Genomic DNA, 1,016,322 nt, shown 5'->3' on the forward strand with positions numbered 1-1,016,322 from the left:
TTCAATTTTTATCACGTTGCATTATTTATTTTTCTTTGTATTCTTGTTGTTTCCATGACAGGAGCATCTTCTCATTGTAAAAGATTCAAGGAATAGCTATTGATATTCAGTATACATTAATGTTCGTCTTCCTCTCTCTGTCTTCCAACCCCACGTGCTCTGGCTTCCCTCCCCAGCAGGAACCACTGGTCATAGTGGAAACTGCTTGGTGTGTGTCTTTTTAATTCCTTTTCTAAGCAATTGCACACACACACACACACTCACAAACACACAAATCCCTCATCCTCTCCCTTATTTCCATTCATCCTTCCTTCTTACCTTCCTTCTGTTCTTTCTTTCTTTTAAAAACCTGAATAGGTTCCTTTCTGCGATTTGCTTTTTTCGGGGAGCAATGATTGGTCAATAAGTTTTGCAGTCATTCCCTATCAGTTCTTATAGGCCTGCTTCATTCTTAGAAGCCAAATGCTATTTTATTATATAGAGATAGTAGCCAAATTATTTCACTAGAAGCGTATTTACTGACAGATACGTTGGTTCTGAGTTTCCGCTCCTGCAGCTAATGCTACCATGACATTCTTTTTCAAACAGTTTTTGCATATGTTAACTATTCCTTAATGATAACGTCCTAAAAGTGGAATTCTTGGGTCAAATGGTATGCTTTAAAATGCTTTTAAAGCCTCTGCCACATTGCCCTTCAAAAAGGCTCTATCAATTTTTACCTTCACCAAGAATGTTTGAGAATAAGTTCTCCCCCATTCTTAATAGCACTGACTATTACCAATCTTTTAAAAAGAATTGTACCAATTTGATAAATGGAAGGGGGAAAAAAAAACATGGCAGAGTAGTGAACCGGTTTGGGAGCCGGACTGGCTTGGTTCAAATCCAAACTGCCCCACGACTAAGCGTTGTGCTGTACGCAAGCTCTTTCAATCCTCTGCATCTTCTTTCCCTCTCTTTACAGTGGGGAGTGTACCCTCCCCGCAAAGCCTGGTGGAAGTCTTCCATCGTCTGTCCAGGGCAAACCCGCAGAGCGATGAGCCAGTAGCAACCCCTCCACAAATGTTAGGTCTACTCAGGGCTATTATTAGCATTTTATTGACTCTAGTAGGGCTTTGACATTTTTACATACTTATGGGCCACTTGAAAATCTTACAAGAAAGACTTTGTAACATAGCCTAGAGGTGCTTTAATATTTTCTTAAAAATTTGAAAGTACGTTATCATACACACACGTATAATTTTACATATTAAACTGTTGTTTGATTTTGTGTTGAAAATACTTTTCAGAGGTATTCATATGCCCTGTAATGTTGCCATACTTTTTTATAAAGTCGGAGAAGTTAGTTTTTATTTTAATCAAATCTGTCTGCCTTATCCACTGTGACTTATACTATTAAGGTCTAGTCAGGGAAACCTCCCCAACCAAGAGCTTGGGGGAAAAATTATAAAAGCATACACACACACACACACACACACACACACACACACACAGAGTATTTAGCTCCTTAATCCTTTCGAAATTCTGAAATTTATTGTTTGCATATAGTATAAAAAAGTTATTTTACTTCTTTTCTTAGAAACATTTATATGGATAGCACATCTTTTCTGTACTTACTTGAAACGACACCTTTATACATTATCATAACATACATGCCTATATATTGATGGAGTTGTTCTCAGGTCTCAAATTGTGTTCTATTTTTTTACTACAATAGTTTTTAAAAAAATATTATAGATAGTAAATTGATAGAGCAAGTGACTTCTAATTTTTTCTCTTCACAACTTCCATGAATTCTTGGACATTCTTTCCCCAAATGTTTTAATAGTGTGGGTGTGGGTGTGGGTGTGTATGCGTGTGTATATAATCGGGATTTTTAAAAATTACGTTTTCTAGTTTATACTGTATGCTAACATATAAGATTGTTATTGATTTTTCTATGTGATGATTTGTCTGTCATCTTGTGGGACTTTCTTATTCTAATAGTTTTGTCTGTAGAATCCCACGATTCTTTTAGAGTTGGAAGATCATGCTGTAGAAAATTATGACAGTTTTATAGACGCCTTTATGCTCTTTACACCATTTACATATTTACTTTGACATTTTCGTGGCTAGGCCTGCAGTATAATGTTGAAAAGAATCTTTCCTTCCCCCCTGACTCTAATAGGAATGCTGTTAGTGAGTCATCTTACATATAATTGCTGTAGGCTTCTGTAAAAAGCCTTTGTAATATTGAAGACATTCTCATCTATTTCCAGCTTGCCAAAAAGTTTGTTTGCTCAAACAAGGCTGTTAGATGCTATCAAATGCTTTTCAGTTTTTATTAAGATGATCATATTGAGTTTCTCTTTAAATCTATTATCATACCTAATTATATTAATAGCTTTCCTGATGTTAAACCATTTTGGTATTCCGGAGTTAAACTTGACTTGTCATGATATCGTAGTCTGTTAATTCATAACTGAATTTAATTTGCTCATATTTTATTTAGGAGTCTTAGAAAAATGAAATTGCTCCTTTGATTTCTTCTTTGTAGTTTTTGCTTGGTTTTGGTGTTAGAGTTAGGCTGGTCTCATAGGAATTTCCTAATTTCTGAAACAGTTGGAATGTTTTTATAAACTCATCTCAGAGTGGTTTTTTATTCCTCTTTATTTTTGTTTGTTAGAAGATGTCGCTATTATTTTAGGGAAAAAAGGAAAGTTTTGAGAAAATCATAAACATTTTTCTACTATTGTTCGTGTATTTCCAAATATTCTCAAATGACTAGGATAAGTTGTATTTTCCCAGAACATATTCTTTCTCCTTCTCTCCTGCCCTCAACCTCTCCCTTATCTCTCTCTCTCCCTCTCCTGTGTCCATTCCTCTTTCGTTTCTAATTGATCTACCAGTTACTGAAAGGGGCATGGTTAAAGTTCCTTCTATGTTTGAAGATTTTTCAGTTTCTCCTTGTGTTTTCATCAGATTTTGCTGCACACACACACACACACACACGCTCACACATTTGTGTATATTTAATTTTGCAGCTAGATGGATAAAAGTTTATGACTATTTCATCTTATTAGATTATGTTTTATTAATTCTAGGTATCCACTTTATCCTATTAAATACTTTCTACTGTATTCCATTTTTTGATGTTAATTTTGGTATACTATGCCATTTATCATAATTTTTATTGCCATTTACCTAGTAAGTATTTTTTTATCCTTTAAGGAAAAATCCATTCTGTCTTTCAATTTCAGTGGGCCTGTTGTAGTCTCCATGTAGCTATTTTTTTCCAGAGAGTTTAAAATGACATTTTTTTTGCAAATGCTGATATGCTTTGATTTTACTGTGTTTTTTTTATTTTTATCCTGCCCTTTGCTGAATTGATTTTTCGTATATATATTTTGTTCCATAAAATTTCCTCCCTAGTAATTTGAAATTTATATGTCTATTTCTCTAGGGTTATGCATATTTTTAACAGTTTTAACAATCTGTCAATAGCATAGTACTTATATCTTCCTCTTATATAAGAGTAAAAATTTTAGTATTCTTGCACTTCCCACTACCCTCTCTGGCAGACTCCTTGTTGAGAACATCTGGGATGTTAGTTCCAGATGGTTATTTTATACATTTTTAAAACATCAAGCATCAACAGTGATTTAACCTAACTGTAACTTTTAGTGTTTTCTCTGATCATTATTCTTTCTGGTATCTTTTTTCTTGGGTTTGTTATTTATTTTATTGGATTATCCTTGGATCAATTTTTCTCGGACATACTGGTGGGTGACAAAATTCCAAAGTCTTTGCAGAAATTTTTATTTTGTCCCCATACTTGAATGTAAGTTTGACAGGGTATAGATCTGGGTTCTGAGTAACAACATGGGACCCATTTTCTTCTAGCATCCAGTGCTGCTATTGAGAAGTGGGAGGTGAATTTAATCCCTGTATCCTTGTAAATAACCCATTATTTTCACTTTAGAACTTCTCAGGATTTTTTTCAATGTTTAACGTTCTAACATTTCACCACAATGTTAAAGTGGTAGAGCTGTTAAAATGCATCCTTTCAGCACAAGGTAGGTCCTCTCATCAGAAGAGCTGTGTATTTATTCAGCTCAGAGTAAACTTCTTCAATGATTGTTGATCTTTCTATCCATTCCTCTTTTCTAAAACTCTTCTCTATGTCTCTTTGATTCTCTTACGCTTCCTATTTTTTTTCTTATTTATGATGTTTTCTAGGAGAAACCCTTAGCTTGGTTTTCCAGCTTACTGAGTTATTCAGCTACATGTTTTAGTATTTATTTTACTCTGAAGATCATATTTTTTGTCCCAAGATGTAGTTGTTTCTGTTTAAAGATTTCGTATTTTCTAAAGTAACTTTAAGGACGCTAACGTAATTTAAAATGTTCATCTTTGTTCTATTAGGTACTTTTTAAATGTGTGTTGATTTCCTTCAAATGGTGCGTGAATCCTGATATTGTGTGTTTTTCTTTTTATTATTACTTCTACTCTTTTGTCTGTTGCTATGCTTTCTTGATTGCTTTGGTTCATGTGTCTGTGGGGAAGGCTAATGCTGTGCTGTTGAGTGGGACATGACAGGTAGAGTTTGATGTTGGGTACAAATACCTCCCATCCTAGGGGAACCCATCCCCTAGGTGTCAATTTGTCAGTGCTTCTTTGGCTCAGTGCCCACATGAGCTGTTTTTCAATGGTATAAATACCAGGTAGCTCTGCTGAGTAGAAGTGAAAAGTGTAGGGTGCAGGTAGAGAGACCAAGAACATTAGTGACTTTATGCACATATCTTATTCACCTTCTGCAACTTTTACTATAAACTATGCACTCAAAGTTTCCTGCATTTCTTATTCCAAAATCTTCTCTTCAACAGTCATGTATTTCGGACTTGTGGCTTATGGGATTTCACTTTTTTTGTTAACTCTATCTGCTTTCTATTCTTTAGAGAATGAATGAAAATCTGTGGTCTACTGCTACAACTCTTGTTTCTCAGTACTCTTATGGGCTTTCTCTCTCCCCTCCCACATATGTTTCTTGTCATTCCATAGGATTTGGAATGGGTTAAGGGGTAAACCCACATGGTTCAGGCTTATCTTCTTGATCAAACTTCAGTGTCATCTGTTTGAGATAGTCTCCCTCTAAGGAGCAGGGGCTTAGAGAGTCTTTCCTTTATCCATTCACCAATATTTACTGAGTACCTGTTATGTGACTGACACCTTCCTGGGAAGGAGTATGGGTCTTAAATGAATGTGTAAGATTTGGATCCTTTCTTTCTACGTCAAGCTCACTTGGTATATACTTCAAAAAATACTTCGTAATGGAAAAAGAATCATGGATAAAAAGGTGATAGAGTGACTAAATCTTCTATTAGGGAAGATATGGGGAACTATTTCATAGATGACTTTTGAGTTGTTTCTTTAAGGGTATGTGGAAGTTTTCAGTCAGAGAATGTGGGTGGGTTTCAGAAGTGGAGATTATGAAGGCATTTCAGGCAAGAGTGAATAGTTGAAATGTATTGACGTTCATGGTATATTTAACAAATGCTAAGTGATCTGTTCTGGTTATCTTGGACACTTGAAAAAGGGGGAAGAAAGAAATCACTTGGTTGAGGGGTGAGAAATCTCCCAAGGAAATATATACCAGGCACTAATTATCTTCCATGGGATTTCTCTATAGATGGACCCACGATTTCTCAAGTGCATTGATATTGAGTCATTTACACTGTGGACCCCAATACTTGTTGATTTCCCAGGAAGGAACTGAAAGGGGATGTCCCGAAAGATGGTAGAAGAAGTGGCTTTTGCTCTTTATCTCATCACAGCGCCTACGGACATTACTGATCATGGGTTCTGTCTATGGCGGATAATGCAGACTGCATCATTCCCCATATCTAGCTCATGGCAGTATTAGGCTTGGCTGATACATAACATGCTATGATTTGGGCCCTGGTCATTAAGCAACATTATCAGTTAACAGTATATAAATATTGATTTACTGTCAGAGAAATATAACATCATATAAATTAAATAGATGTGATAAAAACTTGAACAATCATTAGACTTAGATGAGAAGAAATAAAGCCATGAGTATGTATTAATGAACCAAAATAGAAAAGCATTCCAACACACTGCTGGGTGATAACAAGGGAAAGGATTTAGGACCATTTAGTCATGCCAGGGATCTCGCATAAAGTATTACACTTGCTCTTCAGAAGAACTGTGAGTAAGGTTCTATTATTATCCTCACTCTACACCTAAACTGAACTGAAAATTTTAGTAACTCCTTTAAGATTACACAGCTAGTAAATGGTAGAACTGGGCCCTACGTCCATACTATTGTAACTGTTTTCACAAGCATTCTTTCCACGAGACATATCTTGTCCTGGCATTCACTCACATGGGTGTGGGAACTCTTCCGATGCAGTGATGGAGTTCGAGATCACATTTGTGAGGTTTATAGACCAAGGGAAAGGTGGAGTGAAATTGTTAACTCACGTAATATGGGGATGCTGACTTTAATGCATGTCCAGACTTTTTTCAGGGTAGGGGAATTCTATCCAAGGAAGACTCTTGGAGCTAGGGGAAGAGAGGACAAGAGATGGCCATGCAATTCCCCACCCACTGCCTCGCTATATTCCATCTTGCTTTGTGCCACGTCGGAAATAAACCAAATGGAATTTCCAAAACTTTTTATCTTTTAGCATTCACTTAATGTCACTAACTGATCCTAGCCCTTTCTTATGTGTTTTCTTTATTTCTTCTTTTGAAAATGATAATATAAGCAATATAACAGTTTTGTTATTGTTCTTGTTGCAATGATGGATTAGTTTTTTTTTTAATTACAAGAAATGAACAATTTATTGCCAGTTCTAAAATTCATCCGCTACTCAATTTTCAATTAGGTATTTTGCGTATATGTTTGTATGTGGTTCTGCAAGTGAGTGTGCATAAGCGTGTGCACGTGTATTTTAGAAAATGCTATTTGTAGCTTTTAGTTAGAATTTTTTAAAAGAACTATACAGGTTCAGTACTTTGTTTTCAAATGCGAGCAGCTGAAATTAGCTTCTTCTTACACCTTTTTGTAACAAAACTGTGCAGTATGCATAATGGCTGTCCTCCCCCACCCATGGAGAGTGGAAGTGGTTAATCCTCTTCACGGGGGATGAATTGGAAATGGAGTTTTGCAAACGAAGACAGAGATAATTTCCCATCTTCATTATTTATGAAAATCAGTTACTTCATTTTAATTATCCACTGTTTGTGTCGTCCACATAAAATGCCTTTTCTTTTATTTAAACTGCAAATAATTGCCAGTAGAATTATTCATTGGAAATTGGAATCCACTTTTTTGATCTCTAGAAAGCCTATTAATAATGAATGAGGATGTTATTTATTTGTTACAATTCCACAAATGGAAACTGAAGAAAAACTCTATATTCCTCACTTATTCTGACATTACTTAAGTAAACTCACCTCAGGAGAAATGCAAGAATGTGGAGAAGCACCATAAAAATGAGAACAGCTTCCTTTTTTCTCTTCTTTCCTTCTTTCTTTCAACGAATACTTATGAGTGATAACTTCCAGGAAAGCCCTGTGAGGTAAACCGAGGGAGAGGAGTTAAATGCCTGCTAGGACCTAATAAACATCCATAAAATCCTTGACATTCGCAAGGGATACACCCTGAGACCTTCTAGAATCACCATATTCATAAATCTTACTATAGCATATAATTTCCTATATAAAAAGCAATAAAATATAACTGAAAAATTTAAGTGACCCCTTTGGACCCTTAATGATTCTATAAATAAAGGACTCAAGTAATTTCTAAAGCCATTAAAATAAATTTTGCCATTAACATAAACTCTATACCACGTATCTCTCACTTGAGTGGTTTTTGCACTATCCAGAGTGCTTGCTAAAATAGTTTCATGAATAGCTTTTCTCAGTTTCCACACAGAACGTGTGGTGGAATCATTCATGTCTGAGCAACTGCAGAATCTGAATCTTCTGAAATCTTGAATTTACTTGAAAAAATCTATTTTCTGGCCATAGCCGTCACTTGATTGGATCTCCTCATTTTCTCATCATGTTCATTACCAACAGTAGAAGATAATTTTCTTATTGGGAAGTCCCCCCTCCCCCCTTGAGAGAACCGGAGTTTTACCATCCTATTAGCATGCGTATGGAGATAAACATAGATTAACTTGGGGGAAAAAAAAACAACACCCTTAGATTAACTTAGAGATGGATGCCCAGGGCCTTCCCAGCTGTTCTCAGGACCTACTGGAATCACTTCTCACACTAGCCTTGGAATATTAGATTCAAATTTGGGCTTCAGTAAAACTAAAGTATAATATCAATGATCAACGATGAAACTTTGAAGGCTTTGCAAATGGTCAAAGCCGTAACTTCGATAATCACAAATGAACAATGTCTGCCATATTTAGATAATCAATACAGAACAGAAAAGGATGAATTTCCAAAGGAAAGGTACAGATAAATGTCTAAATGCAGAGCTGCAAGAAAGATTGAGGAACACTTCATGGAGGAGGCAGCATTTGTCTTGGACTTTGAGTCCAGGCAAAACTTAGAAATGTGTCAAGTAAGAAGACATTTTAAGTAGAGGAACAGGATGAGCAAAGACATGGAGGTGAGGATAAAGGGAGCTAGGAAAAGGAATACTGTATTCCCATCTAATTACAAAGATAATCTATCCTCAATGTAGAAAATATAGGAATTGCTTCTCTCTCTCTCTCTCTTTAGCAATTCGACAAACTAGATATGCAACTTTAGATTGTTATTCACCTATCTTGTAAGCACTTTTATGTATTATTATTTTATATTTAATTCCTTAAGACATCTAGAATATTCCTCACAGTATGTACTAATGCAAAGATCTATTTTAATTCTATTTCCCAAATGTTCAACCCTACTGGCAGCTCCACTTTATTGCCTATTGCTCTGTTCCTCTTTAAAGCAAAACTGTTAGAAAGTTGTCTCTACTGAGAGACTTCATTTTCTCTTCATTTTTTTTCCATAAGCCCATGGCAGTTGGCTGTTAGATCCCACCTTTCCACCCAAACACCTCTTATCAGAGTCACCAATGAGATCCACTTGTCAATTTCTAGTCTTCATGCAGTTGATCTGCCCGTGGCATGTGCGTTGTTGATCACAGCGTCTTCTGGCAACACATTTAGCTCCACGACCTCCTACCTCACTGACCATTCCTTCATTGTCTCTTTTGTCATTCCTGCTTGTGATCCTGATGCTTAATGTTGACCGGCCCTAGATCTCAGTCCGTGGACTTCTCTCTCCATATCATGATTTCATCCAAGTGCATGATTTTTTTTTTAAGATTTAATTTTTTTGAGAGAGAGGGCACCCATGAGTGGGGATGGGGGAGGGGCAGAGGGAGAGTGAGAAGCAGACTCCCTGCCAAGCAGGGAGTCCAACACAAGGCTCAATCCCAGGATTCTGGGATCATGACTTGAGCCAAAGGCAGATACTTAACCAACTGGCCACCCAGGCACCCCAGATAAATGGTTTTAAATAACAGCTATATATTCTGATTCCTAAATTTATACCTATAACCTAGATCTTCCCTCTGAACTCTAGTATATATACAATAGGTTTCTTAATATTTCTAACTGGATGCAAATTTCTGAACTTCTTTTTCCAAACTGCTGTCTGTGAAGTCATCCCAGCTCAGCTAATGGAAACTACATCTTTCCAGTGCTCAGGCCGGATGCTTTGACCAGTCTCTCTCTTCATATCTGACTTCTACCCCTTTAGTAAATCCTGTTGATTGTACCTGTTATTTTGTTCGTCATATCTTGGCTGAATCATTGCAGTAGGCTTCAACTGATCTTGCCAATTGTTTCTTTACAAAGCATCCCGAGTGATCATTTAAAAATGAAGATCAAGCCATGCCATGCTCTGTCCTGTACCTTCCAATGACTTGTCATCTCACTTGGAGTCAAAATTAGGATCTTATAATGGCCTAACAGATCCCAGACGATCTCTGTGCCTCTTTGGCCCCGTTTCCTATTAATTCCCTGCCTACTAACTCCAGTAGGAAGGATGGCTTGATTTCTTAGTTCTTCCTTAAATATATCAGCCTCACTGCCAGCTCAGATGCTTTGCAGCTGCTGTTCCCTCCTAGAGGCTCTCCCCCAAGACATAGGGGTGGTCGTTCCTCGCTCCTTCATCTTCTCCAAATCTTTGCTGCATTTCCCTTCTCAGCCAGACCTCCCCCATCATTCTGTTAAAATTTCAATCTCTCTCCACACCACCATTCCCCTTTCCTACCACTGCATTACCCTTGTCATCTAGCACATTGTTACATGTATTACGGGCTAATTCTGAGCAAACTTCATCTCTTTCACTGATCTTTCTGTCAATTATTGAATCCGTAACATCTGATTTAATCATTATGATTTTGTAAAACGTATTTCATGTCTGGTGAGGCAAGTCTTCTTTATTATTGCTCTTTTACAAAATCCTCTTGGTTATTCTTAGCTTTCGTGCCGGCTTAACCTTAAAAGTACTTTGTCGTGTTCTAAAAGAAGAAAAATCAAGTTGAGTTTTTTATTGGAATTTCATCAAACATGCACATTCATTGGGAAAGAATTAACATCTTTACATTATTCATTCTTCCTTTCCAGGAATGCGGTGTGCTTCTCTATTCAGATCTGTTTTCTTTTTGGTATCAGAGTTCCATAATTCTATATTTTTATGGTTCTTACGTATTTCTTAAGTCATTTGCTTTAGTCAACGTTTTTCCCCTGATACATTTCCATTGTTGCTACTTTTTTCCATATATTTTCAAGTGATATTTCCAGATAGATGTTTTGTCAAATTTGTATCCAACAACATAGTTCAACTATCTTATTAGTTGCAGTAAATTTTCAATTTATTTTCTTGGGTTTTCTAAGGAGACATAATGATAATTCTGTCTCTTCTTCATGTTTTGCCTCAGGTGGTAGTGCCTTGGCTAGGTTTTCACAAGGGTGTTGAAAAATTGTAGTGATAACTGGCCTGTTCGTTTTGCTTTCTTTACTCTCTTCCCTCTTAAGTCTGATGGTGGCTGTTGGTTTAAGACGCATATCTTCTCTCACGTCAAGGAAATATCTTTACATTCTTATTTTACTACAACTCTTTTGAGAAAATAAGGAACAGTTGAAAAATTTGTCTTGTGCTTTGTGTTTACATCAATTGAGCTTAATATTACCTATTGATCTGATTAACAGATTTCTCAATAATAAACCACAGAAATGGTTGTCATGAGTGTCATATGTTTTTAAAAACATACTAGTGAATTTAATTCATTAATATTTAAGTGAGGGGTTTGCATCCATATTCATAAGTGTCTCTGGTCTATATTTTTCGTGCTAGTGCAATCTTTTGTGATATGTTGGAGTCTGTGTTATGGTGCTTTTATAAAAAAAATTGTCAGTTTGTCTTATTTCATACTTAGAGTAGAAAGCAGGGTGTGTGTGTCTCTGTGTGTGCGCACACGTATATGTGTGAGCACACACACACATAGATATTTTTATGGAGAGTATCTGCTTCTAAGAAATTTGACAGACTTTATTGTTCGAAACTACTTGGTCTCAAAAGGTCTCAGTGCCCTTTTGGTTAACTTTATGATTTTTTCCCTATGATTATTGCTATATTCCAATGTTCTACTGCTTTAAAAGGTATTTATTATTGATTTTCCAGTAAATAGTCTATTTCAACTGAATTTTCAAATTCTGACTGTGGAATTGCACATAGCATCTTCTTATAGTTGTAATATTTTTTCTAGGGGCACCTAGGTGGCACAGTTGGTTGGGTGGCCAACTCTTGTTTTAGCTCAGGTTGTGATCGTGGTGTTGTGAGATTGAGCCCCATATCAGGCTCCGTGCTCAGCCCAGAGTCTGCTTAGGTTTCCCTCTCCCCCTCCCCTGCTTTCTCTCTCTCAAATAAATAAAGAAATCTTAAAAAAAATTTTTTTTTCTTCTAAATCTGTTGTGACCCACTGTCATTTCTAGTTCTGCTTAATTTTATTTCTCTCCATTTTTATTAGTTTTTCAAGAGGCTCATCTTATTAATTAAATTTTCCTTTCTAATAGTAAAGCATTTAAGATCTGTAAGCCAATATTTTGATAAGTTTTGACATCAGTTCTTTTTTGTCTCAAAAACCTTGCTTCAATTTTATTTTGCCTTAGACCTTAAATTTATGTAAGAGAGTGATTTTTAATTTCCCTTTGATTAAGTTTTTGTTCGCTTGTTAAAATTATTATTCTTATTTTCTCTTCTTATTTTAGTTTGGTCAGTGAATGTGGCCCGTCTAATTTCTGCTACTGAGAATTTATTGGTGTTTTTTTGTGAACAGTAGATTAAGTTTTGTGATAGTTCATGATCACATCAAAATAACTAGTTGTAGTGAAGAAAATTATTTTATTTCAACCTCTTAAATTATATGATCATATTTACTCTGTGTTTTTTTTATTTGGGGAGGGACTATTTTATGTCTCAACATGTCACAACATCTGTAATTGTAGTTTGCTAATTTTGCCTCATAAGGCCAACATTTATCTGTTTCACTTCATATATTGATTCTTGTATTTTTTTTGCGTACACATTCATCAAAATCCTGTTTATTTAGAAGCGTACTATGTTCCTTGCACTAGGTAGTCCCTGTGAAGTTCCCTCATATGTTGAATTCTTCCTTCACTGATAGTAATATTTCTAACCCTGCTGTCTGCCTTTGCTTTTTGGGAAAATCAGCTTCAGCACTTACTGATTTGGGGACCCTTCCCCTTCCCACAACATCTGAAGTGACAGCATACACATCTAAGAGACAAAGCCCCCCTGGAGCAATCTTGCTCCCCTTACTCGTTGTTTCCTTTCTGGTAACAGCATTTTCTACACACATTGTGGTAGGAACACTGTGGCTGCCTCACGTGGTCTCTGGGTCGTTGTGGGCTGTGGGTCCCTGGAGTAGGGTGGGGAGTGTGGCTTCCTGTTTCCTCTCATGTCCATGGGTGGCACCATCACTGTTCTGCCATGCACACTTCTTCAACCCTTCAACCTGTGGGAGTCACCTCACATTCCCACAGTGAATGGAATATCTATCTATCTTTCTTTAGGGATTTGTTACGTTTTCTTTTTCTTCCTTTTCCTTCCAATATCTTAATGGGCAATTTTGTGGACAGTTGATAGAGACAACGTCAGGAGCTGTTGGCCTAGTAAAAATAAATAAAATAAAATAAAATAAAATAAAATAAAATAAAATAAATAAAATAAAATAAAATAAAATAAAATAAAATAAAATAAACTGCTCCTGGAGTGTTTCTACAGGGATGTGGAATGTTCTGTCAGCACTGTATTTTAGGAACCCTCACCTGCTCAGAGTGTAACAGACGGCTCACCTGGGAGACAACTACAGCAGTCCTTGAGAAGTCCTAAACCCTGGTAGTGGGGGTGGAGCAAGCAGTAAGTGGACAGATGCATTAGGGAGGCAGAATCTATAATGTGGAAAATAAAGAAGTTCGTATGTATGTGCGCAATTGTGAACTGAGGGTGGATCAGAACAAACGGGTGGGAGGAATTCACATTGGTGATGAACTTCCCAACACAAATTAATGAGAATGCTTGGCATGTTGCCCAAGGAAGATGATTTTGAAAAGAAAAGAATTATAGTTATGTAGAGTAAGGATTTTATATTTTATTTTATTTTATTTTATTTTATTTTATTTTATTTATTTTAAAGGAAATGCATAGGGAAGAAGTAAAATGCAATGTTGTGGAAAAAATAGATAAATTAAAAGATGAAAATATGTTTAAAATGGTTAAATCAAGTAAAAAGGTATATTAATGTTTATTTTACTATTCTTTTTACTTCTCTGTATTTAGAGAACGTTTTCATAATAAAAAGCATGAAGAAAAAGGAAGGGAGAAAAGTGACCTAGTTTGGGACATACTGTCTTAGGCTGCTAGTAGAGCCCCTTACTCCAGGTGACAATGTTTAAGGGCCACTGGAAATGTAGGACTAGACGCCCAGTGATCAAGAAGGGAAGTATTGAAGTATCAAAGTTGTAGATGAAGTTATTACATGCTGAGGTATCATGTTCTGTTGACATGAAGCTGTGTGGCTGTAGACAGGTTCAGTTTATAGGGGAAATTATGGTATGGATTGTTTCTATTAGATTTTAGTGTATGTGGCATATTGCTGCCTTCATAGCAGATATGTACATTGTTTGGTAAAGTTTAATGAAGCTTATCATTCACTTAGCAATATGTATAAAAGGCCTTAAAATAATATTTGAGTGGGTAGTGTTAGGAAGCAGTGATTCAGAATCATCAAAGACGTGGATAAAAGATGTAAACAAGGATGTTTATCGTCATACTCTTAGAATAGAAAATATAAAGTAAACAAAGTGACCCTAAATGGGCAGACAGAAAATAGGTGATGATTTAACCACAGGAAGGGACACTGTGTATAACCAGGACAAATCATGCTTTTCAGTAACGATGTAGGAAAATCCTCTCCAAACCAGGGCAACTAGGACATAAAACAAATAAAATTATAATATGTACGACTGCATGGAAATATATCAACATTTTATCAGCAGCTCTCTTAGGGTTACAAGATGACAGATTTCATCTTTTTTTCTAGTACTTTTCTGTATTTTCTACAAATATTTAAAATAAACATTGTTTTATCAGGAATAAACACTATTCAAATAATAAAAATAAGAATAAAACAAAAACAAAGTGGTGGAAAGAGTGGTCTAAGTTCCTTCCGAAGAGAAAAGGAGTTTGTCTCTGTTCATAGAGTAAACGATGCAGTAGAGACAGGAAAGTCTAAGTGAAAAACACTCTAGGAAGGAAGAGTTGATAGGGAGTTCAGAATGGTTCTGGACAAGGGATTGTTACCTGTGTTAATACAGATGAGAGTATTATAGGATACGATCTTGTTCTCAGAAACACTATCAATCGGTGCTCTTCATCTACAAATAACAGTAGAAATTCCAAGAACTACTCAGCAAATGTGCTTATTCCTTCTTGTTTCCCCATCCCTTATTATCATTATCAGATCTGCTTTTTTAAAGGAATTGAAATTCCTTGAGGATTTCTCATTAGTAATTCTTTTCTCTACTTTGGGAACTTCTATGACCCCTTGTTGCCAGGACGGTAATAGAATCCAGAGAATTTAAATTATTTGCCTACAAGTACAAGGTAAGCTGATTCTCTGGGTCAGCTGCCACATTGGGAAAGAGTCTTGGAGTTATGATCCCTTATCATTTATATGCAGCTCCAGCCCAAATGGCCAACAGATGCTGAATGTTAGCTGGAAGTCCATCGGAAGCGTATATTTCCTACCTAAAATTCTAATTGCTGAAATGGAGAAAAGAAATAATAAAGTAGAAAACACCAGAAGGAAGCAATTAAAATGATCAAGAGGATGATTGGGGGTACTGAAGAAAAAGATACAATTTTTTTTCAGAATGGAAAAATAAATGCTGAGAGAAGAAGAATGTTTATAAGATTATGAAAGGCAAATATAAGTCCATTTCTCAATTCCGGAGTACACATTTGAGGGTATAACTTGAAATCTATAAGATGCAAAAGAAGAATAAAATATCTCTGGATGGAACAATGAAGAAGAAAGTAAAAGGGAAAGTATTTTGTACACATTCTCTCATTATATGACAAGCTGTCAAATCGCTTTGTTACAATCCCAACTCTGCCACCAGCCATTCACATGATCTTCATTTTTTAGGCCTCTCATTTATTTTGTATTTAATCAGAAATAGAATCAGTTGGGCTTGAGGACACTCTGATTCAAAAAGATTTTTAAAAATTTTTTAATACTATATATATATATATATATATATTCTATTATATATTTGTTATTCTCAAAATATTATACGTACTGGAAATGTGAAAAGACCAGGGAAGTGTTTGTTTATATTTGAGGTTGCTGGTGACATTATAATTTTTAAAAGCAAATTAGTGGTTCCTAACAGGACCTGAAATTAACATGCCTGCAGGCTTCCTCTCCCAGGATCAGTCCCCAGGCAATGATAAATAGATGGGACACAGATCTGATGCAGTGTTTGTATATGTAATGTCTTTGGTCTGAGAGACTGCAACCTAGTATGGCTCTGGAAAGAGAAAATAGAAAAAGCATTACAGAATTCTGTTAACTCCTCTTACCCCATATCTGTGTGCCTAACGGTGATTCTCACAACACACTTGTAGCAATTCAGATCCTTGTTACAGGTTTCCTCAGATGTAAAATAAGTGAAGAATTAAGGACTTTTACTTGTAGGGAGCTACAGTAATGCCCAGTCCCACCCCCAAGGGTATGAATTATAATCTAATCAGTATCTACTTTTAATGCTGCTTCTTTTTAGGGCCAAAGGGTGAGATTCCGACTTAAGAGTTGTCTTGCTCTGTGGTGAATAGCTGACCCCTTCCCTGGTTCCTAGTCTGTACCTCCTCTTGCCCCCAGAGCCATTGAGGTTGAAGGCTAAAATATGGTCTTTATAGTGAGATTTCCCTGGGAATGTAATTGAACCCCCAGAGGAAAATGTGCTTAAAGGTATTTGAGAAACATGACTATTTCAAAATATATATATATAGATACCAGATTATAGATTCCCTCAGAAGCAAAAATACTAGAGCAGCTAAACCAAAAACTTAAAATTAGTTTAAAAAACAAACAAAAAGGATAAGAGAACAGCAATTTGAACTATGAACAAGAAATATAAAAAGAACAAAGAAGAATATTAAGTATGAACAATACAATAGTCATATTTTAGAAACAAACAGTAGATGAATAAATAGCTGAGGAGCCAATTAAGTCTTTGGAGACCATATTAAGCAGATCTTCAATATGGAAAAAGGAAAGACAAATAATGGAATATACAAAAGAAAAGCTAAGACATATGAAGACTATGGATAGTGAAAGTAATGTTTGGAAAATAGAGATATCAGAAAAACTGAATTTTTAAAATGGAGATGAGAAAATATTTGAAATAGTAGATTTTTAAAAACTAAAATAGAAGATTATAAATGGAAAGCATTCAGGGAATGTCAAAGGAGAGAGAGAAGGAATGATCTTCTCCTAGAAACAGAATGAAATTTAAGAACATGAAAGTGAGAGAAAATTCTGAAAGCTTACAGAGAAAAAGAATAAAACTCAGATTAACAACAGATTCTTCAACAACAACATTGGATACAAGAAGACAAGGTTAAAACCTAGAAGCATCTACATAGTCAAATTTTCACCGAAATATAAGGATAAAAAAAATTCTTACAATTATAAAATCTCGGAAAATTTGTCAGAATTTCACAATTGGATTAAAATAGATTGTATAAACTACTCAAATAAAAGGCAAGACAACTCTAGAAGTTGTTACAAGAGCTATATAAAATAAAGATGATCGAATACTTTGTTAAGGTTATTAATTATATTTTGAAATAGTAAGTGAAATTAAAAAAAGGAATTAAAAGTCTAGGTTTGTACTAATATGATAGTCATTAGCTATGTGAAATGTAGCCAGTCTGAATTAAAATTACTGTCAATTTAAAATATACACCAGATTTCAAAAACTTATTATGAAAAAAGAATGAAAAATATCTCAGTATTTTTATATTAATTGCAATTTGAAATGATATTTTGAATATATTGGGCTAAGTACAATTATGCAATTAAAATTAATTATTTTTTGACTTTCTTTTATCTGTCCACTAAAAAATTTAAAATTTTACGTAAGACTTGCATTTGTAGCCTAAATTACATTTTAAATACATTTTACTGACATAATGTCAATATGATAGGAGTTAGAGAAATGGGAAACAAAAGTTCTAGTCTTATCGGGTCTAGTCTTACAGGACTCAAAATAAAAAGAAGTAAGAATAAGAAATAAGAATATAGAAAAAAAACAAATTAACATGATAGAAACAAAATCAAGATTTACAATAAATATAAATGGACTTATTTCATTTTTAACATAAACATTGATTAATTGGATTGCAAATATGCAGATAAAATAGATTCTTTATATGAGACACACTCAGAGCATAAAGACATGAAAAAGTTAAAAGTAAAAAGATGAAAAACACACAAATTAGACAAATACTAACCAAATAAAACTGGTATGCCTATGTTAATATCAGGTGAAATTGAGTTTAAGACTGAAAAAAACCCCAGTAATAGAGATGGAATAGAACATTACATAATGATAACATGATCAGGTTACTCAGGCAATTTAATAGTTTTAAGCACTAAATACATGCAGAAAAAACTGATAGAACTACAAAGAAAATCCACTACCATATTGGGAAATAGCAATACATATCTCTAGATAGTAGACAGCTCAAACATTCAGGTTAAAAAAAAGGAAACAATACAAATAAGAAGACTGATCTAGTAATCTCATATAGAGTTTTACACCCAGTAAATAGAAAGGACAAATTTTTCTCAAAAATGAATAAAATTAGAAAAAAAATAAGCATATATATTTGGTCCGTAAAAAAAAAAGCCTCAACAAATCTCAATAACAAATCTTAATAATAATCATACAGGCCATGATCTTTCACTACAACATCATTAATTTAGAAATTAATAACAAAAAGATAAATTTAAAAATCCCCATACATGAAGAAATTTAAAAAGACTGATAAATATGTCAGATTATGAAAGAATCATGAAAAAATTAAATAATACATAAAACTGAACAATAAAAATGCTCAAAAGCAAAACTTGTAAGATTAGCAAAAGTGATGCTTCAGAAAATGTATCATCTGAAAGATTTGTAATAGAAAGGAAGAAATCTTCAAAAATAATGAGCAAAATTTTTAGCTTAAAAATTTTAAAAAGTGATAGGATAAACCAAAAGAAAAGAGAAAGAGATAATAAATGAAAGTATAGAAATAAATGGAATAGAAAAATATGTTATAATTGAGAGCAACAGAGTAAAAGTTATTCTTTGAAATACAAATACTGTTAAAATAGATAAACTTCTGGCAAAAGTAATCCAAAGATGAAGAGAAAAGATAAAAATATATACTATTAAGAATGAGGAGGACATAACTAAAAATAAAATGAAGATTTAAAAGATGACAGAATCCTATTAACAATTATATGCTAGACTTTTAACTTAGACAAAACAGACAAATTCCTAAAACAAAACAAAACAAAAAAAACTTACTAAAATTCATTCTAAAGGGATCAGTGACTATACAACTTATAACTAGTAAACCAAAAAAAAAAACCAAAAAACCCCACAAAAAACAAAAAAATATTGAGGAAGAGGTTAAGAATCTTTTCAGAAAGAAAATGATATACCTATATAGTTGTGTGGACAAGTTCTACAAATGACTTACAAAAGAACTTATTCCAATTTTACATAAGGTTTTCCAAAAATATAAAATAAGTGAAATACTTTCTAGCTCATTTTAAAAGGAACAATATTACTCTGTTACTAAAACTATACTTTTAAAAAACTAAAACTTCTTTCCCTAAAAATAGAAAGAAAGAAAAGCTATGGATTCATTTTATTGTTTAATATAGAAGCAAAATTGCTAAGCAATATATTACCAAATTGATGTACTTAAAAAAAATCATACTATCTCATGATCAAATTGTGTTTATCCTAGGTATTCAAGAATAATTTATTATTATTATTATTTAAAGATTTTATTTATTTATTTATTTGAGAGAGAGAGGGTGAGTGAGTAGGGGAGGGGCAGAGGGGGTGGGAGAGGGAGAAGGAGAAAGAATCTCAAGCAGACTCTGCTGAGTGTGGAACTCAATGTGGGACTCGATCTCATGACCCCGAGATCATGGCCTGAGCTGAAACCAAGAGTTGTACACCTAATCAACTGAGCCACCCAGGCTCCCCAGGAATTATTTATTATTAAAAAATCTGTAATATAATTTGGATTAAAAGATGTAATTGGATAAAAGACACTAAAAGACAAAATAAATACGAACATCTCAGTAGACACATATAAAGTGTTTAATACAATTTGGTACTCATTGGTAATTAAGAAAAAAAATACCATTAGGAAATTAGAAGTATATGAGCACTTCTAAAACCTGATAACGGGTGTATTAGTAAGAGTTCTGCAGAGAAGTAGTCCCAATAAAATGTACATATATAGAAGCATATTTATTATAAAGAACTGGCTTATGAGATTGTGGAGGCTGGAGAGTCCCAAATCTGCATGGTGAGCTGGCAGTCTGGAGAACCAGAAAGAGCTGATGTTGCAGCAATCTGCTGAAGAATTCTCTCTTACTCAAGGGATGCTGGCCTTCTTGTTCTGTTCAGGTCTTCGACTGATTGGATGAGGCCCTCCTACATTTAGAGGACAATCTGCTTTACTAGAAATCCACTTATTTAATTGTTAATGTCATCTGAAACACCCTCATAGTAACATGCAGAATAATGTTTGATCAAATATCTGGGCATCTTTTGGCCCAGCCAAACTGACACGGAATTAACCATCACAAAGAGTATCTAAAATATGTAACAAACAAACTAAAAGACCAGAACAAACATGATAGTAAATGGAAAATGCTTCAGAACAAACATGATAGTAAGTGGAAAATGTGAAAAGCATTTAGTTTAAAATTCAGATGTGATCAAAAAGCTATTAACACATATATTCAAAATTGTATTGACAGTCCTTGCCAGTACAATGAAACAAGAGTAAAGGAATTAGAGGTATATACATTAGAAATGAGGAAATGGGGTGCCTGGGTGGCTCAGTCGGTTGGGCATCCAACTCTTGATTTCAGCTCAGGTCACGATCTCAGGGTCCTGGGATTGAGCCCTCTGTTGGGCTCCATGCTCAGAGGGGAACCTGCTTGAGATTCTCTCCCTCGGCCCCTCCCCCTGCTCATGCTTGTTCTCTCTCTTCTCTCTCTCTCTCTCTCTCTCTCTCTCAAAAATAAATAAACAACTCTTTAAGAAAAAGAAATGAGGAAATAAAAGTGTCATTAATTGCAGGTGATACAATCGTTTATATTGAAAAAAGCATAGTAATCAATAGGTGAATTATTGTAAGTGGGGAGAATTGGGAAAGTAGTTGGATATAAAAATGAAATACACAAAGTCAGTTGCCCTTTTGTACATCAGTGGCTAAAACCCAGAAAACATAATTAAAAAGAATATATCATTCACAACAGTATCAGGGGATACCCAGTACCTTCAAATAAATCTATCAAAAACAGTGCAAGATCTCTATGAAAAAAATTAATGCTTTATTTAGAAATATTAAAGAAAATCTAAGTAATTGGAAAAATACACCATATCCATGGGTAAAAAAGCAATACTATGTAGTATCAATTCTCAAACTCACCTGGAAATTCAATACAATTCAATTAAAATGTCAGCAGGGTATTTAATGGATCTTGATAAGACTTTTCTAGAAATCTGAATGTTTGATAAAAAGATATAATTGAAGAGATGAACTATAATGAAAGACTTGCCCTACACAATATCATTTATTTAGAAAAGATGTATTATGAAAGAATAATAATTAAGATGTTATAGTATTGACAGAATTGAATAGAACGTCCAGGAATAGACCCATGCATACATGGAACTTTGATATAAGACAGAGACGTTGTGTCAAAAGATTTTAAAAATTTTAAATTAAAATATTTGATATTGATATTGATAAGAACAGATGCAAAATTCGATCCCTACCTCACATGGTAAAACAAAAATCAAGTTCATAGTTATTAAGCACTTCAATATATAAAAAATAAAACACTGAAACTCTTTGTAGAAAATATGTGTGAATATGTTTTGGACCACAGGGAAGTATTTCTTTAAGACATAGAAAACATTTCTATAAAAACATTGTTGGGGAGCCTGGCTAGCTCAGGCAGTTAAGCGCGGGACTATGGGTTTCAGCTCAGGTCATGATCTCAGGGTCATGAGATCAAGCCCTGAGTCAGGCACCATGCTAGCATGGAGTCTGCTTGAGATTCCCTCTCTTCCTTTCCCTCTGTCCCTCCCCCTGCTCGTACTCTCTGTCTCTAAATTCTTAAAAAAACAAAACAAAACATGTTTGAATTGACCTACTGATTCTACTCTTTCAGTCTATACCCAAGCAAAACCCAGTCACATGCACAAAACAAGAAATGTTTAAAACTGTTTAGAACAGCACTGTTCACAGTGGCAAAAGCTGGGAGCACCTCAAATGTGTATGATCAGGAGAATGGTGAAGCAAACCATCGTTTATTCACACAATGTAATATATAGCAATCTAAACAAATATAGTAGAGAACATGGATGAATTTTACCAATAAATATCAAGTGAAAAAAGTGAATTCCAAATGATAACATACCGCATCATATGTCTTATAATGACATATAAAAAAGAAAGCAATGAAATAATTAATATGAAATACAGGATGTGGTTTCCTTGGATAATGCAAGGGCATGGGGACTACCACATAATTACAGAGATTATTGTAAAGGTCCTGTCTTTGGTTTTGGGTTCTAGGTTCATGTGTACTTACTATAATCTTAGAAATAACTGTCTTATTTTCTTAGTCAATTATGAAAATGTCTTTCTGCCTAATTCTACTCCTGTCAATCCTGGTGCAGACATAGTATATCTTTAGTTAGCTAGAGTTGTGTTACTTACCTATTGCAGCATAAAAACTACTCCCAAAGTTTAAGATTTCAACCAATAATAATTGTTATTTGTCCCAGTTTCTGTGGGTCAGCAATTCAGACAGATTACAGTGAGAATGGCTTGCATCTGCTCCATGGTGCCTAGGGACTCAGCTGGAAGACTCAAAATCAATTGATATCTAGAGCATTAAGGGCTGTCGTTGTCATTGCTGTGGTCTGTTTGCTAGGATGTTTATCTTAGTTACTCCTTACTCACAAGAAGGAAGGCAAGTTTCAATAAATAAATGGTTCATTTAGATCTAAGAGGAATAAAGTAAGAGTGAACGACTGGGCTCTTACATTCAATGGTTATTGAGGTTAAAGCTCCCAGTTCTCAAATTGTCTTTCTATCTCACATAAAGTAGCTGAACCAACAATCCCATCTCTATAGTTTGAAACAGTTTGTGGAAAGACTGAGGAGAAAAAACAATCAAAGTGGGTAGATAACTCTAAAAACGATAATTTTAGTTTCATCTCTGAGCCCCAAAAAGAACAACTGGTGGGAAACAGACACAATCAAGTCTTCACTCTTCCTTCTTATGGTCCCCAGAAGGCATTTATTCTCCATCTTGATGCTTGTGATCTTTTCCTATATATATTCCTTGAAATTCACGCCCTTGGGCTAGCTAGCCACATTCTGTAAATGAGGTTTCTTTACATGTGCTCAACAACGTGGGCCAACCTTGTGCAGTGGGACTTGGCCCTTATGTCTTGAAGCACATTGCTTTTTACCTTGGGACTAGGGATTATCATTATAGTGTTTTCCCAACAGTTTGTCTTGCATCAGAGTCTGGAGAAAATTCATAGGGTTGGATTGGAGAACACTTGTGTAACACTGATATACTGACCCAAAAGTATGCTTGCCCTGAGATAATGAGGTAAGATCTTAAGACAAAATGCAGACATCATTATTCTTTCCTACTTTAATTGGATTCTAGGCTCACACAGCTCTTTTCCCCCTCATGCACTCGCCTGGTTCAAAGGCCCCTTTTCCTGACCACTGATCAGCCACTGTGATCCTTTTGACTATTTTGCTTAAAGGCTCATGGGACACTCATAAACAGAAATTTGTTTTGACTACCAGGACATACCAATTTTATCTTGGTGTGAAATCTCTGTAAGTTCTTCTGCTTTCAACTGATACCATATTGGGGAATCTTAATTTCAACTTGAATGCTGTATTCAATTACTTTATAAATCTAGTTGCCAAGCTCTTGGCATGCCCCTGAACACATCTTGGCCTGCCTTGATTCATCCTTTTTCAATTTGCTGATTAGAACCAAAACTTTTTAAGGCTCCTACACCCTTAATCCTATGATCATTACCAAAGATAATGATAAATGATAATGTTTCAGTGTTAATGAGGGAGTAAATAGCATGTTAATGACGTTTGCAGATGTATCTTAATTAGGAGAAGTTGTTAACACCAATGAGGCCAGAAAGAAAATACTGAAAGTTCTGAAGAAGTAGAAGCACACAGAGGAAAAAACAAACATGAAAACAAACTGAGATTCAACTAACATAATACATATTCTTGTAATGAACAAAGAAAAAACAGAAAAGAACCAACTACTGTCCTGGAGACCTAAAGAAAGAAAGAAACAGCAAAGGCTATCTAGAGAGGATTTTACCCATGGCTGGAATTAATTCCAAGGAGTTTATACCAAGAACTTTCAAAAGTATCCTTACTTCTTTGACCACTGTTGTCCTGGTCAATGTTAAACAAGTGGATTTCTGACCAAAAGAAAAAGAAAGGAAAGAAAGAAAAAAAGGGGAAAAAAATACATGTGTGTGCACAGACACATGATTATTATAACATTTGTTGACATAGAGGATGGATAGGGCACTATTTACAAGTAATGAATATATGGGTTGCCTGGGTGGTTCAGTCTGTTGAGCATCCAATTCTTGGTTTCAGGTCAGGTCACGATCTCAGGGTCCTAAGATCAAGCTCCGTGTCGGGCTGCCCACTCAGTACAGAGTCTGATTGAGATTCTCTCTTCCTCTCCTCTGCCCCTCCCCCTGCTCATGCTCTCTCTCTCTCTCTCTCCGTAAAATAAATAAATAAATCTCTTAAAAAACCCCCAAATAATATAATCCTCTTTATTGTAAATTTGATATAAAATATTAGAATACTTCCTTTGATTTTTGCCAAATTCTTATACCCATAGCCCATCTCTGAGCAAGAATAGTTCCAAACTAATGTTGGCCAATATTTTCATTTACATTGAATAAGATGAAAGTAAAATAGCAAAGATGTATGTCAGAATTAGTTTTGTCCGTCAAAGACTTAAGCAACTCCTTTTGCTAAGCCAAATAATACTCTGAATATTTCCTCCATTTTTTTTGGTGCTATTCACAATATGATGATTGTGGACATAATAGGCTTTTAAGTTTAATCTCTATAATTAACATTTTCTCCGTCACTTTCTTTAGTCTAGATAATCAACAAAGCAATTAATTGAGCCTTGATTTGTAGTGTTTGCTGATTTCCATGGTTTCAATACTGTCACTGTGGACAATTTTAAGCTACCAACCTGCTGTCACTGAACATGAACTTGGGAAGAGATACACAGTAGCACACTATTATATAAGGTTTTTACCACATAGAGAAAACAGTTATAAATAACTTTAAGAGCATAGATAATAGACAGAAAAATGTGGTAAAATGATGGAAGTTATGGGTTTTGTGTATTCATTGCCTTTTAAAACATTATTGTGTTGAAAGTTTATATAATTTAATGTTTAATAATAGCTGTGTTTAAGAGCTGGCTCGTAAAATTTCTGAAACTTTAACAGCTGACTCACCAGTCAGTATGAACAGGCTCCATCCAGCACATCCCACTCAGTGCCTTTACTCCTGAGCCTCGGGCCTAATGTCTAGTTTGTGCTGGAAATTACAGGATTCACAAATTCAACATGTTCAGAGTGAAACTCATCTACTTTCTGCCAATGATGACTTTTATCCCCTCATCCACCCAACTGCACAAGGTGGAAACATGGAAAACTTTAAGACCCCATTTTCCTCAATTCTAAGCATCACCAATCACCAATTCCTATGTATGTTGCTTCTGAAATAGTTCTTGAATTTTTGTCCTTCCTATTCCTCATCCTCTTGTCTAAATTATTACTGGACTAACCCTTCCTTTGTAAATCTCCCATGGTAGTCTAGAGCAGTGCTGTCCTTGGCCTTGGCCGGCTTCAAATACAGATCAATGTAATCATTAGGTGACTACCCTATTACTCTCCTATGGCAGGCAGCCGAGTGTAATTTTTGTCTTTCTTGTTCATCTCCTGCCATCTTCCACCTCACTCCATGTTCCTCTGTTCCTCACTCCAGACCTCCGACGGTATACTCCAGAGGTAGTGCTCTTAATTCAAGTAGTTCTTTGCCTAGTATGTTCTACTCACTCCTCTCCATCAGAAGAAATTGTATTCATTTGTCAGGGAGCAGCTCAAATGTAAAGCTTTGCCTGGTTTTCTGGAAAAGTTACGACACACTTTACACAAGATATAGCATATAGTGAATATTCAGTTGGTGGTCTCTCCTCCAATTTCCTAGTGGCAAGGACATGAATTTTAGAATTCAGGTCCCAGCGACTTGCTAGCTCTGTGATTTTGGGTAAATCATACAACCTCTTTATGTTTCAGTTTCTTCATCTGTAAAACGGAAATAACGATATTCTCTTTTGGAGCCACAGATATAAATATCTAAAATAAATCAGGTATTGTTGATAAAGCATCATGTCCATTTTAAGTACCCAATACATGGCAGTTCTTTTTCTTTCCAACCCCATTTTTTCATTCTGGATATTAATTATTTGTGCTCATATGCCTCTTTCTTCTAAGACTATGAGTTTCTTGGGTGCTGAGACCATCCTTACTTAATTTTCTGTGCTTCATACTGACCTAACATAATCTTCGGAACATGGTGCAAGCTCAGTGACTATGAGATGAATAAAGACGGGGTATGTCTTAAATTTCCCTATTGTGACTGGATTTAGCATGAGCAATCTAGGAATTTGAGGGCAACTTGAATTCATGAAATGAACCAACCACCTAGTAATAAGGCATCAACTATGGGCAGAATATGAAAGAAACCTAAGACATAGTTATTGTTTTAAGGGAATTTATGATATAAGTTGGGAGACAAGAAATCTCTGTATGAAATTTTAGACAATATGATGAAAAATACTGGATAAGATCTTTCATGTGCAAATTCTTCACTATGAACAGAATGCCCAGTAGAATGTAAGAGACAGGAAATTTCTCTGGTGGGCAAGCACATTCAGGCATTAGTGGAGGAGGTAGACTTTTAGAGACCATGAGTGCTAAGATTAAGTAAAGTGAATAAATCTTAAACAGATATTGCCTGTTCTTGAGCATTAATGAAAATTCATTAAACAAATTAACGTGTCCAAGTTCTGCACAAGTCTGAAGGAATTAGCCATTTGGGAGGGAGTTTTCATTTAAAAAACAAACAAAACTGAATATTATAAGCTGAATTGTGTGCCTCAAAATCCATGTTAAAACTGTAACCTCGGTACCTCAGGATGTGATTGCATTGGAGATAAGGTCTTTAAAGAGGTAATTAAGTAAACTGATGTCATATGGGAGGGCCCTAATCCATATGACTGGTGTCCTCATAAGAAGAAGAGGTTAGGACATAGACAGCATAGGCTGAGGGAAGACCCTGTGAGGACACTGAGAACGTGGTCGTCCGCAAGCCAACTCAGTTGAACACCTTGATCTTGGACTCCCAGCCTCCAGAACTATGAGAAAATAAATTTCTGTTGTTCAATCCACCCTGACTGTTATTTGTTATGGCAGATCAGGCAGACTAACACACTGAGCAAGGTTGAAGGCAATAGGAATGGAAGAAGTGAATCTGAGGTTCACTGCAGAAGAACCATGAGAAGGACCCATGAAATACTAGGATTGAGGGGTCAGCATTTAGGGCTTACACCATAGCAAACCCAACTGGAGGGCTGTGACCCTCCCAGGTCCCTTTCAGTAGGCTTACTTTCCGACACCCTCCAGCATTCTACTCCTCCCTCTCCCACCACCCCTTGTTTTCCCTTCTTTCAAAAGTCTGCCCAGCTTTTCACATGCCCCTGTCAACCTCCCTGTAGGATAACTTGTTCCCTGTCTCATTACCCTTGGTATTGACTTTGCCAGTCTGTAGTCCATGGGTCTGTCTCCCAGCTAGTCATGAGCTCCTGATGGATGGGCTCAGTTTTAGGTATATTTATAGATCTAGAGCCAAATGCAACATTTGACATGTACCGAGGGCTTAATACATATTTTCTGGCTAATAGTACACTTGGTTTATGCTTCAATCTTCAGAAAAACTTAATCTTGATATTGCAGTATGCCTTGACATATGCTTTTAATACTTTATATGATCTTTAATGCACAAAAAAATCAACATTTTTGGCTGATTTATTTCTTCCTATTGTTGTTCCATTGTGCTTTTCCTCTTCCTCCTTCCCCAGTGCTCCCACTAGACAATCCAGGCTATAAAATCACTGATGGTGGAGTTCGTTGTTTATCTCTGCCTCTTGTTCCCTGCCACCTCTCTGAATCAAGAATTCTGCCCCAGAGTTGGCTGCTGTTGGTGCCATCAGACAAATGTAAAATGAAATCACAAGGGCTGGGCTTTGAGAGTTTTCCTTCCTATTTCTTGTTTACAGAGTTTGGGAGACAGAACTGATTTTGAAATTGTAGTCACATGAAAGGGTAAGTGATCATTCAATTAATGTTTGCTGGGATACTGTGATAGAAGCTGGAGATACAGGGAGAAAAGGAGCCCATTCTCAAGGAGCTCACAGTCAAGGAGACAATGACAACAGGGCACCCGGTGCTAAAACAACAGTATTAGGAACGGTGTGTCAGGCACTTGACTCACATTAAAGGATGCTCAGAGCAGGTGAGGTCCGTACAGAACACTCTTGAGGGGAAGTCAGAGTTAGTCAAGTTTGGTTGGACTAGAGAAAAGGTTGTACTGGTAGAGATGGAGTAGGTAACTAAGCACAGCCAAATTATAAAGAAACTTTTATCCCTGTAAAGAGATTTAAGCCATTAAAGAGTTTTAAAGGGGGGCAGGGGATTATTATGTTCAGAATGAAATTTTAAAAAGCTCTCTGTAGCTGCTGGGTATAGTGGATCAATTACAGAAAGAGACTAGAAGCAGGGAGATCAGAGATCAGTTTTTATTTTATCTTGAAAATAAAGGAGAACTTTCTTAGATTTCTTATATTTCCATGGCAGTCATTTGCATGGTGATGTATTAGTTTCCTACTACTGCAAATTACGCAAACTTAGGGGCTTAAAATAACACCAATTTATTATCTTACATTTCTGTAGGTCAGGAGCCTGGTATGGGCCTCAATGAGCTAAAGTTAAGGTATAGACAGACTGGGTTCTTACCTAGAGGCTTTAGGAGAGACTCACCTTCATAGCTCATTCAAGCATTGGCTGGATTAGCGTTTTAAGTGTGGCCATACATTTTTAAGACTGAGGTTTCTGTATCTTGCTGGTTATCAGCTGGGGTCACTGTTAGCTCCTAGAGGCCTCTCTCCTGTCTTCATAACACGTGGGTCTCTATGTCTCAGAGCAGCAAAGGGCTGTCAAATCCTTCTCACTATGCCATCTCTCTGATTCAACCAGGGAAGTTTCTCTGATTTTAAGGATTCATGTGAATACATTGAGCTTGCCTGAATAATCCAGAAGAATCTCCCCATCTCAAGATCTTTAAATCACATCTGCAAAGTCCCTTTTGCCATGTAAGGTAACATATTCGAGGGTTCCAGGGATTAGGACGTGGGCATTTTTGAGGAGCCATTGTTCTGCATACCACGGGTGGCAGCGACCTTCTGTCTCTTCATGCTGGCTGACTCTCATTGCCCGCAACACTGTTTTGGCTCTTGGTGCCTATATCTTGATTGCTCTCTCTAAATCCTTGCCACTTGAAGTGTGATGGAAATGTGTAACCTTGGACCCCACCCTAAAACTACAAAATGAAAAGCTGCATTCTAGCTACATTTCCAGGTTATTCATATGGATGTTAAAATCTGGGAAGCACTGCTCTAAATATCTCACATGTTCTCATCCTCCTCTATACTCAGGACATTTAAACTCTTGTTGTCCTGTTGAGCTGAGTTGTTGAGAGGATATTTGGTCAAGCAAATCCTTGGTGCCCTTGTGTTGGGCGCCAAGTTTTCTTTTTACCTTCTCATCACTCCCAGTAACTGATGCTGTTCTTTGGACCTGCATCTATGTCTGCATTTCTAGAACCACAAAATCTCCAAGGTCAAGATGTCACTGCCTGCAAGGGGTAGAAGGTACAGAGAATCCTGGGGTGGAAAGGAGGAAAGGGAAGTGTTTTTAAGTGGCACAGTCTGTTCAAATCACTCTGCTGATGAGGCAGGGAAGAACAGAGAACAAGGAATTTGTGAATTCAGGCTGTTAACTGGGTTTCACGGGGAGTTGTCAAAGCCGGGAGAATAGGCTTCATCTGAAAGTCTATGGGGTTAGATGCATTCCTAAATTCACAGGGCCAGATTGACTTGTTGGAGGTTTTATGTAAAGCAGACTTTATTTTACAGCAGTATTTTCAGTGTATTTCTGTCACTACCACACTCAAGGACCCAGACACGTGTCTATAAGTAACGACAGCCCATTGGTCTCAGTTTGGTGTGTGGATGAAAGAATGATTGAATGCAAAGTGATGTAGTGATGTTGGGATTTTCCCCTATGGACTTCTTTTCCTATGTGCATTCTGCCCACTCCCCCAGGCCTACTATTCTGCCAGCCACGGAATGACCTATCAAAATTTCTGAGAATGTGGGGCACAATTCAAAAAAGTCATGAAAGTGATTTTGATAAATCCCTAGGAAGGCCACGCTTGCCAAGAATTTCTTAAAAATTGATGTTTTAAGGTGAAAGGTCCCATTGTAAGCCACGGAGGCTTTTACAGGCCTGACTCTCTTGCCTTGATGATTCAGAATGCTGATAAGCTGGGTTGTTCATTCCAGTGCCTGTCCCCACAGCAAGGAGCAGAGTACTTTGTACGGAGTAGGCGCTAGGTAAGGAACTGTTGAAAGAAAAATACACAAACGAGTGTGAACTCTTATATTTCTTCTATACTGAAGCCACCACACTTCTAAGAAAACACATATATTGAAGTAGCCTCAGGGAGCGGGAGAAGGAGCGGGACGCTTCCCTTGCTCATTCATATTGGCTTGCGAGCAAGTATCTCCGCAGACTGGAATCTGGCTCCCGTGCTCTGTCCTGCTCTTCCTGAGGCTCTCTGCTTCTTTCCAGCAGCATGTCCTTGGGCCGCCCGTTGGACTGGATGAAAGGAACTTTATTAGCTTTCCCTTCACACCCTGACAGGCGCAACCACTCTCGTAGGTTTTAATTAAAATGTTTAATTAAGCACAGTTCTAGTAGCAGAAAGTTAGCTCGCATCCTGGCGAAGTCCCCAGGCTTGGAGTTGAAGGAGGAGAAAGAGAATGGAAGAGGTGCAGCAGACACCTGTACAGTTTTCCATCAGCTAAAAAATATGCCACGATGAAGTGAGGAGAGACATTTCGTTGTTTTTCTACTTTAGACTGTTTTCATGTAAAACTAGGAAGAAATGAATTTGGGCTTCAATATTCTTCTGTCCCTACTTTTTACAACCATCACTGCCCCCCCCCATGGATAGGTCTCCAGGCTTTCCCCCACAACATATTATCAATTCTATACAACACTACATATTCTTCAATTTTCCCTAGAAATCACTGCTCAGTCCATACCCAGTGTCCTCCCTCCACTTGCCCATCCTATGTCCTTTTCTCAGGCCCCCGCCTCTAATGAAGCCCAATGGCTAGGGTGTATTTACTAGCCTGAGTGGTGGTACTTTCAAGTCGTAACTTGATCTTAGTAACAAGAAGCCTTGCAGATTCTCCAAGATAAAGGCAAGGATTTTAGCCTTAAGGGAAGATACTTTTGACCAAAAATAGCCTTTTGGCACTCCTCAAATCAATTCAGATTTACTAGTTTTAGAGTCGTGTGTCTCGTATGTCATAGTCACTCAATAAAGAGGCTGCCCGGACTCTAGTCCCCTTGCAGGCATGCTCTCCCTGCTACTTAATGCCAGTATCATTTACCTCCTTTCCTTCCCAAAATCAAGGCTGAAGCCACCACAAATACAAACAGCAAACTATACTGAGAAACTATGTTGGGGTTACGAAGGGCAGATAGAGCCATAAGTGTGCTGTTTTCTTCCCTTGTCTTATAAACTGGGCTGGTAGTAATGAGACAACTTCTCTCTTTTTAGGAAATAGTTTTCAAATAAAACCTCCAAAATAATAGGGTCCCATAATATAATGAAATAATATCGTGATGTTAAAGATAAAGATAAAGGTGTTACTAGCTACTTCCACATCCATCTCTGAAGTGCTCTATGTCCTGAATGGTTGACCTCGGTGAACCCTAGCAACATGCTGTCTTACTCTCTGGTTTCCAGTTGGTTTGGCCAATGAAGAGCACTGGCAGGAATTAGGAGGGTGAGAGTAAGGTCTAGGTATTGATTCTTCTGATTCCTCCCTCAGCTGAATCACAGCTCCTCTTTGATGAGCATTTCCAATAATTCTTTCTCTCTAGGTCACTGTTCCAGTAACTATTTCTACTTCAGGTCTAGGGGTGGTAACAGTGCTTTGAGTTACTAGTCCAGGGATCCTGCATTTCTTTTACATTGAGATTTCCTTACCACCCACCTTTGCTTTGTAGCCAGTGCTTTCATTCCTCACCTTAAATTAGCCCATTTGAATGTGCCACATGTTTCTTCCTGGGGCTCTGAATGATTCAGGGGTAAAAGGATAGATCTGGAGGGACTGGTCAATAAGCAGCCACTTTGATGAAATCAAGGCCAGGGCTGATAAGCATTTTCTGATTGTTGATGTGGGAAGAAAAGCCACTTACCCTTCCCTAACTTTTGTCTTCCATGAGCATTGATGAAGTCTACTTAAAGACAACACAAGAAGGTTACAGTAAACATAAAGGTATACCCTTCTGTTATTTTCCACCACGAACAGCATACAAGCATAGAAAAATCTGGGGGCTGAGAAAGTTTGAGCTGTATCTTGGACTTCACAGGCTGAGCCTAGCATTTCCTCATTAATAAATTGGAATAATAATACCTGTCCACTCTACCTCTCAGGTTTGTTTTGAGAATAGCATGAAAATAATGTCAGTGGGCACTTCAAGGTGCTGAACAAGCCATCAAGGTGCTTCTAGACTGAGAGGCGGCAGGGCCCAGAATAAAGGAATGGCGTGAGACCAAAGTAAGGGGGATTTTCCTCTGAAGTGAGAGCCAGCGAGGCCTTGCGAGCTGCATTCTGTCTCAAGTGTTTCTTTCCTCTCACCTCTGGCCACTACCTTCCTCTCTTGGCCTGGATCCCTTGTCTTAGGAGGATGCATTCCAGGACTGTGCTATCAGGACTAAGGATGCATTCAGCAGAAAGCCCAGAGAATGACTATGATTTTTTCATCAAAACACTTGTCAGCAACCGTTCCTTAAAAAGAGTGGTCGGGGTAAAGGAGTGGGTATGAATCTTTCTCCAAAAACTCAGATATGAAATATCACATATACTTAAAAATAATTTTTTAAAATCATACTAAATGCAAGTTTGATACTGTATCCTCCCAAGTTGACAGGGAAATCAACCACAGTCTTTTCCAACCCATCCTCTCTACCCCTGCCCTCCGTTCCCATTTGTCCAAAGGTCTCTGAAGTCTCAGGAAGAGCTATCTACTATGTACTTTCCACTTCATACTAGTGAGGCACCTATTTTCCATGTCCTCCAATGTCTTTGAAGCCCCCTGGTTCTGTTGCTTCCATGCTAAGCTTTGGAAATTAAAGTTTTTGCCTGTGCTCTTAGCACCCCTTTGGCCTACCTGGCCTTCACCCACTTCCTCTCTGAAATCCATCTCATCCTGCAGGTTCCTGTAACAGGACTCCTCACAGCCACAGGTCCAACTACCTGAGAAATTCAAAGACATCTATCTGTCCTTTTGGTAGGCTTGAGGAGATCTGCTTCCTCATTTCCTGCTCCCATTTCTCTCTTTTCCAATGCTGCCGCCTCTCTCTTCTTGATACTCCATGAGCTTAGGCTTTTATTTATTTATTTTTAAAGATTTTATTTATTTATTTGGCAGAAAGAGAGAGAGAGCACAAGCAGGGGAAGCAGCAGGCTGAGGGAGAGGAGAAGCAGACCCCACATGGAACAGGGAGTCCAATGTGGGACTCAGTCCCGGGACCTTGGGTTCATGACCTGAGCCGAAGGCTTAACCGACTGAGCCTCCCAGGTGCCTCAAGCTTAGGTCTTTGAAAAGGAAAGACAAGAGGTTCTCCTTGAATCTTTTGGCCCAACACACAAACCTCCCCCTTGAGCAAGTAGGCAAAAGTTTGGTTTCCTTCTTGGAATACAGGTAAGAAAAAATAGAGAATAATACTGCAAACATCTTGTCACAATTGTTTTTTGCATGTGGCTTGTCTTCAACCAAGGAAGGTAAAAATACAAGGATATTTGGGGAAAGAATGAAAAACATTGGGATAACTTTTAGGGATCATGCCTGGCTTTGGTGCCTTTTTTTTTTTTTTTTTTTTTTTTTTTTGGTGTAGGTCCCTGGGGTGGGTGTTTCTATAGTTTCTAAGAGTTAAATGTGACTCTTCTAAATGACTTATTTACAGGCCCAGGAAAGTTCTCCCTTTCAGACAGAGGATCAGAACGTGTAACACATCTCCAAATGATGCTTTCTGCCTTAGGATTTATTTAAAATATATTTCTTCTTTAAAGCCCATTTGGAGACTTGCTATTGCTTGCTTTGTCTCCCAGCAACGTCAAAAAAGCCGATGGGAATGACATTTTTTTTCTTAACGTGTGCTTTCAGTCAAGGGGAAAAAAAAGGCAACAAAAACCTTGCAACTTCTAAACCAGTTCCCAAAATAGACCCAGAGAGAAAGAGAAACCAAAGCATGCCATGCAACACTTCTTAAGGGAGCAATTATAACCTGGAGAAAAAGACACAGTGAGTGCACGGCTCCTAGAAACAGAACCGAGGGCAGAGGCATCTGCTTCTCCTGTCTCCCACTAGACACAAACATATATCATAGCAAAAGCTATGCTGGTCCCAAAAATAAATTTGCCAGGACCCTAAAAAGATTGTAGTATTAGAACTGTTCAAAGAATCTGGACAATCATCAAGCCAGGCCACCCAGAGATAGGGCTGGAATCTTAATGTACTCCAACATCCATTTAGTTGCATAGCCGCCCAATAAGGCATTGAGAGCTGATTCAATGGGCAGGACTGTGCTAGGCCTTGCTAATGTGATTGGAAATATTTCTCGGTAATTTAGTAAACACTCCAGTTTGAGCTTTCATCACTTTCTTCTGTTGTAGGGTACGTCCCACTCAAATTCGACTAGTGAAGTTTTCTGACCTCTACTGTTTTCTTTTTTGTCCTTGAGGCTTCGTATATGCCATCCCCCCAACCTGCTATATTCTCCTCTCCTTTCTCATTTTTACCTTCCAGCACATCTTTCCTTTGCCTATTACCTGGTCCAATTCTACAGGTAGATGTATGTCCTACTTGTGTGTTCTCATAGCATATAGTACTTGTTTTTGTAGGACTTAAGCATGATGCTGAGTTTTCTGTTTGTCTCTCCCCACTCCCCAGACTGTAAGGTCCACAAAGGCAGACACTTTATTAGTTTCTCCACCTCTGTTTTACAGTCCTGACACGGTGCCTCGTGCTGCCTTGTAGGCATTTGACTATTACTTAATAATAGTTTGATTAAGAAGTTAATTCCAGAAACTAAATTCCTTGTTTTGAATAGGTTAGGGAAACATTCAGACTTACGACTGTCTCGTGGGCCTCAGGCAACTGTCCAGATCTGAGTTTTATCAGCTGTAAATTAGGAATAGTATTATATTTTATCATTGGTAGAAAAACCTAAGGGTAAAAAATATATAAAACACCTAGTATCTGACACATAATAGACCCTCCATGGTAGTAATCATTATGATGCTTAGATCTAATGCTAAAGAAAATTCTGTTGATGTTGTTTGACTTCTTCATTCCCCGCGGGAAACTAGGTGCTTTTAGTTTCAATTTACAGGGTAAATATTTTCACTGGCAATACCAACCTCTTAACACCTCACCCCAAAGACGTTTCTAAATTTTCTAATCATATCATTATTTCCTCCATCAAGTTTTATAAACTTACAACTTAGCCAAAAAATTGCTCTGGGATAAGAATTGGAAAATAAGAGCTCAGGCTCTGGAGTCACACTCCTTCAAATTGACTTCTGGCAAACTGTCCTATTTCTCTGTGCCTCAGTGTTCTCATCTGTGAAGTGGGTACCATGATATATTGATTGGTTCTTCTGGGAAGAGACCCCTGCTCTGAAGAGTTACCACTTCCTTCCTTTAACAATCCACATTTGCCCTTAAAGCTTCCTCTTCTCTATTAAGGTACATATGAGTGGCTGCTTTTTTCCAGATGTTCCAGGGACATGCAGGAGGCCCAGTAGCTAAGTTTGGCAAAACATCAAGGCATCATCAGACAAGGGGCAATGGTTGGTAGAGATATAATTGATGCTATTGGATCACCAGAGAGATGAGTGAAGTAAACTTTCCGATTTTCAGGCCCCGTGATTATATTCTAGGACAGCAAATTGCTAGGCACAGAGCAAGTGCCTGGCTCCTGGACACATGGTGCGGAATACCATGACTTACCTGTGGGAGAGATCCTGGAGTTCCTCTGCTCCAGTGGTCCCTAGCTGACGGTGGTTTACCAGGAGCCTAGGTTCCTTGAAATCCTGGTGAATCAGGAGGCCTAGGGAAAGGATACACTTTTTTATCCTTTTTTGTTCAATTTTGCTTATTCATTTATTTATTTATTTGAGAGAGAGAGAGACAGAGAGAGCACAAGCAGGAGGAGGGCAGAGGGAAAGGAAGAGGGACAAGCAGACTCCCCACTGAGCCAGGAGCCCAAGGTGGGGCTCCATCCCAGGACCCCAAGATCATGACCTGACCTGAAGTCAGACTCTTAACCAGCTGAGCCACCCAGGCACCCCTCACATTTTTTTCTTTAAGTGCTCCAGGTAATTCATTTGACACCGTCTGATGTAATCCACTTTTCCCTTCTCTGAGGAAACTCCAACTTGTAACACTTCCTTCCTCTAGGAAGCAGTTACAACTGAGAGAAAAAGAATCTGAAAATGGTAACCTTCCATAATCTGTCTGGGCAATAGACCTATGTTCACATTTCTATTAAATGGCAACCCATACTGGGAAATCTTGGACATGATGGTGAAAAGAAGTGATTGTAGATCCCATTACTGCACACGCATTGAGGAGTGCAAGGAAGCATCCTTCTGTCAGTCCAGCGCTGCATGCTGGGATACATTTCCGTAATCAAGCTCTCTCAAGCGCAAAATGTGCATGTAATGGAATATCATTTTTCAGGGCAGCAAATTCGCGTGTAAGCATCAAATCTTTACTTTATTGCCTTACATCATGAAACACAGCTATGTCTGAAGAGCGATGACTCTAGTTAGCCCTCTAATCCTAATTCCTTAGATAAATATTGGGCACCAAGTCAAACTCTGTCTTCTGATACTAATTCTAGATGTTGGCTTCTTGAATGCTAATAGAAACCTTTCATTCTAGAATTTATCCTGTGGCTTATTCCCAATTTGAGACTCATCATGCTAAGACAGATTTATATTATCTTTAAGCATAAGGTGGAGGGGTTTGACCTCAGATCTAGAGGGGAGAAATAGACTGCTTAGCAGTCCAAAGATGAATGAAGGTCATCAAGACAAAACCACAGTGTGGCTTCCATACCAGAATTGGGTGGAAGGTTTGGAAAATTGTGGCTGGAAAACCAGACTTTTCCAGGTCGTCTTTCATAGGGTGATCACTGATGTATTTATTTCTCTGATTAATGAACTTTGCAAATTAACCTCCACGCTACTCTGTAATTGCGATTAAGGTTTCAAAAAATCACTTAAGCATACGTTTCCTCCACTCCTGACTCAATTCCAGTTGGATGGCCAGCTCACTGTGCTGATTTCACAAAGATAGTGCCAGTCTCCTGACCTCTGAATTTACAATTAATTATTGCATTCAGCACCCAAATTACCCCCAGCCTCCATGTGCCTGGCTTTATCTCTCTGCACACACAAGCCTGGCTTTTAATTAAAGGCCCTCCAAATTAAATGAAAACAAATTCAATTATTACATCTCATTGGAACAGCTCACAGCATATCCTGACAGCATTTATCCAATGGACAACTGAGGGAGAGCTCGGCTCCCACAACCGAAATTAATGTGCCCAGTAAATGATTTTTCTTATCGTTGCTTGAACAGGTTTTTTGCCATTGGGTCAGCCTTAGCTGTGGTCTTTGCTTTCTCTGAAGCAACCAGGTTTAATACTATTTCTCTTTTCTCGATCTTTTCTAATCTCTACCCAGTTCTTATTCAGTCTGCATGGAAAAAGAATGGCCTCATGTTTTGCTTCCTCTGAGGCTAAAAGACAATTACCCTCCAATCTCTGCAAGTTCAGAGGTACAGCTCAGAGATGCACCCCTTAAATTTTGATCCTTAGGCACGACCCTTAGGAATATACAAGGGACTGGGTATATGTTTCTTGCTCTCTGTGCTGCTCAAAGTTTTGTTTTGTTTTTTAAAGATTTTATTTATTTATTTGACAGAGAGAGACAGCCAGCGAGAGAGGGAACACAAGCAGGGGGAGTGGGAGAGGAAGAAGCTGGCTCCCAGCGGAGGAGCCCGATGTGGGGCTCGATCCTAGAACGCTGGGATCATGCCCTGAGCCGAAGGCAGACGCTTAACGACTGCGCCACCCAGGCGCCCGTGTGCTGCTCAAAGTTTAAAAGAATGTCAAATAAATAAATAAAATCTTTAAAAAACAAAACAAAACTTTGAGCAGCACAGAGAGCACTGAATTGAGATTATTGTTATGATAGATCATAACAATAATCATAATAATACATGTTTACTGAAGACTGTAATGTGCCAGGCAGTGCAAACAGCTCACGATTAGACACAGTCCCTACCCAGTGGGCCTGGTACGTAAATAGGAAGCAAGGCAAGACCCAAACAAAGGGAGCAGTAGAAATGAACTGAAGAAGGAATTGGGAAGGGAGGAAACTTGATTTCTTTTGATCACTGGAGGCCAAATCTATCTCACCTGGGCTACTTTTCTTAGATGGCACTTTCTGCAGAGTTTTCCTTTAGGTATGAAGTTCTTCAGCTAAATGCCAGGTTGGGACTAGGATTGGAGGTAAGAAGAGGAGCATTATTAGGCTCAGAGGCAGGAAATTGGATCTTTTCACCTCTGCAGGAAATGATGTTGTCTGATCTGGGAGAGGCTTTCTTGGGTATGGGTACAGAACAGATGCTGTTGTTCCTGCCAGGAGCCCAAGGCAGCCCATGGCCAACATCATCACCCTGCTTCCCCAGGCACAAGGGCCAGACCACGCAGAGCAGACACAAGTCAAGAGAAAGACTGGAAGTAGAGTTCAGTGGATTTGCGTGGGGGGCAGAGTTCCCAGGTCTTGTGCCTGAGGGTATCCTTTTCTTTATGTTGGCTGGATTTGTCTCATATCCCATGTTGTTGAGAAGGAAGAACCAAATGTTGACGGGGAAACATATAGATCATAAAAATATGGAAAGAAAACATATAGATCATAAAAACTTCCTAATCCACTCACAACCCAGTAGGCAGGGAAAAGCAAAGCAGGAGAAAGAAGCGTGGGCACAGGAGAGGGAGCTGCAATCTGAAGCCCAAGGCTTCCAGACAGTCTGCCTGGCATTTCATACGCCCTGAAACACAGCCCACACTCCTCAGAGAAATGGGTTTGCTGGGAAAGCCCTGTTGAGAATGTGAAACTCCTGGGGAGGGGACATCATGTCCCTGTGCTTAGCACACACAGGCGTCACTAATCTCTCCTGGGGGCTGTCGAGCAGCTGGAAAGCAAAGTCTTTGGGGGACAGCACGGCTCATGATCTATCATCTTTATTACACCTTTGATTGAGCAAAATCCTTAATAGGCACTTTTCCTGAGTGTCTTGTGTACAGGAAGCATTGCAAAAGCCTGTTTGGGGTGGATACTAGGGAAATGGAAGAACACCTCAAGGCATTTGTAATATGATTGGGGTGTAGAAAATATACACTCATACAGGAACTCTAAAATGTCAAGTTCCATTTTTCCATGATGATGCCCATAATTTCCGCGTATGTTTACAATTCATCTTAACACTGTGTTTTGCTATTATTTGCTTATATCTTATTATTCTGCTCTAGACCGAACTTTATCAGGGCAAAGTCTGCGTTTTTGTGGGGGTTTTGTTTTGTTTTGTTTTGTTTTGTTTGTGTCTCCAAAGTTAGTACTGCTTCTGGCATTTGGCAATATTTGTTTACCTTTGAATTGAATAAAGTAAAAGTCTAGTTCAAATGCTCTCAAAGAGCCATATCAGCCTCCTCTGGTCTCTTGTCGCATTTTGTTTATGCTTCTTTTATCATTATTAATGAATCAGGCTCATCTCATCTCTAGGTTGTGAGAGATACCATAGAAGAGGGTTAAGAGGTCAAACATCAAAACTAGGTTGCATGACCTTGGGCAAGTTTTTTCTTCTCTCTGGTCCTTCCTGTCTGCAAAATGAATAGGTGGACGATAATATTTACTTTGTAGACTTATAATGAGGATTACTTGAATAACACATGAACTGTAGCAGTGCTTGGTACATAGTGAGTGTTACATAAATGTTAGCTTTTCTTATTATTAAAATTCTAGAGGGTGCTTATTATGGGTTGGATTGTGCCTTCCAAAATGGTATGTTCAAGGGCTAACTCCCAGTACCTATGAATATGACCTTATTTGGAAATAAGGGCTTTGCAGTTGCAATCAAGCTAGGATGAGGCCATACTGGGTTAGGATGGGCCCTAATCCAATGACTGGTGTCCTTCTAAGAAGAGGGAAATTTGGACACAGAGACACACACAAAGGGAAGATGTAAAGCCACGGACAGACACCCAGAGAGAATACCATGTAAAGATGCAAAAAGAGATTGGAGCAATATGTCTACAAACCAAAGAATGCCAGGGATTGCAAGCAACCACCAGAAGCTGGAAGAGAAGCGTCAGAGCCTCCACAAGGAACCAACTCTGCCAACAACTGGATTGCAGACTTCTAGCTTCCAGAACTATGAGAGATTTAATGTCTGTTGTTTTCAGCCACCCGGTCTGCGATCACGTATACACTGAGCAAGCTTTATCTTCTGTGTATTTATCCCGCATAGCATCTAGTAGAATGGTTGGAAGACACAAGATCTTGGCCAATGAATATTTGCGGAAATGGATAGAATCAGCCATGTGATCATTAATGTGAATCAGAATTATAGAATAGTTTTAGAGGAAGTAGAATTTACCAGTCTTGTTCTATGTATCACCTATTTGAAATTAAATGAAGGGACATATTTGTCCAATTCGACTTATTGGTGTGATGATGTCACATATTAAATTCCCTTTAATAGGTAATAATAAAAGGAAAGGAGTTTGCCATAAGAGGGTAATCTTCTATGAGGACCTCTCCTTAGTTCATTCCATCCAATTCTGCCTACTGCAAATTCTGACTTCTTCCTATGACCCTTGGAACTTCTTAAATGATAATTGGTAATTCCAAATAGAAAAAAAAATTAATAAAACAAAGCAAGGTATGGTATATGTATAAGATTATCTTGGCCTCAAACAGAATTTCATTCATAAACTTTTATCAAATGGCTTCCTGCGTGCCTTGGCACTGCGTTACAGCAGGAGAATAAGACAGAATGAAAACAATGATGATTAACATTTTATGAAATCTTTATTATGTGCCAGGCAGCAGACTGAATGCACTATCTTATGTGATCCTTTCAATAACTGTCTGGTTAGGTAAGTCCATTTCATAGATAATAAAACATGCTTAGTGAGATTTAGACACTTGCCCAAGGTCACACAGTAAATGATATAGAGGCCCAGTTTTATACCTCAGCAGTCTGACTCCAGAGCTCTTATTCACTGCACAGAAATTAGATGCCTCTTATCCTCACGGAGCTTAGGGTGTAGCAGTAAAGACGGCAAGCAAAGAATCACGGGTAAGAAGGTGGGTAAGAGGGGCAGTTGGATGGCTCAGTCAGTTAAGCATGGACTCTTGGTTTCCACTCAAGTGGTGATCTCATGGGTGGTGAGATCCAGCCCCCCTTGAACTCGTGGGGGGGTGTCCATGCTCAGCGGGGAGTCTGCTTGAAGATTCTCTCCCTCTGCTCCTCCCCCTACTTGTGCATGTGCGTGCATACACTCTCTCTCAAATAAAAAAATTAAAAAGAAAAAAAAAGAACATGGGTAAGAATACGTGCAGCAGAGACCCTAATTTAGCGTTTTCCTGGATTCAAGCTACATACCAGCTTGGGCAGGGAGAGAGGGGAGCCATCATGGGGCTGGCTGACCGATCATTACAAATCCCACTCCGGTTTGGCCTCTGGGGTCTAGCCTCCCAGAGCGGCCTATCGTGGGTTAGAGTTTCTGGAGATGCCTGCAGGGCATAAACCAGCAGGCCAGGCTTCTCAGCAGTTTTTAGTTAAGAGCCAAAGGTAGGAGCAGGGGCCTGAGCCAGCTCATTTCAGGTTCTGGCTGTTTTCTCTCTGGGTCTTGCTGTCTTGTCAGATCAGAAGATCGGATGCTGGTGTAACTCTGGGCAAGGCCCATTTTTTATGGTAAATTGAAAAGCATTTCTTGTCTCTGCAAACAGATGGTGATCCGAGATGAGAAACTGTGTGCTTTTAGAAGGGGCTGGTCATCTACATGGTACAGCAGCCTTCCTTCTACAGATTTCAGCTACGATCCTTAGAATGCACTGTTTCAGGAATCGTCTTCAATCTTCGTGGAGTCTTTGCATTTGACTTGCCAGTGGCCCAGCTGATTTAGAGATTGACAATCGGCACTAACTCTATTAGAGAATTTGCTCAGCTGCTGCGCTGAGAACTCACTGCTGTGAGCATTGTCTCCAGCCTCAGTGGACTTCCCAGAAGTTGCCTTTAAAAATTTCACACTCAACCATTTCCCACTCACTGAAGGCTTGAAAGAGGACACTCTGAAAGAGAATGGCTATTTTTAGTAGGGAGTCAGTTGTAAAGAGATTATTAGTGGGAGAGTCAGCCTGAGGGAAACTAGCATCTTCCCGCTACTCTGGAGTCTTTTTTTTTTTTTTTAATAGTCTACTGTGTGGAGCGTATCTTTCAAACCTCAGTTGTATTAAAACCAAGCCCATCAAAACTCAACTTTCTCAAAGAGGGTTAGACAACAATAATACCAACATAACGTTTAACAATAGAAGACCTGGCTTGGGACCCAGCTGTGCCACTTAGAGGCTCCGTGACCCTGGGCCAAAATGCAAACCCTCTATGCCTGTTTTCTCCATCATAAAATGAGAATAATAGCAATAATAATAGTTTATTTCACAAGGTTTGGAGAAAAGTCAAATGAGATAATGTGTGACAGTGTTTTGCAAATTGCAAAATATTGTACAAAGCTTAGTTATTTTTACAGAAAATACATATGGATTTTCTGCCCTTTTGAATTATTCATTTTCTATCTTTTTCTAGTGGTCTGAACAATCGGGTATTTGATTTTATCTTACTTCCTGGGAGCTCTCTATACTCTCACATCAATTATTTCATTTTATTTTCATACCACGTCTGTTTTACCTACAAAATGTGGAGTGTGACTGAGTTGTCTAATATTTAAAATAAGTTGGGCTCTGACTTCTAAGCCTCTTGGTATTTAGTTTTTAGTTACCTTTCCGATGTGAACTTGGGGGAAACTGTTAGGGCGGATAGCTGGAGTATTACTTATCAGAGTGAGTAGACTTAACTCACCTTTTCATCAGATTCCGAATGTTTGGAAAGAAAAGAGTCCCAGTGTCCCACATGGCCAGTGATTGTTTTTCTCTGAATGTGTGACATTTTCAGTGTGTGAGACTAGCATCCTTGTCAAGCAGGCTTCTCAGGAACTGACTGGCTTAGGAGCCTAATTTGAGTTCCGGTGCAGCTGGAACCAGGCTTCATGACCTGGACCATCACAGAGTCCAGAGGCCTCATGGTTCAATGGGAAGAGCATGGAACTGAGGATCAGAAGAGGGTAGCTGATGGTGGCAGGGCCATTCCTAGATGGATTGCTTGCCTCAAGCATGTCACTTCCCTTTACAATATTGACCTCCTACCTCAAAGGATGTTTTATTTATTTATTATTATTATAGTTATTTTTTTTAAGTAGGCCCCATACTGAGCATGGAGCCCAACACAGAGCCTGAACTGACCACCCTGAGATCAACATCTGAGCTGAGATCAGAGTTGGACACCTAACGGACTGAATCACCCAGGCACCCTATAGGCTGTTATATTTTTAATTAAATTCTTTTATTGTGGTAAAATGTACATAACATAACATTTACCCGTTTATCCATTTTTACATGTGCGTTTCAGGGGCATTAAGTACATTCACATTTGTTGTGCAACGATCACTACCAGCCACCTCCAGCACAGCAAAGGGTTGTTTTTAAAGAAAACGAAATCATTTCTGTAAAAGCCCTTAGAAGTCATAAGGCACTGTCAGAATGCAAAATGTTGTTATGCCTCTTTTTGCCCAACAGTTTAGCAAAAGGGGCAAAGATGAAGTTAAAAACATTGCTTCATTTCTAACCAGTTCAAGGAGTCTGAGTAAACTATCTTTTTGGAAGGAGTCACGTGAGTGGAGATGTCCTTATGGTCAGGATCATGTGGACAATTTGCTGCCAAGGTCAAAAAGTGGACTACCTGGACCTATGAAGTCATGTCCAATTCAGACTTCCTACAAATTCACAGCAATCACTTCTTCACTGAGTCTCAGTTAGAAGATGTCATTTCCCCCATGCGGGACATTTGGAACCTCTGGGTCAAATGAGCTGGAGCAGCAATGGGAAGGAGAACATAGGTCTAGGGGCCGTTGGGGAAAAGAACTCTAAAAAGTGCAAAGATTTTTTTTTTTTTTTGAGATTTTATTTATTTATTTGACGGAGAGAGACAGCCAGAGAGAGAGGGAACACAAGCAGGGGGAGTGGGAGAGGAAGAAGCAGGCTCCCAGCAGAGCAGGAAGCCTGATGTGGGGCTCAATCCCAGGACCCTGGGATCATGCCCTGAGCCGAAGGCAGACACTTAACAACTGAGCCACCCAGGTGCCCCTAAAAACGGCAAAGTTTTGATGTTCTTATAGATGAGGAGTAGCCTTCTAACTGTATCCAAACCAGTTTTTTCATCCTAAATTCATAAGAAGGCTTTTCTAGCTTGCCAAATGCAAACTGGAACAGACATTTGCATTTATTAGTAGATAAATGCATAAAAGCATTTTATTCGTTCAACAATATATGTACTTTCCTAATCTGGTTAAGTTTAGGAAATTGGATTAAAGAAAAGACAAATCTAGAAATTACATGCTGCGTAAGGGAGTAGCAACCCAGTGGCATGGGACTCTCTCTGGGGTGTTGTGCTTGGGTTATTTGGGGAACTGCCATTCTCTTGTGAAATTAAATTTGTAGAGAGGGGAGGGATAATGGCCATTTGTACCCAGCTGTCTACGTCCTTTACTCATCTAGAGTGGAGTAGAGGGATGGTGCGTGCATAAACGTTGTTCCTTTGACTCCCATGATGCTGAGGATTTGTACCATGATTGTGTGCCAGTGAGGCTGGTCTGCAAACACACTGTGGGAGCAGCAGGAGAAGACGGCGAGAGTGATGGTAAAGATGACGATGAGCACTATTAAGAGCTTACAATATACCCACCACTTTGCTAAATATGTTAGCTGGTTTCTGCTCCTTTATTATTGGGCTCATCAAAGCTTAAAGAGCTTAAGCAAACTGCCCAAGGTCATGCAACAAAAAGAGGCAGAGCTGAGCTCCAGTCCAGGCTCCACTTACTTCTAGGCCCAAATGCCACCATACACCATCGATGGAGGTGGCAGGCGAGAAAAATCACAAGTTTAAATAAAGAGCAGGGCAAGTTCCTTTCTGTCCCTTTCTCCTTTATATTAACGTTTCTTCCCTTCAACCCCTTTCTACGAGGAAGAAGGATTTTTTTAAAAAGTATATCTGAAATAATTTCAGATATCAAAAAGAAGTAAAGACTGTTGTAGTAGATACCAAGATTCCCAGCTTAAGGAACTATACCAACACAAGTGCGGATCCAGATGCGTCACTGTCCCCAGGGTGATGCATCTAATGAATCTGGTGTTTCCTCGTCTTTGGCAGCAGTAAGTCCTTTAGTGTCAAGAAGTCTTGCAGAAGGGACTTCAGTTCTTCACTCTCTGGGAATTTTCAGAACCGTAATTCCCAACTCACGTGGGGAAAATTAGGGCTTGAAACAGGCTTGGTGAAGGGTGGCTGATGAGAGGGGATTGGCTGGTATTTGCACTTTATGTGGTTGAAAATAGGTGGAGGGGCCTGGATTGAGACTATTAGGTGAGGGTCTGGGGAAAGGCTAATATTCTTTAAAGTGCCTATATGTCATAGAATGTGGTTAACAAAAGTATTTGGCTTGTTTAAAACTTATTTTTGAACATGTCGTCTTTTCTATTTACATCTCTTCAGGTTGCTTTATTTCAAAGGTATTTCTAGTCTTGCCTTCCTATCAGACAGAGAGAAGGTCTCTGTGTATATTATGGTGCCACATTAGTAAATGGTCCTTATAGTCTCTCCTGGAGGAAAAGAGAAGCATCTCATTCATTCAACTCATATTAAGTCTTTACTATTCAGTCTTTACTCTGGACCAGACATTGCAATAGACACAGAGTGTCAGGAAAAAGGATGCCCTCACTGTCTGTGAGAAGTGTACAATAAAGTGATTCTTTGAGAGATCACCCCGTCCTAGGCCAGGAAAGAAATGGTTAATGTGGACCTGACAAGGGAGTATCTTTCTAGAAGTGCCACACTGGACGATACTTACAAGGACACCTGAGAGACTCCATCGAAGCTAAAGATCAGAGACAAACTTAGAAATGTCAGTGGAATAAATCTTACTTGCCAGGAGCAAGGTCAGAGTTTTGGGCTAACCAATGTAATTTTTTTTAAAGATTTTATTTATTTATTTGAGAGAGAGAGAGTGCTCCAGTGAGAGAGCACAAGCAAGGGGAGCAGCAGAGGGACAGGGAGAAACAGACTCTCTATTGAGCAGGGACCCCGACATGGGGCTGGATCCCAGAACCCTGATATCATGACCTGAGCTGAAGGCAGCCACTTAACTGAGCCACCCGAGTGTCCCCTAACCAATGTAATATTATTAGGGGTCTGTGTTTCCTAGGCTCAGTTCCCTAGGCCAGCTGGTCGTGCTCCCTTTGTTTCAGTGGCAGCAGATGGGGTTTCTCATTGCAAACAGGCTTCTGCAGGGCATGCCCCTGGCAACACAAGGGGCTAGGTAAGAGTGCAGGGTTGGATAAGCTCATATCCATCACGGCCACTAGAAAAATATTTCAGAAAACATGCCATACTAATGATGGTTAATGGTGTCATCTTCCTTGAAGAAATGCCTTTCCTGCACCAGAACTTAATGTAATGCCCCCTACCTTCATGCGGGATCAATATGAGACCTGGCAATTGAACAGCATTTCTCTGTCTCCTATAAAAATGGGGTTGAAAGTATTTTTCCACTATATCACTCAAAGTCATTTTTATAAATCCTGTCGATTGCAAACCACACTATCTCTCACAGTTAATTTCTGCTTAAGTTTGGTTCCAAGGAAAATGCTGTCTGGACTGATGAATTTGTCCAGTTTCTGTTTTTAGAGAACAAATGACATAAGCCAATGTCCTTTCCATTTGCCTTAGCTGGCACAAACTAGAGCCAAATGCTTTACCCAACTGTTATCTGCTCAACTCAGGTACCAGGAGCACTCCTTCTTCTACTCCTTCCAGATGATTCCTGTTTTGACTTATCCTTAAAAGACTTGCTTTACTTGGCAGAGCCATCTGAAGTCCACTCAATAGGCAAGGGACCAATCTAAAAGTCACGATGATTCTTTAGTTAGAAAGACACAGGTTTACCCATTCATCTTTCTGTCTGAAGAGCGGCATATAACAAAGTGAAATCAGTCCTTCTTGAGTGATTGGCCATTAGGATGGCATCTTACTGGTACTTGAGAATAAACATGATAGATAAATGGAGCATTTTTTGAATATAGATGACTTCACATCTCTATACCGGATATTGAAAGAGAGAAGAGAGAAAGAAACAGACATAGATGTTGCACTTGGAAGATATCAATCCAACTGGGAAGGACCACGTCTACTTCCATTTCCTTTCCACTCACCCTCGCTTGGAAGTAACTTGGGAACATCAGCTGTCTGAAAATAAGCACTAATTATAACAACACCTTAATGACCAAGAAAATCCTCGAGAACCACTTCTTTCAACACATGGACCTGGAGCCCTACCACGTGCAGACTGTTGAGGGGCTAGGACCTTGAATCACACTCAGTTCTTGTTCTCAAGATCTGGTAGTCTAAATAGGTGTTAAAGGGGCACCTGCATAGCACAGTCGTTAAGCATCTGCCTTTGGCTCAGGGTGTGATCCCGGCGTTCCGGGATTGAGTGCCACATCGGGCTCCTCCGCTGGGAGCCTGCTTCTTCCTCTCCCACTCCCCTGCTGTGTTCCCTGTCTCGCTGGCTGTCTCTTTGTCACATAAATAAATAAAATCTTAAAAATAAATAAATAAATAAGTGTTAAGACAACACCATGAATTTCTATACTATGGCAGAATACAAATTCCTCAGTAGGAATGGGAACATAGTTCAACCCAGAAGAGCAAAGTATCATTTTTTGTTGTTGTTAGAAGATCAGGATAGGCTTTATTGAGGAGGTGCTATTGGGCAGAAGGACAGCCTAGGTTGATCAAACAAAGATGTAAAGAAGAGCAAGTTCTGAGTGTGTTCAAGGGTAGTGGAAGTACCATGTATCTAGTAGTTAGGAGAGCAGAGTAAGAGAAATGAATGGAAGGTTAGGAATATATCACCGTGTCCCTTGAGAAGTTTGTACTTAACATTGCTATTGAAGGTTTTTGATCAGAAGTGATTATCACTAGAATTATGTATCAAAGTGGTGGAGTTGAGCACTGGGGTAAAGAAATACCAGCACTTGAGAGTCCAGAGAAGAGTTTATTGTAGTAAAGTGGAGGACAAATAATACTCCTTCATTAGTTTTTTTTTTTTTTTTTTTTAAGATTTTATTTATTTATGTGACAGAGAGACAGCCAGCGAGAGAGGGAACACAGCAGGGGGAGTGGGAGAGGAAGAAGCAGGCTCATAGCGGAGGAGCCCGATGTGGGACTCAATCCCGGTACGCCGGGATCACGCCCTGAGCCGAAGGCAGACGCTTTAACGACTGCGCCACCCAGGGGCCCCTCATTAGGACTTGTTAATGGGAATGAGAAGAGGTGAGAATGGATGATGCAAGGGTGCCTGAGTGGCTCAGTTGGTTAAGCAGCTACCTTCGGCTCGGGTCATGATCCTGGGGTCCTGGGATCGAACTCCACATGGGGCTCCTTGCTCAGCTGGGAGACTGCTTCTCCCTCTCCCTCTGCCTGCTGCTCCCCCACTTGTGCTCTTTCTCTCTGTCAAATAAATAAATAAAATCTTAAAAAAAAAAAGAATGGATGATGCAGATGGGGGAATGATCATTGACAACATAACTTGGCAACTGATACTATGTGGAAGGTACAAACACTAGCTGCAGCCTGAGAAGGCCCTGAGACTGGGTGACTCCAAGCCTAATGATGTCGTCTACGAGGAGTGATGGGGATCCAGGAATAGAAGTGTATTGAGAGGGCTTAGATGAGGGATGGAGGAAAGCCAATGGGACACGTTGCAGGTGAGGAGCTGGTGAGAAGTGCCATAAGAATAAAGCGCAGTGGGGAAACATGCTGGGCTGTATGAGAAAAGGTGGGGGCATCATGGAGATAGGGTATTCTGTTTCATGCGCACTGGATCACTCAGCAGGGGAGAAAGGGAGGAGGTAGAGATCCTTCTTAGGTAGGTGATTAAAAGTTCTTCAGACTCCTCCGACACCTACGTGGCTCTGTTGGTTGAGTGTCCAACTCTTGGTTACAGCTCAGGTCATGATCTTGAGGTTGATCAAGCCCTGCTTCGGGCTCAGGGATTAGCAGGGAGTCTGCATGAGGATTCTCTCCCTCTGCCCCTCCCCTGCTCTCTCTGTCAAATAAATAAATAAATCTTTAAAAAAAATGGTTCTTCCAACTCATGAGCCAGATGTCAGGGGAGAGATCCTGACAAAGCCAATAGTCATTACATCTTCTGTATTAACCAATAGGAGATAATCCTCCAGAGCTTGCATTGTCTCTGGTATTAGCCTGACAGTGTGCCCGAAAGTCACCCACCCTGAAGAAGTGACTAGCTTTCCTGAGACTGCCCTCCTTATCCCAGCGAGGGCTACCGGTGACAACAAATTTGCAGCAGCTGGGTCCATTGTCATGCTAACACACTTATCTGATGGCCAGTTACAACACCTTGATGAGGCAGATTCTATGACTATGTGAAGGGCATGATGACTGAGCAGGTGCTATAGGACTGGTGGACTGGGACCCTGCAGCCTCCCTCCTGTGGATTTCCTTTGACAGTCCAATAATCAAGAATGGGCTTTGGAGTCAAATTCCCTCAATTCTACTCCTATCTTCTCCTTTTTCTATCTGGATCACTTAGAACAAATTATGGAACTTCCTTGAATCTCAGCTTCCTAATTAGTCAAAGAGGGGGAAAAAAGTATAACTCTCAGCTTGTTTTAAATGTTAAACAATATAATACATTTAAGAGAACTTTAGCCCTGGCTGACACATGATAAGGCTCAATAAATCCTTGCTCAATAAATCCTCATGGAGGAGGACACCTACTTACCAGGATCCACGTTTCTACATCATGTGCCTGCACTGGATAATAAGATGTTTGGACCTGCTGCAACACCGACCACAATGACAGGAGTCCCTGAAGGGACAGGTGGGTCTCCTCATGGGCTTGAAGAAGCAATGTCAGAGAGCCAGTTGGTCCGTTTGCAGAAATGTGTCTCCATGGGGACATCTCATTACGGGGACGATTCATCCAGGCTGTCCGTCCACTGCTGCTTAGCAGGACAGCCACATGCAAGCCACGACTTTGCATTACACCGTCCATTGCAAAACTGTTGATATTCATTCTGCAGCTGACCTTTCTTTCCCTCTCTCTCTTTCCCAAACTTCTCCTTCCATGAGTCCTGCAGGCGGGTAAATCTTCCTATGCTGCATCCCCATGCTGGGGAAATTGGCTGGCTCTGCTAAGTGTGATTGGAGCCGTTTGTTTTTAAGCTGTACATAAGCATTGGGTGAGATTTATAGCACTTTCCTTCTTGGCGAATCGACCCACTGGGAGCCATTAAAGTTTTATTGCTCTCTGCAGTTGCCTGGCCAGAGTGGAATTGAGGGGCCTGCAGTTGGAAAAGCTTTTTCTTCCATTGGCTTATTCACAGGGAGTATTGGGGGGGGGGCAGGGAACAGAAGTGATGCTTCTCTGGTTTGGTCTCCCCATTTTGGTCCCAATTCTTTTCCAGACTGCCCTGAACTTTTGGGGTGATCCCTCATATAATCTGCACTGCATGCTAGGCCTTCTTCCTCTGTCAAGACCTCCTAAGGTCCCACCTATTTCGGTAAGTCTTCTTGTATTGATCAAATGAAGGCCAAGAGTTTCTCTGAAATTCCCCTTATCTCTTGGCTGGACCCCAGGCTCTTTTTTCATTTCAATGATTTTGATACCTATTTCCCTTCTGACTTAAAGCTACCTCTTATTATTGAATAAGTGTACATGAATCCCAAAGTTGTAGGATCCTAAATCTGGAAGAAGTATTAGAAATTCTTCAGCTCAACTTAAACAGTGAATTAAATGACTCAAGTTCACTTAGCAATTGAGGTATTCTTATCCCTGTCTTCAGTGGGAAGTCTTGACAAGGTATATATTCTTACATCAGGTTAAAAAAGAGAAAAGTTTTTTAGTGATGACTTCAACTGTCTCCCACACTTGCATTGGGCATTTATTTATTTATGTATTTATTTATTTTTCATATTGGGCCTTTTGATGCCATATGTAGGCTTGGTTTTCACACTCTCACTCACTGTCGATTCGTAATAGTTATTGCATATTTACCTGGGGCCAAGTACCCAGGAGGGTCCTGAGACAATAGACACACAGGTCCTATATTGAAGACGTCTTAAATAATGTCTTCTGAACAGCACCTGGAATGAGACAATAGGGTCTGGTCTTGTGATCATTTACTTAACTCTGAGGACCAAGCTTCTATCAAAATCAATCTTTAATATAGTAAGATGCCATGTATGTTGATAACAATAAAGACCATTTTGAGCACCTGTTTTATTCAGGCACTGCACTAAATACCTACATCAATTCCTTTTTATTCTAATAAAAATCTCCCAAGATAAATTTGAGCTACATGCTATCTATAAGGAAACCAGAGCTGAAGAAGGACACAGTGACTGGCCCACGGTGCTACAGCCGGCAGGTGGTGGAGCTGGGCATGGACACCAGACTGAGGCCCCACACACCCATGCACTGTGTCTCCTGTCAGCCTCGGGAAGGTTTCAGTGTCCTCGACCCCTCAGTGGATTATCAAGTTGTTGTTCTCCCTTCCTTACACATTTTCACTTTAAAAATGAATGTTTTAGATGGGATATAAGATTTTATCCTCAAGGATGGGAATTTTGACATGAGCGCTCTTGTGAAGTCACTCCCTAAGAAGCCTGCCCCATCAGCTGTCATCCCAATAATCATCGGCAGCAAGGACACTCCACTTTAACTGGGGACTGACAGCCATATAGCAAAGTGCTTGAGAGCCAAGTCCTGAGGTCAGAGCTCCAGGGCTCGATTCTTGCAACTGCCACCCATTGTGAGTGAAGTGATCTTACCCTTCTGTGGGCCTCAGTTTCTTCATCTGTACCACAGGGATGATAAGAGAATCAACTGTGCATGCTTAATATGAGAGCCAATATATCGAAAGCACTTATGACTCTGCCTGGCACATAATAAATCCTCAATTAAATTTGATTTTTATTATCTCTCTTTTCAAGTGTCTAAAGTCATTCACACTATTGTCACATTTAGCCTCATAATCTGGGATAAAAGCTATCATTAAATGATCACTTAATTAAGGAGGCATTTTTAGACAATAAGGCAGACACATGTTCACAGGCACTGGAATTCACTGAAATGAATCCAAGGCAGAGCAGAGAATTTCAAATTCCTCATTACAGATCTCTTTAGAAGAAACCCCTCTTCTCATTGCTGAAGCTCTGGTCAACATTCCTGGTTCAGCACCCCTTCTGATGTGGGGACTAAATTGAAATGTAACATTTGGTTATGTTACCAAGTCTCTTGAAAGAGACACTTGCTTTTCCCGTCACCTACTCCTGCCTCAGGATTGTTGCTACAATGTAAACATCCAGAACTCTTGTATGTTTCCAGTGCCTTGTTTATCCCCCCCCCCGCCGGCCCCAGGCAGATCCCAAAGGCCAAGATCAAGAGTGGAATACCAACTCTTTCCAAATAGTTCTGAAACTTTGTGTTTCCAGCTTACTGATGAGGGGTAAATGGGCAAAATGAAACAAATGGGGAAGATCAACGGATGTAGCAGTTATACCCTTGTATCTCTGCATTCTAGACAAGCCCTGCTCTTTTTTAGCAATTGTTACAATATAATGATTTTAGTTTGAGATGATGATGATGATGATGGGCATTTCTTTGTGGCCATGATAGTGTGAGGCGGACAGAGCAAAGATGTGAAGCCTTGCAACAGTCTTAGAAGGCAAATACATCTGCAGCAGAGCTCTCCTTAAGACAGACTAGAAACCAAGCACAGACCCTAAGACCACGTGCATATCTGTCCTTTCATACCTCCAGCCTCATTCACCCACTCTTGCCACCGCTTTCTTGCTCTCCTCAAACATACAATGCTAGCTCCTGCTTGGGGGCTCTGCATTTGGCACCCCTCTTCCCAGAAAAGTTTTGCCCATCCATCAGATGTCTCGCCTCCTTTTGAGATTTGGGTCTTGTTCATGTTACTGAAGCAAGTCTGCCCTTATCCCACATTCTGAAATAAACCCCTGCCTTTAGGTTTATTCATAGCACTCTTCCCTGTGTAGAGAGCATGCCACACATTTGCTGGTCTGACTCCTTCATTAGAATCACAAGCCCGTGCAGACAAGGATTCTGTCTGTCTCACTCACCCTGAATTTCTATCTAGGGAAACACTCGGAATGTAGCGAGCACTGAATAAATATTTATCGAATAAACATAAACACTGAATGAAGGAATTAATAAACTAAGGGAATTAACTTCCCAAGTTCTTCGATCTGGTGACTCCGTCAGGTAACTTCTCATGGGAGAACCATGGTGGTGGGATTGGTGCACGGAGAGGCTGTCTCATCCAGTCCTCTTATTGACAACGTGGAGAAAGGCAGGTCCAGGCCTGTAATAAGTCAGAACTGGGACACAGTCTACCAAAGTTTCCTTCCCATCCTTAAAGTCTCTTTGTGAAGGGGTCGAATGCTGATACCATCAATCACACTCAGTGGATCTTCATTGGAGCTGGCCCCCCTACAAGTGATTTGCTGGTTCCTGAATGGAGGGTGAGTTCAGAATGGTGCGGTAGGCCACCTGCCCCCTCTCCACCCCAGTCAGAGCCTCCATTGAGCCCCGAGCCTCAATCCTGCCTCCAGTTTAAGCCAAGGTGAGCCCTTTCTTAGGAATTGTCTCATGTGGCCATGTGTTTGAGGAACATTTGTACCGAATATGGTGCAAAGGGCATAGTGAGACCAGGATATCTGCATTGAGGGACGCTCCCCCCCACCCCCTGGCCGACCTAGAAAAAGTCCTTTCATCTTCTCCTCAACCTGTTTCCTTGTCCCAGATACGGTGGGCTGGTGGCCCATCTGTGGCCTCCAAGACTCCTGTCAGCTCTGAGGGACACTTCCAAGTGTCCACCTTGTTCTGCTCCTGTTGCAGCATGATTCTCTGCTCACCTACAGACCCAGCCACTGCTCTCTCCCAAAGACGCCGGGATGGCGTGAAGTATGGTCACTCTGCCAAGAGTCAAAGGGCAGAGAGAGAGTGAGAGTGAACCAGAGAGCAAAGGGGGAAGGAGCGTCACCTAATCAGTAGTCATTGCTAACCCTTATTCACTTGACTCTTGCCTTGACCCAGTGAATCAAAAAAGAACATCTAATAGGGAAAACAGAAGCACAGGGGCTTCAGCAATATTTTTACCCTGCTAATTATCAAGAAATTGTAATTGTGGGAAACCCCCAGCAAAGTCTACAGTGTCTCATGTGCTAGTTCTCAGAGTGCAGAGAGCCCCCCCCCACCATAAGGAGGAAGGGGAGGGAGCCCTTTCGAGAGAGGAAGAGAAAAAATAGTTCCTTGGAGCTGGGAGCTGGCCAGTGTGTCTTCTAATTTAATTACTTATCTTTCCCTCAAATTGTTTATGGTACACTAGGCTATTAAATGCTCCATAAGCAAACTGCTCTTGAAAGAGGAAGTGGATTTATTTGTTTTAGTTACCACTCCAACAAAAGTCTATTTCTTCCGCTAATTAAGATTCCATTCGCTAATTTAAATGTTATGCTAATTAAAGTATAATTCTGGAAATGTAAAAAGGACTTAAAAAAAAAAAAAGAAAAAACTGGGTTGGCCTTTAGGAATTACATTAAATTTATTGCGTTGTAACAATGGGAAGCCGGGTGATTATTTCATTTGCCTCGCATGCTGTATTCACGCTTCTGCTTATTCATACCCATTCTCTCACTTCAGCTCATTAACACACACTTCCCTCTCCCTCTCTAATGGGAGTCTTCTTGTGATGGTTTAAGATGAGTTGTGAGTTAGATCCTTGAAGCAATGTTTAGAATTTCTTCAGCTGGGCCACACAGAGTGTTGCAAGCTGCCGCCTGATTTGATGTTCAGAGAGAGAAAGAAGAAAACATCTGGATTTCTGCTTTGTAACCAATTTCTGGAGCTGAGTTGCTGCTGCTCCAGCTTTTCCTCCATCCTCTCTGGAAGCCGGGGTACGTTACAGATGAAAGAGATGATAATATTTTACCAGAAAGTGCATGACTTTCCTTGGCCACGTTTGTACCTGGTACTTCTGTTCTGAGCCCGGGTGTGTGACGCTGGTGGCCTCAGTGGACGTTCACGACATGGGCAAACGCTTCTCCCAAACCTCAGCTTCCTCGTCAGTAAAATGTAGGGTTTCGGCTGGATTGAACACGCTCAAGCTTAGGAAAGCACCCAACACGGCAGCTGGGACGTAGCAGGCTCCCCATGGGTCCACTTTCTTCCTCTCTCCTAATTTTGAGGCTGCAGCACGCAACCGGAGGACAAGACTCAAGTTTCTCAGCCCTAACTTCGTGCTTGCAGGTGATCAAGAGAGAATACTTAGCTTCTCCCTCCAATTAAGGCAAAACACATGTAGCCAAATGCATTCATTTTTTATTGCTGTATAACGAATTACCCCACAATTTAGTAGATTAAAGCAGCAAACACTATTATCTCCATTTCTGTGGGTCAGAAATCTGCGAGAGGCTTCTCTGAGCGTTTCTGGCTTAGAGACTTTGAAGAGACCTAGCAATTAACAGACCAGCCACAGCTGCAGGCATCTGGGGCCTGACCGGGCAGGAGGATCTGAGTCCAAACTCACACACCGGCTGTCGTGGGCCGGGAGCTTCAGCTCCTCCTCACGTGGGGCCTCTCCAGAGGGCAGCTGGCTTCCCACCCTCCTTTCCTCCTTCTTCTACTCATTACCAGTCACTAAATCCTGCCCACAAGCAACTTGGAGGGAATTTCACAAGGATGGGAACACCAGAAGGCAGACCACAGAATCGTCTGGGAGGCTGGTCTGCCTTTTTGGTGTATTTCTTTTTCTGTCTCAGAGCTTTGTGCTCTCGCCTTCTTGCTGTCAGAGCGATATCTTATGTCCAGCCATCTCCCCACCGGACGGTCCGGGCAGCCTGGGAAGGAACGCTGCAGGGACTCGCTCAGAGCCCGCTGCGCAGGGAGGTGTTACAGGTCCACCCCAGGGGAACTTGAAGAGGACTGTGGCAAGGGAGCTTGGAACGGGGAGCTGTCTCCTGAAAAACCATAGGGGGAGTCTGGGTCAAGTCTCTGATGACGCTTGCAGCTGCCCGGCTGTGCGACACTTTGGAGAAGCGGTCAGAGCTCGGCACAAGGGAGTCGGGGCTGGGAGGTTCCTTTTGGGGTGAGCCACAAGAGCGAGGATTGACAGAACAGGAAGGTAACAAAAATGAATTCACTTGCATCTCCATTTGATTTTCAGTGCCAGAAAGGAGACGGAAAACAGCATCACAGAGTTAATTGTCTTTCATTTCTCATCTGGTTAGGTTGGCTCTCCTTTTATTAGTGTCTTTCTTGCCAACGGTTGAGTGAGATGTTAACACTATAAACCTGAGGCCACTGTCTACGCTAATCTTGACAATTCCTGCTTTCTTCTCGCCCCTGGCTGGGAAGGGAGAGGGAGGCGGTGGGTGCCACGTGGGAGGAGGGCGGGAAGTGGCACGACAGTGCCGGGTAGTTGGCTTTCGCAGTACAATTGTGTTTGGCGGGCACATTAATCTATGGGGCTGTCGGAAAACTGCTGTCAAAAGTCTCCCCAGAAATTGGATACACTGTTGCTAATTCAATCGCACAGCTGGGTAGTCTGGCATTTGCACTGGCGGACAACAGGCGCATTTGCCTGTCTTTACTACTAAAGACACTGAGCAGAGGCCAGGTGCGTGGGGAAGTGACTTTCCGAACAGGTCATCAGGCGAGCAGGGATGGGCGTGGTCCTCCTCTGTGGCCCCACTCCCATGTCCCTGCTGTGCCTGGGAGAGTAGTTGGTTTGCCCTGGTGCTGTCCGTACACCCCTCCTTCCACTCACTGTGAGTGTAGACCTTATTTACCTAAGGTGTGCAACACAGCTGGACTTATTCTCTGCTCACTGCTGTCCTCGTTGTGAGACTTAGGAATAGAGCCTCAGGCAACAGATTGGACCCATAAGCTTATTTATGGCTCCACAATAAATAGCTGATTCTGATTCTATTATAGTTTATAAATCACCTTCTAAGAACCTCAATTGTTGTTTACTTTTCTGATGCTGGCTCCCAAATAAATCCCCCAGAAGCATCTCTGAAGACCAATATTCACACTTCACATGATCTCAGGATAGAGTTTGTGGTATGTTCAGTGAGCAGATATTTACCGAACATTCACTAACATGCCGAGCACTGTGTGATGCTGGGAAATGAGTGGTGGTAAAAAACAGATTTGATCTGATTCCTGTCGTCGAACAGTTTACATGAAGAGGGGGTGAGTATTTCAGGTGGGAGAGCGGTGGATTACTGATGGCCCAACTCAGTTTACACCTTGGCTCAGACACCTGCCAGCTGTGTGACCTTGGGCAAGTTACCCAAGCTTTTAGAATCAGAAATGATGTGATCAGATTTGCGTTTTCGAAAGAGTGTCCTCATAGCAATTCCAGCAAGGAGATTGCTAGGGAGGAGCCAGGATTATGGTTATCAGTCAATGAGCTCTCACAGTGGTCTGGATAGAAGGTATCTAGAGTCTGAACTGAGATGACGTGAGATGAAAGTGAGGTACATTCAAGAAGCAGCAATGATTTGGACATGCAGGAAGGAGAGGGAGGAATGGACATGGTTCAGGTTTAATGCCCGGGTGACTGGTGCATGTTGGTATTATTAACTAAGGTGGGGAAAGTAGGACAGAAGATGGGAATGTGGCAAAGAGAAGAAACCTAGAACTTATGTTTTGGATGAGTTGTACAAAGGCTCCTTGGTATCCGTGCTGTGATCTGTGACCTGGGTTCTGTGCTCTAAATCCAAGGAGGTCAACTAGAATAGCTAAGGATCAGAGAAACTGTGTAGGAGCAGGATTCCGGTGGCAGTTTTAAAAACTCCTTTCATAAGCAGTGAAATAAATCTGGAGAGATGCCCTCCTCTCCCCTCAGAGGCTTCTCCTTTGTCGGGCTGGATGGAGTGGGGTGACAGAACATTGATCGGTACGAGATAGATGGGAGGAAAAGCCCTCATTGCCCGCTGAATCAATGCTCCCTTAAAGACTGCAACAAACAGGATTAAAGGTTGAAAGACATTTATTGAGGGGCGAATCTGAGTGTATGTTTTATTAGTCAGCCACGGTCCTGGGTTTATAGAAATGCCCAGCCTAGACACTGCCAAGAGCAATAAATCAGGGCTTTCTTCATTGGCTGGCTGCCTGGGCGGTGATGTGGGGGTGTGCAACCCCAGGCCAGAAGGATGGAAGAAAGTGTTGTCTCCAGTCCATCTGGGCTGGGGGAGGGGCTGGAGGAGGCTTGGCCAACACCCGCTGCTGGCTTCCTTCCCCAATCACTCACAGATGAGATCAAACATGCTTACTGCATGGGTAGAGGCCTCTGGGCTCTCTCAGAATTAGGATGTTCCCCACCCCTCCTGCCAAAATCATTTGCCTAACCTTTTGCCTGACTGATTCAGAAGCTATTAAATACACGGCATCCACACAGCTGGCCATTAATTGGAGGCCAGAGCTTGATTAATGAGCATTATGCTAATGTTGGGTCAGGGGGCAGATTATGTGTAAAGGGCCAAAACAGTAAGCCAAGTCAAAAGCAATAACACCACCTTCCATCCCTCCGCCTCCCCAAATTAGTTGGCAGCTGGAGGCAAGTAGAGAAAAGGCATATTGATGAGATGGCATATCACAGCCGGGCACTTGCCCTGGCTCACAACGCCCGCAGAGAATCGTCACCCCGAGGAGGAGTGGCAGCCACCCTGGAGAGGTGGGCTCCTGATTGGGGCTCGCCTCCCTCCGGGAGGTGCACGCAGCTATGGGTTCTGACACTTTCCAGGCTAAGTGGCTCTTTGAAGGACTCTAAAACTTACACAGATGAGTGATGAAACACCCCCTATGAACACGTCCCCCTAAAGTGTTTGTGTCCAAACACTGACATGAACTTGGCCAAACAAATCTTCAATCTGCCACTCGTTAGAAATCTTGCCTCGTGCGGCAGGTAGACTACAGCTCACTTCTGAGCCTCTGTGTGCTTACCTGACTATTCTGTAGTTTTTCTCCCTCTGGTTGCTCCTCCTGCCTTCTTCCTTGAACAGAAAGTCCCTCATGTTCTTTCTTCTTCCTCTTTTCCTCATGCTCCATGCTTTCTCCAAGGCTGGGTGTCCCTTTCTATGAAGTCAGTTATCACAGCTGACTCTAGAAGATATATGTCTGAGGGACGGGTCTCCACCATAGACATGCTGCCTAACACCTCTGTGTGTAAGTTCTATAAAATCCCTAATTCCTTGTACACCATGCTGAATTCTTCCACTTCTATTACTAGCACACATGTCCTTATTCACTGAGACACAAACAGAAGCTTCTGCTTGGGCTTCCCCTCACTTTTTATACTACCCATGTCACTTTCTCTGTGGTTTCTATCTTCCTGGTGTCTCTGCCACTTATGGAGTTCAGGCTTCCACTCTCTCATCTATGCTGTTGTGTGGTCTCTCAGCCCTTTCCCTCCCTATCCAGTCAACGTACCGGTCCTGGCTCGGCCACTGTGTTTCTCTCCATGTTGAGCCTCCCAACACTTCCGCACTGCCAGACTCCCCGGTGGCATTCAGGACCTTTTAAACTCTGGGTGTAGTGAATACTACATCTCGTTTCCTGCCCTTCTCCCCTTCACGCATGGTGCTGATGGCCTTTCTGGAGAACATAACCCACGTGTGGACCTCCACAGCCTATGGATGGTGTTGTCTTGATGTGAGTCTGTAGGACCTCAGGTTTCTGTCGTAGGCCTGTCCTGGAATTTCACAGATGACTCAAATGATGGGACACGTAACCATAAGAGGAGGCATACCTACAAGATCGGAAGTGACAGGAAGCTGGGGGAGAGGCTAAATATGTTGGATGACAAACTCAGAATCAAAAATGAAACTGACAGACTGTGAACTGAATGTAACCATATTGAATTGAACAGGAATAAATATAAAGCCACATTTTTGGGTTAAAAAACAATCTTTAAAAAGATACAGGATAGGAGAAATATGGTTTCGCTAAGGCACCAATTAAGAAAATTTCTACTGACAGTAAGCATAATTTAAGACAATACAGACTAAGTTATCGAGAAAGAAAACAGGATTTTAGGCAATATTGAAATATTCTACAGAAGGATGGTGACAGTCTTCATTTATTGCAAGTTAGGCATATCACATTCAGAGTACCATACTTTCGAGGAAATAAGAAAAAGGGGCATGTTTAATGAAGATTAATTTGAAAAAACTTAAAAACATATTTATGAATTATTGAAGGAATTGTTTGCCTCAATATCCCTTCCAAAACTGAAACTGTGGAAATGAGTATCCCTCCCCCCACCCTCTGAGGCCCTTTGAAATCTTTTGATCTAAATGAAATGTTACTTCTTTAAACCCTCCCCAGCGCACTTCATGTGAATTGACTGCATCCTCTTTCATGATCTCGTTGCATTTTGCCTGGTCTTCTATTTATATTCTAGCCAGTCATTTGTATTTCAGTCCTCTGCCACCGAGTTTTAAGCCGTATTTCAGAATCTAGCACATAATTAGTAAAAGTTGAACAAACTTATATACAGAGATAAAATTATCCTTTATATCAATATTACCCAAACTGTTTTCTAGCTGTGTTCTGAAAGTTCTAAGAGAAGTGTCGTCTCACAGCTATAAATGCATATTCCAGAAAGAGTTCTATGGTCAATTAAATAGGCGAGGTGTTAGGTTAATTAAGGTGAAGCTGGTTTCTTTACTACAGGACATTTCAGAGTCTTTAATATGTTAATGTTACTGTGAATCACCAACAGACGGCTATTATATGCCGGATCTACCAAAATCATTTAACTATAGAACACAACTTTTATGTAATACTATTTGACATTTACTGGAACATAGTTTGAGAAAAGCTGAATTAAGTCTCCCTTTAGAGAAATGGTGCATAACCTGTCCAGGAAGGGCCAGAAATGAACGTGAAAGGGGTGAGAACATGGGAACTTACCTTATAAAGAAGGACATACTAGATAGACACATACTTGAGACTTGAGCAAATATGTATTTAAAAGTTGATGGAAAAGCTAACCATCTAAAAAAGATGGGGACACTCTGAATACAGAATCACAAAATGTCCTGCTAAGGAGAAAAATCAGTGGAGTCTTTAAAGAGATGGGTATGACTGCAGAAGGAGGTCTCTGAGGAGCTCAGCCCATTAAGCTAGAAGTGGAGTCAGAAATACAGCTATGGACTCAGAAACAAACTGAGGGCTTCAGAGGGGAAGGGGGGTGGGGGAATGGGATAGACCGGTGATGGGTAGTGAGGAGGGCACGTATTGCATGGTGCACTGGGTGTTATACGCAACTAATGAATCATTGAACTTTACATCGGAAACCGGGGATGTACTGTATGGTGACTAACATAATGTAATAAAAAAAGCATTAAAAAAATAATAAATAAAAAAAGAAATACAGGAGATAGGAGGTACAGGAATGCAGAAGAGTAGGGGATTGACAGGCAAGATAGTGATCCCTGGGGGCAAAGGGAGCCAATTTTAGAAGAAATCATTAGCATGTGAACTCATTAGAAGGCACACAGGTTCCTTCAATGTACATACGGCAAACCTGTTTTTGGTGGCTGATTTGGAAAATCCTTATGTATGGGTTTTGATGTAGGCCTGTTTTTGGTTCTGCCTTTTTCAAAGAGTTACATCGTGAAATAAAAGGCATGATTATCAAATTTGCATAGAACAAAAATCTGGATCATCAACAATGTTTGAAAAAGGAAGTCAAGATTAAAAAGATTTCAATTGCTGAGAGTAATTGATCAAAAGAATTGCAAAATGAAAGCCACTAGAGGTAAAGGTATTTGTAATTACCTTCCAATTTGCAGGGGTGTGGGATGTGACTTGATTGTGTCTGGAGAGGGGACCCTTAGACAAGGGAATTGGCAAACAGGAGAAAAAAGCCTACTGCCCCGCCCACTGCCAACACCGACGCACAAACATTTAATCTAATACACGGGTGATGTTTGGATAAAGGAAGTAGTGATTTTATGGTTCTCCTGAGAGGCCATACAAAATGTGAAATATTTTGTTCTCTTTTGGGCAGGATTGGAGAGCTATCCTGACACAAAACTTTGGTTCAAGGCAAGTGGCCTAGGATAGTGAGGGAGAAGATAAAAATCCTATCTGAAGAAAAATGGTTGGAAGGACTGGAGATATTTAATTTGGAAAAGAAAAGACTTTGGGGAGACATAGCTTCTTCTAAACATCTGAAGCATAGAAAGAAAAATTGGATCAACTGGATGGCTTCTGGTGTCAGAATAAAGAGTAATGCCTAGGATTACAGGGAGGCAGACTTCAGCTCAATGTAGTATATTAAACTTTCTAACAACTGGTAATGTTCAGCAAAGAACTGATTCACCCTGAAGGTCTCGAATGAACTGCCTGTCATTGAAATGAAGTAATGTGCTAGCAGCACTGAGCATAGTTCCTGACACAGGGGGAACACATGCTTCACAGTCATTTTTCCCCTCTCTCCCTCTATATTCATCTGTGTCCAGTGAGGAAATGGGAAACCACACTAGGTATTTCCAACAGAGAGAATTCAATAAAGAGAATTAGTTACACTGGTGTTGGGAGACTAAAAGAGCCAAAAGAAATGAATGAGTACCCCCAAGATAACCGTGGGAAGTAGCTACCCCTTGTGGAGGTGGAGGGAAAAGGAAAGGAGTGGAGCTCACAGGGCAGGGCAGCTCAGCAAACAGACCCCGTGCAAGCAGTGCTCAGATTTCCGAAAATGGGGCACCTCTGGGAGAACATGATGAGACTAGTTCTGGGATTTCTAAACAGAAGCTAGAGGTTGAAGCCAACTGCAGCCACGGGGGGCCTTCTGCCATCTTGGGTCTACTGGACAGGAACACAGGAAAAGAGGAGAGAAGCGTCCTTCCCATACCCCATCTTTCAGATTCAATTTGTATTCTCAATCGGCAGGTCTTACGAGCTGACTGGAAATGGAGTTTTCAGTCTTCCAGGTTTAGGGCAAAGTCTGAAAGGATAAATTTGGAGCCAAAGGACAATATTCAGCACAGCTGACCCATTGGCTCCTCCAAATCCCTACATACACTTCTACATGTGATATGGACACCCTGCCCAACTTCATGCTTCAACTAAGCTTTCATGCTTTCACGCATGGCCCGTGGCATGTGCCCATTGCCCTCAGGCAGCATCTCCACCTATCTGGTGGGATGATTCAAAGTTTCATTCCTGAGCAGCATGTCCTGCTTTTACTGACTTGCTTTCATTTTACACCAACATTTCCTATTGGATATGAAAACTCTAAGGCAGCTGTGTTCCCTCCTCCTCTTTCCCTCCATCATTTCTCTGCCTTTTTTTTTTTTTTTTAATCTTCCTTTTACCCCCTCCCTTCCTCTTTCTTTCCTGTTGCCCTACAGAACACCATGAGAGCTGCTGTGGAGGGAATTCCTGTAGTGGGTAAGAGGTTAGACTCAGGCTTCTTCAATGCAAAATGTTCACAGTTTCAAATAAACAGATTGCTACTCTGTTGTGATTTTGTATTAACTAGTTTCACTGCATTCGTTTCTTTGCGTCACTGGATATCGTCTATCTGGACCCACTGATTTACATGCATAGCTATACCCTATTACTCTCTTTATCAAATAGTTCATATTTAATGGGCAAAATTTAGAAAGTGCAGACAAACAAGAAGACTAAAAACAGCTCATAATATAATCTCAACTCCATGCAGTCATCACTGTTCATCTGTTGGTAATGCCTGTACGGTAGTGCAGCATATGGCTGGATCATAACTTATTTAACCAATCCTCTATCACTGGGTAGCTTAGGATTTGTTGCCGTCATAAATATTGGGCATGTTCTCAACGATCATTATGGAATAAATTCTTTATTACCTACCCTCTTTCTAGTGAAAGACTTTATAACTTCTTTGCCAAAATATGGACATATCATTTCATTATAAAAGGCCTGGAAATGAAAAACAATGAGGAACCAATACTTCTATCTTGAGATTCCTGAGGCACTTTATTTAATGACCACCGTGTGCCCAGCACTGTGCTGGGTGCTGTGAGAGCACAGAGATGTGGTGTCTGCCCTAAGAGAGCTGACAACTCCAGAGAAGAAAACCAGGCAAGAGACTATCAGCAAAGTGTAATGATTTTAGTAGAAGGGAAGGCCACAGCAACAGCTCAGCTAAGGATGAGGTGGAGCTTAGAGGAGGTAATCGGGAGACCCCAAGTTCAGTCTCGTTAGCCAAGCCACACAAGTGGTCATGTCAGGGCATTGTGCCAGATCCTGGACACCGCCATTTGGACATCAAGTTTTCAGTTCAGTTCTCAGGTCATCTCTGAAAATAGTTCCAGTTATTTTCTTCTTGGAAGCTGAGAAATGACACCTAAATCATAATGACTCATGCCAGAAGACAAGGTGCCTGGGATCCTTCTTTCCCTTCCCCTGAGAGCAAGTTTTTGTGGCACAGTGTCGCTATGGAGGCAGTGAAGAAGACAGAGGTGAATCAGGCAGTCCTGTCTTTGACTGACTTACCAAAACATATAGAGGAAGAAGGAAGTCACATGCTTATGTGGCAAGCATACAAACTTAAGGATGTGACAGGCAGACAAGCTGATTATTAAGTGTCATGAGGCAAGTACATCTCACAGATCATGAGAATTCAGAAGAAGACTATATGGAGGAAATAGTCATGAAGGGTGGGCAGAATTGGGATATTTAAAGATGGAGAAGGGAACAGCATGTACAAAGGTTGAGGAATGAGAGCATGGATGTCTAGACAGAGTAATATGGTGTTATTACCTAACAGTTTAAAATTCTTCTTTGAAAATATTTTCATCACAGCATATTAGTCAAATTATAGTTACTATCCCATTTTACAGATGAGGAAATCGAGCCTTCTACATGGAGTAACTTTCTTCAGTGCCACTCCCAGTTGATCATTCAGTTGGCACATGCTACATGGGCCCCATGAAAGTAGGTAGTGGGAGAAGGGTGTAGAAAGGGAGGCAGGGGCTATGTAATGTTGGTTCTTGGATGCCAAAATAAGCAACTTGTATGGAGAATTCACCAAATGAAAAATAAGGAGCAAATGAAAAGTTTTGATTGGAACTGAGCTTGAGGAAGATTAACCCAGCAAAAGGAATAATCTGTAGGAAGGTCAGATAGGTAGCTGGGCAATCTGTTAAGGATTTAGGTCTATAAACAGTGCCCAAGGCAGAAAGACTCCAAGGAGGGAATCCACCTGTTCACAGAGACACTTCTTACCATTTATAAAGGCTTTATTGAGATATAACTGACACACAATAAACGACACATATTTAAACTGTATAAGTCAACAAGTTTTGATATATGGACACAATCACCACAGTTAATATAGTAAACCTGTTCCTCATCCCAAATGTCTTATATCCTTTGGTAATACCTCCTCCCTTCCAGCCCTCCCTACTCCCTCACTCTAGGACAACCACTGATCTTATTTCTATTACTCTAGTTTATATTGCATTTTCTTGGCTTTTATACAAATGGAAACTTATAGTACAAATTCTTTTTTATTCAACTTTTATGGCTGAACATATTTATTGTGAGATTCATTCATACTACTGTGTTCATTATTTTCCATACCATTGTATGGATATACCACAATTTGCTTATCCATTCACCCATGGAGGGACTGTTGGGTTGCTTACAGTTTGGGACATTATAAATAAAGTTGCTACAAACATCTATCTTTTTGCAGACATATACTTTCATTTCTCTAGGTTGACCTAGGAGTAGAATGGCTGCATCATGTTGTAAGCATATGTTCAAAGTTTTTTAAGTTACCTTCACAGCATTTTTATTAGTAAAAAATCAGAAGCAATTCAAATTAAAAGGTTAAGTATATTATGATATATATATATATGATGGAGAACTATGAAGATCTTAAGAACACTTACGGATTTGTATTTGGCAGAAATATGACGGAAATATGGCAGGATATATATATATATATATATATGGGTGAATATATATGGGATTATATATATATATATGGGTGAATATATATGGGATTATATATATATATATGGGTGAATATATATGGGATTATATATATATATATGGGTGAATATATATGGGATATATATATATGGGTGAATATATATGGGATATATATATATATGGGTGAATATATATGGGATATATATATATATATATGGGTGAATATATATGGGATATATATATATATATATATATATATATAGGTGAATATATGCATATATAAGATGTGGGAGTACTTTTAGGTATTATTTAATTTGTTTTTATAGTAAAAACATGTTTACAATCTACAAAACCCTATAAGGCTACTCTAACATTGAAAGTGAAAAAAAGCTTTGATAATCAACTAACCAAGTGGTCATAGGTAGTCAAGGCAGTTTTTGGAGTGTGGGAACTTGTGGAATGGGAAATGAACCATTAACCTCCTCATACTGTTTTTGTTTTCATTTTTGTTCTTTACTTTTTATTATGAGCTATATGCTTTTCTCTGAAAGAGAAGAACATTTTATTTTTCAGTATACAGGAAGAAAAAAAAGGAATGAGTGTTAATAATAGCTTGATTATTTTCAACTCAAATGCCTAAGTAAAGCAACAACTGATGTATAACTTATGCAGATCTATGCAAACAATTATTTAAATTGGAAAAGGAAGGATGGAATACGCGAGCATGGCAATATTTGCTGGATTGTTAATATATCAGGCAAGTTCTTTGATACAAGGCCACCAGAATGAGGAATGAAGGACATTGAGCTTTGAGAGGGCCCCGCTCGTTTCAGTAGGAGGATACTGGGAATTTCAAGGTTAACCTAATATAACGACAATCATTTATGAAGTGGTTTATTGTTTCACAAACACATCCATATACATGAGCTTGCTTAGTCCTGCGAAAATCCTGTAAGGAAGTGGGAGAGGGATTTCATTTTAACCCCCCCTTGATAAAGGAGAAAAGTCAGGTCCATAGAAGTTAAATACAGTAACAAATATTAGGATAGCTCCTTAAAGATTTACCACGAGCTTTCATGGGCATTTTCTCATTTAATCCTCATGGCACCTCAGGAGGAAATGAATGTGTGGTTTTCTTCCCCCCCCTCCGTTTCTCAGATAAATAAATTGAGCTAAATTTTAACGTGAACAAAGGCCCAGATGGTGGACTTGTTGATATAAGATTTCAACTCTAGACTTGGCTTCCAAAGCCAATGTTCTCTCATTTGCTCTCTCACCATGACTCACAAGATCACAAGCTGGTGAATAATGGGGCTGGGGCTTAACTTCAGTCTTCTGACTGAATTTAATGCTTCTTACCACATACTGCATGGTCAGGTAAGCGTTAGCACATGTGTTCTTCACCTTTCATTATTGTTCTGTTTACTATAGTACAAAGTTGAAGAAGTTGATAGAGAGAGAGAAAGAGTGTGTGTGTGTGTGTGCGTGTGTGTGTTGAATGGTATAGAATTGGGGATTCTTTTCAAACCCATGGAGTTTGGAGTGTATGGCATGGGGTTGTGGAATGATGTATTGTTCCATTACAGCTCATGACTCCCTGTACTTTGTGACAATATCTTATGTCATGATGAAATATGGTGTGTGTGGTTAGAAAAGTGCAGATATGCCAACTGGCCCTGTGCTTTGATTCAATTATTTACTGCTACTACTCTTATCCTGCTAAAAAGCTTTCCTCTTCTGTAGCATTTCTCAATAAAGCTAATGACTTGGCCTCTTCTCCTGAAATTTCTTTCCTTCATTCTTTTTTTTTTGGAAAGCTTCTCCACATTGACAAGTTTGAGGATGATGTTCATTGTAGTACTGCCTACTCAGAGTGAAATGATTGGTTTAACATTGTTTAGTAATACATTTCTCATTTGCTTTTGCTCCTAAGTATTTTTTTTAATAAGGACAAGAAAATCTATCCTAATATGATAATTCATTTAAGTTATTGCGTAACAAATTATTACTCTTACTGCAAACTAAGTCAGGACCCACACTTTTTGTTTTCTTGGAAACAAGAGGGCAGACAAATACCGTTGGAGTTGATTAAGCCTTTTCAATCACTTGAGACTTGGTTGCACCAGATCTGATTGGTCTGAATGTTTGTTGATGGGATTTCCTGGCCCTCTGCCCAAGATCAAGAATGCTTTTGATTTTTAGCCTCACCATCCTTTTGAAAATCTAGAAGGCATTCTTGCAGAAGTTTTAAATTCATCTAATTGTATAGCTATGTTTATCTGACATAGAGGTCAAGTGAGGAATTGTATATCTAGGACAAAGTCTTGAGACATTGAATCCAGTCCTTTACTCTGCTAAGCTGAGTAATATGCTGGATAGTAACAGCATCCTGAAAGCATGAGTCACACCAAAAGTGGATACCTCGTTACTGTTTCTATATCTGCACATTGAGTTTTTTAAAGAATATCATAGGAGTTCAGGATTTTATAAAGATTATAGATATTATCTGAATTTATCTTGCATCCCTCTTCTCTCTTCTGCTTACTTAAATACCCTTCAGAAATAATGATGGAGGCTGGTGATTGATTGGGAAGTCTCAGTTTGTTCATTGTCCTGCTTAGCTTTTTTTTTTTTTATTATTAATGCCAATTTTTATTAGTGCTCATTTGTTATTAATCAGAGCTTGTCAGCAGCCTGAATATGGCCTTAAAACCAGCACTAAAAATAAGTATGACAGTAAATAATCAGAGGCTATTGGTGTAGACAGAGAGACAATGAATGGGTTCAATTCTCAGGTCTCGGTTTCTTAGACCCCACTTACTTTTTCCCTTTGAAAACAGAGAACAGTGGCTTGGATTCCATATGATAAATTCTACTGGTAGAGACCCCCCTGCTCCCATGACCCCAGGAGAGTGCCAAGGCAACTGCCAAGGCAAGAACCTAGAATCTCGATGCAGGGTCATAGGAAAATTGGGAAGATAATCATTTGTTTTGATAGAAATGGGATATTTATTGGAACAAGTGGGTAAAGAAGAGAAACAGTCCACCGAGAAGCTCCATGGTGCTATTGTGGGGGGAGCAAATTGCCCTTCATGGTCTGCTCAAAGTGTTTGACATGGTCGGTCAACTCCAAGGATCTTTTCACTTACCTTGGACCAAAAAGGTTGGGAAACAAATCCTTTTACACTACTATTGCACTAGGTTCCCTTTGACCTGAGCAGTTGAATCTGAACCCCCCGCTCTGTCCCCGTTGCCATCCCCCAACACACTCACACAGAAAACTCACAAATTTTCCTTCTCTCCCTCCTCCTTCCTTTCCTGCTTCCACATTGGACTCATAAGAACCAAAGGGAGTGAAAGTGTGAGGGTTCTTAACACCGATTCCCTACCTGCAGTAACATCCCAGAAGCTCAGTGAACAGCCCTGGAGGGGCACCTTCCTCCAAGGACTGCCAAGGCCGTTTGCACCACTTCTCACCAATTTTTGGAGGGCATGAGGAACAGATAATGCAATTTCCCATCTTTGTAGCTAGACAGAGACGCAAGTTGCAGGCACTGTGGGAAAGCATGCTGAGTCAGGAAATAGATCGAGTTTGCACTCAAACATCCCCACATTTGTGCTCGGATGCTGGGCTGCTCTGTGCCAGAGAAGTGGCTAATGGGGTGCTAAATCAGGAAGCAGAGGTCAGCTCCCTGAAGGGGAACTGTGGGTGTTCTCTGTGGGTGTTTGTGAGGGTGGTAGAAGAAGGGTCGGTTATACAAGTTAAAAGAAAAGGAAAAGAAAATAACTAGTCTTTGGATTTTGCAAAACTCAAGTAGAAACAGATGGGATCTGTGTCTTAATTGAGCTATTATTAGATGCTAAATTTGAACCACTCTTAACTGTGCCACCTTCCCCCAAATTACTGATTTACTCAAAAAGCCCTGATTGTGTTTCTGTGGTTCTTGGCAAAGGTAAACCGAATGAGCAAAGATGTCAAATTTTAATTGTCTTTTTCTCCCTTATGTCAGCTGCTGAAAGAGGTGCCATCCTCAAAGAGACAAAAGTGGACTCTGACAGTTTTTCTTCCCTTTTCATTTACAGAGCTAGAGTCAATGAATTTCTGACCCTTGAAGAACCGTCTCCACCCTCAGCTTCCCTTGATGAGCTGATAGTGGAGTGTGTGTGTGTGTGTGTGTGTGTGTGCGCGTGTGTGTGTGTGTGTGTTGGGATGGGGAGTGGGGAATGGAGTCAGAGAAAAGGATAACATACACGTGTCTTTAGGTATGTGAAGAGCTTTACTCCTGTCTTGGAAAGTACATTTCGTGATGTGGATGATGCAAAGAGGTGGGTGAGTGAAGACACTCAGCACACCACCCTGGCGATCCTCTGCACTGTTCCTCTGTGGCTTTGGTCTGCACACCCTGGGTGTTAGGCACTGACATGTAGTGGGTGAAATATTGGACAAGATCATAGCTTTACACTCAACCCTTAAATGCAGAGCTTTTACATGTGAATGGTAAAAGGACTAAGTAATCTCAACATTAAATCGCTCTAGAAATTAAACAGAGCAAATATGAGAACAAAACTTGTGGTTGCTGATGCTAAGGAGTAGGGACCTGGGTCTTTCCTGGAGGAAGTTAATTTGGTTCCAAACTTGGGCTGGACAATGCGGTACCAATTCTGGAGACATTCTGCATCATTCACCCTGACACCTGCCTGGCTCCTTCTCCCTACGGTGCAGGTATAGTTGTGAAGATGGAAGGAGGAGAGGGAACTGCTGGTTTCCTTTCAGACTTCAAGCCCCAGCTCAGTATAATTTCGGCCTTTGTCTTGACACTTTCTATCTTGTTGTTCGGGCACATTGAGTTCTGTTCTTCCCCATTGGGAAGGGGTGAAAAGTTCAGCTTTAACTCAGGCCATGCTGCCCTTCTTTTTTCTGGTCTCCTGAAAAGAGTTGCTGACGCTCGCAGCTGATGCCACTTAGTCATGCAGCCTCGTGCTCGCGACCCGCTCACCTCCCGTGCCTTCAATAAACAGTGACAGGGCTGGGCTCACAGCATCTCCAGACGCTCCAGCAGGATTTGTATTCATGGCCTGATTTCACTTTCTTTCTTCCTGTCAACAATTTGTGAAGCATTTGTTGAGAAGAGAAAGGTGAGGAAGGTGGTAGCATGTTTCTCTGGCCATTAGCCTATGTGTTTCAAAGACCAGCCCACTCTAAGTTAAAACTAAGATGAAAGGAAGAGGAAGTGTGGGGTGTGGGAGCACTGTCGGTGGCCCTAATACCTATGCCTCTTACCAGTTCCTAGGATCCCTTGCTTGGGGCCGCTGCTGGCCTGAATCGACCATGTCCCAGCCCCCTCTGCAGCTGTTTATGGCCAGTGCAAGCTGGTTTCCAGGAAATCTTTTCCATAACCAATAAAAACTCAGTTACCACTGGCATTAGCCTTTTTAGCTTTGAATGTCGGCAGCCATTTTATGGGCACGAGGTGGCAAGCATGAATGCCAAAGCCCACATGCTGAGGGCAGAAAGCTGGAAGGCAGAGTCTGGACCCCGGATGGCCTGTCTGACTTTCTCAACACTAGTGAGTTACTCCCCCCAGACTTCATGTTCCAGGAGAAGGGGAAATCTCTATTTCTTTAACCCACTGTCCATCAAATTGTTACTTCCCCCTGGAAGCTCTCCTAACAGGTATTGGTACAGCTCTGTGAGACCCTCTGAGAGGCTGCTGAGGCCTGCGTAGACCCTGCTGACTTCACCTCTGGACACGGCCAGCTGATGCAGGGAAGTGGTTCCTGGGGGCTAAGAGTGAGTGTGAGTGTGTGTGTGAGACAGAGCAGGAGGGAAGGGAAGGGAAGAAAGAGAGAAGGAGAGAGGGGAGGGAGATGTGGTAGGCAGCAGCATAACAATGAAGAAGAAAGAGAAGAAAGATTCAAATCCTGGGACTATCTACCCAAATCAAATATTTGGAAAAGATGTAGGTCATCCTTCTGACCCACACCTCAGCTCTCTGCCAGCCGTTGTTCCCTTTCAGGAGGCCTAATCTACTTTTTAAAAAATGTATTCTACAGAAATGCAGAGTCCTCACTCAGTGACAGGTTATTATTCTAAGGATTGGGGGAACAAACATAAAAACAAGGACTAGAGCTCCCATTCTTGGCCGTGCCTATTTATTTTGAAATATTTCACATGCAGAATTCTATTTAATGCTTAAAATGATATAGTGAAATAAGTAGAGTTGTTTCCCCATCATTTTACAGATGGAAAAACTGAGGCTTAGTGTAAGGTTAAGTAACTTCCCCCAGATCACACAACTGATCACTATTGGAACCAGCATTCACAACCATATCTAGGGGCAGAGTGAGCTTGCTTTCTGCTGAGCTATGAATTTCTGCCTTTTAGGGGCTCCCAGTCTAATGGGGTAGAGATTATAGGAAAGATACTAATGAAAAGCATGACTTTGGAGTCAAAGGGACCAGAGTTAGAGTCCCAGCTCCACTACTAGTTATGTATATTAGCATAACTTAGCCTTTGCTCCTTGATTTGGAAGCTGGAAATATTAATGGCCACAATTTAGTAAATATTCAATATATGATAGCTGGTGATATAGTGTGTGTGTGTGTGTGTGTGTGTGTGTGTGTGTGTGTGTAGAAACAGCTTTCAATGACCGAAATACAATGTGATAGCCATATTATTTTCATTTATAAAGCACTGCCATCTACAAATAGAAGTAGGTAGTGACTAGCTGAGGGAAATCAACAACATCACTGCTTTTCTGTGGACATTTGAGCTGGGGCTTACAGGATGGGCAGATCTCACTAGTCTGAGAAAGCAAGAGCTGGAAGAGGAGGTCCTCTGAGCAGAGAGCTTGGGCACAAAGATGGAGATATGATACAGCATCATGTATTAGAGTCACCGTGTGTGGGGAGACCTTGGTGTGGCCCAAGGAATGGGAAGAGAGGGACGTGAGATTAGAAAAATATGCTCAAGGTCAGCCTATGAAGGTTTTTGGGTGCCATGCTAAACCAAGACAGACAGTGAGCCTGGATATCAACTTGTTCTTAAGGGGAAAACAGCCTTCTATTTGGCTAAAACACAGCTTTCAGGTGCTGGTAGGCAGATGGGTAGGCTGATGGAATTCATGAGGATGTCACTCGGGATGGTGAGGGTGATTCCTTTCTCCTCCCTGCCCTTCCACCCTGCCACATCTCCCTTCACAGCTCATCTGCAGAAGTGCTGCTTTTCCAAGCCAGCACGAGAATGCACCTGCGTGGGGAAAATTGTGCTTCTGCATCCTCTATCACAATAGCATCTTTTAAGAAGGCAATAGCTCTAATGGGCATCTCTATTACAGTAATAGCCAAAGGCATCACTTGCAAGTAGCATTAAAAAGGCAGAGAAAAGTTGAGTCAATAATCAATGTTTTTGGTTGGGGGGTGCTATCTTCTCCTACAAGAATTTATCCAAAGCATCTGGTACCATTTAATGAGAAAACTCACCAATATGCCATCATTCAGCCCCAACCCTTGACCCTTCATACCGTTTGGGGATGTCTTTATTCCATTATCATATTCTGTTCAGCCCAGAAATCCTCCTAAAATACATGTGAGAAGAGCTATCTTGCTTGTAAATGAGAAGCAAAGTGGAACCCTGTGCTCATTCCCATGACAAGGTTTTCAGTGGCCCTTGGGCCCCTCTGTCCTCTTTTAGCCATAGAGAAATGCATTTGTCATGGATTTCCCCACAATTTCTCCTCTGAGTGGTCCTTCCATGGAACAGGGTTTGTCCACTCTTAAGATGCCCAGCTGGCTTACTGTAGTGTCCTCCTCCGAATCTTACGTACGTAATTAACCTGCCATATGATAATTCAGTCTCATCTAAAGACACAAGAGCATGCTTACTTTCTCTCTTCTTCTGTGCAACTTGATAGCACAGAGCTGCTGCTGTGCCATTGTCTCACTCTCACCTTGTTAGGAAAAATGGCTTTGCCTTGTGGACATGCCCTGGGTGAGGCGGAAGGTAAGTGGAGGAATTACAGGGTGGGATGAAGTGCTGATTGTTTCACCTTGGGTCCTCAGTTTTAATGCTGTTGGATCCTGTGGGAGTTTGAAACTGTGCTCTTGTAATCCTTCTTTCTTGGCCTACTTTATTTCTCATTTCTGGATTCCCAGCCCAAGGCAGGGTTAACATGTGTGACTAATATCATATCTGCCCAAGATGTTTCTCACCTCATTCCCTTCAGCCAGCCCCTGCTCTCCAGCCCCTCATCTCCTGTTACATTTATTTCTATCAGAAAGAGAGAGAGAGAGGGAATTTTTCCTTGTGATTATGGCAGCTTGACAAGGTTCTCTTTTTCTGAGTGAATAATCCCAGAAGACCCAAACCCCCAAGTCTGAACCTCCCTTGGCATGTCTCTATGGGATCCCAGTCCTGTCTGATGACAGGCAGCCTCTGAGAGGAGCTGGGAAGGGACAGGATAACATGGGAGGGGGAAGACACAATTCTAATGGGGAGAGAGCTGGGGGCTCTTTCTTCCAGCTGTGTGGCTGTTTGCAGCCCAGTCTCATTGCAAAGCAGCCATTACCAAGCCCAGCCCATTTCATGTTCATTCTTCACACCACGGGCCTTTTCTCTCCATGAATCACTGTCTTTTTAAAAATTTCAAGAAACTCTGCTTTCTTGAATAAAGCCTCTTAGTGCTCACTCTATTTGGCTTAGAACACAGCTTCCAGGTTCTGGCAGGCTGTAGGGTAGGCTACTCCTGAAGGAGATAGTTGTGCAACAGTGAGAGGAAAATGCACTTAGTAGTGACTGGATGATCTAAGAGCAAGACTCAGCTCCCCTGCCTATGCCTTGTTTAATGTCTAAAACCACCATAGAAATGACACCATCCCACTTAGGCCTCATGTGAAAGAGCCTTCATACACGGCTCAGATGAATGTTGCCATGGCAGTACCCTACCCCTCAGAAAGATTACTGCTTTGTGGGGGCCTTTTGGATTATTTTATGGAGCTAAGTATTTCCCTTGAGAGTCAGGGCTGAGCCTCCTACCGCTTTGCCATCTCCCACATGAAATGTCCCTTCTTGCACTGAAATCATTTCGACAATTGTGACCCACTTGCAAGATGAATAAAATGCACCTGTTAGCCTTCTGTTGAGCAGCAACTATGTCAGAGCTCTGTGCAAGGTGCCGTGGGATTGCAAAGATGAAGAAGACATGGTGGTCCCTCCGTAGGTGTTTAGTCAACGAGGGAGCTGAACATGATCGTGAATAATGTCACCCTAAGAAGATGGAGTGTGCACCTTGATCCAGGTGTGCAAGGAAGCCCTGAATGACTTATTGGACTCTCTTGGTCTAGCCCTAGCCTGACATCCTCCTCTGTTCACAGCACGTGTGCTTTTTTCCCGTAAGAACATACCCATATGTATATTGACTCAAGGTCTTAAGCCTCTAGCATATCAGTCCTTTCCCTTCTAGTCACAAACAATGGGTGGGCAGGGGACTTGTTCTTGGCTCCTCATCCCTCTTCCACCAAAATCTCCATGCCTCACTCAGGGCCCTAACTGGAGTGAGTGCCAGCATGGTGACTCCAGCCCCGGGACACCCACCAGCCCGCTCTCTTCCTGCATTGTGTACAAGCTGAGCCACATCACCCTTGGCCCCAGACAGCCAGCGAGCCTTGCGCTGCCAAAGGCACCTCTAATCATTGGGCTTCACCCCGAAAGGGCCTCTCTTCTGAATAACCCTCCCCCAGGGGGCACCGTGCTCTGTCTGGCTCAGGCAACCACCCAGCATTTCCAGACTAAGATAAGACCATCCATCTGGGGGAGCTCATGGGCGCCAGCAGCCTGCTGGACCAGATGGCCGGAGGCCACAGGCTCCAGCCCTATGATAAGCAGGGGCCGTAAAGAATCCCCACTGAGGCTAGCGACCCAAGATAGCAATGTGACTGGAATAAAATCAATCAGGATAGAAAAGGAAGAGCACTGGAGCAGCAGCCCTTCAGTCAGAGATATACGATTTCAAGGCCATCATTGTTGGAGCACTTTCCTTGTTGCAGACTCTGTGGCCAACCATTTGACCTTCACAATAGTCCTTCAGGGTGGACTATTATGATCCCCATTCTACAGAGGAGGAAATGGGAGCTCAGAGATGTTCAGCTTCTGGGCCAAGTTAGATAGGAGCTGAAGCTGATATTCGAACCAAGGTGAGTCTAATTCCAATGCTCCTGTCCTTAAAGATTCCCCTATAAAGCATGTGGATAAAACAAATAAAATGAATAGGGGCTAGACAGACCTTGTTCATCAAAATTAAGCATCATGAGTTCGCTCCTTCCTTCCTTCTTTTCTTCCTCTCCATCAACATTTATTAAAGCCTCCTACCAGTATGTGTTCCACAATTACTGTCAAAACCATGTGCTCCTAGGTATGGAGGCTCATCTCTCTACCTCATAGCATCAAAGCTGCCTCAGCTTTGTCTCTGCTTCTGTACTCAGTGCTAAAATTGTCTTCATTCCTAAGCCCTGTGATTGTGGGCATTTGGTAGTTTTTGTATGCCCTACAGGCAGAGTAACTGCATGGAACCTTGTGCAAGTACTTTGTTGAGGCTTCTGTGATGATTATGTAGGTATAATGATAATATTAGGTCCTGGTTTAATGGAGTTGGAAAGAGAAGAGGTTTGAAATTGGCCAGATATAGAATGGCATTTAGCTCTAATACTTAACTACCATGTGCTTTCAAAAAGTATATTTACCTTTGAGATGCAGTTTCCTAGTGTTGAAAATTCATTCTGATGGGTAATTAAATGAGAAAGTAGATGTCAAGCTTCTAGCACAGTACCTGGCACACTATGGGTGTACAATAAGTGTTCATCCCCATTTCTCTTCTCTGATTGGATTTTAGCTTCTTGGGATCAGTGCCCATAATGTTTAGCTTTGTATCTTCCACAGCACAAGCGTCTACTTCTACATATTGGACTCACATAGTTTTGTGAAATAAATAGATACAGAAATGAGTGAATAAATTTTAAAGAATGAGCAAATGAAAAGTGTTTCATGGATGAAGCCTCTGAGATCTTCCCCTTGTGATCATTCTCACGGTTGTATTTATATTAGCAAGTAGTTATTAAGCAACTATTCTGATAAATACTGAGGATAACAAGATGCATTAAATATGCTCTATGCCATGCAGGAGCTTACAGTGACATGGAGGAGATGTTAAAAACAACTATTTACAAGTGTATGAAAGAACACAGGCATCTGGGAGAATGGGCCCTAATTTTTGTTGTTACTTGTAGTGCAATCTTGGGAACTTACTTCTCATATCTGGCTAAGCCTTTGTTTTCTCCTCTGCAAGACTGGGGTGGGAGTATATTCAAGTTTTTAATGAAATGTGCCCAGCAGAGCGCCTGGCCCATTGTAGGTGCTAAATAAACAATAGCTGATATGATGATTAGCTAGATACACTCATCAGTACCGTGCTTTAGGGGCTCAAGTTCCAAGAAGATATCACTCATTATATGGAGTCCTAATGAATCATGAACAATTAAGAAGGAGAAGAAAAGATATTCCTGATGATGGAAATATCATACATCAGTTCAGCAGCTACAGGCAGAGACACCAAAAAATTCATCTTGAGAAAAAAACAAGGAGATGAGAAAGTGATGCGGAGGAAAACATAAGTCTGGATCACAGAGGAATTTAAAGGTCAAGGAAAGGCATTTGGAACTTATTTTATAGGCAATAACAAGCCAATAAAAAAATTAATATAGGAGAAATGTGATCAGAGCTGTGTTTAGGGACCATAAGTTAAGGTCCCTATTCAAATTCTTCTCATGGCTTCCCGTACAATTCAGAACAAATTTCAACATTCTTGCCATGGCCTACCAGGCCTCCCCTCCCCAGATCTCCCCCATGTCTTATCACTTCCTGGCTCCCCACACCCCCACCACACTCTTCTCCTTGTTTTTCCAAAGCCCTTTAAGCATCAATCTTGGAGCCTTTGCCCCTGTTGTTCCCTCCATGTAGGGTGCTTTCCCAGGAGGATTCTAGATGGCACATTTCCTCCATTCAGATCTCTGCTCAAAGGCCAATGAACCAGACAGGTCTTCTGTGATTGGTTGTCTAACTAGCACTGCCCAGCAATTTGCGCATGCTTACCTACTTTACCATCCTCAGCCCTATCACTACCTCGTGTATGCTTGGATCTTATTTGGCTTTTGCTTCCCTAAGTTAGAAGTTACCCAAGACCAGAACAGAGCCCAGAAAAGAAAGAAGCTCAGTCACTATTTGTTGAATAAATGAATCATCTAAATAGTGATGAATAAATAACATGTTTATCAAATAACACAGATGAGAGATGATGAGGCCCAACCATGGCAATGATGAGAAGGAAAAGCAGTTAAATGTGTTTATTAGTCAGACGTTTAATTTACGTTACTGAGTATCTAGTCAAAGCCCCATAGTAAGTCCCAAGAATACAAGCTAGATGGAATCTTTGCCTTCTCTGAACTTAGAGTTCACTAGGAAAAACAAAACAATAGAATAGGTGATTACAAGACTGTACAATAAGAGTTTTGGAGAATTTGGGGGGGTAGAGTACAGGGATGATTAACATAATAAGCATTCATTAATGAATGAGTTGTTTCAATTCATTCATTGTTTAATCATTGAATCCACCAATCGGGCAATGAAGGAGAAGGGCAAGTCAAATCTGTTTCCATTTGGGCATAACTATGAAGGGGCTATTACATTATTTGAGATGAGAATGATGCAGGGGAAGGCAGGGGCAAGAGGGAAGGGTCCTAGCTCAAGTGTCTATGGTGTACAATGGGTGGGCTGGATGTGAGAAAGAAGAAGTAGCAGGTGCAGATTTCTTTTCCAAGAGGTTGGCAGTGTGGGGGCATGAAGAGTGATGAAGAGGCATCTTAGAGGGGAAGTTTCAGTTTAGCTTTGAATTTGGTTGTTTGGTATTTTGGGCGGACTTGAACGTGTTTGTAATTCGGCATGAGAGGAGTGAGCATAAAGAAGGTCCCAATGAGGGGCGCCTGGGTGGCACAGCGGTTAAGCATCTGCCTTCGGCCCAGGGCGTGATCCCAGGGTCCTGGGATCGAGCCCCACATCGGGCTCCTCCGCTGGGAGCCTGCTCCTTCCTCTCCCACTCCCCCTGCTTGTGTTCCCTCTCTCGCTGGCTGTGTCTCTCTCTGTCAAATAAATAAATAAAATCTTTAAAAAGAAGAAGAAGGAGGAGGAGGAGGACAGGAGGAGGAGGTCCCAAGGAGTTACTAGACTTTATGGAAGAAGATCATGGAGGAGACAGGCATGTGAGGGGTTAAGAGCAGAATATTTATCCTTCCAAAGGAGAGGGAAAAGTATTTCTCAGAATGAACACAGAAGATGATTTCAGTAGTGGACACATTTTGATTGGGAGAAATTATGGGCCCTCATGAGATCTTCTCAGTCTTCCTCTTATCACAAGGTGAAAGATGAGATTTCAGAAGATTGGATTTGAAAAGAAACCAGAAGATGGTACTATGAAGACTGGACAGCAGGTCCAGCAGTGTCCTTAAGACTGCAGGTGAGCGGCTGAAGTGAGCCAAGCTGGAGGAAAGCCTCCCCCAACCACCGCACACACTTCTTTAAAAACCCGTGGTGTATCATGCACTTACTTATGCCAGGCGTCTACCATGGACTCTCCATATATTATTGCCAGTAATTCTTACCACAACCCTATGGAGACATTCTACGAATGGACAAAGAAATCTGAGAGTAACTGTATCAGAGTTAGACAGCGACTAAGAAGAACCAGGTTTGAATCCAGATCAAAGCACACATCAGTGCATCCAACTTATTAGGTTACACTCTCTCCGAAGGGCCCCATCTGAGATGGTTGTTTTCCTAGCAAAGGCCTCATCTGGGGTAGTGTATAGTACATGAAATAGGTATTATTTAGGGTCTCCAAGTCTGAGCTGGCTTTAGGAGCACTCTGAGAAATGGCCTTGAGTTTATATCCCTTTCATAGAGCCAACTGTCCAATGACAATTCAAGCATAAACCTGGATTTCTCAATACATCTCTGTATGACCATAGTGTGCCTTTTGTCTTAAGTGGGATTAGTGGGTGGTCTAGTGTTGACAGAGCCAGCTTCTACGATTACAAGGAAGTTTGTTGATTTCTTTTGCAGGGAGGTCCTTTCAAATGAACTGTCTGCCAAGCTTGGCCAGCAGACTGTTTGCATGAGCGTTTATTTAAAAAAAAAAAAAAAATCCAGACCTGACCTGGATGAGACCTTGAGGTTCCAGAATTAATATATGTCCTGTTCCTGCCACACCTGTGACACTGTGAATTTGTAACCACAAACAAAACCTGGACAGATTCCATGCCAGCCGTGACTTTAATTAAAGCTATTTGGAGGGGCTGAAGGCTAATTTAAAGGTGATTGCCAGATGGGTTTTCTCAAGTCTAAAAGTGCTAGTTTGACGATTAATGATAGCGCAGGGCTTAATTGGCTCGAGTTAAACAAGGAAAAAGCAATAGAGGGAAAGCATAAACTGACAGGACCCTCTGTCCACACAGTGACAAGTCACCTGAAAACCCATTGCTGTCTACTTCCCCACATGAGCAGAGGAACAGAGAGGCAGGCATAAATCTGGGTGTGGATAGATAATAGTGGACAGTCATTTCAGTACATTTACTTAGTTTCGGTGTGTGATCCAACCCCGTTGAAACACAACTTTTTGTTACGATTCGGAAACTCGGTAGCTTAGAATATAAACCGTGGAACGTAACCACAAAATACAAAACACCCTTCACCTATAATTGGATGTTAGTTCCAGGTCCCAACCCCAGCATTTGAAGGTGTCCAATTATATTTCTTGAGAAAATAAACTTAATGGTGGTGATAGAGACAGAGACAGCTCCCAGAAGACTCAGGCTATAAAATATTTTTAAGATACTGGTGAGAGCAGAAGTTCCAGCTTGCTCCCAATCAAATCTGTCATTACTAATTGCTTGTTTTCCCCTAGTTCTACAAGGGTAAGCCTCCCCCCTTCTCCCCCCTCCCTACCAGCTTTTGGAAGCCTTCAGAGATTTTCTTTACTTGCTGGCAAAATAAACTAGGTTATACTGAATGCCCACTCTATTTAAATCCCTGTGGGCTTTTTTCTAATACTAAGAGAAAAGAAAGCTGACTATTGTGGCTGTTAGAAACATAGGTCCTATCTGCACAACCAGAGAGTCCGTAAATTACAGACCTCACTCACTGCCATTGCAAATTCCTATAACCTTTAGGGACCTGTATGAATTTGACTGCAATCTACCTTAAATGACAGAAGGTATAACCAGTTAAGCGTATTTTATCAGTTGTCGTTTTTAGGAATTAGATTAAATCACTTCAAATATTTCTTAGACTCCTACAGCTGAGAGTAGCCACTGAAATCATGTGGTGTGGTGTGAAGAGCACTGGACTGAGAGTCAGGAGGGCTGACATTCCAGACCTAACTGTGCTACTCATTTAGCAATGAGTCCTTAGGTTAAATATTTTCTCAGAATGTCAGCCCTTCATCTAAGTGTTGACTTTGTTCTAAATGACCTAGAAGTTTCTTTCCAACTCTATGTCGTTTCTGTAAGTCTAGTGCATGGTCACTAATGTAGTTCATGGATGACTTGAATTTAGCATCCTGGATTTCTGACTCCTAACCCAGTGCTCTGTGCATTCTGCCAGATGGACTTGAAGTATGACTGAGAATACGTTGTTAAAATTGGTTAACTCCATTAGCACTTACTGTGGAACAGAGAAACAGAATGTGCTAGAAAGGATGCACTGCAACAGAGACCTCGTTTTGTTCGGTCAATTAGAAAACAGACTTGAGGCTTCCAAACCTATTCCATGTGGGCAGCTGCTATTAGACCTCATTTGAAAAGTCATTGGCATTGACTTTGAATTTGTAGAACTCTGCTCAGTCAGTTAACTCAAAGCTCTTAACCTTGTGTTAAGCACTTATTACCTTTGTTAGGCAAGGCAGACCTGATGACCTTCCCCTTATAGGTAAATGGAGTCAAGAGACTGGTAAGATATTCGTGCAATTTCGTAGCTGGTCATTTTCTTCCAACTCCATCCCATCGTGGTCCTTCTCTAACTCATGTGGGATTGTTTTTATTTCTGTTCAAGATTGCCTAGAAGTTTTTCTACTTTTTGAACAAATTGATTCGAGGAGGAGTCCTCTTTCCATAATTTCATGTTCCACATGCAGGTGGTGTCATTTTGATTGCTGAGGCATTTGCAAAGCCAAGCTCTTGAATGGAGTACCTTTCCTTCTGTGAATACACATGTCGTGTCACTCTGCAACCACTGGTCCTGGAATTAGAAAAGTATGTTGAGTTCTAATAACATCTCACTACATCAGCCACCTGTCTTCCATAGCTCTCAAACAGCGAGATTTTGCAAATAGGAGATGACGATTATTACAACTCCCAGTTAACAAATGGCAAAATAAAGGTACTTTTAAAAGTTGACCAAAGTTAAAATAGTCTGTTCGTCAATAGCTGATATTCTGGAGTTAGGCTTCATAGATCAGAATCGACTAGAACTGGAACCCAGTTCTTCTGCTTGCTAGCCAAGTGAGTTAGAGAACATTTCTGTAGCCCAGTATTATGTCTGTAAAATGGGGATAACAATGCCTCCGTCATAGAGGTGTTATAAGAGTAACATTTTATAGTAAGCATTCTGTTGTGTTCATTCTTGTTGTCTTCTTCCCTTTATCACTGCCACTCCTCACCACCACTGTCACCTCTACAACCACCACCATCACCACCACCGCCACCCTTACCATCACCACCACTATCACCACTAACACCCTCACCACCACCACTTGCCATCATCATTACCACCCCCAGCATCATTACCGCCATTATTACCACCACGATCAGGACCACCATCACCACCATTTATATAACTATTTACATTTTGGAAAAATGGCCCGTGAGTCTTGCAGACCTAAATCCAGAACACTAAAAAGACAAAGCAAACACAGATTTTGAGAACATGTTTTGGTGTGCAGTAGGAAGAGGCTTTGCTTACACTCTGGGGGAAAACAACAACAGCAACAACAACAACACAAAAACAGATAATCTGGTTCCACAGCCTGTAGTAAATGCACAGGAATGTGATAAAAGGTATAATTCTTTTCTTTTTCTTTTTTTTGGAGGTGAGGTGTGGATGGGGGACATTATCTAAGTTACCTAGGCCCACCAGAAGGGTAAATTTCCTTTAGCTTGAGACCTGACTAGGCTTCTTCCTATAAAGCTGAGGAAACAGCAGGCGTGAAACCTCTAATTTTGTTTTATCTACATCCTCCAAAGCTTTGAATCCCTATGATACCCCAGGATAAAGTCAATCTAGAAAGAATCTGGCCTGGTGGTAGAGTGGCTGGAAGCAGGGAGCAGGCTCCTGTCCGCCAAGTGGGGATCTTACCAGTTAGATGGTGGTGGCAGAGCAGATGACAGGGAGCTCACTGATTTCCTCGGAGAAAAGGGACCAGAGGATTCGCACAGACTGATTTCTTCCCATCATCTGTTTTTTCAGCCCCCATCAGCATGGAGAGTAAGCACTTAAAATATGCAATCAAACCAGATGCTCCCTTCCATCTCTAATGAGAACTGGCCAAAATGGGGGCTTACAGTAAAAAGGCAGAATCTTTTGGATAGATATAATTCTGAGGCAGATTCTAGGGAAAAGGATGAGGCATCCATCACTGGAATTGTTTCAATATGGGGATAGATATTTAGACATACAGCCCATAAGTGAGACAAAAATGATTGAGCACCAATTGTAACTTAGAGACTGTGGCAATGATTACTTAATTAATTTTCATGGTAACTATAGGGATTATTATTCTCAGTAGGTGAGGAAACTGAAGCCCATACTTTCCTCAAGACAAATAGTTGGACGGGAAACTGGATTCACTGATTCCAAGTCACTGCTTCAGTGACATGTGTTTAAGCCCTTGCAAATGTGACTTTTGGGAAATAGAAATGGAAGCTAACTTTTCCCAGTCCTTCAGCTCTAAGTATTCTTGTGTCCAGGAAAACCTCGCTCGTCCATTATCTCATTAATTCATTAATCTACTCATTCAATAATTTTTGATCATCTGCTATTCCACGGGTATATTAAGTATAAGGATATAAGAGTGCAAGAGACAAAGTCGTTACCCTCAAAGAAATTCCCCATTTTTATTCATGCATAAGATTAAATAAACATGTAGAATACATAAGTAGATTTCTTCTATGAAATAGGTGGTGGTAGAAAAAAAATCCCTGGTGATGGGTTTGAGGTACTTCAGCTCAGAAAGTTAGAGCAGGCTCAGTGAAGGCTACTATGAGAATAAGACAGCTGCTTCCTTATCTACGGGAAGGGCATTCTTGATAGACAAGAAAGCAGGTCCAAAAGGGAAAGATAGCAATGAGCATTGCCTGTTTTGGAGGAATAGAAAGAAAGCCAGTGAGGTGGAAGCATGGTGACAATGGGAACATTTCAGGAGATGGGGTCCCCAAATTTCCCTGAATCAGATACCCTATGGCCTCCTAGACATAGTAAGAAAATTAAAGTTTATTCTAAGTTCAATAGTAAGGCATTAAAAGTTTCACCCATCAGAGCGAAGTGATCTGATCTGAATGTTAAAATTACCCTGACTGGTAGGTAGAGAATGGACTCCAGGAGAGAAAGAGGGAAATGGATTAGAAGGCTATTTCGATAATCCAGGTGAAAGACAGTTGTATAAACTAGGGTGGCAACAATGGAAATAGAAGGAAATGAAAAGCTGAGATATTTGTTGGAAGTAGAATAGAGAAGACTTGACCAGTGGATTGAATATAAAGTAAGAAGGAAAGAAAGAAATTAAAGATGATTCCTTGTTTTAGTCTAAAGAAATTGGTAGATGGTGGTGCCATTTGCTAAGATGGAAGCATCTCAAGGAAGGAAATGTATGTGTGGCAGGGTGTGGCATGCCATGAAACTCCACTCTGTGTGTGTGTGTGTGTGTGTGTGTGTGTGTGTGTGTGTGTGTGTGTGAAGTCTGAGAAGTCTGCTGGGTTCGAGTGGGCATTTAGATGTATGAACTTCGTTCTCTGGAAAATGGACTGGATTGAGGATATAGGCTTGGGAGTAAGCAGGATATAGATGGCATTTAAAACCATGGGCTGGCATGAGGCCATCCTAGGAGAGAGTAGAGACAGGAGAATTGGGGACCGAGGACGGAACCCTGGGGTATTCCTTTTGGAGGTCAGGAAGAGAAGGAGAGGCAGAGATGACCAAGAAGAAGCAACTACCTAGAGGATAACAAGTACACGAACAAACACACAGGAGAGTGTGGCTTACAGAAGCTTGGAGGGGAAAGTATTTGCTTTAAAGTCTGCTGAGAAGGGAGAAGTACAATGGGAAGCCTGAAACAACTTTTGGCAATTTGGTAAGATGGAGTGGTTGATGACCTTGATAACAGCCGTTTTCTTGGAATGGATGGATCTGAAAGCTCAATTGTAGTGGGTTGAGAAGGGAATGGAAGGTGAGAAAGGGGAGAGATGGAGAATATAGACAACACTCTCCTCAATCCACTCCTAATTACACTTAGTTCCCTACCACAAAAGCTAGATATTGACAAAACTTTGAAAGGCCATTTGCTGCTCCTAAAATAACCATGGCAAATGGGGGAAAGCCACTTTTGTGGCACCTTTTTGTAACTCAAGTCCCTTTTTAAACAGCTTTCACTATCAGCAAGTTATTCCATCTATTGACCTCAGAGATTCATATCCATTTTAATTTTATGGAGATAGAGACATTCTAAGTACATTCACATCCTACTCCTTACACCCACGTTTCCACAGCTTTCCACCTTTCTCCACGGGGCTGCCCCAGCTCTTCATGACTGATACCTCCGTGTGAGCTCCCTGCAGTTTCCAGATTGTGCTGTGTGTATTCATTTGTCTGTTGGACTCTTTCACTGATATTCTCAGAATGAAGAAGTGCCTGCTATCAAATATGTATACCTGGGTACAGAGTAGATATTCACTAATTTTTTTTTTTTTTTTTTTTAGTAAAGAACTGCTTTCTGGTAGCTTTAAAAATCTACATCTATTTGCTTGGCTCTTCTTAACTTAGAACACTCCGGGCCACCCACTATATATGGAGTAGGAGATATTTCAACAGTAGTTTGAGGAAGAGAGTGTGATTTTTTCTCCCCATTCCCATCCAAAATTTCTTAATTCAGCTCTTACTCCGGTGGGGTAATACTCCTGTGCTATTATTTGTTCTACCTTCACGCTGTGACTCTCCATTTCTGGCAAGAAGATAGATGTAAATTTCTTTACTAATACCTCGCTTTCTCACATCCTACTGATGTTTTCTGAAGGGTGGGGGAGAGACAGAAATCTGGATGATTCCCCACTAGAAGTGTGCTATTAAAATTGTCAATTTCCTGAGCTACATGGTTGAAAAACCATCATTCCCCCCCCCCATTCTATGTTACCCTAAACTATAGACCTGTCACCAGGCAGTGTTCTAGCGTGTGGGTACAGAGAAACTGTGGGAAGATCCGAGTGGCACTTAAATTACATTCTCCCTTTGATTTTGAAGACATTGAGTGCCATTCAGTAGAATTCTAATGCAGTTGTTTCCATAGAGGAGGGGGCTGCCGCTTTTAGGAAGCATCATTGCTTCAGAGACTGAGAAAGAGAAAGAAGGCATCAAAACAGCAGGGTTGTCTTTTCTGTCCAGATCATCATGGAATTCTGTGGTTCCACTACAGTCTTGCAGTGGTGTTAACTGCTTCACATCTGTTCCAGAACTGGGCAGACCAGTCATCCAATATCTCTCTATCCCACCATTTGGGCACCACTAATGTTTCCATGAACAGTTGGTTCATACAAGAAGGCCAGTGGATAAGGAAGGCATGGATTTCATGCAGAAAATTGTTCTTTCTATCTGATAGCTTCTAGAGGTAGTTTGCTCTGTGCATAAGTCAAAATATTTTTTTGACTGCTTAACATGTTCCACTATTTCCATCTGGAATCTAAAAGCACAGCTGTGTTCTTCCTGTCTCACACCTCACCTTCAGAAAGAAAATCCTCCAAAGAGAACGTGGCCATAGACTGCACAAAAGCTGTACAGAAGAAAGGTACCATGTTTGTGGCTGCCCAGACATTTTAAATAGATTCTATAAAGGTCATGGAGATATAGGTCAGTATCCCTGAATAAGAAGGGATTACTCCCGTACCTCTGGCTGGCACCAACTCTCCACTGGTGATAGGGGGTATTTTCGCACAGGGTAGACCTAGCTCAGAGCTCATCCTGTAATGGGTTCTCTGTGTTTACACCTCTGAATACCATTTACAGTTTTTGGAAACAGAACCACCTGGTTTAAGTACCTTCTGTTGCAGTATCTGAAGGAGTACTTTCTTCAGAACGGAGAGTTGAGAATTTACACAATGCCACATAAGGAACTAGCATCTAAACCATTAACATTTTTCCTCAAAACTGCAGACAGCTAAGTAAGCAGTAAACAATTACAAATTTATAGCACAATTTGCAGGTACAGTGGTGTGCATTTCCAATCCATACTCAAGGAGGAACTGTAAAATACTTAGTGTTGGCTGAGGGAATGGTCTCCATCTTGCCCTTCTGTTATGTTCTTATCCTCTCCTAAAAGTGAGAACTTGCATTTATTGGGTGGTAACCATATACATGCACTGCTTAAAGGCTTAGATGTGAATACAATTAATGCTGTTTACAGAGGAAGACTTAGAGAAGCCAGGTCACTTGCCAAAGTGTCTGAGTTACTGAGATGCACAGTCTGGGATTCAAACCCAAGTCATTTGCCTTCAAGGTCCACATGTCAATTCTTTCTGCTCCATCTCAGCTTATGATGCTGACGCTCTCCCACTAGACTGTGAATTCTTTGAAGGTCAAGGCCATGTCTTCTTCAACTTTGCATCCAGCTCATAGTAGGTGCTTACTAATTATGGTTTAAATGTTGATTGAATCTGTCCCACATGGTCTACTTCCCCTTGACATGGTTTGACTTATACTCTCATATCAGGGTTTTTATAGTAACTGAAATGAATTCATGATTTCTTTATCTGAAATGCACACATAGGTCGGATTTTAACAGGCATTTTTCTATCAGTTGTTGTTGCTAGTAATGTTTAATCAAACCATGAAATCTTAGAACTTGCTACTGAAGTTCAAAGGCCTCTCAGAAACTGTGTGCCCATCTGTTTGTGAATGGCTTTTCTGAGTAGCAGCAGTGAGGGGGCTGGGGGAAGTAGACACCTCTCCAGGAGATTGAGCACCTCCTTCTAAAAAGTCCTGAAAAAGTCCTTCTAAATGTTTCCCTGTACATACCTCATGGGTTATATTGTCATACATCCCTTTTCATTTATGAAACATCTCCTATCAATTACTCAGCAACTGCTCCATGCAAGGCATCATCCTAGGTGTTTTGGGACTCAAGGGGGAATGACACATAGTCCTTGCCCACAAACAGCTCACAGCTGAGATGTGCTAGATGGGATTCAAGGGGCATCTGGGCTCTGGTGAATCAATGGCTCTCATCTGCAGTAGACCTTATTCATCACAATCATGGAACTTAGTGAATGGTCACTGAGCACACCCATTTCAGTAACAGAGACTTTAGTCAAAGTGACTAATCAAAGAAGACAAATTCTATGGCTCTTCGTGCCCTGAGCCCTTTCTCTCTTCCAGAGAAAAAGGACAGCTTTTGTCCACTGGGCAATAGAGCACATGTACAACTGGCTACTGGGTCAAGTGCAGTAGAGTAACATTTTTTTGTGTGTGTATTATCAAGCTCTATGCATTTGGCTTTTAATATAAATTGCCCTGTCCTCCATCCTCCACTGTATTTCTCAGTGTTCTCCTCTTTCTGCCTTTCCTCTCAGCTCACCATTGTCTAGTATGGACACCCACACATACTGGGATTATAATAATTCAGGCGATCTGAGGACCATTCTTTCTTGTGTTATCCCGGATTTCTCCCCCAAGTATATCTAATGTTGAAGTGAAGGTTATACAACTCCAGCCCCATCAGGCAAAGAGAAATTTGGCTAGCAGGAGCTTCCTTTGCAGGTCAAAATAATCTCTCTGCTTATTTGGAAATGAAATTAATAGCTTTTTGCTGTGTCCAAATGCAGTTGGGACCTTCACCTGCTAGAAGTTCCTGGTTTCCATCTTTAGCCTTAATTTCCGGCACCAACCTACGTGCTGCCTCAGTATGATAGTGAGTCACATATCGGATGTAGAACACAATTTTCATAAGAGCAATTGAATGTCTTTATATTGTTTTGCTGCTCTTAATCAAAGCCTGCTTTTGGTTTTCAATGACCATAATCTCAACTTGGAATCTTGTTGGTCCTGTGATCTTCCAAGGAAATGCCACCAGTTTTAATGACCTCCAAAAAGCTACCTTTATAATTCTTTCATGTCAGAACAAAGTAGGTACAACTCCCAAGAGAATTATTGCAGTTGTGTTGGGCTGCCCTGCAGGGCAAGGAAGTAATTAGAGCAGACATGGAGAGGCATAGCAACAATAGGCCATTCTCTGGCCATGGGGGCTTTCCGAGTGGCTTAAAACCAAAGCTAAGGCACAAATCAACAACTAATTTCTGAAAAACAAACAAAGTGGTACGAGTAATTAGTTCTCTGGCAACAATCACAACAAAAGTAAATAAACAAGAACACAACTTTGTGCTCAAGCTAATACAGGAATTTGAATACGTTTATTCTCTTCCTCAGTATGCACCCCATTATTCTTTTACAATAATGTGAAGCTATTCCTTCTAGAGGGCTACCAGAAGTCAGGAAAGATGGTCTTCTGTAGGACCTATTACAATAATACAATAATATAAATAATATGGTATTTGGTGTGGAAGATCTGCGCCACAAAGGCCACAGCTAGCAATAGTTCAGAACTTTGATTTTATGGATGAGTTTTTAGAGATGTTAAGTAAATAACCAGAGCTCATACAGCTAATAAGTGGCAAAACACAGCCCAAAGCCAGGTTTTCTGATGTACCATTCTGTGTTCTTTCTATTGCTACCATTTTGTTTTGAATTTTCTTTAAAGCCTACTCGAAAACGGATATGGCTAAAGTACCTATCTAATCCATGCTGGCCATTCCAGAAGCTGATATGGTCCTGCAGAGACTAGATACCCGGTGGCTACGTTTCCTTCTACATGCCTTCATATTTTCAGTGAATTGTTCAGCAGGGTGCATTTCAAAAATTGCATTTGCATTTCTATTCTTCTGCAGCCCTCTAGTACCATTCACATCTCTAAATATTGGCCTCTGTTCTCTCTTCTGCTTTTGGAAGCAAGAATTACCTAGCAAAAGAATAGGAATTGCCTCTCACATGCGGAGGCTTAGTTCTCAGCGGGAATTTGGCTGCCTCACGAGCATCCTGCTTGGCATTCGGGGTTGCTGTACCTGCTGAGGGGTTGGAGGAGTAATCAACCTGAGCCAGACTGTCAGCTGCCCTTAGGGACTCTGACTTCTTGCCCACAGCAATGGTAATGTTGATAACTAAAGTCCATTGCAGCCAGGGGAGCCTAAATCACAGTCCAGTTCCTTGTCGGGGCCTATACCGAATTACCCAAACTCTCAACACAGGTCATCATTCTCGTGCAAATAGCCAAATTTTATCTATCTAGACGAAACTTAAGACCCTCAACGTTGAGTCAAGAACTACCTTCAAGTTGATGAAAATCTGTTATTCTAGTAAAATCTCCTGGCTTCTTATTGGCATACCAGTGTCCAGAGCTATAGAAGTAAAAGTCTTGCTTTAGTTTAAATTGGTTTGAGCAGATCCAGAGTGTCTAAGCTCCCTGCAGCCACCATGCATTATGAGATGTATTGATAATTGAAGAGAATCAAGCAGAAGGGACCAGGCTGTTACTAGAATGTGAAATGTCATCAGAGTAATCATTGAAGGCTCGCATGGATTTTAGCCTGCAGTATATAATTAGAAGAACCATGAGAACTTTCTTCATGTGTTTGAAGATTGATTAGGTTTGCTCCGTATAGCCCTAGGAGATAAATCTGAAAGTACAAGAAGGAAGTTATAAAGAATCACATTTTGGTTCAATGCAACAAAGAATGTTGTGATAGGGGAAATGACACAAACAGTAAGTTCTCAAATCAATTATGAGCCCAGAAGTGATGTAGAGGGAAGTGAAGCATTTAATGAAGGATTGGCCTGGGTGGTTCTAGAGCAGTGTGTTTCATGGGACATTACTACGATGAGGTCTCTCACTACAAAGAGTAGATGGCAAGGTAAATATGGGGAATAAACATACCGTATTTCTGGATTAATATTAATTAATATTAATGATTAATATTAAAAGTAGTAAATGGGGGCCTAGGTGGCACGGTTGTTTAAGTGTCCAACTCTTGGTTTTGGCTCAGGTCATGATCTCGGGGGGGACAAGCCCCAAGTTGGGCTCTGCATTCAGTGTAGAGTTTGCTTGGGATTTTCTTTCCCTCTCACTCGCATTTGTGCTGTCTCTCTCTCACAAATAAATAAATATTTTTTAAAAAGCAGTAAATAAATTTGTTTATATTAGCTTAATGCAGGTTTTTCCAAATGCATTTGGCTGTCATGACTGCCTGTTTTTACACAACACTTATTTATGCCCTTTGAACACTGGGAAATACCTCCCTTTAAGTTCTCTTCCTACTCTGAGGTTTTATGTATTGAGAAATTTCAGATTCTTTAAAGCAGACACGACTTTGATGGAATGGCAGCATTTGCAGACATGCCGCTGTTTCCAGTGATGAGCGTGTTATTCTAGGGCTCTGTGATTGACGTAGGGTCAGCTTGTTTATGTTATGTGAGATAAATGTGATCGCCTAGATTAATTCTAAAGAGAGATAATGGAAGCCATGCCGACTGTGATGGTGAGGAAGAACACAAGGCTATAATGATCGATCTGCTGGAGGAAATCTGTTATGGGACATCGCTGGGCAAGTCCACTCGCTTGTTATCCCCGCCTTTTTGAGGTTTTGCAATTCCCAGAGAAGCAGAGCAAAGAGCACAGAGTGCAAGTCCCCAGGTGCTGAGGTTTGCAACTAGAGACTTTTAGGTGACTCTCTTGAACACAGGAGGCTTTTCTCTTAGCTGGATCTTCCATACTTTCAATAAAGCAAATGATAAGTAAACTCCCTATTTTACAGTGAATCCTGATATGCAGAGTTTCACCTTTTGCTACAGTCAGAGAGAGAAAGAGAGCAGTGGGGAGGTCAGGATTCTTGAGTTGATTCAGTCTAGGGTGGTGGCCAGCATGTTCCATGTGATGGAGAAGAGACAGTTTAATCAATTTGAGCAGTATGTTTTCTAAAACATAATGGGAATTGTGGGTAGTGACTTTGGGAGATGGGAGGGAAGGAATGTCTGGACTATCAGAATGAACCAGGATTTGTCCTACTGTTTTAGGAAGGGGTAGTGGAATGATATGTCAAAGTGCAGCCAAGAAAGCGTATCCTGGACATGAGGCGGACAAGATGAGGTCAAGAAGGAGTTATAAACCAGAAGCATATCACTGAGTCATGCACACCTTCTCAAAGACAGAGAAACGGGCTCCAGGGCTAAGCTCGGAGGGATGTTAGTGGATTCATGTTTTCAACGGTGAGTCAGCAGGAGCAATGTAGGCTGGACTGCTAGATCCGGTCCCTCACTCCAGCCCTGAACCTGGGTTGCCATTGTGTGGATGTGACGGACCCGAGTTCAGGAGCAGGCATGCTGGTTATGGCACGGATCCTGACTGATAGAGAGCGCACTCCTCCTACGTTGCTGAGGTGGGTGGGATTTCAGGGTGTGCAGCTCACCTTTTCAATGTGCTTCCTTACAGGCTTTAATCTTTTATCCTGAAGGCTATTAGGGATTTCATCACACGCTGCTTTGGCAATTAGTTCAGAATAAACTGAGAAAACTGCAGGGGCATTTCTGAGAAGACTTTAGCCTTCGCATTTACAGCCTTTTTTTAAAGTGAAATAATGACTGTGTTTAAATTGTACAACGATATTTATAAGAGTGATGAATTTTCAAGCTATTCTGAGGAGAAGTAGTACAGGAGAAGAGAAGCGGGAGAAAACCTCAATGACCACCCTGCATCAGTCCTTTATTTCATCTGGGAAGTGATTGAGTTTTATTTTAAACGTGCATGATTTTTGTTAAATCCATCCTAATGCTAGGCAGAGAGCTGAGAAGAAATGAATGGAATCTTTAAGCGCTGGTGAAATTTAATCCATTCATCATTTTGAAGTAAATATCCTGGTTGCTAACAGTTTGGAACCTGCTCTGGCTCTAGGGGAGAAAAGCCCCTCTGCTAGCAGGACAGGAATCCCCACTCAGAGAGCCCCACCCTGCAGCCCTCTCAAGCTCAGGCAGAAGAAACCTGCCACAGAAGGTTTGGCTCTCTTTCCATAGGTCATGTGGTCTGTTAAGGGTAATTGATTTCCATTACTTTAATTAACAAAATTTAAGTTTTTTATCTAATGAGGAAAACTTGGGTGTGACATGGGTAGATGGAAGGATGACCAGTGCTGGCCCCATGGTTTAAAGGGGGAGTGGGGATGACCTGGGCCCCGAGAGGAGCTAAGGGGGCAATGCAATGAAGTCATTAGGGACAAACAGGTCACTCACTACCCCAGTGAGCAAGCCCAGCCTCCCTCTCTTAGGACTTTTTGCAACCCTCATCGGAGAGGGCTCAGGATCTGTTATTCCCTGCAATGCCAGATTTCAGAAACCTATCGCTTCCTCCTCATAAGACCCCAACTAATGATTCTCAGCAAAAGCTCCACAAAAGCCTAAGCGCCCCTCCAAACTTCCCCAACTTGAGCCAGGCTCTTGCTCTCTCTCCATACCAATTGTCTTCTAAGCCAGCATGCCCGGAGCTGTCCTCTGCCTCTCGATGGTCACTCTGTGTCCCTGCCTCTTCACGGGCTCCCTGAGCGCCGCACACCTTCCCCAGCCTCGGTACCAGTTCATCCTGGGGGACGGCTTGCCGCCAGCCTTGTTTATATGTCTGGCATCAGTAGGCAGCAGGGAGATTTGCTCCTCATCGGTTTGATCAATCTTTCTGCGGTTGAAGCCTCTCAATGAGTTGAAAGTGATTTCCCTGCTGTATGTACAGGTAGGAGTAGATCGCTTTCAATTTCTAGTACAGCACCAGCGGTGCCCCAGCCAGTTGCTGCATTGCATAACCATGAGCGCGGGCGTTTCAAGCGCACATGGAGCGATGGCAGTGCTTGACTGTGTGATCTATCTTAGCCCCGTTTGCTGGTGTGCTTCATGTCAAAGGCACAGCTATTTCTAGTGCATTCGTCTCCTCTTCCCTCCGGGGGTCTCTGAAATACAGAAGGCCTCTAGGGATGGTTAAAAGAAGAACTGCAAACTGCCGTGATTACTTCTGATTCCTTAGGAAACTCATGCTTAGCCAAGAGATATCATACAGAAGCCTCAAAGCTGTCTTCCTGCCTTCCCTACAAACACGTTTTCACTCACTTTAAACACAATTTAGACAACTTCTTGTGGTTCTCCTCTGTGGGACCCAGTAAAGAGCATTCCTTCTTCTGGCTTCATCGTATTAATCCCCACTCCTGATTCATAGGAATAACTTTGCAAAGGCATTTTAAGGGAGGCTAATTGCTCTTCCTCCTGCAAACCAGAGGATGAGATCTGGGCTTGTCTACAAGCAAGCATCCAGGCAGGCCTTCCTACTGAATGCTGCACCGAGGGCAGTGTTTTCACCCTGCTCCATGGGTGGAGGGGAAATAACATTGCCAAGATCACCAGAAAGTCATTTAGAGGGTAGGATCTCCTGCCTCACTTATCCACATCAAGGGGATTCAAGGGCTCTTAGAAACAGGCAGTAGGGGCGCCTGGGTGGCACAGCGGTTAAGCATCTGCCTTCGGCTCAGGGCGTGATCCCGGCGTTATGGGATCGAGCCCCACATCAGGCTCCTCCGCTATGAGCCTGCTTCTTCCTTTCCCACTCCCCCTGCTTGTGTTCCCTCTCTCGCTGGCTGTCTCTATCTCTGTCGAATAAATAAATAAAATCTTTAAAAAAAAAAAAAAAGAAACAGGCAGTAATAAGTTGCTTATCTTGTCTAGGTATCTCATTTTACAGAGGAGAAAAGTGAGATGCACAGAGATGAAGTCATGTTTTGAGGTCCCAGATTTGGTTAGTATTAAATTAGAATTAGATTCAGGACCTTTTTTTCAAATTCACTTGTTAGAAGAATTCACTCGTGTTTATCTAACAATTTTTAATTGACTATTTATTAAGCATCCATGATATGCCAGGCAGGCAGACTCCTTGGTCCTGGGAATCCAGCAATGAATGAACTAGAGAGGACTCCTGCTGTCACGGAGCTCCCACCCCGGGAATGTGCATGAAGACAGAGACAAATACACACGGAGTGTCAGCAGTCCCAGTGCCGTGAAGGAAAGAGAGCAGGGGGATTGAAAGTGATGGGGGTACCACTGCATAGAAGCATTAGGGAAATATCTCTCTAACATTACATTTGGTAGAGACATGTGGGAAGTGGGGAGCGGCTGTGTGGCCCTTGGAGAGAAAACCATTCTAGACAGAGGGAATGGCAATTGCAAAAGTCCTCAACACATCATTTTTTAAATTTACCCTTCATCGCAGAAATAGGTGTTAATTTATATATTTTCTTATACATGCAATTAAGCCTCTCTCTGCTCTCATGCACACACACACATGCAGTTAATTAGTGGTCTACAGGGGTTATACAGAGTTCAGCTGTAAGAAGAGAAGGGAAGAGAAGAGAAGAGGAGGGGAGGGGAGGGGAGGAGTGGGGAGGGGAAGGGAGGGGAAGGGAGGGGAGAGGAGGGAAAGGGAGGGGAGAGGAGGGAAGAAAGACGAAGGTCGGGTGAAATGTTCAGCATCAGGAGTCTGTCAATGGACCCAGGGTAACGCTGATTCCAGCAGGTACCACCTAGCCATCCATTCCCCTACTCTAGGATGGGCAGGCTGCTAAGGAACCTGAGAGTACATTTTTGATAGCTGGAATCGGCCAGGAACACACTGCGTACGTCTGGATTATCTGAGAGTAAAATGATACTCTTTGGGGCTTGGATGATGCTTCTCATTTTCTGTTTCTCATACACCCAGAGACCAGTGCCAGCAGACAAGGGGGAATGATGTCCTCTTTCGAGTCACAGAGTCCTCACTGTCACATAAACAAAGGCAGCATTTATAGGCACACCTGGGTATTCTTCAGAATTAGAAAAGAAAACCATTTTTCCCAGCTCCACGCAGAGCGCTGAAGATTCTAGGGAGCAGAGGTGCATGTGGTTTGACTCAGCTGTGTGGCATTAAAGGCACAGGAGATTATGGTAGCCTGTTCATTTTCTCTTACAGAGTTTTTGTTAAGACTTGAGGTTTAGAATGTTCTCTGGAGCCCCAGACTATACTGATCTAATTCAATTGAGTATTTGTTATGTTTCTCATATTGGCAAGATTTTACAAGGGATACAAAATAATATAAGACAGTTTTCTCTCTCTTCAATGGCTCATAGTCTCTGATAACAAGGCAGCACATAGTCATAGACAACAGAGGCCGGCACACAGTGGCTGTGTGTGCCTCAGGGTCCAAGGGGACGAGGGTGGGCTTGGGTCCCTTAGAGAATGTTACAGAGCTGGCTGGACTTGAGCCAGTTTTTGAGAAATGTTAAGATTCAAATAAGGGAAGACAGAACAGGCCAGATGGGAGAAGGGGTGAATGTGGGCATGGTTTATTGTATAAGACGATGACGATGATGAATGGAGGCTCTCTTTGGCACAGAGGGAGCTATGGGTGAAAAGTTGACAGAACCAGTGAGCAGGCTTCTGTGCCAAGGAGAGAGTTTAATGGTTAAGAGCATGGGCTATGGAATGAACCACCCAGTTTTAGATCCTGGCTCTGATACATTCTATCTGTATGGTCTTGCCAAATTCCGTAAACTCTCTGAGAATCAGTTTCCCTCATTCTTAAAATGAAGAGGGTAATAATACAAAGTTAGAAGGTTATTGTGGAAACAAAATAAATTGATATGTGTAAAGTTATAAGAAAATCTCTAGCATATAATAAGTGCTCAATAAAGTGTCATTGACATTAATAAACTATTGTATTTTGCTTTGGTGAAGATGGACAGCCATCCAGATAGTTGGATAGAGTTGTAACTTAGTAGCAGAGTAGGGGAGGAAAGTCACATGACAGGAAGTGGTGGTCACCAGTTGAGGGAAGAAAACGGCATTACAGGCTGGCCATGCTCAGATCTTGCAGCAGGGAGGGGGGTACAAGAACAGGGAAGAGGGGGCAAATCTCAGCTGTATTTGAGAAGGGCATCGGTAACCCTTCTCTTGCAAAAAGTTGCTTCCTTGAGCATCCATTCCCAGCTCTAAGTCTCGGAGAGAGACAGGGAGCCTGCTGAGGAGACATCCACTCTTCACAATAGTGGCCAGCCAGTTACCAGTGCCCAGACAAAGCCTTTTCCAGCAGGAATTCTTCCATCCAGAGCTACTTCTATCAACCCAAAGATTATAGGGATGGTTGGAGGTGAGAAGATACCAGTTTTCCCTTCTTATAGGCCAGACCAAAGTTTTGAGCTTCTCTCCATTGTTTTGACCCATCTTACCTACTTTAGCCCTGACCAAAGTGGCAAATGTTACTACAGATGCTTTTCTTCTGCAGGTTCAGCACAGGACAGTCCTAGAGCATGTTGGGAGCCCAAGGGGCTGGCAGAAGGGAGGTTCACTGTTGGCCCTTGTTATGGAAGAAGATCAAACTAGAGTTCAGGAACTGGAATGGCAGGAGAGGCCCAGCACAGGGCAACACCCTTTTCATTCCCAAATCCCTCTTGTCTGTAACATGAAACCCCACACAATCATGGCACATCCCCTCCCAACCCAGTGGACATGGCATCAGCCAGCCAGGTTAGTCACCAAGGCCCAGGCTGACTGGTGCAGGGGCTTTGCTGGCAAGAGGCTGGTGGCAGGTTAGTGTCTACTGTGCTGTTGTCCATATGACCTCTGAGATGAATTAAGTGTCTGCAGAACTGTAGCACTCACAGGCTGCCATCTAGACAATTGCATTCAAAGGAAAGAAACAAGTGCCCTGTCCACTGGCAGTCATCTTTGGATTCTGTAGAAATGGTAGCTAAGCTGATGGAAAGGGTTCAAGCCTTCTTCCCCCACAACTGATGAATTGGAGATTTGATACCCCGCACTACCCTTGCTTGGCATCAGCAGGTGGCAGGGTCTGGAGAAGGAGTGAACACTCTCGCAAGTGGACACAGAAAACACCCCAGATATCTGAGTGCTTGGAAATGATTGGTGGGGAATCATGTGCAGGACTCTGATTTCAGAAGAAAGCTCTGATATGTCGATCATCTTATACCAATTTAACATCCTTCCCTTTTTACTTAAGCTCTGTGTTTGCAAAATTCTAAAGCAACTTTTGGGATTTCTGAGTAGCAGGATCCCCCCGGGGTGAAACCTAACCCCATGTCCTCCTTTCCGAGCAATGCGGAGGCCACTTTTACATGGAACTGTTGATGAGGAACGGCCGTGAACGTGGCCCGGTGAGGGCAGAGTGAGTATCGCCAGAAATGAGAGGTGGATTCCCTTACTCAGAAGTCAATTAACTGTAGAATATGTAAGGTTTCTTCCCAGAGCAGATAAAAGCACTAAAGTGGCTGCTGATTTCCCCAAATAGCTCAGGAATCCACGACGACGTGTGTCAGAAGCTTAGGGCAACTGAGCTTTCCATTTCTGGCGACACCTTGGCCCGGAGGCGGACCCTGCAAGCCTCCTGCATGAATCCCTGGTTCCCCAGGCAACTGGGTTATTGTTTCTGGTGCCTTGTAAGACCAGACGTCTTTTGAGTGGGTGTTTATCAGTAGCTGCACAGTGGGTGAGCAGGCCAGGGAAGGATAGTATTTAGAAACTAAGGGAATCTTTGTACCTCTTAGACTTGCAGAGAGGTCTGTACAGGTGACAGGTGTAGTGAGAAGCTCTCTAAATAGTGGCTGAGTCCTTGGCACCCTTGCCAGGGGACAAACAAAGGAGTTATTGACATGTCATGTCTTGCTTATCATATCTAAAAAGGATAGTCTTACCCCAACTATCTATTTCTACCATCATAAAATAGCTTTCCAGGGCATGAGGGGTGTGCATGTGTATGTGTGTGTGTGTTCTCTTTTGCCTCTAAGATGCTGTGCCCCATGTTAGGTAATTCTTCATTATACATTCACTTGGTTCTCTGTTGCCCTTGCAAGTTTAACAACCTTAAAAATTGGATGCTTCTCACTGGTTCTATAATGAAGTGCAATTTGTCTCTAGATCCAAATCCAGGTGTAGCTATGCTAACTCACAGCCTGGCCTTGAGCATCTGGAGAATATTAAATATCTCTGGGTGTAGGAAATCCTTGGTTGTCACTAAAAGGGGAAAAAGTCTTCATGCCTTTTAAAACATATGGAGGTACGAGGGAGTGAGAAAGGAGAGATGCCAAGAGCAAGGACAGTCACTAAACTTAGAACCTCTGACAGCAACAGGAACACACCTTTCCTTTGTCTCCTTCCTCCCACTCCAAGTGAAATGTTAAGTTGAGGCTAGGAAACAAATTATTTTCTTTTAAGATACTATTGCTGAATCCTTCCAATGTTTCAAGCTTGGGGGCTTTCTGTTTCCTTTGTCTCATTTAAATCTCCCAGTCCTATGAAACAGATTCTATATTGACTCCGCCCTTAAAAGTAAGGACACCGCATGCTAGAGACGTTAAGTGACTCTCTGGGGCCACCCAGCTGTTTGGTGTGCAGACTTTACCTTTGCTTTCCTGGTCCTAAGTTCTTAGCCACCGGATCCTACTTCTTGGGGATTTGTTGTTGCTGCTATTGTTCCATTAGGAAGAATTAAAAATTCTGTGGACCCAAAGAGGCTAAAGTGCTTTCCCAAAGTTGGCTTGGCTCCTGGCCTCTGCATCTCACACCTGACAGGTCTCCTCCCCTCTCCCCATCCCCATCATTCCCATGGTCCACACTGCTCTGAGACAGAAGATGTGCTGACTCTGGCCCCACACTCTGTGGGCTCTCCATCAAATGACTTTGCTCTCTATCTAACTTTGATTGGTGTCTTGATCCTGACCCCAGGCCTCCTTTCTGCTCTGAAGTCCATTCCCATAACAATATTGATTCCATTCCCTGAGCTAGTCCCCTTGTTTCATCCTGGGACAGACATCCTGGGTTGCTCTTATGGGTCCCCTCCAAGAACTGGGAGCTCTCCCTGGCTGGGGTCTTCTACTTTTAAACAAAGTCCCTAGATGGAGATGCCTTTCTTTCAGGGTCTCCATATTGTTCTCTTCACTTGATAGGACATCTGCAGCTTTAGTTAACAACTCCAGCCATCAACTTTCAACTTGGATGTCAACAGTTCCTTAGGCTGATTCTTGGGAGTTTCACCTGCCATTAGCATGGACCTCTGTTGTTAGCCAATGCCACTGGACCAACTTTGCTGCAGCCTGGCCTGGGTAACTGTCCAAGATGCTCTGTTTTGAAGAGATTTGGAAATGAGAAAGGAGAGGACTTTGAAGACTTACAGGGTACTACTTAATGGTTGAATTAGCTGCTTTATTGATTGAAAGTCAACGTGTCCTCTAGTCCAGAGGCCCTCATTGAAAACTAGGTGTTAGGGAGGCTGAGGACCCTTAGCCTCCTTTAATCGTATGACACCATGTCCCAATGAGGGTGTCAACACCAGCAGCAGCCTCTCAGACAGAGACTTTTACTTCATTGGAAAGCCTCTAACCAGTGATGCAGCCTGGGGTGAATGCTGCAAAGAAAAATCGGCCTATTCTGTTCTGAGGCAAAGTTCTGGTCACTTGTTAGGTATGATTATTTTGGCATAAAGTACTGAGAGGAGCACTAGATGTGGAATCAGAAAATCTAGGTACCACTCTACCACTCAATGTGATTTTGGGAAGTTCACAGCCTCTTGGCCTAAGCATTCTTTTTGATGAAATGGAAAGTGATAGCAGCTGTCTTGTCCATCATGAGAAGTGGCCATAGGATTAAATAAACCAGTGTTTCTCAACAGGGGGTGATTTTGTTGCCCAGGGGACATTCACGATGTCTGAAGAAGACATGTTTGATTGTCACAACTGGACTCAGGAGTTGCTACTGGCATGTCTAGAGGGTAGAGGTCAGGGCTGCTATAAACACAGGTATAAGAGAGCCTCCCACAGCAAAGAAGTATCCAGCCGGACATGTCAAGAGTTCAAGCTGATAAATGATTTAATTTAATCTGTTTCAGATGTTACATTCCAGTAACAAACAGACCTCCCCTTACTCTTACGGAGCCTACAAGGAGGTAAGAGCAGAGTGCCATATAACTAATAGGCCTTGCTGTCTCTCCCGGGCTCCACTGAAGCCACCTCAGCCTGGCTGAGGTCCATGGAGATCTCGTCCATGGAGACCTGGAGGCCACAAGTGAATCTCTACCAAAGCACTAAGGCTCTGCACAGCAGGCACTTTTGATTTACTGGAACATACCACTGCAGACCACCCTGGTCTCTGACTCCCATAGCCACTGGACTGGGAGGAAGCTACTTTGACTGGTGGTTAAAGGTTAGATTTAGAACTCCTCAGACCTGAGCCTGAGTCCCGGCTGTGCCACATAATTAACTAACTGAATGTGGACAAATTATCTGGTTGGTTTGAGCCTCATAGTTCTGACCAGTAAATTAGAAGATAATTATTTAGCATGGTTCCTGATGACTTAAGAGCTAAATGATAGTAATAGTAGTAGCTGTTGCAGCAACTGATTTTATTATTGTTATTAATATTGGCAATACTAATATTATTTTTATTGCTGTGCTATGAACTGAGATCTTTTTACCTGCTCAGAGAGAGACCTTTTATTCCAGTGACTCTAAGCCTTGGACACCTACTAGTCAACTGAACATCTTTTTAAAAATACTGATGATTGGGGGTGCCTGGCTGGCTTAGTCACTTAAGTGTCTGACTGTTCATCTGGGCTCGGATCTCGATCTCAGAGTCGTGGGTTCAAGCCCCACACTGGGCTCCATGCTGGACATGGAGTCTACTAAATTAATCAATTAAGTAAGTAAATAATTAAAATAAAATAGTAAAAATATTGATGTTTGGACCCCATCCCACGCCCATTCACTTGATTTCTCTGGAGGACAGGCCCAGGCATGGGTTGTTTTTGCTTTTCTAAAGCTCCCCAGGTAATTCTAATAAATAACCAAGATTGAAAACCTATTGTTTCACACAATATCATTGGCCTAACCTTGCTGAGGACACAGGTGGTACTGAATATTCTATAGGTACATGGAAGAGGGAGAGTAGAGGTCTGTTCGAACTTCTGGACCCATTCTGTATCACTATCTCTAACAGACAGTCTAGGATGGCTGCCTCTTTCCTCAGTAAGCATTTAGGAGGACACATTCTACGTGTGCTCCTCCTGGCACCTTCTTATTATTAAAGGAAAGCACAAGCAGATCAAAGTAGGAGAAGAGGTCTTGAGCACCTGTCCATCTTAGTAGCTGGCGATTACTATCGTTTACTAACAAGATAGTTCATGTGTACTGTACTTTGTAGATTAAATTACGTCATGCTTATCAATTTATTTAATTCATGGGTGGTCTGAAGTCACATGTTCCAGTAAATTAAAAATGCCCTCTGTAGAAGCTCGGAGCGTATGTAAGGATTAACTTGTGGACCTCCAGGTTATCCATAGCTGAGGTTTGTGGAAGTCACTCTTCAGCTGATTTGGGATGGCCTTTGCATGGAGCCTGAGAGAGCAGTAAGAACAACTCTGTTGGTCATGGAGCTCCCTCTCTGCCCTTAGCTCCTGGTGGGCTCCATGAGAGCAGGGTCACTCTGCTCTGGACCCAAACATCTGAAAAGAGCCTGATCAAAATTCTTAAATGATAATTTTACTAGTACAATCATGCTTCTTATTGGTTATTATAAATACAAATAAAATATAGGGTAAGTTCAGGAAACAATGGGAAGATATATTTTATATATACATGTATATGAACTATAATAAAAATAGAAAGGTAGGAAGGGATTCTTTACAATTGCTAAAATTGCAAATAGAAATAAAGTGGAATTTAAAAATAACGGTGATGAAGTCACAAGAGAGATAAAAGGTTAAGAGTTACAAAATAACATATATGAGATTTGAACATGTAAGATGAAAAGCCTTTAGAAGCCAATAAAATGCAAGATTAAAAGATTAAGGCAAAAGGCTAAACCCATAACATAGAAAGTTAAAAACAAAGAAGTATACAGGGTTAAGAAGAGGAAATAACTAAGGAAAAAATAAAATTAAAAAAATTTATGGAAACTGGGGTGCCTGGGTGGCTCAGATGGTTAAGCGTCTGACTCTTGATTTTGGCTCCGGTCGATATCTAAGGGTTGTGAGATCGAGCCCCACATTGGGCTCCACAATGGGTGTGGAACCTGCTTGAGATTCTCTCTCTCCCTCTCCCTCCTCCCCTTACCTCCTCTAAAAAAAAAAATTATAGAAACTATTGTAGTCCTTTCTTAAAAAAAAAAACCTTTTTGTTTTTGTTTTATTTTTTTAGTTTCCATCTTTTTTGTTTTTAAGGAGATAAGCTAGTATTTGAAAATTAGAGAGAATGAGAAGGAAAAACAAAACAAAACTGTAGTTAGAAGCAGACTTGAGGCCAAGGCTGTAAGTGAGGTCCTGGGTGGCTCTGATTCCCCCATGGAGTCTTGGTAGGAATGGCAGCATCCCTCCTGGGCAGAGAAACCCAGAATGGGGACAGCGCAGGCCCCCACACCCGTATGCATTCGTGCAGTGTCATGCTCCGTGTCAGTTACCCTGTCGCCCCACTGCTAAGACCTGAGACGTGAGGGACCCTGAGAAGGTGGGGAAAGTCAAAACCCACAGCTACCTCTTGTGAAATTCACCAGCTTCCCAAAGGACAATACAGTAAACGGGATTTCAGAGTTCTGATTCCAAAGAGCAGGCTCTCGTGAAGTCTACTCTCATCTGTCTTGCTCATTCTTGAACCGTCTTCAGGAATAAGGCAACATATTAGGCTCCCGAGTGACTAAATCCCCTTTCTCTTTTGATTGTATTCCTGGACCTGCCTACACTAATTGCTATGGAAAGTAGGTAGAGACACACCCTTTGTAATAACCTGAACTTGGGTTCAAACTGCAGCTTTGTCCGCTAAGAGCTGTGCAGCGTTTAAACAGTTTTATTTACTTCTTTGAATTTCTGTTGCCTCATCTAAAAAAGAGGGAGAATAAAAAAGTCGACCTCTCTTAATTATGGAGGTGAAAGGTTTTCTAGATTGTGAGGTAGGTAAGGTCACGACCTATTTCTTATTTGCCTTTATTCATGTCTTCAATATTGGAAACTGCCCAGTATATGCTAAGTGTCCAATGCTTGTCTGATGATAATAATAAAAGCCATTTTTTAGTTATGCATTACTATATGCCAGGAATTCTGATTATGTGTTTTACTCTGATTATATCAATAAATCTTTATAACACACATCGCAAGCTTTATAATATCACTATTCCATTCTACAGATTAGGCCTAGAAGTTAAATAACTTGCCCAAGGCCCAGCAAGTTTTAAGATTTTAACCACAATTGAATGAGTATCCAGGTTTTTGGTAAGCATGGGACTTGAGACAGGTTAAGTGGGATATGGAGGATGGCTAGACTAGTCAGCACACTCTCACCATAGACAGTGTTTTCTAGAGCTTGGCTCCCAGTACCTCAAAGTGTATTCCCAATACTCATGGTTAAAGTACCTGAGCATTGCAGTGTGAGCCCATGTTGCTCTGATCGGAACCCGGGCGCATGTTAATCCTGTCTCAGGTAGACTCTATTGGCCTCAACGTGGCAGCTATGCCATGGGTTTTGGCCGGTCCACTGCAGCCCCACCCTGCTAGCCAGTATTCAGCAGCCGTTCTCTCCCCTATCATGGGAACCCGGGCTTCGGTGCTGCTCAGAGAGTCTGGAACTATGGAATTTGGGTCCCTAGAGTTCCCCATATCCACTTGGTCCTAGAGGAGAAATTAAGCAAATAAGCTGATTGAGAGAATGAGAAGAGAAAGTGAGCATAAGCTAATTAGATAGGGGAGGGGCAGCTTTCTCAGAGCCTGAGAGCTCCGGTGTTCAGCAATCCAGAGCTCACTGCAATAATTTCTCTTACCTCGCTGTCTAGGAGTCTGACCCTGAAGAAATACTTGGAGCTGTCACCACTCCAGATGGAAATATAAGACCATTTTATCCCTGCAGTTAGCATAAACTGGAGCATAGCCATTAATCCCAGAGTCTGGGCAAAAACCTCTTGCCAAAATATACCAAATGGACCCTTCTAGTACATTTTGGGGACTTAGTTAAGTAAAAACACACTTGATTCTCTCTCCTGCCAACACACACACACACACACACACACACACACACACACACATACACACACGCCCCAATTTCTTCTCCTCTATTTCCCCTACAAAGGAGGGATAAAATTGGGTGGAATAAACTTTCTTGATTGTTTTTGGAGGGAAAGAAGATTTATGAAATGACAAGCTATGGAGTGTTATGAAGTGACAGGAAAATAAAGGAGCAAGAAAAATAGGTTCAGTACTGCACTCAGTTTTGCTGAGGAAAACAGGAAAAGATGAGCAAGAAATGAGGCTTAATTTTAATGAAGGGAAATTTGCTGCTAAGTAAAGAGACTGTAGGGAGTGGGGTGCACGGGCTTCAAAGAAGAGCAGGGCCTTGCATCCTATTGTGATGGACAAGATTTTGTTCTTGAAGAAACAGCCTTAGCACACAAAAGACCAAAAACAGAAAATGCTGGATGTAGAGTACAAAACAGGCGTCTGCAATGCAGTCACGAAGGGACCCACTTTCTTCCCAGATGAGCTCTGTGGAGGTCGATTAAGGATATGCCTTTCTCACTCTGTAATTCCTATTTTTTCTCCATATGAGTGCTTTGAACATGCAAAAGATGCTTCATAACTTGGCGAGAATTCCACTCTCTTCCCTAGAGAAACTTGATCAGATTTCCCAATTATGGGCTCCTGGGATATCATAAAAATCTCATTACCATTTATTACCTAGTAGTAGAATTTAAAATTTATATATAAAAACTTATATATTCTAATGTAATAAAAGTAGAATGTAGATATCATATATATATCACTATTTGGGGGGTCTTTCTGCATTTTGATAGGTGTTAAAATTACTTCAATGGAAATGAAGTTTTGTTGGTATAAAAAGACAAAAGGTAAATTTTCTCCACTTGCTAGTTCAAGTTAACAAGTTAACAAGAATCAGAGTAATTACATTTGTAGATGTTTAAGCAGAATTGGCTTAGTGAACGATGAGTGGGGTTAAGAATGATTTCCCCCAAATAATGAAACCTAGCTATCAAATATTTGGAAGGGTGAACATAGAGGACAAAAAAGGATGTCTTGGTCTATATTTATGCCAAATCAGTTCTTCTAATATTTCCCATCAGAACACAACGTGTCCGTAGCAGTAGACAGTGGAAAATTAATGGGGCTTTTCATACTAGAGCCTCGACTAGTCTGGAGCCCTCCCAGCACTCTGCCACTTAGGCTGAGAGCCTCCCCTACACTCCCGGACTGTCCCCAGCTCTCTCCGAGAACAGTCTTTATGCAGAGGACACGTGCAAAGTTTCAAGTATCTGGAATGGAGAATACAGTATCGCAAGTCTTAATCATAGGTGCAGAAAGAAATTCTAGGATGTGTAGAGGCATAGACGGAGAATATATGTAATACTATGTGTGGAATATACATAGAATTTTATCTATAATCCTATATGCTATTCTCTGTATATCTGTTACGCTACAGATAGAATTGCTTATCTACTGAACATACACATATGCCCATATGTAAATATATATAAGCATGTATTTATAAATATGTAAATGTATACACATATATATCTAAACTGAAATTTAATTGTTTGTGGGCAAAAAAGAGTTCACATTTAGTGCCCTGAGGAAGAATAAAGCAATGGCAGTTTTGCTCTCGTTTGGGCCTGCTTGGTGACAATTTAACATGGCCAAGGGAGGGGAGCGAGACCAGCCACTACGGAGCAGGGTACTAAGTAGAGGAGCTCAGAAAACCTGCAGAAAGGCAAGCAGGCTGGGGTGCGGCCAGATTGTGGAGGCTTCTGAGGAGCTCCTTCTAAAAATGATCTCCTTCCTTTCTCTAGCAATAGTGTTCTGTACAGACCCAGAATTCTTCATTTTCTTAGAAGTCCTAGGTAACGTTAGACAGCAAAGTTTTTCTTCATCTTGATTCCAGCCCTGCATTCTTAGATAATTGATTTTTTCACTTTGGCTGAGGGAGCATGGCTATAATTACAGAGTAGTGGCATGCCATCCCTACATTCTTTTTTTTTTTTTTTTTAATTCTCCCAGAAATGGCTCACACCTTGGATTTGAGCAATGTGGAGGCAATCTCTTCAGACAGTGGAACAGGCAGGCATCAGACAACGTTTGCAGTAAAAAGGAGGGAAAAAAAAAACCCAAAAACGACCCTCTTCAAATATTCAGGGAGAGCCACAAAATGCTGAAGTAAATCCTTATCAGGAATTTTAATGAGCAAAATAAAATATGAAATCTGTGTGATTAAAATCAAATCTTCCCCCTTCTGCTCGGCTACAGCCGTCTGCCAAAACCAAGGAACAAGGAAGGCGCTGGGAGGCCTTTTGTATTTAATTACTGCCAGGGTTTTCCTCAGTTCAAAGCAATCTCCGAAGCCCCCACAGGGGTAATGGAGAACTTGAGAGAACAAATAAGCTCCCTTCTGAGTGATTTAGAATCCCGACAACAAACAATACACATTTTAACTGAATTGGAGAGACCCAAGCCAGTTTGACTTAGAATTCGTGTCCCTATTGGAGTGAGGGACATAGAGAGTCTGGAGGAAGCTGGAAGTTTGGACCATGATGTGCCATTCCAGGGCCACCCTTCAGGGTCCATTGGATCCTTTTTGTTTGGGCTCCTCTTTGATTCTTCCATAGTCTCCCTATGTATCTCAAGCCCACAGACTTGGGCGTCGGATACGGGAGGTATCCATCCATAATAATTCAGACTATCTGGAAAATAATATTCATCTCTCATGCCTAGTAGCCTGGTTGGTGCCTCAGCCTATCTGGAAAAGTCACTTCTGTGAACTCATCTCCTAAACTCTGGGTGCTGTCTGAATAGCACCAGTGGCATTACTCAGATTGTCCTCAACCCTGGAACATTTTCCTTCCTTAGTGGTTACAATAGTTGCTTTTCTTGGGATGGCTTTTGGGGGCATGTAAATTAGAGGTGTCCATTTATGCAGTATCTGCCTTTTCAGTTTAGACCATATTATCTTTCCATTTACATTCAGATTTATTTCGGGGCGCCTGGGTGACTCAATTGGTTAAGCGTCTGCCTTCGGCTCAGGTCATGATTCCAGGGCCCTGGGATCGAGTCCTGCATCAGTCTCCCTGCTCAGCAGGGAATCTGCTTCTCCCTCTGCCCCTCACTTCGCTGGTGTTCTCTCTCGCTCGCTCCCTCTCTCTTGAATAAGTAAATAAAATCTTTAAGAAAAAACCAGATTTATTTCATTTCAAGCAGTGACTTCGCCACCTTTGCCCTTTGCGAGGAGAAGCAAGGCTGTTTTGTGTAAGCGTTCAGATTGGATAAAACACAAGTGGGCCAGGGAGACCCTGCAGAAATCCAGTGTTCTGTTTCTCAGATGAGGGGGTGCTAATTGATATTTTGTCACCAGATACTCGTGTGTGGACTGTGAAGCGGGTAGAGCTCTGGCACATCTGTTCCCCAGCCAGTCATTGTGAGTAGGAGTGAAACAGGAGGTGAGTCAGGCTTGGACCACAGGTCCCATGTCTCTGGTGCTCCAGGGGCCAACGTGCCATTAGGATATTTCTCTTCCCTGCTATTTAGTCCAACCCTTGTCACGGGTCCTATCATTAGACATATTATCGACCTTCTTTTTAATTCAGTGTCTATTAATATTAATTCAATTTTATGTATACCAGGTCTTATGCAAGTAGTTGTTGAAAAATACATCATTAATAATGGCTCAATTGCTTATTTATTCTTTCAACAAATATTTATTGAGCAGGTAGTATGTTGTTGACACTGTGCTAATCTCCAGGAGCAAAGCAGTGTGTGGATGGGGAGATGACAGCTTGGACTACCTTGGTGTCTAGGAAGTTGACAGAACGTGGGCCTGAGAGTGTTTCGGAGATAGAGCCCTGAGCACTGGCTGCTGGGCTGGATAAGGAAAGTGGGTAATCAAGGATTATTCCTATATTGTTGGTAGTAGCAATTATGTCAATGGTGGTACCCACTGACACACCCAATAGATTTTGGGAAAGACCAACGGACTCTTCTCAAGTGCCCAAACTTTAATGCAGTAGCTTCATCAGGGCATATCAGAATTACCTGTTAAGATTTTAATTTTTTAATTTTTTTTAAATGTAATTGAATGGGACCCACCCCAGTCTTACTGAATCAGATTATTTAGATGGTGGGACCTAAGCATCTGTGTTTGAGAAAGGTCCCTAGATATTCTTTGCATATCTCTGGTTTAAAAAGTTATTGCTGAAAAGCATCACCGTAAACACACGTGGGTATTATGTGTTTGTGTATCGATGTTCATATGAATCTGTATAATCCAACTATGATATGTTTTTAATCTCAAACTGAGTTCTCCAAATACCCGTCTTTAATTAATCTCTGCCCAATTGCCACCAGTCAGTGCAGCTGCCTTGCACTTGAATAAACAATTGAAAGTTGATAGTATGCGTTAATATAAAATCACATATATAACATTTTATTATAAGATATATTAATATAAAATCACATCTATAATTTTTAGTATATAAAAATCACATATATAATTTTCAGTATTTTTCAGCGGAAGTCTTCTGTTTGGTTCCTAAATGCCATGCTGCTTGAGTTTTGCCCTCAGAACAAGTGATCATGAACGTTCGTGTCTCTTCGCATGTTTAAAATCCTAATGCAGGTATCTTCCACAACAGCCACCACGCTGAATCCACGGGATCAAGCTTGAGTTTCTAATAACTGGTTGGCACTTGGTGCGCATGTCTATTGTTATATATTTCAACTACATTGCCGTCAACAGCTAATCTACATTGATAGATGGTAATGAGACAAATGGGTGTTTGCTGTGCAGGAAATCAGAAGCAGAGCTGAGAAGCCTGATTTTATGCTTTTGACGTAACCAAAATCACAGTATAATACTCCCATCCGGAGTGGCCCACGCTGTGAAAATGTCTTTTCAGTCCCCAAATCCCACCAAACCATCCCAGAGGAAATATTTAGGTCCACACGCACCAAGGAGGGGGTCTGCTCTCCCAGCCTCATACGTGCTGACAGCTTGATACAACCTATCTTTTGAGTACACCATCCAAACCAGCTATGAATGAAACCAATTTAACCAAAATCGATGTTCTTTTATAGAGCTGCTTAAAATCTAAGTGGAAGCGAAACCTTTGAAGCTGCCCTCCCTCAGTAAATGCAGCACTTTCTGAGCTTTTGAGGGCTGCAGGCGCCTGTGGAATCCTCCCATGTCAGGTGGCCCGGGCACCTCTGTTTCAGGAGCTGCAGAATAATTAGGGAATGGACAGAAACGGGATCAATTAGCTTCTGTTTTTTATGAAATGTTTTCTCCTCCCCGGTCCTGAGCCAGCCCAGAGCGTCCGTCCCAGTATTCTGTGTACCTGGGCAGACTGGTGGGTCCCACATACGCTCTGCTTGCACACTTACATCCAGCAGAAAAGGAAGAGGAGGCACAGGGTCTGAGACAGCATCCGGTTCTCAGTCACAGGGGGGCCGACGCCTTTTATTTACACATCGGCGAAGTTAATTGATTGTTTTCCAGAGAAGAACATAATTTTTCAGAGCTTTTATTTTAAATTACTAAATCAATACTTCATAAGCAAACAAAAAGATATTTATAAGATGTTAGCATTCTGGAATTGGTGAAAATACATAACTTTTTACTTTGTAAAGCAGGAAGCTGATAAGAACTAACGTTTATTAGATGCTTATTATATGTCAGGCACTCTGATACTTGCTGCATGTAAATTATCTCATGTAATTACAGCAAGAAACAAGTTGGATGGGGTTATTATTATTATTTTTTAAAGATTTTATTTATTTATTTTAGAGAGGGAAAGAGAGAGAGAGCTCACATGGCGGTGGGGGGGAAGGGGAGGCAGAGGGACAGAGAGAGTCTTATTAAGAAGGCTCAGTGCTCAGTCTGGAGCCCACTGTGGGGTTTGATCTCAAGACCCTGAGACTGAAGCAGAAACCAAGAGTCCAATGCCTAACCACCTGCACCACCCAAGGGCCCCTGGGTCGGGTTATTATTCTCATTATACGTAAAAGGATTGGATGATTAGAGAATGTGCCCAAAAAATGTCATGTAGAATGAGAGGCTAAACTAGGACTCTAACCCAGTTCCATCAATCTGACTCTAAGTTCATGGGGTGAAGAAAGATAGCTATAATTGAAGGGGGAAAAAGGAAAGAAAGAGAGAGGAGGAGGAAGAGAGGGTGAGGAGGAGGAGTGGAGGGGTTAAAGGAAATCGCCCAAACTCTCTTTTCAGTAGATTTTCTCTATTGATTACATTAACCACATAATTTGTCAAGTTATAAAAATGAAGCATGTCATTCAGTGAGTTTCGGTACACATTAAGAGGATGGAAAAAGTGTATAGTGTTAAAGATGAGAAAATAATCAGATGAAGTGGGAAACCGGTGTGGTGAGGAATGTGTCCCTTCCACCTGCTCTGTGACAAGAACAGAAGCCGCCTCATCACTGACATTCATTCAAGTGTCAAGGACAAAGCGGACTCAAAATAAGTTTCCCAGGGCATTTCCCGGAAAGCTTGAAATGTGAAAGAATATGGTTCCACATCAACCTCATGCCTTGGAAATTTCAGAAAATGCAGTTTTCTCTGAATCACTCAAATAAATTTGGTGGAAGATTTTTATCAGCACAGAGGTCTTTTTTGGTGCTTTTGTCCCAAGCCTTCCTCCAGGGCTGTCTCCAGGAGCTGCTGGCCACACAAGGTGAGCTTTCCTGGGCTGGGAACCCTTCTGACAGCAGCATCTCTGTGCTGCTTACTGTGTACCTTTATTTTGAACTCGCTGGATGGGTGGTGGTAATGCTCAGGCAGGGTCAGACTTAAAGCAATGGAAAATGTGGCAGAGTCAAGAGCGAAAGCAAAACAAGAATCTTTTCTTTCTGTTTTTTGTTTTGTTTTATTGATTTATTGATTTATTTTTTGCTTAGGTGATTAGAGGATCCAGGAAATAAGCAATAAGCCTTGGAGTGATACTAGTTGCTGGTGATGTTTTAATTCGTGGGTAATCGTCCCTTTTGGGAGATCACAGCAGGGTTGCCACTAAAAGGCAACAAATTCCAAGCAGTTCTGAGCAAAGAATTTGAGCAAAGAATTTCACCCTGTCTGGAGCTCAAAAGAAGCCTCTTGCTGTTGTTGAGGGAGGGGGTACGGAACAGCTGGGGGGCCTGTGAACCATGCTGTATGCGGTCCATTCCGATGCAGGGCCGGGGAGAATGGTGCTCTGATTTTCCATTCATGCGCATCTCACCTGGATACACAACTAGACTGGGCTGCTGGAATGTCTTGACTTGTCAACACGATGTGCCCTGAATTTTAAAGAGAAGGTCCCGAAAAGGACAGAGTAATTACTGTCCTAGGTTACAGAGATCGGTTTAAAGTAAAGAAGTCTCAGCATCTTAGGCCAGCGGAATCACTGAGGCTGTGAGCAAAGCGAGTTCGGATATCTACATCACATTTAACTCCGTTTGTCTAGTCTTGCGAGCCTTTGGGCTTATAGGATAGAGCCACACACGTGGTTGGCTGGGATGGAAGACGAATGTGATTGTGTTCATGACAGCGCTAGACGAGACAGGGTGGTCCGGTAGGTAGGATACGTGTGTGTTCAGGGGCCACAGTTCGAGTCTCACAGAACAGCTAGCACAAAGCATCGGAACTGCTGACCACCATGACATGTAGGCTGTTTCTCTGGGTTTCTGTCTGTTGACAAATAACCTAACCTGTCTGTGCGTCTGTTTCCTCATCCCATCTGTAAGTGGAAATAATAATAATGATGATGATAATACCATTATCTACCACATAGGATAGAAGCATAACTGCACATGATAATGGGCATGCAATAAACATTAGCAATTGTCATTATAACAAAAAGGCATATAGAACTCTCTGGCGTCACCATGAGCTTATGATTTTAGGCTAACACACTAGCACTGACACACACACAGCACCCACAAGAGAAGCTTAAGGGGCAGAATTGGGGTATCCTCCTAGAAGCCACTAGTGCGGATATAAAATAGAGAAGACAGCACAGGTCCATCACTCACCACACTGATTATCGCCAACCTCTCTCATCCAGTCTTACACTGACACGTGGAGTGTGGTCAGGTAGACGTAATAGGCAAAGACACATCAGCCTATACTCAAGAAACACTCCATAGGGGGCGCCTGGGTGGCACAGTGGTCCTTCGGCTCAAGGCGTGATCCTGGAGTTATGGGATCGAGCCCCACATCAGGCTCCTCCACTATGAGCCTGCTTCTTCCTCTCCCACTCCCCCTGCTTGTGTTCCCTCTCTCGCTGGCTGTCTTTCTCTCTGTCGAATAAATAAATAAAATCTTTAAGAAAAAAAAAAAAAAGAAACACTCCATAGATCTGTGACAGATAATATCACTATGATAGTCCTTTCTAGCTTTGCTGCCACTACCGTAATTACTAATTCTGCTAATGAGAGTAAAGACTACGGAGACAGAACAGTGCCCTGGAATGAAAGCTTTCCATCTCTCAGTAGGTCCAAAGCAAAGGAAATACAAACAAAATTTCTTGCTTTGAGCCAAGGTTAACAAACACGGTTTACAAAAATTGTACATCAAAGTAAGTCAAAATTTAGGCATTTTGTAGGTCAGGATAGGGGTGAATGTACTATATCGCCTTCATTCTACGATATACCACTTCCCAAATCTCTGCATTGTGGTATGCCTTTGGTAGCACGTTGTTGGTTAATTGGACCTATTTTTTGTTCTTTCTTAGAGGATCATAGACCACTGCTGTACTTATAAATAATGATATTTAGATTCAATTAAATATAGTAATTAAACTGAGTTTGGGGAAAGTTGTCATTGAACACTGAAAAAATGTTCACTTGGGGCTTGGTGAAGAAAGAATTTCTTTAACACGTAATATTCTACTAGTACTGATATCCTTATGTTTATAATAAATATACATAGAGTTATACTATATTATATTCTCACACATATTAATATAAGCACAAACAAAAAGCCAAGTGTTTAAGACCAAAGGGTAAAATTCATAAAACAGAGTTTCTAATTCCTATTCTATTATTCTTTGATCAAAATAAAAAGGGCTGATGCCTATATTCTTTCTGTGAACATGTATATTATTTATGCTTGATGGCTTCATTCCGTACTTTTAAGAACAACCTTGTTGCCTCTCTGATTGTATCTCTTACCTCTTCTTTCTTTCCACTCCAGCCTCCCCGTCTTCTTGCTCCTAGCCAAGCACACAGAATATGCCCCGGCCTCAAAAACCTTGCACTTGGTTCCTCTGCCTAGAATGCACTTGTCTAGACAGTCAAGTTTTCACTCTCCCCCTATACTTCCCATCTCAACCTTTTACGACCCTCGCCCCATCCCACCCCCACTTGTTTCCCCATTTAGCATTTACTGCTGTCTGGAACACTATATAAACTTTGTTCATTAGTGTCCCTATTAGATGAGAGCTCAAATGAAAGCAAGAAAGTTTGAATATTTTGTGCTTGCTGTCTCCCCCAAATCTAAAGCAGTTCCTACTGTTGAGCAGCTCAACAAATAATTGTTGAATTAGTTCATTGATGATGAAGATATTGATGCTGGGGCTATCTATAATACAGAGGAATGAGAGGACAGACATGAAATGGTTCTAAAATCTCTGTTCTAGCAATGGCCAGGGGTGTGAGTGTCACCTTCAGATGACTTTGGAAAGAAAGAGAGGTCTCCTAGCTCAGTGTTGGTGGGGTTTGCTCAAGTATCAATCCAACATATATGCCAGTGTGTCCACTCTGAAAATGAGGAGTCCTTTCAGTGGTCAGATCTATTTTATAAGCAATTGAGGTTAGCAGCACACAAGTTAACCTAATATCACAAGAGGAATATGTCCAATTGGCTTTTATTGCTATTAGATTCTACTTTAGAAACTGCACATGTATTAACTTTCATATTTAAAAGAGGAAATGTGGATGCATGGCTTTTCTGGCCCTGTTTGAAGCCTTCTTTTTCTTTTTTAAGATTTTGTTTATTTATTTGAGAGAGACAGAGATAGAGACAGAGATAGCAAGAGAGAGTACAAGCGGGGAGGAGAGGGAGAAGGAGGCTGAGCGGGGAGCCGGATGTGGAGCTTGATCCCAGGACCCCAGGATCACGACCTGAGCCGAAGGCAGAGGCTTAACCTACTGAGCCACCCAGGCGCCCCTGAAGCCTTCATTTTTTAAGGTTAAAAAAAATCCAGAGTGAAATGGTGCTAAATATATTTAGGAGACAAGCATCTAATTTATTTTTTTTTTTAAGATTTTATTTATTTATTTGAGAGAGAGCAAGAGAGCGTGCATGTCAAGTATGAGTAGGGGGAGCAGCAGAGGGGACGGGAGAGGGAAGAGAAAGAATCTGGAGCAGACTGCACCACGCAGAGTCCCACGTGGGGCTCGATCTCATGACCCTGAGATCATGACTTGAGCCGACACCAAGAGACCATCCCTTAACCGACTGAGCCACCCAGGCGCCCTGCATCTAATTTATTTTTAATGAACTTTGAGGTTCCCTATTTTACCTTATTTAGTTTTACTTGGTTCACTTTTTAATGATACAAACCACTCAGTATCCATTTCTTTAAACATGCACACATGCACACACAGACATGCGCACACAGACTCACGCCGAGGTGCAGTTTTCAAGGTCCCATCATGTTTAGCAAATACTTCACATGAAACGATATGTTCATCTGTTACACTGATTGCCAAGATTACTGCATGACAACAAACATTATTTGGGGGATGGAAGCTAAAATTATAGCCCACTCTGGCGTTCTGCAGCGATGAATGGATGCATGTTAATTTTCCGCAGCAACGTCCATTACTTGCTAGCGAGTGAGGACTCCCAGGGCATCCGCGTCACAGCCGCCAGGCCGGATGGCTCTATGGTGGAGACAGACGAGCCAGTGGGCTGTTGCAAACCCACACACCTTCAGGGCCCCCTGACTAGGAAAGCTGTAACATTAGCATGCTCAGGCAGATGCAGATACCATATAAAATTTGTGTGTGTGCTTTATCATGAAAGGCAACATGGAACGCCGTAGCAGAGGAAGCTTTTAGCTCCTGATATACCGTGCTACCCACTGCTTAATGAATAGCATGTGGAAGCCAGCCCACATTTCTGGAACAAAGAAAATCAGTGGAGGTTTCAAGGTTTCCTTATAAGCACACATAGAGAAAAACAACTTTTACAGTTGTCTCCAAGTTTTAAATTGTCTAATTTTGGTCCTAATTAGGAGAGCTATTTAGAAGGTAGTTTATTGAATCCAGGTTTTAGTTTTCGTTTTGTTTTTTTTCCTGTTTAATGTGAGTGAAACATTCTCGTGATGTCTAAAATCTTATTCTGGTAGCAAATAAGCAATGGGCTTCCTCAAAGTGACATTAGTTTTCTATCATGCTGTAACACAGTATCAACAAAGTAGTGGCTTGAAACAACACGAATTTGTTATCTTACAGTTTTGTACATCAGGAATCTGACTTAGGTCTCACTTGGCTGAAATCAGGGTATGGGAAAGCAGGGCTGCCTCCCTTTCTTGGGTTCTGGAAGAGAATCCATTTTCTTGTCTTTTCCAGCTTCTTGAGGTCACCTCCATTTGCTGGCTCGTGGTCCCCTTCCTCCATCCTCAAAGCCAGCATCATAGCATCTTTCTGACCCTGCCTATCTCACATCTCTCCCTGAGCACAGCCTGGAAAAGTTCTCCACTTCTAAGGATCCATATACATAAATTGGGCCCACCTGATAAGTCAGGATAATCTCCTCATATATAGGTCCTTAATTTAATTGCATCTGCAAAATCCATTTTGCCATATAAAGTAACACACGCAGAGGTTCTGGGAATTAGGATGTGGAAATGTTTGGAGGACCTTCTTTTGCCTACCAAAGCCATGTGGGAAAGACCCAACATGGTGGTGAGTAAAATCTGCCTCCATCATGTTTAGAGTTTATTCATTTATGAAGAGTTAGCATAGCTTATTGGTTAAGGGCACAGGCAGAGTTGAGTTCAAACTTGCCTGCCACATTCATTCATTCAACACATACTCACTGAATGTCTACTAAATGCCAAGCTTTGTTCTGGTCACTGGGGATGTAGCGGTGAATAAGACAAATTTGTTGGCCATGAGATATTTATATTGTTGTAGGGGTGGTAGATAGTATATAAAATACAGAAATACATCATGTAATGTCAGACAGTGATACCTACTATAAAGGTAAATGGTGACTCAGGCTTACGCTGTTCACGTATAAAAATTACTCAGAGACGGTAGCCTTACGTCCATTCATTCATTCATGTCACCCTCAGACTCTTCATTGAGTCACTGATTGTATACAAGGCATTAGAAAAGAGTTTTAGTACACATTTTCCTTTTTTTATATTCAACATCAACCTGGGAGATGATTGGTGTTTTCTGATTTTGTTGATGAAAAAAACTGAGGGTCAAAAAAGCCAAGTGACTTTGTATCATGTGGTAGAGCAATGCAATGAACCAAGCTTGAAGTGTGTTTGTTTTAATTCTGTTTATTCTCCACCGAAGCAAGGAGTGACCCCTTGTAGATTGCAGGTGGGGGAGGAAAGCCTGGGCTGGCATTTGAAATTCTTTATTTTCCTCCAAACCTGAGATAATATGATTTCTTTGAGCTTCCCCTAATTTCCTTTTGATCATTATGTGACTATTCTATCTTTGATCAATCATTTAAATCTGTGTTTACACAGGCCGGGGAAGGGAAGAGTAAGACAATTACCCATGCCTTGGAACTAATCTAAACAGCCTATTCAGGGCTTCAGCTCATCCTCTATTATTCCATTCTCTCTGCTCAGATACAGCTGCTGAGCACAGACAGACTGGGTGAAATGAGGGAGAGGAGAGAGATGAGAGATGCACAAAGCAACAGCCTTTCAACGAGGTGTCGTGCTGTTGTTGATGTCATTGGTGGTGGTGGTGGTGGGCATGCTTTGGGGGGAGTATTTTCTTCTCTTGGTTAATCAGATGTGCTTATGAGCTACATAACACGTATTATCTGAACACATTTGCCATAAACTATTTTTAAGAACTTGAATATAAATGCATTCTCAGGGTCTACTTCACAGAGGAAGGCATTTAGTCTCCAACTGGCTTCTTTCTTTAAGCTATCTCCCTCCTATAATCTGATTATTTAAAAATCTCTATCTCTATCTTTAATATGATACATCATAATGTAACATAACATAATATAATCCCGAACTTTCTATCCTTACCACCCTCACCAGAGGTCCCTTTGCCAGGTCAGGTCGTGAACGCTGGGACCAGTTCTGCAGTGGGGAGTTAATGAATCCCACTGCAGTAAATAACGTGTCTCAGCATCAAGTCTACTTCTGTGTCACTTCTGTTCTGACTCCTGCCCAGCTCTCGGTGGAGAAGCACTGGGATGCTTCTCTCTCACAGTCCAGCTGTAATTGTCTGTCACCTCCTTACTGGGAAGACTGTATGTCTGCCCTCATCACTTCTCTTATGCCTCAGTTGCTCCAGAACTTGGCCTGTGCTTTGACTTGCTCCCAGACACTGGTCCAGTCCCACAGTGTGGACCCTGCTATCTGCTGCCAGGCCATATTCCAGATCTCTTCTTAGCCTCCTAATCTTGGTGAAATTTCTCTTTCTGGACCTTCTGAATCATAGTGGGTTAGTTTTTGTTTTTGTTTTTTAACACCATGTCCTGTTTTCCTACTTAGAGCTTATTTCATCTCATAGAGCTGGCTTTGGCCCGAACGCCCCATCCCACTGTCCCTGAGCTTCCATTTGAACACCAGCTGGGCCTTTTGCTTTTAGAATCCTAAGATTCCACCACTAATGATGCAGTGTTCTTGCTTAAAATCTCTAGACGTCCAGGCCAGATTCTCTGTGCTTCCAACAAACTGAAGCAAAAGCAGCATATTCTCTAACTGGAAGAGTCAAACCGTGTCCTGTATCCTTTCTACTAGTTTTTTGTCTTCCCCCCTCCCAGTTTTTTTTTTTTTTCTTTAAGATTTTATTTATTTATTTGACAGAGAGAGAGAGAGCCAGTGAGAGAGGGAGCACAAGCAGGGGGAGTGGGAGAGGAAGAAGCAAGCTCCCAGCCGAGGAGCCTGATGCGGGGCTCGATCCCAGAACGCAGGGATCACGCCCTGAGCCAAAGGCAGAGGCTTAATGCCTGAGCCACCCAGGCGCCCCTTTCCCCCTTCCAGTTAACCACCATTCCCTTTCCACGTCTGCCCCTAGAAGTGCTTCAAGGGAAATGCCAGGAAGTGCAAAGATTATAAATTAATAATCGACAGCAATACTTGAAAATGATTTTTTTTCTTGAAGTGTTAGCATGAGAAAATAAAACTGGGGGGGGGGGGGTTGGATAACTAATCCAACAGTGACAGAACAGGTTTCTGAACACACTATTCTCCTAAATGACACACAGAAGGAGTTGGAGTTTTGTAATACCTTTTATATTGCTGTCTGCCATCTGGTCAGCAATTCTTAAGCCTAAAATATTCAGGTAAGCTCTATTTTCCCAAATTGAGTGGTGTTATGGGGATTTCAGCAGCCACTTGTCTTCTTAAATATCATTATATTTTACTGTTTTCCAGAACAAAACAAACCACGTTAGCTGGATATTTGCATAGCATGCAGAGTTATGTCAGAGCATAACTGGGGAACTCTAGGCGGTGTCTCCGTGCAGAGAGGACTCCTGCATGAAGCAAGGGGTTCTGTTTGCTGTCTGAGCCAAGAGTTCAGGTTGAGGATTCTCATCTGACATGGCTTTCCTCATTCACCTGAATCCTGGCTAGAAACAGTCTTCTCAGGGAGGAATGACTCTTGGATATTCTGCAAGAACAGGAGGAATGAAGTCAACTCTTCTGTTACGGACAAGGCCCATGGACACAGTGTGCGGCCCCAAGCAAACCGTTTCCTACTTTTTTTTTTTTTTTTTAATTCTAAGACTGCTTGTTGATTATTTTACCATCCTCTTAGAAGTCGTGAGGGGAATAAATAGGTCACATATAAAATGATATTACATTTTTAAGGTATAATTTGCTTTTAGGTATCAGTTCTATCAATTACCTAGATTTTTTAAACTCGGGGAAAATGCCTATTAAATAAAATCTGGCATGCAGGGATGATGAACTCACAGAATGAAATATGTTTAAAGACAGATTTAAACACCCATGTGATCCAGGTGTCCACGAAGATGGATTTCTTTCTTCCTCCACACATGTATGCAAACGTATGTTCAACACACGGCTGTGGGCACACAGTACAGGGGCAATACGAAGTGGTAGAACACAGACGTGAATAAGTGATATCCCCAGTTCCACCGAAGTTTGTAAAACAAAGTTAATGTGAACAAGAGTTAAATTTGAATTTCATCCTTGAGACTCCTTTCTCTTCACCATTCATGTTCCTTCTCTGTGATTCCATCCATTCTCATGCCTCTAGACAACTTCTACATGCTGACTTTTTCACTATTTATATTTCCAATTCATCCCTCTCTCTTGGACTCCAGACACATTCATCAAACTGCCGAAATCATGTGTCCATCTGGATGTCCCAGAAGTACCTCAAACTCATCTTGTCTCAAAATGAAACCCGCGTTGCCCTCCCTTGTCTGCACTACCACCTGACATCCCCATGGAGTGACCACCATTATCTCTGATACCCCGTACCTCATTGATTAATGAGCTTGTAGATTCTGCTACCTTTCTATTGATCTCCATTTCTACTGTCTACAGCTTTGCTTAATTTTTCTTTTTGAAACAAAGTTAGACATACAGAGAAGTTACAAAGGTAGTATAGAGGTGCCCAAATACCCTTTACCTAGTTTCACCTTATGTGAACATTCTGCATAATCATAGGGTAATCATCAAACTAAGAAATTCTATTAACTAATATACAGAACATATTCACATTTCACCAATTTCCCTGTTAATGTCATTTTCCTGTTCTAGGATTCAATCCAGGATCCTATGTTGCATTTAGTTATTATATCTTTTTTTTTTTAAGATTTTATTTATTTAGTTGACAGAGACAGCCAGTGAGAGAGGGAACACAAGCAGGGGGAGTGGGAGAGGAAGAAGCAGGCTCATAGCAGAGGAGCCCGATGTGGGGCTCGATCCCATAACGCCGGGATCACGCCCTGAGCCGAAGGCAGACACTCAACGACTGCGCCACCCAGGCGCCCCAGTTATTATATCTTCTTAATCTCCTCCAACCTATGACAGTCTCTTAGTCTTTCCTTGTCTTTTGTAACATCGACACCTTCACAGAGCATTGTTCATGACTTTGTACAATAGCCCACAAATAAGGCTTCATTGATACTTTCTCATGATGAGTATGAGGTTGTAAATTACTGGGAAAGATGCCACAGCAGTTACGTGCCGCTCACGGTCCACAATCAGTGGGTACATGATATCGATATAACATCACTCACTAGTGAGGTTATCTCTGGGGGTGTTAAGGTAGTATCGGCCAGAAGTCTTCAGTGTCAAGTTGCTTTGCTCTCTTTGTAAATATTTGAGGGGAGAAATATCTCCTGTTTCTGCTTAAACTTTTGCCCATTAATTTTAGCATTGATTGGTGGTTCTTGTGGAAGCAATTATTACTGTAGGCTTTTAATGTTGATTTTCTGTTTTTCACATTTACTTTCTACATTAGTTAATTGGAATCCTTCTGCAAGAAAGAGTGGTCTCCTCCTCCATTTATGTATATATTCAGTTAGTTATCTATATCCATAGAGACTCATGGCTATTTATTTTAATCTTTATTTATTTTGTTTCTCAAGTTGTTCCAACTTTAGTCATTGGGCGTGCTATCAAGTTGGCTATTGTAACTTTTCACTATGGACATATTCCTTTCTCGCCTTTTAAGTACTCTCTTACTTTCTGGCACCAGAAAATGCTACAACCTCATTTTATATTTTTTCTTCCCTCTCCCTGGAGTTTACCAGTTCTCTAAGGAGCCCTGGTTACTTTTTACTGGACAATGGTACTTAGAAACCAAGGTCTCAGTGCTGGGCGTGCTCATTGCTGCCGTGGGGTGACTGCAAGGAGTCTGTCTCAGTGGACGGGGCTGGGGAATATAGGAATGTATACTAACTCGTGCGTAAGCAAAGCCCCCCACCCCCATCTGCCTCTCTATGTATCTGTAGATGTATTTAAATCCCCTGACTCCACATTGATACCTCTAACTCTAATGAGCATTGCAGGGTTTATCTTGCTCTCTTTCTTTCCTTATTTGAAACATCTTTCTCCAACAGTGAGAAACCTGGCTCTCATTATCTACAATATATTGGTTTATTTGTTTAACCCTAGTATGCAAATAAAATTATTTCAGAATTGCTAATCCATGCCTCTATGAGAACAAAAAATAGCAACTAAAGTACAATGTTTGGTTTTGGTTCTTTTGTTTTTATTCTTACAATAGCTTACTGCCTAAATTAAACTTTCCTTATTTCTCTGTGGCTCGCCCCCTGGAACTGGAATTCCTAGTGAGTTTTTTCCATCTCTGATCCATTCTTCACATGGCAATCAGATTGATTCAGCTAAAATAAAAATCAGATTAACTTACTCTGCTGCTTAAAATTTTCCAATATCTCCCTTTAGCCCATAAGATAAAGGCTCAAGTTTTTAGTATTGCATATAAAGCCCTTCCCAATATGGCTCTTATCTCATCATTTGGTTATTAGTTCTCTAGCTTCTTGCATTGAACCTGATTCAAAACTCCCTATATGTTCATTGGCTGAAAAAATATATCAAGTCTTTTGATTAATAAAAATGCCCTAAGAGCAATAAGTCCATGATAGTTTCCTAGGGAGGTAAAACAGAAAAGGGAGCTTGGAAATGAGAGAAGAGAGAAATAAGATGGTGGACCTAGTACGTTAGAAAGGTCATCTCCTTCAGCCCTCTCGGTCACTTTGAATGTGGCAAGTTAATGATGCAGGTACAAGGAGCAAAACAGACCGGAGTATAATCCCAGTTTGCCACTTGCTAACCACACCTGAGACCAAACTTGGTACTATTGCCCTGACACCATGCTCTTTCCCTTTCCCTCGGAAGGGGTTGAGATGGAAGGTCAGAGAAGGTGACATTTGACATGAATCAGGGAGGAAAGCAAAGCATTCACCTCAGGCATGTGAGCAGCCAAAAGAAATGCTCAGGAAAGAGCAAAAGGATTACCTAAAGCGACAAACTATGCATTTCAGTCTTCTCCATGGCTACTGTTTCATGTCTGTATTGTATACACACACACTGTGTGGGAAGCGGCTTTGCAGTATAATGTAGCAGAAAGGATATAGAAATCAAAATGGGAAGTTTCATTCTGTGTCCCTGACTAGCTGTGTAATCTCCATCATGCCATCACATCTCCTTGAATCTCAAATTCTTCCTATCAGAAACCCTAGAAGTTGAATTTATGGCCTCTCACAACCCTTCCTTCTCTTTGCTTTTAGGATATTACTCATTCCCCTAGTCTTAACTACCTCTGCTCATCCTTCTTTGCTGCCTCTGATACTCATAGTATCTGTACTTGCAAAAAGGACTTATAAATGCTGTGCGATGCTGTGCCTGTGAGTGTGAAAGATGGAGGAGGTGAAGGACGGTGGCATGAGATAGAGGGCAGCAGAGCTGCGGCCACTAGGTGACCATGACCAACTGCCCCAGCTTCAAGTCTGTATCATTCCCAAGCAATCAAGTGTGCTTAAAGATTCCCCAATGTGTCCACTGTATGGGTGATGCAGGGTTATCCACTGACCACAAAAATACTGCCCCAAAGTTGACCAGACAATTTTGCATCACAAGACAGCCTATCCTGTAGCCAGTTGTATGTGTCCCTATTAAGGATAAAACCAGAAGAAATGGAATGAAATTGTGGCATCAAAAAAAATTTTTTTTTTTTTAAATCTCGGCGTCAGGCAAATCACTCACAAGCACCCAGTTGTAGAATGTCCTTCCCTTTTATTCCTTTCACTGTTAACTGAACTGCTGAGAGATCAGATGGACCAGGTCACCCCTGAAGGCCTGTTACCCCACTCATAATATCAGATTCTTCTACAGTTATGTAACATTTGCATTTTTGCCATTGTGCGTTAATAAAATCTCTTACAATTTTCACAGAAGATGGGGACTACAGCGTGCATGTATATATAACACTACTGCTTCTGGTAAGCTGTCTGTATGTTCAAAGCATATTTCATAGCAATTTCACGACAAGAAATTGTCCCTTGTAAATTGAAGTCAAAGACAACTTTGGACTAACGGAATCACACCGTCGCTCAAACTTCAGCGTCAGCATCATTTTCTTAAAATAATTATGGGGAGTTACGCAATTGTCATTGTTTTGGGTATTCTGCATTGCTCCTATTCTATTTAGATCATGAAACTTCTGAATTATTTCATTGTGGTATCCACAGCTTTCCTAGTGTACTCAGACATACAGACACCTGTTTTATCGACTTGTAGTACAGCCTGCAGGTAAACACGCAGGCATGATTTCAGCACCAGGAGCTGTCCGCCTCTGGATCGCTCCACGGCTATCTGGCTGTGAAGGCTGTGAATGGCTACACTATTGTGCTGCCATTTCAGTTATGTTACAGTATTTAAGAGAGTGGAAAAATACTGCTAATGGTGATACAGTCTAAAATACCTTTTCAGCTCTAAAAGACTCTTCAGGCAATGCACTGATGCTCTTTCTGTTGAAACGAAGATGTGAAGGCCCTTATTATTTAAGACTTTTAAATAAGCCAGATTTACCAATGTCAAATTACTGGTGAGTCATTTGACCCCATATTTATTTCTAATTTCCACAACCTGTTGGTAAGAGCTGCTATAAATCAGGTTGCCATTGATCTTGGCTCCCGCTCATGTAATTCTAAGATGAAGTGCTTATGACGAACAGAAAAAGACTGCCACTCTGAAGAGAATGCCTGCAGAAGGAGTCCCCAGGATGCCCTGTGGACATGCGTGGGTGCCAGTCACTCAGAGAATAGGGGAGGCAGCCACCTGTGCACTTATATGGGGTGGCGGGGGACCACGAGGTGAACGTACACATCAGGAAATCTGAGTGTGGAGAGCAGTGAAATTTGGCCTTAGAGGAGGCATTAGGGAAAATGATAAGCATGGCTATAATAGATAATCACTTAAAACTATTGATTTAATTAAATGTAACTACATATCCATGTGCAGGGCACTTAACTGATTCTCGTAGTCAGACCTCCTATACGTCATGGTATTTCTATTTGAGCTCTCTGCCTGCTTAGCCAGGGGGAAGGCTCTTCTATCTCCCACAGGCTTTGCCTATTTTGACACGCAATGGAAGTGCGTCTGAGCCAGTCATCCTTTTCAGAATTTGGCATCCTTGGGTTGCTGTGGTTGTCCTTGGTGGGGAGTGCGGGGGAGTCCATAGTCTGGAGAACACTATAATAATAAGCTTTCCTTGAGTTCTTCTAAGACAGTCACTGTGCTCCTTGCTTCATGGCTTTCACTGAATCCTCACAGCATCTCTGTCAGATACGTATGAGGAGAAGGAAGACTTTTCTCTTTTGATGGGAACAGGAGAAAGAATGATTGTGATAAGGAAGAACAGAATTAGGAATCAGACTCTGCGTATGACTCTGTGCACAAAAAACTACAGGGAGAGGGAGCTGGGTCACTTACTCCGTCTGAGCCCCAGAGCCTTGAGGCAGTGTCTGCTTGGCAATTTATAGCCTGTATCTTGGTGCAAGTGGGTCTCCTTATGCAGAAGACAGAGCTCAGGAAATTTGGCTAGAAAGCAAATTGCCATAAATGAATGCTATTTTCTATTAATTCCCATTACATAATTTGAGATTCATTCTGATTAGGAAAAACGCCTCAAAGATATTTTTGGTGAGGAAGGAGTTAGGTGGTGGTAAGCTGTAGGCTTCAGGATATTTATTCATCATTCCCAACATGTGTGGCCCTTAATCGATTCTACTGTTGGGTTCAGGCATGTTAGGCTGCCTGGCCTCATCTCAGCCCAAATGCTTGGAGAACCCCATGTTTTAACACTCCTGCTTTCAAGAATGCCTCGACTAAGTTAATGGTTCTAGAATCCAAGTGCAAGTTGCAGAGCTTGAGTTGCACATGCTCTCTGGGCGTTGTTTCTGCATCTGGAAAATGGAAATCAGGCCAGTTCACAGTCCATGGCCTCTTGTAAAGTGCTTAGTCTGCTACTTTCTTTTTGCTGAGTTTATCCCGTTAATTTTGTGGTCTGTCAGGTCTTTGATATTCTTCTGAGGAAAGGGGCCAGAAAACAGAGTCCCATAAATATCACCTGTTATTGTTCAGGCACTCTGCTTCCATCCTCTTGTTATCTTACTGATTCAGGGTTTAGACTGCAGTGAATATAAGCTCCACTTCACAACAGGTGTTTGCTGCGTTCGAGTCTATACGTGGTATACCTGTGGGCTGCAGAATCATACCTCACTTGTGGATTCAGCCATCTTGCACACTGCTTCTTGGTGTGAACCTCTTTAATTTTCAAAGAGCTGCGTAAACTAGGAACGACAGTACTCAAACATATCAACTCTATCAGTGAAAAATTTTACACATAAACCTGAGAAAGAGTTGTCCTCATGCTAAGTGTTTCTGGTACTTTTTAAAGTTTCAATCAACAACCGAGAACATAGGATGAGAGCAATAAAATTTTTAGTCTCCCACTGTTCATTCTGGTTACAAAGATAGCACGAAGAAACTTGCTATAAGCACTTTTTCTTCAGTGACTGTATTCTGCAACTTTCCTCCATCTCAAGAGTGTTTCCTTCCTTCCTTCCTTCCTTCCTTCCTTCCTTCCTTCCTTCCTTCCTTCCTTCCTCCTTCCTTGCTTTCTTCCTTTATTCTTTCTTTCTTTTCGCTTTTGCATACTTTCTAGAGTTCTCTTCTGCATATTTCAATCTACTCTCTGACCAATAATTTATGCTAAATTGTAAATGACTGATGTCAGTTTATCAATAACATGCCATCAATAACAGACCAAGGTCAATCTTGGAACACAAATGGTGGCACATTTCCTAAGAGCTTCATTCAATACCATACAGGATTCAAATACCCATTGTGATGCAAGTTATTAATAGGATCCAGGTGTTCATTGTTTTCTTGCTAGACTTTCTAGTTCTATTATTTAGTGAAACTCGGAAGAACCAACAGGCTGACGGCAATGAATAGCAGACTCAGCAGTCAACAATCATGAAACCATCCAGCTTATCATTTGCATTCTGCTATGCAGTAGGTAGTTGAAGGTGGAGACCGTGTGATAAGGCACATTTTTGTTAGAGTTTTCTCTTCTCGTGCCATATGTATGATTGCCTCCTGGTAACAAAATTGGTTCTACAAGCTTAAATACTTTCCAAGTGCCGCTTTCCCCTTATGCCAGCTTCCATTTCTGTGTCTTAATTGTCTTTCCTGTGCACCGGAGGGCCTCACATTTTCCCTCTTTTTCTCCAACTTCATTATCCAAAAACAGACGTCAGTGTATTTACTTCTGGGTTGCATTTTCTTTCTTTCTTTCTTTTTTTTCTTTTGCTAACTTCTAAATATTTATTTATTTGTGAATGCTTCATAACCAAAATCAGACCAGGTATTCCAATATTTAGGTATCTCCAATAGTAATCAATATCCAAACAAACTCCTTTCATGAGAGGTGTTATTCCGTGGAAGAGCTGGAAATTCTAGTACATTGGCAAATTATCTCATCATTCCTAAGCTGCTTATGGTTCAGTAGCATTAGAGACAGAAAGTGCTTTGGGTGATCTTTCCTAATTAAATTTATTTAAGTGAATTTTTATTGCTCCATTCCAATGTGTAACATTGCATCTCTTCAACTTGTGAGAATATCATCTAATCAGCTCGATTCACAAGAATTTAGATTCAGAGCATAGGTTGAAATTTTCATACTAGCCCAAGGACTAGAGAGTAAGAGGCTCTGCAGTCTGTGGAATTTCAGAAATATTATAACACATATTTTAAACCAAATTTAGCAGTTAATATTGAGTAAGACAAAGGCGACACGTGATGTTCTTTTCATATGACATGTGAAATTCCTGCCATATACTGTTTACCTGGATTAGCCTTGCGTATTCTCCTGTCTTGCACCTTTTAATACCTATGTGAATCCCGTCCTGTGTTCAAACTCCAGCACAAGGCCTGACTCTTTATGAAGCTATTAATAATTATCTTAGCATGCAGTGGACTCTTCTCTTAATGTTTCTGGTATTTATTGTCAGTGTCATGTAATTTAACACAATAAAGCCTTGCATTGCCTTTTGATCGGTTAAAGTCTTCCATGTCTTTCCTAACCGTCCATGTCCCCAACAAAGTTGTATAGAGACCTAAAACTATAGAATAGATTTTATGCTTTTTTGCTTTGTTCCAGTGCTTAGTACATAGTGATTTATACTCATGCATATTTGTTACTTGATTCATGTAACTGCTGGCTATTTTATTGGCTAGAATTGTATTAAGTTATTTTTTAAAAAAATGCATACTCATGCTATTTCATATATACTCAGTGCCCAGATTAAATTGCTTCCTGATTGATTGTCCCCCCACGCGCACACATAAATATGCACGAACAAGCAGATATTTACTCTGAGGGAGTCCGTGTACATTATCCTAGCAGTGTGTCAGAGATCATTTTAAATGGACCTTCCAACTTCCCTCTTCTAGTCTCATCAAGTACGTTTATGCAGGTATTTCCTCTGAAATAAACCCACAAAAGACTTGAAACCACATTTACCTAAACCTCTGGAACAGGCCCCTTCTACCTATCAGAACGGTTACCAGTTTTGAAAATCTCGTCTGGGATTGAGATCTTTCTTCATCTTCAGAACAAACCGGGTTTTGAGTGAGGCCAACTTGAAAACTTCATCTTTAAGCAACAAATTTCTCTGAGCATGTTCTCTACTTCCATCTACCAATATAGCTCCTTGTTTCTAAAATTTGTATAGAAAAAAGCTTGTGAGCAAATGATTTCTACAATGACAGGGCGTTTTTCTTCTTTACTTCAAAAACTATACCCTGCTTGCTTACTATCCACGCGGCATTGTGTTACGTATACTGCGGATACCGCAAGAAAGACGAAAACACTGCTTGTATCCGGGGAGACCATACAATTGATCTCCAAACTCGAACAGTGTGGGGAATGAAAGGGGAGCTCTTATAGTTACACCAGGATGACAGGCACAAACTGGGTCTGTCCAGGGAGACTCTGCTCTACGTCACCCGAAATTCTGTTTTAGTTTCTTACCGCTGGTGTTACAAATGATCATAAACCTGGTGGGTTAAAAAATAGAAATTTATTCCTTTACAATTCCAGGGAAGAAAAGTCCAAGGTCGGTAATGCTGAGCTGAGATCGTCTTGTTGGAGGGGCTGTGCTCTCCAGAGACTACAGGGCAGGGTCTGTCTGTTGCCTCTTCCAGCTTCTGGGGACTGCCAGCAGCCCAGGGCTTGTGACTGTATCACTCCACTCTCTGCCCCTGCGGTCACACAGCCTTCTCCTCTGCCATCTTTATGAAATCTCCCTGGGCCTCCCTCTTAGAAGGAAACTTGGGAAGGCATTTAAGGCCCACCAGGACAATTCCAGATCACCACTCCATCTCAAAATCCTTAACTAAATCACATCTGTGAAGACCCTTTTGGCTTACATAAGACATGGTTATAAATTGCAGGGATTAGGACCTGACATCTTTGGAAGCCATTCGCCTGCTTACAACACCATCCCTGCCCTTTATGTGTTTCTGGTGTCACCAAGAGTAAAAGTACACACTTAAGAAATTAGAAAACATATCAGGGAGTATTCATGACTCAGTGCCACATGAATGGTGTGGCCAGTATTGTGCTGTAGGAGAAATAGAAACAGGGTAGCCTTATCCTTAAAGAATGGACAGAATTTGGAAAGATGTAGGAGAACAATGGCAGCAGATAGCCTGAGCAAAGGGTTGGGGGCAGGGATGAGCAGAGAGGTTTGGGAGACGTGCCTTAAAAGCAGAGGTCATGTTAGGAGCAGTGGAATTAAGTTTGAGAGTGATCCTGACAGCCTATGCCAAGCAAATCCCCACATCCTCTTACCTTATTTATTCTAGCACTCCTCTCCAGCCTCCCAGTCAGCTCATCCTCCTTAAATCTCCGTGATTCATCTTTTCTTCTCCCTTTCAGAATTCTTGTAACTTTGCTTCCACATCCTGAGTCCCACTCGCCCTGTCCTGCCTGCCAGGGTGATTTCTACATCTCAGCCCCATTGTTCTTACTACTTTGCATTGCAAACCTTTTGTATGAGACTGGGCCATGCCATGTGTGTCTTGGTCTCTCCAGTACTTAATCAGCAGAGGGGGTAATTTATAGGAAGTGCTGAATGAATGCTTCTTGTGTGAATGGATATATAGATTCATAGCAAGGACACTGGGACTCCACCAAAGGTCTTCAGTTAATTGTAATAGCAGTGGTGGTGGTGTTTGTTGTCAGGTAGCAATCCCTTCTCTTCCACCAAAAATGAGTTTGGAACTCCTTAGGCACCATCTGGGTCACCCTTAATCTACTTAGAGGCAAATACCAAATCATCCTTCTTAGAAGCTATATGCAGTATGTTCTTTCTAAAGATATCTGGAGGTGATGCAGATGGTTTTCTTCTGTCAATTTCAAGTATGTTTCATCTCACTTCCTTCTTCGTGTTACCCACTTTCATAATCTACACATTTTCTCTTGCTCTGCCTTCAGGCAGTTAGGAAATAAGTGATTGGCTACCTGTTCTTGATAGCCCACAAATGATATTGGTTTCTGGTGGCTGTAATTAAAGGTGACTTAAGTAGAAGAAATTAGGTATCTGCTCATTAATAAGCAAGGTTATGTTCATAAGCTGCTTTGCTACCGTCAAGCTCCTAAATCCAACCCCAACAGCTTTCCATTAAAGCAGGGGATTAACTATCGGTGCAGTACAATGGAAGGGACTAGAAGAACAGCTCCTTGGGTCCCAACAACAAATTACTTCTGAACCAAACCTCTGATTAATAGCTCCAGAGTTGCCTCTCTGCTTTGCATAATTAAGTTTCATGGAGTGTTACAATTAACAGCCTTGCCATCACCCAGGTAGAAACAGCTACCATTTATTTGGCCAGCAGCATCAAAAAGTGCTGGGTGGTGAACAAGAAGCATTTATAAGGGGTTTAGGTGCATTCTGGGTCATAAATTGAATAAGGCTATAATTACCTTCCAGTAAATAGCTACAAACATGATGATCCCATGATACTACCCCAAGGTCTCCTTTCATTTTTTTCCTGCTGATGTGGGTCTGAGAACTCCCATCCCTAGTCAAATACTAGCTATGGCATTGCAAAACTTGTAGAGACGCATGGAAGTTGACAGCTTCCTCTCTGTAATATGTCATGGCCTTTCTGAACCTCCAGTGCATAGCTTGTTTTATACCATTTATTATGGCCGCATTTGTTATCACACAAGTAGTCAGACGCACACTGCAGATGTCGGGTAAGCTTTAGACTCTTGGAATTATCTGGGAAGAAAGCCAAGATGTCATTAGAAGTACTGGGATACAACAAAATGCTGAGTGCTTTGCTGGTTGTGAGCAGGCCAGGAATTAACCATTCATCAATGCCTGGGATTAAAGCATGACCAGAAAATATTCCTTTTAGAGGGTTTTTTTTCCTGTAAAATGTCATTTCTCTGACACAGTTACTCCTCTGACCAACGTTATTTAGACATTCAGGCAGATAGATCACCAGCAGCCATCATAGGGATGATACCCTCTGTTCTAGTCAAGTTTTCCTTGAGTCAAGAGACATGAAGCAATGACTGATAACAACTCGTTTTCTGGGGTTTCCTCCTGTCAGGTACTTTTTCTATGCTCTTAACACGTACAAGTATATTCAATGAAGAGCTCGCGGCACAATACTTAGCTAGCTATATGTCTTTCCGCCTCTCCTACTTCTTTATTCCTTTCACTATCCCTCTCTTCCTCAGTTTGCCCATTCCCTCCCTTCTTCTTTCTCTTGCTCTCCTTCTCCATGTTCCTTCTTGGCTACCTTTATATCATGTCTGAGATATGATCAAGAGTGAGCAATGGGAAACTGGGAGAACCATATTCAGGTCCTGGAACGGTCACTCTCCCTGAGTGTGGTTTTAGGCAAATTCACTAAGTGTATGGGGGACCCAGATTACTTACTTCAAAAGAGAAAGAAGAAGAAGGAGGAGAGTGGGGATAAAAAGGAGGAAGAGAGATTATTGTGGCTACAGTAAAATGTTGCCATGAAAATCAAGAGACAGTATCTACTAAAACCCTCTGTAAATTGTATAGAATTCTACAAAATCCACTTGTTTTTGCTAACCTCCTAATAAATATTTTCAGGAATCTTTGCTAGGATTTAGAGCCAGGCGTATTTGAGCTGGGGGGCGGGGGGGGAGACAGACCATACTCTAGACAAATTGGGTTCCTCGTTATGCACTTACCAGGAGGAAAATGCTGCCATTCCTTGCTAAAAACCCATTTGTCTTGCAAATTTCTATAATGAACAGATTTTGGAATAAATACCATGTAATCTGTGATGACAGTTCTCTCATTTCTTTTTTATTAGTTCAGTCTTCTCAGCATCTGAACCACATAGCTACGGAACCTCCATAATCATTAAGGCAGCTGGGTCGTATGCATTTTTCCCCCTTTTTGGCACATAACAGAGTCCCCAGCCAGTCTCTTGTTACTAGGCCCATGTTCTGGTTGCTAAATGCACGTGTATAAGAACGCCAGATCGGAAAAGAAAAACAGTGAGCTGTATGGCCTTTGCAACAATATGCCATTTTCCCCACTGACCTTTACCTGGGTATATTTAAAACTTAAATTTTACTTGGAGCTTGTGGAGAACTTGAATTGCACTAAACAATAGATCATCTTAAAATAGATCACGTCTACAGAGCCTAATGTGGTTGTGGTAAACGCTAACCCTTCTTTTCTCTATGCCTCTTCTCTTTTGTCTTTCCCTAGGTAAGTGATATTTGATTATTGTCTTGGGCTCCTTCAAGAGACAGCTCAGAGGCCTGCCCAGTTCTCAGTCCTTTTGGAAGGAAGTCTTTGGCCAGTTGCTATTTATTCTGCTCAGTGGTTCCATTTCATCTCTTGGCTCCCACAGCATGGCAGGGTACATGGAGGTATGGCTGTTCACTGTTAATGGGTTTGCATCTGTTCGTGGTAAAAAGAATGTGAGTGTTGGCTCAGTGTCAATGATACAATTAAAAGAAATTACTAAGAACGGAATGCCAGAAGATAGTCATTTTACCTCTGCCCATCAATCGATTGTATGGATTCTCGCGAATTCTATGTGCGTCTAACAATAAAAATAAACTCAGTGAAACATCTAAGTGAATTATAATAATTTCATTTCTTCTAAGGACTTCGCAAATAATTTTTGCCTCTTTTTAAAAGGAGAAAACATGTTTAAACATATTTCGTTTATAGACCAATTGGGTACATGCCTGAGTCTGAGAAAAGTCAATTAGTACCTTATTCCCAGGGAGGGAGTCCAGTATGCTTGGACATACAATTGAAAACCTTAGGAAAATACAGAGGGATGGATGATTCAGTCCCAAGGACTAGAATTATGAGTATTCCTTATGTCTGTGACTCTGAGCACAGTGAGGCATTGTCCCATTAAATTTACTGCAGAACTGTCGTATCAACTCTCAGATCAGAACCTGTAATGGAATTGCCAAGAGGACCATCAGATTCATGAATCTCACCCCACAGCACCTGAAGAGGGTCTTCTAATTCAGGTGGTTGTGGAAGTCAAAGCTGAACTAAGTGACAATGGCGGAAATCTGTAGCAAGAGCAAATGATGATGGCGTAATAAACAGTTAACTGCAGACCTCAATCTAGATAAAACAGAGGTGTGATTACAAGGCAGTGTATTTCTACTAGAAATCCCCTTCGTCTTCTAAGTTGTTGGAAACTTAAACCGGGTGTGGCTAAAGGAGATTTCTCACTCTGATTCAAGTGGAAGATGTACTCTTCTTTCATCACCGTGGTTCTATATCATTCTCTGACATTTAACTTCAGTTCCATGATAGTTTATGTTATTTCCTTTATTAGGCTAAATTCATGGAGCATCTCTGTCTACTTTACTTGTTAAAACATAATTTTCAGGAAAGATAAAATGATGATTCACATACAGATAAAAAATGAACAACGTATTGTTAAACTCATTATGAATGAGGAAACCAGGCAGATGGCATATAGGTTCCAAAAGAGAAGCCAAAGAAGTACAAATGTCTGTGGAATAAAGGAATATGGAAATCAATTTGCAAATGGACGTGAAACTGGCTTTTTCCAAGGGAGGGAAGGGAGTCAATTGAACCTGCACAAGACAGAATTTATTTCCATGTCTGCAGACAGAATTGTTTTGTATTACTATCAATTATCTATAATTCACAGAGTTGTAAAATAGCTCAAGGCATGTAGAGGCTAGAATGAGATAGCCAATAGGGTGTGCTCTAAACAACACGCCATTTTCCATTTGACACCCTGTAATCTCATTTGCTTGTTTCGAATTCTCTTACATACTCACGAGGGTCAATTTTAAAATAGGAAGTCACCATCTGCCATATTTTCAGTTTCTAATGATCTATGTTCCTATTTTTTAAAGTTCAGATCTGTGCCAAGTCTGGGACTTCAGGTAGTACAGCCTTCTTTTGATTCTGTAAACATTTCTGCTTTAGTTTTCTGTGAGTTTTCTGGAATGCCTGGTTTTACCGCTGTGATAAAAAAAGTTCTTAGTATTTCACTGAAAAAGTATAGATTCTTAAGAAATATTTGTTCGATGACTGAGACTTTCAAGGCTACGCATTGGCGAGGTGTTCTTTATTCTCTGGTTATTTATTAAATGGCATTATTAAAGTATCCCCCCAATGAAAAAAGTTGGATTTGAAACCTTATGTTTGCACTCCCTTTGCCCTTGTACACATTTTGTCCCTGTTAACGCATTTTCCTAAGTGGAGTGGCATTTTGCAGATTTCGTGTCTATTTCATATCAGTGAGATTATGATCTGGCTATAGCATATCATCTGAGTTTTGGTGGCTCTTTTTCAAACGTGGATGTGCATCAAGGTGTCTCATTCCCCAATTCGAGGCCACCTCCCCAAAGGAGTATGAATGAGAAAGGAAAGTGGTGGCCCAAGCCGAAGGGGAGGCAAAAGCAGGCATCACTGAGGCACGGTAGGATGTCCCTATGGAGTAGCATGGCGGTTTCAGCTCCCAGTCTCACTCGTCAGGGAAGTCTGCAGGTCTGCTGAAGTCTGTGGGTGTGATTGCCTCCCAGCAGATGTGCGGAGCTGTTGCTATGCACGCCCATTTGCCTCTGCAGAACTCCGCTTCACGCTGTTGTCGCTGATGAAAATCCCTCTCAGTGGGCTACGGCTATGGTGCCACATGGACCCACACTGATGACTTTTTCAGGAGAGGCGGTGCTTCCTTCCACCACTTCCCAGAAAATCATATCATTTTCACTGCTAGCAGCTCTCCCTGCGATTTCCCTAACTCCTCTCACATAGAAGATCCAGCTGTGCTGCTGAGAGAAGTTTGAAAGTGAAAGACCCGTTTCAGTATTTTTCTTCCTCATAAACCATCTGGATGGTTGTTTTTTTTGGGGGGGGGTGTATAAAGAGGAAGCTCCCAAAGAGACTAGACTCCTCAGCCAAGACTTCCCACTGATTTGATCAGACTCTGATGGGAACCTATGTGCTACCGGATTTACTGTGTAGATTCCTCTTAGAGGGCTCGAGATCACTGCCATGATCTATCTCAGCCTCGAACTTTGCTTTTTTTGAAGTAAATTAGAACCAGAAGGTTGGACTTGATGAAGGCAATAAAGATGGCCATCGCTGTGCTGGAGTCGAGAACTCCGATCTGTTCAGTCTTTGTTATTTCTTTGATTCTCCACAGCACGTGCAATGTGAAGGGTAGATTCTCAACACTTAGTTTTTTTTCTTTAGTAGCTGATTTTTACTGCCAATTTCATGAAGGGCCCCGGATCTCTACAAATTACTTATCAGGCATATCCTCAGGATGAGGATACCCACCAGCCTGAACTCTATTCACTTTCCTAACAGCTCATGGAGTTCTGAGACATTGCATTTTCTGGCTTTACCTTCTGAAAAACAAATGTGTTTTGTAAATAAACGAAAATATGATCTCACCCCCGACGCACGCAGAGAAGTCACAAAGGGTGTATGTCTCCAGGATGATAGGGAGCAAGAGAGGCTGAGGGTAAAAGTGCAAAGGACACAGAGCTTGGGGTGTGTGGTGCCTGTGCTTTGTGCAGGTCTGCCGGGCCTTCTCAGTCCCTCTGTGTCCTCCCTTCTCCCTCCCCATTCACAAACCCTCCCCAGATCTAAACAAAATGGGATTTCAAAGACGACATCACCCATCTCAAGAGAGGCAGGATTATCAGAGTGGCTGTGGCTTATTAAGCTGTGCGTATCTGTGTTCTCAGACTTCTTTATAGAGCAGTCATTGGAGCACGCGTCTGAGTGACCATCCCCCCTGTGGCTTCTCTTCCTTTCCTTTTAATTCTCTCAGTATCGTATCCTACCCCTCTTGCCCTAGCCTGCAGTCCAGAGAAGAGTAGCCCCATGTGCGAATTTTAGTCGCAGATTGATTTCTAGAACCATGATGCGAAGCCGCAAGCAATATGCCAGGTGGAGCGGGGTGTGATCTAGCTTCCTTATATAACCCTCTGTAGCTCAGTCACCGAATGTCACTATTTCTCAAGTCCACACATTATCTCACTCTAGCAGATGCAATAGGCAGAAATACGGGGTATTTGGAATGTAGTTTATTAAGACATGTTTCGGAGCCAGTTGGAGGGGCACTGGCTGGAAATGTTAATCATAGTAACCACCGATGTATTGACCTGCTTGCTGTTCTCCACCTTGGGGAATTGGAACAGGGCACCCAGCCACTATCATTCTAATTCAAGTTATGATTATGATTATGATTATGACTTCTTTCTGGTATATGTATCATACTGTATCTTTTTCCTTATGGGGCAAACAACAAAATAATGTTGCAGAGATCATAGCATAGTGGGGGGGGGAGAGATTCCTGCAGGGAGGAAAGGGGCAATTTTTTGAACCTCCAGGAAATTTTCTGGGTGTTGGAAAGAATCTGAAAAGCCACAATCAAAAAAGCAATATTGCATCTATATCGCAATGAGCTTTTCTAGGAGCGGGAAATGGCATTATTACTCCTGGAGAAAAGAGTGCTCTTCTTTCCCCTCCCTTTTGATTTAGACTTCTGTGAGTCAAAGTGTTCTGGTGTTTTAATGGTCTGTTTTAAAGATGGAAAGGGCCCTTATGTGTCAGAACACAAGCCTGTCCCAGCCAGCACGGGGCTTTGTTTGATTATGAAGCTTGTTTGGGATAGATGATATTTTTATAGCTTCTGCTTTGCTTCACCGACGGCCATATTGATGTAGCTCTCCAGGACGGGCCTAATAAATAGTTTATAAAACTGTAAGGCCATTCTCTTGGGTAATCTACCACTGTGCCTGCCCAGACTGCAAAATCGCACATCCAGAGTGAGCTGGCTTCTCATACGCAGCTGGCCTCAGGCCTCGGGGTGGGAGATTTCAGGGTGTGTGTGTGTGTGTGTGTGTGTGTGTGTGTGTGTTCAAAAGAACTGCCTGAACTTTCCTGTGAACATTTTAGGAGAGCAGTGGAGAGTGAAATGTTGAGATGGGGTGTTTCATTAATGTTGCTCAATCTGTACTCAGATGTTGTGGCTGCTGGGAAAGCTGGGACCAGAAAACCTGTGGAAAGCCCTCCCAAAGTGTATCAAGCCTCTGTGATCTCACTATTTGCCAGAAAATCAAGAGGGAGCTGGGAGACGGTGGAAAGATGGTGAACTGGAACTGTGGGCACCGCAGGGTAGAGGGGGTAAGAGGTGAGGCAGCAAGCAGCCCACTCTGGCCCCAGGAAGGACCTGCAATTCCTTTAAAGGAGATAGGCAGACTCAAGCTCTCCCCGGGAAGGAGAGGGACTGTTCCCATAAGGGACCCCCTAGAGCAGCAGCACCCTAACAGCCAGGGGACTGGGGGTGGGGTGGCGCTCAGCGTGCAGGCTCTCTGCCGACCTCACTCAGCATCCACAACAGGACAGCAGCTGGGCCAGCCGTTCTGCCTGCGACATCGATCTCAATCCACGATCACGGTATCATGATTTTGGAGCTGAGGACGTCGCTGCAGAGAGAGTTACAGAACAAACAGGCAAATCAAACCCGCAAAAGAACAACAGCAAAACCTGGCAACTTGCCTCCCGGTGGTTCCGTTCCTAAGTGGCGGAGCCGGAAGTTGAACCTGGGTTTCGTCTGACCACACAGCCTTGCGCATTGAACTCCCCGCGCCGCCAGTAATGTTGGTGTTCTGGGGAGCCAAGTAGGAGATGTGATTTTGAAAACTTGGGGGAATGCCCTTGCCCAGAAATCCCCACTGCTCCTAATACCTGAGCATTTCAGGCTGATCGGTCTGAAAGCATACCTCTAGTTGGAGGATTTAAGACTTATTAAAATTCAAGTGTCCCTGGGAGAGATAAAACGTAAGCCGCTATTTATTCTCGAAACTCCATTCCTCTGGCCTCGCCAGCACAGGGCTTAACAGAGCCACACTAATAGTCCAAACAAGTCTTTCTCAAGCTCTACCCCCACCTGCTCAGGGGAAATGGAAGCTCTTCTAAAGGCCCTTCCAGGTAGTTCTGGGGACCCAAGGATGTTACGTATCTATGCCTGGAGGAGCTTCTTGCTTTCCTGGGCTGTCTACTGTTTCCTGCTCTCCTGCTGTGTGTTGTGGTCACATCTCCTGGGACCACCAACCCTAAGCTAGCCACAGGTGCCCACCCAGGTGCGACACAGATGGCAGCTGTTTGTCCCTACTCCGCATGCCCCAATCCCTCCCATTACCCAACATCCAGTCACCCACTGCGACTGCTGAGATGCCAGCCTCTTCCTTCCCGGTGGTCCACGTAGGGTGGAATGAAGTAGATCGCTGAGGTTTTCTTTGTTCCTCTGTTGAAGTCAACATCACCGCAGGGCTCAGGCGCAGGCCATCAGGCCCTCTGAAACACCAGCACCATTTTCTGTTGAGGGTTGCCACCCTAATCCAGCATTCACCCATTCTTCTTGACCTCAGCTGGGCAACTCACCATCCCTCCCTCGGTGCCTGACTCTCAGAGTCTCCAGACGGGCTCAGGTATCCCTAATGCCAGAGTGAGTGCAGCATAGCCAGGGAGGTAGAACTTTGGGGTGCTGTAGGCAACAGGCTTTCCTGAGGGCTCCCTGGGTGAGGGGTCCCTTTCTAGGTACAGCCTTTGCCACTGAAATGGATGAATGGAGAAGCTGAGAGTGAACTGTCTCGGTGAATTAGGAAGGGAAGGCTCTGGAAGCTGGGGACCTGGGGGAGGGGCTGGCTCTGTGTTTGCCTCGGGTCACATCTCCCTCCTGGATACCTCGCACACCTCCTCACCACTGGAGGCACAGGCAGTGGTGGTCAGTGGCCATCCCAGAGCCTGAGAAGGCCCAGCGTTCTTCACAGGTAGCTATTGGCAGGTTTCTGTGGACCCTGGAATTTTGGAATGACCGAGGAAGAGGAAGTAAGAATGTAAACCCTTGTCCAGGCTCTGACCTCCGTCAAGTAAGTTCAGCACGACTTCCACAGGCTAAATCTCTGTAACTGTGATTAAAGAATAGCTATGCTCACCCTGCTCGCCAGCGTTCAGCTCGTGGTAAAGATATGTAAATAAATATCGCCAATTAAAATTGAATTAAACTGCCATCAAAATGTAAAGGAGAAGGAAACTAGAACCATAAATATGTGTTTCATCTCTCATGTGAAAGTTTTCTAAATCAGTGTTTATCACCCAAAACAAACAAGTAGTATCAACTTAATCCATTATTCATTATACCCTCATTTCAACAAAAGCAAACACCATCTAGGATAATTCTGGTCCTCATTATTTTTTTGTCAAAACTACCGTTATGGTGTCCTAGCTCATGCCCAGTGCCTTCAATATATTTCCCATGTGCCTGTGATAACACTCTTTTTTGACAGTTCAACAAAAACAAAGCAAGTCATGATGGGCCCGGCACTGTGTTAGGCCCACTTGTGGGATGATATTGAGCTGAATTCTCTACATTCAGGACAACTAAAGGCTATGCGTGTCTTACCTTTTATCACCCCCCCTCAAACTCCCCAAGAGAAATAGCCAAGGGGCAAGGCCAGGCAAACACACCAGTCCCAACTTCCAGGAGCCTGTGGCCTAAGCCCCAAGGCAGCTGGTGTGCTTCGAGCTAGCCTGATGGTCGAGAGCTAGCCTGATGGTCGAGAGCAGATTCTCAGCTCTGAATGTTCCTGAGAATCACCTGGGACATTTGAAAATAACAAACAAACAAACAAGAACAGTGGTTCTCGTGGCTCTTTTTCACAGGATTCTGATTTAATTGTCTGTGCTGAAGCCTGGCAATCAATGTTCTAAAAGTTCCCGGATGATTTTGATGTTCTGCCTGGGTTGACAGTTGTGGATTTGGGGGGCGATCCCTCTGCATGGGCTGTAGCCTGCTTTAGACCCCAAACAGTCTTTATTTCCCATTTCTCCCAGGCCCACAGCCAGGTCTGGCCCCTCTCTTTTAAGCACCTGACTTGAGAGGGAATAAGCACTTTGGTAGAATGGAGAAGAGGAGCTTTAAGCCGCTCAGCCTGTGGAATTTGCCCAGTGCTTAGGAGAGGCTTACAGCCGCTTGACCTCGGGGTGTCTCGTGGTGGGATAGCTCCCAGCAGGACTGTTTCCAGGTGTTCATAACCTCTCCAGCCTCTAGGAAGCCAGAGCCTAGAGAGAGACAGAGAGAGCAAGGAGCTAGGCCAGGAGCCTTCTAGTACCTTCTCTTCATCCTATGCCAACCTTGGCCTTGAAAGAACAGAGTTTAAAGAGAGTCCCCCACAGAGGCTCAGGAAGCTGTGCTCCTATCACTGATGCCCAGTACGATGCCCAGAACTTACCCAACAGAGGGAATTGAATTTGGAAAGAGCGTGTAGCTTCCTTTTTCCAGAAGTCAGCTGGGATAGAAAGACTACAAGCTGTAAGCCTGTCCTTGAGGGGACTGCAACCTAATGAAGGGGGCCAGAAGCCAGCGGCCGCACTGCCTCCCCTCCCCCTTTGCAGGATGCAATCTGAATTCCAAAGCTTGACAGAAGAGGCCCTTTAGGAGCTGCTGGTTTCCTTCCTGTCGAGTCTGCTCTGTCTGGCCACCCCCCACCCACACCTAGGTAGTTCTCTGCGTGGTTATTTCCGTCCTCTGTCTTCTCCTCCTTCCCCCGGGGCTACTTCCTGTAGGCCAGGAAAGGTCTGCCTCACTGTCTCTTCCTCTTGAAAGCCTGTCCTGGCTCCTCCAGTCTGTGGCGAGCTCCCCTGCTTAATAAGCTTATACTACTTACACTTCTTCCCCAGAAAATCTCATACCCAATTTTGTCCATTTCTTTGTTGGTATTTTTTTTGTTCACCTTTCTGACAGAAGAAACCAAACAGCAGCCACAGTTATTCTGTCCAGTGTGGCAGTCACTAGCCTTATGTGGTTCTTGAACATGTTGAAAAACAATATTTTGAATATACTGAGTTAAATACAATATGTTAGAATAATTTCACTGTGTCTTACAAATTATTTAATTTCATTTTTTCTAAGTAATCTCTATGGCCAGTGTGGGTGGGGTTTGAACTCACACTCCCGAGATCAGGAGTTGCATGCCCAACGGACCGAGTCAGCCAGGTGCTGTATCCTTTTTTTTTTTTTTTTTTTACTTTTTACTATGTGGCTACTAGATATTTTAAATAATTATATTTATGGCAAAAAATTATATATGAGGCTCATATGATATTTCTGTTGGATAGCTTTGGTCTCTAGTATGAAATAAAGGGTCAGCCATTGCTGTTTACATTCTTTCTGTTTATGTCTTATCTTTTCCTTCCATCCTCATCCTCCAACCTGCTCCTTCCAGGCAGCGACTTGGAGGTAAAAAGATGAGTAAGACATTGCCCTTAACCCATGAGTTTTCACGGAGACGTATTTTAGGTTTTGCAAATCCTCTCGACTTCCTCTGCTCGGCGCCTACAGTACAGTAGCTGCTCCACGAGCAGTTATCTGTCAGTTGGTTCATATAATTATTATTTTTAAAAAAAAATTTTTTTAAAGATTTTATTTATTTATTTGACAGAGAGAGACAGCCAGCGAGAGAGGGAACACAAGCAGGGGGAATGGGAGAGGAAGAAGCAGACTCATAGCGGAGAAGCCTGACGTGGGTCTCGATCCCGGAATTCCGGGATCACGCCCTGAGCCGAAGGCAGACACCCAACGACTGTGCCACCCAGGCGCCCCCATATAATTATTATTTTATCCAAAATTATCAAGCATGGTTTTATGTTGCTCTTCTATAATTTAAATGGTCCCTTTTTTTCATGGAGTTTAGAGTCCTTCTCATTTATTTCATTTATAAATGCATTTATCTCCTCAATACCCTCGGGGCTAGCAAAGGGGTAGTCAGGCTCTGACTTTATTGGTGGGCGAGTGAATCATACGGAGAATACATTAGTGATGGGGTCAGGTTCAGCCACAGATCCTCACATTACAACACATTGCCTTGTTTACTTTGGAGACAAAATATCCAATATTTGGAATAATCAGTGAAAAGTCAAATGAAACCGAGGTTGTCTTAAATATGGTATCTGCTTCTTCAAGTGCTTTCGGGGAAATGGATTTAGAACCCAGGTGCTGGGGAAAGAGGGAGGGTCCTCTCTTCAAGTAGATAAATGTACCTACTTTTTCCTTTCTACTTAAAACTCCCTCTCCGGGAAACTTACCCTTTCCAACCCCTCTCAATCCTTTCTCTGCCACAGAGCTCCACAATACATTTATCTGGCAAACATATATATTTTGTGTGCTATTTATACTATTATTTTGAGCGGTCAGCGATCTTCTGAGCCGCACTGTACATACACATGGTGTGTGTTTGTGTTTCCCCAGGGATGTGGTCAACTCCTACAGGGTGGACAGCGTGTCCCATAGTCCACGGCTTTGCGCGTAGACAGACACAGCGTGCAAGGTCTACGGAGAGTGAGAGCGTGGCATGGCAATACGCTTAAATGCATTAAGAGAGATTTAGGAAGTGGCACAATTTCGTACACCTTTCTTAAGGAGTCAAATAGCCAACTATACAGAAGTTTCTTCAAGTTTATAAATCGGTTAAAATTCATTAGTCAGGGCCACTGGGTGACTCAGTTGCTTAAGCGTCTTCCTTCAGCTCCGGTCATGGTCCCAGAGTCCCCAGATTGAGCCCCACATCAGGCTCCCTGCTCAGCAGAGAGTCTGCTTCTCCCTCTCCCTTTGCTCCTCCCCTGCTCGTGCTCGCTTGCTCTCTCTCGCTCACTCTCTCTTTCAAATAAATAAAGAAATCTTTAAAAAATGAATTAGGCAAATAAAGCTAGATTTGTGAAAAGTGGTATCATAAATGGATCTGACTGAAGCAGAAATAGTACCCTTTCGTCTAGCGGACTCCCTTCAGCAGCTGAAGACTGTTCCTTTGATAGGACCCTTCCTCTCCACCGTCACTGTCATTGTCCCTTTCCTCTGATGCTATTCCAAATGAAGCATTCTAACAGCTGACAGCAACGAAAACACACCTCTGTGACGAGGCTCTCACGCCTGCCAGTCTCCCAAGCCCTCCCTCCAGCCCGGCCCTCATTCAGATTGATCCCCAAACTACCAGCTGAGTGATATTTCTAAAGTCACTCCAAGGTTGAGAAAGCCTTCAGCGGTTCTTCATGTCCTGTCTGCCTGAGGGAATACCCAGACAACGTAAATCAGCGTACAGGACCCTGTGTCTTGCTTGCTGCCTGTCCGTCCCCCTCACACACCCCCTGCTCAGCCACAGGCATCTCAGTTGGAGGAACACATCTTGCTTGACTTGCTTCTCTGACGTCGGACTTACTCTTCCATTTCCGGGATCCTCTTCTGGAACTCCCTCCTTATTTCCCTCCTTGCTCATTACTTACTTCTCCTTACTCTAGGTAGAATTAATTACCCCACTCCTCATGTTCCAGTCCATTTGTTATGTATCTTCAACCCACGAAATTACGAGTAACTGTGGTTCTCCCCTGCCTCCCCAGAGACTCCAAGCTCCCAGAGCCGGAACCTTGTCTGCTAGATGTCGCTTGGTGAGAGCCTGCTGTATGGCGGGCATTTTACTTGTCATACCTCGCGTAAATGTTTAAACTGTTCCACCAGATCACGTCATTATCCTTATTTTAGACATGAGCAAACTGAAGCTCTGAGAATTTTGTCATTTCCCCAAATCAGGAGTAAAGCCGGGATTTGAATCCAGGTGTGTCTGTTCAAAGCCAGTGACTTTCACTGGGCAATTTTTTACCTTTCCTAATTCACAGTTATTTGTCTGTGCCTGGTGTGATTCCTAGTGCAGAGCTGGTGGTAAATAAGAGGACAGCTCAATGAACGAGGCCAGAGTCCCAGGGCCCTGTGGCCGGTGAAGGGAGGTCTGACTCCCCACCCATTCTAGTTCTGCTCTTCCTGCTTCTCTTTTCCTCCTCCTCCCTCCCCTGCAACCCGGCCTCCATCTTGCTAACCATGTGGGCCATTTCCTAGTGGGCTGTTTGTTGTTTTGTTTGTACTGCAGATATTACAACTGCTCCCCCAGCCCTCAGTGACATCTCCCATACACCCCTTTTGCTTTCTGACATTTCCAGTGTCTGTTGCCAAGACCTGCTGTGATCCCTGTGACACGTAGCTGTGTGTGTGAGCTTGAGACGGCCAGAAGGGCCTCTGACAGGACAGGCCATCACTAAGCCTGTCAGGACGCTGGGGCATAATGAGTTTGCCATTTGAAAGACCCGAATCACAGGTTTTGTTTGGTTCCTCCTCCCTCTTTGCCTCCCCTCGCCATTTGATGTAGATTGGCACAGACCAGGTTTTTCTCAGTGTAAGAACATAAAGACACGAAGTATTTTCAGAACAGGAAAAGGCCACACAGCTCAATATATTGACCTCTCCTGTTAATATTTCCAGTGATTTTTTGTTTTGGTAAAAGAGTGTTGCTGATTACTAATGGCAGGAGGCAGGGGAGTGAGAAGTTTCTTTTGAGCTTGACTTTCGGATGTTAGAAGGTAGGAGGGGTCTGCAGGAGTGTCAGGCACGACTCCTCACTTTAGAGGTGAACAGAAGCAGCTCTGTGAAGCTGGTGAGATTTCTCAGGGCGCGCAGGTATTTAGAGCTGAGCTCAGATCACAGTGGAATTCCTAAGGGGGGGGCAGCATTCACGGCATTATTCCAAACCTCTGCCCCCAGCAAAATGAACACATTTAGCTTTATTCTTTTAGAATTTTAGAGTTGATCAGGAGTTGCTACTTGAGGACTGGGACTCAGCACTGTCGGTTCAAGTTCAAAGTCATCTGGTCCCAGGAAGAGTTGGGATGCTGGCAGTGGATGATGACCTTATCTTTCCTGGTAGGGCTTCCCCCATGCCATGCTTTCTGCAAGGTGTCTCTAGAGCTAGGAGTGAGCCCCAGTCAGGGACAGTCTATATAGGATAAATCAGCCCACGGTGGACATTTTCTTCTTCTGAAAATTGCTCTACTGTCTCTGTAGAAAGTCTCTCGCTACCAGGCTGGAATAATCTTCCCTGATGGGTCAGAACAATGACAAAAATGTTTAGGATAGTGAGTGGAACTTGGGAGGGGCAGCACCTGACCCCTACTCCCTCCTTGCTCTTGGTGAGAACTCCTGCTTTCTCACCAACTGCCATTCTGAGTAGCACTGGATTCCTTACTCTCTTGAAATACTTGACACTCCCAGCACCGTATCACCGGCAGATAAAGCAGTTCACAAAAGATCTCAGAGGCCTCATTGTTTTCATGCAGCAAAGCTAACAACTTATGCCAACAAACCAGACCCCCATGTGCACTGCATCCTCACTGCACCCCTTCCTCCTTCCTGAAATACGCATCAGTCACCTACTGCATGCAAGGGACAGAGAACCATTATTCAGACGTGCATCCCCCAGCAACTGTTGGTCAACAGAGCAACTGTTAAGTGTTATTCGAGAGATATGCATAAACATTTGGGGATCTAATTCTGTCTTGAATGTAGTGGGAAGAGGGAGCAGAGTAGACTGCCCGAATGAAGTGCTCCTCCAAAGCCATCTGGTAATTCATATTTTAGCTGAGGTAACAGAAGATCTGTTAGTTCATTGAAACCACTTTATGGCTTCCCACAGGTGAAGAATGTTTTAGACCAGTTTCTGCTCAACAGTTTTTTCTCCTGCAACATCAGATGAAATTTGTATGCTTAAATCACTGCCCGGGATACTCCTAAGATGATGAAAAGTTCCAAACATGCTATTTCTAAGAAGAAAAAAGGAGAGGCTGGGAAGAAGATGAAATTTATTTGCGAGGCTTAAGTAAATGGAAAGATACAACGAAACATACAGAGTGGTTTATATGCAAATGTAGGAGGGTGAAACTCTTTTGTCTGATGAGTATAAACTCATTGAAAACAGAGGCCATATTCCGGTATTCTGTCTTTTCCCTGCGTTCCCAATGCCTATACACAGTTCAGGTCCTGAGGTTCGATAAATATATCTACCCTGTCACAACCCACTTTGTGTTCTGGTCTCTCCCCTTTCGTCCTGCTTTTTTATTGCTTTCTGGATTGAGGGATGGTGAGAGTGTCTGGAGGAGAGGCACGGACAATGGTCACCTGACTATTTCCTCCAAAAAAAAAAAAAAAAAAAAGCAATTAACTCATTGTGCCCGGTATTCACACAAATACCTTCAGCTTCTCTAAGTTTGGAGAGAAAATTTAATTCAAAAAAACCCAGATTTCTTTTTCATTCTTTATGAGCCGAGTTGTTTTTCATTTCTTTGCTTGAGAAGGGGAAATAATTGAAATAGGGAGAAATTTCATTTTTAGGCCTGCTGTGGAAAGACATTTTTCAATCATGGTTGAGATTCTCTGAAGTGGTATATGGCCAGGCTGGCAGAGGCCCCGGGCAGAAAGCAGCGGAAGCTGGAGCTGGGGCTGGGGGCGAAGTGGAGAAAGGAGGGGCTTGTTTGAAACCGACTCCGGCCATCATCCTAAGCTCTGGGCAACAGCAGCTGGAGGGAAGAACGCTGGCAGGGGGGGGAACAAAGTAGTGAGTTTGCTGGGACCGGAACCTGCTTTTCCTTCGGCTCCTCAGCCAGACAACTGCTTATCAGGAGCCCTCAGACTGGAAGACAGGAAATTAATGCTGGATTGTAGGGCCGTTCGTGCTAAACTGCCCATGGTTGCTTAGGAGAGCTCATAGGCACTGAGCCCTGGCCGTACCTCTGTGCTTCAGAGAGCAGCACCAGGCATTTCGCAGCGAGAATTGAGACCTGAAGAAGAAGGAACCTGTTCTGAGTGGGTCGGACCATGATGCCTACTTTCATGGCATGGAAATGCTCTAAGTGAACAGATTTAAGGAGGGAGACTGTTGTTTACTTGCTTATTGCCAGAAGACTGGGGCCCAGGTTTGGGATTGCAGAGGCTCTCGCTTCAGTTCCTTCTATCAACTCTGGGCTGCCAGGGGCAAAGTCAGAAGAACAGACCCTGATTCCGTGGAATCACAAGCGCTAGCACTAGAATTCAGTGGGTGCGCGCACAGGTGTTCGAGTTGACCACCCTTGGGTTTTAATCTGCTGTTGATGAGGCAAGGGAAAGAAAGTAAGTTACTTAAAGACTGCGAGTCTCAGTTTTCTCATCTGTGAAATGAAGATAATATAGACCTCAGGGAATTCCTATGAATGGTGAGTTTGAGACATTAAAGTTAACATAGCCCTTTATTCCCCACCACTGAATTTGGAATCAATCAAGCAGATGGTAGGCAGATTTTTTTTTTTAAGAAGCAGACAAACAAAAAGATTAGGTTTACTGCTATTAGTAATATGGTAGAGAAAAGGCTTGGATCCATCGCTAGAATTGGGGCTTCCTAATAGTCTCAGAAGGAAACTCACATGTCCAGAAAGGCAGCCCCCAATCTCTATCCTCTTTTATATGCACACAAGTGTGTGCACGCACACACACACACACACACGCACGCACACGTACACACATGCACACGCAGTGGCTATTTCCTTCAGGAAGCAGAAATTCCCCATGGGAACATAGAGGGGAATATGAATCCAGGCTGACAATGAAAAAGGTGAATCAAATCATTACTGGCATCCATATTGACAGTATTATTATTTTATTGATAGAGCTTTTCACTCATCTCTAAAGAAATGGGTTCATTAAACACTTTTTTTAAAGGAAAGAAAAATGAAACAATAATAATAACAGAAAGCACTGCATATCTCCTTCATTGCCCGCTGTCTTTGTGTTGGTTCTCACAGCGACCTGAAGGCAGATGCCGAGTCTCATGGTTTTAGTCTCTTCAGTCATGGCATGTGACTGATCCAAGCTTGACATCCAAACGGGCTTTGAAAAGCGAGTCCTGGTGGAGGTGGATATACACGTCCATGGGACAATGCGTATTACAGCCAACGTCTTCTGGTTTCACTGTCTGAGTTCCACGACCCATAGGATCACACTTCCAGAACCACAGCATTTAAAGTGGCTGCTCTGGCATTCCAGAAAGAACTTTAAAGCAGGAGTTGGGATACATGCTTGAATCCCACCTCTACCGTGAACATGGTGAACAGTGACATGTCATCACTTCCCCTCTCTTCATTTCACTTTCCCCACTTATAAAAGACAATAATACCTGTCCAGGATTCTGGACAGGATCAAATAAAGTAATTCTTGGTAATAGCAGGTGTTCCTGTGCATAGATGCTGGATCTGGAAGGAATACGTATAGAAAGGAATCATTCTATTCATTCCCCTCACTCTCACCCCCCAAATGCCATGTAACTGGAAGGGAAGGGATTTGAGGGCAATATAAAATAGCTATTTTGCAAGCTCATATGGCTGGTCAGCAACAGGTATGTTGCAGTATCATTTCTGCACAATAGTATAACTTTATCCAGAAGTGACCCAAATGCCTAAGTTAATACAAAAATTAATGAATGTGTAAACATTTTTATCTTTTTATATCAGAAAAAATTGATGTTCTATTGGCTATAAAAATGTATAGCTGTTAATTTCTCATGTTGATCTATCTGCACATTTTATTTCTTTTAAGATAAGCAAATTAGTATGAAAGTAGGACTTCTGGACAGGGCAGCAAATGGATTGCAACTGTGCAGGCCTGGTTAGGGAGTTGGTAGTGAGTTAAAGTGGATGGCTGGACTTGACAAGAATTTGAAGATGAGAAGCAACCAAGCATAGAGAGGAGTCAAAGATGACTAAGTAATAAGTTTTTAGTATGTGTGGCTTGGCTTAAGGAGGGGAGAAGAGGGTTCTGGAGCATGTTGCAATGAACAAAATTAAGGATGCCAGGAAGTAGAATTCATTTCTGACTCAAGTAAAGGAGTGGATGGATTTAAAATACCTGCAGGAAATGATAGATGATAAATAGATGATAGATAGATAGATAGATAGATAGATAGATAGATAGATAGATAAATAGAATTGTAAATATGTCTGAATCTTGAGATTCGGAAGTCTTCTGTACAAAGGAAGTAAGTAAAGCCATTGAAACGGATGGGGTCATTCAAAGATCTTGGGTAATGGCTAAAATTAATGACAGGGGAAGAGGTGGATGGACAGATCTGTTAAAGAAGCTGGAAAAATAAATAAACTGGGTGGTCTAATGGCCTCCATATCATGGGAGAAGAGCATTTCAAGAAAGGGAATGATCAGGGCCAGGCAATGTAGAGATTAAGAAAAATAGGATATAAGAAAAAGGTCTCTCGATTTGATAATTAAGAAGTCATCACAGATTTAGAATATTCCACAATGCTAGGAATAAAGAAGTGGATGGGTGTGGGGGTAAAGGCATTAATCTTCTAAGAAGGTTAAGGTAAAAAATGAAGGAAAGAAAAAGTTTCTGGAATTCCTTGTTTTTTTCTTTCTTTCTAAAGAAGAAATTGGACATGAGCATGTTTACAGGTAGAAATAAAGGCAAGTGGAAGAGACTGAAGGTCTACAAGTGAGAGAGGACCAAGATTCTATAGGATCTGGAAGGACGGGCCAAGATTCTATAGGATCTGGAAGGAGGGAGAAATGGAGGAGGGGCCATGGGGGAAAGAGATGGAATGGGCTCACCTGAAATGAATTTACTCTTACTAGCAAGAGGTGGCAGGACAGATGAAGGGTGAGGTTTCCAACAACCATGAGGGAATGTAGTAGAAATTACCTAAGAACAGTAGAGGGAACTCCAGCAGTGAGCGCTCAGCTGACGCTGGAAACACAGTGAACACCACTGGCAAGTTATTTCCCCTCATCGCTTCATTTTATTTGTATAGCATGTTAGACTTGCCACGGTCAGAATTTGTTTTTCAGTGCTGCACGTCGGGACGTATGAGGAGCCGCCTATATTTTATTAATAAGTACCCTCCTAATCATGTTGACGTTTCTAGGTGAGTTTTCTAATGTAATTGTCATTTATAAAACATTTGCTGTAACAGATAGATTCTTGATTCCAAGACGTGTATTTTTCCAAAAATTGTTTCTCATTTTTGGGAATCATTCTTTATACTGAATCTTGGGCTTAATCTCATCTTTGAACCTTTGGCCACTATTCATTCTCCAACCCTACCTTTTTGTTTTCTATTTGGTCATACTTTAGTGGGGACATGGACAACCTAAACCTCTCAGAATGACAGATATGACCAAGGGATTAAAAAAAAAAGGTAATAGGGGCGCCTGGGTGGCACAGCGGTTAAGCGTCTGCCTTCGGCTCAGGGCGTGATCCCGGCGTTATGGGATCGAGCCCCACATCAGGCTCGTTTGCTATAAGCCTGCTTCTTCCTCTCCCACTCCCCCTACTTGTGTTCCCTCTCTCGCCGGCTGTCTCTATCTCTGTCAAATAAATAAATAAAATCTTTAAAAAAAAAAAAAAGGTAATAGTTTGAGTAGTTTAATGACATGAAGGTCAAGGTAGGAAGTGAGAACAAGGTCTACAATTCCTTTCTTCTTCTCATCAACAGATAAATATTAAAAACCCATGTGCTGGGCACTTTGCTTGGTGCAAGTAATACTTGGTGGCTGAGCACATCTCCAGCTCCCAACACACTTAGTGTCCAGCAGAGAGAGGGAGTGTTTTCAACTGTGGTATATTCATCTCAAATTGTCATTCTCCTGGTGGGGCTGGAGCTCCTATCGGTGTTTGTGGAGGCAAAGCAAGATGGATAGTGGTAACATTCTCGAGGTCATTGGTTTCTAAATGGCAATGCAGGTACTGATGCTGGTCCATAAGGAAGCCCTGATCTGTGGAGGAGTAAGAAAAAGAAGGAGATCAAAGCCAGTGGAATGTCCCCAACATCCTGGCATATGAACAACTGTCGTTCAAACTGAGATTTTATCCCTACGTCCTTGTGAGGTAAAAATGCTCCCTTTATTTTTAAGAATTAATGCGAAGAGATAATAGACATTTTTTCGTGGCAAAACAAAAGATTCGCCACCTAATTCTACTTTTTTTTTCCTTTTAAATTTTACTGGACTATACAACCTCAAAGTCTGTGAAGTTCTGTTCAAAATGATCCCTGTTATGCAAGGAATACATATTTTTTGAGGGGGGAAAAAAAGAACTCCTCAGTTGGGAAAATCCAGGTTGACCGCTGAGAGCAGATCCAATTTCCTTGTTTCCCTTTGCCTGGATAGAGTACAGATTCCGCCAAGGAACTCACTATGAAGCTGAAGGGTGCTTTGTCAGTAAATCAATTTAATTATTGAGTGTGGCCCAACCCAGAAACATTCTTGGGACAACTAAAATCATGGCTGCCTCTCTGACCATAAGGGCAGAAGACATAAGTTTGAAAGACAAAATTTAAGTCAAGTGTCCCAAGGCAAATGAAAATAAATGACACCCAGAGCTTCTGACAAAGAGAAGGTCTTCAGCTTTCCAGGTGAATTGTGTTTTCCTTTTTCTCTCTCTGGCTGTCTTTTATAGGATTTGAGGTGGGAATTCCCAGAGAGCCCTTAAAGTTGGGGTTCAACTTGACTAATTCTTTTCAAAAGCTCTGTGACTCAACATGATGTGGCAATGTGGGGGCCACCGTCAGCTGGACTCTAAGCTTCTGGAAAATGGGGGCTATTCCTGTCCATCAAACATAGTACTTCTGTGTTGGATCAGTTTCCTGGGCTGCTGTAACAAAGGGCCACTAGCTGGGTGGCTTAAAACCACAGAACTTTATTATCTCACAGTTGTGGAGGCTAGAAGTTCAGAATCATGGTATTGGCAAGGCCATGCTGCCTCTGAAACCCGTAGGGGAGATTCTTTGCTTGTCTTTTCCTGGCTTCTGGTGTTTGATCAAAGATTTTGGGTGTCCTTGGCTCACAGGAACAGCACTTGAATCTCTGTGACTCTGTCTCTGTGTCTCTTATTCTTTTCTTATAAGGGAACGGGGCATATTGTATAAGGGGCCCACCCTACTCCAATATGACCTCATCTTATCTAATTATATTTGCCACAACCCCAGAGCCACATAAGGCTGCTTTCGCAGGTATGGGGTGGTTAAGGCTTTACCACAGCTTTTTGGAAGACACAATTCAACCCACAAAAAGTGCTCAACGACGAACATATGAATAAATGATTCTTGGAACTGCTACCCATTAGGACTTTGGCTGTGGGTGTGACAGATAGGGAACAGAGAAGTGTATACTTTCTTTAGATCTGAATGTGGCTATGAGTGTGTCTGTGTGTATATAAACATATTTTGTGTGTACTTGATATCACATATGTAACCGTTAAAATTATACTGTTTTTACTGTGTGCCTTTGGAAGACCCAATACTTGGATTTCGCAGTAGTAATAATTGAACTTGCACATATTGTGAATCTTGCCCGTGGTCTTACAACTTCACACTCATAAGATGTTCCGTTATTGAAAGATTCCACTGATACTGAGAAAAATCAGCTTGCAATGGGACTGACCATTTCCTTCCAAAACCATCAAGTACTCCTGAGGCCGAGAGGGCCTCCAGAAAAGGTAAGTGGTTCTTTTTTAAGGAAACGGGACCATTCTTCCTACAGAAGGAGGAAGACCATCTCTCTTTGGCTCCTGGCTTAGTAAGCAGCTCCCTTGAGGAATTAAAGTCCAAAAGAATTTTTACTAATTAATTTTTAAAAAAAGTTTCTGCAAAATACACACACACACACACACACACACACACACACACACCCCACTTCTGTCTCCTGAACTCCAGTTCTGCAAGAAAAAGAACATAAGGTCCTCACATTATTACAATCTTGACCTTTCATGAAGAGGCTTAATGAGACAGAGGAAACAGGTTGAGCAGTTCTCAGCTGCTCAGGCCTCGGAAGGACTTGAAAGTAGGCTTTGGTGTGTGGTGGGGGGAGCTGATCCTCAGGCCCCCAGCCTCCTGGGCTTGCTTGCGGCTGTTCACACTTCCTCACCTGTATCACTTACTTCACCTTCCAAGTCTCCCCAGAGCTCAAAGGTCTGTTAGTCTTTCCGGCTTGTTCTTAGGATGCTTTCTTCTCTGTTGACCCTTGCCCATGCCTCCTGTTCACTTCGTTGCCTGAGAGGAGGTGCTGATTTGTGTCTGCTCTGTGACGCCAGCTAGAGTAAAATAAAAAGGATGGTCACGCAAGTCAACAAACTTTTAATTTCCTCGAGTGGCAACACCGACCGCCAGCAGCCCACTGCTGCCTCTTGGTCTGTCTAGCTCTCCTTGAAACCCCTGGCGGCCGTCTGAGATTAAATGCAGAGCTCTTGAATAATCCAAACCCAGCAAGATGCCACTATCTCAGCAGCAGGCTGAGTGTTCTAGACTGTCGTCGTATTAAGAGCAAAGGGAAATTTTGATTTAAAGGAAGGCCCTTCAGGGGCGCCTGGGTGGCTCAGTCGTTAAGCGTCTGCCTTCGGCTCAGGGTGTGATCCTGGCGTTCTGGGATCGAGTCCCACATCAGGCTCCTCGGCTGGGGAGCCTGCTTCTTCCTCTCCCACTCCCCCTGCTTGTGTTCCCTCTCTCGCTGGCTGTCTCTATCTCTGTCAAATAAATAAATAAAATCTTAAAAAAAAAAAAAAAAAGAAGGCCCTTCATTTTCCAACAAGGAGTAGAAGCCATAACATTTCTTCCACCCCCTGGCGATTCACCACTTTATTGAGACTTGGCTTCTCCTTGTCCCCTCATTCCTTTGTGCTTGCGTATTTTGTCAAAGGCTTTCACAAAGAGATTTTCTTTAACAAGAAATGCACTGAGGCCATGAATGGTAACAAACTGATGTATATTTGTGAGTTTGGTAAAATAAGAAATACGTGTTCTCAGCGTGTGATCTTGCATGTTCAGACCTAGCTCACGTGCCACTCCTGCAAGCCACCCCCACCTCCTGGCTCCCTTTCTCTTGACTTCACTCCACACCGCGGCATCTCCCTGCTTGGCTGAGAAGAAATGGCCATGCCTTTCATGTGACCGTAAGGGCTAAGTCAGAAACACAAATACGATTCCATGACAAGGAATACTGTTTAAAGATTTTATTAATTTATTTGTTTATTTATTTATTTGAGAGAGAGAGAACGAGCAGGGGAAAGGAAAAAAGGGAGAGGGAGAGAGAATCTCTCCAGCAGACTCTGCACTGAGCACAGAGCCCGACGCAGGGCTGGAACCCGCGACCCTGAGATCATGACCTGAGCCAAAATCAAGAGTCAGACACTGACCGGCTGTCCCAGGCGCCCCTAGGAGTACTGCTTAAAAGTAGTGTTCTGTATATGGAAAATCTACATTCTGATGTATGCCTCATAAATGCACCGCTTTGTAGATCTGGTTGCAACATATTTTAGTTAGTCAATAATCCTATACAATACTGTCTGATAAGAAATAACTGCAATTTGCATGATGTTCTGGGCTGTTAGATCTTTTCTTGTTACTCTACTAGCAAATTGCTTTATCTTCCACCTTTTTTTTTTTTCAGTTCAGTTGCCCTACAGCTGCTTTATAGAGCACTTCATCTTTCCATTTATCACTAATCCTAAATATCCCAGCAAGCAGTGTAAGAGCTAAGAGCCAAGAGCCCCTAATAAGAGGTGAAACAATAGATTGGGACTGTTCAGGCAGGTAGGGACTAGAGAGGAGGCAGCCCTCTCCCCTTGGGGATGGTCCCCAGGCTCAAAGAGCATGTCCCTAAGTAAACTTCACAGTGAGGATATGGGTGGGGGTCCAACCTAAACACATTGCCTCGTTTCACTAGGTTTGCCTGCACAGTTGAGGGGCGGGGACTGCAGGTTTTCATCTCTATAACCCTTGCGTTTAGCATACTGCCTGGCACATAATCGTGAGCGCTCGCTTCATTTTTAGAATGAATCTGTACACCAGCAAATGAGTGAGGAAGTCATTCCGGATTCCGTATAGTATATCAGTGCATAACTGACTCAGGTGTAAGGTATAATTCTGGTGGCAATTTTATATTTGTAATAGTTTCTGGAATATTTCCATAGTGTGGTATTACTGTACAGGGCTAAGAATGTTAGTTCGAGCAATGACCGTCCCTAAGGCTCAGTTTCTTCCTCTGAAAAACGGGACCCAGGATGCTAGCTAGTAGAGCGTTGTACGTGTACGTGGTCGGCGAAGTAATGCCCATCCTTAGCATAGCGTCTCACACACAGTGAGTGCCCCTCCTCGGGCGGCTAAGTGGTGTCCTGATTATTACTGAGGCGATGATGATATCCTCTCTTCCTACTGTTTAACCCTACAAAAATTTGTATCGCAATATGTTTAAGGTCCACCTACCTTCATGTTTTCAGTTTACATTCAGGCAACGTCCATCAGTGTCAAAGCTCCAGGCTTTGAGAACTGGAGAGTCGGCTCTGTGGGCGTACGTCTGTGTGTATTGGTGCTGAAAACCTCAAATATGGTTCAAGAGGACCACTATTGACTGGGTGCTCAGACTCTGTACCAGGCTCCGGGACAGCAAGATACTTTATGAATATTATCCTCTGTAGTCTCTCTAAAAATATTTTGAAGTACATAGTATCATCCCCTTATTTTACAGGTTAGGAAATTTAAGCACAGAAAGCATAAATGACTCACTTCAAGTCTTATGTGAAGAAAATGGCAGGTTCAGGCATTCCTGGCTGCAAAAGCCGTTCTCTTTCTACCATGTTCGATCAGTGTACTCTTCCTTATAGACTCTTAGTGAATGCCAAATTGGCAGGTCTACTTCAAGAGGTAGCTTAGAATTGAATACAGAGATCTGACCTAGGATACAGTAACCTTGATACTTAGTCAACCCCTTCCTCAAGCTAAGCTTCTGGTAATCTCTCTGGCCCTCCTCAGCTTCCTCTGCAAAATCGGTAGCACAATGGAGACCACGCTGAGTGGACTCAGGGTGTCCTTTACACAACCTCTTACCTATGACTCCAGACTTGGAATGCATCACACTTGTGACAAGATTAGGGTAAATGTGAACCTTCTGATTGGAGGGAAATTTTCTCTTCTCTTTTCTTGGTTGTCTGAAAGTCTGTGAGCCCCTGTGTTGTTTAAATATAAACTGCTAAAACTAGCTGCTTACAGTGTTCTCGACCGCTCAGCCCGTAAAACTCCACATTGAATTAAACGAGAAATGCACACATCTGAAACAATAAACAAATACCCAGATATCTATGTTAAATGGAAGCCAAAAATATGTCATTGGTATTTAGTATTTCTCTCCGAAAATGCTCCCTACAATAGGTCTCCAGGAATCAGAGAAACATAGAGTTTCAGACCCGGAAGGGACCGGAGGTAACATTTGTCTAGGCTTCTCATTTTCCAGATAAGGAAAGAGGTTCTTTTCTTTTCCCCAACTGTGTAATATTTTTAAGTTCCCCAGTGGCCTAATTTCCTATCTAGCTACTGCTCACAGTGTGAGGCCACATGGAGAAAGCATTGAGAACATCATGCATTCCACAATATGCCAAATGTGTCTAAGAGAATAGGTTTGCTCTCTATTTTCTGTCAATCAGTCAATCAATTAATCTATCCAACCAAAAGATCTCACCAAATAAAACCTGAAATTAAACACAAAGATGACAAAGTAACCAGAAGTCTGTTCTTGCTGTCTTTGCTGTCATTCTTAGCACCTCTACATCGAAAGGACCACAGACTAAGATGTGAGAATTAGATTCAAATGTCTGCATTCAGGAGCTCCCAAGTCTCATCTTTTACTTAAGCTTTCCTGTATTTTTAAGTTATACCTTGTAGTTATCTAGCTACGAAAATAAAATGTATAAAATCACACCTCTTGGAGGTATTTTCCTTTTGTTCGTTCCTTTCATTATCATGAAGAAGTTTCCTGCAGGGGTGCTAAGGTTTGCCCGAACCCTTGCACAATGCTCTCTTCCTTGGTAAATGATGGGATATTCTTCTTCCTCTAACAAAACGGTAATCTTATCAACAATGCTTCTCTGGTTAGAGATGGTTTGCTGCTCTTTGTGCATATGGATGATATTGTCTACTTCTGATATGGAATTCAGCCCCCACGTGCTCTCATGTTTAGCTTGTTAATGTGAGTTTTTGCCACTGCCTAAAACGGATAGCAGGTGGGCTTAAATGAAATTCAGTGTTCTTCGTTCTTTTTTTTTTTTTTAGCTGTCATTAAGGAGAAAAAAAGTATTAAAGAGAATCCAGTCCATAGCAAGGTGGCAAACTGGACTGGCTGTTGGGAAATAGAATGTTAGCACGTCAGTGAGCAAGAAGACGACGGAGCTCCCACGCCAACTGTGCTATCTCCCTCTGGGGCAAAACACCTGTTTCTCTGAGGTTTTTTGAAAAGCATCTCTCCTCCCCATTGAGAGTTACATACAGCTGCTTTCTGTAGAATGTGCGTGTCCAAGGTTTTTTTTTTCCCCCACCTCCCTCTCCTCCCCACCCAGGGAATTCCAGTTTGGGATTTGATCAATTCCCATGTTTGATGGTATCACTGAAAATGCCACGTGCATTGAGTGTTATTGTTCAGAGGTGTCTTTCTTTCCAGATAAATGAACCATCACTCCTAGACATAAAGAGTGGTTTCCAAACTGAAGAACTCCTAGGTCTTTATTGGTCTGAGACTTGTTTCTGACCCTGTGGCTCTCACTGTCTTTAGGAAAAACCAGGACATTATTGGTTCCCGGGAGCCACAAGCTTCCCTGGAACACAGGCTGAGAAGTGCCACTTATATATCCTCCAGAATAAATGGTGCCCTCTAGATTGTACAAACAAAAACACAATACCAGTTGATTCTGCAGTTTGCATTCATTGCAAGGCATTGGGACCAACGTTTTCTACTCCAAGACCTAAACAGCACGGTGGCAAAATCTGCCTTTTGAGAAATGCACACACTACTTAGCCAGCTTCACTTCATTTCATGTGAAAGGAGACATTATCTACCCATATCATACCCACAGCTCCTCTATCTCTATTCATACTAAGTTATTATATTTGGAATCTACAAATTCTCTTTTATAGAGATGGCGAATTTAACCTGCTCAATACTAATCACAGTTTTGGAAACAGTTTTTAATATATGCGGCACCTAAAAATTGTTAATCTATGGTTTTGCACTTTTTCCTGTCGATCTATAATTAAATCATCTGAAAACACACTGATTTTACATCATTATAATGAAGGTGTATTCTGATATCTCTGATGGCTGTGGTTCCCTCACATTCATTATTTAATTGCTAGACATTTTACTATCAGCTCATATGGTGTTATCTAAATTAATTGTGAACTTTAATGTACTTGGATCTAAAAAGGAAATCAGCTGTCTCCTCTGTAAAGAAGTCTCAGAAGACTGAATAGACCAATTTTATGTTAACAGCCTAATATCGTCTTTTGGTTAGGAACAAAATCTGAATGTTTAGGGAAATGCCCTTTTCAGTTTATGAGAGGTTCCACATCGTGACATTATTCTATCAGTTGACTGGAAAGAGAAGTGTTTTATTGAACTGTTCGGTGATTGCATTTCTAAATTAATTTCAAGACAGCAAAATCAGTTTAAGAAGTCCCCTAAAATACGGTATGTTCTGAAGATCCAGAGCTCTATTCGGACCTAAAGAGTTTGTTGGAAATTCTTGGCTGAACTAGGAAAGAGAGCCGGGAGGAGACATAATCAAGGGAAATGCCAGAGCTATTCATTATTGAATCCATGAGTGGAGACGCTGCAGATGATACAAAAGGAAATATATCTATTGTGTGGAGTAGAGAGGGAGATAAAAGGCAGGAAACAGTTATATTTTACCATGGATCAGGGCCAAAAAATATTTGCCAAAAATTTCTTATGACTACTATCATAAACAAATGGTAAAGGTTCCTGTTTGTCCTCTGTTATGATGCAGATATCCAGTTAAAAACCTCAGTATGTACCTCATCTAGTCCTTACATTATGGGTGCAAGGAGATTTGATTGTCCCATTTTAAAGATGAGAAAACTGAGGTTCAGAGTGATCAGAAGACTTTCTTAGGAACACACAGCTAGACAGTAGTAGAGATAGAAGATGGAATCCTTTTTTTATTTGCCATTGATAAGAATTATTGAGGCTTAAGTCTGTAATATAATACTAATCTATACAATTCTACAGCAATGCTAAGTGTAGGCTCAGAGAGACTGTAACTTGGTCCAAATCACACTGCTAGTAAATTGCAGAGCTGGGATAGGAGCCAAGGTCATTTTAATTCCAAAACTTATGCTCTTTTCAACACACCGCATTCCACCGCCCACAGAAGTCCTCTCTGTTATACTAAACAGTCTCTCTAGGGAAACAAACAATTATTTATCTGTGCAAGGTGCAGAATCATAGTTCTGCCTTTAAGATAGGCAACATAGTAGATGTATCTTAAAGGTCTTTATCTGTCCAAAGAATGACAAGCAAGTCTCTGAGATGGAATTTAAAAGGGGGATCCCCATTTAGACATCTCACCCACCCTGAAACCTGGGGAAGCTCTCCAGCACAAAAGAATGTATTGGAATGGGATTGTAATCTAAAGCAATAGCATATGCCATGGCATTAACCATAACGTTCTGGTTTGGAATGTTAAAGCTTGCTAGTTCTATTCTTACTTCATGCTCAACACTTTCTCATTCCCTTGCACTGTGTGTGTCTGTCTTACCCACTAAATTGAAAGCTTCCTTAAGGCAAGGAGTGTGTCTCCAGTTAGTCATTCAATACATATTTATGGAGATCCTGATATGTGCCAGGCATTGTTCTAAGTCCTGAGGGTAAACTGTTAAGCCGAACAGACATGGGTTCCTGCTTGCACATTTTAGTGGGAGATACCAACAGTCAATGACAGCAACATGGGGAGAGAGAGTGTGATGGGAAAGACTAGAATAGGAAAGGAATAAGAAAAGAATATTGAGGTAACACACATAACCCAGATTTAGAGGTCGGGGGAAGATCCTTCTAAGAGAAGCCCAAAAGGATTGGCCAAATCCCTCATGAAAAGTGAGGGTCATGGAGGTTGGTAAGGGCTCATAGTGGCAGGAAGAGTTTGTAGGAAGGAGTGAAGCGAGCAAGAGAGTGGGGTCTTCAAATAGTTAAAAGCTCAGTTTCGGTGCATGCGGTCAGGGAGAGGGAGAAGCAGGGGAGCACTCGGAGCTGGTCGCTACCCTCCCCAAGCCCTGTAGGGTTTGCATGAAGAGTCGTATATCTGTTTGTATATTTGCTTTGTTGTTTGTTTTGGGTTGGTTACTCCAACTTGGGATTTGATGTCTACTTCTCTTGGCTTTTTTTTTTTTTTTTTTCTTAGCGCTGCTATCGAATTGCTATTTTGATCCTTGGCCGGGTTGCCTCATGTTGCTCCACTCCCTACCCGTTTTGTAAATGGAGGTCTATTAATACTTGATTCACAGTGAACTTGTTGGGACTAATTATCTGATGCCTGCAAAGCCTTGCGAGCCGATTGGCTGAGGGATGTGCCACCAAGTCTCACTGCTTCTCAAAAGCCCTGATTGCTTCCGGCACATTTTCCCCCCTCTGTCTTTGTGGGTCTGCAGCCATAGTTTATCCCCGCGCCTGTTTTCCCAGAGTCCCTTACTCACAAATCATCTGACACCTGGGAGGAGTGCGGGCAGCATCTCTGATATGCAGCCTGATTCCTTCGGACAGACCTTTACACACCGACAGAGAAGGGATGCTGATCCCACAGTGGGTGGGACACAGCCCCACGTTTGAATTCTTGTGCAAGAAAGGAATCAACTTCCTGACTCCCCAGCCCTGGTTTCCCTGTCTTGTTTCACAGTAATCAAATCCTGCTTTCCCCTGCTCTCTGGGATATTACATCCTTCAATACTTGTCAGAAACAATTAATGGTGAGGGTTTTTTTTCCCTTACTTGTTTTCAGAGGAGAAATTAATAGTAAATATTCAGACCTCTCCCCTGATGTCACATTTTCTAGAAAGACAGAAAACAGAAAGTGGCAGCATCAGAGATAGAAAGTGCCTATCAGACTGTCAAGACACATTTCACTCTGTGATGAGGGACAGGAAGTGCCAATGAAAACAACAGAGAGATCAGATGCTTGAGGAACTGGGCTGAGGAGGACGGAAGCCTCCTTTCCTCCTTTTCAGGAGTACCCTCTCTACCCCTCTCTACCCCCTGGCTACAGGATCATACTGTGCTCCTCATCTCTTCCAGAGAGTTCTCTAACATCCTGTCATTTGACACTCACTGCATTCCCCTAGTGTGCTTTTTCCAGTGGATGGATGGCAAAGAACAGACCTGGGCTCAATCCTCAGATCTGCTGGGGGCTCCCTATAGGGCCCTGGGCAGGTTAAAATCACGGAGCTTTGCTTCCCGTCCATGTAACATGAAGATAGGCACTAAACCTACAAAGGTGGCAAAAGAATTCTAACATCTAATTAACTTAAAGGGTCTATTACTTGAAGCAAATATTAGAATCCTTCCGCCTTAAAGTACTCAGTTTGCTGAATTTTTATGCATGGTTTGTAATTAATTATGATATATTGATGACAGTTGTAAAGCCGTGCACATTTTTATAAAGAGCTACTGTGTGCATTTTTTTCTGTTGATCTGCAAAAAGCCCCGTGAATTAGGTAAAGAAAGTGTTCCTATCATCTTCATTTCAAAGTTGGGAAATCTGAGGCTTCCACTTATTTCTGAGCACTGCGCTATGCTTGCTATCTGTGCCTTAGTGAATGGTTAACTCCAGTAGGTGAGCTCACCCACAGCGCCCAGGAGGATGGCTACGCAGTGGTTACTGCGGGGAGGGGGGCAAACCTCTTGGTTAGATCAGACACTGACCTAGAGAAGGCCCTCCATTCCAGGGACCCACACATCTGTGTTGGGTACACCGGGATGTGTGGAAGTTCTCAGGTGCTCACTTATAAGACAGAGAAAAGCCTTCTGAACTTTTCCCTCTTGAGAATTCACCGAGAATGGTTTTGACTGTTCGTCAGCTTCATCAAGGCTGGGAGATGAGAACATGCTTTTGTTCCTGAAATGGTAGTATCCTGTCCCGCATGTAATAATTTGCAATATGCTATTTTCATCGCTTGGAAGAAGTAATTTTTTTCTCAGCATCAATGCTTACTTTGGAGATTATTTTCCTTCGGGTAATAATTGGCCTTGGTCTTTACATTTATTCTTATTCTTTTTATTTCTCTAACTTCTGGTTTCCGCCACCTTCCATTCTCAACAACTCCATCGGTGAATTTTTCTTTTTCTTTTTCAGTATCAAAATATTAATTTTCAGTGGAAGTTTTTACTGTTGTTGCCTTTAGATTCTAGGAGGGAAAACAAGATAAGGCAATATCTCTTCTCTGTTCTGTCTGAAACACGGTATCAAGAGTCTTGAGGACAGCCGTGTAATGGAATTGTTGCCATGTCCTCCCAAACTGAATCATGTAGAACTCTTACAAAATGACTCCAAATGCACTTTGGAAAGCACCAAGCCTAGAATGTAAGTCAGATTTTGGTATCCTTGTGAGAAATAAAAGGAAATATGTACTTTTATGTATTTCTGGTTTTCTGGTTTCTCTTCCTGGAGAGATCTTTCTCTTGTGCCTCAAGACGACCGAAAAGCCCATATTCTGACATCAAGCCGTGTCCTTGGCACCTTGTCCATTAGTAATGTGAACCCCACAGGTGATAAAACATAGGGCATCCACTCCAGCCCCTCACTGAAATACAAGTCATGATCCAGCACAGCGGTAACTACTGGAGTGTCTTTTGCTTTATATAAAATTTTAAATCCCTGCAAAAGTCTCTGTCAAATAGGCGGGATTATCTCCTATCATTTACACTTCAAAGAAGTCCCTTTTCTGTGTGGAGTCACTTACATCATGGAAAGTTCCTGAGCTAAGATCCAACAATGTGCCCTTCATTTCAGATTCCATGTATTTTATACTACGTGACCACTTCCCCAACTGAATTATTGGTTTGGGGCAACTTTCAATTGGGCATCCCCTCCTTTATTCCTAGAAGTCTCAAGGTATCCTCCCTAGTTCTGTCTTGAGGCATTTCTCCTAGATGTCATTGAACTATGGATGGTGTAGGATATCATCAAGCCATTTTCTGCCACTAGACACTCTCCTTCGGGGCAAATCTTCCTCAAGCATGAAATACTCTACTCAGGGACTTGGGGTACCTTGGCTGGAATGACCTTGCTGCTACTCTATAGTCAAGATATCCTGATATCATCCTCAGTTGGAAGTATATCAAGAACTGGATGGGAATCCCCAGAACATCACTATAGATATTCAAAAGTTGGCAAATGAGGCAGTGCCTATAGGGTAAGGATTTCCAGGTGTACATCCATGTCCACTCACCAGGTATGTGATTTGAGGCAGGATGACTTGTCTCATGGAGCCTCAGTTCTTCTCTCTGTAGAATGGATCGAATATCTGATTCCCATGCATGATGAGAGCCAAAGGAGTACCTGTGAGATGATAAATGTTGGGCCCAGTATCTCCAGCTTTCCTGTTCCTATTTGCTCCCTATACTAGAAAGATGCCATGCTCTGCAAACTGAGAATGATTGCTAAAGCTTATTGAATACATCTCATGCCCAAGAATGTTTTTGGGCATTTAAAATGCATTATCTCATTTAGTGTAGAGAATGTGTTTCTAAGGGAGGATCTATTATTAATTAGATTTTACAGGAAATTGAGGCAAGGAGGAGCAATGGAACCATATCCCAGCTAGTGAGTGCTGTAGCCACCCCACATCCAGGCAGGGTAGGGGAAGGGGACAGATACGTGTGTGATCAAGAATACCAGGATGTTGGAGAGCAAGCGGAGGCAAGGAGGAGAGAGTGAGTCTGACAGCCTGGGGAGCACCTGCACAGACCTTGCTCTTGCACAGGACATCCCACTACCGCTGCTCCACAGCCAGAAGCAAAGACTTCACACCACTGAGGGTGATGATTGATGAAGAGACCCAGAAGAACTTACTCTCTCCTTCTCTTCCTCCCTCTTTCTTTCCATCCCTTCCTTCTTCCATCATGCCTCCCATGTATCGTGCATCTATTACATGCTATTCGTTTTCACATTGAAGACACAACAGTGAGCAAAACCAGTGAGAGTCCACCCATCCCAGAGGTCATCACCGGAGAGGCAGTGCTTGTGCCTAGATGCTTCCAAACAGGTAGAGACTGATGTGGCCCATGCTGTAGCCTCCATGATGTCTTGCTGGGATGCTAGCCTGAGCATAGATAGAGATACCATGGTTCGAGTTCATATCCAGTCATCGAAATGTTTCCAAGAAGAAAACAAGACTGAAGAGATAGGACAGGGTCAGACCTCCCAGACTCTAAAGCCAGGGAGAGCTGCAGGAAGAATCAACCTTCTATTGGCCCAGAGAGGGCATTTCAAGAATGGGAAAGAAATTCTTTTCTCATTTGGAGGGCCACATGGTGGTCAGACCTGGATTGCAGCTCACCCTGGGCCTGGGTCCCGCATCCTGAGGCTTTCTGCACATTTCACAATCCCTCCAATCTGAGGCTCTCTCCAGTGACTTGGAGCACTTGCCTTGGCGCCCACAGCAGGCTAGCCTGGCAGGAGAACTGAGCTCATCAGCCAAGCGCGCTGAGCCGCCAGGTCACCTGTGGTTGGGCTTTCGTTGCACAAGAAAAAGAAGTTAGTGTTGCAGGAAGTCCTCTGGACCCTGTGCTCCCACCTTTTCTATGTCTCCTCTTTCCTTCATAGTCTGTTTTAGGAAAGACCCTGTACGAAAACATGGAGGAATAAAGTAAATCTTCCCATTTGTAAATCAGGGGAGCTCAGGGGAGCAGAGTATTCCCAATCTAGGTGTGGTCACGGCAACTGAAATCTGGGCTGGAGCCATTGGCTCAGACCCAAATTTCGGTCACCCTGATTCCTCACTCAGTCTCGAAGAACCCCCCCTCCAATCTTGCAGCAAATCCAAGGTGCCCTATCTTCGAAGTCTTTTTAGACTAGCATCCCTCATCACTGTCCACACCGTTACCACTCCGGCCCAAGCCTCCTGGGCTTCTGCCCCGCCTGGTCCCCAGCTTTGGGCCTGTCCAACCAGCAGCCAGACGGAGCTCCTCCAGATGGACACCGGGCTGTCTCAGTCCTCTGCTCCCTCTCTCCTGCTCTCCCATTGCAGTCAGATTAAAAGCCAAAATCTTTGAAGCTGCCTCCAGGACAGCACTGGATCTACATAGCACAAGCTTTCTGGCTTGGCTTCTTTCTCCTTTCACCTTCACTGGCGTGTCACCAGCCCCACGGGCCTCCTGCGTCCTGCCACATGTGTTTCCACTCTGGGCCTTTGCAAGTGCTCCTTCCCCTGGAACTCTCTGCCACAGAGGACTCAGGCTCATCCCGTATTCGCTTGCGGTATGGGATCCACTCCCCCCTTGCTTTTTCCTTGATTTATCATTGGCCAACATATTATAGAGTCTGAGCTATTTCTTTTTTGCTTATTGGCTGTCATCTTTTTAATTAAAATGTAAGCTCTATGAAGGCGGGGACTTTGTTATGTTCACAACTGTCTTTCCAGAACTAAGAAGGTACTGAATAAATAATAATAAATTGATTAAATGTTTAATAAGTGACTAATAACTAATTCATTAGTATTTGTTCAGTGAAAGTTTCCAGGACATAAAGAATTGATTTGGCCATCTTGTCCCTGACTGCCCTTGTAGTACGGTTTCCTCTCAGGCAACAGAAATTTGGCTTCCTAATTACCATTTTAATTTTTAAGTGTAATTCTCATTTTTTAAAAAAATATGATTTCCTTTTTACTTTCCTTATCTCACTTGTGCATCAAAGATTGAGGAGAATCAGCTTGTTTCTACCAAATGCAACTGACCCTCGAACAACATGGGTTTGAACTGTGTGGGTCCACTTATAGGGGGATTTTTTTTTCCAAAAAATACCGTACAGTACTATAAATGTATTTTCTCTTCCTCATGATTTTTTAATAACATTTTCTTCTCTCTAATTTACTTTATTGTAAGAATACAGCTAGAATACATAAATATACAAAATAGGTGTTATCATGTTAATTGACAATTTCTGTTATCAGCAAGGCTACTGGCCAACAGCAGACTATCGATACTTAAGTTTTGGGGAGAGTCAAAAGTTTTGGAAGGGGGGGGCCTGGTGGCCCAGCCCCTATGTCGTTCAGGGCTCCCTGGCACATAGAGACACTTGCGCTTAGATGGAAATGTATGGGTTTTTATTACATTAAGTGTTCTCGCGTCTCAGATGTCAAAAACTAGTCTTCCTTTGAATGGCATGGTATTCTAGGAAGAAATGGTGTTCTGGGTTGGCAGTCTGGTGGTGGTGAAAAGCGCTGACTTGATAACCTCACTACTGAGGTTCAAATCTGAGCCTGTTTCGGTCACACGCTCTGTGACCCTGAGGAAATGGCTGAATCTCTCTGTGCTTCGCTTTCTGCTTTTGGAAACTAGAGAAGGTAATGATGACATTAATTATGTAATCCCACAAATTTGAACTGAAAATTAAATGTGGGAATATTTGAACAGTGTTTGGAACCAGGCCTAGCATACAAAAATGTTTGTTTAAAAAACAGAAACATAAGGGCCGCTTCCTTTTCCTATCTCTGGGACCCTGAACGAGTATTTCCCATCACACTAGGCCTCAATTTCCCTATTGATAAAATACAGAGGAATAGGAAAGATTGGATTATTTCTAATTGTGATTTTATCCACTTTAACATTTGAAGTCTAAGGTGAGGTTGTCTGAGAGCCAGGAAGACAGATTTTGTGCTTCTATTTTAATTTAATTTTTACATTACTTCTGCCCAGGCCTTGAGGTTTCCAATGGATTATCCTGATTTCAAATCCAAAGCCTAGCAGGCCCTTCTGTTTCCCCTGCAGTTTTTTTCCTGAAATGCAGAGCAGATGCCTAACGAGCATTCCCAGAAGTCCCTGGAGTTGGGCTGGGTGGGCGGGGCCACAGGTCTTAGGGCCGGTGGGAGCCAGGGCCTTTTGCTGTTGGGGCTCCTGGCATTGCTGGGGTGCATCGGGAGGGACATTGAATCACCAGAACTATGTGTGTGAGTGGGGGTGGCCAAGGGTGAGAGGGTGGCATATGTCTCAGAAAGACTTGGCAGAAGTCGTTCCAGAAGTCCCCAGTGAACACGCCCAGCAAATCTCCAGGGCGGCGACTGGCAACCCTGATCTCTGAATGGTGTGACGGAAGAACTGCACCCGACGTGCTGTGCTCACTGGGCTCCTTTACGTTCTGGAGGAAAACCTGCAGAAACTGAATCGTTTTACGTCTGGGGAGCCTTCGCATTCAAAGTGTGAAAATGAATGCGGCACCTGGGTGGCTCAGTCCCTTGGGCGGCTGCCTTCTGCTGGGCCATGGCCTCAGGGCCCTGGGATGGAGTTCCCCAAACTGCTGTCTGCTCAGCAGGGAGTCTGCTTCTGCCTCTCCCTCTGTGCTCTCTCTCCTACGCTCTCTCTCCTGCATGTGCACTCTCTCTCTCTCAAATAAATAAATAAAATTTAAAAAAAAATAAAGTGACAGTGCGCTCATTGTCACTGCCTGCCATGAAGAAAAGGGGGTTGTGCCTCTAACTCATATGCCCCTAGGCAAGAACCTAACTTCCTACTCTCGCTCACCAGAGCGCACTAATTCTCAAAGCCTTGAACAAGATGCCTATCTGTAAGGCTCGCCTTATAGAGCCAGTTTTTCCTACTCAGATCATTTGTTTGTTCATTTCCTCCATGCCCCATTCACAGAAATAAAAGGATCTTTGTCATTCTATACTGACGGTGACGTGTGTGGCCTTTCAAAGCTGGATGTTGTTCAAATGGCAGGGACTGGGGCCAGCAGGCTGTGCCAGGCTCTCCTCGTCATTACCCTCGGTGCCAAGGCCCCAGCCTGTGTGAGCTGAAGCACGAGGACCCCAGGGAGAGGCTCCAGAAGACGTTGCTGCTAGTGGCTGTCATGCCACCAAGAGAACAGAGGGAGTGTGGGCCAGTGCTGAACCACCTGAAATTCTCAGCAGCTTACCAGCAGAGAGTTTCTTAAGTCACCCCAGCTACCTCCCTAGAGCAAATCTAAAGGCCAGTGAGCTCCTCCAGTAATCAGTGGCTTTAATAGTCCTGACCTTGGATTTTCCAAGACTTACCCCAAAGGTGTTCAGCTGCACTGCTCTGCCTGAAAAAAAGAAAAGAAGGAAAAGGTGAGGCAGGTAGGAAAAGAAAAAGAGAAAAAGGAGAAGAGAGAGCACCTGGCATACCATACGCGCTCAGCGAATGCTGATTGGACAGATGAATGGCTGGCTGGCCTGAGTCATAACAAGATCCCTGTAACAACAGAAGAGCGGACACCGAGAGTGAGAGTGGACCCTGGGTTCTAATCGCGGTTCTGTGGCTGTCTAAGGGGGGGTGGCCTCTGGAAAAACCACTCACTGCAACAGAATTCCAGTTTCTCATCTGCCCTCAAACAAGAGAATACCTTAGCTGTTTGTGCATTCACCCATTCCACAAACGTTTGTGGAGGGTGTGCTTTTTTGGCACAAGTCACAGGTACAAAACGACTGACCGCAGTGCATTCCGTTGGTCTCATCAGAGACCAGGCCCTGTCGCAAAGTGCAGTGAAATGAGAGTCATCCCACGGGCTACCTTTTCTCGGAATAGTGCCCTTTAATTCACGAACCCTGGCTTGTTCCTAAACCACTGGACCCCTACTCAGAACTAACCTTCTCTTGCACATTTTTGAAATTGTAGATCATGGAGATAATAATAAAACCTACAGAGAAAGAATATTGCATGCTATTTTTGTACCTGGTTTTGTCCACTTCAGTTACCAAAATCTTTACTTTAATAGTTAAGTAGGACAGTGGTGTTTCAGAGCTGTCACAGATCAGTGTGCGAGGAGCTGATTGTTAAATAGTCGGGGATTTTGTAGCCCGGTTTAAATCGTTGGCAACTTCAAATTGGCCCTAGTGGGAGTATTTACCTCACAGAAATCAGCAAACAGTACAAATCAGAGCTTTCTTTCCTTCCCCCACTCCTTTTTATTTATTTATTTATTTTCCCCAGAGAGCTGGTTTACCAGCTTACCACGGGTGTGGGTACTAGTTAATAGAACTTACGCAGAGGACTATTTCACAACGGATGCATGGGGAAGAATTGAAACAATGAATGTTAGTACAGAATACCAATCATTCCCAAACTTCAGCCGTTCCCAAACTTTACACTCTGCCCTATTTGTACGTAACCTATATCAACAGGCTTACTATTTTCTAATTTAAAGCTATTAATTTTTTTAGATTTATTTTGAAAGGAATTTTTCTTATTGCTGTAAGGAAAAAAAACCCAGTATCTCTGTTCTAATTATAATAAATGAATAACAATAAGGTAATCTCATATAAAAAGAAAACGATCTCGAATGTATATATACCACTTAAAATCATCCCACACACCACCAGAGGCATATACAACAAGAAATAAGATTATAAAATGAGTTCTTATTATAGCCTTCGGTGTCTTTTCTCTAAGGAATGATCATTGCAAAGTTACAGTACATAGATTAATGTATATCACAAGTACGTTATATATAGTTATAGATTCATTAATACAAGTGCATTAGTTATAGATATGAACTCGTTTAATCATTGTAAAAAAATTCTATGAGGAAAGTATTGTCGTACTCTGGTATTACAAATAAGGAAGCCAAACATGGAGGGTTTAAATAACTTGCCCAAAGTTACTGGCAAAGCCAGGACGGAGCCCAGGCAACAGAGCTCCTGTGCTTACTCTCTTCACTTCGTGGCTATACTCAGCAACTTCTGTTAAAACTAAAAATACGTATCATACTAGGATTGCACCAGTAATCCTGAATCTTGGAAGACCTAGAAAGATATCCCATAAAAATAAAAGCAATATAATTAAAGGTACGTATTTATGATTTAGGCTATTATAGTTTTGCTAGCAAAAAATAATGACTGTCCACTGGTAGGTATGTTACAGAAAGTGAGATGGAAAAAGAAAGAAACTCTATTCTTTTCCCTTCCAGAATAAAGAATACAGGACAGTGAAATGAAAGTAAAGCCGAGCAAAGTTTTATTAAAGTGCACTCCAAGGGAAGAGCGGGCCAGTCAAGAGAGACGAAGGCCCTGGAAACACTGGGCTGTGGGCTTACATCAGTTTGTTTGTTTTTTTTTTTTTTTTTCCTTTTGGGTGGGTCCTAGGGTCACAACATTTGAGTGACAGACCTGGGTTATATAATAATTAGCCTTCTAGGCGTGTGGTTTCCCAGGATGTATTCAAAATACCTGCAGGGTAAGGAAATGGCAACATTCTTTCTCCTCTAGCCACAGAGGACAAGTAAGAACAAGCCGCTGCTTTCTGCACACGTGCAACGTGCACAACACACTGCTGGAATGCGGGAACCGCAGACCCACAGCTAGATGGCTGGAATGGGTGTTCCCCAGCGTGGTCCGTGGTTGGGGCTCTCCCTCAGGGTGGCTAAGGTCCATCCTGCTGTCACTCATGCCCAGGCCCCTGCCTAACAGTAAGTGGTAGAATAAATTAGGTTATACTTACAGCACAGAATTGATGCAGCTTCAGAAAGAATAAATTCAAAGTAGGCCAGATCATTTGGAGGGATTTCTATGGGGTATCACTGAATAAGAAAAGGAAGATGTAGACAAAAACTGTACAGGCATCCCAGTTTTATAAAATACACGTTGGCAGTATTCCCTCCCTGTCAGCTGTAGGTGGTGTCAGCCTTGAAAGTGTCTGCCCCGTCCTAAGCGCAGAGCAGCAAGCTGTGTGATCCGTGTTTCCCACAACTGCTGAGTACACACGCGATTTCACGGCACCTTGCCATTTGTACTTGTTCTGTGAATAATCTGCTGCACATTTTTATCTGTTCATTAATCATTTAATTTGCAAGAGTCCTATTTATTTTGGGGGGCTTTCTTTTTTTTTCTTCATGTATGGCCTCTTCCTTGTAAATCTCTCTCTCTCCCTCTCTTTCTTCCAACAAATCTCTTATTTTTTTAATTTTGCTACAAAAGTTTTGGGTTTTTCACATAATCGCACGTGTTTATCTTCTTTTAAAAAAGCTTCTGTTTGGGGGCGCCTGGGTAGCACAGCGGTTGGGGGTCTGCCTTCGGCTCAGGGCGTGATCCTAGCGTTATGGGATCGAGCCCCACATCAGGCTCCTCCGCTAGGAGCCTGCTTCTTCCTCTCCCACTCCCCCTGCTTGTGTTCCCTCTCTCGCTGGCTGTCTCTATCTCTGTTGAATAAATAAATAAAATCTTTTAAAAAAAAAAAGCTTCTGTTTGCTTTCAGTCTCAGGTTAAAAGTAGGGAAAAGGAAAACCAAATAGACACAAATGAAACCTTAGCTAGAGGGAGTCTCTCTTTCCTAACAAGACCAGGAATCCAAAATGAATTCCCCTTCTGAGCCATACTCTGACCCTCCCCGTAAAACACCATTGAATCCCCTTCCCAGGCAGGAAAGGTGATCATATTACTACTTAAACATTTTATGCCCCAGTTGCATGCTGCAAACTTCCATTCCAGTCTACCGACCGGCCCGTGCCATCACTGGACAAGCTTCCGAATAGGAGTGTGAGAAAAGAAGATGGTAGGTTGAGTTACATTAGCATATTGATGGCATAGCACTCCTTGTATTTTATTATCCTAATTAGATGGGTATTAAGTTATAGTCAAAGCTTAAATCTTCATTATATCCTATTACTATTGTGGATTTTTAAAAATCCAACGGGGCTTTGAATCAAGGTAGATTCTTAATTTGGCTTCCCTGCCTATTATTTTGTCTGCTTGCCAGATTCTTCCTACTTTTTGAACTCAGTGCTGTATTTAATGGGCTCATCAAACATATAGTTAATTTAGTGTTCCTTGTGAAGATCCTCTGGGGCCTCATGAAGCAATGGAAAGATTACCGGTTCTCTGGCTCGCCTCCGCTTTTGCCATCTCCAGTGCACTCCCCTGCAAATTTGTCTCCCTCTGAGTATCCCTGGACAAACAAATGCCCAAGCTTGAAGCTATGGATTCACCTGACTCTTCTCCTCTTCACCCCAACCATGTAGGAGCAAATACAGTCTAAGGAGACCTGTGTTCTAGCTGGCTCCTCTCCTTTCTTCTCTGGTCAGGCTCTCCCACGCTTAGCTTCAGCTTCCTGGGCCTGGGCTATCATAATAGCAATAGAGTTCAGCCATTTCTCCATTCCAGTCTCCATCTGCTGCCAGAGCTGGCCTTCTAGAGAACACATATTTTGCCATTCCTCTTTGAAGAACCTTGAGGTGCTTGGAGGATAAAATGCAAGTTCCTTGGTGTGGACCCCAAATGCCAACCTCATCTGACCCCAACTTACCCAAGCAATCTGACCCTCATTGACTGTCCCATAGACAAGTAGAAATATCCTGGTACAATGAGTGTAGATCGAGGTGTGAGACAGAGCCAATTCACACCCATCATGATTTCTTAACGGAGCTGCTCTTGCTTTTCCTGCTATCTGGAATGCCGTTTCCTTTTTCTCTGGGAGATTAAATTCTAGTGGGTATTTAAAGCCCAATTCAAGTGTCACCTCTTCTCTGAAGCTTTCCTAATACCCTAGTGAAAATGAAGTCCCCCCTCCTTTGGTGCCCCTTGATCCTTTCTAATACCCTCATGCTAGCATCTGTGTTGTATCAGGGTGAGTTGAGGTGTTGCTGTCACTCAATTGATTGCACATCTTTGAAGGAAGAGCCAACGTCATGGTCATGTCTGCAGACTTTGCCCATCTCACAATCGAGTGTAGTCGTTCCTCGGTACAAGTATGTGGAAGGCAGGAGGGAGAGAAGAAGCAAGAGAGGAAGAGAAGAAAAGCGAGGAAGGAAATACATTTAACCTTAAACAAATATTTCCCTGGACTACACGTAGCTTGTTTGCTTCTTGCTTGCTTGCTTTGTTTTGCTTTTTTGTTTATTTTCTTATTTATTTAAATTGATAGAATAAACACTGCCAACTAACTGTGAATCTTCAAGTTCTGCTTGTCGTGAGGATTTAAAAAGTGACTTGCACTGTATCAGACATAGGGTATTATATGTAAAAGTAAAAGATTACGTATCATTATTTTCATCATTACTCACATGATCATTTCTATTTTTATTAATTCCAGCTCTGATTCTAATGCGTACTAAGAGAAAAGAAGGGCACTTGCACAGAATCTAGGGTTAACATAGTCTGGGTATATTTTGCTGTACCTCGTCAAGAAATTGATCCCTATCCCTTCTCTTCAATCCCCTACTCAGCAAACAGGGAAAGAAGAAAAGGCAATGATGCTGGCACTTTTGATGAGGCACACAGGGGACTGGGCAGAAATCAGAGAGGAGGTTTTGTGGAGCAAAGCCCAATAGCTAATTCTAATGAGATTCCTAGAGAAGATAGCCAGAATTAAAAACATTTAGGGCAATGCTGAGAACTGCCTGGACTAAGAGAGTTCATCAGAAATGGGACCTCCAGAGGTTTGCCCATCTCCCAGCTAAGCATTCCGGCACCTGATCAGGTGACTTCAGTTGCTGATGGGTGACAGCTTAATTTACAAGAATGCCGAGCAACAGCAAATTTGAAAATAAACCAAATATACACTCTATAAGGAAAAGGAAATGTGATTCTGAACTCCATTGCATAGTTTCCCTGAAGCTTTACCAACCTTATAATTAGATGATAGCTAAACTGGATGAAACGTTCATATTAAATATTATGAGAAATGTATTGGAGATTGTGCTATACCTCCTATTTATATTCCCGGTCTAACTTGTCTGTCTTATATTCGTAGAGAATATGCATGCATGTATGTGTATATGTACTTTAGAATTTCCATTAGGAATTATTTCTGATGTCTTAAAAAAAAAAGATTAACCTTGCTGGTACCTAGTATAATTTATTTTAAAAAATGAAATTCCTACCACTGCAGAGGTTTTAATGGGTAGGCTTTTTTGGTATCCCTCCAGAAATCTCCCTGCCTGAGGCTGCAGGTTTCCTAAAAGGCTCCCTCCCTGCGGATTCCAGTGGAAGCTCGCTTGCACAACAGCTGTGCAAATCAGACCAGTACTTCTCAGTAGAATCACTCTCAGACAAAGAGGGGGCTCACAACTATCTGAGCATTTTGCGCAGTCTGAAATAACTTGGTTTTTTAATAGCATAAGCCTGTGCACACCTTTCCTGCCCACCCTCCCTGGGCAACCAAGAGGCATTTTGCTATTCTAGGAAGACAGACAAGCATCAGCCTCCACGTGAAGGATGGCTCAAAGGACCAAGAACTTAGCTCCTCCTAAAGCCTAGTGCATTTCGGTTCTCTGAGATATGATTTTAGCAAACTCTTTGATATTGACCTTTCTGAGAAATTGTGATTCTAGCAATCATACTTCCTCCTTTACAAAAACCTAAGAAAACTCTTCCAGGGTTTCCACAAATACAAAATCAGATCTGGTTTGCATGGGCACTTGAAGGGTAGGAGATGAAGGCGCGAAGTTGGGACTTCCTCACCTTTATCTGTCACTTTCTGTCTCACAGAGAGGGTACCTGGTTCGTTTAGCCTCATCAGAACTGTCCTGGTGTTTTCCAGCAGATTCACAGAGGCCTCGCTCTTCTCGGGTCTTCTAAGAAGTGCCAGGACAGAGCTGGTGACAAGAATTCCACATCACCTAACATTGAGAGTGCACGATTGCCTCTATTTCTGTACCTATAGACCCTTGTCTGTTTGGGAAGCTAAGCCTTCTGCTCTATCCCCAATTCTGCCTTACAATCCTCTTTTTGTTTGTCCTGTAAAATGGCCCGTGTTCAAATCCAGCATGTCTTAAATGATCTCTACATAGAGTCTTCCATTGTAACTTGCTCTCTAGAAACGTGTTTTATTGAGCATCCTTGAAGTTTCCTGGCTTTGGTGAGGAATTTCCTTTTCCAATAATCTCTTAGCAGTAAGCATGTGAATATGGAATTTCCCAGATAAACCTGATAGGGTCACTAAATTGTCCATGGGTTCTCTACTCCAAGGACAAAGGCTTCTCTTATTTCCAACAGAGCTCCAGTAGGAGCTCCGGTAGGTATGTTGCAGGAAGCCAGTCCTCCTCCTGCTCAGTACGGTATTGTTTTAGCAGGTGCAGCAGAGATGAGAAGTGGAAAGAGAGTAATTGCAGGACAGGAGTCGTGTTGAATTCTAGAGGTCCATCGCTAATGATAGAGTAATTAAATTAAAGAAGAGCTGTCAACTACAGTTCTTTCTTTGCTCTTTAAAAAATGTTTTCTTTCCTTTCAGGTGCCCTATTTATGAGCCTGAAAAAATTCTAATTAAGGAAATCTCTCCTGATTTGGTCCTTAGTAAACACTGTATTCTTTCAGTCTAATCGAGATAAGACTAGGGCGATGTTTCTGCTTACTCTCTTCATTTACTGTCACAATGAACTACGTTAAAAATTGCGTTTTCCAGAAGACTTTTTGTTTGATTTCCTTGATCTTTTCTTCCTTCTTTCCTCCTCCTCTCCCTTCTGCTTTCCTTTCCTTTCCTTTCCTTTCCTTTCCTTTCCTTTCCTTTCCTTTCCTTTCCTTTCCTTTCCTTTCTTTCTTCTTTCCTATTTTTATTGACTGAAAACTTATTTCACCCAAACCCTGGATGGATAGTTTGGCTGAAATAGAATTATGGGTTATTGTTCAAAAAACAATGGAAGATTCACTCTTTTGTAAACCTCTTCCTTTTTAAAGTAAACAGTTTATTGAATAATGTCGTAACTGTAGAAGAGGACATAAATGATAAATGTTAAGGTCAAAGAAAAATTTAAAAGACAGACATGCCTATATTACTACCTAAGAGGGGCTTGGAGTTACAGGGATGTGTTTACTTGATTACATTTTGAGCATCTATTATGTATAGAAAGAACTTGTGCGGTATGAGGATACTCTTTAAGCTGAGTTTAGTGATTTTGTTGATTCCTTCATTGCCTCTGACCAGGGAAGTTGGGTCTCTGGGGGTTATTAAATGGTATCTCCCAAGCCCAGGGTTGGTAACCTGAACTGTGTCACTTCTTCTTGGCTAAGTCCTGATCTAGCTTCTCCCCATAGTCCATTTTCTCTTCATCACACTTCTGACAAGTCTTGCTCAGACTGTTGGACTGCCTTCTGGCATTGTTATGTGGAAAAATTAATAAGCACAGTCATAAAGTGCTTTGACATTCTAAAGTGCTATAGAACTGCTTAATGATGATAGAATTACCATAGAGCTGTCTGGTTCCAATCACATCTTCAGAGGGAGTCTCGATTGAATTGACAGCTTTGGTAGGTGACGTTTAAAATACATGAACTGTCAAAAAGATCAGAAATGGGTGGTGACATTGTCAGCTTTCCCTCCTTTGCCTTTGTCTGGGTTGCCTCAACCCTACTGTAAAATATCTCTTCTAGAGCAGGGAATGCATCAGAAAGTCTGTTCAAGAGTCAAATAGGGATGGGTCAATAGCTATTTCTGTTGCAGTTTTGCTTGCCTAGACTCCAGGTGGTTTCGAGAAAGGGGCTAGAAGGGAACATTGATTTTATGTGCCCAAACAACTTTACAGTGTTAAGTAATGAAATTCTGCCATTTTCCCAAAACATGTTCACATCCAAGAAGATGACACATATAGCACCTTAACCCCATAATTTCTCTTGTATTCTAAAGACCTTCACCTTCACTCCCCTTCAGTAGTCCCCTTCAGTAGTCCACTCTGCTGGCCACCTGCTGGGACTGGAAACTACTTGAAACTTTTATAACCTTAAACTCCACTCTCTGATACTGTCATTCCCTCTTTCTATGGCCCTTGATCTTCTGTCATATCTACAACTCTTCTATCATATCTAAAATCCTCTGATTATTCCCTTTTGTCCAAGTCTATCGGTCTCCTCTTGGTTCCACCTAACTTCTTTACCCATCTTAGAACATACTCAACCTATGTACCGTCTTTTCCTTCTGCCACAGGTGCCTCGAACAACCTCATTGCTGAGCCCCCACATCATCCTATCTTCTTCCCATCTGGGATCCCAAGCACTGCTTCAGGGAAATTATTTAACTGTGTAGACTGGTACCCTTTTAAAGTTATGGCTGGAGGCTAAGCTGTGCCCTTGGCATTTCTTGGTACTTCTCTACCTTGACTATTTTAACTCTACCACTCCCTTCCAGCTTCCTACACATTTTTTTTCTCACTCTCAACAGATGGCCTTGCCCCAGGTTCACCTGATGAAGTAATCATGTATGACTTCTCTCAAATTTCGTACCTGCCTCCCATTTACAAATTTATCTGCATCCTTATCCCCACTGTCTTGTTCCCTTCCAATTCAGCCAAAGAGGGGGTCCTTATTTTGCTTACAGGTAAGCCCTACTTCATGTGAACCCCATTCCAGCAGTGTACCCATATGCTCTATTTTGTTTTCAGAAACATCTATTTAGCCATTGTCTTAAAAAAAAAAATACACTCAAATCTCTTCTATCATTGCAAAAATCTCCCTCAACTGTACTTTTCTTGCTCTTTCACTGGTTGAAAGTGTAACCTACACTCATGTCTGTTCCTCACTTCCTGGACACTCCTCAAGCTACAGGAGTTTAACTTCCCGATGTCCTTGTCTGCTACATTCCTTTCACTAAACCCAGAATGGTCTTCCAGTGCTCACGCTCATACTCATCTGATTTTACATCTCTCTGGCATTGATGCTATCAACTATTCCTTCTCTTTTCTCTTCAAAACTCAAAGTCTCCCATGAGACTACTTTGACGCTGTTTGCAAAAAATTGTACGTTTCTGTAATTATTTGATAAATATTCATCTCCCCAATTGTAGTGTATACTCCATAGAGGGAGAAATCATGTCTTTCTTTTTTTTTTTTTTTAAGATTTTATTTATTTATTTGACAGAGATAGAGACAGCCAGCGAGAGAGGGAACACAAGCAGGAGGAGTGGGAGAGGAAGAAGCAGGCTCATAGCAGAGGAGCCTGATGTGGGGCTCGATCCCATAACGCCAGGATCACGCCCTGAGCCGAAGGCAGACGCTTAACCGCTGTGCCATCCAGGCGCCCCGGAATCATGTCTTTCTTGCTACACAATTTAAACCTATGCCTAGCATACATATTAGATTTACAATTTATGTTTAATTGATTGACTGGATGATTTCATGGAAGAGGTAACGTGATTCTTTCTCCTAGTGTTTCTCTTACTTTTCTGGGCTCTGCTTTTCGGTTTCCTTCTTAGCACATTCTTTACATGTTTTTCTTGCTCAGGGTGTCACTCAGCCTCTCCTTTCTCATTCCTGATAGCATGCTTCGAGAACCTGTTCTGTGGCCATGTCTTCAAGTGCTCACTCTGTCCTGAGCTTTTAGCCTCATATAGCTGTCTTCCTCCTAGATGTTTCATTTGAATTTCCATAGATACATGAACTTCATCTCCACCAAACTTGATGTCTTCACCTCCCTCTATTTTCATTCCAGTCTTATATTATAGTTCAGATCATGGCTATTGACACAATGTGCAATGACACAGCCCAAGAGGCCTGGCAATCACTTTAGATTACTAACCTGTTCTTTTTTTTTTTTTTTAAGATTTTATGTATTTTTTTGAGAGAGAGAGACAGCCAGCGAGAGAGGGAACACAAGCAGGGGGAGTGGGAGAGGAAGAAGTAGGCTCCCAGCGGAGGATCCTGATGTGGGCTCAATCCTATTACACTGGGATCACGCCCTGAGCTGAAGGCAGACGCTTAATGACTGCGCCACCCAGGCGCCCCAGATTACTACCTGTTCTTGTCCTCCGTGTCACCACCACCACTACTACTAGTAGTATTACTACTACTATTACCACCACCACCACCATCACACCCTGGCAATTCTACCTACTTAACAAATTTTTAATTTGTCCTCTCCTCACCATCCCCAGTGCTCTATTTTATTTTCATTGTTAGAATTTCTTGATTGGAAGATAGTTTCCTAGCTGGACTCCAAACTTGCTACTGTCCACTAATTTTCTGCAATGCTATCAAATGTGGGGGTATTTTTTTCTGTAATAAAATTATAATTCTATGATCCCTTGCTTCGAAAGGTTGAAAAAAAAATGAAAGACTTCTGAGTACTTTCTGTGAGAAATACAAAACACTTGATGGCATTCAAGTCCCGCATAAATTTCCCTCCGCCTGACTCTGTGCCCTGTCCTCACCCTGCCCTGGACTGCTACAGGCCTTCACGCATTTTCTTCCTTCCTTTCTTTGCCCGAAGTGTGCTCACTACCGCCCCCACCAGCTTCCTTCCTGGAAATTTTCTCTTGCTTCATAATTTGCTTCATGCACATCATCACCTCAGGAGAGACTTTTCGGAACGAGCATGTATGAAGAGCTCTCCTTTGTATTTCCACAGCTTCCTTCCTCCCCTTTTATTTCAGTGCTTATCACATTATTCTCTACATAACCTATGTTCACTTCTCTGTCCTTCGACTAGACTGTGAGGAGTCTGAAGGCAGAGGCTATATTCCCCATTCCTGACATACGTAGTCTCTACCATATACTAAGAGTTGAATAAATGTACATTAAATGAGTTATGAACTCTTCATATTTGTGGTCCTAGCATGAAATAATTGGGCCATTTTTTGATCAAGACTCTTAATGTTGGGGGGAAAACATGCAGTTGTTTGGAGCAAGAAAAGAAAGCATACTCCACTGCTGTTGAGCTGTTGTGTTGGAAATTCCAATACACTGGCGTCAAGAAGGTTTTAACCTAGAGACTCCAGGACTCTTTCTTTTTCCCGGGACCTACAAGCTGCATTGGGGGTTCATGTGGTCTTTTTCTACTTTAGTGGCCAAAGTGTAATTCCCGAATGGCTTCCCTTACCATGCAGGCTTTGGTAGGCTTTGACCTGCCCTCTCCAACAGCCAGCTGGCGTGTGCTTAGGGAATAGAGACCCATTGTAATACTGCTTTAAGAAAATCTGCCGTGCCTAAAAGTACTAAGAAATAGCCCTAAAGAATTTTGAACGATCCAAGAGTTTGCACATGCCTACCTTTAATCTTTCTCGGTCATGCAGACAGTTAAGAATTGGCTACAATTCAAGCGACACGTTGCTCTGTACAGTCACATACTCCAGAGAACTAGATGAGGGGTGTGAACTGCAGATCTGACCACAACTTAGCAGCAAGTCATTTCTTACACTTACTTTAGCATCAGCTAAGTAAATGCATGAAGAAGATACACATATGAGCAACTGACACCATCTTCATGAATTACCGCCAAAGCACAGAGGGCCCTGGCAGTGGGACCCTGATTGCCTGTTGCCTGACAGGCTGCAGGGTCTTTGGGACGCGCTCATCTCCCTGACAACTTCACAGTCTATATTTACTCCAGAACTTATCTGCCCTAGACCCCATGCATTCAAGAACACACTCTGCTCTTCTGGTCGGTTAACTCATTGGTCGTACAATACCAATAACCAACATTACTGAGTGCTTGGCAAACCCACAGAGCATTGCATAAGTGATCTCATTCCGTCCTACCTCAGCCCTTTCAGGCATGTCCGTGCATTGTTATTTCTGCTTTTTCAATGGAGAAATTGAGATATAAAAGATTAAGTAACTTGGCTAAGGGCACTCCACTGCTAAATGGCAAGCTGGAACTCCAAGCCAAGCAGACTGATTCCAAAGTCTGTCTGTACACTCCAGATGCTGTGTGTATCCCACCTGTGTCCTCTCAATTCCTGCTGCCAGCACCTGGGTGTCTCCACCTAAATAGGAAAGCCACCCTTTTACCGCTGGAGCCCACTCTGTCCCCCGGAGGCAGGTCAGAAGGGCTGGGAGGTAGGGTACCCCCACCTGCCTCCCAGAGCAGCATCTGCCGAGGACTGCAGCAGTTGGCGTGTGCCCATCGCTGTAGCGCTGCCCTGCCTCCAGGGGGATAACCGAGATGTGGGTTTTACACCGGCCCTCAAGTTCCCCACGTGGGCTGAAGCCCCATCGGCCGGCAGTGGTCGCCCTCCTTTCCTTGTCTCAAGGCTCTGCTCCCCCACTTGTTTTCCTTTACCTCCCAAATAAACAATGTGTCCTTACAACCTTATGTCAGCATTTGCTTCTAGGAGAATCCAAACCAAAGCAAATGACTTGCTGTGTTAACCACTCCCAGGTCCCCTGCAAGGACTTTCAATGCCCTAAATAGAGCAAAGCAGAGACTGACCGGGGACTTTGAAGCCTGTGGGAGTGTCTGGCTTCTCTGTCTAACGAGCGCCCTGGCTCTGCCTTTCTCTGCCTCTCAACATTATCTGCTTTTCTCCCTTTCTCAAAGCAGATGTCTGGTCCCTCTACAGGGCTTCCTCACCTTGCTGTGAACACATTTGCAATAAGCCACTGCACCTCGCTCCATTGCACCTGGAAGGATAAATGGTTCTCACCTCTTGTCCCCTGGATCAAGTTATTTGGCGGCTGGTTATTGCAACAAATATAACTGTAGGTGAAAGTGGCAAATCAGCCCCGCTCTGCTCGGTACAGCTCGCCTGGAAGCCCAGCCCACACATTTCCAGGAACGGCTCTCTCCATCCCCACAGCAGAAACCTTGCTCAATTCACCTCATTTAGCATAGTGACTGAGCACCTCTGGGTTTTGGGTACAGTACCAGACACTCTCTCAGGCTTGTACCTCATGTTAGAGAACAATTGTGCTTAAGAATATCTTGTTTGCCCTGAGCCCTGGACTCCTGAAAGTTTTTACTAGATTCTGCAATTTCACAAGTATCTCCCTTCTCTGAGCAATCACCTACAGAAAACACAAGATGCTTTCCTCACTCCCCTGGCACAGACAGTCCAGGGACAAATAAAGACCAAGGGAAAAGAAAGCAGAGGCAACAGAGCGAAACTTCTTTTGATTGTACAACTGGGTTTTCTTGGACTTTTTTGTTTCACTTAAAAAAAAAAAAAGTATCCTTACTTCTTTTGAATCTGGAACTTAGGAATGTTTCAAATGCCTGTTGTCACTTTAAGCTTGAGCGAAAAAATGAAAACAAGCAACAGAAAAAGACAGAGCAATCACAAATGTATGAATGATATTCCTTCCCCAAAATTAATAAGTGAGCTGCTTGACTACGTTCAGCTGGTATTTATTGTACACATAGAGCAATTACGTACAAAGCGTAGTGAGAATACTGTTACAAGCAGACTTCGTCCCCTCCGAAAATCATACGTTGAAGCCCTATACTCCAATACCTCAGAATGTGACTGAAGTTGGATATAGGGCCTGTAAGGAGGTGGGTAAGTTAAAATGAGGTCTTTAGGGCAGGCCTCATCTAATCTGATGTCCTCATACAAAGAGGGAGAAAGACGAGGGAAACACACACGCAGGAAAGACTGCATGAGGCCGCAAGGAGAAAGTGGCCGTCCTCAAGCCACTGAGAGAGGCCTCAGAAGAAAGCAAACCTTTATTTTGGACTTCTAACCTCCAGAACTGTGGGGAGATAAATCTCTGTTGTTTCAGTCACTCAGTCTATGGTATTTTATTATGGCGACCCCAGCAAAATAATATAAATCCTCTATTGTGAATCGAGCCATCTGGATTAGAATCATAGCTGTGTCATCTAATTCACTCTTTGATCTTTAGATTATCGCTTTGTCTCTCAGAAGCTCAGCTTCTCCATCTGATAATGTAATTATATTATTCTCTAAAGCTTGGTGAAATGACATATTTACAAAATGTGTGAGAAGGTACCCACCCAGCACACGGGGTTTTCACACGGGTGCTTAATACCTATTTGGTGATTTATTTCCTGGGTGTCGGAGGAGAGGACAGGATCCAAATTTTTTTTACAACTTAGCTGCCACATAAGTCACAAACATTTATGCGGGCTAACTAAAATATATGGCTTGTGTGTGAATGTGGTGATAAATAGATCTTAAAAGATTGCAGGAAGGGATGCAGGTGTATGACGTTCTCTGGGTACCAGGGAAAGACTTTCTGAAAATGAGCCCTTAGCTAGACCCTGTCCATTGGTAGGACTAGAGAACAGTGTGGAGGGAAATGTGTGCCTGGAGGCATGTGAGCTGGTGGCAGCAAGAAGTTCTGCAGGTCCGAGTATGGCCTGCGTTGGTGTCCCAAAGGAGATGAAGGTGTGCTCCTGAAGGCCAATGGGGAGTGCCATGCTCTTCTCTTTGGACTTTGGGAAAGGTGTGCCCCAGAAGAGAGCCTTACATTGGGAAGGAAGTTGTTCTTATGTTGTCTATGACTTCCTTTGACTCTAAGGTTCTGTAATATGGCTGAAAAGTTTGGGTTAGTTTGATACATTGATAGACCTTACCATTGGGTAATTGGAAGCAAGTAAAGACTTTTTGTGTTATGATATGATCTGTGATGGTAAAATGTGCTCCAGCAATTCATCCGACACTGCCCTGGAAGCATTTACCAAGGGGACGAGTCAGCAACACGGCAGAATGTAGATCTAGGTCTTGCCTCTGGCTCTACCATTGACTAGCTGTTTGACCTTAAGAATATGATTTCATTCATTTATTTTTATGCATGCGTTGACTCATTGGGGAATAATTTTGTGTATGCTTTCCATCTTCCAGGTACACTGCTGAACCATGAGGAAGTGGTAGTGATCACATCTAACCAACACCTAATGTTAGTGACGGAGAAAGCATTGAGGGATACAGGGGTCAAAGGAGGCACAAAACTCATCTTCAGGGTTCAAGGAAGTGATATCAAAGCTTCCCAGGAAAAGGATGTCAAATGGGCCCCCATTTCCCTACCAATGAAAAACAAAAAGTAGGGAGGGTATTTTGCCTGCCTACTTTATCAGTTTCGCAAAAGTCCAAATAAAATGAATGTATGGGAAAGGTTTAGAAGCTCTAAATGCTGAGCAAGTATAGGATATGATGCCTTAAAGGAAGAACTGGCAGACCTTTGTGGCTGATTGCATATGGAGGCATGGTAAAGACATAAGGAAAAGCAGGCTACAGTTATCAACCCGGAGAAATGAAAGGTTTGGGATATTTTCAAATTCTCTGAAACAAAGTGTAATGGTTTAAGAAGAAACAGACCGTTGGCTGAGGGGAAGGGAGCGGCATTGAGAGAGATGTTGACTTTTGAAGTGATCTATGAATATATGATGGATGCAGCTGAGACAGGTAGGGCTCAGCTAGAGGAAAAAAGGATTATCAATATAAAGGTGATGTCTGGGAGCAAGGTCAGTGTTTAGATAAAGAAATGCAAAAGAGCTTTCCTTATCTGGATTTTAAAAAGAATGCTAGTGCATGGAATCGTGTATCTCCAACGTGAAGCCGGAATCGTGTATCTCCAACGTGAAGCCGGGTGGGCTGGCTGCTGGCTACTCTGGTCTGTAATGCGTACTTCTGGCTGCAGAATGAAGGCCTGCAGGAGCTGGAGGGGGGGAGGACAGAGAGGCCATAACACCAATGCCTGGGTTAGCGGACCGACAGATAAGGATTTGTAATCTACCAGCTGAAGAATTGTGGGTGAGAAGAAAGCAATTGATTGAGCCTTGGGGGAAGCCCACACGTGGTGGGCAGGAATTAAAAATAGTTGAGGAATGATGAATAATACATTATGGATAGATTTCCTGAGTGTGCGACAGGGTGCACGCAAGTCTGGTTTTCCGCCCTGCTCAAAGGGTGAGGGTATTCAGTCCGTTCTGGACAAGACTTATTTACAGGAAGGAAGCACAGAAGACAGAGCGTTTGCCGGGAAAAAGGCATGGCTTGTTGGGAGGCTGTGGGGTGTGCACATCCAATGTTTTTGTTGGAGCCATTTCCAATTATTTAATGTTTGAATCTAATCATTTCCTTGATTTAGCAAATCAAAGATTTTTTCCCCCTCAAGGGCAAAATACCTTCATTTTATTTTCTTCTCCATAATTAAGTAATTTCTTAATTAGTAATGTTCAACTTACCCAATCTGAAATGACACATTTTATTCCTTTTTGTAAAAGCTTTGCATACACACGCCCAGCCCCCGCCTGGTGGCGGAGGGCTTGTCACTCCTGCGCTCTTTTGTGTCCCTGAGCTCTGTCTCCCCCCTTCGCTCACTTTCTCACTTGGTGAGAGATTAGGCATCTCCAGCAGTTCTTCCTGAGCAGTGGGGAACCCAGCTGTGTCATCTCACACTGTTTGACTTCCTGGTGGCTTTAATTAGCATAAAGGAATTTCTCCTCAGAGGGGATGTCACACTGTGGCTTTGCGCCTGGTGGGCAACCCTCCTTTTGGGTCTTTCACACTTGGCAGGCAGGGGATGGGGCGTCTGCTGGAGAGGCCCTGAGTGGCCTTGGCTGTGGCATTCCTCAAGGCCCCAAAGTACTTCACACCTGAGGGCGGGCTGAGGCCAGGCTGCAGGGAGCAGAGCTCAGAGTCTGCCCCCTTTCTATTTTTTGCAGGCTTCCTCTCTCTGCTTGATTAAGCACAGCGTCGGATGTCACTTCCCTCCTGTCAGCCTGCTGTAGGCTACAGGAAATGGTAGGGGTCCAAGCAAAGGCTGGCCTGGATTGGACCGAACACCGCATTTAAGTCAGGCTGTCTCATCGGTCACCAAGACTAACAATTCCTTGACAGACATCTCCACCAAACCGCTCAGTCAACCAGCCAGCACTGCCTGAGTGCTTGGCGTGCACTCAGCTCTATGGAAACCTCGCAGGGAAAGCAGAGAGAGCACCGAGGAAGGAACTGTTCAGTGCAAGTTTTCAGGGTCCCTTTCTATGGATGTCTAAGTGCAGCCCTCTGACATAACTTCACCTGAGACCCGGCTGGTGCAAGGAGGGGAGCTCTCCCCAGCTGGCGGCTGTTGCTCCTCCCTGACCCTGGCCACCTGCCACTCTTTCCCTCCACAGCCTCTGCCAGCCCTGGTAGCAAGGAAGATAATGATCCAGTGCCCCCGAGGAGGCACAATTAATGTTAAAGTAATAGAACAATAATGCCCGCCTGTGATGGGGGCTTTGAAATCTCCAGATGAAAGGCCCACAGAAGTACTGGCTATTATTAGCATTTATGTAGCGCATTTCATCTTCAAAGCACTTTGCAAATATTAACTAATGAACACAGAATACTGTCTTTTCTCTCCCCTCCAGGACGGCAAGGGGGAGCCTCTGATGAGTTTCCACTTAAAGGGAAACACTGCTCCATGACATGGAGGCAGAGGAAAGTCCTCTCCGTAGGCATCTTCGATCTGTTGGGGGGTGGGGGGCTGCTCTGATGGTCCATGGAAAGCAGCCTCGAGCCTGCCCTTTCCCCACGAGTGGCCAGGGAACTGGAGTTCCAGCGCAAACCAGTGCTGTCCAGTAGAAGTATAATGTGAGCCCCATGTGTGATTCCAATTTCCAAGGGCCACTCTTTAACAAAGTAAATAGGTGAAATTGGTCTTAGTAAGTTATTTAACACAATATATCCACGATATGATAATTTTAACAACATAAATTCACTGAGATATCTTACATTTTTTTTGTACTCTCTTTTAAAATCAGCATATATCTTACATTGAGAACACATCTCAACACGCACTAGCCTCATTTCTCGTGCCCAATTGCCACATGTGGACAGTGGCTACTGCATAGAACAGCACAGATCTGGACTATCTTTGAGAAGGAAAGCCCAGAATGCCTGGTGGTGTCATCCAGGGCTATAAGTTACACAGCAGAGTAGGGCCATGGTCAAGTATGGGCCAGAGTCAGACAAACCCCAAATCCCATCCTGATTCAGAAACCAACTAGCTATGTGACACCAGACTTACTATTTAACCCATTTGGATTTCCTCATGTATAACCTGGGAGTGCTTTTTCGTCCATTGTCGCAGTTTTTATGAGGATTAAATAAGATTATTTTTGTAAAACAGTGCAGTAACTAGCATGTGATAATAATGCAGTAAATGGTAGCTTTGTCTTCTGATCATAGTGAGCTCGTATTTCAAGGCCCTGACTCTATCCCATTCCCCACTAGTATCAAACGCATCCTAGTTCTAACTCTGCATTTGGTTGGGTTTTGGCAAAGGGGTAGACAGATGCATTCTCTCAGCCTCAACCCATGTGTGATCTGTGTTCACCACATGGATATACTCACAGCTTTGTATGGCCAGGACAAGGAGCCCTTATAGGGTCACATGATTTGAAGAAAGGAAAGATAACGGGGACTGGAATCTGAAGGTTACTTCTGCAAGTGTCTGGTGCCTTCAATGACTTTCCGTGGTCTATCCCTTAACAAGAAACACTAGCTCCTCCATTACTCTTGCCCACCTTTAGCCTGGCCTTCCTCCTCCTGTGATGCAGTTCTCCAAACATGTCAGAAAGTCTTGCTTCTCCTTGCCTTTGTTCACCACATTCCTTCTACCTAGAGCAGTTCTTCCATCTTGACTCACAGATCTTGTGTTAACTCTAATCCTGGCACTTGTAAGCTATCATTGCCCTTCCGTGTTCATGGCACAGCTGGAGTGCACTGGCTTCTCCATAAAGGCTTGCTGAATCTTTGCTAAGTCACAGATAAGGGAGCTGGTGGTATGGGACATAGGTTCCAGGGGCATCCGGGCCAGCCCCTTACACCCATGGTGTGCATATCATGGGTACTCTGCACTCTCTCGACTGGAAGTTCAGTGTTGCCCAATGTTATTTACACCAACAATTCCTTCAGTTTAAATCATTTTAAAATAAGAAACAGCAACTGAAATATAAGTTGTCCTGTTTCTAAACGTATCACTTCAAGAGGCATCTTTTCAGCAAGAAGCTTTCATACTCTAAAGCATTTCCGAAACCTTCTCAGCTCGGGAAGAGGCTCTCCTACTTGCAATCCTTGATATTCTAATACAGAACAGGCCTACATGCTTTAGCGTGAGTCCCGAGTCTCGTCCTGCCCTCCCATTCACCAACGAGGAGAGGGGCGCTCAGCTACTTGCAGTCTGAGCTGCTAACTGAACCTAGACACCCCCGCTGGTCCTAGCTCTCTGAGTCCATAAACTGAAAATGACCATAGCATCCAGTCATCGATGAGGGAGAAGTTCGTCTCGGGTCCCCCATGGGTGTCTTTATTTGTTTAAGGTCACCAGGAGAGACTTTGTGGGGGCTGTTGAGCTGGGGTTCAGTCTCCTAACAGGATGATCTCTCCCGGCACTGACAAGCAGCTGCGCACAATGTGTTCTGACGTTGGCGGCGTCCTGTAGAGCGGCTTGGGTGCTGGTGCTGACACAAGCTTGCTCTGCCCTCCTGTCTGAGCTGAGTATGTTTGATTGCCTCCTAGTTGCTTTGTCCTTCCCTCCTTTCTCCTCTTTTTCCTTTTTTGCATTTTATTTCCCTGCCTTTGTTCTTGCTTGCATCCCCCCCCTCCTTGTAAATGTCTGGTGCTAGGGTGACATAAATGATCAACTACCTCTTAGGAGAGGGAAAGGGAGAAAGAGGAATTCATTTTCGTGAGATTAACTGGCCCAAGTTGATGTCTTACCGAGAGATCCTTGCCTCCAGGAATTTCCTCTGGGGGCCTCTTCAGAGCAAAACACAAAAGCCCAAAACACAACTGACCAATTGTGCAGAACTATTTGTAGGGAAAGATAGTGTGGTCGGGTGGGGAAAGGAATTCTTTGTGACCCCTGAGGTGGCCAGCTAAAGCTGCGGAGCCCCTGAAGCATGAAATTTGATTACGCTTATCTTGGTGCACAGCTCCTGATAACTGCTGTCAGTCGTTCAATTATCCAGCAAACGTCTGCAGCAGGTAATACGGCATTAGGGTGGAACGCTCCACCTTCCTTGCGTGGTACCTCTGAAACGGCAGCGGACCATCTGCACCGTGGAAATGGGCTAGCCAGGGATGACTTGGTGCTTCGATTGTCACTCCTAAGGGCTTCTATCAAACGATTGCTTTCTATTGCTTTTAAGATTTTGTTGACTTCCTCCTCTGATCAGATATTTTAAGAGCGACTTGGAGAGATTCCAAGGTGATTAAAGAGTTTGGAGAATGAAAACCTCCAAAGAGAGGCTCAAGAACTAGCATTATTTAACATGGAGGAGAGAGGCTGAGGGTGATTTACTATCTTCAAACGTGCAGAAAGGCCCACAGGTTGGGAGACTATTGGCTGCTCTGAACTGTATCCCGAAGCCAAAATAAGGGAGTTGAGTGCTCAGAGCGCGGCAGACAAGTGCTGGGCTGGAGAGTTGGGAGACCTATTCCCAGTCCTGTGCCTCCCATCTGAAGTTATCTGTGTGACTCTGGATATGTCCCTCAGCTTTCTGGGCTTCACACTACATGGCCTGCTGTCTTTCCTGCATTTTTCATGATTCTAGGAGTCGTTGGGTTAAAATAGTGGTTAGACTGGAAAATGGCAAGTTTTCACTGGCTGATAGAGTACTGCCTAGAAACAGAAGAACCCGCTAAGTAATCCCTCAAGAGGTTTTTATGGCAATTTTCAAAGATTTTTGTTATTTTAAAAACAGAAACTGGGGTGTTTTTGCAGAAATTGAGGAACTGGACTCTTTCGAAGAAGGGCTGGGTCTGAGGAGCAAACATCAGCTTCCGTGAAGACGGACGGAAACCCAATAATTCTGATCTCTGCTGTCATAACAGTATTCCCAGTGTCTTGTAGCCAGCGGTGGTCTAGTTGGGGACTTTGTCCCTCTCCAGGCTGACGCTGATCGCAGTTCAGTGGTGCAATAATTTAAATTATCCAGCACGTGGGAGGAACTGGGAGCAGGAGAGACCCGCTGCCCTGGTTGCCCTGAGATTTGCCTAATGTGAGCCGGCCGATGGTCTGGGCAGGGGACACTCCCTGGGCAATCTGGGCTTTAACTGCAGGGAAGGAAAGACTTTTTCCTTCCCCGTCTCAAGTTCTATAACTAGGACCTGTGACTTGAGCTGACAAGATACAGTTCAATAGGAGAAAAATATACAAATTTTACATGATGTTAATATATTTACATGATACTGGGGGCTTCAGAGAAAGAAGCTGTTAGACCCTGAGGGCTTAGAAAGCACTTTAACAAAGAGTGATACATTGTGGACACATGACAAGACACAGTAAAGAGAGGCTTGCGAGAGCGACGGTAAATTTTCTGATAGTTACCAGAAAAGACACCAGGGGAACTGATGAAAGAAATCAGAGTTATTTTAGTAGGTCTGTTTGTACAGATCCATTTTGGTGCTGACTCCCAGTCTCTGGTGATAAGAATGTTCTTCTCTTCCTGGTACAGGGAAATTTTCTAATGGGAAATTTCATGTCCTGCTTTTAGGTAGAAGAGGGGAGGGCCGAGAGCCCTCTGTGCACCTGCTGTTTCTCAAGTGCTTTCAGCCCAAAATAATCAATATGACAAAGTGGTATATTTTAGGGTAGCATGTTCTGAACCCCTCCACATGCTTCCTACAAAGGATGGCGCAGCAGCTGGGGAATGCAGCTGCATCTTTACCCTCCGTGACCCTTCTCTCCAGTCCAAAAGGAAGTTCAGCACCTTTTTTGGCCCATCATTTCTCTGGATATATTTCCACAAAAGCCGCTGTTGATCTTTGTAAAAGAAGCTCATTTGCTGCACAGTCCTAGGTGGGATGGGCCATGGTTACCTGCGAGATCGGGCTAAGAGGGGCCCCAAAGAATGGCCCCAGCACCCAGGTGCCACGTGGAAGCAGGTGTTGTTTAGCAGAAGTCAACAACACCCCTGACACAATCCCAACTACAAAGGCAGTATATCCTAATTAACTGCAAATGCCTTGCTCATAAACCTGTCAGCGCTGGGCTCTAATGTCTGTACTTTTAATGATGCATTTGATTAGAAGGTAATTTTATTCACTTGTTGGCAGTCAGACCTGTTTGGTGAGGGTCTCTTTCCCTTGTTCTTTTTCCACCTTCTTTCTCCTGTTCAAAACATTTATAAAATTGTGATGTTTGAAACTATCCTATAAGTAAATAAATAAATCTACAAAGCAATGTCACACTGTCTCCTCAACACCAGCGTATGTGTGTGTGTGTGTTTGCTGTGTAGGTAATGGGGTAAAGTGAAGTGTGATTTTTCTAATTTCCCATAGGGGTCTATACGTAGAATCTCTTCTTTTCCAGCCTAATGTTCTCTTCACTTCGAGTCCAAATAATTGACATGACTTCATAGTGCATCACATTTTGCAAATTGATTCTTTTATTTCATTTACCTCTTGCAATAAACCCATGAGAGAGTTGTGCCCCTGAAGAAGGAAAAGCAAGTCAGAGATGATCTCATCGGTCTCGGGGACCCAGTCAGTAAATCAGGAATTCAAAGCCGATCCCAGTTTAAATCCCAGGCCTTCTCTACCACGCCATACCCTTCTTTCTGAAGAATAGCTTTCTCTTTTTTCATTGAAAATGAAACCTGAGGCTGACCCGCACTGGTAATTGTTGCTAGAGGACACCAGGAGCAAGTGTGGCTGGGCACAATCAAGATTCTGGACCTCCTGGATCCCATTTCTTGCTGTGGAAGCCTAAGGTCGAGATTAAGATAAGTAAAGGTCCAGACCTCGGGGTCAATCCAGGAGCCCACGTGAACTGTGCTTTGCCTCTGTCTCTCCCACACTTCGTCCTTCCTGTTCTTCCTGATGGTGCGGGTACTGATTTCACTCCCTCGCCTTACATCTCTGGATCTTGCATGTTTTCTACATGTATCAGCTCATTTAATCTACATGTCATGCAGGCACAGTATTACCCCCTGAAGGAATCTGCTCCCAAGGTCATCTCGCCCAAGGTTACAGAGCGGGGGAGTGCAGGGGCTGCCGGTGTGACTTCATTGCCTGAGCTCTCCATTGCCGCTTCTGTGAATCAGCACATTGCTCGCAGGTGTCCGATGAGCTTGACACTGCGTTAGGTGCTATGAGAGGCGCCATAGGAGAAATACTACACAATTTTTAACTGGGGATCCCAGAAGGAGAGCACTTCTCTAAATTATCATTTAACGTCTGTCTGTCAAGGCACCACACATTTTCACCTAGGATTCTCTAAACACGGCGGCCTGAGCGTGGCGTGTTTTGTGCTGCTAACTCTCATACCTTCTTCAGTAATTGAAGGTCGTAAAGGTTAAGCGGCTTTGATTCGTGTGTTGGTTGGTGCCAGGGCAGGGATTTGATCCTAGTTTGGGGGTCCAGGGTCCAATCCTCACTCCACTTTACTGCACCTCCTATCTGTATTTATCAAGGGGCAAAAGGGGAGAACAGCCTGCTCTACCCATCTCCTCGGAGCTTAATTTTTATTCTCAAATGTTTTAAGCCTAGCTGCTCTTTGGGTGGTTGATTATACTTCTATGAAATCTCCATTTGAAGGAAAATTGTATCATGTGTTAGAACAGCGAAGAGGAGAACTCATGACCTTGCATTGCCTTGTATTATGTCGCCTTCCCTGATGTTCTCTTGTGCAGCTAGCAGGGAGTTTGACACATTGAGTCAGACAGCCCCTTATTATTAAATCTGTTTGCAAATGTGTGGAAAGTGCCCTGCACACCCACCCTCGTTATGAGTGGTGGCAGGTCGTGGATATGAATCATAGGCCCCTAGAAGCACTTGCCTCCTCCCTTGCCTTACATCAGATTGTCAACATTTCAGAAACAGTAATGGTAATAATGCCGGCCCATCAGAGCCATTGAGCGGCAGCCTGCAATGTGGGGGCACACCACTTTGAATAGGTGGACAGATAGTTGAAAAAGGTTCACCGTTCAGTGAAACAGCCTCCACGTCACCCCAAATGCGCTAAGATGGGGTGACTGTGTGCATACCGTCTACTTTTATGATGTCCTTGATTGTATGGAATTAATTAACTGAGTTATGATCGCCAAACATTCCAGAAATGCAAAGTGCTGGATAAGGGTTCGTTAAAAGTAATAATCTCATCAACAAAGCAGGTTTGCGTGTGGTGGGTGCCCAGAGGGAAGGCCCCTTGGGAAAGCCTCTTGCTCTAGTTCTGGTTCAAAGCCTGTGTTTTATTCCTTAGATCAGCATCCCTCCCTCAGAGTCTACAAGGAGGTCAAGAGAGGGAGAGGAGGGGAAAGGAAGGAGGTAGGGCAGTTGATGCCTCTCCATCACCTACATCTCAGGCAGGGATGCTACCTGGCATTCGTCCTACCGCCCCACAGTTCACCCCATCTCCATGCCGCCACTACACCAGGAGGAGCGTTTTCTTTTCCACTTAATTTGGGAAGTCAGGGTTTCTATACTTCTGCTACAATTCATGCAGTTCTTCCTTCATTCAGAAAATCTCTGCAAGCAGCTGACTGTGGGCTGAGCAACAGTTAAGGCCCTAGAAACATGGTGCACAGAACTGCAAATCAGATGCATTGGGAGGCATTTTTGTAGTCCTAGGAATTGATCATTTTTTCCCATTCTGGATAAGAGTCGTAGCAGGGTATTTGATGAAATATCTAATATAATCAAAGCACTGCCTTAGGCACTCGAGTGAGAATACATGCGTGTAGTAGGGTTTAGTAAGGTGAGGAAATCATAGTCATACTTACACACCATGAAACCAACAAGGCAATACACATCAAGCGCACTCCGTAAAGGGTTTTAGGGATTTGCTAAAAGGATTGAGAATTCTAGATGAGTTGGTCTGGGAAGGCTTCATGGAAGAGGTGAGAACAGGAGAGAGCTTTGGGAGGTGCTAAAAACTAACATTCAAAATCTATGCTTTGGGTTTAAAACTGCCCTCCAATAATGAAATACATTTTAATTGGGCGCTGAGCATCCTGTCCTTGCCCCAGGCACCCTGGTAACAGCAACTTGAACAAAAGCAAAGCAGTTACATAGACCCAATTGGCTTCCTGGCGAGTCCTTTGCTGTCCCTTTAATGCCCTGGACCTGCTTTTGTACTGGCCTGCTCCAAGCCCAGCCCCTAGATGAAGCCTCCCCTAGTTTTCTGGATTTTTTCTTGTAAGGAGAAATCTGGAGACGAGGTGCAAAAACTTACCGAGAATTATGGGGTGCCACTGGGACACTTTGGTTTTAAATTGAGACCTCAGCCCATAAAAAGTCTGCAGCAAATGCAGAGGTTTGGCTTCAGAAATTAAGGGCTGTCACTTTAAACTGATTTCCTCTTCCTGGGTCTGCTCTCCTGGCCCCAGCCTAAGGCAGAGGAGAAGGGATATTTTAAAGTGACAGGTTTAAACAGCCTCCATGTGTGCGGTGCAATCATTTTTCACGCGAAGCCTCCTGGGCTCGTGCTGAGGGGCCCTGCAGGATCCAATCTCCCTCTATAAATTCGTGGGAAGCCCCATGCTGCCTGGCAGCGAGAGCCGGAGGGAGGGGCTGCCTAAGGCAGGGCAAGGGAGCAAGACAGGAGGCCCGAAGAAAGGGAGGGGCCGCTGGGCACGGCGTCCCTCAGGTCTCCTTGCACACCTCGGGGAGCACTGCTGAGCACCAGTGGCCAGCTCGGGGCTGGCCCATCGGAGGTACGGGGTGGACTCCATGAATGAATTTGAAAATCGTGTCTCGGAGTCTACTTCCATGACGTATAGTGGACCGAGAACTGGAATTTAAGGCTGAAAGCTTGGTATCTAGCCCTGCTCTGTTATGTGCTTATGCAGTGTTAACCTTCACCAAGTTCCACCTTTCCGGACCTCAGCTTCCAGATCCCCCTCGGGGACTGCTTCAGCCTGGGCATTCCTGGGAGGAACAACTGAGCAGTGGATCTGAAAGCATTCTGCAAAGTGCGGGGCGGTACAAGTGAACGGCATCCTGCCGGCACTGCCCGTAGAACTGGACGTCAGTGCCTGGGGTATGCCCCTAATTTGCTGCTCTCACTGCACAGCAGTGAATGCCAGCCTCTCCTTGGCACTTCTTCAGAGCCATTACTAGAATTAATGAAAGGGATACCTCCCACCCCAAGAGCAAATGTCTCCGAATAAGGTTGAGAGCCTCAGCTAAGGAGTGGAATAACCCCAGCCCCAGCTCTCTAGGCAGAGTCCCCAAGGTCCTGGCCTTGGCCATTACCCTCTGGGCAGGAGTGGACACGGAGCATGTTGCCCTCTGGGTCAGAGCCTGACCCAACTTCCCTTCGCGCGTGGCCACAGGGCCCAACTCCCGACCCCAGGAAGCCTTAGATGGAGAGATTAAGTCCAGTTCTTCTTTGCCTGGATCCCGACGAAGCTGTCCCTACTTGTCCTGTGGTGAGAAGAAAGCTGTCTGGGAGAGGCGGGAGGTTCCTGGCCGTTGTCTGGCTCTGCTCCACAGATGCCCTTCGTGCTGGTGGGCCGCAGGATTTCCAGACAAAGCCACAGGGAACCTAGTCTAACGGGTGAGGAGTGGAAGAACTGCCTTTTTTATTTCCCTTGCTTTAAAATCCTGTGATTTTTCTGAGCAATTCTTAGCTTGCCGGCTGAGCTTCGCAGCTACCGATATATTTAAACTTTCGGTATTAAAGATCTCAGACGCCTCTCCCAGGAAATTACCTCCCCAGTTCAAGTAAGCCAGGTGCCCTCTTGAGACGTGGGGGATTCGTGTCCCCAGCAAAAACCTCTCTCTTTTCAAACTGGGAGATGGCAGTGCCTGGGCCCTATGACTGGAAATAGATGCATTTATGAATTTCAACATCCTATTAGCGGTGATGATCTGACAGAATCACGAGAATGGAGATATTTGGGTGTACAGCTGACAGATGATTTATGTGCTCAGATATCACGAGGATGTAGAGTGTGTCTCCAAAGAGGCCCTTCAGGAGACGGTGTGGGCGCAGCCTGGGGGGGCACAGGGTTCCCAGCGTTATGACACAGGGGCTGCCTCGGAGTTCACGGGGCCCCTTCAGGACATTCGTAACGACGCTGCTCAGGAAATGACACAGAGGGGTGTGCAAGTACGGGAGGGGAGGGGCCGCTTGTGGGGACAGCCCTCGTCGCTCATCTCACACGCCAGTCTCCTTGAAGCAGGTTTGAGCTGACACAGGCAGATCAGCCAAGGTAAATTTCTTTTCCTCAGATGTAATAATTTAACTGGAATTCATAAAATGAAATATATTTCGGAATCACTATCTACCCCAGTGAGATTGGATCATGACAAGAATATATTGAGTTATGAACGTCTAAATGTGGCCGCCGAGGGACTCTCTCTCCCAATGTCCATTGGACATGGGCCCTGCTATGATTAATTGCCTGATTTGGGCTCCCATGGCTGTGTTGACTGTTTATCCAACCCATTCTCCCCCCTTTCCCCCCGCAGAGCAGAGAGTTACCTAGATCTTTATTGGCTTTTATGCCCTCTCAAGCTCCATCCATAAGCGAAAAATTGAATCGGTCCCATTAGCTTGATTTTAGTAGCCATGGAGAAGGTAATGGATTCCAGGCCTGCTTGCCATTTAATTTAGATGTTAAAATCTCGCATATGATTGCCCTAGATACCTCAGGGCTGCTGCCTTAGAGAGTTGGAAGTGCACAGGAGGGGGTGCCGTCAGCCCTTGTAGGTCATCAGTGACCCCATTTGTGAAATACCTAGTTAATTAAGCAAAGGTGGTCACCAAATTGGATCCCCTCAGGGATAAAAGAAAGAGGGTGGGAAGAGAATTGGTCATAGCTGGCTCTCTTCATCTCAACCAGCACCATTTGAGGTAGATAAAAAGAAGCATGTTTGTCCTGGCGGGGATAGGGGATAGAGCAAACCAACCCTCTCCCCCTGCCCCCACCAACTCACACATAAATTGCAGGGTTTTAGAACCAGGGACCACAGCTCCATGAGGACAAGAACCATGCCTGGCAGGTTTACCGCCATACCCATGGGGTCTCTCCCTGCACCTGACTGTGGGGGCGGGGGGGAGCGGGCTGAAGGGAGCAGGGATGTGGAGATTTGGGATGAATTTGTTGAAGGAACCATAGGGTTGGTAGATAATTTGGGCTACGTCCAATCTACTTATTCCTGAGTTTAATCTCCTACTCATAGAGGGTTCTGTCGCCAACCCAGAAACTTTCAAATCCCAGCTTTGCCCCTTAAGTGCTGTGCAACCTGCTACAAGTCACTCAGCCTCTCTCTGCAGTTTCCTCATCTGTAAAATGTCATTCCTAATGATACATACTGCATAGGGCTTTTTGTGGATTAAAACACTTATTGCATGAAAAGCTCTTTGGAGAATACTTAGTGTCCATTATAAACATGTTAGTGTCACCTGCTATTATTATTCAATGGTGCTTCTGACTTGCTTTTCATTCATCTATCCTTATGCCTTATTAAGATGGTATACTCCAACTTACCAGAATTTTCAATCTATCTTGCTATAACTTAAAGCTCTTTTCCTTACACTGGCCTCACAGAGGTAACGCAGATCCTTTATCAAAGCGACCTGGGTGACCGTGGATAAGTCCCTGTTCTCTGTGGGGCTCAGTTTTGCTTTGTTTCGTGTCATGTGGGGGCCAAGCTAGACGGTCTCCCGAGGACTCTTTCAGCTGCACCGGAGTGATTATAGGCCACAGTAGCAGCAGCGGCTACGCATACATTATGCACCTGGGCATTGTTATAAGTGCTTTTCTTCTTTAACTCATTTAATTCATACAATAATCTCACTGAGGAATTCCAGTTTCTATCTTCATCCTAAAGATGAGGGAGCTGAGGCACAGAGAGGTCAGGGAGCTTGCCACAGTTGCCCAAACAGTGAGTAGAGGAGCCGATATTTGGATCAAGGAGAGATCTGTGAGGGTATGGAACAGAATCAGTGCCTCTACGGTTTTCTGTTAGTATGGTTTTGTGAATCTTCCTGAATTCCAGGAGAATCTAGAAATCAGACTATCTCTACTCTGTTGGCTTTATACAGTGACCTGACCTTGGCATCAAAGAATATTTTCCATCCATAAATAGCAAAGCACGTCGTTGCCAAATAAATGAGAGAATATTTGCTACTGTGAAAATGCCCCAACAAGCTGAGTTATTACTACTGTGTCATGATTATAACAAGAATAATGTGCATTTATGGAACACTTTATGTCCCCCAAGTACTTCATGGCCGTCCTAATTAGGCAGCCTGTTGACACGTTCCCAGGAGATGTCTGCAAACGTTTATTTCAATGCTTCGGTGCTGGGAAACTTAGGAGTACCTCTCAGCTTAGGATGGAGGGTCAGGGAAAAGGTATGGGAAAGCCAGCAAGGCTAAGCCCCAAAGTATGACTGAATAAGGATCAGACCTAACGTGTTAGAAATGCAATACTTGACCCAATTCTCTTTGGACTGTGTAAATCAAAAGTTAATTACTGGGAGGACCCCATTTGTATTTTTATTGCTCTATTTACATTTTATGAAACCATCTGGTATCATTAATATGCTCAAAGTCAGTTTAGTTTTATTTGTAATTTCACAGCCAAAGAAAAAGCTCATTCTTCCTCAAGTGGGAGAAACCACAGGCCTGGGGAAGGAAGGTGACCGACATGGGTGTGGCCTTGGCTGGAACAGTGACCAGTGAGGTGGCTCCTTGGCTTCCCTTTGAGTGGGATCTGGGCAGTTCTGGGGGTCCTGGCAGCTTTTTGACTGGCCTGGTCCCTTGAGGGAGGGAGGTGCTCTGAGTGAGGGATAATCTGTATCTCTGGGATGTGGATAACTTGTTAAGAGTCGTACAATGACAGGTTGAAGACCAGTAGAACAAGCCCACCAGCTGCCCTTTCCGGGCACTGAGCTACAGTGAGCCGGTCCAAAATATCACTGTCTCCAACCAGGCCCATCTGTGGGGCATCCCAGGGGCCACACACATGGATGGAGCCTACAAGCCCTCTTGTTCTTTTTCTCTTGTTCAGCTTTCCCTAGGACACAGCTGAGTGGCCCCCTTGGAGGTGGTTAGGGAGATGAGAAACCACCTCCGGCCACTCTTGGCACAGGGACTCGTGGCAAAATGCTGCCTCCCAATCTCGACCCAAAGCCAGCAGCTGCTGGAGGCTTACAAAGCACTGGACCTTCTCGTTTTCACTTTAAATGTTATCTCAGCTGGGCAGTTCTTGCAAATGAGCTCTTCACCCGCCCTTCCTCTCTAATGCCCCCCCACCAACCACCACCCTACACCCTACGCAAACACACTCCGGCCAAAACCAGGGCCTACAAGTGGTGCACATTAAGTAAATTGCAGCTTACTGGCTACGTTGGTGATGTTCCCAGATCGAGTTCCTCTGGCTTAACGCTTGGATGCTAATGACAGGAGCTGGTGGGTCCGATGTGGCAGAGGGATAGCCTTCAAAATCGAAATGGCAAGAGTTAGCATCCCGGAGCTTCGGTTTTAAACTAGCTCACGGATCTATAAGTAAGGTACGGTGGGATGCTTTTTTTTTTTTTAAACAGTGGAAACATCTTTCTTTGTGCTACAGAAAAACTTGTACTTCGTAACTGTCTGCAATCGTACCCTGCAGGTTTCAGAAACACAAAACAAAACCTTTTATTGATTCTGCCGAAAAATAACCATAGTTTCTTTCTCTAAGTGATCCCCCGGTGCAGTTTCTTCCCTGTGACCCCTGTCTCCATAGTTTTCCTGACTCTGCCTCCTCCTCCCATCCAGTTTTTTTCTCTGCTACAAGATATGAATGGGGGGAGAAGGATCAGAGGCTTTGAACAGGAAAAAGAAATGAGAAAAACAGAACAAAAACACTGTACGTGCTTGATCGTCTCTCCCAGATACTACAATTGCTTGGGACCCAGAAAGAATGTTTTGTCCTTCCTTTGCTACTCCCAGCTGGAGGCCATTTCCACATCTGAAACCACCACACCAGGCAGTGAACAAGGACAATGGTTAAGGCCCTGAACTCACTCAGTGGGCACCGGGGAGTCGGGGCCGATCTGGTGCTCCACGAGGAGTGGTGGAGACGCCTTTGCTGCCCGCCCGGGGGGGCACCATTGCTCCTGCCTGAACTGGTCAGGACCCGGCTGCCCAGCTCTTGGCAGGATGACACCCTTTGCTCTGATGCTTGTAGTTTCTTTCTTTTTTTTTTTTTTTTAAAGATTTTATTTATTTATTTGACAGACATAGAGACAGCCAGCGAGAGAGGGAACACAAGCAGGGGAGTGGGAGAGGAAGAAGCAGGCTCATATCGGAGGAGCCTGATGTGGGGCTCGATCCCATAACGCCGGGATCACGCCCTGAGCTGAAGGCAGACGCTTAACCGCTGTGCCACCCAGGCGCCCCTGATGCTTGTAGTTTCAAGATTTGGCATTCTCCAAGCGAAATCCAAATGTCCAACATACGTGAATCTGGAAACTGGGGAGGGCTGATCAGGTGCTCTTATAATTCCACGTGCTTTCCAACCTGCCCTTTTGTGTCCCCCTGTCACCGTGCAGCCCATGTTTGATTCATGACGGGGCCCTCCATTCCTCATGCCACCCCTCCCTTCTTGCCCCCTTACGCTTCCACGCATGTCCGTTTTAATCCTCTCCTCCTTCCTCTGGCATCTGGTTTATTTTGTATATAAACCACTGACGCAAATGTCCAAAATAAATTATGCTGAATAATAGATGAAGACAGCTACATAATTTATAATGCTGGAGGCCAGACAGAGCGGCCTGGGCTGTGTGGAGGCCAGCGGCCCCTCCTCAACTGCTTACCACAGCCTACTGGGCATTCACAGCTTTAATGTTAGGAACCAGCAGAGCCCCGAGTCTGTGGCTCAGACGGTCTGCCTTGAAGTGTGTGTCTGCCCCAGCTGGGACCCAGACTCCCCTGCCTGAGCAGCGGCTGTGCACTCATAGAAAGAGTGTGTGCCACACCCGCCCATCAGCCCACACCCTCAGCCTGGCTCTTCCAGCATCCCTGGCCTCCCATCTGGCAAGCCCGCCCCGCCATGCTCTAACCACCACCCAGCAGCTCTGCCCCCAACCCAGAGTCTTCTCCCTTAGTTTCTTGCCTAGCTCAAGCCTCTGCGTTGTTTCAGCTTCTTGTGTACCTTTCCGCTCACCCTTCCATGGCAGCTGGGCCATTCATAGGCCTATACATTTCCCCAGGCTTCATCTTCCCTGGCGGGGCACCTCAGCCCTGATCACTCACAGTCCTGGATCGCCCTTGAATGTGTCCCGCTGGGCCTGGACTGGCTGTAGGCCGTACATCTGGGGACTCGCAAGTCTTGTGCATTTGCCCTGACCTTGGGAATCGGCAGGCTGGGAGGAAGTACATATGCTGGCATTGCAAAGGGGAAGAGAGAGTGTCCTTCAGCTTTGCAAACCTGAGAGCTAGCTTGGCCCATAGAAGACATCTTCAGAAGAGGAGAACATCAGTTATTTTTCCCCATCCTTGGTGTCATGTGATACCTAAGGATGGTGGAATGGCTCAGCTCACAGCGCCACGTGATCGCCTAACAAGAAATCGGAGTTGTGTAATTATGAGGGCAAATTCACACAGGTCAAAACTCATTAGGCAAAGTGTAAAAACAACATTCTGTGGTAATACGTCATTCTCTGTGTAGCCATGTACGTTCAGCTTCATTCCCGTCATGCCTCAGCATCATCAGCCCATGTGATGCCCTCCCCATAAGTGCATCCCTCTCCCTGACCTTTCCTTTGCATACGTGCCAGGTCTCTGACCCATGAGCTGTGACCCAGGGGTGTGGGCCCTGGGCTAAGAGATTCTGAGTTTCCCGAATGCCCACTGTGGGTGAGGAACGGTGCTGGCCCAGGAATAAGTGTTATCTAATTCACAACTTAAACAACTTGGGAGCTGGTGTTCGCTCCGTGTTCCCGAGAAGAAAACTGGGCTTTGAACCAAGCAATGGTACTCAGATCACACAGTGGGCGGGTGAAGGAGATGGGGACTTGGAACGCCTTAGAAAGGGTCAGGGAGCAGGAGGCCGAGGTATCTTCCAGGATCCAGCTTTCCTCATAGGTACCAAGCTACATCACATGGTGGGGCCCTCCTCATCCCACACTGCTGATGGAGCATTACCGACCACAGGCTTGGAAGTGGTGACTTGTCAGACCCTTGCTGTGTCATATAGACAAGGGACTGGGACAGCAGCTGCATTTGAGAAGGCCTTCTGAGCTTTAGAAAATAGTTTAGGGTTCTAAAAAAGGAAAGCAGGTTCAGGCCATGACGATAGTTGTGGAATGATTTCAGATTTTCATTTCCGACAGGAAAATGGAAGGGCCATATAACTGTGAGATTTTTAGTTCTGTCCATTTTCACGTGACTCACCAGCGAGGCCTGGGGGATCTTGCACCGCTAAGCAGAGAATCCAGACAAAAAGAGTTTGGTAAACACACCCCAACAGGGGCCAGGGCCTCTGGCTTCGGGGGCCTTTTATGCATTTAGAGGCTCCTCTGGCTGCCTTGGAGTTGTGGCTTTTGCACATGGAGGGCGGGGTTTGTGAGTGGGACTTTGCAGTCTGAGATTTTGGGAGAGAGTTTAGTGGTGGCGGAGGTGGAATATCTGAACGATTTTAAGATCTGAAAAAAGGACAGCCCGAGACAGACAGAAAACATCCAGCGTGTGCTGTCCTCAAGCAGGCTCCAGTGACGTGCATGTCTTGAAGACCCGTATGCGACCCATATGCTTGCTACATGTCTGGAAGGCACGGGGACGGCCAAGCAGAGCCTCCCCTGCTCTGGCCTCCGACTCCCAGGGACTCCAGGTGCCTGTCGCCCCTCTCCTGGAGGTTCCTGTCTGACAGCTTGGAAGCCCTAGGAAAGCCAGGGCAACTGTGGGGCTCACTCAGGCAAAGCTAAAGAAACTTCTTCAGAAGAATAGCAGGAGCCCTGGCTTTTCTGTGACCTTCACTCCTATTTGATTTCCTAATGCACTTACTTCTCAAGTTAATGCCTCCAACACAGCTCCTAGATGACTAATTCTCATGTGATTCACATGCAAAAATTAGACACCCAATGTACGGCTCCTCTCCCAGACTAGATAAAGAAGCCATTTGCGCCTCTTGTCTGGCATGCTTTTCATCTGTCAAACAAGTGCTCCCACTGGGACTTGGTGGCCTAGGGCATACCTGTCCTATCACTCGCTGCAGAAGCCGGGGAAAAGCTCACCTGCTATACTCCAGCATTCAACTTCGCAGTTTGGAAGAGTCTCAGGCTTGATGGAATGGATGGATATTATAATATTTGGTCAAGGAATAATGACACAGCCTGTCAAGCATACAGGGTAACATTGAGTAGAAACGATGTTACTGTAACCACTTTGTAGTCAGAATCCAATCAGCATGGGCAGTTAGTAGGATTTCTCAACTCTGGCATTATTGACAGTTTGAGCTGTGTAGTTCTCTGTGGTGGGGACTGTCCTGTGTCTATGGTATTTAACAGAGTCCATGATGTCTACTCAGTGGATGCCAGTATCACCACCTGCCCCCAGTTGTCACAGCCCAAAGTGTCTCCAGGTATTGTCAAATGTCCTCCAGGAAGCAAAGCTGTTGATAACCACTTAGGTAAATAATGTCAGCCTTCTCCATCAGAGCCATACAAAGTGAGGTCCTGGGACAGGTAGCAGTGGTGTCATCTGTGGGTTCGTAAGAAATGCACATTTTCACGTCACACCCAGACCTTCCAAAGCAGAAGTTCTGGCTCTGGGACTCAAGGGTTTACGTTTTAACAAGCCTTCCAGGTAATTCTTATCCATGCAAAACTTTGAGAGAGAGAGAGTGCTACAAGGTAACCACTTGCCATCCGTGGCTATTGGAATGGTTTTAATTAAATCAACTGAAATTAAAAATTCAGTTTTTCCGTTGGTCTAGCCACATTTCAAATGCTCAGTAGTCACCTGTACCGGGTGGCTACCAATACAGGATAGGGCGGTTACAGAACATTTTCATCCCTACAGAAAGTTCTATTGGGAGTGCACTGTTTTCCACCATAACGAAGTTGCTGCCAAAATGTGGGTGCCTCCAAGAACCATCAGACTGGCACTTTTGCTCTCAGCCAAGTCTTATGGAATAGGCACTGGCTACCTTCTGGTATTATGTAGCTAGTTATAGAAGCAAACTGAGAGAAGCCGCCTTTCTTCCAGCCCTAGATTTGCGTGTAGGATAGATATAACAGCATTTCCCTCCCCCAGGGCCTATCCACGGGAACAGTCAAGGCAACTGGCCAGAGGAACACAGAGTTTGGGATAAGCTACATAATACAGAGCAGGCCTAAATCTTCCTTTACGGCAACACATTAGGGTAGAGAAATAAAAACAATTATAAATCCAGCTACTACCCCATGAATAACAAAGGACACAGGCCTAGGTGTCGGGTGCTTTGCTGGGGCACTGGGCTTCATGGTGGCATGATGGGGACTAGCTCATTCTAGTGCCTCTACCACTGATGAGCTCGGATGAGCGCCAATCCCCAAGCCTTCCGAGAAGTTACTGTGGGGCTCTTACTCTAGCAAAACTGCATATAGGGCTTTGCAGGCTCCAGAGGAAGACATAATCATTCTCATGGCACCAGACTTCCAGGCAGTCCCTGGACTAGGGTAGCTGTGCCACCACTTTCCCTTGCCGTGCCTGCTGCAGACATCACAAGTCAATCCTGGATGCAGCCAGGACCCTCCAGTCCCCATTTAGACACGCAGGAGGACAGCAGTTCACAGTCTCTGCCTTGTAAGTCAGACTCTCTTTTTCTGCCTCAGTTTCTTTCTGGAAAACCCAAACACAACTAGCCTGTACAATAGGCTGCTCTGCTGTATTTCTCTTTTAGTGACCAGAGATGTGTCTCTTGGCTTCTAGAAGGCGATCCCTTAATGTTCATGTCCTCATTCCTTCTCTGTGGACAAAGTCTTTCTCTCACCACGAGCTGTAATTTGCCATCCCACACGAAGCTGCCGGGGCCCCCGGAGCTGCACAGACGGAAGTCCACAGTTGAGGTGCTCCTGGGTTGGCTGATTCCAATTTGGATTATACCAAGCCCGGAGTTCTCTATGATTTATTCTCAACTACAAATGAAATAAAATAAGACCTATAAAAAATGCACAGGACATTCCCACCCCGGTCGGCAACAGTTTCAGCAAGAACTTCTCCGCAGGAACCCAGTCTTGAGTGAAATCTGCTCAGTGAGGAAAAGCTCTTAAACCTCTGCCAGTGGGCTCAGTGTTATTTGTCTCCAGCCTCCCTCATCTCCCCTGAGACAGGCTGGGAAAGGGCTTCACTGAACAAGAAAATGTAAAAGGCACTGACCCCCTCGGCCTGGCTGCAGCGGCTGGCCAGCCAGAGCACCTGCCACCCAGGCTGACGGTTCCTCCCGCTGCCGTCTGCTGTCTGGCTGGCTCCTTCCTCTGGACACCGTCTTGAGAGCTGTGATCCTGTGACAGTGTCCTCCTCTTGGGCCCCACTCTGGTCTCCCTCCTGTGCTTACATTAGAAGTACTTTAAAGCATAAGAACAGGCAGTGAGCTTCTGATATGCTCATTTTCCAGAGGCCCCAGGAGCCCAAGAGCTGAACCAGACAATGGGCTTCCAGTTCAACCCATGGGAAGGGGCAAGACTGATGAGCAATTAAAAGAATGAGGGTTCAACCCTGGTGATCTGTTTGTGGGGGAGTGCTGGGGAACAGCAAAGAGGCTGCAGCAGCAGACCATCGTGCTAGAGAATTCTAGCCGAGAGAGATTGTGAAGGTTGACTGGAAACCAGAGGGACAGGTGTGTTTGGTGGAAATGGGCCACAGATCTGAAAGTGAGGGACTGTCCCCATTCTCTGAAAGGCAGTGACCAAGTTCCTCTCCTCTCCAAGGGGAGAGATGAGTACAGTCAGTTGACTTGGGTGAAAATCTTACTCTTCAACACAAGCTACAGATTATGCCAGGCCAAGCCATGTGCTCTGATCAGCTCTATTTCTGAGACATACACACACACAGTATCTGCTTATGGCTGTATACATATTTATACAATTATTTATTTGTACCATATATACTGCTACATAGACTACATATGTTTATTTGCATATAAATTACCTATATACACATACATCTGTAGGAGCACATATATTATTTGTATACATACATATAAACACATATATATTCACCACAATACATATATATACACCACAATAAAGTTTGGTTGCAAAATGTGTATGTATATACATGTTTGTTCATATAAATGAATCTTTGTGCAAATTATGACATGATAATCAAAAAAGCATAGTCTTTGCATTCAGATAGTTTCAATTTTGAGCCCCAGTTCTGTCACTTAGGGAAGGTGTTCCCTTGGGTGGATTATATAATTGAGCCTTAATTTCCTGTTCTGAAAGTAGGCGTAATAGCACATATAAATTTCATACAGATGTTATAAGGAATAATATAATGAAATAAAACATACGGAACAGGCGATGAATGGTCGATATAGCTATGTTCCCACTTTTCCTGCTACTACATCTAGTTGAAGAATGACTCTCTTATTCTCCTGGGTGGGTGATGAAAATAGGGCAGAGTTGGTGGCATTTCTGTTTGAGGTGTTCCAAACAGATTCATCCATTATGTACCACCCAGAGGGTTCCTAAGGGATAACTTCTTCTTCTTTTTTTTTAATCAAGTTGCTTCTATTGCAAGAATGACTCATTTCTATTTTATAACTGGGTGATTTATTAGAGGAGTTCCCTGTTGGGGTTTATAAAACACAAGGGTGCAGGTGACAGCTTGTAAATCCAGTTTCAGGGAGGTAAATGTCAACTCCATACAAAGGAGAACTTTCTAAGAAAGTTGCTTCTGGAGGGAATGAGTCCCGTGTCATATAAGATGCTTCAGCAGAGGCAGAGTGATCATATGTGGGAATTTAAATATCAGATGAGGGTTGCACTACATATTTTTTGAGGCCCCTTGGAACAAGAAATCCACATATTCCCTGGCTTTTTAGACAGTGCCTTCTGAATGTGGTGTGCTGTGATTTCTGTATTATCCGCACACCTACACCCTCCCCACCTCCCTCCTGGTGGCCTCTATTCATCAGTTACAAGGCCCTGAAGGAATCCAATAGTGAGGAGGTGAGATTACATTCTGAGGAAATGGGTAAACTGAAATGGGGCTGGGATTGAACTCAACCGGGCAGCCAGCTTCATTTAGCGGCTAGTGCAGTCTTATTAGGAAAATGCAGCGATCCAGAACAGCGGCTCTTGCCTGCTCTCCTGGTGGCAGGAGGGGGCAGGGCCGGGCACCCTGCAGGGGGAGGAGGCAACCCTTGGCGCTTTGCTTTGCGCTGCCTCCCTGCCAGGACAGCTAGCCTAGGCTCAGCTCCCTTCAGAGATCAAAGTGGACATCCCCAAGCAATTCAGCCCCTGCCTGCCCTGTCTGTTGTCTGGGAGTTTCCTTCCAGGTGAATTTCTTCTCTTGCCTCACTAAGTGTTCCCCCAGGCCATTTCTGATCTATGTTTCTCTTCAGGAGTCTGAAGGTATGAAACATGTTGCAGTGGACCCTGGGAATAGAACGTAGAATACACTGAGTATCGAGATCAGAACAGTCATGAAGGGAAATTAGAAAATGATGTATGAAGTACATTTGAAATATCCATGAAGACAGTACCTGTCCCTGTGAGGACAGACGGCGAATGAGTAAGGACAGGCGGGAGCAACTCAAACAGCAGCTATGCAGGTTCCTCTTGCTAAAAAGAACGACTGGAGTTTGTAAGATTTCCACCCCAGCTATTAGTAACCTCACAAGCCCCAAGAGATGGATGTTTCTGCATTTTTTTCAATCCTCAGGCTCTCCTCTCATGCTCTACCTCTCTGTCTCTGCCTATTTCTCTGCTCCTGTCTCTCTGTCTCTTGATCTCTCTGTCACACACACACATGCTCAATATACCACTTTTCCTGAACTCCTTTGAACTTTACAGGACCAGAAGCCTGGGAGAAGGACCTTGGTTCCCTAGTTTATAGCTGCGTAAGCCTTTCCCATCTGTAAAAAAGTAGAAATACTTAAAGATATAACTAGGTATTTTTGTGTCGGTGGCACATTCAAAGATATATGCTCATGCCATTCTAAAGGCAGCCTTGGCAATTTTCAGATGAAAAATGTCATAGAAGTTTGAGATTCTGTAATTATCTATTTATATGCTATGGATGCCCAATGAGGAGTCCAGAGATTGCCTCATTTGCTGGCTATATAGCTGTTCATAAGTAAGTGTAATGTGACACACACCCTGTATTGGTTCATAGGGCTGGGAAAATTAGTTATGTCACATCTGAAAGCCACTTTACATTCATAGGTCATAAACCAAGAGGAAAAATAACCAAAAGTTTCAGTATTCAATTTGTTTACTCTGAGCAAAATGCGACCTCTTAAGCTGATGAGCGGAGGGTGGAAGAGATGGAAAAAGCTTTTAGGAGCTCACTTTAAAAGCTCAAAAGGTGTCTGGGACATTAAATAGCTGTTAAAAGCTCTAGTTGGATAATTTAGGTGTAAATGAGTATGAACTATATGGATTAAATTTGCCTTAAAATGCCAGTCTGAAAAATTAAAGAAAGACTATTTGAGACAAACACAGTTTGCCTTTCTTCAAAACCAGAACATTTTGAAAAAATAATTTCAGAGGCTCAATGAAAGCTTAAATGCAGTCAGATTTAACTGTCCCTAATGATCTCCCCATTAAAAGCTACAATTCAGTAATAATTATACCCACATTAAAATAAGTACATGTGTTTATACACACACCACAGAAAGTTACGAATTTAGTCTAAGCTTTTAAAACCTTTTCTATCATAAATATATATAGTATATATATATATATAAATAAATATGTATATATATGTATATATATATATATATACATATACATACACACACACACACACACACACACACACACACACATATATTCATGGAAAAGTTCAGCCTGCAAATCTGAAAACGTGGATTAGAAAGACCTTTACAATTTAATATAATTGTTTATTTCATCCTTTTGGGTACTGTCTTTTATTTTTATTATTATTAAATTTGGAAAATCATACCTTTATTGTCTATTTTGCCCCCAAATTATTACTAAAGTCCCTCATTTTGTGAAATAATATATGAAGAATTTCTGTGCTCCCTTCTGAGAATAGTCACATTTGAAATAATGTTACACTAAAATACAAGTTTTCAACTTTAATTGCAACCTGTAGATCTGTCTTTCTACATTGTGTTCCTTATGCAATAAAGTTATTCAAGAAAAAACATATTTTTAATTATTCATTATCATTATCATTATCATTATTGTTCTCTTAAGGCCATACATTTACTTGATTCTAATGTGCTTTTCTTTAGAATTTAAACATCGTGTGCAACATTTGGCAAAAAAAAAAAAAAATTCCATTTCCCATATCCTGCACTCTCTATCGCCCTGTTTTTTAGAACATGTTGCCTTTTCTCTCTTCTTAACTCATCAGGGTGTTGTGGGTTCAAAAAGAAAGGGACCCAAGCTTGAGAGATGAGAAAATTGGGGCACAGAAATGCCCATGACCTTGCCCTAGGTTACAGTTGCAGCCAGTGGAGGTATTAGGCCACAGAACGATTTACTATTCTTTCAATTTCCAGGGTTCCATTGCAGTATACAGCTAAAATTTAAGGTGACTAGCCCAATACCACTGACATGATTTTTGGAGTTTTTGAAGTACCATCAGAGTAACAGTTTGATGTGAGGTTGAAAAGAACGATACAGATACATACCTGGAATTTCAGGGTCTGGAAATCCACACCAACGATACTGTGTCATAAGATCACTCAATCTCTTAATAGTTATGAGGCCAGGTTCAGTCCCGGAGGGTCTGACACATGTTAGGGCATTCCTGAATTTCACACTGATGGCTCACGTGGCCTACGTCAATTACCATGGCAGTACCAATTGAAGCCTGACTCTAAACTGTAATTTCTGTGAAATCATGGGTTTAATTTAAAAATTACCCCTTTAAAAATATTCAATTTGTGATTTTGTTTAAATTTCTACCCATTTACCATCTAAAACTACTGTGTATGGTATGCACCCCCTAATTTCTAAAACACTGGTCTAGCCTATTGTCTGATAGAATATCTTTGATTAAATTCAACAGACATTGGCCTGCTGTGTGCCAAGAGCTCAGTAGCCCTTGAGATTCAAGCATGAAAAATACCCCATTGCCTGTAATTGAGGTGCTCGTTGACTCCTTATGTTCCAGTAGTAACATACATCTTACGTATCACTTAGCTTTGGCTGCATGAAAAATAAACCCCAAAGCTTACTGGTTTGTTTGTTTTTTTTTAAAGATTTTATTTATTTATTTGACAGAGAGAGAGACAGCCAGCAAGAGAGGGAACACAAGCAGGGGGAATGGGAGAGGAAGAAGCAGGCTCCCAGCGGAGGAGCCCGATGTGGGGCTCGATCCCATAACGCCGGGATCACGCCCTGAGCCGAAGGCAGACGCTTAACGACTGAGCCACCCAGGCGCCCCCAAAGGTTACTGGTTTTAAGCAGCAAATATTTATTTGTTTCTCAAGGAATCTGTGGACAGACTGAGAGCTGGTTCTAGTCTGGGCTAGTCCAGCTGATCTCTGAGGTCCACTGGAGGCTCAGCTGGGCTGGATGGTCTCACTTGTGACATTGCCTTGATGTCAGCTAGAGTAACTGGGAGGCTTGGCCCTACATCTCTCTTCATCCCACAGGGTCTTATCCCCCATGGGGGTAGTCACAGGTGTCCCAAGGGCAGTATGAAAAGTCCCATGAGCCAATGCTATGGGAGTGTCTCTTAGGGCAAGTTTGTTAATGTGTCATTGGCTAAAGCAAGTCCTGTGGTCAAGCTCAGCTTTAAGGAATAAAGAAATAGACTCCACCTTTTGATAGGAGTGGCAGCAAAGTCATATTACAAAGTTGCTTGCATGCAAGGAAGTGAGGAATTTGTGGCCACTTTTGTCATCTACCACATCACATTACCACACAATACATCTTTTAACATACGAGAGTAGAAATCGGTACAAGCAACCAAAAAAGGAATCAGATTTGATGTATTAAGGAAGACTTTGCAGAGTTGATGACCTGTGCATAAGATTTTGGAGGACAAATGGAAGCTCTTTGAGTTTAAGAAATCTGATTAGAAGAACTAGAGCCAGGAAAGACAGATACAGAGAATCAAAGAGTCAGAGTGCACAGAGGACAGAGGTAATCAGACTCCATTGCCCTTGCTAAAGGATAAGGCTGGGCAGTAATCATGATCCTGAAATTATACATAAAGTACTATATTGTTCTTAATATTTTTAATTTTATTATTATGCTTTTTTTTTATTTTAGATTTTCTCTTAATCCAAATGAAAATTAAATATCTTTTTGGAAAAGGAACTTTGTCTTTTTATTTTCCAAGGTGTTTTGTTTGCAAGCCATCCTTTGCAAATTAACTATAAAAATTACACCTGCTTTTCTTTTGAGAGGTATGCTTTAGAAGAGGCACACAATTAAACCAAGACCTGCATGCTCTTTAGACTATAGATTCTGAGAACCTAATTTTTTCCAAGCTCCTCCTTGTCATCTGTCTGTATTTATTAAAACATTAAAGTGCTCTCTTAGCCACAATCTGACTCATCCCAAGCTGTAGCTGGATATTTCATTTTATTATTTAGAGCCCTGAGTGTTTCCAAAAAACGGTTAAGCAAGATTCCTTAGTTTAGTCATTCACACAAATACTATTCTAGGCACCTGGGTAAAATAAGCACAGGGCCGTGGGATAGGCTGGTGATGGGTAGTAAGGAGGGCACGTATTGCGTGGTGCACTGGGTGTTATACGCAACTAATGAATCATCGAACTTTACATCAGAAACCAGGGATGTACTGTATGGTGACTAACATAATATAATAAAAAAACAATAAAATTAAAAAAAACAATGGTAACTTTAGGTGATGTATATTTTACCACAATAAAAACAAATGCTAAACAGGCAAGGTAAAAATAAATAAATAAATAAGCACAGGGCCATACAGTCATGGAGCTTCTGGACTAGCAGGAGACATAGAATAACCACACTTTTAGCAAGGAAGTAAATCATAGAGATTATTAGATGACAACAAGTGTTTTGGAAAAACTAAACAAATAGAACAGAATAAGGGGAGTCAAGAGTGCAGCGGAGTGGGGAAGGTAAGCTGCAATTTTAATAAGGTGCTCAAGGTAGGCTTCCTGGAGAAGGAGACAAATGAGGAAAGACTTGAAGGTAAGGGGTTGGCCAAGCGTGGATAAAGCTTTCCAGGAAAAGGAGGCACGAGGTGCAAAGGTCTTGGTACAGAAACACACCTGACATGTGATGCACAGCAAAAGCAGTCCGTGTAGCTGGGATGAAGTAGCAGTGAAGGAGAATTGTAGGCCGTGAGATCTAGGACGTGGTTGGGAAAGATCATTATCCAGCCTCCTAGACTGTTGAAAGAACTTTACACAGCTATCAGATTTGTTTTATTGTCCTTGCTAATTCGGTCAGTCGGATGGGTGGTTGTCATCTTACTGTGACTGGCGTTCCTGTGGGTGTTCTCAGGTTCAGGTTCGAATACATGAAAAATCCTGACTCGCTGTCTCACTATGTTAGTACACTCTACCCCTTTGAAATGCTCTGCTCAGAGTGATCTATATTGTCCGGTGACGGTGGGCATGGCCAGGCTGATGCCATCGGAGTTCATGGCTCTGTCTGAGTACGTAGAATACTTCGTAGTATTTGTGATCACAAGTCCCAGAGGAATATCTTGGCTTCCGTTCTGCATTCTCTCTCTCTCCATAGCTAGGTGAGTTTGGGTCAAATGCTTACACTCTTAAAGCCTTAGATTTGTATACTTCGGAGGGTTTTTGTGAGACTTAAAAGAGATATCGTATGAAGAGCATGACGTAATGATGATGATGATGATGATGATGATGATGGTGATGATTCAATCCACATATTCTGTTTTGCCACAAAACTAGGTGGTTTACTGTCCTGGGAATGTCTTCTGCCGTAAGATTCACAGCTGTAGCTACAGGGAAGGCCTCTGAGTCTCTTGGCTTCCTCCTGGGAAACTCCTTCCCACACTATTGATGCCAAATCAGAGCATGGTCACAAAATCCTTCACGAGTTCAAGGTTTTCACGGCCTCCAACACACACGTACACTCCCATCACCTCTGGCTTACATGCAGATTGTGTGTGGGGAAAAAAAGTCTCTAGGAGCTCAAGGCTGCTTATTGATAATGTCTCATTGCACTGTGGTCAATACATTTGTCACAGGCACAAAGCTTTGAAGTCCCATTGTTCCAGGTGTGAGACAGAGAGGACTCAGGACTTTCAAAGGTTCAATCACGAAAGAAATCAAAAGGATACTTTGCTTGGACAGTGGAGTTTGGGACACTGGGTGCTGTGGTCTCACTTGGAAGCCCTCAAAATGATAAATAACAAGCTACCTGCTCCCTGGGCTCCAGAAAACCATCATCAGAAGGCAGAATTTGAAGGAATCGTCACCAAATTTTTCAAACTTACAGAAATATTTGAGTCCTCATGAGAGGCTCATCAACCAGGTGATGATTGGAAAGCTGAGGTTGCAATGCGCAAAGCTCCATTTGGAATGATGGTTCATTTTATCTCTATTAGTAGGTAGTTGTAGTTCACAGAGAGATTTCCCTGTGCGTCTTCTTTTATTTTGGTAGATACTCTCCTCATACGAGAGTAAGGGAATCATGGCAATGATTGAAAGTCTGGGATGGGGACATGTTACCAGAGGGCACCAACAGGTGTAAGAGACCCAAGTCATTCTTACTGTGCACCTGTTCGATGCCTAACACCTCAGGTAATCCTTGGCAGTCTCATAAAAATAGTGTGTTCAGTAAAGCAGATTCAGAGAAATTAGGTGAACTTCCCAAGATCACACATCTATTAAGAAGTAGAAGTGGAATTGGAATTCTCATCTTCCTGAGTGAGGGTCCAGGTTGATTTTCACTAGAAAACAGCTTCATTCCATCCCGCATTTCCCCCAAAGAAAAATAAGTTGTAATACACATAGGAACCCCCAACTCCTCTAACACCATTACCTTGGTCGCTTCCGCTGTGGTGGAACTGGGGATGAAGAAGGCAACAAAGAGGTTGTGTCCCTCTGAGCTTAGTTTCCACGGCTTTGCTAGTCAAAAGGAAAAGAGGTTCAGTCAAAGCAGCGCACAATGCATATGGGCCTTCTTAATGCAAAGCGCAAAGGGAAGCTCGTCAGAGAGAAACCAGGCCAGCAGAAGGAATGTTATCCATGGAACTCTGTGTGTCAGTAATGGCAGAACTGCAAAATCCCACAGGGGGGAAACCTGGAAAGAGGGAGAGAGAGAGGAGGGGCTGGCAGGAGAAAGAGAGACAGGGGAGCAGAGTGAGGGAGAGTCACATCATTTTCTTTATTATGCTGTCCATTTGCCTTCATTTTCCTGATGTTCTGTCCATCAGCTGCTAACACCTAATTCTCTAAAAAAATAAATACAACTTGAGCAAATTAAGTGAAAAGGCTTTGGAGAGCCCAATTACTCTGTGTCCCCCAGTTGCTTGGAAATGGACTTCATTTCCCTGTAATGAACAAAAATAGTGAGTGACAGCCCGGCCCAATGAGGCACGTCCCAGCTCTGGCTTCATCTGTCAGGCACGGGCAGAGAGAAAGACTTTATGGATTGTTGCCGCAGCAGACACAACTGTGTGTGTGTGTGTGTGTGTGTGTGTGTGTGTGTACACATGCATACTCAAACTAAATTGAAAGGCACCTGCTTCCGGGAGAGCTGCTATTTTTTTCTTCCCAATTCATCATAGCAGTTGCTACCTCTTGAAAATCTAGTAAGTTTCTGAGAAAAGTCATGTTTATTATGGAAGTCATTTATTAATAATAAATAGAGGTGAACTCAGAAACAGAAATATTTTGTTTCCCCATACCTAGTGTGAAGACATTAATGGGTAACTTACTTCTTCTACGTTATAGTCTGGACTCATTTTTTTAGTTACTTCTCTAGAAATTTTGGTTCATTTGTTCATTCATTCATTCAACAGAAACTTTCTGAAAGCCGGCTCTCTGCCATGACTGTTAATAGGCGCAGCGTGGTTGCAAAGCTGATTAAGCAATATTTCTCTGTAAGAACTTCTTAACTGGTGAGGGAGACAGACACATCAAAAACCAAATATCTAAATTATAATGTGTTCTATATTATGCTAGAATATTCTCTTTGAGGAATGATACAATGTCTTTGAAAGTCAGATTGGTAGTACTTGTCCCTATATATTTATTCTGGTGGGTGTACTATTGCATTTCACACACTTGCATTTCTATTTTCAACCCTAACTTCAGCATTAGGACAGCTGACAAGTGGGCTTTTTCCTATGTGTGATGTGAACTTTTCGTTCTTAAACTTCTTAATACTAAAAAAAAAAAAAAATGTCATTTCTTTATGATCTACTCAACAAATAATTATTGGGCATCTCTTCCACTCCAGGCATCATATTAAATGCTAGGATTCTAGAGGTAAACAGGCTCATGCAGTCCCTACCCTTATGTGGTTTTAATCTATCAAGGGAAATAGATATTAAACAAATAATTGCACCATAATTATTTAATTACAGCTGTAATTAAGTGGTATGATGGAAAAGGACAGAATGCTTTAAGAATGTATAATGAGGACCTGACATAGTTTAGCGGAAGAGAGGGAGGGTTCAAGAAAAGCATTCTTGATAAATGAAATCTATAATATAAGTTGGTCACATGGAGAGGACATACAACATTCTTTCAGGCCAATTTCTTTTATTGCTGTTCCCAATAAGTCTGTCTTTTTCCGAAAGTGGGTGGGTTCAGTTCTGAGACATCAGTGGGGGTGTGAAAGCAGGGCTACCTTGGAAGCAGTTAGAACAGGGAGCCATGAGGTGGCAGGACTTATAGGGAATGGGAAGACCCAGACCCTGAACTACAACCTACTCTAACCCTTGATCTATCCCTTTGGTCCTGGAGAAGGCCATTGATTTAGGCAAAATGTCTTTCAGTCTTACAGCATCCTCTGTTCAACATGGGCATTCTTCTGGGGTAGCCGGAACTTGCAGAGCCAGAACAGCAGAAAGAGTGTAAATAGTAGGTGAGATGTGTGTCAGATGGATATCAAAGACCACCTTTTCTTACTCCGTGTTCATTAGTCCTGTTATATGAGCAGCCAGTCCTGGTGTCATATTTATGATGCCCTACCGACGTACTTCATTTAACTTTATCATCTCAAACTATTCATGCAAAAATTGAGTAATTAAGAGAGGTTTAATGAGTTACTTTGTGCCACATTCTGTGCCCAGAATTTACTCCAGAGATTCAAAGTTCTTACCTACCGCTTTCTCTACTATGACCCAGTTGCCCTGTCAAAAGTTCATATAGCAGAAGTCAAACCAATGAATCACTGAAGTAGGAATTAGTGAAAGTTTATTGTGCACACACCAAAAAGACAGTTTGCAAACTGGGACCACTCAAAGCAACACATGGGATGAAGTTTAGGGGTATATGGTTATAAAAGCAGCTTATATAGTGAGAAGGCAGTGACTATCCTTCACAGTGATTGGTTACAATATTAGACTTGTTTTAAATGATAGAGAATTGGTTAGTGGTTATATCATACCAACCTTGGAAACCGGCTTGTCTTGCTTACAATTTCCAGAGGCATAAGCAAGAACTGAACCAGGCCAGATTAAGTCTTAAAAAATAAACTCAAGTAAGTTTTGCTTCTATGACTACACTGGTTTTATCTGCTCAGGGAATTTCAAGGCTGGTCTCCATTGTTTCTGATTTTAATAGCCTTTCCACAGTGATTCTGACTACAGCAAAACACGTAAAGTACAGACTTCTTCCCTGCATCAATTCACCCACTCATGTGTTTATACTCTATAATACAGCATAACACAGTGCAAAACAATACAACACAACATGACATAATGCAACACAACACAACAGTACAGTACACTAAGTGTTGTTGAGTACTTCCTATGTGCCAAGCAATGTGCCAAACCCTTGGGATACAGTGGGGAGCAGAATAGACAGGATTCTTGCCCCAGTAGAGTTTATAATCAAGTCAGGAAGAGCAATAACTCTTTAATATAGGGTGATAGGTGCCCCCTATGTAGAGAAAGTAGAAGATGCCATGGTAACTCAGAGTGGGGTATGCTTCACCTTGCCCAGGTGGTTAAATGCAGTTTTAAGTGTTAATTACATGGCTTAGAGGTGCTAAACAGAAAAGGGAAGGAAATATTTTCCAAAGTGAAAGGACAGCCTGAGTGAGGATCCCATGCTGGCTAGAACAGAGCGTATTGCAGGGTTCAATGTGGCTGCAGTAAAGCAAGAGGGGGATAGTGGCAAGAGGCAAGGACGTCATAAGGGTTGTCTGGTTTTCTCATATTAAAAGTTAATCATAGTGACAGCAATGCATCCAGAAGCCTGGGCCTGAAAATTACGTTTGACAGTCTGCCTTCTTCCTCTGCTGAGATCGTTTTCTGAGAGTCTGCATACTACACTACAGACGTATGGTGCCTTGGCATCCAACAGTCAATGCCGACCTCAGCAATAATTTTTTTTGAATGAACATATGATTAAAAAGAGAATTGGAAGAAATCTCAGAAGCTGTTTAGTTCTACTGACCCTACCCCAACTGCCAATGAAAAAACTGAGGTCTAGTGATCCATGGTCAACTGCCCAAGGTCACAGAGCTACGGGCACATCTCAAGTTACAGTTAAGATCATGCAGTTCAAAGCCTTTACACTGACTTATCATTATCATTATTCATTATTAGGAGAAGTGTCTAAAAACTCTGATATTCCTTTGATAATATTCTGAATTTAAAGCCTGTTCATTTGTTCAACTGAGATTTTTTTATGGCTTTCCCCTGGAAAATCAGGTGAATGCACGGCTTGGTCTGAGTTTCACTCAGCAACCCACACTCTGAGTCTTAACCTTTCAGTTCTAAGACTCTGTCAATGGGTCACTGCAGCTCTGAGTACATAAATGGGAGCAGAGAGGGCAAAAATGTGTGCTCTATTCATTCACTAATTTGTGGACCAGAAGGATCTTCCGAATTAGCGCGCTTCTTGTTTCCATTTTGGCCCCGGGGATGACAGTTGGCAAACAAGCATACCTGTGATACAGGAACAGAAGGTGCACAAGATAAGACAACGTGATCTTTGGTCAGCCCTAGTAATCTCTCAGAGTAATACTGGACACTTGCTTATTGGGCTAGCCTATAAATGGCCTTTCAAACCCACCAGCCTTTATGTACTTAAGGGCTTAGAATTGCAAATGTTTCCAGGAGCACAGGATGTTACAGAAGGAGTGATAGAGAACAGTAATTCGCTTTGTTCCCTTCCTCTCTAACACATTCTTTGTACTCTTACTGACGCATCACGGAATCCAGCAGTTTTACAGCTGAAAGAGCCTTTGATTATCTAGTTTTTATATTTCATAGCTTAGGAAACTGAGGACCCCAGAAGCTACACAATTTCCTGAAAGTTCCCTAGCTAGTGGTAGTATAGAACTGAGTGTATCAATGTCTCTAAGAAAAGATAGCACACACAGACATACATATGGCAAGTTTTACCCACTGTTTAGTTACTCTGTTTTTTAATAGCAAAGGCTTCCATCCATTGAGTATTTATGCTGTGTTAGGCACTACGTGAGGCCTATTGTTTCTTCTAAGACTTAGAATAACATTATGAAGGATAGCTAGTATCATCATCATCATCCCAGGTTTACAGCGTAAGAGTTAATAATTATTAAATGCTCACTGTGGGAGCTAGACACTGTTCACCCTCCTCTCTATGCATTAGCCCTTCAGGACTCCTAACAGTACTGCTAGAAATCCCCATCTCACAGACAGGAAACTGAGGCAAAGCGAAGGTGCATAAGGTGTCAAGATCATAAAGCTAGCAAGTTGCGAGGAGGCAGGATTTGTACTGGAGCCTTCACTAAGTCTCAGTCCACCCCACTACTTCTTCATGAGACAGGGTGTGAATCCACATCCGTCAGAATCCAGAACCTTTGCTCTTTCTCACTGTGCTTTATTCTTTCTAAGTTTATAAACACAAAATATAACTTACACCAAATGGCATCTTCTTGGGATTCTTAATGACAAGGGGTAATACAAACAGTAATCATTTATCATAAAGTAATTTAAGGTCCGTATCAACTGACGAACTCTGATCTTCACACTTTCGAGAAACAACAGCTACAGGGAATCAAACATTCTCTCTGGTCCCTAGCCTGTCACTTTCCTGCCCTTTGGAAAATGAAAATTGCTTTTGTTCATTAAGAAATGCATATAATCCTAAAGAATCAGATAACTATATCATTGTATTCCCAAGCCTCTCAACATCAACCCCCCCAAAACAAACAAACATAGATAAAACTTCCTATTTGTTTAGTTCTGTTTTATGTTTGTGTGTGTTTTTCGGATATTTGGTGAAGGTCTTGCTGTAGGGTGTGGATCAGACCACAGGGGACTGATGAAGTATCAGCCCATTGGCAGTCATTACATCTCCCTTGGTGCCCAGTTATCATAATAGCCTTCTATATAAAGATTTTCTGTGCATCGCATGATGAATGCCATTTAATCCATTCCTTTTTCATGTTTAGAGTAACAGAGAATGGAGAGTAAGGATAGGCTTAAGAGGTCAGGGAGAAGCCAACCAGTCATGTGAATATCTAAATAGAAATGTCAAATTTGGGTTTACAAATAATTTTTGTGGTAAGTCAAATGACCAGTCTATTGTGGGTTTTTTTTTTTTCTAATTTGGCATTTAGATAATAACCTCGCCTTAATTCTGTCTTATCCTTTTATTTTCAGAATATATATTTCACATAGTTTAAATACTTCCTAACTGATGATGCCAGTTCTCTGTTGAGATGAAAAGGTCCTGAGGCACCTGGGTGGCACATTTGGTTAAGCGTTCAACTCTTGGTTTTGGCTCAGGTTATGATCTCAGAGTTGTGAGATCAAGCCCCACATAGGGCTCCATGTTCAGCTTGAAGTCTGCTTAGGATTCTCTCTCCTTCTCCCTCTGCTCCTCCCACTCATGCTCTTTCTCTCTCTAAAATAAATAAATAAACCTTTAAAGAAAAAAAATGATGAAAGCAATCCCTTTTCCATTGCATCTTTTTAAATTATCTTACAATGAAGAGAAATTATGTAATTTAAAAACACTTAGAATAATCTGACAGAAAGATACAGTACAGCCTTATTAACGTGGTCTCCACAAATTCAGAATTTTGTAATAATTCACAGACGGGACTGGTCAGAGATTGGAGATTATTTGTCATTCATGGTAATTCATTTCCTGGTTCCACATCTTTATATAGATCATTCACAACTACCTGTTGGCTTTATTTTGAGACAGAAAAGTCATTCATGGAAGGTCTCTGGACTAAGCACTAATATCCTTCCTCCCATCTAGCCTCCCAGGTCCCTCACGGCTTTCGCCTGGAAGGCAACAGTACTGTAAGGTATTATTATCCTACTCCACAGATGAGGAAACTGAAGTCCCAAAGGACTGAGCACCTTGATCGGAAGGTGTGTAACAGAAAGCTTTGGGTTTGAAACTAGATCTGGGTTTGAATCCTAAGTCCACCACCCAGTGCCCCCCAGCTTTAGGGTCTTGAGCAAGTTACTTACTACCTTTCTTTGTGCCTCATTCTCTGCATTTGCAAAATGGTGACAAAATAGTACCTCATACGTAATAGGAGAACCTTGTGATGTTCCTGTGGTAAAACAGAGATGAATTCTGGTCACCCAGTCAGCATGAACACATAGGAAAAACTAGACAATGGTAGCTGTTTTTACGTATTGTTCCAGTGTTGTTCATACTGCTGGTAAGAGAAGAAACTAGGGTGGAAGTCCAGGAGGGAAGTTCCAAAGCCTGCACCCGTTCCCTATCACTCACTCCCTTATACACGCTTACCTAGCGACTAAGATTTTCTGGTGGAGCGAAGCTGTATGCAGTAACGTTGGGTCCCAGCAAGATCCTTGGGAGCTGTGACAGAACATCTGAGCTTCCCACATGGATTACACTGCTCTAACTCAAAGGACTAAGCAGCTGGTTACTTGAAGAAGTTCCTCTGTAAGGAGCATTGCCTTGAAATCATCAAAAACAAGAGGATGGAGTTTTGGACAGTGGATCCTTATCTCAGGCACTTAAGTAAAGCAAGAGATGACAGAGGTCCATTTCTTCTGCTGCGGCTCCATGGTCTACATAGTTCTTTTTTATGTAGGAAAGGGTGTATGAAGAGATATATTGTAAAGATAGTGAGGTATTTCTGATAGTACTCTTATTTTTGTAGAAATATGACACCAGAGATTATTATTATTGGTGGAAGGACCATAGTGTCCACTAACTCCATTCCTTATTTTACAGATGAAAACAAGACACCAGGAGTAGAAATATTTTCCTAAGCTTGTACGGCTAATTGGTAGCAGAAAGGAGAGAATGGAGGAGGTGGGGGCAGGCAAAATTCCAGCAGTCTTCCCATTTCATCTACTCAATGAAGGAAAGATGGCCTCTTCCAGATACTAGCATGGCTGACCTTGTCACTGCTCTTAGATCTCTGGGCAAATGTTACCTCCTCAGAGAACCCTGCCTTGATTATTCTATCTGAATTATTGCCAAACCTTTCTTTATTTCTTTGTATTCCTTTATTATTTAATACTGTTACCAGTAGCTGACAGTTGATTATGTGTTTTATTATGTAACTAATTGTCTGCCTGTTCCATTGGAGTATAAGATCCATTAAGAAAGGTGCTCTGTTTTGACAATAGCTGTATCCCCAACACAAGGAACAATACCATAGCATAGTAATTAATAAATATTCAACAATTTTTTTCTTGAATGACTGAATGATATGAGATACCAATTCATGAATGTAATAAGTAAATACTGGGAGGTGAGTTTGGAGATGCAATGGGAGGGAGGGCAAAGATTTCCATATTTATCCCCTGGTAATGGCTTCAGAGAGTACTGGGTGTTTCTGAGCTCAGACATAGCATGGGAATAAAGTCTTCCAAGTTATTCATCTCCTGCTACTCTGCAACCTCAGTTTTCTGGAAATCCAGAAAATCTCATTTTTTCCTTGTTTTCCTCACTTACTTCCTCTCCTTATGCCTTCCTTTTTTTTTCTTTTTTTTAAAGATTTTATTTATTTATTTGACAGAGATAGAGACAGCCAACGAGAGAGGGAACACAAGCAGGGGGAGTGGGAGAGGAAGAAGCAGGCTCATAGCGGAGGAGCCTGATGTGGGGCTCGATTCCATAATGCTGGGATCACGCCCTGAGCCGAAGGCAGACGCTTAACCGCTGTGCCACCCAGGCGCCCCTCCTTTTGCCTTCTTGCTCTGTGCTCTTGATTTTAGAACTGCACAACTTCTGAGTAATGTATCTTCCAGATTGTCAACATCCTGCTCACATGCTATGTACCTACTTCTGTGTGATAAACTGGAGTGAGATACGGCTACCTGATTTATTAAAAAAAAAAAAAAAAAGGTTAGAGTACATGAAGAGAAAATATTCATCAAAATGTTTGACCATCTTGAATTGTAAGTAGGACCTGGTCACTTATGAGATGTCAAGCATTGTGCTAAATTTTAGGAATCCACAGAAGATTAAATTGCATAAAATATGCTTCCATCCTATGGAAGCATATTCAACTGTAAAAAAACAAGAACAAAAAAAAATATGTTACTTTCTATATATATACTGACATGGGAAATATCCAGGACATATTGTTAAGTGGAAAACATAAATTGTGATTTAGTATACATATATTAAGAACTTGTTTTTTAAAATATCACAACGTATCTATTTCCATATCTGTATGTCTATGCCCATGTCCGTATCTCCTCTACATCTATAGATTGGATATATACCCAGAGGTTTTTGAGTGATAATATCTACAGAAAAAAATGCCTCTAAAACAGCACAACAATTTGATACTAGTGGCCACCTATAAAAGAATGGGATTGATGATAATAGAGTTTTGCTTTATGTACTTTGGTATTTTTCCAATCTTTTTATGTAATGGGAATGACATTTATAATTTTAAAACAAGAGGTAACAACAGCAAAAATGGTTGTGCAATCTGTGTCTATAAAATTGCTCCCTTAGGCCCCCCCCCAACAAATAGGCCACGGCCTTCTTCTAAAGGGAGACAGACACATATAAATAATTGTAAGCCAGTGTGCAATCCACCGTACATCTGAGATGCATAAAATCGTGTAACATTACAAAGGAGGGAGGGCCTGTTCTGGCAGCAGTCATGGACAGTTTCTCAGATGATTCTTGAACTGGTTCTTAAAGCCTAAGTAGGAGTTCTGCAGGCACATCGGGCTTTCCACACAAAAGGGAGCGTGCATACAGGCTGGGGGTTTGAAAATGGAGTTTGAGCAATAAAGAGCTGATTCAGTATAGATGGAGGGCAGGGTGTGGCTGGGCAGTAGCTTGAAGAAGGCCACAAAGGTGGGCTGGGTCCAGACTGTTAAAAATTTATCTTTTCAGAGAGCCTGAAGTCAGTGCAGAGACTGATTCACTTTATTCTTGAATTTCAGAAATATGTTTTTAGTATCCACTGGGCATTAGGTTTTTACTATGTGTGAGAATTTAATGATAAACAAGAAATATAGAGACCTAGCCTTTTTGGAGACTTGATTCTAGCAGTCTCAGAGAATTTTTTTTCTTTCATCTCAGAAAAATAAGAAATAACAAACTATAATATGATCTGTAGGTAGCTAGCATTAAGAATTGGTGAAATCAGGTGTTGCTAAAGGACCAGTGGTTCAAATCTATAGTTAAGAGCAGCTTGGACATTCCATACTTTGGGGAATACTTACGAAGGGTGAAAATATATAGATAGAGCCAGTGTTTCTTGAAATCAACATAGAAATGGAACAGAATAGAAAACTCAGAAATAAACCCACATTTATATGGTCAATAATCTTTGACGAACTAGGAGAAAATATCCAATGGGAAAAAAAGTTTCTTCAAAAAAATGGCATTGGGAAAACTGGACAGCAACATGCAAAAGAATGGAACTGGACCATTTGTTGACACCATACACAAAAATAAATTCAAAATGGGTTAAAGACCTAAATGTGAGACCTGAAACCATAAAAATCCTACAGGGGAACACAAGCAGTAACTTCTTTGACATCAGCCATAGCAACCTCTTTCTAGATGTGCCTTCTGAGGCAAGACAAATAAAAGCAGAAATGAACTGTTGGGACTATATCAAATCAAAATAAAAAGCTTCTCTACAGCAAAGGAAACAATAAAAAAAAAAAGCTAAAAGGCAACCTACTGAATGGGAGAAGATATTTGCAAATGACATAGCTGATAAAGGGTTAGTATCCAAAATATAAAAAGAATTTATACAACTTAATATTCAAAAAAAAAAAAAAAACAAAAAAACCCACACCAAATAATCCAATTAAAAATGGGCAAAAGACATGAACAGACATTTCTCCAAAGAAGTCATCCACATGGCCAACAGACACATGAAAAGATGTTCAATGTCACTTGTCATCAGGGAAATGCAAATCCAAACTACGATGAAATATCACCTCATACCTGTCAGAATGGCTAAAATCAACAACACAAGAAACAACAGATGTTGGCAAAGATGTGGAGAAAAAGGAACACTCTTGCATTGTTATGGAAAATAGTACAGAGTTTCCTCAAAGTTAAAAATAGAAGTACCCTATGATCCAATAATCACACTACTAGGTACATACCCAAAGAATACAAAGCACTAATTCAAAGGGATACATGTGCCCTGATGTTTACGGCAGCATCATTTACAACAGCCAATTATCGAAGCAGGTCAGTGTCCATGAATGAATGGATAAAGAAGATGTGGTGTGTGGGTGTGTGGGTGTGTGTGTGTGTATAATGGAATGTTATTCAGCCATAAAAAAGAATGCAAATCTTGCCAATTGCAACAATATGGATGGAGCTAGAGGGTATAATGTTAAGCAAAATAATTTAGTCAGAGAAAGACAAATACCATATGATTTCACTCATATGTGGAATTCAAGAAACAAACAATTGAGCAAAGGGGGAAAGAGAGAGAGAGAGAGAGAAACCAAGAAACAGACTCTTAACTATACAGAACAAACTGATAGTTACCAGAGGGCAGGTAGGTGGGGGATGGATGAACAGGTGATGGGGATGTAGGAAGGCACCTGTCATGATGAGCACCCAGTGGTGTATGGAAGAGTTGAATCACTATACTGTACACCTGAGACTAAAACACTGTATGTTAACTATACTGGATTTTTTTAAAAAATTGAAATAGCTGCAGAATTTATTCTTCTCTCAGTTGTCTTGAGAGTAGAGAGTTAATTTGTTTAGCTCATCTGTTGAGCTAGTTATTTCCCTCTCCGTATTATCATATTTCCATCACTAGGCAACTAGAGTCATGGGTCCGTGTTGGCTCACTAAACTGTGAACCTTATTATTTTTTTTAAAGGATTCTAAGAAAGAAAGAAAGAAAGAAAGAAAGAAAGAAAGAAAGAAAGAAAGAAAGAAAGAAAGAAAGAAAGAGAAAGAAAGAAAGAAAGAAAGAAAGAAGGAAGGAAGGAAGGAAGGAAGGAAGGAAGGAAGGAAGGAAGGAAGGAAGAAGGAAAGAAAGAAAGAAAGAAAGAAAGAAAGAAAGAAAGAAAGAAAGAAAGAAAGAAAGAAAAAAGAAAAACAGAAAAGGAAAAGTTGATTACTTGTAAAACAGTAGTAGAAGCAAAAATAATTTACAAAGAAATATAATATTTTTCTCTTTGTTTTCCCCTAGAGCTAATTTTAAGCAAGAAACTGTTCTCAGATCCTCTAAAGAACTTCACTTTAAATAACCCCTGCTCACCTTCTCCTCAGCTTCTTGCATAAGGTCAGGCTATTCTCATTCTTTTCTTGAAATTGCTCGGCTCCTGAGGACTTAAGGGTGCCCAAAACTCTGTATAAACTAGAGCTTTCTGTTCATTTCAATTAGCCAGTTTAAGTTTTTTCTTCTCCTTTCTTATATACATTGTTTTCCTCCGAGAAAGAAATCTTACTGTTCTCTTATCCATTGTGTTGTTTGTACTTTGTGTATGGGGGAGTATGTTCTTCGTTTGAATGTTCTGAGTGATGTACCTTCCTATATAAACTATTTTGAGATACAAAAAGATTGATTTTAGAGAGTCATATACTGTTATTATTAGAATAAAACTTACAGCTTATCTTTTGACATGCCCCCAATCCAATATGCATGTCTCCGACAATCCTCCCATTGAGTGCTCAAAGAGCTTCTGTTCGAACATCCCTGAGGACATCTCTGCTACTTACAACTCTTGCTACTCTACATAGAGATGGCATTTAGATGGGGCCTCTTCCCATTGTAATTTCATGGTCTCCCAGTAAATTCCCCCCACTAATATTCATTGACCCCTGGGGACATATGGAGTAAATGTGATCCACTTCTCTAAGGCAACTCTCTACCTATTCACAGGGACCTATGTTGTCTCTTTTGACATTGCCCTTCCTCGTATCCACCGAGATCCTGATGGTGAGGTCCTTCTCAGTTCTGGTTATCTGCAGGCAATGTTCTTGGTTTGTACAGGCCTCGATTATGTGTTGTCACCAGGTACAGTCTGATCAATGGAGCAAGAGTCTTATTTCTTTTGTTTTTATTCTTTATTTGTTTAATATGCTTACTGTGTAAACTATATGAAAACTATGATAAAATTTACATTTTAAATAGTCATTTCATCATTTTGCTTTTCAACTCAGGGCTTTAAGAATACTGTAAAACTCCTGAGACTCTTTCCCACATATTGCCCTCCCCACTGAATTTTTAAGTTATCATTCAAGAACCTGTAAGAACCAAAATGGAATAGGGTTTTACACTCAGTCTCATCCTCATCCATATACAAATCATTAAATGGGACAGAAATCTTTTGAACTTGTTTTGGAAGGATACACAAGTGAGTTTTTGTTTGTCCCAGGAAAGTTAAAAAATGACAATTTCATTCATTTTTCTACTAGTATAAAAAGTGTGGCTACCGTATGTCGGGAATGAGTAACTTAAAAATAGGTCGTCTGCCTGGATTGATGACTGTTTTTGAGGTGGTCTTGGTGGTTGTGCAGTGAAGCCTCCTGGAAGAAATAATTTTAGTGTCTGACACTCCTCTTCTTTTCTGGCTATGTGAAGGCCTGAACTTCCCAGAAAAGATACCTGTTTTCTCCCTTACTCACCTGCTCTTTGACTAAAAGCTGATTGGGAGGCGTTCCATTCAGATCATGTGTGCCCCATTTAAGCAAGGGATCAGTAAAGTCGATCACACACAGGCACTTGTGAAAGAGCTGATAGCTCAAAGCCTCTGGACCCCACTCTTGCTGGATCAATGCCCACTGCAGCAGTGTGGTTATGGACTTGGACTTCATTGCCATAAATATGGTTTGTCAGCCTTCCAGAGAGAAGAGGTCCATGATCAACCTAAAGACTGGCTCACTCCTGCAATTAGTCATCCCCACCTAATTGCAGTGAATGGTTGATTATCTCAGCATTTCCAGACCTTACTCACTTGTGAGAAGCAGTGAGGTGTGGAAATGAGTGCACACTAGCATGCTTAGGATTATGGAAGTTCTGTTATTGTCACATTGTGTAGGCATGTGTCCATGAGCTTAATTTGGTACAAAACTTTGAAATGACATGGCTTCTGCCTTTAATGAGGGAACATATTAAGGTTTAATGATCTTTTACCAAAGAGCTCATCCTTTTGTAGATAAAGGGCAGTATATTACTGTAGAAGTGAATTATACTTTATTTACACCTCTCAAACCCTTTAAGATTTCATAGAGCAAGATTCCAAGGATCCATTTTACTCTGATGTTGTCACTTAGGATGCTAAAAGGGGAAGAAGCATATAGTGGTGAAAAATCTTTCTGTTAAAATGCTGGATCGTTTGCAGTGAGTATAAAATACTGCAGAGATGATGGATTCCATACTCCAGTGTGGGAAAAATGTAACTCAATTTAATTTAAGACAGCACGTTTCTAGTAGGATACTGATTTGGATCAAGATGACACACTCAAGGCAAGTCATTCCCAGTTGTCTGGCTTCCTTAGCTGTGTGGTCCCTGCACCCTGTCCTTATCGGAAATGGCGAGATGCCCTCTCTTGTGTAATGTCAAATTGTACACAGAATCATGACTGCTTCCAGTAAGCCTTTGGGGTCACTACAGTTACAGGAACAAGTCTTTATGCCTCAGACATGTAAATAAATAGCTCTTTAGTATTTCAGATGCTCATCAATTTACAAGTGTCCTACACCAGTGCAACTGGGCAATTGACCATGTGTCTTGGCTCACAAACTGGTTTTTCTTTTATTTGCTCCAGCCCTGGTAGAGTCCCAATTTTTCCTCACTCTCCTCACTAACATTGCCCTTTCTCCCATTACTCTATTCTGGCCTTTGCATAAAATGGAAGAGATATATTTGATTGTCAATAAATCTCTCAGCAAGCAATGCTATTAAGGGGCAAAGTATTTTTACTTAAAAGTCTGGTTCCAGGCAATGGAGACATTTCAGAATTGGTGCTTAGATTACCAAGTTATCCCCTCTGGTATCACGAAGCAGTGTGCCTGGTAAGAAAGTCAGAAAATAACCTTCACCAAGGAGATTAGATTTTGCCTTGTCATCTTTGCAAAGATTAATATGCATGAGCATTTCCCAAGATTCTATGGAATAATCGTGGGATGAAGGATGGAAACCCAGTCATTGTTGTCCCCATGGAGAAGAGATAAGGAGTCAGAGTGAGCAGCTGCATGAATGGATGCATTAAGCTGATATTAAATCACCAGTGTGGTTAAGAAATCCACTAATAACACCTTGCAAGGCTCAGGGGCAGAATCGACTTAGGGAGTTCAGGAAATTCCACACCTGGCTTGGTGCAGTAAACCCCAAAGTCATTAGGAAGAATTAGTTAAGCCCCCTGTTCCTTATACATTTATTTTCCTTGATCCTATTTAGTTCTTTCTTCAATTTGCTAAGACACAGGTGTACACTGATCTCAGCAGCCCATGAATATTTGAAAACTAAACTTTCTTGTCCCAAATCACTGCCTTAAATTTGTATTGTCTGATCACTTAAGCTCAAGGAAGCCTTTGGGATTGCTTCAATTTAGAGAGAGAAAAGGTAGACATATACAGGTCCATAATTATACTCCTCCTCAGGGCCATTGCTGATTTAGTATGACAATAGAGTTCATTCATGTTACAAATATTTATTTATTGAGTGTATACTATATTTTAATTCTTGGTTTGATGCTGGGGTCCCTGGGTGGCTCAGTCAGTTGAGTGTCTGACTTTTGGTTTTGGCTCAGATCATGATCTCAGGGTTATGAGATCGAGCCCCAAGTTGAGCCCTCCATCAAGCCCCACATCTGGCCTGATGCTTAGGGTAGAGTCTGCTTGAGGTTCCCTCCCTTTCCCTCTCTGCCCTTCCCCCCCTTCCCTCTCTCAAATAAATAAATAAATACTTGGTTTGGTGCTGAAGATCATGCCCATGAAGAAGACAGATGTGACCCCTGTTTTTATAGAATTTATAATCTAATGGGAAGACAAGACACATAAGCAGGGAATTTTAATATGTAATAGTAAATGTGATCCTTTTGAAGATAAAAACCATTTTCATGATAACTTCTAATCCCATACTTCTCCTTACCCACACGAATTTAGTTCTATACAGATAGCATGATGTGACTGATGACAGAACATAATCATTGATTCTTGTCAATGGCACTTGATTGGGTACCATAATGAATACTGGTAATACAGTCCAAAGAACTTCGGTGTATTAAAGAAATGCTGATCAAAGTCAGCAAGGACAAGCTGAATTTTATAGAAAGGGACAGATTATACACGTTGTAGATACCAACATTTTTTCTCATGGGTTCTCACCCTCTTTTAGCAATGAACTGTCAATGAGCATTTATTGAATGCCTATTGTGTACCACACACAATACATGAGACTTTTTTATATTAGAGAAATGATTGTCAATGTTAGGATGCAGCTAAATAAAGACACAGACGTGGTTTTACTAAAAGTCATAGATCATAAAATTTCAAGATACTGATGTTTTCCCCATGGGTGTCTTTCCCACTGTAGCAATAGAATTCAATAAGTATATATTAAACAACTACTACGTGCAAAACTCATGTACTCTGAAATCCTACAACCTAGGGGACAATTGTGTATCTATTTAATTTTATACAAAGAAGAGCTAAAGAAATGATATAAAAATACTACAATTATCATTCCACTGGAGTACAAGGGAATCAGGGATCAAAACTAAAAAAAAAGGACCATGAAAGGCTACTTGAAGGAGTTGACATTTGAGCTACGCCTTACAGAAGTATCTCAGCAAGTAGTGAAGTGAATTCCCTGTGGGAATCAGCCTGAATAAAGCCACAGACACAGGTTAAGTGCATAAAGTGGGAAGGTCATCATGAGTATGCCAGTAGAAGAAGGTTCTGAAGAGAGAATATGGTGGGATGTGGAGCTGAGGAGCTAAGGTGAGGACAGGTCATCAGCACAGATTTTGAGTTTCATTCCTTCAGTGCCTAATTATTGAAGGATCTTGAGAACGGGGCCTTCTCTGTTTTATGAACCTCCTTGTGGAAGCAAAAGGGAGGATGATGTGGGAGAGGCTGGGTGTGGGGGTAGTTATGAGGTTACTATAGCTCATTATAACCTTGTCATGAGAAGATGTGGTCTGAAGTACAGGTAGCGTAGTCATTGTCGATGACTGAAACAATGGACTTGAGCTTCACCTGTGAGTAAGTGAAGTCTGGCTAGGCTGAGAGAGGCCCCCGGAGCTATACCAGCTTCTCTCCTCACTTGAGCTAGGCAGCCTACCTCCTTAAGAAGCAAACAAAAGCACATTTATATCTGGGACAGATTTTGTTCCTGAATCCAGTAATTTAAAAGTGCTTGTGAAATCTTCCTTTTTCTAAAATGATAACTTGTATTATTCTGGGTGTTGTTTTCTTTTCCTTTATTTTTGTATTATTATGGTCCATATAAGACGTTGATTATTGTTGTTATTATTGTAATTCTTAAAATTACATTTTCTTTGAATCATAAATCAATGGATTATCTTCCCTCAAGGCACTTCTTCTATTTAAAGAGCCAGATCGATTTTTACAGGATATGCCAACAATAAATCTTTGGGCCTTATTTTTTTCCTCCTGAAGACTTTTGGATCAGGATTATTATTATCATTATTTATTATTTATTGAGTGCTGTCAGTGAGCTCAGCAGTATACAAATATAAATGGATAAACATCATCATTAAATTTGTTTCCAAAAGGAGCAGGTGTTTATCATGAAAAAAAAAAAAAAGCATTTGAATTACCAAAATAATGTCCATTAGTGGTTTTCATTTCCTGGAAAATATTGTCTTTGTGGTCATTCAACTTCTGTGGCATTTCAAGTGGAATAAATGGGGGCAGTCTCTCATTTCTGGCTCATTTCCAAGTTGGGAATTACCTCCTGCTTTTTGAAAATTATCCTTAATTTAATTGGATTAGCTTTGGCTTCATACCTTCTAAGATTTTCTCTTCATTAGTGACTTAAACAAAGCCCAACTCATTTTTCAGGGGAGAAGCTTTCACTTACCCCTTGGGTTTCTCCCCTTGGCCAGCTAAATGGAAGCTGGCCCACCCAGCAGTTGCCTTCTTTTATGCCATTTGTGATGGTTAGCAAGAGGAGGACTTAGAAGAAGCATAGGAAACACGAGGAACATAGTTAATCTTCAGTCAGTACATGTTAAGGACAAGGACGATGGAACTGCTGAATAAATGGCTTTTAAACATCCTTCTACGTTCTACGGGTAAGCAGTTGGTCTGATAATCACATATGACTTAGATCTGTTTATCTTCCCAGAGCTAGATAAAAACCACCTCCTGTGTGTATTCTGATTTACACTGGGAAATGGACCTATTTGTAGATAAGGCTTTCAATCTGCAAATGAGCTTCTCTCTCTGTCGAAATTTGGGAAAACGTTCAGGATCATCCAGACATTAGTATTATTAGCTCTGCTTTGGAAGAGCAAAAACTCTGACCAAGAAGGAAGTAATTCTGCCCTTTCATCTGCTTTTCTAAATGAACAAAGCCAAACATTTAAAACCAAATACTCCACAGGGGCCTTAAGTGAATTTCATCCCTTCAACCAACATTTAATAAGCACTTACTATGTGCAATGATGTTTCATTGTTCTTTTTTACTGTACCTATCTCGAATGAATACGACTTCAAATTTGCCTCAGGATTAAATAGTGGACAATTCAGGTGTTTCTGTATAGCTCTAGGGTTTTCTACCGATGACTGTACACAAATTTCAGCATGCAATACCCATGGGCATGTCAATGGGAATCTGTGAGAATTTAGGAGATGAGAAGAGTTATACAGAGATATATTCATTCTTTGGTAGAAATCAGAATTCATTCTGTTCTAATGATTTCCAATGTTGTGAAATATACATTTAATGTTCTAAATTGGCATCAAGAATCATTAGCAAGAAAGCAACAGGGAAAAACCCTTACAGCTCACTAATAAAAAGACCAATAACCCAATTTTAAAATGACCAAAGAATCTGAATAGCTATTTCTCCAAAGAAGATATGCAAATGGCAAAGAAGCATATGAACGATGTTTAACAACACTAATCACTAAGGAAATACAAACCCAAACCATTAATGAGATATCACTTTACACCCACTAGAATGGTTATCATAAAAAGGAGAGACAATAACAAATGTTGAAGAGGAAGTAGAGACATTGGAACCCTTATATAAATGTAAAATAGTGCAGCTGCTTTCAAAAAAAAGTCTGGTAGTTCCTCCAAGGTTCAACCATAATTACCTCATGAACCAGCAGTTTCACTCCTCTTCATACGCCCAAGAGTAATAAAAGCATATGTCCACACACACACTTAAACATAAGTGTTTATAGCAACGTTATTCATAATGGCTAAAGTGGAAACTACCCAAATGTACAATTGATGAATGGATACATGAGTAAGTGGATGAATGGGTAGGTAAAATGTGGCATACCCATATAAGGGAATATTATTCAGCAATAAAAAGAAAGGAAGTACTGATATGCATTCCAGCATGGATGAGCCTTGAAAAGGAAAGAAGCTAGTTACAAAAGACCTCATATTGTACAATTTCATTTATATGAAATATCCGGAATAGGTATATCTATAAGAAAGAAAGTAGATTAGTGATTACCTAGGGCCAGGGGATGGGTTGGGAGATGGGAGATAATTGCTAAAAGATACAGAGTTTCTTTTTCAGGGTGATTAAAATGCTCTAATTGATTGTGGTAGTGGCTGTGCAACTTTGTGAATATACTAAAATCCATTGAATTATGCATGTTAAATGGATGAATATATTATATGAATATACAAAGCAACCAGAAAGCAACCAGAATTCATGGACAGTGGTCATCCCAAGATATCACCAAACATTTGTGATGCACATTGATTCCCTTCTTCCTTCCTCTTTCTTTAATCCCTTAGAATGGCTCTGGAAAAGGCAGCAATTATGTTTGTACATGCTGCCTTGCAAGATGGAAGCAAACTTATATACAGCTTTTTCATCTCCTGTCTCCATGGGGAAATTTTAGATGTTGGGGACTGATAATAGCTTAGAGCAAATTCCCAGCTGGTCACAGCATGTTTGGACTCTGGCTTTCAGGATTGGAATTCATCAGGAACTTTTGTGTTTGCTGCTGTCTGTAGGATTATATCTTTATTGATCCTGCCTGTCTGTGACCAATGGGAACTATGCGGAAATGATAAAGCCCTTTGGAAAGAAAATTCAGAATCTGGTGAAAACATAACCAGGTCCCACTAGGGGAGGATGAAGCATCTGTGTGGAGTCTGTTCAATACAAGACAACAACCATTCCTTGTTTTCCCTGTTCAATTAGAAGAACGTTCAGTTTCCTCAGCTATAAGCAGCCCCTAGGGATAAACATGGCTTTCCCCCAATTGCTTAGACAACTGGCTCATTCGGGAATCAACCATGAATTGATTGCACCCATACCTGATGAATATTCTCTACTTTATATTAAAAAGTTTGTAGTACACTATACAATAAGATGGCAAAAGGAAATAATGGGTGGGGAAGGGGATGAGGCATGGGAATGTGAGACTGTACGTCGTCAGAGCACCTCAGACACCTCATAGGTTGAGATATTGGAAGGACTTCTGTTTGTAAGCCAGAAGAGAAAGAGACCACGTGGCTTCTCAGTATCTCAGTATTTATAACAAAGGATACTGCATTTATTTATCAGGTAAAATTTAGCTGAAATAATGTATACAATACTTCCTAATTAAGAGTCACTTTTTGGTAAGCATTAAAATATAGGAGATGAATATTGAAGGAAACATTAAATGCCAGAAATTGCCAGTATGAATATACTCTAGAATTTTCTGCCTCGATCTTCAGTTTTCTCATCTATTAAAAAAGTGAGTATTTAGGCCAGATGAGCTTTAAAGCCAACTACAAACCTAATATTCAGAAGTTATGTAAGCCCATGAAAAACCATAATGCTTTCTGTTTCTTTATCCAGGTCTTGATTTATTCATTATGTAGCAATATATAGTGAGCACTTACTATATGTTGACCATAGCACCAAGAACTGGGACCACCGAAGGAGTCCTCATGGAGTGGGTGGAAGAAAATAAGCAAAGCAAATACACAATTTATAGAGCCTAATGATTACACCAAAGGGAATGAACAGGCGATGTGGCAGAAGGGAACAGAGGTGCGGGTGAAGCTTTACTTTAGGATGGGCGTATCAGGGAAGACTGCTCTGGGGAGGTGATATTTGACTCAGGGCTGAAGAAAGGGGACAAGTCAGTCATTCGAAGCTTTGAGAGACATAGTGAGTGGAGGACAGCAAGTTCACAGGCCCTGAGAGGAGCAGAAAGAAGACATGGATAAGAGCCTGGTCACCAAGTCAGAGATGGTGAAGGGAAGCTGGAGATCTAGGCAGTAGTTAGACTATGGAAGGCCTTGGAAACCATAGCAGGCAGATTAATATTTATTGCAGGAGAATAGATGTTTTTAGCCTGACTTACATTTAAGAATGATCACAAGCTATTTTGTGGAAGATGAATTTGGGAGGTGAAACTGGAAACAGAGCCTCCAGCCAGTAGGCCATTGTATACATCAAGGTGACAGGAGGTGGCAGCTTGGACAATGGTAGTGGCAACAGAGTTGGGGAGGAGGAGGAAAATTTTAAAATGTATTGGAAGAAAAACAAATAAAACATGGTGATGGATGGGAAGTTGGGGTGAAGGAATAGAAGGAAGAAAGGATGAGCGTGTGGGTGGATGGCTGGTACCATTGACCAGATGGAAGGGAGCTGGGAGAAGCATTTCTGAAGGTTGGGGATGGGTGAGGACAAAGGCCAAAAGATCTGTTTTGGATGTACAAAGTTTGTGCAGGGATATCCTCAGAAATAGAACCTAAGATAGCACGTGCATAGTTCTGCATGCAAGTCCAATGCTGAAATGGCTTTCTACTCTGTCAAAGTACAGAAATCCAGCCTGGACAAGGAGTGAGAGGTGGAAAGGTAATGTATTCAGGGTACATACATACGTCACATCTAAATGCAACAGAACCTCACTAATGGGGACAATTTAAAGACCTTCCATCTGTAATTTTGGGAAAGGTAAAGTACCTATAGTTAAAAATAGAAAGCAGAAGGGAAAATTCTCATCACTTTCCAATTATTATTCCAATTATTTATTTCCTAAAGTCTGGTTGTTCAGTCTTCCATATTTTATTTTATTTTATTTTATTTTTTTTAAAGATTTTATTTATTTATTTGTCAGAGAGAGAGAAAGAGTGAGCACAGCAGGGGGAGCAGCAAGCAGAGACAGAAGTGGACTCCCCACGGAGCAAGGAGCTCTATGTGGGGCACCATCCCAGGACCCTGGGATCATGACCTGAGCCAAAGGCAGACACTTAACCAACTGAGCCACCCAGGTATCCCAGCCTTCTGTATTTTAAATTTTTTTTCATACAAGCACATTTTTTAAAAAATATTTTTTTCTATCCCCTGTATCTATGACAGTTTCCTCTTACCTTCCCCTGGGACAAATCTCAAACTACTTTCTTTTTTAATTCAATCTTTTATTATCTATGAAGAAGAAATAAAGATTTTTTTCCTATTTTTCTTTTTGTTTGTTTCTTTGTTTCTTTATCTTTCCTCCCCCCGCCCCCGCCCAATTAACCTTATGGCAATACGGATAGTTATGGACTTGATAATAGGAAGGCAGACATGAACATCTTTTCCTACCGTTTTCACAGATATTATTTTATCCTGAATTGTGACTTTCACACAAAGAGTCAATGGTAAGGACAAAAATGAAGAGAGACTTGCCCAAATGTTTGCTCCTGAAGGTAGAAAAGCCCCTTCTACTGTATGAAGGTACCCTGATGAGAGTTCAGTCAATTCCTAATGGTAATTATGATGTCAGTTTCTTGGGAGATAATTTCATTCCCTTCCATTCAGCTGATTCTGACCAGAAATGAAACTATTTGGTGTCATTTCCTTTTGAGAACAAAAGACTAGTAAGATTTTAAAGGTTGGAAGCTAAGGAAAATATTCCTGGACCTTCAACTGGGACAGAAGTTCTCAAAACGTTTTCTTTTGTCACTCAGAGCTGACTCAGTGTTCTGGGAGCATTGTGCTTCAGAAGTAAAATGACTTGAGGGGTGCCTGGGTGGCACAGCGGATAAGCGTCTGCCTTCAACTCAGGGCGTGATCCCGGCGTTGTGGGATCGAGCCCCATATCAGGCTCTTCCGCTATGAGCCTGCTTCTTCCTCTCCCACTCCCCCTGCTTGTGTTCCCTCTCTCGCTGGCTGTCTCTATCTCTGTCGAATAAATAAATAAAATCTTAAAAAAAAAAAAAAGAGGTAAAATGACTTGGAAGTGCGTCTTGGCTCCATCACTTGTCAGCTGTGTGGTCTGGGACAATTTATTTCATCCTTCTTATCTGCAGTTTTACCTGTTTATCAGTTGGGAAATATAAAAACCTATGTGACAGTTGCATCTGTATGACTTACTTCACAGGGATAATATAAAGATCAGGAGAAATAAAGGATATGCGAACCCTTAGAAAAGGTTGTACACAATATATGCGTAACAGTATACCTGACACTGGGGAAGGAGACAAGCTATCAGATTTTCTAAACACGCTAGTTATAGTAGACTACATTGTACAGCTGCCAATGGCCCATTTTTTGAAAGAGCTTAAAGCCCCAATTTATCTTAACTCTGTTTGCTGCTCTTGGCATCTGCTCACACCCCTCTCTTGGTGAGCAGAAGGGGGGGTGTGGTTTGGAGGAGAATCTGAAGAGCGGGACACAGTCAGATCAGGCAAAGATTAGAGATTGGGTGGGCATGTGAGTTTGGGGCAGACAGCTCACTGGTCCAGCATCTGGCTGGTAGAACGCTCAATAGAAATCCTCAGGGCTGAAGCCAATGAGCTGCAGAGCTGATTTTTGAAGCTTGGCTCTGGTCTATCCAGGAATTTCTTATGGAATTCCTGCCAGAACTGGAGCCTATAACTGAGCAGAAGCAACCTCGAGGAGACCTACACCCAAGTGGAAAGGGAAGGGAAGTGTATTTGAGGTGAGAGCATAAGCAGCAGTACGTGAATGTGGTTTTAGGTACAAGTCCAAAGTCCAAGTATCTGACCACCACTGCCCACCTCCGCTACAACCGCTCTGGCAGGAAGGATTACTGCAATTGCTTCCTGACTATCCTCCCGCCACTACCCGTGTCCCCTGCCATCTGTTCTCAATATAGCACCCTTTGTGATATCAGTCAGATAATATCGCTTCTCTGTTCATAGTGTTACAATGGCTCCCTACTCCACTCAGTACATGCCCAAATCCTAATGGGCTCTCTACCTACTAGAACCCCCCTCACACACACACAACCAATTCCTCTGTACATCTATCCCTATTCCTCCCTTCTTCTCTGCTACAGCCACACTGATTGCCTTGCTATTCTGTGGATACTCCAGCCATACTCTGGTCTCAGGGCATTCGCTGTGGCTTTCTAGAATATTTTTTCCCTAGGTATTTACATGGGTAGCCCCCTCGGCTGCTTTAAATCTTTGTTCAATGTTCACCTTCTCAATGAAGCCTACCCTGACAATCATATTTAAAATTATAGACTTCCCTCCGGCCCCTGTCCCCTTACCTTTCTCCATTTGAAACATTTTCTATAATATTTAATACGATATAAAAGGCTGTCTGATGGGCTTATTTATTATGTTATTGATTATGGCTTGCCTGCACCTTCTAGAATAGAATATATGAGGACAAGGATCTTTGCTTGTTTTGTTTCAAGGCATCTAGAACACCTGGACATTGTAAACACAGTAAGTATTTGTCGAAGGATGGAGAGTAGAAGTCACAGAGTAACCCAGGAGCTAGACCAGGACAGCAAAGAGGCGTATGACCGACAAGCCCTTTTCCCTTTATCATTCTCTTCCCCAATCTCATTCCTCTTTCTCCCCTTTCTCAGCTCTCTCTAACCTCTCCTGTGGCCAACGCTGTCCCCCCTGGTGTGAGCATCCCCTGCGGAAGCCGGCTGAGGCAGGCAAGGGGCCTGAACTTGAATGACTTTTCACTGATAGGTCACAGATATACTCACAAATAAATACACATCCAAAACTGGCACAAGCAAATGGGTCACGTGCCCTTGAAATCTACACTTTGGGAGACCAGGTATTTCTTCCCCGCTGTGTCCATTCCTCCCTATTATACCACTTGTAGGTAACGTAACTTTCGGAACTACGTGCACAGCCCCCCCTCATCCTTCTGCGCATCATCAGAAGTACCAAATCTGATTTCCTTCAGAGTAGGACCACTTTTGAGAAGCAGTTAAATGTCACAGAAATTCAAGGCTGACGCACAAGCTAGAGGGTCAAGCTGATAATACCTATTTGGATCAGAGCCGAAATAACTACAAAGGCTTAAGGCTAGGTTTCTGGTCTGAAACCTACAGTGGCAGTGCTCAAAGGGAGCTATAGGTGCCCAGAACTGCGGTTGTGCCATCACTGGGATAAGGACATACGCTGTCTAAGTGACTACTCTGACAAACAGTACTCATGGGTGTCTTCTGAGAGTTGAATCTTAAAAAATCATTACTCTACCATCATAACTCCTGCATTTTATAGAATTCACAAGCCATCTGAGTTTAAGTTTCTGCATTTGTGGAATGGGAAGAAAGATTTCTTTCCACGTCATGCGAGGAAAATGGGAGTATGAGGAGCAGAAGTTATACCTGTCATAGTTTCACCAAAGAAAGGTAACCATATCAACCATGAATCATTTTTTTATCCTGAAATAAAATAGTCATGGGGCCAGGGAACCAAAATACACTATTTTTCTTGCTTTTCATTTTTCTGTCCATCCCCCACCTCCTCCTTTGTCATTGAGTTTTCTTAATAGCTTTATCCTTCTGGATTATTCTCTATGCACAATTGTTCTCTAATTCCCCACACCCCCCACATCCCCACTGTGCCACCATTTTGTCCTTCCTGTTGGAATCCATTGTAGATGGCTGTCTGCCTTTCCTGAGATTGGCTAGAGCCTGCAGCAGCTCTCAGAGAGGCCCTGCTGACACAGTGAAATAAAGTCAGAAAGCTGCATTAATTTAAGTGGCTTTTCTTCACATTTAGGACTGCTATTATGATGTTGATGGTTGGTAATAAAAGACCTTTTAGTGTGGGAAATCAAATAATCTTACACAAACATAAATGGGTCTGGACAATGATTATCCTAATGTAATTGGAGAATGAACTCTGATTATGGGTGTCAGTTCTTGCCTTTCTTAAGGTATCGTAGGGCTAATCTAGCGATTGATAGATTGACACTCTTTGTAAGGTGTGGAGTTGATTATTAATATGCTGCATTTCTTACATTTGGCTTCTCTGTAGCTAAGACTTTTGAGGATGAGTTTTGATAGCTCTGTAGTATTGGTTTTGTAGAAGTTTTTGGAAATCTTTGGCAATGAAATATGGCAGAATCAAGACTGGGGAAGGAAAGTCAAGCTGGTCTTCAAACAAAGTTTCTCCGTACAAACTGTGTTCATCCCTCGCTGACCTCCCAAGAGAAATGAAGGGAGGAAACGTGTTGGATGAAACAGCAATGTCGCGTGGGAAACAATTCTCGACTGTTTGTCAGTAGACAATAATTGACCTGCCTAGGAAAAGGTTTCCACTCATCCTGGAAAATGTTGTTGCTCTATGTTAAATAACATATGGTTAAAAACATATTTGTTGAGGTTTAATAACCTCGCAATCAATGTCTTCTGTGAATAACTGCCTAGTTGATAACAAAGAGCTGCTGTCCTACTGAACTGAAGTGGATCTCCCTGTCTTCATTATTTTCACTAGATAGTTAATTTAATGGGCCTGAGTTTTATAGATCTGCCAATGGTGATTTTTATGTGTACGTAATAAAGCGCCAATAGACTTACACTTTCAGCTGAGAGACAGGTGTTACCACCAAGTCCAGTCTTGCTACTCAGCCCATTATGCCTTTGCTCACTTTCTTACCTCCTCGCAGAAAGCTCTCTCTCTCTCTCTCCTTCCGCCATCCCCTTCCCCAGCCCTTCCGGACTGTACCTTACCCTCAACCTTCTCATCCTACAAGGCTGAGAGCGCAAAGGCCACCTCATCCAGGGAGCCTCCTCTGATCTTGATAAGAAGTCAGCTCCCTTCCTCTTCTTTTCCGTTGTTACAGCAGTCCTCACTTCTTCCCATGTTTGCTTCATATTCATCACTGCTTCTCCCCAAACATCGAGTAGTGTCTTATTACAAAGTAGCACTCCGTGAGGGTTGAGTAAGTGAGCACACAGGTCAATGAATGAATCTCAGACTGGAGACTCTGGTCACACAACCTGAAGCTTCTGTCTTTGTAACCCTCTTTTTCTGCTCCAGGATCAGGGGCCAGAGCTGAGGTCCTATTTCCCTCCCCTTATTTATTCAATCTCAGATCATCTCTGACGAGCTTGACAACTAGAGTGAATTTTATCAAACAGGGAAATGGGTTTGTGCTGCATAAGTAAGTGGGACGCTGGTGAGAACCGGGTAATCATATCTCAATGTGAATGAGTGTAAGCTTGAACATAATTGAAAAGCAAAGCATGTGTTTAGAGAGTAGATAATCAGGAAGTACCCTGCAGCTCTTTGGAATTCTTTAAGAGTTTATTTTCTCATCAGGGTATGGGTTTTTCTCAGGCTTACGAGCTGAATAGTTGGTTTGGCCCTAACCCATACACTGCCTTTTACTTCTATTTATGTATTTCGAATGGTTGTCTAATATCTCCAAATATATTATGAGCACCTGGAAGGCAAAAACTCAAGCCTGACAATTCTTTGCATCGTTTAGAATAACATAGCCATAGCCTCATATAAAACACATTCTCAAAAGTTTAGGTAGGATTTTACCTGGACGGTGGAGTGTAATCACTGAGTAGAAAAGAGAGGTTGGGAGGAGATCTGTTTTAATGGGAATGATACTTATCTCATGGCAGTTAGAAGAAATTATTTTACAGTCATGAGATGAGAATTCAGTAATACTATTTATTTATACTATCTTGTTTCTCAGCTCAGAATTCTGCCACCAATCAGAATGTTTTTACTTTAGGGGAAATCCTACAGGTTTAAGGACTCTACTGTGTGAAGGAAAAGTTTGTCCTGGATGGTGAGATGTGGCTTTGCAGAACGAGATTGGATTTAGGTCACGGTTTGAGATTATTGGCAGTTTTTCCCCTCTGCTTTATCCAGCAGAAACTGTACGACCAGTGCATATTTCCTATTTACTTTTGGCAGAGTCCAAAAGGATTTAGCTGAAAACAGATTTTATTTCTTAGAGTTTCATGTCTACCTATAATTCCTATGAGATTGGGATTCATGAGATTTTCTTTTCAATAGACACTTATAATCAGAGATATGGACCCACGGAATGTTATAATAATGAGATTTTATTGTGAGCTAAAAATGGCACTATGTGGCCTCTTTGCCAGCCCACCTTATACAGCGGTGTTGACAAAATTAGCACCTTTTCAATTTCCTCGACGCACTTGGGTAATCAGCTTGGTTGTTTATGGGCCAGAATTGCAGACTAGCCAATTGATTTGGGGTAGGCTCCCTCATGGCTAAAGGAAGAAAGAGTTTCTTCCTTCTTTGAGAGGACAGGGATTTATGACCGTTCTCAGCATGCACCGTATGCGCATTCTTTCACTTCAGTTCCGCCAAGTGCCTTGACACTCTTGTAACGTAAACCTTTATTAACCACAGAGTTTTACACTCACTTCCACAAGAACTCCGTTTTTCATTTCATGTTACTTTTCCTGAAGGTGAGCCATACTTTGGCATCTTGGCTCTGGCTTCCTTACTTTCTGACAGGTGGCCTTACCACTCTTGGCAGTCCTGGGAGATTCCCAGCACCTGGCACCTCTTGCTGGAGTTTACGACACCCCTTCAAAGATAGACACCCCTTCTACATTGAGCATCTGGTTGGTGGCCTTCTTGTGCGAGAGGAGTGCCTCTTCCTTTCTTTCCTTGCTGTGTCATCCTTGCAGGGCATGACTGGAAGTCAGGTGGCAGCTGTGCTGGCCTTAGGTTGATATTAATACGAAAGAATAAGAGATCTGTTCAGCTTAGATGACCGTATAAATTGCATGGCTGCGTCTTTTCTCAACATGTTAAAAAGGTTAAGATGTTTTTCTAGTGCCAGAACAATAAGAAATCAAGGGAATGGCTCATCTTTTGGTCCCGCTTTAGCATGGATTTCAGCTACAGGAGATGAGCCATCTCCCAGAAGATTGACATCTTGCAAAGGACACTTTCTTCTCTTCCTGTTACATGGATTTTCCTCTGTGAAACGTTAAAGATGTGCCATCAGCTGAAAGCAGTGAAATTATTTAGCATTAGGGGTGGTATCACATTTTGTCTTGAGAGTCTCAAAGTGTTAAACACCTGAAGGGAAGAAACAGAACAGCAATAACAGCACTTTTCAAAGAGGATGTATTCAGGAGCCTCTCCACTGGGAAAACTTGTCTCTTCACGCCAGGCCCTACTGAAGGTAGATTGGAAGAAAAGTCACGCCATGGAGGAGGCTGTTGTAAGGGAGAGCGTAGCGCCAGAAATGAAGGGGCGAGTGAGCATGAAGGCTGCCCTCCAATTATTGGCTGAGGGATCAGTACCAGCCTGTTGCTTTTTGGGGATGGGGTTTTGAGAAAGTGGCCAGTAACGAGCGTGCGGAGTATGTCTAATTTATGTAAATCCTCACCATACACCAGAGCACACGGATTAGTGACTTGTCCGATGGTGGCTTTTTGCCAGCCATATCTTTTGTCCAGACTGAGGACTCAAGGCACGTTGACCAACTGCAGGAGACCTAGTGTCAGTAGCTGACATCCGATCCAGAGCAGCGTGATTCCTGCTGACAAAGGACCACCCTAGGGTTTAGTTTAGGGACTCATGATTCAAGGTCCTAATGAACATTCTTCTCCAGAACAATGGTATAATTGATGGGTAAAATTTGCTTTTTTTCCCCATATCATTTTTTATTAAAACTTTTTTTGAGTTAATTATAAATTTGCATGCTGTCGTAAGAAATTATACAGAGATCCTGTGTGACTTTTACTTAGTTTCTTCCGGGGTAGGTAACACTTCGTAAAACTTTAGCATAACATCACAACCAGGGTCAAACATATAATCCACTGATCTTATTCAGATTTCTCCAGTTTTACTTGCACCCAGTTATGTGTGTGTGTGTGTATTTAGTTTAATGCACTTTTATCATACATGTAGGTGCCTGTACCCGCCATGACAGCCAAGACACTGAACAGTTCCAACACCATAAGGACTCCCCTGGGTTGCTTTTCATAACCGCCCCAGCTCTCCACCCTCCATCCCTAACCCCTGTCATTCACTACTCCATTTCTGTAATTTTGTCATTTTGAGAATGAAATCGTACAATATGTAATCTTTTGAGACTGATTTTTTCTCAGCACAATTTATCCGGATTCACCCAGGTTGCTGTGTGCATCAATAGTTTATTCCTTTCTCTTGCTGAGTAGTATTCCGTGTTGTAGATGGGACACCGTTTCTATAATCGTTCACCTATGGAAGGACACCTGGGTTGTTTCCAGGTTTTGGAAATATGAATAAAGGTGATATAACCATTCATGTATAGGTTGTGTGAATGTGGTAACCTCTGAGAAAGCTTTTTATTTATTTTTTTTAAAGATTTTATTTATTTATTCGACAGAGATAGAGACAGCCAGTGAGAGAGGGAACACAAGCAGGGGGAGTGGGAGAGGAAGAAGCAGGCTCCCAGCAGAGGAGTCTGATGTGGGGCTCGATCCCATAACGCCAGGATCACACCCTGACCCGAAGGCAGACGCCCAACCGCTGTGCCACCCAGGCGCCCCTGAGAAAGCTTTTTAAATCCTAATTTCCTTCACACATTTTTGCTTCTCTGACACTACCTGTCTCCATAATCATAGCTCACGGACACAGAACATGTGTCTTCCCGGATTATGCATCATGCATGGACACCAGGGGGTCTTCGCCACTTTCCTGACATAATGACAGTGAGCAAGGTCATGTCTATGGCATACGTGAGAAACTAAGGCAGGAAGTGCATGGGCTCACAGCCTCTCCTCCTAATCCATAGTCATCTCTCCTAGCCTGAGCTTCATCTTTCTCAGAAGACCCATGCCCCTCTTTTCAGGGTCCCTCTCATTTCCCTTACCTCAGTTTGAAAGAAGCATACCCTGCAGAGAAAGCAGAGGAGTTGTGGTTCTTGTGTCCTTGAAATGACCTTGACCCACTTGCAGATGATTTACATGAGGCCCACATTTGTTCTGATTTTAATTTGGTTGACACTGAGCTGGGATGTGGGGCTATGAAAGGGAGGGAGGTTCTGGGAAGAAGCGGGAGCAGTTCATTGATTACTATGCATTTGTAATCAACTTCTGAGGTTATAGGCTCATCTCCACATGACAGCAGCTGTCTCTTTCTCACTCTCATCAGTGGCCAAAAAGCATTTTAGTCCCTCACTAATGGGGAGCCTAGGACCGACTGAAACCATGAGGACCCACCCGCACAGAGGGTGCAATAACCCTAGCACTGGCTGCCTGGTTGATCTAACCCCTTCTCGCTAAGGGTGGTGATGGGAAGGGAAGGGACTTGTGTGTGAAGGGCCATGCTTAGTACAATTCTCTGATAAGCATGGAGTTAGGATGCTTATCAGAGCCGTCCCTGTCTTTTAGCCTCTTCTTATTCTCACTGCCTTTCCTAAGCAGGGACGCGGACCATGTTTTGGTCCGCTGGTTACTTTCTGTGGGCTTCTGTTGGCCTCAAACAGAGGTTCTGTTGTCCAAGACCCTCCATCACCTTCTCACTGCCCTCCTTCCCCCACTGCTACCAGGAGCCACCTTGTTCTCCAGCCATTGAACACCCTACAATCATCTCACACCTTACTCCTCTTCTCACCTGGAATTCCTTTCCTCTGCTCTTCCTAGCAAATCTCTAGTTCACTTCCAAGGCACAGTTCCAATATCCTGTTTCCTGACTTGCCCACACCCCTTGCTTTTGGCCTGTATCAGTAATCACGTCTCTGTGTTTCTAAATCCCCACGGACTCCAAGCTCTTCGACAATTGAATTGTATTCTCCTTTGACTTCATGGTGTCTAGTATTTTATAGGCACCTAGTACATGCCTGTTGCACGAAGGATACAAAGGAAAGGGCAATGTCTCCCTGGCCACTCTCTCCTTGGATTCACGGACCTGTTCCCTCTGTTCACCATTTCTCTTCTTTGTACAACAGCAGGGAGTCCCCTTCCCCACAAGTACCATGCCGTATCCTTGGGCATCTGCATGGAAGAGCCTTTGTCCCCACCATGGGAATAAATTCACGGACACCTACCCACCCCTGAAGTCCCAATCAAGTCCTGCAGTGTGTGTGAGTAGTAGTAGTAGGAAAATGATTTCCCCTTCTAGGACTGCCCTTATGGAGCGTTATTCTGCCTTCCTTTGCTTTTTTTAATTAATGAATCATCTTATTTTTAAATTTATCTTAACCTCCCATTTGTAGCCTTCAGGTGCCTATGTATTTCCCAAACGCATTACCAAGCCAAGAACACCACACAGACAAAATTAGACATTTCCTCCGGGGTTTCTGGTTATGTGAGGGTCAGAGGGGGCCTAGGCCTGATCACCGAAAGGATAGTACATAAAATGGCGGTGGCCCAGAGGGAAAGAGGCAGAAATAAATTGGACGGCCATTTAGAAAAGCACCTTTTGCCTACGTAAGGTTTTTAAGTCAGAGTTTTTACCCCTCTTTGGAGACAATGAAGGGAAATAATTTAAAAATCCAAAATAGAAGTAATTTTCCTTTGTAACATCTACATACTGTACATGTGTTTGTGAGAGCCCTGCATGTCTAAATTAATCTCCTTGTCTCAGAATTTGAGTAATAATTATGCCAATTATGCTTATTAAACTCCCCCAAATTATTAATTAAAGACTCTGTGGAAAACTCTACCTTGAATATTCTTCTTACTTGATCTCTCTCTCTCTCTCTCTCTCTGAAACTCTTGGCCTTTTTGCCTGTGTCTTGCTCATTTGTACACTCAGACTTTCGCTCAGAGCACATGCTGTTCTGTGTTTATGATTTTTTGCCGCATAGAGGTTGTCTCCATTCCAAAACATTGTTTCTTTCAATCCTTTCCCTTGCTTTCAGGTGAGCATGTCTTATTTGCTTCAACTAGTGCACAGTGTCTGGAAGATAACATGATTCTACTATGTACTTGGCAATTGGAAAGTATCTAAATATATATATGTATATATATTCCTATTCATCATATATGAATATTATGTATTAGCGTGTCTTAATATTTTTGATATTACTTGTATATTATATATTCGTGTGAATATATATTTATATATGTTCATATGAATGTATATGAATATATGTTCACATTAAAAGAATAGCCTTCTGGGTTGCAGAAGGTCCCAGAGGCTGGTCAGGTCGTTTGGAAACGTCACTGTGACCCACACACTCAGAGCAGGCAGCCTGCAGGTGGTGAGTCATGGATCCATCTTCACACCTGGGGACTAGCACACAGCATACTAGCGTTGATACCCTCCATCTTCTGCCTGAACAAAGAGCAGAGAAACCATGCTTCCAGAAAGCAGTTTCTCACAATCCAGGCTGTCATTCCCATTTTATGACTGAGGCCAATGAGGCCCAGGGACATTTCATGGCCTCAGTGTATTAGTACTAGGATTTGTCATGGTAAGAGCTCCTGGCTTGAAAGTACGAACGCATTTGTTCATTTATTGTCATTTGTCCTTGGAAAATAATACCCCCCGACTGATCCAAATGAATCCTAAAATACACGTATCAACAAAACTATCTTAAGTTGGCCTTAAACCTGAAAACTGCCTCCTGCAAGCCCTCATTTATTCAGTGTGGCTCAAAAGAACAGAGGCCTGTTGAAAATGGCCAGATGGCCCCATGCGTCAGTCTCCCTTCCTCTCTTTCTTCCTCACAAAGTAAATGAAAGTCTGCAGTAAGTGATTCTGAATGTTTAATTCGATGCTTTGATATCAAAATTTGGAGCCATTTCTTTGAATGTGTGGCACCGATTCCATAATGAGATCCCACATTTGCTGCAGCAGCTGGAAAAATCTGTGGACGTCAGTGTAGCAGCACGGCTGTTGGGATTTCAAGCTATGGTTCTGAGAAGTCACGTTCTCCAGGAGAACCGAGTCATGGGAAGGGCAGGGCAGGGTCAGGGAAAGCACTGGAGTTGTATTCACTTTTTCTTTTACTACCTCAGTAAGAAGATTCTGGAGTTTCTCCCTCTGGGAAGCTTGGCCCCGGTGCAATCTTTCATGTCCAGAGGGTAGCAGGATTTTGATTTGTTTATTTATTTGCTCAATCATTTCAGTGGATTAGCTAAGCTTAATAAAGTTCAAGCAACCTGTCCAAAATCATAAATTAGCATTAGTGATTCGAGAATACTGATTTCCTCGGGGTTCTGGCAGAATTTACAGCCATCTTCACTTCCTTCTTGCAAATTATAAAATCTTAAAAAGACGTTGGAAGTCACGCAGCCCCACTCCCCACCCCTTGTTAGCTCTCTATTAGGCATGCATCCAGCCCCTGCTTGGATCAGTGGCTCTCAACAGGTGCCAGAGATACATTTGTGTTCCTTGAGCCCTTCACAGGTGTGCTCCGAAATATTAATGAAGGACTAAACTTTATTTTTATAAAACCAACACATGCAGTGTTATGGTGATGCCTGACACTTGACGTCACGTGACCTGCCGTTGAGAGGATTAGAGTTTGTGCAAGTAAGAAGGGTGAAACTGGTGCTAAACACAAGTTGCGTGCCTCACCTGGGAACGTCACCTGGGAAGCTGTGTAGACTGTGTAGAGCAGGCCGGGGGCAGACCGCTCAGTTCACACTGCAGGGTGGTGCTCAAAGTTGGCCAAAGGGCTGTGGGACAACTGTAGAGGCTCTTGTGAGCAGGGAGACTTATTTTTAGACCACGGGAGAGATTGTAAGGCAATTATTGCTGACTTGCCTAGAAGATTTCATGTTAAAATAGGGCCGTGAATACAAAATAATTCAAGACTACGGCACTGCTCCCTTTTCAAGATGGAGTCTCATTACCTCATAAAGCAGTCTATTCCAGTTTTGTTCAGCTTCAGTTTTGTACAGTCTCTATTAAAAATACTTACTTATACCAATCTAAAATCTGGCTCTCTATAACTTGCGCCTAAGAGTTTATGTTTTGTTTTTGGAATAGAAATAAATACATCAAACTCTGTTTACCAAAACTGCTGTACGCTGAATCCTATGGGAACCCACGCTAAAGCATGGACTCAGAGATTCCACCCCCAATAATTCCGCTTAGTAGTGGCCCAGGAGATCCTTATTTTTATTAAGCTTTGTGGATACTGTTGATGGATAGCCAAGTTTGAGAAATACTGATCTGTTATAATCTTGAGCTGGTACCTAACTCTTTAAGCTTAATTGAACATTTTTTTGTAACCTAAAACCAGGCTCCCAGTATACAGATCTCATTCAATGCACATACTCATTGCCTTTCATGTAAGAGCACGGCCCGCATCTGTGAAGGAAGAGAATTTAGATTCTGCGTATAACCATTTATACCATGCACACCTGCCCAGGGTGGGTTGGTCTTACCTAATGCCAATCATCAAGGACACTTCAAATCTAGACTATCTTTTAAAAATAAAAGACACACAGTCAGTGAATTAGAGTATTTCCTTTTAGGGCTCATCATCCTTTCCTGTCCTTTCCTTTCAATTTCAAGTTTCCTAATTAAATGTGTGAACAGAGAAACTGTGTTCTTGATAGATGTTACCTGTCAGGAGTTGTAGACCATAATGGAAAACCTGGTTGTTCTTTTTTTTTTTTTTTTTTCTGTTATACTTGTAAGTCTATACCAAAGTAAGTAAGGTATAAACATTTTTAATAGCAAGAATAAATAAGCAACAGAGGAGATGACTTTGAGTGAACTTTATCACTATCAGGCCTAAAATAGAATGCACTGTTACTGCTCATGACTCCAGCGACTCTTAGCAGATACAAGTCCTTCCTCTTAGCCACATCCTTTCCGATCGTTGCATCTTCCATTTGAATCGAGCTGCGGTCTTGTCTGCCCACATAGATCTTGGTCCTTTCAAATACAACATAGTCTCCTTTTTACATCTGCTCAGACTGATCCTTTAACACCAAGTTAATCTTGTCTAATGCTAGCAAGCTCGTGACAAACAGATCTATATTCTACTTCCAGGATTTGGGAATTCTATTTTCTAGTCTTTGCTAAGGCTATCCTTAAAGTACTTTTTTCTAGTGCACAAGAAATAGATATTCACCACAAAGAACTAGAACAACAGAGTTTAATAGACTAACATAATAGAAATATAGACAGACATAATATTTTCCCCAGAAAACAGCAAAACCACGCTATACATTCTGTTGTTTAATTCTCTCTTTTTCCCCACTAAACAGAATTCCTAAGAGGAGTTTTCCATACAAATGAATTATTTTGCATACAAATAAATACATATATTCACCATAGAGACATAGCACAGTTACTTTTACTATTGTTGGGTATCTTATTTCTGTTGTTTCTAGTTCTCCACTATTTTTTTAAAAGATTTTATTTATTCATTTGACAGAGAGAGAGACAGCCAGAGAGAGAGGAGAGAGGGAACGCAAGCAAGGGGAGTGGGAGAGGAAGAAGCAGGCTCCCAGCGGAGGAGCCTGATGTGGGGCTCGATCCCAAGACTCCAGGATCACGCCCTGAGCCGAAGGCAGACACTTAACCGCTGTGCCACCCAGGCGCCCCAGTCTAGTTCTCCACTATTATAAATGACAATGATCCTTATCACCTTTGCATCATGAGAATTCAACATTCATATATTTTTCTAACTCTGCCAAGAAAATTATTTTGTCTTCCATAGTTGGAGGTAGGTACTTCTTTCATTATGAAGTACAGAGAATGGTGCTTTTGAGAAACAGAAACTAGTCATTTCATCCCACCTGGAACCTGGGTCCACTATGAGGGCCCAGCCTTTTTCTTCACGTCTCCAGGATCGAGAGGAAACGGTACTCCTCCTGTTCAGCCTTCTAAAATCTACTCTGATGTTCCACTTTCTTCTTCCTTTCATGGTGGTGGGGAGAGGCACTCCTTTGTGCGAAAGGAGGTGGGGAAGGAGGGGTAAGGGAAGACACCAGGGACAGCCTGACAACATGGAAAATGCTGACATAAATTAATCAAACGAGGCATCTCACGGGATTGAATTAGTTCCTGATTTATGGTTGCAGTGCCGCGGCTGCCAGCCCGTTTCTTCATGCTCATCCGTTGTTGGCCCTGATTTATGTCGGAGTCTCAGTGCATTGGCTGACTAGGGACCCTTGCAGGATGGATGGAAGGGAGAGGGTTGCGCCAATGCTGGCCGTCCCTGGTCCAATCTTCATTCCACCCTCAGAGTGCAGACCCATCTATCAACTTCATTATTTGCCTCATAAACTCAGTGTCTGCATCTTTAGGCTCTGTTATATTGCCATGGAAGCCAGGATGGTGATAAAGGGAAGAAAAAAAATTCTTTTTTTTTTCTTTTTGACTTCTGTATTCTTGAGATTCTTAAACCTGGACAGGATTCAAACTAAGTCCATGCCGATGTTTCATGTTATCACCTGCAGAGAGTTGCTCACACTTTGTTAGCCTCCTTAAGGTACTGCTAATTTTTGTAATGAGAGGCACCTGGGGGGTGATTTGTAAGAAGATGTGGTTTGGATGCTGGGGGCTTTTCCCCTGAGGGAAACAGTCTACCACTGCAGCACTTCTTTATAGAAAAAAAAAATTGTTGGGAACACATTGCTGCTCATTCTAGAAATCTGTCTGTGGCCTCGTGGATATTCATTCATTCATTTGCTCATTTTTTCCCCCAAAGACTTGTTATGTGCCATATACTGATTTCTGCACTTTTGCCTGTATTCTCTGAGTCCTAGTCTTCAAGGATTTTGTGGGTTACAGAGGAAGACAAGCATAAAACATATTATTAAATAAATAATCCTATAATTGTAGATGTATAATTGCTAATGATAATAATTCTGATATGTGAATGCAAAGTTATGTAGAGTATTTCTAATTTTTTAAGTGAATATGGAAAGTGTTAACATCTTTGGAATTCACATGAAACGTTCTTTTAAATATATTAAGAGTAGGTGGTGGTGTTTTTGTTTTTGTTTTTATAAACATAGATTTAGTTGTTGGAAGCGGCTAGTGTTACTTGAGAACAAGCCTTATTGATAAGGTGAAAGATCAAGTTCACTAATAGTAACTTCAGTTCAGAATTTTCTAAATGACGTGTGATTATCAAGGCATGGGAGGAATTCTTTCTTGTTATTAGCCCTTAAGTGGTATGATTATAATTTCTAAATCTATATCCCAGGCAAAACAGTCAACATCTCTAAAACTCATTTTTCTCATCTCTAAATAGTATTTGCCTCGTAAAGTTGTTATAAAAATGAAACAAGATAGCTTGTTTATTATACTTAGCACAATAATACCCGGCATCTAGTAGATATTTGACAAATGTCTACTATTATTTTATTGGTTTATTTATTTCAAGCACAAATATTTCTCCTGTGTTTAAGAATTACATATTGCTTATTGGATATCACCAACTGGATATCCTATAGAAACTTCCAAATTAGAATACCAAAAAAAAAAAAAAAAATGGACTTACTGTTTTCTCACTCAAACCTGCTAGTCCTGCTACTTGCCCTAGATTAATGAATAGCCATCACCAAAAACATAGATGCTTATGTCAGAAGTCTGGTGCAGTCTTATACTCACACCATACCATGCGTCAAGGCTCTAGCCATATTGAACCCTCTCTCTTCATCCACCCTGCCATGCTTTTCTCCCTCTGGGCCTTTACCCATGTGATTCCATCTGCCTGAAACACTGTCTTCCTTCATTTCAACTACATATCTACTATGCATCCTTCAGGTTTCAAGTAGAAGTCACTTCTTCCAAGAAGCTTTCTTAACCCTCCATACCTTTTATGGGCTCCTTCTAAGTATTCCGTAGTATCTTGTACTATACCTATTATAGCACTTTACTTCTTGTATAGAAAAATAACTCTTGGGGCACCTGGGTGGCACAGTGGTTGGGCGTCTGCCTTCGGCTCGGGGCGCGATCCCGGTGTTATGGGATCGAGCCCCACAACAGGCTCCTCTGCTATGAGCCTGCTTCTTCCTCTCCCACTCCCCCTGCTTGTGTTCCCTCTCTCGCTGGCTGTCTCTATCTCTGTCAAATAAATAAATAAAATTAAAAAAAGAAAAGAAAAATCACTCTTTATTTTTTGTTACTGATCCACGATCTCCACTATTCAGTAATTGGCATATGCATCACACTTCATCCCCATTCCTAGATTGAGAAGTAGGTGCTCGGTACCGCACTACGGAGTGAGTGAGTCTATGTTCAAAATCAATTCCAATACAGAGGAGCTTCAAAAATAATTTAAAGGGTATTTTAAATTAAAGGAGAGGTAATCTTCCAATTGAGTTCAAAGCATCTGCATACACACACGGGGGGCTTATGTGATGCATTCAAATAAGCACCTGGATTCACATTTTACAGAAGGAACAGATCAACATTAAACCAGTTTCCGTGAATTTTTTCCAGAACTGTAAAATAAGCCAACGACACTTGTAGTAACTAGATCTAGCCACTGGCCTTCTCGGCACGACACTTTCTGCACCTCTTCTCTCCCCCGAGGTGGTTCTTATATCCTGGGACAAAACAAAGATCCTCCCAGTCCCCAAACCTTGGCAATTTCTTTGACGTCGTTCAAGAATTTCAGTGTTAAAGAGCACTTTCAAAGTTTTGACCTCTTCTCCTGGGAGACCAGATCTTCAGAAGGATTCCTCACTAAACCTGAGGGAAAAGATAAGCAGTCTTAGACTTTGCAAAATTTTCCCTCCACAACCTGTCATCAGACAGAAGAGCAAACAGTTAGAGCTTCTGGCTTCCTGTGGGATATTGATTTTCCCTCTCCGCTACAGCATTTTCCTCATCCTCTTGGCATCCTCTGCAAAAATGAAACATGAGATTTGAAAAACTAAAAATACTGAAAGTGACAGGTTATTCTGGCATCATGGAATACGTGAGAATTCCAGCTGAGAGGGGACTGATGGAGCACACTATTGCCCTTCAGGGGTCATCGAAGGGACTTTTAGACCGTGGAGAAGATTGAGATAAATAATAGGTATTAGGAATGGCAAGATAAAAGCTTTTTGGAAAAGTGGGCTAGAAGAGCATCAAGAAGCAAATCTGAGGAGATAATGGAAGACAGAGGTAATGGCCCCACAAAGCAAACAAGAAATGCCTTCCTGAGTTCCTCTGGTAGCAAGAGAGTAGGTAACTGCCAGCAGGTGGGAAATGTGAGTCTGGATGACGGATTCTTATGTAAGACTCTGAGGTAGATGGCCAACTTGGTCCCTGAAAATCTCACTGTGTCAGTGGGTAACTCTCAGCTCTCCCACGGGTGAGTCTCCCTGGCGTCCTCCTAGCCTCTCCAAGGCTAACTGTCCATAGTTCACCTCCACTCCTGTAGTCTGTGTTGAATCTTATCTGAGAGGCTCTTGCCTACTGCTCAGGAATTCTATTTTCAGTCTCATCCCGCTCCCTAACTGGCTTTAACTTAGCACCCACGCTCAATTAACAAGGGGAATTCTTGCTCCAGACACCTGTTTCTCACCTTGCCCTCCAGTGCTGAATACTATTTCGGGTTCTTTTGGCAACTGAATTCCTATATTAACAACTTCCCTCATACTTTAGTTCACTCCCAGATTCTACATGCCTCTGGACTGTGCATTCTCTCTATTGGTTGAAATTTTTTTTATTACCTCTTGCAGTCTTTTCCCCCCAACCACATTGCCTACAACTTGCCAAAACCAACCCTTTTTTTGCTGTTTTATTCCTTAGATACTTTGTCTTCAAGTCATACCAGACATCCAGCCAGTACCTGGTCATTTTAGTGGAAGGATTTAATCTTAGATTTCGTTCCCCATCTCACTGTAATTAAATGGGTCATGCCCTGTGCCTGGACATTTGGCACTTGTCTTCTCTGCTTTTCAAACTGATCGTTTAATCTAGTTACACAAAAGACCTGTACATTATCTTCTTTTTTTGTTTGTTTGTTTTAAGATTTTGCATATTTATTTGAAAGAGAGTGAGTGAGAGAGAGAGAGCGCATGAGCAGGGGAAGGGGAGAAGCGGACTCCCCTGCTGAGCAGGGAGCCTGACATGGGGCTCAATCCCAGGACCCTGGGATAATGACCTGAGACAAACGCAGTCGCTTAACCGACTGAGCCTCTCAGGCTCCCCGTACATTATCTTCTGATCTATATTTTAAACAGCCCAGTAGACATCTCTACCTGCCTTTATTATGGGCAACTCTAACTCGGTGTTTGGTAAGCCTGAATGTATCACTTTCCTTCAAAATCTGTTCTCCTTCACTATCCTCTTTCAGTTAATGAAATCACCATCTGTCCACTTAACTCAAGCCAGAAACGTGGTTGTCAACTTTTCCCTTCACTACCTATTCCCCAGGTTTTCTACTCATATCTATGTATTCTCTCTGCATGAGCCAGCTCATCTAATCCCACAGCTTTAAGTACTACCCATATTTTGATGAGATCCAAAACACAATTAAAAAACGTGTGTGTGTGTGTGTGTGTGTGTGTGTGTGTGTGCCCTTGATGTTTGCTACCTGACTTGGCTATCTAATAGGCATCTCAAACTTAGCATACTCAGAGCAGAATGTCTGACCCCAACATGAGTCTGCACTCGCCACGGTCTTCTCCCATCTCAGCAAATGGCATCACCATGATGCTTAAAGCCAAATTCTCATAGTTAGCTTCTATTTCAACTTTTTAAAAAATACCCCTCTCTCCCACATCCAATCCATCAGCAAGTCCTCCGGATTCTCCTCCTGAATATACCCAGAAACTGTCCACTTCTAGCCATCTCCACTGCTACAGTCTAAACCCAACTCTCAATATGACCGGGACCACCCAAGTAGCCTCCTACCTGGTATCTTTGTTTTGCCCTCTTTCACAGCACCCTATTTTATTTCTTTTTAGAATGTATTTCTTTCTGAAAATATCTTGTTTAGTTATTTATTTGTGAACTATCTGCCTCTTTCCACTGAAATGTAGGCTCCAAGGGAATAGGGGCTTCATCAGCCTGGCTGAGCACTGTATCCCCAATGCCTAAATGTAGTAGGTACTTAATAAATATTTGTTCAGTTAATTAGTTGATAGTAAATCACTCCCTCTATCTTTGCTTGTTAAATTATCATTATTTTACCTTTTTCTGTAAATAGTAGTTCAGCCATGTTTATAACTCTTAGTTTAACTGTTTTTAGAATTTTCGGATAATGTTTCCCTTTGCACAATCCTGATGAGGTAGGTGCCGATATTTCCTGGTAACAGATGAAGACGCTGAGCAGAGAGATGTCAAGCTAATTATCCAAGGTCACGCAGCTGCCCAGTGACTGCACCAGGACCGCACCAAGGAGAGTCTGCATCCAGATTTCTCCTTTTCAACAGTCATTGCTCATGAGAAGGCAGCTAACCTTTGCTCTTTTGGGGGCAAGCTGCCTGGCCTAAAACTCCAGGTTTTCACCAGGATCTAGCTCCTTCTAGATGCAGGGGGCTTGTGGCAGCAGATTGCCCCTGTTTCCAGTCTTGCAACTTCGTCGGCCTGTAGCTTTTACCTTCTTCAGAGCCACAAGGTGAAATCCAGAACACCTGTTTAAATTTGGAATTCAGATAGAAAATGAACCACTGTTTTTAGTGTAACTATGTACCATGCATGTAATCTGAAACTCAAGTTTAATTTTACACTGTGAGTCCCTACCCCCTACTCACTGGTGTGTTTATATCCCTTTTCTGATCCACGAGATATTTGGCTTGCTTTCAAGAGTGGCTATACCCTTTTATTCAGTATGCATACAGTTTAAGTGTAATATATATATTCCTCCAGTTCTGAGTACTAAATTATATATGTGTATATGTAAGTTATTATTGCTAGCTTTTAAAATAAAGGGTAGTGGCCACAGTGTACATTCATTGTACTACTTTGATGAGCAGTCTACATCACTAAAAAAAAAAAGAAAGAAAGTGTTTCTCAAAACTTATAACCTTTTCCCTCCTTTACAACCAGAAAAAAACATATGATGTTTCTTATCTTCCTCATATGCCACCAGTAAAAGTGACTTCCTTTAGTGTTAATGTTTGGTGCTAATACAAAAATAATGTCTGTTTTGCTTTCCAAATATAAATTTATGATAAAACATATTTTTCTTCAAATATCCATATTTCTTCTAACAAGATGAGTCTCAAATATTTTCTTTAAAATGAACTTTGGTGCGTCTGGGTGGCTCAGTCGGTTAAGCGTCTGCCTTTGGCTCAGGGTCCTGGGATCAAGTCCCTCATCGGGGTACCTGCTCAGTGGGGAGCCTGCTTCTCCCTCTGCCTCTGCCCCTCCTCCCTGCTCATGCTCTCTCTCATTTTCTCTCTCTGAGAAATAAATAAATAAAATAAATAAGTAAAATGAAACTTAACTGCCCCTTCTCCCAGAAACCCTCCTGGGCTCTCTCAAGGATAGTTCCTCGCTCCCCGCTCTGGGCCATGGTGCCTCTCCGGGTCTACCTGTCGATCTCTATTGAACATGTGGCTTGCGTATTTGTGAACCCATTGGACACGCAGGTGTTCACGATGGAATGTTTTTTTGTTTCACTTCTATAGTCCCAGGCCTTTGTAAACTCAATAAATATATGTGGTCAATGACCTTACTAATAAATGATTAGAAGAATCAAGAGGAGTGATATTATAACAGCAGGACCTGTATTGCAAGCAAAAAACATCCGGCTCCCCAGAGTTCAATTTTTGACTGAAAATTGGTAGAAATTAGTGCCAAATAGTCAGTTAGCTTTGTTTCTCTCATCTTTGCTTGTTATATTATTTTTCTTTGAGTTTTGAACTTGGGAAAAGAGCATTTACTCTCCTTTCTCATATAGTTTTCGTGAACGGATGTGAAAGAGTGGGTAGGAAATTAGCATCTGAATCCAGACTGGACCCAGACTGGTTAGATTCAAGCCTAGACTATTGCTTTCTAGCTGGACAACTTGGGAAAGTCGGTCTCCATGCCTCAGTTTCTTATCTGCAAAGACGGATTGGTAATAAGTACTTTCTCATGGGGTTCTGGTAATAGTAGGTGGATTAATGTGTATAAGGAATTCACGCAATCCCTAGAACACAATGGACATGATGAGGGCGTGCTAGTCTCCATGGCCCAGCTCTTTTTTTGAAACATTCGTTTTTACTTTTGGAAGAGCTCTTGGTTTCTGAAGGTCTCTGGTAAGATGTGGCGTAGGTACTCTTGTGCAAGATAGAACAAACCAAAGCTTGCTGTCAAGCAATTCACCATGCATTTTCTAAAGCGTGTGATATTTCTTATTGCTCATTTCATTGCTTCAAGTCCTCTGTCAGCTTGACCTCAGTTCTGTTCCCGAGGCTTTCAGCTTTCTTTGTTCTCAGGACACCATTTTTTGTCACTCATTGTTGACCACTGCCTACCCCAAACACCATTTTCTAGAGGTTTGACCCTCATACAAATCTTCATGCCCAGCTCTTCCTCGTCATCTAGTCGGAAAAGACAGGACTCTACTACCAGAACCATCTCTCCCATTTTCCTCTTTGCTCACAGATTCTTCCCACACCCTGTTGTCCTGCATCTGACCTTTAGGAGGCCATTTTATTAACACCTTTTCTCCAACAGCAAAGCATTCCTGGTGTGAGAGGAAAGATCATGCTGGCATTTCTCCCTGAAGTCATCGCTGCCGTTGCATAGGTCAGGAAGGATATCACCTGGCTGGCCCCAAGCACACAGAAAGTGAGATAGAATGTTCTGGCTCCCACCCAGTGTCAAGTGAAGTCTCTTGCCATTTTTCTTTTCTTTTCTTTTTTTTTTTTAAGGTTTTATTTACTTATTTGACAGAGAGAAAGAGAGAGAGCTCACAAGTAGGGGGAGCAGGAGAGGGAGAAGCAAGCTGCCTGCAGAGCAGGGAGCCCAATGTGGGGCTCGATCCCAGGACCCTAGGATCATGACCTGGGCTGAAGGCAGAAGCTTAACCGACTGAGCCACTCAGGCGCCCCTCTTCCCATTTTTCTTATTGGGACAGGTAGTCTATCTCACCCTTTTCCATGGAATTTTTCATAGGAATTTGTTGCCTTTTATTTCGTATATTCTTTTAAAAACACAGGAAAAAAAGTGAACCTAATACCCCAGGGGAAACTGTTCTCTTCAGTTCCCTTGAGAGAAAGAAGAGAAAAATGAGTGCATGAGTGAATTGACACACTGATGGGGTGTGAAGGAAAGGGATGGGTCAAAACACATGCAAGTTTCTGGTTGAGGCGACTAGGTGGATGGTGTAGACAGTAACAAAGATAGAGGAAACTGGAAAAGTCAGAATATGAGGGGTTATAGGATAGACATGTTGCATTTGAGTGAACTGTTGCAGAGAAGTTTGTGCAGAAATAGATTTGAGAATCTCAAGCATGTGGGTGATGGTTGAAAGCCCAAAAGTAGATGCCATCATCCTGGAGGTTATAAAAAAGGAAATGAAGCACTCAAGATGAAATCTAGGAAAACGCTAACAGTGAACTGGGATTTCTGCAGGAATGGAAAAAACAGGGCATATTGATAACCTGAGGGAAACAGCAAAGAAACTTGTAGCAAGAAATTCCCAGACATTCCTCACTTGTGGGATGGGCATTCAACAAGGCCCACTGTGGTCAGAACTTTGGTTCAAATTAGAAGGTCACCAGCTTTTAGATCTGCTTGGAATTCAACTGAGTTGGACAAGATTGTGTTTACCCATAATAGCTAACATGGGTCCAGTGGCTTCATTACTAACCCCAAGGTTTCTCAACAATTCTCAACAATTTTTGTATTATTCACCAATTATTGGAGATCAGGGAAACAGACAAATGAAGACCCAATGGATGAGGACACATGCCCAAGTGACATACCTGGTTAGTTCCAGATGTTGCTTCCTGCCTTGCCAGCCGACACTCAAATCTATCATTTTTAAAGAAAACACTGCAATCGTACACTTTTACAGCACCTACTCCACCAAAATCATTTTGTGGTTGTTGAGTCTAACTCTTTTTACCACTTGCTTTTATGTGCTGATATTTTACTAGTCTGATAAGAACCCTAGACTGATAATGAGAGGATGGGGACGACAAAACACCGGGGAGAAAAAGGCCAGCCTATTTGCCAGTAATCACCCACTTTCCTTCTAGATACCACGCAAGAGACGCAGAGGCAGTGATCCAAAACAATGCCAATACGCACTGAATGGAATTGCTAAGAGGTTTCAATGCTCCCCCCAAAGAGGACAGGTCTGGTAATTGCAAATGAGTTTAATCTGTTTCACATCTGAATTATCCTGGGCTTAGTATCCAAATTGGCTTGCTTCTCAAGTTTGTCAGGTCGGTCTCCTGCACGCTCTCCTCTGTCAAGGGAGAAGGAGTTCTGATGAGGAGCAGAGCATGGCTTGCAGCCAGTCGGCTCATCAAGCCAATATACACTGCACACCTATCCACATAACTCAGATATGATTTTTCTCGGCAAATCTCCTGCCACCCCATCTCTACTGCAGCAGAAGTAATTATTCCTCCCTGTGTATTCCTACAGCATATGCCAACCTTATAACATTAACTAGATCACACACACAGTAGTGTTAAGAGTACAAACGCTTCCTGGGTTTGACCCAGGTCAGCTGTTGAAGCCGTATGGCCTTGGGTAGGTCGTATAGTTTCTGTGTCTCAGCCTCATCATTCATAAAGTGGGATATAATTCTAGTGTGGATCAAATGAATGAATACATGCAAGGAACATGCAAGAGCTCCTAAGACCTAGGAATTACTATTTAAATCTTAGTCATTATTATTGGTTTCTTAAAACACTACCTGTTCCACGAAACAGTAAGCAGTGGTCATTCCTTAATTATTATATAGTTTTCCCCATAGCACCATCGGAAATAGAGAAGACGTTCAGTTCCTACTGGCTGAAAAAGGAGAATGAATGACTCTTATGTTCGAGTGGCTAGAGCAGTGTCTGATGATTAGTGAATTGAGTGAGTTGGGGGGTCAGATAATGACTGGATGAATATAAAGTCTGTGGAATGGGAGCCAATGGCAAAGTGGGCATTCCATACATCTTTGAATTGTGTTGCCTGCATCACCAAGACAAAGAAGGAATGAGTACTTCTCATAACCTGAGTGAGCACCAGGACTGTGTTTGCCTGAGTTTGGTGAAGAAAGTCTCCTCATGTAAGTTCCTGGCCACTGCGTTGGAAGTTGGAGCTTTGCGGTGCAACGTAGGGACCTCTTCTGAGCTCACTACAATTGGGTCCTTGTGGTTCAAACAAGCTGATGACCCTCAGGGGACCCTTTCTCATAGCTTCAGTGCCATAGCCTTGGCGTAGGAAAGCCACTGTCCTCCAGCGACTGGAGAATGGACTGCTTGTGGCTAAAGCATCTATCAGTTTTGTGGAGACCTGGGGCCACGTGGCTGCAGTGGGTCGGCTGGACGGTGGCTCAGTTCACTGTGTGAGTGTTCCAGCTGCGACCAAATCGCAGATATGTTTTGCTCTGAGTGTGTTCCCCCTTAATTTTTAAATGTATATGTATTTCAAGGGAAATTAAATCCATGGGTTTCTAGTTCATTTACCCTTAAATCATTAAAATGCCGTTTAAGGACATTAGGCATCCGAGGAGCTTTGCGAGCCATTCTAATGAGCATTTGAAAGACTCTTCCCCACTCAGCAAAGGTTTCCTCTGGAGCAAATGGACGTGGAGTTTCACAGGATGCAAGTTTGCTCTGGAATTCTGAATCAATGTTTTATATAAGGCAAGGGCCCTAAACTGGGTGAAATACACGTTTCTCTCAATACAAGGAGGGCATAAAAATAATTCGGCTTCTTCTACCAACTGATGTGTCTAAGAGAGAGTCTTTTATTTACCCCCTGGAATTCTGGAGGAATAAACCTAACACGAAGCATGCACTCCAAGCAGCCCCGGGGCACGGTGCCCTCATGTTCCTCACCCCTACAGCACTGCAAGGAAGAAATTGCCCCCATTATTCGAATGAGAGAGAGAGAAATAGATTCTGTTACCTGCAATCTGAAGGTAGCGGCATTGGGGTCCACTGTTCCAAAAGCACTTACAATATGTCCAGAACTTTACCAAACAATCCATTCAACATATATTCATTCATTTGAGACCTATTTGTTACAGGCATCAGTTCCAGACACTAAATTAATCCTTACAATAACCCTGTGAGATAGACATTATGGTTTCCATTTCACAAATGGGGAAGGGGACTTAAGGTATAGGAAACAAGCCTCAGAAATTTAGTGGCTTGTCCAACGCCACCTGTCTAACCTGAAAATCCTCCGTCATTCTGTGCCATTGCCTTTTTAAGACAGGTGTGTCTCAGGGCACCTGGGCGGCTCAGTCAGTTAAGCGTCTGCCTCCGGCTCAGGCCCCGATCCCAGGGTTCTGGGATTGAGTCTTGCATTGGGCTCCCTGCTCAGTGGGGAGCCTGCTTCTCCCTCTGCCTCTGCTCTCTCTCACACTATCTCTTTCTCTTTCTCGCTCTCTCTCTCAAATAAATAAATAAATAAAATCTTAAAAAAATAAAAACAACCAAAAAAAAAAAAAAAACAGACCGATGTGTCTCAGTTAGAGGGTCACCTGGTGTTACCACACTTTGGCTGCTTTGAGTTGGACAACTTCTTACTAGCAGGTTGGGATGAAGTCACTTAAGAGAGGGGAACCTTAGCTCATATGTTTGGGTAGCTTCAAAGCCCAGCCCTTCGTGCAACGGGCAGGATGACTGCTGTGTTTTAGGTAGACTTGTTGGGGCTAAGACATTGATCCTTTACTCATACAAGGGGAAAAGCAACCTTAGTGGGCTCATTAGCAGGGAGAACAAATTCATATCACACAGACACTAAGTTGAAAGCCGTATGCTAGGTTTTTAATTGAAAGTCTGGCGGGGGTTACTGTGATAGCAAAAGCAAAATGAAATTTGGGAGGGGGTAATGGTGCCTACTCATTTGAACTAGAGTTGTTATTTATCTAATATAATTATAGCAGGATTAAAGGAAACGGGGCACATCTCTGTACTAGTAAGGATAAAAAAAGAATGGGTGGAAGAGGCACTCTGAAATCAAATCTGAATCTTTCTTTCAAGACCCATGCCTAAATGTTTGGGAAAAAACGTAGCCACTAGAGGGTGCTGTCCCAACAGCCAAAGGGATGGAGAGGCGGTAGCACGCGCTGCGTATTGAAATTGACAGGAAGAAATTCATTCAAGAGGAATTGCAATGGTCTGTGACCTTCAAACAAACTATTATTCCAGAATCACGCCTGCCTTGTGAGCCTTTTGCTTTCCTCATGGGACTGAAGAGAGAATTTTCACTCCTGAGCACTACATCATATCTCCCAGCATGTGCTCCAGGAACAGTAACTTCTGGGTTTATTACACTACATTTTCTATCTACCCAACTTTTACCCTATTGTCATCACAGTACAAATTTAACCTTAGTCCTAACTTAATGGTCCCAGAACATTTAATAAACCAGTCTTCCAGGAACATGTACCGAATACCTTCTGACATGTTTACTGTGTTATAAAATGATAACTCCAAATTAAAGAAAGAGTAGCTTTTTATTGCTTACCAACTAAAATAACCAAGGTAGTGAGACACATAAAATAAATGAAACACAAGAAACATGCCAAGAACCAGCATACAAATAAATTTAGTTAGTATTACTGCACCAAGATCATCTCACATTTGAAGAGCAATTTTTGAAACATTTTCACCTATGTAGCTCATGTGACCATCTTATCTTTATAAAGATCTCACGATGTAGGAGTTCCTCTGTCATTAATATACCCATTTTATAGAACTGTAAACAGAGGCTCAAGGGAGTAAAGTGGATAACACTAGTTCCTATCAGTCTGGATGCAAACCTTAGCTTTTTTTTTCTGAATCAAAACGCTTCCACACCTGTGAGACACTTTGGTTTTCAGTATACATATCAGTGAAATAGATTAATTCCTGAATTTCAGTAAGGACATGTGCATTAAGCAAATTAAGTCCAGGACAGATCAGGAAAGATACGCCAGCCTCTGGGATATCTTTCCAGCTGTCCTGACCACGACTCTTTCTCTTTCTTCCTTTTTGGCTGTTAACTATAAAATTTCCCACATGTGAATACTGTTGAAATGAAAGTCACAGCTGTTTATTTACCATCAAATCCAGTTTGATATAGCTCATAGCGGATGAGTTCCTAAATAAGCCGGCAGTGGCAGTCCCCAGGTCCATAGACTCTCTGAACCCCACCAGCACTGATTAATGAGGGATGCTTGCTAGTCTTCCAGCCAAGACAAGATGGATTAAGACAGGGGCCTTTTTTTTTTTTTTTTTTTTTTTTTTAGCAAACACGAACCAGAGCTGCTATTCTTCAGCAATATTCCATTTTGACTCTGTATCAATAATCTCACAGAAAAACACTCAAGTAAGTGAAGGGTAAGGTCAAAGGCCAGCTAATCACCCTGCGAAAGCTTCCTTATGGGATGCGTCTGCCAACTCCTGTAATCTTCAGGTTCTCAGGGTTAGCTCTGGGTTTGATTGGTCTTATCTCCTATAGGGCCATCTGCTCCTCTCTCAGACCTCTCTGTACAGTAAGGGTTCTCTGTGCTCTCCCTTTTCTTATCCCTTCAATTGAGATGGTTTGCATGCAGTTTCCCTCCCCCTCCCCTGCCAAGATCTAGGTAGAATGTACAGTGAAGGGAACTGAAGTTCAACGTGGAAGAGAAAAGAAACAAGGCCGGTAAGATGTGAATGTTCAACAATTTAGAAAAAGCTCAATCAATGGACACATAGGATATGCATGTAGTACCATTTTATGCAAAAAAAAAAAAAAAAAAAAAAAAAACAGAGACCCCCTGTTCCAGGGCTTAAAAATAGTCGTACTTGCCTATTTGTTGTTTTTCCTGAGGGGTCCAGAAAAAAGTGTCACTGAAGGTCCAGGCGCTGTGCTGGGTTTTGAAAATGTTTTCGAGTTTTGGTTGTCCTATTTTTCAGCTTTATGTCCTTTTGTGTCAAAACGGTATTTATGTGTATATTGGCATTTGCTGTGTATGTATTGAAATCCCATGATATATATAGACTTCGGCTTATTGAGGGTAGAGGGTACAAAGAAGTATGAGACCTATACCTTCAAGAGAAGATACATATATGTATATACTTACTACGTTGATAAAAATTAAATTGCAATGCTGTGTACTTATCAAGCCTCTTAATTGGATACCACTTATGTGAAATACTATTCCTGTTATATGGTGAACTCTCAACATTAGGTAAGGAGATAACTTTTTTTATTTTTGTTTTTAAGTAGGCTCCACCACACCCACCCCATAGCAGGGCTTGAACTCACAACCCTGAGATCAAGCCCTGAGTTGAGATCGAGAGTCGGGTGCTTAACCAACTGAGTGACCCACGTACCCCCCTTATTTTTTAAGTGGCAGAGAACTTCCAAAGATTCTCTATAAATTTTCCCTAAATTGTCTTACCAGTCTAAATTCCCACTTTTTCCATATAGATGAACAGAGTCTCTCTGCTAACCGTCAACTATTCTGCCTGTCCACACCCCTGTCCACACCAGCACTCATTACCCTACTACTCTCTGCGTGCTAGAATTTTCGTCTCCTGGGACTTAGCTCCACGTCCACTGTGAACCATCTCGGTGGCCATCTTAGTTAGAAAAACCTCTCTCCCTCCTCCAAATTCCAACAAGCATGCCAATTGACAACTCTTCTACTGAATCCTTGCACTTCTGTTTCAAAACAAATTATTTGATTTTTTTTCTTTGTATTTTATGTCTTGCCTCTGCAATTACCTAGGATTTCTGCCTCTGACTTCCTTTCTATCCCGAGGCCATAGAGACCATGGGAAAACACAGTAAAGGTGTACCCTAGCTTGTCTGAATTTCCTCTCTTGGATTTCCTTTAGTTAAGATAAATAAATGTTTAGTTAATAAGTTTAGTTAAATAAAAAAAGTTTAGTTAAATAAAAAAAAATGAAGGGAAATGTAAGACAGGGCTCGATATTTTCATTCGGCCCGCTGCCCGCTCCTCGTTGGGCCTGCTGCCGAACTTCTGTTAGCCTTGATGTACCTGGGCTGGGGCTATTTCCAGGGCAGGCCCCGTGCCGTGCAGAACATGGCTGATTGCTTGCTTAGCGAGTCAAGCCATGTGGCACTGTAGCACTCCATATGCTCATTGGCTTTGTCTCCTTCCAGTACTTCATCCGACTTCTCCAGACCTCTTCCAGAAATGAATGTAATGTCTACTTGTCATGGCCTTAGCGCAACCTGCCAAGATGGGGATAAGTCCAATCAAGGCTACCCAGGCTTGGACAGTTCTAGCCCAATTCTGGGAGGGATTCTTTCTTTACCAGGCTGTTGGCCCATGAATACGCTGTACCAGAACAGGAAACTGGAAGGCTGGCAGTCAGGGAAGAATATCAGGAGGCACGATACAAGGTAAAGCTGCCCACCAAGTTGGTAGACCAAGGCAGTATGAAGCTTGGGTCCCAAACAAGGATCCGAATAGGATAGACCCAGATAAGACGGGCATGCTCAGCTCCAAGGGAGACTCAGGGCTACTGTGGCCTACAGGCCATCCATGGCAGAATCTTTCTGATGGGCTAGAATCTGTCTATACTTGGACAAGACTTGAGGGCTGAACATTAATGCCTGGCACACAGTAAGTGCTCAATTATTATTAAATTGTTTCTTCTCATCTTGCCCAAGGGCCACCAAGGCTTTGGGAGTGGTTGTTCCCCATGAGCTAATTCACTTAGCTCCTTTTGATGAGCCCTCAGAAGGCTAGCTGAGGACAAAGCAGAAGCTGACACCCCACAACCCCTCTGCCCCAGATGGGATTTATGTGACATTCCTCAGGCACTCCTGGCTGCCCTACAGCTAAGGAAAGGAAAGCAAATAGTTAAAACTTCTAGAGATCACAATCCTGCAGACAGGAGTCTCCCTCATTTTACAAATGTCTTAGCCATCTACAAGAGCAAAGCATTTCTATCAATGGTCTCGCTTCTGAAAGAAAACGTAGATACAAGTAAATGTCCTTATAACCTGCAGCCCATTGACAGGTACTTGAAGCAGGTAGAAGGTAATGTTCTTCCAGGAAGCCCCCAACTATCTTAACACCTCGCCAGAAAGAAAAACAACCTTAACTTGACAATAGCAAGGCCTCCTGTATTCTGAGTCTTCTTTAACATATGAAAATCCTTTTGAAAACCTCCTTTCTTCCTTACCTCTCCCAACCCCATATCACAACCCCGGGGCAGCAGCTCTTTCTGCCCCTCGGTCCCGTCCCCGTGCTTTATTAAAACCACCATTTTGCACCAAAGATGTCTCAAGAATTCTTTCTTGGTTGTCAATTCCAGACCTCACCCCACCGAACCTCACCTATATTCCAAAACCCCATCACTTGCCCTGGAATTTCATGGGTAAGTTCAGTTGTGTTTATCATAAAATGAGAGCTCTGAGGACAATGTAAAGTTGGTGGCTACACATTTCACATTAAAGTTTCCTAGAAGTTCTTCCGTGAGTATAATTTTAAATTCCGAAAGTAAATAAAACATAATAGAGCACATAATCCCTGCTGCTGGATTTGTTTAAAAGAGAAAATGTCAGTAAACCAAGATGTACTTTCTTCGAGCTTTCACTCAGCCAAAAGGGGCTTTTGATGGCCAGGTCTTCCTCCACAGTTGTGTCCTCTCTATCCCTAAGACAAGGCTGAAACCACAGGATACCAAAAGGCAGCCAGGGAAAAATATTGCAGGAAGAGAAAAGCCTACTGATGATAACCGGGGTACCCCAGGACACTGTAGTCTGGAATGCCGGATGAGTCAGGGTGGGGACACAATCTTGAGCTTGTTTTGTGATGGGGCTGGAGGACAGGGCTTTTGTGACAGATTCCACAATGGAGGACTCATTCCGTATTCCAAAGGAGACAGAGCACTGACCACTATGGTAAGAGATTGCAACAATCTTTGCAAATATTTGTCTTCCTTCTCTGTGAAAGAATGAATTATTGCTTCCCTGCAGACCTCGGGAGTGGCCACATGACTCGCGTTAGCCAAGGAAATGAGGGCAGAAATGATGTGTCAATTCCCAGCAGAAAGTTTAATCCATCATTTCTTCCTCCTTTACTGTGAGACTGGCAACAGACCATGTAGAGGCTTTCTTGCCAGTCTCGGTCCAGAATGAGCGCATGTGGAATGGAGGGATGCGTACTCCTGAGCAAAAAATACAGAGCTGCTTGTAACATCATCTAAGATTCGGGCTCATTTGTTAGCACACCGTAACTTAGCCTACCCCAGAGACCTCTGGCCTCTCCCTGTTCCACGGTGCAGAGCACTCATGGGAATAAAGCATCGCGTCCAGAACACAATGTGCTGGTTTTGTTTTCAAATGCCTAGATGTGTGACAAATTTTTAAAATATCCCCTGTGGCATCAGTCTCAATCAGGATCAGGATCAGAATTAACTTAATTCACTTTCAGTAGCTCGGGAGTGTTTTGCAGAAGAGAGAGAGAGGGAAAGGCAAGGAGGCTTCCTGAAGCCTTGCAGGAATTGAAAATAATGCAACTCTTCTTAACAAATCCATGATGAATGGACCATGACACCTGAGTGTGCGATCTAGGTGTCACCATCTTGCCTGGTGCCAATCAATGACAGGAAATGGAGTATTGACCACACTCCCGCTCTCTTGGGTACAGAAGGCCTGCCTTCTAGATGGGAGTGAACAGGCAGCCCTGCCTATGCTGCATTCCTTAGGATTTTCCTCCCCTTTCTAATTAGGGGCTTTCACACCTCTTGGAGCTTACCTTTGGGACATAAACCAGAGACACCTAGGAATACAGTATTTGTATTCTTGATACCTTCCTTATAATTATCATTTGCTGATGAGGTTTTGGCTTTGGTTTTTGGTGTCTCATCTAAGCCTCTCATTTATATTTTGTTTCAAAACATACATCATCTTTGGGTATCAGGGAGAGGCTTCATTTCAGGAATGGAGGCATTGAAACGTGAGAAGGGACTTGCCTACCCTTCTGAATTGAGGGTGTAGGACACAAGAAACTGACAATCCAGTTCCTGCTGCTAAATCCCCACCTTAGGCCAAGCATCCTGCTCCTGCTTGAAAACGCTTGTCTCAACCTTTATCTTCCTCCAGAGCCAAGTTCCAAATGTACATTTAAGACAAAGCTGAAATGTTGGTTTCACCTTTCCCCTATTATTTGTCAATTTCCCGTGGCTCTGCACTTCCCGCGGGCCCTTGCCTTGGACCTGAATGCAGATACACCTCTACCTGGAGGGTCCCATGGGGCTGGCAGGATGATTTGTTTTTGGAGATGTGCTTTTTCTCCTTTCTCATTTTCTTGGATCAACGCAGAGAAAGAGGCAGTACCAGGTCTCAGGGTTTTGGAAAGTAAAATTAAATTAGCAAGCTAGGTGGACCAACCAAAATTGGACAATTTAGGTCCCATTTTCCTTGGGTTGTTTAGACAGATTGGTACAATTTTAGTTTGCGGCTGGATCCAAAGGGGGAGTTGATTACTGGCTCTGAAATGAGCTTCCTTCAGTCCCTGCGTGAGCTGGTTGAGAAGCCGCATCCAGCAGCAGCCAAAGGAGGTCTACTAACTGTAAAGGGAGAGCTGAGGAGGAGGGACAGCAGGGGGGCACAGGGAGGGGGGGGCACGAAAAAGTGGGAAGGTTGGGGTGTTGCTTATTGCTGCCCAGCTAAGGCTGCTGGTGATTAACCTGGTAATAAAAGTCAACTCTGTGCGGCATGCCTGGAAATGAAAAGAGGGCCCAAAGTGGCTAGAAAACAATCTCCCTTTGCTTAGAAATTGACAGCTGATGTTGTGTCCCCTCTGGGAGGCTGTGGGAGGCGACCAGCCCGTCAGCATTCTGGACTGAGCTCCTGCTGCCGCTGCCCGGCCCTGATGAACTGCTAGATGCTTCCTTACAAACTCGATAGGGCGAAAGTTTTCTCCGCAGCTTTTAATTTGTAAGGTCTTGTGATGGTTTTTCATAATTATGACAGCCTGCCCGTGGTGTCTGCTATACACCGTGCACGCTCCGACTTTTTCTTGTCCTTCAGCAAGAGCTATTTTGCTCATTAGCTTCAGTATGAGGGAGAAATTGCCGGCTCCCTCTGAAGATTTTGCCATTGGGTGACCTGATAAGCAGAATGCAAATGTGCAAATGTAGCTGGAGCCCAGCGCCAGATACCTCTGTGGCTGTGAGGATGCATTTTTCTAAGCAGTTTCGGGAACTGAGACTTAGGGGTGGGAAGGGAACAGGCTGACTGGGAGAGCTGCTGGGAGGGACTGGGACACATGGGGCTTCCGGATTTGCTGACTCTGGGATCTGGCAGGAGACACATGCTTTTGGTGTCTCTGTCACATTTTTTAAGCAAAATATTTATAACAACAACAAAATAAAATTCACTCATAGTTTTGGTTTTGTTTTGGGGTCTGTGTGTGTGTGTGTGTTAATGAGAATATAGGTTTTCCTGCCTTGAGGATTAAAATAGCCGTTTACCCAGGGACACTGTTTGGAAGAGACATCTTTTTAAATAAACTTTTGTTTTTCTTCTAATTCTTTGTAGGTAGCCTTATGGCAAATCATGTATATATAAATTTTTATATATAAGTGTATATATTATATATATACTAATATATATTAATTGTATAAACAATTCAACACACTTTTTATTAGTTCCTATAAAGTGACAGACACTCTACTAAGAGATGACACAGAAATGTAGCCACGCTCCTCTCAACCCGGTAGGACAATCAGATGAATACACAGAGATGCCTTGAATGCATATGAGAAGCGCTCTCCTAGAGGTAGAATCCCACGCAGAGATAGACGGGAACATGGAGGAGGAGCACTTCAGGAGCTATCCCTTTCTGCACACAGTAGCAGGACAGCTGACTTGCGCAGGCGGAGGCATAGGCAGCTAGGCGGAAAAGGGAGTTCGCGTAGGAATACATGTCCTCAGGTTGCCGCTAGAATCTTGAGAGGAATAGAGTGAAGGGTGTAGGACAGAGGGGCTGCAAAGAGAAGAAGATGGCCTTGACGTGGGGATCAGATAAAAATGGAAGCTCTGTCTATCATGCTAAGAGATTGGGAATTTATCCTCAAGAACAAAGGGAGACTTTAAAATAATTGAAGCAAGAAAGTGATATGATCAGATTTGCATTTTGTAAAGATGCTCTGACAGCCAAGAAAAGGGACTGGCAAAAAAATTAATGCTAGTGGCACAATGTCTAGTTTAGCAGGCATGTTGATAGGTTCAGTAGGAAATGCTGAGGGTCTGACCTTGGATAAAGACCATGGGATTACAGAAGAGGGAGGTTCAAGAGAGATACTCAGTAGGTAGAAAGGTCGGGATCTGTTATTTTGGAGATGGGTGCCGAAAGGGAGAAGCAGGCAGAGGTGGTCCCCAGGATTGTCATTCTAGAAACTGGGAAGATGAAGAGTCGTGTTCAAAATGGGGACTGGAGTAGGAGGCACAAGCTGGGAGCAGGCTTGGGGGAAGACATAGGTTTAAATTTGGATCTGTAGAGATGAATAGCAGGCAGTTGAATAAATTTGTGTTCAGAAAAGAATTCTGGCCTGGATATAGATATGGATACAGACATCTAGATGCATGGGTTATACATAGTAGTCTGATGTAACATAGGGATGCCCAGGGGGTGGAGTGGGGATGCACAGTACAGATCACGTCCGGGAGAGGCAGGTAAAGAGCACTGCGGAGCACTCCCATTCAAAAAATTGTAGAAGTCCCAGAAAGATGGAGGGAAGGCTCTTGGCCAAGAAAGTAGAAATTTTAGGAAATGATTTCATGGAAACCGAAGTAGGGAAGTGTTTCAAGGATGGAATGGTCAAAATGATCGCTAACAGGAAGACAGGCTGTAAAAATGTATCTTTTAAACTTTGTAACCTGGAGCTCCTTGGAGGTTGATATTGTGTAAGAATAGGAAGCAATTGACAGTGGGGTGGAATGAAGGAGGAGGGGAGGAAAGAAAACATAACACTGAATTTAGACCACTTTTATGACATTTCAACATTTCCCCGTTGGGGGAAGGAGCAGGGGTGAAGGCACTGCGAGTGTTGCCTCTCACAGCCTCTTGGTCTTTACTGTAAGAGTTAGGACTTCCGTATTCTCCTCCAATTTTTTACTCTGCTTAACAGCCTTTCCCGTAGTGTAAGAGGCCAATTTCCCTTAAGTGCACATTCACAACATGCCTTTTTTGTGGAAATCCTTAGCAAACTATATAACCAAATAATGGGATAAACAGAGTAAAATCTGATCCTATCTTTCCTCGCTCTTCTAGAAAGACAACAGGAAACAGTACTAATGCAAAGTTCTCTCCGGTAAGAAAATGGCAGTTCAAGACCATGGAATATCCATGCCTTCCCTTTCCAGAAGCCTAAATGCTTTCACTCCCAAAGTTTAGCATTTGACTATTTTTCTTACTATTCTGCACACTTACCTGCTGTCTTCTTTCCTTTTTTTTCCACCCCATACCGGCCACCTTTCAATGTGAATTCATGCTCAATTTTACGTCCCATCAATCCACTCAGTACATTTTCAATAGTATTTTTCCTCTGATGTGCTGGAGTTGTTTCCTTGATGAATGGTTTTTCTCTTTAATTTTCAGGCAGCCTTTTAAGATATTTTAATGCTGATAATTAAAAATAACAGTAGGTGAAAGACACCTTTTCCCCAGTGAATGAGGTTTCCCAAATATTTGGACAGACAAAGATGAAACTCAGTTCTATGTGGAAGAAGAGTCATAACTGCATAATCTGTTATAAAAATAAAAGCTCCCAGTGACATGAGAAAGAGGAGAAGGGCTAAAGCCACTGCAGCACACACTTTTATAAAATTTAGAGGAAAAACAAATAATAATCAGGAAGCATTTATCAGACCACTTATTTTGTCACAGTTTTTGCAACCTGCTCAGGACCACATCTTCTTTAAAAAAATAAAAATGACATCTCTGTGGCATGAACACATCTGTGGCAGGCATGTCCTTTCTGGTCTGTCTGCTCAGCAGATGCCCTGAGGAGCCTGACAGAAGGGGACCCAGAAGTGGTTGGGGTTGAGCTCTCTGGGTGAGGCGATTCTAGGTATTATCTCTGCGAGACAAGCATGGTGACTACAGGGCCCCAATCATCCCCCTGCCTCCTAAGGCTTGCTCCTTCTCCCCTAGGGTCCTCCAACCAAAGAGCAGGCACGTCCATGTTTTCTGCAAGGAGAAGGAAGAAGGGTCAGCTGGTGAAAATGTGTCAAGAAGACTTACTTGTATGTGTGTCTAATTTAAGGGCCTTTAACTTCAAGATCTAGATACAACCTAGGTGTGTGTTACTGAAGAGGAAAATTACCCAGAGCAGGCCCAGGCCGGCAGGCTCCAGATTATGGAAAGTTACTAGCAATACTAGGAGATACCCAGAAGCCCTGCTTGAGCAAGAGATAATCGGCCGTTTCTGGTTCTGTAGACAGGCTTTCTGCCGCGAGCGTCCTGCATTACCCTAACCACTGTTTCCACCTAAAGCAACACCCCCGCCCCCAATTTAAACCACTTACCAGTAGTCAGCGCAGCCCTTGGAACCTGACCCCCTGCACTGCCCTATAAAAGCTCTATAACCCCACTGCCCGGGGCCCCGAATTTTGAATGCAAACTCGTCTGGGTCCGCCGGCGTAAAATAAACCCGAGTTCTCCTACTTCTCCAAATGTCACTTGGTTTCTCACCAGTCTGATTTTTTTCTGTAACGGTGCTGGACCTGGATGGGGCAGTCATCTTCCTGTACCCTGTAGGGGGAAACCAGCATTCTTCTCCTTTTTCTTCCTATTTTTAACCTGGACAATGAGAGGAAAAAACGAAAGCCTAATGGGAACGGCATCTGGGCTGGAAGCGGGAAATGTTTTCATCATGCTTCTGCCCCCTGTGTTAAACCAACTCCTTGGGAGGAAAAACTGAGTCGGGTAGGCTTGGATCCCTCAAATAAATGGGCTGGTGGCAAAAAGGCCAGCTCTTTAGGGAGAAAGAGATCCATCAAGCCACCAGGCCTGGGTGTGGAGAGCTTTGTAGCCAAACCCTCCCCCCCCCAAAAAAACACACCACCACAAGGAGTTTAAAATGTGATCTAAGCGCCAAGCGACACTGGCTCCCTGACGGGGGCTAAATGCCCTCAGAGCCCCCTGCCCTCACTCCAGTGTGATTGCCAAGACCTGGGGAACACCTGAGCCTGCCATTGAGGCCCCTGGGTTCCCTTCTCCCATTCTGGGGGCTTAGTTCCCCTGCGGAGATGTCTTCTTTGTGACTCCAGCTCTGGCTCCTTGCAGCAGCCTCAGGTCCTCGTGCAGCAGCTGCTGGAGGGGACAGAAATGGCCTTTCACCATCCCGCCTTCGCAAAGTGGTTCCAGGTACCTGGCTGTGGGACAGTCGCGCTCTCCTCCATGGCCCCAAGCTCTGGGAATTCCTACTGCTTTTCCCCTCCGGCTACAGCAGGATGCAGGAGGCTTGACTAATTCCCAATCGAAATGTCAAAGTGGAACTCCCCGGCGCCACCCACACAACCCTGGCAGTGACCCTCGAGGGTCGGCTGCTGGACCCCACCCGGGAAAAGGTCGCTGAGAAACGCCATAGCTCTCAGGATACTGCCCCCTTGTCAATCGCTGCCAAGGCTTTCAGGCTGCGAAATGAATATTTTACTACCTTATGAAGGGGAAAAAGATTAAATTAGCAAAATGACGATAAAAAAAGGATAACCTGACTTCAACCCTTTTATTATGCTTCACAAAACTAGACAGCAAATTGCGTTCTGGGGCTTCTGCTTAGATGGCTGTAAAGAATCTAACTTTTGCTTTCAAATTAACCTGTCAAATCATATATTTATAAAGGAATGAAGGGAAGAAAATGAGGGGCCTAGGTAGTCCCACGCATCAATTAGAGAGAAATTAATTACAATTTACGTGCATTAGCACAGGAACACTCCCAGATTACTGAAGAAATGTCCCTGTACCAGGAAAGGAGTCAAAACAGACCACTCTGGGGAGCGGGGGTCAGGAGGGAAGGGGTTAGCTTGGGTCCAAAGCCAGAGTGGCAGGGGTTGGGGAGGGGAGAGCTGGTTATGGATGCTGGCAATTAGATGCTCTTTGTGGGGTCTATTGATGCAGAAGCCTCCAGCGAGTGACATATTTTGATGAAGCTACCTCTAAAAGATCCCTTGCCCGTGCTCTGAAATTACCAAGTGGGCATTCGCATGCAATAATACCACACCACTCCACGGAAAGAGAGTCTCCCACACTGTCGATGAATAAGAAAGAACCACAGAAAGGCAGACGTCCTTCTTCCTCTTCCTTTGGGACGCTGATAGACGAGGGAATTGCAGTGGCTGCCCAGAAGATCAGGAAGGAAGTTAGAAAGGGTGTCTGACCCTCTTTTAAGGAGTTCCTCAGTTTGGTGGATGGCATTGGAGTCTGAAGAAAGTTTCAGAATGTCAGATAGCTTCACACTCTCGAACACCAAGGTGGAGACAGCCCGTGAGAAAAGAAGTCAACTCACTAGCACATTATACTTTAAATCATTGTCTCTGTTTCTCGTAACTGTGAACAAGGATGACGTTTTGCTCCACACAAGAATCACTGACACCTTCTGGAAGGTCAGGAGCTGGAAGCACTCTCTTCTCTAGGGGCCTGGCCAAGGTTGCTGTGAGACCTCCTTTCCACGGGTGTTGGACTGGGAGGGTGGGTGGACGGGCTCTGTGGCTCTGAATTCTTTCTTCACCCCTGGGAATCACAGCTGAGATCTGTGCTGGAACGCAGACAATTCTAGACCCGAGTCCCCACCTGGGTCTCCCAGTTCTTTGTGTAGAAGGTCTAATAGGCCCTATAATGGAACAAATACGGGAACCATGAGGGGAGTCAGCACGGTGTGAAGAAAGTCTACTGGTCCGAGGTGCAGAAGATGGGGGGTCTGGGTTGTCAGCAAACCCTTAAGCGCTTGAAGAGCTCTCCTCATCTGAAAAAATTAGGTTAATTAAAATCACACTCTTTTCACTCATTTGTTTTAAGGAGCTAAATGTGTATACGGAAACTTTTCCTAAAGTCTCAGGAGCTGTACAAATTGAAGGTCTCGTTGTCATAGGCTGCTCTCACTTTAAAAGGTGTGCTTTTTTTTTTTTTTTAAAGCAAATGCTCTCTTCCCTTCCTCCTCCTCCCCCATCTTCCTGTACTCCAGTGGCTGAATCTGAAAACCATCTTTGCCAATTGTGTGGGAGTCTCTGAGGCCCATTAGGTCTTTATTTTCCTCTTTAAAATTTTTTTTTTCTTTCCCCTCTGGGGTGGATGAATTATTCATGTCTTTGAAATAGTTTCGGAAGCCTCTGCCTCCGGAGAAAGGTTCCCGTGGCAGGGGGGACCCATGTGGCTTCCTGATAGAGCTCCCAGCCCTTCTCCGCTGCCCCTCCGGCCCGGGCACCTCCCCACACGGGCAGCTCTGCAGCATTCAGCACAGCCTGATTGCTTCTGCAATGCTCCCGGACACGAGCGTCTCTTTCGTTTTCATGACTGGGACCACAGGGGTCCATTTGAGGTTCCTGCAGCTGTGGAAGAAGCAGGGAAAGAAAGGAGAGGAGGCCGCTTTATAAGATGTCTGGGCCTCGCAGCAGAGACTTGCAAAATGGGTGCTGGGGTGGGCAGGGATCAGATGGTGTCTTAGGGCAGCCTGGACCCTCCAGTGGGATTGCTGTTGAGATTGGAAGGGGAGGGCTACATGCCAAAACATCACCCGGCTTAACTTTTTAAAGAGAACCCTACTGAGCAGCACACAGCACATCAAGTGATAGAGCTTGGAGAGCATGAATTTTGAAGAAGACACACATGGCTTCAAATCCCCGAGACCCTGATATGTACGAACGTGGCAGCGCCCAGCACGGGCTCTGCAGCGCCGGCCTGAAAGCCCACCTGCACCGCTCAGCAGCCCCGTTAACTTGGGCAAGTTGCATAACTTCTGTGAGCCCGGGGCTCCCCCTCTGGAACTGAAGATGATGATGGCACCCCTCGGGTTGTGGGAGAGTCAGGTGAGATCACCCGCACAGAGATTTAGCGTCATCATGACCCGCCGCGTGTCTCCAACGTGCTAGTGACATAGCTGTGATGATGTGTTTCCTCATTTGTTAGTTGGGAGGTGGTGAGGGAGGTAAAAATACCCAAGACACATTTTCCAAAGGCACCATTTAAGGATTAAATGACATAGGAGAGTAGTCACTGAGCCCGGCCCAGAGAGGAAGGGATGACTGGGGTGGGCGGTGTTGATCCAGGAACACTTGCTTCCTGGAGGCACTGGCTTTAGCTCCAGGGGCTGGTGCCCCTCTGTAGGCAGGAATGACGGTCTCTTAGAAAACAAGTTCTAGATGCTTCCCTTCACCAGGGCTGAGTACTAGGGCTATGGTCTCTCTGAGTATGGCAGTGACTCATCCTCTGTGGCTTCTTTCCTCAGGCAGAACTACCCTCTCTATCCCCCGTGGTGGTTCTCTTTGATCTCCCCAGACAAGCCTCCTCTCCACAGTCAGGCTTGGAATCCAAATTGGACGTCTGCTATTCAGACCGAAGGATTACCCAGCTGATGGGATGTGTGTTCTCGGCAGCTTCAAAGGTCACGTGTACAGCCACTGAGAAGCAGGCAGGGGCTTCCGTGAGCAAATAGCACCACCCACACCTGCAAGATGCCCTTATAACTAAATGGACAAGGTGTCCACAGTTGATTATTAAACAGAAAACTGGTATTTAGCTCCTCAATGACAGCAGCAAAGGTGGGGGTGGGACTGAGGCAATGTGGAGTTTGCTGTCGTTGCTATCGGTAGCAAACTAAGGAGCCGAGGAGACGAAAGAGAGGACACTTGTATTTTATTTCTATTTTTTGCAACTTAATTAACATTGCTGTCCTTGCAGTGGGAAGGATAGGGGTTGCCTGGGGGCCTCTCTCTGCCCTGACTCAAAGAGGTAGGCTGGGAAGAGTAGAAATGGCATTTATAGGGGGGAATGTATGAATTTTATTCTGCAATGTCGAATTGGAAGATTTTCTCATATCCACAAATCAGGGGTCACCCCAAGTCTCCTGTAGACCTGCTCCAAATGTTATCATTACCAATTCTTAATTTCCATTGCTCTATTTGCAAGTATCCTGGTGCGTAACAAAGTTAGGACAAACAAACCACAAGGCCTAAATAATAGACCTTCAGAGGAGAAGAGGAGAGCCATCAATTTAGATTTTTAAACTGCTAAACAGAGTTGAGGTGGCTGTCTGGGTGTATCGCTTTTCCCAGTTCAGAGAACAGATGAACTGGGGTGTTCAGGGAAGGAGCAGAATAGGGTTGAGGGTGGGTGAGAGAATTTTTTTTCTTCTTCTTCGCCCCTCTGTCTTATCCCATCTCCTTCCCCAGACGGAAGGCACCATGGTGCTTGGTGAATCAGGATCCTAACTCCTGCATCTTGGTGGTTGCTCTTGTGCTCTTTCCCTCTCCAGCTCTCACCTTTGGCAGCTCCCCAGCGCCATGACACTTCCATCCTGGGGACAGAAGCTGAGTGGGTCCTTGTTGAGGCCAATACTTACTGCCCATCTGGCCTTGGACAAATCACTTAAACTCTGCTCTTTGTCTCTGGCATTTGTAGGGCTGGAATGCCAGAGCGGCCTCCCATTTCCACCTCCAGGGGTTTTGGGGACAGGATGAGTATGGACTTGGTCTCCTTGGTGGCACTTCCCCTCTGTCCTATAGGCCTAGGGTCCAAATCTCCTCAAGAGGTGAGCACAGCTTCCAAACCAGTGCCCCAGGGCTACGAAACCCAACAACTTGGATGATTCTCCTTTTGTGTTTTAGGGAGGTTGGAGTATAGTAACTGTTTCTGTTCACCAACTGCAGTAAGGAGCGAGGTCTGAGGTGCTGGGGCATCCATGGGTTTCCCGGCCAGCTCCTTGCCTCTGGCTGAGCACTCTGTCCAAATTATCTAATCCAAGTCCACATGGCCAGAAGCTCAGTCAAAGATACAGTTGGCAGTGGGCAAATCTCCCTTCGCAGCACCTGGGCCACAGGAGAGGACCCCTTCATTTGGCTGCAGGAGACGGCATAGACGGTGACTCCGCTGAAGAGTAGAGAGAAATGAGACCCCTGGTTCTAAAGGGGTTAACAGTTTGCAGAACCTGCTTAATCTGTTTGTAAAAGACAGTTGCTTTGGGGATGGACTATGGTGTATCTGGCGACTCTGGGCCCTTGGTGCCCATAGTGAAATCCCCACCTTTAGCACTGCTGCCTTCCCTGCCTCCCCCCTGCATCAGAGGGATGACCAGGGATGGGGAGCAGCAGACAAGCAGGAGGAAAGCATTTGTTGAGTGACTACTGCAGGACAGCCAGTGAGCTGGGTGATTTTTTTTTTAATTTTTTATTATGTTATGTTAGTCGCCATACAGTACATCATTAGTTTTTGATGTAGTGTTCCATGATTCATTGTTTGCGTATACCACCCCGTGCTCCATGCAATACGTGCCCTCCTTAATACCCATCACCGGCTTATCCCAGTCGCCCACACCCCTCCCCTCTGAAGCCCTCAGTTTGTTTCCCAGAGTCCATAGTCTCTAGTGGTTCATTCCCCCTTCTGTTTACCCACCCCCTTCATTCTTCCCTTCCTTCTCCTACCAATCTTCTGGCTATTTCTTGTGTTCCATAAATGAGTGAAACTGTATGATAATTGACTTTCTCTGCTTGACTTATTTCACTTAGCGTAATCTCCTCCAGTCCCATCCATGTTGTTGCAAATGGTGGGTAATTGTTCTTTCTGATGGCTGAGTAATATTCCATTGTATGAACCACATCTTCTTTATCCATTCATCTGTTGAAGGGCATTTTGGCTCCTTCCACAGTTTGGCTATTGTGGACAATGCTGCTATGAACATTGGGGTGCATGTGGCCCTTCTTTCTCTTCACCACGTCTGTATCTTTGGGGTAAATACCCAGTAGTGCAATTGCTGGATCATAGGGTAGGCTCTATTTTTAATTTTTTGAGGGACCTCCATACTGTTTTCGAAAGTGGCTGTACCAACTTGCATTCCCACCAACAATGTAGGAGGGATCCCCTTTCTCCACATCCTCTCCAACATTTGTTTTTTCCTGCCTTGTCAATTTTTGCCATTCTAACTGGCGTAAGGTGGTATCTCAGTGTGGTTTTGATTTGAATTTCCCTGATGGCTAATGATTTTGAACATTTTTTCATGTGTCTGTTAGCCATTTGTATGTCTTCATTGGAAAAGTGTCTGTTCATATCTTCTGCCCATTTTTTGATTGGATTATTTGTTTCTCGTGTTTTGAGTTTGATAAGTTCTTTATTAATCTTGGATACCAGCCTTTGATCTGTAGTTTCATTTGCAAATATCTTCTCCCATTCCGCGGGCTGCCTCTTTGTTTTGATGACTGTTTTCTTGGCTGTGCAGAAACTTTTTATCTTGATGAAGTCCCAAAAGTTCATTTTTTTCTTTTGTTTCTCTTGCCTTTGGAGATGTGTCATGAAAGAAGTTGCTGTGGCCGATGTCGTAGAGGTTGCTGCCTATGCTCTCCTCTAGGATTTTGATGGATTCCTGTCTCACATCGAGGTCTTTCATCCATTTGGAGTTTATCTTTGTGTATGGTGTGAGAGAGCGGTCAAGTTTCATTCTTTTGTATATAGCTGTCCAATTTTCCCTGAGCTGGGTGATTTTGAGTTAAATGTGCTCATCATGCCATTTTCTCAGGTGAAGGAATGGAGGTTGTGAAGCAGCTGATTATCCACAACTGCTAAGTGAGAGAGTGGTGGACTGTGGATTCCACAAGGACAGGGATGTGGTACAGCCAGGCCCTGCCTGCTGTGCTGCCTGGCACTTGGTAGGCACTGATTAAAAAATGAACTAAAAGACGGAAGGCATGGAGAGTTACACTGGGTACATGACATTAGCATTTGCTGACCCCCTAGGAAGCGTCAGCCAAACCACTGATCATCTCTATATATATTACCTCATTTAATCTCCACAAATCCATCCCAGGTAAGCATTACTGTCAGTATCTTACAAACCCACACTGACTTGCTAATGTTCGAGTAAGTGCTGTTTACAGTTCGAACTGGCCTTTATCCTGCTCACGTGACGCATTCTTCATCTTTTAAAGCAGGGCACATTCTCGTCTACTGTCTGTTTAGAAGGTGCCTCCCTTCTCCCAGGTGCTGACTCTGCCCATTGTTGCTCAGCCTAGATTTAGTGCCATCTCAAACTCATTCTGCAGCCTCTCAAAATCTGATAACTCCTCCTCAAATATCCCATGACCTACTGCCACCCTGGTCTTCTGCCACCTGCCGCTCTCCCTTCTGAATGGCCAGCAGGCTTTCTTCTCCCTCTGTGCTTTGTCAGAGGTGCTGAAGCCAGAACCTACATATGGAAAATGGCACAGCAAGTCAGGCATGAGGCTTATCACCCTAGAAGCAAAAATAACCCTCTGACAAGCCATTTGAAGTTCAAGTGGGAAGGGAGCTGGGAGCCCCTGACACTCAGGGATTGGGTCCCATGCCCTACTGCTGACTGAGGGAGTTCTAGTTTTTTCTTGTTTGATGGGGCTGCCCTGGAGAGGTTTATTTAAGTATGCTCCGTTCATCGAGCTCCTACAGAGGAGAAACATGCTGGGGAAGGCATCGCTGCTTCTCAGCGCTCAGCAGAGGTCAGGAGGGGAACGGCTGACAAATTGGACAGCTCTTTTTAGAAGTTTAATCTCAAATGTGATTTTTTCCCCCCTTGTCTATACTGAACACTTGCTCCAGCTCTGTCATGTTACTAGGCCTGGGCAGTGAGTCCTCGGGTTTTGCAGGAGACGGACAGGGAGGGAGACAGAGCTTCAGCGGTGAAAATCTCTGCACTCAAATTGATCGTGGCTTCTCGTTCCCAGAGCTCAGAGCATCTTATCTAGAGGTCCGCTCATTCATCATCCCCATGGCCTTATCAAGCAGGCCATTACTGGGCATCATTAGCCCCACTTCTCTGTCATGCAGCCAGAGTCCCAGCCAAGCTGAGTGATGTATCCGGCGGTACACAGCTGTGAGTGGTCAGCCAGGAGTAAAGCTCTCCATTCTGAGAATCGTACTTCACTGCTTCACTCATGGATTCGTGCTAGCCTTTTAAAATGGGAATATTAAAACAGTCTCACAGAGCTGTCATTATTAGAATTGTATGTGAATATCCTTAAAGTTATATGGTATTTGCTAATGTTACATATGTTACATGGTCTTGAGTTTTGTTTTTTGTCTTTTTTAATATATATTGAAGTTTAGTGCAGACGCCTCTAACATCTTGGGGTCTAGGAGAACCAACATATTGACACTTGTAATGTCAGAACATAAGGTGTTGAACTTGGTATTGACTCCATTCATTCTTTTTAATCACCTGTGTCCCAAACCGAGCTCTTTATAAATCACAAGGAGTTATATGGGAAGCTATTAAATTTGGGGAGGTTGCCACCAGTGAGAGTTTCTCCCTGGTCCAATTGGCCAGGCTAACAGAGATGGGCCACAATGTGGAGGCAGGGCATATCACCAGGAACCAACATTCTCCAGTGAAGATGGGAGCCTTCTCCAACCATTGGAGGGAAATTTCATCAACGTGTGTAGATTACTATCAATTAATAGCATTCAAACTTAACCAGGTATTTAGAATAGAGGCAAAACTCATTGTTTTTCCCTCTCTAGTCCCCTAAAAAATCTATACTAGCTCCTTCAAATATTTGCCATTCCTTAAAACTCCGAAATCCATCTCTGTAGTCCTTTTCCAGCTCATGACCCCTGCCATTACTCTGGAGGAAAAAAATTGAACCCACCAGTGTCAACTTACTTTCTTGCCCCCCCCCCTTTTTAATGGCATCTTCCCTCTCCTGGTCACTGTGGTTCCACCTCCTAGAACTTCCATCTACTTCTTCTTCTCTTTCATTCCCACATTCAGTCAGCAAGCACGGCTTGCCCATCTGGTCCCGCCTTTGAGCTCAACCCCCTTGCAATATACTGCCAGCAGCACTGCACTAGCTTACAGCCTCGTGGCCGTGCTTCCACTTTCAAATTAGTCCTCCTACTTCCACTCCCTTCCTTATGCGATGTATCTTGGGCATTGCCTTCAGAGCAACCTTCCTAAAATACAGTTTTTGTTCATCACTCTTATGCTAACAAGCTTTCAATGGCTCCTTACTACATTCAGAACAAAGCATAAAAGCTTCAGCTTCACCTTTAAAACCCTCAACTATGTGAGCCTACCAAACTTTCCAGTCTTCTTTCCAACAAATCTTTTTCTCCATTCCTATACCTCATTTTCCTGCTCACCAATGTAATAATTACCTAAGACATTCCTTCTTGCTATAATCTCCTTTCTTATCTTCTTCTATAATTACCAGCCAACGTCATATCTATCTTACAAAGCTTAAGTAAATTCCATTTCTCTTAAATGTCCTAATATAAACCACCACCACTGACCTTGACAAAATATGTCTTTCGCTTACATTCCCATAGCACTTTGTAATTCTAGTGTACCACTCATCATTAATCATAGTTAGCATTAGATTAATTAGCAGTAGATCCCTATCTCTTTTGTTTCTTTCACAGATATTGGTGAACTCAGTTCTCTTTGTTTCCCCCAAAGAATCAGGCAACCATAGTTGAGGAGCCCAAAACATATTTGTTGAAACGAGTTCTCACCTGGCCTCACCTCTATTTCCTGCCAATTCCCATAGGCCACCTGAAGACTCAGTTCCCATCTGCTCCCCTGTGGTTGCTAAGAGCCCAGAGTTTTTCTTGCCTGGATACCCAGGAAGTAGCTGTTTCCTGTTTCTTAGAAACTTGAATTAATTTTCACTACTCTGTTTTGCTAACTTTCCTTTGTCTCTCACCCAGATGTCTGAGTATTGTTTTGATTTATTGCTTAAATTTGGACCCACAGCTCCTATGGTTTTTTGCACTAGAAAATGATAGACGTATCTCTTCCCTACCTATTAACAAGCAACATGTAAAAATTCTCTATCGGTGTTAGAATATAGACATTTGATCATTTGTTTCAATGCACTTGATATAAGATTGTATATCAATGGATAAATATACACTATAGAAAGTAAGACTATAGTCAAAATCATGCATTCACTTTTTCTCTCAACAAACGTTTATAAAGCTCTAACTATGTGCCAGGCACTGTGCTAAGAGCTGTTCGTGTGTAGGAAAGCACTGCTGAGAGCCTTCCTGAGCTGACAGGTAGGATACTCAGTAAGTCCACTCATACCAAATCTGTTCCTACTTGCCATCACTTCTGGATTTAGAGGTATTTGAAACTGATATGCCAGCCACCGGAAATATAAAAATCATAATTGCTGAGAAAAGTAAAAGGTAACACACCAAAAAAGAAGGACCCCACATTGCTTGATGGCACTGGCACGTTCCTCCTCTTGGGCATGTGCCAGGCTCTACTGAGGACTGTGGCAGGCAGGTGGCAGGGAGAGAGATGGTCAGGGGTGGAGGCTAGATCCGTATTAATCCCTGTCAGTCAGGGAAGCAGAGAAGGGCTGCTGCTCTTGCCCCTTTCTTCCAGCAACTGAAATCTCCATCGTGCACAGAAAGGGAAGTTACCCCTCCTTACATTCCCTTCTTGAAATTCTCCTCCAAGTCCTCTCATCACAAGAGAGAGGAGGACAGGATACAAGGAGGCAAGCAGACTCTAAGTGGCATTTCTTAACGTTCAGGTATAAAACAAGAACCAGACACAACAGCGTGTGCTCAAGGGCCAGCACGAGCTCTCCTCCACCTTCATGTCGCAGATCTCAAGGGCCCTCTGCCTTCCTTCTCTCCTCCCTCTTCCTGCCTCTAAAAAGAGCGATGCGGTTTATAAACCTGGATTGCAGTTCGTACTACAGAAATAGAATGTGTTGGTCTGAGGAAGAAAACAGTAACAGTGGCATTGAACGATAGTTTTTATACTTAGGAGAAGTAGTGTAGTCAAGTAGAGAGAGCAGGACACAATTTTCCCCAAAGCCCTAGCTTCTAATTGAGGAATTTAGGACAGGCCAAATAAACATTTCTATCCCCACAAAGGAAACGGCGTGAACAGACTTCTCTCTCCTTTATCCCAGGTTTGCTCTGGGGGTTGACTGAGATAAGAAATGGGAAAGTGCTTTGAAGAGTGTGTTAGTTAAGTCTCACGAAGTCTAAGTCTGTGGTAACTAACCCACAGATCTTAGTACTTCATACAAAAATATGTCACAGTACTTTCTGAGTCAGCGAGAGGTCTCTGCTCCATGTAGTCATCCTGGGCCTGGGGCTCCCTCACCCTGAGGCTTGGCCATGGCTCAACGCCATGCTGGCCACTCCAACCCCAGAGAATGGGAGAGAGCAAGGCCTTGGCCTGGAATTGGCACTCTCTCCTCCCATCTCATTTAGGACAATGAATGCTAGTATCCTAGCTAAATGCAAGGCAGCTAGGAAATGTAGTTTGTGTGAGCCCCGGAAGGAAAAAATGGGTCTGGTGATCATCTTGCCCAGTCCCTGGTCCAGTCGCTGTAAGTTCTGATTCAAATGCTGTCCATCACTGTATCTAGCTAATAATGGGTCGGGGCCCCTCCTGCTCATGGCATCCCTCCAAGGTCAACCCTGCTCTGCAGTCAGATTCTCTAAGGCCACACACATGGAGCAGACACTCAGCACATACTGTGGCTGACTGCTCATGACACAGGTGGCCTCTGACCACGTCTGAGGATAATACCAGCAACGTGGTCTATGTCTGGGCTGCATAATTACACTCACATTGAAGGGTATATGCTTCAGGAATGTGACAAGGCCTTTGGCGGTCTCTGTCCGGACTGTGTCATACAGACAGCTGTGGAGAAAAAGGGCTTGGACCTTGTCCTGAAACCATCAGAATTCCCATTATCACCAGCTATCTCTACGCCTCGCTCACCCACTCACGTGTACGCTCCTGCCTTCTCTCTTTCATGTCCCTTCACATCTTTGCCTTCCTTATCAACCCCTTGGTGTTTCAATAGAGATAGACACCTCATTTACATTTATTTACAAAAAATCGTTAAGAATCTACTGTGTGCCATGTTATTGCCAGGGTTACCGATGTAAGATCGCATTTCAGACATCTGTGGCCTTAGCGTAGGAATAAAAATAATAAACAAAAGGCAGGGTATAGTAGTGTTGAGTCAGTAATAGCGACAAAAATTCAAACGGGGTCAGAGGAAGTTAAAGAAATTACAAACAGGCTATCGAAGCAATGTTTTAAGTGGGTTTTGGCTCCAATCAGAAGCTGTGTAGACTCTGAAACAGCAAAGATTATAAATCAATCACTCTGACCAGAGTAGAATAAAGATGGTTAGACGACTACAGAACGTGCTGAAGAAGACACTGAGGGCCAGGCTACAGAGTCTTGATTTTATTTATTATGCATTTGGGAACCTTTTATGGTTTTAGATTAATGAAGTGTTTTTTTTTTTTTTAAGATTTTATTTATTTATTTGACAGAGTGAGACAGCGAGAGACGGAACACAAGCAGGGGGAGTGGGAGAGGGAGAAGCAGGTCCTCCACCAAGCAAGGAGCCCGACGAGGGGCTCGATCCCAGGACCCTGGGATCACGACCCGAGCTGAAGGCAGATGCCTAATGACTGAGCCACCCGGGTGCCCCTAGATTAGTGAAGTTCTATTGTCAGAATGATGTGTTAAGAAAATTATTCTTTTGGTAGGGAACATGATGGATTAGAATAGAGGTAAAACTAAGGAAAAGTAGGTAATATTAATAAAATAACTACTAACTCAGAATTTACTCAACATGTGACTATTTAATCCTATCAACCACTTTATGGGGTATGTACTATTGTTATTTTAATAATCAGTCTAATGAAGTCAGAGTTTGGGCTCTAGCCCAGCTAGTTCATGCCCCTAAATGCTAGGAACTTGGCAGAGTAATAAAGACAGCTTGAAAGTCGGGGTGGTGGTAATGAGAATACAAGGAAAGATGAATGAGGCAGAATTGTAAAGGAAGAATGGATCAGATGTGTGGAGAGATTGGACTTAGGGGATACAGAAAAGGTGAAATATTTATCTACATTTTCATCCTGGATGAGTCTAGGAGAACACAGAGTATCATTAAGGCAATGAGGAGGAAAGCATTTTGAGAGGGAAGGAGAAGGTAATTCAAACTTCATGTATGTTGAGTTTCAGATGGGAGTGGATATAGATAATAACAATGTTGGTGGTACCGTGCAATGATTGATCCTCATCCAGGAAGGAAAACAGATTTCAGCTCTTGGCTGGGAACACCCAGGTACGGTGCCCAGGAGGCAGTGGAAATGCAGGATGGGTAAAAGTATGGGAGTCATCTGTATAGAGGTGACAATTATAAAGTACAACTGTCACTAGGTAATGAGGGAGAGAGATAGAGGATTAGGGCTTCAGAAGAGTGGGAAAAGCTAGTGTTTCCCTTGTCAAGGGAGGACTCAGGAACCCACAGAGATGAAGGGTATTTTGTCCAGTAACATTTGGATACTTAGTGAAACCAGGGGATCTAGTTCCCGGGGAGAGGCAGACCGAGAGAAATGTGTGCATATGGTGGGATGGGTCTAGAAGCGAGAGCTAAGGATGCCACTTGAGAAACGTGCCATGGGTGGGTGAGACTTGATAGCAATGCCACAGCTGGAGTGTAGGCAAGGCACACACCTATTCTTCTCGCTGGTTCTCCCTCTTCACACTCTGCAGTCATGGTAATTCCACTTCATGAGGCAATCTCTCCCAAGTTCACACACTCTCACTTTCAACTCATTTTCCCCCCCTTCCTTTCCTACTTCTTGCTAAAGACTCCCCAGTCACCTCAGGAAAATCGCACTTGCTCTCTTTTATTTTCATTTGTAAGGGGAAAATGTAAAAGACTAGTCATGGCTGATCCAAGTGAGAAGAGCTTTAGTGATGCATCCACTTCAGGGGAAAAAAAACACAAAACCCCAAGCCTTGAATCCAAATGGAAAATTAGACACAATAGAGGTGGTGTTCCCAGGTCCCATAGCCTCCAAAATATAAGACATTCCCGTTAAAGAATACCAGTCCAGTCTGCCTCACTTCTAATCAAGCATCCCAATTTCCAAGCATCAGAACCCAAATGAATGCAAAGCTATTCCTTTGCATCTGTATATTCAGTAGACACTTCTTTGTTGCTCTCTGCAGGAGAGCATATGATCTGGAGGCAGACAGATTGAGCTCCAATTCCAGCTCCACCACTTACTAACTAGTTAACATTGGGCCATCTTTCTGGTCTCGGTTTCTTCAGCTGTACAGTGGGGATAAAAGACTCTACCTCGTTAGGGTGATGTAAGGGTTATATTAATTAATATATTTAAACACTTGCAACAGTCTCTGGCACGCAGCGAGCTCGACATTAGTGCTAGCAGCAATTACTGCTGCCGTTGTGCTATGCAAAGATGAATGTGACGTGGCTTCTATCCTCAATGAACTCTCCTAGAAAGAAGACTGATTTACTTAGTTTATTTTCACATTGTGCTGAAGTATTAGTGTAGCAGGGCCACGATGAGAGTATTTCAATAACGTTAAGAATGAACGTGACTTTTGTTGAGCCAGTGGAAGACTCTGAGCATCCCTTACAGTGTTATATCTAGAAAAATGCATACTGAGCTGCATGCAATCAATGCACAAGTACCTACGAAGCTCATCCTATTGTGAGTTGGGGTCTGTTCCTTTGGCCAGAGGAGACTCATGTCAGAGTGACACTTCCTGTAGTTTTGTGAATGGGGAGACGCTCCCTTAGCTTTCAAGCATCCCTGGCAATGGTGGAGAGCCCTGGAAAAGCGAGTTCATTACATAGTCATCTCTACGAATGCTGTCTGGGGGGAGGCCTCAAGGATTCCCTCTAAGATGGGGCTTTGGAGATTACAACCTATAGCTTCTATGGGGGCTGTGGGTTCTTCCCATCGTGGTGGGGAGGGTCTTTCTTTAAGGCGTACATAGGATTTGGTCATCGGGGGTGGGGGAATGGCTACGGAAGGTGAGTTGCATACCAGGGCACACATGTATACCAGAAGCAGAGAACTGAGCAGATTGTCCTATTTTCAGATGAAGAAACTTGATTTTGAGAGGTTGGGAAACTCTCTTCCAATCAGAAGCAAATCCTGGTTGTCTGGCCATCAGAGAAAAGATCTACACTTGGGGAAAGGGCAGACAATAAGCTGACAAAGATTCTCCTTCCCCCACACGGCTACCTTGATTGAACAGAGGCACCCTTACTTTTAAAAAGAACTGTGTTTTAGCTTCTTGGTGCATGTAATCTGCTACTTGCAAACCTCTCTGAAATGTTCCCATCTTACCCGGAGGTCAATTTTTTGGCATGCTTGCGAGCCCCTGATGTGGTTAGAAAGTGCAATTTGCTGCTAAAATGTGAAACTTCATCCTAAATGGAAAGGGGAGGAATATGAAATGACCACAACACTTAGGTTCTTTTTCTCAGGCAAGAGATAGAATGTTAAGTTGCAGTGAGCCTCCCTGCAGACCAGGACACTGGCCTGTTTCATGTACTCTTCACATTCAGAGGGGCTTTACAATAGCAGCATGACATGATCGTGTGATGATACACCACACTCAATCCTATGAATCTGACAGATCTCAGAAGCTAGATGGCTGGTGTTATATTAAGTCTTATGAACCATCTGATGGGTGAGAGCCGTCTCGAAGTCCTTGACATTCCTTTTATTCATCTGTCAGTCCTCCTAATTTAAAACAAACAAAAAAGCAAAGAATATCAATGTAATTAGGAGTAAAATTGTTGAATCCATATTGTTCTTTGTGCCTAAGTAAAATTCCAGAATAATATAAACCTCAATTTTAAGCAGAGTTAAAAAACAAATGAATAAACAAATTAAGAACACCCTTTATATGTCTTGAAGAAGATTCATGTCTTCCCCAAAAACTGAATGCTTTTTCCAGGCAGAATAATCGATCAAGCTTGAACTCATTAGGAAAAGCCAAGATTAGAAAAGTTTTCCAAGAGAAGCTCATCCTAATATTCTATAAAAATATTTCTTTCTTTCTCTCTCTCTCTATCTTTTTTTTTTTTTTTAACATTTCCACAAGTACCTAAAGCTTCCTGTTGTTAAATGGGCCCTAAACTAGTGATGACAAAATCATCCTTCACATTAATGGTACTTTTGGCCTTTTTGGTCCTAAAATATGTAAATTCTTTTGAGGACATTGGTCATAATTGTTTCCACAAAATAGTTAACCTTTTTAAAGGCAGATTTCTGATAACCATTCTCTTTTGCTTAAAAAATGTCCCCTAAAACACCCCCCAAAACATACCAACCTGTGCAGCAAACACACACACATACACACCGATCTCAGTGGCTTTCCTTATTTAACAAATGAAGCACACACATTTCCAGGTCCTTCTAAATCCAGTCACACACTAAATTTCTGATTTATTTTTCACTGTAGAATGTTCGCCTCCCAACCCTCTCCATCCCTATTCTCTCTCCCATTCCCTCAGAGCTTGACTCTCCCAGACCACATGCCCCTCACCCTGGAAAGGCCTTCCTTCCACCTCTACCTTTTGAAAGCCTATCCAACCCACAAGGAAACAGCTCTATTTTTAGTGTTGGAAGATTCTAAGCTGCCCTCACCTCCTGGTGTGCTACCAAGGCTTCAGTATTGATCTGGAAGCTTGGTGGGGCCTTTATCCCAGGCTGCCTCTGCAGTGCTTGCAAAATCTCCATCTTTGAGGCAGTGAGGAAAGGGCCACAGGCTTGCTCAGACTAAAGCTCCTTCACCTTGTCTGAGGGTGAGTTTGAGTTTGGCAATAGACGCTTCAACCTCACAGTCAAATACTTTCTTCCCTCCCTGCCCTTGCCTCATTCCTCATCACGTACACCATCCCAAACTCTTACCACCCTACCTTGCCTCACAAGAGCCCTTCTTCACAGCTAGAAATTAAATGGGTTTTACTGTATGCATTATTAATTTTTCTTACCTGTCTCCTTCTCTCAGACACTACATCCCTGAGCATCTGCAAATGCCAGTAATGAGTTTCTCATACTAAGTAGATAGATCCTTAGGTCTCTTGAATAAATGTGGGTGAGGCACAATCAGAATGGGTCTGTGAAGGGTAATATGATATTTCTTGGTCAATATTGCTTTTTTGTCCCACCATGGAATTCTGCAGCTGTTGTAAGTGGCAAGTTTCCAACTTGGGTAATTACATTCTGCTTACCTCTGTTTCTCTTGTGGTTCAAAGATAACTTATTTTTCATGTCCTTTCCTAAATAAAACAAAGAAGCCTACTTGTGGTGTTGCTATTTGCAGAGGCAATGGGGGCGGAGAGAGATAGCAGAAGAGAAAAGTGTTTTCCGAGCTAGGGGCACAGGCCCTGCCATGCAAGCTCGCAGGACCCTTACCACTGCAGAGCCTGAGTCTTGCATCTGTACTTTGGGGATCTTACTCTCTACCCCTGACTGTTGCACGGATTGCATAGGATAAGGTAGGCAACCAGTTACATAGAAAATTTGACATGGTAGGAAGGGGTTTAGCAGAGCATGTCATGCAAGTGAGGAAATCCTCCTTTCGTCAGAAATCTGAGTCCAGTCTGTTAAGAAAAGCGCAATGCTGTGGAGGGCAAAGAGAGTAATCCCCTCTTGCTCAAGCACTGCAGGAGTAAGTTAAGGGGTTTGCTTCTGGTCGACCTCAGCTGCTAACTAGCTAACTACCGGTTAGTCACAAGGCCATTAAATTCCTCCCTAACAAGCAGGGGTAAGTAACACTTCAGCTGTTATTTACAGTTACAAATATTGTTGTGAAGGTCAGAAGCACTGATATAGGCGTGTGAACAACTATCAAATGTAAGTCCTGTGTATTCATTAAGCAGAGAGGAAGGCCAGCCTTAGCAACTTAGGTAACCAGTAAGAGCAATCCCTTTCAGAGCATTACTTCCAGAAGTTTCTTATCAGCAATTGTACCATTCTGTGCACTCCACTGGATTCTAAAAGGAACGTGAGGCTATTATTCAATAAAAAAGGAAATCAGTAAATTTGGATAAAATCTGCAGTAGAATATTAGCCAAGGAATGAGGAGAAGGCAGATCTGGACACAGAAAAAAAAAAAAAATCCAGGAAATACAGTAAAGCAAAGTGACTACAATTAAGCTGGAAAGCTCTGATCAAAGAACCTTATTTGTGATCTCTCCCCCGCCTGGAGCGGCAGCCCTAGCTCCCCCCTTGCTGAGTGACTGGGTTCAGGGAGAAGAGCGCCACCCAGCGGTACCAGCAGAATGCTCTCATCTCTGCTGCCTTCACAGTCAAACAGATTTCCCCCAGTCAAGCACAGAGGTCAAAGCCCAGGGCTGGAACACGGGATGGAGGCAGTGTGCAGAGAGGAGCTTCTGGGCTGATAGGACTGGGCAGGAAGAGAAGGCTCAGAGTCAGTCCCCGGGAGTGACCCATCCATCCCTCCATCTCCTCCTGCCTCCACTGCGCGACAAACGAGCAGGGAGCGAGGGCACCCCTCACCCACCAGCCCAGGTCTTCCAGGGGAGGCCTCTATGAGGTTGCGCCTCACCCCTGAAGAGCCTGCTTCCCTAATTTTATGTGAATTTCGCTTTATAGACACTAACATCGACCTGCACACCTTTCCCTAGTTCAGTCTGCAAGTGGGGAAGTTAAACAGGCTTTGAGGTGCGCGCTGTGTGAGCAGGAGAGGGGTGTGGGGGCGCTGCAGGAGGGGGATGAAAGGCCTGCGGGAGCCTTATTAATAGTTAAGTGGACAGGGCTGATAATGGGATATCTTTTTATTGTCCCAACAGATAAGTTATAATACACAAGCTTGCAGGCAGCTCCGGTGATTTGCATTGATACAATTCAGGCTGAGGTTTTCATTATATGGCAGGGATGATAGGGGAGCCTGTATTATCAAAGGCAGCTGAAAAGCGCTCGGCAGCTATCTCATATTCTGTGTGTGCGTATTCATTAACGGTTAGTAAGGTGCTTTGTCCCGGGTGATATTGGATGTTTCATAGTGAATCATTAACAACTTGAACAGCTTCATACATATGTCTTATTGATGTGTAAAGTCATTGCAACCAAGGCTTTTTTTTTTTTCTTGCTTGCTTTCTTTTTTTTTCTCCCCTCCGAATTCTGTTTTACTCCAGATTTTGCGGAAAGCCTAAGTGACACTTTCAGTGAATCAAGGATCTTGTGAACCAGTGAAGGACTGCCGTAAGGCAAGCCACCCCAGGAAGCCGGCAGTCTAGTTGAAGAGACAACAGGTAGATAGATTTTTAAAGAGAGAGTATGGAGCAGAGGTCCTCTAGCTGTCCCTCAAGGGCAATAGAAGGGCAGCCACTGCACTGCCCAGGGGACAGCATAAAAGGAAGTCTGTTGCTGAGGGTGACCTGTAAGCCCTTCCGGACAGAGGGCAAGGTGGGCTAACGGAACGGTAAGCAGCCCTAAGGTAAAGGAAGGACTATGTGAAGGGGGGAGTCAAGTCTCAAGAGGACGGAAGAAAGAGACAAAAATGCTTTAGCAGCTGACAGTAAGAAAATTTGGAAGCTAAAAACAAAGGAGCCAAGGCAGCTTTTCCTGGCTGGGGATGGAAAGAATAAATGGGATCAGAGTTAGAAACCAATTATCTCTGATTGCACAATCAGGACCCTGCTTCGAGCCAGGCTCCAGCCCCACCACCACCCAGGGGCCTGGGGCCACCTGAGAATGATGTCAGATCCCAGGAACTGCTCCATTCTATTTCCTTAAGCCTGGATTAGCATTAGGCAACATTTGGGGGCCATGCCTTCTGAGTTCTAACAAAGCAGAGAATTTCCTGGCGGTTGTCAGAACTACTTTGTGGGCAGAATTTCAATTTCTGAGTCGTTAGCCACCAAACAATCCAAAATAAGTTTTCTGATTTCCCTGACTTTTGTTCTAAGCCCTCTCAGAGCTTCCTCAGAAGTGCAGTGCAGTGATCCCTTGAACAAGGCAGTTCTGAAATGTGCAGATTCACTTATATACGGATTTCTTACAGTATTGTACTATAAATTTATTTTCTCTTCCTTAAGATTTTTTTTTTTTAAGATTTTTTAAGTAATCTCTATACCCAACCTGGGACTCACAACCGTGACATCAAGAGTCACATGCGCCACCAACTAAACCAGGCAGCTGCTCCTTCTTTTTTGATTTTCTTAATAACATTTCCTTTTCTCTAGCCGACTTTATGGTAAAAATACAGCATATAATACATATAACATACAAAATGTGTCCATAGACTAAGTCTATCGGTAGTTAGTTTTTTGGGGAGTTGAAAGATATAGACTATTAGTCCATAACTAATTAGACGAATTAGTTATAGACTATTAGTAGTTAGGTTTTTGGGGAGTTGAAAGTTATATGCAAGGGGCGCCTGGGTGGCACAGCGGTTAAGCATCTGCCTTCGGCTCAGGGCGTGATCCCGGCGTTCTGGGATCGAGCCCCACATCAGGCTCTTCCGCTGTGAGCCTGCTTCTTCCTCTCCCACTCCCCCTGCTTTTGTTCCCTCTCTCGCTGGCTGTCTCTATCTCTGTCAAATAAATAAATAAAATCTTAAAAAAAAAAAAGAAAAAAGTTATATGCAAAGTTTCAACTACACAGAGGGTCAGTGTCCCTAACCCTCGTGTTGCTCAAGGGTCAAGTATACTCTATATAGCCTCAAGCCCCACTATCCCATATCTTCGACCCCCTGAGTACCCTTGTGTCTAATCTGCATTAGGCCAGCTTTGTCTTCCTCCCCAGTCCCATCCCAGCACGTAGCCTCGTATAAATCCACAGAATTGCTTCTGTTTGTTGTTTGTTGCTGTTGTTTCTACAGTTTTATTGAGGGTCATCTGGGTGGCTCAGTCAGTTCAGCAGCTGACTCTTGATTTCCTCTTGGGTTATGATCTCAGGGTCCTGGGATTGAGCCTCACGTTGGGCTCTGTACTCAGCGGGGAGTCTGCTCAAGGATTCTCTCCCTCTCCCTCTGCCCCTCTCCTCTGTATGTGCTTTCCCTCTCTCCCTCTAAAGTGAATAAACAAATCTTAAAAAAAAAAGTTTTATTGAGATTATAACTGACATACAAGACACCTCATATTTAAAAGGTACAATTTGATTAGTTACAGCAAAGATACACACACACACACACACACACACATGAAACCATCACCATCAAGGTAATGACCTTAGAACCCCCACAATTTTGTCATTTCCCTTTGTAGTCCCCTTCTTAACCCTAGGAACCCCTGATCACATGAAATTAGTTTACATTCTCAATATGTTAAAATATTTCATTTATTTTAATAAATGGAATTGTGGAGTATGTATTCTTTTTTGTCTGGCTTCTTTCGCTCATAACAATTATTTTGAGACTCAGCCAGATGTGGGTCTCAATATGTCATTCTTTATTATTGCCAACTAGTATTCCACTGCAGAGATATACCACGGTTTGGGTATCCATTCACTTAGTGGTCAAGTTTGGCTTGCTTCCAGTTTGGGGCTATTATAAATAAAGTTGAGATGAATATGTGTGTACAGGTCTTTATGAACACACACCTGAATTCATCTTGGATAAATACCTAGGAGAGGAAAAGCTGGATCATTTGATAGGTGTACATTTAACTTTTCAGGAAACTGTCCAACTATTTTCCTAAGTGGTTGTACCATTTGACACTTCCACCAGCAGTGTAGAGGAGTTCTAGATACTCCAATCCTTGCAGACACTGGGTCTAGTCAGTCTTGTTACTTTTACCCATTTGAATAAGTGTAAAGTGATTCTCATGTTGGTTTCAATTTGCATTTTCCTTAATGACTATTGAGGTTAGGCATCTTTTCATGTGCTCATTTGCCTTCCATATATCTTCTTTGGTGAAGTGTTTTTCAAATCTTGTGCCAATTTTTAAATGGGGTTGTTTATTTTCTTACAACTGAATTTTGAGAATTTTTATATATTCTTTCATGTAGGAAAGATGTTAAGGTTGGAAGCTGATGGCCAAGAAAGAATTCTTGAGACATCTTTGGTGCAAAAAGGTGGTTTTATTAAAGCACGGAGACAGGACCTGTGGACAGAAAGAGGGGCAATGAGGTCATGAGGAGTGGCCCATTATATACTTAGGTTAGGGATAGCATAATTCTCTAAGAAATATTGGAAACAAGGTTTCCAGGACCTCGGGGGGGGGGGGGGGGGGGGCTAGCTATTGTTGGGAAAAGGTCATTTATTACTGTCTAATAAAAACCTTTGTCATGAGACCCTTCAGATGTATATCAGTGGGCCATATGCTTTGGGTATGATTGTCAACATGTATCTTGGGGGATTTGGAGATAAAGGAAATTTCTAAAGGAATTTTTATATGTTATATGTTTTATAATTTTTATATAGACTTACAGTATCCTGGGAGGTCGGGCTAAGGTTGTCTTTTGCCCTTAGCAAAGTATTAACATCAAGGCAGTTGAGTCCCTAGAGGAATGTCACTCTGCCTGTTTGAAGGACTTATCAGTGGGATATAGGTAGTAAGGAAATTTAATAATTTCTCTTCTGCATTTAATTCCCACATCATTCTTGGTATGAGTCCTTTATTAACTATATAATTTACAAGTATTTTTTCCCAGTATTTAGTTGTCTTTTCATTCCCTAAACAGAATCTTACAAAGAACACTCTTTAATTTTAATGAAGTCTAACTTACCAATTTGATCTCTTACAGATTCCTCTAAAAGTTTTATGTTTTACATTAGGTCTGTGATTGATTTTTAATTTTGTATGTGGTCTGCGATATGGTTTGAAGTCCATTATTTTGGTATGGATATTCAATTTTCCCACCACCATTTGTTGAGAGGTGTGTTCTTTCTCCACTGAATTGCCTTAGTACAATTGTCAAAAAACATTTGTCCATATATGTGTTAATCTACTTCTAAACTCCCTATTCTGTTCCTTTGATAGATTTCTCTACCTTTATGCAAGACCACAAGGTCTGGATTGCTATTGCTTTATTATAATCTTGTAATTAGGTTGTGTTAGTACTCTGACTTTGGTCTTGTTTTTCAAAGTTCCTTGTTCATGCTAGGTCTAATATTTCCATATACGTTTTAAAATCAGTTTGTCAATTTCTAATAATAATTTTTTTAAAAAGCACATGCTGGGATTTTCATTGGAAATGCATGGAATTTATAAAATAATATGGGTAGAATTGGCATCTTTTATTAGTTTTGGTGTTAGGCTTAACTCATAAACTGGGAAATATTCTTTTTCTAATTTCTGAAAGAGTTTCTGTAGCATTGGTGTTATTTCTTTGTCGAGTATTTGATAGAATTTACCATTGAAGTAATCTGGGACTGGAATTTTCTTTGTGGAAAGATTTTTAACTACAATTTTAATTTCTATAACAGTATTCAAGGGATGCCTGGGTGGCTCAGTTGGTTAAGCAGCTGCCTTTGCCTTGGGTCATAATCCCAGGGTCCTGGGATGGAGTCCCACATTGGGCTCCCCCCTGAGTGGGGAGCGTGCTCTTCCCTGCCCTCCCTACCCCTGCTGTACACACTCTCTCTCTCTGGCAAATGAATAAAGAAAATCTTTTTTTAAAAAAATAGTATTCAGGTTACCTATTTCTTTAAGAGTGACCTATGGTAGGGTCTTTGAAGTATTTTTTCTTTTTATTTCAGTTGTCAAATTTATTAATACTTCTTATAATATTAAACCTTGTTAATAGCATGCCCTTGCTATCCTTTAACTATCTGTAGAAACTGTAGTGATGCCACTTCTTATGATTTGTGTCATCTCTCTCTCCTGTTATTCCCTGATCAATTGGAATTTGATCCTTTGGGTCTTGCTTTTAAAATTCGTTAGGTTGAACTGGAGTCAGGTGCCCTCTGTGGCTAATTACTTCCCACTACTAAAGATGGTTCTATGTACTCTACCGAATATCCTTGGAAACCTGTGGTTTTTCCAGTCTGTGCTGTTACTGCTAATCACTTTGAGTGATCTATTTCCTAGCCTTGGGTACCTTGCATGCAAGTTCTGATCAGTACTCAGGTAGGAACTTGAGGGGAACTCTTTGAAGGTCTCTGAAATTCCCCTTCTGTGTAGCTAGCTCTCTCCTCTCTACCACTCTGTTCTTCAAACTCTAGCCACTTTGGTCTCTCCAGAATCTCAGCTTAGTCTGTTCATCTCTGAGAGACCTCAAGGCTCCATCTATTTCCATAGCCTGCGTACTCTTCTAAGTCACTGCAGGGGTTATTTTCTTTTTTTTTTCTTTTCTCCCCCCCCCCCCCCCCAATCTCTCATGGGTCACTGTCTCTCACTGCCTGAAGTTCAGGGCCTTGGAAATCATCGTTTCATACATTCTGTCTGTGTTTTGGTTGTTTCAGTCAGGAGGGAAAAACTGGTCCCTGTCACTCCATTGTGACTGGAAGCAGAGCCCTTTGATACAGAGACTTCCCAGGGCCCTGAAGAGAAAGAGGGCTGCACTGTTTCATTCTGGCTGTCATTGCTTTTCCACTCTCTTGACCCTCCTGACAGCCCTCCCTCTCTTAGGCTCCATGAAAAGCTGATTCCAAGAATTCAGATTCTCTAAGGAGCTGTTCTGATAGACCTTCCCCACTCAGGAGTTTGCAGTCAGTCAGCAAAAAGCCCCCACCCATAGGAAGCCTGCTTTGAAGTCTGAGCTGTGAGAAGGCTCTTCCTCAGACTTACTTTTCTGAGATCCCACTGGTGGCTCTTCTCACTGCCAGGGATTACCCCCTTGAAAAGGCTGAGCCTTCCCCTCCACGGGGGGGGGGGGGGCGGGGGGCGGGGAATCCTCATTTTGTGGAGCCAAGAGTTTAGTTTACAGAACTATACATTAAAAATTGACTTTAAAAGGAACAAAAGGAACACTTCTCCAGGGATTATGTCCCTCCCCTTTCCTCTCCTCAACTCTTTACATTTGAAAGGGATGGGTAGGCTGAGAAAGGTACCTGTCAGATCCTTCCTGCTGATTCTTCAAGACAGAGTGGGCTGTATGTAAAAGCAGCGAATCTGGATTCCACCTCCCGTGTCTGGAGAATCCATTGTGTACAAGTTGGGGGGGGGGGTGCCAATTGGCATTCTTCATTAATTCTTTCATTCTATTAATTTGTGCTGGAGATAAATGAATGAGAAAACCTGGGTAAAAGCAAATATCAGGAGTCAGGGCCCAAAAGAGTTTATGGAGTTGCTGGAAAAATTCAAGGGAGTTACTTCTGTTGTGCTAATATGGACTGATGGTCATTTACACTGCAGAACCAGCCTGTCCTAAAAATCACACTGTCTTCTGGCAGGGAACAAAGCATGTGATCATCCCTTTCTTCTCTTGGCTGACTCCACCTGATTCTGAAGGCTCGGACTGGAAGCTTCTGTCTCTAATGTCTAGATCAGGTGCCTGTCCTTGATGCTTGCATAGACCCTTATATTTCCCCTGTAGTAAAATATACTTTAATGATTTGCTATTCTTTTTTTTTTCTCATATAGATTATAAGCTTCAGGAAGCAGCAATTTGTCTAGTTCATAGCTGTATCCCCACTGCTAGCACAAGTCTGTGCACATGGCAGATAGTTGGTAAATATTCCTTAAATAAATGAATGTGGACTCATTTTTTCTCCTTCAAGTGAATCTGTGAGATAGGAAGAGGACTTGTAATTATCATCATTTGACAGATATGCAAAAGAGGCCCAAATAGTTAGATCTTGAAACCTTAGAATAATAATATTTTAAATTCCTGGGGATCTTGAAGAATGTTCACTCCAGGGCATGGCAAGACCCCTTTGAACTTAGAGGTACAAGATGATGAATCAAAAGAAAGAAAGGAGGCACATCTAAGGACAGCTCAGGGTCACTCTTCTTTTCTGGTTTCACAGATATTACCATATTCTTTTGAAAGTTCGAACGTGGGGAAAAAAAGGACATGCCAATAGACTCGGAAGTACAGTGAAAACATGGAAGCCACCCCAAAGCACTATCCAGGCACTTTTTCGGAGCACTGACTTCAAAAGAACCACATCTTTCCTCACCTACCACTCTTCCAGGTGCTGTCTTTGCTGGTGATGATTTTGCGTCTTTTCCATTCCTACCCTTCTGTCCACCTCCTGCGTGTGCACGCACATGCCCATGGCTCAGAAATCCAGAAGGGAGCTGCCATTCCATCTGGGACTGGAATGACAGCTCCCCCACGTAACTGGGTAGCAGTGAACAAGCTATTCAGCCTCCCTCAGCCTCACTGTTCTCCACAGAGAAATTATAAAAATATGGGGAAGGAGGATCAGTGCCACCTTCAGCATAATGGCTGCCTCTTAGGGATCAGAAAGTGAGATTCAAAGGAGATTTCCACCCTCTCTGGAAGATTTTTCTCATTCTTAAAAAATTATGTAAAGTTGGCAAAATGTAATACTTCTTAGTTTTCGGTGATGGGTACATGAGTATTTGTCCATTGTCCTCTGTACTTTTCTCTATGTAGTTCACATAAAAACATTAAAGGGGTGGCAATAGGGTGATAATATAAGTATCTTGCAGGGTTTGGGGGAAATTAGGGATTCTGTGTGTAAAACATGAAAACAGCTGACACAGCAATGGTGGGTAGTGAGGGAGAGAAAAAAGAGAGAGTTACAAAGAGGTCAGGTAGGTAAAACTCAAACACAGACACTGGGAATGGCCTTGGTCCATGAACCACAGACTAATCCAGGGAAGGGATTATTTCTCTTATTGAAAATTAATCTATCGTGGATTTTTTTAATGTGTATATAAAAACCTTGTGCAGGGGTGAGCCCTTTGACTCCCTGGGGTTAGCTACTCCCTATCCATGTCCTTAACATCAAGAAAGGAGCAGCTCCCCCTCCTGTGGTTCTAGTAACCTCGAACACAGCCCCTTGGTGCACCTCTAGTGGTTACACTTTCCAGTTCCAAGAGGTTGCTTAGACAACAGAGAACTCAGACCATTGGGCCCTTTTGTTCCTATTTGCATCAACTCCCAGCCCACAGAGGGTTTATCCAGAGCCCACTGACCGGTATATCCAGGTGTGCACAGGTATGGAATGGTTTTTGCTGGGTGTCTGCAGGGAAGACCTTGCTCCCTCTGGTCTCTCCTATCTCCTACAAAAGGCTAGGTCAAAAGAAATTGAAGGAGAGGATTATTCAGGTTTCCATGTTAGTTTGGAACAGACTGTAGGCAAAGTTACTATTTGCAAGGAGATGTTGGGGAGGAAGGTGTGGGGAGGACAGAGGTGATGAGAATATTTCAGGCTCCCAAATGGGAAGGGCTCCTCAGAGGCACACGAGCTCTTCAGGGCTGCAGGAGGTGGGGCCTGCGTGACACTGAAGACGACAGCTCAGTCTCAATGCCACCACGCTGCCTGCTGGGCCCTGCAGTGGGGCTCTGTGATTGGAACGGGAACCTTTGCCCTCTGGGGATGCTCAGCAAATGTCAGGCTTTAATGAGATTTCCCACTCTGTCGAGGGGCTCTTGTGAAGTGTGTGCCACTCACAGCAAGTCACCAGCTGGAGGTTACATCGACCTGTCACTCTGGGAAAGGTCCACTGAACCTGTGATGAAGTAGATAAGCCTAGAGAGGTGCCCAGGACCCCTGGGCAGAGGAGATGTCCAGGACTCTATGCTTCCTTCTTAGGCCGTTCCTCAATTTGCTGAATGCTTTGCACAGAGCCCAGGGATGGGGAATGCTGGGGCAGAGAGAGAGAACCGTAACATGTCACACTGCTTAACCTCCTACTTTCAAGAAATGCTGTACTTGAAGAGAATCAGAGAATACATGCACTTTAGTAAAATGTCTTTTTTATTCCTTGAGGGCATGACTTAAAATCTGGGGAGAAATGGACTAATTCTCCCTCTCATTTGCACTCTTCTTTCTACATTTCCTTCCCTCTGAGACCTGTAAGCTGTTGGGCTACCCACCTGCAGAACAGAGATAAGACCACATTCTGTGCCTTGAAGGCGTGGTAGCCATGGCTGCCATCACTGTTGAGGGACAGCAACCAAATTGAGAACCTTCAACCTGAACGGTGTGCGCTTGCATTGCGAGCTTGCTCTGCTTTCATCTGGCAAAGACCACTTAGCATACTCCGTGTCCTCCCTTCAGATTTGTTTTCTGAAGCCTCAGATGAGATAGCAAGGTTGACATCAATGATGTTAGCACTTAAGATAATTATAATAATGCATTAATTAAAACCCCACAACCCCTGAAATCCCCAGGGTGCCGACTCCAAATGAAAAACCACAGAGAGAGAAACAGGAAGGATGCTACTCTGGTCGAGGTGACCTTTTGGCATATGGTGACTCAGGGGTTGGGTGCATTGGTTTTTAAAGAACTCTCTAAGAACCCATCCATCTGGACCCCTGTGTTGCTCCTCCAAGCATGCCGAGCTGACCAGATGGCCCTTGATAAAGCAGCTACAGAAGAGGGAGGCAGGGAATCCATCCAGAATAGCTTGTCATTCTCAAGGCATGCTGCCCTTGGCTCAGGCACATCCCTTGTCTAAATCTTAAAAGCAGAAATATAAATAAATAAAATAAAAATAAATTTAAAAATATATCTTAAAAGCAAAGGTTGTGTGTGTGTTTGTTTGTTTTTCTTGTATGTGTTGTCATTCCTACCAGGGCAAACAGTAAAAAGACTGCCCAGGAAATATACATCTGAGTAAAACACAATCAGACTTTAAAAAACAAGGATATGGTCTCTAGTATGAGAATTCCTCCACTCAGGGCCTCTCTTTAATATGCATGATCTTTTCAAAAGCAGTTTAAGCCTGTGAAATACAAGGGTAATACAATGGCAAGAATTACCTGTCACCTAAATGGGCTAGCTGATCCAAAACCATATAATCAATAGAGTGTCAGGAATTGAGGGAATTTCTTACTGAATCATGTCATAGGCGAAGGTTCTTCAAATCCACGTCCTTGGAGTTGTCACGGTGTGCACACTGGTCTGAGAAGGACTTGATTCTATGGATTGAAATATTTTTTTCCAGGTGACTTCTTAGGAAGAAGTCATAGAGAAACATAATTTCTGCTTTGAGAAGCCTCTAAGAAAGCTGTAGAACATCTTCTTCACAGTATTTTAGACACACTTTGTTAGTAATTTCCAAATGAAAAGACGCTTTAAATACCTTATAGGGAAGAAAGCAGCTGGAGAATGGAAGAATTGCACACTGGTCATTGGATAAAATGCCGTAGTAGTGTCAGTGAGCCTTTTGCCAAGGTGTAATTGAGAAAGACACTACAGATTCCAACATACCTTTGGAAGCAGGTATGTCGGATGGCCTAGCTGGACTTCTTTGAGGTGTGATTGAGGTGCATGCCAAAATCATCTGAAAATTGATAAGTGACCAGCGAGGTGAATCAAGGCTGAGTCATGCTGGAGAGAAGAGGAAAGGTGGGAGGAGGGCAAGCATATGTTGACTAAAAGATCCCCGGGCGAGTCTAACATGCTCTCTGCAAACCCCAACTGTACTCTGCGAAGAGTACAGAATGTGATATGTTAAATGCACAAGAATGTGATAAACTTAATAAGTCAATGAAAATAAGAGGCCTCCTGCCCAGAAATGTAGGAGAAACTCAGTGCAAATATTTTGGAAATGAATCATAAGTCAGGACACCTATTATCTAGCACCATGTTCTTAATAACTAGCAGGATGACATTGCAAAAACCCATTTCAAGGAAACTGAAGTCCCAAGAGGATTCCCATCTCTTCATCTGCTATCTCTCAAGGTCAGGCACCCAGTTAGCAGAACTGGAGCTAGAATTCAGGATTCTCCAACTCCATTCATGCTTATACGATTACCACCATACACGTTCTGTTCAAAAGTATATTGCAATGAACAAGGACAACTCCCTATAATGCACAAGGATTATCTCTATTATTACCAGGAATAATAGCTTTGCTATTCCCAAATTGCTTTCACAAGTGTTTTAAGGATAAATATGAGGATATGGGAAACTTGACAATATGGATCTTCGAATAAGTATTTGAATGGGCCCTACCTCAAGAAACACAGCTTTAAAATAATCATAAGGAAATGGCACTAGTATTTTGTCATTTCTAAGGGTCAAAACAAAATGTAATTATACATGGCCACTTTCCTGGGAATGGAAATATTAACATTAGAGGTTCCTTGGAGCATTTCTTTGAGACCACTTTTATTAAATATTTGTACTCATAGAAAAGCTTTTCTTTTTAATCATGAAAATTTTGGGTCTTAGAGATGGTTAAGAAATGAAATGGTATTCATCTGAAAAATATGCTGGCAGATTTCGAGAGCTTTGGGTGAGTAGGTAAGAAACAAATGTTAATGTGATCAGGTGTAAATTAATAGATCTAAGTGAATGCTATCTAATATGTAAACTGTTTTTCTAGATCTCAACATCCTGGGGGTAAAAATAAAATTGCATGAAAGTACTAAACAAATACAACAGTCTTTACCTCTTGCTGACCATGGGTCAGGAAACCTACCAATGTCCTCCCCTCCCAGGTATTTTAGGGCAACCTAATGCCTATTAATCCTTGCCAGACAGTTACTAAAAGGGCAGGTGAGTAAATATCCCAGGTTTTGATGAATTAACAAAGTAGAGATCCTTTCTAGAAGGTTCCTGCCAGCCAAAGGAAATGACTCCGTGTAGTTGCAGACTAATTGAAATGCTATGGTTTTCTCCATAAATGCCATATATAAATTAATATGATGGGGTGTTTGGTGAATTATAATAAATAAGAGAAATTGTTGGAAGTTATCAGAATAATTGATGGTACTTGGCATCTTCCTAGTAGTTGGAAGCTCTGGTCCTGGAAATAGACCATCTCTCATCCACCGGAAAACTTTTAGTGGTTATATGAATATACTAAAGTAGCCAAAGTATGAGTTTTTGAGACAGATTAGAATTAGAGTGATGTTCACAAAATTATTTAGCATCTCTGAACTTTGATTTCATCCTTTGAGAGACAGAATCTCTTTCTGTTTAAAATATATTAGGTGGGTGGCCTTGGATAATTTCCTTAACCTGTGTGTACTTCAGTTTATCTAGTATGGAGGCAATCTATTTACCTTCTAGAATTGTGGGTATCAAATTAGTTGGTTTATGTAAAATGCTTAGGGCAGGTCTATCACATGGCAAATGTTCAATAAGGCTTAGCTCTTGTATTTTTCCAACTAGATTTTAAATTCCATGAAGGCATGGATTTTGCTACATCCCCAGTGCCTAGAAGAGTGCTGGCCCTCCATGCTTAATAAATATTTATTTATTAACTGAACTAGTCTTTGCAATGGAAATAATACCAGCACATATCTAGAGGCTATATATATATATATATATATATATATATATATATATATATTCCAACAGCTATGCCCTGGGGAGATTAAAAAGCTTAGAGGATCACCATAGACAGGGCTGGCACTTTAGTTCTGGACCCAGACTTTAAGAGCTTTGATCAGCAGTCATGGAGCAAGGCCAGCAGTTATGCTGTCCCTGAGCTCGTGACATCCAGGTTAGGTCCAAAGCTGTGAACAAACAGACTGAGCTAGTCCGGGACCTGTCATTTCCTAGGAATCCACATGATTGTTGGCTTCCCTGTTTATAAGCCTCCACTGGTTTCCCAGTGCTCTATGAAAGTCTGCATCCACCAGGACAGCCCCCACCGCCCTCCCCTCCAGCCCTGCCTGCCAGCCGAGCTCACCTTTCCCCACCACCCTCTTTGCCCCCGTGCACCTTGTGTGATGCGAAGGACTCAGCTTCCCCTAGCCTGACTCCTGGCCCTTGGGCAAGCTGTTCCTTTCCTCTCTTCTCCAACTGGCAAATTTCTCCTCATTTGCAATTCAACTCTATTGCCTTTTTATTTTCCTCCCCTCCCTTCCTTGGGGAATTTTATCCTTTGAAAGAGTCCTCCAAGATTCTGTCTGTACATTGAATGTACCCTATGATATTTTGAACTGTATCAGTTTCCAGGTTCATATGAGTTTCTCATATATATTCAAGTATATTACTCACCTGGGTGTTCTCGTGCCTCATGCTGGGCTTTGTACCAAGAACTGCTTGGTGGAGGTTTGCTGAAGTGAAGGGGTGATTGCATTCCTGGTCCCACTGGCCAGTCAGGTATTTCTAGCATAGTTTCCTACAAATGAGGGGCAAAGGGCCTTTCTGGGATAGTATATAATTGCAAACGTATCTTTAAGGAGATACAGACATAGAGATTTTGGCCCTTGGTAGCTGAGTATAAGAACATGGATCTCCGGGGCGCCTGGGTGGCACAGTGGTTAAGCGTCTGCCTTCGGCTCAGGGCGTGATCCCGGCGTTACGGGATCGAGCCCCACATCAGGCTCCTCCGCTATGAGCCTGCTTCTTCCTCTCCCACTCCCCCTGCTTGTGTTCCCTCTCTCGCTGGCTGTCTCTATCTCTGTCGAATAAATAAATAAAATCTTTAAAAAAAAAAAAAAAAAAAAAGAACATGGATCTCCAAGGAGAAGCCATACCTGAGCCACCTAGGCCTCTTCTCTGGTGGTCTCCTGTCCAGGACGTTCATCTCAGACTTGGCTAGAGTGACAAACCCTCTCCAGTACTTGGGGCATAACGGTGCTAGAAGTTGTCTGAGTTGATACTGATAAAAACTTGCCAAGCTATGGCAGAGCGCGATATTTATATGCCCAGTTGGCCTCTAAAAAAGTGATTATCTAAAGGAAGGAATTGTTTAGAGCCTCACACTGAATTCCAGTCTTCCTTTGGCCTTCAGGGCTAACATTGCTAATCAGTGCCAAATTACAGCTATTTTAATCCTTGAATTAAAAACAAGACCAGCCATTTGCTCAGTGGGAGGTCTTAACTGGACTAAGTCCATGCCTGGGTCTGTGCAGAAGGGCACTTTGCTATATTCCTGGTTGCCAGCGAGCACTTTGTGGAGAGAAGAGGCAAAGCCAGGAAGACTGCCAGCTAGCCGCCTGCCTCCCCCCACCTCGTCTCTCCAGCCACAGACCCTGCTTGCTTGCGTGAGTAGGAGTTCCATACGCAGATACTGTGAGTGGATTGGAGATGAAGAATTGTGTTTTTTTGATATGATAAAACTGTGTTTCATGTGCGAAGAGATTTTCTTGTGAAGACAGATGGTCACGAAGGCAGCCTCTAGGAGGCCACTTCCCCACCTTGCATCCCCCTTGCTTTTCATGCCTTTGTGATTCTTGCTACTGAGCTCGTCTCTCTTCATTCTGTCTCTTTGACCAAAGATGGTATAAAGGGAGCCTTTCAATCTCCTTTACGGTTCCCTGTCCACTTTAATCAGGGCCATTGGGTAAATGCCATGAAAGGAAAGCTGCCCCTGATGCTGATAAAGGCTCTATTTATTACCCTTGCTATTAAGCAAATTAAATGCCATTATTCCAGCCCTGGGCCCCGAGCTCTAAAAGGATCAACTTTCCTTCAGAAGGGCCTCCCTACAGCTTTGATGGTGTGAACAAAGCCCAGGACAGAGACATGTCTCAGATATGTCAGATGTAGTCTCCAGAAAGAACAAGGCATCTTAACTGTGGAGACAGATGCCACACCACCATGTATAGAGACATATTCAAAGTAAGTTAGTGTAGTCCCGGATTTTTGCCTGAGTTACAGTTACTCAGCAAGGGAGCTGGGACTCACACTGTGACATGTTTTGTTTGTTTGTTTGTTTTGTTTCATTTTGGTGTTTTTTCTGAGGAGTGTTTTCACCTGCTGGAGAAACATTGTGCCCATTCAGGCTTTGGTAGAAAACAAAGGCTGTTATTTGATAATCCATCCACCCCCAGCTCTCCAAGGATGGGGCATCTTGGACAGCACCAATTCCCTCCTGGAAATACCTATTTGCAGATTACTGCAGACTTGACTTGAGAAGGTCCTGGAAAATGTTCCAGTGATGCACTTACTATCCATTGGTACTGCTATTATTACAACCACACAGGGCTTAGGGCATAGTCTGCTTGTGATCTAAGCAATTTCTGTAGCTTCATCTTCCATTACAGTTGTACCTTACTTTCATTTTTATCTTCTGCAGTTGATAATAATAGCTTTTTACTTTGAAAGTGATTATCAGGTCACTCTTGCCCAAAGACAAGGTGAGTTATCTACTATGTGCCAAAAAACTAGGTTTAAAATTAGATTTTCACCTGAACAATTATCTGGTTAAACAACTTCTCATGTGAGCATAACATCAAAAAGCAATCTGTACTAGAAATGGGCATATGGGAAGGAAAGAAGGAAGGAAGGAGGGAAGGAAGGAAGGGAGGAAAGGAGGGAGGGAGGGAGGAGGAAAGGCATAAAAAGGGAGGTAATGAACAACATAATAGAATACTAAGCTAGAGAAATTTCTTAGATCAGAAGTAGACTATGCTCTTAACTCTTAGAGAAAGAAGAAAGAAAGAAAGAAAGAAAGAAAGAAAGAAAGAAAGAAAGAAAGAAAGAAAGAAAAAAGACAGGCTGTCATCTGTGATAGGGCCAGTATTTATTCTTTGGTCCCTTGATAGCCCAACAGTAATCCTCTTTTCTTTTCTTTTCTTTTCTTTTCTTTTCTTTTCTTTTCTTTTCTTTTCTTTTCCTTTCCTTTCCTTTCCTTTCCTTTCCTTTCCTTTCCTCTTTCTTTCTTTCTTTCTTTCTTTCTTTCTTTCTTTCTTTCTTTCAAGATTTTTATTTATTTATTTGACACAGAGATAGAGAGAGCCAAGGAGTACAAGCTGCGGGGGGGGGGGGGGGATGGCAGAGGGAGAAGGAGAAGCAGGCTCTCCACTGAGCAGGGAGCTTGATGCCGGGCTCCATCCCAGGACCCTGGGCTCATGACCTGACCCGAAGGCAGACATTTAACTGACTGAGCCACCCAGGCGCCCCAGTAATCTTCTTCCAAAAGTCTGTGGGAATCCTGTAGGACCATGGTTAATGAGAAAGATCAGTGAAAGCTCTGATTCATCCCAGGCTCTCCTTAAAAGTAGCCCAAACTCTAAAACTTTCAAGTTAATGAGATACATGAGGTAGGAAAAAGCTATGCAATGTACTCAGAAGTAGCCTAAACTGCTTGCTGATGTGGATGGATCCAGGGCTGAGGTAAAGGGTCTACGAAATGAGTCTAAAACATTCTCATGGGCCGCAAAATAAAGAAATGCTCAAGAAACAATTGGAACATTTAAAATGACATAGGAGGCAATGGGTGCAAAAAACAAAACACAGTAAAACAAACCCCAAAACTGTGTTTAACAGATCATAACATAAGGAAAAGATTTTAATCCACTGAATAAAATAGAACCAAAGAGTCTGTATAGATTTAAATAGAGGAATGAATGCATGCATGCATGAATGAATGAATGGGAAATATCTTTCTGGCAGTAGAATTCCAACTCATCATGCAGAATAAAGGAAGAAATTAGAACAGCACCATTTGCAACATCCACGGAAATAATTGATACAGGCAGTAATCAACAGTGGTACTAAAACTAACAGATGAAAGTTTGATGAGGAACAAGATATGGATATAATTTTGAAGTATCTTCCCAGAAATTACTTCTAATTTACAAAAGAAAAAGAGTATTCACTTGACATAATAGAAACCTGCCAGACACAACCCTAACCAAGTAATCAAAACGTTATCACCAGGGATGGGTCGGACCTGTCTCACATACCTTCATAATGAGATGCATTAAGAAGAGTATGCTATCACACCTGTGTATTCCTGTCAAAAACGTATAACTGGAATCCAAAAGGAGAAAACGTTCAGCACACCTACATCAGGGACAGATCCACAAGTTCACTGGCCAGCATCTCCATAACTGCAAAGGTTTGAAAGAAAGTTTGAGGAATGGTTCCGGGATAGAGCAGACTACAGATACTTGACAACGGAATGTAATGAATCTTCTCAGATTGGCTTCTGACCCAGAACGAGAGAAAACTGTAAGGGATATTATTTAGAACACGGATTGAAATGGTGCATTAGATATAGAACTATGTTCACACTTAAAGTCCCTGATTTTGAAAATGGTGCTGTCGTTATGTAAAGAACATTCTCAATTTTAGGAGATAAACACTTAAGTATTTCAGGGGTAAATGGGCATGATGGTTCAAATTTATTGTTTATTGTTAATAAAAATGTAAGAAAGTAAACACGTGAGCACAAATACTAATGAAAATTAGGCAAAATCTTAACAACTGATGAATCTGGGCAGACGTATATGAGAGATTGCGCAATTTTTTTCTTTAAATTCAAAATTATAAAAACATACAGTTACAAAAATAATTTTTACACTCTTCAAAGAAGACCTGTTCAATTTTTTAAAAATTATTTATTTATTTATTTATTTTAGAGAGAGAGCACGCACAGGAGTGGGGTGGGGGAGCGGAGAGAGAGAAGGAGAGACTCTTGAGTACACTCCACACTAAGTGTGTAGCCTGACTCCGGGCTCGATCTCATGACCTTGAGATCATGACCTGAGCCAAAATCAAGGGTCAGATGCTTAACCGACTGAGCCACCCAGGTGCCCGACTTATTCAATTTTAAAAAGAGATTTTAAACTGTTCAAGGCAGGCTATAACAATTCACCTAAATTTAGAGTCCCTTAGTCTTTAGCCATCTTATAAGGCTGGTTTTATCACTGATTTTTAGAGAGAAATGGAATATTCCTCAAAGTGATGCAGAGCGATGGGTTTCTTATATCTCAGAGACACGTGTGGACATTTACAAGACTCTGCCTACTTTTTACTGCTTTAGACCTCAGATGGATCTGTTCTCTTGTCAGGATGGCTGCAGTGCAGAAATTCTAGGCATTGGAAGTCTGTTCCGGGGAAGATCACTTTCTTAGGTACCCTCATTTGCTTCATAACCCCTTCTTGCATGGGCCAGACCAGCCCAAGTGGCAGATCTGCAAAAGGGCTTAGAGAAAACCCTCAGGAGGCACTGCTACAAAGGTGGGCAAGAGCTCACCTGCCCGCCCAGCCCCATAACCTGCCTGGCAATGAGGTTCCATGAGCTTAGACCTAAAGAGTAAGTCCCCTTTGTAAATAGTGTCGGACAGTACGTAACCGTGTTGGAGGGCCTCAGGACTGGAATGTAGATTGAATAGCTCCAAACAAGGAAGTGACTGGTATGTAGGCAAATGTCAGCGTCAGCTTGTGCTATGCTCTTCAACCTCCTACTCAGCGATACCCAAATAATTTGTAAACAGAATTTCACTGGGGCCCTACACGATCCAGCCTTTGAAGAGCGTCAAGTCAAAGGCATGGTATACTGACAGAAAAAATAGAACGGAAAGCAATTTCAAGTTTTATTCAGTTCTAAAAAGACATGAAAAGGGAAGGAGTGTATTTAACGTACAACAAGACACCTTAAATATTCTTTACTTCTAACCACCACTCTCTCTGAATTTCCCAGTCTAGTCTTTGAGGCTCTTAAGTCATCCTTCTTACTCATTCATCCAAGAAGTATTTATTTAGCACCAACTTTTTGAGCAGTATAATTCTTTGCCATGGAGATACAGTAGTGAAAGAAACAGATACAATTTTCTGTCTTTGTGGATTTTGTATCTGGTAGAGAGATAGGCACTGTGTAGCAGTAAGGGAGCAGCCGACAGGTATTACTGAGAATTAAATGAAGAACTATTGCAAGTTTTGAACATGATCTGGCTTAGACCTTTAAAAAGTCTCTCTGGCCATGGGTAAAGAATAGGCTTCAAGGCAATGGAAGAAGAGAATGGGAGACCATGGTGCAGTCGAGGATGGTAGCAGTAAAGGTAATGAGTAATGATAAGATTCTGGATCTTGAAGGTAGAGCTGGCAGTATTTGCTATGAATAGGGAATGGGATATGAAAAAAAGAAAGTCATCAGAATGTCCACAAGATTTTGGCTAGAGCAAATTTAAAGATGTTATTAGCACTTCCAGAGTCTGGGAAGACAGGGGGAAGAGCATGCTGGGAGATGCCCAGAGTTCATCTTGGGTACCTCTTAGACATAGACACTGAGAAAAGAGTTCAGGGGAGTAGTTTGTGCACGTAGTCAGTGCAAGTCTGTCACATAAGCTTTTTGTTAACAAGATGATAAAGCAGGTGGAAATTCTTTAACATCTGTAAATATCAGGAATTATTATTCTCTTTATCTTATGCTTATGCCCCATTTCTGTTAAGACATAGGGAAGCTTGTATAGACACTGGTGTGTATCATGACCTCTTCCCAAGCATGGGTCCACCATCCCACAAAAATCACACTTTGGTCTAAGTGCTTGCCCTGTTTTTTATAAAAATGAGTCTTTCAGTAAGGGACAATGCATTTAGTTTTATGCTAATGAGGAAAGAATCCAATTTGTGCTTGAAGCTCAGAAGTCAGAGCACTGAACTGGATAATAAAATGAGCGACCTTATTCACAGTCTCGGGGAGAGTCATAAAGACTTTCTTATCTACAGAGGGGCAACAAGAAAAATCCTAAAATTTCTTTAGGACTGGTTTATCCTTCAGCCCTTAGTCATTAGTAAAATTGCCTTATCCTTTAACAGAACAGGAAATCAGTTAGCTATTGCTAGCATTTGGCTTCAGCCTCAATTCAAATTTCTTGTTTCTTCTTGAGCAATATTTCCATTCTATTGTGAAAAGAGCAATGAACTTTGAATCAGAAAATGTGGGTTTATGTCTGTCTCTGTGTGACCTATGAGGATTAGTTTCTTAGGTAAGATAAAATTTGATATACTTATCCTTTAATGGTTTTGAAAGAATTGAATACTGAACTCTATGCATGAAACGTTATAAAAATGGAAGTCGTTCTATTATTTTTCTCTTCTTCCTTGTTTCTCCCTCTCTTGTTCAAGTTTGAAAATCCTCAGGTCTAAAGCCATGCTCTAGGCAAATAAAAGAGAGAATGACTAATTTGATGGATTTAAACAGTTTTTTTTTAATGAATTGCATTTTCTGAAAAATCTCCATTCCACTTAAAGAGTAATTAAAAAAGGCAAAACCAAACCATGGAAAAATGGCAAAACAGATACAAAATAAAGCAAAGGGAAAGAGCTGGAAAAAAATTGTTTTATACCCATGCAGTTTAGCTCTGGGCAGACAGAGTAGAAAAGACTTCTTTTCCACATGGTGATAAAGAGCAGACTCACCCCTGTCATTAGATTTTCAATGAGGTATTTAAAAATACATTTGGTGTATTTTCAATTTAGCTGGGAGAGCTAGAAGGTCAAAGGGGCACATGTATATTGTAATTGCAGATCAATTGCAGGTTGGAATTATAAATATCGGGACCTGCCCCGATCTGTGTGGAGCAAGGGAAAACATTTGTCACAGCATCTTCCCTCAGGGGCTGCTGGTTGAGGCAGACACAGTGAAATCCCCCAAAGGGCAGGAGGGCGACAGTTGTCTCTTCTTGAATCTTGTGTAATAAATGAGTTCCTAAGTGTCCTTTCACTGGCTTGCTCTGGGCTCTCATAGATGCCTGCACTTCTGGAGGTGGCAGGGCTATCTTTACAGAAGGGGTGGGGGTGGGGATACTGAACTACAACCGGAGAGAAAGATGCAACTTACCTCTTCCTTAGCTAAGACTTGCTAAATCTGGGGACATTGATCTATCCCCCAAAATATGAGACAAATACTCTTCATCTCAGGTCGGCTGTTAGGATACCTGTTATTCTAAAAAAAAAAGTCCAATGTCATTTTTTCCTCTGAAACAATAAAATATCTAAAGGGCAGCTTTTTTTGCCTATGTCCAGAAAATTGTTTGGAGATGTTCTGATATGGGAAAAAGCAAGACTGATCCAGTTGTACTTTTTATTAATTACTTCTTTTTTTTTAAGATTTTATTTATTTATTCGACAGAGATAGAGACAGCCAGTGAGAGAGGGAACACAAGCAGGGGGAGTGAGAGAGGAAGAAGCAGGCTTCCAGCGGAGGAGCCTGATGTGGGGCTCGATCCCATAACGCCGGGATCACGCCCTGAGCGGAAGGCAGATGCCTAACGACTGCGCTACCCAGGCGCGCCCTTATTAATTACTTCTTAACTTTCTGTTATACATTCAACATCACAGGAACTGATTTTTAAGATCAACATTCATTTTTATGTATTTATATTCAACTGGGGTTTCCAAGTAATATGAGATACTTTGTTTCTTTTAACAATTTCATTTCTTCTTTTGATAAAAAGTAAATGAACTTGAACTTCAAAAAGTCCGAGTCTTATTCAAAATTCTTATAAAGTACAAAGTCTAATTAAAAAAAAAAGGTTTGGATAAAACCATACTCTCAGGATTAATATAAGGAATAAATAGGTTTGTCACCAAGCCGTCTATCACCATATCAAAACCAGGGTAATGAAAGTGCATAAATGCATTATTTGAATATTACACGCAAGCTTGGCAATATATTTCCTAAGAACCAGCAGGACGGTGATGTTCAGGACAATTTCCCCAGTCCAGTCTCTGCAGATCTATAAGAACATCTTACAAAAAAAATAATATCCTTCACTGCTGCCCTTGAGTGACAAAGCTGATGAAAAATAAAGTCATAGATAACTCTGGCTGACAATATAAGCATCCCCAACCCATCTTACAGGTTATTAACAGGTGTCAATCACAGGTGGGAATCTAATCAAATATCAGTGTAATTCCCTAGGCCATGATAGGACCAATATCACCTACGAAGGATCCGCTCATCCCCCTCCCCCTCCAAAAAAAATGAAAACAGAAACAAAAAACCTTTCCTGGCACTGTGTTTTATGGGAGCCCTGCCTACCCAGGAAAGAAAAGTCACCCAAGTTCATTGTTTTCCTAGGCAGTGTGCTCCATGAGTTTAAAGGGGGCTCCAGATGGACAGAGATGATGAAAGAATCATCCATGTGAAACACATCCCTCCTGGGTGTTAAATAGTGCATTGACTGTGCCATGGAGCTTTGAAACCAATGGGGCTAATGACAGAGCTGGTATCTGAGAAGGCTTACACTAACTAGCATTGGGGAAACATGCCAAGTGACCTCTTGGAGGATGGGGGCAGAGGGAGTACGATCTCGGAAAGCCTCTCTCCCCAGCCATAAGCAAAAAAAAAAAAAATGGGTTCAATATTTGCTCAGGGACACTTGAGTTTCCATCTACATCACAGTGAAGGGACATATGCAACCAGAACAGACAAAGAAACCAGCTACAGTGCTATTGGGTGAATGATTTGCTTTTTACTATTATGTTGTAAATGGCCCAAGAGTATTCTGCTGGGATTATAGATCTGTGTGTTTTTTCCTCACTCACATGAAAATAAATATATTACCCAAAACAATGTTCAGCATTCTCTTTTTTGCTGATATCAGACTGACTTAGAGGAGGAAAAGAATATTCCTAACCTTTGACCTAGAAACCAAATCACATTGGCTGGTGCCATTTATATAGCTCCTTATTTGGGGCTGTCTTTTTTTTTTTTTTAAGATTTCATTTATATATTTGAGAGAGAGAGAGAAAGAAATCACAAGCAGGGGGAGGAGGGGCAGAGAGAGAGTGAGAAGCAGACTCTACACTGAGCAGGGAGCCAGATGAGAGGCTTGATTCCAGGACACTGAGATCACGCCCTGAGCCAAAGGCAGACACTTAACCGACTGAGCCACCCAGGAGCCCCACTTGGGGCTGTCTTAAACACTTTTTGCATGTATCTCAGTTTTTCCTGCCAACAACCATGTGGGTTGGTGTTACTACTATTATTCCCACCTCATACATGAGAGAACCGGGCGCTAGAAAAGTTTAAATAACAGCCCGATAGCATGGAGCTAATAAATGGCAAGAGTCAAAATCCTGTTCCAGTGTGACTCCAGAGTCCATGAGCTTAACCACCGCACCAGATTTTTTTTAAATTAATTTTTATGTTCCACACTACCTCTGCCCATCTTACTCGGTACTGCTGGTAGTACCCAGTTCATAAAGGGAAATGCTGTTACATAGCTTGCTTCCCCCTGTCTCTTAGAGCTAAGAGAGAGGTGTTGGGGAAGGAAAAATAATCCTATAGATTATCAGAGGAGGAAACGTCTACCTTTGAAATGCACGGTCCCATCATATTTAATGTGAGGAACCTGAACCCCTTTATAGAGAAGACATGGGTTGTTCTGGGAAATGTAAAAACAAAACAAAAAAACCTACAACTGAGCTGAAGAGCCAGACCTCTTGACTTTCAGGTCGAAACCCTTCTCAAAACATTGAACACTATACTTTCTTCTCTGATATGGGAACTCAGTTTATGGACTCAAAATAAATGTAGGACCGCTCACAAAGACCTCTCACATTTGCTACACACGCAGAACCTGAGTGACCTAACAATGTACAAAACTCACGCTGTGGGAACGCCAGGCTGAGACAAGACTCAGTAGGCCGTGTCTTTTCTGCACCTGGTGAATACAGGGTTTTTTGGTATCACATTTACTCATTGCTATTTAAGCATAGTCACATGATCTTCACCATGTAGGACACCCATTACTCTAAAGTTCTTGCTTTGTGGAGAATGTACTCCAGAACCCAAAATGTAAATTGTATCTTTTTCATTCTATCCTTATCTACGGGCTTCCTGTTCCTTAATGGACTAGAATGGGGTTTTTCCACTTTTGCACTATTGACTTTTTGGACCTAATAATTCTTTACGTGTGTGGGCTATCCTGAGTACTATCGAGTGTTTTGCTTCCCCTGCCACTACTTACTAGATGGCAACAGCACCTCCCACCCACATTGTGCCAATCAGAGCTATCTCCAGACACGGCCAAATGGTCTGCGGAGGGCAAAATTGCCCTTGGTTAAGAACCACTTTGCCACAGGCTTCCTGAGATTTAGTTCCACGCATTCTATCTGCTTTCTATTTCTGTTTCACTTTCTTCAATTGCAAAATTGGATTGGATGAGATAAACTCTAACTTACTTTCCCATTTTCAAACACAATGACTCATCTCTCTTGGGATCTGATCTTCTAGTGCTCAACAGTGCTTCCTGGTGGGGCAAACTCATGGATAAATTACAGGGCAATGCCAAGGTGGGTTTACCAGATGTACCAACAAAAAGCACCTTTTGGGGGCTAAAAGGGTGAGTGATAAGGATTTGCCTAGAGAACACAGAATGAGAATTTTGTGAGCTAGAGAGAGCCAATTAACCCAGATAGAAGATAGAAAGAGCAACCAAACAGTCAGAGGAAAGAGCAGGCAAGCAACAGCCTTCTGAAGCGGTCAGCTTAGATGTGAGTCTTCCTGAGGCCTGGAGGCTCGCAAAGGGCCGAAAGCAATAAAACCACAAGACTTCCTGCATGCAAAGATACATATGCAGGAAACAGTAAAACCTTTCCCCGTCTGGTATATTTAGTAGAATGTGTTTCATTGTGTATTTAACAAATAATTTTGATCACCTATAGCTTGCAAAATGCTGTCTTTGATAACAAGAAGATAGGAAGATTAATTAAATCTGTTCTTTATCTTAAAAAGACTTGAAATTTAGTGAAGGTTGTACATTTATATTCAATCCATAGAAAAGAGTAGATGGTAACCAGAGGTAAGGCAGGCAGATGCTTGGTGTAGACTCATTATGGAAGAGCTGGTCATATGTATAAAGCGACATCTTTGCCAGAACAGCAATGTTTCCGTTTTAGCCCCACTGGATGCGGTGCCTGGGTAGCTCAGTTGGTTAAGTGTCTGACTCTCAATTTTGGCTCAGATCATGATCTCAGGGTTGTGAGATTGAGCTCCACATCAGGCTCTGTGCTGGGCATGGAACTTGCTTGAGGTTCTCTCTCTCCCTCTCCCTCTGCCCCACCTCCCCCACCCCCCCAGCTTGTAAACCCTTTCTATCCTCTCTTAAGAAAAAAAAAATATTATCCTCCTAGAAAGCTCTCATACAGAACATTCTAACCCTCTCTGGATAATAGGCTACAAGGATCTTTCTTCCTTGAAATATAATAAATTGTTGACAGTAATTTTATTAGGAAGGATTGAATTTTCAATATGTATTCTTAAACCAAAGATCTAATAATCACTCATCGAGTAAATATGTAGCCAACTCTCTGTGTACCTTTAATTCTATAACTTAGTAATATATGGCCATTTAGAAGACCAACAACTTTCTAAGGACAAGGCTAGAAATAGAGTTGCATCCTAATTCATAGCAAATTTGTCTCTTGGCCCACTCTGAAAATATACCTTGACATTGATCAGCAAATGTATGCCAGCCTTTACTCTGAAATTAAAAGGAAAAAAAAGTATTTTTCAAGGCTTATTTCTTTGTTAATATACTTCTGTCTTGATCTAAAGTGAACCCTCTTCTGCTATAAACAAGAATAATTTGGCTGCTGTGCTTTTGTGAGTCCTGAACCCTTTCCTTTAACAATCTTGATGAGCATGTGGGGTTGTGTGCTGCATACCAATAGCCACTCCAAGCCTGAAAAAGAGGTAGTCAACCCAACCCACACCATCTGTGGTCTCAGCTAGATTTGTGGCATGTCTCCCTGAGCTGAAGCAAACCTCCCTCTGTCTCAAGTACATTGAGAATCAGAAATAAAAAATAAATTAAGACAAGTAGGCAAACATTAAAATGAGTTGTTACAGAACATTGGTGTAGATTCCAATCTTCGGTGTCAAGAGAGCATCATTCTGCAATAATGACATCTTTTCCTGAAAGCACCTCGTGGCAGTCAGTCATAAATAAGCAGCCAGTGAAAGAAATGATAATGGGAAAATGGAAACTGAGTCACTGAGGATCTTTATTACCATTTAGACAAAGCACCTGTGACTATGAAGAGGAAGAGGCGAACAAAAACCATGAAGAAAAGAAGTTCCCGCTATTATATTGCTGTCTTGTCCGCATCAACAAAAAATCTGGCTCTGTTAGACTGACAGGTTGTCTGGATAATAGGTTAAAGCCAGAAGTGTTCATTTGTGATGAGAAGTTTCTTCTTACAGCCTGTATCAGGAGTTCCAGAAGCACTGACAAGGACAGCAATGGCTCCATAAATCAGTGAGGGCATTTGTCTTTTTCAAAAGTATTATCTCAGCATTCATCTGGGCAATTTTGAAGTCCTCCCTCCCTCCCTCTTATCAGAGAGCAACAGCTTTAAATGCAGATAGACACCATCTAATAAAAATGCAAGTAGAAGTTTTCAATCCTTGTAAATTCTGGTTAATAATTTACTTGTATGTACATTGGCATTTCTATCTAAATATAAAGTCATTTGTGTACCACCACCATTTCAAACGTGGCCACAATTCTACCATGGGATTGGTATCCTTTGCAATCTTCCTCTTGAGTAGAGGAAAGAAGTCAGGCCTGAAATCTTGTTTCAGGCAAGATTTACCTATAGACCCTTGGCCATGTTTTCCACCATTTCCAAATGGGGATACCTATGACTGGATTATATTACCAAGGATTTTATTACCTACTGAGTTAAAGGTAACTGTTTTGGAGAGTTTTATCTGTAGGACAATTTGATAAAAAGCCCATCCCTTCCTCTAGTGCTGTGGGTGGTTCATAGTCTCTTTCATTTGAGTGAGGTTAGGCCAAAGGAGGCTCGGAGGCAAGATTGGAGAATGAGGAGTGATCTGAAAAGCACTGAGTGCTTTTGAAGTAGTATCATGCATTTGTATTTATGTTTATGTAGTGTATATTTACTTTTTATTTTTGTCTCCTCCTCCCCCATCCCAAGCAGCTGACTTTGACATGTGCTCCATTGTCTGGTCCTGGATATGTCATTTGTGCTTACATTTGCTTTGCGGTTTGCTATTTGAAGTATCATTAGTTGCTTCCTCATCCTGGCTTTACCATCATCCCATTTGCCATCTGGATGGAGCACATTGCTATAAGCACTGCAGCCCCATATACACAATTATGTAGTTCCTTACACTGCTGGGGGGTTCGTTATTTCTTTAGAAAACAAGGATGTGATGTGCATAAAAGCTTTAGCTCTGATTTTATCATCTAAAGCATTTGATAAATTCTTTGAGACTATTTCTAGTTGCCATCATCATTTCTTGCAGAAAGTCTGCGTTTATGTATCTGCATGGTGCTCTACAGACTATGGCAGATTTTGCTAAATGGGTGCAATGCTCGTCTTCCAGAAACCTGCAGTCTCAAAAGGACGGTATGAGCAAATGTTGGTAAAGATACCCAAGTAAGCAGTGCACAAAACATCTTTTCACCAGGGAGTTTTTTTCAGATGCAAGTTGGCCAAACGATTGTTAAATCAGTATAAAAGTATATATGTGCTATTTAACAATTGGAGCCACTGTTTGAGAAAATGAGGAATTTAAAACATTAAGATAGCTCAGTTTAGCAAGAACCATGTTGGATCTAGATAAAATATTGTTATTTGAAAATAGTGCCATTGAACATGATTTTTCTATAAAACCATTCTTTCTCTATTTATGACCCAATAATTCCAGTTGCCCTGGCTAAAAAGCTCCAAATCCTCTTTGAGTCATTCTTCTTTTTCTTCTACAAAATCTGTCATCAAGTCTTTTCATTCAGAATGTGTCTTAACATTCACATTGTTTCCATCTCTATTTCTGAATTTTGGCAGCTATCCCTCAGGAGATCTCCTTACCATTGGTGTCTGTTCATTTCAATACATCTGCCCACTGACACTAAACAATGGCTCTGACATGCCTGTATCACTAATGATTATACATATCCACATCTTTTCTTCATTTCCTGAACCTAGAAATCCCTTCTTTGTACTATTCAGTTACACAAATCTTATTTATCCTTCGTGACCTCGTCAACGAAACTCTCAGCAACTACGTTTAGTCTGAATAAAACTTTCTCTCTGCCTCAAAATTTGTGCTTCCAGTCAGAACCACGGTTACATAGTTCATCGTTTTCCTAATGATTTCATGTATGCAGTTCCCCCTATATTTTAGTTCAAGGTCTTACGTTTCTCTTTAGTTACCACCTCACTAAGCATAAAGTTGATAGAAAACACATAGTAGGTGGACAAGCAACCTTTGATTGTTTTTCCAGGCATATCTCTGAACCATAAAGTTTAAAGACACATAGAAAATTCTTAATGTGTCTAACAACCCATTATACACCTATAGCATATAATTTGTTCAAAATTGTTTTGGCCTATTAATATTTTGCCTTACATTACATCTTGGGTTAGCTGGCAGTAATGGCTGAATTCTGACTGAGAGTGACCTTTATAGGAAAACTATTCCCACAGTTCCTGATTTTGATTTGGGCCTTTAATATTTTTCTCTATAGCTTGGTCGTGAACCATGTTTCATTTAATTAAAATCCACTTTTAGATACAAAAGAAATCAACAATCTGAAGAAAAGTGAAATGTCACATTCTTCAACCCTCTCCCTTGAGTGCTCTGAATTTCTTCTTGAAGCATTTGCTGAAGGCATTTATAGGCCCTTTTCACCAGAAATAAAACCTAACACCAGCTGAGTCAGAATCAAGATTAGTTCAAATCTTGGACATGTTTTAATTTCAATGTTTTTCCATCTTAGCAGCATTATGAGAACATATTTTAATTACCATATGTATCTAGGATGTATACTTTCCAAAGCAGAGGGAGATAGAATGCCAAACTGCCACCAAATGGACAAATGCCCAAGAAATTGGTAAGTATTGCTAAAGAATTTGTTTTATGAAAATTTCCTCCTTTTGCCAGGATCCTATGAGGTTAGGGTACGTTTACACTGAGTAACTAAACATTTAGAGGTTTTGGTGAACTAGACTGTGAGCTCCTTGAGGTCTGTGGCTCTCAGGCAGGCCCAGACTCTGTCTAATGAAGGGAAAGGGGTAGAATTTATGATGACTCTTCAGTACGTTGGACAGCTCCTGCTGCCAGCCTGCCATGGAAAAGCTTCATCAACAGATTGCTAATTTCCCTCCTTTCTCCCTGAATAGTGTTATGCCTTCTGGCAAGAAGCAGTGTGTTGCATCCATCCACAGGATCTCACCTGTGGACATGTGAAGCTATCTAATGGGCTCCTGCTTTTTGCCCCACTGGGCTGTGACTGAGCAGGGAGACAGAGCTGCACAAGTTGCTAATTGTCTCAGCCTGTAACTCTTGAATGATGAAAAAGATTAAAAGGGAAGGAAAACAGCTATTATATCTCTTTCTTGAAAAAACTTGCACTGTGAAAGGCTCATTAACATCATTAGTGTTCCATTAACCTCTAGCCAGACAAATAAACTGGAGGTAATTTCAGAGCACAGGAAGAGAGAGAGAGAGAGAGAGAGAGAGAGAAGAAAGAGAAAAAAGAATTTAAAAATTTTCCGGGTCTAGGTGACATTTTCCAGCTACCTCGATTGAACATTTGGACGGACACCAGCAACTTTACTTACTTTAATGCCAGCCTGGTGTTGGAGTATAGCCAGAACCCTGGCTGCTAGGGAGGGCTGTAGGTAATAGCAAGTGGGGAGATTCATTGATTGGGACAAAATGAAATTCATTTTAACACAACAACACATGAAATCTTGCAAAGGAACACTGTGTGATACAATACAAGCTTAAAAAACATCTACCACGAAATTATGTTCCATTGTATGAACGAAAGGATTTTTCATCTTGTAATTTCTCCCCATCACATTTTGTTTTATTCTAATCCACACCTCCCTACCTGGCTCTCCTCCTTTGATCCCCACTCTCACAAAGTCGGCTACAAATCTGGAAGTTGAATGCGAACATTGCAAAGGCCATTAATCTTTAGGTTTTCTGGTATAGAGTGCATTTTTTTACATGGAGACACATCTTAGATTTTGTCCTTGACTCAATCTCAAAACACAATGTGGATTTTGTTGACTGCATTTTACCTTCTATAAACAAAAGATCTTTAAGTTTTCTTGAGAACTCTGTATGAAAAACATAGATGTGTAAAGTTAGATCAAAGGGGAATAAGTGGTAAAACTATAGTTTCACAAATACCTGATATAAGCCTAAACAAATACGTAAGTTGAAATGTCTGCCTCAAAATAGAAATGTTCAGATCACTGTTAGAATAAAGTATTGTTGTAGTTTTATTGTTAATTTTAGACATAGCAATGATTTGCATTATGCCCTTATTTTTGTATCCAAGTATGAGAAGTTCATGACAATAAGTAAGACGATTTCACTGGGACACTTTCCCCAGTAGTCACCAACAATCCTCTCTTCTAATTCCCAGAGAGGGGATGCTGGCTGGCTGCTGAGAACTTGAAATGGCACCTGGGGCTTTACTCCTGCTTCGTAGTTCATGGGTCATAAACCTACCTCATCTAGTGAGATTTCAGAGTTTCCATCGTACAGACATTTGCCTTGAGTATTCAAAATCAAAGTTGGCTTCGTCATGGGGCATGTACTTCTCCATGTAATGGATATTTTAGAGTCTTTCTCATGCTCCGAACAATTCTCTTAGCTTTGATGGAATGGGTTAGCCTTTTTTGATTATAACCGAAGGCCATTGCATCAATAGTTACAAACTAAATCTTCTTCATTCTCATGCCAGATACATTTTCTCTTCTCACTTGGATCTAGGAAGTAAACTTGGAACTTATCTCTCTACCTTAGGAGAATCGGGGTACGGTCAGATCCATAAACAGACAAGCTTTCTGAATTCTCCTCTGAAGCTATTAAGCCCTTCCTTTCACCCCACAACTGTTCACTTTCTCCTGCCCTAAAAATGCTTACTAATTATTAGGTGATTTGTAAGATATTAATGAGATAAATATCATGGGTTCCCACTAATTCCTCCCCATGACTCAATTCTGAGATGATCTCACTCCTTCTCTTTGCCTTCTTCTGTCCCATGGTCTTTCTTCTGTCTTGTTTCCCTTGGCCAGAAACAGATGCGCATTTGCAAAAAGCATTTACATTAAAATCGTTTTAGCCTCAGCAAATCAGGCCAGGAGGGCTGTTTTATGGGAATATATGGCTAGAAAACATCTTACTCACCAGATGAGGAAATGCATACAGCTCATTATATATTGATACAGTGAGATACTGTCTGGCACCAATAGAACAGCTAGATAAACCGTGTCCCAATGTTGAACCCTGACACAAACATAACAGGTAGATCTCCAGTATCTAATGACAATGTTGATTTCCCCTTGGAAATATAAAGCATTATATGACAGGATACTTTGGTGTTGGTGCATACATAATTGAGCTTTATACCAAATACCAGCAACCAGATGAAATATTTGCGCAAAGCTGCTGGTATTTGAATGCCCAGCATCACTAAGGTAAAAATTTAATGTTATATCCCACTACTCTCTTTATATTCATGTTTTCATGAAATCTCCTTCCCAAGCTCAAACATCTGCTAGATACATGCTTCAAGACCCTGCTGTTGCTAACTCATTTCCAGCATCTCAAGAGAACTTTAAGGCAGGTGTTTGAATGTGTAAGCATACAGTTCATTCCAGACATTGATTCCCTAATAAGTTGTCATTTGGTACTGTCTTGCTCTTTCCTGCTATTCCTTGAATAAACAAGAAATCGTCCTTAGTTCTGGTGATTTGATCATTCATCCAGACACTTGCATCAAGACAGAAGTAGCAGATCATTGTCTACTAACAAGATAAAAATTCGAAAAATGCTTCTGAGAAACTTGCATTTGCAGCAGCATTAACAATGCCATGTGTCACCGGCTGTAGGTCATTCTAAGGGAAGCACTGCAAAGAGCTAACAAAGGACAGTGATTTGCAAAGGTTGCATTGGGCTCTTTCAGTGAATTATCATGGATTGAAGACTTGAAAATAATGCCTGAACATTTGCTCCTAGTTTTGCAAATTTTTATTCTGGAGTTTTCAGCATCCTAAACCTTGTCTGGTTAATCTGGGCTATAAGCAAACAGACTTTAACCAAATGCATTCATTGTTGCACAGGTGCTTTCTGTTAACTGTTCTCCTGTAAATAGCCTTCTTCACTGAAACAAAAACCACTTCTCCATTTAAAGAAACTTTGATCTAAAAGCCTCAACAGCAAAGTAATTAACGGCTATTCTCATATTACCCAGTACAGGTAGGTAATTATAGCCACACCTATATTTTTTCAGAAACAGTTTATCCCAGATCCAGAATAATGTTATTAAAATAAGGCTGATATTTAAACACACAAGGGCTCCTGATTTCTAGCACTCAGATCACAGCTATCAGACATGAAGATCACCTGACTAATGCAGCCCCTGGACTTATTTATCCACTATACTCTTGACTTTAACTTAATTTTATATTTCCTGTAAGAGAAAAATTAAGATTTGTCTATTTTTTAAGTGAATGGAATTGACCGAAGTTAATGCAGAGATAGCATTTGCATTATGAGTCCTTTACCACCACATTCAAGAACTCTAACCGTGGTTGTTAAGAAAGTTAAGTGAAGATTCCTAACCTTGGCATAAAAGATCCTAGTCTGTATTGGTCTGCCACTTTCCCTGGAAATAAGCCCTCTACTCCAGTAAATCTGTATTTTTTTAGAGCTATTTTTAATGCTATTTTAATGTATACGACTTGCTTGCTACTGGCTTTTGAGACAGATGGAATTGTGTTTGAATTCAGGCCCATCATTTCCTGAGAATAATAATAATCTCATATTCATTGTGAAAATTAAATAAGATTCAAACTGTAAATTACTAAAGGTTGTGCTGGATACATAACAGGTGATTAATCAATTACAGTCATTATAGTCACTATGCAGTCATCAAAGATTTTGGTTGCAAGCTACAGAATCCAGTCAAACTAGCTTAGGAAAATATTGGGGTTTATTAGAAGAACACTGGATATTTCTGGGGTGCCTGGGTGGCTCAGTCGTTAAGCGTCTGCCTTCAACTCAGGGTGTGGTCCCGGAGTCCTGGGATAGAGCCCCGCATCAGGCTCCTCTCCTGGGAGCCTGCTTCTTCCTCTCCCACTCCCCCTGCTTGTGTCCCCTCTCTCACTGGCTGTCTCTCTCTCTCGGTCAAATAAATACATAAAATCTTAAAAAAAAAAAAAAGAACACTGGATATTTCTGATAAGCAAACTATGGGTTGGGAAAGTTTGCAGCTAGGCTTCAGAGATAATTGACATTAAGAATTCGAGTGCAGTTTCCAGAACTTACCTCTCTCTCTCTCTCTCTCTCTTGCCTTCGCTCTCTCACTTTCTATTTCCATTGCTCCTTCTTATAAGTTAAATTTCTTTTTAAATTTTGTGTTGTAGACTAAACTCCTCTGCATGGAAAGAATAAGGTGGACTCCCATTCTCTGTGGTTCTCACTCTAAAAGATTCAGGGAAGGTTTCTGTTTTATTCACCTTGCTGTAGATGTCCACCCCTGCACCAGTGAACCACGGCTAGCTGGCAGAGTCACATGGTATACACATGGGCACGATGATCATACGACTGTGTATCAGGGGTCCATCCCTGAGTGCACAGGATTGTTGTCAGATGAAAAATGCTAAGGATTATCCATTATTACTATTTTAGAATCTGGGCATATAAAGATAGGAAAATTAAATCCCTCTTCTCAAATTACTTAAAGTTGTGGGTTGAGAGTTATGTTAGAGAAAGACAAAAAGATGAAAGTATAGACAAGGAGTGTCTAACTTGGGCGGGATGGGGAGGCAGGGAGGGTCATGATTTATGTGGGAAGTGAGCTGAATGCTGAAAGACATGGTGTGTGCTTGTATGTATGTACATGTGAGCACATGCAACTGTGCAGGAAAGAGTATTGTGAGTGAAGATTCTCAAAGCAAAATGAGCGTCATTTACAAAAATACGTAAACCTGACTGTGCCTTCTGTCTTTGGAAACTCCTGGGCAGTTTAATATGGCTGGTTATAGAGTCTGTCCGGCCCTGTGGACGTGGAAGAATCTTAGCCAAGCACACCTTGAAATGCCTTTTATGAGATGCGGTGGGTTGGATGATGGATTATAGGTGGTGGGCTCCATTCAAGGATTTAAATTAGGAAAATGATATAATCAGAGTTACTTTTTAGAAAGATCATTTTGATAGTACAGAGAATAGGTTGTGGGGAGGAGCCGACAGAGCAACCTAGGAGAATCTTATAACTCAGGTAATATAATGATAATCTGAACTATGAAAAGCAATTTGAGGGATAGTAAGGAGGCAAAAATGATAAGGCCTGTTGACCTGTCAAACTTGAGGGAGAAGAAAGGAGATAGGTGTGGGTCTTATATGCAGGGGAAGCACGGAATAGCAAATGGAAAGAGAGCCAGATCTAGGAGAGAAAGGCATTGAGCTCCTATTTGGATACCTTGAGTCTGAGGTGTTGGTGGCTTCAACGCACCCACGACTTCTCTTTGCTTCCCTTGTTGACAACAACGCTCCCTCTCTCAGTTCCCCAGACTTCCATACAAGGCAGGTACGTACACTGCTTCCTCTGACTGCAGTGATCTTCCCACTATTTCTCCCCAGCTTACGTGCAACTGTCACTGAATTGCAATTCAGTATTTACCTTCTCTGTATATTCTTCCTTGTTTCTCATCCTATGGTATTATGGCCCCTGGTATCTCTTCTTCAAAGGATGATCATGGTTATAGTTTTACATTTTGCTAGAGAGAAAAATTACCCCAGATACTTATTAAAAATAGCAAAGAATACTTCGTTCAAGATGATTGCAGTGAGGGTCAGAACTATTAGAATAGGGGGCAGAGATTGAACTCAGCTCTGAACTGAACAGGGCCAAGTGGGGCTTAGTGGCCAACAAGCAGATGGAGAATCACTAAAAGGAACTTGGTTAAGGTATAAGGTTAGAGGAAGAGGAGGCAAATCAGATATCGAGGCAGGGAGTTCTTGACAAACTGCCTTAGCAGGCCAAGGACAGGACGGGGGAAGAAATCTAGTCAAGAAGACAGCACAGAGGAGACCAATAAAAGTTTGGTCAAAGGGGGAGTTCTTGCCAATTTATATAGTTTTGATAACTATTGTATCTTCCATTAGAATGTAAGCTCCATAAAAATAGAAATCGTGTCAACTTCTGCTCATCATTTAGTCCCAACCCTCAAACAGTTCCTGGTACTTGGTATGTACTCTATAAATATCTTTTTATTAAATCATGAAAAATAGATGTCAAATTTTGGGTCTCAGTCACAGCTTTCTACACACTATTCCTTCTGCTTCAATCACCCCTCCCCACCCCAGCCCCGTGCAGTGTCTCTATTCAATCATAACACACTGGGCTTTCTTTAGGGGTTGGTAGAAGTCCCTCCTCCTCAACAAAGCCTTCTCTGATAGCTTTAGTTCCAATTTTATCCCATTTCTCTGAACTCCAGTAAGTCCTTATTGTCTGTTTCATGTATCAAGCATTGAATCACATTCTTCCTCATTTCTTAATGAATTCAGCTCCGTGATTCCCACAACAACTAGATTATGTGCCCTTAGAGAGTCAGAAACTTGTCAGAAGCCTTTTGTTTAAACTTAAGCACAGAGAACGTTGCTATCACCTGGTAGTTCTGAGTCAATAAGAGCTCCAAATAAGCGAGTGACTTCATTAATTAATACAATTAATGCTTAGCCTGAAAGAAGTTTATAATTAATAAGGAGTATGGGATAAATACTTATCATTTCTCTTACAAAAAAAAAATAACTTATCTGTCTAGGTAAGTAGAATTGCCTTCAAAGAAATCACCTTGGGAGATAATACCACTGTTGTTAAAATATATTCATTGCTCAGAATGTACTCAGAATTCTTTTTTTGGCATAACATATGCCTGTTTGACATATTTCCAGGTGCTCTGTGTATATCTATACTTGTCACATAGTAGCAACGATCCCAACAAGGCAATTGGTCCTGTTTACTTACTATTATTGGAAAGAATGGCTCAAGATCAGCTATTCATTTTTTTTTTTTTTGGCACTTGTCCTTCAAAATTTAACTGGCTTACATCCAACAATTCTTGATAGTGGGTCAAATCATTCCATTACACTGTGATACATTTGGCAATCAGTGTACATCAGTAGGTTCACCCAGAAACTACATTACTTAATATTGGCCTTCCTATGGGAACTTTGCAAGATATTTTTATTGCTGTGATGGATGACTGATATCATTTGCTTTGAAATTTTTCTGGGTTAAAATTATAGTCTCTTAGCTTTGTGTATTAAACCATGGGGACTTGAACACCTAATATCCCTGTTTTGTAAAAGTCGCCAACCTGATCTTTCACTCAAATGATGGTTCAAGCCTCTGGATCCTTCTGGGTTGGTAACACATAGACTACCTGCATTTTAGGGTTTGGCAGAAACCCATCTTGTCCTTTTTTATTATTGTTCCACTCTCATTAAAGTTCAGTTGCGGAAAAGGTTGTGTATCCAGATTGTGTAATTAATCTATTAGTCGAATTAAATTAAGACAACTGCATGTTTTAGCTTATTATCAAATTATTTTTATTGTAATCCCCTTTGACATTATTACGTAATTCACTGCAGGCCAAGGGCGAAAGAGACAGATGATGAAAGTTGTTGTTTTCTTTTGAAGGGTGTGATGGAGGAAAGTGGCTGCTGTAACTTTCATTCCCTGTGAGCTCACTGTTGCCAAGTGGCATGTATACTCCTACTTCGTGGGCATGGCACTCCATCCGTGGGCACTGCACCTGCCCATGGGATGCAAGAGGACATTATGGCTTATAGCTAAAGGAACCAAGGAAGAGGCCAAGGTGGATCTCACGCCCGAGTCTATGTGACTTCGGAGTTCGTGTTCTTAAGAGTTGATGAAAACCCATGGAGTTTTCTGATAGGGTCGGTACTGGGGGAGAAAAAACTGTTTCTCCTGAGAAATGAGCTCACTTTTACTTTACCAACTACTTGCCTGTAGTAAGAGTGTGTTTCTCTTTTCTGAGGTTGATAACACAGAGTCAAATTTGCCACCCGCTGTTCGCATTTGTATAAGACTTTAAAACATATTTTTGTACTGACTTTCTGTGTACTTGTATTTTCTTTCTTACCCTTATCTTCTCTTCACACACATTTTCTCATACCTTTATTTCATTATGCTATATAGTAGATACTTTTGCATACTGTCACAAATCCAATGTGATAATTACAGTTTACACATTTTGCTCACCTGTACTATCTCTTAACAATCTAGTAAGATAGGTGAGTTCCCATTTTACAAAGGGGAATTCAGGTTCCTAGAGTATAATCCGCGTATGCAAGATTACCCAGCTAGCGAGTCTGGGAAAGAGCCTATGTCAAACCTGGCCTTACTTCGCCAGCTTTGGGATAGGACGCAACATTTCCCCAACACTGTTCTCTGGTGACTAGGGTCTGAGATGTAGTAATAGATGCTTATAAAAAATAATTTTCGAAAGGCCTATGGTCAAATCTGTTAGCCAAAATGTGTATAGCATCTCTCTCTCGGCAAGTTGTAGAAACTGAACATGTTAAATTCTCTATGAAACCCAGCAATAAATAAACCAGTCTGTAAATTTATAAACTACTGGGTCAAACTGGTATTTTTAAAGTTTATTTGGCCCAGAACCTTTTCTTCCTTTTCTTTTAAAATTTCTATTAACATCTTTCTGGAAATTGCCATTTTTAAAACACAGCTTGAAAATGTTGTTAAATGGAATAAAAATGTCGAAGCAGAAATATAAGCAGCAACTAGATGTTAGGCTGAGCTCTCTGCTAACCAGCAGCGTGACCTTCATTCAGTCACTTAACCTCTTTAGGTCATAAGATCATCCTGTGTTAAATTATAGGTTTGAACTAGATGCCCTCGAATGCTTCTCTCAGTGCTAACATTTTTGATGCCTGACTCTAAGTGCAATCTCATTTGAGGCAGGTTCAAGTGTATACTTAGGTTTGAGGGTTGAATGTAGCATCCAGAAGAGCGTTGATTCAGGAATAAGCTCAAACACAGTCAAGTTCTAGTTCATCAAGATGTATTAGGGCGGCACTTCAAAAACACAAAGGAAGAATATCACGGCCCAATTATGGGGATGGGAATAAGGAGCAGGGAAGAAGGAACACAAGGAGCCACATAGAATCTTCCCTCTCCCAAATGAAAAGGCAAGCACAGGTCCTTTGGCAGAATTTTCAGCTGCAAGAAGGAGATGGAGTAAAGAGAAGGATATTTATCAGACAATAAATTGACTTTTCTATTGCAAACTGGAAATTGAACTTCTCTGCATTTCTTCCCCTATTTATAATATTTTCCAAGTTGTAGGAAGCTCAGAGGAAAAAAAAATAGAAGACATAAACAAGTTGATGTCCCTTGAAAAGTTAAAAAAAAAAAATCACATCACATTTTATGTTAGGCTTTTAAAATAGGGAAAAAATAATTACACCTCGAATTGAGAACATTGTTTGACTGTAATATCTCTTTTCAAGTAGATTCTACTAATTCCAGATTTAGAAAATGAAAATGTGTTCATAGAAACCATCAGAGCGAGGCAGATGGTATAAGGTATTTGAAAAATCTTAAAGCTGCACTTGAATTATCACCTTTGGATCTGCATATTTGAAATATATTATTAAAAGCGTTTCTCTAGTGCTGTTTTATACCATCTTCTGAAATGTACAGAGGGGGGATCATTAACTGTCCTCTATTTTCTCTGAGGACTCAATAAAAGGGGAAGAGATCTTAACAGCAGCAGGAAGGAGCTAAGTTAGATATTAGATGAACCGACAGGTTAATTACATGATGCAACTAGATAAACATACCCATGTTCTAGATTGCCTTCTATTTCTATAATTCATTCACAGGTTTGGTTTGCAAAAGGACCCAGAAAGTCTTTTTATTCTTCTACTTCCTTGCCAACCTGGAATACCTATTTAGGTTTTTGCCCAAATACCAACAGTTCTTTGCAAACAGATCCTTCCTTTTTTTGATAGAGGTGGTTCTTTACTTCATGTAACACTCTATTATGTATTGCTCTTTCTTCTACTCATCAATAACATCAGCTTTGGTACTTTATTATAGGAGGATGTAAGTGGTGTGACATAGGCTACAGCGCTGACTTATTAGTTAATTGCTACGTATGGTTTGTCTTGCCAAATGTACTGAACGTTCTTTCAAATCAATTCAACAAAGAGTGTCTGCTCTTTGTGCTGGGTACTGATGGGATCTTAAAGATTATGAAAATGCTGTCCCAGATCTCAAGGAGCTTAGTGTCACGTGGGGAGTGGCATGCACGCAGCTGATTCGAACACCGAGAAGCCTGGAGCATGGGTGGAGAAGGCATTTTCTGGGAGGTAATGAGGGGAAACTTCAGGCAGGCAGATGAATCTTACTACGCAACAGAATGTCTGGCACATACTAGGTACTCAGGAAATAAATTTTGGTTGCATGAACGAATGAAGAGATGACTGTATCATGATAGACAAAGACATCAGGTAAGTGAAATTTAAAAGGAAGGACAAACATGAATATTAAATAACAAGGAATCCATTTAACTGGCTTTTACATGAAGGGGAGGTGAAGGAGATAAGCTTGGAAACATAGGTAGGAACAAGACATTTGAGTGCTTAAATGACACAATTTTCAGTTTTAGTCTTCATTCTTTAGGTAATGAAAAGAAAAGTGGACTTTGAGTAAAAGACTGATATATATGTAAAAGTACTGATATATATATCTTGAACTTAATTGCTTTTATATCATGATTCTTATAATAAACGCATAATGCATGGTAGGTGCTCATTAATGCCTGAATTACTGTCTTGAGTTCTAATTTTAAAAATAGCAAGATTTTAAATAGAAAATGCGGGGGTCACATTTATAAAAAGCACTGATCTAGGAGGCGATCTCACACTCACCGTAGAGAAGGCTATGGAAGCCCAGTGAGGCTCAGCAAGAGCCGGGATCAGACCTACGTCTCCTGCCTCCAGGCCAAGCACCGTCCTCCCACTGCCTTAGGCTCTGGAGGAAGGTGAGCTACTCATGCCCACAGAGGCTTCCAAGCAGAGCCTAATCTCCTTCGATTTCATTCAAAAGGATGGAAGGCTTCAAGTTTCAAGCTTAGCCACCCTTGAGAGGTACCCAGGTCAATATTTGCCTCCCAGGTATGAAGTTCTTTGTGTCTAAGCTGTGTCTTGCTCCTGAAGCTTAAGACCAATTTATGAGAAACTAAAACTTTGATTTTGAAAACTGACCTTCATCAAATTTTAATTTTACATCTTAAAACATTGATGGTTAAGAATAAGAGTCAAGCAGTGTTTATCAAGCGCGTAGTGTGTGCAAGGCAGTGTGCCAGGGTCTGTAGGATGGCCTGGAGTGGAACCTTCCAGATGTGAATCCTGGTTCTGCCACTTACTAGTTGTTCTTAGATGAGCTGTTGCCCTCCATTGGTCACTTTCCTTGCCTATAAAATGAGAATAATAAAACTGACTTTCCAGGTCTCTTCTGTGGTTAGATGCAGCACAGAATTTGGTCTTTGCTAGCCAGTTAAAAATAGCCAAGACAGGTCTCCACTCTCAAAGAATTTGCCTCTAGTTAGGGAGACAAGGCTGGAGCATGCAAAAAGTTAATTAGTAACACAAGATTAAAATAACAGTTCTAGACAACAATAGGAAAGATGTCACAAGACTGTATCAGATTAATTGCCAAATGAATTCTTTACACAGTAAGAATCCAAAGAAAGAGTGAATCAGTTAAGATTATGAAGTCTACCAGTTTCATCAGCCCCTCCTTCAGTACTCTTCCATGGGTGGGTGGGGCAGGGGGAATGTTCTCACATCCGAAGTGAACAGTCCTGGATGCTCAGAGCCCATGTGAGTGGGACTCTAGCCTCGTCTCAAGAGCACTCTTCCCCAGAGTTGGGTGTGTGATCTCATCTCACCTAATATCAAGGCCATGTTCATGCTAATGTTCCCTGGGGTACCTAGAACATAAGATATTCCATAAATAATGCATTACCAGGTCTTTTTTGATTGCAAGTGGCAAAAATGCAAGTAACTCCGTCCAGCTCTTTTAAATGTGAATTTACTGGCTCAGTGACTAACAAAATTGAGGGTGCAATTCCTGGCTGCAGGCACCCCTGCCTCATCAGGACCCTGCCTCTCTCCATCCCTTTCACCTGCTCTCCTCATTGCAGGGATGGGGGAGGGGGAGGATCCCCCTCGGGCAAGCTCTCTCCACAAAGCAGAGCGCACCTCATCCCCACCATCCTAACACCTGCTAACCACAGAGAAGAGAGCACCAGCCTTTCTCCAGCCTCAGGACCAGTCCCTTCCAGGACAGTGCGGCTGGGTGTATGGGAACATGGACATGACCATTTTTTCAGAATCAAGGAAAAGATTCAGGACAGACAAAATAGCAGTACATGGTTAATTCAGGGTAAATTCTAAGCTTGTTCATATTTTCCATACCACTAGAGGTAGAAGAAAAGCTACAAAGAAAGTCATGCCTTCACGAACGTGCATATCAATTCAGTGGTGTGTGTGAGTGTGTATGAGTGAGCGAGTGTATGTGCAAGCAGGCGGGGAGGGCCGAGGAGGAGCACCAGCATTGGTGATCAACTTTTCCCCTCACCCAAGACTCACCATAGGCTCAAAGTCTCTCTGATGGGGAAAGAGACCATAAACTCATCGCCGTGTTCATCTATTATTCCCGAATCGCCTGCCATGTTGCAAGGAAATGCCAGGCTTGAATTTCCCCAGAACTACAAGAAGTCTCTATGGATTTCCATGTGTTCTTTAGGCCACAGCCCTGGCTAGCTGAGCTCAGGGGAGGGGGGAGGGGTCCCACAGTGGAACAGACCCCCTGGCTGCCGCAGCAAAGCCGTGGAGGGAGCTGGCTGCAGCCACTCTGCCACCCCGCGCTATGCTCTCAGCCCTTGGGCTTCTGCTTGATTGACTCGCTGGTGCCCGTCCAGGCCGTGCTGTCCTTAAATTCCTTGGCCACGGTCCTGTTTTGCTTTTGGCTAGCGCCCTTGTTTTTAACATGGATGCCTGGTCTATAATGAGCTGCACAGCTCAAGGCAGGTTTAAAGACTTTCTGGGTCAGTGGGCCAGAACGAGGTGCAGAGGTGAGGCACTGAGAGCAAGGGGCATATGGCGGCCCTGATGGGCGGTGCAGAAATGGCAGGGGCCCGTAGAGCTGCCGTGGGCCCCCAGACACAGCCTGTGCATGGGTTTCGGTGCCTGAGTGACGGGCTGCTGGAAGGATCTGTCACCCAGAGGGGTCTCGCAGGTGTAAGACAGCCCTCCTGCTCTCACACGCCTGGCTGGAGAGCAGTAATTAGTGCTGTGGCTGAGGGAAGGTGAGCTCTTCAGCTGCCCTGACAACCTAGGGTAGGAGGGGAGGTCCTCCAGACAGGGGAAGGCCCGGGAGGAGGCCTCAAGGGGTGGGCACCTTGAAATGCTTTCCAAGGAAATGAGCTGGAACAGACGAAGGGAAGGCTTTCTAGGCGGTGCTGCAACACAGAATCCTTCTGAGGGCACGTATTCCTTCTCTCAGACCCCACAGAGCAAAGAGCCAGCTTGCTGGCTGCTTCTAGAACTCCCTGGTGCCCTGTCCTCCTGTTCTGGAAGAACTTTCTGCTTTCTGTAATTTAAAGCAAGGCAGGAAACGCCAGGCAGAGTTTATTTAGATGCAGGGCTCCCTCTAGGGGCTGCCTTGGGAACTGAAGCACTAAGCAGAGGGCAGGCTTGTCCGTCTCCTGGGCCAGTCCAGGAAGCACGGTGCTAGGCGCTGGGCATTCCAGGACCAACCAGTCATAACCTTGGATTTCAAGGAGCTCTCAGCAGAGGAATGAGCTCCAACAAACAATTGAGCACCGTATGATAGGAGTAAAATGGAAGCATGTGTGCATACTCTGGAGAAAAGAGGCAAACTCCTTGGGGATCCCCAGGGATGATTCCCAGGGGATGTAGTACTCTAGGTGGGGCTGAAAGATGGAAAGACTTCTGCTTGACAGAGAAGAACATTCCAGCCAGGGAGAATGACCTCTGTGAAGGCACAGAAGACTGTGAAGCTGGTGGGCTCGGTTGGATGGTAGGACGTGTGCAGTAGAAGTACTCAGACCTGAGTGGGGGTGTAAGAGACTGTCTGGAACTTTACACACTGTGCTAATGGCTGGGTCCACATTCTTCCTTCAGCCTCACTTTCTCTTCCTAGGAATGAGATTCTTGACTGGGTGTTAAGCACAATTGAAATCTGCTTCAAAACCTGGGCTGTCCAAATTTCTCAGCCTCCGTTTGAGGCTGCGAGGATTCCTAGAGAGGCCCCACAGCAGGAATCCACAATAGAACCCCACAGCGGGAACCCACAGCAAGGACCCACAGCAGGAACCCACAGCAAAGACCCACAGCAGGAACCCAAAACAAGTACCCACAGTGGGATCCCACAGCAAGGACCCACAGCAGGAACCCACAACAAGTATCCACAGCGGGATCCCACAGCAAGACTCCACAGTGGAATCCCACAGCAAGGACCCACAGTATGACTTTGCAGCAGGAGCCCAAAGCAAAAACCCACAGCAAAAACCCGCACCAAGAACCCACAGCAGGGCCCCACAGCAAGGCCCCACAGCGAGGCCCCATAACAGGACCCCACAGCAAGGATGCATTGTATAAGTTGTTGGTCCTTTCACAGTCTACCTGGGAGACCCTGACAGAAGCTACCATCTGTCACCTCAAGAGGAGGTGAATGTCCACCAGCTCCACATGTAAAAGTCAAGCAATGGGCTGTGAACAGTAAGTACATTACTATGTGGCAAAACCCTTCCTTGCCTCATTCCCTCGCGCACTGACGAGCTCAGCAGACCTCCGCTGAGCCTGTCGCTCACAGCATAGGTCAGCCAGGTCCCCGGAGTACAAAGGAAATAGGCCTCGGGGCTCAGTCGCAGAACTCGCAGTCTGGCGGGAATGGCTCGCGGTCATGCATAAGCAGGAGGCAGGGTCCGGTGAGATGCCTGTGAGGTGTCTCCACAGTGTGGGGACGTCCCCGAAGGAAAGGGAAAAATAACTCCGCACAGAATGCCAGGGCGGTTCGAAGAGCTTCCATCAAAGAAAACTTCATCGGGTAGGCTTGGTCTTGGCAGACGGAAGCACTGACTTCTAACCTCATATACTTCGTAGGGCTTCTCCTTGCCACCAGCGATGACAGGAGGCCTGTAGCCCTGACACCGCGAGCACAGCCTGGGAAGATGCTGCGGGAGGGTCTGACAAAGGACAGCCACATCGAAAATCTGGACTTAGACCCCTCTGAGTCTGCTCGGGCTGCTAGAGCCCTGGATGGCTTCAACTCATTTCTCACGGGTCTGGAGGCCGGGCAGCTTCAGGGCAGCTCCAGGACGGAGGCGCCAGCACGGCCCCACTGGGGCTCCTGAGAGTTCTCTTCCCCTTCTCATTGTGTCCTCATCTCCACTGAATTACCCCCCAGAGGCTCCGTCTCCAAATACCAGCACATTAGAATGGGATGAATTTGGGGAGGATGCAAACATTCAGTGGTCCTTTCAGATTCTAAACCTTCTATGTTTTTTTAATAAACTGTTGCAAATCTGTTCTCACCAAAAGCTAGGCGGGGCCTCCTGCATACGCCCCTCTCTCACAATGCCCTCTACACCCACACTCTCTCCCACTCCCTCCATCGCCACTGGACTGTGAGGTGCATGAACAAGTCTTGTTCTGTGCTAAAACCCAGCTACTGGACCAGCGTCTGGCACACAGTAGAAGCCCTGAACGAGCAAGTAATGAATAGACAAATATGTGAAGAAACAGACGCTGGCAAGGTCTTCCAAGAATATAAGCAGCGCGCACACCCAGGTCCTTCAAAACCATGCGAGCTTTTCTCCATCTTCAAGGCACTCGGTGGCTCTTCCAAGTGTGGGGGATCAGGTACTTTGCCTGGCCTTGGGGCAAGGAGGAGCTTGTTTAACGAGATCCATGCATATGGAATCCTAAGCGTGGGGGTGTCCTCCCAGCCAAACCCCGGATCTCAGACAGGGTTACAGCTAAAATCTTGCACAGAGGAGAGGAGAGCCTGTTTTAGGGAAAGCCGTTTCCACAAGAAAATAGAAATGACTCATGGGACCCCTGCACACGTAGATTTCACCTTCCCTCCCGGTCCACACAGCAGCTGCAGTCGCATTCCTTGGGGCCTTAGAAATGAAGGGTCCCGGGCCCCACCCAGACCTACTGAAGCAGAGCCTGCATTTTGACAAGGCTGCCAGGTGGGCAATCAGCGTGCATCAGGCACGAGAGTCACTGCCCGATGGTCCCGTTTTGTTGACTCAGGGACAGTTCCGCTGTCTGACTGTCTGCGTGTCTGGCTGGGATGCTGTGGCTCTGCCTGCAGACTGGTCAGTGGCTCTTGGTGTGGGTGGGTGGGGACCCTCTTCATAGCCCGTGATGAGTTTTTCTCTTGGGACATTCCTCTGCTCACACTCACCCGCACCTGGTAAGATGCTCGCCTTCATGTCGAATTATTCTGTAAAACTGTTTTGCTAACATGGTTGAAGTTCAAAAGGCATTCCCAATGAGCTGCTTCGTTAAGAGGGAAAAGCAGAGCCTACCTTCCTGTCCTCTAGGAGAGGCATCCCAGCATGCCTTCCAACATGTTGGAGGAGCAGAGGCAGACTGCCACAGGCTGGAGGTCAGGATGCAAGAGGTGGAGGGAATCTTGGAGAGCAGGCTGGAGGTCAGGATCCAAGAGGTGGAGGGAATCTTGGAGAGCTCGGCCGGCCGTTGCTTCCAAACGGATGGTGGTTAGGGAACTGGTGAGCTCGCTCGGTGACCTGGGCTGGGGGCTGAGTGGGAGCGAAGCCTGGTCAGTCCCTGGTCTCCCACAGTTCCCGTGGCTCGTGACCACCCCTGTCTGTGCTCTTTGCAGAGTTTCTGCTTTCTCTTCACCCGAGGACAAGTTCAGAGAACTCAGGTACATTGTTTAGTTTCTCCCTTTTCATAAAGGGGATTTAAATTTATTTTAAAAGAAATCAAACTGGAGATCACAAATTGTTTCCACTAAGACCAAGAACAGATTAATGGTTAGAAATAATGGTGAATACCATGTACCCCAATTGCCCATCAAAAATAGGGGCCCTCTCCACCACATTCCTGCATCATCGATATCTGGCCTTGAGCACTTCCCGGAGAAAGGGAAGTTATTCTGGAATAAGATAACTCCACTATGAGCTCCAATGACTCGTATGGTCACTTTTTCCTTCTGTTGAGCTGAAGTGTGTCTCCCTTGACTTACACTAGCACAAATGTGTCCCAAAAGTATCAGCAATGCTATATCTAATACTCTGCCAATAACTAGTGTTCATCGTGAGGCAGGGCCAGGGGAGCAACTGAAGCAGATGTGTATGTAAAATCCAGGCGGAGGCAAGACAGGAACTGAGGGTGGCCAGAAAGAATCCCGGAGTGGGGATGAGCCAGGATGACCAGAGGAAGAACAAGCATGGCATATCTGGGGGGATGCAAGGAGACCAGTCCACCCAGTTCAGGGGTTTTTCTGGCTCAGGACTTCTCTAAAATCTGTCATTCACAACCCTCTAATAAGTGTGTACTTTGCATTTGTCAGGCAGTGAAAGAATAGCATAGAGTAAAGGATATATCTGTGGTGGGGGTCATCCTCCAGTATGAGAGATTTCTGGTTTCACAGCTTAAGTTTGGAGTGATTATAGATTATGGAAATTCACGAGCAGGGAGCGCCCTCTTGTGTCTGACTGGAGTCACTACAAGAAGTGAATTACTGCGCTAAGGAAAGGAGTTTAATGAATGTCAGAATCTTGGACTGGGGATGATTTCAGGGGCTGTGTACTTCCTTCACTGCACAGTAAAGGAACAAGAAACCTGGACAGAAGAAGTGGAAGAGCAAGGGTAGAATGTTGGTCTCTAAACTTCCAAATCTTGTTGCCTTTCGTTTTATTGCTTTTTCACTCGGGCACGGGACAATGAATGAATCCTACTTGTTCCATTCTGATAGGTCATCACCGGGGCTTGCACAAGGACCCTCTCACTCCTCACCCTTTCTTTCATTTCCTCTGATCCTCATCCTCCACTCCAATTACTGTACACAGGCAATTTTGTTCCTGTTTGCCCATCTGGTGTAAAAGTGTAGGTAGACATTCAGCTGTCGGCAATTAGGTAAATGATGATGCTATTTGGTATCTTGTTCCCGTGTTTGCCACCCAGCATCATGCTGTTGCCCTGTGTGTACCGAGCTCATTGCTTCTGATCGCTTTCTGTGCTATGTATGTGCACGCCTCCTGCCTCTCGACCACCCAGCTGGCATGCTCCATGAACGTCTCCAGCTCCCCTCCACTGCACCAGCACATCAGTGGGCATCCTCCCAGATGCAGCCTTAAGGACACGCATATCAGGGGCTGATCTGTACCCAGAAGTGAAATTGCTGGGTTACAGAATATCATTAATTTAATCTGACTGCTTCCGGATCTCTCTTCAGAACAATGGGTTCCATAAGGTTTCTGATATTTCCTGTTTCCCCTACAACACTTGACATTATCCAGCTTTCCAGTCTTTGCCAGTCAATTACATGTAAAGTGATTTCATTCCCTTTGCTCATCGTTTTAACCTCTATTTATCTGGTCACCAATGAGCTGAAGACAGCTTCCTGCAGCAATAGCCATGTGAATTTCATCTTTAAATTGTTCGTATCTTTTGCCTATATTCCATTATAATTCTGTTCTTTGTTTTGTTTTGTTTTTTAGTGATTTGAAGAATTTCTTTGTAGAAACAAAGTACTAATTCCCTGGGTCTTTTTTTTTTTTAATTCATTAGAAATATATTCTTCTGATAAGTCAACTATTTTTACATTTCCTTCATTGATCAGAAATCCTCAATTCTGACACACTCAGAGTCATCAGTTTTCCTTGTGCTTTTTGCATTTGAAGTTATTTATAGACACTCAGAAAACTCTTCTCCAGTTTTAGTTCACAAAGACGTGCTCCGACATTTCCCTCTATTGATTATATAATTTCACTTCACATTTCAGTTTTTAAATCAAACAGAATCCAGCTTTGCAAGTGACATTAGGTAGGGAGGGATCTTGCTTATTTCACTCTTGATTTTAGATTGCTTTCTCCTTCTCCTCACTTACACGAGCTATCACACCACGTCTGCAAGGAAACTGCGGCCAGATCTGTAAGGCTTGGACCCGATTTCATGAGCTCGACTCCCCAAGTCGAGGAAGCAATCCCAGAAGCTTTTCCTTAGGATGGGCAGAACCCAGTATCTCTTTGAAATACCCCTAGGCATTCCCAGCCTTCCTGCTATCCAGATAGGGGTGGGTCTTTCAAGGCTCAAAGTTGCCATACGAGAAGCTCAGAAGTTGACTGTCTGATTTTTCTCAGTGTCACACTAGGGAACCCAGGACTCAGGCAGAAACTGGCTCCTTGTGTCCAGAAACTGGTGTTTTTTTCCTGTGGCAGGGTTCTCTCAGGGAAAAGGTATCAGGCCCCTCCGTAGGTAGGTTAATAGGGAAGAGCAAAATAAGCCACGTGTGCCACCCCCTCTTTGTCCCATGACGACTGTCACTATTGGACCGCTAAGTATTCCCCCACAGTATCTTTTAAATGGTGTGTCACTAGTAATCATTCAGGGTTGACATAAGAATTGAAATCTGGTTTGTTTGGGTTTCACCTGCTTGAAGGAGGAGACCTGGGTGAAACTCGTGTCATCAGAAGTTAAAGGATTATGAAGTAGGAGGCAGGAGATACAGTTTTCACCCAGCTCTGTCACCAACCTGAGCACTGACTTGGAGTCACTTAGCTGTTCTGAGCCTCAATATTTTCACGATGACAGTCATGATGATGGTGGTGGTGGGACCTTGCATTCTCATGTGCTTTCACAAGAGCGAGCCAGTGAAGGCGACAGCTTTGGACGGCCACAGCACAGAGAAGTGCAGAGATCCGGCGATTTGTCCCAGAAATGACTCTCTCCTGGAAAACTTGACTCATTAAGATGGAAACAGTTTTGGAGTAGGGGACTGGGGCAAATTATTTGGAAAAGTAAATGTAGAATTAGAGAGAGGTAGCCAATTTGTTCACTACAGATACACATGTATTGACTTGAAAGGATAACTACAGGGGCACCTGGGTGGCACAGTGGTTAAGCGTCTGCCTTCGGCTCAGGGCGTGATCCCGGCGTTGTGGGATCGAGCCCCACATCAGGCTCCACCGCTGGGAGCCTGCTTCTTCCTCTCCCACTCCCCCTGCTTGTGTTCCCTCTCTCGCTGGCTGTCTCTATCTCTGTCAAATAAATAAATAAAATCTTTAAAAAAAAAAAAGGATAACTACAAAATATTAAATAAATAAAGCATAAAATACTAAAGCATTCCATTCCCCTGTCTATATAAAAAAGCAAGAAAGGTGCACAGATTTTTACATACATTTTTACATACAAAGAATAAATTATGGGAAGAATACACAGTATTTTTCTAGAATTCTAAAAAAAATAATAACGTCAGTATCGACGGGAGAGGCAGAGATTGTGGATCTTACATTAGATTTTTTTATATTTTTTAAGGTATTTCAATGAATATACATTAGGTTTTTAATTCAAATAACAAAAGAAGCTACAGGATGGTTGGGATTTTGGAGGCAGATTTGATTGCTGCCAACTCCTTCCAGTTCCCGTACAGATACCTACGTCCTGGAAGAATCCAGGTCTTGAGAGGGCCCCACTCCCCTAGGCCTTATCTCCTGCTTTCTGTTGCTCCCCAAGGTCAAGAGTGCCTCCCCCAGGAGGAAATGGGGGTCTTCAGTGTCCTGGACTTGCCCTAAAGGATCTCTTCCCGATTAAGTGGTCAGAATCTACAGAGAGAATGGGTCATGGTTTTTCTTGACCAAGCCTTTTAGGGCCTCAGGTGTGAGAGACAACACAGCCAACCAAATAGTCTGTGTAGCAAGTGAGGGGGTCCACCTGCAGCAGATAGCAGTAAACCCAGGCCTTCCGTGCAACCTTCCCACCCCCACACGATCCAGCAATATCCCACAGTTTTCTCTGAACCCCCAGCACCTTTTAGAAATGCCATCCATTCAGAGAGGCATAGAAAGAATGAGGGGATTCACCTGTTACACAGCCATGCCCACTTCTGTGTCTCTATTAAGGAGAAGCTCTGAGACCCAATGCACCTGTTCTCAGGCCCTGTCTTTGGAGGAAGTTGGCTTTTCTATGGCCTAGTAATAAAAGTCTGGTGAGCATACAGCAGAGTGCCAAACCAATCCTGACAGTGTCATAGAAATATTGATCCTACAGTCACCTCTGATATCTGTCAGTGTCAACATTTTGCATCCTTGTGGCTACTTTGAGAGAGGGAGGGAAGGATGCCTGCTGCGTTCCTCTGTTCTGTCTGACAAAATGCTTCTGAGGCCGACAGGAAGGAGCGGGGGAACTTGGGAGGCTCACATTTCTGCTTTTTTCCTCTCTCTCTCGATCCTCTTGTCCTGAAGTATTTGCGAGAGACACCATTTGGCTGTGAGTTGAAAATGCTTGTGAGAAGGCATGGTGCTGCTGTATGGGGATGGGGCAGGTTCTGTGTATAATTATTCACTCTGTCCTTTACTGTTGATAATTTTGAAAGAGAACTAAAAGACAGTTTCTGATGGCTCTCTTTCCAACTGCAGCAGCATTTAAAGCTCTTGGAAGCTTGGGTTGCAAAGACATTGGATAATGATGAATGATCATGGATGCAGCCAGATTTTCTGTTACTCATCTTTTTCTAAGAGTAGATAAACAAATTAGAACACAAGAGTGTTCGATCATTCACCCTCTGCAAGGCCGTCTAATCTGGCTAGCTTTAACAGAGATCCTGGGCTCCAGAGTCCCACTCAAGTGTTGGTTCTTACTTACTGTCCCCAGCCCTCAGCTTCCTGCTCCTGGGAGCTTTAGTAAAGGGTTTCTAAAGTTAGGTGGCAAAGTTTGCTTATGCCCCCTCAGGCTAAGGGCTTCCGTTTTCTTCTCCTCCTAAAAGGGAGGTGAAACACACAGCAATGTGTTATAATGAACTAATACCAGAAATATGGTTAAGTAGAGTTTCTAGAACTCTCTGCCTCCCTCTAGCCAACGTAAAGACAGGGGCCACCATTGTACTAACACCAGAAGAAGAAGATGTCTAAATCAGAAAGGAATTCAGAGGTCTTGTAGTCTAGCTCAAAAATGATGCACAAATCCCTCATATAACATCTGGGGCCAGATGTCAAGGAAGCCACGTAGATCCGTTACTTGGTGGTCTTAGAAAAATGAAAGATTATCATTTGAAATGAGCTCTAGAAAGATATAGATGTTTCAAGTGGATTTGCATATTGAGAGAAAGAATGTGGATTGACTTATTCTGTAGGGCCCCGAGGGCTCTGTAAAGATTGAACAAGCTATCTCGGCAAATAATGAATGAGATTCCCATTACTGGAGTCATTCATGTAGAGAAGAGATGGCATGGGATGGAGGATAAATTCATATTTAAGAATATATGTTTTGGAATAAGTCAAACTGGTTTTGAATTCTGGCTGTGCTAGGTACCAACTGTGTGACCTTGGACCACTATCCTAAATCTGTTTCTTTATGCACAAAGCAGGTATGGTTATTCGTTGCTCTTCTTTTAAGGGATTTTGTGAGGTTTCAATGAAATATTTTCAATATAAAGTACATAGCATTGTACTCAGGTCAACAAAAGGTAAACTTTTTATTGCTACTGTTTGTAATCGGTTGGCAAAGGCCAACCTTTGGGGGTTAGGCTGTCAAGACCAGAAGATATTTCACTTTCCTCCAATTCCTATGACTTCACGCTTACTCGCTGTTTATTGAGAATTTGCTGTGTGGCCGGCACCGAGAGAGGCATGCTGAGTGCATGGGGTCAATGAGGTTGACATAATCCTCCCCCTCACGGAGCATACAGTCTAGATTCACTGATGGATTGTGTGTGTGGTAGGAGAAGTACCCACTTCAGGTCCCAGGGCAGTGATCTGACTGGGGATGAGAACTCCCTGCATCACATCCATCCCCTTGTTAGAATCCTGCTAAAAAAGTCGCTTGGCAGTGCTTCTCTTTGGCCCTTGAGGTCTATGGGAACATACTCTGACACCTGCTGTGACCCAGATCACATTCTTTCTGTCCACCTTTCATTTCAGCCAATGCTGCAACGAGAAGCTTCCCACAGTTGTCAATGAAAAGGGCTTCACTTCGGCTGCACCTTGCCTTTCTGCTCCAGGGCTTGGTGGTGCCTACGGGAACCTTCGAGGTACTCATACATGAACCTGAGTGGGAGCGAGGTAACAAGCCATGGAGCAGCCCAGAACAAATGAGAAAGTGGAGGTGTAGGGGGTGTTGTTCCCTCTGTAATCCTGAGGCAGGTCACCTTGAAGGACATTTACATGGCTCCTTAGAAGAAGTCTACAGGACTGAATCTCGCCTGAATCTCAGTTTAGATTTAGGGACGAAGTCAAGATCTCTCTTTTGTTTTGGCTTTTTCTCCTTCTGAGTTTCACCCTTCCCAGTGGCCCACACCCGTCACTTGGGATCACTTCCACAAACAATCGTCTTGACACAAACCCTTGTCTCTGCCTTTGCTCTCCTGTGCCAGGGAAGTCTGCATCCCAACACTCAGTCAAGGTCCCTACTAAATCTCTGGACCTCACCCTTTGGGACGCCTGGCTGGCTCCGTCAGAAGAGCCGATGACTCTCGATCTTGAGGTTGTGAGTTCCCGCCCCATGTTGGATGTAGAGATTACTAACAAATAAAAATATAAATAAATAAATAAATAAACTCTTCGGTTCTTAGAATCCAAACGTTTGTTGAGGGAGAGGATGTGTCGGTAATGTGTCCCAGGCCCACTATGGAGACTTGTCCAATTATTCTTGGCACACCGTTGTGTCTTCTTTTCAGATCGGCGTTATCTTCAGAGTCACTCCTCCCTTAGCACTTAACTTAGCACTTGATTCTTCTCTAATGTACAGTGAACTATGCTTTCCTAGTTGGTAATAATATAGCAGTTCCAAAATATAGTTTATGCTTTATAAACTTATTCCACCTTTGACCACTGAGAAGTTCCTAGAAGTTAAGTAGAGTAAGTACAAGAACGAATTTTCCTTTGGGTGATATCCCATAGGTAGAACTCACCATAAATTTCTATTGGTGTGTTTACTCACATCCACTTTTTCTACTTTCCTTTCTTAAACGCTTTTGCTTCTCCCTAAAATTCATAGGGAGATTATGCTGACATTGCTTTTCAGTTATAGCACATGTTTAGTCTCCCATTTATTTCCTTAAACACAAAGCTTTTTTAATAGCATTTTGAATAATTGTCATAAGCAGGTTTTTAAATCACATACGACAAAATTTACCACTGTGAAGTTTACAAGTCAGTGGTTTTCAGCATATTCACATAGTTGTACACCCATCACCATTAGTTAATTCTAGAACATTTTGGTCACCATATAAGAAACCCATACAGATTAATAGTCACACACACCCCCACAAGTAGGTTGCTATCTCCTCACTGCATAACTTTATTTTCCCCATTCCAGCATGAGCATTCTAAATCAATGCACAATGTTCTTTTTTTTTTTTTTTAAGATTTTATTTATTTATTTGACAGAGAGAGAGAGAGACAGAGAACAAGCAAGGGGAGCAGCAGAGGGAGAGGGAGAAGCAGACTCCGTTGCTGAGCAGGGAGCCCCATGTGGGGCTTGATCCCAGGACGCTGAGATCGTGACCTGAGCCCGAGGCAGACGCTTACCCAACTGAACCACCCAGGTGCCCCCAGTGCACCACGTTCTTTCAGGAATGCAGACTGATTGGTGACAGAGGGTTGTATTGTATGCACAATCTTGACTTAACTACTTAAGAGCTCTGTGACTTTGGACAAGTATTTGATCCTTTCTGAGCCCGTTCCCCACTTACAAAATGAGAGGATTGGGCTATATAATGAAGATTTACTTTAGGATTTGCGGAATCTTAAGAATAGATGGTTTTATAGGAGTCCGATGAGTGCAAAGTCTTCAGAATTTTTAATGAATGTTGATTGATGCATTTTTCTGGAATCCAGACATTTAGCAAAACCTTAAAAGAGTCTAGCACCCTCTCCACCACTTAACAAATGAGCAACTAATGGACTTGCCCATAAAGCACCTGTTGCAGCTCTAACACTCGGTATTGTCTATAGCTTACACTTGAGAAAGAGGCATCCAGGGCAGTGACTTGTTCCCATCACACAGCTGGCACACAGCACGCGGCTGAGTCCTGGGCCAGTGAGTTCTGGAGGTCCTTGTTATGCTTTTAATGAACTTTGTGCTTCAGAATTGGAAAGGTCTCCAAGTCTCACTTTCTACCTCTAAATATGCAACGAATACTACTCATCTGCTAGGACTACTATAGTCGCCCCTCATAGAGACAGCAGGAGGATTTCAAAAAGAGCTTTTCAATGTGAACACTCAACAAACACATTTTTATTCTCATTCTGCTTGTGAGAAGGGATCATGCTACCTGTTTTACAAAATACCCCTGCAACACACATACACACACATTGCAAAATCCTTTTCTGAACTAGTAAGAACCATAAATATATATATTTTTTCTTTTCTTTTCTTTTCTTTTTTTTCCCTGGCTGCGTTGTGGAAATGCATGGATGTCTGAGCTCTGTGTTGGTTCCCTTGAAGCACAGTAAAACTTTGGTTGTCCCAGTCTTCTCGCTGTGCTTGGATGGGGCCAAGACCCTCTGGTAGGATCTGAGGGGCAGTGAATATGCGGCTTGTCTTGCACAACACTTCACACACACCAATGTGAAATATTTTCTTTTTCGCATATGAAACATATCTGGGTATGTTTAAAAACATCTCTCGTCTGGCCCTTTGAGCATGGGCATTGCAGGGTGAACCACTGTTCTCTCTCCTTGTGCCTTTCGCGGGGAACATCCATATTCACCTGGATGGGAGGAAAGGAGCCTGGTTTGTTGGAGAAGGATGTGTGATGCGTCTCAGGAGATTGGTGGCTGCCTCTGTGCTTGTCGAAACATGGGAGCTCAGGCGTGACCTCACTTGCCCACCTCCTGGTCCTGACAGAGCCCTGGGGACTAACACCAGTCAACCCCAAGCCCGTGCCCTCCAAATTATGCCTGGCACAGTTTCATCCTCATCCTTTCCGCTGCCTGCCCTGACCACCCAGCCAGCGTGAGACCAGGCAATGGGAGCTAATTATAACATCAGCTTAGACACAACATAATTATAAAGGAAACTGTGACAAACAACACGGATTTATGCATTCCAAAAATCAACTGAATATTACTTCAGGTTGTATCCTCTTTAAGAATTAACCACATGGCTAGTTCTCTCCAGAGTGTTTTAACATCTGAGAGTGGAGAGTGAATGGGTGTAACTATGTTCCTTTGTCCACCTGCAGGAGAACTTGGTTCTGGAATGCTGGTCACCCATGTCCCCAGGTGACCTGGCATCCACTTACACCCGGGGGTTCGGCAGAGATTATGAAATCGTGAGCCTAAATTGACCAGTAGGAGAGAATTTAGCAACTGGCAGAAGCAGGGCCAAGGGGCTCCAGGAGCTTTAGACAGAACAGGGACAAGCAGCGAAGCACAGAAAATTGACATTGAAAGTTGCCTGTTTGAAAGACACGACAGCCTTTGCTTGCTGCAGAGCTAATTATTATGCAAATTTATGCTAATAAACTCTGCCTTGAATGTTGTTGAGAAGCTGCCTTTTCCCGTTAACATAGCTGTAATGAGAGGTAAATTTGTAATGCAGATGCCCGAGGTAATATATCCTAAATCACTTTATGGTGTAACGGACTCTCTCTCACCCCACCCGACACAAATGTCAATTTAAATTAGTTTTTGCTTTGCATATTTATTGAAGCTTTATTTATTGTTAATATGTACTAAGGACACCAACTAAACAGCCCCCACTACTTGTTAGAAGTGGAATTTAGCAGAAAGCTGGGGATTGGCATTTGTTCATCAGGAGACGGTGGATTTTTTTTCTTCTCGCAGCCAGAGCAGCAGTATCAGCTTGGATGGTGCCAGAATTGCTCACGTGCCTCCATCCTTCTCTGCGCTGGCTATCAAATTGGGTTCTGCGATGAGCGAGCAGATCTATGATGGTAATTATTACAGGGCATTTCTAAGAGTTAATCGCCTTTGCACCTCTACCTTTGTGTTTGCGATACCACCCAGGGAGGCAGAAACTGGCTCCTGCCCAGGAAAGAGAGTGTGGTTGAAGCAACAACATCTGTACCCTTTAGAAGCTCACACACACACACACACACACACACACACACAAGCACCTAGGTGCACACGCCCTCACACATTCCTATCTACACATTAGGGCACACTCAGCTGTTCCCCCGTGCTTGCTCACTCCCATTTGTGTAGATCAGACACACCTTTCTTGATAGTCTTACACACATCCTCTCTTCGTGTCCACCTGCGTCCAACACACACCACTCATCACGCACCCCAGGTATGGTCTTGGGAGTACCAGTCTGACTCTGCTATGAATAGGAGGGGACAACATATGTGCTTGGAAAAGTTTCTGCAAGTAATTCTGCTGTGAACTTTCCATAACTAGGGGACGAAACAGCACGAAAAACCATGAGTAATTGTCTTCTCGTTCTCCTTCTGTCCCTTTTTAAAACATAAAGTGGCTACTATGCGTCAGTCCTGATGTTAAGCATTTTACTTGCATTCTCCCTTACAGTAACTTTTTAAACACTTGAACTACGGTCGACACAGAAGGTTACATTAGTTTCAGGTAGACAACACAGTGACGTGACAAGTCTGTATGTAATGCCACGCTCCCCAGGAGTGTAGTTGCCTCTGTGTCTCTACAACACAATTTTGGTACCATTGACTGTATTCCCTGTGCTGTGCCTTCCGTCCCTGTGACTTATTCATTCCATACAGTGACTTTAAATTTAGCTATTACTATGCCTGTATTGGAGATGGGGAGACTCACACTTTGTGGGTTTAAATAACCTTCCGAAGGTTCTCCACTGATTACACAGAGTAAATTAAATCTACATATATGTTATCAGGCTCCAAAGCTCAGGTTCTTTTCACTGCACCATTCTGCTTCTTAGCTAATATCTCAGTAAATTTATGTTTCATCTCCCTCTATAATTTAAGATGTTGGATTTGATGATCTCAAAGTTCTTTGATCCCTCTAGCTCCAAATGATATTATTTTACAATAATGCAAGTAATTGCCTCTTGACTCTGATCAGCTCTCTTCATCTTTCATTGTGACCTAAGTGTAAGCTGGTTACTTGCTTCAAGATTCTTTTTTTCTTTTTTAAAGATTTTATTTATTTGGCAGAGAGAGAGAGACAGCCAGCGAGAGAGGGAACACAAGCAGGGGGAGTGGGAGAGGAAGAACCAGGCTCCCAGCAGAGGAGCCTGATGTGGGGCTCAATCCCAGGACCCTGAGATCATGCCCTGAGCTGAAGGCAGACGCTTAACAACTGAGTCACCCAGGCACCCCACTTGCTTTAAGATTCTTGACTGCTGTTACCTACCTCTTTAGTTACTGGTAGGTTTCTTCTAGGGTATCTTGACCCTCAATTTTTCTGACACCAGCAAGGAAAATAAGCAGATAAAGAATCTGGACTAACCGAACACAGTAAGATATCAACCCGATGTATTCATTTACGTACACATATATTCAGAGAATGCCCAAATAGCCATCTGCTAACAACTGTCTCTAGCACTTACGTGTCAGGCACCTAGAATTTTCTTCAGTAGCATCACTCCTTTGAATCAAGTTATCCTGGTGGGCCCCTTCGGGAACGTGTAAATCCACATGATATGGGGCAACATATCAACTGTTTGTGCCCGGTAATTCAGGAGCATGTGTTTATCAGATATCAGAACCTTAATAGGAGACATGGAGAGAACAGAGACATGAATTTTGATGACGATATGGGCTGAAAACTGGCTTTCTCCATTACCGTTTTGACATTAAGCAAGACAATTGCTGGTATAAATCTCCCCTCTCTAAATAAAAATCCATCTAATCAGAATTTTTTGGTTCAGATCTATTAAGGAAAAAAATCATTTTGTGGTAATTTAGGGCAAATTATCCAAGGAGAGTTTAAGAGCTTCTTCATCTCCCTGTACCCATGCCCGCCCTGCCCCCCATCCTGAGCTCTGCTCCCAATAAATCAGAATGTCTTGATTCCACATTAGAGTTTGAATTTGGCTTAAGGAACTGCACTAGGTTATAATGCTGAGTTGGAATCAAAACAGAGACTGTCAGCATCAATCTTTGATACTTTAATATAAATAAGTTTATTAGATCAATTTTGGTTGTGACAATGTGCTGAAAAAAGGCTTTAGAAGAGGCACATTATTCATGTTTAGGAAGGAAATACATTTTCTTTAGTAAAAGTCCCCCCCAAAATGAAAATAGTGAACAATATAGAGAAGAGGATAACAATTATCTGTAACTCCACCCTCAAAAATGACCATCTGTCAAGCCTCTCTATAGACCACGGGACAGAGTTGCGAAGCTATTGTACAAGCATGTCATGAACGTCTTCTCAAAGGAGAGCAGATTTTGAAAGGCAGAAGGTACAGCCCCCTACTCCGGGAATGGGCAGACCTGGGTGAGCCACATAGAGGATGAGGGCTGACCCTGCTGGTCCCTGGGACGAGGATAGCAGGACAGCAGTGTGGAATGGGGCAACGGGAGGCTACGAAAGACACCGCTATCCACCTCACCATTTTGCCGAGGTGCCCTTGCATGTACAGCTGATTCAAATCCCTCTGCCTCTCTGGGTCTTAGTTTCCTCCGTGGCGAATAAGAAAGTCAGACTAGCACCTTTCTAAAGTTCTCTTCAGTCTAAAGGTTTGTTTCACTGGAAAAGGGAATTGCAATTCTGCCGACCCTGAGATCTTTCAAGACTTTAGCCAGAGCTGAGCATCAGAGCTCCCAGACTCAAGAGTCCCTCATTCCAACCCCAGGGAGTGCCCCCAGTAGATTAGAATTTGTGGCTACCAAAGGGAATCTGAACAGTGATTTCCCTGGAATCTGGATTCAGAAGTCTATACTCAGGTTCAAGCTATATCCTTTACTGGCTGTAGACCTCTGAACAGATGACAAGGTCTTCATCTCTTTGAGCCTCTGAGTTTCTAATCTGGTAAATGGCACTAATTATACATACTTTTAAAAAGGGCTGGGAGACTTACATCGGAAACCGGGGATGTACTGCATGGTGACTAACATAATATAATAAAAAATCATTAAAAAAAAACAAAACAAAACAAAAAAAAAGGGCTGGGAGAATGTGCTGCTATATTTACATGACAGTGTTCTGCAATTGCTAAAGTACTTTATACCTTAATTGAGCCACGAAGTAGAGAACAAGAACTGGGTGATTCTTTAGAACCAGTTGTATAGTTCATTATTAACTTTTTTTTTTCAATTTTTTTGGGTTAGTGGTTTTACTTTGCAGATAACTTTCATCTGTATTTTCTCAGTACAACGTTACAAGGCTGTGGGGGAGACAGAGCATGAGGTGGCAGCATCGTTTGACGGACAAATGGAACTCCAGGGTACCCCGATGGCTTGCACAAGGATGTACAGCGACTGCCTTGTTGCTGGATATCATAGTCGGAACTTGGAAGTAGACTTAGCCCGATGTAATGAAAAGATTGCGAGATTTAGGTCAGGAACTCTAAGTTTGGCTCCTCGAACTAACGAGGGATTCTATCAAGTATTGTACCCTCTCTGGACCTAGGTAACATCTTCTGTAAAAGGATGGGGGTGGGGCAGGGACTGGCATTTTTAAAAGGCTCTTTCCAGTACCGTTAGCCCATTATTTCGAGTGTTCATGGAGCTTTTCTACTGTTTGGAGAATGGCTATGAGTTAAAGCTTCCGTTTGTTTACTGGTTATGAGACTGATTTCCTCTCCGAAGGAAATGACCATTGGCGTGAGTAGAGGTGAGAAAAGCCAGGGTCTCACTTACTTTCCCCTTCACTATGGACATGCTCCCCTCCTTGGTAAGCAGTGCTGTAGATGGGGGCTGCTAGCATCCCGTCCTGAAAGGGCCGAGGACAGGGGATGCTATGCCTCTCTGGTCTTTATGCCCAGGGGATGGTTTTGTCCCGTCAGGAGGTAAGGGATAACTAAAGAAGTCTTCCCCTCAAGCAGGATACACTTAGTTTGGGGAGAAGAGGTAGCCACAAGAAAGAATTTGTAAGACAAGACGGAGTGCCAAGCTGTAAGTGTGGGGTTCAGCCTGTAAGCATTAGTGCTAAGAGGAAGCTCAGGGAAGCTTTCACCTAGGATTTGATGGATGAAGAGTTTAGTTGGGTGGATGGGGGGAGAAGGGCACTCTGGACCAAGTCGCTCAGTCAGGAGCATGAGTGTGTGCTGGCAGTATGCCAGCCCGCGGGTGTGCAGGAACCCTGGCCTGGGGGGCCCCACCTGGGGGGCCCCCACTTTAACTCTGTAATCGTTCAGATTCCACCCTTGTGAGTCCACTAAAAGTACCCTGTCCACAGTGATGAGACACTGAGGGAGAGGCTGGCAGAGGACCTTTGTGATCCCAGTTCCCTGTGCAAGACTGTCGTGGCCCACAGGGCTCAATGGTGAGGTTCATTGCCAGTGCCCTGTATAGCCAAGTTCAGCCATTGTACTGAGAGAGAAAGGAACAGCTTATCCACATAGGAGAAATCACATATAAGCCCTCACTTGTTTTCAGCATGGCCACATGCTCTGGACACCTCTGGGCTGTGGAGATGGCTGGCCCTGGGAAGGAAGGTTGGCTAGATGGCAGATTCCCCCCCCACCCCCGCCCGAGCACAGACAGCAGGGGGTGCTAGAGGTAGCACCACTGGCCATATTGCCAGCACCCCTTTGATGCCACATCTCCTTTCAACCTCGTTACCTTGGCGGGCACTTGCACTCACTGTTTAGAAGTGCACTTTCCCCCTTTGTCCTGTGTCTCGTGGCTCTACTTAGCTGCCTGGCCCGGGCTCAGCGCAGGGAGCCACCTTTTTTCGTCACAATACCACTGCTCCCCAGTGGGACTTCACACCCACCTTGTCCAGCATGCACACAGTGAGTCTTTCCCAAGCAGCAGATCAGGACTCTTCCCCATGCATCCTGCTCTCTTCCAGGTGGTGCCGCCAGCTATGTCCATCACGGGGGAGGGGGGGATACCCGGCCTCAACTTCACCCCACTTGGGAACCCTGGCAATTCCCTCCCCTTGCTTTATTTTTCTCCTTGTGCCTATCACTAAGGAACATAGATATTTCACATGTGGATCTTGATGAATGTCTGCAGCATGAGACAGGCTCCAAAGCAGAGGTTTCGATGTGTTTTGGTCAGTGTTACATCTTTAGCACATAGTAGGCTTCCGATAAATGTAAATGAATGAAAGATTTTTTATATTCCTTACATTATATGACATTCACTTTCTCACACTGGCATGACTATCTATTCCATGTCAGGCAACGTAGTTACAGAGGCAAATAAGATTCTGGCCCTGCCCTCATGGGGATCTGTAGTTTGTGAAGTTCTTACTAAACGTTCCCTGATACAGCCCGACGTCCCATGCATCTGCTTTTAATGAAGGACAAGCTTGGTGCTCGTCTATCCCAGGAAAGAATTTCACGAAGCATACCCTCAGCTTAGAGTGCGTTTCCCCCTCCTATGGTCAGTCTAAAATGGGGGGAGAGGCACCAAAGAGAGATGGCCTCTGAGTGGCCACATGGGGATTCCTAAGAGACACAGGCTCTAGTGGAATCCAGCTTGCAGCTCTTTCTCCCCTTTCGGCTCTCCACACTCTTCCCCTGCCACAAGCAACGTCACCGAGAGTTGTACAGCTGCAGCAGGGGGGACCTCTGCCCTTCCAATATGGCAGTGCCCCAGCCCCGCTCCATCCTCTGGCTGACGGAACTGACTCCTTGTCCTGTGGGGGTCCTCCAGCTACAGTTGGGCTTCAGCCAGGAAGCCTACTAGGGTGGATGTGCAGTGCTAGGGACTGCCCACCAAGTGGAGACAAACCTCCATGAATGAGCGAAGAAACCGCATTCTGCCAGCCTTCATTTCTTCAGCTCTTCAGCCTTCTTATGTCAGGAGTCACCTGCTTTCCTTGTTCCCTGCACTCCAGGGCCATACCCTAACCCCTCCTTGCCCTGTTTCACTCTACCTGAGCCCTACCTGCCTGCCTCCTTCCCCTGTCTGACTCTCTACCTGGGGCTTACCTGCTGCCCTCCTTGCCCTGTCTGAATCTCTACCTTCCCCCTTCTTTGGCCTGACCATCTATGTGGGGCCTTACTGCCCCCTCCTTGCCCTGTTTGACTCTCTAGCCAGTCCATACCTGCCCACCTCCAATGCCCCATCTGACTCTGTACCTGGGGCCTTACCTGCCCACCTCCAATGTCCTGACTCTATATAACATTCTTCCCCTCCTTTGGATCAGGGCCTTTTTTTTTTCTCCCCCTCCAGCCCCTTCCCTAAAATAGGCCCCAATACAAGGGGCTTCAGGAAACCATTTTGTGAAAAATGATTTTCAGGCAGTATCTTGCCAGCCCTGTCTACAAAGGACACATTCAAGTGGTCAAACCTTGCTCACGGTTAGCCAGTTTGACAAAAACATCCAGGAAATTTTTCTCAATTCAGAAACTGCTTTGAAGATCTGTCTCATATTAATGATCACAAACTGCTCTGTAAATGACCTTTTTTCGAGAATGAGGCTGATGAAAACCTTACAGCATATATATAGGACCCAAAGTCATCATTCAAATCCTATTAAAATGAGTGCTAACAGACATTCTTCACAGTCTGAACTGTGTGAACATCACTGAAAATCTTACAGAGCTCATGGAATATGGGTCCATAAGAGCTTTGATAAGAATACAGTGCACCTTTCCTCTTTTTTGAGACCCTGAAACACCGGCTAGTCTGTTGCGCTTAACAAAAAAGACATCATGGGTAGAAAAGAGACCTCTGGGGGTGTCTGGGTGGCTAAATCCCTTAAGCATCTACCGTTGGCTCAGGTCCTGGGATCGAGCCCCACATCGGTCTCCCTGCTCAGCGGGGAACCTGCTTCTCCCTCTCTCTTTGCCCCTGCTCGTGTTCTCGGTCTCGGTCACTCTGTCTCTCAAATAGATAAATAAAATCTTAAAGAAGAAAAGAAAAAAGAAAAGAAAGGAAAGGAAAAGAAAAGAGACCTTTGGAGGGTAGTCAGAACTCAAGAGGACCAACCGCTGGGTTCCTTCTCTCTCTCCCTTTGCATGACACTACCTGTCGGCTCTAACTCAGGACATTTGCCACTTTGGTTCACTGTTACAGACTGGAGCCACCAGAAAAGCACAGGAAGGAGGGATTGGCCCTGCCCACTGGCATAGTGGGTGTCTGGACAGACAGATCCTACAGCATGTGCTGAGGGAGTAACTAGAACATAACAGGAAGACAGCATGATCTCTAAGAACCTGGAGAGGTTCGCTGTGGTGAACCTCAGGCAGGTACCAGGATGGGGCAATTGTCTCTACAGACACTGGGGTCCTGCAGGGGCGTCTGAGAGCCGCCACACCAGGGGAGCCCACCAGAATCCTCCCTGCAGGCTGGCTACCTGCAGTGGTGATAGAAACAAGACAGAAGCCCCTTTATAGAGAGACTCGGGTAGAACACAGTCTACCGAAGCAGCACCTAAGGCACGAGGATAATGCCTCAGTACAGTTAGCAGACTCAGTGGTGTGGTTACCGAGACAGCCCCAAAACAGGACCAGGACAGGAGATCACGCCTGAAGTAGCGATAAGAGTGATGTGCTGTCTCCTCCCAGGAGTCTTCTCGGTGAGTCCTTCCCAGGACACGTCAATTGTGTAAGAAGGGTCAGAAGACCTCATCTAGTGAGAAGAGGGAGTACAATGTAGGGAACAGGCGAGGCATAACATTTTGGGCCCAGAGTTCTTATGTGAATCTTTGGCATGGAAATCCTACACTGGAAACTAATATGTTACAAGAAAGGAAGATTGTAAGTCCTCATTTTGTTAGATCCTATTAATTGCAAATTAAAATTTTCTGGGAAAACTTCTGAAACCCATGTGCAATGCTAGCGGTGCTGACGTTCAGGGTGTAAAGAGAAGGCACTGATATTAACTTGACCTGTTCGTGGATGGTGGGGATCCGTGAAGTCTAAGATCATGAGGTTCAGGAGGTCATCATGAACCTGTCTGCACTCAGATTTGGGCCAGCTTGGAAGAACGGAGGACACGCAGTGGGGGTGAGATGTTCAGAAACACATCTGCTGAGGGGAAGGGCAGGTGTGAGAAGATTTTCTGCATCCTGTTGGTGGTGGATACCTGGGACTTGGGCATCGTTGAGATTAGCACGACATAACCTTGGAAATGAAGCTGACCATAGGCCAGAGTAAAGGACCCCCTTTCAAAGGGGTCTTTACACCTACCTGTAAGATTTTTGTGTATGTGTGAAACTACTGTTAGTGCCCCTTCTTGAAGCTAAATATTAAGACCCCATGCCCTCCTTCCATTGGATTTCCTCTAAAGTTTCATTGAAATTCTCATTTTTAAATCCCCACCTTCCCTTTTGATTTCCTTTTTTTGTGTCGTTTATGAACGTACCTAATGTTCATGGATAGAAAGAAGAAAAGAAATGAAATCAAGGGCCTTGCCTAATTATACTTGCGGAAAAGTTATCAGAAGAATAGGTGAGAAGATCCCTTTTGCATGGCACATTAAAATAATTTATGGAGAACCTCTCCCTTCCAGCTAAGGAGGTGGTCAAGATGAGAGGATAAATCTTTAAAAGAATAATGTTTTCAAAATCAGGTTCCTTGTCCTCAGATCCTTTGATGTATGAGTGTAATAGTAGGTAGGACACATAGTGAAATATACATGAGATTGTCTGAGGGAGCAGAGCGCAGTGGAGGAAATATTAGTGTTTACATCAAAACTCAATTGGAACACTCATTTTAAGACGATAGTTTGTTATGTTGAATGCAATTTAGCTCCACAAGGATGTTTCCGTGCTGTCTCTAGGACTCTCCCCATTCCTGCCCCAACCCTGTCCCCACTAGCCCCCTCTCTTCCTTCCCCATATCTACATATAAGGAAGCAAAGCACACCCAGCTTAGGATTTGTTCTTGTGGCTGCCAGACTGAAAAGAGAAAGAAGAGGAGGAGGCAGAACGCGTGGACATTGCCAAGAATTCTCAAGACTTGCGAGACTTAATCAGACCATTCTCAACAAAGAAGAAATTAATACAAAAGAGGATGATTTCCTTGTAGAAAATCAACCAAAGAACCTCGCCCCAAGCAAGAAGCTCTTCCTCCTCTCTTTCCTCAGCTCTTATGCCTCTTAACATACACTTTCTGGGAATTCAGCCACAGCAAAAGATAAGTGGTGGCAAGACTGACCTTGTTGGGAGAACCACTTGGTAAAAGCAGCTTCTGCAGCCTGCAGAGGCCGTGGTCCCATTGGCTAATGCAAACTGGGGTGCAGGCGGAGACTGGCATGACCATCATCTCTGCATGCAGCCAGTCCCCCAGTCAACAAGCGCTTAGCGAGCAACTGCTGTGAACAGCCTTTCCAGACCTCTGTGTGGGGCCTGGAGAGGAGTGCTTTTAGAACGTGGTAAGGCTTTCTCAGCATCCTTCACGTAAACTCTTGAATGGCAAGCCTGCCTCCCCAGCAGGATGCTTGTTTTTCTCATCGGGCAGTTCCTGTCAAGCTGCGCTCCAGGACGGCTGCAGGTGTCTTGGCACAGGGGAACCGGCACACCGAAGGCATGGTGGCTCTTTCCTCCCCTACACACCTGGCTCTCACCTAGCATCTCCCTCTTGCCTTCGGTGTGACTCTGCCTTCAGCGGGGAGCGGACAGGTCTGAGCTGAAACCTGCACGCAGGTGCTCAGTGATACTCCAGGAGTGCAGGAGCACAGGCTTTGTGCATGTGGCTGGCTCTGTACGATCATGTGCTGACTGTGGTGTCAGAATCTTTTGTTTCCAGACTCTGATGGCACAGGGCCCAGTGATAATGAGAGAGAGAGATGATTCCCCTCTAGGAGCTTTGTGGTCCCTCTCTTGACCCTGGTAGCAAATGTCGTTTCTTCTTTTGGAGAAGTTTTAGAAGCTGTGAAGCCTGAGTAGGAGAGAAGGAAAAAAAAAAAAAAAAAAAGGACGGGACAGTACAGAAGAGGAGAGAATATAAATGTAAGACTTAGAAGTCACTTCAAAAAATCCTTTATCCTAATAATTTTTTTTTTTTTTGAATTTTGGAATGTGAGAGCCAGAGAGAGGCGTGGCATAACAGAGCGTCTGTCTAGAGTTGGTGGCAAATCTAAAATTCAAAACCACGTCCCTTGACTGTGAAGAGGACCACAGATCTCATTCATGAAGTCTGAGCGTCAGAAGCTCTAAACACAATGGTGGCTGATAAAAGTTTTCCAAAATTCCAATTTTCACCTGGAAATTTTAGCACTGACAATAGATACTGGCGTGTTTTTTTCCCCATGAAGTGACTGGCTTCCTTCCTTCACTTTGGAAAAAACGACCGGCGAGTACCCGGCAAGTACGCAAGTCTAAATAACCATGCATTGGCTGTCCTTTTTTCACGTAAATATCATGCTCTGTGAAAACAGCAGCTAGTTCAGCTTGCAACTCAAACACAAGTGCATTGCCTTGAGACAACATCCTACTTCAGAGCGCAGAAGTGCTTTGTGTGAACTTCCCACTGCGTTACGCAGAATATTAAAAACATTTATACTCAAGAGTTGAGATCTAATAAAATTAAATTTTTTACTGTTTAATGAAGGATATTCTTAAGTGAAACTGGCTTGGGGGTGTTACAGTGCAATGTGTGGCGGTGAAGAACGCAACGACAGCTGGCACAATTTGCCGCTGATCCCTTGGTTTGTGCTAAGGCTCTGGTGGTCTTGCTTTTGCAAAAAGCAAATTGTTTTTTGCAACAGGAGTGCAAATATCAACACCATAAAAAGGTAAATAATGTCTTAATGTTATTACGAAACTAACTCTGCCCTCACAGACACCCTGAAAGGTCTTGGAGCCTTCAAAGATCTATGGATAATACTTTGAGAACCATGAAATTAAGTAATCAGCAGTTCCCCTGAATACCAAGGCCCTGGGCACAGAAATGTTTTAGGTACATTTGATCTGTAAAATAAAAAGTATCGGGGTGGCAGTACGCATTCCAGACAGACCCATAATGTCGATCTGTGATACTACCGGATTGATCTTGGAATGATATAACATAGAATCAACAATTTCTACCATTGAGTCATTAGGCTAGAAATCCACATGGTAGTTTGGGAGGAAAATGTGGTTCGTTTCAATGACCAACAATATAAGTCTCTACAAAATTATCATAGGTCTGAAGCTTACAGCAAAGTTTCCCTGGCACAGTCATTTCCTAGTTTAGCCTTGGCCCCGCTGGAGGTGACTTATGTCAGCAAGGCTACTACTGATTCAGAACCTACTATGTGGGCATCTTTAAAAGCCAGGCTTCCTTTATCTCCTGAAGTGCAATTATTACTTCTGTATATTGAATGCAAAAATATCTTGCTGTTTTATTTTTATCTTTATCTTTGAAACACTTAAGCTGTACATAGACTCTCAGGAATCAACAGAAACTGGGGCAGAAATCTGCCCCCTCCTGGGAGATGCTGAGAAACACAGAGGAGAAGCACAAAGCAGGGGTGGGGGCAGTGGGGATGTTATCACTAGACAAGGCCTTTGACCTCTGAGATAGAATCCTTCCAAGACGTTGCCATGGTGGGAGGTTGACTGTTTCTTTTTACTGAAATAGGAAAGCCCCTGAAATGGTACCATAGTATAGAAATTGTGGCAAGAAGAGACTCTCTGACTTATTCCCTGGTGTACTGAATTCTCAGTATAACATGTTACATTGCCTCTACTCTTCCCAGGAACGCCCATGTTTCAGTACATCAGACCACCAGGGTGCTGGCCAGCAACCCCACACATATCACGATCTTCCATGTCTTTGATGCCCTGTGTTCCACCTGTTTCCTCTGTCTGGAACGCTCCCCCATTGCCCCCTTTCTTTTTGAAATGCTTCTATTCATTCTTTAAATCTCATGCCCTGACACCTTTTCCCCAAGATCTCTGTTCTCATGCCCTCATTCTGACCAGTCAGGATCAAGCCCTTCCTCCTATATATTTTGATGACTTCAGTCATGCTACATTTAAACATTTGTTATGTTGCAGTTAAGTATTTACCTAGCTTTACTAGCCAGGTCAGAATTCTTCAAGAGCACTCATAAATGTAAATGAGCTGAGAGGTAAGTAGTGGCCAGGAGCTGGGTGGGTGTCTATGGAGTAAAACAGACTTGGTTCTGGCACTCGAGATATTCCCAGTCTGGCAAGGAAGGCAAATAATAAACCAGTAAAGATAAAGTATACTATGATGTGTTATTTTTTAAAAATAGGCATGTAGTGCTAGAGAAGTAGGGTGTTTTATTAAACTTGTGTATTACAAACCCTTAGAATATTGTCTTATATGTTGTAGGAGTTCACAATATTGTTGACAGTGAGTGCACCCTTGATGGGCACATGAGGACCAGAGAGGACTCTAGGAAACTCCATAGGTCTGTGGAAGAATGTGTAATCAAGGGACTGTGACAGATGTGGACAGAATTCAGGAAGCAAATGTGATTGTGAAGTACTGGTGTGGGCTTTGAGCAAGGGGAGGTCCAACAGCAACTGGGCTATGGGTCCTCAACTCGTCTGTCCTCCCACCTGCCATCTCCTGCTGGGACAAAACATGGGCCAAAGCCAACCACAAGCTGAGGGCAAGGGAGCCTGGCTGATGGCCTGTAGAGGTCAGTGTCCAAGGGCACAGAACAGGGCAGAAAGGGCAGAGAACGGGACTGGAAAGGCAGTGCACCCAAACGCAGAGGAGAGAGCACACATGATTGAGTGTGCATTGAATCTAGTTAGCTTTTGGCCTTGTACAGTTCTGACTCACGCTCCATGCCAACCTGAGGTCTCCACTGCCCCTCCCGGTGATGGCGTTTACATAAGGGATAGTCCCCCGGGCTCCGGAGCTGAGCACTTGGCATCGGATTCTGGCTACCTGTATACAGGATACAGAACCCTGCTTGAGTAAAACTAAAGACAGAGGATAAGAGAATGAGAGACGTAGTATTATCTCTCCCCTGGAGGAGTTGTCGATCTGTTTTATGAAGAAAACAATACCCATGAACGAGATTTCACACTTACTAAGCCATATATAACAATTAAAAATTAATATAGAATCATCTGAACACTGCACATGCTTGAGGGCTTGACAGACATTCAGCATGATCAGAATCAGGTTGGATTAATCAGGCAACCACGTCTTAGAGGTTAGGATCAAGTTCCCTCAAACTGAGTTTAAAGGAATGTTGCCCCGGCCATAAGAACAGACATTTTCTCCAGACATCTAAGTTGGAGGACCCGTGGAATCACTAGTTAATTTCATAGCAGATTTATTCTTTAATGTGTCCTGGTTTATTTCCATTTTCACCAAAAGAGACATTCTCTGTACAATTAGAGATTTACTGAATCTTGGGAGAGGTTGAGCACTGATCTGGCTTACCTTATTGATTTCCAGTTCCCCAGAGACTTTAAACAGTTATTGATTGAGATGTTTATGCAGCTAATCGTTCCATACTCATGTTCCCGGTGCCTGCCTTTTTCTTATTAGGGTATGAGATGGTTTATGAAATTATAATCAATTTTCTGTCAGATGTTCAGGAATGACCACAGACGATTTTTAGTAGATGCCAAATGCAGCATGAAAATTATTTATAACATATTCTCTGCCCCCCTCACCTCTCAAATCCTCTCCACCCCCAACTCCATGATAGTTGGTCTCATTGAGGACTTTGAGTGTTAAGTTTTTAAGATTATTATTTCTTTTACAACAAAGGCAGCTCACCCAGGGGGTAAGTCACCACTTGAAAGCCTGTTTCTCAACTCCAAGTTTGCAGAGCAGGCTAAAAGGAGACAGTTGAACTCTCGGCGGTATTACGAGTGGAGAGAAGACTCAGACGTTCCCCTGCTGCTCGCTGATAGATCAGAACAGGCCTTGCCCGTTGCTTTCAAATCCCTGTATGCCTTTCATCTATGCTTATGTGATAGCGAGTCCAACCACGGAAGGCCGCCTACGAACAGGTGAAAATAAATAATAAGTAATCTGAAGAAAAGAGAGCAGAACACAAGACGGAGAGTGAATGGAGGTAGGTGGCATGGTCAGGCAAGGCCTCTCTGGGGAGGTGGAATTTGAACAAAGAACTAGATGATCAGAAGCCAGCTGCGACGAGACTTGGAAGCGGTGGGTGAGGAACCTGGAGCCTCCCGCGTGGGCAGCAGCGCATCGAGGAGAGCAGGCAGGAGCAGGCAGGGGGCGACCAGAGCAACCCGCGGGGCCCTGCAGCACAGGGTCTAGGGGCCTTTTTAAGATGTTTGGATTTCATCAGCAGCTAGCAGAAGTTTTGAGGCATCAGAGGTATGACGTGACCTTCAGCATTAGGGGACTAATGTGAGGCATGGGGGCCAGTGGGAGGCTGCTGCATTCTCACTCCTGTGCTTGAACTGGGAAAGAATGGAGCAAATGAGACGGAATCAGATTCAGAACAAATCTAGTCGGAGGTTGTACCTGCTGATGGATCGGACATGACAAAGAGGAAGAGAGAAACCAAAGTTGATGTTTAGCGTTTGGCCTGAGAAAGTAGGAACGGCGATGCCATTTACCAAGATGGAAACCGCACGGGGAGGAGCAGACTTGGTGGAAGGATGGCGAAGTCAACAGGTCGGTTTTGTTTCAGGGGCGTGCATTTGAAAGCCCTCCTAGCCATCTGAGTGAGGGTGTCGTCCAGATGGTGAGATGAGGAGGAGAGCCTGGTGCTACAGGTGTGCGTTTCAAAGCCTGGCCGTGGACTCAGTGAGAAGCCTCAGGACTGAGTGTAGAGAGAGGCAATGGGGAAAAAGTAAGATGAGTCAGCGCAGAATGAGAGAGGAGATGGACAGAAAGGTAGAAGAAAAGCCAAGTGAGCGGTTTCCCAGAATCAAGTAAGGAAAATGCTTCCGGGGAAAGAATGCATCCACCGTGATCAATGCCACTGAAGAGCGGAGTACAATGAGAGAAATTTTAATCATTGTTTTGGGCAGGAAGGAGTTCACAGGCGACCTTGACAATAGCAATTTCAATAGCATAATGGGAACAAAGCCTGATTGGAGTGGATGGAAATCAGGGGATAGAAAGTGAAAAGTGCAAAACAGAGACTATACGTGATTTTTTTTTTTTTTTTTTTAAGAATTTTATTGTGAAGGGGGGAAGGAAACAGGGCAGTTGCTGGAGGGGCGGACATGGAGCCAAGGAGAGGACTTAATGTTGCTGCTGATGACTATGACAATAACCATTGTCATCACAGTCATAATGACTGTCATTTATTGAGTGCTTACTGTGTGCCAGGCACCGTGCCAGGCACTCTCAGCACATGATCTCATTGCACCTTTCAGCAAACCTAGAAAGAAGCCTCTGATGTTACCAGGATAGAGATGTGAGAACAGAGGAACCAGGGTCCTAAACATGATAAGTGAGACAACTGGGAGCTCAACCCAAGTGTGTCTGAATCAGTCTCTTAAATGTAGCGGATTGATATGGTCCCTTTAAAAGACCAACAGAAAATGAGTGAAATCCCTAACTGCACTTAGTCAAGATCTATTTTGGTTGCAAGGGATAGAATCCCAGCTCAAACTGGCTTAAGAAAAAAAAAAAAAAGTGAGAGAAATTTAATTCATGTATCTCAAAAATCCAGAAGTAGATCTGATTTCAGGTGTAACAGGATTCAGGGGCTCAAACAGTGTAATTAGGATTTAGTCTCTCTATCTCGGCTCCACCGGGCTCTGCTTTGTACTATGCTGCCTTTATTCCCAGGGAAGCTTTCCCCATGTGCTGGTTTCTAGCTGCTCCTGGCTTACTTCCAACAGTTTGGAAAACCCAGGAGTCAGAGTCACCCTAGGGGTTGGGGGAGATGATTCTTATGACTTGTGTTACCTCGTTACTGAAACAATTGCTCACCCCAGGAGCACAGTATGATTTCTTGGGCTGGGCTGGGGCCCCAGGGCTGCCCCCAGAGCCACAAGGGCTGATGTGGATACAGAGATTACTCTCTGAAGGAAATATCCAGGCGATATTAACCAAAAACAAGCTATGGGGCAGGCAAAAAAAGGGGCAGATGTCCACTAAACTATGAATGCATTCAAACGTTTCCTCTCTTACTGACAAAGATTTCTGAAATATAAATTCTAAGAGGACAGAGGCCTTTCCAGTCTTACTTATCAAGATTAGTCTCCTAGCACCTGAACGGTACATCATAGGCTCAGGTTTAAATGTTTTTGTTTGTTTGCTTTTAATAAATGAGTCATCTCAAGTGATTCTTCCGTGTTGGGGCCTCTTTCACTGGATCTATTTACTTAATTCTAGTTGGACAGCTCTTCATGTGTTTGAAACCCATTATTATTTTTCCTACCTGAAGTTTTCCAACTTTCCAGAACCTTTAGTTTATTTGGAAATAGTATATTCAGTTAATATCCTACTCTTGAGAACAGTGTTTTGGTGTTATTTTATTCAAAGTTTGGGGAAAACCACCTGGGTACAAAAACCCCAGTTCTTACTGTGATGTCCCCCAAGGGTAAGAACCTGAAGCTTTTGCCAGAATTGAAATCCCCACAAATTCTCATGAAGCTTTGCTTTGTCTCACCCCTGGGGGTTTATTTCTTCCCCACTGAGTCTGTAAGGTGCGGCAGAGCTCTAGGGAAAGACAGGTACATGACAAAAGGCTTGTTTGGGTGTATTTGCTTCTGACACTGGAGTGCCTGTGGCAGAACTATCCATCTGGAAAACTCTCAAGTGGGCGGAGAGATGAACACTGCGCTACCCTTGCAAGTGATTTGAAATTTTGCATTGTGTGGAGTGTTAATGTGAGGATGCTGAAGACCCTTTAGTTGTAGGGAAAGAAATTTGAATTTGTGTAATGATTCGTAGGGCAGCTTATAACAAAAAGTCAGGAAGGTCGATCCTGTCCTATGTAAACCAAATGCATTCTTATTGAACATTTAGAGATTTTTTTTTCCCTTAGCAAAACCTTATGGGGAGGTATATGGAAGAGACACATGGCATAGTATCTTGGACAGAAAGTGGCTATTTATCATAAAGATAAAGGGCATGGGCTCCAGAACTGACCACTCAGCTTCAACCCTAACTCCCCCTTTCATTAATTAGCTGACGTCAGGCCAGATAGTAATCATCTGCGTCTCAGTTCGCCTATCGGTAAAATATGGATAATAAAAACGTACTACCCCAGAGATGCTAGACATCAGTTAAATATTTAAAACATTTAAACAGTGCTTGGCACATAGAAATCAATATATGTGGGTTTGTTTCTATTGTGATTATTTCGAATGGGAAAAAGATAGGAATGTAAGCATGAGTGTCCATAAAAGAAATTATGAGCTTTGGTCCAAATATTCAGAGGAAATAGACTGTGGTGTGTGTGTGTGTGTGTGTGTGTGTGTGTGTGTGTGTGTGTGTGTGTGTTTAGGACGAGGAGGAGAAAAGGCTGGTTTTGAGACTGATCTCATCTGGCTGTTGGCAAAATATTTTAACATTCTAGGAACTGAAAGCACCTGTTGGGTGTTTCACAAGTTTAAGAGCAATTGCTCTGAAGTCAGAAATGGAATTAATGTCATGGAAAGAACCAGAGGCTGATGTGAATAATTAAGCCTCCTAAGGAGAACATTAATATTTCCTCAATAGATTGATTTAGTGTTTCTCTTGCTGCGATTGTTGCACAAACTTACCTGGGCTGCCCATCTATTTTGATTGCTCAGGACAAACTGCACTGGCAACAAAATAAATAAAAAATAAATTAAAAAACTGGTAGACCACCTCATTTTATACCGAAAACGCCAAGAATGTAGGAAAGGAGCACTGCACCCAAGAACTCATGAGCCTATGGAGTGGTTCTGAGCAGTAAAGTTTTCCAAGCAGTCATTTCTGGGTTTCACCTTATTTTGCTTTTTGCATTAATTTTTACATGAAGATGGGCTCAGTTACTCAGCCCATTCCTCCAGCATATAATGTGCCAGAAACTTGCACCTCCCCAGTTCACTGATGCCAACTTTGCTTTGAGCGTGAGAACATTCATGGTGACAGTGATGCTACCATCACAGGCAAACTACTGGACAGGTAGGCTAGGATGGTGCTTCAGTCCGCAGTGGGGCCAGGAGGAGACACACATGTATATAAATGGATTTTTCCAAGGAATGGCTTACCCGAATGTGGGTTAAATAAGTCCAAAGTCCTTAGGGTAGGCGGCCAGGAAGAGAAAATCATGAATAGGCTAGAACTTTACAGGCATGAGCTGAAGTTTGTTGTCCTAAGGTGACCATCAGGAAGGAAGGTCTAGGGGGAAGGGAGAAGGATTGCTGATCCAGGTGTCCAAGTATCCCTCATGGGGTGGGGTGGGAGGTGTCTAAGCCTTCCAGCGGTTAAGTTGAGCCCATACAGGGTATTGTGTCTTTTGATGAACTTAAAGTCACCAACTGGGGACTTCATTCATATCAGCAAAATCCCTCCACACCGGGACACTTAGATTACTGTGTGGTGGAACACCTGGGAGAAGACCTATGAGTGTTACAAGATGGCAACTGCTTCCCCTCCGATCTCCCTTTCTCCTGAGAGAAGCTCCGTGCATCCCAGCTAATGGGAAACATATGAGAAAAAGAATTCTGGGGGCTGGAGTTCAGCCTATCCAAGACAACACATCAGAAAGCTAACACAAATGGAGAGCAAAGGCCAGGTGTGAAACCAGCTCCTAAGAGAACTTTGAACTGTATATTGTAGAGGAAACAGATCAGGTTCTGAGGTCACATTTATTCCAGTTTATACATTATTTTATTGATATCAACACCTCACATCTGTGTGCTAGTTCATAGATTTCAAGCATGTTCACATCTGCAATCCATTTCCATTTTACTTTGTTCGGCTTTGAGCTTTATCCAGCCCTTTCAAATAGGTGCTGTGGGTATCATTCTGCTTCATTTTATAGGGAGGGCCACTGAGGGTCAGAGAGAATCGTGCAGTCAGTGTGAGGTAGGCCAGAGAAGCCAAGATCTTCTGATTCCAAATCCAGGGCTCAAACCATGCCAGAGACTGCCCAGGATGAGACCCAGGTTTCTTGGTGTCTCAAGCTATCTCTCCTGGTAACACCCCCCATTACCGCTCAGTCTTTTTTTTTTTTTTTTAAAGATTTTATTTATTTATTCAACAGAGATAGAGACAGCCAGCGAGAGAGGGAACACAAGCAGGGAGAGTGGGAGAGGAAGAAGCAGGCTCATAGCAGAGGAGCCTGATGTGGGGCTCGATCCCATAACGCTGGGATCACGCCCTGAGCCGAAGGCAGACGCTTAACCGCTGTGCCACCCAGGCGCCCCAATTACTGCTCAGTCTATAAAAGAATAAAAGAATAGGAGATGAGCCGAGGTGGGTGTGTCCAAATTATGACTCTGGGCTATCCTTGCCTATGGATAAATTCTGCTTTAGGTAAACGATAATCTCAGAAAATTAAAGATCACACAGAATCCTATGTTATACTCCTGGGAAACTCCATATTCAGAGTACAGCCATTAGGTTATAAGCCACATTAGGGCAGCAGATTTTGTCTGTGTCGTTCACTGTTGTATCCATTGAGCTCAGAGTAAAAACTGTCACATAGCAGACTTTCAATAAATATTTTTGTGCAAAGATTAATGTTAATGAAGCTATGAATCCTGAATCAATGGGGAATATTTATGTGTTATTGAGTTTTTGTAAAGTAACATCATCTGGACTTTTAATATACTGCGTTAATTAACAGTACTAACTTAACTTGACACTTCATGGTCAAAATGCATATCTCACATGCTGAGCATTGAGGGGCACAAGTTCTAAACATCTTCAGAGAGCCAGGTCCTAGAGTAATCCAGGAGAAGACACAGCTCCCTAGCTTAATCTTGAAAGACAATGTCCCTCTGGGGCATAACAGCAAAGCCTCTCTTGGTATCAGCTGCATCTCCTAGAATTAAATAATCCTTTTTTTTCAGGGGTATCTTGTTGGTAAGAACCAACCAGAAGCCCATTAAGAAAAACGATAGTTTTTTCCCAAATAAGTATATGCCCCAGACAAAGGGAAATCTTATTTCTTCTGAAGGCAACACAGTCGCAAGATTAATTAACCTGCAATAAACTGAGAACTGCTTTTATCCAGTGGGCACTTTCTGTCTGTTTCAAGTGTGTAGTTTCTGGCTCCAAATGGTGTGTTTTCAATGCCTTCTCTTTTGGGATTTTAACAATCTCTCATAAGCGGCAGATAGTTCTTGTGATGGTCAGTAGGGTGCAGGGGTTGAGGAGAGCTGCTCTGTCATCACCCTGCTTGCCTTTGAACATTTCTTTATAAAGATTCATTTATTTATTTGAGAGAGAGAGAAAGAGAGAGAGGGAGAGAGAGAGAAAGCGAGCACACGTGAACAGGGGGAGGGGCAGAAGGAGAGAATCTTAAACAGATTCCCTGCTAAGTGCAGAGCCCAACGCGGGGCTCAATCTTGGGACCCTGAGATCATGACCTGACTTGAAATCAAGAGCTGGCCGCTTAACCAACTGAGCCACCAGGCACCCCTGAATGTTAATTTCCAGGTTAGTTCACTTCTCTGATGAAATGGGGAAAATAAGAGTATTTGCTTCACAGAATTATGAGGACTAAAATGAGTTAACCATGGAAAGCACCTAGGACAATGGCTGGCCTGACACAGGTTCTCGGTACCATTGGGACCGTTAGTATCATAGTTGGCATCCTTATTGAGTTAGTAGGACATGATATTTGGGGAGAAGAGGGGATGCTAAACCTTTTTACGAAGTCTGGGATCTCAAGCTTCACAGGAGTGTGTGGAGAGAGGGGACAGAGGCCCTGTGGCCTTGTTCCAGCAGGGGTGTTTGGGCTTCCCAACGAGGACAGATGGGGCAGGAAGCACCCCACAGTCTCCTGGCTGTAGCGTGTGACACCAGGGAAATTGAGCACGTCCGGTTCTCAGAGGAAGCCCGGCTAACATCTCCCAGGGGATTCTTCACATTCAGAATTCAGACAAATTGCTGCTTTTTAATTAACAGAGCCCCAACAACTCTGTTATCTGTCTTCTCATGAATCTATTTTCTCTCTAATCCCTTCTCGCTTTCCCACCCTGTCTGCTGCTGAGCTGTAATCTTTCAAGGCACTCCCTGAGGAGTGGACGCAGGAAGGAAGGGGCAGAGCAAGGGTGGCAAAGTTTAGCCGAGTGATGGATGGCTTCTGATCCATGGCCAGCAGTCTCCCGACTCTCTGTATACAGCTGCCAGAGACCCACGACGGAGACCCCCGAGTGAAGCACGTGGGCTGCAGTGTGGTCCGGAAGCTGGGTGTTATTAAAGATCTGGCAGAATTCCCTTGACAGGACCAAGTGGAGGAAGCGTGCAGGGATGTCTCCCAAATACCCCATTAATTTAAGTTTAATAGGACAGTTATTGAATAATAAATAACAACCGAATCAAGGGAACGTATTTATCAAGGACTTATGCCCAGATAATGTGATTGTGGCTACACCAGCGGAGAAACCATAGGATTAATAGCTGCATCTCTGTGAAAAGATCTCCCGGTGGTTGTGAGAATGAACTCAGAGGAACACTCAGGGCTCTACCTTGTCCTGTCCATCCTTGAGAGTTCCCCCAGGAAGTGGCACGATTTGTTCAGGCTGAGGGAGCCCCTTTCGCTGGGAAGGTAGACCTATATCTTCACGCTGGGCCAAGTGAAGTTGTGATCAGGTTCTGTTTTCCTGCAGAAAACAGGGCCACCGTGAAGCCCGCGTTATGGAAATGTAAGATATGATCACCTTGTCTCAATCACCATTTCAGATCTGTCCTACAACTCCGTTTGAGGCATTCTCAGTTTCTAGAAAACAGCTTCTTTCCAGCTCCATTCCCAGCGGGGCACTTCAAAATGGCTTTTGAAAAAAAAAAAAATTCTAAAGTTAAAAATATCGCCTTCCACTTTCCTGCTCCTAACTTATTAGAACAACGCCTAAGGCAGCAGGAGTGTCATTGGCAGTTCTATTTGTGATGGGTCTGGAAGAGTTGATATGTTTATGAATATTTACATCTCCAAAAAGGGACTGCTGTTAAGTAGATTTTTTTTTAATTCTGTAAATCCTCTCTCGTGTCATTAAATGTTATAAGCCACAGATAGGCAGAGAAAAGAATGCAAAGGAAAATAAAAACTGGGCCGTTATGTGCACCCCAAAGCTTACACTGCACAGACACCCACATACCAATGGATAAGAGGGAGGAGGACATGGGCGAGCTGGCTTGTGATCCCTTAGCTTTGTTTTCATATGATGAGTCTGATGCTTTCTGACGTTAGAGAGAAACTCCTGGCATTGGAGTCTATTCACAGAGGACGGGAGGAGGAAGGCCATGGCTTATTCATGCAAGCGCAGAGTGTAAGAGGTAGGAAGGCAGTCTTCTGAGTGATACATGGAAGGGAGGTGGGGAGATGTTCTTTAATCGACTAGCTACTTGGAAATGTAACGATGGGTCATTTTCAGGCTGTCCGATATTAACTGTTGCTGATACTTGTCTCCACATACACACTGCTTCCTTCCAAGGAACCTAGGCATTTACATTTCTGGAAAAGTTTCAAAGGTATTCACCTGGTACAAAATAGGTTAGGAAGCTCTCCTCTTAGTGATCTCAGAAAATCTAAAATCGCTCGACAACACGCAGCAAACTGAGAATCCAAGGGCAGCCTGACCCCCAGGGTTGTCTTCAGGCCCGCCCTCAGGCTGGTGTCTCCAGGCGTGACAACTACAAAAGCCTTGGCTTTTAGTGTCATGACCGGAGGAGAGAACAGTCTATCTTCCCTTTGCATAACCCTCTTTCAGGCCAGCACCTTGACGCCTTGTATGTTAGAGGAGTAACTCCCACTGACTGTCAGGGACTTGGCTCTCCTGCTTCTTGGCTACGGGGGCCATCCGAAGCAGGTGACTATTGAGCCATTACTGTGTCCTAATTTGCAAGTCACTTTGCAAAGATGCCTTCCCATTGGCAGGCTGTCTAACCATTATGAAGCTGTCTACCAGTAGGCAGTCTTGTGCACGTCTTCCAGCTAATTTAGAGAAGCCCAGAGTAAATGTCTCTAACACTGTAGCATGGATGTCTCTAACCTGCAGACCTAACCGGGTGTACCTTGTTCAGTGAATGTGGTGCTGGTTATGGGTAACACTTGTGGTTGGGGAAGAGGCGGGAATGACAGTCTCACTCACAGGGCGCAGCTCTCTAGCAGGGAGGCCAGCGGTGGGACCCTGACTCCTTATCTCCCACTGAGGATATTAGACTAAATTCCCCATTTTTCCCTTCATAATGACCATGCCGCTTCACTGAACAGTTGCCACTCCATTTCAGGGATGCGGTCCAGCAGCCATTGTATTTTAGGAAAGAAAAAGATGAAGCTATCTGTGATTGTCCCTCTGAGACGGGTGAGTCCTTTGTCCATTCAACAAACACCTGTAAGTGCCTGGTGGAATGCAAGACCACAGGAACATGAACAACCCTACAAAACTGCTTTTCTGACATGGAGAGAACCAACCATCAAATATGGGAAATAAATTGCATATATAGGAAATGAATCAGAATCCGGCCTGTAAGCAGGAACAAAATAATAGAGCACAGAATTGATGACATCATTTCTTGAGGGACCCCAGTCTAGCAGGCAAGTCAGGGAGGACATGTGATTTTATCTATTCCCACATTCTCAGTTTGTTAGCCATGCTAGACAGTCCCAACACATGACCTCAGCCAGCAGTATGCTGGAGTGGGCTCATGGGACCCAACCTTGTGGTCCCTTCCCAGCACTGTACCCAGTGACATCACTTTGGTAGCTTGAAATTGGCCATGGTGGGAGGCCATACGTGAAGGAAGTAGGCCAACGCTAAGAATCAGGACTTCTGTTCTTTCAGAGAATTGGTTGCTACATTTACCAGCATGCCTCGGCCCCAGCCTGCGTCTCTAGAGTTTCACGTCCATATATCTAAATGCTTAAAAGACAGGTCCACTAGCCACTCTGTGGCTACTTTTAGCTCAGTATATTTAGTCCTAATTTATTTGTTTTCTTTTTCTGCTTCTTCTTTGATTCTCTTCTGAGAAAATTGCACACCCCTTGTTTGTATAGAAACCTGGGAGTCATCCAGGCTCTTCCTTCTCCCATCCTTCCTACATCCTATCAGCCCAAAGTCCTATTGATTCTGCTAATATATTTCTTCTTCTTCTTCTTTTTTTTTTTTAAAGATTTTATTTATTTGACAGAGATAGAGACAGCCAGCGAGAGAGGGAACACAAGCAGGGGGAGTGGGAGAGGAAGAAGCAGGCTCATAGCGGAAGAGCCTGATGTGGGGCTCGATCCCATAATGCCGGGATCACGCCCTGAGCCGAAGGCAGATGCCCAACCGCTGTGCCACCAAGGCGCCCCTATTTCTTCTTCTTCTTCTCTCCCTCCACTGCCCCTACCCTAGTTCAAGACACCATCCTTTACTTCCAGATTGACATTATCAGTCTCAAAAAAAGGTCTTCCTGCCTCCCCCCAACCTACCTTTAATCAATGCTACAATCTGCAGCTCGTGTAATGTTTTAAAAAGCACACATGGAAGCATGTCATTCCTTGCTCAGTGCTCCTCCCCCAGTGAATCTGCAAGTATTTGTTAGAAGTCAATAATTTTTTACAAACTCTATTACAGCTTATAAAGCATTGCATGATCTGGCCATTGTTTATCTCATTTCTTACTGTCTTCCTACACATATTTCTTACCGGTTTTCTCCAGCTCCCATCTCAAGCAGGAGGATGCGTGTGAATGTACATCCATATGTCTCCATCCACCCCCACTTACATACAAACATGTGTACACATAAGTACACACACACCCCCTCTTCCCCTGGTCTGCTTCTCCCAATCTTTGGCTTCAGCTTAGACTGGCTTCCTTGTGAAAGCCTTTCCTGGTCCTCTCCATGTGAGAGCAGAAATCTTGGACTTCTCCAGCACAGCATGCAGCACCCTACAATAAACGTCTAGTTCTATACCTGTATTTCCCCCAGGAAAGCACGCTTCATGAGAACAGTCATCGCTATCCCCCACGAGCACAGTGCCCAGCCTCTGCAAGGGGACCAAGAAGTATTTATTTATTAATTCAATGCAGGCATGTGTGAATGAAGATATCAAAGATGAATTTGCTCTTAGATATACTCCTTTCATTGAAAGTGTTTACTGGCTCGCAGTTACTGAGATCTATCTGCTATGAACTATTTGTCTGGATTTCTCCCATTATTTTTCTGGCCCTTTTTTTTCTCTGTCCTTTTTGTAATTCATAATACAAACGACCTCACACAATCACTCACAATTGGGAGCATTGGTGAATGGACAAGAACGCATGAGAAAAAAACGCTCTGCGTGGACAAAGACTGATTGTGTTTGTCAGAACGCGTATTGTCAAACCCCACACACACCGGCGCTGTGGACTGGAGCACAGACCCTCCTGAAGCAATATCACGGCGAAGCCGGAAATCTGTTTTCCTGGGTGTGCACAGCTGTCTCCTAGCACTTTGGGGAGCAGCAGGGGGTTCACGAAGAAGGCAGAAAGGGAAGGCTGGTTAATTTAGGAGCTGAGGAGCAGAGCAGCCCGGTGAGGTGGAGGCCCTGGGTCAGCCCGGCTTCCTTAAGGAAGCAGGTAATGAGAAGAATGTCTCCTTAAGGATGCTTGGTGGGGGTTCATATGTGTTCTCTCACGATCAATTCCAGGGGAAATTTAGGCAGGTTTCAAGTCAAAATAGGATTTCTCTAACAGCCAGAACAGAAAGCTGCACCTGAACCCGCAGTCCCAGCTGGGCTCCCTCCGTCTCTTGCACCCTCCCTGGTAATGAAGATTCTCGAATGAGAAGACAGTTGATGAGGTTGGAGATGAACGAGAATCCATCTGGGGTTTGCCTGAGCCGCGCCGGACGTGCAGGGGCCTGAACTCGGGTGCGCCGGGCAAGTCGGGAGTGACGGCTGAGGGAATGTGGAAGCTTCTTCACGGAGAAGAGGCAGGGCTCCCGCAAGTGTTCTGCACGAAGCTTTTTCTGTGTGGAACGGTGCTGGAGAGGCCCTTTCTTTCTCTCTGAATCTCATCCCCTAATTTTCTCCCTTGATAATTAAATTACAGTAACAGGCTGACACCAAAAATAGAGGGGGCGGCTTGAATGTCTTCAAAATTAAATTCATCCTGTGACAGAAATATGATTTGGCTCTACTGAGGCTTTCTACTTCAGCGGGTAGCTAAGGGTTCCAATGTTAACCTCAGCCGTTAAAGGTGCCCTCTGCTACGTTTGGAAACTAGCCAAGGTCTCACCATTTGGCTCCCCTGAAGAATGTAACAGCAGACTTAGCCTTGGGCAAAACACAAAAGGAGCAGGGCAGCAGTTACAAGAAAGGGACAACTTACTAATGGTGTTCTTTGAGCTTCACAAAGCCAACGTGGGGACAGCACTTGGGAATAGAAGCCCTCGTACCAGACCATGAGGGTGGTTGTGTGGTGGACAATGGCAGTGGATTTCTGTGAGTGAAACACGGGCACTTGCATTTACTTATTGAGTAATTTCTAGAAGCTCTACGGCCCATGTGTATAGTGGTGAATATGATTCACCCACTTAGCAGAGTTGTTGAAAGGTTGAGAATGCGTCTGTCAAAGGGCTTATAAGGTGTCAGGTGCTCGGCACACGAGGGCCGCATATTTACTTACTTCTCCTCAACTGTGCACACACAAGGCCATTGCCATCCATTAGGATCCCAGGGCACTTTCTAATTAAGACTGGAAAAGGCTGCTTTGCGTGGAAGGTGAGCAGTGAAGGCGTGAGACGGAGGGCTGAGTTGGCACGGCCATTGGCATTCCCCAAACATCATGGCCCTGCCGCGCCCTGGGTGCCTGCCTTCATTAAACAGGCCTGGGGGCCTCTCTGCCTTCCCTTGTCACATGTGAATGTGGGCCTAATGGTGGTGATTAGTCAGTGTCCGGTGAGGGAACGGGTGGGCTCCCACTGCCCCCCACTTCTGCACAGCATGCTGAGTGATGCATTCGATGAGGGGATGGAAGGGTCATTAGCCAATAGGACTGGATATTGATCCAAGGAGTGAGATCCTGGGATTCGGAGGCAAGTCACAGCTCCTTCTTGTGGAAAATAAGCTGTTATGCCTTCTTGGAGGGCTCTGAGCACCCAGAAGGCCAGAAAGACCACTGCCCTTTGGAGTTGGAGGGGCCCAAAGAAACCCCTTTTCCAAACCCAAACCAGCCTGATTGTAAAGGGTAACGTCAGAGATGCCTTGAATTCCAGGGCATTTTGTCTTTTTAATACATTCTTCCTTCTTTTTCCATTCTTAATTCAAAGACAGTGGCTGTATTCCCGGGAGATGCTCTCCCACTGTGCTGTTAGAAGAGCATGTCGGTCCAGCAGTACATTTCCTCTGAATCAAACTAAAATGTCATCCTAGAGTTAAGAGCAGAAGGTATATGTGACCCGATGGCTGGAAGAGGGCAGGCTATAATACTTGAAGAGACAGGACATGATGTCCTTCTCTTTTCCTAGGAGTTGTTCCTCAATCAGCTTTCTGACAACTGGCTTAAAGGCCATTGCCAAGTGCAGAAAGGAACTACCAAGGGTAGAGAGGTGGTTGCAGCCCTTGGAAGCAGTAGCAACTGCAGAGGAAAGAGAAGTGGACACATTAAGAGGTAGATCTAAACATAAGCCTTCACTTCCGTCTGAAAGTTAATTCAGTCAGTAGTAGTAACATGACGTCCTCACCTAAGGTTTCCTGATGTATCGAGCACTTAACCATGGGCCAGAACCTATGCTGAGTGCTTCGTGGGCGTTATCCAATCTTATCCTCAGAACAAAGCTCAGAAATGGTGGCTGCTGCTATGTCCCTTCACACCGATTTAAAAAACAAAACACACAGACGTGAATAAGTAACTGAAATGCAGAAAGTCTTGGGAATTTCCCAAGGTCACCAGTGAAAAACCGCTTGGGGTTTAAATAAGAAGCTGGGATTTGAACTCGAACTATCCCCGTAGTTAATTCTTTCATCTGGCTCTTTTCCAGATAACTTGCAGTATTTCGTAGGCTTTTATAACCAAAGCCCCCACAAAGCTTTCTGATTCCTTCCCCGCTGATCTCTACCAGGTAAGAAGATATTGTGTCTGGTGGTACGTTCTGCTCTTTGTATTATGAAATCTACAGGTATTGTGTTTAGGCTGCACAAATCACTCCCCAGAGTGCTTAATATGCTCCTCCCCCCCCCTTTCGTCTCCCTTTCTCCTTCGCCTATCCTGGTGGCATTCATTCATGTATAAATATGAGAGCATCTATTGAGTTTCTGTGGTGCCTATAGGGAGAGACAATCACGTATGATGCGCTGGACGACTCCCTGCTCCCCAAGAAGGCAAGGGGCCCCCTTTCATGCAGTCAGTCTTCCAGGCAGGAGCAGAGCTGCATGTCCTCCTACCACTTCTAGAAGTGAACACCACTCATCGTTCTGCATTTGCTCCAAAGCCAGCTCCTCCGGGAAGCCTTTTCCAGACACCACATGCCACCTCCTCCTCCCACACACACATAGGCACTAAAATAAAACATTTCTAAAGGAAAGTAGTGGAAAATCAAGTTGGAAAGACAGGTGGGGCGGATGGGAAAGGGCCTCAACTGATAGACAAAGGAGCTTGGTCTGAAAACAATAGTAAGTGGTGGAGGGCATTTGAGGAAGAGAGCAGCATTTAGGGAGATGGAATTCGGGCTTGGCTTATGGGACAGGTGGGTGAATATCAGGAATGAGTTTAGGAAGAACCAGACCAGATCAGGGACGTGCGGTGTGAGGAGGGGGCCATGTGAGGCCTCCTCAGACAGGAGGATATTCTTATTCAGGGGGGACCAATAGCACCGTTAAGAAAATGCAGTGAAAGTCAGCACCTTTCTATCCACCATTCAAGATTAAGCAATTGACTTGAGGATGCCAGTAAGTTCGGACATGTTTCATTTGGCCATTTGAGGAGGTGAGAAAAGGGAAGCTCTTCCCTCCCAGATCCTCATATGACTGACAAGCCTTCCTTTTAGTCTGTAACAACTGCTCTCTGATGAGCAATTCAGGCTTGCTGGTCCGGATTGCCGAGAAAGACAATGTGGCTTACAGTCTGGACCCCCAAAGTTCTGGCTCCTGTTCGAGATATTCTTCCTGTGGAGCCCAACCCAGGTGCTCTGAGCTCTTCCGTGTACTGAAAGCCAGCCGTCCACCTGCCTCAGGCTCCTGGCCTGTCACCCCACCCGGAGCAGTAGAGCCCCACTTTTAAGGTTCTGGGCGAGAGGACAGTGAGTTCAGAATCCACCTCACCCCAAACGCCTCTGATAAGTGCTGGAGGTCCCTAGAAGACATAAAAAGGAGGCACTGAGGGAAATGTAGTGAACATAATAATATTCCCTGATTCCCGATGCCCCTCCCAAGATCTATTGAAGATGCCTTGAACACGGTGGTGCCAACGGGCAGGAGGGTGGCACCTGCTAGCCAGCCCAGGTGTTGCTGCTGCCTCTGCACTTCCCCGCTCAGGGTTAGAAATGCCAGCTCTAAGCTGTGGCAGAATAAAGTCTATTCTCCTTTCCCTCCCTGGCATCCCTGCTTCTCATCCTGGGCTTGTGGAATTCGCTCTGAAGGCACCGCAAAGGCCTTGGAGTTCTGAAATCTCTAAACACATGGATGAGAAAACAAGTCCAAGCCAGCAGGGGAAGTGGAGATGGGAGCATTTGCCACTTTCCTGCTAACTGCTTTGAAAGAAAAAGACAGGTGTGGGTCCTGCTGATTCCTGAAACTGTCACAGATGAGAAACAGCATGAAATGGCAGGACAGCTTTGTAGATCTGTCTGGCACCCTTGCCAAGATCACAGAGACTTGGGGGAGGAGCTGTTTCAACCAAAAACAACAGCAGGTTTTTGGGGTCTTTTTGTTTTGGTTTTTGTTTTTTGGCAACTTAGAGGCAATGTGAATCAGAAGGATAAGAGGGGAACTAACCCTGACTATTACAACCAGTTGTTTTTTTTTCCTAATGCGTCCTTGCACTCAATTCTTCAAACAGTGGAGGGTTGTGGGATCTCCCAGCTCTGCCATTTGCTAGCTGTGTGACCTAGGGATTCATGCTTAACCTCTCTGGGCTACAGTCACTCATCCATACCGAGAGTAATAGTACCTCCCACACAGGGATTTTTGAGAAAGTTAAGTTACGTATCACTTTGGCTTAGTGCCTGGCAATCCAGGATAGCTCAATTTTTGTTGCCGTTATTTAGAAAAAAATATTTTAAAAATGATAAATCCTTTTATATAGGCAAAATGGTGTATGTTGACAACCATGGCCTACTGGTAATAACCCATGGTGTTTAAACAACAACCTGGAAACAGGGAAGTTATTCTTTTTCCCAGATTTTATTAAAGAAACCAAAGCCCAAGGAGGCGTGGGGGAAGGCTAGTGTCCCTCCTGAGACACAAACAACTTCTGGGGGGGAGCCCTAGCACGTGAGAGAGGGCTCAGGCCATGAGCTGGGTATGTGAGGAGACACAGCAGGTGCTCAGGTTCCCTACTTTCCACTAGGAGCTCTTCCCACTCTCTCTGCTCCTTTGCCACTACCCAGCCAAGTATCTAAGTTGAAACCGAGAGGCAGCCACTATCCCTATTTGCAGGGCATGGCCCCATAGTTAAAGGGTCATCTAAAACCCTTCTGCTGAAACATGAAGTTTAATATGGAGAAAAATTTCACATCCTCATCCTCATAGTTTGCACGGACTTGGTGCTTAAGTGGACCAGCCACCGTAGTCCAAGTGGGGCCTTTCCTCAAGGATTTGCCCTCAAGCAGCAAGAATGGCCATAGTAGATACCCAGACTCATCCATTATGATCAAAGGTTATCTTAATTTACACAAATTCCAACCATTTCAAAGTGTTGGCCCTTCTTCTGCCCGCTGAGAGTTCCAAGCAGCATAACACAGAAGAGAAGGTTTGCTTTCCTTGAAGGTCAGCACTAATTGCAAGGTGACCGTGACCTTGGCACATGAAAGGGTGAAGAGTCTAGGCAGCTGGGTTCTCTTTTTCTTCAACAGGATCTGAGTTTCCTACCCAGCAGCTGTGGGTGCCTAAAATTGACATTTGAGCTATGTATAAATTTCACTAGCTCTCTAAAAAGGTGGCAAAATGAGCCCATATATAGGAGTTTGCACTTTCCACTCCAGCCTAGCTCCAAATTAAATAGAGTCCAACTAGGTTAGAAGAGAGTCCAAATTTTAGAAGCGACACTGGAGGTCATTCAGACCTACTTCCTGCCCAATGTAAGAATCCCTGCACGTGGTTTTGCAGCCTCAGCTTGAACACCTCCAATAACAGAGAGCTCAGTACTTGACAAGATAATCCAGTTCCATTCTGAGCATTTTTTTTTTATTTTTATTTTTTTGCTTAAGTTGAATCCCATCTTTAGTTTCCTGTAACTCTTACCTGTTGGGGTTCTTCCTGGGACGAACAGAGTCTTTATCCTCTCGGTAGTGTCCTGAGTTGTTTTGAAGTTAGCTCTGTTGACCCAAATAAGTTTTGTTTTTCTGCTTTTGTTCTTTACCATTTATTTGGCCATTCCTTATGATTTTCAGCCCTTCGTTATGTACCTCAATGCCCTCTCCTAGGGCACTGGGTGAATCTCGTATGAATGCTTTCCAACGGAGCCAGACAGGGGGGTCAGGGTTGAAACCCTTTGCCATCTATGCTGACTGAGGAGAAGGCTCCCATGTGGGAAGGAAAACCAAAGTTGTGGTCACGAAGATCACTGATAGTATGAACCCCACCAATGAAGCAAGCCTGAAATGTGAGGGAGAAAGTGTAGCAAAGGGACAGAAAGAGGCGGGGAAGTAGATGCAGGATGGCTCAAAGATCTCAGCTCCCTCCCACTCCCCATCTCAGCAGAGACTAAAACTGCTGGCTCTTTATCCAAACACAGGACATTATCCCAAATCAAGTTCACCAAATTAGTCTTGGACCATTTTTCCAAGAAATCAAGATCTTTTTGAATCGCGATTCTGTCTCCTGGGTGTTCATTATTTTTCTCAGCTTCATATAGTCCCTAGGAGACATTAGGATGCATTCACATCTTTCCACAGGTCAATGCTTAAATTAAATATCCCATAAAACAGGGCCATGTGCAGAACCTGAAACACATCTCTGTGTTTAGCATGTATTAGGCTGAAATATACCTGTTGTAATATTCGGTGAGTGGATATGGGTTAAGGGGAAGATAACAATGGAAAAGAAATATCAGACCATCTAATTACAGCATGTGGCCTTGTGAACAAATGCAAACAGTAAGACTGAACATCTCTTTCACCGGACCGTGGAGGGTATTTTATTGATCTTTGTAATCTCAGCAGCTAAGCAGTGCCTGGCACATAATACGAATTTACTCCATATTCACTTTTTTACATGAACACATAGCATACACTTTCACATCATTCTGGGGAAGAATGGGAATTAGGGAGGTCCTCAGTTTCTTTCTCTCATTTAGGCTGGGACCACGGAAAACAACCATAATTCATTATCGTCCAACGGCCTTTCGTGATCTGCCTCTTCTCTAGTACTCTCACCTTATCTGCGGATTTTTAATTTTTAGTTTATTAAGGTCCCAACTACCTTGAGAAAATCTGTACTCCATCGTAGATGTGTAAGTCTGCTCAGGCTGGCATGACAAGGTACCACAGACTGGGTGGCTTGAACAATGGAAATTTATTTCTCACAGTTCTGGGAGCTGGAAGTCCAAGACCAAGATGTCAGTGGGGTTGGTTTCCCCCTGGGGCTTTGCCCCTTGGCTTGTGGATGGCCATCTTCTCACTGTGTCTTCACCCGGTCTTTCTTTCATGTGCACCTCTGGTATCTCTCTGTGTCCCAATCATCCAGCGCCTAAGCCTGAAAATGGGATTTTCTGGAGATATCCACGAACATGCACCTGCAATATTATTTTTGTAGTTGATGGAGTAGAAAGTGTCTCTAGGAAGAGGAAGTTTTGCTGCCACCTCCAGTAACATGAGAGAGAGCGTGCCAGGCCACCCCGAGCACTCTTCACCTGCAGGGCTGACTGAGCCACGATAAAGATAATCTATGAGCAAGAGTGCACGTCAGTACTGCCCTCCCTCCATACAAATCAAAAGGGCATCAAGCTTATGGAAAGCAACACTCCCGGTGTGTCCGTACTTCCCATCTGGGGCGTTTTCCATCTGGTGTTGAAGGTCACACCTGACAGTAGTGACGGTGGGGGACATGCGGCGGAGGAAGGAAGGGATCATAATCCTTGCAAAGGGTTCCCCCTTCATCATGTCGGGGTTAAGAACCTACCTTTGCTGGTACCTGTGGGAACTGGCGCTGTCAGAGTGTGGCGACAGGTGCAAGATAAAACAGGGTCCGAGGTCCAATGGAAAGTTTTTCCAAGTTAACATTCAGGTTATATGTACCTCTTACAGGCTCAGTTCTTATACGTTGGTAACAATTATTTTAAAACTAACTTTATTAAGCACTTACTTTATCTCGGTCACACTTCTCAAAGCTCTTTACATCTCACTTAGTCCTCATCGTGCTCGATACAATGGCATCCTTCATGGGGACTATTGAGACACATGAGGTTAAACAACTTGCTAGAGGTGGCACAATTGGAAGGAGATAAAGCTGGCATTCAACCGCAGGCAGTCTGACTGCAGATCTATGCTCTTAAAATGCTCCCTTCTTAGGAAAAAAACCCTACATATATTAAGCACTAGGTATGTGACAGACACTGGTCTAAGGTCATACAACGAGTAATTGGCTTTCCAGCATCCCATACATGCTTCACTCTCTCTGTCTTACTCTCGCTGTCTTCCACACAGACATAGCTCCTCTTCTAGTTGGAGTCAAGCTACTGGTCTTGGGGTAGCTGCTTGGGATCTGCCCCTCCAAAGAGAACCCAGACTGGGGATGAGTGATAGAGACATGCCAGGCCTTTAGGACAGACCAAAGCAGGCCTACCTCCTGGAAGAACATCCTTTCCACCCCCTTTCTCAAAATAGCACTGTTGCAATCATACGTTGGCAAGCGCGCTCTTTCACACTCATTGGATGGGAACTATGCCCAAATTAATTGCTATACTTATTTTAATCACAACTAAGTCATTTTTCCCCCTTTGCATCAAGGAGGCAATAAAAGATGACAGTTTAAGACTCCTGTTTTTAGAGACAAGCAGATTTAGCCATGCTGCCTCTTGCTTGTATCAGAGAATTGGTTCTATGCATATTTGATAATTGTTTTCTGAGGGGCAGTTTCCTGATCTTACAGTGAGATCACACACCTACCTCAGGCTTACTGTGAGGTTGATGCCCATGACCACGCGGCTAGGAAGCCACAGCTACAGGATTCAAATCCAGGTTTGTCTGATTCCATATCCATCACCATCAGCTGCACGTGTTTTTAAGCTTTCTTTAGACTCAGTGTTCCTTTTATAAAATGGGCGTACTCATTCTTCCCTCACTAATTTGTGATAATGAAATGATATATGTACCAAAAAATGCAGCACTGGGCACAACGGGTTTCATGGGATGGCTGTGGTAGAAAGATCGGTAGAAGCTACAAGAAAAGCTTTATTCCTTGCAAGTTGTAAGTAAGAAGGTATTTATATACGATTATCTTCTTACATCTACTTTTGCTTTTGATTTCAGAATATATGCATATGCATCTACTTTTTTGTTTCTGATTATAGATATGAATGATACATGTAATTTTTAGAGTGTCTGAGATTCCAAGTAGCCACAGGAGCTAGACCAGTAGAGAAGACATAAGGAACACATAGTCCTGAGTGGGCATGCATTTCTTCTGGAATGTGACCCTGCTCAATGCACAGAAGGACAGGTGCACTGGTTCTGCTGTGGGGATGGAGTTGTCAGCTTTGGAACAACCAAAGTATTTGTCTTGTCAGCTTGCCGGTAATTCATCAAAGAGAATAAATGGACAGAGTACCTTGTGTGAATCTAATCTTCCCGAACCTACCAGACTCAATCCCCAAGAAGGCAGGAGATGGAACCCAGACTGAAGCAGGGGGACAGAAAAGATGAAAGGGACCTTTCTGTGGTAATATCTCTGCATTCTTCTTTTTTTATGACTCCAGTTTTAGTCCTTGAACAAATGGACATAAATAATTCCAACCATTAGCAGCTAAAAATGGACAACCATTTCTGGATCAGGAGAGAGGCAGACTAATTATATTAATGTAGAGTAATTATATATATTTATGTTCAGTATCTTCACTGCAGTGCTGAGATAAAATTCTTTTCAGGGGGAATTTGGTGAAGTCAGAGAAGCAGTAGGGGACCGGGCGGATGTTTCAGCAATTGCAGCTGTTTGAAAGTAGAAGAAATGTCTGCATTTGAGCCTTCGACTTACACCAAATGCGGTCAGAGTAGTGTGCTGGTCGCGAAGGAGCCTGCACCAGGTGATAACTGTGTGATCCCAGCTGCTGTGAGAGTCCGAGGGGAGCCGCTTTTAATTCTCATCTTACATTAGCTCCTTGGTCTAAAAAGACAGGGAAGTTCTACAGCTACCTTGTACTTGGGAGGGGGGATTGTTGCTGGAAAAAGAAAGATGCTTAAGTAGAATTGTTGGCCATTTATTGCTGCAAGTTCTGGACTGGCTGCCCCATATTTTCACATAGACTTGAGGATTCAGCCACCAAATGATGTCCCTAAGCTTTTACAGCCAAGGCGATCGGGAGTATACGACAATTTCAGTTATTTTCTGAATCCTGTTTTGATTTGCAAGGAGGAGGTGTATGCTGCACTGGGTTCAACTTCACCTTCTGCACGATGGCTGAGTCCACCAGCAAAGGCAGGGTCCTGGGATGGATGCGATGATTTGGACCTCACCACCCCGCACAGGTGCAACAGGCAGGCTGGGACACTATGGAAGCGGGAAAGTGAGGGAGTTGTCTCCTCGGTCAGACTTGGCTCATATGATCAACTTGGGGTCCATCATTTGGGTTGGAGAGACTAGTAATATGACTAACTAGGCCTCAGTCATATGACCTCTGTTCTGTCTAGAAGAGGACTAGTCCCACCAGAATCCAAATGAGCAGGAAAGGATAAGAGGAAATCTCCATTTTCAGAGCAGATCGAAAGAAGGGACGTTGGGCAAAAAAAAACTAGTAGACACCCGCTCTCACCATCTTTCACCGTGTGATCCTGGGCAGAGAATGGAATCTCCTTTAGCTCAGATAAATGATGATCATAATTTCTCCCTCATAAGGTTGAAGATTAAATGAGTTAACAGACATAAAAAACAAAGTACTGTGTTGGCATAGAGTAGGCACTCAATAAATGTTAATTCCTTTGGTCCTAAATAGATACCTGTATTTTAATACTTTTTAAGAGGTCTTGAAGTGCTAATCTGAAAGCTTGGTTCTAATGTTTCTGGCTGGGCTGTGATTCAGGGAGGAAACAAATAGGAGAAAATATTTTTCTTTTTCGTGTACTGTCCCATATAAGTCCAGATCATTCCAGAATGTCCCTGCACCCCTCAGCAACCATCACTAAAGCAAAAGCTATGGCTATGCCTTACCATACTTGCCCTTTGGAAGCTTCTCATCCGTCCTTCCATATCCAACCATCTGTCCATCTGTCCATTCCTTCGAGAGGTATATTTGAACACTTACTAAATGGCAGACACGGTGTTAAGTCCTGCTTTAACAAAGCCCCTGCCTATGGAGATGACTTTGAGGTCACGTTTCAGAATTGATGTCAAACTATCGTGTAGATTGCAGGGGTGTGGGGAACAGGCAAAGGACCTTCCCTAATAGAAGCTGGTGAAACTTTCAATGTGTAGTTACTATAGTACTTCCTTTGAAAAAAAGAAAAGCCCAAACTTTGAGTACAGTGCAAAGGTTAATGGAATGTTTTTGGATACCTCTGCTTAGTAGGGAGAAATTTATTACGGAAAAAAGAGGCAGGAGTTCAAACTTTCCTGGATAGCTTTTTAAGAGGCCTGGACTATTGAAATCATCTCCCAAATAACGCTTTTAAATCTAAAAAGAACAGTCTTGCTAATTAAATGTTTAATGAATATTATAGCTAGCATATCAATTTTAGGTAAAATTTATGAAGCAGCAGGCTGAATTTTATATGCTGCATTACTTTATGGCTGTTGTGAATATTAATACTATTTTGCACTTTACTGTTGTGGTCTCAACATGGGTTCTTTTCTCAGAGCTTCCTGATGGTTCTGTGGAGTAGACAGGGCAGTGTGCCCTACCCTTACATTACAAATTAGGAAATGAAGCTCAGAGACCGGAAATAGACGTGAGGCACACATTTTTGCACACTTTGTAGACCTTTGAATATAACTACTCTCACCTGGTGTTTCAAGAATAATTTTTGCCTTTATTTATTTATTTATTTTAGACTTTATTTATTTATTTGACAGAGAGAGAGCGCACAAGCAGGGGGGAGGGGCAAAGGGTGAGGGAGAAGCAGGCTCCCCGATAAGCAGGGAGCCCCACATGGGACGCTTAACCGACTGAGCCACCCGGGCACCCCTCAAGGATTTTATTTGCCTTTAGAGCATATTATTAGTCTTAGCTAAGGTCTCTCTAGCCTTGAGGCCTTGAGGAGAGCCTGAGCTGGTATCGCATTTGTTGTTGTAACCAGGAAGTTCATCCACCCTGGAGGACTTCCGAAGCCATCAGTCTCTAAGTCTGCCCGTGTGCTAAGGGGATGTCGCAGCGGATGTCAGCAACACTCCCTGGAGCCAGCCTGCTCCAGAGGGCCCCATCCCGGTGTCTCATTTCATTTCAAGATTATGGGGAAGCTGACTGAGTTATTTCACCTCCTGTGCTTCAGCCACTTCCTCTGTAATATAAAGATAATAGCATTTCCTAGTCAGGTTGCTATGGACATTAAATGAGCATTATCAGCTGCATAGGGAGCTAGGCATTCATGGTGCTCCTTCAGGAATCTCTCTCTCTCACACACACGCACCCAAGTAACTCACACTTGCACACATGCTACAAACAGTCTACAGACGTGTGCGCCTCACAAGAAGTTATGTGAAGATTCTTGTCAGAGTGAATGAATGACGGGACTTGGACAGGATAATTATCTGAGGAAATTTGAGTGAGAAGATGAGACAAGAACTAGCTTTTGACAACTATCTTGAGGAGGGAGTGGTATGGAAATGCACGCTTTCCAACCATGGGCTTCGCAGCCGGTCACCGGGCGTGAAGTTCTGCCATCAGTACATTATTCCTTGGGTCTTAGAAATGTTTTTTTTTCCCCCTCTAAAGGACCCTGGAAGTACAAGGCTTCTAAGAAATCAGGTTCTCCAGAAGTCTAACAGTCAATGGTGCTTAAATTTGAAGAGACAGAAGTAGGGGAAAAAAAAAAATCACTAGTTGTGGAGAGATGTGGGAGATTTTACAGCTCACACATAAATGCCTCAAACTTTACTTTTGTTCCTAAAGGAGGAGCTAAGTCCTCAAGTAGCTAGAAAGGAGCTTTTTCTTTTTCCCTTTTTCCATTTAAAAAAAAAATCATTCCCAACATGAAGGATTTGTAAAAGCACACAGATGCACACCCCCCCCACAACATGCATCACACACAAACCACAGACATTGTACTATGCAACACACAAACCACACGCACGGCACACAAGCCATACATACATACCCCAACACCGCCCTACACAACACATACTGTGTACCACACACCCCACACCCTTCACACACACACACCACACACACACTAAATACAGATACTCCATCCACACACATCACACACACACAGAAAATAGCCCAGAGTCTGTAAATCTGAATCCCCATTCTGTCATTTCCTGCTGTGTAACAAGGCAAAAGGCTGAGGAATTAGGATAACTAAGCTCTTCCCTGCCTCCCTCACGAACTGAGGTGAGGGCTGGGAGGCCACGTGGAAAAGGGCTCTGTAGCCACGCCGAGCTCTGCAGAGGGCAGTCAGCGTTCCTCACTGAGTGAGGGGAGCAGGCCTTCCCCGCAGGCCCCCGTCAGGGGCCACTGGGACTGCCGGCCCTTCTCCGTCCGTGCCCGGGGCTGACTGTGTGCTGGTGAGCTGATTCCCTGGGGGCATGGCCCGGGGCACCACAGATCACCCCGGAGCGCTTGGGCAACCGTGCCCTGGCTCCGTGGAGAGACCCTGTTGTAGACAAGGGTCTTTGCACTACGGTATCGGTTGTGCGTATCCCATGAGTTAAGACAACTGTCACTTCTTCATTTTGCTTTGAGCAGTAAGTCTTCGGCAAGTGCTTTCCTTTACTCTGTATTGAACCGAAGTCATGTGGTCAGAGAGAACTTTTACTAGGCACTTTCTTAGCATTTCTGGATGATTTCATAACAACCCCACGGGAGGCATAACATTGCTAATCTCTCCTACGTGAAATACAGGGGATGAAACGGGCAGGGCAGCCAACCACTTTCGTTTACCTGGGACTGAAGGAAATGCAAGAACACAACACTCTCAGTGTTAAAACTGTGGAAGTCCCTGGCAAACTGGGACAAGTGGTCACCATAAAACTGAGGCACAGAGAGGCTATGTCACTTTCCCGGGGTCACACAGCTAGTAAGTAGGAGAGCTGGAATTTGATACTACCTAAGCATTCCAGTTACAGATGCCGCAATGTTAAGTTCCCATTTGCCCTGCGTGACCTGGCACAGCTTTTGCAGTTTCCCACCATGGGGAATTTTTTAAGGTGAATGATATGAAAATGAAAGTGAAAATTTATCAAGGTTAATGGTGTATCTCCTAAACTATTGTGTACACTAGGACACTAATATCTTTGTCCAAACTACATATTAAGTAAGAATAGGAAAAATCAATGTATTAGACATTTAGGATCTTGTAATAAAAAGCACAAATAAATATATACCAGCATAATATGCAGTCCTAAAAGGATTAAAACTGATTGAACAATTTAAAATTAATTACTACTAAAAATACAGGAATCCAGAAAACAGACAAAGCAGTGAGAGGCAGGTTGTAAGAGAAAGCACTGTGAAAATGTGGGACCTTAACTGGAAGGTTCTACCTACACCAGATTTAGATATTTGGAAAGGAGACATGTCTAGGTGGAAAAACAAGGGAAAAACCATGCAAGCAGGACAAAGCCTACTGTGTCCAGATACCTGGGATGAGACTGAGAGCTAGTAGGGAGTGGGGATGAGAAAAGAGGGTACAAACAGGGTTTTCCAAAGAAGAAGCAGGACAACTGTCCTCATTCATCACTCAGATGACCACAAACCATGGTATCAAACTGGATCATTCTTCGAAAGACTGATAAAATGCTTTACCCCTTGAATAAGCCATAACTCCAAATCCATTTTGACTTTTTTTTTGCATGTATTATTTGAGCGTGGTGAGGGGTTCCACAATCCACCTATAATCTATTTCAAAACTTCGTAGATTAAAATTTTTCATCATTATAAAGGCTACTAAAACAAAACAAAATTATCCAGGTAGGCAGTATTTCCTGGGAGTTCTTATGTACAACAGAAAACTGTAACACATTTGCTCAAACTACTTGTCCTGCAATGAGGGAGACAATAATATATTAAAAAGTGAAAATTAAATAGCACAAAAAATACCCAAATAATCCAGCCTTGCTTTTCCAATTTCCAGCCTTGCTTTCAAGTGAAGAATCCCGTGTTCCTGAGAGACCCTATTGACTGAATTCGCAAATAGTTAAGGCCCATAAATTCTTAAATACAGTTATCCAAGCTCCATTTGAGCCACGAATTTTGGGAGTACCTTTGTCCAGCAATGGTTTTAAGCCAGTAGGCACCAAGCTGTATAATCAAAAACTTCATCAAAGCTGTAATCACCCACAGAAATGCCAACATTGAGAACAGTCCTAATACTTGGAAGTGTAATTCACAAGTGGGAAGGGACTGCATATGTTTGCTCAAAGAACAATAATTTACATTTCTGTGAACTATAGAATGAGTCACTCTGTATTTATATATATTTATGCATACCACTGGGTTGTATATTGCAGCCTAATATTCTAATTACTTTCAAATCAATGCCATTCTTCTCTCTATGGAGGGAAATGAGCTCTAGGCTCATCTACGCATATTCTGCATAGAGACCTCAGCACATCAGCCTCCAAGTTTGTCTTAAAGTAGAGGTTGAGGATTGCTTATTTCAGAATCATCAGGGTTATGTGATAAAATGTAAATTCACAGGACCTGAACAGAGCATAGGTTCAGGAATCCAAATATCTAAAATCTGTTCTCTCCTTGACCCTTATCCACTCTAGTCTGAAGAATCCCTGGCATAGAAGGTACATGAAAACAGGCTCTTTTTCTCACCAGGTTGCCTGTGGCAGTGATAGAACTGAGTCCTGGAAGGTGATTTTGCACTCTAGATCTTGACAAAATGGCCTTGCTAACCCAGCTTCAAATGCTGGAGGGCTGGCAAAAGTGCATGGCATAAGAATTCCGGCCCCCCAAGCTTTTATTGATGAAATGCCTTCACCACCACCAGAATTGTCCAGGGAAAGTATGCGACTTGCTTGACATGTTTTGCAAGTTGCAATTAAATATTCACAGAGCAAAAAGTCATATGTAGCTCTTTGTTGTACATGAATTACGTGCAAAGGGTATTTTATGGCAGGCGAATAACATTTCTTCAACAGTACATCGTATTGACTGTGAAATCCAACTACTCCGCCCTGTGAGCATCTGCTCCTCTTCTCTCTGTGTGCTGAACCCGCATTTCTTCCATATTTACACCTCTCCAGAAGGCTCACGTTCTGATGAGTTAAGGGTAGTGGGTATGTACATTGTTTCACCTGGTAAGAACACTTCTCTCCCCAAGCACCCTCCTAACTGCTGTCGAAACCCCTCAACACACTTGCACCCATAGCCTTCTCTTACTGTCTCCTCCTTGCTACCGACCTGCTTGAATTCTCTGGCAAATCTTCCCACCCTTCCTACCTTCCGTCCCCTGTAACAGCAGCATGGATATCCCCACCTCGTATACGTAGGTTTCTATAACACCTACTCACGTGAACTGGCCTTTGTCTTTGCTTCCTCATGGGTCATAATGATCCCAAGGGATGGAGGTGTTTGCTACTTCCCCTGTTATACCTAATGATATTGAATTCGACATTCTGCACGATTAGCCCTGGGCCTCTGTGCAGAGTGGGTCCTCAGTCAGTGCTGCCAACTGACTGACTGAGTGATGGTTATTCTTCCTTCGCGTTACGATTCTTAGACTGGCAGTGCTTCCTGCCACCCACGGAACTAAACCTGATTTCCCCAAGCATTCATTTTATAAAACCAGGAGAACCAAGCTAATATGAGCCCATCGCTAGGAGTTCGCCTCATAGCTTGGGTCAAGTAAACTCATGCAGGCTTCTCTTTTTCTTTTCTTTTTTTCCCCCTCACAGCCTATTTTTCAAAACTCTCAGTAAATACATTTAATAATCAGTTGGTAGATTAGCATATAAAACTAGTCTTAAGTAAATCTGAATTCAATCTTTATTTGAGGTAGTGATAGCTAATATTGACTGTTGCATAGAATTATGAGAAACCCCTGAATAGTCAGTGCCGGTGGAGCCTAGATCTATTTTTTAAAACCAGTTATTGATTTCTGCAAATAGGCTTTCCTTGAGGCTCCAGCAGATCATGGTCTTTAGGTGAAGTGTGGTGAGGTGATGGATAGCAAGGGCGAGTACATTTTCCCTTTGTTCATCTACATTCTTATTAATAATAATATCTTTCATTTATAACTCCTTTCATCCCCGAGCATCGAGAAGTGCCTTGCAGACGTAATAATGCTGTATGGAGAAATCCATCACCCAGCCTAGAGGCGAGACACAGCAGTTGTCTAGCTACACAGCTCGACTGCACCACAGCTGGGGACACCAGGAGGAAGTGAACATCAGCCAAAGCTATTTTAAGAAGACAGATACAGGTACCTAGATTGGAGTGGGGCTAAGCCCTTTGGCCCAACAACCACCAGTGTAGTGAAGGGCCCTGCCCCTTCTAATAGCACTGAATCCTCAACCACTGTACCCAGGTCAGGGTAGCAATTGAGCAAGTTATCTCACAAAGATAGCCCATTTAAGAAGCAATGTCCCATTTCCCCTCCTCCCCCAAAGGAAGGGCAAAATTAACTAGACAATGTCCTGTGATGTTGGATCGAACAATCTACACAAGGGACCCTATATGTCAAGTCTGATGGGATGTAATATGGGTGCAGAAATGTGCCTGCCCTTCTTCCACAGGCAGGTCGAGCAGTAATAGCATCTTATGTATTGCTGGGATGATCCCAGCTTGCAAGCATTTCCTCTTCAAAGCTCTTGTTTCTGTCTCTCTTAACTGCAGAAAGCCAAATATGGGAGAATGACTGTCTGGGCTTAATGGGTAAACCTCAAGGAGGAGGTTTAGGTTACTTTAGTTCACTTTGTCATTTATTGATTGTGTAACCATTAGGCAGGTGGCTTAACCTCTGTGCCTCAGTTTCCTCGTCTGTAAGAAGAGAGTAACAATAACATCCATCTCTTAGGGCTCCTTGAAGACTGAATGAGGTCGTCTACGCACAGTGCTTATCATAGTATCTCCCCACAGTAAGCCCTAAATGTCAGTTAGTATTGGCATTATTATTCTACGGATAAAGTCAAAACCCCATTCAAAAATTTGAGATTCATCATTAAACCCCTTATGATTAATTTTTATCTAGCTATTCTCCTCCAGCTTGGTAGATAGCACGTTATAAATATTAAAAATATGTCGGTTAGTTAAAAAGCAAATAAGAAAACAGAGAAAAGGCATACGTAGGCAAGAATAAGTTCATCCATTAAGTTGCCCTTCAGAGGAGTTTGCTGTCAGGATTTATAGGTGATTTCTTTCAAGTGTTTGCTGTATGGAGTCATTTTTTCTGATCATTTGGACAGGTCTTGAACTCCACTTTCTCCAAGAAAACTTGCCATGTCAATCAGCAAGGAAATTGCCCGCCCCTTCCAGCCCATATAAGGAGTTCAGATGATGAGCTTCCCAAGTCCTACTGCTAATTAGCAGCCCAGATTCTTCTCACCCCCAAGCAATCCATTGACTAAATCCTGCATAAGATGTCAGTCCTTTCTCTCATGTATGGCTTAGTTTAATGGTTTTGCTTCACTGTGGTTTGACCTAACTGTGTGCACGCAGATCACTGCTCGTGCTTGGAAAGCAGACTCTTAGAGAGTAAGCATTTCGTCTGCTCCATTCTCCAGCATAGGACCCAGCACATTGTCATGTCATGGGCAAGTGGATGCTTAACTGTCCCCTGATGCCAATGATTCAGGTGGTGCTATTTTGCTGTGTGCGCTGGATACAGATTATTTTTGACCAGCTCAGTAGCGGCTGTGTGAGCAAGACACTGGCTTAATTACCTTTCCTAATGGCTGATAAGGATCAAAGGATGGGTGAGCAGGAATGCTGAGTGGCACCAGCTGCCATTTCCCATTTCCTTACTGTCCCCAGCCTTGTCCATGAAAGGCAAGATGAGAAATGACATCCACTTATTGCCCCTTTTTCTCCAATGACGTGTGGCTCATACCTTTAAGTGAGTGAGAGTCTCTCCCTCTTGCATGTGGCAAAGAGAGAAAGCTCTGTACTCCCTGTTCACCTGATTATCCTCTCTTCAGCTGCGATGCAGAAACCTAATTGCTGTTGAGTAAATCTTATCTACAACTGAGCTGACCATATGGGACAACTGAGTTCTCAGCTCAAGAACCAGGATGCTTTAGAGAAACACTGGACTGGGCAACAGATCTTCTTCACTAGACACAGACCCTGAGGGCTCTCTTTTGGGGTTACCATTTGCTTTCAGAGGCTGTTAATAAAGACAGTCTCTTTCCTCTCTGGAGTTATAATTATTTCTGAGAAAATGTTCTGGCCTAAAAATTCGGGAAAAAATATTTCCATATCAGAAGTCAATGACCTCTACACTCTATTGCTTTCATTCATTCATTCATTTACATAGATGTACCCTCTTACTACACTGTAAGCCCCATGAGCACCATGTATTCTCAATTCCTAATGACTCGTCCATGACAGGTGCTTGATAAATGTTTATGGAATGACTAGAGGAATAAAATAAGGACTGAATTCTACATAAAATATAGGAATGAATACATCAATCAATGAGCAAGGATATATATGCATTTTTGGCTAAATGTCCTGTAATGTTGGATAGAACAATCTACACAAGGGACTCTATATGTCAAGTTGAGGGGATTGGGGATAAGGATTAAAATCTATTTCTGGCACAGTTCACTAATGCAGTTTTCCACAAAGCATAGAAAAATAAAAAGAAAATTTCTTATTGGGATATATGGCATTGGTGTGCAAGGACTCAAATCTTAAAATGTATTACCTCTCCATACCATTAAGTAATTTTTGGACCCTGAAGTTGTTTGTTCTCAAACCCATAGCTCAGAAAAATTACCCTCTAATGTCCCTAGGTGCCAGCCAAGAGCTTTAGAAGTGGGTTTATTTTTATCTATCTGGAACATCTCCCTTTGCCCACTCCTCTAACCGGTGAGTTCCCAGAAAAGGAAAGGAGGAAAAAGAATTCCAGCTGCTTGTCCTGTAGGGCAGTCAACTCTGGGCGGATGAAACCACTACTGCAAGCACTCCTAGGGCCACCACCCCCCTCTCCTTCTCAGGACACTTCCTTTGGGGCAATCCTCTTGACGTGGCCACTACAGAGTAGGAACTAGTTGGGTCAGAGGCAGCCACAGGGTTTGAAGTGAGCCTTAGCCCAGGCGAGTGGAGTATTTGTGGGGGAGGGACGGGGAGACAGATGCAGCTGAGATTCCAAACCGAGGTGAACTGGCAATCCATTTCTAACCCTGGGAAACCACACCTCAGGCCTGGCTCATTGAGATGGGCAGACCGTTTCTCTCGAAACTGTCTTTCTATGTATATTTATGTAGAACACCCAGCATCCCTGCAAGGAGCTGTTGCTTGTTATTTTGACTGATTACAGCAGAGTGGCTTTGTTGCAATGGCAGCAGCCACACATTAGCTCTGGCGAGCCAGACAGAAACCATCAGCTCATTCCGACCACATCCACCCCTGGAGGTGAATATTCAACAGGAATTGATCTCCTTAATGAGAACACAGCCCATGCTGCTTTGATTAGCAGCAGCGGAATTTTAAATAGTTAATTATGACAGAGAGTTCAGCATGTGCACATGTGTGCACTGGGGAGCATGCGTGTGTGTGAGAAAGTTGACACACAGATGGTAGGTGGGCGCTCAGCCAGTGCCTGGGCCTGGAGCCTTACAACATGTCCAGGGAGGGTGATGGCGAGAGAACAGCACCAAGCCACTGGTGGTTGGAACAAGAGTGGTCCCGGCATCAGGGAAATCCCTTAAGGGAAATGCTTGATGATGTGCCCTTCACTCTGTGCCCATAAAACAATTCTTTCCTGTACATTCTGTCCAGAGCCTGTCCAATGCCCCTTTCCTCTGAGATGGCCAGTGGGACCCATGGGATGATGAAGATGAATGCTATGGGCTAGGAGGACAGATCTGTCCATTCCAAAGTAGCTCCCTTTTTCTAAAACTTGGCTGAAATACCTCCCTCCCCAAACCCAATGAAGATAATTAAGAATAGGCTGAAATGGACAAGAAGACATGATAATTGATTGTGGCCTTTCTGCCTGGCAGCTGTACTTAATTAACCTTTAGATTCAAATATCAAGTGGTGTCTGCATGGAGAGACTTGGGGAAGGAGCCGTCTGACCACACTTCTCTCTGCTCGCTGAGGGGCTGGTTCAGAGGTCACCTTGGGGATGGGCCAAAGCTCCACCGTCCATCCCTATTCCCACCAAAACATCATTCAGATGCCCCAAGTTTCTTCTCCGATCATCCAGGATGTGAGAACGCCTAACATGGGCTGGTGCTGTTGCAGCCCAGTCCGTAGCTTTGAGTCGTGATGTCTGTAAATAGGACTCCACAACTTGGGATCTTCTTAGACCAGGCCTTTCAAAAGGCAACCAAAGACACAATCCACAGGCCAGATGTCATGTGTCCAGAAAACAAAAGCATGACAGTCCTGCCCTGGTCATTTTCATCTCACCAGCCTGTGGAGATCATGGTCATTCATGGTAACATCCCCTTAGAGAGCAAAGCACGGCAAACGTGAGAACTGCAGGTGAACACAGGGAATTTGGGACTCTACTCAAACTCACTCCACAAACTGAAAAGGCAGGAGTGGCCAATTTCTCTGCAGCATCTATGTGGCTCATGGGAGACGGACACAGCTTTGATTTTGTCAGTTCTCATCTAAAGACTGACCTGATGCAGCCACGTCAGCTGCAGTGTCTTTGAGACGTGTTGCTGGAGGACGACACAAAGCGTGCCTCAGGGCATACAGGGCTGGGGTGACACACCGTGTCCCCAGACTTCTCTGCCCTCTGGGATCAGGTGGAGGCTGGTTTCCAGCCCACGCACAGTTGGAGCTCTTTACTGTGCGGCTTCTCAAGGGCTGGTGTGAAACCAGCAGCAGTACAATGGACTGTCTGACCTCCAAATACAGCTCAGAGTACAATTCATGTCTCTTTACCTCCTCTCTCACTGGCAATCTGGTTTCAGGAGAGGGTCAGACCCTCTTGACCTGCAAAAGGGCATATCTGGATTGACATACATTTTGGAGGGTGATGGTAGTGTTTCTGGCTATGCCTTGCCTGTCTTGGCTGGCCACATTTAAGAGGAAAAAAAGAAAGAAAAAAGAGAGAGAAAGGAAAAAAAAACATAGGAAAGAAGAGGCAAGAAAAGAAAGAAAGAAAAGAGGAAAGAAGAGAAGGAAACTATAAATTCACATTTTTCCCCTCTTATTTCCTGCACCCATTTTTGGTCTTGGAAGTTTCTCTATTCAGTCCACATCTTCTTAATGGCAGACCTGTTCTTCCTCTCCAGCATTTTTGCAAAAGCAAAAGAAAAAGGAAAAAAAAATCCCTAGCTATCAGACTTGTAAAAAAGACAGTAATTACTTTGAACAAAAGGACAGTTATAGCAGGCATACTGTATGTCACAACAAAGAGCATCCCAGCTCTTCAGCGGACAGCCAGCTCCCTGCCAGGCACTGCCCTCCTGTCATGGCTACCGTTGTCAACTGTCTCGTGCCTTCCTTTCATTGTCTTTGGACCCATATTTAGTTTCTATAAAACCAAAACAGTCATTCAGAATAGCTCCTGGTCAGTTATTCATTGATCGCTCCAAGAATGTGTGTGTTATTGGTCCTCCATCTGCTAGCAAGGGGAGAGACAGTCAGCTATCGGCCAGACTTCAACTATAAAGAAAAGTTAGCTATCAACTGCCCAACAGAACATGGACTGGTATCATAAATAAGGATGAAAGATAAAAATACCATCTAAGGAAGAGAGGGATCCAGAGTGATGGTTCTCTAATATTAAATTACCTAAGGAGCACCTTAAAATGCATATTGTAAGGCCCCCCTCTCAGAGATTCTAATTTATCAGATATGAAGTGGAGCCTAGACTTCTGCATTTTAACAAGGACTTTGGGGTGAATTTTTGTATGTGCTTTCCAGGTCTCACTTGGACAGACATGAGTGCAAGTTAACAATGCATCCTTACTCTGTCTTTTCTGAGGACAATTTTCCAACATCTCTTTGGACCGAGGACATAGGCCTGGTTATAAGGGAACATGGGGGACTGTGCTTCCCAGCATGTCCCAATGTCTGTAATTAGACATGAGGATGCTTATGCGTATACTTGTGGGGCAAGTGGGATGTGCTCAAAAAAGCTTTAGAAACTTCCTTTTTTCTCTCTTCTCTCTTGTCTTTTTATTCTCTGTCATAGATACTGAATGTGACAGGGACAATTTCTAAAATGGCCTCCTAAAGATTTTTCACCCTAATGCCAAGTACTTGTGAATAAGATGAGACATCTATCACTCCAGTGATTCTGTTATGGTATATGGTGCAGTTGACCTTAAGATAGGATTTTCCATATGGGCCCAATGCTGTCACAGGAATCCTTAAAAGCAGAGAACCTTCTCCAGCTGGTAGTGGTAGGAAGCATCAGAGTGATCTGAATCACCAAGGGGAGCTGACAGGTTTTGAAGATGGCGGGTGCCACATGTCAAGGAATGAAGGTGATCCTTTGGAGCTGGGTAGCGTCAAGGAATCAGGGACTTTAATCCCATAACTTCAAGGAGCTGAATTCAGCCAACAGCCTAAATGAGCTTAGAAGCAGATTCTTCTCCAGAGTCTCCACATAAGAGCCCAGGCTGACGGACATCTTGTGAGACTCTGAGCAGAGAACCTGGCCAAGCCCACCTGGACCTCTGACCCACACAACTGTGAGATAACAAACAGTTTTAAGCCACTAGATTTTTGGTAATTTGTTACACAGCAATAGAAGAGTACAACCCTCAGGGAATACCAAGTGGATAAAATATAACCCTGTTCTTCGGGATCTCATAATACAAGAGAGGCCAACAATACTCAACCAATTAAAATGTGATGTACTAAGCCTTTATTAAAGAGATGAACACAAGGAATTATGGAAACCGGAACAGGACCATTCTTGCTTGGTGTGCTAGGAGTCGAGGGAAGTCAACAAAGTTCTCACAGAGCAAGTGACACGTGGGTTGGTCTTGGAGGATGCACAGGATTTTGTTAGGTAGAGAAGTGAGAGAGGACATAGGCTGAGGAAACAGCAGAACCAATGGCAGAATGGTCTGAAAAAATCTGTCAGGATGGAGAAGGAAGTTCAGTGTCAAGTGCTGCTAGAATGTGTATAGACAATGGCCATAGATGATGCTGGAAGTTAAGCAGCAATCAGGGAGGATCTTGCATTTGTGATGGGGATCCCTGGAAGGTGGTGAGCTTGTAAGAGTGACTGGTCTGATTTTCCTTTCTACTTGGAACTCAGACACACAGAATGAGATTAATTACAATTACAGGTTCATGCCACACTCTCACAATTGTGATCTACCTGGCTTTATTCCCCTCATTCTTCTTCTCTTCCTCCTTCCCTCCCTCCTTCCTCCCTCTTTTCTCCTTCCAAATATAATGCATACTTTTGAGCACTCCACCCAACACAGAAGCCAAAACACCGACAACTTCTATCTACTAGTGTGTATCCTTCCTTATCCTCCTATCTCCTATCTATTGATTGATTCATCAATAACTTTATCAATCAATCTATCTTCCAGCCTACGTATCTGGTTTTCTCATATCTATGCACATTTCTTAACTGTATATTGTTTAGGTATTTTCTTTTTAATTTATAAGAGGGCACCATGTTGTTCACAATCTTTTGTATTTGTAATTGCGTTACAAAAGTTTCATTCCATATGTTGCCTGGAGCTATACTTCATTCATTTCGATTGCTGTACATTATTCCGTTGAGTGCATACACTGAAATGAATTGATCTATGCTTCCATTCTTCTAGCTCTGGGAATTTGGGAGGTTTATGCAAGAGTTCACTTAACAGAAAATATGGCACCAGAACTAGGGCAGTAGATGGGGGTTGGAGAAGAGAGGGCAGGCTAGAAACTTGGAGATAAATTGGCCATGATCAATGTTCAAAATGGCTAGCATAGGAAATAGTTTTGTTCGACTTACATTAAAATCCTATATTTCTTCTTCCCACTTCCCCCACTGGACTTCATGTGCCCATGCAAAAGGAAGCCTCATCTGGCTGAGCCCCATGGTCCAAGAGAACAGAGCAAAGCATGCATCTCAAAGTATCAGTGTATTTTTGTGCATCACGGAAGAAAAGCAATGGATCTTTTCCTGTATGGAAATACAGATGTGGGCAGCGGCCCTCTGGATGCTGCTGGTAGATGGATGGTAGCATTTGAATGAACGATGAGGCCTATAGAACTGCCCCACTCTTTCTCCATGGGAAAAAGCCTGTGGTAGATAACCATCCTGAGATGGAAAAGCAGCAGGAAGAGAAAATCTTGCAGCCTACTAGGCAAGAATTGGAATTGGATATGGCGCTATTTTTTTCTGACATTTGTCCTAGACCAAATCACCACTTGCTGTAGGTATGGGTATCCCCTTGCAGTTCCAACAGGACACAGGGCTCTTCTTCAACTCACTGCCCAAGGCAATACTGAAGAGCCTTGACTCTACAGTGTTAAGTGGATTTAGGTAACTCAAGGGGCATTTTTTTTTTTTACCATCTCCCTTTTAAAATATGTTACAAAGCAGGGTGGTAGAAGAGAGATTTTTAATTTTTATTAGAAATTATCCTTACATTTAATTCCTTCTGTCAAATGGACCATTATGCTTACAATGAGTAATTATCTTTATCATCCTAAAATACTTCATCTTCAAAAGAAAATGTTTAAATAAACCTTTGTTAGAATACCTCAATATAATAAGCTATACTGAGTTTCACTGTAATGAAATTTGGCCTTCTTATGGGGCTGGTATAAATTGGATGTGTACATCATTTAAATTCATTTTTCCTAATTCATTGCCTTATTTTAAACATTTTATTTTTGAGATATTGTTCGCTAACCAAAAAGTGATTTAGGCCATGAATAAAGGGAAAGTCCTTGTATTTTTTATATCCAAGAGAGGTTTTATCTTGTGATAATTAACTGCCATTTTCTTTGCACAGCAGGGCCCACATGGTGTGGGGGAGTGCAGAGGGGCTTCACAGAGAAAAAAGGTTCTAGAATGAATCCTACCACTAGATAGCTATGTGACCAAGAGCCAGGTACCTGACGTCTCTTGTGCCCATTTCCTTGTTTGTAGGACAAGGGGGTGGATTAGATAACAGGGGTGCTAATGCCTGGGGGAGATGCCAGCCCAACTCACATTCAGATAAATGTCAAGCCAACAGGAAGTGAGCCATCTGGGAGTCATGGTCCGAATGCTAAAATATCCAGGAAGCTTTGAGAAAGTCCAACTGCAAACCTATTTTTGTTCAACGTTAGATGATCTCAATTGTACCTTTGTTTCTCATCTAACCAATTTAAACTAGAGTTTATGTGCAGCATACACTGCTATTAAAGAAAATGCTCCTTTGATGAATGTTAAATTCTTTTACAGTTTATTCGAATTAACGGAAAGATTCACAATGCCCCTCTTTGTTTGCCAAGTGCTTGGAACATGAATCGTCTGGGGCTCCAGAAGCCAAGCAGGAGGTTGAGTTTGATGCTGAGGAACTCTGATAAGCAAAAGGGATTATTTCTTTTGTCTGGACCAGCGTTTCTCAACCTTGACACTATTGACATTTTGATCTGATAATTCTTTGTTGTGGAGGACCGTCCTAGGTACCGTGGGATGCTGAACAGTGTCATTCCCACTCTCTACCTCCCAGATGACAATAAAAGAACACCACCATTCCCAGTTGTGATAACCAAAAATGCCTCCAGACATTGTACAATGCCTGTAAGGGGCAAAATTATCCCCAGTAGAGAACCATTTGTTTAGACCAGGAATCAGCAGACCACCTATTGTCCAAACCCAGCCAGCCACCTATTCTGTAGATTAAGCTATATTGGAACATAGTCACGCCCATGTGTTTACGTATTGTCTATAGCTGTTTTTATGCTATATCAGCAGAGTTGAGTAGTTGTAATAGAAGTCATATAACCCACAGAACCTAAGTATTTACCATCGAGCCCTTTACAGAAAAGCTTGCCAGCCTCTGCTTAGACCAATACAAAGAGTGAGGCAGGTGCTTTCCCTCCCAGACAAGAATAAATTACAGCTCCTTGGAGGAGAATGAGTGATGCGGGGGATGTAGGTGAATGAAAGAGCAAGAAGATCCAAACAGTGTCACACTGTCAGCACCACAGTGATGCCAAGAGCACATCAATCCTGCGTTATACTTAGTCTACTTTCCTAACAGCTTTCAGGGCACACTACTTTGACTTTTTAACAACCTTGTAAGATATGCAAAAGAAGTGAGGCTAGCCCCATTTTGCAGATGAGCACATTGGACTAAGAGTGACTAAATGACTTGTCACATTCTGTCGGAACTTAGACTATAAACCAATGCTTCCGATTGTTCCACGTCTTTCCATTTTATTTCAGAATCCTTGATGTTGAAGGGACTTTAAAGATCATCTATTCCAGCTTGTGATCAAATACAAGGTCCCCTATTATAACAATATGTCCAGAGGGAAAGAGAAATCACTGTTCATTCAATTTTTAAATAACTTTAATTTTAAGAAGCTTTGCCCTCGAATTAATCCTAGTCATAATTTTTGGAGTTTATAACATGTCTCCTTCAGGCAGAATCAGAGTCTCAGGAACCCCAAAGACCATGGGCTCCAATGACTCATGCCCTATGTGATTTGATACCAGAGGGTCCCAACTGGGTATTAGTCTCAAAACCCTTAGTCACTAGTAATAAGAGAGGTCACTTTTCCCACAATGACCAGCACTAAGGTTGCACAATTGCAACGTTAAGAATTTATCGTCCTTCTATTAAGTTGAAATAAGTTTCCCTATACCTGCTACTATTAAGCATCATTCTACCACTTAAAATCGACAGCAAGAGTCTGATCCTGTGTGCCAGAAGCAAATCGTACAGCTCTTATAACTTTAACAATAGGAACTCCACTAAATGTTCTTGTGTCCATATTTACCCTGCCAGATTCTTATTTCTTTAAACAACATGGTCTCAAGAACTCCGGCCATGTTTGGTTGTTCTGCTCTGAACACATCTTGCAGCAGTTCACCTACATCCCTCTGAAACGTTTCCAGATATTGCACCAGCAATCATGTTTCCTAAGTTTCCATTAACTTTTTTTAGGTCGATTCGTGATATGAACTCATTATGAACTTCCCCTTAACTGAACTCCCTGTGGATTTTCACAAACGCTGCAGCTTAGCTACACGTTTCTCGTCTTCTATTTTACAGTTGTTTCGGGATCTGATGGCATGGCTTTCTATTTCCCTCTTTTTAATGTCAACTTGGTAAACTCAGCTCATAATTCCAGCCTCTTGAGATATTTCTGGATCCTGTTTTTGTCTTCCAATTTATTTACTATTCCACTTGGCTTCATGTCATCCATAAATTTTGACAGTATGGTTTTTGTATCTTTGTTCAAGACATTGATAAAAAATACTGAATAGGATAAGGCTAGAGACAGTCTTCACTAGAAACCTCCTTCCAGATTGCCGGAAATTCATTAATCAGAAACTTTTGGTCACAGTTATTAAATTAATCACAGACTCACTCCATTAAACTATGCTCTAGTCCATATTTCTTTATTGTGCTACAAGGATATTTTAATAACTCTTAAATACTTGAAGACTCTTCCACCTCTTCCAAGTCAGCTTACTTCCAAGCTGTCCTCTCTTGAATTTCAAATTTGTTTCTTTGTTTCTTCATTTGTTCATCATTCATTTGTCTATTTATTCACACATCTCATTCAATTATCAAATAGTGACAAATACTTTCTGTATATCAGACACTGTGCCAGAAGCTAGAACTACAATGATACGATACGCTGGCAGCCCTTGTATTGACTACCATAGAGGAAGCTGAATCGTGACAAGTGCAGTGATAGACGTATGGATACATGGTCCCTTTGTTGTACAGAGAAGGGAGCTGCTGACTCCCCAGGTGTGGAGGAGTGGGTTTCACTGACAAGGGAGCTTTCAAACTGTCTCTTGAAGCTGGGAAAGGACTATTTCAGGTACAAAGGACAGTGGGGACTAAAATGCAAAGGCACCAAGATAGGAACATGGCTCTGTGATGCTCTTTGGTTTTAACTGCAGATTATGAAGAGGCACCAGTGAAAATTGGTCCTCAAATAAGTGAATTTCCAGATCTTTTGCCATTCTGGGCATCATCCACTGAATGCCCTCTGATGATGGCGTCTAGCTCTGAACCTAGCCCTTCATACAATCCACCTGCAGCAGAACACGATGGAAGCATACCTCTCTTGATCTGGATACTATTCAGCTGAATCCAATCACCTGGGTTTTTTTGCACTTTGATTGTTAAGCCAGCTTCACCAATATCCTATCAGTACAGTTGATTTTAGGAACTTAACCCTTAATGTAGTCCTAGTAATATCAGCTTGTTATATTTGGACAGACTGTGAGCATCTTCTTTATTCTAGATTCTGTTGTTTCTCACATCAGCCAGCTCTTCTCAATGTGTACCATTACATTTTTGACAAGCAAGTCTTTTATGTCTATTTACTTACAACATTTGAAATTTCATGAGATCAGAGATTGTATCTATATATGGTAGACACAACATGCCTTTTTCTTGAAAGGATAAAGAGTAAATAAATGCTAATCTCAGTTATTGTTCTATGTTAAATAGGACAGCATCAAAGAATGCTTTTAATCCTACCGGAAATTTCTGTACATGCTGACTCTGGTTCAGTAATCAAAACTTTTGATATATATATCCAAAGAGTGATCATTCCACATCAGTATATAATCCATACTAATGTCTTTAGCGATGTGGAAAATTTACCTAGTCTTCTTGCTGTGACTCCTTAATCAGACATGTTTATGAAAAGATCACTCATATTACCAGATATCTTAGGGTGAGTTCCATGGAAAAAGATTCTCAACTGGAGAATTTTGTGCAGGAAGTTTATTCTAGCGTGCTTAGAATGGTCTGTGTAAGAAGAGAAGGACTCAGGATTGGCCAAAGGGAAGGATGGATTTTGTTGCAGTGGTACCAGAGGCCTCAGCCAATCCTGCAAGACACTCTGGAGCTTAGATAACCCTTTAGGGTTGCCCCAGATGAGGAGGGAAGGGTGCCAGATCTTTGTATTCCCACACAACTTGGGCTCCAGAAGTGAGCTACCCCTTTGAAGTGAGGTGATCTCAGATGAGACAGCCTAATCCCAGATGAAGCAAAATGACCTTGGGTGAAGTGAGGTGACCTCTGATGAGGGCAGTTATGAGGGAGAGAGAGAGGGTCAACTGGCAGAAAACTTCTACAGTGAATACTTCTGGCATCTGGGGAACTGAGTGCCTCTGTCTCAAAGATTTGGGTAACATGTCATGGCATCCACAACACCAGAAGAAGAAAAAAATTCCAGGAAAGGAATATTCTCAGCACAGTCTTGGATCTCTTCAGAAATCTTGCTCTGATTTTGATGGGAATCTTTGTTTTTCACCACCTAATTTTGATTTCCATTTTGATTGTTTACCAGTCTGTTGGCATGTATAATGATCAACTGTCAACTCCTTATGACACACTCATTCTCTTGCCGTAACTCACAAATGACTCATCTATGATCTGATCTTAATTCTAGAGCCAATGGTGTGCCCCAGGGATTCCTTGACCACTGATGCTATCTTAAAGCCATCTTTCTACACAAATGCTTGGGAAACTAAAGACCTTCAGTAGTTGGTGCGTTCCTTGGAGAACTAAAGAACATACCACAGGATCCCACTGACATGATAACTCTATTGATAAAGCACCCTGGGCACACTTGACTATATGTATACACGTGTCTGTCCTCATAGAATTCACTGTTTTAGGAGGATAAGCATATATTTGCAATAGCTCCCACGTACGGGACAACATATGCAAGGAAAAATATAAACCGTTTTTTCCCAGCATCCTTTGTTCTTGGATAGAATTGTCATCCATGTTGCAATGAAAAAAAGCAGAAACAAGATCCAGCCCCAAGAAGATCTACTACGTGTGCTGTACCATTTGCAGTTTCTCTGCCTAGCCTTTGCTCCAATCTGCCTGGGCTCGGGTCTATTTCTATTAGACACTGAATTTTTTCCAGCGTAATTTCTTTGTCTCTCCGTGTGCCTGTTATTTCAGCAAAAGATTAAACGAGAATAAAACACACAAAACGAAAACAAGCATGTGTATCTCAGTTTCCACAAGTACTTCTGAAATTTTAAGCTTCAGCTGTAAGGGCTCAAACCCCTTTAAATGCTCAATTTCCCACCCTGCCTTCCAAAGGAACAGAGAATCTGTCTACTGGACAGGTTCATTAACAAATTAATAGAATAATCAGCAGGGCTTTGTGTGCATTTTGGAGATAAAACACTGGTAACAGCATTCTTTGACTCTTTAATGGGCTGATAAGCACCAAGTATCTGCTCTGTGGCTGAGCTAATCACACAGATAACGGAGGTTAAATCAATCCAGAGTTCTGCTGAGGTCATTTATAGACGGAGCTGTACTCTTGCACCAGCCCGCAGAAACTCAGGCGTTTTTGAATATGATAACAGGGAACTGCTAAAAGCAAGAAAGGGGGCAGAGCGGGCAAAATGAAACTCTCAAATGAGCCGTGCTAGGTGCTAGTGGTGCGGAGGGAGCAAGATCTCCAATGCCACACTGTGGGGTTGCACCTGTACAGGGGCCCAATAAGTTTGGGGGAAAAGGCTTTCAGGATACGTCTGCTCTTGAACTGGTTTGACACCTGATCGGAAAGTCAGAAAAAAGGACTTCTCTTCCCCTGACTTCCCCCCTCCTATTTTAAATTAAGTGACTATGATTGCTTTTGAGAGTGAAGGATTAATAGCTCAGGTATTTTGCAGACAATTATTAGGCAGGTCTCCAGCTCAGACTGCAAGCACTACTCCATCTCAGCCCCTTGACAGATATGTGCACGTGCCTGGTGTCCTCCACCTCTGTCCAAGGTTGTTTGGCTGCATTCTGATGTAGTTGTCTTGGCCCCTACTTTGTGCCCAGCCACCCCCACGTCATTGTCCATACCTGGGTGGAAGGAAGGACCTGGGAGCACATGTAGGGCCTATGTTGTCAGGCCAATGCATAGATGCTTCCACCTGGGGGTGCAAAAGGTATAGGAACAATTCTAACAGAAAAAGTGGAAATGGCCGACACATGGGACTACGAAAGGGCATTAGCCACCTTCTGGATAGCGTGCGTTTCACATAGCTCTGGCCTGCAAGGCAAGGCCGTCAGCCAGCCACTTCTGACACTTTCCTGTACCAAACACGCAAAATCTGAGTTCATTAATTCAAATCAGGTGAATCTGTGACAACAAAAGTTACGATGATTAAGCAAGTTAAGACTTTCTTGCTCATTTAAAAGAAGTTAACTTCTTCAAGGCCTCATAGTGACTTAAAGTGAAAGAACTAGGTCTCATTGTTCTGCTGTGCACTCTCCATTCTCAAGGTCACTTTAAGGATAACCAAGTGACTAATCTTACTGGGTTCATGAGGTCCACATTCCAGACAGAAAGAAGGAAGAAGTATAGGAAAAGGGGTGCCCTCACTTTAATTAAGAACTTGTCCTGGAAGCTCCTCACGTCCCATTTGCCAGAATTTAGTTCTAGGGCCACAGCTAACCTAATGGATACCTAGAAATTCCAGGATTCTGTGGTTAAGGGCAAAAACTCCTGAAGTGAGGGGGTTTATAAAACAATGGAAATGAGAAAGTAAAAAAGGTTAGAAAAAAAAGATGGGATTCACAGAAGAGATTCACTGGGGGAAATCCGGATCAGATGTGCTTAATATATTGAGAAGTATCTCGCTATGCCTAACAGTTTCTTCTTGGGTCACCGAGCCACCAGAAAGGGATGGTGTGAAGGTTTGGAATACATCTGCAGTCCCTGAGAAAAGAGTCTCACACACACATACACAGAGACAGGTGTCTGTGTGTGTGTGTGTGTGTGTGTGTGTGTGTGTGTGTGTGTGTATGTAAAATCTTCTAAAAAGTGTATATTGCCTCTGGAAATGCAGAGGAGATCAGCCATACCGGTCTTTCCCCATATGGTCTGGCGCACATTCCTACAGAAGAGAATACTCAAGTACTATGGAGGTATTGGGGGTAGAAAAGTGTCATGCAGGCAGAAACCACATTTGCTGGATGTATCCACATCATAGTTGCCACCTCGCACCTTGCTCCAAGCAATCTGGGAGCAAGACTGTAGCCATTCATTCATTCATTCATTCATCCCATAGTTAATCTTTTAGAATTTCCTCTTCCTCAGGAACTGTGGCTGGAAATAGGGACGTGATGGAAAACAGGGCCCAGAGATCTCGGTTGGAGAGGCAGGCGAGCATCAGAGCATGCGGTGATTGAATCTAAGTTTGGATTTCATTCCAGCTTAATGGGAAGCCATTAAGGACTTTAAGCAAGGGAATGGCATATGTGAAAGACAGCTCTGAGTGCTGAGGGAATGGTTTGGGACGCAGGAAGGACGGAAGGAGGTGACAGTGGAAAAGCACACACAGCAGTCTAGATGGGAAATGAGGGCAGTGTTAAACTCAGGGCAGTGGAGGTAACCAGAAGGGACAGCCACTGGAGAGAAGCCACAGAAGTGAGTGAGCCGATAAAGGAAACAGAAGCATCAAAACCCATTGATTGCTGTCTGGGAGATGGTATTTGATCCAGCCTCCCTCAATGCAAGGGAGGGGTAGAGCCAGGAGGAAGGCAGTGGAAGGAAAGAGTTTGAGTCCCTATCCACCCAAGGGTCTGGTATAGACGAATCCATAGAAGGCTAATATCGACTAACATCAAGGGGACCCTGAAGCGAAACTGGAGCACAGATCCCCTCACCTGCTGATGGGTAGAGCAGAACAGAGCCCTTCTTCTGAAATAGGCTAGGCCTGTGTCAGCTTTCAGTGGAAGGTGTTAGAAGTACACAGTGAAGTCAGCATGACAAGGTCAGGCCTCAGTAGCCTGCAGAGGGCATTTACAGACTGGCCCCTGCCTCCCTTCTACCAACTACCCCCCAGCACTCCGCCGTCTACCTTGCCGGTGCTGGACTGCCAGTTACAGATGATAGACAGGATTCCAACTGCCTCTACGGAGAGCATGGGGCCATTAATAAAACATCGACACCACAGGAATCCGAAAGAGCCAAAAAATAAAAAATAAACAAATAATAAGTCAGAGCTACAGCAAATCACACTTTCTTTCCTCCGCAGAGTCTCTAAGGAGACAGTTATGTCCCAACGGGTGTTGACTGTGGGAAAGGATTTTCAGGCGAGGTGGAGGGGGGACGCCTCAGATGAGACAGCAGAGGCAGAGCGAGAGCCACTCTCCGGGATGCCTGCTCCTGCTAGGGGCATGCATGGGTGCCCGATTTCCTTCCAAACTGGAACACAGCGTCCACATCCCTGCTCTGTTGCCTCCTCAGCTCCTCTGTTCTAGCTGGCTTTTCTGCCCAACTCTGGTAGGTTGAGGGATGTGTGCTAGCTTCAGCGGAAGTTGGAGAGGCTAGGTGTGATCTACTCTGTGTGGGACTGGATGACTGAGACCCCCAACCCATGCATCCAGAATACCCATGGGGACTGTGGGGGAAATTCTGACACCTGTCAAAGGTGGGGGGTGGGAGCACAAGATGTATGCAAAGATCTGCTTTGTTCATTTATCCATCTTTTGGAGAAGTATTGTTTTGTTCAGTGAGATAGTCAAGAGTTAGGGACCTTAATTCAATACAAGAAGCAATAGCATGCAACGTTTTCCAAGTATGCTCCTGTAAAATAGTGGAAGTCTGTAGTGGGTTGAAAAATGCCTCCCTAAACATGTTTATATTCTCATCTGGGAACCTGTGAATGTCAGTGTATATGACAAAAAGAGATTTTCATAGATGTGGGTAAGTTAAGGATCTTGAGATAGGGAGATTATCCTGGATTATGTGGGAGGGCCCTAACCACAATCACAAATGTCCTTATAAGAGAGAGGCAGAGAGAGATTTCATGACACAGAGGAGAAAGTGATGTGATGATAGAGCAGAGCGAGATTTGAATGTGCTGACCTTGAAGGCTGGAAGGCTGTGGCCCCAGGTCAAGGAATGTCAGCAGCCAGCAGAAACTGAAAAAAAAGCAACCAAATGACCCAGCAATTGCACTACTGGGTATTTACCCCAAAGACACAAATGTAGTTAAAACAAGGGGCACATGCACCCCAATGTTCATGGCAGCATTGTCACAAAAGCCAAACTGTGGAAGGAGGCAGAGATGCCCTTCAACAGACGAATGGATAAAGAAGATGTGGTCCATATATACAATAGAATATTGCTCAACCATCAGAAAGGACGAACACCCACCATTTGCATCAACATGGGTGTAACTGGAGGGCATTGTGCTAAGTGAAATAAGTCAAGCAGAGAAAGACAATTACCATATGGTTTCACTTATTTGTGGTACATAAGGAATAGCATGGAGGACATTAGGAAAAGGAAGGGAAAAATGAAGGGGGGAAATCAAAGGGGGAGACGAACCATGAGAAACTACGGACTCCGGGAAACAAACTGAGGATTTCAGAGGGGAGGGGGGTGAGGGGATGGGTCAGCCTGGTGATGAGTATTAAGGAGGGTACGTATTGCATGGAGCACTGGGTGTTATACGCAAACAATGAATCATGGAACACTACATCAAAAACTAAGGATGTACTGTATGGTGACTAACACAACATAGTAAAAAAATTTTTTTTTAAAGTCAAAGACAAAAAAAAAAAAAAAAGCAACCAAAGGATTCTTCCCTGTGGTCTCAGGAAGGAGCATGGGCTCACTTAATATGGGCCCAGTGATGCTGATTTCAGACTCTGGCTGTGAGACAACACATATCTGTTGTTCTAAGCCACTAACTGTGTGGTAATTTTTTACAGCAGCCACAAGGAACTAATTCAAGTACCAATTGTGACATTTTCTCAATTTAAAGAAAAAAAATGAATTAAATGGTAACATTTTCTTTGTTTTCCACTGCAGTTCCTTCTCAAATTTTTGGCATATGCTAACAATCACAGATGAATGAAGAAATTGTACTCGATATTTTATGGTATAACCAAAAGGGCACGGGCTTACGGGTTTCATTTTCTTCCATGGATGTGAGGAAGCTCATATCCGCTAGTCATGAGGATTGTTTCAGTTCAAACAAGATCAGTGTTTGCAAGTAGTCTTGACACTCCAGCATCATGCAAAGTTTGAGTAGGAGGTTTTAGCAGATCGATTAATTCTAGAATAATTTACAATTATCCGATCTTTCTCTCTCTCTCTGTCTCTCTAGACACACATACACGGGACTTACAAAAAGAATTCTATATTGAGATGAACAATGGCATTATAAGTCATGTGAGGGGTTTACTGGAAACTTTTACATGTACTATCTTATCTATCCTCACGGCACTCATATGGGCATACAGAACTGGCATCATCGTCCGCATTTATAGGTGAGGAAAGCAAAGACTCCCCCCTTCTGCCCGGGGAGAAAGTGTTGAGACTTACTCAGGATAACATGGATACAAGTAGCGAGCCAAGGTTCAAAGACAGATCTTTGTGAATGCATTAACGAAGAACTGAAAAGACTTTCTTGTCTGCTTAATTCAGTGACACCTAAGTAGGTACTTTACATTCATACAGACCTGGAGCGGAATCCTAGCCTTGCCCTTAGTAGCTCTGTAACTTTGGTTAGTTATTTAACCTCTGTGACATTTTCTTCATCTATCAAACTGAAATAATAGTGCATATTTTATCAGGCTAAGTGAATATTCGATAGAATAAGTTAAGGGGAAATCCCTGGATCCTTCCTGATCTTAAGAACTGTCCTTCCAAACTTATAGGGTTTTTGCTTTTGTTTTTTTTAACTCCTGTCCAGACCTCAAGAGTTCAATCCCAGTCTTAACATCTGACCTAAATATTTCATCCCTTTCAAACCATTTGTGTTAAACTTTTCTGTCTTTCTGTTCATCGAAAGTAAAGTTACAATCCCAGCCATTTGTTAGTTAAAAGATAAAATTTGTTAATTATAACTAAAAAGACTTATTGCAGTAATTATACCACATCGAAGCAAGAGTGCTAGGAATACCCTTGGCAAATGGTGAGGGTCTCTCTGAGCACATCTTTCTTGCGCTGAAGCTGCATAGGCGTCCCCCCCGTAGTTCGGCTGAGACTGGGGTCCATACTTAAGTGCTCTGAGGCTGAGATGACCTACAGACCTCTTGGCACTGATCTCAGTACCCCTAATGGTCCCTACTTTGAGCAATGTTTGATTGAAGTATGCTTGGAAGGCTTATATTCAAGATGGCCCCAGCAACTTATTTTTCCTTGGTCTCACCAAGTCTGTGACACGATGTCTCGTCCACCCTCAAGGCAAGAAGCAGTACTGTAGTCAGCTATTGGCTGGGTGTGAATTGGAGGGAAAGGTCCGGTGTGGACTGCCTTAGTGTTCCACTCGGTGTTCCACTAAGACTAAAGTTTCATCGATACGACAGCACACTCTAGGTGAAAAACAGAGTCCTCCCTACCTTCTGCTGAGACTTCCTTCTGCCAACTCAGCCTGAAAATCAGGGACTGCTTTTCTGGTTATAAAGTTTCGCTCTTAGGAAGGAAGGAGTCATGACGTCTCAGGAGCATTAGTGTGTGTGTGTGTGTGTGTGTGTGTGTGTGTGTGTGTGTGCGTGTGTGTGAATGCAGGCATGGCTGTGCTGAATATTGAAATTAGGACTTCCAGTCCATTGAATGTAGTAGTTGTTGTTGCTGTTGTTATTTTCTTAGTTGTTATTAATGTTATTATTATTATTTACTATTTTCTTTTTAAAGACCCCTGCCTACCCATTTCATTTTCTTTCTCCTAGAACGTTTTTTGTTTTTTTTTTTTTTTTTTTTTTTAATTGCAGGCTATGGGCTTATCCTTTGACATGGAATTATGGGTTTTATGTATCCTTTATGACTTCTTCTCCATTCTGGAGTTTTGCATATTCCTGGAGGATTTGGCTGGTATGAGGAATGATAAAACCAGCTGCAATTGTAGATTGTGGACATCCCCCGTGGAAAACCTTGAGAGCTGACACTGTGAAACATGGATTACTGACTATCAAGCATTTGGCTTGGTCAAGGGTATTTTGTAACAAATATACACCTCCAGGTTTGGATTCTGAAGTTCTAACACACCTTTCCCTTGTGTCAACTCTAATTTTTATTTATTTGCCTGATGAAGTATCTGTACAGGAAAGCTGGCTCCCCAAGTCTGGTGGGCTGAATCAAGGCAGACTTCCTGAGACAGGCTGCATTTGAAGCGTTCGTGGTAGGAGGTTGGGATACTTTGGCCGAAGAAGGGAGGGGCTCAGACTTGTTGCCTTGAGATAGACCCCTACCTCCTTTCTAGTGTGTTGCCAAAGGAACCACCCTAAAACTCCATTTTTGCTGTCTGGTAGCTTTTCATTTTGGGGGAGACTCAAGCGTTTTAAAACCAGGCTGGCAGCCTCCTTTGGCACCTGAGTTCCTGACATTTCTGACACCCGCCTCTGGCTCCACTGCACCGGCATGCTCATGGCAGCATGCAGAGCTACAAGAAAAACCTAAATTTAAATGTTAAAAAGCTTTTGTTCATTACCGGTGGCATTTCCCCCCCACCCTCCATTTGTCACTTGGAGCGGAGCTGTGACTCTTTTAATATCAAACAAATAATAAGCTCCCTCTAAAGTGATTTTTCTGACAAGGAGCTCAATATATTAAACTTTATCTATATTTTAATAGCCAATTTCACACCAAACTGCCTTCTTAATAATGTATTTACCACCTGGGGATATTATTCCAACCCATCTGGAAAGAATTGGAAATTAACTGTCCCTAAACTGAGTCTGTATGTGCTTTACACTTGCTGTAGAAAACAGCAGTGTCATTTCTAGGGGTGGGGGCACTGGGACAAGAGGGAGACTCCCCACCTGGGGAGGGTGCAATCTGGAAGAGAAATGATAGTAGGTTTGGAGGCACGAATTCCTTCTCCAGAGGCAAAGTTCATCCCCACGATGAGCTGAGAAGAGCTTGTGCCAGAAAGGGCAGGGCTGCTGGGAGCAAGGAACTATCCCAACTGCACTTTACAGAAATACAGACTTCTTTTATTACCAACTGGCAACTGGTAGACTTGGGACAAGTTTCTTATTGTCTGACCTTTAGTTTCCTCATCTGCAGAAGGTGGGGGTGGCGCTTAGCTGTATGACTCCAAACAGCTTTTGTCTATAGAACACTTGCATGCATATTAGAGGTTTGCGATCTCGCCAGAAAATGCTTTCTCCACTCCTAACCCTGATGTGAATTGTTTGGGGACTATTGTTTTACCCTTTTGGTCATTAATACCTAAGGAAATTGACAGAGATTGAGAGGCCCAACAGACACTAAAATGAATAATGAGCTTTAGAAGTATACAGAAAAGCTTCTCATTGGGGGGTTGTGACAGGTCTACGGTAGGCATAGTAACAAGTAAACACAGGCTCCCTCCCAGGGATAAGATGGAGAAAATGATCAACCTGTGTCTAACAAAGCCATTGGGTAGGTGCTGTCAAATCACTCAGATAAATTCAGCAAGCCCTACCTAACTCACATTCTATTGGTGAAGACAGAAACAGGTTGTTGCTTAATTATGTGATATGTTTTATAAGGAATGGACTGTGATGGGGCACAGATGTGGCATGCTTCTTGGAGAACTCAGGGAGGATCACCAAGAAGAATAACTATTTTACCTGATTCTTGAAGGATGGACAAGTGGCCACTGGCCATTCAGATCAGAGAGGGGACATATGCCCAAGCCCGAATGCATGGTCTCTGATTGGAAAGCAGGAAGAAGGGGCTCTCTGGGGCTCAGGCAAGTTCTTGGTCCGAATTTGAACAGGACATCAACCTCTGGTGTGGGCTAAAAACAGTACTATCTAGATTTCAAATGACCACGGAGAGGAGTTGGGTTTTGTGAATCTAGAGACAAAATTTGGGCACAGGATCACCCTGGAAAAGCATCAGTTCCAAGATGTGGTGAGTATGGGTTAAGATTTTAAGAATGGGAGAAACAGGTAACTTCTGAAATTTGTGGGAAGCAAATAGGCTCTTTGAAGCAAATACAATGAAAAGTGAGATGAATCCGACTGTGGCTCCCATGGGCCTGCCCCGGCCAGGAGGGTCTTCTGTTGAAATGCTACGGTGTAATAGTGATGAGAGTCCCTTCTCTCCCTCCCACTGACATGCACCTGTCCTACTTGGTTCCCTGCTTTTTGAGGAGCCAGAGAGTCTGGATCAGTGCTGCGTGAAGTCCATGTGCATTCCAGTCCAGCCCAGCTGTGCAAAGCAGAGGCAAACGAAAAGAAGAGCATTCCCAGAAGAACAGTGGCAAGACAGCAGCTCATTGGTGTTCTTGGAGGCAAATGAATTTGATTCATGCAGATGAACAAAAAGGTTTACAGGGGAAGGGAAAACCTGATGGGATATGCGGTGGCTTGGGCTGATAGCAAAGCCATAGAAAGACCAGAAGGCTGCCCTATCTAATCTTCTGTGTCTGTCCCCTTCCCAGGGTTTGGGGAGCACTCATGTGCCCATGTGTGTGAGGGTGAGGGGACAGAGGTGATAGCTATCTCCCTGGTCCTAGGGACCCAGAGTCCCCAATTAATCAGCAAACCAGAAGACTAACCGTGACAGACAGGTCAAGGAGGAGAGGGGCACCAGGTCCCTTTAATCCTGTGATCGGAGGATGTGCACTGCTGACAGTTACCTGGGGACCCTGAGATACCAGATTCCCTAACTTAATCAGACCGATAACGGAGCAGCCGTGGCTGAGGCCTTACCAGTAAATGTGCAACAATAGGAGACGGCCCCTCAGGCCCCGTGCTGCTACAGAGATAATAAACTATATAAAAATCTGTCACTGGGCGATAAGTGATGAATTAGAATCAATTATATGTTTAAAATAATAGACATCGCTGACTTCCCTACTGGAAGTGCCATGATTTTGCCTGGCCTCAGAGGTGGTAACAGAAGCATGACTCTCCATGATGTCATCTGTACTAGGTGGGCGGAAAGTACTACCTAGACAGAATTTTTCTGGCTTCGTGGTAAAAGGAAAGAAAAATACACAGAAAACTGTAATCCAAGTTTCCATCTTTACTCCCTCCGCACTGGTATATTGGCCTTTGTGTCCCCTGTGCTGGGACAGAACCCCTTGATGAGCAATTAGAATAAGGAGGTCTCGAGCAAGGCATCTGCTCTGTGCCTTTAAATTTTTCCAGGTGTACAACATGCTTAATAGCCTAATCTATGATGAAGATTGACATTTGTTAAAAATATGCTAAAGTCTGTAGAGCATTCTATGCAGACTCTTCATCCCAAATGAATATACAGCAGTAAAAGTAGATTTGAGGTGCTGGTGGAAGGAATCTAATTCTACTCCTCAAAGTCTTCTCCACTCTCCTCCCCTACTCCCTTCCTTAATCAGATGAGCACAGCCAACCTTTGAAAAAGAAAAAGAATAGAAAGAATACAAATCAAGAGTTTTTAAGCTTCTTTAGCATTTTGGATTCCAGTTCCAACTTTCCACATTTTCTTTTTTTTTATAATAATTTTTTATTATGTTAGTCACCATACAGTATATCCTTAGTGCCCACATTTTCTTTTATTATATTCTTACTATTATTGTTGTTGCTGTTTCTACTATGACTCCTGCTACTATTTAGAAAGAGTCTTAGTCCCTTTGTTTTGTCTTTGTAAGTGGTGGCAGTCACAGCTCACTGAGGTTGTCATACCATCCAACAGTAATATCCCCCCCACCCTCCTGTCTGCAAACTTCTATTCATTCTTCCTATACCCAGCTCATCCATAGCCCCCTTGGCAAGCTTCTCTCTGGCCACCATATCCCTCCATAACACTGAATACCGTCTCCTGTATACTGCCTTGGTCACAATGTACACATTGGGCCATGACGCACTTCCCGCAGTGCACTAGTAGACAGAAAGCTGATGATTACTTAGGGGCTTGGGTTTCAAAGTCAGCTGTTTACTTACTACAAAAGTTGTCTTTTTTAAAATCTTAATTTTCTCAGCTGACAATGGGTATTATAATGATAGCATTCAAATCCTAAGGTTTTGTGCGTATGAAATGAAACAAGGCATGTAAAATGCCTGCATCTATTATATGCTCAATAAATAGTGCTTGTTGATGTTATTATAATTCTTTCTTATAACGTCTGCATTAGTTTGATTGCATGTCTGTATTATCTACAATAATATGAGTATACTGAAGGCTGGGACTATATTCCATCCAACTGGTATAATTGCAGCACCAAATACAGAAGTTGAAGTCAGCTTTCCCTAGATCCCATTGGGCCATCGGAGCTTGCAGATGCTTGTACGTACTTGAAAATCCCTGCCTTGGCTTTTTACCAGATTTGGGACTAGCCAGGACTCTCCTCCACTCAGCCACTGCCGCTGCCTCTACCGCTGCGGCAGCTGCTGCTGCTGCCGTCACCACCACCTCCCCCGACCCGACCCCGCCCTCTCCCACCCATCCTTGCCACCTCTCCCCCCCATCCTTGCCACCTCTCCCCCTCCCTCCGGGACACCACCACCCCCGCCCCCGGCCCCGCCCCCGGCCCCAGCCTGACAGCGGCCCGGGCCCAGCCCCGCCCTGCCCTGCTTGCCTACCTGCCCCGCTCCCTCTTCCCTCCCACTTCAGTCCCACCCCAGCCCCTGTCCCCTCCCGCCCCCTCTTCGGGGCGGTGTTCTCACCGCCCCTTTCTTCTCCTCTAGCGCCTCCCTCTTCTCTCCTGTGCTCCTCCTCCTTGTACTTAGGCTGACCTGCTAGATTTAGTCTTTTGAGTGGTTCTGTATCAAAAGTTTAATTAGAAAATCGCGCCTGGGCTTTTTAATAGCCTGTGTTCTGGCCGTAAAGCCCTGGACGTGGTCCCGAGCGCGCGCGCCGGGCGCCGGCTAATGGCAGGAGCGCGCCAGCCACCGCAGCGCGCTGGGACTCCCGCCCTGAATCTTATTTACATTCGGACTAACAATAGCTCTGGAGCCGGGCTATAAATAATTTCTGGGGAAGAGTTGTCTAATTAAACGTGCAGCAGTAAGGAAAGTGCTTTAACCACAAGGCTGGTGTCCTAATGAACGTAATCACTGGATGGGGACAGCTTAGGAATCACATCCAGACATCTCCCAGTGGAGGCAGAGAGATGGAGGGAAAAATACTCAGGGAGAATTTCCAATCAATATTTAATTGTGCAGTGTGTTAAACTCGTTAGAGAGCCACTTTTTTCCTTCGCTTTTCCCATACCCAGAGGTAAAAAAGGATTTCAAAATAGAGCTTTGTGGGGTGGCCTTAGCCTCAGACTCCAGTGGGAAAATTGTGTGTTGTCAATACTGAATAAAAATTATCTTAACACATAAGATGTATGAATTAATAAGTAGTGGCATATAATTTTGATGGAAGCTGAATTCAAAGATAAAGATGGGTGTAAGGTCAGATTCCAGAGTTTTTTTCCTAATCTATTTCCTAAACTCTAGCCTCCTCGAGGGCTGGGACTCCAGGCGGTGTATTCTGCCCTTTCTAAGTATGGCGTTGGGAGGGCGAGGGCGCCCGCCCCTCCCCGCAGTGAAGGAAGACTACTCCCCACAGCTTTGTGACTGGTGTCTTCATGGAGGGCAGCATGCCCCTGCCGATTTCTCAGCGGCTGCCAGCCAACCAAGAAGTAAGCCCAAGGCAGCCATGCTTATTTCTGCTCCATTAGAAACAGTATAACACCAGCCAGATGGAAAAGGACAAAATCAGGATGCAGGGTCATTATCTCTCCACATTCCTAACACCAAGCTCCTAAGGACAGAAAGGGGACCACAGAAGGAAGAAAGGAAGGACAGCACACCATCAGACTGATGATGTGTAGGCAACATAGGGAATACTCATGCACACAGATTCACATAGATATACCTAGTAAACACACGTATGTATATCCACACATCAAATGGTTAGAGACAAAAAAATACATACGGTAGGATACAAGCTGGTGAAACCAAATCAAGCGAGTGTAGGAACGATGTAAGGAGGGCTATGGGAAGCTGAAGCTGGTGAGGGTGTGGACCTACAGAGCACCGCCTGCTGAACCACGGTAACAACCTCTTAGCTAGTACTCCTATCCCTGCCATCCTTCCCATACGCCATACACCCTACCCGAAGATGAAAAAACAAATGCGCCACCTGTGATTAATCTAATTCACCACTGGATGTCAACGTTGCCCTAGCCAATTAGAGAACAAATAGAAATCCCAATATCCTCTGTCTTGTGAAAGGAGAATTTGAGCTTTAGGCAACAGCGATGCCTTGATGTAACGAGTGTACTGGGGAGGAGGAGGACTGGGTACCGATCCTCTGATAACGTCCAAAAAGGAAAATGATCCAATTTTAAATTAGTCCTGTTCCCCTTTCATCACAACCACTACACTTTTCCCAGCACTCCTGAGTCCCTTTCTCCAACTTATTACTCCCCACAATTAGCACTTCCTAATATGCCATATAATATTCTCATTTATTTTGCTTATTGCCTGCCCCCCCCCACTCTAGAACATAAATCCCACGAGGACAAAGGAGCGTTTTCTCTTTGTTCTGTGCTCTGTCTCTGATCCTTAACACGCTGCTTGGCATGACGTTGGTGTTTGATAAATATTCATTTTGAGTAAATAGTATGTAAAGGAATTAATGAAATTTGACCTATGAATACAGATGCAACAGAGAACTTATTCCGATACTGACGGAAGTTCCCTTTCCTTCTCTGGAAGAGACTTAGATGGCTAGAGAAAGGGCAGGTGTCTAAACTCACAGAACATCAGGCTTGGAAGAGACTTCAAGGCAAGCCTTTTGGCTTCATCTAAATTAATGACAAATTCTGCTTCTACCTTGTTTTGTTCACTTGGGAAGATAGCACATGCTCTCTGAGCCTTAGCTTCCTTGTCACTAGAATGGGATAATCATGATAATTTGGTCCCACCTACCCTTTAAGGGTTTTATGAGATCCAGTGTCACAGGGTTAGTACAAAATGTTTTCCCTCTGCTAATATATGCCAGATCTCCCCAAGCTCCCACATGCACGCTGTAAACACTGAAGCCTGTACACATGGCAATGACAATATAAATATTATAATCCTTTTCCAAAGATGAATATGGAATTCATAAACCTTTCCGAAATAAATCACTTGAACCAAAGATCTTAACTCTCAAACTAAACCACAACGAAAACAGGCATCACAAATGAGTCTTGCTTGGACAATGAACAGTGTGTCAACCTCAAGAGATGAAGGGATTGTAAAAAGAGCCTTTCCTTCAGTGGCGGGAGTCTCGGGTTTGCTGCTGCTTCTGTATCTTCTATTTTAGGCATATGTGGAAGGTTTGGGCTGCCATGGCAGCCGAGCTAGCGTCTTTCTAAATCCATATGTTTAATTTTTAATAAATAAATTAAATTAAGCAAAAATAGGCTTACAGTGTAGAGCCCTTTCAAATTATTTACTATTCTGTCACTTTGGGCTCATTGATGCTTGTTAATATTTCAAATTTAATGATAAGCACCATTTATAAGCTAAATAAGATATTATTAGCACAATAATGGTAGAAATGTACAAGGACACCGCTAAGCTAAGGTGAAAAATACATTATTGAATGAAATTTAATTAGTAGATTTTGTTCTATTAGTGGCTTGTATATTGCATTTATGAAAATGAATACAAGTATGATCCAGGCAATCTTTCCACTGAGAAAATGTCACTGGTAATCTAACTTCACTCCTACTCTTTAAAGCAGATGCAGGATGAAAATTGATGTCCTGGTCTCTTGCCAGTCAAAAGATTTTTAGTTTGTCGTTCTAATAATAGCCAAGTAGTGGAAAGATGCCTTATGCGGAGCTCTGGCAGGTGTGGAGAAAGGTATGTGGTGAGAATTAATTGTGGATTTTTTTCTTATGGCAATCCTTGGGGCAGTGGGTCTCAGAATGGAGCTGCAGTGGTGGGCTGCTTACCCTGTTAAGCTTGACTTGTCTGTATTCTGTGTTCCCATTCCCCTGTCGGGCTACTTGGCTTTGGTAGAAAGGGCAGGACTTGGAATCATATATCATGGGTTTAATACTTACACCATTTATAAGCTTCGTGCAACTTAGTTTTTTAAAGCAAAGAAAACGCATAAGCTGTCTCACTCTTCCTGCCAATAATTCCATGAGGTTAGCTACTATTACAATCTCTATTATACAGATAAGGAAGTGGAGCGTTAGAGTGTGGATTGACTTGCTCTAGGTCACGCAGCTAACAACCTAAGTTCTCTGAAGTTTCCATTTTCTTCTTCTTGCAAGGGGCATAATGGCATTGCCTACCTCCTGGGGGATATTGTAAATATTAAATAAGATAAAGGTGGTAAGGCAGTGACACGTGTATTCAACAAATGTTCGTCTGAACTCCATGTTTCCACATGGCTCCTTCCTTTCCTGATGGCATCATGGAGAGGACATGACAGGCCGGTGACCAGAGTTCTCACTTCTAGGTGGCCAATGTGAAGTCTCTCCAGACCTCAGCTCTTGCCTAGGACAATAGGAAAACAGAACATCTATCCTTCTCACTGAGGTTGTTGTGAGAATCAATTGGACAGGATACAGGAATGCTGCTGTCAATGCAGGTGACTGTTGTCTGGATTCTGCACCCAGACGCACCGACAGAAATGCTGGGAGCAGAGATGCCCCAGACTAATGCGTTTCTTTGCAGTGAGTTTGGGTTTAAAGGTAAATGCAGGTACTCAGGTCCCCCTTTAACCATCCACCCCGTGACTGAAATTCTGTCCCTCTGGACAACATCTTTCTGGAATCACGGAATCTATGACCCTATAGCTGGGATGGAGATCCATCTGATCTCGCATTTCCTCTTCATCAGCTCTGGTGCTACCCCACAGGGACGCCATGGCCTTTGGCCTGTGTTTCAAGATTAGCTATCCTCAGCCATTCTAATCCGTATGTAACCTTTCATACTGCTGCTCTGCCTGCCTTTCTTTTCTTGCTACAAGTTTGGTAAATCAGGAAAAACATCCAAGGATGATAAAATAAATGTTTTTGTTAAGGATTTACCTGAGTTAATGATAGAGTGGAAGGACTTTTTTCTTTAAAAACCAACCATTATAAGGGTAAAAGACGGTTGATGGTTGAAGCTTTTCCTTTTCTCAGTGAACCTCAGGTGGACAGACTTGGATTATTTGTACCCACTGGTCCAGGAAACACTTTCTTCAGTAGTCTATGAATGGTGCCCTTTAGTTTTTACTTTTTAAAAAATACAATAAGGTAACACAGATCCACAACCTGTCTAAAAACCACAAAGGCTTAGTCCTTGGCATCAGTCTACGTCTCAACCAAATGGTCCCTCCACGTGCTCCGTCCTACCCCAAGGCAACCATCATCCAGAATTCTGTGTTCCTCTCATGCTTTCATTCTTATAAAATTTTGTTACATATATATGATTCTCTAAAATTAAATGTTTCATTTTGTTGTTTTTCATCTTCATAAAAAGGGCATGCCATTCTGAGATACGTAATGTTGGGAATTTTCACTTCTTATATTTCTAAGATCATCTGTATTTTTGTGTTTTGTTGTAGTTCATTTGCATTGACTGCTGTATATTATTCTAATTTGTGAATATACCTTAGTTGGCTTGTCCGCTTTTATGCTGGTAGACAGTTAGGTTGAATTCACAATTTTTCCCTGTTATGAACAAGTTTGCTATGTACATACATACTGAGGAGTGAAATTTCTCATGGGGTTTGGGAATGTTTCAGTATGAGAGGTATTGCCAAAATGTGTATCAAAGGGCCTATTTTTTTAATGTTTTTTTATTATATTATGTTAGTCACTATAAAGTACTTCCCCAGTTTCCGATGTAAAGTTCGATGATTCATTAGCTGCGTATAACACCCAGTGCACCATGCAATACGTGCCCTCCTTACTACCCATCACCGGTCTATCCCATTCCCCCACCTCCCTCCCCTCTGAAGTCCTCAGTTTGTTTCTCATAGTCCATAGTCTATCATGTTTCATTCCCCCTTCTGATTACCCCCCTTTCTTTATCCCTTTCTTCCCCTACCGATCTTCCTAGTTCTTATGTTCCACAGATGAGAGAAATCATATGATAATTGTCTTTCTCTGCTTGACTTATTTCACTTAGCATTATCTCCTCCAGTGCCGTCCATGTTGCAGCAAATGTTGAGAATTCATTCTTTCTGATAGCTGAGTAATATTCCGTTGTATATATGGACCACAACTTCTTTTTTTTTTTAATGATTTTTTATTATATTACGTTAGTCACCATACAGTACATCCCTGGTTTCTGATGTAAAGTTCGATGATTCATTAGTTGCGTATAACACCCAGTGCACCATGCAATACATGCCCTCCTTACTACCCATCACCGTGGACCACAACTTCTTAATCCAGTCATCTGTTGAAGGGCATCTTGGCTCCTTCCACGATTTAGCTATTGTGGACATTGCTGCTATGAACATTGGGGTGCATATGGCCCTTCTCTTCACTACATCTGTATCTTTGGGGTAAATACCCAGTAGTGCAATGGCTGGGTCATAGGATAGCTCAATTTTTAACTTTTGAAGGGACCTCCACACTGTTTTCCAGAGTGGCTGTACCAACTTGCATTCCCACCAACAATGTCGGAGGGATCCCCTTTCTCCACATCCTCTCCAACAATTGTTGTTTCTTGCCTTGTCTATTTTTGCCATTCTAACTGGCGTAAGGTGGTATCTCAGTGTGGTTTTGATTTGAATTTCCCTGATGGCTAATGATTTTGAACATTTTTTCATGTGTCTGTTAGCCATTTGTATGTTGAAGGGCCTATTTATACTCTCACTGACATTGTATAGTGATGCGGAGGAATCACATCGTCTCCAATACTTAGTGGTATCAGACATTTTAATTTTTACAGATTGATTCAAATTGCATAAAATGCAACGTAATTATAGTCTTAACTTGAAATCTCTAGGACATCTCTTCATATGTGCTTCCTCCTCTCTGCTGTACCTGTTCATTTCATTTGCCATTTTTCTATCGGTTGACTGTGCTCTTCTCATGGACTAATTGTTAGGGGTTCTTTAAATATTCTTGACATTGATTTTTGCCAGTTTTATGAACAGCTCCGTTTTCAATCCCATTGAGATAATCAGTCCAGAGAATAAAGGAAGTATGGATTTGTTTTATTCTTTGATCAAATAAACCCATTCTTCTTGACCTCACCTCATCACCTTAATCTTCTATCCTGTGACACTAGCATATGAATGGGATTGTGTCAGAACTAGAAAAATGACTATATTCATTAGCACATTCCAAGAGGAAGAATTGGTAAAACCTAACGCAAAACTTTGTTTTATTTATTTTAAAAGAAAGGTGGAGCAGTCCTCCCAATTTCTGTCCAGCTTTAATTAATAGGGCTTCTTGATGCCTGTACCATCTTCTCAGAAAGCAGACTATTTTTCTCCAAAATGATCAAAGAATTACAAATGAGTAGTTCTTACTTTCTGTACTTCCCTTGGCAGACGTGAGACAGACGTTGGAAAAGGCATATAGGGATTCATTATTCATGCAGATGAGTCTCACAATTCAATAGAGCTAATTAGGAAAATGATGGAGTAAATTAGCACTTTATGCAAGTGTATTAATATTAATAAAACTGCCGTTTTACCCCGAAGTTAAAACAGATAAGGAGGATAACACAGACCTGACCAGTGGGTGGACTCTCAGTATGATTGCTCGCTGGAACATTGACCACTCTTGTCTGCCCTGGAGAATCTTCCAGAAATTTTCTGTTATCAAATTTTTCCTAACAAAAAGAGAGATAAAAATATTTCAAAGGCATAGGTGAGCTCTTTTTGCTTTATTATTTGGGCTGTTTGAAAGGAAATTCCCCAACCTCTCGTCTTGTTGACGATAATAACTAGCAGCACATTATTTTGCTTATGGCAGCTTCAAAACCATTGTCTTTAAGTTTACAACAAACGTATAAGATAAGTAGTATTTTCCCATCTTAGTTTAATAATTCGTCCACATGTCTTCAGATCATTCTTTTTTCTCCATGCCTGTTCCATGATCACTGCCTTAACTTTAGCCACCATCCGATCTCTACTCTTGCTCCCTAGAATTCGTTCTCCAAAACCCTGATTGCATTCGTCCCTCCCCAGCTATACACATTTGAGTAGTTCAACCTTGATTTCAGAATGGACCCAAGCTTTCTAGCCCATGAGCCCTTGCCCAGTTGGGGAAAGTTCAGGCCAGCCCCACTGTCACCCTCCATGTTGTCGAAGTCTGACCACAGGGAACTACTTGCTATTCCAAACGCATGTGCAAAGATCTCTGGGTTTTTGTTTATGTTTTCACCTCTACCTCCAAAGCTGTCTCCCCTCAGGCTCTGTCACCAGGCTCCTCAAGGTGTCAGTGTAGAAGTCTCTTTTCCCAAATGCCCTCCTTTACCCCCTCCCCTACAAAAACGGTTATCAAAGCACTCTCCACTTTTCTCCTCATAGCCTTCTCACGTACTAGAACTGGAACATCTCATTTATTAAAGCTTATATTTACTAATCCTACATAGGGTAGTAAATTCCTAGAGACAAGGGGTCAGTTCTTATTCACTGTGATGTACCCCTGAAGGAAGATTTAGAAACCTCTTTTGAAATCCTGTGCGCTTTCTAATATTCGCATGGTCTCCTTGGCTCATTTGGATTCATTACTTTTAGGGTGCTGGTTTGGATAACCTGTAAGATTATTCATTAGATGGAGCTTAAGAGGTTCAAATTTTACAAGACTCATTATTGGAATTCTTTCTACGTCTGCAGTAGATTTACTTAATTTGCCTCCGGAGGATCATGGAATCTATAGAGAACTTCCAGTTTTAGTTTACAGGGACGTTCCCCGCCCCCCCCCCCCCATCATAATTAACTCTCCATTACCCGTTCTTGTTTTGGTATTCCAAACCTTAAACTAAGATTCAATTTCCATTGAATAGGAGAAAATCTTTCTAAAGATACAAGGACCCAGAACCTTTACAAGCTCAATTCCCTGTATGGTTTCCTAATTTAAATTATTTATTTGAACAATCCTTGATTTCATCTAAAAATTTTTATCAAGGAGCCCACCTATGATCCAGGCAAAATGCCAGATATATATTCCAATTTCGGGGGTTGGCTTTGGTAATAGGCATGTCACATTCCTAAATCCCTGATCTAAGATGTCCAGTTCTGAATTTTAGATGTCCACATCTGCTGGAACTGTACTTCCTGTCTCCTCTAATGACTCTTACTGAGTGTGTGGTATTCAGTGACATACTTTAATTATCCTAAGTTTCCTCATCTGTGAAATGATTATTATGCTTTCATTCCTATAGAGTGTTTATCTGATAACTCCTAAGGTAGAGGGTTTTTGTTGTTGTTGTTGTTTTTAATATGAAGGAAGATATTTCCTAGGATCTGAAGGAATCAAGACACTGTGATAGAGGAGAAAATTAGGGATTAGTCTGCAAAGAGAAATGTTAGGTTAGAATTTGCAAGGAATGCTATGGGAAAACAGGCCAGGTACCAACCCCAGAAGGCATCTACCCAGCATTATTGTTGGGTGGCATTTCTCGGTTTTTCCTCCAAAATTGTGGTCTGTAAGAGTCCTTGCTGCCCTGCTTGGAAAAGGTCACTTGGCAATGCTTAACAGAGATTTTGACAGGGAGAGATGCCTAGATGACTGTCTTTCCCGGAAAAGCAACTTTCGAAGCTGGGAGGGAGTGGGTGCCGTTCTGCCTGTAGTGATTGAAGACTGAGCATACCACCAGCAGCTGTTGAGAGACAAGAAAGGCAGCTTCATTCAAAAAGCCATCATAATTTGGCAAGGAGGGCTCCAATCAGTAGCCTTCCTAATGCGTGTAATTGTTATGCAAATAAGCCACAGCACATTACCCAGGCTGGGAACACGAATATCAACTCTGTGATTTACGAGGGGCCCAGGGGCCTAAGAGAACTCAGGCATGCATCCCACCCTTGCAGGGGTCAGCTGAGCTGTCTTGATGCTGGGCTTATGGTGAACTGGAACTGGTTTATTAAAGTTGACCATTGGACTGAAGCCGATTCCTTAAAAAGTGAAAATATTTGAGTTTAATAAGGTGATCAAGGCCGGGATTTTTACTTTCTGCCTGCAAATATCAGAAACAATATTAAAATGGGATATGGTTTTAGTGATTGTTAGGTGTCCAAACCCGTCGTATTTTGGAGGAGGAACTGAGTCCAGAGTGGTGAAGTGACTTGTCCAAAGAAACTGGCTTTCTTGCCTCCAGGTTCAGGGTAAATTTACACCTTCCCCTCCTGGCCCTGAAATCTGTATAGCTACAAGACATGTTGCTGTTCCTTAAGCCCAAGACCTTTCCATGCCTCCTTTTTTACCTTCTCCTTTTCTTGTCCAACAAATTCCTATTATAAAGGAATTATGAGCATCACTGGATAGATAAGAAATCTTATTTTATTCTCAAGAAGATGCAACCTAATATTATAGATAAGACAAACTCCCAATAAGTACAATATGAGTAGAGAAAGGTAGAGGTCACTCAAAGGAGACAGCGATCACATGAATTTGGGAGACATGAGAAAACTTGATAGGGTAGATGATATTAGGAATGAGCCTTTAAATCTTAACCAAGACAAGGAAGGAAGGAGAGGAAGAGACAGAGGATGGTGGGAATAGCAACAGCAGAGGTAGAGGAAGCTGGGGCTTGCACAAGAAACAACAGTCACTGCATTTGCCTGGAGTATGGTGGAGGTGTGGGAAAGCAGAGGTGGATAGTTTAAAAGCGGGTATTAGAGCAGCGAAATCAAGGCTAAGTTTCGGCAGATCCTCATACAGTGGAAAGAGCCCTGGGCTTAGGGTCAAATGGATCGTGTTTGGGTCTCACCTCCACCAATGCCTGGATATGTGACCTTACACAAATAATTCAAATCTCTAAAGTTTGACATATTTTTTTCCTCTTATAAAGGTGTGAAGATTAAAAATGTGAAATGCCTAACACAGTACCTAGCACCTGATATGTGCTAAATAAAAAATGTGTTCCTCTGTTTCTTCATTACTTTGGTTTAGAAACCGAGTTTTGTCATTGACCCCTGACTTAGCTATCATGGTTTTCTGTCTGTTCTTATTTGATGGTGTCGCTTACTTTTACCTTTAACCCTTTTACCAGAATTAGCTAAGTCTAAGTTCACTTCATAAACCAAGATGGCAACAATCACTGTGTTTTCATTTACTTTAAAAAAAAAATCTCTCTTCTCTAATTATTCTTACCTGTAATGTCAGATTAATTTTCCTTAAACACTTTTCCAGTCAACAAGTAAATTGTTACCTGTTTATTAATGTTCCTGTTTGTGCCCTATTGTCTCAAATCCACATTCCACCCTCAGGCAACCAGGACCCTTGGCCACCAGCCCCCTATACCTCTTTCAGCTCCCTCAAATCCCTCCTCTATATTTATATCAGGCCATTTGAAGTTTTGCCCTCAGATATAGTGAACACATATGAATTAGGTCCACAGCTTTCCCCCTTCATCTACTAACCCAGACAGGACTTGGACACTCAGCGCTCAGCCTTGCATACGGGCCCATCTCCGCCATCTTTGAAAATTCCATAACCACAGTGTGGCTTGTCTGCATCATGGCGTTACACTGTTAGGTATGGCAAACCATCTCTCAGTCATTCCACTACATTGTTATCTGTCTTATGGCTGCTCTGGCCCTGAACATACATTAAAGAGTAATACCTTTCAAATTCTCTGTGTATCCTTCCCTGTGCCTCGCACCATGTAAGGCATGAAATAATGCCTAATATAAGCTTGTGAGATAAATAAAGTCACCATAGGCCTCAAATTGACAGCTGACTTTTCTTTCTTGCCCACAGGGGCATAGCAAATTGAAGGGAAACCCTTGGGCCTGTTTTCCCAGTTCCAGACAGAGTTTGAAGATGTGTCATTTTCCAAATTACCTCTTGCCTATGAGCTGAGCACAGATAGCTCAGACACCACTGAGAGAAACTAAAGATGGAAATGTACATGCTTGTTTTTAAAGTCAATTTTCTGACTATATTATGCACTTAAAAATTAAATTTGCTAAAGGCATTTCAAGTACCTTCCATGCTAACACTTCATTATAAGGTACTTATCAGTAATAAATCCACAGGGCCTATTTTTTTTTAAGAATATAAGAAATACTTAGAACAAATAAAAACATCTTTCTTTGTTCCCACTCCTAGAACTATTTTTGTTCTAGGGGAAACAAGTAATTTCTAGTTGAATGGATTAAAAATGTCAGCCTATTATTAATATAGTATTTTTAATAATAACACAAAATGCCAAACTTTTCTTTAATTCCTTTTACAGGAATTTAATATAAACTGGTAATTAAGAAAGTAAGGGGAGTTTCTTGCTGACATCGTGTGTCAGGTTTTCATTATCCACAGAAGATCTCTCTCTGGCTTTCTCTTCCTACTTCCAGATCATAGCTAGAGGTTGGTGAGACCTCAAGAAACACCCTGTCTGTTCATTGACCTGTCCTCTACTCACATCCATTCTGCCTTCCTTTGTCCCTTCAAAGAGTTCATAAAAGGGAAGAGCTGCATTTGCCATCCATATGCCTTCATCTCCCATTCTCCTTTCAAGTAGAAGTATCACACATACTGTGGCTTCTGCTCAGCTGAAAGTGATTTCTTAAAGGCTGCCAGCATCTTCCCAAAGTCCAGACTCAAGGTTCAGTGTTTAGCTTTTATCTTACTTAGCCTCTTAATGACATTTGACAAAATGGCTCAATCTTGTGTTTTAAAACTGTCTACTCTTTCATTGTGAATAGCCAGTTTTCTTCCTAACTTCATAATTCTCCTGTCTCCATTAGCTTCCCTTCCTTCCCACTTCTCTTAAATATTGGTTTCTCCCTCTCTAAGCTTTTCTTGATTAAACACCTTTACTCCTCTGGTCTCAAATGCTACTTACATTCTGATGTCTATCAGGTCTGCCTGTCCAGTTGCCGTGTTTTTCTTGAGTGCTAGCGATATTCAGCAAGCTTTTGTTCCAGTGGAAGAGACAATAACTGCATGAATTCATAAATACAGAGAGGAAAATACAGTACTGAGTGGCAATATGCACTAGCACATTGAGGCCAGGAAGGGGTGGAAGAATGCGAGACAGGGGCCTCACAGCCAGAGAAGACGACACTTAGAAGCTGACGTCAGAGTGGAAGCCTTGGGACAGTGCTGGCCATGTGGATGTTTGGAGGAAGAGCTTCTCCTGCAGGTGGAGCTGTACCCTCATATGGCTCAAGACAGGAGCACGCCTGCCCCGGAAATATGGCTAAACTGGTGTGGTGTGAAAGGAGTGGAGGTCAGAGTGAATAAGGAGCCAGATTATCCAAGGTTTTGCGCTGCCCGTGTGATGGGGTCAGTGGAGGCTTCGGGCCAGAGGAATGCTGGGGTCTGACTTATTTTAAACGGACTATTTCTACTGCTGTTCTGAGAATCCATTGTATGGCAGATAGTGCAGAAGCAGGAGACCACCAAGAAGCTATCGTAATGATCTAGGTGAGAGAGGAAGAGGATTTAGAACAGGAGGAGATCAGCGGAGGTGGGCAGAAGGGATGAGATTCTGAATGTATGCTGAAGGTAGATATGGACGTTTTTGTTGGCGGATTGGGTGTGAGATACGAAAGGTCGACTGGGGTCAAGAATGATTCCAAAGTTTTGATCCTGAACACCTGAAAAGATCAAGTAACATTTATTGAGATGTGAAGCTTGCAGATGTAAATTTGAGAGGGGAGAAAATAAGGAGTTTGGGTTTGGACACTTCAAATTTGAGTTGTCTTCTTGAAACCCAAGAGAAGAGGGTAAATAAGCAGAATTCTGGAATTCAGAGAAATATATGTATATATCTATCTTGTGAGTCATGAGCATAGATAGCAATGATCTCTAAAGCCATAGGACTGTAGATAGAGAAGAGATTCAAGGATTGGTGCCTTCTCTCTCATCCTGAATATTGCCTTACTTAAAAAGTTTTGACAATTTGATCCCAGAAATATCTTTTATTAATACACCCTTCAGAGCTGCAATCTATGCACCTTCAGGGGGCAACCCTCACATTGTAAGCTACTTAAAGGGAATGCCTCTGGAACACATTTACTATAAGAAGACTCCCTATTTTGCAACAGAGCTATCTCTGCTTTAAGACAGTTTAGTTTAAATTCTTATCATTTTAAGCCCCCTTGTTGGCAAAGGCCTCCTGTGTGGTCTCCGTGCTATCAAGCTCTTCTTTCCCCTGTGACAAGAGTAACTATTCTAACCAAAATCTGATCATACCAGATTTCTTAAAATCCTTTGTGTCTTCTTGTTTATTTGAGGTTAAATGTGTTCTTTCAAAGCCTTCCTGAGCTTGGTGCAAATGATTTTCCTACCTTTATCTCCCACCTGACCAGTCATTGTTCATCAACTACTGGCACTTCTTCGTACCAACTGTGCTCAGAAGGTGAGGTCCCCTTCTGCTGGTGTTGCGCCTACATCCAGCATCTATTTTTGCCTCTCCCACTCTGACAATGTCATTCTCCATTCCTGTTCTTTCCTCTGAGTCTCTCCAAGTCCAAAAACACAGTTTCAGTTCAGCTCAGCTCCTACATCTCCCCCAGGACTTGCATGTGTACTCTGGCCCATTTCAGTTCTTAGTCAACCAGGTGTCATCGCATGATGTCCTCCAATGATTTTCTGTGTGCTATCTTATCTCTCCAATGAGAGTATAAGCTCCTTTAGGGCAAGAAACTGTACCATATTTCTTTCTATTCACTATAGCACCGAGCAGCAGAGAGGCATTTTAATAAACACAGTTTTAAATCGAATTAAATATATTGAACCTGTTTCTTATTTTAACAAGTTCATAGATCAGGCAGGTCACCGAAGACTCCTATACTCGCACTATATAATTCTGTCTACCAGCTGTTGTTGGGCACAGCAGCTCCCACTGCTCCTAAATATCTCTTTCTTATATTTACAATCCATGGATTCAATGACACAGATTCTGCCAAAATGTATTTATAAGAATATGAAAAACTATGACCACATGAGCCTGAATTTGTGGCTTTATGTGTAAGTGAGTATGATACATGATTTCTTGTGATTTGGGAAATGCAGTATAAATAGATAGCTATCTATGAGCTAAATCTAGGAGGAAGCTGGCCCAGTTCCACATTCTGGGTATTCTGGGGTATTATTTAGTTATTATTGACACAGTTGAGAATTCAGCTCAGAGATCCAACAGAGAAAGAGAGAGAGATCTTTCTTAGGAGCCTAGGGCAGGGGGAACAAAGCAGCTGTAAATAGCTTAGCAATCAGTGCTTCATGTTTGAATAAGTGTTTCCAACAAGCAAAAAAAACAAAGCCCTTTATAAACAAAAATAACTAACATCCATTGAGCCTGACAATTAACAAAACACTTTCACATTTATTATTTTATTAGACACACCATCTACCTAGATGATGAGGAGAGATGATAATCTCTATTTCTCTAAATGAGAAAATTAAAGCCCTTAGTTACTGAGAGACTGGTCCAGTGTCACCCAGGCATGGAGTAGAAGAGAAGTAACACGGGACAAAGGTCTTCAGGGTCAATACCCAGTGCTTTCTGCAGGGTAGTACATTGCTCCCAAAACAAGGGAAATTTCAAAAAATTTAGATGGCTTCATCTAAAGATTCTGTCTCTTCTCTCCCTATTTCGTTTCAAAACAAGAAATTCTATGGAGACACTATCACTCATTCATATATTTGGTAGGAACGTGAGAGCAATGTGGGTTTTTTTTTTTTTTAAGCTTTAAAAGGTAATTTAATAAATAAATGTGAAACAAACTGAGAAGAGTAGCTGGACCAGGTCTTACGTTTCTAATAGAATCATAAATGCCAGAAAGTGCTGGGAATGATTTATTATCCTGTTATTATAAGTGACTGGGAAGCTTTCAATGGAGTCCTTGCTAATTTCTAGCAGCTGCATTAAATCAGAAACTCTATTAGCTATTATAAAATCATCATCCCATTTTTCTGCAAATCAACTTGAACACCTGATGGGAATTTGGAGCTGTTTGTTACTATATGTGCTAACCTCATCCTTGGCCTCCAAAAAGAAAAAAAAAAAAAAACACAAGCTGGAGGTGGCATGATATTGGTCACCTCAAGTGTTAGAGATTAATAAATGTCTACTTTTTATAAGAGATATTTCTGATGAAAGAAATAGTTTCCTTTAGCAAATACCGCCTCATTAAGTAGAAGGATCTGAGATATCATCAAATCCTGTGTTCTGAATTTGAGCCCCTCCCTCATTCTACCTAAATCCAGCAGCTGTCCACCCAAACCCTTATACCCAAATCCAGCCTTATACTCAAATCCAGCAGCTGTCCACCCCTTGTATGAACAGGACAAATAACCAACTATATACAAACTGAATTGGAAATTGTTGGCACTATTACCCTTCATTCTGATTTTTACAATGGACTATACCTCCAAGGACTCATTCTTCTATGACCAGAGAAGGAACACTGTCTGCTGGGCAAGTAACAAAGGTCAGAAGCAGATTTCACTACATCCTTGAATACAACTTAGGCTTTATGGTTCAGGAATTAGCTGGCCAGGTAACGGTTAAGTGCAATCTGATGGAGGCAACCAGGAGAGGCCACTACCTAGAAGATATGCCTGCTGTGTTAGGGGAAATGCTGGAGTAGAAGCAGCAGAGTGAGAGGAAGAGAGGGAGCTGTTGATAATAGCAAATGTCTAACTAGGAGAATAAAGTGGAATTTTCAAAGAAATAAATTTTACAGGAATTAGTAATAGATTGAATATGGAAAGTGTGGTTTCTTGCTTAGAAAACCTGAATGGACATCCAGGCTGAAGGAGTTGATTAAATAGAGGGAATCTTAAAAGTTATATTCTTATGATGAGTTTATGAGCTTATATACTTACCTTATACGCTCCCACATGATTGTCTCTATAGTTGCTATGTTCTGTGCCTGAAATTATTTTCTTCTAAAACTTCACATGGTTCATTCCCTCACTTTGAGTGTTTGATCAAGTATCACTCCATGAGAGGGAACTTCTAAAAATTTTTTTAAGATTTTATTTATTTATTTGAGAGAGAGAGAGTAAGAGAGAGCAGAGCGCACAAATGGGGGGGGGGGAGGAGAAGCAGAGGGAGTGGGAGAAGCATACTCCATGCTGAGCAGGAAGCCCTATGCAGGGCTCCCCAGGACCCCGAAATTATGACCTGGGCTGAAGGCAGATGCTTAACCGACTGAGCCACCCAGGCGCCTAGAGAGGGAACTTCTATAAACTCACTTTTCTCATTTGTTATTCTATTAGCCTGCTCTAATGTTCTTCAGAGCACTTATTGTTTCCTATTATTGTATTTTATTATTTTATTTTATTTATGTGTTATTTCTCATCCCACTGTAGGCCACATTAAGTTTGATCTGGCAACGACATTGTGTATTTTGTTCATTTCTGTATTACCAATGCTTAGAATTGTACCTGGCTCAAGGTAGGTGCTCAGTTAACTGTTGAGAGAATGAACAAATAGGTCCCAGAAGTGATGTCAGAAAGGCAACTGTATATCTACATATCTCTATCTATGTAGACAGAGAGAGAGAGAGAGAGAGAGAGGGCTCTGGGCTTATAAGACAAATTGGTGAGTTATCTCATATGAGTAATAGCTGAAGCCATAGGCTCCAGAGACAGTACAGAATAAAAAGAAAAGAAGGCCTTGAAAAACTCCAACAGTTGAAAGCCAGGTGGAAGATGATGAACTTGCAATGAAAACAAAGATGAAACAAGGAGAAGTAGTATCTGTAGGAGGAGAAGGTGTTGAAAAACACAGAGAAGTCAAGAAATGAAGACTTAAGAATATCCAGTGGAAATAGTATTATTGAGGTCACCAGTGACCACAGGAAGAATTGCTTTGGTGGAGTGATAGACTAAGGGCAGTTTTGGTGTGTGTGCGCAAGTGTGATTAGGAGATGGGAAATGGGAAAGAACATCCTTGGAAAATTCTTTGAGATACTTGTCTGAAATGAGGAGAGTAATAGAGTAATAGCTGCAAGAAGATGAAGGTCTAAATAATTTTTTCTTACTTTTAATTTTTCATATATTTAAAAGCCAATAGGAAGGATGAACTTGACATGGTAGACTGAATATACAATAGCTACAGGGAGTGTTTCTTAGAATTATTTTCCTGAGAAATCAAGAAAGATGAAATCCAAAGCATGGGTAGAGTGATTAGTGAATACAAGAGGAGAGACGGTGTCTCTATAGTAATCAGAGGGAGGGAGAATCCAAATACAGACAGTTTTATGTGCTTGATAAGGGAAGGTTAGGGCATTCCCATTTAGTGGTTTCTCTACGTCTCTAAAGTAGAAGGTGATTATCCGTTGATTGGAACAGCAATATGAGTGGGAATTCAAGTGATGGAGATGAATGGAGAAGGGAAAAAAACACTGTGGAAAGTAGCAGTATGAGTCGACTAATGAAGAATAGAAAAATTGTAGGATAGGTGTGAGGACCACTTGACTGTGGTGAGCGTGAGCTAATAAAGGAATCATTCTGCCCTGTTGTGTCCTTAACCATGACCAGAAAGTTAAGTTCATCCAGCGTTAGAATTTGGTAAAAAGTTTGTGACAGAGTAATGAGCAAGGGAGTTTAGGGTGTTGAACCAATTGGAAAAAGGGACCATGATATCCAAGCTATTGAGGAGGGAAGCACAGATAATGGAGGTCTTAGAATTTGACAGAAAATAGAGGAGTCAATGGTTGGGAAGTCCCAAAGTAGTCAAAGATGCATCATGGTGGGAATGGTTGGACGAGCCCCCAGTAGGAGAGGGAATTGAAGTATAAGCATGGGATATTTGAATTAGTAATTTTGAGGAAGGTGGGTGATTATATTTTCTGACAAGGCCCATTTGCTCAGAACTGGGATGGCATCATGCACTCCTTATATCCCTCAAAATAAGGACAACATTTATCTTAAAATCTAGGCCAGGACTGAACTCGAAGTGGGGATAAAGAGACTTCACCAATGAGTTGCCAAGGTAGGCTCTGACACTAGTAAACAAGTTGATTAAAAACAAATAAGCAACACATGCAATACTGTCATACTTACTGTTACTTTTTGGGGCAGAGAGATAGCTGGCGGTTGAGTGCCAGGGATGGGGCCTTATGAAGAGCTCCTTAGACCTGGGGACACCCATACTTCCTAACCCATGGTTCCAGGTGGTAGGCAGCTCTAAAGAGTGACTAGTACTCTTTCTCATCAACAAAATTATGTTTCAAAGGTAACCAACTTCTGATCTGTGATATGAGCCCTCGGTGCCTCCAGCAGAGAGAGCAGAGGGCTACAGTTTCCCATGAAGATCGCAGAACTCATTGAGAACAAGGAAGAGCCTGTTTCCCATTCTGTCTTTATTCAACAGCAAACAGAGCCACTTGTCAGGCTGACGGTTCTTGTCCATTGCCATTGCAGCAATAGTTTGAAAGAGGGTAGAGGGAGATGGAGGAAAAAGACATTAAAAGGAAAATGTCACCATTTCCAAATGCCATATTATTTGACAGTTTCTCTTTATGTTGCAACAGCTGCTTAACATGACAAACGATGGCTTTAATAAAAATGCACACAAGGAGATGCAGCACCAGCAAATGAATAATGGAGCTTTCTATCCTGACATGTCATGGAGCATATTCACTCAGCAATGAATAGGACCTTGGGAACTGTGTGTTGCCTGTTGCTTTCAGACAACCCCTGGTAGGTGGATGGCCCTGTGTCAGTCAGGTTCACTTGCAGAAGGGAGAACACAGTGCAACTGGTTTTAGCAGAGAGGGTTTTGGTGTGTGGCATTAGATGATTTGCTCAATCATGGGGGTGGGCTGACAGAATAGGTTGAACTTCCAGAAAGCCACACCAACAGATCCTGTTTTATAACTTAGAAACTGCCACCACTCCTAATCAAAAGCCACAAAATCCTGAAGCCACTAGTTTCAGGAACCTACTACCTCTAGGAAGCTGCCTTGACCAGGAAACCATGCCTGTCTAGGTGACCAACACCAATATGGATGACCTTTCCCTGTCTCCGGATACCTGAGACAGCAAATGCTTGGGCCTGTGGACTCCTGCTAATGTTGTCCAGACAAAGCAAGTGTAGTGTTTTCCGAGAGCAATAACAGCAGCAGCAGCAGTGACAACATGATGATTCTTACACAGGTCCTGGAAGGACAGTAAGTTACACACGAGGTGGGGAGGCTAAGTTGGAGCTGGCAGGGTTTGGTGGCCTTAGGATCCTACGAATCCAGATTTTATATTGATAAATCCAATATTGGTATGGTTTAAAGGAAGAGACATAGAGAGTAACTAAGAGGGTGGGAAAGTGAGAGTGCAGGGAAAAGCAGCCTGTCCTCAGCCCCAGGACTGTAGGGGACGGGGACTTCCTGGAATTTTGAAAACCATGTGTCTTCATATTTTACTTACTGTCTTGTCACCTCTGTGCAGTCACAAGGTGAGGAAGCTCTTAGCCATTGAAAGTTCCACCAACATGCCATTCCAAACCACTGCTCAGAGTCCGATGTAGCAAGGGAAGAGAAGCTATGGTGGCAACATACACCCACAGTGCAGAAGAACCAGGAATGCGGTGGGGTTGAACAGACGGGCCTAGCTGGAATCATGACAGAAAAGGGAGTGTTTGCAGGGCCTTGGGGACTTGCTCATGACATGGATAAAGCCATGAAGGTGTGCCGTTGTTTGTTTTAGCACACTGGGGACATAAGCAATAGTTATTGGAAAGGAGCAAGTTGGGGAAAATGGCACAGAAAAGTACATGTCCGCCATTGAGGGGTTTTACTCAATACCCGTCACCTACTGTGTGCTCAATTATAATGCTCAAAATAATATTTTGTCTGTGTCCTCAAGGGAATTAAGATATTCATTGATTTTGACAGAGCCATTACATGGAGGAATTTACAGGATACAATTTCTCTGCCTGTATTCTTTCTCAGCGTCTAGAAGATAAGACTTCCTTATTATAACTGGTCATTATGTGTAAAGGGTTAAAAGCCCCATAGCACCCTGCTGTGAGGAATATAAAGAAATTATTAAAAAAAAAAAAAAAAGACTGTATTACTATACCAGAGGAGGTGATTGGCTATTTGAGGAGCGAGAACACACCAGGAAGAAAGGGGTACACATTTTAATTGGCAAAGACTTAGTAAAATACACGAGACAAAGTAATAAAATTTCTAACTGCCAAAGAGAAGGTATGCAGAGTAAATGCTACAGTAGGTGAGAGAAATTAAAGATCATTTCAGTTTGGAGTCCTGAACAATTTTTTTAGTGGATGTAAAATGTAAGCTGAATTTTGGAGGAAGGGAGAACTTGTCTGATAAGAAGGAAGAGTAAAATTATCCTGTGTAGGGGAAATGACACAAGGAAAACATGTATGGGAGACAGTGTGTGATGTTTGACTGAAACGAGGGTTTATAGGATACTCATGGAAAAATGATTTCATTAAAAACAAAACTATTAATAGCTGGGAAAAATAGAACTCTTACTGTAAAGAGCCATGAATGTCAAGAGAAATAATTTGGAATATGTTCGGTAGGCACTGGGAATATTGACATTGCAAAATCGAGTGTATGTGATTCTGGAATTTTTGGACGATGATGACAGTTTGATTTCCTTTTGAACCGAAGAAAGAATTAGGGTTAAAAAAAAAAAACTACCAAAAAAAAATAGAAAAAAAACCCCCAAAAAACAAAAAAAACTACCCTTTGTATTTTGTCTGTATGTTTATATTAAAACACCTCCTCTTCAAAAGAGTGTTATGTTTTAATGAAAACATCTCCAAATATAAATAAAATATTTTATATGTGTGTATATATTTATATATATGTGTGTGTGTGTGTATATATGTCTTGAGGATTTTTCAAAAGGTATTATTTAGAGAGAGAGAGCAGAGGAGGGAGAGTGGGGCAGAAGAAGAGGGAGAGAGAGTCTCAAGCAAACTCCTCACTGAGTTTGGAGCCCAGTGCTCAGCTCTATCTCACGACCCTGAGATCATGACCTGAGCCGAAACTGAGTCAGAGGCTTAACTGACTGTGCCACCCAGGTGCCCCAGTCTTGAGGACTTCTAAAGCTAAGATAAATTTGAAAGGGAAAAAGTGTGTTTTGAAACCATGCAAGGGTGTGAAGAGAAGGTGCCTTGGTGCACCTGGCCCCTTTATGATGGGAGTTGAAAAGGCACAAAGAATTGGAGACCATAAAGAGAGAAATGACCAACTCACTAACCACAGAAATAAGCAAATGAAACAAGTCCCAGAGAGGGTGTGGGGAGAATCAGCATCTAAAGTTGCCACATGATATGATCTAAACTATCTATTCTCAATAAAAAATCATAAGACATGAAAAGCATCAGAGTGTGGCCCATACAAAGACAAAATTCAGGCAATAGAAACTGCCTATAAGGGCCCAGATGTCATAGTTAACAAAGATTTTATTTTTGATTTTTAAAAAAATTTTATTTATTTTTTTGAGAGAGAGAGAATGAGAGAGAGAGAGAGCGCTCATGAGAGGGGGAAGGGTCAGAGGGAGAAGCAGACTCCCTGATGGTCGGGAAGCCCAATGCTGGATTCAGTCCTGGAATTCCAGGATCATGACCTGAGCTGAAGGCAGTCACTTAACCAACTGAGCCACCCAGGAGCCTTAACAAAGATTTTAAAGCTGCTATTATAAACATGTTCGAAGAACTAAAGGAAACCACGTTAAAAGAAGTAAATGAAGGTATTATGACAATGTTTTACCAAATAGAGAATACAAATAAACCTATAAAAATTATAAAAAAGAATCAAATAGTAATTCTGTAGTTTAAAACTAAAATAACTGAAATCAAAAATTCATTAAAGGTGCTCAACAGTAAATTTCAATTAGCAAAAAAAAAAATTATTGAATTTGAATACAGATTGATAGAAATCATACAACTGAAAAACACAGGAAAAAGAATTTTTAAAAATGAACAGAGCCTTAAAGAAATATGGGATATCATAAAGCACATCAACATATGTGAAGTAGGAGTCCCAGAAGAAGAGGAGAGAGAAAAGAAGCAGAAAAAAAATACTGGACAAAGTAGTTGGTGAAAATTTCAAGAACCTGATGAAAAATCCACCTATCTACATATCCAATAAGCTCAACAAACTCGAAGTTAGAGAGATCCACACCCATGCACATCATAGTAAAAATGTTGAAAGCCAAAGAGAAAATCTTGAAATCAGGAGAAAAATGACTCATCATGTACAAGGCAACCCCCATAAGATTAATATATGACTTTTCATTAAAAACAGTGAAGGCCAGAAGGCAATAGGATGACATACAAAATGTTTTTTTAAAGTCAACGAAAAATCTTACATCCAGCAAAATTATCATTTAAAGATGAAGGTGAAGTAAAGACATCCCTATATAAACAAAAATTGAGAGAATCTGTTGCTTGCAGATTATCTTACAAGAAATACTAAAGGTTGTTCTTAGACTAAAAGCAAGTGACTAGACTTCAGGAGCAAATCCATATACATTCACAAGCACAAATATCACTGATAAAGTTAATTATGTAATTATAAAAGGGTGTAGATGCTTATTCCTTCTTTCTTCTATTAAATGATATTTAAAGAATTACATAAAAGAGTATATATATATAATCACATTTTTGTGCCTATAACATATGGAAATGTAACATATTTGACAACAACAGTGTAAGAGGTGGATGGAAGCAAAGCTGTATTGGAGTGAGGATATGCCACCAGACAGCAACTCAAATCCATAAGATCAAATAAAAACAACCAGAAATAGTAACAAAATGGTTAACACGACAAACTCTATAAATACATACTTGCTTGCCTTTCTTCTCTCAGTTCCTATAAAAGTCATAAAAGTAATTAAAATAATTTATAGCAATTATTGTTGGGTTGAAATATATCCAGGTGTAATATGTGTAAGAATAATAGCACATAGCAGAAAGAGGGACTAGAGCTGTATAGGAGTGATGTTTCTATATCTACTGGAATTAAGTTGGTATAAATCTGAGGTCGATTCTGATAATTTAAGGTGTATACGGTAAGCCCTAGGGCAATCACCAATAAAATATTTCCAAAAGCAAAGTGTAAATTGTTAAAATAATTAAAATGTTATGGTAGAAAATATTCACTTAGTGCAAAAGGAAGCAGTGAAGGAGAAATAGAACAAAAAAGACATGAGACATATAGAAAACATAAATCTAATTACATTAATAGTAACATTAAATGTGAATATCTTAAACAATCCAATCAAAAGGCAAGATTGTTAGGCTGGATAACAACAAGATCCAACTATTTTATCAATGTGAGACACACGTTAGATATAAATGTGTTCAAAGTAAAAATATGGAAAAGATATACCATCCAAATGATAATAAAAAAAGGTGGAGTTAACTATTCCAGATAACAGACTTTAAAACAGAAAAATTGACTGCAGGTTGAGAGCCATTTTAGAATGATAAAAGGGTCAATCTATCAGGAAGATGTAAAAATTATAAACATATATGCACCTAATAACAACAGAGTCACAAAATACATGAAGCAAAAGCTGACATAAATGGAGAAATAAATGATTCAACAGTAACAGCTGTCGACTTCAATAATCCACTCTCAGTGATAGATATGAAACTAGGCAGAAGATCATCAAAGAAAGAGAAGACATGAACAACATGATAACTAGATATCTATCTAGATAACCAGATAACTAGAACCAGCAGACATTTTTGGAAGACTCTGCTCAGCCACAACAGAGTAGAGATTATTCTCAAATATACATGGAACATTCTCCAGAACAGATCGTATCTTCAGCCACAAAACAAGCCTCCGTGCATCTTAAAGGATTGAAATCATACAAAGTGTAATATCTGACCATGATGAAATGAAAAAGAAATCAATAACAGAAATTAATTTGAGAAATTCACAAAAATGTGGGAAGGTACAAAATCTTAAATAGTCAGTGGATCAAAGAAGAAATTACAAGGGAAATTAGAAAATACATTGAGAGGAATGAAAATGAAGACACAACACAGGAAAACATATGGGATGCAGCTAACACATTGCCTAGGGATAAATTTATAGGTGTAAAATCTTTATTTTTTTAAAAAAAGGAGAAATGTCAAATCAATAATCTAAATTTTCACCTTAAGACAATGGAAGAGAATAGCAAACTAAACCTAAGCAAGCAGAAAAAGGAAACAATAAAGATTACAGATGAGACAGAGAAATAAAGAATAAAAAATAATAGAGAAAAACCAATGAAACTAGAAGTTGGTTCTTTGAAAACATCAACAAAATTGACAAACCTTTAGCTGAATCAGACGAGGAAAAAAACAGACAAGACTCAATTGCTAAAAGCAGAGATAAGAAAAGGGCCATAACTAATGACCTCACAGAAATAAGAATTGTAAGGGGTATTTATTAGATAAATTAGATAGCTTAAGCCAGTAAATCAGATAACTTAGATGAGATAGAGAAATGCATCGTAAGACACAAACTACTAACGCTGATTCAAGAGGAAATAAAAAATGTAAGGGAACAGTAAAGAGATTGAATTACTAATTCAAAAATTTCCCACAAAGGAAAACCTAGGACTAGATGATTTCACTGGTGAATTCTGCCAAGCATTTAAAGAAGAATTCATACCACTTCTTTACAAACTATCTCCAAAGAATAAGAGAGGGAGAACACTTCTTTTTTTTTTTTTTAATAATAATTTTTTATTATATTATGTTAGTCACCATAGGGGAGAACACTTCTTAACTCATCCCATTAGGTCAGTATTATTCTGATTCCAAAGTAGACAAAGACATCACAAGAAAGACAATAGACCAATATTTGCTGTGAATATCATGCAAAAATCTTTTTAAAATACTAGCAAATTGAATCAAGCAATATATATAATTGATGATACGCTATGACCAAGTGGGATTTATTCAGGAAGGCAATGTTGGTTTAACATTCCAAAATCAATTAATGTAATGTACCATATCGATAGAATAAAAACCAAAAGATACAGAATATTATAATAGAGGCACAAAAATCATTCAACAACATCCAATATCTTCATGGAAAAATGAATTATAAATAAAAGGAAATTTCCACAACTTGTTAAGAAAAATCCAGAGATAACATCATGCTTAATGCATAAAGTCTGAATGCTTTCTCCCCAAGGTCAGGAACAAGACAAGGATGTATGTTTTTACCACTTTTGTTCAACATTGTACTGGGGGCTCTAGCCAGGAAAATTAGTCAAGAAAAATAAATAAAAAGGCATACATATTGCAAAGAAAGTAGTAGGACTATCTATTTGTAAATAACATTATCTTATATGGAGAAAATCCTAAGGAATTTGCTAAAAAACTAAAGGAACTAATAAAAAAGTTTAGCAAAGTTGCAGAATGCTAGAACAATACAAAAAAATAATCATTAGTATTTCTATACACTACCAATGGACATTCCCAAAATGAAATTAAGAAAACAATTTCATTTATAAAAACAGAAGAATAACAAAAACTTAGGAATAAGTTTAATAAATGAAGTATAAAATTTTTACTCTCAAAACTACAAAACATTGCTAGAAGATATTAAAGAAGAGCTATATAAATGGAAAGACAGCCTACGTTCATTGTTTGGAAGATTTAATATTGTTAATTTGGCAATACCCCCCAAATTGATCCACAGATTTGATGCAATCCACATAAAAATCTCAGTGGGCTTCTTTGCAGAAGCTGTTCTTAAAATTGGTAGGGAAATCTGAGGGACACAGAATAGCCGGAATAATCTTTAAGGATAACAAAGTTGGAGGACTCACACTTCTCATTTTCAAGCTTACTACAAATGTATGGTAATAAAGATAATGTGGTACCGGCATAGAGAGGTTAATTAGGGCTGCCTGGGTGGCTCAGTCAGTGAAGCGTCTGCCTTCAGCTTGAACCCTGATTTCAGGGTCCTGGGATCGAGTCCCTCATTGGGCTCCCTGCTGTGCAGGGAGCCTGCTTCTCCTTCTATCTCTGCGCCCCTCTCTCTCTCTCTCTCTCATGAATAAATAACTAAAATCTTAAAAAAAGAGAGAGAGAGACATAATTATCGATGTGATAGAATTAAGCATCCAGAAATAAAAACCTCACCTTAACTTTAACCTGATTTTGATCAGGGTACAAAAAATATATATATTTTAAAGATTTTATTTATTTATTTGACAGAGAGAGAGAGAGAGAGAGACAGCCAGTGAGAGAGGGAACACAGGCAGGGGGAGTAGGAGAGGAAGAAGCAGGCTCCCAGCAGAGGAGTCTGATGTGGGACTCGATCCCAGAATTCCAGGATCACGCCCTGAGCCAAAGGCAAACGCTTAATGACTGAGCCACCCAGGCGCCCCCAAAAAATATTCTTTACCAAAAAAATGGTGCTGGACAACTGGATATCTACATGCAAATTAATGAAGTTGGTTCCTTACTCACACCATGCAGAAAAATAATTTCGAAATGGATCAGAGACCAAAATGTAAGAGTTAAAGCAATGAAATTCTTACAGGAAAATATAGGAGTAAATCTTTGTGATCTCAGTTTAGGCAAATCCTTTTTAGATATGACAGCTAAATGATATGACCTTTCTTTGGAGGACAATGAAAATTCTAAAATTCATTGTGGTCATAGTTGCACAGCTCTTTGAATATACCAGGAACCATTGAGTTGTAGGATATGTGAATTATATCTCAATAAAGCAGTGTGTGAGTGAGTGAGTGAGTGAGTGAGTGTGTGTGTGTGTGTGTGTGTGTGGAAAGAGAGAGAGGGAGAGAAGGAGTGTGGTAGGGATACAAAACAATGAGTGCAGAGTGTCTTGGGAGAAACAGCCTCAGAGAAGTGAAGAAGGGATAAGAGAAGGGAAGGCACCCAATAAAGAAAGTGTTATTAAGCCACATACCAGAGTGTATAACCGAAAATAATCCCTCAGAAGTACTCTAGGAGATGGTGGGGAGTATGGGCTTCTCCATTATTCCCAACACAGGTTAGGAGCTGGCTTATTTATGGAGTTATACCTGGCAATTATTGATGGAGGGCTGCCCTTGGTACTTTTGACCTGTTACATACATTGTGAGAATGGCTTTCTGTGGTTCCACAGAGGTCCTCAGGCGCAGAGATGCTGATTCCAGAAATAGGAAATCGTCTGGATCACACTGAAATGGCGGGGTCCAACACGTATTGGTGGGGCATTAATAGTATCTGCTACAGGTGAGATGAAAGCTGATGACATAAAATCATGAGCACCTGGATTTCTTTTACCTTGGTTTGGACCCTGTATTGAGAACATAAAGCTTTGTGTTGTGAGCGTTTCATAAAATTTGATAAAGTCCTGGTGGTCTCCATGGTGGCTGTTTAGAGGTTTCTTCTTCTACTGATCTTTCACTATAATTGGCACCTTCACTTAAATGAAAACATAAACAAATATGCAGCACAACCCCCCTCCCTGTCATGTGACCAGCTCGCATTTTTCTTCCCCATAGTGATTCCTCCACACCCGTATTTCCCCTCTCAGGCCCCCCACCTTTTCTCACATTATTCAAAAAATGGTCTTGATTCCAATAATTTCAAGACAGTAGAAACCACCGCATGCAAATTATTTCAATTTCCGTCTGTCTATTTAATATTTTGCTTAACATCAAGTTGAGTTTGTAGGATGTTTTTAGAGAGCGCCATTTAGAGAGGATGAAAGGAAAGGAAGCAGTAAAGACTGAGCTACAGTGTGGAGCCAACTGCTTCAGCCAATCCTACTAGGAGTTCTGAAGCTAAAATCTCCCGGCAGAGTGTGGGGCCACAATGGCTTGGCCTTTGAACTCTACCTGCAGCAGTCATTGGTTGACTGTCTCTCCAGGAAGTCATGACTTAGTGCAGGGCCGTTTTCTGCAGCAGAGGAAATCCCTGAAAGGGTTTCTAATACTCCCCATAGCAGAGCAACTCTACTAAATCTTTCTTTAAAGGAGGATCTGCACGTCTCTACATCCTTCAGAGATCACCCTTATGCCACTCAGATCCATTTCCTTATACGTGTTGAAAGCGCAGCATCTCCAGGATTCCATCGGACTTTCTTCTTGAAGGAAACTTAGAAGATCAATGTTAATGAGATGAACTACAGCCCTCACATCTCCAGCTGGTTTTGAGATCACAACTGATACTCATGACCTTTTCCTCCACTCTTCTTTCTAGATACTCTCATTCTTTAGCTAGTGCTTCCACTGCCTCTTCATGGCTCACCTGGTGGTATGACCCAGACACTCATCACTGTGAGCTCTTTTGGCCCAGGGCTACTGCACTTATCCATTTGTTATCACAACCGGGCAAGGGAGTGCCAAGAGGCATTCAACTGAATCACCTGGATTTCACAGACATTCCTCCCCTCCCTTTCCCACTGAGTCACAGCAGGACTATCAGGTGAGATGGGAAGTTGAGCTGCCCTCTGTGGGACTGCAGGGTTACTGTCTCTTTGTAAGAAGGCCTTCCCTTAATTTTATCCAACTTATTCCTTCCAATTTCCTGTCCCCCCCTCTTTCATTCCATCTGGAATCTTGCCTCATTTATTGTTTCTTCTTTTTTTATAATGTGTTTGCTGCTGGTTCCTTCTTCTTCACCTACAAATACACTCAAATTCCAAAGCAAATTAAAAGCCAAGCACACAGCAGGAATGACAAGAACAAACTTCTCTCGGTACTCCCTCGCTCCCACATTGCTTGTCTGTTTCTTTTTCTCTCTATAATGAAACTTCCAAAAGCATAGTCTATATGTTCTTCCATACTCCATTTACACTTGGCTTTTTTAAACCCATTTCAATCTGGCCTCTCCAGCACGGTTATCTCCTCCTTCCAAGGTCATCTGGCCCGCTAATTGCCAAAGATAGAGGCTAATGTGTGTCCTTCCTACTGAAGTCTGTGTCACCGGACAGAATTGCCCATGTATTTTTACCTTTTTGTTCCTTTAGTTTCTCTGACCCTTCCTTAGTTCTCAGGCTAAACTTCTGAGGCTGCTTTCCCCATCTTCGTAGGTTCATTTTCTTTGCCTCTCTTCATGGATGCTACTGCTCTTCCAGGTTTTGTCTTCTGCTTTCTCTGTCCCTGCATTTCTTAGCCAATTGTGTCATTCGTTAGCAACCAGTTCTATTCCTAGATATCCCCCGACTACCTCTTCATCTTAACTTTGCCCGTGTTGAAAAGTTCCAATTCCATGTGCCATAAACAATCTACTAAACTCTTTCGAATCATCTCATGCCGTTAGGATATCTACTCTCTTGTTTGACAGCGGCATTATTCGCCTTACTATTGAAAAAATGGGTGAGTCACACTGACTTCTCTTTTTCTCACGTTGTCTACTCTAGGGTCATTTGTCTTGGAAGCCTGTATCTTGACTCACGCCTTTCCTTCAATTCCCACAGTTTTCGACCAGGGCCCGTTGTATATTGACTGAGTTGATGTGGTTGGAGCTGATTTGGGTTTCAGTCAGGCCTACCTGGCCTTCAGCAATGGCTTTGGGACTCACTTTCTTCAGGCAGAGCTCAGGTTTTGCGCTTGGTCTGGCAGAGGTTTTTGTTTTGTTTTGGTTCGGTTTTGCTTTCCTCTTCACGGTGATGGTGAGCAGAACTTACAGATTCTACTTTTCTACCAAGGGGAGGAAGGAGGCTTGAGACAGACTGAAAAGCTGTCAAGTCGAGTGAGATGAATTTTTGGTAGGTATGCACTCTGGGAAATGAATTTTTCAGAGGCAACAATTGTTTTTCCTTTGACACGTGGAGTTAAAGAGTACTGGCTGTGGTAGAATGGGATAGACACGCACATCTGTAACCCAAACTGAGGACCTATTGTGGCCGTATCATACCATTCATTTTCATCAATAATATATAGAACACACATATTTATATACACACACACACCATATATATATACATATATATACATACTATAAATAAAAATAAATATATATATTTGAGGACCTATGTATATCTGAAGACCTATTTTATGGCCAAATCATTCATTTTCATCTATAATATGTATCACACCCACACCATATACATATATATATAATATATATATAATATATGTATATATTATCAATGAAAATGAATATATATATTTGAAATACTATGCTGCTTCTTCTGACTAAAGATTTTAGTCAAGTGTTTAAAACATTGCTCTTAGTATGACGATATAATAAAAACAGTTACAAAAAAATCCAGCCATGAGTAAAATAATAATGTGTAGTAAAGATACAAAATCCATGTAAATGAAATAATTTCAGGACCTTCATGAATATCTACGAACCAGCCTGGTGCAGTGAGAGCAAAGGGCTGCTGTAGAATACAGGCATAAGCAGGGGTGATTCCTGGGATAACAACTGCTGCTGGTGTCCAGAAAGCCTGGCGATCATGCGTTTCCCTGCTCGCCGACCTCACCTCTGTACTCTGCTATCTCTGGCCCATTGCACTTAAGGTCAAGCAGCTGTCAAATAAACACAGAACTGTCTGCTAGGTAGGCACCTGCAGCTGTCCCAGCATTGACTGAACGTCTGCCAGGAGTAGGGGGCTGTACCAGGCACCAACCCAACACACGGTGTTTCATTGAATACTCACCACAACCTTGTGAGGGGAACCTACACGCAAGTAGAGTAAGCGCCTCTGCTTGGAGGAGCTGATAATGATCGCAGTGGTGATAAAGACTTGGGTCTCCCAAACTGGGTTCTCTGAGATGGTTTTAGTGCAGAGTGTTTGTTAGGAAATTCCCTTTGGATCAACACCTGCGGGGGTGGGGCAGCAGCAGGATGAGCAGAGGTCATGGTGTGACAGTCTTCTCCTATTTGGGTGGTCTCTTGTTGGGTGGAAATGACCAGGCCTTTATTCTGTGCGTTGATCAGTCATTGGAGGGGGGCCACCTGGGAAGGGCGTGCACTTGGGGAGGGGTCTCCTTGCAGAAGAGGACATCCCTGAAGGCTGTCTTCTGATAGCGCGGCCAAGAGCTGGGCCAGTAAGTGTTTCCCTGAAGAACACGACCAGCTCGTCTCTATGTCCACCACAATTTGGGAATTAAAATGTACTAAGTGCTTAAGAAGGATTAATGAATTTAATCCTCATAGCAACCTAGTAAGGTAGGACTACTACTCTTTTTTTTTTTTTCCAGGTGAGGAAAATGAGGCTTAGGAGGATAAGCAAATTGCCCTGGGTGGCACAGCTGAGAAGGGGCAGCATCCAGATTTGAACTCTGGTAACCTAAGCTTATTTTCTGGCAGTGAATCACCCACACCGTGAGAGCTACAGAAAAGTACAGGGAACCATTAATATCCTGAAAAAAAAAAAAACCTATCTAATTAGACAGATAAGAGTAACATCCTTGATAAGCAAGAACGCAAAATATGGCATGTTGCAATGTCAAGAGAGCAGGGACCAGAAGTCAAATGACTTGAGTTTGAATCTACCACTTTCTGGCTGCGTGGCTTTGAGCAAGTCATACAAACTCACCGAGCCTCACCTCTCTCCTTTTCAAAATACGCACAAGAATAACTTCCTCTCTGGCCTTCGAAAAGGGTCATAGCATCTGCACGGCACATAGTGATGTTCCGTGACGGGACGTGTTCAACTGTGCCATGCGCATTACGTGCTGGAAGTGTTCAGAGGAGCCCGGTGAGGATGGGAAGACCATGGAAGAAGGAGTGTTAGGCTGGGCTTTGACAGTAGTGCTACAGAAGGAAGGAGGAGGAGAAACGGAAACAGGAGGGACTGGTGAGAAGTCTTAGAGGACGGGAAGGAGCAATGACTTTGTTGACAAAGGTCTTAGACATTCCTATGCCATCTCATGAAATCACCTCACAGCCAAGGAGATAGGTGCTGCTGCTGTCCTCCATTTTCAGATGAGAAGACTCGGGCTTACGAGACATGCCCTCCATTGGTAGTGGAACCAGGATTGGAACTAAAATCTGGAGGATTCCAAAGTCCCTGCTCTTACCCTACTGTCCAGCTAACATGTGGTCCATGTCTGTCCATAGCACATCTGTTGGGAAAAGCAGCACTGGTGAGGGGAAGGTGAACCCAGCTTACAGCTGGCGAGGCTCTCTTCTCAAGGAGCATTTCCGTGTGTGCTTGGAGTCAGCACTATTTAGACAAGGTCTGTGAAGGGAGCCTTTCTTTTTAGCTGTTGATTCCTCCTTCTTAGTTTCATCTGCCATTAGCTTCCCTGTCTTGTCCTCTGGGATCAGCACAGGCGGGTTTATCTGCCAGCCTCTGGAGGCCTCCCTCCCACACACGACTGCTGTTTGCAGAGTGGGCACAGGCTTGATTCCACAGTGTAACTTCACTGAGCTGAACCCAAATCCCATGGACAAAAAACGAAACTCAATTGCAAGCGTGTAAGGCCAGAGGCAGGGGGAATAAGGGGGTAGGGTGGCATCCAGGCACAGCAGGTGCCCTTGAAATCTCCAGGGTCTAACTCTAATATGTGGCTAGGACAGAGACAATATTCAAATGTAAAATAGTACTAGTAATGATAAAACCACAACAACCACCATGGAACAACTAGTCATAATAATGTTGTAACTATGATAGGAAGAAGAACTAATAATTACTGACAACCCAGGCTTTGGCATCCTTGCTGCCTCACATTTCCCTTCTGCTAGGTCAGAATAGTAGAACAAATGGAAATAGGCAGAACATTCTAACGGCAAGCGCGGCCTGTCAATACTGTAAGACCAGCTGTGGTGCAGTGATCCGTGTGTCCATGGAAATGTTCAAATGAAACCTGGTGACCACTAGCCACGTATCACACACAGAAGTTTTAGCAATAACTGCAGGGTAGCAAAGATGATGTCCAAGGCCCCTCCCTAATCCAAAATTCTATGATACAGTGACTTCCTAAGTATCGATTTCCCAACCTGAAGCTGCCTTGTCATGCCTTTGAGGACCTAAATGTGGGGTGGATAATGTCATGCCAATTTCCCACGTCTTGACGCTCAGGGGCAGTATGGAGCTCGGGGTTGTAGGTCCACATTTATGGATCTCCATGTGCTCTGTCCAGCAGCACTGTTGTTGTAACAGAGAAAACAGTCTCTGTGTTTATTTCTCACCCACCTGGGGAAGGCACACGGGTGGGGAGACGATGCTCTTGAGGTCAAAGGTGCTGAAGGAAAAACTGAGTTGGGGGAGAGCTCCTGTCTTAAAGTACACATGGTACAAAACAAGGCAAAGACTGAAAAATCGAATACAGTTAAGCGCTTGCCTGTGAACAGATCCAAACGATGCTTCCCTCAGTCTTTGTCAGGGCCTTCCTGGAAGGTGGGCTGTCTTTAAAGTCGGAACCGTACAACAGCAGTTTTAGCTCAAACGGGAGTTTTTGAAATGGATTTGCACACTGAAGGAGTATCTCTAAAGAGATAAATGACCATGTCCTTCATCTGGTGCCCCCTCTAGGACAAATGTAAGAATCACAACCAGGGTTTTCCTTGGGACCACAGTTTTCCAGTCTCTCAGACTATGGTCTAGACTTCAAATCTTTTCCTCAAGCTCTGAGTGGAAATCACTGATTAGGCAAACTGCTGATGTACGAGCAAAATTAGCCTGTTTACCATGTGGGAGCTTGCTAATTGCAAAGAAACGTGAGTTCCCAGGCACACTCTCCTTTGTCTGTGAGCTGCTGTCTTTGCCATGACAGGGGAGCGTGTCCAGGCAGGAAGAGCCCAGGCTGGATTGGGTACAGTAATTGGGCTAGTTTCTGTGCTTTGCTTTCGTCGCGTTCAGTTTCTTTGCTGAGATGATTCATCAAGAAGCCTCCTTGGCCCTCTATTGTGCTGTGCTATACGCATCCGGTTAAAATGCAATGCCACTATGAAAATGGATCTCCCGCAGAAAGGTGGCACACTCCTTCATTTAGCAAACCCTTATTGAGCACCTACTTTCTATTAAGCATTGGGCTTGGTGCTGAGCATAGAGACAGACATGATTCTCAATAAATTAGCAAAAAGAAAGTGTTCTGTACTCAACTAGGTCAAATATAGTGTAAGGTTACAGTAAAGGACAGGAAAATTCTGAGGAGGGAGGAGTTACTCATGTTTAGGAAAGTAGGAAAGTGCCCAGGTGAGATACCATTGGAGCTGAGTCTTTTTAAAAAAGATTTTATTAATTTATTTATTCAAGGAAGAAAGACAGAGCACACACAAGTGGGGGTAGAGAGGGGCAGAGGGAGAGGGAGAAGCAGACTCCCCACTGAGCAGGGAGCCCGATGCAGGGCTCGATCCCAGGACCCAGGGATCATGACCTGAGCCAAAGGCAGATGCTCAACTGACTGAGCCACTCAGGCACCCCTGGAGCTGAGTCTTAAAGATGAGTTTTGGAATTTAATCTGCAGAGGAGGGCATTTTGGATAAGAGAGGCATCGTGGGCTAATGCAGAGAGAGATGCAAATGTGAACAATATTCTGGAAGGACCAGTGGTCCAATGATGGTCATGTGTCTATAGGTTGTTACATCTGAAAGGGGATTTGCAAATGATCTGGTTCAATGGCTCATTCTGCTGTTGAGGAGACCACAGGCAGGAGAGCTGAACTGACTTCTCCAAAGTCTGAAACTGATCTGCTCAGTCCCTTCACACCAGCTCTCTCTGTGTATTTGCATCTACCATTCTTTGGACATATTTATGCGATGGATGGAGTTACTTACATCTCATTTCTGGGTGCTTTGTACTGGCTTTTGTCCCCTTGCCAAGTCTACAAATAGCAATCCCTTGGCTCTTCCACCCTAAATACACCCATCAATTCAGAAATCAATCAGTCTATCAGAAATGTATATTGAAACTACCTTGCCTGGCACTCTATACACTATTTGTTTATTTCTTCTGCTCTTTAGAACTACCCATTTCTTTGTGTTGCTTATCCTTAAAATGCACTTATTCTTGATTGATAGAAGATGTGAAAATCCAAATCTGTACTTCAATGTTTCAACGTGCTGAGAAGCATAGGTATTTCAGAGCTGAAAAGTCGCTGGGATATAGCTTGGTGCCCTGTTTAAATGTGTTCCAGTTTACACATTTCCAAGAAAACTCTCTTTAGGACCCCCTGCCAAGCACCATTAGTCTGAGTTAATTAAGATGAGAAAGAGGAGGATTCATTTCTGACAAACCCTTGCCACCTGCAGAAGAAAGTCGCCTATGCCCTATTCTGGAGTCTGGGAGCTTGGCCGCCTGTAGCAGGGCTGCACGCAATGTTTATGCCATTCTCCTGCTGCTTTTCCCCTAGACCCCTTGTGTCCTCGGCCTCACTCACACCCAGCCTGGCCACCCAGTTCCAAGGTTGTCCAGCTGCAGACCTGGTCTCTCTTCTCTGCAGACCTGCAGTGACATGGGTTGATTGCATACACAAAGATGTCAGAGCAAATAACTATGTCTGGGAGCTGTCGAAAAAACAGTCTGCGGAATAAAATGCACACATTGTCGAAAGGGTGGGGGAGGTTAGAAAGCAGGATATCTTGACAGAGAGAGAAAAGTGTTGGAATTAATTCATAAACGTGTTGGATGGAAATTAGCAGATGAAGATTTGCAAGGGGAGTAGAGACAGAGGAAAAGAGAAAAGGGAAGAGAGACAGATGGAGAGGGGGAGGGAAATGGTGGAAAATAGAGCAGAAGACACAGCTTTATTTCACGGTCTTGCTTTACCTCAGCTGAAGCAGCCTGTGCTTTTACAGAGATCCCGCTATGCCTTTTGTCTCGCGTTCCTCCCTTAACCTCAGCCATCCGCCAGCAGCAACCCCTGCTCCTGGCCTCACTCCAACCTCCCACTTCCCCCACAGTTGTGCTTTTTGCACACGTGGGATTCCCAGTTTCTTGACAAGGGTACTCTTGCAAGGCTAAAAGCACCAAACTTCCGGCTCCAGCATGGTCTGGAGGAAGGGACTTGGGCTTTAGAGGGAGCTCTTACTTCCTGCGCTTGGGTCTCATACAAATCACCCTCTCTGAGCCTCAGCTTTTCTACCTGTCAAATTAGGGTTGTTGGCTAGCTAATGAGATTCTGTGAGTCATTTATCTTGGAATCTGGCATGCTATATGCATTCAGTACGTATCATTATTATTATTATTATTATCATCATCACTATTATTACTACCATTAATAGCAGCAGTAGGAATAGTAGATTCTAAGTTCTCTCTCTGATGTTTTATACCTAGTAGTTCAATCTTTCTGATACAAGTCAAGAGGTCCAAGCAGTGTGTTTAAACTCAGTTTTAGAGCCAAAATGGACACACGTTTCCCTACTTCCATTCCTTAACTGATGGTTGGAGTTTCGCCACATAACAGTTAGTCTGTTCGATGATGTTCTGTTCTGAAGCATAATACAGGCAATCACCCAATTTCATTTTGAAGGAACAACTGAGATCACTACATACCAGATGAGACCGGGCTGGGTTCTCCCCCAACCCCCGTTCTAAGAGTTTGCCTTGAAGTATCTTCTCCTAATTTCCCCTCTATCTCCCCAGATTCAAGGTAGCACTTCTCAGTCCGTGCCTGCACGTGGTCTCAGTGTATGCAGATTCTGAGTTTTCCCAAAGTAGATCCTGGTATGTTGAAGCCGCGTGCACACTTATGCCTCTTCCAAAGTTATTTTTCACCTTTCTGTCGTCCATTTTCTCTCTGTGTGGCTTCCGAGTCCTTGTTTCTTTTCTTCTTTTCTTTCTTTCTTTTTTTTTTTTTTTTTAGCGAACAGTACAATCGTCTTTTATTGTTTTCAATAACTGACAAACAAATTTGGTCCCTTTTCTGATCATTTTTAGGTATTTATAACATCTGAAAATCAACTTTCTATCAATCAGGACACACTGCAATGAATACCGGTTGAACAGGGAGGAATATTTAAGCGCGGACTACTTTTTGAGGTAGCCTATTAATCAACAATTTTATATTACAATAACTTGAGTCCTTGTTTCTGTCCACCCTGCTTTAGGGCCTCTTCCCCACTTACAAAAGGGAACAACACATTGCATTTTCCACCAAATACATTCACATCAACACACTAACTCTTCGAGTGTTTTGCGATTATGGAATTCCTTCATCTCTAACTCGGCTTTGGCTTTTGAGAAAGAAGTTAGGCATTAGCTCGCCCAGGGTAAAACTATCTGGGGGAGTGTGGAGCAGACTTTTCCTCTCCTCCTTTTTCTATGTTGTCCCTGAGGGAATATTTGTTTTAAACCTTTCAGAGGTGTTGCTTCAAAGAGAGATTGAGATGTATAATAGTTAATTTTATATGTCAACTTGGTTAGGCCACAGTACGCAGATAGAGTCAAACATTATTCTAGAAAAAAACTGACCTCCCTTGAGAAACAGGGAATTCCACTAGGACACGGCCTTCTGATTTGAACTGTAGCATTAACTCTTCCCTGGGTCTCAGGCCTGCTGGTCTACCCCAAACACTTTGGACTTGCTAGCTTCTATAATCATGTAAATTAATTCCTTAAGACAGACAGACAGACAGACAGACACACACACACACACACACACACACACGTGCACATATAGGAAAGCAAGAGAAAGAGAAGAAGAGGGAAAGGGAAGGAGAGGTAACATATATGTAAAAGCCTACTGAGTCCATTTCTCTGGAGAGTTCTGACTCCTACAAGCTGCTTGGACCCATGTTCTCTATCCCTGTCATTCCCATTTCTTTCCTTGTCTTCTGCTTTTGCTTTGCTGCTTCCTTTCCCTTTCTCTTTCCCAAGACTTCCTGATGCCTGGAGGGAGGGAAGATCAAACGTTGATTCTGTGTTCCCCCTTCCCAGACCCCTGGATTGCATTTCTCACCATCACAGGCATTTCAGAGTCTCATGACCCGGAGAGGTTTCTTTCTTTACTGTTTTTTTTTTTTTTTTTTTTTTTCATGTCTCAGCCTTTGTGACACTGAATCCATCCAGCAAGGTGACCCAGACCTAGAGCAGCTGGGAGGAGATGAGAGGGAACTTTTGGGATTACAGTCAGAGAAAAATTTAGGTGCCAAGAGATGGGTGGGAAAGCAATCCTGGTGAGGAAAAGAAGCTGTTCAGAGACAAATCCCAGATCTCCTTGTGGTGGTGGTGATGGTGCTTATTGCCCAGCAAAATTTTAGAGATTGTCCAGACCAATGCAACTCAGACTCTTTAGGCCAAAATCCACAATAAGAATACATTTTAAAATGTTACCACACCACAAGTGGACCCGTGAGAGCCTAAGAACTCGTACAAATAAATGAATAAAGTCTGGACTCTGTGATGTCATAATACTTTATGAGAGGCTTACTCTTTATGCCAAGTGACCATATATCACAATGATTATGTAAATCACAAGCTATGCTTCTGATTAATATGGTTATGTTTTATTAATTAGGATATTAATATCTGAAGCCCATCCACATAGCTTGTTAGCCATGTGGTACAGCCACCATTTTCCTCTCATGAAGAGCTTTTTACAATATAAATAATAGTGTGGTCCAGCATCAGTAGTTTATGGGCACAGGGCATATAATTCTAATTCTTTTTCTTCACCTCAAGCTACGTTGCTATCAGTAAAATAGTATCCAAAGTCTAAATGAGGAAAATATATTCAATAATATTTGGTATGTGATTCTCGAATAGCTATAATATCTGTGAGATTGCTGGGTAAGGTTTGGAGAGACAGGATAATTTTTAAAAATTATTTATTGAATAAATATTTGTTGAAAATCTGCTATATCCCAGGAGCTGTTATGGGCACTAAAACATGAGGGGGGCAGGAAAAGATTTCACATTTTCTTTTTTTATTAAGATTTTATTTGTTTATTTGACCGAGAGACAGAGAGAGAGAGCACAAGCAGAGGGAGCGGGAGAGGGAGAAGCAGGCTCCCCACCGAACAGGGAGCCCGATGTGGGGCTCGATCCCAGGACCCTGGGATCAAGACTCAAGCTGAAGGCAGATGCTTCACTGACTGAGCCACCCAGGCACCCTAAGATTTAGCATTTTCTACTTTGAGTTTCTAGAAATGACTAGGAGCAATCTTTCTTCTCTATGCATCAGTGTCTTAATCTAATAATAACACCCTCCTAATAGAGGCCTTAAAATAATTATATTAAATCGTGAGGTATGTATTCTGGTGTCTAACACACAGTAGGATGATGATGGTCATGATAATGATGACGATGATGATGATGAAAGCCACTGTTTTTAAATGTTAGTTGGTTGATCTGTCCCTGAGTGGGTCCAGGGATGGAACTTCTAACCTGAAACAATTCATCCTAACACATCTATTAATCATTAACCATGTACAAAATGTAATTATTAGTGAAGGCAGGTCTACGGCAGCTTCAGGGAATTCTGAATCTTCAGACACTACTTATCAATATTCAAGTCTCTCGCGCGGAAGGGGAAATAAAACAAAACACAACACTAGCCTCCCCCAGACCCCCATCTCTGTCCAGTTAGAGCTGCACTCTATCTTTTCTCATTTGCTTGCAGGTGGGCTTGAAATCCTGGCCACATCTACTTTCTCCAATCCTTGTATTTCATCCTACGCAAGCTTGGCACCCAACTTCCACGGCCCCAGTGGGGAAACTGCTCCTACCAGTGTCTCCACCATCTTCCACTGTGCAAGACCAAAAGCCTGATTTGTCCATCCTACACCAGCCTGAATTCTCTAGTATTTGACATTATTAACTATTCCCTTCTTCCTGATTAGCCTCCTCCTAGATTTCTGTGAAACCATCAATCCCTGATTTTCCTTCTATTTTTCTAGTTACTTGGCAGATTCCCTCGTGGGTTCTTCCCCTCATCCCTTAAGTGTTCGTGTTGCTCAGAATTCACACTAATGCTTTATTCCTTCCCACTCTACTACTCTTGTTGACTGACTTCATTAGTACCCAGGGCTTCAGCTCCCACTTTTACAGAGATGATTCCAAAATCTATAACTGTAAACATGGTCTCTTTCTCAGGCTCAAAACCTAAATATCCCAATGCCAACAGAAATCTTTACTTGGATGTTTCACCAGCATTTTCCATTCGGCATTTACATTGATCACCCTCCCCTCAGTATCAACTCTTCTTGCTATTTCTCTGTTTGGTAATATCATCTGCTCAGCTGTCAACATCAGAAATCAAGTGGCAGCCTAAATCCTAAAACTTCAGCATTTAGGACTGAATTTAGGGCTCACTTCCTTTGAGCAGCTTTCCAACACCCCAAATCTAGTTTTGATCGTCCAACTCTGAGACAATGAGGCATCCTTGTATATTGTTATTTTAAATCTATATTGTACTACAACATCTGAGTCATTTGCCTTACTAGACTATACACTCCCTGAGGGTAGGTAGTATATCATATTGTTTGTATCCACAGGCCCAGGAAAGTGCTGAGATGTTCAATTAATATTGGTCAAAGGACCCCCAAAACCCACAGCACAACACTCAATGAATGAATGACGCTGTCAACAAAATAAACAATAAAAAATAAATTGGCCAATGAGATACGATCGCTTGTAACCAGTATATAATATAAAACACAAGTTCTAGCTCCTAAGACCAAAAGAGATCGGATTCATTTTAGCACGAAGGGGATGGAATCCAGGTAGAGTACCATCCTGTTTATTGAGCACTTACTATGTGCCAAGCCCTCTGCTGGGTATTTCATATTAAACTTGCTCAGGTCTTCAAAGATAGAAAATAGTGTTAATGTTGCCCAACTAACCCTGGAGGAAACTTGGCCTCAGAGAAGTCCGGCCCATGGCTCAAGGGCCCCGGCTCCTAGGTGGCGGGTCCAGACTTAGAGCCAGATAAATTGACAGGCATTCTCTCCTTCATACCTTGGTTCCCTGAGTGGAATGATCTGTTCTCCACCTATCACAGTGGAAGCAAGAGTGAGACCAGGGAGGAGTAAGACTATGATCACTCCTATTGAGCATTTAAAACACATGTTTTATGGCTTGTAGGTCTCAATATACTATTTTTTGTTATTTGATTTCTAGAACTATATGAGGTGTGACTATTAAGTAATAAGGCTGATTTTATTGTACGTCTTACGGAAATTGGTTCCTGCACAGGCGTCTCCATCCTTTCTAGAAGGAGGTACTTTAATATGGACGATGCCATATGATGTCCCACCCTTGGCAAGTTTAGGGGCCAGGGGAGAAATGAGAGTGTGGTAAAGAAAGTCTCTGTTGGGGATGGCGTTGGACCTTCTGCTGTCCACCTCCCTGACTTTCTACAGACTGTGGATAGTGGACATCAGTTCTCTCGTGCAGCAAATATTTGTGGGTATTTACTCTGTGGCAAGCTCTAGTCCATAGTAATCTGGGATGAGCAAGACAAGCACCCTGCTTTCAGGGACCTTGCCATTCTAATGGGGGAAAGATAGTTACGTGTGTGTGCGCACGTCCACACCCACACACGCACACGCACATGCACAAACACACATTTTGAAAAGAGAGTAAAATAAGGAGGTGACACATCAGCTGGATTCTACAGCTATCAGTAGATCACCCTCTAAGTCTTCGGGAACACCTCATCTATCTATTTTTAAAATGCAACTCCTGTGTTCCTTATGTGTATCTGTTGGCTTTGCTTATTTTAGCTTGTGCTGTTTTTGTGCATTCCTTCAGCTCTTTTGGTTGTTTTATTTGTTTTGGTTTGGTCAGTTTCAGTCATTTTGGCTTAGAGAAGAGAAGAGGGCTTGAACGCTCTCTGACAGCTGCCATTGCATCAGGCCCTATAATAGGAGCTTTCACATGTATCATCTGTCTTAATTCGCACAGCAAGCCTTTGAAGAAGCTCTTATTAACCCTGTTTACAGAGGAGGAGATACAAACTCAGTGAAGATAAGTAATGTGTCCAAGATCACAGAGCTCATAAGTGGCAGAGCTGGGATATGAAGCATGAATTTTAATTCATGCCCACCGCCGGTTCTTCTTACTAGCTCAAGCAGAGGAGTCCTGTGTTGGAAACGATGTGAAGTGGTCTATGATGAAAGAAGAACAGATTAAGATTCCGCTGACCTGAATTCTGGCCTCAAGTTAGCCCCTGACTAGGAAAACCATTGAACATATATTTGCCTCATTTGTAGGGGTGCAAAGAGACACTGGGAAGTGGAGTTCCTCGTGCCTCCCTAGCACTGATCACGTGGGTGGCTGTCATATGAGAACGGCTTCACGTTTCACAGAGGACACTACTTGTGTCTCATTCATAGTATTGTGTCCTGGCATCTGTTTCTATCTCTTGGAACTTCCTTGAGCCTAGAAACTGAAGGCCTAGTCCGTTCTTACCTCTCTGATCACTAGCAAACATTTCTAGTTTACTACACCGCCTTGTCCGGAGGTCCCTGAGAGAGCCAACCTTCTTCAGGCTAAGCTACAAAGGCTCCTCAATCGTTCCGCCCCGCTGGGTCCTTACTGATTTAGGTAGGTTTCTGTAATATAAATATGTATCCTGTACGGGCTTCTTGCTTTATGTTTGTTCCTAATGCACACACAGAGCAGCTGGGTACAATCTTTTCCCAGATAAACACAAGCTGTAAGTTTTCTTTATTTATGAATAACACACAGTTTGAAATTGCTTTTACAACTGGATACGAATATCATTAGGTAAATTCAGATATTTCTATTGGATCCAGAATTCCCCAATGGCCATCCTCCCGTAGGCACCTCCTCCACAGTGAAATGAAACCTTATTAATAACCACTTTTGATCCTTAGGTGATCTTTAGGTGACTTCTAATTCTGAAATTAGCTCTTCTTTAAAATCAGAGACACAACTGTCTCATGTTACACACACACAAAACCTTCAGACAACTTGGGAATTTGCCCGCCTTGTGCCAGCCTGTCCTCAGCAGCACTTCAGGGAAGAAACCTGTGGCATTGGAGGAATTAGGTACTTCCAATAGGTAGTAAGAACTAACATTCATTGAGTGCTTATTGAGTGCCAGGCAGAATGCTGACTACTTTGCATGCAGTATTTCATTAAACACTCACGAATACTGAGTGTACTCATTATTATCAGTGCCTCTGTTGACAGATGGGGAAACTGAGGATGAGCAAAGTTAGAGAAATTGTGAAAAGTCACATGGAAATATTTAGATGTAGGATTAAGATGGGCCCCATTGTCCCTGTTCACATCTTACTACACTATAAAACAGGGCCTTTCAATTGACCTAGATGATGGCTGGTAAGTTACTATAGACACATGACTTAAACCTGGATCACTGGACTCTTATGAAGGGTAAATGAGCAGTATTTTTCCAGAAATGTACTGGTAAGTTCATGGCCTCATTCTAAATCAATTCTAGAATCTACTGGCAAAAGCTGAGATGTGGCTGAGGAAGGAAATCTAACAGACAAAATCAGTGGAATCACTTTAGGTTCTGAAGCTTAAGATAAGGGGCGACTATTTATAATGTATGAACAAAGGCAGGGGGCCTCGATCTGGGATGAGGGTTCCATGGATAACACGCCCCCCCACCTAGAATGAATTTTACCACCTATTTTTTTTTTTTTAAGCAGTAAGCTTTGAAGCAGGTTTTTGATGAGATGCTAGTGTTGTCCTCACTCCTATACAGTAAGCTTCAGACTCCTTTCTCCCACTGCCAACCTAACATCTCCATCTGGCTGTTTCATGGTGCTTTTTATTCACTCTTTCAACTCTGCTTCTCAAAGTCTATTCCTTCTGGAGACATCACCATCACAGGAAATTCCACCAGCCAGTTACCAACCAAAACTTAGGAATCAGGGGCACCTGGGGGGCCCAGTCGTTGAGTGTCTGCCTTCGGCTCAGGGTGTGACCCCGGTGTTCTGGGATCGAGCCCCACATCAGGCTCCTCCGCTGGGAGCCTGCTTCTTCCTCTCCCACTCCCCCTGCTTGTGTTCCCTCTCTCGCTGGCTCCCTCTCTCTCTCTGTCAAATAAATAAATAAATAAATAAAAATCTTAAAAAAAAAAAAAACACAAAACTTAGGAATCATCCTCAGTCCCTTGATCTTGCTCAATTCCAACATCCGAACTCTCAGAAAGTCCTAAACACTGTACATCCAAGATATACCCCTTACATTTCTGTCTTTCTCCGTCATCATTGCTACTGCCACCACTTTTTTCCTGTTCTACTCTTGAAAATCTCCCTGCTTCCATTCTGTACCCTTGCAAACCATTCTGTCCATGATAACTACATTTCATACTTCTCAGTCAGTTCATGTCACCTCCCTGCTCTAAGTTTTCTGAAGTTATTGCCCTGCACTGGAGCCATCTCTGCGTTTTCTATTATAAATCACCCTGAATATCAAGTTGTCTGTAGATCTGGATCAGAGCTCTAGTTTGGACAGGGGGCATTTACAATCTCTCACTCATGTCTTTCTCGTGTCACAAGTTGTTATCACAGGAAAGTGGGAGTTATGTTATATAATCTTAATTTGTGATTACGAAATGCTTCCAGTGTACAGAGTGTAACACATTGCCTCATTAATTGTCACCCTGTATTAATCACGTTTTAAAAATTTTCTGTATTTTATGATGCTTTGACATCTGGGAGGCTTGCTAATTCTGGAGAAACTGCCCCTCCCAGGGTTAGCTAATTCCTGGAGCTAGCTAGCACCTTGTCTTCGGCACACCTTTTGCAGGCAAACCAATCAAGTAAAAGCCCACATCCCCAACCTCCTTCTTTATCCAACTGTCACACACCAAGCTATTTCCTCTGCCGTAAATCACCCCGGGAACACTAGAGACTACCACTATAGCCCAGGGCCTGCCAAAATTACTCAAACAATCGGATCCTAAGTTTGCTCAGGCTTGCCTACCCAGATTCATCCAATCCTTCTCGTAGATGCTGCAACCAAGGCTCTGGGCCTTTGCTTTCTCCTGCTTCTTCTGCTTCTTGATTTCACACCCCCCCCCCCACTGCTGCATCCCCACGTGGCTCCGCAGGGCATGGCATGTCCTCTCTTCTTGGGAATGAACAGTAATAAACTCTTCTTTCAAGGAAGCTGTCTCTATGTCTATTAACATACCAGACCTCAAAACAAAATCTTGGGGACATCTCAAGGCATCCCCAAACCCCATGAGATAGGTATTGTTAGGTACCAGTCACACAGCTGAAGGGTTGAGGAGTCAGTATCCTAAGAGACAGTCCAACTTCAGAACCAACACTCCTAGTCAGTACTCTTACTTTGTCCTCAGATATTTGTCTTCATATATGTGGATATACACCCAAGAGGGCTTTAACTGGGAGTCTCCCCATCATGGTATTCAACCAAACATTCTTTAGAAAACGCCGAATATAAACCACATGAGTCCTTGTTCATTGTGAACCTCACTCCCATTCTCTTTCCTATTCCAAATTGGTTTAGCTTTCTATTCTATAAATGGAATACTGGTCCTAGCAATGCCTTACACATGAATGAAATCCCTCCCATGAAACTGTAGACTGGCAAAGATTAACATAAACATTAGACCTCTGCAGTTATTTCTCTAATTCACTAGCCCTTGAGTTAATCATTTATTCACCCACAAATATTGAACTAGGAAGCCAGAAGAAAATAGACACAATAGGTCCTGTTTTCTAGGACTCCAGATACCTATAGCTGGGGGAAGCCAGCCCAGAAAAAATTGGATACTTATCTCTTCCTCAAAAGAAAATTTCTTACATAGTATTAAGAATATATAATGTCTTGCTTCAACCTACCTCTGCTTCTCTTCTTTTCTTGTCCCTTCTATTCTTTTCCCAGCTGGACGTCTTCCCCAATAAATTGTCCCATTTCAAGCAATCCTTCATAGACTGAGTTAGCATTTAGCAACTGCTCCATTTGAGTCTCCTGGGGAGCACTAGGACCGGACCGACAGCTGCATGAGGAAGGAATGTCACCTGAGCCCACTACGACCAAGTGGCAAGAGTCCTGTCACTCCTATGGCAGACTGACTCAACCCCATGCCACCACCCCCCAGTGTTCAACACACCAACTCTGTAACTGAAGACAATCCTAAGCACAGCCTCGCATTCTCAGCTTCACTCAGGTTAAAGCACTAAAAAAAGCCTTTCCAGTCTGGTGATAATGGATAAGAACATCTCAGAGCTTAGAGGATTAGGTACGATGTGTATACAGAAAACCCAGGTACACTCAAATCTTAAGGAAAGATGTGTATCATTAAAACTGGCAGGTGGTTCCAAAATCAGTCGTTTGGCTGCTCTCTAAGGCCTGAGCCTCTCTTCTGGGCATCTTTTCTCCTCCATCCTTGTAGCCCAAGAGCTCAGGATGAGTGTTCTGCCCAACGCCTGTCTTTATTAATATCTCTTTTCTGGAAAGGAGCTGATATGTATTTTTTTTACTATATTAAAAGAGATATAGCGTACGTAGCATGACTAGTGACCAGTATTCTTTCTTCCTGAAGTGTGATGCTTTCATTAAAAACTTTAGACCTAAAAACGTATGTGGGCTCCCAAGTTACAAGGGAAGATGGGGACAGTATATATACGTGCTCTGTCCCCCATAATGGAGAGCAGTTACCCTTAAAGAGCTGAAGTAATGAATAAGAATTTAAAGCTTATTTTTGAATTAAATTCCATTGTTTATAACAAAAGGATTTGAGAAAGGATACAGTAAAGAAAATGTACATAGCAACCATTAAGCGATGATATAGGGGGATGAGCTATGCTTCTTAAAAAGCAGATGCTTCCTAGCAGAAGCTATGAGGTGCTTTCTGCCAGAAGGAACAGGAGAAACATGATAGGACAGGCCCAGGGAAAGCCTGAGTTCTCTGGTTAAGAACTGAACGAAGTTAATCTAAGCCCCAAAGAAACTGAGAGGCGGCCTTTAAGGATGCCCTGTTCCCCAAGTCCCCTCCCAATACCACTGTGGGGCCAATTCATGTTGTAATCATAAAGCCATAGATGGAGTTTCTGCAAATCAACCCTAACGCGCTTTAGGCTCTCCGTGTGTTTTTCCCATCTCTTGCTTCTTTACAATAAGCTACTTGAGCATGGAGTAGTTTGGGGACTATTCTGAATGTTGTGCAGTAAGAAGAAATTCAGATTTGCCAGTCTGGGAGAGAGGGGGAGAGAGAGAGAGAGAGAGAGAGAGAGAGAGAATCTAGAGCCACGAGTAGCTCCGAGGTGGGTCATCTGAGCAGAAAGCATACTTCATCTTTTTGCAAAAGCTCCGGGGAGCCCTGCCATAGGACTGTAGCTTGGCCGGGTGGCAAACGGTGGAGGAGTGGTGAACGTGCACACACCGGTTTAGCTACCTCCAGGGAAATGATGCTCAGTGCTCCGGGGCGGGGTCTGGCAACTTCTGCTTGGGCAAGGGGAGGAAAGGTGCGAGCTTCACTTTTCCATTTGCTGCTTCACCCCACACCCCCCCAACTCCCTCTTTCCCGACTCCCCTCCCCCCCGCGCCCCCCGCCTTTTGCAGGGGAAGGCACCATGAGAGGCGCGGCATCCTCTCGGCTGGCTCGGGCGTCAGGGGGAGAGTCGAGCTGGCTTCGGCGCCAGCCTCACCCCCGCTCGGCGGCGGAGCCCATGTGGGCACGGCGCGGCAGGGGTTAAGGTGGGCGCCCGCCCGCCGGGATGAGCGCGCAGTCCGCCCGCTCGCTCGCTCGCCGCCGGCCCCAGAGAAAGTGGCGGTCAGTGATGGAGCTGCTGCCATGACAACCCCGGCGGTCGGGGCCCGCGCGCGTCGGGGCCGCTCCCGGGAGGAAGGCGGCGCGGAGGCCGGGGGCGGCCGCTGAGCGTGGCGTCCGCGCGTCCCCGCGTCCCGTGCCGCGTCCCCGGAGGAGGCGGGGGCGCCGTCCGCCAGCTCCCCGTGCGCCCGCAGCCTGCGCCGGGCGGCGCTCCGCGGGCTGGCGAAGCGGGCCGGGCTGGCCACCAGTCGCCGCCCGGGCTGCGGTGGAGGACGCCCACGGCACCGACGGATCTTCGGGCTGCGACGGCCGCGTCCCCGCGCTGGAACTTTTTGCCGCCTTTGGGTTCCAGATTCGAGACTCGGACTGGTCTATAAATACATCTGTACATGTGTGTGAGCTAATAAAACATTTTCTCCTCTCCTTGAAGCAGCAGCCTTTTAGGACATCTCCTTTATGTCAGAGACACTTGCCTTGCTTCTTTGGGTTATAAACTTTTGATGCCAGATCTCTGCAGAAGGTGCCCAACTGAATCTTAAAGTAGCATCTTGAAGAGCGAGGCAGAGAAAGAGCAATCTGTGACCTTCATCCCTGCACCTTCCTCCTTCCTCTCCCTTCCCGGCTGCCTCCCTCCTCCCCAGGGGAGCGTCAAGAAAGCTCTTTTTGGATGCAGGAGGGGGCATCTGGTTCTGCTAGGCTGGAGAGCTGAGGCAGGATTTGAGGAAGAATCATTAGACTCCGGAGAGCCTGGACTCGTTTCTCCTCCTTCCCCCTCTCTGCTCTGGCTTGCTCCATCCCTTTCCCGGCGCCCCACACCACAACCCGAGACCCGCTGGTGTGCGGGGCGTGCACGAGGACCGCGCCGCTGCCGGAGTTCTGGGAAGTTGTGGCTGTCGAGGATGGGGGTCTGTGGGTACCTGTTCCTGCCCTGGAAGTGCCTCGTGGTCGTGTCTCTCAGGCTGCTGTTCCTTGTACCCACAGGAGTGCCCGTGCGCAGCGGAGATGCCACCTTCCCCAAAGCTATGGACAACGTGACGGTCCGGCAGGGGGAGAGCGCCACCCTCAGGTAGGGAGCTGTACTTCAGCTGGGGACTGAGCCCCTCGGATATGAGGATGTGGGTAGGGGCCAGCAAGACAGCAAGAGAGACAGCAGAAGGCTTGGGTGGGGGAGTGGGGCATGCGAAGGGCCCTTCTGCAGGCCCGAGAATTGCCCACTTGCGGACTGTGGCTGCTAACACCCGTTTTCCTGGACAGGTTTGTCATTTGCTCTGGCTTTTCTGGTCCAGGATCTGATCCAGGACACTGAGGTCCATGCTCCGGACTCCATGCATCCATGAGGCCATGGCATGGCTAGATTCACTTTTGCCCTGGCATCAAGATGAGAACACGAGCGCCCTGTAATTGCAGTACTGGGGGTTAGCCTAAGACCACTGAGAGCTTTGGTGGCTCTCTCACAGGCCAGAAGGTATGCGATGAGGCAAGGTTGCCTTCCGGATGGGGTGGCTTGCTCCTACCACAGAGATCCCTAAAATGTCAGGCTCTGGAATTGCCACTGCTGGGCTATGGCCGTTTATGAGTCTGCTCAAGATGCAGCCATCCATGTCAACTGTGTGTGGTGCTCCTGGGACCCCTATTATAAATTATGAGGGCAGTTTTATCTTTGCAGGCTTGGGCCAAGGAGAGGAAACATGTAGCTTTTATGCAACGACATCACTCCGGTGCGAAAAGCACAATAGAAAGCTTTTTGTTTTACCTTAATGAGTAACAGAGAATCATTTACATGCTCCAGGCAGAGGGGTGGAGATTCTTGGAATATGAACCTTTGGGGACTGGGCCTCCTGCAGCAGAGACTTTAATAAAAATGCAGCCACCACTTTCCACCAGCTCAGCAGATATCATCTTTTATCCCTTTAATGAGGCAGTTCTGGTCCTAGGAGACAGATTCAGGGACGTCCCAGCTTAACTCTGGCTCACAGTGTACACAGGCTGAATGCGTTTGCCCTGTCTATGACTTTGATGGTTATGGTGAAAATAAAACATGCTGTCCTAGATTCCGCAGCCAAGAAGCCTGGCTTCCCCAAGGAGCAGTTGAGGCTGGGGCTTCCTTCCTGTTCCTTTGGCTGCCCTGGTTGAACTCTCTCTGTATCTGGACAAGCTGCGCTCCGGAGAAGGAAAGAAAGGCCTCCTGGGACACTGGCTATTCTTTCCTAAGCTCCAGGCTAAGGTTGGATTCTTGCCACTTTGGGAGATTCTTAGCTGCATCTTCTTTTGAGGAAGAGAATAGGTTTCACAGATCTGTCTGCTGGTGCTCGGGAGCCCCGGAAGAAGAGAGAAAATGGGTGCTAGGGACAGACTCCCCTCCCTGACTGCAGGAGGGAAAACCCTTCAATCCCTGTGGTCACTCCTCAGCCTGTCCCAGACTAGAGTGCAATATGTCTATTTCGTTGCCTCAAGAAGTTTCTGGAGCCTATTCCCCGAGAATTGACTTATGGGATGCACATTGGTAGCAGAGCTGTGGGCTCAAAGATAGAAGTGGTACCCAGGCTACAATACAGGATCACTGAGGAAATGTTGGTAAATGTTAGCAGGTGTGAGGGGCTGTTGATGCTGCCATGCGCCTGTCTTTATCTTCTAATCTAATACTGGGGGCAAAGAGGCCCAGCACCGAATAAGGCCTCCTTGCTAAACCTTCCAAATCTTCTGTCCCGTCCCTGACCCTGAAAGTTAAAGCAGAAACTTAAAAACTCCAGCTTTCTGCTTTCCGGGATGCACTAAGATGATTCCACCAGCAGAGGGCCAGCTCTGCTCTGCCTTTTTTTTATTAGCTGCTGGCCTGGTTTCATGATCTTCAATTCAAATGTTCAGCAGCTGGGCTTGGTAATGGGAATGGGAATAAAAACGGGAAAAGCTGAATAGTTGCTTTTTGTGCTTTGTGGAGGAAAAAAAAAAACCTTAAATGTGCGAGTATAACTGTTATCTGTTACCTGATTGCATACTTTTATTTTTTAAAAAGTAAACACGGCTTGTGTTGATTTTGCCTCTCCTCCTCTGTATAATTTGCCCTGAAATAGAGTGAGCACATTGTCCATATTTTAATCTCTTTATATTCTTTTCCTTTTTACCTCTGTGTTCTTCTCTTTTATTACTTTATCTTCATTTTTATCAGGTGATTCTATTTTACATGCGTTTGCCTATAATTCGTTCTCTTCTCCCTTTTTTGTCTTCGTCATTTAATTCTTATTAATTTCTGATTTTTTTAAGGTTTTGATTTCACTCCTGTGACAGTGTTTCTTAAAACAACACCCCAATCTCCTGCAGCTCTCTGGGGGTCCCAGTCTCTCTCGAGTTTTGTGTGCACCTTTGGTTTATTGGCTAACAGCCATGTGCCCATGTCAATGAAAAACTTATTTGTCAGTGCTCCGAGGGAGAGTCCTGGCTTCCAGTCTCAGGAAATCCTTAGCCTCAGCCCCAGATAAATGTATCATGTTTTATTCTGTGTTGTATTTTGCTTTTAAAAGACTGTGATTCTTAAGTATGGTCACCCTTCAGTCTCCTTCAAGATGTTCTTTTGGGAATCCAGTGTTTGGAAATTTCGTGTTCTGAAGGCATCAAATGTAAAGGATGTATTGAAAACATCGAATGCTTCCCAGGTCCGTGAGCCATAGAAAGTCTTTTCGAATGTGGTTACCTTCGATCCAAACGTCTCACGTCTGTTTCTAAATCTTGACTGAAGTCACAAAGGAGGCCAGAGACCTAGTAGAAAAGCAAAGGAGTGGAGGAAGCCAGGCCCTCATTTGAATTTTCCAATGAGAAATTGCATGGCTTAGAGAAGGATGATGTCCTTCCTTAGAAATATCAGTTTTGTTTTGATCGGTCTTTGATTGCATTGAGGGACGTTAGGAAGTGGTGTGCCAGAGATGACACTGAAGTTTCGAACGTGGATAAGACTCATTTTATATAAGTGAGGCAATATTATCTTCCTCATAACCACTTCACAGGGCTACTTGAAAAGTAAAAATAATTATTTGAATATTGAGTAATTTTGCCTTCTTGGAAGAGAGATGATATGGGAAATGAAGGTGGTGTTCACTATGGCTGAATTATAGCTTCTATGAATCTGATTTGAATTCATTATTACAAATGGGCCCTCTTGGCCAGAATCATTTCATTACAATTATCTGCTGTTGGGTTCAAAATGTTCTGTGCCTTTCCATTAGATTAGATATGACAAGTATCTAGAAGTCTTATGTCTGAATCAGTGCCCACGTCAGGAAAGGAGCCCAGGAGGCTCAGTGTGGTCAGTTGGGTCCTATTAAGCCATTTCTGTTGCACGGATGATAGCCAGGTGTGCTTTCTTCCTGGGCCTCAATCGCCTCTAAATCTGATTTAGTCACTTAGTGGAACCATGTCACCTGTGTACATGAATATTGTGAGGGGTTGCGGTAGGATGGAGGTAGGGGTTGTTGCTGTAAGGGACTGGTCCACTAAACGGGAAAAGTTCCCACCGACACGCCTTTCTTTCTTTTCTTTCTCTCTTTCTCTCTTTCTTTCTTTCTTTTTCTTTCTTTCTTTCTTTCTTTCTTTCTTTCTTTCTTTCTTTCTTTCTTTCTTTCTTTCTCTCTTTCTCTCTCTCTCTCTCTCTCTCTCTCTCTCTCTTTCTCTCTTTCTTTCTTTCTTTCTTTCTTTCTTTCTTTCTTTCTTTCTTTCTTTCTTTCTTTCTTTCTTCTCCTTTTCTTTCTTTCTTTCACAGAATAATCAGTTTTGCTGATCCAGGCTTGCTCATTTGGGATTATGCTTAATAACTCTTTTTCTAAAATGTCCCTGCATTTTCATTTGGAGTTCTGAGCTAATCCACTTGGAACCAAGTATGTGAGGGTTAACTACTGCCAAAGAATAATCTGAGCCGCAGGATTTTGCCCAAGCAACTGGGGCAGTCAAGCTCCCAAGGACAACATACTGTTGTTCGCCTGGACGTTTTTCTCTATTTTGCACTCACCGTCAGCTGCTTCTCTGTTTGTGAAAATTAGAAAATTCAGAACAGCCACTAGGTTATTGGAAACAGGTGCAGCACTTCTGCACATGCGGTATTTACGCTGCCTACGCTGAATAAGGTCATGGGTAGGGGCAGAGTCTTCAGGAGATGAAGACATAAAAGGACAAGGAAGCAAGTATGTGTCCGTTAGAGACCCCTCAGGCTGTGATGCTGACCCGGGCTGTACCCTGGAGTTGCCCGGGATGCTTTTAAAAACTTCTATTGCCAGCGTCCCAGACCAATGAAATCAAATTATCTGGAGTTTGGTATCGGGATGGGCTTGTGAGACTTAAAAAAATCTCCTCCAGTATTTCTAATGTGGAACCAGAGCCCAGAACCACTTCTCTAAAGCCCTTCCCTGCGCCCAGAGCATCTAAGCAAGCAGGTGTCCGATGACCCTGCCTCCCCTTACGTGTCTCCTGCATGCGTGCATGTACCTGACCACCCACGGGCTGCCTGGTGCTCTAGAAGGGGCCCCGGGTCCAGGAGCCTGAAAACCTGGATTTGATTCTTATTCTATCCCTTGCTAACTACATGATTTCGGTCCAACTGTGTCCACCTAGAAGCAGTGTCTGCTCGGTCTGGGACATCAGTACGGAAGTAGATGAAGTCTATGGCCTTATTCTAACTACAAAGCAACGTATACACGCAAGTTGTCCCTGGAGCTGCGTGAGATTCCTCAGTAACAACCCATAATACTCTCAGTCTATTCCAGGTTTATGTGCTCTGCTTTTCCCCCCTTCCACCCCCATCCCATACACACCTTTAAAATGTGCTAATTTCTTCCCGCTTCCCCTCAGCATCCTGCTTTCTCCTTGAGGCCCAGAATTGCCCTCACTGAGTTCCAATAACACTTGCTAAGTATCTCGGGTCTAGCCGATACACACCACGGACCTTGCATGTAGGTGTGGGTCCAGGTAGACTGGGAGCTCCTGGAGGTTAGGAGCCCTGTCTTATGGACTGAGTGCAGATATCATGATGGACACAAAGGATTAAAAAATAAGTTATCGGTTGAATGCTTTTGTCCTTTTTAACAAGACTCAGTCTCTTATCATGTATTATTACCTCTACAGCAACAAAGTGCTGATATCTAAAAAGTTCCATTCTCTCGGGAATATGACGCTGGGACACTCAGACACAGCAGTTGGTTAGAGATCTTGGAGGCCTGAGGGACTTTTGGATTCTACTTAAATCCCTTGCCAGAAGGGACAGTTGAATCCAGCAGTGGTCACAGTCTGATCTGAAACTATGCAAAAGGCACGACTATCCCTGAGGGTAAGACACTGAGCAAGGCAGTAGGATTGAGAGGAACGTTCTTAGCAGCAACCGAGTAATATATTTAGAAGGGAGGCCTGTCTCTGTGGAGGTTTGCCTTGCGTGGACACATGGAGATACACAGAGCAATGAGGCTGGAGGGGGCAGACAGGCAGCTCGGTGGTTCCCCCTGGAAAGTTGGTATGTCAGCACAGGGACAGCAGCCTGAGGGCACAGGGCTGCCTGGACGCCAGCACTCTCTGACGTCATTGATTAGTTGGAATACGTCTGCCTCCCCCAACACTTATCAGGTACCACATGTCAAGGCAGGGGAAGGAAATTTTAAAGCATTCATGATATATGCTCTGTGGCTTTCTGAATTGCTCTGGAAAACTCAGCACCTCTTGTCATAAGCCTTTTTGTTCATTTTTTTTTTTTTTGACCTTTAAGTAAATTTGGCCCTTGGGTTCAGTGTAGCCCTGTTGTTCTTTCCTTCCAGCTTTTGAAAAGGGACTGTGCCCTTGGCCTGCTTGCCATGCTTACTATGGGGCTCACTCTGAGGGTGCTGGGGAAGACAACAGCACTGGCCCATATGTGTTACAGATTTGATGGGGTCCGGCAGTGAGATGCAGCGAGAGGAGGAGCCAAATAGGTCTTATTTGACCTTCCCAAGGGAGGACTTTAAAAATTACTTATTAACAGGAAGCAGTCTTCACAGTCAGGAGTTAAGAGGGAATTATGGACCAAGACATCTTTAGGGTTGGCAGAAATTTGCATTATCTATTAACTTCGGAATCAAGTGTTAACCTTTCTTGATTTTTAAAAAAAATCCAGACAAGACAGCATCAGATCATTTCAGCTTTGTTTGTTTGTTTATTATTTTCCCTGCAGGAAGATGCTATGGCTGATGCTGGGTCTAGCTGAATTGGAGAGAAAGCTGGCATGGGGTGGGCATTGGGGGAGAGGCTGCATTATCAGTCCTTTCCCACCTCCCGGTAAATGACACCTTCCTGCAGCTTCTTGTACCCTGGTGTATCTTTTTTAAGATGTGAAAATTGAAGTTGTAATGTCTCTGCAGCTCAGCAGTTACCCTGCCTCGATGTGTGTGTCATTTCCTTGGTAGAGAAGGTTAGAGATGGGACATGCTGGAGCCTTATGTCGCTCTCCCTGCAGGATCACACCACAGACCCTTTCATAAAATTGGCAAGGCGGGGGAGCTTTTAAAAAAACCACTCTGTTATCCGTGATTAAGTGTGTGTCAGGGGCCAGGCCAATTACTGTTTCATGTGATTTTGAGAATATTATTATCCCTAAATAACCGCCTCAAAGATTGAGATTTAGAATAGGTAAGTCACTTAGCTTTGGTTATGTGGTTATCAGGTGTCTGGGTTTGCTCCAAGAAGACCATTTTCTTCTCAGTTTTATAGGAACCCCCACCCCAACCCCCGCCACCGCCCCGGCATAGAGAACAGAGAAACTTCCATGTGCTGCCATCAGAAAGGACAGAAGCACCCTTCCTGGGCCCCAGACCTGCACCTGACCAAAGGTCAGGAAATCTGTGTGCAGTCCAGGGCTATTGCTGAGCTGATCTCCCTTAGCGGTCCTCTTTGCTTTCTGCTGCTTACCTGCCCTCACCCGCATGCGAGTCAGGGCGGCTCTGTCGTCCAGGGCTGGACGTGATGCACGCTGCAAACAGCACACAGTATGACAGCCGCCAGGAGGGTCCTGGGTACTGTCAAGCCCATCACTGGTGCTCCTCACTTTGGACCTGCCCTATGCGTTGTACCCCCCTGCTCCACGAGCTCCCGCAGTATGCCGGGATCTCCACGGACCCTGCAAGGATCCTGCAACTAAGACCAAATGGGCAGGTGACTCTTGACAGGAGCCCACCACCGATGCCAGAGCGGTTCCTTGAGAACTGTGAGGAAATGAGTGAGCTGGATGGAAGTATAGAATGAAGGGAAGTTATTTTTTAAATCCTAAAATATCTGTCATTCCATAATCCCTGTCCCTGTCCTTATATTTGCGTTTTGGTTTAAACCATTTAGCTGTGAAAACAAAGACCCACGAGCTTTGTACTCGCCTTGCCTCTGATTCATACCCTGGAGGAAATCATGTGACCCCTTTTGGCCTCCTCTTCCCTGGAGACCGCACATTTTGCTTAAATCAAAGAGATGCTGAAGGACTTGACCTGGCTTCCCATAAAAGTGCTGATCAATAAAATGTTTAAAAAATTAGTTTTGAATATTAAACATTTTCAGCGGGTCTGAAAATTTATGGCATCTCGATTAAACAAGTTTCCACTGCATAATAGGAACAAAGAATGTTCTAAGTGGTTGTTAAGTCTTTTGGCTAGCCCGCAGAAGATAATTTAACTCATAATTATCCAAAATGCGACACACTAGCAATGAAGAATAATAGGGAGCCATGTTGTTGTGGAAGAAGTGATTACACAAAAGAGAGAGAAAAATGAATACGATAATTTTCCATTTATCACGAAAGCCAATGCTGAAGAAAAGTAGGCATAGCAAGAAGAAGATAATATGGAAACATTCTCTCAAAGATATTTCTGAATACTTTCAAAAGTTTTAGAGCTTGTCTTGTTTCTGTTGTTCCAAATTCAATTTTAAGACGTATAGTTTTCGTTTTATTGGATTCAAGTACATGTATACATTTGCCACTTCTCTGATGATTGGATTTTTTTTCAGAAACATAGATGAAGAAAGGAAGGTAGATAAAGGAAATGAAAGACAAAAATGGAGAGAAGAGAACATGAGAGAGATTTTCCCAAGCTGTCAGCTAAGAGTTGAAGGAAGACACAGAGCTAAAGAGGAGAGGGGAAAGTGGGTACGTGTGAAGAAAAAAATAGCCTGAAGTGGGATTACCTAGTAGTCAAAGGTCGAGAAAAGAAGGAAGAAAGTGGTAGACAAGAATTACCGTGTCCCACAATATCTGGTATGTGATGTCTCCCTCTCCTCTGTCCAGGTCATAGGACCAGACACACACGGGTCCAGCGCCCATGCTAAGTCAAGGCAAAGAGCCACGTGGTGCTCAGATTCTCACTTGCTGCTAGGATCAGCTCTTTCTTTTTTTCTTTTCTTTTCTTTTTTTTTTTTTAAAGATTTTTATTTATTTATTTGAGACAGCCAGCGAGAGAGGGAACACAAGCAGGGGAAGTGGGAGAGGAAGAAGCAGGCTCCTAGCAGAGAAGCCTGATGTGGGGCTCGATCCCAGAATGCCGGGATCACGCCCTGAGCCGAAGACAGACGCTTAACCGCTGTGCCACCCAGGCGCCCCAAGGATCAGCTCTTTCTGAACCTTGCTTCCCACCTGTCCCCCAGATGTCAATCCCCTGCTTGTTACTGACTCCAGTCCATGTCTTGTTACGCCGTGTGGGACCTACCCTAGGCCGTGGGCGATTGGCCTTGTCTTGCCAGGACTTCTCCTCCAAGAGATCAGGTCTACCCTTGACTCCACTCTTGGAAGCCTAGGGGTTCATGAAATTTCCAATGCTGACTGTTTGCCTGCCACCCAAATGTCCATTTTGGAGATCACCTCGGTGCAGGTAGCACATGAGGTCTAGGCCAAGTCACACCTGCGCCTGTGCAGTTAAACCATTTATTCTCAGATACATAGATTGCTGTATCAGATATTTGTCCACTTTGAGATGGGTTGCGACTGATGCCATGACAACATAGGGTCTCCTGGTCACTGTTTGGAACTTCCAAAGATGGATAAAAGGCAGAGCCAGCATCTGTGACACAGAGAATTGAGTCAGTCAAGTGGTTTATTGGAGTGGCCGTGCTCACATTGAGATACCTTCTGTAAGACACTGGGTAAGAAAGAAAAGGGAATAATGGTATTCACCTTTGTACTTTGCTGTGCTTGCTAGACCGTCTAGGAAAATATTCCTCTTCCCAATGTTGTTTTTATTGCTTCTTCCATGTCTTTTGTTAAATATATTAATATCCACTCTTGGCCTTTGTATCCCCAGTGTCCAATACAATACCTACATGTCGTAGTTACTCCGTGTATGTTGAAAAGATGAATATTGTCCTTTGTTTCTATCCTTCTATCTCTCTTTCCAACCTCACATACCCAGGCACCCTCACACACACAGACACCCTCACACACACTGGCACACACGCGCGTGTGCACACACACACACACATGCACGCATTTCTACTTTTTCTAATGAAGATGTTCTCACCCATTTTGAGGTAATTGGGAAGTCACTGAAATTACAACCAGAGATTCTGACATTTGAATCCTAGTTGAGATAATGATCTCTCCCTAGATAGTTGGTATTTAACTTGCCCTGTCTCCTTCTACTTGTTATAATTGCTGTATTCACGAATTTCACAATATTCTTAAAGCCACTGGCAGGAAATTCTGATCAGTTGCAAAGGAGGTGAGCCTCCCTCCTCCCTTTTTATCAAGGTTCCAAAAGAAATGATGTCACATTCTGGAAGTATATCTGCAAACTCTAGGGGATGGAAATGCCAATGTGAGTAATCTCCTAAAATTGCGGAAAGCATTTTTGAATGAAGGGATTTATGAACCCATTTCCTTGGCCATTTGAAGTGCGGCTGTTTCGGTGATAAGTCCTCCCTGTGATATCCATGACTACGTCTCAGCAGCCCATATGCTGGCATACCTGTGCAGAAGGACCAATTTACAGGATGTTTTTGATTGTGTACTCCGTTTACAATTGGCTAGTCAGTGGATGCTTAGTGAAATATAAGGTAAAGCATAACCCTTATTTAGAGGTTAAGAAACACAGACTTCAAAGTCAAAAAAACTCATTTCTAATCCCAGCTCTGATACGTATTGGCTCTGTACAGTTGAACAAATGACTAAGATTCAATTTCACGATTTAAAAAAGGGGATTTTGTAGCCACTTCATTGGGTTGTTGGGAAGGAATACATGGCATCAAGTTAGTAAGAACTTCAAGTCTGACATGTAGTAAGTTCACAGTAAACAGTAGCATTACATTTAAAAAAAAAACAAGTTACTGAATTAACAATTTAAAAAAGAAGCTTTTATTAACCGCTACATGCCACGCACTACACTAGGCAGTGTGGATATTATTAAGTTGAATAAATCCTAGACTCTGTTCTTTAAACACTTACATCCAGTGAATGTATGAGAGGATAAAGGGCCCACGGATCAGGAAGTGGGGGAGGAAAAGACAAGGAGAAGAAGGGAGGAGGGAAAAAGAATTTACTTAAAATGTACCATATTGTGTCCACTTAAACAAACCTGGACATTTGTACTCACCCATGTAACTACCACTCCAAATGGTACAGAATATTTTTATCACCCTTGATGCCCTTTTTAAAATTATACATAACATGAAATTTACTTTTTTTGACTTTTTTTTTTTTTTTGAGAGAGAGAGAGTGCATGCGTGTGTGTGAGAGCAGGGTGGTGGGGAGAGGGGCAGAGAGAGAAGAAGAAAGAGAATCTTAAGCAGGCTCCATACCCAGTGCGAAGCCCAATGGGGGACCCGATCTCATGACCCTGAGATCATGATCTGAGTCCAAATCAAGATTCAGTCACTTGACTGACTGAGCCACCCAGGCGCCCATTAACTATTTTTAAGTATACAGTTCCGTGACACCAAATACGTTCACATTATGTGCAACAGTCGCCACCTCCATCTCCAGAACTTTTCTTACCTTTCCAGACTGAAGCTCTGTAGCCATTAAACACGAACTCTCCATCCCCCCTTCCCGCAGCCTCTGGAAGCCACCATTCCACTTTCTGTCTCTATGAATTTGACTACTCTAGGTACCTCATGTAAGTGGTATCATGCAGTATTTGTCATTTTGTAAGTGGCGTGTTTCACTTAGCGTAACGTCTAAAAGATTGATCAATGTTGTAGCATGTGTCAGGATTTCTTTTCTTCTTAAGGCTGATTAATATTCTATTGCATGTACATATCACGTTTTGTTTATCCATTTATTTGTTGATGGACACTTGTGTTGCTTCCACCTCTTGGCTATTGTGAATAATTCTGCTGTGAACATGGGGTAAAATATCTATTCAAGTCCTTGTTTTCAATTCTTTTGGTATATATCCAGAAGTAGAATTGTATGTACCCAGAAGTGGATGATATGGCAATTCTGCTCAATCTTTGAGGAACCACTGTACCATTTTCCATAGTTGCTGCACCATTTTACACTCCTTCCAGCAGTGCATAAAGTTCCAATTTATCTACATCCCAGCCAACATGTATTTGCTATTTTTTTATAATAGCCATTTTAATGGATAAATTAAGTGTTATTTATTGTGGTTTTGATTTGCATTTCCCTATGGATTAATGATATTGATATGCTTATTGGCCTTTTATATATCTTTGGAGCTGATGTCTCTTCAAGTTGATTGCGCATTTTTAACCAGGTTGTTCATTTTTTTGTTGTTGAGTTGTAGGATATCTTTATGTATTCTGGATATGAATTCTTTATTATCTATGTAATTTTCACATGTTCTCCCATCTGTGGATTGCCTTTTTACTTTTTTGATAGTGTCTTTTGATGCACAAACGTTTTGATTTTGTGGTAGTGCATTTTAACTGTTTTTCCTTTGTTGCTTATACTTTTACTGTCATAACCAAGAAATCACTGCCAAATACAATGTCATGAAGATTTTCCTGTATGTTTTCTATTAAGAGTTTCATAGTTTTCGCTCTTACATTTAGGTCTTTAGTCCATTTCGAGTGGATTTTTGTGAATGGTGTGAGCTAAGGGTCCAAATTATCATTTTTTTTTTCATGTGGATATGCGATTTTCTCACCATCATTTCTTGAAAAGACTATTATTCCCCATTGAGTGGTCTTTATACTCCTGTTGAAAATCATTTAAACATGTATGCAAGGGTTTATTTCTGGGCTTTCCATTCTATTTCATTATGCCAGTACCACAGTGTTTTGATTACTGCAGCTTTGTAGTAAGTTTTGAAATCAGGAAATGTGAGACCTCAACTTTGTTCTTTTTCAAGATTGTTGTAGCTATTTGGGATCCCCTGAGATTCCATATGTATTATAGGATGGATTTTTCTATTTCTGCTGAACAAAACAAAACACCACCACACTGGAGTGTTAATAGGGATTGCATTGAATCTGTAGATAGCTTAAAGTAGTATTGATGTCTTCAAAGTTTATACTTATTTTTATGTTTATGGTTCTCCAGTCAATAAACACAGAATATCTTTCCATCAATTTTTGTCTTGTTAGTTTCTTTCAGAAACATTTTGAAATTTTTGGTGTACATGTCTTCCACCTCCTTGGTGAACTGTTTCCTATGTATTTTATTTTTTATATTATTATAATTGGAATTGTTAATTTTCATTTTGTATTGTTCATTGTTAGTGTATAGAAACACAACTAATATTTATGTGTTGATTTTGCATCCTGTCATTTTACTAAATTCATTTATTAGTTCTAACAAGCTTTGTGGAATCTTTAGGATTTCCTACATATAAAATTATGTAACCTACAAAGATAATTTTACTTCTTCCTTTTTAATTTGGATGGTTTTTAGATATTTTTTTTGCCTAATTGACTTGGCTAGAACTTTTAGTACTGTGTTGTAAAGAAGTGATGAAAGCAGGTATCCTTGCCTTATTTCTGATATTAGAGGAAAAGATTCAGCTTTTCATCATTTAGTATGATGTTAGCTGTGGGTATTTCATTTATGGGCTATATTATATTTATGTAGTTTCCTCTGTTCTTAGCTTGTTGAGTTTTTACCATGCAACGGGGTTGAATTTTGTCAGATACTTTTTCTGCATCAAAAAGATGATCTTTCTTTCTGAGATGATCTTTCTTTACCCTTCATTCTGCTAATATGGTGTATTATATTGATTTTCATATGTTGAACCATTCTTGCATTCCAGGAATAAATTCCACCTGGTCATGGTATCAAGTCTTTTAGTCTACTGCGGTATTCAGTTTGCTAGTATATTGTTGGGCATATTTGCATCAATGGTCATAAGAAATGTTGGTCTGTAGCTTTCTTGTCTTGTAGTGTTTTTGTTTGACTTTGGTATTAGGATAATGCTGGCCTCATAGAATGAGTTTGGAAGTGTTCCTTCCTCTTCAATTTTTGGAAAACTTTGAGGATGATTGTTGTAAATTCTTTAAATGCTTGAGAATTCATCAGTGACTCTGTCTGGAATTGGGCTTTTTTGGGAGATTTTGATTACTGGTTCAATCTTCTCATAGTTATCTATCTGTTCAGATTTTCTGTTTCTTCAGGATTCCATTATAGAAATTCAGGTTGTGTGTTTCTAAGAATATTTATTTCATTTAGATTATCCAATATGATGATAATAGTGTTATTTATAGTACTCTCTTATAATCCTTTTATATCTGTAAAATTGGTTTATTATTCCTTAATTCATTTTGATTTTGATTGAGTATTTTTTCTTAGTCAATCTAGATAAATGTTTGTTAATTTTGTTAATCTTTTTTTCTTTTTAAAGATTTTATTTAGTTGAGAGAGAGAGACCATGCAAGCAGAGGGGAGGGGCAGAGGGGAAGGGAGAGAGAACATCTCAAGCAGATTCTGTGCTAAGTACGGAGCCCAGTGCAGGACTTGATCCCACAGCCCTGAGATTATGACCTGAGACAAAATCAAGAGTTGATGCTTAACTCGACTGAGCCAGCCAGGTGCCCCAATTTTGTTAATCTTTTAAAATACTAACTTTTTAAAGTAATCTCTGTGCCCAATATAAAGCTTGAACTAACAGTCCCAAGATCAAGCCACATGCTCTACTGACTGAGTCAGCCAGGCACCCCTCTCAAACAACTAACTTTTGGTTTTGTTGATTCTACCTGTTGTTTTTCTATTCTCTGTTTCACTGATCTCTGATAGCCATTATTTCCTTTGTTCTTGTAATTTTGAGTTTAGTCTGAACAGAGGTCCAGGCCATTTCTTCTCCCAAACTTCACTGCACGGCTAATGGGTGGAACTAAAAATACCATGACATTTCTTCTCAAAATAATGCATTTTTTAATTGGTCATTCACTTGGTTGCTATAGATCTTTGATTGATTTTCAGAGCCCCTTTACAGTTACTATATTCAGTTTCTAGTTGTTTATTCAATGTTTCTGTAGGAAAACAGGGGCTTGAGGCTTCCTAGTCTGCCATCTTGCTGACATCTCCTTCCATGCCCTTTTGAAGTCAATCCTCCAGGCCTGGGCAGACATCTACTTCCAGAAACCACACATGAATTTTGTCTGTTCTAGAATTTCTTATAAATTGGATGATACTACATTATACAATACTCTTTTATATGTGACTTTTTTTTCTTAGTATAATGTATCTGATATTCATACATGTTATTGCTTATAGTTCATTCTTCTTCAGTTGTTCTGTAGTATTTCACTGTATGGATATACCACCATTTTTTCCCTGCTTACTTGTTGATGTGGTTTCTGGTTCTTATGAATTAAGATACAATGAATATTTGAATATAAGTTTTTATGAGGAAATATATTTTTCTTAGGAAATACCTATGGATAGAATGATTGAGTCATATGATCAGTGTAGGTTTAATGTCTAAGGAAACAGCCAGACAATTTCCCAAAGTTATTACACCAATTTATATTCCCACCAATAATGTGTGGGAACTCTAGCTGCTCTGTAGTCTCAGCATTTGGCATTGTAGGGTTTTGTGTGTTTTTTTAAAGTATTTTTATTTATTTATTTGACAGAGAGAGACTGCGAGAGAGGGAACACAAGCAAGGGGAGTGTGAGAGGGAAAAGCAGGCTTCCCGCCGATCAGGGAGCCCTATGCGGGGCTCGATCCCAGGACCCTGGGATCATGACCTGAGCTGAAGGCAAATGCTTAACAGCTAAGCCACCCAGGCGCCCCAGCATTTTTTTTTTTAATTTTTAAAAAATTTTTAAAAAATTTTATTTTTAGCCATTCTAGTGTGTATATGGAATAGTGTACCATTGTAAAATTTTAATTTGCATTTGCAGAGAAATTAAGGACGTTCAGTATCTTTCTGGGTGTTTTCATATTGGTAATTCATATATCTTCTCCTAGGCCAAGGATGATTGATGTGTTTGTCCATCCATTCATTTGACAAGTATTTATTGAACTCTATGCCATGTACTGTGTTCTAGGGTAGGGTTACAATGATGAACAAAAGAGACTAATCCTCTCCCATTATAGAGTTTACATTCTAGGGAAGGTAGGTACGTGATAAACACATCACATTAGAATATAATGTTAATGGTAATGTATGTGCTGAAGAATAATAAAATAAAGTAATTGCAATAGGTAGCTCTATTTCAGGTCAGGAGCTACTTGTTTGATGTAACATTTGAGCTGAAAACTGAACAAGGTGCAGCAGTGAGCCAGGCCAATGTGTGAGGGGTAGGGTTCCAGAGAAAAGGAACAGCAAAGGCAGAGGGTCCGTGGCAAGCGTGTGCTCAATATGTTCTAAGAATAGTAAGGAGGGGCTGGAGCAGAGTAAGCAAGAGACTGACTAGAGCAAGAGAGAGTCATTGGCTGAGACGTCAAGTTTCTGGTAGAACACGGGAGCTTGGAAACCATGACTTCCATCCTCACAAGAAGACAAAAGCTGAACAAAGTGAAAATCAATAGCTCTTCACTCAGATCCAGCCGGGAATTGAGGCCACAGAATAAACCAGCATCCTGAGAACTGGAGACCGGTAAATACAGAGAATCATAGCTTATTCTGAACTGAATGCACTGCTTTAGTCAGATTCTCCCAGGAATGCATAACAAGTAATTGACAAAATGCAGGAGATTGAGTGTGGACTGCATTGTGGTAATTCCAGGTGGCTCAGCCTTGGGGGAGGGCCCTCGCACTCCTGTGAGTTTTTCTTCCAGAGGCCCTAGCAGTTCTGAGGGTGAAAACGGAAGAAATGGCAGGAGGAGGTAACCATTTGGAAGTATACACAGAGCCTTCTTTTTTTTTTTTTTTTAAAGATTTTATTTTATTTATGTGACAGAGACAGCCAGCGAGAGAGGGAACACAAGCACGGGGAGTGGGAGAGGAAGAAGCAGGCTACCAGCAGGGGAGCCCAATGCGGGGCTGGATCCCAGACCGCAGGGATCATGTCCTGAGCCGAAGGCAGATGCTTAACAACTGCGCCACCCAGGCGCCCCTACACAGAGCCTTCTATTCTCTTTAACAGAAGCCTGCCCTCAAGGAAACTAGTTTACCAGAGCCTAACCAATTGGGATTTGCTATAGCCTAAACTTCTGGGGGCAGGGAAATACCCAACCCCAGGCCCCTCTAGCTAAAAGGCAAAGAACAGTTTGAAAAGAACGTACGAGCATTAGAACCAGACTCAGATATGGCAGGGATGTTGGAATTATCAGACCAGAAATTTAAAATAACTATGATTAATATGGTAAGGACTCTATTGGAAAAAAATGGAAAACATGCAAGAACAGATGGGTAATGTAAGCTAAGAAATGGAAATTCTGAGAGAGAATAAAAAAGAAATGCTATAAAAATTGTTACAGAAATGAAGAATGCCTTTGAAGGGATCATTAGTAGATGGAACATGGCTGAGGAAAGAATCAGTGAGCTTGAAGATAATGTCATTAGAAACTTTCTAAACTGAAAAAGCAAAGAGAAAAAGGGCTGGGGGGAAAACCCACACAGAACAGAATATTCAAGAACTGTGGGAAAAATTTCAAAAGGTGTCATATACATGTAATGCGAATATCAGAAGGAAAAGAGAGAAAGGAGCAGAAGAAATATTTGAAACAATATTGATGGAGAATTTTTCAAGATTAATGTCAGGCATTAAATCACAGATCCAGGAACCTTAGAGGACAGTAGGAAGGATAAAAACAAAAAACCCACTAAAACAAAAACAAAAAAACTACACTTAGATGTTTTATATTCAAACTGAGGAAATCCAAAGGCTAACAAAAGATTCTTGAAAGAAGCCAGGCGGGGCTGAGGGGGGTGTGGCAGGGAGAAACATTACTTACAGTAGAGCAAAGATAAGAGTTACATCAGACTTTTCTTCAGAAACCACGCAAGCAAGAAGAGAGCAGAATGGACTATTCACTCCATCTGCTTAATATTCATAGGTATAGCTAACTCTTTGGCAATCAACTTATTTGTTCATTCTCTCTCTCTCTCTCTCTCTCTCTCTCACACACACACACACACACACACACACACACACATAACTTCTTTTTTCTTCAGTCGGATGTTAGTACCTTGAGGACAGGAATAGGATTTCAATTTAGTTGTCTCAAATTCCTCCTGCAATACTCTGCAAACAGAGCATGTTCATGATGTCTGCTTGACAAGGAGCCGGTAGATAGCATCTATCTCTCTTTGTGCAAGTAGGAGTAATCAGACATTTATATTTCTGTGACCATACAAAAATGGCAAAGTAGTAAACAGAAGCCACTCTTATTTACGTAATGATTTGCAATTTGCCCTTTCTCTTCCTGGAAAGTTCTTTTCCAACCTCTTTCGACATACGGCAGTTCTTACTCATCTTTTAGGTCCCTGAATGTTACTTCCTATGTCAGTCTTTCCTGATTTTCCTCAGTACCGTTTATCTCAGTGGTTTCCAGGTTTTCCAAGCCTGGCTAGGCATCGAAGGGACCCAAGAAGTTTTTCAGAATACATTATTCCTGTGCCCAACTGTAGACACACAGAATTAAAAATGCTGAGACATATATTGAAGAATCGGAACCCCATGCAAGCAAAGCTAGTTCTGTGTACTGTTCTTTGGAAGTATTGCATCTGACCTTAGTGTTCCCTGCAGAGCATGCCGGAGGAATAAACTAGCCGTCTTCTCACTCTCCCATCACATCTATACCTGTAATTGTAACATAATATGTCAAGTGCTCCAATAATATTCATCTGTGTCTTTCATTTGCAGGACTTATGTTCCTGGAAGACAGGGAAAATTTCTCATTCATCTCTGTGTCTATGGTTCTGAATACAGCAACATTTTTTGCCTTAATCTAGTTGGCAAAACTTATATAAACCCACTCCAGCTATTTGAACAAAGAAGTAAGTTACGCTGTAAGGACCATGGAACCCAAGAGAGGTGAAGAACATTGGCTTCTGAAAAGAGGTCCACTCTGTCACCTGTCTCTTTCCATGTGGTCGCTTGGTCTTATAGTCTTGCTTTTCCTACACATCTGTTTTCTTTATCCCTTTATCTGTCAGTTTTCCCAGTTTCCATAGGATGTAAGATGGCCATCCTACATCTTCTCAGTTCATAGGTTCTCATTTTAAGCCAGTCTCCACTGACTGTCTAGAATCTCTCTTTCCCAATGTCAGATTTCCAGGAGATAAAATCAACTGCCTCAGCTTGGTTTGAGGGTGCACCCCTAGTCTAAACATGTGATGGCTAGAGAGAGGAAAAATCATGTACCAGATTGGACACTGTTAACTCCAAGTAATAAAACATAACAGCAGAAGTGATGTAAATAATGGCAATATTTATCGTCTCACTTAATGAGGATGCCAGATGGAGGCAGTTCCAGGGCTGAGGACTGACGTCATTGCCTTTTATGGCCACAATATGGCTGCAGCAGTTCCAGGCATCACATTCTTATCCAAGAAAGTCTAAAACTAGTCATTAAAAGCTTGTGGGTGTTTCTTTTCAACACATTTTCCAGAAGCTACTTCTCAGATTTCCCTGTGGTGTCATTTGCAGGACTGTGTTATATGTCCAAGCTGTAGCTGAAAGAGTGGGCTTGGGAAGTAGGCATTTTGGGGTTTTAGCCCCAACTGTGGGTGGCAGGCCCCAGCAGCAAGTTGGTGAGCTGTCGGGTTGGCAAATAGTAATGTACTCAGGCCCCGTGGTATACGTATGGCTTACTGATGTGGATGGAGGGATGATAGGGGAGGGAGTGGTCAGAATTCTCAGAGAATGGTAGGTTGTGGCCTGGGCAGGCCCCTGCTAGGTGCCTTGTACAGAATTTAATACATGTGGGTTGAAGGGACAAACCAAAAAATTGCATGTCTCATTTGCTCCCTGTGGTAGTCCAACCTGATAAAAAAGAAAACCCCAAAGGTAGCTCACTTTCTATGGTCACCCATGATGTCTGAATCAATACACGTTTAAAAAAACAAAAGGCAAAAGGAACACAAGAAATAGGAAGATTCACAGCCGATGAAAGGAAGTTGTAAACAGCCCCCCCACATGATAATCAGGAGGGGAAGCAGCCGTGGTAGAAGGAGATGGGGGGGGGAGGGATGGAGAGAGACAACCAAGGGGGGGGTGGGATGGGGGAGGTGGGAGGAAGCCTCAGGGCAAACAATGCACAGTGGGAAGCTTCTGGAGCTGAAGGGGTCAGAGTAGTACACTTCTTAAATCACACTGGGCAAACCAGGAGAGGAGCTGAAGGACAGGAGGGAAAAGGTGTGGGGAGGAGATAGCTGAGATTAATGAGGATAGGCAGTGCCAGCCTCCTGCTGGCCAGGGCCTGCGACATGACAGCACAGGCCAGGGCTGGCTCCCCTCTCTTTTGAGGTCAGTTATTTATTTATTTTGTAACGGAACCTAACAAATTCTAAAACCAGATAAATCCAATTACCCGTGTTTTGCCTTCAGGGAGTGGGAAAGATTAATGGTGGTATTTTGGCAGTAGCATAAAAAGAAATAGGTGGTAATAACAAGGAGGCTCATAAAAGGAGCTCGTATCCCAGGAAGGCCCAGAAAGCCGGCTGGAGCTCTGACTGGGGCACCAACTGCCTGTCTATACTCGGAACGCTGTCTGCGCCCTCTGCTTCCGCAGGCACTGGGAGAGGGCCCAGGGAAAGCGTCCGCCTCCATCTCCACCAGTGCCAGGATCCAAGAGAGCTGAGCAAGGGCATAGCATCCTTTCCTAGGTTATGCTCTTTTTTGTGCCCTTTTTCTAGATCTCCTGCAAACAACAACTTTGGTTGCTTATGTTATAGAATTAACAAACTATTTCCCCAGGAGTCATCCCCGTTGGTGTTCTTCTGACTCCTGAGGGGAGTGATTTGACATTTGTTATTTTCTTCAGTTTACAGATAAGGAGCCTGGGTGATAAGGTTCTACTTCTAGAACCTACTTCTCCTGATACAGTTTTTGGTCTTATGCTCTTTCTTAAGCTGCTATTAGGGTAACCAGTTTTGGAAACATTGACTTACAAACCATAATGCCTCTGGTACAGCTTGCCACAAACCTCCTTGGAGCCTGGCTGCCATTGACGCATAGGTTCAGTGAAACCTGCTTTAGGGGAGGGGGTGGCCATTGGAATGTTCTAGTCTCATTTTGTATTTGCAGTTTTGTCTGAAGTTGCATTACATAAGACTGCTGGTGTCGTCCCAGAATAGCTTTTGGCTTATGAAATGTTTCTTCCAAAATGCCTTGCTTGATATTCACACATTTAGCTTTTTAAAAAAAAAATGTAATTATTTTTATTGAGATATAATTCACATATCATAAAATTCACCCTTTAAAAGCGTACAATTCAGTAGTTTTTAGTATATTCCCAAGGTTGTGCAGCCATTACCGTTTTCTAATTCCAGAACGTTTTTGTCCCACCAGAAAGAGATCTCAGACTCACTGCCAGTCACTCCTGCTTCGCCTTCTGCCTAGCCCCCTGGCAGCCGCCAGTTCCCCTGCTGTCTCAATGAATTTGCCCATTCTGGACATTTCCTGTACGTGGATTCATATAATACACATGCTCTGCTTTTCACTTCTCCTTTATCCATTCTTTCATTCACTCCCCCTCTCATTCATTCCACAAATATTTTTTTGAACTCTATACAGCCCAAGAATTTGGTTAGGCACTGTGGGTGGACAGGAACAAGCATAGTGTTTACTTTTCAAAAGCTTATACATTTGAGGTGGGAAAATAGACATAAGCATTTCAGCGTGATATGGTAAGTTATCAGGTCCCCCAGAAAGGCGCACATGCGTTGGTCCTTCCGGTTCTGTCCCAGCAGTGGTTTCGCCTGGAACCAGCCCTTCCACTGGAGAGATGTACCTTGAGGAAGCCTATTTCCCTGGGACTCAGCACTGTTTTCCACATTCTAGCCCAGCTCGGATTGCTGCCTGAGAAATAGGCTCTTCTTAGCATCCTGGTTCTTACTTCTTAGACTTCCGGTGCCCAAACTATAGCCAGTATCAGGATCACCTGGAGAATTTGTCAAAACAGATTTCTGGGCCTCAACCCCAAGTTCCTGATTTAGTACATCTAGGGAGAGGTCTGAGAATTTGTGTTTCTTACAAATGTCCTGGTGATGTTGATGTTACTTGTCCAAGGACCACGTTTTGAGAACCACTATCTTGGAATATGCTCATTTGCTTCTTCGTTCCTGTCCTTGGGAGCCTGCTAAGTAAATTATTCCCTCCAGAGCTGAGGCTTTTCTTTTCCCCTTCTAGTCTCTTACCACAGACCCTAGCCTTGCAACTAAGTCTTGGCTCAAATCTTAAGGCCCAAATTACTACCTACTTGCTTACATTCCCAAACACTGTCTATTTCTGTATTTGATGGTCTTCTCTGATGTTTGATATATTGAGTCTGGCTACTTTTTATGTATACCAAGTTCTGTCTATTGTCTATTTTACCAAAATCTATACACAGTTGGCTCCTAGGTCTAATCCAGTCTGATTTCCCCCCCTGCAGTTAATTGGCAGCAATGCCCAAAGATAAGACACCAGTCAATTCCAGATGTCATTGTCAAATTTCTTATTCCCAAATCCCCGATTTCATAAGATGGATAAATGACAGAAATGACATTTTTTTCACCTCTGGCACTTTACGTTGGCAAATCCAAACTGAGAAGGAGACCTCTTGTTATCTTTGTGGTTTAAATGTTCTCATATGAATCCACTTGGAATATTGGTGGTGATGGCAGAGTCACAAAAAAGAATGTCTTCATTCTTGGGGATTTAAGGAAGGCCAAACACCTCAGCTAAACATATTAGAAAACAGGATTGCATTATTGGAGTTAACTGACTTGAAAAAATAAATCAAAGACCCCTGACTTCGATATACTTATTTTTATTTTAATAAATGAATGTTTCTCAGACAGCAAGGTGTACAAACTGTGTGATTCCAATTTTATGAAGTTCAAGAACAGGCAAAACAAATCAATGATAGTGGAAGTCAGCATAGTTATTTCAAGTGGCGGTAGGAAGAGTTTTGAGACTTAATGCCTAAAAACTGGCATGAGAAAAATCTGGAGCGTGGTGGGAATGCTCTCTGTTTTGATCTGTGAATGGTCTATATTACACAAGCATGTATGTTAAAAAATCACTGAGCTGTCTCTTAAGATCAGTGCCCTTTATGCACTTTAGTTTTTAAACATTATATCTCAATAAATAGAATACTAAAAAAAGTGACGCAAAACAGCTTAAAACTGAATGTTAAAAAGTAGCATTAGAGGAAAGGTAAAAGAAAATTTTATTCATTTAATTAAATTACTAAATTAAAGATTATGTTGTGCTCTTACCTTCTTGTGAGATTGTTTCGAAGACAGATGACATAGAACCACCCTCATAACATAGGAGAACATCGAAACAACAACCAAAAGGCCCATTCCACAGAGGGATGGAGACAGAGGCAGAGAACTTCTCTCAAAAGTCACGGAGTACCAGAGATTAAAAGCCTGTTTGACACCTAAAGGACCATTGGATCTAAAGTCTCGTCTATCTCATTTCAGGGTCGAGGTAGGGGAGTTTGGAGCACTCTGAGTAGGCCATGAATCACATTACCCATTGACATGATCCCCACAAAAACCCTTGCCCAAAATGACAGATGGAAGCATGCAGCCATTGTTGTCCTGCCTTAGGAGGGAAAGAGGACTGATCCCCAGACAGAGAGTAAGCTCTTCATTCAGACTCTGTGGGAGGTTTCTGGCTAACCTCGTCCCAGGTACTTTCTAGACTCGGATCTCTGAGGACCTCAGAGTGCTGTTCTGTGGATTTTTCTTCCCCAGATTTCCAAGCAGCAGCTCCGTCCACACACCCCACTGCATGGGTGGCTGGGCCACCGCTCTCAGCCTGCTGTCCTGCAGGAGGTGGAAAGACTTCCTTAGACCGTAGAGAAGAAGGAGCAAGTCAGGCTCACCAGGACAACATGCTAACTACCTATAGTTAAGCAAGAACGTATATGCCTGATGCCCAGACTTAAACTTTAATCGATAGATATTAATTAACAGGGAGAACAATAACTGTCTTATTAAATCAGCAGTGATAAAAACAGGCCATTGCTGCTACTGAATGCTAATTGTCAGTTGATGACTCTACACAGTTTCTGAGGGTGAGCGGGCACGTTCCAGGTATAATACAGCGTTTCCAGGACACGCCGTGATGTTAAATCCTCGTTATGGTGTCTTAATAATCAATTGGACTTGAGCGTACGATATGTGTCTAATTAACTCCACATCGACAGTCAGGAGCCAGCCTTGCTGGCCACAGATGATGGATTTGTTATGGTAGCTTGGACTTGATTACTGGGGGGAGTACATTCTCTATGCACTAGGGGGTTCATCTCCAGAGTCCAGAGTCAGTAAAACAAGCTCAGGGCCTGATGTGAGGCTCATATCCCATTTTACAATAAAATATGAATGGGAAGAATGCTATTCCTTAATTACAGTTTAGTTTCCCACTTATTGGAAGGGCCTAGTCTCCTATCTGCCTTGCTAACCACCTGCCCACCCCAATGAGCTCCTGCAACCCCCACATGAAGACGGAGGCAGGTGGAGGGATCCCCCTCTTTATTTTCTGCCTGCTGTACTCAGATGCACCCACACAGTCGTGGACAGCCTTCTGTGACATTCTCCTTGGCTCAGCCCTCACATGGCATATTTCCCCTTCTCTCCTACCAATTTGTACCTCTTCATTCCATCCCTTTCCTTCAGCTCCTGAAAACCTAAGAATACACACTTTCTCATCCTTGTGGGTCATCTTTTTTTCTGCTTTCTTTTCATATCTATTGTCTTGGATATTTAGATTGTATGTTCAAGTTCAGAAACTGTGAATTTTATTTACCTTTCTCAGTCTTGACAATTATACACAGGAATTCAGCGATGTCTGGAACTGTCTAGAGTGCTTGTGTACGAACAGTGGAAAAGGAGCTGCACGACTCCGGTTTTCACATTTCATGATGCTGAGGCTTTGTTAGGCTGTGGAAACCCAAAGTCATGGTGACATGGGGCCCTGTGTTGGGGGATGTCAGCAGAAGGCTCTGATAAGGGGTTATATCTCTTGGTAATGATGACGTTGTGAAGGTGATTTTTAATTACCTATTTATTGTGTCCTTATTCAAATGAATTTAAGCAGTCTTATAAGGATACAAATATGTCATCTGTTAGTATAAATTAAAAGTTGGTAAGACAATCCCTCATAATACAATAAAAAAATAAATAGCAGATGGATTGAAGAGCTGAGTATTAATATAAATATAAAAAAATCTGACAGCATCAGGAAAATAACAAGTTTTATACATGCATGTACACATAATCTTGGGAGTGGGGAAATGTTTTGTAATTAAGATGAGAAACTCAAAAGCAATGAAGGAAAAAATTGATATATTGATAGATTGGCCTCATTAAAGACAAAAAGATCTAAATAGAAAGAGATAACATAAGCAGTTAAGAGGCAAGTAGTAGGCTGGGGCAAATGATTAGGAATATTTATAACATTAGTATCTGGATTATATGAAGAACAGCTTACAAATCCCCCACAAAAAGATAAATAGCCCATTAGAAAATAGACAATGGATCAGCAACTCACTGAAATAAAATAGTGCATAAGCTTGTGAAAAGATGCTGAAACTCGGGAGTAATCAGGGACATACAAATTAAAACAGAAAACACAAATTACCTCTCAAAAACTAATTTAAAAAAAAAACAGTTTGTGTCAGTGAGAACTCAAAGATTAGGTAATTCTTGGACACTACTGGTGAAAATGTAATTGTGTTCATCTTTGGAAAAGGCCATTGGTGATGCCTATGAAAATTAGAAACTTAAATACCAACTGACTTCCGGATTTAGAAAAATCTCTGAGAGGTACTCCTGGTGATCCAACTCCAGGCGGAATGGTGTCTGGGCAAAAATTTGGACGCAAAAAAAGAGTACTTGGCTTGGTGTGAAGCTTTACAACCTTTCTATGATGTGCCTTGCTCTTGAAAAGAATGAAGTAACGCAGCTCATAGGGACATCAGAAATTTACACATCTCCCTGGAAGGTCAAGAGACAGATTGTATAGCAGATGTATAACGTGTTTACAAAACAGATACATGTGTATGCACGTCCCATATATAACGTTTGAAAATGAGTAGGTCCAGGACCTCTGAAAAGGTGAATAAGGATGAGGTGGTAAGGGGAAGGCAGAGTCCCTCTGTTTTGTATACTTCTTTATTATAGAATCTCTTGGATATACTGAATTGATGTGATTTTAAAAACTTTTTAGGGGCGCCTGGGTGGCGCAGTCATTAAGCGTCTGCCTTCGGCTCAGGGCGTGATCCCGGCGTTCTGGGATCGAGCCCCACATCAGGCTCCTCCGCTAGGAGCCTGTTTCTTCCTCTCCCACTCCCCCTGCTTGTGTTCCCTCTCTCGCTGGCTGTCTCTGTCAAATAAATAAACAAAATCTTTAAAAAAAAATTTTTTTTAGAAAGAAAGGAAAATGGGGAGTAAAGAGGAGATAAAAGAAAATAAGAGCATAGCTGATGCATAGGACCATGTGGTCGTCAAAGCCCAGAGGGCGATGTGACCAGTTGCATCATTCGCGGGGCCTGTCTCATGAAGGTAAAGCAGTGGCTGGGGAGAAGCATAATGAATGGTCTCTCAAACCAAGACTATAGCAAAGCTTTTCTGAGAGTCTATGCAGACCTTGTGATATGTAGTAACGCATAGTCCTCTATCGTCCACATGCTTCACCAGCTCCTCAGGGGACTGATTTCCTGCTTCCAAGAGGATCCCCATTGGTTCTGCCCATTTTGTGTAGGACTCGGTGTCCGCTCTGGGCTCACACCTGAATCAGCTAAACCCCACAGGCAGTTGGATGTCCTGGTCTTATAAGAAACTCAAGTGGGATGAAACGTGGCAGGCAGCCTCCATGTAAGAGAGGCGGTGGGGAGCCTGTCTTCTGGAACAGCAGCTCGCCCCTCTGCGGGGATCCTTTGGTTTCTCAGCCGATGCTCAAACTCAAAGATTAAGGGCAAAGGGACAAAGATATTGAGGCTATAGTAGTAACTAAGTTGAATTTTAGTTCATTCTCCCATACACCGAAGCAAGAAATTGAGTAGCATTTAGTAAATTTAAACCATTACATGAACATTATCCTGGAATAGGAAACTTATGGTCACAAATGGATTGACCACATTACATAGTAAGATAAACAGCCACACTATTTATTTAAAAAATAATGAAGATGTGCAATGAGATGTGCACACTTAGCCACACGGAGTTGTCACCAGCTCAGAATGGTTAAAACAATGTTTACTTAAAAGCCGGGAGGTCCCCAGCACTGTGGAGGTATTGAAGAGTCCCAGCGCAGATCTGAGGCAGGGATCTAGGGTGCCAGAGCATTGCCAAGGGGTGTCCCTCCCCTCTTTGCAGCGGAGACAATTGGGAATTTGCTTTGTGAGAGCAGTGAGATGGATTATATGGCCTGTGGCTCTTTGAGACAATCAAGTTGTCCTTCACACTCCAAGTGGATGTAATTAACTGCACTGATAGGATGTTATGCCAATAGCAACGCAGAAAATAGCGGAAAATGAGTCAAAAGGATGCCTAGTGAAATGAAGAAGGGGGGAGCGAGTTAGCCAAGTGTGAGAGATGACGCACCCTCTCTTGTGTCTTTTAGAGAATGCTTGGGTTCCATGAGTTTCTCAAGTAGATGTGGATTTTTACTCTAAAAAAAAAAAAAGAAGAAGAAGGAAAGAAGGAAGGAAGGAAGGAAGGAAGGAAGGAAGGAAGGAAGGAAGGAAGGAAAGAGAGGAGGAGACATGCCCTTTGGTCTTCTGAGTTGTGGTTTATTTCAAGAGACACTATTTTGAAAGCCAGGAGTTTTGGGATTCTAGTCCCAGGACCACCTGCAATGAGCTGAGCCTTCTTGGGCGGCCCAGTTCACCGCGCTGAGCTTGAAAGTCCTCCTTGTAAACCGTGGAGGGGGAATCAGATAACCTTAGCTCATCTTTCAGCTTTAATGGTCTCTGGTTCTTTACAATAGTAATTCACAGAGAAAGACAGAAAAGGGGAATGTGAAGTGAATCAAATTACTTTCAATGACATAACATTAGTCATTTTGTTTCCTGATGAACCATAATCAGAAGTGATATTTGTAAGCAAAGTGTACCACTGTTTACTATCGGATCATAATTTTAAGTAATTAAATACTAGTTAATTGGTTTCCTGAATAATAAATTTATTTTCCAGTAATTGTCCTCCATTAATGGATGCACTCTTATAAGTGATTTTACTATAATAAGTCATTAAGGTTTCCTGAATAATTTCTCTCCAAATCATTGATTTTAAGTTACTTTTGCTAACGCAAGTGCATAAAATCTCATAATGTTGCCATGTATCAATTTCAATCAATGTAGCTATGACAATTTGTAACTTGTTTATGTTTTAGTTTTAAATATTAATAAAAGAAGGAATAGAAGAAAAAGATTCCTGCAATAGGTAAAATATTTTCTAAGTTGCAGATAACATTCTCCAAATTCTGTCTTCCGACAACTCTAACTGTATCAAAACCTCTTTAAAGGATTATTTTAAAGATCAGTTAAGATTATTAATATGAAAACGTCAAATGGTTCCTTACATATACTTAGGATATGGTAAAAAGTTGTCTACCAATTTGTTCATTTGTTTCCAGAAAGCCCTAGGAAGGTATAGCAATGGATTTTATCCCATGGGGAGTCATTGAAAGGTTTTGAGCAGTCATGATGTTTTAATAGATCATTCTGGCAACGGTAGATGGAAGATGGAATACTAACAGCAAGATGAGAGCCAAAAATAAAAGCAAGCAAACAATTCCAGTTAGGATATTATTCAAAATAGTTGACACAAGAAATAAAGGCCTAAACTTGAGAAACTCGTGGGCGTGTATAAGTAAAGATGATTGTTTTGCAAGCTACTGTGGGTACCATATTGGATCTGCTGGTAAAGAGAGAGTCCTGTCCATCTTCTAACAGCTGATCGGCAACTGGTTCTGATACACACATAAGCATCCAAAATACAGTTCAGTAGAACTTCTTCTTCCCTAATTTGTTCTCTCCATCTCTTTCACTACTCCCAGAAATTGATTCCTAATATTTGAGCTTTAAGAATGATATACACAATAGAAGTTATTAAAATAAATGAAGAGGAATGGAGGGAGTGAGGAAGGTGGCAGAGACAAACATCTGGACAAGATTATAATGAAGAAATATCAGCTTTGCTGAATTTTGGATGACCCAAACATAATAGTTTAAAAATGGTAGAATAAGGTAATATTTTTTAATGGCAGTACCTGAAAATACTAATCCAGCCAAGTCATTCTTTGAGATATTTTAAAATAAAGTTTAATGGTTTTTTTTTCATTTTTGAATAAGTATGTTGATTACTGGTTTCCAAGGATTTAACTTGTTTTGCAGAAGTCTTTTATGAAAATACACATTTTATAATAATGACACTGATGATGGTGTAATGATTACAAATTGTGGTTTTCTGATCTCATAACCAAGAGGTAGAAAGGAGTTCATCATATTCTGGTTACTTATGTGTATCAGTCCAAATGTAACAATTTCATTATTATTCAAAGCTATCTTACTCACTTACTGAGCTCATAACTTACTATATTATATAAATATTTTCCTTCTGATACTTCACCATTGTAATTTCTACCTTTATGAAAGATAAGGTCAGGATTTTAATATTGTAGCTGAGAGCCCTGTAGTTTTACTCATTTTTTTTTTTTTGTCTTTCCTTTTTTAATTGGAGTTTTGGGGGCCTCTATTTCTTCTCTAAGTGAAAGAGATTCCATGTTTTTCCGTAAGTTTGTATGGGCTGGGAAAGATTCAAAGTTCTAATGGATCTCTGAGCCTCATACACAGTATCTAGTTGGTGTATCTCAATTCATTCCATTTTTTCAGGCTGATTAAGGTCTACCTCCTTCATTTCCTCTGTTCTGAAGAAGGCCAAAGGATAACTCATCAGATATCTTTATCTCTGTTTACCTTCTTAACAAGTACAGAAATACTGAAAGTGCTTTATATTTATTTAAATAAATAGAAAACTTCAGCTTTATTGTTTTTACACCCTAAGTGGAGAAAGGAGAGACTTCTGCAAAGTCTGTGAGCCATAATTTTGCCCTTTGGATGTCCTTGTGGTTAAAGAGAACTTGGAATGTGAGGACTGAGGTCAAGGTCCCATGGTTTGTCTGTGATGCCGAGGATCGGGATACATTGTATAGCTGGAAAATCACTTAACCTGGTCTTTGCTGTTAGGGGGGTGCCCACTGTTAACTGGCTTTGACATTATCTTGCTTATTATGTCAGTCCACTTACTCTAATTCTCTTAGGAGAATTACTGAAATGATCAGGAAAATTCTCCCTGGGATGTCTGGATGAATCTGTGAAAAGTCAGGACATTTTGCCAATTGCACTTTGATAGGAAATTATACATTCCAACTTCCTTCTGTTCAGTCCCTTCTTATACTTACAATGATTATTTGCAGAGTTATCTGGCTTCACAGACTTTGTGCCTCATCTTCTGGTTGTTTGGCAGCCAAGAGACTGGGACATGTATTTGTTGCTTAAATGGCTGGTTTCCAGCTGTTAGGTAGTCAAAATTTCCTTGTCATTTTTCACAAAGGTTGATCCTGCTCGTTACCGATGGCGGTGGTGAGGAATGAGAGTTGGAGTGATTATATTGTTTACATGCGGACTTCTGTAAGAACTGGTAGAAGTGTTAGGGAGAAATATAGGGTTTCTGGAGTCAGAGATGCGGTTTTTTTACTGCAGCTCAAATATCCAGATCTGTAATCTTGGATAGCTGCTTAGCATTTTTGGTTTCAATCTCTTCATCTTTAAAATCGGAGGTTTGTGCTGGATGCGTCCCATCATTCTTCCCACCTTCACATTCCAGCATCTTTCCATTTTTCTCCAATTGAGCCTGGCTTTTTGTCCATTTACCACTGTTATCTAGCTACCGGCATGCAGCTATGTTAGTCCTGATGGTGTGTGTAGACACTGAATCTTTTAGGTGCTTAGACCCAATTCCAGTGTGCGTGTGTGTGTGTGTGTGTGTGTGTGTGTAGACTTCCCAACACCGACAGGGGATTCCGACATTATCTACCCAGAGATAACATCAGATTCCACAGGTAAAGGGCTCAGTCCCTCAAAACTGCCCTCCGCTTCAGATGCCAATCACAAGGTCAGATTGTTACCTGTGCTTCTGACCTACGGGCTGTATAAATCAGGGGTTCCCACAATCCCCTTCTTGGGTTCAACTGATCTGCTAGAACAGCTCACAGAACCCAAGAAATCTGTTTACTCACTAGATGACTGATTTATTACCAAGGATATTGAAGGATGCAAATCAACAGCCAGGTAAAGAGAAACATAGGGTGAGGTCTTGAACAAAGAAGCATGTATTCTTGTGGAGTTGGGACCTGGCATGGGTGCACACGGAAGCATTCTGGCTCCCTTAACCCGGAAGCTCAAGGAACCCCATCCTTTTCGGTTTGTATGGAGGCTTATTATATAGGCATGATTGTTGGCTATGGGTGACTGATTTAATCTCCAGCCCTCTCTCCTCTCCGGAGGTCAGGGGTTGGGATTGAAAGTTTCAGCTCTCTATTTATTGTTGAGATTTCTATCAAGAGAGTCGGTACTGAAAATAGAAATCACTCCCCCATGTGACGTCCTGGTAGAGGAGGCCTTCCTCCTCTGAGGACTGCCTTCAGTAAACTCTTTTCTCTGCAATTAAAGCAAACACAGGACAAAGGTAAGTCCTTTGTCCAACACCCATTCTAAGTGGAGTCCCAAAAGTCACATCGTTAACATATTGATCGCTCTCTTTACTGAAGGACTTCCCAGGGCTTTGGGAGCTGTGAGCCAGGAGCCATGGGTGAAGACCAAATATATATTTCTTATGGCAAATCATAATATCACACTGACTGGTGGACTGTATAAGGGGAACAGAAATGACCTGCAAATATAAAAGATTTTGATTCTCCATTAAGTTCCATCAGAGTGAAAATGAACTTATCTTCTCTGTGTACACATATCTTTATATTTCAAGCCCTCAGAATAATAATACCCAATTCCTACTTGATAGGAATACTTGTAAAAAGAAACCATGGGATGAAGTGATAATTTCTCTCTCACACGGTAGACATTCGTCCCCTACACACAGGCTTGAGTAGTAGTGATGGAAGAATTTTGAATAAAAAGGAAGAAAGTGACACCATCCCCACCACACCAGGGGTGTGTTCAGGGCGCCCACTTCTTTCAGGCTCCCAATGTGAAGATTTTAGAATTTCCAAGTTTTATTCTGTAATATCCCCACAATCAACTCTGCCTCTGGCCGTATGAAATTCTGAGACTCTCGGCCGTGTAATTAACTTCACATTTGAAAAGTCACTGCTGTGCAGAGCTCCAGGTCCTTGCCATTGCTTCGGGCTGCTCAGGGGCCAGACCTGCCCACACGGGGGTATAATGGCCAAGGAATCTGTGCCAAGGCCCCCCTCGCCGCCTGTACCACTGCCAGGCCCAACGCCTGGGGACTGTACTCGGGAGTGTGGCTGGGGCTTACCTTGGTCCTGTGGTTGCTTTAATTGCAGTAAAAAGAGTTTATTGAAGGCAGTCCTCGGTGGAGGAGGGCCTCCTCTACCAGGATTTCACAAGCGGGAGTGATTTCTATTTTCAGTACCGACTCTCTCGATGGAAATCTCTTTCTCCCTGGCTCACTCCCTGTCTGCTGAATAAAAATTCTCCACACAGTGATGGTTAAAAACATCAATTAACTCTAAAACAATTATTATTTTTTGAAATGCCATTTTATAAATGTAATAACACGACACAATAATCCAGGGTTATTTAACAGAGCATTTACCCTGAAAACAGTCATTACTCTTTAAATGCAGTAGACTCTAGAAGCCTCTTAACATTAAATGGCAAGTGAGGCAGAAGCAATATTGTCAGAAATGCCACATCCGTTGCATAGATTAGCAAGAGCAGGCTGGCGATCGTCCTGCCCACTGGCTGCCATTTTCTTGGCATTTCTTGGGCCCCAAAGCTTTCTTGCTGCGAGTGACAACGGTTGACACTGATGTGACAGGCTGACAGTTGAAAGAAATGCCCTGTGAAGCATTTCCCCTCGCATGCTCACCCCCTCACTCTTCCACGAGGGACTGAAATCCGGCTTTGTGGTCAGTGGGGAGGCATTTCTTGCAAATTCTATGTAACAAACCACAGATGGTAACAGCGGAAGGATTGGGGATCTTGTCACTTAATGTCCCGTGGGTTGTAGGTGTGTGGCCATCCCCCAGCAACCTTTGACACAGGATACCAAAGCTTTCCTGGCTCCATGCATTTCTTTCACAAGAAATGCCTCCTCCTAGATTTTTAGCTAAATCTGAGCTTCGCTTCTATTTTTGGATCTAAAGGACACATAAAAGTGTTTTGACCTACATGAAATTTCTATGACACTCAACACTTGAGGTCTTACGGTTGCTTGTGGAATCATTAACACACCATTAGACTGGCTGTTTCTTTTTTCAAGCATAAGTGTGTGAGATGGAGAAATGTGTACCCCACGGCGGAGCATCCCTGCAGGTGACTGTTCCCACTGTGCAGCCGGGAGGGACCCTGAAGGATTGCAGCCACCAGTGAGGCCTGCCTGTCTGCAGTTCTGTGTGGCTGGTGGGTGTCCTGCGCTGACATTTCTGCCTCTGAGGTGTCTTTGCCCTGGGGAGGAAGAGCGATCGAGCAGTGACCCCAGAATGATGTTCTAACTGGTGCTAGCAGGGCTTGGGAAGCCTGCGATTCATGTGACGGGACTCCTCAGGCTGGCTCCCACGGTGGGCTCTGGGGTAGCAAGCCTTTTATGTTCTGAGGCTTAGCACTCTTGGCTGTGATCCCCAAAACACAATGTCTAGAGAGTCCAAACGGATTCTAAGAGACTCCTCTATCTTCGTTTATTAATATGAATGCACAAAATTTGACGCAATGTTATCACACATACAAATCAATTAGGTAAGTCTTTCAAACCAAGATGTATCTTGTCTCTGTGTAAACACTAAAGAACTGGCTGGTGAGAATTGATGGGAGTGTGGTCAAACGAGGGATGGAGAGCCCACTAGGCTCTCTGGCTCCATTAGGCTAGGTAACACTAGCACGGGAGCTCTTATTGAAGACTCTAGAAGGCTAATGGGAAATCCTGGAAAAGGACATACATAGACTTTTAGAACAAGACCCAAACTTAGATGTCATATATACTACTTTTATTTAAAACTTGAAAATAATGAATATATGAGGGCCCAGAGAAGTTGAGTGATTTTCCCAAGATTAAACAACTAATTGGGGCAGGGAATCTGAATGTGGGGCTTCTGGCTTTAAGCTGTGTGTGTGTATATGCGTGTGCGTGCGTGTGCGTGTGTGTGTGTGTGTGTGTGTGTGTGTGTGTGGAGGGGTGAACATTATATTTCTCGGGAGAAGGTTAATTTCTTTCTTTCACTTTTGTTTTTACTAACAATCATGACCCTTTCGTCAATTTCCTGGATTCTAAGCCGGCTACGCTTGATAGACAGGACTCCATCCTCTTTTTCAAGGTCCTCTTGCTTTTACTACCATGGTGGTTCTTTTTGACTCCTAGAGGGGCACACCACTGTTGATGATGGTTAACCATCACTTTCTTTTTGGAAATAGCTAATCCGGACTGCAGACTCCTGACCACAAAAGATTTCAAGTGCAAACATAAAGTTCCCCATGAAATAGCTTCTAGAAGCACTATATGTTTTTGGAACTCATTTACTCAGACTTTTATTTTTTACTGATTCATTGAACATCTCTTAGCTGTCTACCAGGGTTCAGAAGATGTGCGAGGTATGGGACTACCAGCCCATTAGACAAGGCCTCTGCTTGCAAGGATGTCACCATTTAATGGGGGAGGCAGTCACATAAACTACTAGTTAGACTGCTGTATGCTGCTGGTGTAACAAAAAATGTACAAAGAGCAACCAGAGTGTGGGTGAGCAAGTGGTTTATTCTACCAGAGTCAGGGCAAGGTCAAGGGAAGAGGTCATGGGGGTGGGGGGAATCACGTACATGGAGTCTCATTTACAAGACGTTGCATTTCCTGATGGAGACAAAGAATAAAGCGGAAGAAAAAGCATCTCAGGAGAAGGGAACAGCACAAGCAAATGCATACAACCAGGGCAACGCATGGAGTGACCAGAGAGTGGGAAGTATTAGAGAGAGTAATAGGAAATGAGCTGAGAAAGTAGGTAGGGACTCTATTGCAGAAGGAAATGTGTTCCCTGTTGGGAACTAGTGACATGAGAAGTTAATAAGAATGGATGGGCCTCTATAAGATATATCAGAGAGGCGGGAGGAGATAAGCAGGAGAATCTGGCTAGTAGGAGATGATGGGCATGATCTAGGTGGACCTCAGTGGTTAGGGTAGGAAATGATTACCAGTTCTCGGAAGCAGACATATTTGAGTAATTACATAGACAATTGTTGTTGTTCTTTAGCTTAAATGAATGTGAATATCTTTTCTCATTCTGCATTCTCCATTTTGCTGAAGTCCCCACTATTCTCTATTGCTTACACCTTAACCAGCCTCATCCAGGCTCCTTTAGCATTTAGGTTTCAACCAAGGAGGTGTTAGTGGGGGTGCAGAGGAGAGCAATCTTTGCCAGCCAAAAGAGGTATTTATAAAAGAGGCAGCATGCTCCTTTCTAGAAATATCTAGTTCCATTTTTAGCCTTCCCCTGAGTTTTCCCAGTCCTGTAACAAGGGCACTGCCTTTTTTCCTTTCCTGTAGACTCACTGACCTTTTCGATGGCATTGGGAGAACACTGCTTGCACCTCAAGGGTATGGATTAACTAGCTGCTTCCTGTGAAGCAATTTCGAATGGCAAATGAACGTAATGGAGTAATATTCCTTTCCCCTGTTATGGTGCTGCCACCAAACAAAGAATTAACATTGCCCCAAAGACTTGACTCCACCGGCACAGAGACCCCCCAGAAAGATAAAGCTTTGGTAGGAAACACTTTTGGGGCTGTACTTGGGGGAACAAGGGCCCCTTAGGGCTGACTGTTCACAGAGCCCTGAAGATAAAACAAAATAGCTTTATTTAAAGATTTATTTAAGATGTTTTAAAAATTGAGTAGAACATACATTTTTAATACTGATTGATATTATTGTAAAGCATTCTAATGAGAATCTGCCCCACGGGCCCTTGCCAGCTACACAGACAGAATATTCCTTTTCATTCCTAGCATGAGTCATATTTTAGCCATAGACTAATACATTGATGAAAGGTGCCCCTGTTCTGGTAGGGGCAGAGGGAAAGAGAATGGAGAAAGGCAGTGGGGAGAAGAAAGAAGGAGAGAGCCGTGGTGTATAAAAGTCACGTTTCAGGCTGCATTTCAAGAAACCTTTCCAAAATACAGAGGCTTCATGCTCACATTCTGAAACATTCCTTGTAGTTTAGAAAAATGTGTGCATTTGAGAAGTTGTTGAAGGCTGTGAATGCTAAGACATGCGCCATTAATCAAATTATGGTTCCCCGTTATTGAGCATTAAGTATGTAACACGCAATGACTTCCTGGTTTTACATACATCAGTTCGTTTAATTCTCAAAACAGCCATGATTTTACTCCCATTGTACAGATGTAAAAGATAAGGCTTAGAAGCATTTGATAGTTTACATCTGTAAAATGGAATAAAAGCTTTTATTGTAAGAAAGTGCTACAACTAGCATTTATAAAAAGTCATTTTGACCCAAAGGCCCACTTTTTTTTCTTTTTAAACATTAAGTTATCTTGACTCTATTGAAGTCTTTCTAAAATGAAATCAGTCTCATAATTTTGCATCATTCGCACCATGGATCTTCAGCCTTCCATAGTGGGGAATTATTGACATAGCATGGGGGTTAAACTCTGGGCTCTGGAGTTAGAACAGCTTTCCAGTCCCAGCTCTGCCCCTGTCTCTGTGGGACATTGGATAACTTATATGTCTCTGAGCCTCGGGAATTATAAAATGGGTGTGGCCTTGCCACCAGCTCCATAGCAGTGTTGTTAAAACTAAAACCACGGGAGATGGTCCATCCAGGAGGCGCCACAACCAGGTAAATGCACTCCCCCAAAGAAGCTAAAGTTTTAAAAAGAAAGGGCACCCAGCTTTCTAAAGCATGTTCACTGTGTTTCTAAATGCACCTGGAACTCTGTTGGGTCTCCAAAAATTTCTGGAACACTTTGGCAAACTCTGTCTAAATTGTAGGTCCACGGAAAATCCCAAATTCAAACAAATTCACCGCCTCGGAAGGGGTTTCATTAGGCAAGTTTTCCACACGGGGCTCTAATTACCAGCACTCACATGGCCCCGGGGGAGCAGCCTGCTAACTAGGTCAGGACCCAGGAGTCGGCCTGGCCAGCTCCGGGCTGTCTCCCATCCTGAGAGTGGGGGGGCCGCCTGCAGGCATCTGCAGTATGTCTTGCTTTTGAATGTATAGAAGCATTAGTCTGGAATGCAAGCAAAACACCTAGTTTTAGTAGCTTAGGCAGTAGGTGGTTCCCCAACAATTTCAAAAACCAGAAGCGACAGTAAGTTCCCGGAGGAGTAGCAGTTGTTATTTGGAAATAATTCTCCAAATTGCATTTATTGCACAGCGGTCTGAGGTCACGAATTCAAGAGCAATGAGGACTGTATTCAATTAGACACCTCGATCAGAAGAGATCTGTCAGGACGACATTCCATCTGAAGAATCATTGGGGATGGATAGATGATTTAGCTGCTGCTCCTGTTATTTAGGGTTTGTTTTATTATTTTACGATTTGTTGGGTGTGAGGAAGCTGGCCATGGCTGAGCGCTGGGTAGTTCAAGGCATTTGTCACTCGATCAGATAGAAATGCATTCTCCTGTTTTTAGTGTTGTGCTGTATTAATGGCCAAACGGGTGAAGAGTGTTTCCAGGATGGGTAGATAACTAGCTGCTAGCTCTGAACAGGGTGTCCACGATTTATTCCAGCTGTGGGCCAGGCCATCTCTTCTCCTCTCCTCCCTCCCCACACTGTAGAGGAGGACCCATCTGTGTTTGCTAGTCCCGGGCAAAACTTCCAAGACTCACAAGATACTGGCCCCGACCCAGTCACCTAGGAGTATATATCGGCATTCAAGTGTTATAATATGTTTCCTGCAGCCACAGAGCCAATTTCTAATTTCAGGTAGAGCATACCATCTATCAAAGACAAGTCTTGGAGCTGCAATTTAAGAACACTTCCATCAACCACTACCAATGGAAACTGCACACACACACACACACACACACACACACACACATCCCTTTCTCCCCTGCAATGACAGAAGGTAGAAGAACAGTGAGTGGAGAACGTAGGGAAGAGTATCCCTAAGATGTTTCCTGCTTTACTGTTGTAGTGTCCATTATTTTAATCTCAGGTGGGAAAGCAGTGACGGACCAACCTCAAAGCCCCAGTTTATCCCTTACCTGCTCTCTCTTTTTTTTTTTTTTTATCAACAGAAGTCATGGTTCATTTTGAAAGAATGTCTATGGTGCCAGGCACTGTCTGATGCCAGAAATTTCTAAAATGCTTAGGGCTAGAAGATACATTAAAGCTCATCCATGTGTACTTTGTCATATTGGAGCTCATCCAGTCGGAGACAGCGGTGGCTCAGAGAGGCTCAGAGAGGCTCGGGACTTGGCAAGGGCACTCTGGTCCTTAGGGCAGGTTCAGCCTGTGCCCCAGGCTGTTTTTCCAGCCTCTTCCTCCTCCCACTATTGTCACTGCCTTTTAGAAGCTAGTATCAGTTGACTGGTCAGGCTCCTCAAGATATGGGATAAATGGAAACAGGGAAGGGATGGCCAGCCAGGGTCGTTCTAGAGCTCAGCCTGGGGAAGTTTGCAGCATAAAGATTTTCTCAAGAGCTCCTGCTCTCTGGTCACACGGAGCAGCTTTGATACCACTGGTCTTCTCTTCTGATACCACTGGTCTTCTCTTCGTAGCCCAATAAAAAAACATGTTATCATTTTCCGAATTCCTCCTGTCATCCCTCTGCCCAGGTGAGAGCCCTTGTCTGGGTCCTTTGGTCTTCGTCCCTTGGTTCCAGGTAAACTGCACCGAAAGCAGTCGAGTAGCTGAGTCACAGAAGTGCCCCTGATGCACACAGACCACGTGCCAGACACTCTGCTAAGCTCGCGGCACTGACCCTTTTACCCACACAAACTCTCGTGAAGAAGTCTTTTATTTTTACTTTCTCTGGGCTAATTGAGCTATTAACCAACTCCTTCCAGAGCCCTGACTTCTTGAGCCTGGTTCTCGCTAAGATAACAACTTTGTGTGTGACTGACTAGCAAGGCCCCTCAGCTCCTTCGGTCTCGGCTTGTAAATGAAGAATGTAAATGGGGAATGTGAAGGTCTCCAGGGGAAGGTCCGGAAGCTCCGAAGAGCAATCATCTATAGATGCTTGGGCCTGAAGCTTTGCTTTATTGGATGCTTCCTCTGAGCGGGTCTCCCAGTTGATGGCTTTCCATCAAAAATTAACATTTAAAAGTCTCTTCATTTACATAAACCATATGTCAATTTGCCCCAGACTGGAGTAAAAAGGCATTACATAATGCCCATGGTACAGACACAGGAGGGAGAGTTTAGTCATCACGCTGGTGATTCTTTTTCCAAAAGAACTCAATACAGGATCCCTTTAAATACCAAAATTCCTTTGTGAATTCAAAGTATGATTCAGTTTACACATATCTTTCAGGAACACATCTGTCATGTGGAAGTCAAGATGCATTGGAATAACCCACTTGCCATCCTGAAAACTGTCATTTCTCTTTTATGTCTCTTTATCTTCTCTCTTCCTTTACCTCCTGATGGCTCTCCTGTCACAGAGAAGTAGAAAGGCAGGGTAAAATCTGAGGATGCACAGTGCCCATTACTGAGAAAGTCACCAGTGAGGAAAATGAAGGGTCATGTGTCATAGTGGGGACTCTCTTCCCCATATTTGTTGCCTTTACTCTAAGTCATGGCTGGTTCTACTTCACCACCCGGCTCCACATCATTATGTGTGTGTATTTTGCCCAGAAATAATGAAAGCTAATCTTACTGAGAATCTGTTACATGACAACCACTAAGCTGGGCTATTTGGATATACGATTTTATTTAATCCTTCCAACAGTTCTGTGAAATAGTTATTGTCCCATTGTCGACTTTTAGGAAACTGAAGCTAAGAAAAGCAAGATGCTTTTACTCAATTATTTATTTAGTTTAACAAGACCCTGTGTTGTTCTTGGTAGTTCATTTTGGTGAGATTTTAATTATTTAACTGAAGGTTACACTTTATTTATCTTCTTCTGTATGGAAAGTAGTGTGTGGTCCACTGGGACTGTAGGAAGAAGCAAAAACAGGGGTGGGGGGGTGGGGAGGGACATCAAGTAATCACACAAACCAAGGAGCAGTTGCAGTGGCGCAGGGAGATTTGGTGAAGAGGCACCTGGCACTAGGGGAGGGGGATTTGAGAGGAGGATTAGTCCAGTTAGGAATGCCAGGACACTCCCCCCTCAATACAGAACTGAGTGAGTTGGAGTTAATTTCGTTGGAGATGGTTTCCTGCAGAAGGAATAGAATGTGCAAAGGTGCTGGGACAGTAGGGCATAAAGCAGAACAATATAGCTGGAGGGGGGAACATGAAGACAACCCAGAGTCTGGTAAGGTGCACTTTGGAACATCATTTTTATTAAGCCATAGAAGACATGAGAACGGGTGGGGGAGGAGGGAATGATGACATGGACATGTTTATTTGTTTAAAGATCATTCAGGCTGCAGTGAGAGAGACTGACTATGACAACACCCGAATGCACTTGGGGATGCCTTCAGGATGCAATGCAGTAGCTCAGTTGAGAAATGGTGGCGTCCTAGATAGAGTGAGGGGTGGAGATAGGGAAGTGCACAGACCTGAGCACTTCAGAGATAAAATCAGAAAGACTTGGTGGTCACCTGAGTACCAGACAAGACGGGAAGAGAGCTACCTGGGATGACGCCAGTGTTTCAGCTTGCCTAATTGAATGGCTGTTGGGCCATATGCTGAAAGAGAAAGTGTAGAAATTATATCCAGATGGGGAGTACATCATGAGCCTCTTTGGACCTGGCTGTTTTGAATTACTGCTAAAAAGCATGCAAGGCCTACACAGAAATGCCTTCAACAGAGGCTTGAAGAGCTTTGGTATTTGGTGACTTGAGCCTGGATGAAAGAAAGACCAGGATCAACCAGAAAGTTAACAGTAGAACAAGATTCTTAAAATATAAGAAGCCCCAGAAAGACGTTCAAGAAGGAGAGAATTGTTCAAAGAACCAAATGCTTGCTGAATGGAGTACAAAGACCCTAATGGAATTAATAAAGATAATTGGTGGCATTAATAGAAAGTCTTGCAGTCAAAGATGAGACCAGAGCTTAGATTTGAGTATGCTGAGGACTGAGTGGCTAGAGTAATGGAGACAGTAAATATAGACCATTCTTGTGAGACACTTGGCTGTTTGGGGGAGAAAAGAACAGAAGCATGACCGAAGGAATGAGTAGTGGGGTCAGTCGTTGTTGCTGCTGTGTGTGCATATGTGGGGGTGTATATATAAAGAGAAAGACCTTACCTTCTAGACACTAACAATTTAATGGAGAAGCCAGACACAGAAACCATCATATCATACGGGATAAGTGGGAGCACGTAAAGACAGACTCTAGCTCTGCCTTAAATGTATGCAGCCTGGGTGTGAGAGACAGGGCACACAATCTTTGGAAATTGGTTTAATATGGGATTCTTTTCAGTTTTGATTGGGGCCCCAAAGCAGTGGGTGCCAATTATGCCCACATTGTAAAGCAAGATGCTGGACCAGTGTTAGTACTTGTAGAAGAGTTGACTAAACAATTGTAACAGCGGTTTTATAATCTCACCAGTTGCTCACTTCTAGCCTTTGAAGGCTAGGGGTTGTTGGCAAAATGAGAGTTGGAAATTAGAGAGAGGTGTTGAGTCTTCTTTCACAGATGGCTTATGACGGTCTGTGAGTTGCACCCTTCCCTGGGGGAGGTGTTGTAGAAAGTATTCTCTCACCTCAAGACCAGATGGAGAATCTACAAGTAGGCCACATGCAGAGCTTAACGGTCCCAGGGGACCAAACACAAGATCACAGGGGCTGGGCTGGCAGAGGGCCTTGTGACAACAGAGCATGGGGCTGCATTTGGGGACTAACTGCACTCCTAACAATGGCAGTACAAAGGTCTGTGTTTCCTGAGGGGGAGATCTGAGCCATGCTAAAAACTTACATCTTGGGTGTTTATTGATCTTGTTTAAGGGGTTGGCCAAGTGATTCAGTATGGTAGAACAATTAGAGTCCCAAGGCATCCACTGGAATTAGCCAGGATGATTGGTGATCTTAAGAAGAGTGATTAGTGGGGGCAGAAGATTGATGGCAGAAGGGTTAAATGTGAGTTGGAATTAAGGAAATACATACAGTGAATGAAGACAACTCTTTATTGAAGTTGGGCAAAGGAGAGAAGTACAGGACATCAGTCATAGGAAGGGTTTTGATTTGGGATTTTTTTGGTTTAGTTTGGTTTAGTTTGGTTTCAAAAATGCTAACCTTAGAGTGTAACCCAGATAGAACTGGGCTTTCTTCCTTCCAGTTTATATCCTGCTTCTATATTATGAATCATTCAGATAAATAGCAGTCCTTCAAACAGTAACAAATATTATGGGAAAGCAACTGAATCTTTACTTTTGAAAACCAGAAAGGGTCTCTTTCTCTCTTTATAACATACAACAAAGTATCTTAAAATACTTTTTTTCCCCATATTTCTCTCTCTCTCTTTTTTAAAAACTTCCATTTATGTATTTGAGAGAGAGAGAGAGAGTGAGAGAGCATGAGTGGGGGAGGGAGAAGCAGACTCTCCACTGAGCAGAGAAACCGACATGGGGCTTGATCCCAGGACCCTAAGATCATGACCTGAGCCAAAGGCAGAAGCTTAACTGACTGAGCCACCCAGGTGTCCCATTCTTCATATTTCTCTTAATGTCTTGTATGGCCAGCATCATTTCTGCACCCCAAAGAGCTTTCTTCTTCTCAACCACCCAAACACTCTTCTGAACCCTGTCAGAATAAGTTCTTGATTCTCCTTCCATTCTTCTTAATACACCTTTAGGATCTATCTTCTTCTTCTACCAGGGGAGCTCTGCCTTTTCTACCATAAATTTAGTTAATTCTGACCTCTCCATCCTTCCAACCCCCTCTTAGCCCATTACTACTCAACAGAATGATAAACCTTTTCTGGGTAATGATCTAAAGAACAAAAGCTTCTAACTCTTAGAAAATTCATGTTTCAATATTTTAGCTTTGCTTTGATATAATTATTCTTAAATGTTGCTGGAAAAGAGCCAGAGGAAACATAGTTGGCAGGTTGGTAGAACAGATCCTAAGGAAGAAAGAGGGTTGGGACAAGAACACAGGTGAAAGGAGGAACAGAAGTTTCCTTCCTTCATTGCAGCAGGGATGGGGACTGGAGGGGAGAAGAGGGACAAAGAGAAGATCCTTGCAGGTAAAAGTTGAAGTAAAGAAATCTGGAGGTTAAGGGAATTTCTTCCATGCAGCTGATTTACTCATCCAGTTAATAAAAGACAGTATTTGAACCAAATTAATGGAGACAAGATTTGACCCCAAATAGTCATTTATTCATTCATTTGTTCATTGATTCAGCAAACTTTCACTGAGTCCCTTACTCTATTCCAGGCCACATCTTGGCAACGTGAGGCATAACAGTAAACAAGAGAGATAGAAATCACTGTTCTCATAGAGCTTATATTCTAGCAAATGTGGGGTTAGAGGAGACCATATACCCCCAAAACAAACTCAATTTCAATACTGGTAAGTGTTTTAAGGACCGTAATACAAGGTAATGGGGAAAAAGAAGTCAGGATGGGACTGAGAGCAGTTACTTGAGCACCAGTGTCAGAAAATAGCCTCCTGAGATTATATGTGAGCTCAGATCAGAAGTAGGAGAATGCTGTGCTCCTAGAGATAGTTGTCAGTGAAGTTGACAATTCAACCGACAGAGAGACACTTTTGGGAATCTAAAATAATTTTTGTAACAGAGATTTGCAAAAAAATAACCAACAGACACCTACAAGTACCTTACCTGATTTATTTAGATGTCCTAAATTATGTATGCTGATTTCTCTTTAAGGCAAATAACTTTCAGTGTTGCTTATAAATTGCATAATCCCACCAAGGAAGACAAAAACAGGGTAAGATTATGCTGACATGTATTAAGGGAGAAGATAAAGGGTGGAGATATAAAGAATGTTAGTATTATGTTGAGATTGCCAAATTCTGACTCTGTACTTCCTATGTCTTATCCTAGGGTCATTTTTCTTTCTTATTTTTAATTCATTATATCTTGCTCTTTTGTATGCATCTTTGTGATTCCCTTTACATCCTTTAGGGTTAAGAATTGTATCGATAAATAAATAAATAGCATACTCTAGAAACTCAACTATTTTTCTCTTCTGCTTCTTTACTTTGCTGATCTCCAAATACTGATATGGAGGTCTGCATCTATCCTGATGAATTAAACTTAAAGAACCCTGGATTTCTAAAAAGGTTGGCTCTTTTTTACCTTGACCCCCCCCCCCCAGAAGCTTTGTATGAAATTTGAAGGGTGAAGAAAAGTGTTGTCAGTAGAGATGATTCTAGCATTGTAGGACTTCTTTGTAGAATATAGGATATTTCAATCAAGAAAACCCCTGATATCAGAATTCCCTTAAAATAGACAGTGGGGCATTAAAAATTAGATTATAAAAGGAAGAAGGGATGGAAGATAGAAAAAAATTACAAAATCCTCTCAGGGATAGAAAGTTGCATTGTTAATGACAGTGGAAGTTTCATCCAGAACCTCTTGCCACAGATAGGAAATTTCAAGTTTTGCCACTCTCAAATTAAAAAAAATAATAATAATATCCCGTTAGTGCCTACTAAAATGGCACATAATTAATGATGTCGACTCCCATTTTGCACACATGCGGTTAGACTTTTGACTTACATCTGCAGTTTCTATCAGCGTTGTATCCGGCCATATGGGCAGAATTTATTAAGATGAACTCCATCCCTATCCTAATTGAAGTATGACGTTTTAATGAGGTCTTCTACAAGACTGCCACCCCTCTAAGCTCCAGCAAGGCAAAACAAAACAAAAAACACAACACAACAAAACAACAAAAACAAAAACAAAATAAAACCATGGACGTGGAGGACAAAATATTGATGACAAAATGTACTAATGCTGATAATATTCTGGGCACCGGCTACAGGAAGGAAACATCTGGAAGGAAAACCTACTAGTTTGGCTCTGTTCTTTGCTATTTATCACTTTAACCATTCAATGACCACATTTTTCTAATGAGATGAGAGGTGTGGCAAAGATTCCAAGGTCCTTAGCTGGAAGGTGTCTATATTGGCAATTCATTGTTGTCATCCTTCATGTAGATGTACAAGTGTCTTCTAAGTGAAGATTCTCCATGCTGGGGGGCAGAAGCCCCTGCTTGCCGAGCATCTACAGGTGATGCCTGATGGACATTTGAACAGTATGCAACCTCCTAGTTCTTGTCCATGCTTGGAAGAAGAGTTTAAGAGAGTGTCTGAACTCAAGAGCAGCAGGAACCAGCATCATTGTGACTTCTTCCTTTGCCCAGAACTTAACGTGAGTTGTCTTGAGCAAATCAGCTCTCTTCATGTGCCTATCCTTGAGGGTTTCTTTGAAATGGTATTTAAAGTAAGAGTTCTGAAGCACACAGGTTGACCCTCTGAAAGCCACCTGCCTTCATTCTTACACCATCATCCTCCCTTTGTGCCAGGACGTAAGTCCTGAGAAACCATCTCAAGCTCCCAGCGGCCCTATGAACCATGGCACTGCTTGCAGATGAAGAAGTGAAATGTATGATTTCTAAGAGTTTAGGACTGATTTGTCCTTTTCATCTATTCTGACATGATTTAATGTTCCAGAACTTGTAAAGGGAACAGATTTTTTTCTTTTTTCTTTTTTTTTTTTGTTGTAAAATTTGTGAATAATTTATCAAGTGACTGAAAGAGCTGCAGCTTTAAATTATTAAAATGCATTTTGGTTTTGAAAGAAGACATTAGAGATGTTTGCCTTGGCCCATTGTTATGCCTTTGTGCAGCAGCAAGAAACTCCTACAAATTCAGGGAGTGGTGAGGTGATTTTCAGTGATTTATGGGGTGACTGAGAAGGAGCCAAAAAAAAAAAAAAAAAAGGAGCACCAAACAAACAAACGAATGATACAGACAACTTTCATTTATTTAAGACAGAGCGTTTTTCCAAAGCAAATAACCTTTTGTCTCATCTCCAGAGAAATGACATTTCCTTTCCCTTCCCCTGCTTTGCAAGGACAGCAGATGGGTGGGGGAATAAACTGAAATAAATGAAAAGAGAGGCATTTGCAGACTCCTTCCCATTCCTTCTCGGTGTCCATCCTTCACCGAGCAGGTTGAAGGCATGGCTCTACTTGCTTCTATTTGTCACTCGTCAGAGATGGTGCATAGCCTCCGATCTCCAGAGAATATTATCCATCCCATTTAGTCTGACCTAAATAATAAATTCATACTGGGCCAGGAAAATAAAGAGAAACCTAGAATACTTCCCATCTGGCCTGAGGGTCCCTGGTCTGGCCCAGCTGTCTTGGCCTTATGGGTGTGCCTTTACCACGATATCAGGTGACACAAAGAGAGCCAGATACCCATACCACTGTGTCTGAACTTGGACTCTTCGGCTCCCACACTTTGCTTTTCCTTGTTCCTTCCCTCTTTTCTTTATCCATTCCTCCATTTTTGCCAGTCATTTCTTTCAGTGGTGCCATGCAAGGGCTACATTTTCCTCTAAACTTCCCCGAAATCTTACTCTTTCAGGGGATGAGGACTTTCTTCCATCTTGGTCTTAGAAACAACAAGACATAGCCTCTGGCCTGGCTTGACCTTCTATATGCTAAATATAAATCCCTAAGAGAAATTGTTTGTGGGGTTGGAAATACATCATAGATGACACAATTTAGGCGGAGTAAGTACAAAGCTAAAGCATAGTAGAAAATGTGGCAGAGGAGCTGAAGTGTGGGCAGAGGCCTTTAAAAGAGCTATCCCTCATGTTTTTGACACTCTTTCTGAGATAGAAAGCATCTCTTATCACACCAATGCTACCCGTTTCTCTCATGTTCCCATCCTTTGCTCTGAAAAGAAGTGAAATTTACTACCCCCACTTTCTCTTTTGGATAGTCCCAGCATGGGGGCCATCATCCCCACCTACAAGTTTCGAAACATTGCAATATTTTTTTTTCATCTTACATGGCTATGGGGTGGCAGGGTTGGAGTCATGCTCGGGTTGTGTGGTGGACTTTGAAGTTCATTCTATGTGGTTAAGCCTCACCTTTGGGATGAATTCAACAAAGACCAGGAGGAAGCTGGAGCTGGGTTCTATCCATTCTATCTTTTGTTTACCCTGCTTGAAATACAGAATTGGAAGAGGAAATATATAGATTGGGTCTCAGAACATAATAACTTTGTAATTGGTCGGGGGGGGGGAGGGCTTGGACCGAATTTAGTTCCATCCCTTCCTTTTAATGAAACTGGGCTTCTGAGAGTTTCAGTGACTTGAATTCATGTCTATCCATCAAGTAGCTGGTGCTTTTTCCATTATATTCCACTGTCTCTGTTCTCTCTGAGCTGGGCACGACAACATTCCAGGATGCATACATGGGAAATCAGGAAACATCCTCTCTCTCGAGGGCTTATTTGTGATGGCAGGAAGGGTTTTACTAAGGACAGAGGCAAAGAGACATGATTTAAGGCAATTGTTTCAGACTGAATTTCTAGAGACGCTGCCATGACATCTCCCATCTGTGTGCTCTTCTCCCAGCTAACTTGGCTACTACTTCCCAGCAAAATGCCTTTTGTGAGCATGGTCTGGCTTTATGACTTGCTCATAATCAGTGGAATATAGTGGAAGTGATGCTGCATGGTGCTGAGGCTAGGCCAGAAAAGGCTATCAGCTTCTGCCCAGCTGGCTTGAGACAGTCGCCCAGAAGAGCTACTCGCCTGGAAGAAGCTGGAGTACTCAGATCCCCTGCTGGTGCAGCTCCCAGGTGAGCCGCTCCTTCCAGCCACCCAGAAAGTGGATGGAGATGCTTTGTTGGGTATTAGAAGCTCACTGTTGTGGTTGCCCCAGTCATCGGACACTCCTCAGATGTTGTGGAGCACGGAAAGCCTGTCCTGTCCACATCCCTGTCCAGAGTCCGTGCCCGTGAGAGCATGGTTAGGTTTACTAACTTTGAGGGGACTTGTTACACAGCAATAGATAACTTGACAGTAATAAATATTTATGAGAAAAACATTAAAATAAACATTAAAAATAAATACTCATAAACAAAAATACTTTTTAAAAGTTCCATCAATGGGAGGACGTGGGTGGCTCAGTCAGTTAAGTGTCTACCTTTGGCTCAGGTCATGATCTCAGGGTCCTGGAATCAAGGGGGGAGTCTGCTTCTTGAGGTGACTAACATAACATAATAAAGAATTATTATTAAAAAACAACTTTTTATCAATATTGAAAAAAAAAAGAAGCAATACGTGTACTCTTACATTGTATATAGAAGAAAAAGGAAATTGTGTGTGTGTGTGTGTGTGTGTGTGTGTGTGTGTGTTTCTGTGTGGGGCTTATATATGCACAGGAAAATTCTGGAGAGATGCACAAGAAACTCTTAAGTTTTAATTCTGGATTTGGGGGAAAGAGGAGTTGGTGTCAGGGAGTGTTAAGCGACAAGATAAATTTTGTTTTCATGTTACCCTCTTCCCTGCTGTTTGATATTCCACCATGAGTTTGTATTCTGCGATTAGCACGTCCCCAAATTCTAAAACAATGAAAATTCTGCATAATACCACCAGAGAAAATATTTTCTCTATTGCAGGTGCCAACTGAAATTGTCTATGTTAACTAGAGCACAAAGCCTGTGAAAAAGTTTGTTTTTTTTTTTAAATATCGAGAAAGCCCTTTTACCCCAACACAAGCTTCATTTTCAGTCCTTAGTGTCGTGCACGAAATAATGTAAAATGTGATGTCATGTGAAACAGATAATATTATTAGAGAATTAATTATATTTTCTTTCTGCACTTTCTGACCCCCAAACCAAAGCAATATAAGCAGCATGTTTAACCACGGGCAGAAATTAACTCAGTCACCCAAAGAGAATGGTAATTAGCAAGTTGTGGTTTTAGATTATTGGACTCGCCAGCTCTTTTCAAGTAGGTATCCACATTGTGTTTTGCAGCCATTGAAATGCAGACCTTACCAGTTCCCCACATTTTAGACATCTCTTTCAAGTAGCATCCATGGTAGTGCTCTGCAGATAATGTCACAGTCCATTTAGGAAGTGATCTTATACCATAGCTCTATGGAGGTCCCTGGCATTTGGTGGTGGGGTGCATTTGTGGCTCATTGATAAGTTGATTTATATGGTGGAAAGAGGAGGTAGAGGAGAAGCGAGTAGAGTATGACTCTGGGAGCTGTTGTCTACTGCCCATGATGAACGTCCTAGCTAAGGTTGCATTGTTTGGACGAGGATCGGGCTCCTGTGTCCTTTTGCCAATGTTTAGGTGGGTACAGAGTTCTCTAATTGAGCCTTTCTCCTTTAAACAGTCTCCTATTAAAAACCACCGTTTCTTAAGTGATGTGTCACTGATCTGAGCACTCTTTTCCTACTTCAGCAAAATAGCACTTTTGGGTGTATTCACTATATATTTTAATAGAAGCAACTTTGTCATTTTTTGAATTCTTCTCTGTGTGCGAAATATAGTAGATTTTTAGTTGTAGCCACTATTGAAATCTTACATAAAAATAGGAAGATTGCTCTGAATTTGTATGTAGCTGTCAACAGTTTTCATCTCGACAAACCAAAACCCTATGCAATTTTGTAACTTGTGATATCCTCTCTTTTAAACCAAACCAAACAGCAAACAACTGAACAGCAAACCAAGATATATCTTCACAGAATTCCCGCTTTATATGTCTCCCATATATTATATTTTCTTTTCCAAAATCTAGTGAAATAAAGAAACCCCAGGCAATATTTCTCAGTCCCGGTATTTGTCTCTTTGTATTATTTGCCTTGTTTCTTTGACAAATTCCAAGGCAACCAACCAACTACTGACAGCCATACACAATTAACTCATTTTTTTTGGCTTCTCGAAGCCATTCAGCATTTTTGATTACTCATTCCTAACCATCTGCTTACACTGGTGTGAGAGCCACCTCACCATCTCATCCCCTTTACAAGAAGCTCCTGCCCTATCTTGTTAGTGAGACTCGTTCCTTCCCCTGTCCTAGAAAGGGAAGCACTCATAAAGGATGGTAATTAGGCTTCTGATATATATTTTCTCTCATATGGTGATTTCATTCATGCCCTAGTGTGTTAATTTTCCCATATGGACAGCCTGAGCTTTAATCTCTTTTTGGAACTTTGGTTCTATGATTATATAATTTTAAGATTCCTTCCAGCCCTATAAATCTATGATCCTATTATGCTTAACTGCTCACTAGATATTTCCTCTTGGATGTTCCACTATCATCTCTAACTCACCATGTCCAAGTCTAAACACATCATGTTTCTCTTCAGAACATGGGAGGCATGTTGAAAAGAACTGCGAGAGACTTCGTAGCTCAGCAGATCTAGGATTCAGTTTCGGCTCTCCAATTTACTTGGGCAATTTGTATAATCTCCTTGATTTGCAATTTCTTCATCTGGAAGAATAATTTTTAAAAAATATCCTAGGAGTTTTATAAGGATTAAATGAGCTAAAGGAAGTAAAATTGATAGGTAAATACTAGAAATACAAGTCAGCACATAATAAACGTTAATTCTCTTCCCCTTGCATTCCCCCATCCTCCTGATCTCCCTGTCCTTACCGTTCTCCTAGTGACCCAGACCCAGAACCGTAGCAATGTTCTTGGGTTATCACCCCAACTTAAATCAAATCAAGTTTTATAAGTCCCTTTTCAAAACTCCATTTTTACCAGTCCTTTATACTTATTCCCCTTGAAATCAGCCTAGCTGAGAGCTTCATCCCTTCACGCCTGGGATATCACAACAGCTCCCTGCAGCTCTCTACAACAGCCTTCTGGTTTACGGGGCTGAGGAATCCTGCAATCCCTTCCAGTATCTTTTTAATTTACCTGTCTGTGCTTTCCATGAAGGCCGACCACATATGTCTGCCATGCACAAGGCCTGATCTAGAAGTTATTTAGATTGTTCCCTCCCCTTTATTTAAAACAAACGAACACACAAACCACCAAACAAATGTAAATGGCCTCCATCGTGTATGGGAAATTGTTCTTAGGCACCCTGCTCTGTATTTTACCGCTGCCTTCCCATGGCTTTAATGAAAGCGGTATCTTAATTTCTTACATAAGTCATATGCAACCCACCGTCATGCCTCTTTTGCAGGCTCTTCGTTTTGGGGGTGCCTTGTCCTCAAATCTGGCCACTTTGACCTTAAGAGGAAAGCCTCCCCTTCTCTGTAAACTCTTTCCCAGGGATCACTGCTGAAGCTCCTTTCTCTTTATTCCCATATATATATTTTCGGATGCATTCATTGGGCACTTGAACTCATGGATGTGAATGCTTTTATTCTCATAATTCCCACTACCTGGAAAGTCTTCTCACCATTTATAGAGTTAGGGAATTCCTCAATCTTTTAGTTTGAGCAAGGTGAAACATTCTCTCCTTTTGGAAGCTTCTATTGGCCTATTCACCCTGCTTTTTCACTCCTCAAGCGGATCGAGGCATTTGGTTTCTTGGGCATTCGTCACATTCTTCACGTGCCTCTCTTACGGTCACTTTCTCTCTCAGCTTTCCACATGGCTTCACATGGCAATCTGGGTCTATATTTCTTGTTCATCCTCATACCCTCAACCCCAGTGGGCTTCCGAGCATGTAGGAAGTGCTTCCTAAGTATACGTTAGATGAGGTAATGGGGTGGAGTGGGGGAGCTTAGTGAGGTATGATGGGCAAGGGCATGGGATGAATGCCAAGATTCCTGAATGATCTAGAAATACCAAGTATCTCTCCAGAGGGATAAGAAAGCCACTCGAGAAAAGAGCATAGGATGAAAATGTAAGACTGGAAAACAAAGACAACCTTCACCTGGGCCATTTGCTGCCTTCTTTTAAGATTCCTGTTGCTGTCTAGGCCTTCTTCCTGTCTGCAAACCCACTCACTTCCATCCTGATAGGGATTTGCTATGTTACTAAAAGCATGATGCTCTGGATTTGGTTTTGTACTATTTTTGTTTTGTTTAAAAGTGATTTGCCTTTTATTTACTTATAAAAATATTTACATGGTTAATTTTTTATTTACTATTTTATCAATTTGACATTTTAAATTCACTTGTTAGGTTAGGAAATGCACAACAATCTATTTCTGGACAGTATTGGTCGTTCTTTTTTCTTGCTCTTTCCCTCCCTCCATAGGGGGGAATGTCTCCCTTGAAATGTCCCCAGCCTGAACAGCAAATGACTTCTGGCTCCAAAGGGAATCAGCCAGAAGGAGGAGGGAGAAGTTGGGTGAAGTCTCCTTAGCCCCTAACCACAGGGCTAGAATGCAATGACAGTAAAATGTACTAATTTATCTTATTTTACATAATTAGAGTTAGGGGCTATTGAACACAGAATGCAAATGTATGCTAAATATGCAAATCAGCCACATTTCCCAGATTCAGAGAAGGGGAAATGTGGTAGCCTTATGTTAGATGGTTCCCTCTTATCTGTGAACACAACTTTTCAGCACTACAAATGCAAGCAACTGCACCGTCACAGTCGGGGCTGCTAATTTGGAAACCCAGTTTAGGCTGATTTGAAAAGACAACAACATTTTTGCAATCACTGGTGTATCCTTTATGATAGAGCTGGTCGTGCCATTTCTTCTTTTCTGAAGATAGAATTTTTTGTGTGTTTTTTCAAGCTGGGATCCTGCCCAGATCTTTAGTACAAGGTCTGGGCCTAACAAAAAATGCAGTCGAAATTTCCTGGGAATTCCCTCAACCCAACTGGTTTACACAGAGATGAGTCCTTCCCAGACTCCTGCCCAGACGCATGGACTGTGGCCAGCAGACTAGCCTCCACTTGTCACCTTCATCAGAGTCTTCTCGGCTACACTGAAGCTGCTTCTGTGGGGCTCCACGTCCCTCTTCCCAGGGCAGCTCATATCTAGTGACCGTGCCACGTGGAATATAAACCTTAGGCCAACGTGGCTCATGGTGACGTGTGTGATGGACATTACCACCTGGCAGCTCCCACCAGGTTGGCCAAAGTTGTGCTCAGTCTGCATCACTGGTTGACTTCCTTCTTTCTGATCCTGCTTCCTTCCTCCTTTCCCAGCTGTGGATGCCTAAAATAAATAAATAAATAAAGTAAGAACAAACATCTTGAACCTCAGATTTCAATTCGGCATCTGCTTTCAGAAACCAGATATGTTATGCAGACCTTTATTCCCCTACCCATTCCCCCCCCCCCCATTTTAGAAAACTTTTTTCGAGAGCTAGGGATCTCCTCTTCTCCCAGATGCCCTTGTAAGTGGATCAGGTAAATTAGTTTCCAGTATTCATCCTAACTAAGTTTTAAATGATGGCATTTCAGGCAGTCATGAGCCCAGAGTGGTGAGGACAGCTTATCTGAGCCCCTTTCAAATCATGTCACGTGGACGATGACACAGTGGTAAGGCCAGACTTATAAAGCAACTATTTTTAGCTTTGTATGCCACCCCGATATTACTCTGGCCAAAATTGGCATGAGGCTGGGAATGGGTAGTGGGGACGGGGGATGTTGTCTGCAGGTTAAAGTAATGTTAAACTTTATTTCAAAGGTAGGGGAGGAAATAGGGAGATCTGAATGGGTGCCAGTGTCAAATTACTATCTGGACGCTATCAAGGAAATTATGTACAATTACTTGCAATTGGTATGCAACATTATTATAAGGAGTAGAATAATATGACCATTCTACTAGTAATTTGGGTATTAATTTGTAGTAATCTCTAGTAATTACTGTAAATGCTAACCAGTTCATTTCCTGAATCACATTTCCTTTTTGGGTGTTCACTTTATTTCATACATTTTAATTGACTTTTTAGTAAAATGTACTTAACACTGTTTTGCATTGCACGGCCTTACCTAGGGCTGAGAGGCAGAAATGGCAAGCCAGTATTCTGCGTTCTATTCTGAGCATGTGTATAGTAGCTGATTAATTCAAATTAATCCCTGTGTGTCTTGGTTATGGTTATAATCAACTAAGGCTTTTTCTTTTTTTTTGAACATCGAGTATCTTTGTGATATTATAATGGGGGAAAATAGGATACCAACTTAATCAAAAGATAAGGTCCACTGGGTTTGCAATTGGAAGAGAAAGATAGGCACGGACACACTTAGATTTGTATGAGTTTTAACAATAGGTGATAGATGCTCAGAAGAGAGTTTGTGTGTGGTCTGTGTGTGTATATGTGCAAACACAGGTTTGGATTATTTAGTTTCATGTTCTCAGCGACTTTACAAATTGATTAAAGAAAGCTCGGGGACCCGAAAGAGGGAAGTTAAGAAAAAATAAAAAGATGAAGGGATATTAACGAGATGATGTGTGGTAGCATTTGGAAATAAGGTAAAGTCGAAGTATTTAATGTCTATCTGGGAATGAGCTCAATTGTAACTCTGCAGGTTAGGGATTCGGATTCATTCTGGAGAGAAGAAAACATATAATTGGCACGTCTCTGAAGTCTTACTTTATCTTTTTGTGAACTAGGACTCAGACTATCCCAAATGCCGGTTACCATAAAGAAGGTATGATGGAATAATGCGTGTTTTGTTGGTTTGCTGCTTGAGTTCCCAAAATGATCCATGCATGAAATAGACTCTTAGACTAGATCCCACTATTATCACAAATACAAATAGAAGAAAAATCTATTTACTGACCCTGAACTGGCCTTACAGTTAATTCATTATGCTCTTTCCGAGCACAGCTGTTCCCTGGGAGTTACTTTCCAGGTCCTCTGTACAAGGGTTTTAATAGATGCTCAGAGCAACTTCGCACTGAGGTTTGTTATTCTCACCCGTCATATTTTTATCACAGAAATGTCACTCTGAAGGCAGAAGCTCACTTTTCCAGCATCTTTCCCACTTTAATTCTTGCAAAATGTAATTTGGTTCATGGGCGTCTACTAATAACTTGCAGAGTCTGACTTCTATTTTAAACCTCCCTTTCTAATAACACCCCATGTTGTTTTTGAAATCCGCAGAAGCTTTTGTGGTTGTTGCCTATCCTTGGTTTGTTGATTTCTGACAAGCTAAGAGGCAGAGAAGGTCAGAGTGGCTTTCAGTTCATTCACCCTCTACCTTAAAGTCATGAGGTTATTCTAGGATTTTGTAGCATTTGCTGTATTCTTACTACTAATATTTATGTATCTTTTTCATCTAGTGCCTAGTACAAGGTCTGACATACATATGAAACTCTGAAAGCTCTGTAGAACAGTAATAAAAACAGAGTCAGCAATTTCCATTTTGCTTTGCTTTAGACTTTGGACTCCAATAAGGAGAATGGCTCACTCATCCTAACTTCATTTATGTGAAGTTCCCACCCCTGAGCCAGGCGAAGTGGCGTGTGTTGAAAAAATGTTATTCTGATACCTCTTGTCACCCACATTAAGCAATGACTTCAGCCTAGTTCACGGGCCACTCATTCACCTCTGAGACTTTGGTGAGTTTACCCTTTAACCAGAGTATGCAAAATGGAATGTGAAGCACTTCATGCTCAGATCCTTGAATTTTACTCATACAGTACTCTATGCTATACTCATCATAGAGAGAATACTTGTAGAGAATACTTGAACATTTCCGATCTGGAGTTATGGCCAATACTTCCGATGCCAGCCTTCATCAGAGAACTACCACCAGCCCAAAAACATTCTACCGAAAGGGTGGGTAAATTAGGATCATTATTTATATTTGTCAGTGGGGAGAAAAAAAGAATAAAATAAAATGCAAACAATTAGAGAGAGAAGCTTCTAGGTGATATTCCTATGACCACATGTCAATGCTTGATAACAATTCACAATAGCCTGGTCCATAGTATTTTGGAAGAAAAGGTGCTTTACATGACCCCAGATTTGAGACTGGGTGAAGTCTGGGGTAGGGGACAGTATTGGTAAAGATGCTGACAAGGTGCTGTCCTGATGTAGTGAAGGAAGCAGGTGACATCTCCATTCCAGCCAACTCCCCGAGGGACTGGAGATTGCCAGCTAGGAGAACCGCAGGGGGCTTTAAGAGCTTTTGGTCCTTGCTTTTAATATTTCACATAGTATCTATTAAGACTTCTTAGAACAGGTGCACGAAGTAAGTAGGACAACTATTGCCGCCCCTTGCTACAAATAAGGAATTAAGAACTGAGAAGTCAGATGAACTCTTGAGGTGACATAATTAATTTGCAGTCACGCCGGGACAAGACTCAAGTGTCCCTGGTGCTGGGTGCTGCTCTACGCACAGTTCATTATTTGATACCACGCTTGAATTCTTGATTATCTGAAGGCCTCACATTTTCTTTCACCCTTATTCAAGGGAAGATTTCATCACCATTTAAGAAAACTGCTTCTTCGGTGAAGGTGTTCTATCAGTTTTTTTCTTTTTTCTTTTCTTTTCTTTTTTCCTTTCCTTTCCTTTCCTTTCTTTTCCTTTCCTTTCCTTTCCTTTCCTTTCCTTTTTTTCTCTTTTCTTCTTCTCTTCTCTTCTCTTCTCTTCTCTTCTCTTCTCTTCTCTTCTCTTCTCTTCTCTTCTTTTCTCTCCCCCCCAGCCCCTCTCTGGACAGCTTGGTTCCCGCCAGTGACTGCCATCAAAAATGCTGACCATGGATTTCAGAACGGAACTGCTCAAACCTTCTCTGCGGGTTGAAAAGACAGGGCTCCCATTTTGGACATCCATCTCTGCAGAATGTGGCCGCTGCTCCTCGCTGTGCGGGGCGTACATCACTTTTAAAAGGCTACTGCTGCCTCTTGGCACATGGAGAAGTGGCTGGGGGTTTCACCAGCTTTCTGTTGTGAGTGCTAGTCAGAGAATTCCAAGGCAAAGCCCCTGCTTCTTTTCTCCCACAAGGACAGCCGCTGCCAGTCATGCTTCCTGAATTAATATCACTCCCTGAATGGGGCGCCTGGGTGGCACAGCGGTTGGGCGTCTGCCTTCGGCTCAGGGCGTGATCCTGGCATTGTGGGATCGAGCCCCACATCAGGCTCCTCCGCTATGAGCCTGCTTCTTCCTCTCCCACTCCCCCTGCTTGTGTTCCCTCTCTCGCTGGCTGTCTCTATCTCTGTCAAATAAATAAATAATATCTTAAAAAAAAAAAAAAAAAGATCACTCCCTGGAGAAAACTAAGCATCTTTCTGGTTTACTTTCTTTAATAGTCTGCGGTTGCAGCCCCTCCCTAACTGTACCTGTCTTGAAAAGCAAAGACCACATCCTTTAGCCCCAAAGATCCAGACTGGTGCTACACACACACTCCCTTCCTGAAGCTGCTGTATTCTGATTCCTTAGAAAGCACCAAGCATAGTTACCTTTCCTTTTCATCTTCAGTCCCCACCCTCCATTCTGGCCAGGGCAAGATAAAACTGGGGCACGAGCTCATTCCTAGCCTTTCCAAATATCCTACCGTCGGCACATTTATATTAGATATTGATTTCTGTTTAATAGAATAAGCCAGGAAAAATCACACTCTTTGTTGGCGTTCAAAGGATAAACCATAAAAGCCATTAAGAAGTACTGTAAGCATGAGGATGATTAATGGGACTTAAGGTGCTGTTCACCGACTATTTCCAGATAATGTCTTTGAGAGATTCCATTGCTTCTGGGTGCAGTTCAGAACTATTTATTTGCAAGGTGAAATTCTGAGTAATGATGTTTCCTGCGTAGCCCTGACTGACGGTGTTAGAGAGAGGGAACTGGATGGCCCTGAACTCCCATCTTCAAGGGTTTGTGCCAAGGAGTAGCTAGGATTATTTCAGAGATCATTCATTGAAAGACTTTAGGTCCACCCTCAAAACTCCCCTCCTATGAGCCTTGAGTCTCCTAGCCAAGAGGACCTGCTGGGCTGAAGCTTTCCCAATAAGTGATTGTCAAGAATTATTGATTCCCAACTCGTGCGAAACCAGTGTGAATTTTTTCCTTCCTCACACTGGACTTTGTTTGGACTGAGGCAGTAGTAAACATCCCGAGAACCATGCCTTACCACAACATGCCTGAATTCTACTTTACTTTTTTTTTTCTATTTGATAGAATTTTACAGAAACTGCTTCAAATATTCCATCATTCTCAAGTTTGCCTTTTTATTTGCTAAAATGATTCCATCTATGTTCATGAAAATTCCCACAGTTACTTATTGACACCTGGGCTGCAATAATGTTGTACGTATATCAATATGGGGTTGTGGTTTTTTTTTTTTTTTTTTTTGTTTGTTTGTTTGTTTGTTTGTTTGTTTGGTGCTTGAAGGCTTACCCGAATCCCTCCAGCAAAGCAATGAAAGGAGTCCAGACTGTCTTTATGAAAGGTGAATCGTAATTACTCAGAACAGTGTCTGCCACAGATGCTTCAATAAGTGTTAGATGAGTGGATAAACGGATGGATGGATGAATGGATGGAAGCTACCATTTTTGGACTACCTATAATATTGTGTAAGTCATTGATTTCTATAACAAAGTACAGGTTTGATGTCATTATTCCCAATGTGCCAGAGAGAAGATCAAGACTCAGCAGTGACTTTCCCAAGGTGATAGAGACAGGGTTTAGATAAAAGACTACTTCATTTTTCAGTCTAACACAGGGAAGAAGGGTTCATGGGTAGCATGGGTACACTGTACTTTCTACTTTAAGTAAAGCAAGTAATTATACATTGTTGCAAAAATGGAAAGTTTCATGGATTCCAAAGTGCACATCCCCTTCTCTTTGGGAGTATTCTAAATCTAATACTTGGCACACTTAAAAGCTTATGTAGATGATACTTCAGACAATCTTAACATTCCATTAGGACCCGAGGCTGTTTCTTAAATATTTACTTGGGCTGCTATTTACCTAGAATCGTTTTTGGTAGTTGGAGAGGAGGGAGATGTTGGTTCTATTTCGACTAAGAGAGGCATTTTTAGTTATGCTAAGACTTGAATCCATACTTCCCAGCTTTCGTTTCCACTCTGACTCACTCTTCGAGGAAGCATCTTAGATTTCTCACCTATCCCCACTCTCCAGACCTGCTTAGTACCAGGCACCTCCCCTGAAAACAGGTTGTTAAAGCAGTTTTCTTCCTCTGATCCACCTTTAGGGCTTTATTCATAAAATTTCCTTCAGTTCCAATGTTGCTTAACCAAGGCCCATCTATTGGTTTACCTGTCTATTCTGAGTCCTGTAACAGCTTTATTTCTTCCTTAGACCCAAAGGCAAGAATGGGGAGAGGCTGCTTCCTAAGAACAATCCAAAAGTCTCTCTGGAGCATTCCCAAACAGCTTGTGGCTGAAATAGATCTTTCCAGAGAAGATAGCTTGTCCTTTATGGGGGGAAAAATGTTACTTCCTTACTCCTTTGGATTTCAATGATTATTTTCTCTCAACTGCTGCAGGTTTCTTCAGAGTAATCAGCAATGCCATCCTGACATCCAAGATACAGATAGATTTTCTATCAACCTAGCCGGGCTCTGATAGTTTATCACCGAAAATAATAATGATAATAATAATAGTAAACATACCCACCCTGATTATGATTGACAAAATGTCATGGGGAGGAAAGAAGGGTATATAATTTATTGTAGTCATTAAAAATAGATAGGGACTCAAGAGGGGGGCTGTACCCTGAAAGGACACATCCCTCTTTTCATGGAGAATAATAGGAAATCTGGCCCTGGGCTGGTGTGGAAAAGTGAGGGCCTGATCCAGAGAGTAACAGGATAATTACTTATTTCTTCAGCAACCAATTTTCAAAACAGCACAGGGGCGAGGGAGAGAGGTTAATTTGTTGTATCTGAGCAGTATTTTATTTTTAAAAACAAATACACAAAATTGAGTTACTAATGCTTTGATTACATTTTAATCTCTCTTCACCTTCTCCTTTGACTTAGAAAGTTCTTACTTGCTTTACTTACTTTTCATCTTGCTTCACATTTATTACTTTTCACTGTGTTTTTAAAGATACATTACCCTTTCTCCTTTTTTTCCCCTGCAACCTCACCCCAGCCTCCAGGTTAATTTCCTGTCTGTATCCTTTTATCTTTACTGTTCTTTATCACTCTTCTTGTTTCTTTCTCCTTCCTTTTTGCCTGAGCCTTGCTACCACATACCCCCTTCCCTTTGCCAGTGCCACACCCTGCAGAGATAAGGATGCCTTTGTTTCAGGATTTCATCTGAGTAAACAAGCAGGGACTTGTATCCCTTTCCTCTCTCCCAGGGGAAAGACTGCAGTGTGAGCAAGGGACAGGGGAGGATGGGTGGGGAGCATATCTACCCCAGCACCTGCAGGGTTCCTGGCCTCAAAAAGAAACGAAAATGCTTTACTTGAAGGAATGCATGCCCTGTAACTTGGTTCCAGATTCATCATTGAAACACCTAAATTTACTAGGATGCTTAATTTTAATCTGCATGTACAGAAACATTGATCAAAAGGAGAAGAAACAAAAGCCATTAAGTAGAATCACAAGGTGGTTAAAGTGGAGTTTTCATGAAATCTAAATTCAGCCCAGCTTGCAAAATGATCACGGGAATCTATTGATTGGACTTTTGACCACTCCTGGAAGGAAAAGTGAGTCTCTTTCTTGACAAGATGAGAAGAATCCTCGCCTGAAGGGTAGCCTCAGCTTTTACAAGACAAGACAGAGGGTTATAAAATGGATCCCTGTGCGCTGTAGGCTTTGGTTTTGAGGATGACCAGCAGAGCCTGCATTTCCTTGCAGGAAGATGTGTGTGTGTGTGTGTGTGTGTGTGTGTGTGTGTGTGTGTGCTAATTGCTTCCGCACTCTGGCCACAGGACTTCCCAGACATCGAAGCCCTGCCTGGAATGGAGAAGTCTCATCCTATGGTGTAACTAATGACCCTGAGCAGATAGGGAGGCAAGGTAGCATGGTAAGAAGAGAAATTGAGTCATGTAGGAATGTAGCAATATCAGGAATGCATGTATTCCTCTATTCACTCATTATCATCTCACAGATATAAACCTAATATCTCAGAATAGCAGTTTAAGCAAACCGGGGATCTCTTTGGCATCTGAATAGTGGCAAAGTACCTAACAGTTCTGGGGCCTCAGATCCTGTCTGTAAACTGGGAATGAGCATGGTGCCTCCTCCAGGCTTCAATAGGATTCGGTGATGAGAACGCAAATCTCAGCCTGCAGCTGGTAGCTTGGTAAACTGGACCAGATGGGCCTGCTCAGTCTTCAGCTCCTTACTTGTAAAGTGAGGTGACTTAGTGCCCCTGCCCTTCTCTACCCAGTTTGCCAGGTGTGGAAAGGCTCATAAAATGATTACATACTTGGTAAGGCTTTTACACCTGTGATTAGTTTCCCAACATGTTGCTGGGTTGTAGGGCTGTTGTTTCACGGAGTTGAAGAATGAATCTCTCAGACACAAAAGGGTGAAGTGAAGTGAAAGTTTATTAAGTGAAGGTGAGAACAGAAAGGAAAGAAGAATAAAAAGCCCTCTACAATGAGAGGGGCCCCAGATGGTTGCCACTGAGGGCTTTTACGGTCAGTCTTACAGAAAACTGACCAGGGTACTTGACATCACCACTGGTAACACCATGCTTCTCCTTCAAAGTTTATTAAATTTCAGTGGTTAATTCATGCCTATCATGGAAACATTTTATCTGTAACATATAAGACAAGCAAGGTGGTCTCATTATGTTCCCTTATCTCTGGTTTTGTTTGTAACTATCATGAAAATATCTTGTATGTAACATTTCTCCACATCTGGGATTTCTGTGAGCCTGGTCACGTAGCCCCCTATCAATGTCTCCCTACCTGGCCCCGCCTGTCCCTTAGTCAATGCCAGATCTGAAGTAGCCCACTGCATGTAAGTCTCCCAGAGAAGAGTCATGTTCAGAAGGCTGATTTAATGATAATAGCAGAATATTTAAGAAAAAACAAGTGCACTGTTAAAATGCATTTAGAGCATAGGTAATATTCATCTGGATGTCTTTAAAGGTGAAAAGAATGGTTCCTTTTGTTCATCCTCTTAAGAAATAACTTGAGCACAAACTGTATGCCAGGCACCATTGCACAAACTTGAACATAACAAACTAACAAAATCCCTGCCCTTGACAGAAACAGATCAATAATTTAAAGCCATGTGATATGTTAGTAACAATGCAAATGGGGAAAAATATTGAAGAGGGGTAGGAAGTTCTGGAAGGGAGATACGAAATTTTAGTATGGATGAGACTGAATTTGGAAGCAAGAGCAAGGCAGGCAGAACCAGATTTGGCAAAGGATGCTGATAATCAATCCCCTTGGGTGAAGCAGATCTGGTTTAACAGCAAAGGGAAACAAAGACACACGTACATGAATGAGATGTATGCACAGAGTAAGGAGAATCTTCTGGAGGGTTCTGCAAAGCTCAAGTCAATTCCAGCAATAGCAGCTGGACACATTCATTCACAGTGTGGCTGGTGAGTATGTACTCTGAGCCCAGCGCTGCTGAGGAGGTGATCCAAACTACAAGCATCCTGCCTTCATGGTGCTCATTCCTATGGAGGGAGACCTCAGACAATAAACAATGGGCATAGCAAATAAGTAAACGACATAGTGTCCATTGGTTTAATTTCATTGCCCTCAAATTATATGGCAGTATTGAGGCAGTAATGTTACATTTGCTGGAAAGAGCATGGGATCTGGGATCAGGTGCATGTCCTCCTAGCTACTTCCTAGTCTTTGGTCTTTGATCAAGTTGCTTAAGCTCTCCCAATGTTTTCTATTTTTAAAATGGCATTAATAATATCTCTCACGTAGATGCTGATATATTGTCAACGTGGTAAAGAATCTGGTGTGCGAGTAGGTAGGAGAGAGTAGATAGTACATATCATTATTTAACTTGAATAATGTAGAATAATAGTGTAGGTAAGAATTTATGATTTCTACCTAATTTAAATATATAATGTTTGATTGTTTTTCCCTGGACATTTTCCATTACCTTTTTGCCACACTTTATAAATGGGCATAAATATGGTAAGTGTATCTGCACTCAGAGTTGCTAGTGCCATCTAGTATTTTTCTGAATCTTTGAGGTAATGAAATCACCCACATGCATTGTGGCTGACTTTATGCAAAGTATGCTTGGTACACTGGGAAAGATGCACAAAATTAGCTAAGACAGTTCTGCCCTTCAGGAATCCAGCTCCGGAAATAGTAATCTGCATAAGACTACCAATGCAAAGCAATACACTGTATCAGATATGGGGTACAGATGATGCTATGGAATTTCTTCTATTTATAGTAATGAAGGTAATATCACTAGTGTGAAAGTTATTAAAGGGAAACATCACTAAAGTGGAGTCCAGAGACTGGAAGGGGGAGCTGTGCCACTCAGTGTCAATTATAGGCAGAACTGTCAATTACAGAGCCCCCAACAGAAGAATCTCAACAGGAAAGGATGGTCAGTTACATCTCCCCTCCTACCCATTTGCAGGAAAAGATGTATATTACATCTCCTAGTGGAAATTCAGGCTCCTGCACCTCAGCCTACAAGAAGCTGTCAACTCTTGCTTTTCTCCACTGGACTTCTTTTCAAAACAACTCCTCCCCACTTTCTCTTTCTTCATGAAGTAGTGTTCTCCTTCTTTGTTTGTTGGACTTGCCTATAGTTTTGCCATAACTTACGTGTCCTGAATTGCAGTCCTCTGCTTTTCCTAAATAAACCCATTTTTGCTGGTAAAATAACTTTTATTTTTTAAGGTTAACAGTAGCAAATTGCCAAATTCTGTTTAAAGATAAAAGACTTATTATTGTCTCACTATCTCTTTTTTACCATTTCTGGGTCATTCCTCTCAGGTGGTGGGTATTTTTTTAAGATGCATATGTGTATGCATATATTTACACACATACTATGCAAAGATGTTTGTGCTTTGCTGTCAGGGACACTAGATGTAATCGCCGTGTTCTGTCCCTCACCCCTGAGAGAACTCGGGGGTCTGCTCAACTCACCTGGGTCTGCTCTCAGTGGTCTCGCCTCTGGCAGCTTTGATGCGGCCCTGGGTCTCCTTCATGTGACAACGGGATGCAGTCTATTAGGCAGAAACTAATCTGAGATAAGCCTTTGTCTCACCAAGTGATTGCCACCTCCCTGGCCTCCCTAATTTTCCAGTTTTTCCAACACAAAGCTGGATAGAGAGGACAGACTTAACTGAAAATCTGGGGATGGTTTCATGAAAAAGAAACAGGAAAACAACAACAAGGTGTTACATATTATTCCGGAGTCCTTAGGGAAAAAAATCTGTAAATTTCCCAGGGTGGAAAGGGAGGGGGCATGTCCCCTTATGCTCCAGTTTTCAGTCTTACCTCAAAAGGAGCCTTTCCTTCAGGTGTTCAGGCAGTGAATCACTACACCACCCACTAGGAGAATTCCCTTCCAAGGTCACAGATGCAGATGCTCTTCCCAGCAAAGGTTGCCTTAAGCCACATGTCCTCCAGCAGCATACCTTCCCTATCTGCCTCTTGTGCAGTGAAGGGAGAGCTGTGCCCACAGCCTGCCTGCCTGCTGGCACTGAGGGCAAATTTGAGATCAAGTTCACACATGGTGTACTCACAAATGCACACACCTGTGCATGCGTGCACATGAATAACCCACTGTCAAAACCAAACGATTCTCAAAGACAGTACGGCTCACATCCACAGACACCTGTTCTTACCATCAGTGTTTTCTAGCACCATCACCCTGGCCATAATTTTTCAAGCCACAGCTTCTTCTTTCTCATCTCTCTCTCTTTTTGAGCCCAGGGTCCTTGAGACTATAAGCAACAATGGCCCTGTAGAGTATCTTTCCCAACAGAAATTCAACATGAAAGTTTTCCTTCCCCAAGGCAGAATCTTAGGCTGGGCTTCATGCCCCACTCTGCTTATTTCCATTTGAGACACATCAAAGGAGGTAATGAAGTTCATTCTAATTATTTAAAAGGCAGGTACATTGATACATAGAAAATTAAGGCACTTATCTAAAACACCATGATGCCTCCAATAGTGTGCTGTGTGTGATCTCAGTCATCAGATTATTCATCTTCTTTTCTTTTTACCGAATTTGATGCATTCCATGACCCTAAGCATATACAGCACGCTCTTATTTTTTAAAATCATAGCAACGGTAAAAAAAAAAAAAAAAAAAAAAAAAAAAAAAAAAAGAAAAGAAAAAAGAAAAAAAGAAAAAAGAAATTTAGGAAATAAGCATGATCTCATTGGCTAAAAATACCCTTAAAATAGCCTTTCCTCCACTATTTTTAATCCTTGGCCTCATTGCCCAATTGGGAGAAATTGAGAAGAGATAGCTAGCTGTTGGTGCCTCAGTTGCTCCATTTATGAAACTGAGAAAATAACACTTTACACCTCCCATTTCCCGAAGAAGTAGGGAGGCTTAATAAGTTAATGCAGGGAAAGCACTTTGTACTCCCAGAGTACATTTCACTAAAGAATATCAAAGTATTACCGTGCCTATTATTAATAAATAGGATTGGCCTGAGCACGGAGCCCCAAGAGAACGCCATTGTTCCTTCTCTGCATGCAGATTGGGTGCCATTTTCTATGAGCCTCTTCACTTTGCCTGCCAACAACCTGCTCATTAACCTACATAATAACACTGTTTTGTACTTTTCCACTGCCTTTCATTCAGGGAACTCCAAATGCCCTGCTAGCACTATTAAATCAAGGATCGTTACACATAGGTAAGGTGTTACAAGTGCCATTAAACTTAGCAGGTGGATGTGTAGAGGGATCAGAGGAATGGAAATGTAGGGGCAGGAAGTAGCGGTGGCTTCCCGAGCCAGCCCTGCTAACTGGGTTTACGCGCCTGCCCCAGAAACGAATACCTCCTCGGCTCTGTGGGTCTTCCCATCCTCCCTTCTTGAAAGCCCACTCTAAAGTGTAAGAAAATTGCAGTGGATTCATGGGCATGCTCTATTTTCAGCTACTTCCATAAAGAAATCAATTCAATTTGTCTGACAGTCTACTTTTCCTGAAGCTCTTCTGGCAGAAGGTTTAACTTTATATCATCTTCCACAGCCCCAAAACAAAACAACCATTTTATTTCATCCTCGATGAAAGTAACTTCTATTTATCTTGGTGAGGCTTCCATGCTAGCTAATCTACAGTCACCCGTCAGATCGCCTTTGTTCTCAGCACCTTTTGGCTATTGCTTCCTAGTGCGTGAGACTCTGAGTCCATGACAGAGGAAGCATGCTGTCATTTTAATGAATGGAGTTCTCTTCCAGTGCCACTCTTCCCAACAACGGGCCCTTTCCATAGCCATCAAGATGTCAGATGCAAAATAAAACCAGTTGCGGCATAGTACTGTGCAAAAGGTAATTCAGATTATTATTGAATTGTGTGGCTGCAAGGACTTCGAGACGTTGCTTTTGCTCTCCTCTACTTTTTTGAGATTTCCATTTAATTGGAACAAAATTATCACCAATTATAACCTAGCATTTAAACCGCCAAGGACCTAAGCAAGTGGAAGGGGATGGGATGTGTGAGGAGTTGTGTTAAGAAAATAGCTAAGCCTGGGCTTGTTTCTCTCAGCACCTGGCTTTTGGCTGCCATCTCAAACCTTCAGAAGTTGATCAGTGAATACAAATGAGCAGGAGTGTAATGTGGCAGGAAGAACAAGAGGTTTGCACAGATTTGGCTTCAGAGCTGTGTGATCTGAAGAAAGGGGCTTGGTGTCCCCAAACCTTGTTGTCCTCACCCGCGAACTGTGGATAATGAAACCGATCGTCTGCCTCACAGTGTGGAAGTGATAACTCGTGAGGGAACATTTAAAAGTCTTTTGTATATTCTAAAATTCTGTGCAGATATCCATTATTAATATTATGAGTTGGAACTAGACCTCATTACAAGGGAAATCCACAGTGGAAAATATGTAGTGAATCTGAAACACAGAAAAGACATTTTGCCAATCCACAATCGTCCCTTGTCTATTATGATGACTCCCTTCTTTTGGTACAATTTGGGGTGAAAAAGTAGAAAATTGGCAAGAAAAGCAATATGACCTCTAGGTGACTAATCAGCGTTCTTTTCCTGGTACGGTGCTTTTAGAAGACACTCCCGCAGGGCTTAGAAAGTGTTACACTAACAGTAAAGTTGCATCCACAGCTTTAAAGCCATTCGGATTAGCATTTGACAATTTCGTAATGAACTTTATAGAGTCCCCTTGGTTTTGCAGAATCCCTAGCTTCACAATGACTTCACTTGGATAAATGACTTAACCTTTTTCTGCCTCAGTTTCTTCATGAATAAAACAATTTATACCCTTTCGTACCTTTACCTCATAATGTCGTAAGAATCAAAAGCAATTAGAAGTGCAAGCATGCAGAAATGCTCACTATAATTTGGAATCTCATTAAGGTTGAGTCTTGCTTTGTATGTGCTATCATTTTTAGTCTACTTTTTCTTCCTGCAGGGCAGAGAGAAAGATGGCTAGGGCTGATCCTAAGAGTGCTCCAAGGGGATGAAATTTCTAAGAGTCACAGGATGAAGTGAAATATGAAAAATGTCAGCTGACCACCAGGAATAAACAGATTCCTGGCAATAGCCATTATTAGATCGTGGGATTGCCTCTCTCAGGAAGTGGTAGAAACATTGACTGCTCAACTGGATAAAGTACTCTCAAGGGCCAGATGACCTGCCATTTCCTTCTACATTATCGATGAGTTTCTTCTAATAATAATAAAACGGCTGAAATTCGCTATAGTGCTCTAATCACTCAAGTATAGGTTTCTGGCTACATCATAATTACGCCTGGCCATGTTCTCAGACAGGTTCTCTCTGTTTGGCCTTGGTCTTGGCGACTTCTCCAGTCAGTTTGCTGCTGGGTCTGCATCTGCAAAGGGCTGCGTTAGTGTCTACACTGCACTAGCGTTACACGCATAGCACAACGTCCAGTGACGTGCTTTTTAAACAACGGGCTGGGTTCAAGCCGCCTCAGCAACACCGCAGCAGTGTTAAGCTGTTTAAATGCTAACGCCGAGACCAAGGAGGGATGGTGGCTGACCAGGAGCCATATTTCCTCTGCTGAGTTAAGCATATGATTCAGCTTCTTCTATTTGTTCAATTGTAGTAAACATTTTTTCACGGACTTTTTCCAGGGTTTGCAAAAAATGCCTCCTAAGCAAAAAGAGAAACGTGCAGTTTCTTTTTTGTAACAGTTTTCAAAAATATACTTTTTGAATTGAAAAAGCTTACGGAAGAATGAGGAATGTCTCACAAAACAAACCGTATTTGATACTTACAAATGTGATTGACTTGTTCTTAAATTCAGTTTGTAAGAAGATACATAGTAATAAATATATCTATTATTTTTTTCTTACTTCCTAAAACTAAGTTTTGAGGCTGGGCTCTCAAAGACTTTAGCAATCCCTCCAAAGCTTTTTTTTTTTCTTTTTCTTTTTTTTCCTTTTTCTTTCTTTCTTTCTTTCTTTCTTTCTTTCTTTCTTTCTTTCTTTCTTTCTTTTTTTTTTTTTGTTAAGAATACCATGTTTTAGAATTCCAGCCCCTCCTTTGACTTGCCAAAAAAAAAAAAAAAAAAAAGGAAGAAAATCTCACTTTCAGAATTACAAATAATTTTTTAAGAGTAACAGTGTCTGTTTCAGTAAATGAAAACCTGAAATGATGACTCATGCAAGAAAGAGGTAGTGAGTGGCCAGGGGAATGCTCCTGTTCTGCGCCTGCCTCACCTTTCTGCAGCAGCCAGGCCCGCTGCCCATGTTCCCACAACCATGTGCCTTCTGGACGCTGGGCCTGGCTTCAGCCAGCCTGGTATTTCTGGCTCTTAGCAGAGTGCCTGGCACACAGTAGATGCTCGATAATTGTCTGTAGTAATAAGCTCTGAGGGCCTTTCTAAAGATGTTGTTATTTTTTTAAAAACCATTCTAGGAAAGACTCTCCAAGAGCCTTCTAAAAAAATATGTTTTGTTTTTTGTTTTTTTTTTTCCCCCAGAGAACCATTTTGAATTGAGGTGTAAAACCTGTGGTCCGTCCTTCCCTTGTGACTCCAGATTTCATGCATCTTTCTTTCCTTTTAATCTGACGTATATTTCCCTGTCCTACGTCAGGGTCATAATCTCATTCAAGTTCATTGAATTCCCGCTCGTAGTTTCTATTAGGTGCTACACTGTGTAGACGACCGAGGGCACAAAATTCTTAGGCCCCATCTTTACGCTATCCTTTGCGGTTCAAGTGCTTTTTCTTTGCACTTTATCCAGAGGGTCTCTTGGGCTGCTTGAGGTGGAAGCATTGGTATCATGACCGATATTTTACAGACGAGGAAACAGAGGCTTAGAGATGTGTAGGGAATCGACTGGACTTATGTAGTGAATTGGGGACAGACTCGAGGCTCCCATGCGTATGCTGACTGCAGGCACAGTGCTGCTTCGATGCGGCCCCCCTGCTGCACCCAGCTGCCGACTCTTCGATGCTATTCAGAGTGCTGCTACCCGAGCCACCAACCTGCCAACGTCCGGGGGCAGGAAACTCACCGTCTCTTGCTGTTCCTGCCATCTTGGGCTGCTCTGACGTAGAAAGTCCCCCGGCTCAAAATCTGTGAAATTCCCTTTCAGTCAACAAACCAATTCAAGAGTGTTATCGAAGACCTACTGGGTGCCGGGGCTGCCTTCTCTCTGTCGCTGAATACCGTCCGGATGCCGGGAATGCCTAGGATGCTCAGCTGGCTTAAATCGAAAGCTGCAAAAGCTGTAGCCTCTGGATGTGAAAACAAAGCAAAACAAAACGAGACTGGGGCATAGAAGTGAGTAAAGAGAGAGAAGGTGGAGGAGGGAGAGGGAGAGAGACCCAGATGGAGGGAGAAGGGAGATGAACTCAAGTGTCCCGAGGACCCATGGGAGGACACGATGGGGACGTGGGGAAGCCTCGGGGGGATGGAGAAAAGCCCAAGGAGAGGAGGGGTTAGAGCCCCCTTTTGTACAAGCACAGAAAGCAAATCATTAGAATAGGATCTGCTCGCCAACAAGAGTATAATCAAAAGATGTGCTGAGCTTCAAATGTGGACAGCTCCAGCATATCGATTAGCTGAAGCCGTCTTTGTTGCTGCTGCTGCTGCGGTCTAGTAGAAGAGGGCTGTCTACAACTCCGCTTGCCATTTTCTGTGTCTGGACACGAAGTGCACATGGCCCCAGGCCTTCCAGCCTCTGGACACAATGACACTCATTCTAGCAGAGCCCACGTAGAGTCATCAAATTTCCTTGCAGCTGTCCCCGGGCGGCCGAGCACATTCGCCCTGGAGCAGATCTGTGCCTGCTCTTCTGCCGACCCCTCTCGTTAACTCTTCAGCATGTTACCATGTTGCCTCTGTGGCCACAGCTGTTTCCTGCTGGTGCTAGACTGGGACGTCAGAACACCAGACCCCAAGCTGAGCTGTGAAGGCAAAATTTGGGGAAGATGGCATTTTATCCCACTTTTCCATCTGAGCCACAGAGCACACTGCTTGTGTCCTTATACAGTTTCTCAGACCGTGACTCATTCAAACGGAAGCCTTCTCTCTGTAGGGACTCAGAACCACCTCATCTGGGAAGATGTGGACGCACACATCCTGTCATATCCACACCACGCGTCTCTGCCACTGGACATGTCTATTTGTTCTTCTGTCCAAAGCTCCACTATATATTAATTTATGCAAGTCTATCTCTGATCTCAAGCAGCAAGACCGGATGCCAGAGTGGATGCCAGCCCAGTGGGTTCAGGATTCCCTGCTGCAAAAACATTGAGGTCCAAGTAATGTCCCTTGCAACCTAAACTTCATGTAGTAAGGGTCTGACCGGTAGCCTTTCTGGGGAGCAGATATTGATCCTGCCCCCAGCAGAAGTGCACACATTATACGTGCAAAGTCATCTCGAAAGCAGTCAGAGGAATGCTTTCTACAGAGAAAATATGTTCTTAACCTCAAAGAAATATCTTAGTGTAACCATGCAAGATAAGATTTTGCAGAAAGGGTTAGCTTCATGATTTATAATCTTCTTTTATGAAAGAATAGCCTGGGAGCTTTAGGTCACACTTGTGTCTAAGGATTTGAAATATTTTAATCCAAAGAGAAAAGCTTTCAGGAAGAGTTTAGGTGCCAGGGAATTTTTTTTTTTTTTCCATAGCTCTCAAGGATGAGGCAAGGGAAGGTTAGCATCGTGCAGGAGATGGGCCCCAATGAAATCTTATTAACATGCTTTGAAGTTACAGTAGCACCATGTCCGGAGTATTTTCCCAGCCCACTGTCTGCCCCAGCTAAGATACTTGGCCACAAGCAGTGGAAGGAGCCCTGAACTTGGCACTTCTTCAGTCCTGAATTCATTCCAGCTAGCAATTTGACCTAGGGGAAGCCATTGTACGTCCCTGGCTCTCAGTCTCCTCACGTGTAAATCAAGGAGTTGGAAGAGACGGGCAGTAAGCCCTGCCTTGTGAGCATCTATGAGGGATCTGCTACACTGCTTTCATTGGTACGAAACCCAAATGCCATGGAATATTTCAAAACAAAGCCAAACTGGAAACAGATGATGAGCCCGGATTACTCAGACCTCAGTTTCCATCTGTGGTGCAAATATAGACACAGAAACAGCTTAAATGGATAAGTGCTAAAAATACTCGGGTGCTTTAAAAAATACTAATTATTAAAAGTAATAATTAGTACATTGGAAAAGTTATCTCTGATATGCATGGTATTATTTTCTCAAATCACAGTGCTCCCTTGCCAGCTATTTAAAAACCAGACTGTTCTGGTTTCTTGGCTGCCTTTGCTTTCATTCTAAGTTGCAAAGTTGGTAAACATATGAAATGGAAATGATTATTAATCCAGGTTAAGAATATATTCAGATAAATAGAATTTAACTTCAGGAAAAAAGGGAAAAAAAATAAAGGTCCAACACATCCAGCACCCAGTAGGAGTAAATTCATTTTCAAAACCAATTTAGCTCATTGAAGGACAGAGTAAAATCGATAAAACATTTGTAATTAGCGGATCTCCTACTCTGAGCCAGGTTCTGTGATACACACATGCGAACATGCAAATTTTGTTTGTGGGAGAGTGTGTTTCTGTTTATGTGCATGTGTCTATGGGTTGGAAAGCATAGCTATCTTGAGTACTCGGTGCGGCCTTAACATATAGGAGTGATTTTCCTATTTTTCACTTCAGGAAACTGAAATTCAGAAGTGATTCACCTTCTGCCCCTCAGCTAGTAAATTAAGAAGCCTAGAATTGAAAGTGGGTGCCTGGTCCTAAAGATAATTGTTTTCACTTTATGCCCCATTTTCTCAAGTGAAGGCCTTGCTGGGAAACATCCTGAGGGCTTGCTATTTAAAAACTGTTAAATTTAACTTAAAGAAGTTACACAAGTTATTTAACATTTTGAGCTTTGATTTCTTTATCTGTAAAAGGGGGACGAAAAATATCTGCCCCAGGGGACTGTTGGCTGGATTAAACAAGATACAGTCCATGAAAGTGTCTACCCAGATTCCTGGCACTCACCAGCTTTGGACCTGGATCTTTTTGTCAGGTTAGGGAAAATAATTCTCTTTCTCCCTCTAAGAAGTAAGAAAGTACTTTTTTTCTTTTTTTAAGATTTTATTTATTTATTTGCAAGAGAGGGACAGAGACAGCGAGAGAGCACAAGCAGGGAGGAGACGGAGAAGCAGGCTGCCCGCTGAGTAGGGGCTCGATCCCAGGACCCTGAGATCATGACCTGAGCCGAAGACAGACACTTAACCCACTAAGCCACCCAGGTGCCCCAAGAAAATGCTTATTGAATGCTTTCTATTATGCTCCAGTTTTTTGATGTGTCAGCTTCTGAAGTTGGTCAACGAAATGACCACAAAATCTCGTGCGCGGGACAATGATCATTACCTACTAAGTTCAGTTACTCGAACCCCAGGCCTTTTAGCACCCCCTAGAGTTCAAACTGCGTTCTCATTAAAATTAACTCTGGGATACTAAAAATAAGCCTCAAGTTTGCCTTTCCTACTGCCTCAGCCCTTCCAGAGGAGTCCGTTTTCCTCTAAGGGCTTTGACAGGAAAGTTTTCCGCACGTCAGTCTCACCTTGAAGCCGGACACGATAGATTGTGGTTGCTTTCTCCATGCATCTTGTCTCAATCCAGGCCTTCGGGGGACAGGCCTGCTACATTACCCCGTCTACAAGGGCAGGTAATTTAATAAGGTTATCATATTTTGCCTCTATGAAGTGACTCAAGAACACCCTTTTTAAAAAAGTCATGTCAAATGGTATTCCATTTAAAAATCAGTTACTGAACCAGGCAGGTGGGACTCGAATCAGCGGACAGTTGGTATAACTCAGGTTTTGAGAAGAGAACGAGCCCTATAGGCCTGTGTTCTGTATCAGGCTCAGGAATGTGAAGAATCTTGGTGGCTGTCCCGAAGTTATTAAGGTCTCTGAATGAGAATGACATCAATTAGACAATCCCGGCAAAGTCCCTTGAAATTCCATACATTTAGCTTTTTGGAAATATTTACTTACATAATTACATCTTGACTGCCCTAAATTGCTTTGCATATGCCAAATTAAGACTTTTTGGAATTAATGCAGTGCCTTTCAAGGGATCTTACGAAGTATGGTTGGTAACGCATGGTCTAATTTCCTTCCATCTTTGTTCAGTGTGTTTTTTGGTGCAATTACTTTAATGTTTTGTTGCAGTTTTCCTTTATTTCTTTAATGAATGGGAAGCAAAAAAATGAAAGTGTTGGCCTTCGTGTTAGGAAGCCGAGATGCATATTTATGTGTAGCTGAGCTCATAGGATAGTTGAGAGAATGAAGGAAATGAATAGGGATGCTGGGAACAGCAAACCCTTACGCTGTAAAGAAAATGTCAGGAGTTGTCTCTGAAATGTAAAGTGTAATTAGGAAAATGATAATATTTTTGTTGTTTTCTCTTGTAATCAGCTTTTGCAAAAAGCAAGCCTGTTTCTGACCCTTAACATTAGCATTTCACGGGGGCGTTCCAGAAAGCTCTGTCTGGCAAAGTAGGGTGCCGTCTGTAATTGTCAAACTCCTGCCTGTCTGTCTGCAGCCTGATTCTTCCGCAGGACACAGATGCTACTCTGGGAGCTTTCTTGGACAGAAACGATCTCTCTCATTACTCAAGTCCACACGTGTTTCCTCATTGTGGAAGAATGCATTTCCAGGACGTGGAAACTAATCTACACAGCTGTATACGGTTTGGGACCTGGTTAACTTAGAAATTGATTCTCTTCCTCCACACAGTCCAGATGATTGAAATAAGTTGAATGTTTTCTTCCAATACAATCACCTACATTTAAGGCATGGTGACCTAAAATTTTCCCCTGAGAAATCACATCTCTGAAAATCTGTTACCTTTAGTCCTGGATGCTTGCTGCCAGGGCACGTGGGGAAAGCCAGCACCGCATACACAGTTCACTTGTTCTGTGGCTGCACTGGGGTGTTTCCCCCTTCAGGCTGCCTTTCCCCCAAAGTGATGTGCACTTTCATTCACCACCATCATCACCACCATCATCATCATCACTATTATTTTAAATCACAAGACTTTCAGCTACTTTATTTAATGTTTTTTGTTTGTATTGTGGTTCTAAGCAAATTGTGAAATGAAATGAAGAAAGTAAATATCCGTATTTCAGAGAGAAATCCATTAGAGGGAAAAAAAGAAACATTTAATATTTAAATTAATCAAACTCAAGTCTCCTCGGCTCAGAGAATGATGAGAGTATAGAATGCTCTCTTTTGATTTCCAAGTGTATATATTAACAATGACACGTAGAATCTTTTACGTTTCTATACTGCATTACCCCATGGTCAAAGACATTCGTGTTCATTCTTGAAATACTTATAATGACCTATTGAGTTAGGTTCAAAAAAGTGCTTTTAGATTTAATAACAATAACAGTGATAGAGTTTTGTATTTAAAAACACCTGCATAAGTATTTCCTCAATTAATATGAGAAGAATCCATAACCCCCATACTGTCGATGAGGCAACGAGAATCTGAAAGGCTAAATGAAGCTGGCAGAGTCAGTTCGTGGATTTAGATTTCCGATGCCAGAGCCAATATTCTTCCTGTCATTGTAAAAGAAGGGCCTGCAGGAAATCCTTCTGTGTGGAGCAGGGCCTCACCAGCCTTGAGTGGAGGCTTACAGTCTTCCCTCATGGGTCCCTTGCTCGTACTGCCCTTCGCTGTTTCCCAGCAGTGTTTAGCAATAAAGCATCATTTTCAAGGACACCTGTTTCCTTTTATGCAGAACAAGGAAGGGACGCCCGAGGAGACTACATGCACCTGCAGCCAGATGGGAGGGGCTGTGCAGGTGTTTGGAGGGACGAACCCCAGTAGTTGGGATCACTGTAAAAGGAAGGATACCTGGGAACCCTGACTGAGCTGGGAGAAGCCACCCAAATAGCCAAAGAGCCCCAGGGTGGTGTTTTGGTGAAGACCCCAGAGCCTGAATGTTGTATAGTAATAAGTTGTGGATCTGAATTTTCTTTGTCTGTAGAGCACTGCACTTGGTACCCAGAGAACTAGGTCGCATGATTTCTTCCTTTGTAGCTCCCATAAGTAAGTAGCTCTTTGCATACATGGATAGTGTATCCATAAGGAAACCTGCAAGTCCTCCCTGACCCTGTCTCCCTTCAGATAAGCCACTCTCTCCCCTAAGGAGGACAGTGCTGTCCTCATCTCCTGGGGCCCTGTGTCCCCCCCCCCTTTGTCTTCTCAGGGGCTTAGGTCAGCGATTATCACACTTTTTGGTCTCGGGACTCCTTTATATTTTTAAGATGACTGAAGATCCCAAAGAGCTTCTGGTCATGTAGCTTATATCAATACTTCCATATTAGAAAACTGAGAAAAATTTAATGATGATTCATTCATTTAAAATTAAAATAAGAGCCCATTATACGTTAACATATTTTCCCCCAGTAAATACATTTGCCCTCAATAAATTCATGAGAAGTGTAACATTAGGGTTTTGAAAATCTTTTAGCAAACAGCTGCATTCTCATACGTGCTTCTGCATTCAATTGTTGCAAAATACTATTTTCTTCGCAGTGCATAAAGACAACTGGGCTTCACAAAGATTATAGTTGGAAAAGTAAGGAGTATGTTAATAAACTTGTAAGGTAGTTGTGGATTTTGTTCTTTGATACCATACCAAAACTCAATGAGTGGTAATTTCTGAAAAAGTAGTTGCAATCTGAAATCTGAAACCAGATCAATAAAATTGTCTTACTCTGTTACATTAAAATCCACTGGTCTCTGTACTGTCTTTGCACCTTCCTGTTAGTCTGTAAGTACTTCAAAATAAATGGTCTTCTAAAGTGGGTAAAGAATTCGAATATACACCTGTCAGAATGGCTAAAATCAACAACACAAGAAACAACAGGTGTTGGCAAGGATGTGGAGAAAAAAGAACCCTTGTGCATTGTTGATGGGAATGCAAGCTGGTACAGTCACTGCAGAAAACAGTATGGAGGTTCCTCAAAAAGTTAAAAATAGAGCTACCCTAGGATCCAGCAATCACACTACGAGGTATATACCGAAAGAATACAAGAACACTAATTCAAAGGGGTCTATGCGCCCCAATGTTTATAGCGGCATTATTTATAATAGTCAAAATATGGATGCAGCCCAAGTGTCCATTGATAGATGAATGGATAAAGAAGATATGGTATATATACAATGGGATATTATTCAGCCATAAAAAAGAATGAAATCTTGCCATTTGTAACAACATGGATGGAGCTAGGGAGTATAATGCTAAGCTAGAAAGTCCGTCAGAGAAAGACAAATACCATATGGTTTCACTCATATGTGGAATTTAAGAAACAAAATAAATGAGCAAAGGGGGAAAACGAGAGAGAGACAGTAAGAAACAGACTCAACTCTAGAGAACAAGCCAATGGCTAACAGAAGGGAAGTGGGTGGGGGATGGACGAAATCGGTGGCGGGGATGAAGGAAGGCACTTGTTGCAGTGGGCACCGGGTGGTGTGTGGAAGCGCACACCTGAAACTAAGATAATGCTGCATGTTAACTGAGAGTAAAATAAAAACTTAAAAAAAAGAATATGAACAGATTTTTCCCCATAGCAGATACACAAATGATGAATAAGCACATGAAAATGTTCAACATCATTACTCATTAGGGAAATGTAAATCAGAATCACTGTAAGGTTTTCACACCCACTGTGATAGTTATGATAAATTGGACAAGAGCCAAGGGTTCGGGAGGGTGTGGAAAAATTGGAACTCTCACTTGTTGCTGGTAGGAAGGTAAAATGACACAGCCCCTTGGCTGTTTATCAAAACATTAAACACAGAGTTACCATATGACCAGCAATTCTACTCCTGTGTATCATTCTAGAGAAATGAAGGCATATGTCCACACAAAGATGGGTATGCAGGTGGTCATAGCAGCATTATTCATGATGGCCTCGAAGTGAGAGCAACCTAAGTGTCCTTCCCCTAGTGAAAGGTGATACAAATGTGGTATGTCTATGGAATGGAATACTATCTGACAATGGAAACGAAGGGAGTACTCATACATGCTACAGTATGTATGAACCTTACAAATATTATAAGTGAAAGAAACAAGTCAAAAAGGAATGCATACCTCGTGATTCTATTTATGTGAGATATTCAGAGACAGCAACTCTATAGAGAACGAAAGTAGACTGATGGCAGCTTACCACTGTGGGTGGTAATGGCGATCCACTGTAAAAAAGAAAAGGGGTTCCTTTTGGGCTGTTAGGAATGTTCTAGAATTAGGTTCTTGTGCTAACGCACAATTCTGCATGTATACTTCAGTGCATTGAATTGTATACTTAAAAGGGGTAAATTTTATGATATATATATTTCGAAAAAATTCAAAGTACCAGTTTTTATTTTTATTTAATTTTTTCATTTAAGTACACACAATGTTACATTACTTTCAGGTATGCAACATAGTGATTCAACTTCTCTATGTATGATGCTATGCTTGCCGCAAGTGTAGCTACCATCAGTCACCATATGTCTCCTAAGGCAAGGGAAACAAAAGCAAAAATCAACTATCAGGACTTCATCACAATAAAAAGCTTTTCACAGTGAAGGAAACCAACAAAATAAAAAAGCAACCTACTGAATGGGAAAAGATATTTGTAAATGATATATCCAAAAAAGGTTAATATCCAAAATATGTAAATTTTATCCTCCTATCATTGACAGGTCTATCTTGCACTTGGATATTTTACCATGCCCAATTTTGTAGAATCACATAATCTTTTAGAATATACTGATTCACAGTGTAATGCAGATCTTCTGAGTAGGGACATATCTCATTAAACAAAATAAAAAAATAACATTCATTACTAACAGCACCAATCTCATTCTAAAAGTGTTTAAGTACTTGGAAGCTGTCAATTTCATGGTGACAAACTCAAGTTTTCCAGAATTCTCATTTTCCCCATGAAAGTTCACATTGTACCACTGGCAATAAATTGTACCAATTGTTTTCCTTGAAGTGACACTTCATTCATTTCTGAGAAAATGTCTGAGATACCAATTCTGAATAACCAGAGTTTGTCTGTATTCATTCAAGGAAAAATAGTGTGTCTTGAAAAATGCAGCTAGTGAAACTCATAATTCAAGTGGTCACAAAATTGCTTTTCTCCTGCTGGCATTTGGGGTGGGGGGGGAGGGTAAAGGCCAGAAAGCAAATATTTTAGGCTTTGTGGGCTGCAGGTCAGGTCAGATGTGGTCCCAAACCAAAGCTTGCCAACCCCTGCTTCTGGATACGCATTGTTCTTTGGTATGCAGAGATGTTATTTGTATTAAAATATGTACAGTCAAGAGTCAAGATATATATTAAAAGTATTAACTTTCAAAATTTCATTGCTTCATCAAGGACATTTGTAAGTGAAACTGACATTCTCTCTCTCTCTCTCTTTCTTTCACTTTCTTTCTCTCTTTCTCTCTCTCTTCTGTGCGGAAATGCTGACAAAGCATGCAATGCCAACCAATAATTCCCTTTGATACCATAGTTTCAATTGACACTGAGGCACAGAAGTTTTTTTTTTTTTTAAAGATTTTATTTATTTATTCGATAGAGATAGAGACAGCCATCGAGAGAGGGAGCACAAGCAGGGGGAGTGGGAAAGGAAGAAGCAGGCTCCCAGCAGAGGAGCCTGATGTGGGGCTCGATCCCATAATGCCGGGATCACGCCCTGAGCCGAAGGCAGACGCTTAACCGCTGTGCCACCCAGGCGCCCCAGAGGCACAGAAGTTTTAACCCCCATTCCACCCCTGTTGCTTTTGCACCTTTAGTGCAAATGTTAACACAATGAAAAAGGCAAATAATATATACTTATTCTGAGAACAGTTTTGACCTCACAGACCCTCTGAAAAATCTCAGGGACCTCCAGGGTTCTGCAGATCATTCTTGGAAAACTGCTAGTCTAGATGTCTTTTCCCATCCTTCCTTCTCATCATATTATCAAGGGTGAAAGAGTAATCAAATAAAAATAACTCCCAGAATCTAGTTGACTTTAATTGAGAAAGAGTCTAGTGGGTATTATTGGGCAAGATACTTAAACTTCCTGAATTTCAATCTCCTTATCCATCAAATGGGGAAAATAATAGCAGCCATTCATTTTTTTTTGTAAGGTTAAATGAGATTTTAAGTAAGATACTTGATGGAATACTGGGAATAGTAACTGTTTTGTTGTCAGTTATATATATATTTTCATATTATGAATTAATTTCCTGAGTGCTGTTAATTGCGTGTATGAAGAAATATCAGACTCAAAATGGACTCTCTTGCTGGTCGACTTTTAGGCACTGCGATGGGAAAGCAGAGGAAGTCTAATTGGGGTTAGCCCATCCATACTGGACCCGCCAACAGAGCCTCTTAGGAATGGCTGTCCCGCTTTTCTCAAGACTTGGAGTTCTTGGACATTTTTAAGCTCTTGACAACCTTTGGCATATACACAGGATTACAAAGGAAACCAATTGTATTTGTGTTATCAAAATATTTAAAAATGTGATGTTGCATGAGCCTCATGATTAATGCATTAAATAAAGTCTAACAGTGAGTCCAACATAAATTTGAAGAAGTGTCGAGTGAAACGGGATATTGGCAACAAGTATATTATGATATGAAAATAACTGTGATTTCTACAGTGATAAAGCCACAGGCACAGCTGACACTACTGTGATAAGTTCCCTATATTCATAAATGCATTGCAATTAGAGGGCAGTGGAAATAAAGTTGTAAGTTTCCTCACCATTGAAATTGATAGACCTCCTGAATTCTATTCACAGTCCCCTTGGGGGGCCCATGGACCCCTAGGTTAATAACCTCTACTCTATATTATCTCCTTTAGCATTCTTGTTTGCCTATAGCTAGAAAGTGTGTAAAAGGCAGGGAAAAAATGCTGGAAAATTGTCAATTGTCTAATGAATTTGGGAGCAGAGGCTTCTAGCCAGGTCTGGTGTTTTTTTACCCGGATTATGATTATTTGGATGCAGAATCTATTTGCTGAATGATTCTTCATCTCCCATATAAATTTAAGCTCAGAGGATCAAGGTTGAGGAGATAGGAAAGCTGCAATATGCTTAATTACAATTTACGAAGTTACAAATACAAGCCTTTCCTGACTCTTCAAACAATAACAGTCTCACTCTGTGGGTAGTTTCTGCTCCAATCACGGATTGAATTATACAAACTGTACACACGAGTGATTTTAAATCTGAACTGAAATGTAAACATACACACACACACCCTTTGCACAGTGTAGAATCAGAAGATAGACACATTGTTTAACTTCCAACACCCTGCCTGGCCCTAATTGATTCTTCTTACCCAACTGTGCATTTTAACATGTTCCAAGTTGGAGAAATCTACCAGCACTAATTCGATGCTGCAACTGTTTATGAGCCTTTTAATGGGCAAAGGGGAATTGATCTAATTTCTCAAGATGTCTGGGGAATATGTTAAGTGGCACCTGATTGGTGCACTGGGATGAGGTAAGAACGGTCATCCATAACTATTGGGGGTAAGAAGGGATTATTTTCATTCCATGAGAAGCAGATCCTGACAGAAAGAGGAGTTTTGCTGTAGGGACGTGATACTTTATTCATGAAGATGCCTCTTTGGAGGATTATTTCAATAAGAAGGAGGGCTAAATACAAAATTTGAGGTAAAACATACACAATCCAGTTTGAACTTCCCAGTTGAGACAGAACAAATTGTCCTCCTCATCCTCATTTTAAGATTAAAGATGGAAGTGCTTAGGGAAATCATTAACATACGAGGTTAAAATTGTTAAGATGGACTAGAACTGGTATTTCTCTTGCTCAAGTGAAAACACAAGTAACTCTGGAGATCCACAAAGCTGTTTTACACTCATTCAGAATAAAATCTTAGGCTGACAGGAACCTATGTAACCCATCCCCCACCATGAGTGCAACCTCATTTGTACCGTACAAGACTCTTGTTTGGTCCGGTGACCTGCTTCGGCCACCCTACGCCCCCTTGCTGGTCCTGGAACCAGCCTGCTTGGTCCCACTTACAAAGCACTTGCTTTGTGCTTGCTGATCCCTCTGCTGAGAACACTCTTCCCTAAGATACAAGCATTGCTCAATCTGACCTCAGTCAGGTTTCCGCACACAGGTCGTCTCCTCACATAGGACCCCTCTGATATATAGATTAGCATCTTACCCCTCCTGACCCTCTCTGTTCCTCTTGATTTTCCCCCATATACTTAGCAGTGTTGGCACATTGCATGGATGTGTGTGTTTATTTGTTTATGGCCAGCCACCCCCCTCTGGATCAGAACATGAAGGCGAAAGCTTTGCCATGTAAGCCATTGGTGTATCTTTGGTGCCTCGAAGAGTACACACAGTGGGTGATCAATGAATATACGTTGGATCAATAAATAAAAGTCAATCCAAGACACAGTTGTTTTCTTCGTATGGTAATAGGACCAGATGAAAGGAAATCTTACTCTTGAATTCCTAAGGTCTTCTCATAATCAGTGGTGTGATGGAGAGCTACTCTCAACATTTGTTTCCGTGTCTGTAAATACAGTAGTATTTATGCCTTGAGATTGATAAGACGGTGTGAGTAAGAGGGCACTGCAAACTGTGTAGCACCATGCAAACTGTATTTTAGTAGGCAAGCACCAAAGCCCAGAACGTTCATACTATATGATTTTATCGTCTTCATGTTGGGGTTCCTTTGAGTAGTATCAGTTGCCCAGTGCTGTGATTGTGTGTGAGGACAAGACAAGGACAGAGGAAGTGGGGCCAATCACTACCTTCAGCAAGTCTGCCCAGCAACAGATCTGCCTTACATTTGGAGAGGACATTAGAAAGTTTTTGTTGGCATGACCCAATTTGGTTTTCACAATTACTCTGTCAAAAGGGAAGAGGCAATACTACTATTTTATAATAGGATATGAAACACAGAGAAGTTAAAGGATTTACCCCAATCACACAGCTGATAAAAGGCAGAGTAAGGACAAGAATTGGATTTTCTAAGTCAATTCCTTTTTTTTTTTTTTTAATTTACTGTACCTCATTACCCAGAATTAGGAAAAGACTTACGTCGGGATCGTTAGTGTATCATATGCATAAAACTCAGTGCTCTGTCCAAATCTAGTACAGTCACAAATTCCTCCTCTCCTGGTCTTCACAAAAATCACAGGTAGGTTGAGGAAATGCTTGTAGTTCTCACATCATCTCCGCAGAGATACCGCCGTCAGAGCATAAGTGCACACAGTGATCTCAAGACTTGAGGGAAATGTCAAGTATTCCATGCACACACACAGAGCAGAGAATCTCGGATGATGAGCTTGCTTGGAATGTCTTAAGGGATGACTTTGCTATTTTCCAAGGTGAGTGGAAAGGTGTATGAATATATAATATGCCACAATGGAAACCATCACCCGTCACCTTTGCAGAATTGTATAACCCGTGTTTACGACAGGGAGGATAGTCCATAAAGGTGGCATCATACCTTTAGAACAGCACTATCATTTGTTACAGAAATGTGTATCAGCTCTCATGGAATACCTGGAACCAGTGTTTTCCCCGAAAGACGTAATTTCACATGGGGATATTTACAATCTTTTTCCTAATTTCCTACTGTCAACTTATAAAATTCAGTTAATCGTCCAGATCCCCACAGATCCTAGTGTTGGCGATTTGGTGCTGTATGCGTATACATTGTACTTCCTACTACAGTAAGCGTACGATCAACACAGCAGCACACTGACTTGTTTCTTGATGAACTTGCTGTGGGACTGGGGCAGACAGGCGGGTTCCTCTTTCTGTCTGAGTGATATCCCTGACTACTACAGAACTCTTTCTGACTGATTGGGGAGCTGCAAGTTGAAGCATCTGGTGCTTATGTACAAAACAAACATAAATAAGAAATCATGTACAGATGTGGCTCTAACAAATCCCCGGCAACAAGAAAAGAAGTAGCATCAACAAATGAAAGGAGAAAAATCAATACTAGAAGAGGAGAAGAAAAGAAACAGAATCCTCCGAAGACTATACTTCAAAGGTTTAATTTCAGGCTCAAATACCTAACCAAAAAAACCCTAGTATTTTTAGTGGTATCTGAGATTCCTGAAAAAAGAGTTATGAGGACCAAATTATACATTGGCTATTCTACTCTCCTGTCTCCCTCTAGGGATTAGGAGAGCTACTTACCCAGAGCAATGGATGCATATAGAAGAATAATTAAGTCTTACAAATCACTAACACTAACATTTTGTATTATCTAAAGAAGAGAGGCCTCATACCTTCGGTGTGAGGTCCAAGTTAAGAAATGTGAAGTGGATTATTTTAGCTGTTTAATGCTAATAACAATGTACAGATTAGCACAATTCTGGAATCTTCCTTCAAGAACGTTGTTAATATATACTGACAGGGAGATACACCTTTTATTCTAATGTCATGGATATACATTTGACTGGCAAAAGAAACATCTTAATAAAATATAAATAAAGTATTTAACAAAATAACAGGGAGTTCTGATTGCTAGCTCAGAAGTATCTTGTGCTCACCCACGAGAAAGTACCGATACACCTCTGTCATCCTGGGTCCATGACCTTCTGTGGTGTTCACCCTCGGGTTCTGAGGTACAGTTCAACTCTTTGAGATGGGTCACAATACCCGTGCCCCATTAAGAAGGGTATCTCTCGCGCTTTTACTGGCATCGGGGGAACACACTCATATATTCTGTGTACCATTTTCTTGGGCTTTATACTACAATTAGAAAAAGTATGCTATGTGGAGCTCAAGGGATAGAATTAGGATCAATGCATGGAAGCTGTATGCACAGCTTAGGTAAATACTTAAGATGCACAGAGCTGTCCCAAATAAGGGTGGTATACATAGTAAGTTTTCTGTCACTGGAAGTATTCAAATTAGGGGGGAAGGACTGTTGAGAGTCCTGTTCTAGAACTCTGGCATTTAACACAGTGCCTAGCACATAGTAACTTCTCAACAAGCAATTATTGCCTGATGACTGCATGACCATTAGGCAAGGTGGGAGAAGGTGCTATGTTATTGAACTCGATATGCTAGAACTAGAATAGAATAGAAATAGAATTAGAATGCTAAGGCTCATGTCACCCTGAAATTGTATAATTTACTTTTTTTTCTTTCCCAGTGTTAATTGTGTGGTGGCATTAAGTCATCTCTTAGACTTGTTCTACTTCTTGATTTTTTGAAGAATTTTTAAACATTATTTTTTCCTCCTAATGTCTATGAACAAGAAGGTATTTATGAGTGGGAAGTGAAAATATTTTATCTATCTATCTATCTATCTAGCTAGCTAGCTAGCTAGCTAAAGTAATTTTTTTCCTAGACTCTTTTGAGTTTATTTCCTCACTGCCAACTCATTTGGCTAGTAGACCTCAGGAATCATTTTAATATTAGTGTTTCCAAGCAGAGATGAGGAAGTCTTGGAGAACCATCCATGGTGGGGGTTTGTCTTTTTCAGCTGGTTACTTTTTGTGTGGCCACGTCTTAGTCCCTCGAGACAATGGAACCCTTGCCTGTAAATCTTGTGCTCTTAGACATAATTTCCAGGGGGCCCACTGAAACCCGGGAAAGAAACACCAGATCAACGGTAGCTCTAAAAGATACTGTAAATGAATTTGCCCTTAAGTGTGATGATGCTTAATGGAAATGTGTCTGCCCTTTTCTTTAATTAACTTTTAATTTCCATGATACTGTGAAGGCATGATGACGACAAAGCTATTGCTCTCAGCATTCTGGAGCATGATGTAGGAGAGGTTCAAGTTAAGTGTCCATATTAAGCCAGATAGCTAGGCTCAGCCCAGTCTCCCATGCTATCTCCAGCCAATCATGTGAAAAAACTCTTCATCACCTGGAAGACTGAGCAAGGATTAGGGTAAATGAACCTAAATTCATTACTAGGTCTAGAAAAAATAGTACGGCAGAGAGGAAGAGGGAGGGAGAGTGAAGGGGGAATGAAGGTAGGGTAGGAGGAGGGAGGCTTTCAGTTTGTCTACTAAAACATATAGAGGGATCCATATGGAATAGAATAGAAGAAGCTTCCAGAAGGTTCATTTGGGTGTGAATAGAGAGTGATCAGGGAGTCAGGACCTAGAGAGAGAATGTAGGGCCCCACTAGGGAACATCAATTTTATCTACCTACCCTGGGGACCCAGAGAGCATTTGGGGACCTGCAAGGCAACCCCTACCCAATTCTATTGGTAGGTCAGTCTTCAGTGCGGGGACACTGCCCTACATAGCATTCTACACATTTTTAGAGGGTATTTGAGTTTGACATGTGATGCTTTGCTCCATATTTTCTTTCCTAGATATGCTTTTCTTAAGCTATTGTTAAAATAGAGTTTGCCTTCATCAGTTACAAATAACTGAGGTGGCCCAAGCACATGGTACGTGACAGTGAAAGGCTATTCTACTTGCAGAAACTCAAGTGCTAACTTTATTAGGAGAAAAAAGGTTACAAATGAATTTAGCATGAGTGTGAAGTACTGACAACTCAGAGAAAACCACCAGGCATCATGCCAAGTAATGATTTTAGATTCAAGTTACAACGACCTACTTTGTGGTTTCTCAGCAATGATTTTTGCAGAGCTCTAGCTCACGCCTTGCTCCTTTACCACTAGCAGAGGAATTGGAGAGGTACGTGGAAGTGAGGGCGTGTTTATTGTCTATACGGGGATAAGTCTTTTTAATTTCTTTCCCAAAGTATAATATACTTAAAAAAATTCCCTTTTATTTCCTGTAGCTTCCTTACATATCTTTTAATGTGAATAGCAACTAATCAACTCTATAGACCCACATGGGAAGTTCCTAGTCTATAGTGACCCAGAAGGGATGATGTCCTTGGTCTAGGCCAAGGGTGGCAAACTTTGGCCCACAGACCAAATCTGATTCACCACATGGTTGTGTTACTACAGCTTCATAGGGACAAAAATACCTTTCTCGATTCTATTCCATATTATCCATGGGTCCTTGCCAGCTGCAACAGCAGAGTTGCATGGTCGTGCTAGATACAGAGTCCGCAGAGCTTAAACGCGTACTATCCAGTCCTTTACAGAAAGCGTGTCAACACCTGATCTAGACTCTGGACTCTCCGTCATCATATTGTTCATCTGCATTCCTTACAGAAATTCCCCAGTTGGTCTTATCTCAGATCTTTCTGATCGTCAACCTGCTTTTGTAGAGATCTTACAACTTGAGGGTGATTATGCCACTCCTCTTCCCATTGTTTCCATAATGCAAATCCAGCCCCCTCACGAGGTGGCCTTTCCAAAGTCATTTCTCATCCCTTCCTCGCCAGTCAACTCTCTACTCTCCTCAAATGGGCCCTGCCCCCTTTTCCTGAGCCTGTGTGATCACACATACTGATTCATTTGTTTAGAGTGATTCTTTTTTCCTTTTCTTGGATCGCCCCTTATGTAAGGCCCGGTACAGACACAGTGCACCAGGGAAATAAATCTTCTAATCACCATATTTTACTCTCTCTGTTCCTGTAGCACCCTTTGCATATCTCCTTGGTGGCATTCATCGCTTAGGACACTATATTGTCATTTCTCTGCTTACTGGTCTGTTCCACCAGTGATGACAACCTCTTAAAGGCTGGACCCCAGCTCTGTTCTGAGTGGCAAGAATACATGTGTTTTACGTGCACGCACATACACACATGTATTTCAAATACTGTCAGTTTGAAACAGAGGTCCTGCTTCTGTTTATTATGTGGTAGCAGTTTTTTCGAAGTACCCTGTTGCATCAGGAGCTTGATGGTAGAAGTTGTTTATTTTGGAAAAAAGATTCCCAGGTGAGTTTGATGCTTCCCTCTGATTACGAAACACATTTTACAATGTCAGAGTAGGTTTATAGAAGAGTAGGTTTGGTCCTTAGCAACTTATTTCTACAAACAAATGTAATGTCTTAGATGGATTGATGAACAAATGTTTAAAAGCCAAGAGCCACCCGAGCATGGGTAGTAGGGGAATCTGTATACCTGGAAGCCAGCACCTTAGGCTGATGACCTTAAACAGATCATGGAACTTTTCTAACCCTCAAGGTCTTGACATCAGCTGACATTTTAGGGTGCTTATAAGTCTTACGTATCAAACGAGAGCATCGAGCTTTAAGCATGCCTGCCTTTTCCCAGGAGGTCTTGGCCATGCGTGCAGGTGGACACCGGTGACCGGGATGGACATGAACCCTTGAATGCGTTTGGTGGGAGGAATCTTTTCTATATGTAAGGCCAGGAGTTGGAGACAGTGCCCAGAGGTGGAAAAACTCTGACAAGCAAACATTAAATTGCTGAAGAAGTCTTTCTTAAATTCTGGGATCAGCAGGGTTTCCCCCTTAGGGCCGAAGGGGCTGCTGCATTTCTAAACCCTATGGCTAATAATACCGCAGAGGCAAATGGTTGAGGTTCTTTGGTCCTCAACCAAGTTTGTTGAGCCCCTAAGCTGCTGTGAATATCACCGGAAACCAGGAAAGCTGTGGTCAGAGCTGCGGAGTAATGCAGTGACAGCTCCCCTCAGCGCCTGCTAGTACAGACGTCATTTCATCAGTGCGATCCTCCGAGACCTCTTGCAAGGATTAATAGTGGGGAATAAATCCCTAGGGGCAGACTCAGCAGCAGGCCCTCATGGGAGCTCTGGGTGACTACACTGGAATCCTGGAGAGAGATGAGGAAGGGGAAACGTGGCAAGTAGGGTTACAGAGAAACACACTGCATCCGAGGGGCCCTGGTGGAGGGAGGGAAGCCAACCCCTGAATAGGAGCGTGCCAGTGCTAGTTCTTTCGTTCTTGTGGTTCACCGCATTTCCATGGCTCCTGAATCCACCTGTGTGACAGAGAGGCTGTCCCCTTCAACTTTCCCCTTGGAATGTAATTTTGAATGTTTTCTCTTTCTATAGGATGCAGAAAGTTTGAGACCTAACGAAGGTCTAACCAAGACAATGTCTTGGTTCTGCGTTGACGCTTAGTTTATAAAACAAAGACATAAATTGTTATTGGTGATTGTTCCTCGTCATCTTAAGGAATATTGTATTTTTGAGGGACACACTTTCCCAATGCACTTAATCCCCTCTCCCAACCTGGGGAATTTTTGAATGTTTTCAATGGGCAGTGACAAATAAATCTTTACCCTCATTTGAAACCCTCATGGGCCAGGCCACATTAATAGTGATCTATCTAGCCAGCCCTGTCCTTGGTCCTTGTCAGAGCCTTTGCGTTTACAATTTTATTTACACTTCCAGGACCTGGAAGTCCTTTCTGTTCTCTTAGTAAACAGGACCTTCCCCTTCCATTCTCATTAGGAGGGGAATAATTAGTGATGCCACTCGGACAGGTCAATGGGTGCTAAGTAAGTGAATTCCAAACTTCTGCATTATATTTAAAAAAGGAGAAAAATGGGGCATTTTGGCTGGGGGTCAAAACAAGTGCTTTTCCCCTAACCCAGTGTGAAGTGTGGGGTAATTGCCTTCCTTAATGGCTAATTCAATGGCTAAGTCTTATGAAGCCCTTACTGTGTTGAGTGATTTTTAGGCGTTGGGTAGGTGTTATATTCCCCTCTTTAGAGAGGAAGAATCTGAGGTGGGGAGGTGGGAGAATGTGGCTGGGACCACGCAGCTGGTGAGGGCTGAGGGTCCATCCGTGGGCTCACTCTGGAGGTCCTCAGGCCTCGCTTCACCTGGGCCCTGTGCTCCTCTGCACTGAGCCTCCACCCACCCTTCCTCCCCTTCCCCTTCCTCTCCTTCCCCTTCCCCTTCCTCTCCTTCCCTTCTGCGCTGGCTATACTCCATCTCCCCTTGCCCTCCTCAGCCCCTCTGTAATCAGCCTTCTCCAGCCCTACCATGTTCTTTAGATTTGCTGTCTTCCTCAAAAAGAATTCTCATAGTTTATTAGGAAAAGAAGAGATAAAGTTATGAAAACAAATGTAAATACCATTTTACAATTTCCTGAGCATTTAAAGATAGATTCGTACTTTTGAGCAACTGCATGATAGAGATTTTATCACGTCTTTCTTATAGATTAGGGAAATGAGGTTTTTAGGACTTGAAACCCCTGTCCCCAAAGCTCCCATCACCAGCGGATGCCAGAGGTAAACCCATATCTCTGGACTGTGAAGGGCTTTCCACTTACTAGCAGAAATTTCCACCTTGAATTCCTGCGGTGACGCCATTAATGAGAATGAGCGAAAGGGGCCCAGTGGGAAGTGGACACCTGCCTGCCACCCACACTAGAGAGGGTGCCTTCCACTCAGCCCCAGGCCACAGCTGCCACATGGGAAAGAGGGCACAGGGCTGCTGGATTCTTTCAGTATCTCAAGGGAGGCCAGAAAGCGGAATGTTTAAGTAAAATGTCCTGATCTTTAAATGTCAGTATCTACTCCATGTATCTGCGGGAGACCCCAGGGGAGGCCAGCACGTGCACGCTGCGTACTGCCCCAAAGCCACTAGCTTACCAATTCTCCACCAGACCCTGTGACTCCCCCACGTCGCCTTAAATTGTCTGGTTACCACTTTGATCACTGTTCTCATTTCCCTTCCTTTCCCATCCTCATTCCTTCTGGTAGCTGACCATTTTCATTGTCAACAGCCTCCTCTAGTTTTCTCAGAGGCTCCCTGGTCCCTGCCCGCACCTCCTCCCAGCAGCTAAGATGCTCGGTGATAAAATCACAAATGGCTATTTACAAAGCAGAAGGAGGTAATAGGACAAAGGAGACTCTGTCCACAAAGCAAGAAACCCTCTACTCAGGCAGTCGACGAAGGGAAACAGAATTGGAAATGATTTTATTTCAATTAGATTTTAATTAGCTTCTGTCTTGGAACTATCGGATCGGTTCCCAAATAATTGAAAAAGCAACCATATTTGCATCTGTTGCTCATAAGAATAGCAATTTCGTAGCATCTGATCCATATTTTATTCGGGGCTGAGAGGGAGGAGGGACGTTGGATGGGGGGAGGATTTCAGATTAAGTAATCAGTGTCAACAGGAGCAGTGTGGTGGGTCAGCCCGGGAGACTGTATGAGCAGCCCTCTGTAGCCTTGCCCTCGTTTCACGTGGAATCAATACGGGATGGGTGGCAAGAAGCATTTCATTAGCATCTGGCACAAAGTTATTATAGAGCTCTAGCAACTCGATTTCGAGCATGGTGGAGAATTAAGAAAAGCAGCCATGGCGGTCAAGTGCGTGGCCCATGGGAGGGCCAAGTGAGTCACCGTCCGGAGGGAGTCAGGAATGTGTCCTGGGGGCCTGGTGCTCGGCATTCAGAGCCTGCGGCCTCCAGCTGCAGCATTCCTAGTGAGTCACCGCTCTGGGCTCCCTCTCCTTGATCTTCTGCTGAGATGAAATGTCATGCACTGAGTTGGGCCCAGACTTGTGTCCCACCTGATTTCCCGAGGCCATTCAAAGATTCTGATCATAACTTTGCACGATCCCTTTTTTCTGACAAGACAAACAGGTTTTGCAAGGCTATGAAGTTGAGGAAAATGCCTTCCCCATGGGAAAACGCAAGTGGCTAGCTCTGTGAATTTTCTCTTGAGGAAAATGTGGTGTTTGGAAGGCTAAACAGCTCGTGCCCCTGGTTTCCTCCAGAGACCAGTTTCCTGTTCACGGAATAGTATATTGCAGAAGAATCTCTAAGCGACATTTTTCTCTGTTGGCGTGTGGTTGATAACGTCTTTGAATACATTCTTAAGGATCCCCTTCCTGCCACGAATTAACCATATACTTGACTATCCTTCTTCCCCCTCCTGGTGTCTGAGTCAGCTCTTCCGAGTCTCCTCACGGTTAGGCAGCCTCCTCAGGCGCCGTCACGAGAAGGTCATGCGATTAGAGAGTCTAAGCTCTAGATTCCCCCCTTGCTCTCTGCACTTCTCTGGTGCCTGAGTCTTTTGCAGTAGGAATGCATCTATGTGGTACTTGCATAATGCAAAAATGAATTTTACAAAGTCTGCTGCCTGAAAATAAATTTAATGTAGGAGATCATGATTGTGTTTTATGCAATCAGAAATAAAATTATGCTAATAATACTTTGAAGAGTCTTATATAATATAGTTATTGGTCCATTATCCCCACCGTTAGCTCTATCTCCAGCATTGCCAGTAGACAGGTGGTTGTATAATGCCGTAAATTACCTGTAAGCAGGATCTGTGCCATTTATTCAGGACGAATGTCAACACGACATACATACATACACATTCTTTCAGAGCTGCTTCCCTTAACTACCCGACAGAACTTGGTAGTCTCCGCCCCCAGCCCAGCCTCGTTCTCTTTATTCTATGTCATTCATTTTATTTTCTTCATCGAATTTATTACTATTTAAAATAAATATGCGTTTGGTTTGCTCATGAACCACGTTGCTCCTCTTGACTGTTAGTACCTCAGGACAGGGACTCTATTCCCAGTGCCTGACTCCTAGTAGGTTTTTAGTAAATATTTGTTTAGTTATTCAGTGAGCATTCCTAGAGACCTCCCCTTTAGCTAGAATATTCCAGGCATGAAAACACAGGCATGAACGTGACAGACAAGGTTCCTTCTCTCATCACGTATACAAATTAGTAGGGCCAGGTGGCCAAGATGCAGTCAATTAAGTGAAGAAACAAGAAATGAACCAGAAACATAGCAAAGAACAACAGAATCCTGGGGAGAAGGTAAAAGACAGTGATGTGGCTGTGGCTTTGATTGCGCTTGAGGTGTTCCAACCTCAAAGGCTGGGTAGAGGATGGTGGGCACACGCTGGCACGAAGGCGCCAGTAGCCCCGATGTGTGGTCTGCAGTGCCCCTGGTCCTGGAGTGCACCTTTCGTCTCGTCTGCCTATAGGATACCTGCTTGTCCTCAAGCCTTGGTCAGGTATCATTTCCTCTGGGAAGTCTTTCCTGTGCCCCCTCCCCCAGGAGAACCAGCCCCTGTCCCTTCGCCATATATACCACTGCCGCTGCACATATTTCTGTTATCATCTGTGACTTAACCTTTTTCTTTCTGTCATTTGTTCACGTATACTTCTGGATGTCCTGTGGGACGGTGAGTCCTTGTTGGACAATAATGATTCCCCTCCATATACCTAGAGTTTTGCACAAACGTGGATTCTAGCTTCTCGATAATTCTTTGTTAGATTGGTCCATGTAATTATAGATGAATGTATAAACGAAGGACATGGAAGGCCCCAGGAAGGCTCTTCCAGGGCTAGAATTTCACGATTCCTATTTTATTTATTTTTAAAGATTTTTTTAAATTTGTTTGTCAGAGAGAGAGAGAACAAGCAAGGCGAGCGGCAGGCAGCGAGAGAAGTAGACTCCCCACTGAGCAGGGAGCCCGATGCAGGGCTTGATCCCAGAACCCTGGAATCATGACCCAAGCTGAAGGCAGCTGCTTAACCAACTGAGCCACCCAGGCACCCCTCAGGATTCCTATTTTATTTTATTATTTATTTATTTATTTATTTATTTATTTATTTATTATTATTTTTAAAGATTTTATTTATTTATTTGACAGAAAGAGACAGCCAGCGAGAGAGGGAACACAGCAGGGGGAGTGGAAGAGGAAGAAGCAGGCTCCCAGCGGAGGAGCCTGATACGGGCGGATCCCAGAACACCGGGATCACGCCCTGAGCTGAAGGCAGATGCTTAATGACTGAGCCGCCCAGGCACCCCAAGGATTCCTATTTTAAAACCTTACCCTCCTCCCTCTCTCTATCTCAGGAACCTTCCTTCCATAACCATGAACTTGATTTTCTTTGGCTCCTTTTCTACTTGACTGTATGATGACTGGTCCCCAGTTGTCATCAAATACATGCTAAAATGCCACGGCACCCACTTCTGCCTTCTGCCGTCCCAGTACTTCCCCACCTCCACTCCACCCCAGTACACACCTCCAAGCACCACTCCGTTCCTTACTATGGTCTAGAGTTTCCTGTCTCATTCCTGATTTTCCTGCTGGGGCTTAAATACATTTCAAGTCATGCACATTTCTGCTTTCAGCTCTCTGTGGTTGACTCTATCTGTCTTTTGATGTCTGTATTAATAGAGAACAAATATTAGCAGATAACGTATTGGTGGCCAAAAGATGAAAAGAGGATTCCTGCTTAGTGTAATATTCGTAAAATTCTTGACTTGAACTGTCATAATCCAACGAGGCTAAATTTATCCTCAAATAGACGAAATAACACCAGAGGTTCCTCTAAAAGTTATAACATCTTAATTACTGCCATTAAAATCTCATATGCACACATCACATACGTCTTGAACTTCAGTCTCGAAACCGATACGTTATTTCCCAGAGAATCCTAAGGGGACAGGAGTCACGTGGTGCTACTGAAGCCTGCTCATACTGTACAAATAATTTTCGGCAGAACGCTCAATCTAACCTAATAGATAATGCTGAGCAAGCAGAGCTCAGTTCTTCTAACACCGATGAGATTCTATACAGTGTTTTCCTTTGTGTGTTTTTCATTATTTGGGAAAGGCCAACATAATATTTATCTGTGGATTAGACACCCCGGCTACAGGCATTAAGTCTTTTAGATATGTCTGCCTAAGTTCTCTATTAAAAAATATAGGTGGCTAGTATTCTCGTTGCTCAATTTTGCATTTTGAAATACACCACTTACCACTGCACTGGTCCAGGAGCCAGGATACAGGCTCGTTTGTGAGCGTGTTAGGACACAATGGTAGAGAATAAATTCCTACAACCTTCCACTTCCCAACCAAAGAAGGCAGAGAATATGGAACAAAAAAGGAAGGACATTTGTATATGGACAATCAGGTCAATACCCACCTGATTTTTGATAGGAAAAGAAGAGAGATGAGAGATAATGCTTTGGATTTTTTTTAAGGATCAGGATTGTAGCATCTAAGTGGTGATCCCATCCAGGAAGAAAGTGGTGTGAGGGGACAATAATCCACTTGAATGTTGATATATTGCATTTCAGTTGCATGTGGCCATCAAAGGCAAGATGACAAACTACATTCTTTCTATGTCTGAATCTCTTCTAGGACCTGGGGGTCGACCAGTGGGAATAACACGTGGTGTCTCCTGGGGGGTGGGGCGTTGTTTACACTCTTTCTGGGAACAGAGATTTATAAACATCCAGCTATAATGCAAACAAAGGCACATGGAAAGTGCTGCTTGAAATCTAGAAACAGTAAACTCAGAATAGGACGCGGTCACCAAGTGCCTGATACTGTCTAAGGAGAAATAGACTTTGGTTCTCAATCACTGGTCTCAGTCCTTCAACCTACCCAGTGGCCATTCTTGAGAACTTCTTGTGTACACAGTGGTCCCCTCCGTAGTCAATTAGAACATTCCTGAAAAGGAGAATGGCACCTTTTGATACTTCGTAACTCAATGATGTTTTTTAGGGATATTACTACTTCCCTTTGTACTAACCCTACACTTAACCAGTAGTCTCGTCCTCTGTGATTTGTTGTCCCCAGCCTGTTTGCCCAGGAGAAGGGCACGGCCAGTGTGCACGAACTCCCCATTTCTCAAGCCAGGGAGATTCCTCACTGGTAATGAATAGGCTGTCATGCTAGTTTCTAAATCAGTCTTTTGTCAGTTAGGTGGGCACGAATCAATCCTTCACACTTTGGTCACCTTTGGTTGAGCTGATTAAATTGATTTTATGATCCTGCAGAGTGGAGGCCGTGGATCTGGAAAGGTGGTGTCCCCTTGGTTGCCCCATTTCCAAGTGCTGCCATCCAGGGGACTCTGCTCGAAATGGCTAATTGACGTCTTCTTGTCATTACAAAAGTCCCTGCAGCCCACTTCCAGCTCCAGATTTGTCTGTTTAATATTCATATCATTGCACTGGGAAAATTTCAAGCTAATAAGGTGTTATGGGTTGAATGGTATCCGTCTCCAAATATGTTGAAGTCCTAAGCACTGTTACCTGTAAATGTGACCTAATTTGGAAATAGGGTCTTGCAGATGTAAGCAAGTTGAGATGCGTTCACTAGGGTACACCCTCATCCAGGATGACTGATGCCGTCATAAAAAGAGAGAGATTTGGACACAGACACACAGAGAGGGAGCATCATGTGGAGACGCAGAGGGAAGTCAGCGTATAAAGATGGAGGAATACACCGGAGGTTCGCTGCCACAACAAGAGAAGGAATGGGGCTGCCCGAAGCTGGAAGAGGCAAAGAAGGAGCCTCTCTGAACTGCTTAGGAGGGAGCAGGGCCCTGCCAGAACCAGTTTTGGACTTCTTGTCTTCAGAACTGTGAGTTGATCAACTTGTTTTAAGCCCCCCAGTTCATAGCAGCCTTGGGAAACTAATACAAAAGGTTATGGTTAGCTTTCAAGTTGGATTTAAGAGTTCACTAAGAATTCAGATTGGATTTAGGGTTTCATATTGGATTTAGGAGCTTTTTTTAAGTGTATCTTCTCTGGCAGGAAAAGGTTAAAGTGGAATCCCAAGGCCCCTAACATCATTTTGGATCTATCTACCGTGACTCTCATTATGATCTCTTCCTTTGCCCATTTACGAAGAAAGCTGATTCCTTATTGAGCAGAATATAATCCAACATCAGGCAACTTCTCAGAAAGATAGAGCTATGAGCTGGGAATTATGGCCTACAACTGGAAAATAACAATTCATTAAATCTCATAAGCTTTACTTAAAACATTATTTGGAAGCAGGACACCAGTACGTTGAGTTACCAACTCTTTTTTTTGTTTGTTCTAAATTTTCAATTGTGCTGGGATAAACGGACATTTTGCGTTTACGTGGTTCATTTCTTTTTCTGATTAGACCCTTCTCCAAAGCGTAGTTCCTCCTAAGTACTTATATAGAATTACCCTTAAATATTTAAATATATACGGTTATGATATATGGTTATATATACGGTTTTGTGTTCGTGTGTGTGTATGTGAGTGTAAGTTGCATACCATTTTGGAGGCTAACAAATATTGTCTGAAGCCTATCCATGGCATATATGGGCTGAATAATTGTCCCCAAATAGAGGGTATCTATCTTTTCTTTGGTGGGGATAAAGAAGTCAGAAATCACACATCCATCTTCACCATTGGCTTGGTCTCTTTCAGTCGCGGTTTGAAGTTTGGGCTTCCACCTTTAAAGACTGTTGGTTTGATCTCCTCTTCCTTTATTTTGGACTGTTTTTTGTTTTTTTTTTTTTTCATGGAACTTTAAGTAGCATGTTTTTCCCCCCATCAGAAGCAAAGAACAACGTTGGGAATGAACATGCAATTAGATGCTTAATTGCCTTTTGATGAGACTGAGGGTTGTAGAGTTAGGGCATGTGACTAGGGATTCTTCAGCTACTTAAAGCTTTGCCGAAGAAGGCTGTGGTTCAACAGGACCACGAGGTTCGTGGTCACTCTTTGAGACAGAGGCGTGCTGTAAAGACCCCACAGGAGAGGTAAGCACGGTGGGAAGGACTCAGGGCATGCCTGCTTCTCCTTGAACGGAGAGTAAGAGGGTACTGAAGAGCAAGAGGTGGCAGAAGTGAGAAAGCAAAATGAAGAGGGCAGACAGGAGGTAACTTGGAAAGACAAAACAATTGCTATTTAATGACCACATTTTGTAGGACAGGATGAAAAAGAAAACTCCTAAAATGGCAATAAAGGTCTCCATTGTCACAAGGTTTGCACAGGGCTTTCCGATGCCTACGCCAGTTTGACAGCCTAAGTTGGAAGTGTTTAAAACTGGAAGGGAGGAAAGCAGAGAGACAGCAGTTGTGTGGGGGAGGTTGCATGGTGGGGAGAGGGAGTCAGGAGAGAGGGTCAAGAGAAAGTGACTACGGTGGTCATTTTTGGCCCTATTACCAGTTATGATGGATGGTTTTAGAGAGGCAGGAGGAAGAGTTTCTATTTAAAGATGGCAATTAAGAAAATATGTCTAAGTAGAGGGAAAATGGCAGTTCCGATTCTGGCTGTTGATGTGTCTGATGAAGCAGGACCGATTCACCTGCAAACTTACACAGCTGCATTAATGTGGCCGAAAATAGCAGTTCTCATCTGCCCGTGATGGAGCTGTGCTGGAGAGTGCCTCATCACCTGTGGGCTTCTGAATGTAGATTATTCCCCTTTGACGGGAAATCATTTCTATCTGGTTTCTTCCAAGGGTGTGGAATCACTGCCTTCCATTGTCTGCTAAATGAGCATTTAAACGCCAGTTTGTTGTTTGGAGTTTGGACCTCTGTTCATTGGGTGATAGTGAGGCATATTAACCTTATGCTTTTGAAATGTGCTCTTGTATTTTGTGTGAATCTTTTTTTTTTTTTTAATGCCAAGTGTAATTGCTGTGATTTGCCCAATTGCTTTCATGTACATGTAGTGAGACAGGTTTATGATACTGGGATATACGAGTCAGTGAGCAAAATTAAGCCTTCATTATCTGTGTCTATGACTGTAGCTCAGTTATAAAAAAAAAAAATTGCAGGTGAAAAAAATTTGATTCTGAACTTAAAGAGACCTTGCTTCACACAGGCATATTTTAAATATATCCTATGGCATCGAAACTATTGAATGTAGTTATGCTTTCTCTGCATTTTCTTTCACCAATACTGCTGAATATCAGGATTGCTGGGTGTAAAGCAATGCATTCCCTTGTAGTTTTAAATTAAAACATATTTCCATTTTTCACTTAGGAGATAACACCCATGTATGCTTCTTGTCCTTAGAAAGGTAAGACACATGTACGACTTAAGGGAAAAGGTAGAGAGGCAGAATTCATTAGAGGATGGTCACCCCCTACCTTCTGCTTTCCATGGGTTATGTTCCACAAATGAATCTTCTTGGAAATCTCTCTGGGCTCCGTCTTCCAGCCGGAACCTCCTGGGGTTGTCTGTAATTGGGCATTATGATTTTGGATTCTGGTATTCTTTGAGGGAAGAGCACAAATAAAGGGTCTGATGAGAAAGTGAGAATTGCAGAAGGGATCCTGGTGAACCAACACCCCAGGATAGAGTGTTGGAGTGCAGGGAAATGCTCACGCTGTGAGCTGGTTAATCCAATCAAGTCACCAAGGGTACTTCACACGCTCTCCCGGTCCCAGGCTTACTGTCAAGGTGGGGGTACTCCATTTAATTAGAAGACACAGCCCAACACAGCTTTATGAGTATGTTGAGATGAAATTACAAATCACATACTTACCATTTGGGGGAAGTCGAAAAACCCAGAGAAGCCGGCATAGTTCAGGTTTGCTCCCGATAGTAATTGGAAGGAACACCAGATGTGTCCTAACCTTATGGACAATTGATGAAAAACATTACCCAGGCTCCACTGATGAACACAGGAGGAGCATTGCACGAGCCAGTATAAATGCAACATATGCGTACGGAAATAATGCAGACTGGGGAGAAAAAAGTGATTTGTTCCGTGTTCTATTCTGCTATTGCAAACCAGAGGTTACACACACCCTGTCATCTCTGGTGTCACTGAGCTGCTGTAAACGTTAATGGAGAATATTTCACTTTCTCTACTGTAGAATATGTCTACAGATATATTTTCTGGACTGACATCTGGATCAGTAGTATGCAGTTAATATTATAGTTAATATTAAAAATGTGTTATCAATATACAGTTAATATCAACAGATGTAGACAGCCAGGGGCCCAAAATACAGGGGTTCAGACCATTTACGAGAAGGCCATGAGAAAAGTTTGGTTTGTGAACTCTAATTGTAGACCAGGGAGGTTTTTCCCAGGCAGACGTAGAGGATCTCGCCAGATCCGAGGTGTAAGGCTGTGGACGTCGTCCAACGGTGGACACCGGGTTTAGAGGAAAGGTCCCAGGCCTTTAGATCTCTGACCTTTTTGCTTCTCCTCAGGAGATGAATCAATAAGGGAGCTCAGAGGCCTTTCTCAAATACTATCTGCACAAGATAGCTATTTTGGAAGTTTCCAGGCTTGTGCTTTTTTTCTGGGCCCGTCCTGCTTTTCCATCATTCATTTACTAACTCAGTGATGTTTACTTACTCATTTATCTGTAATAACAGCCCACCTGGCATCACTGAACTTTACTAGATAGATAGCCTTCGGTAAGTTATCCTTTCTTTGCTTCAGTTTCCTTACCTGCCAAACTGAGTTAGCCATATGATCTACATCCGTGAAGATTAAATGACTTCACCAATTCGAGGCATTTAGCATGCGGCAAGCACCCAGTATTTCTGAGCTGCTCTTATTTTTAAATCAGATTTCCATTTGAGTTCATTCACTATACTCACTTGGGGCTAATTTGGCCCCTCCACAAATGCCAAATTATACTTCGGTTAGCAGGAACAGGCATAGTTTAACCAGATTCTTCCAATACTGGAGGAAATGATATCCTAACTAAAACCTTCTGATGAAAGGAGATGAGTTTGAAAGTTGGAGTAATCTGAGTTTTTAGTGTCAATTATTCCAGTCCCTCGCTGTAGTGCCGGAAAAGTTATTTAAGCTCCCTGTCTCCCGACCTCTCTCTCTCAAAGAAGGGTACTGTCAGAGGGTTGCTTTATGGGGACGATGATGCCACCTACTCGGTGTGATGACTGGCCTGCTGTCCAGCCACCTGGTCACCCACTGACATCTGGCTTCCTGCCTGCTGCTGCCTGCCTACTTACTCATTTGTTAGGAAATTCACTGAGCACTCTACGATTGCTAACTAACAAATAGCCAAATGTTCTAGATAACTTCAGGGTAAGCCTTGGCTTTCCTTGGAGCAAAACAGTTTTTCCAGCCAAGATGCGAGGTCCAAAAGTTTGCCATTTGTACGTGACATGAGGACAAAACTAGGACATCATAGAAAAAAATTACTTTTTCTTTCTCCTGGTAGACAGTCCGATGATTTTCTTTTCCTGTTCCTGCACCTTTTTTCTGTTAATTAATAGATTTTCATTTTAGAGCAGCTTTAGGTGCATAGAAAAATTAAGTGTCAGGGACAGAGCGTTTGCACATTCTCCCTGCCTCCCCACACACAGCCTCCTGTACCATGAACGTGATGCATTAGCGCAGGACGTCTGCTATCGTCTATGAATCCACATTGACGCATCAGAAGCAACCAAAGTTCAGAGTTCGTACTAGGGTCCGCTCTGTGTGTTGGACGTTGCATGCGTTTTAACAAATGCATAAGGACATGTCTCCACTATTACAGTATCATACAGAATCCTTTCATTGGCCTAAAAATCCTTTGTGCTCCACTTATTCATCCCTCCCTCCCCTTAGCCCTTGGCAACCACGGGTCTTTTCTACAGTCTCCATAGTTTTCCTTTCCCTGAATGTCTTGCAGTTGACACTGTACATGCACAGCCTGTTCAGATGAGCTTTCATAGCTCATTGCTTTTTAGCACTGAATAATATTCCATTTTGTGGATATACCAGTTTATTTACCCATTCACCTTCTGAAGAACATTTGATTGCCTCCCCGTTTTGGCAATTATGAATAAAGCTGCTGTAAATATTTGTGGACAGGTTTTTGTGTGAACATAATTTTTTCAGCTCATTTGGGTAAATCTCAGGGAGTGTGATTACTGAATCATTTAGTAGGAGTAAGCTTCGTTTTGTAAGAGACTGCCAAACCGTCTTCCAGAGCGGCTGTATCATTTTGCATTTCCACCAGCAATGAGTAATGGTTCCGCTCGCTCCACACCCTCGTTAGTATGTGCTGTTGTCAGAGTTCTGGATGTGAGCCATTCTGAGGGGTGTGCGGTGGTATCTCCTTGTCCTAATGAGGAGTGGTGGTGAGCTTCTTTTCAGAGTCTTAACTGCCATCTCCAGATCATCTTTGGTGAGATGTCTGATCTTTGTCCCATTTTTAAAAATTAGGTTGTTCATTTCTTATTGTTGAGTTTGAGGAGTCCTCTCTATATTTTGGAAAGCAACCCTTTATCAGACACGTCTTTTGCAAATATTTTCTGCTAGTCGGTGGTTTGTCTTCTCATTCTCTTGATGGGTCATAGAACTTTAAAAAGTAATATTCTATTCATGAGACAGACACAAAACAAGAACAAGAAAACTTTTTATCTTAAGTTACAAAGTGTTAGAAGGAATCTGATGCTGAATGCATGGATATTTGGAGATTTACTGCCCTATTTCTATTTTCTTTTCTTAGTTCCTCTGTCTTTTTACCTTCTTCTCTTTCAGGAGCTCTGGCTTCAAGAGTGCTGATTCCTAGTAAAGACTGCTCATAGTCACTAAAAGTATTCAGACAAGTTCTCTTTGTGTGTATTCATACAAACGAATCTTGTTCCCCCTTACCTCTTATCAGAGAAAAAGTAACACAAATACCACCTTCCCTATGGCTACATATTTTCTTATCTAGTACCAAGACTCATAAAAACCAGGACTGAAAAAGAGAAAGTCTGTGGAAATAATGCAGTAAGAGCTAAGTTAAGAGAAATATCCTCTTAACAGACAAGTGGACAGTTGATCATGAAAACAACCGAGGCCATTTTGGGCTGTGCTCTGGCCATGCTTTATAAACTCGGCTTTTCTGCTGTCTGGAGTAATCTTGGCACAGACAGAAAGGGAAGAGGACAGATCACATGGCGGTTGGACGTGTCTGTAAAAGCAGACAGATGCCTTTTGCGTTCTCCCCCCGACTTTGCCATTGCCATTCACTGGGGGCTCTTTCACTACCTGTGTTCAAAGGAAGCTGTCACCGAGCCGCTCATCCCGGCCGACTGGGAGTTCAGAAGATAAGAAACCCTTCCTGGCATGAAATGCACTGTGAAATGTATTTGAAAATAAAGTTGTTAATGACAATTGCCATCAAAAACCAGTTCTTTCAAATGCATTTTTCATAGCTTCCAGGCCAAAAAGAGCTTGTCTTGTATTGAAATTTCAGATGGTTGGCTAACTGGGTGACGGACAAGCAGGCACATTGAATTATGGACGAGCACCGAGGAGAGCACACCTGTGCATCCAGCGACCTGTCTATAAGCTCCATCCGCTCGTACTATTTCCTGTGACGCCCGGATTTATGGGCTGTGGAGAGTCTGTCCACAGCCACCGAGTCTCGAGACCTGGGTATTTGTGGGAACCGCCCTTCTGAGGAGAGGATGAAAAAATACACTAAAAATAAAATACAAACAAACAAAACACCTGAGTGTGTCAGAAGGTAGTGGGGTCAGCTGTGGACAAAGAGGGACAAAAATTACCCAAACAACAAGAAGAACAGGAGCAATTAATGTGAGGTGACCCCGTTGGCCCGTAGGTGTCTTCCTTCACTTTGGCCCAGGGTCGGAGCCCGGAGATATGTTCCCTTCTCTGTCTGAACTTTTTTTTATTTTCCCTGCACTCTGTTAAACCAACAGAAATTCTACCAATTAATAATACATTTAAGTTAATAAGCTTCCTCTGGGATGGCTAGAGGGCTAAGAGTCATTCACACATCGGTGTAAATTTGTTTAATTAGAGTTGTTTTTTAACAACCCCCCTTTCAGATGGCAAGCTGAAATCATCTACACGGGGCAACGAAGGAACAGTCATTTATTGAGAGCCTATTATGTGCCAGGCCTGGTCACTTTATATTCTGTATTTCATTAACTTTTGCAGTAGTTTTTCAAAGTAGGTGTTATCTCATTTACCGTTGAGAAAACAGAGGCTTGGATGGGTTTAAAAACATGTCCAATGAAACCTGTCAGATGGAGGGGGTGAGGTTTGAATCCAGACATGTGTTGATCGTGCGGAGAGACGGAGGAGGTGATTCTGAAATATTTGGAGGGATGCAGAGGAGAGGTTTAGGCTCTGGGCAACCTTAGATTACCATGTATCGAGAGGCCAATCTACAGTCATAAAGTAAGACTCAAAGTAATCCATTCATTCAAGAAATCAATATGGTTTAAATTAGACTACATACCAGGTACTTTTAAAAGTGCCGGGGATGTGGAGATGGTACGGGCAGGTGACTGCTGTCATGGGGCTCATGGTGTAACAAGGGGAGACAGATAATAACCAAGTGTATACATATTTTAAAAGGTAGTATCAAGTAATGATAAGGGCAGTGAAGAATGGAAAAAACCCAGCAATGTGGTGGAGGCTCCCGGAGGTAAGATGAATTGCACCTTTAGATTATGTATCAGGGGAGAATTCTTTAAGCCCTGAGAGACAGAAGCGTCTTCCTAAGCAAAGATCTACAGGGAGAGCCTTCCAGACACAGGGAAGAGAAAGTGCTCTGCCAGCAGGCAGGTGGAACTTACTGAAGGCCAGTGTGAGGGGAGCACAGTGAACAGGGTTAAGTGGTATGAAAGGGAGGCTGGGCTAGCTTAGAAGGGTGCTCCTTTTCTTCATAGTTGAAGTTTACAGCCATTGGAAGACTGTTTGAAAGCAAGTGCTCTCTGGTTTCCTGACTAGGAAGGTCGCAGCTGGGTAGGGATTGTCCAGGGAGGTGGGTGGAAGCGCTGAGACAGACTATAGCATTGCGGCGCCTGAGTGAGAACTGAGTTTGGCATGGCCTGGGAGAGCAGCAGGGGAGGGAGAGAGGTGGGCCGATTCTAGATACGTGTTGGTGCTGGAGTGGACAGAGGCAGCTGGTGCATGGGAGTGAATAACAGGGAGGAGAGAAATCAGGGTGATGATTAGGTTTTTATTTGGAACAGTTACACGGACGGTTGTTGTGTTTGGTGAGAGAATGAAAGCCAGATAAGGACTAGTTATTTTTGGAGAGGGGTGGGTGTTGGTGCAGAAAGCAGGATTTTAGATAAAAGCGGTGATCTGTATTAGACATTCAGATCAGAAGATCCAGTAAGTGGTAAGCACTCAGAACTGAGAATTAAACTGGGGAGTCTCCTGCACTCAGAACTTTTGCTAATAGTACCGACCAGAGCATTGAGGGAAGGGTGTAGGCAGAGAAGAGCTTAATCCTCAGCCACATCAAGGATTAGCTGTCCAACAGAGGGGAGGGGCAGCGAAGGACAAAGAGTAGGACAGTCAGGCAGGTAGAAGAGGGTGTGTGTCACAGGAAACACGTGGTGTTTTTTGTTCTTTTGTATTTTTTGTTTCTAAGAAGAAGAGAGCGGTCATCTGTGTGGAATGTTAGCCCTCGTGAAACAAATGCTTTCAACAGCATGGAGGTAGCTGGTGATCGTGAGGAGCTATTTCAGTGGAGTGGTGGAGATGAAAGCCTGGGGGGTGCGTGTTCAAGAGCAAATGCATTGAGAGTAAGTGGAGACACAGAGTACGTAAAATTCTTCTGTGATGTTTCGCAGCGTGGCAGGACAAAGGAAGGAGGAGGTAATGGAGAGACCTGGGAGTTACAGGAAAAGCATCTGTTTGTTTTGTTGGTTGTTCATAGGGTGAGATGTTCCAGATAATGTTTCAATGTGGATGGGAACGATCCAAGAGAAAAGCATATGTTGATGATTCAGAAGAGAGGCCACGGGCACACTCGTGAATCCCTTGAGCAGTCGGCCAACAGGGTTGGCACCTAGGGAGTGGGGAGAGGTGTTGGCGGCGATGTGCCGTCTCATTAACAAGTGGGAGGAAGAGTGTGCGGACAGGCGGTCATAGTTTCACAAATGTGCTGACTGGGAGAAAAGTTGGTCTCCACGTGAGAGCATCTGTGCTCTCAGTAGTTTATGAAGTGAGGTTCTGATGGGAAGGAAGGGATGGCAGGAGGTATGGCAGTAAGAAGGGCTGAGGAACCCAGGAATCAAAATGGTGTGGAGACAGGCTTTGCAAAGGAGCAAGCATACCAGAGCAGCAGAGGGGCACGACCTGGCAGAGGTGGGAGCCCATTCAAATCATAAGAATAGGATACAGCATTCTCTTGAGATAATTGGCAAGGCATATAATCTATGAAGAAATACATTCAGAGATTAAAAACTGACAATTTACATACATTGTTGTATAATAATAATGAATATTCATTAAATGCACTTGGCATGCATTATTTCATTTAATCCTTTCAACTTCATGAGCCGGATGCTATTAGAGTCTTCATTTACAAATGAGGTAATTGAGGCTTGGAGAAGTGAAGTGAGCTACAGAAGGTCCCACAGCTAGGAACTTTCAGACAGGCAGGGTAGAAACCAGTCTACTTAATGACAAAGAAGTGACCTCATGGCTCCGTGCTGAGCTGTCTCCGAGCACAGCGGGGCTGTTCAAAGGCAAGGCCTGCACGTGGGTGGGAACATACACATATGGTACTTTGCTATTATTAAGAAGCTCAGCTGCATGGCGCAGGTACCATTAGGGAACGTGAAGGACTTGTTTCTGGGTTTTGTCGGCTTCATTTGGCTACCTGGGATCTGGGACTCAGGTCCCCAGGAAAGGGGACGGGAGAGCACACATATGCACACACCTGCTCTCTTGTCATCTGCAGCAGCTGGAAAGTCTTCCTCTGATCTTTCCCCTTGTAATCCATTCACCACTTCAGAGACCCCTGCTTCCTCAGGGGGATGTTGCAGATCTGCCTGGTAGCCCTGAAAGCAAGGTTTTGCATCCGGTGCTGGGAGTTGTCCACGGTGTTTACAAATGTTAGGAAGAAATCTGGAACCGCTTTATCCGGTGGGGAAATGTCAAAGTAGCAAGGATGCTGGCAGGTGGAGGCAGAGGAGGGGCGGAGAGTGACCCCTGAGGTCGTAGAGGGGTGAGGGTCCTCTGCCGCTGTGCGGCTTTGAGCAGCCTCTCCAGATCTCCCACACGGGACCAGGTGGCTCTGCACACCGTCTGTGTAGAGCTAGCTCTAGTGGAATCCCAGGGAGTTACACAAAATACTCTCATGGGGTCCATAATCACAGCCTGAGCCAGGCTTGCTGGAGGATAGCATGTAAGCGAGGAAAGGTGACTAAGAGACAAGTCTCCGTTTGTTTACTCCACGTTTTAATAATTGGCTGATTATGGTCCACTTGTATTTGGTTTCACTGGCTGTCAGATAGCTGGACTATCCACTCACACCTTGTAATTACCACTAATTTCTTCCCTTTTCTCTGCACCGTTAGGACAGAGTGGCTTGGAGAAGCCATAGGAGGTGGAATCAGACTGAAGTCAAATGCATATGCATGAGACAGGACCAGCCCAGGCTCTGAGATGTTTGGTGGGGCGGGGTGGGTGGGGAGGAAAGGAAGAAGGCTGGGAGATGGGAAGAGAGGGGGAAAAATACCTTGAATTGGAGACAAAGGCAAATGGAGGAAAGTGTTGAAGTCAGCACAACAGCCTTGCTAGCTTAATTACCATAATGATGTAAAATAGCCCAATCAGCAATCTGGGGCTAATCTTTCATGTATTACAGGTCTCTCCTTCGTAGAGCTTCACAGCTTAAATGCATTTTTAATGAAGATATTCGAGGCAAGCAGATAATTTCCCCGTCTTTACAGGAGGGAATCAGAGCACATTAAATGGGCTGTTCCTCTTGCCTGTAGCTGTCCAAAGTTCTTGCTCTGTCTGGCACATGGGAGCCGATCGCCTTCCAGAATGGGTTGCCCTGCTCTCCCACCCCTCCTTCCAGAGGCAGCTGGGGATGCTTAGATTGGACTGATATGGACGGAGAGCTGCAGCTCGTCCCGAGGGGCCTGTGCTCTGTCTTGCCCAGTGCCTCAGGGATGTCTGGATCTTCTCACTAGGGATGAGAGAGAAACAACCCCAGGGACGTTGCCAGCCCCATGCTGTCTCAGCAAGCACAAGAAGCTCCGCCCATCTTGCCTGTATTACGCGAACAGTCCAGATACCACTGGAAATCATTGGAACATGAGGCTTGGACTGAAAAGTGCATCTGAAGAAGGACCCGTGACCCTGATACACTTGAATGTCAGCGTGGACAAAAGAGCAGTCCAAGCCAGCGGATCTAACTCTGCTTCCAGCCAGGGCAGCTGGACAGTCCCAGCATCCAGGGACTCATTGTTTATAACAGGTTTAAAGGACGTGCAGTCAGATGGATTTGACAACTGTAGGGTTTTTGCTCAGCATTTAATGATGTTGGGTCCAGAAGCCTAAAATGCCTGGGCTGAGCAAAAATGCGAAGTCTCTGTAATAGGGCTCCCTTGGAAGGACAATTCAGGGAGGAGGTAAGGGGAGAGAAAGTATCAGCCACAGATTGTGAATGTTCTGGTAAGGCAAGGTCAGGCTAAAAATGATCTCTTTATAATTTTGGTAATGCTTTCATTGTCCCTTTGCTAGCATAGCCTCCTGTCACCTCCTGTGCCTAACATAGAACTTTACCTCTTTCGATGTGTATCGTGAATTCAGCAGAGTTTCTGGAAACCCTGCCCTCAACCCTCACCCCTCTGTCCCCACCATATACCATTAAACTCCCTGAGATCTGGTGGCACCTATCTTCTCAGTGACTTAGTGTAGGGACAAGGAGGGTCTAGCACTGGACAATATATTTTCAAAAGCAGACTCTGTCTATTATCATCTCTCTATCTCTTTATTCATCTATCTATCTATCTATCTATCTATCTATCTATCTATCTATCTATCTATCTACCATCTCTTTTACTTCCTTAAGGGGGGAGCTTGAATATCTCTCTAGATGTCTGTAAGACACGGGGTGACCTAATTAATTCAACCTCACACAATCACGTGTGGAATGAGAAATGCTTTGCTTCTCGTCCTACTTTGGGGGTTTGCAGAATGACGACAAGGTGGGTGGTAAAAACTTGCAGTAATAAGGTTATCGGGACTCGCATGTGAAAGTAGGTTCCTCGCTGTCTAGAGTTTAATAGCCTTGCCTATTATTGGTCCCTAAGAACTCAAGATGGCAGACACACTTCATTTTCTTTGGTTCTTCCTTTTTTATTTTTATTTTTTTGATTCCTCTATTCATTCTTTCATTCATTCAGATCTTACTGTGCGCGGGCTATGCCTAAGACCCTCTAATGTGTCCAGAGGTGGGAGGGGGGATGCAGACAGGGAAGATGCTGGAATAAGAGGAGGAATAGAAGCGTTCAGAACAACCTCCAGACTCTGAAGATTTGGGTTATCGCACATCATTAAAAAAAGTTTGATAATGTTGTTCCTTCAGACCATTATGAACAGCATAGCAGCCCCCAGTTACAAACATGCTTTGTTATGTAAGTTTCTTGGTTGGTTATTTGGAAATAAAAATATGCTTAAAATATTGTATTGATGATGTCCCTTACTATATTTCTTGAGGAAAGCATAGATAATGGAAAAAAAGTAAAACTCACTCATCCTACAACTGGAGCTAAATACTGGTGTCATTAGGACATACATTGTGTCTTCGCAACAAAACTAGGAGTATACAACTCTTTGTAACACACTGTCTCACTTTATAGAAGATGTATATTTTTGTGTCATTGAAATATTCTCCTATTACATGATTTGCAATGGTTGCATAGTAGTTCCCCATATGGCTATACTATATTTCATTTAACTAATTCCTGCATAATTTTTTACTACCGTAAACAACAAAAAATATCCTTATAACTGACATCAAATCCCATTTCCCATGTTCAGAAGCCTGCTCAATACATAAATAGCTGAAATGTGCATTTGTAATGAAATCGCAGCATTTTTTTTGCAATGCATATTTTAAGGCTTTCCTATTGATTATTCTATAAATATTGATTTTATACTTACCACTGCCCCATTGCTCTGGGGATATCATGTAGAGGGAGAGAGGCAAAGTCCCTGTTCTTGTCGCTTCCAGTTCTCTAAATCACTTAATACCTTCATTTTGTCCAAATGTAACTTTCACATTACTTTCTCTTTCTTCTAAGAGACAAAATTGTTTTCAAGGTTAATCAAAAATGTATCCTATGGACTTCTTTTCATACAGTGAAGCTTTACTGTTTTTATCACTCCGTGGTACACCTCTCTGTCTCTCTTTAAATACCTGTCATGCTTATATTTATTTTTTTAAGGCTGGTTTCCTCATTTGAGGTCAGGAACCTGATTGTCTTTTTCGCCCTTGTCTTTTCAATGCTGCATAGTGCTTGGCACATTATAGGGTCTTAGTAAATTCATTGAATTAATGGATGAATGAGTAAACCAGTGCCAGTTTACCAATTTGTTTAGCAAAATATTATATATATCTTATGCCAATGTGGTGACATTAGTCTCCATCCATAAAGCTATCACTTCTCTTTTATTTTCTCTCCTAACATTTTCATTGCACCCATTCTCCTTAATTCCTAGAATGGCCCTTTCCTCCTCTACAAAAGCACAACACATCTTTTTGTTTACTCTTATTTTACTCTATTTTTTTTCAGTTTCCTTCAGCAGGTAGCAGAGTAAAAATGCAAAAGGAACGCAGTGAAAATAGCGAAAAGACTCTCTTCCACGTTTGTTCTTCAGCAACTCGGTTCATGGAAACAACCTATGTTACCAGTTTTTGGTCTGGTGTATGTTTCCAGAGATATTTGAGTTGTAGAAAAAATTCACATCTTTCTCCTTAACGCCTGAGTGGTAGTATATTGTAAAACACTATTCTTTCTTAACAGTTCTTCACCATGGGTATTTTCTATTGCCCTGTCTTCCAGGTTGCTAATTCCATGTTCAACCCCTATTAGCTCTGTCTCTTAGAGTAATGATTTTAGATAATGTGTCTTTCAGTTCTAGAATTTCCATGTCATACTTTCTGAACAGTTTAAAACATTTTGTTAAAATTCCCAATTATTACATCAATTTCATCCATTTTTTGCTCTATTTTCTTTACTAATCTTGGATATTGAAAGTCTTTGTTTGCTAGCTCCAATGTAAGTATCATCCATAGTTCTGCTCTATGGCTTCTTTTTTCCTCCCCTGTTTAGCAGTCATACTTTCTTGCCTCTAGTGATTTTGCACTGAATACCAGACATGGCATATAAAGGAAGAGGCTACAGATGTTATTTTCTCCCAGAGAAGTTTCCTGTTCCCTCTGTTATGCACAAAAGATCTGGCATTTAAAAAATGTTAGATGAATGAAAAGATGAGAACATAGGACTGGTAATCAAAAAGAAAAAAGATAATAGAAATAGATTAATGTATGATTCCTGTGTTGGGTTTAGTAGACAAAAACTTGAAAACAACTATCATTAATATGTATATTAGTCCATGTTCTCCAGAAAAACAGAAACAATATGGTGTGTGTGTGTGTGTGTGTGTGTGTGTGTATAGAAAGATAAAGATATTTATTTTAAGACATTGACTTCCATGATTTTGGAGGCTGACAAATTCAAAATCTGCAGGGTGGACTGGCAGGCAAGGGAAGAGCCAGTGTTGCAGTTCAAATGCAGAATTCCCTCTTGCTCAGAGGGGATGAGTTTTTAGTTTCACTTAGGCCTTCACCTGATTGGATGAGGCCCACCTATATAATGGAAGGCAATCTGCTTTACTCAGAATCCATTAACTTGCATGTTAATCTTATCCAAATAAAAACACACTCACAGAAACATCCAGAATGTTTGACCAAATATCTGGGCACTATGGCCCAGCTAAGTTGACACATATAATTAACCATCACATTTATGAAATAGAGAAGTAGGCAAAATAGAAAATTGCAACAGAAAATTAAAATCTATAAAATGAATCAAAGACCTTGATGGGTATCTTTTCTTCATAAGCACACAAGACTGCACCTAATTTCACTTGACCTTGAAGGAGTTTTTGACCTAGCTCGCCAGCTTTCTCTGCAGCCCTAGGACACAGAAGAGAACTCATAGTGGAAACTAGCTTGCAGTTGAGATGACTGAAAATTTCGGTTTGTCATCTGGCCCACACTACTGGTAAAATCTTTGTTGCTTCTCTTTTTCTCCTCTTTCCTTCCCCCCCCCTTGCCTCTTTTCCCTTTTTTCACAGTGTTGTTCTACCTGAATGGAGCCCGGTTTCTAGCCCAAGTTTCAAGTGGGGGTGGTAAGGGGAAAGAGGGTGGCAAAGCCCTGAATGGTTCTTCCCTCTCCGGAACTGAGTTTATTCATCTTTATGTCTGCAGCTCTCTGGTTACTTTTATAAAATGTTATTCATGTAATTTATACAGCTTTTAAAATTATATTAAGAAGAACATTAGTCTGTTATGACTATTCTATTGTACCCAGAAACATACGTTTTATGCATTTTTATTCATATAATTCAGTGATTCCTGACTATGACTACTCATCAAAACCATGTGTATGAAACTTATAAAAAATGACATGTCCAGGTCTACCTGAATTCGAATCCATATGTCACCTTTCCAATGCCTTACTCTTTGTGACTTCTTTTCTCCATACGCATCCATTTCATATATAAATTCACATCCTATCTTACCTATTCCCCGTCGCCTACATTCACATTCTGTGGGCTGCTCCGGCAACAAAGGGAGGAACCACAATTTATTTACTGTTGGGTTGCACCCATGCTTTATGTTCCACGCAATTCTGATGCACAAATCAATGCTTTCTTATTTCCAACTTGGCTCTATTTCTTGATCCCTTTCTTTCCCTTGTCCATTTGTCTAACAAACATTTATTGAATACTTTTTACAAATGTCCTTAACAATCGGTTTAAGGAAGTAGTATGAAGACGTGTAACTCCGCCAAGCTAGGGAAATGGCTGTGTAACAAGTGATCACAAAATTGAGTATTAAAAACTATCAGTTGGATGTTTAAGAACAGGGCAATGCAGGAGCACAGGATGCATTGAACTACGGGTGAGGACAGGAAAAATAAAAGAAGGTTTTGCAGAGAATGCAATTCTTTAGGCTTGTTTTAGAGTTCTCGGTTTCCAGGCTCAGAGTTTCCACAGTTGCTCCATCTGTTACCCGTGGGTCCTGGACCCTCTTCTTCTAGTTCTTGGCATGGCTCAACACTGTTAGTGGGGCTCCAACAGTCACGACATATCTATTCTCAGGGTTAATGCTTTCTAAAACAAAATGCCTCTTTCTCCCTCCTCTTCTATCAGATGTTACTTTAGAATGAGTCCCTCACTTGTACTGCCATGTTATGGTCGCTACTTCATCATGTCTTGGTGATAGTTACATTACTTTAGTTTGCCTCTTGAGAGTTCACTTTGTGTATTGCAAATACTGTGCTCCTTGCCTTGATACATATATAGACTTCTGTAGCAGTATTTTCTCCTGATAATTACTTAGGCATTTCTTCCATCACACTGTTTTTGTTGTTGTTGTTGTTTTTAGATTGCCCTTGCTATCTTCTAAAACTGTAGTTTTATCTAATCCCCTCCCCCCCAGTTCTCTCTGAAATTTAAATTCAGAGCCCTCCTGGTAAAGCTAAGTTGTCTCCTGCCAAATTCATTACTCTATTTCTGGGAATTACGAAATGTTCCCTGCCCTTGTCATGGGGTCACCCTTGTGATGGCATAAGCATCTTTCCAGGAAAGCAAACTTTATTTCCCTTTAGTATCATCTACCTAGCCAGCTGTCTGCTTCAAAAATCCTATTTTATTTTCCAAAGACAAAAAAAGAAGATATGGAAACAGTACCTGTGGCCCCAAGTCCTTCGGTTTCCTACCTGGGACTACAAATAGAGAGGCAAAGGAAATTTGTTTGGAACTCTACGTTAATAAAAATATACATACTGGCTTCCCCTGCCTATAGGTAGATTTGAGTTTTAAAGATACATTGTCCTTTCATAGTAAGTCATCTTCCAAAGCAAAGCAATATCCCCACCCCACCCCACCCCAGTCATCTGAAACTCCCATTGTGTGATGCCATGATATTTCTTCCTTTAAGATTGAATATGAAAGCTTCAATCATCACATCAAGCCACAGATCAATCACAGCCACCACACAGAGAAAGTTACCATTTGACAACACCCATCATCTTCACAAGTGCTCCCCACATCCAATACGACCTGGGCCCACATCCGTTGATGCTACTTGGTCCTATTTTCAGTGAGTCTGCATGTCAACTAAAGGGTCTTATTCCCTTTTGTGAGACAGGACAGAGCACAGAAATGCTTTTATGAGGCAAAACTTTCTTTTCAACCCTAGGTGTCTCTTAGTGGAGTCTCTTGATGCTCTGCTCACCTGTGATTGTTATGACGTCAGTAAAGACCTGAGCTCCCACATTTATTTGTTGACTCACTATACCTCTCTCCCTTGTCCCACTGATTCTGAAAAAGAGCGGTATAGCTACGGAGAAGAGCCTCTAGTCTAGCCTAGGATGAGGAAAAATGCAGGCTGCACATCTGTTTTATATCTGGGTCATAGAAATGTTATAATGCAGTCCCACAAAAGACCAGCAACTCTCTCAAGGCTCTTGAACTTGCTTTGGAATTCTCCATTCTCTTCGTCTCCCGTGAGTAGTAGCCTTGCTCCCTGCACATCCAGGTACTGGGTATCTCTTCTTGCTATAAACAAGAAATCTTCTCTGCAGTTGAAGGTAAATGAATGTGTCTTTTTGTGAAAGTTCAGCGATGAGAACTGAATGAGAAATAGAGTGCATAGACACTAAATCGATGTGAAAATAGAACTACATGAATTTATGCTTTTGAGCATTTGAGATATTCTAGGGAAAGGTCAGCAAACTATGGCCCATGGTCTGCAAACCAGCCCACTCTGGTTTTGTTACCACCCATGAGTTAAAAATGGTTTTTACATTTTTAAATGATTGAAAACAAATCAAAAGAAGAATAATATTTCATAACACATGAAAGTCATATGAAATTCAAATTTTAGTATCTTTAAATAAAGTTTGATTGGTACACGCTCATCATTTACATATTGTCTGTGGATGCTTTCAAATAGCAGGATCGGGTATGTGCAACAGAGACCATATGGCCTACAAAGCCCAAAGATTTATTATATGGCCTCTTACATAAATAGTTTGCCAAGCCCTGTTCTAAAGCAGAACTATCCTAGGAGAGACTGCTTGTCTATGATCATGTGAATCACAATACCATGCAAATTGGAATCAAAACCACCCCACAGGATTTTTCATGATGCTTAGAAACCTTCTGGGTCCTTAGCCCAACGCCTGTCTCATTTGACAGTGAAGCTATCCCAAACCTTTTCATTCTCCTCCATATTGCTCCTTCCTTGCTGCCCTTCAGAGACTCAGCAGCTGACCTCACTTGCTATTTCTCATGGAGGAAGATTAAGCCATCAAGTGTGACTACCTCAAGCTCCTTTTTCCTGCCCTTCTTTTATTTGCATCTGGTGCCCATCTAGTCTCCTTTCTGCACATCTCAGAATAACATTTAAGACATATCCCTCTATGGGGCGCCTGGGTGGCTCAGTGGTTAAGCATCTGCCTTTGGCTCAGGGCGTGATCCCAGAGTCCTTGGATCGAGCCCCACATCGGACTCCCTGCTCCACTGGGAGCCTGCTTCTTCCTCTCCCACTCCCCCTGCCTGTGTTCCCTCTCTCACTGGCTGTCTCTTTCTCTGTCATATAAATAAATAAAATCTTAAAAAAAAAAAAAGACCTATCCCTCTATCTGCATCAATTCCTTTCCCCCTCCAGGTTTTTATTCCATCAAATATCCTTTTCCTTCTCTAGATATCTACCCTCAACTGGCTTTTTTAATGTCACAACATCTAAACATGCTTTTTTAAAGAAAAAACTGAAAGAATAAGAATTTTAAAAATAATCTTAGCCCCATGTTCTCCGTTAGCCACCATCTTCTCCCTCCTTTTCTTCACAATCAACCTACCTGAAAGAGTGCTGTGTATTCATTCTTCTTAACCATCCTCTTCACGTCTCAACCCACAGAAATCTTAAAGAGACTGAAAGAGCATGAAACATTCGGGGCAGAAGAATCTAAAGTGAGACTGATGAGTCAGGTCCAAAAGGACCTTAAATTCAATTGCTGGAGACTTTGAACTTGATCCAAAGAGTGAAGGCAGTCAGTGAAACACTTCAGGCTTCATCTCTTACCTATTCTTTTTTTATTGTTTTCTGATGCATGACATGTTTGCGAAGGTCCTCCTCACATCCTCATATACTTCATAAGTCCCAGCCATCTGAACTGTAATATAAGATTCTGCAAATACTCAGTGGACCAGTAAGTCAAGACAATGAGCTTTATATTCTTCTAGAAAGACTTGAAAATCCTGGTGGGTCATCAAAAAGAAAGACATAATCTGATACATGTTTTTAAAAAATGAGTCATGAAAGAATGAGGAATGAATTTAGTTTGGTTGACCTGGAAGAAATGGACAAGCTGGGAAGCTATTAAAATAGTCCTGGTAGGCAATAATGATGGCTCAGGCCAAAGGGTTTAACTTAGAGCAGGGGGTTTTAGGGAGGTAGCTAAAATCAGGTAAGAAATGAAACTGAACACTTCGGGAAAGATTTTTTTTAATTCATAATAAAGGTTTCTCAATGATTAAGTAGAACCTTTCTTTATTATTATTATTTTAAATTTTTATTTTTCATTTAAATTCAATTAATTAACATATAATGAATTATTAGTTTCAGAGGTAAAGTTCAGTGATTCATCAGTATTATATAAGACCCAGTGCTCATTATATCACATGCCCTCCTTAATGTCCATCACCCAGTTACCCCAGCCCCCCAACCCCCTCCCCTCCAGCAAACTTCAGTTTGTTTCCTATGATTAAGAGTCTCTTATGATTTGTCTCCCTCTCTGATTTTGTCTTGTTTTAGTTTTTCCTCTCTTCTCCTATGATCCTCTGTTTTGTTTCTTAAATTCCACATAAGAGTGAGATCATATGATCATTGTTTTTCTCTGATTAAGTTATTTTGCTTAGCGTAAACTTTCACTTTTTTTTTTCTTTGAGAGAGAGAGAGAGAGAAAGAGAGCATGAGCTCAAGGAGGGGCAGAGGGAGCGGGAGAGACAGAATCGACAGAATCTTAAGCAGGCTTCATGCTCAGCACTGAGCTTCACCCAGGGCTCAATCTCACAACCCTGAGATCGTGACCTGAGCTGAAATCAAGAGTCAGACGCTTAACTGACTGAGCCACCCAAATGCCCCAACATTTTCACTTCTAAAGGAGTCATATTCTATTTAGTTCAGAATATGTATGAGTAGTTGTGTACTGCTGTACAGTATACGTACGGTATTGGGCAGTGCCTTTAGGATCTCCTTCATTACACCGGTAACAATCCTGGCTTCTCATGGAGCTACCACCACAATGATCCTCTATTCTACTGGAGTCTGAAGTCCAAACTCCTCATTTTCCCATAGTGCCCTATAACAGTAAACTCCGTCAGGATAGGCAGTGAATCCAATGGAGTCTCCCGGTGCCTAATACATACCATTCCAGTGCCTAGTATCACATGGTACACAGTAGGCATTCAAACATATTTGGAATGAATGAAGCAAGGAAGGAAGGAACTTATGAACTTAGAAGTGACTGCTGTCATTCAGCCAACATTTACTAATTATTTAACACATACTTTGTACTCAGAACTGTTCGAGACATGGGTTTGAGTGTGACAAAGACAAACTTTTTAACAGGTTTAAGTTCTGGTTTGTGGAGGAGACTATCATCAACACAATGGGCATGTTCTTGGAAAGGTGTTGTTGGAGCATATAAATTTTATTTAAATTCAATTAATTAACATATAATGAATTATTAGTTTCAGAGGTAAGGTCAGTGATTCATCAGTCTTATATAAGACCCAGTGCTCATTACATCACATGCCCTCCTTAATGTCCATCACCCAGTTACCCCAGCCCCCCAACCCCCTTCTCAGAGAAGGGAGAGGAGCTGGCTTCCAGAATGAGATTCCATTTAAAACTGAGGCTGAAGGAAGACAGTAATTAGGCAAGGAAAGGTAGTATGGACCAGAGCAATACAACAGTGGAACAACAGAGATGAAGCTGAAGATGGAAAGTTTAGTGGACTGAAGTAATTTGGCATTGCTAGAAGGAAGCGTTTTAAAGGGTCAGCAGTGATGAGCCCCAGGGTGGCTCAGTCAGTTAAGCTTCTGACTCCTTGATTTTTGACTCAGGGTAATGGGATCAAGCCCCACGTGGCGCTCTGCACTAAGTGTGGAGCCTGCTTAAGATTCTCCCTCTACTCTCCCTCAGGGCAGATCTCCCTCTCCTTCTCACTCGCTCTCTCTCTTTAAAAATTAAAAAAATAAAAAAACATATGAAGGGAGAGATGAAGCTGGAGAAGAAGCCTGTCATGACGAATGCTTCTGTAGCAAGATGTTTGATTTGATACGGACCACCCTGACCTGGTGAACCTTGAAAGAGGTTCTCTCTAGTAATGATAGAATTCAGTAAGAGTGAGATTGAAGATAAGGATACAGAAGAGACGAGAGAGATCCTACTGCAGGTACTGCGGTACCATGGTACTGATGATGCGGGTTTTTGATGAAGATAGTTTGATTTTTAGTGTACATTACACACCAAAATGGTAACGTAGGTGGTTAGTGTCTATCACTGACAGATCATTCTGCAAAATTAAAGAAGCTTTTGTGGGTCTTTTGTGAGTCTTTTCATGCTCTTTTTCTGGGAGATATGTTAAGAGTTCTAATTACCACCTTTAAAAATGAACTACAAAAGTGCTACCTTATTATAATTCAGGCATTGTTTCTAGGTATGTGATATGTTTTTTAAAAAATATCTTAGAGTAATGTACAGATGGACATGACCTTTGAACTATATAAAGCCAGAACCCAGAGTACCTTAAGACATCATCAAAATCGGGACACCTGGGTGGCTCAGTTGGTTGAACGTCTGCCTTCAGCTCACGTCGTGATCTCAGGTTCCTGGGAGTGAGTCCCCTGCTGGGCTTCTTGCTCAGCGGGGAGCCTGCTTCTCCCTCTGCCTGCTGTTCCCCCTGCTTGTGCTCTCTCTCTCTCTGTCAAATAAGTAAATAAAATCTTTAAAAAATAAATAAAATAAAAAGACATCATCAAAATATAAAGTTATCTAAAAAGAAACTTAACAAATACACAGATATTAAATTCAAAAGAAATCAAATTATAAAAAAGAGAACAAATCTGAGTCAAAAAGGGAATATTTTATTGATTTTCATTAAAGTTTCATTTTACATTAGCTTGAGAGTTTGTATCTTACACAGAACAGATTCATATTTTCAGGGAGGTCTCATTTACTAAATCATAGGTGAGCAAACCTAATTATAGAGCTTCCGTGAAGATCTACTCTTTCTTGCTTTCAACAAATATTTTTGAGCAGATACTATGGGCAAATCACTATATTAAGTACTAGGGAAACATAGAAAAGTACTGGTGGAAATAGAGTACTACCCTCAAGGAAAATTTAAGTTAGTAAGAGAACTAATAACACAATCTTTGTAATAGCAGAGTAGGAAATGAATTAGTGATAAGATAGTCAAAATCATTGTAGTTCTGAGGCGTGAGCAATTAAATTTAGCTGGAAGTGGAATATTAGTTGAGTTCTAAATCTTGTACCCACTTTTAATAGGCAGAGAAAAGGAAGAAGATCATTTGGTTTTCTACTTCATCATGCTATTGAAACTCTACTCTAAAACATCCCCAATAACTTCCTAATTGTTATCTCAAATCGTCTTTCCTCAGCTTTCAGTTCATAGCCTTTTTGCAGAATTTTGCTTTCAAACTTTGTCCTCCCTGGTTTCTGTAACGTGAATTGTCTGAGTGCCACTGAAATGCTGGTTCTTTGGTTGGATTTCTTCCTGCTGTGGTGTGGGTCTAGACCGTTTAGTGCAGCAGGTTATATTATGCCTACTTTTTATTGCCTCCTGTTGATCAGGTTCACCTGTCAGACACAGGTAGTCAAATAGAGGAAACTGATGTGCAATTTGCAATGACCAGTATACCGACTGTCCTGCTGGGCTTCTGGAAGGTAGAGTAGATCAGTGTTCGTCAATCCTGGTTGCTCAAGGAGAATGGTCTAAGTCCGAATATGCTTCTTACCAGTCTTCTTCGCTCCTTAAGATTCTGAATCTATAAGGTTGGGTTAAAAGGGCCCTGTGAAGGGGCACCTGGGTGGCTCAGTTGGTTAAGCATCTGCCTTTGGCTCAGGTCATGATCCCAGGGTCCTGGAATCAAGCCCCATGTTGGGCTCCCTGCTCAGCAGGGAGTTTGCTTCTCCTTCTCCCTCTGTAATATTTCTCACTCTCGATGAAATAAATAAAAATAAAATATTTTTAAAAAGGGCCCTGTGAAGCTGATACATACCTTACAATGAGAAATTTTTGGTTAACATTTGGGGGGATCCATTCTAGGACAGATATTTTTGCTGCCAGCTACTACATCTAAGTTGGAGTAATGAACAAAAATATAGAAAAGATGGCAAATCACTGCATATATATGAGCATAGGCAACTAATTGTTCTGTAATTATGTTCCTTTAGTCCTATGACCAGGTTGATACTTTAATCCATCGGCCTATTGATGGAGTGTTATACTCTTAAAACTCATAGGCTGTTGTTGTTATGTTTTTAAAATAGGATGTGATTGTGCTGCCATTTCTGCATTTGAACCCGTGGTGGGCACTGACCTTTCCAGTCTCTGAGTGATTAAAGCTCTTATTAATTTCCTGTAGGGATGCCAGCACTCTAAGGCAGTAGAGTGGTGGGAGTTCATTAACATGCGGGGCTCTAATTAGCCAGCAAAGGAATTGTCCCCGTCCTCATTCTAATCTCTAGCACAGCGAAAAATACAGACATATGAGAAAAACATGAAACCATAACCAAAAGAAAGAGGTGTTGACAATATCCAGGGCAGATCTTTAAACCAAAACAACCACCCTGTTATCCTCCCTCACACTTTCCTGGGGTATAATCAGGCTTTTCTGGAAAACTGCATGTGGATGGGATTGGCACAGTATGGGAGAAAATCTGAGGGGGTCTAGATCAGCGCTGGCAATAATTATCGATTGGGTTACATTGTTAAGCCCCTTCTGAATCTGTGATTCTGTGAATAACAAGTCTAAGGAGAGGTATAAAGAAGTGAAGTTCCTTGGTGTTGAAAAGAGAAGATAGAGAAATTTAATAATAATCTTTATGTCTGAGTAGGACTGATAGAATGATGGCCACATTCTCCACTGCAAACTAGAGAAGAAATGAGTGTGGATTACAGCTGGGAGCAGTTTGATTGGCTAGTTAATATTTTGAGGGTCCTTTCAAGATACTAATCCTTGTGTAGGGAGCTGGTAGGGCACATCTCTTGGGGGGGGGGAGCACCTAAAACTGTGCCAGATGGTGCATATAGTATTACCCTCACACTGACAGTGAACCAATTAGTTGAGGTTCTAGGAGCCACCCTGAGGACTGTTAAATGCTAGAGTAAATTCCCAAGCAGGCTGAATTTGTTCCTTCCCCTCTGAACATCTTTATAAAAGAGAAAGAAATCCATCAAACTAAGGATAAGGAGCTGGCTTGGCTTGAGATGGAGAATTGGCTCTACAAAGAGTCAGCCCTTAGGATTCCAGAGAGCTGACTCCTCTCACCCTCTCCCAGCAGGTGCCATACATTTGAGGTACTAAGAACCCACATTCTGAAGGTATGACTAGCAAATTCCATGTTCAACATTGCTTTTTGGTACTTTCTTCAGATTGGAGTCCAGACATGCTGGTGCTTGGAAATCTCCATTACTAGAACCCTTCCTTTCTTTTCACACTTGTATCCGTCCACCTAGGTAACATTTACCTGGGAGTGGGAATTCTGAATACCAAACAGAAAGGTTCCCAGGGCAAAACTTTCCTCGTGGTCTGACCTGCCGTTATGTGTCCATGATTTCTTGATTTCATTTCATTCGTATCTGGCATCTTACACAAAGAAATGGTCTTTGGAAGCCCTGTTGAGAGCACAGGAAAGAATGGAACCTGTTTGTACCTGTTACCAGTTGAAATACTCAGCACTTTCAGATCTGGCTTCTCAGCCAGCCCCGTTCAGAATCAGTGTGCATTAAATGGGGATGAATATGTGCGGTTCAGATACCCATTCTCCTAGAACTTAACTATAAATCATAAATAGATACTTGGAGGTGGCATTTTTTTTAATTAAAGTTTTTATTTTTTGAGGTGACATTTTAAATAAATGGGCTATCAGCGTATTATGCTTATTGGATACTCCAGTCTCTTATTAACCCTAGGGAACATTTAGAAATATAATATTAAAAATGGTGTTAAGATTTACAGTCTGTAGCAAGGAACATAAAAAATAAGCTCGATAAACCCACATGAACTTAAATGAAAAAATCCTGGTAAAGCACTTAGTGTAGCTCCAGGCACACAGTGAGTGTACCGCAGGTGTTAATTACTGCCGGTAGCTGCTTTCTTCCGGTGAGGTTCCTAAGTCAGCCCTCCATCATGGGGTTGGGTGGAGGTGTCCCTCACACTTGTGGTCACAGCTCCCCTCCCTCTTCCTACCTCCTGGGGCTATTTTTCTGCCTAGTAAACGCCACAATCACAGTGGACAAGAGAAAGGAGTCCAATTATTTTTGCTGTCTCTGGGCTTCAGTGAACGGTCTAGAAAGGAAGATGGTTAGCATTATTGACTAAAATTATTTTCGCATTAATTTTTGCTTCTTCCTCTGTTTCTCATTTTATTTTATTTTATTTTATTTTTTTAAAGATTTTATTTATTTATTTGACAGAGATAGAGACAGCCAGCGAGAGAGGGAACACAAGCAAGGGGAGTGGGAGAGGAAGAAGCAGGCTCATAGCAGAGGAGCCTGATGTGGGGCTCGATCCCATAACGCTGGGATCACGCCCTGAGCCAAAGGCAGACGCTTAACCGCTGTGCCACCCAGGCGCCCCTCTGTTTCTCATTTTAAATCCCAAGAGTGAGTGGCACTTCCCTTCAGGTTTCTTTTAGTAGAGCCTTCCAGAAGCCACTGCTGTCGGGGTGATGCGGCGTGGGGGGAGAGAGCAAAACTTTTGTCCTTGGACTTGTACGATAACAAGGTATTGACATGTGGCTAATATTCATAACTGAAATCCTGCACTTTGCGCAGCTCAGTATAGTGGTCTGGCCAGAGGTCCTGGTTTTCACTAAGAGACCCTCTCAGGGCAGGCTCGGAAGTATATTAATAGGTCAATCAATGATGTGTTACTGTGTGTTAGACTTCCTTTCTCTTGCATTCCACATACTTTGCCAAGAGAACTTCTGTGTGATCCCAAATTGCTGGCAGCAAGGATGTTGAGAAAATAATGTAAGAAAAGAACACAATCATGTGTAGTCACAGTCCTGTTTGGTTTTCACTAACTGGTGACTTGGATACTTCGTTGCTTGGGTTATACCCAAATCTGGAAGATCTGATCACAAAATTATCATCAAATTACTCTGGAAAAAATTGTGGTGACCTTCAAGATCCAGCCTCCAAACTTCACTGCCTATGTTGTGATCCCATCACTACCCTAGGTCATTTCCATTGTGCTTTTTCATTTTTAGATCTAATAATCTTTTCAAATATTCCTGACCTGTCCTTTCTTAGAGCTGTAAGTATTCGCACCTTCTGTTCTCACTGTCTAGAATGTCTTTCCTCCTGGTTTTCCTGCTGATCTCATACTCATATTTCATATCAAGACAGAGCAGGCAGGGATTTCCCATCTATGCCCTCCCAGTGCCATGACAGTCCCTCATTCTGTTAAAAAGGTGCTTATCATATTTTCCTACAATCATCCACGTAGATGTCTGTCTATCTTCTCTAAATTATGAACCTCCCTAGTTAGAGAATGATATTTGGTTCATTACTGTCTTCTCAGTGCCTAATATGAAGTTGAATCAAATGAAGTTGCTGATATTTGGCAGTTTTTTTAAACCTACAGCTGTATGATAGAGCCATTTCACATGGGTTAATTTAATACATTGCTGCATAAATAATATCATGTAAAATATCTCACATGAATGAATGAATGAATGAGTGAACATATCTATCCATGTAATATGTAAATTTTTTCCTTGTAATGTCTTTGTCAGGTCTAATTTTCAGAGTTTTGCTGGTTACACACATGAGTTGGGAAACAGTCTCAATTTTCCAATTTTCTGAAAGAGTTTATGTAATACTGATATTAATTCTTCCTTCAATGAATTTTTTCAATTTATTCAATTGAATTCAATAAATTTTCAATTTACCAGTGAAACTAAGCCTGGAGTTTTCTTTGCAGGACGTTAATTTTTAAAAATTTACGAATTCTATCCTTTCAGTTGATATGGGGATTTTGGATTTTTCTATAACGTGTTTGTTCAAGGAATCTATTGCTTTGATCGAAGGTGTCAAATTCATAAGCATAAAGTTGTGAATGCTATTTCTCTATTATTCTTTTAATATCTGTAGGATCTCCAGTGATCTATCTCTAATTTCATTCCTGATGTAGATAACTTGCCCTTTTCTCTTTTTTCCATAACCATTCTTGCTAGGAATTTTTGTGAATTTTATTAATCTCTTCAAATAATCAATCACATTTTGGGTTCATCAGTTTTCTCTATTATTTGTTTCTTCACTGATTATTGTGTGTGTGTGTGTGTATGTGTGTGAGCGCCTACATACTTAGGTTTAAGATTTTTTTTCTGTCTTCTTAAGGGTGGAGGGGCATAGATGATTGATTTTAAGTCTTATTTTCTAATATGTTAAGCTATAAATTTCCCTGTGAGCATTGCTTTAGCTGCATTCCTCAAGTTTTGATATAATTAATTACTATTCAATTGGAAGTATATTGTAATTTCCCTATGATTTCTTCCTTGACCTGTGGGTTATATGGAATTTTTAAAAAATTTAATTACCAATTCAGCTTTGAAATGTTCAAACTTATTTTATAGCCAAGAATGCAGTCTATCTTGGTGAATATTGCATATACACTTGAAAAGAAGGTGTGTGTTCATTCTATCACTGTTGGTTGTAGTGTTTATAAATGTCAGATCAAGTTGCTTAATAACATTGTTTATTCTACTTTCTTGCATTTTGTGTCTACTTTTTTCTAACAACTACCGAATGAGTAGAATTAAAATATCCAACTTTTGTTGTGGATTTGGTCATTTTTCCCTTCAATTTCGTCAATTTTTGCTGCATGAATTTTGGTACTCTGTTAATGGATGAATACATATTTATGATTTGTTTGCCCTTCAGGTAAATTATTTAATCATGTAGCATTTCTCATTGTATCTTCTCATTACCTTCTCTGTATTATATATATATGTGTGTGTGTGTATATATATATATATATATACACACATATAATATAATATCAGACAAATTAACATCAGGAAAAATGTATTCCTGATGTTAATTTGTCTGATATTAATGTAGTCCTATCAGCTTACTTATATTCACTGTTTCCATGGTGTATCTTCTTCATCCTTTTATGTGCAACCTGTCTAAATCTTTTTATTTAAAATGCATCTTTCGTAGATAGCTTACCATTAGGTTTCAATTGGCTATTCATTCTGATAATCTCTGTCTTTTTCCTTTTTAATTTTTCTTTTCTTTTTTTTATTTTAATGTTTATTTTATTATATTATGTTAGTCACCATACAGTACATCCCTGGTTTCTGATGTAAAGTTCGATGATTCATTAGTTGCGCATAACACCCAGTGCACCAGGGTATACGTGCCCTCCTTACTACCCATCACCAGTCTATCCCATTCCCCCACTCCCCTTCCCTCTGAAGCCCTCAGTCTGTTTCTCAAGAGTCCATAGTCTCTCATGCTTCATTCCCCCTTCTGATTACCTCCCCCTTCTTTATCCCTTTCTTCCCCTACTGATCTTCCTAGTTCTTATGTTGCATAGATGAGAGAAATCATATGATAATTGTCTTTCTCTGCTTGACTTATTTCACTTAGCATTATCTCCTCCAGTGCCGTCCATGTTGCAGCAAATGTTGAGACTCGTTCTTTCTGATAGCTGAGTAATATTCCATTGTATATATGGACCACAACTTCTTAATCCAGTCATCTGTTGAAGGGCATCTCAGCTCCTTCCACGATTTAGCTATTGTGGACAATGCTGCTGTGAACATTGGGGTGCATATGGCCCTTCTCTTCACTACGTTTGTATCTTTGGGGTAAATACCCAGTAGTGCAATGGCTGGGTCATAGGGTAGCTCAATTTTTAACTTTTTAACAGACCCCCACACTGTTTTCTAGAGCGGCTGTACCAACTTGCATTCCCACCAACAATGTAGGAGGGATCCCCTTTCTCCACATCCTCTCCAGCATTTGTTGTTTCTTGCCTTGTCAATTTTTGCCATTCTAACTGGCGTAAGGTGGTATCTTAGTGTGGTTTTGATTTGAATTTCCCTGATGGCTAATGATTTTGAACATATTTCATGTGTCTGTTATCCATTTGTATGTCATCATTGGAAAAGTGTCTGTTCATATCTTCTGCCCATTTTATGATTTGTTTATTTGTTTCTCGTGTATTGAGTTTGAGAAGTTCTTTGTAGATCTTGGTTACCAGTCTCTTATCTGTAGCATCATTTGCAAATATATTCCCATTCCGTGGGCTGCCTCTTAGTTTTTTTGACTGTTTCCTTGGCTGTGCAGAAGGTTTTATCTTGATGAAGTCCCACAAGTTCATTTTATCTTTTGCTTCTCTTGCCTTTGGAGATGTGTCATGAAAAAGGTTGCTTTGGCCGATGTCGTAGAGGTTGCTGCCTATGTTCTCCTCTAGGATTTTGATGGATTCCTGTCTCACATCGAGGTCTTTCATCCATTTGGAGTTTATCTTTGTGTATGGTGTGAGATAGTGGTCAAGTTTCATTCTTTTGCATGTAGCTGTCCAATTTTCCCAGCACCATTTATTGAAGAGACTGTCTTTTTTTCACTGGATGTTTTTTCCTGCTTTATCAAAGATTAGTTGCCCATAGAGATGAGGGTCCATTTCTGGGTTCTCTTTTCTGTTCCGTTGGTCTATGTGTCTGTTTTTGTGCCAGTACCATGCTGTCTTTGTGATCACAGCTTTGTAGTACAGCTCGAAATCCGGCATTGTGATGCCCCCAGATTTGTTTTTCCTTTTCAACAGTTCCTTGGCGATTCGGGGCCTTTTCTGCTTCCATACAAACTTAAGGGCTATTTGTTCCAGTTCTTTGAAAAATGTCATCGGTATTTTGATTGGGATAGCATTGAAAGTGTAGATTGCTCTGGGTAGCATGGACATTTTAACTATGTTAATTCTTCTGATCCATGAGCATGGAATATTTTTCCATCTTTTTGTGTCTTCTTCAATGTCTTTCAAGAGTGATTTATAGTTTCTAGAATATAGGTCCTTTACGTCTCTGGTTAAGTTAATTCCAAGGTAACGTACAGTTTTTGGTGCTATTGTAAATGGGATGGATTCCCTAATTTCTCTTTCTTCAGTCTCATTATTTGTGTATAGAAATGCAACTGATTTCTGAGCATTGATTTTGTATCCCACCACATTACTGAATTGCTCTATAACTTCTAATAGTTTGGGAGTGGCTTCTTTTGGGTTTTCCATATAGAGTATCATGTCATCTGCAAAGAGAGACAGTTTGACTTCTTCTTTGCTGATTTGGATACCTTTTATCCATTTTTGTTGTCTGATTGCTGTTGCAAGGACTTCTAGTACTATGTTGAATAATAGTGGCGAGAGTGGGCATCCTTGTCGTGTTCCTGATCTTAAGGGAAAGGCTTCCAGCTTTTCCCCATTGAGAATAATATTTGCTGTAGGCTTTTCATAGATGCTTTTTATGAGATTGAGGAATGTACCCTCTATCCCTACACTCTGAAGGGTTTTAATCAGGAAAGGATGCTGTATTTTGTCAAATGCTTTTTCTGCATCTATTGAGAGAATCATATGATTTTTGAATTTTTCTTTCTGGATAAAATCTAAGACACTGATAGATTTGTGAATGTTGAACCACCCTTGCATCCCAGGGATGAATCCCACTTGGTCATGATGGATAATCCTTTTAATGTACTGTTGGATTCTACTAGCCAGGATCTTGTTGAGGATTTTGGCGTCCATATTCATTAGGGAGATCGGCCTGTAATTCTCCTTTTTGATGGGGTCTTTACCTGGTTTGGGGATCAGGTAATATTGGCCTCATAGAATGAGTTTGGTAGCTTTCCTTCTGTTTCTATTTTTTGAAATAGCTTTAGGAGAATAGGTATTATTTCTTCTTTGATTATTTGGTAGAATTCCCCAGGAAAACCATCCGGGCCTGGAGTTTTGTTATTTGGAAGGTTGTTTATCACTGACTCAATCTCTTCATAATTAATTGGCCTGTTTAAAAAATCAATTTCTTCCTGTTTCAGTCTTGGTAGTTTATGGGTTTCCAGGAAGGCCTCCATCTCTTCCAGATTGCTTAATTTATTGGCATATAGCTGTTGATAAAAGTTGCTAATAATCCTCCCAATTTCATTGGTGTTGGTTGTGACCTCTCCTTTTTCATTCATAATTTTATTAATTTGGGTCCTTTCTCTATTCTTTTGGATAAGTCTTGCCAGTGGTCTGTCAATTTTATTAATTCTCTCAAAGAACCAGCTTCTAGTTCTGTTGATCTGCTCTACTATACTCCTGGTTTCTAATTCATTGATTTCTGCTCTAATCTTGGTCAACTGCTTCCTCGTGCATGGATTAGGCCTGTCCCTCTGTTGCTGTTCCAGCTTCTTGAGGTGAGAATATAAAAACTGCATTTTAGATTTTTCTATTCTTTTGAGTGAGGCTTGGATGGCTATGTATTTCCACCTTAGGACTGCCTTTGCCGTATCCCATAAGTTTTGGACCGTTGTGTTTTCATTCTCGTTGGTCTCCATAAATTGTTTAAATTGATTTTTGATTTCCTGGTTTATTGAATCATTCCTGAGCAGGATGGTTCTTAGTCTCCAAGTGTTTGAGTTTCTTCCAAATTTTTCCTTGTGGTTGAGCTCCAATTTCAGAGCGTTGTGGTCTGAGAATATGCAGGGAATAATTTCAGTCTTTTGGTATTGGTTGAGACCTGTTTTGTGACCCAGAACATGGTCTATTCTTGAGAATGTTCCATGGACATTAGAGTAGAATGAGTATTCTTTGGTTCTGGGATGTAGTGTTCTATATATATCTGTGAGGTCCAACTCGTCGAGTATGGCATTCAAAGCTCTTGTTTCTTTGCTGATTTCTTGCTTAGGTGATCTGTCTATTGCTGATAGTGGAGTGTTGAGGTCCCGTACTATTAGTGTATTTTTATCTATATGTCTCTTTATTCTGGTTAAGAGTTGGCTTGTGTATCCTGCTACTCCCCTGTTGGGGGCATATATATTTATAATTGTCATATCCACTTGTTGGATACATCCTTTAAGAATAATATAGTGCCCTTCTGTGTCTCTAACTATAGTCTTTAGTTTAAAATCCAATCTGTCTGATATGAGAATTGCTACCCCAGCTTTCTTTTGAGGTCCATTGGCGTGAAAGATGGTATTCCATCCCTTTACTTTCAGTCTGAATGTATCTTTAGGTTCAAAATGAGTTTCTTGTAGACAGCAAATGGATGGGTCATGTCTTTTTATCCAATCTGCAACCCTGTGGCGTTTATGGGAGCATTTAGGCCATTTACATTGAGACTGATTATTGAGAGAGATGATTTTAATGATGCCATGTTGCCAGTAAAGTCTTTGTTTCTATAGATTGTGACTTTCTGTTCTGTATCACTCCTGGGGCCTTTTTACTTTTATAGAATCCCCCTTAATATCTCCTGTAGGACTGGTTTCGTGGTTATGAAATTGGTCAATGACTGGCGATTCTGGAAGGTCTTTATTTCTCCATCCATTCTGAATGAGAGCCTTGCTGGATAGAGGATCCTTGGCTGCATGTTTTTCTCTGACAGAGCTTTAAAAATGCCCCCCCCCCCCAACCCTTTCTCTCATTCCAGGTCTGTGTAGACAGGTCTGATGTAATTCTGATACCTTTGCCTTGGTACGTGAGAAATTTCTTTGCCCTGGCCTCTTTCAATACTGTATCCTTGAATCTAATATTTGCGAATTGCACTATGATGTGACGTGGTGTAGGTTTGTCATGGTTGAGCTTGGGAGGGGTCCTCTCTGCCTCTTGGACATGAATGTTTGTTTCCCTTGCTAGGTTAGGGAAGTTTTCAGGTACAATTTGTTCAAATATCTCTTCTAGACCTCTGTTTTTCTCCACCCCCTCGGGGATTCCGATGATTCTGACATTGGAACGTTTCATTGAGTCAGTAATCTCCCGTAACCTACATTCTTGTGCGTGGATTTTTTTGAGTTCAGATTCTATTTTAACTTTCTCTTCTATTAACCCATCCTCCAATTCACTGATATGTTCTTCTGCCTCATTCACCCTGGCCATCAGAGCCTCTAGTTTTGACTGCATTTGGCTCATAGAATTTTTAATTTCTGCCAGCTTCACTCTCATTTCCACCCTTAGAGATTCTATATTCTTATTAACATTTTCTTTAATACTAATCTCTGTCTTTTATTGAGATTTTAAATCCATTTATACCTCCTATAATTATTGTTTTGGTTCAATTTAAGTCTACCATATTGCCATTTTTAAAAAATTCGTACTTTTTGTTCTGTTTTTTCTATTTTCCCTTGCCTTCTTTCATGTTAATTCAGTAGTTTCAGAGTTTCAGTTTATTTCTTCTGTTAACTTCATAGCTATAACCCTTCTTACTGTGATTATTTTTAGTGACTTCCCTATAACCAACAAGATGTATCCTTAATCTTATACACGTCGTTCCTGATGCTCCTTGATTCTCACGCCCCATTGTCTACTTCATTGACCTGTTCCCTGGTTTCTGTGTGATTATTGTCATATTTTTACTTCCGCATCTGTTTTGAACTCCACGTTATACTGTTATTATTTTGCTTGATGCAGTCAGTGCTTTTGAAGTAAAATATGAGAAGTAAGTAAACACAGTCATTTATATTAACTGACTTACTTACCATTGTTGGTGTCCTTCATTCTTATCTATTGGTTTGAGTTTCTATCTGGTATCATTTTCTTTTGAATAGAAAAATATCTTTTAAGATGTCTTGTAATGCAGATCTGTTGGTAACAAACTTTCTAAGCTTTCACTTATAGAAAAGTTCTTGATTTCACTGTTGCTTGTAAAATTTTCACTGTAATGGAATTCTGGTTTGTCCTTTTCCTTTCCTTAAGCAATTTAGAGAGGCTATCCCATTGCCTTCCATAGTCTATTGTTCTTATGGTAAGTCAGAATATTGTTATTCTTCTTCCCTGTATTTAAGGTGTTCTTTTTCTTTGATTTTCAGCAGTTGACTGTGGTGAGGCTAGGGGTGTCTATTTTTATATTTATCCTATTTGATGCTTGCTGAACTTCTTGGATCTGTAGATCTATAGGTCGTTGGAGTTTTTAAAATAAAATTGGAGTTCTCTGCCATTGTGTTTTCCAATATTCATCTGCCCACTATCCCTTTTTTTTTGGGGGGGGGACACCTATTACACATAAATTAGCCATTTTGATAGTATTTTATGTGTCCCAGAGGCCCTATTTACTTTTATTAAATCTTTTCTCTTTCTGTTCTTAAAATTGGATAACTTCTATTTATCTGATTTCAAATTCACTGACTTTTTCATCAATCTGCTATTGAGTCCATCCTGTGAATTTTTTATTTCAGTGGTATATTTTTCAGTTCTAGAATTTACATTTGGTTCTTTTTTTTTCCAGTAGTTTTCATTTCTGTGTTGAGATTCTCTATCTGCTTACTCATTTAGAACACATTTTCCTATAATTCTGTAAACACATCTTTGTTCAATTCTTTGAAGGTATGTATGATAGCTGCGTTAAGTATATCTGCTAAGCCCAACATGTGCGTATCTTGGGTACAGTTTCTATTGGCTGTTTTTATTCTTAAGTATAGGTCATATTTTTCACTTTCTTTTTACAAATATTGACTTTTGATTGAATATTGGAAGTACCGATTCTCATTTTAACAGGCAGCTCAATCACTGTCTTGATAGCATGGACCTAACTTGCAAAATCTTAGCTTCCAAAGTCTGTTATCCACTTTGGACCTTCTTAGGGCTTCATTGTAGGTTTTGCTAAGAGGGTCTAAAGTAGGTTTTACTCTGTTTGTGCTTCTTACTCCTCAGGGCTACCCCTTTGATGTTTCAGCTGGAACCCAGTGTGTTAAGAGTAGATCGCATCCTTCTAGCAGTGTCCAAACTCCAAAATCTTTGGGCATTGCTTCCCTGCCTCCCCCCATCCTCCAGCAGTACCTGTGGTACCTATGTTGTGTTCATAATTCCACAGCACCTGCCATGTGGCAAATCTCTATCTTGCCCAGTCAGCGACTCCCTCAGCCACAGATTTGTAGGGGTCTCCCCAAGTGACTTCTGAGGCTGCTATTTTGCACAGGTTATTCCTTTCCAATTTCCTACCCTGTAGACCCCAGCATCTTCAGCTTCCCTGACTAGAATCTCTGCCACTTCAGCTCAGCAGGAACACAGTACTCTGCTGTGACACTAACTGTCTGCAGTGTGGCTGGGAATTTGTCTTGCGATAGAAACCTGGGCACTCACCTCACAGCCACTGCAGTCTGGTGCTTCCTGTTGTTCATTATCTGAAAACAGCTGTGTCATATATTTTATAGCTATTTATTACCATGGGCTTGGTCTAATGCAGTTACTCCACTATGGCTGGACGTGGAAATTAATTACATAACTGTTATCAAGTATCCTTATCAAGAATGGTAATTTTTCTTTTTAATAAACATACTGAAAAATAACGGTTAACATGGCTTATAATATGCCAGCCATTGTTTTGAATGCCTTGCTTATTAAAAACTCATTTAATCCTTACAACTCTCTAAGTGAGGTAGTGATGTTGTCCCTATTTGTATATTAAGAAATTGAAGCACAGAGAGATTAAGTAAGCTGCCTGATTCATACAGCTGCAAAGTTACTGAGTCATGCACTGCTTTTCGTTCCTACACCTTAGTAACTGTACCACGCTGCCTTTTGATAGAAAGTAGGTCATGATTAAACAAGGGGAAATGATCAGAATAAGAAGTACATTTAAATTCATTAGTCAAGGATGAGTATAATAAGTTGAATCGTAGCAAGTTTGGGCTCTAGGGCTTTGGCTCCCTGCTACCATGTACCACCGTTTTTACTCACCAGGTTGTTCTGTATTCACCCGTAAGTACTACATAAATACAGAAAAAGTGCTTGGAATAATAGTGAGATTCATCCCTATTCTCTTCCACACTCCCACCCATTGCTTTTATTTATCTTAGTTTGGATGTGAGCTCATAAATGTGCCCCCCGAAGAACCTAGTGTAAAATGTAAACCTTTAGGTGGAATAATATATGTTAGATTGGTCGTTTGATCTATCTGTGACAAGTGTTAAAACACATGTGCATTGATTTTTTTTTTTTTTTGAGGAGTGTATTTCTAAGGGTAATTTAATAGTAGTATTGAGCATAGCTTTTATTGGTAGGGAGGAGGAGGGGAGAACAGATGAAGAGGGGGAGCTGCTAATGGCATCTTCCTAATGCAATTGCTTAGGTCAGTGAAAAGCTGTCACAGCTTAATGCACTTGCTGTTTGAGGAGGCTATCATGTATAGGATTAAGCCATTCCAAAACATGAAAACAACAGCAGCTTGTTACAGTGGGAGCTTGTTAAAGACCTTCTATCAAGCAGTTCTGATCATTTGAAGAAAGAAGCAATGGTTCTTATTTCCCCCCTTTAATTCTAAGTCAAATCTAAGTCCTAGGAAGAAAAAGCATTCACCTAGCAAAAGAAGGTGGGGGGTGACACAATATATTGCTTCAAAGACTACTCTCTCCATTACCCCATCTACCTGTGGAAATAAGACTTTCTTTCCAGATGGAATTGAGCATTTTGCTCTAATATGTTTCTGGAACTGGGAGAAAGTTTAATCTCTGAAATGCCTTTGACTCGATGCTCTGTGCTGATACTCAGGGTAGGAAAGTAGACCCTTCATTGAAACCACATATTCTGACATTGAGAAAAATCTAATTTGCGGGGTATATTTTAAATTCCTATTTATTTTATCCTTTTGGGCTTTGTTGTGTTCGGGATATACAATTCAGAAAATCTAATAGGGAGTTAATTAAGGAATAATTGGATTACAAAAAAGGTTATTAGTAAGAAATCCTTAAGGATCAATTCTTCATTCATTCCTTGAGCAAATGTCAACTGAGTACCAGAAAACTAGTGAGCATAAATCATATTGTGTAAGTAGGGGAGTGGCTCATGATAAAGCTAGAAAGATAAAAAAAGGGCTGGGCACCCATATCAAAGACTTTAGGTTTAATTTTACGTATAATAGGACACCTTGGAAAGGCTTTAGAGATTTTGTTTACATTGAGTAAAGATCACTCTGGATTGTAGGTAGAGAATGGATTGGAAAGGAGGGAAAAAAGAAAAAGATTTGGACTAGTGAAGGTGGAGAGAGTGGACCGATTCTAGATACAGATTTGAGTCAGAAGCAGAAGATTTTCTGCTGGTCATGAGGAAAAGACAGTAATCAAGAATGGCTTCTAGGATTTGGCTTGAATTTGGTGATTGATGGTGCTATTTATTAAGATGGTGAAGGCTTGGTTGAAAAGTGGTATGGGTGTTGGTGGGGAGGTGACATATTTGTAGGGAGAGAAATCCAGAGTGGCATCTGGAAATGTTAGATTTGGGGGAGGGGGATGTTAATTTTGAAATGCCTTAGAAATATTGATAGGGAGTTTCCAAAGTTGGAAATTTGATTCAGTACAAAATGTAATTATTTGAGGGTAGGAACATCCTCTGTTCTGTATAACAAGTGTATAGAATCATGTGTGGCACATAATAGCTCACAATAAATATTCCTTGAATTAATGAGTCTAGAGCTCAGAAGACAGACTAAGACTTAAATATGGGAGATGACACCATCTATTTTAAACACAAGGAAAAGAAAACTCAAGAGAAAGTTCTTATTTATCTCTAAAAATAGTTTCAAATTATAATCTCAGAATTTTCTTAACTGTTCATATTCAATGCAATTTATTTATTTGGATTGGAAAGTTTCTTAGGATTATGGAACAAAATGACCTAATTTGTGTTCCTCACATTTGATTATACTAGGAACTGGTGATATCTTATTCTGGTATATAATGACAGTGAAAGAGAACTGGTATTTTCTTTCTGGAAAACCTCATACTCTCTACAAGCATGAACCTTTGGGACTTTTCTCAGTTGTATTATAAAAAAGATCAAATGAAAGTCTGTGTCAAAAATCACTCTAAAGCAGAACTACCAGCTGGTTCTTTTAAAAGGTCAACAAAATTGACAAATCATTTTTTTAAAATCTGAGTATAATTCACACAATGTTACATTAGTTTCAGGTGTACGATTTAGTGATTTGACAAGTTTATACATTATGCTGTGTTCACCACAAATGTAGCTGCCCTCTGTCCCCATAGATCACTATCATATAGCATAAAATTGACAAATCTTTAGCTAGACTAATCAAGAGAAAGAGAGAGAAGAGCTGAATTACTAAAATCAGAAATGAAAGAGGGCACATCACTACTCACCTTATGGAAATAAAAAAGGATGATAAGAGAATATGAGGAATAACTATACGTCTACAAATAAGAGAACTCACATTAAATAGACAAACTCTAAGAAAGGTGTGTAGTTACTGCTAAAACTAACTCAAGAAGTAATTGAAAATCTGACTTAAACCCATAACAAGTAAATAAGTGGAATTAGTAATCAAAAAACTATCCCCAGAGCAAAGCCCAGGTCCAAATGGCTTCAGCAGCGAATTCTACCCAACAAATAAAGAAATAACAACAATTCTTCACAAACTTTTCTAAAAAATGGAATATCAGGAAATACTTTATAATTCATTTCATGATGTCACTATTACTCTGATACCAAAACCAGACAGGAACTACGAAAGAAAATGACAGAACAGTATCTCTTAGAATATAGTTTCAAAAATTCTCAACAAAATACAAGCAAACCAAATGCAGTGATATATAAAGAAAGATACATGACCAAGAATGTAATATTCATCATCTGGAAATCAACTCATGGAAGCCATTATATTAATGGAATAATGGACAAAAAAACCACATAATCATCCTGTTGATACAGAAAAACATTTGACAAAATCCAACACCACTTCTTTGATAAAAACAAGCAAGAATAGAAAGGAATTTCTCAATGTGATAAAGGCCATCTATGGAAAACCCTCAGTTCACATTATATTAAATGGTAAAAGGGCGAAGGCTATTCCTTTAAATAAGAAACAAGACAAGGATGTCCCTTCTTACCACCTTTATTCAACATTGTACTGTGGGTTCCAGTTAGGTAAATTAGTCAAGAAAAACAAAAAAAGACATTCATATTAGAACAGGATAAGTAAAATAACACCTTATTTACGTATTACATGATCTTATATATAGAAAAGCCTAAGGAATCCACTACGACTCTATTACAACTACTGAAAGAGTTAAAGCAAGATTGGAGGATAAATCACTATACAAAAAATCAATTATATTTTTGTACACTGTCAATGAACAATTCAAAAATGAAATTAAGAAAAAGCAATTCCATGTATAATAACACTAAAATAATTACTTAGGAAAAAATTATCAAAATAATTGTAAAACATACTCTGATAACTATAAAATATTATTGAAAGAAATCAAGAAAGACCTGAACAAATAGAGAGATGTCCAGTGTTCCCAATGCCCAGGGGTGGAAAACTTAATATTGCTCAGATAGTACTTTCCAAATTGGTCAATAGATTCAACACAATTCTTATCAAAACCTCAATGGACCTCTTTTCTGAATTGGATAACATGATGATAAAGTTAATAGGGAAATATAAGGGCCTAAATTAGCCAAAACAATCTTTAAAAGTAACAAAGAGGAATCACACTTCCCAATTTTAGAACTTACTACAAAGTTGCAGCAGTCAAGAAAATGTAATACCAGCTTGAGGACAGACAAAGATCAATGGAATAGAATTGAGAGTCCAGAAATAAATCTTCACATTTGTAGTTAATTGGTTTTTGACAAGGTTGCCAAGACAATTCATGGGGGAAAAATCATCTTTACAACAAATGGGGCAGAGATCACTGCATATGCACATGCGAATAATGAAATTGAACACTTTCTCACACCGTACATAAAAATTAACTCAAAATAGATCATAGGCTGTATGTAGTAGCAAAAACTATAAAACTCGGAGAAGAAAATGCAGGAATAATTCTTCATGACATTGGATAGTGAAAGGAAAACTTAGTTTTTTTCTCTATTGACTACTCCACTCACACCCAGCATTTCCTAGAACATTTCGGATGCCAGATATCTTTCCCCACACCAACCAATTCTCCAACGCCAGCTGGGTATCCTACAATTTAACTCAATTCTGACTTGAACTGCCTGGAGTTGATACAGACCCCACAGGCTAAGGGCTCAGTCCTGTAAGATTGCCGTCCCCTGCAGCAGGAATTGCAGTTGGTCCTTGGGTTAGCCACAACCAGTGTCCAACTTGGCTACAAATCAGAGGTTCCCATGACCCCTCTGCAGGTTCCATCATTTGCTAGAACCACTCACAGAATTCAGGAAAAACAGTTTCCTTACCAGATAACCAAGTTATTAAAGGATATATTAAAGGATACAAATGAACAGCCAGATGAAGTGATCTAAAGGGTAAGGTCAGGAAGGGTCCTAAGCACAGGAGCTTCTATACCCATGGAGTTTGGGGATTGCATCACTCTCCCAGCACAGGGACATGTTCTAGTTCACCAACCCAGAAGCCCTCTAAAATCCGTACTTTCTGGATTTTTATGAAGGCTTCCTTATGTGAACATGACTGATTAAATCACTGGCCATTGGGGATTAATTCATACAACAGCCTCACTCCCCTCCCTAGGAGTGGGGATTGAGGGCTGAAAATTTCAACCCTTTAATCACAGAGCTGGTTCTCCTGATGACCAGCCTTCACCCTGGGGCTATTTAGGGGGTATCCAAGAATCACCTCATTAATATAAACTTCGATGTGGTTGAAAGGGAGTTGTTTTGAATTTAAAAAAGACCCTTTATCACTCTGGAGCTACTTCCGTGGCTGGCAACAAAAAATTAAGTTGTAATGGAATATACTCATCACTTTGGAAATTACAAGGATTTTTAGAAGCTGTGTGCTAGGAGGAACCATGTACCAAGAAAGAACGATTTTTGATTATATCACAATATCATAGGTATGCAAAATCTTCCTATATATCACACCAAAAGCACAACTGACAAAAGAAAAAAAGCATTTTATCAAATTCATAAACTTCTGTGCTTCCAAGGATACTGTCAAGAGAGTACAAAGAAAAGACACAGAACGGGACAATATGCTTGCAAATCATATACTGTTAATGAACATTCATCTAGAATGTATAAAGGACTCTTACCCTTCAATAATCACCAGACAGGTCATCTTCAAATTTTAACATTGGGCCAAGAATTTGAATAGGTATTTCTCCAAAGAAGATATATGAACGGCCAATAAACACAAAAGATCCTGGAGTTGGCTGTCAGGGAAATACAAGTCAAAACCACATTGAGATATCTCTGCAGACCCACTGGGATGACTATAAGCGAAAAGACAGGTGACAATGAATGTCGAGGAAGATGTGGAGAAATTGTAACCCCCATAGATTGCTGGAGGTAATATAAAGTAGTTCAGCCTCATGGGAAAACAATTTGGCAATTCTTGAAAAGGTTAAACCAAATTACCTACCAATTCCACTTCTAGATATATATTCAAGAGAAACGAAAAAAGATATCCACACAAACATTGGTACACTTATATCCATAGCAGCATTATTCACAATGGCCAAAAAAGTGGAAACAAGCTAAATGGTCATCAAATAATGAACGGATAGATAGTATTTTGTATCTCCGTCCAACTGAATAGTATGTAACCGTAAAAACAAATGAAGTGCCGACACGTGCTACAGCACGGAGGTGCCTTGAAAACGGTACGCTAAGTGAAAGAAGCCAGTCACACACACACACACACACACACACGCCCCCAAATCACATATTGTATGATTCCATTTATATGAAATATCTAGAAAGTAGGTAAATGGTTTACTAGGACAGGGAGTGGAGGGGGGATGGGAGATGGGGTAAATGGGAATTGACTGGTGGCTCAGGGTTTCTTTTGGGGAGGATGGGAATGCTCTGAAATTTTCTATGATGGTTGTACAACTCTGTGAATATACTAAAAACAATAAATTGTACACTTTCAATGGGTGAATTATATCACGATAAAACGAATCCAGTAAATAACAATAACCAATCAGAATTTCCACGCATTCGAAGATTTAGCTAACATAAATATCCAAAGTTAACCGATCATTACTAAATTTTAAAAATTCTGGGCTATTTGAAAGAAGTAGAAAATTCAAATGTATGAAACAAATGGCAGCTAAAACTCATGTACTCATAAGCCAGATATTTGATATTTGAAATGTTAGCATTTTTTTGAATTTTCTTCTGCAGATATTTATATATATTATATAACATAGTATAAATATTTTTATTATATACGTTGGTATATAAAATAAAATGAAGTGAATAGGCATCAGTGAAGCTCTTTCCATGTTCTCCTCCTCCGTCCTGTTCCCCATCCTTTTCCAGAGGTTACCGTAGTGCATAAAGGATGCAAAACTTATGTATCTTTTCCCCTAATGACGGAGATTTTAGGATACTTCCGATGTTTTGCTCTTACAAAGAACACAGCAATTTACATCTTTGTACAGATATTATACTCATGATATATATGTGCAGGATGCTAGTGCATATGTGTGATGGATTCTCTAGGGCGTATATGAAAAGCGGAAGTGTTGGACCGTTTGAGAATTTTCAGTTTCACTAGCTAATGCCAAATTCCTCTCTAAAGTGTTCTTTTCTTTAAACCAATTAGATCTTTCAGCAGGAGCATGTAAGATTTCGTCTTCTTCATCCTTTTTGCGACAACTGGTGCTGTCAGGCATTTTCTTCCTCCGTTCTTCCCTTCTTTCTTCCTTCCCTTCCTTCCTCCCTCCCCTCCCCTTTCCTTCCTTCCTTCCTTCCTTCCTTCCTTCCTTCCTTCCTTCCTTCCACTCTCCCTTTCTTTTTCCCTGCTGTCCCTTGGTGTCAGGGTGACTGGCCCTGGGTCCATCAAGTCCCTCATTGCTAGGTATGAATATATATGTGTTTTTTTTTTTTTTAATAGGATTCCTTATTGCAAGGAACTTTTTTTTTTAAGTTTTTATTTTCATTACAGTTAGTTAATCTATAATGTTATATTAGTTTCAGGTGTACAATACAGTGATTCAACAAGTCTGTACATGGCCCGGTGCTCATCACAACAGGTGCACTCGTTAATCCCCATCCCCTATTTAGTGCATCCCCCAAACGCCCTCCCCTCTGGTAACCATCAGTTTGTTCTCTGTAGCTAAGAGTCTGTTTCTTGCTTTGTTTTTTTCTCTCTCTCCTTGTTATTTTTTTCCCTTTGCTTGTTTGTTTTGTTCCTTAAATTCCACATATGAGTGAAATCATATGGTATTTGTCTTTCTCTGATGGACTTATTTCGCTTAGCATTGTACTCCGTAGCTCCATCCATGTCATTGTAAATGGCAAGATTTCATACTTTTTTATGACTAAGTAATATTCATGTGTGTGTGTATTCATATACATATATCTATATATCTATATATCTATATATCTATATCACATTTTCTTTGTCTATTCATCAATTGAAGGACACGTGGGATTCTCCCGTATCTTGGCTATTGTAAATAATGCTGCTATGAACATAAGCATGCATGCAGGAGAAGGGAACTTACTATAACATAAATGATGGGAAGCTTAAAAGTGATATATGTTCTTTATTAAGTCCAGTTGACTTGCAGACAGAGTATGTGTGCTTGGCTTACATTGTTTGGTTTATGTATTTGGCAAGTATAGACTCATTCGTTATTTAATTTACATTCCATTGCTTCCTTGTGAGACTGAACATCTTTTTGAATATTTATTCTCCAATGAACTTATTCTTCTGCTTATTGCCTGTTCATATCCTTTACCCCAATTTTTTTCCCATTAAGATTCTGAATATTTTGTAAATAAATAAATATATATGTGTGTATATATATATATATATACTGTGTCCTAATATCTTCTCCCAGTTTATGGCTGGTCTTTTGACTTGTGCTTCCCTGTATAGTCCTCTGTATCGTCCTGTAGACCCTCTGGAACTCTTTAAAGCATCACCCAATGAATGTTTTACGATTGGTTGAAGCTAAGCATCTAATTAATTTCTGTAACATAGAAAATAAATTTTCCTATTACTATTTACTGAATAGTGTATCCTTCCTGCACTGATTTTTAATGCCGCCCCTGTCCTGTATCGGCTTTTTATAGATGTGTAGGTTGATCACATGGCTGTTTGTTTCTATTACCACATCCATGTCTTACTGTTCTTGCAGTGGGAAGGTAATTCTAGATTCTGACATCAGAAGTCTCCCTTTTTTCTTCTTCTTTAAATTTGCCTCAAACTGTTTTGGTCCATTGATTTTCCATATGAATTTCAGAATCTGCTTACTAAATTCTCTGGTGTACCAGAATCCATGGTATTATAAACTAATTCGGGGAGAAATAATATCTTAGACATATTAAATCTTCCAACTGATTAATATAGTATAATTTTCTTTTTTACGCTCATTCAAAAAATGTTTTTTATGGGTGCCTGGTGGTTTAGTCGGTTAAGTGTCTGACCCTTGATTTTGGCTCAGGTCATGATCTCAAGGTCCTGGGATGGAGCCCTGCATAGGGCTCTGCACTCAGTGCAGAGTCCACTTGGGATTTTCTCTCTCCTTCTCCCTCTGCCCCTCTCCCCTGCTCATGCTCTCTCTTGCTCTCAAATAAATAAACAAAATCTTTAAAAAATTTAAAAAAATGTTTTTAGCAGAAGTGTTTTCCTTATCTTTTGTAGAATTATTCTTGAATACCTTTTAGTCTTTACTACCATTTTAAAGGGGGATTTTATATGTGTCACATATCATCTAAATGAAATTATATTTTAATGCATTTTTGCTGTGTATAGGAACACTATCACTTTGTGTACTTGATTTTGCATTCTTTAATCTTTTAAATTGTATAAGTCTAATAGTATGTATGTTAGGATTCTCCAGAGAAACGAAACTAATAATATGTACACACACACACACACACACACACACACACACACACACACACAGAAAGAGAGAGAGGGAGAAGAAAGAAAGAAAGAAAGAAAGAAAGAAAGAAAGAAAGAAAGAAAGAAAGAAAGAAAAGAAGGAAGGAAGAGATTGCTTTCAAAGAATTGCCTCACGTGAGGTCCACATCTTCGGGGTGGGCCACTAAGCTGGAGACCCAAGGAACAGTCCCATTTTGGGTCCAAAGGCAGTGTGCTGTCAACAGTTCCTCTTCGTCAGGGGAGATCAGTCTTGTCCTTAAGATCTTCAACTGATTAGATGAAGCGCACTCTCGTTACGGAGGGCAATCTGCTATATTCAAAATCTGTGGATTTAAATGTTAATCATTTCAAAAAAGTAGCTTCCCAGAAACATCTAGAATATTACTTGATCAAATATCTGGGTATCGCGACCTAGCTAAGTTGACACAGAAAGTTAACCGTCTCATACGTTCTCTGAGATATTTCACGTCATTAATCATATTCTATAAATAATGACAATTTCATTTAAAATATTCTTAAAAACCCATTTCTTTGGGTGTGTTTTTTGTACAGGCTTTATGCTTAAGTAAAATGTTGCATAATAGAAGTGACGGCAATCATAGTTTTCTTGTACCTTACTTTGAAGAAATGCTTTTAATCTTTTACTACTAAGTACTTAACTTACTGTAGATTCTTGACAAAGGTGCTTTTATTGGAAGTGGAGAATTATTTAAGGATGACTCTTTGTATTTCTAGACTGCTAAAGAATTTTTTTCTTTTTAATCAACAATTGATATTTATTTTTATTAAGAATTTTATTTATAAAATTATTTTGCTGCGTCTCTTGAAATTATGTTTTTTCTTCCATAACTATCTGAATATGGTGAAATATATTAAAAGATTTTCTACTATTAAATTATCCGTGCATTCCTAAAATAAGCTCTCTTTTATTTATGTCTGATTTATTTATACATACAGGCACACATGTTCGTATATGTAGATGGCTGGATCTGATAAGCTGATACTCAAGATTCTTTCACTTTTGTTTGTAAATTTGGCCTGTAGGGTTTCTTTTTCTGTATTGTTCTTTATGAGTGTGGGTATCAAGTATATACTAATGAATTAGTTGACCACTGCTGTCCATTAGCTTCCTTCACAACCTCTTACTAGGTTGCAGTCAAGATGTTTGTTAGGGCTACAGTCGTATGAAGGCTTGAATGGGATTAGAGAGTCTACTCTCATGGCTGGCAAATCAGTGCTGGCTGTTGGCAAGAAGCTTCAGTACTTCTCTACATGGGTCTCAGAGTTGCTCGTGTCTTCTCATGGTAGAGCTTTTGGCTTCCACCAGAAGAATAATTTGAGGCAGAAACCAAAGTGTGTTTTATGACCTACCTTAGAAGTCATAGAGTGACAGTTCCAAAGTTTTTGATCGGTCATAGACCAAACATGATTGAACATGAGAGAAGCCTGAACACCAGGAGATGAGAAACATTGGCTCATCTTAAAGGCTGGCTATGACAACTACCTACATGTAATGTGTGTGTCCTTTGTCATCGGCTGAAAGAATTTGTATTACATAGAAGTTATTGATGTTTGAAGAGTTCCTAAGCCCATGAGTCAAACCATCTGGTGCTTTATTTTGGAAAAAAAAAAAATGTCTTCTGATTCAACATTTTACGCGGATAAGTCTACTCAGGTTTCTTTTTTTTTTTAAGATCTCTTTGAGTCAATATTAATCATTGAATATTTACATACTATTTATTTATTTCATATATGTTTTGCATCATAGGCATTAAGTCAATATGGCATTTTATTATGTTTTAAACAATTGATATTATCTTTCTAGTATAGACAATATTTTAGTACTAATTTGCTTACCTTCATTTTACCTTTATCCTTGATCAATCTTGAAAAAAGTTATCTTTTTAACTATTCTCTTCAAAGATATAGTTTCAGGGATCCTCTATTTCATTATTACTTATTATATAAATACAATTATATAATACTTCTATAAATAAATTATATTACATTATATAAATATGAGTAAATTTAAAATAATTTAAATATATATTCACATTTTAAATAACATATAGATAACATTCTTACCTTTATTTCATTTTTTTTCAATTTTCTTTATTGTTATTTCCTAATATTTTGAATTGAACATTTAGATGATTAATTTTCTTTCTTCTTTCCTAATGTATACAATCAAGGCTACATATTTCCTTTTAAATAGTACTCAGTTTTATATGTTCCATAGCTATTGTCATTTGGGTCTATATATTTTATAATTTTTATTAAAATCTTTTTTTAAATAATCTTTCTGATCCATGGGTCATTAGCCTGTGGTTAATATTCTATACCAACTTTTAATGATTGCCTAACAATTTTATTTCACTCTTTAATACTCTGTGATAGGGATTCTATGATAATTTTTTCAGATTAAGTTTAAGTCTTAGAATGTGGTATTCTTAAACGTATGAGACGTGCTTGAAGAGAGTATGCAGTCTTTAAATTTTGCAGTGCGGGGTTTTAGATATGTTTATTTGGCCAAACGTGCTCATTATATTTAGTCTGGTTGACGTCATGGTTTCTGGGAGATATGTACTAAAAATGTACACTACAATTTTGGGCCTTTTCAGTTACACTGTAACTGTAATTCTGATAGAATGTACCTCACAATATTGCCTTGAGTTAATGAGTTAGTTACTGGGCTTAGTATGATGTCTGGCACATACCCAACACTCAAAAATGTTAGTTGTGAGTCTGGCTAAAGGTTTATCAATTTTGTTGATCTCTTCGAAGAACCTGCTTCTAGTTGCATTGATCTGCTCTGTTGTTTTTTGGTGTTTTTTGTTTATTTAGTTTCTATTTCGTTTCTTTCTGTTCCAATCTTTATTATCTCCTTCCTTCTCCTGGTTTGGGGTTTTGTTTGTTGTTCTTTTTCTACCTCCTTTAGGTGTAAGGTTAGTTTGTTTATTTGAGATTTTTCTTATTTCTCGAGATAGGCTTATATTGTTATAAACTCTCCTCATATAACAGCTTTTGCTACATCCTAAAGATTTTGGACCTTTGAGTTTCCATGTATTTTTTGATTTCCCCTCTGATTTCTTGGTTGATCCATTCATTGTTTAATAGCATGTTATTTAACATCCATGTATTTGTGTTATTTCCATATTTTTTCTTGTGGTTGATTTCTAGTTTCATAGCATTGTGGTAGGAAATGATGTGTGGTATGACTTCAGTCTTTTTGAATTTGTTGAGACTTGTTTTGTGGCCTAATATGTGATCTAGTCTAGAGAATGGGCTATGTGCACTTGAAAACAATGTGTATTCTGGTGTTTTAGAATGCACTACGGGGTATTTACCCCAAACATACAGATGTAGTGAAAAGAAGGGGCACATGCACCCCAATGTTCATAGCAGCAATGTCCACAATAGCCAAACTGTGGAAGGAGCCGAGATGCCCTTCGACAGACAAATGGATAAAGAAGATGTGGTCCATATATACAATGGAATATTACTCAGCCATCAGAAAGGATGAATATCTACCATTTGCATCAACATGGATGGAACTGGAGGAGATTATGCTAAGTGAAATAAGCCAAGCAGAGAAAGACAATTATCATATGGTTTCACTTATTTGTGGAACATAAGGAATAGCATGGAGAACATCAGGAGAAGGAAGGGGAAAAATGAAGGTGGGGAATCGGAGCGGGAGACAAACCATGAGAGACTATGGACTCTGGGAAACAAACTGGGGGTTTCAGAGGGGAGAGGGTGAGGGGATGGGTCAGCCTGGTGATGGGTGTTAAGGAGGGCATGTATTGCATGGAGCACTGGGTGTTACATGCAAACAATGAATCATGGAACACTACATCAAAAACTAAGGATGTACTGTATGGTGACTAACACAACATAATAAAAATAAAATGAATAAATAAATAAATAAAGACAGGGAAATAGCTCTCTCTAAAAAAAAAAAAGAATGTAATGTTCTGCGTATATTTGTTCTGCATATATCCATCTGGTCCAATGTATCATTCAAAATCACAATTTCCTTGTTGATTTTCTGTTTGGATGACCTATCCATTGATGTAAGAGGGATGATAAAGTCTCCTACTATTACTGTGTTACTATTGATTACTTCCCTTATGTTTGTTATTAGCTGCTTTATATACTTGGGTGCTCCCATGTTGGGTGCATAAATATTTACAATTGCTGTATCTTCTTACTGGAGTTTCCCCCTTATGATTATGTAGTGTCCTTCTTTGTCTCTTGTTACAGTCTGTGTTTTAAAGTCTATTTCATCCAATATAGTATTGCTACACAGGCCTTCTTTTTACTTCCATTTGCATGATAAATGCTTTCCCCAGCCTTTCACTTTCAATCTGCATGTGTCTTAAAAAAAAGGGGGGGGGGGAGAGAGGATTCAAACAAAATCAGAAATGAAAGAGGAGAGATACAACCGAAACCACAGAAATACAAAGGATTATAACAGAATATTATGGAAAATTATATGCCAACAAATTGAACAACCTAGAAGAAATGGATAAATTCCTAGGAACATAACCTCCCAAAACTGAATCAGGAATAAATAGAAAATTTGAACAGACTGGTTACCAGCAATGAAATTGTATCAGTAATCAAAAAATTCTCAACAAACAAAAGTTCAGGACCAGATGGTTTCACAAGTGAATTTGACCAATATTTAAAGAACCAATACCTATTCTTCTCAAACTATTCCAAAAAACAGAAGAGGCAGCAAGTCTTCCAGATTCATTCTATGAGGCCAGCATTACCCTGATACCAAAACGAGATAAAGACACTACAAAAAGAGAGAACTACAGGCCAATCTCTCTGATGAACCTAGATGCAAAAATCCTCAACAACATATTAACAAAGTGATTCTAACAATACATTAAAAATCATCTTGATCAAGTGGGATTTATTCCTGGGATGCAAGTATGGTTCAGTATTTGCAAATCAATCAAAATGATACATTACATCAGTAAGAGAAAGGATAAAAACCATATGATCATTTCTATAGATGCAGAAAAACATTGACAAAGTACAGCATCCATTCATGATAAAAACCTTCAAAAAATAGGTTTATAGGGCACATACTTCAACATAATAAAGGCCACGTATGACAAACCCACAGCTAATATTATACTCAATGGTGAAAAACTGAGAGCTTTTCCCCTAAGATCAATAAAAAGACAAGGATGTCAACTCTCACCACTTTTTTTAATACATAAATTACCTGTGTTTATTTTTTTTATCATATTCAGTTAGCCAACATATAGCACATCATTAGTTTTTGGTGTAATGTTCAGGGATTCATCAGTTACATATAACACCCAGTGCTCATCACAACACATACCCTCCTTAATACCCATCACCCAGCTACCCCATCCCTCCACTCCCCTCCCTTTTAGAACCCTAGTTTGTTTCCTGGAGTTCAGAGAACTCTCACTACTTTAATTCAACATAGTACTGGAAGTTTCAACCACAGCAGTAAAACAACAAAATGATATAAAAGGTATCCAAATCAGTAAGGAAGAGGTAAAACTTTCACTATTTGCAGATGAAAAAAAATACTATATATAATAAGCCCTAAAGACTTCACACACACACACACACACACACACACACACACACACACACACACACACAAACCAGAACTGATAAATGAATTAAGTAAGGTCACAGGATACAAAATCAGTATACAGAAATCTGTTGCATTTCTAGACACAATGAAATAGTGGAAAGAGAAATTAAGAAAATAATCCCATTAACTGCACCAAAATAAGATACCTAGGAATAAACTTAACCAGAAAGTTGAAAGACCTGGACTCTGAAAACTATAAAATATTGATAAGAGAAATTGAAGATGAAACAAAGAAATAGAAAGTTATTCCATGCTCATGGATTGGAAGAAGAAACAGTGTTAAAATGCCCATAATACCCAAAGCAGTCTACAGAACAAGGCAATCCCTACGAAAATACCAACAGCATTTTTCACAGAACTAGAACACATAATCCTAAAATTTGAATGGAGTCACAAAAGACCCCAAATAGCCAGAGCAATCTTGAAAAAAAAAAAAAAAAAAGGAACGAAACTAAAGGTATCACAATTCCAGATTTCAAGGTATACTACAAAGCTGTAGTAATAAAAACACAAAAATAGACACATAGATCAATAGAACAGAATAGAGAGCCCAGAAATAAACCCATGATTTTATGGCCAATTAATTTTAACAAATGAGGCAAGAATACAATGGGAAAAAGACAGTCCCTCCAACAAATGGTATTGGGAAAATTGGACAGCTACATGCAAAAGAATGAAACTGGACCAGTTTCTTACACCGTACAGAAAAATAAACTCAAAGTTGATTAAAGACATAAATGTGAGACCTGAACCCAGAGAAATCCTAGCAGAGAACACAGGCAGTAATTTCTCTGACATTGGCTATAACAACATTTTTCTAGATGTGTCTCCTGAGGTAAGGGAAATAAAAGCAAAAATAAACTATGGGAACTAAATCAAAATAAAAGCTTCCGCACAGCAAAGGAAACAATCAACAAAACCAAAAGACAGTCTACTGAATGGGAGAAGATATTTGCAAATGACATATCTGATAAAGGGTTAGTATCCAAAATATAGAAAAACTTACAAAACTCAACACTGAAAAAACAAATAATCCAATTTGAAAATAGCAGAAGACATGAACAGACACTTCTCCAAAGAAAACATCCAGAGGCCAACAGACACATGAAAAGATGCTCAATATCACCGATCTCAGGGAAATGCAAATCAAAACTACAATGAGATACCACCTCACACCTCTCAGAATGGCTAAAATCAACAACAAAAGAAACAGGTGTTGGCAAGGATGTGGAGAAAAAAGAACTCTCGTGCAATGTTGACGGGACTGTAAACTGGTGCAGCCACTGTGGGTAATAGTATGCAAGTTCCTCAAAGAGTTAAAAATAGAACTATCCTAGAATCCAGCAATTGCACTACTGATATTTACCCAAAGAATGCAAAAAATACTAATTCAAAAGGATACATGCACTTGTATGTTTATAGCCACATTAGCCAGGATATGGAAGCAGCCCAAGTGTCCATTGATTGATGAATAGATAGAGAAGATGTGGCATATATTCCATAGAATATTACTCAGCCATGAAAAAGAATGAAATGTTGCTATTTGCAATGACATGGATGGGTAAAAAGAGGATAATGTAAGTGAAATAACTCAGTCAGAGAAAGATAAAGATCACATGATTTCACCCACATGTGGAATTTCAAGAATGAAACAAATGAACCAAGGAAAAAAGAGATAAACCAAAAAAATAAATAAACAAACAAAACACAACACAACACAACAAAACAAAACAAAACAAACAACCCAGATGTTTAACTGTAGAGAACAAACTGGTGGTTGCCAGAGGGCAGGTAGGTAGGGGATTGGTGAAATAGGTGAAGGGGATTAAGATTACACTTATGATGAGCACTGAGTAATATATAGAATTGTTGAATCACCATATTATACACCTGAAATTAATATAACACTGTATGTTACCTATCCTGGAATTAAAATAAAAATTAAAAATGTTAGGTTTTTTAGCTATTTTAGTTATTTAAATTATATTATGGTTGCTTTACCAATACCCTTTAAAATAATTGACTCTTGCCATATTTTTTTTCTTTCGACTTTAAGACCTCTATTCTATGTACATTTTGTGTAAATAGCATACTGATGGATGTGTGTGTGTGTGTGTGTGTGTGTGTGTGTGTTCTGTAAAATTTTTTCTAATGAACATATATAAAATATTTTACCCCAAATGTAGAGGATACAAATTCTTTTTAAGCATATCTAATGCATTTAAAAAAAACTAACCACATTCTATGTCATAAAGTAAGTATATCTAAATGTAGATATATAATATTATATCAAATATTATTTTAATAATATTAAATGGTAATGTGACTTTTTGATTCAAATTTTAAAATTAGTTAATGTCTCCATTCTTTCTTTAAACAATATTAGGACCAGAGAATATTTTGATTCTTATCATCCTTTTTTATAGTTAGTTGTTATTCATAGATATCAGCCCATCTATGAATTCTTTTTGACCATTGTTTCCTGCATTCTGTTTTTAATTCTGGGTTCAATTCTTTCCTTCCTTCCTTCCATCCTTCCATCCTTCCTTCCTTCCTTCCTCCTTTCCTTCCTGGCTGGCTTGCTTTTCGTCTCTTTTTTCTTTTCTTTTCTTTTCTTTTCTTTTCTTTTCTTTTCTTTTCTTTTCTTTTCTTTTCCTTTCCTTTCCTTTCCTTTCCTTTCCTTTCCTTTCCTTTCCTTTTCTTTTCTTTTCTTTTCTTTTATCTTTCTTTCCTTTTTTTTTTTTTTTTTTGCAATATAAACTTTAGTAATGGTCTCAAACTAAACTACAATTCATCCACTTACAATGTACATTTCAATTGTTTTTCTTAGCTGATCCCCAAATACGTGCAACCATCACCACAGTCAATTTCGGGATATCCAACCACCACCACCACTACAACCATCACCCCCACCACCCCCAGCCCTAAGCAACCATTAATTTATATTCTGCCTTCATAAATTTCTCTATTCTCGACTTTCGTATGAATAGAATCATATAATATGATTCTATGTTAAATATCATATATCATATAATAGGTAGTCTTTTGTGACTGGCTTCTTAGAGCATATATCAGTACTTTATTCCTTTTTTGTAGCTAAATAGTTGTATGAATTTAAAATGTTGTTTCTCCATTCACCATTTGATGCACATTTGTGTTGTTTCCACCTTTTGGCTTTTATGAATAATGCTGCTATGAACATTCACATAATTTTTTTAAAGATTTTATTTATTTATTTATTTGAGAGAGAGAGAACAAGCATGAGGAGTGGTAGGCAGAAGGAGAGGGAGAAGCAGGCTCCCCATGGAGCAGGGAGCCTGACATGGGGCTCAATCCCAGGCTCTGGGATCATGACCTGAGCTGAAGGCAGATGCTTAAATGACTGAGCCACCCAGGCACCCCTCACGTAAAATTTTTGTGTGGACATATGTTTTGATTTCTCTTGGATATATAGCTAAAAGTGGAATTTATAGGTCATATGTTAACTGTATGTTTTAACTTTTTGAGGAACTGTCAGATGTTTTCCTAAGAAGTTGAACCAGTTTATATCCCCATTAGCAGCATATATGTGCTCCAGTTTCTCCACGTGCTCACCAACAGTTGTTATCGTCTCTTGTTAGAGCCGTCCTAGTGATTGTGAAGTGGCATGTCATTGTGGTTTTGAGTTGCATTTCTCTGATGAAGAAAGATGGTTCGCATCTTTTCATAAGCTGCTGGCCAGTTGTACAACTGCTTTATTTATTCTTTGTTGGAGAAATGTCCATTACAATCCTGTGCCCATTTATTAACTGGGTTGTCTTTTTGTTACTGAGTTGTAAGTGTGCTTTATGCATTCCAGATATAAGTCTATTATCAGATCTATGATTTGTAAATATTTTCTCCCATTCTCTGGGTTTTCTTTTTCACTTTCTAGATATATAAAACATTTTAAATTTTCATAAAGTCCAATTTAGCTATTTTTTTCTTTTGTTGTTCATACTTTTAGTGTCATATCTAAATTTTTTCCCCCAATTCAAATTTTCCCATGCATTTTCTTCTAAGAGTTTCATAGTTTTAGCTCTTACATTTAAGTCTAAGATCTATTTTGAGTTAATGCTTGCATATGTTGTGAGGTAGGGGTTAACTTCATTTTTTAGCATGTAACTATCCAATTCTCCTGGCACAGTTTATTGAAAAGACTGTTCTTTCCCCATGCAGTGGTCTTTGCACCCTTATTAAAGATCAGTTGACTACAGATACATGGATTTATTTCTGTACTCTGAATTCTGTTTCAGTTATTTATATGTTTACATTGGGCCAGTACGATACATTCTTGATTACTGTTGCTTTGTCGTAAGTTTTGAAATCCAGAAGCATGAATTTTCCTATTTTGTTCTTCTTTTAACTTTTGTCCATGTCGTGTGCAATTTCATATGAATTTTAGAATAAGTTTGCCAATTTTACAAATTCGTTGTTTGCCTGGGTGATGGAGACTTTATTCAGGCTTTTCTCATGTATAGCTTGTTAGAGTGTGAAATTCTAGGTTGAAAATTTTGCTGTGTTTTTAAATTACCATACTGATTTGGTTATTTGATGGTCTTCTGCCCTATGCTTTTGCTGATAAAAAGTCTGCTGTTATTGGTCTAATTTTTGTCCTTTCCAAGGTAATCTGTAATTTTTTGTCTCTTGTTACTCTTAAGGTGAACTCTGTCTTCAGTGTAATGTAGTTTCATTATGATATACCCGTGTTTAGGTTTGTTTTTATTTTTTTGCTAAAGATTGAGTATCTTTTATAAGTGTAAGGCCCCATTGCCTTCCTTCTGAAATTCCTGTTAGTAATAGGTTGGACCCTTGCAGTTTAATCTTTATGTCTTTCATATCCTCCACTTATGTTTATAGTTTCTACATCTTCTCTCCATGAGGTAGTCTGTATGAATTCCTTACATGTAATTTCCATTTTCTTATTGTTTTCCTCAGATGTATCCAATCTTCTGCTAGCCGCTGAGTTTTGTTTTTTGGTTTTTTAAAGATTTTATTTATTTGTTTGTTTAGAGAGAGAGGGAACACAAATGACAAGCAGGGGGAAGGAGCAGAGGAAGAGGGAGAAAGAGAATCTCAAGCAGAAGCCCCGCTGAGCTTGGAGCCCCATGAGGGGTTCAACCTCACGACCCAGAGATCGTGATTGGAGCTAAAATCGAGTCGGATGCTTAACTGACTGAACCACCCAGGCGCCCTCAGCCACTGAGTTTTAATTTTAATGATGATCCTTTTCATTTCCTGAAATTCCATAGTTGTCTGCAGTGATAAAGAGAAAACTCTCTGGAACAAGATAGACTGGGTTTAAATTTTGACCTCAGAGCTGGAGGATCTTGAGCTTTATTTAATATCTGTGTGTCCAAGTTTCCTCATCTCTAAAAATGAGGTAAAAATAGTATCTACCTCAAAAGATTGTTGTTAAGATGGAGAAGGTTGGATGAGGTAACACAAATAAAATGCTTCCCACGGTGTCTAGCAGTTAGTAAATCTTCTGCTTTTTTTCCCCTTATAATTTTAAACAAGGTTGTCTACATGCTTTTTAAAATAACCTCCCATTCTTTGTCTTTCTTCTTTTGTTGATTTAATTACCTTAAACATAATAACTGTGCTGTCTTGCACCTCTGAGTTTGGTGTGCCAGTACGCCTTTTGTTTCTTCACTGACTCATGGCACTATGGTTTGTTTTCTCAGTGCTTGTAGTTTTCTGGGCTATGCTTGTTGATTCGTTTCTCTCTTTCCTGTGGGAGTCCCACCCATCACCTGTGGCTCGGGGCGATTCCCTAAGGGCACACTTTGCTGATGTTTTATGGGCGCCTCGGCTGTTTCAAAGTTCCTGGACCAGAGTTTATGTGAGATTTTAGTACCACATGATTTTAGACAGTGCACCTACGTGTGACATCAGTGTTTAACGGATTTCCCAGGCGCTTTTACTCAGAGTACAGGGCAGATTCTCTGCTGCTCTGGCTTGATAGGTGGGGTTTCTGGATGCCTTTAGTTTGTGTTTCCTAGGACGTGGACAAGCCTTTGAGAGTAGTCTCTTCATGCGAGGCTCTGAGTTCCAGCTTCCAGCTGTGTGAGGCCCCTTGGCCACACCTGTTTCTGCGTGGATTTTTTTAAACCTTATCTTCCAGGCCCAGAGTCCATATCAAGGTTTAAAAACCTCCCATAGTATCGGCTCACTGCAGTGCTCTGGTTTTAAGTTCCCTCTTGTTATAGTTTCCTGGCACTAGGGAATTATTTTATCCTCTGAAATCAGGTGTATATTTAATTATTTTTGTCATCCTATATTACATTATATCTGACATTTCTATGTGTTTGCAGAAAGAGGATGTAAGTCTTTATTACCTGAGTTTGCCATGTTGCTGAACAGAATGCCTCCCATTGCTTGTACTTCAGTTTATTGAAGTTCAACAAATGCTGGAGTGCCTACCCAGCTAGCCCTCTACCCTGCAACTTATAAAATTGTCCTCCAAGGTATGGAAGAGCAAGTAAAGAAAAACTTACTTGCCAGGACCAGTGCTGGATGTCTTACTTATATTTCCAATGTATAATATTACTATTCTCACCAAATGCGTAGCAAAACCAAGGCTCATAAGGATTAAGCCTGATTTTAGAGTTTAAGCTCTTTACATTATGTCAATTTGGTATCCCCTTAATGCAAAAATGAACTCACTCACTAAATATAATATTAAAGTCTCTGACAAACTTAACAGGTAACATTTGTGATAATGTTGAAATACACTTTTTCCAAACTCAGAGCCCCATTCTTATTGTCTTTAAATGGTGCATCTAGGCTTTGTATGACCCATCGTTGTTTTGTTTGTTTGTTTTAAAGATTTTATTTATTTATTTATTTATTTGACAGAGAGAGACAGCGAGAGAGGGAACACAAGTAAGGGGAGTGTGAGAGGGAGAAGCAGGCTTCCCGCCAAGCAGGGAGCCTGATGCGGGCCTTGATCCCAGGACCCTGGGATCGTGACCTGAGCCAAAGGCAGATGCTTAACGGCTGAGCCACCCAGGCGCCCCCGTATGACCCACTGTTACCCAGCAAAGTCAAACTTCATGCATGCCTGTAAAACATGATTTATTTATTCTTTCATTTGTTTATTCATTGACCTTCTCTTGGATGCTAGCAGTGGCCTAGGATGCCCTTACCTCGGCAAGAGTGACATGGGGACTGGACTTCCCCAACTTAGCCCTTCCGGTTGTGCCTCCGGTTGAAGGGAGGGATATACACATCTGAAGGACACGGCCACCTGTTGTTGTTGTTGTTGTTAAAGATCTATTTTAGAGAGAGAAAGAGAAAGAGAGAGAATGCAGTGGGGGGGGGGCAGAGGGAGAAGGAGAGTCTTAAGCAAACTCCCCACTGTGCGCAGAGCCCGACAACGGACTCAATCTCACAACCCTGAGATCACAACCTGAGCCAAAACCAAGAGTCCTACGCTTAACAGACTGCACCACCAGGCGCCCCAAGAATACATTTTAATTATAATGTGATGGCTTGATTTATAGCTTTAAAATGTTTGGGCCTGGCATGTGGGCCTCCATTTGAACTCTTGCCCTGGGCCCTGCAGATGTTAGGAGTACACAGGATTCAGTTCTAGCATCAGAAACAGATTCTTAAAGAGAGCATTAGAATAAAATGTGTTAAGTGCCATGCGGAAATGCTCGCAGTATTATGGGGGTCTAGGGGACGAACAGTAATTCAGCTGTAGCTTCCATGTTAAGAAGGAGTCTGCCTGCAGACACGAGGGATTTGGGACTGTGAATATTAGGCAGACACACAACAGCATGAGGATGGAAATAGCAAGGGGGGAGTGGGAGGATCCCAAGAGGAGTTGCATTGTTACCGCAAATGTGTGAATGAACGAATGAATATTTGGAATTAACCAGCTAGAAGGGGAGGCTGGAGTGGGGACTAGTTCCCCCAAGGGGCTTTGGAGGGCTTGCTCCAGTAGCTGACTCCCTGTGGGTGTACGGAGCGGCCAGGGCAGGCCTGGAAGCTACTAGCAATCCAACCAGGCCCCTGTCACCTGGACGCCATAGGGGTGAAGAATCAGTGTCTGGCTGGCAAAATCTGAGGCCAGGAGACTTCTTTAGAAAGTTATTAGTGAGAATTCAGCAGGAGACCATAAAGCCTGGCCTGGGGTAGTAGTACTATTGGGAGATGGGGACAGAGTTGAGAAATATTTAGGAGAGGACATTGGTGTCGTGAGGGTGTGCTTTCGTCAGGCTGACAACTGCATGTGCTCTCAGAGGTAATCACTTTTCAGGCTACACTGAAGATGGGAAAGTAGAATTGGCATCAGCCCCAAAGAGCAATAAACACCCTCAACTAATCAGAATTGATTTGATCCCCTTGGCTGGTGTTAATCCTGCCTCTTTCACAAACGATGTTGAACAATTCACAGACGCATCAGATAGGTTTCTCTTCGGCTTTAAGGACATGGGGACAGGATCAGAGGCCCCAAGATGTTCCTGCCCTGGGACATCTTTTAATATTTGCTGAGGAGGCCATGTAAATATTTTCTTGGACAATAAAAAACATGCATACACAAGACTCTGGCTGGGGCCTGCCCTTGGGAAAGGCACAGGGGCCTGTTCCCATTTCTGCTGATTTAGAACCACGGTGGCCCTTAGGGTCTGTGTGGTCGCCTTACCTATCGGGCTGTCAGGTAAGAGATGCTAGATCAGGGCAGGTAGGGCCAACCGGCGGCTGACACCCCATCACGGTCCCTGGTGCCAGCACTCCGAGCGGCCGGTGGCCCGTCTGTCTGGGCAGTGGGGGCGCGATGCGGCCGCGGGCGCCCCAGACGCCAATCGATAGACTCCGGCGCAGCTCAGCCCCGAGTCGGCCGTCCGTCCGTATCTCTGTGATCTAAATTCACAGTGCCTGCGTCATGTAAATGGCGCTTTATCCGGCTGGAAATGTGAATCCTGTCAGGAGCACTGGGCTCTGTCATGCTTATCAGAAATACATTATCAGGTGGGGATTAGACAGAGGCTGGTGCTCCTGTGCTGTCCGTGCCCGGCGAGTAATGAATAAGGAAACTTCCATGGGCTGCAGACAAACACGATTGACAGGCAGGGGCTGCTGGAGCCACCCTTTCACTCGCTTGAATGTGACACGCGGAGCTCCTAGAAGGCTTTCCGCTTCACCTCCCAGGGCTGCCGTCCAGGGGCCGCCTGGGGGGCTGTAATCCCCACCTTCACACCCTCTCCCTCCTTCCATCCTGGCCTGCTTTGCTTTTCTTTCAAACTGCCTCTGCCCAGCCAAGGGGTCACTTTAAAGGCACCTACGGAAATGCGACAGCGGAGAGGAAAACTTGTACGAATGCCCCAGACCCTTGATCATGGATATGGGGTGAGGATGGAGGGGACCAACCATTGCGCTCCTCTGAGAAGAGCCAGGGTGGGGATGGCTAAAGGCCTGAATTACTTCAAACCTCAAATTCATCACTGTTTGTCATAATTTTTTTTAAAGATTTTATTTATTTGAGAAAGAGTGAGAGAGAGAGAACACGAGCAGGGGGAGGGGCAGAGGGAGAAGCAGATTCCCTTGCTGAGCAGGAAGACCGACAGGGGGCTTGATTACCAGGACCCGGGATCGATCGGGACCTGAACCGAAGGCAGACCCCAACCAACTGAGCCACCCAGGCGCCCCAACTTGTTCTCATAATTGAGTCGGCTTTGAGTGAGGTGGTTCAAGTTCTCAGTATAACGAAGTCTTTACAATCTATAGATCAAATTATTTTAATTCCTCTCACTCCCCCCTGCTTTATTTTATTTTATTATTTTATTTTTTTGGCAGTGAAAACCCAGGTGGCGGAGTAAGTAGTTAGAACAATACTTGCGATACAGAAAACAGCAATACTTGGGATAATAGCAATAATTAGCTCTCACACCACAAAAACAATGCCCTTCGTGTTTCTACCATAAAGGTAGAGCATGCAAAAGTGACAAAGCCCTATTTTAAAGACAAAAAAAGAAAACCAAAGAAAATGAAGAGGCTTCCCATTAGGCTTTATAACCAAGTGAAATGGTTCAGAGAGAGGCAGGGTTCTCTTACGGAGACACATTTAGACACAGAATCAAAGGTCTGGCTTTTATTCGTGGCTCATCTGCTCATTTGTTCTTTTACTGAACAAAAATGGGTGCCGTCTGTGACGTGATAGTCATGCCTCAGGGGAGACCCAGAGCGTGAAGTAGACAGGTCAGCTGCCCTCGGGAAGTTCACACCCGAGCAGGAGAGAGAGCGCCTCGGAAGTATTCCAGCACAGGCTGAAGGTAACATAGAAGTAATGTCAGGCTCAGGTGAGGTGTCCGCAGAAGGCGAAGCACTAGACTTCTCTGGCTGCCATTGTGTGGTCCTGGAGAAGCCAAGCCAAGCGGAGCCCCACTCTTCTCGTTTGTGAAATGTCATTGTTTTCTCCCGCTCTGCCAAAGGCACAGTGTTCCCTCAGAATGACAATCTCTCACCATAGGCCGGAGCTTTACAACCCCTCACAGCCAACCTCAGGAAGGATGGCTCTTGAACACCGTCATCTACCAAGTATGCACAAGGAGATAGGACCAATATTACCATCGCCACTGCTGTGACTAGTTATATACTAATGACTCTTCGAGAGCTACCACCACAGCTTTTCATGATGTCCTCACAGCAGAGCCAGAATCTAAATCTCATTTCTCCCTGGCCCTGTTTTCTGTGTGATTTCCATGGTGGATGACACTGTTCTCACTCCTCCAGTGAAACTAAAATATTGGAAAGGAGTCGTTCCAGTCAGCAATCCAAGTTGGTCTTTGTCTGAATGGCATGTAGGTATGTGTATATAAGCCTTGGATTGAAGAGGTAGAAACAAAGCGTTTCTAGCATCTGCTGCTTATAGCAGGCCTCCTCCACTGAGGTTCCTGCTAATTGATGCCAGATTCCTTTCGATGAAAGCCACGTGTGGCGTCCCGTGTGGCAGAGACCAGCTCCTATGGTTGCCACGAACCTGCTGGATCACAGAGAGGATCCCGGAACTGCAAAGGGAACCGGTAAGCGCACCAGCAAAATGGAACATGTCCCCTATTGTTTCGTGGTGTTTGGATTGATTGCTTCCCTATTCCACACATGCATGAAGAATTTTGAACCCTGTGGTCTTGATTGCTCGTAAGTCCTCTCAGGTGTCTTACCAGGTATTCGAGATAATGCCCCAGGATAAGGCTCCTGTGGTCAAACGCAACTGCCCCAAGCAGCATTCAGCTAGGGCCTTTGGGAGTGCTGTGCCCGCAGCCGCACAAACGCTCACCCAGATCCGGAGGGCTGGTGCCGATGTGGGCTAAGGGCATGCGGGCCGCAGCAGGCAGCCTTGCTTACAAGAGTGGGGAAGATGCATTTCAGGTTTCTTCTGTGTATATTGTTTCAGACTCCCTTCTTCCTGCTACCTTGAGCTCTATTTCTCAGTCTCCTTTCCCCATGGGAAATGTTTTCTTCTGCTTGGTTTTCTAAGTACAACCTCTAGGTTCAGGCCTGGAGAGCTCTGTGTGACCACTGCCTTCCTCTTGGTCCATTTGTCCAGAAGTAGCTTGCGTTAGTCCCCTTTTCTAGGCTCCCAGCTGAGGTCAGTATCAAATTCTGTTCCCATCATCTTTTGTCTAAACCAACTCAATGACTTCTCTTGTCAATTCAGCCCCTTCTCACTTCCAGCTTTGTTTCTATACAACCATTGCCTCTCCTAACTCCTTACTTCTAATATATTGGCAGCCTGTTCTCCATTTTCCTGTTTGTGATTTTCTGTTGGGACATTCATAGTCATATTGCACTGGGCTTGTTAGATGTTGCCTAGACAGTGGTGAACAGGGCAATCTTGGTCCTGCCCCCAAAGCGAGATACACAATAAGCCATTGCACAAATACTTAGACATCATGTTGAGTGCTATCAAAGAAAAGACAGGGTACAATAAACACAACAAGAGCAGCCTAATTTAGATGTGTAGGGTCAGAGAAAGCCTCTCAAAAGCAGTGAGGTCCAGTGGAAGGAACATGATGTTCAAGACCCCGAGCAGAAGAGCACTTGACACATGTGCATAAATGAATAAAGCCAGCATGGCTGACTCACTGCCCATGGAGGAGAGAGCACATAAAGGTAAAGAGTAGAAGGCCAAGGCCAGGTTGTATGAAGTCCTGAAATTCCTGGTAAAGATGGCAAGTCTGATCCCAAAGGCGATGGGAAGCCATTATAGAGTTTCATGGAAGGAGTGCCATGTTCGGGAACATGTTAGGGGAGGTGTAATGCGATGTGGATCCTGTCAGACTGTCTGGGTTTGAATCACAGCTCTGTCCCTTACAAGCCGTGCAACCTTGGACAAGATACTCAACCTCTCTTTGCTTTCACTTCTTCATCTCTTAAAAACATGATGATGATACTTTAAATGTTGTAGTTCTTTAAATTAATAGATACAATGTTCTTTCTAAAACTTCTGTCCTGTAGAAAGTATTACGTAAATGTTAGATGATAATGATGACAGTGACAATGATGATGGGGACTTTCAAAGAGATCCTAGTGTTTGTTTTGTGGAGGTGAGATTGTAATGAAAGGTGTGTTGGGGAAGAGGAGAAATAGACTAATTAAGGGGAAGTCCTTTTACTAGTGTAGGACACAGATGATGTTATCCTACATCAGGGTGGCAGTAATGGGATGAACAGAAGTGCATGGATTAGAACTATATTTGGGAGACAGAATCCATAGACTCGATGATGGATTGGATTTAGGAAGGTGTCAGATGATTCCCAAGGTTCTGGCAAAACTAACTGGATGGATAGAAGTGCTACTTCCTGAAGGGAGAGTATACTTCAGAGAAAAAAGCAAGAGTAGGGTTTTGGACCTTATAAGTTAGAGATGCCTTTGAAATCTTTCAGTGGGGATGTGAAGTAACTTGTTGGATGTATGCAGGAGCACACAGAGATCTGGGTTGGAGAAACACGTTTGGGTTCTTGGCAAAGAGATTGGGTTGGCTAAATTCACTTATGATAAGAGAATAATCAGAAGAGGGGCATCTAGGTGGCATGTGACTCTTGGTTTTGGCTCAGGTCATGATCCCAGGGTTGTGAGATCGAGCCCCACATTGGGCTCTGCACTCAGCACAGAGTCTGCTTGTCCCTCTCCCTCTGCTCTCTTCCTCTCTCAAATAAAATAAAAGAGAGAGAGAGAGAGAATAATCAGAAAAGAAGATGATCCAGGATTAGTTCTAAAGAGCCTTAACATTTCAGAGTTAAGCACAAGAGTGCAAAGAGCAGGGACCTTCTTTGGTCAGCTGTAAATAGGCACATATTAAAATATCTCCAGGGACTATTTAAAGCTTGCACACTGCTTGCAGTGTTCAACGTAGTCTTTTCTTTGGGCACCTGGGTGGCTCAGTTGATTGAGCATCTGACTCTTGATTTCAGCTCAGGTCATGATCTCAGGGCCATGATCTCACAGTCATGAGATCAACCCCCATGCCGGGCTCCACAGTGGTCATGGACTATGCCTGGTATTCTTTCTCTCCCTCTTCCTCTGCCCCTCTCCCCCCTCCATCACCCCCACCCTCTCTCTTCAAAACAAAACAAAACAAAAACAAAAACAAAAAAACCAAAAAACAAAAACCCACAAAGTATTCTTTTCTTAACAGCAGTTGACCTTATCCTCACAATGGCCCTGTTGGTTAGACCAGTCAAGATTATTCTCCCCATTTTACAGATGTGAAAACTGAATTAGGGTGTGTCACTTGATCTTAGTAAAGACTGGATTGTTTGTAAAATGAACTCATAAAGTACTTTTTGTTTACAGCAAAAGGAATTATAAAATAATTTTGTATGTCTTCATTAACAAGGTGCATATTTTTGTGTCAAGAAAAGAAATGTGGGCTCAGAGAAGTTGCTCAAACTTATACAGTCAGTCGAGCAATGAAAACTATTTATGGCTAAGTCTGGAAAAACAGTGTGGAGTTTCCTCAAAAAGTTAAAAATAGAACTAGCCTATGACCCAGCAATTGCACTACTAGGTTATTTACCCCAAAGGATTCAAAAATACTAATTCAAAGGGACACATGCACCCCCAATGTTTATAGCAGCATTATCAGCAATAGCCAAATTATTAAAGGAGCCCAAATGTCCATCAACGGATAAAGAAGATGTGGTACACACACAATAGAATATTCCTCAGCCATCAAAAAGAATGAAATCTTGCCATTTGCAATGATGTGGATGGAGCTAGAGAGTATTATGCTAAATGAAATAAGTCTGAGAAAGACAAATACCATATGATTTCACTCATATGTGGAATTTAAGAAATAAAATAAACCATCATAAGGGGGAAAGAAAAGAGAGAGGCAAACCAAGAAACAGACTTTTAACTATAGAGAACAAACCATTGATTACCAGAGGGGAGGTTGGGGGGGGATGGATGAAATAGGTGATGGGGATTAAGGAGGACATTTGTGGTGAGCCCTGGGTGTTGTGTGTGTTGAATCACTACACTATACACCTGAACTCATATTACACTGTATGTTAACTAATTGGAATTTAAGTAAAACTGAAAAAAAAAGTCCTGGCTCATGCTCATGGTGCATTTAGGTGCTGTTTACATTACAGTGCATGCTAGAGTAAGGATCCCTACTTACTGGCGAATGTTGGAGATTTCCTTTAGTCTAGACCACTGGTTCTTAAAGTCTGGTTCTTACACCAGCAGCGGCGGCCGCACCTGAGAACTTGGAAATGCAGATTCCCAGGCTTCACCACAGACCCACAGAATAGAAGCTGGGGGCTGAGGCCCAGCCACCTATGTTCAGGAAGGCTTGCAGGTGAGGCTGGTGCTCACCGACCTTGCAGGCTAGGCTGGTCTAGACTGCACGAACTTCCACTCTGTGTGCGTCCTGCCATTCTTTCCCTGGATAGACTTGCTCCCCCACCTGCCCCCCATTCACACTCCATGAGGAACCCAGGATTTCAAAGGCTTTAGAGTTCATCTATGCCACTCCATGTGGTGGGAGCCACTTGTGAAAAGTGATAACCAAGCAACGTTTATATGTAAGAAGGTGAAGCATATTTGGTTCAGCGGACACTGCTTAAGACCCACCACATGTGTGTCTGGTGACTCGATTAAGAAATTCCTGCATATCACAATGGAGTCCACAAATTATAGCAACTTAAAATCTGTGTCATAATAATTGTCTGCTCCCTGATGTAGCTTTCTCATGCTGATCTCAAAGTCCTTCTAAAATATTAATATTCCTGAGAGGCACAAAAGGTAAATGTTATTATCTCTCCCTTCCAGGTGGGTAAGAAAAGGTACAGGGAATCACACTGGGAAATGCCAGATGTCAGAATCAGAGCTATTCATTTTCTTGGGAAGTGACAGCAAAATCACTTATTTTATTTGAGTTCTCCAAAAGATATCTATGGCTTTAATATCATCTTCCCATTTCTTTTCATTTTAGTGATTACCTTAGATTTGTACTATTGTGTGCAATTTTAAATTAATTATTACACTCTAATGCCTAATTTTGGTTAGCGCTTTAATTATGAAGTCATTTGAGCTTTTAGATGAGTTACAGCTGAAGTTAATGAACAGTATTTACTTTCATTAATGACAATTTTCATTACTCTTCCCTTTGCATGATCACCACATAGTGAAGGCTTTCAAAGCTAGAGGAAAAATCCAATAAAGGGAAAATTCTACAGGCCCCCTGGTCTCCGAGGAGAGCAGATGGAGCTGAAATGGGCCACGTTGTGACGCTGTGGGGGATGGGGTGTTTAATTGTGTTTAATATCGTTTCCAGCGTTTACTTCGTCTTCACTGTCCATGTGAGCAGTGATTGCCATTCTAAATGCAGAGCTCCGCAGACTTGGAAATTTGAGTATGTAGGCCGGCATTTGTACAACTCCAAACTCCCTGGATGGAATATTTTAAAAGTTTCTACTAACCCACTGTATGATTTGTTTATATAGCCAGAAACAACAGGCTATTTGGAAAGTTTAGATCCGAGGCCCCCATCCCTAGGCGCACGTCAGACTCATCTGTGGAAATTTCCCGCAAGACGCACCTGCCTACTTCATGCTCCACGGACGAAGCCCAAATCCTGGAGATCTGGGGCACAGCCTAGGCTTGCGCTTCCAAAGGGGCAGCGTGGTTCCGCTGCAGAATTGGTTATATAGCATCATGACATCACTTTTATTTTTATCCCTTAAAAATCTCTTGTGTTTCATAGATAATTTTGGTTGCTAGTTATATCTTTAATAGAGAAAATTGCATTGCATCTGAGTTTTGTGGTTAGTGTTTGTCTTTCTTTAGATGGAAAATAAAGGGCATATTTGTTGACTTTTACGGAAATATTTCTGCAAAGCTCCTTGTCCTCTAGTCTTCTCTTACGTCAAGCCAGGACATGCTTCATGGATTTGGTCCATGTCCATAAGGGTGAAAAGCATGGATGCAGAGGGAGTCTGCTGTGGGAAACCTGGGTCTGCTACTGACGAGCTGGTGAGACTGAACCTGTGCTTGGCCTCCCAGGCTCCTCCTGTGTTAAATAAGACAGCCCCTGTCTCATAGGGCTGCTCAGAGAAGTGAACGAATTCATATGTGTAAAGTGCTCTGATCAGTTCTGGGCACGCAGTCCATCAAAATGGGTCGTGTGTTGCTGTGTGGTGGTCACCATTATGACCCCGGCATCAGTATTATCATTATTTCTGAAAATGCTCTGTGGACTCAACCTCAGGGTTAGGTTTTTTGTTTTTGTTTTTGTTTTTGTTTTTGTTTTTGCACAATATAAGGAGAACTTATCTTCTAAGCAAAACAATTATGTGTATATGATGTTAAGGATAGCGTGTAACCCACTTAAAAGAAAATAAACGTTTTAAAAGAAATTATCATTGTGGAAATAAAGACCAACCAAAGGAGAACAAACCAAGGCTGTTTATTCCGAGCTTACTGTGGCAAGGGAGTCAGCCACCGTCACTTGCATTTGGCGGGGACTCAAAGCAGGCAGAGGAATGGGAAAGCGTTATAAATGATGAAAGGGAAAGTGGCAGGTGTGCCCTGATGGGAGGCTACTGGCCCGGGGAAGTGGGAGGCAGGCAGATTGGAAGGAAGGGCGTCCTATGTGACTGGATAGGGTGCATCCTTGGCTTTCTCTGCTTTGCCCAAAGTTGGAAGCAGGAACAAACACTAGGGAAGCTGTCACTTACTAATGTATTCCTGGCTATTTAGGGCCGATTGTTACAAGGGCCATTGTTTGGCTTCCTGGTTGTTGGTAGAGATAGCCTGCTGTCTTCTTACAAGCCCAATGTCCAGCACGCTGGATCCCTGGGCTGGTTACTATAGATAATAGGCTGGTTTCTTGGGCACATTGCTGTAGGTTGTGGGTCAGAAGTCTATTTTTATACATGTTCTGGACATTTGGTCTCCCATTCTAGTCATTGTTAGAATGCAAATGATTTTTGCTTCCTAGGACTATCTGATCAGTAAATCAGAGTGGCTAAAACTTCTATTTAGACATTCTGTAAGTTAAAAATATCTACTTAAAAGTAATAAAGTTGCATTGATTTTTTTTTTCAGAAATATTCCCATAGCAGTTGCTAGATGAATAAGTATTTTGGCTCAAATTGATTTCAGAGCTTATTTTAATGCATGATGGCCTTTCTCCCACTGGGCTTAGAGTAAAGTTTTACTTAGATTCACTTAGATTTTTAATAAATTTAGCTAACAATTCTGTGCTCTTACGAGTGGGGGAGGGGTAGTAAGATCATCAAAAGGCTATATTATTAGGAAATAATTTACTAATGCCTTTGAGTAGTATTGTACTGTTATTTATTTAGTTAGTTTTCACCCCGAGTTTTTGCTTCGTAGGTATGTACATTTTTGTTTAGGATAATTTCATGATTGAATTATATTTCTGGGGAACTCACATAGAAAGAGAACTCTAAAATGTGTTAGTTGATGGAGAATAACTTGTTCAGGGGTAAAATTCAGCAAGGAGCAAGCCACCTAGGAAAGCCAACAGCTAATTGTTTTAATATGAGGATCCATTGCGGCATTGTTATGATGTGATGTTTAAATTTGGCCTCTTGTCTTATGGTTCATTGCTTTTTGGGCATTAGCCTGTCATGCATATGACCTAACTCCAGTGAGACAGAAGGTTTGACGCACCGAGGGATGAAGATGTAAGTTACATGGAAACTTCATGACTTTTTGGTCATCGTGAGAAGCAAGGCTTAGACAGCTGTCTTCATATTGGATCCACTAGGCTCTGGGTCCCCCAGTCTGGCTCTTCTACTACAACTTGCCTCACGTAAGAAGATGAAGGACTTTGAGACATTTAGAGATGAAAGAGATTGTAGACAAAACTTCCAAAACTCTAGTCGAAGCTGAAGGCACGTCCTGTGGTAAATATGTGTACACACAGGCACACACTTATTAATCCATGCAGTTATCCCCTTGACTCTTTCCTTCAGCTTGCCCTTTATTATAAAGAGAAGGAGATTAGTGTTTTCCCCCCATTTTTATGGGAAAGAATTTTCAGGAGAAAATGCTTTTATTCTTCTGAGAAGTCAGGGTGGACCTTGGCAAGCCATTTGATCTTTGTAGCTCCTGAAACTCACCGGGAACCAAACAAAAACAACAAAAAGACAAGAGTGGAGGAGGAAGAATCACCGTGCTCTCCTGTATAAGTGACGTACTTCTCAGTATAATTAAACGCCCTTCCAGAATTACCATTTCTCTGGCCAAGGCTGCCCATTGCTGAGCACTCACTTGACTAAGAAACATTCTGCAGCGAAGAGAGGAAAGCTTGAGCCTGTGAGAACCGCAGAAAAGTCGGCCCTCATTAACATAATCCATCCTCAATGGTGAGCATGCAGATGCCATGAGCGGGGCTGATGGACTGGCCTGGGCACCTGCCTGCCCAGCCGTCTCCATGGAAACCCAGTTGGCAAGAGTGAAAGATGAGTTTGCATGGAAACACACTTGCAGCTCTTAAGTCTCGGCACATTGGCTTCCTCCCCTTTGCTTCATTCACGTCTTTCTCTTAAATGAGTTGATTTGTCACCAGCGACTCTCTCAGACAGCAGCCCAAGGTTCTGATCTAAGGAAAAAAATAAAACTTTCATTTCAAAAATTTGCAGACGTTTCGAGGCGTACAGAGCGGCTGTAGATAAAACTACGGATGTGGCAGCCCTCTCTGAATTGGACGACTTAATTATTCTGGCTGTTCCTTCTCTGGGAAAAAAAAATAGCATAGCAGAAGCAGCAAGCTATCTTGACTATTTCTGTCACCTAAGTCACTGATAGAAGAAACCGTTGAACACTTTTGGTCTGTGGTCTCCAGGGCGTGTTAAATTTATACTGAGGTCTGGCTTAAGAGTTTATTTAACCTAAAGATTATTTTCCTGCTGGTTTCAAAAAAGTTTCCCAAATGCCCCCTCTTCTATAAAGCCTTTCTATATCATGTTGTAAAGGAATCAGTGCTGTTCTTGCCCAGACCTATCTGAGGGTGACGGCCCCCTGCTTACTTTCTCGGTCCTTCTCGGACATCTTTTGGATGTTAGCGTCTAAAATAGCCCCAACTAGGAGATGGGTTTTTTGTTTGTTTGTTTGCTTGCTTTTGTTTTTTTAATGATTTTATTTATTTATTTGTCAGAGAGAGAGAGAGAGAGAGAGCAGAAGAAGGGGGAGTGGAAGGTAGAGGGAGAAGCAGACTCCCCCCTGAGCCAGGAACCTGAGGCAAGACTCGATCCCACAACCCTGGGATCATGACCTGAGCCGAAGGCAGACGCTTCACTGACTGAGCCACCTAAGCGACCCTAGGAGATCGTTTTTGATAAACTGCCTCAAATCCTTTATGGGAAGGGAGAGAACATAGATAAATAAATGAAAAAAATACAACATACATACAAATCGGTAAAATTTAATCCTTACGATATTCTTTTTTACAACTAGCGTGTATACGGTTTCGCAGTGAGTGTTTATTTACAAGCCCCTTGGTCAGGAATTTAGAGGCCATAGACCAGGTTTATCTTTCCTTGTTTACTAGCTCAGAGAGTGTCATGTGCAATTAGTTTATTATTAAGTGTTTCCAAAATTAGATGAATAAAACAGTCCAGCCCCTCCCACACTCGCTGGCATGTGGTAAAAACCGAAATGGGGCTAAACCACACATAACTCACACTCCCAACCCCCTTCTGCTACGGGGACGTGGACTGCTTATCGATTTCCATAAAAATCCTTACTTGCTTACAATCTGATATCTCTCAGACCCACCCTGAGTCCATTCGAATCTGGAAACTAATGAATATGTGAGGGAGACTAACGATTTTTAATCCACATTTTTCCTGTCATTTACTTTTTAAAAATCCCACAGCATCAAGCACTGGTTTATAGTATTTTTCCAGAGATCAAGCTTGGAAAAGGGTGTGAAAGGGGCATTTAGGGGGGGAAAAAAAGCCTGAAAGGGAAGAAAACAGCCCATTATTAATATACTAGAGTGAAAGCCCTTGAATGTCCCATCAAAAAGCTTCTGTACTTGGTTTTCCTACTTCTGGCACCTGCTGACCCTACTTAAACCCCCCTGCATTCATTAGAGCCAGCAAATGCTTCTCAGAATCTTACATACAATGTGGGGCAGAGATCTTCACCACTAATTAATGTGGCAATCTCCAGCGAGCAAATGGGCTCATGTCCACAGTACAGAAGGTCAGGAGAAGCACATGCCCCCCTTTGTTTACCAAGCTCCGCAGTGTTTAAGGCCCGATAATGCTTTTTGATGGGTGTCGTGATGACAGGTTTGGATTTTAGAAGCATTTGGACTTCTCTTGGGAAACATACACACACACACAACACATTCTATTTTTCTCCCTCATCACGTGATCTACACCAGAATCAGAGCAGCAGTTACTGAATATTAAATTAAACTGCAAAAAAAAAAAAAAAAAAAAAGGAAGAAGAAGAAAGGAAAGTCAGTATGCATGAAAACAAGCTGGAAAGGTTAAGAGCAAAAGGAGAATTGTAGAACAGTTTCGGTCTGTTTGGAATGAATTAATCAGACCATTAAACAAATCTTTTAATCTAAAGTATCTCTTTCATTTCTGTACCCTGTAAAACAAAGTGATAGAGAGTTGATGGCGGAATCTTCCATTGCTCCTTATTTGTATTACACAGACTGGAGTTCTGGCCTCATTAACATTCTGCTGCAGTCAAAGACCACACATTCAGGCTGAAATCTGGACTAGAAGATTCTGGGGGGCCCTGAAGTCTCTCAGCTTGATATAAACCACCAAGAGGTTTCCTCCTCTTATGTCATCTATTTATTCATCATCACCCATGACTTCAAGAATATGATGCAATTTCTGGGGAGCTTTTCACCCCCCCCCCCAAAAAAAAGTATCTAAGGCTATACATTCAAATTTTAAACACAATTGCAGCAAGTGCAGAGATCCCCTGAAGCCCTTCTGTTGACACTGAGGTTAAAGGTAAGGGGAAAGCCAATACTATCTCAATATCCATACTAGTATTATAGGGAATCTATGTTCAAATCTTTTCAATGGGACTTCTGTTATGGTACATTTCAACTTACAGAAATACACATCTTAAGTGCAAGTCACAGTGTTACTAATTGCATATCGGAATTAGATGAAAAAAGATTCAATTAAAATTCATTTCTTTTTCTTTCCCCCCACAAAAGATCCACTGATACCAAAAGCATTAAGTGTGGGAGTTGGGAAGCCCAGAGCTAATTCTACTTCTTCCAATAACTGAGACTAGGACTCTGGACAACTAATTTAATTTCTCGGGGCCTCGATTTTCTCACCTGAGAATGAGGAGGTGCAACTGGGTGACCTCAGAGGCCAGTTTCAGTTTTCCATTCCTTCCTGTTTGCTGGTGGCACTACAGAGAAAGAATTACAGTGACAGTAAAAGGGGCAAATAAATAAAGGCACAACAAAAAATATAATTACCAGAATGAGACTGTAAAATTCCACAGGAAAGCGAGGATGTAAAAATGCATCTAAATTTTTCTTGCCGTATGAATAATTTTCCCATCTATATAATAGTTGCTGTTATTTAGTTCCTTGAGGTCATGTTTTGCATTTGATTCTTTTTTAAAAAAGTATTTTAATTGCCTGTGTTTCTTAGTATGGTACCTATGGCCAAGAAGATGCTCGAGAAATAATTGTAGATGAAAAAATGGTTGTGTTGTGTGAGAGGTGAGAAAAGGGTTGAAAGAGCCCCTGAAGCCGTGTGGGCAGCCGGGGGCCAGCACATGACTGCTGGATGGCCAACTCCGCAGAGTTCTTGGAAACTGAGTTTTTTGGAGCCGTTTGATTAAAGCAAACAGGGAGCATTTGGCAAGCCCAGTGGAAAAGGACATTTTATGTAAAGCTATAATGACACAACATGCATTCTCTCCCTGGTTTATCTAATCACATCTGCATTTCAATGCCGCTGCTGTCCTGTGAATCTCGTAAATTATTGTCGCTCAGTTTTCCAGGAGAATACAAACCTCTCTCTTCTTTCAGGAAACAAAGAGGATACTTGGCGTAGGTCTGTCCTGGAAGTTACTGCGGCTCATCCCAATTCAGAGGAGAGGAATGCCAGATGGAAAGATGAGAGCTTTCTGTCCCTTGAGTAAATAGAAAAAAAAGAGAGAGAAAAGGTTTATCTCATTACTTGGGGATAAAAGAACTAAGCTAGCTTCAAAGTGGTAGGCCTTTAAACACTCATCAGAAACCACAAGCGTGGGACCAGATCGGAGTAAGGAAGCCCCTTTTCCCAATTAGCTTGCACCCTCTCCCTCTCTCCTTCCTGTCTCCACCCCTTCTCACTCTTTCCTCTCCTTTTCTGAATCCAGCCCGATTAAGTGGCTGATTTATCTCCTCAGCGCTGAATTTTAAAGGGAACAGCTAACTGTGTGATCATATTTTTAATATTTATACCCTGTCACTGAATGTTGACAGATTAATTATGCAACATAGTATAAAAATCAGCAGGCAGTGTGGACCAGCAGTTGCAAAGTTAAGAACTCAGGTGGGGGGCTGGCATGGGCCCTAGGGGGACAGTAAGTTCCTGAAGCCTCATGCTCTAGCCCTTCTCCAGTAAACGGCCCACTGGGTGTATTTCCTGCCTCTTACAGCTCAGTGGGTCACCCTTGTGGACACCAACATATAACGTTCATGAAGCCTCTTTGTCCGCATTCTAGCTGAGCCAGACAGCCCCCATGCGGACGTGGTGCATGGGACGCATGTGATCGAACCAACTGAGCTGTAGTGAACACTTTCTGGACTGAGTTCTCAAAGCATAGGGTTCCTTTGCTTTGGCTGTAAATCATCTGTGATGGATTTGGGAGCGTTTTTGCATGGAGTGCTCTGCTAAATGCTTAAGGAGTACAACAAAGTGAGTAAAGCAGCTTCCAGTCCTTAGGGGTTGCAATTCAGTTGGGGAAGCAAGGCTTTGGTTTTCAGCAAGGAGCATGGGCAAGGGTGATGTGAGATATCCTCCCAACTTGGCCACGAATTAGGGTTCTGTCTGGCTAAGTGACTTGGCCTGCCTGGACCCGAGGTTCCTTTGGTGATGGTGGGGCTTTACAGAGTTCAGTTCTGCAGGACGCCATAGAGTACGGACGGTCAGGAGCCATGACGCTCCTGCCACATGCCTGGGATCCAGGGCTGGCAGGTGGCTTGGCCAAATCTGTAGTCACAGGTCCTTGTCTGTGAAATAGAATGACAACGCCGCAGGGTTTATTATCTCGGTGGTGTATGTATACATGAAGTGCTTAACTGTGATGTTCATAGAGAGGCCATAAAACGTTGAATAACACTGTAAGGAATGTTCCTGGAAGAAATAGGATGCATTGAGGTCACCTGACAGCCTCAACTGTCTTAGATTTTGCTGCTTTGCCCTTCTCTTCGGCCTGGCTTGCATTAATTTGTGTACTTAAGAAGCGGCATTGTGTGGTTTAAATACGTGGCGGGTACCGCGTCTGCCATGGGGTACCGCCGGCGTCCGTACTACAGCTCTCCGTGGAACTGTATCCCGGCAGTCTCCAGAAAAGGCCAGGCAGCTGTACTGTATTCTGTGAGCCTCTGCAGGACACACAGGGCCCAGGGTCATAAGACACTTCAGTAAATACTGACCGAGAAGCAACTACAGGAACAGTGATAGAAATCCTCGTGGCAGGATGTCTCTGCACACACGGGAAGAGATTCTGCGATGGCACTTGACTGGTGGCGGAAATGCTATCTCGGGGTACCCGGGATGCTTGGGTGACAGATGTTACGTGTGTACAGTTTGTCATTGTTCTTCTCGCCGAGTTTGTCTGTGTGCGTTTGTGGTTATTGAAGGAAGATGAATAGATCATTCTGCAGAGAAGTTCACTTGAACCAATCAGTTATCAGGTCACATAACAAAAAGCTGTTGCAATCACAACACATCCAATCAATTCTGGGAGTGATATACCTTATAATCACGCAATGCAAATGATCAAACCCAATAAGCAAGCAAGCCTTCAATGTCATCAAGCAAAACTCCAACTGCTAGTAGCTCTGATAGCCTTAAACCAGCTCCTTACCCCTTCCGCTCCAGCTATGGGAGTCAGCGATGTGCTTTCCAGGCCAAGCTGGATAATTTAGCATCCACAAAGATGATGCTCCAGTTAACTATTTATCTTTGCTTAGCAAGTTGGCTGATGAAATTAACTGTTGAGTAATATTCTGAAATCATCTGTGAGTTAGAAGAAAAATTCCAATTGTATGTATAAAGGGAACTGTTCTCATATTCATTCTGACCATAATGTTTCCTGGGTGTTCATTCATGCCAGAAACTAGTTCGGGGGGGTTGGATTATGAGAAATAAAAAAAAATACAAATTGTGGCCCTTGCCCTCCAAAGTGAGTTGGGATAAATGGCATGCCAAGAGCAAATAAAATTATACTGTGGTAAATGTGATGCTATATATATATTGATCGTTACAAATCTGTTAACATCCTACTGTGTGTCCATCCCTGCCAGCGTGCACAGAGAACAACAGTCCGTGTCCTGAAGGAGCTCATAGGGTACTGGAGAAACACAACAGTGGAGAACACAGTGAGACTATGGGGAAGGGAACATCAGGTGAAGTATAGGAAAAGGGAAGCCAATTAATTCTGAATCCTGGAAGTAAATCTCAGGAGAGCTGAAATTTTGAGCAATATGCTTGTGCAACAAATTTCCGTCGATAATCTTGCTACCCTTGGCATTGTAGGTGGTCAAACACGACTCCATTGTGTGAACAGAGAATCAGAACCACCCAAGGCTTGTGTATGGATGTCCACAGTAAGAGAGTGGGTGCAGAGGGACGAGGTTTTCCATTTTCAGCACAAATGTTTTACAGTGGTTACGTTGTCCATTCTTATTGGTCAGAGCCTGTAGGATGAATAAGCTACCCTGTCGGTTGATGCAAGGTATTTGGGTAGGTAATTTAGTGCTTTTAAACCATTAGAATGTCATTTAGTGCATTAGTAATAAATTAAATAGAGTTAACAAGAGTGGGGAATTATTTCAGCGTGTGGCCTGGAAGAGCAGGGAAGAATAGACCAGGCTGCATATTTGGAACCTGTCAGTACTGCACTTGTATATGCCAGATAACCTTCCAGAAAGGTGCTTCTTTTAAAAAGGACCCTAGTGAAGCTTAACACGTGGAGTACAGTCTGTTCAAAATGACCCACACTATAGGTAAATTTGGTGGCATGACACAAGGTTTATCCAGACAGTCTGTGCTGTTGGACATGATTTTGGACTAGAAATCTCTGAAAGTCAAATCTTTACTATTCTACCATGACTACGGACTAGTGAGTGCTAAGAACAGAGCCTTTTCTCTCTTTCTCTTTACAAAGCTCAATTAAAATGTGCGTGTGCACTGATCTCCCATTCAGAGCTCCCGGTGATGGATAGAGCCATTTCCCTGTGTTTGGGCTCAGTGGACTCTCTTAACCCATTGTGGGACCTGCACAGAGGGGCAAGAAAGAAAGCCTAGAAAAATGAAAAAGCCGGAGGAGGCAGATTACGTTCAGAAGAAATGGAGTGCAGAAAAGGTTTGTCTTGACCTACAAGAAGGGGAGAGGATGGAAGTGGGTCCTCTGAATTGTGTGCTGTGGCCATTGTCAAAAGTGAAGAAACTTCTAGTTAGCAGGATAAGAACCAGTTTTTGAGGCAAAGCTCACCGCATGTTTACCAACATGAAGGTTAATTGTGAGGCAAGAAAATGCCACCACGAGGCTGCGGCTTTTCTCCTGCTGCTTTTTGTCAGCGTCTCCAGGAACCAGCAAACACAGAAGAGGTCCTTTGATAGCCACGTTGGCAGCCCCCGTCGCTCCCTGAGATCCGGCAGGTTACTGTAGCGCTGCCAGCCCTCCAGACTGAGGCAATCAGAAGCACCGCTTGATAGAAATAAAATGAAATGTGGTGGGAGGAGGGGGGGAGCCTGTGGTTGGTATTTCAGCTACTGGCAAAGCCCTCCTCAAATCAAACCCTCCGTGGAAGGCGGGTATTAGTGGAGTGGCTGAGGGGCACCTGCAATGCCGAGATTAATCCCCTTTTTGTTTTCTTTCGGGTCTATCTAGGCACTGCTGAGTGGAAGAATTTGTGTTGGCCTCCTTCCTGGAAGGGAGCGGCAGGCTGAGAAAAGAGGATGTGTCCTCATATGTCACTTCTCAGTGCGCCTCTGTCGCTGTCTGTCTGTCGCTCTGCTGCCCTAGATCTCTGCCCCTCCCTGCCAATCCCCTCTACCTTTCTTCTGCTTCTCTGTGATTTGTTTCTGTGCCTTGAATTCTTATCTCCTATCAGAGCAAGACCAGGACCGTCTCTGATGACAGAGCCCCAAAAGGGGTCTCCCTTCCTCCAGAGCAAAGTCGGGTCACACGTTCGGGGCAGGCATTGAAGTGACTAAAGGGGAAGTGAGCTGGCCCTGGATCACCCTGCAGCTCAGAGTCCAGAGGCTCTGGCCAGGTTATGCAGATGTCGTCGTTTGCAAATTAGCTAATGCTCTGGGAGATATCCCTGGGGGATCGTTTTGAAATGCAGAGCAGCCTGATGTCTCACAGCAGCCTTCAATGCTTTTATTTAAGCAGAGGAGTCATTTTCTTTGGAAAATAAAATACCATTTATAACGTCGATATAAAAATCAGAAGTGGATGTGCTCTGACTATAAAGGAGTGTGAAGGGGGTCAGGGGCAGCTTGGAGTCAGCCCAGTGAGCCCCTCCACACCATCTCTTGGGACCCTCAGGCCCCTCCCAACCCACATAGCTGTGTAGGTAGTGTTGTCAGAAACTGCTCCTGGGCACCTCTTATGAAGTCCTGGAGGAAGGGGTGCTTTGCTCACATTCACACAAAGGTACCCCGGGGGCTGGCAGAGGCTCTGCCTGTTCTTTGAAGGGCATATTGGTTCCAGGAAGACTCTCGCGGTCCCATGTTCTAAGGTAGGGTCCTATAAAATGTTCAGAGGAGCTGCTCTCTCTCCTGGTGTAAGTCACCAGGGCTGGCGCCATTTTGTTGAGTGTATTTCACATGCATTTCCAGACTGGTCATAACTAGGGTACAATTTTAAATCTCAGAGCTTTGATAGCTGCATTCTTACTATTCTAGATAAGGATTTTAGCAAAATGAGTAGTTGTGAGGTATTCACTATTCCTCTTCTTACTACATCAGATGGCAAAGAGGGTGAGCTTTTCTCAGTATCTTATCTTGCCCCCCGGAATTCCATCCCTCAGCAGTGCAAATAGCGGATGCATTTTTGATCTAGGAGTCACTACTTTGGAAAATGGCATTTACCCTACAATGGCTATGCCACAGGTAGAATTCTGGGCTTTGGGTTGAGTGGCTCAAATCCAGAGAACAGAGGGGGGACGATTGCTGGCTCACGTGTGAGCTGCTTCGACATCCTGCCTAACAGAGCACAGCTATGCTCCATTTACAAGAGGCAGCATTAGCGCGCATCTCATGTGGTTTTAAATAGATGAGGGATGTAACCCTTCTTTTCTAACAGCACAAAACTCCTTCCAGAAGAGTCACCTTGAGGAAATATGGTTTCTTGTGAAGAATCACCGTCTGCATAGTTAAGTCAGAGAGCCATAAAACAGAATTCTGAGTTTATAATCTGTGTGTTTTCATTGACTGACTTCTTCTGTGGCTTTTGTGAAAATTGCGGTTCCTCTTTGTTATTGTTGATTGGTGAAGTCCCACAAACTTGGGAATACCACACACACAGGAAGTGCTGTGTGTATGAAGGATATCACCCACACACATAGAGCTAGTAATGTGGCCGCAGGGACTCTCCATCGGGGGGTCTTGGGAGCCTCGACATAAGAAATAATAATAATGAGATCGATTGCTCCTCTTCCACTTCTCACTTATTCCTTTTTCTACCTTGAGAGTCCATAGTCAGAACGACTGGTTTATTTAACTGTATTCCTTCTGCTGAATAATCGGCTAATTGATTTATTACCGGCATGGCCTTTCTGCTCTCTGTTCCTTAGCATCCTACAGTGAATTTTGTTACCTTCTCGGCCCTGTTTATTGCATCCCCATTGTGCAAGGAACTGGAAACTTGGCACTAAGCAGATGGGGAAAAAATGCATTCTATAGATATCAAAGCTTCGTGGTTACATGTCGATCTCTTTGGAGATAGATGGCTCCCAAGACCCTGATGCTTTTTGAAATATGCTCTAAATAACCTATTTTTCCATGTGAACACAGGGCTCAGTGGATGGAGATTATTTTCAAGTAGCCCTCAAGGTTAAAGTTGGTTGCTCTTCCAGATGGTTTCTATCTAATGCTTTGGATTATGATATTGAACCACCCTGTGATCAGAACTCCTAGTGCCAAGAATAACAAGAAGTGGAAGCCAGCCGCAGCGAGGGCTGCTGCTTTGAGGGCATGCCGAGATGTAAGGGTCAAGGCCAGACCATATGGTCTATCAAGGCCCTGCTGCAGTAACCCCAGGAAACACAAATCAACTTGCAGAACTGCTCATCATCTCTGTTTCCTATTGCGTCCGTCACCGTATCCTCTGAGCGCCCCCTTCCCCAAGCCCTTCTTCCCCGGATTTTTGCCACAGGCTTCTTTCTGCAGTAGCTGGTTCCATTCCAGCTGCCACAGAAGGGTGGCACATGGTTGAACGGTCTAAGGAAACAGAGAGGGCTCCTAGGTTACAGATTCAAAGGTGAGATATTTTATTGAGCCTAACATTACAGGAGGTGATATGGACATGGGGTCTCAGCTACCCCGGCGAGAAAGTCGGGTGTGATTTAGCTCCCCAGTGGAAAGCTTACCATTTCTGGATACTTGAACCCTAGAATGGGAAGTTGAGGACAGATCCCTTGAGAGACTAGAGACGCGTTTTAGTATGCGCTGCCTTTCTTTTTTCTTTCTTCCTTACTCTGGAAGCAGTTACTCCAGCTCAAAGCTAAGTGACTTTAAATACTTGCTTTCTTTTCAGCAAGGCTCTAATGAGGCTGTATGCACTCAACTAGAAGTTCCGTGAAGGCAGGAATTTGTATCTGTTTTGTACTGCTGTATCCCCAGCATCTAAAATAGCGCTTGGAAAGTGGTGTTCAATCAATTTTTGTTGACCTCTGAATGGCTGCATAGTGTTTGATAATAAAAACTGAAATTTGGGACTTTGTTCTTTCTTTAATATTTTTCAACAATCAAATCTGAAAGGTCTTGCTTCAAAATCATTTAAAACTGCTCTCGTTTCCTTACCTTTCCCAGAATCACATCCCAGTCTTGGAACAGCACAACTGCCTGGGGTTGAGACATTCATTCTAGTCTTTTCCCTGTTTTCCCCTTGCAAAATTCTTCAGAACCACATCGAAGAGACGCTGCCGTGTTCCCACGGGCAGGCTTTCAATAGACTGGAAGGTTGTACATTTCCATAACCCAGATTCCACTTACTTTATTTCTCTGTGGATGGTGGGGAAATGGACTACAGTTATGTTGGTCCCTGACTTAGGGACAAGATAAGAGGGGATCCAGCACTTTGACCTTTTAACTATCAAAATCAATCGTGGGGTGTACACGCTCAATTTCGCACATACACATGCCTTCATTCTGTTTCTTCCCCCTTTCCTATGTTGAGGATTTCTGTTGCTTGGCCATCCTACTTAACTACAACATCCAAAAGCAACATCTATTTGAGGGAAGGGGTCCGCTAATCAAATAAGAATTCTGTCTTGTGATGGGCAGTGGTTCGTGCTACTGGACGGCACGGGAGCCTAATGCTAAGGAGGGTATTTTTCTCTTGTTGAGAGAGTTCTAGCATTAAATAACCAGTCCTTGCCACTCCACTCGAACTCTGGTTTGTATAGATGCCTGGATGTGTTTCTTAATGAAAACCGCTCTGCATATTTATCTCTTCGTTCATTGCAGACTCCCAGTAACACAGTGGGCAGACCCGATACCTCCACACCCCTTCCTATTCCCAGTAGCACAACAGCCGCCACAAACCCACTCAGCAGAACAGCCTCGTCCCCCGAGGGAGCACTTACAGAGCTGACCTTAAAGAGCAATTCCAGTCAGGAATAGAGAGGCTCAATTGTTCATAAACCTGACATTTATTACTTGGAGATTCTTTCTCTACAGTACAAGCTGCTCTTTACGATTTTATCAAATAAAGTGCTCCTTTCCTCAGCACCCTGCTTTCTCCTCTGGGCTTCCTCCCACCTCTCGATGCCCCCACCCACCTGTGGGCTTTGCATGGGACAGCAACAGAAAACCGGAGGACTCATCACGCGCCAAGCCCGTGGCTCTGGGGAGGGTGAGGCTGGCGTGCAGAGCAGAGGGTGTGCATTCTTCCCCTCCTTTTATTTCGGCAGCAATTAGTGAAAGACAAGAGAGATAATGATGCTTTTTCCACCTGGAAATGCATCAACTTTTATCCATATTTTCTAGGTTTCCAGGTCAGACCAAGACTTAGAGTCAATTTATTATAAGCATTCAGAGCCCCCAAATGGTTAACGAATGATAACAGCACACATTGGTTGTTTCCCAGGTTGAAGAGCTAGGAGTCTCAATATAGGTTCCTGTAGCTATGCGTTTCATTAACAGACCCCCCCCCCCCCCATTGTAGAGATTCCTGTTGCATCACATCTTGACCTAATCAGACTCACATTTTGGGGAATGGATAGGTCAGTGGTCTGGAGGCGGGAGGGGGAGATAAATGGATCACACCAAATCTTACTAGTTGTTAGTCAATAGCGTCATATGTAGGTCGAGAGAACTGGGGGCAAGTCCTCTCCAGTTCTGAATCACAGATGGTCCATCATATAATCCAAGCCGAGGCAGAGAAGTGGAATGGTCTAGTTCTTTTTAAATTTCAAATAGGAAGAGCAGGCGGTAGGTTATCAGAAAAAGCTGTGTACAGTGTGGTTCATAAACAATGATATTGAAACACTGTAAATGAACCAAAGCATGTAAATCTACCTTCATTTGACTTCTAGCGGAGTCAAAGTCTTTTCTTTGAGAATGAATTAGCTGACTGGAAATTGATGGCTCCTTGAGAAGACAATATTCATAAGTCATCAGCCGTGTTTCCTAGTTTGGGTTTATTTAAAGTCAGGCATGAAGGTTCTAGTGGTTGGTGAAGCAATCTGAGTACAAAATACTTTTAGACTTTTGTGATTTCTCCTAATCTATTACAGTTTGTTCCTGATCTTATTCAACTGATTCAGGTCTTTTTCCCCTTGCTGTTACTGAATCTTTCCAAAATATTCTATTTAGTTTTCATAGAAACAGCAATTCTCTTTTCATACTCATATTGTATCAGTTTATGAAGAATTTAGGTAAATTATGTAATTATATGAAAAAGTACATCTGGTAAGAACAGATTTGGAAAAGATGCAGCTGACTCTTGGTAAGCGTACGGCTCGACAAGTGAGCACGTTAGCGTCTGAGTAATCCAGAGGGAAGGACTGGCATAGGAGGGAAATTCAGCGTGCCCTGGACGTCAGACAGGATGACTGACAGGAAGAATGGAGAATGCCAGTTAACTCAGCACGCCGGTTAAGAGGAAGTTAAGCAGAAATTAGTTAAGAGAGCTTTTAGTGCCTGCTTGACGAGGATTCCAGGTTTCTGAACTTGTGCTAATATTAGTCATTGACCTCAGACAAATTACATAACCTCTCTGAGCTTCAGTTTATTCATGTATAAAATGAGGATATTACCAACTAACGTGAGTGAACGTGTATACACAAGCACACACACACATACACACCACCACCACTGCTGCCACCACCAAGGGCTTTTTTAAAATTGTGTTTTTATTTGAGTGCAATTAACAACACCAAGGGCTCTTTCAAGAAGATCAAACAAACGAATATGTATGGCTGTTCTGGTAACTATAAATACAAATCTATACTCTTTAACTTTTTACTTAGAAATAATTTCAAACTTATAGAAAAGTCGCAAGAAATAGTACAAAACCGCTAACCTCTAAACCGTTGGCCTACTGTTAACATTTTGTCACATTTGTTGTGTCATCTTCTCTGTGGATGGACAGATGGATGGATGGACAGAGTACATATGTGTATATATTAACGTTTTTCTGACCATTTCTGAGTAGGCTACAGACACCATGCCCTTTTACCCCAGCACTTCAGTGCATATTTTCGAACAAAATATTTTCATACAATTATAGAATTAGGATATTTAACCTTGATATAATATTATTATCTAATACGTGATTATTATTTTAAAAATTTCCAATGTTCCCAGTAATGTCCCTTGTAACATTTTTTCCCCCCAATCTGGGATCCACTACACGGTCACACAATGCACTTAGTTGTCTGTATCTTTTTAGTCTTGTTGGCCTATCTTTCTCTTTCAAGGCATTGACATTTGTGGGAAATGTCCCTCAATTAGAGCTTGTGTGATAGGTCCTCTTGCCCAGGTTCCCATTATGTAACTTTTGGCAGGAATATCATATCTGTGATGTGTCCTTCTCATGTTAGGAGGCACATGATGTTAGTGTGTCTCATTATTGGTGATAATACTAATCCCCTGGTTATGATTTATCTCCCAGAACTATGGTGATACTATTTTTCTCATTGAAATTAGTAAGCTATTTCTGGCAAGATACTTTGAGACTATATAAATAATTTGCCCTCATCAAACATTTACCTACTTGTTTTCACATCAACTGATGATTCCTACTTAATTGAATTGTTACTAGTATGATTGCAAAGTGGTGAATTGTTTTTCAAACTCCATGATTCCTTATACATTTATTAGTTGATGTTCTACACAAAGAAAGAGCTTTCTTTTCCTCATTTTGTTAGTTATTTTCTTGTTAATTTTTGGTATGGGGTCATGAAATTTTATTTTATTCCATGGATTATGATCAGTTTATTATTTGCTTTCTTGTTGAAATTGTCCTCAATTTGGCCAGTTTGTGTTCCATCAAGCTGACTCCTCAGTCCTTTTGATGTGTCCTCACCATTCTTTGAACACTTCCTTTCTTTCTGGCACAACACGATGTTTTGGGCTCATTTTCTGCTTTCCCTTCCCTAGTCCTAAAGTCAGGCATGTTCTATTGAGTGGGGTGTGGTATTTAGAAACCAAGACTGGGTTCCAGATGTGCTTGATGCTACCAGGGCATCTTATTTCTAGAGAGGAGAAAGAGGGAAATACAAGATATCTTCAAAAATCTCTCTCTGGGGAGGGAGGGCACCTGGGGAGCTCAGTCGGTTAAGTGTCCAACTCTTGATTTTGGCTCAGGTCATGATCTCAGGGTTGTGAGATCCAGCCCTGTGTTGGGCTCTGCGCTTAGCACAGAGTCTGCTTGAGATTCTTTCTCTCTCTCTCTCTCTTCTTCCCTCTTCCTCTGCCCCTCCCCGCACTTGCGCTCTCTCTCTCTCCTCTCTCTTTCTCTCAAATAAATAAATAAATAAATAAATAAATAAATAAAATAAAGTAAAATAAAAATAAGAATCCTCTCTCTATGAGTTTTTCTTCTTTTAGAGCCCAGCCTTTACACTCATATTCCTCCTTTATGAGAAAGATTGTTGTAAATTTGGATTCTGCTCCTATCTAGTCTAGAAAGATATCCATGCCACTATTCTGGTTCTTCTGACAACAAGGAAATCAAGACTTCCCAGGACTAAACTCAGGAGCACGCAGGGTAGGGGGGTGCCCATGTCAGGGATTAGGAGGAAAATGGTGAAGGGTCTTGACAGAAAGTATTTGTAACCATAATCAATTATCATGCCTGTGGTCCATCCAAAATCCTAAGTTTAGAGACTCACAGTGATGTTCAAAAGCTCTTGGGAAGACTCCTCCCTTAGGGGATATTTTGGATAATAAAAACATCATTATTAGATATTCCCAATTATGATGATATTGCGGGTTGTATTTGATTGCATTCGATTTGACTTATTACTCATATCAGCCCTTCTCTTGAAGTCCTGTGACAACTGAGAACAGAAACGAGACTGTGGTTACAGATCAAAGTACAGTCACAGTTCTGGAACCCAGGGCTCCTAGCATACAGATGCATCTTAGGCCTTGTGCCACCTCCAACATATCGAGATCTGAGGCCTCCTCAGGAGAAGCTGGGCCAGTGAAGCAATGACTAGGCCCCCCCACTCCTGCCTCTAAATGGAAGGTTGTATCCTGCTTCATACCCTGTCAAGTGCAAAGGGGAAATAGATAGCAAAAGCAAAGGGGACTTTTGGACCACTTAGAAGGCAGGTGTTGGTCCCTGCCCCAGGGCTGCTGGCTGTGTAGAAGCCCTGGTGGAGGAGGGGAAGGGCTGCCTTGTTAGAACGTGGACTTGGCAGAGAAAGGGGAAAATACCAGGCCACATTTGAGCTTAATTACCCTTAAATGTGGCCCGAGGAATGCCAGGCTCTTACCAATCAGTGAAGTCACTCCTCCTTCATTAGAGAGGAATGGATATATTGGAAAAAGCTAACAGATGTGTTTGTCCAATCCTGCTTTCCTCTGCTAAATGGAACAGAGTCCTCTATGGAGACACAGAGGGGTGGAATTAGAGTGCCAGTATTTCTCCTGAATGCTTACTATGTGCCCAATTCTATAAGAGCTTTTCATGCATTACTTGGTTTAATTCTCATGATAATCTAATAAAGTATTATCTTATAAATTAATATCTCTATTTTACGGACGGGGAAACTGAGCCCTAAAGGTTAAGCCATATCCCATAGCTCATACATGGAAAATGTCGACCCAGGTCTTCGGTCTTCAAAGTCATGTGTGTCGTCCTGATGCTACCAATTTTAGGGAAGATTAGTTCTCCAGTAGGTAGGATGAGGCAAACCAGTGAGGAAAGTATCGTAGGCTGAGCATGTACTTCTTGGGTTAGGGGAGAAAAGTAGTGGGGAAGGGGGAGCTAAGAGTGGCCCAAGATAAGAAGCATTAGACACAGAATTTTACCCACTCTATATACGTTCACTTCTGGATGGCCCTGAGCCACCCGAATACTAGTAACTACTCCTCATTCAGAGCTTACTACCAAAGAGAAGCTGATAAGAGGTATTTTTTTCGTTTCCTTATGATCCCCCCCCCCCCTTTAGAACATTTCTGTGCTGGGAGATCAATGCCTCCTGCTAATCAGTTATCCAACAGCTTAAAGAACATCTCAAAATACTCATTTTAATTTCCTTATAATAGCAACTGTCATCATCTCTTTGAGTCCTAGAGATTTGGAACCCTGGTAGTCTCCAGCCAAAGCAAGCCCTCTGAGACTGGAAGATTGTTGGCTTGATATTCACAGGCTGATTTCTTTAACATTGGATTTCTCTGTTTGCGAGCAAAATGAATTCTCTTTGTTGTAGGATGAGAGATGGGAGAGGACAAAGAATGACTCGGCAGGAGCCAGGGAGACACCAGCTTATGGTGGCCATGTTCCTAGTGATGACAGCCCATCTACTGAGCTAAGCAGTGCTAATGACATGACCCAGTGACACTCTCCAAGGCTCTACCACACAGACACCTGGAACATTTGAGCAGCATGGTTTCTGTCTGCTTATCTTCCTCCCCTCTCATTTTCTGTATTAATCAGACATTTACAACTCATGACATCAGATGGGATCATTATATGTGGCACTAGTACTATCTTCCCAGAGGTGTGCCCTCCTCCATCTAATTCTTTATGGGTTTATGATTTAAAAGAGTATTTTCATCATAAGGAGCCACAGAGCATGGTAGAAAGAGCACTGCTTTTCAAGTTTACCAGACATGAGCACAATCCTAATTCCATCACTTACTTAGTCGTGAGACTCAAGAAATTATCCTACCTGCTCTGGATCTCAAAGTCCTTTTCCACAAAATGAGAATAATATTTTCCTTTCGGTCTTTTTGGGTAGATTAAATGGGCTAATAGATGTGAAAACCTTGAATAGGGTCTGGTTCTCAGTAGGATACTCTGTAAATTATAGTTATTTTAATTATGTGTGCAATTATTTATGCAATTGTAATATCTCTCACTTATCCCATTTTAGGGGTGTGGTTTTGATCTTCCTAAGAGCCATAGATATGTTCATCATTTTATTTCTCATGCTGCCAAACACATGCGTGATACACAATGAACACAGGTGTTTAAAGTGAATGAGCCAATCTTGTAGGTATTCTTCTTAGCAGGAAGTGTTAGACAAGTTTGCATCTGGTGGTGATGACAGTGATGATGATGGTGATGGTGATGGTGTTGATGGCGATGGTACTGTCAATAATTTATGATGGAAGGAAGTGCGAGCCTGCAGGTGTATATGCTCATTGGGTGTCTTTTTGTCTGGGCTGCCAAGAAACCCACATCAATTCAGCACTGAAAAACACTAACTCATTCCAGATTTCTCAGTTATTTCTCACCTTTTAATCACTTCTGTTCTTCCTTTGCCCTTATTATAATGATCCTGCTCAGAGTGTTTTAATTTTGGGAGCCTCTCTCATATTAGTTTTTTTCAAGAGCTAGATGGGAAGGTACACCCCCACCCACCCACAGGCATACAATTAATACTGTTAGGCCACTGCATTCATTTCATTGATTCACGCAATTGATTTCTGAGCCATATAGCCCTCTCCACCATGGTCATGGGGAGTAGGTGGCAACTTGCATTTGGACCACAGCATCTGAAAATGAACACCCCAACAAAGGTTCCTAACAGCCCATTTATAGGATCCAACTGACTAGTTAACCTGGGAACAAGGAGCTCCCTGAATTTGCCCGGCAGCCTGAGAAACTTCCTTCTGTATGCTGTCTGCTATCCACTGTGGCACAGCTGTGCTGCAGCCACCCCACTCTAGCTGAAGAGTGGTACATTCCTTACTGGAATAGCTACGCTCCAGAGATACATGAATAACTATAATTTGACAGTACCTTCTATCTTCATTGTTGTTTTGTTGGTGGTGGTTGTGGTTTTCTTTTATTTTATTATTATTATTTTTTAATTTATTTATTTGACAGAGAGACACAGCCAGCGGGAGAGGGAACACAAGCAGGGGGAGTGGGAGAGGAAGAAGCAGGCTCCCAGTGGAGGAGCCTGATGTGGGGCTCGATCCCAGAACGCCGGGATCATGCCCTGAGCCAAAGGCAGACGCTTAACGACTAAGCCACCCAAGTGCCCCGGTTGTGGTTTTATTTTAACAGAGCAAAGGATTTCTAAAATTGTGACACATTAATGACCATATCTCAGTTTACCTAATTGAAAAAATGGGTAGGTTTAGACTATGTATAATTCTTATTTTACAAATGAATTCACTAGTCACACAAATCATTCTGTCATTTAGAATATATGAAGATCTTTATTTTATTTATTTTTTATTTATTTTGTTAAAGATTTTATTTATTTATTTGACAGAGAGAGAGAGAAAGCCAGTGAGAGAGGGAACACAAACAGGGGGAGTAGGAGAGGAAGAAGCAGGCTCCTAGGAGAGCAGGGAGCCCAGTGTGGGGCTCGATCCCAGGACTCTGGGATCACACCCTGAGCCAGAGGCAGACGCCCAACGACTGAGCCACCCAGGCGCCCCAAGATCTTTATTTTATAAATAAAACATAGTAGCCCAAAAGGCTTTACCTGATACACTGTTTTAAAAGTCCTTTTACTTAAAGAATATAATAACCAAGTGCAATCTGTAGTTCTTGAGAGGATCCAAGTTTGATTAAATCTAGAGTAAAGTATGTTTGAGGTAATTGGAGAAATTTGAATATGGACTGATTATTAGGTGATATGGACATTTGTTGATTATATTAGACATGATAACTATGTTGTGTTTATGTAGAAACATACCTATATTTTAGAGACATATACTAAATATTTATGGGAGGAATGCCATATGGCTGGAATTTGTTTTAAAATACTTAAGGGAAAAATAATGAAACAAATATGGTAAAATCTTAGCAATTGCTAAACCTACATGATGGGTAAAGGACTGTTCATTGTATGTAGGGTGAAACGTATGAAATTGCCTATAGCAGGTCTGTTTGACCTAAAAATGGAAATTGCGTGTGGTTCAAACTTTTGGTCTCTAATTTTATGTGTATTTGATTTGTTGTTGTTGTTAAAACAACAACTTAGAGTATGTGTTTGTAGGAAGAGTTCCAGATACTTTAGTATATGGTACAAAAGACAGTCAATGGCCTGGTCTCCACCCCCACTTCTCCAACATCCCCCTCTCCTCCCTCCCCTCAGCCAGAGCACAATGAGGATAAAGCTTTAGTCAAACCTCCTTATTTTGAACTGCTTGATTTTCCTAAGCAAGCCAAGTCTTTTCCTGTGCCTTTGCCTAAAGTGTTCCCTTTCCCTGAACATCACACTTCACTCACCAGTGACAGCAACTCACATCCCTGACTCAGCTCGCAGGTCCCACCAATTTTGAGTTTCTGACCCCATCCCTCCCTCAGTTTCTTCCTCTTTTGTCCCCCACACACTGCCCCAGCCTTCACCCCAACAGAATTGCTCAGTGCTCATTATGCATCATTGCAGGAATATTTTTTTAAGGCTTTTCCCCAATAGACTAAGTCTCTCAAAGGCAAGTCCAACACCTTACTTAGTCTTTGCATCTTACTGTCCATATTCAGGGGGCTGAAGCTGAAGGGTTGACTTTCCACCTGTTGTGTGCCCTGCAGCTGTACAACAGCTGGCTGGCCTTCCCTCTGTAGAGTGGACATGCTCAGCAACAGACACAGGATCAGACCCTGACGGATGCCAGCTCGTTGAATGAACGTGCAAAGGTTGGGTTCTGACTCCAGCTGGGTCTTCTGTCCGCTCGCCACTTAACAGGGCTCTTTCTTCCTGCTAGGAAATAAATTTAAAATCAGCCGTCACAGTGAGGACAGAAGCCCGGGATGACAGAGAGGTAAATGTGAAATCAAAGGCACTTGGGAATGAAAGGGTTATCTTTCCCCATTCTGCCTGTGACTTATTGTGACTCGGTGAAGGAAACCTTGGTGGTTTCCTTTGAGTTCTTCTTCAAGTTCTACTTCCTCCATGGGAGTTTTCAGTGATCACACCACCTAAAAAGGCTTTATTTCTTGAGATCCAGTGCTGTGTGTGCCAAGGATTCAATTTACTAATATGCTAAGCGTTGGTATCTACATTTTATATTACTGTCCAGACTGCAAGCCTCATGAGAGCAGGGATTATAATTTACTAAATTGTGTTCCTCTCAGTATGTTGCAGAGTGTTTTTCTCTTGAATACTAATAATAAAGGTAAGAACAGCATTATACGGCACTTCTGTATACCAGGTACCTTTGTTAATATTTTATATATATTAGTTCATTTAATCTTCATATTCCCTATGGGTCAGTCACCATTACTAGCTACATTGTATACATAAGAATATTAAGAGGGGAACTAGACATTAGGAACTTGCCCCAAATTGTTATTCAGTTAGAAAGGGGTAGAGGCAGGATTAAATACCAGACGGCTTTATTAAATGTGTGTATATATAGCTGCACACTATTTGTATACAATTGATACTAAATTTATATTGGTGAAATAAGAAAATGAATGAAGACAATTATATTTTCAACAGCACTCTTCAGTATATTGTTCTGCATCTTTCATAAAATTCAGGAATACATTATGGAAATGAATGAGAATGAGGGAGATAGACTTTAAATTAAATGAATTAAAAACAATTATTTAATTGCGCACTGTGATAAGTGCTCGGAAATAGAAGTACTGAGTGCTGGGAGAGTGTATCAATCTGGTCCCTGAGATAGACTGGCAGTCCAGGAAAGAGGGTGGCCTCCACATGGAGCTGTACGAAGGTCTGACAGTGAGGGGGACTGGTGAGTGGAGGGCTAGGTGGGTCACACCATGTGGAGTCTTGAGAGGAGGGTGACCATGCAGGTTATCACACAAACTGGTCTCAGATCATATAAATGGAATTTGGGTGCTGTAAATGATTACCCCGGATCCACAAGTCAAGAGTGGATGCTGGGAGCAGGAGACAGGAAGGCAGCTATTACATTAGTCCCTGAAGGAGATGATTAGTAGCTTTGATTACAGAGTTGGTGATGAGAATAAAGACAAGTAGACAAATTGGGTATATGTTAGAAGGTTGAGACAACAAAGCACAATCCATAGACCTAAACAAAACCCTCAGGAACTTCTCAGGAAATAGATTATCTATCTATCTATCTATCTATCTATCTATCTATCTATCTATCCATCCATCTATCTATCCATCCATGTATCCTCTGTCTCCCTGTGAAAGCTGCAATTATGGCACAAATTCTTTAATATATGCCAGTAAGAGGAGAAAAGCCACCCAAACTTACACTGAAACTGATTCTTTTTTCAAATGCATTCAATAGGTTGGGAACGAAACTCTTTGTTAGGAAGTAGATAGAATGCTAATGAATCTCTTCCTCAAGGCTCTAGAGGATCAAGTTCCAGGGATTCTTTATTTTCTCTGGATTTTAGTGGGGGATTTTTCCTACTATTCAGTTCTATGGCAGTGAATCACATTTCTCTCCAAGGCTCCTCCACAAACAATTTACACTGTAAATATATTTGTTGGCATGCAAATCACTCTGCATTATGAGTCTTGATTAATATTATAATGTGTTGATGAAAGCCTGTAAGTGGTTCTTGGAACTAAGGTTTCAGACAAAGATGTGCTGTTTGGGTGCAGAATGTTTGTTGAATATTAGATTAGGTTTTTTGTTTTGCTTCTTTCTCTCTTTCTCTCTCTCTCTCTTTTTATTTAAGGAGATGCTTGGTGTGAAGTGGTAACAAACTTTAAAATACACAATTAATTAACACAACCAATCTATTGCCCAAACTGCATAAAAACACTCCTCCCCCATGCACACATTATGTCTGATCGCACCGACGCTGCTTTTGAATCTGTGGGCCCTTTGGTTTAGCTGTTTAGCCTCTTCCTCATTGCCAACATCCTGTCTCTCGAGAAGTATTTGTTCTGTAACAGCGTGTGCCTTTTAAATAGTGTGCATGCACGTGGGTTGATTAGACCGTGTGCCCAATTCCCAATCTGCCCGCTGAAATGCAAAGATACTGTTACTGGGCTTTGCTTTTGTGAAGACTAGTTTCTCCTCCTTCATAGTGGGAAGCGGGTATGCGAGGAACAGAATGGGATCTTCCACTCAAGCGATCCAAGCATCGACCGGGCACTTTTCTTTCACACACAGAACTTGAATAAGCAACAATTCAATGGAAGGCGCACAGACTCATAAAGTAAGCTGTGATTAAGAGCATTGGGTTTCAAGTACAGACAGAATTTGGTTCAATTCCAGCTCTGCCACTTAATAGCGGCCTGACCTTGACCAAGTCATCTCGCCTCTCTAAGTTTGTTTCGTCGTTTGGAAAATGGGGTTAATAATTTCTATTTCTTGAATTTGAAGTGAAAATTAAATGAGATCATGGGTTTAAAGTGATTTTCTGGCCACAAAGAAAAAAAAAAAACATTGCTCAGTAAATGGAGTTGTTACTATAAATAGATCCCCAGCCTCTGGTTTACTGATACTAAGACAAGGAACCTAGTATTTGACTGAACTCTCCTCAAAGTTTGTGGATTTTATTATATCCAGTCATCTCCCTGTCCTCACAGCCAAGAATTCTGATTCTCATCTACACTGCACTGCGTTTGCGGGTGGATATCCAGGGTTTTGCTTCAAAGTGCTTTATTGACCATATTCCAGCAGCTCAGGAACAGAACCCTATCGCCACTCCATGAATGGGTACCCAGATACCTTCCCAGAAAGAGAACTCAAAACCGAACCCGGGGCCCAAAGGAATAAAATAAGGAGATGCAGAACAAGGTGAGGTGCAGAAGCTGTGTTTGATAAAGGAAGACCCAAATGGAGGTTGAATTTTGGCGCAAACTAGACACATAGGCATGCTCGGTTTTGTTCTTGCCTTGTGACCCCAGTGAAGAGATAGCATTTGAGAACATATGTGCTCTGTCCTCCAAGCAACTGGTGAGTTACAAAAGCCTGATGGCAGATCATCTGCCCCCCAAATGTATAGGATTATCCATCAGACACATAGTAAATGCACTGTATAAACAGCCCTGGGGTAGGCCTGGAATGACTTTCGTGGGAGGGCCCAGTAAGAGCTTTCCTTACACAGAATGTTCTATATTGCCAAGGTAGACATTCATCTCTAGGTCAGGATTATTGTTTCAGCAGGTTAACATCTCCTGTTTTCCTTTTTTTCAATAAAACATCGTACATGGATTTGTACAGAATATTCAAATCCATTGCTAGACAAATAGGTATGTGTGCATAAGTGAAATTCAATAAAATGATCCTTGGATCTTGACTCTTTCCTCCGCATGCTCATTCTTGGCTTGTTGCTATTTCACTGAGAATGTGGCTGCTGTCACAAGGGTGCGCACACCCTTGCCACCAAATCTATTAACCTGGCCTTGGCCTTCCTTTCTTTGGGAATGGATGACCACTAGGTTTTATGTTTTGTTTTGTTTTGTTTTTGTATCCTAGGCCGAGCCTCTGCCTGTGCCCTGTCTCTTGTCTCCTGCAGTTGTTCCTTCTTGCATCGTAAATATCCCTTCTCTGTTGGATGGTTCCCATCAGCAGACGCATATGTGCTCCCATTTTCCATCTTTACAAAGCTTTCCTGATCTTGCAGCTATTTCCTTGGGAAGTCTCACATGCAGGTGCTAGCTAGTAACTTCCTGGTAAGGGCTCTCTCCCCGGCTTGTAGACAGCCACCTCTCACGGTGCCCTCAGATGGCATAGAGGGACAGAGTGTGCCCTCTTGTGTCCTCTTATAAGACCACTGATCCCATCATGAGGCCACTGCCCTCGTGACCTCTTTTAACCCTAAGTAACTCCCAAAGACCCCACCTTCAAATACTATCAGATTGGGGGCTGGCGTTCAACGTACGAACGTCAAGGACACAGATAGTCAGCTCATAACATACCTATTATTTTACCAAAATTGCACTTGACAATGACATTAATAATTTCTCAATTACTGAATTCTATGGTCCAATTTTACACAGCTTTCACACTCTTTTTTTAAAACTATTTCTTTCCATGGTCTCTGGGACATCAACCATGAGTTCCTGCTTTTCCCCCATACTACCTTTTCTTTACTGCGTTCTCCTTTCCCAGTTCCTTCACTCCTTTCTCTTTGCTAACTCTCTTGGTGATGTCATCAGGTTCATGGTTTTTAAAACCATCTGTATGCTGATGATATCCACATTTGTATTTTTAGCCCTGATTTCATGACCTCCCTAAATCCAGACTTGTATTCAACTGCCTACATGACTCCTCTGTTTGAATGTCTAACACGTTTTCCAAACCTAACTTGTCGAAAACTAATTCTTGGGTGTCTAGATTGTCATACCACCACCACCCACTCAAACACCCTATCCACCTGCTTAGGCTTCAGCCTTTCCTATCTCCTTGAACATTAACCCCATTCTTCTTATTCCTCAGACCCAAGAGCCTAGTTCTTTCTTTGACTCCTCTTTTATCTCTTACTCAATATCTAATCCATCAACAAGTCCTACCAGTTCTACTTCCAAAATATATCCAGAATCTTTTCACGTCTTAGCTCCTTCATCCCAGTTTCCCTGGTCCAAGCCCCCACAGTCTCTGTCCTGGAATGAATGGCAGTCTCCTTCCTGGTCCTCCAGCTCCTGCTCAGCGTATATGCTCTCAGCAGAGCAGGAGAGTAATCCTGCCACATACAGAGCAGCTCATCTTTCTCCTTTTTGTTCAAGACCCCCCAACGACTTTCCATTTCCTTCAGAATAAAAGCCAAAGTCTTAGCAATGCACTGCCAAGTCCTCAGAATCTCTCCCTTCTACCTCACAGGTGCATTTCCTTTCACTCCCTCTGATGTTCACTCTCCTTCAGTCACACTGCTCTCTGCTTTTACCCACGCACAGACCAAACTCAGGCCCTTTGCATCACTCTCTATTCTGTCTCCCTGCTTTAGTTTTCTTCATAGCACTACAAACATATTTTTATTCTGTGTTTTTAACCTAAGTCCCCACTAGAAGAAAAGCTCCATAAAGCTTTGTTGAAGTCATTATTGGATCTCTAGCCCCTAGAACAGCACATTGTAGATAGCGGGCACTTAAAAATATTTGTGAATGATTGAGGGTGTAGGAAGGGAGAAAGATGCAATGAACCAAATAGGATTCCATAAAGCCAGCTGGAAGCAGAATGGACATGGCTAACTATTTATTTCAGAATGAACAGAATTCCAAAATCTTGCATTAGCGTTTGGACAATCCCCTAATGCTTCATATGCATCCTAAAACCAATCTGTTATGTTAACATTTTTGGAAGAATGGGTGTTGAATAATCACAAGTTCACTTTTGCTTTCAACCTCTTTGGTTTTTGTTTTTGTTTTTGTTTTGTTTTGTTTTCAGAGAAGGCAAGCAGTTGGAGGGAAAAAATAATAATAGGATGGCAAAAATAGAACCTATTGGAATAAGGTAAGAGGCTGGTGTAGGATGACACAAACCCTTTTGAGCACTTGCTTGCTAATCCCATTAAAATATCACTAAGTCATCAAGACAGCATATTGTATCCTCGATTAACCTGTCTGAAATCTACTTTAGAGAATGAATTCTTCTTGACAGAGCTAATACCTCTTTATTATCCAGGTCGATCTAGTTATCTTTCTGTCTCTTTATAATTTTCCTTCCCTTCTAGAGTTTTGTCCTCTGAGGTTCTATTGGACTTTGACCTATGTCATTGAGTAAAAGATATCAGCACACATAGAATTTTTGAGGACTGAAGAAGATACTCTAATTGATTGCACATGCTTACATCATCTCCCAGTGGGCTCCCTTTGGTCCCAAGTTTACTGTGATCAGAAGTGATTTCCTCAGGTTCCTGGAGTTACCAAGGATCCTCCCCCTATTTGACGAAAAACCCCCAAAACCAAAAAACCTACAGTGACTGGTTTTGTTTTGGGGAACAAGTGCTAAGACCTTCTGTAACCAGGCCCATCATCTCAAGACAAGTTTTTTTCTTTTCACTGTCCTACAAGCACCTGTCGTTGTTCTTTCACACAACTGGCCTTTCTAAACCTTCTTACTGCCAACTTCACACTTTTGTTCAGTTCTATAGCTGCCTGAAATACCTCTTGGGTTTCTCTTTTGTGCATCTAAAAACCCCAGGTCAAACTCAATTCCTTGATGAATTTGTCCTGAGCACCAGCTCACATTCATCTCTCTTTCATTGATAGTTCTGCAGAATGAGCCTCTTGTCTTGGAATCTCATCCTAGTGTGTCTTGCCTTTCTATTCCATTATTATCATTACAAATACAATGGAAGTAAATCAAAATAAAAACCGTCACCATTATTGTCTAATATATATTCTGCTTACATTATCTCATTCAATCCTCACAGTAATTTGAGGAAGGATTTAATGTCAGTCCCACATTATAAATAAGAGAACTAAAGCTCAGAGAACTTACTCAAGATCACACAGGCAAGTGATGCCATTCTCCGCTCCGTAGATTCCCAATGTTCCTGTTCTTACCATAGGGTTGGAGTTATACCTGCCCTTGAAGAGCAGTACTCTATCTCATGCTTCTTTTTTATTTCTCAGAGTGCCAAGCATATGGGAAGTCCTCAATACCTACTCATAAGTTAAAAAAAAAATTGAAAACCTACTTCTGTGACACTAAATTACTGAAATAATATCAGTCAGAAGGGAGCTTCTCTTTTTCATGTCATTGTTAACTGAGATGGGTGGGTTACAAAAGGTTTATCCAGATCTGCTTGTCATATAAGACCTAGTCCCAACCACTAGTTGTCCCTGCCCTCTTTGCCTTTGATAGGCAATGCCAGGGAGGCGGCACGGCCTAATGGAAACAACATGTCCTTCTTGGAATTAGGCGGACCTGGATTTGAAAGCCAGCTCTGAGACACTTTCAGACCTCAGGCAAAAACAACTTCACCTCTGAGAGTCAAGGGGGTGGGTGGGGAGGATTAAATGCAAATAGAAATAAGAATGATATCTACCTGGGCTCCTGCGTGGTCAGGTAGCTAGGTAACCAACTCCTGATTTCTTCTCAGGTCATGATCAGGTTGGGAGAGCGAGGTCCGGGTCAGGCTCCATGCTCAGCGGTGGGGTGGGGAAGGTATCTGCCTGGGATTCTTTCTCCCTCTCCCTCTGCCCCTTCCCCCCATGCTCACTCTCTTCAATCTCTTTCTCAAAAAAAATAATAATAATCTTAAAAAAAAAAAAAAGGAATAGTATCTACCCACAGAGCTGTTTGTGCAATTACGTGAGAACACATATGGAAATCCTTTCACGTGGTTCCTGACACACTGTTGGTGCTCCTTATTTGCCCTTTCTCTCCTAAAAGGGGGTCTTTAACAAACAGTTCAAGAATGGTGAACAAAAGCTTTCAGTCGTGACCTTTGTTAGCCGCAGGTTTGTTCTGAATGTGACAGAAAGTCCCGTATAACCATCACATCTCTCTTTGTATGCTTCCTGGAGCCAGGACTCTTGGGGTTGGTGAGACAGGGACATTTTCTGTTACTAAAAACATTACCAAAGGTCTGGGGAAGCAGGGCAAACATGAAGGTGCTGGACCTCCACCGTCCCTCAAAACAGCCGCTCTTGCTCAGTCCACCCAGCTGTCCCCCGGGCGGAACTTCCTCATCCTTCATCTCTCGGAGCTGGCTCCCTTGGAGTGGCAGCTGACAGCCAGTATCACTGCCTTTTACACCAGTCTCTTCCACAGATGAGAGGTTTGAAGGCAGGATGGGGGCCTTACTGAAATCTTCTGTTGCTATCTTTCTGCTTTGAGTACCGTTCTCCCCCCCAAATCTCAGGGCCTCTTAGCTGACCTTGAACGCCTAGCCATCATCTCAAAGAAGCAGCTTCCACCTGGCCTGGCACCCACCTCCTTAATTACCCCACAGTTGCTCATTCAAGGGGAGCTGGCACTGAAGACTGCAAAACCTCCAAGAGCCACAAAAGTGGCTGGGAAGATGGAGAAAAACCCTAAAGAAAGAAAGAAAGCTTAAGACTATTGTCCTTTTCTTTTCTTTTCTTTTCTTTTCTTTTCTTTTCTTTTCTTTTCTTTCCTTTTCTTTTCAAGACAGCAGTGCCTTTTGCAGCACTTTTAAATGGTTGCCAGGGAAACAGAGCAAGGGAGAGGAGAAAGGTTACATGGATACTGGATAAAGCTAATGCACTTTTTAAAAACATGAACTAACAAGTGCTTAAGACTCCCGAGGTTCTGGTAACATCTCATTTTCAAAGTTCCCCTTCAGAGCCTCAAGTGCCTTGATATCATCATTAACAATATTTTAATCGTTTGTAAACCATAATTCATCTCCATCAAAGACTTGTGCTGATGGATTTTATGGAGCATGGCCTTATGAGTCAACTGTTATGGGGTACTTGGAATGAAGTGTCTGGCATGCTGGACCAGAAGTCCGCAGACTTTGACTTAAAAGAGTTTGGCTCCAAGTCTCCAGCCCTTCTCCCTAAGCAAGTGGGCAATCATTAAAATACAGCAAAATGCCAGGAAGTCTCTGTTAATCGGTTAGCCTTATGTGCGGTCCTGTGAACATGAGTGTGGAAACGACCGGTGGAAAGAAACAATATGTGTGTGCCCCTGCTGGTCTGCCGGAGAACATTTATCCTGGGGGGTGATTCCTTGGGGAACTGCCCGCTCCTCCATGTACTGAATATTTATGAGAGCCTGTTCACTTCAGTGAGCATGCTCATGAATTCTCGTTCAAACTGAGTTTGGCCATTGTGCCCTCTAGTGAATATTTATAACACGTGCTCTATGGAGTCTTGTCCCACTCTATTTTCTGTGTCCCCCTAAGCATTTATTTGCTCAATTTGTACAATATTAATTTAAGTACATGGGTATTTATTGTCTTGGGTTCTTAAACCTCTGTATGTTTCCCAGTCGAGTCTTAATGTGTGGTTCTTCCCAACAGTGCCTAACACAGCTTAACTCTGAGTCAATGTGCAGCAGACACTTGATGTTTACTAGATGGTGTCTACACATCTCTGGTGCTTATTGATTTCTCAGCTGCAGGCAAGAGATCCTGCTTAACCAATTGGCATTGGATCTGTCCTACAACCCCATTGTACCAGTACTCATGGAGGCCTGGCTGGCATCAGGCGTGGCTCGAAGGGAGATACAGAATGAATTCTTAGGAGAGGGCTGAGTCCAAATATTAGGAAGAACAAGTTGAAAGGGCTGGAGTGGACTGTGGAATTATATTCTAAGGGTTGAAAGCAGGGAGGCAAAAACATTGAAACCAAGGTAATATGAGGCATCCTTAGTGACTGCTGGAAAAGTCCAGCTATGAGTCATGGATTGTCTTTATGGACAAGAAGGTGCATAAGGGATGGGCCAGGAGCACTTTAGACTGGCACAGAGTTGTTAAGTCGGCTGGTCCAAAATCAGAAGAGGAAATGCAACACAGGTACATATTTTCTGTCATTAGAATATTTGTTTATGCTTTATTACTTCTGCAAAAGCCATAATGCATCTTAAAATGTAGTGGATATTAACCATAGACAGAATAGTCAAATGAGGCGTTGGTACCCAGACCAGAGTGGCTGTTAAACTACAATGATCATTTAGCATGAGGTGGTTGGAATGGGTGCACATGGCACAAAACATTATACACGGAGGACACTGTGTTACAAGGACCTGCTGCCTAAGAAAATAGTCTTCTCTTCTCTTGTTTCCTAGAATATGAGCTGAGTTTGTGGCAAGGTAAAAAACGACGTGCAGTAAGCTTCCCTTATCCTTGGGGGATAGCTTCCAAGACCCCAGTGGAAGCCTGAAACCACAGATTGCACCGAACCCTATATACACCATTTTTTTCCAACACATACAAACCTATGATAAAGTTTAATTTATAAATTAGGCACAGTAGGAGATGAACAACAATAACTGATAATAAAATGGAATAATTACAACAACATACTGTAATAAAATTATGTTAATGTGGTCTTTCTCTCTCTCAAGATACTTCATTATTCTCTACTCACCCCCCTTGTGATGATGCGAGGTGATAAAATGTCTACATGCTGAGATGAAGTGAGGTGAATGATGGAGGCCCTGTGATGTGGCATTAGGCTACTATTGACCTTCGGACGCTATGTCAGAGGGAGGCCATCTGCTTCCAGATGGTAGTTGACCATGGGTAGCTGAGACTGTGAAAACTGAACCCACAGATAAGGGGGAATTACCTTACAAACCTTTTTGTCCCTGTATGTTGTGTAGGTGCTGCTGTGGCATAATGGGAAATGTTTAGGGTTGCTTTTAATATGAACATGGAGGGATGCTTCAGTGAAGAGCAATTAGGATTTAACCTTAGGAGGACAAACCCCTGTTCTGAGGAAAGTGGAATGGAATATTAAACCAGTATGCTTGATCAATTCATGTTGTATCCTGTCTTCTAATTTGAGTTTTCCTTTTGATTCCAGGAAGAGAAATACTTATATCCTTCCAACCTCATCAAGGAGATGGGAAGGGTAATTATTTCTTCTCCTCCTCCTTCCTCCTCCTCCTTCTCCTCCTTCCTCCACCTCCTTCTTCTTTTCTGCTTCTGCTTCTTGTCCTTTTCCTTCTTCTCCCTCTTCTCTTTCTTCTTCTCCTCCCTCTTCTTCTTTCTCTTTCTTGTCCTTCCCCCTTCTCCTCTTCCCTTTCTCCTCCTCCTTCTCCTTCTTCCTCTTCTTCTTCTTCTTCCTCTACCTCTTCCCCATCTTCTTTTTCTTTTTCTTTAAGCAAACAGAAGTTTACTAACATGTACACCTCCTGTATACATGGGAGTAACCCAAGAAAACTGAAAAACCTCCGAAATACCTCAAATTATCAATTCAAATAGCATTTTTAGCTATAGACCAAAGGAAGATTTGGGGTATTGAGGAGGCCAGTTAAGGAAGGTTGTCAAACAAAGCACAGTAAACGAAGACATAGTTGTTATGCAGATTTAAATTCAGACCTTCTCCATTGATAAGAACTTCTAGAGATTTAATCATCTTTCTGTTTCTGATACAGAGAAAAAGACACCCTTACAAATGGAGATTTCCCTTATGAATGTAAATTTCCCTCACGAAAAGGCAGCTTATTCTCCGTTTTCAGACGTTCCTACATGAGCTCTTTTTTTATGTTTTTATTTTAATTCCAGTTAACAGAGATCTATATTAGTTTCAGGTGTACAATATTCAACAATTCCATACATCACCCGGTGCTCATTACAACAAGTGCACCCAATCACCTATTTTGCTCATCCCCCTCCTACGTCCCCTTGGATAACCATCAGTTTGAGCTTCATAATTAAGAGTCTCTTCCTTGATTTCTCTCTCTTTCCTCCCCCTTTGTTCTTTTTTTGTTTTTTAAATTCCACATATGAGTGAATTCATATGGCATTTGTCTTTCTCTGATTAATCTCACTTAGCACTATACTCTTTCTATGCATCCATGTTCTTGCCAATGACAAGACAGCATTCTTTTTTATGGCTGAATAACATTCCATTGTATGATATACCACATCTCCTATATACATTCATCAACCGATGGACATTTGGGCTGCTTCCGTTTCTTGGCTATTGTAAATAATGCTGCAGTAAACATACAAGTACATGTATCCTTTCGAATTAGTGTTTTTGTATTCTTTGGGTAAATACAAAGTAGTGTGATTGCTGGATTGTAGGGTAGTTCTATTTTTAACTTTTTGAGGAACCTCCATAGTCTTCTCCACTGTGGTTACACTAGTTTGTATTTCTACCAACAGTGCAGGAGTCTTGTTCCTTTTTTTCTGCATCTTCACCAATACCTGTCATTTATTGTGTTGTTAATTTTAGCCATTTGGACAGGTATGAGTTGATAGCTCATTGTAGTTTTGATTTGCATTTCTCTGATGATCAGTGACGTTGGCCATCTTTTCATGTGTCTATTGGCTATTTGCGTGTCTTCTTTGAAGAAACGTCTCTTCTTGTCTTCTGCTCATTTTTAATTGAATTATTGGTTTTTGGGGCATTGAATTTTATAAGTTCTTTATATATATTTGGATACTAACCCTTTATCAGATATATCATTTGCAAATATCTTCTCCAATCTCATAGGTTGCCTTTTAGTTTTGTTGTTTCCTTCCCTACACAGAAGCTTTTTATTTTGATTTAGTCCCAACAGTTTATTTTTGCTTTTGTTTTCCTTGCCTCAGGAGACCTATCTCGAAAAAACATGCTAAGGCTGATGTTAAACAGGTTACTCCCTATGTTGTCTTCTAGGGTTTTTATGATTTCAGGTCTCACCTTTAGGTTTTTAATCCATTTTGAGTTTATTTTGCATATGCTGTAAGAAAGTGGTCCAGTTTCATTCTTTTCTATGTAGCTGTCCAGTTTTGGCAACATCATTTGTTGAAGAGATTGTCTTTTTCCGATTGGGTGTTCTTTCTGCTTTGTTCAAGATTAATTGACCACATAATTGTGGGTTTATTTCTGGGTTTTCTATTCTGTTCCATTAATCTATGTGTCTATTTTTGTGCCAGTACCGTAATGTTTTGATTACTACAGCTTTGTAATGTAACTTGAAGTCCAGAATTGTGAAGGCTCCAGCCTAGCTTTGCTTTTTCAGGATTGCTTTGGCTATTCAGGGTCTTTTGTGATTCCATACGAATTTTAGTATTGTTTGTTCTATTTCTGTGAAAAATGCTGTTGGCATTTTGGTAGGGATTGCATTAAATGTGTGGACTGCTTTGGGTAGTGTAGACATTTTAACAATATTTGTTCTACCAATCCATGAGGAATGTCTTTCCATTTCTCAGTGTCATCTTCAATTTATTTCTTCAGTGTTTTATAGTTTTCAGAGTCCAAGTCTTTCACATCTTTGGTTAGGTTCATTTCAGGAAATATTATTTTTGGTGCAGTTGTAGATGGGATTGTTTTCTTAATTTCTCTTTCTGCTGCTTGATGATTCATGTATAGAAATGCAGTAAATTTCTGTACATCAATTTTATATCCTGCAACTTTACTGAATTCATTTGTCAATTCTAGCAGTTTTTTGGTGGAGTCTTTTGGGTTTTCTATAAATAGTATCATGTCATTTGTAAATAGTGAAATTTTTACTTCTTCCTTCCCAATTTGGAAGTCTTTTATTTCTTTTTGTTGTCTGATTGCTATGTTTAAGACTTCCACTACTATGTTGAATAAAAGTGGTGAGAGTAGACATCATTGTCTTGTTCCTGACTGTAGAGGAAAAGCTCTCAGTTTTTCCCCATTTAGGATGATGTTAGCTGTGGGTTTTTTCATATATGGCCTATATTATGTTGAGATACTCTTTTTTTTTTTTTAATTAATCAGCCCTAAATAAGCCTTTTGTCAAAGATGCATATTTTGGGGTGGCATATTCTGCTCCAGTTCAAACGGATGTAAGGGGTGATTTCTCTTTTTAAAAGAATATTTTCAGGAAAGAAAATTCCATGATCTCACTAATTAGTTTTGTGTGACATCTAAAAAATATTTACAGGCAGAAAGACCTGGATATGATCTTAAATTGCAAACTGAATAATGACCATTCTCTTTCATTGTTAGTGAAATAAGTACTCTGTTCATAGGCTCTAGCTTCTTATCAGAAGCTCAGTTTTGCTCTAGTTTTGCTATTTGAAAGGTCAGAACAACATTTAAGATGCACAGTAATGTCATAAGTTAATGCTGGGTAAGATGTGATAAACCCAGAAATGCCCAATTCTGCCCTTCATGTAATCTCTCCTTGGAGGGCTTATAAGGGAGATGTCAAAGAACTGATAGCAGGAGATGGGATAGGATGTATCACTTTATTATTGGATGTGCCAATTCCTAACGAATTCCAAGCAGAAATCTGGTAGAGTTGAGCTGGGGTGAGCATGTCCTTAATGGGGCCTCCTACCTCCTTTTGAACCTAAATCTTAAGTATTTGCCATTTGCCATATGGTTCAGCAACTGGAAGTAATAACCAGCATTATCAAGCAGAGAGAAAGGGAGCCCAAGAAAAAGGTCTTGGCTCAGCTTACCAATTCCTGAACATAAAGTGGAAGAAAGTCCCGTCCAAGTGCATGACATTTTAATGAACCAGAACACTGTCTATTAGGAATACGGACCCATCAGGGTTTTGTAATATGATCAGTCACATTGATGACTCCATTTGTCTTGGGAGTTTGTAAGGAGTTGCAAAAGAAGCATAAGGTAAGTGGGCAGAGGGCAAATTTAGAGAAAATTCTTACTGTGAGCTGTTGTCATTTCAGAACTTACCTGCAATTGTGACCTAACTTATTTTAGATTAATGATGGAAATAGTCATCTTTATATATAATATTTTTGTGTTATTGTACTTTACGTCAATATATTGAAAGCGTCCTTACCTGTTTATGCATATACATACATATCCATATGTAAAAATATGCGTATCTATATATGTACGTAAAACACGTGACTGGGAATCATGACAGTTTTTATACTACTAATAAGATCACCATCCTGTCTCTGTGATGTTCTGTTACGACCTGTACCTGTGTGCAGCACACTGGTGCTATCACTGACCAGACATTCACAGCCCGGCGAATCACACCATTATCTTGCACCATCCACTAAAGCAAGTCATTTTTTTTTTTTTTTTAAGAGAGAGAGAGACAGCCAGCGAGAGAGGGAACACAAGCAGGGGGAGTGGGAGAGGAAGAAGCAGGCTCCCAGTGGAGGAGCCTGACATGGGGCTCGATCCCAGAACGCCAGGATCACGCCCTGAGCTGAAGGCAGACGCTTATGGACTGAGCCACCCAGGCACCCCAAAGCAAGTCATTTTTAATTACTGTAGCGGCATGATTTTTTAAATGGGCGATCATCTTAAAATGCATTTAGAACAATGCCATTGTTTGCATACTTTTAGTGATTAGAGTCAAAATCATGGTATTGTATTATTAATGGCTTACATTGTTATATGAACGGAGCAAAGAACGTTTATTGAATAACTTCACCGCCTTTGGCACTGTTTTAAGAGCCTCACTTAATTTTCTTAACAATTCTAAGAGGTTAGAACTACACTTTTTTTTTGAAATCTAGTCATGTTGCTCAGTATACTCCAGCAACAGAGCTGGGATTTGAACCCCTATTTCTATGACTCCAAGGATCGCATTCTTTCTAATATCCTAAAGCATGCAACATGTTTCTAGATTTTTTACTTAGGTATGCTTGGAAGAAATCAAGCGTTTGGGTAAGGACGTGGCTTTACCATTTGGCTCTGAGGTGCCTGAGTATGGGACGCGCAGAGTTCCTGAAGCCAGAGATAGCAAACTGAAGGTTGACTAGGTCTGTTCATCACAATTTCAGTTTCTGCCACAGGAGTGAATGCATGAGTCGGGGTAAGTTCTATAAGTTTCAGGATATACCGGCTTGCTTGTATCAGAGGCTTCCTTACTTAGCATTAATTATAAGATATATAGACATCAGGAAAAAGTAAGAAAATGGGATAATGCGCTCTATATAATTTGTGTTGATACCCAAAGGATGTTGGATTTGAAACTTCCGCTTTTATATCATATGATATCATCATCACACTGCCCCTTAAATCATAAGCTCCTTCAGAGCAAGTACTAGGTGCTTCACAGTATCGTATCTCAAGTATTTGGCGTGATGTGTGACACAAATTAAACATTTAATAAGTATTTGTTGAGGAAATAAATGAATAAATGAATCAATAATTATTTTGGAACGAATGTAGGTCTCTGGTTTACTGGAAATACTGTGGTTTAGAGTTGTGTTCTTGGTTTTGTAATGTCTTCCCTTCATGGACCATGTATATTTTTAAAAATTAAGTGGAATGAAAATTAATTTTATTTTCAGACTATTTAAAGACATTATGGCCCCACAGAGATACTCTGGGATATTATGAAACAAACTTTGGGAAATCGCTGACCTAGATACAGTACCAAGGTGATAGGTGCTACATAAATATAATAAATTATACTGAGAGGGCTCCCTAGGCCTTTCTTTCCTACGAGTGCAGATGGTACAGAAATAGTCTGAAGAAACATTGAATAAGGTCTCAGGGCAGAAAGACTTAACACCTTGTGCTGCTTTTTCCACCTCTATTCAAGTTATTTTATTTAATATCAAATTCATTTATAAAACAAATATGTGCTGATGGAATGTGTATGTTTATGATGTGCCAGACATGGGGCAAGGGTTTGGGAAGGTAATGGTGAGCCAATCTCATCTGGTCCTCCTCCTCCCATGGAGTCTGTAGTCAAGGGGCAGAGGAGTAACAGGCGTTAATTGAGTGGACACATAAATAGGTACATAATAGATATGCTATTGCTCATTTTACTTCTTCAGTTAAAAAGCAGATACTACAGATAAGCCTGTTCAGCTCTAAGCATTTTTCCCAGATTGTCCTTTGCCACATGCTTTCTCTTCTTTTTCTAAAACATCTGATGCTTCTAAGCCCCGTTAAAATGTCGAAGTGAAAGGTCATCTACAAACACTGATTGCGTTTTGGGTTTTGGTTGTGGTTTTTTGAGAGGGGAACAAATGAAAAGAAGTAAAGATATCTTGTCTTGTTCCTAATTGTACCCCTATAGTAGAAGCTGAATCAGTATTTGTGGAAATAATTGAAGATCCAAGACAGAGACCAAGTAACTGGTGTATATCCTAAGTAGCAAAGCGGACGGGGTAGAGAGGAGCTTTGATATGGATTGCACCACACAGCTTGTAGAAACTCAGTAGGTACTATTGATGGTGATGGTGATGAACTAGCTTTGAGCTCTGGTATGCTTGAGAGAGAACATCTTCAAGAATCCAGAAAATGCTATGATGAGCACAAATTTTTATCCTCGTCTTTCCTTTTCAATCTTGTTATCATACAACAATTTTCCCTGCCCCCAATGTACACAAAGGCACAACAGCTTAATCATCTGGCTGTAAGCTGGTGGGTTTTTCCAGGAGACAGTTGTTAGGTTGATATCATGTCCCACCCCTGGCATTTTCTGTATCTGTGGCAGCTCCTTCCTTGGCTGTACAGCTGCTGGATGGGTGCCTGTGGGAAGTTCTTTTCCAGACCATCACAGCTGTTTGTGAAGTTGATTCCAGAATACCAGTAACGCTTCTCAGCATTTTCACCTTCCTGAGAGTTTATGGTACAAGGTTGAATACACCATATGCCTCTATGGTTGCTTTTTTTTTTTTTTTTTTGGTAATTAATGTAAAATAGTTGATCCAACTGCAAAATAATTAAGGGGCTTAAAAACAGACTACTTTCAATAAAAGACACATCTGGTATTTTCAAAACACTGGAAGCAATAAATAACTACAGTACGACAGACTAGCTGGTAATCTGTAGAAACTGAAGGGGGCCGCTTTCTTACATTGTGCTGTAGTGGGGACATGGTACAAGCTGAGGGATCCCGTCGGCTGGTGGGGGACAGGCTTTATATCTCTCTCTGTGGGTCGCATATCAAGCTGTACAGTTCTTTTTTAAGTTAAGGAACATCCTCTACAGAATTAGCGATTCAGAGTACTCTTTGGGCACCTCAATCTGAGGAATGGCGTAGGAAGATTACCCTAGTGTAGCATGGGTGTGCTTGTGTGGAGAAGGGGGAGAGAGTTTGAATTTCTTAGGCCAAAGACTAAGCCCCGCACTTCATTGGATTAGCTTGTAACTCTGACCCTTGGGAATGTTCTGTTCCTAAGTATGAGGTAGGAGATGCCTCGGGTGGGGGACATTTTATAGAGGTAAAATATAGGAAAGCTTCCCAACTACATTTTGGGCATAGAGATGCTAATCGCTTTGGTCTGACAAATGTCACAGTTTCTCCCTGTGACCTGTGGGATGGTAGTTAAGCAGGTAGTGATTTTCTGCTGCCTAGCTTTCTTTTTCTTCTTTTCCATTTTAGCTAATCCCCATAGCATCTCAGAGTTTATTCTAAGTCTAGACTAGAAGGAAAAAAAAAACAACAACTTGCTTTGTTACTATTTAAAATGGCCAAGGACCTTTGACCGAGTAATTTCAGCCAAGAAAAAATTTCATGAAGAAATAACTCAAAAGTAAGAGGAAGGTCTCTACACAGCATGATTTTTAATTGGAGGAAAAAATAAAAGTAAAAGTCAGCAATATGAGAAGGGCTAAACAACTTAGTCGATAGTCATTGAAGGAATTATTTTAAATAAAAATTATGAAGAACAAGTGTTCTCTGATTATAGGAGAGTAATCAGTAAAAAAAGGAAAATATAAATTTTACTTGTGCAATAACTACACGATTATCCACATATCCACAAATACGAACATATGTAAGATCTAAAAGGGCACAAGATGTGTAGAAAAGGTAGGATTATATGATTTTTCATCCTTATTGTCTTTATGAGTGCTATAATATTTGTGAAACAATAAACATTCAGGGGATTAAGTATTATGGGGCACAAAATTGTATCTTAGGAATTAATCATTTGTCCTTGTGAAATAAAAGAGGGGGAAACCCATCTTTTTTGAGCCTCATTTCACTAGGCTTTGTATCATCATTTTTATAATCCTTGACCTCCTTGCAACCCACCAACCCACACTCATTGAAGAATTTGGAGACCAGGAAAGTGTATTCTTCTGTTCCAGGTCATACTACTACCCAAGAAACATCAGTGTCAACATGGAAACAGTTCGACACTCTGACTTTGAGACTTTACCTTCAAGTCCAAGGAACAGAATCCATTTCACTTTTATCGTTCGTATTCTATAGCCACAAACTGAATATGTCATCATTTGGGAATTATAATAATGATCTATTATATAAAAATTACTATGAAAATGAGCATCTTAAAATAACAAGAAACATTGTCAGTCAAATTCTGTGAGTCAGGCACTCAGGAGTGGCTTCATTGGGTGGTTCTTACTCAAAGTTTCTCAAGAGGTTGCAGTCAAGATAGTGGCTGGAGCAGGAGCCATGAAGATTCAACTGGGGCTGGAGGATCTGCTCACCAGCACTCTGGCAAGACGATGTGGACTGTTGGCAGGAGGACTCATTGTCTTACTGTGTAGACCTCTTCACAAGGCTGTTTCATTGTCTTCACAACATGGCAGTAATCCAAGAGAGAGCTCATGGGGGAAACTGCAATGTCTTTTATGACTGCGCCTCAGGAGTCAAACACTCTTGTTTCTGCTGCATTCCGTTGGACACACAAGACAACCATAATTAAGTTTCGGAGGGGTCTACATAATTACAAGGAGGCAAGGATGGTTGGGGGCCTTTCAGAGGTTGGCTACCTCAGTTCACCCTCTGGCCCTTAATGATTTATATCCCTTCAAGATGCAAAGGCCTTAGCCTGAAGTTCAGAATCTCATCATCTACATCGGAAGGTTATAGGCTGATGCTCTTCTGGTGTGTTTCCTTGAGTATAACTCCCTGAGTACAGATCTCAATCTGAGGATCTGTGAACTGAAGAGGCAGTTATCTGCCTCCACCACCACCACCACAGCGCGCGCGCGCATACACACACACACACACACACACACACACACACACACACACAGATGTAGTCAACATGCAGTGGTGAGATGGGCATAGTGTGATTGTTTAAAGATTGCTCCATTCAAAAATGGGGAAATGGAATGTACATAGGACTTACTGGTTCATAGCAGTTCTGAAATTCAGCAGAGTATTGTTGACAGTTCCTTGATTTGGATTCATGGCTTGGGAATAATTCTCCATGGGTCTTGGTTTTTCTCACTAAGTTCTTGGTTTTATCTTATGAGTCATCCTTCCTTTTTCCATTAAAGGCAGTTTAGGATTGCATCTGAGTTTTTTTTCTTCCTACTTCTGGTATGTAGATGTTTAGGCATCTAAAGACCCCTTTCATTTTGCATTGTCTCTGTCCTGTTCAATCCAACCTGGCAGAATTCTTTTTTTCTTCCCTTTCCTTTCTCTTTCTTTCTTTCTTTCTTTCTTTCTTTCTTTCTTTCTTTTTTTAATTTTTATTATGTTATGTTAGTGTCCATACAGTACATCATTAGTTTTTGATGTAGTGTTCCATGATTCATTGTTTGTGTATAACACCCAGTGCTCCATGCAATACGTGCCCTCCTTAATACCCATCACCGGGCTAGGCCATCTCCCCACCCCCCTCCCCTCTGAAGCCCTCAGTTTGTTTCCCAGAGTCCATACTCTCTCGTGGTTCATTCCCCCTTCTGTCTACCTCCCCTTCATTCTTCCCTTCCTTCTGCTTCCTTATGTTCCACAAATGAGTGAAACCATATGATAATTGTCTTTCTCTGCTTGACTTATTTCACTCAGCATAATCTCCTCCAGTCCCGTCCATGTTGCCAACCCAGCAGAATTCTTGTCAATACAATTATTTAAAAAACTTAAGGGTCCACTGTTGAGATTATTGAGTTCATTTTATTAGACAAAAGCAGTACTCAAAAATCTCTTCTAGGTGAGCCTTTGTCGCCCCAGGCTTTTGCTGAGGAACAAAACATTTAAGCCTCTTAGAAACCCTGTTGTTTCACTGAATGGTTCTTTGAGGCACCAACCTAGATGTTTCTGAGAACTTAACAACGGATTTTAAAGACACACCCTCAGTTTCATCTTTAATACCAAATTTTCCCGACAATTTCCTAGGCTTTATTTATTGCCGGAAGCTATTTTTAATTTTTTTTTAAAGATTTATTTATTTATTTATTTATTTATTTATTTATTTATTTGACAGAGACAGCCAGCTAGAGAGGGAACACAAGCAGGGGGAGTGGGAGAGGAAGAAGCAGGCTCCTAGTGGAAGAACCTGATGTGGGGCTCGATCCCAGAACGCCAGGATCATGCCCTGAGCCCAAGGCAGACACTTAATGACTGCACCACCCAGGTGCCCCCAGAAGCTATTTTTAAATTTTATCATTACTTGCCATCTGGAGATTCTAGGAATATTCAAAACCAGTAAGCCCCATCTCCTTTATCTTCAACAGTTCTTGCTTTGAGGTATCTCTGTTCTCTCTCATTTTACAATAAACAACAGGAAAAATCAGGTGGCTTGCCTTGAAGTCTTAACTAGATCACCTAGGTTATTAGGTACTTTTTCTACTTTCTTTGTTTTTGCAAGCAAGAGTGTTGCTAAACTTTCTTCCCCACATAAAAACAATTCCACCTCTTCCCATCGATAATAGCATTTTCCTCACCTTTCTTTAACCTTTCATGATGGCCTTGTCAAGAGCTGTAGGTAGGCCTGTGCTCTTTGGGCTTTCACTGACGCACATCTCAATATCTTTTCAGCTTTTGCATTAACTGCATTGTATGTTCTTATTATTGACAGCACCCCCTTTCTAGGTGCCAAATCATGCATTAATTATTTATTGCTGTGCAGCAAATTACTACAGGCTCTTAGAGGATAAAAACAAAAATTAACATTTATTATCTCACACAGTTTCTGTGGAACAGAAATTTAAGAGCGACTTAACTAAGTGCAGGTTTGAGTTTCTAATGAAGTTGCAGTCAAGATGTCTGCATCTGAAGATGTGACCTTGACTGGAAGATCCACTTCCAGGATGGTTCACCCATATGGCTGCCACATGCTTCCTGGCTGTGTGTGGGATGCCCCAGTTCCTCACCATGTGGACCTCTTGTGCTGCTTGAATAATTTCATGACGTGCAATTGGCTTCCTCCAGTGCAGGTGATCCAAGAGTATCCAAGATGGAAACTGCAATGTCTTTTATGGCCTAGCCTTGGAATCAGATTGAACACATTCTACGGGACATGTAGGGCAACCATGATTTAATGTGGGTGGGTTCTGCCTCAGGATGCTCAATGCCCAATTATTGAGGGCATTTTGGAGGTTGGCCATCAGAAAGATTCTTCACCTCAAAATCTGAAACTCCACTGTGTGTGTATACATGTTTGTTTCCTGCCATTTACTTCATATTTACCATGGATCAAGAATTGAAATAAATGCTTAAAATGTATTAACTGTGTCTAACCATCATAGAAAGCACTGAGATAAATGTTATCTGTAAGAAAACTAAGGCACAGAGATCTTAAATAATTTCCTCCAGGTCATATGTTCAATAATGGCAAAACTAGAATTCAGTCCCAATCGTATCTAGTTTAAAATCTTGAGATTTTAACTCTGATTCGATACTGCTTTTCTTTCCAGCCACAACCTCCTTTACTTTTAACTTCCTCCCAGTATACTGTCTTTAATTCTAGAGATTCTAGGCCCTTCCTTCTCTTCCAATCTATCAGCCTTTCCTGGACTCATTTCATTTCTTGCTCAGCTTTTATCCGATGATTGATTATCTCAGCTATTTCTCAACATAGCTCCCTCCCTTTGTAACCTTGTCCTCCTACCACACTTACCATAGTGGTTCAATATGACAGTCAAATTCTTGGTTCTATATTCCGGTTACTGATCTCAGCTGAGGAAAATCTCCTAACACTGGATTTATGCCACTATAAATTTGTTGCCTCCAGCCTTAGCTGGGTCTTCAGGCCTGAATAACAATTCTTTCTCTTGTCCTTGGCCAGACCTTTTTCTCATCCTTCAGATTACCATTCCAAACCTTCACCTCCCTCCTTGAACCTCCAATCTCTATAAAGGAGAGTGATCTCCCAAATCAACCATGTACACATGTCAAGAAGTTTATCTGCACCCACCTTCTTTCCTTTAGTCTCTAAAAATGTACATCTTACTATAAAAAATAGCACTTCCGCTTGTCTCTTTAATCTTCTCCCTGCTCATCTGCTATGGGTCACTGCTCCATCAATTATCTCCTCTGTCTTTTATCTAGCCTTCTCTCCACCTTTTACTCTCGGTTTTCTCCTTTCTCTCAGTTCTGAGCCTCCTGTGACTTTAAACTGTCTCTAAAACAGGTTCCACCTGAGGCTTCAATTTTCTTTCTTAGTCATCCATCCGCATTAAGTGTGTGCTCTGAGATCCATTTTATCTTTGTGGTGATTTTTATCTTTATTTGTGCTTATCTTTATTTGTGTTTTTAATTATAAAGTGAAACATACGGTTCAGATAATGTGGAAAAGAGTGAAAAATTTATACTATATGAAAGGCTTCTACTCCCCGCCTTCTTCCTACCCCGTCTCATCTTCCAGAGAAACTACCTTTTGTAATTTAGTGTTTCTCCTTCTAGCCATGCTACATGCCATCATTCTACTTCTTACACTTTCTGTGCCTGCTAAGCCCCACGTTATTTGGTTTCTGTTCCTCATGTAAATTTCTGTGACACCGCTCCTGCAGAGAGCATCGCTGCCCTGAAAATACAGAATCCAATGGACACATTTTAGTCCTTATTCGAGATTCATTTGCCTTATTTCATGTAGTTCAGTTTTTCCCTGTCTCCTTTCTCACAACTCAACAGTCTCTTGTGGCTTTCTTTCCACTTTGGACATTTATTTTTCCTGTGTCTTTCTCATAGACTATTTATTTATTTATGGGAGAGAACACCTGCCGGTGGGGGGGGGGCAGAGGGAGAGGAAAGAGAGAATCCCAAGCTGACTTCGCGCTGAGGGCAGAGCCCGACTCAGGGCTCGAGCTCATGACCCTGAGATAATGACCTGAGCCAAAATCTGTAGTCAATCTTTTAACAAACCAAGCCACCCAGGCGTCCCCATAGACTCATCCTTCTAGAACTGCCCCCACATACTGGGGCTCCCTAGGGCTCCACCTTTGCCTCCTCATTGTTCTTCCTCTGTCTACCTCCAGAATTCAGATCTAGAGTTACAGTTTTAGCTACCATTTTATGCTGATGACCCCTATATCTCCATCCTGAGATGTGTGTATGGAAATGTCTGAAACAGGAACATCAAACTCAGTATGTTCAAAGTAAACTCATGAGATGCCTCCCTATTTGCTGCTGCATCTGTAACCCCATCCCTCCTAATGACACCATAAGCCCACTTAGTCACTGATATCAGGAACCTGAGATTTGTCCATGATTTTCTTTTCATTTCTCCCCTACCCAGAGGTGGTCATTGAAGACAGCTGATTTATGCTCTTAAATATTTTTTGAAGCACTCACCTCTTCTCTGAGTTCCCTAGCAGTGGCTTAATTTAGGCCCTTATTGTCTCTCATCTGAACTTAAAAAAAAAAAATTCTCTGAACTAACGTATCCGCCTGTAAACATTTTCTCACCACCCCCTTCCATACTGTACCATGCATTTCTGTTTTCCCCACAAATAAAGATCCTATCATTTTCTTTGTACACAGAATGATCCGCTTAAAATAATAATTATAAAACCATGCACAGCTTCCCATGCTGCCAGCAAATTAAAATCTGTTTTCTTAGTATGCATGGTACACTTAGTATGCATGGTGATTTCTCTGTCCTCACTTTCCATTCTTCCTTCTTATCCCACCACTTACAGCCCGACTTAATCACCCTGATCCACCTAGTTGCTTGTCAATTCCTGTGTGTGTCTGACAGTTTTTCTTCTTTGCACCATTGCTTAAATTGTTCCCTCTTCCTAGAAGGCTCCCCTGTAGTATCCTCAACCTCCTTAGGTCACATTTTCTAGAAAATCTTTCCTTAATCCCTTATCAGTGTTAGATACCCTTCTGTGTACTGTCACTGCACATTCTGATTACTTCAAACATGCATACCTGCCTTACAGTGGCCTCATCCTGTGCCTAGTACAGAGTAGATCTATCAATTAACATGTCAATTTCAGTGAATGAGTTCACATTATAAAGGTAGCCCGACTGTCAATCAAAGAGTGATTTGTCTTTTGTAGGATATAGAGCAACGCATTGTAGTTCATCTCTCTGTCTTATCTAAGACAATCAAGCTTTTTAGATCTTCAGCGTGAGATGGACGGGTGTTGGTATCACTGCCAGATTTATTAGGTCTATTAGATTCTTCTAGTAATTGTTTTTGTCTATTTGCCTTTGGTCCATGTTCATCTCTAAACCTCTAGTTGTCCTGAATTTCTTGGTTATTGTGCTGGTTCTTGAACCTCTTGATTTATGCTCCTGCATCAGTCACTAGATATAGGGGGCTATTTAAATTAAGTTAATTCAAATTTAAAATTCATTTCTTTAGACACCCTATCCACAATTCAGGGACCCAGCCCCACATGGTAGTTTCCCTATTGGACAGTGAAGATTACAGAACATTTCATCATCACAGAGAGTTCTATGGGGCACTGCAACCCTAGATGTAAACAACAGCCAAGCAAATGAAACAACAACAAAAAAAAAACCCACACCTTTATCTTCCATAAAAGGCTCCTTCCCTAGATTTCAACTGTCCTGAGCACATCCTCCCAAATTCTTTCTTGACATGTTGAGTTTTTCAGGCTCCTATTCACCAGCTGATTCTCTCTTACTGCAGATGTGGGCTTCATGTGATGCTGGAAGGCTGCTTTAGGTTTTTATCTTCCCAGCAGCTGACCAGAGTCGGTGTCTAGCTCCTGAAGCTCTCTTTTGTTGCTCAAACAGATTTTCAGACAATTTCTGTTCACATATTGTGTCTGTCAGAGTTTGGACTGAGGGACACTGTAATTTCCAGCTTGTTTTTTGAAGCAGAGATAACTCTTGATCCCAGTAAACATTCCACCTTCCCCTGGTCCAGTTTATCAGATCTGCTCTCTTCCGCAGATTCTCTTTGACAATTCATCACTCAGGTGCTTCTCCAGGGAGTGATTTTCCTGAGTACCATCACCACATTTTTATACTATCAAAATTACATTTCACAGGGAAGAAAGTAATTGACATAATATCTATCGAGGGAGAATCAGAGTCATTTTCCCATAGCTGCTATACTTCGTTTGCTTTTAGAGCATTTTAGCCCGTATGTGCCATTTTATAAGGAAGAGATTATTTGTTTGGGTTTTATTTGTTGTTGTCTCTACCACCGTCGCGGTAATTAACATCAGAAATAGTCCTAAATTATGTCTCCTATATGAATGCATTTGTGTTTTTTATTAACAACCATTGAGTTGTACGCCCAAATAAGCTGCATGGAAGTCACGATGGCAAATGCAACACATACACTCTTCTTCAAAAGCTCACAATCAGTTTGTTTGTCTTCATGGTGATGACTCAGGATAGACTGTCTTGGGAAAGCATCCATTTAACAACATAGGAGAGAGGTCCTACTTGCCTTCTGTAGGGGAATATCCACAGTCTTGCCGACCCCTTTGTAGTATATCAGGGCCTGGGTTCTTCGTTACTTGGAGTCTGACAACTGCCCATACTCATCAACCAACAAGGGTGGTCTTATGCTTTCTGACAAACCCCCTAACTTACTCAAGAGACATTTAAATGCAAACCTTATGGACTAATTTCTAGAAGCATTAAGAACCAGCCTGATTCCTTCCTCCTGCTGGGCCCCTTTGGGTTGATTCCATTCTCCAATGGGAAAGTATGATTAATTTGTGGTTAATAAAACTTAGCAGAATAAAGGAGATAACATATCTGGCAGGGAGACCTAGAATAGATGGGAATAACAATTAAAATATTTTGACACTCTGATCCTGAACCAGGCTCAACCTTGATCAAGTCATGTCACCTTTGTCATACCTTGGTGGTAGGGGGAGTGCATGACCATGTGTGTATATGTGTTTGTGTAATCTGTAAAATGGGAATGTTCCTTTTTGGCTTATCACAGTCCAGGATGTAATGAGATACTGCAGTAGAATGCACTGTTACCAATTTAGATTTGTCAAATGTCAAGACGTGAATTTGCAAAGAGGTGCCTGGGTACGCACACGGTGTGGTTGCCTTCACCTGAGTTATATAAAGATGTTATATGAAACTTGTTATGTGCAATGTGAAGTGACATGGAGTTCAAGAGTACAGAAAGCTCCCCTATCTTTACTCATGTTTTCCCCAAGACTGCTCATGTCTCTTTCACCAGGCATTTGAAAAAAGTGGCCATCCTTAGTTCCCTCATCAGCAGTTCCTTCATGTTGAACCTGTTCACTTTCCTTCTGGTTCTCTTTCATCTCCTTCTTGCCCTCCTCCTCCATCTCCTCTACCTTCTTCCTTTTTCTTTATGTCACTGGGCACAGCATTGTGATAATGGAAGAGCGTAGGCTTGGTGGCTGACAAAATGGAATTGGAATTCTTACTCTGCTATATAGGTATTGCATATTTGGGGGGAATTTATATAATTCAGAGCCTGTTTCCTCAGCTTTAAAGGGCCCTCGTTATGTCTACCTGTCAGGGTTATTATGAGGATTCAGTGAGTTAATCTGGGCCAAATGCATGGCATGGAGGTAGTATTTCATTTTAATTAATTCAGCAAATATGTATTGGCACCTATTAATTGGCACAGTACTAGGCACTGGGATTATAGCAGGAATGAGTCATGCCCTATCACCATGGAGGCTATGCAAGAGTGGGTAGAGAATTCAAAAAACAAATAAATCGTATGTTGTTGGCTGATGAAAAATGCTAGCGAGAAACATCATTGGTAGTTCTAGTTACTACTATTGCTGTTGTTGCTGTTTTAGTTTATCTACTGGTTGGTCCCTTTCTCTTCTTCCCAGTTCAGTCTTTTGTTTTTCCTTGCAGCTCTGCTCCCCCATACCACGCCTTCACATTGATTCTAGGGCACGGGTTCCCCAGTGAGTTGACATAACTCCGCTTGAAAGAGAGATTAAGTACAGGGAAGGAATGATTTATGAGACTTCTGTCACCCAGGCAGGACATTCTCAGCATATTCTCCAATAATTCACAGCTCCCTTTCTGTCTAGGGCTCAGGGAGCCTGGCCGGGGGAACCAGAAAAGCAGGGGCACCCGGGCAGAATTGCTGCTACAGCATGGGGGAGCCCAGGGGGTTAAAGGCGAGTCGTATGCTGTAGTTGTTCACCAGTTTTCCCTGTAAATCAAACTTTGGTGCTGTTCTTGGAGATCCCAAGTGAGCCACATGACAAACATGTTTCCTCCTCCTTTGTAGGCTGGATGAGGGCTGGGGACCCAGCTGCGTGCAGATGAGGGCCGGCTCGGGGTTCTCCGAGCATCAGCAGATTCTGCACCTGCTTTCCGCCTCAGCACTCCTGGATGCCTATCCCTCTTTTTAAGGGGGGACATTTTTAAAAATTGGGAACTAATCCTCCTCAGGAACTATTTTAAGGGGCTATACGTGATGTTTCATTCTGTGGATTATTTTCAAGATTGGATGTTCCAGAGCAGAGGTTTCACCTCCTGGGAGATTTAGAAAACCCCAATGTCCAAGACACACCCGATTAAATCATAACTTCCAGATGTATTTTTTTGAAAGGTTCCCAGGTGATTCCAGCACTCAGGTGAGCTCGAGGAGCCACTGTTGTGGGCGCTAGGGCTTTGGGTCAGTCACGGGAGCAGCTGGGACTCCTGTCCATGCAGCACGTCCTAAAGACCCATGACCTTGTAGGGATGACCAGAGAGGTCTTCCCTCCTGAGGAGAGGTGTCTGGCGCTTAGGATGCTGCCATACCTATTTGTTGAGGAAACGAACAGAAAAACCAAGGAGCTCACAAGTTTCTAGGAGAAACAGGGGCCGGAACCCCCTTGTAACAAAGTTCGATGTGCGGGAGGGAGGTTGGCTTTGATGGTGGTGAACAGCGGGCTCCGGACTCAGACCGCTTGGGTTTATAATCCGCTAACCTAGCTGCGTGGCCTTGGGAGAGCGACTCCACCTCGAAAGGATGAGGACATGAGTTGACTGATGTGTGACAGTGTCTGACATAAAGGAAGTCCCCGAGAAATGTTGGCGAGCAGTGTAGTGCGAAGTGCTGGTGAACGCGCGGGGGGCTGCGGGGGCTTCAGGAGCACAGGGGGGATATCGGGCCAGTCCTGCAAGGCGTCAGGAAGGCCCATGTATAAGGGACATGAAACTTGGGTTTGATGTAGGCTTCTTCTATACTGAAAAACAACAGAGAACGGGTGATGGGGCAGCATCTGAGGATGAAAGCCATTCCAGGCACGCGGAACCAGGGCCTGGAAGTTCGTTGAATGAGCTGTCGCTTAAAGGAATAGAAGCCGGCAAAGCAGACTGGTCATTTTCTACCACGAAAGATTCTGGTGCCTGAGTCTCTGCTTCTGCTTACGTAGACCTGCTTCCGGGCCACGGCAGTGGCTTTTCCTAACCCACCTGCCAGCCCACACATGTACTCAGCCACCCAGCTCCCTCCTCAGTTCTGCAAGGAATCATTTCAATATTCCTTTTTGTAACCGGAAAGACTCACAGGCCACAAACTTCGGCTAAGCTTGCAAAAATGTAATTTCGTGATAATTATTATTTTAATAATTGAACTTAATGTCTCCCATTTTCCCCGGAGCAGGACCATGGTCAATTCAGAATCAACTCGGTCAGGTCAGGCTTTTCGCTTCACAGTTCCAGGGTGACTTTTAAGTGTTGGGGTGCTGACTCATTACACTGGGATGGGGAGGATCGAGGTGGAAGGAATTCCTGGAATTGTCCCCAGAATGTCCCTGTGCGTGTGGTCTTCAGTCATGGATTCCACAGGCCCTCACTCGGCTACTTATAGATCAGAATAATTGGGCAGCTTTGGGAAGTTCCGTGTGAGGCTGTCAGGCCCCATCGGCCTAAACATCCCACTTGCCCACAGCACTGTGCCTCCTATGGCCTGGGAAGCAACCACTCCATTCTTGCCTGGTCCCCACATGCCACCTGCAGCCACCAGAACTCTTATTTCTCTGGGGCTGGAGGCAAGGTCCAAGGAGAAGTCCTCATTCCACAAGTAGTCTTGCAAATATCATAAGCACTGTGTCGCCTTCAGAAACTCTAAGGCCACAAATTAACTATGTTACATCTCTTAGCATTTCTGCTAACAACCACACCCGGAGGGCAGGGAACCTGGAAGGCTTTTGCTGCCTTAGGAAAGCATTGGTGAGGATGAGCAAGGAAGGAAAAGGGAAGACACAGTAGCCAGATTTACTAGGGAATGAAATATTGGTAAATGTTCCAAAACCAACCTGCCGTACTTTTCAAAATAAAAACATCACTGCAGTTATCGAATTTGTGAACCACAATGCCAGTCTGTGCTAAATGTTTTTGCAATCCGTTCTTCTCTCCTTTACATTCACCATAAAAGGCAGGTAGACTGAGGGGTTTAGGAGTGATTACTTTGCCCTGGGGTAGACATTAGTAAGTGACTGAGCCTGGATCCCACCCCAAAATCTGTTTTGCTAAAAGCCTTGAACACTCTGCTAGAATGCCTCATGTCACTACAGTGTGAAGTTATGCAAGAAACGAGATGAAAGCACTCAAAATATTGTTGAGAAGTTGGCATTAATACATCTTTTTGGTAAATAAATGCATATTTTAAATGTGCTAGGGTCATTCTTCACATAAGAGCATCCCCTGGTGAGTTTCTTTGAAGTGCAAATGACCATTTCCTAATTACCTGGCTCTCTGTTCTGTTGTTGGCTCAGTAGATTCTGTAGATCGGACTGTCTCTAGACAAGGTGTATTTTCAGGTGCTCTTTTTGGTCTAGAATGTTCCATTCTCTGTAACCTAGCAGAGGCAGCTCCAGAACAGCATCCCTGGAGGCAGCTTGATGTGATCCAACCAGCTTCCTTTGCTTATGGTTCTCCTGATGCATTTTCATTTAATTATAGGATATCAAGAGTATGCTGTGAAATTGGCTTGAATATAGAGGTAGCATAGAAAGCGATATGACATTTTAGTAACTTCAGTGTGATAGGGCGGAAGCTCTCCACCTTTCAAGGCAGGGCGAGGCTTTGGAGGTCTGCCCTGGGATTTGCCTCTTCTTCCTGCTCTGGTTCCAGCCTCCTGGAGGCCTGACAGCCACCTGCGGGTCTCCCTCTTACTGCTACTGACTCCTGATGCAGAGGGAGGCAGCAAGATATATGGCTGCCATAAAAGGCACGTATATCAATTAAATAGATGGTACAATAAACTATGAGTTCTTCACTAGGAACTGTGTATTTCTCCAGGAGTCTGGACTTATCAAGAACAGGCCACGTTTGCCTTTTACCAGCTCTGTTGTCATTTCTGTGGTTCTTCCTACATTACGACACACAAGAGCATGCGAGGTGATTGGAATCGTTTCTTGAAATGCTTATGTGTTTATCTGTTAGGACTTTTTTTTTTTTTTTTTTTAATACAAGAAGGAAAAAACCAACCATTTCAGGTTAGCATGTTTTTTTAAAATTCAGGAAGTTTCTTCATCAGGATGCCCCCCTCTGAAAAACAACTTTATAAAATGGATGTGATATGAGTTTAGATACTTGTTAGAAAGAAAGATGAAAGAGAAAATACATTCTCTTTGCTCCTGCACATAAATGTCTCCCAACTTAAAAAAAAAAAAAAAATCCCCATATAGCTTCAAACAGGTACCGTTTTTAGTCCCTGATCTCTCTCTCCTTCCCTTCACCTCCAAATGCCTTGAAAGCTGGGCTATTTTTGTTGCCTCCACTTCCTATTTTATTTCCTATTCCGGCTCCATTTACTGCCATCCAGACCCCTCCCCTCTGCCAGCTACACACAAACAAAACAGGCTTGCAGGGGACTCCTCCCGGCCATCTCCAAGGTGCTCCTCCCTGTTCTGTTCCCCATATTTCGCCTGGGCAGCTCTCCACCTTCCTACCACCACAGAAATCTTTCTAAAATGCAAGCTGGATCATGATACTTACCGGCTGGAAATTCTCTCTGGAGTAGCTGGCACTCAGAGATGTATGCGCAGCTCTTCACCTGGCATTGCGGGCCCACGCCCCGTTCCTCCAAGGGCCCGCTGTCCCGCACACCCAGCCACACCATGCCGGCCCCTGAGTGGTGGTAACTCCGTTGGGGGGCTGGGTGTCCTGTACCCTTTCAGGGCTTTGCCCCGCCTACTGATTCTGCATGTGGTTCCCTTGCTCTCTTTGTTTACTGGTGCATTTAAACCACTTGAACCATCACCTTGTCTACAAAGCTTCTCAACGGCACTCACTGCGCATGTCACACGTGACTTGAACATGCATCAATTGGAACGTGCATCACCTTGCACTAGAGTGTCCCGCCACACACGCACTCACACTCCCGTCGGCTGGGGCCTCCTTGAGAGTCGGGGCAGTATCCATTTGTCAGTCGTGTGTCTCCAGGGCTAAACAAAGTCTTTGGCTTATAATGTTGAATGAATGGATGAATGAATGAATGAATGAATGAGCAATCAAGCCACATTTTAGATCCTTAAGTGTTAATCTGTGTGGGATAATGTCAAAGAGAAGAAATCTGTATTAAATGTGAGGGATTTGGAATTTAAACTTAATTGTAAATGACTGATGATTGAATTATATATGAAGATAATTTTAATTGATTTACCCGGAACTATGCTATAATTTGGCCTTATGTTTAAAAACTGTACGTAAAGCTATTAAGAAAAAAACACCAGACCTGTATCGAATTGTAGTTATGAGATAGGCCACATGCACAAGGTAATGATATCACCGGGTGACATTTTATGAAGAATTTTATAAATAAGCCACCTCTGACTATGCTGTGTCTCCAGCTAATTTTCTTGCTAGTTATCTCAATAATTGGATCCTAGGTCAGTCTTTAGCCATGTGAGAAGAGTTGACAATAAAATGGACATTTGGAAATTGTATCTCCATAATTCCATCCAGAATAAATTCCCAGGTAAATAGTGAGCCAATTAGGGAAATATATGTGCGCTGATGAGATTTTTGAAAGCCGCACCAGTGAACTAGTGGGGACTTTTAAATGCCTGGATTCGTCAGTATTTGAATTGACAGCTCTTTCTGGCAAATCCAATTTTTAACTGCAAGCAGCTTCTTTTAGAGATTTTAAAAAGAACGGAGAAATCCGTTCAGCATTTAAAATGGTGATCATTTATCTTTTCCTGGCATTAAGTAAAAACGGCAAAACATAGGCAGCCGGAGGAAGGCTTGCTAGAGCTTTTAGGAAGACAGTCTGCAGTGTCCTTTAGAGAGTGGGTTGTGGCCAGGGCCTGCCTAACAGGCTGGGTCCCGGGATGGAGATCAGGTTGATGAATTTTGACCGTGGACTTTGGTTAAGGGTCTGATCTTCCGCCGTATTGGGCTAAAACCTGATTTTGACAATACACCCAGAGTGAATCAGTCTCTCCCATGTGGTCTAAATTCACAAAAGGCCTAATTTATTTATTGTCATGGATATTTCTTTCTCCAGTGTGAGGACTTTTCTCTGCAGACACCTTTAGCGTAGAATAAGGTCTGTCCCCTGATGACATCTCTCTGTACTATGACTGGTCCTTAGAGGATGCCCACATAATTCCAATCAGTTCCAACTGGTTTGCCACATCAGACATCTGTGTGAGCTTACCCTAAGCCTTCCTCGAACTGCATGTGTGAAAAAGGACTGTTGCAGGCCAAAACTTGCCCTGGGAGATGGGGCTCACTTGTATAGCAGCTGCTAGAAGCCCAACCCTGCCTAGCCTGCCTCCTGTAGTAAAGTTTCATGACCATCTCCTCAGAGCTTTTGTTAGGAAAAGATACCCATTTTTCTGGCTTTTTCTTTCAACATAAAAGGATTTCTGAGAGAACACCACTTCTTGCCTCTCTCCGATCCCCTCCTTACCTCTCCCCATGGAAGAAGGTGCTATTCTTCTCATAGGCAAACTTGTGAGAAGGAATCTTTCTGTGGGAAAATCAACCACTCCCAGGCTCTCCTTTGCAACAACCTGGCCACAGCGTACAGACATTCAGGGCTGCTCTCTGTTACACTACGAGAGACTCCACTGTGAGTATGTATTGTGTATATAATACAGATATTATTTCAGGTCTGGGGTAAAGTAAGAGAACACCCTCCCCCCCTTGTGACTGGACCCAAACTACCTCCTCTTACATCAGGAAGACAGCTGACACCTTTGTCCCTGGCCCCTCTGTCAAGCTCTCCATTAACTCCAAACTCAGAAGAGGAGGATGGTCCTGACACCTTCCCCTCGACACTGACCAGAAACAAACAAAAAACCAAAGCATTTGCCACATAGGATATACTCTCACTGCACGTAGAGAATGGCCTATTTCTCTGTCTGGTCAAAAAGGTAGGAAAAAATGCTTCTTCCTCTGCCAACCCAGAATGGGTCCATGAAGGAGGGTCCACTGATGTCCCCAGGACAACATGTCCTTGCCAGCAAGCTGGTAGAGATCAATTGTTGACCCTCTACCTGGCTAATTTGGGGTCCTGTGCCTGCAGGGAAGCCCTCCCTGCTACAGCACATGTCCCTGCGCTCTGCCCCCGGAGGTGAGAAGACTCACGGTGCTCTCTGGGGCCTCACCATCTTGTGCTCCAGGCAGAGCCTCTCCTTCCAGTCAGACAGTGTCAGAATGGATCAGGTTAGGGGAAGCTGGGGGAGGAAAATGGAGCTTAGATTCATAAGCACAGGCGTATGTGGCCCCTGCAGACTTCTGTGCATAGTGAGGTCATGGCTGTCATGCAGAGGGATGACCCCTGGGCGTGCTCTTCCCCCTCAGCCGCAGCGTGGCTCACCTAGCCTCACGGCTCAAAGCCACGGCCACATCCACACGGGAACCTGTCACTCACTGCCTCCCGCTGAAGGTGTGCAGGGATGAAGGAGAAACGAGCCAGTCTGGAAAACTCACCCAGTCTTCGAGGGCAAATTACCAAGCGAAAGATTCCGTTTTTACCGATGTCTAGTCGAAATGGGATTTGTCTCCCTCTTGGGAACATACACGATAACACAGCGTATGCATTTATAAACACACCCTATAAGGTTTTAAAACATGTCACATATTGCCGTTTATTCTATTATTCTCAATACTCATTTTGCACTTAATTTAGGACTCATAATCTCCCATTCTCTTTTCTTGAAAGAACTCTCCCCAACTTTAAACATTTCAGATATCACAAAACATAGTTAACAAACTTGTGTGCTCCACTCCTCGAGGTAAAGGAGAATCTACTGAGATACCAGCGAGATTCAGGAGCAAGCCACGTCCAGGGATGGGAGAGAAAATAGGGATAAAGAATATGTCACCAAATGAGAGTGAGGCCGCCAAGCCCTTAAAATCTTCAGACTTGAAATGATCTTTGTGTCTCATTTTCTTTGTCTCACCAGTTAGGCTGGGAAGATGAGATTTGCTATCACTCCACCTTGTGGAAAATTTGAAAAGGGAGATTTTCTCCCTGCAGTTCAGAATGCGAGAGACCCTGCGATGAGGCATCATCGGTGATCACAGGACCAGCCATCTGTTCTTCGTAAACTTGACCCCTTAAGAATTCTCAGCCAACACCCCTCCTCGCTCCTCACACATCACAGCTCCTAGACTTTGGCTTTTATTACCTTTTGAAAGTTCCAAACTTTAAAAATTTAAACTTCTTTCCCTCACACAGAAGGAAGCAAACATTGGGTGGGAAGAATCCATTTCGTGGAGGTACATTTTTCAAACAGCAACATTTTCAGAATCCTCTTTGTTTCCATTTATTTTCTGAGTTTGTTCACTCGTTTTGGATGAGGGAGGGTTTATATAACTTTAACTTGTTTCTTTTATTATAATGCAATACATGTTAATTTTAGATAATTTGGAAAATCTGGAAAGTATGAAGAAAAAGCATTTCCAAAATTCCCCCACCCAGAGATAAAGCAGCTGTTCAAATTTCAATATATATCCTGCCAGTCTTGTTTTAGGCATGTTTATTTCTTTTGCATAGTATCAGTGATAGTTGTGTACTATTTAATATCCTAGTTTTTTTTTACTCAATTCTGTGAACATTTGTCAGGTCATAAGATCCATATCTATCTATCTATATCTATACCTATATATTTTTTTAGAGAGAGAAAGAGCGAGAGAGCAAGGGCGGAGGGGCCGCAGGAGAGGGAGGGAAAAATCTTAAGCAGGCTCCATGCCCAGCACAGAGCCCCATGTGGGGCTCGATCTTACGGCCCTGAGATCATGACCGGAGGCAAAATCAAGAGTCGGACACTGAACTGACTGCTCCACCCAGGCACCCGGTTTTGTAATTTCTTTAGTCAGTGCCTATTGTTAAAGAAGGGATTGTTTCATTTTTTTTTCACCATGAGAAATTATACTCTGATATATACTTGAATATAAATCTATAGTCTCATGTCTGATTATTTCCTTGTAACAGTTTCCAAAATGTTAGACCTTCGGATCAAAAGCATCCAGTAAGGTTTACAATGTGTCCATCATTCATGATTGCTCAATTCCACAGGACCCTTCTCAATATTGTGCAGTATTATTATGTTTTATTTGATTTAAAAAGTTTTATTATTTGTTCATTATTTTTAGAGCAGGGGAAATATCTGAAGTATCTTAATGTTTTAATTGCAGTTATTAGCTCCAGAGTAAGGCTGAACATTTTTAGGTATGTTTACTGACTGTAAATCCTTCTTGTGAAGTTTTCTCATGTCATTTATCCATTTTTTATTGGGGTAGTTTAAAAAATATATTTATAAGAGAGAACTCTTCTTATTTCATATCTTGGGGACATTTTAAATGTTGTTTATGTTAGGGACTCACTTTGTAATTCCCAATGTTGAGCCTGTACTAGGTACTTAATAAATGATCATTCAATTTTAGATTTACCTGAAAAATTAATTTAAAATTGTGGAATTAAACTGCAGAGTGCTGGCTTTTTTAAAAAAAATAGAAATTACATCTACCTCTGTGTTGTAAAAACTAGGTATTAAATGTCAAATAGGAGGAGTGCACATTTTGTAGGGAAGTTCTATTAAATTGGATTTCCTAGAGAAGTGATTTAAATTAAAATTTCCTGATAAAGTTTTTATCCATATATAACCCCTCATAGGGCTTGCTTTCCCAGGGTCATTGAGAGTTGTTATTAAGGCCATTGCAGATAGATAGATAGATAGATAGATAAATAGATAGATAGATAGATAGATAGATAGATAGATAGATAGATAGATAGACAGATGGGTGGATAGATAGACAGGTGGATGGATGGATAGACAGGTGGATGGATGGATAGATAGATAGATAGATAGATAGATAGATAGATAGATAGATAGACAGATGGGTGGATAGATAGACAGGTGGATGGATGGATAGACGGGTGGATGGATGGATAGATAGATAGATAGATAGATAGATAGATAGATAGATAGATAGATAGACAGATGGGTGGATAGATAGACAGGTGGATGGATGGATAGACGGGTGGATGGATGGATAGATAGATAGATAGATAGATAGATAGATAGATAGATAGATGTCGTAGATGGATGGTAAATAACAAATATCATAGATTGATAGAGAGGTGGTCAGATAGAAATGATGGATGATAGACAAGTAGATAGATGACAGATAATAGACAGGTAGGTAGGTAGGTACACAGATGTTAGGTAGACAGATGACAGATATTACAGATAGGAAGGCAGATAGATGCTAGATGGTAGGTATCAGAGAGCGAGCGGGAGTTTCTGTGTCCCCACTCTTCCGGCCAGGAGCACCCTCACTGATGCACGGTCATCTAAGCCCATAGTCTACTCCCTGGACAGAGCTGGTGAGCCTCAGGGATTCATGGGTTAGTGACACTGGGGGTCCAGGATGTGGTTGCAGGTCCTCCTGCACTGTCATTACGCACCTGCTCGTGGAGGTGTGGGCGAGAGTGCAGACCTTCCGCTAGCTCTAGGAGCCGCTTTGTCACCTGGCACGCCGCGGCCCTTTCTTTCCACGTATAGATAGAGTTGGTGTTATAAGCTACACCTGCACTGAGTGCCCTAGGGGATAGATATCTGAAAATTAATTGGCACTGACTTTTCTTCTGAGAAACATAACCTTGTGTAGGAAGTCAGGCCTGTCATTGGAAAAAAAAAAAAAGTCTTCTGCTGAGTATCAACCATGTTTTAGATCTTACATATATTTACCTCTACTTCCCCCACTATTTGTAAGGCAATTTTCATTATCGCAGTTTCGTAAATGAGAAAATGGGAGGCTAATTTTTCTGGCTCCCTGAGCTAGCCGCAGCAGAGCCGGGAAGGAAATCCCAGTCTCCCCAGTCTCAACGTCTGCGTCTCGACACCCTAGCGTAGTGTCACTCTGCGCACAGCTCACGGGCAGAAATTGTATATTATCCGTCTGTTTGTGTGCACCATTTACTATGGTGCTTGGCACACAGTGGAGCGCCAGGAGTAAGTGTTGGATAGACAAGTGAGTGGGTGAGTAAGCTGAACTATCTTCTATGAAAAGCCACTGTGGAGCTAGACTCTGTCCGACTGGTTTACGATTCAGAGCACTTGGGAGAGAGGGAGGGGAGGGGTCAGTAAGAGAGGAGAGGAGCAGTGGGAGTAAGAGTTCCTTCTGGGGACCCCGGTGATGGGCCTGCGGGCTGCCTGCCCCTCCCTCCCCGCGGGCAGGGAGATGGCACAGGACCCCATTAGGTGTCACTGGGACCAGAGCAGCCCTTCCCACTCTCTCTCCTGGGAGCCCTCCCTTCCTTTGTACTGTGAGCTGTTTTCTGCTCCATTTCCTCTCCAAGCCCTCAGCTCACCCTCAGAGCGCTCTGCTATCTTCCCCATCATCCTAGCTGGAATAAAATATAACTGTGTCTGAAAAGTACAGAAATCAAAACTCCCCTTGGGGACTTCTTTCCCCGTATCACCTGTCGAACTGAAAACCGGCGTGTCCTTGAAAAGTTATGTATTTCAGGCCGCAGGGGTGCTAATTTGCAAGGCCCATTACTCACACAAAACATAAAAACAGTCTTCGATAAGCCAGTGCTCTCGGCCTGTTTCCACTCCAGCACCAACATCACCAACTATAGGTTTCCTGTCAAGCTTCAGAGCCCAAAGTCAAGATTTATCAATTGATATTTTGACTTTAACTTTTACGCTTTCATTCTGTCACTGCATGGTGAGCTCGGCCCCAGTTCCCTCGCTTCTGCGGCTTTCTCATTCCTGTCCTTGAAGCTAGTGTAGAAGATGGGGTTTTGAAGCATCTCCCTAGGTCTTCCGTGTGAAAACCGCCACACAGCTCGTACGTGATTTACTGTAGACTTATCCCCAGGCAGGTAAGATATCTCGGGCAGATACACTGTCCACACTATTGCAGTGTGCCCAGGACTTCACAATGTTGGTGACTCAGACGCGTTAAAAAAAAAAAAAAAATTAGAAAGATCTGCATTAGACATGTCTTCATGTCTTCAAAAGAGAACGAAAAAAAAAGAAAAAAGAAAAAAGAGAAATCATTATTAACCCTGCCAGCTAGAGAGAGGTAGGCAATGCGTTGCTGGATATTCTTTCAGTCTAGTATTGCATTTTTGTAGGTTCTGAACTACACTGTTTTTATGCTTTTCTGCTATTCACATATAATTCATAGTGTTTGCAAACATTTTCAAATGTTTCAAATGGGCACAGAATGTAAGTCAACTAACCAGTCTCCCATTACCGTTTACTTAGGTCATTTCCATTGCCATGACTAATGCTTTGATGATGATTTTTTTTCCATAGGCTTTGCAGGGGAGATAGGAGAGAGGCTCATTTAATAGGAAATCTCCCCTGCTGTGGAATTAGTGGGTCAATCGTTGGGATTCGTTGATCACTGTTGCTAGACAGCTTTCCACAGGTGGAGCACATCAACAAAATGGCACCTGGACAACTCCCGTGTCCTGCCTGATGTTGGTATTGGTAGCTTAGGGACCCAGCTGTTGACCCTGAATGCTGTAAGAAATGAGATGGAACACCGTTCTCTAACCAATTCCAGAATTCTAGCTGAGCCCATCTTGGCGCTGAGATCTGAGGTTTGAATCTATCAAACAGTGTGGCTATGATTTAGGATAGGAGATTTGGAGCGATTGTTTCCCCCTCTGTGTTTTAAGTTGTCTATAATGATATGAGATGATTTTTATGTTAAATATTTTTTAAAGGAAATGCTGCACATGAAGTCCCAGGAAAGTGATTTCTACTCATAGTGATAAAGCATGTTTATTTTGTAAACTTCTTCGAGTTTCTAATTGCATCTTGGTTAAGGGAATGTAAAGATATTCACCTTATTGATAAACGGGATGATTCCTTACCAAAACCTTCCTGGAAATTGGAAAAGGTAATTGTAATTTAGAGCAATTACCGTAAAGTATTGCACCTGTAGAATTAAAGGCCATTATCCCGGAATCTTGGATGGATTCATTAATGAATCGGCAAATAAAGCACATGATGAATTACGAAGCACAGGGTCATTATAATTTTATGATAAAGCATCTTGTTCTGGGTGACATTACATTTTCAGAATGAAATAATGACTGGCTCTCTCAAAGTCTTGACGGAACTCCTAAGCTTTTTCAGATAACAAAGGGAATAGCAATGTAGAAAAGGAGGAGGAAAAAAGCAAATGCCTTTTTAAATGAGAACATGCCGAGGTATGAAAAGCACATACAGACCCTGGCCCTGGGAAGCAGAGATGAACTTTGTTTAAATGCTACACTGATAGAGAGAGACGAGCATCTCCTACACCAGTAATGAAGACAGGTGTGCTTTAAGCTGATGTGGGCTAGTAGGATTTAGAATTTTATTCTATAACTTTTTTTTTTTTTTGTAAACTGCATGTTATTTCCCCTCTCATTCCCTGACCGCCAGGCTGCCCAGTGCCAGAGCTCCACATCAAAACTGGAAAGCCTGCAAGAAACGGGACCTGAAATTGCTTTTTGGTGGGCCCGATTTCATGCTGAGCGGGAAGCGGCAGCTCAGAGATGAATTGGAAGGCCACGCTTGTCAGCGAATGAAATGTGATGAACCTCACATTTTATTGACATGCGGCAGCGGAGCTGGCAAGGGCGGCTGGCACCGCGTCTTCTTAATCCCGTGTTCTTGAGGTGGGAGTGTGACCCAGTACTTTCTGTTCGAAATGATACATATTTATTAGACCATACTGCTTAAAAGAGAGAGAAGAGTGCGCCCAGTGTCAGACACTATTGCAACCAAACCTTTCTTTTATTAAAATAAATACAGACAATTTCACTATGACAGCTCTTCCACCAAAGGGGATCTTTATTAAGTGGTGACCTTCATTCTCGCCATGGAGAGAGGCACGTTGGTGCTGGACCACTTATTGGGGAGGAGGGATGTGGGGGAAGGGTAGGGGCACTTGTGGAACCTTTATGGGTTTTGAGAAAACCAGCCTGAAGTCCTGAGTAGCCTGCAGCTCCATTAATTACATTCATCCTCCCATTCGCCTCTACAAAATCAATCGCAAACAACATCCAATCTCATTTTCCGCGGTACATTTCTGCAAGATATAGCTGCACTACCAGCTCTTTCCTCCTCTCCAGGAATAGCTACCTGCCACCACCTTATAGCGCGGGAGCTTTAAGGGTGAGGGAATATGAAGGATAGATACATTATAAACAGTATAAGTCCTCCAGGGTTTTTTCAGATAGGCTCTGCCATTTACAAGAGCTAGATCTTATGTATTTAAGGCAGACTGTTGTTGATACTTCGGTTGAATACGTGCTCCTTAAGCTACTCCTTGTGCATACCATTATTGATGTGCATTTTGTTATATTAAGGGAGAGATGGTGAAATGGAAGGAATAGGGAAGAGAAGGGAAGATCTCTTTGCTTGTGAACATGTTTGTACCATAGGCATGCTATACATGTTCATATATATATATACACACTCTATGCACACACACACACACACACACACACACACACATACATCACACACACACACAGTGAGGCTGCATGGCTTAATGTTTCCCCTTTGATGTGACATCAGAAGACCTCAGTCTGCCAATTGTTAGCTCCGTTTTCTTGGACGAGTCAATAACACTCACTAGCCTAAATATCTTCAGAGTTAAAATGAACATAATATCCAGTTCAAGGGACTAGTGTGAAAATCCAAATCAGATGATTCATTTTAAATTGATTGAGAAAATTTGTGTCCAGTTCAGGAGCCCTTTCTAATAGTCATATGCAGGAACCAACCCCCATCACATATTTTGGGCAATCTTATCTCTCCTTTAAGTGTGCTCACTTGTATTTGTCCTACTCGAATGTCATTCTTTTGGGTTCTTTCCATTCTTTCCATTTGTCGAGGTCATTTTGAGTCTTCACATCAGTTCATCATGAATATTAATTGAGTGTCCTGGTCTGCAGAGAAATGTTAGAGGGTCTTTTGAGAAATAGAAGTAGTAAAAGATGGATTGATTTTCCTTAAAAAAAAAAAAACAACTGTCATTAAGCTATCCTTTTGATACTGTCTTGTTTTATCCACATCAAGTTCAGGTGTATTACCTGGCTTTCAGTGTCCTCCCCAGCAGGTTTCATTCGTCCACCCACCTCTCTGTCCTGGTGGTGATAAGGGCTTGGACCTTTTACTCTGTCTCTTCCCTCCTCATCTTCCCCCTCCTCATCCTCTACCATATTTAAAGTCCATCTTTAATTGGGTTTCCTTCATGAAGCCTCTCCTGATTCACTAGGCCATCTCTCCTTTCTTGATTCTTCAGTTACTTTTAAAGTCAGTCCCAACATTGACCATATGACAACCATGAAACAGTTAATGGACTCGTAGTTTTATCTCTCCAAGCAGACTGGGGGCAACTTTGAGCAGAGCCAAGTCTCCGTATCTCCTCTATAATGTATACTGGCCTTAGCTGACCGCGGTGTAGGTATTTGACTTAGTGATTATGTGAATGGTGGGACAGCTCCTGCCTTCAGAAAGTGTGTGTCCAAATGAATATCATAAACCCTATAATCGAAGTACTAAACTATCTGATACTCTGTCATCGATTACTGTTTAAAATTGAAAGAAAAAAAATGGACTCTTCCTACTAGACAACCGTCACTCTTTTGGTTTCCATCAGATTCTAGCCTACTTAAATATGTTCTACATGAAATACACGTTCAGCAAAAATGTTTGTGGCCAAGGTCTCTGCATTTTTAAGAAGCCCCATATATGACACCAACGTACACTGAAGTTGGAGACCAATAGCGCAATACATTCATTGTGTCCTAGCTTACAAGTGGGGAAGGTTTATGAGATTCCTGGCTATTTTACAGATATTTAGTAAACACTCAACACTTGTTTCTTAACTGAGATAATATTATATGATAATCTATTTAAAACATGTTTCTGTAACCCCTTAAAGTAAACTTGTGTTGAAAATAATGCCGGCTCAGGGCAAGATGCACTGATGAGAACTCCAATTAGTGGGCAAAACTTTAAGGAGAAACAGGATAGTTACATAGCCTCAATGTATATTTCCCCAGTGTATGTTATTCATTGCATTGGTTTTAGCAAATCAGTTTTTTGTTTTGTTTTGTTTTTGCTATTCTTTCCAAGAAGTAGAGCTCAGTCCTCCTCCCTTTCAGTGTGAGTTGGATTTGGTGACTGTCTTCTAGTGAATGGAGTATGGACGGGGAAAAATTGTAACTTTACAGTGGAGAAACCTGACAGATACCACTGTCCCAAGTGACCAAAATTGCCGTCATGAATAATGTCATGTGGATTTCATGTTTTCCCAATATGATGCAATAAGAAGGAACATCAACTCTGCAGTATCCTTATTCAGAGTAATCATCAGAAAATATCAAACAACCTCAAATTCAGGGACATTCTACCATCTACCTGCCACTACGGTTTAACGTCAAAGTCGTAAAGGAAAAGGAAAGACCAAGGTACCGTCACAGATTGAAGCAGTCGTAAAAGACAGGCCAACTACGTGCTGCGTGGGATGGCAGATTCGGTCCCGGACATCAGTGGGAAAATCGGGGAGATGTGAATAACAATTCGCAGTTTAATTAATAGTACCGTACCAACGTTAATGTCTTTGTTTGGATTATTGTGCCATGGTTATGTAAGATGTTAAGAGAAGGGTTTCCAGGAGTTCTCTCTATTATCTTTGCAACTACTTTATGAATCTAAAATTGTTTCAAAATAAAAAGTTGGGGTTTTTGTTGTTGTTGTTGTTAAGAACCTGTAAAAAAACAATGCCTGCTTGAAAGGCTTTACCTTTATCACAAACCAAGCTGGATACCGACCTGTTTCCATCAGACGAGTGAAAGGGGCCCCACAGACACAGGTGGAGACACCAGGTTATCCACTGTGCATTATTGATGAATATCACTGTAGGGGGTTAGAGCACAGCTTGTCAGAGAATTCCGGAGAAGGGAAGTGACAACTTCGTGAGGTTCCCTTTATGTTTCTTAAATACCTGCCTCTCTCATTTGAAGGCAAGTGGAATATACATGATCCGTGAGGCTAAAAATAAGAAACTCACGTCAAAGGACAAACGGCCATTCCATTTAAATATATTCAATATGAAATGAAAGAAATTCAGAAAATAAGGAATATTAAAGTGTTAAGTCTTCTTCACTGTCTTTATATTTTGTAATATTGAGGGCGGTATTGTATGTGTAAAGAAAAGGTATTACTTTTTGTGTCTAATTTTTAGAGCTATCTGGAGCTGCCTTATTCTGATTCATTGAGAAAATTTCCCAGCTTCACTCCACCTTTCAATTAATGAACTTTAAATGTTTCCTGAGGAGCAAAAAATATATTCATCTTCTCTGACCTTTTCTCTTGACGGAGTCTGAGTAAATCACTTGTACTCCAATAACACCAATAAAGTAAGGGGGATCCAGGTGGGTTTTAGATCGGTTACCTACTATGTCTGATTTTCAGTGCTTTAGTTAATAGTATATTTTGCCCTTTGGTTATAGCTGAGTGTAAGGAAATAACAATGATTATTTTAACATCTCAAATTATATCCCAAGAAGAGAGATCTACACATATGGAAGTGATAATTGACTTTTAAAAGTGTTTTTCTTATTTTTCATGGCACTCTTGTGCAAATAAGATATTCACACTCTATTTGAGGGATTTGGGACTACAAAGGGAAAAAAGATGATGTGCTTGGGAAAACAGAAAATGCTAATTCCTGTAAGCAAAGTCATTAGCCATGGGATTGTGAGGATTGGTAGTCATAGACTTATAACTGAAGAGTCAGAAGGAGCTAGAGAAGTTCCTCAGTCTACCCCTTCAGCACAGAAAATCGGATTTCCAATATATCTTGCACAAATGCTTATTTAGCACCCACTTTAAATATTCATTGTGACAGGAGCACACTATAAATAATAATGCCTCAAAATAGGAGGCACTTTGCATCATGGCACGTCTCACTAGTTAAATTTTGGCTGAATATAAATTTGCCATTTCTATCATCCTGGAAATTTCTGCCTATCGGTTTCACTTACTTCCTCTAAATAAGTCTTCTTTCCCTACATGACAGACCTTCTTCTATTTGAAGAGAACTGCCCCACCTTGAAGTTCAGGCTCAACATCTCCCGTTCCTTCACGATTCCTTCCATAACATAGTTTCTAGACACTTGAGCATTTATCACTATTCCTCTTTGAAAATGCTACCCAGGCCTGAACACAACCCGAGTCATCACTAAGTCGTGTGCCATATGTTTGTACATATCAGAATTGAAAGATTTGCACACACTTGGAGCATGGATAAAGAAAAGGCGTGTAAAGCATGCTATGCATGTTATCTTAGGACAGTCGATCTCACTCCATTAAATAATTCTGCAGATTGAAACAATCTCCCTTTGAACCATTTCTCAGGCATATCCCTGAATAATGTAATAATATAGCTATATAAAAAGTCCTCATCAGTATGCCTGATTTTTGCTCTCATCAGTTTGCAGTGACTAGGGAGATATAATCCGGTATGTTCATGTACAACTAAAATATGTTATATGAGATCCTGTGCCTAAAGTGCCTAGCAAGAAGCTGGCAGGTACTAGGTATTAAATAACAGTTAGCTGCTTTCCCCCTCCTCAATCTCTCTGCCTGGAGCAATAGCATCATTTATTCCCTGGTCTCCCACCGTCTGCTGGAGCTAACGAAAGGCTACAGCATATGTGTGTGCTGCCGTCTGAGTCTGGCATTCCAGTGGGCCTTGGCTCTGAAGCTCATGGATACAGTTCCACATATCGCTGTGCCGAAGTTCTCTCTCACACAATGCATCATCTGCTCCATTAGCTCTGTCAACTTTCCAGTCATCTCTCCCTCAAAACCCCCTTGATCCTTTTACCTGTAGAAACAGTATCTGACTATTTTATCATCTGGCTATTTCAATTAAATTACATTAAAAAAGCATACAGTAAGGTTAAAAATGATCACTATATCACTCCAACTTTCTTCCATCCCCAGAAGGTTAATTGAAAGGCGGCCATCTTGGCGACGTTTAGACAAATGAGGATAATTATGTGTTCTCCAGCTCTTTGAGAGGTTAATTGCTTAGATGTACGAAGCCTTGAAGAACAAAGAAGGAATAAATCAGAAGCAGGACTATGATCTGATAATGTAATTTGGTATATTCATGTACAACTCAAACAAATAAACTCCTAATTAGATGAACTCATTCGGTTGCATGGACACACTGCCAGTTTACCAGGGTCAGGCACCCCAGATCTGTGCACTTTATTCAGAGGTCTCTCAGAGGGAGCGGTCATGCTAAGGTGAAGCAGGGTTGAAGTGGAAGCTCCCAGGGTGTGGCACAGAGGGCTTACATGATGGAATTTTACTATATTATACGTATCTATAAGTAGATTTGCATCTTTTCCCTCTTAATGAGAAGGTTGACTTCTGTTGGCCTCCTCAAATACAGCATCTCTTCTTCTGAAGGTATCATTGAACACCTAGGGAGAAGCAAGGAAGTAGCATAAAAAAATTGCTCCGAAAGCAAGGAAAGGGTACCTGTGTCTTGTGGGGGTGGGTGGAGAAGGCCAAGACTTCCCATCATTTTTGTTCTGGCTGACAAAAGGCTTAGAGTCCCCAGCAGGGGTCATGTGATTGACTCTAGCAAGTTTGTACAATGTGTGCAACTTTTTTTTTTCCTTTTATCAAAGCGATATATGCACATGGTAAAACAAACAATCTCTGGGTCTCTACTACTAACTTTCAATGAGATCTGTTTACTTACGACTTACAAGATGGAGCTCTGAGAATGGACCAGTCCATTTAGCATCCTTCACTCCCTGCATCTCTAGGTCTCTGTCTGTGAACATTAACCTTCTGTTTGTAACCATATGTCACTTCATGTGTTTTGTCTCTAAGTTGATCCTAAAGATTTAAAGAGCCATTTACATTATAGTTTTATAAATGACACTTTCTGTAGGATGACTTTCCTTCTTAATAGCTCTGGTGTGACAGTCTCTAGGCCATTTGACTTGAAATATTCTTACCATCCAGGTCAAATGGGTTTTTTTTTTTTCTTACTTTATCAATTGCTAAATTTATTCAACATTTCGGTTTGCTCCTTATTTGAGCCTTACCTTTTTTTTTGTTGTTTTTGTTTGTTTATTTTAGAGTTTCTATACGGTTTCAGTTTCTCTAAGAAAATATATAAATATAAATTATAAATATACAAATATATGCACATCTATATATATATAATGTATACAAAGTAATATCTTCATTTATAATATTCATAGTATTCCATTCTAATGCTGGAATCCATTTATTCTTCTAAAAGGAGTTTTTGAGTGCCCACTTGCTTCAGTTCTTATTCGAATGACTTGCTTTCTTGGCCTATCATTCAGCTGTTAATTTAGGATTTATTTCCCTTAGTTCCTAATTTAATCCCACCCTTTCTTTTATCCTACATCATCCTCTTTGTTTTCATCCTTTTTTACATTTTAGTGCATAGTCAAGTAACGTCCTCAGAAAACTAATGTGAGAGTTAAATTTTCTGGGTTTTTAATATACATCGAATATTTTCCTATAGGCAATTATAGGAATTTAGTTTTTAAAATTGTTTTGCCACATTTAGCTTTGTTCATTCCATGGTTCAGAATAAGAAAATTGCTTCTAGCCTGGTGATTGATCCTTTATAGAATTCCAATACCTGTGAGCACATACACTTATCTATTTTTCTTTAGAAGCCTTCAGGATATTGCTTTATTCTTTGTGTTGTGAGCTTTCACATGCATGATGAATTATGATGAATTTATGTATGAGTCATTTTTTCCATTCATCCTACATGGTACTCATCCTAATTGATTTTTTTGGAAAATTTTCTTCTATTATTTCTTCAATAATAAATTTCTCTTCTCTACTTTTTCCGTTTTTAATTCTGCAACTTTTATGGGTTGGTGTTAGACTTCTTGGACTCCTGTGTGTGTGTTTAAGTTTTATAGTATTTACTATCAGACAGGAACTGTTCTTTTTTTTTTTTTTTAAGATTTTATTTATTTATTTGACAGAGAGGCAGTGAGAGAGGGGAGTGGGAGAGGGAGAAGCAGGCTTCCTGCTGAGCAGGGAGCCTGATGCTGGGCTGGATCCCAGAATGTTGAGATCATGACCTGAGCCCCCGAGCCAAAGGCAGATGCTTAATGACGTAGCCACCCAAGCACCCCAGATAAGAACTGTTCTAACCAAACACCTTACATGAACTCATTCATTTTTACAACAATCCTAACAGGTAGGCAGTAACATCCTAACTCAAAAGATAAGAAAATCGAAGCACAAGGATATGGAGAAAAGTCTAGTTCCCTGACTAGACTAGTTCTAGAAAAGTCTGGTTCCTGACCACATCAGGTTTTGCCCCCTCACACATATTTTCTGTCTGTCTTTTTTTGCTGTATATGCTGAGAGATTTCCTGTACTTTATCCCATACACTATTAATTTTATTTTAATACAACAATAATAGTTTTAATTCCTGTGGGTTTACTGTTTGTTTCTGATTATTTTTCATAGTATCTTATTTTTATTTTATTGGGACAATATTTCAAATCTTAAATCTCTGACAATACAAATAAGAAGTACTTAAATAATACTTTCTCTTTTGTTCCCTGTTTCTTCTGAGGCCAGTTCTCTTTGTTTATTTTGGCTTTTTTTTTTAACTGGTTTTCATTTTATCATTGTCATGTATACTTAACTGAACATACATGTCTATGAGGAACTGGACTGGTATTCTAGGATAACTAGTGTGGGTTTTTCTGCTCTTGGAAATGTAAATTTTTTTTTTTTTCACATTAGGTTTCTGCCATGAGATCCAAAGTGGCTGCATGTGATTAAGCTTATTTACCAGCAGGTCACACATTTGTTAATACAGATATGGAACTGACCTTTAGTCTTAGATATTCCCAAATGCCAGAATGCGACAAACTGCCTGGCCGCTTGTTTAATTTTCTTAAAGAGAAACCATGTGTTCTGTTTGCCTGGGATAATACTGGGCTGTCTGTGTTCTGTATGTGTAGGGTTGTAGAGGAAAGTCTGGGGAGCAAATTAGTACATCGCTTTGTACTAATTTCTTCCTCTCTTTTCAGCCCTGTTCCTCATTCCTGCCCTCCATACCTCTGCTTTCAAACCAGAGCCACTCTGGAATTCTGCTTGAAAGGCTCACACATCTGCTAAAAGCACCTTCCTGAGGTGTGGCTGCTTCTACTCTTTCGTTCCTCTTTTTCTGTACTTCCAGGGACTGATTGAAATTTGTGATCTTCCAATGAGCCCTCTCCTATTCTTTTTTTTTTTTTTTCATAATAATATTTTTATTATATTATGTTATTCACCATACAGTACATCCCTGGTTTTTGATGTAAAGTTCAATGATTCATTAGTTGTGTATAACACCCAGTGCACCATGCAATACGTGCCCTCCTTACTACCCATCACCAGCCTATCTCCTATTCTTTCTAATGCGATGTGGCTATTTCTTTTATTTTTTTCCCTTTACTATCATTTTAATCGGGTGTCAAAAAGGAAAAGTAACTGGTTCGTATGCTTAGTGAGATTAGCGAGATCTAGAAGCTTCTAGTTCAGGTTCTCCTAGCTAGTCCACGGAATGATTCCTTTCATTCAGTGTGTCATTGAATAAATATACTGTGCGCCCAGATCTGCCAACTAAGCCTAGATTTGACTAGTGCAGTTATTCAGCCCCATGATGAAAACCCTCCAGCATCTTAGTAGCTCCTTCAAAATAAAGCCCACGCTTCTTACTGTATTCTACAAGCTCTTGCCACTTTGATCCCACTTACCTGGTTTGCTCCCCAGCCTCATTCTAGTTATCTATGGCCCCCTTTAAATTGTGTAGTTTTATAATACTACTCATGCCTCCATGTCTTTGATTATGGTCCCTCTCTCTCTTTTTTTTTCGGCCACACCTTATCTTTCCTCCCTTCTTCACCCGACCAACAATATCTATCATCTTTTATGGATTACATAGCGTATTATATTTCAGGAAGGTTTGCCTGATGACCACACCCAGAAAGGACAGGCAATGTGCCAAAGTGCTGTTCTTGCAAAGAACAATCTCTTTTTCCAACTATCTCTTTATCTTCCTTGATCTCTCTTACTCTTTTTCTTTGCATCTTTCCTCACTTTCACCACATTTTAGTGTAACTGAGTTGTGTAGTGTCTGCAATCCCCGAAGCATGTCAGGGCCCGGACATATGGTATCAGTTGAAGTTGTATTTAGCTGCAAGTAATAAAATCTGAATCCTGTGGCTGAACCCAATAGGAGTTGATTTTTCTTAACAAAAAATTCTGAAGCTATGCTTTGTGGAGCTAGGCAGAGACTTTTTTGTGTCATTAATGTCCCAGATACTGTCCTTTTTTTTTTTTTTCTCTATGCCACCTTGAGTCTCTGGTTTTTAATCTAACTTTTGTCATTTCCTGGTCTCAGGATGCCTGCTCCAAATCCAATTTTTTATCTTCGCTCTACACTAGAACAAAAATAAAGAAGAAAGGGGAGAGTAACAGCATCCATATCTGGAAAGTAAAAGTTCATATAAAATTCAGATATATTCAGTAAAAATGCCAAAATTCCTTGGCCAACTTCTGTCTACTTCTCATTGGACAGGATTGAATCACATGGTCAGCCTTGGCTACAGAAAAGTCTAGGAAGATAAGTGTTTTAGTTAGGCACATTGCCACCTTGGGCAGCCCTGGGATTCTCTTAGTAAAGAAGAAAAGAAGACAGGATATTAGGAAGCTATTTGCAGTACCTTGCACACAGTGGTTGCTTATTTTTATATCTCCTTTACTTAGCATAGTATCTGGCACATAGCGGGCCCTCATTAAATATTTATAGAAGATGTTGATTTAAGGACATAGAAGGAACCTCATTCTTTAGCAAAGGGAAGCTGAACTCCCAAGAGTTTAAATGACCTCACCAGATCCATCACTACATGTGGCAGAGCTGTGAGAAGTTTCAGGAACAAAATCAAACCTGAGCGTCTAGCAAGCTTCCTGCAGTGAGTTTACTTTGCATTCTAATTTATGGAACTAATCCGGTATGATCAACCCAAATAATGAACCCTGTGGGCTTTTGTAGTTTGAGTTTAAGATTCTTATTATTGGGTCATAACAATCTCCAGCCAGACCCACATGACTCCTATTTTCATGCTGACACCAAATCACTCTGAGTCTACTCTTTAGATGTGTCTGGCCCCCTCCCTGCTGGCCCTTGATTATTTCTAACCCAATAAGAGAGAATGGAATTTCAATTTCTGAAGGAAAATAAAAACAAATTATAGTAAACCTTAACAAGAAGGAGAAGGTGGTGGCCTGTCACCACTCCACTTCCTCAAATGGGTTATTTGATTTTGCTTAATTGTTGGTGAAATTTTCTCAAATTGGCAATTATAATCTGGAGCTGATTGCTTACCCAGGTAATTTACAGATTTCTCATTTGGCAAGAATGCTTCATAACACTTCCCATGAAGTATGGCTTCATCATCTTTCAGCTGAATTTTCCTTTTTGTATGTATTCTTTATTTGGAGGATGTTATTACTTTTGCCCACAGGAAGTTTAGGTGCTAATTCTGTTAGCTGCATGTTTCTGATGAAATCAAGTGGTTGCTTTCTTACAATTTGTTTTAAATCATTCAGGGCCCCGGTGGAATTGATTAGGTGTTTCCCAAAGCATACTAAATAACTGGGTTGAGAGAGAAATTTATCAAGATTAGCTGCAAAATATTAACAATAAGTTATACTTTTTTTTTGGTCTGAATGAGGGATTTTATTAGGTAACTATTCTGCTGTCTCCCTCCGCCTTCTATTTTTAACAGTCTCTCCACTCAGTCTCCTTGTCAGCCCAGTCTGAAATCAAAGTTTAATTATCCTTATTTGCTCTTATACTGTGCATTAAGATAGAGTTTATCCAGTAGTCCAGCTGTTTTGAAGATAATTAGTCGAGAATTCAACCTGCTGTAAAATAATCCTTCTGGGCAAAGAGCTGGGGACTGAGGACATGTTCTCCAGTGATACCAAATTCTCTATTACTTGTAAGAGTCACATATTTTCTGTCTCCAGTCAAATACCGTGAATTGTCCTCTCAAGTTAAGGGTTTGAATTACAGAGCACAGTTTCCATTCCTAATAAGTGTCTGCTCTAAGAAAATTATATTATTTCCATTTGGGGGGGGCATTTAAAGTCAATGGGAAAAGTTGATGCATTGTCAATTTCAATGCAATAGTCAATGGGCATTTTTAAATTACTATGGCATGAACTTGAATGGTAGAAGGCATCTTTGTACATGAAAGTTCGTGCTGTCTGCTTTGTTTAATTATTCATTCAGCAAACACTCATGGAGCACCTATTATTAGCCGGCAGCCATTCTAATTATCTAGGATCAAGTTGTGAGTAAGCCATGCTAGTCTCTGCCTTCAGGAAGCTTAAAATGTAAGGGAAGGGGGGTGATATTCCTGTGGTTTCTTTCTGATAGCACTAAAAAAACCTCACTTGGGTGGATGATTTGTTAATTTTCCAGCAAACTGGCCAGCTGGCTCTTGGTCTGATCCTGAATAGAGGGCAACATGGTCAAGCCCCTCTTAATACAACCTAGTAGTCTCAATCTGTCCTATGTGTTCTATGCTGTAGCTTAGAGGGAAGCCAGCCAAGCCCCAAAATATGGCTGATCCTATAGATGCAAGAGCTGGATGGCCAGGAATGCTAATTGCCAGCACCTAATTACTGCACTTATTTTATACGGAGTAAATGTAGCACTGGACATGCCCAATCTTCTCCCACTTTCTTTGAGAACAACAGCTTGCTCTTTCTGTAGCATCCCAATGAGAAAAAGAGGAGCAAAAGGCGAACCTGATCTTCCTATTGAACTTCAGGTTCTTGAATTTTCAGGTCTGCTAACATTGCTTGCAGTAAATGATGCTTTTCTTCTGCTGCTTTTGATTGAAGAACACTAGAAATCAGTCGGGGAGCAGGTGCTGCATTGTGTTAGATTAACGATGATTGAATTCTTACACAGCCAGCTGATTGAAGCACGTGTTCTGCAAGCTTATGATTCTGCAAACACTAGGTTGCAACCAGGAGGGTATTTTGCCATATCATGCCCCCTAATCAACACCCTCAAATCTATCAATACTGTCAACTAGAGTTTAGATTCCTCGGCCCTCTCTGTGAAATAACACCTTAGTCTGGTCACAGGCACAAAAAAGGATCTCTGGGAGAAAGAGTAGAGTTGGTTTCAAATTCTCTTTCCTTCTCATGCTGAGTTAGATGAACATTTAAATCATGAAAATAATCAGATGTTCATCAGACTTGGTAATGACACGGGATGGGCATGGGCCTTTATTCTCCATTTCACAGCACCCAATTTGCTAACAGGATGAAAACACTATAAGTCATTAGCACAAAATGCTTGGAAACCACCCCCCCATTGGGAGTGCATCAGGTGCTGTCACTGGGACAGTCAGGCCAGCACCGGATGTGCAGGAGATGCTCAATAGCCGTTATCCCACATTTTAAAAATGTGCCTTGTGTAAGCTCTGGGACACTTTAGAGGCCATCCTGCTGGGGAGGAAATGGAGTTAGTTGCTAGGAGAAATAATGCTGAGGTAGAGGCAATTGCAAAGAGGACTCAGATAATCCTGTGAAAACCAACAGACCATTTTCCATAGAGACTTTTACCTACTCTTAAATTGGCCCAGAGGACCCCCAGCAGGCTTACTATAGTTTTGGCTGGAGAATGGAAGACCATGAGGTATTATCAATGAACAAATCCCTTCTCACCATCGAAAACTTGCTGGTCCATCCTTCATTCTTTCTTTTATTCATTCATTCATTCATTCATTCATTCATTCATATTTCTTCTATTCAAATGTTCTTCATCAAGTATATATCATGTAACATATAAAATGACCTTAACAGTAATTAAACAAAATTATTTGTTCCTGTTTCTTTACATTTTAAATGGGGATTTTGATAGCACCTTACCCCATAGGGTTGTTGCAAGGCTAAATTGACCAATCTGTGTAGATCAGTGCCTGCCACCTAGTAAGACTTATATAAATGTTGGATCTTATTAGTGTTTAGAAAAGAGAATGAATCAACCTTAAAGGTTCTGTAATGCCTATTTCCCATGTTGTCTTTATACAAATGCATTTTTCTACATGGAGGTCTCATAATTTCTTATGACATTTCCCTTTAAACTAACAGTTGCTTTCCAGCTAAGTCTTACATCACAGTCCAAAATCCTGCTGCTAAGTCCAGAGGTGAAGCTAGACTACCATCACCCCAATGCCATGACCCTTGTCTCTCTTCTAGGCTGTAAGTCAGAATCTAGCACTGTGCCTGGTAAATGTACGCACATGGGTATGCATGCACACACACAATCAAGCATGCCATGCACACAAAATAGTTAAAGAAATGATTGATAGATACATGTATTAACAATGGAATAAAAAAATAGTTTGCTACACTAGCCACTCCAATTCTTTTCCTCTGCCTCAAGCATTCAGAGAGAAAGAAGTAAGCCAATCCATCCCATGCAATAGGTTCTCTCTTAACTTTCTTTTGACACACTCCCATAGTCATGTTATTACACTAATAGGCACTGGAAGATTTCAATGCATTGTCTAAACCACTGGTCCTCAAAGTGCGCTCATCATCCCAGGAGTACAGTATTACCTGGGAACTTGTTGGAAATGCTAGCTCTCTCTAGGGGCACCTGGGTGGCTCAGTCAGTTAAGCATCTGACTCTTGATTTCTCCTTAGGTCATGATCTCAGGATCGTGAGATCAAGCACCGCGTTGAACTGAGTATGGAGTCTGCTTGGGATTCTCTCTCCCTCTGCCCCTCCCCCTGCTCACATGTGCTATCTTTCTTTCTCAAGTAAATAAATAAATAAATAAATAAATAAATAAATAAATAAATAAATAAATAAAATCTTAAAAAAAAAAAAGAAAGAAAAAAGAAATGCCAGCTCTCTGGCCCTACTGATCCCAGAACACCAGAATTGGGCCCCAGAAATCTTATTTTAATAGCCTTCCAGGTGATTCTGATGCACAATGAAGCTTGAGAACCACCCACTTAAGTGAAATCTAACCCCGCATTTTGATTGATATTTTGAGGTTGGACAAGTGGTCCAAGTGCTATTGGATATAAGGTCCATGAAACTTGCTTAGAATGATACTTCTGTTGATTTGCCCATCACATGTCACAGGACAAGTCCTGTTCTCTCAACATTGATATGAACACTCCTAAACCTTTTCCTCTACAAATGTTAACTGAAGCTACTCTGCAAATTTTAATTCTCTCAACTTCTTGATAAAGTTAGCTTGGCAAAAGGAAAATGTCCCATTCCATTGATACAAAACATATTTTACAAAGCATATCTCATGAGAAAAAAAGTGTTTAAGGTTCAGCAACTTGCACAAGATCTCACAGGTAAGTAAATGGCCAAGTTGGGTTTGAATGCAGGTGTTCTGACCCCATAGATCTCTGTATTCTCGAATTCTGTACAATTCTGCTTTCCATAGCTCATGACACCTCCTTGCTGCCCTTCAGAATCTGGCTGTTAAATATCATTTTATGAAATTGAGCCATCTCAGTCAAAAATACAGCTACTCAAATTCTCTTCTGAACCATCCCTGATTCTGAGTCTACTTTTGAGCCAACAAATAAGGAAAGTTGCATATATATTTCTCTTCCAGTACCCCTAGCTAGGAATGGGATTGGTTTGGTTTCTAGAATCACAATTTTCTCAATACACAGAGAGTCTTTGCCCTACTCTTCAGAACAAAACCATTTTTGTTAACTGCCAAATTTGAACTGTTAGTCATCCAAACAATCATTGCTCTTCATAAACTCTTCAGTCCAAATCAATGAAAAAACAAAGATGGGTCTTATTCTAAGTGAGGAAACCTCACCACATAATCCAGCGAAAATCCCAATGTAATAGGCAAATTACCCTTCACAATTTAAATGGCTTTATCGAGCATTTTCTTTGTATATTCTGAAAATAGGCCTAGAGACATATTTAAAAAATAATTATGGGGACCTACATTACAGACTGAGAGAGTCTCAGGATTCATTTGCCTGTTGTGTATAATCCGTGGGGCAGCTCAGGAGCTCCAAAAACTGTCAACTCATTTTATACTAACACTTTCTTTCTTGAATACACAAAAAGGAGCATTTTTTTTTTTTTTTTTTTTTACACTTCAGACCTATTTGGCAGTATGTTCTTCTGCTGAAATTGTACCCTGGTTCTATTTAATGTAAGGTTATCCAGTACCAAGTCCATCAAAAACAGTGATACCATCATTATTTTCAGGCTGCATTAAATATGGTATTATTCCTTAAGAGAGGTTAAGAAGACAAATTCTAAATGATAGCCTCCAATTTAAAAGGTCTTGGCGATCATTGCATCTAATACCCTGGTATTCCAGATTGGATGACTGAGGCCTGGAATCTCTCTTTGCTTTCCCAGGGGCACACCTCTAGTTTGAGGCAGAGTCCGGACTGAATGTGGCCCCCTTCAGTAGTTCGGTGGTCTTGTTCTCCTCTCATTTAATGCCTGGTCAAAGACGATGAGGAATGCAAAATAGGCTATCCATTCAAGCTTTTCTCTTCCCCCCGAGGAAAAAAGTTCATGTTGTAGCTTTACAATCCTGGAGGGTTTTTTTTTTTAATTTTTTTTAAGATTTTATTTATTTATTTGACAGAGAGAGAGACAGCCAGCGAGAGACGGAGCACAAGCAGGGGGAGTGGGAGAGGAAGAAGCAGGCTTCCCAGAAGAGCAGGGAGCCTGATGTGGGGCTCGATCCCAGGACCCTGGGATCAGGCCCTGAGCCGAAGGCAGATGCTTAACGACTGAGCCACCCAGGCACCCCTGGAGGGTTTTTTAAAAATTTAGCTTTTGACAAGAGTAATGGAAAAAAAACACATGATTTCTCATCTGAAAAGCAATAATATAGTAATTATTACATATGTTCTTTATCCAAAACGGCAACATTTGCCAATGTTTCTTTTAGGAATCCTCACAAACTTCCCTCCTACTGAAGAAATAGGTGGTAGAATCATCCAGGAAAAGTGAAAACCAGAATGGTTAAGTGACTTGTGTGAATGGCCCAGCAAGCCATCTCTGGATTTGCAAAGTCTCTTAGAATGCATTACACATGAAATCACAGAGAGCTCAATTTGCAAAGCAAATTAGTGGAATATCTGTTTTATATCAAACATTTAACTTAAAAAAGTCTAGCCCTCTGCTTTTCAGAGTGAATGGAAGCAGTTGCCTGCAAAAGAAAGTGACTGATGTAAATTAGACGGGAGATATTACAAGAACCAAATCACTTTCTAAATACTCGGTACTTAGTACTTCAATTTGGAAGTTGATTTTGTGACAAACAGGAGAGTTGCTTTCAGATGGAAAACACCATGATACGACATAAAATGGTGAGATTAAGATGGAAGAAGCTGATTTAAATATGAGTTTGGCTTTTAATTCCCTGAGTATTTGAGAGATTAAAAAGGAAAAAAAAAATAGAAAGGAAGAAATAAAAAAAAATTAGTTTTCTATGCTGAAGAAAGGTTACATTTTAAGTTTTGCAGAAGAACATAGGATTTGTGTCAGGGATCTCAAATCGCAAATCAATGCTGCAGTACTTCTTGCTAAGTAGATGAAAAAAAAACCCATATCTGTATATGTAGCTGAAGGGAGAGTAGTTTGTAAGAATGACATAGCTTGAGAAGTAGAAGTCCAAGCCTTTAGCAGAGCACTCAAGTCAAGAAAGTATTTAGTACAGCAAAACCGCCCTTAATGGGGTAAAGCTAAATCAAGGAAATTTGGTCATAGTGAGGAGGGAAATTTCTTAGCAGTGATACAGAGGAGACAGTAAAATAATTCCCCAAGGGTATCGCCATTCTTCATATTACTCAGTTTACCAAATGCCTACAACATTCACAGAGCCTACTTAAAATAGAATTACAGTTGACCCTCAAACAACATGGGTTTGAACTGCGTGGGTCCACTTATATGTGGACTTCTTTCAATAAATGCAATAGAGTACTGAAATCTATTCTTCTTCCTTATGATTTTCTTAATAACATTTTCTTTTCTCTAGTTTATTTTATTATAAGAATACAGTATAGAATACATATAACACACAAAGTGCTAATCAACTGTTTGGTTACCGGTAGGCTTTTCAGTCAATAGCAGGCTATTAGTTAATTTTTGGGGGGGGGGTCAAAATTTTATGAGACTTTTTGAGTGCACAGGGGATTGGTACTCCTGACCCCCGCATTGTTCAAGGGTCCACTGTAGTTTCAGTCTCTGCCCTGCAAATCTACAATATTTATGTGGCTGATGAAACTGAAATAGGCTTCAGCTAGCCGGAAATATCTTGGGGCACAAGTGAGTAGTATTGAAAAATACCCCTGATATCCAGAATGGGTATCTATTTTCCAGCAGGCAGTCAGCAAGTCTGCTTAAAGTTCTGATTTTCTATGCTACAGCTTTTTGTCTCTGATCTCCTTCAAGGAGTGTTCCCCTCTGAAAATGGGGTTTGGGTGGGAAGGAGACATCCTTGATGGACTTGTGGGTGATGTGTCCAGTCTAGGGCATTATAAACATCCATATGAGAGAATTGAATACATAACGGCACAGCTATACATTTTTAACAATCTTAGACATTTAAGGAACTTTCTTGAAACACTGGAGAATAACAGAATATGTCCCCACCGAACTGTTTTGAGTACCAAAGGAATTGGAATAGTAAGAGATATCTCCACTTTTGGTCTAGAGAATTCATGTGCTGGCTATAAACCGAAATTGTCTGCATAAAGAGTTTGGTGTTCTGGGGGCACCTGGGTAGCGCAGTCGTTAAGCGTCTGCCTTCGGCTCAGGGCGTGATCCCGGTGTTCCAGGATCGAGTCCCACATCGGGCTCCACTGCTGGGAGCCTGCTTCTTCCTCTCCCTCTCCCCTGCTGTGTTCCCTCTCTCGCTGGCTGTCTCTCTGTCACATAAATAAATAAAATCTTTAAAAAAGAAAAAACAACAACAAAGAGTTTGGTGTTCTGAAACAACTTTACTTTTGGTGTAGGGGTTTGAGGAGGGAAGTATTTGTTCAGCGAAGTCCATCAGATTCCATCCTTTGCCACTTAATGTAGAGTCAGTGTCGATAGACTACAGTGTGTTTTCTCCATCTTCCTCAGTAGTTCCTTTGGTGAAGACAGATCAGACGTTCATTGATTCAGCTAGTCCTGGCTTTCAGCTGAAAGCCTAGAAGATCATTCATTTTCTAATGCAAGGCATTGCAATTTCTGTCTTCATTTTCAGTGTTATTGTATTTGGAATTGTCATGTTCCCCAAGGCAAGTTGCACAGTCTGAGTTAGAATTGATGATCTGCACACATCTGCTGCAGGGAACCTGGGGCCAGCACCTGAAGGACAGCCTGATGCTGATCAACCGGAAATAGACCAGAAGGTTTGGAGAGAGATCACAGATGGACCAGAATCAAGGAATGAACGGCTCTATAGGTTCGGTAGACGACGAAATGAAAACAGGCGGGAATGGGCATTAAGTGAACACGCCCCGTGCCTGTGACTCAAAATAAATACCAACTAGAACAATGAGAGAGGCCCAAAGGAAGTTGCTGTTCCTTTTGGGATCCCTTGTATAAAATCCGGAGTTACACCCTGCAGATGCCATTGAACCCCGGGCTAATTTAATGATTTACATTGTTGAGAAAGGATTAGTGAAACTTCCCATTTCGATGGTCTGTTCCTAATTTGCATCTTTAACGAGGTGGGATCCAAGCCAGGTTCTGTTCCTTTGTGTTTATTTTGCAGGAACTGTGTTTATTTCTGATAATTACAAATAAATCTTTCTTCCTTTTCTCAAGTTGACTGAATAAAAGATGTTGGGAGTATGTTAAATCCATAGCTAGAATAACTATCAAGAAAAGGAGAAGTAAAAATCCAATTATAACTCCTTCAAAAATGTAATTAATGTTTTCTTCCCAAAGAGGATAGTTGCAACATTTCATTTTAAAACATTTGTCTTCTTCTTTGTAGTTTCTTGCAGCTTGTCTAAGAAAAACTTACACCACAGGGAACAGTGACTCCAAACCAGGATGTCATGACCGGATGTGTCATGAAAAATGATAGAACCAGGGAAAATGTAGGTTAGAAAGCACTAGAAAAAGCTTAGACTTGAAATTTGATAAAGAAATTTTTTGATTCATCTTCAAAGAACTCAGAAAACCAAAGCAAATCTCTCAAAGTTGACTAATTTTAAAGGTCTGTCAAACAAGCAAGGGGGAAATGTCATACGTACTTCTGAATTCAGCTAAGACTGACACCAGTCAGAAGTATTTAAGAGCCATTTCAATGACCACAGAAAGTGAAAGGGAAAATCCAGTTCTCATCTATTGCAATAGACTTGGGTGTAGGGGCGGTGGGGCAAGATGAAACCTCATTATGAGTGTTTCTTGGAGCAAATCTAATCCAAAAATACTCACTTAAAAGTTCCATTGACAATGGGTAATTTAATCAGGTTTGGGCACTAAACCTGACATAAAATTAAAAATCAACCCTATATAAACACAACTATCACAAAGGTAATTCCATTATCTCTTACAAGATTAAGATGGATTAATAAGAGTCCTATTAGAACAGGGGAGACTGTGACTTTTAAGTATCTAATAGTTGTACTTCTCGAGCTCAGGGTGTTATTTATTTATTTTTTCTATATCTTTAAGACAAATGAGAAATGCAAGTGAAAAAAATCAAGTTGGGGGAGATATTCATCATCCTTTAAGAGTGACCATGGAGTTATTTATCTGTCTGGCTGTTTGTTGGTTTTTGAGAAATACGTATCCACAGCCAAACTCCACGTGAGAAGACTTTCGCCCATTTTTCATTGCTGATTCTCTGTGTATAGGCATTATTCAGCACATAGTAGGCACTCAAGAAATATTTGTTGAATTGAGGACTCTATTAGTTTTATAATCTTTATTTTCATAACAGGAATAGAGCCTTTTTAATTTCTATTGAGGTAGAAAAATGTAAAGTTTATAAAAACCAACCAAGAAATTTAATTTAGATTTAATATCTTTGTCCCCTGTGGAAATGGCTTTATGCTCTGTGTGTCAGTATATGCTGCTTTATAGTAAAGTCATGGGATGTAATGTGAATGAGGGATAAAGCATGAGTTTTATAATCAATCTGGCTCCACCACTTAGTAACTATATGACCTGGGGCAACACATTTGACCTTTCTGGGACTCAGTTTACTAATCTATAAAATAGGAGTAAAGTCACCTGCCTCATAGTTCTTGAAAGTATGCGTGTAAAGGATCTGAACAGTTTTTTACACTAAGCACCTAAATCCTGACAAGTAGCTAACTTGGTTTTTATTATCATTAATATTAAATGGCTGGGTTCCCCTACTAGTTTATTATTCATTAGGGACAGATACGTCAAGTTCTTTATCTTTAATCTCTCCGTTGGCCACTGCTTTGCATTCTATAGCTGCGGAACATGTATTTATTTACAAAAGTGATTTTTGAAAAAAGAGCTAAGCGTCATCGTATTATTGGCTACTCAACGAGGGTTGGTGGAAATAGAAGAGCAGAATAATTAAAAAGGTTTAATACTAGTGTAAAATTGGAGACAAACATTCAGAAAGAGAAAACTCAGGCAGACAAAATACGAAGTAGCTGTGAATAGAACTTAGAATCACAGTCTATTAAAGCCGCCAGGGATGCTTGATACGATGTAATACAATTCATCCTATCACACAGGGACTCGCCCGAGGCCCCTCAGGGACTTGCTTTGCATTTTCACTGGGGCGGCTAACTAAGCCGATTCTCGATTTGGCATGCATGTGTTTAATATCACTCTGAGGGACGAGATGTCCTACTTCCTAAAGATGGAGGAACAATGACAGGAACATCGGGCCATGGTAATTAGCAAATTGGGTTCATGAGTTCTGGCTCACAAACCTCTTTTACAAACTCCTCATTTTATTGTCACAACAGTTCAAGATGGGGTCACTACAGTTTTAAAGACACAGAAGTTGAGGTTGGAAGAAGTTATGTAACTTATCCAATGTCATACACTTGATGCCTAGTTAATGTGACTCTAAGTGGCCTGCTTTTTCCAGAATGAGAGCTGTATTTTCAGAGGTATGGATCATCTTAAGGTTTAAAAAAACAAATCAACAGATTTCTTTTTCTAAGAAAATTTCCTACCTATCTACTTCTACTTTTTTTTTTTCTTTTTCATACAAGTCGATTCAATACCCCCATTAAAGCCTAGCATCATGTAAGCTAAAAGCTCCTTTAACTAACTTAGATCTACGGTGGGGGTTAAATTGACAGGAAAATCACTCTAGAATCAGAATGAATGAGTGTGAGGTTTAATTCTTTGGAGTGACCTTGAAGACACTGTTGTGCCCCTATTCCTGGTCTGTGTGATGGGGAATCTTTGCAAGGGGAGTGCGTGTCAGTGAAAAGTTGAAGAGGTAAATGGTGCCTTCAGGGCACAGTGTGAAAGAGGTCCACTCATCAGAAGGGCCTCTAGAACGGAAATTAGTACTAACGTTTGCTCTGTTGATAATGGGAAGAAAATCGTCGTGGGGAGAGGTCTTTTACTTTTACTTATGGCTGATTTAGGTCCTTCACATAGGTCCTGGCCCAGAAAATTCTCTTCTCTTCCTGGTTGCTCTCTCGAGGAAAGGTTAATTACCTCCTTAGCACCTCTTTATAGCTCTGTGAGCACAACTGCGTAGACAGACCTTGGCTCTGAACACACTTTCTCAATATGCAGGTGCTTAATTAGTACCCCAAAGTTGATTGCTTTCTCTTAACTCAGATGCAACTCCCTTTAGCAAGTGTTTTAAAGAGACTGGTCCCTTTTATTATACTTTACAAATATTAAAAAAAAAAAAACAAAACAAAGAGGAAATGATTTCCAAAAAAGATGGTGTGTTATAAACTGTAAGCAAGATGTGGAGTTCTCCTCATGGCCTTCCTCTGGATTACATGAGTGCCCGTGGTCTTTGCTGTCTTTTGTTAGTGACCCTCTCGGCTTAGGTGGAAGGGCCACCAGAAAATGAGATCTGGGGGCAAATCGTTCAGCATCAACACGTGATGGACAATTATGTAGCCTCTCACTCTCTTCTGGTTGCCTTGTCCTTCAGGCTTGGGAAGGACCCCCAGACTTCCAGGCATTCCTGGCTCATGAATCCCAGCGGTTTGGGAGTTTACCTGGCAGCTTCAATTACGCTCTACCTTCACTAATGCCAGGCTGGCCCACCGCTTGCCGGAGAGCAGCGGCCACTGAGCACAGACAGGGAGGGAGCAGAGCGGCATGGGAGGGAAAGCAGGCAGCCTCTGCCGCTGAGTCCCCGTGGCAGGGGTAGCTTGTCAATATCATTAATGAAGCCCGGCACACGCTGCCAGAGTGATTCAAGTGGGGGCCCGGCTAATAGGCCTCCAGAGCGGCCACTGACCAGTTTCTCCACTGGAATATAAAGAGCTTATCAACAGTGTTATCTGTATTGTTGACACTAAGTAAAATAATTCCTTGGAAAACTTCAAAATTAGTATTTAAGGATGAAGGATCGTTACAATTACAGCAGCGATGGAGGTGTCGCTGCTGCCCCCAGCTCTCTGCTCCATGCATCTTCTCACTTGCCTGCCCTCAGAGCCAGGGCCCTTGTCTCTTTAAGGTTCCTGAACCTGAAATTTTTATTCTTCTGCTCTGAGGAAGATATATCAGGTCTGTCTTTATGTGGGCACAGGGAGCAGCTGCCTACATGCTAGGCTGTCTTAGAAACTGGCAAAAGACTGGTTTTTCTTCCTATTTGGGAGGAAATCTTGCTCATTCTTATCATTCCTTTTCACTAGGTAATGCTGATAATTGCCCAAAGAAGATCATGACTAAAATACACAGGTTACCTGGATGTGGGTTAGTGAGAGAGACCCACACGGAGGTGCGCATTAGCCTGGGGTCCTTGCAGTGTTTGGAGACCAGCCCTAAGGGGATGGGTGAGAGGTGGGTCCATTACCCGATGGCTTGACCATGACCATGCGACTCCAGAGATAAACCAGAGAGGTTCACAGCACTCCAAATGACCACGCTTGCATGTACAATTACAGCCCATAGACCTGAGCACATTCCTAAAAACGCATGGGTTTGTACAGTATTATGAATCCGCAAAGGAAAAGAAAAATTGAAAGAAGAGGAAATTGAGACAAAGTTTTCCTTACTGTTGAGTCTGCTAAAAAATATGTATTCGAGGATGCACATCACCTGCCCTGCTTCCTCAAACAGTTCCCTGGGATAAACATCTAATAAAACTCACACGTTCACAATCGTAGCATGAATTCTGATTACCTAACGACCAAATTAAAAAAGCAATAAGAATATTTCTTTCAATAATATCATCCTTCATGGTTTAAGCGTGTCTTCCCCTTTTAATAATCAGTTTATTGAAATATAGTTGATACACCATACAATTCATTCACTTAAAGTTTGTACGTTTCAATGCTTCTTAGTGTGTTCACAGAATTGTGTGACTATCTATGCAATCCAATTTATTTATTTATTATTTTTTTAAAAAGATTTTATTTATTTATTTGACACAGAGAGAGACAGCCAGCGAGAGAGGGAACACAAGCAGGGGGAGCAGGAGAGGAAGAAGCAGGCTCCCAGCGAAGGAGCCTGATGTGGGGCTCGATCCCAGAATGCCAGGATCACACCCTGAGCCGAAGGCAGATGCGTAATGACTGCGCCACCCAGGCGCCCCTATGCAATCCAATTTAGAACATTTTTATCACCTGTCCAAATTAATGCCATATCTATTAGCGGTCAGTCTCCATTTCCGCCTACCTTCCCTTTTAGCCAATTCATTCTCTGCCTCTATAGATTTGCCTGTTCTGGACCTTTCGTTTAAATGAAGTCATACAATAGGTGGTCTTTTGAGATGGGCTTCTTTCACTTGGCATAATGTTTTCAAGGTCCATCCATGTTAGAGTATATCTTAGTATTCCATTCTTTTTTAATGGTGGAATAACATTACATCGTATTGTATTTAATGGACATTTACATTGTTTCTCCTTTTTCTCCGTAGTGAATAATGCTACATGAATATTCTGAACAAGGCTTATGTGGACAAATGTGTTTCATTTCTCTTGGGTATATACCTAGTGGAATTGCTGGGTCATGTGGTAACTCATGTTTAACTGTCTGAGAAAATGCCACACGGTGTTCCAAAGCAGTTGGCTCATTTTACATTGCCACCAGCGGTGCAGAAGGGTTCCAGTTTCCCCCCATTCGCCCCTACACTTGTAACTTTCCTTCTTTTTCTTTCTTACTTTCTTCCTCCCTTCTTCCCTCCTTCCTTTCGTTCGTTCGTTCCTTCCTTCCTTCCTTCCTTCCTTCCTTCCTTCCTTCCTTCCTTCCTTCCATTATAGTCAGTTTAGTGGGTATGAAGTGGTATTTCAGTACAATTTTGATGTAGATTTCTCTGATGACTCATGGTATCTCCATTCTTTTTATGTGTCTATTGGCTAATAGTATATCTTTGGAGAAATGTCTATTCAGATCATTTTTAAAGTTTTTTGTTGTTGTTGTTTTTCAGTTGTAGGAGTTTTTGATATATTCTAGAATCAAGTCACATATATTATTTGCAAATATTTTCTCATTCTGTGGGGTTTTTTTGGCTTTCTGATTCTGTTCTTTGAAGTACAAAGTTGTTTAATTTTGATGAAGTCCAGCTTGCTATTTTTTAATTTGTTTGTGCCTTTCGCATCACATTTAAAACACAATTGCCTGGGGGCACCTGGCTGGCTCAGTCGGTTAAGCATCTGATTCTTGGTTTCAGCTCAGGTCATGATCTCACGGTCATGAGATGGAGCCTCCTATCTGGCTCCGTGTTAGGTGTAGAGCCTGCTTAAGATTCTCTCTCTCCCTTTGCCTCTGCCTCCCAACCCCCCACCCCTGCTCTTGATCTCTCTCTCTCAAAAAAAAAAAAAAAAAAGCCTAATCCAAGGTTTTACACCTATCTTTCTTCTAAGAGTTTTACAAATTCTTTTTTTTTTTTATTGCAGTATAGTTAACATAGTGTTATATTGGTTTCGGGTGTACATATAGTGATTCAATACTTCCATACATCACCTGGTGCTCATCACGACAAGTGCCCTCCTTCGTCCCTATCACCTATTCCACCCATCCCCCACCCACCTCCCTTCTGGTAATTATCAGTGTGTCTCTATAGCAAAGAGTCTGATTTTTTGTTCGTCTCTTTTTTTGTTTGTTTTGTTTCTTAAATTCCACATATGAGTGAAATCATATGGTATTTGTCTTTCTTTGACTGACTTCACTTAGCATAATACCCTTTAGACACATCCATATAGTTATAAATGGCAGGATTTCATTCTTTTTTATGACTAAGCATTATTCTATTGTATATGTCATATTTTCTTTATTCATTCATCTATCCATGGACACTTAGGCTGCTTCCATATCTCAGCTGTTGTAAACAGTTCTACAATAAACATAGGGATGAATACATCTTTTCAAATTAGTATTTTCGTTTTCCTTGTGTAAATATCCAGGAGTGGATTTACTGGATCATATGGTAATTCTGTTTTAAATTTTTGAGGAAATTCCATACTGTTTTCCACAATGGCTGCACCAGTGTGCATTCCCACCAATAGTGCACAAGGGTTCCTTCTTCTCCACATCCTCACCAACATTTTTTTCTTGTGTTTTTGATTTTAGTCATTCTGACAGGTGTGAGGTTGTATCTCATTGTAGTTTTGATTTGCATTTCCCTGATAATGGGTGATGTTGAGCATCTTTTCATGTGCCTATTGGTCTCTGTATGTCTTCTCTGGAGAAATGTCTGTTCATGTCTTCTGCCCATTTTTAATTGGATTCTTTGTTTTTTGGGAGTTTTATAAGTTCTTTATATGATTACTAGCCCTTTATTGGATATGTCATTTGCAAAAATCTTCTCCCATTCCATATGATGCCTTTTAGTTTGGTTGATTATTTCCTTCATTGTGCAAAAGCTCTTTATTTTGATGTAGTCCCAGTAGTTTATTTTTGCTTTTGTTTCCCTTGCCTCAGGAGACCAATCTGAAAGAAAGTTGTTACAGCCCATGTCAGAGAAGTTACTTCCTGTGTTCTCTTTTAGGATGTTTATGGTTTCAGGTCTCACATTTATGTCTTTAATCCATTTTGAGTTTATTTTTGTGTATGGTGTAAGAATGTGGGCCAGTGTCATTCTTTTCCATGTGGCTGTCCAGTTTTTTCCAACACCATTTGTTGAAGAGACAGTCTTTTTCCCATTGAATATTCTTTCCTGCTTTGCTAAAGATTAATTGGCCAAATAATTGCGGGTTTATTTCTGGTTTTTCTATTCTGTTCCATTGATCTATGTGTATGTTTTTGTTCTAGTACCATACTGTCTTGCTACAGCTCTGTAATATGACTTGAAGTCTGGAATGTGAAATCTCCAGCTTCACTTTTCTTTTTCAAGATAGCTTTAGCTAGCTATTCAGGGTCTTTTGTGGTTCCATACACATTTTAGGATTGTTTGTTCTAGTTTTATGAAAAAATAATGTTGGTTTTTTAATAGGGGTTTTATAAAATGTATAGATTTCTTTGGGTAATGTGGACCTCTTAACAATGCTTGTTCTTCCAATCCATGAACATGGAATACTTTCCATTTCTTTGTGCTGTCTTCAGTTTCTTTTATCAGTGTTTTATACTTTTCAGAGTCCAGATCTTTCACATCTTTGGTTAGGTTTATTCCTAGATATCTTATAATTTTTGGTGCAATTGAAAATGGGATTGTTTTCTTAATTTCTCTTTCTGCTGCTTCATTATTGGTATATAGAAATGCAATAGATTTCTGTATATTGATTTTGTATCCTACAACTCTACTAAATTCATTTATTAGTTCTAGCAGTTTTTTTTGGTGGAGTCTTCTGAGTTTTCTATATATAGTATCATGTTATCTGCAAATAATGAATGTTTTTCTTGTTCCTTACTGATTTGTCTGCCTTTTACCACTTTTTTTCTTGTCTGATTGCTGTGGCTAGGACTTCTGGCACTATGTTGAATAAAAGTAGTGAGAGTGGACATCCTTGTCTTATTCCTGAACTTAGGGGAAAAGCTCTCAGTTTTCCCACATTAAGGATGATGTTAGCTGTGGGTTTTTGTATATGGCCTTTACTATGATGAGGTATGTTTCCTTTAAACCCACTTAGTTGAGGTTTTTTATCCTGAATGGATGTTGTACTTTGTCATATGCTCTTTTTGCATCTCTTGAAATGATTGTATGTTTTTTAACCTTCCTTTTATTGATGTGATGAATCACATTGATTAATTTGTGAAGATTGAACTGCCCTGGCAACCCAGGAATGAATCCCAATTGATCACGGTGAATGGTTTTTTTTAATGGATTGTTGCTTTTGGTTTACTAATATTTTGTTGAGGATTTTTATGTCTACGTTCACCTGAGATATTGGAGTAGAGTGCTCATTTTTGGAAGCATCCTTATCTGGTTTTGGTATCTGGATAATACTAGTGTTATAGAATGGATTTGGAAGCTTTCCTTCCTCTTTTATTTTTTGGAGTATTTTGAGAAAAATTGGTGTTAACTCTTGTTTAAATATTGGTAAAATTCATGAGTGAAGTCATCTGCTATTGGACATTTGTTGGCAGTTTTTTGATTGCTAGTACTTGGTCTATTCAAATTTTCTATTTCTTCCTAATTCAGTTTTGGAAGGTTATGTTTCCAGGAATGTATTCATTTCTTCTAGGTTGTCCAATTTGTTGGCATATAACTTTTTATAATATTCTCTTATAATCCTTTGTATTTCTCTGGTGTCAATTGTTATTTCTCCACTTTCATTGATTTTGTTTATTTGAGTTCTCTCTATATATATAACATTAGCTAAAGGTTTATTAATTTAGTTCATCTTTTCAAAGAACTAGCTTTGGGTTTCATTGATTTGTTTGTTTTAGTTTCTAATTTGTTTGTTTCTGCTCTATACTTTATTATTTCCTTCCTTCTGATGGCTTTGAGGTGTTTTTTGTTTGTTTGTTTGTTCTTCTTTTTCTAGTTCCTTTAAGTGTAAAATTAAGTTGTTTATTTGAGATTTTTCTTTCTTCTTAGGATTGGCCTGTATTGCTACAAACTTCTCTCGTAGAACCTCTTTTGCTGCATCCTGAAGATTTTGGACCATTGTGTTTTCATTTTCATTTTTCTCTATGTATTTTTTTTATTTTCTCTTTGATTTCTTGGTTGAACCATTCATTGTTTAGTAGCATGTTATTTAACCTCCATGTATTTGTATTCTTTCTACGTTTTTTCTTGTGATTGATTTCCAGTTTCATAGCATTGTGGTCAGAAAAGATGCATGGCATGACTTCAATCTTTTCGAATTTGTTGAGACTTGTTTTGTTGCCTCATGTGTGATCCATTCTGGAGAATGTTCCATGTGCACTTGAAAAGAATGTGTATTTTGCTCTTTTAGGACAGAATGTTCTGAATATATTTATTTGTTAGATCCATTTGGTCACCTGTGTCATTCAATGCCATTATTTCCTTGCCAATTTTCTATCTGGATGATCTGTCTGGATGATCTAGTGTTATAAGTGGGGCCCCCTACTATTGCTAGATTACTATCAATTATTTCTTTTATGTTTGTTATTAGCTGCTTTATATATGTGGGTGCTCCCATGTAAGGGTGTATAAATATTTACATTTGTTATATCTTCTTGTTGGATTGCTCCCTTTATGATTATATAGTGTCCTACTTTTTCTCTTTTTACAGTTTTGTTTGAAAGTATATTTTTTTTCCAATATAAGTATTGCTACCCAGACTTTCTTTTCCGTTCCATTTGTGTGATAAATGCTTTTCCATTACCTCACTTTTAATCTGCATTTGCCTTTAGGTCTGAAATGAGTCTCTTGTAGGCAGCATGTAGATGTGTCTTCCTTTTTTATCCATTTGTCACCCTGTGTCTTTTGATTCAAATATTTGGTCCATTTCCATTCAAAGCAATTATTGATAGGTATGTACCATTGCCCTTTTTTTCTTTTTTACTTGTTTTTATGGTTGTTTTGTAGTTCTTCTTTTCTTTTGCTCTCTTCTCTCACAATTTTTTGGCTTTCTTTAGTGAAATACTTGGATTCCTTTTTCTTTGGTTTTTTTTTTTTTTTTTCATATCTATTACCAGTTTTTGATTTGTGGTTACCATTAGGTTTGTATGTAACATCTTATGCATATAGCACTCTGTTTTTAAGGGAATTGTTGCTTAAGTTTGAACCCATTATTTTTTCCTCTCTTCCCCCATGTTTTAGGTTTATGTTGTTATACTTTATATTCTTTTGTTTTATGAATCCCTTGACTGATTTTTATAGATATACTTATTTTTACTGCTTGTGTGCTTCCTACTTTTCTTACTCCTACTGATCTTTTATTTCCCTTCGAAGAGTCACCTTTAACATTTCTTGTAGGGCTGGTTTAGTGGTCATGAATACTTTTAACTTTGTTTGTCTGAGAAACTCTTTATCTCTCCTTCTATTCTGAAAGGCAGCCCTCCTGTATAGAATATTCTTGGCTTCAGATTTTTGTTTTTGCTTTGTTTTTTGTTTTCAGCACTTTAAATATATCTTGCCACTTTCTTCTGGCCTGCAAAGTTTCTGCTGAAAAATGAGCTAATAGCCTAATGGGGTTTCCCTCATATGTAACCATTTTCTTTTCTCTTGCTACTTTTAAAATTCTCTTTTTATCACTAGTTTTCCCATTTTAATTACTATGTGTCTTAGTGTGGACTTCCTTGGTTAATTTTGTTGGGGACTCTCTGTGTCTCCTGAATCTGAATTTCTGTTTCCTTCCTTCCTGATTAGGAAAGTTCTCAGCTATTATTTCTTCAAATAAAATTTTTTGTGCCTTTTTCTGCTTCTCCTTCTTGGAATACTATAATGCAAATATTGTTACACTTGAAAATGTCACTGTGTTCCCTAAGTCTATTTCCATTTACTATTATTACTGTTTCTCTCTCCTGTTCAGCTTGATTAGTATTCATTACTCGGTCTTCCAGCTTGCTGATCCATTCTTCTGCCTCCTCTAGTCTACTATTTATTCCATCTAGTGCATTTTTAATTTCAATTATTGAGTCCTTCATCTCTGATTGGTCCTTTTTTTGTATTTTCTACCTCTCTGTTAAGAGTCTCACTGAGGTTGTCCACTCTTTTTTCAAGTCCTATGAGTATCTTTATGATCAATACTTTATATTGTCTATCAGGCATATTACTTATCTCTTTTTCATTTAGCTCTCTTGTTGTGATTTTGTCCTGTTCTTTCATTTGGGACATATTCCTATGTCTCCTCATTTTCTATAATTCTCCGTGTCTGTTTCTATATGTTAGGAAAGTCAGCTATGTCTCCTGTTCTTGAAAGTAGTGGCCCTGCAGCACAGTGTCCCTTGTTAACCAGAATCTGACACTTAAGGTGTCTCCTATGTTTGTTGTGTGCATCATACTGTTGTGGCTGAGTTGCTTTTGCCTCGGTCCAGTTATCTGTAGTGGCTCTCTTTGCCTGTTGTGGGCAGGGTTTGGTCCCTGTGTTGTTAGTGGGCCAGTTTGGTCTCTCTTCTTGGAGCATATTGTTTAATCTACACATAAGAACTGACATACGAATAGTAGCTTATTTTAAAATCTAAATAGGAAAAGCTTAACTTCAAAATTAAATAACTTAGGGTGAATAATATAATTTCTTTCATCTTTATGAAAGATTACCAGAGGGAAGAAGTACTGGATTTATTTGTGTTATAAGGGAGGGAGCTAGGACCAGTGGGTAGGCATTAGAGAGGTAGAATGCAACCCACTATAAGAAATTCTTTCAAAACCTAGCTAGTCCACATTAGAATGAGCTCCTTGTTGGTTTAATAAACTCTTTTTCATAAGCTTCCTGAATCATCCATATAAAGTGAAAAATTTTACTCAGAAGTATTATGATACTAAGAATGTAATAAACCTTAATAAAAAAGGAGCCATTATCACCCCTCAAGTTATCAAAAAATGTTTTTGAAATTAATTTAATTTTATAAGGCAAAGGCCACCCCACCTTGGGCCTCCTGGAGTGTACACATGGATTTGGGGGGACTTATCATCTTTGTCAAGAGATCAGCACCTTAAACTGGCCTATTTTCCATTTAAAAAATACAAAACAAAATAACTCTGATTATTCACTGGGGCTATCCCCCTGCCAAAAAAGTTCAGCCTTGAACCATGATGCCAGGTTTCCTCCAGGCCATCTGTTGGGCCTGGCTTAGCTTCCTGCAAATTTAAATGTTTCAGATGCTTTTGAATTTCCGTTCCCTAGATGGCCCTTCCACCCACAGCAAAATTACAAGCTTCTCTCACTATCTCTGCTTCTGCTCCTCCTCTTTGCTCTGACACTGAGGTTTCTCTTCTGGATTTACAACAATAAAATTTCTTCAGAGGTGAATGTGATGCCTTGAGGAGAATGTTAATGTACGTTTGCCTTTGTTCTTAATTAGATTCCTTCAAGGGAAAACCTTCTGGCCTGGTTTATTATCTAGCTTTGTCAGAGCTTGTCTGCTTTATCTAAACACTTTGAAGAAGTCTCTTTACCCATATACTGCCTGTATGCTTACAATATAGATTTTCATAATACCAGTCAATTGGAAAAGGGTAGAAGTAAGTAGCACGGATAAAAGAATGCTTTAGGATAAATTGTTAATGGTTGAGAGGGAGAGAGGGAGAGGGAGAGAGAGAGAGAGAGAGAGAGAAAAGGAGGGAGAGGGAGTGGGGAAGGAAGGAAGGAAGGAAGGAAGGAAGGAAGGAAGGAAGGAAGGAAAGAAAGAAGGAGGGAAGGAAGGAAGGAAGGAAGGAAGGAAGGAAGGAAGGAAGGAAGGGAAGGAAGGAAGGAAGGAAGGAAGGAAGGAAGGAAGGAAGGAAGGAAAGAAGGAAGGAAGAGAAGCTTTACAGAATTACAGAGACCACTTCCCTTTGGACTCATACTTGTAGTTACTATTCAGTTTTTAGGCCAAACTCTGTTTCTGGGAAAATTTAAGATCTCCATTTTGACAAGTCATCACAAGTTAAGAAAGTATGGATGGGAAAATTCTCCCTTGTAGAGTTCTAAATTGTTAGCGACAAGTGTTTCTTCCTGTCTCCATCATAGTTCCCAATATCCAGTGGTCAAGCAGATGTGACTTAGCCCTAAGGACACCCACCCCCTTTTAAAACAGGCTTCTCTTATTTTCCCTAGCCCCCACTGTAGCATAAATGAACCTAATAAACCTGGATTTAGTTGAGTTGCTTCATATGGCCTCTTGTTCATCAGTGTCATCAAGGACTCTTGCTCAGGTTCTTGACTCTGCTTACAAATTACTCTTGTTTGGCTTCTTCCCTGGGTTTTGAAACCAGTCATGTAGATATTTTCCAATATTGGATATCCTACCCACCCCACCTCTCTTTGATATATTTCTCCCTACGTGCTTCACTATTTCATCACCACTCTCGTCATTATCATCATCGTCATAAGCATTATCATCATCATCCATTTCCTTGTTTTGTTTTATTTTATGCGCCCAAATTCTGAGCCTTGTCCACATCCTCTAAGGTCAAGCCAAAGGTGTGAGTATACAATTAACTGGCCCCAGTGTAAGAAAGGGTGGAACCTCTCACCGTGGAATAAAGGCAAGTGTCTTGTGCAAAATGCAACTTACGAGCATAAAACATTAACTTTAGGGGCGCCTGGGTGGCTCAGTTGTTAAGCGTCTACCTTCAGCTCAGGGCATGATCCCAGGGTCCTGGGATCGAGCCCCACATCAGGGTCCTCCACTGGGAGCCTGCTTCTTCCTCTCCCACTCCCCCTGCTTGTGTTCCCTCTCTTGCTGGCTCTCTCTTGCTGTGTCAAATAAATAAATAAAATCTTTAAAAAAATAACTTTATTAGTAATAGTATGAACAATTGGAAGTATCAACAAGACAGATGACAATTCAGACTTTTTATTTTCTAAAACTTAACATATGAAGGCACAGAAAGAGCAAATCTTTTGTTGTGTGAAGGAATGAAATCTAAGACCTTGGACTCTCTCATCCATCCCCCTTGTTCATTTAGCAGACGATTGAGGGCAAAACTTTTGGTGAGCATTTTCAGAATGTCTCAGCCTGTTTCCTTCTAAGCATGAACAGATAACAGTGACCGTTAACTCTAATAGGAAGCAGTGAAACAGCAAGCTAAGTAGGTTGTCTTCTTCAGGATAGGTTGGGTCTACCCTTAGTAGATAGGAATCAGGGCTTTGGTAAACGTGGTGGGTGCAGGGCCCTGGAGGAACTTTATTGGTTTGGAAACAATTCTCAGTATCCTAATTACCTCCTGACGATGGCTGCAGAAAGCAGAGTGGAGGTCCTGCTGAGCTCCTCAGGTTGCTTCAAGTGATTTTGGAGCTACAATAAAATAACAAATATGTTATAAACAGCCTCAGCTTTACGGGGAGCTGCACACACAGAGCAAAGAGGGAGATGGAAGTGTTTGATTTAAGTCTCTTATTTCCAAGATCCCCAACTACCTAGTCCTTAATGAGGGGAGGAGTTGGGCCTTTGGAAATGCATTAGATTGAGTATTTATAGGAACCCAGATGCACTGGTTGTCTCCCTTACATATTACTGCCCTGATTCTTCAGTGCACAAGATGAATAATTTACCAAAAAGCACATGTAAGTATCTCTTTATTATTCATTATAATGAACTGAGACAGGAGTAATTCTCCACTCTGCTGGAATCCCCTAGGGCTTAACTTAACCAGACTGTGCTTGCTTTCCCACAGTTAATTTGAGTGGAAGAAAACTCTCTCTCGGACAGGTGGCCTATCTAAGACTTGTGCTAGGTGAGGGGCGTGGTAAGAGGAGAGTGGGATGCCCAGGACCACTGATGGCAAGGACAGTGGAAGGTTGAGTTTTAAGAGCAGATCAGTTGGGTGCCAGGTAATGAAGTGTTATAAAGGAATTGTCAAAAATAACTGGGATCCTTAGTCGATGTCTGCTCGGAAAGTGCATAATTATTTTCAATACTCACCTGAATAGAACACAATTGAGAAGGCGCATCAATTGGCTGAAAAGTATAAAGTAAATCAATTATATATGTTTTCAGCCAATCTACAGATTTATTCTTTTTTTCTCTCTTTCTCCTTTTGTTTCTTTTTGTCTCATTTTCCCCTCTTTCCTTCTTTTCTCTCTCCTTCCCCTCCCCCTCTTTTTCTTTCTCTATCAATTTATTTACTTAAAATCCTTGGTAAGGAAACTCAGCCTCTCCACATAATGATGAATAAATAATTGGGTTTTCATGGCATACCTTCTCAAATTCTCTAAGTAACAAGTGTCCATGCGAAGATGCTTCTCTATACTGAGCTCCATAAGCACAGCCTCTATTAATGTTTTACAGAGTGTTTGGAGTACTATTGCATACATGTTTCTGCTCTTTACTTAAAACATTAGTAAAATGGGGGAGGGCTAGAGAAATTCAGGTTGCTTTCAGATCAGACTCCTATTCTTTTGGTTCCCTTTGAACAATCCAGAGAATCCCAGAATTGAAGAATACGCTCTCCGTCCCATACTGGCAACCTGTGGCACAGAACTCTAGCTGATATAAATTAAAAGCATCAGCTCTCTGGGCCTGCACTGGAACCATTTGCAAAAGCTAACCCTGTGACTTTATTGCCCCCAGGGAGTAGCTCTCTCTGGGTCTCTCATGGCCCAAGGAAATAGTTTGTCTGCCTTCTATTTTATTTTTTTAATGGGAGTTCATTCTCATAAGCTATATAAAATAAGCCACTATTCTGGAAAATATGATTGGCCTATTAAAATATATGATATGTATTTTTAAACAGGCAGAGTTGACATTCCACAGAAGAAGACTTGTAAGAATGGAGAAGCATTGGAAAAAGTATCACTTCCCATCCCTCATCCTCCATCTGTCCCTGCCCATCTGTCTGTTTAATGAGGGTTTTATTTTTAAAAACTCAAATAAGGTTTTGTTCAGATGTGTAGTCAGTTTAGGATGGCACAAGATGAATCAAACAAACTTATTGGCCTCCGAGTTGGCCGTGAAGCCACAATCCCTTGAACACACACCATCTCTACTTCCAGACTTGAGACAGCATGGTCTACAGGCCAAGATCCAAAAAAGTGGATTCCCTACTTAATTTTCCAAACTTTATAACTGATGTTATGTGTATACTGAAAAATGAGCACTAAGGGAAAGTCAAAATTAATGTGTTTGGGATATCATTATTCTTTAGTTTTGAGTCATTACATAAATATATTAGCAAACATTTATTAACTACTATGATCTCAGAATGGTGATGATAGTAAAAGGAATCTTTACTTAATATTCACCACAATCTATGATTTTAAATATTATTTCCACTTTATAAATTAGAAAGCTAATTGCTCACGAAGGACCAGGAGTTTGGTAAATTCTAGTCTTGTGATGGAATTAATATACCTCTTATTAAAATATTTATTCTCTTAACCACTATATTACCTTGAAATCCTATGGGATAGCATAAAAGCTCATCAATTTCCAGCATAGTTTTTGTTTCATAAATAAGTCAGTCCTTTAGCAGTTTCCGGTAAGTTTCACCTGAACCCAGAAGGGCAGGAGTTTGTTTATGCACAATTCTGGAGAAAGAAGAATGACCGTTGAGGGTTTGCCTGTCTTTGGGATCCCATGACCCCTTACATTATATGTGGGAAGGTATCTGCAGGGAAATCCGTGGGCTGTAATTTCTGACTTGCCAGAGTCTTTGCTCCCACGATACTCATGCTGGGAGCCTGTGGCTGACTTGCTCCATTCTTCAAAAAGATATCAAGCTCCCCAGACTCTCTGCTTTTAATTTAAAATTTTAATTTATACTTTTTCGTGGATGATACTGAGACAGACATGGCCGTGAGTAAATATGTCAGGATAATCTATTGAATGGAATTAAAATGGTGTGTGCTTGGGAAACATTTTAATTTCATCTTGCTCGCTTCTTTTGCCAACTATAATGAACAAATTGGGAGGCTGAGTTTTAAAGCTGTTCAGGATGTGGAGGAAGGGACAGTGGAGTGGGAGTCAGGTGACAAATAAATAATGTGAATTGTTCTGGGTGGCTTCTCAAGGCATCCCTGACCAGCCACGGGGCAGCCTCTGAAACAGCTGTCTCTGGAAGTGGGCAGGAGTGAGAGCGAATGCCCTCATTGCCTTTTACAGCTCCACATGGAATTCTGCACCATTGGCAAGGACCAGAGGGGCAAGGGACAGGGGGCTGGGTGATGGGAAAGGAGCGACTTTTATCATTTCTATCTTAAAAGACACTTTTCTTCTTCACCCAAGGGCTCTTTGCTTCTGAAATGGCTTTGCCTAATGCTGTATGCCTTATGTACTTTTAAAATAAAGTTGCAAGGAAGAAGGTGAATAAAGAAGGCATCCCAGAGTCGCGCAGTGATTCCGACTATAAGAAGATCACGTGCCGATTACTTGCCCGGTGCCCAGTTCCGGGGAGAGACCCTTTTGGAAAATCTGTACTTGTCCTTCATCTATCCTAAGATGCATCCTTACTACTGACTCTGAAATACTCCTGCACCAGCTAATGGTGTCTACTTGGGCTGGAAGTGAAGCCTTTCGAATAATTATTTACTTTTCCTTAGTGTCCCGCAGTATTGGTGCAGTAAATGTCTCTTAAAAGAATTGAATACATTGCTCTGAAGCTCCTGACCTGAAACAATCCATTCAGTTGTGATCCTGCCCCCAATACCCCACCACTTTTCTGTCCCACAGCAATTCCATGGCTTAAATGCCCCAGTCTGCTCTAGTATCCGGTTCTTCTAGACCAAGGGTTGGCCTATTTGCACAATGAGGCTGCCGGACACAAGGACACCACCACATAAGCTACTGGGGTCCTGTGAGCCAGCTGAATTCTCTTGCAGGTGTGCACAATTGTATTGATTGATCTCTCAATTATGTATTTTTAGAAATACAGCATTTTACCAACCACTGGTCATCAATCTAGAAACTAGCCCATCAACCACCGTGTCAACACACTGTGGACGAGGCCTGATAAAAATACAAAGTTAAAGTTGTCTCAGTGGCTTTAGCTGAGAAAATAAACCTTAGAGGGAAATGAAATCCTATTGTACATCGGTCAAGCACAGAATACTTCTGGAATGAGAAATTTTCAGAAAAAAAAGAAAATGGTATTAGAATCTAAGTGAAAGAATCTAGAGGTAAACTGGAAAAGCACTGGATTGATTTGCTAGGTAATGCTGAAAACGTACATCTCGTGTTATTTCTGCTCTATTAGCCAGCAGAATAACCTGTCTTGAAACTGGGTTCAAACAACCCTAAAGCAAACACAATTCTTTGTAGACTTGAAGATACAGAAAGAGAAGGCTTCAGAATGCCTTAGAAAATGATAAACAAATGGATTCAGTATCACTTGGGTAAATTAGCACACACTCCCCGATAATAAAAGTTGAATTATAGTTTCCAAATGAAGCAACAGAGCTCCTTGACTGTAGTAATAGAGCAGGCTCTGTTTAAAGAATGCTTATTATTTGCCAGGTGCAATTCTGACTCTTGCACAGGCATTACTTCATTCAGGCTCATAATAATATTGAATAATGCTGTGCAGTAAATATGTTCATCCTACTTCACAGATGGGGAAATAAGGTTCCGGATGGTTAAATCAAAGGCTTGTTCTAGGGTCATCTGTTAGTAAGTAGCAGAGCCCTTATCTGTCTGACGTCAGGGCCCTCTCCTTGGTATCATCATATACTGTGCCTACAATGCTCGGTTTATGTACATCCCTGAAGCTCATAAAGAGCTCTTGACTCCCACCATCCTTCTCCGTACTGCTAAGCTCCACCTGGATAATCCACCTGGCCTCAAAGTTAGTTTAATCCCTCATTGACAAGGGTCACTATTACAGGGTCACCAAATATTTCCACTTTTTCTCATGTCCACTCTCTTCATTCCAGCTCATTTACTCGAAGACCCTAAGTCTTCCAGTGCATCGAACCTACCCCGTTCTCTCTATCCATTAGCCCCTCTTACCTACTTCTTTTTTTTACTCAATTATTTTTCGGTCCTTTAGTCCCCAGCTTCTCTCTCTCACTCCTCTGGCATACTCCAACACCGGATGAACCCAACCAGCACATTCTCTATGCCTACAGCAGAGCAGGGCTGGAGACTCTCCTCAAAGCTGGCGGAGTATCGTCGTGATTTATCAGCTACAAATGGAGCCATCAGCTACAAATGGAGCTCAGCACAGCCTGTGTAACTTGTAGAATTCCCCAGTAATTTTGCTCTCATTTTCTGCAATAGCTATTTCACTTTGTCTTGCATCCTCCGTCCCCTGTCTCCTACTCTCCCATTTACTTCCAGCTGATAATTTTGCCCCTTTCTTCAGAGAAAATCGAAACCATCACTCAGGAGCCTCCTTGTTTTCCCATGACCAGATCCACACCCATATCTGTGTTTCCATTATTTTTTCCTCTCTTACGAGTCAACAGATGAAACACCCTTTTTTTCATGGGTTCTAGATCTGTAGTGTTTCACCTTTGTAGTTCTTTTTCTCCGTGACCTATCCCCTTTCTCCAGCATCATCAGTTGGCCCCATTCAATATGATCAGCCTCATCAGGATATACTTATATTTTGGGATATAAGGAGGTCCTTGTCTTTTTCACAGTTGCATCTCTAGTACCTAAACCTGAGCTGTGCAAAGTGTGGTCTCTAGCACATCAGTATATTTACGGAACTTTCTGGAAATGCAGAATGTTGGTCTTCACCCAGACCTACTAAATTAATGAGATGCGCAGGTCGTTTGTGGGCAAATAAAAATTTGAAAAGTCCTGGCACCCAGTAGATGTTCAGTAAATATTTATAAAATGAATGACTAAGTTCCCAAGTATTTCTAGTCTTAAAAGAAACAAACTAAAAAATGAAAACAAAATAAAGACCCTCCGGAGACCCTCATGTCCTTGATGGCTCCATTTTGCTTTCTACCTTTGCTGCCAACATCCTTGAAAGTGTTGGCTGCAAATATTGTCATCAACATTCACTGTCCATTCATGCATTACTCCCTTTCTTCACTTTTGGCTCCCTCACCTCTTCCTTAGGCTGTGGACCTCTTGTCACATGACTCTTCTGTCCTGTCTACAGGGATACAATAGTTCTTCTCCTTTTTGTCCTGCTACAGTTCATTCTCCCTTGGAGTCCAGCATTTTCTTATAAAAGGCATCACTTCGGTCATGGTATATCTCCATGTAAACCTACTAAAGGATTCCCTATGACGGGTAGAGTAAAATCCAGACTTTTTACAGTAGAGATGTGTACCTCCCAGTCTCATGGAATCTACCCATTTTCCCATCTGCCTTGCTTGGGGCACTGTAGCCTCCATTCTATCCCTTACCTCAATCAACCTTTTTCTCAGAGCCTGCACACCTGCCCTGTCCTCCACCTAACGTGCTCTCTGTAGCCAGCACATGCGCCTGGTGTTCTGTCTCAGTTTTCAACCTTAGGTTAATTGTTAAGAAAGGCCCATCTCTATACTGTATATCTAAGCAGGGTTTCCCATGCCATCCCTTGTATGTGACTGTCCCAGCAATCATCCCAGTTCAGTTTGTACTAAGTATGCAAGTGTTCTGGTGGTTTATTGATTGCATATTTCTTCCACCATCTGAAAATACCATGAGGGCAGAGACAGGGCCTCATAGAGTGTCTGCCACTTAGTAGGTACTTAATAAATATTAATGAGTGGGTGAATTTACACTTTTTATTATGTCTATGAATATGAAGAGTATCTCTTTAATGCTTTTGCATTCTATCATTCACCTAAGATCATAAGAATCTTGATGGCAGGCACTGGTCTCTTTTGATGGTTTTAGCTGCCATCTTTATTTTGGCCTTACCTCTATGTCCTTGGGAAACCAATATACTTATTCTCCCAATACTCTGTGAATTTACAGAATAACTTGAAATCTGGGAAGAAGCCACCTCAATCATTCATTGTTTTGTTCAGAGAGCTTTGTCTTGCCTTTCTGCAGACCCTTTCTTTTCATAATTACATTGAGCTACCCTATGCTTTGCCTTCTGTTACCTGATAGGAATTCTTCTCCTCTCTCTTCCCACAGTCATGCCGTTTAACCCCTTTTGTGGGTGTAAGCAATTTCACCTCTCTGCAGAGCCATCTTTCCACATAAATCACTCCCTTCATTTCTCTTCATCCTATCAGATGCTCTGTTCTGGACTGCCTTCTGCCTGGCCGCCTCACTTGGGTGGTGAGGTGTGTGAAGTTGCTCTCTGCATTCAGGTAGAGCCCTCGCTGTGCTTGTGGGGAAGGGAAGTTCCCCTTGCTTGCTTGGGGACACAATGAGCACTGTTCTGATGGACTCATATATCATCGGTCATGGCTGAAACCACAACACATCATCATCCTGCAGCTGATTTTCTGCTTCAGGTGACACCATTTTCAGGATACCCCACACCTTCCTTAGTTTGGTTTGAAATGCTCTATTTTCTCGAGGGCCCCATTCTGCATGCATTTGTATATGCTTTTTCCTTTTGTCTGGATGACACCCCTCCCCCACTTGCACACATACACACACGCACACAAACAAACACATGCACCCTTTCTGTGTATTAATGTTACTCCCCAACTCCAGCTGCTGTTATTGTGGCACCATCTTCCAATTAGAGGCAATCTGCAGATGTCAAGTATCTGTCAGCCTTCGAAGTCAATCTCATGCCGGACTGCAATATTTCCATACCGGACCCTCTCTAAGGAGCTCTAATCCCCCCCAACTCTTCTGCAGAAGCTCTCATATATATTCTCCACCAATACCTTATCAGCAAATATTAGCTCTAGCAGAGTTATTACTCTCGTTGAATTTTCAACTATCTGAATCATAAAGTTTTCCCTTACATAATTTAGGGTCCTTGCTGATGCTCCAGAGTTGGCTGTATTTGTAACTCAGGAAATAACCCAGTAGTTAAAGCTTCCCAGGAGAACAGCTTTGTGCAATTTAGAATACCTTGGGAATTCAGCTGCAAATATTTCATTTTGGTTTGCCTCCTCTCCTCTCTTTTAAAAAATTCATTTGTTATTGGTCTTTGAATTCTCTAAAGCAAGATCTTCTTCCTTCCATTTTTCAAACTAGTATTACCAATATGTTTTGATACATGTAAGGTTCTTAACCGAATTTCAATTAACTCAATTTATGTAAAAGGGCAAAGATATTCAAAAGCAAAAACAATAATTTTAAAAGGAAATTCAAGGAAAATGCATATTGGAGCTTTAACATTCAACTCTATCACCTTTATCAGCATTTCTTAAACTGAGTACTCTCTAGAAGGCCATTTTAAAGGCAGGGGGCAGGGGTGGACAGCGACAAGGTTTCAGGGATTCCCAGTAGTAACATTAGGTAAAAAAAAATTATATGTAAAATCATAAAATTAGGTAAAAATCCCTTAACCTTTAAACACTTACATGACTCTAAAATCCAAAATTGTACATCATACACATATATAACCACTAAAATTAACAACACGAATTTAACAGAGCAGATGATGTTTTATTACAATTAATTTCCAAGTCGCAGTGTGACTATGGTACTGCCCGCTGCCAGAGCACCACTTTCTCAGTATGTGCCATATGAGTTCTCTCGGCACATCGCTTCATTCCAACTTTTGAGAACCTTTGTTACTATAGTGGACCCAGGCATCGTTCAGCTTTCCTTGGCGGAAATGTACTGCTGAACCCTAAGTCCACCTCTGTATTTTCTCATTAGCCTGAGGCAACGGAAGAAGTACTCTTTTGTGCCATTGTAATAATAGACACAAATCTGAACATTTAAATCTAATTGTGGTCACCACATCCAGAATAGGTATAAATTATTTTTTTAAATCTAATTGTGGTCACCACATCCAGAATAGGTATAAATTATTTTTTTCAGAATATTTTACAAAAGAAAACACTAAATTAAAAAATATAAGTAAAGAGCCCCTGGAGGCTGTGTGTGTACGTAACTTACAGAGACATGCACACATTCAAATATCCAAATATCTCCAAGGACACCCACTTTACCTTCTGTAGATCCCCTCCGAGACTTCATTGAGATATAACTGGCACACAATATTTTTAAGTTTAAGGTGTACAATATGTTGATTTGATGTACTTACTTATTGCAAATGATTACCACCTAGCAACAACTGACACCTCCATCCCATCACATAATTAACATGTCTTATCTTAGTGAAAACATTTAAGATCTACTCTCGTAGCAACGTTCAAATATATACCATATCATTATCTATAATCTTTGTGGGTTCCTTTGATATCAGTTTGAAAAATATTGTCTCACTTCTGATCATTATAAATATGTACTCATCGCCTGCCAGATGCCAGATGGACTCTGGGAGGTGCTGGTGATATAAAATGAAAACCACAGACACGGCTCTGATCCGCGCGGTATGTATAGCCCAAGTGGGTAAATAATTAAATCCGGTGTTGTACATTCAATGAAGAAGTCCAGGATCTTCTAAATTAACACTGTATTACAAAAAGAGTGGAGTTTAGAATGATGAGTTTGTTTTAAAGGTTAAAATCTATTCACTACTATCTGCTCCTTAAGGCAGAGAGGCTTGCAATGTATTTTAGGTATTGTCCCAGTAACAAGGCTAGGAATATAAAGGCATTTTCTGGTTAACTTCAGTTTCTCAAAATGCCAGTTTTCAGTTCTTTGAACACTAACACTTACAGAGTTATCGATGCAGGAGAGACACTCTTCGTGAGGCTGGTTTAAAATACTTGTTCTTGGGGCAACTGGGCAGTGCGGTGGGTTGGGCTTCCAACTCTTTGTTTTGGCTCAGGTTGTGATCTCAGGGTCATGAGATTGAGCCCTGCGTCAGGCTCAAGCAGAGCGTGGAGCATAAGACTCTCTCTGCCCCTCCCCCCTGTGCTCCTGTGCCTGTGTACTCTCTCTTAAATAAATGAATACATAAAATACTTGTTCTAATTAATTAATTAGTTAATTAATTACTTGTTCTCTAGTTACCCATACTATCTAAATGTTCCTGCAGCTATCTGTAAATATAATGGAGATGTGACTTTTATTTTTAAGTTAGCCATGATTTTCAGATGTGCATTGTATTGCATTCAGATTTAAGATTAAAAAAAAAAACTTCAGCATCTAGTGTGCAGGCCCCAGAGAGCATTTGCTGACCCCTCTGTCTCAAATATGCTCCCAGGCCCAATGGCACTCACCATTCCTTAACCTGCTTTGCTTTCACCACTTGCCATTCTCTGAAACTAAGATGCTTATTTGCTTATATGCTTTCCTTGTCTCACTGGACATAGCTTCAAGGCCCATAACCTTTGTCTATTTGCCAGCCAGCATTCTCAGCTCCTGGAACATTGTCTAGTGTACATTAGATGTTGATTAAATATCTGTTATGTGAATTATGGTAGTTTTTTATTTTGTATTTTCAGAGGCAAAATATAAAAACAACAGCAAACATAAAGAACACAAACAAAAACCTTAAAGCTGGCTGATTTCACTTTTAAGGAAGATTTTATTATTTTGATTAAATTCCGACTTGTCTCTTGTCTGGTTTCTTGAAGGCAGATGTTCTCAAAGAGGAGTCCCCAGACCAGCAGCACGGACTTCACCTGGGAACTTAAAAATGAAAATTCTCAGCCCACTTCCAACCCACTGAATCAGAAGCACTTGGGAGCTGGGCTTGGCAATCTGTTTCAAAGAGCTCTCTGAGTGAATCTGATGCAGAGTGAAGTTTGGGAACCACTGCTTGAAACATGGATCTCCTTTGTCTGCACCTCCTCATCGAAAACAAAACAAATGACCCAGCATTTAACCCCTTGTCCCATATTTAGTGGAGTCAGAAATGACAACTTTACCTGCAAGATTCCTTTCCTCCAATAGTTTTTGGCCATTTCTTTGCCCTTTCTGCATATTTCCATTCTTCACAAATAGCTAGAGGGGGGTTAAGGATGTACAGAATTCATTTCCAAATATCTTTCCTGTTCTCCTAAGCTATTTTGTCTGTTATGAGAAAATTAAATACTAAGTACCATAAATTTGTGGGAAACTGATTGGATGAGGCCAGCCAACTCCTGCTGGTCTTATTACTTGGATTCTTGAGCCACAGAAACTTTCTTTTCAAGGAGAAGACCACAAACTTTAAGTGCAGGAATTCTACACCAGGCTGCCTGGGTCTAAATTCCCTGCTCTGGTTGTACCAGCTGTTCAGAGTCCTGAGCCTCTCTGCATCTGTTTCCTGATCTATAAAGTATGATAATAATAGTGTGTGTCTCAAAGGGTAATTACAAGGATCAGGTGATTTAATATATGGAAAGTTCTTAAACTGTCCTAGGTAACTCTAGTTACTACATAATTGTAGACATTACTGTAGAGTTGTGATGAGTTCTATCTTACCAAGGACCACTAGGTACGATTTGCTTAAAAGTAAGAATTTTAGAGACCTAAAAGAGTTTTCAAGAAATTAGAAAGTTGTCATTAATGTTTCTTGACTTTCTTCCTGGATACCCTTATTTAACATAAAAATTTCTCCTCTGTGTGCTTCTGGTTAATAAGAATCCAAAATAGAAGGGAGGGAACCAGGTTTGGAAGAACACTTACACATTTTTTTAAAAGTTCTTCTCTGAATTCTTCTTCTTACTATTCCCTGTTGTTTCCTTCTTTTCCCTCAACCAATATCATTATTCTCGCAAGTGTCGTTATCATTCTTTAGGCTCTAGGACTGTACAGACTTAATGAACGAGCTCTCCCCCATTCAGAGAGATAGATTTATCCAGTTACCCCCCATGCCCAATAATGAGGCCCAGGTTCGAGAGCAAGTAAATTGGACCATAGACATCTGTCTGGGGTATGTCTATGCAAGGAGTACACAAGGCTTTCCAAGGGCAGTGTGGCAGGGCAGTGACAGTATGTTTTGCCTCTGGAAGATAGATTTTTGACTGACCTGTTTTAAAGTCAGTCCCTACAAAACCCTCTGGTAATTCGAACTGAGTTCCATGCACTCCAACCTGCAGTTATAGGTCTTATACAAGCACAGTGAAAGTTTTAAGAGAATGAATACATTCAGGATTTCAGATTTCCTAAATCAGTCTTCCTGAGAAGCTGCCTGAGATTGAATTGTAATTCTGGTTCTCCTTTCTGACTGGTTCCCACTTTATAAGTTGTCCAGGAAAGAATTTACTTTTACTTTCATTGTCATTTACACCATCCAACTATTTTCAAAAAAAAAAAAAAGACACCTTTTGAAGGGGAGCCCCACCAGAGTAAGCAGAGACGTAGTAAGGGTAATGGCACATCACTTTATCCGTAATAAATTCATGGCAGGGGCACCTGGGTGGCACAGCGGTTGGGCGTCTGCCTTCGGCTCAGGGCGTGATCCCGGCGTTCTGGGATCGAGCCCCACATCAGGCTCCTCCGCTGGAAGCCTGCTTCTTCCTCTCCCACTCCCCCTGCTTCTGTTCCCTCTCTCTCTGGCTGTCTCTCTCTCTGTCAAATAAATAAATAAAATATTAAAAAAAAATTCATGGCAAAGTGAGGCCTTCTCTATCTTGGAATTAGAGAAAGAGGCATTTTCTGGCAGAGGACAGTGTGATTTGGCATATTAAAATAAACAGCATTCAATGACCCACCTTTCTGGGTGCATTGGGTTAAACAAGGTGCTTCTAAGTAAAAGAGGAATATATCTTTAATAGTCATTTGAGAAGGCATGGTAAAATGTTAGCAGTATACTGTCCAGATATTGTGAAATAGTATTTAATACTGAGTTACAAAGCCCTTTGCAAGTCAGGTATTTTTCAATTCATTGCTTTGAAAGAAATTGAAGGAGGAGCTAATTGAATCGTCAGCTGTGATATCATTAAAATAATTTTTGAAGCTGTATTACTATGCGATTGTTGGCACACATCTTGGAAGGGAGTCAAAGAATTGAGTGGCACTGCGATACAAGATTCGCCCTTGCTTATGTGAACTAGGTTTTTCTCAAACAAAAACAGGAATGGGACTGGTCCTTGAGCTCTATCTCATTCTAGCAGTAATGATATTTATTCAAGGTATAATTTTATAAAGCTTCATCTACCCCACTAAGTACTATATTTCCAGTGAAAGTTTACTTTTTATGTTTAATTATACTTAAAAACATGGACAATATATTTATGTTGTTTTATCAATATTGTCCTTGTAATGATAACTCAATCTAAGAGAAGATAGTATTACTCAGAGCTTTATGATCACAGAACATAAAAGAAATCTCAATTTCAATCTCTCTCTATTTGCAAATAAATATGACAGCTGATCAATAAAAGATTTTTAAGCATGAAATACTATGTCAAGATAAAATCCTGCATAGGGGCGCCTGGGTGGCTCAGTCGTTAAGCGTCTGCCTTCGGCTCAGGTCATGATCCCAGGGTCCTGGAATCGAGCCCCATGTCTGGCTGCCTGCTCAGCGGGAAGCCTGCTTCTCCCTCTCCCTCTGCTTGCGTTCCCTCTCTCGCTGTGTCTCTCTCTGTCAAATAAATAAAATCTTAAAAAAAATAAATAAAAAATGAAAGAATAAAAAATAAAAGATAAAATCCTGCAGAGGACGTATATTGGGAACACAAGTTAAAGTTTTAAAAAGGAACAATGCACATTTTATGGCTAATTAAGAAGGGCTTGTTCATGAATTTTGAAACTAGATAATCAAATCACTATTGCATTTAAATTTTATTGAATATATATGTTATACATATATATATAGTTATATAACTATATATATATATATATATATATATATATATATATAGTGTCCTAGTGTTCATTATATATATAAAGCAATATTGTGACAGTTCAATTTTAAAATCTGAATATTCTCCACGGGTCAACAATGCATCCTTTTAACTTACATTTTAAAAATTATGTCAACTTCTGGGGCGCCTGGGTGGCACAGCGGTTGAGCGTCTGCCTTCGGCTCAGGGCGTGATCCCGGCATTATGGGATCGAGCCCCACGTCAGGCTCCTCCACTATGAGCCTGCTTCTCCCTCTCCCACTCCCCCTGCTTGTGTTCCCTCTCTTGCTGGCTGTCTCCATCTCTGCCAAATAAATAAATAAAATCTTTAAAAAAAAAAAATTATGTCAACTTCAAAATGTGCAAGAAATTACATAATTGACCAAAATAAAAGCAAGAATATGTGTTTGCACATTGTCACCTGGGTTTGTGTGGTTCTAGGGATTAGAAGGTGACTCTCTTTACTCTGTCCCAATTTACCAACCACTTCTAGGCTTGCCAGTTCCTGGCATTGCACAATTAGAACTGCATTGTTAGGAGTTATTCGAACAGGGATTTGGTGTTTATGAAAACACAGCTGTCATAAAGAAAGGTTGCACGCTAACCCTTATCAATCATTTGCAACTGAGAGTGAATAAATGAGTTTATCTTTTTTTGTTCCCCCTAATAAATGCTTTCGGAAATGTAGAGTGGGGAAGGTTCATTAGGGTTTTTGGTCTTCCTAAGGGAAATAGAAAGTTGCTAGAGAAGGAAAAAACTACCCAGAGAGTGAAACTAGGGTACCAGGATATGGAGGAAACAGCATGACTTCATTTTTTTTTTTTTTTTTTATCACCATGGCACAGCTGTAAAGGTCACTCAATGATACTTGAATTATCATAATCTAATGGTAAATGCGTTTCGGCCCCCAAAACTACTGGTGTTCAGAGATGTCTGTGGTCAAGTTCCAAAAAACTGTTTCTAGGAGTATTAGAGTATGATTCTAGTTCAGGTAAATAAATCAAACCAGTCTTTATATCTGTGAATATATGCATGTAAGGAGTAAAATGTGGAAGAAGTAACCAGAGTGTTACCAAATCAAGGACCGTATTTGTTCACATGTCTAAACATGCTTATTTCATTTTTATAGTTTGAAAAACAGCAAATAAAGAAAATTTAGAGGAGAAAAATTTCTTCCTACTGTCTTTTGAAAGAAAGCGTCTAATTATCAGCCCAACCCCAAGGTTGCCAGGAGCTGCTGAATGACAGGTGGACCTGTGCACAAGTCCTCCGTGATTGGAAGCTGGTATTATTTCTATGTGCCCTACCAACCAGGGAGAGTACTTTGCTAGACTGAGTGCTTTCCCCTTTCAACAGAAGCTGTCATTTTAGTGCTCCAGTATTACTCTGCTCCCATGACCATTCAGGCTGTGTCAGGCTGGCCACATTCCTAAGGGAAAACAGCATGTCCAAATGTGCTTGATCTCTCCTCCATTGCCAGTGTCCTTGGTATTCTCATCTCCTGAGCCTTATCAGAAGGACTGCTGCTTTCAGTCAAAATGGGATCAGATTTGGGGAGATATGGCAACGTTTTTTCTGTTTTCTCACGGGAGGTGCTGGATTCATGTTCCTTGTGTGCAGAAGGAGGGCCTCATACCTCTTTGCTAGGACGTCTCCAGAGAGCAGGGCAGGTGTAATTTCACCTTCCTATTTGCCCAGATACTGCAACTCAGGTGCAGACTAAAGCAATGAGTGGCAGGTGGGCATACCTAGGGCCCTATAACTGCACCCTTCTTGGCAATCCACATTTATAAGGGATTCTCTTCTATTTCCTTGATTTTTTTTTTTTAAGAGAGAGAGAGAGAGAGAGAGAGCAGTGGGGAGGGGCAGAGGGGGGAGGAGTAAGCAAGCTCCATGCCCAGCACAGAGCCCTACGCAGGGCTATATCTCACAACCCTGAGATCATGACCTGAGCCGAAACCGAGAGCCAGATGCTTAACCTGTTGAGCCACCCAGGTGCCCCTCTTCTATTTTCTTTCCACAGATTAAAGGATCATGGTGCACATATACAAATTTTCTTTCTGACCAGCAGGTGTATTTATTTCTGCGCTAAACTTGAGAGACTGCAAGTCATACACACCAAAAAACAAATTCTACTTGCATTCATAGCTTTCGGTTGTAGGGAAGAGTGCACGTGAGGTATGAAGGGGTAGATGTTAGCTCTTTACCATCATGATGACTGAGGTGACATCAGCCACACTATTCTCTTGGAGGGGGGTGGCGGTAAGAGGGAAAAGGAATGCTGCCTGACCACTTCCTCTTCCTTCTGCTGACATCTTCAGAGGCAGCCATGACTTCCTCAAAAATTGTTGGCTTTCTAAAGGTGAATTTTATCAATCCGTGTTATAAATTGTAGTTTGCAGGCTTTGGGTAGCTTAGGGTTTATAAGGAGATTATCAATACCGGGGGTGGGGGGGGGCTGGCGGTAAATATGTTCACTTTTTGACTGACAACAGGTTAGGTATTTGCTTTGTGGATTATCTGTGACCTATTTGAAATACGATCCACGTTTCTCACCCTTATGCCCCTGGGCCATCTCTCCCACAAGGTGGTAAATGTACTCAAGAAATATAAACTAATTTTCATATAAGCCTGGGGGGAAAAATAAGATGGAAAGCAAATATACAGCAAAGATATTCACATAATATGCTCCTAAATCAAATAGAAATGATTTGGGTTCATCGGTTCTTCAGGATGATTCAGGTCACTGTTCCCCTATATTTAGGAAGTTTCATCAATAATTGATTGTTTCCTTTTAGCATTGGGTTGTGTTGTTTCATTTAGTGTTCAGAATGCAGCAACCACATTTATAATGCAGTCTCTCAACACTCTCTTCCTCCCTCCCCCACCTGTCTTCCTCAATGTTTCCCTCCCCCTTTTCCTCTCCCCTTCCCCTACACCCTCCTCTCCTCTCCCCACACCCCTTACTTACAGGTGTACCATAGATGACCGAGTCACCCGTGTGGCCTGGCTAAACCGCAGCACCATCCTCTACGCTGGGAATGACAAGTGGTCCATAGACCCTCGTGTGATCATCCTGGTCAACACGCCAACCCAGTACAGCATCATGATCCAGAACGTGGATGTGTATGACGAGGGCCCGTACACCTGCTCCGTGCAGACGGACAACCACCCTAAAACTTCCCGGGTCCACCTCATAGTGCAAGGTGAGTCACAGCTGGATCCAGGGGTTAGTGGTCCTGTCAATGATGGAAGGGAAGCGTCATCTCAGTCTTCTCTTCTACTCATGTATGAAGGCATGAAAAACATTTTCCTCTATGGAACTCCAAGACTGAGTGTCATGTTCTGGATTTCTTCCCATCTGCTCCGTTCTTCACTAAGTACTGAGTATCTTCACAGTTTCTCAATTTTATCTCTGGTCCTTCTGTTCTTATTAATAAGTTGTTTGGCATGTGCTGGTTGAACTTTATTAAGTTACTTAGCACTCTGGAGTTGGGCAAGAAATACTAAAAAATAGAGATATTACTATTCTCTGTGACTTTTAATTACCTTTCATAGGATTATTTCATAATAAGAGGTTAATAACGTTGATGTGAAGTTATATGCCTTGTGACTGGTTTTTGCATGGTTTTGGGATGTGTATGTTCCAGAAGGGGTTCTGGTTGCTGCAGTCAAGTCCTCCCTGGCATGGAGTTTGGGTCTTTGCATCCCTTTAGCCTCACGATGGAGTCTAGATTAAGAAGGATCTTAGTCAAAATACTGTCTTCAGGTCTATGTCAGAAATATATCTATATAATTTTTTAAAAGGAGAGTTATTCTCTAACAGCCACCCTCATTCTCTCTTTAAAAATTTGTGTTAGTATACCCAAGCATGTTATTCAAAAGTTTTTCATTAGAATTTCACAACGTAGGAAAAAAGTAAGGCTGAAGAAATGTCAGATTTCCAGATATCAACTATTAAATATTAAAAATTAGAAACACATTTAAATAGCAGCTCTGAGAATTTGGGAGCCATTTTCAAACAAGGCAGCAATACAAATGAACTTATTTTAAACTGCCCCCAACTAATATCATATCTCACCCATCACTATGTAAAGCAGTTTCTGTCAGGTATTGACTCACGGTATCAATGAAGTGCTAAGGAGACTACTTCCCATCCCCCAGTACCATAGCTTTCCTCCACTAAAGGAGAGGCTTGGGTGGACCTTTCACACAGTCTCCTATACTGACCTGTTGGAGTCATGCACTAAGCTCTCGGAAGGAGTCCCTGGGTGTGATTCAGTCTGTAGTAAGTGCCTTTTATCAGATCCCATCTGCAGTAGATTCAACAAATTTTATCTAGTTTGTGAAATGCGTGTAGCATCTTGGCTTAGTTAATGTGGATGCCCTCACCCTCGCTTTGTTAAAGAATATGGTTTTGCTCATTTCTGTTGGTTTCATGAAGAGTTTGAGTAGAGATTAGTGTCTTTTCACACTTTAGTCACTTGTAGAATTCAGGGTGGCCATCCCTTTCTTTTGGCTAGAACAGCTCTTTGCCAGGCTCTGTGAGCCATTTGTAATGGCATGTGCTGGACCAGAGATCGGTCTGCTGTAGCTCTGTTCCCCAGCAGGCCCTGGTGCTGCCATATTGTTTGAAGCCCAATCTCAGTTCAGTCTTCAAGTCCTTCTCTCACCCCCGAGAGCTTTCAGACGCCCGCATCAGCCTGCATACAACAGATGTCTGTACACTCTGCTGTTTCCATTCTCCATACATGTCCCACCCAGGGGTATGGCTTGGTGACGATCACTGCTTTGGAGCTACAAGACGGCCTGCCATCTGGAGATAAAGACAACTGTCATGTCTGATGCTTCTTCTCAGAGGCTGGTAGAGGCGCTTGGTGAGATCAGTTATCTGAGAGGAGCTGGAATGTCTGTTGAAAGTTCCTGGGGGTGCAGAAAACAAGGGAGTGTGAGTTCTCACTACCCCGCCTGCCACCTGGGCTTGGCTCCAGAGGAGCTGAAATTCTCAGCATTGGAAGTGACGCCTCCGTGGCACCTTCGTGGCCTTGACAGCAAAGTTATCTTCAAATTCAGGAAATGCAGCTCTGAAATAAAAAAGAACTGTCAGGCACTGTACAGAAACAGACTCAAACAGAACAAGGCTATCACTTTTCAGATTGTGTAAGCATGTCAAAGTCAATACAGGCCATAAAGGGCCAGTGATGCAGAGCTTCGGGGATAATGCGCTTCATAAGGCCCTTGGAACAACTTCTTGGGCCGGCTATGGAAGCCAGTAGTGTCTCCCTGTGGGCCTCACAGGTTTGGGTCAGAAAGAGTCTGCGAACAGGCAAGAGCAGAGCAGTGGAGTGACTTCAATTTCAGAGGTCAGTTCCTCACAGTCTCCACATTTCAGACCAAGTGACTGTTACAGCTCTGGGTGGCTGAGGTGGCCCTTGAAATCCAATGCAGAAGATCAGGGAGGGCGGAGGTGAAAGGAGACGACCTTCCCTTGGAACACTTAGCAGATGGATCGTTCCATTTACTGAGAGGTGAAGGAAGGGCATGCAGGGAGCTGCATTCTCTTCGGTCTTGGTTAGCAGTGGGGAGACTTGTTCTCTCTTTGGAGACCAGTTGAATTTCTAGTGGGTGGAAGCAGAGGCCCCACTGCTCAATTAGAAAGAAGTCCAAGAGTCCTCCTTCTTCCCAGCACCTATCGGCTTTTGTCCAGTCTATAGATTAATTTTTCAGACTTAGTGTTAGTTCAGGTTAGATAAAGATAATGAAAGTTTCCTAATCCTCTTAAAGAAGATTTATCTGACTGAGTAGAAAGCTTTTGGAATACAATAAGGCATGTATAAAACTGAGGCCTAATCTTGCCTTTAATTCCAAACTGCTGATGGGTATTGATTTTGCAATGAGAAAAACTGAAAAATTTCCGAGCTGCAACTTGTCTGTTTAGAGAGAGAGAGGGGGAGAAGGTGTTTATTTATCTTCTGTCCATTTGAGGATGTTAGAATCTCATCACCTCTGCCAACCAAGTGCCATTAGCAGAAGGGAGAGCAATCACACAGGGTCCTGGCTTTGTTGCTCCCTGCCGCTGCAATGTGAGGAACTCAGACATGCTCTGTCACTAACCTCGGAGCCTGTCCTTGGCTGTTTTCTAAGGTGGCCTTTGCCACATATCTGATGGGATTAATTTCCAAGTCTTCTGTGAGAGAAGAAGCTGTGTTTGTTAAAAAAAATTATCACTGATACCCAAGGCACATCTTGGCCGCGGAAGAGATAATTTTAAGGCAGCATGTGAGTATGTATGATAATGCGACCTAGACTGTGTACCTAGGCTTTAAGAAAATCCAGAGCCAAAGAGAAGTGTTGCTGTGGAGTAAGATTAGTCAGGTAGGAAAATCGACCTGGCAGCCCTGTATGGGATGGACTGAAGTAGAAGGAAGCCAGAGTAGCAGGGAATAGGTTACTGCCATCACTCAAAAGCTGGGACGGGAGTGGGCTATAGGTCTACCTATGCAGCTGGAGAAGGTTCCTCCAGGAGATACTGTCCAAGGGAAATTGGGAGGATTAATCTTAATGCCTTGAAAGAGGAAGGATTAAAAGGATATCACCTACCTTTTTGAGTTTGGGGAAATGTTGAAGGGCTGGCTAGTAATCATGGAATTAGGCTCCCGCACCACTAGGCTAGGAAAGCATTAGTCTTGCTAGGTTTAGGGATAAGGAAAGCACAGACATTAAGCAGGTCCTATAGAGCTAAGGTGTAACTCGGGATCAGATGAGGTATATTTGAGATTCATCATGAATCTCCTAAGTAGGAAAGTAGGTAAGATTTCTGAGATTAACTATTCCTACAGAACAGCAGGAACCGCAGTTTATTTACATCTATCCCCAGCACATAGCACCCTGTGTGAGGCATACTAGGCATTCGGCAAATGTTTGTAAAATGAATGGAGGAACAGATTGATACAGCAAAGGAAATGGCATATGAAGGCAATGACCATAAAGCCCCTTCAAGCAGATAGGGGTGGGGAATGAGTCAGCCACTGTCCAGATGCCTTGAAGTGGGTAGTAATTGGGAGCAGTTCCCTGGAGGGATGAGGGTCTTCAGTGTGACAAGCTAAAAGATACACCAGGGATAACATGCATTTATTTAGCACTCTACAGCACCGGTCATAATCTTTGTCTCGTTTGACCCTTACAACAAGCCCTGGGAGGCTGCAGTGCAGTGACTGTTCTCTTCATTTTGCAAATTAGATAACTACAGCTCATGGAGGTTAAGAGAGCAGCCAGGGTCCCCGGTGAGTAAGTAGCAGAGCTGGGGCTTGAACCATGGCCAAGATCAATGTCTCTCCAGCATACTCCAGCACCTCCTCTGCCGACCATATCTGAAGTTAGTTCTCTAATTTAGATCGCAGAGAAATTTTTGGTTATCCTTTCTTCTTCCCCTCCCCCTTCCCTGATACTGATAATGCATTGTACCAGCAGAAATTGAGGACAAAGCTCAAGAAGAAGAAAATTAGCAGTGGGGGTGGGATGCCAGCGCTACAACAAATGGTGTAGAGAGGCAGAGAGAGGCAAAGAGGAAGATAATTAATTTACTAGCAGTTCATCCCTCCAGGGAGACACGTTTTAAATGTTACCTCTTTATCCTGTGTAAGTACTGAAAACCCTGCCCCTCTGAGAATCCAGTATCTAATCGTGATTCGAATTGTCATGAAGTCTTCAGCGCTCTGAAACTCCATGGATATCCTTGTGTCGCCATGGTTGCCGTCCTTGTCCAGGATAGATCGGCAAGAACGTGGGTTGGCTCTTTGCTCCTTGGATGTTGACATTTTCTGTCTGCTCTCTTGGCTAGTTCAGAGATCTGTTTACTACCAGGTATTTCTTTTCATGGAATGGACCCCCCTTGCTCAGCCCAATTATATGCAAATGGCTACAAATGGTGAAGGATGCGTTGTCACATCTGAGACTCTGCAGCACGCTTATGCAATCTCCGTGTCTGCAAAAGACTTCGAGTCTTTGAGCCTGGAGTCAGTTGAGGTGAGACTGTTTGGTCCCCAACATTGAGCTGAGAAGGTGAAGAAGTCTGACCTGCCAACCAGTCCGGTCCTAGATTCTGCTAAGCACCCGCTAACTTCTGCATTGGGCACATGGAGCATAAACCTTCGCTCAGTTGATCCTCACGCCAGCCCGACAAAGTCTACAGCAGATTCACGTTTTAAAAATAAGGAACCTGAGGCTTAGAGAGATTACAACGTTGCCCAAAGATGATGGCACTATTAAATGCTTTAGATTCCCCTTCACTCAACTTGTCTCTGTAAAACAGCAATCAGAATACAGTTAAAGCACTGCACTTGCATTATCACTTTTGATTATTCTTCAGGAAAGCCCTGGAAGACAGAACAGAAAGTCACCACATTCCGGGACGCCTGGGGGGGCTCAGTCGGTTAAGTGTCCAACTCTTGATCTTGGCCCCGATCTGAGATCGCACGATCTCAGGGTCGTGCGATCAAGCCCTGCATCTGTCGGTCTCCACACTCAGTGGGGAGTCCACTTGAGATTTTCGCTCTCTCCCTCTGCACCCCCACCCACACAAGCTCCCTTGCTCTCTCTCTCTCTCAAAAAAAAAAAAAAAAAAAAGTCACCACATTCCAAGAAAACAAATTAAGATTCAGTGTTGAAGTCATTTGTCCAAGTTCCGCTCGCCAGTAAGTGGCAAAGCACCCCTTCGGGCCAACTATTGCGATTCTAGATTCGGTATATTCGCGCAGCAGACTGCTAACTCCTAGTTAAGCAAAAGGACAGGTAAATGTTGTGAGAAAAATGTAACAAGTTCTGAGGTGCTGCTGAGAAGAGTGGAGACCCAGGAGCCTGTAGTTGGCCATGCGGAGGCCGGGGCACAGGGGGCACGTGGGCTGGGCACCAGTGCAGCGTTTCCAGCGGGCGGGGGACGCAGCCCTGCCCACAGGTCACAGTTTTGCCAAGGACCAACTTATTTTCAGATCTTCCTTTGCAACTAACCTCTTTTTTTCTGCTATATTCTCCTCTTCTTCCAAATATTACAGTCATTTAAATGAACATGTGTAATTTGGGGCCTAAAGAAAAGCAGGCAGTCAACCTGAAATAAATTTAATTTATTCAGCCTCTATTTTAAATTATAATCACACTTGTTCTTCACAGAGGCAGGGTGGAAAAGTGGGAAAGAACACGACTGGGCATCAAAAAAACTCATTCCCCAGCCTGAGTTCTGCTCCTAACATCCAGGCCTGTATTTGTAGGCTGTTCCCTTCCTGGCTTCTTATCCTGGGGTGACGAATAAAATGCAATGTATTTGATTCTATTTAGGTACACATATGCATACCTTGATCTTATATATTATTCAAATATACCTATATCTATATCTCTATCTATATATTTGCATTAGAAAATAAGATTCTGAAAAAGGGTCTATAAACTGCAGCTTCTTTTTTTTTTTTTTTAAAGATTTTATTTATTTATTTGATAGAGAGAGAGACAGCCAGCGAGGGAGGGAACACAAGCAGGGGGAGTGGGAGAGGAAGAAGCAGGCTCCCAGTGGAGGAGCCTGATGCGGGGCTCGATCCCATAACGCCGGGATCACGCCCTGAGCTGAAGGCAGACGCTTAAGCGCTGTGCCACCCAGGCACCCCTATAAACTGCAGCTTCTATGTATATGTGCAAATAAAACACAGAAGCCAAAAGGTCCACAGTAAAAAATAAATGTAAGACCTTCTCTGGGCTTCGTTTTGTTGGTTTTGAAACAGTAGGGTTGAAGAAATGGTAAGGAAGTCCTTTCTAGTTATTACATTTTATGATTTATTAATGTAATTTCTCTGGAGGATTTTTGTATAGTCAAGCATCTCTATATCCCCAGCTTTTCCTCCTTCACCCACTGATGGGGAAATCAGAGGATTCGCTCTTACTCTCTTTCTCATTCATATTTTCTTCAGAGCCCTTAAGATTTGAGGTCCTCTTGCTAACACCATTTTTAGTGGTAACCCACATTGGCAGTGGCTCCCTTTTCGGTTACAGGGAGTGGGAAAGAAAGACATCCTCTCCTTCCCTGTTTCACTCTGACGTTGGTAGCCTCCACAACCCACATCAAATAGTGTTAAATATGTTAACATTCTTAATTTAGGAGTTGGGTAAACTGAGAAGGCTACTAAAACTTAGAGGGAATCAGGAATGAAATTGTTGCCCTCAGAATGCCCCCAGCACACCAAAAAGGAAGGTTCTCGAAAGTCATATTCTACCAGAAGGGCATCCCCATGCTGGCTCCCTCCACACTTGACTCAGCCTCCTCTCTCAGGGTTGGAATGAGGCGCGCACTCCCACTCTCCATTCTAAGATCCTATCCCTTCTCTCAGATTTATCTGGATGTGGTAGTCGCGTAGCTGGAATAGAATTGATGCTCACTCTACCCAGTCTCCTGTTTGCCACCCCTCTCAAGACATCATGTGTAGATGGTGACAACACAATCCAGTGCATATTTTGCAAAAAAAGATTATTTATCCTTTTATCAAGTCCCTACTCCTGTTGCTGTAAGGAGAAATATGGGCCTTTGTTCTGCTCTGTTTAGAAGATAAGATCATCTCTCTCTCTCTCTCACACACACACACACACACAGAGTCACACATGCATGCACACACAGTTTGCACACGTTTCATGGCTATTTCTTTTGTGGCCTGTGGAATTCCATCCCACCCTCCATTAAATATGTAGGCTCAGCCTCCCTCTAGAAGGAAATGGTGGGGGGATATGTGCTCAATTCCTCCTGTGACACTTACAATGTTTTAGTTATAGGAATAAGGAAGAGTGGGATTTTCCAAGGGGAATGAGACTAAGCAAAATTTGACATTGGATGAACACATTGTCAGGGCTGGAGGTGGTTTGACCCCATCTGCCAAGGGGGCAACATTTTCATTCGAGGCCCCTGGCTTTAAAAGTGTGTGGGTTTAGGGGCACCTGGGTGGCTTAGTCAGTTAAGCATCTGACTCTTGGTTTTGGCTCAGGTCATGATCTCATGGTCCTGAGATCAAGCCCCACGTCAGGCTCTGAGCTCAGTGAAGAATCTGCTTGTCCCTCTCCTTCTGCTCCTCCTTCCCCAGCTCTCTCTCCAATAAATAAATAAAATCTTTAAAACATAAAAATAAATAAAAGTGTATGGTCTTGTTTTGAGGCAAAAGCAAGAGACTTCCACGTGATCTAAGATGATGCCAGTGCTGGCACCTGGTTTGGTGACATATACAGAAGCCAGAAAGAGACGCGGCAGGGCCTGGGGCTGGCATCTGCCTTATTTTCAATAGAATTAAATAAACAGAACAGTCATAAAGTCTGTTCTCAAAATCATCACTGATGTGGAGATGGAGGAGAAAATGAAATGCCTGTTATATTCTACTCAATTTGCATGGTGATCTCAGCTCATTTCCTAAGAGTCTAGTCTGTCAATAGCTCAAGTAAATACAAGGGGATCTTTCCTGTTGTGAGCAGAGGAAGCAATCACATTTTAGAAGATGGTAAATTATTAATGTTCATAAATTCCCCTAATAGATTAAAGTTCATCATGACCTTTGTATAGTCAGGATCCTACATAAGATTTCAAATTTCACCACCCCCAAGATTAGTCCCAGCTTAGCACCGGAGTCATCTGTGCATTCCGAATAGTGATGTTTTCCTATATGGAGCACGTGCACACACATTTAGGGAGTCTGACTTGTAGTCCGAAACCTGGAGTTGAGTCCCTGGTTAACAAGTTTTTACCTCAGACACACTGTTTGGCAAAAATAACTATCCTTTGTAGTTATCTCAGTTTGGCTTCTCATAAAGGTATCAAGGAGCCTTCGACTATTTACTCACTAATAATTCTCCTCTATAGGTATAGAAAATGAGGAATAGAAGTGAAGTAAAATAATCACAAGGAAAGTAGTCAAGGATTTGTTGTTGTTTTTGTTTTTTTAAGATTTTATTTATTTATTTGACAGAGAGACAGCCAGCGAGAGAGGGAACACAAGCAGGGGGAGTGGGAGAGGAAGAAGCAGGTTCCCAGCAGAGCAGGGAGCCCGATGCGGGGCTCGATCCCAGGACCCTGGGATCATGCCCTGAGCCGAAGGCAGACGCTTAACGACTGAGCCACCCAGGCGCCCCAAGGATTTGTTTTTTAATGATCACGAATCATGGCTGTCATGCACAGAGTCCAATTCTGTTTTCCAGTTAGCCCGGGAAGGTCGGATGTATTTTCCTACTTTTTTGAATGAGGAAATGGAGTCTCAGAAAGGCTATGGAAGTTGCCTTGGGTCACCAGCTGATAAGTGCAGAGCTGTGATTTCAGCTGTGCTCCATCTGTAGGCAAAGCCCACACTGAACCTCCACGTGGAACTTCCTCTTGATTCCGCCCCTTTCCTATAGGCAGGGCAGCCTGCCACCGCAGTTCATTTCTAACACTGGTGCTTTCCTTGCCAGGTTGTTTCTGGTTGAAGGATTTCAGTCTAATATCCCTGCAGTTAGGATCTCTCCTCCTTTAGCCTTTTTCTCTCCTTCTATTTGTCTTAGTAAGTACAACATCCCTCTTGAAGTTAATATCAGGTTTGTATCATCCTGCCGAATTGACGTTGCTGGTCCTTAATTGCTTCCATAATTCCTGCCTCCAATTTCTGCTTCTTGCCTGAACTGCTCAGGTTGGGCATCTGTACACGCCTTTGTATGGCCCGTGCTGCACTCACGGTCTCCACTCAAAAACCGGTTCCTCCTCTTTTACTTCATGTTACTATTCATGCACACGTTGTCCTTGTATAAAACTTCTGCTTAAGTTTTGACCCTTCTTTCTCTTTTGCTTCTCTATCAAAGCAGATGTGCCCAATAAAGTTATTCCCTTCCTTTCTGTTCCCACAACCACTACCATCGAAGTGCAGAATCTTACTCCTCAGTGACTTTTTAGTCACAGCCCAATTGCTACCCAACCCTCAGTCTCTGCCTCCTTATAATCCAATTTACTGCCATTGTCTAAATATTCCTGATGCACTCATCTGATCACGCCACTTCCCTCTCCTCATAACTTCAGTGACTCCCTATTGACGATAAAGTCAAATCCTCTTAGACGGCTTTTCCAAGTGCTAAGCAATTCATGGCCGAACCTACTTTCCACTCTCACTTTCTACTATTTTGTCTGCGTATCTTACACACATTAGCCAGACTTGTCCTTGTAAAACTCCCACCCATATTGCCCTGCTTTCTTTTTAATTTCTTACACTCTCCATCTGTCTTGAATGTATTGTTCTTTGGATTTCCAAATTCTGCAGACCCTTTCAAGCAGCACTGTCCCATAGAGCTCTTACCTGCCCAATAGCCCTCTCAGTGATGACGGAAATATTCTGTACCTGCACTGTCCAATGTGGTAGCCGTTAGTCACAAGTGGCTATTGAAAACTTGAGATGTGGCCAGTATGACTGATGAACTGAAGTTTTAGTATTATTTAATTATAATTAATTTAATTTAAAATGGCCCACAGGCTAGTGGTGATAATATTGGACAGCACAGTTTTAGATTTTAAATATCCAAAGCCAAAGTCTTTCTTTGGAATTCTAATACCATTTTACCTACACTTTCTTAAGACAGCTGAAACTTTTTCTCTTATAGTTCAGCTATTGGTGGATTTCACTCTTTTTCTCCTCTAGATTATAATTTCCTTGAAGGCAAGAGCCAAGGTTAGCATCAAAATTTTTATGTGGGTGTAGCTTAAGGATTGCAATCTGAATTGGCATGACCAATGAACAAATTAAATGCTACTAATCCATAAGAATGATACCAAAATACCCTAAATTGGAGGTTACTGGAAGCCATATCACAAAAAGCAACATCCACCTTGGATTTCTTACCTTTGTTTCCCCGTGCTCAGGATGGATTGCTGTCCACGGTAGGCACAGAAAACATTTCTATTGAATAGAGTTCTTAGTGAAACATTTTTTTTTTTTTAATTTCAGAATTTAGTGTTCCTGGGGAAAGATCTGATACAACCACTTTCTTTTAGTGCGTTAGAAATCACCTCCAAACAAGATGCCTCAGAGGGCAGCCCGGGCAGGCGGAGCTGCCAGTGCATGCACCCGGCCCGCTGCAATAAACATAATGGGATGGGTGATGTCTTCTGATTGGCCAGCAAGCAGACATTAATGACCAGTTAGCAACTGTGTTCAGGTCAATTAATTTATATTTGTATTTTGCAAACTAAAAGTTGCCCTGTTAGATTATTGATTCTTTGTCCCTGTATTCAATTTGTTTTTAATTGCACCATTGCTGGGCCAAGCCCTCCCTCCTGGCAAGCTCGCAATAAATCTGCCACCATCTCAACAATCAACAATAAATGTGTCTCTTCATGTCATTATTAATATGTCTCTTGGATTGGTTCATTACCACGGTTAACAGTTTATAAGAGCTGAATGGCACACTGCCAGGAGGATTCCTTTTCCCAAGGGCTATTTTGTCGTGATAGGATTGATGTTCTCAGGGCTGTGCACGTCTGAGGAGAGGGGCCTGGGATTTAATTTAATATAGTGGGAATACCGGCTACCTAATCCTCTTTTTATCATAAATAGCTTTAGAAGAAGATACTGTTGGAATAGAGATTTTACCCTCTCTTACAACTCTTCTTCTTCTCACTTCCTATTCTCTTCTTATCTTCTTAATCCTTCTTAATTTCTGTTCAGATAGACTTTTCCCCCCAAAAAACAACATACCAGGTATGGGGATGATCTAAAATCCCCAATAGGGGAGCATGAGTTCCCCAGAAGCTGGGGTTTTATGATCGTTATTATTGTTAGTTGAAAGCAGAGGGGAGTTCCATATATTCGATGTGTGAATGGTGACTAACAGACCTACAGAAATACTGCATTCAGAATATCACCCTCATTGAGGTCAGTACTAGAAAAAAAATAAGGCTTATCTTAGACTAGAGACAATCATTAATTCTCTTATTGTTATTGGCTCTTTTAGGTAGTAGAATTTTTTTCAGGGGGAAAGTACAGATTTTAAATGAATGTCTAGGTTGGCAGAAGAGATTCTCTGTGTCCCAGAAATGCAAAGCGAGAAACCTGGATGAAGCAGAGAGTGCTTTATAAAACCCCCGCAGTGGCCTGAGATCTAATAACAGTCCAGACATTTGTCATTTCCAAGGCACAAGTTGCTCTAGGACAAGAAATGTGGTCTCCCTCAGACACAGAGTTAACAGTCAATTTTTGGTTCTGGATATAGATTTTATACTTAATTTACTACTAACAACACCCACACACATAACTTCTGTCCTTTGCACAAAGTTGTTCCAAACAGAACAAACTGAATTTATATTGCAAGAGTGGAGCATGGGGGAGAGGGGTGACACCTGTTGTTTCACTGGATAGGAGTTCAAGTAGCCCAGGGGAGTGGAGGCCAGGGGCAGTGGGGCCTGGGCCAGGAAGATTTAGGAAAGTAGAAGGAGACAAGGGGAAGTGATGGAAGAAGAACTGAAAGATGCCTGGGGGAGGGCCACAGAAGTGCAGGGAAGGTGCCATTGAATGTGCAGGGAGCAGAGAGAGTTGGAGAGAAAGGGACACAGGGGACAGAGGAGCCCAGCCCCAGGGTACTGAGGACATCTGCCCGATGGAGGTGGGGAAACCATAAGCCAAGCCCAGAGACCCTTGGCTCTTTAGGCTTTCCATGTGGGCTTCTCTAGTGCAATCCACATTGTAAATTGTCTTCAGGACACCCCACACTTCTCTCTCCAAACAGCCTACCCCCCACTTGCTTCCCTGCTACTCTGCCTGAGCTCATTCAGCACGTCCTCTGCAAGAGGCCGAGAGAAGCTGAAGCAGTCACCCAGGTGGGCCATCAGGCTCAGGCAAGACTTCGGAATTCCGCCCTTTGCCCTCTTCCTGCTCCCCAGACACCAACAGTGCAAACTGGCCACAGCTCAGGCAACTGAAGGTTGGGTTTATGTTTCTACAGTGCTCTAATACCTAAGGCAATCCAACAAGAAAGGCAGTGTTCATGATAACCAAACCTTAATGAAAACATACACAGAAGAGAAACCCAGTTGCCTGGCTGCTTCCAGGTAAGAGATGTGCACAACTGGGGTTCTGGTTTGGCCACTTCTTCTGGGACCTTTACTGAGTTACTTCACCAAAGTTTCGGTGTCTTCACCTGTAAATTGTAGGAAATGAAGCCTGCCCTACCTCCTTCTTAAGACTGTTGTGCATAAGTAGACAGCTCTCCATACTTGACTAGGTCTTGTGCAAAGGAACTATTGAAATTATTTGATTTAGGCTGCTAGGCTAATTTCTGAAAATGCCTCTGAGTTTGTGTGACAGGCATGAAGTTAGGGCGATTCAGGAATACTTAGAACCATTCACCTCTACTCATCCTAATATAGTTTTAACATAAAAATATAGCCACCGGCCTTGTAATGTTTTAATAAATTATATTGGATTTTGTGGATAATGATCGAACTATGTCATCTTCTGAATATATATAAATCTATGTGTGGTAGGCCCCTCTCCTTGAAGTTTTATGTCATTCTCCTTATTACTTTGAAATAGTCTTCTCCTATGTTTGATATTGTCATAATATTATAGTCTCACGTCCAAGAGGTACTTCTGAAAAAATACGTATATTTAGTGAGAGAGGATTAAGAAATGAAGTAGACAACTTTGAGGCAAAAAAAAAAAGAAAAGAAAAGAAAAGAAAAGAAATAATCACTGAATCATCATCCAAACTTTTGTCAAAGACTTTGTTTTCCTTAAGAACCATGTATGACTTATGTAAAGAAATGCAAAACTCAGATACTTTCTGAAGATTACCTCTCTAAGGAGCCACTACTCCATTCCAAATGGCATATCTTTATCTGTAATGAATTCCCCTTATTGCTATCACAGTCAAAGGAAAATAAAATAAAATAAAAGTCTATGCTCCAGTTTAAAAAAAAAAAAGTCCGTGGCTGCAGCACACCCCTCCCCCCGAAGTGCCCACTTTAAACACCCCACCGATGTGAGCGTTGAATGACAAGCCGTGAGCCCTGGCCATCGTTAATCCAAAGCACCAACAACTAATAACAGAATCAGAAAACACAAAATAGCTCCTTGAGGAATAAAGCTTCCCAGTCCCTGGTTCCGCAACAGCAGGGTGGAAAGCGAGGGGACAGGAAAATCAAAGTTCCTTTAAAAAAAAATTATCACACATAGAGGCAAAATGTCCCCACAGCAGGAAGGAAAGTGGAAAACACACCAAATCAATCACCTTAAAAATGAGGCTTAAAATCTTCTACTACCCAAGATGTAGGTGGGAAGGGAAGAATGGGCCCAGCAGCTTGAAAATCTTTTATTAAACTGCATGCTGACTACAGGGCACAAACAGGAAAATGCAATTAAGGTCAGGCCATTAAAAAAGACGCCCAAGGATAACTCTGAGAAAGACCCTCCGGAGGGTCAATCAGCAGGCGCTCGGGCAACTTGCAAAGGAAGCTCTGAGAAAGTGCCAGGCAGAGGGTGGGAGCGCTTCAGATGGGACATTCCTGAAATCAGATCTCCTCGGGGCCTTGCACAGCCCCGAAGAGGTGAGAGTGTGACAGCAGTGGTGGGAGAGAAGGTGGAGGTGAGAATGCAGGGCCTCCCAGTACCTTCGCTCCTGCAGCTGGAGGACAGGTTCTCACCCGTATCATCAGAAGCCTTTGGTTCTATCTTCATTGCAACCGCAGTGGCGTCGACCCCTTTTTGGCTCATGTGTTCATAAGGAACATACGAGATTGGGAGGTGATGCCATTTCAAATAGGAGTCACCTGAGCAACCCCATGGTTCTGCAGTCACCCTTCCTGTCCCTCAGACTCAATCCAGGTGCGGGTGGTACCTGCTGACTATGAATTGGCAGGTATGGAGCCCTGGGGAGTATGTACACAGGTCTGCTCAGACTGCACTGAACTGATCCTTTAATGAGGAGCTTGACTTCTCATTAGAAGCTTTGCAGAAATGGCGTCAAGAGAAGTATCCAGGTTCAGGGGCCTTTGCTAGGCAGTGTCGATTTTCTGGCTAGTTACAGAAAGCCCAGGCTGGTAGGGACCCCCTCCCTCTCTCTCTCTGTCTCGTGCAGCACATAATACCCCCACTTGTGCCTGTTTAGTTCAGGGGCTACCCCTAATGTGTATTTGCAGGTGTTACAGGAGCCCAGCCTTCCCAAGTTTCACCCCACCCCCCACCCCAGGCTGTGGCTCTGTCCCATTGGGCTATAGCCATGGAGTTACATACCTGATTTCCCCACCAAAATATAAGCACCGTGAAGATGGGGAAAAAGTTTTCACCTCCCCGTGGACAATAATATTCACTTCCCGTGTATGGCAGAAGACCTAACACAGATTAGATACTCAAAAATCCTTAAGAAATGTGTCTGGCATGTAATGAGCGATCGATAAGTATTTAAATGATAAGATGGATGAAAATATTTGATTGAGAGGAACTGAAACAAATTGATTTTGGCATGTATGCACATGCAGAAATAATCTACGAATCACATTATTCAGGGATAGCTATGGTGTGAGTCTGGTGGTAACTACCCATCCTTCCTTCCTCTGTAGGCTTAAGTCAAGACTGGTTAAGACAGTGTTGATCTCCATTCCAGCCCAGCCTGTCTCTAATCTTGTGCTGATTCAGAGCCTCCTAATTCTTTCTTCCATCCTACAGAGCCCAAAGCCACTGGCTGAGATTTACAGTCCCACCCCACCCCGCTTACCTCCTTTGGCTGGAGACGGCGTGCTAATTGCTGTGGGCTTTGTGTGTCCTCAGTGCTCAGCCTTCATGACACTCCAGAGTTCATCTATTACACATATCCTGCACCAGTCCTCTCTGATTCCCATTTGCTACTATGGAAGTGTGTGGAGTGCCTGCAGGACAGCCCTGCCAGTGTGGACGGGTTCTCATAAGGTTTCTAGCAGAAATGACATCAACTACAAAGTGCCCATTCTGGCTGTAGCAGGAGGGGTTTTATAGACTTCTCTGACTTTGGGAAGGGGAAAATAATTTCTAGGTATAATACAATTTGCAACATGCTCCCATTTTCCCCAGAAACGATTGCCTTGCAGTGATTTTCTGTCTCTGAAAGTGGATGTTCCCTGGGCTGTAGCTTCTGTGAATCAAAGAATTCCTGGTGCTCGGTGAGTGGGGTTTGTAGCTCAGTCAGTTCTGGCTACTCACTTGAGGCCAGCGCTAACATCTCCTTCCCTCATTCTACTGCTTTCTGAAGGTGCCATTGTCCCCTTTCCTCTTCTGCTTCCTTAATCCCCCTGCCTCTTCCTTAATCCTCTGGGGTCCAGGCAGGCGGTGCTCACCTACCTTTTGCAGCAGGGAAAGCCTCTTTGCAAAGGCCTGAGGGCCAGGCCAACTTTGCCAGTACATTTGCATACATTTACATTTAGTTGGCCTGCAAACATGATGATTATGCAAAGTTCTGCTCCTAGCAGGAAAGGATTCTGTTTGGATTCAGGAACTCTCTGTTCCATAGAACACAACTAGGTGCTGAGAGGCGCTGTAGTCATTGCTATTCCGTGGAAGGGTGCCTGAGTGTGATTGATGGTAATGAAGGCTGGACCCAGGTGTCAGCGGGACAGCTCCAAGTACAAAAGTCACCCAGCTGGGCTCCTGCTTCCGTATCCACATCTCCCCAGTGTCATTTTGCCCATAGTTAGGTGAAGAGTTAGGGGGCTGCCTCTCACATTTTGATAGCATGCCTTCTGGCAAGCTGCCTGAGCGGCTTTCAGTGGGCCTGTGTTCTCAGTGCTCTCCTCCTCTCTTCTAGTAAATTCAGCACATCTCTGTGGAAATCGGGTTTCAGACCACCAGCCTGCTCTTCCTTCACGTGTTGAAAGCTTTACTGGGTCCCTGATCCATTTCCTTTCTTGTGAGCAACGTAAGGTCCTTAGGTACAGCATGGTGCCAACATCCTTTAAATGCAAGGTTCTAGTGCTTGGTTTGCAGAAAATACTCACTTGGTTATAAGAACACAGTATGGTGAGTCCAAAGACCTAGAAACTACTCTAGCGTCCATAATTTATGCTGTCTTAGGTATATGAATTAACTTTCTTAGATGTGTTTCTTGCTGTATAAAATAAGGGAGAAGTATATGGTCTCTGAAATCCATTCCTGCTCTGAAATTCTAGATTTTTATGCCTGGGGTTACGTATTTTACATGTTTTTGTAATCTTCCACAGACAGATTTATATCGTAGTCTATCCGTTGTTTCATCGGCTTGTTCACTAAATATTTAATGCCTACTAAGTGAAAGCATCATCAGTGAGAATATGTTGAACGCCATCTCTGCGTTAAGTGCTTTGCGACAATCCCGAGGATAAAATAACGTAAATCATCAGTCTGCGTTTTGCAGGATTATTTCCACCCCTCTTTCCACGATTTTACACTCTGTCCTTGGGGGACAAGAGATTGATTGTGTCAACCTGAGCACCTAAAATGCACCATGTGGATAATAGCACTCAATAATATTTGCTTGAATAGAATTAAGTTGAACCCCACGTGAATTCCAAAATTTGCCTTTATTTTTACATTTTTAATGGGAGAGCGAGGGCAATGACAAGGAAGAGAGTAGTCACAACTAAATTACAGTTTTCTTTTATATTTATTCAAAGTGTATTTCGGGGGGGGGGTGCCTGGGTGGCTCAGTTGGTTAAGGTCAGATCATGATCCCAGGGTCCTAGGATTGAGCCCCTCATTGTGGGGCTCCCTGCTCAGTGGGGAGTCTGCTTCTCCCTCTCCCTGCCCAACCCTCCCACCCCCACTCATGCTCTCTCTTGCTATCTCTCTCTCTCAAATAAATAAATAAAATCTTAAAAAATATATAAAAGTGTATTTTGGGAAACATTGCAACAGGTGAGTGGCTAAACCACCAATCTAGTCTTACCTTAAGCATTCCAGGGCAGTCTGGGTAATCCTTTGTCCCCTGGACACCAAACACTCACTTCTTTTTTTTTTTTTTTTTTTTTAAGATTTTATGTATTTATTTGACACAGATAGAGACAGCCAGCGAGAGAGGGAACACAAGCAGAGGGAGTGGGAGAGGAAGAAGCAGGCTCATAGCGGAGGAGCCTGATGTGGGGCTCGATCCCATAACGCCGGGATCACGCCCTGAGCCGAAGGCAGACGCTTAACCGCTGTGCCACCCAGGCACCCCAAACACTCACTTCTTTAAAAATAATTTCACCTAACTAATCATTTATTGAATGTTGATTATATTCATGGTATGGTAGGAACTATAGAGAGGAATGGGGGAAAAGTCCAAGGAAGTTTTCATTCCTGAAGGAAGACAGAACATATCCTCATAAAATAATCAAAGAAAAAATGTTTAAACTGAGCAATAGGTAAAATATATTTTAGTAAAATATGTATTTCGTATTTAGCATTAGCCTATCAATGCTCATTTACTTTACAAACAGACCAGTTTGATATTTCTTCTTGGAAGCCTTGAGGGCACCTCAAAGTCAAGATGGCCAGAATTAAACTCAAATGTTGCCTACAGCGGTGTTTCCCCTCAGTGTTTGACGCCATCATACACTGGGTTCCATGAACCAGAAATATGACCATTCCCTGAGATTCCTCTCCCCACAGTCCCTTCCAGCACTGGTCCTGCCTTAGTTGGCTCCAGCTACATAACAAGATACCACAGGCTGGGTGACTCCAGCAATAGAAATTCATTTTCTCACGGTTCTGGAGGTTAGAATTCCAAGATCAAGGTGCCATTAGAGTTGGTTTGTAGGGAGAACTCTCTTTCTGGCTTGTAGAAAATGGCTTTCTAGCTGCGTACTCACATGGCCTGTTCTCTGTGTGCATGTGTGGACACTGAGAGAGAGAGAGAGAGATCTCTGGTGTCCCATCCTTTTATAAGAATGCTAGTTCTATCAGATTAGGGTGCCATGCCTGTGACCTTATTTAATCCTAATTATCTCCTTAAAGGCCATATCTCCAAATACGATCCCATTGGGGGTTAAGACTTCAACATATGAAAACAGAGACATCATAACTCAGTCCTAAACGAGTACCACAGAACGTAACTCTAGCTTCTAACAGCTCAAGCTATTAGTTGTTTAACACAATAAAATTTGTATTGCTTGCTCAGATATTCCAATTATCCAGGATCTGGGAGAGGGCAAAGTGTTAAGTTCCATGCAATCATTCAGGAATAAAACCTGACTGAGGTTCTGCCCCTTTCAAAGCATCGCAACAAGGTCAACTCTGGTCATAGACATCTAGCAGGCTGACTGCAGAGGAGGAAAGATTGAGCACAAAAAGATGTGGATTTTATTTATTTATTTATTTATTTATTTATTTATTTATTTATTTATTGGTAGGGGAGGCTTGTTTTCATCTATTTGTTTTTGTTATGGGCCAAGCTTCTTGGAAGTGGTACATACACCTTCTGCTTACATTCCTTTGGCTAGAAAATATAGTCTAGCTGTATGCCCAAGAAGAGAAGAATAGGTTTGGTGAATAGCTAGCCTGTCTCCGCCATATTAAATCCAATTCACCGTTCTCCAAAAATACATCTTAAATCTCTCCGCCTCATTCCATCTCCACCACTCAAGAATCTCGAATTACTATAAAAACCTACTAAGTTGTTTATCTACATCTTCTCTTACAATTTTTAAATGGTAACATATACACAAAATTTACTACTTTGACCATTTTAAAGTGTATAATTCTGTGGCAATAAATATATTCACAATGTCGTACAACCATCACCACTATCGATCTCTAGAACATTTTCATCATCCCAAACTTGGTACACCTTAAACGATAACTCCTTATCCCTTCATCTCTCCAGCGCCGGTAACCTCTCTGCTTCTACTTTTGACTGCCTCAGATTATTCCTGCAGCCCAAACGATCTCTTAAAAAAGTTTAACCACACACACACATACACTGTGTTTAGGCCCTTAAATGACTTCCCATTGGTCCTAGCAAAATTATTAAAGTCCCTAATGTGGCCTCCATTCCCTGAGACCTCCGATCCACAGCTGCCTCGTGGCCCGATGTAAACACACAGTCCCCTTCGGACTCTGTGCTACAGGCACCCACAGTGCTCTTCATTTAGAGTTTCCTGGCTCGCTGGTCTCCTCTCACCTTTGGGTCTTTGCGTTGACTGCCTTTCCTCGAAGTGTTCTCCCCTCCGCATTTTCCTTGTCAGCTCCTATTAGCTTCCAAATCTTACCTCCACTGTCACTTCCTCAGCAGTTTTCTCTCAACGTCCTGACTATGCCAAACTGGCCTATCATAGAATTTCATAGCATCGTCTATCTCTTTTCCGAGCACTCCTTGCGTTATTGCGCATACTTTCAAAATTTTGTAGTAAATATATCTCTTCCCACTGGACCTTAAATTCCATAAGTGTGGAGACTGTACTGTTTATCTTCACTGTTTTATTTCTAGTACCAAAGTGATGCCTAGCATATAATAGGCATTTGATGAATAAATTATGAATGAACAGATGAATGCTATCGGCACCAGAAAGGGTTGAAATCAGAGGGACACAGAAGGTGACTTGGTAGGAAGGAGCATGAAAACATTGGTAAAATTGGCCTACAATAAGGAAGAAGACATTCCCTGCTGGATGAAACACCATTATTAGTTTTTATTTTAAATTTTATTATTTATTCCTTTGCCATAAAGTCTCTTTAGCACATCACTTCTTTTTAAATCTTAGTGATAATGCTATGACGATCAGGATAACATTGAAAAAGAAGAATATTTCTTAATTTTAAAGCATGCCTTTCTTTGGAAGGAAGACAGAGAAAAAACAGTCTTGTTGAATGATAACTACTGAACAAGCAATTTCACCTGATCCTATGTTTGATATTAAAGTTCCTTTAATAGAGTAACTTTGACATTTCTACCACATCCTTGAGAGCTTTAAAAAGAAATGAAACTGAGTCTCAGAGCTGTAGAGTAAGGCACTGAAATCACAAATAAGAAAGCCAAGAGTAGAACTTAGACATTCAGATTCTCAGATAGGTTTTATCTCTTTCTTAGTCCTCGTATTCCTCATTATCACCCTCATATTTCAGTTCTCTAGAAATTGGATGAATTCATAATATAAATCAAACCCATTTAAAATCTTAAGAAATGTTTTAACCAAGCTCTTTGTTCTGGGTCCCTAGAACATAAATCCTGATTAAATGTTGATTTTTTTTTTTTTTTTTTTTTTTTTTTTTTTTTGGTGGTGAACTCCCAGGGCAAAGAGAATGAAGGCAAAGGGAAGTGAGGAAGAGAAGGATGGGAAGCAATATGAGATGTTGCCTTATCAGTACTGGCTGCTGATAGATGATGAGCAGGGAAGTGGCATAGTTGGCCACTTGGCAGGTGTTTCCATTTAGTCATGCAGGAGGTCTACAAACCAGCTCCAGAGAGACTATGCCTTGAAACTATCCATGATCAAGAAAAATGGAGAGGGGACTTACTGATCTGACTCCTTCCTTGCCTCCTTTCCTATCTTCCTTGGATGTAAGTTTATTCTACATGCAGTGAACTCCCCAGATCTCTGGGTTGCATTGCATGGGCCCTGTGGTGACCACTAGGGAAGCTAGATCCCATGTTTGGAAGGATGGCATTTCATCTGGAGTTGGCAGTGGTAGAGGATCCAGAATCTTTCGGTGGTCAGCCGGTCAGCTTCAGATGGCAGAACTGCAAGGCCATGCCTGGAGCTGGCCAGCCATGGGGGCTGAGGAAGCTGAGCAAACAGCTAAAGATTTGGGAGCCAAGGAAGCCAAGAGAACTTGAGGGACAATTCAGGCTTTTGGAAGACTGCAGTATTTGGTGTAGTTAGCTTTTCAACTTGAATCTTCTCTCACACTGGCCAGATGGAGAAAATATAAAGACTGACAATATTGTCTTAGTGAGGATGGGGATCAACTGACACATCAGACACTGTTCCTGGGAATTGCCTCATCTACATTAGAAAGTTACTTGGCAATTTCTGTTAGACCTAAACATACATCTATTTTACACCCCCCAAATTCAACCTGTAGGTGTTTTTCGAAAAGAAAATCGTATAGGTACACATCAGAAGACAACAGGAAGAATGTTCACACAGTGGATTTTCTTTTATAATAACCCAAACTGGTAACCACTCAATGCTTGTCAAGATAATAGGTTAACAGGTTATGGAATAAATAAAATGACAAACTACACAGCTGTAAGTGCAGAACAAACTGCTGATACAGATGACACATAGGAATCTCCGATATCATGGTGAGTGAAGGAATCCACACACAGAAATGTACCTGTTAGAGTTCCATTTATATGGAATTCAAGAGAGTCATAGTAGTGACCATCTTCTGGGAAGGTATTAAGTAGGAAGGAGCATGATGGAACCTCTGGAAAGAGGAATATTTTATATCTTGATCTGCTTCGTGGTTAAATGGGTGAATCCACATATACGAGTTCACCCAGCTGTACATCTAAATCTATATTCTTTGTTGCATCTAAGTCACACCTCAATTACACACACACACACTCACACACCCCAGACCTCACTTCCTGAGATTCTATGAAGCAAATCTCAATTGCTACGAACACATATGGATAAAGAACATCAAAACCCACAGCTTTGGGATTTGTTCATTAAAATCTTTTGTTTTAATGGACATGGAGTAAGTTTGTCCTCCATGGAATTTGTAGATTCTACAAGAAAAGGACTATTTTCAATTGCTGGGAAAGGGACCATCCATTGTCTTCTTCCACCTCTAGAGCCTTGGCAGCTATGATTAAAATAATGAATGATCAAAGGACGAACAAACATTTAGGTCAAAACACAAGTCACCAAGTGGATCATATAGACTGCTAAAGGATATTTTCTTTTTGCTCCAAGAAAAATGATGAGGGAAAAAAATTGACTCACAAAGAAAACACAGAAGGATGACAAAGCTTTAGTCCAGCAGTAAAGATCAAAATTCAAGTCCCTAGAGCGACCAGAGAAGAATCTCGGGGAGAATAACAATGCATAGAGGGAAAGGCATCCCAGAAAGAGGAGTCAGACAAACAAAGACAGGAAGAAAGAGGGCCTCTTACAAAAGAACCAAACATGAAAAGAAGAGAGAGAGGTGCAGAAATCTATAAAAAGGCCACTGAAGAAGCGAAAAGCGCAAAAAAAAAAGAAGGACTTGAGATGAAAAATAAAAATAAAAAAGATTAAAAGGAAGGGGTGAAATAGCAGAGGGAAAAGGACTCACCAATTGCTCTGAGGAAAAACATGGCTGTGCTAGAAAATTGATGTTTGCGGCAGCAGCAGGGCCTGAGCCTGATGTGGGTCAGGAGGCCAAGAGCCATCCCCCCCCTCTGCTGAGGCTGGACGACCCTGGCAGTTGGAACACAGGACCACCATGGAGAAGAATCCTAGGGACGGGAGCCACGATGCTCCTTGTTAGATTTCACTGGCCTTGGGATGAAGCTCTAGGGTGCTGATCAGAGAGTTCTCTTCCTCTCCAAGGTACCACATTTCGTTTTGGAGGCAATGGTGATAGTGTCCCTGGCTTCTGTTTATCAAAGATGGCAGCATTCATCTCGGTGAATTGGTGTTGGAAATCTTCATACAGTGGAACATGAAAAGGAGCCAGAAACCTGGGCTTGCTACCTGGCCTTCCACTTACTGTGGAGCCTCAGACAACTGATTTTATCTCTTTGAGCCTCTAGTTTCTCAACTGTGGATTGGGGATAATATCATTTGGGCAGTGGTTCAAATGGGATAGCGTAGAAGAAAGACTTTTCATCCATCATAAGGCACTATGGAAATTTTAGTTATTTACATTATTATATTTATATTGTAGTTATATTATTACACATATTTAGTTATCATTACCAGTTTTGCTATTGAAAACTATTAGGTGGAGACCTTAGGTCATTGGCTAATGAACTTAATCAGGAAAAGCACATATATTCTGCAGGGGTGTCTGGGGTTTAATGGTTGCTGCACAAGGGAAAAAGCTGGCATCTGTTTCTGAGTGGTAAAACCCCGAGACAGTGTGCATAAGCCCAAGTTTATTGAGAAGTGTGCCTACCTATGAAACGCGAAACAGCCTGGGCTCTAAGCTTCACTTCGCCTGGAAATTTTAAATGGCTCCTTCATGGCCTCCAGTTGTGCCTGTCTAGTGCATTTTGAAGAACTGAAACATTAAAAACAACAACAGCAAAACAGAGCTGATTAATTACTGCAAAAGCTGTTTTAGAGGGAAAAAAGAGAAAAGTTGTTGTCCTATTATATTTCTGGAAAAAATGAGCATTTTATCGCTTCTACAAATTGCTCCCTGGAAAGTACTTTCATTTTCTAATTGTTCATAAATTTACTGACAGGTGGTTACACAGTAGGTGTAACATCGTTATTTTCATTTTATTATATACACTGTTTTAACGAGAAAATCTGGAAGGGCTGGTGATTATAGATCATTCGATGTACCCTGAAAATGTGTGGGTGGGCAGGCATAGCCCAAGGCTGCCACTTCCCCATGTATTCCTAGGTCTCTTTTCCTTCACACAGGGTCAATCTAGACAGTTGTGACTGGTTAGAATACATTAAGGTGGTGACAGTAAAAATAAATCGTTTTTCTATGGTTACTCTTTTGCTTAAAAAAAATAAGATTTAAGAGTCGCTTTCATTTTCATTGAAGGATCTGTCACAAGTTTTCATTACCAGAGACAAAACAAATCTTAGAGTTCAAATGGTCACTGAAAAGTTGGTGTTTGGTGACAATTAGTTGTGTGGGACAGATTGCTCTGTTGAACTCAATGTATCCTGGTACATCCGCTTGAGTCTCATAACTCTGTGGAGCTGGGAATTACTCCAGCATTGTTTAGCGTATCTGTTGCACCTAGCGTTTTGGTAAGATCTTTGCAGGCACTCAATAAATATTTGTGCCCTGCTGTTGCAGTTGTGAATCATAATTTATTTGCAGAGCTTAATATATTGATTAATAAAACTATCTTCTCATGGAAATAATAACCATATGATTTACATAAAGACAACTACAGGCAAACGAGTTCAGCAACTAGGTTCAAGTGTTTATGAACACAGAGCAGGTGCACAGAGCACGTATATTGGCTTCTACCCCCACCTTATTGAAACTGCTCATATCAAGGTTATCATTAACATCTAAGTAGCTGGCCTTATTTCTTTACACACTGCATCCCTTAGTAGATTTCGAAGCTGTTTGCCACTCTTTCCTTATAGAAGTACTATTTTCTTGTTTCTGTGATGTTACTTCACATTGTCTGTATGCCTCTACCCACTCCTCAGTCTCTTTCAAGGATGCCTCCTCCACGTTTAACCTTGCATGGCAGGGCTCACTGAGATTCCAGCCATGTCCCCCTTTGCACACTTTCTACTCCCCCATATTGATCTCACTGATCCAAAATTTTCATCCTAGATCAACAGTCTGGACCTTTCTCTGGAACTCCTAAAGCAACCATCTGCTAGCCATATACCCGGAGTATCCTGTCGGTCACCTCTACTCCACAGGTCCAAAAGGAAGTTGTTAGTTCTCCTTATCTACTCCTGCTCTTCATGTTCTATTCTCTGTTTTCATCCATGGCTCCATTAGAGTGGCCAGATTTAGGAAAAACAAGGAAGAAGCAGGAAACTCTGTTAAATTTGAAGTTCAAAGAAGGAGGAAATCATTTTTTAGTATTAGTATGTCCCATTCAACATTTCCTTTAACTTTCATTTTTAAAAAATTTATTTCTTCTGGTTTTGATTTATAATTGACAATAAAAATTACATACATTTAGGGTATGAATGTGATGATTTGACCAACATCGTTCAATGTTTAGAATCAAATTTAACTGGGTGTCCTGTATTTTATCTGGTAACCATACTCCCTCACTAGTTATGAAGATTGAAACAGCGGGATTCTCTCTCACACTTCCTTCTCTTTTCTTCCTTCAAAGACAAACAATCACCGGTGGGTTTAAGTCCACTTTTCTAGCATTTTTAATCACCTGACTACGTTTCTTTATGTTCAAAACCAACACATTAATGCAAGTTCTAATCACTTCTTACTCGATACCCCATATTTTCCTTTTCTTCTTCCTCCTGCCTCACCTCCCTTTGGTCTATGCCCCACAAGACAGAGTAACCTTCTAAAGTCATGTTAAGTTACATGAACAGTGACCATCACAGGAGAACTAATGTAGGCTTTTACAAAGAGCAGTGGTATGGAAAGCACATTTTAGGAAGTCATCCTTGAGGTGAGTGGGGCTTGAGGACTTCTATCAACTCATATGTTTCATCTTCCACAGACTCTAAAATCAGCCATGCTATTTATCATACAGTCTCTAAATCGCCACCATGATCTTCAGATCTCCAAGCCTTGGCAGTGACTTGTGACTTTGGCAGAAACACCTCTGCTCCTGCCCTCTGAATACAGATTTGATATCATCTTTTCAGGAAAGATTTCTTGAATTTGAGTGTTTGATAAGGTATCTTTCTTCTGTGCTGTCACTCTGGTGGAATTTGTGTGTATTTTAATTGTCTGCTTGTTATTCTGTTTTCATGAGCTGGTCTGATTTTGGACTCAGACATAGTCTTTTGTCTCCATAGACCCAACACTTGGCAAAGTGCTTGGCATCAGTGAGCTCTGAACTTGTGCTTGTGGTGTGAATATAAAGGAGGGCAAAGTCCATGCCTACAACTACTTTTAACAATCCCTGTTAGGTCCTTAGGAGTCCTCACAGCTCCTAGCCATTTTGAAATGCCCTAATAGAGCTGCTACAACTATAGGTTACCTTCTCTATGCATATCAGGCCCACTCCCATAGTAGCATTTATTATATTGTATTGTATTTATATATTGAAATACTTGTCTGCATTTATTTTTTGGGGGGAAACATTTATTGAGCTCCTATGGGGTAGACACCAGGCCCTATGCAGCCCCTTTCTTCAGGGAGTTTATAATCATTGGTATGCATAAAACAAACCAAGATACTAATAGTTAACCCATCTTCAGCACTATAATAGATATATGAACAGGGTACAATGGGGCTAAAAGAGGAAATGGTCTCCCTGTTATAGGGACAGCTGGAAACATTTGATAGAAAGGTTGATGCTGAATAGATTCTGGAAGGATGTTGAGGAATAAACCCAACTGACAAGGGAGAACAGGTTTGGACCTGTGTAATAGCATGGCCTATGCAAGACCCTGTAAGGAGCTTTGGATGGCTGGAACATGTTGGGGGAGATAAAGCTGGACAAAAACCATAAGTCAGATGCAGTGGGGAGCTAAATGCAAAGATAAGGAATTTGGAAACCACAGAAGAAGTTTAAGCTGGGAGAGAATTATGATTAATGTGACCAGATTTTGACTTAAAACTATATGTATCTTATCATGAATGCAGATAAGGTGTACAAAAGATATGGGAAAGGCTGGTAGAAAATGAAAAATCAGCTTATCTGTATGAGTAGGCTATCCTCTTAGAAATAATGATCCACTAAGGGCATCCTGACATGGCCTAAATAAATGAGTCTACCAGAAGAAGTAGGAGTGGGCCTAGGATTCAAATAAACTGGTTTATTGCTATATGGTATGAGATTAAAAAAAAAAAGAGTCACTAATCAAGCCGCCTGGGTTTTAGATTATAGACTCTTTTACATTTGTTCTTTTGCTGAAAATATCTCTTATGTACAGAACATTTTTAAGGAAACATTCTCTCTCTCTCTGTCTCTTTCTCTACACACACATATGTATATAAATACATATATCTTTTTTAAAAAAATTTATGATATATTCAAACGATGAAACATCACACCTGCCAACACTGAAAGGCTATAAATAGAGAATGAAGTATAAATCTAGAGAGAAAAATAAGCATATCCATTATATATCAATTGCAATTAGGAGAGTATTTTGATGGCGGACTAAAGAGAAATGGTTATTGAATTGTTTAAAAAAACGTAAGAACATGAGCTATACAATATAGAATAACCAGAAAAGCTGTACATCTATTGAGAGAATTATTATGGAGGTGATGTGAATTATTCAATAACTCCAACATCCCAAATAAATTGTTTTGATTCATTGATTTGTAAGCAAAATGTAGTGCTCCTTAAAGGTAAAAATTTTTAAAAATAATAATCCAAACCGAATTACTGTAGCAATCTTTACAGCAAGAATATTAGGGTAGGTGTTGTATTCAGGATTTCTAGTCTTAGCTCTTCATGCTTCGGATCTAGAACACCTCTTGTATACTCATATCCAGTCAGGCTATGAAGATGTGGCTGTGTATAAATTGTGGTTTCTGCCCTTCCCCAGTTCACACTGTGATAGTAGAGACAGACATGGGAAATAGATAACTATAATCAAATGCTGAAATACGGTTGTGTTCAAGGGGAACATTATCGCCTTTTGTTTTGTTTTCTTTAAGATTTATTCATTTATTTGAGAAAGAGGGAGAGAACACGAGTGGGAGGGGCAGAGGGAGAGGGAGAGAGAAACTCAGGCAGACTCTGTGCTAAGCACAGAGCCCGATGCTGGGCTCAAGGATGGGCTCCACCTCACAACCCTGAGATGATGACCCTGAGATCATGATCTGAGCTGAAATCAAGAGCCAGACGCTTAACTGACTGCACCACCCAGGCGTCCAACATTATGAGTTTTAATAGAGGAGAGAACGACTAACTCTCTGGTGTGGTCCTGGAGATTTTTAATGAGCTGAGATTCAGATGATTTCCAGGTCAATAAACCGTAAGAACAATATTCTCTGTAGAGAGAATGGTATGCAAAATTACAGTTGTGACGTAGTATTGTCCTCTCCCAGCAGGGGACGAAAATGCAACACTTGCCCTCAAGGAGCATCCAATTGGAAGAGAAGGCTGATGCATTTCCAATACACAATAATGCAGCAAATCCAATCAGAGTTAATTTCGAGAACCGTGGGAGGAGGAATTTGACGAGAATAAGATTAATGCTTTGAAATAGAGATGGAGCTTACACTGGGCCTTGAAGAATGCATAGTACTCAGAAAGAGGGTGGTAATTAAGAAAAAGTGAATTACAGAGAAAGAATATTTTAATCTAAATTGGAGACTTTGGCTTGATATGAAAGAAAATAGGGAGCCATTTAGAGATTTGCAAGCAGATGAGTGGCCTGAGAAAAAACACTGTTTAAAGATTAGGCTCTCCCAGATATTCAGAAGACTTGGTGAAGAGAAAAGGAGTCAGGGATGTCTCATGGGAGAAAGAGCATTGCAGCAACTGTGACAGAAGTAATGAAGGTTGGAAAAGAGAGGTGAGCAGAGAAGGCAAGGGACAGAAAAATATAGAGTACCTTTCAAAGAGAACGTGATTGGAATGGACCATTATTTGGATAAAGAAGTTAGAAGAACATTTGGAAACTGTGTGAAAAAGAGTGTTTTTCAAGTTCTATCTGCAACATAAAGATATTTGAGGAGGGAGTTTCTGTTAACATGTATATTAACCCTGTTTTTATTTTCTGTATTTGGATGCTTTGACATCTGGGGACTCGCTGACCCTGGAGGCACCGCCCTGCCCAGGATTAGCCAATTCTTAGAGACAGTAAACCATTTGTCTGCAAGCAAGCACACCTTTTCTGTGCAAATCAACCAATCCAGAGCCCACACCTCCAACTACCTCCTCACACCTAGGGCCACCATCCACCCACCCTAAATAACCCCGGGATTAGGTACCGGAGAACACCTATACCCTAGATCCTGCAGAAGTTATTCAAACTAGCCAATCTTAAACCTGCTTCCTCTGTTTTACGTTGCCTTTCCCATGGAAACCATAATAAAGGCTCTTGCCCACATTTTCCCCCACTCTGCCTCCTGACTGACCCTGATGCTTCCCCACATGGCCCTGCGTGCTGTGCTGTGACCTACAGATCTGTGGGTATAATCAACTCCTAGGGACCTGTGAGTAGAACACATTCTTTAACCTTCAAGTCAGGCATTTCCATGTCTGTGTCTTAACATACCTGATCAAAACCAATCTCGGTTACCTGATGAAAACAACATATTGCATGCGGTTGATAACTCTGGGCCTACTTCTCTAGCCTAACTGATCAGAAGAAGAACATAGACACCTATGAGAAATGTATACGTCTAAAGCATTGCCTGCACTTTCCACTTGGACTGTACAGATATGACCTTAAATATGATCGAATAATTTATATTTAATCCTTAATGTGTTTTTATCTGCATTAGTGATGTCTTTATTGTATTTAAAACTAGGGGTAACTCTAAAGATGTTTGCAAAACATAGTAACAAAATACTGCTACATCACCATTCTTTTTTTATACCCATAAAATCCTCTTTTACAATTTCAGAAACACCCAAAGATGATTTTTTGCTTTATTTTGCCTTTTCCTACTTGGCCCCAGGTGCAGCATTGAGTTTATCATATTCTTCAGTTTATGACACGCTGTCATCTTTTTCTGGGAAAGTTGTTCTACTTAAAACAAAATTGGACAGTTAAGAAAACTAAAAACATTACTTGACTGCAAATATTCAGGTAGAGGGTTAATATCATTATTCTATAAATAGATAATAATATCTAATTTAAGGAAAATAAAAGGCAGTAATAGATTAAAAAGCAAGAATCAATATTTCAAAAAAAGGATGTAAAAATATTAATACAAGAATGTTCACATTATTCACTTATTTTCACTTATTTTGAAGATATTAGACATTCACGTGCCATTTTTCAATTACAAATTGGCACTGAAGCTACATTAGAACACTCAGTAGTGGGGAGGTTGTGATAAAAATGTCATGCATTATTAGTGGGGTGCAAGTTATTGTAGAAAGCAATTTGTACTATCTCCCCAGAGCCCTTAAAACATTCTTGTCCCTTAACCCAGTGATGCCACACCTGTTCATTTTTGCTATAGAAATAACTAAATGCCAAATGACAATGTATAAAGATGTTCACTACTTTTTTGTTTATGATTAATGAAAAATTTTATTCCAATTAGTAAAAAAAAAAAAAAAGGACTCTATACAGCCCTTGTGCTTATAAAGAACATTTGGGAATATGAGAGAATGTGTGTGTTACAGTAAGTAATATATGTATAGATGTGTGTATATTCGTGTGTGTGTGCATGCGTGTGTGTGTGTGTGTTCTCATAGTTGAAAGAATACACCACTAGTCACCTACTAGAGAAGACTAGCAATATCGAGTGTTGGCGAGGATGGAAAGCGATTGCAATTCTCATACAATGCTGGTGGGAGAATACAGAAGGACAGGGATCTTAACATTCACTACTTCCTTATAAACTTCAGTGTGCACCTCTTCAATGACCCCACAACTCTACTCCTTGAGAAATGGAAAAAGAAAAAAGTGTTCACAAGACACCAGTAGAAAAATGTTTATAACAGCTTTATCCACTATCACAAAAAACTGGAAATAACTCCAAATATACATTGGAGAATATAATATAACAGTATATACAACGTAGAGATTTCAGAAATATTATTATGTTCCGTGAAAGAAGCAAGGCAACTATATGAGGCCATACACACTACTCAAATAAGCAAAACTAGTCTATGGTGATAGAAATCAAAATTATGAGAGACAACGGAGGAAAGCCACGAGGAAAGTTTTCTATGGAAATATTGCTTACTTGTTTTAGATGGTGGTTACCTGAGTATATAAATTTTCAAAACACATCAAATTGTACACTTAAGATCTGTTATATAAATTTTATCTCAACAAAGAAATCCAGATGAATTTAAAATGGATTAAATCCTTAAATATTAAAACACACACACACACACACAAAATAACCTCAAAAGCAAATTTATGTATATGTTTACCTAGGCTATAATGCATCTTGAGTTTTAGGAAGAATATTTTTTAAACCAAGCCAAGAAGACTAAAAATAAGTTTAAAAAGGAAAAGGTATTCATATTTGGCATTGTTTATTAGAAAAATTACCCTATGTCCAAAGTATTATAAAATGAATAGACTAACAATAGGAAGAAATATATTTAAAAGTAAAACAGATGATCTATAAATTATATAGCATAGTGCAATGTATCAGAGTATTTACTAAGCACATAGGTCCAATAATACTTCTTTTTTTCTATTAACAAGTCATTTTTGAATGTTAAGGATGTGTCTATGGAAGGCCACCGAATCATAACTTTCTTCCAGGTGTACTTTGGCAACAAAGAACGTCACTGGAAATGAACATCTGGTAGTCTTACGGACTGCCTGGATGGGGCTGTTAAAATGAATTCCACCCTGAATGAGTCCCTAGGTTAGAGAATCTGGATCCAGACGAACAAAACAGAAGAGAATCATGGCATGAGTGTGTGGTGTAGACATCTAGGCAGTATCCTGTTAGGGCCCTGAGGGAACCTCCGTCATTCTATATGAACAGCTGTGTGTGTGTGTGTGTGTGTGTGTGTGTGTGTGTGTGTGTAGGGGGCAAGGGGGCAAGAATGAGATCATAAATTTGTGGAACTGCCATCAAAGCCCTATCTGAAATTTATATAATATTTTATGATTTGAAAAGTTCTTTGGCATTCATTAACTCATTAGACCTTCACAACTCTGTGACATAAGAAGAGCAGGTAATACTATTTCCATGTTAAAGATGAGAACATTGATATTCAGCAAGATAAAGTAATTTTTGTAAGGTCAGATATATTTTAAGTAATAGAGCTGGGACTTAAACTGAAGTCTGCCTTTCCCGATGGCTATATTATTTCCACTGTGTTCATCTATCTCCAGGACAATATCATGTTGCCTCGGAGAAGTCTTCCTGAAAGATCCCGTGATCCTCAGCCTGAAAGTGTCTATTTCTTTCTGTCTTGTTCTGTTTCCCCACCTTCAGCAAGGCTAGGTAATCACTCTTCTTAGTATGTGAAACATATATCTATTCTGTCATATCCGCCTCTCAGTTGTCACTTAGCCAAGCTATGCAAATCCCTCTGTCTCCACACCTCTGCGTCAGCCTCTTGCCTTTAGTAATGCTCTTGTTCAACTCTGGACTCCTTCCAACTGTTCAGATGGGCAGGGAGGAGTTTCACCATCAGAGAATATGAAGAAACATGACTATTCAGCCCTTTTCATGCACCTATCGGATACCTAACTAATGATGCTCTCGCCATATTGAAAAAAAATCTGGGATGACGAATTTATTTCAAGTGCCTTCTTGACAAGCCAGGCAGTTCATCAGCAGCCAGAATTACGTGTGAGCTGGATGCTGAGCTCTGATCTCAAGTGGCAGAGAGAAATGACGTTTGTCTCGGCTTTAAGGGTGGTCCTCATCTAATCACAAAACCTGTACAAACAACGTAACAACAGGTTTTCTGCCACAAGTAGCAAAACACCCAACTGTTGGGGTTTAAGGGTGGGCTATTAGTAACATCTCTTCTCCCTGCACAACCTCAGAACAACTTAAAAGATTAACAAGAGGAAAACAGAGCTAAAAATAGCACCTTCGTTTCTGAGAAAAGTTGGAAGTGGATAACATGGTTTTTATCGTCAGGCAAATGGGCATTTCAGAAGTAAATCGAAATATTAGATGCCTATAACCCTAGTCACGGGAAGTGCTAGGAAACTCCAGGCCACCCAGGCCAGACCTGGTCTCTTCCACTGCACAACTCTGGATCTCTGCGAAAATGTCTGCTCCCAAGGGTAAAGAACGGACTGGTAGTTCCTGCTTTTTTCCTTTCCAAAATCACTCTTGAGATTAAGATAGCCCTCTTCTCCTGGTGGTGAGGGCTGTGTATGGGAAAGGTCAAGGGTTTCCCTCAGACAAAAGGAACATCAGTAGTGGCAGAGGAGTGCTTCCTCCCCAACACCAGCTGAAAGGGATTTAACCAATAAAGACATTTGTTACCTCAGGTAAGGTCAGAGGACGGGTGGAAGGCAGGACTACAACTGTAGCCTTAAGACCCAGGCTCTTTCCGTCTTTTGTCAGAATGTGGACTTGGTCCTCAGGTTTGAGTCGTCACACTGAAAGGATGGTGGTAGCATTTGCAGACAAACACGGGGGCACAACAACATGGAGGGGAAGGAAAAAGAATGGGGGTTTTCCTCTTATATCTCTTTTTGTTAAGCAGGGAAAGTTTCTCCAGATATCTTCTCTTAAACTTCACTTCATATCCTGCTAATTAAGATTTGACGACCTTCCTGTGCCCTGCCTTGATTCAGGGGAGGCTCAGAAAGGGAGTTTCTGGTATTTGAGCCACTTTATGGGAAGATGGCCTCTATTATACAGGAAGAAGGCAGTTGATGGTGGTGGTGGGAACAGTTATTGGGTAGGTAAGAAACAATGCCAGCCTTCATTACCTGTAAAAGTTATCCAAAAAAATCTGCAAATGTAAAAAGTTTCTGCATGACAGCTCTCTATATAGATCTCCTAAGAACTAAACATGTTTTTGAGTTCATCTGACCTTTCCAAATTAAAATAAAACACAGAGATCCAAACTTAAATGTTATTGTCATTCCTGGCCCATGACCTATTGCTTGCTTCAAGAGTGAGATCATACATTGAACAGATTGATAGGGTGTTAGATCTATTCCTAGAAGGTTTTTAAGTTCTGCTTCCTCATCTCTAAAGAAGTCCACCCAAGGTTCCAGAAAGTTAAACCACTTTTTTTTTCCCCCATTGTTACCAGCTTCTTAGTGAGGGTTAACTGGGCCTATACACCGAGGACCAGAACACAGAATGTGGCTTTACATGCAAGTTAAGAATATAATACTCCCTTACTTTTATATAAGATCTTCTTCAGAGAAGCTCATGCTCAAAGAACATTTTCCTGGGGTGCCTGGGTGGCACAGCGGTTAAGTGTCTGCCTTCAGCTCAGGGCGTGATCCCGGCGTTATGGGATCGAGCCCCACATCAGGCTCCTCCGCTATGAGCCTGCTTCTTCCTCTCCCACTCCCCCTGCTTGTGTTCCCTCTCTCGCTGGCTGTCTCTGTCAAATAAATAAATAAAATCTTAAAAAAAAAAAAAAAGAAAAAGAACATTTTCCTGGAGATTTCAGTGGTTTGGGATGCACACAATTGTCTTTGGCAATCCGGTATAATTTTTAACTGTGAGGGAGAAACACTGAACACGAGTATTGTAATATGGAACAGTCTTTCTGATCAATTTTGGGTGTAGAACAGTGATGAGCAATTATGTAAAGGCCTTCCTCCCTCTCAACGTCTGTAAACACTGAAAATCCAGATTTCCCTGTTTAAAACCATGCGGTCTGCTTAATTTTCCAATATAATAAAACTCCCCCATCATTGCAAAATGAAAACTGGTATAGATTTACAAACTGCTAAGAACACTTAATTTATTTCCAATCTATTTTCTTACATCCCTTGTTCTTGCAGGTGGAAGAAGAGGGAAGGAAACCACTTTAGACAAATGCTGATAAGGTTCAGGCATGATTGATGGCTCATATAAAAAGTCCTCTTTGAAGCATATGAGCTCAAAAGAAAAGTGACTCATTTTTTTCTTTCAGGATATTTTGTCATGGATTCTTTTTCCTTCCAAAAGAGTGTTTTATTTAAAAGAATAAAAGCAAGAATTCATAATGTAGGTCTTGCCTTGCAGAGAAATTTGACAAAAAATAAAAATAAAAATTTTGTTGACCAAAATCTAGCTGCCAGACATATTTAATCTATTATCTTGATAAAATCAACTTCAAGGAAGATCTCGGATTGTGCTCTCATCAAAATTGATTTTATCAAACAAGATAATCTTTGCTGTCAACAAGCAGCATTTTCTTGAAACTCTTAGCATTTCCTCTATTCACTCTACTCCACTGTCCTTGGAAGCCAAGATGAAGGTTGCAAGACAATTATGATCATAAGTCATCACTTAGATTCTCCAGAACAGAAACAAGCAGCAGGAGGTTAAACTTGAGCTAGCAGCTTGCAGACCACACTCACATTGAAAGGAAAGAAAGCTGAAATGGTAAATGTATAAAGCTACATGTTGAAAATAGACCCCCAGGATACAGGATGTCCATTGTTTGAAGCAATCAAGTGCAAATGAAACCTGCCTTCGCATGCACAATTGGGCATTTTCTTCCAGAAATGCCTGATTGTGTATGCAAATGAGTGTTTTGTGCACCCAGTTACCTGTTTGCTATATTCATATTTTTAGGGTCGATGTAAGCGCTTTTATTATTTTGTTTTAATAAAATCGTTCTAAATTGTCTGCGAAAGAATGATGCTTTGGAAATTGTTATTTCCTTAAAATCCAGATTTAAACAAGCCTCTCGGAAACCTTTCAATGAATAGATCTGTGTTAGTAAAGGGAAATACAGAATTAAAGCAATTATATGGGTGATTCAAGGTAAACATACCACCATGCATATGTTTGCTCAGTTATTCTGGAATTTTAGGTAGAGGAAGGGCCCTAGACCACACTACGCTTGTGGCTTTGCACTTCGTTTAGCCAGTGCAGCCACACCACCAGCAGGGCCTGGCTATATGAGGAGCTTCAGACTCTAGAATACATCCCGGCATAGAGAAGTGGACCCTTTGCCCCACAGTGATCATATGTCCAAGCAAATAAGCTTTCCATATAATGCATCCTGACTTGCATTTATTCCAGCTTTTCTCAGAAAAGAAGTCGCAAATGTGAGGATACACTAAATTAGGTTACAAAACTGTGAGTTGAGAGAAAAATTTCTGAATAATTTTCTTGACACTGCATTCAACTCCTTCAGGACCCATGGTGATAAAGCACTGAAGATTTATTTTAATGTGTAAAAACCCTGCTCTCTTCCTCTGGGAGATGGTAAGGAAGACACTGGGAGGCTCAGGAATAGTTTATATTTATCAAGTAAAGTGGTGTCTTCTCACTAATAAGCTTCATAAATATTTCTCCCTTATCCTGAAAAGAACTAAAAAAAAAAAGGTCCAATTTTGTAATCTTGAAGTTCTTTTTTTTTTTTTTAAAGAGAGAGCGAGAAAAGAAAGAAAGAAAAAAAAAAAACCTAGTTTTGAAAGGTCCTAATACCTTAGTAGAAAAATGTAGCTGAGTTAATACTGCCTTCCTGGCAAGACTATCATTTATGGAATCCTGGCTTCATCAACACACCACTAACTAGCCAAGGATTTCAGCACCGAGATAGATGGCTAGCTCAGGCTCATGCTATTCGTTTCTGTATTTCTTATCTCTGTAATTATTAAACCTAGAAAAAGAACCAGATTTTTTTCAACTGGATTTGAAGCTGATTTCTTCTCTGACTCTGGGTGAAAATCCGTCTTTGAGATGTACAAAATAGTGCCTTTAATGATGTTCTCGCTCCTTCCTATTTCTGCTTTTTTCTAATCCTAGCAGATAAGATCTTCTTAAGCCTCATTACTGACAACAGTCCACCTCCATATTTTATGCCCAATTCTACCCCTAAGTGGGAAAAATGTCTGGAATTGTATGCCAGCCTTTCTCTGAGTCAATATCAAGTCAGCCTTGCTGATAAGGCTGTCCAGCACTTGGAAACCTCCAGCTTTCAGTGGCTATGGTCACTACCCTTGAACCTCAGCTCCAAAAAGAACTTAGCCCTACAAGCCCATACGTTATGCTGCGCTCACAGTGAGCATAGCTACCATCTGTCACCATATAAGACTATTAGAATACCATTGACTCTGTTCCCCATGCTGTACCTTTTAGCCCCGTGACTTACTCACTTTCTAACTGGAAGCCTAGGTCTCCCACGTATCCATGAGTCTGTTTCTGCTTTCTCAGTTGTTTCTTCATTTGTTTTGTTTTTTGGATTCCACTAATAAATGAAATCATATGGTATCTGTCTTTCTCTAACTTATTTATACTTTGATTAAAAAAAAAAAAGGAAAGGAATTTAGCTGGTAACCTTAGTTACCTATGTTCGGCACATTTGCCTCCCTGACTTTTGCTGCCAGTTTTCTCTGATGCTGAATTTTATTATCTTAGCTTGTTACTATTTCTAGACAGACATCTTAGCTTTTGGCCTTTGCTCAGATCTTTGTTTAGGGTATTTCAGTTCCACCTGCCATTTCCCCTCTTAATTAAATAATTACCTCACATTTCCACAGACATTTATTAAGTGCCTTTTATGTTCCAGGCAAGTATTAGGCACCAGCAGTACACAGGACAGACAGGCTCTGCCTGTGTGTAACTTGCTTTCCTCTAGATTCACACTGATTGATCAGATGCGTATATTTACAGCCAGGCTCTTCCGGGATCCATAGGATAATCTCGATAGACAGGCCGAGAGTTGTGCCATTAGTTGAGTCCTGTTAGGATATTCCATGACTTCAGGGGATTTGTAATCTGGTTCGGGAGATCAGGAAGGCTCACTTTATTAGAGTAGTTACTTCTGTCCCCACCCATCTCATTGGACGTGGTGTTGGAGAGGCGCATGGGTCCTGGGTGGTAATAATATGGGACCCTAAAGTAAAGAGTAGCACGAGGAAGCATGAATTTCTATATTCGTTTTCAATAAGGGGCACTAAGTGGAGTAATGTAGAGGAAGATACCAAATGCGACCATTCTTCTTCAGAAAACAAAGTAGCCCTACCATACAGAGTGTGGGATGGATAATGCTCAGAAACTCAGCAAACATTCATAAAGTGTCTTCCATTGGTCTGGTCTGGACTAAGTGTTTAGGAATACATAAATAAAAATAAGAACTCTGTTCTTGGGGGACTAGCAATGTAGTTGTATCATACTTTTAATTATATACTGTGTTTAAAGGCCTACAAAAGAAAGGTATCTCTGGGATGCATGTGAGTATCTCTGTCTATTCAAAACTTTTTAAAGTGAGGGGTATATAAGAAGTAAGTAGGTTGTAAGCCATGTTTTTATATCGTGGAAATATAAATTAGCCAGAAAATTATAACATACCTATTCAGACCTCTATGCTTAATAGATAAAATAGAAATCACCATGGCTGGTAACAGAAGAAGTCATGTTCTATGGCTCTATGTCTAGAAAGAGCTATATGTTAGTAGTGCAAGCTATGAATTTTCTTAACAGTTTGTGCATCAGTTTAGCCAGTATGCGTGTATAAAAATCTGGTCAACTGTACGATGACTGGGTGGGTTTCCTTCTGCTGCCCAAGGCCTTCGCTTAACTAGAATAGTTCATATCCCAGTTTAAAACATGCTGTGAGTCGTATCTTCAAAGATGAAGGTAGAGCAACATGGCAAGTACAACCAAACATTTTTGGTTGTACAAAGCATAAGTAGAATTACTCTGGCTAGTTTAGTGTCCTAGAAAAAAATGTTCTAAGCGTTCTCTTTATTCCTACCCAGCTAGGTGTTAGAAAACAAGGTGCCATAAATACACCTAATTCTTCAAGTATACTTATTGCTCTTTTTCCTCATATCACTTGCTTTTACACCACTTGCAACTGTGGCTTTTGTCGTCAACAATCTACTTTCCATTTCCTCCTCCCCTCCCCCCAAATCTCTCGGCTGCCATCCTCTTTTCATTCCTGAAACACTGAGCTTGCCTAAAGTTCTTTTCTGTACAGACTCTATCCCTAAAACTAGTAACAGCTAACATTTATTGAGTGTTTGCAATGAACTTTGTGAAGTACTTTGCACGTATTACCTCATTTAGTCCTTTCATCAGGTCTTTGAAGACAAAACCATTATTAGCCCTATTTTACAGATGTACCAGAACTTAGAGAGATGAAGCAATTTTCCTAAGATTCCACTACTAATAAAACGGCAGAGTAAGGACTGACGCAAGTTCTGATGGGCCCTGTACCTTGGGACTTTTTCCCCTATGTCGTCATGATTCACTCAGTCCACAAATATCAACTTCTTAGAACCTTGGCAGAAGCCAGCAGTTCACTTACTTTTTAAAAATTATTTGTGACCTATCTCATCTGTTCTACCCTACACCATAAACACAATAATTTTTTAAAAAGTAAGCTCCTTGAAGCTCAAAGACTGTTTTTCCCACTTTAAAATTCCTTGTAGAATCTAGCTGTCCTTTGAATAAAATATATGTACATTATTCATATGTGCAATAAATTTGTCATATTTTAATTTGACTTGAACACTCTGGCTAATCAGCCCCTTGGCAATAAAAACTGTCAAACACTCAGTGCAGTGGTAAAAGTTAGGAAATGCTTGTTAAAGTAATCAGATTTAAAACATAAAAATGTAAATCCCAGTATGCAGTTGGTCTTTACAGTTTATGACAATGAGCAAATAGTTTCCAGACACCTAATTTCTCTTATTTGTAACCTCCAACTTTTGAGATCTCTAATCAGATTTTTTTTTTTTTTGGAAATGCTTGTGTTGTTATCGATGCCATTCTAAAGGTCGAATTTGAAAGAAAGATTTTCATTCTCTATGCCAATTAAATAGGTTCATATGTATAAAAGTTTTCCGCTAGATTTTTAAAGAAATCAACATTTCAGGTAGATCTTGTCCTAAAGAAGCATAGCATTCATGGTAAGAGAGCGAGGGATATGAAGAAGATAATAGCACAAATGAAGAAATATATGGTTAAGAACACCCATTGCCAGTGACCAAGGAGGGCCAGAAGAGGAAAATGTTATTGCTGCCAGCTGCTTATGTAATCTTGAGCAAGTCCAATGTCAATGGGTTTTAAAGGATATCAAATGAGGGCTGTGGTTAGGGGGTCACTCAGAGTTCCTTTAACTCAGAAGCAGTATGACTCTGATGATGACGGAGTTTCATCAAGGAAGTAGAGTTTGTGTTGGAAAGATTTGATCTGGGAGGTGCACGTAGAGGGTGGGTTGTTCAGAGCAAAGACACATAAAGAGAGCAAGTCAAACAGGTAGAAAGGCATGGACTTTGTATCTAGGAAGCACAAGAAGAGAGGTTCGGCTAATTGAGTACAGTGTCTTTGAGGAGGACAGTGGGAGGTAGGCATGGGAAAACTGGTAGGGGGGTCAGATGTTGGAGGCATTGAATGCTTTTTTCCACTTGGGGACAGTCTTGCAATACCACTTCAATTTTTATCAAGGCTATTTTAAAATAAAAGCGTGTTGATTTTGTTGACTGGTGATTGGTTACTAGATAAAAAAATTGTTTTTAGTAACACACTTAACCTCTAAAAGTAAGCAATGGAGAAGAACCCAACAAACACACCAGTATACCCCAGAAGAGATCTCAGAGAACTACAAGTTCTTACATGGTATACCCACATACCGTATACAGCAAGAAATCTCACCAAAACCGTCATTTACTTTTCCCAAGTTCTTCTTTGTCCAGCCATTCTGCATGCCTTCATAATTCTATTTCTATTTTTCTAAGGTGAAAAATATGTCTATTCTTCAAATTCAGCCCAAGGTGTTATATGCTCCCTCTCCAACCCCACAAAAGGCCTCTCATCTTTGTTATTCTTTCAAAATTTGCAGATAATCCTAACAGGGAGGTGGGACCAACACCCAAGATTCTCGTATCTATTTCTTTGACTTTCTTTAGGGTGTTTAGGAACAGTTTCAACTGTTCAGCAGAGACATTTCTCAAAACAGTTCTCTTATAGGTGAATGCTTAAGTACATAAGATCAATTAGCTGTTTTGTTTTGTATGCGTGGTTTGAGTTATGCAGTTCTTGCAAAACCCTGAAAACATAGCTGACTTTGATGTTTGTTGGAATTGATCCAAGGTTCAATGAAGATGCCTTGATTTAGATTCTCGAACAATGAGCTCCTCCTTTAGTAATAGAGTATGTGAACTGTATGTAAACTGGCAAAAGATTACCCAATGTACTTTTTTTTTAAAGAGCAGGATTACGAGATCTTTTGCTTTTTGCTGGGATAATAGCAATTGGCCAGGTCTTATGAGGCTCTTCGGGAGGCCTCGATGTGCATAAAGTGGAACATCACTGAACAGCAGCTCACCCCATGCTGTTGCCTCTGCAAGAGAAAGGGATGATTTTTCTCCAATTTCTTTTCATCTGTTCTACCCTGTCTAATTTTAAATGACCCTTTTGGAAATGGGATATTGTCCAGGAGTAAGCTTCAAATGCATTGCCTGGTCACAGATTTCCTCTAGCTATCTTCTGGTTAGCTGTCTAGAATGAGCTGAAGCTGTGCCTTGAAACCCGTGAGAAGCCACTTCTGGAGCATTTATGGCTCTCCAGGGCCAGAATTTCCTATACAAAAAACAACAAAGCATAGGAGAGTAGACAGCAGAACCCAGCCAGCTAGCAGGACTGCTGTAGGCCCTATGCAAACACGTTTGCTCTGGCTGCGAGTGAGACACTTCTCTGGGCTTGATTGCCTACGGTCCCTCAGCCCTCCCAGGATCCTTTGTTTCTGGCAGTGCCTGCTTTGGCTTCTGAAGTCTCTGCTTTTGTGTGACCACTCATTCCCAACGTGACTCATTTTATCTTGCCAGCATTTGTCTTCTGCCCTTGACTGTTAGAACTCCCAGGTTCCAGTCTCTCTTATACTCTCCCCTCCCACATCTCCCCACTTCTGATGAATGGAGTATGGCTGAATTAGTACATTGAAAAAATTCCCAGGATAAATCAGGTTTCAGAATCTGCTATTCACATAAAGATTGGGAAAAATAAGATGAGGTAAGTTGGCTCAGTTTGCGTCTTCACTTAGACTACAAAACTGAAAGCTGTATTAACCTATCTGGCTAATATCAGTTATTTATATCACAGACCTGCACGTAATAAGTGCATGTTCATTACTGAGTGCACAAAGAATCCATGTAGAAAGCTAATACCCCAACGTTTTTCAAGAAAAAAAGTTTGGGATATGGGTGACTCATTTTATTTTCTAGATAATTTAGTGTCAGAAAGCTCTTCCTGAACTTCCTAAATAGTTCTTGATGACATATAAATTAACCCAATTAATTCTTTTTACGTCAGTAAATGTAAATAGCTGGTTACCGTAGCCCTTAATAACCAAAGAGAAATTCTGAGGACATAATTATATACGTTTTCGACAGTATAAATAATCAAATGTCGAGGTCAGCAACTCTGGGCTGCAGTTTTCTGCTTTCCTGAAAGGCCACTCTTCATTCTGCATAAGCAGTACTTCTCCTTCCCTGTCCTGGCCCCTGGACACTGTGAGTATCCCCTAACCTGAGGCTGTTGGCCTCCTCAAGAAGCAGGTAAACAGAAGTGCCTGCGGTGATGTTCAGAGGTGCCTTTTTGGAGGGCAGCCAAGTAGGATGGAAAAGAGTGGTTTATGCCAGCCCCCGAGCCATTAGCTTTCCAGACAATGTGCTTCGTAGGAGATCTGCTGTCAGCCTCATTTTCTCTTAGCTCTCTCAGTGAACTTGAAACTTCTTGAGCATGAAAGGAAGCCAGTTTCCTTGATGGCCAATAGACACTGAAACCCTGTTTCTCTCTAAAAACGGTTTATGGGAAGGGTCATGATAGTAGGGAAGGTGGGTATCAAAAAGAGGTTGTACACCAATCCATATAAACTTTTTACTAGTGTCTCTGCTACTGTTTTCCATGTCTCCTGTTTCTGGTGAATGGATTTATCAAGTTCTTACTCTGATCTGTCTCTAAAAAGCCTGCCTCCCACTACATACTTGAATACAGTTTATGCCTATGAAACTAGTCTCTTCTGTGCATCTTCAAAGGAGCCCTATGATATCCTTCTCTGGCTTTGTACAGGATACCTCTTCCCATCCCTAAGTAAGCCTCCTCCTTGAGTTGGTCAATCAAACCATCCAGATTTCCTCAGGGCCTTTCTCAGTTATAGCATGAAAGCATCTCATCCTGGGAAGCCCTTCAGTCCCAGACAGTTGGTCACTCAAGCCTTGCCATATTACTGGTTCCTCCAATTACATCACTACCTTCTTCCCATTTGAATCTGTAGAGCTTCTCTCTTGTAATAGTGATCATTTTCCATTTCAAATTGTAGTCCTCTCCCTCTCCCTGCACACACCTCTATCACAATGTAAATGCTTTAGTGGACTTTTCCTGTCATTAATACAACATTGAGTTTCAAATGCCTATTGCATGCTTTATCATAAGATAAAATCTTATCCTCAAATAACTTAATGTCTAATGGGTATAGAAGAAAAAAGCAATAACTATACCAGGTGGTTATTAGCCATCCATGTTGTGAGAACATTCTGGAAAAACGGCTGTAGGAAATTCAGTGGAGGACATGATCATTTCCAGTTATCATGGGAGGCTGCCTAGAGAAGAAAGGATTTGAATTTAACCACAGTGGATTTTGGTTAGGAAAATAAGTCGGGACTCATTCCAAATGAAGAGACCAGCAGAGCCAGAGTTTGCGAGGACACTCACTTTTGTATCCCCTCTGGGGCTAAATCTAGGGCCCCAAATAACTCAGTTATATTTATCAAATTAAAATGAACACATGACATTGTTAGAAACAGCAACCACCCCCATTAAAAAACGATCATAGCTTCAAGCTTTACATGCAAAAACAAAATGAACTAGGTCTTCAAAAAGCCCAGAGAAACACATGGAGTTCTCCTAATTAAAGTCAGAAGCTAATTTTCAGGTGATTTCTTAGCTATGCAGCAGGAACCAAAGTAAATCTCGAGGACCTGGCATGAGAGCAGCAGGAAGAGAGAAGCCGTCTCTCACTGTGCCAGGGGTCTTTAACTGGGAACTCTCCCCTGCGGTATAGATGAGATCAGAGAACAAAGCCATAGGGAAGATGGAAAAATCATTTTAAATACAAACTGATCAAATCACTTTAATTTTCTATGTAAAATGTTTTTCTTTCCAGTGACTCAAGGAGGTTGAGGTTGATAGCTTCTTACAGGACAGATCACAAATTTGCAGTCATCCTTTGCATTTGAGAAGTAATTAAACATTTGTAAAATGACAGTTTTCAAATGAAATGTCTGACCAGAGTCTCCTTCAGAAATAATGATGTGGTTTCTTTGGCTGTGAGTATTGACACAGGCCGAGGAGCTTCTCCTCGCCCTGTCCTCCATGCCTAGCTGCAGTTTTCAATGGCGGTCACTACAGATACTCCTCTCTCTAAGTTTATCACCGCCCCCCCACACACACACACTCATCAGTAGCCCACTATCCCTTGAGATAGCGTGATATGAATACCTGCATTTTGCCGTGGTTCCAAGCTCTTACTTTCAGTGTGCTTTGTTATAAATGATGACATCAGTGGAGATGGGAAGCCTAGAGATGTGCAGCGGAAGGGTCAAACTGACAGCTTTCATCTCTCACCTTGTGTTGGGAAAACTTTAGCTAAAAGCAACTGGCAAGGGAGTTACAACTAGATGTCTATATTATAGAAGTTTGACTCCTTCAGGGCTTTCGGCAGAGCATGATCTTAAGAAATAGCTAAGAAATCCCCCTTGATGCTAGCACTTTGTTATATTATTGACAGGGGGCTTAAGGATTGGTCATAGGTGTGTTTAAGCTAATTTAAAATTTAGCTAGGTGCCAGCACAACTACGATTTTTTTTTTCGAAAGTCGGGTATCAAGTAATTGATTCTCATGTGCGTGCATGATTGCTTGATCCATACAGAGCTGATTTGGCCTTTTTCTTGTTACCTTTATTTGAAAAATGTTCACTCAACCTAACCTAAATTCACAGGGAGAAAAATATATTTTTGTGATGGTTGCTACAGAGACAGACAAGTGTCAGGACAAGAAGAAGAATTTCTGGGATTGATGTTTTATTTTTTGTCTATGTTCATCCAGTCAAAGTATATTTGAGCACCTTCCATATACCCCTTCCTGGGCCAGACATTGGAGATAAGACACAGATCAGCTGGTTCTGGGGTGTTGAACAGACGAGGGCAGGCTGCATGTAAACAAATGCAGTGTCGTAGCACGTATGGATGGAAGGGTGATCGCTACCGGAAAGTAGCACAGAGGAAAGAGCAATTAATATGCCCAACACATAAAGGAAGATTTCCTGGATGAGATGGCATTCCAATGATCCTTTAAAGGAGGAGTAGGAATTGAGGCATAATAGGAAAGAGTGGTGGGTAATGGTGTGCGAGGCATACACCAGTCTGTGCAAAGGCTTAGAGGCCTGGATATGAATATCCTGGTGAGTAATTGTGGATGGTTGGAGTGGCTTCACCCCAGGGAGGAAGAAGGTAGGCAGAGGAAGAAATGAGGCTAGAAAAGTCACAAATGGTTTTGAAGAGCTTGTGCAGAGTATGGCTTTGGAAGTTAGACGATATGAGTTCAAATATTCCCTCAAAGACGTTTGATGAAGTTTCCAAACCTTTCTGATTCTCAGTGTCTTTAAAGTGAACCTGAGAATAAAAATAAATCTCATTTTGTTACATGGCTGGATTAAATTCCTGACCCAGTGTAAGCAGCCCTAAATGGTATTTCTCTTCAGCACCCTTCCTTTGTGTATTATCTACATAAAAGTTTGGAGTTTATTCTGCATGTATCAAGAAGACAGGAGAGAATCTGAATCAGAGAAGTTACAGGTTTAGCTCTCGGCTTATAAAAATACCAGTGTCACACTAATATGAAAGAGGGTTTACCATGCATACAGTGAGACAAGAGACAAGGAGACCACTTTCAAGCCTGTTGCAATATTCCAGAAAAGGACTCATAAAAGCAAGAACCAAGGCTGTAGTAGGGATGACGACAAGAAAGAAAAAGATTCCAGACATGGCAGAAGTCACTACACATGGAGATCTATAATGGAGCAAGAAGAATCGAGAATGATGTGGTTATTCAGCAGTGGTCAGAGGAACTCGCTGCACATTCATTCGGAATACGCAGATATCTACTGAAAATCAGGCAGCCTGTAAGAGGGCCCAGGAGGGGCTGGTTTCCAGGAATACACCCACTGGTAAGGGTAGTTGACTCTCCAGAAGCTCGAGTCCCACATTATTATCATTGATTAGTTCTGCTGCAATCCTATTTGTGAAGAATGACATAATCATTTTTTATTAATTCTCCTCCACAACAAGATGCCAAGCTAGATTGCTCAGCAGCATCGGCAAAGCTGGGACTAACACCCTGGAGTCTGGGTTCAACCAGCTAACCTCCTCTCTATTACCTGAGCTTTACTGAAGTAAGTACCGTAAAGCCTTACTTAATTAAAATCAAGAAGACAAGCTGCAGTGACAGGACTTGAACAGCTTCCAACGTTAGGAGGAAATAAAAATATCAGTCCCTCATCTCTGGACTGGTCAGAATTATAAAAAAGAGACGTGGCAGTGCGCTTCTGAGTAACATGCCGATCTGAGGATGCAAGAGGCTGGCTGCTTACTAGCAGCATATAGAGATCCACAATGGCATATACGAGTCAGACAAGTAGAATCCATGGAACAAGTGATTCCTGCCAGGCACTGCGGTCCACGCTTTATTTACAATTGGTTTAGTTAACCTTTTTGATAAGCCTTTATCTAAGCCTTCTGGTAACACCATCAATCATGTTGATTCACATAGAAGGAAACTAGAATTTAGAGAAATTAGGTAAGTTACCTAAAATCACATAACTAATGAGACCATAGGGTCAGATCTGGAAGCCAGGTCTGACTCTAGAACCCGTGTCTTTCACCACCGTGCCACGTGTCCTCAGTTTAGGAGAGCAACGGGTTTAAGGCTGTGTCTTTATTCTTTGTGTGATTAAAGTACATAGATGTGAATTTCTATTACCAGTTCCTTATAATGAGCCTCAGAGACAGAAGCAGAGGCTATGGACCTGACCCAATTCAATTCAGCTCCATCAGTATTTACTAGGTCCTTCCTACTGTTTGTACAGACGGTATTTGGCCATTCAGGGAGAGAAGCTCATTGGGAAATGTTCTGACCCCAGTACTTTGTATGTTAACAACCTAATAAGCCCTAAAAGTACCCCCCAAATCTCATCATGCCAAGCCTTTCCAAGCTGGCTACCCCTCCATTCCAGAGAACATCCCCCTCCCTGGCAACAATGAAAAAGGAAAAGGGGCCCAATTGACTTCTAAGGTATTCCCCTCCTGGTCATATTATAATCTTCAAAATAATAATACTAACAGCAACGTGATATTAATGATGACAACTAGCATTCGTTGGGCATCAACTGATGAATGAAGCACTCTGTTGGAAACTTTAGTCACTTACTTAATTAATGATGGGATTGGAATTGAAATTCAAATCTGCCTGAAAACAAAACCCCATCACAGGTCAAAATGTCACCCTGTTCTTCCAATTTATCTCACCACACTCACTTGCCAAACTAAACCCCTAGAAGTGATTTCTGTGCACTGTCTCTTCAAATGGGATCTACAAGAATTAATAAAAGTAATTAAATGAAAAGGGCGTGCTCTTCATTCACCTCTCAAGTCAAATCCAACTCCAAAGGACTTTTCCTTACGTCACTTGCAGATTTTTCTTTCATTCCAATCCTCAACATACCTTTCTTCTTTTTCTCTTACTCCAAAGCTAAGGAACAACTCCTGCGTAGCGACTGGATGGAGACATAGTCCGGTTGTTCCAGAAATGACAAAGGGAAAAGCCTTGGAGATTGACATAAAGATCCTTGTAGAGTGGCTTTACTTTATGTACAGATAGAAGGGAAGGTGATGGGGGCGGCACTGGTGGGTCCCTGGGATTAGCCCTTCCAGGAAAAGGCTCTGACTTATCCCCCAAATGACAAAGCCAAATCAGCCAGTCATTATCCTGTGAAAGGAGGTGCTCAGACAAATGCAAGGGAGGCAGGCAGCAGAGGTCTGAAGAGAGCCCCGTGGAGGTCAGGGAAGTCAGAGTCGGTCTGGGCAGTCTGGGACAGCTGCCATTGTCGGAACAGGAAGAGTGTCTCCCTAACAGCCCGTTTATAGGGCTGCTAATTGCCCATTTCTCTCTCTATATCCGGCTTGAGCAAGGGCAACTCTGTCCAGAGAGAAACCCAAAGAGCTGAAGATGGATTTAGGAAGGCACAATAGATCCATAAAACTAGATGAATAAATAAGGACATTAACTTTTAATGTAAATAGGACTGAAGCATTCTTATTACCTTATTTCTTGAAGATATAAGAGGAAATTCCTTCTGCCAATTTGAACAGCTTCAAAGTGTACTTGAGAGCACTTGGAAGAAGAAAAAGGACCCAAGTACCAGATAATATCTGCTTACAGGTGCCAAGGGTAACTCAAAAGTGTTCACAGGACTGGGGAAGTGTGCTGCTGTTCAAATAGCTGTAAACCGAACTGGATTGAAAGGAAGCCAGCCACGACGAGAGCAAGCCAAACGACGGACTTCGGCTCATTCATTCATCCATTGGACACATACTGAGGTCTTCTTACGTGTTAGGTGCTGGTTACGCTTTGTAGCTATGAAGATGAACGCAAGCCATGGTTGTGCTCTCAGGGAGCTTGTGGTCTAACCGGAGGGTAGCAGACAGAATGTCCCTGTAGAATTTGACTGAGGCTGAGGGTGTCCAGGAACAGTCTCAACGTTCTTTGGGGCTGAGCTCATTTGTAGCCTGTGCTGAAGGCCAGAGCAGCCAAGAAATCAAGGAAGTCTCCTGCTGACTAGTAAGAATTCTTAAAGCCATGGCGACAAGTTCTTTGGTGCCTCAAATGCATTGGCACTGTCGTATGTACCTTTGTGCGCTCTATCTCTAACCTCTAGAATGTTCCTATGGTAGCTATGATTCACTTATATTATGGAAAGGATACTTAGGATACTTAGGCTCAGACAAGTTGAGTGCCTTAACAAAGTCACACAGCTGGTGGGGAACTGAGCCAGGATCCTTTGTGTTTGAACTTTAGATAGCATTCCACCAATGCCATTCTAATCTTTCTGCATGACGAGACCAGGTTAATTTTTGCTAAAACTCATTTCTTATGAGAGTATACTCACCACCTTCAAAGTGTCCTCATTTTAAAGGCATCCCCAGTTCCTTGGCTTTGAATTAAAAGCTCCACGGTACCTGGCTCTGTGCTAGGATTCTGGTTTTACATTTCATCAGTGCTTTCACATACCCTCCACATCAATTAAACCAAACTACTTGTCATGTCTGAAAACTTCGTTAATTTCCCCACATCCATATTAATTAAAAAGGCTGTTGTTACTGATTAAATGTGGGAGGCATAGAAGGAGAAGATGACAAAGTTGATTCTGCATTTTCAAGGCTGAGTGATTCAGAATGCTGCTGCCATCAAATAAAACAGGGAAGTCACGAGGAGGGGTGGGTTGGGGGGAAAGGATAAATCTTGTTTTAGTGTCTTGTTTGAGTTGACAGTAGAACCTTCAGGATGGCAGCCTGGCTTCCAGCTAGAAAATTGGCCCAAAGTTCAGAAAGGCAGTTAGTGCAAGAATTGAGTTTGGAACAGCCGTGGGTACAAAGGAAGTGACCCCAGAGAAGGGAGTGAGGTGAGAACAGAGAACTGCAACCTGAGTCTTGGGGGAGGCCCGAGGGCCTTCTATGGTTACAGGTGGACAGATGGACATTGGATTAAATGAAAGGAAAACTTCAAGCAAAAGCACAGATTCCTCCCAACATTTCTAGGAAAATAAAGAGAAAGATGTGAGAGAATTAATTGGGTTCCCAAAGTGAGGCTCTTCAGTTTGCCCTAATTACTCTTAGGAACTTTCCTTAACAATCGAGTTTGGAGGCCTGGACCAAACACACTACATGAATCTGAGCTATTGCTTTATCTTCACATCGTGGCCTTGTTTTTCAAATGAATATTTCGAAATAACTCACTAACAAAAATGGAGCACGCACCAGCATCCCAGGCACTGGGTATACAATGGTGAGCAAGATAAAGTGGGTGCTGTGGTGGCGTCTGCTTCGTAGTGGATTATACCACTGGCAAGAACACCACTGGGTTTGGTGGCAGGGCTGGCACACAGCATCTCGGCTGTCAGGGGAGCTCTGTCAGGGAAGCATCTTGGAACTGGATCTTACAGGGTAAAAGACAGTTGCTAAGTCTGGGATGTAAGATGTGATTGAGTTAATTAGGAAGGTATGATCAAATTAAGGAGGTAATAAAAGCATCTATGAAATGACCTTCAGACAGTTCCACTTGCTGGAATACAACTTATCAGGCAGGATGACAGTCTTTAGGCCTGTGTGAAGTTATGGAGAAAAGCAGGGACCAGGTTGTACACCACACAACGGAGTTTTGATTTGATCCTTCAGATGATAGGAAACCACTGGAAGGTTTTAAGTGGAGCAGTCACATGGTTCTGAGTATGGTTTAGAGAGATGTCTCTGGTGGACGGAGGACAAATTGGAGAATGTGGAAATAGGGGGACACTTTAGGAAGCTGCTCTAGTTGTCCAAGGAGTGAGGATAAGGGTTTTGAACTGCAGTAGTGATGGTGGAGATAAAGAGGGATGTATGGATTCTGAATGTCTTTTGGAAACAAAATTGCTTGAACTGGGGATGCACAGGACGTGGAGGATAAGAGCCAGGGCCACGGGAGACTTGTGCAGGTCGATTTGGGGTGACTGAGGGCATCGTAACACAGTGACAGAGACGCAAGCACAGGAGACTATTGGCTTGGAGGGAACGGTATTAAAGTCAGTTGGGAGGTGTGGAATCCGAGATTCTTCTGGTATATCAGTAGGAGATACCTGGCGGATATGCGAATATGCAAATGTAAATCTTGGCAAAGTCTAAGCTGGACGTATAGATTGAGGAGGAAGAGCACTGATCCTTGTCCCACACCAACATTTCTGCAGCAACCTGAGAAAGAGCAGGCTTTAATGGAAATAAAGGAAACACTGCCAGAAAAGGACTAATGTTTGTATGAATTTCATAGAAGTGAGGAAAGCATAGAACTCCAAGAAGGAAAAGGATAATTATCCCAAATAGAACAGAGAGGTCCACTAAAAAGAAAATTGAATTAAGAAATCAAAATAGTACTTCTCCGTGTTGCCACTATCCTCCCTCCAGGACCCCAACCCTAATCTGTGGGTTCAGGGCATTAGTGCCCTTGCATCCAGAAGCACTATCTGGCCCCAGTGAGGTTCGTACCACCCCTTCCACTGTATTTCTGGACTCCAACGGACATGGAGGTTGCTCCACATTTCATCGTGGAGTGGGTTCGATTTAGGTGGCACAGAAGTGCCCTTACTTACTAGATGTGGATGAAGCCACAGACACTGCCAAAGTCTTCACAGGCGAGACCAATTTCAATGAAGTTTCAGGGAAGGGGGAAATGTCTTAAAAGTGAGGCACTGGGGACCCCATGCAAAGAAGCAGGAAGGCATTGCCAAGGCTCTGTGGTAGCAACTGCTCATAATGATTATTCGTTTTGTGTGAGGAAAGCAAACTCTTGCTTTCTGGGACTTAGAAACAAACATATTTTTTGTAGTGGTGGAATGCACGCTGGTATAACCCTTGCTGCATATATTAACCTGTGAGACCAGGCTATTTCTAGAATTTTGAAGGGGAAGAATTAAATGTCTACTTCATGGGAAGGGTGGCATAAAAATCTATAGGTTTGAGGAAGGTTTCTCTTGTTATTTCTTTGAAAATAACACATCTTGTAGGTGAGAATATATGGTATAGACGGTAATTGCTTTTTTGCTGGAACTACATTTTCGTCCTCCTCCCTTTCTCCTCCAATATTAATTATCAGGCCTAAAAATAGTCCATTGTGGGATCTGGGTGCCTCCGGGAGGTTTCTACGGAAATCTGACATCTGTGCAGAAGGCTCCACTGAGATGTGTGTTTCTGTGAAGCTGTCTCGTGTTTGTGAATTCAGTAAACACTTGCATAGTGAATGCTGAAGTGTCTGTCTCTCACAATGGCTGTGAGTGGCAGCCTGTGAGGACAGTGTCTTTCTGAGCAGACATGACTCACAGCGCCTGGAGGGAATAGAGAATGCATGGAATATTTATGATTAAGAGCATTAATGAAGATAGAAAAATATTGATACAGTAACATACCACAGTGTAACTATTGTTTGCAACCAAAATGCCATGGTCTTTAGTAGTTTCTTTTTTTGCATGTACGTATAAACAGGTGTTCATCCCCCGCGCCTCATTTGGAGAAAAAGCATATGAGGAAACTTAAAAAACAGAAAAAACTAACGAGTTGTTTGCTTTCACAGTCAGTTAAGGTGTAGTTAGATAGATACTAGAAAAATCTTCATGGACCAATACGTATCTTCCGGAATTAGAGACTCATAGCTTTGCAGTATGCCTCCTCCTAAAAAGGCAATAATCACTCTTGCTCAAGTTATTCCTCACTTGGTAAGATTTCATTCCATCAGATATTCTTTGCTTATCTTTCTGGAATGAATGGTACTTTGATGAGAGGTAAGCTGAAATAAAGGAGGGAGGGATAACATTGTAGCATGGAAATAGCAGTCACGTTTCCTAATCAGGACACGTTTTAACAAAGGAGTGTATTGCTAGGGAAAGTAAGATTGATTACTTTAAAATTGGGATGTTCCTGAAAATCCAAAATGTATGGTCCCATAAATATGGGGGGCTGGTCTTGTTAAGAAGTCTTAGGTGAAGTCTCCAAGCGGAGAGCTCTATGTATCAGGGTGCATAGGAGAGCTGCCCAGAGCATGCTGGGAGGCAGGCATGAGATCCAGGAGGAGGTAAAGGTGCAGGAAGAAGAGGCAGAAGCAGAAGGAACTATTTCACAATCCGGTCCACAGGGGGATTGCTTATCCACAGTTGTTCATGCTACAGAATTCTTTGTTTTAACTTTTAATCTCAAATGGTCATTTTACCATCAGTTCCTTTAATCAACTTTCTGGATATTGGTTAATTCTCTCATATTGCCTTAATATGTGTGTGTGTTACATGCAATTATATTATAATATACAATATGTGTATATATTTCATACCGTTGAAAACCAAATTTCGTTAAAGTTAACTATTTGATTCAGCAGATATTTTCTAAGTACCTATTAAGTGTAAAATGACATAAGTCACTGAAAATTGTGGAATATGATATGCATTGAAATGTTGAGGAATTTCACCATTGTAGAGAACAATAACTTGGGTATTTATCTACTCATTATTACTCATTTAACAGAATATGAAGCTGGACCCACATTGTTTTCTGACTGTCATACATCACCTATCAGGGTTGCTGGCTCTTCTGTTCAGTTGGTGTGCATAGGAGTTGAAAATACACTTTATTTTTAGCCTAAGGAAAACATAATTTGGAAGACAAATTTGTTGCCATAAAAAAATTCTTACAGTTCATCTCATACCAAATAAACTACAGCAACTCATCATCTTGAGTAATGAGAGAGGAAATTCCACATGGAGAAGCTAGAAAGACGTGCTTGGCCTTTGGTCCTTCCAGAGGTATGCATGTGTGAAGACTACTTCCTGAATGTTTTCCAAGTTGTCGTTTCCACAGTCTTCAGGTTTGTAAATACCTCACGTTGGAAGCTTAAAGATATCCACCCCAATAGTGTCTTCACTGATCTCTGGACCAATTGGTCAGATACCTTTATTGCTTAGAACAGAGAATAGTTAGACTTTTCATCGCGGCCTCTAGGTTTTCCAAGCGTTGTTGCAGGAGCACCGGGGTTTGGTCAGGGTACCTCAGAGTCTGCCACAATAGCATGCAGGGCAGAGCTGTTCAGGGGGAGCCCCCAAAACTGAGCTGGTGGGGCCCGGACCCTACACACACTCCTTCCCTGGATGTAGTTTTAACTTACCATGCTCTGTATAAAATTTCATTTGAAAATAAAAAGGGATTGTTCAGTTTTATTAATTTGGAAACCATTGATTGCGATTATCCATAAGTATCTCTGAAAATGACCTAAATGTTCACCTGAAGGGGAATGTTTGAATAGGTCATGGCTCAGGACTGTTGTGGATATTACATAGCAGATAAAAAGGATATAGGATAGATGGATATGCTGTTATATAAGGTGATGTAGCCATAGTGTTAAGTTTTAAGAAGACAAGTTGCAAAACGATACTTATCGAATGAGCCCATTTGTGTAAAAGTACCTATAAATCAAGACTATAGACTCCTTTAAATACAACTAGGTGTAGGCATTTGGTGACTTCTTCAAGTTAACATTTTGGTAATGAGGGGTGCCTGGGTGGCGCAGTCGTTAATTGTCTGCCTTCGGCTCAGGGCATGATCCCGGCGTTATGGGATTGAGCCCCACATCAGGCTCCTCCACTGGGAGCCTGCTTCTTCCTCTCCCACTCCCCTGCTGTGTTCCCTCTCTCGCTGGCTGTCTCTCTCTGTCAAATAAATAAATAAAATCTTAAAAAAAAAATAATCCTTAAAAAAAAACATTTTGGTAATGAAATAAGTGGGACCCACCGAAGTCTGTCTGGAAAACTGAAATGTGAACCTGTCACGTTTTTTCTTTCTTTCTTTTTTTTTTTTTTTTTTTGGCCTGGGTCAGAGTCCATTGGTTTGTGCTTGGCTCAGGTTTTTATCTGCTGATCGGCAATAAAATTGATCACAGAATGAGCAAAGCCTCCTTGCTTAAACCTTGGTTCTGAGTGAAAGGAGAGAGAACAACCTCCCAAGTATAAGCCAAGTTAAATTGAAGAAAATCTTTTAAAAGGTTGGCCTTAGTATAAAAAAGAAACATAAACTAGAAAATGCACACAAATATTGACCAAACTATGGGAGAAGGAATATTAAATGACTCAAATTTCAATTTATAAAGGACAATCAATCAGGGAGTTATTTGTATTAAATTCAGCGGCAGACCGTTCTCATTGCACTTCTCTCATGGCCTCTCTAAGAAACAAATTATAGTGTAAATGTATTTTTTGGCACACCAAACATTATGTACCAACTTATTCTTGATTAATATTACAATGTGTTGATGAAATTTTCTAAGTACTGCTTAGAGCTAAAATGAGAAGAGTTTTTTTTTCTTAAATAAAATGTGTTGATACTTGTTTTCATGGTGACTATTAGTTGCATATTCAATTTCATGTTCATAGAAATGGTGCGCTGGGAAATTATTTTAATAGTCAGAAATATTGAGGTTTAACATATCTCCCATGCCTCAGCTTTTTTTTTTTTAATTTTATTCTATTTCAACAAATTTATTGAGACCTACTAGGTTCTGGCTAGCACACAGGGATTAGAATGCAGGGATAATTTTTGAAAAGCTGTTCCACACATCAAGAAATCAATTGTCTGGTAGGCGGAATAAACATACACTGAAAATGGCAATAAAAAGTGATAGGTATTATAAAAAGAGGTTGGCACACAATAATATGGGGAGAGAGGTGAGCTAGATTATGCATCCGTTCCACGTGGGCAGAGAAGATGCTAGGATCTTCTCCACTCCTGTATCTCCAAGCCTCTGGCACAATGACTGATACCTGGTGTATGTTTAATGATTACTTGTTGAGTGAGAGAGCGGGAGAAACCATGAATGAATGAGATTTGTTAGAGCAAGCGTCATGGAAGATAAGACCTTGGAGCTTGATCTGAAAAAAGAAAGAGAAGTAAAGAAAGTGGTAAAAGAACAAGAAGATATTCCAGGTAGAAACTTGAGTTTATTATTAAAAAAAACAAAAACAAAAACAAAACTCATGGCAAATGCATGGAATAAAAGAAACGCTCCAACATTAAAATGCATATACTTAGCATGCTAAGTAAAACACACATGTGCCTCTATATAAAGCATATTATGTTACATGTGTTTTATCCGAATATGTTGTATCTTATATATACAAACTCAAAAATTCTGCAGCTGGGAAGACATCCGTTCTGAGTGATTCACCGTGGCCAGGCCCTACTTCACATACTTTCTGTCTCACAGCATCTCCCTTCTCTGTTGTCCCGGTGTTCTCTGTAAACCTCACGCTTTTCAGCCCTTGCTCTTAACCGTTAATTTTAAAAGTCACTGTCAATATTAACCACAAAACCTTTTAGGACCTCAGAGCCCTGATTGGAATGTGATCTTTTCTTCTCTTTGTCTTGGTTCTGATAAAGTTTGGGGCTATTCTGAAGCTTGTTAGCAGGAAGGAACCACGCATACAAGGCCAGTAGGAGCCCTGGAATCATCACAGGGCAAATAGAGGTATGTGAGCCGTATGTTGAAAGCCCTTCCAGATAGGTTAAATATAGTCTCTTTTAAGTGCCTCCATGTCATAGTCTTTTATTTCAACTTTATTCATATTCAACAATAAAAAAGTGCCTCTGTTATTAAATATCTTTGCATATGGCATGTTACGAAAAGACATAGTAATAAGTCTAATTCCAGCTGTTTGAAAGCTAGGGTGGCTGGGGAAAAGTTGCTAGAAGAATAGAAGGAATAGCAGGTTCGACTTCACAGACTAAATGGCGTATTCGTTCTTTCTTTGATTTTATATATTATCAAACACTTTGAGTAGACATTGCTTGTGTTCTATATTTAGCCAAAAGGACGGTGGCGTAATAAATGCTCAATGCTGTCGACCTAGGTTCTGTATCAGAGAGAAGGAGCAGAGGTGGCCTGGAGGGGAGGGAATGGGATACAGCTGCTGGAAGTTCAAGCCCTTCGAGGGGATGTGCCGGGGACACCCGTGCGAGCGAGTACCGGCCGTGGCTCCACTCCCTGGGTGGAGGGAGGGCAGCCTGCTGTTCCTCTGAGGCAATCTAGTCCATTCACAGTGTGGCTATTTTAATGGGAAACCAATTCCTGTGCATTCACTTTGTTACACTTTTTATGCCAAGTGCCATTTCCACAGACTTTGGGAAAGATGGGTGTGGTGCGTAGGAGTAAAGGAAAGAGTCCCACCACGACTTAGGAGCCCCGTGCACTGCGGATGACACATCCGCTAATCACAGAAACAAGAAATCTTCTTCCTCACCTCCTGGATATGTTGTCAAACGCCGTGGTTCACACATCTCTCCAACACACACAGCCTTGACCCTTAGAGGTTGTTACTCAGCCCCTTGAAGACGGCAGGAGAGGATGGGTATGTGAAGTCACTTGGCTTCCCTGTCATTTTGTCTCCTTCACGTTGCTTCCTTACTGTTAAGAGACGGCTTGCTGTTATAGACTAGCTATTGGTTGAGAATAAACAAGCAGAACTTGAACTGGTAGTTTTTGTCAAAGAAGAAACAGAAGGAAGGGGGAGACATAAAGAAAGAAAGGCTGATTGAGGCAGACCTACGTCTATTCAAACCTATCTGGTCTCTTAGGCATTTTGGCAATTGACACTTTGTCCAAGCATCATCATCGTTATCTTCATCATAATGCCCAAGCTTTATTGATTATTTAACTCTGTGTTAGGCACTGTGATAAGCACTTTTAATTATTTTCTCATTTAATCTGCACAAAAAACGATGGGCAGAATAGTATGACGCTGACGTTACGTATACGAAAATCGAGGCTCTGGGCGGTTGAATCACTTGCTCCATTGTCACACAGCCAAGTGATTGAGTCAGGACTATATGCAAAGCCACTTCCCTTAATCGTAACACCGCACCACCTGCTTATTGAAATCCTAGCCAAAAGCAATGGAGGGCAAGTATCTGTTAGGAAAAGCTGTATTTGATTCACAGTCAAATCAAACGATGCATATGCCATCCATGGCTCTTAGCGGATCCCACCTTTGCCGTTCCCTGGGAGAAACAACACAAGCACACGGTAGGCATAGCCCAAGAAAGCAAGCCAGCTCCCAAATTCTGTGGCCTATTCCTCTGGCCTGTCCTATTGATGTTCAAAGCCTTAACAGCCTAAGTGCTAGTGTTGATTTCCTCCAAGACCTTTAAATATCATGGAAGGAAATTTCAATTTTGCTTTGGAGGCCCAGGTCCTAATGCTATGGGGTTCAGAGACTTCTGCGGAGTCCAAGCAATAAGCTCATGCCCCATGTCCCCCCAAATGCCTTTACCTTTTAAATGTTGCAGTTGCTTGTCTGTAGGTAGCTCCCAGAGCTGAAATGGGTTTCAGAATCTTCAGAGTTTTCATTAACGGAAACCTGCAATTCAGCAAAAAAAAAAAAAAAAAAAAAAAAAAGAGAGAGAGAGAGAAGTAAAAGTGTTGTGATATAGACAGGTGTTAGAGAGAACCATCTGCTTGTTAATAACTTGCCCACGGATTTTCGTGCAGCAGGATGGGGACACATTTATTATGTGATGCTGGGCCCCATTCCATTTCACTATCATTTTTGTAGAAATATTATTACTTGCACAACGTGCTATATTTTTTAATTTACTTTTTAAAATCCTCCTCTCCCTGGATCATGTTCTCAATATGCTTTTCTCCTTCCTCCCCCACCTCCTCCTCCCATTTCCTGATGCAGTCTTCTCTTCCAACCCTCCTACAAACCACGGCACAGGCTGCAAATAGAATCCATCACCAGCAACAGTCCCTCAGTTTGCTAAGAAACGGAACTCTGATTATATATATTGAAAATGGTATTTTCCAACGCTGGTCAAAATTGATCCCACTGATTTCAAGTAAATTTTTTCAATTTTGATTTAATTTTCTATTATGCATCCATGTCTTGAGATAGATATAGCACCTGCTATAAACTAGGGGTTGGGAAATCTGAGAGATAACATCACATGTAGTCCTGCTGTGCCATTAACTAGCAGTGTGGACTTAGCTTTTATCTGTAGAATGAGTGCATTGGACTATGATTCATTCATTCATTCATTCAGTAAATATTTATGTTCAGCTTTCCAAGAGCCATACATTTGCTAGGTAGTAGGTGATAAGAGTAAAAGGTATAGGTCCTGTGTCAGGGCTTTCTGTCAGGAGGGGAAGAAGCAGACAATTGCAAAAGTGATGTATTAATTGTTGTGATTGACATATGTACAAAGGTCACATGGTCCATATGTGGAATGGTTCAAAAATTCATAGATCTATTTTCTTGTGTTGAGATTTGGTTTTTTTTGGTTTTATTTTTTTAAAGACTTAATTTATTTATTTGACAGGGAGAGAGAGCGCATGAGCAGGGGGGAAGGGCAGAAGGAGAGAGAGAAGCAGGCTCCCCGCTGAGCAAGGAGCCCGATGTGGGACTCGATCCCAGGACCCCAGGATCATGACCTGAGCCAAAGGCAGACGCTTAACCAACTGAGCCACCCAGGCGCCCCGAGATTTGTTTTTTAAAAGATTTTATGTATTTATTTATTTGAGAGAGAAAGAGAGAGGGGTGGGGGAGAGCACAGGGGGAGAAGCAGGCTCCCCGCTGAGCAGGAAGCCTGACCCTGAGATCATGACCTGAGCTGAAGGCAGACACTTAACCAACTAAGCCACCCAGGCACCTGCGATTTGTTTTAATGAGGTTTTTCCAGGGCAGTAGAACCAGTCTTTGGTGACTTTGATGACATGGTGACAATAGTAAAAAGACAATTCTTTTTATGATCCCCATCATTTGATTAAATAGAATACCCTCTCGGAAGGTATGTTGATATGCTTCTGAAATGAAGGTTAGTTCATGACGATCAGACTGCATTATTTTCTCCAGAGTCAACCAGTTTAGACTTTAACAACTTTTCTGGACTTGATGATATAACTCAATATTCACCCAGAATTAACAGAATCTCTTGAGTCAAATCAGCCAGTCCCTTTGGAAGCTTACATTATTTTCCACTGGTCCTGGCCAGGTGGTATCTCTACCACATCTGTGTTCATTAGCTTTCCTGAAAGAAAGAGGATACTCATGATTCGACAAAGACATTTTTGAATTGGAAATTTATAGATATGAAAATTCTTATGAAGGTGTCTTATAAAATGTTAATTTTTAAATTTTGAAAACATATCTCAATATATTTTTAAAAATACAAATATTATTATCCAGTCATCTCATTACTCTATTGCAACTATTGCTATTAGCTATGGTTCTCCTCACCCTTTCCTCTTCTGCGCATATTTTTTAAGGAGTATAGTAATTACCAATATCATAGGACAGTTGCAATACCCTCATATCTGTGCCAAGAGCGGATGGTATTCCCAAAATTATTTTGACAAATCAGCAAGTGAAAAATGTTACCTTAATATATTATTTAACTTTCATTTATTTAAGCCCTCATGACCTATGCATTGCCTCTTTTCATGTGCATTTTTGTGACAAGGTAAAAAATATTAAATCTTAGCAGAGTGCGCATTTGCTCATATCACCATTTGGGTAGTCAGCAGCTTTGTGGACTTATTGGTTGGAGACTATAGAATCGTGGTTAAGAATACAGGTTGAGGGACGCCTGAGTGGCTCAGTCGTTAGGCGTCTGCCTTTGGCTCAGGGCGTGATCCTGGCGTTATGGAATCAAGCCCCACATTGGGCTCCTCCACTGGGAGCCTGTTTCTCCCTCTCCCACTCCCCCTGCTTGTGTTCCCTCTCTCTCTGGCTGTCTCTTGCTCTGTCAAATAAATAAATAAAATCTTAAAAAAAAAACAAAAGACTACAGGTTGAGGACACCCATCCTTGCTCTCCTCCTTACTATTTGCGTAACATTAGTAAAGTTCTTTAACCTCTCTAAGTTTGCAGAAGTAGAATGACATAACTTTCTTCATTACTGTTATGAGAAAATTGGATAAGACAATATATTTATACACTTGGCACAGTGTTTAGCACTGGCAAATCCTCTTAAAATGTTAACCATTGTCATCATCATCTTTTTCCCCTCCTAATCTAATAAAGCTTTCTTTCTCCTAGAATTGATTTTGCATGGTTCCAGGACAAGCAATATTAGTGAATCAAATAGTTATTTGAATAGTTTAATAATTAATTCTTTGTTCAATTAATCCTAGGAGCCATCTGGACTCGCTTCCTCCAGTCCCGTACCTCAATACCAAATCAATTGTTAGTCCTGAGGCTGTACTTCTAAACTTTATCTCAGATCCCACCACCTCACGCCCCTGTCCACTCTTACAGTGATCTCTCCCTTGACCAACCCAAGCAGCCTCCAGGCTGGCCTCCGGTACTCTACAGCTTTCCTTGCCTGGCCCCAACAGTCCATCCCCTGCTCTACAAGCAGATTTCTTTAAATATGAACCAGGCAGAATCACTTTGCAGAGTAAAACTTGGAATGTGGTCTCATTGCACTTGAAATGAAAGGCCAAGTCCCTGCTATGGTTGGCAAGATACTTACGGATACGCCCCTGCCTGTTCTACCATTTCGTTTTCAACCGTTCTCCTCCACCGTTGCTTCCCACCAGCCATGCTGATATTCTCACGGGTCCTTAAACCCACCAAGCTCTTTCCCTCAGCAGGGCTATTGTAACTGCTCTTCACCCTGCCTGGAATGCACTTCTTCCAGACCTTCCCCCGTGTTCTACCTAATGCCACCTCTTCCTAGAGACCCTTCCCTGACTCTCCCACCTAGCCTTCGGATACATCATGCTCTTTTAGACTCTTTCACTTTCTTAATTGCCCCATAACTATCTAAAGTGATTGTCATTTTTATGTATTTATTCATGTGCTCCTTGTCCATCTCCCATTCTCCAGAAAAAACATGAGCAGGTTATCTCCTCAACGGGAAATGCTATGTTCTCTTTATTGCGGTATGACCAGCACTTTCAAGAGAGCAGATCATTAATAATAATTAGATAAATAATTGAACAGACATTTTGTATGCCTACTGTATGTCAGGCACGTCAGAATTACGAGGTGTTGGGCCAAGTGGCCTGTCATAAACGATGTGTGATTTGGGTCGGTCTTCGGTGGGTCTTTGCCCTCTCTGGACAGCTCCTTTGTTCTGAGAACCAGACAATGAATATAGGCTGTTGCATGACGGAGAGGAAGCTCTGGTCTAGGAATCCAGGCTGCCTCCAGAAAGTGTCATCAAAGCACATCATGGGGATCATGGGGTAGGGTCCCAAGTTGTACAGCCAGCCCTGGAGGGCTCTTGCTATCAGAATGCTCAGTAGGCTGAAGATTTACTGACTCAACCTACTGAGGGAAAACTACAGTTTATATACATCGGGTAACTCAGAGCTTCTGCATGGCCCGAGCCTGGCCCATAATAAGTGTTTCAGCAGGGTATACCCCCAGCCCTCTCTTGCATCTCTCATACACAAAGGGAAACTCGGATCCCTTTCCTTCTCTATCTTCTCTGCCAGTGCTAGCCAGGCCTGTGGCTCATCCTGGGCTGGGTTCTTTCTCCCTCTGGGCTCTTGCCATTCTCTTCCCCTCCCCCGGTCCCCATGTGCAGCGATGCACTGATCCAGGTCGCTTTCCATCTCTCGTGATGCCTCCACACGTGTGTGCTGATGTGCCCAAAGAAAATGCACGTTATTAAAAGCAGCTTATGGCTCCTGCCGCATTTGGAACACATCCCTTACTTGGACAAAGCGCAGAGTGAGGCTTTGCTCTTACTTTAGCTTGATGAGTTGATATTGGTCCTTGTATAACTTTCTATTTGGAAACAACTCTGTTTATATAACACACATTTTCTGTATTTCTACTCTCTCATTTTTTACTATTAAGGATACTTGCCTAGAAACAGAATCTGTATTTTTTTTTCAAGTGTTCATCTTCTCTGGCTGCCTGTTCCCCACCTGAGTATATCACATTTGATTGCTGTGCCACAGAGTTCTGCACAGCTTTATCCTGCACTATATAATATCAATCTGTTTGCCCATCTATCTTTTTTCCTATCTTTATACACACATGAACACATAAATGTCTCTGGTGAAATGTATGTGTGCTAACATATCTCGGAAATGCAGGAACGATATTCCATTTTATTTTCCTGATGACACAGAAAATAACACCTCACAGTTATGGTAACATCTTATATATTTAAAGTAATTAATCCTCCCTGATACCCATAGAGACATGATCCTCACTGTTCCCATTTTAAAGATGAACACACTGAGACAAAGGGAGAGGCACTAACTGTTCAGGGGAGCGTGGAAATCCCTGAACACAGTGGGGAATCAAAATTCAGAGTGGCGAACTCCCTAATCCTGTGATTAGATCATCAGACCATGATGCGATGCATCAAACCTCTTCTAGAAATTGAAGGTCAGGCGCTTAATATTGCTAAAGGAAATTGATGGAAAGGTCAAACATAAAAGGTACAAAGTGCGGGTCCTCTTCTACTCTACACGTAATGAAGCAGATTTTTCAGTGTTTAATTTAAGAACCACTCTGTATATGAAATACATTTCTCAAAAAGGAGAGAGAATGATTTCGTGTCTGGACTCTCACACTTTGGGATTAAGAGCATCGCCTGCCTGGAGGACCTGTGTCTCTCCAATGCACCTGTCCTATTGCCGCTCCTCCCCACTTCCCAAATGCACCCCTTTGAGTGGCTGTGGAAATGATTACGGAACCACTGACAGAAGATTATATCAGATCAGGGATAACTAGCAGGAAGAGATGGATTCTTACCGAACAACAATCTTGCTTTGTGCAAATCTGAATAGGAGAGAAGAGGGAAGGGAGGAGAAATACAGGCAATCTCTAATCTAAGGGAAATTGATTTTAAATAGGTTGTTTTTTAAAGGTTTCTGGGAGATATTGGTTCTTCCAGAGAATTACAGAAAGCATTGAGATAATTACCTTAGCCTTATAAACTTAAAAAAAAATTTTTTTTTTAAAGTGTGTTTAGTGTTCAGCAAGCTGTCAGATGAATTACCAAGGAAACCAGAATGGAGGAAAGGGCACCCCACCAGCGGAGCACACAAGGAATACACTGTCTTGGTCAGTGACCACACCCTGGCCCCGGGCCATCACTCAGCTGCTCTATTGTCTGTGCTGGGACCCGCACGCAGGGGAAGCAGCAGACACACAGCTGCCATCTGGCTAATTCATGTAGAGACGTGCTTAAGAGCAGAGCTTTGGAGGCAGGAGAAACCAGGTTCCACCCCAGTGCTGTCAGCTTCCTGGGCTGTTTTTCTTCAACTGTAAAATATGAATTTCACCTCTCTCACGGGATCGCCATCGAGTCGAAATGAGACAGTGTATGTAAAACATTGATCTCATTGCCGGGGAAGTAGGAGATACTGACGGATGATGATTGCTGTGGTTCTTGTTATGGTTATTACCAAAATAAAAACAGTAGGTTCAGCCAGTCTGCTTCACATGAGAGTGCTCACTCCTGTCCCTTGCCTCCCTGCTGTGTGGTGTGGACGTTGTCTGGAGAGAGGCACTTTTGCTGCAGCCTTAGAATTATCCATCCACCCATTCATTCATTCATTCACCTATGCCCACTTAATTCCAAGAAATATTTGGAGTAGCTTAGAGAAAGGTATAAAATAAATCAGATCTTTTTTAAAAAGATGAAGAGATTTGGGTCAAGAAAAAATAAAGTTGGAACAACAACCTATTTTTATTAACACCTTTTCCATTTTAGCAATGGTTGAAATCTGAAATTTCTCACTCGTTCCCCTATGTACTCATTCACTTCCTTGTTTAATTCTTCAATGAGAATAGGACCACAATTAATTAGCCAATATCTAGCCTCATGTTGATCACAAAATTAACAGGAAATAAATATTTGTTGGATGCAAAAGTAATAGAGAAGTTCAACTGGCCACTTTTTTATACATCTCCATGCAAACCGAGGGCTAAAACAAATGTGTTCTTTACTGAAGTGCTCTCTGGGTGGGGATACAAAGTGTAGCGGAGATTTGGAGCTTGCAGTATGAACCAGTATGTTCTATGCATTCCGGTCCGGCAGGTTTTAAAACTTAGAAGGCCCAGGAAAGTGGATGGACTGCATATCCTTCAGACTATCTTTTATTAACAAATTTTGATAGCTGTTGGAGGTCATATTCACTGCCAGGGTCTACAGATGTTCTTCATTGCGGACAAAGGCATATCAAGTCAGGTTGGGCTAACAAACAGCTCCTAAATTATAGCGTTTTAACATAATGAACATTTATGTCTCAGCTCTGCATTGCAGTTTTGCAAGAGCCTGGGCTGATTATCTTAGATTCTGCTGCTTGGAAACAGACTTTGAGACAGAGCTGCATGCAGAGGGTTAATTGGGGAGTATTTTTGGGAGATACATCAATAAAGTCGTGAAGACAGAATTGGGCAGGAAGAGAGATGATCTATACTTTGGTTGCCAGTGAGGCCTTAATCAATCTGTGGTAAGGTCTTTATTTTCCTGAATCAGCTAGCTATTGGCCATGGGCTCCCTCTTGAATGGACACAGCCTTAGGCCTGGCAGGCCACATCTGATGGCAGTTCCCAGCAAGGGATTCAGCTCTGAGCTGCCTCCAGTGAGTTTCCCCAGTGAGCACTCCTAGTAGCTAAGTGACAGATGCATCAACCTTAAAGAGGGGAACTGTGCAGAATAAGAGGACCCACCCTTGCGCTGCACTTATCTGCTTACTGCTTAGATTAATATCATCCGTCCAGGGACAGCTATTCCAGGTTTTTGGGTGGTCGTGTTTCCAGGGTTAAAGGGATAGACTTGAACAGGCACTGCTGTAGTGATATGAGGCTGTAATTGATACTCATGAGTCCCCTCCACCAACATTCATTCTAGATTCTTCCCACTTCAGCCAGCATATCTGCTGGTCCAGACACTTGGCCTCGTGGGATGACCCAGAGCCTCAGGAAAGGGTCTGAACCCTGGTTTCTATAACCTTCTTAGGCAGTGGCTGCTGTCATTGTCCATTTATCATTAAAACTGGACATGGAGCACAAAGACATGCCCCAGGGGACCACTGAACCCCAAACCTAGTCTTGTTTGATCTCCCTGTGGGGTAGAAGCAGCCCTATCAATCCTGGTGATCAGAATCAATTCCCATCAAGATGGTAACTTCTTTTCTTATTTACTGATCTCTTGACATGAAGATCCTGACATGATCAGGTGGCAACCATAGTGGGACTCTTCCATTTTCAGATGGAAGCACTCTACCTCCAGCAATAAGGACCTGCACACCTTTATACACCTAAAGTTTAAGAATGGGAAGAACTGGTTTTTCAATTGGCTCACTGGGGTGATGGTAAGCAGGGCCACTCCTACTTCTACTCCTTGGTTTCTGTACCCGTGTACTCCATCCCTCGATAAACCAACCCCCATGCAATGATATTCTTACGGTATTACAAGGGTCTGAACCAAACTGATACTTAAGTTACAATTTTAAAAAGTCATCCACAATTCTTTTAGATGGGGAGCTTCAGGAAAGTGCAGAATGTGATGGAATGATAGGATCTCCATGGTCCTATGCCCATGGCTGCACTACCTTTGTTATAAAATGGGTACTCTGGCTCAAAACAACATTGTGCAGGGTCCTTATCAGTGGGTCAAATATTCATCCATGAACCAAGGAAGTCTTTTGTCTTCCTCCTGCAGCTGGTAACCTCCTCAGAACCATTGGTGTGACCTAAGGGACAGGCACAATTGCAATAGTGATGAATCTGAGCCCCCCGATTGTAGGTATGATCTTGCCTGTCTAATGACAGATAGCTGTTGGGCCACCCAACCTAACGACTTGGTGTGTCGGCAGAACTCAGATCATAATGGACAGCTCTGATGACATAGAATTTGATGTCCTGTGGGCAGATGGTCTGTCTCTTCTAGGACCAAATAGCATTCATGAAGCTACTTTGTGAATGGTGTATAATTTTGTGTTAGAGATGGCATGGTCTTTTCCAAAACTCTAAATGTCTTTGTGGTGTTTCTCCTGTTGAGGATTGCCATAAGCTTCACATTGTCATTCCTCATGTTAGAGAGCTCCAATACCATAGGGCCTGCTGGCCTCATGGCGCATGAACTATAGCCTGAACTGGCCACAGAGCACCCTTCTATTCTGGGCCTCAGCCAAAGCTGGCAGCCTTCCATGTCACTCAGTAAATGAATCAGATCAGTAAGACCAAGTGCAGAGTATGCTGCTTCCAGAACCTACAGAGGGCTCCCAAACCTTGTGCTTCTTTATGAGTGGTGAGCAGTATGAAATGCAGTAATTTGCTCCTTACTTTTTAGAGGAGGTCCCAGCATGTCCCAGACTGCTGAGTTCTTAAACATTTCAGCAAAGTTGTAGACCTCCAAGTCTTTGCAGGGTTAATTTCTTGTCTGTGGAGTAAATGCATCTTACCAGGATCTCCACAATACTTGCCACTCCTTGCTCCTCTGTCCTAATGAACATGGTGTGATTGATCTGGTGGTTGGGAATATGATATGCTACTATGGATATACTATGTCCAGGCAGTCCAAGACCCTTCAGAATAAGTCAGGGCTTATCATAGACCAGGGCAAAACCATCAATGCATACTCCTGCTCATACCACAACAATACAAAATGCTCTGATTCTCCTTTCTATAGGAAGGGAAAAGAATGCATTCACTAGGTCACTGGCCACATACTAAGCCCCGTGGTCTGTTTTAATCTGCTGTAGCAAAGATATCACATCTGGCATAGCAGGTGGGGTGGAGATTACTACTTGGTTAATTTTGTGGCAGTCCACTGTAATCTGCTGTGGTCCGTCTGGCTTTTGTAAAGGAAAGTCTTCTGGAGTAAATGCAGATGGGACAGGGAACAGTCATATATTCTTTAATCTCTGAAATTGAGTCTCTCTTATTAGCACCTGGGATGCAGCTTTGTTTTTTACTTGCTGTGTTGAATGGAATTGGAGCGGGGGCAGATATGGAATTTCTCACGTGGCCTTTTCTATGGTAGCTCTTAATAGGTTAAAGAACCCAAGTGAAGGTTCTATGAGCTACGGGTTGTTCATCCTATTATACACTTGGGCCTGGTGAAGTGACCATCACGTGGCTCTTTGGAAGCAGGGCACCTACTCAGAGCTGGACATGGGAGAGGAGGCCATTTGTTGCCCCTAAACTTCCGTTCTATGAGGCAGGCACAATGGTGGTTTGGATCCTGAGTATCATCGTTGATTCGGACCCTGTGTCCAACAATTCACTTTTCTCCAAATGCTTCGATGTCTGAACAAATGGCTCGAAGCCCCTTTAGGAAGGACTGCGGGAATTACTATTGAGTATACTTGGCAGTACGTTGCAGGGTCCTTTCTCACTGAAAACCAGATCTCTTTCTTTCAATGGGTTCTGAGTCTGAGAACCATGTAAGTCCCAGAATCTGGGCCAAAAATAGTGCCTTTCTTATTATGGTAACCATCCTGAGACGCTGGGTCATCTGTGCTTCATTTCCCTAGATTGTACAAACTAAACCAAACACCCCTACTTATGCCTCTAGAAACATCATGTTTCAGCCCACATCTCCGTAGCTCTTGGAGAATTGGACCCTCTCCCTCTTGTTGTCACTTAAATCTTGTCACTTTTTGTGATAACTGCTCCCATTTGTCTTTTGACGATTATTCACTGTTACCTGGCTCCTTTTATTTGGGCATTCTGTCATCTCTCAATCACTGTTTCGGGATCTGATCTCCACTGTTATCAGGGAGCCCAGTTCTGTAACCACATTTCATCCAGTTACAGAGAGCAGCATATGCACATAAACAACAGCTATCTCCCTAGATTAATGGATATTAGTGTTTAGAGAATTGAAACCATATTTAATTTCTTTAAAGTGTTAATGTACCTCTCCTTTGAAATTATTTAAAAAAAGGCAATAAGTGCCAATGAAGAACTAGCCGACCTTCAAATAAATACATTAGTTCTTAAATTATCACTCTAGTGTTAAGGAGATGTGATTACGAAAATCATTAAGAGGTTGAACTTCACTGTATCAAAGTTTCTTTTTTTTTGTAAATGAAATACGTCTGGGGCACCTGGGTGGCTCAGTTGGTTAAGCGTCTGCCTTTGGCTCAGGTCATGATCTTGGGGTCCTGGGATCAAGCCCTGCGTTGGGCTCCCTGCTCTGTGGAAAGTCTGCTTCTCCCTCTTGCTCTACCCCTCCCCCCACTTATGCGCACCCGCTCTCTCTCTCTCTCTCTCAAATAAATAAATGAAATCATAGAAAAATGTTTTATATTTAGGCTATATCAATTGACTCCTTCCGATGCTGGTGAGGACACTACCATATTTACATTTTCTCCCATCTTCCCTCTGGCCACCCCTTGATATCTGTTATATATTCAGCTATAGAAATGCTTATTTTGTTTTGTAGCCATGATGTCCCCTAGTTCCACCTTACTATTCTGGTTTTTATCATGTCTTCTCCATTGCCGAGCTGTTCATCTTGATTTATGAATTAATTCACTGAATTGTGTTATCATGTAGGGATCTCCCCCGCATATGAGCATTCATAGATACTGCATTCCCTAGGTTTTTTCCTGTCTAAAAATGCTTACATGATACTTTACAGGTGAGTCAGAAAAACCAGACCAAGTATAATAATTTTGGGTCAAATATACTTTCTTTTAAAACTTTAAAGACATTCCCTACTGTCTTCTGCATTGATTATTGCTGTGGAAAAAGTCTGAGGTCAGTTTGGATATATCCCTTTTGTAGGTAATTTGCTTTGCTGCCTTAATGACTAAACAATTACTTTTTTTTTTAAGATTCTATTTATTTATTTATTTGAGAGAAAGAGAGAGAGAGAGCGAGCATGAGCAGGGGAGGGGCAGAGGGACAAGCAGACTCCCTGCTGAGCAGAGTCCGATATGGGGCTCGATCCCAGAACCCTGAGATCATGACGTGAGCCAAAGCCAGACACCGAGGTGCCCCTAAACAATTACTTTCCTATCTTTAAATTTCATTAGCTTAAGTGAGAAGTATATCTCGGTATTGACTACTCCATATTAAAATTTTCTGGGACCCCATATGATCTTACAATATTTAGATTCAGTTTTCCCTCATTTGGTGAAATTTTCTTGTCTTTTATCTTTTAAAACATCTTCTGTTTCATTTGCTTACTTGAATATTCCTGGAACCCAAATTAACCTTATTCTAGTTATCATTGCCTGCCTCCCATATATATTACTGCCTTTCCAACTACTTTAATCTGTTTATTCTTGTTGCCACTGTTGTTTGTATGACTGGGATTAGCTGAGCCTTTCTACTATGCTAGAATTTTTATTTTTAGCACTGCTAATTCTATTTCCTGATAATTCTTATGTATTTTTTGCAGCTATATTGTTTGGTCTTCAACTTGTTTACTTAGGTCTGTAATCTTTTTAATGTCATTATATTGGTATGAGCTTCCATTGCATAGAATGAACATTCTTTTTAAGCTGTTCTATAGTAGAAATTATGAGAAACGTATTTTCCTTCCCAGTAATAGAATTCTTTGGCTTTTACCTGCAGTCTCTCTCTCTCTCTCTCTCTCTCTCTCTCTCTCTCTCACACACACACACACACACACACACACAGACACACATTCTCACACGCATGTATGTAGACATAATTGTCATATCATTTCCTTTCATTTTGTTCACACCCAGACAACTCTGTCAGGGCACGAAGGTATGAGTGATTTATGCCTACTGAACCTGAGGTCAGTTTGTTTCAACGAAAGCTGAAGTTTTTGGGGTGGTTACTTACAGCTATGCTCAGGTTTCTAGGGTTAGGGATAGGGTGGCCCTCAACATGGGTATAATAAACTGAGGGCTTCAGAGGGGAGGGGGGTGGGGGATTGGGATAGGCTGGTGATGGGTAGTAAGGAGGGCACGTATTGCACAGTTCACTGGGCATTATACACAACTAATGAATCATCGAACTTTACATCAAAAACCAGGGATGTTCTGTATGGTGACTAACATAATATAATAAAAAATATTATTATTAAAAAAATCTAGAATTTTTCAGCCATTATGGTACCAACTTGTGACGTTGGTCACAAGTCATAGGAAAGACCACAAGTCTTTCCTATGAGATAACACGCTGGGGCTTTAGGGCATCTCTCAGTGCCATATGCAGCCCTGGACCTCACCTCAGTCCATCAGACACAGCCCCATTTTTCAATTTCTCCCAATAGACATGGCTTCTAGTCTCCCATCAAAAAGACAAAAAGGATTATCTGGCCGAGTTCAGTTCTCCGTGTAGTCAGGATTATTCATAAGAGATGGCTGGGATTCATCAAGTCCATGTGCAGGGTTAAGGGGTGGTGGGGACAGAAGTAGGAGCTGAGCCTCCCTCCTCTGCTTCAGTTTTCTGCCCACCCCCACTGCTTAGTCATCAGAGGCCAGCAAAAATAATTCACGTTTCAAAGTAAATTTTGATACCCATGTGTAAAAAGAATAAGTGAGATACAGTTCTCCCTCTGGAGACCATCACCCAGTTGGATGTAACTTCATACGTAATCAGACATAAGCCAAAGCCCAGGAGAGAGGTAGCCCCCAGTCTTTGTGATCTGACTAGATCCTTCGCATTTGCCTGGACTAAACGTGTGTGTAGGTAAAGGGTCAAGATACAATGAGCAGAGCTGATTTGTTTAATTCTGTTGAAGCTTGACTGTTTTTGATATTAAGAAATAGACAGCCATACATTAGAAAGAGTAAAAGAAGTAACTCCACAGCCATGTAAAGGAGGGACTGTTGCTTCACCCGTAGAACGATCCATAGGAAGCAATATATATTCCTTGGTATGGGGAATTGCATTTTCCTGAATTTGGGCAAGTCAGACTTAGTCACCTCTCTCTCACTGTATCACATTAAAGGACTTTTTCTTTTGGAGACTTAAAATAATGTCACCCGAAATGTGTTGTCAGTCCAGACCCTCTTCCAAAGTCCTGACAGAACTACTTGGACTAGTCCCTGGTCCCCTAGACTCCTACCTGCTAGTATGACTTGATCAAAACTTACCCTTGTGTCGCATGCCTTTTAGAGCGGTATTCGAAACAAACCAAAACAAAATGAAGTGAAATGATGGCAAGGTCCCTTATGGAGCAGACTCTTCTGCCAGTCCAATGCATATTGACTTGCTCGAATTCACTTTATATTAAGCAAAGGCCAGATTTATTTCTTAAGGTGCTGAGAAGTGAGCAAAGTAATAGAGAAAAGTGACTGAATCGTGGGCGTAAGAATAAAACGCCTTCCCTCGCAGCCATACTGTAGCTGTAGCTTTGGAAGAAAATTAAGTGTGTGTGCTAAAAATATTAGCATTAGATAATGACGAAGCAAGAAAGGCAAAAGGTGTTAATAAATTAAGTTAGCTCCTGTTGCCTATGGTTTATTAAAAGTATATGCCTTAAGAATAGAATGTTACATCAATGCTAAAGAGAATTTGCAAAATGAAAAAAAAAAATCCCAAATAATGTCTTTCTTCTAACAGAACGAGTTCCCAGCTCACATCTGACTTTCCAATCCTGAGTGCCATAAATCTGTGTGGTCTTGCATCTGTTCTGATGGTGTCATAGTCTACATTTTCATTGAACATTAAACATAAATATTTCCCATGTTTTATTTGGTCTGTATAATGATCACTGTAGTAGGTTCATCACATTTCATCATGCAGACATCGGGTAATGTATCAAACCATCTCCTTATTATTGCATAGTTAAGGTGTTTTCCGTGGAGTCATACAGAAATGTGCTCCTAGCAGCTACGGTGGGACAAAGACACAGGGGAAAACATATCTTTAGAAAGACAGAGCCTGCAGGTTCCCATAGGACCGAATAAGAACTTTGGCGCTGGCTTTCCTCCTCGGCAACACAGACGGCACGATTCCCAGGGACCTGGGCCAGGAGATGTGGATGTCGTGGGACCTGTGGTCTCCAGGAGGGGCCGGAGGCTGCCCTTGATGAGAACTCCAACCGGGGAAGGCATGGAGCTTCGGCACTTCGGTTCTCAGTGTTAACTACATTTTTCACAAGACACCAGTGAGCACTTTTCATTTTTGGATTGCTGGTTTCCCCTTAAGGACTGAGACAATCTCCCTTTGATATAACAGACTGTACTTCTATATTAATGTGTCAAGTTGCTGTGAAATTTACTGCCTCGCTGGGCCCATTAGACTGCTGAGACTCAACTCTGTCTTCAGTGCGTCTCCGTCTATCAGAGCGTGATCGCCTTTCTCAGAACAGCTCGTCCCCATGTGCCACTGTGCTGAGCAAAGCTCTTAATGGGATGAGTGCAGATGAATTCCTCAGGCCCCGGGGATCTTTGGGGACAAGAGGATGCACTCTCCCTGAGACCCTGGGAAAGCAAAGCCTCTGCCTTCCGAAGGGCATTCGGTCAAGGGTTTTGCCTGGCGTTTCCAGACACTTCTAGTTATATGCGGCTTACCCATAAACCATCTATCACTACTACAACTGAGAATTATACTTGCTCTGCTACTAATCTCATCATCTCCAGCCTCCCCATCTCTCTCTCTTTCTCTCTCTCTGCACACACACGCACACACATACATACACACCCCACATTTTAACTTACTTGTAGCCTTGAGAATCCCACCCAAGTCAAGGAGATAGGTCAATTTGTAGCTGATTGTTATAAGGAAAACACTCTTTGTAGAAGAAACCACTGTCCTTATCATAATAGAAAGTTCCCAGAAGCTAGTGATGAGAAGGGAAGGCAGATACATATAGACGACCCGGAACCCTGATGGCACACATGACACTGATTTCTACTTTAAGTTACCGTATTTGCTTGCTTAATATAGGCCGTCATTCAACCCTTACTGTTTACTCTAGGAAAAGCCAGAGATAAGGTCAGGGTGGATATTTGGTTTATTGCTATCCTTTTAGGAATAAGTAGATAACTTTGTTACTTAGAATTTTGCTTTTTTTTTTTCCTTCTCGCGTGGTAAGGTGGGGGCTTGTTCAATCAGGGAGGAGCAGGAATCGAGCCTGCAGAGTGATTTCCACAGAGTAAAATCCAAGTGTGACTTCACGATCTTGTTTTTTTCCCAGCCATGCATCAATTGTCGTCAGTTCCTGAATATGTAATATTGTGTATGATAATGCTCCCTAATGGGTGTTTGTGATAGAGTCAGAATCCTATACAGCAGCATGTGTCATTGGGTGTTGTTAGCAAGCTCAGATGAACACTGTTGTTTTCTTTATTCAAAAATCATCTGTATTGCTTTGGCACAAAGACGGGTAGAGCTACCGGTACAATTTTATTTTTAACATTCTGAACCATTGTAAGCCTAGTGAACTGTTTAATATGTTACATTCAGCAAGGATGGCTTATACTTTACCAAGGCTTTGGAACTGTCATACCTCAAAATGAATACAAGTGTGGACAAAAGCTTTTTGTTATGAAGCTCCGTGAATGCAAACCAGTTACCTTTAGGACTTAAGAATGAATCAGGAGTTGTTTTTGTTGGTTTTTTTTCCCCCATATTTTTCAATTTTTTGTTTCATGATGGATATGTAATATACTATTCTGCTTCTAGTAGAATTTACCACTTATATTTTCCTTCAAGCTCTCGCTATGATTTGTTTCATGGTTTTTTGTTTTGTTTTGTTGTTTTCCCTTGGAATGTGATTTGCGAACTCAAAGAATTGGTTGAAGACTATACTTTTAACTCAGCAAAGTCAATTTGGAAAATAAGATTCTCTAATTGCACTTGTAAACAAACATGTGAGACATCACAGGAAAAGCTAAGTGGGCTGGGCATTTATATGTGGAATCCAGAGTAAGTAGTTTATAATAAAAGCCCAGAAATTCAAACTCGAGAGGCATTCATGCACGCGTAAAACTTAGATGATAGGTAAAACCCTCTTATAGAAGATGGGGTGAAATACCAGCATTAGGTTACATATTCATCTTGTCAATCTGCCTTTTATACCAGCTTCTATATACAGAGTAGTCTGTCGGACTGTCAGGGGACATCACCTGTTTGATCACCTGTTATAGACTGGTGTCAGCATAACCATGAACGCAACTCACGCACCAAAGGATGTCCCTTCTTAAGAGTTAATAAGAAAGGGAACAAATGGTCAAAACGTAAGCTCAGAAATTTAGAGGAAAAAAGAATTAAAAAGAAACAGAGCTCTATCATAGGTTCCCTGTAGAATAGGTTTACTAAGCAATCAAAAGAGCCTCTTACATATTAATTACAATCTCCATAGCAGAGATGGTATTTACTAACCTCTCACCAAAGGACTAGTGGGGTTGGACAGCCCAGGGGGAAAGTCTCATTTCTGCTCCTGCTCCTTGACATCACCACATCATTTTTCAGAGGGAATAAAATGACCCATAAGTTACTCATCTGGGCATTTCTGTTCCCTCTTCGTAGAATAGTCATTGCTGTGTCTGTGTTTTATATGCTAGGACCAAGGCAGTACTGCTGTTACCATTTGATATGTATGCTTCCGATCTGCTGTGTGTATGTGTGTGAGTGTGTGGGCATGCAGATTTAGGTGAAATGCAGTCACACTACGCTGTAATCTTTATTCGAGGTCATTCTTTTCTCTTGAGAAATTAAGATTAAGAAAAACTTGGATGCCCATGCCTAGAACTAACAGTGGGTGACATTTTGCTTATAGTAGTTCCTTCCTAATACAAACAACCAATATTTTGCAGAAAAAGATGGTCATAAAAAAAAAAAAATACAGCCCTTTTAACCTCTTCCCCCATGCTCAATCCCTTCCCTTCAACCCTTTCAGTAGATTTTAAAATACTCTTAAATGCACACATATCCATGAAACACATTATGTATTTTCTACTTACTGTTATTTTCCCTGATTTTTTCCTGACTTTCTACTGATTTATAAAGTTATTAAATTTAATTCTTCTGCTTTTTTGAATTTGCGAGTTTAAAGATAAAGGATTTTATTCTTATTGTTTTGATGGTGACCTTTAAGATTTTCGTATGCATGCAGAGTTAAATATGTAGTTGTTAATGACATTAAAGAAATCAGCATGTTATGCCTCCTTCCAAAGATGAGGATCAGTAAACATTCATGTCTCTTCAAAATATCACCTCCCATCATTTCCTCAAATATTTCTATGGCAATGTGATCTAGAGCAGGGATCCACAACCTTTTCCTACAAAGGGCCAAAGAGTAAATATTTGAGGCTCTCAAGGCCATACAATTTCTATTGCAACTACTCCGTTCTGCTGTTATAGCAGGAAAATAGCCATAGGCAATGTGTAAAGGAATGAGTGGCTGTGTTTCAATAAAACTTTATTTATGAAAACAAAAGAAGGACAGATTAAGTCTCTAAGGTATAATCTGCTGACTCCTTATCTAGAAGTTTAGGTTCACACATTTTTAATTTAAAATTATTATTACCATTACAATCAACATTTAGATTTGCCTATATTTTACTGGTTTCTTTTTTCACCTCTGCCTAAATCCCATTCTTTCACCTCATTTCATCAATTTTGTTGTTGTCTTTGCTGAACACATCCTTTAGGACTAAAGTCTCTGGGTGGTAAAATCCTACATTCCTTTATATGTGCTTGTGTTTGTGTTTGTGTGTGCGTGTATGTGTGTGTGCGTGTTTCCAGTTATGGGGACATGTAGTGTCTGCAGTGTCTGTAAAACATGCAGTTGGAGATATCCATTAGCTAGTTGCACAGGCAGGTCTGGAGTTTGGGAACAGGAGGATAATAAAGACAATGATAATACCATCTATTGGGCAGGGATGCATTGACTTTGTTTATTCCTTTTACGTTTTGAATTGATTGTATCTACTCCCCCCCCCCCCAGTTGATATTAAAGCTGAATATGTAATTGTAAATTGGCTGTTATTCTTTCCTGAACCTGCAATAGCCATTGTCTTATGGTGTCTATCATTGCTGCTGAGAAGTCTGCTCCTTGTCATTTCTTTGCTGGTAATCTAACTTCTCTCTGAAATTTTAAAGATTTTCTTTTTATCTGTGTGCTATAATCTGAATCTTTATGTTCCTCCAAATTCCTATGTTGAAGGTTAATTCCCAATGTGCTGGTATTAGAAAGTGGGACCTTTGGCAAGTAACTAGTGCCCTTGTAAAAGAGACCCCGGAGAGCTCCTCTGTCCCCTCTGCCACCTGAGGACACAGCATCAAGGCTTAAACAACAGAAATTTATCCTCTCACAGCTCTGATGGCTGGAAATCTGAAATATAGGTATTGACTAGGCCATGCTCTCTCTGAAGACTCTAGGAAAGAATCTTTCCTTGCTTCTTCCTAGCTTCTAGTGGTTGCTGGCAATCTTTGGCCTCTTGGGATACAGCTACATCACTCCAATCTCTGTCTCTGTCCTCACATGGCATTCCTCCCTTGAGCATGTCCCTATGTCCACATTTCCCCCTTTTTATAAAGCCACCAAGTCATTGGATTAAGACTCACCCTAATCCAGTATAAGTACCTCTTCAAAGACTCTTATTTTCAAATATCATACACTGAGGTTCTGGGATAGACATCAGTTTGGGGGGAATACTATTCAACCCAGTAGAGCTGTATAGTATGCTGTGTTATAGAGATGATTCATTTAACCAATCCCCAACTACTAGAAATATAGGTTGGTTCTAGGGTTTGGGTTTTTTCTTTTCTCCTTCTATTAATAACATGATAGTAAACAACCTTGCACAAGGAACTTTGTGCATGTGACTGATTATTTCCTTAGGGTAAATTCCCGGCAGTGAAATTACTCGATTCATGCTGTTATTTTTATATCCATCTATAACTCTTGGCGTTTGTACACCTATGCAATACATTTTAGTGCTGAATTGAAAAGTGGTTGGCTTTTTGTTCCCCCTGATTAATCAAAACATGAAACAGAGGGAAAGAAAGAAAGAAAAGAAGAGAGGGAAAAGGGAGAAACTGTGGAAGGAAGTGACCCTCCTTTATTCTGTGCCAAGGGCTCCATTTCCATGGGTTCCATTAGCAGCTGAGTTACCTTCATCTGCACTTCCTAATTATGCTGCCATTTGTCCAGGCTTCTGCCTGTGGATCCCACATACGGGACCAAAATAAAACAATATACAACACCAGCCTCTTTACCACTACTGTCATCTTGGACCAAAACTTTTTAATTGCCTCCGATCCGTCCTCTGAACTACAGCAAGAGTGATCTTTCCAAAGGACAAATCAGATCCTACCTACTTCTGAATCCAACTTCAAAACAAACAAGACAAAACTTTACCTAACACTCTCTCCAACCACACAATGGTTTCTCATTGCCTCAAGGGTAAAAAAATAATCCATTCTTAACGTAATTTCTAATGCTTTGATGACCTGGCATTCCCTCTAGTAATAGAATAAGCTTCACGATACGCATCATAACCGCATATGACAACCTGTAGCTGCCTATAGTGGAAAGCCGCCTGGTTATTTTTCTAGCTCATTCCCAGTCACCCCATCCTGTGACAGGTTGCCATGGGAAAATCATGTTTGTTCAGTAGGACTTTATCCTTCTATTATAGTTTATTGGACTGCAGGTACCACCTGACCTGGGTTAAGCTGATGTCCTCTTTTCTCAAAGAATTTGAAATCAGAGCTGTAATATACTTCAGCTGTTTTCAGTGGTGGTTATAGCAACTCAGTGGCTGTTGGCGGCAATATTTCACCAGGTGAACTGAGAAGCAGTAAAAGCTTTTTTTTTTTTTCTTTTTTTCTTTTTTTTTGAGAGAGAGAGAGAGCACACACAAGCATCTTAAAATGGCTCCGTGACCAGCGTGGAGCCCCATGCAGGGTTTGATCCCATGACCATGAGATCATGACCTGAGCCAAAATCTAGAGTCAGACATTTACCTACTGAGCCACCCAGGAACCCCAGTTAAAGTTTTTTTTTTGTTTGTTTGTTTTGTTTCTCTTTTTTTTCTTTCTTTTTTACCACTAGAGAGAAGGAGAATGATGTGGTGAGAAGCAGAGGCAAGAAAGGGTGAGAGAGAAGATTCCCTGGGTCCCTACAGAACTTTTGTTCCTGATTCCACTCCATTCAGTTTCTGCCCTTGGGCCCTTTCATATCCATCTATATCCTCATTGAAATGTTCTCCTTTTGCTTAAGCTTGCTCTAGTAGTCACTTAACCACCAAACAAATCCTAGCTGATACATTCACCACAGGCACCATACCCTTCTTTTCTTCTGGGATTTGCACAGTCTGGTCTCTGTACTTGGGATGCTGTACTCACCCAATACCTTCATCATGAATCTAATTTCACCCCAGTAGTGACCACTTATTTTGCACTTGACTCAAACGTGGTTCTATTTTCAGGACCTCTTCCCCTGACATTCCAAGGTTGGTTGGGTTTTCCTCCACTGTGCTTTCATAGCATCTGCTGCCAAACTTGGTAAGAACACCTCACCCAGCAGTAAGTGGAAAAGGACAATGCAGCATGATGTATTGTCCAGCAGCACATAAGCTTTCTGTAGGTTGTCTTTCTCACCATTGTTTCATCCGACATTATCGCAGGTTTTGGAATAAAATGACCCCTCAACAAAAAATTGTTGTTGTAAATTGAATAACTCATTTGTGACTATTCACACATTTCCAAGGGACTGTATCTTGATCTCTGTGATAATTTGGAGCATTTTAACCCAGTGAGTCGGTCTATTAACAGCTAACATTTTCTAGCTGTCTGCGTCTCTTGATGTACTGTTGGGGTGATCCGGGGCCAAACACCTATAAAAAGAGCTATGCTGAGGGAATAGAGGTCATAACAGATAAGTGTTCAGACGCCTTCCTCATCTATGCTAGCTCGCAAAGACAACGTAATTCAAATTTCAAACCCTACATTAGATAGTTCTAGTTTCCTTAATTATACATTAACAATGGTATTGTCTGAATTTGGACCCAAATTTTTCACCAAAGGATTAAGCAAAGAAAAAGAAAAGTTTATTGTTCCAAATTATTCATATTTATCTTTGTATTTCTCCCCTACCAGGTCATATCATCTGCAGTGCCTAACACCATGCTTTGTAAATTTGGTGGGGGGGGGGTTAATATAGATAGGAGACAGAGTAGTGAAACATGTCTAGGCAATTTGATAAAAAGTAATAAAAATAAGAGGCATGCTGGTTTTCTACATATCTAGAAAGTTAAATGCAGTGATGGCTTCTTGTAACTGGGAAATGTCAATCACAAGGATGGAGATGGTTTTGGGAACACCACCAAATTCTACTCTGTGCTAGTCAGTATTGAGCCTGATTCTTGGTTGAGGTGAGAACCTGAGCAGGGACACAGCCAATGTAGGTATTTGTGAGTGGGCACTGGAGATGTTTACTCCTGTGAGCTCCTGTAAGGTTAGTGGAATTGTGTGAGAGCTAACTGTTGGGGGAAGGTTAAATTTGGGGATAAGAGCAAGTATACATGGTTCCTAAGTTAACATTCAAGAGCAATTAGTAGCCAGAACTTGGTCCATGTGTGGAAATTACTTAAAGTAAAGTAAAACCAGCAGATCTTAAGGCATAGATCAGAGAGACAAGACGGAGTTGAGAAACTGAGCCTAACCACGTATGTTTTGGAAATATTGACCACATGGACAAAAAGGATGCTTGAGTTGGGGTGGAATCTGACAAGTAAGGGAGAAGACACCCTACAGAGGCCTCTATGAGGCATAAAAGTTTAGTGGTAGATACCTAAGTGACCCTTTCCTGTTCCGTTTTTTAATGGTGCAAGTTCAGACAGATTATGGAGGTGTGTTATGATTATTTAATAACAAAATAGTTTTACAGTTCTCACAACACTTTCTCATACACCTTACTGGAATATCACCACAACATTACATGGTGAGATTTGCTATCATTATTTCCTTTTCACAGATGGGGAAGGAATTCCTACAAGATTAAATGGTGTGCCCAGGACCCTATAAACAAGTGTGGAGGAGTTGGGGGTAGAGATTGGTCTTTTGCCTCTGAATTATATGTTTGTCTGTTTGCTTGCTTGCTTACCAGTACACCCCAGTCACTGGCTTTGTCCAGTCCCCAGGACTGTGAAATCTACGGAGCTACCCTAGCGTGTAAAACCTAGCACATAAAACACAGAGACCAGAATCGCTACTCTTTTTTTTTTTTTTTAACACTATGGAGTACATAATGTATAAATGCATGCTCACTGGGGAAAAATCCCTTAGGATGAGTGCAAATGAATTCCATCACATCACAGCATTTAGGCAGCCTACTTTCTAAGCACCCGTCACACTCATTAGAGAACCATGGGTGAGGGGTACAGTGGGATTATTTCCTCAGTGTAATCAGTTTATACTGTGCTTCTGAAATGGTAGCCTCTATTAGTCGGTGAATAATATTTACTGAGCTCTTCTTGCATGGAAACTGTGGAGAGATTCAAAAGAAATAAGGGATTAGGTCTCTGCATGCAGAGAACAGACAGTCTGAGAAGAATCATCAAAATATGCCCACTTTTATGAGGTGACACTGAAGCTGACCCTGGACTCTGTTACTGGGCTTCTCACTGTGCTTCAAGAAGTTCTTGGCAATCTCTGGCCATTCACAAGTGCCAAGGCAGCGAGGGCTGTGGCTTAGAGATTTATTTCGCTAGAGAACCAAGAAAGAGAGGGTGAGCATCTAGACTCTTGGAGACTTTATTCTTACCAACCAAGGACTATGACATCATAGTTCGGTCAAGAGAGCCCCAGCTAGAGCTCAGTCAGGAGACCTGACTTCGACAATCTGGAACATCACGTAATTTCTATGTGATTTTGGCCAAGTCGCTTCATATCCCTTGGCCTCAGTTTCCTCATTCATAGAAGGCATCAGTGGGCTGATACTCCTCAAGAATTTGATCTTGTAAACCTACCTCTTTAGATGGTACTAGTTGGCCACAGTGTGGTCATCTAAACTTGCTTACCTAGGGCATTACTATCTGGAAGCTGTAGCGTTTTGAGTTACAACCACCATTTTGGAGATAAATCCTACAATATCTCTCCAGCCTCCACTAAAAAAAGTTTTCACCTATCTAGAAGCTGAAAATCAGTCAAGTTTTATCATAATGCAAAAGCTGACAATAGCACTTCGGTGCTTTAAAATAAACTTGTAAAAATATCTTCTGCAAATTGCCTTTGTAAGGGATAAGTGGACACTGAAAGTAAAACTCCTTAATCAAGTGGAATCTAATCATGGAAGGACTTTGGAGAGGGCGGATTAAAAAAAAAATACTTTATTGAGGTGAAATTACATGACATAAAGCTAACCACTTAAAAGTGAACTGATTCAGTGGCATTTTAACACATTCACACTGCTGAGTAGCCATGATCTCTGTCTACAGTTGACTCTTAAGCAATACAGGTTTGAACTGTGCAGGACCACTTATACGCATTTTTCTTTCAATAAATACAGTACAGTACTGTAAATGCTCTCGTTCTTATGATTTCCTTACTAACATTTTTCTCTATTGTAACAATATAGTATATAGAGCATACAACATGCAAAATATGTGTTAATCTGCTGTTTATGTAATTGGTCAGGCTTTTGGTCAATGATAGGCTCTAAGTGGTTAAGGTTTTTTAGGGGGAGTCAAAAGTTACACACAGATTTTTGACTGTGCAGGAGGCCAGTGTCCCAATTCCCCATCGTTCAAGGGTCAACTATAGTTCCAAAACATTTCCATCATTCCAGGGTAAGGCCCTTGCCCCTTAAGTGGTTTCATTGAAGGAAAAGGTCAATTTGGAAAGAGCCAAACACTAACCCAGAGGCAGTGGGAGATGGGAATGGCACCACCCAACACACACACACACACACACACACACACACACACACACACACTTCCTTCCTTCTCATTACAGCTACGAATTCAACACAGATTCTTTAAGCATCATGGCATAGTGTCGTCCCACAGCATAACGGAGTGCTAACAAGTACACGTTGCGAGATCAAACTCCACAGCTTCAAACCCTAAACTGCTGCCGAAGCCCCATCTCTAGCCTGGGGGTAATAATTCTGTATCTCAGAGGTGTATAGTGCCTTAAAGTAAGAATGCATGCAGTCATTTACATATTTTAGTAAATAAAAAAAACTGTCATGCCCAACAAAACAAGGACTGTTTGCTACTGAGGAAGAAAGACAGGCACTTCCTGCGTTAGTGAAAAGCAGCAAATGGATATAGCATAGAACATGGTTCAAGGGGTGATCTCGCCTATTAATGTGTTATAGGACCTCTGTCTCCACTTACTGAACTCGGTGTATATATGAAGGCATTTCTAAATGTCTGAGGCCACCGTGGATGACATTTGCATTTTGCCAGTTTCCAGTTTCAGCGTTCGCCAATTTGTTTAAATTTGCTCAGCCTGAGTCAAATTATTAGCCCTATGATGAAATAAGAACCCCAACAAAAGGTGTCCTACCACTCCTACTTGGATAACTTCCTGCCAGGACTCATCCACATCAAAAGTTTCTGCTCCATGGACTCTGGTTTCCCCTCCTTACATGCCCTCATTATTTCTCCCTAATTATATCCTTAAGCACACCAGGCTGTTAAACAGATCAGAGCAGCTTGGAAGTCATCTATAAATCAATCAGATAGAGTATGGGCATGTAGTTCTGCTTTTTACCATCAATTCCAGTTCCGTTTTTCAAATCTGACCAACACTTGCCTTTACTTACTCTGAACTGTTAGGAAGGACAGTTTGTCAATTTGGGCTTCAGATTCCCTTTTAGTCACAAAAATGTCAAGAGCCATTTTCTTGTAGCCCCCTGAACTCCAACAAAATCACTCTTTGGCTTTACCCCTGATTTCCCCCCCCCCCCCCACCTTTGCCTTTTTTTTCTGAGAGCCCTAGTTTCCAAGTAGTGCTTCACAGAAGATCTCTGTGCCCCCACTTTCTTAACCCACCATTTCTCCAGAAGCGCTGAGTAATTATAGGCCTTGCCCTGAAAACATCAATTTCTAGTGCTTCACTTCTTTAATTCTGAGGGACCTGTGTTGCCAGGCCCTCGTTTTGGAGTGTTAATCATCTGTTCTCAAACAAGAGCCCATATTATAACCCAAATACATTATTCTCTGACTCTCTCCAGCCAGTGCTTTCCATTCATGCATGACTAGTGGAAAGGAAATTTACTAGGAACTCCTTCAAGAATTCTCTTTAACACTGCAAGCCCTCAGTTTGGTCTAATCCAAGTGCGACCGTTCTGGAACTCCATTTCTGTCAAAGAATTGCTGGGGATGTGGCTATGTGGGCACCAGACTAGTTGCTCTACAGCCCAGTAATTTCAATTGGAAAGGGAAATCTGCTGAAAATGAATCATAATTTGTTTCAGATTTTAGCGTCAGTACACGTATTTGGCTGCCCGTGGCCTTACTCCCCCATGCTGTCATTGGCCACTGAGTTACATGTGGTGTTTAGTAGTTATGTCTCTTTCTAAGTGAGCTCATGATTCAGAATTTAAATTCACAGAACTGATTAAGAAAGGCATGAATTCATTTTACAGTGCAGCCTTGAATAATTTTCACAGTGGATTGGAGCACGAGCTATGTGATAGCTTCCATTAGCACAGTGAGGTAATGAGTCCTTGCTACTGGCAATCAACAAGCATTTCTTGAATGCCTGTTTTTCCAGGCACCATCCCAATCCCTGAAGAGACCCAGCCAAACAGGATACAGCTCTTGCCACCAAGGAGATCCTATCTAGTGGGGAAAACCGGGAATCTTGTCCTGGAACCCAGGGCTCATACAAGAGTAGAGAAGTTGATGAGTCACTAGAGGTAGGCAAGGGCTAGAGGGACAAGAGAGAGTCTCATTGTCCTAAAGAGTTTAGAAAGGAGAGAAGGAGCCAGTGAAGGATTTTAAGAAGCAGAGCCAAGTGGTCAGATTTGTATTATAGAAATACTGCTTTGTCAACAATAGGGAGGATGGAATAGAAGAATCTCGAGGCAGGCAGGCAAACCATTTAGGAGTTGGTTATGGTAGTTCAGGTAAGAAATGACAAGAGCCCCAGTTAAGATCATAGTAGTGGAACTAAGAGGAATGGAGAAATACAAGTCATTTCAGACAATGAATATTGCCAAATGTGGTCACCTATTGGCTGTTTCAATTTCCCACAATTGGCAGTGGGAGATGAGAAGTCGGGGGGAGGGGACTAAATTGACCTTCAGGTTTCAGGGATACAAATAAATCATTAGGTATTGACGTAGGTGGAAAGAAATATTAGGTTTTGATTTTTGGTAATTACTAAGAATTTGATACAACCAAGAGACATCACTTTATAGGCAAATGGAAAAAAGATGACCAAATTCTGAAAGGTGTCTGGGTAGACTCAGTTACTGATTCCAAATCGCAGTAGAGATTTGTGTCACCCAGGAAATGGTGATGAGGCAGGCCTGTGTGGGACAAAAGCTCATGGATTAATAGCATATTGGTATTATTAACATCTTTAGCATTTCCCATACATATACACGTATAAAAATCAGCTGATTAAAAACTACATTTCAAACACGTCTATTTGTGGGAAATGACACTAGCTTTACATAAATTTTCTTCAGAATTAGCCTATAGCTAATGTGAAGTGAGGGACTTGTAAAATGGCTTTCTTCCCTGAAGCTTCAAAGCCTCTTAAATGGCTCCAATCAAGGTCACAGTCTGGGTTGAAACCAGAAGACAGACGCTGCCTTCTGTGGGTTTTAGCACAAACTTCAGACGTGCAGCCAAGGACAAGAGTGGCTCTAGGAGGAACAGGACATTTATCCCTCCAGGTGTTCATATATTGTTGTTTTCTTTCTGTCTTATCTTCTGGAAATAATCTCCTCTCGCTTTACGAGTTGACACATGGGGTGAAGTTTCCCTCATGTGTTAATATAATCTCTGAAGGAGTCAAATTCCCTTTCTTTCAGCTTTTATTAATTTGTTTCTCATAATTCTAGTGATGTGTTTAGATAGGGGATAAAATAGAAGCAAAAAAAAGAAAAAGAAATAATAATAAAAAGCAGAATGCCCCCCAGCGGCAAGCTGGTGGCATCTAGAGGTTGAAGATAATGGATTAGCTTTTACCTATTTCCATAGCAACAGCTTAGCTGCTCTTAAACACTTCTTTAAAAGCTTCTGATAAATGTATCCTGTGACCCTGAAAACTTTTCCATCTCCCTCCTGACTTCTTTCATCTTCAACCCCTCCTTTTCCCTTTGCCCCACAAAAACATCAATTATTACCCATAACCTTGTAGCACTTGTCTTGGTTTTCTGCAGACCTGCTTCCTTTAACGGCCTAGGATGGATTTGGCAGTGGGAGATGAGAAGGCTTCTCTCTCCCTCCCTTCCTCTCTTGCTTCTCTCCCCCGCCCCCACTTCTTTCTTCTCCAGCCTTGTTTCTTCTCCTTTCTCTTTCCCCTTACCTTTTTGTTCTCATCTCTCTCTCTCCCACCTCCCAAACTAAATAGAAACAGAAGTCTTCATTTATATGAATCACTGGTTGCCACTGAATTGATGATTCTCGAACAGTTGGAAGTATGAATTGAGCACTTACTTGGATGTACCATAGCTGGGGTCTGTGATGGGGGACTGGGGTGTGTGGATGGACTAATATCAAGAGTCTAGAAGATTGTCCTTGCCTGAACCACTAATACAGAAATCAAGGTCCCAGCTGAAGCGACAGACCACTCAACAATTAGACAATAATAAAGCAGGATCATGGAGAAAAACGGATTAAGAATCTGAAGACAAGACTTTAGCTTCTGGATACACCACTACTGTGTGACTTAGAACATCACTTACCATTAGCTTTTTACTCATCATTAGCTGTATTCGCCTTTTTTCATCTGTAAAAGGAGGCGTATACACCCCAGAAAGGTGTCATGAGGATCGAGCTGGATGATTCCTGCAAGCATCCTCGTACCTCACAGAGGTCAGCTTTAGGCTGTTCTTGTTGTTGATGTGGCTGCCTTCACATCCATTAAAAAAATCAGAGAAATTAGAAATAATCATGGGGCACAATGGTCGACAAGTTTTCATGAACAATGGGGAAATTTAAGCTGGGTATGAAAAGATAAAGAGAGCTTAAGTATGTGGAAGGGAGGAGAGAACCCAAGAGCAAAAATATCAGTTCAGGGATGAGGGAGACTGGCAGTAGGTAGGCCTCTTCTAACAGAAACTCCTTTATCTACTGGTGTGCCCAGCACATAGTAGGACCAAAAAATACCGGTCCTTATGTGTTTTCCCTTTGTTTCATTTTTTCTACTCAAGAGAAAGAACAACAACAACAAAAATCAGAAGAGAAATAGGAGTTCAGATTTTAAACAATGAATTAAAGCTCGTTATCTATAAATACCTCCAAAAAAGCCATGATGTCACCTCTTCTGTGAAGCCTTTCTTAACCCTATAGGTACATATCACACCCGTGTATCACACCATGTATTCTTCTCCCATTATCCTCTTACAAATACTGCAATGCGGGAACGGAACCTTATCTACAGCATTTCTTACCTCGTTGCCTGGCGTAGTGCTAGGATATAGGATGGCCCTCAGTTAGTGTTTGTTAAATGTAGAAATTGGCTTTGGAGGCCCTTCCCCCAATTGCTCAGCCCCCAAAGACATAATGGATATCCCCTTTCCTCAGAGCAGAGGGCATGGCAGCCAGAGAAAACATCCTGCTTTTTAGAAAGAATTTTAGAAATAGTGCATCTTTTCTTTTTATCTACAGGGTTAATAAAGAAGAAAGACAATCAAGAGCCCCTAAATCCTGATTTTGCTAAGCTTAGTTTATATAGATACCTGTTTAGCTTATTTCTATGGAATACAATACTTCTCTCTCCTTGACGGAAGGAAAAAGACCTTGGAATCCACCACTATCAACCATGGCCTCTTGTGCAGAATTTAAATGGGTTTTTGGCTCCTGTGGATCTAATCTGGCACTTCCCCTGAATATTATATTTAATAAAAACACCTGTAAAAGTAATAAAAAAGATAAAAATTGTGTTATTTGTTCAGTATTATTTAGTCTGATTATTTTCATAGATACCCTGTCAAGGAGGATAGGATTAGGATTTTTTTTTTAATATTCTTTTCTATAAAATCAATGTCATGCAAAAATAAGAATTCATCCTCAGCCTGGGAAATACTGAGGCCTAAGTAAGCACGTATTTTGTGGGAAGGAGTCAGAAGCCTCCTCCGCATGGGATTTCAAGTGGATAAAATTCCAGGTTGAGGGTAGGTGAGAGGAAAAAGTAGTGTCCAATATGCACAGAGGAGAGTCTGGGCCTGAGGCCAGTCATGCTTCTCCTTTCCTCCAATACTTTGTGCAGTAAAGCCAACGTCCACAGTAGCCCTGCAAAGGAAATGGAGGTATAATAATGGTACTATCACACAAGGTACAAGGAACACCAGGCCAGCTGAGGGGAAGATCAATGGATGGAGACAGGGACAGTGGGAGATGTATTCCATCAACCTGGACTCTGTTTTGCTGCAAGAATCGGCAGATCATCTCTTCTCCCCTTTTTCGTAGGAAGTTTTGGTTCTGTTGCCAGACGCTGGTTAATGATGTGAAATTTCGCACGCTCTCGGGTTTGTGTGACCTTGGCTAATGCTATATCTGAATGTTTGTGTACTCCCAAAATTCCTGTGTTGAAATCTTGACCCCCAAAAGGGGATGGCGTTAGGGGGTGAGGCCTTCAGGAGGTGATTAGGTCATGAGGGTGGAGCCCTCATGAATGGGATTAGTGCCCTTATAGCAGACCACAGAGAGCCCTTCTCAATAAATGAGGACAAAGCAAGAGGTCTGCCCTCAGAAGAAGGCCTTACCCTGCCATGCTGGCACCCTGATCTTGGACTTGCAGCCTCCAGAACTGTGAGGAATGAATGTCTGTTGTTTATAACCCCCCTCGTCTGAGGTATTTTGTTACAGCACCCCAAATGTACTGAGATGGACACGTGTTTTCTCTCCGCATCCTGGGTTTTCCTCCTTTGCAAGATAAGAGGGTTGGATCACTAGGAGATTTCTAATGATTCCCTGACGTCTAAAATATCATGATTCCATAAATTGAAGGAAAATCCTAGAATGTCCTACATGCTTTTGAAGATCTTTGGAGATCTAGTGTTGTGCAGATAAAAGGTTGACGTGAATAAGATCATAGAAATGGTTATTTGTTCAGACTGAGGTGCACATGGGCTCAGAATTCTGATTAATAATGACCAAAATGGATGAAGGGGGCATGGTTGCTCACTGTTTTATCTTCAGAAGCTTATGTACCAGGGCGCCTGGGTGGCGCAGTCGTTAAGCGTCTGCCTTCGGCTCAGGGCGTGATCCCGGCGTTCCAGGATCGAGCCCCACATCAGGCTCCTCTGCTAGGAGCTTGCTTCTTCCTCTCACACTCCCCCTGCTGTGTTCCCTCTCTCACTGGCTGTCTCTCTGTCAAATAAATAAATAAAATCTTTAAAAAAAAAAAAAAAGAAGCTTATGTACCTTCACCCTTCTCTCTTCTTCAGACTCATGAATTTGTCAGCCATGAGAGTTTTCTCAGCCTTTCTGGAGATCAAACCACCTCTCAAGCCAGATATAAATTAATTTACATTCACTGGTTCCCCCTAACCAACAAATTATGTTTTTCTCTTAAAAAAGTTGAGCTGATTTTTCAAAAGTGATTTTTCTTTACATTCCAGTGTTTGCTCTCTACCCTCTCAAATGGGTCATGCAAGCCTAAATTATGCATTTATCCTACCCTTATTCTTCCATAGATCAGGTGACATTCGTGCACTCACCAGAGTGTGCCCCTAAGGGTCCTGGAGTAGGAACAGCGTTCTTATATAATAGTTCACAGAACACTCCCAAAGAGATAAATACCGTAGAGCTCAATTCTAGGGCTATCTTAGTTGTACAGCTTGAGACAAAAAAATAATACTGTACCCCATGTCTCCTCCTCTATTTCATTTTTATTTATTTAATTTTTTTTATATTTAGTGGAAACTGATCAAAGAGAAACTGACACTTAGTAATATAAGGACGCGGAAAGAGACTTCAGCGTCCTCCTTTTTCCCAGGCAAACTCTTCAGCTAAGTCTCAGCCTATGTGGGACTTTTAGCAAATTATGGAGCTTCGTGTGAACCTGGGCCTGGAAGAGTGGAGAGAGGGCACTGCTGGCCGAGACCTTCAGACCACTGAAGGCCGGACCTGGCAGTGCTACTTGAGAGACTCCACTTGTCCTCAGCAAACCTCAGCCAGGTGAGTCCTCTGGGACCAGCTCCTGCTCTTCTCCTTTATGAGTGTGCCCGTGGCTCTCAGGAGTGGGCTGGCTCCTGACTCCTTTGTTACAACTTGCCGGAAATGGCTCTTTGGCTTCTGCCTTGGGACTCACGCTATACCCGAGGGACTTTGGTTTGACTCCAGGTTGAAGAGTAAATACCAAGCTCATCCCAGGGTCTGCTGCCTTTGGGATGAAACAGGAACCAACAAAAGATTCTGTAGCTCTGGCCTAGAGTTTTTTTTTTTTTTTTTTTTTTTTTAAAGATTTTATTTATTAATTTGACATAGAGAGACAGCCAGCGAGAGAGGGAACACAAGCAGGGGAAGTGGGAGAGGAAGAAGCAGGCTCCCAGCGGAGGAGCCTGATGTGGGGCTCGATCCCAGAACGCTGGGATCACGCCCTGAGCCGAAGGCAGACGCTTAACGACTGCGCCACCCAGGCGCCCCATGGCCTAGAGTTTTTGCTCAAATTAAAGCCAGATAAACTTTGTAAACACAGTTTGATGGCTGTGGAAGCAGTTGGACGTGGAAAGAAGGAGAGCAGGATTTGGCTGATACTTGTCAGCAGAGCTGGGGAGGGGGCACTTTCATCCTCAAGTTTAAAGACATAAATTTCAGGTCTCAGCATGTTCTCCTTCGCTCTAACATCTGCAGCCCCAGGAAGCTACAGCAGGGGCAGAACACCCCCACAAAGGTCACTCGCAGGCTCGCTTTCCACAGGCAAGCTCTTCATAGCCCTGGGCGCTGGGCAAAGACAGCACGGAGAAAAAATGGGAGAGGATGGAAGGAGGCCACGGAGGGTCGTTTCCAAATTAATATCTTTTCTCCTCTCATTCTGCATTCAAAACCAAACACACTGGATCCAATTCTGCTTGAGGCACTTTCATCTGTGAAGTCAGATCGACAGAGAGTCTGGAAAGGAGAGAATATGGGGGAATCCAGGGAAAATGTACAGGAATGTATTATTCATTCCACATTATCAGATAATGAGATGTTCCAAATGAGTGAATCTTCTAGATAACTGCATCTTCCTTTCTAAATATTAAAACTTCCTTTACATTTTGGACTATATTTATGTATTTTGTTAAAAGTGTGCTATCAGCATCTCCGCCTTAAAATAGAATACCTTATTCTAATTTAACCATATCTTGCTTACTTATCATCATAGTTTAAACAGAAATTAATTATATTTCTCTGCCTCGCAAAGGTGCCACCCAGGCATGCCCTTCTGTGGCCCCACATTTTTTATCTCTTTTTACTGGTGAGCCTGCTGCGTTCTTCCCTGTGGGGTGTCACCTGTCAGCACATCAGCTTATAGCACTCTGTCCCCTTCTTACTTCTAATCTTTTGTCCACAGTGACTTAGGAATAAATGGATGTCCCCAGGGAAAGGCAAATAACCAAGCCTATTAAATCAGCAACTTTATTTTCTGTGATTCTACATCTGCTATTCAGTTCAGATCAACAATTATTCTATGTCTGTTAAGTGAGGATGCTGTGTTTGGTGCCGGGGATTATCAAAAGTGCCCTTGAGTGGTTACCATTCATTAGAGGAGGCAAACAGATGCCTCCCATTTTCCAGGGATATCAAATAGGTAAGGGCCTCAAGTCTAATTCACTGTATGAAGTACATCAGTAGAAGAAAGCACAGGGTAGAGAAGAAGTATAGAGTGTTTAATTCATTTTGGTTAGAGAGGGTCCAGGAAGGTATTAGAAAGGAGGTGATACCTAAAAAAGGCTTTATTGGATGAGTAGAAGTTCTGTATGTGGAAAAAATATAGAGAGAAATATGTTCTAGACAAAAGGAACAAGAGTCATGTTCATAAATTTCAGAATGTGTTAAAGTCTACCTCTGAATCTCTTAGAGAATCACATGGGTTGAATAAGAGCACTGTTTATTCTATTCAGGGAGCTTTTGTTTCTAACCTCTGTTTTCTGAAAAAAAATATGGTAAGTGAAGTTTTTATTTAGTACCAACTTACAGATAAATATGGGACATGTTGGAGAACAAAAGAGGGATCAAGTCCATAAAGGAGGGACATGTCCATTTCCTCCTAAACTGACAAAATCTCTCCTATGAATCGGGGAGTGGTCTCATGTAGTATCTTACCAACCAATTTTAAGAAGGGTGCATTGTGGGTTTCGGGTGTGGGGGTCCCAAAATGCAGTCCCCAGAATGGCAGCATCTGCATCACCTGGGACCTTTTAGAAATAGAAATTTTCCATCCCCACTGGACACCTGCGGAACCAGACATTGGGGAAGTCACCCTGCCATCTGTGTTTTCTGCCAAGCCCTCCAGGTGACTTGGGTGTACCACTGTTCAGAGAATACAGAGAAGCAGGACCAGATCACAAGGGAAACCCTAAAAAATCAAGACCTAAATTAAGGAAAGTACCGACACAGCCAAGCGTTCCCCCTGCATCCTATTTCCTGATTGCAGAGCATAGGGACTGGCAGACCCCCCCCCCCCCCCACCCCACAGCTTCTTAGGCAGGGCCTTAGTCCTCTTGGTTTTGAAGGTCCGGAAGCTTTATTTTATGGCACAAAAGAAAGGGCCTGTAGAAAGGGCCTCTCAGGAAGGCTCGCAGTCAGGCTCTTCCAAAAACAGGGAAACTCAAATGCCACTTTATTGATTTGCAAATGAGCCAAACCTGCCGACGGGGCTAGCCCCAAGAAAACTCCCCATTAGTCTATTTCCTTCCCATAGGAAAGCTCAATGGGAAATTTAAATTAAATTAAAAGGTGGCAGAATCAGACAGAGGGTACACGATTGTTCTGTTCAAATATCTTACGGCATCTGGTTCTTCTGCATAATCCACCTGATTCATAGAAATTATTTCTGATGTAGAAACTATGCAGATGGATTCTACCGGTCAGGGCTCTCCCTTCCATTGGGCGACAGTGGATGGAAACTGCCAGTGTTCTTCTCTCACACTTCTTTTCTGTGCTTCCCAGTTTAGAGATGCTAAGATCATAGATGATGTTGGGTTCAGGTCTCATGCAGCCGCAGGAGCTCTCGTGTGCATGTAAGCCGAGTTTGTATTCATATCACCGGACCATTAGTCAGTTTCACAGGGAAGGAGAAGTGACTGTCCCTCTGTATGGAATCTACATGTATTTAATATGTCTGTATTCCAATTACGCTAGCCATTATATAATGATAGATGGCTGAAGAAGGAGAGAGAAAACGAAAGATAAAGAGAAAATGGACGTGGCCAGAGATGTATTCTTGGCAAACAGATAAGGGATAAAATCTCGCTTAAGAACTTCGGCTTTTAATTTAATGGGATCCAGGTCTTAAAGTGATGTACTTCATTGTTTGGGAGTTAGGTATCTCTCTTTAACCAGGAGATACCTTGAGACCTCCTGATTTTTAAAAATATTTTAAGAGAATCGGATAAAGAAGAGTCTCTTTCTTGCCTGGTTCTACTCTGTTGCCATTGTTACTTGATACAGTATTATTAATACTACTTTGTTGCCTTCTCCAGCTTTTAAGTGCTGCTTAATTCAGGGGAAATATGAGCAGATGAATGGAAATGGCTTTGGGGAAGGGGACCAGTGAAACCCCTGCCTTAATCATGCTCTGCCAGAGCCATTCTCCCATTATTTCCACTCTGCTTTGTTTTTGAGGCAAGTGTGCCTCTGTGTGTGTGTGTGTGTGTGTGTGTGTGTGTGTGTGTGTGTGTGTGTCTGTATGCACATGCGTGCGCTGAGGGGAGCAGGAATTCTGTACCTGATTCTAAGCTGGAACCAATTCTTGAAAATACTCACTTTTATTTTCGCCATACTACCTTTCAAGCCTACCCTCTTCCTCTTCCAATCTCTTTATTCCACTTATTTCATGGGCCCTTCTCCCCCTACGAAGCCCCTATATCCCGTCCTGGCCAGCTTGGCAGATTAGTAAAGCCCTGGTCAGAGTTAGAGGCAGAACACAGGATAAGTGTTCAGAGTCCATCGTGCACACATGCAGCCTATTTATAAGCCTGACTCTCTTCTCTGAATCTCCCAAATGCTCCATGTTTCTGCTTCTGGCACTTTCAGTAGTAATGTCTCCAATAATGAGTTTTTATCACCTTGAGAAGTACCACAGCAGGTTCCAGGCCTAAGTTCTCATTTTTATACCCGTAGGAGAAATGAAATCCATTGGAAATTAATCATCCATCGTTGGAGGGCTACTTTGGGTCCCCTCCTCCTCCTTCCATCAATACATATTGCTCAATACACTCTCCAGTGAGGGAGGATCCTCCATGTTCAGTGGATAAACATGGGGCCGCCTTTAGGGCTGGTAGCCCTGCCAGAAAACTTTCTTCATGGGGCTTCTAACGTATCCACTTTTAAAAAGTTAGGAGATATCTAATTTAAGGATTAAAATAAACACCTGCCCAAAAAAGTAGGTGGTGTGTTATTATACTGACTTTTTTCCTAAGATAGTAAATCCGATGAAGGCCTCATCCTTTCACTTTATTCTCTCGAAGTAACAAGCTGTTGTCCTCTCTATTGGATTAGTGACCTAGCTGTTCACTTTGCCAGGTTCCCTGCCTCTGCTGTTGCTAAGAATCTTGGGTCATAGCCACCCGCTATGCCTACCATCTTAACATGCCCAAAGCCAAGGCCTAGGATTGCCCCATTCCCTTTGCATGAAATGCCTACTGACTACTTACTGCCTGACTCATCACCCCCACTTTGCCTTGCGTGATAGACAGATGAACAGTTAGGGACACAGTAAATGCCTATGTGTCAACAGCAATTTTGCCACTAGCACCCCATCAATGTCTACCCTTCGTTATGGCATCTCCCCTAGAAAAACTGTAATATATCTTCTTTTGTATTTTCTAAAGAGGAAAAAAAAACAGTTTATCAATTTTAGCTCAGATAAAATGAGGGTCCCCCTGCTTTACTTCAGTACATGCCAGATGTGATTTCTAACCCCCCAACTTACTGTGTCCTGTTAGCATCTGACATTTACTCTGGTGACATATATTTAAAGTGACCTTTGTGTTTTGTGCCCAAGTTTATAAGAAGTGCCAGTCCACAGGTGTGTTTGTTGGCAGAGACTAGTTATTATCCAGACTGATTATTATCCTCTTAAGTGCCTCATCCCCTGTCGTTTCTCCTGCACTGTGACAGCAGAAGGTCAGACTGCCCGGCCACTCCTTTGCCCAACACTGCCATAAACCAGTGCAGGCAGGACAGAGCCCCTGGGGAAATTTGGAATGAGTAGAATCTGAGATCAGTAGTGTTGGAAACTGGCCTGCACCATTCTTACTTACTATGTACTGACTCAGGGGCGCCTGGGTGGCTCAGTCGGTTAAGCGTCTGCCTTCAGCTCTGGTCATGATTCCAGGGTCCTGGGATGGAGTCCTGCATCGGGCTCCCTGCTCAGGAGGGAGTCTGCTTTTCCCTCTCCCTCTGCCCCTCTCCCCTGCTCATGTTCTCTCTCTCAAATAAATCAGTAGGTCTTAAAAAAATGTACTGACTCATTTAATCCTTACCACACTCCTGCCATTTGGGTACTAACTGTATGCCTATTTTACAGATTAAAAAAATATATATTGAGGGACAAATAGGTCAAAAACACCAAGGTCACAGAACCAAGAAATGGTAGCACCAAGAAACAACCCAGGCTCTCTGTCTCCTGAGGCCAAGCTCTAACTAACACAGTAAATTAACTCTAATTGACATACAGAGAAAGATGATTTATTAAAAAGGACACTGGCAAGCCCAACAAGCCTAGGCAAAGGACCCAAGGAGAGAGTTCACAGAAAACATCTTACACATGTGAAATGATGAAATCAAAACCGCGCAGAAATAACGTCTCTCATTTATCGTACTGGCAACATTCCAAAAGTTTAGTAATACATGCTGCTGACAAGATGGCTGGGGAGACAGGTAGTCTCGTAGATTGTTCCTGGATGGGAAAGATGGTAAAATCCCCATGGAAAGCAATCCATCAACAACCATCAAAACTACAGATGCCTTTACACTTTAAACCAGTAGCTCCTCTGCGTCTCTATTCCGTACACTCATTTTCCCATGTCTAAAACACACACGCACACACACACACACAAATGCAAGCCAGTTTGAGTGGCATTGTACTAATGAAAAGATTCAAGTGGAAATTCACTCACACATCTGTGAACAGGCTGCTAGTTAGATGAATTAAAATACACATGTACGAAGGAATACAACGCAGCTCGGCAAACATAGTAGGTATATTGTTATAAATATGGAGACGACGGCATATGTAATTTGCAACTTTTTGTATCAGGAAGGGTGATAATATAATTTTCTTACTTGTCGGTTCTCTACAAGTAAACATTGGATGGATAAGCAAAATACAAATAAGTTATAGGAGTCCAGAGGGTACGGGGATAAAGGTGGGCGTCAAAATTTTCATGTATACTTTTTAAAATAGGATGGTGTTTGAATCATGTAAATGTACTAACATTTCAAAAGATTACATTAAATAATTTGAAAACGGGATGTTATGTAGCTCGTACAATCCTGAGGAGTATCTGATTGTAACACATCTCTTGTTTGCAAGGAAAGGGGAGAACACTTCCCTAGGCAAAAATAAATGTTCTCCATCAAACCCCTCCCCATGTGACCCAGATCTTCTGACACCAGGCTATGGAAATGAAGCTCGGTCACTGCTTCTTCTTCACAATAAATGAAACAGTGTGTGTGAGGGGTGTATTTTTGTTTCTAAATCTCCCCACTTCACAGCCCTATAATCAAGTTCAAGTGTAGTGACTTACTTGATGTGTCCTGGAGCAAGAAGACTTGTGAATATCGTGTGTTATTAGGCTCCTGTGAAATTATAGAAGGTGATTGCTCCCTTCCCCCGACAATACATATGTGACCATTATCTGGGAAGTGAAGTGCATAAAAGTAGACAATGTTAATAAAAGGATTGAAAATATTATTAGAAGGTGCATCAAATTAAGCTGATTTAAAGGCTGCAAGAGTCTGAAATTTATAGCGAGTGTGCCATGGGCTCATTGGGATTGTAATTTGGAGAATCCCTATAAAACCTGGACTGGAGCCATCCTTCCCTACTCAAGGCAATTTTTCCTATAAGGTTCTCTGAGTGCAATGACAATGTCCGGGCATGTGACTTTTTTCTCTCCTACCTGAGTGCTGGTGTGTTGGCTACAATGTAGAAAGAGCATGCTGATTTATAGGGACAAAAAGTGAGGACCCAGATTTTCCTCTTTCGCACAGCCCCAGACGTTCAGAGGAAGCCAGAAAAGAGGTTTCTCAGGGAAAGTGGCCTCCTTTTGCAGCTGGAAGTATTGAACTTGAAGCCACTCTCATAAATATCAATGCCTTTTTACCTGGCACGCTGCTTGAAACTTATTAACCTGAAATATTTTCTGGGCTAGTGACACGGGAGCCTCTAATAACCTTTTAGTCAGCTGCCTTGATACTTAATGTGTTTTAAACATTTTTGGCACAACTGCTTTCTGAAAAGATCTTGCCCAATATATTCAGCTTCAGCGGTCTCCGATGTCATAGAACGCTTGTTGCTGGGAATAATATTTTCCGTGATAAAATACCTGCATCATTATGACATGTTAAACATTTAAAGATAGTTTCTTATGGGTTTGCTTTTGAAGGGAACAGGAGTGTAAATTCCTGGTGGGTGAGTGGTGAGTACGGGAGATCTGACCCCCTCGGTAAATGGTGTGAATTATTCCACTGGAAGCATCCAATGACACAGCAGTCTGGAGTACTGGAAAGCCACTTTTTTTTTTTTTTCCTAACGTGCTTTAATTGCTTTTTGCTGGGGCCAGGGATATTTATGGGTTAGGAGATTGCCAAGTTATTTATTAGATAGAGTATCTAGGGATAGACTAATATAAATCACTTAGGCTGGTATTGAATATACCAGACACTCAGTAATTTAAAAAGCTTTAATAAAAATGCTAAAATATGAGACTTGTCTTTGGCTGTAATGAGACTCAGTTATCATGTTTTTATCAGCGATGTTCAGTCATGGAACCCCTCCCCCTTTTCCTAGTATAAGAAAATACGGACGCAATCGTTCTTTCTAGACTTTCTGGATTCATTTGGAACCGAGAAAGATTTTAAAAATTTGAGGGAAAGCTCAGATGAGAATTAAACTGAGGGCCTCATGGCTGATTTCCTCATATTAAGAAATCTACCATGTTCTTTCATCTTAGAAACCTTGTTTTTTGTGGATCTAGCGTGTTAGAGGATAAGAAAAAGGGGATGGATATGTACGGTTCACACGGCCTGTAGAAACCTTCCGTGGTGTGTCTTTTACATATGCAGATCACAGATCACATTACTGTGAATGCTGTAACCAATCCCTGTCTTGCAAAGCACAGAGTCAAAACTCCTCAAATTTAGAACCAGGGAATCCCTATGAACCAAGGCTATAGCTTTTATTTTCTTTTGTGGGAAGACTGAATTTTAGGTTTGTGCCATTCTATGGTTTTTAAAGTGCACTTTTTTCCATATTCTTCTTTTCTTAAGTTTCTTTTTTTTAAGAAACTTAATTTTTTTTTTATTTTTTTAAGATTTTATTTATTTATTTGACCGAGAGACAGCCAGTGAGAGAGGGAACACAAGCAGGGGGAGTGGGAGAGGAAGACAGGCTCCCAGTGGAGCAGGGAGCCTGATGTGGGGCTCAATCCCAGGGCCCTGGGATCACGCCCTGAGTCAGAGGCAGATGCTTAACGACTGAGCCACCCAGGCGCCCCTTTTTTAAGTTTCTAAGTCCAGTTAACATACAGTACTACGTTAGTTTTATGTGTACACTGTAGCGACTCAGCACTTCCATACATCACCTGGTGCCCATCCTGCCAAGTGCCCTCCTTCATTCACACCACCTGTCTCACCCATCCCCCACCCCTCTCCCCTCTAGTAACCATCAGTTTGTTCTTTATAGTTAAGAGTCTGTTTCTTGATTTCTTTCTCTCTCTTTTCCTCCCTCCCTCTTCTCACTTTCCTTTGCTCATTTGTTTTGTTTCTTAAATTCCACGTCCAAGAAATCACATGGTATTTGTCTTGAAGTGTACTTATCTTTATGATCTCATTTATTCATACCTAGAAACTTTTTAGGAACCTTTTATCATCCTCATGTGATAAACGACTGAAATGGTAGGTCGTGGAGGGTAAGGGAATTGCCATTTTCATAAAACCATGGAATGGAAGAGAGAGACCTGAATTCTCCCTGCCCTCTTCCTTCCACAGCTCATCCAGCTCTGGATGAGATTATGGGCAAGTGCCCATTTCTTCATGCTTTCCCGAGTGCCACCTTTCTCCCACGATGAAGGCTTTCTGTGTCTGATTCCAGGGAATTCCTTTCTTCAATTCTATCTCAGACCTGCTGGGCACACAATAACTGTGTTTCTGGTGTAGGAGTGAGGTGCAATGACCTAGCTTTGCAGCACAAAGCAGGAGGAGGAGAAAAGAAGGAACATCCAGTTGGCAGGCGGTATAATTACTGGGGAAAATGTGAGACTAATTCCTGATGGACGACCCAAGGGTGATACTGTGTCCAAAGAGGCAGCCAGCTCAGTTGAGATGCCACCCATGCTCTAAGGTTGCTATTCAGTTGAACAGAGCACAGCAGAAACATGCAGCCCAGCCTTGTCATCAGAAAGTTCCGTGGTGGGGTGTGAGTGGCACAGAGCAGGGCAGGAGCCAGCCAGTGCCAGTCTTTAAAATGGAGCAAGTCAGGAAGGCTTGGAGAGGCTGAGTGAACATGCTCCAAGGCAGATGTGGCTTTCCCAAGGGGTAATCCAGACCTGGGTGGAGCCTGGGTATTAGGTAGGGTTACAGGACACACTCTGAAGAGAGGAATGGAGGAAGCCCATTTCCCCTCACCCCTCCCTGTTCAAAATAAGATATTTCAGATTTGGGGGGCGCCTGGGTGGCACAGCGGTTAAGCGTCTGCCTTCGGCTCAGGGCGTGATCCCGGAGTTCTGGGATCGAGCCCCACGTCCGGCTCTTCCGCTATGAGCCTGCTTCTTCCTCTCCCACTCCCCCTGCTTGTGTTCCCTCTCTCGTTGGCTGTCTCTCTCTCTGTCGAATAAATAAATAAAATCTTTAAAAAAAAAAAAGATATTTCAGATTTGGGACAGGGAAACAAGTTGGACACCCAAAGGTAGTACAGAGAGTACCTGCTGACAGGAGAAATCAGGAGGGACAGCTGTTGATGGTAGGGTTGGGGGTAGGGTCATGAAATTCTGAGTGTGGACACATTTGGCCTAATTCTCAGCCCAGCCATCCCCCTAGCCCCACCTGCCCCATCCAAGAAGCGCTTAAATACAGCAGGATGGAGCCTGGAGACTAGGGGCCTCCGGGACTCTGTGGTGTAACCCTGGGGCAAACACCAGGTGACCATGTCCCTTTTCAAACTTCTTTCTGTGGCGATATTCTATGATGCAGGAGAAATAAACAAGGGGTCCAGGAACTTGAGGCAGGAAATGAGAAGAGGCTGTGGTCAAGAAGATGCTGGAACATTATTTACATTATCTCATTTGGTTTTGCCACCTACTCAGTGAGGCAAGGGTGGTTGGTAATATCTGCCCTTTCAGATAACTCAACTGAGGACCACTTCTCCAAACCTTACAAGAATTCTCCAGGGGCACCTGGGTGACTCAGTAAGCTAAGCATCCGCCTTCAGCTCAGGTCATGGTCTTGGGGTCCTAGGATCGACCCCCATGTCGAGCTCTCTGCTCAGTGGGGAGTCTGCTTCTCCCTTTCACTCTCCTTCTGTGCTCTCCCCCTACCCCCATCTCAAATAAATAAATAAAATCTAAAAAAAAAAAAGAATTCTCCATTACCTACCACACTGTGTCCAATCCTAAAGAAAACCCCAGGCCCTAGGGTGCAGAGATCAAGGATCTTGGAGTCAGGCACAAGTTGGATGATATCGTGTGTGCTTTTGCACGTGGGTTGAGACCTTGTGTTCCGAAGCCATTCGAAACAGGATATACACATCTCAGCTTTTCCTTTTTCTGGCTGTGTGACATTAGTTAGCTTATTTCTCTCTCTCTCTCTCTCTTTCTCTCTGTTTCCTTATTCTTAAAATGTGAAATAGTAATCCAGCCTCTTAGGGTTTTCACAAGGATAAAATAAGTGGTGTGTGACAAATTCTGAGTATGTTACTTTGGACACTTACGAAGTTCTTAAAAAATGAGAGTTGCTGACAATAAAAGTAATAATAATAATAATAATTCTAGAAGCAGATTTAAAGAGTCTGTGATATTGACATTTACCATGTGTCAGGCACCATGAGATAATCCTTTTCTATTCATTTGGCCTTTATTCCTCATTGTGACCCATGAGTTACTTATGATCACTGGCCTGCTTTGCAGTTTGGAAATTGGAGGTTAGGAACATTTAGACACTTGTTCAAGGTCAGCTATGAATGAACAAGCAGGGCAGCCCAGGTTGCATTAACAAAAGAAGCTATGACAAAGTTAAAGAGGGAGAGTAGAGAAGGGGAGAGGTCTGAAACCAGTGCCTACGGGTCCCCAATTCCAAAGGGTCCTGCTAAGAGAGACACCCAGGCTGAAAGAGGTTATGGGACTTCTCTCCACCTCCCCACAAATACTTGACAGAACTGGAGCTACACCCCCAGGGTTTTGTGAGCTGCGAAATGAGGTTGTGCTAGATGACCCCTAACGTCTCTTTTTGACTTGAAAATTGTATGATGTAAATTAAACCCTGTGATTCTAAGTGTGTGTGTGTGTGTGTGTGTGTGTGTGTGTGTGTGGTGAGAAATCTCAGGGAGAGGCAGCAAGTCAGGAGAACAAGGAACAAAAGGAGCCTCCCAGAGGGAGGGCATCTCCATGCCCTAGAAAGAGCAGGACCAGACGAGAAAGACTCTTTGACTGCATGTAATTTCTCTGATCATGGTCAGTTGCTGGAATTGTGCAAATTAAAAACAGGAGCCGTGTGTCTACGTCTATAAATAATTTCCGTAAGCAACGCCATGGAGACAACCCTTACAAACGAGCTCAGCGAAGCTTGTGTGGTTTGTGATGCCGCCGGGTCCCTGGTGTGTGTTTATGTTTCTGTAATTCATAATCATTTCTTCTCATTCCCTACCATTCCTCTCATCACAATAGAACCAAGAAGAGAAAAGCAATCAGAGTACGGCATAATGTAAAACTGTATCACACCAGGACATGTGCGAAGGCGAAGTTCACACTCAGAGTCTATAAAACCGAACAACGTGGATCTGCTAAGCATCTGCCTTCAGCTCAGGTCATGGTCTCGGGGTCCTGGGTTCGACTCCCAAGCATTGGATGTGACCTCATGCAAGTAGGACTAGTCCCTACTCTCTGGCTGCCCCCTCTGGATCCCGAGAGATTGTGTTATCTGGAAAATCTCTTGCACTCCCAGTTAAATTCAGCACACATTGATTGAGCACCTACTAGATACCAGGCATTGAGCGGCCCTAGGGAGATGGAGATGAACAAATAGCAGTCTGGGATCACACCGATCCCCCAGCGCACTGGGCAAGAGAGACAGAGCGAACAATAGAACGCCAAGAGAAGTGCTTTGAACAAAACGTCTGTGCTGTCAACCCCGAGCTTTGCTCATCTTACCTCTTATGTGTCTCTCCCATCTGTCCCTCTCTGCCCCTCGCTCATGCTGACACACGTGTCCAAGCTGCCACCACCTCACTACTGGACAACGTCCTAGCTAGTTCTCCTGTCCCTGCTTTGCTCTGCTCCTTCCGTTCTCCACACCGCAGCCAGCAGCAACCTATTTGCAATGTAAATCTGTCCAGCCTCCAACACACACATCCTCATCGTCATCATTTACATCATCGCCATCTTTAGACATTCTAGTGCCCTCTGCCATTTCTCTTATAAAAAGGACCCAAAGCGAAGTGTTTCCTCCAATAGGCTGTAGGGTCTGACGCTGGTACTACTCTCCATTCGTGTAGATTTTACTCTTTTGACTTCAGACACAGGCAGCCAAGTGAAGCATATTCTCTGTCTCTGCAGAGCCTGTAAATATGTTGGTCCCTCTGCCCAGGTCTGCCCAGAACAAACTTCACACAACCTCACTCACCGGGACGGTCACAGTGCCTTGCACCATGTCGTAGCACACCCACACGTTGATTCCCGTGATTATGTATCAGCGTCAGTGTTCTCCTCTAGACACGAACCCTCATAATTCACACGAGAGAAAGACCTTTCTGTCTACTCTTCTCCCCAAAAATAATGCTCAGGGTACAGTAGGCACTAAGTAAATGTTTTAGAACGAGTGTATTACATCATTATTCACAGGTAGCCCTGGGGGGCACAGATTACATGTGTCTCTGGAATGGGGAGAACTAATGGGGAGGGGATTATATCTCAGTGTCAGTTTTCAAGTATGAGTAGGGCTTGTGCAGGTAGATGAGTGGGGAAGAGGCACAGGAGCAAAGGATACAGCATATGCACAAACGTGGGACTGTGCACGAATAGGGGTGTTTCGAGCATTGCCAAACAGGCATACATGGGTAGGGTAGCATTCCTTGTCTTGAAAAGAAAGGAAAGGGGAAGCAGTGGGCAGGTAATGAGAGACAGATTAGCGGATGCAGGTTGAGCATCCTGCAACGAACTAGCAATAAATGAAAAAGATATTCTCTGAGAATGTACACATAGGGTGTTGGCTTCTCTCCTCATAGCACAGCTCTGGTTCTCCTTCTTCAGAGCTGATAGAAAGTGCTTTGTTTTTAATAACATCGGCATGACATTATAATTCACTTATCAGGATGATCTTCGGTAAGTGCACAAGATTGCACAACGATCGCCACTCTTCAATTCTAGAACATCTTCATCACTCCAAAAAGAAACCCTGTTCCCATTAACAGTCAGTCCCTATCTGTCCCTCTTCCCAGCCCCTGGCAACTTTCACATGTACTTTCTCCGACTCGATGGATTTACCTATTCTGGACATTTCGTGTACATGGAAATCATACAACATGTGGCCTTTTGTGTCTGGCTTCTTCCACTTAATTTAATGTTTTCAGTGTTCACCTGTGTTGTAGCATGCATCAGTACTTCATTCCTTTTAATAGATGAATACTATTCCATTGTATGGATACACTACATTTTGTTTATCCTTTCAGTTATTGGTGAATGTTTGAATTTTTCCCATTTTTTTGTCTATTATGAATAATGCTGTCATGTACATTTGTACACAAGTTGTTGTGTGGGCGTGTGTTTCTGTTCTTCTTGGGTACATACCTAGGAGTGAAGGACGTGGTAATGCTATCCTTAACCCATTGAGGAACTGTCAGACTGTTTTGAAGGCAACTGGACCGCTTTACAATTCCACCAGCAGTGTAGGAGGGTTCCAATTTCTCCATGTCCTCACCAACTTTCATTAGTATCTGTCTTTTTTTACTATAACTGTCCTAGTGGAAGCAAAGTAGGATCTCATTGGGGTTTTGATTTGCATTTCTGTAATGATCTATGATGCTAAACACCTTTTCAGGTACCTACTGGCCCTTTGTATATCTTCTTTGGAGAAATGTCTATTCAAATCTTTTGTCTATTTTTAATTAGATTATATCTTTTTATTGTCAAGTTGTAAAAGTTTTTATATAGTTTGGATACTAGTCCTTTATCGGCTATATCATTTGCAAAAATTTTATCTCCTTCTGTGAGTTTTCTTTTTCACTTTTTCTATAGCACTCTTTGAAGCACAAAATTAAAAGCTTTTTTTCTATTTTGATGATGTCCAATTTATCTATTTTTTTCTTTTGTTGCTTGCGCTTTTGCTGTCCTATCTAAGAAACCGTTGTCTGATCCAAGGTAACAAAGATTCACACCTGTGTTTTCTTCTTTTAGCTCTGACTTTGAGGCATTTGATCCATTTTGAGTTAATTTTTTGTGTATAATGTGAAGTAGGAGTCCAACTTCATTCTTTTGCCTGTGGATATCCAGTTGTCCCAGCACCATTTGTTGAAAAGACTATTCTTTCCTCATTGAATTATCTTGGCACCTTGTTGAAAATCAATTGACCATAAAAGTATGGATATATTTCTGGACTCTCAATTCTATTCCATTGATGTATATGTCTACCCTTAATGCTCATTTTTAATAGAGAGCGCTTCCTAGGAATATGTTCAGGATAATGTATACAGAGCAATTAGTGCCAGGCTCAAAGCACTAAACACCAGTGATTTCGTTATTGCCACTGGTGCCGTTACCACTTTGTTCCCAGCAGCAGCCCCCTGGACTTGTAATGTTGCTAGAAGATCACCAATTCACAGAGTTTTAAACCAGAACATATCTGAGAACTCACAATCAAGTTTCTTCATTTAAAACCAACCAAAAGAAACAAATGAACACCACTACCACCACCACCACACACACACACACACAAACACACACACACACACACCCCTAAACCAGAGGGGTTAAGTGATTTACAAAAGATTATGCAGCTATGGAGGAACCAAGATCAGAATCCAGTTATCCCACACTTCATGTTTTGCTTTTGGCACCATGCCATACTATTTCCGTATACAAAATATGGCATGACCTAGCCTAGCATGCATGCTACAATTCCCAAATTAGTCTCATCTCTGGTTTAGGAAATAAGCTCCCTTGTGAAAATGAAAAAAAAAAAAAAATTAACCCTACAAGAATAAAATACCAATTCTTTAAAAGTCTTTACTGTATTATTTTTATAGATTAGCTTTGAGTAAAACGTAAAACATTTCACATTTATGTTAGCTTTCACATGGTCTTTTAATATTTTATTATTCTCTGAGGATAACAAGAAGGAGGAAGAGGAGGGGGAGGAGGAGGGGGGAAGAGAAAACAATAATAGCTATTTAGGTCTTTCTAAAACATTCTCTCTGGGACAACTGGGTGGCTCAGTTGGTTAAGCATCTGACTCTTGGTTTCAGCTCAGGTCATGATCTCAGGGTCATGGATCAAGCTCATCTCTGGTTCTGCTGGATGTGGAGTCTGCTTGAGATTCTCTCTCTCTCTCTCCTTCTGCTCCTCCCCTGTCTCTTAAATAAATAAATTAATAAAATCTTTAAAAAATTCTCTCTAATTTATTCTCCACATTCCTCTGTGACATGTATGTCCTAACATGCTCATTTTATGGTAGAGGAAGCCAAAGCTTACTGGCTTTAAGTATTTTTTTTTTCAATCACACAGAAAATAGTTGGAAGAAAAATGGTAGTCAAACTTCAGCCTTTATGATTACAAATTACAAGATTTTTTTTTTTAACAGTGCCATCCAGTCTTAAACAAAACACTTAAAATCTATCAAATACTGTGGCAGGATGGGGACTGAGTAGGTTTGAAATGGGTGAAATTATCATCCTTGAAATAATGGATCATGGCGCTCAAGCTTGTACCCCGTGGCTTCCAGAAACAGAAACAGACACTCCCTAAAAGAAAAGAGAGAAGGAAGAGCCAGGCAATTTCTTTAAATAAACCTGTGTGATTTGCCCCGTGCATTTGCTAGGCTCAATTATTCAGCTAAAGAGGAAGAAATTCATATTTATTGAATATTTACTTTTTATCCTGGAAGCATATATAATTCAGTCTTCCCAGTTATCCAAGGAGAACATCATCTATATAGAAGTCCTGACTTAACTTTGAAGGAACTGAGATTTAGAAAATGAGCAATAAGCTATCTGATTCTAAATAGCATGAATAATATCAAAAATGAATATATAAAAATGAATAATAGCAACTAACGTTTATTAAGTACTCATTTCCAGGCACTGTGCTCATGTACTCTACACATTTCCGCTTAATTCTAATAAGTAGCTAGAGAGAGAATTGTTGTCTTCATGTTACAATGAAGAACTAGGGGCTCAGAGGAGTTAAGCCAAGATTGTCCAAGGTTACACAGGTATGTTGGACCCTAGAACCCAGGCTATGGTACATGGCCTTCTCATACGCAATTCCAACTATATCATATCAACTTTATGGAGGATGGTATTAATATGTCCAGAATCACATGTTTCTATCCCTAATTTGCTCAGGTTTGCTTCCTCACAAATGCATAATAACGTGTATAAGAAACTACAACTGACACTTGAACATGGGGAATAGGGGTGTCGACCCCCCATGCGGTTGAAAATCCACATATAACTTTTGACTCTCCAGAACCTTAGCTACTAAGAGCCTACTGCTGATCAGAAATCTTGCTAATAACATAACAATTGGTAACACATATTGTATATGTTATATGTATGTTATAGTGCACTGTTATAATAAAGTAAGCTAGAGAAAAAATGTTACTGAGAGAATCAAAAGGGAGAGAAAATACATGTATAGTACTATACTGTAAAAATGCATATTAATGTACCCATTTAGATCAAACCTGTGTTGTTCACGGCTCAACTATACATACAGTAACCATTTATTCCACAAAATTTTATTAGGCACCCATTATGTGCTAAGCATAGTTCTAAGTCCTGGGGATATAGTTGTTTATAAAGCCTATAGTTTAGGACCAGAAAGACTTTAAACAAATAATCATACAAATGTATATAAAAACACAAAGCTATATAAGGATCATTAAGGAAAATTTAAGGTGGAGAAGAGATTGTAACAGAAGGACCTGAATTAGATGGGTTGGGGGCAGGACTAGGGTCCTAACAAAGACTTCTCTGAGGAGCTAACTTCGAAACTGAGCCCTGATGGGAAAAAAAAAAAAAAATACACACAATTAAGGTAGGGGGTATTTCAGGGACAGGAACGTGCAAATGTCAGATGTCTAGGATGGAAAACACTTGACAGATTATAAGATACCCAATTTAAAAACCTGTGCATTCATTCATTACATTAAGTGGGGAAAAGGATGTTACTACACGTCGGGTTTTGGTTTTATATAATAGGAATAGGAGGATATATATAGCAGATCCCTTCCATGGAATAGACTGGTTGTAAAGATAAATTGTATGATAAAGACATAAACAAGAATGCCTTGGGAACAGAAGAGAGAGCAACTAAGGCACCATAAAGGAGTTCATGTTTGAGTTGAGTTGAGTGAAGGAGGAGGATTTCATGTGGAACAGAAGTGGGAAAGCACTTTCCCAGTAGAAGGAATAGTACATGTAAAGGCACAAAGATGAGAGAATGACGTAGCCTCAGAGAAGTGTGTGGGGGCTACTTGTTAGAGAAGGGGCTAGTCGTTAGGCTATGGCCAGACTACGAATGGTTTTGTGAATCCTGCTAAGTTTGGACTTTCCAGCCTTAGCCAGGGGCAGATATTGGGGGTGGTAGGCAGAAGAAAAATGTTTAGGAGGTGAATTGTAGGGGTATAAGGTTTGCATTATAAAATGGCGGCAGGTTGAGAAATGAAGAGGGTTTTGTAATATTCCAAGTTAAGACGATAAGCTTCTCAACTAATCCAAAGGCAGTGTGATTGGAGGGGGTGGGCCAGGTTCGAGGCATTTTGATGTTTTAAGAGCAGCTGGCCATGCTAAGGATAAAGAGAGAATACGTAACCCTAGGATACTTTGGAAATCTGCCTCTTCCACTGATTGTAATCTGATAAAATATTCTCTCTCTCTTTATATATACATGTATGTATATGCACATATGTATCTCTGTATGTGTGTGTATGTATACGTATGTATACACATACAGAGAGTGGCAGACAATATTTTATTTATGTCTCTATATACATTTATATGTCTATATCTATTGAGCTATTTTTTAATCTATTTATCTTAAAGGACCACTTATTTGAAGTGCTTGGAGTTGTGCACTGAACAATCTGCACAACTATATGAAGGCCCTGCTATGACCCCCCGCCATCAATGAAAAGATAACCGATGCATGCATTATTGGCAAGGCTGCACCCCTAGTGGCTGCAGATGTGTCTAAAACACACTGTGCTCTTTGTCGTCTTTTAATTAGACGTGTGTGAGTCCTATCATTTTCTGTAAGCAATTTTGATGCTTCGGTTAAGACTGTTGTACCTTTTCGGGTTTACCTACGTAACCATAAACACTAGCTGTAGAGTTAGATAGATAAATGGATAGATAGCTACATAGATACATGGATTGACGCATAGACTCATAGATAATTAGAAACAGAGTCATTTGCCACAGATACGTGTCTGCAAATGGAACAAAGGTCTCCTGTCCAAATATGTGGAAGTATTTATTCATGTTCAAGTGCTCCTTTCTTCAAAAAATTGTCATGCGAACAAGGGGAGGGCCATAATAGAGCTGCCAAATTCAATTCAGATTTAAAATTAAATGAAAAGCATCGAGAGCTGCCCTCCATATGTGCTGCCTGCCAGTAGCACGCCCTGGAGAAGCAAAGATGACTCACAGGGGCTCCTACCCTCAGTGGTACGCAGTGTGTGGGGGAAGCAACTGGAATGAGGTGGTTTTGTTCACTGTGGTTAAATGCTGTGAGGGAAGATGCACCGGGAGATCATTCAAAGCAGAGGAAACAGAATATGCAAATATAAATATTGTGTTGGGGGCATTGATAAGCTGTTAAACAAAGAAGCAGCTTAACCTGATGGAAAGAATTCTGCCATTTACTGGCTATGTCCTTTTGGGGAATTTACTTAACCCTCCCCTTGCCTCAATTTTTTTTTCATTTTTCATAGTGAGAATATTTGTTTTATTTATTTCATACTTTGTGACGAAACCATAAGATAAAACTGTGCAAGCAATTTGAAAACAAGCATTATGTAATAATATACCTTATTGCATTGTACATATTAATAATAAGGATATCATAATTCAGGAAAGAAAGAACTTTTCTTTCTCCCAGTTCACTTGCTGTGCTTCCTTTCTTACTGGTGTCCACACCATTGATGCCATACTTATCTTGCCTTCTTTGAGAAAGAAGCAGGGCCATTCTGGGAGTTCCGGGGTGGTAGTCAGCGCTGCTTGGAGCTTGGTGAGAACGTGTGGATTAACTTTGCAGTTCCAGTCCAGGAACCTCCCTCCTAATGGGTGACATTGACTGAGCGCCTGGACTGAAGAGGTCATGCTAAATATCCATGGAATTTTACAAATTATCTATTAAGCCGGGGCCCCTTGAACTGTCAGATGAACCCCAGCAGGTGCAGAACTGGTGGTTCTGAACCGGGAGTGGTGTTGGGAGATCTGTCCCTGGGCATCATAGGTACGAAATTATCCTCTACTAACCTGACTGTACAACCCTGTCCCCTGAGCTGTGTTTACCTTAACACCAGCTCCAGGGAGACTCCTGGGTCTACAGAAAGAACTTCAGAGGGCCCACCACATCCAGCTAAAGCAGACATTATTCTGAGAATATTGTGGAAGGTGCACTGAAGTTGTTGCTTTATAAAAGTGAAAAAAGTATTGACATTTCTAAGCCCAGAACTATTTTTTAACAAGCTAGAAAATACTGAAAAACAGGTAGTACAGTTTCCCCAGGAGAACGTAGTGTAGTCAGAATGCACACTATTTTTTCCCAGCGTGTATTTGGGTAAAATATGTGCAATGAAATTTCAGGCCAAATCCTAATGCAGAAATAATCCGAAGTATGGCAGATTTATAAGCGAGGCAATTTTTATTTATTTGCTAATGTGGATTGCCTTAAGAAGTCAAATGTTCTACATGTTACTTACGGCTTCTCCTTGAAAAGACTTACCTCTAAGGTCTCAGCAGCATAAAACTCCTGGCTTCAGCGTCGTCTGAATCAAGCATCAGACATAATTCTCCTTTGCCACTGACGCTGGGTGGTTTGGAACCTACCAGTACTCTACCTGTTTGGTAATTAATAATTCATAATTAAACTGGCAGTTTGAATAAATCAGCATAGCCGTAGGCTTGGAGCCTCCACTCTGCCTTCCGTCCTTCGTCCTTCGGAGAATCTGAAACATAACAAAGAAGAAAGGTTTAGGCATCTGAAATCCTCCATTGAAAGCTTTGACCTCCTGCCCCCAGCCCCACCCCATTGTTTTTGGATTTGTTCCATCCATTCTTCGGATCTTTCTTTCAAAGAGGAATTAAGCAGGACCCTTGTCAGCCTTATGCTAGACACTGAGGAAATAGAGGTGTATGTGACCATCCTTATCCTTGGGCAACTAACTCTAGGTAAGAAGACAGGCAGGAAAAAATCAGCCATGATACCACATGCTCAGTCCCCTCTGCGTGGAAAGTTCGGACCAATACAGTGGGAGAGAGAGGTGATTCTCAGGGTTTGGGGAGAAGTGAGGAAAAACTGCAGAGGGGAGGTGATCTTTGAGGTCTCTTGAGTGATGAGTCATATCTTTTCAGGTAGAAAATGAAGAAAAGAAGAGGAAAACAAAGCAATTGAAGTACTTATGCTTTTGCCATGTTCCTGGGAGAGCTGGGGTTGAACCCTATCAGTGCACAGTGTTAATGGGCACATCGTTGGCAAATCAAGCAATCCAAACATTATTGTTGAGAATAACACTTATCATGAACGCTTGCTATGCAAATATTTATAGGCTGATACCTGCTTTTGAGTGCAAAGAATCATTCTCATGTATTTCTTTTCTCCTTTGTTTCTTTACAGTTCCTCCCCAGATCATGAATATCTCCTCAGACATCACTGTGAATGAGGGAAGCAGTGTGACTCTGCTGTGTCTTGCTATTGGCAGACCAGAGCCAACTGTGACATGGAGACACCTGTCAGTCAAGGGTAAGCCCTTTACCTTTGGGAATTTTTCAGAGTTATTCTATTATTCTATTGAAGAATTTGTTCTAAAGCACAAAACTTTGGGAATCAGGCAGCAATGCTGTATTTGTAACATAGTAATGTACAAGCAAATAGTCCAGACACAGAAGTCATTGAGTATTCCATTCCAAAAAAATGATTTATAAGAAGAAAATGTACTGAGTTGTTTTCTCAGTCCTTTTTATGGCCGTAGAAGACTTGTGCTTTCCCAACCCAGAAGAACAGAGGTGCCATAACTTCAAACAAAGACACTAATTTCTCAAGGTGGAGCTGCATGGGTCAGTTGGTCATTTGCCCTTTCTTTAAGAAGAGTGCTAGAAGGCTAGAATGCCCATTGTCAATGTTTGTGTTACGGTGCATCCTTGAGAAAAAAGATCTCCTCGCTCAGTACTTTCAGACCATTTCCCCAGAGCCACACCTATTTGACCTCTACATCAATAGTCCGCCTGAGTGGAAGAAGGATGATGGAAATGGTGAAGTACCCCTGACGTGCATGTCCTGGGCACTCAGTGGTTGGTATTAAACATCAGTGGTGATCATCTCCACCTTCGTAGGAAGGGAACCAAAAGAACAGTGGGCCTTATCCCTTTGGAACTAAAGCTTACTCCAAGTTGAACTTGAAGAGATGGGCATAGAGTCACTTGGTATATTTATACATTACTAGAAACTATGATTAATTCTAGAAATTATACAAGAAACAAATACTCCCTCAAGCATTAGAAAATCCAAACATGAACTCAATGAAATAGGAGAATGTGTGGAATATGCCTGTGCGTGATGTAAAAATAACCTAGATCAGGGGGCGCCTGGGTGGTGCAGTCGTTAAGCGTCTGCCTTCAGCTCAGGGCGTGATCCCGGCATCCCAGGATCAAGCCCCACATCAGGCTTCTCCGCTGGGAGCCTGCTTCTTCCTCCCCCACTCCCCCTCCTTGTGTTCCCTCTCTCGCTGGCTGTCTCTCTCTGTCTAAATAAATAAATAAAATCTTTAAAAAAAAAATAACCTAGATCAGGAGGAAAACGTAGGAACGCATCTTAGGAACCTTGAGATAGAGAAAGTTTTGCTAGGACATCAAAGGCTCTTACCATAAAAGAAGGAAACGTGAATAAATTTGGCTTAGTATTATTTTCTCACAGTTGCTGTAACAAAGTACTACAAATGGCATGGCTTAACCAACAGAAATGTATTTTCTTGTAGTTCTGGAGGCTATAATGTCCACGATCGAGGGAAGTAGGGTGGTTCCTTTCGAGGGCTGTGAGGGAGAACGTTTCCAGTGTGTATCCGTTAGCTTCTGGTGGTTGGCTGGCAGGCTTTAGTGTTTCTTGGCTTGTAGACTTTATCACCCTGATTCCTGCCTTCAGTATCACGTGGACTTCTCCCTGTGTGCCTCTCTTTGTGTCAAATTTTCCCTTTTTAGAGGAACACCAACATATCGGATTAGGGCCCACCCTACCTTCTGATCTTGGTAAACTTGTTAAGACCCTATTTCCAGATAAGGTCACATTCTGCGGCATTTGGGTGAGAACTTCAAGATATCTTTTTTGGGGGAGGTGGGGGGGATGCGATTCAATTCATAATGGCTTCATCAAAATTAAAAACACCATTAAGTGTAAATGAAAAGATAAACCATAGACCGGGAGAAATATTTGCCATTCATATATCTGACAAAGAATTTTGGGTTTTGTCTGAATTATGTTTGAGTTTTATCCAGGTTATATGAAGAATTCTTACAACATAATTCTAACAACCCATCTTGAAATGAACAAAAAATTTGAACAGACAATTCACATAAGAAGATATATGAATAAAAAATAAGCTCAATATATTTACCATAGATATGAGAAGATATGCGCAATATATTTACCATAGAAATGAGAATTCAATCATAATGAGATACCACTACACAACTGCTCGACTGTCAAACTTAGAAACAACAATAACAACAACAACCAACCCTGACCATATCAAGTGTTGGCAAGGATTTGGAGCAACTGAAACTCTTACACAGTAACTCTAGGACTATAAAATGCTATAAGCACCATGGAAGACAGTTTGGCACTTTGTTACAGACTTAAACATACACTTAACATATGACCCAGCAATTCCGCTCCTGAGGGTTCCCTAAAGATAAATGAAAATGTCTGTCTATAAATATACATTGTACATAAATGTTCACAGCAGCTTCATTTATAATCGCCTCAAACTAGGAATCACCCCAAACTTTCAACAATGACATAGATAAATTGTGTATATTCAAACAACAAACAACTTCTCAGCAAGTAAAAGGAACAAATCATTGGTACATGTCACAAAGCAGATGATTCTCAGAAACAGGCTGAACAAAAGAAGCAAGGCCCAAAAATACCTACCGCATGATTTCATAGGCAAAACTAATTCATAGTGACTGAAATCAAGTCAGGGGTTACCTGGAGTAAGATCTGGGGAGCTGTGACTACAAAAGGGCACAAGGGAATTTTTTCAGGTGATGGAAATATTTTACATCTTAAATGTGGTGCTGGTTTTGTTGCCCTTTACGTGAGTCAAAATGTCAAACTATACACGAAAAATGGGAACATTTTACTGTATGTCAATTAAAATCTCGATGAAATTTTAAAAACATACGCATAGAGATATGGGAAATACTGACCTGAAAATTTGCCCCTAGTTTGTTACATAATTTATGTAAGCAGTACTTCTTAGATGAGAGACTAGATTTGTTCCTAGGAACACCATTTTAGGGAAAACTTAAATGGTCTCATGTCCTCCATGTAAACAGAAACGCATATGTCAACCCCAGCCTTGTTGTAGAGAAAGATAATGTTCTCTGAACATTCTTTGTATACAGACCTCAGATACTGAAACACAGAATGTCTATATGATAAAGTAATGTTAACAAGAATATGAAAATATACACGAGGGACATCACAAAGCCCAACTTTAATGTGAATGGAGCAATAGCTTATGTTCCCAAAGACGTAAGCCCCATGGGAATTTTGCTTGAAGTGAGGGACAATTTTGGATTTATATTACATACAAAACTATGTCTAAACATCAGACCAATTTCTATGTATTTGGTAAATCCAGAGGTTTTTATAAATGCTTGAAATCCCAAAATGCATTTATTTGATCCTAAATGCATAGTTCTCTGAGCCTAGAAATCTTTTGAAAAGGCATTTTGACTTTGTAAGTGTTTTGAAGCAATACCGTATAATGGTACACTGGTAGGTTTCCCTCTTAAAATAAGGGAAATTCATCCATAGTCTCAATCTTTTATACAACATAATAGATAAAATTCAGCCTCCAAAAAGCTCAGAAAACCCTACGTTTAAATGATTCCTCTGCTCTTCAAATCTCCCAGGCTATGATCTACTTTGAGTTGCCTTTCGCTTTTTCATAGCTTTGGCCTTCACTTTGCAGTCTTTCCTTCCCCCATTGTCTTTCTCCTCCACTCTCAATGACATTTAAACATTTAAACTCAAAGCATTGTTTTCCAAATTTGAAAAGCTTTGGAACCGGGAGGGTTTTGCAAGTTTAAAATGTGCATCTGCAGAGTGACTACCATTATTTATTTTTAGAAGGATATTCCTTCTCACTTAGAGGCTAGGAGGCTCTAGGAAGTTGTTTTAAAGGTTTAGAAGAGCAGCCAATAAAACGTGAACATCAAATAGCATTCTTAGAACAATTTGCTGGTTAATTCAGCATGCAAGAATAGGAAATAGAAGTTGAAATGACATTTCCTTTGAAATTCCAATAAGATTACACTGGAGAATTTAGCTTACCGGACAGCCGTGTTCCCAAAATGCTAATAATGCAAGATTCGAAATCCTTCAGTTAAATTTAGGGATCTATATAACAGAAGTGAATAAACAAACTTTCATTTAGAAATGAATATTTTAATGAGCAGATTGTTAAAGATTAAGAATAGTGGTAATGCTTCTAGTTTAAAAAGACAGACAAAACACATACCGCCAATGCCTAGAAATTATAGGGAAAAGGTAAAAGCTAATGATCCAATAAATCCATCATCACGCTAGAGAAAAATAATGGTAAGCCTGCGTGGATCAGAAACAATATAGAATCTCTGAAATATAAAAAGTAAATAGATGTAATGAAGAGGAAAAAAAAAAAAAGAACAGCTCAACATGATCTATACCTGAAATGACACACAGTTGAAAAAGGAAGGGTTTTAGATCTTGGTATACAGGTAAATGTTTAAAATTGATTGGGGCTGAGGCTGGGAAGGCAGAAGAGCCCTGGTAGCATTTGCCAATTTCCACCGTGCAAATATTCCCATCATTGCCACTTTCTTGGGCACCTCTTTGAAGTAACTATGTATTTTTAGCCTATTTTTCACTTGAAAATAAACAAACAAACCAAAAACCAGTCCTTCCTATGAAAGTAGGGTGAAATTTTTGAAACAAATAACCAAGATCCCAGATGTGAATCCAAAGCCAACCCAGCATTTCTGTTCTCCAATCTTGGATATCTAATCGGAGATCTCTTGACTTCCAGTTTCCTTTGCAATGTTGACAGATGTGTTAAGATTCATAGAAACTAGGTTTGACCGGAGGACATCTGCCTCACCTCCAAGGAAAACTCAAGATTGTTACAGGATCATGATTATTAAGCATTGTGAGCATCTTAAAGAAAAGTGCTGTGTAAACATACACGCGGGGGTTTTGCAATTGACATGCAAACCACTGAGCATTTGACCATGCATTTATTTAGCTTCAGATATAAAAAGTTATATTTAATTTATTTTCAGGAGCAGATAATGGGTTTTTAAAAAAGCATATATTTATGTGGATTTGCTAGAGAATACAGCACTTGCTTAATAGCCTTCACGCACGTAGAAATCTGTACCGAGTGACCTCCAGTGTAGGAATTAAAATAATGATGGAATCACAGGCTGCTGCCTCAAAGAATTTTCCCTCCAAAAGTGTGGGCAGGTCCCAAAACAGGCAGGCAAAATGGATTGGCAAGTGGCCAGTGTGTTTAGAATACATTGCAAAACAGGTGGTTTCCAAGGATGATTTTCTTTTCTCCTGAAAGACAGGAGAAGGGGCGCTGGGCCAGCAATCATTGGAAGGCTCATGAATGTAAAACCATGAATAATGTGGAAACTCAGCTGCACCTGAATAATGTGAAACCAAAGTTTCTTCGTTTCTTAAACCAAAGTTGCACAGATGGGTGTGACAGAGGAGACAGTACAGGCTGTTTGGGTCTAAGAAGCGTTGTCGTTCCCTCTTACAATGCCTTTGTAATCCATTGGAACGTGTTACACACCTGGCCCCATTTCCAATGACATATTTGGAAAGGCCAGATGTTCTGGGAAAATAATAAAGTCTTCTTTTCTGTTTCCTCTCCATGGAGATTTTAAGATGACAGCTATTCACCTGTGAGTGAGTTGCTCCTACAATCTACTCATACACAGTAATACCCCAGGGAGCAAGCGAATGAGTTATTTCACAGAAGTGAATTTTCCAGGTAACCGAAGCTGACTCCTTTATCATTGACTTGAGTCATTTTTAATGGAAACATTTTAAAAATGTATTATGTTCTCCTCTGTTTCCTTGAGTACAGAGAGTACTATTTGGCCTCATCTTTACAATGTAACATCGGCATCATGCATATCAATTGTTTGTATCTTAGCATTTGGAGACTGGGATAACCAGGAATAGGGCCCGAAAATGTAGTTCAAACTCTTGTGTCTGTTTTTTACAGTTCCGGTATTTTTCCTTCCTTCTCTCCAAATGACTATTAGTTGTCAGTTCTTCCTAAAGTCAGCATACCAGGCTTTTGGCAGTGACATTTCTTCTGATTATTTACCTCTAATTTATCATGAGCAAGAATCTATATGTATAACCAAGTTGATAAGTCCCAAACAGGAACGTAGTGGTGGGAGAGAACCTTCTTGGAGGAAAGGCCATGAGCATTCATGAATGTGATAAATGACACTGCAGATAGCTGTTCTGGGGAAAATCCTGTTTGGCTTTTGTTTTAGATATATGAGTTTCCTAGATGAGTGAGTTCCATGTAAGCTAAGAGAGCTAATCCTCGTGAAATCATTTCCCATGGTTCTGACCTCATTGGGCAGCTCTTTTCTATATTCACTTTGCTAGATGTCAAGGTCAGAAAATATATTAGTCCAAGACTGTTTCTACTATAGCCCCTAGTTTTCTTTTCTTTTCTTTTTTTTAAGATTTTATTTATTTATTTGACGTAGAGAGAGAGAGAGCACAAGCCGGGGGGAGCAGGAGAGGGAGAAGCAGGCTGCCAGCTTATCAGAGAGCCCGATGTGGAGCTCGATCCCAGGACCCTGGGATCATGACGCGAGCCGAAGGCAGACACCCAACCGACTGAGTCATCCAGGCGCCCCGACAGCCTTTAATTTTCATGTGAGAAATTCCTAAGAAGAATGTCTTCAAAGAATTTGCCAAGTCCTTAACATTCCAGATAAAAGGAGCACTAGCCTGTACTCGTGTGTAGATGTCAATCCCTTTGGCTGGTGGTTTCATCTTGGACTGAATATGCACTTCAGATTCTTACAGACCTGAAATGAAGTCTGGCCCAAGCGGTTAACCTTCTGAATTACTTTAGGAAAGCCTCTTCCTCCACCTGATCTCCTGGACTGCAAACTGGGGCCGTTTCAACTCATTTAATGCCCTAGCAGCCCTGAGAGAAGAGTGCCCATATTCATTACTGTGCCTTTTTTATTGTTTACCATTATTCCTATTATTTGGCCTACCCCTACCTCTTATCCCTTGACAGTCCTGGGTCATTTGTTAGTGATTCAGTGTCCCTCTGGTCTTCCTGAATATTCAGAATGACATAATTTTATTTGTAATAGCGAAACTTACAAACAACCCAAATATCCTTCAGTGGGTGAAGGGTTAAGCAAACTGTGGTACACGCACACCGTGGGAGGCTGCTCAGCAGTAAAAGGGGTGAGTTTGAAATACACTCAAAAACTTGGATGGACCTTAGGGTATTACACCAAATGAAAGGAGTCCATCTCAAAAGGTTGCATCCTGATGATCTTACTATTATAACATCCTCAAAATGGCAAAATTATAAGGACTCACAATAGCTGAGTGGTTGCCAGAGGTTTGGGCCTGGAAGGGGAAGGATCACCATGAGGCAGTTGCTTTGCAGTGATGAAATGTCACAGAATTTTACGCAAAGACAGTAACAAAGAGTGCCTGTAAAGCTGGTGACATCTAAGCAAGCTCTGTAGCGTAGTTAAGTTCATTGTGCCCACATCAGTAAGCTGGTTTGGACAAGATACTTTATTAGATAAGATGCCACCACTGGGGAAGCTGGTCTCAAGCACATGGGACCTCTATTATTTTTGCAACTTCTTGTGAATCAATAATTATTTCAAAATAAAAAGTTAAAGACATAGAAATGCTAAGTAAAAGGAATCCATAGTTTTCCACTAACATGCTTATATAGGAATTTATTATTTATAAAATATTGCCACATGCATCATTTCAAGTGAGTTTACAGCAACTCTCTCATACAGGTCAGCAAGAATACTTACCTATTCCACAGGTGGGGAAAAGACTCGGAAAGGTTGAGTAATGGCCAATGGCTCTCAGTTGACTAAGGTGGTGGATAAACGAAAGAAGCCTAGTCCCCATTGTTTAAGTCTAGAGCTCCTTATACTGTACAAAGATGCTGCCCGTGGCTTGCGGTTGGAACAAGTACAATACAACATGATCTATTTTATCCAATTCTGCTTGTTATCTGGGGAACCCAAGAGTGCTCACTCACTAGCTTTGAGCAACACCCATGCTCTTCTCTTTCCCTCCCTAACTCCACACCTACCTTCCTTTTTGCAGGCACCTTCTAGCTAGCACTCAATATTGTTCTAAGGAAAGCACAGCCTCCAAATGAAACCCACATTCATGCCGTTGTCTGCTGTAGGTCCCTGTTGTTTCTCTGCCTCTATTAAAATCAACCTGCTGAGACCTACCAACCTCATTTCTCTTCTAAGCCATCCTAGGTACAAGTTCCAGCCACTAATAAGAACTGCCTATTAGTTGACCCTCTGCATCATCCAGTCATGCTACTACTTCTTTGACCCTCTCCAAGGCAGCCAGGATCCTTGTTTCTAATCTGAAGTCATGTTTCGAGCCTAATTAATCCCCAGAGTGTGAGAAAGAGGTGTCTGAGATGAGAAATCAAGGTTATACATATCTTGCTCAGTGGAACAGTTATGGGCAAACAAGCTGTTCCTCTCACATTTTTGCAAAGCAAATTTATGTTCACTAACTTTGGTTCTTGTTGTAAATGAGAAGTGTATGAAGGTCTAGCAATGCGCTTTTCACCATATGGGTACCCATATGTTTTCCCCCTTTGCTTGCGTACATTTTCGCTTTGGCATGCACATATGCTTGTATTTTTGCAACTTAACAATATTAAAACTAATCCCATTTATGCTCCTTTTGGGTGAGTTGATTGAGTCATAAATTCCTGAGAATCTCTTCCTTGGGAGGCTGAAGTTCTTTTGTGTGAGCAAGGGGAGGGCATGGCAAGCTATCCTGGCAGGCAGATGCAGGCAGCCAACATCGTTGTGCAGTTGTTGTAGCTGATGGCCCTGACGCTGGAGCACTAGGAAATGTGGGGTCATAATGCCTCGGTAGTGTCCCCCTGTTTTCCTTTGTATGAGGGAAAGCACTCACTACAAAGTAGACAATAATTCCCTAGGGTTGGTTCTCTTCCTAAGTTAGTGGGTGAAATAACTCACCTTAGAGCAAACAATCATGATGTGATGAGCTCTTGATATGTGGCTATGTTTAGTACTACTCACACTCTTCACACTGAGTTGAGAAACTGTATATCAGAAATGGGGCAGTGGGAAATTAGGCTTGCCGCGAAGTAATGTTTAGCCTCCTCGTGGGGCCTTTTTAGATTATAAAAATAAGAATGGATATTAACATGTATCATACCAAGTGGAAAGCTCAACTAATTCAAATGTAAAATTGGAATTGGAAATGCTGTTTGATGTCTTTTGTAAGCCCGTTTCTATTTTTATCTCTGTTCATGAGTTCATTCGTTCATTTGATGTGTCAAGAATGTTCTCTTGCTCTTATAGCAACAATGCTGTGTACAATAGATGTGATTCCTGCTCTTATGAAGCTTATAGTCTAGTCAGGGATAGTAATTAATCAGATCACCAAGAATATGTAAGTTCAAAGTGTGGTAACTGCTGTGACAATGGGCAGCCGGGAGGTGTGAGCTAGTCTAGGCTGAATCTCTCCTGAAATAATGATGTTTGAGCTGACATAGAAAGATGAATGGAAGTTGACTAGGGACAGGGATTGGTGTATGTGTTAGAGATGGGCTGTATAGAAACCTCCTCGGTGAGGGAGAACAGCATGTGTAAATGCCCTGAGGTGAGAAGGAGTGTGGCTCTTCAAGGAACAAAAGAACTGGGTCATGACTGTGTAGGAAGCTGGAGAGACAATGGTCTGAGAATAGGTAGTGAGGGGCCTGATCACACAGAGAGCCCTTCAAAGTTTGGTCTTTATTCGAAGAGCACTGGAAAATACAAAGAAAGTTGCAAGTAAAAGAGTTAGGAAATGAGATGTTCATGTATCAGATTTAGCTAGGAACATTTCATTTCTGATCTACTCATTTTCTATGTAAATCTGGCAGACCACTAAACCTCTGTCTCAATTTCCCCACCTATAAGCCAGAAAGGAGTTAGTAATAACATGCTCCCCTTACGGAGGAAGAGCGAATGGAATTTGATAGTATCTATTCCAAATACTCTTTAGATTATACCATAAGAATGGATATTAACATGTATCATAGCAAGTGAAAAGCCCAACTAACTCAAAAGTAAAATTAGAATCGGAAAGGCATCCAATGCTTCCTGCCGTCTGTTGTAAAGCCTTCTCGACGCAATTGCTATATCAAATTATGCTATTGAAATCAGTCGGACACTGATAAAATTGAGACCAGCTTTACGAGTTCTGTAGATCTAATTGGCCTCAGCAGTGGGTCCACAGTGACTCTTGCTGCTGAATAGAAATCCTAGGCTTCAATGGAAAATAATAAGCAGCCTGGTTCCACACTAACAAACTACAGCCACCTCCGGAGATAATGTGCTTAATTTAGATACTAAACTCCTTCATCTGGCCAGATGTTGAAGGAACCTCAGAGAGGTTTGTTTCTACCTTACCTCCTGGATGAGCACCTTTGAGAGTAGATTCAAAGGCTTTTCAGGGCCAGCTGTGTGTCCTCGCTGTTCTTGCTATGCCTTTTTTTCCCCCAGTTATGGACATCTTCTTCTAAATACCACTACATCTCTAGGGCAAAAGTTCCTACAAATTACCTTTTCTCATTCAAGCTGTCTTAAGTTGGGTTTCTATCACTTACAGCCAAAGTAGCTCTGATTAAATCCACCGTGCGATTTGTGAGACGGTGTGTTACAAGTCCCAGCTGTAAATCTAGTGTGGGGTTCGGGAGAGATATGTAAACACAGCATTGCTGTGCAATGTGGCTGGAGCCAAACCACCTCTGAGAAAGTCTCTGTATAAAAGAGAGGGACAGGGCTGCCTGGGGTCCCGACTAACTTGGTAAGGCCACTGTCTTTTTCATGGGTTGGAGAAGACCCTGGGAGTTGCCCGAAGAGCTCTGGGTGGGTTGCCGAGGGGATTCCACACCCACATCAGCTAGAATCAGGCCAAAACAGACACACAGACACTGGCTGTGAATTCCGTAGCAATCCACACTGGGAGGTCATCACCACTTCCATACATCCAAGAGCCCAACATTCACTCAAGCATCGTAGGGTATGGTAAGCGTGCTCTTTTCCTCCTGCTCCCTTTCTCAAAGCACCTGTCATCGTAGGCCTCCAACTATGCCTGGTCTTATCTCCAGCATGACCGGGTGAAGTATGAAATGGTGGTTGTGGGGGGACATTCTTTCCTCCCCCGTTTAAAGGTAGCGACCATGCTGATTAGCTGCCTCTCTTCTGTGAGATCCAGAGGAGGGAGGGAAAGGAGAAGGAAACAGGCAGTTGCTTGGAGGATTTTAACTGGAGTGGGGCCCTCCAAGTCTTGTGAATGTTCCAGCCTCAGAGAGGAAATATCCACCGGAAACAAGCAGGATCAAGGGGAACTGGTCTCATTAAGCAAAAGTAGTTGATCGTCACTTTGAATCTGGGCTTCCTAGCTGGAGGCAGTGATTGACTCACACACAGAGGAGAATTGGAGTTGAGTGAGGAGGTGAGGGAATCTGACCTCCCGCAGAACACCTGAAGCATAGCCCAAGGGCCCCCACTCTGTCCCTCTTGGTGGCCTGCAAAGCCTCATTAGTCAAAGGAAACAATCACAGAAGCCTTTTCTGCCTTTTCTTTATGCTTTTGCTCCCCCCCACCGGCCCCCTACTTCCCCTTATTTCTTTCTTATACTATTAATGGTTTCTCCGCTCCAGAACCGCTTATTGGTGAGAGTAACCCCCCTAGGGCACTGGAAGTGGTTTGTTTTTAACGATACTCTGGATGATTTTGCTTCCTAAGAGAAATGTTTATAAAGTACCCGATAGAATCAGAACGAGCAGCCCTCTGCTTTCCCAGTTCTCTTTCCCCGAAAGCTTTGCTCCCCTCACCTCTGTTCTCCACACCATTGGCAGCACCGGGAAATGCTTTCTTCCCGGGGCCTCTCTAGGGCCCCTGCCTGCTCCACTGAGCCCAGGCTTATTTGTCCCTGGAACAGGATGCGGTAATTACATCTGCAGTGAAAGGGTTAGTTTCCCTTAAGGGCAGTAAGGACGTTGCCAGCACTGCTAATGAAGAAATGAGCTTTCCTTTCAGAGCCTCGGGGGGCTGCAAGGAGCTCTGGGACGTCACACAGCAAGATTCTTGGAGCTTCATCTTCCTGGGCCGCGCTGTACCCCAGCGCGCTCATCCCCTCCCTTCCTCAGCACCCTTCTTTTAAGCTTCTTAGTCCTGACTCAGCTTTAAACTGCCCAAGCGCTCCAGATATGTTTTCAGAAGCATTTCCTGCCCCAGGAGGCATGGAAACAGCCAGAACAAAGGCAGGTTGGCCATAACACTTTGAGGGATAATTTGAGAGGCTCCTGTATGCCCATCATCTCTGGTTCTGCCCAAGGTGTAACATACCCGAAAGTCTCACGTGCCAACTTTACCTGGAGCCCAGACCCTCCAGCAGCTAGCAAGAACTCAAAACGAGGACAGAGAGATAACAATCTGTGTGGATGCAGGGCTGGCCTGCATCTCCTGTCTCCTGGTGTTGCTGCCTCAAAGCACCCGACCTGGGTACTCATCTCCTCTGCCTTCGCCCTTAGACCTATTCATCCTGCCCACTTTGGTTCGCTGGACTCCCCCCCAGGGCTATTTCTGATCATCCAGACCAGCCAAGCCTCCCATCCTTGATGGACTCTCTGGACTTCTCACTGTTTGCGTGCTTTGACTATCAGTTTCAATCCAACAGAACGCTCCAGGGACACTGTCATCAGTGCCGACATTGTTACCACCAATGACGTCCCTGAAATTTACTGGGTTGCCGCTTTGACTCAATCGCATTTGGCTTTTTCACAAAGGTCTGTCAAAATGCAGACAGAAACATAAGATAAAGTAATAGAGTAAAATGATAAAAAAATAAAATAAAATAATAGAACTTAAACGCAATACATACAAAAAGCCAGGGATGAGGAATACACATTTACGGAGGAGGAAACAGAAGCCTGGTTAAATTGATTGCAGCTGGAAACAATATTCTTTCAATTATTTATTCATGCACTCATTCAACCATTCAAGAAAGAATTAGTGGGTGCCTATTACATGTCAGGTACTGTGCTTGACACTGAGGTTAGAAAGGTAAACAGCATTCTACTTTTCCTCAAGGAGCTCACATTCAGTGAAACGCAGGCATAGTAACATATAATTACAGCACAGCGTGGTAGGTGCATTAGGAATACATTCAAAATGTTGTGCATTCCAAGAGAGGATCCTCTAACTCCAACTGGGAAAGATGGGAGAATCAGGGGTTGCTTCCTGGAAGAGGTGACTATTAACCTGAATCTTAAAAATTAAGAGTTAGCTAAGCAAAAAGAACAATATGAGTGGGGTGGAAGGGAAGAGGAATATCCCAGGCAGTGGGGACAGCAAGATGAAAGACAGGGAGATGAGAACTAGCATGGTGTCTGTCATTGGACATATAGAAGCAGTTTAGTGTTGCTGGAGCAGAAAGTGCGAAATTATTGTAACCCAAATAAAATTGTTGGATCGCTTTAGCTGGTCCAACTATGACACTGCATTATAGAGATGTAGACTTGGGCACACTCATCAAGGGGGAAAAAAGCTTTCTAATGTAAGCTAAGTCTTTACCAAAATCTTTCAGAGTGGCCCCAACATGTGTCATATAACAGATAATAAAATAGTTGATGTGTTTTATTACTCTTTTCTCTACATTTCACTCCTCAAAGACACTAGGTGATCCAGATCTCTGCTTTCTTAACTAAACTGTCTATCTGGTCTCTTCTTTCAGTAGTACATTTCTCAGCTTTCTCAAGTCAATAAAGGTTGCTTTCAACTTCTTCATCTTGCAGCTCTACTTGTTATCTGGATCAGCCTAAAGCCTAAGAACCAAGAAAACATCTATACTTTGTTTTATATTTTTTATTGTCCCCATGAAACTGATGTCAGATGAGAGGTAGGTAGTGTAGGCAAAGCAAATGACCAACTGCTAAACAGACAGTGAAGAGAAGGTAAAAACGGACTCTTAATAAAATCAGTTTCTGCTTCGTTATAATTTACATAAAATGAAATGTACCCATTTTAAGTGTAGACTGGTGAGTTTTTTTTTCCTTCCAGTATTATTAAGATACAATTGAAATTCATACAACGCGTGTAAGTTTAAGGCATACACTATAATGACTTGGTATACACATTATGTGAAACGATCACCACAATAAATTTAGTACCATCCATCACGTCATATAGTTACAAAAGCGTTTTTTTTCCTTGTAATGAGAAGTTTTAGGATTTTACTCTCAGCAGTTTTCGGCTAGACCATAGAGCAGTGTTAACTATAGTGATCATGGTGTGCATTACATCCCTGGTGCTTATTAATCTTCTAGCTGGAAATTTGTACCTTTCACCACCTTCACCCAATTCCCCCACCTCCCAACCCTGCCTCTGGCAACCACAACTCTGATCTCTTTTTCTGTGAGTTCAACTCTTTTTTAGATTCCACATGTAAAGGAGATCATACAGTATTTGTCTTTCTCTGTCTGATTTATTTCATTTAGCATAATGCCCTCAAGGTCCATCCATGATTAGTGAGTTTTGACAAATTTATATATCTCGAAAACCACCACCCTAATTAAGATATAGCACATTAGCACATTACCATCAATTCTGCAAATTCCCTTATTTTCAGACTCAAACCTTACCTGCCCCCAATTTGAGACAAACGCTGATCTGTTTTCTGCACTATAAACTAGACTATTTCTGGAGTTTCATACACATATACACAATATATTTATACTCTAGAAAAATATATAGCATTTATATGATCTTAGAGTACGTACTCTTTTGTTTCTGGCTGCTTTCAGTCAGTTTTTGAGTTCCATTCATGTTGTATGCATTTCTTTCCTTTTTATTGCTGAGTAGTATTCCATTATAGGAATATACCAATATTTGTTTGCTCATTTGCCAGTCGATGGACATTTGTTTTTTTCTACTTTTTGACTATTGTTAATAAAGTTGCTATGAACATTTACGTACAGATCTTCTTATGGATATTTACTTTCATTTCTCTTAGGTAAATACTTAGGGGTGGAATTGGTGAGTCATAATATAAGTTTATACTTAACTTTGCAAGAATTGCCAAACGGCTCTCCAGAGTGATTTGACCATTGTATATTCCCTTCGCTATTACATAAGAATTACAGTTGATCTACATACTTGCTAGCATATGATATTCTGTCTTTTACATGTTATCTCTTCTCATAGGTGTGTAGAGTAAACCACATGCTGGTTTTAAGTTGCATTTCTCTGATGATTAATGATGTTGAGAATCTTGTCATGTACTTTTTGGCCATTTGTATATCTTCTTTTGTGAAGAGTTGGTTGAAATCTTTGACTATTCTTTAATTAGGCTGCCTTCTAATTATTATGTTGTAATAGCTATTAATATATTGTAGATACAAGTCTGATGTCACATACTGAGAACACTTTCTCTTAGCCTGTGTCTTGCCTACTCATTTTCTTAATGGTGCATCTCAAAGAACCAAAGTTTTTAGTCCAATTTATTAATAGTTTATTATATAGATCAGGCTTTTTGTTTCTTATCTAAAAATAGGATGCAATGCCAAGTTGCAAGATTATCTCCTATGTTTTCTTCTAGAAGTTTTGGAAATTTAGCTTCTATTTTATTTTATGTTTTTAGATATAAGATCCACGTGAGTTCATTTATGTGCTGGTGGGAGGTCAGGTCTCAAAAAAAGAGATTTATTTATTTTTCCTATATGGCTGTCCAGTTAGTTCAACACCATCTGTGGAAAACACTATTTTTTCCCTAATGAATTACCTTGGTTTCTTTGTCAAAAATCAATTAACCATTATTGGGTCTCTTTCTAGACTCTTCATTTTTTTCTATTAAAATATAGTCTCTCTTTTGCCAATACCATATTGTTTTATCACTATTGATTTATAATAAGTCTTAAAATCAGATATTGTAAGTCATCAGCTTTGTTCTTTTTCAAGATACTAGCCAATCTGTGCCCTTCATATTTTTATGAAATTTTAGAATCAGTTTGACAATATTTACCAAAAAAAAAAGAACTTGCTAGGATTTTCATTGGAAATACATTGAAATTGTATATCAATTTGGGAATAATTAACATCTTAACAACATTGATTTTCTGATCCATCAGTGTATTCTACCATTTATTTAGGTCTTGTTTAATTTTTCTCAACAACATTTAGTAGATTTCATTACATAGCTTCAAAAAATTTCATGTTTTTGAATGCTAGTTTTAAGAGGGTTAAGAGTTTTTAAAATTACGATTGCTCCTTGAAAATATATAGAAATACAATTGTTGTATATTGACCTTACATCTGTGACATTGCTAAATTTATTCATTAATTCTAGTAATTTTTTTAGATTCCCTAAGATTTTTTAGATTCCTTAAGACATAAAAGATTATGTCTTCTGTGAATAAAGACTTTTTTACTTCTTTGGTACCAATCATTTAGTAAGGAATGCCACTCCATTTCTTTTTCTTGCCTTATTGCACTAGCTAGATTCTCCAACAATGTAATGTTAAATATAAATGATGATAGCTGACATCCTTGTCTTGTTCTTGATTAGAAGAAAAACATTTCATTTTTCCCCATTAAGTATAATGTTATCTGTAGATTTTTCACAGATTGCTTTCATCAGATTTTGTTTTGTTTTGTTTTCGTTATGTGTGAATGGATGCCTCATTTTGCCAAATTGTTTGGCATCTATTGAGATGATCGTATAATGAATTATACTGAGTAATTTTTTAAAAAGACTTTATGCATTTATTTGAGAGAGAGAAAGAAAGAGTGAGCACAAGTAGGGATGAGAGGGGCAGAGGGAGAGGGAGAAGCAGACTTCCCACTGAGTAGGGAACCTGACAAGGGGGCTCAATCCCAAGACCCTGAGATCATGACCTGAGCCAGAGGCAGACACTTAGCTGACTAAGCCACCCAGGAGCCCTTATACTGAATGATTTTTAATGCTATACCAACTTTGCGTTCCTGAGATAGACCTCATGTGGTCATGATAGACTGTCCTTTTTTTGTATTAATGGATTGAATTTGACAATACTTTAAGAATTTTGCAACTGTATGCATGGGGGCTGTTGGTCTGTGATGTTATTGTCTGGTTTTGGTGTTGGGGTTAGCCATATAAAATGAGTTGGGAAAAGTTTCTTTTCAGGAAGAGTTTGGGTATAATTGGTATTAGTGGTATTCAAAAGCAATATTTAATAATAGTAATGGTTAATGGGATCTGTGTCTTTTTCATGTTTATAATAGAAATATTTCTAGTGCTTTTCTCTTAGGTATATGCTGGCTTCAGAGATACACAGTATTAAAGAATATTCCTCTTTCAATAAAAACATTTTGTTCAGAAAAGTCTAGGTTTTATCAAGTTACCTTTTTGGCAAGTTATGGAAATAATTATATGTATTTTTCCTTTGATTAATGTGTATATAAGTAATGATACTATGATTGGTAACATTGGAACATTCCATTTGCTAATACTTAATTTACTGCTTTTGCATTAGTAATTAAAGTAGAAATGTGTATAGTTTACCACATATTTAAGAGTCTGTCTGTATTATTTATAATACCATAGCTAAATATATTAGTTGACTTTCCATCTTTTTATATTTTGGATCATTTTAAATACAAGAATCTATATTCCTCAACAATTGAATAGGAATTGGCTATAAACTCATTCAGGTCCAGGCCTAGTTTGTGAGTCATTCTTTGGCATTATTTTCTAATATGTTATCATTGTTGATACAAAATTTGTACCTCTTGAATTAATTTTAGAAGTTTCCATGATCAATTTTGATAAATGTTTCATAGCTGTTGAGCTTATAAATATTTATATTAATGTATGAGTACACAATAGTAGGTATTATATAAACATATATACAGTGTGTAAAAAATTGGACATATATATTTACCCATACACCCATGCACACTTAGTTATACATACTTTATGTAGTATAAACTGCTTCCTAAATACCATATATGGTACAAGATAGTACACATATATGAGCACTCGAAAGATAATTCTATTATTCAGATTGTAGATAGTCATACGAAATCATTTGCTTCCTCAAATGTTATGAAACCAAGAATAGATAATATCAGATTTTAATATAGTGTTTTCATGCATTTCTAATACATTTTGCTTTATGTATCTCATGCACAAAGTTTAAAAATAATTAAAGATTCGCAATGAATTGTTCCCTTTGTCAATATAAATGACTTTTTTTTACCACTTAATGTTTTTAGTCTTGCATTTAACTTTATCTGACATTAATATTGTACTCCCTGCTTTGATTTTGTTAGTACTAAAAACATACTCGCCCATCCTTTTAAAAAAAATCATACTTGTATTATTGTGATTTAGGTGTATCTTTTGTAAACAGAACAGAAATATATTCTGTTTTCTTTTTCTTTCTTTAATCTAATCGGAGCCTCTATTTCTTTTTAAGGGGAAGTGTAACCAACTTGCAGATATTATTAAAACTGATGTGTTTGTTCCCTGTCATCTTTTTGTTTTCTGCTTTTGTTCTGTCTAGCAGTCTTCATGTTCTATACCTTGTGCTGTTTGAAACTCTTTTTCTCTGCTTTTATCCTGTATAGTTTTTTGAAATGAATATATCATGTTTATCTGTACTGGTACTTACATTTAAGTTTCCCAGAAGTATTTTTAACATGTGTGAGTCTAATTATTCAAGCTGATTAAAATGTTTTTTTCATGTGCTCTTATTTGAGACAAAGATTGCGATGGATTGCCCTCCGTCCTTACTCCTACCTTAGCACTTGTATTTCTTGGACTTTATCAAAATCACATTTTGAACTTGTATTCCAAGATTATGTACTGAGATATTTGTACTTTCATCACGCTTGTTAGATGTATACAATTCCTGAGCCTCATCTCTTTAAGTCAGATACCCATTTAAGCCTTTCAGGAATCCCCTGCAGGTGTCATTCATTAAATTTTTCCTTTGTTTCATCTTTAAGTACTTTGGAATACTTTTCAAGAAGTTTATCAAAAAGATGGTGAATGCTGTATTTTCTGATTCTTAGAGTATTTCTTCTTTCACGTGATAAATATTTATTGGAAACATGTTTTGCAACCATAGTTGTGGTAGGCGCTGGAAATACAATGATAAATGACATACATAACCCATACCTCAGGGAGGTACGTCTACGAAGATCTGTTTGCTGCCACCAAATGTGATTGGCATCTTTTCTGAGTATAGAATCCAAAGGTCACAATCTTTATCCTCAAAACTCCTATAGTTACTCCTCCCTTATATTTGCCATTTAGTGAGAAAGTAGAGCGTTCTAAAGCCTGATTTTCTGTTTCCGTAACTTTATGAGTCTTTCATTAACTTCTTAAAGGAATGAAGATACTCCTTTCTTTACCTCTGGGTTTAAAAACTCTTCCCAGAAGCGTGGGGTTGTCTCTCACAATCGACCCCCTCCCCTAACATGTGATGATGACATCATTGCATACACACACCCTCTCTGCTGCCCAAGAAAGTGAGTCTCTACTAAGTACTGATTGTTGGTTCTGGGTAGTTCCTTCTGAGGAACCTTGATTATACATATGTTGGCTCTTCATTCTTTTTCCTTCATTTCGGTCCTTTCTCTCTCTCAATAAATTCCTTGATTTGTTTTTTCCTGTGTATGCTGGGAGAGCTTCTCAGCTTTGGTCTTCATATTGATTTGATTTCGTGAAGCTTCACATCTAAGATGCTTTACTTCTGATGTAGATTTAAAATGTAATGTTGATTTCAGACCCCTTGCTTGCTCACCTTTTCTACCTAACTGGACTCTTTAGTTCATCTTATTACCTTTTTTTCTCAGATCTTCTCGGATCTATTCTATCTTGCCTCCTTACGTCTTTTCAGAGAGAGAGGTCATCTTTCTTGCTTCTTTTGAGGTTGTCAGATAGTCTTTTAAATTTTTTATTAGGGTCCTGGAAGTCAAATTTTTAATGTGATAAAATATACATAGCATAACACTTAACCTTTTTGACCCTTTTTAAATGCATAGTTCAGTTGCATTAAGTAAATTCACCTTGTCTTTCAATGGAAGTAATTTTTTTAACTATGCTTTTCCTAGAATTTTTGTGAGTGGTCTTTTTTTTTTTTTTTCCTACAGTATTTTCTCGATACATATTCTCAAACATGATATGACCTGTGTGGTGAGTGAATACCTCCTTGTCCCTACTATCTACTCTTTATGTAATGCTTGAATCTCCTTTTAGTTCTCTTCCTGAAATATATATTGAGATGTAGCACTCCTGGTTCATCTCTCAGCCTCCATCTGGCTTCCAACCTCTTATGCTTCTGTTTTATTGAAATGGTTCTTTTTTCTTTGTCCTCTGGGGTTTCTGATATATAGCTGTGCTTAAAGAAATTGAATAAATGAAGGCTTAGGGATGCTTATTTGCTAATCTAGTTTGAAGCTGCATTGGTATTGCAAGACCATTGTGTTTCCTTAGATAATTTATTATGATAGTTATGTTCCTCTAGGCCCACGATGTTCTCCTCCTCCTATATTCATGTCCTTGTGGAGTTCTCTACCATATTGCATTGGCGTTGGTCTGTGTGACCAGAGCATACAGCCAAGTGATGGCATGCATTCTTAAGACAAAGCCATAAAAGGCACCCTTGCCCTCTTTCTTGGACAAGTCACTGTGAGGGAAAATAGCTGCCATGACATGAGGACTTGGGGAGTCCTTTTGGTGAGAAGTAGAATCCTCCTGTCAACAACCAGTACTAACATGCCCTATGTAAGTGAGCCATCTTAGAAATGAATCCTCCAGACCCAGACAAGCCTTCAGAAGATTGCAGCCTCAAAAGATACCTTGATTGTACCCTTATGAAAAACCCATAGCCAGAACCACCCAGCTAAGTACTTCCCAAATCCCTGACTTCCAGAAACGGTGTGAGATAATAAATATTCATTGTTTTCAACAGCCACGTTTAAAGGGAACTTGTTATTGAACAACAGATAACTAACTAATGCACCCATTCATTTGAGTTAGCTCTCGTATTACTAATAGCAGCTCTGTCCTCTCTTGCTTGAAGCCTTATTATCTGTAAGAAGATAGTGCTGGGGGTGTATACTTCTTTCCCTGCCCCCTTTGCAATCTTTGTTTCATGAAGACAAGTTATGCCATGGTTTAAAATGTCTCTATTTACTCAATCCAATTCCATTTCACTTATAAGAACAATCAATTCTGGTTAATTTTAGGAAATCGATTATTTCGCAATCTTAGTTTTCTTAAAAATATGAGTATTGTTTTTCTAAATATTTTTTAGTTATTTTAGTGAAAAGCTAGGGCAGATGCATGTGGGTCTTTTACTTTGATATTTTTAACCTGATATTTTAAAAAATTTGATACTTTTTTTTTTTAAGATTTAATTTTTTTACTTGAGAGAGAGAGAGAGCACATGAGCGGGGGGTGGGGGCATGTGGAAGCACAAAGGGAGAAGGAGAAGCCATTGAGCAGGAAGCCCAAAGTGGGACTTGATCCCAGCTCAATCCCAGGACCTTGAGATCATGACCTGAGCTGAAGGCAGACACTTAACTGACTGCACCACCCGGGAGGGCCCTAAACTTCAATACTGTTTTGAAGCAGATATCTTTCCTTGCTCTCAACAAGAGTAAATAAAAGGTAATTTTATATCTTTAATAGGCTAGGTTATTTTAAAATTTATCTATCTATCTCTATATATATAACATATTCTTCAGTTTTTCAAATAATATAAATATCCTTGGGTTCTTGGAGGAGAAAATACATCAGTTTTAAGTTAGATGGTTTTTGTCTTCTTTACATGTTCTTTGTATTCCTTTTCCTGTCTCATTGCATTGGCTAGAATTCTCTAAAACATGTTGAATATTAATAATTATAACTGGCATCCTCTATCTAATTTCTGCTTTCATACAGTTGCCTCTAGTGCTTCTTTCCATTAAGTATGATGCTAGTTTTTATTTTCAGAGAGCTCTCATTTAATGAAAGATCAGAAATAAATGTTTAATTTCTATTAATTCACTCTTTCTAGGATTTTTAGAATGATTCATGCTGATAATACTGACACATCCTTATATTCTTGGAATTAATTTCAGACACATTTTATTTGTTTAATACATTGTTAGATTCTATTTGCTAATAGAATTGTATTCTTATAATTAAAGCATTATTTGCAGTAGTGGAGACAGGAAACTGTACATTGCCTGACAATACATAGGTGATCAATACATCGTAGCAGTAGAAGTAATGGTAATTACTACTGCAGTGAATGCGGTGAATTATAGTTTTTCAAGTACTGCATCAATTCAGAGCACTAATAATGGAACAAAGGAGAACCTCTGAGGTAAGGTAGCAATTTTCCTGCCACCAGGCTTATCCCCCAAAGTTACAATTAAATGTCATCAGCAAATGGAGGTACAAAAGTTATTTTTTAAAGCTCCAGTTCTTCCCACTGTAATCAAACCTTTTGCCTTAGTGCTGAGATCCCAATTCTGGCTGGGCAAAATAGGAGAAAGAGCCCCAGGTGACTCTACTATTTACCAGCTAGGAGATCTTGAATAAGTCACGACAGTTTTTGAGCCTCTTGCTCTCATCTGTATAAAGGAGCTAGTCAATTGGCCTTGCATTTCTCGGAATATTGCTGAGGATGAAATATGATGAGGGGAGTGAAATACTTTTGAACCAGAGTACCAAACACATAAAAATGGGGCAGCGGCATCACCATCACCATCATCACCATCATTACCATCACCTTCATCATGCAGGAATGATACTAAGCCAAGGCTCACCACTCCCTATATAAAGCAGGATCCTTTTGCTTCCATATGTTATTACAGGCATTGTGAAACCTGAGTTTACATTTCAGTGCTACTTAATTACCCTGCCTCATCTCCCAGCCATTTTTACATTTAAATAAAACTCTCATTTCACTTAACAATGGAAGGGCTAAAAATTTGCATATTAAGTGTGAGTCAGTGGCACGGATATCTAATTAAAACCTTCTATTTTTTTTTTTCTTTTTCCCTTTTTCATTTTTTCTCCCCTGAGCTGCTGACATTATTGTAACTGTATTCAGTGTCCCCATTCTGTCAGGCCTGTGTGCTCTGAGGAAAGCAACCCAGAAGGGGACCAGGGAGAGCAGGAGCTTAAGAGAAGCAAGAGGAGGGTGGGGCAGGAGGGAAAGGGGGCTGGCAACAGGAAGACAATGGCAGGCACAGAAGGAATGTGAGGGAATGATCATACAGAAGAAAAGCACACTGGTAGTGGTGAGGCTCTTGATTTTTGAAAAGAGTACAGGGTGAGGGATGGAGTGTGTGAAAAATGGAAATTTATCAGAAAGAAGAGAAAGGGTAAGAATAGAAGGAGAAAGAAAGGAGCAAAGACAATAAAATGAGTGGTGAGACCTCTGAAACTAAGAGAGAAGGAGAGACTCTTAAGAAGGGGCAAGTATAGTTGACCTTTGAACAACAAGGATTTGAACCGCAGGGCACATAGACATGGACTTCCTTTCAATAAATACAGTGCAGGACTGGAAATGTATTTTCTCTTCCTTATGGTTTTCTTAATAACATGTTATTCTCTCTAGCTTACTTTAGTGTAAGAATGCAATGTAGAACACATAAAACATACAGTATCTGTTAATTGGCAGTATGTTGTCAACAAGACTTCAGGTCAACAGTAGGCCTTAGTAGTTATGTCACAAGTTATTTGGCGACTTTGGGCTGTGGGGGGTCAGCACCCCAAAACCCTACATTATTTAAGGGTCAACTATAGTTAAGGGGGGGTTGCCTAGCAAAAGGCAATAGGCAAAGTTCTTTGGATCCTTTGGGAGATCACTTGTGTAGTTCTATGAAGAGTGTCTATCATACAATTCCATGAGTATAAAGGCAAGTCTGTTGGTCTTATTTGAATATTTGTCTTCTCCCCTGCATAAGCTTCTATGAGATCATCTCACAGTGCAGGCATATTTCCCGTCCTAGACCTTTTTTTTTTTTTCCTTCATAAAGTTCACACAGAAACTTGACTCAGAAACACATTCCTCTGAAATTGTGTACCTTCAAGACATAACCAAATATGAGCCTTCTCTCTTTGCCCCTCAACACCAAGACCATACCAGTATACTTAACCAAGCACTAGTTAAAATCATGTGTCCCCTATCTTCCTTTGCTCACTCTATTCATATAAACAGACTACTTATTTCTAAAATTATAACATTTGAGAAGAAAATCTGTGTTTGGTAATGGTACAGGGTGAGAAGCAGGGCTCATGTCAGGAGTTAGGACAACATTGTCACACTGTGATCCTTTCGACTATAGTTAGTCATGACAGTCATGCCTCTTGGCAGGCAATACTGTCCATCTGTCTGTATCCAGCTTCTTCGGTAGATATGGACTAGATGAACCCAGAGATTTGACTAAATCAAGACCATTTGGCAAATGAGAGGTTGAAAGGGAAAAGTAAAGAAGAAATTATGCTATTGAAGTACAGGCCCAGCACGATGGCACCAGGACCTGGAATCCAATTAGATAAAGAAAACCATGCAGATCTAGTTCATAAAAGGACTAGACAACAAAACCAGAGGAACACTTGGTCAACTTCTTCAAAAACCTCTGGTCCCTGTTGGAGGGTGGTTTGCAAAACAATTCTCAGGGCCCATGGTTAAGTACGGGGGTTATCTAACCTCCTAGTATAGTGTTTCCCAAGTGGCTTGATCATAGGAATTTCTCAGGATCTTGTAAAATTATATACATTTCAGGCTTCGCCCCAGACCTATCAAATCTGAATTTTTAAGGAGAGAGCCCTGAGGACTATATATTTAATAAACAACAGGGCAGGACTGGTAAAAATAATAATAATAATAATTCTTAGAGGAGATGAACATCTCAGGTGAAGAGGAGTGGGGGCATTATAAGACCAAGAATTGAAAGCCCCATCTAATGAGGAAACTTAATTTTCCTCCCCAAACTTAGGTTTTTGCGTTTTTAGCCTTGACTTTAACATCAGTGTCCTGACTCAATCTTGATTTGATATATGAGGTAATTAGGCAGCTCAAGATTCACATTTCACAACTTATTACCTTCATCTTCACAGCTTCTCCAAACATGGCTCTAAGCTTAAGACAGAATAAATGGACCTGTGCTTTGGTCCTTTTGGTCCCTTGAGCCTAAGATCCTACCTTATTATTTCTATTCTGCTTCCCAGAAATAAGAATACTGTCCTTGAACACTGGTTTAGTGTTTGGATATTGCCACGTGTTGGCAGAACAGACCTTGATACAAACTGCCTGCAGTTAATATAAAAGCTAGCAGGAGGTGAGCTCTTCTTGTGTGCCAGGATGTCCTTGAGCACAACAACCCATTTCATCTTCAAGATAACCCTACAGCATAGTTACTGGTCGTGTCCCTGCTCTTCAGGTAAGAATACTGAGGTTTAGAGAAGTAAATGAGGTGCCCAAGATCACCCAAGCAGTAAGTGGCACAATAGGGTTCAAACTGAAGCATTCAAGCTCCAGAGTTTTTGCTTTTCAACATGAAATTATTCTGCCTCACCCACAATGCCCCATCACAATGCTCACCTCACCTGTGTGAAATGAACGGTTTCCACTTTGAGCTGTTTCACCCCTCCATAGACTGTTCTTGGTGACATCAAACCATGCCAGGCTTAGCAAGGGTAACTAGAGCAGAGTACCCAGGCAAGACCTTGGCCCCTGACACACCCTCAATCTCAGCTTCCCCAGGGGAGCCAGGATGATGGTCTTGGGCAGCCATGCCTAGTCCTGTGACAGTTGAGTCACTCTCAGCCTTGAACTTGAGTTAGTTTTACACCCTGCCCATCTGCTTTTTGCTTGGATACTGCTTCTGCTTTGGCACCACATTATGGCTGGCAGAGGGATCCTTTCCTCATCCCCTTATATCTGGAAACATCCCATTGCTACCTTTAGCCCAAAGTGGCCTTTTCTAGTTCTGGTTTTTGTATGTATGTATGTATGTATGTATGTATGTATGTATGTATTTATTTATTTGAGACGGGGGGTGGGGAGGGGCAGAGGGAGAGAGAGAATCGTAAGCAGGCTCCATGCAAAGCACAGAGCCCGACATGGGGCTTGATCCAATGACCCTGAGACCACGACCTGAGCTGAAATTAAGAGTCAGAAGCTTAACGGACTGAGCCACCCAGGCACCCCTGGTTCTTGTCCTTCTTTATCCTGGCTTGCCTTGCTCTATGTCCCTGACTAAATTTCAAGACGTGCTACCGCCCACAAGAGAAGCCAACTCACAGAATTCTGAAAGGATGGTTTCTGCTTAAGATCCCAGAAGGACCACAGTAGCATCTCCGTAAGAATTGTACCCACATTTGAATTCAAATCCATTTGTGTAGCACTTACCCACCTCTGCTGGCTTTCGTTTTTTCTAAGATTTGGAACAACCAAATTGTCTCAAAATGTGAATTCTCATTCCTCTTCAAATCTGCAGGGTGTCCCATTACCAATAAAGCAATCCACTGCATCTTGGTACATATCACTTTAAAACATCAGGACCCTCTTCAGATTGCCTCCCAAGCACTAAAAATGAAAATTCAAAGCTTTGTGTAGTGTGTGAATATAGCCAAGTAATCTGGACAGGTTCCAGTGTCCTCAGACATTGTTTTTGGACACTCTCCTGGGTAAAAATTGTCTAATTCTTCTGTCTTAAATTGAATGGACAAATCGTGAACCTGAAGCTGTGTGGCAAAAATTTGTTTTGTGATTGGTGGTTCTTTGAATATAATAAATGCACAGTTAGAGCCCATTTAAAATGGGATGGAAAATATGACACCCATGGATATAGACTACGGCTGTAAGACTCAAGAGGAAGAATATAATCTGATTGGTGGCCTTTGTTCTTGATGTCTAGAATTTTAGTTATCTCATTAAATCTCATTAAAGCCGTGTGCATAATCTCCTAGTTTATTTTTCCTTGAACCTGTAAGCAGTGTAAAGTCATTGTAAAGCGTTGTTTCATAAATGGTACTAATATTTTTCTTTTGATTTGCAATGGGATTATTGAAATAAAAACATTTTCCTTTCATTTCCTTTTGTCTTTTTTAACTTTATCTAGGTTAGAGGGTTAAAATAAAAGCTATCAAGAAACAGATAGTATATTTGGACCAACACCTTTTGTTCCTAAAAACCATAAATTTCAGTTTCCATTTGATTAGAGAAGTGGAGTCCTAGTCAATCTATTTTGAAAATTCTCGGAGAGATTTGTCCACGTGTGTTGACTACACATGAGGAAACTCAACTATCAGACACAGGTTTTTGTAAATATCTATAGAAAGAGAGCAAAGAACAGAATGTTTGGCCTCCCATTTTGGAATAATGTCGTTTTTGCTTATATCTGTAGTAGCTGTTTCAAGGAACGACAGAGTAAAAGTCAAAGGCTTTTCAATGGCCTAAAACATCCTGGGTCACCTGGTCTGGTTCCCTCCCTGACCTCACCTTCTGTTATTCCCCTTATTCCCCTAGAGTGAAAAAGGGCTCCTTCCTGTTTGCTAAGCATGCTCCCACTTCAGGGTATGGGTACCAGGACTTTCCTCTGCTTGCAAAGTTCTTGCTCAAAAAACACACAAGGCTCACTCCAATATTTCTTTCTGGTCTGAATCAGAGAGACCTTCTCGGATCATCTCCATAGAATAGCAACCTCACCGTTACCTCCCCAGCACTTCCTATCCCTTTACCTTGCTTTATTTTCTCCATCACACACACACACACACACACACACACACACACACACACACACACCCTGAGTATTTTCTTTGTATTGCGTGCTTACGCCACACTAGGATCTGTGATGTTGAACTGAGTCTATTTTGTTTACGGGGCTCTCTCTCTAGCCTCTGGAGCAGCACCAGGCAACTGGTATACATTCCATAAATATTTTCTGTATGATTAAAGGAGCGCATGGATAGTTTGGCTGCAAGGTACAGACAACCAGGCAGTGACTTAAAAAATAGAGATTTATTTGTTTCACGTAAGAAAAGTAGAAAAAGTCCCAGGTGTGGGGGAGTAGCTCACAACACACCCTTTTCCTGGCTTTTTACCTCTTTATTGCTCTTTATTACCCTTCCAGACATCAGGCCCACATTCAAGATAAGAAAAAAGAGGAAGGGGAACAAAAGGAAAGGAGATTTTTCCCTGGGGAGACTTGTCATTTTATTCACGAAGGGAAAGCCCCCCGTAGCGCACGTGGCCATGCCCAGTGGCAAGAAAAGCTGGGAAATTAAGCGGTTAGCTTGTCTGCAATGCAATTTGTGAGAAGGGACTTGAGATTGCATGTTGAGTAAACCCATGCACAACATCATCGTTAGGCTTAAATGTGTATACGATGTGTATTAGATACCCACACATAGTAATCATTGAGGGAATGACAACTTATTGTTATGGAAGGCTCTATGAGATACCATTAAATCTATTCAGATATTCTCTTTACTTTTCCCTGCGGTGAATACTTTAATTTTCTATTTCCATCTGAGAGTATCATGGCAACATTTAATGATGTCATACTGAGACCCTTTTAGTCTTAGATTTGTAAAAACTATACTCTTGGGTTTACTTGGTTTCATATATTAATAAATTCGGAGTGGAGCAAAGCCCACGATCCTTCTCTTGATTTTGTTTTCATGATTCTGAACTTATTCTGAGATTTGAAACTCTGCTAGAATCTGGTTTGGAAACTACGCAGACCAAGGCTAAGAGAGCATACCTGGTTGGTCAGATTCAGAGCTTTCACAGGCCGGCGTGCTGGGTCTCAGCTCACCTTCTTCCCAGCTCAAGAGGAAAAGACAAGGGTCTCGGGGAGAGTCAGTTTCTTCTCCAGCAAGACGTATCGTGAAGCATTGGGAAAAAGTCTCAGAGAAATGTAAAATATGTATTCACCATAATTCTGGCACTTCTCAGAAATATTACTCTAAATGGAAATACATTTTACAGGTGATCCGTATCACCAACAAGCTCTGAAGTGCTTCCATAACTGATTATAATAAACTCTCACCCTTCAGGGACTTTCACATCCATTTGTTCATGCCATCACACAACCAGGAGAGGGAGGAGAGCCTGGCTCCTCTTCCACATCATTGAGGCCCCGAGGAGTGTGACAGCCACCTTCCAGAGCCAGGACTGGGCTGAAGTGCACATGCTGTCAGGGAGGGGACTGTCTTTGAGTCTTCGTGACTACCTCTAGACAGCACCTCGCACAGCAGGGATCTATGCGATGCCGTGAAAGGAGTCAATGAAAGAAGACACAGACTGGGTCCCTTGGCTGAACTATCACTTAGAATACTTATTTCGAACCACTCTATACAATATCCACCCCACAGAGGCCATAAGTCATTTCAAAATCACATGGGAGTGTGTCCTCGTGACATGTGGGTGTGTGAGACTGCAATCAGTCTGAGCTATCCCGAAGGGAGCTGGGAAACATATTCTAATTTGATGCACTCCTGGATTAAAGCTTCACTTTTATGGGTTTGATTTCTGAGCAAAAATCTGTATTCTAATGGCCTTGCACAGCCTCTCCACAGCTGTTTCAACTTCCTCCTCTTCATCCCTAGAGTATGTTTTGCACATCTCTTTTAAAACATTAATATTCTCTTTGATGTTGTCGCTGCCTTATGACAGTCCTCCATATCAGTGTTATTGTCCTGTCACTCCTGCTTAATTGAGAGCTCCTGAAAGTCACAGAGTCCTAATGGATGCAAGCTCAGCAAGTGCGTGTTGAGAGAAACGGAACAGCGTGAAAGGAATGAAAGAAATAGAATGGACTGGAATAACCTGAATGCAAATGGAATATATAGATAAGCTACAAAAAGGGCGACAACGATGTAGGACTTTGAGAAAAGTGCTGTAGATGGTGGGGAGGAAAAAGTAGCCCACAATTATTGAGAGAAAAAAAAAATCCTTTTTGGTAGAAATCTGTTCCCTAGAGGGTTTGAGTTCCATTCTCAAAATACAGGTTGTTTGAAATTGAGCAAAAGGCAATTAAGAGCTTCCTTTTGTTTCTCCTAAAGGAAAATGCCTTCGGGGTCTCATGTTCTGTTCCCCTTGGTCCTGGTCTGGTGTTTTTCTAGGGGTGGATGAAGGGATGTTTCTGCAACAAATGCTTTTTTAAAAAACAAGATTATTTGGTCTTTGGTTGGGATGCTCTCATAGAATGGCCATGTCCTCGACAGTGGATTTAAATTACTTGTCAGAAAAAGCGTGGAAATCTTCCAAAATGAAATACTAGAGGTTTTTTTTCTTCCCTTCTGCTGACTGAAGACACCAGAGTTGTTGAGCTTTTTGTCTCTCGTCCTCATGCGGAACCAGCTTCTTAGAGAATGATTAGGGTTTTGCTGACATCGATCCAGAAAGAGACAGGAAGGGAAAGAACACGGGACTGGGAGGGGGAAAAACAAAAATCCCTGTTTTTCTTCTGCTGTCAAAAAGAGAAGAAAAAGAAATACGCTAAGATCGGTTTTTACTTGAACTCTCTCTGTGTAAAGAAACAAAGTTTATTTCATACTTTTGCAAAATCCCCAACACCATGAACATTACTGAAAACAAGAGAAAAGTATCTATTTTTAAAAGGATAATTGTTACGGTTTTACCATAAGTAGCGGCTCATGGGAGTGGTCATGATTCACAGCTGTAACGGAAGATGAAACCCACCCATATCACCCCCATCTTCCTTCTTGTATCTATAGAAATATGATTGAGAACAACTCCTTGGATTTGAAGGAAAGCTGGCAACAGGCACCGCTACTTGCTAGGATCCAAGGTGACCACAGCAAGCCAAAGTGAAGTGGATTGGCAAGTCAGGAGGCCTGGCAGGCTGCCAAAGGCCTAGCTGGGTGGGGGAGGCCCCCCTGCAGAGAGCACAGCTGGCAACAGCTGGAACACGGCTCTCAGGAAGCTCTAGCTGAGGGTTGCCAGTGCTCCCACAACCAGCTGAAATTGTTTTGCACCCGGAAAACAAAACAGATGAGAAAAGAGGCGTAGAGGAACAGGGTAGGAGCAATCATCCTATTATTTGTGAAGCACGGGATAAACAAGCTCGGATGCCTTGCATTCCAAGTCCTTTGGATCAGGGTAAAATTGAATTGAACAAAGCAAACTATGTATTATTAATGTTAGTGTTTCTTTTAAAGATTTGATACGGGCAGGCTCAAAACATTGCAATAAAAAGGGAAAGGCTCTTCAAAATTGGCAATCCTTTCTCTTCAGTTCTCTCTCAGTGGGATGCTATATGCATCTTTTCCCCCCTTTTACTTTTTTGGGGGAGCTTTTTGAACAAAGAAACGGGAATCCAGGAAGCAGAGGAAAAAGGAAGCAGCAAGGCAGAGAGGGAAAGGAAAACATAAAAGCTACAAAGGGACATAGACAGGGAAGGAGAAGGTGAAAGCAGTTGGCATTAAAAACTAGAGAGAAGGGAATAGTACCAGGACAAGACACTGATATGCTTCTAGAATATTCATCTTGCACCGTGGGGATGCAGTGTAGAAATGGCATTCCCCTTGGGAGAATACTGCACATTTCTTTCCTGTGTGACCATGAGGGAAGAGTAGCTCCGCAGTTGTCTGGGTGGGAAGAGGAGATTGCTTACTTTTAGAGCCTTCCCATGTCCCTGCTCTATGTTGGAGCCCGTCCTACCAGAGGGCCGGTCACAGCATCTTTAATCCCTCTCAGGTTCTACAGCTAAGCTGTAATTGCCAGCATGATCTAACTTCTTGCCTACCCAGTTTCAAAGAATCCACCACCGGACTCACGACAGCCTCAAAGAAAAAGAGGAATCATGACATTTTGTAGCTTTTTGCTGTCAAATCTGGTCCTGAGTCCAGGTCATTGACTTCTTTAATTGGATCCTGTTTCATCTGTCAGTCATCCATCCTGTGTACATGAGCAGTTAGCTTTCACGGCACCCTAGTTCCCGTACGCCTGGTGCGGTGCTTGCCCCTCTGAAGAGTATCACGCATTCATTCATGCAGAGTACTACTGAGCCACTACTTTGGGCGAGGCACTGTTCTGGGAATCAGAGCTAGAACAGCACAAGCCAGGGTCCCTGCCTCATGGTGGGGCAAAAAACAAACAAAATAACCCATAAGTCCAGTATCATGGCGTTGTATGTTATTTATATGTTGATGACGTCTGAATCTGTCCCTCAAACTGCTGAATCATATCACTCAACTCCCTACTTGATATTTCCACTTGAAAGTCAACTTGAGCTTCTTAAGCTTAACTAATGTTTCCAATCAAACTGTTGGCTTCCTGGCCTCTTGTCAACCTGTTCCTCCCTCATTCTTCCTCGTCTTAGAAAAAGGCAACTAAATTTTTCTACAAATAAACGAACAAACAAAAAGACCCCAAACCCGCAAACAAACCAAGGAGTATCCTTCATTTCTCCTTCTCTCATATCTTGCACCCAGTGATTTCAACAATTCCTGCTGATTCTACCTTCACAATGTATATGGAACTTGAAACATTCTCGTTATATTCATGCCTGTCCCTACAGTGCAAGCTTCTATCATCTTGCCCAGAGGCTGGCAGTGGTTGACTCACTGTTATCCTTGTTTCCTCTTTGGGGTCCCTCTACATGGTAAAATAGCAGTCTGATCACGCCACCCTTCCGAGCAAGGCCCTCCAAAGTCTCTCTTCTCCCTCAGAGGAAAAGCCAGAATCCTTACAATGGGCATTGGGATCCCGCCTGACTTGGCCACCGTTGCCTCTCTAACTTCACCTCCTACTACTCTCCCCTTGCCTCCTTGTTCTAGACACAGATGACCTTAAGCTTCCTGAATACACTGGTCTCTTACAGTCTCCTCTGTTACATTTTCTCCCTGCTGTGCCTATGCCTCATGCTTACTCTCGCTTTCTTCAACACCTCTGCTCAGATGCCACCTTACATGAGTCCCAGCTTGTCCATTGGATATTTTAAAAACATGGCTCCAGTCCTACCTACATTCTATATCTCCTTTGCCTTGCATCATTTTTTTTCTAGTACTTACTGTCTCCAGCACATTATTTATTTACTTGCTAGGTCAATTATGATCTGTACTCCTTTAGCAGAATGTAAGCTCCTTGTAAGCAGGGCTGTTTTGTGTTTTGATGATTGTTGCAGACCCAGCCACTAGAACAATGCTTCACTCAAAACAGGGGCTCAATTTATTCACTGAAAAAATGATTGAATGAATGAAAGAATTAAATATGTAATATAGTTTCAGGCAGTGATTGACGCCATGAATGAAAATAGAACAGGAGAGGAGAAAGAAAGTGCATGGATAGGGTTCTCATTTAGATACTGTGGTCAGGGAAGCCCTTCAGAGGAAGTGATACTTGAGCAGAGATCTGCGTGAGTGGGGATAGTGCGTGAGGCAGGTGGGTATCTGGAGACAGGGGAGTCCAGCAAAGGGAAAAGCAGGCAAAATGTGAGCAAAGATTATGCTTGACAAACAGCAAGGAGACCATTATGCCTAGAAGAGTGAATGAGGCAAGAGTGTGAAAATAAACCAAAGGAAGATTATGTAGAACTCTGCCTGTGAGTGATTTGGATCTTATTCTAAGCGTGATGTGAAACTCTTGGTGAGTTTTGAGCAGAAGGACATAATAATCTGACTTCCACTTTAGAAGACTCCAGAGCCTGTGGTGAACAGACTGAGGGGAACAAGATGGAGCCAGGAAACTGGTGAGGAAACACTGTGGTCTGGGGGACATGGCATGGGCTGAGACATGGGGGGCAGCATGGAGGCACTGGGAGAATCAGAGTTAAGAACAGGACGGGTGTGGGTGGATGTGGGGTGTAAGGGAAAAGGAGTAGTCAAGAATTGGTCTGAGGTTGTTGACTTGAGTTACTTGGTGAATGATGATGACTTTTCCTGAAGTGGAGGAAACTGTGAGGCAGTGGTTTGTGGGAAAAACCCAAGATTTTGGCTCATACCGGATAAACTTGAAACCCCTATTAGACACTGGAGCATAGTCAAAGTTGGAATATATAAATATACATTTCAGGGGAAAGGTCAGGGTTAAAGATACAAGCTTGGAAGTCATTTGTGTATAAAGCATATTTAAAGCTATGACACCTGGTAATAAATTTTGCCTAAGAAATGGGTCCTGAGCAAGGGGGATGGCCGAGTTGTGAGCCCCAGAGCCAAAAGCTGGGGAGAATAGGTGGATACAGCAAAAGAAACCTAAATGGCAGTCCCAGTGAGATAGGAGGAAAACCAAGAGTATTTTCTTTAGAGCATGGAACACAAGTTCTTTGAAGGAAAGATGATGATGCGTAGGACACTGTCCCTCTTCTCAAGGTGCCCTCAGACTTGGCAAAAAGGATCACAGTGCAGCAGGGGAAACTCTGTAAGAGAGATAAGAAGAAAGTAGTGGGGATTCTCAGTTCTTTGATTAACTCTGCCTCTAGGGTAGGAGGTGATCAAAGACTGCTTCACATAAGAGGTAATATTTCAGTGAGACCTCTCAGGAAGGGTAGACATTTTCTGGGTACAGAAGACCTAGGCTTTCCTGGTTGAGAGAGGAGCTTGACAATGCGCAAAGGCACGTGGAGGAGAAGGTCTAGGGTGTCTGCATCATCAAATGTGGAAGGTCATGTAGTAGAACGTAAGGCCCAAGAAGCAGGCTTGAGCCAGTTGGGTAAGACCCCTATCCATCAAGTTAAGAAGCTTAGATTTTTATCCTGTGAACAATGAGGAGAGAACAGAGTAAAACAAACAAACCTGTATGGATAGAAGTGCTCAAAGCATAGTAGTATAATTGGGAAGGCTATACTAAAATGAAGATTAGAAAACAGTAATGCATATTCCTAAATATTAGGATAAGAATCACGGTCACTCAGGAATGATGTGCCTAGGCTCACCCTTTAATGGTTCTGATCATAAGTGTCCTCGGCTATATGGGGAGACTGAACTGGAAGATTTCTGCGATCTCTCCCAATTTAGAAACTTCCATGACTCTATGTGGTGAGCTAATATGATCAGGGAATGTTTTCTGGAAGAAATAAACCCAAAATTTGGTACTGAAGGGAAAAATAGAGCTTATATAAGCAAAAAGGAAGGGAAAAGGGAATATATCAAGGGAAGCATCATCAGGAGAAAGAATGAAGTAGTCTGTGTAGCAAACAGTAATCTCTGTGGAGATAGGAGCCACATCTGTTGTTCATAGTTGACTAACATCTTCCTGGTCCAGGGCCTGATAAACAATCACTGCTGGAGAAATGCTGTTGAATGACTATGGGTACAGATGAATGAAAGAGGGATGGCCCTGTGGGTATATTGGAGACAATGGCAGATGATGCCCCCAGGTCTGATAGGACCTTACCATGGAGGACCCGGAAGTCCATGAGGGAACCACAGCATGGGGACTCCTAAAGAGCTAGCTGGGATGTTGACAATCATAAGCATACTGTAGAAATCCCCAAAGTTAGATTTGTCTCTAAATACGTGATGGGCTGAGCAGTCATCTCTCAGTGACCCAAGACAACCTGTTTTTCTGTGTGTAGCAACTGTTGTTTGTTTCAGGGTGAAAAATCCCCATTGGAGACAAGAGAGCCCAGCTGTGTTTGGGTTTTACAGACTGTCTCAAGATTTCTCTCAGATGTTTTGGTTTATGGCGAAGTTGAAAATACAGCATTATCATGATCATTATTACCATAATCACTTACTCAACTACCACTAATAATTATCGTTTACTGACTACCAATAATATGCAATGGGATTCAATAAGCATTGAATTAGACTTGGCCTCTGTCCAGTGGGCTTGTAGTAAATAAGGAAAAACAAACATGTTTTATACATTGGCTTCACAGGCTCCGTTTGGTAACTACTTTGCTAAACTGACTGAAACCAAGAAAGCTTGCCATCAGTGGCTTATATTTCCCAAAATATATTTTGTGAACCGGACATTGATAGATTATATCTATATCATCTTCATATACAGATAAAGGATGTCCAAATGAACACATTTGAAAGACAATAGTTTGAACAAAAGTAGATATACTCACCACTGCAGTTTTTTGCTGAGGTTTAAATGGGCTAATATGCTTTGCAAGCGTCAAGAAAAGGAAATAATACACAGCATTTCCTAAACTTATTTGGGCATGGAATCATTCTGTAAAAGACGATAAACATGCAGTTTTAAAAATAAGTTCTAAAAAAAAAGTTCTGAAATTCAGAATGCTTTTTTTTTTTTAACAACAAAAGAATTTTATTTCCCAGACCCTGTCACTCTCTTCTCAATTCACCAACATGTTGGTAACACAGTCTTATTACTGTTGAGGAGCCCTTGTGGATACGTGCTTTGTCCAGGAAGCAGTCCCCAGAATCCCCACAGCCTTGGGGACACCTGGGAAATTGTATGATGAGGTGGACAGTCTTTTTCACTGCAGCATAATTTGAGGACCATGCTTTCATGAGTATTAAAACAGGTGAAATCCTTGACATACACCACAATGGTTATATAAGTAAGACTGATAGTACAAAGTGTTAGTGAGAATGAAGAGCAACTGGAACCCTCATATGGTGAGAGTCATCGCTGGGGGTGTAAAACAGGGCAGACACTTTGGAAAACCACTTGGCACTTTCTTAGGAGGTTAAATGCTGTACTATGACAGAACCATTCCACACCTAGGTATTAATTCAAGAGAAATGAGTAAAAACACGTCCATGAAAGTACTGACAGAAGAATATTTTATTTATAAAATCCGTAAGTGGAAACAGTGTCCATGTCTATCACTAAGGCAATAGATACACAAATTATGCTACAGTCATCAGTGGAATGTTAGTCAGTAATATAAAAAAAACCACTAACTTTCCTACAGCGTGGGTAAGTCTCAAGAAAAAATTAAAAAGGCTAAGCAAAATAAGCCAGATACAAAAGATGACACATTGTTTGATTCTGTTAATATAAAGTTCTCAAATAGTCAACAGTAATTCACAGGGATAGAAATAAATCAGGGTTTGCCTTAGCTTAAAAGAGGTGGGGGCCACAAGGTGAGTGAATACTGGAAGGGCCTTGAGGGAATTCTCTGAAGTTAAGGAAATGCTCTATTTCTTGATTAGCGTGGTGGTTACATGAGTGCTTATGATTGTCAAAACTCATCAAATGAAACACTTAAAATCCATGTATTTGATTGTATGTAAATTAAAGCTCAATGAAAACAAAGAAACAAAACTCATCGGAACCCATGCCCCCAGGCAGCAGCTTAGTGTGAGATCTGTCAGCACAAGGGCCATGAATTACATGAATGCTTGCCTATGAAAAGTACAGAAAATGCAAAATAATCCCATCGTCATGACTCGGGGGACAGTGCTCATTCTAATCTTTTGGAATGAACATGGCTAATCCCCACGTTTACTCTTAGATCAGCTTGGACAAGTCTCCTGAGGAGTAAGACTGAGAACCAATTACATGTATGTTGTTTCCATGAGCTCCAGAATGTCTCCTTGTGAAAGAACACATTCCTGATATATGGTCAGCTGACGAGGAGCACATTTATTTTTTTATTGAAGGTCATCACTGACTCTTACGTTTAGCCCAAATTATATATTCGTTATCTCAGCATGGCACTTTGTTTATTCACTGGAGGATGCTGTCGTTAGTCGGACTCTTAAAGCAGCCAATCGGTATTAAGAGCAGCACCAATTAACCTTAGAAACTAGAGTTAACATAAGCAAAATGGATAGCTTTACCCGGCTCTTTCAGTATCACTTTGAAGATAAGGTAACAGTCATCACTTATTATTGAACACGTCATTAAACTGAGACTAGAAGACTCAGCACAACCATAGTCCACACAAAAATTTAGGATTGATGAATAATTCTATGTTTTGGTTTCTTTAAGGGTTTTGTTACTTCAGTGTTGCTCTTAGATTCTCTACTTGGACCAATGAAATCCTTGATCCAATGACTTTCTGGAGAGCATATATTAAGAAAGTGTTCATATATCCCCCTTCTCTATCTCTAGACTTTCCCCCACTGCTCTTCTCATCCCTGCTCATCTACGTTCCCACCTCACCATCACCACACTCCATAGTTCGTGAGCACATATTATGGACCAGATACTCTGTACTTTCCTTTGTATTCTTTCATTTATTATTTCTTAACTTAGAGTTGGAAGTGCTGTTATTAAATCATTTTACCCATTGAGAAGTGGAGAATTAGAAAGCTCATGTAGCTTATTGGAGAATGAAAAGTTTAGACTTAGAAGCTGGTGTTTGTTCCTAGGTCTGTTTGATCCTAGCTTAAGTTCTTACACACCAGAGCATATCATTTCACATGTGTTGTCCTTCACTTTGGTGTAGGTAATGTTTTAATGTATATGTGAATATACTTTGTATGGTTCTTGGATTTTGAGCTGGCTAGCATTCCTCAACTTTAAATACCTGTCACTGTGATGTTTGTTTGTTTGTTTTTATTTTTATTTTACTTAAAAGTCTTCCATACATTTAAAAAGAAATAAACCAACTTCTCGGCAAATAATTTTATTTTATGTCACCTCAGGTATAAATGTGAAATGCATTTGATACAGTATTTGCATTTTAGAAATGTTTTCAGGTAGTTCTCCTTTGTGAATCAAAATTTTTTCTTCTTAAAATTTTTTTTTTTAGATTTTATGTATTTATTTATTTGACAGAGAGAGAGAGAAAGAGAGGGAGATTACAAACAGGGGGAGCAGCAGAGGGTGAGGGAGAAGCAGACTCTCCACTGAGTAGAAAGCCTGATACAGGGCTTGATCCCAGGACCCCGGGATCATGACCTGTACTGAAGGCAGATGCTTAACCGACTGAGCCACCTAGGTGCTCCTTTAAAATTTTTTTATTTTAATTAATTAATTAATTAATTAATTTGACACACAGAGAGAGATGTAAATCAAAGCTTTTTCAAGTGAATTACTTTAGGAATCCTAAGAGAGTTCACAGGGTAAAGGAAAAAAATTAGAATCCTCTTCACTGAAGAAGATTGCTTGAATATAGCAGTCCATGCCCCCGTCTTTCTGCATTCCTGCCCCCCTCAACCACACCAGGCAATCTGAGAATACAAATACAAATATACTCCAGAAAAGTGTTTGCTCCTCATTCCAGATGAGCTTTGCTTCAGGCTTGACTCCCTGTCCCATAACCTGTGTTGGAGGTTAAGAGAGTCCCCCTTCTCTTAAGCCCACATTGAACAGAACACAGAACAGCCTTGATCACTTCTCTTAGGCCCCATCTTGGCCTTTCTTAGTTTTCCAGAAGCCAAGTTGTGTTCAACACAGAAGACATCCCCAGCCCCAAAAGGTCTTCCTAAGACCAGCCTCCAGCTGCCAGCTCAGCTGACTAATGATCTCATTCCTTCCTGAAGTCCTAGTCCTTGTGTGTCACAACCTCATTTAGTCTTAGAGGGAAGGGGGTGTCTGCTGTTACTCTTCCCAGAAGAATGGATCCTCTTTGGCTGTGATGCCCACCACCATCTGGGTCTGTGTGAGGAGTGCAGGCTGTCTGAGGAGGAGGGTACATAGCCAGGAGTCAGAGAGCCCTCTGGAGATTTGGCTTCAAGGGCTATCTTAGGTAGGGCAATCACTCTGGCCCTCAGCATCCTCCCTGAAAAACAAAAGGGGTAGACTCCATCAGTGGTCTTCAGCCGGGGAAACATGGGTCCACAGGGGTCCCTTTGGGGAGCATGAGGGTCCGTGAATTATTTTCAGTGTTTCAAAAGCTTGTCAAAGTCCACAGATGGTCGATTTACCTATTTTGAACTGAAATCCTATCAATTAAGCTTAATGAACACTCAGACTAAAAGGATGCCTGCATTTAAAAATTAAAAAAAAAAAATGCTGGAAAAACTAATGCAATTTGTTCAGTAGGCAAAATATTTTTAAAAACTAAGATCCGTGGGGGGAATACTTTTTGAAAGGAGGCTACATGCTGAGAGGATAGAGAAAAACTGTATGATTTCTCAGGTCCCTTCAAGCTTTAAGAGTGTGGTTCTGTGATTTGAAGTTTACGTGTAAATATAATGTATGGGGTGAAAGCGTGTGTGTGTGTGTGTGTGTGTGTGTGTGTGTGTGTGTGTATTATTTTTTATCACGCTTATAGTTTCAGAGATTTTTAAGGTCTCCACACATCTGCACAAGAACCGTTGAAGTTGTTACTCTTTTCATCCCTTATTTTACAGCGGAGGCAGGGAGAGGTTAAGACACCTGCCCGCGTCGATCTATTTGTCTATGTGTCTGTCTATTGTGAATTTATATAGATGGGAAGATCTGTATATCCTTCCAGTTGTAACGTGTCTACATGTGAGACAGAACAGTCTCACTTGGGTTCAACATCCATACAATGTATGAAACAGCACTGCGCGGTGCGAAGTGTTTTGTACTGAAACGGTGGCACATAGGCTGTGGGGCTTCAGCAACAAAAATATATCTTCTCACTTTTCTGGAGGCTAGAAGTCCAAGGTCAGGGTGCCAGCAGAGTTGTTTTCCTTTGAGATCTCTCTTCTGGTCTTGTGGATAGCTACCCTCTTAACTGCATTTTCACCTGTCCTTTCCCTGTTTGCCTACATTCCTGGTGTCTCTTTGTGTGTCTTAATCTTCTCCTGTAGGGACGACAGTCCGACTAGTTAATCTAGTCTGGATCACCCTGGAGGCCTCATTTTAACTGAAGCACCTCATTCTGGGCCTTATCTCCAAATAGGGTCACCTTCTGAGGTACTGGGGTTAGGGTTTCAACATGTGAATTTGGGGCGGGGTCGGTGGGGAGGACACAATTCAGCCGTGGAGCGAGGATCGTAGATTTCCCTAATTTGGGCTTTAGAGCTACATGTATAAGACAAATGTCAAAATCCCTCCAAGTAACACCTTTGTTCCTATAAACTCGCTGACCTACTTAGCAGAATGTAATAGGAGAAATGGGAGAAGAAAACATGCCCTAGCTCCGGGATGAAGGCCAGTCCTAAGATCTTCAGAGCTTTTGCACAGACTCCCCCCAAATCCATCCTATGTTCTTATCCCATGGGCTCTGCTGTGGGTCAGGGAGGGACCCCAAGAGTGGGTGGAGAGAGGGAAATAAGAAAGCTCTACTGGTCTGGGGCTGCTGAAAGAAGCCAGCAATATGGCAAGCAGGAGCAGGCCCACAACCACGTCAGGGAGGAGACTCAGCAGGCCATGGTGGGCTCAGACAGACTTGAGCTGAGACCCACAGATGACAGCTACTATGCACCCGGGGCAGCACATTCCTCTAAGCTAGGTGGCCCACGAAGTTGAGGTGCCAGGCACAGCTGTTCATTTTACCCACAGTGACTGCAGTAGAGGACTTTGGAGGACAGATCCGAGCTAAGTCGCTGTCCTGGTTCCAATAAAACGTTCTGAGGTTTAGAGTGGAGCACTACCTGGTGAGTTGTGAGTATACATAAAGGATTGAGGGCCCCGTGGGTGGCTCAGCTGGTGATGCCTCTGATCCCAGGGTCCTGGGATTGAGCCCCGAGTAGGCATCCCTGCTTGGCAGGGAGCCTGCCTCTCCCTCTCCCTCTGCCCCTTTCCCTCACTTGTGCCCTCTCTCTCACTCTGCTCTCTCTTTCTCTCTCTCAAACAAATTAAAAAAAAAATCTTTAAATAAATAAATAAAGGATTGAGACAGAAGACCAATCCCATGAACTAAGTATACCAACAGTAGGCTTAGAAAGGGAAGCTAGAGGTTACCAGCCATTTTGTGGTCACTGCCAAAGACTTTGTGGCTCTGCCCAGTAGTGGGGGCTGAGATTCTGAGTACATGGTCAGCCTTGATCAGGGACAGGATGGGGCTGGGCTGGGCCAAGGCAGAGGATGTAGTCTCTTTGCTCCTGAGCATGTGGGATAAGCAAGGACTAACAAGGACAGGCCTTAGGGACACTGAGGTCTGGTTGGGCTTTGACCTTGTTGCTTTCCTGTATTTCCCTGATTTTTTTCCTCTGCGGGTGTAAAGGTCCAGTTCCTCTTAATTTGATCTCTCCTTGACTGCAGGTTCCAGAATGCATTCTGTTCTGGTGCCTTCTCACAGCAAATTATAAATAGGATAAATACCAGGCCAAGGAATTTACTCTGGGGGGCAAAGCTGCAAAAGCAGAAGGCGGGCTACCTGACCCAGTCGGTCTGTTTCCATCTGTAATGTTTCTGACTCCGTGATTATGGTTCTATGAATATGATTGCAGCCGCACATTTGGTCTGCCCACTGGAAAATGCAGGCCACTTTTTTTCCCTCTGGAGAGCCAGAGCAAGCTCCCCACCCTCACCTGAGGTCATCCATCTCTCCCATCCTTCCCGCTGCTGGTTCCAGGGATAAATCAGCTGCACACATGACACCTGGTGGGTGCACTGATGGCTCTTTCTAATGAGTTGGCTTTGTGTTGCTCAAAGAAAGGGGCTGGTTTGAATGTCCCCCTCTTTTGTGCCTTTTGGGCCCCTTGCAAAGGTATTCCTGAATGTGGTTCTAGATTATGAATCTTGATTTCAGTGATGGGGGAGAAGCACCAACTCCACCTTTAGTAAACCCCTCCCTCCCAAAATGCAATCTCGTGGGCCGTGCCGTAGATGTGTGCAGAACGCAGGGGTCCACAGTCATGTCTTCCTCAGCAGCACCAATAGGGAGGGAATTGGATTACTGGCACACTTAGAGTTCCTTCAGTGACAGCTCTTTAATCTGTGGGGGTCAATGAGGCTGCGTCCCTTACAGAGTGGGGCTTTCCTATAAGGGAGGGCCCTGAAGAGGTGGGTAGGCCTCCTCAGTTGCCCCAGGGCTCTTCCCTGCCCTTTAGTGGATTTTTCCGCTTTGTGTGCCTTGCGTTGGCTGGGGACCCTGCTCCTGCGAATGGCTTTGCCAAAGGTCATTCATTCACTTGGCGGTTGCTGTTTGGCACCTCTTGTCCTTGATGGAAGAGTTGACTGATTTGAATGTGAGCTTTTCATTGCTGTGCATTAAACAGCTGTTCACTCTAACCAGATGCTTAATCTGGTTCCCCTTCCAAGCTGAGTGAAGGGAGCAGGCTCACTAGCTTGCACTTGAGAGAAATGATCTGAGTGCCTAAGGATACATGAAAAGAACTCCCTGGTGGCTTGGGGTAAAATCTTCTTCTTAGGTTAACGTTCAGAAAGTAAGAAGCATTTTTAGAAAATGAATGTGGGGATATTTGATTGAATCGGTGGCCTATTGATTCGCTGAGACTGAGCTCTCAATGTAGCACTTTGAGGTAGTGAGACAGATGCCATGTGGCCCCTTCACTGCCCCATCGCGTGGCAATGCGTGGAGTCCTGGTGCTGTGGGCTGTGGGCCCAGTGGAGGAGACCTGGTTCAGTGCAAGCCCAAAGCAAGGCACAGTTCCTGTGGCTGGAAGCTCACCTCCACTTGCTCCGTTTATCTGAAATCCTGGCCCAGGCTGTGTGCTGCTGTGATCCAGTTGCCATGGAGAACTTGTATATTCTTGGCTTCCTTGCTGCTTTTACAGGCAGAATTACAGAAGAGAATGTCTTTGCTGCTAGGAAATATAAATATTACAGAGAGATGCTCATTTTCTCCCTCTATGATGATTATTACCAAAGATATGCAAGAAGACTTCATTACAGAGCATTGTCCTTTATAATGAGCCCTCCGCAGGCTCCTACAGGGATGAATAAGCCTGCCAGGAATGGATTGTGTTAACCCTCCGCTATCTACTAGATAGATATTAACTAGAACTATGTATACATTCAAGAGATTCTTCTGGAGTACTTACGATGTACAAGACCCTGGGGATACAGAGGCAAATAAGATATCACCCTGCCTTCAAAGATCTTACCTTCTAGTAAAGGAAGATGGAACTGCTAACAAATAAATGTAAAAAAAAAAAAAAAATTAACACGTCTTGCAATAGACTCCCATACCAAGTGCAAAGAGGCCTAAAAGAGGGAGGGAATTGCAACAGAGTTATGTTTTTAAAGCCTAAATCAGATTACATCATTTATATGTTAAGGTCTTACTACTACTACCATTTTTTATATATATATATAGTCTTTATATATTATATATATTATATATAAATATATATATAAATATAAATAGTCTATTATGTATGTAGATATATATAAAGTTTATTTATTTATAATTTATATATATAGGGTTTTGTCAGGAAGACATCCTGAAAGAGGCATTTCTTGAACTGAGTCTCAAATATGGAATATTTGTCCACCAGAAAGGGGAAAGAATTCTAGAACCATCTTTGGCACATATGCTTTGCCCTCATGGTGTACAGGTACTGCCTCTCCAAACATTTATGTCCATGTTCCAGATAGGAAGAGGTGAAGGGTGAAGGAAAAAGCCAAAGAGGCGTAGGTCAGCTGAATCCTCTCAGGCATTCCCGGAAGTCCTGTTAAGTGACATGACCTACCCAACACAAGATAGCTAGAATTGTTCAGTATTTTCAACTAAGCACATAGATATTTTGAATAAAATTGTAGTTTGGTTAGTAAGGCTTAGTAATCAGATGGCTATCGGATGGCCCCCAACAATCCTGGTACCCATGCCCTTCTGTAATATTTTCCTGCCCTGAATAAGGCTGAGTTGCGTGACCAATAGGATACAGTGGTAGGGATGGTGTATGCTTTTCAAAGCTGGGTCATAAAAGGCATTACGGTTTCTTCCTTGATCTTTTGTTGTGAAGACAATTAAGCAGCCCTTTGGAGAGACTCATAGAGAAAGTAACCGATTTCCAGTCATGTGAGTGAGCCACTTTGCAGTGGATCATCCAGCCACAGGCAAACCTTCAGATGACTGCAGCCCAGTTGACATTTGACTACAATCTTACGAAAGACTCCTGAGCCAGAGCACTCAACCAAGACACTCTCAAAACCCTGACCCACAGAAACCATGAAACAATAAAAGATCATTGTTGCTTTAAGCCACTAAGCTTGGGATTATGCAGCCAAAGATACTTAAATAATAAGGAAAATAGGAACATAAGCTAATAAGCAGGCAACTAGAAGGGTTGACCATACCAACCAAAGGGCCTCTACATGCAGACTCTTTGCTTCCTCACATTACATAGAGGAGCTGCTGTACCTGCTATCAAATCCTCCATCCCCAGCCTGGGGTTCTGGGCCTCTCCCTTTTTGTTTTTTCAAGTACCTTACCACTCTGCTTAAATGCTTATCAAGGTCAGTATTGATTAGTATGTTACCAGATCCATTGATCATTTCCCAGTTCTCATTTTACTTGGAAGAGTTGACCATGACCTTCTTTTTGAATCATTCTTTTCTTAACTTCTAGGACCTTCAAATTCTCATGGGTTTCTTCCTAGCTTCCCAGAAGCTCTTTTTCTGTTCTGTTTGAGTTTCTTCTTTTACTGTTCAATTGCCATGTGTTGGCATATTGGAGATCTAGGTCTTGGGACAAGTTTCTTTCTCTATCTATACATTTTTATAAATAATCCCAATCAGTCTTCTGGCTTTAAAGAGCAACAATCTGGTGATGATTCCCAAACTCATGAAGAGTTCAGTATGCTGGTGAAGAACATGAACTTTGGAACCAGAAAACCTGGGTTTCAATCCTAGGTCTGTTACTTGATCATTGAGTGACCATGAACAAGTTAGTCTCAATTTTCTCATTCCTGTAGTTAAGACAAGCATACTATGTATCTATTATCACACTCAGAATGTTCTTAAACATGAGCTGATCCTACTACCACTATTACTATTACTTTTGCTACTGGGCATCTCTACTGGGGGTCTAGTAGATATCTTAAATTTATCTAGGTCTAAAACAGAATGTTTGATTTGCTGGGGACCCCAAACTTCTTCTCTCCCTATTTGTTCTGACTCATCAAATGGCATAACTATCCATCTAATCATAGCATATATAAAAAACATGAGAGCCTTCCTTAATTCTTCAGCTTCCTTTATCTCAAATAACCAATCTAATAGGAAGCCTCAGTGTCCCTATCTCCACAGTACATCCTAAATCTATCCATGTCATCATTCATGCTGTTACCTTCATCCTAGCCACAGCATTTTCTGCCGGAATTACAAAAATGTCCTCTATCCTGGTCTCCCTGTTTCCACTTTCGCATCCCTTCCCCAATAATACTTTCTCAATACAGCAGACTTATATTTTTAAAACATAAATCAGATCACATCACTTATATGTTAAAAATTCTGAAATGCCCAAGAGCGCTTAACATAAAATTTAATCACGTCTTCTACAGTTGCACCCTTAATCACATTAACTAGTCATTTTTTTATGTGTTATCAGTTTCATCTTCATCATTGTATATTTTATTCTATTTTTCTACATTTTTGTCCTGACGTTTTCTCTTTGTTTGTAACTCCCCCTACTAGACTATACATACCATAATAACATAGGTCTTACATCTCTGATAGGTGCTCAATAGAAGTCTGTTTAGTGAATACATGCCAATGAGACAAAAGTCGTAGCCTAAGAATATTTCCAGAATTCTGACTTGCTAACTGGTTTTGATAGTGGTTACTGCCAGTAAGATATAGATGACAAGTTAATTGAAGGCAAAGTAATGAGCATAATTCTGGACATCTGAATTTGGGGGATAAAATCTGGATGTGACTGGCTCAGTATACAATTAGACTCATGATTTTGGAGTGCAGAATAGTTCTGGGAGGGGTTATATAGTTTTGAGATTCATTCACATTTACCATAAATGACCTAATTCAATGTGAGATTTTCCATTAACATTAGTCCCCAGGAAAAAGGAGAGCTGTTTTACCTTAGAGTCCATATAGAGCATTCCATAATCCAAAGTGCTCTCTTAATTACTTATGTAGAGCAATAAAGTAATGTTTGGGCAGACACATTAATTTGAAACTACCTCAGTCAATGCTACTTTGGGATATTTAGGAGGTTGCCTAATAGAGTAATTGAGAAAAAAGTTAAACATTTTTCATACTGATTTAAGAGTTTTTTTGAAGCTGTTACCTAATAATTACAAGTGTTAGGTATTATTATAAACAGATTTTTGGAAATCATTTAAAAAAACAACATAGTATGTGGGAATCACAAATATACACTCTATGAAAAACAAAACAACCAACATTTTATGCAAATGGCTACTAATGGTTCAGAGTTTAATTTCCATTTATGACTTCATAAGAAGCTTCAAAAGGTCAAAATATGCTCTAGTCCAAATATTGGAATGAAAATTCTATGCCTTGACAAGCTGTGTTGGATGACTCATCACTTGGTCTAGGGACACTTAAGAGCCTGCTACCATGATCCACAGCCATCACTGAATTGATCATGTGAGAAGAAAAGTGACATTTCTAAATTAGTATATTGGTTTATATAATATGCTATTTAAATGTGCATGTTCATTTAATTTAAATAATTAGATATGAGTACATAAGCATTTGATTATATCATCTACATTCCTAAAAATTGTCAAAATTCTGTTTTCAGTTTCAGTTTTCACTTGAAAAATGTAGATTTGCCTGATAGAGTTGTCTCATTCTGATTTGTACAGTAGGTGATAGCTGAGACAACAAGAGGGTTTCATGGGACAAGAAGACAAAAGGGCTGAGGAGAGAGCCTTAGGGGTCACCAAGAGATGGCACTAAGGGGTCACTAAGAGATGGGCAAAAGAAAAAGGAGTCCTGTATAGGAGAACTGACATGAATGAGAATTTTAGCAGGTAGGAAAATTAAGAAAAAGTAATGATGTTGAATCCAAGAGAGGAGATTGTATCAAAAATAAGGAATTTTAATAATAATAATAATAATAGATTGGTCCATTGGACCACTGGTCCAAAAGTCCAGTGTCCTATACTTTTCCATGGAGACCTCAAGAAAAGACAAATTTGAAAGAACTGGTTGCATTCACATAGTAGACTACTGATCACCTTGGCTAGGGCAATTGCAATGGAATGTTAAGGTTAAAGGTGAAGAATAGAAGGGAGGGGAATACAGATAGAAAATGTACATTGTTTTCTGATTAGTTTGACTACGGAGAGAAGGAGAGGTATGTACTTTGGCTGTGGGGGGGGATTTATAGTTTACAGGCCTTATTGCTTTGTTTTGTTTTGCTTTGTGCTTAATGAGGGAAAGGGATTGGACATCTCTACAGATTTCTTCAAGAGCCAGAAGAGAGTGAAAAGTTCAGAAACTAAAGAGGGCTGATTGAATAAGCAGGGTCCAAGCAAAGAGCGGGAGAATGGGTTGGGTGGCTAGATGGGGAGATTAGGTTTGTCTAAGATGAAGGAGCACTTCTTCCTTTGGGCCAAAAGGTAATGAGATTAGGTACAAATATAAGTTTGTGAGCTGGGAGGTCAGAAAGTAGAGAATGTCACTTGACTCCTAGAATTTATCTACTCAATTTTGGCAAGCACCTCGAAGCTAAGTATGCTGTTCCGAAGTTGTCAGCACTTCTACTTTGAGAGTTGAACAGTGGATGGAAGAGTCTGAACTTTGAGTTTAGTTACACAGAACATTATTAATAAGATTTGAGAGAAGCTATGAACTCCGCCATGTTTTAGTACTTAGTTCCCTTTCCACCTAACCCAGAAACCCCTTTCTCACAGCGTTGCCTTGGGGAGAAGGAGGAGAAACTTCATTTCCCTACTCAATATTCTCAACTGAACATAGTCTCCATGGCTTTCTGGGCTTCCACATGCCAGCCTATTAAAGGGAGTGTTAAACTTCATCTCTGACATTTTATATATCTATAAACACTTAGCTCATATGATGCCTTTAAATAATAAAACAAGGTGGAATATAATTAAGGGGCAAAATGAGTTGTACAGACAATTTGTGCTGTGAGCAAGTCTTTTTAAGTTGACTAATGTGACATTGTTCTCAAGGAAAAGAAAACTTCAGCATTTTATTTTCAGAATTACCCTCATCCAAATTAGGTCATGGACGTGTGAGCAGGGAGGACTGGAAAAGTCCCAGAGCACCTCTCAGGTGATATAAACTCTTGATTTTCTTTGTAGTCCCACTGAAGGGAGAGGAAAGGCCAAAGCAACATGGCCGTGGCTGAGAACAACTTTGCTTCCGTCTGAGGCACTATTTCTGCTGGCAGAACAATAAGCCTTCAGGCCAGTGGACGAGTCTGTTATCAGCCAGCGGCAGGCTGAGAAATAATCTCCAACCACTAGCAACAATGGGTGCCGTATCTCAGGCCAGGTAATGAGTAGTCTTTAAACTGCATCAGCTCAATTGTATTATCCTTTAGTTTTACACTTCTCAGCCTAGAATAGTCTTATCTTTTGCTCTTTTTGTTGTTCTGTGGAGCCCCTCCCCCGCCACAAAGGAAAAGATATTAGGTGACCTTTTTCCTTTCCTTCCTGTTTCAAATTTGAAGCCACAGCCTTATAATAAGCCTCTGTAAAAATACACATATGTGCATGCATAATTAAAATTACCTGCCTCAGTTTCTTTTGTTCACTATCTGGGCCAAAATAGCCAAGCGCATAGCTGCTGCGTATTAATGACACAGACTCAAGGTGCCAGCCCTGGGTGCTTATTGGGGTCATGATCTCTGAGCAGGCAAGGGATTAATCTACAGCCAGGCAAACCCCATGGATCCTCTGCTGGAGGCACTTCCCGCACCAGCTTTTAAACACGCTTACAGACACCCAGGAAGAAATAAGATCTCGGGCTGCCAAAGCCCACTGTTTCCACAGTGCTGATGCAGTTCAAATCATTAATTGGTTCTTGCAATTTATTCCATTTAAAAGCCATTTCTTATTCCAACAGGAGGTGGCCAGGCCTGATAAAAGTTTATTTTTTTCATGCAGAGTTACTTGGTCTTTCTCCCATGACCTCTCCCCCTGCTATTGTCTTGTATCTATGAGGCATTCTTCCAGAGTCTGAAGGGAAGGAGAGCCTAGGTGGGAAGGGAAGGTAACATACTTGAGAAGATCAGAACTTCTCTCTAGGTGAGCGTAGGCTGGTGGAAGCCAAGTCAAAATTATTCCTAATTCACAAGAAAGGAAAGGACAGAATGTGAAACAGTGACCCAAATATGTGAAATTATTCTACAATCAACTTATTATTATTTTTTTAATTTTTAAAGACATGTATACATTAGTGGTAAAAAGCAAAGAATTTTGTTTCATTAAAAAGAAGCATTTGGAATAGTTCAAAATGAATATCAAAAGGAGTTAAACATAAAAATTAAAAAGCATTTGAAAATATCTAAGATTTTTTAAAAAGTTTTATGTATTTATTTATTTATTTATTTATTTATTTATTCATTTAAGGGCGAGAGAATGTGTGCGCCTGGGTGGGGGCTAGAGAGAGAATCTCAAGCAGACTTTTTGCTGAGCGCAGAGCCCCACACAGGGCTCGATCTCAGGACCCTGGGATCATGACCTGAGCCAAAATCAAGAGTCAGATACAACCAATTGAGCCCCCGGGAGCCAAAAAAATATAAAGGGTATTTTAAAACCTTGAGTTTGGGAATTACCTCTTAAGCAAGACTCTAAGTGCTGATGTAATAAAAAGGTTGACAGATTTGGCAATGTTAAAATATATTACAATGAAAGAGAGACTCATCAGTGGAATGAGAAGCTACAGGCCTTCCAGAAGAAAATATCCTCAATATCTATAAGAAAAAAAGGAAGCATACACAGAGAATACAGAATTCTCATAAATCTAAAAGCAAAAAGACAGCTCAAAAGAAAAAAAATGATAAATAAGAAATATATAAATATATAGTAGAATTATATAAGTGGATAATAAATATAAAAAGATGATTTATTCCACTAGAAATCAAATCATACAATTATGACAGGGAGGTATTTTAAAGCAAAAGAATTGGCAACATTTTAAGAGGTAAATAATGTTTGATTTTGGTGAGGACGAGGGAGGCGGGTGTCCGCACCAACCATAGGTGAGAGTAAGAACTTGGAAGCCCAAGGTAAGCCAAATTGGCAGCATTGATCAAAGTTTAATGCAGCTTTTCTAAGAATCTTTGCTAAAGAAATTCTTGTAACATGACCAAATAGAGATGTAGAAGGATGCTCATGGCAGAATAGTTAATGGATAGAAATTAGAAACAACCTAAATGCCCATGAAGAGGGGAGCATTTAAATAAATATGGTACCCCGTTTTATGCATCCAGTAAAAAGAATAAGGAAGAGGGACACCTGGGTGGCTCAGTTGGTTAAGTGTCCAACTCTTGATTTTGGCTCAGGTCATGATCTCAGGGTCACGGGATCAAGCCCCAGGATGGGCTCTGTGCTCAGCATGGAGTCTACCTGTCCCTCTCCCTCCTCCTCTGCCCCTCCCCCTGTTCATGCTCATGAGCACACTTGCGCTCTCTCTCTCTCTCTCTCTCTCTCTCTCTCAAATAAATAAATAAATAAATAAATTCTTAAAAGAAAAAATAAGGAAAAGCCATACAGACACAGAAAGGTATGCTCTGGAAAAGAGGCAGGGTAGTAAGTAGATTATTATTCCATTTACATAAAATTAAAAAAACTATGTATATACATCCTTCTATATGTGTATCTGCACAGAAAATGTCATATTAGGATGTAGCACACATTGTGAATCCTGCTTTCCTCTGGGGAAGGGCACGGGGATAGAGTATGCATAGGGACTAATTTACATCTTATACAACATACTTCTTCATTGTTTGATTCTTTTACCAATGAATCTACTCATCTATTAATTGCATAAGAGGAAAGAAAGAAAAAAAATGCAGATCCCAGTCATATGGTTAACTTATTAATAAATAGAACAGTTTACTGTGTATGGAGTTAATTTAGAATGTCCTGAGAAAGCATCAATGCCTTGTTTATCTTCGCAGATGAAAGATAAGGCAAGGGCCATCAAAACAAGAAATACCGATGAAAATAGAGATTTCTGTTTAATGGAAAAGACGATATACTCATTCGTTAATTTGACAAATAGTGTATAGGGTAACTTTCTAAGCACTAGAGATACAGCGGTGAACAAAAGAAAGTTCTTGGTCTCGTGAAGCTTAAATTCTAGTGGCTATGTGAGAGGCAGTGGGGGTGGGGGTGGGGGTGGGGGTCAGACAAAAAATAAGTAAACAAATATATATATATATGATGTCAGATGGTATAAAGTCCTCTGGTAAAAACACAGACAAAGGAAGGAGGCTGGGGTCTGCTGGTAGGGAGTGTGTGCTTTCATGTGGGGTAGTCAGTGAAGGTCTCACTTCTGAGCAGAGGCCCGAAGAAAGAAACAAGCTCCATCCAGAAGAACTTTCCAGACAAGCGACAGCAAGTGCAGAGGCCATGAAAGAGGAACCTTCTTGATGTGTTAGAAATGCAGAAAAAGACGAGTGGTAGGAGCTCAGAGAAATGAGAGAGAGACCGGGAAAATAATGAAATGCATTTGTTTATGTATTAAGTGATTTGTATAAATGATTTAATCTTGGAGAATCCAGGGAGTTGATAATAATATTTCTATGTTCAAGATGAAGAAGCTGAGATTCAGAGCAGTTAAGTAACTTGCCCAAGGCTATGTAGCCTTTCCTATCATGTGGTCCAGCTGTATTTGAACCACGGTGTCTTCGAATTTGGGAAATATGCTCCGTTCTAGAACAGTAGGACCCAAGCTTATCTGCATTTCAGAAACCGTGGAATTAGAATTCCCTGGAGAAAGGCCCAGTAGTCTGTATTTTTAGACATCTACTTAAATGATACAGATGATTGATCTACCAAGTTGAGGAACTAAGTATCTCATCTAAGCCCTGCCCTCTTGTAGATGAGAAAAATGGACGTCCTCAAACCTTGAATGGCCGAGAAGTTACTTCTCAGTGTGGCAGAGCAGGGCCTAAACCCAGACCCCCTGGACCTTCCAAGTTTCTCAGACTTTGAAATGTAGGTCAGGGCTTCTCTAAGGGTAACATGCCTCAGAATCACCTGGGGTCTTTTTAAATTAAAACAGAAGCCGTTCAGTACGCCCAGGGTGGGACCTGAGGTGGTACGGGCTCAGCTAGCTTCCCGATGATGATGACGTCAGTGCTGCTGGTCAGGGGCCACACTTTCAACAGCAAGAACTCTGACTTCCCTGGGGAGTCTGTTAGAGCTATCTGGGCCTCAACCCTAAGCTTAGAAATTAGAAAGCTAAACACTTTCATTCGAGTCTGTGACAGATACTCTCTTTGTGCCCAGTGATAGAAAAGAGCGCTCGTAGGTGATGATATTGGGGGAAAGCGACGGTGGTGAAGGGGACAAAATGGGAAGGGAAGGAGGTGAAGTGATGTGGGCTGAGGACGAAATGAGATCTCTGAGGTACAACTCCCAGACTATTGTTACACAGAAACCATGAGGAGAAAGTTGAGGCAATTATGCACAAAACTCAAGCCAGAGTCCCAGAGTTCTTGCTTCATTGATCTGGATAAGTGGGTATTTTTTAACCTGATTAATCCAGATAATTGGTGTGAGGGAAGCCTGTTAATCATTTCCTGTACTTGTCCCACCAGACCGTGCAGCAGCGGGGGAGAAGAGCATTGGTGGTCATTTCGAAATTGTTGGCTCTCTTTTCCTGAGGTCTAGGAACTTTGCCATCTTTGCTACCCTGGCCCTTCCCCTGTGTGACCTTCAGGGACCACTTCCAGCTGCGAACTTGAGCGCTGCTTTCCAGCAAAACCTAATTATCCGGGCCTGGTCACCCGCCACCCTCTCTCGGTGGAAATTCACTTCATTGCCATGAATTGCATGTTTGCCTAAGAGATGGGCCAGGCAGATTAAGATATATTGTCTTGATTGTTGGACGCCTGTTCTTTCTTCCCTTCCAGGGAGGTTAGGATGCAATGTAATTGAAGATGTATTCTTGTGAGTCTCGTGACAGAGGAACCTGCTCTCAGGATCCCTAACAAAGAGGCTCCTGGCCAGGAAGCAAACCTGACTGCATTATTTAGATGTTATAAATCATCATCTCTCCTTCAGTGCTGCTGGCTCCCAGCTCAGGATGACTGATGGGCAGAAATCACTTTCAATGTCCCTGAACACCCAACTTCCCTGGGTTCTCCTGGGTGGGGCTCAAATTCTTAGATGCTGAGTTTTGATTTCATAGGTAACGCCATACTGTTCAGGAGGCGGGGTGGCGGTGGCTCATGCGTGGGACTCAAGATTGGGTTCACATTGTCTCCTTTGGTTTATTCGGTATTCACGAGGCCATCATTAATCTCATTCAGCCCTACTGCCCAGCTATAAAGTGAGATAAGTAGTCCTACCTAATTCATGGACTTTCATTTAATTACTGAGATGCTTTGTTTTCCCATGCCCTGAAATGAGCTAGTCTTCACAGTAGGTATTTTAATAAAACCTCAAAGCCATTTTTAAAATTTCAGTGATTGCTGTGAGAATCTTTTTGAGGAATTCTTTCTAAGATATATCTTTCCTTTTCTTGGCTTCTTAAACATAGGATATTTAATGTTTTTTTAACATTGTTTTAATGACCCAAGGTCATCGCTGTGAACAGTGCTTATCGAACAATGCTGAGTTTCGAAGATGCTCTCCAGAGCTATTGAAGTGCCTGGTTATTTGCTCCTGTTTAAGATAACCCCCAGTTGCAATGCTTTGGAGTTCATATGTCTACTTTTTATAGTTTTTCCTTATTCTTCCTTGCTGTCAGAATGCCAGTCATCAATTTTTGCTGCTGAAATTTCATTTATCTTTAGTCAATATACATCTTCCTCCCACAGTCCCTGCCCTGCCCACCTCAGTGCATCGAAGTTTCTATTTTGGCAACAGTTCTCCAAGTGTGATTTATTTACCCTGTGATTCATTGATCCCCCAAGACCCTTTCAGGGGGTCTGTGAGGTCAAAACTGTTTTCATAGTATTACGAAGGCACAATTTGCCTTTTCCAGTGTGTTGATACTTGTTCGAACGGTACAAAGGCAAGGGTGTGGGTATATATGCTAGAATCTTCGCACTCATCAATTAAGCATCATTGAATTCTGCTAGTCTTCATTGTATTCCTACTCAAAGAAAAAAAAGAAAAAGGGCAGTTTAACTTAGAACTAAGAATGTTTTATTGAAGCAGCAAAAATTGTTATAACATCTCAACACTCGAATACATAACTTTAATATTCTGTGAAATGTAATAGACTTATGCACAAAGCACAAAGTATGATGGTTTCTCAAGGAGAAGTCACTTGTTTAGGCGATTTGAGCTGTGAGCTGAAGAACCCTCCCCCCACCAGAAAAAAAAATTTTTTACTTGGAAGAACAAGTTACAGATACTTGTGGTTACTCAGACTTGGTTTTGGTGATCTGGCAGATATTTTCCTGGAAATGAATAATGTGAGCCTGTCACTTAGAGGAAAACAACTGACAGCATTTGTTACAAAAAATTATCAAAAATAGAATTTGAACTTTCAAGCTAAAACTACAATTTTGGAAAACATGGATTTGTTATTGGGAGCTGGATAAGTTCTCAATGCCTAAAGATTTTCTGATGAAATTGGTGGTGACATTAACAGATGTGATTTTTTTTTTATTTTGTATAATGAAATGTGTCAACATTTCGAAGAGCTACATATATCAGTGAATGAAGATTTTCCAAATAGCCGTTAATGTTCCAAAATGATGCACGGATAAAAAAAGCCATCCAAAGGGAAAGATGAGACAGTGGATTTTAAAGTCACAGAGTATAAAATGTTCATTTATCACTGTGATTTCAGATTTCAGATTGAAATTAAGGCTTAAGAAACTACCACTCATTGAGCTGTGGTGTATATCAAAAAGGAATATCGGTAATTATCTAAAAAGGCTACCAAAATGCTATCTCTTCCAAGTGCATCTCTGTGTAAGGCTGCATGTTTTTCACCTATTTCAACCACAACCTCTCATGACACATTGACTACAACAGCAGGCAGGGAAACCTGACTGTCTTCTGTTAGGCAGACATTGAAGATATTTGCCCAAATGTAAAAAAACTCTTCTCAATATTTTTTTTTTATTTCAGAAAGTATTTATTTTCCATAGAAATGTGTTAGTTATGTTAGAATGTAATGGGTTTATTATTAGTATTTTAAAGCAAATCATTAAATAATATTTTAAATTTTGTCTCTATGTAACATCTAATATGGTAAATACCCATAGGTATAATATAATAGTAAAGCACATTCTTTGGGGTCTTTAATAAATTTCTAGGTGTCAGTGGGTCCTGAGAGCAAAAGGTTTGGATAATGGTATATTATGGCGATAGATGAACTCTCACTCCTTACTTACTATTGCCTCACCAGAGCTTGACGACAATCATCCAAAGGAGGCTGGTAAGGAATCACCATCACTGACTTGCTGCAGAAGGAATGGAGGCAAAATTAAACTGCAAGTCTAGATTAGAATCCACAGTTTCTAGCCCCTGGTCAGGATGTGTTACTCTGCAGGTAGCCCAGGGAAAGAGATATATCCAGATTTAGACAACTTTTGCCTGATACTAGTGTAAGTCAGGTCTTAGTGGGCTCCAGAGGTGTTCTTTTAGGAGTTCTGCATGCTCTTTGCTACATAGATTGTCTGGCATTTATTTTTTTCTGCTCAAACACCGTTGTCTCCCCCACCACACATATCCTTGTGTATTATTTCCCTACCCCTTGGCAGTCTCCTTTAAATGTTACTTTATTGGAGAGGTTATCTCTGACCACCCAGGATAGAACAGCCCAGTCCCTATTCCCATAGCTCCCCACCCACTTCAGCCCGCTGTGTTTATTTCCTGTGCACCACTGGCACGTGCGTTGGTCGACCAGTTTTCCTCACTGGAATCTAAGCTCTTACTTGTGTGCTCTGGTCTCTGTGTATCCCCATGTATAGTACTGCACCTGGCACAAAAGAGGTGCTCAATATTTGTTGAGTGAGAAAAGGAATGTTTTGGGATGTTTGGGATGATTTTGGAATCAGTGGTCTTGTCAGATAAGTACTCTCCGAGAGAAGTTCTAGATAACACTATATTGCCTGCTATGCATAGGTCACCACCCTCCTCTGAGCAGCAATAGCGGCCATTGTCTGTCCTGCTTCAGAAGGAGTAAAATGTGGAAATTTAAGAGCACTCCTTCCTCACTGTGGGACCCAGGTCAAGCCACTGGCCTGAGATCCAGGTTCTTGAATGATCGCAACATGTCCTAGGTTGATTGCCTTAAGAAGCAGTCTCTGACACTGAAATAGGAGTTTTACCAGGAGTTTGGTCCACAACAACTCTGTTAGGGCATGAGCAAATGGATCAGTGGCTTGGAGAAGGTGAACTGAACAGCAGTTGTAACTGAAGCCTGGGCCTATCCTGTATGATCTCTGGTGCCAAGAAGACTTTGGAGTTGACTGTGATCAAGGCCACGGGCCCATCCCCTCGAGCAGTCAGTGGTTGGATGAATGCTGCCAAGGAGGGGGACATAACATTGGTCAGGGCCACCCACCACCCCAATTTCCTGAGGGGACTCAGCGGACAGCACTCCCCACAGCTGGGGAAGTGAGTGTTTCAGTCCAAAAGAAGGAATCTGGGCAGGCACAGCATGGCCTTCTCCATAGAAAGTGAAATGAGAAAATTCATGGCAAGTGCTTATCAGACAGTAATTACTTAATACATTTTAATTATTATTGTTATTATTATTTTGACCTTTCCGCATAATCCTTACTACTGTCTGATGTCATATTTGTTTATGTATTGGTTGCTATTTAGTAATTGTCCCTTCACTAGAAGACAAGGATTTTATAACATTTGTTGCATTATGATCAGTCATTAATCAGTCCCTGGAACATAGCAGACTTTCAATGCATACATGTTGAGGGGATGATTTGTGTTGTGATTAATTCTATTTGTGTGTGTGTGTGTGTGTGTGTGTCCCTAATCAACCACTGTAATATAAGCATTTTAAGAGCAGGGTATGTGTCTTACACCTCTTGTTATTGTCCCTTGTTACCTGCTTGAAGGGACCATTCCTTAGGTGGCATTCAAGGCCCTTCCCATCTGGCCCCACCTCTGCTCTTGTGCTTCCTAACAAGTTGGACTCCCTCCTATGTCTGCACCTTGAACAGGGCCCCCCTTCTGCTGGGAACACCATTTCTGAACTTCTTGGCTGTGCTAATTCCTCTTTATTCACTAGCTCTTGGGTCCTCCTGGAACATTCCATACCACTTTGGCTCTGTTCCTCCTGTCTGCTCCCATGCCCCCTGGCTTCCCCCTTTGATGAACTTACCACACCCCATGCTGCGATCATCTTTATGACCCTAAGACTTCAATGAAGATCGTCTCATTTATCTGTATTCCTACTGCCTGACACAGGCATTAGCGGTCTAACAACGTGATTAATACGTTTTTATATAACCAGGGAATTGCAAAGAGTATTATAAAAGGTATTATTTAAATCTTCAAATGATTTTAACTGGACCACGTTGAACAATACAATGATAATACCACAAATTTCCTTGATAACTTTCCCCTGACAAGTTCAAAGCACTATGCATGTTCACTATTGTTCTGTCCTCCACACTTGATGACTTGGGTGAATAATGTTGCTTTTTGATGGAAGTCAGCTGGGCTTCCACCCTCACCACCCTCTCCATGCAGCACGGGTAGAATCATTTATCACTTACTGAATAAATGGATGAATAATGTGGTTATGGGCTAACTGGGAAGACCTAAAGTCCTTTCGGCTCTCTTCCATTGCTATTGACAACAACGTACTGAAATGAACAAGATGCATTAAGAGTTACTCACCTAGATAGATAGAATTTTCTTCTGATTAAAATGCACAAACCCTAAAATAATTGACTAAAACTAAATTTTAAAATTTCCAGCCTAGCATGACCTCTCTTGCCTTAAAATTCCTTTAAGGGTTATCAGAATTCTTAGCTGTTTAATTCACACAGCCTTGGACATCTTTCTTTTGTTCTGACTTGCTACCTAAATCTCTCATTGTTAATTAATATTAGATCTGTTTCTGTGTTGTTTCCCCTACTGGACTGTGTTCTGCATAACAATGGGAACCTGTTTATCACTAACTGTAGTTCGTAAAACGCCTAGGGGTTCTCTGAACCCCGACAGGGGCCTCTGTGAAGGTTTGAGGAAAGAGGGAGAGAACAAGGGAAGGAGACAGAGAGGGTACAAATGGTTGACAGTGATCCCCGCACGTAGGTCCTTGGTTCCTCCACATTCCCTGCCCCAACCCCAAGTTGCAGCTCAGCTTTTATAACTCAATGAATTCCCAGTATAGGATTTTATTGGCACAGAGGGTTCTGCTACTTAAAAACAGGTTTTATAGCCACTAACCACTAGCATATGTGATCTGTTGTATGAGCTGATGTCTGTTCTTTCCCTACTACAATGTAAGCTCCATAAGGGCAGGGAGCATAGTGAGTGTACCAGGTACTCTTTCATATATAGGATGAATGAACAAATTAATTTAACAAAGAAGGGGTAATACAAAGATGGTGTCAATTGATATCTGATTGGCTTAACATATTTAAACACAAGAGAACTTTTGAGTTTGGGATGATTTAAATGTAGCATTATCATATAATGTATTGTCTCCACTGAAACCCTTTTGAAGGTGAAAGGTGTGACATTCATAATTACACAGGTCAACAGATGAAGGCAAAAGTTGCCTCTGGCAGAGTAGGACATAATTCACCCTCTTGAATGACATCTCAAGGGGATCTTGATTGAGGGCAAATTTGAAAGTTTAACCTTTGGCAAAGGGGATTTCTGATCCTATTTGTTTCTGCCTTGTTAGAAGTGGTTATTACAGGCAACAATCCAGTGTTGGTCTTTTTACCGATTACTCACTTCTCCCAATGTTTGAGTGTCTGAAGATCAGAACTACAACCAGAAGGGTAAAGGTTCCTTTTGGAATGAGATAGCCTATCCACAGTACTGGGCTCCTGTCTTTCTGACACTGAGGGAGGCAGCAATGAATATGCTTTCCAGCGGACAGGGAGGGTAGCTATTATATCCCATCTCTGCTACCATTCCCTTCCCGAGCCCTTGATAGAGTCCTACCCATGCAAGTGGATCAGTTATTCTAAGGGCAATACCAGAGATGAGAAGACAGAATTGGGGAACCAACATGGCTAAAAAGGACATCTCTTTGGCAATGAGGTACCTGAGTGAGAGGACCCTGGCTGTATAACACTTAAGTTCTCTGAGTTCGGTGGCCACTCTGCGCTCATTTTCCAGTATTTCCAAGGCATCCGCCTCATGAGTGGATGACAGAGTGTGTGATCATTTGCCACATAAAGCAGTATTGCAGTCCTGTGCTGAATTTAAGGAGTTCACAATAAAGTTGAAATGAGATGAGCAAGGCCGGGTGAAACTCCTTTTCAATGTTGGTATTAGGATCATAGATTTAGATCAGGCCATTTCAGAATGTCCCTGTTATGTTTTAGGAGACGGTTTTGACCTGTAATATATCCGAGTTTATATGATACATTCTATTATAATCGTGTTACACTCTGTTCATAAAATTACAAATGTCTCCCAGAAAGAGGGTGAATCAGATGTTATCCTGGTACTGCCCCTGACATGTTTATTCGGTCTGGGGTCAGTGCATGATTATTAAACCCTACTGGAAAAAAAAAATAAATTGACATTTTAGACTGAAAATCACATCGCTGCCAGGGGGCGTGCACACGGGCTGTGTACGGATATTACATGTCCCTGCAGTCATGAAGCCGTTTATGGGCTGGTGTGGATTTCCCACAAGTTAGTTCACCCTGTTTCCCATAGAGCAGCTTGATTGGATGTGAAATCAGCCCTTGTCTCCTCTCTGCAATAGGCCTCCTAGAATGAGTGACACAAAACCTCAAACCCCATTTCATCCCAGTGGGGGAGGGCTGCCGCCACATCCCCCAAGGGCACAGGGTGCCGGTTGCCTCCTTCCTATCTGCACTCTGTCCTCACCCCAGAGCCTCTCTGAGGGGCTGTCACGGTGAGCAGCTCATGGAAAAGGCAGTAGAGCAACCCCGCTGCGGAGGGGCCGCCGGCAGGATGAGAGGTGCTTGGCGGCTCCTGATTAGATATTAGCCCGCTGAAGCCTGACCTCAGAAAGGTGGACTCTGGCTCACTGAGCATTGGTCCTTACCCTTCCAAATCAGACTTCCACAGCCAAACTTTTCAGATGACTTCTCTTATTGCTGACCTCTCCGAGTTCTTGGACACAAATGCTGATTTATTCAGACCTTGTTTTCCAGAGCAGGTTATGGCCTGAAAGATGCTGGGTCTGTAAAGCTAGAAGCAGAAGTGAGAGGTGAGTCTATCGTCATTTGGAGTCTAAAATTAGAGACCACACAGAGGAGACCAGAATGAAATGATGTGTGCAGAAGCATCCAATTCAATAGATGTTTATTGAATGATTTGTATTTGCCAGGCCTGGTGTTTTATTTTACTTTTTTAAAAAAAGATTTATTTATTTGAGAAAGAGAGAGAGAGAAAGCATAGAGGAAGGGGCAGAAGGAGAGGGGTCTGAAGCAGATTCCACGCTGAGCATGGAGACCGAGGCAGGGCTCAAGCCCACGACCCTGAGATCATGACCTGAGCCGAAACCGAGAATCAGATGCTCAACCGACCGTGCCACCCAGGTGCCCATGGGCCTGGTGTTTCAAATCCCATCCACCGCACCCTACCTCCCATGCCCCAGAAAATCCTGCCTATGCTGCCTGTCATGTGCTTTGTACATATGTACAAAGTGGGCATCTTTTCTTGCTAATCCTATGAAAGTGGGAAAGTATGAAGAGAAAGCAAAACATGAAAATAGCCATTGGCTCCTCACTACAATTTCCCTGAGGTCATTTAACAGGGCAGACTTTTCCCCTGGAGCCAGAATCCTCAAACCAAGAGCCATCAGTAACTGTCCTCAGAAAAGAAGTCAGAGATAAAATAACTTACAGTTCGCTTTCCAGAATTGTCCTACCCCCTCCCCTCGCTCATGCCGTTTCCCTGACTTACACGCTGGTCCAGTTCTGCCTGCTGAACTAACAACGTGTCAGAGCCTGCTACAAGTACTACGTGCCCTGCCCGTGCATCTCGTGGCACCGCCCTCCCGAAACTAAAGAGTACCGGATATTTCCTCTAAATCCCAATGGCGGGTTCAGACAGCATGCATCTACTGTGTCATTTCACGCTAGGTTTATCTGTAGGCATGAGTCAGTCTGTCTTATCCTCAGCATTGGCCAGTTAGGTGATGGAAAACAAGAACTGCATTTCATTAGTGCATTCATTCATTGATTTTTAATATTTGTCAGCCACTGTTTGTGAGGTCCTACCATGGGTCAGGAATGTCATGAGGTCCCAGGGAAGCCAACATGCATGGCATGGATGGTCTTTGCATTCACTGAGCTTCCTTCTAGAGGGAGATTTGTACAACTAACCAGACATTTACACTCTGTTGCAGGGTTCCCAACCTCAGCACTATTGTTATTTGGGAACAGAAAATTCTTTGTTGTGGGACACTGTCCTGTGCCTTATGGGGTCTTTAGTACCCACCCTGACTTCTACTCTCTAGATATCAGTAACACCCCTTTCCCGACCCCCAGTTTGCCAAGCAGAAGGGTGTCCAGACGTTGCAAAATGTTCCCTGTGGTGTAAAGTCACCGGCTTGAGCCTTACTGCACTATAGGGATAACTGTAATGATAAGTACGGGTTCTATGGGAGTCTAGAGAAGGGACATCGAAGACTTTAAGGGTCAAAGAATCAAGGCCCCAGCAGGAAACAGATGGTGCATTGGATTGTGAAGCATTACAGGCAGATTTACTAAGGGAATTATTTACAAGGTATGGAAAGGTGTACAAAGCGAGCCCCTACCCAAGGCTAGTAACAGCAGGATTGTTCTTGCCCCAGGCCAGAGGGGGAAGCTGGGCAATTGCTGGATTAAGGGCGGGTAGTTATGTGAAGAGGGCTGACTTGAGAGAAGCCATGTTCTTTGGTGAAGTGACTCAGTCATGGGAGGTGACCTTCTTGGAAAATTAACATTTGAGCTCACTTTCCTTCCTCTGATCACCTGCCGGGCTTCCCAGCTGGTGACCCCAATCAGAAACCAAAGGCAAGGGAACCAGTTGGTGTAGACCATATAAAACAGGCACTCAGAGAAGAAAGCAGAGCAAAGAAGGCTGACAAGTGTTTCTAGAAGGTTGAAAAGGAAATATTTGGTGCAGCAGGCCTCCTTGAAAGAGTCAAATGTAAGTTGAGACCCAAAGGATAGGCAGAGTTACTTGGGGGAAAGGTAAGGGAAATAGCACATGTGACTTCTAGTCCATAAAATCCAATTATAAGAATCATTGCTACATTTATAGTTAATCCCTTGAGCCCCCATCAGTGTGGCATGTGAGAAATTCAGTCTAAGTGATGTTTGGGGAGACTGTCTTTCCTCTCTAGAGCATCCAGAATGCTGAGGAAAGGGTCTCCAGTTTTCAGTCCTCAGGGGTAGGAATCCTACAGTCCTTAGGTGGTAGGAACAATTCATTCCTTGAATAAAGGAACAAAGAAAGGGAGAGAGGGAGGGAGGGAAGGAGGGGGGGCAAGTAGGTCTCAGCTTCTGGATCCGTCCTCATCATCACCCAGTTTGAGGTGTTGTCACCTACTGGGTATTTGCAAGGCAAATGAACAGCTGATCTGCTTTGGTGGAGACAGCTCTAGAAACCCCAGCTCCTGGCTATCCGTCCCCCACCCCACCCCCCCCACCCCCCCCCAGCTAGCTGGCCTACTCCCCTGTCCCTGAGCCAGGCCTCTTTGTTTTTCTGTTTCTTTAAAACAAAAGCCTGGATGGTAATCATCTTCTGGGTGCCTAGCAACTGCTTTAGACCCCATGACACAAAAGTCATTAACAATCCTGACGTCAGAAGCTCAGAACTCACAAAGCCTGGCACCTTTTGGGGATGGGGAGGACAGAACCCCTTTCATTGTTTCTAGCCTTCTATGGCTTTGAGAACAAAACACACATTAGTTTCTCAGCAGACCAGCCTGCCATGTTACAAAGGGGGGGATTGAACCCATGGCAGTTTGGGGGAATCAAGGCCTCTTCATGATGGCATAGAAATCCAGTGGGCCAGAGTTTTAAAAAGTGGTGAGACTGGTGAAGATAAAAAGCAGAGGGCCAGAGAGCCCAGTACGTCACTGGAGTGATAGAACTTATCACTGAGACCCATACTGTAAGCCCAGCATATTAAAGGAGCACACAGGAAAGTCTTTGGCATGTGCTTTTTCATCCTCCACAAAGGTACATGAGGTTCTGATGAGACAGGCAGGTCATACTTTGCACTGACACTGAAGTACCAGATAGTAGTGACGTAGGTGGGGAGCCCACCAAAGTCAGCAGTCAGCCATGAGACCCAAACTCAGAGCTTCCTCATGGTCAGACCCCATGCATACTGTAGTGCTTACAGCTCTCTTACACAAGAACTAAACAGCCAATAAATTGTGCCTGACTTACTTATTTTTACCTGCTCCTGTGTTGACTCTTTGGAATGAAAACACGGGAGCCAAGTGTTTTCTTCAACACAGCGGGGGCACGGGCTGCATCGGTGGCTGACCACAGGTCTCCTTCTCGAGTGCTCTGTGCCTCCATCTCAGGAATTAACGTGGCTGCCTCCTCCTGTCTTCTCTGTATCCCGCTTCCCCACCATCTCATTGGTGTCCTTGCTAATTCGACAAAGTTAATACCTGATTAATAACTCCTATGATAGAAGAGTTCCTGGATGAGCTGTAGCCCCCATTTACAATCTGCTGGTGATTGAAAAATTATGTTCAGTTCAGTAATAATTGATGGAAATGGTCTTTTCTCTTCTGCAGCTGATTGGCTTTGTAATTGTGATTTAATAATGTAAATACCACTTGTTTTCTTCTCAAGATGAACTGCCTTCTGATTTGCTAGGCTCAGGGCTCATTGGGCTTTCTCATATTTGTCTCTTCTCCTGAGATTATAGGTGAGATTTATTCCTTATTTTGCTCTATTTTTCTTTACACAAACTCACATACATACACACACACACACCTACGCGTTTGCGCGCACACACACACACACACACACACACACGTTTTGAATCAATGGTTGGAAGGAGGACATTTTTTCAACCAGGATTGATAATCAAATGTTAGACCTAACACTTTTAGAAATAATTCAGAAACAGGAGGCCTGAGTGGGTACGTGACATACTCAAATGTACAGAAAGAGTCAGAAATTGCCCACAAACTAGTATAGTGCTATTTCCTAAATGATGAGGAAACCTCAAAATGATTGGCTGTGATTTTATGATTTATAATAAGAAATACATATTTGGTCTTTGTCCAGTTCCTGGCAGGAAGCTTCGAAAACCCTTGGAATTTCCTGTGATGACAGGACGCGTACCTTCTGTTATGTTGATGACGCGACTTTTGGAAAGCACCTAAGGATGGAGGATGGTTGCCAGGGTAGTCAATCCAGTGATTAGAAGTGTCCCCTACCCCACCACCACCTCGGGGAGGGGACAGGGCCTGGAGATTGAGTTCAATTGCCAATGGCCAGCAATTTACTCACTCATGTTATCAAGCCTCCAGAAAACCCAAAGGACAGAGTTCAGAGAGTTTCCGGGTTGGTGAACACCCAGATTCAGGGAGAAGGGAGAGCCCCGAGGGCACGGAAGCTTCGCGCTCTTTTCCCCACTCCCTGCCCTACGTACGCATCTCTTCCAGCTGGCTGTTTGTGAGTTACCTCCTTTTCATAATAAACCAATAATCTAGTAAGTACGCTATTTCCCTGAGTTGCGTGAGCCACTCTAGCAAATCAGTCAAACCCAAGCAGGAGTCATAGGAACCTCTGATCTACAGCCAGTGTGTTGGAAGCACAAAGAACAACCTGGATTTGCAGTTGGGATCTGAAGTGGAGGATCAGGGGCATCTTGTGGGACTGAGCCCTTCCCTGGTGGGATCTGAGGCTATCTCCAGGTAGAGCATGTCGGAACTGAAGGACACCCAGCTGGTGTTAATTGCTCAGTGTGGGAGGTGGAACCCACACATCAGAATTGGTCTCAGAATTGCAATGGCTCTGTGTTTTACTTTCTTTATTGCATGTTTCTCTACTGTATGCAGACATACCATATGTGTATCTGTGTGTTCATGTGTGAATCATATGTGGCATGGAATAAATACCACGCTCTTACTTACATTAATTTCATGACTTACCATCAGAGTACAATGTTCTATAATTGAAAAAAATGAAAAACAACAACAACCCTCTAGAGCTGCGTGTAAGTGGAGCGAGCTCAGGGCCGGACTGAAGGTGTTCGACACTGTGCATCCCGACCCGTTCCCTCAGAAGCTCCCTGTGTGGGGCGTCCTGGAAATCCACAGACACCACCTGCCTAGCTGCCAGGCTCCAGGCTCCAGGCACCTGCCCGGCATGGCATGGAATACTGCAGCCCCTTCCAATCTTCCTATTTTTGTCCAGGATCCTTCAATCCAAGCCTGCCTTGTTGGAACTCAGTCACCCTTACAATCCTCCTTGCTCTTCTCCCCCAGACTGGCATTGTCTTCCAAGGACGCAGAGGCTCCATGCTTCCTAAAGAAACAAAAACAAAAGTGACAAAGTCGTCTGAGCCAATAGGAAACAAATCTAGGAATTTTCAGGACTTTTCTCCCTGTCCAGGTCAAATGTGTTAATTTTGACAGAGACTTGCTGGGACATACATGACCACTAAGCATAAGGAAACCCTCCAAAGGCAGGCAAGAAGAGGGCACAACAGGGGTCTGGTGAGGGGACTTTCAGAGGCTGGGAAGCCCTTGCTTGAGCCTTCACATCCCTCCCAACATGCTGAGCTCTGGCATTTTCCAGAACCAGAGCCAGCCCCAGGGTTCAAGGGTCGAAACAGACCTCTCACTTCCAAACTTCCCTACCCACGGGCTCCTGGCCTTGATCAAATGCTGGTTGCCGTCCAGAGACCCCTGGTAAGACCACAGCATCCCTATGTGCTGGGCCAGAAGGACTGCCATGAATTAAGTCGAGAGAAGAACAGTGGCTAAGGAGCTAAGAAATAAACTGGCCCAATGCCCTCATTTTGCAGATAAGGAAACTGAGGCTGTGCAATGTAAAGTGGATTGTCCAGAATTCCTGGCTAATTAGTAGCAGAGTGAAGACTCCTAGGCCCCTATTAGGACTATGTTCATCAGGGTTCTCCAGAGAAACAAAACCAAGAAGATATAGAGAAAAACAGATAAGACATGATTTACTATAGGAATACGCTTGAGTGGTTATGGAGTCGAGAAGTCTGGAAGCAGAATCAGGAAAGCTGGTGTTGTAATTCAGTCAGAGTCTAAATGTTTGAGAACCAGGGGAGCAGATGGTGTAACTCCCAGTCCTGAGGCCAAAGGCTTTAGAAATGGGGAAGGTGGGGGGCCCACTGGTAAAAGTGCCAGGAGCTGAAAGCCCGAGAACCAGGAGCTCTGATGTCCAAGTGCAGGAGAAAACAGACATCCCAGCTCAAGAAAAGCAAGAAAGCATTCACCCTTCCTCCATGTTTTTGTACCCGTCGGGTCCTCTGTGGACTGGATGATGCCTACCCACATTAGTGTGGGCAATCTGTCCTACTCAGGCTACTGAATCAGATGCTCATCTCTCCTGGAAACACGTCACAGACATACCCCAGAATCATATTTACCAGCTAATGGGCATCCCTTTGCTCAGTCAAGTTGACACATAAAACTGACCATCACAAGGCCGCCCAGATCTTGTTGGCTCTGTTCTGGTGCAGCCATAGATCAATTCTGATAGTGGGGTGCAGGGGAAATTCGGGTTGCGGTTCTGAGTGTTGGGCCTTTACTACTGCCAAGGCCCCCCTTTCCTTGTCTTGCAGTGTCTGTCTTCTGGTCGGGAAGGATTATTGAGGTGAGCCACATAACTAAGAAGGGATATTTTTAGCAAAGGCAGGGGAGGACAGAAAGCAGAGAGAAGCATCACTTTCCTGCGTTTGGAGTGTACCCTCAGACCCATGGAGATGGGACTCAAATCAGATAAGTGGATGATTAGTTATACCTCTAAGACATTACTCCAACCTACCCATCGAGAGGAGGGAAACAAGAACCGCTACTTGTCAAAATCTGTATGAATAGGATTTCTTAGAAGGAAATGGAAAGAATTAATTTCCCCCATTAATACAAGACATTACCCTCAGACACACACAGTCCTTCATAATTGTCAGAACCTCTTTCCTCCCCATCACCGAGCAGCGACAGCACAATGACAGATGAGAGCCACCTTGAAATTGCTGTGGTGTCTTTATTCTTGTGCCTGCATTGTCAAGACCCCAGAAAAAGCGAGGGTGGCCTAGGTCAGTTCTGCAGTGTGTATGCCTGACTGCAGGAAACTTCTTATGTTTCCATATAGGTCAGTGACCCTGGGCTTCTGGGTTGGAACTCTGCCCATCAGCACCACGGTCGTCAGATTTCCAGAACTTAAGGCATTATGTTGGATTCCTGGTCACAGACTCTATTGCTAAGTTATAAAAGACTAGAAATGACCTTAGAAATCATCCAGTACGTGTATTTATTTGATAGGAAAAAAATAGTGAAGGCTTGGGGTGCTAAAAACATTTACTAGAAGACACATAGCACATTAGTGGCAAAGCTGGGGTTAGATCCAGGTCTTCTGATCTCTAATTCAGTACTTTTTCTCCACTTACTCCTGCTCTTGCAGAGTCACAGAAGACCCTGGGTATCGTGACTTTTATAGGGACGAGGCTAAGAAGGGAGGCCAGGAAGATAGCTGTCTTTCGTGAGAGATCAGCTTAATAAGAGGCAGACAGACTTGCCTGGAATAGCACAAGAGGCAGACACAGAGGGCCCTTGACAACAAAGTTTCCAAAGGGACCTAACATCACGTCAAGGGCTCTTGGCCCCAAGGGCGGAGACACTGCCCATTGAGTGCACAGCTCCTAATTCTTCCTTTCAATGGCCGCTATAGCTGAGTGCGTGAGCAAAGCTATCTCCCCGTGATGCTTCAGAGCTCAGGCCCTCCAGCCCGGTGAAGTGTGCAGAATGTCTCGGTTGTGGCCTGCATGCCAAGTATGCTGCTTGGCTTAGTGGGTATTTTGCCTGGAAGCGAATACGAGGATTGCAAAAATATTAATGAACATTGATAATTAGCATCATTGTCATGCGGTCGTGCTATTGGGAGCTAATCTGGGGAAAGGCTAAAAGGGAGAGAATAAGCAAAGAGGAAGGAAGAGGGAAAGCAGGAAGACTCAGGCTGCGTCAAGAATTCATCTGCAGACACTGGGCTCTATTCTTCCTCAAAAGAGCATCTGCCCAGTAGCCTGAAGAGGGCCCGCGGCTGCTTCCGTGAGTGCTCTGGACCATCTTAACCATTTCAGAAGGTTTGGATCTGGTCTGGTGTCTGACCTGCCAGGACTTCGAGCCGGCATCGGTGGAACGCCAGCTGGGTTTCCATCCTGCGGGTTGCAGTGCTGATGCCCTCTCTCCAGTTGGCTTAGGCTCCAAGCAGCCGCTTTAGCCTGTAACCTCACAGAAAGGTAGTTCGCTCTTGAACCTGAAGCTCCGAGGCAGAAAACACAAGGAGTCATTCTGGACCCTCATCTAGCAAGGTCCTACATCTGAGAATCCACACTCTCCTTGGGGACCAAACTGCTGTCTCTCATTGAATATAGAAGTGTGGGTGCTGGGACAGCCCCCCAGGCAGATAAGGCGCAAGCAGCAGCCTGGGCAGATCCTGACAGCCAGCCTTTCCGTGGGCAGGAAGTACAGCGGTCACACAGATTGCCACCCAGAGCAGCACACTGCTGAGAGCGGAAGTGACCAATAATAATGAGGCTTGGAAAACAGGTGTCCATTGAGAGTGTACCAGACAGACTTAACTGTATGGTCACCCTACTTAACAAAATAACAAAGGCTTCCTTGGTGTTGCTACACAAAGACGTTAATCCCCAGGGAAAACAAGCCAAGAGCAGCTGGTATTGGAAGGAAAGTTTTAACCCCCCTTCCCCCAAAGCTCATAAGGGGTAAAGCATCCGGTCTGATGTTGCTCTGTTATTAGAAGTAATTTGAAGAGTTGGACACCACTTGGTCCCCAACAGATTCTGACTAAGAGACTTGCTGTGGGCTGAAGAAGCCAAGTTTTCAAGCACCTTCTGGTGTTGGGTACCCACTGACCACACGGTGGCATGGGACATGTCTGTGCCTCCAAAATACTATTTTCTTTGAGCAACTGGGCCCAGGTGACCTGTCATTCCTGCTTAGGCTAATGCAAGCAAGGTCAAGTTAAACTTTCTTAAGACATATACAAGGCATACATACATAAAAGAAGCAGTTTCTTATTCAGTGCCTTGGTTTGTTTTTTTTTTAAATTATTGATTATTTTTTAAAGCCGTAGTTTATTTCAACTGAAGCACAAAATTCCTTCACTTTTTAGTTGTTAGTAATGAAATAACCTTGTTGGTTCAGAGTGCAAATAGTAGTAATGAAGGAAGAAACCTTGTAATAAATCAAAACTTCTCACTTGTGCTTAACATCTTGTCAATAACTCAGCTGTTTCAGCTGTGCCTTCTGCAAGTCATGATGTTGTTTTCTTCAACCTCCTTTGTCTTTCTGGTCTGAGCTGCTTATTTCTGTTCCTATTTGGATACTTTGTAGAATATAAATGTTAGCTACTTTTTTAACCACATCAGTTACTCTGTTCTCCAAATGGAATTCATCTTCTGCTCTCAGTCATTTGTCTGTCTACATGTGAAATTCCAGCTTTCTGCGATCCGTATCCTCATGGTCTCTGTCTTCCTCTCTCACTCTGTGTGTGCGTGTGTGCGTGTGTGTGCATGTGTGTGTGTTCACCTCCTCTCTTTGACCAGCATGCACTCGGCACTCCCATCGAAAGGGTATGTGCCACATCCTTGCCAGTACCCTGGCTCTTTCTATAGCACTCACTCAGGACTACTCCCTTTGAGTCAACAGTATCATCTAAATTATAAAACTCTCACGTCCTGATTTTTCTTATAGCCAATGAACACATCTCAGAAAAGGGAACACAAGGAAGACCAAACCAACTACGTGTCTTCACTGCGCTTCGGAGACAATGACTCTTGCCCTGACGCTGTGTCTGTGGGTCTGGGCACCCTTATCCACAGTGGGCTGATGAAGGGCAGATGTGTCAGGCCCAGGCCTGGCTGCCATTACCTTGCAAGGCCCCCTTTCCCAGACTCACCGGCTGACATCCCAACTGTATGTCTCTCAAAGAGGCCAGTGGACAGTCAACAGAAGGTCTGAGCACACTCTGAGATGTACAGAGCTTTAGGGACTGCTAGGCCCTGTAGAGGATGCCTGGGAGTCTATAAGTGGAACAGGTTGGCATTTGACAAGTGAAGGCCACAGGAGTCCTCCATGTACCCGACTGGGGGAGTCATCTCTGGTTTACATCAGAGTGCCCTGGGCAGTGTTTAGAGGGGGCCAGTGATGGGCTAATTCGATCGGTCTGTAAACATGGGCTCAAGAGTCTGTTTTTGAAGTGCTCCTTGGGTGATGTCATGTGTCACCTGGGACAAGACCTCTAGGCCCTCCCTCTTAGACCTCACTGCAGAGAGGTTTCTTGACATTGCATTCTCCTGTCCCCAGCTTCCAGACAAAAGCCTTCAAATCCCCTGTCTTTGGCTTTCCTCCTCCTGATAAAGAGAGCCCATGGTCTCTGTCTTTGAATTGATCTTTCTGACTAGTCCCACTTTAGAGTCACTTGAGCCCTTCTCTGCTTGTGTCATCCCAGCTGTCCCATCAGAAAATGGCAAAGACTTAGGAAATTCACCACCACCAGGCAATTCCTTGGAGCCCCTAGTTCCCAGGAGCGTTATTAATGCACTCTTTCCCCCACTAGAAGCTCCCCTGACTTTCACAGTCACACACTGGTCTTGTCATTAGCCAACTTACTGTCAGCCCCAAGGAAGGCAGCCAGCAAAGGAGCCCTGGATAGGGGCAAGCCTCTCTCCCTTGGGCTAGGTCCTGGCGGCCACAGCCTGAGAAAGGTTGTCTGAGCCCAAGGCAAAGAGTTTCTGTCACCACCAGCAAGTGAGACGTTGACCCAGAGGCTCAGTCTCCAAACCAAACGACTTTAGCACAATTCAATTGCTTGTATTAATTAAGGGAAAATGAAACAGTGGGTTTATCACACTTTTCATTAACTCCAACGCATTGAAGGGATGTATCTGGGAGTTGGGAGCACGCAAGGATGGAACGTACTGCTGTCCACACTCCCTGGTTTAATTAAGGAGGGGGAGCCCGGGGTTGCTTTTTGCCAGTAGCATTCTAAGGAGCGTCCCCAGGGTCAGGGAGGATAGAGGGGGTGGAGAGGGGCCAGGCAGAAAGAGAGAGAAGATTAAGCAAAGAGGGAGAATTTAGAGGGGATTCAGTTTCCAAACCCTTGGCCATTGGGCACAGAGTGAACAGGTGTTGTACGTTCATCCTACATGAGATGCGTACAGAGGTCAAGGAAAGGAAAGCTGACCCTTCTCAGTGCGCTTGCAATGTAGACAATGGAATGGCTACCATATAGGAAGCAGGTGCAAACAGTACAAGACCAAGATCACATGAGCCAAATTGTCCCAAATGCTGAGACTTTTTCCCAGTTCCCACTCAAGCATGTTTCTAGCGTGTCTGTCCTTTAAGAGGAGACTCTTGTGTTGGGAAGTATGCGATTGAGAATGATGCCATGAGATCTCTGGGGAGGAGGGAGAAACCCACTCCCTAGCCTATAGGTTTCCAGAAGGCAGCTTCCCCTGTACTCCCTATGAGGAATAGGTCCCTCTTTCACCTCAATCACTCTTCTGGATGTCTCCTTCGTGCATGATGGGTGACTAATGTCATTGGTAAGGTGATTTGCTCAGGCATCCATTGGACCTCATCATGTAGGGATAGGGCCATCACCTAGAAGTGAGGTGGCACTCCTGATTCTCCAACACCTTCCTGATCTATCTCTGCTTGGGTCAAAGTGTTCTCCATACTCTGGACTCTCCATTCCAATAGAACCCTTATTCCCAGTCCAGCATCTGGCCTGTAGCTGAATACCCAAGGCAAGTACTACTACCGCACAAGCCTGGATGTCTTTAGTTCATAGGGAGAAAGGCAAGAGCCTGTGTCAGCTTTGGATGCCAAGCCCAGATTGTAGGCCAGCCTGACAGCAGTGAAGCTGGTATTTTGATGTTTGTGGCTCCCTTGATGTGATTATGTTCTGCTGGCCAGAATCCTGGCGACAGATGGATGAGGGACAAGATTTCAACCCCGCATGCACTGCTGACATCTACCTTGCCCCACACACCTCAAGGGCACAGAAGCCATTGGGACTGTCTCCTCCAGACAGTTCCTTTCCTTGGCCTTATCCTGCTCCAGACCTTTAGGGCGGGATTTCCAGCAAATGGTCAACATGCCAGCCAACCACACCTTTTTTGAAGAATGGTACTAAGCATTTCTTACAGGATTAAAATCTCAGTTCCTTGATAGCTTGAACGAATACTTAGTTCTGGTGAGTGGGCAAGAAGCTGTTGTCCAAGATAGACCGAAGAGTGTCAGAAGCATTCACATGATCGTCTGGACGTTGGATTCCCACTTTCCAAGTCCCGCATTACTAGGGAACATCTATAATAGCCCCTCTTGCTGAGAGCAGAGAAACATCTATTCTTGCTTTTCCAGATCCTACTGTGTGAGCCAGATGGACCCTGGGGTGCCCACGCACTCTCCACTCCTAGTGGCTTTCTTCTGGCTGTTCCTCTTCCTTTCTTGCCCACTGGAAGAAAGTTCCTTCTCCTGGCCATGTCTTCATAAAGCCATTCGCTCTGTGTTGAGGCCTCCTTAAATTCTTATCCCTCCTCCCTGCTCTCATCCTCCTCCTGTTCATTTTCTCTAAGGTACCCGCCCCCAGGCATGTGCCACTGTGAGCTAAGTCCTGACAGGTCTCATGGCAAAAGTTGTGACAGGTGCTGACATTTAACCTCACAAGGCAGTTTCCCTGGATAGAACAGCAGCCTTCCGTGGCATATGAGGAGGGACAGTGAGGTTGGGCCCAGAAGGCGACTTTTAATCATTTCAAAGGGAGAAGCCAGGCAGGGTTTGCCTCAATATGAGGAAGATTGTTTTGGATGATGTGAATAGTCTAGCAAAGGAATAGGCTTCCCTCTGAAATCATCCCTGGGGATATTTGCACAGAGTGGGGGAAGATATTCCTTCAGAGACAATAATCCAAAAAAAAAAAAAGGAAGGAAGACTAAAATCTTGCTTAGAAGTGTAAAATTCTAAGGAATTGTGTGAAGAAAAGAAAGAAAAATTGGGCATAGGAGTGGTGGCTGAGAGATAGCTGGCATGGAAGGACAGGATGTGAAGGGGGAAAGAAAGAAGAGGAACAACGTCAGGAAGCATCCAGATTTTATTCTGAATTTCCTATTTGACCTCTTTATCCCTGAATGCCTAGGTTTCTTCCAGTTCTAATAAATCTTTCTGACCCACCATACTTTACTAGAGGGATGTAAAAACAATTAGGAACTGAAACCTGAGGGATAGAAAATATAAAATATAAAAATATATAAATATAAATAGAAACTGTTCCAGTTCTGGGCTCAGGAGATTGTCGACTACCCAAGGTCAAGGGCCTTGTCTTCTACATCGTCTCCACCCGACACCCAGTGTCTAACCCCACGCTTCTCTCACGGTCCATGTGAGTAAAATGACTGCAGGTGGTGTCAGGGAAAGCAGGTCACACCAGGGATCCGCTCCTGAAGCGGTTTCTCAGTCTGCTCCCCCTTCCGAAGATGGCAGACCCTGCTCACAGCGGCTGCTCGTTCTTTGCGTTCTGTGACTGGGTCAGAGTCTGCCTCCCTCCAGAAGAAGCCCCCCCTCTGCCCACAGAACCAGGGGGCTCGCTCACGTGTCCTGCATCTGAGGGGTCCTGGCCCGGGGACCTCCCGCATCCCCTGATAAATGGCCCCATTTGTATTCTCACAGATCTTAATCTCACTAATACAGTGAATTGAACTTACCTCCTCCCAAGTACTCGTCTGCGGGAAGAAATAACCCCTTTTTAAAAATATATTTCTGCCAGTGATTCAGAATTCACTTCCTTTTGCTTCCAATCATGTTATATGGGGATGTCTGAATGCATAGGGCAGGTTGATAATGCCTTTGGGTTATTGGCTTATTAAGGGACATCTCGCCACAAAGCAAAACTGTGAAGCCGATTTGGAACTTCCATTTTCATACATTTTGTCAGAGAAAATACTGTAGTCCTTTAGCCTGTGTTTTTCCTTTAATCCCTTTTGACTGTGTCTTCAGAATCTTTCCAGTGGCACCCAGGCCATCTTGTCGGCACCCCCTCTGCCTTTCTTTCCTCCCTCGCACCAGCACCCTCTTTCTCCCCCCCTTCTCCTTCCTCTCGTGCTCCTCCCTCAGGTGTTTCTCCCTGCCCGTCTCCCTTCCTCTCCCTCCACATCAGCACTTTGTCTTCCTGGCAGCCAGCAAAGAGGATTAAAACATTCGTTGCCTTCTGCCCCTTTCGCTGCAGCGTGGAATCAGAACTTGACACTGAGACTGGAATCGGAGAGGCCAGGGAAAGCATTCGACCCTGCAGTTTCCTAGGTCTCTAGGCATTTAGCAATCTCGATTTGTTCACCTGGTATTCAAAGCAGTAACAGAAATGCCGTCTCCATCACGGGCAGCGGACTTAAGATGGGGAGCAGTTTCCGTGTCCTCTTCCCACTTCTTAGCGAAGGAAACTGAGAGAATGCACGCTTTGCAGTGAGACCGCCAACCCTCAGTGACAAGTAAGCTTCAGGGGCCCAGATCCTTGGCCTCAGTGCACCTGACTAAGCCCTGCACCGCGAAGAGGGTGTCCTTTGAGATGCAGGCTCCCCAAGGATCTCTGCATGAGAGGTGCTCAGGAAGCTTTGTTGACCAAGTGGCCACTTCGCAGACCCCGATAATTCTAAATGGGTGACAAGAGTGAGCTGAGAACAGCACGTGGCGCTGCCTTGTCGCTTCGCGGCTCAGGGTGTGGGTCCCAGAGCAGCAGCATGGACAGTCCCTTGAGCACTGGTTAGAAATGCAGAGTCCCAGGCCCCACTCGTGACCTACTGAATCAGACTCTGTGTATTTTTAGATCCCAGAGGAATTTATATGCAAATTAAAATCTGAGAAGCACTTACTTTATAGTACAAACTTGACAAAATTCATTTTCTCACTTAATGAGGTAGTATTATTGTAACGATCCCCATTTTACACAAAACGTTCTCTTCCTTCCTCCCTTTTTGGCTGTCATCTGAGCGTCCCATAAAAACAGCATTACAGATAGTGAAAATGCATTCCCACATTCCAGAGGGTAATTCCTCCACAAAGGACCCGGGATCTCCCCTACTCACACAGACACAGAAAATTACTCAAGGTCCGAGCACACTGGCCTCCATCTTCTTTGAGGGGCTTCCGTCCCTTTGCACACGCCAACGCTTCTAAGTTTACTGGCATCCGTAAACGTGCCTTATCAGGACCTTTAAGGCATGTGTCTGGTGGGCACCGTGTAGCGTCACACGGATCTATCTCATTCTCTGCAAGGAAAGGGGCTCGGTGACCCTGCCTATTGCAGGGGGCTCTTTTGTTTGGTCAAATGCAGTGGGGTTTAATTACTTGTGGCAAACGCACTGTAGCACATTTTGAAAAAAATCATGACATCTTAGTAGTTGGGAGGCCGCCTTTTGATTCTGACGTACTTATTTGTTGCAGAAAAGGTGAGGCGGATTTGGGAAGTCGTGATGTGTTTGATTTCATTGTTGTTTAATCCTTACAGATACTTAGATTGGTCAACCAACATCATTTCAATAAGTGAGGCGATTTTTATCTTTATAGAGTTTCTGACATTAAGTGATTTCAAAATCTTCTTCAACTATGAGATTCTGTTAAGTCTGAGAGAAAGAAGGAAAAAAAGGATGAGAAGATGTTTCTAACCGTCTAAGAAATCTTGAGGAATTAGGCTATGAACTAGCCTGAATGATTAAATGTCTGCTGCGGGGGAGGGCATGTGACCAGCACCACTACCCTGAGAGCCCTGTGAATAGGGCGCTACCCCAGCCCCAGGGGGCGCCATGATCGAAAGTGTCTTCCCTGACATTTTCTAAGTCCTCCTCTGGTCCCTGGGAGCAGCCTAGGCCAGCAATACCATTAAGGAGGGATGCTCAGATTCTAGACTGGGGGTGTGTGCCCTGTCCTGGGCTCCATTTCTCCCCTTCAGGGTGCGTTTCCAACCTCTACTCTCAGCCATTCTTCACATGGGTTCAACCAGATTCCCCAAGATCCCCAAACTCACACCTTGGGCTTGTTCTGGGGGCTGGTCCACAGGTTCAGGTTCTAGGAGGGGGACAAAGGATTGCTCCTCCTGACAGTGCAAGATATCTTTCATGTAGTTGCATGAGATTGGGCTACCAGAATGCTGCTGTTGTTGGATGACTCCAATTGTTTATATAGACAGGAGTCTCTTGAAAAGTATTTTGCCAGGGGACCCACACCTGCTTGGGATGTACTTGGTAGCTGATGGCAGAGTCTGGGTGGTTGGGACTTGGGGTGGGGATGGAGGCAGGGAAGGCAGCAGGAGCTGAAAAGAAAGTGGTCTGAGCAAGTGGGCCGGGTGGGTGGAAACCCCCAAGGCTTAGACTTGGAGCAAAGTCAGGATGCTGAAGCACCTGCCTCCCTACCCCCTGCCCATCACCCTGTCCATCACCCTGCCCCTGCCCTTCCTGCTGCTCCACATCCATGGCAGACCTAGACTTAGTGGTCGAACACCCATTGGATAGGAATAGGTTTATATGGGGGTGGAGGGAAGTTATTATGAGTTTTTTATCCTCCTGAAAACTGTTTTCACTCTAATGCCTGGAGCACAAAAAAGAATCAGGCAGTAGGCCTACAAGAAATGCAAATGACTGTACTTCGCCCCTGGCCTTCGTGTTGGCTGGGGTTCCACAGGAGCCTGGTGCTTTGACAGAATTGAAAACATTTGGGGTTCAAGACAGAGGGTCTGTTCTCTTTTCACAGAGCCACAGGGAAGGGCATAAGGGATAGACACGTAACGGTGGCTGCAAACAACGTACATTTTGTGACCTCACAATATTTTGGATCATGACTTACAAACTTCACAAGTGTTTAGGAATAAAGCCTTCAGAATGTCCCACAAAGGTGGGTATTAAATGCACGAGGCTGTTCTAGTAACCACGGATCCATCATTTGGGGCTGCCACATTTATTTTGTGTTGGCAATCATTTATTCAGCAGCTAATGCATAGCCGTTACAAAACGCTTCCGTATTCATTCTTTCTCCAGTTCATCTTCTCCAGGACAGTTTGAAACCAAATCAACAGCTTCGCATCTATCTGTATTAAACTATTAAATGGTCACTTATTTATTCTACAAGTTGTTAGTAGTTTGTGTTCTGTATCCAAAGGATTTTTTTTTTTTTTTGAGAGAGAGAGAGAGAGAGAGAGGTGAGGGACAGAGGGAGAGGGAGAGAGACTCTTAAACAGGTTCCACACCCAGCATGGAGTCCAACTAGGGGCTCGATCTCATGACCCTGAGATCATGATCTGAGCCAAAATCAAGAGCCAGATGCTTAATGGGCTCAGCCACCCAGATGTCCCACAAAGGGATTTCTACATAATGAAAAATTAAGATGCCCATACTAACATACTCTAAAGTTATTCCCACATTTTTTATTATATTATTGATCATGACAATTCTCTTCAAAACATCGAAGTTTAGTAATGTGCTGGGTATTTCACATGTATTCTCTTAGTTAATCCTCATCATAATCATATCGGAAAAATAATGAAAATCTTTTCTTTTCAAATGGTCTGAAAATTTAATGTGAGTTGGACAAAAGCACAATGACCCAAGACTCAAGCAGAGAATTTCTTTCACCAAATGCCATACTATTTGGTCAACATGCTATCTTGTAATCTTTGACTCGATGTTCAGACCCCATTTTTACAGCTTTTTGTATTCCTTCCCCTACAAGCTCACGATGTGAATATAGTTCTGTCCCTGGTTTCACAGTTTCTTGATTTGTTTCTGTCTCTTTCTTTCCCCCCAGAAGGCCAGGGCTTTGTGAGTGAGGATGAATACCTGGAAATCTCTGACATCAAACGTGACCAGTCTGGGGAGTATGAATGCAGCGCCTTGAATGACGTGGCTGCTCCTGATGTGCGGAAAGTAAAAATCACTGTAAACTGTGAGTTGACCCGTTGTCAGGAAGTCTCGGGGGGAAGGAGAACATAGGGACCGAGGGAACAAGCTGGTCATGGCAATGCCCTTTTCTGACTGTCCCCAATTGGTTCCAACAGGAAAATACTGTCTCAGATGGCTTTCCACCATGACTGTCCCCATTGCCATTTGGCCCCTGGAGTCTACCTGTGCCCTTCAGAGCTTTTAGCTAATGGGGAGAATTGTTAACTTTGAATTGGTTTGAAGGCTTAAGAAGATGCTGGGATAAATGCAATATCCTCGAGCAAGACATTCTTTTCCTAAAATAAATGGTTATTTAACTGGAAAGTTGGGGTGGCACAAGAAATCCATTTGCATAGCAGGTGACTAAATGGGCCTTTCATCTGTTTCATGAAATCACTCTGCATTTTCCTCCTGCAGACCCTCCCTATATCTCAAAAGCCAAGAACACTGGTGTGTCCGTTGGCCAGAAGGGTATCTTGAGCTGTGAAGCCTCTGCGGTGCCTATGGCTGAATTCCAGTGGTTCAAGGAAGACACCAGGTACCTTGAAAATGGAAATCGGGCATATCTGAAGCAGAGCTGATGAATCATTCCCCACATGGAAAGGGAATGATAAAGTTAAGGGGAACGATATGGCAAAACCAAAATGCATTAGTCCCCTTTATAATAGAGTCTTCTTTTAGAACCAGAAACAAATAAACAAACAAAAAAACAAAACAAAAATCAAGGAAGCTGGCAAGTGGGAAAATGAAATTGACCTCATTTCAGAATCTGATATTAGTTGTAGACATGGCAGCCCTCAATGACTAAAAGCCAGGGAATCTCACCTTTGGAGCATGGACGTCCTTTCCTTTTTCCTCCTGTGGAAACTATGGCACTCATGGGTTAGAGGGGCTGGGTCAGTTCGAGGAAAGGTGTCTGTGAGCAGAGCCTCCTTGTAGGATTCATCTCTGGTATCTTTCAGTTGTCCCCAGCATCTCTGTCTGCTATTTCACTCTGTTTGTAGGACCAGACCAGCAATGCCTTCTCTTATTGCAGGCTAGCCACCGGCCTGGGCGGCGTGAGGATTGAGAACAAAGGCCGCATATCCACTCTGACTTTCTTCAATGTTTCAGAAAAGGATTATGGGAACTATACTTGTGTGGCCACGAACAAGCTTGGGAACACCAATGCCAGCATCACACTGTATGGTGAGTGCAGGAAGCCTGGATGCCGTGGGCTCAGCCACAGGGGAGAACTGCGGGGCTGTAAAGGGAGGAAGGCTCAGTTTGCTTGGCCTGCGTCCATCCATACTGCTCAACCCACCACCCTTAGATACGAAGAGCTTCTCCCTATCATTCTCCTAAGCATGTGATACAGTGACGTTTGCAAGGTAATTGACATCTCCTCATCCATTGAAAGGCCAGGTTTGCACCTTACAAAAGGAGTAAACCGAATTCTGAACCCAGTTGAATGGTGGTTGCCATAAACAACATAGAACATGAAACAATTCAATTGTAGTATCTAACGGTCTGCGGGGGAAAGTTAGATACAATTTTAAGATACCTTCTATAGGAAGAGTCTATCATTCTGGGGGTTATATTCATAGACTGGAACCGAGTCAGCTGCTGCCATCATGATTCTCGTGTGGATTGCCATGTCCCGCTCTCGCTCATTGGAGTGGAAGAAGCAGTAGTCTGAGTCCTCGTCAAGACGACTGTTCTTCCACTGCTGGAACATCAAATCCTTCTCTGAAGGTCTTTTCCTCCCATATGGATGGAGAGGTCTCCAGAGCTCAGACTGGCTCCCTTGGAAGCCTCATCTTACCTCACTCAGCCTTCCCACATTGCTGTGTCCATCTCCTTGTGCCACATTTCACATCATGGGCCAGGGTCAGCTTGTTGTGATATTTCATGTGTGTGTGTGTGTTTGTTTACTTGCTGAGATTTGGTGAAAGGTGAGTGGGATAGAGAGGTATTCATTTTCCCATGTGTATCTCAGACCCTGACCAAGCTTTCAGCATTGACATGAACAAAACTTTGTCCACCAACCATCTGAAATGTGTGATCTATGTCTTTTGTTTTCTCTCTGCATTGTTGTGTGCATTGTGCTGTGTGTGTCTTAGAAATAAGCCCCTCATCAGCAGTGGCAGGTGGGTACAGCATGTTCCTTCCTTCCTCTGCCTGCCTGAATGCCTATGCTTTTGAATTGAAGCCTACTTCAAAGATAGGCTTTGCCTGCTCCACCTCCCCGACTTATTTATCCTTAGTAGATAGACCTCAGGGCTTTGGTTTGCACAGTTTAGGGAACAAGCATGTAGAATATGATGGCTTTCACATACACACATCGTTATATATTTTGGGGGAAGAGGTTCCCCCCCCCAAAGCATTACACTCCTACTTGGCGGCCTGTAAAATAGACAAGCATTCTGCTCTTTCTGAACGTAACAGCACCAAGAGGAACCCAGCCCAGACACGAAACGGATTATCAAATGATTGTCTCCATGGGGAAGTCACCCTAGTATGAATGTTTTATTCTTTTAGCTCAAGGCAAAAAGGGATAATGACTTAATTCTATAAACTTCGTTTTAAAAAAGAAGTACTTGGGGGTCATTTTTCATAATAATAGTAATAATATCTACCGTTTACCAAATATTTACTGGTTTCTAGGCATTTTGTTAGTACTGTGCAAAACAGGTTATTAACTCCATTTTAAAGACAAGTAAAAGGAAGACCAGTGAGGTTAAGGAAATTGAAGTACCCGTACCAGGGAGTAGGTGCTGGATGAAAGCCAAAGCTGGGCCCTCCATCAGATCCTGGGTAAACAGAGAGCAATGACGCATGCGCACACTCACACCCTCACACGCGCTGTTAAGATGAAGCAGCAGCAGGTGCCTACCTCTGCTTCCAGAGGCAGCAGCCTCACAGCCCCGCTTCCCTATGCGCGATCTCAGTCACATACAAAGTGATATCATTTGAATTTTCCAGACCTGCAATGAGCTCTGTAACTGTCACTTTTCACAGCTCTGGATCTAGGAGAAGCCCCGGCCACTAGTGCTGCCCATGCCTTGAGGTCTGGGAATGTCCACCTTTGGTCTTTATAAAACTGAGGGGAAAGTGCAGGACGGGTGTGGTGCTCTGACCTTCACCCTGCCATCACCCTCTCAGTGGGGTCACAAGGAGTATTCAATATGGCCAAGAGAGGGAACCCAGGACTGATAAGCAGATAATCCAGGTTCTTGTGCCTCCCTATGAAAGAGGTGTGTCGTAGCAGATAACAACGGCAAATGTATCCGAAGCCTGTGCCAGCCTGCTAGGGCTTCCCTAAGAAACCATCGTTGGCTGGGTGACTTAAACAATGGAATTGTATCTCCTCACAATTCTGGAGACCTGCAGTCCAGGATCAAGCCAGAGAGAGCTATCATCTGCTTTTGATGAGGGCTCTCTTCTTGGCTTGTAGACGACTGCTCTGTCCTCACATGGCCTTTCTTTTGAGTGTGTGTGGTGTGTGGAGAGATACAGACAGAAACGGCAGAGGTGGGAGGGAACAGAGAGGGCTCTCTACATGGCTTCTTATTAGGACCCTACTACTATGGAATCAGGGCCCTACCGATATAACCTCACGGAACCTTAATTACTTCTTTATAGGCTCCATCACCAAATAGACATTGGGGTTAGGTCTTCAACATACGAATGTGGGGAGATACAATCCGGTCCACGGGGAAGACATAGCTTCCTATCCCAATTCAACCGACCACATGGCAGCCGCTTCATCTTGCTGAGCCTTACTTTCCTCATGTGTGTTATTGGGATAGCAATACCTTCTTTAAAAGACTAGACAGAGGACAGTGTAGGTCTTACAGAGAGAGAGCTCGACAGGTGTATGTTTAGATGTGTGACTTCAACAACACGCAAAGTCTGCAGATCGCAGTTTACCCAGCTAAATTGAGGGTGATATTTCCTGGCCTGCTGCCTGTCATTGTCCGTAAGACAATGTTTACCACGGAGGCATGACAAACTGAAACTGTCGTATGAACGCAAGGCACCATGGTTACTTTGCTGTTTGCCAACACCTGTGACGCGGCCCCTCGTACCACTGCTTCCCTTGGTACGGCTGCCAAGGTTGTTGCTCAACGGACTGTGCGTTCCCTTCTTCCAGAGTCTCTTGTGCCCTTTACTACGGCATCTCCAAGCTCCATAATCCACCCAGCCTGCTTCACCTGGTTAGTACCCACTCAGCTCCCAGCACGCCTTCCTGAGGGAAGCCATCCCTGACCTCTCCGAATAGGCCAGTCCTCCATCGCACACTCTCATATAATGCTTCCGGAGGCCGCTCTCACCACAGTGCGCTCGCTAGCTAATTCATTCAGCAAGTACCTGCACAAGTGGGGCACTGTTCTCAGGGACGAGGACACGGGAATGCACAATAGCTACGGTCCTTGTCCCTATAGCCTTCCCTTGCTAGTTGCAATTTTACTTCTGTTTCATTTATGTGGTTCGTTTGATTCAATGTTTTCCTCCCTTTCAGCGTATGCTCCATAAACAAAGGGACCATGTCTGGTTTGATCCTTAGAACCTAGCACAGAGTTCCTCACACAGTAGTAGGTCAAAAAAATCTTGTTGCATGAACGAACATGTATACGGAGATTGGAGAGTGGTGCTGGTGACACCAGGAGCAGGAACTCGGCTGTCAGGGATGCAATATGGTCGCATGGAGTAGGGTCTAGGACTCAGAGACTCTTTGAAACCAGGCTTTGCTGCTCACGGGCTGAATGGCTCTGGAAAGTCAATCTTGGTGTGCCTTATTTTTTTCATCCATGCCGGTATTTTAGAAATGTCCTGTAATTGTCTGACACTATGCCTTAGTGGAAATAGCTTAACACAAGATCAGAGTGACATTTTCCAGTGGACCAGCGCTTTCTGCTGGCCATGAGTGTTCCTTCCAGTCCTCAGTATCCCCGTAATTACGGCTAACTAGTGTTACCAACCGCATACGAGAGCAGAGCCCTGGACTATGTGTTCTGCATGTTATATCTCATTTAATGATTCTAGGAAGTAAGTACTATATTTATCCCGGTTTTACAGAGGATGAAATGGAGACATTAGGCAGGTGACTCAACTCACAGTGGCTAATAAATGCTTGAGCTGAGACTTAAACCGATGCACTCTGCTTCCAGTGTCTGAACTCTTTCTCCTACTTCTATCCAACTCACCTTACTTGGCAACCCATCGTGGACATTGGCGGATGCCCTTCCAGGTGGAAACCCATATCAACGATCAGCCTGCTTGGACCCATTTCCCACACCAGCATCTCCCCTGTTCCATCTAAATCTGAACCCATTCTGCAGTAAACATAGGGGTGCATATATTTTTTTGAATTAGTGTTTTCATTTTTGTTGGGCACATACCCAGTGGTGGAATTAATGGATCATATGCTAATTCTATTTTTAATTTTTTGAGGAAACCTCCATACTGTTTTCCATGGTGGCTGCACCGATTTGCATTCCCACCAACAGTGCTTCAAACAATGTAAAAAGCAAAAAATAAATCTGAACCCATTCTTTTCAAGAACGATTTTTACATTTACAACCCATATACTCACACTTTCCAAATACACGCCTCCCCCTCCCTGCCCCACATTCCCAGGAATACATTGGTGTTTGCCCTCAAAGACTCTATGATTGTTTTTGGAGACCCTTTTGACTCTGCACTGTGACCCCATCACAACATATACTCATAATAGGACTCTCGCACAAACACATCTTTATCTATTTCCTACCTCCATGCAAAGAACAAGGGGAAGTGGGATGAAAGCATTTTCAAAAGCACACATAAGACAAAGCGTATGAGACAGTGGGTTGGTGAGCAGGTTGAAGCAGGAAGTGATGGGGCAGGTGGTGAGAGTGAACACAGGTGGGTGGGCGACACGCAGAGACAAATCCACGGTTGGCGCTGACATGAGGTGTTTCTTCCCTGCACGCCAGTTGCCGCCCCTTCAAAAGCCACATTGACAGGGTAGGTCAGGCAGGCAGAGTGCAACTCAAAGTGGCATTTTAGACTGCCTGTGTGCTCCTTCGTGCCGGGCCACTGTGGGTCCTGGAAAGGCAGCGGAGCATCGAGAGACCGGGAGCAAGAAAAACGGTGTTCTGGTCCCGACCCCGGTTCAAACAAACTGATGCTCTCTGTTCTGTCCCTGGTTGTCTGTTAAATGTAAGAACAGAACAAGATGGACTGTCAGCTGACTTCCAGCTAAGTGTTCTGAATTTGAGCAACAGTGGAGAAACAGTATTAAAGGCTGGTCTCTGAAAACTGCATGCTTACCCTTGGAAATGGTGGCAGTTAAAATGCTTCTTCTATGGGGGGGGGGGGGGCGCCTGGGTGGCACAGCGGTTAAGCGTCTGCCTTCGGCTCAGGGCATGATCCTGGCGTTATGGGATCGAGCCCCACATCAGGCTCCTCTGCTATGAGCCTGCTTCTTCCTCTCCCACTCCCACTCCCCCTGCTTGTGTTCCCTCTCTCGCTGGCTGTCTCTATCTCTGTTAAAAAAAAAAAATGCTTCTTCTATGGAAAAGCAAACTGCTCTAAGGACAAGCAAGTTTTACTGAGTGGAAGCAGCCTTTTGCAGGCCCACCTGGAGCGTTAGCGCCTTGAAGTCTTGCCAGGCCCGCGTGCAGCAGAGGGATGGCCAGGCCTCGCCTGCTGGCCCCAGCTCTACAACCCCCCTCCCCCCGCCCCAGGAAGCCACTCATTTCTCTCTGCTTGCCAACCCACTTTGCCTCCACTGGGTCCTGAGCAAGAGGCCCCATCCCCCTGTCCTTAGAGTGCAGAGAGCGAAGATTCTGAACCTGATTACATCCGGCCCCGCAGAGAGTGGGACGTGCTTAATGAGCCATATAAATGCCTGGATTACTGGAACTGGCGGGGGAGAGGGACAGAGAGCGCAAACAATGCCAGAAAGGAGGGGGGTGCTGCAGAGAGAAAAACAGATTTCTCACATTTTATCTGTGAAATCGTAGCGACACAAATTAGTTACATTAAGAGTTAAGTATCAGGAATAGGGACAACGGATAGGAGTCTTGTCATTGCAAATGAGAATGGCCAAATATTCCAGTTAAGGCAACATCTGGGCTCTGGATTTTTTCCTCAGGCAATGCCTTAGCCCCCCTCAGAGCAGCCAGGACTCAAGCCTACCTCAGTGGCCCCTGCAAGCCGTAAGGACAGAATCTATATTTTCTTTTGCTAATGGCCATTCCTCCAGAATAAATATACATATCAGGCTGTTCTTCAGACTGGAATTTCTTCAACGACAGGCAGCACCAACAACTCCTTTCAGCCTCCACCCTTTGCTGGCCGCACCCCCAACACCGTGCACCCCACTGGTACTTGTAGGCAGAACCTCAAAACCGGGTCTTTGTCCCCCACACCAGCCCGACACACTCCTGTCTCTGCTGGCCTTCCCCCCTCTTTTATTAAGGGCACACCTTTTCCCAGGCGCCTCCAGGGAGACCTGAGGAGTGGGTGTGAGGAGTCTGAAGATTGTCTTTGGCGTGCTTTCTGCGTACCATCCTACATCTTCTCTTGTCTTCTCCTCCAAACCTCCAACAGGGAGAGTCCATGTTCCCATCCCCTCCTCCTCTAGCACCATCACGCTTCAGTATGCCGTGCTCCGGCGCCCTCCTACAACCCAGCCAACTCTCAGCTCCAGACCTCCCTTTAGCCCCCAGCACCCCCTCCTGGCTTTGGTGATATACCCAGGTGGTGACTTTCTTACCTTTCTGGGTTAGTCTGCTGCTGGCCCCTCACCACGGTCCCCTCGTTCTGCCCAGGGTACGTATCACAGTGAGAGGAGAAGGGGTCTCCTATGTCTTCAGGCATCTTACAGAGCGTCACCTTAGTCTGCACTGACCTTGCTTCGGGGGCTTTCAAAACGCAGATTCATGGGTCTTTCCCCAGACCCATTTAAGCACAGTCTCCAGGGAAGGTCCTGAGAATGTGCTTTTAAAGCAAACCCTCCAAGGGGATCCTTTGCCCACTGAAGACTGACGGTCTCTGAGCAATAGTCTGGTAACGACAAAATTTGTATCTCCAGCACTTCCCTGAATTCTGAGCTATGAACCATTCCCTTACCTGAATGTTCCATGGGAATCTCAAACTCAATCTTTCTCTCTCAGGCATGCTTCTCACTCAAATGTATACCTTATCTTCTCACCTACACACTCTCACTAGAATCTGTCTGGTCATTCTGACTTCTTCCTCTTCCTTCCCCTTCCACCTGGTGGCCAGTGAGTCCTAGCAAGCAGGCCTGGACTTCCAGCTTGCCATTCCATTCTCACTTACACTGGGCGTGCGCCTTCCCTGACTAGTTATACTATTCTCTTACCAATTCCTGCATGTTTGGTGATCCCTCTCTAATCTCTTTGCCACTGTGGGGCCACATGACTTTCCCCAAACTCAGAATGAACCTGTTCATACCCTGCTGGAAACTGCCTACCAGGGAAGCATGGCCTTGAGGGTTCTTCTTGCTCGGAGATTCACACCCCCTTATACTTCAGGTTCTCCCGCTGCTTCTATGCACCCACCATGCTAGACCGAGAACACCAATGCCGGGACACATGTAGGTCTCTGACCACGCTGCTTCAGGTCTTTTTATCCCTCCATCCATTCAGATTGAGTTACACAGTTCCCAGCCCTGTACAAACAGGTCAGTAGACAGCCACAGTAGAATAGTAGAGAGTAGCAAGCGAAAAAGCCACTAGCCATTAAGTGTCAGCCAGGCGTGGTTTAAACAGCTAAGAACACTTTGAGGTTGGTACTGTTATCATTCCCACTTCCAAGGAGAGGATCCTGGAGCCCAGAGAATTCAGGTGGTGGGACTGAATTCCCACAGACAAGAATTCTAGCACCCAAGGAAGTGACAACACCAGGTTTCACATCCAGGTCTGTCTGATCTTAATCCCATGTTTCTTTCTAACCCAGACATAGCCTATGTCCTCCAGTATGCTGTAGGGCCACAGACGGAGGCTTTTGCCCTCTTCCCTGTCTGATAAAACTGTACTTATCCCTTGAGGTTCTACTCAATGTTACTCTGTCCGTGAAGTGATTCTGAGCCCCACTGAAGAAGCACTCATCTTTAAGACTTTCAGGGCAGCTTATATTTTATTTGTTTTTGTTTCTGCACCTAAAGATGTAGTCCTGTCTCTTGCAGCGGTTTTTGCCCAGTAAACATCTGTCAAATTAACAAACGTAATTTCCAGTCAATGGGGGCATCAGAGATGGCTCTTATACAGAGCAAATAACCAAAGAAAAGCCAAATACTCAAAAGGACTTGTGGTCTTCTCCCCCCAGGGAAGCCAAATTGCTATTTCTCTGACACTCTCCCTTGCATTCCAGCTTCCATATGTCCTATTTGGAATTTAGGGTTCCCCTCACCCTGGGTCTTTCTTCTGAGGGAGACTCTACCGAACATTCCAATTCACCGTTTAGAAAGACGTTCAATCAAATGATTGCTTCTTGCCGACACATCAAAACCTGCACATATGTGTCCATTTCCTGCTGATAATGTATATGATTTTTATTTTCCAAATCCACAATTTAAATCCAGGTGGGAGGGAATGAGTCAGAGAGAAATACCATTGCTTTTGGCTGATGACAGCAGCGTAATCATTTGTATTTTCCCCAACCTGCAAAATGTCAACATATTAGAAAAAAAAAAATGCAGACATTTCACATTTCATTCCTGATGAGGTTCCTTGTCGTTCCCTCGCACCCCACCCTCTTCTATCTGAATCATTGACATCTGGCTATTAGTCTAAGCATTTAGAATGTAACACTGAGCGTTCAGGGTGTGCTGATGTCAGCACACACACAAGAGCTTGTGGTTCGGCATAGACCAAAGTCTTGTCTCCTTCAAGTTTGTGATGAGCTGACAGATTCGAATTAACTTCTGCTATTAACTTCTTCAGCTTTTGTCTTTGTGGTAAATACAAAACAGGGAGTGCTGAAGAGAACAAAACAAAGATGGCTGCCTTTTCTGGCCTCTTTATTCACAAGTCTTCGCGCTGCAAAGCCTGGTTAATCTTCCTTGTAAAACAACACAGGACCATGTTTTCCACTGTAATTAAAGACAATGGAGGAAAAGTTCCCTCTGAAGGGGAATGAAGCGCCTTCATCAGCCAGCCCTGCTGAAAATAGGTTTATGTTTCAGCAACAAGTGTAACGCGTGCCCCCTCTAATTAGATTTCCTTGCTCCTCTTTTAATCACCAAGAACATCATTATCCTTTTGGTTCCTCATTAGGAAGGTCGCATAGTTCATATTCATACTTATAAAACCTATCCAAATTTCAGAACAAAACTGTATCTTCTCACACTTCAGATACCTCATGGATCTCACTGTGCCATCACCAAGTTCAACTCGCCTGTGGGGTTTTTCTTTCTTTTCTTTTTTATTGTGGTCACCCTACCACGTGCTACTTTAGTAGAATGACAGCAATGCGCTCTAATGTTGCCAAGGAACCATGCCATATTTTCATGGCAATCATGGAAAGGAAAAACCGTGACACATTTCAATACGTTCGTTGCCATTTTTAAACTTCGAATCTCTTGCGAGGCAGGAGCTCATCAGGGAGCTTAAATGTATTTTGGGGGAGCTTTGGGCCGGGCTCGGGGACTTTGATTTTCGACACCTGCTCCCCCCCGAGGGTGAGTCCCCACCCCTCGGATGCAGCAACATAGCCTCACTTCCAGGGTAGCTAGGCCTGCAGACTGCTTCTGGGTTAAGCCCTTAATCAAATTTGTTTCTTAAAAATCTAATGTTTAGTATATTTAATTTAGCAAAGTAAGTAGCCTCTCCACAGTGGACTTTATTTTATTTATTTGTTTGTTTCTTATTTGCTTCTCTTAACCCTGCTGAGGTTCACATCTGGCCATAAATCTTCCCTCTGGCCCGGAGTGCACACATCAATTGACCTTCATGCCATTTACCATTTCTGGAATTTATCTCTTGATCTCTCTCTTCTTTCTATATACTGAAGACTGAAGTATTTTTAGTCTGCATATCTGTCCCCAAGGTATTTTGCTGTTGTCGTTGTTGTCGTTCACAGTTTGTTTTGTGGCTTTGCATCATCATTTCAGCTTTTAGTCCCAGGGACGCTCCACTTCAGGCATGAAGGAAACAGTGTGTAGCACTGGAAGGGTGGGGAAGGGACCGGATCAAAGGAAAGGGCAAAAATACAAGTTCTCACTTCCAATTTATCCCTGACCCGTATTTAATTAAACCTGATATTTGTACCAGCCATTCTAATTGCACTGAGTCACTGTTACCTTCCTTAAATGTGGCAATTGCCCAGAGAGAGAGTGGGACCTCTAAATACACTTGCTTCCTTAGGAGGCTGTCACCGGTGGGTGGTAGCCACTTCAGGGCTTTTAAGGAGTGAGCAGGTCACTTGCTTGCTCGTCATAGCCACCTTTGCTTTCAGCCGGTGTGTGGCACTCGTCCTTGAGAGCCTACTATTGCACAGGGTCTCTGTTTAAAGCAGGATCCCCACAAAAGATCCTATTTTAAGGATCAGCAGTTATAGTCCTGCTTCTAATTCACCTCATATTTACTCATCCTTCACTTCTACTCAGTGATCTTACACATCATCTTATCTAATCCTCAGAGCAACTCTATAAGAGATGAAGCTACCCCTCCCCATTTTACACAGTAAAGAAAAAAGCAAAACACAAAACAGAAAAGGCAACTGTTTCAGAGAAGTTTACTGTCTTGTCCAAAGTCATCCTGCCAGTGAGTCTCAGAGCCAGAATTCAAATTCCGTCCTCTCTGACTGTTGAATTTAATTCTCCAAGGACTCCAGCAAGAAGGGCGGTCCTGAGATGAAAGGGATGCCGATTCTTTGTTCCAAATGGCTTTCTTCTCAGAATCTGGGAGCTTTTAAAAATTTTCTTTCCTTCCTTCCTTTCCTCTCTTCCTCCTTCCCTCCTTCCCTCCCTTCCATCCTTCTTCCTTTCGTTCCTCCCTCCTTCCCTCCCTCCCTCCCTTCCTTCCTTCCTTCCTTCCTTCCTTCCTTCCTTCCTTCCTTCCTTCCTTCCTTCCTTCCGTTGTTTGTTGACTGATTTAGACTAGAAGAAATGCTATTCCAGGTCCTATTAAAATAGAAGCTCTGTGAAAGCAGAGATTGTGTCTGCCTTTCTGAAAACAGAGATGGTCCCACAGAAGCTTCCCAATCAATACTTGCTGAGTGAAGGGCAGTGGCTTTCTGAGGCTAGCATGGGGTCCCTTACCCTTGCAAGACCAGTGCTTTGCCCTTGGACCTTGCATGGAGCCTAGCTTTGGATGTCTCCATCACTCTGCTCAATGTCCCCTGTCTTCCCAAGCTCACCTCATGGACAATAGCCTCTCTCAGAAATAAACCCCCTATCTCATGATCTCACCTCCTCACTCTGTCACTAGCAAAACCTCACCTCAGGTTCAAAAGATTTGGGAAAGATTGAAATAAGCCAATATTAGCTTCAACTAAGAAGTGGAAGGTGGGAGGTGTGGAAGTTACACAGTGGTGGTTACCATGATCACATGACTACATTGTACCACATACTGCACTAGTCACTCTGACTCTTTACCCTGTAAACTCAGTAGCATTACCTCTATTTTCAGTAAGAGAACTGAAAATACATTGTATGAGACCATATAGCTGGCATGCCACAGAGTCAGGATTTAAACCCATATTGGTCTGACCCCAAAGTTGCCAGGATTAGTGCACTTTAATAGTAGTCGGTGACTTTACCCCAAAGGGTGTTTAGGGCTGCAAAGACAAGAGAGCCAAGCCAAGGGGTCCAGATGCATCCAAAATCTTTCCTAAGGTTCACAGAAGACATCTATTCTACCTGTTCATTCAGGGGCACTGCTCCTTAGACATTTGGCCCCATCTTTCCTTCACACCCTTGTCCCCCAACCAGATCCATTTCAGGGTTATTTTTCTGCAGTAGAACACACACACTGAAAATTCACTTCATGTTTCCAAATTCTGGATTCTAAGTTTGAGATAAGAACTAACTTTCTCCCTATTTCCACCAAGAAGGAAGAGGAGGGGGAAAAGTAAGGGGAGGAGGAGGAGGAAAGCACCACCTGAATTCCTGACCATGTTTATTGAACTTAAAGCTAGTACTATCTTGGGTACCAAGTACTTGGAGAAGTTAATGTAGCTGTTGTTACCTGAAGAAATCAAGGTACAGGAAAACCATAGTCAACCTGACATCTGAGGATGTGCATTCAAGCCCTAGTACTGCCACTGCTCAGGTCAGGGCAAGTGTTCCTCCAGCAGCATGCCCTTCCCTTCACAGAGTCATTGAGCTAACATTTGCAAAAGCCTCCTACCAGCCTAAGGGACCAAAAGTGAACCCCGAGTGTTCATAGAACCACACCAATTAGCTGAGCAGTGGTAATCTATATTAAAGCCCAAAGAAGCATGTGACCAGTCAGGCGAGTGGCCCCACCGTACAGAAACCCTAAGGGAGAGACACAAACTAAATGCTTTCTCTTCCTCATTCAGAGTAGAATCAGGGTTACTGCCGTGATGTAATTAAAAATCAGTTCGTAGCTGACGGCTTTTATCTCACATTCCTCCAACCTAGAGAATGGTACACGGATGTGTGCCTCACTTCCTGCACCGAACAAAATCCAAGGGCCCTCCTCTAGGTCCCTTGCTGTCCTGGCATTTAGCCGAGCTGCCAAATCTCAAATGTGTGCAGGATCCATACAAAGAAAGCAAAGCTTATTTTAATCTCTATTATATTGGGTTAGATTAACTCATTGGTCAGATTAGCTCAGCCATTGCTCATAGATTGACTGACTAAAGGCACTTTGGCATTAAATTGTCATATTGTCTGATAGAGTAAAGCAAGGCTCCTCATACTGGCTAAAGAATGAAGCTCCTTGAAGCTTCATAGCGTGACCACAGAAAAGGAAATCTGGTGGCCCAGGAGTGTTTGGCGCCCTCTTGCTCTCTTAGGAGATGGCATGCTGAGGTGTAAATCCAGAGTGGTGATGGTTTTGTACCAACTGGAAAGGGCCATCTGGCTGCTCAGCAGCTGTCCCTTCTGGTACCAGATGTAGAGTTTCCATTCATACAATAACTCAAAATGCTAATAGGAGAAGAGCCTTAGAGGTCATCAATCCCAACCTCCTCTCCTTTTGTAGATGGCAGAACCAAGGCAGAGAGGGGATGCCAGTGAGCTAAGGGGCAGCAGAATCACATAGAGAAATTGGGTCTCTGGATTCCTAGCCAGTTACTCCTCTCACTATGTGTTGCTGTGGTCCTTGGGAAACATGCACAAAGAGTCCTTTTCCACGGAAAGGAAGTCAAGTGGTAACAATCCAGGCTACAGACTCTATAGCCCGAGTGACTCAGTTCTAATCTAGCCCTGTGTATATATTGGGTGACCGTAGCAAAGCACTTAACCGCTCTGTTCTTTAGTTTCTCCTTTTATAAAACGGGAATGCCAGTAGTACGTCACTCACAGCATTTTGTGAAGATTAAATGAGTTAATAAATGTTTAACATTTAGAATCACACTTGCCATGAAGAGAGCACAATGTAAATACACGCTACCATCATCATCCTAAGCGAGCTGAGCAACCTTTATGTCTGCTGAGTCCCCCTCACGGTTTGCACTCTATGGGACACTCAACCGAAGTTTAACTGTGCCTATAAACCCCCTGCCTGATCAGTAATGAACATCTTATTGCACCTGCCACACACCACCAGAAATACTCATTTCTCTTTATGATTCTGCCTCCTTCTCTCTCTGTACCTCACCCTTCATGCTTTGCCTTCCTCGTATACTGCTTTTTCCTGCTTTGTTTCAGCTATATCCAACCTTGTGCTGGTGTCAGGACACCCAAAGAAATGCTTAAATACACTGGTAGAACATGGAATAAAGCGATTCCTACACTAATCATCTCTGTGTCTCTAGAGTGGAGCTTATTAGGCCTTCAATTGTTTCTTAAGTTAATATGAATCATGAATTAGACACACACATATTTAGTTTAATGTATGTCTTCTCTCTTTTTGTGTCTATCTTCTTCAAGAGATAAATGATTTAGGTGTTTTAATGAGTTTATAAAGAAATGATCAATGCAGATTTGTTAGACATATGTTTCTGTAAAAGTATCTATCTATCATCTATCTATCTAGATCTCTCTCTCTATCGATAGAGATAGATAAATACTTTTAAGGAAATATATATGTCTTACAAGTCTGCATTGCTCATTTCTTTATAAACTCATTAAAACATCCAAATCATTTATCTTTTGGAGAAGATAATATAGAGAATTACCTTGCACTCCAACTTGGGCATTTTTCAACTCAGTACATTCTGTAGGCCAGTATGGTTCCTTAAGATATATGTCTTGACTGATGGAGGCCCCAGAGTCAGGCTACTTTTCATAAATATGTATGGAGCCTTCATGGGGTTGATAGCACTGGCTTGTGCCTGGATCCTGCCCTTGTCTGTGAATACTCTATAACAAAAATGCAGAACAGTGTGAGCCAGACTCTCAAGCCAGCAAGTAAATGTGCATTTTTAGTCAAAAGGGGAATTGTGTACATTGGAAATCAGAGGAAGAAGAGATATCCATGTGGAAATTCCTGAACTTGGAACTGTTACGTGCTCACTGCTGAAGTGAGAGGCCTATACTTCCCCAAGCAAAATGTTAGCGTCGGCGTCTTCCTAGGAAAGGCAGGGATCCAACCATCACACTGACCAGCAAGCCAAATGACGACGGTTCTGTCTTGAGGAGACTCTGCCCCAACCGTGCTTCTTCAAGTAATCATGTTATTTCCAATAAGCCAATTTGTGTCTAAAAGCAAAGGAAGTCCAGGCTTGAGAAGGCGAAAGAAGCATGCTTGTCTTGTCTGCAACTCCTTTTCTTTGTCGCTGGCTCTACAGGAATGCCTCTTGGTGGCTTCTCACCCCCTGTCTTACACTTGATTTCACGTTCCCTAAAGTACCCTCTACTTGCTAGCTACTGGTCTTGCTTGTGACTCCAAATTCTTATGGCTTGCAAATAAAGGTGATGGAGGAATGCAGAGGTGAATTCAACCCTGATGCACTTGCCCTGGGTCCTTAGAACAGGCTAGGACATCTCACCTCATGACATTTGTCTTCTTGAGGGTGGCAGGTAAAGTGAAAGGAGCAACACTTGTGACTCAATGGTCTTGTTTTACAATGGAGCATGTGTGACTCCCTAGGGCATGGGAGAGGTCCAGAGAGACTAGAAGAAAGGGTAAAGGGAGAACTCCATCAGGCCACACCATTAGGTGTCAATTTGGACAGAATACAGAGTCTTCTTTGTGGCCTTCAGAGAGGCACTGTTGACTGCGGCAACAAAGCCAATCACGGTCTTTAAAACTCTCCAGTATAATTGTCGATTCTTCCTCAGTTACCTCGGGAGGAGCCTCCACGATACCTTGGTTACACAGGATGAAAAGTTGGCCACACCACACCTAGAATCCTGTTGCTCATAAAATGTTACCATTCCTTTCTCTTTCTTTCCCCTACCTGCTTCTCGCCACTATGGACTGTCTCCCCGCCCCATGCCTGCCCTCCCCCTCCTATCCCTGTCTGTCCTGGACACCATCGCCACAGTTAGAGGAACTGCTTATGAAGCAACAGTCAGGTCCTGTCATACCACTTTGCCCTGTCTGCTGCCCTCCCTTTTTAGCCCACAGGCCTAAATGAATGCCAGGGCCTCCCTCTACCTCTTTTATTTTTTAAACCCCAGTCTTTGAGAGCAGGCTATCGTGGGTAAGGTGACTCCATGAGTCACCCTTTTGGGTTTCTAAATACTCCCAATGGGTGTTTTCCATTTGTCCAGATTTGGAAGGATCGATGGTGGGACATGGGAGATGGGGGAATGCTCACAGAGAAGCATGTGTATATATATGCTTGTCAGAGAATAAGTATGGTACCCTTTGGGTGCATTCTAATGGATCTCTCTTTCCCCACACAGGGCCTGGAGCAGTCATTGATGGTGTAAACTCGGCTTCTAGAGCACTGGCTTGTCTCTGGCTATCAGGGACCCTCTTTGCCCACTTCTTCATCAAGTTTTGATAAGAAATCATAGGTCCTCTGAGCAACGCCTGCTTCTCCATATCACAGACTTTAATCTACACTGCGGAGGGCAAACCAGTTTGGGCTTTTTGTTTGTTTGTTTCTGTTCTTCTTCTTGATTTTTTTTGGGGGGGTTGATTTATTTGATTTTTTTTCTCCAGTTTGAATGAGTGGGGTTGGGAGGAGGGGTGGGCAGGGTTCTACCATGTGTAGGATAATCATTCATTGGTGTGTCCAAAAATGGAATCTGTCCCTGCTACCTTGGCCCTTCCCTTTCCTCTGCTCCTCTCCCCATTATCAACACTACCAACCTCCTCCTCCACCCCCCCCCCCGCCAACACACACCAAACCATAAGCTCCATTTGGGCAAAAACGTGCCTCATGATAAACACCCTGAAGACACAACTTGACTTATAATGTAGTGCACAGCAAGAGTTATATCCAAGTGTCCTATTATCTGTGTCTTTTAAGCTTTGGGCCATTTTCCTTATTATAATGTACATATCCCTCCCTCCATGCTTATTATTATCTAATTCATTCGGGTTCACATCCTTTCTTTCTGGGAAGGTATCTCAATATACCCATATCCAACATATATATATATATATATTTTTTTTTTTTTTTCTTGTTTCCTTCTCTAGCCACTCTGCCCTATTTGCTTTCTCCATCAGCTATAGGGATTAGAAGTTTGGGGCTCTGCACACAACCCAAAAGTAAAAGTTTAGAAGTCACTTGACCAAAAAAGGGGGAAGCATTTTGAGGATAGTACTTCTGTTTTAAAAATGTTGTCCAACTCATAAAAAAAAAAAAAAAAGTGATCCATAGATGGCTGAATATTTAGGGTTTATCAAGCTATTGAAGTAATCATACGATTATCCATCTACTCAATTGTTTGATTTATCTCTCCCTCCAATTATCTACCCACCCATCTTCCTCTGTGGCGATCTATTTACTCCCTTTATCAATCTATCAGTGTAATTATCTAACACTTCTTTCTATTTCTTTCCCTACTACTCACTATCAATTCATCACCATATTAATTTCTAATCATATTACATCCATTCCATTGTATTCATTTCTATTTTACCTTCAGCAGACATTGGCATCTTCAAAAATACCTATCAACTTTCTAATGAAAGCCAATGGTCTCACAAGCTAACAACATAGAAAAGCAATATGTCAAGGACTCTTTGGAATGTGGTATCCTATCCATCCAAAGTAGATGCTATTAACAGATGGACCAAAGTAACAATCTAAGGATCAGTCACTCACTATTCCCAGAAGAGACTGTGTTTCCAAAAGCATCTTCTTGGGAAGCATATCAGCCCTGGAAAAGCCTTGATCAATACTGTGGGTTTTTTTCCCTTTCACACTTGAGGGACCAAGGTGGCAACTTTCATGTTTTTCTCGGTCTTTCCAGAAAATGTATGTCAGGAACCTATGCGACTTACTCCATGGCTGCTTTTTCTTAATAGCAAGGACGCAGAGAGAAAACACACATCTGTCCCTGCAGTGTGAAAAGAGCAGTCCACCTGTCTGAGTGCAATGACTTCAGCTATTGTCTCCTCCCTGCTCCAGTTTTGGTTTAATCTGTTTGAAAACTATCCAGTAAAAAGCTGATGGAAGCCAATTACATGGCGGGTGTGTTGACAACTCTGGTATTTGTTTCAGGAAGCTCTTCTGAGCTGAGGGCACTTGAGCAACTGACTTAATTTCCAAGCACTTGATTAACACAACACTGCATACAGGAGGGGAACGTGTAAATGACACACAATTTCCTCTGATACAGGCTGCTTCTCCAGTGGCTTTGGGGAAGAATGTCCTCAGTGTTCCACACTCAAAGCAGATGCAGCAGACAAACAAGAGCTGACCGGACTTTTCTGCATCGTCTCCTGGGACAAGAAGGACTCAGCCAGCAAGGGTGCCTACAATCCAAAGGCATTGAGAACCATGCAAAGTTATGCCGCTCTTTACCTGTGCCGCAAGGACTGACCTACTGAGAGCAGGACAAAGAAGCATCACAGTGACTGTTTCACAGACCTGCCCTGCCTCAGTCGGAAAACTTTCAGGTCCACAGTCTAAATAAATATGAGCTTTATAGAGCTCCATTCCCTCAATGCTTAATTGATCTTCTTCCTCCAATATAAATGGCCTCTTTGTGTTGTCCATAACAGCACACGAACATGACATACACAGTGGGGGAATATGTACTTAAATATATTTTACATGCATAAATAGATACAAAAATACAAAGGTAGGTAGTCTTGGCATACAAAAAGCTAGGCGCTTTCATAAGAGTTGGAGCTAGTACGAGTGGAATTAATATTACATTTGCCAGCTGTAAACAGACATCTGCATTTCCTAGTGAGCTGCCAGGAGCCAGATTCTGGGAACATAAATGATGTGCCAAAAGCAATGTATTGATTCCAAGTTCCAGGGACAATCAGGAGCAGACGCAAAGTCAGAGTTAAAGGTCGGACATCAGTGTTTCAGGTCTGTCATCACATTCGGCACCTGGAGTCGGGTTGGTGTCAGACATTGTATGGGAATTAAATGTGTCATTTGAGTGTTCTACCGATAATAAATGTGTTACTTTGGAGTAAAATAAATGCGGAGGCTCTGGGGAGTGGATGGTCTTGGAGAACCCAGCGCTTAACATGGACAAGCTATACGTGTTCTTCGTGCCAAGACTTGTTCTAGAGGAACGGACCCAGCCTTCTTTGACCTGGAAGATCACCAGAACCTTTTGACCACAATAATGAGGCTGGGTCTCAGAGTAATTATGGAACTCTGTTCTGCCCTCTTCCATTGGATACCGGGAAACATTTCTGGTGATTGCCTATTCCAGCCATGTTTCAGAGGGAAAAAAATCCTACAGTCAATCCTCATCTGTCTGGGATAAAGAAAACCAAGTAAATAAGACCCAAGGAAACTGGGCACTAGGAAATAAAATGGCTCTTCATCGCCTTAGACATACTCCAGCTTCTGTGTTGTTTGGGTTACTTTCAAGGGCATGGCTCCATAGAACAGTAGCCGTTACCCAGCATTTGAAGCACATAGAACATTAAATGCTTACTAAAGACAATATTCACACTCACATAAGTTTTTCAACTTCCCATATGGTGGGTAGATAGATGAAGCCTGTTGGATAGATTTTTTTTTTCAAGGTGCCAATGGTCGGGATGGGGACTGGGGCAAAAAAAGAAGATAAACAAAATCTGAACAACTTATAACTCTTCATAGGCTTTCCACATGGGAAGGAAACCAAATAAGACTTAGCAGGAGATTAGGTGAGGGAAATTCAGCAATGTAGTTACTCTGAAATCTTCCCCCTTCCCAAAACACAATTAATATGTATTTCCACCAAAGTAATGCCAATGAAAGTGCTAGTGTTAAGGCTCTGGCCAAGCTTGTTTTTTGGTAGTTTAATGTCAAGTGCCTGATACAGTCATCTGCGAGTCTAAGCAAGTGTGTTTAGTTTTTCTCATTCTTGTTTTAATTGGGGGAGAGGGGACGTATAGGGGAGCTGTGGTCAAAACACGCACATATGTTATGCGGAGGGCTTTGTACATGGCTGTTCTGCTGCGATTGTGCTAAGTGGAACAGAAGGAAAGGAAGAGGCCTTAGACTTTGTCCCCTGAAACCTGTGCCTCATACTAGTTGATACATTCCACAGGTTGGCCAGTTCCTTCTCAAAACTTGGGTGGGAAGTGTGCTTTGGGACTCAGAAACTTCACAACCGAGGCTAAATGTAAGGACCTGTTTCTGCATGGATCCAGTCAACTTGCTTTCAACATGGAGGTGTTAGCAAGTTCCACTTATGTTGGAAGGACTCTTATGTGAAAAGATCAGAGAACCTCAAAGTGAGCAGTTACTCTCAAAGAAAACTTATCGCTGTCATTGCATCAGGAGTGGCTGTAAATGGAAAACTCTAGTTGGCGTTTGGCACTTCCTGTGCCAAAGGGAATGTTTTCTCCTCTGGAGTTGTGCATGGATGTGATAAGCCCCACTGGTAAAAAGTGGGGAGTAATGGCTGAAGTGGAGGTGGGATATGGGGGGTGGGGTCATCTTTTCCAATTTGATCCTGAGTCCTCACCTGGACCCAGCCCACCTTCCCTTCCCATCCCCCCACAGAAATTTTTTAAAGTAAAGTTTAATCTATTTGGAATTGGGAAAGGAGCATAAAATCCGTTGGCAAATTCACTTTTTTATATTTTTCTCCAACAGTGAGAATGTTTTGTTCTTTTGTTTCACACAAACTCTATTCCTAGAAACTTACACCCAATCGCCTCTTCTACTATCTAAAGCTTCCCTTTTGATTTTAAGGCAAATAAGTTTGAGCAGTTGCAGTAAAACATCACAGGTGTGTTACTAGGAAAGTGACATTTTCAAAAGATACCATATGATGAGAACTCCTAATGATCACTAAAAGCAAACAAATAAAAATGCCAGTCTCATTTCCCTCATTTTTTTACTTAAGAGAAGAGAAGTAAATGAAAGGAGGAAGAAATAGATTTGCAATTAAAAGATGGAGCAGAAAGACAGAGCTGAACCAGTGCAATTTAGCCTTCAGGTGCAGGATCCTCAGAGTCCAAAGGAATGTGGAGTGGACTTAATTAGGCGCCATTGTCTTCCTCCTGAAAGTAAGCAGCTAAGCCTCATTTCCAGTATTTTGAAATAGCTTCCTTTTTGTTTCTTTCAATGGTGCCCTTTTAAAGGCATACAGTTGTTCCACGCCACTGAGTGGAGAAAGAAAGATTGTGAACCCTCTACTATCCTTCTAGGGCCACATTCTACGTTATTGGCAGATTTATAAGGTTATCAATAATAGCAATGATAAGTAATAATAGCTGCCCTTGTGTTAGTTAAAGGGAGCATTTTTAATCATTCAAAAATTTTTGTGACATGTAAAGTGCAGTTGTGAGGAATGTGTGGGTGTACGAAAATGTATGTCAATTTCAGAGTCCTCTAGATTAAAAAAAATTATGACTTATCAATGGTGCCGTTATAGCTGTGTCAGACGATGGGTGTGCCCATTCTCACAATTATCCTTAAAACAAATCTATGTTCAAATGCTTTAAAAAATGATCACATGATACAAGAGTATAACTTCTAGAGTTCTTTTTCTTTTATTTTTTTTCTTATTTTTTCCTTCAAAAATCAATGAAGACTTGATTTCTGTCAATAATTGTATTAAGGGTGAATATACTACCTGAATTTTGTGCATGTTACATTGTAGTTGTAACCTTTTCTAATTCAGGATGAATACGAGATGGTTGTGATTGTGCAGTGTACCAATAAAGTTCAAAGAAATTTGTAACTTTTGGGGGGCTTTTTATTAGGACATCTTACTGAGTATCCAGGAATGGAGAAAAGCAGGCTATGCTTTTCCCATATGCTTCTCTCATATGTATGTTTTAGGCTTTGGGGAGTAGATGCAGTCAGAAAACTGAGTAGCCTACATCTCTCTCTCTCTCTCTCTCTCTCTCTCTGTCTCTCTCTCTCTCTTTCTCTCGTACACACACACACAGAGTAGAAGTCAGTCTAGGTATTTTCCATATTATATCTATATGTCAAATATCTATGCCATTTACAAGTAATATAAAATGTAGCTGCAGCCTCAAAGTCTAAATTATTTATTGACCTAAGCCAAAATGAAATCAGAAAAGAAGTTTCGGAAAAATAATGACCAGATTCTGCTCTGTTTGGACACTCCTTAACAGTTCCTGTGGCTTGAATCCACTGAACTAAGAAACACTTTGACAAGAGTAAGTATGAGAAAATATGGGGAATATGCTGTACATTTATTCTTAAAAGTGTATGTTATTGGATTAATTGTTTTTCCATCTTAGGTTTATTGTTGTATACACATGGGGAATAGCCTAAGAAAGAGACCTGGAGAAGAAGCTCCCTTCCTCTGATTGCCTTTCCTGAAACAGACTTCTCTTTCAAGAAACCTCCAACGCCTCTGTCTACATCACACGCCCCTCTGCTTTTCTGAAGGAATGGATTTTAACCTGTTTCTTACAACTCAGCTAGCTCATCTTTACACATCAGCTAACCCTTCCTAGTTCTGCAATTAACTAAATAGGTGATCTTGGATGGACACTTGACCTTACTTCTCTTTGATTCCTCATCTGCATCATTTGTGAATTTATGCTTGTTGGTATGTTCTAGTTCAAAATTCTCGGGACAGTTTTTGTTTCTCTTTCAACTATTGGATTTATCAAGACGGCCTCCAAATAAAGCCTAGGGCCAATAGTTAGTTATAGTTTTGGAATTCAGCAGAAAGTGGGTTAAAATTCTTTAGTTGACTTTACAGCATGGCTAACTCCTCTGACCAAGACCCTGAGCTAGATTTATGAGGCTTATTTCTTGTTGGGTTCCTAGGTAGACAAGCGCTCATTCCCAGCCTTTTAAAACTCAGTCTCCCCCACAGGGTATGGAGCACAGAGAACTTGATAGACTAGGTCATGTTCTTGTAAATTAAAATACCAAGGAAATGGTGGTACCAATGGTTCAGAGTTTCCAATTTCCTCAGACTCATTGTAAAATTATGACTTATCAGGGAAACAAATTCTAGTTCTCCTTATCATCTTAATACCTTCAGTGGTCTCCTTTACTGTCTCCTTTTTCTTCTTCCTTTTAATCATCCTCTTCCCATCCACACCTGATGGTCTCTTGCTTCTATTCATACCACAGCATTTACCCATCTATTGGCTCTCCTGCTGGCATAGACATTCATTGGTCTTTCATTCAATCTGGCCACTGAGCTCCATCAGTCTTTTGTGTACCAATTTATTCTTCCATCAACAAACCACTCACCTCTTCATTCACATATTATTTCTCCATTTATCTAACCTTTATTCTATCTATATACTCATGCACTTCCATCACATTACTGTTCCCATCTATTTATTTAAACCATCTATCTTTCCCTTACCTGTCAATCCATCCACCAAGTATCCTCCAACTAGCCTTTGGAAGACATACTTATTTACCAAGCCACTTCAAGGTAATGAAAATCTTTGCTGTTACTGCTTCATTCTGCAAGGGAGGCTCTATCTAGTTATTCTTAAGCACGGCAGCTAAATGATTGGATACATTTTTGTTATCTTCACCCAAAATACACCCTATTAAAAACATATATAGAGAGAAGGGCTTTAGGAAATATATTAAGGGCATACTTGTTCCTATCAGGGTGTGTTACAGTAGGAAATGGATAGAGAATTGGGAGCAGAGTGGAAACACCCAGATGAGCAGACATCGATGTTTTATTTTCTAACACCAGGTATGCAGTCTTGTAATGAACAAAACAAATGGCTGAAGAAACAGACAGGAGAGGCCTCAACTGGCAACTATGCCTTCTTTTCTCTTTGATTTTCTGTTGCATGAATTATTTTGATGAAAATTTGAAAGGGGGTGTTAATTGGTACCAAATATTATGATCAGTTTTGGAAAACAAAACCTTCAAACTACAAATGATGCTACTTTCATGGAAAATGTTCATTTGATCAGTAGGAAATCCTTTATTTTTTTCTTAATTTTTTTCCATTTATTCATTTGTTCATGCATTGCATTTAGTAAGGAACTCCCCTTAAGGAGCTCACATCTAAGATGTGAAAACAGCTATATAAAAAGAAAATTACAGTGTAATATTGCAAGTATTATGATATAGATATGAGAAAATGAGTGCAGTGGAAGCAAATATTGGGAAATGATTATGAAGCTACTTTTATCCCCTAGGGATGAAAAGCTGGAAGTAGACAGCTAATATAGGCAGCGGATATGGTGAACAGCCGATTACTACAAAAATAAATGAGGTACCAGGACCAGGGCACATTCGGTGTTCAAGTATTTATCGACAGTGTGAATGGTATCTGTTGCATGAGTGAGTATCATGGAAGGACTTCAACTGTAAATGTCCAAAGGACCACACTACCCAACTGATGATAAAGTTGACACAAAATGTCCCAGAGAGGGAGACATACTACCTAGAATGTCAACTCTGATTAGAATATAAGTTTCATTTCCACATGGGATTATCGAACATACTGTCTTCTATTGGATCGCAAAGATCCAGGAGACTTTTTGATGAGGGGAAGAGAAAACAATGACTGGGAGTATGGACATACCACAGACTTGAAGAGTGAGAGGTGGAGATTAAGTGTGAACTTGCTAAATAGTTTCCTCTAAACTGAGTTTCTCTAGCCTAGACTTGCCTAGAACTCAAGGATTTAGGATGGAATACCTGGCTCATTTGCATTTAAATGTTTAGCAGCATCTCTTATTTCAGAAGTAAGCATATTTATAGTTTTTGTCTCTTTATTATTTTCTATATCCTGCAAGACATATTTTCTTTTGTTTAGTTTATGTACTCAAACCACATGTTTTGCCTTCGGAGACATAGTGTGATGTAGTTCGGGGAGACGTCTCTTTACGCTCTGACATCACAAGGTACAAGTTATGTTGCCTTGGACCAATTTCTGATGCACTCCGGACTTCAGTCTTATCTTCATTAAAACAGTGGTCATAATAGCCACCTCAGAAGATTGACCGTGACCTTATTGGATGTGAATAGGTAAGGATGTTTAACAAAGTACGTGTGACATATTAGTTGCAAAATAGACATTACTTTTTTTTCTGATCCTTTCTTCAGCCTTCCCTCAATACCTTCACTTTCCTGAGCTTCTACAAAATATAATTTTAACTGTGTTTGCTTCTTTCAAAAATGAAAAAAGTATATTTATATGTTATTGATTTATTGAAATTGAAAAAGGAGAAATAAATCTCTGAGTGGAGATTATTCAAGGATGCAAACCTGGAAGTGGAAAGATTTTCGGTAGTATCCCACAGGAATTTTGAAAAAAAAATGGAGTAACTTTTAAATTTCAATCTAACAAATGTGCATTGGATAGCTAATATCTGACAAGTACTGAGGTTACACACAGGAGAGACAGAGTGTCTATCTTCAAGAAGGTCTCAGTCCAGTGGAGACAATAGCACAACATAGTAGGTGTTGTTCAAGTGCTGGAGGTGCCCAGCAGAGGGCTCATGACCAGACACTAGGCCTCAGGGAAACTTTCAGAGGTGAGTCATAAAGAAGCAGAAGAAATTAGCTAAGAAAGGGAGGAAAGGGGAATAAGTGAGGGACGCAGAGGCTCATCCTTGATGAACCCATGCAGGCATGAGAAGCATAGCAAGGCCAAGAAACTGCAAGTGTAGATTATCCCAAGAGAGGTGAGGGCAAAGACAGAATGGCAGGTGACAAGGTGGAATGGGTATGCGGGGGTGAGATCCTTAAAAAATTTACAAGAAATAATGAGATGTTGGAATTTGTCCTAAAAGAGAAAGGGGAGACATAGAAGGATTTCGTCAGAAGGGTGGCTAGACCAGATTGCAATTTGGAAAGATCGCTGTCCCAGAGGGTGGATTAATGGATATTGGTCAGACTGGCAAGGGAGATGTGCATTAGGGGAAATGTAAATAATTCAGGTGAGAAATCATGAGGAGTATTAAGATGAAGCAGGCAAGCCAGGATGATTTTTAGGGCATACATGAGAAGGACTAGATGCATAGGGTGATGGGGAATGTGAAATATGGGCAATATTCCAGGTTTCCAACTTAGCCAATGGGGTGGAGGAGAGCACCATTCTGTGATTCTAAATCTTAGGGGGAGGAGGGTGTCCCAACCAGTTTTTGATACATGCGTTTTCAAGCATCCTTAGAACTTCCAGGTGGAGAGGTTTAAGCACCATCAGCATTTTCCTGAGTCATCTAATCATATCCATCATCATCAACAAGGGATGCCTGATTTCCTTCCTGTGCCTTCCACTCTAATTCCATAGGAACTCTAGCTCTTTGGATCATCTGCAATTCATTTCTCATCCTCCATTTCCTCTGTATCTTGATTTTGTCTTACAAAGGTACTGTTTTTATTGCTCGTTGTGATAGAAGGGTAGAGGAGCAGTTCTCTGATTAGGCAGCCAGGAAGTAACAGATGATTTCAGCAAGGAAGGGGGGAAATGGCACAGCTGTCCCACCACCCAGATGGGATTTGGCACTTCTTGAGTCAATTGCAAAGGGCCAAACCACTCTTCCCTGGGGGCTGAGAGAAGAGCTGGTCACTGAGAATGTTCGAACGTGTTTTATTACAATTCATCTGTTACGTTACGGTGAGGCAAGTCCTCTTTGTGTCGTCATAGTATCTGAAGCTTTCTTGCCTGCAAACAAACTTCAGGAAGGTGCTTAAGCTTCCAGACCTCATCAGATAGCTACCACTAAAGAGGAATACATTCCATTCGGATGACTCGAGAATACTGATATAATTCTCCCTCTGTTCCATTTTTTCCCCAATGATCCCAGAGAGGCCCTCCTAAGACTAGGGAAGGCTGCATCTCACAGCCACATGATGCAGCAGCTGGGTCTATCAGTCTGTGTCAACACGGAGCCATGTGAGTTTGCACCCATAAGTATAAGCTGCTCTGATGTGAGGCAGCAGATCTGCAAGTGAGAAGGAACTGGGTTCAAATCCTGATTCTCCCATAGACGAGTGGTGTGCCTGTGAGTCTAGAGCACAATCTCTTGCAGCCTCAGTTTGCTCATCTGCAAAGCAGCCCTGGTAATCCCCATGCCATGACGCTGCTGTGACACGTATAAGGGAGGGAGCAGTGGGGAAGCAGCTGGCAAGTTCCTGGCCTGCGGGGGCTTGGCACAGACAGGTAGCTGATAAGTGAACTTGTTCCATTCACCCTCCGGCTCCGTCTTACCACACCTACTACACAAGATGACCTAGAGGCAAGGTGCAAGGGATGGTTCTGCTTAAATACTGCATTCTCTGATATTTTGGTTAGGATCACGTGAAATCAAACATGTAGAGTACCCAGAAATATGTCCGGCTCCTGGATGGTAAGTATTATCCACTCCCTTCTCCCCTTAGTCCTGTGCCTCCATGCAGGTGCTGGAGCATAAACCAACCAGCTACAAATGCACAGAGGCGGTCTCTTCATTCCCGGACGCCTGGGCCCTGCGGGGTGTGGGGAGCTCTCTGGGCTGGTCGTCCCTGGGGAAGGAGGCGGCTGGCAGCACCCACGGAGCCTGCTGCTGCACCCCTGCTCTCGTTCCCTACTAGGAGGATTTGCAAGGACGGTTGCTCTGGTTACAAGACCAGATTACTTCAGTTTCTGTCTCTTTCTGGGTAAAGGTCTCAGGGGAATCAGCTTCTTAGAGAAAGAGCTGCGTGGTTGAGTCAGCTAGGACAGTGAAGGGACTCATCGGAGGTTCGGAGACACAAAGGCACCGGTTCTTCTCTTGATGAAGCTAGGGGTCCCGTCTCAGGGCTGCAGCAGGCCGCACGAACACCCTCATTTGTGACTTCTCCTCGTCTGTTATTTTCCACCCCATGTGACGGTGGCTCCAGTACCTGAGTCAGTCTGCTTGTTTGAATGTGTCCCCTTTGATGTCAATTCCTTGTTGAGTTACTCACAGAATTCTCTATTGTCCCGGCCTTGCTCTTCCCTGTACTGATCTGTTCCATGGGCAGTTTCAGCACCGCTCAACCTGCTCCCTCCCTCCTTTTCATTCTTACCTCAAGGAACTAGAAACTGCTGAGGAAGAGAGTAAGACAGGAAGCGGAAGGTGCCAGGGGCATTGAAGAGAGTACTGTCTTGTGAATATGCTTTTTGTTTTCACACAGTGCAGTCCACAGGTTAATGATATTTTAGCCGACCCGTTCCTGGTACAGTAGCCATCATCACAACAGCAGCAAGGCGTGCACAGGGGCAGGCAGGGGGAGGCAGAACAAGGGCCAAAAGCCTTTAACACTGATATGGTTATTGAAATCACGAGGAGCTGGGAGCTCTCACATGTACTCATTCATATAATATTCAAACAACCTCGGGAATGATGTATTCTCTTCCCTGTAGTCAGAGGCACAATGCTAGAGATCAGCAGGGTTAGGAGTCCCATGCAGCTCCGTGTGACTCCGTATTGCCTGCTCTTTCCAGTCCAACACCAAATTGCTCCCTGTGCTCGGGGGTGACCTCATGTTCCAGAAACACACTGGGTTCTGTTACCGAACACAAGAGCAGGTCAGGTAAGTCTTTGTAAGTCTGCCTTCTTTGTGGTTTCCATGATCACAGTTCTCTCTCTTGGAAAAAATGGCACCGGGTCCCTAGACAATCTCCTGGCTCGAAGGATCAGGTCTAGAAATGACTGCACTCTTCAGCCCTGACCCTTCTCGCTTTCCCATTGAAGAACAAGCACCTGGTAGTGTTGGCTTAAGTGTGTCTGACCCTTAACCATGCACAAGTCTGAGAGCCTTGGAAAAGCAACAGAGAGGAGGGACTTGTCAATTGTGCAAAGAACTGAGCAAAAAATTTAATTCCAGGCTCCAAGTACACAATACAGTATCAGATAAGTAAGAAGGAATAGCTTTTATTGGTTTTCTAGTTTGGATAAAACAAGAGAGATCCACAAAAATCACTACCTAGGAAAGTATATTATAGACAATGGGATACAGAATCTGTTCAGTCAACTGTGACTCCATTCAGGCAAATGGGAACCATTGACTTTAAATAGATATAAATGTGTATGGCTATGTCAAAATGTCTCTCTCTCTTTCCTCATCTCCACAGCTGTCTGTCATCTATCCTCCATCATCCTCCATGAACCTAATTCAATGACAGCAGGTCATCTGTGTGTCTGCTGTTTCCCAAACACCTACTCCAGTGCCTGGCACATGGTAAACCTCAGTATCTATTGAATGGGTGCGTCTATGGCTTTTGAGCTGAGAAACAACATAATCAAAATGGTCCTGTGAATAGAGACTTTGTGGAGATACACTGGACAGAGTGAAAGAAAGAATATCAGTACCAGTAAGGCAGGAAGTTGGGGAGGTGGAGAGCTCTGTGTGGTCCATCTTTGTGATCATGAGTGTCTGATGTAGGGGGTGGTCATGGGTTGGAAAGGAAATTACAGATAAAACAGATATTGAGAAGGAAGAAGGTTTTTGCATACACTACTTCTTGCCTAAAAGGAAATAGGCCTGAATAGAACAGGTAGTCTCTTGTAATATATATTTTTCTTTTTTTGTGTTTGTTTTGTCTGTCTTCAATGGTAATACTACGCTTCTATTTTTATAAGTGTTCATGTTTTAAGAAGCTTGGGTCCCACCATTCATACTTTTCTGATGAAGCATCCACAATACCGAGGCCAATGACTTGTTCCAGGTCTCACAACTAGTTAGCACCCGGATAAGAACTGGAGTCCAGGTTCCCTGGGTGTGAGTCCTTTACAAGTCATCTTTCCTCCCCTGATCTGCTTCTGTCGTCACTCTAGAATCACAGTGTCCTTGTACCCTACCTCCTGCTCAGGGGAAGTCGAACTTCTATCTCCTCAATAGATTTTTCTTCTTAGTCATAGGCAAGACCCATGACCCCCAAAAGGGCACACTATGCTCCACCCGCGTTTCCATTCAGCTTTCACAGCACCTTTGTATCTTAACTAAAGGATAGTGAGAACTCAAAAGGAATAGAACGTTCAACTGGCCTCACTTCTCATGGACTGTCATGAATAAAGACTGAAAGGGGCAATGCAGGGAGGAAGTGGATTGGATTTCAGCCTTTGGACCAGTGGATTCCCAGTATCCACACCCCCCTTTTTAGAGCATCTACAGTGTGCCAGCACCATACTAAGTCCAATCAAAAATCTAGGGGCATTAAATGTGGTCCCTGCCTCTGGGAGCATAGGATAGAATTAGGAGGACCACACAAGCATATGCACCAATTCGTATGATTAAAATGTTCAGTGGTGAGGTGCAGTCCTCAGAGGTCGCATCCCACTGGGAGAAACGTTGAAGGGTGATTAAATCCCGGAGATTACTTTAGATGAATAAATGCCTCACTTTCCTGTACATAGGCTCTCCCACACAGGCAAGCCAGGGAAGGCTACTTTAGGGAGTGAAGCTAAGAAGGAAGCCTAATCTCCCTCCCTCCCTCCCTCCCCCACCTAGTCCAACCAGCAGCTCTCAGGGCTCCATTGTTCTCTCCACAAACATTAAATAGCACTCAGAGCAGAGGGAGGTCCAAATACCAGGGTGGGTGAGCACCCAGCTGCTGTTGTCCTCACACCACATCAGTAAACAGCACCACGGCAATCAATTTGGCTTTTTTGATGAAGACAAAACCATAGAGGAAAACCATTAGAAGAGGTAATAAAGGCCCTTCTTGTACAGTTAATAGAGAGCCTCCTGGATGGAACAAGCCCAGCTGTTGCTGCTGAAAATTTACTTCTGTTTTCAAGTTCAAATAGAGACTAAAACATTATCTTCGCGGGAATTGATTTTACGTCTTCCAAACACATATGCCACCTTAATTGTGATTTGTGTGATAGTTCGGCTGCTGAAAGCTTTCGTTTATCTCTACCTGGTTAAACAACTTTAAATAATAACAAGTCAATATATCTGTCTATTGACCAGGGTTCTTCTCACATCCCCAGAGCATACTGTTGAAGAAGAAAAAGGTGTTTAACCCTTCACAGCCCCAGCATCTGTCTCTTATTCGTTTCCCCATGCTCGGTTTTAATGGGCAGATATAATCTTATAACAAATGAAATGAACAGAAATACGCAGGGTCTTCTCTGCCGTACTTTATCCTGCAGAGGCTGGCTTTGTTGTTGTTGTTTTGTTTTGTTTTGTTTTTAATTTGTTTTGTTTTATTTTAGCCTCAATACATTCATTAAAAGAAAAAAGTCTGAGTTTTGTCAAATTGATTTCCTAGTTCATTTTAGTTATAGAGGCTGTTTTTGACTTGAGCTTGAGGAGAAGGTATTAAAGAGGGCAACTTGTTCTGGAAGATCCACATAAAGAAAAAACTCCATGGGCTCTCATAGCGTTTCTTGTAGGACAGAGTTTTTGTTTATTTATTTATTTATTTATTTATTTATTTATTTATTTATTTATTTATTTTATAGGAGTGCTTTCTGTTAGGGTAGGGTGAGGAGGTGAGGGGAAAGGGGATTATTTTATTCACATGAACTCAAGCCTAGAGTTCTTTGGAGATTGGAACATTTGGGGGATAATGGTGGTGATGGGTAAAGTTTGGGGGTTTTCTTTGTTTTTTGTTTTTTTTTTTTTAATATTTTATTTATTTATTTGATAGAGATAGAGACAGCCAGCGAGAGAGGGAACACAAGCAGGGGGAGTGGGAGAGGAAGAAGCAGGCTCCCAGCGGAAGAGCCTGATGTGGGGCTCGATCCCAGAACGCTGGGATCACGCCCTGAGCCGAAGGCAGACGCTTAAGGACTGCGCCACCCAGGCGCCCCTCTTTGTTTTTTTTTTTTTTTTTGATGAGCTAAATCACTTGTCAACCAGTAGGAAAGCAAGAAAGGAACAGGCCAGGAGCTTGAGAGCTCATCTATTCAGGGCCCTGTCCTGACCCCGAGGCAGAATGTAGCTAGTGAGCAAGTGGCTGTCCCTCTTTGCAAGGGTCAGCAGGCTCTCCTCTGTTCAGTGGTGTCAGGGGCCAGTCATCCAGACAGGGTTGGCGTCTGTCTTTTCCCCAGGCTGTGCTGACATTTCACCAGGTGACAAGGAGAGGGCACTGCCTGAATCCCTAGCTCTCTGTGTAGGTAGAATCCCCAGCTCTTTCCCCTCTGGTTGGCCTTGCTTCTGTTATCACGGGTGAATACGGAGGGCATGTGGCAAGGAGGTGGTGGATTTCACCTGCATCCGGCCTGCTGGGTGAAACCTGCCTGGTGTCACACAGGAGGGCACACGAGGGCACAGGGAGGACCAGCATGCAGTTTCTGCTGGGGGAGAAAGAAATGCACATCAAAAAAACACCCCTCCTTACGTAGACTGCCGTGGGTATGGCAGCGGGAGGGAGGCTGCCAGTGCCAGTGGGAGAGGTTCGTGTTAATTCATATGTCAACGTATTCTATTCAAATTTTCACAAACTCTATTTTAGACGTTTTGATTTCTTTGTTGTTCTGTCGATAGAATTCTAATCCAGACCTCCATTTAAAATACATCCTCCCTGCCATGTCCTCACTCTCTTTTCTCCCTCCCACTTCTCCCAAAAAGCCTTATGGACAGAGAGTAAATACTAATATTAATAATAATACTACCCCTTATAACTGACAGACTGCTTATAAACAGTGAGCTGTGAAGATGGGAAGTTATCATTAATTGCTAATTAAGAAAACCCTTCTCTTGGGTTTGTGCTCATCTGATAAAGAACATTCCTTGACTCTTTCCTGCTTGTTCTCCCTGTGTTTTCCTCCAGGGCATGGAGTGTGTATTAATTATCTGTGTACCCTCAGCTGTGAATGAATGACTGCCTGAATGAATGAATCTATTTATTAATTTTTTTATTCCCTAGCTTGCTTCACTGCGTGCATGAACTTCCTCCTTTTAATGTGGTTGCTACAATGACATCCCTATCAAGACTTTCAGGATGCTGTCGTGAGAGTGACTCTGTGCTGCCCCCTGTCTTGTGTACCCTGTGTCTAACATACTCATTCTGTCTATGTGTACTTGTCGTAGTCTATACGTGTGTTTACAAGACAAGCCACTCACTCCCACCTTTCCCAACACCCTATTAAATCAACTCTTGTCTTGTTTTTGTATTTTCTATTTCTCTCCGGTTCCCATCCTCATACACGGATATTTTCACAGAGATGTAAGCTTAGCAAAGATAGAATTCTGTATTAAGTTAACTAAGATGCAAGGGGATGTCTTCTCCAGATGGTTCATTTGGCTGGGGTGGGGTAGCGGTGAGTTAGACAGTACTTCGCTTGACATATGTCAGTGGAATTAAATTAAAAGAACAAAAGTGCTGCTCACTTTCTGGAGAGGAGCAGAATATTCTTACATGGACTCTAAGGCTGGGGCCAGAGGAAACTCAGTAAACGCCTCTCCTTCAGTTTTCTCATCTCAACAAACTCACTCACTAAACTTTCTAAGTTCTTTGCAACTGACTCCAAGGGAAAGGCAAGAAGGAGGAGCAGTCAGCGAGAGGAGGTGAGCAAATTCCACTGTTCTGCAGAGCTGAGGAAGGACCCGGCAGGGGACAAGGAACATTTGACACGCAGGTCAACTCCAATATGATTCAGTACTTATTTTGCAGATGAAGAAACTGAAGCCCAAAGGAAAAAAAAATGCCCCATAACACAAAGCTAAGCAAAACCCCTGACATCGTGAGCCCACACTTTCTAGCCCCGGGGCTCTTTCGCCTAGACCAGGCGGGCCTTGTACAGAGCGCTGGCCAGGGGGCAAAACCCTTGTTCTTCCTCTGGAGGGATTCCCAGCTCATCCTTGTCTAGGGGATCTCAAGAGATCCCGTTGATTGTGCCCAGGACCTCGCTGCAGTGGGAGGTGAGAGAGGAAAGTCTCATTCGGGGCCTGGACACCTGCTTAGTTATTTGTTCCTTATACTAAAGAAGCCCTTTCAAAATTTTGCCTTGGGGAAGTCAGCAATGAAAGACATGCTCTTGGTGGAGGGCCCTGGTAGCTGCGGTGCCTCCCCCTTCCCCCGGAAAGTGCTCCACTTCTTCCTTTGTGCACAGGGGGGCACTAGCAATACACCAGCGGCAGCCCCACAACCTCCCGCTCTGCAGCTGCTGGGGAAGAACTTAATTACACCCACATCCCAGTGAGCAGAGCTCGCTCTTCAGCGAGCCAGTTCTGCATTGCAGACCTGCTGGTTATGCTAGCTCAAATGTCACCTCCTTTAGGAAACCCGGCCTTCTCTGGTTAACCCCACTTCCCCGGGTCACTCCTAATCCTCCTGTCTCCCCAGCCTCTTGGTCCGTTGGCCTTTTACTTCCACATCAAACATGCTGCTTTTTAAAGTATCCCTAGATATTTCCCTTTGTCTTCTTTTATCTTAAGCTCCCTTTGTGCAAAGGCCACGTTTCCTCCCGAGGGTCCCAATAGAGATGGGAGAGTGTCTAATGAGTGTCCATGGCGGGGCGGTCAGCAAATGTGGCGTGAGGAAAGCATAATCCTGACACCCTCCATTGCCATGTAACCTCAGCAAGTCCTTTTACCTCTCTGAGCCTCAGTTTCTCTGCTGTGGAATTAAGAATAATCGTAGCATCACAGGGCTGTTTGAGAATTACTGAGTGAAAAGTATGTGTGAGCGCTTTGCAGGGGGTGTGAGCACAGATGGTGCTTTCTGTTCCCTAGGTCCAGGTAACGCCAGGATGTCCTCACTCTGCACCAAAGACAGTGTGTAGTTTCTGTGCCATTTATTTTAAGCCAGCCCTATGCAGGACACCAGATAAACTCCCTAAAGAAGACACAGTCCCTGCTCTCAAGAAGCCCAATGGGGGCAATTGGAACAGGGACAACAAAATGTAAAGTCATCTTGCTAGGGTCAGGATGCTAGGAGAAGCTAAGGGAGGGATGTGTCTGTATCCACCTGGAAGACAGCACTGGAGTGCAGAGGAGAATTTTCACTACCCCTTTTCCCCAGAACTAAGGCAACTAAAATGCAAATAAGGAATGCTTGGACATCATTCTTCTGTTGTTTTCCAATCCCACCCCTCAGGGCCTCTTGAATGCTGCTGACAATAGAGTAAGACAAAGAAATCCAGGGTGGACTTCTTGCCCTGCCTCTGACCCTAAACAGTGTCCCCCTGAGGCTTTCTCTTACCTTTGTAACAGGAGACAGTCTCCCATCCACAGGGTTGTTGAAAAACTTTCAGTGAGATACACTCCTAATATGCAAAGCAGGGACGGAAAAGAAATGCTTGTTACTTTCCTTTCCCTTCTCCGAGGAGGACCAAAGTTCACAGCCGTAGCCCCATCTTAGATTTCCCCTTCTCTGGTGCCCCGAGTCTCAATGTCCCTCCACTTTCTTCTAAGTGCTTCACATGACTCCAGTCAAGTTTTTACACCAACCCTGAGAACTGGAGCATAGAAAAGGCAACGGGCTTAGTTCATGGAAGATACACTGAGGTCAGTGAATGACCAGTGTGCTTGCTCTTTTGAGGTTTATTTGCATTTAAGACCAATGAGCTCTGATAACCTTATGGCTCTCTAAGGGGTGGCATGTATTCAGGGATCAGGTTGAGCTGGAAGTCTCCATCACTTTAGATCAAAGTCTTAGACTGTCGGACTCTCCACTATCTTTCCGGTATCAGAAGAAAGTGGACCAATTATTTGGATCCTCACATCTAAAAGGTGGTTGTCTCCTCTTTATGTTGAATCGCAGGAATCTTTAATCCATTTGTGGAAAAATGCTTCTTTTCTCTGACCTCTTCTGTCTTCAGAGAACTTTCCTGTTGTGCTTAATTTTGAAGCGAAAACAGCATTCAGTTAGACTCCAACTTGACATGAGTGACCCCTAATGATTTCTTTTGACCAGAATGAACTTTTTAGCTTATTGAACTTTGTGCAAACCCACCCTTCTTTTTATGTGACCCCTTGTAGACCAGGATCTTTCCCACTCCGCCTCCCCAAATTTAGGAAATATACTCTTCCTGCAGAAAATGTCTGCATTTATTTTGAAGGATTTTCATTGACCTTTGGTTGACCTTGGTGAACTGGAAATGAAGCTATTGATCTCTGTCTGACCCCATTCCTCAGGAGCCACATACCCCTTGTGCTTCTGGGATTACTGAAGAAGGAGAGCATGACATAACAAGTTTGCAGTTTTATCCCATTAGCCATTCATAGCTATTGTGAACTGTTTCAATTCCAAAGTGAAAGGTGTTACCTAAAATTCAATTGAGCGGTGGGGAATTGGGAGTGCCAAAGATCCACCATCTTCCTTGTACTAGTCTTCTCCCTGGAATTTTCCATGAAACAGAATCATCTCAAACTAGCATCTCCCTGATGTGTATTTCCTATTGTGATTTGGCTCAACTTGTTTTCAGCTTCCTCCATTTAAATCAGTTCTCCTGATCTTGGCTTACCTGCTCTGAGTCTTGCTTTCTCCCTCTGAAATTGTGACTGTAGGATGCTGGTAAAAGATGGATGACTTTTCCTATTTACACTTACCTGTGGTAGGTTGTGGTAGGTTCCCTAAAAGATATTCACATTCCAACCTCTGAAGTCTGTGAATTTACCCTTGGAAAAAAAAGGGGGGGTGGATGTCTTTACAGATGCAATTGAATAGTTAAGGATCTTGAGATGGGGAGATTATCCAGTGGGCCCTAAATGCCATCACATGTACCCTTATAAGAGAGAGGAAGAGAGATATTTGACACCCAAAAAAGGTAATGTGAAGACAGCAGAGGGAATTTTGAAGATTCTTCCCTTGAAGGTTGGAGTTATGGAGCCCTAAACCAAGGGACACTGACATCCCCAAGCTGGAAGAGGCAAGGGATGAATTCTCCCCTAGAATTGCTGGAAGGAGCATGGACCTACCAACACTTTGATTTCAGCTCAGCGATACTAATCTCTGACTTCCGGCCTTCAAAAATGGAAGAGAATAAATACATGTTGTTTAAAATGGCTAAGTTTGTGATAATTTGTTATGGCGACCATAGGAAATACATATACCATCTATTACTTCTTTTTAGACAATTGGATATGTTTCCCAGTACTAATTGCCTTTTTAGTCTCACCACATTCCCAAATGGTACAGCACCTTTACGTCACCACCACTACCCTAATTGTGGTCCTTTGAGCCTATGATGTTATCCTAGGTATTTTTTTAAATGAAGTTAGAGATTTCTAACCCAGATTATACCGAACTACAGGAAGCCACCTTCCACTTCAAATACATAAAAACATTGCACAAAATATATATTTTGAAAGAAATAAAAATATGTAGCCAAGCATGAAAATAAAAAAGTGACTAACTGCATTTTCCAAAAGAAAGATGGAACACATGGTAGAAAGAAGCTACTGAGATCATAGGATCTGTGAAGGAAAATGGGCAGGATACATACCATTGGGGTCTTAATGTCGGTGTAAGATGGATATCAGCTTCCAGTCCTATGTGTGCAGGGCAGTTGAAAATATGCTCCCTGGATAAAGCCACGAGGTTGAAAAATGTGCCTACTTAGAAAAACTTCACTTCCTGGTCTGAAGAAAGCAAGGAAACAATACCTTCATCTAGACCACAGGAGGAAAATGATTCAACTGCAAGAAATCAGAGACTCAAGTCTGAACTCTACTAGGGAGTCAGACCCCAATTTTTATATGAAATAAAATTGGTCTGGTACCACAAAGGTAGCAACAATTTGACAACGGCAACCTATTATGGATGCTTTCATAGTCCACGGGATATACAGATCCTCCACGGAAGAAAATGTCTGGAATAATGAGCTAAAATTCACAATACTGAAATACATATGGAAATCCAATATCACAGTATTTAAAGAAAAAATATAATGAATGGGAGATATCTAAAATTCCTAAAGTATAAAGACACTGTAAGCACACACAAAAGAAAGAAAGTGATTTAGATAAATAAATAAGTATAAATATGAATGTATGTTTGAGTACTAATGGTAAAGAACAATTAAGTCATTGTATTTACTCATCTGTTTATTCAACAGATACTTACTGAATACCAACTATGAGCCAAGTAGTCTTTTAAATGCTGTGATGCAATGATGAATAAAACATTATCCCAACCTTTGTCGACCTCATTTCCTAGTGGGAAAGACAGAAAATGTTTAAGTAAATATGTAATAACTTGTTGGTCAGTGATAACTGCTATGAGGAAACATAAAATAACTTAAAGGAGATAGACTAAGCAGAGATGTGAATGTTGTGAAGGAGCAAGCTTTAAAGGTCTTAAAAAAGAGCACTCCAGACAGTTGAAATAGCAGGTGCAAAGGTCCTGGGGTAAACACCTGGATGGGTGTTGGAGAAACAGCACAGAAATCAAGCTAGATCTCTGTGAGTAAGATAGAGAGGTATCAGATGAAATCACAGAGACAGACAGAGGCCTGGTGAGGTAGGACCTTGTAAATGTGACACAAACTTTTTATTTATTTATTTATTTATTTATTCATTCATTCATTCATTTATTTATTTATTTTGTCTAAGTGGGTTGAGAAATCACTGGAAGTTTGTGAACTAAGAATGACATGGTCTGATTCACACTTTGAAAGTCACATTTTTGGTTGCTATGTGAAGAGTAGATTATAAGAAAGGAAGAGAGAAAGAAGGACGGCCTATTGGAAAACTATTGCAGTCCTCCTGGGTAGACATGCTAGTGGCTTTTCCTAGGTGCCATCTGTGAAGATAATGAGAAACACTGGATCTAAGATTCATGTTCAAGAAAAGTCTGATAGCATTTGCTCATGTGTGGTATGCTAGAGAAAGACTAATCAACAAATCATGGATGCCTCCAACTGTCCCTTCTGAACAACTGGAAGATGGGTGATATGCTGTGTGTGTGTGTGTGTGTGTGTGTGTGTGTGTGTGTGTGTGCGTGTTCATGTGCATGCATGATGCATCTGAGGTTTCTCTTGGACATCCAGATGTCGAGTCACTGAATATATGAGTCTAGAGCTTCGGGGGAAATTGGAGCTGGAGACACAAATTTGGCAGCCATCAGGATACAGATGAGATTTAAAGCCAGAGTCTGGAAAAAAAATAGGAAGAAATTATAGCTAGAGAAGAAAGAAGGTCTGAAACCCAACCTTCAGAGATGGGGAATAAGAGCATAATCAAGTAAAGGAGAGGGAGAATGAGCTGCCACTGAGGTCAGAAGGGAACGGAGAGGGACAGAAACCAAATAAGCAATGTGTTTCAAAGAAGCAATGATCAGCTGGGCTAAATGCTGCCAAAAGGTGTAACAAGATTAACATTGAGGCTGGACTGATATATGGGGGGGGGGTTAGTTTTTATGAGGAAGAGTACTGAAGTGCAGCTTTAATGAGTAGAGCAGTAAGGAAAAATCCGGGTGTATGATAAAGAAGTAATAGCTGAAGAGGAAGCGGAGGCAATAGAGTTACTTCAGTGAGTTTTGCCACGTCTTTATGAGTAATAAGTAGTCACTGGAGGAGGCAGTGAGGACCAGGGACAGATTTTTGAAGACGGGAAATACTGGCATGTCTGTGGTCTGATGAGGGACTCAGGAGAGAGCAGGGAAGTTAATGCAGGAGACAGTGGAAATAGTTGCAAGACCAAGACTTGAGCCTAAGGGGGGCAAATGAGGGACAGAGTTTACTGCTCAAGGAAAGATGCCTCCAAATAGAAAGAGGGATATCTTATTTGTTGGGGGAGGAGAAAAATTAGAATGTGTGTGTACAGAGGAAGGCTCCTCTCCTGGTCAGTCCTCCTTAGAAGAGAGGAACAGCTGATGCTTCATTTGGGTAAGGTAGGCGCAGGGTAGCGTGGATGAGGAGAGAGGAAGTGCAGCGATAAGAGACCTCAAAAGCCAAACAAGAGGATGCTTTACCACACCGGCTCCCACTTCACAGTGAGCCCCGCAGGGAGGAGGCAAAGCAGGTCAGTTAGCAGGTGCTGCTGTGCAACATGTGGGCTCTCTAGATGGTTTAGATGGAAGAGCTACGTCTTGGGATAGTCCATGGGGGAGAAAGGAGAGGGGGATTTATTTTCCCGGCTGCATTTCATCCCCTGCTCTCCATTAGTTAAAGTGTTCTGTGTGGTATAAAGCCTCCTGTACCTCTGGGTTGTATCATCTGAGCCCTTTGGCAGCTATTTGAGATATGGGATCCTATGCCATGCAGTGTGGTATTTAGTCCAAGTTTGGAAGTGTTACTAGTAGCTATGAATTACAGAAGAAGGAAGGAAGGAAGGAAGGAAGGAAGGAAGGAAGGAAGGAAGGAAGGAAGGAAGGAAGGAAAGAAAGAAAGAAAGAAAGAAAGAAAGAAAGAAAGAAAGAAAGAAAGAAAGAAAGAAAGAAAGAAAGAAAGAAAGAAAGAAAGAAAGAAAGAAAGAAAGAAAGAAAGAAAGAAAGAGAGAAAGAAAGAAAAAGTGCTGTGTGGCAGTGGCCAGGGAGCAGGGCTTGGTAGGAGGTAGGAGGGCAGTAGTAGAGGCAAGAAGGGTGCCTACCCATTACATTTATCTTCTTCCCTACAATATAGAACTTCTACTGTACGTGCATGTGTGCATGTGTGTGTTGGGAGAAAATGACACCTTCATACCTTCTTCAAAGCACAGGGAGCTGGAGCCTGAGTCTAAATGCTCACAGAGTCTCATTTAAGATTATAGCCAACTGGGAGCTCTTGCAACACTTAAGCAAAGAAGGTTAATGATATAAAGAACAGCGCCAACGCTGCAGAGCCTGGCCCCGAGCTGCAGTCGATGTCTATCATCTCTCTCCTCTGCCAGCAATTCTGCATTTCTTTCACTCTTGGAAAGCAGTTAGGTTGGTCTGGGTTACATGGCTGGTAGGGTGATCCAGACTCTGATCCCACGGATATCTAAACCAACTCTTTCCCTATGCTTTTTGGTTTGTGGTTGCTATAGTCACTCCTTAACAGTTACTATCAAGTCTGGAAGTTCTAAAAGACACCCTAGAGAAGCAACTCCTCATTTACCTTATCACGTAGCACCAATTCTACCAATTCTACCAATTCTCTTCATGACAAACGAGACCTATTAATCCCACCAGTTAGAGTAACGCCTTTCTTTGCCTGTTTATCCACTCACATGAGAAGCCCAAATTAACAAGGTGACAGTTGCAGCTTCTAGTTCAGTAGAGCATTTAATGTATCCCCTGGCAGCCTTCTCCACACCCTGGGAGCTGGGACTTCCACCTCAGCATAGCTCAAGGTTGACAAAACAGAGAGCTGAAACTCTGTGACTGAGCCGCTGGGTGTGACAGTGAGCCGGACCATTCCTAGTTCCAATCTTGTTTCCTATACCCACACGTTCTATCTTTTGGAAACGCAGAACCGTGTACTGGTAGTTGACTGAATACACACGCCAAGTCCTGGAGGCATAAGCCACACTTGCTGTACCTCAGCTGAGACTTCAAGGGGCAGCCGCTTCACTGTTATCTCGCGCTGGCTACTTCCAGGCAACGGTATAGATAAGAGCAGGGGACTTTGTGGTCATGGGACTACTGTCAAATCTCCTTTGCTGTTAAAAGTGTCCTTCGGTGCGAAGCACTGTGATATGGTAGCATGTCTCCGAGTGAGGTATTCTGTAAGCTTTGGATGGTTGTGATGGTAAAGGCTCATGTACATATTTATATTTATCCTCATAAAGGCAAACTTATGCTCCTTCATGATGGAAACAGTCCAATGGAACAGATTCTGCCAAATGGCTGGTAGGTACTCCAAGGAGTAATGTCACACATCCATTTCTGCTATCAGTGGCATTAGCCAGAAAGGACTTGGTGAAGACAAGCTTAGATTGCTGGATGCATTCAGAGCCTCGTCTCTGCCACATTGGCTATATATCAGGTGACTGAGGAGAGAGGTTGACTGACATCTGCGAAAGAAGCCACCCTCTTCTCCTGGTTATTGAGCACCTACTCCACAATGCATGCCCTCTACGGGGCACTGACACAAGACAAAAAGACCTCCATCCGTACTTTGCCCTACCCCCAGAGATCCATCCACATAATTCTTCCCCAGATCTCCTCATCTGCATTCTCCTGGTCTTAGTCCTTTCAAACCTCTGGGGAATCAGTCAAGCCATTTTGTCAGAAGTCAGTCTGTATCTTTTCTTCTTCCGCTATACAAGATGGATGATTAGCTCTATCCCAAAAGGATTTGCGTTTACTACTGTCCATCACCACTTCGAGACCATGAGGCAGTAGTTCATTTCCTTTTAGCGCTAACATTTTGTGCTGACACATCTGGGAATCAGGTCAAATTTCTTTCTTCTTCAGTCAATTGGTCAAAGGAAACTGCTTACTCAAAATGAGGTTTGAAGTAAAGGTTGAAGGAAAGGAGGAGAGCAAATGCAGACAACATCTGTTGACATAACATATCTGTACTTCCTGCATCTGTTTGAGATTATTCTCAAATGTGCCGCTTCCATTCCATGATGGATTTCTGATCAGACTGCCCAGCTTAATAGTTTAGTGGGTGTGTCAGATTGTGTTATTGTCAGGAAATCACTCTCTGACTCCACCTCCATACATCCCAATTCCATTGAAGTTTTACCTGGTTGTGTGACTATCTTTGAGCTCCAAGTGGGCAGAATAGACTTTCCTGCCCCTTGCATTTAGTTTTGTGACTTTCTTTGGCCAGTGAAATGCTAGCAGATGTAACTCAAGAAGATCTCGAAGTGTGCCTCTATGTCTGGGCTTACCCTCTTGTTCCTCTAACATTGCAGACTAGACTCACCCCTTTTCTACAATCAGATGTTCAGTATCTGCTATGCGCCAGTATCTCATCAGAAGCTGTTTTTCAAGTTGAAAATAGTTCTCTGAGAGAGAGGTGATGGCTTTGTACCAAAAATTCGGTTGTCTTCTCTATGCCTTCCATAGAAGTTCAGCAAAAAATTCATATTATCTTTACCCACTATGGGTCCCCTAGCACCTGAATTATATGGCCCAAGGGGAAGAGCAGCATGTATTACAGTCTGAAACTACTGAAACCCCTTTTATGACAGTCTATGGATGACTCAGTAAATAATCTGAATATTCCCAAATGAAGTATATTCTACTTCCAAAATCCAAAGAGAACAACCAAGTGCTATGCCTCTTGTTTGGTTGAAGGAGGTATGAAATGCAGCAATTCGTACTTTACAATGTTACAGCATATCCCAGACCACAGGAAAGCTAGGATATTCATTGATATGCCATGCTTCTGAGTTTCTTTAATTATTTCATTTCTTTTTCTATGACTGGTGCATGCATTTGTGTGTACACACATGCATACATGCATATATAAATGGACAAATAAAAACATATATACCATATATGAGGATGGATATATATATATGTATGTGTGTGTGTGCGTCTTACACACACGTCTTACTCGGGAATTTAGAGTGGTGCTGCTCAAAATATGATCCTCAAACTGCTGCAAGTTTATGAACTATCGGTCGACCCAAAAGATAACTCAGCCAATCCAGAAGGTAACTTAGTAAGTCCGGAAAGTGAGAGTGATTGGACAATTTTATATCTCATTCTGACAGACATTTCTACAATATCCAAGCTTTGGGTTCTGTATTTTACAAAACTACTGGTTTATGAATAATTATAAATTAAAATAAAGCAAAACAAAAAGACAACAAAAACTTTTTAAAATGACATTTGCCACAGATCATATGAGAAGCGTGTCCCTAGGGTCCTCCACGCGACTCCCTGCTCAGCAGCTTGATGTTTCACAGAATGTCAGGACAATGAAGGTCTCTGTGAGCTGACTTTTACAATATAAGTCATACTATTTAAAAGAAGCAGGGCAGTGAGGTGTACTGCTTTCCTTGCCGTGTAAAGGCTAACTGCTTTTGATCCTTTTCATTATCAAAAATTAAGACAGCAGACAGTAGCATTTTCCAAATTACTACCCACATACCAAGTGGCAGAAACTGTGTTAATCTTCTCAGTGAAGATGACACTTGAGACAGCTGGGATCTGACTACCCTCTCATTAAGTTCTCTTTTATTCTACAACCATCTGCCACAATCCATTTTTCAGGGTCGCACAGATAAAAGGTGTGATAGTGACTATCACCCTTTTAATCTTTATCTTGCATCTTTTTATGTCTTCAGTTGTGATATGAATATATCTATTTTCTCAAGGAATGCAATATTTCTTCTTGGCTATGGGGTGAGGAGGAATGACAGGGAAACCATTTCAGAAGTTTCCGCTGAATAGGACATACCGTAATACCCACAGATCAGGAAACCAAAGCAAAGGGTCTGCTAGATGCTAAAAATGTCTATTCTGATTATACATTTGGGATTCAAGAAAATAACCACAGGATGAATCTGCTGACTCAGTGAAACCACAGTTGAGATAATCTCAGGCCAAAATCTACTTATCAACTGACCTCCAGGATCCTTCAACCTAATTATAGGGTCCCTGTTGTTTTTCTCCATTCCAGATGTAAGTGTAAGTTCAGACTCAATGGCTAACAATTCTAGAAATATTTATTTCCCCACTGCATAGAAAGGACTTTTCTTAAAGTTGGGTTGTTTTTTTTTTTTGTTGTTGTTGTTGTTTTGTTTTGTTGTTTGTTTGTTTGTTTGTTTGGGAAAGAATGAACCAGAGAAATATTTACTAAAAGTACTTATAGCAGAGCAGCAGGGCTGTTCCTGATGGGGACATAGCCTTGTCTTTAATCAGTGAGTTCTGATTCTGAGAACCAGCTTAGGTCTGATAAGGAGGCAAGGGGCTATGATTCACTATTGTGGCAGTTAACATCAATCTGCTGCTTGCTATCTCTCTGGAGTAATACCCTGGTGTCTGTCTTTCCGTCTTACCCTTAAAAACACCATGCTCTGTAAGCTACCTCCCTATTGTGGGTTAAGGTGGGCTTACTGCCTACTGTAGCAATTACATTTACCTTGCTTCTGATGGTTATGTGCTTCCATGGGGCTTTTGTCATTTCCTGTTCCCATTATTGATGTTTGTAGGAAAAAGGCTTGTTCAAAGGTAGCAACACTCATAATCTACCATAGCCTTCAGAAGATAACTGTGACTTAGCTTCTCAGCAATGCCCATGGACCTATCACCAATGTATCCCTAGTGAGGTATCTGTCTTCTCGACTCTCCAGGGAAAAGTAGTCAGATAGTAAGATCTATGGCCACCCATAACAAATCCACTCCAACATCCCATCTCCCTGTGCCCTTATCTCTTCTTTAAAACTGACATATCTACATACTTTTGTGCAGGTCCTTATTGAGTCCAGGTTTCAAGAAGCTAATCCAGTCAATTGCTGTAGATTTTATTCCAGAAGTCTTTGCTAAAATATTGACTCCTGAATTGTGGGAGAATAGCCCCAGTTTCATGAATTTTCCATTATCTTTCTTGATAGCTTATTCCAACCTTGTTCTAATACCTCCAAGATCTACCACTCCCGTGTGTGCTCCTCAGGTTACTGCCATACACATTGCCAGATCCTGAAATCCCTTTGGTATGTAGACTACGTCTTCCTGGAGAAAAGTTTGTCCCCTCCTATTTCTTTAGTATTTGCTTTTATTATCAGTCTGGAGAACACAATGAGGAAGGATCTTGTGGAAAGTAAATACAAGATTAACACATGGTCTCCCAGTAAAGGGAGGATATGTTTTTGTCAGGAGAAAAGAGATCGTTTTCCTCTTAAGAATTTTCCTGTCAAGAATGTTCAGTAAAACTTGTGAGTTCAATATTTCTAGGTTTATGTGTAAAAATGATCTTATCTGACATCTCTAGAACCCATCTCTCACTGTCATGACACTGACGTTGACATTGATAGTGGAAGACTTCTGTGGCTGCATGTTTAGTCTTCTTCACACCTTTGTTATGAAACATTCAGATTTGGGGTCTCATTTTCAACTTAGTCTATTCTGAGACTTCAGAACATAAGAGTCTCCTTTAAAGCTATCAAAGAAGCCCTCTAGTTTTAGGACCTATGAGGTGGTCAGATACTGTCCTCAGCCTGTTATTTTTCCAAAGTCTCTAGTGGCATTACGATCACCTGCCTACTCCACAAGACTAGTAATGCTCGTGGTTCCCATTATATGTGACCTTGAAATGTGTCCTTCCAATGCCTTGAGTTGTAACCACATGTTATCCCAATCAACAGCAATAAAAGCTTAGATCAATCCCAGACTACTCCATACCAGAGTGTATCATCCCAGTAACTACCAGCAATAAAGTCTATATTGCCTCCAGACAAGTAGACTTTCCAACTCAGAAACAATCTGAAGGACATGCTTTGCAGATTTCATTTGCAGTATCAATTGCCTTTGTCTGGTATTCCTAGACAACAGATCCTGGATTAAGCATTAAAGTGTCGACTTTCTATTTAAGTATTGCAAACCCGGGTCAGTGAGGGTAAGGTAAAGGAAAGTGAAATGTGGAGAGATGCAAAGCAATGCAAATAATGCTTTACTGAGCTGGCTTCCATTTTGCAATGAGGCAGGAGAAAGAGACAGGTTGTTATTTAACAGGTGAATTGGCTCAGCACGTGGCACTTCTTGGATTGCTTACAAAGAAAACTTCAGTGGAGTAGCCCTAAGGAAAGAAGAAGGGGAATAGAAAAGATAGGACTTGCTGGGAGGTTCATGGGTCTTGCTGCACAATCCAGATCCAACTTAGTCCCAGCTTCATTTTTGAGCCACCTGACAACAATTGCCAGCTTTGCCTGAAATAGCCATAGAGATAACACTGGATACTTTGGCTGAGATCTGAAGCCCATCCCATATTCCCATGCTTTCCCCAGGGGCATTTATGTTACTCTTCATTTCCCCTCCACAACTCAAAGACAAGAGCCTTTTAAGAAAACACTGAGGCAGAGGGCAGAAGCAAAGAGCTTTTTTTTTTTTCTTTTTTCTTTAGAGCTGAAATCATATCAGGCCACCATCATCATGAAGTTTTATATGTATAGTTGTACATTTATCACAAGTTTAAAAGATATACAGACAGAATTTCTTGACCATAATGCAATATTATCAACAAAAATACATTCTCAATTACCTCTCACCATATATTTGGCAACTAAAGCGTATTTCTATATAACTCATGAATTAAAGAAAGAAATCACAGTAGGCTTATAAAATATCTAGAAATGAGTGACAAAGAAGGCTTTGTATATCCAAATTTCAGGTTGCAGCTAAAGTAGTAATTGGAGGGAACTTTATAGCTTTAAATGCAATTTTATAGCTTTAAACACACAAATTTAAAAAATAAGAAAATCTGAAACTTGAGTTATTCATTGATGAGTTATGAATTCAATCACAAATCTGCACTAAGAAAACTAAAACACAGAACAAATGAAGAAAATAATAAAAATAAAAGCAAACATGATTGGTATAGAAAAAAACCTAAATGAGTCTACAGAGATTTTCAACTAAACGAAAAGCTGATTCTATAAATTATAATAACAAAACAGAAAACTTATTGCAAAACTTCAAGAAAGAGGGGCAGTAGAAATAGAAAATTCTGAACCCCTAATACATTACTTCAGCCTTAGTTAAAATTTGAATAAATCATAGGCCATAAGTTTCAATGTTAATGAGAAATTTCAAGTAGAGTGATTGTAGATATAACTGCTTTTTAGCAGCTGGTATAAGGTTTTTTAAAAATTATATATACATATATATTCATTTTATTTTATTAAATTTATTTCTATTTGCCATAAAATTGCTTTCCTGGCTAGTTTATTTATAAGAAATTCTCCTAAGAGATTCTCACCAAAATGGTTCATCCTTATAACTTCAAGTTTATGATCAGTACAATGATTGCTTCAGTTGTCAGTTATGAGAAATTGTATTGACTCACTCAGTGTTTGTTACAAAGGTTGAATTTACTCATAAATCTTGCAATGCATGTATACTGATTAAGCATTCAAAGACCTTTTAAGAATTACACTTGGGGCGCCTGGGTGGCACAGCGGTTAAGCATCTGCCTTCGGCTCAGGGCGTGATCCCGGCATTATGGGATCGAGCCCCACATCAGGCTCTTCCACTATGAGCCTGCTTCTTCCTGTCCCACTCCCCCTGCTTGTGTTCCCTCTCTCTCTGGCTGTCTCTATCTCTGTCAAATAAATAAATAAAATCTTTAAAAAAAAAGAAGAATTACACTTAAATGTGTACGGTTTCTTGGACTTAGAAAAAGTCATTTGCATGTTATTTTTTCTTGTATATATCTAAGTAAAATAAATGCTCATGAGAAGATTAATTTTTAAAATAGTGTATGCTAATATGGATCTTCCACGACAACACAGATGGGAAAAGTCGACATACATACAGGTGCAGTTAAGACAATACTATGAACGACTATTTCCACCATTAAAAAAAAAAAAGAAAAAATATGAAGCATATAGAAATAATAAAAAAAATGACTCCAGAAGAAGTAGAAAATCTGAATATGCGATCAATCATGAAGGAGTTGGGTCAATAGTCTAAATTCTCTCCTTAGAAAGACATCAGTTGTAGATAATTTTACAGATTTCACCAAATCCTTAAGAAAGAAATAGATAATCCCTGTCTTTTGAGAAATCATTTTAAGAAATCCCTGTCTTAACCAAATCATTTTAAATATCAGTATAGTATTGGCCAAAACTTAAACAGTGACCAGATGAAAATTATAAGCTTCTATAACTTATAAACATAGAAGTAATATTCTTAAAATATTGAAAATAAAGTACATAAAGATAAATCATGACTAAGTAATATTTATCCCATGTATGTAAAGTTAGTCAACATAAAATAAGCTAGTAAAATGCCACATTAATAAAAGAAGGGAAATACTGTGGACATCTAAATAGGTCTCTGAGAATAATCTGCAATTTAATGCCCAGTTATGATTAAAACAAGCTCTTAGCAAAGTAGAATCGAAGGACATGTCCATGACTGGATTAGAAATTCCTTATTAACACTATCAAAACTAATCTCTGCAGCTATATACTCAAACTCATTACCTTTCACTTGCTCAAAGACATCACTTCTATAATTCTCTTTGTCTCCTACATCATTTATTTTTTTTCTTGCTATTGGATATTTTCCATCAGCATATAAACGTGCTAATTGTCCCATTTCTGTGTCTCTCTGTTTCTCTTTTTCCTTCCCTCTGTAACTGTCTCTCACAAGTGTTCTCTCTGTCTCTCCTCCTCCTCCCTCTTCTGGCTACAGGCTCAGTTTTCTGCTCTCCTTTCTTACAACAAAACTCAGAAGAATTATATATACTCACTATGTCAGATTTCTCTCTACATTTTTTCTTTAAATCTCTCAAAGAATGTTTTGTCCCTACTGAAAATGAACTCATCAAGGTTACTGATGACCTCCATTTTACTACATTCAATGGTTATTTATTCGCTCCATCGTATTTCCCCTGTCTATATAGCATTTGACACTACTAACCATTCTCTCCTCCTTGTCACACATTCTTCATTTAGCTTCTAGGATGCCATAGTGTCGGTTTTCCCCCTAACTGGCTGTTTTTTCACCCTCCCCTTTCCTTGTTCCTTGTCTTCTCTATAATCTCCAAACTTTAGAGTGCCCCAGGCCTCAGTCCTCAGTTTTAATGATTTCATCTAGTCCCCTGACTTTAAATACTTTCTATTTGCCAATGTCTTCAGCCAGAACTCTCTTATAAACTTCAGATTGAATATCAAATTCTTATCTCAACATCTCTTCTTGGATGTCTAATCCACATCTCAAGCTTTCCTTGTCTGAAGTTAGAGTCTTGATCTTCTCCCCCCTAACCTATTTAACCTCTGTCTTTCCCTTCCCAGTTGAGAGGACATTTATCTTTCTGATTGTTTAGGCTGTAAACTGTAGTCTTTCCTGGTGGCTTGCTCTCTCTCAAAAATCGCATTCGATCCTACAGAAAACCCAAAATTCAATTACTTCTTATTTCTCACCTTCCCCACTGCTTTGAACCTTGTCTGAGAATTTCCCTGTACCTAGACTGTTCTTCCCACAAATGTTTACAAGGTGAACTCCTTTACCTCCTTCAAGCCTTTCCTCGAATATCACTTAATTAAGGCCTGCCTTGATATTCCCATTTAAAATTGCAGCTGGTGCCTTCTGCAGCCAGTACCCTGTAATACTGAATTATATTTTTCTTGTAGCACTTATGATTGTTTAAGATGAAGTGTGTGTATGTGTGTACACAGATATATAATGTAATACATATATATATGTATATATGTGTGTGTGTGTGTGTGTGTGTATCTTTGCCTCTTACTAGTATGTGGGCAACATGAGAGAAGAAATTTTTTTCTGTTCTGTATACTGTGTATTACAAGCCTCTAAACATATTAGAGGTTCTCAATACGTATTTGGCATATGAATGAGTATTAAGCATTTTATTGGAGATCCTAAGCAATAACAAAACAAGAAAGAAAAAGAAAAGATGTTTTAAAATAGAAAGGAGGAGTTGAAATTCTTGTTGATTAACTTAAAATGTAATTGCTTACATAGAAATCCCAAAATAACTTATAAACAAAAAGTGCAGTAGAGTTGTTGGACATATTCTGAGTATTTTAAAGACTATTCATTTTTCCCAGGAATGATCATTAAAAAAAGTAACAGAAAAGAAAAATCTTATTTGCAATTAGAACAAAAAATTATAAAAGGTCCTTTAGGAAAATATAACAAAAGACGTGCAAACTATTATGGAAAGGAATACAAAACTCATGAAGGGCATTAACGAAGGCCTAAATAAATAGAAAGATAGCCATTATTCTGATAGGAAAATTCAATATCATGAATATATAATCCTTCCAGTTTAATCTTTAAATGCAATGAAATTGTAATCATAATCTCAAAAGACTTTTTGTGAGATTTAAAACATTGTATCTAAAATAAGATAGTAAATGAATAGGAATCACCAAGACAGCTCTACAAAATAAGAACAAAGAGGAAAGACTCATATTACCATTTGTCAACATTTACTTTAAAGTTATAGTGATTAAAAGAACGTAGTATTGATGTAGGAAGAGACCAAAAAATCAACAGAGCAGAACAGAAAATCTAGAACTAGAGCCAAGCATTTTAAAAGTCTTGTTATTTAATAGAGATGGTTTAAAAATCAATATGGAAAGCAGAAATGGTTTAAAAATGCATAAGAATACTTTTCTTTCCATATAGAATAATGCATGATCTCTTCCTCATTCAACCCAAAACTCAATTCCACATGGATTTAATGCAAATTCATAAAATTACTAAAGAACACATATGTAAATATCTTATGAACTTGATAGAGGAAATAATTTTTTAAACAAAAAGTGAAACTAAAAAGAAGTCCATGTATTAAATAAAAAGATTGATTACAGTAATTTACATCACAATGCAAATTTCTGTATGGCTAATATACTACAGACAAAAAAAAAAGAAAGAAAAAAACAAAAAACCAAACTGAAGGAAATATTTGCAACACTTGTAAAAAATGAAAGATAAACATCCAAATAAAGAATTTTTTAAAAAGCAGTAAGAAAAAGACAAGCACAACAGAAAAATGTACAAATGATATATACGGGAATATCAGAGGAAAGAAAATCTGTACAACTAATAAACCTATAAAGAAATGTCGTAATAATCAATAATCAATAAAATGCAAGTAAAACAAGATACTGTTTGTTGGTTCTCCTTAGGAACTTCTCAGATGAAATCTGAAACCTGCCATTGTAGGCAGAGGGCAAAGCCAGCTTAAGATCTACCAGTGGTCACCTCCTTTCAGTGACCTCCCCCAACACTATTTTCACCTGTCTGGTATAAAAATATATTAACAATTATTATATTTAAGTCTTTTGTACACAGTTGTCTTTCTATAGTTTTCTGATTAATCCTCAAACCCATTTTTGCCTGAAAAAAAAATCAAGTATTTGTTTCATGAAAGGAAATTGAAACTCATGCAGTTTTAATTAAATTTAAATAATTTTTGGTATTTTGGAGGGTTGGCAATTTCTTGTAAAATTGAGAAACATTGTAACTGCTGAGAGGGGAGAGGTATTTACAGGGTGCAGATCCATTACTGCAGGGTAGGCCATGAAGGCTGGATCTGAACATGAGTAGCAAGTATGGATAACTGGTACAAGTGTTACTCAAAAAATTTAATAGTTCACACCTAAACCAAGAAGAACCTGGTTAAATTTTTTAAGATTGACTGATAGAATACCGGCACTTGCATGTGCATATATTCAAAGAAAACTTCTTACATGATATACAAGAAACTGGTAATAATAGGCTTCAGGGAGGTAACCAGGATAGCTAGCTAGTGGATAGGGGAGGGAGGGAGTTTTGATTTTTTTTTTCTCCACATATCCCTTTGTACCACTTGAATTCTATACCATGTGCATGTCCTATTAAGAATGATACTTGAAAAAAAAAAGATTCAATATCACTAAATATCAATATGTGATTTAATGACTTTCTAGTTAATATCCTCATATGAGTGCAAGGAAATATGTTCAGGAATATTTATAGATGCATAGTTTTCATGTTGAAAGCAACACCAAATGTCCACTAATGGAGGATGAAAAAATAAAATCAATAAATGAAGGAAATTTATGTATAATTTAATATGCATTAGTCTCATTGAATAAAGAAAACATTCTTATCTGAAGGAAGGATAGACACACATGCACATATTTTTAATAAAAGTGGAAAAGCTCGGACAGAGGAAATATGTACCAAATTTATGAGAGTAATTGCTAAAAGGAAGTAAGAAGGAGAATGGGCTTGGGGAGAGATCAACTTAGATATATAATTTTCTCTATATTAAATTATCTGGAAAAATATGCAGCATTAAAATCTTGGTGTTATCCATGGCTGTTTGATTCATTAGTTTCTGTATTTATTTTTAATTTTTAGGTTTTTTTTTTTTGTTTTTTTCCTGAAATAAACAAAATCAACTCAAAAGGGAGGAAATTCACAACAAATCCTGTCATCTCTAAGTTTACGAACTCTAGCAGTTGCCGATAGCCATGTAACAAAGCATCCAAAAGCTGCATGGTTTAAAACCATATATTTAATTAATGATTCTGCAGATTAGCTGGTGGCTATTTTGGTCTACGCTAACTTAGTCTTGGGTTCTCTCTGTTGGACTCTCCTAAGACTGAGGTCAATGGGTGAGTTAGCCAGGGCCTGAATGATCTAGAGTGAACTCAAGCCCCTGTTGGACAGCTGGCAAGCCAGTTGTTCTAAAAGGACTGACAGTAGAGTGGCTTATCTCTGCTTATCGCTGTGTGTGACCTCTCATTCTTCAGCAGGCCAACCTCTTCTTCATAGGGTGGTGACAGAGTTCGAAGAGAGTGCCAGGAGAGGACAAACCCCCAGGCCCAACACTTTTTAAAGCCTCTGCTTGCATCGCATTTGCTGACATCCCATAAGCCAATGGAGTCCCAATGTTGAGTCCAGATTCAAAGTGGAAAGCCTTTGAGTCTCACATCTCAAGGGGGCATAAATTTAGGAAGATGAAAAATTGTGTCATTTTTGATACCTGTCACATAGACCCTAACAACAGTGTAAAGGATGTAAGGAGAAAAACATTAAAGAACTACAAATATACATACATGAATACATATATGTGTATATTTTAAATAAGAAGACAGAAAAATAGAATCACTTTGGATCTGGAAAAGAGCAGAGAATAAAGCAATTGGTAAAAAGTGAACAGAAAACTAACACCCTTGTTAAAACTATGGTGTGATATTTCTAACATGGTTATGGGTTTGGTGAGGAACCAAGATAGGAAAGAGACAGATGGTTTAGTTTCTGTTTTCTGTTTTCACCTGTGGTATCACCAACAGGGGATACCTTTCAGACAGCAAATTTTCTTTGGGATTATAAACCTAGATCATACTTCACTTGTTTTAAAATATAAAGAGAGCAAAACAAATGTACTTGGAGTAAAGCAGCTACATAGTAACATACGGTGGGAGGGAGAGAGGAATGGAAAGGAAAAGGTCAGGATAAACCCCAAGGTTACCACTGCCAAATCCCACCCCAGAGGAGATAGAAGCAGAGCCAATTGTATGTATTCTTCAGTTTCCAGGCTTTTCAATGTATCCTGAACAAAATTTCTCCTATTCTTAACATCTGTAGTGATAGAGGTTTCATATCCTGCTTTGAAAACACATTCCCTACATCTCATAGTCCTCACAATCAGTAAGTTTTTTCTTTGGTCTAGCCTATATTTGTGTTGCTGCAACTTGCTAATTTCCTGTGTGGCAATGCCCTCTGTGGAGATGGTGAACATAATCCTCCCTATAATATTCTCTCCTAGATCAGATACAATAGACCGCATCCCTTTTACATTTCTGCACATCTCTCTTGAAAGACTCCGATTCAGACCAGACATAATACAAGGGTCTGACCAATAGCATACACAGTGAAAGGATAAAAGTATTGCCAGGTTTTGTAGGCAATTCACACACTTATTAGCACAGATGGCTTTTACCTTGGATTTTTTATAGTGGTGCCATATAACAACCTCACTTGTTACCTACACTGTCTCCGATGTCAGACGTCCTTGCTGTAATCTAGAGGCAGTGCAAAGCAATGGAGGGATCACTGTACTTGGAACCAAAGATTCACGTTTAAGTTCAGCCCCTACCACTTATTTATTACGTGATCTTGGCCGAATGGCTTAAAATATTTGCCTTACTTTCTACATTGTAAGGATAATAACAAGACCTACCTCTCATTCTCTCAACTTGATGGAGAGGATTTAATAAAATAATGTACCTCAAAAGCACCTTGCCAACTGTAAACCAATAAAGCCGTGTAAAGTATTAGCCCTGTTCACAAACTCAACACAAGGCAGTTTAATCATGTTCTCTAGAGTAGGCTTAAAAATTGTCAAAGTCACAAAATCTTAAACTTGGGGCTGTGGATTGGCTGCGTTTCTAAAGGTTGTCTCTAAGGTTATTATCTGCAACTTGGTGTATGTTTTTCATTATATTTTTCTTTATAAATAATTCTATGAACAGTAAATCTTCAGGTATCTCACAAGTCGACTCTTGCATGCAGTAAACATGGAGCACCCACTGTGTGTGTGTTGTTAGATAAAGGAGTTATATAGATGGATAAGACGGTTTCCACCCTCATGAATTCATAGTCAAAGGAGAGAGACTGAGAAGCAAATTGTTGTATAATGTGCAGACCGCTGTGATCAAGACATGCGCGGGTGCTAAGCCATTCAACTACCCTTCATCGTAAAAACAAGTAAAAAATGACGTTCCTTAAATATGGCGTTGATAGCTCGCCCTGATTCAAATCTCTGTTGTGTTCTCTCACCCCTTTTACTTCCCCTCTCTTGGCCAATCAAAATCACTTTGTTTTTGAAATAGATGAGGCTATTTCTAGTCTCTGATAGGCTGTCTATACTGTTCTTTTTTCACTATACCCTTCCCTGTATGATCTATAGAACAATTATACATAATTCAAGGCTGTGCTGAGGACTCAATGTCTTTTAAAACATTCCCTTCTCCTTTGTCCTTTATACCCCATGTGGTCCCTGCTGGCCCAAATATAAGCCAAATATAACAGCAGGTGGTTGGATGAATTGGCCTCAAAGATTCGGATAATGGAGGCGGAGAAGAGGATAATGAAGCCAGTGCTCAAGGCTTTAGTGAATGAGGTGAAATGATCAGGAGGTCAATGAATGAGGGGGACAAAGATGGACGAGGGTAGATACAGTTTAATGGACAGATTCCAAAGGCTTGGAGGGATTTTGAATTGGAAAGAAGTGGCTGGAGGCAGCCACAGAGAGCAAGTAGTATAGACCTAGACATCTTTGGGGCACAGTAAGAGAGAAAGAGAAACAAAAATCAGCCTCCATTTGAGAGGAAGTAGGGAAGTGGTATCTTCTAGTGAAGTTAGGAGAGGAATCTGAAAATCACTTCTAAGGAAGGGTTCAGGGTGGAGGGGGATTTCTGCTGACAGACTGTAGGTTCCAGACTAGAATATAGAGAGTGTTGGAGAGAGGTGGAAGATTGGGCCAGCCTAACGGCTACTTAAGCAATTTGGAGATTGGGTATAGCTGACAGATGTAGCCTGTCTGGGAGGTGTGGACTTTTGTGGGAATCAGGTGAACAGGAATGTGACATACCTTGGCCACAGTTGGCCGTGGCGGCATGACCTAAATACGCACAGATAGGAATAATTTCTTAGAGATGTCCAAAATGAAGAAACAGAGATTCAAGTTGCTCTGCTGGCAACAGGTGTGACATATGAGGTTTGTCAACTCTCTGTTGCTGGGTTTCCTGCCGCGTCAAGGACTGCCCTACAGTGAGAATGAATCCAACATGCAGGGAAGAGTAGATCTGAAAGGTGAAATGAGCAAGCCCTGGGGACATTGGGTTCCATTCCTGGTTGACACCCAGCCACACCCCTGTTCCTGTACTTAGAGCTTGCAGTAAGTTCCTCTTCTTTCCCAAGCAAATTCAATTTAGCTATCTCTCAGTTACAACCAAAGAAGTCTTAACAAATTAATCTAATTAATAAGGAAAGTAATCATTGGCAAAATTTGCTACTTTATTATTACCAACAAATTGTTTGTGACGTGTCTCAAAACTGACCGCCGCTGCTAATGAGCACGGATGTTGAGAGCTACTTGCCTCAAACATGGAAGTGGGTTCTCCAGCCAACTCCCAAGAGGCCAATAGCTCTTACTGTCTTTAGGCCACAGAGATTCCCTGGTGAAAGAGCAACAATCCCGTTGTCTGCGTCACATTTGAATGAGCTATGTATGACCCATACCCACGTAGTGGTGATCAGCTCAGTTTCAGCCAGGGTGTGATCTACTTTCCCAATGAGATGTCAAGGCCTGGACTCGCTTGCAGAAACTCTTCACTTCCGTGTCCCTCTCGCAGCCACAACCTCGGCTGAAAGATCCCCAATCTTCTACTTCACGGGGAAATACACTTCCTGAGCCCCTGCCTTAGACGGATAATGTTAAAGTTATCACCATGATTTTCATATTTCTGTGTTGGGGCACAGTGATGCAGGCTAATGACACACAATCTTCCTTGTAAGATTAATTATGACTTATGAGCAAGAGTAGCAGACTACACAAAATCTCTGAGCTCCTAAATGTATTCTATGGAGGAACATGTCCCGTGCTCCGCTGTAATCAGCCTGCTTCCAGGACTTGAAAAGGAAAGGAGGGGGCCTCCAGAGTCATTCATCCGAAACCAAGGGTTTGTCTTCCTTCAGTTTCCAACCCTCTGTTCCGAAGAAGAATTTTAACTCCAATTTACCCAGTGCACCACTCTGCATACTCATGACCCATATTTCTTGAATTTCTCTTATATTGAGAAAACCAAATGACAAGTTCTTTTCTACGCATGGGAAATGAAGGCTCTAAGGGTTAGTATTAATTTCATTTTATACATTAGTGATAGTGTTAATTTGAATATCAAATGATATCCTTGTGACCTGTGCTACCATTTTTGGTTACAGATATACCGTCATCTCTTTTATATTTTAAATTAGTTATCCAAGGACCCTCCTGCCAACCTGAATAGGAAGTAGGGTCTCGCTCTTTAAAAGGCCCAGCCTCCTGAATTACCCAAGACCCTAGGAACACACTTGGTCCAACAGAGGAATGAGGGGTGGAAACAATTCTCTCAAATGCCAGGCAGAGAGGGAAGAGGGTACCCTCCCAGCTTTCTGCCATTCGTCTGGCTGCTAAGAACAACTCTTGTCTGTGCTGAGAGGCTTCACCAGTTGAAATCCTGCTCGCGCTGCAGTGGGGCTGTATGCCTGGTCTCCAAGGTTACTACTTTCTTAGCTCATGAGGACACGCTCAGTAGCTTTCCTTCAAGCATACCGCCATGCCAGGTGGCTGGTGCCAAGAAGCTTGCCATCATGGCACACACTGCCACATCTAGATCTTCCCTGGAGGCTTGGCTTTGAACGAGCATTCCACATCTAGATTGCTTTTCTCCTCAGGATAATGTCCTTTCTTGTCACTGAGCCTCAGGTCACTCAGGTACATCTGTGCTCCCAATTTCAGGTCTTACAGAACCTGCTTATGCTTCTCTGAGGCAAGATGACTTTTCACTCAACAGCACTAAACCATGTACTGTTCTGGGTACAAGATATTTATTAGGGATCAACACCCTAATGGGAAGGGAGACAGAGTAGCATTGGGCAGAGGGAGGGGTCGAGAAAGCCTTGTCAAGGTGGTAGGGAGCTCTGAGGAAAATCCTGCCTTTCAGAGTGTTCCCCTGCCGTCGAAAGTGGCTATGGGTTTAGACCTTCGTTTACTGTCACTACAGGTGGACTGTTCCAGGCAGGGCATGGCCTTGAACGAGGTGGCTCTTAGCCGTTGTGGCTGACCCTGTAGGAACTGGCAGCTCTGGGATATCTGCTGAGCACACTCCTACAGCTGGGCAGCCAGTCCTGTTTTGAGGGGGTTCTGGGCACTGCTCCTCCCGTCTACCACTCCAGAATCACTGTAAATTATTCTGGGCATAAAAGAGTTTTGCCTTTCCTAAACAGAGCCACCGACACAAGACTCTTCTAGCCCAGGACTGACTTCCTGGCATGAATGCTACAGCCATTGTCCACTAGTCCCTGTCCTGGAAACACAGTTTTCAAGCCCACTTGGCTAGCACCTTTTTTTTTTTTTTTTGAGGAAAGAGAGTGAGTCTGGAAATGAGTTTTGGCTCAATGGATGGATTTGGTTTCCTAGCCCCAATTTAAGCTCCAGTTCTCTTTATTCACAGTGGTGGGTTTTATGCCAGCCTCTATCTCCTACATAGCTAGAGGAAGCCCCTCACCCCAGACTTCCACTTCAGGAGTTTCTTAATAATTACCATCATAATAGAAACAACACAATGTTCCACCAATTCTGTGCTGAATAGAATGCTGAGTTACCACTGAACACCAATGTCTGGCACAGGCAGCAAAGCACTTCCCTCTGCCCCATGTTGCCATAGTTTTCATTACCTCTTAGGGCCCTATTCATCCATAAAGAAGAAAGACACCTCTCAAGGAAGGGTTTCTGAACTCCTTTACTTGAAAGTAACATCCTAGCTTCCGCCTCGGGCCCTTCCGGTTTATCATCATCCTTCCCGGAGGACGTGATTTCAGAATCAACAAGGGTCTATGGTCAGCATCCTTCTATTCTGCCACAAATGGCCTAATGTGCTGGATTGCATGATGCCCCCCACCCATCCGCAAAGGCTTCCAAGTCCTCATCAGCAGAACTTGAAAAGATGTTACCGTAGTTGACAAAAAGCACTTTGCTGGTGTGATTAAAGACTTTGATATGGAGAGATCACCCTGGATTATTTGTAAGGCTCCTAAGAGGCCTCAGAGGAGGGATGCAGGAGGTCAGAGTCTGAGAAGGACATGTGACAAAGGAAGCAGATGCCTAAGAGTCAGAGAGAGTCAAAGATGTTACACTGCTGGCTGTGAAGATGGAGGAAAGGACCGCAGCAAAGCCTGTGGACATCCTCAGTAAGCTGGAAGGGCAAGGAGGCTGATTTTGACTTCAGAGACTCCAGAAGGAGCCAGCCCCCTGACACCTGGACTTCAGCCCAGTGAGACTGATTTTGGCCTTCTGACTTGCAAAATGATAAGACAATAAGTTTGCACCGTTTTAAGTCACTATGTGTGTGTGAATTTGTACAGCAGCAACAGGGTACCCACGCACCTTCCTTGCACAGAGTAGAAGCATTTGTACTCAGAGTCTCAGGGCTTTCTGGGAGGCTCCTCTTCAAGAGCTGAGTGGTGCCTCCTTTGAACTTCGTTGCCAGAGAGGCAGCTGCAAGGACCTCGTCTGGAAGGTCCGAATCCTCTAAAATGCAATGCATGTTCCTTAGCAAAATAGCGGATCTATACCCAGAAAGCCCTACCTGGGCCACAAAATTGGCTGCCTGCCCTCATGAAGCCTCTGGGTTATGGATTCACCCCAGGATGCCCTAACATCCACATCAATTCTTACTCCTGAGGCCAGAGCTGGGCCTTCAGTTGCTGCTTCCCCTGACCCTCCCCTTACTTGAGAACCTCTGTTACTGGCTCTTTCTCTTTCTCTTCCAGAATTACCTTTACTAACAGTAACCATCCAACCCCAAATGTGAACTTTCATAGCACCATTTCAGGTTAAGCCATGTCTAATGTCAAGAGATCCACTTGAATCCCTTTGTTCAACTCCATCTCATGCCCCCTTCTGCAAGGCCTCCTGGAGATGTTTCTCTAATTTCAACACTTGTGCAGTCTTCTCTGCCCCATGTTTCATGGAAAAGAAAATTGGCATGCACGTTCTTACAGCCTCTACAAGACTAGCTGCTGTTTAAGTGAAGTTAAGCCCTTGGCGACAGGTACTGAGGCATTAGCAGTTTTGAGGTCACAGGTGACCTTTTGTGCAGGAACTTGTAGACTTTTAAAATTATTATCCTGCTTTGCCTCAGGGACCTGCCAGTCTTGTAATATCTAAATGCCTTTGTAGAGTCACAGCTTAAAAATTCCTTTCTAGGCACTGTCATTGCACTTCATAAAATCTCCTGTAGTTGTGGGTACTCTTGGGACCTTACTCTGGGCTTCTCTGCCTGCCACGTTGCCTACACAGGTGTTCACACAGTATAGACCAGCCTGATGTCCTCGGTTCCATGAAAGGGAGGTACACACAAAATGACCTCCAAAGGTCACAGGAGCCATAAAACCAAAGAAAAGGGCCATGTAGCCCAAGTCGACAAGAAATGGTTTATTAAGGGGCCTTACAAACAGAAGCATGTCTTGGGTGGCTGTAGGGTGAGTAGATCTCTATAACCCCACTTCCCGTAAGACCTACTTTTATAGTCCTAGAGGCTGGGGAGTGTGTGCTGGTAGACCACCTGGCAGGAAATGTTTGAGATAATCATATCTCCAGAGCAGATCAAGCACATTGTGCTCTTGGTGTGTAATTAAGGGTGTGGTTAAACAAAAGCAAAGAATGGAAGTGGAGATGGTATTCTGCTCAAAAAGACAGTCATCATGGCAGATTTGTCCAAGAAGGCATTTGTCCGAGATGGAGGTTCACACATTCTCTTGGTACATCTGCCCTAGACCTCCTGTCTAGGTTGAGCAATGTCTTCTAAAGGTTTAGCAACTAGGTGTACATAGAAACTGACATGCACATTACCCTCCGGGGCTCTTCCTCTCTTGATTCTTTTGAGAGATTTGAATATATTTTACCACTTTAGAGACTTCATAAAAAATCACCTAGGTCCTGCTCCGTTTGATATATCCAGTTCCTAATAGTACATTCCTCAGGGGCACCACTTCCAACATCAAAGTAGTTCCAACAACCTGTCTTTTCCTGTAGTGTGATATGCCAAGACCCAGCTGCTGAAGGTAAATCTATGCTCAACAGAGCCACTGGGCAGTTTGGCAGCTGTGTACATCTGGCTCGATTCTAAAAATAGTGATTAGTCATGACCCAAAGGGATGCTGAACCAGAATCCCCCAAATATCACATCTGATCACCAAATATACAACTCTAATGACCCAGGCTTTACGCTCTGTCCCATGGATTCTGTCACATGAGCACGGTTTGCCTATCCTCCTCTCAGTAACTGCATGACCTGATGCCCGCCTCCCTGACCCATCTCTGGCACCTAAGTTCCCCTGGTTTGCTTTTTCCTTCTACTGTGGTTTCCTTGATGGTGTTGGTAACCGATCTTGCATGGTGAGGCCCCACACCGTTTTTAGTTGCCTCTATGAGAATGCCCAGTGCTATTTAAAATGTTGCCTCCCAGGCTGCAAAAAAATCCCTGAAAGGCCACAACATCATGCTATGATATTTCACATACACACACAGTGGGGAGACTGCTTCCCCTCACGGGGCTCAGACCGAATCCAAGGGCCAAGACAGGAGCAACACCATCAAGGCCTGCCAATGACTTGTTTCTCATCTTTCACCCAGGACTTAGGACACAAAAGTCTTCTCAAGTCCTATTTTTCTCTCAGTCAAATAAAGGCCTGGGGTGCTACAGGTCCTTCCTCTGCACAGCCAGTGTAGGCTGAGCCAGGACCACCAAGCTACGGTTTATACTCACTCTTTCTGTGTCCACAAACCTCGATTTTAGCTGTGGCAGTTTCTCCCTTGTCGTTGTGTGGCTAATACCAGGTGTGTTGCCAGCTCCACGAGGACTATTAGGAAACATGGTCATGAGACTGAACCAAAATTGTTTTTAACATTTCTGTGGTTTTGATCCATAGCTCTGGAAAAGGTTTGGAGGGGTGATCACCAAGGAACTTGTCCTCAGCTGATTTGTGTGTCATCATGAAGCCATGCAGGTGTTCCTGCCACTGATGTGCCCTCAAAGGGCTCTGTAGCCAGATGGAAGCAACTATGGAGCAGGAGGGAACAAGTGGCAGATAAGAGGTCAAATGCGTATTTCATTGAACTTTGACACTTTGGGAATGACAGCAGGGACACCTGCTGTCATGTCCATGAGCAAAAGAAAAAAAAAAAACATTTCTGAGATTTTGGTTAAACATGAATTTGCCACTTCCTTCCTTAAATGCTGGTTATTGATAAAATGATGACGATCATTTTGAGAGCAAACATGGAACTGAATCCTCAACTCTCCACACCAGTTCATCAGAATTTGGTGGAGCTTATGGAACTAGGTTTGGATGGGTAAGTTGGTGATGGCATGGGAGGCACTCAATACAATAAGCAATATGCTTGTGGCTTGGGGTGACTTTCTAGAGTCCTGATTTGATCTTTAGTTGGCAGCCATAATAATTTCTATCTGTTACTCCTCAGATTTCTTTCTAGGATCAATCATTGAAACAAAAAAAAGAGTTCTACCCCATTTTTCTTACTGTCTGCTGCAGAAACCAGGACTCACTGATGCCAAGAAGAGGCCTCCCGGGCAGCCTCTGTTGTAGATGGGCCAATGTGACAATTTCTTCCCAAACAATAGCAGAAGATATGATATGTGTGACTTCCAGGACAAAGTCATTAAGAAACACATATCCTCTCTCCAGGGCATTCCTAGAAGCCAATGTCAGATATGGCAAAGCCTGCTTTAGCCAAGCTTCACAACTGACTGTAGACAGTCCTGATGTTGACCAGGAACCCCTGAGGTGGGTTGTTCTTTATGTAGGAAATGCATGCTTGCTGTGTTAAGCAGCTGATTTTTTTTCTTTATTCTCAAAAGCAGGTCTGTGTAAGGAGGACTTTTCACACTGTCTGGTGGGCCAGGAACCATTCCCATCACTGTGTGATGTGTGGTCCCTTTCTCTGCCCACTCCATGCTGATGGCCTTTCCCGGGCTCTGTACACACACAGAGTCACTGGGTCAGTTTCCAGGGGAAGACCCCATGGGAACCTGTGTGCATCCTCAGAGTCCTCTTTCTCTGTGTAGCTTCCTTCTCTCTGATACTCTGCCTGTGATTCCAGCGGTGTCGGCCTCCCTGACCTCTGAACTCAGCTCAGGAGACAGCTGTTGGGTCTGTGTTCCCTGCATGGAAGACTGGAAACTCTTTTGAACAGTAAGCTGGGGTGATTGCTCATACCTCACCCCTTTACTTCCCTTCTCCTGGGGACGACTGTGCTATGCTGCCTTGGCAAACTATGCAATGACTGAAATCTGGGTTTCTACATTCAGCTTGTTTCTAGTTGCTTAAGGCAGAAGGATAAATCCAGGCCCTCATTCCACCAAGGCTGAAAGCGAAAGTCCTAAAACTAGTCTCCTTGATCGGGATTGTTCTAAAAGCTTTTGCATAGGGTCTGCCATTGAGATTAAATAGATGTGTACGTTTTCTTTCTTTGTTGAGGTAGTGCCAGCTACTTTACAATACTTATAAGTTCAGAAGAGTCTCCCTCGAATCCCTGAGTAGCCACCCTTAGACACCCAACAAGTGTTGGGGCAAGTTCCTTAGAAGGGAGGTCCCTCTGGGTCCCCTGAGTGCAGTTTCCTTTAGAAAGGCAGGGGTAGGGGAGGCTGTGCTGTTTGTCCTCAGGAAAGGATGAGCAAACTTTTTATGTCTTGTGGTGAAAAAACAAAGTGTTCCTGCTTAGGGCATGTTGGTCATCTGGGTGGACAGGTGGCTTGCCCTGGTTCAGGAGCGTGTGGGCACCAGGAGTTGGCCTGTTGCTATTGCCCTCTGGTTGTGAAAAACGTCACCTGAAAAGTGGAGTCCTTGTGGCACGGACACCTTGGGCTCAGGCCCAGCAGGTTGTAAGAGCCCCATAAGCGAGATGACAGGAAAGGCAGCATTAGCCAGAGCAGAAGACTCGGTCTCCATCTCCTACTTGTAGACCTGGCTTTGAGAAGGCTTTGCTAGTGTGAGAAAGATTCCACATCCCCCAAACTGTGTCTGTCACCCATTTTAGGGCTGCTTGGGTCTTTCCCCAGAAAGATCACATTAACATTAGGCATTTGAACACCTCTTTCTCTTCAAGTACTGTTTCAGTGCCTCGGGTTCTGGTCCCCACAGGGTTAATCCCTCCAATGCTCATCTGGGAGGTGATAGTCCTTGGAGCTTGACTTCAAGGTTTTTCAATTCTGTAGTTGTCTGGGAGTTTCATTCTGCCCATGATGGAAATAAACAAGTTTTAATAAGAAAGACCCTGGATGATTTGACTGGGGATCTTGCACTGAGTACAACACTGCTTTCAGATATGACTTTGCCCCAGGCAGATTCAACTCAGCTTCCAGGGCCCAACCTGTAAGCATATGGAGAGAGGCCTGAACCAAAGTGGACCCCTTTTGAACTAGTGGTCCTCAGAATTACAGGATGCCGGATGCACAGGAGGGATTGGAAGAGCCCCAGGGAGGCTGATTGCACTCACCCGCTACCCAGCTTGCAGGGTTCTCCACAGTCTGCACCTTGAGGACCTCTCCAGCTTCGTCCCTCACCTTTCACTTGTTTTCCTGCACTCCAGCCAACCTTCCTGTCCCATGCTCTTTGTCCCTTGGTGTCTCCACAGTGCCAGTTCCTCTGCCTAGAAGACTCTTTCCCGGTCTTCAACCAACCTTTGCCTGATTAATCCTGGCCCATTCTTTAGATCTCTGCTTAAATGTCATTTTCTCCTGGAGGAATTTTCTGATCCCCAAGAGCAGGTTAGGTCCCTGGTTTTTCTCTCAGTTCACACCTTGACTTTCATTTGTGATACTCATATTGCTTATTATAGACCAGAGAAGTGCTTATATATATTAACTCATTTAATCCCAACAAAACCCAATGCCACCATTACTATAGAATTTGAATAATTATCAGAAGCAGTTATTGGTTAACTCTAGTTACCCTGCTGGGAAGTAAACATCCTTCAGGGAGTAACAGGTCTATCCTGCTCAAGCCACTAGAATGTAGTACGTCCTCTTTAACAGATGGGAGGGAATAAACATCAAACTGTAGTTCTGTTCTCTAATTGTCATCTTTGTATTTTTCTTTTTAAGATTTTATTTATTTATTTGACAGAGAGAGAGAGAGAGAGAGAGCACAAGCAGGGGAAGCAGCAGGCAGAGGGGGATGCAAGCTCCTCACTGAGCGAGGAGCCTGATGCGGGGCTCAATCCAGGACCCTGGGATCATGACCTGAGTTGAAGGCAGATGCTTAACTGACTGAGCCACACAGGCACCCCTAATTGTCATCATTTTTAAATGGAATGTTCCTTGTTGTCAAGATTCGTTTCTATATCCTTCTCCTCTATCACTATTTCTATATCTTATCCTATATTCATATTCACTCCTATATCCTTAGTGCCTGATTCAGTGCCTGAAACACAGCTGATGCTCAGATCTGTCCCTTTGGTGGGTTGAATGCATGATTTCCGCCAAAAGGTCTTAAAAATGTACATGCTTTTGCATCTGACTACGGAGGAAGGAGCCCACTGCCTCTCACCCCTTTGCCATAATTCTCTACTTGGTTCACTTTCACTTGTGATCAGTTTCCTTCTGCCTGGCCTATAACTGGTGTCTTTCCCCACTGTGTTCACACAATTGCAGCAGGAAGAGTGGTGGAAGGGACTCTCATCAGACAGGGGGAGGCATGTTCATGCTGCTGGGCTGCCAGAGCTGGGGAAGGGCCCTCCAGGGACCTGTGCAGAGGCGTTCATGGGAGACACGGGTCTGATTGTTACAGTTCAAACCCAGTTCTGGCTGGAGCTGAGGAGCTGAGCTTTACGACCTCTGAAAGCCCTCTCAGGAGCCGATCTATGATTTCATACGGAATAAAGGCAATCCCTTATTTTGTATGATACGTCTGTATATGAAACAGCAAGTGGTCACATTGAGCGCAGAGCTCCCCATGGATAGGTGCTATTCACAGACATTCATTAAATGCCCCAAACATGTTAGACATTGTAGCAAAACAAAGAATTAGGTAAGGTCTCTGCTATGGTATAGGCTCTTCCCAGGGAGCAGAGAAACTAAATTCATTGAGTCAGTGAAAAAAAAAAAAACACACAGGTAAAGAACATAAATGCAGTCAGGGTTCTGACCCTTTTGAAAGAATTTCTTACATGTTTCCTTTATATGTTATGGTTTTATATATAGAATGTGGCATTCACCATCCTAAAAAGGAATTGTAAGCTGAAGCCCCAAACCCTTGCAGACAGGAAAATTATAATGGGCCATTTCATTTGACCTTCCTGAGTCTTGGTTTCTTTATTTGAAAAATGAGACAGAAGCAGTTAACGGTCTGAATGGGGCTGATAGGCAGCCAGCATCCACCTGTATGTTTACAGTGGCCACTAAAATATAGAAATACTTGCTGGTACAGAGCCCCTGCCTTAAGTCTCCTGAATGCCCCTGTCCTTATTGGATATGCCACCCACCATCCCCTAGAGCCTCCTGTTCTGCTCCATAATCAACGTATGGATCATTGAGAGGTTTAGCAGGAGCAGGGGCCATACCAAGAGCACAGGGGAAAAAAGATTAATGGAAATCTCAAATACAGGGATGTGTTTAGGATTAAGAAAAACTATCGAGGGGTGGTGAGACACCCCAGGTCTGCTGACAGTGGGAAGCTGCCTCTTCTATTCCTTGGCCTGAAGGTACAAGACCAAGGAGCGGCTATGGGAATTTGGTTAGATCTAGAACTGTGGCAAGAGCCAGCTGATGGGCACTGAGGTCTTTATGGGAGAATGGAACCACTGCCAACTTCAGGCTAGCAGGGAGGGACCCAGGGAATGAAGGGCCCCCACCAGCCAAATTCATTCTGTAGCTAGACAACACAGGGGATTAGTTGAGGCTGGCAGCCCCTTTGGTGCAGAAGAGGGTGGAAAAGGAAGGAGATTGGTGTGGAGAGGCAAAAGGAGATACTCAGTGCTAAGCATTTAAAGCCTAGCAGAGCAGGTCCGACTCCTGTTGGGCTGGAGTCTGTCCTGATCCATTGATGGCCCTGCTGTACCAACAGTAAAGGCTTTGTTTCTACCCTGGCACCGGGCTCTGGTTAAAGTACCAGGTCTTAGACTATAGCTCCCCTTTCCTCTTTGTGTTAGTTTTTACTATATATATTTTTTTATTCCATTAGAATTTACCACTCTAGCAGGGAAAAGAGGATCAGGTGCAGCCTAAGGACAAGAACAGGAAGGAACTCCTTCAATTCTTCAGGTAATAAGTCTTTAAGTAACAGGCAATAGGACTGTGACCCACGGGAGAGCCAACCCGGCTCCAAGGTTAGCCGTTCTACCAGGGTGTTTATAGCCAACGCTTTCTAGCAATAAGCTGAGTGCATTTATCTGTGTGTCCTTTACCTATGATCTGTGTTGATGTGCAGTAAAGACAGGCAACGACTGAGCAGTGTTCAGCCATCTTTTACAAACTCTGTCCACCAGAGAAAGGTCTCATTACCCTGTCCATTTCCACCATGGAGATTCCCTCATGTGCTTTCCCTGCTAGAAGGCCTTACCTTTCTTCCTGTCCCCAACTCGAGTCCTAGTCCATAGCTTACCTGGCCCTCCAGACACCCCACCCTCTACCCCCATCTCCTGTGACATATCCTCACACTCTGCCCACTTTCTAAATAAATCAGTTTGCGGCATCAGGAGGCTGCCTTGAGGGTAAGACCACGAGCAGATCCCCATGAATCTTCCAACACACTAGCACGAGACTGAGCCCACGGGCAGAGCTCCCAAAGGAACAAAGACCTGCTGACCAACTCTTCCAGGTTCCCCTGGTTCAAAACCACCTAGACACTAGATGCCAGCAGCCTTGCCTCCAGACCAAGCATGTCTGAAGGCCTCCTGGCCAGGAGAAGCCATTTCTCCTCACAGATTCCTTTTGCTGGGTGAGGGCAGCAAAGGATGACAAAGGTGCAAGAGCTTACTCCCCCACACAGCCCCGGTCCCCAACAAAGGACTGTGGTGCTTGGGTGTCGACGATGTGTGGAAACCCTCTCACAGCCCAGTACCCAAATGAACCCTGGTGGTTTCTCGTATTTTTCACTGTGTCCCCCCTGCTAGGAAAATGCATGTCTGGAGGAACTGCGATTTTCTATGCTTATTGCCTTTTCAATATTAGGCGGATGGAACTCTAACCCTTACAAAAGCAGCTTAAAGCCTAGAGGAGCTCTCATGTCAATTTCAGTTTAACCAGGTGTTGCTTTTACTCTGTCAGTTGCCTCCGTGAGACTTCCTTTGCTTAGCAACAACCTCAGCTTTTCATAACAGCTTCTCCCTAAGCCTCAGCGGTAACTCTGGAGCTGCCAGTAGGGCGAAAGCCTCTTGGATTTAAACGAAATAGAAGGTAAAAACTCCCAGAGTCTGGGGGCTCCTGGAGAGCCTTAAAGTCGCCGGCATTACAGCTCTGTTTAATGGCTGGACTGCTAATCCCATTTAACATAAAAGGCTAGTACCCACATTGTATCAAGATGGGTTTTAGCCCCCTGTTCTTGCTGTGTTAACCCCACAGGATGTGTTCCTCTCCGTCCCCCCTGGAAATCTCACCTCGGAGACTCATCTTAGCAAAGGGGAGAGCCTGTGAAAGTCCTTTTGAGTCACTGAGAGACAAGAAGCAGACAGAATGAGGGTTGTGCGGTATATTCTTACTCTGAATTTTACTTGTCCATGAATCAGCAGGTTATTCCTAAAAGTCATCCAAAGCCGCATGCTTTTCCAAGCCCCTGGGATGGCATGGAATCTCCAGGGAAGAGGCAACGTCCAGACTTGGCTAGTGAGTTAGTTTTAACATCTATGTTGCAGAAGGATGCGGGGCCCCAGCCTGAAGCCAAGTAGGCTGTGCCCTTCACCCGCAGCTTCGTGGCACCTTCCTCATGCAGACTCAGCTAGGGGCAGCTGCTGTCCTGGTGCAGTAAAGCCTGGCTGGATTGACAGGGCCCAGACGGAAGGTTCGATCTGTTAGGAAGTCTGCACATGTAGCATATCAGGATAAATGGATAAATCTGTTCACAGTGAGGTGCTACAGGCTTAGGGGTTCCTGCTGCCCAGGCCCTGCCCTGTTGATTTGCTGCGACCCCAACTTTGTATGCCAGGTGCCACGGAACCCATATTAGTAAGCTTTGGTCTTACTAACATTTGAATAATTGAGTTGCAGGCTCATTACCACTCAGAAAAGCACTTCCAGAATTTGCTGAGACTCTTGACCCAGTATCTCCTTGGCTAATTCATGACTTTGCACTTGTCTAAAGTAGTCATTTCAGAGCCCAGAGAGTATTCAGACAGAGGTACAATTAAGAAGATTCAGAGTGTGAAAGGCCAAGTCTCTCCATACATAGTTATGGAGAGATTTAAATAAATTAAAGGAGCTTGAGTATGTGAAAGTCTTTTGTAAATTGCAGAGAACAGATGAGTATAAATTTTTATTTTTTAATACTATTACCAGTGTATGTTTCTATAGGCGGATATTCCTCACTCACTGATTATAGTGCTGCAAACCTCCAGATGTCCAATCCAAGTCATCCACATAAAGTAATGAATAAATTCCTTGCAAATAAGTAGAAAGGCAAGCATCGTATATCTACTTGGTGGGGATTTTTCTCCCTCTCCCACAAGTAAACATCGGGCTATGTTTAGAAGTATGTGACTCACAGAGAAGAATAATAATGGTGACTAAAATTAGAACCATGTCGTTCAAACTACCTAGAATGGGGTGAAATTAATGCCTTTAAAAAATCTCACAATAGCAGTTTGGGAGAAATATTTGAGTGTCTAAATTCTTAATAGTCATCAAGAAATGTTAAAGGGTGGGTTACTCTAATGTAATTTTTCCTTACGTTCTTGTTAAATAAATTAAAATATAATGAATTGGAGCCATAAATAATTGATAGCAATAAGAGCAGTTATATAGGTCTCTATGGATTTTTTTTTTAAGATTTTATTTATTTATTCGACAGAGACAGCCAGCGAGAGAGGGAACACAAGCAGGGTGAGTGGGAGAGGAAGAAGCAGGCTCATAGTGGAGGAGCCTGATGTGGGGCTCGATCCCATAACGCCGGGATCATGCCCTGAGCCGAAGGCAGACGCTTAACCACTGTGCCACCCAGGCACCCCTCTATGGATTTTTATCCAAAGTATTCAATGTGCTGCATGTGTCCTGTTCCCCCGCATGCAAAAACTAAAGCAGAGTTGGCCAGGGCAGCTTCACTGACCTACTGTCACCCATTCATTCAACAAATACTGTACTTCACCAACTAAGAGCCATCAGTTCTTAAGACACGCCATTATTTTACGTAACATAAGAAAAAAAAAAGATGCCAATTAAGCTGTGATATGCCACTGATTGCGATACACATTGGCAATTTCAAAGATTTTTAAGTGAAAAAATGTGTATCTTAGAATTGAATTAAAAATGTATTCATTAAAGGTGGGATAGCTCAGAGACTGAGCTTGCAAGTTCCAGAGTCAGAGCACCTGGGTTAAAATCCTGGCTTCACTTCTGGTGACCTTGAGCCCTCCCTGTGTCTGAACATAGGGATCAGAAAATCAGAGTTAGAGAAGCATCCCAAGGGAGAGTTGTTAAGATTTAACTGAATTATGGGGTGCCTGGGTGGCACAGCAGTTAAGCGCCTGCCTTCGGCTCAGGGCGTGATCCCAGCGTTATGGGATCGAGCCCCACATCAGGCTCTTCTGCTATGAGCCTGCTTCTTCCTCTCCCACTCCCCCTGCTTGTGTTCCTCTCTCGCTGGCTGTCTCTATCTCTGTCGAATAAATAAATAAAATCTTAAAAAAAAAAGATTTAACTGAATTAAAAGGAGTCAAAAACTTCAATGGGTTGAGAAATGGTGGGTTTTGTGTGTGTGTCTGTGTGTATTTGAATATCACTCCAGCAACTGTGTGAAGAATGTCGGAGACGGCGAGACCAATGAGGAGTTATTGTGGAATGGTTAGGAATTAGGATAGAGTAGTTGGAGCAGTAATGGGGGCTTGGAGGAACATGGTAACAAAGTCGGAGAGAACTGGACATAGGTGAGATACACGGGAAATGATAGAATCTTCTGGTGGATTGTACGTGGGTGGTGAGGACCGGTAAATCAAAGATAAATCCTAGGTTTTGGTTTGGGCCAAGTTCGGTGGTTCCAGTTATGGAGGTAAAGACAATTGGAGGAACAGGATGTTCTGTTTTGGATTTTCTCATTTTGAGAGCTCACCTGGAACACTAGCTTAGAATGCACATTCCATGGCCCTCTCCCTGGAGATTCCAGTTGAATAGGTAACTCGCCCGGTGATTCAGATATACCGCAGTCAGAATTGAGAATAGTCCGAGTCTTATTACACACAGAGAACCTTTATATTAAAAAAAAAGTTCACGGGCACATTATTGTGTGTGAATAAATGTGTGTGTGAGATGAATGGCCGGTGTACCGGTTTGCGTTCAATCATACGTATGAAGGTTACTGTACCTGAAAAGAAAACAGTAATCTACTAAAATGTTGTGTATAAGAAGCATAAAGTAGGAGATGAACGTTGTCTCTGTGACGTTAGCCCCTCCTCTGATGTTAGGGCCTCTGTATCTGTGGTTACTGTGTCCTTCGCCCCTCCCTCCTCCAACCCGCACAGGTAGCCCCTTATCCTTCTTGCCTCAAATCAAATCTTACCTCATCAGGAAACCTTACTGGACTCCCACACGGCACCTTGCACGGAGCACATTTAGTGTGTGTGTGTGTGCGTGTGCATGTGCAGTGTGTGTCTGTGACAATTTCATTATTGCCTCTTTCCCCCACTAGACTGGAAAAGTCTCAGGAGCAAAAGCTGTTTTTTGTTTTGCTCAGCATTTTATCCCAGCACCTAGTACTGTGTCAGGAATATATGAAGTCCTCAATGTATAATGGGGAATAAATGAATATATTTCTTATCCAGTCTCTTACCCAGTTCCAAGTGTAATTACTTTTCTTCTCATTGGTGGCAGCTCATTGATATCTAAAAGGGTCCTTGTTTACCCTTAAGACCAGAATGCACCATAAAGAACATAATATGATTCAGAAATATAAGGAAACTAATTAGACTGAAAAGTCTTTGCATAAACTTAAATGTCAGCAACAACACCAAAAATCTACTGAACTCACCTTTCCACTCTCTGTGGAGTTCTCAAGTTTCAAAAAGGAGTTTTCAAGTTCTCCTATGATATCAGTGTTGAAGTGAGAACTTTCCGTGAAATTATAGTGAATACCTCTCATGCCAGGAACCACTGGCCACAGGGAAACTGGAGTTTAATATAATCCATTCCTTTCCCTAAGGAACTCTCCCAGCTTTATTGAGATATAACTGACACAATTACATGTATAAACGTTAAGTGTACAATATGAGGATGGGATACATTCATATATAACCCGATGATTCCCACAGTAGAGTTAGTTAATACCTCCGCCACTTCACATAATTACCATTCATTTTCTGTGGCGAGAGCATTTCGGATCTACGCTATCAGCAACTTCCAAGTATATAATGCAGTATAGTTAGTTATGGTCACCATGCTATACATTGTGTCCCCGGAACGTATACATTTTATAACCGGAAGTTTGTGCTCTTTAACTGGTATCCCGCTTGCCTATCCCTGCAGCCCCAGACAACCGTCATTTTACTATTTCTATGAGTTCACCTTTGGTAGATTCTACATACGAGTGATATTGTTCAATATTTGTTTTTCTCTGTCTGACTCGTATCATTTAACTTAATGCCCTCGAGGTCCATCCATGATGTCACAAGGGCAGGATTTCCTTCTTTCTCATGGCTGAATAGTGTGTGTGTGTGTGTGTGTGTATATATATATATATAAATTATGAGATATTAATAGTGTATATATATTTATCATAAATATATAAAGAAATTGCAAGATAATTATATATATATATAATTTCTTTATCCATTCATTCATAGATTGATATTTAAGTTGTTTCCATGTCTTGGCTATTGTAAAAAAAAATCCTTCAATGAACATTGAAGTTCAGATATTTTTTTCAGATCCTGACTTCATTTCTTTGGATATATACCTAAAAGTGGGATTGCTGGATTCTATCTTTATGTTTTTGAGGAATTGAGATTCTGTTTTCCATAGTGGCTGTACCAATTTACATTCCCACCAAAAGTGCAAAAGGCTTCTCTTTTCCTTATATCCTTGTGAACACTTGTTTTCTCTTTTTGATACTAGCCATTCTAACAGGTGTGACGAGATAGCTCATAGTGGTTTTGATTTGCATTTCCCTGATGACGAGAGATATTGAGCACATTTTTACATACCTCTTGGCCATCTGTGTATCTTCTACAGAAAAAAAAGTCTATTCAGTTCCTCTGCCTGTTATATATATATATATATATATATATATATATATATATATATATATATATATATATATGAATGAGATGGAGGAGTTTCTTATTTATTTTGGGGGTAAGCTCTTATCAGATATACGGTTTGCAAATTTTTTCTTGCATACTGCAGGTTACCTGTTCATTTTGTTGATTGTTTCTTTTGCTGTGCAAGTTTTTAACTTCTTGATGTAGTCCCACTTGTTTATTTTTGCTTTACTTTGTTATGTTTTTGGTATCATATCCAAAAGAAATGTTGCTAAGAGCAATGTAAAGAAGCTTGTCCCACATTTTTTCTTCTAGGAGCTTTATGATTTCAGGACTTACATTCAAGCCTTTAATCCATTTTGAGTTAACTTTTGGGTGTGTTGTAAGATATGGGTCCAATTTCATTGTTCTGCATGTGATTATTCAATAACATCATTTATTGAAGTGACTACCTTTCCCCACTGAATTTTTTTTGGCTCGTTTTTCAAATATTATTTGACATATATATGAGGATTTATTTCTGAACATTCAATTCCGTGCTGTGATCTATGTGTCTATTTTTATTCCAGTGTACCATATTATTTTGATTGCTACAGCTTTGTATTACAGTTTGAAATCAAGAAGTGTGATGCCTCCAGCTTTGTTCTTTCTCAAGAATGCCTTGGCAATTTGGGGTCTTTGTGACTCTATAGGATATTAGGATTACTTTTTGTATTTCCGTGAAAAATGGATTTGGATTTATTTTTATTTTTTTAATTTAAATTCAGTTAGCCACCTTACAGTACATCATTAGTTTCAGGTGTAGGGTTCAATAAATTATCAGCTGCATATAATACCCAGTGCTCATCACATCACCATCACGTGCTGTCCTTAATGTCCATCTCCCAATTATTCCACCTCCCCACCCACCTCCTTTCCAGCAACCCTCAGTTTGTTTCCTACAGTTAAGAGTTTCTCATGCTTTTGCTCCCTCTCCAATGACTTCCCATTCTGTTTTCCCTCCCTTCCCCTGCAGTCCTCTGCCCTGTTTCTTATATTTCACATATGAGTGAAATCATATGATAATTGTCTTTCTCTGATTGACTTATTTCACTCAGCATAATACCTTCCAGTTCCATCCACATTTTGATAGGGATTTCATTGAATCTATAGATGGCTTTGGGTAGTCTAGTTATTTTAACAATATTTATTCTTCCAATCCATGAACATATCTTCCCATTTATTTGAGTCTTCTTTAAATTCTTTATCAAAGTCTTATAGTTTTCTGTGTATAGAATTTTCAACTCCTTCACTGAATTTATTCTTAAGTATTTTATTTTTATGCTATTGTGAATAGCATCATTTTATTTATTCCTTTTTCAGATATTTTATTGTTACTACATAGAAACAACTAACTTCTGTATGTTGATTTTTTATCCTGCAACTTTACTGGATTCGTGGATTAGTTTGATGATTTTTTTGGTAGGATTTTCTCTATATAAGATCACATCATCTGCAAACAAAGACAATTTTATTCTTCCTTTCTGATTTGGATAAATTTTATTTCATTTCCTTGCCTGATTGCTTTGGCTAGGACTTACAGTACTATGTTGAACAGGAGTGGGCACCCTTGTCTTGTTCCCGGCCTTAAAGAAATAGCTTTCAACTGTTGACCACTGAATCTGAGGTTAGTTATGGGCTTTTTACATGTACTTTTTATTACGTTGAGGTACATTCCTTCTATACCCAATTCGTGAGAGTTTTTATCATAAAAGGATGCTGTATTGTCATTTTTTATCTATTGGGATGATCGTATGATTTTCACCTTTCATTTTGGTATGTGGTGTGTTGATTTGTGTATATTGAAGAATCCTTGCATCTCAGGGTAAGTCCACTGAATCATGGTGTATGATCCTTTTAATGTGTTCTTGAATTTGGTTTGCTAATACTTTATTGAGAGTATTTGCATCTCTATTCATCAGGAATATTGGTCTATAGAGTTTTTTTTTTTTTTCTAGTATTATCCTTATCTGGCTTTGGTATCAGGGTAATATTGGCTTCATAATTCCTTCTCTTTAATCTTTTAGAAGAGTTTGAGAACGATTGACATTAATTCTTTAAATGTTTGGTGGAATTCACTAAAGAAATCGTAAGGTCCTGGGATTTTAATTGTTGAGAGGTTTTTGTTTACTGATTCAATCTCCCTAGTTATTCACCTATTCAGATTTTCTATTTCTTCATGACACAATGTTGGTAGGTGTATGTTTCTAGAAATTTCTCCATTTCTTTTATTATCCAATTTACTGGTGTATAATTGCTCATGATAATCTTTTATGATCTATGTATTTCTGTGGCATCGATGGTAATGTCTCATTTTTCAGTTCTGCTTTTAGTTATTTGTGTCTTCTCTCTTTTTTCCTTAATTTGGTTAAAAGTTTGTCCATTTCGTTTACCTTTTCAAAAAACTCTAGCACTTAGTTTCTTTGATTTTTTCTATTGTTTTTCTGTTCTCTATGACTTTATCTCCACTCTCGTCTTTATTATTTCCTTCCTTATGTGAACACTGGGCTTGGTTTGTTCTTTTTCTAGTTCCTGAAAGTCTAAAGTTAAGTTGTTTTTTTTTTTAAGGTCTTCTTTTTTCTTAATGTAGGCATTTATCACTATGAATTTCTTTCTTAGAATTGCTTGTGCTGCATCTCATAAGTTTTGGCAGGTTGTGTTTCCATTTTCATTTGTTAAGATATTTTTTGATTTCATATTTGACCCATTGGTTGTTCAGAGCAAGTTGTTTACTTTCCACTTATTTGTGGATTTTCTAGCTTTCCTCCTATAATTGATTTTTAGTTTCATACTATTGTCAGAAAAGTTACTTGATATGTTTTCAATCTTCCTAAATTTGAAAAGATTTATATTGTGACCTATAATATGACCTATCCTAGAGAATTCCATGTGCACTTGAGAGGAATGTGTTTTCTGCTATTGATGGATGGAATGTTTTGTCTATATCTGTTAGGCCCATTTGGTCTAAACTGTAATTCAAGTCCAATGTTTCCTTATTGATTTTCTGTCTGGATAATCTATCCATTGTTGCAAATGGGGTATTGAAGTCCCCTACTATTAGAGAATTGTCTATCCTTCAGATCTGTTAGTATTTGTTTAATATATTTGAGGTATTTTGATGTTGGATGCATAAGATTGTTATATATTCTTAATAAACTGACCACACTGTCATTATAATATGGTCTTTTTATCTTATTACAGTTTTTGGCTTAAGTCTATTTGGTTTTATATATGATATACATATATAAAAACTCCTGCTCTCTTTTGGTTTTCACTGGCATAGAACATCTTTTCCTATCCCTTCACTTTGAGCCTGTGTGTGTCATTAAAGCTGAAGTGAGTCACCTCTAGGCAGCATATAGTTCTGTCTTGCTTTTTTCTTATCCATCTAGCCATGCTATGCCTTTTGATTTCAAGAATTGAATCCATTTAAATTAATACTAATTATCAATAGGTAAGTACTTACTAATGCCATCTTTCTAATTATTTTATTAATTATTTTCTGGCTGTTTTGTAGTTCCCTTATTCCTTTCTCCTCACTTTCTGCCTTCCTTTGTGAATTGATTTTCTGTAGCAGTATGATTTTATTCTGCTTTGTGGTTGCCATAGGCTTTAAAAAAACATTTTACAGGTGTAAGTCTATTTTATGTTAACAACTTAACTTTGATTACATACAAAAACTCTACTCTTTTACTCCCCACTCATCTTTTTGATGTCGTAATTTACCTCTTTTTATATTGTACATTCGTTAACATATTATTTTGCTAAAGCTATTTTTACTACTTTTGTCCTTTAACTTTATACTAGCATTAAATGGTTAACACACCACCATATTGTAGTATTAATGCATTCTGAATTTGATGTTCCTACTGTTTGATTTTAGCTTGATGAACTCCTTTCAGCATTTCTTGTAAGGTAAGTCTTATGGTGATGCATTCCCCCAGCTTTTGTTTAATTTGGAAAGTCTATCTGTCCTTCAAGTCTGAAGAACAACTTTGCCTGATAGAGTATTCTTGGGCAGTTTTTTGTTTTGTTTTGTGTTGTTTTGTTTCTTTTAGCACTTTAAACATACCGTCCTTCTTTCTCTTTGCCTATAAAGTTTCTGCTGGGAAATTCGCCTAGAGCCTTGTGGGGGCTCCCTTATAAGTTACAACTTCTTTTTTCTTGTTGCTTTTAAGAGTCTCTCTTTATCTTTGATTTTTGACATTTTAATTTAATGTGTCTTGGAGACTATATCTTTAAGTTGAGTTTGTTTGGTGACCTCTGAGCTTCATTAACTTTGATATCCAGATCTCTCCCCAGATTTGGGAAGGTGTCCATCATTATTTCTTTAAATAAGCTTTTGGCTCCCTCCTCCATCTCTTCTCCTTCTGGGACTCCAATAATTTGCAGATTTCTTCTTTTAATGGTATTGCATAGATCACATCGGCTTTCTTCATTCTCTTTCATTCTTTTTCCTTTGTGCTTCTCTGACTGAATAATTTCAAAGGTCTTGTCTGGAAATTCACAGATTCTTCCTTCTGCTTGATTCATTTTGATGCTGATGGTCTCTATTACATTTTTCATTTTATTCATTATATTTTTCAGTTCCAGAGTTTCTCTCTCTTTAAATGATTTCGTGCTCTTTGTTAAACTTCTCATTTTGTTTGTGTATTGTTTTTCTGATATTATTGACTTGTGTTTCTGTGCTTTCCTGTAGCTCATTGAGCTTCCTTAGAATAGCTGTTTTGAATTCTTTATTGGGTAAATTGCAGGTCTCCATGTCTTTGGGGTAGGTTACTTGAACATTACTGTGATCCTTTGGGGGTATCATGTTTCCTTGAGTTTTCATGTTCCTTAAAGTTCTACTATCTTTACATTATCAGCAGCAATCTCCTCCTCTAGTCTTCACTAACTGACTTAGGAAGAGAAATACGTTCTGTCCATTCTTCTAGGGATTCTAAGGCTTTGTCAGATACTCTATGAGTATGCCTTTTCCACGCTTTTTGCTCTCTTCTTTGGCAGAATTCTTAAGCTTGTGTTCCGTTTCTCTGTTCTGCAATGCACCAGGCCAAATGCAGACACCTCCCTTTTGCTTTCCCAAGGGCAGCACTAAAGCTCAAGTTTTTGGTCTCTCCTTGGCTTGTAGATTTGGGCTGTTTTTCTGCACGTGCTCATTAACCATCTACCAAAGCTTA

General features: G+C 42.0%; 1 protein-coding gene across 1 annotated transcript; it reads left to right on the forward strand.

The window, feature by feature from the left end:
• The first annotated feature begins 467,331 nt into the window (after window positions 1-467,331).
• Window positions 467,332-959,237, forward strand: OPCML (opioid binding protein/cell adhesion molecule like). The gene is made up of 7 exons (XM_045790840.2): window positions 467,332-468,325; window positions 745,623-745,855; window positions 857,738-857,863; window positions 936,702-936,839; window positions 937,253-937,373; window positions 937,872-938,023; window positions 953,817-959,237. Exons 1-7 carry the CDS (start codon window positions 468,159-468,161, stop codon window positions 953,915-953,917), a joined length of 1,038 nt encoding a protein of 345 aa, XP_045646796.2. The 5' UTR covers window positions 467,332-468,158; the 3' UTR covers window positions 953,918-959,237.
• Window positions 959,238-1,016,322: the final 57,085 nt, after the last annotated feature.

Source organism: Ursus americanus, chromosome 16 (assembly GCF_024610735.1).
Source record: "Ursus americanus isolate L20-20 chromosome 16, mUrsAme1.1.p, whole genome shotgun sequence".
Taxonomy (NCBI): Eukaryota; Metazoa; Chordata; class Mammalia; order Carnivora; family Ursidae; genus Ursus; species Ursus americanus.

What these genes read in the sequence shown, in the direction of transcription:
- OPCML (XM_045790840.2), top strand. Translation starts at nt 468,159, where the DNA reads ATGGGGGTCTGTGGGTACCTGTTCCTGCCCTGGAAGTGCCTCGTGGTC. An exon ending in TGGTTCAAGGAAGACACCAG is followed by an intron (nt 937,374 to 937,871) that starts GTACCTTGAAAA and finishes CTCTTATTGCAG; the next exon opens with GCTAGCCACCGGCCTGGGCG. An exon ending in TGCCAGCATCACACTGTATG is followed by an intron (nt 938,024 to 953,816) that starts GTGAGTGCAGGA and finishes TTCCCCACACAG; the next exon opens with GGCCTGGAGCAGTCATTGAT.